This window comes from Anastrepha obliqua, chromosome 2 (genome assembly GCF_027943255.1).
Source record: "Anastrepha obliqua isolate idAnaObli1 chromosome 2, idAnaObli1_1.0, whole genome shotgun sequence".
Classification (NCBI taxonomy): domain Eukaryota; kingdom Metazoa; phylum Arthropoda; class Insecta; order Diptera; family Tephritidae; genus Anastrepha; species Anastrepha obliqua.
In genome coordinates, this window is record NC_072893.1 from 92,549,645 (window position 1) to 93,703,077 (window position 1,153,433).

The window sequence follows — 1,153,433 nt, forward strand, 5'->3', positions numbered from 1 at the left end:
AACCGTTTTTGCCACCTTTAGCGTACCATAAGGTAGTAGTACTCTGAGTCCATTTCTGTCTATTCTGTTTATAAGTGCCTTGCTTTTCATTCGCCAACTTTCTACGAGTATTATATTATTCAGTCGTTAAGAATATTGCAGATATGGTGAAACTCCAATTGGAACTAGATGAACTATACTTTTGGTGCTTGAGATCACAATTTTCTTTAAATATATAAAAAGTCCGTCCATATTTCATTTTTAAAATCACACAGTTTACTAAAACCCAGTGCAACTTCTCTGGTAGCATCTTACAATCCCTTCAAGAATTGAAAGATCTTGGCGTTATTTTTGATATTAAATTTTCATTCACCAATGGTATTAATTTTGTCGTTTCACTGTTCACTGTAAAACTGCTTTATATTTCTTTTGTTCGCTCGCATCTGGAGTATGCTGCAATAATCTGGCGATAATCCCTTTCCACCAGTTCCACATTGATAGGGCAGAACGCATGCAGAAGGTGTTTGACTTACGTTCATTGGGATTCTCGGATTCTATGCCTTCGTATATTCCACGTTTAGCGCTGCTTTCAAATTGAGCACCTTGACAAAAGAAGGTCAATATTATATTTAACTTTTATTTTTTGCATTATAAAGGGTGTTTTTTTAGAGGTTAAGTTTTCAAGTTGGCACTACTTTTTTCGTAGAGGGCCTTTTTGACAGCTGTCACTTGATTTATGCTCAGTTTGGTTTGCCATTTCATAATGAATAGACTTACACCTGAACAACGTTTGCAAATCGTGCAAATTTATTACGAAAATAATGGTTCGGTTCGCGCGACGCATCGAAGAAAATTTTGTTCAGCGATGAAGCTCACTTTTGGTTGAATGGGTATGTCAATAAGCAAAATTGTCGCATTTGGAGTGAACATAATCCACAAGCCATTGCTGAGACGCCGTTACATCCTCAAAAAGTCACAGTTTGGTGTGCTCTATGGGCAGAGGGAATCATTGGTCCATATTTCTTTAAAAATGAAGCCGGCCATAATGTTACAGTCAATGGAGAGCGCTATAGAGCCATGATTAATGACTTTTTCGTGCCTGAATTGGACGATGTTGATGTGGACGACCTTTGGTTCCAACAAGACGGCCCTACATGCCATACAGCTAACGCAACAATCGATTTATTGAAGGAAACTTTTGGTGAGCGCATTATCTCGCGCCGTGGACCTGTGGCGTGGCCTCCAAGATCGTGCGATATAACACCGCTGGACTATTTCTTGTGGGGCGATGTGAAGTTGCTTGTCTACGCAGATAAGCCCGAGACGATTGACGTCTTGGAAGAGAATATTCGGCGCGTTATTGCTGACATACGGCCCCAATTGCTGCAAAAAGTGGTCGAAAATTGAGCCTCTCGGCTGGAATTTATTCGAGCCAGCCGCGGCGGCCACTTGCCCGAAATCATTTTTAAAACATAATGGCAAACCCTTATCTTTATAATAAAGCTAAATTCTTGGCCATAACATTAAATTATATACGTTTTATTTCATCTTGAAAACCTAACCTCTAAAAAAAACACCCAAGGAGTTTATGACTGTCAGTTAACTTTAGAAAGCATAAAATGTTTCACCGAGTTATCTTCGAGCTTAGCCGCCTTTCTATTCACGTAATATGCCTACTAGAAGGGCTATTTCCGAATTTAACCAAATCTATCGATTTTGATTTTTCTTTGCCTAAAACTGTTTTTACTGATATTCTGAATACGATGTTATTTAGTATTATTATATAAATTATTGTTTGATGGACTAAATATGCAAATAAATAAATAAATAACAAATGTAGGAACTCGGAAGAAAAGCTCGGTCAAATGCCCAACAAATTATGTAAACACGGCTTTAGGTTTTCTTTATTTCTCTAAAATCGCAAGCTTTTATTTCACTTATAAAATTATCAAAAGAACAATTGAAATGATCGCATTTGGTTCTTTCTGTTTCATTGGCTGCGCGGTAACTAACTGACTAAAAAGAATATCGTGCTCAGTTGTTGCCGCCGCTGGTTACTGTCTGCATCTGGGTTGCCATCGGTGTTTGCTGACACAAGGAACATAAATAAGTTTCTTACTTACTTGGAAGCAAGCTTTAAGTATTTCATCAGTTTAAATCATAACAGAATCGTTCTATATGCGACATAAATTACCTTTTGCAACCTTAAATTTTTCAACTTTACATGTCAATAAAAAACTTCCAGGTGCACTTCAATTAAATTGCTCTAAAACAAGAAGATAATAACAACAATAAAACAGGTGCATTTATAACTTCAGAAATGTTCCCTATATGAAAAACTATTCAGATATTTTAAATTCCAGCGCTTAATCATTTTCGTCTAAAACAATTACGAAATCATTAAAAATCACAGTCACTCATACGCCCCAGGGTCTACTGTTTGAATTCATAGAAGGATGCATATTCGTGCATATTTACATTCACCAACAAACTAAAACACATACTTGCAAGCAAATAATGCTATACGAGAAAAACATAAATAAAACAACTGGACATGGGTCACTTACATGGTAACAAAGGAAGTGGTGGCTATGGACGCCGAGTTCTCTGCTGCTGTTACTACCAAGGGCTGTTGGGTAGCGCTTGAAAACAATTTACATACTCCACTCATGCGAGGACATACTCCAACTGCCTCCAGTTAAACGAGTTTTGTAACAATTTACAAGCAAACAACAACAGCAAAGCATAGAAAAAAGCGGCAAAGTGACAGCAGCTAAATACAAATCATCAGGAAAACACGAACCAGGAGAGAAAGGCTGAAAGTCGGGATATACGACTGTATACCGAGGAATGTCAAACTGACTTGCTGACTTGCTGGTAGTTTGGCAGTTCACTGTCGGCATGTGCTTGTGAGCGCGCTTGTGTGTGTGTAACATAAAAAACGATTTACAGTTAATCCCTTATGGGCATTTTGTAGCGAGTTTTTTTTATTATATACAGATATTTATTGCCACCAACTGGCCACCAGCCACGCGCAGTGCTCAACGGCGAAAAGCAACACGTCGCCTATATACTGGTGAGGCTATGAAAGTTTGCATGCTTGTGTGACATGAGAGTGGGTGTGGCAGTGGCACTGACAGCATCACAGCATCACAGCTCATACAAATTTAAGCTTCGCATTTGACTTTGTTTTATTTGCAGTGACTTTGCTTTACATGCTAAAAACCTTTCCTGCCGTCTAGTCTAAAGGCAATGGCAATTGGAGGGCCATTTGGATGACTAGTATTGAAGGCGTGCTCGACGTTGGCCGGCGAGGAAACTGCCAGCTTTATGGGAGGACACACGAGTGACCAGGTCTGTGATTTGTGTGTGTTTATCGTTACAAAAATAAAAATTAAAAATTGTGCAAAGCTCCGTTCTTTTTGTTTAATTATATTTCCTGTTGCTGGCCATCGGAAATGTGGCATGCAACATGCGGCTGAGGTATGCACAAAGGCTAATATGTGGCAGTGTGTATGTAAAGTTGTAAGATGGATTACTCTAAAAACGAATTTCCCTGTTAAATGGGCGCCAAGTAAGATATTCAAGAGTCAACAAGGCAGTGCAAAGATGAGCAAAAACGCAGAATGCTTTGCAAATATCGAGTGAGTTATTTTGCGGCATAAAAGTGGCAGAAAAGTATAACATGTCTACATAAGTATGTAGATGTGTAATTGTGCGAGGATGCGTGTATTAGTGCCTGTGCTCACTGTACGTATTTTCAGAAGTTTTGTTAATATATAAATCCGTCGTGTGTCTGCCTGTGTACTGCGTTTGTTATCCTGCCGACAAATCTCGCCAACCACCGAATGGTCTGCTCGTTTCGGCATGAGTACCAAAAAACTTTGCTTGCCACACTTAATCCAATAATAAATGGAATATTTCTGACCTCGGGCATTAAATTAAATGTTATCAGTCGAGTGCAGGAAATTATCAGTATGCAGAATGTGCCACAGCGGAACAACAATACGTTACAGAACATTGTTACACTTGCAAAAAATGAGCGAAACCATTTATTGGTGAAGGAGAGAAACAATGGTACAAAAAATGCGATTTCCGAAAATCCGTCAAGTAGGCGCTACGTAAGTTAAAATTTATATATATATATATAATTGGCGCGTACACCCTTTTTGGGTGTTTGGCCGAGCTCCTCCTCCTATTTGTGGTGTGCGTCTTGATGTTGTTCCACAGATGGAGGGACCTACAGTTTCAAGCCGACTCCGAACGGCAGATATTTTTATGAGGAGCTTTTTCATGGCAGAAATACACTTGGAGTTTTGCCATTGCTTGCCGAGGGGCGACCGCTATTAGAAAAATGTTTTTCTTAATTTTGGTGTTTTCACCGAAATTCGAACCGACGTTCTCTTTGTGAATTCCGAATGGTAGCCCCGCACCAATCCATTCGGCTACGGCGGCCGCCGCGAGATTACCCATACAAAATTTCTCTCCCGATATCTGAGATTATAAAATAACCCTAGATTATAACCATACTTGTTTCAATACAACCCTGTGTTATCGATAATTATTTTTACGAATACCTTCTGCTCAAATATGAACGAGACGGTATCAATAAAACGGTCCGCGGATGACATATGGCAAAAATAAATTTTTTGTTTTTTGGTAGGACTGTTATAAGCTTACATGGCAAATTTCAGCGTGATATGTTACATAGTTTGTTTTCTGTGCTACTGTAAACAAGTCAAGCTCGAGTGTGTTCTTCGAATTTAACGATGGAAATTTGTTTGAAATTTTGTTATTCCAACAAAATTTCGGCTTCAGATGCCTTAAAAATGTTGCAGACAACCTATGGGAACTCTGCTCTATCGCGTGCACATGTTTTCCAGTGGTACAAATCGTTCAAAGAGGGCCGTACATCAACCCAAAAAACCACGCCAAAGTCGCTCAAAAATTAGGGTTATGCTGACTGTTTTTTTTCGATTACGAAGGTGTGGTGCACTCGGAGTTCCTTCCGCAAGGCCGATCGGTTAACGCTGAATATTATTTAGACGTTTTAAAGCGTTTGCGCGAGAACATTCGTCTTAAAAGGAAGGAATTGTGGGACAACAAGTCATGGTTCTTGCATCACGATAATGCACCAGCTCATACATCACGTTTTGTTCGCGATTATTTGAACAAAAATAATGTTAATATCGTTCCGCAAGCACCGTATTCGCCTAATATGGCTCCATGTGACTTTTTCCTGTTTCCCAAGCTCAAGTTGCCGCTCCGTGGAAAACATTTTGAGACAATTGAAGTCATAAAAGAGAATTCGAAGAACACACTCGAGCTTGACTTGTTTACAGTAGCACAGAAAACAAACTATGTAACATATCACGCTGAAATTTGCCATGTAAGCTTATAACAGTCCTACCAAAAAACCAAAAATTTATTTTTGCCATATGTCATCCCCGGACCGTTTTATTGATACCGTCTCGTTCATATTTGAGTAGAAGGTATAAGGAGAAATGTCAAAGTAAAAACTAAATAAAATGGCGCCAATTATATATATTCTTGTATATATTATATACAGGGTTGGCCATATTAAACTGACCCATTGAGTAACCCTATAACTTTTTACTGTAATTTCAGATCAGCTAATGACATACCGCGTTGGAAGCGTCAGTCGAAGGAGATTTATACCATGAAACAGTACACCCCAATAGAACGCGCTGAAATTGTTCAGCTGTACATTCAAAATTCCTTCTCGATTGTAAAAACGCAACGTGCGTGGAGAAAAAAAATAAAGTGAAAAGTGCGCCGTCAAAGAACGCAATCAAGCAAATGCACAACAGATTTTTGTCTTCCGGCACTGTGGCTAATACCCGACGTCCAAATAAAAAGCGGCCAAGATGATCTAACGAAAATATCGCGGCCGTACGAGCCAGTATCGAGTCATCGCCGCGAACGTCAGGTAATCGTCGTTCTGCTCAGTTGGACATCCCTCGGACCACTCTACGACGTATCATTCGTTTGGATTTGGGGATATTCCCGTACAAAATACAACTAAATCAACAACTGTTGCCGGCCGATAAGCCTCGTCGCTTGGAATATGCCAATTTTGTCGTCCGAATGGCCCAAACTGATGAGGATTTTTGGCATCAAATCATTATGAGTGATGAGGCCCATTTCTCCTTGAACGGAACCGTAAATAAGCAAAATTGCCGTTTCTACGCCACTGAAAACCCTCAAATTATTGAAGAGGTACCTCTCCACGACCAAAAAGTTACAGTCTGGTGTGGCATTTGCGCTGATATGGTCATTGGGCCGTTCTTCTTTGAAAATGGTCAACACCAACCATTGACCGTCAATCAAGAGCGTTATCGGGCCATGATAACCGATTTTGTGATGCCGATTGTTCGTGAAAATGGTATGGAGCACTTCTGGTTTCAGCAAGATGGCGCACCACCACACACAGCACGAGCCACCGTCAACTTATTGAAGACTTTGTTCCCTGGCCGTTTGATATCAAAAAGCGGCGATTTTGACTGGCCGCCACGATCACCGGATTTGACGCCACCGGACTTTTTTCTTTGGGGCTATTTGAAATCTAAGGTTTACGTCAACAAGCCAAAGACACTAGGCGCACTTAAGGCCAATATCCGACGGGAAATAGCCGCCATATCGGCCGAGACGCTGGCCAAAACTATGGAAAACGCCGAAAAACGGGCACATTACGCTATACGAGCTAAGGGCGACCACTTGCGCGATATCATATTCAAAAAGTGATGTAAACGAATCTCCTTGAACTAGATTAAATGTTTTTCACAATGAAACACAAAAAAATGTTTCTTTTTCCATATTTTTTTAATAATCACATGGGTCAGTTTAATATAGCCAACCCTGTATGTATATAGTCTCGCTTTTTAATTACGGATTGGGAGTTAAGCACGAGAAATGAGATAATTTTACACTTATATGAGAACATATTTTAAGTCCAAATGTGTAGAGCTCGCTTTAAGTCTTTTCGCTAAGTGTAATTCACACATGAGTGGCAAGAATTTCCCAATTAATTTTAAGTTATGCCGCTCTCAGAGAGTAGGTTTGTTAGTTTAACACTTAAGGAGTTGAATCCTCGCTAGTTGGATTTGAATGAGGTTGGGAAAACGAGGTTGATTTTTTAACTGTTTTCGGGATGTAGAAAAAGGATAAATGGAACTGAAGGATGGCGAGGGATACTGATGAATGGGGTATGAGATAGGTTTAATAGCCCTAGAGAGCTGGTCCTTTCTAATAGTCCTAAGATGCTAAAAAGTAAATACAAATTTTTTCAAGCTGTCTGTAGATCCACACAATCTTATGCTGCCTAAGCTTGGAGTTATATATTATCGAATGAGGTCGACAAACTGCAAAGATTCTTGATAAAAGGGATCCAAAGGATAGCAGACTTCAAGCCAAACTAAACAATTTTGCTAGAAATAGGAGCTGAATGTGATACGAAAAAAACATTTTCTGGTGTAAGCATCTAAATGAAATGGCCACAAATACTTATTCCAAACAAAGGGTTCAACCTGCATAAAAGAAGGCGGATCGAAGATATCTCAATGATTTTCAAAGCACAATGTGCTCTTATGTTAAATCGGCAAAGTAAAGGATGCGTGCATTCTGAACATATTTAGTCCTGAACCGCGAATTCAGAAAATTCTGCATATTAATTCTGAACCCCAGACCATGGATGAAAATGTAGCTCTTGGAGGTAACTATGATGACCAACAATTCTACCTGCGCTTTTCGCTCCCACTTTTATAGTTCAAATCCTTTCCTCTCTCTTTACAATTTTAAACAATAATGAAATTCAAAACTTTGTTTAAGACGTTGTGGATTGTCCGATTTGGGTTAGATGTGCACCATTTTGTTGTATAATTTGTGGCCATTTTAAAGGTAGCTTCATAATGTCTCTTATAAAAGTATTTGTCCGTATCGGCGAAAAACTCTTATAATCGATTTTCACAACCTTCTCTTGATACCAATTGGAAGATTTGTAATGAGAGAAAAGGGTAGTAATCGTTTGGAGCTGGGTCCGGATATGGTGGATTGAACATTAAAACTTCCCAACAATGCTCCCAGAGTTTTTGGTAAGTCACTACTGGCTTGTGTAGCCTGGCGTTATCCTGATGGAACAGAACACCTCTTTTGTTGGTCAATTCTAGCCGTTTCAGGTCAATCTCTAGCTTCAAACGGTCCAGTTGTTAACAGTAGTGATCCGAATGTAGTGTTTCGTCATATGGAAGCAACTCATAATTGATGATTTTATTCAAGGCCTCCCAAATACACAGCACAACCTTCCTTGTCGTTAGTCTTGGTTGGGCCACTGGAGACCTATTTCATATCTCCAGTCATCATCCGTTTAAGATAGATAAGATAGCAAAAAGTGCTATTATACTACCTTTTGAGCAAGAAAATGACATACCAAAACCGCTAAACGCAATATACAACGAAATGGACGACCACATGAAAAGGCAAGTGGAAGCTAGGTGGACTAACCTGACCACATGCAAAACAGCAAAAGTCATGTGTAGAACTAACGACAAAAAACTGACTCAATTCATACTTACGCTCTCGCGAAAGGAATGCAGAACTATCATAGGTATGCTAACAGGTCATAATCTATTTGCTGCACATGCGTACAAGAGAGGGATTGCTAACACGGACAAATGCAGAAAATGCAGAGAGGATGTTAAGGAAACTTTAGAACAGCTTATGTGCGTTTGTCCGGCATTATTAAAATCGCGACTAAGATGCCTGGGAGCCCCACTGTTTGAGGGTCTGGAAGACGTCTCAAAAGCGGAGCTCCCAGCCCTACTTAGATTCGCCAAAAGCGCTGACATCCTACATGGTGTCTACTTTAAGGTCGGTCTCCATCTGGTATCGCTAGGGACCAAAAGGTCTATGCGTGGCTTATTGCCAACCAGGCTAACCTAACCTAACCTAACCTTTCGTGATTTCGATCACTACAGCCATATACCGAGAAAATAATGTATTTCTTTTTCCCCAAACTAATATACATATAAAACTCTGCTTTGCCCACATTCCCCCAATAGCCTTCGATAGATTTTTGCCCAGCAGAAATAAATAACTTTTAGATTACTCAATTTTGCAACAGATTTCTGCTGCAACTTTTATGGAAAAGAAGACAAAACGATAAAGACAAAGACAAAGTCTTGACAAACAAGGAACCTAAAGTCGGCCCTCGTGTTTTCATTTCCTGTCTTGGAGTCATTAGTATAGAAAATTTTCTGGCCGAGAAAATCTTTGGACTTGACTACTGTGTATGCGCAACTTTTTATTCTCGGACTTCGATCTATGCCCGACTGATCAAAGAAGAACCTCAGCACATTATCAACTATCGCTGTACTCATGACGCCTCTAATGCGCTCATCTGGATTAGATCAAGGTTTTGAAGTTTTAGTTATGGCGCAAATTAATGTACACTTGGCCAAAAGGAGCCGCAACCGACTGCCTAAGTGTTAAAAAGGATATTAAAATGAAAAGTAATATCAATGGAAAGACAACCATGCGTATATACACAGCTTCACACATACATATGCACATGCATGTACGAGTTTAAATTTTGGCAATTTAATTGTTTACTGTTTGGTGAAATTTGCAGAAAACCAGATTAGGCCTTTGGAAGTGTGGAAACAGTGATAGTTTCAATTAAAATGTTAAATCAAATAAAAAGTGTGGGCCACAGCAATTGGGCGAACATGTAGGTATGTATGTGCATATTTACGTTCATAGAAGATATTCCGGCAGCTTATATTATATTCCAGTGTCCTGTGAGGCGTTTCATACTCGTTTTTGCCGTTCAGCCTTTTTTAACCTTTTTTTCGTTGGCTTTCCACTTTTACCACTTTTTGGGACTAAGAGAATCATATATACAAACATATATTTTCATACCTTTTCCGCATATCTCTACTATGCAAAACTCACAGCTGCGAGTGTGTGCTGCTTCGTTGCAATAACCACTCACCGCCAAGAGTTGACCAGCAGTGTGCGAACGAGCAACGACAGTCAGGATATAAGCGTTCTCGACCGCTGCTGACCGCTAACCGCATGCAGATAATTGCTTTATGAGCGAGCGATGGTAGTTATGAACTCAAATGTGATTTTCGCCCATTAGCCGCTCATACACACATACGGCTACATATGTAAAATACTTCGTATCAGTGTGCATGCGCCTGTGTCGCCAAAGATTTTAAATTATGATGACTCTGCATCTGTCTGCTCCCTGGCCTCTGCCAACTGCTGACCACTGCCAATCCACAGCCATTTAATGACTCAATGGGGATCGATTATTTACGAAGTGCGAGCAAGTATTTAGCCGGAAGGTATGGTAAGTGACGCGTCTTTTAATGGGAATTAATGTTTGCACGTAATAGATGCCGTTGCAAGTACACAAGTAAATATAGTAAATGGCTAAGAAACTCGTGCCACATGTGGCAGGCGGGCGTAGCGAAATGGAAAAGTTTTTTAATCTTCATGAAAGCAACCACGTCTTAACTATCAAAGCGTTTTAGTGGCTACGAAAAAACTTGCAACTCACAATTTACAACCAGCAGCTTGCACAACAATCGTACGCATTCGGTGCAAATAGCGGAAGTGTTGCGGGCACTTATGGCAGCATACTTGAGTAGCATTTGTGCGTGAAAAGGTGCGAAAAAATAAGAAAAGTGTTACAAATCGTAATGAACGTGCACAAAAGAAAAAAGGAGAGAAACAAATTTGTTGATATGACTGGCGGCAAAGTTACATGCCACAAATCAAATATAAGTTCTTGCAAACTGCTAACCGTAAGCAGAAAAAGGAATAGAAAAAATAATAAAATGTTTGTAATTTCTACTTGCGATTCCTTTATATAACCCCCGCTCGCTCCCCAGGCTCAACTGTCATGGCGATATTTTTATGAGAAATTGCTGGGGGCGACTTTCTTTGCAACAAAGTAACTCAAAAAAGCGCACATATGCACTAACAACGCAAAGTCAGCATTTCGAGAAATGGGGGCGTGCGCTCCTAACTACAATGTATCTCCTCCCTTAGCGTTTGTTGTTGGTATTTCATACATGCAGCATGCGATATGTGTTTGTGCCTGATTTGCCGCCTTTGAATTGTCAACATGACAATAACTTAGTAACGTTCATAACTTCGTATGGCATTCAAGTAATTTGTCAATTGCTTTGACCAATGTCCAGGGGCTAAACCTGAGATAGAGATGCACATTTTTCGATATTTACTATCCCGGGACCCCGGGACTAGTCCTGAAATTTATATATTTATTATTTTGCAACAACTTAGCTCAAAAAAAATTTATCGATATTGCTTGAAAAGCTCTCCTACCATTTGATTAATTAATAAATAAATGGGGTTTAATTATATATATATGAATGACAGTTTTTCTTGACGCCGTTCCTAGTAGATTCAGAGGTTTTTTTTTTAATTTGGGCAACTCGAAATTATCTTTAAAACTGTGCTCTAACTTACTTCTTTCTTAGAGTTTTATGTAGAACTCGGGTTCTACGCTAGAAACTTAGTAAAAAAATTGGCCCACCCTAATACATATCCCGTTGCATAGTTATAAACGCACAAAAACCTTACTTATATTTTTGATTGTGTTCACACAACAAGCAACATCATTTGTATTCCTAAAGAAGAGAGTAGTCAAATATACCTGTAGCAAAATTAGAAACGCATTTTAGGCACTCTTTTAAAAATTTTGAATTTGCTCTCCCTAGTGATGTGTGGTATTTCCATTACTTTTAACAACTTCAAAGATCTATTTCCAATATTGAATTAAATAACTTTTGCACTAGTTGCGTGCCAGAGAAGTCCCATGATTGGAGAATGGCATCATTCAACTCTTCCTTTGTAGAATAATTCCTTCCTTAACTGCCCAAACCTATTCACCCCACAAGTTCCCCACGATATTAAGATCTGAGGAAATCGATGACCATATTGATCTTTCCAAGTGTATTCACAGCTCTAAACACCATCAGAGATTCACCACCAACATTTATTTTTGAAAAATAGTTTGGCTCTGAACGCAAATATCTATAATACTTCATCCATGTGGCCCATCTAAGTTAAATTTCTTTCCATCAGAATAGATAGGCTTAAAAAATCTGTAAAATTTGGAAAACTTATACAATTTGAAAAGTCGTTTTTTTTTATTTACGTTAATAGTTTCCAATTACGCTCCATATCATAACGAGCGAAAGTTTTCCGTCTAATTTTGTGCTCATCGGTAACTTTTGGAGCTGGCTCCATTTTAGAGAACTAATACTCGTACTGCCTAAATTAATTATTTTCGTTATCCAAGACAAAATTGCATAGAACTGGAACTATATAAAGGGAAGTTGAAAAATGTATTACTACATTTATGTATGTAATGTATATACTTTTAACATATAACGATATTTAAAGATACATTTTTCTAAGAACATTATTGCACTATATATGTACTGGCGAAGAGTAAACAAAAAATGTTTTTTTAAAGCTGGAGATGTCCTCTTTCGTTTGGTATTGATATTGATATCATGGAGTAAGTAAGTATTTATAACCATTATACGAAAATATTGTCCTTTGAAATTCTCCAATCATTTGGCACTCATTCGACCTTTGGGTGATTTTTCACCAATTTTGGAGCTCTAAGTTTTGTATCTTTTTTATGATAACCTTACAATTTTTTAATATCAATAAGTTGTTTAGAAGAAAAGGAAATATTAGGAAAAGCCCAAGGGTGAAATTTCTCCTATATAACAATTGCGTAGCATTTCAGTTGACAACACTTCGCAATGCTAAAAATTATTACCGACAAGATTTTTTGAGTCGTACATATTAGACTTTTGATTTTGAGTGAAGTTCATAAATCGGACCGACGTAACAGGAACCCTAATTTTTCGTCTCAAAAAACTTTATGAATGTTTTTAGCTATATTAGGTTTGACGACAAGAAAGTCCGCCAAGAGCATAGAGCTCATCATAAATTAGCACCTACATATTCGTATGTATAAGATAACTGTGGAGAAGTGGAAAGCTTAAGTACTTGCTGTAAGAAAACATCGCGGGTGAGGAGCAATTACTGGTATTTCGTGGAAGACAAGCAATTCAAGCAATATATTCCATAAGTGTCCGCTAGGTATGCCATTTAGATATGTACGCTTTATGACAAAAAAAGGAACTTTGCTCTGATATGTACGTGTATACTGGCAAAATACACGGTGGTGCTTCTGAAAGAAACTAAGGTCAACGGATTCTGACTTAGTGATCTAATTAACGAAATATAACCGTCTACTTCTGCGAAAATTTCGCATAAGTCTTATTATATTTATATAACATAACTCATGCTTTCACGTGGAAAATTTCAAATTGACGAACATTTTTGACACATGAATAAGACTGGAATTTTTTGTCCCTGAGGATTTTATGTATGACTTTTCTTGAGGGCCCCAATCAAAAATTAAATTGATGGGTTTCACATGCATACGCAATTTTCTCTGAACAACTTTTACCGTTGCACGGCGTATTTTTTAGAGTTTTCTGATAGGATAACTTAAGTTATGTCGAAAAAATTTCGTTGCAAAAAATCTTAAATAGGCTTCTGACCCCTTTTTTGTCTGTGTAAATTGTTTTGAACTCGAAATGATATGTTTAGAACTAAAATTTTGTATTTATGTGCTTATCTGAAGTAGCCTGATGGATGGCTCGTTCACTCCTATTATTGAAATTTCATTGATTTTAAGGTGGAACGTTGCACTCAAAAAGCCCAGCTGATTTCTACCACAAAAAGTTGTATACACAAAGTGTTTTTTAAAGTTCCTTTCATGCTATGAATAGCATTTTTCTGCCTTCTTTTGAAATAATTCTTAAGAAATTAATAGTCCCGAAAATTCCAGAATGGTTAGCAAATAATCCCGGGATTCATGGCACTTAAAAGATGCCTGTATCCCGTGATCTTCTAATTTACATCCCTGATATGCACACACTAGCAGCTGCACTAACATTCAGCTGTAACAAATAGCTCGAAAATGTGCTTAGAAATAATATCGCGCTTACCTTAGAGAAGAACCCTTAGCTAGTAGATAGCATTTTTACTATCCATTCACTTTTTTCAAATGCTGACTTATTTTTACCTTCGCATGCTACATTTGGTTATTTGAATAACTTTGCTACAATTTCATTTATATATAGAAATATCCAGAGACATTCTTTACACAAATACCTTAATACATACACTCATATGTATGTATATGTGTAACCAAAGCAATAATAGCTTCGAATATTAAATTTTGTATTAAAAAGGTTGCATTGTTGTCCAGCTACTGACTATCCACTGGCTATCAACTGTCCACTTTACAGCCATTTACGCTGCTGGGCAACGTCGTGACTTCAGAAGATTTATATGTTATTAAATCAAAAGTTTTTTTGTATTTTTCTTCAATTTAAATCTCAGAATAACAAAATGTACAGGTTTTATTTTTTATTATTATATTACATAGATTTCATATGCACGTAGTTAATATACAGATGTTTTTAAGTATCTACACACAAAGCAAGCTTACTGCTGGGATATTTACCTACAAAATGGGCTGAGGTTAAGTCTGTATTTATTCCAAAGTAGGGGAAAAACACGCACAACTGCCTTAATCATACAGACCAATTAGTCTCAGCTCATTTTTCCTCAAAACAATGGAAAAGATAGTTGATCAGTATATTAGGGAAAACAATCTAGCTAACTTCCCACTGCCTCGACTTCAATTTGCCTATCATCAGGGAAAATCCACTGAGACTGCAATACACAGCCTGGTAACAGTTATTGAAAAGGCTATTGAGTCCAAACAGATAGCTCTATGTGCATTTATTGACATATCAGGGGCTTTTGATAACACTTCCTATGAGCCAATCTATAATGCCCTATAGCTAAAGGAGGTACCTGAACCAAACTAGGAGGAACAATCAAATCTATCAAATCCACATGAGGCTACCCTCAAGGAGGCGTACTCTCTAATCTTTTGTGGACTCAGTCATACATGAACTTCTCCACAAACTGAACAACCTAGGTTTTCACACTCAGGGCTATGCTGATGACCTAGTAGTTTATGTATTAGGCTGGCATAAGGAAACCATTTCGGATCGCATGCAGCAAGCCCTTACAATAATAAACAAATGGTGCACGGAAAAAGGGCTTTCCACTAACCCATCCAAAACAGCACTTGTGCCGTTTACTAGGAGAAGGAACATAAATCTCAAATGTCCGACCCTTAACACGTTGACTGCCGCGCCGGGCAATGGGTGCCGGCGCATTGTTTTTGGTGTGGTGGTGATGCACACTTGCGGCGCTGTGTGATAACCAGCAAATTTCGCTCGGCAGTCAACGTGTTAATGGAACAACACTTCAACTCTCGACAGAAGCAAACTATCTTGGCGTCAGTCTTGACAAAACGCTTACGTGGAATTCCCATATTGAGAGAGTTACTTCAACAGCCACAAGGGCATTATTTGCCTGCACAAGGCTTTTTGGTAAGACATGGATACTAAGCCCTAGAATGACCTTCTGGACATTCACCACAGTTGTGAAACCCATAGTCACTTATGCATCCTTAGCATGGTGGCCCAAGGTCAAGCAAAGAAAAGCAGTAAACGAATTAAACAAATGTCTGATATGTCTAACGCCTGATATGTGTTGATATTACAGGGGCTATGAAAACATGTCCCATGGAGGCATTGGGTGTGCTCCTGAACATACCACCGCTTCCAATCTTGATTGAAAGGGAAGCTCGCTCGAGTGCCTTAAGATTAAAAGGTATATCTGAACTTAAAAGTGGGGATATGAAAGGCCATTTAAAGATCTTAGAAGACTTCCTACATAGTCCCATTCTTCATAGGGATGATATACTATCACCCAAACCAATACTCTTCAGGAACTTCCAAGTTATAATTAATGAACGCACAAACTGGAGAACTAATTCTATCACTTTCAAGCCTGGCTCTCAGCTATGGTTTACTGATGGGTCCAAATTGGAAAATGGTAGAACAGGGGCAGGAATCAATGGGCCTAAATTTAAAAAATCGATTCCTATGGGACTCTACCCAACAATATTCCAGGCAGAAATACATGCCATTGAAATATGTGTGAGAGAATGCCTTAGCAGGAAAATGAGAGGTTCTCACATCTACACACTTTCAGATAGCCAAGCGACTCTAAATGCCCTTCTATCAACAACTATCACCTCTAAATAGGTAAATGATTGACTAAACCTTCTCAACACGTTAGGAAACCTCAACATAGTAACACTAGGCTGGATTCCGGGACATGAAGGACATGAGGGAAATGAAATGGCTGATGACCTTGCAAAACAAGGAGCAAATATTCAACTTACTGGTCCTGATCCTTTCTGTGGATTCACAAAAGGCCACATTAATGAATTCCTTAGGAAATGGGAAGAAACAAAATTTGCTGCAATCTGGCTAAACTGTGCCGGTCAGCGTCAAGCCAAACTAAGTCTCAACAAAGGAATATCTGACAACCTTCTCTCACTAAGAGGAGTAGATCTGCGTCGTTTAACAGGATATCTTACAGGTCACTGCAGCCTGAGGTATCATCTAAATAATATTGTCTATCTGAGACCAATGTCTGCCGCTTTTGCGAAATGGACATAGAAAGCTCAGAACATGTGCTTTGTGAATGTCCTGCATTGGGCAGACAGAGACTTCATCACCTTGGTGGTATCGTAGTATCTCCATGCAATCTTTGGAACAACAAACCCAAAATTGTGCTAAAATTTTTTAAAATCCTAAAACTCTAGGGTTACAAAAATAGGCCTTTCACTATAGATCAGCTCTGGTCGCAGTGCGTAATGGCCTTCTAATAATAATACTAATCTACATGTTTTGCTTACCCAAATGTAATTTTAATTATTCCCAAGATATTTAGGAAATCGTGCTTGGGGGATTGAGATAATGGCTCACTTACTCACACCCTATAGCAAATTGGTTTCGGGTTACCACACATAAGTCAAAATCTAACATTTATTTTATTTTTATATTAATGACTTTCCTTTGCTTCATTAATAACTTAAATATTCATGTCAGCGATCACCCAAACTAAGAGATGGTAGCCCAAAAAGAAGTGTGACCCAGTTTTCTCATAAATGTTGCATAGACTTCGCTGAAGAGTCACACATTTTGGAAAAGGCTTAAGTTAAATCAAGTAAATCAAATAAAATAACGGCACGAATCTATTCCAAATCTGACATATTTTTCTTAATGCTACAAAATGTAAAATCTTTGTCAAAAGTTTTTACTTATTTTTTGACATTTGATAATATTTATAATGCAACAGCCATTTTAGAAACCCAATGATTTAAACTCAGTACAAAAATACCACGGCCATGTAATAAAACACCCAAATCTGTTTGCATTCTCAGGTAAATTTTTTTCTTATAACCTAAATAATTTTTAAATGTTATACCTAAGCGCTTTTCGAAATATCTAGTTTTGACATATTTAAATATGTCATAAATAAATTATGTAAATATAAAAAATAAATAGTAATAATAAATTATCCTAAAAATAAATTATGCATAATTGGCGCTCATACTCTTTATTGGGTGGTATGCATCTCCTCTTATACCTCCTATTTGTGGTATACATCTTGATGTTGTTCCACAAATAGAATGAACTACAGTTTTAGACTGTACGGTTTACCCTGCTACTATTTTATTTAAAGGGCAAACCCATTGATCTGGCAAACACGAATTTCAAGTGTCTAAGCTTAGTGGCATGCCACGCAGGATAGTGAAAGAGAAGATGTCTGACAGACTCCAACAATCGAAAGGAGGTGCGTTCATCGTTGAGAATGTCGACCTAGGAGACAGTGGCCTATGATCAGAGCAAGTAACATAGAGACGCTTTTCCTTTACCGATTATGTAGCGCCTTTGAGCGAATTCTGGTCAAATTCGTTTTGTAGCTTTACATGTAAGACTATCAACCCATCTCGTGTTGGTTGAAGTGACAATGCAAAACGCAGTTTGTAGGTTGAGAGTGGTATACCTACAATCTCCGTACGAAGAGGAACCGAGTGGTAGTGCCCTCTTTCTCTAATTTAGCTTGGCTGGCTTAAATTCCGCGGTATGTCACTATGTACCCACGTAAAATGAATGCGGAAATATTCCGCCGTCTCGTTAAGAGATGATCGGCAATTGCGAGAAATCATGGAATTAAGACAACCCCAGAATAAATAGACTTGGGTATCCTAATAAACATATACTTCGCCAAAGGTAGAGTTTTAGTTTGCAATGCACTGCAGCGATTATGAAAACGAGCCGAATCGCTTACTTTTTCAACTTTACTGTCAAGCTTTGAGCCATCAGTTAAGAACCATAAGCAGTTTTTCCAACAAGGTATATTATTATATTAAATAACCTATTAAAATAGTCAATAGTATTTGACTGTCTATTTTTTTCATCGGTATGTTTCATTGACGCATGGAAGCTCTCTTTCATTACGCCCTTCTTTAAGAGTGGCAATAAAAATTACGTTAGAAATTATAAGCCTTTTTCAAAGCTGTCGACTATGTATTTCCAAAATTTTTGAGCGCGCGGTCAATGCAAAGCTGATCTTTGCGGTTAAATCTTTAATTTGCCCCAATCAGCATGGGTATGTTACTAACAGATCTACAGTATGTAACCTGGCTGTTTTTAATGAATACTGTATTGATTCTTTCTAGGCTGGTTTCCAGGTCGACTCTATTTACACTGACTTCTCGAAATCCTTTGACAAAGTTTCTCATAGGATATTAGTTAAAAAATTAGCTTATTTTGGCTTTCATTCTGCATTTCTGCAATAGATAATCTCTTATTTGAGCAATAGACGTTGTGTTGTAACAATTGATGGTGTTTCATCTAATCCCTTTGCTGCCACCTCTGGTGCGCCACAAGAAAGTATCTTGGGCCGCTTTTATTTGTGTTATTTGTTAATGACATCAAAACTTGTTATTCATTTGCTAAATTTTTGCTTTATGCTGATAACCTTAAGATCTTCTCAGAGATCTAAAATCAAGAGGATGCCCTTAAACTTCAAGCCGATATCGCTTTACTTATCTTAGTGCCATCAAGGACCTAGGTGTTATCTTTGATAACAAATTTTCTTTTAATAACTATTTAAATTATATTACTTCAAAATCTTTCCCGATCTTGGGCTTCGTCAGACGTAACGCCACTGAGTGCTTTGATCCCTATACCATTAAGTTACTCTATGCATCTTTTGTTAGGCCTCATTTAGAATATGCGGTTTTTATTTCGAGACCTTGTAGTCAGTAAGCTATAGAATAGAATAGAACCGAAAATGTGCAAAAAATATTTGTCTGAATTTTATTTATCCCATGCAATCACATTCTGCTCGTCTTATGCTTATAAGTCTCAAGGTTTTAGAAATTCGTAGGTCTATACTGGAGTCATTGACTGTCCCCACTTGTTGGAAAGGATTCGGTTTAATGTTCCCCAGCGATCTCTTAGGAACTTCTACCCTTTTTAGGGGGGTAACATTAAAACTAAGTATGCCAGTAATGCTCCAATTACTCGTGCTTTACGGGAATTAAACGCCATAATGATATTGTTCTCCATTTTTGTCTTTCGAGAGTAGCACTTTTAAATCTCTTGAATTCTATGTTATAGCTGTTTTTAAATACCTCGGCAGGCAAGGGAAAATCTCCGAGTGCATTTCTGTCATGAAAAAGCACAAATAGGAAGAGGAGCTCGGCCAAACACCCAAAAAGGGTGTACGCGTCTATTATATATATATATATAAGACCTAGACCGAGTATTAGGACCGAGTGTCCAACATCTAAATCACGCCATTGATTAGTTGTGGCAAGCCGACCAGCAGTGTTACCTGCATTTTGTTTACCAACCAAGTCTAAAAGAGGTATGAGGAAAAGAGTATTCAGAGCATCAGTGGGTGTAGTTCTAAGCGCGCCACTGATACATATAAGGGCCGTTGAACTTTCTGAAGCCTATTTTTGATCGTAGTTTTGTCGAGAACCGTTATCTTTGATAACAAACGGTCTCAAAACGGTCCTATACAGTCAGTGAGTGGTCTTCTGAGATTATGCTAGCAATTTAATTATTATTTTGGTTTGTGAACATTTCTAAGAAGTTTTTGTCGATATGATTCTGCCTACCTTTCAAAAATAAGGTTGGACATTTGAAAGCAATATTACTTACTTATATTGGCGCCCTATGCTCCTCAAGGAGTTAAAGGAAAACATACACACATTTAAGAATGCAAATGAAAACAATTTTACTACTTTTCTGGATATTAAAGAGAAAAATTACTGATACTGAATCTTATATTTTGAGAATGGTGGGCTTTATATACTTACGTCTTTAAATGAAATCACCTACAATGAATGAAATAACATTTTACGGGGTATAGGTTAAAAGCTATCGAAAGGATATTAACTGTGGCAAGAGCAGTCGCAATGCCCGAAGATATGAAATGAGTAACGAACATGGTATTTCAATTTGCCACTTAAGTCAAGTAAAGTCAATTATTACCGACACATGTTGCCAGAATATGAAAAGCTAAAAGCGTTTATAAGAAAGACAGTGGGATTGGGGAAAAGATGCTGAAGTCGAAAGTGAACAGCACATGGAAGAAAACTTGCCTGAGGTTGTCGATGAGTACTATGTGTGGCTGTTGATTATATAAGTAGTGAGAAGAAGCAATGTGTGCGAAGCGATGAGACAGCAGAAGGATTAAATTTTTCCAACGCCAAACAAAAGCTGATGAAGTAATTGTGGTATGGAGAGAAGAAAAAGAAGAATACGAGTACGGATATGAGCAAGAAAATATTTAAGAAGTTCATAATTTATGCAAGAAGTACGAACATTTTGAGCTGAACTGTGATGGATAAGATAAAAGAACATGAGGACGAGTAAAGAGAGTAAATGGGTAATGAAGCAATGTTGAAACTTAAGGAAGACCAAAAGTACAAATACAAAAGAAGAAGAAAGAACAAGAGTACTTAAGTGGTGGGAATCAAACAGAATTTGCTTTAAAAGAGGTGTCAAGTTAAAATGTTGCAACCCCGCCTTGCAACCTTAACATAGTGACAAGAATTTTTTCACCAGAAGTGGTCCGATTTCAACAACTTCGGCCAATTCGAACTAATGTCGCAAGTGCCTACTCTTGTTCAAAGTGTAGCTAGTGGCCATTCGACACTACCTTCATTTCGAGGCTTTTACTTTTTTTCTGCTATCGAAGCACAATATCGAGTAGTGAATAAAAATCGGTGGCAAGTGTCGGGTAAAAATTTTAAATTATAAAAATTATAAAATTTTCCTTATTTTAATCATGGTTTACCGTCAGAAAAGCGGTGCAGACTAGAGCTCATCCTTCGAATATAGCACTAGTTCCGAACATAGGCGAAGGCAAGCATCGGAGGATAGTTAATACTGTCGAGAATATCTTCTTCTTAATTGGCGCTATAACCGCTTACGCGATTTTGGCCGAGTTTAACAAAGCGCGCCAGTCATTTCTTTCTCGTGCTAATCGGCGCCAGTTGGACACGCCAAGTGAAGCCAAGTCCTTCTCCACCTGATCTTTTCAACGCAGAGGAGGCCTTCCTCTTCCCCTGGTACCGCATCGAATACTTTCAGAGCCGGAGCGTTTGTATCCATTCGTGTAAAATCCTCAAACCATTCGCTGTTTAAAGAAAAGAGAATGCAGAAGTACTCCCAGTTGTCAGTTTCATGAAAGTGTCCCAGTTCGGTACTGGTGGAGTTCTCTGCAGGGTAATGTTAAGTGTGCAAGTGCGATTTTTACGTCGGATATTCGATTTCAAGTAGGAAAGGATTTACTGGATTTTTATACACTCACTTGCACACTCAGCGTGCTGTTAATGAAGATAATGAAATATTTTTACTGCTGAAGTGGTTGATTGCTAAGCAACTGGGATTGTAAGTACATAGCGGGGTGCGGGGTTTAGCGAGAAAGTGCGAGTACCTAAGCCATGAGTGTCAAAATGTGAGTAAACTTCAGCTAAGCTCTGTGGGAATTTTGCAGGGCTGCTGCCTCACTTAAAGAGGATTAAATTTAGTAACAAATTAATTTTTCAAGCATTAGATTTCATAATGGCCACGCGAATTGCAGTAGCAAATGATAGCAATTGAATTAATTGCCGTTCAACAGCTTTTGTATTGCCGCCAATGAATATTTGTTAGTATTTGAAAATAATTTTATTTACAACTAACTGCCATAAACAGTTATAATAGCACAGACACAATTCGCATGTGAGTATGCGATTATTGGCAACATTTGCTGCCACAGACAGATAAAGTGTCATTGCGGACAAACAATTATCACAGTCGCACAAGTGAGGCAGTACAAGTAGAAAATAATAATTTCAATGCTGTCAGGATAAATTTGAAAAAAAAAAAATTAGCTGCAGTTTGTATATATTGGGTAGTCGAAAAAGTCTTTTCGTATTTCTAATCAAACTCAATTCATTTTTTTTATATATTATTTATAATGAACTTTATTAAACCAAATATGTACCATTTTGGTCGACCACCTTTTGCCATTTTCTTCTAGAGACTTTAAACCATCAGTGTAAAACTTTTGTGGTTTCTCGGCGAAAAACTGCTACAAGTATATTAATTTTCACAGGCTTCTCTTGAAGCCAACTTTACTCCATTAAAGGAGTTCTGCATTGACCGAAACAAATGGTAGTCCGATGGTGCAAGGTCAGGGCTATATGGTGGATGCATCAAGACTTCCGAGCCAAGCTCTACCAGTTTTTGCCGAGTTATCAAAGATGTGTATGGCCTAGCGTTGTCCTGATGGAAGACGACGCCCTTTCTGCTGATCAGTTCTGGCCGTTTTTTTCGATTGCTTGCTTCAATCTCATCAGTTGTTGACAGTAAAGTAGTAAAGTAGAATCAATCGTTCGAGCAGGCTGGAGCAGCTCATAATAGATGATTCCTTTCCAATCCCACCAAACACACAGCATAACCTTTCGAGGCGTCAATCCTGGCTTTGCGACCATTTGTTGAGCTTCACCACTCTTGCACTATGATCTTTTTCGCACATTATTGTCGTATTTGATCCCCTTTTCGTCTCCTGTTACCATTCGCTTCAAAAATGGTTCGATTTCATTTCGTTTCAGCAATCGCAGATGTTAATTCGGTCCATTAAATTTTTCACAGACAATTCATGTGGTACCCAAACATCGAGCTTCTTTTTGTAACCAGCCTTTTTTAAATGGTTCAAAACCATTTGATGATGAATGTTTAGTGCCTTGGCGATGTCATGGCAGCTTATGTGACGATTCTGGTCAATCTTTTCCATAATTTTATCGACTTTTTCAACGATAGGTCGACCGGAGGGAGGTGCACCTTCACATCGAAATTTCCAGAACGGAAGCGAGCGAACCATTGTTGTGCTATACGAACTGATACAGCATCGTCTCCGTAAACTTCACAAATTTCATTGGTGGCTTACGTGGCATTCTTCCCTTTTTTATACAAAAATTTCAAAATATAGCGAATTTTTTATTATTTTCACTCATTTTTGAACAGTTATAACTTTTTTCAACTTCTCCGAATTTAATTTTTTTTGGTTAAATGAAGCTTAAAATATCACCTTTCTAACACCATATGATATGACACAATGTGATTGGTAGCACTGGAGATAGATGACTTCAACAACATCTATTGAAAAAATACGAAAAGACTTTTTCGACTGCCCAATACTTTACATTTAAAATCACTTTGCTATTAGTTTGATTTTTTTCTTTTAATAAGCACTACCATTGGGCTATTGAAATTTCTCTAATTGGTGTTCGAAAACTAATATTTTTAACTAAACATAATATAAATAAAATATGACCTAATCGATTTACAAATTTCAAGCTGTTTCAGTGGAATTTTTGGTTTTGGAATTTTAAAGTTTTGACTACCATCAGGCCCATCGAAATATAATTTTTGTCCATCGCTAAAAATTATGGTTTGCCATTTATCATCTCAGAATTTATGACTATCGGCGAATTCGAGTATGTCTACTTTATGGCGTATTCTTCTCTTATGTATTATCCTGTTCATAACATTGAAAGAAAGTTCACATCTAATTTGGTTAGGTCTGTTGCTTCTATTAGCAGCCAACTGTCTTATCCCTTTCACCTGTCGTCAATCTGAGGTTTTGGACCAGTTCTTTTAATTTTTCCATATGCATCAGGGTTTTTCAAAAAGTTGTCTGTTTTATTTTTATTTCAATTTACTCTAAGCGCTATTTTGTGAACTGAGGATCCTGATCCCTATGCACCAAAGAATAAGAATAAGAATACTGCCCCATCCTAGGTAGGTAGCGGCGTTTTTCTTGGCATAGTGTCGTTAAAAGTTATTTTTCCCCGCATGAAAATTATTTCTTTGTTAATGAAAACTACTCAACTTGCCTTAAGAAATCTTTAAAATTACGAAATGTATATAAAAATAATAATAAATAATAAAATAATATCACGCAATTGCAATATCAAGAAATAAAATCTTAAACGGAGGGACCTACAATTTTAAGCCGTCTCCGGATAGCAGATGGTTTTTTATGAGAAGCTTTTTCAAGGAAGAAATACATTTGGAGGTTTGCCATTACCTGCGGGTGAGCGAGTGCTATTAGAAAAAACTTTGCTATCATTTGGTGTTTCATGCAAAGAGTTTCTAAGCCGAGCTCTACCTAACGGTATAGTCACGCACCAAACCATTCGACTACGGCGACCGCTAACACAATATAAAAACCAATTTGTACAGTAGCAATCAAGGTAGTTTCAGGTGAAGTTTTGCAGCTTGACCTTTGAATGGAAATAAGTTATCTATCTACTTAATTAATTGAATTGTTAATATGCATGACATCTCATTTTTGGTTGTTTGCAGTCTAATATTCTAATTAATAAATGCCAACTAAGCTAAATACTCTGCAAATTCTAATATGTCCCAATTTTTGGACAACTCCAAAATTGATTTTCGTAGAATTGAAATAATTAAGCATCCTAGGGCACTCACTGCAGAGATTTCCAACTGGCACCAACGAGCGCAGGACATAAACAGCTGGCGCGCCATTTTGAATTCGGCCTAAACCGACTCACGGCTGTAGCGCCACACAAGCGCATCCTAGGGGAAGAAACGAATGTGTTTTTGCAAACATTTGGAACAATATTTTCGATCACTGTAAATTAGTAATTCTGACTATGCACATTATTTAGAAATTATCGTAGCTACAATATACTTATATATTAGGCCGGGTCGATTTGTGGGCAGGCAAAAAAATCGTCCATTGCTCTGCGAAAATCGTATTCTAGGGATCAAAATAAGAAACTTTGCCGAAGGAACCATACCTCTAAAACGAATTCTGATGTCCCCCAATTTGGGTCGAAGTTTTAGTTTCTTTTGTTGGGAGGCAAAAAAATCGCCCATTTCTCTGTGAAAATCATATTCTAGGGATCAAAATAAGAAACTTTGCCGAAGGAATCATACCTCTAAAACGAATTCTGATGTCCCCCAATTTGGGTCGAACTTTTTAGTTTCTTTTCTCATGTAAAGGCCAAAAATGGTGATATTTTGAAATGATTGTATGGAGAACCCCCCAGGGGAGTTCCAGGGGGTGTGCCACTGGCATGGGTGGATTGGCCGTCCAAAGTTAGTGGGGGGGTCGGTCATACATTTGGACTCGATTGGAGCACTCTAAATGGGTCAAAGTGGGATTTTTCGTTCGACCCAAAATGGGGGACATCAGAATTCGTTTTAGAGGAATGGTTCCTTCGGAAAAGTTTCTTATTTTGATCCCTAGAATACGATTTTCACAGAGCAATGAGCGATTTTTAAATCGACCCGCCCTATTATATATATATACTTTATACTTTATATATTTTCCATTGCCCTCTTTGTTTTTGCTGCTGACTTTGTCAATTTTCACCCCATTTAAATTTTTTTTAAATCCTCATTGACTTATTGACAATTATTGCATTGAAATTTGTTGAATTTGCATAAATATTCGGTCATGGGTCGGACGTTCGAATTGAATGGCAATTAAGGCAAAAACGAAATACGAAAAATTTTAAAATTCATTTCGCCCAATAATTTTGCTATTAACAGAATAGCAAGCAGCCCAATGAGTGTCTCTCGTTTGGAACCCTAAATCAATTGCCCCAATGCGGCGTGCTTATCGTGCTGCAATCAAGCGTACCTTACCTACCGCACAGTTGCAGCACACAACTGAAATAGTCGGATTTTGCTTCCGTGACTGCCACGTTTTATTGCTGTGGCTTATTGCAGTAATTTTTATTGTTGCAACATTGGTTCGATTGCGTTTAATTACATTTAATGTGCTGCGACGTCGAATTGGGGTAATGTAAGAAGGCTTCGACGCTTGGCAATTGCGGGCGCTTAATGTTTTTATAATTAATAGTATCAATATTGGCTTATTGCAACTGCAGAACTACTCGCCGCCATCGCCATGCCAGGCGTCTACGTGCTGGCCGCACTCAGAAGCAGATGAGCTTAATTGCAGATTAAAAGTGTCCACCCGCACAAACGCCCTCCTGTGTGTACTTCTGTACATGTATGTATATTGCAGTCAGTTAGTCGGCAAGGTATATATATTTATGTGTGTGCCTTTATGCGCCTGTTGGCATGCATTGAAACGTTTTGGTTGCGGTTGCAGTTGCAATTGCAGTTTGCGGTCACGGAGGCGTTAATTTTCTGGTCAGTAATGAATGCATGACTAACAAGCCCAGGCATATACAAATATACCAGAATTTTTAAATGCATGTGCGTAAAATTATATGACGTCGCATGTTGCATATTGTAGTGACTGCAAAAAATCTCAAATGCACATATTTGTTTATGACGCGGCGAACGAAACAAAATTCATTGCGCAAATATTGATTAAATGTAATTTTAATTAAATTTAATTTTCTGCATAATCAAGTATGAAGGGACTTGTTGCAACTCGGCGCAATGTGGGCCCGAATTTGTGCATGCACCGCACAAATATTTGCTCTGAGTAGTTAATTTTATCGCAAAGTAAATATTGTGGGAAAAATCGTGATGAAGCAGATTTAAATTGTTTATTAAATATTTTAAACAATAATCAACCTACAGAAAAATATATGCTGCTTGGAACTTTCACACAAATGTCTCTTTGCACTCCTACCTTCCTACTCTATATACGAACTTATTTATATGTAAATATTTGCTAAGGCTATGGCTTTACTAAATTTTTTTATTTAGGAATATAGAACTCGTATTTTCTATGACAACAGAAAAAATTTCAAAATTTATCAGTTGCGATATATATGCGCGACATTTTCTGACAGGCCTGTAATCAAATTTTCAACGTCGCTCTTCACTAAACTGTTTTAAATCTCATAATTATTTATGTAGTTTTTCCAATTTTTGAAAGGCTTTGTTGCACTAGGGCACAAAAACACTCAATCGGTCGAATACAGGTACATTCTATGAAACTAAATCTTCCGTAACGCAATGCAAATGGTCTTGAACCACTAATGTGCTGAAACTGGAGCCAAACTGAACGAATTGTGTTGATCTAGGAAAGGCTGCAGATGTTTTTGAAGGCACTCTTTTACAGAAATATTCGAAATAAATTGTACCTACGATGAAGTAGGGTTTGCATCTTTTGTCGCATTGATATGGAGCGGTTCTTGCTTATTATGGCTACCACTGTATTTTCCAGATTGGAGCATGCTGATCGCCTTGGTTGATCTCTTCTTGACTTACTTTTCTCTAAGAAGGGCTACTGGCAACGCATTCTTCTACTTCAGCCAGTGTCATAGGATTATCCAAAGATTTCTCCCAATTTTTCGTAAATGTTGTTTGATTATTTCTCCAAATGCATACTACTGTGGGCAAAAAGTAAGGTGAATTTATTTGTCAAACTTCGCGGGATTAAAATTTCGCTCTAGTTATTTTTTTCATGAGTTGGCAGCACTGTTAATAAGATCTGGGCAACTTTCATGTGAATGTCATTATCAGTAATATATTTACGCTTGTGTTTACCAAACGACCAAGAGTGCATTTTTCGATTTTTACAATGTCTGATTTGATTGCGCAGAGAAGTGCCATCAAATTTTGTTTGCGAAATGAAATTTCGGCTGCGGAAACGTTTAGCATGTTGCAGAATTCGCAGAAAAATGTTTATAAGTGCTACAAAGACTTCAAAGAGGGTCGAGAACGTGTTGATGACTTGAAGCGCTCCGGACGACCATCGACGTCAACAGACGACCAACACGTCAATAAAGTGAAGAAGTTAGTGCTCAAAAATCGTCGGTTGACTGTTAAAGACCTTACTGATATCATCGGAATATCAGAAGGATCTGTGAAAACCATTTTGAAAGACCATTTGGGCCTACGAAAAGTCAAATCTCGTTTGGTACCGAAAACTCTCAATTTCTTGGAAAAAAGTCGTCGCGTTGATGTATGTGAAACAATGCTTTCAGACTATCAGGACAAGGTCAAATACATCATTACGGGAGATGAGACTTGGATTTATGCTTACGACCCTGAAACAACCGACCAATCAAGCGAATATCGTGCTAAAGGCGAGGCCAGACCGAAAAGAGCACGTCAAAGTCGTTCAAAAATAAAGGTCATGATGACAGTTTTTTCGATTTTCGTGGTGTGGTGCACTGAAAAAAAAAAATCAAACTCGTGGCAAAGGGATCTCTTTATATTAGAAATCCAATAGATAGAAAAGGGAAATATTAAAAAAAAAATTAAAAAATTATATTAAAAACTAAAAACTCGTAAATTACAAAATTAAATAAAAAAAACTAAAAGCTCTTAAATTAAAAAAATAAATTAAAAAAAAAACGAAACAAATTAAATAAAAAAATTAAGAAGTCGTAATTAAAAAAAAAATCAAACTCGCGACAGAGGGATCAATTTCTTTTGGGCAATTATACTGACGTCCTGTGAGCCAAAGTGAACGATTACCTCACAAATCTTTCTTGCTTTCTCACTAAAACTTTCCCCCACTATATCCACAACGGCCCTCTCTACCACCTGGAGAAAGGAGGTCAAACTGCAAGTCAAAGCCAAAGTCGACGACACACCAATTCCGACTGTAAATAGCCCAAAAATTTTGAGAGCAACCTTGGACAATTTGCTCTCCTTCTTGGCGCACATAACCGCAATTGCCCCTAAAGCTCAAAATCGCAACAAGACTTGAGGCAAAAACAAAGAAAAGAAAATTCCTTCCACCTGGCCAAACTTGGCATAAGTGTATTTCATCGAGAGGGGATTATTTTGAAGGGGATGAAATTGATTTACAAGAATAAATAAAGATTTTTCATTTTACAACCAAATTTACCTGACTTTTTGCCCACAGTAGAAAATTTGTTTTTCTTTTTTTTTTAGGAAACTCTTTATTCGAATCCATTTCCTTCAGCTCAATGTGTTATTGTCTAAGTTAATTCATTGCAGGATTAGTATATCGAAAAAGATGTTCCCTTAAGTAATGGATAAAGTGAGCTTGGGCACAAACAAGTCATTTGGGGATAGACAGACTGTCTAAGACTGTCAGCTTAAGGCTAGAAAGAACAAGACTTCCTTCACAGCATATACCCCATTTCTTTAATATTCGACATCGGAGAAATCAACTTGAGGCAGGGTGCATTCTCAAGCATGATAGATGGAGGAATATACGGGCAATCATGCGTACTCTAAAACTGAAACCGGCGAAAGAAATCGGTTTCAGAAACAACCGCAATGTGCTCCAAAAGCAGAAATAGAATATAAATAAAAACGTATCAAGAACTCCAGGGAATCGAATTTTGCCATACACGTCTTCATGCACATCTATGTCGAAATGACGCTCGCATGAGAATGTGAATGCTAGAAGGTCTTCGAAACCTGTATAAGCAAACTTTGCTGAATCATACTTTGTTTTTCTTTTGTTCACACTTTCATATTCTATGATATTTTCACAGCATACCAGCAAATTCTTGCTCCAAAACAATATACATAAATAGTTTATAGCAGATTACCGCCATTGGAAGTGTTGAGTTGGCAGCGAAATTGGCAGCAAAATCACCAATCGAATTGGCTACATAGAGGGAAAGAGCAGCGACAGCAAATGCACAAAGATATCAGTTAACGCAAATAGAAAAAGGGTAAAAGCATATAAGAATAGCTGCAGTGTACACAGTAGACAAAAAATTACAACATTCATATTTCCTCCCTCCCCATGAATAAGCAATTCAAATGTAGACAGACAGTTTCTGTGGTATCATAAAAATTTTAAAATGCTTCGCGCCAAAGTTTTCGCCGTTCAACGGTAGACAACAAGTTGAATGTGAATAAATTTTGTGCGAAAGAAGAAAGGCAACCGTAAAGTAGGTATGAGAAAAAGAAAAAGGATTTCCCATGCACAACTGTTGGGATGAACGAAGCAGTTAAATGCCAAAAAGCGCCGCTAGGATGTTGGTGAACTCACACTGATGCCACGTATTATGGGCTTTTGCGAATGAATGTAAGTTTTATTTAAATTATTGCTATGAATTTATCTTTTGAATGCGAATCGACGCAATGAGTAGTCAAAGCGCAAATACCCGCAATGCTAACAATTCAAACAATTTTGAAGTCAGGATAAGTGCCAAGGGATTGTTTTGCGTCTGAGGTGGTAGCACTGAGTATAGGGTTTCGTTTTTTGGGTATTTGTGAAGAGAAATTAAAATAGGATTTTAATTAATATCGGTATGTAAATATTCTATACAAAATTTATGAAAAAGTGCATTTTCCCCTGGAGAATTTAAAGGGAAATTTCAAAGCGAGGTGGCACGAATAAACTTTAATATTTAAAAAATAAGTTTCTCATTTGTTTGGCTATAAATTAATTGTTTTGCTACAATTTACGGAGGAACCTCATTTTTGGACCCTCCTCATGAACATATGTACGACGTAATATAAATATAGAGGTTTTTAATAGACCCGCCGATGTTGCCTGGCTTTTGCAGCTATGTTCTTTTAGCGGCTCCTGCCGAATCTGTTGTTTATTATTTAGTCATTGGTGCCAAATCACCATGGGAAATTACGCGATTGAGGTTCTGGTTATTTCTCGTGTAGGTATCTCGAAAGGTTCTTTCTTGTGCGGGCTTGCTGAAGTCGGTGGTCTATGCAGTAAGCCGCCATTGCAAAATTGGTCTGTCGAATCTGATTTGAATTACGAGGTGCCGCGAAATTAATAATCTAATTTGTTTTAAATAACTTTTTTGCTAAATAAAAAAAAATTGTTTTGAGTGATGGAAATCTTTATTTTGACATTTACGCACTTCTTTGCTTGTTTGTTTGTATACTGCACTTGTGAACTAAGTGTCGTATATTAATGGCGTGTGAAGCCATTTGTAAAAACTATAAATATACTGATGGGGTGATTAATTTGAATAGATATGAATGAATAGATATATTATTTAATGCACCCACGGGCCTTTCAAATAAAATACGAATTTCTTTAATACCTCACACCCAGCTTGTTTTATTCCATTTCGTGCCGCCCTTATTGGAAAACCCTATATAAGTAAAAGTACATGTGTTTTATTTGAAGAAGGTAATTTTCGGCTGCGCTTTGGCGTTCGACCATAAATGTTTTGCGCAAATATTTTGATTTGTTGCGAATGGGTTTAGGAGCGTTGCGAATCCTCAAAGCGAGGTGAGCTGCCGGGGCGTATCAGTATTTACAACTAGCTATATGGATCTCATAATTCCAGGCACGTTCTTGATTGCCTGTTGAAGCGTGGTAGTTCTCTTTGTTGGTGTAATTGTTGTTGTGGCATGTAGTTGATTTTATTTCGATTCTCGAACTGCTGAAACAGCTTATTTCACACTTCAAGCAACGTGCCGCACATACATGCATGAACAAGTGTGAGTAAGGATCCATATGTACGCATGTGGGAGTTGCTAAAATGTTGCTGTATTGACAAGATTTGCTCCATTGACTTACATATGTGCGTGAAAATTAAATTAACTGCATATGTTTTAAGTGGCATTGTGGTATTGTTATGCTAGATTAGATGTGAAATCGTGCGAAATATGCATGGCGTTTTTCTGGTCTATCTGGTGCTCCCCTAAACACATTTACTTACACAAGAACAAATAAAAAAACTAAAGGCTTCTAGTGTGCAAGCAATCTTGGCTAAAAATTCTTTGCTTTTGTATGCGCATTTCATTTGAAATTTACATTTTTTATTACTTGTACTTTATTTCAAATTTTATATTTGGTTTCCTTTTTTGATTTTCTTCACTTTTGCTCAGTTACATTCAGCATTTGTGCGAACTGTGTGAAATCACGCTATTTAGCCGCGCATTACGTGCTCGGTTGGCCAAACAAATGCAGCCAACGGATTTCAAGCAGTTATATGGATATGCTTGGTTTGCAATTTGGTTTCTGTTTCTCCTAAGCCACCAAGCGCCCGCATGGTTTCCTTGACTAATGTGTATGAGTACTTGCCCCGCTGAGCAGTAAAAACATTTTACACATGGTGGTATGATTTTAAAAATATTTGCACCCACACACATGTAAGTATACATGAATTTGTATTTTTTTTAATTTTTTTATTTTACTTTGACTGCAAAGCATCACCAAACATTTTTAACCCCTTTAAGCTTTCCTTATGCATTTTTTCGGTTTTTCCTTACGGTCGTTCATATTTCTTGTTGGCTGAGCAAGTTCCACATGCATGAGAATCGTTGAGAGCGCAGTGTTGCATGGCTATTGCTTTTAACTAACAACCCTTGAGCTAATCTTTTACGCGCCTTGCATTTACAAGTGCATGCGGTGGGACCGAAGTGGAGCGCCAGGTAAAATGTGATATTTACTTATGGTGATAGCAAAAAAGGCTAATTATAATATCATATTAGGAATAAGAGTTTAAAAACCTTGAATAGCTTAAACAAAATAAAAATAATTAAATTTTAATAAAGTTATTTTTAGTCTCGAAGTAATTAGGATGATTTAATAAAGAAATGTACTACAAAAAAATGGCACTAAATAGTAATCTAAGTGGCTCACAGATTATTTCGAGCGATCCTTTATTCATAAGCAAATATGTGACATTTTTTATTTCAGTAATTTTTTCAAAAAATTTCAATTATAAACACCAACAAATAATTTTGAAATGACTTTAATTTATGAACAAAGCTAACAACAACAACTAGCTACAGCGAAACCCAATTTCACAGCTTGTTTCGTATTAGAACTTTTGCCGTTATTGGCAACTATGTTTCGATTTGCAAACTACGCAATTTTTTTAAATACTACTCTACATCGTTTCTTAAGATGATTTCCTTATTAAGAGAGATGGGGCGCGATTATAAACTTTAATATATAGTAATAGGTCAACGTACGTCTGTTGAAGCTCGTGAAGCTTGAACTTTTTAGTTTCTTTTCTCATGTAAAGGCCAAAAATGGTGATATTTTGAAATAATTGTATGGGGAACCCACCAGGGGAGTTCCAGGGGGTGTACCACTGGCATGGGTGGATCGGCCGTCCAAAGTTAGTGGGGATCGGTCATACATTTGGACTCGATTGGAGCACTCTAAATGGGTCAAAGTGGGATTTTTCGTTCGACCCAAAATGGGGGACATCAGAATTCGTTTTAGAGGTATGGTTCCTTCGGCAAAGTTTCTTATTTTGATCCCTAGAATACGATTTTCACAGAGCAATGAGCGATTTTTAAATCAACCCGCCCTAATGTATACTTATACATTGCCCACTCGAGCAGTGATTGTCATATTGAAGTACCATACGAACCCAAAAAAGCTTTCTTTCGATTTGCTCTCCGTTCTGTACACTTTATTTATCCAATTTCAACTTCTATTGTAATTCTGGGGGTTCTAGATGCTTATCCATCATTAAGCGTTAGAAAGATTGCACTCTCCTCAACGTTTATCTCCGACATCATACGTGAGGCGTGACTGTCCATTACCACCCGAAGGGATTTTTCTAAGATTCCTATTACTCGGAGAGGCCTTCGGAATCAGGACACTTTTCTACTAGAAAATTATTCGTCGAACTCTCCAATTCTAAACCTGAAAGAATTTGATTTGCCCTCAATTTTCGATTTTCTTTACAAAATTAAATTTTAAACTGAATTAATGAAAATTAAATAAATTTTTGAGGTCATTTACAGTAATAACTTCGCATTTTGTGTAATCGATATTAGTATACGAATGACTTAATAACCTAAAGCAACTTAGTGCAAAAAATAAAATTGTATTGGTATAGTAATAAGTTTCCGTCCTTTCATAGCCAAAGTTACGAATTCTTTAATCAATTAGGCAGCATACGGATTCCTCCGACGAAAAATTTGAGTTCTTTTGACTTGATCTATTCATTGAGCCAGTTTGTAATCCTCTCGTAAGAAGTTAACCGCTCTCCAATAAGGGCTGACTGCATTGATCGGAACAGAAGGTAGTCCGAAGGTGCAATGTCTAGGGAATACGGCGGGTGGGGCAAGATTTTCCAATTCAGTCGCTCTAAATATTTCTGGACCGATTTAGCAACGTGTGGCCTGGCGTTGGCATGCAGCAAAATCAGTTTGTCGGTCCCATTCCGGCCGCTTTTCTTTGATAGCTCGATTCAAACGCATTAGCTGCAGTCGGTAACGATCGCGAGTGATGGTTTCAAATGGTTTAACATGCTCCCGCAAAAATTCAAAATTCGCGATACTTTTTGAACACACCTCGTATTTCGAGAGTTTGCCATTTGGTGATTTATGCTCAAAGCTCTTTCGAACCCCGGTCCTTCCGGATGGCACTCCCGCGCCAACTAATTCGACTGCAGCAGCCGCTGTAAATAAATAATAAAGTAAATGTGAAAGCTGTTAATTGACTGTCAACGTACCTCTGGCAACTATTTGGAAACTTCTTTATACATAACAACCTTGGAGCTTGTATTCTAAAAATTTTTAAAATCGGTTAATGCGGTTAAAAAACTCCAACTCTTTCCATATTTCATGCTTTCTTTTGCCTCCACTCTCCTAGTTGTTCACAAAAATGTTACATCCAATAAATTTTACTTTTAACGCCATTTCTTACCGCACAACTGGTTACTTCACCGCACTCAACTGCTCCGGCTCAGTTATTGCGCTGCTAAAGTTCATAAATTTTCACAACTAACTCAATTTATGCGCATTATTTGACGCTAATGTGGCCTAAACAGACTGCCAGCATATGAATGAGGGGAAGGGGTGCCCACATACATATGTGAGTCTATTTACATAAACTCGTATGTTGTTCGTTCATTTGCCAAGATGTATGCATACATTAACATGTTAAAGAAAATGCGGGCAAAGCCTACAGGTTCTGCCACATTTTCACGGAAGAATATAGACTAGCCCTCTCCACCTTTTACCGTTGGTTTTTATTTATGACATCAACAGCTCTTCTGTGCACCTTTTCCTTCTTTTAGTGTTGATATTTTTTTCGCTTTCACAGCTTGTGTGTATAGTTAATGCGAAGTGGCGTGGATTTGAGCGGTCGTGCGAAGCTATTCCTTCAAGCGCTGATTGCACCTTTCTGCGAGTTCATGTACGTATGTATGTTTGCATATTTATGTGTATTTTGTACATCCTTCTGCTATATCACACATGATTAATCATTTGTGGCAACAATTTTCTTGTCTTCCCTTAAACCATTTACAAATACAACACACTTTTTTGGATCACTTTTTATATTTCTTTTTTTTCACGAAAGGTGTTGAGTTTTAGCACCATCTGTGATTTCAACACCGCATGCAAAAGTGTTTGAGGCGTAAAAAATAACTCTGTTTTTATGAAATAAGAAATGTTTGCTGTACAAAAATGTTATTTCTGAATGGTTGAGTTGGGTTAGACCACCAAATTTTGCCACAAACACAAAACATTTGCATTTCGCTCAAGCGTTCCTAATTATCCTAATTGTTTTTCTATATATGTATTTTTGCATTTTAGCAAACAAGTGCGTTTGCCTAGTTTGTTGTATCAATAAACCAGTTTTTTATTCATTTAAGCAAACTTTGCAGGGACGTATTCACGTTCAGTATTGATTTAGGCGCAAACACTTTCGTTCAAAACAGAAACACAAGGTCGAGTTTTTTTTTAATGAGTCTGGTACTCGTAATTTATATAGAAAATGTGTTTAGGAAATACTTAATATATACAGAGTGGGCCATATAGCGCTTGCTTTTTAAACCACCTATTTTTTGAGAATGTTAACACAAATGACATGTCAAATGTTGTCATAATTTATTTAAAGGTTTGACATTTACGAAATGGGACGCTATAAGCTTGAACAAAATTGGGAAGTATTGAAAACCTATTTCCAAAGTGGTGAGTCTTCTTCTTCTTTTCTGATTTTCACATCCGTGGCTACGTCAATAAGCAAAATTGTCGAATTTGAGGCTCAGAAAATCCACACGTTACTGTAGAGAAGCAAATGCATCCACAACGAGTCACTGTTTGGTGCGGTTTTTGGTCTGGCGGCATCATCGGGCCATCTCCATTTTTTCGAAAATGAGTGAGGAGCCGCGGTTACAGTAAATGGCGAGCGTTACTTTGACTGATCAATGAGTTGTTTGCAAAAATTGAAGAGGATGACATGGACGACATTTGGTTTCAACAGGCCGGTGCAACTTGTCACACTGCCAAAGTTACACTCGAACTTCTGGCTACCGTTTTTGAAAACCGAATAATCAGCCGAAATTCCGATATCAATTGGCCGCCTCGGAGCTGTGATTTAAGCCCGTTGGACTATTTTTTGTGGGGAGCCGTTAGGAACAAATGCTATGCGAACCATCCAGAGACGATTGATGCTTTAAAACACGAAATCGAAGTTGCCATTCATGAAATTGGAGCCCAAACAATCGAAAATGTGCTTAAAAATTGAGTTGATCGAATGGCCTACTGTAAAGCCAGTCGTAGCAGTCATTTGAACGATATTATTTTTCATTCATAAATGACAATGTTCAATCTTCAAAATAAAAAAAGTTTGAAAAAATATTGATTAGTTTTTTTTTATAGCCGATTCAAAAAGCAAATTTTACATGGCCCACCGTATATTATGGGCAGCAAAAAGTGTGGAAGATAGTCAAGAAGATGGGCAGACGATGTTGATGCTTATACTTTAAATGCTAGGAGAAGCGACGCAATGTTAGTATCGTTCCGCAAGCACCGTATTCGCCTGATATGGCTCCATGTGACTTTTTCCTGTTTCCCAAGCTCAAGTTGCCGCTCCGTGGAAAACATTTTGAGACAATTGAAGAAAAGAGAATTCGAAGAACACACTCGAGCTTGACTTGTTTACAGTAGCACAGAAAACAAACTATGTGACATATCACGCTGAAATTTGCTATGTAAGCTTATAACAGTCCTGCCAAAAACCGAAAAATGTATTTTTGCCATATGTCATCCGCGGACCGTTTTATTGATAACGTCTCGTTCATATCTGAGCAGAAGGTATATAAAAGAATTACAAACAATAATTTCATGGAAAATAATTTTTTATTGATAACCATAATATTACAATACCCGGCATCCGTTGCTATGCCTCGTTGAATAAAATCAAAACAACCAATCAGAAAAATATCAAGCAAAATTATTTTTATTAAATTTCTATCTCAAACCGTTTTTGAACTTTGCATTTGGGCCATATTTGAACAGATTATGCGGATTATGAAGTCTAGAGTGTGCTATAAATAGTGGGAAATAGGGAAAACTAAGATTTTTTAGATTAAATTTAAGCAAATATTCGATTACTACTGACGAATGAGAGTGGTGGCGTGACCTGGGGGCTGTGGGAAGGGAGTTCCATTATAAAAATATGCCTATAACCTTCATTGGGTGAAAATATGAATGTATAAAAATTGTTACGTCATTTGGTGTTGTCGTTTCGTAGTGATGCGCGGACAACGTACAGAAATTCACCTTTATAGTATAGATTCTTGGCGATATCCTTAGACTTGTTTAGCTGTAAGAAATATTCGGATTTCCAATGATTAAATAAATGATTAAAAAGTGCGTTCCTTTGCTTTTTGTTGTGGGCTCTGCGTGCCATAATTTAAACAAGATCGCATTTTTAACAGGTACGTATCTACAATTCTTTTTACTTAAATACTATCGGTGCATTTTGCCATGTTAGCACTTTTTTCTACTGTTATTAATGATTTACTAGTTGCACGATCATGAGAATTAATGTTCTTCACTTATATTTTAAATCAAAGACAATTCTTAATATAAAAGCATCTACAGGGCTGCTATACCCAGTCCTGAAGAATCGGGGCTATGGCCACAAAATGAGGCAATTTTTCCATAGTGTGGAACCCACATTTTCTTCATATAAAAAATTCTCGCGGGCTATGGGTATTGGTTGTAATGAATCTGAGAGTGCTGGATCACAAAAATTAGTACCTGCAATGGCATTATGAGCTATTTTTTGTTATATTTCTCGAAGCTCTGAACACATAATTTTTGAAAATATTGAAATATTGTTGCACAAATCGTATGGGAATATACTTTTATATACTTGATCCATAAATTAAATGATATAACATAATAATTGCTAGGTCCAGACACCTCAAGAGACTAAAACGTCCCTGTTTCTATTATGCGTAGTTATGTATGTATGTATTGGTGCTTTAATTTTTGTGATTTTATCCTGACCACCAGCCTACTGAGCAAGTGTGAAAAGTCGCACGTTAAACTAAACTATGTAAATGCAAATACCTAATTTACCGCAAAGCAAACAAGGACCAACCGCCACCTAAAACGTATGCATTTTAAAATAGACCTTCAACTGTAGTTAGCTGGTAGTCAATAGCTGGAAATTCGTGCCAGCATGGACACACCAATATACCATTAGACCCATTAGGCCATCAGACCCCACGAGCGCTCGTAAATTGTAAACAAATCGCAAATGAAAATCAACGTTGCCGCTGCAGCCACCACAAAATCGCACTTTAATCCCGGCGCGAGATTTGTTTAATTGCCATTTAGTGCCGACCAGCGGTGAACGAAGGGTGTGAAGTGGGTGTGAGTGTGGGCAGAGAGTCGGGCATTCGCAAATCGATGGGTTTGCTGGTGAAATACAGTAAATGACAAAAACTATATTAGCTTTCACTCGCATTGCATTTTGTTACACCCCAGCTACCGTTGCCGCTTTGCGAGTGTCGATTTATCGCCATTGTGCCCCAATGTGCGTATTTATTGCGTGCAACAGAGTCCTTCGCGAAGCAGTCCATAGTTGCACGATGGTGTATATGGTAAGGAAAATATTTCGATGTGCATTTGTATGGCACAGCCAGTACTTCGATAACTTCAGCCCCTCACATCCTAGGCTCGATGTTACTAAATACAACTACAACATCGTTCGTTATTCAGCAATCCAATAGTCTTTTGTGCTGCAGAATCGTAATGAGAAAATAAGGATTAACCAAAATTTATAATCGTTTTTTGTTTATTGATGCATTTTATCCTGGCAAGGATATCGAAATTGAGGTTGCACACATATTGCATACAACATACCAATGCATATTAGCACACATACATACATGCGAGTAAATATGCATACATATACATGCATGAGTACGTAATCGAGTTTATGCCACGCAGCTGAAAGTCTGTTGTCGACGCACGCAAATTGACTACATAAATTGGCAACTCTTATGCCAACAATCCAGGATACGAGTATCACCTCTGCCTACCCATTATGGACATTCAAGAGCTATCGCTTTGTTTTTGTAGTTAACGATGCGTATTGAAGCGGTCGCAGCAAATCGCCAGCAATCTATTTTGGATTAAATCAAATCGAAATAAACGATTTTTAATGGTCCAACTCCACGAATGACACACGCACATACACAATTAAATACACACTTGCATGTTCATATGGTGAAATTTACAAACACATACTCAACCAAAATTAAATGCCTCCTTTTGCACTGCATGTGGCCGCCGAAAGGATAATGTTGAACTTTTGTCGCCCCACCGCATACGCTCAACCGATGCGCCTGGCTGATATGAATGCTTTACTTATAATTTTCGTATGTGTTGGACAAGTACACGCGCACTCGGCCGGTCAGCAGCGGCTGTTGCCTGCTAGCTGTTGTCTGCTGCCACAATGGGCAACAGTGGCAAAAACATGGTCATTAATTATTTCTTCAAAGAGCCCCCCTTCGCGAATGGTGAGCAGGCAAGCAAGAGATAAGCCCAAAAACCGCTAGCCGCTCAGTTGACTAGCCGACCAAGCGGTCAGTTAACCAAACCTCCGATCACTTCTGCATTCCACTGTACTGGGAAATAGGGATGGTTTCACCGGCAGTTAAACCGGTTTAAATTTGTACGGGCTGGTGGAGAAATTAATCCCCTTACTTACACACAAATACATGCATGCATGCTTCCACATTTTGTGTCATTAGCTGAGCAGTAAAATACTTTCGTAACTTCATGCAAATGTTTGTATAGAATTAGCTAAATCAGAGTTGCCAAATAATTGTTCATCAGCAGTGTTTGACACCTCGTGATTTATGATTAGAAAGTCTCGTGCTAACCGGCATTGGCGCTGCTGGTATTGAGCAACGCCACTTTGCATAGCAGTATTAGTTTTGCGCGAATATCAATATCCAACTACTAATACCAAATGCTAACTTAAACCACAACTTATAAAATTTGTAACTGTTCATTACTGTTAATATTTCGTTTCAAAGTTTTAATAATTGATTTTTGAAACTATCCAAAGTAATTTTTTTTTAAGTTTCCAAGTTTGCTAAATCTGCGGTAGGCCTAAGTACTTTTGGGTTTAACTTGGAGAAGGGGGAGATCGTCCTTCATCAGCTGATAAAACCAAAGACGGCAAACAAGCACACAACAAAGAGTCCGCTGACTCTAATTTTCCAGAAGTCAGGCTTTGTGTGCAGGAACAGAATCTTATTGGAATCAAAATGGTATATATCCTCACATCTCCAAGTGATCTATTAAAACTATTGTTAGGATAATATTCCGCATTTATTTTGACGCCGTTATTACTAAAATGAAGTGAAAGCTTTCTATTCTTGCAAATTGAGCCCCATATTAACACATTTGAAGATACATTTTGGCATGGTTCTGTACTTTTCTTGACTCTGGGAATGCCAGATATTGTAGCTGCAAACACACGATCATTTTGAGAGATATAAAGTTGTTTTAATATAAACCAAAAAAAGAGTATTTCTGGTTCTTCATGCCTCGTTGGTAGCATTTTGCATCTTCCCTTCGGATTTTTTGGAACTCCGTAAGTCTATGCATTTCTTTTTTTTTATAAGCCTTAAGTTTAAGGTCTTCTTTAATTATCAAATGCGCAGTTTGACGGCTCATTTTAAATCTTTTAGCTTTTTTCTTATTGATACGTTCACGAATTCGTTCACGTACAGTTTCAGACGTCCTCTGACAGATCGCATTCGTCCAGTTTTTTCTTTGATTCTTTATTGCCACACTTCCGATTTCGCGAAAAGTGCAACTGTCCGCTGAACAAATCTCCTGTTCGCATTATCTCGTTTCATGGACTGCACAATTTCATCAGTTCTCTTGCTTGCAGTTGCAGTTCTAAAACAACATTTTACATCCAAGATGCACAAAACTTTACTGTTAAATGAAATAATAGTTGGCAATAAGTAGACAATGCGACGGTTCGTCAAAAACTCCAGAAAATATGTAAAATATGCAAAGAAGAGAAGAAAAAATATGTATGTGCAATGGTTTCGAAATTAACGTGACCTTCATATAGCCAAACCCTAGCAAGGAACTGGCAATAGTAATGATGGTAATACTGCGCGAAGATATTTTTCAAAGAACCAATCTTCAGCCAATATTTCGGGTATTGACAAAGAATATTACCAAATTCGGTCAATACGCAATGGATGCTGCTCAAAATAAGTAAATATAATTGGTATTATATGCCATCCTCGCTCCATAAAATCCTTATTCATGGTGAAAGGGTTATAAGACGATTGCTTATAGGCCAATTGTCTGTGGATGCACAAAAAGCGCGAAATAAAGATTGTAGACGATACCGATTACATCAACCCAGGAAGAGTTATCGTTCAGCATCTAATGAAGATGTTCTACTTCATTATTATTCACATCAGATCGATTTATTTCAAGCCTAAGAGCACCAAAAGTGAGTTCAGAAAAGAACTTACCTGATGATGCTAAAATGCTCTTGAATCTGACTGGGAGCCAAAAATGCAATGAATAAAATGCTCTGCTCTGACTAATAAATAAAATAAAATCAATGATAAAATTAAATCAATGATTGTCTTTATAAATTCTCATTATTTCAAGATTTTGTTTTTTACTAGCAAACCCGGCGTACTCCGTTTCGCCACCAGATGACTTCGTTTTTTTAACATTTCGTTTGGGGATTAAAAGATGAAAAAAAAAAATATTTTTTTTTGTTTTATATTTGAAAACGAAAAATTGTATTTCATTTATCCGTTTCATTGAAGTGCTCTTTGGTAAACCACATTTTTGTTCTTTAGTCTGACGTTAACACAAACAAAGCGGATGGTTTCCCAACTCGTGAACAGGCAACATAGCTGCCCATGTGAAAAGACTGATTTTTTAAATTTATCCCTCAATCAAATTCGGCATAAGTTTTTACACCGCAAGTCGAGTACTTTTGCAAAGTCGCGGTGGATTTAAATTTGCCGTTACCTTGCCCATTGCCGTTACCTTGAATGAACTGCAAGCGAAAGCGCGGAACGAACGAATGTTGTTTTAATGTTATTATTATTAATTTTTTTATTATATATGAAGGAAAAAATGTATGGTAATATTTACCATATACCTTATAAGATATGTTGTATACTAATATATGTATATAAACATGCATATACATATACAATTTCGCGCAATTTTCAAAAAGAATAAATCTATATGTAAAGATGCATACAAGTCATATGGACATATCAAATATACGAATTTATTCCGTACGCAAGCAAATGTAAGCTAATGTGCTTGAACTGCAAGCGAGAGCGCGGAACGAATGACAAAGAGCACAATCGGTCCCCGCGTTCGGCAACGTTCGACATCTGGCTCTGTCCTACTTGAGTGAGCATATATATGTATGTATATGCGCATTTGTATATAAATTCACATACTTGTATTTGCATATGCCTTCTTCCTGTGTGCATGGTAATGAACCATTTCTATGTTGAGAATAAACGATGATAGAAAAAGTAGGAAATGAAAGGGAGTGTTTCGAGTATAAAGTGTCTTGAGAAAGTCAAATCGATGATGATGCCTCTTAGTGTTGTTGACTTATTAACGTCTGATGCACAATCGAAATTGAAGATATCTTTCATGAATTTGATAAATGTTTCGTCATTTTTCACGTTTGTGTAAATGTAACTTGACCTATTCCATTGCAATTCCATTTACCTCCTCCTCTATATCCATACAAAATATCTATCAAACAAATAAAATTAAAATTTTGTTTTGAAAATTGCAACCATTCCATCAATATTTTCTTATGACGTTGTCACGTTAAACTATCGTCAGTAAACCGACTTTACAGAACCGACTTTACCGAGCCATCGACCAAATTACGTTTAGCTGTCATTTGCGTTTTGTTATTCCATATCAGATGCGTTTTTGTTATACCACATTTTATAATGACTTCTCCGAAACGCGTTCGAATGGTATAAAAAGTTCCTATGTCCGTCTCCTGGTTCTAAGCTACCTCTCCACCTATTTTCAGCCGTTCTCGAGTTATAAATAGTGTAACGAACATGAATTTCTTTTATATAAATATAATATATAGATTTATCATTTTCAGCTTTTCAATTTTCAAATCTGTTTTTATAATAGAGTTTAAATCAAATCAAATCATTTATTTCATTAATAAGTCCACATATGCAATAACATACGCACACATTTTGAGACAATGAGCTCGTTTCCGTCCCACTGTGCGTTGTGCCCGCTTGATATTTTTGTGGCTGTAGGTGTAGCTCTCGTCAGAGCACATGAAATAGTATTTATTATTTAGACTAATTTGATTAAATCACTGCCACTTGGCAACCCTGCTTATGTTTACTGGTCACTATGTATGATTAGGGTAATGAAGGTGTCGGTAAAGTGGTAGACATTTAACCAACGAGTTGCATGCATTGAGAGAGGGAGGTTGTACCATATGCAGAAGATTAATTAATCTTTAAGGACTCTTTATGGCTATTTTATGCTACTCCTACCACGTTTGCTTACTGCCGACCATTTTTTGTGGATTTCTGCAGATTTGTGTGCATTCTGTGTTGTTTATTTGTATGTGCGTGGTAAATGAATTTATGATAACAATTAGTGAAGGTAATTTACATAAGAAAAAATTATATGTATACTAAAATTAAAAAAAGTGTTCAATTATAGAACATATCTTATTTGTATGTAATTTTCATATAAATACATAAATTTATGTGTAGGCTGCGGTTGTGAAAAAATTTACTATTACCTGCAAATTGTTCATATAACACTCATGAAATTCTTTCGTTTCAAATCCTAGCAATTTATTCTTGTGGACTTTTAATATGTCCTTTCAGGTCGCCGACGAGCAAGTTAATAAAAATAAATGCTCAAGGGCTTAGGTTCTTACCGCTTTGACACTATCAGCACTGTTCCGTTGCTGGCTCGCCACGCGCCAGTACATTTCAGCAAATTTGTTAGCCGTCGGCCGAAGGATAAGAACACTGACAACACCCATCACATACATACATGTATGTGTGCAGTACATATAACAGTAGTTAATCGCGTTGTTGCCATGCGTGCTGATTTATTTCTCATCATGTCCTTACAATATACACTTTTTCTCTGTTACTTTTTTCTGCACTTCAGTACGACGGCAATAATACCACATTTATTTTGATTACACAGTGACATTCATTTCTATTTGCCGACGCTTATCGTGGTCATCCTTGTCATCAGTGTCACTGTGGCGGCCAATTCTACTCGCATTGCATATATACAATCTAATGCCAACTTAACAACTTCATTTATATGGCAGCGATGTCCGTTTGAGCTGCCCTAGTCCATTGATATTTTTTCAATCTCAGCGCTAATCCCAACAAATGACGAACAAATAAACAATTCAACTATGTAAGCAGTTGGGTAGCAATTTTTGAGGCCAACCCTGCCTGAAGCAGTGGCCCTTCTACTTACAATTACACTCAAAGGCGTCCTTTCAACTTTGCGCTTTTAATAATTCCCAAAGCTTTGTTCTTCACTTTTTACGCAAATATTGTTGATTAAAGTTAATTTCATGGAATTCGAGTTAAATATTTGGAAAATCCTTTTTCATTCCGCTACTTACTCTTACTTTTACTTTTTTAATAGAAAACCACATCATAGCAAAAGTGAATTGCGTGCTGCCACTACAACTTCATTCGCCATCCTACCGCCAGTTATGCTATACTGTTAATTCGCACGCACATTGACTTCTGTTGGTCCCCAGAGTCGAAGCATGTCAAAGTTTCGCTTTCATATCCTTCTGGTATGCCTGTGTACCTGGATCTCGTATTATTTTCACAGGTTAATGTGCGTTTATTCACCTTCTCTTGGGTTCACCTTTGACTCACTTAACTTTTGATGCTACGACTATTGTTGTTATTGTTCGTGTTGTTGTTTTTGTTGCCACTAACATTGATGTGAGTTAAATACCCATGTGAACTTATCCTTTGATACTCTAATTTATTACCAAGGATATGTGAATTTATTGCCTTGAGTGAAAAATTCTAGTATTTAATCTTGAAAGTGTTGTTGCTGAAAATGGGACAGTTTAATACATATCCTTCTATTGTACATATATATTCATGTATATACGACTATATTCACCCATTATACATACCCTTTTCTGAAAATTCATTAGAGTTATTGTAGTTATACCAAGATGCTTGTGCTTTAAGAAAAAATTGAAAGTATGTAGTCAAAAAGTACTTTAACAAATTATAATATAAATAAAGAGCAAAAATGACACGAATAAGTAAATAAGCTGTAGGCAAACCTAAACTGACGGCCGCCGTAGCCGAATCAGTTGGTGCGTGACTACCATTCGAAATTCAGAGAGAATGTATGTTCGAATCTCGGTGAAACATCAAAATGAAGGAAAACATTTTTCTCATAGCGGTCGCCCCTCGGCAGCCAGTGGCAAGCCTCCGATTGTATTTCTGCCATGAAAAGGCTCCTCATAAAACATATCTGCCACCCGCCAAATTCCCGTCAAATTCATAAAGTTACTCATATAATTAGCCACAGTATGACTACTTCTTGCTTCCCTGATGCTTGAAAACCTGATATTATGCTTCTTCTTCTTGATTGGTGCGATAACGCTTAAACGATTTTGGCCTAGAAGGCTGCTGCGCCCCCGATTACTAAAAATAAGTCTGCATTTAGTCCTTTTGATTTTCGGCTAATAAGTAATAATAAGTATCTCACCTGCTTTTCTACGGATTTTGAATCTTTAACGTTCGAACAAATATCTTCGTAAATTAATAAATTTTTCACACATCAACCTGGATGATTAAATGTTTTATACGCCTAAGGTTAGGCCACTGCCTTCTAACACATGAATACCTTTTGAAGAATTCTCAAATACCTTCATGTAGTTTCTGCAACAAATCTGATCTAAGTGTACGTCATATTTTGCTAAGTTGTACCGCTATCTCCCATCTACGCACGCAATATTTTCAGTCTAAACTTTTTTAAAGCAATTGAATCGGTTAATCACGAACTTCTGTGATCTAGTTATAGAATTGCTTTGGGTTTGCTGAATCCGCAGTAAAGCTATTGAGCAGAACTCCGCGTGAAAAAGTTGATTTCGTGCTCATATATATTATTATTATTATTATTAGAAGGCCATTACGCACTGCGACCAGAGTTGATCTATTGTGCAAGACCTATTTTTGTAACCCTAGAGTTTAAGGCTTTTTATAAATTTTAGCACTATTGTGGGTTTGTTGTTCCAAAGATTACATGGAGATACTATGATACCACCAAGGTGGTGAAGTCTTTGTCTGCCCAGCGCAGGACATTCACAAAGCACATGTTCTGAGCTTTCTATATCCATTTCGCAAAAGCGGCAGACATTGGTCTCTGATAGACCAATGTTATTTAAATGATACCTCAGGCTGCAGTGACCTGTGAGGTATCCTGTTAAAAGACGCAGATCTACTCTGTTTAGTGAGAGTAGCTTGTCTGATATTCCTTTGTTGGGACTAAGAAATTGTTTGGCTTGACGCTGACCGGCACAATTTAGCCAGTGTGCAGCAAATTTTCTTTCTTCCCATTTCCTGAGGAATTCATTAATGTGGCTTTTCGTGAGTCCACAGAAAGGCTCAGGACCAGTAAGTTGCATATTTGCTCCTTGTTTTGCGAGGTCATCATATATATAACTCAAGGCTCAATTCTCGGACTACTGTTATTTACCTTACTCGCCAAAGACATTTTTAGTGCTCGTCAATATATAGAAATACATGTTTATGCGAAGAATTTTAAGCTTTATTTATCAGAAGCTCTTAACCGGTTTCTTGTGCTCCAGTTCCATCAATGGCTTATCATCTATGTATAACCTCCTAGGCTTCAAAAAACCATTATTTGTTTATTCGTTTATTTACTTATAGAAGTAAAAGTTGATTAAAATATCTTAGACTAATACAGATATTTTAACAAAAAAAATAAAAAATAATAATAATAATAGTAATCTTCATCAATACTTCAATTTATATATTATTATAAATCAATAATTATTTAGAAGTTTAATGAACTAGTGTTTAGATACTCAAGCTACAATCAGTCAGTTGCATAATAAATTCGAGTCGAATGAGCTGAAATAAGCAGGGTCAATTGCTACGAGTTTTCCACCAATTCAACATCAACGAGCAGATCGCCGATCCTGCTGAATGCCAACACTCTAAACGAAGTTTCCATATTTATGTACTTGGCTCCATTGTAACAACTTCCGGAGAAGTCAATGAAGACGTGCAGCATAGGGTAAACTCAGCATGGTTGGTAACAGCGTTGGACAAAGAACCAAATGGAAACATTCGTGACAGCCTTAAAATCGCGCCGATTGTGCAAAAAATACGAGAGAGCCATTTTCACCTAAATGAGATATGATACGATATGAGAAACATAGTTCTAATCATAGTTATGTATCATGGCTTGGAAGAAGCCAGGGCGACCCCAACTTACATGGACGAAGAAGATTTAAAGCGACATAAAATGTGCGAATTTAAACACCGATACGAGCCAAGATCGAAAAATTTAGTGATTACGAACTAGGACAGCTGACCCTAAGTAAAACGGGATGAATAAGTAAGAAGAATGAAATAGTGTTTAGAGGAAGCAAATTTAATCTCAAAAAATTTGTAGATAGTATTGAACCCTATTAGAGCTCTCATAATGGGTGCGTTCTTTGTATACAGAATTTTTATGAAGCCAATATGGAAAAAATCTAAACTTCGTAGCGATATAGATAGAGAATTAAAATAGATTCACTCCAGAAGGGAGGAGAAATCCACACTTCCTGAATAATATCAAAGACGGAAGATAAAGACGATCTAGACTGCCGAAGTTTCAAATTGATAAGCACTCATCTAAAATTGTATGAAGAAATGGGGTCACGAAAACGAAGGTTCTACATTTCCAATGAAAACTTTTTGAATACGTTCAACTCGAGTTATGTGACAGGTATGACAAAGTCTCCAGATGAAAGATGCATATTCCATTTTAGAACGAGCAAATGATGTGCCGAGCAAATTAAGGGTATAAGCTCTGTACTATTGGGCCTTAGAAATAGCATGAAATTTACTGTAGTATAGCAAAAAATTTTGAAATCAAATAGTTTATGGCTAGTAAAAGTAAACATAGCGTCAAAAAAAACTCCCAAGTTCAAATTTTACTCACTAATCTCAGACGACCATTAGAGATAAAATAAAATGTCTTCAAAGGAGGAAAACAATATTTAAAAACATTTGCTTGCAAATAATATACATCAAGAAAAAACTTTATCAATCTATTTTTGGAACATTTGTGTCGAATACGTTTCTTACAATAGAATCTTAAGGACGTCAGCATAAAGTATGAAAAACAGTCTTTATGTCATTGATAAACAAGAAAAATAGCAAAGGACCCAAAGTACTTCTTGGGAAACTCCAGTCGACACGATCTCGCCTTACATACCTATAAAATACAGTTCGTGTACGTGTTGAAGCCAAATTACCATTGCTTGAGTGGTATTTTTGCTCATTAAGCTCATTTGAAACTGGTCGAAGGTTCACATTTTTGTCGAAGAATTATACTGAGTGATGAAGCTCATTTCTGGTTAAATGGATTGCCAAGTATGGAGCGAAGACATTATTTATTTCACAATGAAGAAGGAGATGACGTTACGGTGAATGACGAGCGCTATCGAGCTATGTTGCCTGAGTTTTTGCTTCTAAAAATTAATCAGCTAAACACCGACGGTGCAAGTTGCCATACAAAACACTTAACAATCGATCTTCCAGAAGTGATCCTCTTCACTGGCAACCTCGTTCTGCGATTTAACGCCTCTGGATTACTTTTTATGAAGCTATGTTAAGTCATTGGGTTATGCCGACAAACCAGCAACTCCTGAAGCATTCTCCGCCAATATTCAAGCCACCAATAACACCATACGGCCAGACTTATTGGGGAAAAGTAGTCAATAATTGGACTGATCGAATGGCTCATGTAACTCGTAGCCGCGGCGGAAAAATGTCGGACTCAAATTCATTCCAATAATATCTCTGTTTTGTATTATCACTTTCAGTTCTCAAGCTCTTAAAAAAACACCCGATAGTACATTATTTAAACGTACACCAGAAATTGGAGGAGAAGATCGGTGGAATAATTATGATAGCAAAGGATCCAGCGAACTAATATTAATTGTCGTTGGAAAGGATTCAAAGTCATTAAACTAATCCATATGGCATATACAGGGTTCCCAATATTCGACGGACCCATCTGGCAACCCTGTATCTTTTGACAGAGACTTCAGATCGCTTAATGACATACCGCGTTGGAAGCGTCAGTCTAAGCAGATTTTTACCATGGAACAGTACACGCCACGCGAGCGCTCCCAAATTGTTGAAATTTACATTCAACAAAAAAAGTCAATTGTGAAAACTCAACGTGCGTATAAAAATTAAATGATGTGAAAAGTGCGCCTTCTAAGAACACCACTAGACGTTTGTACGAAAGGTTTTCGACTGGTGATGCTCTTTCTAATCCGAAGAGACCAAATCGGATGAGAATATTGGTCTTGTACGGGCCAGTGTTGAGACGTCGCCAAGGACATCCCAAAATCGCCGATCTTAGCAGTTGGGCATTACTCGGACCACTTTACAACGAATTATAGGCATTGATTTGCATTTATTCCCGTATAAGATTCAATTTACGCAAAGATTGTTGCCTGCTGGCAAGCCTCATCGATTGGAATGGGCCCAAAGAGTCATCGAAATGGCTGAAGATCCGTCGAATATGGGCAACCCGTACTGGTGGTGCGAGAAGACATTTTTCGACATAATAATAAAATGTTCTCTTATCCTTGGAAAAGTTTCATGCCTCTATTTTAATCAAATTTCACTTTTTATTCGATAAAATTTATCCAGGTACTTATTATACATACATACAAACATGCATACACACATATATGCGTATAATAACACAGTTACTGCACAAATGCTACTAAATCTGTGATCATTGCACCTTTTGATTAATGATGTCGCGATTAATCAGGAGTGCAAAACTCATACCTCCACTTCGTTGTGTAAAAAATCAGAGAAAATTGGCTTCCTCACTTGTCCAGTAGCCTTGGTGCACTTAATCCCCAGACACCATTTAAGTAGGCATTGTGCGGAGAACGCTTTGAATGAAATCATTTTAATGCGTCAATTTAATTACGCACGTGACAGCTGTGACAAAGCCTTGTTGATGAAATAAGAGAATGAGAAAGAGAAGTGGGCAAGGGAAAAGTGAACGCAATAAGAGCGGAGCTCGAGAAAGATTCGGACGATTGATGAAAATTGCTAAGCAGCGCGAAGCAAAGCGAGTGAGGGGGAATATGCACTTGTATACCCCATTATGACTCCTAGCTCTTCCTTTTACACAAGTTGCACTGCAGTGGTGAAAGGGTGGCGGTGATGGTGGTTGACGTTAGAGAAGTGGCAACCCTGGCGATTCTCATTAAATATGATAAATGATGGATGATTTATAGCGGCATTGCAGCGTGAGTACATATGTGCGTATGTGCCGTGGTATATATGCAAAAATCCAAGCACAAGCCAATACACACGTCACGCTGAAAAGTATGCAATGCGGCACAACATGTTGCACCATTAAGCTGCACTGCAGCGTCGCATTGCCTCAGGAAACGGAAGCCACACGGTTGGCGGCGGTTATCCGCTTGATTGTTTGCATATTGCTGTTTGTGATTGTACTGCCTGTTGTTGTTGTTGTCATTGTTATTACACGCTTTGCGAAATGAAATTGACAAAAATTAAACGAAACGAAACGAAACGAAAGTGGCTGCGGTTGAAGAGGCTGCTGCCACTGACTTTGTCGGACGGATATCGGCGAACTTCAGAGTTGGGTTGCTGTTGCCAGAGAGACATGATAAATTACTGGAAATTATTCTTGCCACAGCAGCATTGTGTCGCGTGTTTGTTACGCTTTCAAAATATAAACATACATACAAAAACAGCAGGTGGTGGGGGAAGCCTTTTTAGGCTTAGACTTTTGTTTAATTTTTGCATTTTGGCAATCCTTGTAAATGTCTTTGTATTTGTCGGAGCGTTTATCTACGTCGTGGAATACCTAAAAGTTAATTGAAGTAAACAACGATGCCGCCAACAACAACAAAATCAGCTCCAACAACAATCACCGCAACATTAGCCATAATGAAGCAACAACAAAATGGCAAAACCGCAAGCAACAAAGAGTTTCGCAAGCATCCATCCACCAACGCGCCACACCCCTGTTCCAATCACGTCGGGCATATTCGTGCATAAACTAAGCACAGGAGCGTCTGTAGTAAACTCGAAATTTTGACGTTACCGCCAAAGTCGACATCCATTAAAAAAACAAATTATTCAAACAGCACAACAAATCGCGACATTTCGCTATTTACTTTTCTTTGTTGTATTCTCATTACTTTCCTATTGTTGTTGTTGTTGTGGTTGTGCTTGTACTCGTGGAGAGCAAAAGTTTGTTATCTGTTTTATCTGATTTGCTATGCGACTGTTAAGATTTATGATGCCACATCAAAAAGTGCGTGCTGCAGTAAGCAAAGTGTTGCAGGATGGCGTCGAATGAAATATCTTTTATACACGCACGCATGCACACAATCACACAAACACTTCTAAGCAGCGAAAATTTTCATAGTCAAACTTTGAAAAGCTCACACACACTCACATATCCACTCTAAACACTGAGGAATATTCTTCTACCCTTCTTTTCTATCGACGAATAGGCATGAATGAGTAGATCACTGTTGTGGTGGAATTGGTCATTAAATACTGACACCAAACACTCAGCAGGACGAAAATTGGCGTTGACAGTGCCAACTCAATGCAACAACTCAGACTTCCTTTTACCCGCTGCTCTCGCTCCGACCAAATCGAGCAGCACATTTTAATTTGCCGCTGTCAACTGCAGACGTGGTTGTGTCATCTCCTACGAATACAAACAAGATAGGGTTTATAAATATGGTGTTGGCATTGCTGGCGGCCAATAAAACAAAATATAACTGGACATACTGATACTGGAGTGGTTGATGAGCGCTAAGTGCCGATTGCTACAATATTTAGAGGACAAAGCCAAGTTTGTTTTTTTCAGCCACGAAAGGCTGTACTAATATTTATCATTCATTTTTTCTATTTCTTTATTTCTCATTTCTATTTCTTAAATTCTAATCTTATATGCTTTCCTCATTCGTTACTGAAAAGTTTATTTGATGCAATTTAATTCGAGCGAGTGTTGTGCAAATTTTGGTAATCGCATTTAGCCAAATATTTATTTATTTTGACAAGAAAAATTTGGAACAACATAACAAGAAAATATATTAAAATCTCGTACTTAATGTTTTGTGAATCTCAGTAGAAAAGGCATGGACTGCAAATATTACGTTCGGGAACGTTAAGGCCAGCATGGCGGTATGCAAATTAGACTATTTCAATTAATTTTGTTATGAGTGGTTGAAGTTGTTCACAATTATTAACGTTTAGTTCATATAAAGAACTTCAAACCACACACATACAGGGTGCGCCGTCTTTTATGTCGGTATGAAAACATTGAATAACTTTGAAAAAAACAACTAATTTGTAAAAGAGGTATTTTTATTTGGTTTGGTTATTTACAATTTATTAAAACTATTTTTTGAATACAATATCAATCGAGTGGCCATCTTTATTAAGGGGTTATATAAATATAAAAATATAAAACTTCTTATGGCATATTCTAAAAGTACATCATCTTAAAAATATAAATTCAAAAAATCATAAAGATCGGAGCACTAGAACGAAAGTTACCGACCGTGGAAGCGCGCAAATTATCCAAAATTACCGTCGCTGTGGATGCTTTCCATTTCAATTCAACCGGGCTATTCGGGTCATGTTCTTCGATTTCGATGTAACTCAAATATGTTGCTCTCTGGTCAAAATAATGAGACACGTATTTTTTTGTTCGCCCGAAAAAAATTTTTTTCAAGAGTTATCGTCAATTTTGTTTTTCGGCTCAAACTCGATTTTTTTAAATTATATAAGAAAAAATTTTTTTTAAATGCCCATAACTTAGTCAAAAATGAACCGATTTTAATAATTCTGGGTTCAAAATGATCGTAATTACTTACACGAGCGACTTCATGTAGAATCAATTGCAAAAAAGTAGTTGAAAATTTTTTATTTAGAAAAATAGAAAAAAAATTGAAATTTTTTCGAAATTCAATATTTCAAAAAGTGTATTTTTTTTTTTTTATAACTTTTTCCAAATCAAAAGGACATCTCAAACTTTAATAGAGCTGAATGCCTAGTAGCTAAAATGCGTTGTTTTTGAGTAATGAATTTTTGAGTAAAAAACCTGTTTCGCACTTTTTGTTTTTTGCAAAATAAAACATTTTCAACTTCTTTTTTGCAGCTGTTTCTACATGAAATCGCTTGTGTAAGTAATGACGATCATTTTGAACCCAAAATTATTAAAATCGGTTCATTTTTGAGTAAGTTATGAGCATTTAAAAAAAAAATTTTCTTATATATTATTATTAAAAAAAATCGATTTTGAGCCGAAAAACAAAATTGCCGATAAAGCTTGAAAAAAATTTTTTTCGGGCGAACAAAAAAATACGTGTCTCATTATTTTGACCAGAGAGTAACATATTTGAGTTACATCGAAATCGAAGAACATGTCCCGAATAGCCCTTTTGAATTGAAATGGAAAGAATCTATATAAGAAATTTTTTTTTAATTACTCATAACTTAGTCAAAAATAAGCCGATTTGAATGATTCTGGGTTCAAAATAATCGTAATTACTTACACAAGCGACTTCATGCAGAAACATTTGCAAAAAAGAAGTTGAAAATGTTTTATTTTGCAAAAAAACAAAAAGTGCGAAACAGGTTTTTTACTCAAAAATTCATTACTCAAAAACAACGCATTTTAGCTACTAGGCATTCAGCTCTATTAAAGTTTGAGATGTCCTTTTGATTTGGAAAAAGTTATAAAAAAAAAAAAATACACTTTTTGAAATATTGAATTTCGAAAAAATTTCAATTTTTTTTCTTTTTTTCTAAATAAAAAATTTTCAACTACTTTTTTGCAATTGTTTCTACATGAAGTCGCTCGTGTAAGTAATTACGATCATTTTGAACCCAGAATTATTAAAATCGGTTCATTTTTGACTAAGTTATGGGCATTTAAAAAAAAAATTTTTCTTATATAATTAAAAAAAATCGAGTTTGAGCCGAAAAACAAAATTGCCGATAACTCTTGAAAAAAATTTTTTTCGGGCGAACAAAAAAATACGTGTCTCATTATTTTGACCAGAGAGCAACATATTTGAGTTACATCGAAATCGAAGAACATGACCCGAATAGCCCGGTTGAATTGAAATGGAAAGCATCTGTGATCATTATTTATCAAAAACTATTTGACCGATTTGCATAAACTTTTTTATTAATTATTCGAAGTTCAAACCTCGTGAATCTGAACGGTTCACTTTTTATAAATATTTGCATAGTTCGCGCGAATTAGTTTTTTTTTAATTTTTCAACCCCTCAAAAATCATTTTTTTGGAGGAAAGCGTTTTTCATATCGAGAAAATTTTATTTCGGTAAATAAATCGTTCAGATTCACTAAAAAACATTTTTCTACAATAGTCATTTAATTTTTTTGATTTCAGTTGAGCTGCTCATGCACTACCGTGATCACTACAAGCCCCCGCGTTTCGGGGGCGGGGCGATATCAACAGTAAATAATAACATTTTTTAAAATAAAAACACCAAAATGTATTATTCGAGAGTTACCCCTCAGTATGATATCTGCCTCATTTGAATAAAAGTTCTAAAACATATTTAAAAAAAATTATGACAATCGTCCATTTTTTCGGGCTCTCAAGGTACATATATAACCCCTTAACAATCACAAACTGCTTTCTGCATTTGTCATCACCTTGTCAATCATTTCGGGTTTTATAGTGTCGATTTCAGCACGAATGTATGCCTTAAGTTGGTCAATAGTCTGCGGCTTGTTGGCGTAAACTTTTCAGATAACCCCACAAAAAGAAGTCCAGGGGACTAAGTCAGGTGATCTGGGGGGCCAGTCGATGTCGCCTCTTTTTGACACTAGACGTCCCGAGAATTTTCGTTGCAGACATGGCGCACCATCTTGTTGAAACCAGTAACCGTCTAAACCTTTCTCACGCATTTGCGGGCAGACATCGACCGTTTCGTTTTCTCGGTAAAAATGTGGCCCAATGATGGTTTTGGCGCAAATGCCGGCCCAAACAGTTACTTTCCGGTCATGCAATAGCATTTCATGGATCTCGTGTGGATTCTCAGTTCCCCAAATTCGGCAATTTTGTTTATTCACACTGCCAGAGAGGTTAAAATGTGACTCGTCGGTCATTAAAATTTGCTTCCAAAAATTGGGTTCAGTGTCAATCATTCCAGCGGCAATATTCTTTGTGTCAATTGCACTTTATACGGAAACAAATTTAAATCATACTTTAAAATGCGCCGCATTGTGGTTTTACTGGCGCCAAAATGCTGAGCGCGACGACGATACGACACTGTTGGCTCCTGGACAACGCTCTCCCTCAATGTTTCAACGAGTTCATTGGAACGCCTTGGTTGTTGATGCACGGCATGTTGACGATCTTCTACTGACCCGTGCTCAAACAAATTCGGCACCAAACGACGAATAGTATTGTCAGACGGTGCCTGTTTGCCGCGATACTTTTTGCGATATGCGCGGTGAGTTATGTAGAACAAGAGAACGACTATTTTCGATGTATAGCGTCACTATTTCAGCGCGTTGTTTCGGTATAAAGCGATCCATGGTTGAAATTGAACTGAATTGACGTATCGAAATATGTAAGTATGTTGAAGTCGATCAGTTAGTAAATGACAAAGTTATTCAGCGTTTACATACCGATATAAAAGATGGCGAACCCTGTACAATATTTTATTTACTTCTTGAAAAGGTAAGAAAAAAAGCACAAGCACTGGCTGCTAAGGCCTTCGGCTATTGTTTTAAATAATTAATAATATAGATAAAGAAGAAAAAAGGAAATATTTATATTATACAAAGTTTACTGGATGCTAGCTGCAAGACTATAATATATTGTACCTATACTGGAGAAAGATGAACATAGTATAATACAATCGAGGGAATGTGGATGTAACCACTACTATTTATATATACCAGATAACTTAGAAGCCTATGAAATTAAATTTTTAATTTACAGCGAGAAACGAATTGATTTATGATACAAATATTATAGTCCGTTGTCTGCTTCAGAAGTTCAGAAATTTTAATATTTTTAAACACCAATGATCTAATATTTTGGATTCCTGAACATATATCCATGAAGTGAGATACGGTGAACTCGCTGAATCCACAAAACGGGCACGGGGATTTCGGCAAACCATTTAGCAAATACGAGTGGGTTGAAATTGTATGACCAAATCTAAGACGAACAACGATCTTAATATTACGGCATGATGAATTTGACGAGTATTGGTTTTTGGACCTGGAGAGATTGAAGGATTTGTAGTGATGTTTCTACTGGTTCCATTTGTTCAGGTAACTTTCATAATTGGTACGCCTTACCATTTTTTATATCTTCTGGAAGAGTGTATTCAAACATGTACAATGGCTCCTGAGCTCTACTATCGGCCTGTTCGTTACCTTTGATGCCACTGTGACCCGAAACTCACATAAGTTTGCTTGAACCTTTTTGTTGTGTGAGCATGTTGCGCGTTTTTGTAATTACTGGAGAGTTATTAGCTGGGTTCAGAATAGCCTCGATTAGTTGATTTACTGTCACTGCATATTATATATTGATGGTTTTTTGGGAAGCGAAGTGTCCCGCTTCAAGTAACGCAGCAGCTTCGGCTGTGAACATTGAGCAGTAACTTGGTAAAACTCCAACGGTTATAGTGGTACCTATTTCGTTTGTTACGGCAAATGAAGTCCATGTATCGGTTTTAGATCCGTCAGTAAATAACAGGTCCCAGTCTGATTTTAAAGGACAAACAGTTTCAAGATATAATTGCTTGAATTCGTCGGGGCCAGTAGTATTTTTTGCTGATGCAGTAAATTATTTATGACTAAATAGCTTGGTACGACCCATTCTAGATGAGACGGTTTTTCCACGAGAATAGTTGATATAAGTATGGTCAGTTCTTTGGCTTGAATTAAAATTTTGAATCGTTGATTTTCGGCCATTTTTACTTGTCTTGTGTTGACATGAAAAAACGCATTCAAACAAAGCTTGCTTCTGCAATATAAAACTCTAGGGATACACATCAGCGTGTTATTTGATACCCTTTCCACAAGGGTAGCTAGACCAGCTTCCGCTAAGATGGCATAAATGGGAGAAGTAGGATAGGCTCTAATGCTCCTTCTAGCTGCTGCGTGATAAGGCGCGTCTAGGCATTGCAGATGGGTGTATGCACAATGTCCGTAAATAGCTAATCCGGAGTCTATCTTAGATAATATCAAAGCTCCAGTTATTTTTACCAGTGTTTTTGCATGAAGTAGACAGTGTTTTGAAGACAAGTACTTAATTATATTTAGTCTTGATAATAAGCTTATTCTAAAATGTTCATAATGATGCTTAAGGGAGCCTGGTTTATGAGGTCTAAAAATTGCATCTCTTTGCGATTTTTTTTTTAAGGAAAAAATTAATTTAGCACTGCAAAGTTGTTTCTATCTTTTAATGAACATTTAAAAAGTATAAAAAATTTGTGTACTGGTTAAAATAAGTTGAAAAAAATGTGTAATGCTGGAGTTTCCAACTGGCGTACAAGATACAGTTTGTAATTTTTATCTAAAGCAAAAAATTCAAATGGATTTCTAATTATCATGATTTTTTATTCTAGATAAACTAAGAAAACTGAGAGAAATTCCAAAATTTCAACTTTTTTGAGGTTTTAAAGAAAAAAATGCCTTTCTATAAAAAAAAAAATTCACTTCAACTTGGTATAAAAATCTTGAAAAATTTTGTTCTATCTATCTTGTTAGTTCAAATAGAAGAGAATTTAATACTGAAGGGAACAAGCTATAATTCATTTCAACAGGTTCATTAGTTTTTTTTTCATTCATGTACGCCAATTCAAAGAAATCATAAAAATGAAAAGTCGAAAAAATAAGATAAAGTTTGTACTATAGCTGTCCGGTCACAGCGTAACTACCTAGCGCTCGCCTACCTTTGGCTTTGTATCTACGGAAATATTGAGAATTAGGCTCTATAACTTTGTGTGAATATTCTGAAAAATATTAGGAATCGCTTAAAACGAAAAAAAATTGATTTTTTTGACCTTATAAACCAGGCTTCCCCCTTAAAAATTAATTTTTGATCAAATATAATTCCGAGTACTTTAAGGGTATTAGTGTGAAAAAGTGTGACGTTAGAAAAAGATATTATGTTTACGGCAAATGTGAAGATGGAGCTTTTGTTAATAGACATACTTGTCCCTGATGATTTCGACCAAAGTTCGAGTTTAGAGAAGATGTCAGTGAATGAGTTTTGACAGTTGTTAAATCGGTAGTTTTAGAGAAAATCAGCACGTCGTCGGCATAAGCAAAGTGTTCAATATTTGCGTTTAAGGATATGATAGAGCTGACTTCTTTGAACGCTATTATACAAAAGTGGGAGAATGTTAGACTCATTGTTGTTTACACGCACGAAGAATTTGCGATTACATAAATATGATGTTATGACTTTGTATATTTTTTCTCCGACTTTCCAGCGACTAAGCTCTTCCAAGACAACGTGCGAGCCAATTCTATTATACGCCTTTTTAAAGTCTATACTCAGTTCTGAAACATGGTTTCTGTTTGCTAAAGCTGTTGAGGCAAAGTTTTCAAAGATAAGCAGTGGATCCATAACGCCTAAGTTTTTCTGGAATGCAAACTGATGTGGACTTAAGAGGTTATTTTGCTGGGCAAACCATACAAGACGACGAGCAATGATCTTCTCCAAAACTTTCGAGATGCAAGGTAACAGGGATATAAGCCTGAAATTGGAAATGAGGGAGTTTGGTTTGGGAATCGGGAGTTTTGCAGCAATTTTCCATGATTGCGGAAATGTTCCTTGTTCTAAGATCGAATTGTACAAATTAATAACGCGCGATTTTAAGGCGAATGGCAAGTTTTTCAAGATATTTTACGTTATTCTATCAGAACCTGGTGTTTTACCTCACAACGAAGAAAAAATTAAGTTAAGTTAAATTCTTCTAAAGTTATGCGAGATTCTAAACAAAGAGCTTCGTAGGAAGATGAGGAATTGTGATAACCTTTGGTACTATACTTGACTTTTTACAGCTAAAATCCGTATGAATTTTGAACTATGTAAATAGTTTGACCAAGTTATTTGTCGGCAATTTCCTTGGGGAAATATATTGCGCCTTCTGGCGAGTGTATAAAAGGGATGTGGTTACGCTGACATGAAGAAGTATGATATTTTATTTCTGACCAGATCTTTTTTGGGTAAGAGGAGGGTGCTATGCAGGCGCAATAAGAGTTTCTAGAGCTTGTCTTTTCGCTGCTTTTAATTCGCGCCTGAAGCATGCGTTGGCTTTTTTGTATTTTAAAAGATTCTCGTCAGACCTATTTCGTTTGTACTCCGCCCAAGAAGTTTGTTTAGTTTTCCTTAGGATGGAGAGCAAATTTGACCAATATGGAAGTTTCGCAGAGAAATTTTTGGTGCAAGTCTGTGGGATAGCAATATTCGCCGCTGAACGTATGAGGGGCTTTTTAGTAAAAGCTTCTTTGTTGACATTTGCTGATTCAGGTTTTTTACTTGATAGGTGTGTTCTGTTATAATTTTAGGTTTAGGTTTTACTCTGCAAAATTGTGACATGGAGAGGGATGTAATAATAGGGTAGTGATCACTATTGTGTAGATCACTCAACGTTTTGGATTCTAGTTTTGGGGTTATAGAGGAAGAGGAAATAGAAATATCTGGATGCGAAAAGCTCCTATGAGTCGAAAAATGTGAAGGGAAACCATCGTTAAGAATAACTAAATTTTTTGCAAGGATGACATCCTCGATTATTTTGCCTCTATTATTTATTGTAGATGGCCCCCAAAGAGGACTCCACCCATTAAAGGTACCCAGAAGGATGATAGGATCCAAAAAGGCATTTATTAAATTTAGTATTTCTGTACTACTAAATGGTTGCTCAGGTCGAATGTAACATGCAGTAATTGTAATTTTAAAACCTACTTTTACAGCGACAGTCTGAATATTAGAAGCTATTGGGATAAATTTATGGCAGAGGGAATTTTTCACAAAGATAGTCATACCTTGTTTGATTGTTTTGTTGTTGGGGTTATTGCTAAAGTAACTAAGGTATTTGTTTGGAGCGTGAGCTGTTTTACTATGTGGAATGTGTGTTTCTTGTAGGCAAACTATTTCAGGAGAGGACTCATGTAAAATTAAATCCATTGTACTATCTTCATTATTTAAACCTCCTTAAGAGCGTTTGTTTCTGAGATAGTAGCTTGAGAAGAGTCGGGATTAAGAGCGAAACTTCAAGAGTTTGTTGGAAGAGAAGAAAAAGAAGATATGAATTCGTGGGGATAGAAATCATTTGGGCAAGAAAGTTATCGATTAGCATTCTTTGTTGTGTTTGATTAACATCTGAGTTCATTTCAAGTGAGTTGTTGCCTGAAACGATAGTGCTTGGGCTATTGTTGTGGGAGTATTTGAATTATTTGTTGGATTTTCGTTATTGTTATTGTTAATTTGATTTGATTTGAAGAAATTAGTTTTGTTGTTGGTTGGTTGTGGATTGGAGTCGAGTTCTCATTTAATTGAGGTGGAATTTGTTGTTTGTGTAGAGCTATGGCTTCGCGCATAGTGCATTTTTAATCAATTTTAATTGAGATGATTTGCTTCATTTGGATGAATTTTGGCAATCTCTGCTTGAGGATGAATGAGCGTCGGAGCAGTTAGCACAAAAAATGAGGGAGCATGACAAATCGCCGTGAGGGGGAAGTGAGCAATTCACACATACAGGCGTTTTTATGCATCGTTTGAGTGTATGGCCAAGTAGTTGGCAACTCTTGCACCGCCTGAGATTAGGATAGAACTAACTGTCTTACCTTTGTTGTATGCTATGACACTTCAATTTTCTCAGGTAAGTGATACAGATCAAAGGTTAATAGAATGACTCCAGAAAGTGCGGGTTTGCCGTCAATGAATTTAAGAAACTTGTATACAAAAGTAACTCCTTGATCCTTAAAATTGTCAACAATTTCACTTTCAGAGACGTTATTTAAACACGGTGCAAATATAGTACCTTTAGTAGATTTAAGGTTGTTATGAAGTTCAAACTTAACTGGACAGATGCCAAGAAGGGCTTTTGTTTGCTATATTCATATTTTTAACAAACAAAAGTCTCTTAGCTCTGAAATGTTTATAATGTCAGTACTAACATTTTTTCTTCAGACTATTCCTTCATGATGATTATTATAAGCATCGCAATTTTCACCTAAAATATGAAGACCTTTTTAAAGTTTGAAAAATTGTCTACGTAGTGAAGTAGCCATTGTCTTACGGAAATAGGCGAATAATTTTGAAGTTTTTAACTATGATAATATTAATAACTTTTATTATGTATATTTCAATAATTTTTTCTTTGCTAAAAAAGTTAGTAAAAAAATGTATAAAAAGATTTTAACTCAATTTGTGGCCTCCAATTATTTAGTTAGATGCAAATAGCAGGATGTAAGGGTCTAAGAAATGTTACCCGTTATGATTCCAAAGCCCAAACCTGAATACGATTTGGTTTATTATTTCCCTATTTGGGTGATAATTAAAAGAAAAATGAGAGTCGAAGATCACATCAAGATCTTTCATTTCATCGATTCAGTGAAGTGTTTTGTACAAAATATGGTGGGAAGTATTTCTCTATTTGAAGAAATACGATACTGATAAGGTCAAAGAACGAACGTGTCCATCTCTACTTGAAGGTTTGCCGCATCAGTCACATTTTTTATTACAGAAAATAATTTAAATCATCGGCGAATATTAAGAAATGGTTGAAGGAAAAAACATCTATTCATATCATTGAAGAATAAAACAAAAAATAAAGATCCTAAAATACTCCCTTGCGGAATGCCAGAATAGGCAATGAAGGAAATCATAATAGAGATATGTCCATATACAAGTATAGGGTTTTTCAGTAAGAGCGCTTCAACTTTTGAACTTTTTTGAATAAAACACAAACGGTTTGACTTTTTTAACTAATTTTTTTTTTTATTATCGAGTTTGAACATATACATATAAGTATGAAATTCGATTTCTTTTGCATGACCACCACGTGTACGTTTTACGAAGCCAATCGTTGAACCCAATTTTCGACCACTCTTTTGCATAAATCGGCCGAAATTCCAGCAATTTCGCGTTCAATATTGGCTTTGAGCTCACAAATCGTCGCCAGCTTGTTACTGTAGACCAATGACTTCACATAACCCCAAAACGGGACGGCTTGTTAAATGGGCCGTAAAATGGCCGTAATGCTCTTAAAGTAGCAGCAACAGAACGATTATTTTCATAAAAAATTTGCACGATTTGCAATCGTTGCTCAAGTGCGTAGCGTTCCATGATGAAATGTATACTAATGAAGTTTACAAGTGACAAGCGAAAAATAAAAAATATTGTGTCGTTCGCCCTCCCTATCGGAAAAAAGTTGAGGCGCACCTATTGATTGGAAAAAATACCTACTTCTATAAGTAGTTACATCACTGCTGACGATGGGGTTAATGCAAATTTCGGGTTTAGTTTCCCAAATTGAGAAATAGAGCCTTTTCAAAAAATTTCCAAAATTCTAAAGTATGCCAAAATATTTGATTTTTCCAAAACAAACCGCTGTTATTTTCCTTTACACGATAATCACTGCGAAATATGTCTTCTTGTAAGTTATGCAAACACAAGCAAGTGACAAATATTCTCCTTATAAATAAAATGAAATGAGAACACCAAAATTAGTTCGAAGAAGCCGAAATTAAAGTCAAGTTGAAAGAAAAGCAACAATTGATAATGGAGGCACTTAAAAGGAGCAACTTCACCGGATAATAACAAAATGCAGAAATGATGAGTAAGGACGCTCTCCAGTTAGATATCAATGCTCATCAGTAGGGGAAAAAGAAGTCAACACACAAATGTAACTAGAGGTGAGTGCCCCTTGGTAAGTAAAAGCAAAAAAACAAAACCTGCAAAACGGCATTAAAACTGTGAAGCGCCAGAAGATAATTCCCACTGCTTTATTACATTCCACAACAAGGACCTTAAAAGTTATGAAAACAGCCAAAGAGCGCGTTAAATTACAAACGAATGACACTCTCAAGGCTATTCTGCAAGTGGTGTCGCGAAGAATACAACACCAGGCAGAGCGCGGTAGTGGAGGAGAACCAACAGAAGATAAACTTTTCAGTCGTTGTGCCGTTTTTACTCGAGTCTATTGTTCCCGAAGGTGTTTCATTGAGATGTTGACTTCCCACTTCTCCTTTATTTCGGTGTAGTGTAGTGGTAGTGTGAGTATTTGCACTTTGTTTTGTTCGTAAATATTTTTAGAGAGTTTTTGTCTCATTCGCTGCTAATTTGGTGGGCTTTGCTACTGTCAACGCATTAAATTGGCCGTTAAGATGCTAATTCGCCATTTTTTCTTTTGTCTTTTCTAAGGAAGGAAATCTACTTAACAATACTCGGTGCTTGGTATGCAGTTGAACAGTATGCAAGCATAGTTTTGTGAGATTGGGCGCTTGGGTTGAGATAGAAGTGAACTGAGAAAAAACAAACTTTAAATTTAAAAAAATTGAGAAAAAGTTTCATGTGAAAAAAGCAAGCAAATTTTGATCTGCATGTATGTATTTACAAGGTGAAGACCAAAATAAACAAGACTGGTTTTGATGGCGCGATATTTTTAATTAGGTAGTGGGTTCGAAGTGACATCCCTAGCTGACTTCCAGTAAAAGCTTGGTGACATTCGATTTAGTGGAAGCGAAGTTATTGCGTCTAAGGTATCAGTATGTTTGTGTCATCGGTACAAAAATGAGTTTCGAACATTTGAATTGCAGAAAAAAGTTTATGGCGATGATTGTCTATCTCGTGCCAGAGTTCATGAGTGGTTTACGCGTTTCATAGATGGTTGTGAGGACATAAATGACAATGGACATACGAGCCCCCCAAAGTCAGTAATCGTTGAAAACTCCATCAAAATTGTTCGTAAATTTATCAAAAATGAACATCATCGTTGAAATTCATGAAATCGGAGTTGAATATTTCCAAAACATCGACTTATCGCACTTTAACTGATCATTTGGGCTTACGAAAGGTCTGTGTATGTTTCATTCTCCACAAGTTAACTGCGGACAAAAATTGCTCAGAATTCAATATTCGAAAGGTCTTATTAAAGAGGCGAGAAAAGACGAGAACTTCCTTTACAATCTTGTAACTGGTGATAAAACATGGTGTTTCCAACATGAACGTGAAACTAAGCGTCAAAGTGCCGAATGGAAGGTCCTAAACGAGCTACCACCCAAAAAATCGAGTTTGGAGTCAAAAATCAAGTCGATGCTCATTCGTTTTTACGATTCCAAGGGAATTGTCCACAAGGAGTTCGTGCCAACGGGCCAAAACGTCAATGCAATTTTCTAATTTGAAGCGTTTTTGTTTTGCATTCGTGCATGATAATGCACCATCTCATCGATCCACTCTTGTGACTAATTTTTTTACTAGAACGCGCATTTCAACCATATTCGCCTGATATGGCTGCCTATGACTTCCACATATTCGGAAAATTGCATTTGGTCGTGAAAGGAAAACGGTTTACGTCCGTGGAGGCCATCCACAAGGCTTGTACCGACATTCTGAAGGAAATTGCCTTCAGTGATCTGAAACACTCTTTCGAAAAGATTTTAGATCGCACAAATCAGTGTATCGGGGCCAGAGGGGACTATTTTGAATAAATAAACTCGAAAGTTATCAGAACAAAGCTCCTGTCGTTTCTATTTTAGCTCAGTCTCGTTTATTTCGGACTTCACCTTGAACATACTTATATTTAGTTGACCCTTTTCGGGTGTTTATCGAGCTCCTCCTCCTATTTGTGGTGTGCATCTTGATGCTGTTCCAAAACGGCAAATAATATTTTATGAGGACCTTTTTCATGCAGAAATACATCAGGAGGTTTGCCATTGGCTGCCGAGGGGCGATCGCTATTAGAAAAAACTGTTTCTTAATTTTAATGCTTCACCGAGATTCGTGTTTCTTTTCAAACCATCAGGTAGCTTTAATAAACGAGCAGAGCTTCGTTAGTTTTAGATGCACTATGCCCGCTACATCGGTTAAAAATGCTGTATCAAGAGTGCGCAGCCTCCTTATAGCTAAGCTTTCACACTCACATAAAAGGTGTCTGACTGTTTCCTCTTCTTCTGTATTAAGACAACTTCTATAGAAATCGAAGTAGGGGAGTTGTAGCCTTCTAACGTGGCTGCCTATTAAACAATGACCAGTTAATACCCCTATCATTTTTCTTATAGCTTCTCTGTTAAATCTGAACAAGATTTTCGATCGACCGATCAATGGTATGAACAGATTATGGATTTAACGGCAAAATTCATCTCTGGCATAGAGTGCTCAAGGACTTTTGTAAGGTTCGAAAGTGTAACGGCCGATATGTAATTTCGAGCTCCGTTCTCAAAGCCATTTTTAAGAATAGGGGTAATGTATGTAAGCTGCTCGTCATCTAAAAAAGGCTCAGGCGATAGAGATTTGTTAAATATTAATTTTAAATTTAAAGGCTCCGGTTTACGTTTCGACCAACCCTTTCAATAACAACCAACAAGCATAAGGAAAATCATTGAATATCACAGCAAGCCATTAAACCCCGTGTTCCACGGACAGGTATTTTTATCAAGGGTCAGCAGCCCTTGTTTGCTTTACCGAAAATATGTATATACATATTAACCATCTGGTGGCCGGACTTCGCTTACACATAAAATGAAATAAATTAAACTAAACCCTTACGAACATTAAATTTTTGAAACGCAAAGGCAAATGAATTCTGTTTTTAGTTAAAATTTTGTATTTTAAAGTATGTCCATATGTATGTTGGCCGCCGTAGCCGAATGGGTGGGTGCGTGAGTACCATTCGGAATTCACAGAGAGGTCGTTGGTTCGAATCTCGGTGAAAGCAAAAATAAGAAAAACATTTTTCTAATAGCGGTCGCCCCTCGGCAGGCAATGGCAAACCTCCGAGTGTATTTCTGCTATGAAAAACCTCCTCATAAAAATATCTCCCGTTCGGAGTCGGCTTGAAACTGTAGGTCCCTCCATTTGTGGAACAACATCAAGACGCACACCACAAATAGGAGGAGGAGCTCGGCCAAACACCTAACAGAAGTGTACGCGCCAATTATTTATTTTTTATTTATGTATGTACAATATGTATCTGGAAATATATTTATTGAAGTGCTTCTCCACTCAATATTTTTATAATTGTCCGTAAAGGAACAAGTCACTTAAAAGATTTTCAATATTTTTTAAGTATGGACGTAGGTACTCGTATATAAGTGATTAGGCGAAATAAATTTCTAAAACAAATATCGTTTGCGTTGAATGAAGTTACAAAAAGTAGAAAGAAATAGATGAAGCAGCTGTATGTAAGTATGTTTAATGGCTGCACTGCAATTGTAGTATTATATTATTAAAAATTTTTATTAATACAATACATTTGATACACCTGAGTAGTTGTAGGTCACCGTGAACTTTTCGCAGCACTTCCTCATTAAATGCCATGTTCGATCCAAGGCATTTTAAGTAATCTCCGGAGAAGCCACATTTCAAATGATTATAGTCTGTTCATGTCTGACAATTTTATGGTCCATATCTCCATGCCTTATAGCAGAACTGACCATACTTAGCATATCATGAAGCGAATTTTTCGCGACATTTTTGGACTTAGCCATTTTTAAGAAATTTGAATCTAGCCATTTCAGTGCGACTTCTTATTTCGGTAACTTCCCAGTTTTCATTGAGTAGGAAACAAATGTTTCCAAATTCACTAAATCCTGCTACAGGAGCATTTTTGGTTGTTAAACAAGTATTGTTGTATGCATTTTTTAAATCATACTTCGCGTAATATACACATCCTAATACTTGCTCGAACTGTACTATTATTTATCGTTTACATCGTAAGAGTTAGGTGGCAACCCAGTACACAAATAGTTTCGATTAAAGCTTCTTCATAACTTTGAACATATTTTTTGTTTTTTCATACCAATATCCTAACTTCCAATTAATTTTTGTTATGTCGATGCGTCGTTCGTTAGAAAAAATTCATAAGGTATCTTCTAAGCTTTAACTAAACATATCCGAAAAGATTTTTTCAATTTTTTTTATTTTAATACCATACAGTAGCTTCTTCACGAATTTGCCGGACACGAACGACCCATCGACATGGGACTAGTGTTAATTATTTTTTTTTTCTTTTGAATTAGGTGGCAGCACCATTCAGATATATTATTACCTTAAAGCTGTTTTTGCCTTTACGCTGATATAAATATGTATATATTAATATTTAATATAAAAATAAGGTGTCAATGCCATACAAAAACTTGTTCTTGAGACAGATTTATCTTAAAAATATTTGCCTTGATGCCCCTGTAATACTTAGCTCTATTTTTTAATAAAATACATACATATGTTTTTAGTCCAAAAAGAAGGCAATGCTTTACCAAATTTTGATTGCTGTGCGCTTCAAAGCAACGGTCTCAGTCCTTGGTAATAAAGCACATAATTTACGTTATTGTAACTTTACGTTCTTAGCTTATACGTTAATCTCACATTCAGTGCTTACAGCGCCATCTGTACGTCAATTTTTGAAATCAGGTTCTTAACCATACTAAGTAGTAAATTATAGCAGCAGTAGGTTGTAACAGAAAATCTTCTTGCAACGCTTCAGTTGATGTAATTGATCTATAAAATTATATTTAGATTTTTGGCCATTTACGTTCTTAGGCCGAACCAATTTGAAGACATTGCGGGGACATCTATGAGTAAAATTGCCTTAAATTTTAGTTGCACTACTGCGCCACCAAACGTTAATTCAGTGAAAATTCATAAATGAGTTGCACGGTACCTTGCGAACTCCATAAATATATAAATATAAATAATATAATAAAATATAATATGTATAATAAATTTTTAGATATCATATCCAAAAAAATTCCTTTTTGCCTACGCTCAAATACTTTTTTCCCTGCAACCATTTTTCCCTACAACCATTTTTCCCAACAAAAATCTACCTGTAGGGATTTTTTCCGATGTCTAACTACACTGGTCTGAAGGCAGTTAAAGTTAATGGAATTGTTATGGAACCATGAACCACAACTCCATTGCAATGCGACCCTACGTTTTTAATTTGAAATCTGATGAATTGTTTATAATGTCTATTGCTAAAATTTTTAAATCATTACTTATCAAGATTAATTCTGTTAGCCTAAAAAGATTACGTTTAAAAAGAAATTACTGTACCGGAAAGAAAACTAATTATAAAATAGTAGAAAGATGGAAATAATTTCCGAAATAGGGTCCCTGGTGCCCGGTGCCCGGTTTTTTTAACTTCAGTGTGATTATTGATGAAATTCACAAAACATGCTTTAGAGACATTTGCTACAATTTTTTATTTGGTGCTCTCCACATATAGTAGGGCGGGTCGATTTAAAAATCGCTCATTGCTCTGTGAAAATCATATTCTAGGGATCAAAATAAGAAACTTTGCCGAAGGAACCATACCTCTAAAACGAATTCTGATGTCCCCCAATTTGGGTCGAACGAAAAATCCCACTTTGACCCATTTAGAGTGCTCCAATCGAGTCCAAATGTATGACCGACCCCCACTAACTTTGGACCGCCGATCCACCCATGCCAGTGGCACACCCTGGAACTCCCCGGGGGGGGGTTCCCCATACAATCATTTCAAAATATCACCATTTTTGGCCTTTACATGAGAAAAGAAACTAAAAAGTTCGACCCAAATTGGGAGACATCAGAATTCGTTTTAGAGGTATGGTTCCTTCGGCAAAGTTTCTTATTTTGATTCCTAGAATATGATTTTCACAGAGCAATGGGCGATTTTTTTGCCTCCCCACAAATCGACCCGGCCTAATATATGTATATATATTGGTATATTGAATAATATAAAAGCCATGAAGTCGTAAACCGGCTTTAGAATAGTCTCTTTGAGTTTATATAGCAGCCTTCTTGGCAAAGTTAGCGACTATCAAATATATTTTTTACGATACAAATATACTTCTTACAATAAAAGCTATTTCTTCTAACATTTTAGACATCTGGAAAATTTTAATTTTAATAAAAATTAAACAAGAACGAAACATTAAAATGTAATAACCTTTAATTTGATGTACCTAATACCTGTTTTGATCGGTAAACGGATTCTCCAGATTTATACATTTTTATGTTCTACCGTTATTTGCCGATGCCCTGAAAACTACATGGCAGAAAAAAAAGTTAGGTAAATTTTCGGACACAGCTATCGATTTTATATAGGAATTCTGTGGACTATTTCCTGAATGAAAAAAAATCATTAACTATTTGTTAACCTGTGTTATTACTGATTTTGTATTTTTTACCAAGTAGTCGCGCTAATTTATTAAAAAGAAAAGGAACTAAAGCACAGTTCAGCGTTGGATAACATTTACGTATGTATGTATGTATACGATACTCAGCTACACGAAAAAATTAATTTGGGGAGTTTTGTCACGTAAATATTTTCGTATTCAAATTGAGCGTACGAACGCAAAGGTATACACACCCATACATGTGTACATAAGAATATGCATATAGGTAAAGGAATTCAAAGCCAATAAATATGCGTTTGATATCATAAAAAATAGGCTTAAAATAGTGCATCAAGCGTCCATTAACTATTCAAATTTAAGAACCCAATTACGAATTCATTAAAGAACTGTTTCGAATGTCATCTAGGCAAGCTTTTATGTTGGTTTACAGAGAAAGTGAAACTCTCAGGTGCAGCCGGACAATGCAGCAGGTGTTCAATTGCATCCCAATGGGACGCCAAAAAAATACAAACAACACCTGTAGATGCCGATGACGTTGTGGTAAAAGCATTAAATGTATGTTTATATGTATGTGTGGATGTATATTTCATATCACTAATAGAATCGCCATTAAAGCTATGCCGATCGCTCGGCAACAAACGGCCGCTTGATCGATAAATCGTAATGCTAGAACGGTAATGGCGTCGATTTCTTGAATTTCGTGCTTTGTGAACACCTGAACAGAAATTACGAGTGTAATAGTTATTTGAGTTCTAAGCCACACACGGGCAATTGCAAACACATACACATACATATGCACATATTTATGAGTTTTTGTTGAAGCGTTTGGATGAATGTTGTGATTTTTTAACACTCGTTTATAGCTGCGAGTACGCAATTGATGAGTTTTATTTACCTTCAGTTGGCCAGTTTCGGCAAATCGTTTTATGAATGAATTTCTTGTTGTTGTACTACTGCTTTATTCACACTTTTAATGCTACTCGTGCTTTTGTTTTATTGCTCTGTAGCTGAGATTTTTTATTACCAAACGTAATTTGCTGCGCAATTGTTGGCAAATAGTCGTAAACATTTGCTTAGTGAATAAATGTGCCGTGCAGGTGTATTGTATAATTTTCTGAACAAATAAGATATAATGAATGGAAAAAAATCTGGAAATAATAATATTAAAATCAAAATAAAGTGGAATATTTTTTCTTCTTTGGTGTGTCAAAAATTATTCCTACCATGAATTTAAAAAGTATTCGATTGGAAATGAACCTTATATCTGTAGTGCAATGCTGAAGCGTGATTAAATTCCTCCGATTTGCGCAAAATGTATGGCAGTACACTCCTCAACAACACCTTTTATTATACTATATATAATTGGCGCTTACACCATATTTTGGGTGTTACGGCGGCCGCCAACAAGAATTAATACACATTGATACATATATGACTCTATAATAAGAGGGTCGTTTCAAAAGTCCGTGCAAAACTAAAAACTACTTAATTGTTTGGGGTAAACCTTTTTCATTTTCCGACATAGTCTCGTTGAGGCTTATACCCTTCATCAAATGCTCTTCTAATTTGTGGATCCCTTCCGAAGGATAGGATTTGTCCAAGTCTCATAAATGGCAATATCGTTTCCGCAATAACCTCCTCGTTTTAATACAATTTTTTTCCCGCCAGTCATTTCTTTAAATTAGAGAACAAATAGTAGTCCGAGGGATCCGAAGGAACGACCACAACTGCTGAGGTGTGAGCTGTTGTGTTGTCGTGTTGGAAAAGTAAAATCACTCGACTTTGTCGATTAGAACGAATGCTAAGGATATGTTACTAACTATAGGCCCACGCCACATTTGAAATGGTGTTTTTGGATGTTTATTTAAAAGCGATCAAAACGGAAATGAAAAAATATTTTTTATTTTTGTTTCCAGTATTTCATTTCTTGATCCATTGTAAAAAAATAAATTTTTTTTTGCCCCTACTGGGTTTTGTTCAAAAGGTTGTCACCCTTCAAAAAATGGTCTTCACATGGACAATGGACACTGAACCGATTTTAATGAAATAAAATTTAAATGACGTAAACTTGATATCATTGGTATCGTGTGAATTATGATCATTCGAAAAAAAATTTTGTAGTATTTGAAATTTAAATAGCTGGGGATAGAAATATCCAGTAACCGCGACATTATTAAGGAATTCAGAGAGAGATGTATGCAGGGTGCACGTATTGCAGGTTGCATTAGGGATGTTGTATGGTGGAACAAATATATGACCACTGAAAGCAAGACGCGTATATACAAGACTGTAATAAGACCAATCCTGACCTATGGAGCCGACGCACGAGCTGAAAACGCAAAAACAAAACAGCTACTGCGTACAGCTGAAATGCAAATTCTACGATCCATCGTAGGAAAAACACGTCTTGACTGCATTAGAAACGAGGTCATTCGTGACGAAACTGGCGTTAATGACGTAGTGAAGTTTATAAGAACAAGAAGACGAGCTTGGAATGATCACGTTTCTAGAGCTAGTGACGACAGAATTATCCGAATAGCGAAGGACTATCTACCATATGGAAAGCGCGGACCTGGAAGGCCACCAAAGAGATGGCGCGAAAGCTGGAATTCGACATCAGCGGAAGGACAATAACATTTCGTCATTTTGAATTTTAATACTACTTTGTAATTTATAACTATATAATTGTGTAAGGAAAAACAGGTGAAAACCTATAATAAAAGAATAAGAAGAAGAAGAAGATTTTTTCGGACCTTTAATGTTAAAAAAATGTCAAAAAACGATTTTTCATCGGTTCAACAAAAACTTTTTTATCTGTTCGATTTCAGACACCTGTGAGTCCCGAAATCCGTGTCGCCAGCGACATACCTTGTTTTCGAAGAGAATTGTTTGAAAGCTGAACGAACCTCGTATAGCTAAAACATTTTTTGTTTTTAACTATAGATCAAAAAATAAAATACTGAAAACAAAACTAAAAAATCTTATTTCGTTTCTGTTTTCATCGCTTAATAATTCAACATTTCAGTGGTTAGTTTTAAAAGACACGTTAGGAACAGGAATTGCCTAGCAAAACAACTTGTAGGACTTTTCTAACCAAAAATAAAATAAAGCTAACTGCGAAGGAAAAATTGCTTTTGGCTGAAAAGAAAATTTTGTAATTTACATAGCTTTCGTCAGTTCTGTTCCATTTGTATTGGCACCAAAAGCTTTTCTTTGCATTACTAAGTGTTGACTTTACGCTTTTTTGTGTGGGTTTGTGGTATCGCAAGGTGAGCAGCTGATCGAATCATCGATTTAATGGCAGATGCCTCTTATTTGTCATTAGACAGATATATAAAGAACAGCAGAATTTTGGGGAATCTGTCTTTTCTGCTATAAATTTGGAAACAGATTTGACTTAGATTTGAGGTAGGAAGAAGGGATTGCAAGTGAAGATATGATAGGGCAGTTTAGGGGCTATGGATGCTGAAAATACGATGATATCAGGGTGGGAAGAGATTTTATAGGTGAAAAAACTGGTGGGAGATTAATCATTTAGTAAAAATATATTTTTTGAGAAGGTTAAGTCCTCTATTATGGTTCCACTTTTGTTGGCCGAAGCGGAAGCCCAAAGGGAACTCGACGCATTAAAGTCTTCTAATAATATGATTGGAGTTGAAACAGGGCTTGGAACATTTGTTAAATTTCTGTTATTAAAACTTTGATTTGGAGTAATGTAGCTCTTATTTATTGTTACTTTAAAACCATTGGTAACTTCTAGAGCTAACGATTGGATGTTTGAGGTAATAGGTATTTACTTATGAGTAACTGCTTTCTTTACAACGACGGCAATGCCCTGTGGAGGTATTTTGAGGACTATTATGGAAATAACTAACATATTTATTAGAGGAACAAGCAGATTTTCAGACAACTCTTCTTTTTTTAGCAATAACGCGAAGGCTCGGCAGTTAGTGCTTTAATATTATAACTGTAATAATTATTAGTTAGTTGTTATTCTTTCAAATAAATATATACAAAAAAAGTCTTTGGAGGAATACCATTCAGAATAGGTAAAAAAGATGATATCGAAACTTCATTCCCTCAAATTACGTAAAATACTAATTTAGGAATCTAGAATTTATAGCTTTCTATGTTTTTTAAGTTAAGTGGAGTTTAAGCTAACAAGAAACTCATGTTGCTGATATGATGGGTTGGCCTAAGTTATTTTAAATTATGCCTAAGTCTTGGCCAGCAGAACTCAACCTCTTTCTGTCATTACCGGCTTCTAAATGCTTGGATACTAATTATCACTTCATTCAAATAATTTTTAAAGAACACAAGCGACTTTAGCCGGGGCAAAGTAGAGCTATTATGACTAAATTTTACAGTTTTATAGTGGCAAAAAATTGTTTAGTTCTCATTTAACAACAGCCAGTACTGCAATGAAGCGAAATGCGAATGAGTTTTGCAATCACATCCGCTTTTCAAACATTCCATTTCCACCATTTCCACCTTCGTCACACTTCCTAACTTCCGCTTATTTACGATCTGATTACCCTAGAAAGGGTAACCCCTCGCACTACTACGGACATAAATGGTTACTTAAAACCACTCGTGCGAGTTTACAATTAATGAATTTCATATACGAAAATTCAAATACACAAACTTCCCCTGCACTGCATTACTCATAAATTTCAGGCAAAATATTGTTTCGATGGCCATAAAGCCATTTCCACTTCCGCTCTCTAAAACAAGATCGCAAAAACGATATGTAAACAAAAAATTACTAGCTCAAAAATAAATAACGATCATAAAATAGAAAATAACAACATTCGTTTTAATCACCAGGCATCCAGTGCGCTCCTCTACGAACATACATTCATAATACATAAATAAATAAGTAAATACTTACATATAAAGCGGTCAGAAAAACCGAATACCGTGTGACCTCGAAATATGCCGAAATAAGAGAAATTTTCAAAGTAGAAACGTTCACCCTTATTAAAAAAAATATTGAAAACAAAAAAATTCAATGAAAAATGAAAAATTAAAAAACGCTCAAGTCATAAATAAGCGCCTTCAACGTATCGATTTGGTTATGCCTGAATGGTTTGGTGAGGTGAGGTGTAGTGTGGCGAATGAGCCTCATAATATAGGTGCCCATTTTTATACACATTGCGGGTACGTATGCAAGTATGTATGTATATATGTATGTAAATGTGTTATAAATGTGGCCACGTTTTCTGCAGTAGTGGATCGCCGCTAACTCTGACAAGGTGGTAATGAGCAGAAGATTCGAGACGCGTGGGGCTGCAATGGCGGTGACGACAATTTGAATAGCTTCATTCACTGTTTATATAAGTATGCACGTATGTATGTATGTATGTATGTATGTATGTATGTAAAAACGATTTGCGATTTGATTTCTAATTCCAAATGGTGCGCGTACATTTCCGTTAAAATCGAAAAAAATAGTATCGTGTGAGCGTATTAGTGATTATGAAAAATTTGCGCGCCTATAGCAAAACAGGGGAAGTCAAAGAGAAGCGTGCATATGCAGCAAAAAAATACGTAAATAATATGGCGAAAACCAAGCAACAGCAATGAAATGCAATGACAGCGAACAAATTGTTGGTCGCTAAGTAAGTGCGCGTCGAGAAAACCGCGCTGTCGTCGCCATCATCATGACTCTCTGGCGGAAATTCAAATCCATATTCAAAAAACGTGGCTGGGAGTGGCCATTCGTATTTGACTTGAAGAGAATTTCGTAGATTATGAATCAACAAAATTTATAGATTACATTTTGGTATTGGAACTAAAATAGCAGCATTTAAATTTAATGAAATTTCAGATCGAAAAGGCCGCGCAAAAATGCCACCATTTCGGCAAAAATGCCGCGCTATACAAAGATGTATGTGCATATGTATGTATAAACCTCCCGTCTAATATCAAACGCGGCGAAGAGATTTTAAAATAGCTAAAGTATTTATTTAAAAAATTATATGTAAGAGATGATTCCAGGAGCTATTGTGCGTCAATGATATGAATGAGGCTTACTACGGAAGACGCTACTTAATTCTGAAAACTTGGAATGATACATCCTTTATTATTTTTACAATTATGAGGCGATTTAGCACTGTGACCTGAAAGATCTAATGTACCCCCTTATAGATTCAGAGTATTTGTCTAAGCCTAACTTCCTCAATAAATTTTAATATTTGTCCTATACCGATGGTACAGCCTAGCCCTTCATAGATGTACGCAAGCTCAACCAATCGCCGAGGACTAGGCACCAAGGGGAGTACCAAGGATATATCTTTAAAGAAAACGAACTATAGAAAGTATAAGTAATATAAGCTGATAAGTATCCAAAAATACTGGAAATTCTGGATTTATTTGTTCCTCGGGGAACAAAAGTTATAAAATAGAAAGTAAGGCTAATTATTAGCTTACTTCCTATTTAAATCGCTTGCAGTTGACGTAGTAAGACTTCACGTAATTCGACGAGTTGTAGAAACAGTGCTGAAGTTCATTTCTAACAGTTTCTTCATGAAAAAGCAGATTTATCTCGCATATAGAAGTCACACGGCGTAAGATCCAACGAATAAGGCGAATGGTCAATACTGCGATTCTGAACTGGCATTCCAGGATAAGACGTCACTTTATGTAGTTTTTCTTTTTTTTTTCTTGAAGTTTAGCAAGAACGTGATACTTGATGCTTGAACGCAATACTTTTATCTTCAGGAAATCAATGAAGGTGCCGAATTGAATAAAATTCTCTAATTTTCGATATTCTCATCCGTTTTTGGTGTGCAAGTGTGACATGTGCAACACACTTATTTTAATAAATTTTAAGCTTCTTTTGTATTTCACAATAATTCTTTGCTATCTTAATATACTTAATATTTCTGCGGCGAATCAAAACTTAAAAAAGTTCGAGCCGAAGAATATATATATAATATAGGCCGGTCGATTTGTGGGGAGGCAAAAAAATCGCCCATTGCTCTGTGAAAATCATATTCTAGGGATCAAAATAAGAAACCTTGCCGAAGGAACCATACCTCTAAAACGAATTCTGATGTCCCCCAATTTGGGTCGAACTTTTTAGTTTCTTTTCTCATGTAAAGGCCAAAAATGGTGATATTTTGAAATGATTGTATGGGGAACCGCCCAGGGGAGTTCCAGGGGGTGTGCCACTGGCATGTGTGGATCGGCCATCCAAAGTTAGTGGGGGTCGGTCATACATTTGGACTCGATTGGAGCACTCTAAATTGGTCAAAGTGGGATTTTTCGTTCGACACAAATTGGGGGACATCAGAATTCGTTTTAGAGGTATGGTTCCTTCGGCAAAGTTTCTTATTTTGATCCCTAGAGTACAATTTTCACAGAGCAATGAGCGAGTTTTAAATCGGCCCGCCCTAATATATGGTATATATATATAATTGGCGCGTACACCCTTTTTGGGTGTTTGGCCGAGCTCCTCCTCGTATTTGTGGTGTGCGTCTTGCTGTTGTTCCACAAATGGAGGGACCTACAGTTTCAAGGCGACTCCGAATGGCAGATATTTTTATGAGGAGCTCTTTCATGGAAGAAATACACTCGGTGGTTTGCCATTGCCTGCCGAGGGGCGACCGCTATTAGAAAAATGTTTTTCTTAATTTTGGTGTTTTCACCGAGATTCGAACTAACACTCTCTCTGTGAATTCCGAATGGTAGTCACGCACCAACCCATATAGGTACCGATAATTTTTGCGGAAGCGAGAGGTAATGCAGAGCGATTCCAAGTCGAGTGGTATAAGTATTTTGGACATTGTCGTAAATTTTTCTAAAAATACTCGATTTGTATATACTCAACGTATTGTATAAACTGAAAAAACTTTGGAAAAATTTGAATAATTTCGAGATATATTCAATGGTAAAAATTTTTCCACATACGTTTTTAAAGGGCAATAAATACCTTATTTTTAACATTTAAGTATGAAACATATTTTTTTTTTTCAATAATGTAATTTTTAAAAAACATTCACAAATACTGTTTATTTACTTAGTAATGTTCGTAGCGGCATTTCGGCCGATTTCCAAATGGACGTAATATACGAATACGTATATCAAGCTTCGCTAAAGCAATACTGGTTCGCTGCACGTATTGAAATATAACCCGAAACGTTATGAGAATCCCTTTAAAAAAAAGGAGAGGAGTGTTTTCCACAAATGAAAAAAGTGTTTCCCAAACATTTTTACCAAAAAGATATAATTTTAATATATTTCCAAAACCATTATCCTTTCCAAAACTTGTTCAGTTCACCTTTTATACTTTTTTATACTCAAACTTACAAACAATCCAATTTTTAGAAAAAGTTGCGACAATGTCCCAAATACTCTGATCACTTGACATAGAATCGCTCTGCATTCAAAAGACCTGGCGATTGTTGGCGTTTTGTGTATCCACACTTTTCTTATTAATCACATCTCTCAATCCATGTGCTATCTATGGTAATAATTTTAAAGATTAATATTTTTTTAATAAAATAATATGAATTAATCAGTTATTATTAGTCAAAATTTACAGCACATTCATTTAATTCTTCATCAGTTTTTGAATAAAAGTTACAAAGTGAAAAAACAATAGTTCATAGAATGGATGGTTCATCACGAGGGATGTATAGTTACTATCTACACCATAGCGCAATTGTCGAAAAAGATCAAATCATAGAAATCATGGTGTTGGACCAAGACACTCCAACAAATCCTCAAAAGAGGATTGGAAAAAGGAACTGGTTGAATTTTCATTGCCTATAGAAACGAGGACTTTCTCAATCGCAGAATTATGAAACTGACTTCAATTATCGAAAAAAGGGGCGCATATTTGATCCAAATCGGATAATCTCAACTACAGGGCGGCGCAAAATTAATTATTCAATTTCGCTTTTGAACACGAAATAAATAAAATAAAAAAAATAGTTGTGCATATTTGAAAAACTACATAAAAAAATATAGTTATGGAAACTTTTATTTATTTGACCTTTACGTGCTCCATTTCTAAAACTATAAATATTTTAATAATAATAATAATCCTGCGCCGCCTTGTATGTTAATTTATCAACGACATAAAACAACAAAATAAGCAGAATTTTTTACATTATTTTATACCACCTTTTTCAAAAAGCTCCAGGAACAACTGCCAGTTGACACTCTAAGTCAACTGATTTGAGTTCTATCTTTTTTTGTAAGGTTGCCACATCTGTAATTAACATTTCTACCAAAATTTGACCAAGAAATTTGACCAAGAACAAGACGAATACCATCTAAAAGCCATCCAAAAGTATATCACAAAGTTATTCTATGAATAGTATATTTTTCTGTGGACTGATAATTCAATATTCGTACTTAGTTAATTCCGATTTGGCCAAAACCAAACGGTATAATGACAAAAACCAAATTTCTAAATTCCTCCACAAAATATATCTTTTCAACATTTTAATAAAAAATGTCTAATAATCTTCCTAATCAACAATTCTTTCTTCAAAGGAAAGCTCATTTCCATTGACATAAAACCAAAAAAATTTAATTTCATTTATTTAGGTCAACATTCATTTAGCCCATGTCAGCTCATTATTCACACTATAAATGCCAAGAACAGCATGGACAAGCTGAAGTTGGAATTTCGCAAAAGAAATTCGATTTCAGACAACTTAGATGAATCACAATGCCTCCAAATGTGGTGCCACAAAAGCAAAGCCAAATCGGATCGCATTAGTCGGCAAATTAAACAAAATTTTAACCAACAGCAACAATTTGCAATAGTGCTATTAAAACTATGTATAAGTTTGTATGTACATATGTATATGTTTGTATGTACAAATGTACTAACAATTACCTAAAAACATTTGAACGATTAAAAAGTAATAAAAATTGTGCGTTTTATAATTGAACCATTACGGAACACGAGCTGATCGTTTTTCGATTATAAAGATGGTACATTTGTGCAATGCACACATACAGGAGCACACCAACTACATATACCCACCCATACATACGTACAATAGTTACAAGCCTGAGGTATCCATTAGTTTTGGCGCACTACCATTTGAAGCAATTTGAAGTGCTTTGCAACATTTTGATTGGTTGAATAAAAATCAGTTTGCTGGGTTTTTCGTTGACCATCTTTGGTTGCCACAATGGACAGTGTGTCGAAATGTGGTATTGGCGCATGAGCACACACACACCCGCACCCAGGCAAATGGTAGATGAGCAGTTTTTGGGAAGAGGCTCGTATAAGGTGCGCTGCCACATTCCAACAGCAATCAAATAGAAATTTTCAATGAATTTTTCATATGTGGCGAGCGCTGACCAAATTTCACATAAAGCCACATACGTTTGTTTATATGTATGTGAGTGCAATACGTGTAATCAGCGAGACACAAAGTATCAGTCAGTAAGCACGTAGCTATAATGCATTTATTATTTTCTATGTGTATTTTAATGTCAAATCAAATTCAAATTCTACAAATTAGCAATTTAGAAAAAATTAAGATATCAACGAAATACGCGTAGTGGTAAACCTATTTGATGGATTTTTTTACCCTCACACTTTTGCACAAGGGTATTCTATTTTTTTTAACATAACATAACATCTACATATATCTCACAACGCTCAGAATGGTGAGCGGAGTCGATTTGGCAATGTCCGTCCATCCGCCTGTTCATCCGAGCGCCTGTCCATCGAACCAAAATTTAAATATTTTAATGAAATCCGGTACGCATATTGCTTTTTTTCAATGAAAGGTTGCTACATAAAAATGGGCGAAATCGGTCAACATTCACGCCCATCTTCATTGAAACGATAATTGAAAAATAAAAAGAAAAAATTTTATTTCCTCTGCGGTTCCCCTAGGGGTTAGAATATACTCGCTTTACTCAAGGAGACTAAGGGTCTGGTCGTAAAATTCTTCTCCAGCCTCTGCCATCCTCTTGAGGAAGTCAGTGGAGTTAGTGAAGGCAGTACGTATCATATAATAGCCAACCCTGACATATTGTGGATGCCAAATCCCGTCAAACACTTCCTAAATATCAAAAACAAAAAAAAAAAAACATGATATCTGAAGCGAATATTACTAAAATTTGGCACAAATAATGAATCTCGAAATATTAATATGATGCACGACAGCGTTTGACGGTGCCATGCCCACTAATGGATAAAAGGTGTATCTCGATAACGACTTAATAAAATTCCCTCAAATTTCGGCACGTGTTGGGCCCCACCTCTTTTAGATGCGACTTAATTCTCATTGATATCGGATAAAAACCACGCCCTTTTTTATTTGTTGCTACTAAAATTCCGTCGTCCCTCTGAAGTTTCAAGTAAGAAGTCTCATTGTCAGTTTGTTTGATGTAAAAGCTCAAAGTGTTGCTGAACTACCTTCAACATCGATATCTCGACGTTTGGAACAATTAGGCAATTGACTGTTTGGCACCTGTAGAGATGCTCATGGTGAACATTTTAATGATGCCATTTTTCACATATCGTTTCATAATTGTTAAGAGCCGTATTTTGAATGAAAATATTGAAATTTATAAGAATCTAAATTTTTATTTGTTTTATTTTGAAATAATATTTAGCAGCGTATTTTGAAAGACCCTTTACTAGACGTGCTACTTAAAAAACCAAAGCAATATTCATCATTAATGGTTCATTTTTTATTGTTCACTTTTTATTTCATTTGCGCGATTTGAATTTATTCAGTTACCAAATGCGACCGCCCCGAATGTCGCACACATTCAAACAATTTTGTGCTGTGTACACAAAGAAGCAATTCGATTATTGCACGTTGTCGTACAACTGGGTGAAAATTTTGAGGTTGGCGTCAGTGAAGTTATTATTTTTAATAATTTAATATAAGGCTCTTGTATAATTATATTTCATATGAAGATGTGAAAAGGTTCACAATTATACAGATTCACTTATACAATATTCCTTTCAACGTCCACTGCTTTAAAGCTTCTGGAGCATCGTCTAAAGTAACATTATTTTGCTTCAACTATTCCAAATAAATGTTGAATGCTTGATACGAATATAACCTTCACCAATGTTATTTCCTTATTAAAATCATCACCTACATTTTGGTAAATAGTTGTCAGTGCTGCAGTATTATTTATTTGAACAATACTCGCGTTCAGGACTGAAATACAATAGATACTTGCTGAAATGGCTATAGAGATACTTGCCGTAGAATGGAACAAATCGAATATTGAATGCTTAAGTAAATATGCATACTCGTATATACGTTACTTAGGAGAATGTTGATATTTTCAATATCGAAAACAGATGCTTTCTCATTCTCAAACCATGACCGAATTAATGGCAATAAACTTAACGATTACTAAAAACGAGCCCGAATGCAGAAATATGTAATACCTCGAAAAAATTCAGACGTATTATAAACAGAATGAGAATATACACAAGAATTGTTCCAGCTTTGAGCTCAGCCAACTTTAAAAATGTATTTTCGCATTGAAAGTTTTTGGCAGGGTACGCTTCGGAACGAGAGGGATTGCGCTACAATTCTATAGAGAAGTATCAAGAATGATAGAAAGAAGATTGCGCCCATCAAGAGTACGTGACGTCACGTTTGCCGAGTTGTGCACTGTTGCCAACCATTTGCTCTTCACAGTAAATTTAATGCTTTTTTATACCCAAAATGCAAATATTTTTAAGTTTCGTGTTTGTTTCTTTTTTTTAATTTAAAGCTACCGAAACTTTAAGTTAAAAAACAAACTATATTATTAAACAAAAAAAGGTTAAAAAAGGTCACTCTGAGAAGATTTTAGTGCTAATGAAAATTTTTTTACTCTTATACAATTTGATAATTTGAAAGTGCAAATTTAATATTTGGCTCCATTTATGGTTATGCAAGAATATTAAATCTTCTCTCTCAACTCTTCTTAAGATTGAAAACCTTCTTACACATTTTAAAAAGCGTTTGAAAATACTGAATGCGAATTGAAACCATAGAGGTGTAATCGTTTCTTCCGGTCATCAATCCTTAGTGAGACATATAGTAGGACATTAAGAGTTGTATTCATTGTAAAAATAAGCCACAAAATACCAAAAAATACTAAAGAAACCATACTGACATTTTTACAAAAAAAGTATCTTATCTAGTTACATAACTTCAAATATAGCAAAACAGTCGTTCCCTTAACAAAAGAGTCTCGCTTAACAAAAAAAACTCATAAATTAAATTGTACATAAGCATAACACATTTATTAAACAAAACGCACATTCTAAAGGCAATTTGTCACACATACAAAGTTCTTTAAGTAACACAATAAAATTTCGTCTTTTATTTTCTTTAAATGGGCATTTTAGTGTGTTTTTATATCCAAAGCTAGGCAACACTGCAATAGCGAGAGAGAGATTTGACTGCTGAAAGGAGAAGAACACCAACAACAGCTGCAATCGCGGGCAATGCCACCAAATGTTAAAAAAAAGTAAAGCGAAACAAAAATGAGTGAATTATTGAACGAATTTTTAAAAAATGTTTTACAAAATTATAAACATTACTTTTAGTTAGAACAGGTTAGAAAAATGTCATGAAGAAAGAACTAAAACTCCGAGACTAAATAACCATTCATATCTAGTTGCCATTGCAAACTCCTAGGTTTATAGACCTTGGAGAGACTCCTCAATTTAAAGTTCTAAAGAAAAAAACAAGGGAAAAGACAAACGAATTTGGAACGAGATGATTATTTAAAGGCGGCATCAACTCGCCTTGTCAGTGCCAGTTGCGGATTATGTGGGATTTTGTCTAAAGGCTATGATAATGTTCATCACCACGGCCTTCCACACGTAACTACTTTAATAAAAAATAATTAATATCCGATAGCAAGATAAGAACATCCTCTAAATTATCTAACGAAATAATCTCGGAAAAAATTTTCAAATCATTAGCATATAAAAGAAAATTGGTATGAAAAAGAGATACTAATATCATTAATAAAAAAACGAAGAGTAGATGCTCTATAGTACTTCCTTGTGGCTCCTTTGAAGATGCAATGTATAAGTTAGATATCAACCATTGAGAAAAAAAAAACAGAATGAAAACCGAGTAAGGTTAATTTACGAATTTTGTGAAAAGTGTTTATACAGGGTCCGCCATATAACTTTATGGAATTAAAAATGCTATAAAAAAGAGACTACTCAATATTTTTCCAAACTGTTTTTTTTATTTTGAAGTACAATCCTTCCGGTTAATGATGGAACACAACTTCAATCATATGGCTGCCTCGGCTAGCCATGCACCATCCCATACGATCGGTCCAATTTTTCAACACATTTTCAATTGTATGCGGCTGTATTTCAGCTACGAGTATGACATCGCGGATGTTGGTCTTCAGTGCATCAATTGTTGCTGGTTTGTTGGCATAACACTGGTCTTTGACGGCAGATATGGCAAAGATAATAAAAATAATCCAACGGCGTCAAATCGCAGCTCCGAGGCGGCCAAACGATATCAGAATTTCGGCTGATAATGGGATCTTCGAAGACATTGCGCATAAGATTGATCGTAGCATTCGCTGTGTGGCAAGTAGCGCCATCTTGTTGGAACCAAATGCCACCAATATCCTCCTCTTCAATTTCTCGGAACAAAAATTCGTTCAACATGGCCCGGTAACGCTCTCCATTGACGGTTAAGGCCACTCCTCGCTCATTTTCGAAGAAAAATGGACCGATGATGCCTCTCGACCGAAATCCGCACCAAACAGTGACTCATTGTGAATTCATCGGCTTTTCTTCGAGTGCGTGCGGGTTTTCTGAGCCCCAAATGCGGCAATTTTGCTTCTTAACATACCCGCCGAGATGGAAATGAGCTTCATCCGAAAAGATGATTTTTCGGTGAAAGTCTTCATCTTCTTCAAGTCGATCCCAAGCCCATGAAGCGAAGCGAAAACGCATTGGGTGGTCGGTTTGCTTCAGCTGCCGAACCAATTGGACTTTGTACGGCGTCATATCAAGGCCTTTACGCAAAATTCGTCTCAATGATGTCTCCGAAATGTCTAATTGTTGAGAACGACGATGAACTGATGTTCCTGGTGATTCACTAACACTCTCGGCCACAGCAGCAATATTTTCGGGTGTACGCACGGTTTTTGGTCGGTCACGCGTTGGTTTGTCAATAAGCAACCCAGTTTCTCTTACTTTTTTCGCAAAGTAACGCTTCATTCGGTGCTTTTCTTTTTCCCATTAAAAATAAAAAAAAATAAATAATTGGCGCGTACACTTCTGTTAGGTGTTTGGCCGAGCTCCTCCTCCTATTTGTGGTGTGCGTCTTGGTGTTGTTCCACAAATGGAGGGACCTACAGTTTCAAGCCGACTCCGAACGGCAGATATTTTTATGAGGAGCTTTTTCATGGCAGAAATACACTCGGAGGTTTGACATTGCCTGCCGAGGGGCGACCGCTATTAGAAAAATGTTTTTAGTAATTTTGCTTTCACCGAGATTCGAACCAACGACCTCTCTGTGAATTCCGAATGGTGATCACGCACCAACCCATTGCCGTACGTAATTTTCGTACACATTCTGCAACATTACCATGATTTTCAAAGTAATGTCGCAATATTTCCCAGCGTTCTTTGAGCGTATACACAACCATTTTCGTTCAGCGGAAGAATAAAACTATAATAATTTTCTCAAATCAAATGACAGCTAATTGTTACCATTCTTCGAATAATACCTTGTTCAAATCCGTAACGATAGATGGCGGGCCCTGTAGAATTGTGTGAAAAACTCTATCAAATACTTTCGAAAAGTCCTTGTAAACACAGTCGACTAGAAATCTTTCAGCAAATGTTGAACAATAATTTAAGTCTAGTGGCAAATCCATGCTGATTTGGCGAAATTAAACTCTTAGTCGCAAAGTACATCTCTTCTTTCACAATTCCTTCGAAAAGTTTGGATCTAGTAAAGGGTCTTTAAAAAGTGGCATCTAGATGCCAGTAGTAAATATCTCCTTTTTTTATGTCATATTTGACATTTATCAAGTAGACGCGTTAAAATTATAGAAACTTATTATGAAAATGGTCGATCTTTTTAAGAACAACATATCTGAAAAATAGTCATTTTTTCGGTGGAAATAATCGTCCAAACGAATCGGTATATAATTTTTCACATATCGTTTCATAATCGCTAAGAGCCGTGTTTTGAATAAAAATACGTAAAATTGAAAGAATCTAAATTTTTACATGATTTATTTTAAAACAATACCTAAAGCTTCGAGATCGGCCTACAAATCAGGGTAATAGTTGTGATTTTCCAATTATAAATTATCAATCGAAAAAATCAGAATGCAAAGCTTTATTAAAAAAGAGTTTGAGACGTATTAAACTGGCTGGACAATTTTTGAGAAAAATTACTTCAGCAGCACTTTTTTGAGTCGAGGACAAAAAACAAGACTACCCACAACTCCTGTTGTTTTGCACGTTCACTAACGTGCTTGAATGTGAATAGGATTAGTTTCTGACCAAGCGCTAGTACTAACTTCACAGCCGTGAAATTTCGCTGGCAACATGCATTTGGCTTCCCGTGAAATGCTGCTAACAACATTGATTTCAAACGAGAAGAAACATCAAATTTATGAGCATCGTCCCAGAAGTAATTGGCAAATTTTGGTAAGAAAAGTGTGTTTAAACAAATTATTACACATTTATTGGCGCAAACAAATTTTAGGAATATTTACCTACACTCTTTGCGAAGTCGTTTCTCTTAAAACTGTCAGTTTTCGCTCAATTTTAAATGAAGTATACATTTTAAATTGGTGTGAAAAATGTTGCTGGCATATTGCATGGTGTTTTCACGGCGTGAACTGAGTACTACTTCGCTGTGAGATACATACAAAATTCCACGCATATTTCACGGCAATGAAATTTGTATGGATTTTGACAGCCATTCCACGTGAAGCGCAAACTAAGTACTATGCGTAAGCTAAAATATTAATAAAAAAGTGTTAGCTTCCAAACAAATGCCAAAAAAAACAGTGTTTCAGTACTAAGGCTTGGTGGCATGCACTGGGTATTCACCATTTCTAAAAAGTATTTCTATGCCTACAAATATTTGAGTTTAGGAGGCAATGTTCAGTACATTTACATATACATATGTAACTGCCGCAATAGTTGCAGGTTTCGTAAAAAACAAAACCTCTCAACTAAACTCCAGTCACAATTCTATACTTAAAGGAAAACTAAATAACACTTGCACTTCCTTCCGGTTTCGAAAACAAACGTGCAACACATACAACATTTGCGTCCCTCAGCGTATGCACATACGTACTCGTACAAAAACACCCACACATCTGCCTGACCCTCTTCAAATCTGTATTCCAAACACAGCCGCGACAAGCGATCTATGATTTCCTTTGCCACCAAACGGACGTTCATGCGAACGCTTGCTACTGGTGCTGGTGCTCGTGCTGGTGCTGCCCCAAGTGCTATCGTCACTATCAGCAATCTGGAGCAGACGTGAGACGAGTCCACGGCAATGGCAACGAATATGGCGACCACGGTGTCGAGATCTTCAGTGTCATCTGCCCCTTTCGATTTCGATTTTGATTTCCCATTGAGCGCGTCTCAAGCGCAGCCGCGGTGAACATGTGCTTCCTGTAAATGGTTGCCCTATTACATTTGTGCTTGTGTGTGTATACCATCATGAGTATGTGAGCACGTGTCAATTGCATTTGGAAAATGTGCCATTTACATTGGTGCCACAGCAGTACAGCAATAACAAAACGGTGGTGAAAAAATCACTAGAAAAACAGAAGGAAATGGGAAAAATCGAGCGCATCCATTAAAAAAAGAGTATTGAAAAAAATAGAATAGGGAAAAAAGAACGAACTAAAAAAAGCAAGATGTTAAAAATAGTTTAAATGACTTTGGCATGTGGCAGCAACTGCAACGACAGCAGACGCATCAGGAAAAGTCGCCAATGCCACAGCCACGCTGTGCTTACGGCGACTGCGGCTCAGCATCAGGCAGACATGCAATGGTGCCAGTATCAGTGGCTGCAATCGCTATGTGAGCGAAGGCGTCACCAGCGCAGTCGAGAACGGATGGCACTGGAGACGGCAGTGAAATATTTAAAATGCAACTGCATATCATTTGGTAAATCTTTTTTTAATTTACTTTTTTCTTTCCTCACTGAACTGAAGCCAAGGCAAGTCAACTACACTCTGCGCCAACGTCAGTAGTCAGCATCTGTTGAATGCAACTCAGCCAAATGCATTTGCAAGCATTTACTCCTTGTTTATTAACGTACACATACGACTCACGCACATGTGCACACTCTCCTCCAATACATCATTTGCAATGTGACAGCGCACAATTACCATTGGCAACAACAATATGGAGCAAAATTTAGCGATTTTGCACGCCCATTGCCAATTTCAGGCGGCTGACGAATAAAAATAAGCTATTGCAAATCTTTCCCTAAATCGTCAGTTGCATCAGTTGTTTAACTGGTAGGTGGTGTAGATGGTAGATTCTCATACCCGAAACTGGTTAAATGTTTACAACAAGGGTCTTGGGCGATTTCATGTATTTTGAACATTGTCGTCATCATCATCATCATCATTACCATTACAAACTTGTGCAGACCATTGCTTCTGCAACTACAGCTCTCCACCTCGATCGATCCTCCAATATACGAAGGTCAGCCGTGACCTCATCAATCCTGCGTTGACTTGGCCTCCCTCGCCCTTTGCGTCCGATCGGTACTATATGAAACGCCATACTGACAGCTCTGTTTTTGGGCATTCTCATTATATGTACAGAGTCCGTGTCCGAAAAAAGGAACCGCGATTATTCATGAAGTAAAAAAGATATATATTTAAATTTACTTGAAAGTATGTACAAAACTACGAGTCGCAATTACTCAATAAGCCGTGTAGTCTCCATCGTTGTCGAGTATAGCCTGGCATCTTCTCGGCATGCTTTGAACCAGCTTTTCTACGTAGCTCATCGACAAAGAGAACCAGATTTTATGAACTTGACGCATGAGCTGCTTTAAATCGTGGACTGGCTTTCTGGCAAGATGCGTTTTCATAGTTACCCACACATTTTCAATGGTGTTGGCGTCTGCGGAATGGGAAGGTCAGTCCAATACTGTGATGCCATTTTCTTGTTTTGTTCTTTCTCAATGTGTGAGCAGTGGTTTTGATGATGTGGGACGGTAGCATATGCTCGCTTCCTTCAGTCGTCGTTCGATGGTGTTGTTGCTCACATCTATTCCCGTTTTAGCAAGAATTGCGCGTGCTTGGCGTAGTCACAAAGAGGGGCCCGCTTAAAAAGTTGAGCAAAAAGTGTATTCGCTTTATATCGCTGATTCCACATCACAAGAAACTTTTTTGATTTTTAATCACTTTTGCAGCCGCGGCGTAAGATAATTTAGGCCCTTTCGAATAAGTACATAAAAATACCGCCTCGAAACGCTTCGCGTACCTCATTCTTTTTTGTTTGGTTGCGTTTATGGGAAAGTTTCGAATGACACTAACCTGAGTTAGCACTGGCGTCGTAGACCTTGACTGGGACTATTACGCAGCAAAAAGCAGAACGAAATATATCTTGAAGTTACCAGAAAAACCGGTTCTTTTCTTCTGACACAGACTGTACTTTAACCATCTAATTCTTTGACTATAATGAAACGTATCGCGTTTTCGTGTTTTATGAATGCATCGAGATCGTCATTATAACTGATGCGATTTGTTCTGTCATCCAGTCGCCAGGAGCCATAATGCTTTTCTTTTAAATTTCAGTATTTGGGGAGTGGTCTAGAATTTTCAAAAATCATTTTTTTTTTTTGATATTTCGAAAGTATAGGCTTTTAAGAATATACTAGTATTTTCGATTCTACAGCCGTTTTAGCAGATAGAGTCAGATTAGTCACGCGGCGGCATCAATGGTCGCATTGTTCGTCTCTCAAAACTTTAAACTCAAAACTACTTTTTTCGGCCTTAAAACAAAAAATATTTAACTATTGAAACATCCCAACATCAATGGCTATCGTCCGTACTTGAATCATATTATTATTTCGTATGTTTTGATTAGAAAACTGAAAAAAAGCCGATTTTTATAGTGTCAAATTCAAAACCGCGCCATTTTTTTTTTCTAGTACGGGACATAGCTACGGTCATACTGATTAATAATTTTTGTGGTTTTGTGTTTCAGATAAATAGAAGAGCCAAAATGGACAACGGACCAATTTTTCGGGAGGGTCCACTTCAGCGCCATTTTAAAAATTCAAAAAAAGTTTTTTTTCCATTTTTGTATGTAAAAGAAGTTAAATAAAAAGCGTAAATATCGTTTTTCATTTTGTTTCGAACTCTACACCACCGGGACCTCTTAAGTATCCACACCTCGCTGCTGTATGTTGGTATGAGCCCCTCAAGTGCTTTATTTATTTTCACCTTTTGATCTCGTGATAGTAATTGAGATTTGAATAGTTTTAATAGCGCGTTTACTCGCTCGTTTATTGCTACAGATATTATTACTGTTTTATAGGCCTAAGTATTTAAACTTGTCAACAAAAAATGTAGTACTTTCCAGATTTATGCAATGTTGAAAGTTTTGCTATTGTAGATTTTTTTGAAGTTTATTTTCGGTTCTCTTTAATATTTTTTAAATTTTATTGTTTTAATTTTTAAGGTTAAAAATACTTAAAGACATATTCTTGTTAAGAATTGTTGGCCTAGCTGAGATTTTGCTTAGTAATCTCTAAAAGTTTCAACGTCATATTCAAACATGTACAGCGAACCAGCGAAAAATACCATGTGTCTCCACGTATACTCGTATGCACGCAGCGACTTTTATATACCAGCGTTTCACCACAGCAGAATTTTGAACTGATTTTCTTCTAGTTCGCTAGCATTAGAATATAACTCGAAAAGTTATGAGTATTCCATTATGAAACTTTCCGTGAGTACTGAGCATAGTCTAAGCCATTGATAAAAAATAAGAAAAATATCTAAGGGAGGGCTTTTTCGAAAAGGAAAATGTTTTCCTAAAAATTTTCTACAAACAAATTTTTCCAAACTTTTTGTTAAGCATATTTTTTAAGCATATATTTTTTTGTTTAATTATAGCTTTTTCTCAAGATTTTTTTAGGTATATTTTTTCTAAGAAACTAAAAATAATTATAAAAATGTTCAAATACACCGTAGATATTTTTCTTTAATGAACTGTATATTAAAATTTTAAAGTCCAATAAATCTAAATTAATTTTTTTTTTAATTTTTTCTGTTTACTTCTTTTTATACTCAAGCCAATCAATAAATCAATTTTTAGAAAAATATACCACAATGTCCAATATTTCTCAGGTCTTTTAAAAGTCACTTCTGAATAATTCCTAGCCGGAAACTTTTTTTGTGTCATCTTTGACATTTGTCAAGTAGACAGATATACAATTTTACACGATAGAATAACGTTTGAAATTTTTAAATCTTAAAGTTGGACAAAAATAAACTGGTTCTGTCGAAGATATACTGTGGGCAAAAAGTAAGGTGAATTTATTTGTCAAACTTCGCGGGATTAAAATTTCGTTCTAGTTATTTTTTTCATGAGTTGGCAGCACTGTTAATAACATCTGGGTCAACTTTCATGTGAATGCCATTATCAGTAATATATTTACGCTTGTGTTAACCAAACGACCAAGAGTGCATTTTTCGATTTTTACAATGTCTGATTTGATTGAGCAGAGAAGTTCCATCAAATTTTGTTTGCGGAATGACATTTCGGCCGCGGAAACGTTTAGCATGTTGCAGAAGGCAATTGGTGATTCGACTATGTCGCAGAAAAATGTTTATAAGTGGTACAAAGACTTCAAAGAGGGTCGAGAATGTGTTGATGACTTGGAGCGCTTCGGACGACCATCGACGTCAACAAATGACCAACACGTCAATAAAGTGAAGGAGTTAGTGCTCAAAAATCGTCGGTTGACTGTTAAAGACCTTACTGATATGATCGGAATATCAGAAGGATCTGTGAAAACCATTTTGAAAGACCATTTGGGCCTACGAAAAGTCAAATCTCGTTTGGTACCGAAAACTCTCAATTTCTTGGAAAAAAGTCGTCGCGTTGATGTGTGTGAAACAATGCTTTCAGACTATCAGGACAAGCTCAAATGCATCATTACGGGAGATGAGACTTGGATTTATGCTTACGACCCTGAAACAACCGACCAATCAAGCGAATATCGTGCTAAAGGCGAGGCCAGACCGAAAAGAGCACGTCAACGTCGTTCAAAAATAATGGTCATGATAACAGTTTTTTTCGATTTTCGTGGTGTGGTGCACTATGAATTCCTTCCACCTGGCCAAACTGTTAATAAGGAATATTATTTGAGCGGTATGCGTCGTTTACGTGAAGCAATTCGTCTAAAAAGACCAGAATTATGGGCCAACAACTCTTGGTTTTTGCATCACGATAATGCACCGTCTCACACTGCACTCGTTCTTCGTGACCATTTCGCCAAAAATTGCACGCATATTGTTCCGCAACCACTGTATTCGCCTGATTTGGCTCCGTGTGACTTCTGGCTATTCCCAAAACTCAAGAGACCACTCCGGGGAACGCGTTTCGAGTCGATTGAGGAGATAAAAGCTGAATCGAAGAAGGTGCTGATGGCTATACCGGAAATGGATTATTTGCCATGTTTCGGGGATTGGAAAAATCGTTGGCAGAAGTGTATTTCATCGATATAGAACCGCTCTCTGCGCTCTTCTCTTTTAATGTGCTATAATTTTTCGATACAACGATAATTTTCGAAGTTATAGCTGTCAACAGTGATGTGTTCGATAACTGGAAATACTTTCATCTTGTACACCAGCAATTCCTCTATTCTTTGTCAAATATTTGTGCTTTACTTGTACTATGAACGCCAAGCCCACATTAACGATAGACGCTTGATTCTACTAATCCTAGTTTCCCGAAATGATAACTGAGACTGCAATGTCCCAATGTAAGTTTGTACGGCTTGACGGACCTCTAGAAGGAAGGATAAATTGTTTTGCCTGCCTCGGTTGGGGACTTCCCATCTGTGTCGTATGAATTTCGTGTTCTCCCTATGTTTGGACTACACACACTTTGGAGCTAAGATAAAATTGCACGAGGTTGTGTTACAAACATTTTCACGAGCCAACAAAAAATGTACACCACGAGTACATTAACTCCGGTATAGTCCCCTGATCAGCTAACAAGACGACGATAACTGGCAACTATTTATTATATTAAGTAACGCGATTCACGAATGCCTATTTAAGCGAATTTCGAGGTCAAGTGAGAGAATAAAACCAATGCTTTGTTGTTTAATCAGGCAAATGCATTCAAATATGTATTTAAGATGCAAATTTTTTGTATCAAGAAAATGCAAAAACGCTCGAAATTCACCAACCTCAATGGAAAAAATTTCAATGTTAAGTGCAAGCCTGCAATATCCAAACGCCGAGCGGCATGAATGGCAACCAAATGTGTCCACTAGAAAATCCACCAACACATATGTATGTGTGTATGTAATATGTGTAACAGCACCAGCCAAAGAGGAGGCGGTGGCGCACCAACAGATGCTGCTCGCTTTCAAGTGCTTTAGCGCTGCTTCGACAGCACCAAGTCTCGCATCGGAGACACTTTGGAGGCAATTCGCGTTTTTGTCATGCAAAATGTGCCATACAAATTAGGTATGCAGCAGACGTTGATGCGAACAGGCGGACAAATGCACAGACAAACATAAGTAAGCACATGCATATGGGTGTATGTATGTGGTTGCACATGCAGATGTTCGATGCAACGGCATTCAAGATTCGAATTTTTTTTTCGTTCATTTGCTTTATTATTTTTTCCTCAAATTCAATTTCCTCACCATTGAAGTGCTTTTAATTTGCGAATACCCGTCAAAGCACACTTTTGAAATTTTAATTTCTTCAACTTTGGTACGCTGCACAACAGTATCAACACAAATAAGCAACAACAATACGCAAAGCCAACTGTTGTTGTTTGTACGTAGTTTGTCGTCATGGATGTTGCTTTATTATTGCGATCGCTAGTCATTTCGCTGTCATTTTTCTCATTAATGTTGTTTTTGTTGTTAGCATCTTCTCCTTTGGAGACTATCCGGTGCCATTTGTGGCAGCTGTAACGGTGCAGTGATTTGTTACTTCATCGAATTCTATGAGATGCGTATTCGCGATTGCATGTAAATGTGTGTTGGCAATTGAATGCCAATTGACTGCTTGCCTTGTTCCGCCGGTCGGAATGACTAGTGCCTGTCGTTGTCACACAATGCACACGATCGACTAGGCATTGAATAGCAATGGGAAGGGCGATAATAACACGTTTCCTCGATATCAATGGAGTGAAATACATAAATTTGCGATTTCTAGAAAATTTGAGGTAGGTATTTATTCTATTAACATAAATGTTGTTTTAATGGTGTGATAATAAGTTATTGCATTGTAAATAAGGTAAAGCATGCCACTCGTGTAAAATACACAATAACAAAACTTAGGCGGGAATACCAGCGCTCCCTTAATACAGATGCATGTGAGATTATTTTTCTCTGGCTGCACTAAGCTCAATATCGAGCCTTTTGACCATTTGTGGCGTGCGTCTTGATGTTGATACACAAACGGAGGGACATACAGTTTTAAGCCGACTCCGAACGGCAGATATTTTGTATGAGGTCATGGTTGAAATGCACTCGGAGGTTTGTCATTGACTGCCGAGGGACGTCCGCCATTAGAAAAAAACTTTTTCTATCATTTTGATGTTTCATGTGCAGAGCTTCGAACCTACGCACTTCCGAATGGTAATCACGCGCCAACTAAGTCGGCTACGGCGGCCACCTCTTTCAATAGGGTGATTAATTTTGCACCACTTAGTATTAGCGAAGGTGTTTTTAAAGTAATCTCGGGATCCCGGTTTCATCTTGGGATAAAAGTTCAATAAATTTAAGAATTTGAATTATATTGAATTATATTAATGAATTGCATTTAAAAATACGTATGATTTAGGAACTCATGCAACATAAATAAGAATACAAATACAAGGTACTTTTAAAAATATATTTAATATAAGAAAACATTAAACCAAAAAAAAAAACGTTTAAACATTAAACAAAAAGCAAAACCTCTAAAGATATTTACTCTACTCCGATAAAAGTATCATAAATAATAGTATATGAATAGCAAAAGCTCTTTTTAAAAAATATGAAATGTTATGAGTGGTCCGCATTACTAGACGGAGTAGAAGCATGGGCACTTAACCATCAAATGCCCGATTTTTCTATTGTGGTCAAAAAATCATATTCGACTAATTTTTGCTTAAAATGAATGAATTTCAAGTCCTTTTTTTATTAGACTCCTACTTTATCTTGTAAAGGTAAAAATACTTACCCCGCCTTTTGGTGGGATTGGGCATTTATGCTTAAATTTTTCAAATGAATAATTTTTTTGTATTGGATATTAATTCTTATTTTATTCTTTATTTTTGGTTGTGGTACTCAAAAAAGCTTGTATTTGAATTGCATAAATGAATGTTACATTTTGTTATCAAAAAAGAATAATTTGCAGCCTCTTCATCGTCATCGTCAGAATAGCACCTACTTCACTTGCTGGTGTAAAAAAAAACGAAAGCATAAAAACATATAATGACCACAAATTTTGTGCGTAACGCCCAGCTCCACCTTTAGGGAGTTTCACTTTTGGAGCGACTTTAACGCACTTAATTTACTAGATGCGAGTATATTTTTAATATCCTAATAAATATTTTAAATTTCCTACTCACCAGTACTTTTTTAGCTCTTTACGATGAAAATGACTTTTACAATAAATTAATTTTTTATGTCCGAGCACTGTCAAATTTGGTTTTCAAATGAATTTTCTGCCTTAAACAAAACCATTCTAGCAAATACTATTTAAACTTTAAATTTTTGTAGTTTTTAAAGGACTTTTTTTTATTGGCCGCGCCAAAAGGCGTTCCAGGGTGTTAGAGGGTTAAAACTGCAATGATGAATAAAATAGAAACATTTGGAATGTGTTCCTACTTAACAAGAACTATTGCTTGGGTGTTATGAGACGTTTACGTAAAATCGCCATAAAGTAAAGGATTTGTGGGGAAACAACTCGTAGATTCTGCACCATGAAAACGCACAGTCGCAAGGTGCCATCATTATACGTTAATTTTTGACCAAGAACGATACGAATACCATCCAAGAGCTATCGAATTCACCTGATATGGCTCCCTGTGATTGTTTTCTGTTTTATCTAGTCTAAAAGCCACTACAGGGTACCGCTTCGGCAATTTAACAGCCAAAAGGAAGTAATGGAAAAATCGAAGACGGCTCTGATGGCTATACCAAAAATTACCGGGAATAGAGATAGATTGCAGTTGATGGGGAGTACTTTTAAACCGATAATATCATTTTTGAGGAATAAACTTGTGTTTTGAATTTTCTGAATTTTTTTTCCATTCGCAATTCACAGAGAGAACGTCGGTTCGAATCTCGGTGAAACACCAAAATTAAGAAAAACATGTTTCTAATAGCGGTCGCCCCTCGGTAGGCAATGGCAAACCTCCGATTGTATTTCTGCTATGAAAAAGCTACTCATAAAAATATCTGCCGTTCGGAGTCGGCTTAAAACTGTAGGTCCCTCCATTTGTGGAACAACATCAAGACGCACGCCACGAATAGGAGGAGGAGCTCGGCAAAACACCCAAAAAGGGTGTATGCGCCAATTATTTTTTTTTTTTTTATATTGGCTTCCAATGCCTCAATCGAAGCTGGTTTATTCACAAAGCATTTAGACTTTATATACCCCCACAAATAGAAGTCCAAAGGTGTGATATCACACAATCTTGGTGTCCAATCCACTGGTCCGACGCGAGGTATAAATTGCTCACCGAAACGACGGCTCTGTAAATGCATAGTTTCACGGGCTGTATGGCAAGTAGCGCCATGTGTTGATACAACCAATTGTTATGAAGATCACGTGCTTTAATTTCCGGCATCAAAAAGTCGTTTATCATGGCGCGATAGCGTTCGCCATTCACTATTACTAAGCCCAAAAAGGGCCTCATCGTTGAACACCATAAGTTGGCCTGAGCGCGTACTGAACACTTTGTGGTTGTGATGAACGTTTACGATTTGTAAACGTTGTTGAGGCTTAAGTCTTTCCATGTTGAAATGGCAATGATTTCTGAAAATAATTATGTAAAGGGTGATTTTTTAAGAGCTATAGGAAAGTTTTTCAAAAAAACACACGTAAAATTCAGAAAAATGCATGAAATTTTTATTTAAATCGATAGTGCTGTCCATATAATTTAATGTTTGAAGATTATTTCATGCAAATGTTGACCGCAACTGCGCTTCAAATGGTCCATCCGCTTAGTCCAATTTTGGTATACTCTTTCCAATGTTTCGGCCGGTATCTCACATATAAATGCTTTAATGTTGCCTTCCAATGCGTTAATTGAAGCAGGCTTTACTGAATAGACATGAGCTTTAACATAGCCCCACAAAAAATAATCTAAAGGCGTTATATCGCACGATCTGGGTGGCCAATTGACAGGTCCCGAACGTGAAATAAAATGTTCACGGAACTCGCCTCTCAACAAGTCCATTGTTACGCACATGTCATGCAAGTATAGCTCTTGCATTTTGGGCAAAAAAAGTTGGATTCACTTCACGGTAGCGCTCACCACTCACAGTTACGTTACGATTCGCAGCATCTTTGAAAAAATACGGTCCGAAGATACCTCCAGCCCATAAACCCCACCAAACTCTGACCTTTTCTGGATACATTGGTAGCTCTTGCAATTTTTCTGGCTGATCTTCACTCCAAAATCGACAATTCTGCTTATTTACATACCCATTGATCCAAAAATGAGCTTCGTCGCTGAACACAATTTTTCGACTTTCAACTTTCTTAACAGAACACGCATTTTTATAATAAAATTCAATGATTTACAAGCGTTGTTCGTTTGTAAGACGATTCATGGTTAAATTATAGACCAAACTGAAAATGTTTGACAGTGAAACAAAACACGAAACCTGCGTCAGCTGTTTTAACCAACTGTTTAAAAAGATAATAGCTAAAAAATCACCCTTTATTTAGTTTGAAAGTAGTCACGCGTGATCTGACAAAGAAACCCTATTGGAAAAAGTACCTCCATTCTGATCACTCTTTACCACAGAGTTTCTATGAAAACTAAGCTATGTAAATTTAAGTCTTAGGTTAGTTCAGAGGTGGCAAAGCAAAAAGTAATTGCTTGATCAGAGATACATACATTGTATTACTACCTGGTGCAAACTTTGTGCGACGGAGCGAAAAAATAATTCAATTTGGCTACCAAATAAAACGCGTAGTGTTTTTTTTTTTGTTTCGAAATAAATTTTATTACACACTTTATACCTTTGACCATTATACCCGCTCTTATCCTACCACTACTCCTTACACATTTACATATCCATACATATACAAGTATATTTAGTACTTATACATAAAATTAGCCGAACGAATATGAGTACGAATATACATACATATATAGAGCAACAACAATACCTATGTAAATAAGTGTTTGTAGACACAATTTCAAAAATACACAAAATATGCGATGGAAATGATTATCCCACAAAATTATTTTTGGCCAAAAATCGTTTAACGATTAATTCAATATAAACTTAAGACTACAATAATTTAAAAGATTTTTAAGAAATTTTCGTTTATTTTTGTTGTTGTTATGCAATACAAACAAATGCAGGAGTACGAGCACGGATATACATACATACACGTAAAAGTATGTGGAAAACTAGCTTCTATCTAAAGGAAAGGACAAGTAATTAGAATCAAGCTATGCATTTCTTGCAAATGCTGCTATAAAATTATTGGTACTGGATATGTTTCTGATATACTTAGTTTCATTATGCCACACATTAATCAATACAAACAATTACATATACATAGGTAGTATTTATATTAAGTAAAATTTATGTGATAATAAATTTTCAAATACACAAATGAAGTATGTATGCGTGTACGTAAGTAGTAATTTAAATATTAATAATTGATTAAGGTTAGTGTAACATACATTTATTAATTAATATTAAGCCTATTTACAATATTTAATATTTTGCAAGCTAATTTTTTAACTTTTTTACTATTTTTTTCTTTTAAAGTGAATTTCCACTTCATTAATTGACTCAATTTTTTTATTGGATACAAAGAGTATTATCCTGATTAGTTCTGTTTTCACATAATTTAGAAACAATAAGTGTTTAAGAGTATTCATTACAAAACAAAAATAATTGTACAACAAGTCAACAACAAAGTAAATATATGTAAGTATGTATATAGTAGGCAAATGCTCTATCCATAATTATATTTATATTTAGGCATGTACATACATATGTACATATGTATACCTACAGTACAGTTATGCATAAACGAGTGCATTGTTCCGTTACATAAGCCAAAAAATTCATGCTCATACACATTAATACATAGAAATTTTACAATTTGATTCATGTAACTGCATTCACAGATACACCTAAATGCCCTGCAGGAAAATATACTACTTCAAAATTGCAAACTGACCACAAATAAACCATGAATATTTACACAATAGCTGAAAGGTGATTTTAAACACGGAACCATGGGCTGGTTGTTTAGGTTTAGGGGAATTCGGGTATCGGTCGCAAAGTGGTGAAGTAGAGTTATTGCGTTGTGGAGAGTTAATACAGGGCCCGCCATCTATCGTTACGGATTTGAACTAGGTATTATTTGAAGAATGGTAAAACTTAGCAGTCATCTGATTTGAGAAAATTAGTTTTATTCTTCCGCTGAACGAAAATGGTTGTGTATACGCTCAAAGAACGCTGGGAAATATTGCGACATTACTTTGAAAATCATGGTAATGTTGCAGAATGTATACGAAAATTACGTACGGCAATGGGAATAAGAAAAGCACCGAATGAAGCGTATGTGCGTTACTTTGCGAAAAAAGTAAGAGAAACTGGGTTGCTTATTGACGTCGTTCTCAACAATTGGACATTTCGGAGACATCATTGAGACGAATTTTGCGTAAAGACCTTGGTATGACGCCGTACAAAGTCCAATTGGTTCGGCAGCTGAAGCCATATGAATGAAGTTGTGTTCCATCATTAACCGGAAGGATTGTACTTCAAAATAAAAAAAAACAGTTTGGAAAAATATTGAGTAGTTTCTTTTTTATAGCATTTTTAATTCCGTAAAGTTATATGGCGGACCCTTTACATATTTTACTTTAAGATAGGAGTATATGCCGCATTTAATTCAATAGAGCCATAATTTTAATAATTTTTTTTTGGATAAGAATGCAGAAATAACCACAAGCACTTATTTTATGCTAAGTAAAAAATGCATGGCGATATCCACCTCATTAGATGAAAATAAATATTTGCTTTTGCACAGGTATGCATAGTAAATTGGAAACTTCGCAGCCGTTTTTTTTTTCAACATTTTAATATTTGAGTTATGAGACTATTGAAATAAATGAGCGATTTAGTAAATTCATGAGCTCACAAAAGTGAAGGAGGTTAGTGAAAATCTCATTTCAACTTTTTTATTCAGAGAATGGACAAACGTACATTATATAAGATATTAAAAACAAACCCTTCTGCGGTCTTTGTTTTATTTTGGATAATACTGGTCATTCCGTCAAAGATGATAGGCTGGACCAGCGGTACTAGGAGAATTTATGTACTTATAGAAACGTCTGTTAAGCAACTTTCCCCAGGACAGAAATACAAGAGAATATACAAACGTAAACTATATAACTGATTAAAAGGAGAGACCTTCTGTCTATAATTGCAGAGTACAAAATGTTCAAAGATAAGTTAACATAACCGCAACTAGCGATCAAATAACTGCCAACCTAAAATATCTCGAAAATTATACAACAATGGATCTACATACATGGTTAATCGTGAATTTTTGTAACACTACAATTTTTCCCGCAGGGCTTTTACGTACGGATATGTATGAGTATTTAATATATGAATATTTGTACATTTGCATATAAAAGTTTTGAAAATTATCATTCATTTTTTTCCTACTAAGTTTCTTTTACTATTTTCAACGCATGCGATGATACATGACTTCCATTTATAGCAGCTAAATACATAATTTTATGGTTTGCTTGTTGCCTTAATAACTTGTCAAACATCGTTTTGTATTATATTACTTCTTATTTAAATAGTAGTTACTTTCACTCAACATCAAATTTATTTCGGAATTAATTTCGTCGATAATTTTTTTATAGAAATCGTTGCTTTGACTTCATAATTCCAAATATAAGTGTTTTCAAGTTTAGTTTGTTTCTCAGCCCTTTGAACCATTTTCCTCAATGTAAACATTACCGGGTTGTAATGTTTTTAAAATACGCCGTTCATGATGTTTTGCCGGTTTTTCTGCAAAGAGATTTGAAAAGAAAGTTTAGATAGAATTTTTCAAAAAGAAGCAAAAGCAAAAAAGTAGAAGGAAATAACTTAGGCTTTTTTTTAATTAGATATTTGTTTCATGAAGCTAGTGTTCTTCGAAACCCCGATTTATATAATATTTTTCGTCTGGAAGGGAACTATCTCTATATTCACCTGAAATATGTATTCAAATTGCTAACTAATTGTCTTCGCCGATAGTTTATTTTTCCTTCTTCTAACTGTCTTTTAATTGCGGTTTTTCACTCTTCTGCTATGGAGCTAGTCGAGATTTTCGAATGTGTAACCAAACTTTCAGTCTAGAACCAAGATTTTTGCCCACTATAATTGAAATTTCCATAGCATCTCCACCTCTCTGACAGACGATTCACGGAACACAGAAGGATTTTATATCCGATTACGGCAGGTGTGTCTCAGTATGGTGTTCTTGGCCTAAATTACCTTTTGCTTATATTTGTGTTAGCCTCAACATTTGCGGGTTTTACCGCAGTTATGTACCGAAGCAAATGCGAAATAACGGCATGAAAAATCATACACAACTTTTAAAAGGCTATAGAGGATTTGGTGGAAAACTGACGAATTAAAGTGACATTTACACTCAGGACAAACTTCCAGCTGTTGTTTTGAACAACACAACCATTCCCCAATATAACAAAGTTGTGTACCTTAGTACCTGGAAAGGGCATATTCTTGGCAAAAATTGTTGCATTAATTTATGAAGTGAAAATTTACATTAAAACTAGACTGCAAAGTGTCAAACTCAAGCACACTTATGGTAGAGATCTTCAAATACCGATGATAGATGATGAAATTAAAAACAGCAGGGAAAAGTACCTCAAAATATCTGGGTCCACCCGAACCTTCTTGCTACTGCTCTCGCACACATAATCAGCATATCACTTCTACAACAAAAACATATTTGGAGAAATGTACATAGGTAAAAATGGGACCACCTAGTAAGAAACGAGTCCATCGCTAAGTAATACACGTTTATTTTTATACGAGAAAAAGAGAGATCAAGCCAATGAAATTTTATTTAAAAGAATGTTAAAAACTCTTAACAGTCGGTAAATCAAATGTTTCGTTTCTGGAAGAAAACCCGTCGCACCTCAAGTAAAAGTATTTGGACTGTCTCTAGCTTCCATAAGCGGCAGGCAATGGCCAACTTCCAATTGCATTTGAAAGTCATTAAAAAGCTTCTCTTAAAAACAGCATCTGCCGTTAGAAGGTGGCATGAAACTTTAGGTCCTTACATTTGTGGAACAATATCAAGATGCACACCACAAACAGAAAGACCAGCTCGGTCAAATACCCAACTAGGATGTGCGCGCCAATTATATAAATAATACATATATACATATATAAGTTTATGGATAAGCGATGAAGGCAGGTAGGTTCCCCGGCCTTTCTGCTAGTTGCCTTAAATGAAAATCAAAGCTCTTGCACATTTGAAAGCTATCTTCTAAGTAGTACTATTATGATGCTACAGTAGTGTCGTTGTCAGAGTGAAGCGCGAAATATGGATCAGTACAGTAAAAGTATGTAAAGTAAAAGTATGAGCCAATTTATTTATGAGAGATCCTCTTTATTGCTGTTAATTTAATCTGAACTACAGTGAACGGGAAGCCGAAGGCTTAGGTTTGGTGAGAGAATTTACTACACAGGTCACAATCAGACCAACCCCATTACCGTGTAAAAATAGTCACGGATTCTGATTCCACATTTGTGACGTTTCCCTTTTCAATCTTCTTTGCGATTTTTGAAAACGTTTATTGAAAAGAGAAGCTGCTTTGTCCAACAGTCGCTAGTATCCCGACATGTTATCTGGAATTTTTGCATGCTTAAGGTCTCCTCAAGGCTGAGTTGTGTTCAGGATGGTTGCTTCCCAGCTGCCTAAAGTTTGTCAATCTTCAAAATCAGAAACATTTGTCGTTCTGGGCAACAACTGTTATTTTATACAGTTCCAATGCTCAAAATACCGGCACAACTTAACAAATTAACAACTACAAATTTCACTGCCACACAATTGTCAAACTTAAGTGACATATGACTGGCATAAATGTTACTGCAAAAAGGACCAACACAGAATTTTAATGCTAAACTGCATGGCGTGCCAGGAAGACCCCGAGCTGCAGAGCAGCTGGGTACTTAAAAGCATAAAATACATCAAAAAGCAATAAAAAAATTTGGTTACAAATAAAAAAATAAAAATAAAACTTCATTACTTTGCGACTGTTATTTGTTGCACGTCTGTCACAATGGGTCGAACGTGATTGGGAAACGAAAATTGGCGATTGACCAAAATAAATTTTGAGGGGTACAAAGAACAAAATAAGGAAATGCAAGGCAATGTGCTTACAATTAACAGAGACGAGTATTTACCAGGGAATTTGTGCGCAGCTTGGCTTTGTGCGATGAGAAGAATGCAACGCATGTCTGTATGTATATAAGAATACGCGTTATAAAAGTTATTAAATGCCAGCACGAGCACGCAACAGCTTTTGTTTTTCATTTTAAGCTGTGATATTTTTACTTTACTTTTTTCACTTGAGAATCAAAAATATGATTAACATGTTGGCGCGTCAACAGTTCAATAAATGACACGAAAGAGCTATTCAAATTCACACTCGAGTTTTAAAAGGGGTTCGCATTTATTTGCGGGCGTCGAAAATAAATTATGAAACACTTTACAAAGTTGTCTGAAATGAAGTTCACTCATTGCTTTTATACATATATTTAAATACCTCGTTTCAATTACTGTGGCTCCACAGCATTGGGAGTAAGCAAACAAAATGAGATAAAAAATGCATACCTATGAGGCTCCTGCTGATCGCCGAACTAGGCAGTTGAGACATGAGTCTGGCGCGTACAAATGGAAATGTCTGGCGGCGCGTCTCGTATGGCAGCCACACATCATAATTGTCACTTAATACCTCATCGATGCTTATTTATAGAATTCTCAAATAAATTTGTGAAGTAAAGTTTCTTGAGTTTTGAGTGTTCGAATCTTTTTATGCATTTCTTTATTCTGATCATTCGACAAATTCATGTCTATGCAAATTTTAACACTTTCTATACCCCATTCCTCTCGAGTTGCATGCGTGACTCGTGCAAGGGCTTAACTTAATACGTGCATACATAGAAGACACTCACACTTCAACGCATCAATAACACCTTAAGGCAATAACCAAAAATGGATTTTCGGCGCAGAACAGCGGGAGTTCTGTAACTAATGCCACTCATAAAATAAACACCAAAAACAATTAATTTCGACATTCGATTCTAAATACGAGTATGCGCATCATATGTGCGAGTATGTATGTATGTACGTAAATCTGCACATTTCTATGTAGGAATGTATGGGTGTGCAGTGAGTGTGCACACTCTTCACGCATATGTGTGGCACTTAACGGGCCCGAGAGCCATACATTTAACGATAGAGTCTTAGCACAATATGAGCCGCATTAGATGAACCAAATATTAGGGGATAGCCAAGAGAGAACAATCAAACTCTTCAATTGTTTCTCAGTGTCAAACTCAAGTGGCGTGTAAATTACTTTCGATACTCACTTTGTAAGGCACTGAAGCATGAAGGGAAAAAAGTTACGCAGTGTAGATGAAACGCAAGCTGCCAGTGTTCCAATTGCAGCCCCCTGGCACTCTGTTCCCTGTAAAAAACTTTTCACCATAGAACTGGAAAACAACCATTACTAATACATATCGATAGTAATGAGTATTATCGTTTCGGCCAAATATAGGGTTTTGGAAATTAAATGTCTTTTATTTCATACATAAAACATGGGCTGAAAAGTTCCCGGTCTAACACATAGATGGCACTAGTTTTATTGCACTCACCTCTTTTCAGTTAGTACCAGCCTTAAAGCAGATATTCTTTTCATTAGTTCGCGAGTTATTGTGCTAAGAGTGGTGCTACTTTTGTTATTTTCAAAACAATGGATCAAAAAGAATCTCGTCTTTTATTTTGGGGAAAAATTGATAAGAAAAAATACCGCTCAAGCGACGCAATGGCTTGAAAAGTAGAGACACTGATGATGCACAACGCAGTGGACGTCCAAATGAGGCGATAACACCAGAAAACATCAAATAAATCCACGAAATTGTTTCGGATTACAGAAAAGTGAAATTTTGTGAGTTGACTGACATCGTGAAGATATCAGATATCAAAAGAACGTGTTGGCTTTATATGGCATGAGCATTTGACTATGAGAAAGCTCTGTTCAAAGTGGATGCCGCGTTTGCTCACTGTTAACCAAAAAAAATAACGTGTTGATGATGGCAAGACAATGGCAAAACTACATGAATTTAGCTTCGAATTGCTCTCGCATCCACCGTATTCATCAGATTTGGCTCCAAGCGACTACTGGATGATCGCAGACAGAGAAGTAATGTTCGCCGGTAAGAAATTTCCCTCGCTGAGACTGAGGCCTATTGTGAACCAAAAGACAAATCGTTCTACAAAAGTGGTATTGAAATGTTTGAGCGGCGGTGGAATGATTGCGTTGTTCGTGTTTTCTTTGTTAGGCCCGGGACTTTTCAGCGAATGTATTATGTATATACAGCTCGCTAAAAAATATAGCACCTTAACATTTTGACCACTTTTGACTATTTTTCTTCTTTTTTGAAGGTTCATTATTTCTTTTATAAAAGTATAACTTATTGTCTAACAAAAACTATATACATTCAAATTCTTCTTCTTCTTTCATAGCGTTACAACGCCGGGTGCGTCAAAGTTTCCTTCAAAATGTTCCTCCAAAGCGGTCTATTTTGAGCTGTTGCTTCGTAGTTACGTATTCCCAGCTTCTTAAGAACGGTTCCTCGGTCTGCCTTTGGCCTTCACGCCCATTAGCTTTCCTGTCAAGGCTTTCTTCACGGTACAGTCAACAGGCATACGGACCACATGACCTAGCAATATTTTGCGCTGCGCTTTAACAAAACGCACAGCTGTCTCGTTCAGAGTTAGATCGTTCAGTTCCGAGTTCAATCGGATTCTATAGGTACCATCATCCATTCTTATTGGGGCAAAGATATTTCTTAAAATTTTTCTTTCCATGCGAGCAATCTGAGCACAATCATCAACCTTAAGAGTCCATACCTCACAACCATATGTTAGGATTGGTCGAATAAGAGTCTTGTACATAGTGAACTTTGTAGCTTTAGACAAAAGTCGGTACTTCAACAAGTTAAGGTGGGCGTAATACGCTTTGTTGGCGGCGTTGATGCGATCCCTGACGGCGGAAGTTGAATCACCACTAAATGCGAACATAACTCCCAGGTACTTAAAATGCTGCACTGCTTCAAAAGAATAGGTTCCCACATGGAAATTTGACATCTATGCAGGCCGCCTCGATTTCAACAGATATTTGATTTTGCCCTCGTTTACAAAAAGGCCAATATCGTTCGCAATTTTGTTAATTTTTAAGAAAATTTCTTTTAAGTCATTCCTATTTCTTGAGAGAATAGCGATGTCATCTGCATCAGCACATATTTGGGTTGTTTTAGTCAGCAAGGTACCACCTTTGTTGACTTCCCTTACGACAAAGTGCAGCATCAAAATGAATATGACTGTTGATAAGGCATCACCTTGTTTTACACCTGTCTCAATAGTTAGTTTGGCAGGTATTCCAAGAATAAGCAATATGTGCTGGATCCTATCTCTTTCAACACTGTCGAAGGCTTTTTTGAAATCAATGAACAGGCAGTGAACATCTAGCCCGTATTCATAGTGTTTTTCAAACATTTGGCTAAGAACGAAACATTGGTCGAATGTAGACTTGTCTCTACGAAATCCGCATTGGTAGTCTTCAATTATTCTTTCAGCATATTCGTTGATTCGTTCATAGAGAACATTTGTAAAGAGCTTGTAGGCCGTGTTAAGCAGTGAGATACCACGATAATTATCGCATACTCTCTTATCACCTTTTTTGTGTACTGGGAAGATTATGCATCCTAGCCAATCAGATGGTATGGATTCTTTTTCCCATACGTCTATTATTAAATGGTGGAGGCACTTATGTAACTCCTCACCACTTTCTTTCAAGAGTTCAGCCGCTATAAAGTCTTCGCCGCTTGCCTTTCCATTTCGAAGCTTTTTAAGAGCCACGATACATTCAAATTACAAACTTAAAAAATTTAACAAATTTCACCAAAACTTTAACATTTTCACATAACAGAGTATCAAACTTAATACAAAATTTATAAAAAATCAAGAAATTTTAACACTTCTTAATAAAAAAAATTTAGGTACGCAGATTCATAATCTGTTAAATTATAGTATAATAAAGTGCAGGTGGCTCAAAATTCAAGCTGATGTTTGAAGAATTTATCGTTGACGCTGTTACGCATTTCCTTCATATTAAGGGGGAGGTAGGGTTTAGCGCTAAAAAAAAAACACTTTTTTTGTGAATTTTTTACAGAAATATGGCTTAGGATACTTTAATAAAATCAGTTACATGTTATTGTACATCTTTTCAATAAGTTTTTAAAAAATATTAATAATAAAATATTGACAAATAAGCCCATGACAGAGTTTTTTTGGAGATATGTTTTTCGAGAGGTGCTCTGCGGTGCCAATCGGCATTCGTCGTAGAATCATCTGAAACTAAAAAAGTCGAATTTTTCAGTTAAAGTATGACGTAATGCTCCCCCCTACATTAATAAAATTTTTTTTTTTTCATTTTTGTAGTTTTGGTGGCAAAAAAACGTAAAACGAGCATTTTTGGCGAAAAATTTCGTCATATTTGTAAGTGAAAAACAACCTTAAAAAACAAAAAATAAAAAAAAAACAGTGTAGGGGGGAGGTATTTTTGATTTAGAAAACGTGTGCCAAATTTGAAAAAAATCGGTTGAATAATTTCGGAGTTGTGATTGGCACCGACTTTTAAGAAGTCGTTTCGGGAAAAACGCGTTTGAAAAAATGACTCTGAGAAATTATCTATGCTCCGCATTCGAGGTAGAGTGCCTACAAAGGCTATAACTTTGAGAGTTCTGCTCCGATCCACTTAAAATTTTGACACAACATTCTTGAAATGATTTACTATAAGATGAGTGAAGAAAAAAAATTTCGATTTTGTGACCCTACCCCCCCTTAAGAAAGATATCGCACATTCATTAAATAGAAAAATTGCATACGATCGCTAAGTAAATAATTACCAAAAATCAAAGACAATTTTAAGCCACTTTAAGCTTAGACTTCATTAGACTAAAATTTACTGAACCCAATTGCGTACCCAAAAAATTTTTTTGAAATTGTGATTAAAAAGTATGAAAACTTGTTGAAGTTTTATAAATTACGTGCAGAGTTTGAAACTTTGTATTTATTTGCGAATAAACTATAATATTTTAAAAAATCCATGAAAATTAAAAACAACAAAAGAAATTACTCAAAACTGGTGCAATAGTTCTTTCGCAGCCTGTAGATGTATTATATGCAAGCCGATATGGCAGTGGAGACTTTTGAAATTTAATTAGAAAACTAAAAAGTTTCCATCTGTTATAACGATACAGAGACAGCCTCACCATTCTCCACATGTGCATGTATATACAGGGTCATTATTAATTACTACCTGTTTAGATATCTAAACGCTCAAATGTTATAATCGCTGTCTAATAAGGCTTCATAGGTCAGAAATATGAATTGAATTAGAAGCAAGTCTAGTATCAGATTTTTATGTTAATAATACAAATTTCTATAAACTTTGATAGTCCTATCGATTCTATGGTTACTTCTAGGCATCAATCTAAAAAATATCTCCTTAAAGGCAGTCGATTGCTAAACAGTATCACTAGGCTATACTCTCATACTCTCCCGCTGTTTAACAACATCTCATAAAGGGCATATGCCACAAGACGGGTAATTGTCAATGGCGATGGATATGGGTAAACCAACTTTTTCGAAACCGAGCTGAACTTCGTAAGTATTCGACTATCAAATCATTTTTCAAAAAAGAGGCACCTCATTCAACGATTGTAACTACTCACCCGGTAATAGCACATGCTGCGGCTGGAAAGTCGTTGGCACTCCTAATGCATCGGCATTGCCAATGAAGAATGTTCCACCTTCCATACTCTGTACTTCGGCTAATTTTGCCATCAATTTCGTTGACAATTCTTCAACATCTAAAAATTAAAAGAAAAGTTCACATTAAAATTAAGAAAACAATTTGCAATTTAATGAAACAGAATTGTGAATGAATAGAAGTAAACCCGGACTACATGGTAGTGCCTTTAGAATTTTCTATTACAAATATACCAAATATTCTACAGAATTTGTTTGGGGGGTCGCAACCTTTCTAACCAATGCATCAGCTGTATACTTTTCTGGTATCCCCATATGCCCTGAGGCCCATATGACCTTGATGCGTTTATGCAATCCTTGAGTTGAGTTGAGTTTCTCTATGTACTCAAGGACAAGAGAGAACTTAACTTGAAAAGAAGTGAAGTTATCACTCAATCCAAAGAATCCATTCTAGATTGATCTCTGCACATGGACAGATGCATACACTTTCACTTGGAAAATTATGGGAAAATTACCCATCGGCAGAGCCTTCCGGTGTCTATGAGCCATCTGTATAGAAGTACAGAGATAATAATGGAGTTTCCTGGCAAAGATAGAGGCACTCCACATGCCTTAATGGCCAGTTCAGTTCTCAACCTCTTCATAACGTTCAAACCATAATTTGTGCTCAAAATTTGCACCGCAATCTACCCTTGTGAAAATATCTTAGTTTTCTTTTCTTCATTCTTTCAAGGCAATAAAAGTTATATATATATGTATAATTGGCGCGTACACCCTTCTTGAGTGTTTGGCCGCGCTCCTCCTCCTATTTGTGGTGTGCGTCTTGATGTTGTTCCACAAATGGAGGGACCTACAGTTTTAAGCCGACTCCGAACGGCAGATATTTTTATGAGGAGTTTTTTCATGGCACAAATACACTCGGAGATTTTCCATTGTCTGCCGAGGGACGACCGCTATTAGAAAAATGTTTTTCTTAATTTTAATGTTTAACCGAGATTCGAATCTACGTTCTCTCTGTGAATTCCGAATGGTAGTCATGCACCAACCCATTCGGCTACGCCGTAAAAAAATTCGCAAAAAAATCTGTAGCAAGACTCTAGTAGCCATCATTACTCAAAAGCCGCTGAACCGTTCATAATTAGTTATTTCAAATGAAACCCTTGTTTTGATCCTCTACTTAGAGTTGAAGTTGTGGTGTTTCTAAAAGTTCTATTGTCGATCCGGTTCGACTTATATTCAGAACATTTATTATGCAGAATTGAATCTAAGAGCAAAATGGTGATTCTAACGATTACAAACTGGTAGTCCAATCCTCCAAAAACTTGATAAAGTCATGGGCGTCGATAGACCAGAATTTAAAGATGAGTCAGAAAACTGTTTGCAATTATTTTCATGAGAATAATTAAGAAATGAAGCAAGCACCTTATATATATAAGAACATGAGTTAGTACAGAAAAGTTTAAGCATGTATCATCTCAGTGGGATGATTTCGCTTAACAGAGTTTCAGGAAGCCAGCTTCAACTTTTCTCAAACCTAAAATGTGTCCTATTGAAATACGTAGATAAATGAGGGTAGGAATTTCAATACTTGAATAATTTAGCGATGCTAACAATAATCATAAAATTCTGATCCTTTGGTACGAACCATATAGAAAAATTAATGCGTTGCAAGTTTGGAAGCATTTATATAAATAAAAAAATGCAATTAAAGTTTTATTATGGTTAAAGCTTCGAAAAATATTCTACAGAGCATTGAAAACATTGCGAAAATGAGTGAACACAAAACACAAATTTTTCGCGCTTTACTTAGGGGCGTAAAAATGAAACCAAATAAAAATTAAAGCTAATGAATGCAAAGCAAAGAGAACAGTTGTTTGTTTTTTGTTTTTTTTTTTTTTTTTTGGTTGACAGAAACTAAAAAACTTTATTCCAAAAAATTAAAACAGATTTTCGGCTTTACGCTGCTTCATGTTGCCCATTCCTCACTTAATTTGCAACACGTGGCGGCATAAGGAAAAAACAACAATTTTAACAAGTTTACTTGCCTTTCAAAACAGATGAAATGTGGGAAGAACCTCCATGTATATGTATCTGATTCAGAAGGCAAGCGAAGCGTTTCTACCAACATGTGTTCCTAAAACTGCGTACTTTTCTAAATGTTTTTGATTTTGTTGCTCTCAGAGCTTTGCGTTAAGTTACTTAATTTTTTTGCTGATGTATATTTCACTTGGTTTTTTTCTGTGGCTAACGCAGTAAAATATAAACAATTCTCCGAAGTTTAGTACATAAAATAAACACGAAACCAGACGGAACAAATTATTTAAGAGAATTCATTGTTTTTGCTGTTTTTCAGCTTTTTTGTGCTTGTTGTTGAGCAACAATTTATTTATGCACGCGGCAAATAGCACAGAATTTGTTTGCGAGGTGAAAAGTGAAATGAAACAGCAGCTAAATGTCTGAGGAAATCGCCAGGTAGGTGGGTAGCCATTGGGTGCAGCGATTGGTGCATTGCCTGAGATAACTAACTACATATGCGTGTTTGTAAATATACCATAATATATTATCAATTGGAGCGATGTATGGTAAGAAATAGTGAAAAAAATATTAATTTGCTAACCAGACATATGAAAGCGATTTATGAAATATTCTAAAAAGTACTCACTACTACTGAAAACTCAAAGAAGTGATTGTTGCAAATACTTCCATACAAGTTCTAAGTGATTAAGAAGTTTCCCGTCAAAAAGACGTTATATCACAACTTCGAATGTTAGAAAATGTCTTATGTTTATGGCAGAAAAGCTCTCAGAGGCTTAGCACCTCCCGTTTTCATTTTTAGAAAAGAAAAGTTGGGGTCGCACCCATACCTTTTGGCCTATTCTATGCACAAGTTTTCTCTGTTACAGTAATCGTGAGAGGCATATGGAACTATACACAAGTTTTCCTCGAAGATACTACTACTGGGTTCATTCTCTTGGAATTACTAACGGGTGATCAATTAAGAGGAGTTTTTTTCATTTGCGTTTTTTTTACAGATCGCGCGCGAGTTGTGGCAAACTGTCATCGTGGATTTGTTGAACAGCGTTTGGCATTTCATCATGGAAAGACTCACACCACAACAACGTCTACAAATTGTTCAACTGTATTGTGAAAATCAGCGTTCTGTTGCCATACAGCTCGTGAAACAATGACTTTATTGAGAAGTCATTTCGGAGAGCAGCTGATTTCACGTTTAGGACCTGTGAGTTGGCCACCAAGATCTTGTGATATCACACCTTTGGACTTTTTTCTTTGGGGATTAGTGAAGTCCAAGGTCTATGCTGATAAACCAGCTACGATTGAAGCTCTGGAAGCCAACATTACGCGTGTTATTCACGACATACCAGTTAAATGCTCGAACGAGTGATTGAAAATTGGACCTTCAGAATGGACCACCTTAAGCGTAGTTGCGGCCAACATTTGAATGAAGTCATATTCAAAAAGTAAATGTCAAAGAATGTCCTTTCAAATGATAAATAAAGGTTTTGAACATAATTAACATTTTTGTTTTTTTTTTAACTATTGAAAAAAGCACCTCATGATTGATCACCCGTTACTAACATCTCAACAAAACACAAAATTGCGCACACTTTACATATAAGTATAAAAACAAATACTATCATACATTTTGGTGTAAACACTGAATGAAAGTTCGTTGTTATTTCTATTGCTGTAGTTGTGGGCTGTCAGTGTAAATTTCAAATTGCTGTTTTTCTTAGATTTTGAGCAAATTTTTTTTAATGAACTGCAAAGCGAAATATGTAAATAGCATAAAGCACACACAATTGCGCTGGAAACATATCGCACCCTAAATACAAAAGGGTCACAACTCAAAATTTTCCACACTCGCGCTTGACTTGTTTACAGTAGCACAGAAAACAAACTATGTGACATATCACCCTGAAATTTGCCATGTAAGCTTATAACAGTCCTACCAAAAAACAAAAAATTTATTTTTGCCATATGTCATCCGCGGACCGTTTTATTGATAACGTCTCGTTCATATTTGAGCGAAGGTACATTTTGAGTTGTGACCCTTTTGTATTTAGGGTGCGATATGTAAATACATACGTGCATACAGGCATTCTTTGTTCTTTTCTTCTAGAATATAATGACTACTATCCAAAAATGTTGTCGCAGTCGAATAAATAGTTCAAGTACAGGGGCCGAGTTTTCCAGCAACTTTCTTTTACCACCCATGAATTCAAATTTCGGAATTTTCGAACGTAACTATTCTTAATAAAGGCAATAAAAACTATTTTATGCATCTAATTTGATCTGACCAACAGTATAATACCAAAAACAACTTTATTCAAAAGTTGTTCAACGCAAAGTTAAGAATGTGCCACATTTTACTTACATACTTACTATATGTATGTAGAAAAAAATTTAATTTTAAAGTGGTAGGGAGGCCCACACCTGTATTTAATTTTAGCGGGTCAGATCCGCTTTGAATAGTCCATCCAGCAACCTTAATAACAATTCCTTAAAATCTCTAAATCTTTCTGTTTCACACTCTTTTTATGCTTAAGTAAATTTATGAAAGCACCATTCACACGAAAGGAAAGGTTAACTGGCCGGTTGATAGGTCTACAGTGTCATCAATCAAGTATATAAATGATTGGAAGCAATTTAATGGAAGTAAGTAATCCTTTGCTGTAATGTCAACACTAGTCAATGAAGAAATTAGCCGTTTTCTTTGAAAGAGGTGTAAGACCATTTGCAAAAAAAAAAGTCAATGATTAATATTAATACAATTTATTTACATTTATAAACATTTTCCAATAAAAAAAAAATTCCATTGTATTTATCATTACATTCATAGTTAATGAAGTAACAAATATAATTACTTTGAAAATGATGTATAATAAGTTCACTTTCCTCAAAGACATACTGCTATTTAGTTCAAAATTATTGTGCATAATTTCTTTAATGCATTTTTATATGTGTGGCAATATTGTAAATGGCATAAACATTTTTATAGTTTCCCGGAATTTCGGTTTTTCCCCCGTTTATTATACAATATAAAGTCATCCAGGGGTGTCAAAGAAATTGCTTCTTGTTTCTTTTAGAAAATCTTACATCGTAACACGTAATTTTTTACTGCGACCACTTCAGAGAGGAACGAACTATTCTATAACAAGCCCTGGGTCATCAACCATCCCACAGCACCCTCATATGAGATATTTACGTGCGCAACCAGCGGTAAGTGGGACGCAGCCCCCCTTCCCAGGAGGTAAGATCATGTCGCGACTTCGCCATATTGATTGGGAGCGCAAAGTCATGCAGCAGCAGTTACAGCAGCAGAGATGGCGGGCAGTTTCTGACGAACCGACGGCAAGCACAGACTTTTGAGTGAAACACTCAATACAATACAGTACAGAACACCAGACGGTAGTGGGTTAATATAACACTGCTGCCACTTTTCCGATGGCTCCTTTACTTTAGAACCACCTATAAACAGAGTGGGAGTAATTGGAACTATCGACAGTGTATAGCTTTCATATGCCTGCAAGAGAGGAACCTGGACACACGTACCTGTTGTGTCTTCGGACATAAACGTGGCTCTACACAGATGTTATACTTCTTGTCCTAGAGTAGAATTAGGCAAGGTGAGAGGATTATTATAGTTATATTAGTGGGAGTGTGCGTCCCATACCATTGGTGCGATGGCATCTTTGAGATGCTTCTGACATTTTGATTTAAACCTCCTACTCAAACAAAATAAATTTCAGTTCCCCAAGAACGGCGCAGAAATTATCCATCATAAATATTTACATTCTGCGCACTCTTATCTACCACATGATGCCGGTTTTGGAACTATCGAAAGTATATTACTAAAAAAGATGTATTGTATGTCCTTAAAGACTATTATACTATCATAAAATAATGCCGAAAATATAGAAAGTCCATTTTGCATAAATAAACAAGCTGATTTTAAAATTTGTTGCCATCACGGGGAAGATCGCAGCACTTTACTAACACTTGTATATCATCATTCTAGATCAAATACATTCCAAAAGTTTACAGATATGATTGATTTATTACCTACCAATACATCATGACTACTTTCGAAAACTTGATCACAATGAAAAAAGTTAAAATATATTATTGGTAAGAGTATTAATAATTTTGGTTGAATGGTAAATGTTGCAATAAACCCTTTTTATTTTGTTATTTTTTACTTCTTTTATTGTTGAAGTATTTACAAAAAAATTCATATTAATCAATTGAGATCCTGTTTATAATATATTGGAAATGTAAGGATTTTACTTTTTGCCGACTTTGCGGTGTAAGTCCTTTTGAAGTCATTACAAACACACCTAATTCCCTTGTTCGTTGACAACAATCTTAAAAAAATGTTTATTTCGTGCTCACACATTTTAATTTATTAAATATATTATAAGTAATAAATTAGTAAATGGTGAGTGCAAAATTTACCGAGTCTCAGATAATTTTCCTGTGACTAATTTAACCTCTGTGAGGTTCAAGAAAAATTCATAAAATATTGAAACTCGTGCTAAAACAAAACAATTCGTGTGAAAAGAGAAATAGGGGTATAAATTTTTGTTGATCTACATTAGAAAAATGATTACATTATACATTTAAATCAATTTAATGTTGAAAAAATAAAAAACTAATGAAATAACATTTTGACGTGATAACGTCTTATAAGTCGATTTAGCCGGCTGCACGCACGAAAAAATGTGTCGTTATCTTGCTCAATCGTTGTTATCTTGCTCATTCGTTGTTATCTTGCTCAACCGCCTTTATCTTGCTCATTCGTCGTTACCTTGCTTGAACTGCAAGCGAAAGCGCGGAACGAACGACAAAGAGCACAATCGGCCCCAGCATTCGGCAACGTTCGTCATCTGGCTCTCTCCTACTTGAGTGAGCATATATATGCATGTATATGCGCATATGTATGTATATAAATTCACATATTTGTATTTGCATATGCCTTCTTCCTGTGTGCATGGTAATGAACCATTTATCTGTTGAGAATAGGACGATGATAGGAAAAGTAGGAAAAATGAAAATAATGTGTTTTGAAAAAGCCAAATCGATGATGTTGCCTCTTAGTGTTGTTGACTTATTAACGTCTGAAGCACAATCGAAATTGAACATATCTTTCATGAATTTGATAAATGTTTCGTAATTTTTCACGATTGTGTAAATGTAACTTGATCAAATCCATTGCGATTCCATTTACTTCTTCTATATCCATATTTCTTATGACGTTGTCACGTTAAACTATCGTCAGTAAACCGACTTTACAGACAACCTCTTTTTAAAATTATTCTAATACAAAAATAATATCTCTAACACCTCTTTCAAAGAAAGCGACTCAAATAACCATAAGCAAAATGCAGCCCTGACTGATTGCCAGATATTCACTTTCGCTACGAATACATAAATTTACAATTTCTGATTTCTTTTATTTAAGATGCATTTCAAGAAGAATTAATTAAAACATTTTGTAGAAAAATGTCCATGCGCACTAATTTTTTTAGAATGAAGCAGGTGATAACATTTTACCTGTGCGCAATTGTTTACCCAGTTGCTTACTTGCGGAAAAACTGATCAATTTAAGCAATTCAGCTCTTTATCTGATTCGTTAAATAGAACTTTTGGCCAAAGAAGACATTTTCCGGCTGGCATCCTCAAGAACCGACACCCAAAATAATACAAGCGCACATTTGTATATACGTACGTATATGCTTATTTACTTACATACACCCATACATACATATATGTATGCCATAGAAATCGTGCGCGTGCTACAGCTGCTTCCTATTCACAAACACATTAAACCTAGCGCTTCTCTACACCGCTGGGCAATGTTTTCTTTTAAAGTTTAGCCGTAGAGAACGGCGTTGGTGCAACCTTCAAGACAAACATCCCGTCTGTGGTTACTTCAAGAACATTTAACTAAAATACAGTAAACATAGTGCACCTACATACATATGTACATGCATACATACAAATTTTTTTATTATTTGTAGAGGATTTGTTTAAATGATTTAGAAAATTTCGCAATTTTCACTTTTTGAAAATAGTACAATAAAATAATTTTGGCAAAATTCCAAAGTTTGTTTGTTGTAAATAAATGAAATAATCTCCAATAACTGGCATCCAACAAATCCCAGTCGTCGGCATGAGACCAGAAAAGAATTTCAAAAAACAAGCTCATTTTATGTTTGGGCTCTGCTCGCTTAAAGAGAAGTTCGCTTGTGAAAGCAACAACAAAGGTATCGAGCAAGATACGACACTAGCATACTTCATAAAACTGGTATAACAGACTACATTCAGTGCTGCCAATTCTCCTTTCAAATGTTACACTATTTTCATTACAAACTGAACCGAAAAGAATTTCGCATCAAAACCAAGAAAGATGAATCCCCAAGTCTACCCAATAACAAATTATCAAAGCTCTAAATTTATGTTTAAAAATAAATCTGTTCTTCACCAATTTCGTCGGACTAACTTCGACAATCCCTGTGGAGTCCCCATTCTCCCATTGGACGTATCCCCAGGTGATAGATAGTGGAATGCTCGGCAGATATAGGAGGAAATAAAATACATCTCCAGGACCGAAAACTGGGATACCGCAACATTCGACCCGCAATATACGGTTGCAAAAGCGTCTGACTCGGGTCCAGGGCTTCAAAATAAATAGCTGTTCCCGCTAACTGTAAGAAAGATGGCAATCTCACCGCGTGGATAGTAATTCTAGGCTAACAACCTATTACTTCCAAATATCATACTGTTACTGAAACCAACAAGGTAGTATGCGACTTCGATAATTGCGTCTTCCAATATTTTAACCACAAAATATTCTTTTCATTGGGTAATTCATCATCAGAAACCAAATCATATAACATTTTCATTGCATTGATGGCATAATTTGATTTATTTCGCTGTGAATAACTAGAATAAGTCAGGGTGACGCAAATTTCTAGCAGGGTTATTGAGACGCATTCTACTTAGAATGTCAAAGCTCCTAAATAGTTAGTACTTTTAGAATGAATGAACAGAATTTTTCCTTATATTTTGAAGTGATTCTAAACTTATTGTAATCACCGAGAGTTATAAAATGGCAAAGGCTGTAAAAAATTCAAAGATCGCAATGAAAAACTTATAAAACTCTTTTGGATGCGCTCTATTCTATTTATGTACATACATATAACGCCTGGGTAGGTCGTCAGATAATAGAAGCATATTCACAAGGAGGCCTAACAAAAAAATAAAAACGAATAATTTCTTATGTGTATACGGATTAAAAAAAAAAATAGATATTTTAAAGTCCAGAAATATCATTCCCGTCAAGTAATGCAATTATTTTGCTCATTGGCGTAAATTTTGTAGGTTTTAGTGTAATAAGAGGTAAACTGGAAGAATTTTAAAAAACAAAAAAACATTTATAATTTTGAAGTTTATTCAATGTGGAAAATTTTCCGTTCTTTTATCAAGGCCCGGTATTTTTTACTGGTTCACTGTGAAATTTAATTCGAATATATCGAAAAGTTATAAGGACCCCACTATGACACTTTTGGGGGATACTAAAAATAAAAAAATAAAATAAGGCTGTTTTTCAAGAATGCCAAAAAATAACTTTAAGAAAATTTTTTTATAATTAAAAAAAAAAATTTTTAACAAATTTTTCTAAAATGTATATTTTATTCTAAAAACTTAAAACAATATAATTTATAAAAATATTACAATAAAAAGAATGAACTTCAAAATTATAAATTTTTTTTCCTTATCCTATTAGCCTAAAATTAAACCAATTTTTAGAAAAATGTATCGCATCGTCGAAAATACTTGGATCACTTGACACCATGAAAAGCACTTTGGCCAACATACCGCATTTGCCGGGCAGTGGTATCGACGACAGTGATATTGAGGCAGAGGGAAACTTAAATAAAGCACCCAACTTCCCCTACTTTCATGAGCTGCGGGCAAGCAATGCTTATCACTATTGCATATTCTCTCCACAAAGTGGTATGGGTTACATGCATACACATACATATATAGCTATTTAGTATTTATACGCAAACTATTATGAATGTATGTATGTACAAAGCTTTGGTATTTAATTGAGGTCTTGCCTGGTGAATTTAAAAATATTTTGCACTTCAATATTCACTTGCTGATATTTTTATACATTTTTCCCATCCAGTGTAGCTGCGAGGAAATGACGATCAAAAATATGCCAAGTGTGAGCATTGGACAGTAAACATTCTGACAAAATACGCATATATGTATGTAAATAGGATAGGATATGCCAAAGTAGCAAGTGCGGTGCATGTATGCTTGTATGGAGGCGCATGTGTGGTTGTGTTGACGGAGTGATTCAAAAAAGTAGCTCACTTTTTCCAGAGAACAACACAGAAGTTTTGGAATTATCTTTTCATTTGGTGTTTAATTACACAGGTCAACAACGTTTTGTTCTAGGAAAGTGTAGGGAAATTTTCGAAGTAATTTTTTGCGTAGAATACGGGGTTTAAATTGCTCTATCACGTCAGGATTTTGAGATATCCTAACCTAAAAGTGCAAAAACGCCCATTTTTGAGGTTATGTAGCTACGCAGATTTGGCTCTTCATAAAAAAGTAAATATAGTATTTTAAAGTATAAGTCTTCTTCTTTTAAATGCCGTTGAGTTTGCTTAAATATCTTTATTTTTCACTGAGATATCGCATTTTGAAGTTTAGAGCAATTTAAACCCCCGGATTCGGATTCTACGGAAAAAATTACTTCGGAAATGACACTACACTTTTATAGAACATTCCGAACCCATTTTTTTGCAGACCTGTGTTACATATTTATGTATAACACTGCGTTACAAAAACGAACTTTTTTCCTGTCCTATGAACCAAATATATTGTACTTTTTCGCAAAGGGGAGAAAAAATAAAAATACACGTGTATCGGCGATTTTCATGTACACGTCAGAATTTTTTTTTCTAAATTTTCGGCATAACTTGAAGGAAAATTTTTAATGTAACAATTTTTAATTTTAATATAATAAAATTAATAAAAAAATTCGGGGTTTTATATCTCTATTGTAATGCGGAGTGAAATACCTTTCTTTAGATACCCACATCGGCATATCTCATGTAATTTTTATTTTAATTTCGAACAGGTGGCAACCCTGTGAAACATTGTCAATGGCAACACCTAGGTGAAAAGTCTACAAATGTGATACACTATCTATGTGCCCAATTTCATTCAAATCCGTTAAGCTAATCCTGAGATCGTGTGGCTATACAGATATGCATACAAGAATTGCTCGTTTAAAGTCATAAAATACAAAAAAAAAACAAAATTGTGACGTGTACATGAAAATCGCCGATACACGTGTATTTTTATTTTTTATCCCCTTTCCGAAAAAGTATATTTAGTTCATAGGACAGAATGTGTGTAACGCAGTGTAATTGGCGCTTACACCTTTTCAGGTGTTTGGCCAAGCTCCTCCTCCTAATTGTGGTGTGCGTCATGATGTTGTTCCACAAATGTAGGGATCTACAGTTTTCATGGCAGAATTACACTCGGAGGTTTGTCATTGCCTGCCGGTAGCGAATAGCGGTAGCCATTAGAAAAGACTTTTTTCCCGAATGGTAGTCACGCACTAACTCATTCGGCTACGGCGGCCGCCGATTTTTAATTACTAAACCAATATTTTCCTCTAAGCAGAGGTAAATGATGCAGTGTGATATTGGTGACATGCGAAATAGAATGGTTCAGAAGTATCCACTTTCAAAGTGTACTTCCTACACCCGGAGCTTTGTCAAAACTTTCGCCTTTACTTATATAGCAACTTTGTATAATAATTCTTCACTTAAATATGAAATATTCTGCGTGATACTAAACAATTTTAATGCAGAAGCGCAACTCATCATCAACGTAAATTCCTAGCATTCCAAGTTGGAGCAATTTCTTCCATTTGGGTCTGTTTTGCGCCAATTCCTTAACTTCATTCTAATGCGAAAGTCACGGGCTTCTGACTCTAGCAATCGTACCCAGATGTTCGCTAGTCTTCCTCGTTACCGTCAATTGGACGGGGTTTATGCATTGATTTGTATTATTGACCAAAATGCAACTTGTGTACAGGTTTGAAAGAGTTTCAGAGATTTTTTAAATTCTCCATTTTCCAAAATGCGTTTACCAACTTCGAGCAATTTTGGTTTTGTTGGCGTTACAGTGAAAGTTGGCAAGATCATTTTTAATGTCGGCCACTTCTAGATCCCTTGAGATATATGTATGTTATTTTCTCACATATGGGTGGGTGTGATTTTTGTTTGATAGCGCTGATTCTCGAAATAACGCTTCGTGGAATGAAATGCAATGTTTATATGGAAACTAACGAATTCGTTTCGTATAGCAGTTTTAGAGCTATGTCTGTAGGAGCATTCATTTAAAATAATTTGGCAATATTTTGTGATAGTCGTGTTATATAAATTTGTTCTAGATATCAGTCAAGCCGAGACTACAACTCTAAGACTAGTCGATCAACTCGATTCAATTTGTTCATCAGCTTAATTATCAATGTGTGTCCCCGAGCCTAACAGTGATCTTAGTAATGGGAGAGTTTGAAAGGGTACTTGATGGACCAGTTCCAACCAAAGAAGTGATTCTGCAACGTGTGAACGAAGAACAGGTACCTATCTGAAGGTTTTAAAATCGAGCACATGACTTCTCCGGGAACAATTAACCTTCTTGCCATGTTAGATTCAGGGATCGGAGGAAGAGTTTTTTCAAAGAGTTATAAAGACAAACAGGAGGCAAAATCTATTAAACTTTATTTAAGTTTTCTAAATTGATAAAGCACCCGCCTCATATTTCTGCTAGATTACTATTCTGAGCATCTGAGCAATTAAAGTGTCGTCTTGCTAGAGAGAATTACTCTTAGGATAGCTAGACTGCAGCCTAACCTAACTTACTTATATTATGTCCAATCATTAAAGAATTGCACTTCTAATGGAAGTGTATTTTTAGTTACCTCTTTCACCAATAAGCAATTTGGCGTGAAATTCATTTCGCAGAAATATTATACACATACACATGCAGCTCCATTCAGTATAGTATAGTATATGCTTGTGTGTATATTGATATTTTAAGTGCTGGCAGGCATTACAATGGTATTTTCCAAGTTGAGGGAAACCATTTGTGGCATCATGAAACTGCCGTCAGCAGATTGTTGGCATCCACATTGCGCGCACTTATTAACTATTTGCAATTCCAACAGCAATTTTTGAATGAAAAAAATATACAGTGAAAAATTTCATGATTGCTAAATTGAGAACAGAGAAAAAATGCAAAAAATGTATGTACGAGTATATATCCATAGCCATATATTTACTTTCGAAATCGCGATTTCATTCACAAAATTACGCAGCGACAAACAGTTCCTTCACAGCTGAATGTTAAGGAGCGCTATTTTTATTATATCTAATACACCCACCGTCCGATGCAATCGGGCAAAATGTTGTCATATGATTTCCTCAATGTCCAGATACAAATTTATAAATATATTGTGGGTATACAAGTAAACACTGTCATCTGTTAGGTGCCTTAATGTGCGTGTGTGTTGTTGGATGTAATAAGCATTTCCTTAATTGCTTGCACTCAAGTGGTTTACTTGTGTTGGAACAATCAAGCTGACAATATTTTCATCAGCACCTCATTGGCGCAACGACATCATTAACGTCAACGTCATCGTTCGCGCATCGGCGGCATTATCATAATGATGCTCACTTTATGACAAGCGTAAATTCCATGCCTCCGAATGGGATTACAACTTCCGCAAACGCCTTACAATAGACTACATAAGCGCATATGGGTATGTATGTGTGTATGAGCAAATATTCCTGAAGTGAGGCTGAGGTGCGTATTTTAGGTTTTGTAATTTTAAGCATATTTTGAAATATTTTACTATTGTTGTTGCGTATGTTTTTCGAAACTGTTTCCAAAGTGGCACATGATGTATGATCATCAGGCGTATCGCTGATGCGCCACTTGATCGAATACCGCAACACCACCATTAACGCCCACGCTTTCACTCATCTGCGCCCGCTACTCTGCAGTGGAAATAGTATAGGAAAGTATTTGAACAATATATTTGTGGCATTCTTGAAATTTTCCACACATATATATAATATATCTTTTTGTGTGTGGTTTCAATGCACACTTCAGCAGTGAGTATTTTTTTAGTGTTCTTTCTTTGTCATTCTTATTGATCCGGCCGTTAACCGGAAGCCGAGTGTTTTTATATTCCCTTGTGGTTTCAGTAGTTCCGTTTGTCGGTTTCCTTTCGCATTTATAAACACTTAGTTGCATACGTTTGTCCTTGAAACTTATTTTTTTTTTGTTTTGCTTTTATTTCCACTGCTAATTTTCCTACTTCAGTTTCATTGCAGTTTCTCGGTGACATTTTTTTGAAGTGTTGTGAATTTCTTTGATTCTAAAACCACATTGAGGACAGACCACAAACGTCCGTTTGACATTTGTTTAGTAATTTCTTTCTATTTTTTAAGTTTGGCTATGCGACCGCCATTCTTATACTACTCTTGTCCCTCTCTTGCTTTAATTGAACAGTAGGAAATTACTGGTGGGCTCGATTGTTTGGCACTTTCAGTTGTTACTTTTTTCACTTGGATGCACATATAGACTTATATACAGACGTATGCACGTAAATCAGCCATGATTTCCGGTAGTTGCCTCAATAAACATTTTCTGTCTGTAGTTATGTTTTTTATGTAAATATTTACAAATTATACGCATACTTTTTAGTCACGGTAACGAGAGGTCGAGACGAGAGAGAATGAGACGAAAGCAGCATTAGGAACGGGATAATTATAGGTTCATTATAATATTGCTATAAAGTTCATATTTTATTTTCTTCATTTTACTATTATTCATCCTCAATGTTTTCAATTTCAACAAATGATACGAGTGGTTTATGATAGCTAAAATATGATACAAATGCTTTGGTTTCGATGTTGTCAACATATCTTTGAAATACCGCGTCAATTGTTGTTTTTGATTGTGTTATCGATTCAGTACGATTTTTACACATTTTTAAATTGAATGTTGTATTGAGAAAGTTAATAAAAGGAACCGCTGTGTCCAATGCAAAATTTACGTTAAAATCGCCACTTTAAATCATTGGAACTTTATCGTAATCTTTTCTAAGTATCCGCGATACTTCTGGTGTATACTTTATTAAATTTTCGTGAATGAATTCCGTGATGCTATTTATTGATTGATTCGGTGAAATATAAATTGCCACAATTAAAACTATTTTTCCATTGCTCAATCTGGTTTCGCATGCACATATTTCTCCCACTTTAGAGAGCTGAACAGACAGTGATTCTAGTTGCTGTGCATTCAGATCTATCTGTGGAGTTACAATACGAGCACCGTCATTTTGATTGTGGTATATTGCAACACCGCCTGCAATTGCGGTAAATACAGGGTGGCTGATGAAAGCCGCTACCAAAAAAAATTGAATAACTTTTTTTCTTTTTAAGTTATCTGTTCCATTTTTGTTTTAATTTGCAGATTGATCTTTAAAATTTATTAAAATGGATAACTGGGACACGCAAACAAGAATTTGGATAGTCCGCCGCTATCACGCACTGGAGTCCGTAGTTTTGGTACAGAGAGAGTACAGGCGGATGTTTGGCGGCGATCCCCCGAGCAGATGGACCATAATGAGACTGGTGAATAATTTTTCTGAGCAAGGAACAGTCGCAAGAAGGCCTTATCATCGAAACCCACCAGTTCGGACGGAGGAAACGATCGCTGCTGTAGCTGCAGCTATACAAAGCAATCCAAGGGTTTCAACTTTCAGCTTATCTGCTCAACTTGGTGTCAGCCGACAGTCTTTGCAAACAATAATGCACAAAGATTTAGACTTATTTCCCTACAAAATTCAAATGGTTAACAAACTGAATGCAGCAGACTTGCCGATTCGCTTGGAATTTTGCCAGAAGATCCTGCAAATGGTGGAAGAAGACCAAAACATGTTAAACTGCCTTTTCATGTCTGATGAGGCCCATTTCGATTTAAACGGCAATGTGAACAAACAAAATTGTCGAATATTGAGTACTTCTAACCCACAGATACTCCACGAGACGGAATTGGATCCTCTTCGCGTGACAGTGTGGTGTGCGGTTTCTTCACGCTGTATTGTCGGGCCTTATTTTTTTGAAGAAAATGGTCACACCGTTACGGTTACTGGAGACCGTTATTTGAAAATGCTGAAAGAATTTTTCTATCCAGAACTACGCCGAAAGAGAATTCCTTTCAACTCTGTGTGGTTTCAACAAGATGGGGCAACGTCTCACATAGCCCAGACTGTTATGACAGAGTTGCGACGAAAATTTCCCAATAAACTGATTTCAAGAAACTCCGAATTTCGTTGGCCCCCCAGGTCGCCTGACCTTACTGCACCTGACTTTTTCTTGTGGGGTTTATGTAAACAAGAAGTTTATAAAACAAAGCCAACAAATTTGGATGAACTAAAACAATCCATTCGGGCAACAATTGCGGCTATTCCTGTCGCAACTCTCAAAGCAGCAATGAACAACTTTTTACTAAGATGCCGCACTTGTGTCAACGAGCATGGGGGGCATTTAAATTCAATTATTTTTAAAACTAGTTAAGCTACATTTAATAAAATTTAATGACCTTCAACTTGAAAAAAAAAATAAATGAATTCCATACACTAAAAAAAAAGTTATTTGAGTTTCTTAATGTAGCAAAATTAATCAGCCACCCTGTATTTAAAAATGAAAATATTTAAGAATATAAAAATACGGACGCAATACAGCACACACGGTTGCTATTATGAGCGTCGTAACGCGTATATTACACAGACGTACTAACATACACACAAACATTCGTAGGACGCTTGGTCTAAGCAAGTATTAGGTAGTGTAGTATAGGTATACATAATGCCTTCTCGGTCACCGTGGCTCCGTAATACGCAGGCGCGCACACATACGTACTAGCATAGTATGACGCTTGAACTAAACACCAAAGCAAGTAATAGGCAGTGTAGTATACATACTACAATACTCACTATACTAGCGTGGCTCAGCAGTACGCAGCCACACACATATACATATATATACATATAACGCTTCGTAGCCAAGAGTGTCGCTTTTTCGTTTCATCGAGTCTCAAATCCCTCCCAACGATTCTAAAGAAGTTTTCACTTCAAAAATTATATAAAATGAATTGTTAAAATTTAATATATTTATAAGTTTTATGTGATGATACTTGTAAATCTGAATGCATAGAAGATTTTTGGAACGTGGAATCGTTCCTATTAAAATTCATGCCAATGTTTGTAAGTCAACAACTGTACCGGTACACATCTTCGACAGCGACTTATTTGGGTTTGTGAATGACCATTATTCAGTTGCCATGTATTCAAAACTCAATATGAGCATAAAACATCAAACATCAAATGATAAAAAAGCATTTTCTAATAGCAGTCGCTCTTCAACAAGAAATGGCAAACCTGTGAATATATTTCGGCCAAGAAAAATCTTCCCATAACAATCATCTGCCGTTCGAAGGAAGTGTAAAACATCCAGACGCACACCCCAATTTTGAGTTGTAGCTCGTTCGAACTTCCAATAAAGGATGTACTCATCAATTATATATGGTTTCTCGCTGCAGATATAAATAGCAGACTTCATAAATTTTGAAAGCAATGCATCTGAAAAGTTCCCGAATTAAAACCTCTTCATCATTTTTCCCCACCACCTACATGATATCAATCACTATCAATAACTTCCACTTGCTGGGAATAAAAGAGGAAGTGAAAAACAAAATCTAATTTATGCAGTCTTCAACGCCATGCTTTAGCGCCCATGGTGTGAAATATGACCTCCGACTTGCTGAGCACTGGGTGAGATGCCTGACGCACGTACAGTATCATGAAAATGGGGGCACACGTGTTTGTTTTCGAATTTTGGTAATTAATTTAAATTTTTCAAAACTTTAATTCACAATTCTGTACATTGTTGAGTGAACAAATATTAAAATTAAAAAAGAAAATATAGACTAAGTTCTATCCTTGTTTTTGAGAGCAAAAGCACCAGTGCGTACAAATAAACTACAAGCATACACACAAACATAAGCCCGGTGAGCGTTCAGCAGATGATCTTGTTAAATCCAAAATGAACAAACTACAAATCAAAACAGCACATAAATTTAAAAACAGATAAAATGTTCAAAAAATGAGCCATAGAAGCGGCAAAAATGTGCTCCAATGGTAAAATAAAGAAAAATTGCACCACAGAAGCAGCAAATGAGTCTGTATGTACACTCGTATGTGCACTGCCCATAAAAATCCGAAAGTTTGTTTTTCTAAAGTGATGCGTTTTTTCTGTTACACTTTTTTCCCAATTGTTTTTCGTTTTTTTTCACCTTTTTCCACTTGTAAAAATCTTTGCTGAATAAGAATTATTAGTTTTAGTGGGTGGAAATGGTGCGCACCATTCATCTTTTAGCTGCCTCCAGCTAACGCATAGGCCGTACGTATTCTCCATGAGCCATGTGATGTGGCCCAGCACAAGAAATTTTGTGGCAAGTGTGTGGGAGCAGTAGAGAGCAAATAAAGTTGTTTTCAAAAACACAAAATACAAAAAACAGAAAACAAATTTTACTGCACAAATACACCCGCGCGCATACTCTCGTGCTTCGTAAATTCAGGCAAATGGATTCACACCATTGCCACAGAGGCGATCAATGATCGCGGCAGTTTAGAAACAGCAGCAAAAGTAGAAGCTACTGTGCGGGAGGAGAAGAGAAAGCAACCTCAACGAGGTTAAGCAAAATCATTTTACAATTTTAATGAACTACCTCAGGCAAACAAAAGGAAAGGCCCACATACGTGCATACATACATATATGATATATATCCGTATATACACAAAACATGGTGAGGCTTGTGGCCGCTTGATTGCAGGTTTTCAACAAAAAATCAACAACTTTTCTCGCTTTGTAACCGATCATCGCTCGAAAGCATAAGAGTTCATATTTATTTATGAACTGCTAGTGGAAGCTGTGGAAGTGCCAAAGGCCATTTTGTTGAAGCTCATAGCGGGGATGTGGCTGCCTAGGAACACACAAGCACATATCCACACAGATTTGTTTATATGTACACGAAGTTCCTTAGTGAAGCTGCTTTCTATCTTTTGCTTATTTTTGCGGGGATGTGGTCGTGCGCAAATACTTATGTATGTACAAGTATATGCGCCTATGTACATATGTATTTGAGAATGTTTAGAACCGCAGACAACTTTAGCCAGAAAATATATTATTTGTTTGCAGTTGAAGTTAAGCAGCTGCAGTATCTCGCTGGCAAAAAGTGGTGGTGTTGATTTGCTGCTTCCTCGGTAGTGGATCAGGTAAACACCACATTTGTTAATTGTTGATTGCACGCTGTTAGTTTTTGCGTTTGTTCCATACATATTTACAATTGTATAAAGGAGTGCGCATCAATTGAAAATAATAAAAATAATCATCCGGCAGGTAGAATATGAACTGCTAAGAAAGGAAAGTCGACGTCTAGCTGGCAAATATAGAGAAAGTGGCTATTGCACAGATTTAATGGCATTTCAAAGCTAAAGTCTCTAAGTCCAAACTGAGCCAAACTTTTTATAAGTTTTATCCCATTCAAATACGAGTAGCCTTTTACAACTTGAAGTTTTCGTATTGACTATTCCTTGCAAAGAAAGAGAACCAAAAAGGGTTTTCGACATTCAAGAAATGGCCTGATCACTGGAAATAAAAATAAAACTATTTTATGTAAAATTTTCTTCTGAAGCAGATTCCTCGTTCAACGCAATATTGTTTGTTTTTAAGGAAATTTGCGCTGAGAAAAAATAGTATTTGATTAGTTCGATAATTTCATTTTCACATTTTTAATAAACAGGCAATCCAAAATATGTTCCAGCAAGTTTTTTTCACGCTTGCTGTGCTGAAATGTGCACATGTTTAAAAAAATGCAAACTTTGAGCTATTTTTCTTAGGGCGTATTCCAGCATCGAAAACGAAATCAATGGCAAAGCACCCGTTCTGCATGAGAAAGAGAATACATGTTTTTGCCGCCAGAAAAAAATTGTTGATTCGATTTGAGCTACTTCAAACTTGAACTTTATTATACCAAAATTAAAAGAGCTTATACAGGGTGGGCCATATAGCGTTTGCTTTTTGAACCACATATTTTTTGAGAATGGTAACACTAATGACATGTCAAATGTGTTCATAATTTACTTAAAAGCTTGATATTTACGAAATGGGACGCTATACGCTTGAACAAAATTGGGAGATATTGGAAACCTATTTCCAAAGTGGTGAGTCTTCTTCTTTTCTGATGAAGCTCATTTTCACATCGGTGGCTACGTCAATAAGCAAAATTGTCGGATTTGGGGCTCAGAAAATCCACACGTTACTGTAGAGAAGCAAATGCATCCACAACGAGTCACTGTTTGGTGCGGTTTTGGTCATTTTCGAAAATGAGCGAGGAGCCGCGGTTACAGTAAATGGCGACCGTTACCGTGACATGCTCAACGAGTTGTTTCCAAAAATTTAAGAGGATGACATGGACGACATTTGGTTTCAACAGGACGGTGCAACTTGTCACACTGCCAAAGTTACACTCGAACTTTTGGCTAACGTTTTTGAAAACCGAATAGTCAGCCGAAATTCGATATCAATTGGCCGCCTCGGAGCTGTGATTTAAGCCCGTTGGACTATTTTTTGTGGGCAGCAGTTAAGGACAAATGCTATGCGAACCATCCAGAGACGATTGATGCTTTAAAACACGAAATCGAAGTTGCCATTCATGAAATTGGAGCCCAAACAATCGAAAATGTGCTTAAAAATTGGGTTGATCGAATGGGCTACGGTAAAGCCAGTCATGGCAGTCATTTGAACGATATTATTTTTCATTCATAAATGGCAATGTTCAATCTTCAAAATAAAAAAAAGTATGAAAAAATATTGATTAGTTTTTTTTTTTATAGCCGATTCAAAAAGCAAATTTCACATGGCCCACCCTGCATAGCCTGCATAATCAAAATTTTTCTAAAACTTCCAATTAAAAAGTTTGTAATTTTAATGAAAATTTTTTAATTAGCAGCAAATTTGAAACTTGAATTTATATGGTTTTAGTAGCTTTTTCATAAAAAAAAAATTAAATAAGAAACAAATAAATTGTCAAAACTTGTTAATAAGTTCTATAGTTATTATATTAAACTCATTGTATAGAAAATTTAAAAGCTTCTCTTAAGGCTTATAAGGCTTTTAGAAAAACTTAGACGTGGGCAAGAAAACTTGACAAGAAATTCTTCAACAGAGATCAGACGAAAATATGACCAAAACAAGATGGGAATTATATTTACGAGTATTACATGTGACCTCTCTTCCTTTTCTTGATTACAAAGCTAATATCCTATTAATTTATTACAGTCTTGAAAAATAAAAATCACAACCTAACATGCTTTAGATTTTTTTAATTACAACTTTGTTTAAGACGAAGTAAAATTAATGGTATTTTTTCTCTCCCTGGAAAAAGTTAAAACTAAAATCGGCGATATCGCAATACTGTTTTATATGCTGAAGATTTAAAAGTCTGATTAAGAGTGCACGATTCGAAGGATATGCTTCGCTTACAGAGAGATTTCGATAACATTTAGAGTTGCTGCAACAAGAACCGTTTATTCCGTAATCTTAATATTATAAATACTCGATTTTTTTCTTTTTCAAAACTTCGTTATTATTTTTTTGTCATTCTACCAAGCTGCGGCTTATCCAGTATTGACGAAATCATAGATTCAAGTGCTATTTCCTATTCCGTTTTCATATCCATTGGTCCCTTAAACTATATAAAACCTTTTCAGCTTTTTTTCAACGTAGTAGTGCAAAATTAATCACTCTATCAGAAGATTTACCTTTTTTGGAAATGGCGTCGTGTGCAGAAAAATTTATTTTAATGTGGCAACACTGTGTGAAAATAAAATCTCTATGGCCCTGCATTTGCTAGTATGCTATTATGCGTATTTATTTGCTCCAATATATGCAGCATGTACCCCTACATTACATATATTCACATTTTACACATATATGCGTGTACTTAAGCACCGAGTCGCTCAGCTTGACTCTCTACTTGGAATGCATCTTCTTCTATGACGGCACACATTCCTATTCATAGGCAACGCTGCATTTGTGATTTATGCAAGACGTCCCTTTTCAGTTGCCTTAATTTAGTTGTTCAACTTATGTATTTCTATCCTTTTTTGTAAAAATATTTTTTTACTACAATATGTCTCTTATGAAAGCTGCGAACTTGTATGATGCTTTGTTAAACTTTGAAAGATTAGGCGGAAGCGTAGAGTTGCTGCGAGGTGCGTTTCTAATAACACTGTATGCTAAAATCAAACATTTTCCAAAGTAACTAGGTTTCACCTATGGATTCTGGTAGAGGAGACAAAAAATATACATATGTACGCGTATAGGAGATTTGAAATTTTATATTTTTGCGGAAAATTTTAACCCTCCAGCTCCTCAGTAGATTGATCTTTTCGCTGCTTTACTGGGAAAAAGCAAAAAATAATCTTAATAGAGTGATATAAGGCGTTAAAATGTACCACATAAATATTTCCCAAAAAAATTTATTACATCTCACTTAATACATCCACGCTCAATATTAATTTTAAGAAATAAGTCAATACAGAAAATACGGTAACTCACATACATATTTTTAATTTATTTTTTTAATTTCGTTAACATGTAATGGAAAAAGTTGTTTTTGGTGTTATGATATATTGGGTAGTCGAAAAAATCTTTTTGTATTTTGTCAATAGATGTCGTTGGAGTCATCTATCTCCAATGCTACCAATCACATTGTGTCATATCATATGGTGTTAGAAAGGTGATATTTTAAGCTTCATTTAACCAAAAAAAAATTAAATTCGGAGAAGTTAAAAAAAAGTTATAGCTGTTCAAAAATGAGTGAAAATAATGAAGAAATTCGCTATATTTTGAAATTTTTGTATAAAAAAGGAAAGAATGCCAAGCAAGCCACCAAGGAAATTTGTGAAGTTTACGGAGACGATGCTGTATCAGTTCGTGTAGCACAACAATGGTTCGCTCGCTTCCGTTCTGGAAATTTCGATGTGAAGGTGCACCTCCCTCCGGTCGACCTATCGTTCAAAACGTCGATGAAATTATGGAAAAGATTGACCAGGACCGTCACATAAGCTGCATGACATCGCCAAGGCACTAAACATTCATCATCAAACGGTTTTGAACCATTTAAAAAAGGCTGGTTACAAAAAGAAGCTCGATGTTTGGTACCACATGAATTGTATGTGAAAAATTTAAGGTACCGAATTAACATCTGCGATTCTTTGCTGAAACGAAATGAAATCGAGCCATTTCTGAAGCGAATGGTAACAGGAGACGAAAAGTGGATCAAATACGACAATAATGTGCGAAAAAGATCATAGTGCAAGGGTGGTGAAGCTCAACAAATGGTCGCAAAGCCAGGATTAACGCCTCGAAAGCTTATGCTGTGTGTTTGGTGGGATTGGAAAGGAATCATCCACTATGAGCTGCTCCAGCCTGCTCGAACGATTGATTCTACATTTTACTCTCAACAACTGATGAGATTGAAGCAAGCAATCGAAAAAATCGGCCAGAACTGATCAGCAGAAAGGGCCTCGTCTTCCATCAGGACAACGCTAGGCCACACACATCTTTGATGACTCGGCAAAAACTGGGAGAGCTTGGCTGGGAAGTTTTGATGCATCCACCATATAGCCCTGACCTTGCACCATCGGGCTACCATTTGTTTCGGTCAATGCAGAACTCCCTTAATGGAGTAAAGTTGGCTTCAAGAGAAGCCTGTGAAAATTTTTGCCGAGAAACCACAAAAGTTTTACACTGACGGAATAATGTCTCTAGAAAAAAAATGGCAAAAGGTGGTCGACCAAAATAGTACAAATTTTGTTTAATAAAGTTCATTATAAATATAAAAAAAATGAGTTGAAGTTTGATTAGAAATACGAAAAGACTTTTTCGACTACCCAATATATATGTACTTTCACCCTTAAAATATTGAAAAGTAATCTATTGTGCATAAGTTTTTCGTATAATCATTAAGTTTGAGATTTTGAAAATTCAGAGAAGCTTACATTTATAAGCCGAATATCAAGTGGCGGCCCTTCACGTATGAATCTCCGTGCATGACACTCCAAAAGATAGAAACAGATTTTTCTATTATAATAATCTCCCGAAATATCGATTCGTCGTCGTTCTCAACTTGTTGGCCTTTGTCCTTCGACTTCGTGGAAAATTTTATGCAATGATCTTGGCTTACGTGCCTATAAAATAAAACCTGAGCCAGAATTGAAGCCAACGGGGCATCGTTTGCGTCCCACTTTTGCTGATTGGGCTCATTTATATTTAATATTCAAAATTATTTGAAAAGGTGGTCAAAATTTGTATTGATCGAATGAACCACGTAACTCCTACGGCTGACATATGCCGAATATCATATTAAAAAAATAAATGCCATGAAATTATCTACTAGATTATAATAAGAAAATAATTTCAACAATATTTCGGTTTTGTAATATCATTTTAATTTTTAAAGTCTTGAAAAAACACCCGTTATAAGATTTCGAAGTACTGTACGCGTATTAAAAATAATTATGCATGAGGCGCATTTTCATTGGAGGTGCATTTTCACCAGAAAACACACACCAGATTTTTAATATTGCCAAGCATTCGCCGGTAGCGATAGCTTGATGCCGATTTTCGAGAACTAACATCAATTGCCTTTTTCGATTATGAAGGCGCACAGACTTTTCCTAGGCTTGTTTACATACAGCTCATCAAGCATTTGCGCCTTTCGGGGAATGGAGCCAGAAGGTGCGAGAAAAGTTTTTGAAAACCGGGCTGTCAGAATACGTTACTGCGGAGTCAGGCGCGTCATCCACTTAAAAGAGGTTATACTTTATTCCACATTTATTCGAAAGGGTTACATACATATACATATGTAATTGGCACGTACAACCTCTGTTGGGTGTTTGGCCGAGCACCTCCTCCAAATTGTGAAGTACGTCTTGATGTTGCTTCACAAATGGGGGATTCTTTTCATGGCAGAAAAACTCACGGAAGTTTGCCATTGAATGATGAGAGGCGATCGCTATTAGAAAAAACGTTTTCTATCATTACCTCATAAGGTAAAACTCAATGAAAAGTGTAACAGTTTTTTTTTTGTTTTTTTAAGAAAACAACCGCCTTCCTAGGTGCCGATAACTAGTACTGTGTGAACTTGCATTTGAAAGAGTTATGAGAAAATGAGCGCAAATGTACTTATATACATATTAGGGCACGAGTGTACTAGTTAACTTAAAATATTTGCCTTAAAAATACTTTCAAAATTCTTTTTTTTATGTTAATACAACTCAAAATAGCTAAACAGTCGCTCAATGAAAAATGAATCCTATGCCACTTTACAAAAAAGCTGAGAGCAAATATGTTCAACTCCTCAAAAATCTACGAAACATGGCAGTCCTTTCACTAAACAAATTTCATATTTTTTATTACAGCAATTGCGCTTGTCTGGTTTATTTTTAAATTTTTTATGACCAAAATTTTTTTCACGGCCCCCTATGTGGGATAAGTGGGATAAGCCTCTTTGCGTTTTCGAGGAAAAGCAAATGTTGAAAACTTGCAGACAGCGTCTATGATATATTCGTCCAAGGCGAACAAGATGCTTATTTCAGCCATGCGAACCAGTTCAACTTGGTGCTATGGACGCCGAAGACATTGCCAAGTTGCAAGGCTCATTGAAAGTCACTAAATATTATTTAGTGGCGGCTAAGGTGACAACAGACCGCGACCACGAAATTTATGTGCACGAATACAACTACAAATGCACAATGACATACGTACATATTTGTGATGGTTAGCTTGAATTTTCAAGCAGAAATCATTGCCAAGGACAATTGGTGTTGGGGGATCATAAATAAGGGAACACTTTGCAGACAGACGAGTTAGCAACTTTAAATAAATTAATTTGAATTGGAAATTGAAAAAATTTCGAACTACTCTTATGTACATATGTATGTATACACGTATAAAACTTGTGTGAGTGAGAAAAATTTTGTAAAGTTTTCCCGAAAATACACATTGCGGTTGTGAATTCGACACCAGAAAGAGGTTAACTGTACATTTTGAGGTTATGTATATTATCCATTTTAGAGCGCAACGCGCTACGATCACGAGCGATACTAACCACAATCGCTTATAAAAAGTCTTGTAAAACATTTGTTTATTGTCCAACTTTTTCACTGTCGCACTGGAGGTGGAAGTTGACCGCAAAAGTTGACGACTCATTAACCAATTAAGGAGTAATGGACAACTGCTGTAACAAGTGGTAGAGCAACCACGTCGTAGAATGTATAAATGTATAAAAGAGTGTATGAGTGCATACTTGTATTTATAAAAAACAGTAATGAGACATTTCCTCGCCCATAAATTTTTTGGCAAAAAGCAATTTGACTTACCCAAAAGCATTTGCGCCAATAAAGAACGGTAATGCGTAATTAACGTAACCGAACATTTAATTTCCAGCTAAAAAACACACCCAAAAATTTATTTCCAAACCACAAATACACGCTTGCTCTAACCAATACATTCCTCATTCACAACAGTTCAATTTCTCTTACTACCATTTCGGCAGAAATTTCTGTAGTCTCTTCCAAGTCACGTGCTTTCTTTACAACAACTTTAGCTTGTAAGTCGGCACAATTCGAATTCGAGCTGATCGTTTTGTTGTCACAAATTGTTTGCGGAATTTCAAAGACGTATTTTGAACCAAACAAAAAAACTTAAACCGTAGGACCCCATTTAGTGGCAGTTATTTACTATCTGTGTATGTGTAAATGTATGCATGTGTGGACTCTTCAGTTCTGCGTAACTAATTTATTATGCTGAGCAAACAATGCGCTGTCAACCAAGGGCGCGTCAATGTGGGGCCAAGGAAGAACGTGAGAAACTGAGCCGAGACGCATGGAGGAGAATATTTGTTATAAATTTTCCTTGGTGGTGGATATACATACATTTGTATGTATATGTATATGTAAAGTATACTGTTGGCATTGAAGTCGCCGCCCACGTGGAGTTATGCATTTTCGAAGGATTTTTTTTGGCTTATCCTATAGTTTTTCTCGGTAAAAGCCGTTTGTGGAATTTGAAGAGAACTTGACGCGGATTTTTGAGGGCAAGTGAAGGAATAAAAAAGAAGCATTTGAGAGAACGAAATTCGAAATAAAATTATTAAATTAAATACATTTTTTCTATCAGAAGTTAAATAGTTTGACCTAAATACCGCTCCAGAATGTAAGCACTAGTCTATTGATTTGGTTCAATATGAACTGAGCATTTTTTTACATCATTTGAAATTTTGCAATATTTTTTTGTTTCATGGTAATTGCGAATATGAATTTTAAGTGTATGTCTGTCACTTTCATAATGCATCCTTTTCAATTTAAAAAAGCTGCCCCAATTAGTAGAAAAAATGTCGGCATGTTGAAATATAACGATTTTATTATTATACCTAACGATCGTACTTTTAGGGTTAAAACGACCCGCGTTTGCGATTTCGACACCTGGGCACTTTGTTAACACTTAATTTTGAATTAAATTTTCAAAGTTTTCATAATTTTCCTAGTGGAAATTCCTTGCACACGTTTTCCATTTATAGGGCAACATTCCAATTTTTATAGATCACCGTTTCTGCAGAATTTCAATTGATCGACAAAACAAAACTTTCATTAAAATTTATAAGACTTGCAGTTGGTGATCGCATTCCGGTCTGCAAAACTTTTCCTGACAATTCCAATAGACTACATTTTTTTACTGCACGTTTACTACATTTGAACGAGATTTTGGTCAGAAAATTGAATATCTCGAATCAAGGCTTAATAAACCTTTTGCGGCTTACTATATCTCTGTTGCTGTGAACTAGGCTAAATTGCTTTATATCTTTCAAAACAATCGATCCCACTTCCTAATTAGAAAAACTTATGCCGAACGTTCAGTTGAAGAGTTTACGTTGGCTGCTGGCTTGCCTAACTTTTCAAAATGTTTCAATCCTCTCTGAGTACAATGGAAAAATTCACAATAAACATCAATTCTTTAGAACACAGTAGAACATACGAGCCCGACCCGGATTGCGCACAGACTACTGTAGTCCTTATAGATATGAATGATCTCTTTAAAGGTTCATAAATATGCCTTAGAGACATTTATAGTAGTGAACCTCGTTTATCGAGATAGATGTTATTTGAATGAAGAAGGGTCGGCTTTGAAGGTAATCGGGGTATGCTAAATACTTTAATTACGATTAGAATGGATGAAAGAGAAGATCAGACTACCTCGCACATAAATGTGTAAAGGTGATTCGATTTTTCCGAAATGAAACTCGTATTGCACATTTAGTGTGAAGAATTATTTACACCAAAAGACTATCTGTGTAAATAATCCCAAACGGTCTGCTGAATAAAATAAGCCATCAGCAAGTCTTTTAATGATATCGTGCACAGATTGTTGTCGTTGTAACAAAATTAAAATTCCACATAGATTAGGTTAGGATAAATGGCTGCCCTTGGGAGGGGCCCACTTGGACAAATATTCAAAATTCGTCCGCTGGGAAAAATCCACATAAATGTTTGGCGAATACTGCTGGGGAGCGATCCGCTAACGTAAAACCAACTGTCGTGTTATCTTTGTGAGACCAAAACCATTGCGTAGTCATGATGTCGCTGAAACTACTGAAAAAGCTGCTCTATAGTAACTCTTTCACTCATTTCAAGCACGAATCAAATCTTCCTCCACGAAGCAGAGATCATTATTTTGTTGCGTGGCGCCCTACTTTAGTTGATCTCATGTAGTACACTCACGATCTTATTATTGACCACTTTGAAAACAGAAAATAAAACGTTTTTCAATTTTCGCGGGTCGATTTTGTCGCCCTGTGGCAGCCATTTTGTTTTGGTGACATCTGTCAAATCTTTTGTTTATTATTCAGTTGTTTATGCCAAATCATCATGGCAAGTTACACGATTAAACAGCACGTTCAAATGATAAAACTTTATTATCAAAATGAGTGTTCATTAACGCAAACGTTGCGCGCATTGCGCCCATTTTTCGGTAGACGTGGTGGCCCTTCGAATTTCTTATGGCCCATAATGAACCATATGGACCTAGACGACATGTGGTTCCAGCAGGACGGCGCTACGTACCACACAGCAAACGCCATTTTATTCCATTTCAATATCTACCCGCCCTTATTGAAAAACCCTTTAGAAAAATGTTGACATTCGTTGATGATTCCGATGAGCTATGGAAATTCAAACCTTTTGAGCTCGTTTAAACAATGTGCAATACCACTTTTGTAGAACTATTTATGTTTTGCCTCTCCATTCCTTCATTCCATTCATTTCGTCCTCTTCGTTCGAGCGAAATTTCTTACTGGCGACCATTTTTTCGTCGTTTTTATGTTGTTTCTGATGAAGCGGAGTACCCTTAACACTTTTCAAGCCATACTTCGCTTGAACGGTATTTTCCCCATCAAGAAGCAGTGTAAAATTAAAACACTAAATTCTCCTGGATCCATTATTTCAAAAATAATAAAAGTAGCGTCACTCTTAACACAATAACGCACGAACTTATGAATAGAATACCATCAAATTTTAGCAGCTGACTTTTCAAGGTTAGTACTAACAGAAAAAGAGGTAAATTCAATAAAACGAGTGCCATCTATGTGTTAGGCTCAGCCCATGTGTTATGTATGTACACATTTATATAAACCAAAGCGACAAATGCTTGTAGAAAATTGAAAACTTATCGGTTCCGTGTTCTCATTGTTTCTTTCTCGCTTTCATAGTTTAAAGATTGACGTCGATAAACGTAAAAAACTTGTAAGCAATTCTTTAAATTCCCAACAGGCGATAAACTCACCAACTGTATTTCATATTCATGATCGCACCGAAAAGCTCTCCTTAGCTGATATGGATCAATACGCACAGGTATCTAAGTACATTTATTTTCTCGCCTGGCTATAGTTGGTGTGCGTCCAAACCCTCCTTAGAGATAACATGTGTGCAAATGAACGTAAATATGGAAAATATTTTTTATTGTTTACTAGTTTTGCTTGCGTGCAGTGACTTTACGCTAACCTCAAAGGCTTCTTCGAACGATCCACAAAGATCATTTGAACGGACCTTTGAGGGAATAAGTCAAAAAACAAGCAAAATGTTACATAGGTAAACAAACAACTGCAGAAACACCTAAGCAGCAGGATGTGAAAGGAATTTTAAATACACAGTCCGTATAGGAAAAGAGGAATATACAACTATACTATGTATGTAGGTATATATGTATATGTATCTATGACTGTACGTACATATGAATGCTAACAAACGAGTTTTTGATATGCTGACATTAGCAGCTACTGTATTATTTATTCCAATATATCGTAAGTAAAATGAGTACGAGTAGTAAGTGGTGCTTTTCCAAAGATCAATGCAAAGATCGTTGTTTGTTTAGAGCTAAGCAGAACAAGATCTTGGACAAATAAAGTAACGTCGAACGTGAGTGGAATAAATAACCAATGAATGCAGAAGGGACAATAGTTAGGAAGTTACAAAGTATAGTTTCACTTATACTCGTAGTATGGCGGGAAGTTGAAAATGGGCAGACATGAGGAGGAAAGGCAAGAAAATAACAAAGTGCTGCAAGCGTGTAGAGGTCATTGTCTAAGGATACTTGCTGTGGGCGTATACTATATATTGTGCGAGTGTGTGTGATAACACAAAGTGACTTTATGCATAATTTTATGATTTTAAATTATTAGCCTCTTCTGTGCATAGAAGTTTCAAACCTTGCTTGCAACAAAGCCATAAAAATCTTTCATGCGAAGTTATTATTGTACTTTTTTAATATCAATAAATAATTTTTTAATTTTTACGATAGGCTCCCCAGAGAGCAGGAAATACGCATTAGATGGTGATAATTTATAGCCAACCTCAAATCAGCCAAACTTTTATGGACGCAGGTGCGTAAGATACAATGATGATGTATTTACACAATGAATGTGTGTATGTGTGTGTAAGAATCATGAATTAACAAGGGATAGTTAACTAAAATTGAGAGAGTTTTATGCGCTTATTATACAGATCATAAATCGATTTAAAGATATTAATTGCTCGTAATGATATGCACCCCTCCAACACAAAAGAACAAAAACGCATCCATTTTGCAGCACGGAATTGCACTGTTGTTGTTGTAGCAGCATATATGTACATACATGTTGGAGTGGCCATCCTTAGCCCGCTATAATTCCGGGTCGTTGCGGTAAAGTAGAACCAACCGACTGTCGTGAGAGCGACGGCTTTGCGCTCTTTAGCATTAATGAAGGTCATAAATACCATATGCTCTCAATACCCTCATAGTCTTTTAATTACTCGCATTAAATATTTTTGTTTTTCACTCTTAACCTGCAAACAATTACTCACCTTGATCAAGTCGACGCTCCATACGCCGCCATTGCCGCATGTGATGCACCAAAATGCCCGCGGCTACAATGAAGAAGAACAAGCAGGCTAGCACGGCCAAGAAGAGCGCTGTTGTTTGCCAATCCATCGCCAGCGATTCCTCTTGCAATTGCTGCAACTCCTCATGTGACAGCTGTTGCTCGAATTCTATGTTAGCGTCATCCTTTCGGCGCTGCGGGAATAAAAAGAAACAGGATATATAGCAAACATTGCAAGCAAACAGGATAAATTATAATAAGAGAAAATGAAATGGGATGCTGTTAACTTTTAGAAGTTAATCTAGCCTTTAACTATTCTTAAACTTATACCCGTATGCAGCATGAATATACAGATATTAGCCGTTTACTCGAAAAGGTCATAACCCAAATATCTGCGTACTATACCCGTACACTTGTATGGAAGGGTATTATAATATCGTTCATTTAATGAGTGATTTTAACAGAGTAAAGGAAGTGATATAGATAAAAACATATATAAGTATATCTTACAAGTTATAACTCCCATTGATTTCAAAAATTATAAGCCAGCCCAAATTAAATTTTACTAAAATATGCGCGAATTTAGACTTCTTTACTTATTTTTACTTGAAGATGGATAGCAAATTGAAAACTTTTAAGACCTATGATGGAGAATAAGCAGCAGCTTGCCCAAAAAAACCATGCATCCATTTTTAATACATTGAAGGATGGACAAAGAATGGGGAATATCAGATCACGGATTTGCACTTTAGCCATAAATTCAATGCCCTCTTTCCCTGGAAGTGAAAGAAACGATAGGATGCGCTGTATTCATGAAAGAATATTAAAATAACCTAAAATATACGGTAAATATTGTAGAAGTTTACAAATTCTTCACGGAACTATATTAGGTCAGGGATAATAGTTTCATTCTTGACCGGACGTAGTCGATAAGAGTAAATATAGTTGCTTTGGGTTTCGAAAAAGACAATAGGGATATGAACGAGAAAGCTTTTTATTGTCATGGTAATAGAAAGATTTATTTGCCTTTTTTCAGATCAATTCATTTAACAACTGCACCTTCCAAATGACGGTAGCTGATGTCTTATGGCAAAGAAATTGTTCTTGCTAGTTTTCACTGAGTATGAAAGACTTCGGGAATTATATACATACTTGTATAATATCACTGCGTTACAAAAACGAACTTTTTTTCTGTCCTATGAACCAAATATACTTTTTCGGAAAGGGGAGGAAAAATAAAAATACACGTGTACCGGCGATTTTCATGTACACGTCAGAATTTGTTTTTTTTTTATGTATAAAATATAGAGCTCGTAGTCCGCCTGTGTGAAAAACTTTGGATCAATTTTTAACCCTTTTTCCGTTATCCAATCGCGCTGAATTTCTGCAGGCAGACTCGTGGAAATGTTTTTATTATGTAAAAATAAAAAAAAATTTGTATCAATTCTCAGATCTTCTTGAATCTTTTTTTCTAAAAAAAAATTTTTTTCTAAATTTTCGGCATAACTTATTAACCTTTTATTTATTGTTTCATACAACACACTCTTCGCTGTTTGTGTGTTTGTTACAGTTCCGGAAGTTCCGATCATCTCACAGTTGCGCTACTAGGAGACGTATACTTTGACAATTGTTTTAAGTTCTGTTGCGCGAAAACGTCTTTCTGTATATTTCATCTTACGAAAACTCGACTCGAAATAACTTTTATTTATTTATTTATTTATTTATTTATTTATTTATTTATTTAATTAGTTAATAGTCTAAAAATACAGTATTTCTTACAGACTATGAAAACAGATTAATGCTGAATAAATTAATCAAAGTAAAATTAAACTTATAATTAACTAGTTTCAATTGTAATGAGTGAAAGAAAAAGAATACATTTTTTATAATTTACAGAAGAAGATTAGATTAATACTAAGAATTTAGTTCAACAATTCATTTAGAACCAATTTGAAGTGATTCTTTGTGGAACAGAAATCCAGGCCAGTATGATTTGAAAGCGAATTAAAATCACCCAGAGTTCTAGAAATCGGAGCATTGGAAGCATAATTAGTTCTTGCCATCCCTAACCAGAAAAAACCATGATTCCGTAAACTTCGCTGAGGAATATTGAAATAGATTTTCTCGAGTAGCGATGGGGAGTCAATAACCCCATTTATCAAATCGAAGATGAAAGTAATGGAGAGAATAGTCCTTCTAATATCTAGTGATTTTAGATTTATAAGCAAGCACCGACTTTTATAGGATGGACTTGGATCAGTGAAATTTAAAGAACGCAATGCATAACGCACAAAAGCTTTCTGGACACGTTCAAGCCTACTAATATGACAAGCATAATATGGTCTCCAAATAAAGACGGCATATTCCAACTTGGAACGCACCAGAGACGTATACAACAACTTTAGAGTATATGGATCAACAAAGTCTGAACTAAAACGTCGAATAAACGCAAGTACGGAATAAGACTTTGAAATAGTGTGATTTAAATGTTTTTGAAAAGAGAATTTAGAATCAAATACCACACCAAGATCAGTAGTTTCACTTCGATGAGATAAGCTAGAACCACAAATGTGGTAGGAAGTGGGTATAAGAGAACACGATTTAGAATAAGAAATATAAAAACACTTGCTTATATTTAAATCTAACTTATTTCTTTTACACCAAGAATCAACGTTATCTAGATCAGATTGAAGGTTTAAAGAGTCCACTGTACTTGCAATCCTCGAGTATATCTTTAAATCATCGGCATACAAGAGAAAATTAGCGTTATTAAAACAACTAGAAATGTCATTAATAAAAAGTATAAAAAGTAAGGGACCCAGTATACTTCCCTGAGGTACACCAGAGGACGCAATAAAAGAAATAGATGACGCACCATCAACATTAACAACACATTTCCGAGAGGAGAGATAGGATTTAATCCATTTTAAAAGAGTGGAATGGAATCCTATAGCACTCAATTTGGAAATTAAAACCCTGTGATTAACCTTATCAAATGCTTTTGAAAAGTCTGTGTAAACAGCATCAACTTGAGTTTTTTTTTAAACGATGATATACAGTATTCAGAGAACACAGCAAGATTTGAAACAGTAGATCTACCTTTCATGAAGCCGTGTTGGTCTACTGAAATATAACGACTAACTACGAAATAGATTTTATCTTTCACTATTAATTCAAATAATTTTGAAACCGTGGATAATTTGGCAATTGGTCTATAATTAGCAATATTGTTTTTATTTCCACTTTTGAATACTGGATTAATGGTTGTTACTTTCCAGGCATCTATGAATTCTCCTCGATCAAGGGATTTGTTAAACATTAACAAAAGTGGATAGGCAATTGCAGAGCAGTTTTTAAGAAGATACGAAGATAGCCCATCTACATCAGATTTTGTTGATGTTTTGAGTTGCCGAATTCCATCTTCGATATCAGAAAGCGTAAAAGTTAACGAGCCAATATTGATTGAGGAATTCATGCTCGAATGAAACTCATCAATTAAATCAGAGTCTACTTGAAAATTTGAACAAAAAAAATCTGTGAAAAGATTGACTGCATCTGCAGAAGTATGAGCTTGAGTTTCGTTATAGAAGACAACCGAAGGAATACTTGAGCATGATTTCCTGGATCTAACATAACGCCAGAAGGAACTAGGATTTGATTTAATGTCCGATTCGAACTTGAGAATATAATTTCGCTTTAAGTCCCTATCCAAAGATTTAAGTTCTCTAGAGAAATGTAGATATTTATCTTTATCTGTGATGGAATGAGAAAACTTAAACTTTTTGAAATATTTGTTTCTCAAATTTTTTATTTTTCTCAGTTCCTTGGTATGCCACGGTACTCTATAACTAGTCCTATTTATCACTGGTATATTATTTTTACAGATATCATTTATATTATGCTTGAAAATATCATAACAATTGGCAACTTCAACCCCAGTAAATAGAGAATCCCAATCTATAATATCAACTGCTGAATTAATTATACTAAAATCAAAGTTTTTAAAACAAAAATTGGTAGTCACATTCTCAAAATAAAAATCATTAAACTCATAGAATTCTATAAGAAGGACAAGTGGTACATGATGCAGACCAGGAGTAGACAGAGGGTCTACACATTCTAATAAAGAAAAATTTATATTGTCATTAATGAAAATGAGGTCAAGAATTCGAGAAAGACTATTTGAGAAATTATTTATCTGAACCAGTTACGTTTGTGGCTTATTCGCACCAAGTAAAAATTTTAAAAATATTACGAAAACAGTGGTTAATTCGTTTCAGAAAATATTCAAGACTGCTCATGTTCCTAACTTGTGGTATACTCCGGAAGCCGTGTCCGACTATTGCTATAGAAATTTATGCACGTTTACTGATGGAAGGTCAACAATAAAGTACTCTGTACCAACAATTTGGCTACCATGTACGGAGCACTGCAGTTACTGGCACAAATGCTTACAAACGCAAAAATAAAAGGCCTAAGTTTTTTTACGAGGGGGGCCTTTTATATGTCGGGATTTGGCAACCCTGGTGTTGCAATCTGGCAACTCACAGCTGTATCGCAAAGTTTGACATTTTTTGGATTTTACGTACTCAGAACGTTTTGAAATACCAGCGCTATTTGTGTTGTTTACAGTAACTTAAAAGATTCATCTCGGTCCAAAAATGGAATTAAATCGTGAACATTTTCGTGCGTTTATTTTTTACAACTTTCGACGTGGATTAACTCAGCAACATTGCATGGATGAACTTTTTGGCGATGAAGCTCCATCAAGGATCAGTGTTCATCGATGATATGGTGAATTCAATCGTGGTCGTAGTTACTCCAAGACGAATTTCGTGAAGGTCGTCCAAAATCAGTTGTTGTTCCGAAAACCATTGATGCTATGCGCGAACTGATATTGCAAGATCGTCATGTGACCTATCGTGAGATTGAGACAATCTTAGGCGTTAGTGGGACCAGCATACATTCAATATTGCATAAACATTTGACTGTCAAACAAATTTGTTCGCGTTGGATCCCACACAATTTGTCAATCGCTCAAAAAAAGGCTCGTGTCGATTGGTCGAAGGAAATGCCCAAAAAATACGATCACGGGGCTTCGAAACACGTCTATGACATCGTGACAGGTGATGAATCATGGATTTACGCGTATGAGCCCGAAAGTAAACAGCAGTCGACTGTATGGGTGTTTCAAGATAAGCCAAATCCAACAAAAGTTGTTCGCGCACGAAGCACTTCCAAGCAAATGGTCGCCTGTTTTTTCGGAAAAACTGGACATGTCGCAACCGTATCACTAGAACAACGTAGAACAGTAAATTCTGAGTGGTACACAACTATTTGTTTGCCAGTTGTCGTCCCAGAAATTAGGAAAACCAATCGCCAAAAACGGATCACTCTTCACCAGGACAATGCGAGCTCTCACACATCAGCTCAAACAACTGCATTTTTGAGCACCCAAAACATCGAATTAATGGGTCGTCGGCCGTATAGTCCTGACTTGGCACCGAATGACTTCTTTTTATTCCCGTACGTAAAAAACAAGCTGAGAGGTCAACGTTTTTCGACACCTGAAGAAGCGGTTGCGGCATTCAGAATGCATGTTTTGGAGGTACCTCATTCAGAGTGGCAAAAGTGATGATTAAAATTTGTTTTTGTTCTCTAATCCCGAAATATAAAAGGCACCCCTCGTAAAAGCATTAAAATTTTTAATGTAATAATTTTTAATTTTAATATAATAAAATTAATAAAAAAATTCGGGGTTTTATATCTCTATTGTAATGCGGAGTGAAATACCTTTCTTTTGATACCCACATCGGCATATCTCATGCAATTTTTTTTTAATTTCGAACAGGTGGCAACCCTGTGAAACATTGTCAGTGGCAAGACCTAGGTGAAAAGTATAGAAATGTGACACACTATCTGTGTGCCCAATTTCATTCAAATCCGTTAAGCTAATCCTGAGATCGTGTGACTATACAGATATGCATACAAGAATTGCTCGTTTAAAGTTATAAAATACAAAAAAAAAACAAAATTGTGACGTGTACATGAAAATCGCCGATACACGTGTATTTTTATTTTTTATCCCCTTTCCGAAAAAGTATATTTAGTTCATAGGACAGAATGTGTGTAACGTGGTGTATTTAATAGCAGGACTTAAAATATAGGCGTAACAATTTTGTTTGTAATAAAAATGCAGCCGGTCTAATACCAAAAATATCTAAGTTGCAGCTCAACTTGAGCCAAATTAGTGTATTTCACACCTTTAAAGGATTTGGCAATCTGACAATTCACAAGTTTGGCAAGTTTTGCGCGAAGAATTCGGTCTCCAGCCTACTCCACTAAATCAGCTCATTAAGAGCAGCCTCTTTATCATTTGATGCGCAGAAAGTTCTCCGATCCCGCTTTGCAAATGTTTTGTTATGTCCGTATTGAAGAATCATATGCATTTCTAGACGAAGGCTTCATATTTTCATTTACAAAGAGCGCAAATATTTTACATATTTACATACTTAAGATATACATCGCAACGTGGAGAATACAATGATGTGGCCAACATAAAACCGTTACTCGGCCCTGAGCGAATTTGAAGGAATCAACTGATTTGTCGTCATAATAAGGGATATAATAGCGATTTCTGTACCACAGAATTTGGCAAAAACTGAAATTGTGCTTGTCATATAAGAAAAAATTAAAGCAGCCACTGCTCATATTACTTCATTACTATCTAAATGGAACGTAACAACCAAAGTTAGGTAGGTAGGTGAAATGGTTGAAGTGCACCTGGCACTCCTCAAGTAGCACTAAAGCGCCGTTTTGATACCATTATGAGACCGCCAACAGGCAGATATCTACAGCCAACCAGAGCTGTTGATATAATGGAGAAAATTGATTGGATTTAGGTTGGCGCACTGCCCCAGGCTGTCGAAGAAAGGAGCTCCCAGTGACCTTAGTCTTCTAGCTGCCAAGCCCGGACATTTACAGAGAAAATGCTCAACGGTCTCTTTCCCTGAAAGGTCCCCACAGCTTCTACAATGGGCGTTAAATGGTAACCCTAGCTTTTACGCGTGTGTGCCGATCGTCCAGTGACCGGTAAACAGAGCTACGAGTTTGGAAATTGAATGGCGAGGAGTCAAAAGAACTTTCTGAGTTCTTCGTATATCATACGAGTATTGGGGTCAAAGGGTTTTCGAAATAGCACATGAAGAAATGGAGCTCCATCTTTTCTGCGCTTTCCTGAGAAATAATTTGTGCAGTTCCCCTTTAACAACTGTCAAGTGTATGCTGATGACCTGGTATGAGGTCTCTGAGGCCAGTCCAGTCCCCTTCCTGGCAAGCTCATCAGCAATTTCATTTCCCTCTATGTTCCTATGTCCTCGAACCCAGATCAGAGAAATGTTGCCTGCACACCCAAGTGATTTGATCTCCTCTTTACAGGAGTTAACTAATTTTGATCTGCACCATGGTGTTGTCAGAGCCTTAATCGCGGCTTGACTATCGGAGAAAATGTTAATAGCTGCCGCGTTCCCTAAAAATTTTGCATGTCTGCTAGATCGTAAAGGCTTCTGCTTGAAAAACATTAGCAGTGTTCGGCAGTTTAAAGGAGATAGATAAAATGGCTGATTTAGAGAAAACTCCTGCTCCGACTCCTAATTCCATCTTGGAACCGTCAGTGAAGACAGAGGTGCAAGCTTCGGTGCAGATTTTCCCCTTGATCCAATCCTGCCTATTTGGAAAGATTGCTCTAGCACGAACCTCAATCTTTAGTTTGCGGACAGAGAGATCTGTTCGAAGTTCGGAGAAATACGGTGTTAACTGCCCGAAAATGCTTCCATGTCGCTTGAGTGATTGTCTCCAGAGACCAACAGAGACAACCAAAGTTACTCTCACAATTTTAGTTCGGAAGGCAAAACCTTTATCTACCGTCCTTGAATATATTGCATATAAACAGATCAACACAGATCTCTACTGGCGTATTCAAACAACCTTTGAAAAAACATTTCTGTGACCAGCAGATTGGCAGAGAGCTTTTAAAAAATTACCTATCGTAAAGAACGAAAGTCTCATTCACGGTCGTTTAAGGTGTGAAATAAGGTAAAGGTCTAAACCCATTTTAGCTCAGGTATTGAGGGTAAACATTGAACATAAATTTTAAAATCCGCTAGTTTTTCGTTAAATTTTATTAAATACTAGTGGACCCGACAGACTTCGTTCTGTCAAATAGATTTTGAATGTGGCAGTTTATACCTATTTCGACCTTAGACGGTTCTGTTCAGGAGAATTTAAGAAAGGGGTCAGCTCAGTGACCTAAGTATCTTCGCTTCCACGAACTTTGGCCACCCTTTTGGGACCCACTAAAAACCCCGACTGGGATGTTTGTCAGAGGACTTCAAACTAAGAGGGGAACTTAAGGTTCAAACCTGATTGAAAAATAATCTAAAGGGATAGTGGGAACCTAAAGGTGACAAATATTTATAAAGTGGGTGCTTCAATGACAAAACATAGAGATAATTAATTATTTATTATTATTATTAACATAGGGTTAGTAACCGTTATAATAAAAAAAGAATGAAGTAAAACGTATATAATCAAATCTGTTTTATTTTTATTTTTTCTTTTGTAGTGCAATACAATGTTTTTTGTTTGATTACCTGGTGAATATACAAACAAATCTGATGGTTTTCAACATGGGAACAGGCAACATACAATTGACCATGTAAGAAACATGGGTTTTCTAGATTAATTCATAATGTTTGTCTTTTGTTCTTCTTAAAATATGTTTGTCTTTTGTTATTCTTAAAATATGTTTGGATTTGTTCTGCCCTGCATGATTGTTCTTTACTTAACTATTTTTATTTATTATTTGTGAATGAAATCATTCCTTAACTCGTTCTGAAACTAAAACAAAAGAAAGAATATTGCGAGGCCAATCAAATTTATAGCTCTTACATTTTTTGACTTTTCAATTTGGTCGCGTTCACGATATTATACTTTTGTGTGAAGGCATTAGATCCTCTAACGCGAACACGCACACACACAAACGCGCAATATTTGTGTGGGAAAAAGAAAAGTGCTGTTTTAGGGTTTCATGGAAGTTATTCGAATTTTACTCGCCGTACAAACCATTCTTGGATTTCGAGAAACATTTTAAAAAAATAATTGTTAAGATTGGTCCATGCGCTGTTGAGTTATGCGCTTACTAACACATTTTGCGATTCATTTTTATATTATAGACTAGAATACCAGATTCACGATTGTGAGTGAGTGAAATAAGCACTTCGGTACATTAAAATGTTTTCCACTCACCTCCTTCCAGTTGGGCTCTGTTTTCGCCAGCACAACCCAATCGATATTCAAATCATAGATGGAGCCACATATCGTGTCACGATGCGACTGGCATGTGCGCAATGGTATTAAATCACCCTCGCACACAGTACAAGTAATACATTTGTCCTTGAGCGGATCCCACCAGCTATGCAAGTCGCAGGGCGAGGCAGCACAGAAGGAACAAAGCGTGGTGAGAACGAGTAGGGCTGCAATGTAGCTAGCCGCTTTCGACGAGCTACTCAAGGCACGGACTGCGGTGTTCAAAAGTTGTATTGCAGGTGAACTTGTTGCTGTTGTAGTTTTACTTAAGTTACTATTGCTGCCCCTGCTGAATATGCTATTATTATTGTTATTGTTACTCGTATAGCTGTTGCTGTTGTTGTTGTGGTCATAGTAGTGCTCAGCTTCAGGCAACGCCGCATACGAAGGCGTGCTACACGCAAAGCTGTTGTTATTGTTGCTATTGCTCTGGTTGCAGTTACTGCTATTGCAGTTCGTTATATTGTTGTTGTTGTTATTATCATTAATATCATCACGCCTTCTTCTTCTCCGTCTGCTGCTCGCTACTATGGCTTGTGTGCAATACTGGCGCAGTCGCCAACTGATACTTTGCGCCTGTGTGTGCATTGTGTTGAGGAGGGTGTGTGCGACGGGTGTTGGGCGGCTATCATTAGCATTGTCACTTGCGCTCGCATTAGACAGTGGGCTTGTTGTAGTTGTTGTTGTTGCTAAGTGTGTGTGTAACGTGGTAGGTGCAGGTGTAGGAGTAGTGGGCGTGGTCGTTATTGGAAAGGTGCGTGTCGTCATGGTTCGAGTCGACATTATCTGAAAAAAGAGAAGTTTAAAATTATTGGCAACTTATTGAGACAATTAAATACATACATATATGAATATATAAAAGCATGAATGAAATGTTATAACCAATTTAGATGAGTTTGAAAATAAAAAACTTTCAGGGTGAAAATTTCCCATGAGAACTAAACACTTTTTCTGTTTCGCCGCCGCTTCAATGTCAACGGAATTTTCTTCAATTGATGCTACTTCACATACTATATATGCACACATGCGCGCGTAAATACATGCATACGTTCATGCAAATATAAATATCTAAACAGACATACATCTACGTACGAGCATTTTTTAATGTTTGTATCCATTAGCCACCAGCAATTTTAACTTCAATTCCTCCATTACTTACAACACAGAGGGTTGTCAATTGCTATGCGTTTAGGATACGCTGAAAATGGATTTTCCCAGAAGCATTAGGCACATTAATGATGGAATGATCTTTTATAGAGTTGCCAGGCCAAGTAAGTCTTAAATGAAATTTGTAATGTGATGATAGTATTTATTTTAAAGTCACTTTCTTTACTGCGTCGCAGCGGTGCATGGCTCTCCTTACCCGCTTTAAACAAATGATGATAAATACACCTTTTCTTAACAGTCTGGCATCCATAGAGCGAAAGAGAGGAACGAGAAAGGAAAATATTTTCAGCAGCTTAAAACAGGGTCACAACGAGCTTTGATTGCAATTTCACGGATACATAACTATGTCAACTTTCGCGGCTGTCGTAGCGCGTAGAATTGTGCGTGACCATAAGTAATACCGATTTCGGAGTCCACTGTAAGCATGAAACATCAAATGATGGAAAGTTTTTTCTCATGAAAGTCTCCTCTTTGCAGGCAATGGCAAACACCTAATGTATTTTTGCCATGCATATGAAAAAGTTCTCAAGTAAGAACATCATCGGTCGCCTGGAGTCAGCACAAAACTGTAAGTCACTCCAACAAACAGACCCGGATTTGCGGTTAAATTTTATTCTGCTATTTGATCTTCACATTTTCCACACATTTCGAAAATATGGTTTATTAACAACAAACTGTAAAAATTTTAGACTGAATTATGAAATAACTACAAAATTGTCTGACGTACTTTCTCGATACAACATTAACTATACCCAACTGATTGCTTTCCCATTTGCACATGTTATTCCGAACGTCATTCTGGTGCCATTCCACGATCCGGTACTGGAATAACCGACTTACAATAATAATTTCTTTTTCCACATATTTTCACTTAAATTTATTTTTCAAATATTTGAAAGTCTATCTAATATTATAATAAATAAAGTTTATATCTAACACGCAATGCAGCTACGAGAATGCAGAACAATAACGATGTTCATTACTTTATTTCAGATGGCAATAGGAGTAGTAGCTATACGCGCCAGGAATTCAACTCCAAAGTATGAATTTCAAACTAAGAAGAAAGTTGTAAAATTTGTAAAACCTAAAAAACCTAAAAAATCTTGAAATAAATTTTCTGTACGGAAACCATTCATTTAACGCTGAAAACAAGTGCTTGGTGAAAAGAATTCAGAAGGTGTAGTTACCATCAAACCGTTAACTGACTCTCAACGAGGAATCAGCTGATTTGCTGACGCAAGCGGGGTTGTGACAGCGGTTAGTTTACGACAGAGGTCAGCAAAAACTGAGATTGTGTTGGTGATATACGAAAAAATCAACAAACACCACTCAGTTTGCTTCGTTGCCGTTTGAACTGCACGAGCGTAAGAATACGTGTAATATTAGCGGTCAGAATTCGGCTGTCGTTATCCTTGAATAAAATTTGTTAACATGAATAATATTCGAATATTTTTATTATTTTGCTACAAAATCTCCTTTTCATGTCCACAAAAGTGAAATCATTTACGATAAACACATACACATGCATAACTGTGTGTAAAATAGCAAAGCCTAAAGATAGGCAGTAAAACACTGTAATTAAACCATGACGCTCGACAACTCTATGACACACAGTTAAGCGGCTGCAAAGCGACGACATTTGAGATCATTCTTTTATTGCTCGCTTAATAAGTTTGCTGTGTTTGGAATGACCGTGGGTCAGCACAGATTTGAACTACAAACTAATAAAATTTTGCTCATGTACATCGGATTCAATGTCCGCGTAAGCACTCATACATATGTATGTACATACATACATACATGTAGCTGCACAAACCTTTTCGTATCCATGCATTCATTGTATGAGTAAGAACACAACATTTACAACAATAAATAGAAATGTGCCACGTACTTTTTGCTTATTCTAAATTGAGATCATTTTAATTTCTGTGAACTGTGTAAAAATTTAATCGTTGCTTGTGTATGACCAATGAAATCTGTCAGTCAAATGACAACTCAAGCCGCCAAGGGTACGTACATATTATATACAGGGTTGGCCATATTAAACTGACCCATGTGATTATTAAAAAAATATGGAAAAAGAAACATTTTTTTGTGTTTCATTGTGAAAAACATTTAATTTAGTTCAAGGAGATTCGTTTACATCACTTTTTGAATATGATATCGCGCAAGTGGTCACCCTTAGCTCGTATAGCGTAATGTGCCCGTTTTTCGGCGTTTTCCATAGTTTTGGCCAGCGTCTCGGCCGATATGGCGGCTATTTCCCGTCGGATATTGGCCTTAAGTGCGCCTTGTGTCTTTGGCTTGTTGACGTAAACCTTAGATTTCAAATTACAGTAAAAAGTTATAGGGTTACTCAATGGGTCAGTTTAATATGGCCAACCCTGTATATGTATGTGGATATGTGCCTGCATATGTCTGTATGTATATATAAAATTCAGTGAGCAGAATTTCTCCTAGAAGGTACGCTATCAAATAATATTCGCGTCAGGATAGCCATTTACGAGAAAACCTTCGACCTAATGGTCTTTGGTACTCGATAGTAGATATTCACATACTCGATGCCACTTTATCGACAAAAAGAGTGGTCAAATACATACATACATAGGAGTACAATTAGGCACAAGGCTAACTTACTGGGCGCACATAAATCAAGCTGCCATTAGAGCAGCCAAAGTAAACGGCATGTTAAGTAAGCTCATGGCAAACCCTGGAGGTCCAACGCAGAACAAGCGAAAACTTCTAGTGGGCACGACGAACTCTCTTCTTTTTTAAGGATGCGAAATATGGGCGGATTCGATAAGGGTGCAATGCCGACGGAAAACTCTGTAATCTGTGTAACGCACCTGCACTCTCAGAGTGGCTTCTTCATACAGAACAGCATCTGAAGCGGCGGTTGTTAGTTATCAGCGGAACCATCCCTATAGATATTCTAGCACAAGAGCGCAAACGGAATGGGAGGCAGTACCACGCTTCTCCGATATTAGAATTCAAACGCTTACACTTTGGCAGGCAAGATGGAACTCTGAACGGTACCCTAGATGGACAGCGAGACTAATATCCGATATAAAAAAAGGGCAGAAAGAAAGCACGGTGAGGTTAACTGTTACCTCACACAGTTTTTGTCCGGACATGGGTCCTTTCGCAAGTATTTGTGGCGAATGGGAAAAGTGAGCCTATCAAACTGCATATATGGAGATACTGAGTATGATGATGCGGAGCAAACCTTTAAATGCGAGAGGTGAAACATAGGGAGAACAGCTCCACAACGAGCTATTGGTGTATTTACACTTTACACCTGAAGAAATAATCGAGAAAATGATGATAGGCGAAGAAAAATGGACTTTCGTCACAAATTTCGTGAAGGATATTATCCGAAAAAAGAAGCGTGAAATGGAAACTTATGTTGGACGCAGGCTGAGTAAGTAAGTGTCCTTTTTAGGACACCATCTTGGCACTTTACCTCGAAGCAATGCGGAAGCAGTCCCGGGGTGGAGGGAAAAATCCAAGAGAAGAGGAGGGATATTTTTAGTGGAATCACCACAAACGTAGTAGCGACGGTTACTATATGGTACGAAGGCATTTTTAATCCAACCTCAATGCCAAAAAAATAGGTCTTTTGTACCCTTTGAGAGATATAACATTAATGTCACTTTATAAAAATTCACATTCAGTAGCTTGTTTGACTTACTATATATAAGGTAAAGTTAAAGATGTTGAAAGATATTTACTCAAGGATACAATACCACTTTCAGGTTGTAGTGCTAACTTCACTCATATTAAAAACGGCAAAAATAAATATTCCATTGAAACTTATCTAGTGAGGTTTTTAGATAGAAGCATCTTTTCGAAAAGCATGTTGAGTTTCTACACCAAACATAATAACAGTTTTTGCTTTTTGGGTGCTCATTACTTAACAACATCAGGCCAATAACCGGCTCTCAGCGAATTTTACGGAATCAGCTGAGGAATGTGACGGCAGCTTGTTTCCGAAAAACATTGGTGATATAGAAAAAATCAATGCTTCCAATAAATAAAAAATAAACAATTGGCGTGTATACTTCTGTTAGGTGTTTGGCCGAGCTCCTCCTCCTATTTTTGGCATGCATCTTGATGTTGCTCCACAAATGGAAGAACCTACAGTTTTAAGCCGACTCCGAACGGCAAATGGTTTTTTATGAGCCGCTTTTTCATGGCAGAAACACACTCGGAGGTTTGCCATATCCTAACGAGGGGCGACCAATATACAAAAAAATGAATCCATTTATTCATTAATTCATTGCCATCTGAACCACAAATGACTAGATGAAAAACTCCCTCATTTTATGCGAGGGTGAGGCCAGAATTTATTTTTAAACAGTAGCGAAATATAAATATAAGGAAAGTAAATCAAGTAGATAATTGAATAATTTCATAAATTTCCCAGACTCAATTAGTGAACATTTTCCTTGGTATGTTAGTGTTTTTTTTTCGATGGTTTTCGCTTTCAATATTTGATAATTTTATTATAATCTTAATTTTGGAATTTTTGCTCATTTGTGTAATTTATATATAAGAAAAAACATAACCCACAAGAACTCACAATAGAACTCAATAAATAAATAATAATGAAAAATTTAAAACTCAAACTATTAAAAAAAACAAATAATAAACAAAAATAAATAATGATTATTGTTTATCAAAAACTAACCACTTTATTTATTTCCGGGCAAAAAATAGCACTCCAAAATGAATTTTATTTTATCAAAAAAAAAAAAATATCTGGATGTATAAGTGTATGTTCTGAGCGCTTAATTAAAAATCTAAATGTGAATCTTAATGATTTATTTTGCAGATGTGGGATTGGCAGACGAACGAAGAACTACCAAAAGTGGTATAATATATATATAATTGGCGCGTACACCCTTTTTGGGTGTTTGGCCGAGCTCCTCCTCCTATTTGTGGTGTGCGTCTTGATGTTGTTCCACAAATGGAGGGACCTACAGTTTCAAGCCGACTCCGAACGGCAGATATTTTTATGAGGAGCTTTTTCATGGCAGAAATACACTCGGAGGTTTGCCATTGCCTGCCGAGGGGAAAACACTTTTTCTTCATTTTGGTGTTTCACCGAGATTCGAACCTACGTTCTCTCTGTGAATTCCGAATGGTAGTCACGCACCAACCCATTCGGCTACGGCGGCCGACCTTTTAGATTATAATATAAATGCATCTCTGCTCATTTTACGAATTTCATTAAAATGTGCATCACTAACCGCACGAAAAGAACTCTGAACTATAGGTAGCATAAAAAATGTAAAATTTGTTTATTGAAAATTGGAAAATAATGTGTCGATTGTGATGAAATTTTCACACTTTTCTTCGAAAATTGGTTATCTAATAATTTCAGATTAAAACTTAGAATTTTTACGTGGGTATTAGCTACTAAATAAATACTTTCCCCACAAATACCAGGAAAAATATATTAATAAAAGTATAAAAAATTATTGATTTTTGCTCAACTGCAGGAACATGCAAACATACGCGTATGTAGATATGTACGCATTTTGTACTATCCAAAATATGCACTTCAAGATAAGCAGACACCCCTGCCACATAGTATTATATTCAGTGATAAGTCAACTGCAATCGACGCACAAATTGACATACCTAAATACCCACTCTATTTGCTAAAACCGCCTAAGAATGATAAATGCGCAAACGCGAGCACTCAAACAATCATGCAAACAAAGGCCAACCGACAAACTGCAAACACAAACAAACAAAAAAAATAAACAGCGCTACATCCATACATATCAATCATACGCAATCGAAATTACATATTTGCATATTTATTTGTTTAACCTCCTGCATTTTTCCAACATTTTCACTTGTTGTTTTTCTTCTTCCTTTATTGCCATTTCCACTGGTCATTGCCGGTCATACAAGTTGACCATTACTACGACCGATCGAGCTTGAAATTGTACAATTCATATTTCCATGCGCGCAACGTGCGCGATAAAACGTACACACAACCTCACATACACATACATTCATATGCACATGTATGATATATGAAAAGGCATTGCATTGTATTGGTAACTTTGTGGCTATGCTTGTGTTTATGCTCACTCTGTCCACTTGCTGTCTGTCGTCAATATGACAGCATATCATACTTCCGTTTTACAAAATGTGCACACAGTGGCGTTGTCGATAAATAAACAAATAGGTACCGCTTACATTAAATTGTAAATATTGCACAATCGGAAAGAAAAGATGTATGTAAATACAAAATATTTTGAAACGTATAGTACACATACGCTCTGGCATGCGTCAAGGGCGCTTAGAAGACACTTTAAAACAAATGCCACTTAAGCTGAATTCTTGTGGCTCTAGCGGCGCCGTAGTCTTTTTAATTTCTTGAACTTAATTGCTTAGAAGTCTTTGTGAAGGCGGACAGGAGTTCTTAATTGAGTATTTTTTAAACCGTATCAGATAATATTTACTTAACGTTGTGCATTTAAATTGATTTTGTTTTCTTGTATCAAACGGACACTAATCACTTTATCTGAGCATTGCTTAAAATAGAATAGACTGGAATAATTAGAGGTTTGCAATTCGACCTGCACGTCGTTTGAGCATATCACAATACTTCATCCAAACCCAGCTCCCTAAGTAAACTTAAGATGGAACTGGGTTGAGCTGATTGTTGGTTCTTTCTTCTAGCTGTACCAGGCCAAGATGTCTATTACTTATTCGCGAAAAACAACAGGAGTCAGCGAACCACATCCCGAGCCTATGTAGATGGCTGCGTAAGCTGCGGTGTCCTATGAAAATGACAGTTAGCATTCTTAGTTTATCCTTAGGGAGGTTTACGAGATGCCTGAATCTCTTTTGATTGCATATCCCCATTTTTTAGTGCCAACTTATCATTCTTAGCCTTGTCTCTTCGCTTCTAAGCTCCTTGATGGTATGTTACCTCAAGGCAAGGAATGATTCTGGTCCTATTACTAGCGAAACCATAACCTTTCTAGCCAATCCATCAGCTGAGTCATTTCCAGATATTCCATTATCCGCTTCCTTGAGTGAGCCGATTGAGTTTCTCTTTGAGCTCGAGAACTAGTGTGGACTTAACTTCGAAGGAAGATAAGGCCTTGAGTGCAGCTTGACTGTTTTCTTTATAAATTGATCTCTGCACATAGACAGATGGCATGCACTTCCGTATAGAAAATGGTGAGGAAACTACAAATGTTTCTGATTTCAATTTAGTTGGAACTCGTTCAAATTAAAATTATATGTACGTGTTTACTGAAAGTTACCATAAACAAACCGAAAAGATTTTTCCATGCCTTCTGGCAGCATGCCAAAAATTAATCAGACATTTCATAAATTTATTTCGAATTTTACCTCCCTCCCTGTTGTGGATTTGAAGCATTACACTTTCAATTGCTTTATATTCTCATTTTTACATCTGTTTACATTCAATACGTATCGTTTTTAAATTCCTTTCGCATGAAACACTGAATAAATTTACGCATCTTTTAATTTAAAGTGAACGAGAAAAATAGCCGTGAATTTGATTTCTGAGAGCACACAGCTTGACATGGCTTGGCAAGTCAAATACTCTATGCCAATAAATAAACTATTCCATGAAAGAAAATAAAGCGCCCTGACTTGATTGCTAATTGAGCCAGTCCAGAAATCTAAGACCTTGCACGTATTTGATGGCTACAAAGGAAATAGGAGGCAGCCAAAAGTTACTTCTCTAGTGAGACAAATCGCGGAATCGACAAACGTCTTTGTGAGGCGAGAACCATTCTGCGACCATAACTGGTCATCTTGAAGATCTACAATTACTGGGCGCGTAAACTAAGAGCGATGAGCGATGGAATGATGGAACGATGAGCTGCATGAGCTTTACGACGACATAGACATAGCGAGGCGAATAAAGAGCCAGCGACTACGTTGGCTGGGTCATTTCGTCCGAATGGATACAAACGCTCCGGCTCTGAAAGTATTCGATGCGGTACCCGCTGGTGGTGGCAGAGGAAGAGGAAGGCCTATTGTCAGCACTAATTTTTCTTTATTATAATTTGCTCTATGAACATCGTGAACAGATTTTCTTTTTTATTTCAGAGTAAATTTCCACAATTTGCAAGCGTTGTTCTGACGATAAAAGATTCAAGATGACTTGCCAAAGCTTACTCCGATGCAATAGAGCCCCCTTAAGTTGTGTTGACATTATGTTGTTCAAAGCTGCCTAACTAGTCACAACCGCGTTTTCACATGCGCCAGTTAGGCCTATTGTTTCAGATATAATGCCGGATTTCACTTGAAGATATCACCCTTGAAGAGAAATTAAAACATTTCAACTCGGGTATGATCGACCAGCTTGGTGTTAGAAATTGAAATTCGAGAGAGAAATTCTTCACCTCCAGTAGAGTCGAACTGGGTTGTTCGAAATTAATCTACTACGGGCCTTGTAGCATTAGAAAAGTTTTTCGCTGATCCAATCACGTTTATTATTAAAATGGAATTTGATTAGAATATTTTCTGACATCAATCACCTTTCGGCAGACAATAGCGGGCATTAGAAAAATTGTCTATACATTTGGTGAAATAATTGAAATAAGATATTCTACACGAAACTACACTTAAGTCTGCTAAGGCAGAACGCATAATTAGCCTTCTTCGGTCTTAACCCTGCACGCATAATTTTAAGCGATTCGTCGAAAAAATTAACTGTAGCCGTTTGCTTTAAAATGTATAGAAAAAGCTTCAGACATAAACTGCCTCTGTATTTTCTTTCTAGTTAAGTTTTTCTATTATTAAAAGAAGTATAGCAAATTTGTACGCTACATTTTTCATAGAAAAAATTTAACTGCCATTTTTGTTGTTTGACATTTCCATTCCGTAGCACCTTTTATTGTGCCGATGTTATTTGTAGCGTCACCTCGCACTACAATTACTAACACTAGACGATATGTTACATGCCCAGTTAACAAAACAAACAACCGAGACTTCGAAGCAGCTGAAGACACCCAGTAAAATAGTTGAAATAATGTTACTCTTTAAGGGGTTACATGAGTTTCGTTGGTTCAAAAAATCTATTTATTCTTTTTTTTAGCTTATTAATTTCTACAACATCTCAGGAATATTATCCTAAATTTTCAAGTCGATCCGAATAATAAATTCGGAGATACAGCCTATGGAATGTGTGCGCTCCAAGCCACTTTTATTGTTACTCAAACTTTAAACGCGTTTTTCTCGGAACCGTGTTTTCAAAGTCGGTTGTCAAATGTTCTCCCAAACTACTCAACCGATCTTGATGAAATTTTACACAGGTATTCGAAATACATTTTACTCGTACTTGAACGAAGGATTTTGTTTTTTTTTTTCAATTACAACTATTTAAAAAAAATAAAATGTCAAGCAAATTTGACCGAAATTTTCATTTTTTTGCAAAAATGTCTGCCAAAATTCCAATTTTTACTTTTTTTTCTTTCCTTCGTTCAAGCACGAGTTTATGGTCTTAACTAAAACACTTATTTTTGTTTTTTCATTTTTGATGAGCCTGTCAGGAGTTATGCTGACAACGCAGACGCACCTTTTTTTCGAGGGGTCACCGGAAATGACGTCACAATGGAGGAGTTTTAACTTTTGTTTTTTGAAAATTTCAGAAATTATTCTTTAAATATGTATCTATAAGACAGAAAAAAGTTTGAATTAAAAAAATAATTTTTTACACAGAAAAAAAAAATATTGAAAACAGGCCTTTTTTTACCCGACGAAATCCATGTAACCCCTTAAAAGTTAATTGCGACGTCTGTCTAGTAATTATCCGCTTTAGAATCCTCTGTCAACCAACCACTTATCTAGCTAATTCAGGCTCAAAGTGTATAGGTATGTATATATAAACATTCATATAAAGAAATTGCTTTTTAAAAATTTAAATATTTTTAGAAAATATCCGGCACTTAGAAGACCCTCTCCATCACAACTACACACACCGCCACTGCCTTTTGCGTTTCCGAAACGAACCTAACTAAATTTTCCCGCAATTTGAAGTTCCCCAATGGCCGGCCAAACGACAGGCCATCAACGTCAACGTCATCCCATCAACAACATTAGAGCTAAAGCAAAAGCATTAGTTTCAACCTTAGTGACAAAAGGGAAAATATAGAAATAAGTATATATACGTACGTATATGTATGCAAGCCTGTAAGTGGTCAGTAGCTCATGAATATACATACATACATGCATATGTACAAATAAATGTACTTTCATATGTATGTAAATTGTGTAGAGTTCCTCAAAATTCAAATTCAAACCCAGCACAACACTAAAAGTACAAGTAAATATGGCGCGTTTCATTGTTGTTATTACTTTTGTGCTGTTGATGTTATTTGTTAGTGCGAAATGGAAAAATATGATTGAAAACAACAGGAAGAAATATTTAATTAAAATTAGCTGCAATGGCCACCGGCACTGTAAATTGATGCGATCCAACGCAAACGCAAACGTAATCGTGGTTGAGCGATGACAAAGAGAATTGAGTGGTTGCCTTCTGTAGCAATCGTTATGGTTATCGTTGAATAACCTGCGGTTGAAAACTAAAAGTGAACTTTATTATGAGTAACATAAATTTTGAAGCTTATTATATTTCTAACTTACTTGCTTAAGAATTTCTTTATCTAAAAAAAATGTTTGTGTATTTGCGGGATTTAAATTTTTCTTCGCCGCAGAAAGTACAGGGTTGGCCATATTAAACTGACCCATGTGATTATTAAAAAAATATGGAAAAAGAAACATTTTTTTGTGTTTCATTGTGAAAAACATTTAATTTAGTTCAAGGAGATTCGTTTACATCACTTTTTGAATATGATATCGCGCAAGTGGTCGCCCTTAGCTCGTATAGCGTAATGTGCCCGTTTTTCGGCGTTTTCCATAGTTTTGGCCAGCGTCTCAGCCGATATGGCGGCTATTTCCCGTCGGATATTGGCCTTAAGTGCGCCTAGTGTCTTTGGCTTGTTGACGTAAACCTTAGATTTCAAATAGCCCCAAAGAAAAAAGTCCGGTGGCGTCAAATCCGGTGATCGTGGCGGCCAGTCAAAATCGCCGCTTTTTGATATCAAACGGCCAGGGAACAAAGTCTTCAATAAGTTGACAGTGGCTCGTGCTGTGTGTGGTGGTGCGCCATCTTGCTGAAACCAGAAGTGCTCCATACCATTTTCACGAACAATCGGCATCACAAAATCGGTTATCATGGCCCGATAACGCTCTTGATTGTCGGTCAATGGTTGGTGTTGACCATTTTCAAAGAAGAACGGCCCAATGACCATATCAGCGCAAATGCCACACCAGACTGTAACTTTTTGGTCGTGGAGAGGTACCTCTTCAATAATTTGAGGGTTTTCAGTGGCGTAGAAACGGCAATTTTGCTTATTTACGGTTCCGTTCAAGGAGAAATGGGCCTCATCACTCATAATGATTTGATGCCAAAAATCCTCATCAGTTTGGGCCATTCGGACGACAAAATTGGCATATTCCAAGCGACGAGGCTTGTCGGCCGGCAACAGTTGTTGATTTAGTTGTATTTTGTACGGGAATATCCCCAAATCCAAACGAATGATACGTCGTAGAGTGGTCCGACGGATGTCCAACTGAGCAGAACGACGATTACCTGACGTTCGCGGCGATGACTCGATACTGGCTCGTATTATATTATTAAATACATCTCTTTTTTCACTCCGGCTTCTCTTTCGCCAAAGCGCACGTTACAATTATCTGGACGCGCTAAGTTTTGCACACCACTGTAGCTGTAGCTGGCCTCATGCAACTTATCGTCAATTGCAGCCAAAAAGTCGATCGCCAATCAATTGACAGTTTAACAATTCATTTAAATAATCAACCTATGACGATCCACTTGTCGAATAACGGCGAAAAGTGCAGCAATTCCACATTCAGTCGTCTACCCAGCCAGCTCTCTCTTTCCCCCTGCCAGTGCACGCACAACTTGTCGGCCAGTGGAAGGCAAAGCATAACAATTGAAAACTGAGGCACTTGTTGTCCACCATCTCCACTTGTTTGGCATTCGCACTTGTTGTTGGTGGTTTAGCTTTCCTTTCTTTCTTACTTTTGAAGTTGTTGTTGTTTTTGTTTCATATTCATTAGTTTAAGTTATTCGTTTTATGTATTATTGCCACATACCAACAGACATATTTACATTCTTGCACTTGTGCGTACCTCGCCAATGCTTTGCGTAGTGCATAATTTATTCCAATCGGAAATCGGAATTATGGTTTTACCCGTTCATTGGACACTTTGTTTGTATGCGCGCGCCGTTATTATGCTAACTTCCTTTCCGGGTCAACTACGATGGGCTTGGGCAAGTGTGAGCAAGTGAGCCAGTGCACTCGTGCATTATGTGCGTATGCGCATATGTTTTAGTGCTTAGGTGAAGTATTGCGTACTTCGGTATCGATTCTTTTAAGAATCGGGTATTTTCAAAAGCAGCGGCTACTTATTTACAAACTGCCAGTTCACTTACATTTCCGTACACAATGTGACTATCTACCTTCGAAATACGAGTTGTTAGTATGTGGAGCGATGAAGAAGAATTTTTTTTATATATTATCTTCTCCATCGGAGGAGAAATAAAAGAAAAGGTATTCAGTACATTAGGAACAACTGGTACAGCAGTTTCTACATTGACACGAGGGAGTTACAAGATCAGTATTACAAATTTCAGACATTTTACAGGATGTCCAAAAATGCTTTTAAGAAGCTTGTAGAGATTATGAAGCCGAAAAATACAGGGTGGGCCATATAGCGTTTGCTTTTTGAACCATCTATTTTTTTGTGAATGGTAACACAAATGACATGTCAAATGTGTTCATAATTTACTTAAAGGTTTGACATTTACGAAATGGGACGCTATACGCTTGAACAAAATTGGGAAATATTGAAAACCTATTTCCAAAGTGGTGAGTCTTCTTCTTCTTTTCTGATTTTCACATCGGTGGCTACGTCAATAAGCAAAATTGTCGGATTTGGGGCTCAGAAAATCCACACGTTACTGTAGAGAAGCAAATGCATCCACAACGAGTCACTTTTTGGTGCGGTTTTTGGCCTGTGGCATCATCGGGCCATTTTTTTTTTTTCGAAAATGAGCGAGAAGCCGCGGTTACAGTAAATGGCGAGCGTTACCGTGACATGCTCAACGAGTTGTTTATAAAAATTGAAGAGGATGACATGGACGACATTTGGTTTCAACAAGACGGTGCAACTTGTCACACTGCCAAAGTTACACTCGAACTTTTGGCTACCGTTTTTGAAAACCGAATAATCAGCCGAATTCCGATATCAAGCCCGTTGGACTATTTTTTGTGGGGAGCCGTTAAGGACAAATGCTATGCGAACCATCCAGAGACGATTGATGCTTTAAAACACGAAATCGAAGTTGCCATTCATGAAATTGGAGCCCAAACAATCGAAAATGTGTTTAAAAATTGGGTTGATCGAATGACCTACTGTAAAGCCAGTCGTGGCAGTCATTTGAACGATATTATTTTTCATTCATAAATGACAATATTCATTTCAAAATAAAAAAAAAATTTGAAAAAATATTGATTAGTTTTTTTATAGCCGATTCAAAAAGCAAATTTTACATGGCCCACCCTATAGTAACATGCCATAATGTTGCCATTAGTAAAGCTCCAAAAATCTGATTCTTCTCGGGAATCCGCTCTATTTATCAAATTTTGAATTCGAGTGAACTATGCCAACCTTTTAGAATTTTACTTATAAATCTACACATTGCCTTATTAAATAACCTGAAACGGTGATTAGAAGAAGAAAAGCTTGTGAAATTAACAATTTTTTCTTGAAAAGCTTATTTAATGCTGCATTTAAACTCTCCTCCTCGAATATATTTTTTTATAAAATTATCCTTCAAAGTACTATATATACTAGAAAATAACTACTAAGAAAATAACAAAGTGTATAGCTTTTGATCTTCCCACCAGACGACTGTTTATTTTCCCACACTATGCTTGAAGGTAAAGCCGCTAGAGCAACGACAATATTTACATGCCATGTCGGCTCGCTGAACCTCTAGTCCTTGTTCCAAACATACTAATATTTCATACTAGTATTTTCCTTACTACCTGGCTTTTAATTCTACCCTACCGAAACAATAATTATGATCATCGGCTGAGTTGTCATAGAAAGTCGTTTGTAGGTACACAAAATTTTTTATTAAAAACCAACTAAAGAAATGCCGAATTTGAACGAATAGAACTCGGTGAAATACTCGTATCATAGACACATGAAGATAATCAATATTAATTCATGAATGTATTGACTGGTTGACGGAGGAAAATCAAAATTTCTTCTAAATGGGTGACATGAGTGATAGATAGAATCATATAAAGATACAACGAAGTGCAATGGATTTATAAAGTTTGTGAATTAAATTAATATACCTGAAATAGACGACGTCACACTGCTCTTTCAAAAATGCCCATTAACGAATTATTGTACCTAAGATCATCCCTTAAACGAAATTTACATAATTTTTCTTTATAAGTTATACTTGCTTACTTACTTTTCTATATATAATATTTTAAATTTAATGTTTTCTTGTCCAAACTTAATTAAAAAAAAGTACCATTTATATGTTCGAAAGTTAATTGGTAGAAATTATTAAAAATAAACTTTTAAGAGCGGCCGCCGTAGACGAATTGGTTGGTGCGTGACTACCAGTGCACAAGTTCGATACCCTGGGCACGAAACTCGGCTTGATAGAAAAATAGCCATCGCCCCTCGTCAGGCAATGGCAAACCTCCGGTGTATTTCTACCATGAAAAAGCTCTTCATAAAAAATGTCTGCCGTTGGAGGTCCCTCCTTTGTGGAGCAAAACGACGCGCGCCACAAATTGGAGGAAGAGCCAAACACCTAAAACGTGTGTAAGCGCCAATTATATATGTATATATATAACGCAACTTGTTGTTTTGTGTGCGTCAAATGTGTTTTTTTCTTTTTTGGATTTTTCTAATAATTTCGTCTTAATCATAAAAAGAGTAAATTTAAGTATAATATAAAAGAAGAAAATCCATTTATTATAAAAAAACAAAGGGATTGACGTAGTTTGCCGAGCCAAAAAGGGAAACAAAATCTTTTTTCAACTTATATTCCTAGTTTTCAATATTTAGATTAGGCCTTTAATCAAATTATAGAAAACGGCACTCAGACTTTTAAGGCAGTCATAACAGTCTTCCCAGTTGAAAGTCTCCGGGTAGAACCTCTTAATGCTATAGAGGGTAAGTTCAAGTCGAAATACTAAAAATACCACTTCTTAGGTTCAAAATTATTCAAATCCCTCGATCTCATGCAGTGAATAAGTGCCAAATGTGGTAAAGAATTTGACCCACACTCTTACAAGATCAAATGAATTGAAGAAATGAAGCCTATTGTTCATTTGAAGCGGAGACATTTTTCATATAGCTTTCAAATTCAATATAAACTTTCACATATAATCAGTTATTCTTACGTACATAATTTTGAATGCAATTATTTGAAATCCTCAATAACAAGGAGTCTGTAAGAAAATATCTTAGTGTTTTTTTTTTTTTTTTTTCAATCATTGCCCCAGAAACTGTTCATTGACACCAAAGCCGGTTTTTTCTTAGTCGGTATTCATCCTTGAAATATCACCTAAACCTATACAAATTTTCCGATTAAAAATATAAACAGAAGCGCTAAATGCTGGCGCCTACTTTTGTTTTGATGGACATAAATGCTGATTGAACGAATTAATTTATTTAATGAAGCTTCGCATTTTATTGGCAATTGACCAACACTCAAATAATTTACTTTTGTAACAATTAACAAAACACACAGCGTTATTATAAATTCACAAATCATGTGTCTTGTCAAATTGCCAAGAAAAAATACTGAGTATAAATATTTAGCCAGAAAAGTTAAGAAGTACAAAAAAACCTAAAGAAAACAATAAAATTAACTTTTAGAGAGACAACAAATTTAAATTTAAGCCCAAATATTTATTTTCCGAAACAAAAAGTCTTCAATTGCGACAGCCAAATATTTAAATGCGTCCGCAGTTGAATACACAGTTGTCTGGCCGTAAATATATCTGCATACAGATGACACGTGTCAGCGAAGAGAACAGAAGAAGACAATCGCGGAGAAACATATTTAACATGTCTTTAGTGTGAAGAGTAATGCTAAGATTAGCATAACGATGTCTGTCTTATGTTATTTATACTAGAAAAAGTGAAAATGTCAGCTGAGAACTGTTTATTTTAGCATACATTATGCGCATAAGTGCATCTGTGTGTGTACGAGTATATGAGGGAGGACAAAAGTGCAGCAAATTTTGCAAAACAGACAGTGATAGCAACGCGCCGGCATAAACATATCGTACATTGAGTCAGTTTATTCATGTGTATATTTGTCAGTAGGTACAATCCCTACAAGACACTGCTATGAACAACTTTTTAGTTGGTAGTAATTATATGCTATAAGGTGAAAGGAGATATAATAGCTCTCTGTTTTTTCCCGACACTAGAACACAAATGAGTAGTTCGCTGAGCACTTTTGTAATTATTCCTAATGATAATGTGAGCACTTATTTGATACTTAGCTGTCTTTCAATTTGTTAGTGAGACAGTGATTACATGCGCCTAGGTTGATTGTAACGAGTGTATGTATATATGTATGTAAGTTTGTGCTTGCTGCCTTGGGTGGTCCATTACTTACAACAATAAAACAGTACTGCCATAGTGGATCGGTAAACGCCCATTCAAACACAATTAATTCCTTAGTTGATGTAGAAAATTCAGTGGAAGAATTATGTAAACAAACTGGAATATATTCGAGTATATTATCAATTAAAAAAAACTACAGGAATATGTGGAATGCAGAACGCATTGGTACATATGTACATATGTCATTCTCTGACTGGTAAACTTTTGGAGAATTAAAAATCCGGATAGGTGTGTAAGTATGTATTTCGAGCAAACAAATATGAAGAGAAACTACATACATACATAAGTACCACAAATTGTATGACGTTGATGATTCGGTAAAGCTGGGATAATCAGATTCATTCTTGTAAACAACTCAAAGATATCGAAAACTTCTTAAAAAAATTCACACCCAAAAATCAGATTGGAGCAAAACTAAGTTCACTTCGGCAAAAATGATAAAAAAACGTTACATTTTCCTTTCCGGAAAGTCAGAAAAATCTGTACCGACCTCTCCCTTTATGAATTCAGCGGCCCTTTTTTTGATAATCTAAGGCAAATTGTGCACGGCATGTGGACTATGAGTTCGAGATCATGCAAGAAAATAATTCTTAGGCTTCGACCTATACAGGGGGTCAATAAAAAGCCGTCGAATGCATCCTTAAGATGTTCCCCAAATAATGGAAGAATTACACGGCCTAAACTGGCCCAGGCTGCGTGTTATACAAAATTATTAGGAGTAAACTGCGTAATCTAAAACAACAAAAAATGTTCAGGGTATCACTATTTGGCAACACCCGAAAATTCGCTTGTCTTGTCTCTTTTACTTACATCTACCGATACAGAATTGAGTGTAGAATAGAAGCGCGCAGTTTATAAGTCGCTCCTCGATAAACAGAATGCAAATGTGTGGCGACATAATATCAAACCATTAGTCGGCTCTCAGCAACTTTGAAGGAGTCAGCTGAGTTGCTGCCGTAACAGGGCATATGACCTCGGTTTTTTTACAACAGAGGTCGCCAAAAACTGAAATTGTGTTGGCGGTATACGAAAAAATCAATGCAGCTAGTGCTTAGTTCGTTGCTCTCAGAACAACTGCTGATTAGACGAGTGTGTGTATACAACTGAACTGAGCGGGCAGAATTCTGCTGCTGAGTCTCCGATAACGAGGCAGTCGAATTTACTCTCACAATTTTTCTTCGGATGGCCGATCTATAACCCATGATTCTTGTATCATCGTTCAACTGAAACCAAGTACACTAAAGGCTGAGGCAGTTGTGTAAAATATTTATACAAAGGGTGGTTAAGTTTTAAGGGCCGGTGTTGATTTTGAATAAAATACAATTTTTTTTAGGATATTATTGTCATTTCTCTTTATTATGGTAATATTGGTATGGCTCAATTACGTATAGAACAAAATATTGGCCAAATGGTCACCGCACACCTCCATCCGATGGTCCAAATTTTCATTGACGCTGAGGCATAATTGAGGTTCATCTTTTAGCTATTGAATTGTTGCTGGCTTATCGACGTATACCTTTTCTTTCAAATAACCCCAAAGAAAGAAGTCCAACTGACACCGTTGGTGTCCATACGTTTAGGTATGGTTCACATTCAACATCGGCCCTTGAAATTTAACCACCCTTTATATAAACGCCTTGATGTTAAGTTCACCTACGACTTTAAGTCCGTTTTAAGTTTAAACTCAGCGATATCATTAAATTCATTACTGCGTCGAGAAAAAAAAAACAGATATTGAAAATTCTAGTACACTTGAAATCAAAATAATTGCTTTTGTTGATGTTCTCGCTCGTACTGAAGGAGAAAATTAACAAGGATAGTCATAAATGAAATGTACTTCGTTTAATAGGGAACCAGCATTAAAACCGATGTAAAGGTTAGTCTTGATGTCCAACAGACAGTTTCTCTTACCAACAAGTGAAAGTAAGACGAACAAAAATCACACCTTATAAGTCTCCCATCATGCTCCCTCTATTATATGATGGAGTAAATAAAGATCCAAAAGGTCCGCTGGCTAAGTTGCGTCGCCCGAATTCATACGAACCACCTTCAGAAGTATTCGATACTGAATCTGCTGATGGTTATGGTTGGCTTCATTGGCGTCAGCTCAAAGAACAACGACTGACCCACTTTGTTCAATTCGTCAAAAACTGCTTGGGCAATTACAGCACGCGGTTCCGCAAAAGCAAGTGATATTAGAAAACTCCTTCATGGGAAAGAGAACTAATATTTTAAATAAGAAATTTTATTGCATTCGGTATCAGTTCTTGTTGCATGATTTTTTTCTCTTTGTTTTGCTAAGCAGTCGCTCCATACTTCTCCGGTATATATGTTTTCTCGCTATTTTTTCATGCCGCCACGAATGCAGAAAGCGGGCTTGTACACCATCATCTGGTAGTTTAACATTAGCGATGAAACTGTCATTGACAAACTCCTAGACTCCTGTTCTAATCGCAGTGGAATCGGAATGCACAGAGAGAACGGAGGTTCGAATCCCGGTGAAACACCAAAATTAAGAAAACCATTTTTCTAATAGCCATCGCCCTTCGGCAGCAATGGCAAACCTCTGAGTGTATTTCTGCCATGGAAAAGCTCCTCATAAAAAATATCTGAAGTTCGGAGTCGGATTGAAACTGCAAGTCCCTCCATTTGTGGAACAACATCGAGACGCACACCACAAATAGGAGGAGGAGCTCGGCCAAACACCCAAAAAGGGTGTACGCGCCAATTATATATACATATATATATATATACTAGCGGACCCTCTGCCTGCTTCGCTAGGCATATCAAAATTAAGAATGAATAATGAACACTCGATTTAAATTCACTCTATGTGTATTTATTCTTTTTTTAGAATATAAAATTAATGTTAATTTTAAACTTAAACTAACGCAAAGCCTTTTCGTAAACTACATTTTTTGTTTTGCCCTGAGTTGTGGTATAAATAAACAGAACTGATGGTTTTCCTACACGTGAACATGATACATATAATTGTCCGTGGGAGAAGCATGGATATTCTAAGTCAATTCCGCATAATTCTAGCGATTGTCCTTGTGCTTTGTTTATTGTGTTTATTTTAATCTATCTTGCTCATTACGTTGTATACGTTCTTCAGGTGAATGGCCTGAACGTGATCTGGCTATACGTTCCCTTTGATTTTGGTTTTGAATTTCTCGCTCTTCTTGTGATTGATTTTGCCTTTCATTTGATCTATTTTGCGTTCTACGCGACCGACGGCCGATATCATTTATTCGCATTTGAATTTAATCAAAAAAACATGAAAAACTCACAATGTGCATTACAATCGCTAACAACAACAACGAAACCACCGTTTTTTTATTTTCACTGATTATTAAAATTTTACGCACAATATATTTTATTTTTATACATTTTTTCCCAAAAAAAAAAAACAACAATGAAAAACGCACTTTAAAATTGTTGACCACTCATCAAATGGTTTTGATTCAGTATATCCAGTAAACAAACTGTGGTGAAAGTCCTTTATAAGGACCAAGTTTATAGTGGTGAAGTTTTAGGTACAACACAATTTTCTGTACGCAAGGTTGCTCTTGGGCAAAAATAAAGTAATCTTTAGAAATCATAAAAAAAAAGTTGCAAATTTTAGATTAATTTCTTAAAGAAAAACTAATACATGCATTTACTTGAATAAGTAAACACCAAAAGTATACTAAAATGACTATTTAATGCGTTGTTTGATACAAATTTATATTATTGCTCAAAACCCTCTGCGCGCTGTCGCTGTCTTTTTGTTTCTGTATCGCATCGCGGTGAATTCACGTTTTTCAGAAAGTTGGCAACAGAAGAAAATTGAAGAAAGTACATATTTTGCTCATATTGGTTATTTTCGTTGTTAAATGAAAATGTGTTTCAGCAATTTTTTAATGTTGCAACTATTCTTTGGCTTTGAAACCGCTTACACTCACAAAATAATCCAACTCTTTTAAACACACATACAAATATTATATAATTATTTATTTTGGTTTTTCCACTCGTCAAAGCAGAACATAAGGTTGCATTATTTAATTATTACCTAATACAAACTTGTTCTCTTTTAACAATGATAATATTACTATGTGAAATATGCATTTTTGTACTATATCCTGAGCATTTGTCTTCAGTGCTATACCTTTATCTCGTAAACGTACGTTTGCCCATATAAAATTGACTACCTAAATGCATGAAAAAAGTGTTAGCATAACTTTTTCGAGTATATATACATACATACAGGAGGATTTATTTTTTACATTTTGCTCGTCGGCTTTGAACTTCGAAAAATACAGTCTTATGGTTATTAATGGAATCAAATATATTTAACGAATTTTTATTTTATCCAAATCATAAAACGTTCAAATGAAGCTCAAAATATTTTTCCAGTTTAAAAAAAAGCAATGTGCTTTGATGCCGTGTCACGCATGCATAAAAGGGAAACAAAAGAGAGGACAACTATTGCGTTACGAATAATACAGTCCCATACGTCACACGACATCGAAGCAATGTTATTCATGTCTGTGTATATTCTATTCATTCGCGTGTATTTTCATTCCGTATACCTAATGTCCGTATAAGGGAAATACGCAAATATTGCATTTTTCACACTTACACAACGCACACATACTTTTACCGATTTCTTTAAAACTTCACATAAACCATCTATGGACCAATACCAATGATCTGTGAAAGTTTGATTGAAATCGGTGAATGCGTTTAGGCGTGAATCGGCGACTAACGAACACAAAAAAACGTCTCCATTTTTATATATAAGATATATATATACTTCAATGGAAAAGTTCGCCAGCATACCATAAGTTCAAAGGACGGCATGAAGAGCGCCCTTCAAGACGAATAGTAAACAATTGAGCCCAGCTTTTTTAAAAAGCTTGTTAAAAGTATGCCAAATATAAAGAGTATTTCTAAAAATAAATATTTTTATTCAATCTTCACAATTACATATATGTGAAAAATTGCATTATTCGTCGAGATATCGATTACGTGAAGGTTGCGGTACAGCAGCAATATTCTCAACAGAACCTTGAATTTTTTGAATGTCAGTCCTTTTTCTATCCTCGACAGAACTAGTTTCTGGAAATTTTTTCACGAACCTTTGAATTGTCGACTCTTTCGGACGATTATTTCCACCAAAATAATCACTATTTTTGCGATATGTTATATAAAGGTGGACTATTTTGATAATAAGTTTCAATAATTATTGAAAGTTATAATTTTAACGTGTTGTCTATCGTATAAAATTGTACATCTGTATACTTGAGAAATGTCAAATATGACATATAAAAAGGTACAGTCTAGGAACTTTTCACTACTGACATCACTTTTGAATGAACCTTCATCACAAATGGTTATCAAAAACAAAGGCATGTAAACTAAATATTAATATTAACGTTAATTTTATTTTTATTAAAGGTTCGAGTTTTTGTTGGCACTGAACTAAATGAAATGTAATGTAATTAAACTTTTTGTTTCATATTAATTTACTAATAAAATATGCAATAACTTTTTTGAACCTTGTTTTATATTTTGAACTGTTATTTGAACTGTAGGAGTTTTGCTGGGGGCTACTGTATGCATGCATGCATGTATATGTAAGTGTGTACATATAAACTTTTAGATAGAAATCTGGTATAAGTGTTTGCATAAACATTTTATGTTGTAAGTAATAACTACAAATGGGCACTTATAGGCCTACCAAGTTCGCGTAAGCGAACTGCAGGAAAATAAAATCACTTACTCAGTCATGCGGTCCCGATGGCAAAACACACACATACTCGTATCTGTCAGCGAAGACGACAGTGACAGCAATTTACTGCTTGTTGCCAAAGTAAAAATAAGCAAAGACAAAAAAAAACAACAAATAATAAAAGAGCGAACATAAAATGAGGCAAAAAGTCATGTCAGGCAGCCTCACGCCACTGACGTCTTTGGCAATCAAGCTAAGGCACGATTTGATGAACACTACAATAACATTTGCACTGCAACTGAGCAACAATTGAAAAAAGAACTAGAAAATATTTACAAACAAACAAACAGATATGCATGTATGTGTATTTAAATACATATACAGCACTCGCGTGGATGCTGCAGCAGGAATATCCAGCCGGCCAGACGAGGCGCTTCCACAAATATAGGTTCATGCATACAAATGTACCCAACTAGGAACATTCTACTGTATTTTATGTATATAAAATTAATATTTTTGATAAAAGTGATTTTTCCCATCGATGCATGGGATGGAGTTACCGAAGTTAGAACTTGTATTGTCTGCTATACGAGACTTAATTTCGGTACCACGGGGAATAAGGGTCCTCGGAGTTCACTCCAACCTATGCTTGCGACAGTTCTGTGGTTTAATACCCAAAATCGGGGAGAATGCGTTTGGTTCAATGTAGAGTTGTTGTGCAATCGGGTGCCGGGACCCAGAGAACGACAGAGCTTTAGATGGGTCTTGAATCCTACCAAGGCGGCTAGTGTGTCGTTGCCACACTACCAATGAGTACCACAAATAGTTTGGTTCTGATCAATATAATTGATCCATTTTGAGCACCGTGGGGTTAGGCCGTCGCCGGCAGGTACGCACGTTAAACACATCGGACGTTGTCCGCTATACGACTGAAACCAAAAGACAGTAATGCCACAAGTTTTCACCAACAGCTAAAATATGCAAAGCTTAAATTTCAAACATGGCAAATTATGGCATCCGTGTTATAGGGCCATCAGACATAATTTAAAATTAATATCTGACTCAAAGGGAGCCCTTCAACGTGGCCAGACAAAGGAAGTCTTCCTGCTAAACGTCAACGCAAGACCTCACACAGCCGCGAATGGGTCATTGGCATTGATAAGTCATCCTAACCTCACGCTTTCAGATTACCATCTGTTCACTTCTCTGAAAAGTAGAGGATAATAATGATTCATTGACAGTACTGAGTATCCATGATATATTAGATCCATGATATATGTGTTTAATATCTATGACTCTTACTCTTTGCGTCTTCAAAGAAATGGATATGGAAATCAGAAAAATTTAGGCGGAATTTCCCTTCTAATAAAGGTTGAATGAAAGATGGCGTAACAAATTACCTGCAAAATCATTACCTGCATAGCCTTAGCACACTAATTTCTGTTATAATCGGGCAGATACGTACAGAATAAGGTCGTGTAAACACATGACTTCTGCAGAAGTTATCTGGATAAGGAAGGGAAAGATACGATCTCGCACCTCCTATTATATTGCCATTATCCTGCTCTATTCAGACACAGACTTACCATTTTATATAATTTAAAAGAACCTTTGCAATTCTAAATAAAATATTTGGTAAATATATTTATTATGATCTGAAATATAAACCAAATATTATTCGATATTTTATAAAACAAAAAAAAATTGGGACGCCCATTACTCATTTTATTTAGCCTTATTCAGCACTACCTTTTTTTATTTTGAAAACTATTGATCAGGCTGCATATTAGGGCGGGTCGATTTAAAAATCGCTCATTGCTCTGTGAAAATCGTATTCTAGGGATCAAAATAAGAAACTTTGCCGAAGGAACCATACCTCTAAAACGAATTCTGATGTCCCCCAATTTGGGTCAAACGAAAAATCCCACTTTGACCCATTTAGAGTGCTCCAATCGAGTCCAAATGTATGACCGACCCCCACTAACTTTGGGCGGCCGATCCACCCATGCCAGTGGCACACCCCCTGGAACTCCCCTGGGGGGTTCTCCATACAATCATTTCAAAATATTACCATTTTTGGCCTTTACATGAGAAAAGAAACTAAAAAGTTCGACCCAAATTGTGGGGCATCAGAATTCGTTTTAGAGGTATGGTTCCTTCGGCAAAGTTTCTTATTTTGATCCCTAGAATATGATTTTCACAGAGCAATGGGAGATTTTTTTGCCTCCCCACAAATCGACCCGGCCTATTGCATATACATACATAGTTAATCACTTTCAACTCAAACCGGTTAATTTCCAAAGGGGTATTTGTATACATACTGCATACATACAAAAAAAGCCAGCGTAGAGGCATTGCGCCTGAATTGAAATTAAAACAAATATGGTAAAAACTCTGGCAGAGAAAACGTGAAATAAAAGTGATTTTCATTAATGTTTACAAAAGTGTTTTATCCAACGTCTTTCCTCTGAGTTTTAGTACTTTTTTCATATATGCCTTTGTATGTATGCATGTATGCGTGTGACTATGTATGTTTGCACATTTGTATCTGCATCTGCACATGTTTGCTTAGACGAGCATTTAAGTTTTTGTTTACAAATCTGTTTTACAATGAAAATAATCAACATCTGGGACATGTGCGCTATTTTTGTTTTTGTACATAGATCAGATAGCGCACACATATGTATGCACATGCAGTGGGAAAACAACAAGTCGGAGTAAATAGTGCAGCAACAAATGTTCCTGCGTCCTTCGCTGCATGCCACATATGCTTGCCACAAACATACATAAAGTCATACAATCATCCGCATATACAAAAATTAGCGTATTTGTGTATCTCTACCTGCCTTGAGAGGAGAGTCAAGTAAATTGCAGGAAAACTGACTGTATTTGCAACTCAAGCGCGTTGCTGCGAAATGAGCGCAACAAACTATTTCTATCCATTAAAGGGCTCACACGGTAATGCCATTCAATTTGACTTTTGGCAAAGTGATGTTGGCTGAGGGCCCAATTTACCTATCCATATGTGTTTATAACATTCGTGCATACATACATACATGCATTTGTCCAAAAAAAAAAAAAAATAAAGCAGTTGCAGTTTTCTAAATTCGCTTGCCAAATTTCGCTACGCTAGATTAAAATTAGAATTGTGCCGCTGACAACCAAAGCGCATTACTGCTGCAACTGTTGCCTCTACTCTTTCTGTTGCAATGCCAACTCTAAATGTCACTCACTTACTTAGCCGCTAACTCTTGCATAGCTCGCATAAAATTTAGTTCAAGCGTTCGGCCAATTTGATGAAGATCGCTGTTGACGCACTTATACGCGACCTCTTTCCTGTCACCCCCATTTGTCATGTAATCGTTCACTCGATCGTTCGCTCCCAATTAGCATCAAAGTCACCGCCGAATAAAAGCCAATCAATAGCCATTACAGTTCTTTCCAGACTTCTTGCCTTTGATTAATGATCGGTGGCTAAGCGCACAAATGTATGTGTGTATGTGTGTAGTTCGGTGTATCGATCGCGTTTCTCCAGACCATTTTCTTTCATTATGCACTTTGTGTATTTGCTCTATCGTAGCATTCTAATTACGAAGCGAGAGTTGGTAGCTATGATATCGCCTGACCCAAATTATTGTTGACAGCTGCTGAGACAGTTGACTATGAAAAGCTTTCACGAATTTAGTGGGACACTTGGAACGGTGTTGGAAAGTAGCGAATACGATGGTAATAAATTTCAATCAGCACTCAAATGAGATATAACGGGTATAATATACGAGGTGCGGCTATTAACTAACGAAACTGATGCTGCAGTTCAAAAACTGCGCATGCACTGAATGCCGTCTGTTTAATAGCAAGCTTTCCCTTTTGAATGCAATACCTCTCGCCTAAGTAAACAAATCAGTAGAGCTGGAGCCTTTGTTTGTTCGAAGTAAGGCTGTAAAACTTTCTTGAGCTCCTGAGGGTTAAGCTATGACTCAACACTAGAACCTTAACGTTCTTGATGTACTCATTGAAGGAATAAGACAAGCACCTTCCGAATTGTGAATCTTGTGTATCTACAAAAACAAGTCAAGCACAGCAGCGTTGAACCATCCGTCTTATCGGCCAGAGCTCACGTCTTATGAGTACTATCTGATTGAAGTAATTGAAAAGAACAATGGCTTGAGTTCGGGTGTTTTTTTAGATGCATGAGAACTATCGATATCGATAACTATGGTTTGACAGCTGAGAATGACAAACTGTGTTGACATTTCTGTTCAGAAAAGTTAGGCAAATTATCATGAATCATTTAACGTCAGAAGAACGCTTGTGGAAATTTATTTTGAAAAAAGTAAATCTATGCGGAAAGTTTATTGACCATTGGTGGCATAATCGGTCCTTATTGCTAAAGAAATGAGGAGCTGTCGAGCCATGACGACCGCTATCGAGCATGATGACTGAATTTTTGTTTGCAAAAAATAATCAGCTAAACATTAACGACATTTGGTTCCAGTTGGACAAATTCCTTCACTTTGCCAACATTTTCGACAACTCGCATACCAGAACGAAATTGTCGGAATCATTGCTTTACTATTGCATTCGGTACACAACAGCACAATGTTTTTTGGCCGTAATGATATCGAAAAAGGAATTTGATCGAATACGAATGACATCGATTTTTTTTGCTTTTACTTTTATTTTTGCACGTTGGCTTTACTAAACACAAAACTGAATACTGGTAATGTCATATCTAAATTGCCATAAAGTAGAACCCGAAGCAGAGCACACATCATCAGATATGGCGCTCTAAAAGTAATTAGCGTAAAGTATTCATAACTATTGAATTCACCTAGTAACATTTAGGTATATGTATGCATACATATGTACACCTATATTCAAAATAATGGCAGCGTAACATTTTTCAAAGTTTTCACTATTTTTTTATTTTTTTATAAAAATATGATTCACACTATAACAAAAACCGTACAACTTAAAGTTTCGAGTTTGATAAAAAATTTAACAAATTTTCATCAAAATTTCAAAATTTTTAGTCGGAATTTTTAGAAAAATGTTGGGTATGCAAGTTTGTAGCCCTTTTAATTTTGGTACAATATTGTGCAAGTTGAAAGTGGCAAAAAATTTACGTTGATACTTTACCTTTTGATACTTTTTTTATTGAGGTGTTATGCATTTTCTTCCGTATAACGAAAGCTCGATTTTTATTTTTATGGAAAAAATGTACAAGACCGCTAGCAAAAAAAACTTGTCAAAAATCAACAGGATTTTTGAGCAACTTCAAGTTTGCATTTACAATGGCTATAAACCGGCATACTCCAAGTTTTTCTGCAAATTTTGATGACTGTTAGTATTATTTTAAATTTTGTGGAAAGTTTGAAACTTTGATTTGCATGGTTTTTGTTGTAGTACGAATTATATTTTTATAAAAATAAAGAAGTTAAAGAAAAATAAATAAATAGTCAAAATCTTGCAATATATCCCGATGGAATCATTGGGAACCCAGGTGCATTTTCATTTTGCTCAAAACAATATTTTGCAATTATTATTATTTTTAGTCTGTTTAGAGTCGACAAATACTACGAGTTCTTTCATTTGGTCTACAATTTTCAGTTTATACCCCGAAATATTACATATAGGTATAATCTATGGTATTTAATTCTCTTGAAAAACCGACTTGAAAGCATTTGTCAGTCTTCAAACATTTATATATATATTTTTTTTTTTCGCGCACCAAGAATAAACTCTGTCTATGCCAAATTGCAATGAAACTGAATCTTTAACATGGCGGAGTAAATTTTAAGAAGAAATTTCGAAAAGTGAAAACATGAACTTATATCGTTAATAAAAATTACAAATAGAAATTTGCCGAATATACTACCTTGAGGAACACCAGACGATACCTGGAACGGACGGGAAGTTATGTTTTCCAGTGCAACTGAGCAGGTCCTAATCGATAAATATGTTAGGAAGGTGGAACGGAATCCGAAATACACTAATTTACTTAGCAAAGCTTTATAAGCCTTCAAAAAGTCAGTGTAGACCGCATCTACTTGATACTTAACCTTAAAGCTATCGGTAAAGTCCTCAGAAAAAATTGCAAAGCTTGAAATTATAAACCTTCAACTAATTAAGCCACGTTTATTCGGGCTCATGAAGGCTAAACACAGCAAAAACCAGCTTTGTCTTAAGAACAGGCTCAAATAATTTCGAAATTGTCATTAATTTGTTAATAAGTCTATACATTTTGAGAAGCTTTAGCGTATGTATATGACTTTTTAAACTCAGTGACTCAGTAAATTTACCTTTTTGAGTAAAAACCTCCTAAGAAAAATACTAAAATAAGATTTTTTTTAATATTAATGTTTTACTTTTTTTAAATACCCGCTTAAGAGCACTTTTTTCCGATTATTAAATGCCGCTTTAGAAAGACCTTCTATGCAGTACTCATTTGGCTTTGCATTTATTTGCTTAACATTTAACCAACCGCCAGCCGGCAACTCAAAGAGCAGTAATGGGCACTAACGCATGGCAACATAACAAAGCTATGCATTAACTTCACAGAGTTAAAACTACATACATACATATGTAGAAACTGTATAACTGTATACATATATGTATGAATGTGGGTGAATATGTTGCAAATAAAATGATGCATTGTTGGTAATAAAAGTGCACTTTTTGCACGCTAAACGACTAAACATAAAAAATAGGCATAAAATTATTACAAAAGCGGCACAGATACGCCACTAAAATCGTTGCCGCTATCGCCTATTTGGCTCGTAAAAATGCGTACAACGTGCTGTGTCTCAACCTCGTCCTCTCTGCCTACATTATAAGTGTATATATGCGTATATACTCCGCTCCATGTGCATATGTATGTGCTTATTATTGCCGGCACTATTTATTATAGTCAGTCGTCTGTTGTCATTGCAGCTTTCCTTGTAAGTATTTTTATACAAATTTTTATTATAATTTCAAATGATCACAATAACAACAATTGTTGCGATACGTAAAGAATTTGTAGTATTCGTATTTTTTTCAATTACTACAACAACAACAACAAGAGTCAAAGCAACCCATAACAATTAGAATGTTGCGTTTTGCAAAAACAGATGAGCTTCATTGCTGCTGTTGCTGCTGCTGCTGCTGCTCATTCATTCATTAAAGCAATGCAATTGCAATAAAATGCGGCAATGCGCCACGATTAGCTATTAGCTCTGTAGGAAGTGGGACTTGGGGGGCACTTGATATTGTGCAGCCAGTAGTGGGTAATCAGACATTCAGTAGATGTGACATTTAATGCTGTCTGTTGTGTTTTCATTTGTATGCGCATATACATATGTAGTATGTATGTATGCTTGTATGTATGTATTGTGTAGCTGTTATTTGTGGAACTCATGACATAATTGTTGAGCGTCGCTGTGATTCTTCCAAGTGTTCGTTAAGGCGAACCATTCGTGGTTTTTGTGAATATTTTCCTTACGATCATATTTCTACTCGAATTTTAGTAAATCATACGTACATACATATGTATGATTTACAGACAGACAATAAATCACACGATCTAAAGAGGGGAATCTGCTGCTTATCAATCATTGCATTCACTATTTTCATAATAACTGAGATCTACAGATATTTAGACTTCATGTACCGAACACCAGTTACCAGGGGCGTTTGACTTTGAGTAGTGATTTCAAATATGTAGAAATATCTAAAACTTTGACCGCCATAGCCATTTTCCTTCATTGCGGAACTTTCCACGCTGATGAGTTCCTTTGAAAGCTCATGCATATAAAATAGCAAAGAAACCCCTTTACATACATTCATATTTTGATAAGGTGCGTTACTAAAATGATACGTTCAAAGTGAATAGTGAACTAGTTTTAGGGTGTTGAAAACCTCTTCCAATAGCATTTATTTGCTACATTTTAACGGGATAGACGTAAGAGCCAATTATATATTAGTTTGGGAAAAAGAAATCCATTATTTTCTCTGCAGATAAATGTAGTGATCGATATCTCCTAAAGTATTCACCCAATAATTTAAAGTTGTCGGAGTGACTTTTCACACTAAACAAATTATTTTCCTATTTTTAGTTAATTCCATTCAATTGTGAGTTACAAGGTATTTGCAATGGGAGCCAACAGAGAGAAAATTCGGTACATTTTGCAGTTTCGGTGTTTATGGTACCTACTGCTACTGTAACTGCTAATTACGTACAGTTTTGGTTTCGTCGATTCCGTTCAGGCATTTTTGATGTTACAGAAAATGTCGATAATAACGATAAAATCGCCGAAATAATCGAAGTTGACCGGAATGTTAGTAGCCGTAGCACCGCTCAGGAGCTAAAGATCGACGCTAAAACAGATTTAAACCATTTGCGCAAAAATTTTACTAAAAAATAATGGATTTATTTTTCGCCAAACTAATATTATATATAACATATAATAAAGTGCTCGATAAATCTTGTTCATCTATCATATCGAGCGTCTGTCCGTTCACTCATTAGTTCAAGCTAAAATAGAGGTATTCTCACTCTCGGACTATTATATAGTTGTACAAAATCAATGTCGTCGGATGATATTCGTCCAACCATTCGTGAACTAAAACGAAATTTGCATCAAAAGCGAAAAGATTAACTGTGAAACTTTTCGATTATTCAAATTGCCAGTTTCAGATATTATGTTCATATTGTGGAAGGCATTTCTGCAAGTGAGACAAAGTTTGCGAAGAAGATTTGTTCACCTGTTTCACTAGCAGCTGATTTTGTAGACCGGCCAAAATTAAAAATAAATGCATCCACAACGAATTTTGTCAGACGAACTTCGTCGTCGGTTTGGTTGTTTGTAATCTCATATAGATGAAATAATTGGCGGTTGGCACTTCGATATTTTGTGTCATCTACTCAACACAATACCTCATCTAAACCCAGTTCCCTGAGTGAACCTAAGATTGAGCTGGGTTGAGCTAAGTGTATGTACCTTCCTTCTAGTCCATTAGCTGTTTATTTCTTCTTCTAGCTATGGTCTCGCTCTCGAGAGAAAGGTGTATTGTGGTTTTCGAAAATTGATCGCAAAATCGATATTAGTCGGTGGACCATATCTCGAGCCTTTGCAGAAGATAATCCCATAGTATCGGGGAATTTTGTCAGCCAACTTTCGTCCGATTTAATTCCGTTTATAATTTAAGGAAGATATGTGCTGAGGTTAATGTTTGAAATAGGTGAATAACGACGTTTATATTCCGTTTAACATTATTTCTTAGAAACTGGCAAAAACTCGGGCGAATTTTCTATATCTACTGAAATATCATTTGGTATAGGACATGGAAGGAAAAAAAGCAAGAAAAAGTATATACAGGGTTGGCCATATTAAACTGACCCATTGAGTAACCCTATAACTTTTTACTGTAATTTGAAATCTAAGGTTTACGTCAACAAGCCAAAGACACTAGGCGCACTTAAGGCCAATATCCGACGGGAAATAGCCGCCATATCGGCTGAGACGCTGGCCAAAACTATGGAAAACGCCGAAAAACGGGCACATTACGCTATACGAGCTAAGGGCGACCACTTGCGCGATATCATATTCAAAAAGTGATGTAAACGAATCTCCTTGAGCTAAATTAAATGTTTTTCACAATGAAACACAAAAAAATGTTTCTTTTTCCATATTTTTTTAATAATCACATGGGTCAGTTTAAGATGGCCAACCCTGTACATATCCAAATACGTGCTAAGGGCGACCACTTGCGCGATATCATATTCAAAAAGTGATGCAAACGAATCTCCTTGAACTAAATTAAATGTTTTTCACAATGAAACACAAAAAAATGTTTCTTTTTCCATATTTTTTTAATAATCACATGGGTCAGTTTAAGATGGCCAACCCTGTACTTATGTGGGTATGCATTTTTTTGTATAACAGCTGTCCATGAAACGAGCAGTATGACCCCTAAAAGAAGATCGAAAGCGGCTATTGATGTGAAAATGATTGCTGAGAAATGTCTGCTGGCTGTACTATGGGGATCAGTGGAAGTGCAGTAGACAAGGATCTTAGCAAATTCCTAATTAAAACAAGGTAGGCATGTACGCCGCCGTGGCCAAATGGGTAGGTGCGTGACTACCATTTGGAATTCACAGTGAGAACGTCGGTTCGAATCTCGGTGAAACACCAATATTAAGAAAAAGATTTTTCTAATAGCGGTCGCCCCTCGGCAGGCAATGGCAAACCTCCGAGTATATTTCTGCCATGAAAAAGCTCCTCATAAAAAATATCTGCCGTTCGGAGTCGGCTTGAAACTGTAGGCCCCTCCATTTGTGGAACAACATCAAGGCGCACACCACAAATAGGAGGAGGAGCTCGGCCAAACACCCAGAAAGGGTGTACGCGCTAATTATATATATATATATATATATATATATATATGTATGTAGGCACTCGCGGATCGTCACCCACGTCATTGTAGACAGTTATGATTTCGAGGTTGTAAAAGACTTCGTTTATTTAGGAACTACAATTAACACCGATAACAATGTCAGCCTTGAAATTCAACAGAGAATCTCTCTTTCCAACAAGTGCTACTCTGGATTAAGTAGGCAACTGAGTAGTAAAGTCCTCTCTCGACGAACAAAATTAACACTCTACATTGATCTCATCAGCTCTCATCATGCCCTTCCTAACGTATGCCCAGAAGCTTGGACAATGACAATGTCCGATGAGGCGTCACTTGGGGTTTCGAGAAAAAGATTCTGCGGAAGATTTTTGGACCTTTGCACGTTGGAGACGGCGATTATCGCAGGTGATGGAACGATGAGCTGTAAGAGCTTTACGGCGACATAGACATAGCGCAGCGAATAAAGATCCAGCGGCTATGTTGGCTGTGTTATGTCGTCCGAATGATACAAACTTTCCGGCTCTGAAAGTATTCGATGCAGTACAAGCTGGTGGTAGCAGAGGAAGAGGAAGGCCTCCTCTGCGTTGGAAAGATCAAGTGGAGAAGGACTTGGCTTCACTTGGTGTGTCGAACTGGCACCGGTTAGCACGAGAAATAAACGGCTGGCTCGAAGAAAAAGAAAAGGTAAGTCGATAGGTAGAAGTGATAGTTGGTCTCTAAACCAACTCGCTTACACGGTTGCCGATCCATTGTGATACCACAGTAATAGTTCACCTGCTACTCCTCGTTAAACCATTTTGTTTTTAAGTACAAACCATCTGATCTGGCACTGACACTTACTATATAGGTCATCAGTATCATTCACGAACGATGCGCCGAAATATCTAAACCTAGTTGCATGCCACGCCGGCCAGTGACAGAGAAGATGTCTGGCAGACTCTTCCACCTACGTTCAAGCTTTGAGACGTTTTTCCTCATTCACTCAACTGGATCTACGACGGGCGACCAGACAATTGAAACAAAGATGGTTCCTGCAAGCTTTTAGAGTGGAGCGTGTGCTTCTCAACTTATTGATTTGAACGTCTCGTTAAGTAATGATAGTATTTTCGAGAACATCGATTAGCCTTAACGACTTTTCCAAGCCGCAAAACAAGAATATATCTATAGCATAAGATTAAATCAGAATGAGATTTGGCAGTCCACGAGGATGTTTCTTGCTCGATAAACTCCTGAATGAAAGGATAGATTAACAGTCAGACTCCACAAACTGGAGTGAAGAGTTCGGCTGTTGGCCTTATGCGGGCAGCAGTTTCGTTAACTTTGCCATGTAATTTTCAATAGTACTCACACAATTTTACCCCAAGAATCACTAAAGTAAGCTACTACTGATTTTCCAATAATTTAAAAACCATTTGTTATACTCAGAAAAATTGAGGAATATAAAGAAGAACGAGCTCAAGTGCTGCCCATCTCAACTCATTTAATTTTTTTAATTTGAACAACATTCTTGTGTGAAGCACAATTTCCATTTAGTCATTAAGTCAGATGCTGTCAGTTGAGCAATCTGAACATACATACCTACATATTTTAACACTCTTGTTTGTTTAAAAGATTATCGTTGGTGATTTTTTAATTTTTCCCATTGAGAAATTTCGTTTGTTTTTCTTTTCATCTATTTATTTACATTACATGCAGATATATAGTAACTCGAAAATTTTCCATGCACATTTTCTGCCATAGTGTCGATCAGTTCACACTTGCTCCACTTGTCAATATTAGTGTCACTTTTCAGTTTTGGAATATTATTGGTGAAAAGTGGCAGGCAGAAATGTTTTCCTAAGATACATACTTACATATCGTGGGAGATGTACATACATAAGTACAAATATATTTATAGTATTCCTATATGAAAGACCGTGCTTGCTACACATTTACATAGATACATACGTACACACATACATATGTATGTAAATAAGGAAGCATTGCTTCACTGACTGCATATAGAGACGCACAGCAATAATCGGCAACGATCGATGCGATCACTCAACAGTTCACTGGGCAACGACAAGACGCGAGTGATCAGTATCATTTGCTCTGGCTGCTGCGCGCATAAACGTCAATCAAATGCAGGGTGACATAAAAGTCAACCGAAAGGTTTCTTAAAATATTTTTGTTTCAGCGCGGCCACATATCCAGTATTTACAGTTTTACATACTCAGAAACGTTTGATCGCTCATACTTACATATACATACATACTCGTACATACAGACATATGTATGTATGAAGGAAGGGGTGTAGGATACTGGATTCTTGGGCTGTAAAACACATGCTGTAGGTGTGTATGTATGGACAGCAAAACACCTACATATATAAATATCCATATAGAGTACGTACTCACATGCCCCTGCAACACAGCGCAACTAAAGTCATCTTTCATCTCACCAAACGATTGATGGATGTGTTTCAATCATATTTCTTTAAGGAAGCATTACGTTATGAAGTTTTGTACACATTAACGTTACAGCAACTTCTATAATACATATGCACATATTTTCAAAATCACAAAAACAACAACTGATACGTTTAAAATGTTGCTATAATATTTGCTTCAACATTTTCCGTGACTACCCCGCAATATTGGAGAGAGGCAATAATATTCATTTATGTTTTTATTCCTGTTGTTTTTATTGTTAATCGTCATTGCCGACGTCGTAGCCGTCGTGGTCGTCATGGCGGCAACAGCAACAGTGGCATTCACTGTTTAAACGCGCTCAGCCGCGAACCCTTATGCACATGTTGCAATACGCCCCTGTTTCCGCCACATACAAAATGCCTACATACACATTTATTAGCGCGCGCACACACATACAATAACACAACGCACATGCACGTATTGCTAGGTTTACCCACATTACACTAATAACGAATCTGCGCTCCGCTATGCGCTGACTCTGGAACTCACCGCTAGGGCGGCGCGGCGGCGTACACTTTGTACATAAGTTTGTTAATTTAAATCGGCCGCTATGCAGTATGTGTACACTTTGGTATATGGTGATATGTATGGTATATGTATGTAGTTGTGTGCGTGCGTTATGAATGTTGAATATTTTCACTTGTTTTTATTAGATTTAATTTAATTCCATTCCATTTCATTTCACTGCCCTCTGGTACTATGAAAGTCACAGGCGGGTCATCCGCTGACCGCGCAACTGCCAGCCGAAACTCATGCAACGCGTTTAAACCAACAACCCCAAGCCGAAAATTTTTAAATATACAATACGTTGGACTGTTTTACGAGTATTTAATAAATCCATACGTACATATGTTTGTATATGTGAATGTGTATGCCCAAATTCGTGCAAATCGCCCCTACATTTCACAAAAACAAATTTCACTACACTCACTACACTGTAGATCGAGCTGGAACAATGACAGCGGTGGCCATCGTCATCATATCGCATAATTGGCAGCCATGATGTGGCGCGGCCTGGATGCTGAGTTGGATGGACGGATAGATGGATGAATGACTGGCCGGCTGGTTGACTGACTGATTCTGACTCTGCTTGATAGCTTGTCTGAGCGGTTAAGTGATGAAGTGTATATGGAAATGCCACATAAAGACATATGAACATATGAACATACGTGTATATGTATATGTGTGTGTGCATTTCTGCAAAGTGACAGCGGCGTCAACCGCGACGGCTTCCGAAACAGTTTTAAATCAGAGCGAAAATAAATCACCTTAATTATACAAACTGCAGATAAAGTAAAATAAACACACACATAAATCATTTTTCATGCGTGTTTATCCATTTGTTGCAAAAAATAAAATCCCAACTAACTATTATCGGACTGTTGACGATAATAAAAAGGCTTTTAATGTCCCGCGTTGTCGCTGAAAGGGCGGCATTTGCATTTGCGACGGCAACATTTCTTGATTTCGGAGTAGTTATTGGCAAAATAAACGAATATGAAAACAAGGTTTTTTAAAGCTGCCGCAATGCTCGTCAAGAAATATTTTTTTGAGAACTATTAAAATTTGGGACGTTTTAAAAAGTTAACATATTTTTAAACAAATATTTTCGGAAGAATATACGTATACATACATACATACATATGTACTTACATATAAAATAATCAGATGTTTTTGTATGTATAAATCGCTATTATTTTTTATTACAAAAAAATCTTTCAAGTAAAAATTTTCATGCCCAAATTATGGCAAAAAAAAATTATTCGATTCGATTTGATTTCTCATTGTCAGGTGTAGTTGAAAAAAAAAAATATAAATATCCGCCTTATTTTGGCATTTACTATTTCTATACAGTGTTAATAATATATTTATTTTACAGTTACTTTAATACAATTTACTACAATTTAATTTCTATTTATTTAGGTTAAAATTACGACACCATTACCGTTTATAATAAAAAAACACAATTTTCGTTTTACATTTTTTAATTTGGGTACTCTCAAGTTGTCGTAAGAGGCGTACTTTTCTATGCGCTGAAGTTTTTAAGGGTTAAATAAATATTTAGAAGACTCGAAACCACAACCAACTATTTTGTAACGCTGTAAAAATTCCTAATATGACTTGAACGGGTATTTTGAAAACCTCCCAAATATTGTTTAAGCCGTTTAAAATGTATGAAACAACAAAATGACACTTACGACACCCTTCTAAATGACCTAAACTAAAATTCAAATGTATTTAGTTTTTTCTGCAAGTCCCCAGAAACAAATTACTTATTCGCATTTCTGATTCCATACAAATCCTTTTATTTATTCGAGTTTCTAAAATTTTGTTTGTTAATAAAACAGATTGAGCAGCGCTTTTTGTATACAAATGCGTCTAAATTTTTACAATTGCCACTTAGTTTATACATACCTATGTCCTGAGTTTCTGGAGCGTAATTAACTGTTTTATCATTCCAATAAAATTTTGTTTGCAAGTTCAATAATTTATTTTACAATTTTCATTATTTTTCTTTACACTGCCACCTTTTTTTTTTTAACAAATAATTCTTAAATCTGCTCAAACGCTACATAAAACCAAACAAATTTGTACAGTAAACTTTAAGTGTGTATGTACATGTGTGGATACACATCCCACTTTCATTGCAATAGGATCACAACTAGAAAAATCGATATTTGCTGGACACACTTTTGAAAATTTTGAATGGTGAAACGTTATGCTTGTCCGAAAACGTCCATCGTTGGGTTTTTGTATATACGAGTACATATGTATAAAGCCCCAGAAAAGTTATGGCCAAAAATATCAAAATTTCGACTTGTGACCCTTTTGCATTTTAGTTGCGATATGTATTAATTTTTTCCCAGAACAATAATTTCCCGCTTTTCTTTATACATAAAAATTTTGAATTTTTTTTTTTTTTTGATTTTTTCACTTTCAAGTTTTTTACTCAAAAAATTCACATAGTCGTTTTGTGGCATAACTGTTTTGACTTTTTACATCAATAATTTTCGTAAGGTGTTTAATATTTTATCATTTCGTCGTACTGCAATTTACATATTTTTTATTTTATTTCTTTTTTTAGCAACGTAGCTTTTTGGAAACTAATCGTTTATTTGTACATGTTTATAATATTGTATTATTTACTTGTGTGCACATTTTATAAGGACTTTCCACGTATATTTGTTATCTTCAATTTAATGTCAAAAATTTTTTATAATTCTTTTGCATTTTAATAAAATTAAGTTTTAGTCAATTAACAGCCATTTTAGTTATCCAAAACACACACTCTCACACACCAGCTCTCACCAGCGGTTGCCAAAATACTTAAAAAAACACAACAAAATAGTTTTATTTTGTCTTATTATTTATTTTTTATTCACCATCAACTTACTTTATCAAACAACTTAAAAAATATACGTTTTTCAAAACATTTTCAAAATTTAACATAAAACGTTTTGTTCGCTCAAGTTCTACTGTATTAACTTAGGGAAAAAGCTTAAAAAAGTTTCTTTCTATTTAAAAATATTTTTTTTCTTGTATTGCCGCTGCCGCCGCGTTAGAAACTAGCGCGCGTCCGATACTTATGTGAATTTTGTCGAGTTTGTGTTAAGACTGAAGCGCTGCGGATCGTGCAATCACTGTTTAAAGTCAAACGAACAAAACGAACGAACTTGTGTGAAGATCGTGGCTTGTCGGCTCACTACGTGCCGATCTTCGAATCTATACAGCGATGGCACGCTGAAAGAGAGGGTATACAGTAGAGCTTGAAAAAATGGAATCTATTCGAAGTAAATATACAAATTACTTGCCGGTTATCAAGCGAGATTGTTGATATATTTTATTTGTAGACACAGTTTTTGGGTAACTAAATATTTTCTACGGTTTTTAGCTTGTAAATAGTGAATTGATGGCATTTTGAAAAGGAAATGTTAAGACAGCAAAGTGCCCACATGAGAAAACGGGACAGGAAATATTTTTTATACATTTATTTATTAAGCCAATGAATATAATAAATTCTTACATACATGCTAAGAAGAAACATTTTAAGGATCATAGGCATTAAAAAACGAAAGGTCAAATAAACTACAGGGTGCGCCATCTCTTGTGTCACTATGTGAACGCTGAATAACTTTGTCATTTACCAACCGATCGACTTCAACATACATGTTTTCGATACGTCAATTCAGTACAATTTCAACTATAGATCGCTTTACACCGAAATAACCGAAATCGACGCTATAAAACCCGAAATGCTTGACAAGGTGATGACAAACGCAGAAAAAAAAATCGCAGTTTGCGATTGCTAACCTCACTTATACAAATCAGTTCTTTTTTCAAAGTTATTCTATGATTTCCTACCGACGTAAAAGGTGGCGCACCCTGTATTTATAAGAAGTATTCAAAGACTTCCATAGCGGACTATTGAACATGAAAAATCTATCTCAATATATTTAAAGATGTTATTACGGATCCAGTAATGGGAGCATTTCGAGCAAAAAGAGATTTTCAGCGAACAATACAGAAAAACTCGTAACTACGAAATACTCTGAACAAGAAGCATGAAACAATCAACAGCACCACTATCAAATCGGAAATGAAAGAAAAAGTTTTTCCAAATAGATGTCACCCGACAAACAATGATAAACTCTTGATTGTGTTAGGAGGCGGCATAAAACTGTAGGTCCCTCCATTTGTGGAAAAACATCAAGACAAATACCACAAATAGGAAGAGGAGCTCGACTAAACAGTAGGCTAAACGAAATGTTTTGCTTCTCTTTTAATAACTATCCACTAATAGTCGGTACTGTGTAGTTATCTCAAATTCCACGAAAATGATTCTGCTTCTAATTCTGTAAATTTTGCTTCGTTTTGACACTTACATTTGCTTATTGATATATTTGCTGATCACTACTTTTCCATGTTTTCATGACTATCGTACTAAACTAAATGGTAACAACTTTTTTTTTAATTTTTTTTATATCCTGGTTCAATCCGCTTGGGAGCGTAGGGCCTCAACAAGACTTTTCCATCGTATACGGTTTTGTTGCGCTGTTGTTTTTGCGCCATCCCATGTAATGTCAGCATCTGCTAGTTCGCGCAACATTGACCTTCGCCAAGTGATCCTTGGCCGACCGCGACCTCTGCTCCCTTTCCAGTCCAGTACCATTCTCGTGATGATATAGGGTGGTATGACCCATCCATCGCCTCTTTATGCGTTTGATTTGCCATAGGATAGGCTCCTAATTCTGAGGGTGTTCGACCAGAATATTCTACAAATGATGCGGAAGCATTTGTTGCCGAAAAATTGTAGCCTCTGTGTGATGGTGTTGGATACCAGCCATCCGTACAACAATACAGACTTCACACTTGAGCTGAATATTCGCAGCTTAATGCGTCTGGAGATGTGGGAACTCACCCATACTACATGCATTTGCCGGAACGCCGCCCTGAAATTGACATCTTCATCTACTCCGCCATCTGTCGTGTTACAGAGGTAACAGAAGCTTTCGAAAAATTCCATAGCCAACGGTAAAAATTAGCGCTGCTATTAAACCTTAATGTCTCTATTGTCTGTCAACTAGAAGTTAAAGAAGGTGTTTGTCAATCTTTGTTTTAAAAAAGTACGAGTAATGAAAGAGATCGAAATGCATGCACTCCTTCCGTTTATAGAGATTTCGACGTTATTGGAAATATATGTAGGTGCTCTGTATGTATATTAGTAATTTAAAATTACTCACTCGTGGTACTCATTTAAATTATTAGAAACAACTTTAAATTTATTTCAGTACAGAATTTAGGTTTATATAAATTTTCTAAATATCCAATGCAAAGTGTTAATTTAAAGTCTTTCTCCATTTTTCCGAGTCCATTTATCCAAGCTCTACTGTACACATTGCCTTCACGTGAGTATGCAACAAAGTAAACAGCTAATGAACTACTGCTGCTGGCAATGCCGCCATCGACATTACCCGCTCATTATCTCGCTGGCCTGTCGGTTGATTCGTTCTTCACAGAGTAACAAATCGCTGCACAATGAAAAATTCTGTGTGATCAGTAATTGCAGGAGCTGCGAAATGCTCTTAAAAAGCAGCAAGATAATAAGAGCGAATCGAAGCAATGAAGAGAGCAGAGGTTCAGTGTTGGTAAATATTAAACGTTAAGAAATTTTTATTGGGAACTTAAAATATAAGCAAGCAAATATAAGAAGTCCCATCAGACAATTTGGTTGAGAGGAAATTGATGAATTCGGAAGTGATGGTGCGATATGTCTTCCTTCAGTTTTCATATACATAAGTAAAAATAAATTTTGTTTTGTCCGTTTATGCATGGATCTTGGCTTCTTAGCTACTTTGTGCTTCCTTCATATGCAAACTTTAAAAATAATGAATTTAATGCAGATTTTTCATTTAAATAGGCCTAAATAAATTATGTTGAAAAAATAATCTTAGAGATGTGTGAAGCTGCTTTTGGAAGCTGATTTTCTCTTGACTACGGAAGGGCCTGACAACAATCTAGTCCGTATTAAATGAAAAATGTCTGCTCTGCTTCTTTCTTCAAAAACATGGAAAAATGTACCTATGTACGTCACCAATTGCTCGCCACTTTTTATACAATATTGTTCACAAGTGTGGTTTTAACTCCATTGGTGAACTACCGGATGTGAAATATAGATAATATTTTGATACAGAAATGTAGCCTATGTTCAGGCGCAGGATAGTACAACATATTTCCGGTGCAATTTGTGGCCTAATTTTGTGTGGCTGGAAGAATTGCCCAAAGTTGACCTCTGAATTTATTTTTGTTGGCTTCAGAGAAGATTTGTGGATACAAAATATTACTAATAAACTGGTAAAAATAGTGAAAAAAAGTTTTGTTGTCGCTAACAACTGATTTCTGAGAGGAAAAAATTAAAAAATAATAATAATTCAAGGACATACATATAGGCGTATCCGTCGGAGCTGAATGTTATCTTCAAATGTTTCGATTAATACTAATTTATTTGCCCGAACTATCTTGGAGAAGACCCAAAACATAGTCCAAAAACGTTAGTTCAATCGGCGAAAAATCGTCGTCTAGCTCATCTAAAGGTAGGCCCAAGAAACATGTTGTTTCGACGGATTGGGTCCATAGGGAGAGGGGTGTGAGATAAGTAGGTTTTAAACGGCATGTGAAAAGGTGGTTAGTGTCCTGCGGGGTACCTTCACATGCCGGACTTATCAACCCCTCTCATACCTTTATTATATTCCATAACCCATGATGGTTTTATAATATTTCTCACATTACCATCTTTTGTTTTTTGCCTTTTCCCAGTCTCTACTAAATTAGCATTTGAATGTTTCGTGCTAAGTACATATATACACATCTTTTCTATCTCTCCATTCTCCTGCATTAATTTGGCTAAAGTCGCACATGACGTTCTGATACGTCAAATGCGGTCAAAGGGTTAACATATCTCGATATATTGACGGCTAGCAAATTTGTAGCTACATATTCGGAGAGAAATGTGCTAATGACACCACCAGACCACAATGAGCATCAAATGGCAAATAGCAAGATATTTTACCAAATTACATAGCCACTCAATTGGAACTTTTCTTCGGCCGATATAAGGATTTCTGAACCGCAACCATCCGGTTTGGCTTTTAATTGATCGAATTGCCGCAACTGTCAAGACAAAACATTGTCGAAAAATTAAATCGTCAGTTGCAATTTTTTCAATGAAGGTTATAGGCATATTTTTATGATGGAACTTCCTTCCCACAGCCCCTAGGCCACGCCACCACTCTCATTCGTCATTAATAATCGAATATTTGCTTAAATTTAATCTAAAAAATCTTAGTTTTTACTATTTCCCACTATTTATAGCACACTCTGAACTTCATAATCCGCGTAAGCTGTTCAACTATGACCCACATGCAAAGTTCAAAAACGGTTTGAGATAGAAAATTAATAAAAATAATTTTGCCTGATATTTTTCTGATTGGTTGTTTTGATTTTATTCAACGAGGCATAGCAAAGGATGCCGGGTATTGTAATATAATATTATGGTTATTAATAAAAAAATATTTTCTATGAAATTATTGTTTGTAATTCTTTTATATGCATATCCTAAATCCCCCAAAACTACTCCTACGCGAGCGGGGCCGCGGGTTAAAGCTACTTTATTATATGGCACCTATTATCATTATTGTTGGCTTGACGGTCCGGGTTGAACCTTCGCATCCCTCAATAACTTCGATTAAGAATCTCGATCCTTTGTTAAAAATGGGTATAACGAAATAGTGGAAAAAGTTATTGGTCCTCAAAGAGTACAAAAAAACAATATGCAAAATCAATGCGATTTTTGAGCCACTTGAAACTTGCACTTTATTATGAAATTAATATGCAAATTCAATGGAAATACATTGGACTATAAAATTCATACTCAAAATTTTTCTAGAAACACTGTTTAAAAATATTTTTGATTTTTTTTAATTTACACAGAGTTTAAAACATGGATTATTATGGTCTTTGTTATGGAATGAACTATATTTTTATAAAAAAAAACATTTTTTTTAATTTGCATAAAGTTTATTATGGTATTTGTTCATTCTATACTAAAACAAAACTGTTAAAATTTGTCAATAAGTCAGTGTGCTGTGCTGATGGTGGAGGTGTTTTCTGAGTAACACAGCCCAGGCCCAGTTAGCACAAAAGATGTATTTTTGCTATTTTGATACACCACTTGTAAAACTACTGCTTTTTATTAGCCCAACCATCTTGGCTTGACTATGAATCTGCCTATGTTGTCTATTTTTTTCTGCAAATTCTTTGAAATTAACCACCGAGATTTCCCCCAGCATTCTATGTCGTAGGCCACTCGCACAGATAGTAAAATACTGTTTCCTTAGATTTCTCTTAATTGCAGCTTCTACCTATATCGTTGTACGGCCAAGCCATCTTCCTAGCATGGTCTCCCAAAGGCTGGTGGCCGGATATTGCTGACGTAATTCCGAATATGTCTGCTCGTGGCCTTCTTACCAACTCGTCAGTTCTAGCTTTGTTGGCATTGCGCCACGTTCGGTTAGTTATTTTGCAGGTATTCGTGTTAGTTCATCTGTCAACGGCCTGCTTCCTCAAGGACATCGAAAATGTTTGTCTACAAGAATATATTATTTTTTATTTTTGAAAACGGAAAGCCGGCTCAATGGTAAGGAACTGTACTCAATACTATCTCAAGAGAAGGGGAAACAATCCAATTCAAACGTCTCCTACAACACTAGCGAATAACGAGGCTGCTAAAGTATAGGGTGGGCCATGTAAAATTTGCTTTTTGAATCGGCTATAAAAAAAAAACTACTCAATATTTTTTCAAACTTTTTTTTTATTTTCAAGATTGAACATTGTCATTTATGAATAAAAATAATATCGTTCAAATGACTGCCACGACTGGCTTTACAGTAGGTCATTCGATCAACCCAATTTTTAAGCACATTTTCGATTGTTTGGGCTCCAATTTCATGAATGGCAACTTCGATTTCGTGTTTTAAAGCATCAATCGTCTCTGGGTGGTTCGCATAGCATTTGTCCTTAACGGCTCCCCACAAAAAATAGTCCAACGGGCTTAAATCACAGCTCCGAGGCGGCCGATTGATTTCGGAATTTCGGCTGACTATTCGGTTTTCAAAAACGGTAGCCAAAAGTTCGAGTGTAACTTTGGCAGTATGACAAGTTGCACCGTCCTGTTGAAACCAAATGTCCTCTTCAATTTTTGGAAACAAAAACTCGTAGAGCATGTCACGGTAACGCTTTCCATTTACTGTAACCGTGGAAGAAGAAGAAGACTCACCATTTTGGAAATAGGTTTTCAATATTTCCCAATTTCGTTCAAGCGTATAACGTCCCATTTCGTAAATGTCAAACCTTTAAGTAAATTAAGAACACATTTGACATGTAATTTGTGTTTCTACTCTCAAAAAAATAGGTGGTTCAAAAAGCAAACGCTATATGGCCCACCCTTTATCAACTAGGTCAGCTTGCATAAAAATCTATAAAAAATATAAAAGAACTGTTCATCATTCCTCAAAATAATTTCGATTACCGTAGACATTAAGTCCCCCATAAGACTATTAATAAGAAATTTAATTTCATAAAATTTTGAGATCCCTCCTTATTGGGTCTCAACACGAGCTGAGATCTCTACTGATGAAAGGTTAATTTGAACAATTCTTGTTAGCTTCTTATAATTGTTCTGATAATTGCCAAGTATGTAAGAATACTATTCTTTATAATTTTTCCTCATTCAGCTTTGTCAATGATCGGTAGATATTTTCTGAGGATGTTTTATCTTATCTTGAAATCTTAAAGCTCTCATTTAAGAGTGGCAGGGTAGCTCCTCCCGACAACAAGTTTTTCAATAATTTTTAGCGAAAAACTGGAAGTTTTATTTCTTTAAAATAAATTACATATTAATATTAGGCATGAATATACAAAACTTACCTTACCTATTTTTAACGAAAAAAAAAGAAACATGCAAATTTGAAGTGAAAAAGGAAAAAATACACTTCGTTTTTAAAAAACAAAGTGATCCAAACCATATTTTTAGTGATAATTAATATAAAATTTGAAGTACATGCAAAGGCCAATATGTTAAAGAATATCACTGTAAAATTTTAAGTTGATATAGTTGAATAGCAACAAAGATCTATTTGAATTATTTTCGGCAGCGCGGAAAAAACGTATTTCGAGAAGAACGCGATTACTCATCTTTCGTTCGACGCTCATCACTTCACTGACTTTATAGGGACTTTTTATACCTTCTATTGAACTAAAAACATTGAAAAGATATTGTTTAGATTGTGAATGAAATTTTAAAGCAAAAAATGGAATATTTGAAAGTGCTGGATGAGCTGCCCCCCTTAAATTAAGTCCGGATTGTATTTGCTCGGCCATTAACTTGCCTTTGCAAGAAAGAGAGAGTTAGGGTATGTTCGCCTCCCTCAATAGAAATGTTGCGACCCTGTCATTTTTTTGATAAGCTGTTGCTGATCACTTGAATAGCTCCCGCAATATTGCAGAAGTTATTTCGCGCCGAACGTGTTGTTTGAAAACATGGAGATTTGGACCAATAACTTCGTTTCGTTTCAATAAACCAAATTTAACTTCAAAGTGGTATTTATTAAATAAAAATTTACTTTTCCTTACTAATTTTAAATCGTTGTTCTATCATGTGAAATTGTACACCTGTCTACTTAACAAATGTCAAATATAACATAAAAAAGAAACCGTCCAGGAATTATTCACACCGACATCTAGACGGCATATTTAAAGACGCTTTACATACCAATGAAGTTCTGGAGTGTCTTCTGGAACAAATCGCTAACTTTCCCCACTCAAGCATTATGATGAATACTAAACTTAATTTTGATTACGCATAAATACTTGTGTCAATAGAGTGAGAGCCGTATTGGTGTGTATAAGAAATACAGGGTTCACACAGGGTTCAAATTTATTTGTGGTTTCTGTGTTTGCATGATGTTCTGGGTTTTGGTATAGCATAGAACACCTGAAAGTTAATCAAATCAACACATTAACTTAAAATTGAAAAATTAGCCCATTCATGTTTCCGGCATAAGGGGGACGATATGGTGTGGATCGCGTTGTTACATACTATATGTTCGTAAAACTCAAAACCTTTTTTTCCACTTATGTAGCTATAATAATTGCTTTTATAAATAAATTGGAGAAAATTCTAAAAGTAAAATAATGAACAGAAAATATTGAAGATCACCCATAGGAAGATTTATAAATTTTTGAGAACTAGACAACTGCAGCATACAAATATACAATGGAGCGCGCAAAGGTCAAAGTAAAGAAAATTAGTTTTTTTATTTACTAAAAAAGGTATTCACAAACAAAATTGGATGATTAATTTTCCGCTGCCTATATGTAAAGGGTCCGCTATATAACTTTACGGAATTAAAAATGCTATAAAAAAGAAACTACTCAATATTTTTCCAAACTGTTTTTTTTTATTTTGAAGTACAATCCTTCCGGTTAATGATGGAACACAACTTCATTCATATGGCTGCCTGGGCTAGCCATGCACCATCCCATACGATCGGTCTGGTCTTTGACGGCACCCCAAAGATAACAATACAATGGTCGGTCACGCGTTGGTTTGTCAATAAGCAACCCAGTTTCTCTTACTTTTTTCGCAAAGTAACGCACATACGCTTCATTCGGTGCAACATTACCATGATTTTCAAAGTAATGTCGCAATATTTCCCAGCGTTCTTTGAGCGTAAACACAACCATTTTCGTTCAGCGGAAGAATAAAACTAATTTTCTGTCAAATCAGATGACAGCTAAGTGTTACCATTCTTCAAATAATACCTAGTTCAAATCCGTAACGATAGATGGCAGGCCCTGTATATAGGTATGTATACATATTTGGATAATTATTTGAATTGAATTTTATTTATTGGAATCTAAGCCTTAAAAAATAATATACCCACAACTTGCTTTAAATGGACGATTATTAGTTTAAAGCCGGCGCGCCGCGAAACTTTTTAACTTTTGCGTTGTTTTGTTAAGCAGTTCGGCAAACAAAAAATACAAATATTTTGTGTATCGGTTACAAGTAAGGCAGCAACGAAAACGTTCTGGTGATAAAAACACGGTATTGCGCAGAATGCGTTTTTGCTCGACATGTGACTCGCTGGAGGTAAAAGATGAGATACAAATAATAAAACCAAATTTTATAGTACAAATAGTTTAATAATATTTATTTAATGATATTTTTAATCAAGCTTAAAGTACAATATCATTTAAATTCAGCTCATACAGATATATAAAGCTCGGAGATAAACATATTCAAGGATGGTGGTAATGTTTTACTCGCAAAACACAATTGTCCAAACCTACGGACTACAATTAAAAAAATATAAAAAATAAAATCATAATTCAACCAAATCATAAATGCGACAACAAACACCTTAATTCCTAGCAATAGTCATTGAAAATACATATCTGGTCTCACCAAGCTACTCAATTAATGGGCAATTTTGTAACGCGATTTGTTTGTTTGGTCAATTTTTGTAAAAAAATGCAATGGTTCAAAATTTTACAGTTTGTTTTGAATAAACGTGATTACTTTTTAGTTCTATTTTACGTAAATATTGTAGTTAAACGTTGTAAATAGTTAAGATTAGTTACTTGTTTGCATATTTACAGCGGGTGCCGCCGTCATAGAAAGTCTTACATATACATTCACATAAAGGCGTTTGGCGACAATCGGTTGATTTTCATAACATATTTTTCGCTTAAAACTTACTTTTAATTTTTTACTAATAAATTAACTTAATTTAAGTTTCCACCATCGATGTAGAATTCAGAATCATTAACCGTGAAGGTGCGTATTATGTTTTTTCTTTGCAAATCGCTGTATTAAATACGTTTTCACAACAATCATATTTTACAATTATTTCTTACGTTTGTTAATCCATTTTAAAAAATATGTTACATTCAATAATTTAACTGTATTAGTAGAAACAAAATCATTTCTAACCAAAAAAAAAACATACATTGATTAAAAAATTATAATAAACTCGTACTCATATCATATTTTTTCTACATACACTCATAATTGTTTTAGAATTAGTTATTATCATCGTAAAAAAGCACTTTGGATTTTTCACTATAAGGCAACTTGGTGATTTCCCTTCGTTTTATCTACTATTATCATATTTGATTTTGTGGATGTTTGTGTTGTTGTTGGTTGGTTGGAAGGCGGTTTAAATTTCCGCCACCGTATTGCTTTCATTCAGCGCACGAAATTTACTAATAAATAAAATGTTTTTCACAAACATTTAGCCGCTGAAAAGAGAAACGAGAAATGTTAAAATTTCGCACAATGCAACGCATTTATAAAACAATGACTGGAAAGGGTGATTAAGCAATTTTCAAAGCATAACATATTTTAGAAATTGAAAAATCATTCAATTAAGTATCGCATTCCTTTTATTAAAATAAGCAAAAACTGATGAGCGATGAATTTGCCTCCAACTTTATAACCTTCCAATATAAACTATTGGTAGTAGTGTAATAATAATTTGAAAATAATAATACAAACACCGTATAATGTGTCAATAGGTAAAAAAATTGTTATATTTATTGCTTACTTGTCCTGGCTACGACATGCGAACCGCCAATCGGTTGGAAATTCATCGCGCTGCGCAACTGTTTCTTTACAAAAAGTCATTCATATTGATGTAGTTTTTAAAACTGAAGAAGAGCATAACAAATAACATAACGAGGTTGCATTTAAAATTATTAGTAAACAAGGAAAATGTGTAGGCAATTGCATTCAAACATTTAAACATTTAAGTGGACATGACAATGACACAAAAAAACACACAAAAAGTAGAAAACATATGGGATAGGTGCAAATGAGATACACAAAGGGAGACTTGAAGCTTTGATAATGAGTGACAGTAATGCATAGAAAACAGAAGAAGAAGAAGAAATACGAAGTGCAACGCACAGCGAAAATAAGAAAATGTAAATAGTACGAAAACTCGGATAAATGTTATTAACAACTAATCGTGCAAAGACATACTTGCCACAGTGGAAATAGGAAGGGTATGTTCAGTTAATAAAATAACTATAGCATTTTGCAATAGGGGCGGTCGAAATGGAATAAACCAAGTGGTTTGTGAGGCATTAACTAAATTATTTTTTTATTTAAAAGGCCCAAGGGAATCAAGTTCCAATGATGCTGTTGCACAGTTTCGGCTGAATTTGAACAACGGCCTGGTTTATATGGAATTTGAAGACGTCGGTCAATTGAGGCTTATAGACATAAAATTGCGACATCAGCAAACACTACAAGAAAAATTATAGCGTACGATCACACCAATTCACGTCACCTCTGCAAGAGACAGTCATGCCCTAAAATCGTTCGCAATAAAGGTTTATCACTTACAGGTGCTACTAACCATGTAACTTGCCAGGGTTTTTGGAATTAATGGTAACTGGTAACTGCGTAGCGGCCGCCGTAGCCGAATGGGTTGGTGCGTGACCACCATTCGGAATTCACAGAGAACGTAGGTTCGAATCTCGGTGAAAGACCAAAATGAAGAAAAAGTTTTTTTCTAATATCGGTCGCACCTCAGCAGTTAATGGCAAACCTCCGAGTGTATTTCTGCCATGAAAAAGCTCCTCTTAAAAAAAAAAGTATCTGCCGTCCGGAGTCGGTATGAAACTGCAGATATCTCCATTTGTGGAACAACATCAAGACGCACACCACAAATACGAGGAGTAGCTCGGCCGAGCAACCAAAAAGGGTTATGAATGAATGAGCACTCAAAAGATCGAATTAATGGATCATCCACCTTATAGCCCTGATTTCTTTTTGCCTGAAGAAGCTGTTGAGTTGAAACCTTTGAAAAAGTAAAAACAAAAAATCAAAGCTGTAAAGTTTTTAACTAGACCTTTCTGGGCTTGTAGTTTGAGAATTTTTTGCATTGAGGTGTCACGTCTTTTCTTCCATACAGAGGACATGCTCGAATTTTTTTATATGGAAGAAAAGTCCTCAAGAAAACTTGCAAAAATCAACGATGTTTTTAGTCCGGGAGCAAGGGGTCGATTTTGGACTGCGTTTTTATACCGTTAAATTCTTGACTATACTTGTGATTTAGCTTTCATGAATAACGAAAGGGAACGTCAGCTGGCGCACCCGCGGTGGGTGTGATTGTGGGAGGGTACGAAACGTGTCGAAAAAAATGTCTACTAATTCATTTTATGCCGGCTGAAATTTTTTGTGTGTATTGTTGACATTTAGTAATATAGAATAAAAAAAAAATAGTCAGCTGCGCGGTACAGGGGGGAAACACGTCAGCTGAACATGTAAAATAAATTTTTTTACATAATTTTGGACACATATGTGTCCACATATGATGGTCAGCTGCGTTTATAGCGGTGGGAAGACCTCAGCCGGGGTCATTTTGACCTCATCATTTCATGCCGACTGATTTTAATACTGAAGGCAGTCGCCATCCAATGGATGACGAAACCAACCGTCAGCTGGCCCAGTAGCGGTGGGTACGTGCGTGAGATGCCGCGAAACGTGTCGAAAAATTTTTTTTAACAACTTATTTAATACCGGCTGAAATTTTTCGAGTGTATTGTTGACATTTAGTAGAATAAAAAAAATAGTAAAAATGAGCCGTAGAGGGGCGAAAATACGTCAGCTGAACAGGCGAACTTGTAAAATAAATTAAAAAGTAAAATAAATTAAAAAAAAAACTACTACTGCCGATTTACATTTTTTTTTACATAATTTTGGACACATATGAAAATATAATAATGATGGTCAGCTGTGTTTAAAGCGTAGGGAAGACCGTCAGCCGAAGAATTGAAAATTCCGCGCGCCGCCGCGTTGTATGAACGCAATGATACATTCTTGCTTCGGCTGACGGTGAAAGAAAAGGTCTACGCCAACAGCCCAGGATCGATTCAAGACCTCAAAGATGGAATTCGTGAGGCTATCGAGGACATTTTGCAATTCGGTTATAGAAAATTTCATGAAAAGTATATTGTCCTGTAAGCGTGGTCGAGGGGGTCATTTGCCTGATGTTATTTTCCACTACTAACGGCATACCTTCCTCTTTATAATGAAATAAACATCCGATCATTTATATTAAAAAAACAGCATTTTTCTTTGAATATCAAAATAACACCTCTTATTAGATAACCCTATATTTGGACATAACTTCCTTAATAGTTTGCTTATGTTCCAAATTGTAGAAATTGACTTTGAAAAAAATAATAACTGATGAATAAATCTGTTCGCGAAGTTCATAGAGCACTGGCGAAATGAGGAATGAGCTGCCGTTACGGTAAATAGCGAGCGGTGAATGTTTGTTTTCAAAAAATTAATCAGCTAAGTCAACATTTGGTTCAACCAAGACTGCGCAACTTGCCATACAGCGCACTTAGCAATCAATTTATTGCAATATTCAAACCATCATTGACGCCATGCGGCCAGATTTATCGGAAAAAGTAGTCAAAAATTGGACTGTAACTCGTAGCCGCGGCGAACATATGCCAGATAACGTATTCAAAAAATAAATGCGATGAAATTATCTACCAAATTATAAAACAAAAATCATTCCCACAATATTTCTGTTTTCTATTAATATTTTAAGTTCTCAAGCTCTTAAAAAAACACCTGATATATATTATTCATTCAACTTTATTCGTCAAGATCTACAAAAACTAAACTTCGTCGTGTCGCGACTAGAAATTTTGGTAAGGCGGTGATTAGGCGCAAATAAGGCAGCCAAACTAGGGCCAAGTCCCGAAAGGTATCGCCACACATCTGCCCCATTAGGCGCAGGTTCAAAAAACCGAACTTCGGTAATACTCCGGATGCCCTTCTACAAATCAGTTAGGGATTCCAATTTATGCCTAAGTGAGACACTGCCACAGATTTTCGTGACCACAACCAAATTTGGTATTGTTCTGGCATGCCAATCTTTGCCTTGCCTAACGTGGGCCTGGTAAGGTAATAGTGAGGCGTGCCTCAGTAAGGCCTGCCTAATTCGGTCCTAACTGATTCTTCGGCATGCCTCACTGTAATTCTAGTCGGGGTACTAAATGCCTTTAAGACTAACTTGCCCATACTGTTGGAGTAGATTTTTTATTAAATTATTAATAAAATAAATAATAACGCAAAACAAAAAAGAACAAATCATAGGAAATAAGCGAATAAAACAAAAACAATTTCTATGTATTCCATTTTGCACCTTTCACCAGTTGTACGGATGGAGTATATTTTTAATATTTTGTTCATATATCCCTATCACGTATGACATTTTTCATACTGTTTGGCACACTTCCCACTAAATTTGGAATATTTTTCGCGGGAATAGTTTGACATTCGTGCTGTACACGCCGCCATAATTCGTGTGTATTGGCTGGGGTTATTTCATATTATCCAGAAGTTCTCAATCGGATTGAGGTCAGGATTATGAGCGGGCCGCTGCATCACCTCGAAATTTTGCTCAGCTAGCCATTCTTTCACGATTTTAGACGTATGCTTGGAGTCCCTATCCTATTTAAATATTACTTCTTCTTCAGGATAGACGGTTATGCCAACAAAATCAGGAAGATGAGTCTGCACAATATGCAAATAGTCCTCCTTCTTCATTATTCGGTAATTTTTTTGCAATAGCGTGAAACAGCCACCGTGAAGCATGGTGTGTTTGTATGGGTTCTCCGGTACGTCGCCCGCAATACTGCTTACCATCGGACTGAAGCCGGTTAAATTTTGATTCATCTGACCAAATTACACGCTTCCAGTCATCTTCAGTCTAATTTTGGTGTTTCCTGACGGACTTCAAACGTGACTTAACATTTCGTTCGGACTGTGCAGGTTTTGTTATTTTTACCGCTGAGACATAGCCAATGTTGCAAAGTGCTCTTGCTGCAGTCCATCTGCTAACGGGTTTATTTATAGCTATAGCCATTTTCATTTGTTTAATTATAAGACATCCATCCGATTAAAAATGTTCGGCGACCTCTGTCTTGTGCTCTAAAACCACCCCTCTCCTTTTGGGACTCTCTCTTACAACCACTGATTATTATGTGCAGTTAAAAATAAATAAATAATTGGCGCGTACACTTCTGTTAGGTGTTTGGCCGAGCTCCTCCTCCTATTTGTGGTGTGCGTCTTGATGTTGTTCCACAAATGGAGGGACCTACAGTTTCAAGCCGATTCCGAACGGCAGATATTTTTATGAGGAGCTTTTTCAAGGCAGAAATACACTCGGAGGTTTGCCATTGCCTGCCGAGGGGCGACCGCTATTAGAAAAATGCTTTTATTAATTTTGCTTTCACCGAGATTCGAACTAACGACCTCTCTGTGAATTCCGAATGGTAATCACGCACCAACCCATTCGGCTACGGCGGTGCAGTTGCTTGACTATTATTCGCGTCTGGGAACCAGCTTTTATAATGGATATGACACTGTCCTCAATTTTTCGCGATAATTTCTTCATGTCTTTAATTACGTATTAAATTATTATACTAACTTCCTCTATCTTATCAAATTTCAATGTGCCGCATTCAGAGACAACAAAACTAACTGCAAATAGATTTTTTCGCTGATAATATTGAGATAAAACTGACATCTTAGAGGTGCAAAATTGAGTATATAGAAGTTGTTTTTGTTTTTTTTTTCGCTTTTCTCCTAGAATTTGTGCTGTCTTGTGTTATAATTTATTTGGCAGCATACGGAGTATTAACATGCTCTCATATGTGCACCCGACTGTACTTCCATTTGAGTTCAATGGTACAGTGCCGCTCAACTGAATAGGTTTGAAAATTATTTCTTCTATTTTTTCTTCTCTCTTTGTTGCTATGGCATTTTTTCCTTCTCTCTTTTTTGTTTTATACATTCATTTGTTTACTCATAATATGACAAAAAATGTAACGGGTTATATGCAACGGTAAATCAGAATTTTGTTTTCATCGTGGAATTCGCTAAATGTGTGGTCTATTTTTGGCTCATCTGATTAGGTTTGACAACCTTGACTTCACTTTTTGATTGACTGCGTGATTGAAAACATATAATTTCTTTGGTCTACTTAAATTTAAAGTAATGGCTACCATTTTTTTTAATATGGGTCGGGAAAATCTTTAACCGATTTTGAAAAAGGTCAAATTAAAGGCTATATTGAATCTGGCCTAAACCATAATGAAATAGCAAAGAAGATTGGTCGAAGGCAAAACGTGGTAAGCAATTTTCTTCGTAATGAAGCCGATTACGAGAAAAAAATGAAAGGAGAAAAATATATGCTACAACGGCATCAGAGAGGCGACTAATCCTTCGAACTGCTTCGAATTCCCACCTCTCTGCCAGTAAAATCAGGGATGAATGCGGTGTATATGTTAGTTTGGCAACGGTAAAACGAATTATTCGAAGTGCTAAACACTTAAAGAGATTAAAAATAAAAAACAAAAAATCCTCTCAATGATGCACGGAAGGAAGCGCGACTTCGAATTGCGCGGGATCACATGACATGGAACAAGGAGTGGAAGGCTGTGGTCTTCTCCGACGAAAAAAAGTTCAATCTCGACGGACCGGATGGCTACAACTACTATTTTCACGATATGCGAAAAGAGGAATGCTTTTTGAGTCGTCACCACGCCTGTACAGGAGGCGTAATGGTTTGGGGAGCCATATCGTTTTATGGAACTTGCGAGCTGCAGTTTGTTTCATCAAAGATGAATGCAAATGTCTACAAGACTGTGCTCCAAAAGGCTTTTCCCCAGTTTTCCGAAATTTTTGGACCTATTCAATGGACGTACCAACATGACAACGCTCCCATCCATACAGCCCGGGTTACAAAACAGTGGATTAAGGACCAGAATGTCAACTTTCTCGAGTGGATGCCAGGGGGGAGTCCCAGACATAAATATTATCGAGAACATTTGGGGACTTTTATCCAGGAGAGTGTGTGAAGGGGGAAGACAATTTCAAGACTAGGCGACCCTGGTTGAAGCGATTAAAAAAGCCTGGTCAACTATTTCACAGAGTGAAATTGAAAAATATTACGATTCCTTATCAACTCGAATGTTTGAAATAATTAAGAACAAGGGTGGTCATACCAAATATTATTATAAATAATGCAGAAATAGTGTTTTTTATTATTTAAGTTACCAAGAGCCATCAAATATTGCTGTGAATAATTGTTTTTTATAGTTTTGTTGGTCAAACCTATTCACTTGAGCCAAAACTAATGTAGATTTTCAGCTTTGTTTTTGAAAATATTATAAAAAAATATATAAAAACCAAACCAAAACAAAAATAATACGAATTCTATATAGAAGTATCTACTATATTATTGTATTTGTGACATTACCTTCTAGTAAAAACGTATAGATTTATTTGGTGGGAAATAGTATATCCTTTGATCAAATCTATGCATCTTTGGGAAAATCTGTTGCACACGATTTTTATGAGAAACGTTTTTCATGGTGGGAATTCGTTTAGAAATGCGTCATAGTCTGCAGCTATGTGGCGAACTCAAACAATATCCTATTTCTATAACATTAATGTTTTATATTTGAATCCAGGTCCCACCCACTGTCTCTTAACATCACGCGCCGATACATTAGAAGTGAAAAAGTGAAAAGTCATATACGCCTGAAGTGTTTTTCCAACTAAGAAAGAGGCAGATAGTGGAAGGACTCGGGCTTTACTTAGCTAAGCGCTTTTGTTTCAGCAGTCTAATTCTGAAAATATTTTTATAGTCAGTGTAGTATTGAAGAGAAAGGAACTACTAAAGAGAAATCAGAAGATAGAAATGGGGACGTGAAATCGCACGACAGTTCATACGGTGCACATGTATTCACTTTTGACAGGATGTACGGAACTAGCCTTTGTGCAGCTGGAAGATGCAAAATAATTTCGTTGTCATTTTTCTATTCATAATTAAATTAATTTAATAGCTTTTGAATGTCTATGAATATTTGAACGAATAAAACCATTTGAACAGCTTTAAAGAGAGGGGGTACTTTGAAATCATTCAAGACGATTTCGTCACAACATTTTTGCTTTTTAAAGTCTTATTTCCTTCATATAATTATACTATAAGTGAACCTAAGTCTGCTTGATTATTATTATCATTATTTACGGCTCTTTCATGTTCGAATGCATTCTTTAGCTGTTTTCTTTTGACAGCTATCAGAGCTACCAATGGCAGGAGTTGAGTAGAAAATATATATTTTCCTAAAATAAGATCGATTTTGTACAATATCCATATAAAAGTTAGTTAAAACCACTGTGTATCTGAGGAAATTGTGGATATTTTCAGTCGTTATGATCGTTCAAAGAATGGAAAATGTTGAATTACTTGGCTCAAAATAAGACATAAAAAACACCAATGGACGTTCACGAAGATCTGTTAGTAAGTTTTTTTTGGCTTACTGTTTATAGTATGAATATGTGGTCTGAACAATTAATTTATTGTATACGAAATTCCTGGGAAGAATAAGAAAATATGGCACAGTTACCGTTTTGAACTGTTTTCTTTCATTTCGCACAATGTTTTTGTTGTAACGGTATACTTATTATCTACAAATGTGTGGAAAAGTTGCTGAAGCCTCTGGTCGGATATAAAAGCGAGTCGATCTGGTATCATGGAACTGACTAGCGTGCGAACGAATGCTGATATATTCGTCGCCGGTCGCAGGTGGCATATAAGCTGCCTTTTTATGAAAAGTTTAAACGTATTTCTATGGTAAGTACCAAATATACAAATTAACTTATCAATTCGAACCTTTTGCAGACGGAATTCATTCATCCATTCAAGGTAATTAGTATGTGCTGGTGCATTGAAATATAGGTTAGGTGTTGAGTGTAATGAAATTGAAATAAGTATTTATGGTTACAGCTAAAGGTGAAAATGCTATAGCAGTGCAAAAATCAATTAAAAATCAAAGTGGCAAGAATTCACAGTGTCATAATACAATACAATAGGATCATACCAAGTTCTTTCTGCAAATTAAACTTGTATTTACCTCTTCGCCGATGTGGTTCTTGAGTAGGGATTCTGCAAAAGTTTTGGATGCGTTTCCATTACACGCAGCAGCAAATTATCCAGATAGTCCTCCAGCTCCTTAACACGTTGACGTTGCAGTAACGCTTCGTTTTCCATACCATTTGCTATTAGCATAAGTTCCTGTAAACAAACCAAAAATTAGTAAAAGAAAAAGACTTTTTAATAAAAATTTGCATGAACCTCTCGCGATTTGCCATCATATTTCTTGGCTAGCGCTGCTGATATTTCCGAGCGTCGTTCTGCGTGTGATGTGGATTTTTCATGACCAATTATAATGCGTTCAGTGGCTTTGGGACTTGGTGTGGACCGATTATCTTCACTTTTCTCTACAAGATATTAAAAAAATTAGATTAAACGCTTTTCATTAATAATATTCGCTTCAAATTAAAAACACAAGAAATATGAACAATGCATGTTGTGCAAAATTAATGCAAATGATTGATATATTGTACATATGTATGTATGTAAATAGTAATGATGATTCGCTTGAAAAAACCATTTAAAAAAAATAAAACATCATAAGCGTATGTAAATGTGTGAGTGATGATGAATATTTGCGTGTATGTGTGGACAGCGCACAAATGAAATCCACTGGCGGATCTGCGTTTGATTGGCCTTATTATAGAAGCGTGCATTAAATTTTCATAATAATTTTCATTTTGTATATACAGTTAATCGAATCAAATCAAATCTAAGTGTTTTCATGCAAACATTCCACAACATTTAGTGGTGTAAGTGTGTTTGTGTAACTCTTTCTTTTTGGTCATTTAATCATTGTGCAGATTCCAAAAGCCATATTTTTTGGTTAAATGGAAGCAGTTTACATTCTGTTCCATTTTTTACATATATGTGCATGTTTTCATATCCAATTTCAACAAATCCGCCAGTTTTTGCCGCCACAGCCAACAACATCAACAACAACAAACGTTCATCAACCACTGCACACCGTCCCTCTCAAACGCTCACCTCGCTTATTGAGATACTTGTATTTGCCCATACGCCGTTCACGTTTCTCAGACGAGGTCTCGCTGGGCGATTGTTCGGGCGTGCCGTAGGGGGTTTTTTCTTCCTCCAGCGATGTAGAGCGTTTGGCAAAGTTCAAAATGCGTTGATCTTCTTCACGTCTTTTCGCTTCTCGCCGTTTCTCCTCTTCACGCTGGCGCAATTCTTCCTGCAATGCTTCCTCTTCTTCTCGTAACTTTTGCTCATTTCTGCGTAGTTCTTCTTCGAGGTGTGCAGCTTCGGCAGCACGTCTTTGTTCTTCTTTTTCAACAGCTTCGCGTCGGTTTCGTTCAATCTCTGCAGCAATAGAAGCCGCCTCTAGTTCAGCTTGGCGCTTACGCGCAGCCTCTGCAGCAGCAACAGCTGCGACCTTGGCTTCGGCATCAGCTGCTGCTTTTGCTGCTGCAGCATTAGCTTCAGCCTCCGCTTGACGTTCGCGCTCGGCTTCTTGCTCTTCTTCAGCGCGTTTGAGTTCTACTTCCCGTTCACGATTGCGTGGCATAGCCTTTGGCACAGCAGGCGCTCTGGACTCTTCCTGTATAAAAGATTGTGTATGCCATTTTTTATCCATATCCAAATCAAATAAATGCGACTTATTGCGCTGTTCGAATTTTGAAAACGAAGCGTTAAACTCTTTGAAATCTTTTGTTTCATCATCAGGCGAGAGGAGACTTATATTTTGAGTTGCTGCTACGGGCTTAGGGGTGAGAATAAGTTCTTGTGGCTTGTTAGTAACGCCTTTGACTTCAGTTTTGTTTAATTCAGGCATACTTTTCTCCTCGTCTGAGTCTGAAGATGATAAAGAAGAGTCGCTCTCGCTGTTTCTTTGCGAAATATTTCTATCAGCGAAACCATTTTCCTGTTTCTGAATACCATTTTCTTGCTTATTTTCGGCCACGTTTTTCTCTTCCACTTTTATTTGCAATTCCTTTTCTGCCTCTTCATTGGGTGTTGGTAGCGGCACGCGCGATTGCTCCCAGGAGCGTCGTTTTAACGAATCTGAACTTCCAATCTGCAAATGTTGTTTGTATAGCTTCGACTCCCATTCGTCCAGAGCCGGTTCCTTTTGCTTCGGTGACGCAGCTATCACATCGTTGAGTTGTTGTTGTGTGCGAGGTGGTTTCGAGGGCGGCGGCAGTGTTCGTGCACGGACGCTGAAGTCGTTTTCTAACTCTTCTAACTCGGGATCTACAGCGAGATCCTCCTCCACCAAATCTCTTCTAGACAATGGCTTACCTCCGACTTTGCCCAGCAGTGGTGAAGGATTACGCGGCGTAAAATTTTGTGTAGGCGGCTGTAGGTTCGAACGTATGTTCAACGAACTCGCCGAGCTTTTGTGTGACAAATTGTCAAAAACGAACTCATCTTCATCCTCACTAATCACACCGGGATCGGCCTCACCAGCGCGTTGCCCATAACGATTACTACCACCATTCGAACTATTCGGAGTGCCTATGCTCGCGAATGAGCCACTGAAGTTCGATACATCATCACCATCTTTGTTCTTCTTCTTGCTGCTCAAATGCATTTTCGAGCCAATCGATTTGGCAAACTTCTTAATGCCTTTGCGCTTTTCTATTGTGCCAATTGAGAGAAGACTGCCACCCACGGAAGAAGCCAACTGGCCGATGGAAGACTTGTGCTTTTCTTTCTTGCTCAGATCAGTCAGTGAGCCAGATTTGACAACAAAGGAAATCCGCACCTCCAATTCACCACGCTCTTTATTCTTTTTCTCTTTCCCGGGTTTACTCTCCAGCTTGAACCATTTAGAGCGTGGACGATCGTATACGTCCATTTCATTGAGTGGCAATGTAGCCTGACCGAGAAACTCATCGATGCCGAGATTATTGCGATGCAGACAAGTCAAAGCCAGTTCGGCACGATTGCCTTGATCGGGAATTTTGCTGGAGAAGAAAGGTGAGAAAAATTACATGAGATAAGGATACAATTGCAGGAAATTCTATGGGATTACGTTAAAGCTAACTTACAGTTCACATTCCTCATTCCAACTAACATTCGCTTCCGCTTTGTCCTTGACTGATGTCTGGTATTTCTCTTTGCCCAGTGAAATTGTGACGAAACAATTGTTGGTACCATTTTTACCTTTCGTCAGCAGGCCTTTTGCACGTTGAACTGTGTAATTGAAAAGTAGAGAATAAGAAGGATAGGAATATTATTAAAACTCAAACGAAACCTGTTGTAGATATGTATACATATATGACTTTATAAAAAAGTAGTTATCTATATGGGAGTAGGTACTTGGATACATTTTAAATCAGTTCAGTTCAGTTTATTGTTGGTTTGATAAGATACGTAATTTTTCTACAGTGGGTTCAAGTTTTGTTCATTTGGTCTAAAGTTGATCAGAATTATTCGAAAAAAAAATTTGTATAAAATTGTCTTAAAAGTCTATAATACAATTTAATGGTACATTTCAACCCAATATTTCTTATACGCGTGGGTTATTTTGTTCCTTATTTTTTAAAATCTGAAAAATATTCTGTTTGTAAAATCGATATCTCAGTAAGAGTGGGCAATAACGAACAGAAGCACATTAATGATTCGCTTTTTGTGGAAGAAATAAATGATATTGAGAACTTAAAATGATAAAATGATACAAAGCAGAAATACTATTCAAATATTTTTTTTTTATTTCAATATCGTATAATAGATGATTTCATGGCATTTATTTTTTGATATGTTTTCCGGCATATGTCCGCCGCAGTTACGAGTTCCATATCTATTCGATCAGTCCAATTTTTCACTACTTTTTCCAATAAATCTTAATAATAAATATAAATGAGCCCAATCAGCAAACGACTGTCATTTGGTTTAAATTTTTGCACGAGCTGTTTTATAGACGCGTAAGCCAACAGTCAAAGGACAAAAACCAACAAGTTGAGAACGATGACGAATAGTTTTTTTTCAAAATGAAATTGAAAGCGTTTTTTAGCGTTAAACAATTCATGATGACTTGCCAAACCCTATTGAACATAAATGATAGCAAAGTTTGTCATTCTCAGCTGCCAAACCATAGTTATCGATATCCATAGTTCTCATGCAGCTAAAAAAACACCCGATAGTTTTCGTCCAATCTCAATACTATTTAAGTTAGATCTAGTTGAGGTGGGGCACAAAAAACGGGGTGTGGCTTGTGGTATCACCCATCACCAAATTTTTTTATCGTATTTCTTGTTAGCGTTTATTACTTTTACCAAATTTTAATAAAATGGTTAATTTATAACAGAGATATCACTTTTTTCATTTTTAAAAATTATAATTTTCCTTAAGTGCGAACCTTTATTAGGGTCAGCCAAGTCGCAAAAACTGCATACTCCGAATTTCGAATTGGGTTCAAATCTGCACTTAGGGTCGAAAACCCAATTTTTCATACGTTGCAGCATACATTACCCGGAACTTTACATATACTCTTATTTACTCGGTAAACAAATTTTGCATGCCATTCAAAACAAGATATTTAGCTGCTTATAATGATTTATAAAGTGAATACATCTTAAGAAGCAAGAAGCTACAACAGGAAAAGATTAATAACACTGTGGTACAAAAAAAAAAGTTGCAAAAAAACTTTGGATCGGATATGGTGAGGGTTGTAGCTTATGAAAAACTGAAAATAATGGTATAGTTGAAATTTCCAATACACCCCCAAAATCTCATTTTATGGCCATAAAACCGTTTTTCAGTAGGTTGATATGAACAATCACTCCTAACTTCGCCAATTTCCATCCGATTTCGAATTTGCTTTTTTAGTTCGAAAGAACAAAAACAAGCCTTTTTGACAGTGTGTTAACATTTTTTCTGAAATGACAACTGACGAGACTGTAGACGGAAGTATTTGGAATTTTTTTATTTTTTCTCTATTTTTTCGACTTTGACATAATTTTTACGATATTATCCGATATTGAGGATTTTTTTTAGTACACTACTGTTATAGTAAATTTAATTTTGCGTCAAATGAGCTATATTTGACTGTAATTGAATTAAAATTAATAGAGTTGTGTGGGTTTTAAGATTTTTTCTTTTTTTACTACGAGATTTGGTATGCATTTCGAAGCATGAAAATAATAACAAGTGTCATTATAAACGCATAATATTTATTGGAGTATTGCGCAGTGCAGCACTGTACGGTATGGTACGGTGCAGTACACAACGGCACTGGTTCCAAACTTAAAAATGCATTGGAAACGGCCCTTTGGAGTTTAGTATGGTACGGTACATTTGTCATTTCTTCATCAGTTTTGAATACTTCTCTGTAAGAAATTCGATCATCATCATTCATCTGAAGTCGTCATCAACTAAATTCCATTGTTTAAATCGAGAAGCGAGCGTTTCAGATTGCCTTCCCGATAGAAGTATGTAAATCAGGAGAAAGATCCTGAAAATCTGAATTTGATACAATGTCTCGTTCTGAAAACTTAGAACCAGACGGAAAGTACTCTTCATCATCAGGTTTATTGTTATCAGTTTGATCATCATCAGCAATGAGTTGAACTTCCTTCAGTTCATGACCTGCAGTTGAGTCAATCATATCGTCCAAGACTACGGGGTTCTTAACAGTTGCAACATCAGCATACTTTATGTGCTTTCGAGTTTTATAATGATGACCGTTTACGTCCGTTTTACAAAAATAACAATCATCTGGTTTATGATAAGGCTGATGATGCCATATCATCGGAGAATATTGAGAAATTTGACTTTTCTGGCAACGTTTTGATTTATATCTTTTGAATTTCAATGAAACAAACAATAAAACTTTGACGTTTTAATAAGGTTAAATTATAATAACAAACTTCTTTTGTTAATCAATGTACAGTGTGAACTTTGGCACACTTGGGAGCTTTTCCATATTTCTATTGAAAAAAATGTGCTATAATATGTCAGATATTTTCGTAAGTTCTAACCAGTTCTGTTGTATGCAGTACAGTGTACTCTTATGTATTCATATATACTCCAATAAATATTACGTATCTATAATAACGCATCAAAACACGTCCTTATTCCCATTTAGCGTAAGCTATACCAACATTCCAAATTAGTAAAAAAAAAACAAAAAATCTTAAAACTCGCACAACTCTATTAATTTTAATTCAATTACAGTCAAATATAGCTCATTTGACGCAAAATTAAATTTACTATAACAGTAGTGTACTAAAAAAAATCCTCAATATCGGATAATATCGTAAAAATTATGTCAAAGTCGAAAAAATAGAGAAAAAATAAAAAAATTCCAAATACTTCCGTCTACAGTCTCGTCAGTTGTCATTTCAGAAAAAATGTTAACACACTGTCAAAAAGGCTTGTTTTTGTTCTTTCGAACTAAAAAAGCAAATTCGAAATCGGATGGAAATTGGCGAAGTTAGGAGTGATTGTTCATATCAACCTACTGAAAAACGGTTTTATGGCCATAAAATGAGATTTTGGGGGTGTATTGGAAATTTCAACTATACCATTATTTTCAGTTTTTCATAAGCTACAACCCTCACCATGTCCGATCCAAAGTTTTTTTGCAACTTTTTTTTTTGTACCACAGTGTAATTTTTTTCATATTGCTTAGTGTTTTAAACGATTATTTCGTTTACTAGTGCATATTTAAGGCTATTTGAAAATAAATTATCTTCAATTCAGTTCTTAACGACCTATAACTTAGGCAAATCCACTGAGGTTCGGCAAATGCATTTAACCCTTGTATTTCATCATACAAAAATTCACAATAAAGATTCGGAAAAATGTTAAAATGATTGAATAAACATTTTTAATTTATTACGTATTTGTTTACTGCATTTATACAGACATGAAGACGGGGCAATATCCAAAAGTTCTGCGGAAAATGGACCAATTCCAGCACTTCGGTAGAGAAATTGTGATACCACCTCGGCGAAGATGAAATTATGAATGTATGCATACATTAATTCACACCAGTTAATTGTTTCGATGGCGCATTCTTTGTCCATTTATTTGTATCAACGCACATCTGATGACATGAAGAGATACACCTACGCGATCGTTGATCTAATGTATATGATTAATGACACTCAACTTTAGAAAAGTTTTGGGGCTCTGCTAGGCAACTTTTTCGCATGAGCTTAAATATCACTACACAACAATAGCAACTTAGGACAGTTCCGCCGTTTGAGCGCTAAAATAGGTAACATTGTTATTGCCATTACTGTATTCTCTGTCATCGATGCCGCCGATTGCATGTCAGCGGATTACTCATCCGTCTCGTCAAACAAAACGAACGAAGTGAAACCGTTTCAAAATTCGATATCAATAGTCAGCAGGTAAGGCTATTCGAGGTATGCGATAAATGAAAGGAAGCCATGTTACGAAAAAGTGAGTAAGCGTAGCACATAAAATAAGAAAAAAAAAAAAAAAAATGGAGATGAAAGAAAAAAAAACGAAAAGAGCTGTAGAAACAAAAAATCAAAACACGGAAATTCAAAGTGAGAAAAAAGAAAAATTTGTGGGAAGGCAGTCTTACATCGATACTTGAGAATATATGTACGCTTATATACAAATCGACACTTTTAGATGTTCGAGACGAACTGACAACATCACAAAGCGCGTTAACCGAGAGTGGCCCGTTTGCTGTGCCCCACTAAATGGAATATGCAATTAACAATTTTCTCTAACACATTCAACAAAACTATGTACACGACCGAATTATGACTTTTACGGAGGAGGATGAGTATGTTTTAACGCAAAAGTTTCCCTCACATAATTTTACCAAGGTACAACTGCTTTTCTAGCAGAACTTTACTTTGACAGATCTAACAGTTCGATGACGTCTCTTTTAACAGAACTTAAATAGAAAGTCGGTAATTTACTAAAATGAGCATAGAGCTCATTTCGATCCAGATCCGTACACAAATAATTAAAATTCGCTCGAAAACGTTAAGTCTGTGAAAGCTACGTTTCACAAAATTGTGGTCATTTTTGGTAGTAATAATCGTCCAACAGAGCGCGAAATAAAAAATGTAATCGACATTTTTTAACCGATTGGTTTGGTGTAAGACATAAAAAAAACCAGTGCCAGTCGTTCCATTGAAGATATCGCTGATGCCAATGAAAGTATTGGATTTTAAAAATTGATCAATGGAACGGCCCTTTTGTATCTAAGTTGATGGTATATATCTACTATATATTGACGATACGTGTTTCAATAAAATTGCGTGAAATTACACGCAATCAAAGAGACAATAAATTTATTGCCAAGACCGCCCGACTTAGCGTTTTGGACTATTTTCTATTGGGCCGTTTTAAAGACAGAGTTAATGTGGATCAACTAGGTTAGAAAGCTAATTTTCGATAAATTCGCATTTCGTAAATGTCATTTCGTCAGTTGTTGTGACAAGAATTGACATGTGTAAGATATTTGGAAAATATCACGTATCATTCGCAAATTGTGAACTTCTTTTTAAAAAATATGGTTGGTCGCGATCTAATTTAACTCAACTAGTCAGGGGTCATCAATTTATCCCATCTTAAACGCCGCATATTGAACTATCTTAACTCGATGAATTATGTACTTAACATTGTGCTAACTCATCAAGATGTGGTAGTTTCATCTTATCTCAACGCTGTCAGACAAACTATACTAACTCCGAAATGCCTATTTACTTTGTTTTAACTCCTGGTGTGCTCTTAAATTGACTCTGTTTTAGAAAGTTTACAGAAAGAGCCACTGCAATGGTTGACACCAATTTAAAAATAAGCAATTATGTATTGTAACTATGTATGTCAAAACATTACAAAAATGCCACAAATCTTGTGGTGTTAAACTTGAGTTTAAAAAAAGAAAATAGAATTTGAAGGACCCTGTGATTCTATTATATCAAAAATCCAAACGCAAAGTCGTACCAAGAATCAAAGTAAAACCGAAGAAAGAGGACTTTACGCCCACTTTTACTACTAAACTCATGTTTGCAAATATCGTGCTGAATCAAACCGAAACCTTCTTTTTCGAATCTACTTTTAGTGCCTCTCGAGCTTATATTACCTCGCAGAAATCACTATAACCGTCATTCCCATTTTTTTTATTTGTGTTATTAACGATTCTTAGGCATTGTTGAAGAAGCGTTGTAAAATTGCAACTAGGATACTAATAAACAATTTTCCTTTGATAATTTAACTTATTTTACAATAGAATCCCTACTCGCTCTTCATAAGGTCTGCTACTGTTGTGCGTTTTTATCGTCTTCGAGAAGAATTGAACCGAAGTAAGCTGTATGCTGAAGCCTTGACAGGAAAGCTAATGGGCGTGAAGGCCAAAGGCAGACCGAGGAACCGTTGGATAGACGCAGTGGAACACGATCTTAAGAAGCTGGGAATACGTAACTACGAAGCAACAGCTCAAGATAGACCGCTTTGGAGGAGCATCTACTCCTCATATATTTATGCCGTGTATTGTGTTGGCAGCATTTACTTCAGCTTTTGGAGGAGTACTTCGTGCCGTAATTTGTCGAAAGCTTGCGGTACATCAAGAATAACGGCTGTACACACTTCTTTCTTTGCCATAGCGCTTTCTATGGCGCTTACGACTCTGTGTATTCAATCGAGCGATGAATGAATTTTCTGATATCAAATTGGTGATTGGAACCAGACGTTTACTTTCATTCGGATTTAAAAGGCTTCTTGTTTTTGTCCGCCTCACCGACAATAAACTTGCTCCATCCACAATCTCTGCCAAAGGCATTTTAACCGAGTACAACATCTTAATGTTGGACCACCCGAACTAGCTTCCTAAGTAGAAATCGGCATTAAAAGAAATAAGATTCTGCATCCGAAATAAATGTTTTACAGTGTCAGTCTGATGCTCTACAAATTTGATATTTGTGCTTTTTGAGCCAAGTCCTCTAAGGCAAAAGAAAGGTTCCGGTTCCGTACGTTTGCTGAAATAACGCCATTACTTAAAATATCAAACAATAAAGAAAATAGACTTCAAGGTTTTCAATGCCTCTGAGCGTAGCTTTTAACTGCCACAAAAGCAAGTCGGAGTGGGGAGCTATGTATGTGTGTATGTACATAAATGAATGTGGAACGCTCAGACCAAATGTCACACATAATGCCCAAAAAAGTATCGAGACATAATGAGGCAAGCGAACAAAACTAATGACTAACTAAATCATCGAACGCAAGACCAAGTAAAGCAACCAACCACCCAACCACTAAAGTGCCAGTTAACCGTAATACTTTGTTTGCAATTATGCAAGACTACACAGAGCAAGTTGAAAAAATGTAAAAAAAGAGAAAACCAAAGAAGCTGAACACAGCAGAGTGTTGCGTGTGGGCGTTCCAGGCAGTAACAGCCATAATCACAAGCACAACCACCAAGAGGTTTGGAAGCAGTAAAAGCAACAGGTGATTTGTATAGCAAAAAATTAATAAAAGTAAATAACAAAGAGAAGTTCGCACAAAAGATATGCTATTTTTTTGTCTGCACTGCTGCAATATGGGTGAATGGAGGCGCTGATGATGCAGGAGAAGGCGGACGAAATGGCGAATGCTTAGCGTGCATTATTATCGCATTATCGGCATAGTTGAGCTGGCTCCTCTGTATTTGCATCATCGCCAACGCTAAAACATTACATTTTAAATACTTGTGCCTCTCCAATGATTTGCGTATTTTTTGCTTTTCCTGCCAGTATTTGCCTTTTTCGTGTTTATTTATCTCATTATTTGCGATTAACTAATAAACTACTCGAACAAATTATCCATAAAGGAATGTGTGTATGCATGAATGTACTTACAAACATGTCTCTATAACCAGCACAAGCACATAAAATTATGCAAAAATCGTTGGGCCATTGAATACGGGTATCTGCTGTAAGTGGCGATGATGGTGATGGCTACGACGCTTACGATGGAAGCTATTTTAGTCAACATTGCGAAAGTTGTACTGTTCTTACATGGCCAGTTACTTAATTGGTATTGGAGTAGAAACGGTTAAATAAGTTCAGTAAGTCCAAAAAATAAAATAAAATCGTTTAAGTACGATTATACAATGACGATTAGTGTAACCTCTACAAATTAGTTTTGAAAATTATTAAATTTAGAGTAAAAAAAAGTTGAGAAAAAAATGCTTAAATCTGATTACAAAATAAAGTCCCCAGAAACCTAGAAAATTCGAGATTCTTAGCCCCATTCGAAATTTAAGATTGTCCAATTTCAAGAAAGTGTAAATATTGTAACAGAGGCGCGAGAGACGGTGCATGCGAGAAATAGTTTGGAAAAACAAGTATATGTATGAACATATTATAAAAAACGAATCTATAAAACAATTGTAAAGCCGATATTAACTTATGGAGCAGAAGCTCGAGCAGTAAACATGAAAGCGAAACAATTGCTGCAGGCTACCGAAATGCATGCTCTTAGGGCAATAGTTGGGAAAACTAGGGAAGAGGAGATAAGAACCCGGGCAGGTGTGACCGACATTGTAAAAGTTGTAAGAGGCAGAAAACGAACATGGAACGATTATGTGAGACGAGCCCCTGGCAATCGGTAGATAAAAATATGGCGTGATGGGATACCAAATGCGCAAATGCTTTAAAATTGTTTTATGGCTGATGCTCCTGGGCGATGCTACGACTACTAACATGCTGGTCAATCGCCTTATGAGCATTCTGCTTCATTATCAGAACTGTTTTCAAAACTAATCCTAAGCCAGATGATGAGTTATATGGCAAACAAATTTATCATTTGTGAATACTAATCAGGTAATAAGAGAATTGGGGTTCCCCTGAGAACCTGTGGTCTGCTCCTGGAAAGATGGGCCTCGAGTCAACTCAGCGAGCGCTGGGCTAGTGCGCAAACGTGCAAGGTCGTGAGATCCTTCTGGCCACGGGTAGATCGGGGACGCTCAAGGAAACTCCTAAGGCTAACAAAGCCCCAGCTCTTAAATTTGGTGGGCATCCTTACCGGACATTGTCCGTTAGGTGTTCACGCCGTAAGACTTGGGATTACCTCAAGTCCGTTCTGCAGAAACTGTCTGAAGGACGAGGTGGAATCATCTCAACACCTTCTTCTCAGCTGCCCTGCTCTCGTCTGGCAAAGACTTAGAAATCTGGACTCCCACTTTTTCGCTACGCCTGCGGATATAGCCGGCGTAAGTATCTTAAATTTGGTGAAGTTCATTAGTAGCTTGTTACGGCTAACTACGAACGCAAATCAGCCCCCGTCGGCGCCGTCGTAAAATGTATGGTCATCATCGTATCTAATCCCAAAGCTCCTTCTTCCTTCCCATCTCCTTTCTCCTCTCCCATGTGTGGCACCACAACGGACGAATTTCTTAACATTTGTCCAAGTGAGCCCTTTAGCTAGGGCAGCCATTTAACCTAACCTAACCTAACCAATCAGGTCTTTGGCGGGGGCATAGCTGTTCTACTATATGCTTAAAGTTTTGAAGAATATAAGGCCTCACATTGGCAAAGCACACCTTACAATTGGAGGACTTATAATTGATATGTCCCGTGTCCCTCTATAATGTTGAATGGATGTATTATAAAATACGAGAATTTTGTAAAAATCCTTGGATTTAAGTTTCATAGAAATCTTACAAGTGTGGGCCATGTTAATACATCAGTGAGTAAATCATATTTTGTAATATATTAGAGCAACTGCCGCAGAACACCAAACTTGAGTTGGGATAAAAGTCCATTTAATAAGTCTATCAAAGCTCGAAACGAAAGCTACGCCATAATCCCTAAATTTAGCAAAAAGCATATGATAAATACGAAACTCTAAATAAAACAAATACTAATGGCTCCCCAACACCTCGCAACCGCCACCAAAATTATGATGACATGGTCTATTGTATCACGGAAAATAGACGAAATTACGTGGAGGAACATTGAAGCGACATTGCCAAATTTGTTAGAAACGCACCAACAAAAATAGTCAACAAACATTTGTCATATGAACTAATAGGCACCAACAAATATATAATACAATATTACAATAATAAGCAGTAGAGTGAAAAAAATGCAAACAATGGTATACAAAGGTGCGGTGAGTAGCAATCCACTGAATCAAAAGAAACAGCAGTGAAACACGCGAAGGTAAAAACGTTAACAATGAGGTCATCGGCAAAGACGTGAAACTATAATCGCACTCGAGTACATTACTCGTATTATATTAGTAAATAAAGACTCGTATCTTAGGAGAAAATACGAAAATACAAAACGCAACGAAATGCGTAGTGGCAACGAAGCGGAAGCCACTTCTATGAAGTGCTAAGACGCAATGTAGCACAGTAAGAAACAACGAAGCTGAAAACACCCACCCAATCTAGCAGATACGGGCACAGACCGACTGGCCTAGTCCGCGCGACTTAGTAGTCATTGTTGCCTTGATTTGATCAAAGCGCGTGTTGAACTTGAAATTTCTTTTATCTTTGTTGGTGTGTGTTATTTACAAGTCAATGTAAAAAGCTATGTGAATGTTGATAATTTTGTTATACTCTTATATATACACTTATTTCATATCGGAAGAATGGAAAGTGGCAAAAGTAGCGGCATAGTGCGAAAATATCAACTGAAAGCAGTTGCATGTAAACGAGGTATTAAAAATTATGTATGTATGTAACGCGTTGGGTGAACTTCACCACTTTGTGATGTGTGCGTTGATGTTGTCCTACAAGGCGACCGTTGTACTCCGCCTTCGAACAACGGAGGAATTTTATGAGATGGCTTTACATGGAGGAAATCCACTTGAACGTTTGGTTGTCACACAAAGATTGACTCGACTACGGCGGTTATAACTGTCTCTACGTATCATTATCTCATATGGAATATTGAGATCCATTGAAAAACTTTTAGGGCTTTCTGTAGAAGTACCCTTATCAGTGAATAAGTGTCGATTCCCTAAGCCAATGTTAGACGTGTTTTATTTGACCATCACAAGACAAAAAACAGCCTTAATTTTGGCCAAATAAAACTAATTGAGATAATTAACTCTTGGCTTGAATTAACATTTTTTTGGCAATGCTCTTAAAACTGCCAAACACATACATAATTAAGAGCCCCAAAATGTTAAAAAAGCGAAAAATGGAGAATAATGAAGATTGGTAATTTCTCAAAATTAAAAGATAACTATGCTACATTTAATATATTTTAGTTATACATAGACATATACGTATAATTGGCGCGTATATCCTTTTGGGGTTTTGCCGAGCTCCTCCTCCAATTTTCGGTGTGTGACTCGATGTTGCTCCATAAACGGGAGGACCTACAGCTTCATGCCGCCTCCAAACAGCAGATGGGTTTTCTTCTTTTTGTGAGCTTTTTCATGGCAGAAATACACTGAGGGGTTTTTCAGTGCCGATGAGGAAAATCCGCTATAAAAAAACTTATTCCATAATTTCATGTTTCATATCTTCCCGAGCCAGGTGAACCCGGGCGCTACCGAATGATATTTTTACATAAGCCATTCGGCTATAGGCGCCCCCGAATTAGTTTTAGCAAAATAAAAGTATGGAAGAAGAGACGCAATATTTCCCGCATCTTTTACTAAATTTGTCATGTTGCACGTTCTGTTTTGTTTGTTTTCTTTTAGCTGCCAAAATGGTGAAATGTAAAACTGTTAATAGAAAGATACTTTTAATTGGTAAAGCGTCCCTCCAATCGGAAGATGTTATAATTTTTGCAAATTCGACATTTGTGAAGTAAACAGATGCATATACACGTCAACAAGATATGGAAGGCTATACTCTTCAGGAACTCGGGATGAATGTTTCAATTTTTTTGGGGAATAATACGTCGGCGGTGTTGGCGCAGCATAAATTTTGGCACCATTTTCCGATCGTCGACACCAACTAGCATTTCGCCGTTTTGTAGAGCAGAAGTATGGAACAACACGAGGTACTGCCAGGTCTGACCGATCCCAGAACAGTCGTTTTGCGGAGAATATGACAGCTGTGACTGAAGATCTTCCAGAAAACCCCGTAAAATTGAAGGGATGACATGCCCCGTAATTGAACATCAGTTGGTTAACTTTAACGAATTTCAGTAAAAGACTTAAAGATGTTCCCTTACAAATTGAAGACAGTACATCAGCGCTATTAGCTGTTGACTGTCAAATTCGCGAAACCTACGCTCAGCTCAAACCATCCTCAACCTCAACTACGAAGAAGACAATTTTGAACAGAAGATCATTACGAGCGACTATAGCTATTTCCGTCACTGTGAATATGTGAACAAGCAAAACTATCGCTCCTGGAGCGATATGGGATTGTTTCAAGACACGAGTCTAGATCAACCAGCTTTAGAATCGTGAAGAATGATATCTCTTGAAGAGAATATCCGCCAAGAATGTCAGAACTTATCGCCGGAAAATGGCATAAATTGTGGATGTTTCGATGGAGATCTGTGAACAAAAATTTATCTTGTATTTATTACAATATTTGTATTTATTTTGATTTTTACTTGTATATTTATCGTTCTCATTTTTACCTTAATTGTTTAATTTCATTTTAATTTCCTCTTCACGTTTTTTTAATACAAACAATTATATTTATAATTAATGTTAGTCTCTATAAATTTGCACAGCGATATCAGCTTATCTCGGTCGCTATACAAATAAACTGTACGCGTTGTCATTAAAGGCTCAAATGATCAGGAATGGCAGAGATTTTTGTTTAGAGTATACAATCAGCTGATATGCCCAGCGGAATCTGTACATTAACTTTATCAATTTTACACAGGTTGTGCCATGTTAATCTGACTAAGGGAATTTTGAAAAACTTTGGCAATGCTAATTTATTTATGAAGTTATAGTTGCATATATTAGTTAAGCTCTACATTTTACAAATTATGTCTACTTAGTTCCAGAAATAATGTTGATTGTCGAGTGGCCTCGTTACTGCTAAAACAAAAGAAAGTTCTTTTTATTGACATTTTCTTCTTGGACACATTTGCCTGCAACTCGGGTGATATCACTGTCATTGCGGCGCGAATATTGTCTTTGAGCCTCTCTATGAGTTTTGTTCTGATTATCATAAAATTCAACACATAACGAAGTCCAGTAGAATCAAATCCGATATCTATAGGGGCCGGCACAAAAAGTCGGTTTTTGCGTGTGCAATGCGCAATGTGGCATGTCGCGATGCCCAGTTGGAATCTTAAGTTTTCTCTCTCGCCAGCTCTGAAGAACAAACACCGGCCCTAAACTATCACTTCCTGATTATCAGTAACGTTTAGTGAATATTAGTGAGTATTATGGGTACCTTAGAAGATCGAAACGCGACCGTTTGTCCAACCCTAGAACCATAGGAAATAATAATAATAAAAGGTCGAAACACTTTGAGGCTAAAAGAGTAATTGCGTCGTCTTTGTGTGTAGTACGGCCATACATTTTCGACGAGATGCACGTTGAGTTCGAAAAACCGGTCGGTTATTTTTCATGTAAAGTGATGCTATTTCGGCGTCTTCTTTCAAAACACATAGTTTGAAATTGTACTAAATAGTCTTTTAAAAAACTTAATCGATTAACGTGATCGGTTTCGAATTGTCAAAGTTATTCAATAATTCCATTATCTACCCTGTATAAATGCCGTTTTCACAGCAAATGCGTTCACTTTCCTACCTCGCACATATTTACTATACCTGTTCTTGAGTAACTGTGTTCACAGTATCAAGTAAAATACGGCTGCACCTCTTTTCATCATTATTATGCACGAATACTTTTGCAAACGTACGAACTACTAAACAAACATACAGTATTGCAGACTTGTAGACCCTCAGCCATTTAGGCCGGGTGACAATTTGGCCTTTGGCGAGGTCATCAAGTGGGTTAATTAATTTCAATGAAATCATTTTGGGGCGCCGCCGCTACAATGGCAGACAGACACGAAATAAAATGCGACAGAGATGAAAATCAGTGAACCTATTGTCTATTCAACAAATTTTCCATTGCCTTTCCTTTATTTTTCTCTTTATATTTTTATCATACTCGTGGCAACAAAAAGAAAAATGTTCAATTAAGTTTCCGCTGTGTGCGCTTTCCATGGATACACAATTCAAAGAAGATGTCAACATTGTTTATATCTCTGGAACTGTGTTGGCATTACATCATCACAAACTACAATTACATTTATAAATGCAATTAGACAGATATCGTGTGCGAGAAAACGGGCGGATGTTTAATGTGGGTTGCAAAAACAATGCAGGAAAAAAACAAAACAATCGTTGATGAAAACCAACTGAAAATTACATACCTATACTCGTATGCGAGTATTTGTCAAATGCTTATTTTGAATTTTAAACGCTTTCATTGCAAACCACATGTACGTACATATGTATGTATGTGTGTATATATATAAAACATAAATACACAAATACATATAAAATACTTTAACGAATTGGAGAAAATAAAACCGAAACGTAAGTCGATAATTGACAGCCAATTCAACCACGCCATTATCCAAATGCAATAGCAGTTATTACCACTAGAAATTTGATAAATACTTTCGTTTTAGCGCAAAAGTTGTGGGGGTTTTCACACGAACACCATCGAGGAAAGTTTACCTAAGTGGGCTATAAAAGCAGCTGATGCTTTTTGAAAGTGAAAATGTGGCGAAGTGTAATATTCCAACACTCTTCAAGATTTTTATTTGCTGGCAAAAAGTGAAAGGTATTTAAATAAATGCCAACAGAAATTCACCAAAGTTAAATTCGGTGGTGAAGGGGGTAAATAGTACAGGGTGGGCCACATAGCGTATGCTTTTGAACTACCTATTTTTTTGAGAATGGTAACACAAATGACATGCCAAATGTGTTCATAATTTACTTAAAGCTTTGACATTTACGAAATGGGACGCTATACGCTTGAACAAAATTGGGAAATATTGAAAACCTATTTCCAAAGTGGTGAGTTTTCTTCTTTTCTGATTTTCACATCGGTGGCTGACGTACGCAAAATTGTCGGATTTGGGGCTCAGAAAATCCACACGTTACTGTAGAGAAGCAAATGCATCCACAACGAGTCACTGTTTGGTGCGGTTTTTGGTCTGGCGGCATCATCGGGCCATTTTTTTTCGAAAATGAGCGAGGAGCCGCGGTTACAGTAACTGTGACATGCGACATACGACAGGCGACCGTTACTGTGACATGCTCAACGAGTTGTTTCCAAAAATTGAAGAGGATAACACGGACGACATTTGGTTTCGACAGGATGATGCAACTTGTCACACTGCCAAAGTTACACTCGAACTTTTGGCTACCGTTTTTGAAAACCGAATAATCAGCCGAAATTCCGATATCAATTGGCCGCCTCGGAGCTGCGGGAGCCGTTAAGGACAAATGCTATGCGAACCATCCAGAGACAATTGATGCTTTAAAACACGAAATCGAAGTTGCCATTGGAGCTCAAACAATCGAAAATGTGCTTAAAAATTGGGTTGATTGAATGGCCTACTGTAAAGCCAGCCGTGGCAGCCATTTGAACGATATTATTTTTCATTCAGTAATTAATGCCAATGTTCAATCTTCACAATATAAAAAAAGTTTGAAAAAATATTGATTAGTTTTTTTTTATAGCCGATTCAAAAGCAAATTTTACATGGGCCACCCTATAGTATTTAAGGCAATGATTACCTTTAAGGAATTACGATACTGTACAAATTTCCAAAACTTTTTTTTGTGTTTTGCTTAAAGCTATGCCCTAATATATTAAAAAATTGCCTACTTAAAGAATTAAGTTAGGAAAAGTGTCTAAATATAGTACCATAAACTTTAAATGAGTTCTTTGTTTTTGTTTTTTGAAAATACATCTTTTTAAGTCCGCCGGCGGTGTATTCACAATTACGTCCGTAAACAATTTTTTTTTAATTTTTGTTTTTCACTTGTTTTTAATATTTAACTTCTTTTATTTTTAAATTATTTTTAATTTTTAACTTTTTTTAATTTTTGTTTTAATTTAAAACTTTTTAATTAAGAACTGACTTTTAAATTACATATTTTTAAGCTATTTTTGATTTAAACGTTTTAATTATTTTTAGTTTACAATTTTTTAATATTTAACTTTTTTATAAAGCTGTTTTTATTTGTAACTTATTTTTCAGTTTTAACTTTTTTTATTTTCCCTTTTTAATTTATTTTTTAGTTTTTTTATTTTTAACCTATTTTTAAATTTTTAACTTTTTTTTAATTTTTAACTTTTTCTTGAAGGAGCCAGATTTACAAATATACATATATATGGTTTGAGGGTATTTATAATTTTTTTAGATAAACAATTATGAATAAGGAAATATATTTGAATATATTGAGGTAGAATTTGAAACAGTCAGCTGAGAAAATTGGTATTAAGCCTAGCTTTAAACTGTACCAAGATAATGACTCTAAGCATAAAGTCCATATTGTACGATACGGGCTGTTCTATATTTGGCCAAAAGTTGATGCTACCCCTCTCCAATCACGCGATTTAAGCCCTATAGCCCTTGTGGGACGAGTTGGAGTTAGTTTTAGTTATTAATTAGTATTAAATATTAATTTTGCAATCTTAAGCATTTTAACTATATTATTTTGTTACCGTATTAAAAAACCTCATTTTAATGTTGACTATTTTGTGTTTTTTGTCCTATTTCGCTCATGGCAATTAGTTTTTTTTTTTAACTATTGCCAATATATTTAATTGAAATAAATGTGTCAAACTTCTACCTAATGGAAAAATGATCTTTTTTTCCAAACTTTATTTAAAAATAATTCAAATTCAGAAAGTTACCCACTTTACCGTCAAACACAAATGAAATAACGAAAGAATATTGAGGTATGGTATATTCTGCGCAGCATCGGGCGAACGATTTCAAAAATATTAATGTTAAAAAAAATAGTTAGTAAAATGTTTGATGTGGTGGAGCACACAATATTTGATAAACATATTGTTTTAGTTTTTTAGTTCTAAAAGTCAAGCTTTCAGTTTCTTAAAGTCAATCATCCACTCAACAGAAAATTCTGTACGTATTCTTACCCAAGCTGGCGCAAAATGAATCACCCTATAGGAGGATTTATAATTTTTGCAAATGGCGTCGTACGTCAATCATGTTTGACACTGGTGAATTAGACAACAATTAATGGAGCGCGCGAAGGTCAAAATAAAGACTTCCTTCACCAAAATTAAGTTTTTGTTTAATTTAGTAAAAAAGTTACTCAAAACCAAAATTGGATGATTAATTTTGCGCCACCTTCCATCAAAAAAATCGGACGTACTTCTACTGCTATTCACATACAGGTGCAGTTGGTACGACCCTTAAAAAAACAAAAGCTTGTATGTACCTCTTTCAGAATTTTGATTTATTTTATGCTCCATCTGAAACAAATTCCAAAAATATAAGTATTTTTCTGCAGCTACAGTGGACTAGTCCTTAATAAATTCTAAAAAAAGAGTATGCCTTTTTTAAATTCACTTCAAAGATTGGTTCACTTTGTGAACGAAAATAACAGAGGTAAGTGTAATTAAGTATTATTTAAAAATAGGCAAAGCAAGTCTACGATTGGGCGCGAATATGTGAGGGAATTAGGCTTCGTCGACAGATGTCCATCCCGATGAACGAACGTAACTTTCGCTGAATCGTAGAAATGTATTCACTCAAAAACATTTGAATACGCGCCATGACACGCTACTGACAAAGAGAGAGTTTAATGGCAGGGTGAGTAAGGAACTGATTTTCAGTGCAATGTTTGGTAAATGCAGTTTCCACTACGAAGACTTTGCTAAAGGACTGAAGACGATTGCTTTCTTGTGCTTGAGATACGACAATCGCAGAAAGCTGACAGTTAAAAAGACCTAATTATAATACCAGCGAAAAAATTAAATATGCTCTCGAAAAACCAACTAGTACAATGAAGGAATGGAAAATCGAAAATAGATTACTAAGTACATACTTATATTCCAATTGAAAGAAAATCTCGAAAAGAGACACACGTTTTATGCAAAACAAAGGAAGTTTCAGACACATTAACACATTGAGTGCCATGGCTACACGTTTTCGTGCGACACCAAAAACTTCCTGGGATGCCACGTCGTACGAAAACGTGCGACAGGCATTGTCTGGCCTTAGATATTGTCGTTCGTTTCTATTTGACTCTACCGGGTTTTTTTATTGTTTTTCTAGTAGCCTAATGTTGACCCTAAATTTTGGTCCAAGCTTCATAGAAATATCTTCAGTTGTGCAGTTTTTATGATAAAAACTCGGAGGTTCTTTTAAACTTTGAAAATTTATTGGAATTCATTCGAAAAAAGTATAAAAAAATTAGAAAAATATTAAAATTAAGATATGATAATTTCAATTTACATTAATTTTTTAAATGCGTATATTTTGGAAAGCATTCAATGCACAATTGGGGAGTGTTGGGGCATTGCGGACAGTACGTAGTTGTCCTTTTTATGTTATTTCTTGCTTCCTTTCGACTAAATTTTCTTTTTGCTTCAGCTTAGCATAAAACGCAAGCACGTCGGATGGTTTTATTATTTTCATCTACTCTTTTGGTGATGATATGCTGCGATTGCGGTACAGGCTGCGGGCATGTAAGGCCTAGTAGGTCCTTAGCAACGCGTTCACGGAATATTCGTATACTCATGGTTTTATTATTCGACGCTGCTTTATACACAGTAAAGGCATTAACCACGGAAAGTTCAATTCCCAGCTTTCGATACCAGTTTAACCCTTTGCGAAGGGTATTTGGTCGGAAAGATCAATGCCTGCTTTCCCCTTATTATATTCTACCACAGCCAATGGCTTTTCTGTTGCTCGTCTTTTACGCCTCGCTCCTCGACTAGTTGAAGGCTCTTCAGGATTACGTGCTCCATCTGTTGTGGATACCATTATCGGGACATGTTTCGTCAATAGCATTCTGACGTCGCGTTTATCTTTCCACTTCAGAACAACTATACCATTGGGATCTTCTCTAGCCACTACTTCGCCTTTCTTTATAGATGCAATCATAACTTCTTTTGGGAAATGTTTCTTGCTGGCACGGAGTGTACCGACAACATGTGTTTTTGATCTAGCATTGAACGAGCCAATTCATAGCTTGTATAAAAGTTGCCTACATATAAATTTCGACCTTGACCTTTCAAATGAATAATCAGATCCTCGCAAGCACTTTTTGCCAAACCGACTTCTCTTAATCCACTTGATGACTTTCCGGAGTATATTCTCAACGACCAGATGAATCCTTCAGTAGCGCAGAGCTTAAGAAGCTTTATACCATAAGGATGAGCTTTATTTGATATATATTGTCGGAATGATAGTCTGCCTCGCCATGGAATAAGGGTCTCATCAATTACTATGTTTGCACCTGGTACGTAAATTCTTTGGTATCTCATTTGTAGCATGTCCAATAGTGGTTTTATTTTACCAAGCCTATCACCTGGTACAATTGAGTTATTGTCTGTGAAGTGCAGGAAACTAAGCAATAGTTGAAAGCGATTACGTGATATTGTTTTCCCCGGAATTGAAAAGTTGTAGAGCGAATCTTTGGACCAATAGTCTTTTAAACTTCCGACCTTCACCAAACTCATCCACAAAAGAAGGCCAAGGAACTTCTTCATTTCAAAATCTGTTGTTGGTATCCAATTTTCCAAAAATTCCAAAATAAATATAAGGAAAACAAAAAAAAGACAAATAAAAAAAAAAAAATTTAAATAAAAACAGATATAATAAAAAATTTAAATAAATGTAAATGAAAATTCGTAAAAAAAATTAAGAAATAGCAAACAAAATCGCGTCGCACATTTTCGTACGACAGTGATTTTTACGATTACAATTCCGTCGTGCAGTGCCATGTCGTACGGAAACGTGCGACATGAAAAAACCGCTATAAAATCCAAAATAAACCACAAAATCATCCGGGATTGGAGCAGAACTGAATATTTTCTACTTTTACACCAGTTTATAGCAAAAAATGTTCTTGGCACCCGGGGAAGGTTTTCGCCAAAACCCCTTGGCACTCAATGTGTTAATCTCTTTTCTGGAATTTTCTAACTAGTGCTGAAGAAGCCAGTTTGAGCTCTCGAACTGAGTCAACCTGGTATTACGGTACGTAATTTCATCATATTACATAGAATGTAAAAAGAATAACAGTTATTCATTGCTGAGAGTTTTAAATTTTAAGTGGTAGGACGTTTCGTATACTTCAGCACCAATATAAAGAACGAAAATATTTTCGGTCAGTCAGCTTTGCGAATATCTGTGGGGCTGAACCCTCTACTTATCATATGGCACTCACGCTTGAAATGTCCCCACAGGGTTCAAGAGAAAAGAAGAGAAGTATTTTCAGAGATCTTCGAAACATTTACTGAGATCTGTGTTCGTAAAAATGTTCTTTACGGCGATTTCAAATCGTACGATTAGCAGAACATGCCTGTATAAAACCATAACCGGGAGTGCAAATTTAACGCTGTATAATGAACCAAAGTTAGCCTTGGGTTAAATATCAGTTGCAAAGGCACCGCAATTAAACTATTGACAATTTGGAGAATAATCGCAAGAAATAATAAAAAACGAAGTCGAAGATAAAAACAATAGGAGCAATTAACTAGAGGAACGCCTCTTAACGTTGCAAAAATAACAAGAACATAATGTATGCATGTATGCACCAGAGTAGTAAAATGATTCAACCAATAAGTTGAGATTCAAATCAGGCATAATTCATTTCAAAACAGCGATTGTAAATATATTGAATGGAAGAAAAGTATTCAGTAGAGAATGCGAATGCCACCGAGACATTCCCAATGATACATGAACGCGAATTCGGGTGAATGCAGTCACTTATGTGATTTAGATTTACTACGAATACTTTTATATAAAACAGTGTAATAAAGTAATTATGGTAAATTCTATAGTTCAATACAAAATCTTTTGATTAGATCTTTTGAAACATCATAAACCGAAATGCAACTTTGGACATTTTTGTGCAATGAAAAGATGAACTGAAGCTATCTGTACTAAATGATTAGAACTGCACGAATGCACACCCAGTAAAGATTGCATTCACCTAAATGCTCATTCAGTGTTAAAAAATTTTGCTCCAACATTCTATTTTCATTCTTGCATTAAGTTGGCGTGTAAGTTCATATTACATTTAAATGAGTGCAGAATAAAAAGAATTATAAGCCCCAATATCAAATGAGGAAACCATAATGAAATCTTTATAGTTGCAAATGACCACCACCACTACGCACCCAACAAATAGGAGATTTTTTTTTGGTCGCGGTCTTATGCATTTTCTGAAAGAAAAAGCCCAAAACCGTCAGCAGAAAAAATTGTCAAAAATCAATGCAATTTTTGAACCATTTGAATTTTGCACTTTATTATATTATTTACACCTAAATTTAATAGTCTATAAAACTACATACATACCTGAAATTTTTTCTAAAAATTCTGAGCAAACCTTACCTCGACACCTTACTTTATATGGTTGTTATTGTAGTATGAACCATATTTTTATAAAAAAAAAATTTTGAAATTACCAAATAAATAAATAGTCAAAACATATCAATAAGTGAAATCTCCCTTGGGCGTAAGCTCACCGTCAGTCAGCTTTTTTCGTCCCAGAGAGGTGTCCACTCAAAGGAGCGTAACTTCTTCCGATAGATAAGGTTTGGTATAGAAAAAGTTTCTGAAATGGGAGGTGTCCGGCTAATAGAAGTGTCCGTTAGGAGAGGTTACACTGTATATAATTAAAAATTGTTGTTTCAAATAAACCCGAAAAAGGCTACTTGACCTGCCACAATCTTTGTGGGCACAAAAAAATTTTTTTCATTCATTCAACGTCTATATCCAATATTTGATAGAGGTGCTTGCAATGCATAAATTAATCTCAACCCTAAGCGAAGAAGTAGCGACAAAAGAAGTTATAACCTAAGCGGCCTAAAACATCGGAAACAAAGTAAGAAGCACTTTATTCAACCAACTGCAAAGTAGTAACCCAATTTTCTAGAACTTCAAATATTTTAATAAAAAATTAACAAAAATGTTATCCAGCTAAAATTATTGGTTTTTATTATTGCACTTTTGGGGAAGGGAGGTTGAGTATTTGTGGATCATCAACGATGACTGAGTTACGGCTTTGTTAACCGCTTTATGTTGCTCATAAAGTTGATCAGGTTTTTAATATCAGCGAGCATAGCAACGAAATGAGATCCAAGGTGCCGAAATCCTAGCCCCGCGAGGGCAGGGCAGCTAAGGAGAAGTTGCTGAGATGATTCCACTTCATCCTTTCCAAAGCTGCCACAAAAAGTACTCGAAGTAATGCCGAGCCTAAGAGCATGCATACCTTGCGGAAGGGGCCCCCCCCCACGAAATTCGAGAACTGAAATTTTGTCAACCTCAGAAGAACTATCGAACGCCTCCGATCCACACATGGTAGATTAAAAGGGTAATCTAAAGGTACATTAAAAAAGCTGGAAAAAACCTGTTGCCGGTGAGCGATCGGGGCCTACGCACTGCTGACGTTGCTGTCCAGCCATACTTGGGCCAAAAATGAAACACTATTTAAGTTTTTAGCACTATTTGAAAAGTCAAAAATTTCACCTAACTTTTCTTACAAATACTTTATTTCATTTAATTTGCACTGAACGATCATCTTGAAAAATCCACAAATTTGTCAAGTCTAGCAAAGTGTAATTAAAACACTAATCTGATGGAGAGTGGCAGGCAATGAGTAAGCCGATTATATTTTGCATCTATAAGTAGGAAGTTCAAGCGCCTTGCGGTGATATAAAAACAAAGCAAATGAGAAAAATGTTAATTTCAGCTGCTCAAATATGCATTCATAATCTCATGTTTTTCCATACAAAAATACCAAGTGCGTGTGGAAGTGAAGGAAATTCCAGCAGCAAAATGCATTGACCCCAACATTCACACTTCACCTATACTTGTACAACTCAAGTCTATGCAACTTCATTTGTACGCATTTCAACAATTATTTGTGATTTAAAAAAAAACTTCCTTTCCAAATAGACGCAGAGCCAAGCAAAGAAAAGCAAGAAACTGGACAGACAACTAATTGTAAATAAAGCCACAACAACAAACAATCAGTGCGTGCTTTATATGTATCACAACCGTAGCAACGGCAGCAGCAATAGCCGCAACAGCAGTACTGCATGTGCGTGAAGGTATTTCTGCATTACACGCATGCACTACGAGAGCTACCCGTACCTCAACAGCAGAAACAGTAATAACAGAAACTGTAGCAAGATTTTAGCAAAAGCAGCAGCACTAAAATTAACAAAGAAACAAAATTACCTTTTGTACATGAATACAACAAGTGCACTCACTATGTGCATAAAGGGTTTATCAATATGGGCACAATTATTTTGAGTTTAAATTAGACGCATAAGAATTCAATTCCTCTTCCTTGATTAGGACACGTTTGCGCCGATATATTTTTTGCTCTACAAGAGAGCTTCGCCGTGCTTGTACCCTTTTTAAGATATAAATTCTTGTTTTAAATAATACTTATTGAATTTGTGCATGAGGTCAAAATGTAAAGAAAGAAGACTTATTAAGCACAAAAATTCAAACCAAAAAGATATGTGATTTTATTTGTTTAAATTATTTGTATTGATTATTGTATTTTATTTGCATGCCGGACAACTTCGATTGTTTCTGTGATTTTATCGACATTTTTGACTTTATCGACATTTTCTTTAACATCAAAAACGCCCGAACGGAATCGACGAAACCAAAATTGCACGTAGCTGTTATATCGGCACCATAAACACCATTCACAATTTTAGCGGCCAGGCTAACATTTTCGCTTTTCTCAAAGAAAAACTGTAAAATGTAAAGAATTTTCTCTTTGTTGACTTGTGTATACCTAATTGTTAACACCCTGTGACTCACAACTGAATGGAACAAACAAAAAACAACAAACGATTTTTTAGTGTGAAATATCATTTTGACAACGAGCATAAACTTTAAATTGTTTGAACTATACTTGACGAGATTGATCACTACAGCCATCTACCGAGGAAATAATGGATTTCTGACGCAATATTTTCATGATAAATTTTGTTCGTTAATTTTTTATAAAATATAGACCATTGTATAACCATAACCTCTCAAATTAACGTTCCAAACTTTATACAAAATTTTAGAAAAATTTCAATCAGAATTTTTAGAAAACGTCTTGGTATGCAGCTTCCAAGCCATAATTAAAAGTAAGTTCATTTCGCGTTGATTTTTGACTATTTTTTAGAGTAAGATGTTACGAATTTTTTTCCATATAAAATACTTCCGAGCGTATGTAAACATATGTATATGTATCCTATTCTTCACAACTTTCTGCAACATCACGCATAACGGTAAGAACGCTGGAAAATTCTTGTCTTTATACTAAAAGAGAGGTGATGTGGTTACTTAGTCAGACCACTTGGAATGTGCCACATATCACTGATTTCAAGTCGATCCAATTAAGGTCAACCCCAAGACCAGAATAAAGCGATAATTTTCATGAATGAAAAAATACGGTCCAACTACATCTCCGATGAGTATAATCTATATGGTTTACTGCCATCCAGTTACTCATAAAGCCAAACTTTAAATTTTTTTAAAATTAAGAATTTTGATCAAACAATTACAGAGTTCGATTGTGGGAGCTTCGGCGCCACATATAATCAAGAGTTTTAACTTTTTGAGTCAACTAGTTTTTATACGATCTGAACTCCACAATGTGGAGTGAGGGATTCTCCATGTATGTTAACGGCATGAATTCGCCTGATTGAATCATTTCGAAGTGAAGCTTTTATCGCTGCGATATTCCTTTTATTTCAATCGGTGCTTTATCTCACTGGCGCAAACATCTACTAGTGAATAAGTGTTCTTATAGTGATACACAATGACTCAAAATTCGGTAGCAATTTTTATTAGTAAATTCTAAATGATGCTTTGTGGTTAACTTACACGTCATTTTGAATTGCCAGATTAAGAGGAATTCAGTATTTTATTAATCCAATATTCTGCTAGTTGAGTAGGAATATGTTGCTTTATTCAAGTGCCTAGTAGAAGTGGCAGGATTTATTTTAATTACAGCTTCAGCATTGACTCTACAAAGCAGTTCAGATACAATTTTACGATAAAAAATAAAATATGCAGAAAGCCATTATGATTACATTATTGCAAGTGTATGGTACATACAATGCTTATTTTTTGTGCGTTTACAGAATACGCCTGTAGGAATAACGAAACGAAATTTGAAGGTATTTTCTTTAAAGATAAACCAACGCGAAAATTAATTATTAAAGTTTGATTTAAACAAACTAGGGGTTATACCGATTCCTGCTGCGTACAGTAAGTTTGCATAGGAAAGAAAACTAAACATTAAAATAATACTTATACACTGACTAGCCAACAGCTCGAATTGACTCACCCTGCTTTTGCACAACACACAACTTTTAATAAGAAGAAGTAATGCAACATATACGAGAAGACAACGAGTTTCGCTTATTGTTTTATACGTTATCTGCCTATTTATGGCCTATTTTGGAAACACACTACAGATACGTGCCTATACAGCTGCTGGCATAATAATAGTAGTAGGCCACCGTAGTCGAATGGATGAGGCGTGAATACCACTCGGAAGTACGCAGGTTAGAATCTCCGTGCATGAAACACCAAAATGATAGAAATAGTTTTTTTTCTAATAGCGGTTACCCCTCAGTAGCCAGTGCAAACCTCCGAATGTATTTCCGCCATGAAAAACCTCCTTATAAAAAATATCTACCGTTCGGAGTCGGCTTAAAACTGTAGGTCCATCCATTAGTAGAACAACATCAAGACGCACGCCACGTGAAGGAGCTCGGCCAAAAACCCAATATCTGAATACTTGGATTCTAGGCATTACTATTGTTTTTGCCGCAACTGTATATCAAGCAGAGGCAAGCAGGCCGTCTACTACTTACTTGCATCATGTAACAAGTTACTTGTATGTATAAATACTATGCCCGCTCACTTTTTAGCCTTATTTGGAGCGTAATTGCACAAGAAGAAACTGAGATGCTTACTCAAAGGGGGTGTTCTAAAGGTATAGTATATTTATAAATGCGCAACGAAACTGAAAATTACAGACTTAACAAGAGTTAAATGTGACTTTCGTACAAACAAAGGTACCCATTATTATTATTTTTTTCCTAAAGAACATTAAAAGCATAACATTTTACATAGAATTTAAAATAATGAGAACCTGTCGCAACAGATAATTTGATTTGAGATTTAATTTCTTTTATATTTGCTCCTCTATTATTTCTCAATTCCTTAAAAAAAGAAAATATTCCTTAAAATTTTAAAACTCTGATATCAAACGTAGTTAAAGGTGGGGAGATGTTTTTTTGCAACAGTCACCATAATGAAGTAGAAACTAAATTACAATATCCATCAGCAACTAGAACGAATTTCATTTCTAAATAAATGAAATCAACCCGTCAAATTGAGAGTATTGGTTCCGACCTCTCATAATCTCTCTAAAAGACCAGAGAATAAACCGACAGATAAACAGGTATTTACACATATTAGACAGGTATTCACACATATTACATATGCAATACATATGCAGTACAATAATAACAAATAAAGAAATCAACAACGACGGAGGGAGCCCGATCTTCACATGCATCCGATTCGTAGAACAACACATCGGAAAAAGTAGAGGGGAGAACAGCAATACTATACAATGACGAAACAAATGAAACGTAACTGTTTCGCATAACTGCACTCGCTTTGGATGAGCAGCAGCACAGTAAGGTGTAAGCAACACAATGTAAAACAGTGCAGCTTTTTAGAACAACAAATAAGCACCAGTTTATCAGATTCAAGCAGTCAATACCTAAGCATTCAGGCAACATACCAAAACGTGCATTGACAAGACGAGGGAAAAGGTGGGCATACAAAAGAAGTGTTGATTGCAGTGCACAGTGAACAGTTTGACTGACTGCTTCGGTGGTCATTTTAAAATTGGAAATTTAGGTTGTCTAAAGTACAGTCGACAGAATGTTGAAGGAATTTGACACAAAAAAGACTATTAAACCAAGAAATTAGCAATAAGGAGAGCAAAGTGAGCTGTAATAGCATTAAAAGCAAAGCAATACAGATAAAGCCGACAAAAAGATTAAAAACAATTGTAGAAAAATTAATAAAATAAAAATTAGTAATTAAAAAACCCGATTAGCATATTCGAACAACTTATTAGTGCCGGCAGGCAAGAGCGGAGGCACTAAAACACTGTTTGCGGGTCCCTCTTCCAGAAACATTCGCCTACTCATTGGCATGCCTGGCGCGTTTGAACACAATTCTTAGAATGTTTACTATAGAAATTTAAGTAAAAATTGCCTGAAGTCACACACATTTGAACAGGGCGTTTCAAGTTCGAGTTTTCTTTTGTTACTGTCACATTTCGATGGCGAATATTTTGCGAGACATAAAGTGGTAGACCTGCGAGAGCCAAATAAAAATTATTACATTCCCCTATTGGCGAAAACTACATTTTCCAAATTGTGCGTACTTTCGGAAATAATGAGTTTCCATGATAGAAAATGTTTTTTTCTAACAGCAGCCGCTCATCATCAGTCAAGAGCAAACCTCCGAAAAATGTCTGCATGAAAAAAGTTCCTCATAAAAATCCGTCTGCTGTTCAGATCGGGCATAAAATTGTAGGTACCTTCGTTCGTGCAGCAACATGAAGACGCACACCACTAATTGGAGAAGAACGCAAACGTCAATTATATCTACATGCACACATATATGTATGTAAGTATGTAATAATCGTACAACAAATCCCGAAATGAATATGTTGATCGAAAATTTTGAATCGCTTGGCTCGGTATAATATTTAAGAACATAAAAGTCACCTGTTCATTTCAAGATGTCGCTGATGTAAAGGAAAGCATTGAAGAAGATCAAAAATAGTCAATTGAACGGCGTTCACAGTAATTGGGCCCATTTGTAATCTTTTGTAGCCCATTGTTGATAGTATTGATGATATGATACAAGATGGCCCATATGTAGCCTAAAAAACAATAAAAAAAGTCAGAATATTCTGCAACAATTTGATATCCAAGATCACCCGATTTAGCACCTTTTGATTATTTTCTGTGAAGCCAAGTCAAAAATGACAAAGAGCCAAAAAAATATCGACATCTGTAAGCGCGCACGGGGCACATTTGTAAAATATCACTTCAAATCCATAAATTTTATATATTACTAGCTTATACCCGTGGGTTTCACGCCACATTTCTATCAAAAAGTATGCAATGTAAATAAAACAACTTTAACTTTTTTAAGTCAGTTTAGGTATTATTTAAAACGATCGGATATACGACATTTTTTGTTATATTATTTTGAGTATAAATAAAAAGGTTTTTCGGTGCGCCAACTCTGGAGCAGGCTACATATAATTGGCCATGGGTAAAACATGAGTTGGTTAGATTGACTCCTGCTACAGCAAATGATTGTCCCTGAGCTTTATTTATGGACATTGCGAAAGCCAGTCTAATAGGAAATTGGAGGCGTTTAAAATTGAAAGGTATATCCATCGGTATCATTGGAATTCTTGGTATGAAAACTTTATGGTTTTCAAAATTTCCTGATAAAACCATAGCTTCTATAACATTCCGTAAAAGTTTCGTAATGATTAGCCTTGTGCCATTGCATAAACGTGGAGGATCCAAATTACGCAGCATAATTATCATGGCCCCCTTTTTAAGCATCAGTCGATGAGGAGGAATTCCTGATGGGTCCAAGGAGTTAAGAAACTCAACGGGATAATGAACAGCCTGGGATTCTTCGACGACTGTGTCAATGGAATGATAAGTTGTGACAGTTCCTGGTAGTATTTCTTGAATTTTGGAATTAATGACATTTACATCGTCATTCTTAGGTGCCAAAATGGCCCTTTCTCGAAGCCTTTTCTAGGAGTACTAAATACTAACTTCATTAAACTTTTTACCAATTTTGGTATTCTACCAGAAATGCGTCCAGTGATATGCAGTATGAAAAATCCCATTTGTATAGGAGGTGTCACGCCCCATTTCTAGCTATCACCAGTTTTCATGCAGGTGTTAGGTATTAACCTTATATAATCTCTTACCAAATTTCAGTTGTCTAGCCCAAATATTTCCGGATACATGGACAAGAAAAATTGCATTTATATGGGAGGTGCCAAGCCCTATTTTTCGTTTTTCTCAGTTTTCTTGGAGGTGTTAGGGATTAACCTCATATAACCCCTTCCCAAATTTCATTGGTCTAGCCTAATACTTCCAGAGATATGGACTATAAAAAATTCCAGTTGTATGGGAGGTGCCACGCCACCCTTTTTCGTTATACGCAGTTTTTCTGGATGTGGTAAGGATTAATGTCATATAACCCCTTACCAAATTTCAGTAGTCTAACGTAAATACTTCCAGAAATACGGACTGTTAAAAATTCCATTTGTATGGGAGGTGCCACGCCCCTATATATATCAAAATATTTTTTAGCCCATGACCATCCCGGTAAGGTATCCAGTTCGTGTTTCAAATTTGGTTACGATCGGTTTATGCGTTTAGGACGCAAGTCGATCTATAGATACATACATAATTTGAATTTTATATATAATATATATATATAGAAGGTATGTCAGCAAGCAGATAATGCGTTAATTTAAAGACTTGAACTTGAAAGACCCTGTACATAAATAAATATTCATACATAGCGAACGAGTACTTGTAACAACATTTTTGCATTTGTCGCCATTGTGCCTGGTAAGTGATGATGCAACTCTATTGACTGAGTTCTTTCCAATGGGAAAACGCAAAAACTCATTCAATTAATAATTTCTAATTGAAACTCTTCAGGTTGAGGTGAATGCGCTTACGACATGTCGAGAATTCTCAAAAGTACGCTCCATCCAGCACCTTAGGTTATGGAATTGTTAAGCAAATTGAGAGTCAATAATGTCTCATTCCCATTTAAAAGGCGGTGGAGGCAGAAACATACCTACATATACGCAATATTTCTCAGCTCTTTGAGGCCGTTAGTGTTAGTGTTTGCCTGAAAAATTAGCATAAACTCAAGGCATATAAAATATGCGACTGAAAGCCAATAGAAAAACAACGAAAATGGGTGAGCATAAACCAAAACAAAAGCTATGAATACAAAGAGAAGTACAAAAAAGTGCTTTCACACATACATACACCGTATAAATACATACATTGTAAATACTATGTACAAATTCCTATTAGCATTTGCAATATACGCCGGCGCACATACTAACTACACAACTAAACAGATATGGACATTGGAATGTCAGTGCTGTACGTATATGAGCCGAAGTACATTTTTTTAGGTAGCTAATAATTATATACATATACACATGTATATACCTATATATTTAAGTAATAAAAATTATATATATTTAAGTAATAAAAATATATCAACTCCAAATGTTGCTTCATTTATGATGTGGCAAAAATTATATTTTTTTTTGGTTAGGGATTTTTTGTATTTTATTTATTGTTTATGCCGCTCACGGAATGCATTTCTCGCAAATTCAATTATTCACACCTCACCGCAAAACAAAAAAAAAAAAACAAAATACTGAAAAAGAAAAGAGAAACACTTTGAAAAAGAACTAAAAACCAAAGAGCAGTCAATATGTAAATATGTGGATATGTATGGTATGCATATTTGGGTATGACTTTTTTTACTTCTTTGAGAATAAATAAAAATAAAAAGCATAAAGCGTTGCAAAATGTTATAATGTCTAATATTCATGTGAAACGACAGCGCCCTTGGAACCTAGATAGACAGAGCTAAAGGAGTAGAAATCAACGAAAATTAGTACCGGGTGTTTTTAAGTGTTTGAGAACTTAAAATGGAAATATCTACAAAGCAGAAATATTGTTCTAATAATTTTTTTTTTTATTAAACTCTAGTAGATACAGGGTAGGCCATTTAAAGCGGGCCCATCTGGCAACCCTATAACTTTTGACAGAAACGTCAGATCGACTAATGACATAGCGCGTTGGAAGCGTCAGTCCAAGACAATTTTTACCATGGAGCAGTACACTCCAAAAGAACGCGCTGAAATAATTCAGCTTTACATCCAAAATAACTTCTCAATTGTGAAAACTCAACGTGCGTTTAAAAAAAAAAATAAAGTTAAAAGTGCGCCATCCAAAAGCACTTTACAGCGTTTATACGCAAAATTTATTAACCACGGTAGTCTCAGCAATACCAGCTACGCATCCAGACAACGTACACGACGTTCTGCTGAAAATACCGAGGCTGTACGAGCCAGTGTTGAGGAGGCTCCGCGAACATCGAGTTATCGTCGTTCTCAGGAATTATCGTGCCATGATACGCGATTTTGTTATGCCAATCATCGAAGAAAATGACATGGAAGGCTACTGGTTCCAACAGGACGGGGCTACATGCCACACTTCACGCGCTACAATCGATTTTTTGAAGCCATTGTTCCCTGGAAGGTTGATTTCGAAAAATGGTGATTTTCCGTGGCCACCGAGATCACCAGATTTGACGCCACCGGACTTTTATTTGTGGGGTTATCTGAAATCCAAGGTATACATCAACAAGCCAAGGACTCTAACTCAACTTAAAAACAATATCCGACGCGAAATCGCCGCCATACCGGCCGAAATATTGGCCAAAACGATGGAAAACGCCGAAAAAAGGACACATTTGGCCATCAAGGCCAGAGGCAAACATTTGAAGGATATCATTTTCAAAAACTAGCTGGAACAAATCTCCTTGAATCAAAATAAATGATTTTTCATATCAACACAAAAAAACATGTTTTTTTCAATGTTTTTTTTTCAGAAACAAATGGGCCCGCTTTAAATGGCCTACCCTGTACTTTCATAGCACTTATGTTTTGAATGTTATATCTGTCATAAGTCCGCTGCAGCCGTCTTGGTGGAACCAGATGTCGATGTTTAGCTGATTAATTTTTGGAAACTAAAATTCAGTCACCATGGCTCGATGACGCTCGCAACTCACCCTAACGGCAGCTTCCTCCCTCATTTCGAAATAAGGGCCGATGATGCCGCCGGTTGTTTGTGAACTTTGAGAACATATTTATTTTTTTTCGGGGTAAATTTACACGATTTGGAAGCGTTGATCTGGCGTTAAATGATTCATGATAAGATGTCAAATCTTACTGAACAGCAGTGTCAACACAGTTTGCCATTCTCAGTTGTGAAACCATAGTTATCGTTACCGATAGTTCTCATGCAGCTAAAAAAAACACCCGACACATATGATAGGCTTGGCTTAAAGTAGGTGGATATAAATGTGCGAACCGGTTTATAACTAATACCTATAACTATAACCTCTAACATAACCCTGATCTTGAAAACTGTAAAAACGATATTTCAGTAGGTAGTGAAGAATAAGCGCTAAAAATTGTTACAAGGGATTTCCTCAAAAAAACATATATACATTTTTTTTCCATGGAAAGAATATGGAAATAACAATGGCAGCAAACAGCTTGGCAGTGGAAATAAACTGTTGTAGACAGAGCGACGACAGATACAGATACTTGAATCGACTAAATTTCTCACAAGCTTTGTCTACACCCAATGGAAGTAACCAGAGTGGTCAGTTGGGAAGGAGCTATCGCACTCTCCCTCATTCTCAGCTCCGTTGTTATAGAAAATTTGCGATAAAAAGAAAAATCCGCGCAAAAGTAAACCGCACTAAAATGAGACTAACTGTAAGTGTGTCCCTAAAATGGCATTCTCAGACTTAAGCAAACTTGGCAAACAGATTGAATTTTGGTATCGTCTAATCAAAAATGCTGTGCGTCTAAGAGTTATAAAGCATTAGTACCGCAATTTGAAACAATATTTGAAGCAATCTGAGAGTAAAAATATTAGCCCTATAAGACTAGCATTTCATTGAAAACATATGCCGCGGTGAGGTAATAATTGCTTACTATTACATAGTTTTGTGTGTATAATAGACTATAGAGAGTACGTATTTGAACACGTGATATACGGATCCTCCATGTGCTCAATCTTCATTAACCAAAAGAGGCTTTAGTCACAGCAAAGCCGAGTTTATGCTGACAATTTCTTTTTTCCCATAACCTAACGATAAACGATGAACAAAGTTATACAACATTTTTTTTTGGACGATTGATTCAACAGTAGTAGGTGTAGTTTCATAATAAAAAAAATTTATTTGTAGTTTTTTTTCTTTCTTATATTTCTAGGTTTTTCTTTATTCTTTTTATTTTTTTTTTTTATTTTATTACTTTTTTTTATTTTATTTGTTAGTTTTTAATTTTACCTTTCGCAATAACGCATGAACGGAAAGTCATACCCCTTTTGTTCTTAAATACGAGTACGTGGGTCTTAAAAGATTTCAGTACACTATTGGCTACAATGATATTCAAGTGAATAAACAAAGTGGTTATAAGAGTTAATATGAACTATTTATTAAATTTCTTTGTTCTTTGGAATTTTCTATTGAAATCATAAGGAGTAGAACGGGGGTGGCGCAAAGAATTATTAAAACCTACACCAGATGTGACTCAGTACAAGTAAGTTCATCAATTTATTTGAATAATAGGTCGAGCCAAGGAGCAAGAGGAGATTTGGTGGCTCGTAAAACACTCAGGCTAAAAAGCTCATTGTAAGTCATAAATCAAATTATTACTATTATTGCTATTTAGAAGTTAAACAAAGTATGTATTCACACTCCTTAATAACAAAAAAGTCTTAGTTTTATAACCATATGATGACCATTTATAAATGCATACATACATACATAAATATATTTTATAAAACACCTGAACATGGATTTTGATAGCTGTGGACTTCAAAATGAGTGTCGAGCTCTAAGTACTCAACTAGATGAAGAGAAATAAGTTTGTTGAGTGGGACTCACAATCGTTTTGTACCTAATATTATATGTATGTTATGCAATATTATAGATTTTAGAGTACTCTTGGCAGAAAATTTCACATGCGACAAAAAGATAAGCCATCGAGAGCATATATTTCAGCGAATTAAGATCCCCGGCCCTCGTTTGGGAGGAGCGGCATAAAAATTGCATAGAAAAATAAAAATTCAGAAAATTGGAAATTGTGGAGCATTTGGTGGATTTGTAAAGTTACAACTCTATGCCGACCAACTAACCACAATTGAAGCATTGAGCTTGACCTGGCTTCATGGAGTTTCCAAATTATTGTAACAAATACAGTGGCTCAAACGCTTAATCGTACATACTCATTGTTTAACATTAAAATTAAATTTCAAAATAGCACATTTGCCATACATTTACAGTCCACTCCATTTATTAACATAACAAATAAATTATATTTATAGATATTCAAATTTTTTATGCTGGGAAGCAAAAATCATAGAATGCACGTTCAAACAAATAATCATACAAAATGTCCTTGAAATATTATAAAAACCCTTATCAGTATTTAGTTTCTAATTATTTGGCTTTTCTTACAGCGTTGAAAAGTCTTGGTGAAATATTGTACCACTCGGTTTTCAGAGCTTTCTTTCTTCTGTTCGTTTGAGTTCCGAAGAACTTATTCTTTAATTTTATGAGCATTTCCTCCTAAGCATGCTCGATTATATTGAAACTAGGCGATGGGGCAGGTGTTTGGAGTAGTTTCGGGCAATTGTAGATGAGCCATATCTTGGCAATTAGGAAGATATTGCTTCGGGTCATTATACTAATAGAAAGCAATATTGTGCAATATACCCAATATGCTTTAAGGGTGTTGATATTGAAATTTATCCATGCCTTCTACAAAATGAATATTCCGACATATGCGTTTGAAACACACCCCCACACCATCGAAAAACCACCTACATGCTGCACAGTATACTTGGCATTATTAGACTTAAATTCCGCATGAGTACGAAATAATGCCAGAAATTGACCGAGTGAGATCGGCGGATGAGGGGTTTAACATGTTGAATGCCACGCCGATTTTACATGGTTTGCCCGTGGCACCAACATGAATTTGTTAGTATGCAAAACCCCTTAGTATTAAAATAGCCTATACATTTTTTGATGTTTTGAGAAAATGAATTTCAAACTTTTTGTCGAAAGTAGCTCTCACTCAAATCTCGTTATGTCTGTAAATATTTATTATTTTTTGACTGACGTTTTGACACACTTTGTGGAACTAGAATTTGACAAAATTTTGACCACATATAAAATCGACGATGGAGGATCCAAAAATTCAATAAAAAAAATAATAGCCTATGAGCACATAGGCTATTGTTATACTAAGGGGACGATATTATGTGCACATGAAATTTATACATACATTAATAAAATATTTCTTGATATTCTATACTACATTATATCAATTACACTACTGCAAACTTTTAATTTTAGTCAAATTATGTGTTTCTGGCAATCCGGTCACCGGTGACCCCCACGCCGCCACGGCGCTACAAAAAAAAACTTAGTGCCAGCCTCCGGTGACCTCCATGACATTCAACGTGTTAAAGCGTGGTCGTACAGCACATATGGAAGAGATCGTATATCCTCATCAATGCATCTATGTCATGGAATTCATATGCTATTAATGGTGACACGAATTAAATGTTGAAACTTAATAAAACTTAGCCGTCTATCTTACCTTTCCGTTAGACACGCACCTGATCTAGTTGATACAAGCAACGATTTTTTTTTGCTGTAATGATGTATCAAACCTCGTTTGGCAATTAGGTATTTTGTGAAGACTTTTTTTTATTATTTTGTATTTAATGGTATTTTACATTGTTTATAAACAATAACATGATACAAAAACAAAGGTTGGACGTTAGCAGCCATGTTAGCAATCAAGGCAAATTCAATTTTATAAAATAATAATAAGAAAAAAAAGCAGTTGCGCTTTAGAAGATGCAAAAATGTAAGATACTAGGCAAGAAGTCGATATACAGTTTTCCTTAGTTTAACAACAGTAAATCCTCAGACCTCAAGACACTCGGTTATAAATTTTGTTTAATAATTTTCTTTTTTTTTCTTCAATAATTTTCTTTTTTTTTGTTCAATAAATTTCTATTTTTTTTTTTCAATTCAACGAACGAATAAAAACTCAAGCAAATCTTAATAGTTGGACGTTTATCAATTTTTTTTTACCTAAACACATCAAAAGACATAAAAAACATACACATTTTTAAGAGCACTTAAGCAAAGAGTAAGGAAATTATTTGGCCACAGTGCGCGTGTGTACTACAAAAATTGACGAAATTACTTTTGCTAAAAATAACGTACAGAGGCCATTAGCCGACCGCCCACACAAAAACGTGCAAAGGTAAACAAATTCTGGGTAAAACACAAAAATCAGAACAATATTTAAGAATTTGATGTGAGCTACAAAATTTCATCTTTTCTTTCTTTTTGGTACCATAATGTACGTATCGAGTGCTTTTTAAGAGCTTCAGAAGTTAAAATAATACATAACAGAAATATGGTCTTTGTTTTTATTATAATCTGATAGATATCTCCATTCACCGTAACGGCAGCTCTTTCCTCATTTCGAAGAAATAAGGGCCGATGAAGTTCGAAAACAGATTTCAAAGTAAAACTCTACAAATTGGAACAACGGCGTTAAAAGAGTATTGATGACTTGCCAAACCTTACTGAAAAGAAATGTCAACACAGTTTGCCATTCTTAGCTATAAAACCAGAGTTATCGATATCGATAGTTCTCATGCAGCTAAAAACAAACACCCGATATGTAGTATGGAATAAGAGCACAAGTGGCTAGCAAGCGCCTCGAATTTATAGTGAAATATGTATGGATGTGAGAAAATTTCTTTAGTTATGCGGAAACTTTCTGCCCACTGAAGTGAGCTCAAAAATTGCATAATTGTAAACAGTAACTAGATCGTCTCGTATGTATGTACATATTATAAGTGCATACATATGTATGTACATATATGTCTAACTGTAGCCGTATGCGGGAACATCATATGGATTCAATCAGCCGCGTCTTTTTGCGAAAAATCTGAGGCTATGAGTGAAGTGACGATAAGTGCGCTTCTGTTAATAAACACAAATACTGTAAATTAAATGCGAACTGATTGCAATCTGATCAATGTTTGCTTCTGCTAAGAAATCAAGCAAAACTACTGTTTTATTGAACTTTTTTCTGAAGAGTGAATGTAAGCAATCACATCAATGCTATTCATTCAACGCGCGAGTCTCAATAAATTGAGTAGATTTTCATACTGGCAAGTGTTGATTTTTGTTTGTTATTTATCTTCTTGCTGAGTCTCATGCTTTTATTTATTCATTTCGCAAGAATAAACGATTCCCATAAGCCAAGAGCCAGCAAAATGAAACAAACACCAGCAAATGAGCTAACAGTTGTTCGACAACTGTTTTTCCACTGTTAACAAACACTTTTCAGTCTGAACGAAATGTTCATTAAGTTAACGGTAGAGGAATTTCCAGAGAAAATTCTTGTTAGCCAGGACATTTTATTTTTCTATATTACAACAAACGACATTGTCGTTCTTAAAAGTGATCACAATCCGATTCAGATTTTGAAAGAAGTTTTTCTGATGCAACGTTGCATTTTGTAACATCTCTCCAATGCACATAACGTCCAATTTGCACTTTTTACTAAATGTGTCCTGGCATCTCTCAAATTTCGGATTTGGCTTCCCGACTAGAAATTTTGGCAAGGCGGTGATTAGGCGCAAATAAGGCAGACCGCATTCCAAATTTGCGCCTAATAAGGCAGCCAAACTAGGCCCAAGTCCCGAAAGGTATCTCCGCACATCTGCCTCATTAGGCGCAAGTTCGAAAACCGAACTTCGGTAATACTCCGGATGCCCTTCTACAAATCAGTTAGGGATTCCAATTTATGCCTAAGTGAGACACTGCCACAAATTTTCGTGACCACAACCAAATTTGGTATTGTTCTGGCATGCCAATCTTTGCCTTGCCTAACGTGGGCCGTTTTCTGATGTGGGCAACTTGACATGTGGGCGTGATGACAAGAAATCCGGTAAGGCTGAGACGATACAGAGAAATTCGCGGTCACCACCTGACCTTTCTGTTTTAACAGAGCTTTTTAACATAATCCATAGGTGTAAAATAGCAATATATTATTTTTTTTTTTATTAAACGTTCATAATAATAACAATAACAATAACAATATAAAACGATTTGTTCAAATTGCTTTATATTTAAACAAAATCTCAAAGTTCAATGACATCCAAAGATTTGTACTACTCAAGAATAATAAATATTTATAAATGTCTCTATATATAGAGACCAAACAAACACCAACGTCACAATGATGCGTCTACAAATTTCACAATTCAAACACACACTTTCCTCGTTTCGAATATGTCAGAGTTTCACCAAAATAAAACCGCTAAAATACGTTCAAAGAAAGAGTGGTTTAGTGAAAAAAAAAAAATTATTTTGTAAGTTAAAAAAAAAACAAAAAAAATAGGTCAACAAAATACATCAGCTACCAATAACGGTGTGCACGAATTGAGGTAAAGTAAAGAAAGGTGTTAAAAAAGAAGAGAAGAAGCAAACTGTCTGTGGCATGCAACGGCAAAACGCGCACATTCAACTTGAAACGTGTGCGCTTAGTTCAACGGTGAACGTGTAAAAGCTGCTAATGATAAATATTTAATGGGCCTATTATTTTAGGGCCAATTTTTTTCTGAATCTTAATTTTACAGTTAATTGTGTTTATCTCAATTTTGGAAACTTAGGTGCACTTTTAAAGCATTTGTGTAGGATGATAATTAATATTTTAGTTTATGTATACTAGGCCGGGTCGATTTGTGGGGAGGCAAAAAAATCGCCCATTGCTTTGTGAAAATCGTATTCTAGGGATCAAAATAAGAAACTTTGCCGAAGGAACCATACCTCTAAAACGAATTCTGATGTCCCCCAATTTGGGTCGAACTTTTTAGTTTCTTTTCTCATGTAAAGGCCAAAAATGGTGATATTTTGAAATGATTTTATGGGGAACCCCCCAGGGGAGTTCCAAGGGGTGCGCCACTGGCATGGGTGGATCGGCCGTCCAAAGTTAGTGGGGGTCGGTCATACATTTGGACTCGATTGGAGCACTCTAAATGGGTCAAAGTGGGATTTTTCGTTCGACCCAAATTGGGGGACATCAGAATTCGTTTTAGAGGTATGGTTCCTTCGGCAAAGTTTCTTATTTTGATCCCTAGAATACGATTTTCACAGAAATTTTTAAATCGACCCGCCCTAATGTATACATATGTAAGGCAGTAATCGCAAATTCAATAATTATATTGTAATTTAAAAAGAAGCCCGAATTGTTCAAATAAACGAACGGATAAAATGAAACGTTTTAATTATTCATTGATATTTATTTTGCTGACATTCCAAAGAATTCATTCAAAAACAGTTTTAACTTTTTGCCTTAAGAGACTTCCGATTGGAATCGATATATGATCTTCACCCATACAATAGTATTCTAAAGCTCATCAATCTTCCCAGCCTTGCTGGTAGTAGAAAAATTCTAGGAATAGTATGCTATTTACTTATACGTAGTTAAGCCGCTCACATAATCGATTTCTAGCCCATTTTTTCTGGCAGAATCCCGAGCATCAATATCAAGGTACTTTAGGAACCATTTCGATCCATATACCAAAGTTTTAACTCTTGTTGCAACACTTTTTATGTATCAGTCTTGTTTTTTACAGTTAAGAAATAATAATAATCGTATCTCAATAAATTACTGACTTGATTTGATGTTTGAACAATGTGCTTATAGCATTGGCATCCCAACAGAATGAGTACTCCACCATATTTCACATGAAGAATTACTTTAAAAAAAGCTGTTCAGAAAGCAAGAGTCGCATTCGCTACCAATTCAACAAAAGGATGGGGAACAACGTTTTTTGAAGATCTATCAGAAAATCATTACAGGGATGGTAAAAAATTTTTGGCGGAACATTGAAATGAGCTTATTCAAGTTGGAGGAGGTTATATTGAATAAAAACAACTAATTTCATTTAAAAATTCACTTTTCAGCCAACCTGTACTTTTAAAGTGTGTCCTGATCGTCGCGAAAGAACTTTACTTTAACTTGGCTGATTGGTACTTATTTCAAATAGAACAGACTGCGAGACTCTAGTTTGTTTCAACGCATAGACTTCACATCTTTCTCGTGATGCACTGCTTCGCTGATCTTCTGACCCGCAATATCCATCATCAATGAGGGGCAGTTACTGCCTTAATCGCTGCATAGCTAACTATTATCTTCTTTGTTGCATGACAGTTAAAATGCATAGTTCGGCTACAAACGACGTGATTTTGTTGCAGCAGCTTAGTTTTCGACTAGGAGAATGTTGCAGTAATTCATCCCACTACATTCAACCTGCAAGTCAGCTTGTATATATAATTGGCGCGTACACCCTTTTTGGGTGTTTGACCGAGCTCCTCGTCCTATTTGTGGTGTGCGTCTTGATGTTGTTCCACAAATGGAGGGACCTACAGTTTCAAGCCGACTCCGAACGGCAGATATTTTTATGAGAAGCTTTTTCATGGCAGAAATACACTCGGAGGTTTGCAATTGCCTGCCGAGGGGCGACTGCTATTAGAAAAATGTTTTTCTTAATTTTTTGGTGTTTCACCGAGATTTGAACCTACGTTCTCTCTGTGAATTCCGTATGATAGTCACGCACCGACCCATTCGGCTACGGCGGCCGCCGCAAGTCAGCTTACTGCCTATAATAACTCCAAGTTATTTTGTATATGATTTAAGGGTGAGTGTGGTTCCTAGTTAGGGGGAGATACCACTTCACTAGCACTTTGTGGCAACAGAGATGGGATTTCAAGGCTGACAATATTATCGCTACTCTTATTCGTTCAAAAAATATATAATTGCCGTAGCCGTAACCGAATGGGTTGGTGCATAACCAACATTTGGTAGTGTCCGCGTTCGAAACCTCGGGCATGAAACATCAAACAAAAAGGTCTCGAAATTATCGAAAATCTAATAGTCAGTGAGATTTCATGCAGAAAGCTCCAATACCTTAGATACTAGTCAAACGAACGTAGTAGAGGTTTCACAGTTATCGGAAGTTAATCATCTAATTATTTTAGTTGTTGGAGCAACATACTAAGCTCTATTAAAACCCGTTAGATTAACAAACTTGTCGTTGTTGTTGTAACAGTAACTTTGCCCTGTCAGTGTAGTGTAATCACCGGTCGTCTTCGTCTAGCTCATCTAACGGTAGGCCCAGGAAACTAGCTGTTGCGACAGGTTGGGCCCAGAGGGAGAGGGGTTTTAGATGAGTGGGTTTGATGGGCATGTGAAAAGGTGGTTAGTGTCGTGCGGGGTGTCTTCACATGCCGGGCATATGCTTAGTATGTCGGGGTCGATTCTGGATAAGTAGGAATTTTACCTACTACAGTATCCAGAACGTAATTGTGCTGAGGTTACGCGCGACTCTCGGGGAAGTTGGAGCTCTTCGTCTGCGATTGGTGGTGGTTGGACTCCGATAACGGCATTCGGGGGTCGGGAGCTTAAGAAGGTGGTAAGGGTCTCCCGATGAATGTCGTTTATAGCCTGTCTGTACACTGTCCGATCCAGTAGCTGTCTATCTGTTTTGTCTTGGTCGTCTATTGGTGTGCCGATAGACCAACTTGTTTCGATAGATAGTTGTTAGATGGTGTAGAAAGTTAATCTGCTAAAATATCCAGTGAGTATCTCCAGAGGCAACTGAGGCTCTTCGTCTACAATGACTGGTGTTTGGTAACTATCGGTTACTGTCGTTTAAGATCAAGCTATGTATGCTCTAGCAGATCCAGTTATTCAACGCAACTGTTCTCATTTCCATGTTAAATCACTGGCTTACGCCAGCAAACACCTTGAAAATCAATTATTGACGTTTCAACAAAAATTCGTGAAAAGATCATGGAAAGTGTTTATGTGGAACTCATTTCTATTTATTACTTAGCATGCATTTTTAATTGAAAAAATAAATAAAATCTCATCAATTTTGGTGCCCTGATAAGCTGGAGATAACTTTATTTCGCGTGTGTTTGCGAAAGCGGTATGTAGATCGGTAAAAATTACAGTTAACTGTAACATTGTTCTGAAAAATTAATAACATCCATAACAAGTCTTGCAGAAATATTTATCAGTATAGTTCTCTATCAAAAAAATGATATTGCGTAGAGCAACGCCATACGAGTGATAATTTTTGATTTCTGGACGCATATGTAACTATACTTTTTACAGGAAAGAAAAAAACAGTGATTCGCAGTATGTAGTTTTTTAATACAATAATTTAACTTAAATAGAAAATTAAAGAAAAAAAAATAAATAAAGAAAAAATTACAAAATAAATAAAGAATTAAAAAATAAAGAAAAAATAAAAAAATTAAATGATTCATTGAGTTTTCGCAGAGCTGTTTTTCACTTGTGTTTGCTACTTTCGGACAGCTGTTCTGTAGTCATAACTGGTAGAGAAATATTAATAAACAAAGATACACATGCACACACATACATATGCGCATGTATGTACGAACTTAAATGGCAAATATAATACAATGGAATAATAATGAACTTGAATTACTAGACTTAAACTTGATAAATAGCAAGCTACTGAGTTGAAGCTGAAACAAAAACAAATTTTACTGATAAAGTATGCATTGTTCAATATGCGTGTGTATAAGAATAAGCATATTAATACATAATTTTTTGCTTTTGTTCATGTATAAGTATATTTCGTACGAAAAATATTTACCAAACAACTGCTGCATCCCCCAGCTTCGTACAAAGCTCAGAATAATAAGCTTCAGTGTTTGAAAAAAAAATTACGGACACATTATATTTTTAGACAGAATAAAGTAGTTGTTTAAATATTGACATGAATTTAAAACTTCAAATGAGAAGACAAAAGCAATTTCTGTTGCACTGATGGTGGCGGGATTAATTTTTTTATATTAGTATTGAGTGTAGGTATTTCTGTTCGTTCGGAGTCGGCTTGAAACTGTAGGTCCTTCCATTTGTGGAACAACATCAAGACGCACGCCACAAATACGAGAAGGAGCTCGGTCAAACACCCAAAAAGCGTGTACGCGCCAATTATATATATATATTAAGGTAATAAATCTTAGTTCATTCTAATGGTGAGTTGAAAGTAAGTGAGTAAAGAAAGTTTGAGTTATATAGTGGTTATTGCAGAATTCTAAAATTTCTAATTAAAAACGTTGAAATTTTGACTATTTTTTTTAATACTTTACAAAATTTGAAAATTTAATTTATATGGTTGTTATTGCAGAATTTCTAATTAAAAAGTTTTAAATTTTGACTAAACTTCTTCAAATTTTTTACAAAATTTAAAACTTCGAGTTATATCGTTGTTATTGAGTTATATTGAAATTGTGATGAAATGCTTTTAAATCTTTTGAAGTTTGAGTTATATGTTTGTGATTGAAGAACTCTGAAAATTCTGATAAAAAAAAGTTTGAAAGTTTGATGAAAATTTGTTGATTTTTTTTTATTTTTACAAAATTTTAATCTTTGAGTCATATGGTTATTATAAAAAAAATTAATAAAAAATAAATAAATAGTCAAATGGAGTTGCTGCAATTGGATATATAAAGTCAAGTCAAATAGTTTTCTCGGAGACAGGGGCAAACTTATGTCTGATGTGCCGGAAAGAAAGAATACATTTATTCAATATTGCCCCAAACTAAATAACCTGGCATTTGACGAAACCAGAAAACTGCTCCATTGAGTTGATATATACTACGAAATCGATAGGTACCTTACCAGGGTGGTTCTCTGGCACTTATATGACTAACGTAAGGTGTCCCTGTATTATTGTCATGAAAAGTCGAAAATTCGTTTTTGAGAAACTCAATTCGTTGGTTACACCGAGATAGATTGCCAAGATGCATAGAAGTTAAAGCATAAGATGGACCAAATTAAATAATAAGTCCCGTTTAAACAAAAAAACACAACACAGGATCGGCTAAACGTTGCACGAATGTCAAAACGGCAACAGTACAACAACGGCATATATCGATTTTTTTGAAAAAAAAAATTAAAGAGTTTTTAAGAGAACCACCGTGAAATGGAAATAATTCTTCAATAGAATAATGGCTTGACTGATGCGTCTGGAGAGACCTATAAACTCTAGAAAGGGTTAGCGAGTCAAATTTATGCAAACTGGCGCCAATAACGTGGCGTAAATGGCCTCGGAGCCACTGTACAACAACTTTAGCTAAAATTAACTAAAACATCTAATAAATTCTGGCCAAATCATTGGCAATGCTTGAGAAACGAAGAGTCCAGGCAGAATCTTAAAAAAACCAAAACATTTAATTGGATATATTTTTCGCAAACAATAAGCGAAGTGAGCTTTAAAAAATGTCTCGCAAAAAAATTATTTTCGTAATAATTTCGTAAATGTATTAATAAAAATGTTAAATCAATAAAACTAATACACACAATTTAACCAACAAACACATCTTTCCTTAAAGAAAAAAAACAGCTTGCGCTTACATGAACGCATTACTAAATAATTGAATATCTCGCAATTAATTATTTTACGTACAATTTTACTCTGATTTGATTTTTGCTCACCCTAAAACTGAAATCAACTTTTTATATGACTGACCCTAAGTGCTCCACTTTACATTAGAAATGTCATTGAAATATATAGACACCTTGAGTGCACTTTTATATGTAAATGGAAGTTTGATATTTCGCAATGTGAGGTTTGCCAAATCTTCACTTATGTCACTTTGCCAAAAAAATAAAATTATGAATAATAAAGGCCTCAAGACTTGAACAAAAGTTCACCTCACAGTGCATTATAAGAAAATAGTTTGCATCAACTAAATATGTACTTTTAGTGTTGATAGTATACGAGTACATATGTAGATATGTATGTTATTTACCTACAAAAGCACAATCAGTAAAATGTTGCCTCCTTTTTAATCTGCGTTTGCATTAGTCATGCCGATGGCTTGCACACAGTTTTTACTAGCTTAAAAACTTATAGTCGCAAAACCCCCCGAGTGATTCGGTATGTGAAACTGGCTGCCATGAGGATGATACTGTAGCAGGTTAAACACCTACCTATCCAGAATCAAACCCCGACATACTCAAAATATGGCCGGCATGTGAAGGCACCCCGCACGACACTAACCACCTATTCACGTGCCCACATAAGCCACTAACTCATTTAACACGCCTTTTCCTCTGGAACCACACCATCGAAACAGCCTATCGTTAGAGGAGATTGACAATGACGACCGATGACTTCACCATGCTTAGCAGGGCTAGTAAACTTATACAACAACCACTCAATTACAACAACAGTAGAATCTATGTATATATAAGTATGTCCTTAAGCTTCATAAACAATGCTATGGGCATAGGAATACATATAAACAGATAATGTTTTGTTGTAATGCACACGTTTTAAAGCATGAAATGCTTATCTTATCTCATGGGAATTTTATTTTGTCGAGTAGACGCGCTATTGTATTGCCATAACGAGCGTAAATAAGTAGAGGAATCTTTAGTGAGTAATAAGCTCATAGTTGCGTGTAGAATATCGATTTAATTTTGAATGACTCATATCAAGCAGATGAATGCTGTTAGCTTAATCAGCACGCAGAAAATACGAAAGATAACTAAAAAGTTAAAAACAAAAGGAAGAAAATTCCATCAGAAGATCGGCAAAATTCTCATTAGGCCACTTCAAAGATGATATTCAGCTATTGTAGAAGACATCGCAACATTTTTCAATATAATCAATATAAGAAATCAGTGAAATTACAATAGTATAATTCATTTTAACAGCGACCTCGTCGAGTAAAGAATAATCACATTAAATTATGCTGGTTTTGAATAAATCACATATATGTAATTATAAAACCAACAAAAGTTGCCCGGGGGTCGTTCCGGTAACGCAGAACCGACTATGGTGAATATACACATGTACAAGGTCATTCTAGTCACATATTTTTACAACTATTGTATATTTCAGACAACACATTACATCTGTTACTAGCAATCCTTCTAATTTCAATTCATATGTATGGATATTTGTTATGAATTTGAAATTATCCTTACTACAACATATTTTAGGTTTCAGAGTAAAATGAAATTGCAAATTATTTCAATTTCAGCCATAGCTAGCAAATTTCGTGCTGACACCACATCTCTTGGTTAAGAATTTACGCTCCAATACGATTGCAGTATGTGAACTATTTTTGGATTTGTTGCTAAAAATTGTTTTAACGGTTTTTTCTTTGTTTCTTATTCAATGAATTTTCGTTTTAAGTTCATTGGAATTCAGCACGTAAAAACAAATGTTGAGCCAAATTCAGTCAAAGTCGGCAGTTGCATGTAAAAATAAAGTGAAATCTGCTGAACGCCAGAGAACCAAAGCAACTACCGTCACGTGACATTAGTAATCGTATGGGTACAAATATACATCATATTTGTATGTACAGGTGGCGAGTGATGAGCGCTTTGGCAAATAGTAATGTTTTAATGCCGATGGCGCAGGCAGCTGGTACTGCTCGGCACCAGCATTGAGGTGCATTGGGGCAAAACAAAGCAATTTGATTGTAAATATGTATGTATGTACATAAGCACATGCATGTATGCATATGTGTGGCTGCTGCCATAAATTCATGTAAGCACAACACATTTGTCGAGAACAATGGCACAATGTAGAAAGTGGCACATGAACCACTCTGAAGTGCCTCGCTCAACTTTGCGAGTTCAATCTGAAATGCCTCAATCTCAGAAAAAACGTGCTTAATTAATCTACTTATATGCATATTTATACACAAACGAGCATACTTGTGCACGAAATCGAAAATACATTTTTTATTTTTTTATTTGCGTTTTATTTTGCACATTGAAAAAATTTATCAAAAAAAAAGAGTATATAAAAAGTGAAATTAAAACAGAAATTTACCGGGCGTCCAAAGTTGAGCACTAAACGTACCGGTCACTACGAGTTGTCAGCTTTTAAGCCAAGTTTAAGTTTTAGTTTAGCATCGCCGTGTTACATATTAATACTATATGTAAGAAACTTAATGACATACCAACAGTAATGCCGCACAAACATAAGCACTAGTACAAGCAAATTCCAACATAATAACCATAGCGCTGTGTTCGTACTCGGTCAACACTGTTGTTTTTCATTTTGCTATGTGCTTTTAATACGATTTGCAGAGCGCGTTTACATTTGGTGCAATTCACGATTTTTTTATTAAGTCTGATTTACCTTGTGCGGCGAGGTTTGTTTTTATTAAAATTTGAAACTTATTTTCGTGCCCGTTGCTTCTGTGACTGAGTACTGATGGCTTTCTGAAAACCTGTTCTCCGCTAGCGACGCTGTGTGTTGGTAAGGTGATGTTATGTACAAAGTATATACATACATATTTATGCATAAAGAAAGTGGTTGCTCACAATTCCGTCAGCCAATGGCTTACTTGACAACGACGATAGTGAGTCGACCACTGACGCAGTTAGCTATGTCAATAACGCGCTGCCACACAGCAACGAACAGTAGCTTTAACAATGGGAGCTGTTGTCGTTTGTGAAAAACCAAGATTTCTTTTTATTGAAGGTATGAAAATATGCATAATTTTCATAGGAATTTTTTCATAAGAACTTTGCAAGAACGGAATCGTGGATTGGTGACTGCTATTTTTCGAAACATGGGGCGTCAATCACCACTTGGTCAAGTTTCGGAGCTAGTAAATGCTCTAAAATCATACACATATGTGCATATGTAATTAGCCAATTTTTATGAAAACGGACTATAACCTTCAGTGGGAGCAGTGATTTGGTAAAACTTTGTAATGAGAACAGATTAAAACAAAAATTGTATATTTCCCAGTTTAATGACGAATTTACTCACCAGTGACTTGTATGTGCGTTGGGCTCCACATTGTTCAGCTCCCTATTATACCGCTTAATCCAATTATCTACTCTCGCCGTTTTGTACTGAGGTTGAAAACAAAATTGCCTGTTCTCCTGTGCCACTTAAAAACTTTTATATTCTATTAATATTTCTCGATTAATATGTTGCTCCTTCTGAATAAATTGCGTGATTTATAATTTTTGCTTTTAAATTTATGGGTATTTTTTTCAATTTGAACCTTTTCCTTTGGTACTTGCTCTGCCAAAAACACCATAACACTTCACTGCACTCGCGTTTTACAATTGTTTTTGTCCCGAAAAGACCGTCCTGCAATGCTCTAGACTTTTTGGTTTTTTTTTTTTTAATTAAAACATATGACATATAAAAACAATTTTGAAAACATTACTCATTCAACGCCAACTATTTCACAAAAAAAACAAATTGCAAATATCGCCTCGAAGCGACAACCAAGCGCAATAATATCCAAACGGGTTCAAATGCACAAAACGAGTGACAGCTGTTGGCAGAAAACTTTCAACGATTCAATGTAACGAGTAAGCAGAGTTGCAGTGCGCTAATATAAACTGATTAAGTAATTTTTAAAAATGTTTGCATTACTTGAAATTACTTAAATATATATTAAACCTTGCGTGAGTTTCAACTGGAAAAAAGTCGCCGGAAATGTTTCCACTCATCCGAAATAAACTTTGCTTCGTTTTTTAAGGGGTTCCAAAATTGACCAAAAATAGTCTATATGGGTACCAATCGACGCGTTTTGATCGCAATATTAATATTCCAGAAATTATTTACCAACTTTGACTTTCATCGCGCGTTTAGTGTTATTTTTCTTTTTTGTTATTGAAATATTAAAATTATTAGGAATATTTAGCAAAATATCGTTTTGAAATAGTCAAGAATGCATGCCATTAGTGTTCAAGTTGAGTAATAAAAGTACGATCACATATGCATTAATTACGAAGAAATCCGCAAAATCAGTCTACCCGTTTACATATGGATTTCTTGCAAAATTGACAATCAGACCGTTTTGAAAGGTTTTTCTTCATAGAAACTGCTGTGGTGGAATATTTTGATTTGTTTAATTATTATTCGCGATATGAAGAAATTACAAGGAGAAGCAATAGTTAATTTAATTGCATAATTTGATGCCAGTAACAGACATTTGTAGGAAATCCGTAAACGAGGTCTACTGAGGTTTCAAAAAAATATGGCAGCAATACTCATGCGAAATTCGATAATACATTTTATAATAAGAGGACAAAGCGTTTATGGATAAACGTGTTTTCTGTAATATGAATGCATAATTAATAATATTACAATTCTATTAGAATTATGTCTACAAACCTGTTTTCTTTGCCTGCATCCATTTTATTTAGTTTTTACTTTGACATTTTTCTTTACACGCGTAAAAATAATGATCTATTACAGATACGGGTATTAGCTGCCCTGATGCTAAGAAATAATTATTTATTAAAATAAAAGAAGTTGTCTGTAAAGTCGGTCCTATTCTCAACAGAGAATTGGTTCATTACCATGCACACAGGAAGAAGGCATATGCAAATACAAATATGTGAATTTATATACATATGCGCATATACATACATACATATTTATGTATGCTCACTCAACTAGGAGAGCGCCAGATGTCGAACGTTGCCGAACGCGGGGGCCGATTGTGCCTCTTTGTCGTTCTTTCCGCGCTCTCGCTTGCAGTTCAAGCAAGGTAACGCCGCATTTTTTGGTGCGTCCAGCCGGCTACATCGAATTATAAGACGTTATCACGTCAAAAATCTTAAATTGCAATTTATCACACTGATCCGAAATATCAAAACAATTAATATAATTTCGAACGAGTTAGTGCAAACTAACATTGCATCCAGTGTGTCTTGTTTTCCTTTTCAAAAGTTTCATACTTAACATTATTATTTATTTATTATTACTGTAATTTTTCGCAAATGTTGCCCATTCTACTTAAATTATGAGAACTAAGTCGAATGGCCAATCCGCATTAGTTGCACTGAATTCCTGTGAATATTCCCAATGAAGTAGTTAATCTCGATTAGCATCACCGTCTGCCTAGGATACTACTGAAAGAGTAATTAGTAAGAAAAAAACACTCTTTCAATGTAGAACATCGGTCAACTTTGAGACAACTGAGGGACAATTCAAATCGTTTGTCGCGACCTGAAGTTTGGTAAGTATAGTAATATTTATTTCTTGTGTATTTACCAAACAAAATAATGATATATGGAGGTGTTTGGTATCTGCTAGAACACTGTCCGATGCTCCCGTATAACACAAATGCTAAATGGAAGATGTTCAAAAAAGCAGTCTAAAAACTGCTTACTAAAAACTGTGGAGGGTCTGTGCCAGTTGGTAGAAGAGTACTCTGGACGTAAATAGTTGATAACTATGGGGCAAATAAAAATTACTAGGCAAAAAATGTACGGCAAGCATCATAAAGAATATTGCCGCAGAACGTATGTGTATGCATAAATAAAGAGACAACCAAAGGGGTTAGGAGAAAAAGTCCAAGACAGTTGTAACGATATTTTGTTCTAATATTATCGCGAAGACTTCTAACAAATGTGTAGATTTCAGATGCAAATATTTCAATAACTTAACTCGCTTCTTTTTTTTCCACCAAAGCAGCTGTTGAAAATTGCCAGAAGCATACAATTACAACTTTTCGCACCTTAGTGCAGTCATGCGGTACAGCTGTCAACCACAATGCACTCAGCGCCATCTATCGGGAAAATCGAACAAAGCAAAGGTAAAAAAACAAGCTGTCATTTTTTAATTTGTTTTGATTACTTCAATTAAAATTTACGTCTTTAATACTTTTTGGAGTACAAATATTCTAAAAACCGTCTTGCGTAGTTTTTGACTGTTTCGGTCAAGCAGACTATACAAATTACCGGAAACCAATTGCATTCCTTTTCCGTAAAATAACTACAATTAGCCGAAATGGTGTGTGTGCCCTGCTTCATCATTCCCGTGTTACTCTACATTTGGCACAAGTTTTTCCAGCCTATAGTACTACCAATTATACAACGCTACTGGAATCCTTGGGAGAAAAAGGATGCTCAGGGCAATGTGATAAAGAATGTTCCGGAATTTCCATTTGAGTGCAAAGGAGGCAGCTGTCCATATACTGGATCTAAAAACAAAACTCTAGCCGATGGCGGAAATGAAAAGTCAGCTGTTGCGAATGGCGCTTCCGATGGTGCTGAAACAGCAACTATAGCGGAGGCAAAGAAAGACAACTGAAATTACTTCAGATTTAAATAACATAAACATGAAATTTTTACAAAGCTATGACTATGTTTGGGTCTCGTCCTTGCAGCAGCTAAAGTACAAACATATATTGTACGAAGACATATGCAAATAGCTATACATTTAAGTTTAAGAACAAGAAAGCTGATAATTTTTAGCTGTGGTGTGGGTGCAAAGGTGAATTCACAAATTTAATTCAGTTATGTGTTGTTAATAGTTCCAAATTCCGAAACTTCTTCTATGTATAAGCACACTTTAAAACATTTTTGGTAACTAAACAGCAAAAAAATTTTTGGCTGTAAATAAAATTATTTCAAATTATAGTATTTCTTTTGACTACTCTTGAAATTCCTGTTGGAAATGACTCACTTAGTACTTGCCATTTCCAAATAAAAGTCTTGACTGTGAGATTATTCAGGAATTTATTTATTTATATTTATCTTATCTTAAATTACACCTTTGTTTTTGTTTTTTGATCATTTCCACTTGCATTGTTTATGTTGTAATAAGATTCACCATAAATTCTGCATGATAAAAGTTTATATTCTATTACATGGCAAATACTGTGCAGCTAAAATAAAAAGTTTATTGTTTAAGTTTATATAAATTATTTGAATGGTAGTGGTTATTTGATATTAAGGCAAACAATTTTTTTGCTAACTGCAATCAAAAGTTTTGCCTCATTGGTTTTAAAGCCCATTGGATTTTGGTACTATACTCGTATTGTGCGAGTCTCAAATGGCTCGAAAATGGCGTTGATAATAGCAAAAGCGTAATGTGATGATAACATGTAATAGATAAGAATAGAGGGTATATATGAAGGTCGTTCGAAAAGTACGAACAAAAATAAAAACCTTAATTGCTTGAGGTTGTTGTTGTTGTAGCATCATAAACATTCCCCATACATGTACGGGGAATGCTGCTGGAGTGACAGTCCTTGGTCGGATATAAATCCGGATCGCTCGGGTAACGTAGAACCGACTGTCGTGGGAAGGAATTGTTTGGGGTAAACCTTTTTTATTTTTCGACTTAGTCTCCTTTTAGATTTATGCACTTCGTCCAATGCTGTTCTAGTTTGTTGATCCTTTCCGAATAATAGAATTTGTCCAACTCTGTCGAGCAACTCTGTCTGACAAATAGCCATTCGTTTCTGCAATGACCTGTCGCTTGAATAAAATCTTTTCGCCGCCAATCATTTATTCAAATTGGGGAACAAATAGTAGTCCGTGGTTGCTAGTCTGGAGGATGGTTCCATGTGTAGAAGTCCACGCAAGTGGGGAAAGTTACTGGCCGCCATTCACTTGGAAGTGGCCAGGACGATTCTTCTGCATATGGATCAAGCAGCTCACAACGTATCCTCTGGGTAGCTTCCGAACAACCGTTCGCGTTGCTCTATCGTGTAAAGTTGTACATCTGTCCACTTGACAAATGTCAAAGATGACATACAAAGGGTATCTTCTAAGAATTATTAACTACTGACATCTAGGCGTCACTTTTGAAATACCCTTTATTTCATTCTATATTTATTTTTGTGATATGAATTTTTATAACATTTTGTTTAAGTTGATATAGTTTAGTTCCTTTTTAACCTTTTGTAGGTTAGGTTAGGCTTTTGTGGCAGTCGGCTTAAGGGTTCCCCCCTGGTCTAGAGCGCAAAAAATGGGCATATTTTATGAATTTATTTTGACTCAACAAAGGAATCAATCGAAAATCTGTGAAATAGGTTTAATAATATAGCTTTCATGGTACAAATACAAAATTTTTCGTCTGAATTAATTTCAAAATGACCGCTGTCCAGCAGTTCTCCTAAGGCGCCTTTTTTTCTAGTGGGTCCATTGCCGAAGACGTAAATTCCTTAATTTTTGTCCTGGATCAAAAAATAAAATTTTTTTAGTTTCTATATAACAACAGAAAGAGACGTACGTACGATTTTTTCGATATTTTGTTTTTTCGCGAAATGGTGCACGTTTGAACAAAAAGTTACAATTTTCACTATAAAGAACGACATAAAATTGTTGATTAAAAAAAAAACTATGTAATATAAATAAAAAATCCTACGTACGTCTCCGGAGAAAGGTATTTCGAATGTATTGTCAAAATTTCGTAAGAATCGGTAAAGATTTGTTCGAGTTATGTCTTCGGCCAGTTTAAAAAAAGTGATTTCGAGAAAAACGCGTTTAAAGTTGTAAGTAGCATTCGGGGCATACCTGCGAGGCACTGCCGTCGAATGAAAAATTTGGGCATTTAGACATTTTTGCTGGCATCCCTCATTTGGTATATTATTTCTAAGACCCTAAAGCACCTTTTAAGACAAAAAAAAATTTTTCGATTTTTTCAAAATTCTAGACCAGCTTCCCCCCTTAAGTAGCCAAACTCACTTAGACCATGTAGGTCCGTTGTGGGTGTTACCATGTTACACAATGGTACCCTTATTGTTAGCTTTAAAGGAACCAGTTCAACTCTCTTACGAAACGTAGGATAGGTTTTATCCCAACTTGGGATAGTTCGGTAAAAGATTAAAAAAAGTTAAAAAAAGATAAAAAATGGTATTTTCCCAACAACCTTGCTCTATTCCTAGCTAAATCTGGACGATTACAAAGAAAGTGTTCTAATGATTCTTTCTCTTCCTCGTCTTTACAACCTCTGCAGTATTCATGCGAAAATATTCCTAGTCTAGAAGAGTGCCTACCTAACGGCCTTGACCAGTGACACAAGCAACGACCTTCGAGATGTTCTCTCTTGAGACGAGATCTTCTCTTATCTATTTGCAGCCAAATTAACCTGGCTGTAACACATGTATTTTCTTCTGTCCATGATCTATTGACCTCCGGGAGAATATTATTTTTTATCCTAGGCAAGTTGCCATACGAGTTCCAATGTTGCCTCTGTTTTCATGAAGTGAAAGATTAGTACGCTTGCAATTTCCTTTAATATCTCTATGTCACGAAACCCATATAAGGCTGAACTTGAAGGCAGTGCTAATATCATTTAAAGCTGCCAGGCATTCCTGAGCAGCCTTTGATCTTATTATAACTGCCTCCATTGATTTGAAGGCCGCCTGGCTGTCCGAGAAGATATTTATCGTAGTTATTGTTAGGGCTTGTGTGTTAAGGTACACAGTTACCTCTAGAACAGTTATGGCTAGGACTTCTGCCTGGTAGGCGCTCCAGTAGCCCGGAAGTCGGACAGATAATTCTAATCCCAATTCCTTAGAAAAAACTCCACAGCCTACTTTATTTTCTAGCTTGGATCCATCCGTGTAAAAATTTATTTTCCCTCTTCTTCATGGTCTTTGACTTTACCACTCTCTTCTTGACGGGATGTTAGAATTGAAGAGCCTCTCGAAGGTGGGTTTCGGGAAAGAGTAATTCATTTCTTGGTTATAACTACTCATAGTATGTAGTATAGAAGTGTGACCGAACCGCCGGGTCGTCCATAGCTTCATACTGTTAAGTCGAAGCGGTGAAGCGGCGGCCACGTGTTTTCCTACCAGATTTAGAGCAGAGTAAGTTGTAACCTAATCTAACCTTTTTTAAATATGCAGTGCAGATGATAATTTTTACGTTCCTTTGTTATGTAAAGGGTGGTTAAATTTCAAAGGCCGATGTTGAATGTGAACCACACCTAAACGTCAAGCTTTTTTCTGCATTTCATTTAACATTTTTCAATTTCAGACTAACTCAAGTTGAACCATGGAAAGATAGACAATCGAGTAACGCGTTAAAGTTATTCAGGCTTATTATGAAAACGGGCGTTCATATCAAAATGCATATCAAAGAAAATCAACTTCAGTGATAAGGCACATTTTCACCTCAGTGGATTCGTCAATAAGCAAAATTGCCGCATTTGGGCGAATGGTAATCCAAGAGTGATTGCCGAAAAACCAATGCACCCACAAAGAGTGACTGTTTGGTGCGGTTTATGGGCCGGCGGCATCATTGGGCCGTATTTTTTCCAAAATGAGGCCGGTCAGGCAGTTACTGTGAATAGTGTTCGGTATCGTGAGATGATAACGCACTTTTTATGGCCCGAATTGGAAGATATGGATGTGGACGATATGTGGTTTCAACAGGACGGTGCCACTTGTCACACAGCTAACGAAACAATGGCTTTTTTGCGCGAAAAATTTCATTGCCGAATAATCTCACGTCGCGGCGATGTCAATTGGCCGCCAAGATCATGTGATTTGACACCGTTGGACTTCTTTCTTTGGGGTTATTTGAAAGAAAAGGTGTACGTCAATAAGCCAGCAACAATTCAAGAGCTAAAAGATGAGATAATTCGGCACATTAACGGCATAGAACCTCAATTATGCCTCAGCGTCATTGAAAATTTGGACCATCGGATGGAGGTGTGTCGCCGAGGCTGCGGCGCCATTTGGCCGATATTTTTTTCCATACGTAATTGAGCCGTATCGATATTATCATAATAAAGAGAAATGATAATAATTTTCTAAAAAAATTGTATTTTATTCAAAATCAACACCGGCCCTTGAAACTTTACCACCCTTTATAAAACACCATTTTATTGTAATTTGCGTTATTTCAATGAGCCAATAGCGGAAATATGATATTACAGATGTATCTAGTGTGGACTTACTTGAAGGCTAACTGTATAGGAAAACTGCTATTTTGAGAGGAAACTGCTTATGTAGGAAGAGAATTCATCGTTTAATAGACATTTTGCCAAAAATGAGCAAAGAGTAAGATTAAATCGGGAAAGTTTTAAATAAAAAGTGATGAAGCTTTTAAATAAAAAAATAATTTCAATAATAAAATTGAAAGAAACTTGCTTGAGGCGATGAAACCAAGCATTTTTCTCTTATTTGAGTTTTGGATATTTCCATTACTTAGGCATTCCTCTCTTAAACTCAAAAATTTTGTAATTTTATTTTATTTATTTTTTATTTTTAAAAGCTTACATGATAATAAAATTATAAGTAAACTAAGCAAACGCAGCGCTAGCAGCAGAGGCTTTCGGTTGGCTGGTGATGTATGTATGTTGAATCAGATACGATGGAGTAGGTCGGTATCCTTCAGAAATTTGTAAATATTTTTGATGTTTTCTTCAGTGGCTTCTTTTAGAAGTAGAAGGGGATCTGTGTTGCTGAAGCGGTGATGCCTTTGAGAAGCAAGTTCTGGGCAAGATACCAGTAGATGATGTAGACTGACTGTTGCTGGGCAGAAGGGGCAGGTGTTGGATGTATTACCCTGTAATAGGTGTAAGCTAATAATTATGGTGTGCCCAATACGGAGTTGTGTGTATGGGGTAATGTGGTTGGTGGGTACCGATGATGGATAGGCAGGTTTTGAACGTTTGGGGTTGATGTTGGAATAATGGTGTTTATAATACGACCATTCACGAAGTAACTTAGTTTGCCTCTGTTCATGAATAAGTCGGTGTACCTAGCGATATATACTAGGTAGGATGACTTCTGATGTGACTGTTGGTGTAATGGACATGTCTTTGGCAATTGTATCTGCCAGTGTGTTACCCTGGATGCCGGAGTGCCCAGGTATCCACATAATGTTGATGCTACTTCGATGTGTTATTAGTATGTTTTTGATACTGTCGATTATTTTGCTTGATTTTTTGTGGTTTTTAATGGCTTGGAAGCAGGACAAACTGTCGAAGCAAATTATATTATACTAGCACACCCGGCCCGCTTCGCTGGGCACACTAAAATAGAATAGATATGGTTTAGAACAGAAAATATATGGTTTTCATATTATTTATTTCTTTATTCTTTATTCAAGCGCTTCGGCATAAACAATATTTTTTGTTTTTCTATTTGTTTTTGAGTAAATATAAAATATAAATTGAAAATCAGGAAAAAAGAAGATTGTTTTTGAATTTCAAATCAACGCACATGAATAACTAAGAAACAATCGTCTTTTTTCCTGATCATCCATGAATTTTTCGTTTCAATTTATATGTTTTATTAAGCATTGGAGCTTTTTTAACCATTATCCATTTATATTTTTCAAAAAAAAACGAAAAAATTTTTTTTTCCACGAACACATAATTTCATTTGAACATTCGAATTTCACATTAAATTCTCAAATTTCGTAAGAAATTATTCACTGTTCCAAAATCCACTCCAAAAAAATTCACCAAGAATTTGTACACTTTGCACTTACGTCTTCTCCTTATGGCATCCAAATCAAAAAGAAATATTGACACATTGTAACTCACACTGTCAATTTGACAGTTCAGTTCCGCCCCAAGCGTTAAAAAAGTAAGCGACATTATGGCTGGTTCAAAAGAACGCTGTACCCGTTGCCACTGCTCCGAATTACAACCAAACTTTACGAAACCCATTTTCAATACTTACTTAACAATGTGCATAAGTTTGGTTTAATTCGGTGCAAAGACACGGCGGGTCCACGTTTTGGCATATATTTCGAGACCCTAGTCATCAATAGGTATGAAAATTACCCCGTATTGAAGCACTTATCAACAGCTTTCATTTGATACCCATATTGTACATACACAACCAAAGATTACCCGGGTCCACGTTTTGACCTATATCTCGAGACCCCAGTCACGTAGCGGCATGAAAAATACTCTGTACTAAAGCATTCACCAACAGCTTCAATTTGATACCCATATTGTACATACACATCCGAAGGTTACCACGTTTTGATCTATGTATATATCGAACTCTATCCACCAATAGGTATCCTATGTTACTTCTATCACCTCCAAAAACATGTGTACAAAGTTTCGTAATAATCGGTTAAGTAGTTTTGGCGTGAAAGCGTAACAAACAAACTTACAATCACATTTATAATATTAGTAGGGATGTTTACCCCTACTTTTGGCGCAGTATTGAACGGCTTGTAATATGGCGTTTGCTTCAGCGGTGAAAATAGAGCAGAATGAAAATTATAGGCCGTACGCGATAACTTCTTGATTTTCCTTTACCACCGCGTAATAAGTGTGGGATCCTTTTGACCCGTCAGTAAAAACCAATTGCCACCCGTTAAATTTGTAGTCTGCGATAGATTCGGCGAACTTGGCCCTGTAAACGGCGTTTGGAGTATTCTCTCTCTAATAAAATGTTAACAATTTCAAGCAATCTTACTTTTAAGATTTTTAAAATTTTTGCTAAATTTCAATTTGAACACAATTTTGAATTCGACGAACTGGCATTTTACCTGCATTTGTTTTTGAGCCGCGATGAAAAAATGTTGCTAGCCTCATGTTGCGAGCCTTTTCACGGCGTGAGCAGAGTACAACTTTGCCGTGATTGTTGTGAAATTTCATGCTTGCTTCACGGTCTAGAATTTTATATGGATTTCGACACCTATTTCACGTGAACTGTGAATAAATAAAATAACGGTATTTATTTTATAAAAATATGTAATGTTTTATTAATGTCTTTTTAAAGATTTTCGCTTAATTACTTAATTCATTATGTCTATTGCTATGAAAAACTTAAAAAAACAATTTGCAAAGTACTATAATATTTTACATGATTTGTATTAAATTCATTCGCCTTTTAAAAATGAAACAAAATAAAAAGGGCGCCGTGAAAGGAAACAAAGTTGAATTCAATTAAAGATATTTGAAACACTGTACGCGGACATGGAAAAAAAATAAGTTAATCAACAAAAAAGTGTAAAGACAACAAAAAATCATGGCTGCTTTTTTAAGCTTTTGGACAGCCATGTGAGGGACAGATGAGGTGAAATAGTGTGAAAACAGGAAATAATTAAATTAAAGCTTTTTCGCAAAGTTTTGCGCCAACAAGTGACATCAAAGTAAAAATAAAACATTTATTACATATTTAGTTGCATGGCGCGTAGAGATGGAACTCAATTGTTTTGCATTGGAAAATCACCTAACCGTAATTTTGTAAAAAAATAAACTACTATTTTATTACTACACGAGCACATTGATATACTTTAAATGTCTTTTATGCTTCTTGTCTTTTGCGGCAATCTTTATCTCAAGCGATCATAATACCTATTTATATTTGTTGTACCGCTTTCGTGTTCAAATCAATTTAGTTACGCAAATTTGAATCGATTGTTAAATATTACATGAAATTTTTTTTATCGCGACGTGCTAGGGTTTACAGCTATTTTATAAATATCGGAATAACGCATAAAATACAAAATTTAATTCTTAGAGTATTCATAAAAAACTTTAACTAAAAACTAAGTTTTTTTTTGTCAATTACAAAATGCATTAAATATTTGCTAAAAAATATATAATTGAATTAAATAATTTTGTTTAATGTACATTTAAAATTGTTTAAATATTTATTTAGCACAAAGCAAACTACACAATTATTTAATGATGTGCTGTTTTTAGCTAATACATTTATTAGTTTAGGCAACTTACAACTAAACTTAGCATTTATTCTTAAGTCATACACATGAGATACTTTTTACAGTTACTTGCAAGCGATTCGCATACAACGTCAGCACTTTTCGTATAGCATTCATAATTTTTGCATTTTTGCATTTTTTAATTGTTTCATATGCTTCATATTTGCTTTTTAACTCAACTTTTTTAGAATTTATTTAGAACATATTGGAATATTTTACTTTGCGCTAGTTGTAAAAAAACTATTACTTAATTTGTTTGCAACAACAAATTTGCAATACCTAACATTACTGGAAGAGTTTTCAGCGCACTTAAGGCTAATATTTCGAATATAGGCTAAGTGTCAATACAAAACTATTCATTACGAGTATACCACAATTAAATCAAAGTGAAGCACACGGCTGAATTTAATCTTATCTGTTGCATATACAATTTGTTACATCACTATAAATAAGCCTAGTATGTCTTCAGTTTGTTGCACGCTTGTCTGCTTGTACACCTTAATTTGTTTTTCTAATTTAATATTCCATAAATTTTCCACATGCAATTTTAAACAAATGAACATTTCAATAAAAAAACTCTCTAATATCAATAACAATTAATTAAGCAATCAATAAATGGTGATCGTTGGGCTGCGGTGAATAAATTTTGCTTGACAAGAAAAACTAAGAAAAAAGTGTTTAAGTGATTCGCAAATTTTTCTCGGTTGCAAATACTTTTTTGAGCATATTTGTAGTTTTTTTGTGCGTTTTTTATGCCTTTTGTTTTCATGTTGTTTTTTGTGCGCTGTGTAGGGCGTATAAAAAGTTAAAAATATTAATTATTTTAATTTATACCCACAAAATTCAGAAAACTTGTATTTAGTTGCTTTAATTAGAATTGCAATCGTGTAGAATTATTAACATTCAAATTAATGCTATAGGATTTTTCAGTAAGAGCGCTTCAACTTTTGAACTTTTTTGAATAAAACAGAAACGGTTTGACTTTTTTGACAAATTTTTTTTTTACTATCGAGTTTGAACATATACATACATTTAAGTATGAAATTTGATTTCTTTTGCATGACCACCGCGTGCACGTTTTACGAAGTCCAATCGTTGAACCCAATTTTCGACCACTCTTTTGCATAAATCGGCCGAAATTCCAGCAATTTGGCGTTCAATATTGGCTTTGAGCTCACAAATCGTCGCCGGCTTGTTACTGTAGACCAATGACTTCACATAACCCCAAAACGGGACGGCTTGTTAAATGGACCATAAACTGGCCGTAATGCTCTTAAAGTGGCAGCAACAGAACGATTATTTTCATAAAAAATTTGCACGATTTGCAATCGTTGCTCAAGTGTGTAGCGTTCCATGATGAAATGTATACTAATGAAGTTTACAAATGACAAGCGAAAAATAAAAAAATATTGCGTCGTTCGCCCTCCCTATCGGAAAAAAGTTGAAGCGCACCTATTGAACAACCCTATACAAGCATTCTTATGAAGTCAGAAAAAAATTATGACGCAAGTAGGTAAAGAAAGCTTCTGGGAATTGCACAAATATTTCATGAATGAAAAATTTTACCAGGTACGTGTTGCTACCCCTCAAGGCAGTTGAGCACCAAAGTGCTTAGCGAACTGCTCATTATTGTTTTAACCTTGGGAAAAAACTGAGTACTTTTCTCTTGACATTGTGTTATTATAGTCCTTTTCCTTTTCCTCTCATAACAATTACATATTACTGCATTCCATTGCACTACAAAGGCAATGCAACTAGCAATTTTTATGCTTACAATGTAATTCTTGCTGACTAAAAAACTGCGTATTGTTAATTACAAACACCACAGCATCCAAAGTGCTCAGCAGTGAGTGTCTTGGGGTGCAGATACATTATTGCGCATATACCGCAATGTTGTACTCGTTAACGGGCAAAAGTGCAACATAGAAAAGGTGGTGTTGAGCGATTACTCAGCCCATTCTAATTATCTGTAATGCTACCATAGAATTATTTGACATTTTTTCGAAAATTGAAGAAAAGAAAGAAATCTCTACTTATTCAATTTCATCGAAATGCTCGGGTTTCATATGGTTATTGTATGTAGAAATATATATATGCATGTACTTAAGGCTAGTACTAACTTCGTCGCACTGCAAATTCACCAGCAATACTCACTGGGATTGCCGTGAAATGTTGCTAGCAATTACTAAGCGTTCCAGGTGCTGTTGTTGTTGTTGTAGCAGCATAAACATTCCCCATACTTACATACGGGAAATGCTGCTGGGGTGACAGTCCTTGGCCGGATATAAATCCGGGTCGTTTCGGTAACGTAGAACCGACTGTCGTGGAAACACTAGGTGCTGCAGCCTTCAGCGCTTCATGCAGCTAAAAGATTTGTCAGCGGATTGAAGTTCTAACTTTGCTTATTTCAGTACGTTTAGTGGAAAAAGGTGTTGGGTATTGGGCAAGACGACAGTCAACGAGTTAGTTTCATTGGAAGTTTGCACTTCGGCGAAAGCATTTTGTGGCTTGCCTGGTGTTATCAAGCAGGCAAATTTCCGATTGTAACTTTAACTTATTTTTTGCTTTTAATTTCTTATTTACATAATGTAGCTAAATAATAGCACTACTTGAGTAAATCAAATTTTCAAAAAATCTAATATTAACTTCCGAGTACAACAAACCTTTTGGAAGATAAAAAAAAACATATATTGAATGGAAGAAAAAATAAACGGAGGTAAGTTCATATCATTTATGTCCAAATTTTTGCTTGCGTCTAGCCGATGACTCTCGAAAAGAGTTAAGTAACAGACAAATTTATGCAAATCAGTACTGCGTACTAAGTATTTGTAATCTTCTCTCTTTATATGACAAACAAAATCTATGCTTTACAGCCCAACATGTTATAACATTTAAAAAACAAACACCACAACTTTCTAATTATCTAAATTTTGACGTGATACATTGACATAATTTATCAAAAAAAAATTCGTTTTTCACTCAGGCGATTTCAAGTGCGCGTAATATTTTAACAATAATTTTTTTTACACGTATGCGTATTAAAAGTAATATATTTTCTTGCTTAACATATACATTAAATACGTATGTATACAACTAATTTCGTTTGCATTAAATTTATGCATAGATGTATGTATGTATTTACTACTCTGGTAGGAGATTCGATTGTGAGTTTCTTTTTTGCAGCTGATTTTCATTTGTTCATTATCGGTATTTATGTAGGTATGTATGTATGTAAATATTTACCTGTATGCTATGTATTTAATATGTATGTATGTATAATTTATAGTTCTATAACATATTTACGTGCATTTATGCAGCATTAGCAGAGTTGGTTTTCTAGGTCCTGTTCACATGTTGCTATTTAAGAAATTAATAAAGACAATTTACAATAGGCACCTCAACTGTTCATGCGTACATTATTTACGATATTTATATTTTGTGTATGTATATGTATATGTGTTTGTATATGGTGTAAAAATGCATACTTAAAAAATATGGCTGACTTCCTTTTTTGAAAAGGAAGCATCTAAGTCTCCATGCAGCCGGGTGTCAAGCACATGCGTGTCAATCACAACAGTAATAACAATAAATATGTATGTGCACACCCATTCCTACATACATTTGTACATATGCACCTTGCACACATACCTATCGTTAAAAGCGCTTAGCAAGCACCACTTTTACGCTGCATTTCCTTTCAGTTCGTTCGTTCTCTGCTCGTTTAATATTTATTATTAATTTTCTCACTTTTTAACTTTTTACACACGCTCTTGTCACTGGAATCTTGGATTTTCCATTTACTGTTTTTTTTTCTTTTTGTTTTTTGCTTTATTTTTGTACAAACTACATGCTACTAAAAATATTTTAAAGATAGCGTTATATGTATGTAGGATACTTTTAGTGTTTACACTTTCACACACGTTCACGCTACGAAACGTTTGAGCAGAGCAGCGTTGCAACAACGTCTGCTGCTGCCACCTGTGCTTATTGTCAAATGTAAATCGCTTCCGAACCTTTGTTGGCCTGATGTCCCCCGGAAATGTACAGATTGTTACCCGCCGGCGATTGTACGCTTTCGGACCAGTCCGATGTGGAACGTGGCGACGAGCTTGACCAGTGGCCGGGCGATTCGGGTGATGGCGTTGGATAGCTATCAAGTGTTTGCACCAGATGCTGGGGCGTGTGGCCGCCGGAGTGCTGACTGGTCGGTGTCAGATACTGATAGAAAGCCTGATTGTGCTGGGAGGATGGCGACAGCATATTGGTTGCGGGCGAGGAACCTGACATTGTACTTTGTATCGATGGCGGATTCATTTGGCCGGAATGAAATGAATCTGTGTGGCATGAGAGATGGAGAAATATAAGTGTAATTAAAAGTATGTCGCATTTATATTAGTGATTTAAAGCGTACGCGTAGAGAATTAAGGCAAATTAAAGTAAGACTTTCTATGTAACTCTTTTTGAAACGTTAATTAATCTCACGATTCAACTAATATCAGATTGAATTAAGGGGTAACACCACTGTAGAAATTTCAAAAAATTGATTTTTTTTTTTATAAGCTTAAAAAATTCTTTGAACCTTTTAAAATACAGAACAAAAAGTTTTATACATTACCGAAGTCTATTTCATAAATATTTTAAGCTTTTAACCAAGCGTTAGTGACTGCTACCTAACGACTTCTCCAAATTTCCAAACTTTAAACGCGTTTTTCTCAAAACACGTTTTCTGAAATTGGCACGCAGCATAACTCAAACAATTTTAAATATTTTTAATCAGGTTTTTCACTACGTCTGTATAATAACCTTCTTAAGAGAAGAGCGTAGGGGATTTTCGATAGATTAATTTAAACGATTGTTATAATTATTTAAGTTCCGTTTTTTTAGTCCAAAATAGAGTTTTTTCCTTCAAATGCTTGCTAATTCCACAAAAATAAATATTTTTTAAATCCCCTACGTGTTTCTCTAGCTATTCTTATCTAGATTAAGAAAAAAAATGTTTCTTTGTTCCAGATTAAAATTTGCACCCTCTGTGCTGCGTGCCGCGGAGCTCCTTCAAGAGGAACCACATTACAAAAATGTCTCCAATGCCGCCATTTTGTAAAATTTTTCGATCAAACTTTGTAGTTTTGTATTCTAGTATATAAGTAATAACTTCCCAAATCAGAGTGATTGTTTCCCCTTTTCTTCTATACAAAAAAATTCTTTAAAAATCGTGTTTATTTTACGCGTGTACAGTGGTGTTACCCCTTAAGTCGAATTAATTTGATTTCTCCTAAGCCCGAACTCTGGTATACGCAACATGGTGTAATCGTATTTTGTGCCCACTTACCCGGTGATCCGCAAAAGCCATTCAAGTCCAAGCCGGCTGAACCGAAGTCGAGACTCACAAGCTGCTGTTGGTGTTGTTGCATAGTTTGCATTATTGCACTGCTTTTCGAGTTCTGTTGCTGTTGCTGCTGCTGCTGTTGTTGCTGTTGCTGCAGCTGTTGTTGTTGTTGCTGTTGCTGTGTTTGCTGTGGCGCCATCATCATGCCATCACTACCTGTCGGCGACACAATGCCCACACTCACCGGTGAACTCTGTTGCGACAGGCTTTGACTGCTAGGCGATTGAAAACTCATGCTTTGCGGCGAATTCATTGACGAATTGCTCTGTGGGCCATTTGTAGAGTTGCTGTTATTGTTGTTGGCAGCACCACCTAGCAAAGAATTCACATTGTTGCCGAATTGCTTTTGGTGGGTCGCATGACGCAGGGCCTGCATGTGCGTGGGTGAGGTGGGTAAGCTAGGATGTGATTTGACGGGCGATGGTGAGCCTGTGGTGAAATATTAATGGTCAATGTGATTTAGTAAGTTACATTTGGATACAATTTTTTGTATGCCGCTATTTACTCACCCAAGTAAGCATGTGGCGAGAGCGCCATGCTGCTCTGCACGGAATGCGGTGGCGATTGATTGGAATAGGGCGGACTCAGTCCATGCTCATGACCGCCCATATTACCAGGCCCGTTGTGGCCCAGATTGCCACCGCCACCACCGCAAAGCGAATTCATGCCTTGCTGATTGTTGCCTTTCTGGCCGATCATTTCCTGATGAAAGGGCGAACCACGAGAGTAGACATAATTATCCATTTTAATTAAATCCATATTATTTTGCTGCTGTTGCTGCTGCACTAAACTTTGCATTGTCTGTGCGTTCTGAGAATAGATTTTCAATCAGTAGTGAAATATTTCTTTACAATAAATGTTTTAAGCACTCACCTTTATGCAGTCTTCATAGCTGGGTGGTTGTTTCGCGCCGTTGCTGTTGCCCAGTAGATCGTTGTGGTGGTGTGTTGGTGCCGCCATCGCGTTCGAATAGAGTGACGACGTGTCGTACGGGCTCGGTTGACTTGTTAGCCCCGTCAGTGGCGGTGAGTCCACCGCACTGAGACCGGCATCCAACAGTTGCTGTTGATCCACTCCCTCCAGTCCCTGGCCGTGTGCTGTCAGCCCACCACCCAAGCCATTCAGCAGTTGTGCTGCCGTAAGGCCGTTTTGTCCGCCCTTTTTTGACACCGAGCCCCCTGTCCCCTTTTTTGAGCCCGGTTTGCGTCGAAGACTGCCGCCATCGAGCAGATTGTCCGGACTGCCCTCCAATAGCTTTGCCTTTTTCGCCGCCTTTGATTTGGCGGTTTGTGCTGGTTGCTTTGATGATGAAATGACAGTGGGTTGCGAAATAATTTGTGCTTGACTGCCTGGTGGCGGTGAGCCGATCATTGTCTGTGGCGTCATGGCCATCATTTGTGGCGAGCGCGGCACATGTTCGTCTAACAATCGAACGATGTCGTGGTGCAAGCGCTCTGAGGCAACATCGCGTGGTAAGCGATCCATGTGATCAGTAATTTCACGATTGGCGAAGTTGTCTAGCATCGCTTTGCAGGCTTCGTAAGAACCTTCGCGCGCTGCTAAAAAGAGTGGTGTTTCATCCTTGTCATCCTGTGCATCCCGATTGGCATGATGCATGAGCAGTATATTGACGGCCTCGGTATTGTTGACAGCGGCCGCCCAGTGAAGGGCGGTCTTACCAGAGTTGTCGGCAGCATTGATGTCCGCATCAGCAGTGATTAAGTCCTCAACCATGCCCTCGATAGCTAGACGTGCGGCGAGTATGAGTGGAGTGGTGCCATCATGCATGCGGGCGTTTAAATTAGTGGCACGATTGCGTAGCAGTATCTGAAAAACGCCCATTGCATCGGCGGCCACTGCAGCATGAAGTGGTGTGCGGCCGGTGTTGTCTTGACAGTTAGCGTCGGCGCCGGCGTCCAGTAAACGTTTTGCAGCATCTGCACGCGCATAACGCGCAGCCAAGTGCAACGATGTTTCACCAGTCTTGTCCATTGTAGCGTTTAGCTCGGCACCCTGCGCCAACAAATCAGAAATCACTTGTGCAGTTTGATCGTCAGAGTTTTCGATGTCTTCGCCTGTATCCATACCGCCACCGCGCACTGCTGCTACCATAAGTGGTGTCATACCGCATGGCCCACGCACATCCACATCGTGTTTGCCATCCTGGTGTGCAGGCGGCGTCATAATTGACGAACGTACATCCGCTACTTCGAGATGTGCTTGAGACCATACACGTGGGTCGGCCTCCTCGTAGTCGGTTACCATTGTGTGGTCACTAGCATAGCCACCATGTTCATTGCGCATGCGCTTCTGTGGTGGCAATTCTGATTCATCATCCGACCATTGCGGCGCGTGTCCCATATGACCGGAATTCATGTTGACGTCATTACTCATGCACGCAATTGAGGGGTTTTTATTTAAGTTTCGCATTTCCTGGCCAGTGTCACGTCGGCGCCGCTGATGATTTACTGCGGTAGAAGTGGTGGTACGGAAATTCTCCGGGAACCAAGTAATGCCATGCGCGCGCTTGCGTTGCGTAGTTACCAGCACTCCAAGAAATGCGAATACCACAATACTTATACCGATGAGCACATATTTGACGTTGCTGGGACGTTCTTCCACATCTTCGCCTGGATTCTGTACGCCACGCACGCTATAGATGTTGAACTTTGGCGAGAGCGAGTATTTGGAAGCAGAAGCCGCCAAAAACTCGGCTGCTTCGGCGGCGCGATTGAAGCAATCTATACATTTACGATTATCGATTTCCAGATAAATTTGTATGCCAGTTTGGTCGTTGCGCTCGCTTGATAGAATTCTGTGCTTACGACCGAATTCTGAGTTTTGCAGCTCAGTCATCTGCGAAGTGCCTTTCCAGGTGAAAATCATATCATTACCCATGGAGTCCTTCTTGATGCGCACCGTAGTGCGAAGTAAATGACCCATTTCACGTAAAAATTCCACCTGCTTGTCGCGGAACGTTTTGATATCCATTAACATCACCACAGAGATAGCACCATCAGCTAAATTCGGTTGCTCGAGATTGTTTTCACAGTCCAAACCATCCCAGTTGCACTCCGCATTGTTGCAGCCATAATCACAGTGACCGTCCGCGTAGTGTTTTTGGCAATAGGCTTCATACGTCGGATTACATCGTTGCAATTTCTTGGCACAATCGCGACCATCGAACAGACAAGCTGCATTGTTACACTCCTCATTGCACTGGCCATCCATGAAAACTCGCCAACACTCTATTTTCGCGGTGCAATTCACCCAGGGATTGATTCCCAGTGAGCAGTCGTTGCCGTCGAAGTTACACGCGTATGTGTTGCACTCCGGCTCGCACTTATGATTGCCCTTCTTCTGTTCGCAGCCCCGCTTGACGCACATTTCTCGTTGATATTCAAGATCTTTTGTATATTTGTTGAGCGGTCCACGGCTGTTGTCCGAAGCCCAACCGGGGTAGTTAGAATCGTAATTTTCACAACGTTTTCCAGCCCATTGTCTTGGGCAGAAACAAACAAAATCGCCGAGTAAATTCTCGCATGCAGCACCCTGCCGACATGGATTTGAAGCGCACTCATCCAGCATATCGATTTCACAGTGCACGCCTTCGGTGCCAGGCGGACAATCGCAGCGGTAACCACGAATCATATCGACCACGCAGTTACCCGCTTGACATGGATTCGAGTCACAATCATTACCAGAAAATTCACAATTTTTGCCATAGAAACCAACCGGGCAGACGCAATGGTGACCAGACTGTTTTGTCGAACAAATACCGCCATTTTGGCAAGGAGAATTTGCGCAAAAGTCCACTTTGTTCTCGCAATGGCGTCCCATGTAGCCGTTCTTGCAGTTGCAGTGATAATTATTCACCAGCTGTACGCAGTCCAAAGTACCCGCATTAGAACAGGGATTTGAAAGGCATTCGTTTATGTCACCTTCGCAACGAGAACCCACGAAACCAGCCGGACACGCGCACTCGAAACCACCCACACGATCGATGCAGGTGCCGTTGTTATGGCAAGCGCCTGGCACGCAATCTTCCTGATTTATCTCGCAAATGATGCCCAATGTGCCAGGCGGACAGGAGCAGCTGAAGGATTGCACCAAATCGTGGCATGTACCGCCATTCTGACATGGATTCGGCGAGCAGTCATCGATGTTTAATTCGCAGTTCTGTCCTTGGAAACCCTTCGGACACATACATTTATACTCGCCCACGCGATCCAGACATGTGCCGCCATTTTGGCATGGCTGCGACTCACACTCATTGATGTCCGTTTGGCAATAGCTGCCCGTATAACCCTGTTTGCAGTGACATAAATGCAAATTGCCCATCTCCTTGCAGGTGCCATTGTTGCAAAGTTGTTTGAGACTGACTTGTTTACGTATCGCTGCGACTTCGCAAGAAACCATCTCCACATCGCACAGCTTGCCCGTCCAACCGGCAGCGCATTTACAATTATACTGGTTCTTTATCTGTGAACAAGTGGCGCCATTCTCACAAGGAGATTGAGAACACCAGTCCACATAGTCCGTACACTGTTTGCCCGTATAGCCGTGTGGACAGTGACATGTATACTCTTCGCCGCTTTCGTGGCACGTGGCGCCATTCTGGCAGGGCTGTGAGTCGCACTTGTTGATCTTGTACTGACAATTCGAGCCCGTAAAGGCAGGCAGACACGAACAATTGTAGCCGTTGATACCATCAATGCACGTGCCACCATTCATACAGGAACTTTCAGTGCAGTCTTCGTCGTTGGTCTGACAGTTGATGCCCGAGAAGCCAAGCCGACACGTACATGTGTACGAGTTTACATATTGACGGCAGGTCGCACCATTCTGACAAGGCAGGCTGAGGCATTCATTGATATCCGTTTCACAATGTTTGCCATCGAATCCGTCAACGCAAAGGCATGTATAGTCGCCAATGCCATCCAAACATGTGCCACCATTCTGACAAGGGAACGAAGCACAATCATCGGTGTTGATGGCACAATCACGTCCCTCGTAACCTTTTGCACAGAGACATTTATAAGTGCCGGGCACATTGAGGCAGGTCGCACCATTTCGACAGGGGGATGACAACGCACATTCATCGATATCCTCGTCACAATAACGTCCAGTGTAACCAAGTTTGCAGGAGCAGGAGAAGTCCAGGAAGTTGGGGGAAGGCGTACACTTTGCATCATTCCGACAGCGATGCGTTGAACAGGGATCCATCTTCGATTCGCAATCTCTACCCGTAAATGGCACCTTGCAGACACATTTATAACCATTTACCAGGTCAATACAGGAACCGCCATTCACACATGGATTCATGATACAATCGTCAATATTCGTCTCGCAACGGTAGCCTGTATAGCCGGGCATGCACTGACATTGGAAAGAATTCAGCTGATCTATGCATATGCCACCGTGTTGGCAAGGGTTTGAACTGCACTCGTCGATATCAATCTCGCAGCGTTTGCCACCATAGCCAGGTTGACAATGGCAGATAAACTCATTAATACCATCTTCACAGCGTCCGCCATTTATACAAGGATTCGAAGCACACTCGTCCACATCACTCAGGCATCGCGCATCATAAAAACCGCGTGGACATTCACATTTGTAACCATTTACCATGTCCATGCAGACACCGTTATTGGCACAAGGATTCGAGGCACATTCATTGATATTAATCTCACAATGTAGGCCCGTGAAGCCGGGCACGCATTCGCAAGTGTACTTGTTGATGCCGTCAATACAAGTGGCGCCATTGTTACAGGGATTGCTATGACACTCATTTACATTAATTTCACAGTTTTTACCCGACGTACCAGGCAGACACTTGCAGAGATAGGATCCGACGCGATCGATACAGTGGCCACCGAATTGACATGGATTGGATTCACATTCATTGATTTGCGTCTGACAAAGGTAACCAGTGAAACCAGGATCGCATACGCATTTGAAAGAGTTATCACCATCAATGCATTTGCCACGACGGCATGGGTTCGAATCACAGTCGTTGATGTTGATCTCGCAAGAGGTACCCGTATAACCAGGTGGACATTCACAAGTATAACCGGCGATAGAATCGTGACATATGCCATTATTCCGACACGGCTGTGACTGGCAATCATCTATATTTATTTGACAACGTGTCCCAGCAAACCCAAGCGCACACGAACATTTAAATCCATTAATCATATCGTGGCAGGTGCCACCGTTCAAGCATGGGTTTGATTCGCATTCGTCAATATCAATTTCGCACTGTGTGCCAGTAAAGCCGGGCATGCAAACACAACGGAAGGTACCAGGATCATCCAAGCAACTACCCTCATTCTGACAAGGATGCGACTCGCACTCGTTAATATTTGTCTCACAGCGTGGGCCAGTGAAACCTTGGGAGCAATTGCACTTGAATGAACCAGGAGTATTCACACATATGCCATTGTGTTCGCAAGGAAAACCCTGATCACACTCATCGATATCTTCCGAACAATCCACACCTTTATAGCCAGTGGCACATGAACAGGTATAGGAACCATTTATGGGACTCGTGTCACAAATTGCATCCGAATGACAAGGATTCGATGTACAAGCGTCTTCCAAATGGCACAGCAGACCTGTTTTGCCGGGCGTGCAGCGACAATAGAAAGACCCCACCCCATCTATGCAAGTGGCGCCATTGAAGCATGCTGCAGCTGCACAATCGTTGACATTATCGCTGCAGTCTCTACCCTCCCAGCCGTTAACGCAGATACACGAATAGTTGCCATTAGTATTGGTGCAAGTGGCGCCATTTTGACAAACCGATGGCCTGTGAGAGAAAATAAAAGAAATGAAAAAATTTAGTATATGAAAAAAAGGCAAACATTTCTTAAAAAAATTTTTTTTGTTTATTTTTGAGGTTACATATTCGAGTCTTACTCACCTCATCGCGCACTCGTCCACATCTTCTTCACAGAGTTCTCCGGCAAAGTTTGGTTTGCATAGACAACGGTATGTGTTGATACCATCTACGCAAGTGCCACCGTTCTGACACAAATTTCCGGGGCAATCATCAATGTTTTCTTCGCAATGTTTGCCTTGAAAGCCTAGAAAGAAATTAGACAGATTAATGGTTATTCCGGAGTGCCAAAATGTTTTCGGTTACAAAGGTTATTTGAAACTGAGTGATTGATAGCGATGGAAACAAAATGGTATAATTTGAGGGGATTGCAGAGGGTTTTATGGATACATAAAAACCATATAAGTCAAAGATCAGGAAGATACAGTTTTTAAAATTTTACGCAGAAGGTTTATATGGTTATTCTCTTATAGGTGAAAATTATCATAATAATGTGGTCCTTTCAGTTGGAAGGTTTTAGACTCGTTCCAAGACTAATGGATTAACGCGAGCATAGGGGTTATCTGAGCTATCAGTGGTCTGCTCTTGGACAGATAGTATCGTAGGCAATCGGGACCTTTTATGGCTAACAGATTTGCAAATGGGGATTTAAAAAGTCTGTCCGATGGGTTTGCGTATCCATTAAGAATGATAGATTACAACATTGAGTTCAACAGAGAGGATTTTTGAGATTAATTCTTGAGTGACGTCACGCTGGTGCATTTGGCAGATTCACTGAGTGCGGCCCGAGATAAGGACTTCGATTCCCTTTACTGGTAACTTGAGGATGACGAGAGCGAATCGTCTCAGCATCAACACCTCAGCTGCCTTACATTCGAGAGATTCGGACACCTTGGTTCTCACTTTTTTACTACATCTGGAACTTTTGGGCTTGAGTATCAGGCGATTTGTGCCGTTTTTTGAGTTTCAGCCGTTTTTAATTTGTAATTCTTAATGGTTATCGTTCAAATTACATTTAAGATGTTCTATTCTACATAGGTGCGTGGATTTATGAAGAATGGCAAGGCGAAACTATTAAAACTGGTATCACTAAATCCGCTGACTTTTTTTTTTCTTTCGCCGCGTCAATGTGGCTGTCAGCCCAGGAAGAAACCAAGCGAATTCGTTCTTTGTTTTCTACTTTGCCAATACATTGTTTTGACAATCAAACGTACAAAACATTGTTGTTGGTCTAGTGACACCACATTTAATGTATGCGCCTTGAAGAATGGCAACTTTGGCAAATGAAAATTGTTTTTGCCAGTTTGGTTCGAAATTAACATTCTTGAAGACATGAATCGTATCACGTGCTTATGAATTTAGTTCGCCGCTTATGATTCTTAATCGCTTTATGAAATGTTAGATAGGTAACTCATGGCAGTGGAAAGTATTTTCAAGCCAGATTTGGCACATATCGGGGAGCTTTAAGCAATTCAAAGATATTTCCCCTCCCCCTCGCCAAGTTATATTTGCAGTATATTTTCGCTTAAAAGGTGACTAATGAATTTGATTTTGTGGCATAGAAAAAGAGTTACTACGGCTATTTCGTAAAAATTATTATATATAAATAGTCAAGCCCTTTCAATTTTGTTTTTAAACCAATTTCACCCTCAAGCGTAAAAATCACTTTCTGTCAATTATAAATAACAGTGAAATCCTAAGGCATTCAACTCAAGAATGCTGCGAATTATAATTATCAAATCCACCCCAGTAGTTCTCACGCCTTCACAACGCCAACGGCCGCTCACTACATTTTTTCGCAAAATTTATTGACCCCAATCGATTTAGACTAAACGCACACAAGACATTACCGTCTCAGTGCATTTGGAACAACAGAAAGTAAAAAATAAAAATGTTAAACCGAGTATGTTATAAAAAAGTACAAAGCAGCATTTATAAAGGCAAAATTTGTATAACACAAAAAAAGTTAAGCCATTTCAGTTAGTCAAAGTCAATCATTATTGAAGTTTTGCATACAAAGCGTCATTAAGCATTATTAGCCAGCGGGCAGTGAAGGGGAACAAATATTTAAAAAATCAAGAAAATATCTTGGACAAAGCAACGGTAATAATAAAGGAATTGGGAATTGGTGCACTCAGAAATAACTGCGGACAAAAACAAGAGAAATAAATAATGCACGCAAAAATCCTGTTTTTACTGCCCAAAAGCATTTACTGCACTGGACTGCACGATGCCCCGCGCCTGTCTGCATAGCTTGTTAGCCAAATTTGAGGCATTACTCATGCTTATGCAAATTAATGCCAAAGTCCACTCAGTTGTTGGTTTTTGCATTGCTGCAATAGAGGCTCCAAAATTGCAAAAGTTCGTAAAGCCCAATAGACACCCCACTGCCGCTGCCCATGCTGCTGCCACTTCGCCACCTCGCCAATGCGCTAAACGAATGTAACAACGTGATTTCATTGGATATGGGCCAAAAATGCATACCAAGATGTGACTTGGGAGACAATTGTGGTTAAAATGCAGCGACTCCTTAAGAATGAGTGTCAAGAGCTTAAAAATGCCGGTTCTCTCGAATTGTTTTTGCCCAAAAGAGTGCCTATGTAGATTGGCATATTATTGAGGCGATATGGTCAGGCAAGTTTCTAAAGTTTCTAAGCTTTATATTGAATCATCGGTAATCTGGCAAGCTTACATATTTATGAATATACATGTATACACAGGTATTTATGTATGTAAGTGTGTACAAAGATATGTTGCTAGCTATGAACAGAAACGATGGACATGGTGCACGGTGAAAAGCGAAACGAAAACAAGAGATATGTAAGTAAATTAAATCTTCTACTGGCACATTGCCTCTATCGCCCCTCACATCCTGGTCTGGCAAGATTTAAGATTTCTCATACTGTTGTTGCAGCTTACGCATAAATCTCTGAAAGTGCAGCTGTGTTACACATGTCTGCCGCAAAGATCAGTGGCGGGTAAGACACAAATACACGCAAGAATAGACATACTGATATTTGCTTGGAAGTATATAAAATCAAGCGAATGAAAACAAATAAAGCAAGCAGCAGATAATAATAAAATTAGTAAAAGACTTGGAGAAGTACATTCAAAAGACGTGACCAAAAACAATAATGACGAAGACAGACCTCAACTAAGGTTAAAGCAAATAAAACAAAAAAAAAGAACAAAAAAAGTGCTCATGTATAAGAAATTGGCCAGTTGCTTGGACAGCAGTAGAGCACCAAAACTATTTATGAAAGAAGTGCACAGCTCTCGGCAGCACTATTTTAGAGCCAGAGCAAAAGCCAGCGCCAATTGTATAAAGTACCGTGAAGACAGGTATGCAATTGCTGTAAAGACCGGCTTTTGTATTGCTGAGCGTATCGCAGACAAGTGTGAGAGCCACAAATGTTTGCTCAATATCTCTGGTTCGAGACTCGTAGCTCTACGAACGACAACAAGCGCTCTCGAAACACGAAACTCTCCACACGCGAGTATCCATCGTTATTTCCAGCAGAAAAAATCAACAAAACTCAACGATAAATAAATAAAAAGGAAAATGTAACGAAGGAGATCACGAAAACGTAGTAAAAAAATGCTTGGTTCAAGAAAATGTAAGAAGGAAATCGTGGAGAAGGCAATAAACTAAAAGGGAAAGACACAATCAGTAATAAATCTCTAGGCTTATATGAAGAGAAACATATTTGCCTGTTCACATGAAAACGAAAACGAGCTGAAAACGCACAGCAAAAACATAAACAATCCGAAAGAAGGCAAAGTATGATATATAAAAAGAAAAAAAGAAAACAATCAAGCATGGAAAAAACAAGTATAAAAAACAGAGTCGGTGGCAGCAACAGCAGCATGTGACGAGACACAACACGATTGTGATACCACCGAAGCTGGACCCGAACGGTAAACGAACGACTTTGGATGTTCTTTCCCACGGTCTCATATCTTGCATGCTTTGTATGCGCTTGCTTGCTTGATCGGACGGTTCGTTGCTTAGCCTGGCTTGTCTCTGCTTCGCTCGCTTTACCTCACTTCACTATACTTTTTAGCGTAGTACATATGTACTTAGATATGTATGTATGTATGTGGGTATTTGTGGTACGAACAGTATGTACGTACAGTGTATTTGCGAACAAGTATAGTTTAGTACTGAAAGTATAAAGGGTGTCTTATTAGCACCACCTAAGCAGTTTGAATTTAGCATTGATGTTTGACGGCTCTCATAGACGCACAGCTCTATGGGAACTAGTACAAATTTCTTGAGTAGAAAGACATGTATGTATTATATTTGATGAAAAGCAGTCAGCACTGGAACACCACCGGAAATTTCGTCGAAAGGTTGGTCAAAAGCAGGAACAAATGGTGGGTGACTCTATGCCGCAATTAAAGGAAGTTTACATTGAAGGAGCATTGTACTGCTTTTTTTTGGGGGGTTGCCTTGCGTGTTTGTTTACATTCTCATTGAAGTTTTGACAATCAAACCATCACATTGCAAAAACAAAGTATCTATAGATGTTGTTGTTGGTTTACCGAAATTACCCTCTATGAATTTATCTTCGTCCAACTCTTTGATCCTATCGGATCTTATAAATAAAATATAAATATAATCGACCGGAGGAAAACCATACTGTGTCTTACTATCACCATATTCGAATTATTTATTTTCTTAAAAAAAAAAAATCACTTTTTTTCAGGTCTGCCAAAATATACTGCTCCATTAACGTCACCTAATCGTTTTTTGCCCCAACCGGCATACTACACTAACATCTCCGACGCTCGGGAATCGCCATCGTCGTTACATTTGCTCGTTCGCTTGGCAGCCGACAATTAATGCGTACATACATACATATGTATATATGTATGTATACAAACACGATCAATAGTTACGTTGCTCGTGCAATGATTTGAGCTTCGCTGAGTCTTCGGCATCAGACGGTGCACAGCCAAACGAATACGCCTTCTCGTCTCAACTAGATATCGCCAACATTTTTACCGAATCACTACCAACATAGGCGCTCACCATCGACCAGCTGCTGTTTTTGTTGCCCCGCTCACCAATATCTGCTGCTGCCTCTGCCAAAACACAAGTTTTAACGGAGAAGGGTCGTCCGCGTTGTCTTTAAGACATTATTCAAATGGGTGTGTGTTTGCACTTGAATAAATTTATTGCATGTATGAGTGTAGCATATTTACAACACAAATGTTGTTAACGCTATAGTTCTGTTTATTGTTGCTTTTGTTGTTATCAAAGCATAACACTTGGAGCGCATAAAAGTTATAAACACACACAAGTCGTTTAGTGAAGCAAGAAATAGTAATAACGACAACAACTACCATGGCAACAGCAGCAGCAACAGCTATGCATAATAAAAGGTGTATGACACTGAAATGTTGCTGGTTTATTTGATGGCTTGTCCAGTCAGTGTATACAAATTCGAATTAAACTGGACCGGGCCAAAAAGGGTGTGAACCCAGTTCTGCGCTCACACAATTGACTCAAGTTTGTACACAAAGAAATGTGAATATTGAAAAACGAGTATACACATATAGGCACTTATTTTTACTAAGCGAATATGCTTTCAAAAAGGTGAGGCGCCGTACCGAATGCTTGAATCCATGTGATTCATAAAGTTTCATAGCTACATGCGAATACTTCTTCATTCAAGATGTTGCAGCATCAGAGACTCGGGTTTTACCGTCCAATGGCTGTTGCTTTAGCATTTCACTGTAAAGTGTTGAAAGATCTGCATAAGAACATCCAACTTCTATTTAAATATTCCCTAAACATAACTTCTTCCGAGAAAAAATAAACACTCACTCATCGAAAAAATAAAGCCGTGTTGTAAATAGGCAAACTGGCTAGCAAAATTAGGCTGTACATCAAAATTCTATGGATCAGAACCCTTTTGCAGGCTGACAAAAACCCTCATGAAGGAATTTATCAACGACTGGGAAGATATGGAATTCATAAGACACAGGATGGAAAGTGCAGGGCAGAGGCAGGAAAAATAATTTATGCTTTCTTTAAGATGAGTATTAAGTAGGCTGCTAAACCTGGATAGAGAAGACTTGCGACGGGACCGTGTAGTTTTCGTTATCATTTCAGGAAACTAAGACTAGCAGCCTCATATGGAGCTGGGCGATGAAACACCAGTGCACATCTTCTGTGAATGTGCAGTCCTCGCAAGACGAAGACTCACTCATCGAGGTAGGGAACTCTGAGTCCATTGGTAATATGGCTCAAAAAGCTCAAATTTATTAGAATTATGCAACTATCAACAACATAATTATATAGGTACGCCGTCAAACACAACTACAGTCCAATAAAACTAGCTAACTAAACACGAATTACTTTTTTGAATGGAATGACAAAGTAAATGTGTTCAGATGGTGCATGTCTTTCTTGGTTTACATAGATAAACATTTGTTGGTCCTTGCTTCGTCAAAAGTCCTTAGATTTTAATGCTTTTTCCACCTGCCTCGGCGATTAAAATAAAAGCCACTCTTGTCAAAGGTTTGGTTTGGTGGTTTGCCATTGCCTGCTGAGGGGCGACTGCTATTAGAAAAATGTTTTCCTTCATTTTGGTGTTTCACCGAGATTCGAACCTACGTTCTTCTCTCTGAATTCCGAATAGTAGCCACCCACCATCCAGCGGCTACGGCGGGAAGAAGTACGCAATAAAAAAGAATTTGTTCTGCTCAAACTAACGGAGCACTAAATATATTCTAAAAAGCCCTTTGTGGATTAAAGAAAACTATAACCGTATTTTTGAATTCGACCAACATTGCGAAAATAGAAAAAAAATAAGATTCAGTTTTGGGAGTTCGTCAAAGAAAAACTTTATTGCTTTGGGTGTCAAGGCTGACATAAAATGTTTGGTTACTATTTTAAAATTTGAACTATCAACCATAGTGTGGAGTCTTTGGTGCGTATGCGTTCTTTCTTCGTTTACCAACACTAATTTGCCTACTCCGGCAACCGATTAAGTCAACTACAGATAAATACTTAACAAACGTAGTTAATTTAAAAGGCACAAAGATGCTCTTTCAAATTCTGACGAATATGGTTTTGTGGTTTGGCTAACTTCATTTTACACAGACGAAACCAAGTATTTCGTTCAATATGTCTCAGTTTCAATAATTTTTTCAGCATTACAGTTATGAGCACAATTAATTAAAGATAAAATTCAAGAAAAATATATCGTTCCTGATTATCTAATTTCGTATCTACTTTAAATGCTTTAATCGTTTTAAAAGTGCATGAACAATAACTTGCAGCATGTCAGCGTCAATTTAAGTAAACCCTAATGGCATTTTATTTGTAATCTACATTAATCTCCTCAAATCTGCATTCTTATCAGCTTAATACATAAAGTAACTTGAAGAAAAACCAATCCGTATCTGCGATAAATTAAGTTAAATACGAGAGAAATCCATTTCAATTTTGATTACGAATTTACGAGCACCATTAAGTGCAACACGAGGTATTAAAGAGGAATGATAACTGTGGCTTTGAGTGCTGCTCATCTCAGAGGTACGTAGAATCTGAGAAAATAACAGAAGCGCTAGAGAATATACAAGCACAGTTTATAGAAGAGCGCAAAACTTGAGGAATCTCTTTCCAAGTAAAAAAAGAAACAGGTAGTCAAAAATATTAAGCCTCCAAAGCTTGTTGGTCGCGCAAGAAAATGAAGCTAAAGTTTTTGATTCTCTTGCCAAGTTCTCATTATTTCCTTCATTCTTATTTAGCCACACAATTATGTATGTAGGTATGTTATGCATGCTTAATTTATTATTTTTATAGCTGGCGGGCAATTTAGCTGACTAAGCGACTAGGCAACTCACTCGCCTGACTGGCTCGCTTGCTGGCGGGCTGTGTTCATCTAATCTTGTGTATCACGTAAGTATATTGTATTTACACACATATATATGTGTTGCATGGAACTATTTCAAACAAGCGCCTGTCTACGGCGGACCTCGCAGCCTATACTGCCGCATTTCGCCTTGATTGGATTTGGCTGGGTCAACGCCGTCGAAGTTGTGGACGTTGTCTTGGCTTTAGCTGCTGACTATTTTGGCTAGTTCGTTAGGCATTCATTTTTTTACTCATTGGCTAATTTTTTATATTTTGCATTTCAAAATTTATTATTTTATTTTGATCCATTTTTAACTACTTTTTGGTTTGTATTTTCGCCAAGTTCTTTGGTCGCGTTGTCTCTGTTGAATGCCACGTCAAACCGGCTTTGTAGTGTTGACACTATCAGCAGCAGCAGCAACAGTTGGCTCTGAAGTCACAGCGATGGATTGTTCGCCCTCTGCCTTCTAGGCACCCTGCAGGCGCGCTGATATTTTATGCTACAGTCAGCAGTCTTGCTTCCCCTTAGATGCTATGCTTGCACTTATTTCTATTGCACTCATAAGCATTTTCCATTTTTGTGTTTTTCATTGCTTCATTTGCGCTCCTGTGTGCGCTTAATTTTAGCTTGGATTTATTTTACCAAATTCTTTTTTCTAGTATTTTTCTTATTGCTGTTGGTATAATTTTTAATGATTTGATTTGTTTGTTTTTGGATTGTGAGTTCTTACATCTTTAGTCAGCAGTATAATTTTGCAAATAATATTACTGCCGCATGTTGATGAAAAATGTTCTATTTATTTCCTGGAGTAAAAGATCATTTTAGATTTTAGATAATCTAATTTGATTGAACACTGATGCCCATATGCACACAATCACAATTTATGGACGTGTAAATGATTCACCATGGGCAAACAATAAAAATAAAATGTTGAAGAACAATATCGTTCACATTTCAAGCAGTGGCAAACAACCTTTTGTGTGGGGAAACGCATCAATTTACGACTGTGTATCGCAGTATGCCAGGTTTTGCAAAAGAGAGCGTCGAAAAGATCATTCTTCAGATAGTATCGATGAAATTTAGATTTTCCAATTATCAATAATCAACTGACGTTGATGAATTTTTCTCTATCACCAACTTAAATACCTTTTATCTTTGCATGAAAGAGAAACAGCAGCCGTTACTTTTATTCTTCGCAAATTTTCATAAATGTACATATGTATATGAACAAGTAAATATGTGTAAGTACATAGATTGTAGGTAATCGTAGTAATCCACACAGTAATCATTGCTCAAAAAGAAGATAGTGGTGACATATGCTCAACAATGTCTGTGAAGTGTAAGACATTGCATTTGCAGCATTCCAAAAAGCAAAGGCCAAACGTTTTAATTTTTCATTAAATCATCAGAGCTTTTACATGATTTGCCTCTGAGTAAATATTTTGAAGCTGCGCTTAGTAGATATGTGTTTACACACAGCACGGTCTCAAACATACAGCTAAACATACAAGATGTTAAAATGTGGATACTCTTCAACACAAAACATTTGCAAACATCTTCCCACAGTCTTGACATAATCCCTACAGAAAATGGGCGAGCTCATATGGAGAATAAAAATTTATTCAAATCTGATCTTTAGGCTGTTTTGCTAGAGGAATGTTCTCGGAAATAATGATTATCATATCAAATAGTTTATATCTATTTTTATACCACCACCAGTCAGAAGTGAAATACTTTGTTAAGTTTACAATAGCAATTATTTTTAAGTTTTGTTGAATTATTTATGTAGTATTAACTTTTAGTTTTTATAAAGAACTACCAGTTGGCATTAAATTTGAACAAAATGGAGTGTGAAGTAAATGAAATGAGTAGTACAGCAGTGAAAACAAGTGTCAGGCCGATAGAAGTATGCACTTTAACAAATACATTAACAAACGTAAACCCAACAAGCAATACAAGAAGCGGCAAAAAAAAAAAAAAATAGTACAAAGCTTCAGTGGTGGCTACGCAATAAATATATACGCCGAGATGTATGAGTATGATTTTGCAAAAGTAAGTATAGTACTGCCTGGATAATATGGGCGCGCATAATAATTTACGGAGCTTCTGGTTAGAACAAAAGGTGAATGTAGAGTTTTGTTTCATGACTTTTGTTTAGAATTCAGATACTTAATAAGGATTATAAAAATAGCATGTAGAAATACCTCATATATCTTGCCACCTGTTTAAGAAGTTCAAACGAACCGCGTTTTAGATGTCAAAATAATTTTGTTATAGGTTGATCAACCCGTGGCTTGTCGCATGCTGTGAATCTCTGTTTCTAAAACATATATCTGAAGTGCGTAAACATTGAAAATTTAAACAGTTATCGTAGATAACTCTATGAATATGACATCGATAAAATAAGAAATGAACGGAAGGGCGTTTTCGTTGTTCGTTTTCCTGCACTGGTGTGGTTCACTCCGAACTTATTTCGGTAGGGAAAATGGTACAGGAAAATATTAAGTAGTGAAACATTTCAGAGAGAATAATCATAGCGCATGAATTCGATAAATCGTATTTCTCTGAAGAAGTTTCCACTTCGCGGATAGTGTTTTAAAACGATAGAGTTTATAAAGGGGAATTCGTAGTAGGTGCTGAAGGCGCTTCCAAAAAAAAAAAATGTATATATATATATACGAGGTGTGTTCAAAAAGTATCGCCAATTTTGAATTTTCGCAGGTTACTTGTATTATAGAGTGAGAGCCCGCGACGCCCAGACCTTCGTTAAATTATAAAAGTTGGAAATTTTTCTATATACGTCTCCTATACAGGTATAAGCAAACCCAGATTATTAAACCTGGGTCGCGGTGGCTTTGGCAGGTAACAGGTAGTAAAGGTGAGTAAAATTGAGTCTCAAATTTGTAATAGTATAAAGCTTAGTTTTTATACATTTCAACTTACAATCATATCAGAAACTGCCTCGTCCATTGGCGGACACTTAGGGCGGTAACAACCCCTCCCCAGACACCCTAACATTCTAATTATTTATAAATCTACTTTCGTCATAGTATAAAATCTAATTTTTATATATGTTATTCACAGATCTATAAAAATAATGTTTTCACAATCCCCAGACAGTTTCGATGGTTCCCCTATCTTCCCAGACATAATGAAGTCCACTCCAGGGTACTGGAAACAATGTGAGGTACGTGAATCTAACAAAGATACACGCCCAGTTAGGAGAATCCATTTGCCGAAGCTTGCCTGGTTTCCACGCAATAACAGGGTGCGATTACAATCCGGCATTATTTAGAAAGGGAAAACTAAGACCTTACAAACTATTAAAAAAAAAACGATGAATTCCAAAAAGCTTTTATAAAGTTCGGCGAAAATAAGTTAATAGAGGACAGCAGTGAACAGAAGAACATTTTCAATAGTATTCAGAAATATATATGCAGTGTATATAATGTTCGGAATGCAATTGATGTCAATTCTGCTCGAGTTCAGATGTTTATAGACTCATACAAAGTTTCCGACATTAATGAGGCTTTCAATCGAAAAAAATTGAGAAACTTTGATGCTAGCATTTTACCGCCTTGTGAAAATGAGCTACTACAGCATTTTTTACGAGCTAATTATATTTGTACGATTTGGAACAATGCTCACTTAAGAAAACCTACTTCACATAAACCTGAAAATAATGGCTGGGTACTGGAAAATGATCAATACCATTTTAAATGGTTTGAAGGAGATCAGCTACCTACTTATGTCAGTGATTCTCTACAAACTTTGTCAGGTATGGTATAATGTTCACTGTTTATGAAGAAATTATCAACCATTCATAATTATTCTAACTTGCTTTAATTATTACAGAAGCTGATGAAGACTATGACATTCATGAGGACAAATCCGCAGAATGGAGTAGCGGTGATGAAGATAATCGAGATACCGACGAGGACGATGAAGTTGATTAAATATTTTTTTTGACTTAATAATAATGTTTGACACATTATATTTTTACTTTGTATTGTAATGGCTATAATTATAAATATAATTGAAATCTTTTTCGATTGGTTCAATTACGATCTAAATTATTCTCTCTGCTTACAGTAAAACTAACATGCATACAAATTTATCTTCTTAACTTTAAACTTCTAGAATTTTACCATCAGCCGTCGATTTTTCGTATTTTTTTCTGCACAATACTAGAAAAAATTTTCGATTGATATTTACAACTTTCGTAGATCTCCACTTGACTCAATAAAAATCGCATTATTGGATTGTTGATTTAATAATTTGTTAATATGAAAATTTTTCTGCGTTCTCCTTTAAAAATTTACTTTTTTTATCTGTTATAAATGTATATAATGAATTTTCTTGATAAATTTAGAGAACAGATCGCACTATTTCACTCGCGCCAACGTACATATATATTCATCGCGCTCACGCCTGGAGTGGACTTCATTATGTCTGGGAAGATAGGGGAACCATCGAAACTGTCTGGGGATTGTGAAAACATTATTTTTATAGATCTGTGAATAACATATATAAAAATTAGATTTTATACTATGACGAAAGTAGATTTATAAATAATTAGAATGTTAGGGTGTCTGGGGAGGGGTTGTTACCGCCCTAAGTGTCCGCCAATGGACGAGGCAGTTTCTGATATGATTGTAAGTTGAAATGTATAAAAACTAAGCTTTATACTATTACAAATTTGAGACTCAATTTTACTCACCTTTACTACCTGTTACCTGCCAAAGCCACCGCGACCCAGGTTTAATAATCTGGGTTTGCTTATACCTGTATAGGAGACGTATATAGAAAAATTTCCAACTTTTATAATTTAACGAAGGTCTGGGCGTCGCGGGCTCTTAGTCTATTAGAATTTCGATTTTTTGTCGCGATATGTTGGCACTCATGTCTCTCACTCGTGCCGTTCCATTTACAAGCCATTTTGAATGTTCAGTTAATTGTTGACAGCTGCTTTGCCTGCACGTGTTTCGGCTCGTCTTCGGTTTTTAGCTATTCAAAAAGATGGATCAAAGAACCTGTATCAAAGTTTGTGTGAAAAACGAAACTAAGTGCGCGGATGCATTCCGAATGTTGACTGTGTCATACGGAGAAGCTACTTTGGACCAAAGCAACGTTTATCGGTGGTACAAAATGTTCTCAGAAGGCCGAGAAGATGTGAGCGACGAAAAGCGTGAGGGACACCCGAGCACTTCAACAACAGACGAAAAAATTCATTAAGTGAAGAAAATGGTATTGGCCAAACGTCGAATCACCGTTAGAAAAGTTGCTGAAGACCTAGACATATCGATTGGCTCGTGCCATTCGGTTTTTTTTAATGATTTGGGCATGAAAAGGGTCGCCGCAAAATTCGTACCAAAACTGTTCAATTTCGACCAAAAGCAGCATCGCACATCGAACACCGACGACCCTAATTTGCTCCAGAGGGTCATAACTGGTGATGAATCGTGGGTTTTTGGTTATGTCGTGGAAACCAAAGCTCAATCATCTCAATGGAAGCTGCCGCACGAACCAATACCGAAAAAAGTGTGCCAAGTTCGGTCGAATGTAAAAGTTTTGCTTCGATTGCAGGGGTCTTGTGCATCATGAGTTCTTGCCACAGGGTAAAACAGTCAATAGAAATATTACCTGCAAGTTATGCGCAATTTGCGCGAAGCAATCCGCCAAAAACGCCCGGATTTGTGGGAGAACAAAAATTGGCTTTTGTATCACGATAACGCCGCTGCTCACACATCGTTGCTTGTGCGTGACTTTTGGCCAAAAACAACACACTAATGATGCCACAGCCACCGTATTCTCCAGATCTGGCCAACTGTGAATTTTGTTTTTCCTGAAACTGAAGAGGCCCATGAAAGGACGACGCTACGCTACGATTGACGAGATAGAGGCGGCTGAACAAGGGGAGGAACTGAACAAGGTAAAAAAATGATTTTTTGGAGTGCTTCGAAGATTGGAAAAAACGTTGGCGCGTTTGAAAAACACACCAAATTCGTGACACTTTTTGAACACTTTTGAACTTTTTGAACCTCGTATATATGTATAAAGTATATACATGCATTTATATAATTGTCGTTCGGCTACGGCGAGCAACAAGAAGTGTTCTGAAGATTTGAAGAAGAGCTGGATACTGCTACTTTCTTATATTATTATTATTTTTTTAACCAAACGAAATTCTTCCACAAATCAGAACCATTCATTTGCGCTTTTCCAAATTGAAACTTTTTGTTTATTTATTTTTTATTTCAGAATATAATTTACATATCATTTTATTTAAGGTTTAGATTAAAAAGTAACAAGTTTAAAATTGCCCGGTCATAGCAGTATCCGGATTACAGATGTATCCAGACTACTAACTGTCCGGATTACCCAAATCCTACTGTATTTCGTAGCTATTTTCGTGCAACTTACAACATCTGCTACCGGTATGTTAAAGCGACTGTCGTTTGGGAATCAGTTGGGAGCTGTGTTGTGAGGAGATTTTAAAATAGTCCTACATACAAAATAGCATACATGTGGCAAGCAAAACTTGAGCTACCAAGCGCAAGTGTTTATAAATTAGCAGGCTTGTTTTGAAGCACATAACATATTTGTACTTGTATGTGTGCGCATATCTAGGCGTTTACGCGGGTATGTAAACAAGTTTGTATGCCTATGTCTCATTCTCAAAGAGGCTACCCACCAACAAATAAACGTGCGGCTGTGAGAACGCAAAACCTAGTCACACACTGACCTTCACCTTTTCCAAGACATGCAGTGGTGTCAGCAGCAGGAGTTGGTGCTGCAGCCACAACAACATAGGCGCGTATGTAGCAACAACAGAAGCAAACCAATAAAGTGTTGCTCACAGCAAAATATTTAAAATCAAGTTTGGCATTTAATTAAAAAGCCATTGCATTTAAAAATGTTCAGCTTGTTATTATTGCTATTTTGTTGGTTTTTTGACTACTTACGAGCAATTGCTAAATGTAAATCTGAACGATAAATCACAAATAACAACTAATAAACTGGTACGCTTATAGGCAAATCGGCACTGTTATCAGCTCTTTTAATACATCTGAATAGGTAAATATTGAAATGTTATATTCCTGGACGTATCCATTAGTTCTGAAAAACTAAACCTGCATTTTATTTTGTGTTGAGTGGTTAGAAGCAAATTTTCTAAATATGAAAGAGGCACTGTTCTAACAAATAAACAACCAACGCTATTTAGAAATTGAATTACGGCAAAGACTTTAGAAAGCTGACAGTACTCAGTAGCTTTAGAGTCTAATTTGTGAAGGAGCGAAAACTAGAAATAATGCCTACTTTGTGACAACAAAGCCTGTTCCTGACAATTCTACTGAATATTAGTACTACCCATAATGGAAAGAATAATGAGATGGTGCCTATCGTGGTCCGGTTGCTTTGCTCTCAGTGAATTTGACAACGAGTTACGTGATTTTAGCTCCAGTATGGCCAGATTACCATTTTCGTAACTTGAATTAGCATTTTTTGTTGTTATGAATAAGTTCGTGCGGTTTTACAACAGATGGCGTAACTTGATTATTATTCCATCGATCCACATTTCCAAACATTCATTGGAGAGCTACTGTCGTAAGGCACAAACGTCAGTATAAGTTTTTTATTTGAAGCGTAAACAACAATATTTTTACCACACTTGAAAATGTCGAATTTCGTGCCAAATAATGTGTTTTTGCGGGGAATTCTTCTTCATTATTTTAATATGAAGAAAAAAGCAGCCGAAAGTCATCGTATCTTGGTGGAAGTTTATGGTGAGCATGCTCTAGCTGAGCGAACGTGCCAGAAGTGGTTTGCACGCTTTAAAAGTGGTGATTTTGGCTTGGAAGACGAAGAACGCGAGGGTGCGCCGCCAAAGTTCATGGATACCGAATTGGAGGAATTGCTCGATCAAGATCCGGCTCAAACGCAAGAAGAGGTTGCAAAAACTTTGGGAGTTGATCAATCAACCATTTCCAAACGTTTAAAAGCCATGGGAATGATCCGAAAGGTAGGCCATTGGGTGCCGTATGAATTGAAGCCAAGAGACGTTGAACGCCGTTTTATGGCATGCGAACAACTGCTTCAACGGCACAAAAGAAAGGGTTTTTTGCATCGAATTGTGACTGGCGATGAAAAGTGGGTCCATTACGACAATCCAAAACGTCGGGCAACGTATGGATACCCTGGCCATGCTTCAACATCGACGTCGGCGCAGAATATTCATGGCCTGAAGGTTATGCTGTGTATCTGGTGGGACCAGCTGGGTGTTGTGTATTATGAGCTACTGAAACCGAATGAAACGATTACGGGGGATGTCTACCGACGACAATTGATGCGTTTGAGCCGAGCACTGCGAGAAAAACGGCCGCAATACGCCGATAGACACGACAAAGTTATTTTGCAACATGACAATGCTCGGCCACATGTTGCACAAGTGGTCAAAACATACTTAGAAACGCTCAAATGGGATGTCCTACCCCACCCGCCGTATAGTCCAGACCTTGCGCCATCCGATTACTATCTCTTCCGATCGATGCAACATGGCCTGGCTGACCAGCACTTCCGTAATTACGATGAAGTCAAAAAATGGATCGATTCGTGGATTGCGGCAAAACCGACCGAATTTTTCACAAAGGGAATCCGTGAATTGCCAGAAAGATGGGAAAAAGTAGTAGCAAGCGATGGACAATACTATGAATATTAAATTTGTAACCATTTTACGTCAATAAAGTTTCAAATTTCGAAAAAAAACCGCACGAACTTATTAGTCTCGGAGTTTTTAGTTCTTTCTTCATGACATTCTACATGCCATTTTCTAGCCTGTTCTACTTAAAATGTAATGTTTATAATTTTGTAAAATATACATTTTTTAATAATTAGTTCAATAATTCGTTCAGTTTGATTTAGCTTTACTTTTTTTAACATCTGGATGCATTGCCCGCGATTGCAGGTGTTGTTGGTGTTCTTCTGCTTTCGGCAGTCAAATCTCTCTCGCTACTGCAGTGTTGCCTAGCTTTGGATATAAAAACGCACTAAAATGCCCATTTAAATAAAATAAAACACTAAATTTTTATTGAATCACTTAACGAACCTTGTGTGCGTAACAAATTGTCTTTAGAATGTGCGTTCTTTTTAAATAAATGTGTTATGCTTATGTAGGTACAATTTAATTTATGAGTTTTCTTTTTGTTAAGCGAGACTCTTTTGGTAAGGCAACGACTTATTTGCTATATTTGAGGTTATGTAACTAGATAAGGTACTCTTTTTGTAAAAATGTCAGTATGGTTTCTTTAGTATTTTCTGGTATTTTGTTGCTTATTTTTACAATGAATACACCTCTTGATGCCATAAGTCCCACTAAGGATTGATGGCCGGAAGAAACGATAACACCTCTATGGTTTTAATTCGCATTCAGTATATTCAAACGCCTTTTAAAATGTGTAAAAAGGTTTTCAATCTTAAGAAGAGTTGAGAGAGGGACATTTAATATTCTTCCATAACCTTAAAAGGAGCAAAAAATTAAATTCACACTTTGAAAATATCAAATTTTATAAGAACCAACTAATTTTCATTAGCACTAAAATATTCTCAGAGTGGCCTTTTTTGACCTTTTTTTGTATAATAATACAGTTTTTTTTTTACTTAAAGTTTCGGTAGCTTTAAATCAAAAAAAAAAAAAAAAAACAAACACGAAACTTCAAAATTTTCGCATTTTCGGTATAAAAACGCACTAAATTTATTGCGAAGAGCAAATGGTTGGCAATACTGCACAACTTGGAAAAACGTGACGTCACGCACTCTCTGATGGGCGCAATCTTCTTTCTATCATTCTTGAGTACTAGCAATATTTCATCCATGTGCTGGTAAAAAAATGTTGGAAAAAAATTTTTTTGATGACACTGAAAATTTTTTAACGAGCTCATTATGTACACTATAAAGGTAAACTACTCGTACATTTTACAGGTTCATTTCAACCAAGCGACCAAATTGTTCTGAACATCACTATGGCTATGTTTCAGTGTTCCATGATCGAGATCCGGATAAAAATGTTGCATGCAAACGCAACAACAGAGATGTGATCCTGATAGATATTTGATTCAATATGATCCGATCTATTCGTTTCATTTTACATCGTTACTTTGGCATCGCAGCCTTTTGTAATTGGTAGCACTGACAATTTAAGAAAAAAACATACATAACTCAGGAATCTTAACTCTAGAAAGCTGAAGAGCACTCTATGTGTTCTAAGTTAAGCGGAGTTTAGGTCAACCAGAAACCCGTGATGCTGGTATGGTAAGTTGGCCTAGGTTATATAAAATTATGTCTAAGTCTTCAATAGCAGAGCTCTAAACGCACGCAATCAAAATAACACCTTTAAATTTTCACTCACCCTGGCCGTTAGATCTATATAAGCCGATGTGTGAAATACATTTCTTCTCATTCTCCCATTGGTCTTTCATAGTGGCGTGATCTGAGCCTTATCTACACAGCTAAAGAAATAAATGTTTTGAAATCAAAAGGAAAAAATGCAGCCTGACTCTTCGCTTTACCAAATGCTAGTTCAGGTTTGATCTATTTCCTAGAAATGGTATGAGCAATTCCAAATACCATACAATAACAAGATGAGATTTCAAATTCACTTCGCACTCCTAAAAATGTATGCGTATGTATTAAGCCAAATGTGCCAAATAGAGGTGAGCTTTCAATGAAAATAAAAAAATAACTCTACATTACTCATGCTATACTTGGTTATGTTGCTAAGATGGTCAGTGGTTAATACCAAACTCCATTTTTGCTGCTCTTCTTCTTCGTCTTGCTTTACACTCAATTGGTGTCGTTTTGGGCAAATTGCGATCGTTTTTTATAGGTACTCGCTTACTTCCTACTCGGCTGAGAGTAATTGTTCATATAGCAGTTCCATTGTGAAGCTGTGTATGTATGTGCCATAGGAGTGCTGCATGCAGCCGACGAGACCAACAACCAATTGAGGTAAATCGAATGCAATTATTTGCACTTCGTTATGTGGCCCATTGTTAGTAGGAAGAAATGCGCAAGAAAGCTTAAATTGGCACCTAGAAAGGGGTGAAGGAAATACGGGGAAGGAAGTTAGGTACATTTTGTATATATCTTACTATGAGGCTTGTTTATATATTTATGCCGCTAGAAGAAGATGGGAAGGAGGCGGCTGGCTTATTTCTTTATTGAGTGGCAAAGGCGCCAGCAATAAGCGAAAATTTAGCGCATTGTCATGAATGAATTTTGCAATTAATCATCTTAAATAATCTTTACAGAATTTGTCGTTGACAGTAGTCAAAGACTGAAAGAAAAGATTTGAAAAATGCTTAAAAAATTTATTTATTTATGATGACTCACGGAAAGCGGAAGTAAAGTTATTCATTGATTCAATTAATTGAACAGTTAAGTGGCGTAGCTGTTATAGAACCGACAAAAGGACTTGACGTTGACTTGAACGCAATAAAAACAACAAAATGTTTTAGTGTGCATAAAATTAATATCAAAAGCAACAAACATCACAACTTTTGCTGAACAAATTTTTTAATTGCCAGTACAAATGAGCGTCTTCAAAATAAGGAGAAAAAATTGCAAGAGAGAAAACACACAACAAAAAAAATTGAAAAAATAAGTAGCAAAAAATGTACAACCAGTAGCTTGTTGCACTCGTTTGTAATTTTTAATTTATGGCCTGCAAATGACTCAGAGAAATTAAAATCAATTGGACGGGGCAATTTGCATCTGCAACAAAGGTCGACCGGCAACTGCAACAAAAAAAGTAATAAAAATGCTGACTACAATAAAACGGTTAATAGAGGAAAAGAGAGGGATATACATTTACAGTTATAACTGCATTCCCACATATAAGTACATACAGACATATGCAAGCAATAACATATCTGAAAAAACAATACTTCGAACATCACGCCAAATGGCAGTCAAATGAAATACCAAACAGTAGCACCGCAAATAGCTTACATTCACAAAAAAAACACCAATAACATTTATCAAACGATGGCTGCAGCAGCGGTAGCTGCTGCTAATCTAACACTCACATTTTGTAGGAGTACCAACAACAGTAGTCATGCAATAACAACAAGTTGTTGTAATTGTTGCAACAACACGGTCTCTGCTACTCTTGCCACCGCTGATGGCTACTGTGTTTAATTAGAAAGCCAGAAACAACAAGAACAACAGCAACTGTTACAAGCTCAATGACAAAGATAAACCGACATAGGCAGCCGTGTTGGCTTTGAGTTACCTGCCTCTTTACTCCTCCCGTGGCAGAGCTTGCTTTTTGTCAACGACACAGCGGGATGCAGCGAGTGGTTGCTGACCACATAAACAATATAGTAACAATAAAACGAAAGACGAGTGAAAAAGTGTAGTCAAATGTTTGCAGCAGATATCCAATACATAGTTCGAGTGCTGCCGTATGGATGAAAAAACGTGAAATGGCATACCGCGCCGATAAAATAGTTTATTAAACATACTAAAGCGTACAGTGATGCAAATGAGGTGTGTTAAAACAGGATCAAATTGTTTTGCAATTAACAAAAAATGTAATACTACTTTTGCAACAAGGTTAGTTTGCCTAGACGGGCTGCTTTTTAAAATAAGTCCCTCAGTGGGTACAGAGGCTCATTGTGTGAGCAGGAAAGATCTCCGTAATCTATCCTATTCAAATTATTTCTACTATTTGATGTATCTAGTTAGAACCCTAGATTGGGTCTAAGCTGTCATGATTTTAGGGTGAGGATGTAATGCTGAGCTCGGTGATTTGCCCTTGTTCTTATCGAAAACTAAATAGAAAACAATACAGTGAAGCATCGATGTAACGAATCTTGATAAAACAAAAAAATTCAATGTGATACAATTTTTGATTGTTCCGAATTATTGCTTTATTGTTTGATCTGAAGAAAAAACAATTTTTTTTAAATTTGTACTTATAATGCATTTTTTCGAACTTTTTGCATTTGTCGTTTTGTCAATGTTCTGATATTCATAAATAAAACTTCGTTATATTGCGGTCTCACTGTACAGGGTTGCCCATATTCGACGGACCCATGTGTTTTTTTTAAATCAAAGAAAAACACAATTTTTTTGATGTTGACGATAATAATCATTTTATTTCGTTCAAGTAGATTTGTTGACATCACTTTTTGAATATGATATCACTCAAATGACCGCCTTGAGCCTGTACGGCGTATTGTGCCCGTTTTGCAACATTTTCTATAGTTTTAGCTAACATTTCGGCTGGAATAGCGGCTATTTCCTCACGGATGTTACGCTTGAACTCTTCTATGGTCTTTGGCTTATTAATTTAAACCTTTGATTTTAAATATCCCCACAAGAAGAAGTCAGGTCGGGCGAACGCGGTGGTCAGTCAAAATCGCCATTTTTCGACATTTTTCAAATATCAAACCAGAACTGCCTCATACGCTTTCGACGAATAATTGGCATCACAAAAGTGGTTATCATATCGCGATAACGCTCCTGATTGACGGTAACAGCTTGACCATCTTCATTTTCGAAGAAAAACGACCCAATGATCGTTTTCGCACTAACGCTGCACCAAACAGTGACTTTTTCGTCGTAAAGAGGTACCTCTTGAATTTCGTGAGGATTTTCAGTGGCGTAAATACGGCAATTTTGTTTACCGTCCCATTCAATAAGAAATGAGCCTCATCGGACATAATGATATTGTTCTTCTTCTTCTTCTTTTGACTTCTTTTTTTGAATGTAAATTTCAACAATTTGGGAGCGCTCGCGTAGCGTGTACTGTTCCATGGTAAAAATCTGCTTGGACTGACGCTTAAAACGCGGTATGTCATTAAGCGATCTGACGTCTCTGTTAAAAGATACAGGGTTGCCAGATGGGTCCGTCGAATATGGGCAACCCTGTATTAAGCTATGCTATGATTACGTACAATTCTAGCCTGATTCTTAAATGGCTTAATTCTTTTATGCTTGCCTGAGAAGCGTGAAAAGCAGAGAATTGCCAATATCGGTATCTCACATGAGGTGCGTAATTGATTTTATTGTTTAGTAAGGAAAAAAAAAACTCGCACCAAATCTCCCATAACTGGGTCATTTAATTAGTTTTATTGGCCCATAGCGCACTTCGACCTCTGATTTTATCCATTGTGCTTGATCGCGAGCCTATACTATTTCAACGCCTCTAAAGAATTTGAAATGGTGTTTGATCTATATTACCAATAGTTCCAGAGTTACATCACCTAGATGAGTGAGACTTCATTTTGTTTCGAGTTTTCTGAAATGATAACGAAGACTACAGTGCCCCGTATAGTAACCAGTGAGAGTTCCTAAGGCCCCTGTATCTAAATTTAAGAGCGCACTTGACGCTTCTCTAGAAGAAAGGAACGATAAATTGTTTTGCTGGCCTTTCTCCTGGACTTTTCATCCAGTGTCGTGTATAAATTTTATGTTCTCTCAGTCTTTGCTTTATATGGGCTTTGGTAAGAATGGGCCACTTAATTAAAATATAAAAATTTCCCAATTTGGCACTAATATTCATGTTTTTTTGTACATATACTCAATTTTCGCCAACACAACTTCCAGCAGCTACCCACTGTCTGCCAACTTCAACTCTCCAACGCTTTATGCTGCAGTGATAGCTTGTGACCTATCAAAGCACTTCTACCAATGTCCAGACTATTATTGCCATAGTCTAGCGATCATGCGCCCACTGGACGCTATTTATCCCTAGGGCATTTGTTGCAAGTTGACGCGCTGCATTGAAAAGCAGCAAAAAAGAAAATGAAGTAAGAAACAACTCACGAAAATGGCAAACAAATAAAACTAAAAGCATTAACATGAAAGAAATTTAAAATTGAGGCGATACGTAAGATGTTTTTTGAAAAATTGCTAGCAAACATGCGCGACGCAGCAGCGGCAGCAGAAAAAGCAGCACAGAAATAACAAAAATAGCAACAACCACAATAACAACAACCAATTTAGAGACCCACAACTTGGCATGACGATGCGTCGTTTTATTGGTGTTTATTGAAATGACAATTGCATGTGTATGTGTGTGTGCGTTGCATTAGCGCATGTGTGGTGTGATGGCTGGTTGCTGCAGCGGCAGCTGCTGCTGTTGCTACATACATTTATTGCTTGCATGGACAATGTATGAATAGTCGCTATTGTTGCTGCTATTGCTATTGTTGTTATTGCTGTTTTATGCAATTTTTATTATTGCCCCAACTATTGTCATACTAAATGACTGCTACAGTTGACTGGTTGTTATTATTGTTGTTTTTGTGGCTGTTTATGGCATCAGCATGCGCGACATGACAACAACAACAGCAGTAATACTCAGCCAAACGCTTGCGGCGAAGGCGTAACTGCGATGGCGATGGCGATGATGATGGTGACGGCGGCAACTAGAATCTGGTCCGCAATTGTCGTTTTTCGTTGTGCACGCGTTGCCTTTATTGTTACTGATGCAAGCTAGGTTTTGTTGCTGTTGTTGTTGTCCAGCACAGTAAAGTGAATGCATTTTTGCAAATTTTATGCAATTTTGTTTAATTAATTGAATTGAAACGAATTGAATGAAATGAACTCAAATGCCAACTGGCAGCTGGAGCAGCAACAGCAGCAACAGCCGCAACAGTGGCGACCACGCCAACCCGAACAACAACTTAGACATACATATGTACATATATTTGTGCGAGTAGCAGTGCCTATAACCCTCATGCGGCGCAGTGTCGCTACTAACGTGACGCTGCGCTTGTAAGTGACTGTCACTGTCGTATGTGCGGAATTAATTAGAAAAGTGTTTGTCGCCGCAGACCAACTGACAAACTAACACACTCGTACATATGTATGTATGTACCACATGCATGCAAAGTAGAGTACACTGCTGTTATTGTTGTTGTTCATGGCACTGCATCAACATTGCCTGAGAAACGGGCGCGGCACTTTTACATACTTGTTTTGCGGATTTCGCAGATACTTGCTGCACTTGCAACAAGTACAACAAATACAAGTGCACTCAAATATTCCTTCTTAAATTAATACATTTACATACCCATATCCATATGCACATACATAGGGATGATAATATTAGCGGGAAATTCTCATCTCGGGATTTCGGTATATTTTTAAAACAATCGCGGAATTTATCTTGAATGAATTATTTTGAATGAGTGAAAATTCAATAACTGAAAGCATTTAAACAAATAAAACAATTTAAAATTTAACTAACATAGAATGAACGCAGTAGCACCAGGGATCATCGTTGGAGTAATCTCCCAAATGAATAAAAGGTGAGTTTTGGAGAGCCTTTCCGCAAACCTCCCAAATGAGTGATGGGAGAAATAAGAGAGCAAAATTATCCATTTGGAAGAGATAGGACTAAAATCCAATTTTCGAACTTGGAATTGCAACTACTGTCTGTTCGCAAACCTAATAAAAAATGCTCGCCGGTAAGAAATTTCGCTCGAGTGAAGAGGTTATCGCTGAAACTGAGGCTAATTTTGAGGCAAAAGATAAATCGTTCTACAAAAGTGGTATTGAAATGTTAGAGCGGAGCTGGAATGATTGCGTTCTTCTTGATGGAAATTACGTTGAATAAAGCGTATGAATAAAGGTAATTTTGAACAATAAAACGTGTTTTCTTTATCCCGGAACTTTTCAACCCTTGTGTTAGATGTGGGGATAAACTCACAATAGCAGATTTCTTAAAATTTGTAAACACCAAAAGCTTACTCAGTTTGACTAGAATGTTTTAAACTACTAAATGACGTATCTAAGTGCTACAAGGTGCACCTTATCTGGGTGCCAGGCCACAGGAATATTGCAGGAAACTGCAAGGCGGATGAACTTGCATGGACCGGTAAAACGCTCGATCTCGAACCGGATAAGGCGCTGATACCCATGCCTATAGCCACTTGTAAATTACTTAGCTGGCAAGCTGGCAAAACCTCACAACATGCGAACTATGCAAACAGACATGGCCGAACTGGAACAGCGGTCAATCGAAGATCTTGCTAAGATTTAAGGGGGGAAGCTGGTCTAGAGCGCAAAAAATGGGCATATTTTATGAATTTATTTTGACTCAACAAAGGAATCAATCGAAAATCTGTGAAATAGGTTTAATAATATAGCTTTCATGGTACAAATAAAAAATTTTTCGTCTGAATTAATTTCAAAATGGCCGCTGTCCAGCAGTTCTCCTAAGGCGCCTTTTTTTCTAGTGGGTCCATTGCCGAAGACGTAAACTCCTTAATTTTTGTCCTGGATCAAAAAATAAAATTTTTTTAGTTTCTATATAACAACAGAAAGAGACGTACGTAGGATTTTTTCGATATTTTGTTTTTTCGCGAAATGGTGCACGTTTGAACAAAAAGTTACAATTTTCACTATAAAGAACGACATAAAATTGTTGATTAAAAAAAAAAACTATGTAATATAAATAAAAAATCCTACGTACGTCTCCGGAGAAAGATATTTCGAATGTATTGTCAAAATTTCGTAAGAATCGGTAAAGATTTGTTCGAGTTATGTCTTCGGCCAGTTTAAAAAAAGTGATTTCGAGAAAAACGCGTTTAAAGTTGTAAGTATTGTAAAATCATACCTGCGAGGCACTGCCGTCGAATGAAAAATTTGGGCATTTAGACATTTTTGCTGGCATCCCTCATTTGGTATATTATTTCTAAGACCCTAAAGCACCTTTTAAGACAAAAAAAATTTTTCGATTTTTTCAAAATTCTAGACCAGCTTCCCCCCTTAACAGAGAAGCTAATTATAAGAAAAATGATAGGTGTATTAACTGGTCATTGTTTAATAGGCAGCTTCGCTAGAAGATCAGGACTCCCGTACTTCGATTTCTGTAGAAGCTGTCTTAATACAGAAGAAGAGGAAACAGTCAGACACCTTTTATGTGAGTGTGAAAGCTTAGCTATGAATGCTGCGCACTCTTGATACAGCATTTCTAATCGATGTAGCGGACATAGCCCATCTAAAACTAACGAAGCTCTGCTCGTTTATTAAAGCTACCGGATGGTTTGAAAAGGAACACGTAGAGTAAGGATAAGCTCCAGTGGTATCACAATGGACCTGCGAAAGGTCTAAGTGTGTCTTTATGACAACCACCCCACCTACCTACCTACCTAAGGATGCAGTTTTCAATTCTAATCAATTTATACCATATTTTTAAGGGAACTAAAAAAAACTTTTTTGTAACAAACAATTTTAAAATTTTCGTCATCGCAGAATTAAAACAAGTAAGTCCCGCAAAACACTCGAGAAACACCGGGATCCCGTAATTCCGGGTCTGACATCCCATCTGACATAGCATATACAATGCGCACTTATAATACCTAATTATACATTTAGTTAGAATGTAATGAGTAAATAAACGGATACTTTAAAGTTGTTTAGCTCATATTCGTTATTGCAAAGATTGCTACTGTTGGTTTTGTGGTTATGCGCAGTTTAATGCAATTGGCCGAAAAACGAGTACTGTGTGAAAGTGAATACGCGACGTCTACATTTATCTATTAATTTAAGTACAACATTTTCCAATACAACGATTAAACTAATGATTTAGAAGCTCGATGTGTTTCGCAGTAGATCAACAACGACACTCCATTATTAAATGTATGCAGAAATACAAGTTTTGTAAAAGTAACACTTTGAAAGAGATTCACACTTTTAAAGTGTTCAGAATCGCTTTTATCATTCTTCGGTTTTGGTTTTCGCTTTCTCAAATAATTTTTTATTCATTATTTCATAATAAAGGGCTCCAAAAATCGCTAATATTGATACACTACAAATTCTTTTCTAAAGAATTAACCCACATTCGACCAAGCATTCATTATTTAACACATCGTGATTTTCACAGCGGAATGTTTTATACTTGCGATTTTCTGTTGTTTGAGCTCACGATCAATTATTCCATAAAAAATTACTTGCTGGTTTTTTATTGCTCTCGTTACTTAATTTTACTATTCTCGTCAACTTTTATTTAAAATCATTTTCAGCAACATTAATAATTGCGAGCTACTTACTATAAAAGCCATTTTGCTATTTTATTGAAACTCTAATCGTAAACTCAGAAAAGGCTAGCTCAAAGCCATTTACGTTAAGCGTGGGGTAGGCACCTGCAAAAAGTGGCAATTAAGCAATTATTCTTGGTGGTGGTCGCTAAATCCGATTGCCCCCCATCGTTTCAATTGAGTCACTTGGCACTCTTGACGAACTTTTTTAGCACAAAAGGTGTGGTTAATATTACAAAAACTGAGATTATGCTGTGTAGCAAGAAGCGTTCTCTTTCAAATACTCGTATATTACGACTTCTCTTGTACTGAATTAGTATAGCCAAAGCCCGCATACACAATAGATGTGTTTTTTTGTTTCGCTGACAAAATGTTAAAAGGAGCAATAGTGCAAAACAATCCGCATTGTCTGTGAAGAAGTTTTTAGATAAGAACAGCCTTTTTCCCTCTGCATTTAAAAAAATAATTGAGTCTATTCAATGGATGAAGAAAGTGACACACGTCCTAAAGAAGTAGACAGAAAAAGACTTTTGAATGAAAGGAAGATTCTCTTGGAGCACTGTAGGTATAACATGGCGCTTTGTTCCGTCGTGGAACCATAGGAATGAGATATTTTCAAGACATATTTGCCTTCTCTTATACTACACTGGATAGTAGAGGAGCACGTGTTCTGCGCTCTATACTTTTTCTGACGCACCAACGATTCTGCGTTAAAATGCTCGTACGGAAATGTCTATACTACGTTGCTCAGGCCTAAGATAGAACGAGCAAATTAAATATATAGGGTTTTTCAATAAGGGCGGGTAGATGTTGAAATGGAATAAAATGGCGTTTGCTGTGTGGCACGTAGCGCCGTCTTGCTGGAAGCACATGTCGTCTAGGTCCATATGGTTCAATATGGGCCATAAGAAATTGGAAGGGCCACCACGTCTACCGAAAAATGGGCGCAATGCGCGCAACGTTTGCGTTAATGAACACTCATTTTGATAATAAAGTTTTATCATTTGAACGTGCTGTTCAATCGTGTAACTTACCATGATGATTTGGCATAAACAACTGAATAATAAACAAAGGATTTGATAGATGTCACCAAAACAAAATGGCTGCCACAGGGCGCCAAAATCGACCCACGCCAATTGAAAAACGTTTGCGTTAATGAACACTCATTTTGATAATAAAGTTTTATCATTTGAACGTGCTGTTCAATCGTGTAACTTGCCATAATGATTTGGCATTAACAACTGAATAATAAACAAAAGATTTGACAGATGTCACCAAAACAAAATGGCTGCCACAGGGCGCCAAAATCGACCCACGCCAATTGAAAAACCCTTTATTTATATATATAATTGTCGCTTACAAACTTTTTGGGTTGTTGATCCAGATCCTTCTCCTATTTGTGGTGAGTGTTTTGATATTTTCCCGTAAATGCAGGAACCTACGGTTTTACGCCACCTCTGAACGGCAGAGGGCGTTTTATGAAGAGCTTTTCAGGCAGAAATACACTCGAAGCTTTGTCATTGGCTGCCGGGGAGCGACCGCCACTTGAAAAAAAAACTTTTTGAATCAATTGGTGTGTCGTGATCGGCGTTTCGAACCTGTGCACTTCCGAATGCTAGTCACGCTCACACCACTTCGGTTATGTTGGTCTCTATGCAACTAAAGGTTGGTCTGCTTACTATTTCTTATTTAATATATTTAATTGTGTTGACAGTTCAATCCGAATTGAAATTGGTCCGAAGAAGTGATCCTTGAGATGATCAGGAACGCAAATTATGACGCACAAGCTTTTTCAGCGACTTTCAAACTATAATTCCACCCAACATGGCGTTGAAGATACAATTTTCAATATACAATTTGAAATGTTACCAAAAATGCTCTTAAAAAACGCAGCTACGGTTCACCGCATATTAGAAAAAGAGACGGAAATTGTTGTGTACAGAATTTCTGGTTGATCTGAGCCGAACGACAGCTTCTCAGGTTCGCAGAACCCATAAATCAGTTTGAATATGAATAAGTAACTTGGTACACGTGGTATCCCAAAGTAGAAGTACCCGCAGCTTCCTCGTCCTAAACTAACCTTACATTGCCTTACAGGCTTTATAGCTCTCGGAATTGCTACTAACGTTAAGGAGGTTAGCTAAAAAATGTAGCAAAGCAATTAAATGCTAAAAGTCTTTTCATCTTTGCGGGGAATTACTTTCGCATGTTATTTTATGTCTCTAAATACTATTTTTTCTGAGTTCTTGTTTTATAAAATTCATTTAAATATAAATGCTGAATTTTTGATTATTTATTTTACTCAACGCTTTCCACTAAAATAAATCCAACAAAATGTAATAGCGAATACAATTTGTTCAAGTTATGGTGTTGTGGTTTAATAACTTTAGAGCTTGTAAAAAAATACAATTAAACTAACCATTATTTGAATCAACTGAGTGGCAGCATTTCGCTCCCACGTTCGTCATAGAACTTGGCAAATTTTCCAGCTAACGGTCCCATAAATGATATCCTCCTATTCCCACTGAGTATGCCATATCAAATTTCATGTTTTAAAATGGGCCATGGGTAATTATATATATGTGTACATACGATATATGTGCAAGTGCATATACATCTACATACATATCAAAATTTTTTAGGATATCTCGAAAACAGCGCCATCTAGTGGGCCGAAACAAACTCACAAGGGTTCTCTGATCACGCCATTTCATCAAAATTTTATCGCGTCGGATGATTGGTATAAGGACAGGAATGAATTGTGAAGGTTGCCATCGCTATTATAAACTTTCTTTTTTGTAGGTATCGCGCCCATTAGTATGAAAATTAGTTGGCCAAGAAATAGACTAATATACGAGTATCTCTCTTTTAGTACGCCGACTATTTATGATCAGCTCCCTCTTATTTCTTCTTTATGTCTTTTGGCGATACAGCTTTTTCAACAACGGGCCGACTTTATATTCTCGGTCGCGCAGATTGTCATAATAAATATCGCAATTTTCCATGCAAAATTTCTATTTGACTGCCCCTTCATACCCAATTGTCGACTATTTCTGAATAATTGCAACATGCAGCCGCAAGCTATGCATTATACATACATATATAGAATTGCAAAAACGACAACAAAAACCACACCAACATTGATGGCAGCCAACCAAGCAACAACTGGCTGCCAAATGATTGTCAAATCGAGTCAATTAACATTTTATGGACTCGCTCTATTAATCTTCTTATTTATTATTGTTTTAAATGATAAAAATAGAAAAATGCATGAAGAGAATAAACAAAAAAGATATAAATCAGCAACAGCACGGAAAGTTAGTAAAGATACGATGCGATTTCACAGCGCGATTCTGACTCTGGCGTGTGAGCAAACCAGGTTGGGTGTAGCATATTTGGGGATTTTGCATAGGGCAGTGAGATTTGCGTACAGCTCTTAACTGCTTTTTTTGGTGTTGGCTAGACGTCGGCAAACGCAGTGCAGCCGTTGCTATCGAGCCAAGATGGAGCAAAAGTCAATTCATATTCAACTTCAACTACTCTATGCCAGACAAGTCAAGTCAATTTCGTAGCGAAATCACCCTCTGGACATCACGCGCGCCAAGTCAAGCAGAAGTAGAAGGAGTAAAAAAGTGCTAAAAATTGGTAGAAGTAGGCACACTGTTCGTTCAACGTTGCCGCGGCTGCTTTGCCCACTATTGTCTCGGAACGGCAGTTGGCCCGTCCACTTGATTGCATATGATTTAAGAAGATTTGCGAATGTGTGTGCATATATACATATATACATATGTATGTATTTGCATGCGTTTGGTTTGACAGCAAATTGTTGCAGCTGCATTACTAACAATTGAAGTTTGCTGTTCGTTGCTTCGACCGCATGTCCGTTACTCATTTTTGTGCGAAATTGCGAAAAAATTTGAATTTTATGTCGAAAGTATTTTTAGATAATGTACGCCTCAACAACCCAATGACAAAAAAGAATGAGGTAAAGTATATTAACAAGAAAATATGACAACAAGGCGGCATAACTGTTGTAGAGGAAATGCTTTTGAAGTGTTGGTGGAAGCACGTGAAAAGGGCATCACGATTTTGGCTGCAGGCGGTGTGTTGGGTTTGCTGCGAAATTAGGTAACGCAGTTCACAAAGAAGTAAAAAATTAAGTAAGTAAAAAAAAAGAAGTAAAAAGAGAAGAAGAAAAGGAAATGGATAGAAAGAAAAAGAAGCCTTTTGTTTTTATATAGGATAAAGTTGCAATGGAAACAAAGTTTCGTAGAATTAGTGAAACCATTAGAAGGCTCATAGTATATGTCTATAAAGACAGTAACTAATGGTACAGTGCGGAAAATTGCGAGTGATACACAGTGGAAGCGTCCACTTTGGGCCTAAGCGCCATATTTTTCCACTCTTTTTTAAAATACGAGTATACTAAAGGGTGATTTTTTAAGAGCTATAGGAAAGTTTTTCAAAAAACCACACATACAATTCAGAAAAATGCATGAAATTTTTATTTAAATCGATAGTACAGTCCATACAATTTAATGTTGGAAGATTATTTCATGCAAATGTTGACAGCGACTGCGCTTCAAATGGTCCACCCGCTTAGTCCAATTTTGGCATACTCTTTCCAATGTTTCGGCCGGTATCTCACATATAAATGCTTTAATGTTGTCTTCCAATGCGTTAATTGAAGCAGGCTTGTCTGAATAGACATGCGCTTTAACATAGCCCCACAAAAAATAATCTAAAGGCGCAAATCGCACGATCTGGGTGGCCAATTGACAGGTCCCGAACGTGAAATAAAATGTTCACCGAACTCGCCTCTCAACAAGTCCATTGTTACGTGTGCTGTGTGGCATGTGGAACCGTCTTGCTGAAACCACATGCCATGCAAGTCAAGCTCTTGCATTTTGGGCAAAAAAAAGTTGGATATCATTTCACGGTAGCGCTCACCATTCTCAGTTACGTTATGATTCGCAGCATCTTTGAAGAAGTACGGTCCAAAGATACCTCCAGTCCATAAACCGCACCAAACTGTGACTTTTTCTGGATACATTGGTAGCTCCTGCAATTCTTTTGGCTGATCTTCACTCCAACATCCATTCGTCAATTCTGCTTATTTACGTACCCATTGATCCAAAAATGAATTTCGTCGCTGAATACAATTTTTCGACCTTAAACTTTCTTAACAGAACACGCATTTTTATAATAAAATTCAATGATTTGCAAGCGTTGCTAGTTTGCAAAGCGATTCATGGTTAAATTATAGACCAAACTAAAGATGTTTGACAGTGAAACAAAACACGAAACGTGCGTCAGCTGTTTAAACCAACTGTTTAAAAAGATAATAGCTAAAAAATCAGCCTTATAAATAGGTATTATTTGGGATGAAATAGTCATACTATTTGTATACCAATTAGTTGGGTATACATTTAAATTCTCCGGCCCGAACCGCATAAAATCGTCTGTATTGCGATAATAAAAGAACAAATAAATTTGCCAGCAACTTACCAATCTTCTATGAAAGCAAAGGTATAATAATGGATAATGATTTCCCGTTTTTGAGCAGACACATTTGCAAAGTTTCTAATCGCAAGTAATGATAAAATACAGAATTAAGCAGATTCAGGTGAAATTTGGAGAGTAATTTTGCCGTGACATAATTTTAAATGAACTAAGTAGAAGGTGTCTTAATAGCAAAGTTTTGCTAACAAAAATGAACAGTTAGATTAATTTCATGGTGTGACCAAATAAGGTGATGTCAATAGAGCGATGTTTGTTGTTATTTAGACAAATTCGACAAGCTTTAGTCAGAGTTAAGTGAACTTAACTTAATTTTCTATCTTTCCATCTCTTCCTTTTTTCTTATTAAAATCTAGGAAATTCTCATTGACAAAATGAGTTTCGCCAAATTTCCAAAATTTTTATTTCTCCTATTATTTCGAATAAAATGTGGAAACGGTTTGAATCGGTGCGTATCGAATCCTTTTGTAAATTTGGCTTTCAAAACCTGATAATAAGTAAAATATCAATATATTCCAGGATGAAGTGGTAGTTTATATGCTTTTATTTAACATAGCTAAGCTAAAAAATACATAAATTAAATTCAAATACTAAAAAAGTAGTATGGAAGATCCCTAAATTCATTGATGACTGGAACAGATCAGTAAAAAAAGTGAGGTTAAGTTACAGCCATCTAAATATTAAGCGCCTTTGACTCGCAACTTCTCTGGTGGTTATGTTTGGGCTTAGCTCACTTAACGAAAATTTGCATGTGAAAACAACAACAAAGTTATTGCCAAGATTCGCCACTAGCGAGTATGGTTATATCTCATAAAACTAGTATAACCTGCTACATATTTTCAATTCTGCCAACTCTCTTTTCTGATATTAGGAAAGTTTCATTACACCGCGCTCATACAGGGAGACTTTCGTTGCTTCAACTTTGCAAATTCTCTTTTGGTGTCGCCCATCATGTTCATATACCTTGGAATTTTTAGTTTTTGGTCTACAGCCAATAACAACATTGAGAAGAACAAAGGGTGAGGACAGAGCACGAGCATCACAACAAATGTTTACCTGTAGTTGAAGCAACAAATGTTTACCTATATGAACTTGGTCTTACTATTAAGTCATTAAGTGCCTCCAAACCAGTGTAATATTTGGCGTCTCTTTCCTAGCGCTACCAACATGCGTCTATTTATACCAGTTATACCAGTTGCTACATCTATTCGCCACTTGCTATCGCTTGGCGCATCGAAGGGGCCTATTACTACATTACACTATGGGAAACGGTAGAGGGAACACGAAAGAAAACAGACAGAAAAGAATTGTCGGAGTACTTCATGGCTCTTAGTGTACTTGACAGATTTCGATGGTGAGCTGACGTCATTTTAGAGCTTTGTTTGCGTTTTTTTTACTATATTTTCTATTACTCTGGTAAAAACCCCTAATACAGGGGACCAAAAAAAAAGTTTTTGTCGATCTTGTTCACATAAACTTAGCCTACCTTTGACACAGTTCAGTTTTCGACGCAATCTTGTATTCTATTATTCTTCATAGAAAATGTAAATGTGTGTGAACGAGGATATGGGAATAGCTACTTATAAGCACACTGGTGATTTTATTCATTTTGATCTTTAGTAGGCCAGACTTAATAGAAAGAAGCGCTACTAGTTGATGCTACAATCTGTCATTTCTGTTCTTACATACATCTCATTTTCTTTATCATAAAATTTTTACCAGATCACAAGTAGGCCTCACATCAAGACTGGGTTCTAAAGCTTCCATTCATAAAGAAATTGAGCGAAAAATAATACACCTTCTCTTCAAACCTCAAATATTCTTTCTCCGTTCTTACTACTACCTCACCATGGGGATGAACCAGAAGAATTTTTGTACTATTTTATTGTTATTTTATAGTGAGAAGTAATTTTAATAACAAACCTGCAACAATTTTAAAAATACCTACAAATATATGCACATTAGGGTGGGTCAATTGGTGTGGATCCATTTTTCTCAACACCGTTCCTAGCAGATTCGGATTCTACATAAAATTGTAAAAACAAAAAACAATGTCAATTTCGAACCCTCAATGCGATGGCGAAAAAAAATTGACCCGCCCTAATGTACGAGGGTGGTCTTTAGAATTGCGATATCTATCGGTCATTAATTTACTTAATTATTGTGATCGTTAAAAGTGAACTGTCAAAAGCGAGCTGTCAAAATTTCATAACATATGGCCAAACGGTACTTTTTTGAAAATTATTTTTGCAAAACACTATTGTATTTTTATTAAAAACTTCGTGCTGTTATAAAGTACTTTCATTTGAAAGGTTTAAACCAGAAACAAATTATTGAGGAGTTGCAGACAGTATTAGGGGAAAATGCACCCTCAAATGCAACAGTTTACAATTGGGTAAACAAGTTTAAACGTGGTCGGATAAGCACCAAAGATGAGCCACGCTCTGGGAGGCCAAAAGAGGTAACGACTCCAGAAACGGTGGAAAAAGTGTACAAAATTGTCACACAAGATCGAAGAATTAAATTGAGAGAGATTGCTGACATTGTGAACATTAGTTATGAACGTGTGCATAACATAATACATGATGAATTGGGTATGAAAAAGCTTTCAGCAAGATGGGTGCCGCGTTTGCTAACTCCTCTGCAAAAAATGAACCGAATGTCGACTTCAAAAGTTGGTTTAGACATGTTTAACAGAAATCCATCGGAATTTTTGCGTCGTTTTACAACGATGGATGAAACATGGATCCACCACTATACACCAGAGTCTAAAGAACAGTCCAAACAATGGGTAGAACGTGGCTCAAGTGCTCCAAAGAAGCCAAAGGTCGTTGCATCAGCTGGTAAGATTATGACATCTATTTTTTGGGATGCACAAGGTATAATTTTCATAGATTATCTTGAAAAGGGTAAAACCATCACAGCAGAATATTAGTCATCTTTGTTGGATACATTGGACCAAAATATTAAGCAAAAACGGCCACATTTGAAGAAGAAGAAAATCCTCTTTCATCTTGGAAAACGTAGGAAAAAATAAATGAGTTAGGCTATGAATTGCTCCCTCATCCGCCATATTCGCCAGATTCAGCTCCCAGTAACTTTTTCCTTTTTCCAAATATGAAAAAATGGCTCGGCGGAAAAAGATTTGTGTCAAATAGTGAAGTTATAGCTGAAATAAATGCTTATTTTGAAGGTTTTGAAAAAACTTATTTTAGAGAAGGAATAAATATGTTAGAAAAGCGTTGGAAAAATGTATTGACCTAAAAGGAGGTTATGTTGAAAAATAAATCAATTTTTTGTTAAAAACCAATGTCTAGTTTTTTCATTCTAAAGACTTATCAATCCACCCTCGTATATATATTCATACTCATTTAAAATCACAGCAATTGTTAACAATCAACATAATACATATGCATTCACATATACATTTTTGTTTATATTGCATTCTACGGCTATAACTAATTTCAACTTAAATGAGGATTGGTGGTCAAAAATCAAATTACAGTACGAAAGATGGCTAAGCAAAGTTCTAAGAGACCGACAGTAGTGGAAAAAGCGATAGTAAAAGAGAAAAATCAATAAAAATAACAATACTTCATAAAGCAACCACTTTGATAAATGTAATTCATATAAAGAATAAACAAATTGGCAATTTAAAAAGGAAAGAATGCCAAGAAAAATCCACAAGAACTATAATTTGATAGCAACAACTTTTTAACACGTTCTTGCTGGCAAAATCCACACGTCAGGTTTGGTCGCGCTGTGAGTAGGTTAAAATATATCGTGGAAATGTTGATTGCAAAAACACATTAAGACACAAAACACAAACAAAAAAGAAAACAAAAAGGAATTACAATCACCAAAACAATATTCGAGTAAGAGGCGAGTAAGAGTAGCAGCAAATGACCAATAATCATGGGAACCCATCAGACCGATCAGCGTTGCATTTCACTTCCACTGCGGCTGCTGTGAAGCTTCGATGGCTGACTGTTGAAAAGCCATAATCCCGATTGTAAAATTTTTACATCCCTGTTACCTCGGGGACTTCACATTCTCTTTGATAAGTAATAAGCGAAAGAAAACTCAAAAACGAGCAAAAGCAAAACGTGAAATGCAAAGAAGCATTAAAAGTTGCATGTATGGCGCAACACAGCAACAAAGCAGCGGCAACAAATTAGTCTCAAAAAGCGCTCGCGCGCTGCAACAAAAAGTCGTTTCCAAATGCCAACAACAACAATAGCATCAACTCATAATCACCATTACACAAAAAAGTTGAATGCAAAACGAGTAAATTACAAATAAATAAAATCATGTCCACTCATTAAATGTTGTAAGCAAACTGAGTATTTGTATGCAACTATGCGAAATTCATAATGAATGTTTATAGTAGGGACAAGCGGGTTGGCATGCGGGCAGGCAGTCAGTCAGATAGACAATGCGCAAGGAAGCGACCGACGCTCCCACCACAGTTACGCCCTAAGGAGGTCATGCGGCAAATGCTGCTGATGCTGATGCTGTTGCTGACAATGCAACATGCCACCATCAGCGCCTTGCCAAGTATCGGCGTTCAAACGCCACCACAATAGGTTAGTCGGCAGCAGCAGCTCGCAGCCATTCCAATCGACAGCAACCAAATCGAACCGAATCATACGGAATGGAGTGTAGTCAAACGGATTGATCACCTTTCTCTACTCATTACTTCCCTCATCTTCCGGGCTGCATGTCTCATCCTCTACGAGTATTTGTCGTTGCTCTGTTGTTCGGCACCTTTGGTTTTGCTTCAATATTTTTGCTTTGGGTTTGTAGATGCTGTTAGTGATGAATGTTGATGAGTCTCTGCCGGAATTCAGCTGCCAACTTGATTATTGCTTTGGCTCAACTTGGATTGGCTCGTGATTGGCAACAAAGGTTGTGAAGCAATTGAAAGTGTGATGTAAAGTTTTGGTATGAGGGAATATTGGATGCAGGAAATCAAAGTGAGTGCATTGTTTGAATAAATATTAAATTAGTTAGTATAGATAATTCTTGAAATCAAACATACTGAATATAAAGACCAAACCAAACGAAACTTAAGAAGGATATAAAACAAATTTGCGCCCTTTGACTTCGCCCAAATTCTCAAAAACAGAATGTAGCAATTTTGGGAAGGCGACACCTTTAGTATTCTGTAAACCGTGAACTAAACTTGCTTGTAAATTCTTTCCAGGTATTTGGTCCAGATCAGCTGCATTTAGTGGGGACCTGCAAATGTTTGAAACTTATTCCAAAGACCGGATCATTCTTATGAAATGCTTTTCATGGCAGAAATACACTTGGAGACTTGTCCCTATTAATGTGGGCTGCGAACTTGGCCGTAGCAAAATGACTATTCATAATGGAAAACTAGGCGAAATAAACCAAATGCCCAAAGAATTTCTGCGACATTCTTTTCTTGGAGCCACTCGTCAATAAGAAACTTTTCAGTGGCATGTCTACAGATTGTTGGTATTGTAATGTTAAAAGTTAATTATTACTAGTAAGACTAATCCTTATTGGGCGGCCACCACCAAATGGATTGGTGTGTGGCTACCATTCGAGAGTGCACTGGTTCGAAACCTCGTGCATGAAATACCAAATAAAAGGAAATGTTTTTTCTGAAAGCGGTCGTCTCTTCGCAGACAATGGCAAACGTCCGAGTGTTTTCTGTCTCATAAGAAAGCTATTTGCCGTTCGGAGTCGGTATAAAACTATAAGTTTCTCTATTTGTAAAAAAGACGACCATCACAAATAGGGGAGGAATCTCGACCATATGTACGAACATAATCCCTATTGGAGGAGATTACTTTAGGTTGTCACGCAAAGGATATTCAGGGTTGGAATAATTGTGATTCTTGTTTTCCGGTAATTGATTTTTCTGGCCTAAGATATTCAACTTGTCAAGGCATTCCACCATCAGTTTTGACATAACCTGGCAAGAGTTAAGAGCCTTGATTGCTGCCTGGGTATCAGTATCCTCTATCCTCCGTGATAGATCCGCTTATGTTATCGTGTTCGCGTTTATCTTGCTTATCCTTCCGAAGTCATTTTGTTGCCCAGTACTGAAGCATTTGCCAAACTGAAAATCGGTAGCATCGTGCCCAATTCCATTGAGATATCAGATAGTTCAGAAAGAATATCAAACTTCCTACGATTTAGCTGAATGCCTGAGCCAATCGTAGCTTTGGCTGTTCTTACGTGCATATACACGCTTCACAGTGTAAATAACGCCTAAGTTTGTTTCTGAACTGACGATACCAATAGCGTAAGAGCTCAGAAGCACAAATCTGGAAGGTTGTGCGGCGAAGTAATAAGAAACTAACTGTGTGTAAGTTAAATACTTTTTTTTCGATTTTTCATTATCGTTGCACAAAGTAGCGATCCACTCGTTCATTGATCTCTGGCATCTGCATTCTTGATCCCGATGTTCTGCGGAAATGCATGGAAACCTCAATTTTAGAGCTGGAAAACTTCCTTTAATTTCCGCTAAGTTGTTATCAGCTCGCCAGAGGCAAGGCAAGGTTACCTTGCGGCTGCAGAGTTGCAAAGAAAACAAAAAACAATACCGAAAGCACCACAAATATGCAAATAGGAAAACCTAAATGAGAAACGAAAACAATCAAGGTGAAGTCTAGACTGCGCTGACTGATTTGACTTCACGCCCTCAACGCCCCCCTCGTCTTCTCCCCTCCCTCAAACAACCACAAATAGTCTTCTATACATCAAGAGCATTTGCATAGCTGCGGGAATTGTTGGCATTACAATTACAATTGGAATTGAAAAATAAAATTGGCATACCAAAAGCTCGAAGCGGTAGGGAAGAAGAAGAAGAAAGAAGATGAGCACTTAATAGCTCAAATGCGGTTGCAATGAAGCGCGGTGAGCAGGTTTCTGCCTACGACGGCATTAATTTTCAACTTAGACACGGTGGAGTGCAAAGAGAACGGCAGGGAGTATAGCAGATGGATTGAGAGAGTGGGAGAGTTGGAGAATTAGACAGCCGCAAAATATATTCGCCGCTTGATTGAACGCGGCAATCGAGCGTTAGTTTGTGGCATGCCGACTATGCGGGTTACTGCAAATCAACTGGTGCGGATGTGGTATTTTGTGTTTTTGGTGGCAACGGTGAGTTTAAAAGTCTTGAGCTTGGCGCGTGCATCACGATTTCGCGTGGTCGCGCGGTCGAATGCACTGTGGGAGGCGCAGCGCTGCACACTGCAGCTGTGTGCCGCTAAATCACCGAATGAGTTCAAACAGATAAATGGGTTATTTTGAAATTGACGCGAAAAATGATGTTATCATTGTACACTGCGCGATTGCGCATAACCCCAACCGGCCGCTGGCTCATTCATGCAACGTCAAAGCAGCCTAATATGAACGTTTATAATAGAGTCGGTACTTGGGTTGGCTTCGTCGTTGCGATTAGAATAGAATTATTATGTGCCGTTATTGCTACCACCACCTTTCTGGGAAATTCAATGCAATTACAATTGCAATTAGAATGTCAACAAGAAAAACAAGCCGAATATATATTTTAAGGAATAATTTTATGTGCAAAATTTGAATTGGTAAATTTGGTGCTCATCTCGAATGACAAGGGGGGAGAGGGGGGCAAGAAGAAAGAATACTTTTAGTTTAAAGGTCAAGAGTTAATATTTTCACTTTTATTTTGGGAAACCCAGGCAATAAGGAGTTTATCTACATAGGTTAGATCGCAACGTTAAAGAATTTCGGAATTACGGAATTGTTGCAGGAACGTGCAAAATGCCGTTAAAGGAATACTACAGAGTGTAAAATTTGTTGCTAAGGCTAGAGGGAGTTGAACAAAATACGATACACTTATGTTTAAAATAACTTGTTATTTTTTAGCTATTATCTTTTTAAACAGCTGACGCACGTTTCGTGTTTTGTTTCACTGCCAAACATCTTCAGTTTGGTTTATAATTTAAACATGAATCATCTTACAAACGAACAACGCTTGAAAAACATTGGATTTTTTTATAAAAATGCGTGTTCTGTTAAGAAAGTTTAAAGGCGAAAAATTGTGTTCAGCAACGAAGCTCATTTTTGGATGAATGGGTACGTAAATAAGCAGAATTGTCGATTTTGGAGTTAAGATCAGACAGAAGAATTGCAAGAGCTTCCAATGTATCCAGAAAAGGTCACAGTTTGGTGTGGTTTATGGCCTGGAGGCATCATTGGACCGTACTTCTTCAAAGATGCTACGAATCGTAACGTAACTGTGAATGGCGAGCGCTACCGTGAAATGATATCCAACTTGCTTTTGCCCAAAATGCAAGAGCTTGACTTACATGACATGTGGTTTCAGCAAGACGGTGCCACATGCCACACAGCACGCGTAACAATGGATTTGTTGAGAGGCGAGTTCTGTGAATATTTTATTTCACGTTCGGGACCTGTCAATTGGTCACCCAGATCGTGCGATATAACGTCTTTAGATTATTTTTGTGTGGCTATGTTACAGTTCATGTCTATTCAGACAAGCCTGCTTCAATTAACGCATTGGAAGACAACATTAAAGCATTTATATGTGAAATACCGGCCGTAACATTGGAAAGAGTATGCCAAATTTGGACTAGGCGGATGGACCATTTGAAGCGCAGTCGCTGTCAACATTTGCATGAAATCATCTTCAAACATTAAATTATATGGACTGTATTATCGATTGAAATAAAAAATTTCATGCATGTTTCTGAATTTTACGAGTTGTTTTTTTTTAACTTTCCTATAGCTCTTAAAAAATCACCCATTATATAGCCAGTCGGCATTTGCGAACGGACTTCTACAACAAAGCCCTTCCGGCTTAACTTGCCACAGAAGGCTGTGGAAAGTTCTTTGTCTAAATGCTTCCCTGTTCAACGTTCAAAATTTGCCATAGTTTACAATAGTTTTCTCTTCGTTCGCTTTTATATTACATTATATGAGGAGCTTTCGATCCTAACTAACGCACTGCATTAAAATATTCGATAAGGGCTCCATATTACCTCCGTTTACTCTTTGGTTTTGAACATATGTATTTTAAAGACAGATGTCGCTACTGACGACATGAGTAACAAAGTGGTTCACAATACACAAATTTGTACTAGTAGTTTTACCCCTTCTAGGGATTGGAACACTTTCGAACAGCTTAAAGTATATGATTTGATTTCAAGGTGATTCGTATGAAGGTGAAGGTGTGAAGGTGTGCATTATTCAAATGGCGTGCAACTGTCCAATTGCAATTCGCACTAAAACAGGATTTACAGTGGCCACACCTTCAACTCAATAGCCGTTGAATGCACTCACGCTTATAGTGAGACAAGCAAACAAAGTTAAAAAATCACACAGAATAAAGTTAATACCATTTGAAGCTGATCGACAAGCGATACATGTAGAACGGATCAGACAGATATTTAGTATGTTAAGCTTATTAGCTTAGAAATTTGCACACAATATACATATACATATATGTACATATACGTATACAGTATTGTGCCTAGATTATGCTACACTTTTTTCTAAGCTAAATATTAGCTTCTATCTACTTTATAAACTAAATATTTATGTGTTGTGGATGCGAAGCAGCGAATCACAAATATTTTCCTCTTTTCATGTTACGTACTCATATCTTAGTTTTTTTTAAAGCGAATTTCTTTCCGGAAAACCAAAAAAAGTCAAACTGCACAAAGTTCCACGAATAATGGCGTATGACCTAAAACTAGGATATTGTACTTGTACTATAAGCAGATAAGCTACTATGGTATTGTCAAATAATGCGGAACGACCTGATGCTTGTTGTTCTACAATTCGGGTGGTTGTTTCTTATTCAGCGAGAACGTGAATGTAGTAATGTTAATTAATAGTTAGACCTTAACTGCCGGTTACATCAAATCAGATTTCCATCTCCTTCGATACTTCCATCCACTTTTGAAGTGAGAAGGCGATCCGGGCGTGCATCATTTTCAAAGGTCTTTTCGGCCATTTTGATAATACTTAAACCACTCAGAAACAATAACACGCGCTAGATATTTATTGTCTTAAACTTTCAATCAATCATAAGTTTCAGTAGCGTTTTTGTTTTTTTTTCAAAGTTTCATGGGTGATGGCACATTTCAACAAACTGGTAGAGGAATTGACAGTCCACGTACAACCTGGCGGCGCTCAACAGAAGCTGAAATGAAGTCTCTTGGATTATTGTGGAACGAACTAAGATCCGTATCTCAATACCGTGTCCGTTGGCGAAGAGGAGGGGTTGACGCCCTATGCTCCAAATAAGAGATAACGCTTAACATTTTGCCGATGAATCAAAAATCGAACGCCATCGAAGGAAGGATATGTCTATACTGAATCGTCTGCAGAAGCTAGAGATACGGCGTACAAAGGACAAGGCATCTCAGCATTGGCATGTCTACTTATTTCTGTATCTTATTACAGCGACCGCCTTAGTTGAATGGGTTGGTGCACAGGCTCGAAATCTGGGGCACGAAATACCAATTGACAGAAATTTTGTTTCTACGAGGGGTGCCTTTTATTTGGCAGGATTTGGCAACCCTGGTGTTGCAATCTGGCAGCTGACAGCTGTATTGCAAAGTTTGACATTTTTTGGCTTTTACGTACTCAGAACGTTTTGAAATACCAGCGCTATTTGTGTTGTTTACAGTAACTTAAAAGATTCATCTCGGTCTAAAAATGGAATTAAATCGTGAACATTTTCGTGCGATTATTTTTTACAACTTTCGACGTGGATTAACTCAGCAACATTGCATGGATGAACTTAATTCATTTTTTGGTGATGAAGATCCATCAAGGACCAGTGCTTATCGATGGTATGGTGAATTCAATCGTGGTCGTAGTTCAGTCCAAGACGAATTTCGTGAAGTTCGTCCAAAATCAGTTGTTGTTCCGAAAACCATTGATGCTGTGCGCGAACTGATATTTCAAGATCGTCATGTGACCTATCGTGAGATTGAGACAATCTTAGGAATTAGTGGGACCAGCATACATTCAATATTGTATAAACATTTGACTGTCAAAAAAATTTGTTCGTGTTGGATCCCACACAATTTGTCAATCGCTCAAAAAATGGCTCGTGTCGATTGGTCGAAGGAAATGCTCAAAAAATACGATCGCGGGGCTTCGAAACACGTCTATGACATCGTGACAGGTGATGAATCATGGATTTACGCGTATGAGCCCGAAAGTAAACAGCAGTCGACTGTATGGGTGTTTCAAGATGAGCCAAATCCAACAAAAGTTGTTCGCGCACGAAGCACTTCCAAGCAAATGGTCGCCTGTTTTTCCGGAAAAACTGGACATGTTGCAACCGTACCACTAGAACAACGCAGAACAGTAAATTCTGAGTGGTACACAACCATTTGTTTGCCAGTTGTCTTCCAAGAAATTAGGAAAAGCAATCGCCAAAGACGGATCACTCTTCACCAGGACAATGCGAGCTCTCACACATTGGCTCAAACAACTGCATTTTTGAGCACCCAAAACATCGAATTAATGGGTCATCCGCCGTATAGTCCTGACTTGGCACCGAATGACTTCTTTTTATTCCCGTACGTAAAAAACAAACTAAGAAGTCAACGTTTTTCGACACCTGAAGAAGCGGTTGCTTCGACAATTGGTTCAAACGCATGCAAAAGTGTATAGATCTTCATGGAGAATATTTTGAAAAACAAGAAAGTGATTTTCGATGATTAAAATTTGTTTTTGTTCACGCCGGCTTAAATTATAGATTCCTTCACTTGTGGAAAACATCAAGACTTGCACCATATATAGAAGAATAAGCTCGGCCAAACACCCAACGATGGGTGTTTATTTATATTTATAAAGCAGCGTCAATTTCGTTCTTCAATTGCCACACCTTCGTATTCCATACATATTTTTGAAAAAGTTGATATTAATGATTTAGCAGAAAAGATTACTTAACATTTGCACAATACTGTATCTCACATACATGCCTACTTCTGGTTTTAATTACGAAAAATCCATTTCACTATCGAGCACATTTTACTCTCAGTATATTGGTTCTAGTGTCTCGAGATCATGGTCACCACATTCGATCAGAAATGCCAAATGATTACTGCTGGTCGCGCGCGCTTACCGAATACTCGTTTGTATTGTACCGTTGATAGTTACACATTTTTGAAATAACGCTGACCACAGCTGTACATATCAACGTGAATTCTCAAGTGTACGCAATTATTAATATAAATTCAATTTACAATAATAACTCAATTAGTTGTGTGCCGACGATCTGTTGGAAGCCACAGAAAGTCCGACGTTTGTCTGTCACTATAAAAAACTGTGGCAGCCGCGTTGCACACTTAAGAGTAGGCATGAGGTGTACGTGTACGAGTAGGTATACGCGTGTTTTTTCTTCATTTCTGTTTAGTGAGTTATTTCAAAGCTGTGCTGTCACATTTTCACACTTCCATTACGTAATTATTTAGCAGTTAATTGCTGGCGCTTCTTTCTGCCAGTCAAAAGGATGCTGACAATTAAGTAATTGAAGTGGCGTAATGATAATGGTAATTATAATCGTAATAATGCAAAGATATGCCGTGGAAGTTTTGCCAATATTGTTGGAGAAGGCCAGACGACAGATGTTGTTTTAATTAAGATGTAAGAAATTTGTTTTAGTGAATATTTATTTATACATATATTTAGGTATAATAGAAGGATTGAAGGCGTACTTAGCACAAGCGGGAGGACTTGTTAATTTGTTCATGGTTTCATGGTAAAAACATATAGGGTTATTCAATAGATGCGCTTCAACTTTTTTCCGATAGGGAGGACGAACGACGCAATATTTTTTTATTTTTCGCTTGTCATTTGTAAACTTCATTAGTATACATTTCATCATGGAACGCTACACACTTGAGCAACGATTGCAAATGGTGCAAATTTTTTATGAAAATAATCGTTCTGTTGCTGCTACTTTAAGAGCATTACGGCCATTTTACGGTCGATTTAACAAGTCGTCCCACTTTGGGGTTATGTGAAGTCATTGGTCTTCAGTAACAAGCCGGCGACGATTTGTGAGCTCAGAGCCAATATTGAACGCGAAATTGCTGGAATTTCGGTCGATTTATGCAAAAGGGTGGTCGAAAATTGGGTTCAACGATTGGACTTCGTAAAACGTGCACGCGGTGGTCATGCAAAAGAAATCGAATTTCATACTTAAATGTATATGTTCAAACTCGATAATAAAAAAAAAGTAGTTAAAAAAGTCAAACCGTTTGTGTTTTATTCAAAAAAGTTCAAAAGTTGAAGCGCTCTTACTGAAAAACCCTATATATGTACTTAAAAAAGTTAAACACAGATTTTTGCTAGCAAAGCGTGGTCGAAGTATCCTTGATCCTCGCTTGAATTTCATATCCATAGCTCTCTAATTTCTCGAAACCTTTACTACTTGCACTAACACTTGCGCCAGTGTTTCTCTGTCTTATCCCATTCCAGATTGCGCCTATTATTCCAATTTATATACGGCGGTTAAATAACAAGAAAAGAAATAAATTCACAAGCTTTTACTCATAGCTGTGCTACCTTTATGGTTTCTATGTCACTGCTGTGTTCAGAATCTGATGAGTGAGTTTATGATGTAAAATAAATTATAATAAACTGTACAAAATTATATATCGTTTTCCACTGTAGTTCAGAATAGTCGATTGCTAACTAAATAAAAACTAAAAAATTGCTTATAATCCTACAGAAAATCAAAATCTTACGTAGGTTCAGATCATACTGCATATTTGAACGCTTTGTCAGAGTATAGGCAATACAGGAAAATTTCTTTTTCTTATTCACTTGGGAATAGGAAGCACATTAATCGCTAAAATTTCGTCTGTACAATTACGAGCCCATCCCAACTCAGTTGTTTGGGATTCGTTGGGAATAGTAATCAGCCTGATGCACGTAGAATCCTTCCTTTCTACGCTTAAATGCTGCGCCCTATTTGCCCTCCTTATATTTCATCTTCTTTTCTGAAATAGCTCGATATTTTAAAGAGCTCGATATCTGTTGTTTAAATTTTGCACTAAAGATTTGTAAAAATTTTAAATTTTCTGCCCTCTCAGCAATCGACAAGGTATACCTGTATGATTGCCCGGCAAAACGTCAGATGGTAAAAAACCAAAAAAAGAAAATATGCCTACTCTTCTTACTTTTCTTATATATTTATTTCGGTAGAGTCAAAATAGATCAAATGCAATATATTCAGGCAGTTATAAAATATGATAGGTCACATTTCAGCAAGCTAAGGTGTAGCACAGAAAACAAAACCCCATTAGATATTAGGGACCACCCATTATGTGACAAATTCAGGTGCAGTGATAACATCCAGACTCGATATGCAATGTAGCTTAAGTTTTAGAATGATTTCAGAAATAAAATAAAAAACACTCAGTGATTTCATGTGAAGGTGGCTCAAGTATATTTTATTCTAAAAGAAAATTTAAAATTTCAAAAAATTTCAAAAAAACTGAACTTTAAACAACACCATGCCACCATGCCTCAAAAGTATTAAATTTTTTTTTTAATTTCTTAGGTTACTTCTTATTACACTTAAACCTACAAATGAACCAATTTTCAGAAAAATTTAAGCCCATGTTCAAAATACAAGTTGGCGCAAAATTAGTCACTCGATCGGAAAATTTATAATTTTTGCAAATGGCGTCGTACCTCAATCATATTTGAAACTTGCGCACTATACAGCTGAAGTATACTAACAGACAACAGCAATAGAGTGCGTAAAGGTCAAAATAAAGATTTCCATTACTCAAAATCATTTTTTTATTTATATTAAAAAATTTATTCAAAAACAAAATTGGTTGACTAATTTTGTGTCACCTTGCACTTGGATCATTTCATATGGAATCGCTCAACTGTAAGAAATTGTGTTAAATTTTTGTCGAGTAGAATAAAAATAGTATTGAATTTCCTTTTATTCAGAGGCTAAATCATAAGAGGAAAAAAATATAATATTATGGTAAAGTCCGAGTACTAAAACGCCATACTTTAACTAGATATAAAAAATAGTTGCATGGACTAAGTATAGCATTAAAAATAGTTATACAACACTTCGCTTTATACATTCGCTTCCACTATTTGATACGCTTAAGGCTTCACACATCGGTTTCAAAATATCCAGCCTTACATAGGTGGAATTATCTAACAACATTTCCACCATTTACTTAAACGATGCCGTCAACTCCTTGACTCGTCACTCATTCGCTAAATATTAGCCAAGAATGTAATTCTATGGAATTTTACTTACAAAAAATAAACAAAAGAAAATATTTAAAAACTGGTTTCCCCGCAGCAAATTCTATTTAGCAAAAGTTGCGATGACTTGACGATTTGCACCGCCAGCAAGTAACTTGGCGGCCAGGTGCATATTGTTTTGATTGCCTAGTACAACTACAACCGCTTGCACTTAAGCGACTGCAGCAAGGCGGTCACTGGGGAGAGTTGAAGTCGTTGCACAAGAAGTACACGGTAACTGAAGCAGTTTGTTGGTGGCGCGCTGATGAACCATTCCGCCTGCTCAGCGTTATCTCAATTAAAACACGCATAAAAAGAGGTGAAGCGGGAAAGGAAAAAAGCAACGTAGTGCGAATAGAACGCACTAAGCGATTCAGCTAATCATTTGTGGATAGTCGGAGAAGGTAGCAAGCAACCAACACCACCGCTGCTATCGGATGACTTGACTTAAGTCGGTGTCGGCAATTTGCCTGCTACGCGTCAGCTTTGGCTTTTCTGGTTAAACAACCAACTACAAATAAATATTTAGTTTTTGTCGTTTTGCTTGGCAGTGATACTTTTAAGGCGGAGATTAGCGGCAATTAGTCGCATGAAATTGCGCAACTCGATGCGCAATGCCACTTAGGTGAGCCGCCGTGCTGCTGAATGCCCCGCGTTCGCTTGTTGCATGGCTCAATTTAATGCAATGACATTAACTTCATTGTGGAAATTATAAAGAAAACAGTTTATGCGTTTGTAATGTGACAAGGGGGCGAAGGGAAACGCGTAATAAAAGCATATATATTCATTTGTTAGTAAATTTAAAAGGCACTTACCAAGTGGGCATTTGCACTCGTACATTAGGCCACTCGATATACGACATGTGCCTCCATTCTGACAAGGTGATGGCGAACATGGAATGTATTTCGACTCGCAATTCTTGCCGGTGTAGCCGCCAGGACACATGCATCTGTGGTAGAGAAGAAGAAGAAGAAGAAAAACCATTAGATGAGACGTGATGCTAAAAGTGGGAACTTTTTAGTAGAGCCAAACAAGTAATAAAATTTAATAAGATATAATTAAATAATTCTTAAAAGTAGGAATTATTTTATAGTTATAATAGGCAATAATCCACATACATAAAGACACACACGTGCTGTTGGTCTCAGCTGATTACTTTTCAAGAATGCCCTAAATACTTTTCACTGAATTTTACTTTATCGGAAAGAGTAAATATCCGATCACGATTGTCTATCCTGCCTATTGAATTTTCCAAGAGCTTGTGGACGGTTTCTGGTTCTATCTCTCGAATGGCTTGGACAATATTTGCCGCAAGGATATACCCTAGATCGTTTCGTTTATGCCGTGCCCGTAAAATTACCAAAGTCGATCGAGCTTATCTAATATAAGTAAAATTTGTTTACTAGAAAGAATATTTCGCAGGAGAAATATTGTACTTTTAATACTTAAATCAATGTCACTTTTTAAATGAATTCCAATATCCGTAAAAGGTCTTCTGTGAATTATATTTTTATGTAGGCAGAATGCAAAAAAAAATTCTTGCCACATAATTTTGGAAATTTTTTTAACGTTTTTATAGCTGCGATTACATCAGTTTTTTTTTTGTTTTTTTTTAGTAATAAACCAAAATATTATAATAATTTACAAAAAATAACAGACAATGAACACATGCAAAATTTGGACAAGACACTCCCAAATTTTACTGACCCTCATTGTGCCATTTAAACTTTTCTATTAGCAGATATGTAGGTCTCTAATTGTTTTTTTTTTTTTTGAATTTAAGTAAATTCTGAAAATAAATATATTGCGCTTTATAATTATAATTTTTCCAAACACACACCAAACGCCATCAACTTTTGCTATTTTGAAGTCTAAGCTTGCTGAACGTTTTTAGGTCAACAGATTCAATTTCAAGGCAAAAATCTCTGAACGACAATAATGGCATAAGGATAGTATAAAATTACAAAAACAAAATTACGCAAAGTAAGTAAAGAAGTGTTTAAGCATGGACGCAACCGAACTTTATGTACCCAGCGCATGTTTTCAGTTTTGTAATTTTGACACGAAATATTTTTCAAAGCTGAAAGACTTTTACTTTATAAGAGCTTTACAAGCATTGCATTTCCATTAGACGATTTCAAAATGTGATGGGCGCACCAAGCTTCGTAGGCGCAGCCATTTTGAGCGAGTATTATTCACTACATAGTTACCGAAAATAATTTCTTGGCCTTTTTGGAAAATACCGTTATATGCAGGCCAAATCATTTTCCTAATTCTACACAAGTTACCTCTTAAACAGATAGAAAAACTGACAGATATAAAAAATCGTCGCATCACTCTTGACATTTTGACGTACAAATTTCGAAACCTATGCCGTTATATAGATTTATGTGTGTAAAGTCATATACCCTAGTACACTCCTGTGCACTGATGTAAAAACCGCCGAATGGTTAGGGCCATACAATATTCGGTAAGCATATAAAAATTCATATGTATCTGTGTTTACGTTTTAGACATGCACAAAAACAAAAATGAATGTACAAAATAAGCGACACATGTGACGCCGTTTTTATGTCGTAGCCTGTGTTCAGTTCACTTTTGTTTTTCTTTTTTAGTTCATGATTTTTTTGATTGATACGAAGTTTTTTATGTGAAACATATGTACATACATACATATGTAAGTGGTTGAGATTTTGTCATCCAACGCTTGGCTGGGCCATTATGCTGGCCGGATTTTTTATTCGCCTTTCAACAATTCTTTCCAATTTGCTTTTCAACTTCCTTTCGATATTTATCTTCAGGGCAGGCTTAAATTCTGGGAGCGATTTTTAAGGCACACTATTTTTGGTTCAGCCATACTTATGTTACATAAATATGTACATACACACATACATACATGAACGGGATGACAAAATGTGGAGTTTGGGTATACAGAATAAATAGTAAATTCTTGCTGCAATGCCACTTGCGTGCCTAAAACTACAGGGTCACTGTTCTCGCATACGTTTTATAGGTCTGGGTTGTTTTGGACGCGCTTTTGGAAAAGTTTTCATGGAAAAATTGTACATACACGTATGAGTATCATGGAATGGATTATCGTTTTCATGAGAGATATACGCGTATAGGTCTCTGACCAATCGCTCACTGGAGTTCGCTTTTTATAGGTGTATACCTATGAAATGACAATGTTTTTTTCAATTTCAAACGTTTATTAACAAAAAATGATTACAAATTTAATCTTCAAAATAAAAGCCATCGCTAGCGACACATTTTTCCCATCTCTCAGGCAATTTGTGGATGCCACGCCAAAAAAATTGGCCGTCTTTGACCGCAAACCAATCATTGAGCCATTTTTTGGCTACTTCGTGAGAATTGAAGCGGTGCTCGGAAAGTGCGTGGCCCATCGATGCAAACAACTGATAATCGGAAGGCGCCAAGTCTGGTGAGTAAGCCCCATGCACCAGCGGTTTCCAATCGTACGTCTCCACTAATTCCCGGGTCGCTCTTGTTCGATGTGGCGATGCATTGTCATAAAGAAAAATTACTTTGTGATGCCGATCGGCATATTCTGGGCGTTTTCAGTGTATAGCGCTGTTCAAATCGGCCAATTGTCGTTGGTAGCGTGCATCGCCAGCTGTTTTACCTGGTTTTAATAGCTCGTACCAAATCATACCACGCTTATCCCAGAAAACACACAGCATTGCCTTGCGGCCGAAGCGATTTGATGTGAACGTTGTTTTTGCCTTGTGGCCGTGCGGACCAAACGATCGTAGTTTGAAGGCACGAAATTCGACATTTTTAAGAGCGACATTCTTGTATGAAACGTAACAAACAATGAACTGAATATTGTTTACAGATGACAGACGAAAAAAACAAGATATTTGGGAAGGTTTAAAAATACTCCTAGCGACATCTATGGACTAATAATAGCTGGAAGTCTGACTTCATAGGTATGTACCTGGTAAGTAGTTAGTTTTAAAGATCACTCTGTTTATTTGTGTTATTGTCCAGCACAGTAATTTTGTTGGTGTTTATTGCGTCATTGGAAATTTAGAGCAAGTAACTTTAAATTTATGCTTTATATTGTGTTCTGTTGTGTTTTTAGGGCTTACTCAGTGTTGAGAATATATTCTACACTCGTGCATATATGTACATATATGTATGTATGCATGCATGTGCAAATATCTAAAATTCACGAAAAGTGTATATTTTTAGTATTTTTGAATCAGTTATTGTATTGCCCCGAATGCGTTCGAGGATTTGTAGGCAGAATGACAAACACCAAGCCCCTCTAAGGTAAATGCTACCCTTCTACTAACGATTACCAACGTTTCATGTTTGTGCTTAGAAAAATGCTCTAAATTTAAAACTATGAATCCAACCAAAAATGGATGATCTTCGTTCTTGAGTAATTTCTTCGACATACCCACGCTTTAACGCTTCTAGCGCAAATCCCAGGCATCCAAGAATTCTGCTCCAGTTCCGCATTCTAATTGCGTATTTGTCAAATCCACTGACAAGTGCACTGAGACTGGCGGAAATTGTAGCTGCAGCCAGGCTAATTCCGGCGAACACATAAACACCATTCAGTCAGAACAAAACAGAAACAGACGAGCAGGAAAATAGTCTAACAGCATCAGCAACAAAATGTGGCAAATAGTAGGTTTACAAAGCAGTTAAAAGTGGTTGACAGATGGACAGGCAGTCAGCCAGTCAGTTAGCCAGTCAACCAGTCAGGTAGCAAGCATGCAGTGTAGTGTCGGAAGAGAGATTTGCTTCAACTAGTAACAGGTCATTGAGGCCTGATCACGATTGTGGCGGCCACTGTGATACGATACCAATGTAGCCCCTACTTTTTATATCTATGGTAAATGTATGTATATATGTATGCATGCATGTATATGCATGACATATCCACATTTACCAGTGGTGCTGCTGTAATTTTAATGGGCACTCAGCATCCAATGACTGACTGACTGGCTAAATGACTGCCGTCCGACTGACGCGTTTGAGTAGCAAAGTGCAACATGCAGTGGCAACTGCACACCGTCAGGTAGCTACAAAAGAAGCACAGCTGTTGCAGTAAAATATCACAGCATTTAAGTTTTTTATTTGCTCCTGTTTCAACTTTTTATTTTCGTAAATGACAGTAGCCAGATTAGCTTACCCGCAGCAGCAGCAGCATCATCAGCACATCATTGCCACCGACATTGGCATTGCCAGTTGAGAAGTGGTTGGTCTGCCGCTTCACTTGCTAGCACTGTAATTTGCACGCTCGCCCATTCAGAGGCAATCACATTCTTTTGCACACATACAAACACACACTCTCAACTGTGCGAGAAGTTGTTTAAATATAGTTGATATGTTGTTTTTAAAGATGCTCCTAATGTAATGAGGTGTTTTTGTTTTTGCAGCTCAATTTTAATGGAGTTCAGTAGCTGCTCACATGCATACGTAGGTATATAGTAATGGTGATTAGTGATGAAGTTTGGCGTTGCACGCAATAAATCCGTTGCATCTGTTGCGTTTTTAAAACTATACTGATTTTTTAGTTGTATTGTGGTATTTTTATTATTCTATTTTTACTTATTTAAATTGCAAACGGAAGTGACCCAGTAATTCGCGCGACATTCGAAGAGTATCTGTTGAGAGCTTTTGTGTATTTTATATTTATTTTAGTGTGCGGCGTATGCTCTTTGAATGAAAACTTGTTATATGCACCACCCAAAGGGCGTATTCATTCAGGACTCCGCTTAGCGCATTCGAGTTTATGAACTTTTTTGCAATACTTGCGTTTTGTGCCTCCAAATCGAAATAACTTTTAAGTTTCATGTTATTCAGCCTATTGGGAAACACCGTCTTTTATGATTCCCAACCTCGCAATATACTTCATATTAGTTGACTTTCGAGGTAGACATGGAATGATGAGTTGTCATACGCAAGTAACTGCCTGAGCGGGGCCTTAAAAATTTCGATCTTCATAATAATGTCGATTAGTCCCCGTGGGCGATACCGAAATTAAAACTCGTAACTAATTTAATTCAAATATGATAGAATACAGAACTTACGTAGCAGTAAGTAACTGCTTCATTATTATTATCTATGATTCCGGGTTTCTCGCCTACCTCAACCGAAATCTGTAAAAAAATCTAAAATCGATAACATTTGAAGACAAAAATTATTAACTAGTTGCACTAGTTTTTTTTTTTAATTTTCCAATTGTTTTTATTTCGTTTTATTTAATTTAATTTAATTTAATTTTAATTTTTTTTATTTCGTTTTGTTTAATTTAATTTAATTTTAATTTATTTTATTTTATTTTGTTTTATTACACTGCTAATAATTTCATTTATTATTATTATTTTTTTCATATTATTTTATTTCATTTGATTTGTAACTTATTTGACTTTACATTTTATTTTGTTATATTATATTTTATTTCATCCAATGTTTTTATTATAATACGCCGTTTTTATCTAACTTTGTTTTATTACATTTAATTTAATTACATTTCATTTAATATTATAATATCAGGTCAGTCCATAAGTTCGTGCGTTTTTTAAAGGTGGTTTTAAAATTAATAAAAGAGGTGTTTAAAGTATTTATTAATCAATAATATATTTTTCTCCATTATTTACAATGTCTTCCCAACGTTTAGGCAAATTTTTAATTCCCTGCTCAAAAAATTGTTTGTCCTTGGAGCCAAAATACGCTTCGATATCCTTTTTTATAGCTTCTTTTGAGGAGTAGTTCTTGTTACTCATATGGGATTGAAGTCCGCGGAAAAGTTGATAATCACAAGTTGCAATATCCGGAGAGTATGGTGGATGCGGCATTAGCTCCCATCCGAGCTCGTTCAGCTTGCCTAATTTTTTTTTTGCGGTATGAGGTCTTGAGCTGTCGTGGTGAAACAACACTTTGCGTCTATTCACTAAAGACGGTCGATTTTTTTTAATTGCCTCATTCAGGTTTGATAGCTGATGGGAATAATAATCAGTAGTTTTCGTCTGGTTTGGTTCCAGAAGTTCAATACCGGCCATATCCCACCAAATAGACAGGAAAATCTTCTTGGGGTGAAGGCCATCTCTAGGGGTCGGTTCTGGTGTTTCATCTTTATCTAACCATTGGCGTTTGTGAACAGGATTATTGTAAAGGACCCATTTTTCATCACCAGTAACGATACGGTTAAAAAAACTTTCATTTTCAAGCCGTTGCAGCAGCTGAGAACACTCATTCACTCTCTGCTAAAGTTTGGAGACGGAAAGTCTATGCGGAACCCATTTTCCCAGCTTTGAAACCTTTCCCAACTGAACCAGGTGCCTGTGAACTGTTCCACGCGATGAACTTAACCTCTGAGCTATCATATCGACTGTCAAATTTGGCTCAGCTTCCACGAGTTCGAGCAAGGCGTCGGAGTTAGAGACTTCAGGACGACCAGGGGCATCCTCCACGTCGCAGTTACCACTTCAGAATTTTGAAAACCACTTTTGCGCAGTTCTTACACTCACGGTATCCTCTCCGTGAACAGTGTTTATTTCTGCAGCAGCAGTTGTTGCATTTTTACCACTTTTATAAAGAAAATACAAAATATGCCTCTTATATGCGTTCGAAGATTCCATTTTTTTTGTAACAACACGTGCTTCTATCCGCGATTAAAATCACTTGTTGAATGCACAATATATCAAAGAAAATATAAATAGTCCCGTTATATTCCGCCCATAATTTTTTGTATGCAAAAATCGTAGAAAAGTGAAATGATGGGTAAAATACGCACGAACTTATGGACAGATATCATATTTAATTTAATTTAATTTTCTTCTATTTTTTTATTCCACCTATTCTCCTATTTTATTATATTATATTTTTTTATTTTATTAAATGTAATTGTTGTTTTATTATATTTAAGTCGATTAAATTTTTTTATTATATTTTATTTTATTTTGAAATAACATTACTTCTATAATATATATATATATAATATAAATATAATATAAATAATAATTTTCACAATTTATTTCAATTTCATTTCACGTTATTTTATTTTTTTCATCAAATCTTATTATCGTATATTATAGCTTTTTATTTTATTAATCATCGATTTTTTATTCTGTTATATTTGATTTACATTAACTTTTGTATTAACTTTTATTTTATTTTATCTTATTTCATTTAATTTGATTTGATTTTGTTTAATTAAATTTTATTTTACTTCATCATACTTTATGTTACATTATATTAATTTTCTTTTTTTATCATATATATCACACATTTTTTAGTTTATTAGATATTAATTTCTTCGCAGAATTTTAATTACAGCGACTTGCTTGAACACATAAAAAAGGCATTGCACCATACATTCATCAGCTTGGTACCAACATGTGAGCATACAAAAATCATTTCCAAAGAAATTCATAACAGCAAATACGAGGCAAGACATAATCAAATTTGAGCGCCTAAGGCTATGTCATACAAAAATACTAACTCATTGCCCCAATCAATCCGTTCGTATTACCTCTACTATAAAACAAATTTTAATTCAATGTGGACATTTCGGTTATCTAAGAAAACTAATATTCAAAAATTTCCAACCCCCGCCCTCCCCGCCTCGTTGATACAGTAGATACGTAAAACGTTACAAAAATGCGAACAAAACGAACAAAATTATATCATCTCATTTAGAATAAAACTTTAAGAAGATTTAAGAACACACACATGTGAATATATAATATGAACATATGGTATATATAAGTACACATACATAAATTTTACCATATATACACTCATAAATACATATACTTGTAAGCATTTATTTTCTATCCTCTATAACATAAGAAGAGCGAAGGCCTGCGATGCTATCGCTCTAAATTCGACTACATAGGAAGTTTTTAATAAATAAATAAAACAGTTTTATTAGATATAATTTAATTTTTTTATTTTTATTTATTTTACTTTATTTCATACCATTTAATTTAATTTAATTTCATCTTAGTTAATTTTTATGTTTTCTTTTAATTCCCTGCCTTTTTCGTACCTACTCGTAATTCATAAAAGGCAACTAGCAGTTTACAAAATATTTACAGCACTCCAAAGACAGCAACAGCAACAACAACAACTCAACCTAAAAACTAATAAACAAGCTACGCCAGTAATTAAGACAACTAACTAAATTATCAATTAAACCTTATATTAGAGTTAATTAAATAAATGCTCAAATTTTAAAAGAAAAAAAAAAAGAATCGAATAAGCACAAGAAACTAACTGTTAGTCGCACAAGTACAATAAACCGTCTGTCCGTCTGTTGCAATCAAAGCTACTTGCGAGCCCATTTGTTGTTTTTGTTATGTTGTTTTTCTTGTGGCTTGTTTGCTGGTCAATTAAAAAAGCCCTAAAAGACCTGTTCACTGCTCGGTTGGCTAACCAATTGTCCGTCCGATTGAATGTTGCTCTGTCTGCAAGTCAGTCTGTTTGTCGGGTTAACGACGTGCACTGACTACTGACGATTTGCCTCGGCTGCCGCAGTAAAGCCATGTATGTATGTGTGTGTGTATGTAGTTTCTAATAAGCAGTACCAGCAATGACAACAACTACAATTAACTGTTTTTTTCTTCTACTTTTCCTCGTGGAAGGTTGCCTATAAATGGGTATAGAAAAGCAAAAAGAGAAAGACACAACAACAAACTTTGGTAAGTGCAACAAAATAAATGGTCCTGAGAAAAAACGCTTAAATAACAAATTTGTCTTTAATTCGCCAAACGATCGAGTGAGCAAAAAGCAGAAGAAAAAGATTAAAAAAAATCCGCTCAGTGTAAGGAAAAGTAAGCAGAAAATTATATATGGATGTGTGTATGAGGGTATGAGTGTATGTGTGTATGGTTGTGTGCTGCCGCAACAACAGTAGTAGCAATGTTGCTGCAGTTAGTAAACAACACAGACAGTGGTGCTGAGTGATGTTACACACTTTCGAGAAAAAAAAAACAAAACAAACCTATGCAGTAGTATGGAGAAAAGTCAAAGAGTGAGAAATTGTAAGGCAAAGGAAACAACGATTCACACAAAGCGACACTTGTAAACGAAAAATATAAAACCATCGGCAACAAACGGCAGTAAGTTGAGAGCAAACTGAGGTAGTGTTAGCAACAGCAAGAGCAACTACATACAACAATCACCTCCGCAGTAACGGCTAAGATTGTGCCGAAAATGGCTTAACAATTAATTTGCAATTGTCATCGACGGACAACGACAACATCAAATATAAAAACATACAGAATAATTAATTGATAAACAGCGAAGATTGTATTGGATCGGAAGAAAAAAGGTAAAAAGAAAAATTTGTTAAAGAAATATGAAAATGCACAAAAAAAAATGAAATGTACAAATTATACATATGTACATACGAGTATATGTCATTGCATATTTTTGGCTATCAAGCAATGTACAAAATTAATTTACGTTATGTAAGTTTATGCAGTCTGTGTCGAAAGAAAGTGCCACATATTCGCAAGTTTTGAATATTTATTTAAAATAGTTTTTTATAAAAATATCCTTCATACTACAACAAGAACCATATACGAGTAAATCAAAGCTTCGAGCTTTGTTTAAAATTTGTAAAAATTCGGCAAATTTTCAAACTTTTTACTCAGAATTTTGAGGACATTTTCGGGTACACAGTTTTATAGATCATTAAATTTTTGTTATAATAAAGAGCAAGTTTCAAGTGGTTCAATACTGGAGTTGATTTTAAAAAAATTTTTTTGCTGACGGTGTTGAATGTTTTCTTCCAATTAAAAAAACATGTGGAGTTGGCGGAAACTGCACAAGATAACATCCAAAACAAATGCTCAAAAATTAGTGGTATTTTTGATCTACTTTAAGCCTGAACTTTGCATACCCAAAATGTTTCTAAAAGTTCTGAGTAAAAGTTTGAAATTTTGATGAAAATTTGCCAAATTTTAAATATTTTGAATATTAATAAAAAAAACTCACATAACTCCTCTATTTATCGATTCCGCAATTCTCTAACTCAGTAGTATTCTTTTGTCAGGAGCTTTTAAACTATTAAGAATCAAGTCACTAGAAGATTACATCCTTTTGACGAGCAGATATTTGATCCACTAGTGCAGATTTTCCCTGCCGGGTAATTTCATTTGCTATGGCATATTTCTTATGCTTTTATTGTGTGTGTGTGTGGTTTAATTTCATAGAAATTAAAAAGAAATTGACTTAATTAATTTCATCGCTCGCAAATATGGCATTTGAGCTCGTAAGCCGTTCCCACCATTGAATTGCATCGATTGAAGGAATTTGATTTAATTGTTTGTGTATGAAGAGTGGTATCCCGGAGCATAAAGTACAGACAAATTAGCAGAAAATTGTAGAAATAACGGTCGCCAATTACCTGTGTTGAATAAAATTAAGTCTTTGCAAGAAGCATCTACTGATGGTTATGATGGGTTGGGAAGGACAAACACATGGTATTATACATACACACATATTTAAGTACATAAATGCATACACATATACAAGAATTATACGGATAAAAGAGGGATGAATGTATAGTATGCATTGTTCTTCTTCTTCTTAATTGGCGCGATAACCGCTTACGCGATTTTGGCCGATTATAACAACGCGCTAGTCTTTTCTTTCTTGTGCTAAACGGCGCCAATTGGACACACCAAGTGAAGCCAAGTTCTTCTCCACCTGATCTTTCCAACGCAGAGGAGGCCTTTCTCTTCCTCTGCTACCACCAGCTGGTACCGCATCGAATACTTTCAAAGCCGGAGCGTTTGTATGTATGCACTGTTACTTTTTTTAAATATTACCAATTTTATCTAGCTTTATTTTCTAGCTTTTGTTTTCTGCTTGTGAAGATTTCATATCGACATCCGCTAATTTATAAAAATGGCAAATTGTTTTGAGTCTTTACGATATGCAAATATGTATTTATATAAGGTAGCCAAATAAAATATTTATTTCGTCACAGATTTATTTAAATTACTAATAAAAAAGAATATTTTTATTATAAATACCCTCATAGGAAGTTTAGAGAACTTTTATGCTGGAACCAACTGCAATACTGCATATTTTCTGCAATCTTTCTACAGTTTTTTTGCTTAAATTCTACCAATACAAACATATAAATATGTATGAAAAATAATAATAATAATAAAAATTATAAGTTTTTGGCATTAATAGGAAACAACAGCATTTTTCTTTCTGTTTGCACATTTTTATTTATTTGCAGCTAAATGCGAAATGCCTGCGAAGCAGATACTATTTCAGTTCGTTAGCAAGAGCGACATCTTTATTTGAGATAGGCTAGTACCGACATCGCAACCGTGAAATTTCGGCAGCAACATGCAGTTCGCTTACCGTGAAATATTGCTAACAACATTAATTGTCGCATAAGATGAGAAACGTCAAATTTATGAGCATATCCCCAGAAAAAATTGGCAAATTTTGGTAAGAAATATGATTTTAAACAAATTAACATACACATACGTATTGACCAAAAAAAATATACAGGGTGCGCCATCTCGAGCTACGGTATGGAAATATTGAATAACTTTGCTATCCATTGTCAGAAGGACTTGAGAAAAAATAATTTGGAAGCGTCAATTCAGTACAATTTTAACGATGAATACCTTTACACCTAAAGAACGCGCGGAAAGTGTGACCATGTATTTGGAAAATGGTCGTTCAATTGTGCTTGCTCAACGTGCATACCGTCGAAATTTTGTTCACGGACGAGGCCCATTTCCATCTCTCTGGCGGAGTCAACAAACAAAATTGTCGATTCTGGGGCACAGACAATCCTCACATTATCCACGAGAAGCCACTGCATGACCAGAAAGTCACTGTTTGGGCCGACGTTAGCGCTAAAACCATCATCGGACCATTTGTGATTCCAGAAATGCGCAAACAAAATTTATTGAACTTCTGGTTTCAACAAGACTGCGCTCCATGCCACTCGGCGATCAAAACGATGAACTTTTTGAAGCTGAAGTTCCCTGGCCGGTTGATGTTGACAGGTGGCGATGTTGAGTGGCCTCCAAGATCGCCGGATTTGACGCCGCCGGATTTTTTTTTGTGGGGCTATTTAAAAAGTAGAGTATACGCCAACAAGCCCACTACATTGGAAGCGCTCAGGACCAACATTAGATCTGAAATAGAGGCAATATCACCCGAAATGCTAGCAAAAGTAATGGAAAATTCGAAAAAAAGAGCACAATATTGTGTGGCTCGTAAAGGTGGTCATTTGTTGGATGTTGTGTTCTAAGTGCAGTTGAAACAGATTGTAAAGGACAAAATTAAATAAAAAAACACCAACAAACATTCAATTTTGCTAGTTGCTAAAGTTATTCAATATTTCCATACATAAGCTCGAGATGGCGCACCCTGTACATAAAGAAGATTTACTTGCACTCCTTGCGAAAACGTCAGTTTTCGACGAACTGCCAGTTTTCGCTCAATTTTAAATGGCATTTTAAATAGGTGTGAAAAATATTTGCTGGTATGTTGCGCAGTGTTTCAACGGCGTGAACTGAGTACTACTTTGCTGTGGGATGCATACGAAATTTCACGCATATTTCACGGCAATGCAATATGTATGGATTCTGAAAGCCATTTCACGTGAAACGCGAAGTTAGTACTATGCTTTATGTATTTACACATTTTGTGATTACTTTCATGCCAGACAAAACAAATCCAGCTAAGTAAACGTTTCATTCTTTCCTTTTTTACGTATAGGACTTAGTTAAAATATCTTGCTTTTATGGTATCTGCATCTGTGAGCCGAAGGCCCTGACAGCCAATGTTTCTTATATCGCACGCAAAGTTTGTGTACACGACGGGCAAGAATTCAAAAATTTGAAGCGACTAATATTTCCTGTATGAACGCGGCCTAATGAAACTTGTCTAATATCAGAAAATAGAGTTGATAATCGTGAGCTATGTATATCCGAGCTATGTATATCCAGACTCGCTAGTGGGAAATCTTGCTCTATAACTTTATTATTGCTTTCACTTGCAAATTCTTCGTCAAGCGAGCAGAGCCCAAGCGTAGCGAGTAGAGAAGTGGTGATTCGAAAACGCCTAATATAGCTGAAATGCAGACACAAATAATCATAAATCAAATACGCTTACTTCATAATAATTTACCATTGAAAAACATTGACTTTCATGCCAACAAAAAATAAAAAATAAAAAAAAAAATACAACTTTAAGCAGAATGGAAACATTTAATTGAAAACATTAATATAGAAACTTTACGCTTTGTATAAGTATCAAGTAAAATAAAAACTCAGGTAAAAAAAAGCATTTATCACAAAAAAAACCATACGTGTTTGTATGTAGGGATATATGAAAAATGCGAAAAGCAAAAAACGTACAATTGTTGTTGCTTTTGATGGTTATGATTGGCCAATGAACTGTGTAAAATGAATACCAAATGCGAATTATGTTACTACTAATGTTGGTGCACACATACATACACACATCGAAGTGTATATCGCAATTACCAATAACAATTTTAATATTATGGTTATTTTTTAAACTATTGTTGGTCTCAGTTGCGCTTTGCTTATTTTTTTATATTTATTTTTGTTGTTACTGTTGTTGTTTTAACTGCTTGCCGCCATCACAATTCAACACGCACATTAAAACGATAATTAAGCGCATTGCCTAAGCACCCCGACGCAGCAAAGCGCGTAAATAATGGAAAAATCATGTGTAGAAATCTGATGTAGGTATAGCTAAAATAACATACCAAATACATACAATATCATTTTCACACACTCACATGTAAACACTTATATGTATGTATGCATAAGTATACTCGTATATTGCGCTTTAGCGACTTATGCTGCTATTTGAAGCCGCGGCTCAGTGAACATAATTGTTGAGATATTTGGAAAGCATATGTTTAATGGCTAAAATTACATATTTAAATTGCCAATGATGCGGTGCGTTCTAAAGCTCAGATTTTCACACACACATACCACGACTATGTACTTGTAAATTAGTAAAAATTAATTTTTTTCAATACTTTCACGCAGACGTATTTGAATGACATGTTAATCGAAAATTGAAAAAATAAATGGTAGAAAAAAATCCCCAGATGGAAATCTATTTTTAATGCAATAATTCAGAAAAATTGCTATAATAATTCATCAAATAGCAAAGCGATTATTAAATATTTCTTTCAAATTCATTAATTGCCAAAAAGCCTGTAGCCACGCACTAAAAGGTCAAAGCCAGCAGCTACGGCGGCTGTATGGGGCATTAAGCGAGACTTCCTACCGAGTTAAATGAGTGCATGTGGGCATAAAGCAACCCTGATGTTGGTGTATGCGCGCGTGTATGTGTGAATGAGTGCTTTTGTGTAGTTATAAGCCAACGGAAATACCTAATTATCGCACGAAATCTCTGGCAGCCGAAGGTATGCACCTTTAATCGATTCAAAATTAATTTAAAAATATATGTGTATATGAGTATGGGTGTATATTTTGACTATAATTAAAACATATTATTATAATTATTTCGAGAAAATGTATACGCTGCTTCATACTAATCTGGAATTTCTTCAGCATCTTTTTTAATAGCACCGCACCTGTTTAGCTTTTAGTTTATTTCCGGTGGAATCACAATACGAAAATGATTTCTGAAATATTTTCTGGGCCTACACCCATTAGTACACATCCACATGCACATATGCATATCTGTAACGATATTCCTATATGTATTCATTCCAATCATGTTGCCACTCACCACATATTTTTTTTCCACTATAAGTGAATTTCCATGAATATATGAATGTTCTAAGCACCAACCGTTTAATTTGCATAAAATTCATTGGCTTTATTGACTAAAATAAATGAAATGTATGTTCTTTCAGCACAGGGCTACACCTTCTTTACATATATGAATGTATCATATATGAAAGTAACGTATAAGTACTGAGAGGCGAGCGAACCCCATACGATGATCGACCCAACAAAGCATGAGTCCTCTACTTGGGGAAGACCCAATTTGTTTGTATTACTTTAGATTATTCAAAATATCTGTAGAAAAATACTCTGTATGCCACCTGAAAACAAGAAACAAACGTACTCTTCATGCTAATCCTTTTCATGTTGAGCAAAAGTCTTAAGCGTTTAACCTCAACCGCAAGATTGCACTCAGTTTAAGTATTATTTGGGGCTGGAACCCTTGAGAAAGAAATTGAGTGCGCAGTAGAACAAAACATAACTTATGGTAGACTGTCTGCGATTTAAAGATACGAACGTGTAAAAGTTGTAGGCCGGAGCTAGCTTGAGAAAAATAATATGAATATGAACTATGAATAAGTTCGTGCGGTTTTTTTTTCGAAATTTGAAACTTTATTGACGTAAAATGGTTACAAATTTAATATTCAAAGTATTGTCCATCGCTTGCTACTACTTTTTCCCATCTTTCTGGCAATTCACGGATTCCCTTTGTGAAAAATTCGGTCGGTTTTGCCGCAATCCACGAATCGATCCATTTTTTGACTTCATCGTAATTACGGAAGTGCTGGTCAGCCAGGCCATGTTGCATCGATCGGAAGAGATAGTAATCGGATGACGCAAGGTCTGGACTATACGGCGGGTGGGGTAGGACATCCCATTTGAGCGTTTCTAAGTATGTTTTGACCACTTGTGCAACATGTGGCCGAGCATTGTCATGTTGCAAAATAACTTTGTCGTGTCTATCGGCGTATTGGGGCCGTTTTTCTCGCAGTGCTCGACTCAAACGCATCAATTGTCGTCGGTAGACATCCCCCGTAATGGTTTCATTCGGTTTCAGTAGCTCATAATACACAACACCCAGCTGGTCCCACCAGATACACAGCATAACCTTCAGGCCATGAATATTCTGCGCCGACGTCGATGTTGAAGCATGGCCAGGGTATCCATACGTTGCCCGACGTTTTGGATTGTCGTAATGGACCCACTTTTCATCGCCAGTCACAATTCGATGCAAAAACCCTTTCTTTTGTGCCGTTGAAGCAGTTGTTCGCATGCCATAAAACGGCGTTCAACGTCTCTTGGCTTCAATTCATACGGCACCCAATGGCCTACCTTTCGGATCATTCCCATGGCTTTTAAACGTTTGGAAATGGTTGATTGATCAACTCCCAAAGTTTTTGCAACCTCTTCTTGCGTTTGAGCCGGATCTTGATCGAGCAATTCCTCCAATTCGGTATCCATGAACTTTGGCGGCGCACCCTCGCGTTCTTCGTCTTCCAAGCCAAAATCACCACTTTTAAAGCGTGCAAACCACTTCTGGCACGTTCGCTCAGCTAGAGCATGCTCACCATAAACTTCCACCAAGATACGATGACTTTCGGCTGCTTTTTTCTTCATATTAAAATAATGAAGAAGAATTCCCCGCAAAAACACATTATTTGGCACGAAATTCGACATTTTCAAGTGTGGTAAAAATATTGTTGTTTACGCTTCAAATAAAAAACTTATACTGACGTTTGTGCCTTACGACAGTAGCTCTCCAATGAATGTTTGGAAATGTGGATCGATGGAATAATAATCAAGTTACGCCATCTGTTGTAAAACCGCACGAACTTATTCATAGTCAAGAGCTGTCTTTTATATTTTCGCCTTTGCTACAGTACGTCTGATGAGCTGAAATACGATATTTTTATCGGAAAATTTGGTATTTTTTAGCATAAACTTAGATATAACTTTTTCACTTACGAACTTTATTTGTAGCCCAGAAGATGGAATTAACTCGTGAAAACTTTCGTGCCACGATTTATTACGATGTTCGTCATGGATTATCGAGACAGGAGTGCATTGATCAACTTGCCTTTGAAGAAACAAACTTGCCCACTGTTAAACACTGATACAACGAGTTTCAACGTAGCCGTCGTTCCGTGCAGAATGAATTTCGTGAAGAGCGTCCAAAGAGGGATGTTGTGCCATAAAAAATTGATGATGTGCATCAATTAATAAAGCATGAACATTTGGTCGCCAAGAAGATTTGTTCTCGTTGGATACCGCATAATTTCACAATTGCCCGAAAACATGACTCCTCGATTAGTGTAAAGAAATAAATGTTGAAGAAATTAAGCCGCAGTGGTCTATGACATCGTGACAGGTGACAATCTTAGACCTAGAGGAAGAAGCAACTGGTCGCCTATGTTTTCGGAAAAGCTGTTCATGCCCCAAATCTACCACAAGAAAAAGTTAAAACAGTCAATTCTGACTGGCACATAACCATTTGTGTGTCGGAAGTTTTCGAAGAATTAAGAAAACCAGCAGCCAAAGACGAATCATCATTCAGAAAGACGAGCCCTCACGTACCGGCTCACATAAGAAAGATTTTGAGCACTGAAAATATCGTATTTATGGGTCACTTGCATTACAGCCCTGATTTGTCATGTAATAATTTTGTTTTTGTACCCAAATATCAAAAATAAAACGCGAGGCCAATATTTTTGAACCCCTGAAGAATCGGTTAAAGTCTTCAAACAGCTCGCTGGAGGTACCCTTTTCTGAATGGCAAAAGTGCTTTGGAAATTGGTTTAAGCGAATACAGGTGCATGTAAGGACTTTCAAAGAGTTAATTTTGAAAAACAACATTTTCAAACATTCTCCTTATTATTTTACTGTGTTTTCATTATTGGGCGCAAAACATAAAAGGCAACCCTCCTATTATTAATGCTATCTTAGCGAATCCGTCGTGCAGCACAACCTAAATTTGTACTAAGTCTACAGGCCATAGTGATGTTTTGAAACATGAGGAAACTAATAAGTGCCCGAGAAAAGGCTTCGAAACAGGACAGACGATTCCCGATGGTTTTCCTGCTTTCACTAGATGAGGAAAAGTATAGATCAGCAAATAATAGCAGATGAATTAATCTTCGAAGCTGACATCATTCGATGTGCAAAGAGCAGCGGACTGAGACTTCCTAAAACTAGCATACGGCATATCGCGAAAATAGTACCGAGTACCTAAATTATACAGTGCAACAAAATGAAAAAAAAAAAATTAAAAATTTAACCTTGGCTTCCCCCTCCTTGGGACTTTTTCTGATAGGTTACGAAAAATAAAAAGGCACTTGGTTTACTAAATATTTATATCAGTGTTTTTTTTTAATTTTATGCCATCTCGGGGTTTACGGTTCTCATTTTATATGGAATTCAATATTATGGCTATACCTGAAATTTTCCAAAATTTGTGCAAATATTTTTTTTTTTTTTTTATTGACAATTATATTTATAGTTAACTATAAAATACAAAAAGCTTATAGCTATGGCTACTGTGGCCTTAAGCTAATATACTGTGTGTGTGTAACAAATATTTATGAACGTACAAAGTTTGAAATCTTGTGTTACACAGTTTTTATTGTAGTATGAACTTTATTAAAAAATTAATTGAAATTAAAAAATAAATAAATAATAAAAACTTGTCACTATATGGCGTGTACTTTTTTTTGACGCTGACTGTATATGTAAATATGATATATAAAATTTTCGCGTTTAAGCCACATAAATATGTATATTTTTATTAAACATGGATGTATGCATGTAAATATGAAGCTTTTGCAAGTGAAACGAGAAATTCTAGTTGAAAAGGAAGCAATGAGTTGGTAAATCGCTTATGTTAATTTTTTATGGGAAATATTTTAATATGAACTACTTACTCGAATACATACATACATACTTAAATGTACATGCACGGAATGAGAACTACCAATAAAATAGCCATGGGAATTGAAAGTAAAAAATAGTTTATCGATTTTCTTTTTTTCGTTTAAACCTAATTAGTTAAGCAGGGAGTCAGTGAGGTTCAATAAGTATCCGGTACGTGAACTTTTCATAAATATTTATTAAGAGAACTTGTACTTGTAACATACATATGCCGACATATTCAAATAAAGGGTCTTTCAAAAGCGACATATAGAGAATAATTCCTCGACGGCACCCTTTTTATGTAATCTTAGACATTCGTCAAGTAGACAGATGCATAATTTTGCACGATAGAACAACGCGTAAAAATTATTCAAACTTATTAAGATTTTATTAAGGTTTTATTGAAATTATTGAAACTTATTGATTTTAAGAGCAACACATTGGAAGTTTCGTGACTTTTTTGGTGGAAATAATCGTTTGAATTCAAATGTTGGTGAAAAAATTTCAAGAAAGTGGTTCTGTTGAGGGTAGAAAAAGGAGTGGCAGACCACAAACTGGACATTCTGTTGAGAGTATTGCTGCTGTAGCGCAAAATGTTGCTGAACAATCTTCAACATGGATATCTCGACGTTCTCAACAATTCGGCTTGAAAGACTATACATTTTAAAACAACATCTAGAAGCGTCTTTTGAACTACCCTTTATTTTAGCATAAGAGGAAATAAAACTCAATAAAAGAAGAAAGCTACTAATTTTTATTGGAGAAGTTGGGATCAGAGAAATACTCTGAATCACTGAAGGGATTATTAGGTGCTAATAATAATAATAATTTTTTAGCGCACTGAAACAGGTTTTTATTTCCTTTTATGTCCGCGTATTTTGTTAAGAATCTAAATATGTATAGCTATTTGGAAAATAGCTGAAAAAGCTCCTCATAAAAACCATTTACTGTTCGGAGTCGACTTAAAATTGTAGATCCCTCCTTTTGTGGAACAACATCAAGACGCACACCACCAATAGGAGGAGGAACTCGGCCAAACACTCAAAAAGGGTGTACACGCCAATTATATACAGGGCCGTCGAGGTAAATCCGGAAAACATTTCGAAAGCTCTAGAGCAGTAGCGTTAAGTATAAAACCGCTGATAAGGGGACATATTTTTAGTGTATTGTTTCCTGATTGACATTGGAGTGCCGGAGTAAGTGCTAGTGAAACGACGAGTCGAGAACAGGACAGAAGAGCTGCGATACTGGAATTACTTCGCGCCGGAAAAAGCCCTAAAGAGATAATTGAGTGGTTTAAAAACAGTTGTTAAACCCTGGATGGACCGCGTGGCTGCTGGAAGAGAATATGTGTTTCAGCAGGACTCCGCACCTGCTCTCAAGGCAAAGAAGACTTAGGCTTGGCTCCAGAACAACCTACCCTACCACTGGTCACCAGATTTTTGGCCACCTTCAAGCCCAGACTGCAATCCTCTTGATTATTACGTGTGGGGCACAGTTGAAGCAAAAGTTAACGCGAAGCCTCATAACACTAAGGACGCTCTGTAGACAACCACTATGGGCAAAGAGGAGGTAGCTCGCGCATGTGGGCGCTTCGCTTCAGGTCCCCGCTGAAGCAGGTAATTGCACGAGATGGAGGTTACATTGAATAATTTTCAATTATGATATGTGTGCTCACATTATACAAAGTTAAGTGGAAATAAAATTATTTTTGAGTAAATATCCATAAGGTTTTGTTTTTAAGTTCAACATTCCGGATTTACCTCGACGGCCCTGTATATATTTGGAAAATAGGAAACCTACAAACATTTACTTATTTTATTTGCACTTAAAAGGTGATTTTATACAAAACCTTCTTCAAAAAAATTCCTGGTGAAGCGCCTGCTTATGACTTTTCAATTGTGACCCGATATTTTCGCTCAACGTCTATTAAGCTCCCCACCATTTGTATATATCACATCACGCGCTCCTCTTCCTACTCCAATTCACGGGAAAAGATCACTCAAACGCAATAAATTTTCAATGATGTCAGTGAAAAGACAAATTATACAAATTTTCGTCGCCGCCAACGACAATCACTAAATGCTGAAAAACACATGTTTCGGTCGCACTTTTGTTGCTACCAAAAATAATGGAAATAGAAAACAAATAAATAAAAATAAAAGCCAAAATTACAATTTGTTACCATTTATCTATTAGTTCTAGTTTAATTTATTTGAATTGTTTTTTTTTTTACTTTTTTTTGTGCCATTTGCCGTCTAGTTTCACTGACGGTGGCTTCAACGTTTTGTACCTTTTAGATATATGTGTGTAGATTAACAAAGGAAAAAACAATGAAGACAAATAGATAAAATTAAGTATGTTAATGAAACCACACAAAAACAGAGAAAAATCACATTTAATTTGTTTGGCTGTCGATTGGTCTAACGCAAAACCGGAAATTTGAAACTCATGAGGCACCGCCGCTACCACACGGTGTGTGGAGGCGCTGGAAAGTAAGCAACAACAAAGTTTAGTCGCATACTATATACATCTAGACCAATGTATGTCCGAGTATGCATGTATGTATGTGTACGTGCTTAAATATGTTGATAAAGCCAATGTGGTATGCTTTAAATTGAAACTCGTGCCCAATAGGACGCAAGATCACATTCAGCGGCGCAAACAAGAAAGTGTTTCAATGCGCATGCGCCTTCGACTACACCTTTGCCGTTCAGCCGCTCAACCGCTCAACCAATCAGCATCAGCGCAGCGCAGTTTTCGTGCCACCAACATCTTCGTATGCAAATAAATTTTAGATTTATTTTTACATTTTTAATTTTATTCACATTTTGTCTATTTAATTCAATTTCGAATCGCAAATATATTAAGCGCTACTCACTGATTTATCTTAATCGCTTTTATATTTTAATTGTGCAGATCTATCGCATTATTTATGGCGCTCAGTTCGTTAGCGATATTTAGTGGTGGCAGCTAAAATGTTTGTTTGTTTTTGTTTTTTGTGGTGACAACAAATTAAAACAAAGCATGCGCGGGGGCAGCAGTTGATTGAGAAAAAATCTATTCAGCTAATGAAGGCGCAATCTATCTATTCACCCATTGCTTGGATTATACAAATCGTTTCCTAAACTTGGTGCTTTGTTTTTTTATTTTATTTTTTGTGTTATGTGTTTTGCTTTGTCCCATCGACACTTGGGTGACCTGTCTTAGCAAATAATATTTTTTTTATTTTTTCTTCGTTAGCTGAATGAAAATTTATTAGATTTAAATGTATGCATTTTTTTCGTTTCGAATGCAAATTTTTTCGACACTCCATTTTTGTTTCATCGCGGTTTAATAAATTACCTCTCTATGTATATTTTGAAATTGCAATTAATACAGCGAACATTTAGACAGCTTTTCGATATCATTGAATTGGTTTTAAAGTGTTAGTCAACATTTTGTTCAACAAGCATTTAATTTGCATGAAACAAATTCGCGCACAATCAATTTTCCCACACGTAGACAGTTGAGGGACGCCAGCATTTCTGGACAGGTGGCTGATATAAGAATTTAAGTTAATTCTACACTGATTTTCAAGTTGTTTTTTTTAATTCTTAAAGCACTTAAAATTTATGCGTGCATTCATTGAAAATGTAAAGATAAATGTACGGTTTATTTCTACTTACTGGTAGGAGCCATGTGTGTTTTTACAGGTGCCGCCATGTTTGCATGGGTTCGCTTCACACTCTATCACATCTTCGGCGCAAGTCTGTCCTTTGAATCCTTTCGGGCATAAGCACTTGAAGCTACTGCCGCCAGCGACTGAGGTGCAGGTGCCACCATTGTGGCATGGTGCTGTGGCACATAGGTTTTGTGTTTCACAATAATCGCCTGGAAAGTGGGTAAGAATTTAAAAATTTGTTAGTTTCGGGAGCTGAACATGGGCTGAACCGCGCTTGGTAGGGATACTATTATAAGATTTATGTGGACTCACTAGTAGGAGGGATAAAAAAGAAACTGGCGCTCTCTTCTTGGATGGATATATGAGGAAAGTTATCAGGCTTTAACTTGCAATGAAGTTAGCAAAGGTGTTAACAGACCTATCGATGAGCTTATAATACGTAAATCGGCTGTCTACGATTTTTGATTATGACCCACAACTCTACAGTTCTAATTCAGTCGAAAAAAATGATGTCGAACTCGTCAAAAAAACGAAGCGCATTGGAGCGAGTCACTCGTATGTTGAGAATATTGTGCTTAACTAGATATTTCGACTTGTTTATGCTATTGAAAGTGGAGGACCGGCTACAAAAGAAAACGGAGGGGCCAAAAAGAGAGATTGCCGCTTTGAGTATACCTGTGATTCAGAAGTTAGCTCAGAAATGAGCCTTGAGGGATCCCAATTAACTATTCGTTTCAGAAACCTGATTAGAGTTGTATTAAACAGAGCAGGCGAATGAAAGCTAAGCGCATCAGGCGGCCTATTAATAGCGGTGAGCGAAATGGCTCGGTGGCTTAAGAGCCTGCTGAGAATTTACAAAAGCAGTTCGGAAAGTGCAATGAAACGATAGTGATAAATGGTAGGTAGGCAGGTAGGTAGGTAGAAGTGGCCATTGTAAAACCACAGTCGCAATTTACCTGTTACTTCTCATTAAGGGGACCTGGTGGTCTAGAAATTTCAAAAAATCGTCTCTTTTTCGATATTTCGAAAGTACCTATAGTATCTTTAGAATATACTGTGAAATTTTCATGCGGAAGTTCCCAATATTATAGCTTCTACAGGCCATTAACTAGGTAGAGAGCGGTCCGCGCGCTTCTGTACCTCAAACTTTAAACTCATTGATCTCGAAACGACTTTTTTCGGCACGGCGGGGATGAAAACAAAAAAACTATTCAACCGAATCACTTGAAATTTTGATATGTTGTTCACAACATGTATCGCTATCGTCGGAACTAGAATCATAAGTTTATTTAAATAATTTCCTATTTTTTAAACTAAAAAACTTGTGAAAAAACCCGATTTTAGGAACTTTTTTTTTCAAAAGTGCGCCATTTTGTCAATTTTTCATTTTTTCGATTTATTCTAGTCTCGACCATAACTGCACTCTTTCTGATTAAGAATCTTCTTGAATTTTGTGTTTCAGATGAGTAAAAGTTTCGAAATCATCCCCGCCGTCCGGATTCAATTTTTCGAGAGGGTCATCTTCAGCGGCATTTTTATAAAAATAAATATTGTTTCAAAAGTCAAAAAAAATTTTTTTTGTATGCTCAATAAACGTACTAATAAGCCCGAAAAGTTGAAACATCGTTTTTTAAATTTTTAATGGCAAAAAAAAAATTGTGAAAATAGGTGAAATTTTCGTGCTCTAGACCACCGGGTACCCTTAAACCATTCTGTTTTAAGTGCAAACTCATTGATCTGGCTGCGACTTATATCTCTAAGGTCATCAGTATCATTCAAGAGCGAAGAGCACAAACCTAGTGGCACGCAACGCAGGATAGCGACAGAGAAGATATCTGACAGACACTTCCTTCTCCTCAATGTCGACCTAGGAGATAGTGGCCTGTAATCAAAGCAACTAACATAGAGACGTTTTTCCTTGATCGATTAAGTAGCACCTTTGAGCGCTTGACGTTCCATTCTGGTCAAATTCTTTTTGTAGCGTTACATATCATCTTGGCAACACCATCTCGTGTTGGCTAAGTGGCAATACCGCTTGTGCTATGCCGTTTGTAGATTGAGAGGAATATATGTGCAGAAGGGTATACCTGCGAAATGCGATGTCCGATATTTGCGAGCAGTGATGGAATTAGCGACAACCTCACCAAGAGATTGAAACGATAGATTGTAAATTAAAAATTTATATAATATATAATCTGGTTGAGCATTGCAGAGATGTATAGATGTATGTGTTGGTGAAGGAAAGAATAAGCCCAAAGCATAACTTGCTTGACACGATAGGGCCTAAAATATCTTGAAGTCGAAGAGGAAGCCGCTCTTTCTAGCAACTCGTTTGATTTTTTGATTTATCTATGCCTCCTAATTTGGAATTTATAGTGTAGTGTGCACGTGGTGCAAGTACTACTCGCTTTAAATTTGATTAAATAAAATAACATATAATATTTTGATATTATCAGCTATTTTAAATATTTAGTTATTTTGTTATAGACGTAAGGGTGTGCTTGGAGACATTCCGCTATCGAATAAAACGCATTTGCATGCCTCGACCACGGCATTCATCGGACTTGTTTCCGACTATTTCCAGTACCATCTGCAGAAATGAAAATACTCTTGAAGGTATAGAAATTTGCCACGATCGAGGAGATAAACATCGCATAGCTGGAAGAGCTCAAGGCTATACCAAAAAGCGCTTACTAGAATTGGTAACACTACTGACACGGTGTATTACATCTTAATGGCGGACTATTTTGCAGATAACACAGATGTACTACAATATTTTTCGAGAAAACTAACCAGTCACACTTTTCTTAGAACAAACCTCGTGTGTGTGTATTTCGTTTAACCTACCTGTATACCCATTCATGCAGGTGCACGTATAGTCATCTAAAGTTTTCAGATTGCATGAGCCGCCATTGCGACACGGTGACGAATCGCAGGCATTCGGCACTCGTATTTCACACAAGGATTCGGTGAAGCCGAGCGGACATATACAAGAGATGCCGAGACGATCATTGCGATACGAAGGCTGGCAGGTTCCGCCATTTTGACAGCGCAGGAGACCAGTAAAACAAGGGTTGAGATGTTCACAAAATTCGCCAACAAAGCGTGAACTACAACTGTAATGAGAATAAGAAAGAAAAGATAAAGATAATTAGTAAATTATTAAAATACAGGAGGTAATTTTAATTAAATACGAAATTCTAAGTTATATTACAAAATGTTTATTAAAAAAAACACACACACACAAAAAAGAGGGCTTGTGCAGAATTTTTTTTCAGTTTAATTTGGACTGTGTTTTGGTCACAATCCTTTATTTAAATAAGTAAACCAAACTTTGACATCCTCTTTTAGTTCTCATAGCTTAACAAGACGCCTTTGTCCTTCACGAGAACCTTCACTAAATCACTTTTCGTAAACCTTGAATTTGACCTCTTTTCTCAACCCTTTCTCTTTAGCATAACAAATTAACTTAATCCACAAAACAGCTGCCGCAATATACAACGTAAACTTTTTAAATAATTAATGATGTAAGTTGCTACTTTGTCATTTCCTGTCTTGACACCCAGCGCTAAGAATGAACGAGAAGACTAAGCATGAAAAAAAGAAAACACAAATATTCAGCAATCAAAGAAATAAATGTGAAAAATACAAAAATGTATGCTTTGAATGCCAACGATTTACAACAGATTACCGTTGCGGTTCTTCACAGAAACTTGTTCCATAAACAACTCCAACTGCAACTACAAGGAACCACTAAAATTTAGGAGAAAAACGAAAGAGCGACTAAAAGCATTATATGCATTGGGCCGAAACGACAAAAATAAATAAATAAAAGAATTAAAAAGTACAATGCAATACCTTCAATATAAAGTAAACAAAAGCAGTTGTATACCGGCGCCCTTTCGTTGTGGCATCGTGGACACCAGATAACCACATTGTCGTCCACTCACTTCTTGGCGACAATTAATAGTTGTGCCACAGCGCAGTTTTCAGATTTCATTTATGTGGCTACTCTTGCCACAGCAATGCTTTTGTTTGTTTTTGTCATTGTATTTTTTACGAGCATATTAAGTGGAGCTCGACGCCTAAAATTAAACCAACACATTAAAGCCAAGTGAAAGACATTTAAGCCAAGAGAAAAAACCAAACAAAAAATATGAAAAGAACACAAAAACGTCGAACAATGTTTTCCGAAAAGACGTAACAATATCTGACGATACTAAATGAAAAGAAGAAACAAAAATTCATAAAACAGAAAAAGCCGACAAGTGGTATTGAAAGGATTGGGCAAAATGTATTAGCTGGTGTTTTGAAAATATGTAAATAATTAGATTTTTCTACTAAAAAATAAAGCTCTTTTTTATGGAGTTTGGTGTGCTTGTACTTGTACTTTTCAGGTACAGGAAACGAGATATCAAATTTGCTTACAAGAAACTTACTTCCTTACCACTCTCAACACTTAGAAGTTGGTAGAGCTTAGATATGCCGTTCAACTCCTGCAAGTTCAGAACAAAGAAATTTTATTCTCAAAAAGATACTACGAGTTGGAAACGCGTCAGTCGTAATACGAGATGGAAACAGTCAATACCTGCAACACAGCCAAACTCATATGGCCAAAGCGGAACATGTGGAAACCGCATAGCTTCACTTTCTGAGCAGGAGAAAAACGCCCATAGTCATGGGTATACTTAGTGGCCATATTAAGAACTATAAGGAATCTCAATTAATGACTTTGTAGAAGCTTTTAGGACGATAACGTGTCAGAAACTGGCAAACCGCCGCTAAATTATTCCGCACTCTTTTATAAGGAGTTTTTGATGCAAGATTTTTAAGTGAACTCAGCGCAACGGCAGAAGATACGGTGGTCAGGTAAGATAGGTACTCAGGTAAAAGGTGGCGCAAAATTAGTCACCAATAAATTGTGTTTTTGAATAACATTTTTACTAAATAAAAATATTATTTTGAGTGTTGGAAATCTTTATTTTGACCTTTACACACCATTGCTTGTCTGCTTGTATACTGCACCTGTCCAGTTCAGAAGGGTCACATTTGAAAAATTAAAAATCTTCCAATAAGGTTATTAATTTTGCGCCAGCGTGTATATGATACCATTTAATAATATCAAAGCATTTAATAATTTCCATTTCATTTCTAACCGATTTTTGCACCTTGCCCTGGTTTGCGTAGTTTTTTTGAACAGAAACAGATACTCTGCATGTTTAAAAATTCCGATATTGTATTTGTATTTTAAGGGGCTTTGTTATGAACTAAGCTACTGAAGAAATAGCATCGAAACGGTCAAAACATTTATTTTTCTTATTGAAACTATTTTATATTTAATAGCAACATTTCATTGTTATATTTTTCTTCCTTCCATTCCATTTATCTTCCTTCCAGTTTTCTTACCCTTCACCGTTCCAATGCAGTTTACACTTTAAACTCTACCCTCACTTCAGCAGCTAAGTGACTTAGAATGGTGCAGTGTTTATGCAATTACACACGTTTCGCAATTTGATATTCAATAGGCGTGGGATCGTGTGGGAAGCTTGGTAACTGGACAGCTGAAGTGTAGTGACAACATGAAGCATTTAATTGCCGAGCAAACAAGGCAGGAAAGCAAAGGAAAAACGCTAACGCGTTTCATAGAAACAACTGTAAATTAGAGAAATTAGAGACCAATAAGACTAGGATGAACAAATTAACTAATTAATACATAAAATATGAGAATCACGAGAGTGGATATGAACTGTCATTTACACAATATTAAAAGTCGATCACCAAATGCAGAGGACAACAACTGTTAAATCCCACACACAGTACCGTTGTGTTTTCTCCACCTTTTGTTGCTGTTGTGGATTATTGACGAATGCAATTGCTAAGAAATTACGACACGTACTCGTGCGCAACAACATAAACGCATTCCTATGCGCTAAATACAGTATGATGGCGAGCAACGAGCGACTTAAGCATTTACGCACATAATGCTGAGATCTGAAATCTCAACAGTAAGTAAATAGGTATAAATGAGAAAAAACAGTGTTTTTGTCTTTACTCTTCAAGCCATGTGAACGAACAACAGCACTTGATTTTAAGCTAGCAGTATTGTTGATGGAAAATTTTTCCCCTGAGAAAAATTGTGCGAGTATGCGCAACAACAATGCGGCGAGTTTGTGCGTTTAAGTGCAATGCTAATAATTTGTAACAACAGCTAACGATACAACAGCAATATTGTTGAGCCATGCGTACAAACATACGCACATACATATTTGCAGCTCAATATTCGACGCCTCGTGCAATGGATAATCGTGCACGAGAATAAATGGCGCTGATTTTTCACGAAATTTGCTTAGATAGTATGAGGCTCTTTAGTTATTAAATTAAATGAAATAAATAAATAAATAAAATAAAGTAAATAAAATAAAATTAAAATAAATAAAATAAAATAAAATAAAATAAAATAAAATAAAATAAAATAAAATAAAATAAACTAAAATAAAATAAAATAAAATAAAATAAAATAAAATAAAATAAAATAAAATAAAATAAAATAAAATAAAATAAAATAAAATAAAATAAAATAAAATAAAATAAAATAAAATAAAATAAAATAAAATAAAATAAAATAAAATAAAATAAAATAAAATAAAATAAAATAAAATAAAATAAAATAAAATAAAATAAAATAAAATAAAATAAAATAAAATAAAATAAAATAAAATAAAATAAAATAAATTAAATTAAATTAAATGAAATAAAATAAAGTAAATAAAATTAAATTAAAATAAAACCGAACAAATAAAAACGGAAATAAAATAAATGAAATAAAATAATATAAAATAACTGGGCACATGTGCAATAGTTGGTAGATTTTTAAATATTTAGGCAGTAGTAATCGCATGGGCGTAGAACTTGGGCTACGCTCCACCAGAGCGCAATCCCTCGAAAATTTTATCCTGGATGTGTAATCTCCGGCAATAGCCGAGATGGATTAAGCTCAAATAAAATTAAATTAAATGAAATAAAATAAAGTAAATTAAATTAACATAAAACGGAGCAAAATAAAATATAATAAAATAATATGTTACAAAATAGAGTTAAATTTAATAAATAAAAATAATATTTGGAAAAGTAAAAGCTAAAAAGATAGAAATAAAATATAAGAAATGAAATCAAATTTCATAAAATAAAACTAAATTAAACTAGGAAGAGTAAAATAATATAAATTTAAAATAATTGAAATAAATGTATAAAAAACGAAACACAAAATAATGATATGGAATGAACTTTAAAAGTACTGATTATATAAATTGCACGCAATAACATCAATTTTCCAATATAATTCTCATAACTATAAGTACATGTTAGTTGCTGACCCGAAGCACCGCCGACGCACATAAATGTGCTTCCATTTGAGGCCGCACGCATGTGGCATGCAGTGTAGTGCACATTTGACCTGAATGTTTTTGCCACCAGGTTACAGCCAATAGCCAACACTTTCCACAAAAACAAAAAATTCAATTTGCATGCGGCTGTAGTGGCAGTAGCTTAGCTCATTTGTTGCCAACAAGCAGCTGAGTAAATTTCCGACAAGATAAGCTAGAAGATCGTAAAATTTGTGCCGATCGAGGAGTAGATTTTCAGCACCAACAAAAATATTCACATACATACACAGTGAATACGAAGTGTGGCAAGTTTAACAGGAGCTCGTAATCGACAGCTCTAGCAGAAGCTGAGTACGTTGGTGGTTCATGTGTTTGTGGTGGTAGGCCCATTTAACCCAGTTAGTTTGCCAGTGAGATCGTGCTGTCGGTGTCAAGCCGTTGGAGCGCTGAAAATTTTCGGATACAAAACTACCGTATTGGAAGTTGCAAGTATTTGGCTGCCCGTTGGGCAGTAACAAAACATTTTAAGACAGCAGTAACTGCAGCAGGCAAGTACCAACATACACACATATACTCGTATGTAGTACATGCTGCTAAAATAGGCGAGTCTTAATCGACCCACTGATCTCTGCGGCTGGTTTGGATAATGTGTTTGTTGTAGCACTTTTTTTTATCTATTTCTTTTCATTTATTTACCCACTGCCCATTTCATATTGCTATTTTTCGCCAATTTTCTCGTGAGCTTTTCTATTTTATTTGCACTTTAAGCACTGTTGGTCGGGTGCTCGCGATCGTCGATACAGTGATGAGTTGCTAGCCGGTGCTGCTATTGCTATTGGCCGTTGCTGTTGTTGCTGCTTTTCGAATTGCTGTTCTTCTCGCTTTTGTTGTTGCATGCATGTACTGGCGCTCGATCACATCGCCGATCGTAATCGCGCAGCGGCAACTTGTAAAATTAAATTGCTGGTAAAAATCGAAGACAATGCAGAGCGCCACGAGGCAGTCAATAACAGCAACAGTAATAACGAAAACAACAATAATAATAACAGCAATAGTTACTACAACCAAAGACATGCTACAACACCTAATGAATCGAGTGATCGCCAACATGCAACCATGCAACACATGTGCTACTAAAAGCTCAGGCTTGCCACACACCTATACATACGCACATGGTTTTGGTGGGAGCTTGATACGGTGCAGTTATTGGAGAGATTTGTTATTGTTGGTCTCTTTTCTTAATTTGCTACGCTTTTCAACCGCCTCATGTGTGAATTATAGTTAGCAGTCAAAGTTATCGATGATGAAAATTCCAATTTTCACCTGAAGGGGTTGCCTTATAAAAATAAATATTGATGTGTGTGTGTAAATTTTTCGAAATGAGTTACAAGTGCATTTGTGTGTACGTGGGATTGTGTGACTTGTGACCATTGCCTGTGCTGCATGAAGCTCACTATATTCCCACTGCAATATTTATAGTTGCGTATGAAACCGTTAGAGCGTTGCAGGGTATGTGGGAAGTGGAAGGAAAATGGATTGTCCTCGCAAGAGAACAATATGACCATCGGAAGCTTTTAATGTATCAAATAAAGAATCTAACAACTGTAAAAAGATGTCACCAATATCACAACTAAAGCCAATAAAAATAGCAAGAGGAAATTTGCTTCGAAAAAAAAGATTATTGTACAACAACAATCACAATGCCTGTCGCAACTGCTGTTAAATTAAAAGTTTTGATTACACGCTGTTTAAATGACCAAACCAAGGCAGAAATACTCAAATAAAGACAAACAACTAAAAAATGTAATAGCTTAACATCTAAGGTGAAAAGCTGTTTAAGAATGGACATAAAAAAACCCAAGCACACCAAAAGTGCTTGTAGAATGGAAGTAGGCGAGGGGCGCATGTGTAAAACGTGGCGCCTTCCTTTTGCTTTACTTTTTAGTGCATACATACAATGTAGCATACAAGTTAGTATATTTTTGAGCGGCCACGCATTGCGTTGCACGTTGCAATGCCTCACGCTACGTGCAATTTGATTGTCACTTGCCACATTTAAATAGACTGTCAGCGCGCGTGAACGGTGTGTTGCAATACGACCATGCGCTAAGTGGCAGAGACGAGCTACTGGTTGCCTTGGTTAGTTGGCTAACATTTTGTAGTTAATTTCAGTCGGTCGACAGCATTTTGCGGTGTATTTTTTTGTTAACAATTTTTTTTTAGTTACATAAATTTTATTCAGTCAACCCAAGACTTTTTGTTTTTAGGGAATTACCAACTTTGTGGCATGCCAGCGCCTTTTTTGTGCCTAAGTTGATATGCAAAGCAGGGTTCACAAAAAACGTGCGACACTGAGCAGGTGAGTGAGTGCGTGAATGAATGGATGATTGAGTGGCATAGCTAATTATGTGAATGGCGGTGGTGACAGGCGTGTAAGAATGTAGAAATTGCAATTTTTATGCATTGCTTTTTGAATTTTTAAGAGTAATTACATTTTTTGTTTTCATGTTATAAAATATGAAAACTATTTTCTATGAAAAATAAAATTCTTTATTCAGTTAAAGCATAATTCGGGCAACTATCATATTTATGAGCTAGATGCAAAATATCTAATAATTGTCTATTCAAAGTTTATAAAAAATGCTACCGGGTGTTTGTTTCAGAGATTGAAATATTGTTGAAATGAATTTTTTCATTATAATCTGGTAGATAATTTCATGGCATTAATTTTTTGAATATGATATCCCGCGTATGTTTCCAGCGGCTACGAGTTACATGGTCCATTCGATCAGTTCAATTTTTGACTGCTTTTTCCAATAAGCCTGGCCGTCTTGTTGGAACCAAATGTCGCCGAAACAATAATTAAAAAATCCAGTCAGCATAGCTCGATAGCGCTTGCCATTTTCGGTAACGGCAGCTCCTCTCTCATTTCGAAAGAAACAAGGACCGAGGACGCCGCCAATATGCAAAAACCGCACGTAAAATGGAGGAAGTGCTCTATGAACTTCGCGAACGTATTTGCTTTTTTTGTTTTGCTAAGTAAATTTCCCCAATTTGGAAGTTTTGTTCTGGAGTTACCATAAGCGATTCATGTCAACACAGTTTGTCATTTTCAGCTGTCAAACCATTTCGATAGTTCTGGTGCAGCTAAAAAAACATCAGATATATGCAAGATGCTGAATTTCATTTTGAGAAAATTTTAAGCATCCAAACATGTTTCTGAATACCTTTTCTACTAAACAAAAAACGCAATTTGTAAAAATTATAAATCCTTCGATAGGGTGATTAGTTTTGCGCCACCTTGTATATTAGATGTTTTAATTTTTTAATTAGATTTGTTTTCTTCAGAGGCCGAGTAGATTTAAGGAAAATTAAAACGGGAATCCGAGTGCAGTACAATGGATTTAATTGTGTATGGGTGCTGTACTTGCTAGTCTGTCCCGACAAACAAAAAATTTTAGATTTGCTTACCTATCTCGTACGCGCTCGGATTCTCCCAGTATTCAAAAGCAATTAATGAAATCGTATACTTTTATATAATACCGTTTTAGTTCAGACTATATTGATCCATATACCTAATCTAAAGCTCTCTTGTGCGTTCACAGCTAGAATATTATGAATTTCACATTAATAGGCTGGTGACCAGAAAGTCTCTCTCCGCTATGCTTTGCGTTCTTTGCACTCCACGGATCCTATTAAATCCAATGAAGGTCAGTGCTTGTTAAACATAAAACCACTAAATAGTAGAAGTATTCTTCTCTCCCTCACTTTCATTAGCATTGTTTTATAGGTGGAGCGATTGAAGGGGACTTTCTCGTTACTCGAGAAAATTGATTACAATATTCCTCAGCGAAGCTTAAGGGGGGGTAGGGTCACAAAATCGAAATTTTTTTTCTTCACTCATCTTATAGCAAATCATTTCAAGAATGTTGTGTCAAAATTTTAAGTGGATCGGAGCAGAACTCTCAAAGTTATAGCCTTTGTAGGCACTCTACCTCGAATGCGGAGCATAGATAATTTTTCAGAGTCATTTTTTCAAACGCGTTTTTCCCGAAACGACTTCTTAAAAGTCGGTGCCAATCACAACTCCGAAACTATTCAACCGATTCTTTTCAAATTTGGCACACATTTTCTAAATCAAAAATACCTCCTCCCCCCCCACTGTTTTTTTTTTATTTTTTTTTTTTTAAGGTTGTTTTTCACTTACAAATATGGCGAAATTTTTCGCCAAAAATGCTCGTTTTACGTTTTTTTGCCACCAAAACTACAAAAATGAAAAAAAAAAAAAAATTATTCATGTGGGGGGGAGCATTACGTCATACTTTAACTGAAAAATTCGACTTTTTTGGTTTCAGATGATTCTACGACGAATGCCGATTGGCACCGCAGAGCACCTCTCGAAAAACATATCTCAAAAAAAACTCTGTCATGGGCTTATTTGTCAATATTTTATTATTAATATTTTTTAAAAACTTATTGAAAAGATGTAAAATAACATGCAACTGATTTTATTAAAGTATCTTAAGCCATCTTTCTGTAAAAAATTCAAAAAAAAAGTGTTTTTTTTTAGCGCTAAACCCTACCACCCCCTTAAGAAATCATATTTATTCATAATTTTTAGTTGATCAATTTAAAAAAAAAATAAATCGTAATACTAGATAATACAAATGAAAGAAAATTACATTATGAGAATGTAAAGCGGAAAGAGTCCCAAATCGAACGGAAAGTGTAAAGTTAAGACTAATTAAAAAGTTTTTAAATTGTGTGGAAAAACATATAACTGAAAGATTGAATATGCCAAAAACTTATAGTGACCGCTATTATTTAGTATGTCACAACTCTTACATTTTCTGTCCGATTTAGGCAGAATTAAGTTGTATATCTTCGTTGGTAATGAAATAGTATTTCATTTAAAATTTTTTAATTCCTTTTTTACAAAGTTTATCAACTAAAAAGAATGAATAAATATAAATAATTTTTCGAAAATTGAAAACCGGTTAATTGTATTCGCTTTCCTTCTTGGTAATAACTTCAAAAAGTCTTAGAAATTGTCTGTATAAATCTTGAAAACGCTTTATGCGAAAAATAAATGAAACTCATTTTCATGTGCAGTGATCCAATATTAGTCTAAACAACTCTTTATTAACGAAGTACCACTTTTTAGGAAAGAAGGTGTCACAAATATTCTTTCCGATTGGGAATATTCGAAAAAAAAAATGCTTGACTTGGGAACGTATTTTTCTCTGGCTGCTGGGTAAGGGTACCGACAAAAAGATAAGTAGAATAGGAAAGAAATATTTATAGTGAAATACAATTAAAATAAAATAATTTTGCAATTTGATTTGCTGAGCTATAAATATTCATTGCGCATATAAATGTGAAATCAAGCAAGAGTGTGAAAATGCGTTGAGTTACGGTAAGAAAGTTGTGCGCATGCGCATCATCACCATCACCTATTTGCCATATTTGTACAACGGTAAGTACGATACATATGTATGTACATATAATATTTACACCGCATTATTTCACTTACCTCTTCCTAATGCTTTCAATGCTCTCGTGTTGTAAATTGCGTATAATTAACTATCTAATAGCACTCGCAGCTGTTTCACCAAACGAAGAAACGCATAGAGAAATACTCATCAAAGCCATTTGGCGGCACCACTTGACTTGCCTACAGGCTATTAAATAGCCATTGACCACAGGCAGTAGATCACGCTTAAAGCACTTTGGCTCGCCAGCTCACTACTTAAATTATTCTTGACGTGTTCCATTCTATACTTATTTCTAGCCTAAATACTTATCCCAAGCACTGTCAGCTTTTCGAAGCGTCTCTCACTCGAAGCTGGACGACTATGTCGAAAAAATCAATTTAGTAAAGGTAGAAAACTCACAGCCACCACCGCCGCGTGAATCAGATGATTAATTCCTATGTACGCGCTCAGAGCTTCACCCGCTCCTCCCTTCGGTGGTATGTACTATATGTATGTATGTAAGTTGTAAGTGGTGCGCGTAAATTTCAAAAAATTATAGTGTAAAATTGTATTGTAACTTTGCCCATGCAGGCGAGTAAGCGCAATGTGCGGCGTGAGAAACTCCATTTGTTGCGGTTTCATTTTTCATTCAACTCGTTGGTTAGGTGTTGGTGGTGATGCCGCCGCAATATATACTTATACTTGTATATATAAATATATAAATGTATGCACATATGCAGTTTTGCTCTCATCTTCCATAAGTAACTATTTAAAAAAAACTATTTCTTGTGGTTTTGTTTGTCTAGAAATTAGATGCTCTCCATCAACAAACGACGTAGGACACCATCTGCTTTATTACGAGTACGTACGATCATATTGTCTACGGTGCTCCAGTTCATTGGTTTTGCATTGCAACAACAGCGCGTTAGTAACAGCAATTGCATGGCTGTTGGAGATTTTCATAAACACCATGTCCACATGTGTGCGTGTATGGAGCGGTCTCCATCATCGTGCAGTATCAAACATCTACATATGTACATTTTAGTTGCGCTTGTCGTTGGCTGCTGTAATCTGCGCATGCGTAAAAATTTGGGGCATTGAAAATTTGAAATTATCTACGCGTGCAGGAGAATTGCCATTGGCTTTATTTCATTGGTTCAAAAAAATTACATTTCCGCTTAGGAATTATATTGATAGAAAGGAAAGAAGAGCGACTTACACACCAACATATCCGCCGTCACAATTTAGTGACTTCATCTTTTTACAATATTTGCAATATTTTTCATGCTAAGCCTTTTTTGTTAATTTTTATAAATATAAAAACCATATAAATCAATTTTTCTAACTTTTTTACAAGATTTACAAGAATTAAAAAAAAACTAATATATAACCAAATAAATGTATAATTTTTTAGAATTTTTAGAAAACTTCGGAGTAGCGTAGTGTGAGTTTTCTAGCCCATTAATTTTTAGAACAAAAAAAAATACCAGTCTAACGGTTAGACGCGATATAAGTGAAACCTTCCGTAAAATACACTGAGAGAGAATGAGACGAAAGCAGCATTAGGAGCGGGATAATTATAGGTTCATTATAATATTGCTATAAAGTTCATATTTTCAATGTTTTCAATTTTTTAGTTTTATTTTCTTTTTGTTTTTTTTCTGTCGATATTCACGACACTTTTCTGCATTATTTTTCGGCATAATTGCGGTAAATATTTAAAAATGAAAATATTTACGAATATAAAAATACGGACGCAATACAGCACACGCGGTTGCTATTATGAGCGTCGTAACGCGTATATTACACAGACGTACTAACATACACACAAACATTCGTAGGACGCTTGGTCTAAGCAAGTATTAGGTAGTGTAGTATAGGTATACATAATGCCTTCTCGCTCACCGTGGCTCCGTAATACGCAGGCGCGCACACATACGTTCTACAAACAAACATAGATACGTATGACGCTTGAACTAAACACCAAAGCAAGTAATAGGCAGTGTAGTATACATACTACAATACTCACTATACTAGCGTGGCTCAGCACTACGCAGCCACACACATATACGTATATCAACATATAACGCTTCGTAGCCAAGAGTGTCGCTTTTTCGTTTCATCGAGTCTCAAATCACTCCCAACGATTCTAAAGAAGTTTTCACTTCAAAAAGTGTAAGTTTGGTGTCACTCGAAAATTGCGCTGTTTTTTGAAAAAAAATTTTTTGCATACGATATTGGGCATTTCCTTCTATATAAAAAGCTTCTGTGTCAGTCAGAAGTAATTGATAAATTTGAAAAACAAACACAAAAAAAAAAGCAAAATATAAAACGCAAAAAAAAAAAATCCGGTCAAAAGGGTCCACCTCGATTCCATGAACTCTGTTTAAAGGTTATGTTGAATTATTTTTGATTTCTAGCAAGAAAACTTTAATATCTTTATATCAAACGGAAAGTATGTAATAACTAAACTTAATTGCTACTCATTTCTTACTCTTGTATACAAAATTGAGAGAAGTTAAGGTTATGTTTGTTTTCGAAAAAAGCTTTGAAATCTCTGGTGGCTAAAATACGAATTTCATTAATCAACTCAGTTGTAGATTCACACTTGTACGGGGATTTTTAAGATTATTTTGAATAAAGCCTCTACAGATTGTCTCCCACCTAAGCCGTTCAGGCGGTTAGAGTGTAAAATTTTAAAAAATGTTCGACTCCAAAGAGATTTTTTTATTTGAGTGTGTATGAGCCGTTTTTTCTCGTTAAGTAATGCTAAATCTTTGAGTGTATTTCTGCCATGATAAAGGTCCTCATTAACGTAGGCCACTGTATTTGTGGAATAAAATTAAGACCCATACCACAAATTGTAGCTTCTCGGTCAAACCCTAACAAAAGATGCGAAGATGCACTAAGAAAATAGTTCTTCTCAAAATGGTGGCAATTTTTATTGTTTCGAATAGAGGAAATAATTGATATGTGCCACATCGTGCTGAAGAATTAGTATCATTTTCGAAAGTAGATAATCTAAAGTCTGAAATCTTTATTTCATCTCCAAGATATCCGCTGTTGGACTTGCAGTATACTTACGGAATCGAACATTGAAAATTCTTAAATAAAGATTTTTCACATAACTAAATTTGCTTAAAAGGTCAAGAGCTGTACTTTGCTGTACTAAAAAATGACTCATGATGTTACCTAACTCCAAATACAGTTAAAAATCAGAGTGTTTGCACTTTAAGCTAGAACATTTCAAAAACTTAATGAGCTGGGATTATTCCGGGTTCAGATTCAGATTTAACACTTTAAAAATGTTCGAAAAACTATAGGCTGATCCTTTGTCAAAATTTTTGTCAGCATGTGTAATAGACCCATTCGGCAGAAATTAAAAAAAGTAAAAAAACTGCGTTTTTTTAGATTTTAATGCACCTTCTTTGCACGGATCGATACCACATTGGGTGTGACTCCGAGCAGCATCATTTCTTGCAGTGGCAAAGCAAAAACTAAAAAAAATGAGGCAACTCTTTTGCTAGAGTAGCTTAGAACATACGAGGATAACATGCTAATATCCAAAGATTCAAATGACAGGGTTGTGGTTTTGCGACTACACTTCGACATTGTGCTGCGGCTGGCTTGGGTTGAAGCCGGTCACATTAAATTACAAATGCGGTGGACAGCAAAAAATATACATCTAGCGCTAGACGTATGGTCAGCCACTGCGTAATACCACAATTTGCAACTTTTGCTGCTTCTTTTTCGCTACTGAAATTGCTGCGAATCCAGTAGGCTGGCGGGCCGCCCGACCTGTTGCACTTCACAACGCCAGGAGCATAACTCATCTGCTGCCAGCAGTCGACAGTCAGCAGCCACAACAATCACGTCCCCAGACGCAGGCTCTCTAAATATGTTCATACGTACATATGTATGCATGTGTGTGTTTGCATGGATGTATGTGGATGCCTTGTTGATAGACTAACTGCCTAGTCGATTGGCAAACGCGCGCGTGTTTGGCTCTACGCATGCGCTGAATTAATGCACCTGGGCTGGCAACATGGCAGACATGGCCAACGAGAGTAGTGAAGTGAAGTTGGTATGCATGTGCGAATGTATGTGGCGCAGCTTGAATCACGAGCAATTGTTGCTGTGCTAGTGCACTGTCGGGCAATTGCTATTGAGCTCGACTACTGTTGCTTTCCTCAAAATGCCCGCAACTGCATTGACAGTAGAGTGATTTGATTTGTAAGCGACCAACGTGAGAACTAATAAATGTATTTTTGATTTGTTGACTTCTCACCGCAAAGGAAGAGATAGAGTAAAAAAAGAAAAGCTTGCCACAAATAGGCTGAGACTAGTTTCAACACTCCCTCCCGCTGTACGGACAACCGGAGGAGTTGGTGTTGTTGCTTATGTACTGTGCCACATTTACGTATCTACATTCATATTAGGTTTTTGTTGCATATATTTTGTTTGCAACTTGACAGGAGTACTCACGCCAGCCACCAACCAAGAAACGCACGATACCTACAGACAGATGTGGTAACAAAAAAGCCAAATCGCACACGCCAGCTTTCAATGGCGGCACATCACCACATTAGCAACCGATCGCACCAAGATTAGTGATTTAGGCAATTGTGCGCTGAAAACTGCATTAGGCGAGCAGATTGGGAAATTAACAATAAATTTTATGTATTGAATATATCTCTGCAAATATACACATGCACACGTATAAGTTTCTATCGACCGGCAAGCGATCGCGCTGCCAAAGATCAACTAAACCGGTGGCAGTGGTGTGCGCAGTTGCGCAGATTTAGGCCGCCCGGACGGCAGGCAGTCAATCAGCGTTTAGTCTGCTAGCGATTGTGGCACAGTTGCATTTTATGTGCAGAGTGCGATTTAAAATACTAGCGCAATGAGCTCAAACGGCTGCATATGCAGATTTATGAGTTCACATATGAGTGGCACAAATGGCCCGAATTAAATTGAAATAAAAACTCACAAATAATAAATTGTGCACAATAAATGACCCGAGCGTCTAGATTAGTTGCGATGCATGCCAAGCGAAGATAAATAGCTGCATACTTCTTGAGCAGAGCTTTTGCTTGGCTCACATGCGCCGCAAATTTACTGCACACCAACATTTGGCGAATGATTTGTTTATGGAAATTGAAAGTGTATACGAAATACAATTTATTGATTTTTCGTTGCAATATTTATTATATTGTACTCAAATCATTGTTTTTTTATCACTTGCCTTATAGGAGTTTGTTGGATTTGCTTAAAGGAAGTGCCGAATTTTCATGAGAATTATGAGCGCTTTTCATTTTACACTCGCACATATGTGTGTGTGCATGTAGCATATATACAGTCCTCTACCATTCGAGTTAGTTTTCGAAGGCTTGTGAGTTTTTCCTTTCGTTTCACTTTTGAATGCATGTAAGGATGGATGTATGCATCTATTGCAAAACCTTAAACATAGCCTAAATGTATTTTTATTTGGTCATTAAGACATGCATGAGTGGCCTTTACAGTCTTACTGTAGAAAAGTATAAAATTAGGCCAATATTGTTTTTTTATTATAGTAAAAATCTATAAAATTAAAACACAGAAGTAATGCATGTCAAGAGGATAAAATAACAAACTAAATTAACAGAAAACAAAAGCACCTGTGTATGCATTGACAGTCACTTTCAAATCGGCAAAACGCCAACTTACAACAAACTTCTTAAAGAGCTTCCAAAAGTGTTAGTCAAGCACTGCAAATTTGGGTTGACAATTTGGGGTATCATAAAATATATAAAAATTAATAATAAAATATATTTATGTAGTAAGTATTTTTAAAGGCTATTTAAATTAGAGTCGTCAAAAATGTGACTATATGGCCTATATATACAAATGAAAGTGAGTATAAAAACATCTCAATCAAATCAAAAAAGTATATAAAGTCGTATTTATTGCTATCCTTTTCCCGTCTCCTGAGTATAAAAACGAGACATATTCCAAAAATCTTAGCAACTCTCTTTTTTCAGAGTTTGACTTTAAATGTGTTTTACAACTAACTTCAAGTTCTGTTTATAAACAATCAGATGATACCTGCCACTCCACGCCCAATGTCTTTTTCTTTCGTTTAACTCAGAAGATTTTCCTTGCAACAAGAACTCAATCCGTACTTCTTCTCGCACTAATTCAATGTAGTTTTGGAAATCAAGGGCAATTTTTTTATAATAATATTCAGTAATTTTATTTGCGTTGCAGGCACATACCCAAGAGCAATGCCCCGTAAGCAGCGGTTTAACACCCGTTCTGAGCAAAATTATTAAAATAAATTATACTTTTCCTTTGGTTCGACAGGGCACACTTTCATCTAAATCGAGGTAGAACTCGATGCAAGTATTCCCTTAACTGGGAGGCTGAATGTTTGTAATACTTCTTATACGCCGCAGGCTGTACCAAAAGTAATTTTATAAGAATTGTAAGTGACTACATCTGAGTATATCCCTACACCTTCTTATTCAAGCGGTTTCGAATATACCCATATGCTCACCATTGACAAACCAGATATTGTACAATACCTCATTCATAATGACCACTGCGTCCGACAGTGAGCAAAATGTTCAACAATGTTCTTTAGTTTCTTGGAAGAGCCGGAAGATCGAAAGCCCTCTATTTTGACAGCAAATATGAGTTTTCTGAATACAAAGTGAAGTGAAAGTTAGTCCATCGTTTTACTAATAGACGGCTTTAATATTCTGTATCTCGCATTCTATACCTACTTATATAAAAACAACTGAGTTACGCTAACTGGCGTTCGAAAGATTAGATTTCGTACTAAAACCAACCTCTGAAACAGTTTTGTGATAGCTTGAGTCAGTATTGCTTGTAGTACCCCTAACAGAGCTTACTTTGAAAAACGGCTGTTATTAGAAGAAACTTTTTCTATCATTTTGTGTTTCGTGCCCGAAACAGGCACTTCCGAATGATTGTCACGCACCGACGCATTCCGCTAAGGCGGCCGTCGTAGACATGACAGATATAAATGTCATCTTATTAAGGTTGGATACACAATTTATATGCTACAACATTCTTCATTCGAAATTCTTGCTGTTCCAATTCTTTATTGTAAAATTCTATTTGATAAAATTCTCAAGATTTTTAATAAAAAAGCTTATATTAAGGCAATATTATTAAAATAAATAGTGCTAATTTCAGAAATGATTCAAATCACTAAAAATTTAATTGTATATTCATTTCTCTTCCATCTTAAACTATATTTCGTAATACATATAAAAAAAAATTGTGTCCCTTGGACTTTATTATACTAAAATTTAGTGGGCTACAAAACTTTCATAAGCCGCGTCAAAAATATCACGTTTCTATTATTTTGTCCTTCACTTCTTTTTGAGTTTCTAATAAATACTAATTTTTTCACTGGAAACGCAACATCTAGTTTTTTTCTTTACATTGCTTTAAAAAATACAGGCAAGGCTCATATTCACTGGTTGTAGATGGTAGAAAATGGCACGCAACAAAAGCAGTGCAACAGTTAGAGAAAATAACTTCTAGCTCTATGAATATGTTTTTTTTTTTTTTTTTTTTTTTTTTTTAAAATTTGTTTTTTTATTAAGACAACAACTAGTTATGAGTGACCAACAAGCTGTTTACATCGAGTAACATAAGATTTTAAAAACAATACATTCTATTGAATATTATTGAGCATGAGCTACCAGTTCAAAAGGTTTTGTACGCTTTAAACGTCTTCTTAGATTGCTAGTATTAAGCAAATTGCTAGCTTCTTGATTTGGGTATAGGCGAAGTCTTTCCTGGTGAGACGCTGCCAATTTGTTAATTTCTGCGGTGATGGTCGGTACTTTTAAATCACGATGAAGGTCACTGTTTCTTATTTACCATGGGGCATTTACTACAGTTCAGAGTATTTTATTTTGGAAGCGCTGTATGACTTCTATATTGCTTTTCTTTGCACAACCCCATAGTTATGCACCATACATCCAGACCGGCTTTAGTATTTGATTGTATATGGCCAGCTTGCAGTGAACAGACAGTTGCGAGTTTCTGCTCAGGAGCCATTGGTGGTTTCGCAATTTCATTTCTAATTCATCTTTTTTCATCTTGATGTGCTCCTTCCATTTAAGTTTCGCGTCCAGTGTCATACCGAGGTATTTTGAGTACGGTACTTGATTGCCGCATATGCTTATTGGGGGACATGTAATTTTTTTGATTGTAAAGTTAATATGTGTAGATTTTCAGTTATTCAACGCAATTTTCCATTTAGTCGTCCAAGCTGCTATTTCATCAACAGCGTTTTGAAGTTTCTGTGTTGATTTTATTTCTGTGTTGTCAACAGTAAGGATTGCAGTATCATCTGCAAATGTGGCTATGAATGAATCTCTAGGTGATGGCATGTCGTATGTGTAGAGTAAGTATAGAACAGGTCCAAGTATGCTGCCTTGTGGAACCCCTGCTTTGATTAGCTTTAGTTCAGAAAATTCATTTTCATATTTTACTTGAAAAAATCTGTCTTGTAGGTATGACTTTATAATGTCACAGAAGTAAGGTGGAAGAATGCTTCCTAATTTTTTAACTAGACCTGCGGGCCAAACTTTGTCAAAAGCGTTAGGTACGTCAATAAATATAGCAGAACAAACGCGTTGGTTGTCAAAGGATTTTTCAATTTTACTAGTTATTCGATGAATTCTCTCAGTGGTGGAATGTTGAGCGCGACAGCCAAATTGGTGTTGCGGGATAAGATTCGATCTTTCAATACAGAGATGTAAGCGTTCCAGTAGTACTTTATCAAAAACTTTGGAAATCATCGGTAATAACGATATTAACCTGTACGACGTCGATTCGTGCGGCGGTTTGCCTGGTTTAGGTATAATTATGACTACCGCAACTTTCCAGCAGGTGGGTACATATTTTAGTGCAAGGCAAGCATTAATTATGTCTGTTAATCTACTTATAGCTTTGGTTGTCAGCTTTTTCAGAACCTCTGCAGTGATATTATCAAAGCCTCGTGATTTTTTTATTTTTAAGTTCACGTTATATAATGTGTTTTATATCTTGCACTGTGACTTGAGACAATATTTCGTTACTAGGCACATTGGAATCTTGATTCGTTATTGCGTCATCATGATCATGTGCATCATCTGTAGAGAAAGTTGCCATTAGAGTTTCTGCAAAAGCATTGGCTTTCTCGGAATCACTTCTAGCCCACTTGCCATCTGATTTTTTAATCGGCGGGATATGTTTGATTGGCCTTTTCAATCGTTTTGTGCATTTCCACAAAGAATATCCGGAACTCCGCTCCGTGCTTAGGCTGGGCTCGTGAATATGCTGAGAAAAGAACACGAAATTTTCACAGTCAGGCGCAGGGCAGAACAAATGCAACGGTTTTCGACAAAGTAAAGCACTTGTTACTGTCAAGAATTATACAAGCAAAAAAGAGATAAACTTATTTTGGAACATTGTTCTAAATTTTTTATAACTCACCTAAGAACCAAAATTTTAACACAAAACACTTTTTAATCTCAGTAGTAATGTTATCTACATATGTACATACACGCGCCTACACATACATCACTTTTCTTCATAACTACACTGCCCTCTAGCTTCGAACACTCGCACACTGTAATCGAACACCAGCTACGCTACAGTGAACCCTCTTCCCCTATATGATATTATACCTTGAAAATTTACCCTCAGTCCGTTCTGCTCCCAAAATCTGGTCACGTTTAAAGCTGTTATTATATGCTGGCGAAGGTGGATGTGGGCTAAAAATACAAGCGAGTTCGTACAAACATACCCTGCAGGAAAAATAGTTGCACGAAATTATAGTTCACAACTTCAGTTATTACGGCAAATATGTATGAAAAAATCTAGTTGTGGCTGGATTTTCTGCCACGGAAATAATACCGTTAAGAGGATTAGATAAAAAAAATTTTTCTATAAATTTTTGTTTTTGGTTTTTTCCATACAATTTTTTTTCTATTATATAATACACCTTTTTTAGCCTAGCTCAATTGCAATATTCTTTTCCAATGCCTCAGATTTTCATATGATTTAATACAAGTGTGAAGCTAGAAATAAGCAAGCAGTTAAAGGAATAGATTTTATTGGAGTTATTGGATTAAAGAAGTAGTAAACTTAGACTGGAAAGACAGGCGAGGAAAGGCAACGCGCGACAACGCAAACTATAATGGACTTAAAAAATTGCTTTTATGAAGCCAAGAAGCTAAGTTTCTGTTATGGCTCTGAATTCACCCACAGGGTAGCAGTTTGAAATGACTACATTTTCCTACAAGGTATATGAGCGTTACAAACCGAAAATTCAGCCAACAACTTACGATTTTTGTTTTTAATTTATCGACTGTGTGAGTAACCGGTGAATAAAGACAAATTAAAAAAAAAAAAACAAAATTCAAAATCATCGGAGGAGTACGAATCGTACAAGGTACGAGAATGTATAGCGAATCGTGAATGCTGGTCCCACAGCGAAGCGACGAATCAGCGAACTTGATTGGCTGATTGAGACTAGCTGACTACCTAACCGACAAACGTACGGGCAATCCCTGCAGCGCAATAATCACACTTTGTATTTTTGTGTGTCTACTTTTTGCGATTTTGATTTAGTCTTTTGGGAGCCCCAATTACGAATGCATTTTCTTATTTGTTTCTCGATAGTGCTTTGTTTTTGCTTTGTTGAAGCAACTAAATGCCCAAATGGCAGCGGTACGCCAACGCACGCGCAAATAGTCATATGCCAGCAATGGCAACATTTTATATTCGGTGTATGTAGGTATGCATGTACAAAAATGCAAGCAAGTCTCTGCGCATGCGTGCCTCCCACTGTTGCAACGGCAACAACAACAACAAAAAGCACTATTCATGTTTTGGCCACCGCCAGCAGCAGCACTCGCTGAGTGTGCGCAATTAATCTCGCTAGTAATTCACAGCTGGTCTGCTGCGCGGCGTCACCACAAGTTGCTGGGCATGCGCATGATCACTCATGTGCTTGCTTGCATACTTACAACAATTACAATTATCATAAATAATTTTGGTGAGTTTATTGAAATTACCTGTTTTTTATTTTTAGTTTTTAGAATTTTTTTTGTTTTTTGTTTTTCTATATTTTTTTTTATTTGCTGCTGCGGCTCTTTTCCCGCTTTAAGCGCTTTTAATCAGCATTTGATTTTTATGTTTCTCCATTTTTATTATTTATTTCGAGTTTCATGTGAATTTATGATTTTTCCATAATATCGCTTCATCAGCGTTGGTTGTGGCTGAGTGAGCGAGTCTTTAACTTAGCAACTTTAAATGCATGAACGCGTGTCATATACCTACATACTGCCATTTATTCGAAGCATGCATAAATATCTTTATATCAATCCATGTATGTATGTATGTAAGTAGTTATTCTCAATTTTGTACATAAATAAAAATCAGGTATTTATGACACCAGCCTGAGTGCATTTAAATGATGTCCGCCTCATCGGAGCGCTATTTCATTGGTTGCTGCTGATTGCTGCGCCTGCGTAATTTTCCGCATATTAAAATGTGTGAACTTATTGTGCTGGCCGACTCAACGTTGCACAAGCAATGACCGGCCGGCCGTACGTTCATGTAGACTTTAGCGCTAAAATTGGCACATGAGAAAGGCAACTGGTCGATCTTGTGCAATCCAGTTAATAATGTTGTTTGTTTCTCAGTTTAGTTTTATATTTTTAAAACTCACTCCTGGCGGTGCTATCGCTGATAGCGGACAAAATGTATAGGGATACCACTAAGCGATATCAGAAGTTATGAACCACCACTTTCTCCATGAAAGGCTGATAAAAAATAATCATAAATAACGTTTGCAATCACGATTTTACGCAGGAAGTTTACTGGCAATGAAAATGAAGTCAATCCTAGTTTACATGGAAAAGAAAAAAACTTTGCGGTTACTCAGTTAGACGACACCGCTTGGTAAAATGGATACAATGGTTTTGTACTTAAACGTAAGCTATCAATATGTATCATGATAGGCCGAATTTGTATAAAGATAGACGCATATAAAAGGAAATAGCGCAACGCTCATTAAAACAAAGATTTCTAAAAATCAAATTATTCGCTGCCCACTCATTCCGCAAACAAATTTTGGTTAATATTGCTGCGTGTAAGTTCTACTGTGATTCAACTGAAGATTGGCCGTCTCACTTGAAACTTCCCGGGTATATCGATACGAAAAAATATTTCTGTCTAAGTTGGTAATCGAGATATGAGCTGCAGTTTGTGGCTGCAAAGTGCAAATGCAGCGACCGTCACCTGTTTAGCGTGAAGTTTTCTCTTACGAGCTCAGTATCTCTCGCTTCTGTACACGAACAGTATAGCCTTCGTTCTCATTACTTTTTTCGAAATTGTGTTTAGAGCTGTGCTCTAATGGACTTTTTTCTTATAATTTTATTCAGAATCTGGACCTGCTAGGAGTGGTGTCGAAAATAATAGTCAGGAATTTATCAAAGCTTACAGAAATATTTAAAATTATCTAGAGGTGTGACGAAAACTTATCAGCCCAATTCATATGCACCACGTTTGTAAACTTCACTCACCCAAAGGTTAGTCCAAAACCAGCAAGCAGAAAAAAATGCAACAAACAAGCAGAGGCTATCATTCTGTGGCAACCGCAGAATTTCAATTAGTCAGAGTGCGCACCAATGGCACTCTGCGAATGGCGTACAACAAAAGCGATGTACTTATGCTAGAGCACATACCCACGTATGCACAAACATTTTACGAAAAGTTGTGGTTTTTGAAGAAATAAAAGGAAAAAAATTTCGTTGCATACTTTCGGTGCTGCTTTTGTGGCAACAAAGCGTGTAGCGCATGTGCTGGTATAGCCAAAAACAAAGTGGCACGAATCACTGCTCATAACCTACGAACCGCGCATGTGTGGCAGAGTAAACACAGGGCCTTGTGGCACAAACAAATTCAGCTAAAAATACTCGAAAACAAAGTAGTTTACAGCAGAAGCTCATGAAAATTGTTATTGCTGGTGTTGCCAACATAAAAGCGTAAGCAGCAAACACTGGACGACAAAAACCTACGTTGAGTTGCACAAACAAACAACACCCACATGGGTTGCCACAAAAGATATAAGCAGAGATGCATAGGAAAATGTTGCTGGGTATTAGACACAGTCTGGTTGCAGCCAATTGAAAAATGAGTTGCTACGCTCTCGTGTTGCTAGCTACTGCATAGCCTGCAGCTTAGCAATATTTGCTTGCCATATGTTTGCAAGTTGATGGTTGTGTAGGCGGAAATTTACAGACTCTAATTTATTTGCTATATTTTACGAATTATTTAATCATTCTCAAGAAATTATTAAACATACTAAAGAGAATTATTGTAGTTGTATTACAAGAAATGTAGAAATTCCGTTCACTTTATTCGTATTCGTAAAATAGTTTCCCATTTTCGACGCCTTTCATCTTCAACTGACCCGCAGAAGTTATGCGTTGCTTGCAGAACAAAGTTCATGTCGTAGGAAGTGCTAACGCTGGCCTTAACATGCAACGGTATTTACATTCATATAGCAAGTACCGAGAAAATATTTACACTTCCCACATGCCGTCACGTATTCACACACACACACACACCTACTTCAATTTCCACAATTTGTTATCACTCCACAGGCCCACTTCATTGAGCGAACTCGAGCGTCTATTTCACAGCTAGTCAGCCAGTTTGTCTTCCCATTAAATGCAGCAAACAATTCTGACCTGCCACCAACACATCTCTATCGTCCACAACAATCGAACTATCGATCGATCGCACAGATCACTTGTAGGTTTGTAGGTATGTGTTGCATCATGTGTGCACATTTAATGTTGTGCCATTAGCTCCTCCATATGGAGAAGTCTTTCGACTGCAAGACAATGCCATCAACTGTTTGTTTTTCTTTTTCACATGCACCACTCCTGCTGTTGCTGCAGTAACTTTGTTGGCTGTGCTTACAATTATCACATCGTAGTGATCGCAAATGTTTTGCGGCTGCTGAACTGTCTCATGCCTTTGGCTGCAGTGGCTGTGGCTTTTAGTGCTGACAGCGTTGGCGTTTTGGGCGAAATGCATCGTTTAGTATGTCACAGCACTAGCAGCAACACACAGCTACTAGCAGTAAAGAGCAGACAGACAATATAAGTGCTTTGTCTAACTATTGGCGACGTTTATCGCACCCATATGCTGACGTCGTGGCTCCATAATGCTAGCCAGATCAACCAACCAGTCAGATCAGCAACGGCAATATCTGCAACCGCATCATCATCGACGTCTCGAGCTCTCGCCAGCAGCAGCCGCATTTCTAGTGCTTTCGCCATTGTTGATTGTCGCCACTTAGTGATCACTGATCGCAGTTAATTTCAAACGCTAATAGCGATCTTCGATCTCTATATGCATTTTAACGCAGCAAACTGGGAAGCAAAGCAGCGTGCGATGCAACGATGAAAGCAAGGGTTCCGAAATGGGGTCAACATGCAGAGCAATCCATGAGAAGTCAGGAGTGAAGATATCTTAATAAAATTTGGTGAATATGGGGCAAAGAAGGAGTAGAGTGGAATAAAAACAAAATCAAATAAAATGCCTACCACGAATTTCAAAGTTATGTTCAGTAAACAGAGATCGCTCTTAATGCATCCATCATAATTGATGGGAAAGTTCACAGTTTGACATATAATTAAGTTCTTAGTTTACTGGCGTGATTGTGTAGTAAATCTTGTGTTAACTTCTTCACATTATGTGTTTAGCTGGCAGGGCTCACACCGACCGAATGCGTTCAAAGTGTTACCAGAAACACTTGCAAGCGTGGAACCTGAGTCTCATGATTTAAGAAAGATACTAAGAACGTTTCAGACCTCTGGAGTAACCTCTTTCGTTATTTTCAATAGGCAGTTGGATTTTGAGTCTAAATTGTGCTGGCCACACGTCTAATACAGGGCGGCGCAAAATTAATCCTCCAATTTGTTATGTTACGAGCTAAGAACAAAAGATTTTTAAAGACAAGGAGGTGCTGCTCCGGAGAGTTATGCTAACAAAAGTCGGCTAAGAAATCACCCCACCAACAACTAATTGCAGAGAAAGTCTGAGGTGCAACTCATGTACTCAAACTCGTTAACGAAACACACCATACCTAAAAACAATTGGTTCAACCATAGGATACGAATTGGGTCTATGACCCCTACCAGAAATTCCGTTGATTATTTCAAATTCGCTGAGAGCTGGTTAACGAGAGCTGGTCAGATCTTGGCCACACCCCTGAAATATTTTCACTATGAATGCAAACTCTCAAAAGCAGAGTGTGCGAAACCGCGAAATGGGGATTTTCCCCGCAAAACTATGTTTATTGATTGCTTCCTTAACATAGCCAGTTTACAATAATTAAAAACAAATATATGAAATAAATTTAAATTCGTGAATTCACTCTTTGTTTTTCGAAATTAGATCACTAATAAAGTTTAAAAAGAAGTGGGCCGGGAATACTACCTTGAATCCTACCAGATAAATTTTATGCTGTTCAATTTAAGAAGGTGGAGTTTAGTTTATTTAGCAATATTTTGTGAGAGACTCTATCTATGCCTTCGAAAAGTTAGTATAAATAGCATTTACTTGATAGCCAGTCTTAAAGCTACCGACACAATCCTGAGAAAAAATTGCCAGGTTAGACATCGTAGACCATCCACTGAAAAAAACTATGTTGATTCGAGCTTATAAGGCTACACACAGTAAATATCAGCTTTATCTTAACAAGAGTCTCAAATAGTTTCGACATCGCTAACAATTTCGTGGCAGCCCTACAATTTGTGGTGTCATTTTTATTCCCACTTTTAAAGATTGTAGTTGTATGAGCTTTTTTCCCATCCTGTAGAAATAGTAAAGCGGTGAGCGACTATTTGAAGTTACTGGTTATGGATTAGGGTTTCAGAGATGCAAACGATTTTTTAATGTCATCTTCTGCCACGGATAATGTGCCAAAGGATGAAGAAAAAATTGAATAAACCTGAATAATTATGATCAATATTTGAATCGCCTACAAACTGAGCAATAAAAAATTCCGGAAAAAGTTTTGTCGTTTCTGCTGTGGAATTGGCGTATTTGCCTCTATAAAATGTAGAGGATGGTAAAGTTGAAGTGGATTTTTTCGATTTAGGAAAAACCCATAAGGTTTTTAAGTTCTTTTTAATATTGTGTTCGAAACTCCGAATGCCCCTATTCGGCAAGCCTTTACCCAGCTTGCATTTACAAACATTACAAAGAGCCAAACTTTTGAAACGTTGTATATTTTGTATGTATAACTTCTTGCAACGATTTTTTAAAGGCTCGAAGGACTGAAAAGTGCAAATTTTATATTGTATAAAATCTACTACTTGAAGGAACTAGCGAAGCTTCAAGTATAAAATTATTTTATAATTTTTTTATACTCCCTTTTCTGTTCGTACTATTAAAATTTCCGTTGGTAAGGAGATTAGTAAATAAATCTTTAGTCAGAAAAATACTATATGTAAATGCATACAATTCATGGTCAATGTCCGCTGACACGTTGGGATATCCGCACACTGCAGAGTGTGGCAAAAAAAGCAAAAGAAACACTAAGCCCAGATTAACTCATATAAAACGTAAATATGTTACTTTATTCGCCCAGCTACTAAAATAGTGAGTTTAGCATTCTTTATAGTTGTTGCTGCTGGCATTTTTTTCTCAATATTTTTTTTTATCAAATGGAATAAAAAAATGTACAGGTTCAACCAGTAACTGCTTGCTACGCGTTAATGCATGTATGAATGTAAATAAAATATGCAAATAAAAGCGGCATCGCCTTTCATCGACAACATGTTGCTGCGTGGAGTGCTGACTTGCCAGTTGACGGGCCGGCCAACTTGTTGCACGCAAATGTTGCGCACTTCACTTTTTTCCTGCATGCGCGATATTTATGGATGAAAAGAAAGCAAAAACCGCACAACAGTTAATAGCGATGCTAATACTAATGCAATCGAACGGTTTTTGCATGCTGTTGTAGCTTCGTTAAATTATGAGAATATCATTTCCTCATTGTAATGACTTTGAGTTTCCAACTCAACTTTTACTAAACTTAACTAAAAGCCTCAAGACTATGGGAGTGAGCTTAAATTGTATAAGAAAAAAATTAAGTATACATAGGATTTCACTCGAAGGGAAGGAAGATAATTAGCGTTTAAAAATGAAAAAAATAATAAAACAAAATAAATTGTAACAAAAGCGGCATACTAAAGTTTTTGTTTTTTAACTGCAACTTTCAACTTCATGCCCATAAATTGAAAACGGCACTTCTCGCCTGCCACTGTCACCTTTCTAACATGTTTTGCAACATCAACAAGCAATCATACACTACATCCTTACAAGCTGCTACTGCCACACGCCAAGTTATGTTGCACTAAACTATAAGACAGCAGCAAACAATAAAGGCCATTAGCAGCTTGCAGGTTGAAACTTGCAACTTGCAACTGACCAGCTGAAAGTAACCAAAGCAGGAACAGATTTGCAAGAGGCTTAGCGCGAAAACAGAACACTTGAGAAATGCATACATTCTCACATATTTATTATTGGCAACATGCAAAATACTCAGCTGCTAGTCAAGGGAAGAAAATGGGAAAATGTTTTGCCACGATTTGGCAAACTTTTACACTTGAATGGCTAGCGGGCTGCCACTGCCGTTGCCGCTGCCGCTGCCGACTTGGAAGCTGCATTGCTGTTGCTGACGTTGGCACAAAGTGAATGCGCCACAAACTCGCTGGTAGTGTACCACACTTGCTGTTCGCTCATACAACTGCAGCTCATATCTTGCAACATACATACATACACATACATAAATGCATTGTATATACAAACAATAAAGTGCAGCGGAAAGTACGTGCAACAGCCACTGTTGGTTTGAGAAGAAATACCTACAAACGCATGCATGCACAGCAAATAGACAAAGGTGCGGCAATTTTTCAAGGCAGGTGCAACATGCAAACCACCGCCTGCTATCCAGTCAAACAGCCTGTCGCAGTGTATTTGCGCCAATTCTTTTTGCTGATATGAATATTCTACACTCAATGTGCACTCCGTTCGATGTTGCTACATTTTGCTATTCAGGCCATTGTTCCTTTTGCAACTAACTCTCCTTCTGCTTCTTAGGCTAGTTGTATTTTTTTTTTTTGTTCTTTTTTATTTGTCTATTTCAAAGCAAAATTATTAAGCGAAAAAAATGAACTGAACTCCAATAGCCAAATGCGTGACCCTTATCGAGGCGGATAATATGTATTTTTTGGAAAACCAATCCCAAACAGATGTTGGTAGTTGCACATTTCAGGCCACAGGCAATACTTTTTATTGTTTTGTTTTTTTTTTTTTTTGTTTTGTATATGAGAAGTATTTTGTTGTTATTGCTATTCTTATGTGGACTTCTGTTGTTGTTGTTGTTGTTGTTGCTGTTGCCTATTGCAATTTGGGACTACGTATTCTCTATTCTTTGTTTCCTTTCTCCCCTTTCCGGCTTCAGTGACGTACAGGTAGGTAGTTGCATGGGCTATTTATACGACTATGCATGTATGTGTGTGCACGTTTCTGTGGTTCGTTTTCAATAACCAACCATTCATGTAAGTATGTAGCTGTTGTTTGCGTTGGTTTTGGGTTCAATATTCAAATAGTGAAATGTGTAGTTCTCGTATTTGGCAAACAAAAATATGAAATCCGTTAGACATTTTATATAATTCGTATTTTCATAGGCACTTGTACACATGCACATGTAAGAAATGAGAACTATGATACTTATATACTTATACAAGTGTGGGTTTCTATAGTGCGATTCCATGTAAAGTGATGCAAGCATTTTGGACATGGTCTTAAATTTTTTTGAAAATTGGTTTTTTGGTTGCCTTGAGTACAATAAGAAGTAAACATAAAACATTTGAAAAAAAATCAACTATTTGCGATTAATTCAATGCTGAAAATATCGGCGAAGAGTTTTTAAAGCACAATATCTTCGGTACTTTTTAACATTTGTATACCTTTTTTATTTTTTCGGATAAAAATTCGGATAGATAATTTATTTTTAGTATTTTTCTTCAAAAGTTATTGAAAAACAAAATTATTTATTTTTTCTTGAAAGTTTTTGAAATTTTTTTTTTGTTATTTGCAGTGTTATTGGAGTATTTTTTTAATTTATGTCTTACATTTTTTCTAGATACCTAACAGATCTTCATTATCTCATTAGAAGTGAGTAAGACTTTTATTTTCAAAAATTGTTTTCTTATATATTTCTTTCACTATATGGCAAATTGAAAATATTAAAAGTTTTGTATGTACCAAAAAATATTTTTTCTAACTTTGTAATATAAATAATTTGAAAACGTTTAATTTTAACGAAAAGCGATGCAGAAACAAAATAAAGCTAATTTCATTATTTTGAATTTTATCTACCTTTAATTTTACATATGTACAGGGCCCGCCATCTATCGTTACGGATTTGAACTAGGTATTATTTGAAGAGTGGTAACACTTAGCTGACATCTGATTTGACAGAAAATTAGTTTTATTCTTCCGCTGAACGAAAATGGTTGTGTATACGCTCAAAGGACCGACCACCCAATGCGTTTTCGCTTGCTTCATGGGCTTGGGATCGACTTGAAGAAGATGAAGACTTTTACCGAAAAATCATCTTTTCGGATGAAGCTCATTTCCATCTCGGCGCGTATGTTAACAAGCAAAATCGCCGCATTTGGGGCTCAGAAAACCCGCACGCACTCGAAGAAAAGCCGATGCATTCACAACGAGTCACTGTTTAGTGCGGATTTTGGTCGAGAGGCATCATTGGGCCTATTTTTCTTTGAAAATGAGCGAGGAGTGGCCGTAACCGTCAATGGAGAGCGTTACCGGGCCATGTTGAACGAATTTTTGTTCCGAGAAATTGAAGAGGAGGATATTGATGGCATTTGGTTTCAACAAGATGGCGCTACTTGCCACACAGCGAATGCTACGATCAATCTTTTGCGCACTGTCTTCGAAGATCGCATTATCAGCCGAAATTCTGATATCGTTTGGCCGCCTCGGAGCTGCGGTTTGACGCCGTTGGATTATTATCTCTGGGTTGCCGTCAAAGACCAGTATTATGCCAACAAACCAGCAACAATTAATGCACTGAAGACCAACATGCGCGATGTCATAGCTGAAATACATCCGCATACAATCGAAAATGTGTTGAAAAATTGGACCGATCGTATGGGATGGTGCATGGCTAGCCGAGGCAGCCATATGAATGAAGTTGTGTTCCATCATTAACCGGAAGGATTGTACTTCAAAATAAAAAAAAGTTTGGAAAAATATTGAGTAGTTTCTTTTTTATAGCATTTTTAATTCCGCAAAGTTATATGGCGGACCCTTTATATGACCTTCATATGTATGTCGGTACTACAATTGAGCGGTTTAGTCCTGACATTTGAATTACGTTTTATTGGCCTTGCTGACTTTGTGCTCGAGGCAAAGGTCAAAATGATCTGGGAACATAATTAAAAATCACAGCGACTTAAAACGTGTGCTCTATTTGATCTAAATATATTAAGAGTTTAAGGCTTTTTAACTAGAGAACGACCGAAATTCGGCCAAACAAGAGTTGAACTTTGATCGAACATTCTTGTAAATATTTTTGTCCAAAGTTGTATAATCTTCTAGTTTTTGCAACACTTTTGGAATAATGAAGTAAACACAAATTTATTAAAATGGTTTTGAAATTTTATCTGAGATGTCGATGTTATATAAAGGTGAAAACGTTAGTAAGCTAATGTTTTAAATAGTTACTTCATGTACTTAATTTTTTTCTGTTTTGTTATTTTTTGCAAACATAAATGTATATTATGATATGTTGTGAGTTGAAATTAATGTTGTTGAGGCTTAAGTACCTTTTCCCCTATTTTATTAATCTATATATATAAAAGAAAGTTATGTTAGTTAGACTATTTATAACTCGAGAACGGCTGAACCGATTTGACTGAAAATTGGTGGAGAGGTAGCTTAGAACCAGGAGACGGACATAGGATACTTTTTATCCCATTCGAACGCATTTCCGTGAAGTCACTATAAAATGTGGTATAACAAAAACGCATCTGATATGGAATAACAAAACGCAAATGACAGCTAAGCATAATTTTGTCTATGGTTAAGTAGAAAATTTGATAACATAAATTTTGTCAGAAATATATAATCACAGTAATATGTATTCTCTTTGAACCATCATTATCAATGCCGACAAAGCCGTAATGCAAGAAGGATACGAAACATTGCGAATGAATGAAACGACTGAAGAAGCACAAGGAATTGCCCGTTAAGAGCGCCGCGTTAGTATGGCTCGACTTCGTGCTTCTCAATCACAAGAGCAAAGCGAGGCAGCCCGTGAAACAGCTCGGTTGGCAATGCGAACTTTGTTCCGACCTAGAGGCAATAAAAAAGCAGATTTTTGATTTTATTAAGTTAATTTTTTTATTAATCAAGTATTTCAATGAAGCTTTAAAAGATTGCACTCTTCAGTTAAGCGACTTGTGATACACGACATTTTTTGTTTTATTATCAGGTGCAAGAACAAACAACGCAGATAGTTTTCCGCCCCGTGAACATGCCACATATAGTTGACCATGTAAGAAACATTGATTTTCTAGATTCAGACCACAAACTTTCAAGGATTGGCCTTGTGATTTGTTAATGGTCATGGCGAACGAATGGTCAGACGGATCGGAAATTGAAGTCTTTTAAACTCAAACGGAAGATCGGTTGGGATCATCGGGATCCTCGGAATGAGAGCTTCTTCACCTTCGAATTTTCCTTTGAGTGTCGTCGCGTAAATCACATTGTTCATCAATTTACTTACCACAAAACGCGTAACGTTGCAAAGTTTTGGTGGGCTTATGTTTCACTCTTCCACTAAGGCAGCACAATCCGGGCGTTTCTTCGGAAAACTTCAATGCGCCACAATACTCGCAAACAACGTTCATGGCCCAATGCAAACGCTAGGATGCAAGCAGTAATCAGTGTTGCAATTATATCGAAACGCTACCCGATTCAAATCAGCACTTGATAATTCTCTTCTTGTGCGTCGAAAATGATATAATTGTTGATCTCTGTTATTCGCTAGTAAAAAATAAAAAGTTTGATTTGGTTTCGGTTCGGCTTCGGCTGAAATTAGCCGAAGTTCGGTTCGGTTTAGGCTTAAAAATTGATGTTTGGCCGTTGTGCAATTTTAAGACATGGTGTTTGCGCAACAATAAAAAAGTGTGTAAGTCCTAACTGCAATTTTCGCGATTCATTACTAATTTTCATTTTTGGCTTTACCATTTTTCGCCTTCGCCTCAATAATGCTCTCATTTATTTTTAGCTATTAATACTACTAAACTGGTTATTAAATAAAAAATAAATTTTTTTCCCAAAAAAAAAAAATCGCGTATTTAAGGGTTAAGGATTGCGACCCAGTAAGTTGCATCTGAGCCTAATCTTCTTTTTTTTCTATTCACAAGTAAAACATTATATAGTTGAATCGGCATGTGAACACTAATTCCTTTGCCTTTAAATCGTTGGCTGTTTGGTCGAACCCTACTCCGATTTGTAGTGAACGTCCCGATGTTTTTTCCTCATATGGAGGGACGTACAGTTTTATGTGAATGGCAGATGGTTTCTTATAGAAGAGTTTTCTATGGCAGAAATATACTCGCTGTTAGAAAAAACTTATTCTATCATTAGGAGCTTTCGAGCCCGGGCAATACGAATCGGTTAAAGCAGCCGCTATTCAATGGAATAGTCTTAAATATATTAATTTCGTCGTCGAAATAAGGTGAAAAAACGTCCAGAACTTTTAACTTGACCCAATATTATACCCATCATATAAAAAAGCAAGTTTGCATTGCTACCCTTTCGGTATAATCACTTAAAACCACTATCTGGTGCCCTCCGAGCACCGCCTTGGCATGTTAAGGGTTAAAATGCAGAAAATATCGTGTGTTCTGCAAAAATTAATGTATGAATGCCAATAGTTCACATGCAACAGAAGTTGACTAAAGTCTGGCGCAGCAAAATATATAGACGATATACAGTTGGATGCAGTTGTTGTTGCCGCCCATAATGACACGAGTAGTATGGCTATTGCAATGATGATTATGAAGACATAGACGCTGGGAATGATGAATTCCCATTGAGCACACAAAGATGCAGTAATAAATAAAATATAAGTAAGTATGTAAGTCAATGTTAATGTTGCAAGCCCGCTTGGTTAGCAGTACGAATGCTTGAATTACATAAACCACAATCAGTTGCAATAGGCAGCGACATTTTCAAAATGAACATTGCATACTGAGTGAATTTGACAGGAAAATATTGAAATAGGAGCAGTGGCTCAGTACAATGGGAAATGTTTTTGTTGCTGTTGCAGCGCGTTTTTGTGGCGAAGAAGTATGGTGAGTCTGTGTTTAGTTTAGTTGGTGCTCATGTTGTGGCTTCTCGCTGACAAGCAACTGCCAACTTCTATAATTACCATGTGAAAAAGTTTAATTAGAATCGAAATGGAAGGCACAATAAAAATTGGTATAAAATGTGGGCGTTAGCCAATGCGGCTGCAGCATAGCATCGCCAACAATGAGAGCGACTACAACAACAGTCACAATAACAAAGACCCAACAGCATGCAGCAATTAGCCGCCAGCAGCGGTATTAGCAACATTTTATGATTATTAACATTTTGATTATCATCAGCAGCAGTTCAGCTCTTAAAGCCAAATGTGGCAGGCAACCAAGCTAAGCTTATTTGTAATTGTGGCCAACTCAATTAATTAAGTCATGCAAATAAATTATTATTATTAATGCTGCACAAGTTGCAACAATGTACTTACTTATAGTTGGGGCTTGCTTCTTTGTTGCGCAATTAAAAGGAAAAATTATCGCAACCATAGAACAAATAAAAACTATTTAGAAGTTTGCAAAAGCAACATTTATATATGTAAATAACAAGAACAACAAAAAAAATAGAAATTGTTTATGTAAATTAGGTGACTACAAATGGATGATATTCTCAGGCTTGTAACACAAGCCGTAGCTGCGCTTTCAGTGCAACATGTTGCGGCAAAAAAATTAAAATTCAAAATCCATCTAAATACATACACAACAAAGTGTTGTTTTTGTAAGTACATTCATACATTGAGTATGCAAACCCACTTCTAGTTAAATATAAACGCTCGTAGCAAACAAACGATGAGGCTCGAAATCATCAGATCAGCAGGCAAAAACTAAACAACCCACCAACTAACTGCCGACCAACCAACGGTCAACTGAAGACAAACGATCCAAACAAGCCAGGCAACAGCAGGCGAACAGCAGGCGAACAGCCAATGGGTCGTTGGAAAACAAAACAACAGCAATAAAGCAGGAACAACGACATGAGCACAGGCCATGACTCGTTCGCCAAACATCGCCCCAAGCAAAAATGTAAAGCAAAATTTATTGTAGATCCGCAGACAGGAATCGAGTACAGAATGTAGTTTGCTGCATAAAGCAAGAAGAGAGGGCAGAGTTAGCCGGGCAATCGAATCTGAGGATTGCTGTGAATAATATGAGTTCTAAGACAATTTTTAAAGTTGAGAAGCCTACGGGAGATAACTTTGGTACTCGCGTCTTTAAAATGTTACCGGTGCGTTAAAGAAACTTTTTATTTCAACAGAAAATTATTGTATTTCATAACTTTCTCTTTAAACATCATTTTTTTTCAATTTGAAAACGGTTGTGTAAGCTAAGCGATCCTACGCGATCGATTTTCCTTAACTCAGCCCAACTTGTCTTAACTGGGCAGGACTTTCCTAAAGCGATTGCAATTTCTTCTTTCGACTGCGACAGCCGCAATGTGACTTTTCTTGGTTGCCAGAGCTGCATTTAAGATGGTGTGACGTGTAGATCCCTAGAAGCCTAAACTTAGAAAAATTGATGTGGGCGCAGCAAAGTTCTAACAAAAATAAGTTCTTCCGACTTCAACACTCTTTCGAAACAGTTTTTGGGGTTCGAAGTAGTTATAAAAGCTAACTTCCTAATAGGGGGCCAGCTAAAAAGTCTCTCACAAAGAATTTCTAGTTTTCTTACACCTTAGAGAGGATTAGAGCAGGAAGTTATTTAATATATAAGATTATACAGATATTTTTAAGAAAGGCTGAGGGATGGTGGGAAGTTGCAATTCAAATTTATTTTTCTGAGTTGAAGCAGAAGGAAAAAGGAGACTTGGAATTCTAATGAAAACGCAGTGCTGGCAAGGAGTATTCTAACATTGCCAACAAAACAAACAAACGGACAAAACATAAGAAAGTAATTATAAAGCAAAAAACAAAAAATTAAAAAAGTTTTTAATAAAAATCCGCAGAAAAAATAAACGCCAACCAGCAGAACCAAGCAATAGGCAAAACCATCAGCTCCAGCAAGTGAAATGCGCAAAATAAAGTGCGACAATGGCGAGAAGCTGTCATAGCGACAGTGGCAGAACAAAAGTTTAACCTGTCGCGGCCACGGCGAACGATGACTGGACAGTCGCAAGAAAGCCTTGGGTAGGCTGCGCGAGCAAACAGCCCACAACTCGAGTTGTATGGAGGTCTCCACACTGCTACACTTTTTATGGTGACAGCGATAGTCCCGGGAGCTCGCCAGCCGTTTGCTCACTTAGTACATCAATTGTTGCTGTATTTGTTGGCGCTGATGATAATAATCACCTTGAAGTTGGGACGCGCGCGTCCAAACAAAAAGCCAAATCAAAGCACTCAGCGAATACAAACAACATACTTTTGAGCAACAGCAAAGCAACTGACAAACGAAGCAGCAGTGAAGACGGTCGAGGTGGAAGTCAAGATATGGTGCAAAAGGTCTGTCCACATTGGTGTGAGATCGAGTTTGCAACCTACGAATAAGCATAATAAAATTTGCTGACTGTTGCACAATGGCAAAGATGAGGGAATCACCACCACAGACTCAGAGGCGAATGGGCCAGTGAGCGGAGTTGAGGAGCATAGGCAAACGGGGCGTGCACACCGACCGAGCGAACAGCAATTGAATCGCATGGCGGTGAGTTGAAATTTTATTGGTTGCAACAACAAGACACGTAGTCTCGTAGAGAGTGCAGCAAAAGGGTTCAAGACACGGTTAAAGGTATTCGAAATGCATTTTGAATTTGTGGCACAGGTTTTGTGTTGAGCTGGACCGCAGCGAACGCAGCGTTAATCGAGCGCGACGAACAAACGTCGACGACTTTGATGATGTTACCAACTGCATACATACATATATTTATGCGTAGCTATTGCTCCTGCCGTGCTGGCTTCAAGTCTCAAACCTTGATTTGTATGGACAGGCGAGCAACAGGCAAACAATGCCACAAGGGCGAAGTTCCATGGTTGAGTAAGGCGATAAAACGATTGTGCGCACACTTACTCAGTCACTACTCACACACACATATTTAACTGAGCATGTGCATGTGTATGTTTAATGAATATTGTTGCAGTGCGTATTGTAATAACAGCAATATGTATATACATACATATATAAATATATATAATACGAAAACTGGAATGCTGCATTAAAATAAGGAAACGAAAACGAAAAAAGGCTTGACAATTACGAGACAACGGTCGGCATTATGAGATACTGTCTTAATATTTGGATGGGGGATTAAATTGTAAGAAATAATGTTTGCCACAACAGAGAATCCAGAAGAAAAGATTCGTACATACGAGTAGTGACACAAATAGTACTTGGAGACGGGTGAATGACAATTTCGTGCTGAACTCGCATATGCCAGCTTTTGTGAAACCACTGCTGATTGCTTACGACATTCTAGAATACCTGGAGTACTTGCAAATTCAACTTTATATCATTTTCGATGGATTTTTAATTTGGAAATTCTTAAGGACATTAAGGGGTTACATGGGTTTTGTTGGTTCAAAAAATCGATTTATTTTTTTTGGCTTATTAATTTTTACAACATCTCAGGAATATTATCCTAAATTTTCAAGTCGATCCGAATAATAAATTCGGAGATACAGCCTTTGGAATGTGTGCGCTCCAAGCCACTTTTATTGTTACTCAAAACTTTAAACGCGTTTTTCTCGGAACTGTGTTTTCAAAGTCGGTTGTCAAATGTTCTCGAAAACTACTCAACCGATCTTGATGAAATTTTACACAGGTGTTCGAAACACAATTTATTCGTGCTTGAACGAAGGATTTTGTTTTTTTTTTTCAATTACAACTATTAAAAAAAAAATGTCAAGCAAATTTGACCGAAATTTTCATTTTTCTGGAAAAATGTCTGCCAAAATTCCAATTCTTTCTTTTTTTTTTCTTTCCTTCGTTCAAGCACGAGTTTATAGTTTTAGCTAAAACACTTATTTTTGTTTTTTCATTTTTGATGAGCCTGTCAGGAGTTATGCTGACAACGTGGACGCACCTTTTTTTCGAGGGGTTACCGGAAAAGACGTCACAATGGAGGAGTTTTAATTTTTTTTTTTTTTAATTTCAGAAATTATTCTTTAAATATATATCTATAAGACAGAAAAAAGGTTGAATTAAATAAATAATTTTTTACATAGAAAAAAAAATATTGAAAATAGGCCTTTTTTTACCCGACGAAACCCATGTAACCCCTTAAGCTTGATTTTTGTGCTAGGCGTTCTCAACGAAGCTTTATTTGTATTAGCTGCGTCCAATGCTTTTTAGCTTTTGACCTTTTTTGGAAGTTCTTGCATCTACAACATTCCAAAGATTTGCTATTTTTACCCAACTTAGTGTTTAGTTTGCTCTTCGTGATTATAAGAGAGTTAGTGTTCGCTATATCTGGTTTATCAACATCTTAGTACATTCGGGAGGTGTTATTCCTACTTTCCGAGAAGTGAAATTCAGATTCCTTTTTAATTTTCCGTATATATCGGTACAAGGAGTCTGAAATAGGGTCTGGGTCGGTGTAGAAGTCATTCCTTCTTCAAGCGAAATGTATAGTTGCGATCTTTGATTTACCGAATGAGCCGATGACCAAGCAGACTCAAATTTTGCAACGACTGGACGTCGGACAATGTCTTTCTCTCCACCCTCTTTCTTTCCTTCTATCTCTCCCTGTCAACAGTGTACAAGTTTCACTTATTCCATTCTACATTCGTTTTTTTTTTTCATATTCTCCTACACTTTTCTGAACACAAAATATTAAAATTACTTTGGTCTCCGAAACGCAATGTTGTTACAAAATTAAAAAAAAAAAACCTATAATTTTGGAGGAAAATGGTATTTTGATTTTGAGATAAGCGGCTCTTTCCATAGAAGTCAGCCATGAAATCCATTTATAAGCGAAATTTTCTTTATCGTACTGGTATTTACGGTTATTTCGGAAACCGTTATGGTAACTTTAGCAATTTGCACTATACTGGTGGTAAGATTTTCCTTCCCGAAGTTAAATACTTCTACTTCTCTTTCATTTAGCTTTTTGGCTGGTCGGTTCTCATGATATTTTTAATTGCGACAAATTTTGTTTTCTTTAAATGAAGTGTACTTGAATAATTTTGAAATAAAGAAAAAAACATTTAAATAAAGGACCCTATATATAGGCATAGTTTTTTTATTCATTTGCGGTTTTCCTTCGATGAGTTACTCAACAATTTAACTGTAAGTTCAAAAATTAATCCTGAATCACTTTTGCGGTATTAAAATGTAACTTATTTTTTTCCACTGTACATATAATTGCAGGTATAATAATTATGAGGTATTTTTTCATGGCAGAAATACGCTCAAAGGTTTGCCATTGCCTGCTGAGGGGTGATCTCGATTAGAGAAAAACTTTTTCTATCATTTTCGTGTTTCATGCACGGAGATTCGAACATACGAGCTTCCGAATGGTAGTCTCGCCCCAACCGATTCATTTACGGTGATAAGACTTGAGCACATTTTTTTCTTGAAGTTGTAATGATGTTTTTCGAGTTTTACAATGTTAGGTTTTATTTGAATCCTTAATCCTTCTACGCAAATGTGCAAATGTTCCAGTAAATAAATTTTGTGCAGATAGTTCGAAAAAAAATAATATTTTCTAAACAATTGCAAATAGCAAGGACAACATAGCATACTTTCTGCAATTGCTGTTGCCACAAATTGTAGATGCAAGCCTGCCTTTTTATGTATGTATGCACATAAATATAAAATATATAAGTATGTACGTAAATACATAGGTATGAAATGCAGCAGAGCCATGAGATACGATGAGTTAATTAAGCCACAATAGGCGAGCAAGAAAAGCATATCAAGCGAAATCAAGTTTTTCACTTTAACACGACATACAACATGATTACAACAACTTACTCTTACAACAAAAAATTAAGTTAAGTAGAAAAAATAAAATATGCATGGCAATTATTATAATGGAAGTGCAGGTATGCAATGTCGTTAACGCAAAGTGTAATGCGTAGAATTAATGCAAAAACAACAATAAATAAAACTAAACAAAAAAATAAGTAAATATAGTCAACCTTTAGTTCCAGTCTTAGGCTGCAACTCATCAACTGCTGCTGCTGCGTAACAAATTACAAGGGCTAACTTGGAGGCACAGGTAATGACGCAATGGGCGGTCTGCAAATGGGAATGCCTTGCTGCCGAGGGGAATCGCTGAAAAATTAGCCCAGCCCAGAGTTAGATGGAAAAGTATGTGAAGAAAAAGTGAGCAATAGGAATGCAATTTATCTTGCATTAGCACTTCTAAGCGTACACCTTGAGAAGTCACACGAAAGTGAATACTCACAATCGACAAGTGAAATTCGTTATGCGTCTGCGTGTGCGAATAAAGAAAAAGTTTGAAAATAATGATTTTAAAGAGGAAAAAAGTAAAAGTGAGTGAAAAAATAGAACGCAAGAAAAAACAAAAAAACAGAATGTAGGAAAAACACTGAGTGGGGTCTGAAGATTGTTTTGTTTTATGGAATAAGTCACAGTATGTTTTGATAATTCCTATGTATAACAAATAATTCTTGTGTCGAGGCAATCAAACAAGTTAGGAAATCAGTAGCAAAATACTCAAGTTGCAATTAGTCCTGATTATAAGAGTTTCGTAATTTCAGAAGGGCATGAGCGATGATTTTAAGAGACTTTGGAAACTTCGAAAGGACCTAAAGAATTTTTTTATAAACAAGAAAATAGTCTTTCAAAAGTGAGTGGTGTGCCCGATTTTGATGTTACCTGCACCTAAATGTGTCTATAAAACATAAATTATTTAATATTTATCCGGAAATAGCACATATATTCCAACTAAATGTTTTCAAACACATTTTCCGGAAACGGATTCAGTTCCCGCTGCGAATTCTCTTTTACAGTGGCGAGCATAACTGACTGAAGATAGTTTTTACTATCATTATCGTATAAAGTTTTTTAATAATGTTCATTAGTTTACCGAGTCCGTGTAAACCAAACTTTCAAACTTTATACAAAATATAGAATAATTCAACAAATTTTCATCCAAATTTTGAACTTTTTGCACTGAATTTTGAGAAAATTTTCGGGTATGCTGTAATAGGGTTCACAAAATTTTAGCAAAATAAGTAGATTGTTTAAGAAGCTAAAAAATAGCTTGGATTTTTAAACATTTTTTTCTGATGACATTTTGCACTTTATTCCATTAAAAATAATTTTTTTGTGGAAGAAAATAACAATTATAAAATATTAAAAAGAATCAGCTGTTATATGAAAAAAGTAAATGAGCAGCATTTTTAGCCGCTTCAAATTTGTACTTTATTACATAAAAATTTAAGGGGTTACATGGATTTCGTCGGGTAAAACAAGGTCTATTTTCAATATTTTTTTTTCTATGTAAAAAATTATTTATTTAATTCAAACTTTTTTCTGTCTTATAGATAAATATTTAGAGAATAATTTCTGAAATTTTCAAAAAAAAAAAATGAAAACTTCTCCATTGAGAGGTCATTTCCGGTGACCCCTCGAAAAAAAGGTGCGTCCGCGTTGTCAGCATAACTCCTGACAGGCTCATCAAAAATGAAAAAACAAAAATAAGTGTTTTAGTTAAGACCGTAAGCTCATGCTTGAACGAAGGAAAGAAAAAAAAAGTAAAAATTGGAATTTTGGCAGACATTTTTCCAAAAAAATGAAAATTTCGGTCAAATTTGCTTGACATTTTGTTTTTTTTAAATAGTTGTAATTGAAAAAATAAAACAAAATCCTTCGTTCAAGCACGAGTAAATTGTGTTTCGAACACCTGTGTAAAATTTCATGAAGATCGGTTGAGTAGTTTTCAAGAATATTTGACAACCGACTTTGAAAACACAGTTCCGAGAACGCGTTTAAAGTTTTGAGTAACAACAAAAGTGGCTTGGAGCGCACACATTCCAAAGGCTCTATCTCCGAATTTATTATTCGGATCGACTTGAAAATTAAGGATAATATACCTGAGATGTTGTAGAAATTAATTAGCCAAAAAAAAATAAATCGATTTTTTGAACCAACGAAACCCATGTAACCCCTCAAGGGGCTATAAAACTCCATACTCGAATTTTTTCGAAAAACTTAGATTAAAGAGTTTAAAATTTAGATAAGATTTGGTTGAATTTTCCTAAATTTTGTTTAAAGTTAAAGGTTTGTTTATATGATTTTGGTTAAAAAATTAATAATATTTACAAACATAAAATAAAAAAAAATAAAATTCTAACTCGAAAAACATTGTAAGTATAAAATAAGAAGAACGTCATCTTCCACTCCGTTTTGTTCGCCGCTGCATGCCTTCTATCGACTGAAAACAAGTTTTTTGGAAAGACATAATTTGAGGTTTGGCAACGGGGGTCCTATCAGATGAACACGGAGACTGTAGAATTACATGGATCGAGTTTTTGAAGATGATGGTTGTGAATGGTTGCAAAAGTTCCGGCTCTGAAAGTATTGCGGTACCAGCTGGTGGCAGCAAAGGAAGGTGAATGTCTCCTCTGCATTGGAAAGATCAGATGGATTAGGACTTGGTTTCACTTGGTTTAGTGTGTTCAACTGGCGCCGTTAGCACGAGTAAGAAATGACTGCCGCGCTTTGTTAAACTCCGCCAAAATTGCGTAAGCAGTTATTGCGCCAACAAAAAGAAGATGGTTGTGGTGAAAAAGCATGAGTGCTTTTGGTACAAATCTGGCCTATTTCGCGTCTGAACAAAATGCTTAGAAAATTGGTTGAAACGAAAGCAAAAGTGTAGAATATTTTAAAAAATCATTTAACTGTTTTCAACCACAAAGAACTTTACAGATTTTTTCGCATAGAACCTTCAATATTCACCGCTACTTCGCTTGCTAACTGATGGTGAATAGGATAGTTAAGGAATAATATAATTATGCCATTCGATAGCAATGAAAAACAAGTTAAAAACAATACCAAGATCTAAATTCCCAAAAAAAAGAAGAAATTCACAACATTTTAAAATAATGTAAAATGAAAAATTGAACTTATTTCGTTTCTGGATCGGTTTTCCCTTAACTCAGTTGGAGGTGGCATCTGTGATGAGGAAAGTAGGCTCTATGCCTCCCAGACAATTGGTTTTACGCTACCCTTTCTGTCTCTGATGTAAAGCACTTATCTACATATGTATGTATATAGGTATATATGTATATATGTAGATGAGAAGAAATCTTCCATCGAAATGCTATTGTTTAGACACAGTTTGGAATCTTTAAGGTTAGCAAATAATACGCACATAACATGCGCCTGTCATAAAATAATAAAAAAATGCATTAAATGGAATGAAGTTGTGCAAAATGTATAAAGATGTACGTGCAAGCATACATACATACAAACATTTATAAGTGAAAATGGAACTCGTTACTCATCCACTTTGATATGTCACTGCTTGGAGGCTTCCACATGCATACGTATCCATATTTGAGCTGCTTTCTGTTGCATGCGGCAGTGCCAGGCGCAACAAGTCTTTTATGTCCAACTGCTGCCAAGCGAAGCGCTATTCAAGCTTAAAATTTCAATTTCAGTCCATTGCGTTTGCATGCAGGCAATGTTGAGGGCAACTAAAAGAGGCGCATAACTATATTATATGCGTACGACGTGAAAACAATGTTGGGTGGAGTAGGAAGTAGAGGAGTGATCGCCAAAGCACCAATTCGAAGAAGTTGAGTTGCGCAGGACAACAGTCGAATTGCGAGTAGGCGCAACAGCATGTCAAGCGATGGTACTAAGATTGAAACGACAATGTTGTTGACTGGATTGCCTGGCTGCTGATGCAGTTGCTTTCCAACACACTGTCACATACAGCTCCATGCCACATATGCTAACTAACTGCCTGCATGCCATTTAGTTTTCAAAGTTGTTCTTCAGCGCTTCACAGTGTATTCCTGTGCTTCTCGCCCACGCGCCTACAATCTCGAACTTGTCGCTGGTTGCTTGTTGCATGTCTCTTGCTGCTGTCGAATATCTCGACTTTGTGCAACAAATTTTTATGCCTGCATATTGCGCATGCGCGACCAATTGAGAGTGCGCATCTTCGCTATACGCATGTGCTTGCGTATGTGTGCTTGAGCTGTTGTTGCTAGAGTCATGTGAGGCAGATTCCAAGACTCGTTTTTGATATGCTTATTGTTGGTGGCATGCAGTGAAGGCAGTCAGGCAGTCAAGCAGCTTCAGCAGCGGCATTTTGTTTGCTGTTCATTATTGCCAAGTCGCATTTACGTATGTATCTGGGGCCAAATGAGTGTGTACAAATAAAGTGACGGCGAGAATGAAGCCGTGGTAGCGATGAGAGTCTGTGTACGTCGCGAACTTTTAGTCGCTTCGCCCACAAGTTACATTCAACACTGCACTTAAGACACGCACGCGTTTTTTCTGTCGCTCCTCCTACTTCCCCCTGGTCTGTTGCTGCGTTTAAATACAATGTTGCAGCTACTTCCGAGTGCATCTGTGACACATTGCTTATCTATTTATGTAGCACGCTCGGACTGGCTGACTGTCTGTTGCTTAAAGTGCTTGTGGTTTATGCGTCTGTCAATGCTTTACGTCAAAACCCTGACAGCTGTCATTGAGCTTTTTTGTTTTACTCAGTTAAATTATTCGCTAAACAGCTTAAGTAGTCGGTAAAAAATTCAGAAACACGCGCATATGTAATGATGTTGCTGCGACAATTTCTAGAAAACAATATTTTAAGGCCATGCGTACACGATGCAGCAGAAGCAAAGCTTTTAAGACTCGTTGAATTCGTGGAATTGCTCCACTGACTAATTTGCACTTCAGCGACAGCCTCCCTTGGGTTGGCGGCATAGCTCAAAGCAAAGTAGCGCACCAATTAGCACATCATAAAACAGTTTAATGTTTGAAATGAAATTTTGTTGAGACTTTCTTTCTATGTTGCGGTAGCAGAGCTGTAAATTGTTTTCAAAAGATGTTATAAAATAAAATCGAAGTACGCACGAACATGAAGAGCCGATAATAAAAGAAGTTTTATTAAGCACTTGACAGCAGCACCCGCACTGCCTGACGGTTTTACTATGCTTTATTTTCTACTTGAATTTATATTTTTAGAGACATCTCTTAGTCCCAAAATGGCCAAATCAAATTTCATAATAAATCTCATTGTTCTCTCAAAAGGCAGCATTAAATGCCTCAATAAGTAGTGGATAAAAAATTTAAAGCCAACTCCACACAATAATGGCATTCGCGTTAAAGAAATTCGTATAAAATAAATCAATAGTTAGCCATAAAGCAAAGGAAAGGCCAAAACCCAAGTCAAACTACAAAAAAAAAAAAAATAAATAAAAAGCTACGACAGCAGCCGCAGCAGCAATAGCTTGCCAGAGAAATTGCTACGGACTTTTATTATGCTTGTCGTTATTGTTGTTGCTGTCATAGCTTTCGAGGCAGCCAAGAGTATAATTGCAGCAGCCAACAATGAACGAAATAACCAAAGGCAGCAACAAAAAAAAAAACCCACTAAAAGGCTTTATTTTTAACGCTTCATACTCCGTATGCTTTTCGGCAAGTATATAAATATAAAATATTTATGTACCTATGTACTTCTGGGTCGCGAGTGGGTTGCTTTCTGGAAGGCAGAACAAAGGCCCCTTTTCTGAATTTTTATTATCCATACGAAAATTTGGCAACAACTGTGATATTGCCGATGACGATAATGTTGCTTGCTGTTGGCGTAATTACATGCAACAGTGTTTTGGTCATTGCCACACACACATTTTTACTCGTATGTGCACAACACCTTGTTCAAAGAAATCGGCCAAGTAGGGATACAACAACTGTGCCTATGTTGGCGAAAACACTTACTCCGAGCAATTGTTAGCCGCTTATGGTACGATTTCGAGTATTTGTCCACCTACGCATGCGCAGAGGAAATGTACTCATACCTACAGACATATATACATACAAACATATGGAGAAGGCTTGGTGCATATGCTTATGAGATTGTGGCGAATGGCTGGAGTAAGAAAATTCTAAGACATGGAAAGCCAATGCAAGTTTGAATAATCGAATCGGGTTTGGAAAAATATATTTCCAATAAATGCCTCAGATTATGAGAAATTTGCTAAATTTATTTTTTTACTTTAAGATTTGCGAGTAATTTTTAAAGGCATACCCAAAAGTAGTGGCAATTTGACAAAGCAAATGGTTTTGACTTAATACTTTTTTTCTGTCAAGCTGCAATTGGTATGATTCTTTTACCATTTTCTTAAACATCGATTTAAAATATCAATTTGTCAACGAAAGATCAAAAACAGCTTGCTAAAGTCATACAAGTTGGTTTGCTAAAGGCCCACGGTCCAAAATATTCTAACAGGGCTCGAACGTGGTTGATTATTCAAATAGGAACTTATAGCCATTTATAATTCAACCCATTCGAGGAAATCGAAAACCTCAAATTATGAGAGGAAACCTCGAACAAGTAAAAACCTGATGCATGATAATGGATTATGATCGGGAGGGTCATCAGGGATACTTGGAGCTCGCGAGGGCGGTGGATTGGTGGATTGGTTTTAAACTTCATAAAATGTACTCATTTTGTGTGTATTTCCCAGAATGAAAGTATAGAATGTCCAGGCTGTTGCACTAAATCTTGCTGGAAAATACTCCACTTGAAAAACATGCTTTGCGAGTGTTTAAAAATTTTAGCTCTTTGTGTCATAGAGGCAGATTATGTCTGTCTATAATTCTTTAGTTAGGCTAATAATTTCGGTTTAAAACTTATAGCGGAAAGCCCCATTTTTTTTCAAATATGACGAAGCGCTTTTTCATCTCGGCGGCTATGTTACGAACAAAATTGCCGCATCTGGGGATCGGAAAACCTGTGACCGTCAAGAAGCCAATTCATCATCCGAGAGTGACTTTTTAGTGCGGATTTTAGAGCGGTAAAATCACCGACTCATTTTTTTAAATTTACTTGGACAATCTTTGGTTTCAGTAGGATAGTGCGCCATGCCATACATCCCATGTCGTAATCGATCTTTTGCACGCCAAGTTCGGTAATCGTGATATAAGTCGTTTTATTCATATCAATTGGCCATCTCAGAGCAGCGATTTGACGATTTGAATTAAATACGATTGGTATATTCGTTGAGTAAAAATTAAGTTATGCTAATTTTTATGAATTTTTAAAAACGAACCCTCTATATGGACCACCCTTAACATCCATCGGATCCAGAAAAACGACGTTACAACGATTGCTATAACTATGATACAACTTTACACCATTGATTCAAATATATGCACTTCAGAGGCTCTGCTGCATATTCAAAACCAGCCCAAAAGATTATTAGAGTTGTTAAGGCTCAAGCTCTCAATACTTCAGGCAGTAGTGAGTGGAAAAACACATTGCGATGGTTTATGACTTTTCACACAGCACCATTGAGGTTCCATGCTTTAAATACGAAAAGATCTTGACAAGTTTTCGATACATAAAACGGCACCTACTCTGGCCTTAGAGAGTAACCCGTCAGCAGAAAGTGAAGGTTTCAAAGGCACATTTCTAATCCTTTATAAAATAGCAAAGCGGCTTAACTATGTGAATTCTATAAAGATTCCGATATGGGTAAGTATCGAGTTCTACTCTGCGATACTTTTGTTGCATTGATACTTTTCTTCCGTAATTTTAACGAACGCGGTATCAAGACCATGGCGGTACTTGCCCTATTGCAAGCGCATAAACATCTCCTTAAAATATCTGCATTTTCGCTTTGACACAATTTAATGATTTTACGCTATTATTTCGATAAATAGTGCAAAACCACTTACATACATACAAACGTCCCCATCTCTTCTCGATGTGTTCAAGCAATTTATGCAAAATACGTACTACAATATCATTAGCTTAACAAAATGAGCTGTGTAGTACATTTAACAACCATATTCGCCAAAACTCAAATGCAAATTTCAACGCTCCTCAAATCGATCGCCAAATTTGGACTATTTGTAAGCAAATCATGTTAGACAGAAAAAACCAGTAGAAATTAAATGTAAACTCGCCAGTGATAATGCCAGGATAAATATATAAAACAAAATAAAGCAAAACAAGAGTCAATGCAATAACCATAACAGCCAATCAGGCGATCAGGCGATCGCTTTAGAGCTGAAGCTAGAGTTCAAGTGATGTTATCGCACCACACCAAAAATTTCCACAAAAGCAAATGGCTAAGCACAGCGTAAACTTCCTTGCCGATTGCAACAAAATTGACATAGAGGCAAACAACAAGATCATCGAGATCAATGTGCATTTGCAGACAGCGAATGAACAAATCAAGGAATGTGTCTGTGTGAGTGAGTATTTGTGATGACATAGCAGTTGATCAGACCACCTACCGTAGCAGAAAAGCTTTATCAGCCGTAAAATCCTAAAATGAACTCATGTGTTCAATTGCAACGGATGCAGCTGATCAACCGAAGCGAGGAAGACGGCGTCGAATTTTCAGCTGTGTCATCAGCATTTACAACTATGAGTTTGTGTGTGTATATGTAAATTAAAGCACTATTTGATAATCCAACAAAAGTAATACGCCAGTTATCGACGATTGTGACGATCGAGCAAAGCATTTTTGAATGTTACAAAGAAAATCAGCGGAGAAATTAGGCAAACAAAGATTATACGAAAATTTCAAATACTCTGCTTGTATGCCACAATGGAACAAATGTAATAAATAAAGCACGAAATACGGCCGGTCAAGCATTGGCGATCGGATGGACGGCTGTCTTGCTCGAAGCGTTCAATCGACGCCATACATTTTCAAGTGTTTGTGTGTGGCAAGCGAGCAAGTGTGGTATATTGGTTTACAAGAGCGAATACGAGCATACCTAAGTACACCTAGCAGACATAACGATTTTTTGTCTATTCATGTTAGCTTTATTATTTCGCTTGCTTTTTATTTATTCTCTGCCTTTGTTTTGCTCTTATTATTTACGGGCTTAGCTCATTAAAAGATCGCTGATCCTCAGCTGTCCGCGATCATTGCACGAGTACTTCACAGCTGCCATGCATGAAGCTTTTGGATATGGCGGCAAATGTAAATTTGGGTATGGATTGCTTTGTCTCGCATCTGGCCTGGCCTACTCGGTGGTCGAAGCTTCGTAATCGGCATTCGAGACTTATGGTACGTAAGTGTTGTTGCTGTCAGAGGCGCTTGATGATGCTGCCGAAACTGACTGCCGAAGTGTGGAGAAGCGCTTACACTTAAGCACCACATTTTTTGCAGATCATTTTCAAAATAGTTAATTTTATGTAATAAAAATCTCACCAAAGTTAAGTGAACCAACATAAGTAATGAATAAACAAAGATTAAAAAATGTGTACGAAAAAAGAAATCTAAAATCAGGTTTCGCCAATATCTTCTAACTACATACGTGTACTCGTATTGGTGTAAAAACATCAGAAAATACCACAAGAAAACATTAAATAAAAAATCAAGTACCTACAGGTAATCATAAAATTCCTGGTAAATTATTCACCTTTATTTTCTGATACAATATTTCCTTTTGCGGGTTTTATATTTATTTTTCCTACACCGCCCGGATGCATTCATTTAAATCAGATTGTCTGCGTTGTGTAGTAATGCGAAAGAATACCAAGTCATATTTGAGTAAAATATATTTTTTAATGTGCTTTTGTTTTTATATTTTATTTAGAGGAGTTCTACGTGCAAGCGATATGCCGATCTGATATATAAAGCCGGCAAATTATTATTCAACGTGCAAAATTCCCTACGTTTATATAAATGTGTAGATGTGTATGCAGTAGTACAGGTATATTTCTTTCCTTGCATACACATAATCTGTTTACCGCTGCTGCCGATTTAATAAAGCGCATTTTTCAAAAATTTAAAAATAAAAATCAACTCGCTGACGGTTGGGGAATTTTTCATGTCTGCAAAAATTCATGCCAATAAAAATACTTTGAAGATGACAGCGCTCATAAAGCTGTCCATCAAATGCCAAATGGAGCCCAAAGTGAGAAGTCAAGCGATGAAAGTGGGAACCAAAATTAGTTAGTTAGGAAAGCGCATGAAGAATTTGGAAGCGTAAATGTACGCAAAAACAAACAAAAAAGTAGGAAGTGAGCACGAAATGCAAATTTACATACAAGGATAATTTTTTATCATTTCGAAGGACAGAATCGAATGCTTGGCATTATTTCTTACTGCTTAATGCTTAACCTTTCACTGCAGCTTTCATGCGCGCTATAATTCAACTCTAGCGTTTAAAAAACTTTTATGCGTTTCACTTGCAAGGGCAACTCTTCGACGATATAAAGCAGTGATAACGCGGCATGGCAGTTGGGAAAAAATAGGTTTTTTAGTTTTATAGCCGATAGTCGATTTGTAAATAGTATATAGTTTATATTATTTATTTAAAATATTATGAAAATATCTGTATGAAAATTTCACTATTTAAACTCAGACTCTTTATAGCAAAGCGATTTTGTATTTCTTTAATGAGAGCGAGAGCTTGCTTGTGGATTATTTTTATTATTATTGGGCTACTGCGCACTGCCACTAAAAACAGATCCATTGTGTAAAGTCTACTGAGATATCCTATATTTTAAGATTTTTTTTTTTAATTTTAGCACATTCTGTGGTTTATTGTTCCATAATTTATGTGAATGCACGGCAATACCACCAAGGTGGTGTAGCAAATTCATAAAGAATTAGTTCCGAGTCTTCTGTGTCCATTTCACAGAATCGACAGATAATGGTGTTAGAGACCAATTTCGTTTAAGTGATATCTCAGGCTACAGTGACCTGTAAAGTAACCATTTAAAAATCTTAAGCCCGCTGCTGAGCCAAAGTAACTTATCAGAAATTCCTCTGTCCTGCGTTAGGAATTGTTTCGCTTGTCGCTGACCGATAGATTTTCGAAGGGTTTTCAATGAATTTTTTCTCCTCCCACTTTTTGAGAAATTCGTTAATGTGGCCCTTTGTAAGTCCACAGAAAGGCTCAGAACCAATTAGAGGTATACTTAGCCCTATTTTAGCTAATCATTATTTCATTTCCCACATGTCCAGGAAACCAACCTAATAATACTGTGTTGAAGTTCCCAAACATGTTAAGAAGGTGCAGACAATCATTTACCATTATTAAGCGGAGAAGAGGGATTTAAAAGCAGCCTGAAAGATTTTCATATTATCAAAGATATTAAAGGTTTCCAAAAACGGGAAAAGCTTCAAATGAGCGGTGAGATGAAAACCAAATCGATATTGGCGGAATATGTTTAGACACATTAAAATTCTGTGAGAGTGAAGTTTGCGTGGATTGGCAATGCCTTTAAAAACTAAAAAAAGGATATGCCGTTCGGGGTTGGCATGGAAAGATGCACCCCAAAAATTGTAGAGGAAGCTCGGAGGGTGACAAATAAGACAAAAATAGTTAATCTTTTGGTGTGTTAAATGAATTGGGGAATTGTAAGCAATAAATTTTACGCTCACTCACATATTTTTTGCTTGCTGCCAATACAAAATTTTAATTAGTCCAAGCGATTTCAATATTTTATTACTTTTCTAATTAAGATAACAATGGATTACAAGCTTTGTCCTTTGAAAGCACAATTTTGGGAGTAGCCACGTCACAGGGAATTGCAGAGTAGCAGAATTGTGCCTGCTCATTTCACACGCATTCTTACGCTTTTCCAATCCAATCCAAGCACTGGCTGGGTTTATTTTTTCTTATATCACCAACAAAATCTCAGTTTTGTCATAAACAAATCGCCATTTCATCCCCTGTTATGTCAATAATCAACTGAGTCCTTGAAAATCGCTGAGCGTCGGTTAAAGTTCTGGATTATCATCTCCATTCCATGCTTTAAATAATTTTGCTCTAAATCATTTCAAATACTTCGAAATAGAAGAGATTTTAATTGACTCGAGCTTTAATTTTAAATTGAGCTTTCACTTCACACATGGAAGACGAGCTTATATTTCTTCACCTAAGGCAGTTGTGAACAACCTAGTGGCCCACTAAAATAAGTCCCAGAGAATTGAGTAAGCAAAAACACTTGTATTGAGTGCCTTTTGAAAATAGTAAAAGTAACATAAATGACTGAATATTCAAATTTTGTATTTAAAAAATCTATATTTTAATCTGCAAAGTTTTTATGTTGTAATGAATGCAAGGAGAATTCATTTTGAAAAGTCATGTTTCTACATACTTTCACTACAATTTTTATATAGTAATGTTCATGGGCCAACCTTTAATGTGCAATATTTGCCAAAATGATTTTGTTAAGTTCATAGAGTGTCATCGCACGTTACGCTTTTTAATATTATTTATGGGTACAGATTTCAGGGTACAATTTTTAGAAAGCATGGAATTGACGGTAGCCTATTTTAATATAGCAACTACATATGCGAGCTGGTAAAATATCAGATTTACTCGCCTTGAGGTCTTTACTGGTATTTTTGGTGAAAGGATTGGCATATTAAGATATTGGCAACAAAATATAACTTAAAAAATTATTACAATACTTTAAAAATAATAGTGAAAGAAAAAGACGAGGATGGCTGTTAAATGAGATGTGGAAACGAACAGTTTTTATGTCTACATAAACACAAAATTGAGCCTAAAATTTTAATTGAATCATTACTAAAATTACTCATTGCACGAGGCTAGTAAAGAGGACAACAATCCAACAAGAAAATATGTATGTATGTATGCGAAAAATATATGTACATATGCTTGTTTCTTGTAAAACACACATACATACTTACTTGGGTTCATAGAAAGCTGCATTGTGCAACTATGCGGCCTGTATTTCTTTTTTTTATAATTTTTTGTACGCTTCAGGAGGTTGTCTTATCAGCAATGCATTATTTTTACGTTTCACAAAACATTTTGTGAAATTTCAACATCATTAAAATCAATTTCAATTTTGTAGCATCTGTGACGGCACGTCGATTCGTGCGTGAGTGCATACATCACCTAACACACTCGCGCATATCAGCATAATTTGACGCGTGAAAGGTCAGCGATCAAGCGGCAAAACAACTGACAGAAAGCTGGCTGGCTAAGCTGGACTCAATGTGTGCTCAAGTGGGATAAAAAGAAAAGCACTGTGATTACTGGATTCGTGTTTGACATGTGCGCACATGGGGAAGAAAAAAAGTTAAGATGAAACCAGGTTACATGCACACACTTAGAAGAATGTGTGTTTGTGTAATTACAATTCCATAATAACTGGATAGATGGAAGGTTGGTTGAATGGCTTGCCGACTAATGGCGCTGACGGCTGACGATCAGTGAGCGCGGCATTGAAAACGCAGGCTATGACATGATTTAAAATCCACTGAAAGTCTGCAACCATCCGAAGATCTCCTAGCAGCCACCATCATTCAGCCAGTATTCAAGCGGAAGGTGAATCATATTGTACAACACTTTCATACAAATACTCGTGCCAATGCAACACAGCTCAACACATGCATATACATATTTTAGAAGCGAAGAGTGGTGGTCACAAAAATTCATTTCGGTTTCCGCATAGAAAAGTCGGAACTTTAGCCCTACACTTCTTAACTTTTATATCCTCAGAACAAATTAAAAGCAATCTGTGGATTTTGCATGAAAACAATATGATTTGCAGTAATATTATGGAAGAAATAATATTTCGTTAAATAACGAATCGCAATATTTGCTGGAATATAAGGAATTGTAACACTTTTGAATGTCGGCATCAAAGTGCATATTGTGCGTTGAAAAAATTGCTTTGAAATATCTTGTATGCTTCTCCATCGATTGTATCTAATTCGAGTGGTCGATTGTTCAGTGGCGCAGGTCGGCTTTATACCGATAGATGGTGCTACTTTTCAATGCGATTTAATATTATTCATCATGGAAAGACTTACGCCTCAAAATCGAGGCTCTATGAAAAGTGTTCATCGCGCGTTTAGGCCAACTTATGGTGTTCAGCGATGAGGCCTATTTTTGGCTTAATGGCTACGTCAATAAGCCCAAATGCCGTATTTGAGCTGAGAAGCAACCCAAAGCAATTCAAAAGCAGTCATTACATCCATTGAAAACAAACGTTGGGGCGACCTATGGACCGGAGGAATCATCAGCCCATATTTCTTCAAAGATGAGACAGGCGCCAATGTAATAGTGAATGGCGAACGCTATCGCTCCATGATAAACGATCTTTTTGATCCGTGATCCCGTGATCTCAACGACATTTGATTCAAACAAGATGGCGCTACCTGCCGTACAGCCAGTGAAACAATGACTTTGTTGCGGTGGGCAATTTATTTCTCCTCTCGGGCCAGTATATTTGCCATCAAGATCGTGTGATATCACACCTTTGGACTTTTATTTGTAGGGGTAAGTAAAATCTAAAGGCTTTGTGGATAAACCAGCTTCGATTGTGACATTGGAAGTCAGCATCACTAAAATTATTCACGAGATACTAACCAAAGTTCTCCAGCGAGTCAATCAAAAGTGGTGTTTACGGATGGCCGAAGTATGACGCAGTTGCGGCCAACATTTGCAGCGGATTGTCTTTAAAAAAAAGCCATGAATAGTTCTACACAGAAATAATAAAGATTGCTTAATCAATTTGAACTTTCGTTGTTGTATTGCAATTTAAAATTGATCGGAGCATAGGGCGGAAAAAAAGTTTAGGGTGTTTATAATTTTGCAATGTGGTTTACATGAGAAGAAGTTACAATCGGTTAGGGCAAGTATACTAAATCATCAATACTAAATCCTCAGCGTGGACTCCATGCCTGTCTAAAAGTTATTTGACAGTTCTTTTTTATGTTTTACCAAGCTTTAAACTCTCCCACTCGAATGTTTATAACTAATTGATTTAAAAATTCACCAGCTTCGTCTAAAAACATACATATAAAACCAATTCACTTGACAATACCGTCTGAATACACCCATCGCCAAGCACTTCCTTCGCGCCGCCCAATCTTCGCTCTTTCGCAGTAAAACTTCACTTCGGCTGCCCGACAGACAGCCCAGCGACTCAACATCACAGACAATTTTCAAGCTAAAACTCCAATATAAAAGCTTTGTTGTGCCACTAGGCCATTGTTGTGATTGTCTTCTTGCTGATGTGCGCTTTTGAGACTTTCGTTTTTTCTGCTTTTTTCTTCGTTTCTTTCTGTTGCCATTCTTTTTCAGCATTGATGAGTCCCTTTGGGAACCTTTTCTCATAGCACACCGATTTCGATCACAGCCACTTTTGCGCGACCGGCGTACTTTGAAAGGTTTTTTAACTAATCGAGTGAGCGAACAGGCAGCCGGTTTGGAGTGGGAAGAGCAAGTAGCATACGGAGTTAGGAGGGATACATGAACGCGGCAGACTTTTGTGAAGATTTAATGATTGCGCTCGAGCTGGCTTCGCCTTATTTGCCCTTTTGGTTCGCTAGATATCTATAATACTTTTCTTTAGCCTTTTTGCGGCTGAAACTTTTTTGCGTTTTTTTCTTAGTGTTTATTTTCTACCTTTTATTTTCAACTTTTATTCAAGTTCATCAGGCGGTCGTGGCGCTGTTTTATGGAATGCGAGCAGTAAGTAAAATGTATCGCATTTTAATTCGATTTCCAGTAAGTTTCTCAAGGCTTCTGGTGCGGATGAACCGCAACATTTTTAGAGCGATTAGTAAGCGAGGCTGTAATTACTCCAACTGATAATGGGTAACAACCTGTTTAGCCACAATTTACTTTGTTTTTGTCTTTCTTTGTTGTGTTTTTCAGTTGTAAAATCAGCGTAAACCCCTCGTTGTAGAAATGCCAATAAACTGAATTCAGATCACAGCCACAACATGCATGCCAATGGAAATTAAAATATTTAATTCATTTGTTAGCCCATCAACAAAATTAGCAATTAAATTTTGGAAGCCAGTCATAAGGCAATACATCAAGCAAACATGCCCACTTAAATATTCGGGTTTTCTCATAGTTGGTATGTCTTCATCTCTATCAGCCAATGGCAGTTAAAAGCCTAAAATACGCGTATATATAAATATTATAGTACATGCATACATATATGTACATACACCGGTGTTCACAATATTAGCAGCGGAACGTATTGCAAAGTTTTGACAATTTATTTATTCTTTCTTTTTACTTTTCTTATAAAACTATAGTTCATACTACCACAAAAATCATATAACTCATGGTTTTTGACTTTGTATAACAAAAAAAAAATGTTGGACAATTTCTGGGTATGCAGTTTTATACCGATTCAATTTCAGTATATGTATCAGCACTATTGTGCCAGTTTAGGAAACAAGCAGAGCAACAACATTTCAACGGAACATCTTTATTGCTGCCATTACGTTCAAGCACAAAGTGCCACAAAATTAATCATCCAATTAAGTTTTTAAATAACTTCTTTTACTTAATATAAAAAGAAATTTGGTTGATGGAAATCTTGCTTGAAAAAAAAAAACAATAGGAAAAACTTGCACAAAGTCGCGCTGCTAATATTGTGCGCACAGGTGTATTTATATGTATAAAAGCGCTTGTTCGCATTGATTCCTCGGTAGTCACAATAAAACAAATCATTATTTGTAAAGCACCGAAATTAATGCTTACGTAAATAAGGCTCTAACAATATGGTAGCAATAAATTCCAAAAACAAAAACATTATGTAAATTGTGTTGACGGCTCAAGTTAAGCGATCAAGTGGAGAATTATGCAAAAAAATTAAGTAAATAATTTGCATTAAAACTAAATATATATGTACGCAAACTTTTAAGTACACTAAAGATGCTAAAAGGTTTTGGAAATATGGTAGAAAAAAATCCTTAACAAGTTTTCACAAAATTTCTCTAAAATAAATCAACTCACAAATATTTACAAAAATGGCTACGGGAGATTAAATAATGTAGGTAAATAGGAAAAAAGAATATACAAATTTGACCAAATTTTTTAATTAAAATATCTGTAGATTACGGTACAAAAACAACAAAAAGCTTTTTGACGACTTAAAGCATACAAATTGTAACGCAATTCGATTTTAATAGCTACCATACTTTATAGAGTCTTCCGTAATAAATATTTGGAAAGGAAAAGAAAAAATATGTTGACTGTTATGAGGTGAAAATATGAGACCTAAAGCTGCGTATTATCTATCCATCTCGATTAAAAACAATATTGTTTTATGGTAATGTTTCAGATTAAAGTTTGTTTGACTATCAAATTTACGACATGACACCCTTTAAATTATAAAACTGTATAATAGATAAATTTACAATTCACAAGCACTAATCGGCGTTTAAGAGTAGAAATCATTAAATAAAATAAAACAAAAGACACAAACAGCAGCTGCCATAAGCGCATAAATGAAGTGTTAGCAGTAGAAATCTGGTTAGTAAAGGATTAACTGAATAAGTGGAAATACGAGGAAAATTTGTGATACTTTTAAGAAGCACTAGATTATACCCAACCCACAATACTGCGAGTTATACAAGTAATCAAGAAATACATATGTGCATACATACTTATATGACCAGACTATAAATATTAAGCTTACTTTCCCATAATAAAAAGCACATAAGTTCCCCTCTCAACGCATTTATCTTAAAACTCCCTACCGATTTTGAACAAAAGTGGTGATCCCCCATTCATCTGCATCAGCCTCCTTAGGCAGATAGGCCAATTTTAGGACAGGTTAGGTTGTAGCGTTTGTCCACTAATGGGACTTGCTTTTATTTTTCGTAAAAAAAAATTTAGAAGATCCGTGATTTTCACAGTACTGAGATCGTCTAACTCGTTAAAAAAATTCTACCTAAAATGGTAAATAGCCGTGTGTATAGATCGTCTCTTCCTCATCTAAACCACTTTTGCAGAAGTCAAGTGTCTGCTCGCCCATCCTCTGTCTGCCTACCAGATAGTGCCCCGGAATAACAACAATCAGTGTGTCATGATTAGGCTTACTTTGCCCCAACTGATATTCTGTGCGTTTAGCATGGAGAGTCGACCACAAGTCGGGCGATTCAGCAGGTAGGTTCGTTACACCATCTTTCATTCGCTGGTCTTACAATTTTCTCAAAACTAAATAGCTTATAAGTCTGTATGGGTTTGCCTATGTCACTCTCTGTGTACTCATCAGTCAGCTTGGTGTCAAATTCCGCTAGTTCATCGTCCCTGCAGTCCCACCTATGTGACAATAGCCAGGAACCTATATTATTTTCTGGTGAAACGGTTCAGCCATCTCGTTAAGAGATGGGGGACATTTCATGGCTACCTTAGACAGTTTTTTGAGCGATTTTATCGCCGCATGGCTATCAGGGAAAATGTAGATATCACATCTCCAGGTATTCCATCACATTCTACCAGGCTTTTATTATTGCCATCGGTTCAATATAAACTACACTGCAGTGGTTGAGAAGCCGAAAGCTGAAAGGGGTTCCAGATGTTCGGAATATACCCCTCCGCCTACCCTACCCTCGAACAGATGATGTGCATGAGGACACCAACTTTTACCTATAACTTTAATGTTTCACTCCATTGGATTGATAATTTGGAGAGTATTTTACGCCATATACTTATGTATAACAAGCATTCATTTTTGTAAATTAGATATTGAGAAATCTATAAACTCTAATAAAGAATATAATTTATGACAAAGCACTAAATTGTTGTAAAACCTATAAAAATAAAGAAGAGTAATAAAATAAACGACACACAGAAAATAAAACTTCGTTTGTTCAACATAAAAAATGTGTGCCCCTAGTAAACACATCCATATGTACACATGTATGCAGGTTTTTGTGAATTTCCTCCAATACTTCATTAACTTGTCAACGCCAAGCAAATTAACATATCACGCTTTGTGCATTTTTTCCACTATTATCTGTAGCCTAATTAAAATGCCAAATATGTCGCGCTTGTGTAAATGCCCAAATAATAAAATTGTATGTAAATCCACAAAAACCGATGCTTTGATGTTGATAATTTCTTAATTGCGCGCACATTGTTTGGGGCTTTTGAATATTTAAACATAAAATGCAATTCTAGTACAAACAAAAGTAAATAAAATATCACTTGGACTTACTTGCAAAAGGAGAGTCCATTGCTTTGTGTGATACACGTTCCGCCATTTTTACAGCCGACAGCCATGCATGTGGAAGCTGGAAATAAAAAGGATAAGACAAATTTATTAAATTTGCTGAGGAATATAAAATAAAAAAAATATAAAATAAAAAATGTTATTATCTAACAGGTAACGCCACTCCATGATTTTGAAAAAAGATGTTTGAATAGTTCAGAGCCAGTTTTTCGATAGCAATAAAGTTTTTATCCTTCTCTGCAACGCTGATTCCTCTAAATCATGCAATGGAACAAGACTAGTAGTAAAGACTATAATGACCTATGTAATCGTGCCAATAACAAGCACTGAATTCAGCAATGGAAAATACGTATTTCTACCAAGTGCATTATTAATTCCAAACGATCTCTTATTTGAATTGGAAAGCTTTGGTTTAAGGGGTTATATACCTTGTGGTCCGGTGAAATTAGCGAAAGTTGGGTTTTTTTTAAAGATATGTAGCAATAATTTTATTGTATAAAAGTTTTTATTATTGGATATTACAATGTTTAAAGAAAAAAAAAGGCTTTGTTTGTGTAAAAATATTTAAAAATGGCGGAGTTATGGCGTTTTCCCCCAAGACCCTTTTTTTGGAAGAGGCTTGCGGTGGACGCGATTCAAGTCCACCAAGTCAACTGAAATCAAAAAATCGAAAAGATTTCATTAGTATAGGGTTATATCTTCTTAGTGAACGATGAATATATTAAATATTTTGATTTTTGTGAAAATAGGAACATGTTTTTAAAAAACTCCACTTCTACAGTCCTAAAATTGGCATTAAAAAATTCATATCTGCAAAATAAAAATTTATACATAAAAAGTTGATCATTCACTAAGAGGCGACATCAATTACGAACAATTTAAAAAAAAAATTATAAAAATCGGTTGAATACTTTTTTTGCAATCGCGTCCACCGCAAAAGCATTTTTAGAAAAACACGTTTTTGAGATAATCGCGTTTTAAGTTTCAAGCGCCGCATGAGGCCGTACGCTCAGGACGTGACGACGCACAATTTAAAACGCTGTAACTTTCGATCTATTGCTCAGATCTCTATGAAATTTTTGGAAAATGTTCTCAAGGGATTGTACTTTACGATAAAGAAATAAAATTTATTTTGATTTTTTTGAAAAACACAAGGTATATAACCCCTTAAGTAATTACGAGTACTTTGGAATACAGACCCAGAGGTTAAAGCATTTGAAAGAGGTTTAATATAGTTTTTTAGCGAACGGTTAATGTGCATGAGAAGAGTTTTAAAATTTGTCTTACCCAATTGAAGAATTGCATATGTACATATATGCAAGTATGCCTACTATTAGAACAAAATATGACCACATGGTGCTGCTCATTTGAAAAATACAGACTGAAATAGTAATATAAAATATGGCAAGCTGTAAATGCAGGCATAAGAAATGAAACGATAGGCCAGGCCGAGGTAGCGAATTGTTTTGCGCCTTCCAACCAAACCTAATCCAATCCATTTTCCTCACTGATTTGTGGCACACACTCGCCTCCAATGACAACAGCCACTAACTCAATGCGACGCTGACGTTGCATGCAAAGAAACAACATTTGGGGAGATTTTCATATGGCAACTCATAAATATTGCAACGGTCGACAGTGTCAAAATGAATCGGTGGCAGCGGCGCCGTCGATTAATTTTGCAATTTTTGTAGCCCAATTGCCCAAGCCGTGATAGCGTTGAGGCAGCAGCAATGAGTTGCATTAAGCAAACATAAAATTACATAAAAGCAACAAAAAAGAGCTTCAAAGCGCGAGTGGCCCTTACTGCGCACAAAGTGAAATAAACACGCGTTGCAAACAAAAACGGCAACACTAAAATAAAACGAATGTGGCTAAAAAAATCGGCCATACAACATGCCACCACATTGGTACGAGGAGTAGGTATCTATCGTGGAGTAGGCATTAAGCCTGCAGCTGTTGGCTAGCTGGATGTTGTGCAGCCATCAAATTTGGGGGGCAAAAAGCGGAAGGTGCGCCGCCGAACAATAAACACTGACGTGACATGGCAAATGTCGTTAAGATTACATTTCAGTTTGGCAGTTGGCGTTGCAAGTCACCATTGAAGCTTGATTTGCTTGCATGAGTGTACTTGTACACGTATCTAAGTGTGTGTGTACAAGAATATGTGCGCATGCGCAGACGACAAAAGACCATTGGGTATTGTAATAGCGGTAGAAATGAAGTCAAATCGCGGCAACAACAATGAAATGCAATATTCCTCGGAAATTACGCAAAGTAATGTAAAATTTTAAAATGAGTATGAAAATTGAGCCCGAACGACGAAATCAGTAGTGTCATACGCCTACATACATTTATATGTAGCTTAGAAGTACTCATATTAAAAGCGTCTACATACAATAGTTTGCGTGTGAGGAGAACCAGAAATCATCAAATTTCCATCAAAGCACGTCGAGGAGGCCGCAGATAGGAAATCACGGCTGCCATGTGGCGCGTATTTGGGTTAACAACTTTGCGAAATTTCTAAAGAAAACACAAAAGCCGCCATCATAAAAAAGCAATTGGCGGCAGAAAATAAATAAGCAAATACAAACAATAACGAAACATGGGAGTGGCAACGCACATACGTGTACGCATTCGAGTGCGGTAAGCACCCAAAAAATTCGCAGATCTCAACTGTCAAGTACAAGTTCGAAAGTGATTTATTTTTTTTTTTAGGAAAAAATAACCAAATTTCACAATAAATTGAAAACAGGCAAAAATAAATCTCTGCAACCGAGATTAATAAATGTAGTTTCATACGTTCATACATATGTATGTATCTATATGGCTGCCTCTGAGCTCACTCAACTACCTGTCATGAAAAGCGCCTTAGTGGCAGTACAACAACCCGTTGATGCTACACCGCAGTCAAGCAAAACACAAAAACGAAAACAAAACTAATCATATTCAGCTCCATCCAACACATAGGCGCATATGTGTGTGTATATGTGCACACGTAACTACCCTGCAGGCACTTACGGCCTGAATTAATGAAACAAATGTCTGGTTCAGAACTAGTACCATTTCGCATATTGCGAAATATTTCACCTCAATCATGTGGTGACGAGCGGTATTTGGTCTCCTTTGCAGAACTATGGCATCGAATGAGTATACCAAAACTGTTAACGGGTTCAACCCATGGGGGTACACATTTTTTTGTTAGTCAAATTAAGTTTTCGCATTTGTGATTAAGGTTGTTTCGCAAAATAGAAAATAAGTATCCATCTGAGCCAAATATCGGGCAATTGAAATAAAATTTCAGGAGTAAATTTTTCGCTAAACATATTGACCTATTATTCTCCGTTATAGTGGGTCTTCTTGACCATTCATTCAGCCCTGGCCCTTAAAAAGAAGTTAGAGGGTTAAAAAATATTACATAAAATTTTCCTTGAAAAATTTCACAATTTCTCTCACAAAATCTGTAAATAACAAGCGCCAAAAAATTAAAAAAAGAATACCTTTGTATGTTATGAAGCGAAAAAAAGTGCACTAGAAGTGGTTATAAAGTTATTAGAAGCGCACCAGTCCGTTGGTAGTTAATTTCGCTGTAGCGTAGAAACAATGCTTTATTTACACAAACACTCGTTTCTACAAGTAGATATGTACCTTCACGTGTATAATGCTTTCCGCCCCATCATCATCAACCAGTCGCTTGAACTCAAAACGCATGCGACCCATTTCATTTCACTTGCCAATTTATTTCTTTTCCTTCGTGTGTACAAAAGCAGTTACGCATTGAAGTTCGTCCAATTTTGCTTTTCTCACAGTATTGCGCCTCATTTTTGCTCAAAAGTACTCACTTTGTTGTACCTTCTACCTTTGAGACAGCAGCAACGAATGCAATAGCAAATAAAATAGCAACATCAATAACAACATGTTGTAATAACTTTTTAATAATAAAGAGTCAACCAAAGCAAAAAGCAACAAATCCAGCCATTTAACAAAGCAACAACAAAAATACAACTGACCATCAAATAACGCATGAAAAGACAGAATAAAAACAACAGAAGACAAAGTTAAGTGACAGTGGGATGGAATGCAAAATAAAGGAAAATAAACATTTTTAATTGTAAATGAGTTCAAATAATAAAAAAATTAGTTCAAAAAAGCTTGAAACGATACGAATATAGGAATACTCACAATCAAAGTTATGTGTATGTTTGGTTAATGTTTAAATTACTTTGTTGTATGAATGTTTACATTAAGAAAGGTAAAAAATATAGCGTTTTCAATGTATTTAAAATTAAAAACATTTTCTGTTTACGTACAATAAATAAAATAATTATGTTCTGAAATTTGTATTAGCTGAAATTCGATCAACCCTTGTAATCACCGGAAGTGTGCTTGCAACGATAGATTCTGTGAAGCCTATTTTTCACAACGAAGTTTCGGAGCTTATATGTCCTAATTCGAGTATGGGCATTTTCGATTATTACTATGGTCAAATTTTTAGTTAGATGGAAAAATTATGATATAAATTGTTATACCTATTCAGCTAGTGATTCTCGCTGGATGTTGCTCTTGCGATTGTTGTTGTTGTAACAGCTTAAATTATTTCTTATAATTATTTTTTTTAAATGGAGTGAAGATTTTTTACCAGACATGTGACAATATCTGGCTACCTTTCTATGAAAGCCGTTTGCATCAATAGAATTTTCAAACCACTTACTTTCATTCATAAAGGTATGGTCCTAGTTTTTAAGGCTAGAATTTCAGCCTTTTTAAAGTTTTAAACCGTACAAATAGATCCTTTAATATAAATACGCCCGACCTTATTCTTTTTTCAAATAAACTTTTTTTCAACTAAAAAAATGACCGCAACAGAAGGTTGTAATATTGATAAAACAAAACTTCTGTCCGGTTATTAGCTACTGACTTTACCTATCTTGCAACTTTTCTTTTCCCACAACCAATATTTTAAGGCTAGCACACATAGAGCGCTGGCCGTCGCCACTCGTTAATCAAATAAGAGCTTAGTCACGTTGAGCTCGACGTAGAGTGTATGTGGAATAGAGGAAAAATCTAAAATCATATGCTTCCTCCACTTATTTATTTAGGTTATACGAGTGGTATACAAGAGGGGTGACAATTAAATTCAAGTATTTGGTTATATAAATAGTAACTCAGGAACCTGCAAAGGCGGCATAATTTCCATGAGACGGGTAGTCACTGGAGAAAAACACTGGATATTGTAATATAACACGAGACCCGCAAAAACTTAGTAGTGACAGAAGTTGGAATTGAGGGAGTCTATTGAGTGCCGATAGTAAAATTTTGTTCGAAATTTAATTTGCTTGAGTTTTGTTTATATTTTTCCAAATATCAATTTAAATATTTTATCCACTTTTACTTCCATCTGGCTTCAGTGTACACTGCCAAATGACGAAAGCCCCAGCAGAGTAAAGGGCTACTTAGCAACAACGTCGATCCGCACCCTACAATTCAATCATAATGAAATTTATTGTGGCAACATGTAAGCATAATAACTACAACAAGAATCGAAAGCAAATCGAAAGCATCAAAGGACAACAAAAAATATAAATGAGTACGTATGTGTGCACTTTCGACAACGAGAACAAATGAGCGAAAGTTCAGTGCACTACACGCGTAAGCACTTTAATGCCAACAACAAAGAAACAGCAACGGAATTACAACAATAATGAGCTTTTATTTGATGAATTGTGCGCCTGCCTGACTGGTTCGTCATCCACTGCAACGCCTGATTATGTTGCGTTGTCGATTGTTGATGTTTGCATGGTGACGACTTATTTCAGCATTGCTGATAGCTGAGCAGGGCAAGCCAACAACAATTGGCAGCAGCAATGTGCCACAATGCGTACGACTGCAAGAAAGCAAGAAAAAGTGAAGCGAAGTGCAATCTTGACTTCTTGTCGTTGAAGTGAAGGAATTTCTGTTGTTGTCGCCGCCACATTGTTGTTACGCGCGCGCGCCCTGTAGTCTTGTTGCAGAATTCTGTGATTGCTATGTTTGCTTGCTACGCGTTCACCGTTCACCATTGATGCATTGATGTCAAAAAGTGTACGCAAAAATTTAAATGAGCTCATCTTACGACGCACTACTGAGAAATTGACAATTTCGCAGAGCTTTCGTGTTTCGTTCGTGGTTGTGACTGCAATTTTTTGTTGCCACTACTTTATCACAGCAATGTTGTTGCTGTTTAAATTGATGTTCGCTCTTTTAAGTGACATTAAATTAGGCATCTCGTTGTTTGTTGCTTGACAGCCACTGGTTTGGATTGCTGTCGGCCGCCGGCCGTTGGTGTTGATGCTGCTTTGCCTGATTGGCTGCTGTTTGTTAGCATTCGCTACTGTCATCGCTTCACCATTCCGCAATTCCAGTTTGAAACTTCACTGATGTGTTGCTGATGCGTCAGAGCGTGTTATCATTGACAGCTCGTCGTGTTGGGAGCTGAGGTGGTTGGCAACGTGTTTGCAACACTTGGCTGCAACAAGAGCAGTCTCCACCCTTTTGCCTGCAGCGTGAAGTAGCTCTGGTTAATTCTTAATGATTATTGATTTGAGAAAATGTTGTACCATTTTTTTGGGGGGAAACGCCAAAAGAGGTTATAAGGCGATTCAAAGGAGGCACCGAACAAATTGGAAGTACTAATTGGAGGAAAAGTTTATTAAGGAGAAATTTGCAAATAAGGCGGTACCAAATACCACTAATTGTTGATAATTTTTGCTTTTCATTCAGAGAAGTTTGTTAAAAATAATGAAAATATGAGCAGCGATCCAATTAATGGTTAAAAATAATAACTAGTAAGTTCGTGGTAAGCTAGTTTTGATAAACTATAATTTAATTTGCTTAATTTACGAAAATATTAATTATTTTTCAAAATATGTTAAGAGTTGATTTATACAAGCCAATAGTATCGCAAGACCGCTATAAACTGTATGCACGGCCTCGTGTAAATAAATGGCCTATTAGGTGGTCACAATCTCAATTTTGTAAAGAAAGCCAATTTTTAAACTTAATAACTTTATAAAAATGTAAGACCATTTTCTTTATTTTTATATATGGCATTAAGAAAATGTTTAGCGAAATTTTTATGATACAATTTTGGCCTTTCTTCTTCTCCTCATTTCTATATGTTCATATTTATACGACATTTCTTTTGACTGAATGACAACTGAATCCATTTAGCATTCCACTCACTCGCGCTGGCTTACGAGTAACACTCCTCACTGATTCATTTCTGCGCGTACTCACACTGAATGGACGCCTCTTAGTTAATTTTTTTTTCTTTCATTCACTTGATTTTTTAGTAAAAAGCCACAATGTAAAGTGCATGAACCTCATTCGCACCACAATATGCAACATTCACTTTCTGACAGGTACTGTTTGTATAGGCATTTTAGAGATATGAATGTCAGAAATTTATATGCAACTGTTTGAAAGGACATCCAAACTAGAGTTCCAGATACCCAGCTAACGAGCAGTGCGAATAACTCGAAACCCATTCATTGCTCAACTGCTCAAATGCTTGTTCGAAATTTTCATGCTTTTGAACAATTTGAGCAGCTAATGGATTCCGCCCTTAACTAAATTCAGTTTTTTTTAATACAAATTTATTATAACGTTTTTGTTCTTTATAAGATAATAGTTAAAAAAAAATGGAAATTCTTAAAAAAATTCCAACAACGTGCCGAAAATCCAATTTACATTATTTGTGAAATGTTTCAGTTCAACTTATGTCGTTTGATCTTTTGATTTCAGACGCTGTGAAATCTTAACATCGTGACAATAGCAGTTTTTTCTTTGAATGGGCTTACTTTGCAATACTTATAACATGAGAACTACCGAACATCGATTTTTCAAGCCGACCCGAACCAATATGACCTAGCAAGCGGCACCGTCTAATCAGTATAGAACTGACCTGCAGCACTGAAGAATGGCTCACTAAACGCACTCGACGACGAGGCGCAGATAAATATTTTGCAGCAATTTTTTCAAGAGAAAATATGAGCTGTATTCAAGAATTTAACACTTTGTTGCCAGCAGATATTCATTGAGATAAGTGTCCAATTTGTTATTATACTTAATGAAAAAATATTTCTTTCGTAATATGTATTATGGCAAATCCTATAGCTTTAATTCCCAAAGGATGTTTAAGAAAGAAATGTTCGGCAAAAGTTCGACTTTTATTGCCGAAGCCGAATCGAAACCGAAGAAAACTTTTGCAGCTGAAGCCGAGACCTTCCTCTCTACAGGTGCAATAAAAACAACGGGATTACTTTCTTAAGCCGGATTCCGAAATTGAGGGAATGAGGAAATTCGAGAATTCATACTATTATTACTACTTGACCTTCTGTGCGTTTGCTACTAATTATATATGTCATATTTCTTCTTTTTCTTCACCTCGTTTCGTTAACTAGCCTCAATTTTTGCACCTATACCGATATATTTTTTTTTGCGCCAATTCTAATCAAATTATCTGTTGGGGCCACTTCTCGTATGTCACTTTGTCGGCGACTTTACTCAGCCATTTCAATGTTGTTGTAGTCAGCAGCTTCCTCTGTGCGAGTACAAATCTATAAAACTCATGAATGAACGAATAACTGGCGGCACGACACACAAGAAGATTAAGAGACTTCAATGGTAACATTAGACTCAGCAATGGGTGAATGAATTAAAACATAATACAACGTTTTTTATTAGTTCGCCGGAATTCAATCGAAAGGCATTCAAACGGAGGTATTGAAGAAGATTTAGCGACTCAGTAAGGGAAACATAATTTCGCAACTTCCGGTCACATGTCAAAGCGCCTCTTGGCCTCTAAAGTTTACAAATTTCACAACAAAAATAAAAAAAAAAATGTTTGTGGAATTATTTTCAAATGATACAAATTAAATAAATCACAGTAAAAAATAGGTGTTTTTTTAGGGGATTACGATGTATCTGTCAAACCCATACTTTTGTTTAATAGTTCGTTACGCGAAATTTGTGCTCAAAATCAGTGTTTGGTAGAAGTTTTCACAAAGAACTTCACCTAGTTTATGGCATACTTATTTCCGGTTCAGAGGAAGAAGAGTAATACACTTTTTGAAGCTGTGTGCCTACCAGAGGAATTAGTTTCCAATACTGGTGAGCGGTAGAGGCGAATGATTAGCGCGTTTTATGTATATTGAATAAATTTCAACGATTGAGGCAGTTACAGCGAAACCCGAACAGTTTGACGACTTGAAGCCGAAATTCGGCAGTTCGGCCAATAAAAATGATCGACCGGATGGCCTGAAATTATTTATAAATACTAAGACCTTAAAATTTTCATGCAAATAAAGACAGAATATTGGACATTTCATTGATTTGTTTCCTTTTTATTTAAAAAGAAATTTAGACCCAGACAAAATCGGTTTAAATAAATTAAAATCAAACAAAAATAAGGCAATTTCCAGCCCCAATACCGTTGATGCTTATGAAAAAAGTAGCAATGAGTCCCTGTCGCACAGCATCACAATTTATTGCGATGTTGATGGATGTCGGAGCGAATGCTTGCATGAATGAATAAGCGCTTGGCAAAGCACAGTCGAGCACACGTTCAAAGCGCGTTTAAATGACGAACAAGTAGTAAAAACATATTGAAATACAAAGAACAAAAAACAAACAAGCATCACAAATTTTCAAGAGCCATAAAAAATGAAATAATTTTGATGGCATAAAAACTTTTCAGCCACATGCATACATATCTACATATGCACATATGTATGTATGTATGGTCTTATTATATTGCTATTTTTGAAAGAAAAAATGCAATTGTATTTGCCAAACACGAATGGCAGGCAGGCAGTTCGCCACGCAGAGGGTCGAACTGAGCTCGGACTGGCAATTGTTATTTTGTGAATTAAGCGAAGCTGAAGCCGTGCGCTGACGCATGCAATAAATTGCAAATAATTGTGGCAACACGCTGTTGAAATTGCAAAGCCGAAAGACACTTTGAACCGAACGAGCAGTATTTAATAAAAACTGACAACAAAAGCTATTGGAAACGCAAATGTGCCGCGTCTCGCCAGCAGCCACAAATGCAAAAATTCATATCCATACATATACATGCGCGCATTGCATTCTTGTTGACTCACTTACCAGCGATGATGGCGGCGGCAGCGAGAAGTCATCTGACAGACAGCCAACGCGGCCTACATGCCACCATCAAACGATCATTCGTAGCGATCAGCCGGTCAGCGCGGCAGCTCGACAATTGTACGCTACAAAAGCAGCAATTGCCAGCGGCCACGGCTGAATTCTATTGATTTGACATCAATTAAAAGAGTGCAACATAGCCTGTTGCCAATTTTTTATTTTTCGTATAGATATACATATATGCACAATTATTTATTATGATTGTTGTTGGTTGTGCCATTGCCACCGCTGGTGTGTTAGATGTGTAAGTATTGCTGGTGGCAAATTTTCACGTACAAATGTACGCCTCTGGTGGACAATGTTGCTGCAAATGTGCAAAGGAGCAAAATTTCAAGAATCACAACAACGGTACACAAACACAATTGGTATTTTATATACACACACAGACATTAGACCTGTCAACCACTTCACTATACTCTATGTGCTCCATCACTCCTCTCTGGTTTTACATTAGTCGCTAAATGCCAGAAAAAGCGGCAACTTAACAAATCAACAACATATCAAATGCAACACAGCAATTAATTTTTGGTTGAGTGTATATGCATACATATGTATGTGAGTGTGGGTATGGTCACACGTGCCAGGTGTTTGGTGCTTGGTGAAGTGTTAAATTTTTTAGTCTAATAAATATTCAAAGTTGGCTGGAGGTGGCACATGAATGGTTAAAGAAGCGAGATGCAGAAAGAAGCTCACGAGATTAAATCATTTGGACATTTGTGACTATTCAAGGTGGATATTCTGATAAGAGTCAAAAACTGAATAAGCAAACTGCAAATTCTTCGGGTTTGATGATCAAACAAATTATCATACTCGTTTATTTGGGCTACACCACAATTGCAGAAAACACCAATGCCATTTAAGTGCTTAAAATTCGAAGCCTTCCGAGTTTTACAGCTACGATGGGGAAAATCTCCTTTCATCACTGCGGATCCAAATAAATATTTACGCTGTAACACTTGGCCTCGGCATAACAGATTTTAATATGTAACAACAGAGGTATTTTCTTATCGAAAACCAAAGGAACGCAACATCGAGGAGTTAACACCAACTTGAAACTATAATTTTTGAAGACCTCTCGACTCCAATCCTTCAATCCTTTTGACTTTTACACCTGCTCTCCTCAAAAATCGTTTGTAAGAATGCGCAGGTCACAAAAAACCTTACTCGAAAGATTAGCATCAAAATACAAAAAACCTTATGCAAATAGGAGCATTCTTTTAATAGTTATTAGCCAACATACTTGTAAAGAATACAAAAATGGCGCCATGCGCAAACCACTACTTTGCTGAAGGCGAATTTGACCGCTGTTTGGAGTGACTTTGGCACAAAAGATAAACAAACCTTTGTGTGCAAAGTAACTTGGTTGTGAATTAAACAGTGAATGTTTTGATATTTAGACTTAACAAAACAATTCAAATGAAGGGTCCCGTGTTAAATTGCGAAATTTTTTTAAGGAATGACAATAAAGCGTCCAAATGCGATGTTTATATAACCGAGCAGCTTATGCACTTTCTTATATTACATACACCTACTTTATAGAGCATTTTAGCTTTTCCATTACAATACATAGTTTAACGCACATTCTATGAAATTTCTCAATTTATAGTATCATCCACAAACTTTTCGATGTCTTTTTAATTTGAATTTTTGCTCCACTCCCTTTTTAGACATAAATTCGTCACAAAATATAAAGTCACCTATAATAAAAACCGTTAAGCGACAAGTAACATGGAAAATGACGATGGGAAAGAGTGTGAAAAAAGGCTTAAGTGGGAACGCCCACATTGTCTAGCTGGCGACAGTAGTGAGCGGAATAGCTAGGCGCAGGCAAAGCCGCAGGTGTTGCATGTTGCTATAAGTTGTACTCTAAGATGGGCGCAGGATATGATACGAGTATGCACGAATATACAATTCGCATGTTTGGAAGTAATAAAAGTATCAGAATGTGATGAGGGAAAGGTGGAATTGGGAAGGAGTATTTTTGCAAAGCTGTCCACCAAGTTGAAGTAAATAAATGTAGCAAATAATGCTTCTTGCTGTTACTGTGCGCTACTAATAAATGATTGTAAAATAGGAAAAGATGCAGTGCTGCTATTTGCTGGAGTTTTTAATAGTAATAAGCAGTCCAGTAACTCATATTTGGACGGACGTTTTTATGATGATGTTACTTTGAGGTCAACTATGTCCCGACTTGAGCTCAAGTTGCAGTCGTTCTTTACAGATTTTTATGCGGTATGCATATTTGGTTTACAAATAGGAAGTAAACTGTCCTACATTAGCAGATGAGCTGGGGATAGAAAATGTGAAGAGAAAAAATATGTACATACATAATTTTGGCTTAAAAAGAGGTGCACCTTTCAAATGGAATTTATTTTTGACACATTTGGCAAACAAATTATAACTCATATTAAAAATTGCTGCTTTTCTTAAATATTCAACATTTTTTTTTTATTTATATTGAAGTGGCAATATGTTAATGTTGCTCATACACTGCAAGTCTTCTCATTTATTTTTTGTTTCAAAGTTGCATAAAACATTCCACAATTCTTTAGAATTGCTTCTTGTAAAAAATAGTGGAAGTAGAAGGTAAAAGAGTAGCATTAAAATGACTTTAGAAAAAGGCGCAAACAAATTGTACAGCCACCACACAACTGGACAAAGTAAGTCCCTATTCGCAAAGCACAACGTAGTAACCTAATAAGATTTAAGCAGCTAGTCAACCTATGTAAAAAACATAGTAGAGCTTAACCATAGGTGAATTAATAATTTGTGATTGGCTTTGATGAAAAATTGGGGAAAAAATTACTAATTTTAAATCGCTTGTTTATATTTGTTGACTTTATATTCCCTTAAAAGAGAGCAGCACCGAGTTGTTGAGTAGAATTGTTCTCACTTCGTTGGCCATGTTTGTTTTTTTTTTTTTTTGAAATTGGCCATCTTTACGATTATAAGGTCTGTCAACAGAGAGCATGCAAATGTCGTAAAAAAAACAAAGTACCTAAATATAAATATATAAAAAGTAAAGTACCTTAATATAAATACAATAATTTTTGTTTAATAAGTTTCTCTAAAATTGGAAAATTTTCATGCACATACACTAGGGCGGGTCGATTTAAAAATCGCTCATTGCTCTGTGAAAATCGCATTTTAGGGATCAAAATAAGAAACTTTGCCGAAGGAAGCATACCTCTAAAACGAATTTTGATGTCCCCAATTTGGGTCGAACGAAAAATCCCACTTTGACCTATTTAGGGTGCCCCAATCGAGTCCAAATGTATGACCGACCCCCACTAACTTTGGACGGCCGATTCACCCATGCCAGTGGCACACCCTCTGGAACTCCCCTGGCGGGTTCCCCATACAATCATTTCAAAATATCACCATTTTTGGCCTTTACATGAGAAAAGAAACTAAAAAGTTCGACTCAACTTGGGGGACATCAGAATTCGTTTTAGAGGTATGGTTCCTTAAAGTTTCTTATTTTGATCCCTAGAATATGATTTTCACAGAGCAATGGGCGATTTTTTTGCCTCCCTACAAATCGACCCGGCCTAATGTATATAATGAAAACGTTATACCATTAAGTCTTAAGATATATAAAACTGCGTACTTTTCAGGAACGGCTGTTCAGCCGATTTCTTAATTAATACGTAACTACAGTCTGGAAAAAGTTGTATTTAAAAAACTGAAAAAGAAATTTTCGTTTTTCAGAAACTGTGTTGATGTTTTTTCATATATCACCAACATAGCCCCAGTGCCCTCAGTGAATCAGCTGGTTCTTTCAAACTCCCTGAGTGGCGGTTAACGATTTGATGTTGACCACACTTTCTGAACTCTTTTAACCATGGTATTCTATCATTCTTGGCTCCCTTTCGCTAGAACCAGAATTTGTCCCAAGATTGATAGAATACAAGATTGCGCCTTCTGAATTCGCTGTGACATAAACAAACAAAAGGAAGAGGGGAAGTAAGCGAAAGGAAATGACACTCTTTCTTGCCACGGCGTCATCGGCAAAAAACGCAAACACGCGGCATTTAACTTTTTTTAGTTTATTTGATTTAAAAATAACAAATCTAAAAATCACAGTTCACTGAATATTTACAAACAAGTAGCTTCTCTTTCTTTTGATTGTTTATTTGAAGTGAAGACGTCATTGTTTGCCAAAATATCGAAAAATAAAGCGCTACCTTCAGGATTTTGTCCACCGCGAATTTGTCCGAAATCTATTATTTAACTGCAATGATGATAAACCAAATTCGTTAGCATGTCTCCGTAGACCTTTGGATTATCCAGCTCAGTGCCCCGATCATTTTCCACGGGAACGAGTAGTCAATTATAATAGGAATTATATTATACACCCAGTTTTCAGATTTTATACAGGTGTTAGAAAAATCCCACCAACTTTATCTCCCCAATTCTAGGGCTTTTAATTAGAATTTCTTTTTGTTTTTGGTATGCAGTTTTATACGCTATTAGTGATGCGTTTTTTTTTATATAAATATGCACGAAATTATATTTGTAAGCATGCATTTGTCTTTCCAAGCATATTTCCTCGCTGTCCTGTAAGACTTACATAAACTTTCATACAAAGTGGTGCAAAATTAATCACCCTATCGAAAGATTTCTAATTTCTGATAGATGTTGCCATTCATTTTTTTCATCGGTTAAAAGAAGATCTTGTGGCCAACTCTGTATTTAGATATGTCTAAACATTGTTTTTGTATTATGACACTATTGAAGGAAATTAGCGATATGTAAAATGATCCCCCAATCTTAAAAGAGGGCTTTACCCGAGCCTAAAAACCACTCCATTTACATAAATACATATGTATGTACATATGTATGTAGATAGCACACAACCCCTTTTTTATCGCGCAATACCTCCAAATTATACGCACCGCTTGATAAGTGTAAAGCATAATTTTGTGGATGGTATGTGGTTTACTATTTTTTAGCTCGCGAACATTTGTCACGCCGCATTTGCATTTTTTTGTTTTCCATTCGTTATCATTTTATTAAAAAAATAGCTGACAATTAAATAATTTTATTTTCCCGCTTTTTTCTACAACATTTTTCACAACACAATCAGGTTTTTTTATTTTTTCGTGCTACCGCTTAAGTTTATGAGCAGCTGTAATTAAATCTTTTACACATACGATTTTCCGCAAAATTAACATGCTCGCATTGCGTTAAAATGTTCACAAATTGACTGAGGTGGCGTAAAAATAATTGTAAAAACATATTTTTTTCTAAAGAGACAGGGGCGGGTGTTGTGCAGAGTAGAGGAGAAGAAGGCAGCTGGTAATTCACCTGTCACACATGCCTGCACGCCAGACGCAGCCTATGTGGATGCATGATTCGAATGAAACTGCCTTCTATGTACGAATAAGTGATTAAAAAAATTGTGTTGGGTGAGCGAGTCTGTGCGGCGCGGCAAGGCACGGTGAGTGCGGTGATGTGCGGCAGTAATCAAATGCTTGGTGTTGAGCGATATGGCATGGTTGGTTGGTTGGCTGCCTTCGACTGATTTGCGCAGATCACTTACAAGCTTGGATTTTTTTGTTTTGTGTAACATTCACGATAATTCCGACGAATTGTGTAAATGTAATGAGAGGCAAAACTGAAAATAAAATACAAAAAAAAGGTTTGTAAATCATAAAAAACGCTGAAATCCATAAACAGCAAATCCGTTTTCACGCTCTACCAGTGAAGCCCAACGCATTGGCTTGTTAGATGGTTAGTTGGTTGGTTGGACGCGCTGACTGTGCCGCAATGCGCATGCGTGCCAACGAATTATGTGTCTATTTGGAATTTTCACACCCTTTTCCCACGGGCTAGCCAGTGGCAAACAATTAAATGGACCAAATTTAGTGGGACAAATTATGTTGACACTAACTAACTACAATACTTTTGTGACCACATGAAATTGTCTTCCTAATTATATTTACTGCTTTGACAACTTGAATATTTGATTGACAACTTGCGTACGCTTGTTGTTGACAGCCTTAGTAGTGGCCCGAAAAACTGTTGTGCAACATTCAAATTGGAGCGTAATTGGAGTGCAAGGAGAAAAATCAATCAAATACAATTTGTGGCTCGGACAATTAGGCTACTCCAACGACACGGCTGAACATTTATAAAAGTTGAATTAAAAGATTTCAGAAAAGCCACCAAAGCCGATGTGCCGCAGGGGCACTCCTTGGGATCTACCTCTGCACGTGTTTTCGATTTTTTACAGTTTTAAAAACGGATCTGAATTTGCAACAACGAATTGGTATAACATTTTAGGTTAAAAATGGATTCAACGGTAAATGTGGTGAAATGATGTTGTGAAACTGTTTCGGAAAACAGAAAACTGCCGTTTACGAGTGGCATGGACGCTGCAGAAGAGTCAATCGAATATGACGTAGAGAGAACGTGGTGGCAGGCCGTCGACATCGAAAACTGATGGAAACTTCAATCAATAAATTAAAATGCTACAAAATAACAAATTAACTATATGAGAGCTGGCAGAGCATTGTAGTTAATGATTTAGGTTTGCGCCGTATTGCTGCAATGTTGGTCACAAAAGAACGGAATTTCATGCAAACAACAAAACCGCGTTTATATCGCCAAAGACATGATTTCGAAGGCTGCACCCGATCGAACATTCATCAAACGCATAATTACTGCAGACGAGTCGTGGGCTTATGAGCATGACACGCAACGCAGAGATCAGCCAAATGAGTGGAGAGCTCCGAATGAGCCCAGGCCAAAGAAAGCGACGTTCACGGTGGATGGATTACAACGGTATGGTACACCACAAATTTTTGCCAGAAGACGTTAGAGTGAAGCGAATAGCCAAAAATAGGGGTTTGTGGGGAAACAACTCATGGACTTATGATAACGCATTATCCGAATTTGAATTATGAATTATCCGTGAATTTTTTACCAAGAACAACACGAACATTATCCAACAGCCGTCGAATTCACCTGATATGGCTCCCCGCGATTTTTTCTGTTGGATCCAGTCAAAAGACCACTACGGGGAATGCGTTTTAATAGCCTAAATGCAGTAATAGAAAAATTGATATAATTTTTGTATCGTTTTTTGTTTATCATTTTTAATTTTTTTTATTCTTGGGTAACTAATTATTCCAAAAACTTATTTAAAATACTGGAATCAATGTAACTTTTCCTTATTTCAAATATTATATATGCACACTTATATAGTATATGCTATGCATACTAGGGCGGGTGAATCATTTTTTCCACATCGTTGCTAGGAGTTTCGGATTTTTTATAAGAAAAAAGTCCATTAGGACATAGTTCTAAAGCCACTTTCGAGCCCCCCAAAATTTTAAAATAAAAAAATTTAAATTTTGGCCAAGGTATTATGAATGCTTCACTTGGATTAACACAAACTTTTACTTGTTTTTAGAATGATACAATTATTTTCGAAACGTACTTTTTATTTAAAAAACCCTAAGATAACGCCATAATAGTTAATAATTTTTATATGTAAATTCAAATAAAACCTTAAAAACATGAATCAGCTAATTTTACAATATTTATTTTTAAAATTTTGTTTACAATGATATTTTTTTTCACAATTAACATTATTATTTTGTACTTTGACATGAAGAGTCATTTTGTTACTTTCTATCTTCATGAGCAAACCTCCCTATTTTCTTATTATTTAAAATTTGGGGAACTATGCTCTTATGGACTTATTTTCTTAGAATTCTATTTAGACCCGAATCTGCTAGAATCGATATCTGGAAAAACTCACTTCATACAAATTTACTCTGTCTAATTTACAGAGGTATGTTCTTGAAAAACCGCTCTTGAAAACAAAAAAACATGCATACATTCATAAGTGTAGTAGATATGTTTATTTATGTTAAGCTACATATGTATGTTTATTTAATAATGCTTCGTACGGTGACACGCATGCGCGGTCATTTGTCATTCGTTTAGACGAAAAAAATTTGACATTTTGATTTGGACACGTTTCCATAGGTGGCTACGGTTTCTAGACTCTGTGACCGAAGGAATGTGAAGCCATTGTTGCATTTTGTTAAACTTTTCATTTCTCCTTCACACGACATTCAATCACTGCCACAAGGGTTTATACTAATCTGTTCCATGGTATTAGATAAACTCTGGGAAAGCACGTTTCTTGTGCTTTTGATAGCGTCGCACAATTCCTCACAGCTGCGCTCCGGTTTATTGAGCACAAATACAAATTGCAAATTTTATTCCACTTACATATGTATGAACGAATGCATGTATTGTATATATATTGAAAACACAGTAGCACAGAAAACAAACTATGTGACATATCACGCTGAAATTTGCCATATAAGCTTATAACAGTCCTACCAAAAAACAAAAAATTTATTTTTGCCATATGTCATCCGCGGACCGTTTGATTGATAACGTCTCGCTCATATTTGAGCAGAACGTACATACATATATACGAGTAACTTACAAATCATATACATATCGCTTCCAAAGCATGCTAAACTGCACCAAATGAATTAGCAGAATCAATGAGCACGCGCGATAATAACAAAACTATAATATATTAAATCATAAGCGCTAAAACAATAACAACGGCACATATTGTGCATGTATACGTAAGTAATGTATTAAAGACTTTCAATCACGGTCAAAATTTTCTCACGGTCCCAGTTACACACAAAAGTCAAATTAAAAAATAATAAAAACAAAGAAAAAGAAAACTGGATTCCATAAAGTGATAAAAGCAAGACGCACAACAGCACAAACAGTATTGACAAAAAGTGAGAAAATGGAAAAAACGAATATAAAATGTAATAAAAAGCGAAAATAAAAAGGGTGTTGCTTGGGGCACAGCGAGCGGGCGCGGTAACTCGGCAAGCGAAATAATTTGTAAACACGGCACAACAAACACTAGTCCCATTTACGCAAAAACCTCAAAAGCCAAACAAATTAAACAACGAACAAAACAACTGCAGGTAATGAATGGGTGAAAGAAAGTGGGAGAGAAAGAAATTTGGATTTGACTGAACTTGGGCGCACACAAATATTCAAGTGGATTACGTTGATGAAAAAAGTAATGTAATCCTGATTTTTCCAGCCGGAAAATTCCATTCCTTTTTCATGCGTGATGTATGCATAAATACATGATTTAATAGAATTTCAAAAAATAATTATTATTTCAAAAAATAATTATTATTTGTTGATAATTCTATGCATGCAATATGAATGCACTATTTACAACCACAATGGCAATGTATCATATCTTAAGTGTGGTGTGTGGCTTTATCAGTACCGCAGCAAAACCAGCTAGCCAGTCAGGCGCGACTTTTTATCAGAGCTTTGACGACAAGCAATGAGAGGCTTGATTTGCTTAAAAAAGCACAGAATTGTATAAGTAAATTATGTACCTACCCTGCAAACCATACTCCCAAAGTAAGCTGAATGGTAAAAAAATACATATTAAAGAATTCTTAAAGAAATTATTATTTCCCACTCCGATTTTTTGATGAAGTTTCTAAGATGTAAATAGATATGTAAAATAAAATTTTGAATCACGAAAAATGTATGTGCTTTTCTGAGTTTGTGTTTCAAATAAAATACAGACAGCCAGTGTATCATTAAAGATAATAATAATAAAATACAGAGAACAGCTTTATTGTCACAGCTATCATTGACCACAAAGTATGCGGTATTTGACTTAGAGCAGAGCTTGGCGTCAACTGATAACATGCGGAAAGAGCTAGTAAATTCATAAATAGCTAAATACGAAACTTAAAAGTTAATAATAAATTTTTAGAGTTCGCCAAATCCCTTTGGCACTCCAGCATAGATATGACAAAGTTCACATCTCGTAATCTAAAGACTGCCTTTGAAGTGGACGGCCTCATCATGGGCAAATTTGAAGAGCAACACGTCCGTGAAGGACTATACGGTTATTCGAGTAATAAAAATTTCATTATTATCAAGTAGGGATTATGGATGACTATACAAAAGGTGTGAGTTAAATATTCTTAAAGAAACCATTTAGAATTTTCTTTCAGCTAGTGGAAAAAATATTCTTAAAGGATTATTTTAGAATTTTTCTATAGAAATCGTACAAAAATTTTTCTACGCATTTGTGTCAACAACTTCATACGCTTTGCTTTCAAACTAGTAAAGAATTCGTTACAGAGTTCCGAATACATATTTCCAATACTCGTAAAGATTTCATAAAGGTTTTGGCGTAGTTGGTTTCAGGTTGCACACAAATAAAAACAGTGCACTTGTAAGTCTAATGTGTGTGACTCTTAATTCCTAGATTTCTTGTTGGCGCTACGTCCCACCGGAAGTTAAAGGATATTATATTATATGTAAATATATATTTCTTGTTATTTCTCTCAGTCAAATATGAGGTTAGCTTATCTCTTTGATTGACAGCAATATATGAATTTTCTACCCCCTAATTTCTCAAACCAATTTTTATTTAATTTTTTTATGTAAAAAATAAAAAATTAATGCATCAGAAATTTGTATCTAAAAAGTCTACAAAGCAAGGAAAAAACAAAAAATTTAAAATAATTTATTTATTTTTATATTAATAAAAAAAAAATTTAAGAAAATTAAAAAAAAAACAAAAAGTTAATATAATATTACGGTTACTCATCCGACCCGAATAAATGCCTTAAATTTTAAACCAGCTAAATTAGTGAAAAATTTAAATATCGGCAGGTAAAATTTTGCACCAGCGCCAACTTAAGTAAAGCCCCTTAAATTGACCTCTCTCGCTTCTTATATCTTTTGATATTTCTGTTTATAGAACGCTTAAGTTACCTACGGGTCAACAAAAAAAATTTAAATCACTTCTTAAGCACGCGTTACTTTGAAATCTAGCAGACTTCGCAATACATTTTTTAATTGACTCAATATTTTAAGCTAAGCATTTGTTTCCTAAACAAGTTAGCTAAAAAGTTAGGCGAAACTGCCGTTTCATCAAAACTGTCATTTTCGACTTAAGCTATTCTTCCGTACTATCACGGCTTTTAATTTTCGATTTAAAACACTTCTTACCCTCGTTTACCACTCCTGCATTCTTATCAGCTCGACTGCCTGGAAATCGTCCACCCCCTCCCTCCTTCTCCTCTCCTAATACTCACATACATATCATCGGCATGTGCAGTGAATGTGAATGGGAGAATGCCCGAAGTGGGTGAAGTGCATTGTGTGACAACAAATCCACATCTGCGCTGATTTATCAGTTCACCCCCCTCGCTCACGCAGATGCGGTTTCTGCAACGCCAACGCTCCATTCACTCGAATACAATGCAACGAAAGTGTTGAAATGGCACACACACTCGGCACCACATACATACAAAGGTACATACGTATGTGTGCATGTAAATATAATAGTTTATTTAGAAAAATAGTTTTCCCACCCAACTCAGGCGACACGCGTACGGAGAAAATATAAAAAAATAGTTAAGGAAAAAATCAAAACAAACTGATGACTAGGAAGAAGCAGAATCTCAACTACTTGCGACGCTGTGCTCATTGTTTTCATTCCTTTCATTACTACTCTGGCTGTGGCCGCTATTGTTTGCTGCTTTTTTCTAATCTCTGATGTTGTTGTGGCGGGCAGTATTGTTGCTGGAGTGTGCCTGCCTACTTCACGAGCAACATGTGCATTTTTCGAGCAATAAAAATAAAAACTCTAATAACAACAAAAATGAGACGTAGCCAGTGCTGCATATTCTTATTTTCTTCTTGTAAAAAGTGTGGGAACTAAATTTCAATCTGAGCGAGAGGAAGTTCTGAAGTAGTGCAGAATTCGGTGAACGGAACTGCTTGACAAATAACGATTTATGTATTTTAAGGAAATAATAGATTTTGTTTATACAAAGAAATATATTCATGTAGGTCGTAATGACATGATTTGGGAGCTTTTGAAGATGCGGTAAATAGCCAAAATATATTTTATACGTTTTATACAACACGCAACCATTACACTAAATTTATTTTAAGCATATGAAATATATAAATATTTATATTAAAGCTTTACAATTTGCAACATAACACGTGCTGCTATCTGCCTGCTCGCTAAAGAAAAGGGAAGATGGTAGATTGCCGACAAGAGGCGTTGGTTCTGTCAGTTTGACGATTAGAGTGTAGTGCCACTGTTCAGAGGCAGTGATGCAGGGTTGGCAATATAATTTTCCAAAAGCTGTTATCGAAAAATCTGTGTTTACATATTTTTACTTAGGGAGGAGTAAGTAAGTTGAAAATTTGTATGCTGTTTTTTTATAAATTTTTAATTGTTTGAGTTATAACATTCTTCCAACAAACGGGCGATATTGTTTCTGAACTATTGTAAATCAGCCGTTTCATGCAAATAATTTCTCGAAGGATTCAACTGCAGTCAAAAACCATTTAATATACATCAAAATATTCCTAACACCCAATAAAGGGTCTAAGCGCCAATTATATGCATATGAAATAGGTATAAACATCTCCTTAAACCAGTACCTATCAGCATTCAAATAAGAGACCCGATTTTAGGTGAAATGTACTAGAAGATGACTACACTGCGTCCCATTTCATATGTTAAAAAATTGCACCAATATTGTTTGAGGAGCACTTTACCTTATAGTAAATAATAAAATAATAATATTTAAAGTGAAAATTATTTCGATAGGAATGAGCCCACAGACACTAGTTAAATTAATAATAAAATTAATTAATAATACTTTAGCGTGTACAAATTTGATAACGCGTCTTTTTTTGCTATAACAATGGAATTTCTCCTTCGTAAGAAGTTACAAATTCCGAAAATCGGGACTTAAAATAACGATCGAAATACTTAAACGTGGGTTCTTGTAGCTGTTTACCAAGCCCTGCCAGTACGATGTAGTCACCGGTTGTCATCGTCTATTATTAAAAAAATGTCCATCTGTTGTGGGTCAGTTTTCATATAATTGTGTTACACAATGTGTGCCTCAGCTTTTATATTATACTGTGGGCAAAAAGTAAGGTGAATTTATTTGTCAAACTTCGCGGGATTAAAATTTCGCTCTAGTTATTTTTTTCATGAGTTGGCAGCACTGTTAATAACATCTGGGCCAACTTTCATGTGAATGTCATTATCAGTAATATATTTACGCTTGTGTTTACCAAGCGAACAAGAGTGCATTTTTCGATTTTTACAAAGTCTGATTTGATTGAGCAGAGAAGTGCCATCAAATTTTGTTTGCGGAATGAAATTTCGGCTGCGGAAACGTTTAGCATGTTGCAGAAGGCAAAGGGTCAAGAACGTGTTGATGACTTGGAGCGCTCCGGACGACCATCGACGTCAACAGATGACCAACACGTCAATAAAGTGAAGGAGTTAGTGCTCAAAAATCGTCGGTTGACTGTTAAAGACCTTACTGATATGATCGGAATATCAGAAGGATCTGTGAGAACCATTTTGAAAGACCATTTGGGCCTACGAAATTTCTTGGAAAACAGTCGTCGCGTTGATGTGTGTGAAACAATACTTTCAGACTATCAGGACAAGCTCAAATGCATCATTACGGGAGATGAGACTTGGATTTATGCTTACGACCATGAAACAACCGACCAATCAAGCGAATATCGTGCTAAAGGCGAGGCCAGACCGAAAAGAGCACGTCAAAGTCGTTCAAAAATAAAGGTCATGATGACAGTTTTTTTCGATTTTCGTGGTGTGGTGCACTATGAATTCCTTCCACCTGGCCAAACTGTTAATAAGGAATATTATTTGAGCGTTATGCGTCGTTTACGTGAAGCAATTCGTCTAAAAAGACCAGATTTATGGGCCCACAACTCTTGGCTTTTGTATCACGATAATGCACCGTCTCACACTGCACTCGTTCTTCGTGACCATTTCGCCAAAAATTCCACGCATATCGTTCCGCAACTACCGTATTTGCGTGATTTGGCTCCGTGTGACTTCTGGCTATTCCCAAAACTCAAGAGTCCACTCCGGGGAACGCGTTTCAAGTCGATTGAGGAGATAAAAGCTGAATTGAAGAAGGTGCTGATGGCTATACCGGAAATGGACTATTTGGCATGTTTCGGGGATTGGAAAAATCGTTGGCATAAGTGTATTTCATCGAGAGGGGATTATTTTAAAGGGGATGAAGTTGATTTACAAGAATAATTACAGATTTTTCATTTTACAACCAAATTCACCTTACTTTTTGCCCACATTGATATGTAAATGTGTGTTACTCTTGAATATTTCATGAAACTGAATTAATTTATATGTTTTTCTTTTTTTTGAATACATAATATTTTATATTTTCCTTTAGTTCAAATATTTCTAGGAAACATTTTGTCGAAGGTGTCCGACATGGGTTTGCAGGCACAATGTATGTACATATTTCGGGGCATATGCCTTCAGTTTAGAGTTTAGAAATTCATATTTTTGTATAAATTTTAGTCAAATCTACTGTGAGTGACTGAAAAATTAAAATTTCATTTCTAGTCTTTTTGCGTAAATGCCATTATTAAATAAATAGGAGTATATGCATACTGTACTAAATTCTAATCCCAATGCCTCAGCTTTATTTTTACGTGCCACGTAACCCCATAAACTCAAAAAATAACTTCAACTCAGATTAAGCGACATGGAAAATGATAGTTAATTTATTGGAAATATCACTTAAGCGTTTTATCTTACAATTGTTGTAGTTGTAATTAAGGTTTACTAATGGTGGTTAATGAGGCAATGGCAAACCTCCGAGTGTATTTCTGCCATGAAAAAGCTCCTCATAAAAATATCTGCCGTTCGGAGTCGGCTTGAAACTGTAGGTCCCTCCATTTGTGGAACAACACCAAGACACACACCACAAATAGGAGGAGGAGCTCGGCCAAACACCTAACAGAAGTGTACGCGCCAATTATTTATTTTTTTTTATTTTAATGGTGGTTAATGTTGCTGCGGCCACCACCCTTCAAAAGACACTCATTTCCATGCCTATGTGTGTATGAACGTATTTCGCAGCTGTATGGGATAAGTAGCTAACCCGCTTGTCTGGGGACATGTAATCTAAACGCACTTGAAAATTACACTAAGCCAATTTGAATATCATTTTTGAAATAAAGGGAAACACAACAACAATGAACACTTTCAAAAGGCAAGCGGATAAATAAATATGTGTATGTGTGTATAATCTTACAGAAGGGCATATGTATGTGGGTGTTTGCGCGTGTTGTATGAACGTAGGATCGTCAAAAAGGAAGAAGATCCGTGGGAACCGGTGGAGTCGAGCCCTTTAGAAATCAGGAAAAATAAAAACAAAGCAAAACACCCTCCCCCGTATAAGTACATGGAAATTTTATATTTTAAAACGCTAAATAATGGCATATACTATATCTTGTAAGCCCCTGTATCCCATTAAATACATAGTTGTCGAGAGTAGGCGCGCAAGAATAATATGACTGTAAAAAATCCGCAAAATAAACAAATTTAATGAATGCCTGTCAAGCGCTTTAGAGGCCAGAGTAAAAACAACGTGCGCACAGGGTGGATTCGCAGACAGGGGTTGGTAAACCACTTGGAAAAAGGGTACGCAGAATACGACAACACAACAGCTAAAACATAGACAACATTCAAGTGCGCACTTCCGCTGGCCTAACGACAGCAACAACAACCACAGAAAAGTTACAATCACTTAAGTAATCAACGCAAAGTTTTTGATTGTCTTGCATTTGCGCCTGCGCAAAATTAACCGTCACTCAGCATAAAATGCAACAGTTTCACTCACCGCGCGTGCGCCCCCTCCACCACGTCCAACGTTAGAAAAGTGGTTGCTTGTGGTCTGCTGCCTGTTGTCTGTTGTCTGTGTAATTGCGACAATTGGTATTACATGTTTGCGCCGACGCGGAGTTGAGCGCTATTTGGGGGGTGAACGCGTATAGGACACGGCGGTTATGTCGCAGTGCGACAATGTTGCACATTAACACATGCATACATGCCATATGTATGCCTACTCGCATAAGTGCATGTAGAGGCATAGGAATGCTTATGCGTTTTTAGTGCTGGCATATTAACTTTATGCAATCGCTGCAGCAGCGCTGACAGTTAAAAAAATTGCAATTGCATGTCAATAAACTTTAATGGGCCGTGCGTCTACTTGGCGTTGCTGCACCATCAACAGTCAACAGTCAGCAGTCAGCCACCAGCTGGCGACCAGGCGACAAAAAGTGTCGAGTGTTGTTTTCTTTTTTTTTTCAACTCCGCAATCAAACTTTATAAATAAAACAACTTAAAGGCCGTAAATATCCGTTTAGCAAAAGAGAAAAAACAACAACGACAAAAACTGCTGCAATCAAACAACAAACCAACCATCATGCTCTGGCAAAGTTTTGACATTTGCGTTTGCATTTCAGCTACCGCGCGGACGATAATAAAAGTGTTTGCGTCCATTAAAAACGAATGCAAATATTGCCAGTTTTTCTGCACACTTATTTAATTATCGAACGCCTTTTCTTTTGGCCGTTATTGTTGCTGTACTCTGATAGACCTGTACAATAAGTTGTAGTTGCTCTATAAAAACTTAGTTGCAATTAGCAATGCAACGGACGACGGCGCCCGCGGTATGGTGCAGACGTTATGTAGATCGACTATGTTTGCAACACAACCGTGCGACGGACAATCGTACAATGCGCGCAATAAACTCGTGATTGCTGTGAATTGGTATCGTTCGATGGAGAATGCCCGGCAGATTTTATTTTTGTTGTTTTTATCACTTTGACACGACCACTTGCCATTTGTCAATCAACGAAAATTATTTTAGAGTAATGATTGCGGTGCAAAAATCAAATGCAATTATCGATGAATGTTTCCTAAGTCCAAGCGAGAAATGTAAGGAAAGCTTTCGGTACTTGAGGAAGACAAAGTGAGTGTAGCGAATAAAATTTAGAATGATGAATACAAAAGAATTGAGGTTGAATGCATATTAGAGTGAAAGGAGTTTTAAATAAAATGTGAATTTGCTACTAGTTTTTAGAACACGGCGATCGAGTGACGTCTTCTCTACGTAAAATTTCGTCTTGAGAATTTAGTGTTCATAATAACGCTTTTCATGCCATGATCTATGCAATTAGCCCGGCCGTAAAGTTAGTGATAATCAAAACACAGCTTTTGCTGTTGTCACCCAAGCGGCTGTTAATTCTACGTGGTTGATTACATATATAATACATAAATTCGAAGAGAAGAAAGAAATAACGTGGCTTCCTCGCAAATATTTTACTCCGAAGAAATTAAATAAGAAAATTATTGCATAAGACGAGTATTTGTTCGCTTGGAGCGCAACATCCAATTTTAATTCAAAATTTTTTATTCTTGAGCTGAAGAAGAATCTAGGCTTGATAGCAATAGAAAGTGTAGCCTGCCAACAAATTAAACTGACTACTTCGACTAACAAACGAATGACGAAAAAGGTAGGTTTTATAGTAGCAGTAAGTGGACTAGTACATAGAATTAAATCTATTATTTTCCCATATCAGCATGGGTTTGTCGCTGGGAGATCTACAATCTCCAACCTTGCTGTTTTCAGGAATACTGTTTCGAGTACTTTTCATCAGATCTTCAACTTGACTGTATTTATACAATCTGCTCGAAAGTATTTCAATATAACGTAGAATATAGATTCACAGGCTTGTTTGACTTGGCTTTCATTCTATTTTTCTGCGTTGGTTGGAGTCGTATTTGTGTAATAGACGATGCGACGTTTCAATTGATGGAGTTCCAACCATCTCGGAAGCTTGTACACAGTGGTTTTCAAATCCGGGGCCAACCTAATGGTAGTTGCGCACAGTTGCTTTCGGTTACGGCGGACGTTAAAGGAATGCCAACCTTACTTAACGTAATGGAATGCAAATGGTTTTCAGAAATACAAATATTTAAAACAATAAAAGACCCGGATAGGTCACCGCCTAGCTTTCAAAATATTTTCCTCTCATTAGTAATCATTCCTTTCCTTATACTTCCACTTAATCTACTTAATGTCAATTTTTGCTTGAACTTAATCCAATGTGAAGAAGCACATTTGAAACAGCAATCTTTGTTGCACAGCTGCACGCACCACACTGCCACAACTGGTGTCTGGAATCGCGCGAAAATTCCTCTTCTTCATTCCATTTCATTTTTATCTCGAAGTAAAATTTTTGCATTTCTATAAGTAGTTGGTATTTATATCTCTGGATAGAAGGTAGTATCGCTTGCGGCATCTGAAGCCGACTTTAAAGTGATGGCAAGTACAAAAATCACGACAACAACATCTTATAATAAGATTAGTATAAGTAACAGGGGAAAACCGAGAGCGCTGCCAATATAATGAAATGAAGAGAAAATTAGTCATAAGGAATGAAATGAAATCAAATGTATCACTAAGGAGGGGAAAGATTTTCCGCACAAATAATTCGTGATTCGATGTTTCTTCACCTATACAACAAGTAATAATTCAAGTCACTAGTTAGTTTCGCAGTGCGCTGGGCACAAATTCACTGCTAATAATTCAACTGTGAAAAAAGTATGTGTACTAAAATTTGAAAAGTCTGGCAACGCTGCATATATTACAAAGCAATTTTCTGCCACTCCATATTAGCGGTAAGACAGTGGTAAGAGCGAGATACTCCAACAAAAAAACATACCTTGCATAAGCAGAAGCCCCAACAACAAAAGCAAACAATTTTATTCTGCCAGTTATCAGGCACCTTAACGCGGAACGCATCCCATGCCAAGCACCACCACTACACAACGCCAACACCAACTTCAACTTCAATTCCAATTTCAAATCTGATCTTGATACACTCAAATGCCAATCGCTTGCAATGCGTTAACTGACAGTAAGTTAACTTGAAAATGCAACGCCTCGTTGCGGCGCAAAGCTCATCCGACACAAGCAGGCACGCGTACTTTAATAAGTACACATACATACATATAGACAATGTACGCATATGTATTGGTTTTTATTGTTATTATCGATCGTTTCATCGATTGAATTTTGCATCTCACCAGCCTCCTTCCTCCTGCGGTCCCGCCAACACTGCCACATTTTATCTTCTCCTCTGCGCTTCAAGTTGAATTTTAAATTGAAGCATTCACTCTTTTGCGGCTGCCAGAAGTTGTTAATTTTTTTGCCACTTCTAGTTATGCCTACACAAAGCATATAAGTATGCATACAAATAAATGCATTTGCAATAAGTTCTTCTTCTTCTTCACTCTGCTTTGAGGGGTAAAAGCATGGCATCGTACGCCACTGGTGACACTGAATATAGACATCTCGCCGTTGTATTTAATGATTTCTTCTTCCCTATTCTTGGCTTTTGCTGCCGAGAGTGCACGTGTGTCTGTGTATATGCGAGAATGTGTATGCGCTTCACACCTGCCCTTCACCTCTGCCACATCGCCTTCACCTTTACCTTTGCTACACCGCATCGGCTGATTTTTCTATTTTATTCTCTTCTTCTTCGTCCTCTTTCGATCTCTTTGCCTTCACCTTCGAGTAAACTAATCATTTTTCATTGCTTGTTATGCTTTGCTAATGCCATGTTCTACCATTTACTTTTGTTGTTTTTATAATTTGTGGTGTTGCCTTTGTTGTGTTGCATTTATGTTCGCATATTTTTGTAGTTAAGATGCCATAGCTGTTGCTTGTTGTTCTGTTGCTGGTAGAATTTCCTTTGCACTTATACTTTTTGCATAGAATTTTCTTTTATATACCTCTACCTGGTTACTTCGCGCTGAAGAAAATTCTTAAATTCCAAACTGCCGGGCACTTGGCACTTGGTATGTATGTATGTATGTATGTATGTATTCAGCCAGTTTAAATTTTTATTGAATGCACAATGCAGTGACGTGAACTTACCTTCATATGAGCTGTATATTTATAAAAGCTATAGAGGCCAACTTAGCGAATCGTACAAATTTCATGAAAGCTTATCAAAACTACAGCGCCTTTTTTACAAACAACTACAAGCAAATAAATAGGGGCTTTTTATGTGATGTACCCGAGCAACTGTTAAAAACATCTCAAAATAACTGTTTTGAACTCTACGATTCAACTAAATTTACGAAATACATTGCTCCAAAAGATTTTGAACAGCCAGTAACTAACTTACAAAAGCTCCTAAATTTTATAAAGCTTTAAGAATGCTAAAATAAATTTTGTAAAATTCACCTGAAGTTAAGAGTATCTTAGAAATAAGATCCTACAAAATGAAATAAATCATAGAAGCTTTAAGAGCATCAAAGAGCAATAAGAGTTTTAGGAGCTTTAAGAGCAGAACGATAAAAGCTTCCTTAGATTTACTGACTTTATTCCTAAGTCCCAACAAAGGAATATCTGACAAACTTCTCTCACTAAACAGAGTAGATCTGCGTCTTTTAACCGGATACCTTACAGGTCACTGCAGCCTGAGGTACCATCTAAACAATATTGGTCTATCCGAGACCAATGTCTGCCGCTTTTGCGAAATGGACATAAAAAGCTCAGAACATGTGCTTTGTGAATGTCCTGCGTTGGGCAGACAAAGACTTCACCACCTTGGTGGTATCGTAGTATCTCCATGCAATCTTTGGAACAACAAACCCAAAACTGTGCTAAAATTCCTAAAAAGCCTAAAATTCTAGGGTTACAAAATAGGCCTTTCACAATAGATCAGCTCTGGTCGCAATGCGTAATGGCCTTCTAATAATAATACTGACTTTACTCACTTAAAGTATATAACGGGACATATAAACCTTAAAAAAGCTCAAAAAAGCTTTGTAGTTTTAAACATCTTTCTGAAATTAAAGAATTCCTTTGTTGTGCTATTGTGTTAAATATCCCTGAAATAATCCTAAAAATTTCACGAATGCTCTAAAAAGCGTTCACAAGCATAATGCATTTTTTTGTGATTTTGTTTACAAACAGCGTAATTCAGTTGAAAAGCATTTTACAAACTTTCCGAGAATGTTAATTTAAGTTAAAGTCTCGGCTCAAACCTTTTTATACATTTTAGTATCCAGTTCGAAACTCTGGACACGAAACACCAATTGAGAGAAAGTTTCTTCTAAAAGCAGTCGCTCCTCGGCGGCAATGGCAAGCCTCAGAGGATATTTTTGCCATGAAAGAGCTACTCATAAAAACCCATTTGCGTCGTAAAACTGTAAGTCCTTCCCTTTTGTAGAAAACAACAAGCCGCACACCACGAATCGGAGGAGAAGCTCGTCCAAACATTCGAAAACGGTGTAATTATAAAAAAAAATGTTAAACTCCAAAACAATTTTAAGAAGAGAGAATTAAGAAGAGAAATTATAACTTAAACACCCTTAAAAGGTCACAAACATAATAAAAAGCAAAGAAAGTATTTTTAAGGGCTTTGATTTAGCTTAAACTTTTTCTATATCTACATTGCTTTATCTATTTTTATTCAAATTTAAAACTAAATACGATCCACTGTATTTTAAATACCTAAACAAGCCTCTTTCGATCACCTCTTAAAGCCGACAATCGACATGCTGCGCGGTATTTGTATCGATCGCGTGCAACTAATATGCCATGGTGCATGCAGCTGAGCCGACACAAGCAAGACGCATGCGAATGCGGACACATATGAGGCAAGAACAAAAATCTAAACAAAGTATCTACTCGTACAACTTCAAACGACAATCAACAGCATACACAAATAGAAAAGTTGGTTAAAATACAGAAAAGCTCATTCTGAATAGCATGTGTATGTGCGTATGTGTGTGAACGCTCCCTGTTCAACCATACAATCGATCGGCCGAAGGTTGTCAGCCTTTAGAAAATCTAAAACTTGTGGCTATGAAATTGGTAATGAAAAGAAAAAAATACATATTAAAACGCAAATGGATATGTGCGAGTGTGCACTGAAATGACGACGGGACAGCGAACGCTTCAGCAGCATGCCACATAGCAAACAATAACAACACAAATACCAGCAATAGCAACATGCAATCATTAATAACATTACTGCATATGGCGGCCAGGGGAAGGCTTGTAGCTATCAACCACAACTTCAGCTTCAACATCAGCATCAGCATTCAACTCACTGTCAGTCCATTCGTACGCCTGTCTCTCGTACTCATCTCCGTTGCGTATGCGCGAGTGATCTCGACTGATATGGCCAGCTCATAGCTCAAAACATACACGTATGTGTATATACTTGCAACCAACCACGACAAATCCATATAGGACCGCGAACACGTTCCTTCTACCTCCTCACAAGCCAGTATCTGACCATCTCAGCTCGTCTCTGTGAAATGTTTTTATTTTCTTTTTCATTGCTTCGTTTGTACATTTCGATCATTTTCTTTCAATATCAATTCCACACGCTGTGTTGATCTTCCAGGTTACTTCTTCCTCTTCCGCTGTTGCACGCAGGCTTTCTGTTGATGACGACTATCTTGGAAATCTATGAAATGCTGACTGTTACCTGCTCGCTGTTGGCTGGCTGCCAGTGTCAGAGCAAAGTAAGAGCCACAGCGCGCAACAGACATTGTGCGTAGATGTGGACGAGGTGGTGTGGTGGGGACGCAACCCACCGCGAGCGGTGCCTGACCGGTTTCTTCTACTAACTACACAGGTTTCTACTTTTATTACTTTTCATGCGCCATTGCCGCCTCCGATCTCCCGATTCACACCTCGTCCCCAATCAGTCCACGACCATGAGCGTCTGTATACGACGCGCCGTTGTCTCAGCAAACAATCTGTCATCTTTACGTGTGATATTCCATTTGAGTCATCATTATGGACAAGCGAATGCTGAGTTGGCTAGAATGTTGAGATAGAGCTGGCCCCCGTTTGGGCCAGTTGTGTAAGTGCTGGAATATCGACAACTTGAATAGCTGACTTTCTTCAGCCACATCCAAAGACCCATACGTTTGTTTGGTTGCTTGCTAGATCGGAGAACGCACGCTGCCGCGTTATATAGATGTATGCATGTTTGTATGTATATGCATGTGTTGTTTAATCGCCACATCAAACATTTGATGATTGTAGCACGAACGAGTGGACAGGCGAACGCATAGATAAATGAACTAACTACTCCGTGCTGCGGACAACATACCATATCTTTCTAGGTACAACCTGCTTTGTTGTTTGTCATTCGGCCGCGTGTATTTCTTTCAATTCATTTCGTTCCGTAGATCAACTCATTCCTTCAACGCTTCGGCTTCATTTCATTTAAAAATCTTGCATGAAGAATCTCTCACATGTCGGATGTGTTTCGTCTTAATTACTAATTCTCATTTTGTTAATTAATTTTATACGCGGCAACAACAAATCACATAACTTTATAGCCAACACTCAAGCGCAGTCAGCTTTCGTGCCACAAATTTCCCATGCGTTCGTAGCCATTGTCGGCCAACTACCCAAATACTTCAAGCGCTCTTGGACGCACTTTAATACTATGCATGTGTGTATATATGTATTTCAATGCTTCATTATTGTTGGAAAACTTCAATCAAATCATGCTTTTGTATTAGTCGTTCGAACTAAGAAGTTAAGCCGCTGTCCATAACAGTAAATTGGAATGTTTCTTGCTGCCGCTGCATTTGCTGTCGATGCGCAATGACATGCAACGCGCGTTGCCACGAAGATTTTGTCGCTTGTAGATAGAACAAACTCTACTCTGTGCGCGCCTATTTTTGTTTATAATTGCCCATTATGGGCCATTGGAGCTGCCGCTGGTGTGGCTTTAGTAGATGCTGATGATGGGAGCAACTTGTTGGTTGTCATGTTTATTTATGATTTATGCGAAATCACTGTGGAATCATAAAGTCCAACCTCGCATTCTCGCGTATTTATTAGTCAGTATTATGTGGTGTGGCACTATGACAGTCGGCAGGTGATCGCCAGTGTTGGTGGTGCTTAACGCCTTTTGTGGGGACTAGAAAGGCGCGCGCGCGTGTGCAGAGTAAGAATTTGATCGATTGACAGCGATTTAAGTTGCTATGCTGACATACTTTACGTGGTAGAAGCTGATGAAAAAAGGATCGGGAATACTTAAATAGGTGTGCAATTATTCGCCGATAAATCGCATTTGAAGAATTCGATACATATTTGGACCACTGGTTTGGTTGTCTTCGGCTCTATTTATGTCGAGATTGACTTAGATAAGCCAATAAAGACTAGCTTCGATTTTATCGGGCTTGCGCTCTCTTAAGAAGTGCTATATATCTCTTTGGAATGAACCAACGTTAGGTTCGACGGTCATCCGAAATGGTACACATTTAATCATTTATTTGTGGATACTTTGTGATGCCAGTGGCTTATAATTACCAACTGACTCCACGTTTTTGATAGCCACAAATGGAATTAACCAGATCAATTAAATTACACATAACGAAGTGAGTGATAGTATAAATAGCATCAAATTGCTGGGCGAACCTCATCGGGCGGAGTGATGCCGTCAGATGATATTCGTCGGAACTTTGCGCTCAGTAAAACAGAATCAAAACGAAATTCGCATCAAAAGCGAAAATATGAACCTCGAAATTTTTTGATTAATTCAAATTATTCATGATATCTACGTTGGCGAAGATTTGGCCAGACGAATGGCTGTGTACAAACCCATATGTTTAGTTTCATTTATTGAAGTCTATGCTTACAGGAGTCTTACAGACTAGATACAAATATTTACTTAAAAGAAGCTCTTACTTCCTAAAACGGAATAGAGCTATTATGAATAGTCGTACGCACTACTCGAAAAGAAGTCTCGAAATAACAAAATCTAGGTCGAGTTATTTGTAAATACTATTTAACTCAGAAAGCGCCCTCGTAAAAGGGGGTTAGATAGATTGATTTGATGTTAAATGGAGTGTAAAATCGAAACGTTTTGTGAGGAACGTCAAAACCAATCTGTACAAGAACTTTGCGACAATCAACAGAACCACATAAAATCAAAAGCAACCATCAACGACTAAAAGGTACGTCTATTGACAAGAGGTTCCAGATTTGTTAGCATGCACTGAGCTCTGTAGGGTGGTAGTGGATCAGAGAAATGAAGAGGTTGCCGAGCGAGTCGAATAAAATGTCCTTGTACCCTTTCAATTCTATTTAAATGAGAGACAAACATTTGATTTCAAACCAAAGATGCATATTCGAGCTTAGAACGAACTAGCAAGTTATATACAATTTTTCTAGTATAGATATACCAAATTAGTTTTACGAATATAAAACCAGAGTTGACTCGCCACGCTTAGATCCGAAAACTCTTTAACTTTAGAAAGAAGAGCACTTGTTGAAGGAAGAGATTGGAATAGCATTCATAGATTCATTGCAGAGTGTTTTAATTTTGACAGCGAACTTTCGTCCGACGGGATTCGCTCAGCGAATTGATTCTGCTTATGCTTTGAGACCTAAGTCCATTCAACTTAATTCTGGTTAATCTACATATTCATTTTTCGTTGGTCTGTTCTACGTCTATGTGCCACAAAAGCTTCATTAGTTAAGCTTTGAACTAATTTGCGCAAACTTCACTTAATGCAAGGGAGTCTTCAAATCCTCAGACCGCATATATTTTCTCTAAAGAGCTGGGCTTAAAGAACTCTTTCCCAGCTCGTATTTCAACCTTTACCGCCGAATATATACAAACATATTTATTATTTGCTCTTGTGATGTCTATCCTCTGCAAATATCCGCACAACAAAACTAAACAACATATATAACAAGTACGAGTATAAGGTGTGTCCGGCATAAGTGCAATAACGCCGAGATCGATTGGCAACAACAAACAGCGTACAACAACACTTCACTAAAAGGGGTTCAGCGAATATATGCAGCGTGTAAGTGGATGGGCAACGATCGATCGACAAACCGACGCCTAGCAAAAAGAGACCAACAAATGGCAAAATAAAAACCGCACGATGCCACAACAGCCAGCAGCCTGAGAAAGATTGCAAGCGACAGAAAGACGTGGGCGCATAACGACAATATAGCAAAGGGTATCGTGAAACGAGTAAAGAAGAAGAGGAAAATTTCATAGCGATTGCCAGCGTTGAAAACAACGAAGGGGAGAAAGTATGAGAGGAAAGCAACGATAGCGCACAGGTAAAGAAGATGCATATGCTGGTTGGATGTAGAAATTTGTGGGTAAGGAGTGCGTTGGTGGGAGTGCGGCTCGAACTGCTAGACGCGCCAAGACAGACGAACTGGCAGGCAGGATGGAGCTGTTGCTGTTGCGGTGCTTTGGCTGAAAAGGCGCCTAAACAAACTGGCTTTAAATAGCGGACGAACGTCCGTTTGATTATACGAACATACAACCGGTCGATTGGTACGTCAGCCGATCGCTCGGTCGAAACGTTTATTCAAGCATACGAACAGCAATACGAGTAGTCAGCAACAGACAGGCCAACTGGAAGGCGAACAGCCGGACAGATAAATGGACAACATAAGGAGTAGACCGACCGATATCAAGTATCATCATTATGATCAATATTCAAGTGGGCATACAAGTGCTACATATCTCTCTCTCGAAGTCACTTCACTATGCAGCACTTTGCCTGCGGACTTCGGACTGCGGCTGGGCGGACGAAGAAGATTGTTCGATTGTCATTTTTACTTTTGTAGTTAGTGTGTTCTTTTCTCTTTATCGCCTTTTATTTTCCAGTATTTTGTTTGCTGATGCTCATGGGCTTTTGTGCCTTTTGTTTGTGTCCCTTTTTGTGATTTTCGGCTTTGTTTTTTCTTTTTGTTTGTTTGTATGATCTTGCTCTGTTGCATGTGGCGGCTACTGCGTCCAATAAAAGATCGATGAGTCTGTGATGCGTTTAGCATCAGATACGCGTATCTCCAGGGCATGTTAGCAAAAAGAACAATGCGATCGGCCAAGAACAATAATGGCTAGGGAGCCAAGCCCAGTAATTCGCCCTCAAACGAGGTAACCTAAGCTCATTTGCTGACGAACAGAGTGCGGCCGGCGGAGCAGTGCACTAAAGAGCAAAGCATGAAATTTATACTGCTGCTTCAGAGGCCTCAATGCTGTGAGGGCCCCCGTCACAAATTTTATACTCGTCTGCTTTCAAAATTGAAAAATCGTATCGAATGCAACGAAGCAAGTTTAAGATACTGTAGTGCTTTCTACTTATACATACATGCATATGCTTCGATTCCTGTTTCTACAACAACTCTTTTTCAAAGTCTGATTTTCTTAATTTTTCACTTCACTTTTTTGCTCGGCAACTTGCTACCTTGTGACAAAACAGCAAATTTAACACAGAAAATTAGTAGCATGTAATTAATTTTAAATGAGTGAATTGTCCACTTCGCTTTTGATTTTGTTGCTTTTTTCGAGTGTCTTACGGAGTCAGGGGAATTTCGTGTATAGCATATTTGTGTACTGTGTAGCATGCAATTCTGCGTAGCAGTGTGTGCGGACGTGCAAAACTGCAAGCAATTAGGAGTATGGAGTAAGAGCGGAGCTGAGGTTGGCGTTAATTACGCACACAATCTCGTTTCGTTGCTGCTCCTTTTGGATCACTGCGTGGTTGGATTTGCGCGTAGTAGCTGGTGCGCCCATTTAAGGTACTGGTGGTGGTCTCAGCTACTGTGTCAACAATTGTCGAATGTGGTTCGCTGCTTGGCTACTTGCTGCTGGCATTTTTATTGTTGTCGCCATGGTATGTGGCGGGCGACAATGATGCGACTGCTTGGCATTACTTGACATTTCAATAATTAAAAAATATTGTATGAATATGACTTTATGACAGACTGTGTGACACGTTGATGCTGCCGTATATGGGCGTGTTGGCTGACAAAAATGTAGTTAAGTACTTGCAACAACTTGCGGAGACATGTAATTAGTAGCAGACTTTAAATGTAACTTGCTGTCCATTGATTTCGTTTGAATTAAACAAAAAACTTATAGAGAGATAAGCAGCAAAAGTTGTGAAGGCAAAACTGGACTCAAGTTGACTTCAGTGACAATTTTGTGGGATTAAATAATAAATGAAATCAAGAAGAAGAAGAAGAAAAACTAAAAGGATAAACTCCCGCATGGCGCGAATACAATGACAAAGGAGTGGAAATTTAAATTAAACAAAGATAATAAAGATAAAATCAATGCGAAATGGGTGCAGAATAAATAAATAAAAAAAATTATGAAAAAATATAGTGCAGGTAACAGACGGCACATAAAATTCAGTTTAAGTTAAGCTGATATGTGGAAGAATACGTAAGCCTGTGTAGTTAACTTAACTTAATTCAGTTACAGCGTTAAGAAAATTAAGAGCGGTGAGATTATCATGGCAAAATAGGTTCGATTTAAGCGAAGTTTAATTAAAGAGAATATATGAAAAACAACGTATCCCCATAAAGTTACCAATTTATTATGCTTATTTAATATTGGAAAAAACCTTCTAATTACTTTAATATTTGTATTGGTTTTATTAATATACCACCTGGATTAAAAAGTTCCCGGAACAACCGGAGACGCTCCAAGTCAACTGATTTGAGTTCGGTTTTTTTTTGTTGTTGTTAGGTTACCATATCTGCGATTAGCCTTTCCACCAAAATAGCACTGCCGTTGTTTGATATTTGTAAGAGTTACGTCGTCTCTGCACGTGCTTTCGATTTTTTATAAAGTTTTAAAAATGGATTTGAATTTATAACAACGAGTTTGTATTAAATTTTGTGTTAAAAATGGATTCAATGGTGCGAAAACCTTAGCAATATTGAGAAACTATTTCGGTCATGATACAAACAGATGAAACTTAAGAAACCATCCGTTACTACGTGGCATGAACGCTTCAGAAGTGATCGTAAGTCCGTCGAGGATGACGAACGTAGTGGCATGCCGTCGGCATAAAAACTGATGAAAACATCAATAAAGAGATAGAAAAGTTGATCAATGAACGCAAATTAACCCTCAGAGAGTTGGCAGATGACTTGAACATTACTCATGGATCCATTTATCCAAAAAATTTACCGCGTTGATATTGCCGAAGACATGATTAGCAAGGCTGAATCATTCATCATAATTACTGGAGACGGGGTTATGAGTACGACACGCAATCGAGACATTAGGCGAGTGAGTGTAAAGCTCCGAATGAACGAATGGACGAAGACATAAAAAAATGTCGTTTTCAGTCAAAAAAGGAAGCGTAAGTTTTGGCATCATTATCCGCGAGTTTTTGATATGATTCCTTGTGATTATTTTCTATTTGGAAAGGAAGTACAAAAAAAATCGAAGTTGGCTCTGCCGGCTGTACCGAAAATAGACTTCCAGAAATGTTTCGAGAGCTGGTTGAAATGCTGGCATAAGTGCGTTGCAATTGATGGAGAACACTGTGAAGGCGAAAATATCTCTTAGGAGGCATTAAATATGATTTTGAATTTTCTGAATATATGCCGGAAACTTTTTTACCAAGGTGGTGTATTTCAAATTCAGCCAGCTGCTTCAATATTCTTCACTTTTCAGAACCCCTTATATAATATATGCCGCCTCCAAGCAGCAGATGCCCATTTTTATATTATACTCTATGCATATATTTATGTATTTACACAATCTAACTTTAGACATCCTACTTATAAGCAAAATAAAGATAAAAAATATTTGATTGCCGTTAATTAATTGGCAAGCAACTGTAACGATTTTACAACTTGATTAATAGCTTTTTAGGAAAATTGCAACAACTTTGGAATAATTGGGTTTTAAAGATAAACATTTTATAAGAAAAATAAAAATTAAAGAAAGAAAGTCAACTAAAACCAAACAAAAAAATTAAATTTATTGCCAAAGAAAGCAGGGCAATAGGCTGACAGCACGCTAATGTGATTAATTAAAGCGCCAACAACAAGCAGTTCATACATATATTGTATGCGAGCAAAGTGAATTAAGAATATCCAAAGATCAGCGGGATACCGAGCGCATAAAGACGACACCCATGCGCCTTAAAAATGAAACGCCTTTAAAGATATTTTTTGTGACGCAAAATTAATGATATTCAAAATGTATGCCAATTTTTTCACAGCTTTAAAATCAGTGCAATTGACAGGTATACATGTATGTATGTATATAGGCATACATATATAGATATGCACGCATATATTTTTATTCTTATTTTATGTTTTCTCTCTTCGTATCAGATATTAATGTGAAATAAATGCTACCAAAAAACTTCATACGCAAGTGCCCCGCACACTAACTGCTAATAAAGGGGAGCTGTGCTGCAAGTTGGTATTTTCATTTTGAGCTGTCCGTTCCATTTACATAGCGGATTTCTTCTTCTTTTCATGAAGTAGCCATCCCAAGTAAATATCATTCGATCACCGCCGCCGTTATACGCATTTTAATTAGCTCAAACATAAACACCAGCAATAAGAAAAACAACACAAAACACTTAAATGCATTTGACTACTTGTTTGAGTTTGTTTTCGGTAACAATTTGGCTGCATGGCTGTCCATTTATACATCCATTCGCCCATGCATCCATTCAAAACCCATCTGTCCAAGTAATGCGTTCTCTGTCGCCCCGTCTTTAAATGTCATAACGGAAGTTGGTTAATGGCGCTGCTTTCTCCATATTAATTAGCACGCATGAGCAGCAGCGTCTCAATACACACATACCCAAAGTTGTGTAAAAAAAAAGTAAATAAGACCGCAGTAAATGCATGCACCGAGATGCTGTGACTGCTGCTCAGTTGCACCGCATCGGCAGATACTCGTAAACTTGGATTTTTGATTGCCACCGCACGAATTCGTTCGTCGATTGCCACTGAAAGCAAAACAAAGAAGAAAGGGCACAGTACAGCTGCTGGTGCCTGTTTCGAATTACACACACACATACGCACATTTAGAGCTTCTGCCTTTTCTTGTCGGCTTAGCTGCTTCGCTGGCTTGTGTGGTGCCAGTGTTTGCCGTGAAGGCGTGAAAACAGAATTTCTGTGAAAGCCGTAAAAATATTGATAAAGTTATCAGCAGTTTGGAAAAAGCGTAGGATTTTAGGCATGTAACTAAAAGCCTTGAATTTTGTCTTTAGTGTATTTTTTTGTTTGCTTTTAATCTGAAATACATTTTTTATTGTATTAATTTTTATAAGCCTTACTCTGCCTGTCATGCGTGTCTTACAGCTTTTTCAGTCTCGCATGTGTGTCGCTTGTGTGCTTCGGTCTGTCTGCCGCCAGCTGTTGCCTGTCAAATGGAATGTGACAAAGTAGTAGGTAAGTAATAAGTAGTAGTAGGCCTTTTATGAGCGCCACCACTTCATTTGTAATGTAAATTAGTGTTAAGAAATCGTATTTTTTATTTCTCTTCTTATTCGCATTCCTTATAAGCACCTTTTTGCAAATGTACAAAAATGTACAATCATGAATTGTGCAAAGTTTTTATAGGCGTCACCCCAACTACTGCTTATCGAATAAATCTCTTGAACAAATGTGCAGTCAATGAGTATTTGTGTATGTATGTATGTGTAGACTGCTTGTATGTATGAAAATAATCGAATTGCCTTGAGGTAAGTAACTATGAACCGTTGGCACACCATGGCGCCTGAATGCTCCCTCTAATAAATACCGAAATAAGTTGTACGTTTACCAAAATTTCCGTTATATTTCTTTTAAAAAATGATTCCAACTGCGCACACTCGCAGCACATTCTACTTTAATTACTCTTCAAGTAAAATTATTGTTGCTGCTGGCGTGCATTAACTTATTCGTTTCGCTAGTAACTTATTAGGGTGTGTGCAGAGCCATAGAAAAATTAAGGACTAATCGTTTCAATTGATACATATTTATGTGAGAAGGCACATACAACCATAGCTACACAAACATATGCAATGGTCTAAAAAGTTTGGTAACAAATTAGCAGTGTACGATGTACGGCTGTAAACTCGAATATCTCTTGTAACATATTACGCATGTGGTAGTACTAGAGGGTGGTCCATATAGTGGTCTCTTCTACAACAAATTCCACAAAAAAATATAATAAATATATATATTTTATAATATTGGGTAGTCGAAAAAATCTTTTCGTATTTCTAATCAAACTGCAACTCATTTTTTTTATATTTATAATGAACTTTATTAAACCAAATATGTACCATTTTGGTCGACCACCTTTTGCCATTTTTCTTCTAGAGACATTATTTCATCAGTGTAAAACTTTTGTGGTTTCTCGGCGAAAAACTGCGACAAGTAATTTTCACAGGCTTCTCTTGAAGCCAACTTTATTCCATTAAGGGAGTTCTGCATTGACCGGAACAAATGGTAGTCCGATGGTGCAAGGTCAGGGCTATATGGCCCAGCCAAAATCTCCTAGTTTTTGCCGAGTCATCAAAGATGTGTGTGGCCTAGCGTTGTCCTGATAGAAGACGACGCCCTTTCTGCTGATCAGTTCTGGCCGTTTTTTTTCGAATGCTTGCTTCAATCTTATCAGTTGTTGACAGTAAAGTGTAGAATCAATCGTTCGAGCAGGCTGGATCAGCTCATAGTGGATGATTGCTTTCCAATCCCACCAAACACTCAGCATAACCTTTCGGGGCGTCAATCCTGGCTTTGTGACCATTTTTTGAACTTCACCACCCTTGCACTATGATCTTTTTCGCACATTATTGTCGTATTTGATCCACTTTTCGTCTCCTGTTTCCATTCGCTTCAGAAATGGTTCGATTTCATTTCGTTTCAGCAAAGAATCGCAGATGTTAATTCGGTCCATTAAATTTTTCACAGACAATTCATGTGGTACCCAAACATCGAGCTTCTTTTTGTACCCAGCCCTTTTTAAATGGTTCAAAACCGTTTGATGATGAATGTTTAGTGCCTTGGTGATGTCATGGCAGCTTATGTGACGGTCCTGGTCAATCTTTTCCATAATTTCATCGACGTTTTCAACGATAGGTCGACCGGAGCGAGGTGCATCTTTCACATCGAAATTTCCAGAACGGAAGTGAGCGAACCATTGTTGTGCTACACGAACTGATTCAGCATCGTCTCCGTAAACTTCACAAATTCCATTGGTGCCTTGCGTGGCATTCTTTCCTTTTTTATACAAAAATTTCAAAATATAGCGAATTTCTTCATTATTTTTACTCATTTTTGAACAGCTATAACTTTTTTTCAACTTTTCCGAATTTAATTTTTTTTTCTATTGACAAAATACGAAAAAACTTTTTCGACTACCCAATATATATATTTTTGCAGTAAGTTATTGGTTTATTTGGAAGAATAAATATTTTCATTTCATTCATGTGACTGCTTCGGCTAGCTTCGCAATAGCTCATCCTTTAACCCAGTTTCCTAAGACCTTGGTGACGATTTCGGACTCTATCCCACGAATGGCTTGCTCTATACTCGCTTTAAGGGTCTGAGTCATTAATAGATTGTTCGCATAAGATCGGCCCTTCAAGGCACCACACAAAAAAGTCGAAAGACGTTAAATCGTAGCTCTGAGGTGGGCAATGGTATCGCTGAGACGATTCGTAACACGATTACCGATCTAGGCGTGCTAAAGATCGATTGTGGCATGACGCGCCATCCTGCTGGAGCAGGCCAGTGTAGCGTTCAATCACCGAAATAAAAAAGAACCTCTGAGAAGCGAGGGCGAAATTGACAGTTTTAACAATTTAGATGCCATTTTGCAGATACAAAATTAGAAAGAAAAAATCTATGAAAATGTTCAAGAATATTCAAAAATAGTTTTTAAACTATATCAGTTTTTAATATCACCTGGACCGGATTAACCATTATTAAAAATAATTTTTTTTTCAAGTAAAATTTTTACTCGATGAAACATTTCCAAATGTTTCTTTCACGAAGCCACAGAATGGATAAAATATGATATATGCTTGAAAAACAAAATACAGCTGAAGGCATTGTTGCTAGTGCTGCCACAAATATGTAATATATTTATTTATAAGTATATTTCATTATATTAAATAAATAAATAAAATACATTTTAGCTATGATGATGCACTTGGAGTTAGCGCTAGGAAAAACAAGTCAATGTACTTTAGAAGCGCATCAAAAATGTATATAATTTATCAACTTCAAAAAACTATTAATAAGAGAAACGTGGACACGAAATGCTCTACTTAATGATATTGGATAAAGTCCATAAATTTTGTGTTGCCGAGGCGCTGGGGTACTAATGCACATTCATATAACGCTGATGCTTCGAATGTGTTTGCTACTCAGAATATATTTCCTTTTAAATTTAGAAATGAGCAGAAGGTATCGTAGTATGCTTGAGTACTGGGGTGGCGGGCATATCCTTACACAAAATAAACACCACAATACATTTTCTAAGCCTGCATGACTTTGTGCAATTAAAAATATATACACAATATTGACAACAACAATAACAACAGTTACAAAGCAACAACACTTATAGAATTATACGAGTCAGTCATAGGGGAAAAGTAACGTATCTCTGTTGGTTAATCGTATTTTCTCATTCGAATAAGGTAAAAGGACAACGACAGGAAATATGCGACGAGTGAAGCGGAGCACTGGCTGAAATTGCATGTAAAATGGAATTGAAGAAAGCAGGGTATATGGAAAATGAAGTAAATGCATTAAGAGAGTGTAAGCAGCACTCGGTGCCCAGGTTCAGGTTCAACAACTGCCTGTCATGTGAGTAAAATGCGGCAAGCAAGTAGAATATGTGAAAGCAACACGAAGCAAGAGAGAGCGCGGCAAAGAGAGCTTGTGCGGCCTATTTGGAGTGCGCATTAGTGCAGGGGGCAGTGGACGTGTGTTTTTCGTTTGCTTCTTTGTGCACATTTTCGTAATTTGATATTTCTAGGCATTGCGAGTGATACGATAGCAAAGGACAAAGAAGGATGGATAAAATAAAACACAAGCCAGTCATGCTGATACTTATGAGGGCCAACAAGGATACTGCTGCGTTGACTGAGGGCTGCGCCTGCGTCTAGGTAATGCACACACACACATCGCGACAAGCACACAGCTGTAGGTAGCAGTAGGAAAATCAACACATGTTGATGGAAGAGCCGCTTTAGTAGGTACTTTATGGCTGAACGGAAATTTTTACACGCTTTGGCGCATTAATTCGATGCATTGTGGCGATGAGCAAGTCATACTTGCATGAGTGTACATACATACATACATATATGTACACACATCTGGACAAGTGAGTGTATGTGTGTGACAGTCGACACAGCTGTCACACTTTAAGGAATATTCGGAAAGAATTTTTTTCGTTGCCAAAAAAATTGTCGGTTATTTGAAACTCCGAATGCAGGGTGAGTTGAGAGGGAGGAAATGCGAGTGCGAACGAACGAAAAAGAGAGTGTGAATTGCGGAGTGTTATAGGAAATGCCAAGGCGCACTGAGTGCTGAAATGGTAAGAGGGGGAAATATGTACAAGAGCAACAACATGCACATACATACATACATACATGTGTTTGCTTCTACTTTGAATGTTGAGCACATTATTTTACTGTCATTTGTTTGTCTTTCAAACAGGCTCATAAATTTTTTGTCACTACGAATTTAATGGAAAAGTGTTTTTGGTTGGCAGCAATAGGTGCGCATATGCAGAGATTTTTTTCCTTTCAGAAATTTTAACATGTACTCACACCTACATAGATAAGTATATACACATGCCTGTATGTGTTTGTATAGGAGATAGGTTGTTTGTATGAGCAAAGAAATAATAAAAACCAAGAAAATTATGTTCTTATTAAATTCCAGTTCTTCTTTGAGTTTTTTTCGCATGTAGTTTTTTGTTTTTCCGTCGTTTTTCTTAATGCCTATTTTCTTCTAACTTGCTAACTGAAGTTATAACCTGTTGTTGAATGGATGAATGACAGTACTTCAGCTTCAGGCCTATTGGCTTTCATGGTTTATTTCTTTGTTTGTATTTTATGCGATATAATTTTTTTGGTGTTTTTTGTTGTAGTTTTTTTTGGATAGAGTCAAATTAAAAAGAACGTTGAACTGTCAACTCGGCGAAGACAATCAGTAGCCAGGTATTTCGGTGATAAATTGCTTGACGCATATTCATTAGTGTGTCTGAGTTATTATATTTATGTATGTATGTATGTATATACGTACAATGTATATATATATATGTATATATATAAATTGGTGCCCTTTTTGCATAAATTTGCAAATTTTTTCCATACAGCTTAGGGCAACTTATGATTATATTTTTGAGTATGAAAACCACTTATTTCAGTTGCATTTTTTTGCTTAAAATATGATTAATGATGACAGTTGAAGTGGGTAGCTTTATAGGTACCCACTTTCATTGGCTATTACTACCTATTAAAAATTAATCAGAAGCCTGTAATTGATTTATTACACCATGCGACAAAAATTTACTTTTTTGCCATCCAGGAAAAATATTATATGCACGTGAAACTATGCATGCACTGCATACTGAGAATAACTCTCTTAAAGCTCTGGTCTAGAAATTTCAAAAAATCGATTTTTTTGTTTTTTCAATATTTCGGAAATATAGGCTTTTAAGAATATACTGCCAAAATTTCATGCGGAAATTCCCTATATTCTACAGCCCATTATTTAGGTAGAGAGTGGTCCGCGCGCTCCTGTACCTCAAACTTTAAACTCATTTATCTTGAAATGACTTTGTTGGGCACGGCGGGGATGAAAACAAAAAAAACTATTCAACCAAATCACTTGAAATTTGGATATGTTGTTCACAACATGTATCGCTATCGTCGGAACTAGAATCATAATTTTATTTAGATAATTTCCTATTTTTTAAACTAAAAAACTAGTGAAAAAACCCCGATTTTACGAACTTTTTTTCAAAAGTGCGCCATTTTGTCAATTTTTCATTTTTTCAATTTGTTCTAGTTCCGACTATAACTGCACTCTTTCTGATTAAGAATCTTCTTAAATTTTGTGTTTCAGATGGGCAGAAGTCTTGAAATCATCTGTCCGGGTTCGATTTTTCGAGGGGGTCATCTTCAGCGTCATTTTTATAATAATAAATATTGTTTCAAAAATAAAAAAAAAATTTTTTGTATGCTCAATAAACGTACTAATAAGCCCGAAAAGTTGAAACATCGTTTTTTAAATTTTTAATGGCAAAAAAAAAAAATCTTGAAAATAGGTGAAATTTTCGTGCTCTAGACCACCGGGTACTCTTAAAACAAGCCAGGACAAACATATACTTTTTTTGGTATCCATTGGTTTGCTTTCTTTCATAGAAGGAAAGTTCAACTATTTTTTTACGTTTTCATAAAATAGCTAGAAGAACGAGGTTGAAGGATAAACAAAATGGTTTTTAATTTTTAATGCTATTTATTGAAAATTTAGTGCTTTAAGAGTTAATAAAACTTATTAAAAATTTAAGAGAAAATGCAAAACTGAAACCTCGATATTTCGTCGTTCTCAACAATTGGGCATTCACGAATAGACTGTTTGGCAGATTTTACCTGCAGACGTTCTCATGGTGGACATTTAAATGATGTAGTTTTTCACATATAACTGTTAGGAATTGCGATTAAAAATGGTGTAATTGTAGTCACGCACCAACCCATTCGTCTACGGCATCCGCAGATATACATCACTAAATTCTGACGGTTCTAAAAATCTTTTCACATTTTATTCAATTGGTATTAAATTGTTAAAGTCATGAATGATTAATAGTCTAGAAACAAAGAGAGAAGTTTTGTCATGGATCCCGAGATATACACACATAAATCATTGCAGAGGATGTCATAGTTGTCATAAAAAATATAACATGTTTCTGTTGCTACATATTTTTTTCATTATTTGGTTTTTACTACACTAATTCGACAATTCGTCATAGGAACGATTTTTGGTAGCAAACGCAGTTAGTACAAGGTGGCCCAAAATTAATCACCCTATCGAAAGATTTATAGATTTGCAATGGCGTTGTGCGTCAATCAAAACTAGAACTCGACAGTTCCGGTATAGCAACAGACAAACAATAGAGCGCGTTAAGGTCGAAATAAAGATTTCCATCACTCGCAATCATTTTTTTTTATTTAGTAAAAAAGTTATTCAAAAACAAAGTTGGATGATTAGTTTTGTGCTCATTTTAACGAATTGTGTTTTTCACAAAAGCCTAATTTTCATTACCCATCCTCTGCAATTTATTCCATACACCTGAAAATTTATCTGCTTAATATTCAGCAAATAACTTAGTAAGGCACCCATCCCAGGCGCATTTGTAGCCCCATCATCGCTTCTTCTCTTCTCATGCAACAGTTAAATGCTTGTTTAGTACTTTTTGTAGTTGTTTTGTACAATATTATACACAGATAGATTAAAGTAAACTAAAAACACATAAAGCACAAAGATAAATGTAAAACAAAATTGTTAAATTACTAAGAGCCTCCATGACAGCTACTGTTTTAGCACAAGCTGCACAAAAAGCAGAAGTTAACAAAAGCAAAAAAAAGCTGAAAACTCAAAACGCCAGGAAAAATCAAAAATTATAAGCAAACAACGCGCTTTCAAGCGAAATATCGAAAAAATGCTGCAGCAATGTTGCGCATGCGCTCTGCAAAATAGTGAAAACCAACCAAAAAACCTTAACTGCTGTCGCCTTAAAAGTCGTGGGGGAAAAGTCGTCCCAACCAAAAAATGCGCGCGCGCAAAGCCAAAGTGGAGTGTGGCAGCCAGAGCAGCCACAACAAAAGCAGTAACAATCGTTACAACAATAAAAATAACAACATATCAACAGCGGCGGCTACAGCAATTGAGCCAATCAGTGGCGACGAGGATGGCGCATACGGATCGCGAAAACTGAAAACGCTGTTGTAGCAATGTATTTGTTGCGGCTTTTGTTGTTATTGCAGTTGTTGCTGTCGTTACCTTAAAGCGCAGCCACAACCAGAACTATCAGCGCCTGGCGATCAATCTGCTTTGAAGAGTGTTTGTATTGGCGGGTATATTGGCTGGTTGTACGGTTGTGTTGTTGTGCGATCGCGGCCACAAGCTGCGAATAGCCAGAAAATGAGCGCGCAAGTTAGCCAATAAAAAAGTAACAACAACAATAACAAGAGCAATGAGAATGATACAATAAATTGCGAAAAACAATAGAGACAAAAGTGAAAAAAAAAAACAAAAACGAAGAAAAAAGATCAACTAAAAAAATTGTCAACAGCCAATTATGAGCGTTTTACTTGCATTTAATTTAATGAGAAGTGAGTCGCCAAGTTGTGATGGTCAACAACAAAAATCAGTAACTGAAATGGTGATTGCTGGAAACCTAAATTATTTAATTGAAAAGCAAAAATGCTTAAGCTTTATAAATATCGATTGAAGGTATTGAGTAAAAAACATTTTTGAAGGGAGTAGGATTCGAAGGGCATACAACAATCACTACTAGATCCCATATCAAATGAAGAAACAACAACAACCACAAGCGCAAGGACCACCACATAGTTGGGCAGCATGGCTTAAGGCCCAATTATTTTTCCGCTTAATGGCACAGCGGGCCATTGTGTCAAGCCCAGCAAAGAGGCAGCCCAAGAAACAAAACTAAATGGACCGAAATGACAAACTTAACAGCAGGAGCAGCAGCAGCGGCAGGCGCAGATATAAGCCAGATAAAGACCGCTTGAAGTTGCAGCGGCTTATCACATTTTCGGCAAAGTCAACCGACAATTCGTGCTGCCACAATTGCCACAATTGACACAGACAGCCAGCCATAAAGTGTCAGTATGGTATCGTAGGAACGAAAGCCAGATAAAATAGGCGCGATAAATTCACAATCGAAATAAGCGCAGCCAACAAAGGGTTAGCGTGGCACACAGTCGCTGCTAAAAGTAGTAGTAAATTTTACAGGCCGAGATTTTTGCCAGATTGTTGTCTTAGCGTCTGTTGAGCGATCGACGACGAGGCGGCACAGCTGTGCATTCCAACTCGCCACCGAAGCTGCTGATAAGCATCAAAGTAATGTTATCGCCAACGAGGCAGGGATGATAGTCACAAACAGAACTCATTACGCTGTTTTGACAGGTTGGCATAGAGGGCAAGGTGGGTCCTTGACTGTGTACTGTATCTACTGTTAAAGTTATGAAACAGTGAAAGAGGAAAGATTATGGACGCGAATCGCTAAACCGAAAAGCAAAAGGAAAATAATCTGAGATGCAATTCCTGTGAGGAATGATTAGGTTGAGAGCTTACAGAAAGAAATAACGGATTATATGAGAAGTCGAAGTTTTACTGACTACTGATGAGCGTAACGAATTTTCCGTTGTCAACCGAGCTACACCTACGCCTTTGCGGTGCACATTGTGTATATATGTATGCATGTGAATGGTTCATTGTGCATGTGTGTGTGTGTATATATATTTAACACTATACCAGGGCTACAATAGTAAATAGTACTTAGCCTTAGCTACCTTATGTCGCCTGGCGCGATCGGCAATCTGCGGACATGCCCGCGTCTCAACTCTACTGCCTCTGCAGTTGTGCAACTTTACCGGCGACGCGTCGTGAGTTCACATTTGTGGATAACAACAATGCGATAAAAATTAAAGCCACATAACCACATAACGACATAGCAAAGTACGAATATGTCTGTAGTCGTAAGTGGATAATAGTAACTCCTATATTACTCAATACACGTAATGCGGTGGCAAATTTACAAGACGCACACAATCATTCACATACATAGATAAATACATGCACACATATCTACAATAATATGTGTGTATGTACATATTTTTTAATTAATTGAACAATGCAGTGCAGCAGTTCACTAGATAAAAAAGTTAGGCAAACGGACAGACATATAGACGGTTAGACGGACCAGCTCGGAAGCTTTTGGAATTAAATATATAAATACCGCTACATACAAATGAATAAAGAGAGCGTGTGTGGGTTGCAAAACTTGGGCAATTGACAAACTTCAATTAAAAATTAACAAAAAAAAAGAAAAAAAAAATAAATAATTGAAAAAGTTGAAGGGAAGTGTCAGCCGAGTGCAGAATTCTCATTCAAATTTACAACGGAAGGACTAGTAATATTTAATAGCGAGCAGCAAAAATAAAAAAAAATAAAACAAACAAAAAATTAAATAAAAATATAAACAAAAACTAAATAAAAAATTAAGAATGAAGAATAAAAAAAGAAAAATGAATTAAAAGTAATCAAAACTATTATAAAATATAATAAGCTAAAGAGAAACTAGAAATAAAAACACTAATCATAAAAATATAAATATTAGGAATTAAAAAAATAATATAAAAAAATATGGAAATGAAATACAGATTAAAAAATTATAAATAAAAATTGAAAAAAGACACATTTTTTGTATTGGAAAAAAGAGAAACCAAAACTACAATATTAAAATGTATTATAAAATAAAGTGAAACAAGAAATTAAAATTAAAAATTGAGAATAAAAAAAAAGAAAAATTAATTAAAAAGAAACCAAAACTATTTGAAAATTTAAAAAGCTAAAGAGAAACTAGAAATAAAAAACTAATCATACAGATATTTTTATATTAAGAATTAAAACAATAATATAAGAAATATGGAAATGAAATAAAAATTTAAAAATTAGAAATAAATAAAATTTGAAATAAAAACTAGAAAACAAATTTTTTGTATTTAAAAGAAAAGAAAACTAAGCTATTGGAAAATATTATAAAATAAAGTTAATATATTAATTAAAAATATGTAAAATATTAAATATTAACATTAACATATTAATTAAAATATTAATATTTAATATTAAAAAAGAAGAATAAAAAAACAGAAAAATGAGTTAAAGAAAAGCTTAACTATTAGAAAATATAATAAGCTAAAAAGGAACTAAAAACTAAAAAAGAAAAATAAAAAAATAAAGAATTAAAAAAAAAAATTAAAAAAAAAAGATATGAAATAAAAATTTAAAAATTAGAAATACAAATTAAAAACAAAACAAACATTTATTAAAAAGAAACCAAAATTAATAGAAAATATAATAAAATAAAGTGAAACTAGAAATGAAAATAATTAAATCAAAATAAAAAAGTGAAATAAACCAAACTACAATAAAATCAAAGCCTTTGAAATGGTGAGTAGAAACGAATTAAAAAGGCGTCACTTGGACGTCAAATCTTTCCCGTTTATTCTCTTTACAGTGCTTAACTATGTAGGTAAAAAAAGTATTCTATAATAATTAAAAAAATATATATTTTTTTTAATTTCAAGTCCTTTTTGTAAATGTCTCAAGAGCTTCCCTTTAAATCGAGATTAATTGTAAACGTTTTTGTAGCAATGACACTCAATTTTGTGAATACAAGATTTTCATTGACGCAATCACGGAAATACTGTGGGTTCTACGTCACCGAATACACAAGGATTTAAATAAGGTAATTTTAACAAGATTATCGAAAACTTATGGAACAAAAATCCCATTGAAAAAGCTAAAAGCTATAATTTATTGTTTCTATTGTTGACCTTAAAACGAATAATTTTAGAAGAGCACAATTCAGGAAGATGTGAAGTGATGTCGTATAATCCCTTCCTATTTGTTTAGCAAACTAGTAATCAGATATGGCATGCTGAAAAAAAGTAGATCATTGTCCAACTCTTTTAGACAGCTTACGCTCTTCATTCGTGGTATATTCAGCTAATAGAGCATCCCAAAGGTTGTAATTTAAGGTCTTCCACGCATTTACTCCTCTTGAAGTGGTTCTTTCGGACTAAATTAGAATAAATTGTTTGCCTAATTTCAATAAATGGAATACATTCAGCCTTATCACTGAGTCTAGTTACAAATACAACGATTACGAATTATTTGTTATCATTAAATCCAAGGGAACTCAAAAAAAGTGCTGCTAAACTCAAAAGCGCAATTTTTATGTTGCGATACCAGCTGGCACGAAGTAACAAAAGTTAGCTTAAAATTATTTTTTTAGTGTTATTTTGCAATTATTTTCTTTTTCTTGCGAATAAAATGAATTACATTGGCAGTGTCGCAAAAATGTTTGGATGAATAAAAGTATCCAAATTGAAGAGTTCTTAAATGCAGCGGGAAACATTGAGAGATGCCTTAAAACTCTTGGAAATGGATGACACTTTGTAAGGAAAATTCTTAGTTGCTAAAATATATAATTTTACAAGTTTTAAATACTGTTTTTTTTTTGCAAAATTTCTATTAAACAGATCAGCTCCCAAAAACTGTCTATCTCCTCTTTTTGCCACATTGGCAGCGGATTGATGACGCGCTATTAAAATTTTTGACCTCAAAAATCACACTCGAGCCAATTTCTCTAAAACAAATTTTTATTAAATTTAATAGTCAACCAAAACACGCCGTAGCTACTTTTTTGAAAAATTTTCGAAAGGCGTCACGAATCTCTGAGTACCAAACTATGAATTCTGGATGTGCGAAGTGGAGCTTCGAGCTCAGTTACGTCTCTTTCGTAGAATCTATTAAAATCATGCTACGATGTATTCCGCGATAAGGCTGATTACACCACGTGGCTCAAAATGAATTATCCAAATATGTTTTTGAATAACTTTTTTTACGAAATGAAAAAATGCTTTTGAGTGAAGGAAATCTTTATTTCGATCTTTATGCGCTGCATTGCTTCTCTGTTTGTATATTGCAGCTGTCCACTTTGCAAGTGCCAATTCTGATTGACGTACGACGCAATTTGCACAAATTATAAATCTTCCGACAAGGTGATTAAATTTATGCTTCATGTGCACAGTGGGCATCAAACCCAGAACCAGTCCAATAATGTGAACGCACAAATCACTCCTCTACAGTGGTCACAGTATTGTTGTACCTTATCATAATGGCATAATTTAAAAGGAGGCGTGTCGCATACATACATGCACACACATAGCTATAGAAATTGTACTTTTGCGATTATGTCTTTGGCCTTCCATGATTTTTGGTGGCACATCTGCAATGCAAGCAGAAGCAATTCTGACGAAAAGCAAAAATTATTCACGCTCTGTGATAAAGCAACAACAACATCATCACAGCATTTGACCAGTTGCTACAGACCATTTCAACTGTCTGCGATGCATTTTCGCAGAGATATTTGTGGAACAAAGAATCTCTTGTGCGATGGTCTGTTAGACGGAAATCAGCAAGTGAAGTGACAGTTGGTAAATGTTAGTTGAATGTTAGAGGCTTAGAGCAGACGTCCACGGTAGGCAAATATTTGAAAAGTGGATTAAGCGGTACGAGGCAAAAACAAAAAAAAAAAAAACTAGGCATAAGCAAACACTGAAAAAATGAGGCACCAATCAAAGGAATTAAAACGAAAATAGAAATGTCAGGAAATATGTGTTTGCATAAAAGTATGAGTACAAAAGTGCTTACAAGAGGCATTTACACATAAATAAATACGTGTGTGTTGATATGTATCGATACATGTGAGTAAACAAAATATATGTACCATCAAGAAAACAGAATAAGCGTGACTATTTGCACACACTATCGCCGGGTATTCATCATCACTCGCCAAAGCCAAAGAGTGCTGTTCTGGACGAAACAATGACGGCTATTGAATGCTCAGTAGTAGCAACGTTTGGCGATTGAGTGCTGAAGGCTGAAAAACTGATGACTGACGGCTGCCGAACGATGACAAACCGACGGTGGGCTTTGGCGCAGGCGTGATGGCGATCCTGTGCTTGGCGCACGATCCGGCACATGTACACACAGCCCCACATGCATACATACAACGTAATTTTTGGGGAGCAGTGAATGGCCGATTGTATATGTACTTGAATAAATGAATGGAAAAGTAAATAAACACTAATGAAAGCATTAATGCAGTAACAAAAACAAGCAGAAGGCATTTTAAATATATATGTATGTATGTATGTATGTATAAGTATATTCTGCGACTCCTTACTTTTCAAGCGATGTCAGCAAACTTTGGCCAACGATGACTGATAAGTATTTGTTGGAAAAATGCAAATTATTGACATATGATTAGGGGCGGACGGACAGAGCGTGCCGATGCAGTTAAAAGAAATTAGCGACAACAACCAATGCTGAAGCATGAAATGTACATATTTCAATAGAAATTAAATAACCAACATTTTTCGTAAATATCTAAGTGCAAATGAGGAATAAAAAATAAATAAAAAATTAAATGAAAAATATACAAGGAGATCTAATATAACACAAAGCAAGTCGAATTCTCAGGAAATCGACACAAGTTTATATGCATGCGGATGTCAATCCCGTGATTTCGGTATTATTAGCCAACAGTACCGGAATTTTCGTGGAATTAAAAGAAACAACAAACATAGATGCATATGCACATATCCATTAAACCGCGCCGAAAAAAATATCGCCATGCACCACTGTGTTTGAAGTATTTTTACAAGGTAATTTTGAAAAACAATGATTTTTTTGCACTTTTTAAATTTTTTTAAAATCTTCGTCAAGATATATGACTTTGTCTAGGGAGGACAATTTTCTTTGTTGCAAAATTCATTGACTTCAAGTCCCCTTCTAGTACTTACCAACCAAATCAGTGTTCCTACCACCCTAACGTACTACCTTAATGCCAGTAAATTATTAAAGCTAAGGAAATTTTTCGATTCGAAGACAATTAAGATGTTTTTAAAGCCTTTTTTGTATTTTTCCCGTGACAAAAACATCGATATTTCATATTCTAAGATGCGACAGTAAACGGTGAAATATGACAAAAAATGAAAAAAAGGCGATCCCTACATTCGACAATCAAGTTTTTTTTTAATACTTCCGCTGGAATAATTAAAATACTTTCACAGCGAAAGTTTAATGATTTTTACTGTCATTGGGTTGGTACGTTAGGATGGTAAAAACTGAGAACAGGTGAGTAAGTAGATACCAGTACGGGATACTTGAGGGCAATGAACTTGGGAGCAAACAAAAGAAAAGTGGTTTTGTTTCGACACAAAAACTTCGATCATATTGTAAATGCCGAAAAATGTAAAAAAAGAGCCCTACATTTTTTTCGAAATTACTTTGGACTCAGGGGTGTACGACGAACTTTTTTCCTCGTAAGGTATCCTACAATCTGAAACAGACAAAAACCCTTATAAGTCTTTCGAAACACGAACTAAGGCACATAATATCTCTTATCACCGGGCACTCACGCACGTCGGCTCGGAGTTCCTCAAAACGACCTGTGCATATACTGCGAGGACGAAGATGAGGAAGTATCGAGCAGGCATTTGCTGTGCAGTTGTCCCGGCCTAGCCAGAAGTCGACTCGCTCTTCTAGGCTCTCCAACAATTGACAATCTTTCAGTACTCTCGGACCTGAAAATCGAATCTCTCATTAAATTCTCGAAACGAATTAATATCTTGGACCAAAATCTATAGTAAAAATCTCGGTTAGGTGGGAAAATCATATAACATAATGAGCTCTAGAGCAACACAACGGACCCAACTTGCGGTTTATGTAGCACTCCAATGCGGGGTCACCCTTAAACCAACCAACCAATCAACCCACCAAGGTATGTGTGCCTGTGTTGTAAATTAAAAATTACACTGACTTACTTCATTTTTTGTTTTAACCACAAATACGTGCATTAGTTTACTTTGTTGCAATTTCTTCGAGTTAAGTGATTGCAAAATAAAAAATTTCTAAATCTCGGGATCACGGGATTATAATTACAATTGTTGATTATAATATCGAGATCCCGAAAATACCACCATTGTAAAAATCGGAAAAATATGCATCGCTAATATGCATACATATGTAAATACAAAACATGATGGACGTTGGTACCCTACAACATGGCTTACAAAAGCGGGCTGAGCAAATATTTAAGAGCATTTTTTCATATTTATATGTTTGTGTGTGTTTTCGTTATTATTATTGCCATTGTTGAGTACTTAGTGAGTTTCTTGTTAAATTTCCTGTCTACGAGCGGCAACCAGGCCTAAGCAAGCTGAGTCAGTCAAGCCAAGTTAAGAATGGCGGCGTCTAAAGCGAATGGCTTGGAGGTAAGATAACAGAGTTTATGGTATAAGTAGAAGGGCGGCAGTGGGGCGCACAACTACATAGGTATTTATTCTAATGCTGTTGTCTCTTTTATTTATACGTACGTGGGACAGTGGAATGACAGTTTGAAAATAGTTAATTATAATACATAGAAAACGCCGCAAAGTATTTGCTGTAGACAAAAATGAAAACAAAATCAGGCAGGCGCACTTTTACACTACTCAGCATATGCCCTTGTATTTATTGCACTTGTTGGTGTGTTTCACAGGTACGCACATACTGTATATTTGCCTACATTAGAGTCGGCCAAGAAACTAGTAAGCCAATTGACAAGCAAGCAAGAGTCTTACTGTCTTTGCGCATGCGCATTGGAACGTTAGCGCATAGCGATAGATAACGCATACTCTTGTGTGGCTGAGCGATGTCGATTTCCGTGTTACGTTTGCCTCACACATTAAATGTATTTTTATAGGGTACTCCAGTATTATTAAAAAAAAGCAATAAAATCTAACTAAACTCAAATACTTTCCATTATTTATGGCACACAATTTCACTGTCTCAGCAATAACGCCATCAAGGCATTTTTAATAGTGTCTATTTTACGAATGTCCCGTAAGTTTTTAAATTATTTGTGGACCGTCCGCTTAAATCGATCCTTGATAATACCTCTCAAGAGAATGCAATGAGCTGAAACCGCAAATACGAGGAGGTCGATTGACACTACCAAGACGTTTAAATAGATAATTACCGAACATAGTTCCAAAAAGATCAATTACCTGATGGTCATCTATGACAGGTTGCACCATCAAAACCAAAGATCGCCCAGTTTTAAGTTCTCAATTTTTGTTTACAATAAGTCGGGGGACATGCCTTTGAAACTGAAATGTCATTCCGCACCACTCCAAGATCCGCCCCAAACTGTCACTTCTGGCTTCTCAACTATCTCGTGCGGCTTGTTCGATCCCCAGATGCCGAATTCGTGTTTGCTCACGTAACCGCCGAGATGATAAGACGCTCACTTCAAAACTTATTTTCAATAAATGCAGACTTTGAGCACATCACTCACTTAGCAAATAAGTTTGTAATAATTTTCAACGTCGTACTGTGACTCATTTCACTACGCAAAAGTGTAAACTGCTCGAATACAAGATTTTGAGCAGTAGAAACCTACCACTGTGAAAATAACCATACGACTAAAAAATATATTATAATTTCAACTTAAAATAAATGACGGACAATAATAAAATACAACTTAATACTCATTCTTGGACTGCCCTGTACTTTGATGTGGCATTCAGAGAGTGCGTCAGTTCGCTGCGGTGCCTAACGCCGATGCAGAACGACCAACTGAATGACCGATGTGTGTGTGCCCTAAATTGAGATGGTTAGAAGTTGGGCTTTAATTTTTCTCAACTTGTCGCTTTTATTAGCGTTTATTTTGTATGCCAGTGTGTGCGCATGTGTGAGTACGAGCGTGACACAGTGCAACTTGAAGCTGGTCGGTGATTTTTAGGCATTAATGCTTATTATTTTGATATTCTCTGGTACTTTCTAAATCATTATGACGTGGTCAAAAATAGACAGTAATTAATATAAGCTAAAAAATTAAATGAAGTTAAGCAAAACCAACTTTCAAACTCTACTGGCCTCTGCCTCTTTGGCTAAAGCCATTTACGTGTTTCATACTTAAATGTTTATTAGTTGCTTTGTCTTCCTTATTCACATGCCTTATCCTCATTTTCCGCCTTATGCAGGTATTTGTATAGAAACTCTTAACCCTCTACGACCAGTAGAAGCAGGCCGCAAGGCACTACCTGCGAGTACCCGACGGTAAAATATGTACCCGAAGCCGGAGACGAACAGGTGAGATGAGCAAAATATCTGGACTCTAGGTATTTAAATATTTATACAAACCAACGACGCTTTTGCTTATAGTTAAATATATTTTAAATACAATATTTGATTCGGTTAGATAAGATGCGATGTGCTGCTCGGGCGAAGATTTGCTCAGACCTGTGCTTACAAGTTTTTAAACCATTCCGATTTTTTGGCGAACCTAATGAGTCACAACATGTCTAAATTGCCCAGTGAAAGTGACCTCCTCAGAAATGTAGAGCGTATTCTTCAAAGTGCAGAGCATGAATTATCCCTCATTCTACTGCGTTTTAAGAATTCGTTATGTGGTGCTGTGAAGTTGTCGACCATGTGGCCAGTAGTCCAGTACCCAGTCAGTTTTCCCATGTGAAGCCGTAGATTCAAGACTTTCGGCGAACTCAGTGTTCTTCGTGCATCGAGCAACGACGAACGTGAACGTTGTAGATTATCCAGATTATTTAGTCCATCTTGTTGTTGTTGTAGCAGCATAAACATTCCCCATATTTACATACGGGGAATGCTGCTGGAGTGACAGTCCTTGGCCGGTTATAAATCCGGGTCGTTTCGGTAACGTAGAACCGACTGTCGTGGAAACGATAAATCCGGGTCGTTTCGGTAACGTAGAACCGACTGTCGTGGAAACGGTCAGTTGCCCTAACTTTCCCCTCAACATGTGAGAGCGGGAATATGAAATATACATATATATATACTGCACTTCCTATCAATATTTTTGATATTTATTTATTATAGCCCATAATAATGATAATCCTCCAGTTTATATTCTCATTTAATATTTGGAATTTTCCTACGTATAAGTAAATAAACTGTGTATGGGTGTTCGATATTTGGGTAAAGGTTTGGATAAATATTCTCACATAATTGGCGCCTCTAAACTTAATGGCATCCTCGGTTTTGCCGTTTAAAAACCACCTTACATCAATTGAGTTCCAATCTTGACGATTTTCAGAATTAGCTGAGGTTATATTAAAAAAGACTAGTGCAAAATTTCGGCACAAGAACTTTGAGATTTAGCAAATTTGTTAAGTAAAACATAAAAAATTAAAAAAAAATTGCGGAAAGCATGCAACAAAATGTATTGGAACGTTTAAACTTTAAGTAGTTTTCGATTTAAAAATTTATGTGGTAAGTTGGTTCCGTCCACAAGAGACATTTTCAAATACCGTTATCTGGAAAACTGGCGCTAATTTTACAAAACGGAGAGCACCATTGAATTTAGAAGGCCGCAATTAAGTAGGACCAACTATCAAAACTTTTGTCCAAAAGAAAGTTTAAAATCGCAGTACAGCGATATTTGACTCAAATAGCGATAAGAAATCTTTAGTTTATCAATTTCACTTGCCAAATTTCGTAGGGGTTTTTTGTTTTAATTTATTTTCTCACTTTCTTCAAGTGCTTGAAATCAAAAATGCACCCTGCTATATACGAAAAATATTTGCACACAGATTACGCTTTGCTCCGAGCCGCTTAAATTATTTAAATCTATAATAAATATTGGAGCATTCCTTGGGAAATTTTGTGTGGGAAACTTTTTAAGCAGCTACATAAACATGCGTTTTTATTAATTTATCAATATTTGAAGTGATACAAACTTAAACAATTTTAAAGAAATAAATAAATAAAATAAAAAATTTAATAATCCCTCCATTTAAGGAAGAAGGAAGCTAAATTTCATATGTTGATAATACTCGTACATGAAATTTTGCTACACCACGAAGAGCGCGCACTAAAATACTAAATAGCATAATTATAAAGTTATTAAAGTTACTTAATTACTATAAAATTACACTTTACCATAGTAATTGGCAACCTCGAATGCCATAAATTTTAAAATAATCGGTTAAAATGTTATTGATTTGATAGAATTCCTGAAATGAGTGTTGGTTAATTCGAAATACGAAAAAATATTAAAAAATAAAAGAAAAGTAATTTGTAGACTGTAAGAGTCTTTAGTCTCATAGTGGACCATAGGACAGCTCTTAGTATTTAGACAGAATAGTATAAGAAAACTGCTAAATAATAATAATTAAAAAAAGTTTTCCAAACACAAAATTAGTTTTAAAACTACCAGCATTATAAAATTAACAAAAAAATATTATGAGAGTTACGTAAAATGAAGGATGTAGTAATTGAATTTACAAATTGATGTTCGATATAAAATTCAACGAGAATTAGAAGAGAAGAAATAGTTTAAAATAAAAATTAAATATACTAGAAAATCTATACAAACGTTTTTAAAAATCAAATCCTCTCAAACATTTGATGGAAATGCGACAATGCGAACTCCCGAGGAAGTGAAGTTCGGAAAGCGAATTCAGCGGCGAAACGAATTTTACGGTAGCTTACTTGCAAAACAAAAATAACAAAATAGTTTTTTTTTTATTAATACTTTTATTTGCAATCTATTCTAAGAACAATAAGCAAATTATATAACATTGTGGTTATTTGACATGTATTATTGATCTCCAGTGAAAACAATAATAATATACTCATATGTAATACATATATTTATACCAAGTTAAGGCTATACATGTGATAACGTTATATGAATATGTTGTAAACTTATTAATAAATAGTGATTAGGTACGAAATGGGAGATCTAAAACATGTTGTCTTCTCAGTCTTATTATTTCATTGATTTCATCTAAGAGAGTTATTGCAAGCGGATTTTCATGATAGCTGATCCTTTGCAAATATGCTGTACTGAATCTTTTAATCTCAGTTTTTATGAAAGGAATATGTAAGTCTGAATGACTGGCTTTATTGGTAATGAACCAGGGTGCACTCGTTATCAATCGAAGGGTTTTCGACTGATATCTTTGTAAGATTTCTATATTAGAATTAGAGGCTGTTCCCCAAAGTTGTACGCCATATGTCCATACTGGCTTCAATAAGGCTTTGTATAATGATAATTTGGTTTCAAGGTAAAGTGGTGACTTAGGTCCAAGTAACCAATAAAGTTTTCTTGTTTTAATTTTTAATTGGTTAGCTTTAGCTTGTATATGACACTTCCATGTTAATCGCTTGTCTAGGTGTAAGCCTAAATATTTTACACTGTTACATTTAAGAATAATGTTTCCATTGATCTGCAAGTCAGGACAGTCATTTCGCCGTAGTGTAAATAAAACATGTACAGATTTGTTGGTATTAACTTTAATCGTCCAGCAGTCTAACCAGACCTGCAAGTAATTCAATGCAATTTGTACTAGTGAGGTAGATTCGGTTGGAGAATAACTTGATGCAAGAAAAGCGGTATCATCAGCATATGTTGCAATAAGTATATTTTCAGTTACTGGCATATCTGATGTGAAAATAGTATAAAGAACTGGACCGAGTACGCTTCCTTGAGGTATCCCAGCTTTGATGTATGCAATGCTAGATGTTTCTTCTTCACTTTCACGTAAAATGATCTTTCAGTAAGATACGATTTTAGAATTAAATATATCTGTGAGGGGAAAATTTTTTTCAATTTGTATAAAAGACCATGATGCCAAACTTTGTCAAATGCTTGTTGGATATCCAAAAAGACAGCTGAACAATACTCTTTTCTCTCGAAAGAATCAACAATGAAGTTAACCAATCGGTGGCATTGTGCGTGCAAATAGACATGTAACTTTAACAGATTGAATATATTATTTTCTTTTGTCTGCTTTTAATAAGTAGCATGAAAACTGTTTTCTTTTTTATTTTCGAAGAAGAGCTAATAGTATAGATTTGTTATTATCTTAAAAATCTTAAATGATAAAATTAAATACCGTCAATGTGAAATTCGTTTCGAAACACTGAAAAAGCGCGGTAAATAAATATTTTCAATTATAAGTTCAATATTTTATTTCATTGTATTTGTTTACCCACATAAGTCTATAGTTACAAAAGTCAAGTAAAAGTTATGAATAATAGGAATAAATATTAAGGAATATGAAAAACAAAGAGCAAAATTCAAATGGATGCTTGTAGAGCAGCTATGCTTAGAGCCAATGTATTGAATATGCGAATGCGTTGGGCGAGGAGTATAGTGATACTACGGCAAACAGTATATTGCACAAGTAATGTTACATATCTTATGAGGAAAGCATTAAGACTATATCGATCTATCTATCATTTATATATATTTCATTCGTGTGTAGAAGCTGTTTTCGCTCGCGAACTCAGAGATAGGATGCACCTGGTCTAGAGTCTCCAATAGTGAGTGCAAAATTTAAATAATTAAATCTAACAAGTTTAAGAAGAGACAGAAACAAATTAATAAAGCCATAACCTATTAGTAACCTTCTTTGTTTTATATATTTTTTTAAGAAGCTATAAAGAAAAATGTTAGTTGATGTTATACGAAAAAAAAGACTTTATACGCTATTTTCAAAATTCACTCCAACTATTTTTCAAAATTAATAAAATTTATTCAAGTGTTCAAAATCGTGTGTGCCTTTTTAATTACATTGGATAATTCACTTTATGCAAACAACCCAAGGTATAACTACAATATAATTTATAAATTACAAAATAAGTGTAAATATTGGAAGCTCTCTCCTTGTCCCAAAACCCTACAGAATTTAAAAAACAAATAATAATAATAATAATAATAAATAAATAAATAAAAAATAATAAAACTCAAAAGCTTTAACATTTGATTATATATTTAAAAATATCAAAGTGCAACCAGAGAAACTGCAAGAACATTGATCAATTGGTTAATAGTTGGAACTATGAAACAACTACAAAACAACTATTGACCACTCTAAGGCAGAGTTGGTAAGCTGTCCGCTCATGAGAGAACTAAAATATCGTTGGTGAGGGGAAAAAGCGTCCTGTTTAGGAGGGTTGTCAAAAAGAAAAATTTGAAATATCCATAAGGATTTTCCCGGTTTCGAAAAAACGTGTGCGCTTATGGGAGGAATCCACTTAAGATAGGTGTCCGTTGGGAGAGAGTAACTGTATAGGTGTGTATGTTATGTTATGAAAGAAAGAAGTTTGATTACTAAATAAAGGTTTCAAAAATGGTATTGACAAGAAGTGTTCTCTCTTAAGATAGGTGTCCGTTGGGAGAGAGTAAACAGTATAGGTATGTTATGTTATGAAAGAAAGAAGTTTGATTACTAAGTAAAGGTTTCAAAAATGGTATTGAGAAGGAGTGTTCTCTCGTTAACGAAGTGGTCATACAATGATTTAAATTTCGTCTCGTACATATAAAGTTCAGCTCTGCCCGAATTTAGTCACTTCATAAATTGTTACTCTTAAAATTGTTCATACTATTTTAGAGTTCTTTTAAAATATATGTATTTCTATCAAAAAAAATTTCTTCTAATATAAATTTCATTATTGCCAAGTTTTTAACGCTAGATTTCTTTGTTGCTTTGATTATTTCCTATGTATTTCCTATTTGGGAACTTCGATTGGAGTGTCACAAATATATTTCCCTTATAAATAAAATAAGTTCTCAATAATAAGATGCACGTTAGTAGCCAGTGTGCTAATTAAGTTAGGGTTATATTGTATAAATAATAATAATAATTATAAAGTTTACATAGAGATATTAAATGCATACAATTAACTTCTTTATAATGTTATAGAACAAACAGAAAATTAAAAAGAGTTTTATACATAAAAAAAACTAATTTAGAAAATAAGATCAAAAGATCAACAAATTTGCTAATGAACGAATTCCACAGAACTCAATTAGGATTGATTTTTTGGTAGATACTGAAATTCCTCTGAAATCTCTTAGCAGTAGTTACGCACATATACAAGCACACACAGATACGAGCATTTACCCTCAGATACAGATTTCGTTGCACGTTGAATACACAACTCGGATCACTGTACGAATGTGTGTATGTGGCAAAAGGCAATAGGATCCTGAACGAGTCTCGATCCAGTTTTGCTGCCGTAGACGGAAACAAAATGGCTGGCCGAACGACTGACTAACTAAGTAGCTGGCTGACTGTCTGTCTGGTTGACTGGCTAAATAAATTGTTAAGAGAATAGTGAACTGAGACTGAAGTGAGCGCGAGTGGTTAGTGGTTGAAAAGAAACAAACCGAACGCTGCAGAGAAGTGAGACCAAAACCAGAATAAGCAGGAGCACAAAAAAAAACAACAATCAACGAAAACGGTGACCGCAGCAAATGCGAAGAAAATGCAACGCCTGCGACTATAGAGAGGAAGGTTAAAACGAAGAAAGGTGAAGGAAAGTGAGATATAGGGAGTGAAATATGAAACGAGACAAAATGGTGAAAATGATGATATAGAGAATGTTGGATGATTAAACAAGAAAATGCAATTTTGTTGGTTGGCATAAAGGATCATGTATGGAAAAATCTATTATAAAGTATCTAGAATTAAGAGGCCGTAAGGAGGTGGAACCCAATATTTTTATATATGCATATCTCTATATTGCATTGTAGGTATGACATTTAATAGAGAAAATGAAGTCATTTACAATTAGAAAATATATGGTAGTTCAACCATTTGGAGGTATTTGTGATGCTAATTTTTGGCAGTTATGTGAGGTGTTTATGTATACGAAATATAGTACACTTACCCGCCGCTCTTCCGCTGTCAATAAATCCACAAATCAGCAGCATACTAGCCAGAAATATTATCCACAATATATCCGCTTTGGGGAAAGAGTTGTTGATCAACAGCCACATTTTGAAAATCCAGTTAAACGTGGCTTTAAAGTTGAAAATTGTTTCTAGGTTTTTCCTTTTTATTTCAAAGTTTGCTAGCACCTCTAGAAGAGCTTAGTTGCTCTTAAGCGCATGCGCTAGCGCGTTGGCGTCGCGCTTATGAAGAAAGTAGCTATCCGATGTCGGAAAAATACAATTGGCACCCGTTTTCACGCCGATTATTGTTTGTATTAGGAGGAGTATAGTATGTATGTGACGTGCACACAGGCCACCCTGAAGCGGCTGTTAAAATCTTAAAAATTCCAATTACATACATACACCTATATCAATTTTAAAATAATACACAAATTTGAGAACATAGTTGTTTGTTTGCGATTTTTTTATAGGTGATGTATTTATTTATGTGGTCTGCACTTTTTTTCGGAAATATTTTATATGCACACGCGAGAGTCAAATAAATACGCTTTCGAAGTGTTTAGGGTATAATTTTCGTATAAGCAATTTTGGCCGGCAAATTATTTTTGCCAGCTACTCGGCATTACACATTTCTGTTGATTTTTTTACACTATTTAGAGAGCCGATTTCCTTCGTTTTCATTTTAAAGTTACACACATATATTTTATTGTTGTAATACATATATTTGCTTTTCAATACTATTACTTTCTTGGGATTTCAGCTATTTGCTTTGTTTATCAACTATAAATTTACATAACCTGGTGGATGTTCGACTTGGCCACAGTAAACACTTCCAATATGAATTAATCCAATTTATTATCCGTCTATTTTCAAAAAGGATATCTCAATGGCCCACTAAGTGTACTGTAAAAATTTACACATTCGTTTCCCATGCGATTTTTCACTTTAAATTTGTTGATTTCTCTTAGCTAAGCGATTTTTTTACATCAATTCTCGTTTAATGTTCCTCGTTTTCGTGAATTGCTCGTTGTTGTTTTTTATTTATGCGCGAATTTTCTGTATGAATTGTTTAACAGGATGAATTTGGTTCTAATTAAATTCATACGGGACTGAGCTCTTAACGAGCAAAACGCATATCGCTAGCTTTGGCGACGGAGCTGATGCCTTGGTCATTGGTTCGCGCGATGTAATGGAAGGTTATAAGTTGCAGCTGCATTTCACTCTTTGCAACGAATAAATTGTATTTTATTTAGTGGTTTATTTTCATAAATCGGCTGCTTAACTATATTCTTGCACAGAAATCATTAAATTCACAGCATAATTGGTTGACACCTTCGAAGAAAAAACTACTTTCTTGAGTTCTTATGCACTTCTTCCGCCGGTAGCAACACCAAGCTTTTTCTCATCAAACACTCTTCTGCACAAAAACAACAAGAATACACAAGCACTATTTATGCACCGGTTTTGCATAGTTCAATTGGTTTTTACATCCGAAATTAGCTCTCACTGTTGTTTTAAGTAAAATTTTAATTCAATGAAGTGGTTTTTAGTTTGGAAATTAAATTTTTTTTAAACCGTCGCCATCATCAACATCCGTCCATCCGGTAAACGTAAACCATAAATATTACTCACTTCGCGGCACAAACTCATATGAGCGGCGCGATTAGCAAGCCGAGCTCACAAAGCAATACAAGCTGCGCGCCACCACCAACAAGCAACGAGAGAGCGCACAACACAAATCCAGATGCGGCTGGAGAGAGCGTTGCAGTGAGAGAAATGCTGTAAGAATTGAAAAACGCATAAAGGGGAGCACTACTGAAATGGACACCTGAAATGTGGCTCAGCCAGCACAGAGTTGCTATAGCCAAACGAGACTCGTTTCAAAATGGCTGGCTCTTGAAATCCACATTAAGCTGTGGAATGAGTGTGGAACGATTGGGTGTGCGCGAAAAACACAGGGGGCAGTTAGAAATTTCAAATTTTGTTTTTAAAAAAGTTTTATAAGTACTGCGAGCAATTATTTACCGTGTAGAAAAGTAGATTCTTATATTTAGGGAGAGACGAATAATTTAAGTGAATTTTAGCGACATAAAACACACTTTTTTTCAATATAAAAGCCTTTTATGCATAATCTTTACTTTCTCGTCTATTTCCGTCTGAGAATAATTCTCATGTATGCATGTATATATGTAAATATGTCATAACTTCCGTTTTGATATAAATTTTCTACTGCAGGAACTATTTTTTTTTTCTGAATAAAAATGCTTGGCAAATTATTGATAAAATTCCTTAAAACCCACATAAAATGTTGCAAAATAGTTGAAATATTTTTTATCACACACAAACTGTGGGACTGAGTAATTTTTCACTTTATGCATATGCCATATATAACATATCAGAATAACAAATACTACTTTAACATTTGTGCTCGTGGACTAAGCGATTCCCCTTAAAAAACTTTGAAAATAAATGTATGAATTCAACCGGAAAACGTGATATCACATTTGCGGTTAGATAAACGGGAAATACCAGAAAAAAAATTCTTCAATGATGTTTAGAAAAATTAAAATGCATTCAATCTACCGAGACAGGAAAGAAATCTATTCTTGAACTACTGAAACATATAAAAAAGTAGTAAACATGCATTCTTGAAAAAAATGAAAGATATAAAACTACTCTCTGCATGTTTAGTCGGATTTATATTGAATATTTTGCTTTTTCTAAATCAATAATAATAGCATCATCAACTCATAATTGTTCACAGTGCAAAAAAGATTATTTAGTTCGGCTTCGGTTCAAAATTTCAAATATTGATAGCGGCTACTCACATTTATTATTATATTCGGGTCCCTGTGTTTTGTTTATAGCTTAAAAGATAACTTCAAAATCGACTGAATGCTTATCGCTTACAGCTTATTCAAGCTGGGCTCACATATTTATTTTGACACACAACTTCGAATATTCGTATAAGGTATCGAAACGCTATATGCGTAATATTTGGTTAGCGTTGGCAGCATAGACACAAATTTTATGAAATACAGTAGGTTCTGTTTTTATGCGGTAGATACGTTCCGCAAGCAACAGCATAAAAAAAAAACAGCATAAAAAAAGCTACTAGTTCTATAGTAAAACTATAGATACGTTTCAAATGCTAAAACCGCATAAATCTGAAATAATGTAATAAAATCGCATAAAAAAGGGCACTAGTCCCATATTATTACTATAGATACGTTCCATAGACCGCATGAATCTGAAATAATTAAATAAAATCGCATAAACAAAATATTGTATCTTTGAAAATTATATCTTTATATATCTTCCATACTTGTAGGGTTAGCATTTCTGATGTAATCTGTGATGAGTTTTTGCTTAGCTGGTTTAGAATCTTGTTTATATGTACAATTCCTGATAGGTCGACATGCATTTTGTAATTTAAAAAAAAACCGCACTATTTCAAAACCGCATAAAAAAAAGCCGCATAAAAACAGAACCTACTGTATTTCAAATATGGCAGCGATGATTTGTGAAGGTATTGTCTCAACCAACTTCGTGCTTCACGCATTAGATTTAGTGCTTTTCGAACATTAAAAACCCAAAAAATGGCTTAGTGGCGTAGACTAAATTCAAACTGCATGCAATTCTCATTGATAGTTAAAAGCTTGAAATAAACTGAAAGCTGTGCTAGCACTGAATTTACAAGAATCTACAAATTTAAATACGAGTATACTAAGATGGGTTAAAGTTAAGCCGAATAAAAACTCAGCGGGTCTATATCCATTTGGAAATGTGGCAAATTTGGAAGTTTAAATGTTTGTGAACAGCTGTTGTTCTTACTGGCTTATTCCTACAACTACAAATTAGTAGTGTTGGATGACACAAAAATGTGTAACATTCATGCCTAACTTCTGCGAGTAGACATTCGTCTCCATCACGGATAAATTGAGAGAGGAAAATGCAAGAGCAAGTAAAAATTATCCATAGTGAAGGCATATGACTTTTGACTATGGACTTTTTGTTAACAAATAACTTCATTTTTGTGAGCCCGGCCTTTTGTAAACAACCGCGTCTTACGCCCATTGAAAATTGACAGTTTACATCCAGGTACGACAAAAAAAAGAGGTTGTCTGTAAAGTCGGTTTACTGACGATAGTTTAAGGGGGGAAGCTGGTCTAGAATTTTGAAAAAATCGAAAAATTTTTTTTTGTCTTAAAAGGTGCTTTAGGGTCTTAGAAATAATATACCAAATGAGGGATGCCAGCAAAAATGTCTAAATGCCCAAATTTTTCATTCGACGGCAGTGCCTCGCAGGTATGCCCCGAACGCTACTTACAACTTTAAACGCGTTTTTCTCGAAATCACTTTTTTTAAACTGGCCGAAGACATAACTCGAACAAATCTTTACCGATTCTTACGAAATTTTGACAATACATTCGAAATACCTTTCTCCGGAGACGTACGTAGGATTTTTTATTTATATTACATAGTTTTTTTTTTAATCAACAATTTTATGTCGTTCTTTATAGTGAAAATTGTAACTTTTTGTTCAAACGTGCACCATTTCGCGAAAAAACAAAATATCGAAAAAATCCTACGTACGTCTCTTTCTGTTGTTATATAGAAACTAAAAAAATTTTATTTTTTGATCCAGGACAAAAAATAAGGAGTTTACGTCTTCGGCAATGGACCCACTAGAAAAAAAGGCGCCTTAGGAGAACTGCTGGACAGCGGCCATTTTGAAATTAATTCAGACGAAAAATTTTGTATTTGTACCATGAAAGCTATATTATTAAACCTATTTCACAGATTTTCGATTGATTCCTTTGTTGAGTCAAAATAAATTCATAAAATATGCCCATTTTTTGCGCTCTAGACCAGCTTACCCCCTTAACGTGATAACGTCATAAAAAAATACCGATTGAATGGTTGCATTTTTCAAAAGAAAATTTTAATTTTTTTGTTTGATAGATATTTTGTATGGATATAGAGAATGAGTTAACATTAACATAACATAATATACTTTAACATAACATAACATAACATAACATAACATAACATAACATAACATAACATAACATAACATAACATAACATAACATAACATAACATAACATAACATAACATAACATAACATAACATAACATAACATAACATAACATAACATAACATAACATAACATAACATAACATAACATAACATAACATAACATAACATAACATAACATAACATAACATAACATAACATAACATAACATAACATAACATAACATAACATAACATAACATAACATAACATAACATAACATAACATAACATAACATAACATAACATAACATAACATAACATAACATAACATAACATAACATAACATAACATAACATAACATAACATAACATAACATAACATAACACAACATAACATAACATAACATAACATAACATAACATAACATAACATAACATAACATAACATAACATTACATAACATATCATAAAGCATTCACCAACAGCTTTCATTTGATACCCATATTGTACATACACAACCAAAGGTTACCCGGGTCCACGTTTTGACCTATATCTCGAGCCCTATTTCCAAAATAAAATATAATCCATGTTACTCGTGGATGATGTAGCTTTCGAATGGTGAGAGAATTTTTAAAATCGGTCCAGTAGTTTTTGAGCCTATTCATTACAAACAAACAAAGTTTTCCTCTTGATAATATTAGTATAGACAACATATCTTATAAGGTATATGGTAAATATTACCATACATTTTTTCCTTCATATATAATAAAAAAATTAATAATAATAACATTAAAACAACAGGTATTATTAACAAACTTGGTTTTATTTTAAATTCTTCAAGTGAATCAAATTATTAATAATCAATAAGAAGGCATATGCAAATACAAATACGTGAATTTATATATGTACATATGCGCATATACATACATATATACGCTCACTTAAGTAGGAGAGAGCAAGATGTCGAACGTTGCCGTTCGTTTGCTTTGTTTGCTTTGTCGTTCGTTCCGCGCTTTCGCTTGCAGTTCATTCAATGCAATGAGCAAGGTAACGACACATGAGCAAGGTAACGGCAATGAGCAAGGTAACGACACATTTTTTCGTGCGTGCAGCCTGTTAAATCGAATTATAAGACGTTATCACGTCAAAAGAGGTTGCCTGTAAAGTCGGTTTACTGACGATAGTTTAACGGACAACGTCATAAGAAAATACTGATGGTTGCATTTTTCAAAAGAAAATTTTAATTTTATTTGTTTGATAGATATTTTGTTTGGATATAGAGAAGGAGGTAAATGGAATCGCAATGGAATTGGTCAAGTTACATTTACACAAACGTGAAAAATTACGAAACATTTATCAAATTCATGAAATATGTGTTCAATTTTGATTTCGTATAATCGCTTTTTTCCGCGCATCTATACTGGCATATTTTTTAGTCCTCCCCTTGCTCTCCAAAATGGACCAGATGGAATAGTCCATCGGATTTGCGTCTTGATTTTGATGATTTTTTAACCATTCTTGGTTCACACGAGCTTTATGAGACGGTGCCGAGTCCTGTTGGAACGTCCATGGTCTACCACCGAAATGTTTGCGTGTCCACGGCTCTAAGGCAGCTTCTAAAACATTTTCCCGATAATAAGTCGCATTCACTTTGACACCAGGCTCGATAAAAACGATTGGAGAACCTCCATCAGCGGTCACTGCGGCCCAAACCATTACTTGCGATGGGAAATTGCTTCGAGTGGCCATACGTAGGCTCAAATTCTCGTATGAGCGTTCGGCCAAGTAAACACGATCGTTTTGAGTGTTTATGAACTGCTCAATTGGCAAATTTTTTTCATCAGTAAACACAATGTTAGGAAGTTCGCCACGTTCGTGCAAGCGCAACAACTCCTTTGCTCTTTCGCACCGAACTTTTTTTTGCTGGGCTGAAAGATCGTGTGCTTTTTGGAACTTGTAAGCCTTGACCTTGAGCTTATTTTTCAATATGCGTCGAAAGCTGTTTTGCGATATTTTCAGTTCTTTGGCCATTTTTCTTCCACTTCGACGTGGATTTCGTTCAAGTCGAGCCTTCACTTTTCAAACCATTTCTGACGTTGTTGCGGTTGTTTTTGGTCCACCTCCATAGCGTTTTGCAATGCTACCAGTATCGTTGTAACGTTTTGTAGTGCGATACTCAAACATTTTATTCGCTTTGAGGTGACTGAGCTCACGAACAATCGCTGGTTGTGATTTTCCAGCCAAATATAACGCAATCACACTATTACGTTTGAATTCCATCACAAAAAAAAAAAAAAATCAACAAAGCTGAGCAAATGCTTTTGATGGCTTATAAACAATATATTCAACTGTCATTAGAACCATTTTGACGTTGATGTCATGAGCTGTTTTACAGATACAAGCAGTGTAAAGTTGGTAACACTTCATATCGTTCACCCTGTATTTATAATAATTTTCAGAGTAATTTTTTTTGGGACAATAAAAAAATGTGCAAACAATGCCAGCTGACATGGCTTCTTCTATTTACGCTTGCGCTCTTGATTTGGACTGATGGCTAATTTTGTTATCGAACACAACTCAACGGACAAAACACAGTGTATCATATTCAGTTAAAATTCGTAACTTCCCCTCGAAATGAAATGTTACTTTGCGCTCTCAATTTCCCCTTCCTTGCGAGAGACCACTATAATTTCTTATGTAAATATTTGTTTACTTTTGTGGAGGAGTAATAATTATAATTAAGTTAAATATCCTACAATACAATATGTAAAAACATTTCAAATTCCTTTGGCAAGCATTTGCACGACGATACTGTACGTAAAATACTTATGTAAGTAAAGATGGGCAGGACGAGTAGCACGTAGAAAACCGTGCATATCCGAAATCAACAGAAAAAACACATGGATTTTGCAAACGAATATGTTAACAAGCCTCCAGAATTTTGGAACGTGTTGTATTTTCGGATGAAAGCAAATATTGCATATTTGGCATTAAAGGAAGAAAACTGGTGTGGTGTAAGAGCGGTACTGCGCTCGAAAAAGATATCTTTCACCAACTGTGAAGCATGGCGGGGGAGGTGTGATGGTCTGGGGGTGTATGGCGGCGCAAGCAGTTGGCAAACTGGTTTTTATAGACTCAAGAAATATTTAAAGACTAGCATGGTGCAAAGCATTCAACAGTTGGAGCTTGGTGATGATTTCTGGTTTCAGCATGATAATGATCCCAAGCATTCGGCATATAATGTTAAGCTCTGGTTGCTGTGTAACACAAGTCACCAATTTAAAAAATGTACTTAGGAAAAAATGCAAAGAAATTGTAGAAAAATTTCAGACTAAACATTTCTCATAAAAGTTTAAAATGTTTAAGTTTTTTTTTGTTTTTTTTCTTTTTTTTTTTGTAAATGAGTTTCTTAATATGTTGCTTTCATTTCTTTGTGTACGGATACTTTTTCTGGCAAGTGTACATACATATTTTTTAAGTTTTTCGTAATTTTTTTTAAGTGGCAAAATAAGAGGCAGATCATACAAATTTGTAATATCTGGAGAATCCGATAACCGGTAAAACCAAGTGATATATGAAATTAAATGAGAACCAGCCACAGTAGTTGTTCGTTTGCTTCTCACAATTTTCTCAATAAGGATATGTTATTGTGCACTCATCAATCAGTTTGGTGGTGAGTCTGGTTAGTTCATCTGCTTTCCAGTTTCCCTGGTTTCGCAATGGTCAGGAACCCATGTTACTTTCAGGTGAGACGACTCAGCCATTGTCACGAGAGCTTAGGGATTTCATGTCTACCTTAGAGGCTCCTGAGTGCTTTGTGAGAGATTATATTGCCGCATGGCTATCAGTGAAAATGTAGATATCATATCCAAGTCTTGCATCACACTGCTCCAGGGTCAGGGCCTTTATTATTGCCATAATTTCATTCAGAAAAACACTGAAGTAGTTGGGAAGGCAAAAGCTAAGGAAGGAGATCAAATGCTCAGAATATATATACCTATACATACCTCCGTCAACCCGACCCTCGAGCTTTGAGCCATCGGTGTACGCTGATTTTCTTTACTGTATGCATGCTGGGAGGGTGATAGCTTGTTGGTAATCCTTCCACTGGCATGCGCATTCAGTAATCCCTCTAGGCATCTTAATAAATGTGTGATAGGCTAATCGGCCTAAAGTCCTTCGGCCCATATGTGTGGGGCCCATAAGTATTTTTTACTAGGAAAACCATTAAGTGATATCTAAAAAATCTAGTCTGAGTTGGTCACTTATTAAACTTTTCTTAAATATGATAAATGCAAGTATGAATACTTTTGTTTCTACTCGAAAAACATTTATCTTTATTTAATGGTTCTTTTTATCTATTTCTTATAATTTGTTTAGATAAGTTAATTTTGAGAAATGAGAAAAAAAATCGAAAGCCGTTTTCTTATATATTTCTTAAAATATAAATCGAAAATTTTGATCGTCTAAAGGCTTCTCTAGATATTAGAAGATTTGTATAAATAAAGAAGTATTCGAGATTAATTTTGAATAGAGAAAAAAAAATTGTATTTACCTTCTTCTTCTTTACATCAGCAACAGGTACGCGGCAAATCGGTGCTAGCCAAATCCACCCTATACATCCTTTCGCAGTCTCACTTATGAGCGGAGCTACAAGTGACGTACTTACATATAAAACCATGCTGGAAGCAAAAAGTATTTTTACATATGTATCTATTTTAGGCATTGTTTGTGTCATCACTAATTCTATATATTTGGCATCTCTGTAGATTACTTTTACATTATTTCTTTACTATTCATTGCACATGCGATTTTTCAAACAGTTCATTCTTTTGCCTGGATATGAACATTATCTATGATATGAACTCATTTTATGTGAATGAAAGGACAGTCGTCAAAGTGATCTCAATAAAGTTGATTATCCTGATTTGTCAGTGGTGACAGAACTCAAAAGTGAGATGGACCCAAACCACTTAACAGTAACAGAGTAAAAGGACGTGTTGCACAACTGCAATTAAATACGAGTGGTACGAAAGCAGAATTAATCAGCAGATTGCATGGTGTAGATGCAGAAATGCTGATGCCGATATTGGCTCCATATTTGCCAACGAGTGCAAGTGTAGCACAGGCAACTGAAGCAAGCCAGAAAACGGTTGGGGGCGTCACAAGCATTGCATAATTCGTTTGCATTGCCAGTAGAACGGCACTTTCCACTTACCGCGCAGTACGCTGGTATGTATTCGATGTCGCAGCAGCCAGTTTCATCATATTTAACTTTGGATCAACCGTACGTGACACATATGACGCAGTATACAACAAAGCCATTGCAGATAAGATCAACGCCGACGGAAAGGGTGGCGTCTCCTCATGCGCATACAACACAGCAAACAGTAGGAGCAGCAGACATTGGACCCGAACTGCCGTTAGGATATTCAAATCGATCAGCGCCTTTGTATGATTCAGAAGTTTTGAGAGCCGGTGAGGGATGTTCCTCTACAACGAGAAACATACACACACGTAATCCGAGTGATATAGCAGCGATCTTGCCAATTAGCCTCTGGTGACGCTCCAGCATGCTTGTCCAGCAGGCTTATATGTGTGCGTGTCGGGTGACACTCGTACTTGCTTCGTGTCACACATACTTATTGTCGGCTTTTGCATGATGAAAATCAAAAATTTTAAATATTAGCGTCGAGCGCCCGACACTCACACATATAAGCCTGCTGGACAAGCATGCTGGAGCGGACCAGGGGCTAAATGTTCAACCCTATTGACAATACTTATTCATCAATACAATTCATCGAGAGAGTTGAACAGTTGAGAGTAGTGTATCAGTGGGAAGATACACTTGTAATTTTAGCTGTTCTCAGTAGGCTGGGAGGGGTTACTAAGCGATGGCCTGATGCTCAACCAGCGTTTCGGGAGTGGAATGAAATTGTGGTAGCATTTTTGACGGACTTTCCGAATGTGAGAAATTCGGCGGACACTCACATACGAATATTGAACACGAAAATAAATAAAGGTGAGACATTAGTAGAATTCTATTATAAAATGTTAGCGATAGGCCGTCTGGATAATATCGATGATAGTTCGATAGTCAGGTATATTGTCAATGGATTACCCGATGATAATTTGCGGAAAACATTAAGTGCAATGAAGTTTGCGAAATGCGCCGACTTGCTACAAAGAACCACGACTCAGCAGGCATCGCATGTTTTAGGTGATGTGAATAAAACTTATGCAAATAAAAGTGAAAGTGGACCAATTTGCCACAATTGCAGAGAAAGAGGGCACTTTGCCAGAAATTGTGGGCAGCCCAAAAGAAAAGTTCAGGCAAAGCAGGGAGACCGCGTACATCAGATAGCAAATGAGGAATGTGTTGAAAGTGAGGCATTAATAAATAAAATTGCTGATAAAAATGAGTGCGTAGAATTGTTTAAAGAAATTACAGTCGTAAGTGTACCCGAGCATTGCTGATCGGAGGTGGCGAGTGGAAACTACTTGCGTTACGACCAGACAAATCTGGCCATCCTATAATCTGAAACAGACAAAAACCCTTATAAGTCTTTCGAAACACGAACTAAGGCATATAATATCTCTTATCACCGGCCACTGCCTTTTGGGCACTCACGCACGTCGGCTCGGGGTTCCTCAAAACCTGTGCAGATACTGCGAGGACGAAGATGAGGAAGTATCGAGCAGACATCTGCTGTGCAGTTGTCCCGGCCAGAAGTCGACTCGCTCTTCTAGGCTCTCCAACAATTGACAATCTTTCAGTACTCTCGAACCTGAAAATCGAATCTCTCATCAAATTCTCGAAACGAATTAATATCTTTGACCAAAATCTACAATAAAAATCTCGGTTAGGTGGGGAAATCATATAACATAATGAGCTCTAGGGCAACACAACGGACCCAACTTGCGGTCTATTTGGCACTCCGATGCGGGGTCACCCTTAAACCAACCAACCAAGTGTACCCGAGTTGAAGTGTAATGCGCTCATTGATTCGGGCAGCAGCAAATCTTTGTTGAAGCGGTCGATTACATAAAAGTGCGGTTTATGTCTCATTGAGTGTCATGAAAAGTTAATTGGTTGCCCTGGTGGTGAGGTTGTCTGTCACGGGAAAACATCAGCGCGTATTGGATTTGATGATGGTAGATGCAGAGTCATGGGAATTAGAAGACGTGCTTTAGATATTGGTAGTTCACTGAAACCAAATAAGATATTGGCAGCACTGCAGACGGACGATGAGCAACTACATACGAACGGGCGACGTAGTGAAGCAATTCGTAACATCGAAACAGCTAGAGTTGGATTCAACGCTAGACATAGAACACCAGTGCCATATGAGCAAGGGTCTTTGGCCCTCACAAAAGCTCCACCACCAAGTACAGGCGAATCGCGAAAACTCCAGCCAAGGTATTGTACAAGGGCCCATACATTGTCAAGAAAGCCCTACGATTCCACCGATATGTCATCGAAGATATTGACGGTATGCAACGCTCGCAAAGAAAGTGCAGTACAATTGCAACAGCAGACCAGATGAAGCCATGGTGTGCCTTATGTCCTCAAATTGATGATAATGGTAACCACGATGATGATGGGCAACACGCTGCTTAAGTCGGAACGAGTTTCTGTCAGGAGAGGCCGAGCTGTCATCACTAATTCTATATGTTTGGTTAGTCGGTCAGTCGTTAGAGTGATCTAAGTAAAGCTGATTATCCTGAACTGTGACATTTGCTAAGATGACTCGATATGTCCCACTGAGTTGCCACTCCCCCGTTATTCATTAATCAAATAATCATAAAATAAAAAGTAATTTGTTGATCAAAATATTAAATCGTACGTAAATTATAGAGAACGCAAAACCTCCTGGATAGTTTGATGTGACGGTCTATTATAATTATAAAGGGTGATAAATTTAGAGGTATCACATTTTAAATTGAAATATAAAAAAAAACGAAAATTCAAATTGATTCGGCAACCTTTATTATTTTTGTGTAGAATCACCTTTACTTTAAAGATACCTTTATTTTTAAAGATAATCACTCTTAAATATTGGCCGCAACGACGCCGTGACTCAGCCATCCGTGAACACTAATTTTGAATGACTCGCCAGAGGCCTTCTGTCGGTATCTTGTGAATAGCTTTAGTAATGTTGGATTCCAATGCCTCATCGAAGCTGGTCTTGTGGGAACCAAATGTTGTGGAAATCACGAGCTTCAATTTCTGGCATCAAAAAGCCCTTTATCATGGCGCGGCAGCGTTCGCCATTCTCTGTTACATTGGCGCCAGCCTCGTCTTTGAAAAATATGGGTTGATTATTCCTCCAGCCCATAGGATGCACAAGACGGTTGTTTTCAATATATGTAATGGGTGTTCTTGAAGGGCTTCGGAAAGCTTTTCAGCCCAAATACGGCAATTTTGCTTATTGACGTAGCTATTAAGCAAAAATAGGCCTCATCGCATGTACACCATTAGTTGGCCTGAGCGTGCGTTGAACACTTTTCAAAGAGCGTTGATTTTCGTAATACAATTGCACGATTTGTAAACGTTGTTGAGGCGTAAGTCCTGCCATGATGAAATGTCAATAATACTGAAAAAAGTTATGTAATTAGTTTGACAGTAGTCACACGTGATCTGCCAAAAAAAAATTTTGAAAAGGTACCTCCAATCTGAACACCCTTAACAATAGGAAAAAGTGTGCATCAGATATCAAAAATGTTGTATTTAACCGGCAAAAAATGAAAATAGGCTGAAGCCAAAATCTGCAAGTAAAAGGTTATTTTTTAAGAGCTAAAGGAAAGTTTTTCAAAAAAAAACGCACGTGAAATTCAGCAAAATCCATGCAATTTTTATTTAAATCGATAGTACAGTCCATATAATTTAATGTTCGAAGATTATTTCATGCAAATGTTGACCGCGACTGCGCTTCAAATGGTCCATCCGCTTAGTCCAATTTTGGAATATTCTTTCCAATGTTTCGGCCGATATCTCACATATAAATGCTTTAATGTTGTCTTCCAATGCGTTAAATGAAGAAGGCGTGTCTGAATAGACATGAGCTTTAACATAGCCCCTCAAAAAATAGTTTAAAGGCGTTATATCGCACGATCTGGGTGGCCAATTGACAGGTCCCGAACGTGAAATAAAATGTTCACCGAACTCGCCTCTCAACAAGTCCATTGTTACGTGTGCTGTGTGGCATGTGGCACCGTCTTGCTGAAACCACGTGTCATGCAAGTCAAGCTCTTGCATTTTGGGCAAAAAAAAGTTGGATATCATTTCACGGTAGCGCTCACCATTCACAGTTACGTTACGATTCGCAGTATCTTTGAAGAAGTAGGGTCCAATGATACCTCCAGGCCATAAACCGCACCAAGCTGTGACCTTTTCCGGATACATTGGTATCTCTTGCAATTCTTCTGGCTGATCTTCACTCCAAAATCGACAATTCTGCTTATTTACGTACCCATTGATCGAAAAATGAGCTTCGTCGGTGAACACAATTCTTCGATAAAAAAGTGGATCTTAAACTTTCTTACCAGAACACGCATTTTTATAATAAAATTCAATAATTTGCAAGCGTTGTTCGTTTGTAAAACGATTCATGGTTAAATTATAGACCAAACTGAAGTTGTTTGACAGTGAAACAAAACACGAAACGTGCGCCAACTGTTTACACCAACTGTTTAAAAAGATAATAGCTAAAAAATCACCCTATAGAAGATCAGAAGTATTTGACTGCGAGAACAAATTTTGTTAAAAAAAGGAGTCACAAGCCCTCAGATTTCGACAAGAAATCTTGCTAGTGAGCTTACGGATGAGTATGTGGTCGAAGTTTCTCTTGAAACGGTCTGCCAAGTTTTGCAAAAGTGCAATTGTACTTTGCGAGTTGCTCGAAGGAAGCCTTTGCTCTCTGCACAGCATATTGAGAAGCGGTTATCTTTCACTATGTAGAACGATTTGACAAATTTTCAGCCATGGTGTGCGGATGAATATCCAGCAAGGGAATGGGTGATTTGTTGTTTATAGAAGATAAGAGGGATGCAACAAATTTAGCCTCATTGTTGACGATCTAAACTATAAAGCTCATATGGTCAGAATGTGGCTTTTTTTTATTGCAGTAAACTAGAGGAAAGTCAGAGCCAATAGTTTTCTCTCGACGGCCCTTGCACACTAATCAAAAATAGATTAAGTTAAAAATAGTTCAACCCATAATGGAAAATATTCAGTTTCTCATACAGATTTTATACATTGACGACCTCAGCAAATGGAAAAAGGTTTACGATTTACGGTTATGCTCTCTTAGGAATGTCCAGGTGCCTCTAGTCAACTCGTGGATATCATTGTTAAATACAGGGTGGGCCATGTAAAATTTGCTTTTTGAATCGGCTATAAAAAAAAAACCAATCAATATTTTTTCAAACATTTTTTTTTTATTTCGAAGATTGAACATTGTCATTTATGAATGAAAAATAATATCGTTCAAATGACTGCCACGACTGGCTTTAGAGTAGGCCATTCGATCAACCCAATTTTTAAACACATTTCCAATTTCATGAATCGCAACTTCGATTTCGTGTTTTAAAGTATCAATCGTCTCTAGATCGTTCGCATAGCATTTGTCCTTAACGGCTCCCCACAAAAAATAGTCCAACGGGCTTAAACCACAGCTCCGAGGCGGCCAATTGATATCTTCAATTTTTGGAAACAACTCGTTGAGCATGTCACGGTAACGCTCGCCATTTACTGTAACCGCGGCTCCTCGCTCATTTTCGAAAAAAAAGGCTCGATGATGCCGCCAGACCAAAAACCGCACCAAACAGTGACTCGTTGTGGATGCATTTGCTTCTCTACAGTAACGTGGGGATTTTCTGAGCCACAAATCCGACAATTTTGCTTATTGACGTAGCCACCGATGTGAAAATCAGAAAAGAAGAAGAAGACTCACCACTTTGGAAATAAGTTTTCAATATTTCCCAATTTTGTTCAAGCGTATAGCGTCCCATTTCGTAAATGTCAAACCTTTAAGTAAATTATGAACACATTTGACATGTCATTTGTGTCACCATTCTCAAAAAAATAGGTGGTTCAAAAAGCAAACGCTATATGGCCCACCCTGTATAAGTTTGACATCACCGAAGTAGAGTAAATGCGTGGATGGGGCATTTAACGCCTACTAAATTTAAAATTCATACTAAATTCAAAAACATACAATAACTTTGATTTGGACACACGTCCCGAAGGAAAATAATTACAATGAGACCAAATAATGCTTCTATGAGTTGTTGGAAGAAACATACGAGCGCTGTTCGCGCTATAACACTAAAATTGTGCTTGATGGTTTTCACGATAGGATGGACAAAGAAGGCATATTTGGTCCCATAGTCGGGAATTTCAGGCTTCATAAGAACATTGACCAGATTTTCACAGTTCGTCAGATCATGGAGAATGCCCAGGAAAGCAAATTTTTATAAAAGTTCGGCCATTCTTGTGCGCAAAGTCTTATGGATGTTGTTGTTACCATGAAAAGATCTTTCGACTAGAGACCTACAAATGCTATGGAAGCACCAGAAGTTCCTGTGTGGACTTGATACAAGGAGCTCGGGGAACATCGTAAAGGACATAGACAATTGGCGAAGAAACGATTGTAAAGCCAAATAAGAAGAGGAAGCTAATCTTATCGCTTTCAATTAATGTTGTACAAGTCAAAATGAAAAGAAACGATTGGGTAAAATCGCGCGGCACTTCATTGAAACCAGGCGAAAAACTTGCATGTATCACTTTTCGGCAACGGATTTCACGGTCGGGCCAGATAGGAAGAGGGCGTAGTTGCTTAGTGAAGCTCTTCCGATGTCTATCGAAACTTTGCATTGCTGGAATGAGCCCGAGCTGGAACATACTTCACTTGACGCTTCTACTTTTTATTTTAAAATTGTAATATACTTTTATTTAAAGAAAAAAATAAAAATACCAGTCTAACGGTTAGACGCGATAGAAGTGAAACCTTCCGTAAAACAAACTGAGAGAGAATGAGACGAAAGCAGCATTAGGAGCGGGATACTTATAGGTTCATTATATTATAATATTGCTATAAAGTTCATATTTTATTTTCTTCATTTTATTATTATTCATCCTCAATGTTTTCAATTTCAACAAATGATACGAGTGGCTTATGATAGCTAAAATATGATACAAATGCTTTGGTTTCGATGTTCTCAACATATCTTTGAAATACCGTGTCAATTGTTGTTTTTTTCTGTCGATATTCACGACACTTTTCTGCATTATTTTTCGGCATAATTACGGTAAACATTTAAAAATGAAAATATTTACGAATATAAAAATACGGACGCAATACAGCACACGCGGTTGCTATTATGAGCGTCGTAACGCATATATTACACATACGTACTAACATACACACAAACATTCGTAGGACGCTTGGTCTAAGCAAGTATTAGGTAGTGTAGTATAGGTATACATAATGCCTTCTCGCTCACCGTGGCTCCGTAATACGCAGGCGCGCACACATACGTACTAGCATACATACAAACATGCATACGTATGACGCTTGAACTAAACACCAAAGCAAGTAATAGGCAGTGTAGTATACATACTACAATACTCACGATACTAGCGTGGCTCAGCACTACGCAGCCACACACATATACGTATATCAACATATAACGCTTCGTAGCCAAGAGTGCCGCTTTTTCGTTTCATCGAGTCTCAAATCACTCCCAACGATTCTAAAGAAGTTTTCACTTCAAAAGAAATCGTCCACTTTAAGGAACGGCTTGTGAAACTGAATAAATTCAAATCCAGCGTCAGTAAATACTTTCTGAGTGGCAGATTAAAAAGTTGGAAGACCCAACCAAAACAATTCATTGGGCTTGGGATGATATGGCACAAGCAATATCCAAAATTCATATATGAATTAACGTATGTCTGCCGTAGCCGAATGGGCTGGTGCGTGACTACCATTCGGAATTTGGAGAGAACGTAGGTTCGAATCTCCATACATGAACATCAAGTAATAGAAAAAGAAAAAATCGCCCCTAGGCAGAAAATGGCAAACCTCCGAGTGCGTTTCTGTCATGAAAAAGCTCCTCATAAAAATATTTGCCGTTCGGAGTCGGCTTGAAACTGTAGGCCCCTCCATTTGTGGAACAACATCAAGACGCACACCACAAATAGAAGGAGGAGCTCGGACAAACACCCAAAAAGGCCAATTATATATATATATATAATTATAGAACTCTAACTTTTGGTAAATTTTAAGAATTAAAACATTCACGAAATTTTTATTTATTTTATTTTATTTTTTTTTTAATTCGTATGCATCTTTTGCGCTTAAGTAAATTTCATTCTTGGCTTATTTAATTATTTAATTTAAATTAATTATTTTAATTATTCATTCATTCATCTCACCTACTTATGCATACATATAAAGCAAATACGTTTGTAAGTAATAACAAATATTTCACATTTTCCATTTTTGCTTAGCTTACTCTTTTACAGTTATAATTAAAATACTCAATAAAACGTTGATATGCAATAAATAAAATTAATGACACGATTGCAGAAATTTAGAAATACGAACACAGTTCGTATAAATGAGAATAGAAGGAATCATAAGGCAGCATTTTTATTTCTTCACACGAAGGGACGTAGCTTGCAGCGATTAGTTGTTTGTTCAGTGTAGTTGTTTTTTTTTTTTTATTTGAGGGAAAAATTAAATAAATGGGTATTTAAAGTAAACTCGCCATAAAATTTTGCATTAAAAAAAAATAAATATTGCATTAGAATTATTTTCGACTTGAAAAACAAAAGAAACGAAAAATGTTTCAGCGACCTGAATATGCCGTTATTTCATTAACTAACCACTGCAAAAAAATCCATATATACTCGCAACTTTTCTATTTACATGTATCATTTTTTCTAATTGTATTTAATACTTTTTTATCTTTTCAAGTTCTCTATTTTTTATTGGCTTTACATTCAAATAATTTAAAAGCACATGCAGACATGTCTGTCATCAGTTAGTAGTTTCTCTATTTAAAATTAATATCATTTCGCGCATTTTTGTGCCAGTCATGCCAAGCATAGTTTTTTTTTATAATTTTTTTGCACTCTCATCTTGTAAAATAAATGAATATTTGTTACATAATTGAACTATTTGCTAATTTAATCGTCATTGAACTATCTGTTAATCGCTTCAATTTTACTTCATCTTAGATAATTTAGAATTATAAAACTTGTTGCTTGATTTTTACATGGAACTAACTACAGGCATTTTTCGCAATTTGTTTAAATGCTTAGATTAAATTATTTACACCACTGATTCGCTCTATGCCTCCACTACCATACACACAATTCACACTTCTAAGTAGTTATTCTATGTTCATATAACTTTTTAATAAATTGGTACAGTAATTTTTCGTAGCCATTAACACTAGGATTGACGCTCATATTTGTTTCCTTTATTCATTGACATTGATTTCTTTTTTTATTTCATAGATAATTAATGCTAATAATCACAATACGTTAAGAATTAAATTTTCGTCTGTTTATCTCTCAAAATAAGATCCGGGATCTTTTATCTGGGACGTAAAATTTTATAATTTTCTTCTGATATGAGTATACGATGATAATTTCATTGTTCATTGTTGTGGCTTTTATCAAGGGGATATAATATTTTTCTGTCACTTTATTTATCTCATTTCATATTATTTTATTTTATTCAATTTTTTTATTTTATTTTAGCTTTATTTTATTTCATTTTACTTTATTTTATGGTTTTTATTTTTTATATTATTTTGGTTTATTTTATTTTAGTTTTATTTTATATTTTATTTTGATTTATATTTATACTCGTATTTGTATTTAATTTTATCTCTTTTATTTTACTTAACTTATTTTTATTTCATACTTTACTTCATAGCTTTAACCCGCGGCCCCGTTCGCGTAGGAGTAGTTTTGAGGGATTTAGGATATGTATATAAAAGAATTATAAACAATAATTTCATAAAAAATAATTTTTTATTAATAACCATAATATTACAATACCCGGCATCCGTTGCTATGCCTCGTTGAATAAAATCAAAACAACCAATCATAAAAATATGAAGCAAAATTATTTTTATTAATTCTCAAACCATTTTTGAACTTTGCATTTGGGTCATAGTTGAACAGCTTATGCGGATTATGAAGTCTAGAGTGTGCTATAAATAGTGGAAAATAGGAAAAACTAAGATTTTTTAGATTAAATTTAAGCAAATATTCGATTATTAGTGACTAATGAGAGTGGTGGCGCGGCTTGGGGGCTGTGGGAAGGGAGTTCCATCATAAAAACATGCCTGTAACCCATGATTCAATAATAAAAGGTTTGCTCAGTAAGCAGCTTTCTCATTTCCTCTTGACAAATCGGCTCCCTTAGCAAGACACTGGGTTGCTAACTCTAGAAATTTTTATCAAAAGTGGAAGAAAAGTAAAATTTGTAGTAAAAAAATTGTGCTTTGAAAAGGGTTTTTTAACACAAGAACTTGCTCGGTATATCCATAACCAAAACGTTATGGAAAACATCCTGACATACAGCTTAAAACAGGATATGATGGCGCATGGGGCAATGAACGTGTAAGATGAACGTTTTTGACAATTTGAGCCAGATGCCTTTCAAATAAAGGTTGGGAAAGTACCTACTAGGTTACTTTAAAAATACATAAGTTACCAACAAGAGCTCATTTAGCAATATGTAATTAATCATAGATTCCGGATGGTAGATGATTTTTATGAGGAGTTTTTTATGGCAGAAATACACTCGGAGGTTTGCCATTGCCCGCCGAAGAGCGGCCGCTATTACAAACAACATTTCCTATCGTTTGGTGTTTCATGACCGGGGCTTTGAATCCTTGCACTTCCAAATGGTAGTCACGCAGCAAACTATTCGACTACGGCAATTGCCGTCGATATAATAATAATTAGTTTAAATAAGTGCAGGTAGTTTGTTAAGTATTTATGAATGTAAGAATATTATTGACTGGGTGGTCAAAACTCCAAACTTACGTGGGCAAGGCATGGTAAAGTAAAGCGCCGTGAGTATGTTCAAAGTTTGTTTTTAGTCAACCAAATTCATGATGGATTCGCTTCTTCTATGATAGAATTCAAGGTCATAATACTTAGGTAATCACGAAGTATCTGATCAGTTTTGAATTTAAAAATTAGTTCACAAAATATAATTCTGGCTTTAAGTTAAACCATTTTTCTTTAATATCATACTTGGCAATTTCCGTTTATACTTTATGTTTTTTTATAATTTAACTAAAAAAGGACTATTTTACTACCATTTTAAGCAAAAAGTTATTTAATATTTCCATTTTCTTCATCCTTTTTAAATGCGACCTTTTGTAAGGGAGTGTCAGAATTCTAATGTCATAAGTGAGCAAACCTTTAATAATTGAATCATGCCTATAACCTTCATTGGGTGAAAATATGAATGTATAAAAATGTTGCCGTCATTTGGTGTTGTCGTTTCGTAGTGATGCGCGGACAACGTACAGACATTCACCTTTATAGTATAGATTACTTTATGTTACCTTTTTTATTTATTTTATTCTATTTCACTTTATTTTAATTTTTACTTCATTTTATATTATTTTACTTTATTTTATTTTATTTTGTTTTACATTTCTTTATTTCCTTTTACTTTATTTTACTTGTTTTATGGTAATTCATTTCTTTTTATTTTATTTTGCTATTATTTTTATAAATTTTATTTTATATTATTTTGGTTTATTTTATTTTATAGTTTATTTCGTTTCTTTTTATATTTTATTTTGATTTATATTTATACTCGTATTTGTATTTAATTTTATCTTTTTTATTTTACTTAACTTATTTTTTTTATATTACTTTATTTTACCTTTTTTATATTGTATATTTTATTCTATTTCACTTTATTTCAGTTTTTAATTAATTTTATATTATTTTGGTTTATTTTATTTTATTTTGTTTTAATTTTTTTTATTTCATTTTACTTTTTTTTACTTGGCTTATGGTAATTCATTTCTTTTTATTTTATTTTGCTATTATTTTTATAAATTTTATTTTATATTATTTTGGTTTATTTTATTTTATAGTTTATTTAGTTTCTTTGTATATTTTATTTTGATTTATATTTATACTCGTATTTGTATATTTAATTTTATCTCTTTTATTTTACTTAACTTATTTTTTATATTACTTTATTTTACCTTTTTTATTTATTTTATTCTATTTCACTTTATTTTAATTTTTACTTCATTTTAATATATATTATTTTGGTTTATTTTATTTGGTTTGTTTTAATTTTTTTTTTAATTCCTTTTTCCTTCGTTTAATTCATTTCTTATTTTATAAATTTATTTTTATAAGTTTTATTTTATATTATTTTGGTTTATTTTATTTTATAGTTTATTTCGTTTCTTTTTATATTTTATTCTGATTTACATTATACTCGTATTTGTATTTCGTTTTACTTAATATTTATATTTCATATTTCATTTCATTAGGAATTAAATTTAGTTTTTTATTGTGTTTTATTTTATTTAATTTAGTGTTGGGGTTTTTATTTTAATTAATTTTCACATTTTAAAACATTTAACTCTTTTTATATTTTTAGTTAAAGTCATATTTTTATATTTTGTCTCCCATTTTATTTTATTTAATTTCATTTATTTTATTATATTTTTTGTTTATTTCATTTTTTTACATTTTTTTTAAATTTAATTTTATTTTTATTTGTCTTTATTTTCATATATATTTATTTTTTAATTTAATTTATATGGTTTCAGTTTTTCATTATGTTTTGATATATTTTTTCAATTTATTTCATTTCTTTTTATTTAATTTCTTTTTCTTCTCCTTTTATTTTTATTTATGCATGGTTCCTATTTTTATTTTTTATAGCCACTTTTATTTTATTTCATTTCATTTTGGTTTCTTTCATTTTATTTTATTTTGTTACATTTTCGGTTCCTTTTATAACCCGTTTGCTTTATTTATCGATTAAAACATCCCCTTTCTGTCTGATATTTGTGGTTAAAAATTTACAATTTTCGCTAATTGACTAAAATCTCTGCTAGCTTTATCAGTTGGTAGCGATTTACAATACGTAAGTTTACGATTACTTTTAAAAATTTATTCTACAAATACGCTAATGATATGGCGGGCCAGTTACTCACAGCTTCCCGACCCGTAAATTGTCTTAAATAATTACTTTTGAGATATATGTATATATGTATATACTTGCAGATACAACACACACACATTCGTACAGATAAGAATGTTTTGCAACGGTATAAATACCCATACATATAAGTATGCATTTATACTACGTATATATGTATGTATGTATGTACATAGGCATGAGCGTGTGCGTAGCATTGACGTTTAAGGACGAGTGTTTCTAGCTGCTGCTGCGATTGGATAGCGTGCGCGACTAAAGTACAAGGTGCTTCAAATTGTATACAGGGTGCAGTGTACGTGCGTTAAATGTGCCGTGATTGGCGCAAGCGCCTAAACTTTCTTTTAGACATGTGTGGCCAATGCACCACTCTTAGATTTGCCATTCGTTGGTAGTATGAATTGGCCGGAGGGACTTTGCGCCACCGCCACCGCTACTGCCATCGGCGTCGTAGTCGTCACAGGTGTTGCGGTGGAAATAGGTGCGGCTTGTGTGAGTGGTGTCATCGCCGCAAGTGTGTTGCTGCTGGCAGTCAAATTGGAACTGCTTCCACTAACGCTGCCAGCGCCATTGGTGCTATTGCCTCCGATACCGATACCACCCGTTACAGCGCTAAAGTTCTTAAACGCATTGATGCCGATACCGCCATTTGTGTTCGCATGTTGATGGCTGGGATGGTGATGGTGACGTTGGTAGGGTGGTGGCGCAGGTGTGGCGGCAGGATTTGCCGTGCTTGGCGGTGGCAACGGCGGCAGCAGTGATGAGTTTGAGCGCAGGTATGGATTACCGTAGATAGCGCTGAAGCGACTATCTATGCCGTTTTGGAGAAGCGATTGACCAGCTAAACCCAAAAATGAAGTCATCCTGTTAGTGGGTCAAGCAAAATACCAATTTATTAGTTCTACTTACCAAGGAATCCATTGCCCATTTGAGCGGTGCTCTGCTGCGGCTGTTGCTGCATATCGTTGCGATTGCGTGGCAAGCTAAGATTACCAGTGGTTGTAACGGGATTTGTGTAATGCGGCAAGGTGGCCGAGTTGATTGTGCTTGATTGGGACTTGTTGGCGTTGTTGGCAGCAGCACTGCCAGGTTTGCTTCCCTCTGTGGGTGGACTATAGTCGAGCGCATACTCGAAATATGGGGTATAGCCGTTTACAGTCTCTTTGTAGTCTTGATTTTTTAAGTTTTTGATATGACATTGGCGGGTATAGCTAAATTCACCGGAAAATCTGCGAATGAGGAAAATATATTAAAATTATTAGAAACTCATAACACAAATAAAATGTTTTGTGCTCACCTGTCATCCAATTTCACGGGCCCCGCCAGTGGTACACCCAACGTGGCGCCCTTCATCTGCACATCCGGCATTGGTGTATGCGTCAAATTGATCGCCAAGCCATCGGAGCCTGCTTCTGAGTAATCCACATCATACGCCTTACTCCGCAGTTCATGCTTCAAATCGGACAGTTTGTCGCCACCACGCGATGCCTCTGGTATGACATCCGCCGGCATGGGTTTCTTATTATTCCGCTTCATATAAACTATCACCAGCATCACGATCATAATAATGATAGCTACCGAAGAGAGTGAGCCCATTACGACAAGCAGAATTGGTACAGAACCAGCTAAAACAGGGATGGAAGAATTTGTATATAGAACAGCATATAAAGTCATTTCAATTCGATGAACTTACGTTCGGGTTTCAAATTAATGAGCAAGGAATCGCTGCCATATGAGTTCATAACTGTACAATTGTAACGTCCATAATGACTGGAGCGGCTCTCTTTAATTATAAGCGCTGCACGGACACCTTCCGGCAAATGATGTTCCTCGAATATGTAAATATCCGGATCGGCGGTGCTCATATTAATCACTTTGCCATCGAATGACCAAAGAATCTGTTCCGCTTTGGGTACACTGAATGCTACACAATCGATTTTTGCACGACTTCCCACAGCACCAAATTGCACCTTATGCGACGTGATAATCGGAGCACGCTTTACGAAAATCGTAGCCTCGGCACCAATCTCTGGGAATCCCGAAACTATTGCTTTGCAGTAGTAGCGCCCTGCTGACTCGGTAGTCACCTTGAGTGTGAGATTCGCTGAGGTGCCAACGACCTGAAGCGACAAATTGTGTTATCATCAGTAAACGAAACCATTAGGAGTTATGGGGGTTTGCATGTAAGTAGTAGCATACCTGATCTGTATTTTCATTAATCCATTCGATTTCAGGCGTTGGATTGCCATCTACGTTGCAACGCAAATTCGCATTGGTGCCTAAGTCCGCTTCAACAGACATGGGCCGGTGTTTAAAAACAGGACCATCTGTAAGAAAAAACGAGTTAGGAAATTAAACGCGAATTTTGTTTTTTATTGACGTGATAACGTCTTATAATTCGATTTAGCCGGCTGCACGCACGAAAAAATGTGTCGCTACCTTGCTCATTAGTGTTACCTTGCTCATTTGTCGTTACCTTGCTCATTGCCGTTACCTTAAATGAACTGCAAGCGAAAGCGCGGAACGAACGACAAAGCAAACAAAGCAAACGAACGGCAACGTTCGACATCTTGCTCTCTCCTACTTAAGTGAGCGTATATATGTATGTATATGTATAATATATGCGCATTTGTATATAAATTCACATACTTGTATTTGCATATGCCTTCTTCCGACGATGATAGAAAAAGTAGGAAATTAAAGGGAGTGTTTCGAGTGGAAAGTGTCTTGAAAAAGGCAAATCGATGATGGTGTCTCTTAGTGTTGTTGACTTATTAACGTCTGATGCACAATCGAAATTGAACATATCATTCATGAATTTGATAAATGTTTCGTCATTTTTCACGTTTGTGTAAATGTAACTTGACCTATTCCATTGCAATTCCATTCACCCCCTCCTCTATATCCATACAAAATATCTATCAAACAAATAAAATTAAAATTTTGTTTTGAAAATTGCAACCCTTACATCAGTATTTTGTTATGACGTTGTCACGTTAAACTATCGTCAGTAAACCGACTTTACAGACAACCTCTTTTATTACTATTATTTTTAAATTTATATATTATAATTTTTTAGTATTCCCTTTTTATATTTTATATTCTATTTTGATTTATGTTTTTATAAATTAATGAATGAATTCTTGCAATTGCCCGAGAATTTCACTGTAATTTTATCGCGGAAGCGAATTACAGAACCTGACCGACAAAATTTTCTTTTTTTAAATGTGTGCTAGGTTTTGTTTTACCAAAATTACTTAAAATCAAAGTCAATTCAGATACTCACAGCCGATGTCCAATGTTTCAGTCTCTTCGCTTTTTCCCACCGCATTGACAACTTCACATTTAACCAAAGCTTCATGATGCTGACGCGTAACATTGTGTATGATCTGCCAGAGAATAAAGTAAAGAAATAAGTCACAGAAAATAAGGTTTTAACGGATAAAAAATCTCACCATCTTCGTAGTGTAATCTCCAGTCACCAACTCATCATTTATGAACCACCGATAGCTTTGCGGTGGTGGATTTGCTTCCGCCTGGCAGGATAGTATTACTTCGGAGCCTTCAAGTATGCGACCACCAGCCAAGGCGCCGCTGATGACGGAAACCACCACCTTAGGTGCATATTTAACCTGAATTGATGGCAAATATTTAAATTAAAATAGTAAATAACAAAAAAAAAACCAAGTATTGGTGGCTCACCTCTATTAATATTTTAGCAGAGCGATAAGTACGATCCGCTGTATTCTGCGCTTGGCAAGTGAATGTCGTATTGTGATGCTCTTTCTTGGGTGCCAACTTCAATATCGACTTGGCTGTTATACGCCTCGAGTCCGATAATGGTTCTTTCACATATTCGATGCCTTTGGTTAGCACATTGCCAAGACCATCAATCCAAGTGATCTGAGTGAGTAAAAATATTGTTAAGTAATAAAGTTAAGTAAACGGTGCTGGTTTGTGTAGCGCAAACGATAACAAATTTAAAACATAATTGGGAGTTATAAAAAAAAAAAATAAACTAAGCAAAACCAGAGTTTTTATCAATTAAGTTAATGGCGCTCAAACTGTCAATGCAGTGGCTTTATAACTGTTAGAGGGGGTTTTTCATTGAAGAACGAAGCGAAGCGAAATTCGCCAGAAAGATTAGTGACTGAATACGAGCGACCTCTTGCGCCAAGTACAATTCGCCGGAAATGTGCATAAATGTACGCGGGCGCCATCTATACAGGCGGGTGTCAAAGGGATGAGCAGCTCCGCAACTGTTACTGCAGTGTTATTTCAACTGTAACAGCAGCGAAGTCATAGTTGGCGCGCGATTTTAAATGAAAGTTACAGGTAAATTTCGGCGGAAATGTTTAATTGTGTAACTCCTCGACTGCTTGTGTTTCAATTTTATTAAAAGTCCAATTGATGGACTAGGTTGTGTGACATTTTAAAGTAATATTATACAAATTTTACTCACCTCGGCCGCAGGTTTGCCACCCGCCGATACGCACTCCAGCTCAATCTCTCGGTCCTCCGTTGTAAAAATAACTTCACCCTGTGTAATTTTCGGCGCTTCCGGTGGTACCAGTATAGTCAACTTGGCAAAACGCGAACGGATGCCTGCCTCACCCTCCGGCCCGGGCCCAACTTGGCACTGATATTTGGCGTCATCGTCCAGCATCACTGGATAAATATCTAGCGAAAAGTCGCCCTCCTCATCGCTGCCCACCATCGAATACCTTTCAAAGCCGCTCAAATTACGATGCTGGCCCAGGCCAAAATCATCTTTAGTCCATTGCAATGCGCCCACCTTTCCCATCACACGGCAAGGCAACGTAACGCGTGAGCCCACAACAGCGGTTTGGTCTTGCGGTTCCATTGCGAAGCGCTGACCCTCCGATGGTGATTTCTCATCGTTACTGTGATGACTGGTGGAACTTTTACGCGACTTTGGTTTGGCTTCTGTGGAGTGCAGCTGCGCGCTAAGCAACAACGAAACCAGTAGGATTGTGACAAAACTGAGGCGAGTCGAAGTGCAGCACAAGCGTGGAATGTGTTGATGGTGGCGTCGAAAGTTGTTCTGATGTGGTGGGTGGTAACTGCTTTTACAATTGGAGCTGTTGGGGTTTTCGCATTCGGGAGTGCTGTGCGGCCCTGACATAAAAGCAAGATATGTGTGCTTTGTCGATATGGACATTTTCGTTATGCTTATATTGTTGTTACTGTAGCAGTCGTTGCAGCAAATAGTAGCAACCGTGTAGCTGCTTTTGTTCCACTTACGGAAATGCGATTCCGATAAAATTCTTGTGTAGGCTCGTACACAAAACGTGTCAGGATGTGAAAGCCTGCAATTGAATAGTAAAAATGGGGAAACATGAGAACAACGCTTGTATTTACTTTATTCACATCGTAAATTTTTAAAACCTTGCCCCATTTTTTTTTCGTAAATTACATTTTTATAAAAATTGAGAAAGTAAAATTAATACGAAATACGAAAAATGCGATTCGCCAAAGGTAAACAGACCACGCAATCTCAGTTAAGCGTTTATCAAACTATGTGCCTGAATTTGTGTTGAACAGCATGGACTGCAAGGTATTGAACGAATATCCGGGAGCAGAAAAAATATTGCATTATTGTGTGGGATCATAAAGCGAAGTATTTATGAGTTGATTGCACTTCGCCTATACTAAAACGGACTTGAATTAAGCTATCAAGTGTGAGCGTACTAGCTGTGTTCCAATAGCCAATGATTCGGATAACGGTTTTGCACGCAAATGCAAAAATTTGCATGCGAAGCAACAACAAAGTTATCGAGTAAGATTCGCCACTAGCGAGTATGGCTAAAGCTCATTCGACGCACTGTCTTACCAACACATGTAACTTAAGGCAGCTCTCTTCCCGCATTGCCGACATATGTTCATTTGTACCAGTTGCTTCATCAGTTCGCCACTTGCTAAGTCTTGGCGAAAAGAAGAGGCCCAATGAGATAGATCGATATTTAGCTCAATTTGTGATCAGTTCTGTTCACTTTGTTTTTCGTCGTTAGTTTGGCAGCACAGCCTTTTGTTATTGGTAGCACTGACTTTCATATGGAGTAAATTTCAGAGATAAATTTTATGTTGAATGGAATTTTCTGCAGCAAATGTTAATGTCACGCTATTAGGCAATAGCTATTACGCGAAATTAAAACAACATTCGGCTACGGCGGCCGCCAAATTGAATTGATTGGCTCTTGAAAAACTTTATTACGCCTATTTTCAGTTGAAATATCATTCTCTTGGTCCTTCATCGTCTATGTTTTATCTTCAAAGCTGTCACGTTCCAAACAGCAAATGGTGTGAAGAAGACTTATTATATATATAGGGCCATGTAAAATTTGCTTTTTGCTATAAAAAAGCTATAAAAAAACTAATCAATATTTTTTCAAACTTTTTTTTTTATTTTGAAGATTGAACTTTGCCATTTATGAATGAAAAATAATATCGTTCAAATGACTGCCACGACTGGCTTTACAGTAGGCCATTCGATCAACCCAATTTTTAAGCACATTTTCGATTGTTGGGCTTCGCCAGACCAAAAACTGCACCAAACAGTAACTCGTTGTAGATGCATTTCCTTCTCTACAGTAATGTGTGGATTTTCTGAGCCCCTAATCCGACAATTTTGCTTATTGACGTAGCCACCGATGTGAAAATGAGCTTCATCAGAAAAGATGATTTTTCGGTAAAAATGCTCATCTATAGGTTTTCAATATTTCCCAATTTTGTTCAAGCGTATAGCGTCCCATTTCGTAAATGTCAAACCTTTTAGTAAATTATTAACACATTTGACATGTCATTTGTGTCACCATTCTCAAAAAATAGGTGGTTAAAAAAGCAAAAGCTATATGGCCCACCCTTTACAGTACTTACCGGTGCCCGCTACTACACAAACTTTTTCTATCATTTTGATGTTCCGTGCCCACAGTGTGTTTCGAATCACACTACCGAATCGCAACAACCCATGCGGCTATAGCGGTCGTCCTAAAAATAATCATAACGCCATGAAAATTGAACCAACATTTTTTTACAAATATCAGCCTTACTTTAAATGTCAAATATCAGCCTCTATAAAAATGTCATGTAGTGGTGCGCTATATGCACGATGAGGTCAAATGTGAAACAACCCCTGGTGTACGCTTTCGGGCAACGGGCACCCCAGGAGTATGAAGTGTCGTATATATGTATATATATTAGGGCGGGTCGATTTAAAAATCGCTCATTGCTCTGTGAAAATCGTATTATAGGGATCAAAATAAGAAACTTTGCCGAAGGAGCCATACCTCTAAAACGAATTCTGATGTGCCCCAATTTGGGTCGAACGAAAAATCTCACTTTGACCCTGACTCTGACAGCCGAATTGAACGCGCTTCCGGCGGATGAGTTTAAAAAATGTTTCCTGCAGTGGAATGACCGCTACCAGCGCTGTATTGACGCTCAAGGGTCCTATTTTAAAGAATATTAGTTGTACATATAAGCCAAAAGGTTTAATTAAACTGCTTAAAAAAATAAGACTCATTACTTTTCAATCAAACCCTGTAGTAGTTAACTGTATACCAAAAGCTAAACCATTGCAAGCAACGGAGTTGCCGTGCGTGAACACCACGAGCAACACCAAAGGAGAATTTGCAAAGTTGAATTAACAAATGTCTCCCTGTATGAGTTCAATGGAACCTGCCTAATATCAGAAAAGAGAGTTGGCAGCATTGAAAATAATGAGTTGTACGAATCTTGCTCGATAACTGGGTTGTTTCTTTCACACACAAATTTCTCGTCAGTCGAGCAGAGCTCGAGTATAGCGAGCAGAGAAGTGGCGGCACCTATAGTAGATAGACTAGAGAAGACCGAGTAAGGATTGAATTTGTGTTTTTTAGAAATACTTAAGAGGAAAATTTTGTTAGACATAAAATTTGTTGAGTGCGGTTGTGTTATGCTAACAGGAAGCCCTTTGCGGGACGAACCGTGGGGAGCATCAAGTATTAAAATATTGCTCAAAGTGTCTTAAGTTGCAAAATAAGACCAGCTTATTTTTCTACGAGTAAAATATATAATTTTTAAATGCCTTATCTGATAAACCAGTACATGCACACATTTGCTATTTTCTTGAAGCCATTACCGTTATATAATGCTCATAAAATACGATTACATTTGCGATTAAGAGTACTTTTATTTGAATGAAATTTTGTATAAGCAACAACATTAAGCTTTATAGCCCGAATGGCATTGAAACGAACACTGAATGTCCTCTTGCGTGGCTGACTGGCGGCCAGCCTGGCTGGTGGTTTTGCGTGGGAGTGCACATAAAATATACATACATACATATGCTTAACAGGTACACGTGAGCCTTAAGGCCATCTTCAACGTTGAATGCACACCAACCAAAAACCATTACCAAGGATAGGAATTACAAACTGACTATTTGTACGAGCCATAATACGCGCATTGCTTTAAAATATTGAATATCTTTTAAAAGGCCAACAGCTACATACATACATATGTATATGCACGTCTGTGTGTACTTTGGCTCACGTAATAGCAACCCACACAGCTGATGATGAGAATACCTGTGTAGGAGTTGAATTAGCCAAATGCAATGAGTTGATGCAGCGCCAACGCTTTCTTTCGCCCCAGCTGAAATGCAATGCAGTTTTACCTGTGCTTTACTGATATTTCGTTTTTGTTTTTGTATGTTTTTTATTTTTTCGTTCAACTATTCAGCGCAATAATGATTTTCCATCAAAAGGAATTAACTGTAAACATATAAATACATATATGCGCGCATTTACGTACTCCTTTCTGGTGAGCTATGGCTATGTACATATGTACACACATGCATACATACATATTATGTTCACGTATTTATTCATGCTAGTTTGCACGCGTGGCTGAGTATAAAATGGATTTCCGTTATGCACAGCGTAAGCGCGTACAAATAAAGTGTTCTAAAAAGAAAAACAGGAAGAAAAAACAAGAACAACGCTGCTTGCCTGGCTTTTCATCAACTGTTCAAATGCGAGTTCATTTTTTATTCTGATGTATTTTTCGCATTTTTTCTTTTGTTGTTTTTTTTATAATATTTTGGTTTGCAGTATTTCAGTAATTTTCAAAAGCTGATGTAATTTTAGTAAACGCTTGGCATTGACGTTGGCTGTCAACAGTGAGTCAGCTGCCAGCGAGTTTGTTACTCTAACCAATACAAATACCTGCTTTCAGGGTCGCAGCCTATTGCACTGTCTTATTTCACGAACTATAGCCTGGTTTATGTACACATACATACACACCACCCCACACTTGTACTTTTGCTTTTGGTTTTTGGCCTGACGTTCGGTCGCACGGTCGCTCTGCCGCAGCATGTTGCATGTTATGTGGTGACTGAGTTAGCGAAGTTTTGTAGGTCAAGTTTGTGCGCACATATGGGCATTTCAAATTTCCATGTAAATATGTCATTTTTCGTATGTGTGGGAGGATGTGTGCGTGTGTATGCTTGCTTTTTGCGGGCGCAGTCGAAAGTAGTTAATGAAAGTGCGCCAGCAAACAGCCACCCAACCACAATCACTTTATTTGCTTGCTTTCATCTATATATGTGTGTTTATGTGGGTGCATAAGGATATCCCTTTAACTGCGGTTTAATGCCAATTTAAATTCAAAACAAATATACGCTGTAAAAATTCGGCCGGTCAGCTAAGGCGATTACTCTACAAATCGTTCCTTTTTGTGGTAAAATTCACGCATTTGCTTGAAAGGGCTGAAAATTTATTAACGCCAGTTTTATTTTTATACGCTTAAAATATTAACGGAGCTTAATGGGGCTCCAAATGCCTTTGAGTGTTAATAGTTTTGTTTTTGTATTTAATTTTAACAAACGCAGTCGGAAATGCCAATTGTGAATCAGCTTGCCCATGAACTTTTTGCTTTACTTTTATTGGGATAAGGACTTTCACACAATAAACAACATTTTAGAGATGAGGAGCTTTTATTTGTCCCCTATAGTTTGTGAAGGAGTCTTGTGGTACAGCCTAGAATCTATGGAAGATCCTTTTTTCAAAATAATATAAAACATATGCAAATTTAGATTTTTTTAGGTTTTACTATTTTTATTCAAAATACTGCTCTTAACAAATATATGTGAAAAATGATATCATTTAAATGCTTACCATGAGCGCGTCTATAAGCAAAATCACCAAACAATCGATTGATGAATGCCTAATTACTCAGAACGTCGAGATATCGATGTTGAAGGTTGTTCAGCAACTCTTACGTTTTTTATTTTAATTATTAAACCTCGGAAGTTTATTCTTAGTACTAAAAAACTCTTATACAAGATTTTGCAAATTTAATCACCCTATCGGAAGATTTACAATTTTTCCGAACGCCGTTGTACGTCAATCGTAACTAGAACTAGACAACTGTAATATACAAACGACAGGGAATGGAGCGCGTAAGTGTCAAAATGAAGATTTCCATTACTCAAAATCTTTTATTATTTTATTTAAAAAATATTTACAATATTAAAAAAAATAAAAAATGGATGATTAATTTTGTGCCACTTTGTGTGAGAAATTTAGCCGAAATAAGGAATAAGTTGTGTAGCAGGATTGAGTTAAGGATATCTTCCTTATTTAAGCTAAATCGAAGAAAGTCTGTTCGTTGACATATTTTGTTTCTTTTAGGAAGCCAGTCTTGTGTTATATGCTTCCAAAATGTAGACAATAAGACAATAAAAGAAAATACTAATATCCGCTATCCGCAGAACTTAATCGCTCAGGCACAATTTTTTATAAGAGCGTACAATTGTTTGCGTATGGCGATGATATCGACATCATCGGCCTTAACAACCGCGCTGTTAGTTCTGCCTTCTCCAAACTGGATAAAGAGGCAAAGCGAATGGGTCTGGAGTAGTAAAGTCCTCTCTCGACGAACAAAACCAACATTCTCCAAACTCTCATCATGCCCGTCCTAACGTATGGCGCAGAAGCGTGGACGATGACAACATCCGATGAAGCGACGCTTGGAGTGTTTGAGAGAAAGATTCTGCGTAAGATTTTTGGCAACGGCGAATATCACAGGCGATGGAACGACAACATAGACATAGCGCAGCGAATAAAGATCCAGCGGCTACGTTGGCTGGGTCATGTCGTCCGAATGGATGCAAACGCTCCGGCTCTAAAAATATTCGATGCGGTACCAGTTGGTGGTAGTAGAGGAAGAGGAAGGTCTCCACTGCGTTGGAAAGATCAGGTGGAGAAGGACTTGGCTTCACATGGAGTGTCCAATTGGCGCCGGTTAGCACGAGAAAGAAACGACTGGCGCGCTTTGTTAAACTTGGCCAAAATCGCGTAAGCGGTTATCGCGCCAATTAAGAAGAAGAAGAATATCCTCAATACGTCCTCTATACTCCTACCGACGATGTGAAACAAATAAGTGCTTATAGACCCAGTACGGTATCAAATGCAATAGCAAAGCGGTGATTTTAACTACTCCCTTCACTATTAAGCAAGCTCTGGTAAGCCAGTTGCCAAAAATGTTGGTTTTAATAATGGAAATCGGCGAGTCGAACTGACAAACTAGCACCTACTTCATTGCCCAGGAACTGAATATTAGTTAGAAATCATTTACACCTCTTTACCATAGCCTGACCTATTCGTTTACGGCGACCTATTATTATTTGGCAGGAATCAAATTTATCGAGCGATTTAGTTTCGAAGGAATTTCTATTCGTACACACATGCCCTGCTGGGCTCACACAAACCGTACTCGTAGCTTTTATGTGCTACATTACTTTGCCAGCAGGTACATAACTTCTGTTTATACCTCTATATGTCATCATAATTATGTCAGGTGATATCATAAATCATAAAAATACATTAAGTGATGAGTAAAAAAATATAATAAAAATAAAAAATAAATAAATGGTTTACATCTTCTGCGTCACGCAACTTTTGTGTGGCATATTTTATTTTCATTTTTAACCTACTTTAAGAGGAGGTTAACAACTCGGCTTCAATTTTTTATTCTACGTTCTTACTTTCGCTAATAGTACTGTGATAAATCACAAGGTGACACATGAAAACTTGTGGTTGAACCACTAGATTTTTGACAGAATTCGATAGAATCAGCCATTGCCGTGTCAGTTAATCGACTTCCATCATTTAGATGTTCCAAATGCATGGGTATCAGAAGTGCTGTACCCAGCCTGCTTATACAGTACAAATAACTTTTTTTATTTTTTGACATATTTATTTTTCTCTTTTTGTAGGTTATAACTGAATTGGTGGAAATTTATTATGGAACCCTACAGTACAACACAACGCGTTAAAATAATCGAGTTTTTCCATTCTTGTCAACGATCAATCGTTTTAAGGCAGCGTAAATATCGGCAACATTTTTGATGTAGGATGAAGCGCATTTCCCTTTACATGGTTATGTCAACAAACCAAACTGTAGATTGTGGAGCTCTGAAAAACCAAGGGCAACACACCAACATCAGTTGCTCCCATCTAAATGTACTGTTTGGTGCGGTGTTATGGCCACTAGTCCCCCGAAAATGAGGATGAAGCGCCGGAATCGATTTCAGGGGCTTCTTACAGAACATTGATTGAAAACTTTGTGGTTTCAACAAGATGGAGCAACTGCGCATACTGCTAGGCAAACTATGGACCTGCTGCGTAGTAGTAGTAGCCTACTAGTAGGTCTTATTTGGCCCTCCCTGTAGTTAAGAGAAGTGAAAAATTTACTTGGAACACAAACATACAGACTTACTCATACTTTTTTATCTCACACAAGCTTTTGTGTCGTAATTTTTATAATGAACTTTTGTAACTTTTGTGCCCATCAGCAATAGTTAAGTTTCCCTCCTGTGCATTGAATTATTACACAATGTGACTTGTCGAGCCCATACCCACCTACAATTATGTTGGGTGTGTGGAGGTAGGTTGGTTTGATATAGTGCCTTTCAATATGTGGTTTTATTTACTGAGAAAAATAAGCAATAAGAAACGACTACTAAAATTGGAACACTACTCACTTTCTTAAGAAGTGTAATAAACTAATTTTTGCGCCTAAATTTCAGAAAAAACATTCTGTGAATTATCGCCATAAACAAAAAAACGGCACATTAGTATTTTTATCAGTATTCGTTTGTTTTGTTTTCTAAATGTTGATAATTTTTTGTTTATATAAACAAAACCCATATAAATCCAAGTTTCAAACTTTATATAGAAATGAGAGAAATTCGACACATTTTCAATTACAATCTACGCATTTTAATTGGAATTTTTGGTATGCAGTTTTGCAGCTTATTAAATTATAGCACAATAAAGGGCAAATTTGAAAAATACCTTTGATTTTTATATTTTTTTCCTTGGTGTTGCGAATTTTCTCCATATAGCAAATGCATCCCAAAATTTTGTTTAGAAATTCTAAATAAAACCGTTGAATTGAAATGGAAATTTTGTGGAAATTTTTTAGTTTTTGTATAAAATTCTATATTTGGATTCATATAATTAAAAAAAAAATACTCAAAACTGTTTAAAATAAGACGTGCTATCGTTTTATTGCGTGCTGTACATTTGTATATAAAAACTACATGATTTAGAAGGCTATTGAAATCTTCCTTTCGGAAATCACTTTATATGCATTCATGTTTTTTTTTTTTTTAATTCCCGTATTTCTTATCTTAAACTAAAATTTTCCTGCAAGAAAACGACGGTATGCAGTTCCAATACTTTTTTCACACCTTATTTCCTCCTCCCGATATCGCCAGGTTCACTCAGCTTTGTTTACTGAAAAATACGCTAGGCGACTGGGCCAAACCTTTTTGCAATTTCTCTTTACTATTTTATATTTTACATCATTTTCTCACATTTTCACATTTTTCACTTCACGCCAAGGCTGTTCTAACAAAGTATTCTGATGAACGGCACCGGCGTCCACTGGCTGTCCCTTGTTGCCGCATGAGGTTGTTGTCGTTGTTAATATTATTTGTTTGTTTGTAAGCATCCAGTATAGCTTTCGCATTTGGTCGATCTACCTATTCGTTCGTTCAATGATGCGAAGCATTCCAACTGTGTAACTTACTAAGCTCTAAACAAGTTTTTCCGCCTTTCTGTTCTTTTGGCTGTTGGTCTCACCCACTGACTTTTAACCTGACTTTGAATTGCGATGGCGGGTATTAGTTTTTCTATTGTTACAGTTACACAAGGTGAGACAATTGGGTTCCGGGAATTCAATTCTGAATCATTCGTAAAATACAGGGGACCTTCCTTTAGTTTCAGTTGAGGTTGATTTGCGTTTTATATGTGTTTTTCTACAGTTTAGATTTCAAATCAAATGTCAATTGGTCCAAGTATTTTGGATGTGGTCGTCAAATAATGAAATACCTTTTCTGTTCACTCGATCGAGGAATATTAATAAATTTTAAACATTTTTTCAGTTTACTTCTTAAAAAGCTAAAACCTACAACCTTTTAGTGGCTACGTGAAAATGAGTGCAATTAATTCTTTTCCTACGTTTAGAGCTACGGCAGAGACTGGTTAAATTGGGTAGTCACTTCAGATAAAACTTTGATATTTTTTCAGCTTAAAGGAGGCAGCGGCCAACGGAACCGATAAGTCCATCGAGAATATATGTATTCGCATCGGACTAATAGTAATTGGACAGCTTTATGCTGGCCTCCTAGAGCAGCTGCAGTAATGCTTTTTCCGTGTGGAGCTCGAACCCGCCGAAAACAATGGCATCTTGAGACAAAACAGCACATTAAAGATGTTAACGCCAGCCTAGGGGACTGATTGGTTACAGGTACTGACGAAAATATCTAAAAATTTAAGAAAATTGTACTAAAGCATTAGGAAGAAACTAGCAGATATTGGTATCTCATACGGATCAGTGAAGATTATTATATATGATGTCCTGTTGTGGTTTGTGACGTGTTGATTTTTATTTTTGCAAATAGCTAAAGAAATGCTTTCTTTGGTTCAAAATCTTATCGAAGCAATAATTACCAAGAGCATCTGAATGTAATATCGAAACGAAGATATAAACATCGGAACGGCACTCCGAAATAGTTCCAAATAGTAACAGGGAGTATCGCATGGGTCATTTAAAGAAAAATATTCTTCGCAATAGGCAGGAATTGTGAAGAAATAACTCACGATTTCGTCACCACGCTCAGATATGGGCTCACACTTTTTATTTTCATGTTCATATTTCACCAAAACCAAAGTTACTATACGTAAAGCCAGTATTCTTACCTGACATGGTTTTGTGTGGCGTCAAGAGTTGTAGGGCGATAAACGATAATTCGTAGGAGTAGAAGGCGATTCCAATAGCAGTCTATGAAAAGTGCTTTGAAGGTTGTAAGACGTATTGAAGTTAGTTAAAAATAAGCTACAAAATTTTTTACAAAAATATAGTAAAAGTTAAACAACTAAACAAACTAAATTAAATGTTAATCAGGCTTTTTTTTCTTGGAAAACATGTCAGAATCAAGCATTTGATCGATAGGCAAACAAATCTCTGTTCAAATGAAAGCCAAAAAGGCCCTCGAAGTTCTGCTCATTAATCGGGCGGTTAAGAGCTGTGAATTTTTATTGATGTGCGGGGTCGTATTTATCATATTTTGTTTATTTAATGTTATTTGACGTTGTGCAAAATGTCCTGCTGCGTATTATACGCATGCATCTATTTATTTATATGTATATATATAAGGCTGGGTCGACTTGTGAGGAGGCAAAAAAAAATCGCCCATTGCTCTGTGAAAATCATATTCTAGGGATCAAAATAAGAAACTTTGCCGAAGGAACCATACCTCTAAAACGAATTCTGATGCCCCCCAATTTGGGTCGAACTTTTAGTGTCTTTTGTGGGGAGGCAAAAAAATCGCCCATTGCTCTGTGAAAACCATATTCTAGGGATCAAAATAAGAAACTTTGCTGAAGGAACCATACCTCTAAAACGAATTCTGATGCCCCCCAATTTGGGTCGAACTTTTTAGTTTCTTTTCTCATGTAAAGGCCAAAAATGGTGATATTTTGAAATGATTGTATGGGGAACCCCCCAAGGGAGTTCCAAGGGGTGTGCCACTGGCATGGGTGGATCGGCCGTGCAAAGTTAGTGGGGGTCGGTCATACATTTGGACTCGATTTGAGCACTCTAAATGGGTCAAAGTGAGATTTTTCGTACGACCCAAATTGGGGGACATCAGAATTCATTTTAGAGGTATGGTTCCTTCGGCAAAGTTTCTTATTTTGATCCCTAGAATACGATTTTCACAGAGCAATGAGCGATTTTTAAATCGACCCGCCCTAATGTATATGTATGTACATATTCATCATCCTTTAAATACGCATTAACAAATTTTCGCCAGTATAGTAAAATATTCCAACAAGGAGTGCTGGCTGTTGCATGTTTAAGTGTGTTCATTGCTTTATAGATTCACATGTTCGTAGTACATAGGAAGCCGTAAAGATATCCTTAAACATTTATATTCATATTTGCATGTGTGAGTGTAAGGAGGAGTGTTTTAGTGGTTTAGTTGTTTGCTAATTGTAAAGCTATTAACACATTGGCATACCCGTTGCCGTACGAAATTCCATTCCCTCTCCTTTACATATATGCATGTGGACATAAGACTATCCTCAAACAAATATGTGTTTGGTGTAAGTGATTAATTAATTTGCATATGTTTATGGGTGCTTCGTACGAGGAGTAGGCGTCGTATGCATGCCCTCTGCCTGTGTCAGACTTTAACCCAAATCTGTCAAGGGCCATGTGCCGGTCTCATTCGTTGCTCTTCTGATGCAATTAGCGGAATTCATGTAATTTACCATCAAGTATGATTTTACTATATTTCTTCGCTACTTTTTTCATTGCTTAAAAAAGTGGAAAATCGATATGATTAGTGACAAGACGTTCCACGTTATCTATTGCAATAAAAAATCTATAATGCCGCCCTTAGAATATGTAAGACCTGCGTCAATATTGACACTAAGGCCAATATAAACAAGTAAGGGGTGTCCGTAGAGGGGAGCCTTATCACCTCTCCTGTGGAGCCTAGTGGTAGACGACCTGCTTCATTTGCTGACAAACAACGGAATCCGCTATCAGGGATGTGCGGATGACATTGTAATGATAGCGAGAGGCAGGTTCGAAAACACTCTTTGCGATATACTGCAAAGAGCTTTAAACCTGACAAAAAGATGGTGTTCTGGAATGGGTCTGAATTTAATCTGTCTAAAACAGCCATCATTCCTTTCAACAGGAAAAGAGCCTCACCATGAATGAAAGAGATCAGCATAGATGGGGTTGCTATTGATTTGATCAGCGAAGTTAAATATCTTGGCCTTGCCCTGGTTGCTAAGCTTAACTGGGAGAGGCATACTGACGTAACCTTGTTCAAAGCAACAAAGATTCTCATGATCTGCAAATGTCTAGTAAGAAAATCTGGGGGCAGTAGCCCAAGAATCCTGATATGGTTGTACGTCATGATAATAAGACCAATGGTGATATATGGGGCGCTCGCTTGCGTATCAAGAGTCACTCTCTTGATAGTGCGGGTGGCGCTAACTAAGCTTCAGCGCTTAGTATGGGTATGCATCACGGGAGCGATGCGGAGCTGCCCTACAGCTGCGATGGAGGTGATGCTCGTGCTTGACACCGCTCCATATAGTCATTCAGCAATCAGCCAAGCGTACCCTGTTGAATATTTCCGGGGAAGGCTTCGGGAGAGGAAAAATGATGTCATCTGAAAACATGGAAGTGGCTGAAGGCTGTGGGTCCCACTCACCCCGCTACCCAGAGATGATATCACTACGGTGATTAGATGCGAAAAGAAGTTCAGAACGAACTAAGCAATAAGTTAAAATGGAGTAGACCTGAATTTGAAAAGAAACTCCAGGAGTGTACCCCGCACTGGTACATAGATGGCTCAAAGACCCCAGAAGGCATAGGCGCTGGAGTTTAAGGCTCCAGAACCAAACGGCCTGTACCGATGGACAGTCTTCCAAGCATCTTAAAATCGGAGATGTATGTCATTTGTCTATGTGCAGAGATAAACTTAGATAGGAATGTCCGGAATGAGCGAATTGCCATTCCAAGTGACAGTCAGGCGGCACTCAGGGCTCTATCGTCCTGTGAGATCAAATCCTCACTGGTACTTGAGTGCATCAAGAATCTTAATCTATTAGGAATGCACAACTGCATCCGGAAATGGGCCCCAGGATACAGGATACGCCAAACTGAGAAAGTAGTAGCGGACGCATTGGCGAGAAAGGTTGCGGCTTCGTCTTTAATAGGACCCGAGCCCTTGCTTGCTATGGGACAATACACCATCGAGGAGAAGCTCAGGAGTGAAGAGCTTAGCCTTAGCTAATAGGTTTGCTGGCATTAAATTGTGGGGCTGCGCCAGGCCAAATCCTTACCGAGAGGGTACAAACAAAGGTGGTTGAAAAAACTCATAACTCTCCCGAGGATAATCTGAGAAAGCTCACGGGTATCTTGCAGACTGCTAATTCATCTGCACATAATAGGGATTTGGTCTACGGACTCTTTCCGTTTCTCAAGAGACTCCAATGCTCCTTCTCCTGGAATGCAGCGCTATCGCGTGGAGAAGGTTGAGACATCTTGGCCAATTGCATCCAGAAGAAAGGCTCATACGCTCAATCCAACCCACCTCTATCCTGAGGGAACTGGGCTTGGATGAGGTACTGTGATGATGAATAACAATTATTTTTAAGTTTTGCTGAATTATTTATGCAGTATTAACTTTTCATTTTAATAACTGGTGAAATAATTTTTAAATAAACTAAGAAAAATCAAAAAAAAAAATTTAAGATTTTCTTAATCGTCTTCATATGTAAAATACTTATGTGAGCCACTTTATTTATGTACATTTGCAACAATAATCGAAACAGAGCCATCGATTTCCCAATTTTTATAACTCTATCAGAGGCATTTGTAAATTGGCTTGCCAACACATGTTGCCAAAGCTGTTGATCTCAACACTACTGAATTTATTGTTTTCATCAACTTAGTTGGTGTTGCAACAACAATTTACAACTCGCACACCGTTTTCATCAATTCCGACCGTTAGAACTAAAATTTATTATACGAAATTGCCGTCGTTTTGTCAAGAATTGTTTGCACTTTGTTATGTTCGGTATGACCGAAATTGGAATTAGGAAATTCACACTTGTCGCGGTGTGTACACAAACACACAATCAAAAATGCAGATATACATCCATACATAGTAGGAACAAATGCACTACGAGCCATCGACGAGAGATTTCGCTGTTGGTGCCACTTCATTCCTTTGCACTCAGCTGTGCTGAGCTCAGCTTAGCTCACAATACGACCTGAGCACTTCCACCTCCCCAGCAGCACAATTTGTGCGTAAAATTTGTTTTGTTTAAAAAAGTTGTCGCTTTCAGTGGAAGAGCGCCTAAAAGTAGACGTGTATACGGCACCCGTGAGCTTACAGCTTAGCAGTAAATCCTCACTGTTTATAAAAGCAACACGCACAATATCCGCCTGCCTGATTGCCTGATTGCCCAACTGCCATCATCAGCACCAACGAAATCGTAGTAGTTAGTTTGCCTGTCAATTGCATGAACATGTGGTTTGCCTTTTTAATTTATGACATTTCGAAGGCGCATAACTGACAAATCGCATACATGCGCGAATGCATACATGAATGTAAACAATGCCGATAACCATTGCTCGACAATAGTTCGTTGATGTGCGGCAGTTGGGGCAGTATCAGCAGCCTATGTTGATGCTGGTACCAATAGTGTAGAAGAAGCCAAAGGAAAACAAACATGTAGACCCATATACACATATAACTATATTTACGTGCATACGTAAACAGAGCTAAGCGCACAACAGCGCACACAATCGGAGATGGGAATGCGAGTAGTTTATGCCAAACGCCGAATGCAGGGAATTTGATTACAAATTTATGCCATAAAAAAGCGGAACTATATACATACACACATATGCACTCGTACACCTAAATGGGTATCCAAGCGTCTGGCTGGAAATGCGGCTGACGATATTGATGAGGTTGATGTTACCCCCAGCGATGCCGACCGGTAATAGGGATAATAAAAACAAACCACAACAACATTATCTTACACTGTGTTTAAGAGTTGGGATCAAATGACTAAAAATGTAATATTAAAATGCGCTAAAAATGTGTATTTGAAAGGAGTTAAAACGATCCAAGCGAAATATGGAGGCACAGCTCAGAACAACGTACAATTTATTCGCACAAATATTTACTTATGCATGTACGTATGTATGTATGTATATGTTTGTTAAGTTGGATTGACGAAAGCATCGCACACATTTTAAAAAGCCATGGGAAAAGATTTCAGAGGTCCCCCCAATATCAGAACGTTAGCCTGCTCTCATCGAATTAGAAAGAATCAAATGTTATGTGTCATGACGAAAGCGGTTTGTTTACAAAAATCGAAGCCGAAATTACTCGCACAATTTTGTTTTTCGCTATAGCGGATGACCAAACCTGGTAATCTAAATATCAGCCTTGTTAAAAAGCTGCTATCGAGCGGTTTCAAGTTAAGTGATCCAAATATTTTGAAAATTGTGGTACATTTTCTTTTATATAATCGTAGATTGGTAAAATAAGAAGTGAACTGACACAAAAAACCAGAAAAAAATTATAATTTTAAGACTTATTTAATGTTTTGGCTTAGAGTTTTTTAAATTGAAATATTTTCGGCCGCTTTTAAGGTATTTTTACTTTTTTTTGGAGAAACTAATTTTCTTAAAAATATTTTTTTTTAGAAAGAATTAATGTTTATTCAAAAGTTTTTGGGAAAATGTTTTTTGTCGGTTTTGAGACACACCGCAGCCAGATTTTTTTATATTTTTTCGTTAATAACTGGAACTATGCTCTTGAAAGTCTCATAGTGGAATCCCCATAACTTTTCCAGTTATATTTAAATACGTACAACGAACAAGTGCAGTCTTATTAGCCAATTTTCAGAAAAATGTACGACAATGGCCAAAATACCTGGACCACTTGACATGGATAAAAACCTGAGGATAGTATTCTCTAGATGTGGGCAAACAAACATACGTTTTTTTTGCTCAAACATTTAATTGTAGACCTTTTCCTTCTGTATTGACCTTCTTACAAGAATATTCTGTAATCAGCGGAGTAGGAATATGGTAATAAAAGAGCACCGAAGAGCAATGATGGAACCAGTGATTTATTTGAAACACCAATTCAAGGTGCATGCCTCAACTATCCTCGAAAAAGCTCTGCTTCCTTTATGAGTATAAGGAGGATATCTAACATTAATAGTACTTGAATATTCGCAAACTTCTGGAAGTAATGTTTGTTACAATGTGGGCATACCTTTAATTATGTTACCCAGTGAGTGGTAGAGCTGCCAAATATACTTCGTTGAAGTCCATTATCCCGATTTAATTATTATTTTTGATTCTTGACATTAAATTCTTTTATTCTTTCTGATAATATAATCATTTTAATTTTCTTATCAAAATTTTCCGCTCATGATATTTCGAAAATAACAGTCTAATAATAAAATTTCGTTCCAGTTGACTTCAGATATTACCAGCTCCAGATATGTATTTTCATTTCGCCGTAGCCGAATGGGTTGGTACGTGAATATTATTTGGAAGTGCGTATTCCCGAATCTCCGTGCATAAAACATGCAAATTCTAGAAAAATGTTTGTCTAATAGTGGTCGCCCTCGGCAGGCAATGGCAAACCTCCAAGTGTATGTTTCCCACTGAAAAGCTCCTCATAATAACCATTTGCCGTTCGGAGTCGGCCTAAAACTGTAGGTCCCTCCATTTGGGAAATCAAATCAAGACGCACAACAAAAATAGGAGAAGGAGCTTCGCCAAAGATCCAAAAATGGTGTAGGCGCATATTATTGATTTAGTGTTTAATAAGGAAATAAGCAACCAGAAATTTTTCGGCGCAAATTATGCTTTTGGTTTCATATTGGTTTTCTGAATAATTAGCAATAAAAAAATAATTTCACCTACCCAACTATTGGAGAATATTCCAAGCCGAAAACTGCTGAATGACCTCGATCAAGCAATTAATAATTAGTACAGCACTCAGACACTCAGGGACTCTGGTTCCCTTTTAAGGTTTCTTTAAATCTACCCGACCTCCGGTCGTGGTCGCTTCTTAACATATCAGCGTCAAAGACCTCAATCCCGATTTGAGCGCAGGCGGGGCAGACGCACAGAAAGTGGTCCACCGTCTCATCCTTCTCTCAATATGCTAGTCAGAGTGCACTCTCTGAGATGCCTATCATTTCCACGTGCGACGCTCATAGAAAGTAGCCCGTCATCAGTTCAATCAGCCGTCTACACTCCCTTCTGCTTAATGGCAGGAGGACCTGCGACAGTTGTCCAGTTTTTGCGTCAATTAGGCGTACCGCTCACCACCTGTAAGCTCATTAGAAGGGAATATTTTCTCAAAGATGCAGAATCAAGACCGAAACAGGAAGACATGCGGAAAGTCTGAGAATACCCAGCTGAAACTATAGGAACGAATAAAAACCGGACACCGTGAAACCCCAGATTAGTTGGTTCCACATGTATGTATGTATGTAGGTGGCATGACGATAACCCTCTCGACGGCCACTTTAACATAACCTAATTTAAATATTGATACTTATTCTAAAAATTCGTTGGATCAGTTTTTAAGTGGGAGTACCCGTACTTCCAGCATATATCTACACCCTCAACTCACCGGAGAGCAAAAATATATAATCAAAAAACCATCGGCATGGAATATTACTCAACATATCTATTGTTATATTGTACTTATGCGAATGAATTCAAATATTGTCCCATTTATCGTGCCATTATAGCTGCTACAATGGTTCCCACTGTCGATTGCCGTTGTGGCATTGTCCTTGCTATTGTTTTTATTGCTGCTGCTATTATTTAGCTTTGGCTTAACGGCAGCGAGCGATATACATACATACTTAGTGCTGCAGTCATCAAATCGCGAAAAATGTTTATTTACATCTTTACCGTTAGGAAATGGAAGCATCCTAAGCTGGCTGGATAGGCATATGTACGCTATGGCATGGATGCACGTGTGAGTGGAACGTGCTGCCAGCGCATGTGCTTCTAGGTATCTAAATATATACCTATGTACATATTTACATGTGTACAAAATATAAACATACATACATGTGAATGCATGCGCTGAGGCTCCATGTATACGCGTACACTTCCGGTGTGGAAGGATAATAAACACATGACACCCCCAGCAACGAACATTTAATGCCAAGACAAGCGAATAGACAAACAACAGATATTGACAATGTGATGGGTGAACAGGGTGCACAACGGTGTATGACGAGTTGAAGAGAAGAGAAAAGCCGAGGCGATGTATTGCGTTTGTACATATGTAGGTGCGGGCGATGCTTGGGAAGAAATGAATAAAAAGTAAATAAAAAGGCGCATAAAGGCAGCCATTCGTGGAAAGGGCAAAAATTGCCGCTACCGACGCTGCTATTGAACGGATCGAATCAAGCGCATTGATACTTTTTCCGGTGTAAGCATGAGCCACAGGAACATTGGATGCAACAACAGCAACAACAACAACATTAGTGTAATAAATAAAGGAAAACAAAGGAATTGCTGGTGAATAATAACAAAGAACTAAACGTTTAAAAATGAAAAGAAAAATCAAATGAGGATAGGCGTCAGCTTGAGGAAAAAAGTATAAAACAAGTAAAAACTAAAGAAGTAAGTCCGAAAGTACTAAAAAAGAAGTAAAAAGTAAGTTCGGGCGAAACTCAATATTTTAAACCCGGCACATGTTTTTAATCATATGTAAAATATCAGAGAATAGGTGTAAAAAAATTTTCTGAGTATAATGTACAGGTGGCGCAAAATTGATCACCCTATCGGAAGCCGTATAATATTTGTAAATGCAGCCGTACGTCAATCATGATTGACCTAGAGATTTCCATCGCTCAGTATCATTTTTTATTCAGTAAAAGAGTTATTCAAAAACAGATTTGGATGACTAATTTTGCGCCACTTTTCAAAATTATATAAGTTAATAATTAACATATTTATTGTAATAAAGTTCAATTCCCCCTGTCGCAATTTAATTTCTGACACATTTCTGTTTGTGCCAAATTTAATCACTTACCATTCTCACGATATTTACTTAAAGTGCTGACGACATGTTTGCATTGAATGCACCTCAAACAGCTCACGTTGCTTTCAATGTGATGATTGCTATTCGACATTTAATATTAAGTAGCTAGTAAGAAACCAAATTATTAATAAATCAACAGTCCGACTAAGAAGACATAGTCTTCTGGCAAAAAATTAAAATTATAATAAAGACATAGAGGACATAGTCCTCTCTTTACAAAAAAAAAAGAAAGTGTGTGGTAGTTCACGGAACCCGCACGATTGAAGTGAAACTTCTTTTATCAACAAATCAATAATTTAACTATTATTTCAATATAATGCATGCAGAAGTCATGGAAAGCATGGAATGGAATTTTATTAAACAGAATTATTTATTTATTTTAATATAAAAAGAAATGAATTTATTGTACTCAATTACATTTGGTTCTCGGCATTGTCATTATCATTATTGGATTCGTTTTCCAAAAATGAAACAAGGGCTTTATGGTAACTGAAATACGTAAAAAATGATCTACATTCTAATCTATCAAGGTATCGATGAAATACTGCATCAATGGTAGTTCCGCATCTTGTTGTTGGTACTACAAATTATCACTTATCGTACAACCGGAGGATTCACTGTCACGGTGTTCAACAGTAGCTCTTAATTTTTTACGCTCCAAATACTCACGTTGCCGTTCAGCACCTGTTTTCGGTTTCCGTTTTTGTTGATTTGATGCCATATTTAACAGAAATCAATCAACAAAACAAAATATGTTTGTAAGATTTGCTCAAAACTACACACACACTCTATGACGCGTCTCGCGTTACTAATATAATATTGTGTTTGGGATAACTGTCAACTGTTTCCACCGAAATGCGTTCGCAAAGTGTATGGTCTTTGGTATGGTAAACAGATTTATGATACATTATTTTGCGCCGACAGCACAGCGCGATAGCCCAGCGGCTAGCAATGTGGGCTTCCGATCCGAAATCCTTGGTTCGAATCACAAGAAAAATTTTTTTTTTTTTTTTTATACATTTATTTCATTTTGTTTTATGATATGTTTATGAGCAGATTTTTTTCATGGCAGAAATACACTCGGAGGTTTGCCATTGCCTGCCGAGGGGCGACCGCTATTAGAAAAATGTTTTCATTAATTTTGCTTTCACCGAGATTCGAACCAACGACCTCTCTGTGAATTCCGAATGGTGATCACGCACCAACCCACTCGGCTACGGCGGCCGTCAATCAAATGTCATATTTACAAATTACATTCGATAAGAATGCAATAATAAACGACCGCATTACATTCACGACGACACGCCACGCCAGTCTTTTAACAGATGGCGCTGGCATAGCGTGAGTTTTACGTAGTTTAGCGTAGTTTTACTCCTCACAGCGTTTCATCCACGCCACGCTTTTAACAGATGGCGCTGGCGTAGCGTCACATGTAGATGAAACGCTATGGTTTTACTCCTCACAGCGTTTCATCCTTCGAGACAAAAGAAGTTTCACTTCAAAAAGGAATTAATAAGTCTTTTATTAAGTTATATGTTTAACTTTGCCATGAGTTACAAAATGTTTGCGAATATTTATAATTGGTCAAATTTAGGGAGAAAATTTACCTTTCAAACACATTCCATAAAATAATTCAATGTGGTTATAGTCTTGCAAACACTTCGATGATCTCCTCGAGCTTAATTTCAGAGCAGTATTGGCTGCCGTGGCGGAATGAGTTGGTGTGTGATTACCATTCGGAAGTACATGGGTTTGAAAGCCTGGCCATGAAACACCAAATGGTAGAACAAGTTTTTTCTATTAGCGATCGGTCCTCGGCAGGCAATTGCAAACCTCTCTCCATTTGTGAAAAAATGTTAAGACGCACACCACAAATAGGAGTAGGAGCTCGGCCAAGCATCCAATAAAAAAAAATTTAAGAGTATATTGGATGTATCAAGTAAGTTGATTGTATATTTAAGTAATGTATAAGTAAGCTGATCCATATTATTTGGAGCGTGGTTGTCCTAGGCCATGTTTTCTTGCCCAGGCATGGAATTCACACTCTGCATCTGCATTTATGGCACACATAGTACGCCAGAATTCCCTTGTGTGGTGTTCCCATTTGTAAAAAAAATGTGTAATTTCCGATTTTCTCATTGCATCCCCTTGAGCACGTACGATAGTTGGAGTGGTATATATGGAATCTATATCGAGTGGATACAATTCCGTAAGTCTGCAAGAAAAAAACATTATTTGGCCAAAGTTATTAGTGCTTAGTACACTAGACTCGGGTATAAAAATAATAAATAAAAGGCAGGCCAAATGATTTGCAGTCACATTTGAATGGAATACAAAAAATGTAAGATATTGAAACAAATAAATGTACAGTGATGGTCACGAATTTAGAATTCTATGCCAAGGCAACACTCTCTCGTTGGCTTTTCTTCCTAGTATACTACTTAGTAATAACATTTTTGAAAACTTGCTCACTAGTTCACTTGCTCAGAACTTAAAATCACCTGGAAGCACAATTCTGGAAATATCGAAGCATTTGAAGCAGGGATGTTTTAAAAATATGATTTGTGACGCACTTAAACATATTCAAAAATTCGAGCCACAACATGAAAAACCACTCCTAGAAAAGATAAGATGACATGCATAGTCTCATTGGTAGAGCCATTTATAAGTTCCAGTGCTATCCAGAGTAAAATGTGATCAACATATAGTATGTACATGTGTCATCATTATATGAATATATGTTAAAAAATAAGTAAACGATTGAATGGGTGCATAGCCCTACGCAAGCCACTTATTACGAGAAATAAACAAAAATCCAGAATTTTGGTCACCATAAGGCACTATCAAAAATTTTTGAAAAACATTTTGTGATGAATCGATGGAAAAAGATACGTTTGGCGTTCAGCGAAAAAGTGCCAAAATTCGCTTTGCGCACAAAATTCTATAAAGCACGAGGATGGTAATGTAATGGCGTAGGTCCAATAAACAAACACCTCGATGGACCAACGCTTTTATAAATCCATCATAACAAACGAAATGATGTCATATGCAGAAGAAAATTTGGTCTTACGATGACGTTTCATGCATGACAATGATCCAAAACACATTTCCCACCTGTTGAAATGTTGCTTAGAAGAACATAATACTGATGTTTTAAAGGGACTTCTCAATCATCGGATCTCAATCCTATTGAGAATTTTTGGTGTGGATTTGAGCAGCACATTAAAGCAATAAAATTTACCACTTGAAATGACTTTCGGACACAAATAGAAAATGTTTTGAGTGCAATACGCCAGACAATGCTATTTTGTCAATGAAAACAAGGAATTTCCAACTAAGTATTAAGTTTTTTCCAAGCTACTCTGAAGAGTTCTAAATTCATGCTCCTCTGCTACTACTTGCATGTACGTGAGTTTGATATGGAAAGAAGGTATCTATTACATACTGGTTATAATGGTACATAATGACTGCTTAGTAGGGCGGGTCGATTTAAAAATCGCTCATTGCTCTGTGAAAATCGTATTCTAGGGATCAAAATAAGAAACTTTGCCGAAGGAACCATACCTCTAAAACGAATTCTGATGTCCCCCAGTTTGGGTTGAACGAAAAATCCCACTTTGACCCATTTAGAGTGCTCCAATCGAGTCCAAACGTATGACCGACCCCCACTAACTTTGGACGGCCGATCCACTCATGTCTGTGGCACACCCCCTGAAACTCCCCTGGGGGGTTCCCCATAGAATCATTTCAAAATATCACCATTTTTGGCCTTTACATGAGAAAAGAAACTAAAAAGTTCGATCCAAATTGAGGGACATCAGAATTCGTTTTAGAGGTATGGTTCCTTCGGCAAAGTTTCTTATTTTGATCCCTAGAATATGATTTTCACAGAGCCATGGGCGATTTTTTTGCCTCCCCACAAATCGACCCGACCTACTGCTTAGTAAATAACTTTCCAAGAGAAATGTTAGTAGTCATAGAGTGCTAAATTTCTGGTCATCACTGTACGTATGTCTGAGCAGCCGGATAGAATACCTATACACAAACAAATTGCGCTCAAGCATACAAATTTTTATAAGAGTTGATAGTAGGACTAAAGTAGAGCGAAATTACGAATTGATGAAGCAGAAAGAAATGGGAAAAATCATATTTGAAATAACAAAGCACAATCAACTATTAATAATAGCAGCAAACTTCTATACCAACGTCGTTGCTCTAAAAGTAACTTAATATTTGCCGTCGTCTTGGCAAGCTAGACAGCTAGGCCCACAACAATCGCACTGATGCGTTATGCAACACGAAGTGGCAGCCAAATGATGGACACAAGTGATGATTATTGCATGAAGCAGGTGGAAAATTGAAATTTTTCTGTATGATTGCGCAAAGCAGAGAATAAAGCAAACGAAGGCGACAGCATAAGCTTGGAAAAAGTTCAAGGAAAACAGTAATTCAAAACTACTCATTCAGTACATACCTATAATACTTTTACTCTGTCAAGGAAACACAATGGAGTCCACAAATTGCTAGGCATTGTAAGCGACTCTCTAAGCTGAGTTACATCTGCCAGTTCAAATTAGACAGGTTGATTGGGTAGTTGGTGGTGCCAGGATGGCTCAACCCACTTCTTAATTACGCACACAAACATATATGCAGATGTGTGTTTGTGTGATTTGAGTTCTTTTATTGTATTGTAATTTGCTTGAAAGCATTTGATTAAACCTACTGAAAACATACTTGGAGATGGTCACAAATTACTTCAAAAGTGTTTTTGATGATTTAAAATGTCGGTTGGTTCATCGTTTGGTTGCTATAGATTAATTGATGTGTTATGAGTTCTTGGAATAAAGATTTTATTTCTACTTTTAGGAGGAGTTAACGGAAATCTTAATTGAAGAAAATCAATGCAAAATTGATGTGCGCGCGCAAATAGTTACGCTCATTAGGTGTGATGGAATAAACATTGCTTATAATGCAACTACTCCTGGTATGTGACTTGTTGTTGATTTCGCCTCTGTGACTGCCTCCTAGTCAACAGTAAACTTGCAGCCTACAAATAATTTAAATAGCTTTGCCGGCTTCTCATGTCAACTCACACCTTATAATTGTCTTTGATACTTGAATAATTTGCGGCAGGTATCATTTGTGTGCAATCCTTTCCCACTCTTCACTATTCACTGATTTATGATGTAATTGAATTAGTTTTTCCATACTTTGAATCTCTTGAGTTGACGATATTCTTTCCGTAGATGGCAAGTCTTTTAAATATAGGAAGAATCGATTTATTATTTGGTGGCTCCTTTTTAGCTGAGTTGAACCAATTTGAAATAAATATGTTAGACTGTAAATTGTTTTCTAATAGCGGTCGCCCCTTTGGGAAACAACGGGAATTCTTCGAATGCATTCCTTTCAGAAAAGCTTCTCATAAAAAATTATCTGCTGTTTTGTGACAGTCTGAACCCTGGTCACATAAGAAAGGTGTGACAAACTAATTATATATTTATACAAATACATATTTATTTATGGATGCGCAAAAGAAGGAAGAAATTATATTTGAGAAAAGGGTCGAAAACGCAGTTTACTTCAGATCTGCTCTCTGATATTCGAATTATTTCGAAAGTTCTGACTTGCACCATATAGTTTCTGGGCTTAAAAACAGAGAATGGAGCAGACTTATCTACATTTGCATCGAGGTCACAATTATTCAACCAAGTTCCTAGTGAGTGGTAGAAGAGTGGTCCTTTAAGACTTATCGCACTGGTTCGGAAAAATCGCATGATGCGTTTTAGGTATAGAGGAGGCATTTAGAGGTGATAATTAGTAACTTTCATAAGCAGTGACCACATTTTGCTAATAACAAAATACGTAAAAAAGGGTAGAACTGATTCTTACAGCTCTACGTTCAAGATATTAGTGTTTTTGAAGTGAAAACTTCTTTAGAATCGTTGGGAGTGATTTGAGGAAAAGTGAAACGAAAAAAGCGACCAACTTGGCTACGAAGCGTTATATTATATGTTGATATAAAAGTAGCGACGAAATGAATAAAAATAACTTTTATTTTTTCTTGTGATTTGAACCAAGGATTTTGGATCGGAAGCTCACATTGCTAGTCGCTCGGCTACCCCGCCATGCTGTCGTCGCTGGCCTAAAAGTTATTTAGTTACGAAGCGTTATATTATATGTTGATATAAATAATTTTTGTGAGCGTGTAATTCTCAAAAGTTTTATTAGGTTTATTATTTAAAATGTATTGACTAGGTAGTGTGGTTATCAGCTTAACATCTGATAGATCCTTCATCGGAGGACAACAAATGTTAAACTGATTTTTGGAAATGGGCGGAGTGTTTTAGGAGCTTGCTCCTTCTCTGCCACGGGTTGACCCGGTATTGCAGTACCGCCGGGATTTCGGCTTTGAATAAATACAAGAAAAAATATACTAATACATTAGCTTTGGTGGGAAGAGCCATAAATTTTTATATGAATACATGTAGACGAAAATGGATTTTTTTTTTTGAAATTTGCATTGTAGGACATTTCTGATTATTTATTGAACAGTTTTTTGGTTTAGATACTGAAAGTCAGTTTAAGTGAATCAGTATAAATATTTCGTACATTAATTTTTGTGAGCGTGTAAATTCTCAAAAGGTTTATTAGAAAATCTATTGAAGTAGGTAGTGTGGTATCTGTTCCTATCAGCTTAACATCTGATAGATTCTCCATCGGAGGACAACAAATGTTAAACTAATTTTTGGAAATGCGCGGAGTGTTTTATGGGCTTGCTCCGCCTCTGCCACGGGTTGACCCGGTATTGCAGTACCGCCGGGATTTCAGCCTTGAATAAATACAAGAAAAAATATACTAATACATTTAGCTTTGGTGGGAAGAGCCATAAATTTTTATATGAATACATGTAGACGAAAATGGAATTTTTTTTTTTGAAATTTGCATTGTAGGACATTTCTGATTATTTATTGAAAACAGTTTTTTGGCTTTTCTATTTTTGGTTTAGATACTGAAAGTCAGTTTAAGTGAATCGGTATAAATATTTCGTACATTAATTTTTGAAGTGAAAACTTCTTTAGAATCGTTGGGAGTGATTTGGGAAAAAGTGAAACGAATTACATATAAACGTAGCGACGAACTAAATAACTTTTAGGCCAACACCGACAGTATGGCGCGATTGCCGAGCGGCTAGCAATGTGAGCTTCCGATCCAAAATTCTTGGTTCGAATCACAAGAAATAAATTTTTTTTTTTTTTGAAATTTGCATTGTAGGACATTTCTGATTATTTATTGAAAACAGTTTTTTGGATTTCAGCCTTGAATAAATACAAGAAAAAATATACTAATACATTTAGCTTAGGTGGGAAGAGACATAAATTTTTATATGAATACAAGTAGACGAAAATGGAAGAAATTTGTAAGTCTGTTTCTTCGGTCCGTTTGGGTATTTTTTTTGACAACATCGAAACCAAAGCATTTGTATCATATTTTATCTATCATAAGCCACTCGTATCATTTGTTGAAATTGAAAACATTGAGGATGAATAATGATAAAATGAAGAAAATAAAATATGAACTTTATAGCAATATTATAATGAACCTATAATTATCCCGCTCCTAATGCTGCTTTCGTCTTATTCTCTCTCAGTTTGTTTTACGGAAGGTTTCACTTCTATCAAGTCTAACCGTTAGACTGGTATTTTTTTCTAATAGGCAATGGCTTCTCATAAAATACCATTTGCTGCTGGGAAGCGGCATAAAACTGTAGGTCCCTCCTTCTGTGGAAGGACATCAAATAGGAGGTCGAACACCCCATGACGGTTGTAAGCGCAAATTATACATATATACAATTGAATATATCGTCGCTGTGCCAACAAAAACATATTTAATATTGCTGGGAAAGATAAACAAAATATTATTTTATATTATATTTACATATAAAGTTGAAGTATATCCTTCGCTCTTCCTATTTTTTGAAAAGCAGGTTTATTTTTCAACGGACATTAAAACGAAAAAAATTTTGAGTTGCAAGGGATTTAAGAGCTTTTAATGATATCTGTGTTGAAGCAGCAACACCAGCGAAATCCAAAATTATTTTAATACCCTTTCAAGACACACGCATGTATAAGTAGAGATTATATTAATAATCTAGATTATATTATTTACCTGTAAAATTTCGAAAAAATTGGCAATACAATATGTCAAACAATTTTTAGAACGCAAATTTAAGTATTTCTTATATTATAGATCATCAACCGTGACGACTCTATTATTTGCGTTCGAGCGCTGGGAGAGGTATAGTTACGTTGCCGATAATTGCCGATAAATAAACTGTATGCCAATTTTGAAAGAAATAATTTTTTTAAATAATTTTAATGAAAATCAGGGAAAATCTGGCCGTTTACAGGCCCCCTTGAACTACCACACAGATCAGGCGTAATTATACGACTGAAGAAGATCTGGTGATCATTGCGGATCATTAAGTCACCGCTCATAGTTTTTTAATCATTCGTTGTGTCTTTAGTCTGCTTATGGGATTCCTTCGTGGTGGATGTGCTGCACCGCACCTGTTTCTTCTTCTGACTGTGTGATTTGGTTTGAAAACTGGATTTTGATCTCTGCTTGTGAATATGGCAAAGTATACGAATGAGGAATACGCTAATATTCTAATGTGTTACGGACTCAGCGAAGGAGCCATGAATGGAATGAATGCTACCGTGTTTTACTCGCCGCTGACTTGATGTTAGCGTTTTTAATGGTGCTTACCGCCGGATTCTACAAGAAACTGGTTCTGTAATGAGAACGCGCACTGAAAAGGGGCGACTGTTTGACGAGGAACAATAAAACGAGATACAACGTTTTCTTGAGGTAGAGCCAACTACATCTACGAATGCTGTTGTAGAACACCTAAGCTTGTCACAGTGGAAGTTGTCATTTGCAATACCTGTGCAAGTGAGAGGAGAATGGAACTCATTGCGGCGACTAAACTTTTGAAGATGTATGCTATAAGTTCGAAAATATGATTTCACTAACTACCATAATGCCCACTATTGGGCAGGGAACCCTGATTCAATGCCTTTGGATTTGCTGGTGTGTGAAAAAATAAAAGGACTCGTATACAATGATAAAGTGGATGTCCTGAAACAAAAGATCATGGAACAAGCGTCGTGAAAAGTAATTGAGGAATACCATGAGAATTTGCATCAGGAACAGGGGCGGCCATGTCGAGAACGAATTAAACTGAATAAAAAAGTTAGAATTGATAAATATTTTTACAATTTTTTCCTTCCTATGAAATTTTACTGTTTAGTAGTTAGGTCCGTAATTCGCCTGGGATACATATTTCATTTATACTTTCTTAGCTAGGATAGAAATACAAGTTTTTCAAATAATTTGCAGAATAGTTTCCATAAAAAAATTTGTTTTCAATGATATGAAGTAGGATAGACTTAGTGCAAAATCGTAAAATTACGACTTGGTTCATATCTTGATGATTTTTATTACTTGACATACCCTTTCAATAAAAATAAAACAAATGTTGAATACTTGAAGTAACATTAAAGAAGTGCACCTATAAGTAATCTCGAAATTGGTTGAGTTTTGGACATTCTGTCCCACAATCAAGAATTACCTAAATAATGCCCTTTATTATCAAGGACGACTTGCCCAGTGACCCTGTATATGCCAAATGCCACATACATTTTGAGTTGTAGAAAGTTCATTCCTATCTACTTGAATAACTCATGAGGTGGACAATAAGATTGCTGAGCCTTAATTATAATGTAATAAACACGTTGCAAAAAGGAATACTAATGTAAAATTTAAATATTTCGGAAGCATAAGAAAAATGGCAATTTGAAAGTTTAATTCAAGTAAAAGTAAAGCGAGGTCATACACAACAAAAAAAACCTTAGCTAAGTAAGCTATGTTAGTGTGTGAATGAGCGTCAATATAAGAGTGAAGTGTGAAGTTGTGCGCCCAAACGCAGCTTATAAATAATTTATAAACTTGGTATGTATGTATGTAGATAAAGATATGGGTAGTGCACGCTTGGTTGCCTTCAAAGCTTAGTTGGACAGGTGTTGAGTATAAGGGGAGGCTTACAATGACCTTAATAAAGTCCCGACGGTGTGGGCAGAGGAAAAGAATTTTATGGGGCAGCGCATGTTTGACTGGGTGGTAGTCAGAGTTGTACTTACGGGTACTTACGGAGGCTGAATGGGCTCACAGACGTTCTGACCAATAGTTTTCTAAATGTAGTGCCACCTGCCGACTCAAACTTTATTTTTATGCCAAAAAAATAGCTGTTGTGCTTCGAAACGCGCTGGGCGTACCATTTATGAAACAATAGAATTAAAACACGCAAGGAAGGCTTAATTCAGTCCGGACCGAACTTTATACGCCTGCGCATTGAATTTAATTAGGGATGACTGTTTCGAATTAAACAAACTTAAGGTGATGATCGTTATAGCTTGCAACATCAGAGGGAAGGACAGAAATTCAGCCTTAACATATGAAAAGTGTGAGTGGTTTTTATCCCTCAGAGGGAAGGACGAAGATTCAGTCTTAACATAAAGGGTTTTGAAATAAGAAGTGTTATTTTGATATTCAAAGAAAAATGCAAATTTTTAATATAAATGATCGGATGTTTATTTCATTCTAAAGAGGAAGTTATGCCGTTAATAGTGGAAAATAACATCAGGCAAATGACCACCACGACCACGCTTACAAGACAATATCCTTTTCATGAAATTTTCCATAACCGAATTGCAAAGTGGCTGCCCTATGTCCTCGATAGCCTCACGATAGACCTCTTTGAGATATTGAATCGACCCTAGGCTGTTGGCGTAGACCTTCTCTTTCAGTCACAGGGCCCTTCTGTTATTTACCTGCTCCATTTAAGCCAACCTAAACCGGAGATTTTGCGTTATGGGCGATCCTTTGCGGTCATTAAAAACCTTTCTGAGAACAAGGCGGGAGAAGCAAGACTGAGTGAGTTAGGCTCTGCAGAGTGTTCTCAGCCGATTTCATCTGGAATAACATCTATGGCCATAACATTTAAGTACCTTAATATTAAATACACTTACAAAGTTTTAGTGTTAGAAACCCCAACACCCACGATAAAAAAATGTCTGGCACCAGCGCTGATGGCGACATGTTATTAAAGCAGCTGCAATGTGCGTGGCCTGTTAGTAATACCCTCACAGTAACCTCTCTGCTAGTGTGAATGTATGTGTGCGCGTACAACACTTCTCGACCTCCTTCCTCTAAAAAAGCTTTTATTTGGCCCTAATAGCCATGCCTGGCAGTTCTAATAACACATAGGCGCCGTAAGAGTTGTGAAAGTTGTCAAGTATTGAAACATAGCAATACAGTTGGTTAGTGATTGCCAGAATGTGATTATTGCAATTAAACTCATTAAAGTGGCACAAACAAAGCGTAATTGATATTGGTGTTTCTTTTTTGTTGCCTAGCGCATATTTGTACCCACGTACATATTTGAAATATAAGAGGGCCGTCGCCGGTTACGGAATAGCGGGCAGAGGTCGATGCCTTGGGAAAAGCGCGTTTAGAAAACCGTTCAAATCAAAATAACACATTGTGTATGGATACAATGTTTTTTTGGTAAACACGTGTACAAGTTTTCATCTTTACTCACGCCCGCAACCATACTTGCATACATCGGTATGAAATATTAAATATTTTTTTTATTTTGTATGGATTCAGAGAGGGCGAGCCATGCGCCAAACAAGCCATAGTTTTTCAATATATAATATGTGCATACGTACATACTTATGTATTTATATATACTTAGATTTTTATACCATATACTTATATATGTATGTATATGTAGGTATGTATGTATTTATGTCTACTATGACCTGCCTACCCTGTGTCACTCCTGCTAATATTTGAACAGCGGCAACGGCCTTGCCCTTTAGTTGTTCGCATATCATTTTAAGTTTTTGTATGTATATACATATACGAGGTGTAGCTACTAAATAATGAGGCTGATAATGTAAGATATTTTATATATATTTCATACACATTACTCTCAATATGCAGCCAAGAACTAAACTCAACATACAGCACTCGTATAGCGGATTTTGAAATATGAAAATTCAATCAAGAAGAAAGCCCAGACCAAAGTTTTTATTCCCATGAATATATTTACGGGCGGAAATTTGGTCATAACCTATAGAACAAATGTGGAAAAATGTGGTTAAAAAACTCATTGCTTAGCCCTGTTATTGTACTCAAACGTTCTTCAGCGAATTAATGTCCATGACTATGTTGATTTACTTACGGAAAGCAGTACGTAAAATTACTGGCGAGTGCCAGGTGGTGGTTCGGTGCATGGGTATTTCTTCTATAGCAGGGACAGTGTCGTTATTTACATTGCAGGGAAAAGCCAAACTAACATGGAAACATATTGGTTCAAATATATTTAATAGTTGGAATCATACTAGTTCGTCATTGAACAGAATAATTTTCGTAGTAAATGTGTCAATTTGTCTACAAATTAATTCATTTTGTTTAGATGAGAAAGTTTAAGTTCAGATACTGATAAATAAATTTGTAAGAGAAATCTTATATCCAAGTCTATCAAATAAAAGCTACAATTAATTAACATTTGCGTTAAATTGATTCATTTTATAGCCTCGCAGCACAAGTCAGCGAGATTAAGGGCAGTGGATTTACAGGGTTGCCAATATTCGATGGACCCATCTGGCAACCCGGTATCTTTTGACAGCGACGTCAGATCGCTTAATGGCCTACCACGTTGGAAGCGTCAGTCCAAGCAAATTTTTACCAACAGTACACGCCACGCGACCGCTCCCAAATTGTTGAAATTTACATTCAACAAAAGAAGTCAATTGTGAAAACTCAACGTGCGTATAAAAAATTAAGTAATGTGAAAAGAGCGCCTTCTAAGAACACCATTAAACGTTTGTACGAAAGGTTTTCGACTGGTGATGCTCTTTCTAATCCAAAGAGGCCAAATCAAAACCGACGAAGGCGTCGCCAAGGACATCCCAAAATCGCCGTTCTCAGCAGTTGGGCATTGCTCGGACCACTTTGCAACGAATTATCCGCATTGATTTGCATTTATCGGGAATAATGAGATTCAATTGACGCAAAGATTGTTACCTGCGGACAAGCCTCGCCGATTGGAATGGGCATAAAGAGTCATCGAAATCCGTCGGGTCCGTCGAATATGGGCAACCCTGTATATTATTGTTACACTCAGTTTAAGCTTTAAAACGTTAAAAGAAATAATTATTTCCCACCATTAAGTATGAATAACAATGCAATATTCAATTTATTTTCCATATACCGTAATCAGATGCCGATTAACCATAAATGTATGTAAAAAAAATCATTTCACTTTAATAAAAAATGTTTTTTGTTTCGTAAAAAATGCTCGCTGCAACTGGACACTTAAAAATAATTCACAAATTTTACTAGAATTAATTTTATTTATGGTTTCAAAGTTAAGGTTTCCACTCTGTATTTCTTTATTTGTTTTGTTTAAGAATTTGTTTTAATTTTTTTAGGATTTACTTATAATATAATATAACATTGAACCCATTTAAGAATGTTTAAGCAACTGTGCCTGAAAGAAGTTTCATTCCGTATAGACTTTTCGAAACGAATATATTAAAATGTTGGAATGTGTGTTTTTTGTTTTTATAATTTAACTGGTCTATGACTGCTTATTTTAGAAACATATTGGACTAGAATATTTCAGCTAGTATGAACTGGTATTTTATTTATTCTGAAATCAATAAACAATTGTTCTCAATGACTACTTGTTATAAAAGTATATTTAAAAAACAAAAAAAAAAAACATCTCAACACGCAGTTTAGTTGAGCATAAAACATGGTTTGGATAATGTAAAGTCGATTCAATAGAATTCGTGATCTCATTGAGTTCATGAAAAGAACGGGCAACTGGAGTAATACAGGCATAATTTGGTCTGATCCTAAAGACATGGCAGGGACCGTTAATAATTTCTAGAAGAGAGGAACAGTCAATTTCTCCCCTGATAATATTAAACAAAAAGGATAGCGACAAGCCCGATCTTCTACTTTCTAGCTGTTTGAGATTCATTAGAAGTAAGCAGGATTTTTCATATGATGCGACAGGATCAGAGAAGGGAGAGCATACTTAAGAAAATAATAGAGACGTATTTTAATGTAGATCGAACAAATGTAGTAAATAGCAGCTGAAGAGTATAAGGGTCTGCAAAGTTCAAGCTATTCCTTCTTATGAAGCCAAGAATAGAGTACGTATTCGATATAATAAATTCTATGTGATTAAGAAATGTAAAACGTTCTTCAACAGATTGAAGTACATCATCACCGATGTCATAACAAGTAGGATTGATGTTTGCTATTCTTGAATGCGTGAGTTTTTAATATTAAGCGATAATCGAGAGACACCAATTAACTAAACTTTTAACATTAGCTTGAAGTCTAAGTAAATCCGCCGAGTTTGAAATAATATAATACATTTTTAAATCATCTGCATTCAGAAGGAAGTTGTCGAAAAAAAACAACTACGTACATTATTCATAAATAAAAACAAAAAGTAAGGATCCCAAAAAAATTCTGGTGTACAACAGAGGATGCAGAAACAGGTGCAAATGAGGCGCTATCAACAGACATTACACAAAGTCTATTAATTCTATAAGATCGAAGCCAATCTAGAAAAACTGTATGAAAACTCAGATATAAAGTTTACCTAATAAAATCATACTCGATTGTCAGTATGGATACAGTCACTTGTTGTCCTGCTGAGAAAGCTGGAATACAGTATTCAGTGAAATTGGCTAAATTGGAAACTGTGGAAATCGGTGATGCATGACCAGACCACTTGTTAACATGAAAACGAGGTAGAACACGAACTGGTTGAGCTGGAAAGTGAACTGTTGGCGTTTAACTTCACAACTAGTAATTTTCACTGCAGGGTAACATACCCACTTCGCATGTGATTTAGTAGAGTTTATCGGTTTTTAGATATACAAATTTCTGTTAGGTAAATATTTAAACGGGAGGAGCTTATTTCCTTTCATCAAAAAGGCAAACGATTTTTTTTATAGTTGAGTAACAAAAAAGCCAACACAAAATCGAAAACGAAAGTTTTTACACGTGAATTTAACGTATGATTGCTATCGATTAACACTTACAACTCATATTCAAATAGATTAATGATACACGGGTCCCTTTTGATATGCACGTGGGGCTTTATTGTGTAACCATTTTGTCATTATTTAATTTATTTTGTTGTAGCGCCTAATTATTGTATCATTTTGACTTATAAATTATAGTAGCTGATAGACATCGTAAGTGTTTTAGTTGCCATAATCGAATAATATTAATGAGAATAATTTTTTCGTTACTTTGGTAATTATAACAGTTTTCGAGAACTTTAAAATTTTTTCGAGGGGAAGTTGCTCGACACTCTTACAACTAGTTTTTTTTATATTTTTTTTAGATTAGCGAAGACCGCATTTTCCTTTTATTTCTTATATTTTTAGAGGACACTTTACTCTCCCTTTGCTTATTATATTATTGGTCTAAAAATTTGAAAAAATCGATTTTTTGTTTTTTTTTTCGATATTTCGAAAGTATAGTATCTTAAGAGTATACTGTGAAATTTTCGTGCGGAAATTCCCAATATTATAGCTTCTACAGCCCATTAACTAGGTAGAGAGCAGTCCGAATCGCCTGAAGTTTTAATATGTTATTCACAACATCAATGACCCATACTATAATCATGTTATTATTTAAATCAATTCTTTTTTTTTTTGTTAAAAAAAACTCCAAAAAAAAAACCGATTTTTAGAGTGTCAAATTCAAAACTGCGCCATTTTGTCATTTTTTTTATTCTAGTAGCGGGACATAGCTACAGTCATAGTGATTAATAATTTTTTTGGTTTTTGTGTTTCACATAAATAGAAGAGCCAAAATGGACAACACCGTCCAGGTCCAATTTTTCGGGAGGGTCAATTTCAGCGCCATTTTTAAAATTATTAAAATTTAAACAAATTTTTTTTTTCATTTTTGTATGTAAAATAAGTTAAGTGAAAAGCTTAAAACAATTAATTATCGTTTTTCATTTTTTTATTGTAAACAAAATTCCTGAAAATACCCTTAACTTTCGAGCTCTAGACTACCATGACCCCTTAAATCGTCAATAGGTTTTTTACACTTTTGCTTACCTGCATGAAATAATATATTCCCTTCGCTATCTGTTTATTCGCAACTCGTCCAAATATTTATACTATTTGTAGTTGTGCTTACCTGCAAAAGAAATGAAACATAATTATTATTATTGCGTTATGGGTAGCATTATAAGATTATTAATTTCGTACTAAAACTACAACAGTGTAACAAAAATTCAAAGTGTAAGGCACATTCCACAAAGCTGAAGTTATTTCGAAATGTCTGAACAGCGGCTGAACTGCCAATTCTTAACTCTTTGCAAATCTTAATTTTAATTTTTTCATTTCAATTTTAAATTATCAGCTGTGGGACTGATTTTGAATAATATATAAAATCAAAAGGAATGACGAACGATGTGCTGTGTGTGAGAAGAGGCAGATCAATAAGTGTGTGTCCCCTAAGTATCAAGTCAAGTGATAACGACAGACAAATAGCTACGGTTTTCCATTAGAAGACTCTTGGCGTGTCTACGAAAATCATTTAAGCGCCGGTGATTTTATTTGTTGCCAATCGCAGCCGAGCAGTTTTATGAGAACGTGAGGTGCAGTACTTTTACTATACGTTTTCCTAATGCCTGAATTATCTGATGTACCTGCGGCGGATGTGGTCACGAAGTTAGTTGTTGTTGATGCGCAGACCCAAACTGAGTAAGTCTACCATAAACAAGCTCGAACAGGTCCGCGTTTATACTAAAATATATATATAAGCAAAAGTTCCCCGAACACCGTGATAAAACTCATCACTTTAGATGCTTAGTAAGAGCAAAAATTTACCAAAAAGGGTTTTATATTGCAAATGAATGTGTCCTATTTAAGAAGTGTGTATTTTCTAATATATAATACATACTTAGTCTTGCCATAAATTCTGTGACAAATTTTACAAAGCACACGGCCAGAACAAATTCACAGAAAAAAGTTCCGTTATTTTTGCTTTTGTTCGTATGCATTGTCTACTCGTAAATTATACTCAGTTTCGTGGCAAATTTTGCTTGTTAACAATGGGGTGGGCATTGCAGTGATTGCATTACTAAGTGTGGAAAAAGTGCAAGTGGGATTTACAAACTGTAGGGAAAACTTAATATTTCGAGAAAGTTTGCTTGTAATCGTTTTCCTCAAACGTCTGAGGTGACAGATAGGAAATTAAGTGGTCGTCCTCGAGTGGTTCGTACCAGTGCATAAAAGCTGTTCGAATATGTTCGAAATAATTCACAGAGATCCCCTTAGAAAACAGAAAGTCATGCCCAGGGAAATTAATGTATCGACGCAAAAGCCGTCCGTCGCTCAAATGATCATTTTTTGGCAATGTGCTTGAAGAAAATTAGACTCAACAGATGCAAGCAGCTTCTTCGGTGGCACGCGGTGAACGGTATGAAAATATTATTTATTTCAACTGTTGAAGAAGTTGTTAATAAAAATCTATACTAAGATTTCTAAAGACGCAAAAATGTTGTTCGAAAGGTTCAACGTGGCCAACATCTAGCCTCCGTAATGGTTTGGTGTGGAGTGTCTTGTAAAGACGTTACATCTCTTCATTTCTGCGAAAAAGGGGTTAAGACCGGGGCAAAACTATACCATGAGGATGTCTTAGAAGGCGTGGTTAAGCATTTGAGCAGTACTCTCTTCAATGGAGAGCGTTGGATCTAAGAGACTAAAAAACAGTACTCCTGGGTTCATAGCCGCAGAAGATTGGCCGTCTGGATATCCGCATCTGAATTCATTGAACTTCAGCTTGTGGTCAGAATTGAAGAACATGGCCTGTCAAAGACCTCACAGAAATTTGGAGAGTCTCAAACAATTTTTGGTTCGAGCAGCGCCGTCAATACCCATTGAAACCGTGCGTGCTGCAATAGCTAAATGGTATACTCGTTTCAAGGCTTGTGGTAAAGTAAATGGTAACAATTTCCAATAGAAATTAAATTTTATTTTAATATTTACATAATTAAATAAAACTAACTTCAATAAAAAGTATTATAATTTCATATCTTTAACAGGTTTAACTTGTAACAGAACTTATGGCAGGACTAAGTATATCAGTAAATACATAGTACATTGGAACTTCTGCGGACAATAATGTCTTGGCAAACTCATTCTCCTCGGACAGGTTCCGACTCTGCAACTACACCGTGTAATAGACTCTTTGTCTGTTTTCAAAATAAAAACTGAAATGAACAACATTTGACTGGCGGCTGTGAATTAAAAATCTTCAAATTCGCCAAACGGACTCATTACTGCTGATATATCCACCTGTTTGAAATTGACTCACGGCATCGTTGCGTTCATCAGTCTTCTGCCATTTCACTGCTGTTGTTGACGTATTTGATGGATTCGACGTGCATACTTGTTGGGTATGACAAAAAGACAATATTCGACGTTGATAAGTGCTTTCAAGGTTTTCCGTAACAAAGCCATAATCTCGGCTCAATCCATCTGCTATTTATTTCAACGTCAATATTTCTTATTCTGATTGTTGTTTTATGACTTCCATTTTCTCGCTTTTGGCATCTGCATTGCGGATATCCGTCATCTGCAGTGCATGTCTCTTGAACGAAATTTTTGCGATACTTTTTCGTGCATTTATTGTTTACCATGTAATGATTTTTGTTACAATAACAAACCGCATTGGATTTGCTTCGGGATTAGGAATTTTTGCACAAATGACATTATCTCACCTTTCGGGACTGAATTAAAAAGTTTTTTTGCGCAGACCATTCCAGGTTGGGAATGTGAATCGTTTTGGCTTAGATATATAGAAGTTGGCAATAACTCGTAAACGGTGCCACCTATGGTTGGTTTATAAATATCGAAGTTCTCAATAATTCGACTACGGCACTACCTATCGGAGTTTTGCTATGATCTGCCACCAAGTGAAAATAACAAGTTGACCAAATTTTATCTGAATCGGGTGAACGGTACGGCAACACATAAAGAACGCGCAAAACAAACAAACATAATTCTTTTATATAAGAAGACCTAAGATTTGATTCAGGAATATCAGCTTTTCTGTGCCTAGTTTTTGCTTTCTATCAGAACCGATTAAATTACTCTTATAATAAGTTTTGTCTTCCTCTTTAAACTGAACTGTGCAGTTCTTACGATTTGTTTTTGTTTATATCAATTATGCGTGGCTTGTTTCAGGGCAAACGCCTGTGAAATCCAGTACTCTTCAGCACACTTCGCGTTATTACTAGATGGATTAAGTTGCACTTTATCGTTGGCATTAAAGATTCTAATTATTCCCCCAAGAAGCTTTACTTATTGAGCTATTTTTACTTTTTAATACATATCTTCGTTTGCCAATAGTTCTTCATTAAAGCCTGGATAGACGCTTTTGAGCGTTCAGTCAATTCTTCAAATGCGAATTCGCTAATTCAGAAATATAGTGATGAGCTGATTTCTTACAAATGTAATAATGAGCTGATTGTTAAATTTGTGAGAAATAAATATCGAACATGCACCTTAGGCAAATAAAACGCAGTGAAAGTGGCGATGGATAGGTCACACATTGAGAAAACCACTAGACAGCATCACGAGAATGACACTGGACTGGACCAAAAAACACTTGGAGAAGGTCGATGCTGCGTGAACTAGCAGATGCCGACATCTTATGGGACGGAGCAAAAACTACAGCACAGAACAGAGTACGATGGAAGAGTATTGTCGAGACCCCATGCTCCCGAAAGAAGTGAACAAGGAAAAAGCAAAAAAAATGCACAATGAGCGATTATATTTACCTATGGAACAGCTGCTCGCAAGCGCTAGTGGTGGTTCTCAAAGAAGTAATAAATTTTCATTTAAGTAAACAATTCAGTAACAATCAATACAGACTGACTTAATCTTGTGTAATTAGTCCAGTGATCTCTGAGGTCTTTAATATACTCGAAGATTAATATTCTTATGCAATCGCGCCTAATTTGGATTCTGGGTTATTTTCCAAACACATTTTTGCATTCAGAAAATACTTTAAAATATTAAAAAAACAAATGCTATGTAATATCAGTGGTCGGACAAGAGCAGGTTCACATAATTTTTTGCCAATGCCCAAATTTTCTTTTTAATGTTCCCCTTATTTTTGGTTTTTTCCCAAAGATTTTTTAATTTTTTATGTAAGGTTTTGTAATCAAGCATTTTACTATAGCATCGTGATAAGAAGTTGAGCGGAATAAAAAGGCTATAAGTCCTTATAAAAGTATACGAGTATATGTATGTATGTATGTAGGTAGTGTAATTGTCTCCATCTTGCTCCTAGTCCAGCCGTGTGGATCTGTCAGTGAAAGTAAAAATGCAGGCAAGAGAAATGGATGAACAAAAGCATATATTTATCACTTTAATTAGCTAATTTAGCTACTAATGAGGAGTATTCCAATTCATTTATCATATTTTTTGCAGGAATTTGTAATAAGTAGTTATATGAGTTCCTAAGTGTTAACAAGAATAAAAAATTGATGGTAATTCGTAATTTCATGAGACTTTAGTAAAAAGCGCTAATAGTCGCTAAACGCACTAAAATGTTTCGTTTAGATGTGTTGGTATGTGTACACTACTGTGTGTGAGTATTCTCGTATTTATGCGTGCTCGATGGAGTGAAAACAATCTTCTGAAATGATATTGTTGCCGTCGTCGTTGGCGTGACCATGTGACATTGCTGATAGCCATGACAGAGGCGGCTCTGTTAGTTAGTTGTTTGATTGCTGGCTCTTTCCTGCAATTAAATCGATATTAGTAGGTTGAAGAGGTCAACAAACGGATGGATGGTCTCACAAGTACAACGACTAATTTTAAATGACACGGAAATGTTTGGCCACTAGGTGACTAATTGCAAGCGGAAGCAGGAGAGAAGTAGTCGAGGTTGTCAGTCGGGCAGCTATGCAGAGGCATGCAAGTTTGTACTTTAGAAAAGAAAATTCTCATATACAAGTAAATGGAAATGCTGGTACAGAAAATCATTTGCATACAAATGTCTAATCTATGTATGTGTGTGCTTGTGTGAATACAAGTATACATATACATATGTCCTTGCCGGAATTGTGTCTGTGAAATAGCTAAATTACAGCGCTGAATTGGTTATATGCAGAATTCATAAGGCGCACACAGTTAAATTCAGCAACAATATTTTCTTTTAAATATACGAAAAAACATACTCACTTCCTCTTTGTTACAACTTTGCGCTATTTTTGACCTATTTTTACGAAATGTTTGAAAATCATTTTTTTTATTTTGTATTATTTTTTTCGAATCAATTTAATGGTTTGCTTTGGCGGAACTGTGAAATATTTACATTTATCATCGCGATTACGGCCGCCGTAGCCGAGTGGGTTGGTGCGTGACTACCATTCGGATTTCACAGAGAGAACGTTGGTTCGAATCTCGGTAAAACACCAAATTTAAGAAACACATTTTTCTAATAGCGGTCGCCCCTCGGTAGGCAATGGCAAACCTCCGAGTGTATTTCTGGCGTGAAAAAGCTCTTCATAAAAATATCTGCCGTTCGGAGTCGGCTTGAAACTGTTGGTCCCTCCATTTGTGGAACAACATCAAGACGCACACGCAACTAATCGTTAATAGGTGTCGCTTTCAATATATTTCAATCAACTTGAAAACTTAAAATGATAATAAAAAACAGAAATATTGTTGGAATTCATTTTTTTCCTTATAATCTGTTAAATAATTTCATGTAATTTATTTTTTGAATATGATGTCCAACATATGTCCGCCGCGGCTACGAGTTGGATGGTACATTCGAACACTTCAATTTTCGACAACTTTTTCCAATACATCTGGCCATATGACGTCAATGGAGACTTGTATATTGGAATAAGTCGACTGTGAAGCGCGCTGTACGGCGAGTTACGCCATCCTGTTGGAACCAAACCGTCGGTGTTAAGAAGATTAATTTTTGAAAACAAAAATCCAGTCAGTTTGGCTCGATACGGCTCGCCATTCATCGAAACGGCAGCTCCTTCCTCATTTCGAAAGAAACAAGAGCCGATGATGCCGCCAGTTGTTTATGAACTTCGCAAACAGATGTATTTTTTGTTTTTGTTTCAAAGTAAATTTCTACAATTCGGAATTTGCCAACGTTGTTCTGGCGTTCAACGATTTATGATAACTTATCAAACCTTACTGAGCCGAAATGTCAGCACAGTTTGCCATTTTCCGCTGTCAAAACAAAGTTATCGATATCGCCAGCTCTCATGCAGCTAAAAAAACTCCCTGACTCCCTAAAATTTCCTGACTGAAATCGAACTAGTCCGAGAAGTCCTATTTTGCAACATTGAACAACAACATTTTAATTAACTTTTATTTTGGTATATTGTAAATCATTACAACGAGTACATATATAATTCGTGCAAGAAACACCAACTGATAGAAACATTTTTTTCTAATAGGCAATGGCTTCTCATAAAATATCATTTGCTGTCGGGAGGCGGCATAAAACTGTAGGTCCCTCCTTCTGTGGAAGAACATCAAATAGGAGGTCGAACACCCCATGACGGTTGTAAGCGCAAATTATGCATATATACAATTGAATATATCGTCGCTGCGCCAACAAAAACATATTTAATATTGCTGGGAGAGATAAACAAAATATTATTTATTGTGCTTGAAATCTGTAACTTTTGCAAACAGGTTAAGAAAAATGCTTTTATTGAATCTTTGGAGTGATACCAATTCTGAAATTTTAATGCCTTTATTTTTCCTTTCTATGAACATTTGGAAAATGTAAGACTAATGTTTTTAGTAAATTTAAAGTTACTAAATAAAAATGTGCAATATTTTAATTGGTACTTAATAAAAAGGTTTTTATTGGGTATTCATGAATATATTTTATTTTTTAATTCCCTATTTCAACTCAAGTAGTTTTGGCTAGTATTTACTTGGACTGGTATATTTCTGATCAAAATCGGACAATTGACAACTCGTAGGATATCCCCGTTGTAAAAATACCAGTTGCTTATATGAAAAAAAGACAGTTGGCTGATTAGTTGGGTTTGCGATTCTTTCTATATTATTAAAATACATAATTGTGAGGTAGTTCACTGCTGATACATTTAACTACAGGGTAGTTGCCAATCGGAGTGCAAGTATTTTAGGTTTCAACCCATTAAAAGCCAGCCTAAAAATACGTATAATATAATAATAAGTAGATAAGTGAGAAGTAGATGAGAAATAGCACAGATGAAATGGACTTAAAGTTAGTTGAATTTCTTGCTGGGCTACTTGTATGTGCATATGTATATGTATACGTATGTATAAATACATACTTATGCGTAATTGCAAGCCACACTCAGAATTATCGGTAGCCGCAGAGTGGACACTCAACGCGGCACTTGAGCGCATGTTTCCTATGTTGTTGACATGTGCTTGAACAACACAATAACGCATCGGCAGAGCACTTGACAAATACGGCACGCGGATATACGAAATGTACGAGTAAGTAGTGCACTTGCATACAAATACCGTAACAAGTTATTGTCCTGCAAAGTGACAGCAATTGGAACGTTCAGATGGGCTTCCATTGGAATTACTCTGTTTGTTGCTGTACGAACAACGATAAGTGGTATTCATTGCTGTGTTTACAACTGTAATGAGCTTTCACTATCAGCCCACAAACAATGAACTACAATCGTTTGTAGTCCGCCTATTCATAGTACCCCGCTCTACTCTAAACCGTTAGGAGCATTTACTATTAATTAATATTCCTGAGGCGCCGAAGAAAACCGCTAGCAGCAGCCCATGCTTTGGCGAAAACTTATGACTGACTTTATGACAAATCAGTGGAGGCGTAGAGGGAATGCCACTAGTCTTCGTCCGTAATTGTTCGAGCGAAACGCCAAATGAAGCTTAAGTAAAACGCTCGCAGGACAATGGCAAACATTGACCGTCAAGGCACTTCATGCGAATGGACACGAATAATTTAGTTGATGTAGCAAGCAGCTGTTTGATATCAACAATAAATGTCAGTAGCTTATCGAAGGAGGATGGGGGATGCATACAATGGAAAGCGAATGAGGGAAAATGTGGAATGTGATAAATGGGGATGGATGGTTTTCAATATATGTCTGTGTGTATCGCCATATATTTTCATTTTAAATGGGCTGTCAAAATGCAAATCCTATTCATACATACTAAGTAAAGGCCAAATGTTCGATATCATTACGGGTGCTAGCTAGGCGTGCAACCAGAATTTTTTTCTGAGAGGCGGCTGTATATGAATTCCTCTGATAAATATTCATACATAAAATAAGTAAATAGTTGTAGGTTCGATTCTGGATTTTAACCTGCAAAATTATTCGGGATGTAATTGTGTAATCCTAGCTGAAGCTCTTCATCTGTAATGAGTAGTGATTGGAGTTGATTGGAGCGGACCGTTGAATGCTGTTAATTATCTGTCTGTGTATTTGGAGGTCCGGTGGTTGTCGTGTATAGTCTTGGATCTCGTCACTCAATTGATGTAGATGCCTTATTAGATGCCTAGGAGTTGGTTCCTATGGTAACACCCCAGCAGGGATATCTTGGATTAGAAGTATCCTGTCGTTATTCTGAGTACAGAACCGATCTGCTGCGTTGGCAGGTACTACTGTGGGCAAAAAGTAAGGTGAATTTATTTGTCAAACTTCGCGGGATTAAAATTTCGCTCTAGTTATTTTTTTCATGAGTTGGCAGCACTGTTAATAACATCTGGGTCAACTTTCATGTGAATGTCATTATCAGTAATATATTTACGCTTGTGTTAACCAAACGACCAAGAGTGCATTTTTCGATTTTTACAATGTCTGATTTGATTGAGCAGAGAAGTGCCATCAAATTTTGTTTGCGGAATGAAATTTCGACTGCGGAAACGTTTAACATGTTGCAGAAGGCATTTGGTGATTCGACCATGTCGCAGAAAAATGTTTATAAGTGGTACAAATACTTCAAAGAGGGTCGAGAACGTGTTGATGACTTGGAGCACTTCGGACGACCATCGACGTCAACAGATGATCAACACGTCAATAAAGTGAAGGAGTTAGTACTCAAAAATCGTCGGTTGACTGTTAAAGACCTTACTGATATGATCGGAATATCAGAAGGACGTGTGAAAACCATTTTGTAAGACCATTTGGGCCTACGAAAAGTCAAATCTCGTTTGGTACCGAAAACTCTCAATTTCTTGGAAAAAAGTCGTCGCGTTGATGTGTGTGAAACAATGCTTTCAGACTATCAGGACAAGCTCAAATGCATCATTACGGGAGATGAGACTTGGATTTATGCTTACGACCCTGAAACAACCGACCAATCAAGCGAATATCGTGCTAAAGACGAGGCCAGACCGAAAAGAGCACGTCAAAGTCGTTTAAAAATAAAGGTCATGATGACAGTTTTTTTCGATTTTTTGTGGTGTGATGCACTATGAATTCCTTCCACCTGGCCAAATTGTAAATAAGGAATATTATTTGAGCGTTATGCGTCGTTTACGTGAAGCAATTCGTCTAAAAAGACCAGAATTATAGGCCAACAACTCTTGATTTTTGCATCACGATAATGCACCGTCTCACACTGCACTCGTTCTTCGTGACCATTTCGTCAAAAATTCCACGCATATCGTTCCGCAACCACCGTATTCGCCTGATTTGGCTCCGTGTGACTTCTGGCTATTCCCAAAACTCAAGAGACCACTCCCGGGAAAGCGTTTCGAGTCGATTGAGGAGATAAAAGCTGAATCGAAGAAGGTGCTGATGGCTATACCGGAAATGGACTATTTGGCATGTTTCGGGGATTGGAAAAATCGTTGGCATAAATGTATTTCATCGAGAGGGGATTATTTTGAAGGAGATGAAATTGATTTACAAGAATAAATAAAGATTTCTCATTTTACAACCAGATTCACCTTACTTTTAGTTTTGCCCACAGGTATATGTAGCTTCATCCACTGCGTATCACTAGTCCAAGGTAACCAGATGGGCGCCGCATAATTTAGAACTAGCCGGGCGTTTGCTTAAATGTCGTTAGCAATGCTACTTTGCCTTCGTCTCAACTGGAGTAAACATTGAAATTGACGCCCAATAACTTCGAGTTATTTACTGTCGGAAATGATGTATTATCGGTATTGCCTTCCAATGATAGTTGGATCTCATTCATTCATGTTGTAAGTACCGCGGCCGTGGATTTAGTGAGTGAAAGTTGGAGATCCCTTGCAGTGAAAAGACGAGATGCCAATATCGAATATCGTCAGCGTATGAGATCAAAAACACTCCCTCTGGTTGTTGAGTAAGTTTCGAATCATGGAAGTTGAAAAATAAGAGGGGAGAAAATCACATTGCCCTCCTCTGTTTTGAGAATTTATCGCGAAATATTGACGGGTGTCGATCACACAGGTAATTTGCAGACCACCTCTTCAGTCCTTGTGAGAAAGTAGATTTTCCAATATTAAATAGTTGTTGTTGTTATTGCATAAACATTTCTCATACATGTACGGGGAATGCTGCTGAGGAGACAATCTTTGGCTGGATATAAATCCGGGTTGTTCCGGTTACGTAGAACCGACTGTCTTGGGAACGTTAACACTAAATAGTAACGTGGCGTAGTTGGCGGGCTTACCAGGTTTTCCCAGGTTTCTTTTGTGTCACCGAACTTTAAAATTACTAATTTAAAATAAATAGCAGAATATATGAGGAGCCTTCGTAGTACATTTAGACTGTATTCAATGAGTTCCAAACTCATTAAAAAAAAAAAACAAAATCGAGTCATGGCATGGCTAAATACGGGAAAAGTGCACTTTTAATTGTAATGGGGGAATGAAGTAAAAATTAGTATGTTTGCATTTGGAGAGAGTTGCATTGAAAAATCTTTGAACAGAACCTTCATTGTGGCAAAAAATTTAAAAATCCGCAAAATTCTCTAAGTTATAAACTAAAACAAATTAAAAAAAATTCTTGATATCATATTCAAGGCATCACACGTCACACAAGAAGTCTTTGCGTAACAAGGCAAGCTTCACAAAAAGTTATCTCCTTTTTCATCAACGATTCAAGAGTGGTGCGACACAACACATTTTGTGTATGAATCGTTTGTGTTATTTAATATATGTAGTAACAGTACTTTCTTCGAATTTCTCGGAAAACCCTTTTCTGGCAATTCAACAATCTGGCAACCCTACAAAATGAGCTTTTTGAATGTACCACTTCAATGAATGCCGTTCACAGAAAGTTTTCCTAAAAGGATTCGCATCATAGCACAAACGATCAATGCCCAAGTGCTCCTTAAAAATAAAAATGCAGAAGTTTTGCGCATCAACAACCCTACAAAAGCAATAATAGATTCTACAGTGAACAGACAAGTACACACACATACACATATACATACAAAAGTAATTTAAGTGAAGTGAACGCAACGAAAATTGCTGGCTCAGTTACATTTTGAAGCAAGCTGAGCAAGTTGCAAGTGAAAAGTCGATAAATTATTGATTAACTCAACTCGACGTCTACTCGTTGAGTGTCCAATGGAGAAGGAGTTCGAGAAGAAGTTTGGAGGCGCATAACCGCTACACCCACTGCAGTCATCGCTCATTACAAACGTGCCACCAGTAAGCAAACGACAGCAATAAAAATGGTAATAGCAATTGCAAATAATGAAAAGCGCAAAAAAAGAGAAAACAAAAAGTAAGTGAAATTTATGCATGAGAAAATGTGCCACCGATGCTTTTGCGGCAAGCATTTGCAAGGTAGCAAGTATCAACGTTCTTGAGCTGAAAACATATTCCTTTTTGCTGGAGTTATAGTAGTTGTGTAGGATATTATTCGTCCACGTCCTCTTGAGAATGTAGCCCCCTATAGCACCTTTGTGCCATTTATTGTGTCGTGTGGCCGCTTCACCCGGGCAACCACAAACTCAATAATACTCACAGTTATACGAGTACTCGAACACTACTCACACCCTCGTAGCACTGCGGCAACAATTCATCTGCATAAAAGAATTCATGACAATTGTAATGAAATACAAAATTTATATAAATGCTGCGCTGATTTCCGACGCAACGTAAAATATGTCGAAAAGCCGCAATCGACGGAAGAGCAAAAAGCAAAGTCGGCTGGCATTGAGCGCTGCCGAGTCGGGAGGGCATTTTATTTAAATTCAGTGCGTGCAACGGCGGTGGAGTTAATAAATGGCTTTGCGCTTTGTGGGTGTAGGCCGCATGGACCGCAAGCAAGTGAATAGTGTGACAATTTAAAGTGCCCACTTGGGACAGGCTCTGGACTCGCAAGGTATTGAAAATGGATGGTGCATTTGCGGTTGTGAGTCGGCGAGTGCTTTGCGCAACAAAGGAAGCAGGTTTTACTTAGAGCGGCCAAGAAGGAAGAGGAAGTGGAAAATGTGGGGAAGTCTGAGGAAGTTGCAAAGAAAAGAAATAAACGAGCAAAACAAAGACAAACACTACTAAAGCATAATACGAGTATGTAAACAATGTAATAAAATGAAATAAGAAAAAAAGGAGTAGCAGAGAACATAAAGAATTAGTGCGTATAAGCTGGAAAATGCAGAAGTTGGTGGTATTGATTTATTGCAGCAGCGCAGGATCTGAGTTAACCAATGCAGAGTGAGCTGAGAGCACCAAGAACGGGTGGACCTGAAAGGAAGTGCCATAAGAAAAGAGAATCTAGAATTTGAAAAAAGCACATGAATGAGAGTGAAAGGATGATAAATGAATTAAAAAGATAACCCAAATAAATATATAACATGAACATGTAACATAAAATTGTAAAAAAATGAAAGGAATAACCAAAAAAATACACAAATAGAAATTCACTAAGCCAAGCGGGTTGTGGGAAGGGGCAGATGCTGCTTAAAAATTCTGGAAATGTGAAAGCGAAGGTGATAAGTCAGCTAGATTTTATCGTTTCCGCCATCGCTCAGGCATTTGTCATTGGAATGGAAGGAAGTGCAGAGGAAGCTAGCTATTCCCAGCGATTTATAGGTTGAGCGTCATTCCTTTTACAATTTACAGTTTGAAATACTGTGGCAGGAAATGATTCTGCAACTCTATAGTACGCGTTTTCACATAAAGATACTATTTACTGCACTGAGTTAATTTACCGAAATTGGCTTCAAGCCATAATTGAAAGGAGAAGAAAGAGTTTTTTAAATCACGATCGTCTTTCAAATATACAATAATTCACTAAAGGGCGTATGCACACCTTTTTTCACGATTGCCTGACAGTGCAACTACATACATTAGGGCGGGTCGATTTAAAAATCGCCCATTGCTCTGTGAAAATCGTAATCTAGGGATCAAAATAAGAAACTTTGCCGAAGGAACCATACCTCTAAAATGAATTCTGATGTCTCCCAATTTCAAAATATCACCATTTTTGGCCTTTACATGAAAAAATCAGCTAAATGGCTATGTTTTTTCTTTATTTTTATTTATTTATTATATAATAATATCTATTTTTTCTCTTAAGAAATTTATTTAGTCAGAACATATGTAAATGAAAAAATTAATTTAAGTGAGTTATAGAAAAGAAACTAAAAAGTTCGACCCAAATTGGGGACATCAGAATTCGTTTTAGAGGTATGGTTCCTTCGGCAAAGTTTCTTATTTTGATCCCTAGAATATGACTTTCACAGAGCAATGGGCGATTTTTTTGCCTCCCCACAAATCGACCCGGCCTAACATACATGCATGCATACTTATGGAATAACTCTAAGCAAAATATTTCAAAGGCCGTTGTGCTTTTGCCTAAAAGCAATGCTAATATTTTCACGCGATATATAGACTTTTTGGCAGCGTTTTTTTGGCGCCATTCTCTACTGGCTATGAAGTGATTCTAATGACCTGCACCGTCTGCGCTCTGGGCTAGAAGCGGTGCTGGCATTAGTCTACACATTAAAATAAACTCAACGACATTTCGTATGCACAAGTGCTCTTCTCGAATAAACGCAAATGTATTTCAAGAATTCACAAGAGATGATGTTCGCGCGCAAGCATATAAAATGCAAAAGCTATAAAGACAAAAAATAAATAAAATAAAATAAAATAAAATAAAAGAAAATAAACTGACGAAGAAAGTGTAACAGTCCAGCGCATAACGACGTTGCAAAGTTTTTTGGGAAAGTTGGCATTCACGACGAAGTGCCTTCTTACTGAAGCAGGAAGAGCACGGCATGAGTAAAGACAAGTCAAGTGCGACGTAGTGAAGAAATTGGCAAAAATTCGTTATACGCGTGATGCCATGCGCCAAATGGAAGAAAGTCGCTTCAAAAACACTACGCAAATGTATACATATTCGTATACCCGTGAATTATATATTTAAAGTTGATTTTGTTTTTGCTTTCACGTTCGACTCTAAAGTACTCGACATGGCAACAACGGCTGGCTATGAGTTGGGAACAGTGCCAAACGATTCCCAGCAAGAGCACCACACCAGCCCCAGTCCCAATGCAAAAGCAAAAGCAAGAGGTTAAGTGACAATGGCAATGGCAGTGGCAGTGCCAACCAGCCAGCAGTTCGAGTCGCCAAGCACTTTAGCCAGCCACTTCACTTGGGCATCGTTACGTCCGCTGCCAATCGCATTTGAAGTCGTTGCAAATCGCATCGGGAGTTACTGATGCAGTGCGTCTGCCTATTCGACGTAACCGCTGTCGTCGACGCCATACTCTTGCCGTCGAAGGCAATCTTTCGAGCAGCCAAGTCAGCGTACATCGAATGAAATTTACTGAACAAGTGAAGATGTGACTATGGCACACACACACACACACACACATACAATCACCCAATAAGTAAGTTTATGGGTCTGTGTGTCTCATCAGTATATGAATCTATTGGCATCGTTCGCTCGTACCTACGATGTACTTCGTATCCGCTTGCGTAGCTTTCGCACCGCCTGTCAAAGCCATTAATCAATGGCAGCGGAATTTCACGAATGACACAGCACGTTGCGCTCGCTTTGTCGAATATCGAAGTATGTATGTGAATTCGCATGTGAAATGAAGTTGGAAATGGGAAGTCGCATGCATTCCTTAGCCAGCTCGCGCTGCTGCTTGGCAACAGTAAAGTGTATGTCAGCCCATGTGTAGGTGCACTGTAGGTGACTTGCTAGAGAACACACATTCCTACATGATTCCTTCCAAATTGTATTTTTCAAATATCACCTAGTGGGCACGCGTGCACTAGATATGGATGCGATTTTTGGAGGCACTGCCAAGTTGTTAGCAGAGTTGTCGCTCCGCTATATAAATATATTGGAATTATTGACATTTCTGCATAATTCAGGAGCTAAGAGCGCGCATTATCGCATTCGTTGGCTGCATTCCATGCGTACCCGCATCAGCTTTGAAGAATTGCCAATTGCACTCCATACTCAGCGTCATTTCCCTTTTGAGAAATCATTGCACTATGAAAATAATGAGCGGAATTAATAAAAGGGAACTGAGTGCAGGAATTGTAAATCTTGAACGTACATAAGTAATTTGGCAACCAAGATAAAAAGAAATGCAATAAGATATTAATGACACTGCTGGATGGAATGGAAGGAATTCATATACAAACAAATTTATGAATTATATATATACTTCCGTTATTGTAATGAAAGTGATCACAGCTAAATAATATTTGCTCTCGTAATTGTGAAAGTGCTCAAAACGTTATTTGAAATATTGTATGCGATAGGCATCACGGGCTAAGCGGTGCTCCAAAAATGTGGCCTGGATCCCTGCAACATAGACAATCCTGGAAATTGCATGGCAGGTGAGCTGGCTAGGAGAGAACAGATTCTAAATCAGTCAACTCTGCCGAGTATGTGGGCAATCTTTTAACCTCAAGGAAGCTCTGGTTCAAATCGGTTTATATCACGCGAACCAACAGTAGATGAACCACGGAGCCTACTTGTGGGGAAACTAGACACTTCTGACCTAGAAGGGGGAAAAACAGAACTAGCTCTTTCATCAACATATTCATGAAACATCTATTCAGCCACCACGAGTCCCTCTTTGGTGTGATTTTTGAGCCGATGGAATAATCGGACTCTACTTCTTCTTAGTGCATTTACGGTGAACGCAAAACGTTATCGTCATATGGCAATCTTGCCACAAAACGCAACAAAGTACCCAGGATGTTTATCTCGTGAAACGACGATGTGAAATGGCTGCCAAGACCTAGCGATTTTACATTTTTGAATTTTTTCCCTGGAGCTACATGAAACTGATGGTATATGCCACTAAGCTCGAGATAATTTCAGAGCTGAAGAATGAAATCATTCTACGCCAAAAATATCATGGAAATTGTTGATCTGCGCATCCTGTGTTGTCAGAGGATTCGTAGTGTGCCTTTAACGGCTATTTTATTTCGGAATGGAATCACTTCGACTTTGACTGGAAAGGAATCACTTCGGTAATTATACTTCGAATTTATTTACAAAAGGAATAGGTTAACAAGCCACACTTCATGTACTAAAAATCCACATGCCGAGCGAAGAATCACTATGCATCCACAACGAAATTCGCAGTAAACATTAGCTTGCAGAACAACGACGCCGCCAAGATCTTGCGTTTTAAAACTGCTGGACTTTTTTTCTTTCTCTTTCTTCTTCTAGAGCTACGTGATAGACCATACGCTAGAGACGATTCTAGAGCCAGAACTGTCCCAAAAACTCAAGGAAAATTTTCATGTGCGAATCTTGTGTCGCATTTAACGGTTATTGTGTTTAATACAGCAACGCATAGGCTATAAATTATGATGAAATAAAGGCAAACTCATTTGGATAAATTTTGTTGTTCTTAATTTATAAATGAAAATTTGTGGTGTTATTGAATCGCTCTGTATTTCATTTGATGCTTCACGTTCATATTGGTTATCTAACCCATAACGATCAAGCAACTACTTTAGTATTAATTATAAAACCAATGTTTCTTCTCTCCACAAACTTCCACCTATCGATTCCCGTAATTACTTCATGGCGAATTACTACGTGAAACGATTTTGAGTTTCATTTATCAATTCCTCTCACTGCCTCTTCCTTACTTTTAACATCCTACGGCACATTTGCGCCGAGTAATTTGAGCAAATTTTACATTATGGCCAAAAGTGCACCAAATAAATGTTCATTTTCCTGCCGCTCAACACGCGTAATGCGCCACCTTTTTGGAGGTAAGTACCGTTGTAACCGAAGCTTGAAAGTTTTACTCACTCATCACCTCACTAACTTTTTACAGTGCTTCATGGCTTCTCGCCTTCACCGGTGTCCATCGATCTACCGAGCGCACGGAATTACATTCCCATTTATTTGTTGTTCAACAAACTTAGCTACCGTTGTTGCCAACAAATTAATTGCATTTGAAATTTACGAGCAGCTGAGTCTATTTTGTTGCTACTATATTTGCGTTTTTCTTCATGCGCTAGCTACACCTTTTCGTGTCTATACATATTCATTTGCTGTCACATTTTTTTCGCTCAATATTAACCACTTTTTCGTTTTTTTTGTCTAATTTTTGCTGCTATTTAGTGCAACGTTGATGAAAATTAACCTTAATTTAGAATGAAAGTGAAAGAGGGTGAAAGTATGGATAAAAAGAGTGACCGCCTAAACAACACGAAATAAAAAACTTTTCGCTCTCATGATGATCGACATTGTGGCCGGTATGAGCGATGTTAAGGCGGAAAGAGGAATTGTGTAGGCGGTGAGTAACTGAAAAATAGTTTCTAACTGTTTTCTGAAGTTGTAGATGGATTTGCTTTTCTTTTTGGCAAAATGTAGCTTGGAAATCGGGTAATAACAAAACAGAGAAGAAGATAAGCAATTCAAAAAAAGCTCAGTTAATTTTAGTAAAATGAAAAATATCACAATGGAGAATAAAGTTCAACGAAGTGATCACCTCTGGAAGAAGAGCTGTCAGCCTGCAGTTACTACATAGTAGCTACTCAGCGTGTATTAGAAACTTTTTAAATAATAGTGAGATGAGAAACTCTTGAAGAAATCACCCTTATAACAAGAGAATTGTGATCAGTGAGAAAACCGTAATCAATATAATCGGGCACCTGTTGTAATTTAGGTCCGAGTGAATTTCAATGCAATTGCGAGAAAATTTCGATGAGAGTGAATTAGGAACCTACCCCAATATGCAGAAATTTTTGCACCAATGTTAATGGTTTCATGTCTTTTATCAGAAAATTCAGCTTCTATATTTCATGTACGAGAAACTTGGGATCGGAATACGGGACCAGAACGTTTGAACAAACAGCAAAACTGGTCTACATGGTTTTTTTGGTATGTGGGACTGTCTTTAGATGTATTTTTGAATGCTGAACACGACTCAGGGCCAAAGGCGTTATGCCATGTTTTTGAGAAAAACTATGTAAAACCCATACAAATGTGTTTTTGGGTGCTTTCACCTCTCCTTTTCTCGAAAACCTGAAGTCCATGAGACTTCCACCTATACACAAATTAAAGCTTAAGTAGAGTAATTATATTGTTTATGAAAATCCAGAAAAAAAAATTCAAGAAACTTTTAATAAAAGAGGATTAAAGGCCAGCGATTATGATCGAATTGCAAATTATTATGAGCTGAGATCATAAAAATAAATGGTCAGGTGTTTTTGGGGGTAGTTTTTCAAAATTTCAAAAATCTTGAAGTGTTCAGTTTAATGGCCTTGGCTCAACTTTTTACTTTTGAATCCACCATTTTGAATATTGAAAATAGAATAATTGAGTTCACAGATTTCTATCTGAAAAAGATAATCACGGCGTGGAAAATATATAAATAAATATGTTAAATATGTTCGAAAATGATGTTGTAGGGAAATCTCTTGACGAGATATAAAACAAATTGTTAGTGCAGGAAAGCTTATTTGGGCTGAAAAGGTTTATTAGTATTACTACAGTGAATTTAAGTTTACCCCTTTGTATTTTCAGCTAGCTTTTACTGAGGAAAAGTGAAAAATGTTTGAACATTCTTACTTCCTCTTTATCCCGCAACTATGATAAAAGACGGTGCTACACTTTTATGCCGTCCCCGAATGACACATAGTTTCCGCAGTTTATTAGGAACATTTTTTATTAAGAAAAACTTTTGTGTTTATCATCGAAATGGGGCCATCGGAATGTTAGCTCACATTCAAACTCACTGGACGACGGTGGCCTCTCAATCTTAAAGTAAAATATATAAAATATGTGTATGTATGTCTGACATTTATGATTATTGCGAAATTCAATACCACTAACCACTGCTAATTCAAGACTAAAGGTCTCAGCCTTCACACAAAGTCTCATATGCCCACTCTAGTTATTTGCAGTACCTCGGCTTACGTGAATTGTTGAGTAAGTGGCTGTTTGCTCAAATATTGGCTTGTAGCTTCACAGCTTTGAACGTGCCAGTGAACTATAAAATTGGCTTAACCAGCGGCTAGGAAACGGCGGTACTCCGGAACAAATTTGTATAAGAACAATTTGCCGATTTCGAGCGAAGTGGGGTGTTGGAGAATAAATAAAAGAGCAACGAATGAAAGAAAGAAAGAAAAACGGAAGCAAACACAAAAAGGACACTACATTGGAAATATGTACATTAGGTGAACCGTGTGAATGACGCTGGGAAATTCATTTTAGTGCTTAACGGCGCATACGACATTTTGCAAGCAATTTGAAATCGAATTTTCCACATAGATTTGCGCCTTGCGCTTTTTTCAGGTATTGGCGAATACTTTTAATTTCTCTGTTTATTCGTTGGTCATAGCAGATTTGCTATCTGCTCTTTTATCTTTTCTAACGCTTTGTTAAACTTATTTTTGAATACCTCACCAGGTGTCGCTTTTTTGTGAAAAAATATAATACAACTTCTATGACAGTATGCTTTATAAGTATACTCGTTTAGATCATACAAACGCGTCATTGAGACCAGAAATAGAGAGGCCGGAAGCGGATGGAAGGAAACCGCTCTTACAAGTTTAGAATATTTCATTACTAGTCTTAGGCTGAGACTGAGTGGCAAATAAAATTAAGGTACAGGGTTGTCAATATTCGACGGATCCATCTGGCAACACTGTATCTTTTGACAGAGACGTCAGATCGCTTAATGGCCTAGCACGTTGGAAGCGTCAGTCCAAGCAGATTTTTACCATGAAACAGTAGACACCACGCGAGCGCTCCCAAATTGTTGAAATTTACATTCAACAAAAGAAGTCAATTGTGAAAACTCAACTGCGTATAAAAAATTAAATAATGTGAAAAGTGCGCCTTCTAAGAACACCATTAAACGTTTGTACGAAAGGTTTTCGACTGGTGATGCTCTTTCTAATCCAAAGAGGCCAAATCAAAACCGACCAAGGCGTCGCCAAGGACATCCCAAAATCGCCATTCTCAGCAGTTGGGCATTGCTCGGGCCACTTTAGAACGAATTATCCGCATTGATTTGCATTTATCGGGAATAATGAGATTCAATTGACGCAAAGATTGTTGCCTGAGGACAAGCCTCGTCGATTGGAATGGGCCCAAAGAGTCATCGAAATCCGTCGGGTCCGTCGAATATGTGTAACCCGTATATCTTTTCTCTATGAACCGGTTTTCATTAAACAAAGTCCACGTATAGCCTTAACTTACATTCAAGTAACCTGTGGGAGCCTTGCGTAATGTGACTTGTATTTTGTGAGTTTAAGTTTACCCCTGTTATGTTAATAAATTATTTCTATTTTTTTTAGGTTTTACTGGGTAAACTTTCGTAAAAACTGGAGGCTCGGTACGCCTCATATCGCCGCATAGGTAAAAACATATATATAAAGTTGCAAGTTACCAAATTAGGGTATTCACTTTTGTAATATAGACTAATATTCTTAGATTTCTGAACTTTCATGTTTGGTATACTCTACAGTTTTATTTCATCCGACTCATTGCGATTAATTTGCTTGTGCTTGGGCTTGCAGTTAAGGCAACTATGATACATTAATATTTTTTACTTTTGTTCTCATGATTTTGTCCTTCGAGTAAGATTATCGCATACCTAGTAATAAAGGGTGTTTTTAAGAGCTTGAGGACTTAAAGTAATAGTACATAACATATATATTGTTGGAATGAATTTTTGTTAATTAATTATAATCTGGTAATATGCCCTCCTACGTGTTACTTTGTCCATTCGATCAGTACAATTTTCGACTTACATTTCCATTAAATATGAATAAAATAATAAAAAAAAAAAATAATTGACGCGTACACTTCTGTTAGGTGTTTGGCCGAGCTCCTCCTCCTATTTGTGGTGTGCGTCTTGATGTTGTTCCACAAATGGAGGGTCCTACAGTTTCAAGCCGACTCCGAACGGCAGATATTTTTATGAGGAGCTTTTTCATGGCAGAAATACACTCGCAGGTTTGCCATTGCCTGCCGAGGGGCGACCGCTATTAGAAAAATGTTTTTATTAATTTTGCTTTCACCGAGATTCGAACCAACGACCTCTCTGTGAATTCCGAATGGTAATCACGCACCAACCCATTCGGCTACGGCGGCCGATTAAATATGAATAATAAATCTAAATTAGACAATCAGGGGCAAACAATGGTCATTTCGTTTCAGTTTCCTGTAGTCTGAATTTGGCTAAAATTTTCCAGATAGTCGAAGAACAAAAGCCAACAAGTTAAGAACGTATTCTGCAACACTTCGCTCTATGAAATTCGTCAACAGATTTAGTTTTTTCGGTGTAAATTTCTACAATTTAGAAGCGCTGTTTTGGTGTTAAACATTTCATGATAACGTGTCAAACGTTGCTGAAGCGAAATGTCAACACAGTTGATTTTCGCAGCTGTCAAATCATAGTTATCGATATCCATGGTTCGTACGTAGCTAAAAAACACCCGATAGTAGATGACGCTTATAAATGTGCAGTCATGCACAGTGGGTTGATTGTATTGAATTTGTTATAGTAATAAGAGTGAGAGAGAGAGGGAGAGAATGAGTGAGTGTGTTGGCATCGATGTGAGTATGAGTGAAATGCGAAGGTTGCTCTATGAAGGATGAACAAATACGCCCACATATACCTTTATAGGCTCACTAATCCTTACGTCCTTTACGACTAATGAAATGCAATGATGTTCAAATATCAGCTGTTTTTGAACTCATACACTTGTACATAAATGTATAGAAAAATATGATTGAAGGACATAGTAAAATGCTGAACAAAGGCGAATCAGTGGGGAAAGCAGGCGGCAATATGATATGGCTATACTCGTAAGGTAATGTTAACAAAGTGTATTATTTTTTATTGTTGCTTCGTGTAGCTTTCTGTGCTTCAAGGCGAAGTGCAATCCAAGTACATAAGTATATGGTTATCATTTAATTAAATGAGTGGATTAAGGGTCACTCGTGTAACATACATACATACATACATACGCATATGTGTATTAATGTATTATTGCAGCAACACGTTTTGATTATTATGAAGTGTTCGTATATACAAAAATATGTGTGCAACGGGTGATTTTTTAGTTGTATAGAACTTTCGAACATGTGATTTTAGGCTAATTTGGCAAATTATAATACCGTGAGGACAAAATGTAGTAATTTCTTTCTAAAATTTACGATCCCATAGTATGCTTATAGATTTATGTTTGTTAGGTTTATTCCTGCATAGTCATCGCCGCTCAAGAACCTAAATTTTGCCCCTTAAGGTAAAAGTCGATGACACACCAATTCCGACTGTGAATAACCCCAAAATTTTGGGTGTAACCTTTGACAGCTTGCTCTCCTTCTCTGCGCATACAACCGCAATTGCCACTAAGGTCCAAAATCGCAACAAGGTCCTCAAATCGCTGGCCGGCAGCACTTGGGGCAAAGACAAAGAACTGTTGCTTTCGACATTTAAGGCAATTGGCCGGCCGGTTCTCAACTATGCTGCGCCTGTTTGGTCGCCTGGAACTAGTGATTCGCAGTGGACTAAGCTACAGACCTGTCAAAATACCGCCATTCGGACAGCGACCGGGTGCCTCCTGATGTCACCTATCCAACACCTTCACAACGAGGCACAAATGCTCCCAGTTGCGGAGCACAACAAATTGCTCAGCAAGCAGTTCCTGCTCGGATGTTACCGCAGGTCTCATCCCTGCAGACACCTGCTTGAGCCTGAGCCGCCTCCCAGGCACGTCAGGAGACACCTCTTTGACTACGCTGGCGATATCCAGGACAAGACCGACCGTAACCTACTGGACCGGACAGTATTTAGACAGTCTATAAACGACATTCACCGGGAGACCGTTACCACCTTCTTGAACTCCCGTCCTGTGAATGCCGTAATCGGAGTCCAACCACCACCTATTGCAGATGAAGAGCTCCAGCTTCCCCGTGAGACCCGTGTAACACTGGCACAACTACGCTCTGGATATTGTAGCAGGTTAAACTCCTACATATCCAGAATCGACCCCGACATACCAAACACATGTCCGGCATGTGAAGGTACCCCGCACGACACTAACCACCTCTTCACATGCCCCCTCAAACCGACTCATCTAACCCCCCTCTCCCTCTGGACCCAACCTGTCGAAACAGCATGTTTCCTGGGCCTACCCCTAGATGAGCTAGACGAAGACGAACGATGATATGCCTACACTGACAGGGCTACCTATGCTGTTAACAACAACAACAACAACCTAAATTTTTCAATTCAAAGCCCGCCCGCTACGGTGCAAGTTTTTATTTACTTATTTAGGTATATGTTTGAGTTTATGGTTGTAAAACCTAAGAGACTTGAGGTACAATCTTGAACTCATACTAACTAGACAGGTTGCACAAGGTTGTGTGACTCTAAGTGCGAAATGCGCTGGAAGTTTGTCAGACACCGTATATTTTTTGCTGATTTTTTAAAGCTAATTTGATCACAGATATCGAAAACACATATATGTAATAAGAGTAGTAATGGCTTGTCACAAGTCGTAGACTTTGGGACGCTGTCTGTTTCTAAGATGGATGACACCCGTGACACCTTTTACGAAATGTAAAAGCAATGTGCTTTCTCAATATTTGATTAGGAAATATTCTTCGTTTTGTGATCTATTAAAATACATCCTCAATCTCTTTGCCCACAGTTGTTTTCATCGATCGTTTGAAGACTGCTTCCATTACTTCAATTTGCAGATCTGGTAATAAGAATGGTGGGGAAAAACTACAGACAGAACTTACTTCCTCCTCAAGACTTTTCAAAAGAGTGGGTAAAGAAATATTCGTTTTTGCTATAAAGAGCTGTCTGTGAGCATTCTGCAGTAACGAATCTAACAGCGTTTTTTAAATTTTGAAGAGGAACAGGATCCAACTAACGCAAGAATTGGATCTTCAGAATCCTCTCTAAGGTCGTAAGCTTGGAGAAGGGGCTGAAAATCAATTGAATTTTGAAACATATTTCGCCCATGAAATCATCATTAGCAATGAGGTTATATCTGGCTTAATGGGAATGAGTAATGGTATGGTTACACACATTTTTAATGAGCATTCCATCTCGACTAAGCAGGGTGCCCTATCTCATGTAAATTATTAACGCTATTGCGACTTTTTTTAGTGGCTGTCAATTGACCGCATTTCGAAAAATTCTTGTGAGAGCACATTAGGAAAATATTTTATGGCTGCAAAGTAGTTGCGATATATGGCTTGATTTGCCGTCTTATCAGCAAGGTGATACGCGTATTACTTTAAAAGGTGGTACAAAATTGGACATTTATCATAAACATCACGTGTCAAAAAATACAGAGCTAAGTAAGTTCTACAACTCTATGAAAACACCCGTTTAATGCAATGGTGTGTGCAAATATCAGGTTACGGCGTGAGCGTCAAATATCCATTTGCATTAAATTGAAATCCATTGGTTTCAATGAATCTGCAAAATTTTCTACAAATATAAATATAATTTTCCGTAATAAATATATGAAATGTGTGATTGCTATGGATACCCTAGAAACTGCTCATTTCAAACATATGCTACCTATTTCGAACTTGGGCGTTTGTATTGTGTAATCTTTTACTAAGAATACTGCTGTTCTATTGCCCTTGTACTTTGAGGGACGAGGCACCACGTGCCTGTTCGTGTGTAGTCAGTATACTGAATTTTGTTGCTGTATATCATATCATTCATATCTTGTGTCGACAGCATTGAAACATTAAGTGTCGATTGTAAGGTGAGTAAAATATCGAATATTCACTTTTGATGTCTGTATTAAGTGAAATTTCAGGTTTAACAAAAATTATTGATTTCTGCATAAAATGGAAATAAAAGCGTGCAATAAAATGCTTTCGTAGGAACTTGCAACTTAGGTGTCTTAATAGATTTATTGCGAACATTTTTGATTTAATTTATTTAAACTTAACCTTTACTATGAAAAATCTTCCCGTAAAAAGCAGTTGTCGTTCTAAGTTGGCACAAAACTTACAATCCCTCCATGTGCTGGACAACAACAATACGCATTTCACAAATTAGAGGATAAACTCGGCCAAATACCCCAACAGGACGTGCCCACGACAGACTGTCCTACGGTGGCGGAACGACCTGGATTTATATTCGTCTAAGGACTGTGACTTAAACCGCATTCCTGGTACATGTATGGGGAATGCTTGTGCTGCTACAACAATAACAAAAATCGAATATAGGACGTTCGCGCCATTTATAAATGTACCTACCGAAGAACGAGGGAACTGACAAAAGTTCGGTGAATTAACGATATTTTATATCTTTTAAATATTTTATGTATTTAGTCTACCACATCAACCACAAGTAATATTTCAGTGTTGGATACTAATGACAACACGACACATTGGAATATTAAAATACATAGAGTTGGAACTTAATATCTAATATTTATTATATTATTCGAAAGGGGTAAGATTGAAGAGAAAAAAGAAATATAAAGAAATTTAGTGAAGTAGAATTTAGGTGGCTGACGCTTGTCTAGCAGTTAAAAACTATCTTCTAGTCAGCGTAGTAATGCATAAGTAGTCCAAAGCTAAAGGGTAGTTTGTTCAATAGGCCCACACTCAGTGAAACAGCTTTTGTAACGTCTGAAGTCAGATTGGCACAGCAGGGAACTATCAGACATAAATAAGGTAATCTGCTGATGCATTATGCGCTCTAAGACTATAAATGGATATGGTTCAATCGCAGTAGGTCTGTAAGTACCATTTGATTTCCATAAGAGTACCTAAAATTTTGGCTTTTTTCCAGCAGTAGCGAAAGGCGTGAGTAATATAGGGAAGAAATTTCGGAAAAAAAAACATTTGGAATACTTCGGTTGAGTATCATCTAAGTCAAGCGATCAACCGAATCGGCTGGTGCGAGAAAATGATCGTTGGACCTTCCCCTTCCACTAGAAACCGGTCCCAGTTCGCACTTTTAAAAGTGTGTTAGGATTTTGCGATCGTTGGAGCAACATTACTCGATCAAATTTTGCGTAAAGCTAAATAGTTTGTACCTCCAGGAAGCACTGTAAACGCGGCATTTTACAAAGAAGTGCTCCTTCGGCTGAAAAACCGCGTCGCCCGGGTTCGGCCCGACCTCGTCAACAATTGGACCCTTCATCACGACAATGATAAAACGCCGGCGCACACCGCCTTCCTCTGCATCTCTGCATTGGCCAAGATGGGGGTTCCGGTGCTTCCCCACCCTCCCTACAGCCCAGACCTGTCCTCTCCGGACTTCTTCTTGTTCCCGCGCCTGAAAAGAAAGCTGAAGGGAAGGCGTTTCGACTCCATCGAGGCGATCCAAAAAACTGTGACAGCCGAATTGAACGCGGTTCCGGCGGATGAGTTTAAAAAATGTTTCCTGCGGTGGAAGGACCGCTACCAGAGGTGTATTGACGCTCAAGGGTCCTATTTTGAAGAATATTAGCTGTATAAGCCAAAAGGTTTAATAAAACTGCTTAAAAAAATAAGGCTCATTACTTTTCAATCAAACCCTGTATGTATTACGTTGCTCATCAAAGGTTTGATTTTTCTAATAAAGAAAATAATGATTGCCAAACATCGAACGTCAGTTTTCAAAGCATGTCTGTCGATATCCTACCAACCTACTAAGCCACCCTTTATCACTCTGCATTCAATTAGGGACAGCTATCATAAAAGGACAGCAATTCACAAAAAAAGTACATTTTCACAGATATCAGTGTACATAAATTTGAAATTTCTTATAATAAATTGAATTGATTGCCTGATTTGATTTAAACCCTGCCAATTTCTTCAACTCTCTTACACTTCTCCACAATTTACGTCAGCTATGAGTCTCCAAAGTGCTATTTCTAGCACGAATAAGAATCTCATTTGGCTTTTAATAACTTTTCAAGAAGCAACAAACCAAATGACTGATTACAGTGATTATCGTTGATTTATTGACGCCGACTACTGAAAATACCACAGCGGTCATTCTACATATTTTCTTCAAAATATTATTTTCTTTTGTTTCCTACGCGCCAAATGTACTTAAATGTTAATTAGAACACAAAAGGAATTATACAAATATTTATGGATACGTTCTTGCGTTTTGAGTAGCGAAAACTTGGCTAATTAACGCAATACCCAGCAGAGACATGCAAAAATATGTATGAAAAAAAATATACCTATAAATATAAATGGACTCGTACATATCCGTATTTGTGGAGAACTGAATAAATTAAACGCGCGCTAAAGTCATGGCCTCCATTAGCCATATTTCTGATGCTGGTTGGCTGGTTGGCTGGTGTTTGAGTGCAAACAGCCGCCAAGAGAAATGGCAGCCAACAGCCGCCAGCAACAGTCAACTGTCATTTCGAGGGCTGTCAACACATTGTCGAGTTTTCTTTATACCAACCATTTGCCTTGGCGGCCCTTGTTGCTGCTGCTTCTGCTGCTGTTGATGATGATGCTCTTGTACAAGAATATTCTCTGTTTTCACAGATTGCTGTTGTCTGTCACTTTGACAATTTGGCTCTGTGTTAGCAAAGAGCTGCCAGCAGCAGACGCCAAATGAGCGCATTTACAACAACGTTTTGTGGTGAAATTGACAAGAGTGGGCGACAGTAATGAGGTTTGGCGAACGAGAGAGAACGAGCTGAAGGGAGGGCGAAAGCGTTGTTAGTAGAAAGTGAAATGAAAGCAATAAATGCAGAGGAAATCAGCATTCAGTTGCAGGATAGGAAAGGGAAATGGGAGGAGTAGGTCGGCCGCCCATGCTGGCAATGGAATTAACAGATTTCATGCCACTTTAGCCATAATTTTCCACCAAAGTACAATAACAAATATGCATACTATATTAATATGGCTTGCATTAAGAGTAAAAAGAAAAAAAAACATGAAAGCCATATTACAGCGAGTGTTAAAAAATATGTGCCTTGCTGCTGGACGTGCTGGCTGGAGGACTCTCTCCCGTCCGGATTGGCCTGAAATATGAAACGTCACAAATTGGCTGCGACACGCAAATTATGATAATTCGCCATCGTCCTCGCCGTTATTGCTGCTGGCACTTCAGCCCCCTTCACTTGTATAAGTATAGAACTTGGTGCTCTTGATAATTTTGCTTCCACATTGTTTTTGTAATTATTATTACGTTGCTTTTTCAATTTTTCCCCCAATTTCTCGCTCTCCTTGTTGGTTTACTGCGGACCTAATTTAAGTTTGAGGCTTTTGTGGCCAACAAGCGACATTAACACCAACATTTATGGCCTTAAGCAACCATGTAAATGGTGTTTATAAAATTTATGTGCGTATGCTTGCAATATATATTTAGGCCCTTTTGCCCTTATTTTCAAATAAATCTTTAACTAATTAAATATTAAAGTCCTTAAATTATACTAATTTTGTGCGCGTGTATTGAATATAAGTTGGATATTAAGCAACTTAGGCCGCAACTCTCATGTATTGCGCGCCTAAAATCATGCACTAAAACGTGCAATCAACGCTTGATTTGTAGCTACTCAGCGGCAAATTTAATGCCTCGCTGAATTTCGTTGGACAGCGTCAATTTATTGGCAATGAAAATTTACATTGTGCAAAGAAGAGGATTCTTTAACAGCTTGAAAGCAACTTGAAAGGATAATTTTTGTTGCCATGGCCTAAATAATTTCGGTAAAAAAGTGGATTATTATTTGTGCAAGAAGCCAATTTAGAACGACATATATTTCTTGACTCACAAGCACTACTCCTCTCACAAGCTGCATACCTTCTCTTGGTTATTCTCTTCGACATCTTACTGAAATTCCTTCCACGTTTCGTTCGCGAAGTTAATTATGTATTAGGTAAGCATTTGCTTAATGGGCGTAAAATATGTTATCCACATGCTGTGTGGCTGTGGCTCGCAGCCTACTAGTTATTATGCTTTTGCATATATTTACTAAGCGTTCATGTACTTATAGATAACTAAGCCTAAGCAGTAGCGCTGTGATTCGAAAATTCGAAACTGCAAAATAAATTACCAATTGTGCGACGGATATAATAATTTTCTGACGCACACATGCAAGCTTGCACAGTTAAAATATTTCCATGGCTGGCATAAACTGCAAAGGTTTTTGAGCAGCATTTTAAGCGGGAACAATCTGTATATTAGTCGAAATATGCTTTAAAAATTCATTAAATGTCAATTTAGAATATGAGCGAGGAATTTGTTATGCCTAGAATAAAATTAAAATGTTGAACATAAATAAAAAAATAAAAAAGAAAAGCTAACACGCAGACTCAGGAAGCGAAAGTTCGTGAGTTATGTTGAGGTTTTGTAAAACCTACAAGAGTTTTGATAAAGATTAAGATAAATATAAAAATAAAGAGAAAGATAAAGATTAAGATTAAGATTAAGATTAAGATTAAGATTAAGATTAAGATTAAGATTAAGATTAAGATTAAGATAAAGATAAAGATAAAGATAAAGATAAAGATAAAGATAAAGATAAAGATAAAGATAAAGATAAAGATAAAGATAAAGATAAAGATAAAGATAAAGATAAAGATAAAGATAAAGATAAAGATAAAGATAAAGATAAAGATAAAGATAAAGATAAAGATAAAGATAAAGATAAAGATAAAGATAAAGATAAAGATAAAGATAAAGATAAAGATAAAGATAAAGATAAAGATAAAGATAAAGATAAAGATAAAGATAAAGATAAAGATAAAGATAAAGATAAAGATAAAGATAAAGATAAAGATAAAGATAAAGATAAAGATAAAGATAAAGATAAAGATAAAGATAAAGATAAAGATAAAGATAAAGATAAAGATAAAGATAAAGATAAAGATAAAGATAAAGATAAAGATAAAGATAAAGATAAAGATAAAGATAAAGATAAAGATAAAGATAAAGATAAAGATAAAGATAAAGATAAAGATAAAGATAAAGATAAAGATAAAGATAAAGATAAAGATAAAGATAAAGATAAAGATAAAGATAAAGATAAAGATAAAGATAAAGATAAAGATAAAGATAAAGATAAAGATAAAGATAAAGATAAAGATAAAGATAAAGATAAAGATAAAGATAAAGATAAAGATAAAGATAAAGATAAAGATAAAGATAAAGATAAAGATAAAGATAAAGATAAAGATAAAGATAAAGATAAAGATAAAGATAAAGATAAAGATAAAGATAAAGATAAAGATAAAGATAAAGATAAAGATAAAGATAAAGATAAAGATAAAGATAAAGATAAAGATAAAGATAAAGATAAAGATAAAGATAAAGGTAAAAATAAAGACAAAGATAAAGATAAACATAAAGATAAACATAAAAATAAAGATAAAGATAAAGATAAAGATAAAATTAAAAGATAAAGATAAAGGTAAAAATAAAGATAAAGATAAGGATAAAGTTAAAAATGAAATTGAATGCGAACATTGAGAGGAAGGTGAGGATGGCAATGAAGTTAAAAAAAAAATTATGGGAATGAGAACAGAAATAAAGATGAAAATTAAGATATATATGAAAATATAAATTGAGGATAAATGTTTTCTGTCTTATTGTTCCTGAACGTTCTATACACGAATTGACCTTGAAATTGAAATTTTAAAAGGTCGAGCCAAGGAGCACCAGGAGATTTGGTGGCTCCTAAAACACTCAAGCTAAAAAGCCCATTGTATTTAAAGCTCTGGAAAGGGGGTAGATAGTCAAGGAGGGAAGGAGAAAATTAGCAGAGAAAGAGGAAGGAAAGAATAGAGACATAGATAGAGATAGTTAGTCCTGTGAGAATTTTCCAAATTCTTTGGCAAATCTCTAAATATCCTCCAGGTTTAGAGAACGAATATTACTCATTCTCGTGACATCGGAACCCAAAACTCGCAGCCGTGCTCTAGCAAAGGCAGGACACACACAGAGAAAGTGCTCAGTGCTATCCGCCTCCACCAAGCATGACAGGCACATTGGGTCCTAAATGATTCCAATGATGGTCATATGCTGACCCCTGTAATGATACCAACCATCAACCGCAGTTGTTTTAGTTTTAGTACAAATTTTGACAGTTTTCTGTTCGGACTTGTCACAAAACACTTTGCAGTTCTGCAGCGTTCTAGACCGGTCCATCGCTCTTTATGTAGATTGCCTACATAATCGCTGATTCAATTCATGGTTCCTGCGGAACTGATTCCAATTATTGGCTCTGGCCACTTTGGGGGCACCGCTGATCCACGGTTGGCCAATTCGTCGGCAATTTCATTTCCTTGAACACCGGAGTGTCCCGGAACCCATATAGATACAAGTCTGTTTTGTCTTGTGACAGAACTGAGCTTCTTCATACATTCTTGAACAATTTTTGAGGTTTGCTTCGCGTTCTCCAGGGCTTTCAATGCAGACTGACTGTCACTGATAACGAATTGTCCTTAATAACAAACAATTTTCTTCTTCGCTTAAATAAAACCAGTGGCAAGAAAATCTAATATTTTTTCTAGACTCCTAAAATAAATTGTCTAATTTAAGCTTTTTCGGTGCTAGAATGGCTTTATCTATTGGCAGCTTTGTTTTTATCAAATTTACCACCCCGGCCGCATATTTTAAAACTAGAGTCTCTTACACATACTTAAGCGATTTCTGCATAACTTCCTTCCAGCCTATAATTTTGCAGCAAGCTGGTTATGTTTTTATCATTTCGTTTGCCGAACTGATCGATGCATCTCTCGAAAAATTTGTGAAATGGTAAATTTAAAGATTACTCTTCTTACGTACAACGGTAATGAATTGCATCAACAAGCCCTTTTCGATACACTCTCTGTTCCAAGAGTCCGCGAGCCCCAAGACTCAATACATTTATCAGAAGATGCGGTAAATAATCACACTAGTGTGATCTACTAAACTCAGAAGCGCAGGTAACACTCCCTCAATCCATGGTTTCCCCTTTTACCCTAAGCTAAATAATTATATATATACATATATATAATTGGCGCGTACACCCTTTTTGGGTGGTTGGACCTACAGTTTCAAGCCAACTCCGTACGGCAGATATTTTTATGAGGAGCTTTTCCATCGCAGAAATACATTCGGAGGTTGCCATTGACTGCCGAGGGGCAACCGCTATTAGCAAAATGTTTTTATTAATTTTGTTGTTTCACCGAGATTCGAACCAACGTTCTCTCTGTGAATTCCGTATGGTAATCACGCACCAACCCATTCGGCTACGGCGGCTAAATAATTACAACCGTACAAATACAAGTATACTCGAATTCACGTACCTCACTTGCAGCTCATTTATTAACGACCCCTTTCTAGTTCTCTGTGCAAATTTGTGTGATGGAGTAGTGTAAAAAATATAGCCGTATGAAAGATAAAGGCAAAATAGTTAAAGCGAATGAGTGTAGTGGTTATTAGTGTACAGGCTAAATATGTAATACTAATTATGCACAATTTGCTATCAGAAACATGCATATGCACTTCTATGAATGTTTGTGTGCATTTTAGTTTGAACGTAAATCATTAAAGCTTCAGCTAGAAATTTGTTCCGCCAGATTGTGCAAATAATGATGGCATAACGTACGGCTGGTTAGAAAATTGATTGGTGCGGCCTGCAGGTGAGTAAAATTATGCAGTTACGCAATCGGTCGTAAAATGGCAATTGTTGATGAAATGCGCAAAAGCCTAAAGCGTGCTTTCATAAAAGCTGATAAATATAATTCCATAAGCTTATATGCACCGAGTATGGCTATTTGCTATGCTCAAAATTATGCGTACGCGTGCTAAAGCGCCTAAAAGCCTACCATCTAACACCTGCACATGCTGCAATTTTTAAGGTGAATAAAAGTAAGGTGTGAAATTGTGAAGCGTAAGTGCAGTATACTAAATTGAAAATCTAATATAGAGGAAATTTCTTTTTGCATTATCGAGCAGCAGTAATGACGTTATTTAAATTCAGCTGCTAGTGACTGTTATGAGGTGAATATGAAAGGTAGACGAGCGAAGCGATGGCGAAAATATCGAGTGCACGGAAGTCGCAAACAACAATAAAAAATGATCCTATATAGCAAGTGATAAATTTCTCAACAAAATAGTCAAAAATGGCGCCGAAGTGGAGTGGATGGGAAAGAGTATTCACTAAGTAAATTACTTACATCTCAGAGAAAACAAGCTATTTTTGCGAATTTTTATGTGGCGAATTAAATTATTACTTACTGTCATTCCAGGCAAAACCACAAAAAAATCACTAAAGGTGAAAGGTGAAAAAGTAAAAAAAATTCGAAGAGGTAAGATAATGGTATTAGTGTTGATTCTGATTCTGATACTGGTACTGGTTTTGATGCTGATACTAATACTGATACTGATACTGATACTGATACGAGGGGTGCCTTTTATATGTCGGGATTAGAGAACAAAAGCAAATTTTAATCATCGAAAATCACTTTCTTGTTTTTCAAAATATTCTCCATGAAGATCTATACAGTTTTGCATGCGTTTGAACCAATTGTCGAAGCACTTTTGCCACTCTGAATGAGGTACCTCCAAAACATGCATTCTGAATACCGCACCCGCTTCTTCAGGTGTCGAAAAACGTTGACCTCTCAGTTTGTTTTTTACGTACGGGAATAAAAAGAAGTCATTCGGTGCCAAGTCAGGACTATACGGCGGATGACCCATTAATTCGATGTTTTGGGTGCTCAAAAATGCAGTTGTTTGAGCCGATGTGTGAGAGCTCGCATTGTCCTGGTGAAGAGTGATCCGTCTTTGGAGATTGGTTTTCCTAATTTCTTGGAAGACAACTGGCAAACAAATGGTTGTGTACCACTCAGAATTTACCGTTCTGCGTTGTTCTAGTGGTATGGTTGCGATATGTCCAGTTTTTCCGAAAAAACAGGCGACCATTTGATTGGAAGTGCTTCGTGCGCGAACAACTTTTGTTGGATTTGGCTCATCTTGAAACACCCATACAGTCGACTGCTGTTTAGTTTCGGCCTCATACGCGTAAATCCATAATTCATCACCTGTCACGATGTCATAGACGTGTTTCGAAGCCCCGTGATTGTATTTTTTGAGCATTTCCTTCGACCAATCGACACGAGCCTTTTTTTGAGCGTTTGACAAATTGTGTGGGATCCAACGCGAACAAATTTTTCTGACAGTCAAATGTTTATGCAATATTGAATGTATGCTGGTCCCACTAATGCCTAAGATTGTCTCAATCTCGCGATAGGTCACACGAGGATCTTGCAATATCAGTTCACGCACAGCATCAATAGTTTTCGGAACAACAATCGATTTTGGACGACCTTCACGAAATTCGTCTTGGAGTGAACTACGACCACGATTGAATTCACCATACCATCGATAAACACTGGTCCTTGATGGAGCTTCATCGCCGAAAATTGAATTAAGTTCATCCATGCAATGTTGCTGAGTTAATCCACGTCGAAAGTTGTAAAAAATAATCGCACGAAAATGTTCACGATTTAATTCCATTTTTGGACCGAGATGAATCTTTTAAGTTACTGTAAACAACACAAATAGCACTGGTATTTCAAAACGTTCTGAGTACGTAAAAGCCAAAAAATGTCAAACTTTGCGATACAGCAGTACCAGGGTTGCCAAATCCCGACATATAAAAGGCACCCCTCGTATAAAGTAGTATTGCAATAAATTAGCAAGAAAGAGATGAGTGCACGACGAAAGGCGTTGAAGCAGAATTTTTGGAGCCGATTTCAATTGTTGGGCTTGACTGTTTTCTAAAGTTGAGTGGATGGCTGGAACAGCTACTGACAGTAGTACTAGCCGTTCCACCTGCAAAATATCATATTTACTTTGCCCAGTACTATATACCGTGATCAGATTCAATGCCGTCATAACAACTTCTACAAGAGCGGTAGAGATGAAGAAGAGGTAAAGGAAATTCAGCATTTCCTGTGCGTGTCACCGCACTTTGTAGAATGTGATTTTTTTAAATATATTGCTTGGAAAATCGGTACAGTTTGGGCCTTGCTGGAGGGCTCATTACGTCCGCCAAAAGATCGACATAGTTCAAGGACATTTAGAGACAGGAACATCTTTGCTGGTTACCACTAGAACCTTCCACAATATCACTTTTCTTAGTTAATCTAACATTGACTTTTGTTACGTGATGTCCATATTTTAGGGTAGATAACTCTATAGGTATTTTATATATACCTCATATATATTTTCTTAAGCGTTGTGGCCATACATACAGTTACGTTAATCTTTGCTAAAAAATTAGCACACAACTTGTACCAATTAAAGTCCTTTTGCCGTTGATTGCTGCGTGTTTACTTATATAACAAAAGGTGAAGGAAAGTTTAGTTGTCAATTTTATAAACTTTATCGAACAGAAAAGTTCTACGAGTTTGGATAGGTAATTCGGATGAATTTGAGTAGGGAGCGCTCCGAATAACTTTAACCACCTTCACAATGGGACATGATACTGCATGCGTATATTTACCTACAATTGCGCACCCGAAAATATGTCAGTCACTTATACGCCCTGGAGTGCCGAAACGTGCACTAGATGTATAGGCGAATACATAACAGCAACGCAGTACAATCACTTGATAAGTCGCGCTTCTAAAATATATTATATTTAATATGTGCGTGCTTTGCATTGGCAATAAAAAGCAACAACACTAATGAAAACAACAAAATCAACAACAGGGCGGGATAGCCGAGTTCGGCTATAACAGTTGAATATCCAAGCTATACACACATCAGCACGTGAATATAAGAAAAATACATAGAAATACATAGAAGTGAAGTGGAGTTTGTGTAAAATGAAATATTTGTTGTATATGCAAAGAGACACACGTTTCATCTTGAAAATCATAGGGAAGTGAAGCTTTTGCAATGCTTGATTTCTAATACTCGATTTTGGCATGAAAACTCAAAACAAAAGCGCCAGTAAGCACCATTGAAATGAGATAGACGTCATAAGGAAGAAGAATAATCAGCCAACGTGAAGACAAGCAACGAAGCGCTACTTAGAATTCAAAGTGAAGGCTTACAGCACGGAATTTTTCATTTTTATTTGCCTGTCGTGCCTTCTCGCTTGTATTATGCAACTTATTCGTAATATATTGTACAGTAAAATACGAGTATGATGTAAACTTTAAAATTCGAAGGTCTTCGATAGCCAAAAGGAGAGGATAAGGAGGCACTTTTTATTATCGTCCATTCGTGTTAGTGCTTAATTGTAATTTTTGTTTATTGTAGCATTCTTTAGGCTATTTAAAATAATTTTAAATTTGCGCGAACTTATTTGGCCAGTTTCCTTATTTTGCCCTCAAGTTTTATCCAAACACGCACTGCCGCGTGTAAGCATTCCATTCTAACAAAAATAGCCAAAATAATTGGAAAAATATGCACTTGACTGGAGAGAGAAGGGGCAACCAAGAAGTTTACCACCATCTTGCGCCCTTTTTTCGTGGCAGCAACATTTCATTTTTGTTGTCAGGTCACGAAATTCGCCTCAAAAATTTATTGCGTGCTTCTCATTTTTATTGGTCCCTGTTAGCAGCCTAACTAAATCTGCTAGTATTTCTTGGCAAGCGGGTAAGAGTAGTGTGTAAAGGAGGTTAGCAAATATATTATAACCCACACCCGTTACTCAGTCGCTAGTACATGCAAGAATTTATTTCCTGCACAGTTGGTGCTGTTCCTTGATTTAGTGTGAGTAGGAGGATTTGCTACTGTCAATATTTCAAATTCATTAGCAGGACATGTTTGAAATAACCATTGAATGTAAAAGTTCAACTGTCATGCAGTATCTCCTCTATGCCCATTTGTTCTAAAATTCATTTGAGTTGCGCCCAGTTGGCTTAATTGAGCAATCACATGTGCAGTACGGCTATAGTCCTTTAAAAGTCGTCAAGCCTAAGTCTACTTGGTTTTTGTATGCAGATTTCTTTGAAACTTAATGCGATTTTAGATTCCAGGTCTGCTGCAATTGAAATTTTGCTATGAGCAGTTCTGGGTCCATTGGATATAAATTATGAATAAAAGTTACGAGTATAACTTTGCTTATTTTCTCGGTAGATGGCTGTAGCGATCGCTTCTCGTAAAGTATCGATCAAACAATTTAAAGTTTATGCTCATTGTCAAGGTGACATTTAACACTAAACAATTCTTTTTCTGCTTTTTGTTTGTTCCACTTAGTTGGTAGTCACTTTCTTTCAGTAAACGCGCGCGAGTTTCTTTTTCTTCTTTATTGGTGCGATAAACGCTTTCGCGATTTCGGCCGAGTGGGGGAAAGCCACGTGAATGGGAGTGGCCAGGACGATTCTTCTACATATGGGAACTTCCACAGAAAAGTCTACCTTAACCGAAAACCTAGACTATGATTAAACAAAAAATTGCTTGATTTATTAAAGAAAACAATTTAAATATCATAAAAGTAATATTTTCAAAATTTTCCTTAATGGTGTTCTTGAGTTATCGGAATACAAATTTCATGTTCACTTGGTGATCAGTTTTTTTATTTACAAGAGCGTTTTCTCTTTGCTGTTTAAATTTCTAAGAGTAACTCTGCAATTCAACTCTAATAGATACAATTTGGCAATAACAACAACTGGGCGTAAAACCAATGTAAAAGAGCAGTGACGTTTCAATTAACGGTAAATTTTGCATTTACTTTTAAAAGATATTCATCAATAACGTCACGCCATAAAGATGATATTTAGTCTTATTTTAACTGCGCTGGCGATTGTAAATGCAAATAATTTGGTATTTTAATAAAAGTTGATAAAGTTTACAAATTAAATTAAAAATTACGCCATTTAAGCAAGGAATTTCTGTCGTATTGAGCTTCAAAGTTTCGTAACGTCACGCCATATTGTAAGTAATTTTCTCGATAGGTGATTGCTTTTTCTGAATTATAATTCAATCATGTCTTATGTAGATGGATTCTTCGAGTAACTGTAAAAAATACTAAAGTACTGTAGGGAAAAACTAAAAACTGACCCACTGAGGCTGGAGAGAAGCCATTTAAAACCAAAAGAGAGGGCATCAAAGTACAGAAAAAGGTTAAAATCCAGCAAGCATAAAAGTGATGCAATAAGAAAACCAAATTGTAAAAGACAAAAAGCATTTCGCCTGAGAAAGAAAAATGAATGTGCCAAAGAATATAGCCCAGAAGCCAATCAGCCCTATAAATGCAGGCAAACAATAGGAAAGGCATTAAAAAAAGCCAAAACTGCTTTGCCGGCCAACCCACAGAAAAGAAGGTATATTGTTGATTTGTTATACAAAAAATATGGTACATTATCATTGAAGAACGAATCTAAATCGGCAATACAAGAAAAAACACAGTTTGTCGTAGACATTTACTCAAGAGATGATATTAGTGTCCAAGCCGCAGGTAGAAAGGGCCCATTGATTGTCGATGGGGAAGTAGTAGCCAAGCGTTTTATGGCGATCTGTTGGCTGAGTCGTACGAACTCTACAAATTGGAGAAAACTACTAACTTCGTTAGCAAGTCTGCATTTTACGAATTGCGACCAAAACATGTGCCACTATCATGCAAGATACCACATAATATGTGTGTTTGTAAGCATCACGCCAATTTTGCATTTCTTTTGGAAAGCAGTGCGGATTTTATAAAATCTTTTTCATCCAACTTTGAAAAATTTCTCGAACCTGCTTGTTGCAACATTAAAAACGAAAAATGTATGATGAACATGTGCAAACATTGTGTTCAGGATGTAAGAAATGAATTAGTGCCCTTAAAATATTGGCCATTGATGGATGAATCTGTTAAATGGAAACATTGGCGGAAAGTTGAAGACCGCATTGCTTTGACATACACCGAAGGATCTTTGTCTAATCTTTTGTACGAACTAGATGCCCAGTTACCTTTGTTTAAACGCCACTTTTTTATTAAACGTTCCCAACAAAACTATTTCGAAAGCAAAAAAAAATGACATTAGCTCCGACGATCTAATTCTTCAAATTGACTTCGCAGAGAATTATAGGTTAACTTGTCAAAATGAGGTGCAAAGCGCACATTTTAGCTACCGTCAAGTTACCATTTTCACTTGCGTTGCACAATAAATTCGATGTGTGCTGTTCTTTAACAAAACTTGTAGACATAATCAAAAAAGAACATAGGCAATTTCAAAATATTTTCGGATGGAAGTAGCTCTCAGTTTAAAAATAAGTATATTGCGCGAAGCCTGCCAGATTTTGTTTTTGAATTTGGTTTTAGAGTTTTAGAGTGGAATTATTTTGCAGCTTTTCATAGTAAAAGTGCGGTCGATGGGGTAGGAGCAACGATAAAACGAAAAGTTTGGCAGGTAACAAAACCGAAAAATATAATTTTGGATACTGCAGCTTCTTTTTACCAATGTGCGCGATGATATTATATATGATTTAGAGTAAACTTAGTTTACATTCCCACACAGCAAATAGAAGAGTTTTCTGTTTTGCTAATAGAATACATACATAAAATTCATCATTTATCAAGCAGCGAAGACAGGCAAATAAAAGCAGCCGAGACTGCGTTTTCACATAAAAGTGCTGTATAATAATAAAATTAACTTGGAATATTTAAATAAACAAAATCGTATTTTTGAAATAAAATTCATGTCATATTTTTAAACGTCAAAAGTTATTTGCCTATTTATTTGTTTTATTTTCTCAAAACATCAAAATCACAGCGCTAACCCGAATTGAATATCTACATACACCCCTTCTATTTGAAATTTCAAAAAATGTAAAAATTGGTATATCAACAAAAAAAATAATTTATATAAATTTCAGTAACATAACGTCAGGTAACGTCACGCCAGAGACTTTGTGTGGTAAAAAAAAACCGAAACCATTTTTTTAACATAGGAAATTGGAATGTAACCTTAAATATTTCGGTAACTTGTTTACTAAAATAAAGTCCCCTTTATTACAATGCAACTATTCATATAAAATGTTTCGAAATGTAAGTAAAGCATTTTTTTTTTGACATTTAGTCATACAAATGCCACGTCACGCCAGTTTGGAAATATCCATATCCAAGTAGCTCACAACTTCCGGGCTTATCCCAAGTATCCTCGGTGTAGCTCTTCAAGAGCGAGCTAATGGGAGAAGGCGAAGCATCCCAAGATAGCTGGTTGTGTGCTAGGTTTTGGATCCGTCACGTAAAAACCCCTCCCCCAATGAAAACACGCACACGATTTTAGGCTCCACAAAATAATTATCTTTTTTGAGTGCCACATGCTTTTTTTGGACTAGTTCATACCCAAAGTAAAAATATTGAAAGCATTTACATGTGTATTAGTTACAAAATGTAAGTGTATTAGTTTACATTATCTCATTCTTAGAGGGACAGGGCGTTATTTGCAATTTTTGAGAATTTATTTATTTCGCATTTCATTTTAATAATTTTTTATTCGTTTATATAATTTTTGAAGATATAAATTCAAGTTTTCAACTTTGTGCAGAAATAAAAAATTAAAAAAAATTCCAAGAATTTTAATCACACTTTCATTCGAATTCTTAAACTTATAGCCCATTGAGTTATAATGTAATAAGGTGCAAATTCAATTTGCTTGAAGGGCTAAATTCTTGCCGTTTGACATCAGAGAAGTTGGCTGAATAAACACCCAAAATCGATTCATTACTTTTACTTATAGCAATTCCTTATTATAAAGGCATCAAATTAAAATACATTCAAAACAAAAATGTGCTAAATTAAAATTCCAACCAAATGCCGAAATAATATCAAATATTAGAAGTGTATGACAAAATTCTTTAAATAGTTATGGAAGTTAGAAATAACATCAACAAAATATGTTTTTATTGTAAGACTACACTCATACACACACTTATGAAGCTGACCTAGCTCAGTATCTATGCGCTTATCACAATTGACTGCCTGATGCAAATAAATACGCCCATTAATGAGAAAACACAAGAATACAAAAACAAATTTCTGATAGTCGGCACAAACGAAAGTGAAAGCGTACTTGTATAGACAAAACGCCCTCTACGACACAACATAATCGATTTTCGAATGAACATATTTCGATCTTGAATAGAAAACAATCATTGAGACGAGCACGTGATTTAATTGCATTTTGTTATTAAAATAAAATTTGAGTTTCAATTCGGCCACTATCTATGCATATAAATTAGCAAAAATATATTTTTCGTGGTTGGATGTTTCCATATTTCCGGTCAAAGTTTTTAAATCCGTTGAATATTTTAGATGCAGCACTTGCAAACTATTCAACTTTTCAGCAGCTGAGGTTCAACATACGAGCATATGCAAATGGAAAAAGTTCAATCAAATCAATTTATTTGGATATGTAATAAATATGCATTAATAAAAAATGTAAAGAAAGAAATTAATGATTTGCATGCCGTGATCTGTTATTAAACCGACATGTTTTGTTTTTTGTAATTAAATTATCCAGGTAATGGAAATAGCGTAAAAACTATTCATCGCAGAAAAAATACAAATCGTGTATTTACCGAAAAAATATGTAAATAATACAAAAATAGTCCACCCAACACGAATTTTCTAGTATTTCGCTATTGCGTGCAACCGATTTGCCTGCAGCTTCATTTATCAAGTTAAAAAAATATGTAATACGTTTCATTTAATTTGGCAGCCGTGAATTATTGCTAAAAAATCCCGTAATCATACTATGCGCTTTTGTTCAGACACGCATAAAACCAGTTTTTTATCAAAATGTTTACTTAAATATTACAAAAAAAGAAGAAAAAAAAAGACCTATGAATTTCCAATATAAATGAATTTGCCTTGCTAACCACGCTTTTACATCTGCAATAATTGCACTTACATGTTGGAACACATGTTCACTTTGTCCACTTTGTCCACTCATTTGACTCCCTTGCACTCTCTCTGTAGTTACGCCACAAAGTATGCCTTGCATATTATTATAAATTATATTTCCAACTGTAGATCATTAATTATTGACCACAAAACAAAAGTGTGCTTGTGAGCATAATCATTTAAGATATATACATACACATTTATACATACCTATGTATGTACTGAAAAAGAAAAAAAATATACAGGGGTTTCCAGTAAGAGCTAATCGATGTTGAAATAAAGTAAAACAAGCGGGTTGTGGGGTATTGAATGAAATTTGTTTGTTTGGATTTGTGAGGTATTGACAGATTGGAAGGTTTCGGTGCTATGAACGTGATGAGTCTAATTGTCAATGACTGCTGCATAGGCACGGCTCAGTTTTAGCGGTAGTCTGGATTAGGTCGAATTTGAGATTTTTGTCTTATGATTTAAAAGAAGTTCGGCAAGAAAAATTCTAGCGCGGTCAAATTGCACAAACTGGGCGTCCAATTCTGGTCACTTCGTCTAGAGATATACAGACCTTCAAACCGTTCATAATACACAAATAAAGTTTTATCAATTGCTGCTCAATACCATAAGTTGCCAGAGTTAAGTGTATGTAAAAGGCAATAGTTAAGACAGAAGGCACGAAAATAACATGAACGCCCTATGAGAGAACCCTATAGCAAATAATTCCCTTAACTGAAAGTGTTATTTCATTTAATTCATTTCATTAATTTAACTTGAGTTGAGTTTGCCATCAATATTAAAATTGAAATTGTATCACATTCATTTTTTTCGCAGGATTCCATTTGCAATATGGTATTTAAGCGAAAAAATAATGTTATACAGGGTCATCCAAGTTCCACTTCCGTTCGTAGCGGTATTTCTTCCGACAACTGCCGCGTCTCTTTGGCAGGTGTTAGTTCGTATAGTAAAGGCGATTTAGATGAAATGGAAGTTTGGAGATTAGTTAAAACTAAAAATATTGCACCCAAAGGTTGTTTATCCTTTCTTGAATTTGCGCAAAGCGAAATCTTTCGAGCCAATGTTATTTATATCTCAGTAGGACAAATTGAGAGTTTTAGTCCCAAATGGTCTAAGCTATGACAAATTGTTCTAGTTATTTTAGGGATTAAAATTTTGCATTGGTTTTCACATATCGTTTTCATGTTTTCGTCGTTTTATTGAGACTGCCCACACAGCTATTCGTTAAAAGAACAATTGAAATACCACATTCCCGAAGTATATAACTCATTTTTCTCTTTCTCGTGATGACCTTGTTTTATTATGTTACCAGCTAAAGACGTTATGTGATCGCTAACTTACTTATATCAGAATCCATGCCCATTGGACATCGAGACTTTTAAAAAGTTCTGTTTAAAAGGGTTTGAAGTTTGTTAAATTATTTTTCTTTTTTAATTTGGGCAAAGTTTAAAAATTTGATTTATATGGTTTTGTGGGAGAATGAACTTTATTGCCATTAAAAATTATTAAAATTAAGTAAGGAATAATAAATTTTTCCAGACATGTCAACAAGGCCAAGCGCTATAGTTATTTAACGCAGTGCATTTTAACGACCAGTTACCGTAGACAGATTCCGATAATAAGTATGTTAAGAACCTTTTTGGCAAATTGTTATTGAATAGGTGTTGATGATATATACATAGTTTCAACAAGGCGGTGCGATGAGCCACACAGCTGACTTAACAATATATTTTTTACAAAATGCTCCCTTGGAATAATCTCCGGGTGGGTTCGAATCCCACTTAAAGCATGGTCCTTGCACTTTTCCAAACTTGCCTACTTTCCTACTTTAAAAAACAAAAACAAAAAAAATTGCATTCCTCAAGAATACCAGTTAGAAGGCGTTGTTCCTAAGCAACGACATGTGGGCATTCCCACTACTTAGGACTGGTAATAGCAGTCTAATCCCCTACCCTGCCAGAAAGCAAAATAGATTAACGAAACCAACACAAGACTGAATCTTATCGAGGCCCTATGCTCCCGAGTGGAGTGAACAAGGAAAAAAAACGTCAACAGCAATAGGGAGTCCCTACGTCCAATACAGAAATAAATGGATCAAATTAAGGGGGAAGCCTGGTTTATAAAGTCAAAAAAATCAATTTTTTTTTCGTTTTAAGCGATTCCTAATATATTATACTAGCAAACCCGGCTCCCTTCGCTGGGCACACTAAAATAGAATAGATATGGTTTAGAACAGAAAATATATGGTTTTCATATTATTTATTTCTTTATTCTTTATTCAAGCGCTTTGGCATAAACAATATTTTTTGTTTTTCTATTTGTTTTTGAGTAAATATAAAATATAAATTGAAAATCAGGAAAAAAGAAGATTGTTTTTAAATTTCAAATCAACGCATATGAATAACTAAGAAACAATCGTCTTTTTTCCTGATCATCCATGAATTTTTCGTTTCAATTTATATGTTTTATTAAGCATTGGAGCTTTTTTAACCATTATCCATTTATATTAAAAAAAAAAAAAAAACGAAAAAAATTGTTTTTTCCACGAACACATAATTTCATTCGGATTTCATATTAAATTCTCAAATTTCGTAAGAAATTATTCACTGTTCCAAAATCCACTCCAAAAAAATTCACAAACAATTTTTACATGTTGCACTTACGTTTTTTCCTTATGGCATCCAAATCAGAAAGAAATATTGACACATTGTAACTCACACTGTCAATTTGACAGTTCAGTTCCGCCCCAAGCGTTAAAAAAGTAAGCGGCATTATGGCTGGCTCAAAAGAACGCTGTACCCGTTGCCACTGCTCCGAATTACAACCAAACTTTACGAAACCCATTTTCAATACTTACTTAACAATGTGCATAACTTTGGTTTAATTCGGTGCAAAGACACGACGGGTCCACGTTTTGGCATATATTTCGAGACCCTAGTCATCAATAGGTATGAAAATTAGCCCGTATTAAAGCACTTATCAACAGCTTTCATTTGATATCCATATTGTACAAACACATTCAAGGGTCCACGCTTTGGTCTCTATCTCGAGACCCTAGTCACGGAGCGGATGGAAATACTCTGAACTAAAGCATTCAGCAACAGCTTCCATTTGATACCCATATTGTACATATACATCCAAAGGTTACCCGGGTCCACGTTTTGAAGTATATCTCGAGACCCTATCTACCAATAGGTATCCAAACTATACGGAAACCATCTTCAATACCTCCTTAACAATGTGTGTAAGTTTGGTTTAATTCGGTGCAAAGACACGGCGGGTCCACGTTTTGGCATATATTTCCAGACCCTAGTCATCAATAGGTATGAAAATTGCCCCGTATTAAAGCACTTATCAACAGCGTTCATTTGATATCCATTTTGTACATACACAACCAAAGATTACCCGGGTCCACGTTTTGACCTATATCTCGAGACCCCAGTCACGGAGCGGCATGAGAAATACTCTGTACTAAAGCATTCACCAACAGCTTTCATTTGATACCCATATTGTACATACACATCCGAAGGTTACCCGGGTCCACGTTTTGACCTATATCTCGAGCCCTATCCACCATTAGGTATCCAAACTATACGGAAACCATCTTCAATACCTTCTTAACAATGTGTGTAAGTTTGGTTTAATTCGGTGCAGATACGGCCGGTTAGCGAACACACACAAAAAGTTGACTTTATTTTATATATAAGATTTTTTTCAGTTTGTGTCCGAAAAATCCAAATATCTTACGGAACCCTATTTTTTTCCAAAATAAAATGTAATCCATGTTACTCGTGAATAACGTAGTTTTCGAATGGTGAAAGAATTTTTTTAAAATCGGTCCAGTAGATTTTGAGCCTATTCGTTACAAACAAACAAACAAACAAACAAAGTTTTCCTCTTTATAATATTAGTATAGATATCAGAATATTCACACAAAGTTACAGAGCCTAATTCTCAATATTTCCGTAGGTACGAAGCCAAAGGTAGGCGAGCGTTAGGTAGTTACGCTGTGACCGGACAGCTATAGTACAAACTTTATCTTCTTTTCTCGACTTTTCATTTTTATGATTTCTTTGAATTGGTGTACATGAATGAAAAAAAACTAATGAGTCTTTTGAAATGAATCATAGCTTGTTCCCTTCAGTATTAAATTCTCTTCTATTTGAACTAACAAAATAGATTAAAAAAATTTTTTCAAGATTTTTATACCAAGTTGAAGTGAATTTTGTTTTTATAGAAAGACATTTTTTTCTTTAAAACCACCAAAAAGTTGAAATTTTGGAATTTCTCTCAGTTTTTTGAGTTCATCTAGAATAAAAAATCATGATAATTAGAAATCCATTTGAATTTTTTGCTTTAGATAATAATTACGTGCTGTATCTTGTACGCCAGTTGAAAACTCCAGCGTTGCAGGGCTCTACTTTCTATGTTAAACATTTTTTTCAACTTATTTTAACCAGTAAAAAATTTTTTTTACTTTTTAAATGTTCATTGAAAGATAGAAAAAACTTTGTAGTGCTAAATTAATTTTTTCCTTAAAACAAAAATCGCAAAGAGATGCAATTTTTAGACCTCATAAACCAGACTCCCCCCTTAATACAGCAATTCGACTGTCAGGAATTTGTGAATAAATTGGAGCATGCCTCATGAAATTGCTAAGTTAAGGCCGTAATTCTCCCTAGACTCTGACCGGTATTCTCTGAGGGTTTTATATATCTTTTTTGTACAATCTAGACTTGATTACACTGCCTTCATTTGGAAACCGTATCATATTACTCCATAGAACGAGTACAAAACATATTCACTATATTTTCGCTCCATTTTAGAGAGTCTTTACCATCTATGGATCGCGCTAGCAGCTAATAAATTTCAAACCTTTTCATAGCAGATTTGTCTTTCTTGCCTGCAATCTGAAGCTCTGAGTAAACCCCTTTTAATACCAGCCCTACCGGCAGAGAGCTTTGTTATAGTGTGTGCAGCTAAATTTTACACACACAAAAAAATCTTCCACGAGCAAAAAAAGTACTGTACAGGGGCAGTGGACTTAATGTTATACATATTGCCAAAAACAAAGTGATACCTGTTCACAGCTTTGATATGAATGTGGGGCTAGCGTAGGTAGTTGTTGGTGTTGCTCATTTACATTTGCTTGCTTATGTGTTTGTGTTGTTGAGTAAAGTGGGCGCATCAGGGAGCAAGCATGGGTCAGCCAACATGCAAATGTGTGTGTGTGAATTATGCAAAATGTGTCGTAGGATGTGGAGAAGTTAAAAATAGTTTTTGTATTATAATTCAATTTAACTCTCGCTCCGTGTGTGTTTTTTTTGGTCAAGCATAATTTTTTTACCACACTAAGCCAGCAGAAAAAGTTTGCTCCTTTGTTGTCAGAACAAGTTAACTGTTTTTTCGGTGAAGCAAGAAAACTTGAGCTGCGGACCTTTTAACACAAATGTGCAAGGCGCCTTTTAAATTGGCCACACAACGCTGATTGCTTGAAAAAAGCGTGTGCCATTTTTTGGGTACTACATATTTATATAAAAAAGGGCACACAAACATAGAAATGGGCATGTATGTAAACAAATATCACTACAACATCTACTTGTGTATCAGCTAATTTTTTGTTACTCTGTTTCATAGTCACCTTTGGGATGTTTAGACGTCGCTTCATCGCCAACACTCCACTCATTCATAACTTTTGGTGTCTCAAACAGAAAAAAATAAATGAAAAAATATATAAAAAAAATAAACAAATAAAAATTCAAAAATGAAACGAGTGCCACGGGTCCACGTGAAAAGTTTAATGAATAAGTTTTAAACAATTCACGCTCTGTAAATCCCTCACCTTGGAACTTCCGACTGCTGCTGATTTCGACGCCACTCCAGTAAATGCACTACTATCCAAGTTTTTATCTGTATTTGAAGCGAGAGTTCGTAAAATTCAATTTGTTCCAATGCTTAACGCTAAACTACAATTAACGCGTTGGAAAACTATTCTGAGTTGCAGCAACAAAATTAAACTACAGAAATTAAAATCATTTGCCGTGAGTGCTGCTGCCGGATGTTGCTGTCGACTTTTTCGAATTTATATGCATAATGGAGCTATTGTTGTTGTTATTCGCTAAAACCTTCCTTTCAGCATTTACCCTTAACTCTTTCTATACCATCGCTACGCTCGCATACTTTGCGAACCATTGTAGTCTGTTATTTTTGCTGATTTTATAATTTTCAAAAGTATTAAAAGGAGATTTTGGTGCTTTCGAAAAGTTGCTTGTTTCCGCGCAATCCAACGAGCGTGCATTCAGCCAGCGTTTGAAAAGCTTTTCCACATTCACTGCAGTAGCACTTGCGAATTTGACTGTATGTATGTGTATGATAGTCGTATTGCATCTATGCAATTTTCATCAGTCAGTAACGAGCGCTTCTTTTGGAACAGAAATTAGTGTAGAATTTAGCAAACAGACATTCATATGTCAGAGGCTTAGGAAAAGGCTCAGCCAGAGATTATGCCAAACGGAAATAGTTTTAAATTCAACTAAAGTGATAATGAATCAAATAATTATGATAGTATGAAATGTGGAGGTGTCCACCAACTAACATCAATTATTTTAGTGCTCTTTTGCTTGGAAAACTATTTGTACATAAATAAAGAATTTTCGTTGGCACGCGTAGTAAATGCAAAAAATATATCTAGTATTAATTCTTGTGCACTGAATTTGTAATTCAAGCAAAGTTTGAGGGCGCGTGTGCTTGTGCGAGGTACGCCCTGCAGTGTATACTGGTTTTGATGAGGTGGTAAATATCAAAAAGGGTTTTCTATCAGCGCAATCTCCATGACAAACAAAGGAAATTGTTGCACTTTATTTTTATTTCTTCTGCCTGTTTGTATGTATATTAAAAAGGTTGGTCTTGAAAATGAGCGAAATCGATTAATAAAAATGCCCTCCCCTATAAGTTAGTTTTCAAAAAATTAGTACAAATGATGAGCCCAACGAAATAAATACCACGGAAGTAAAATTTAAAAAATTCGTAGGTGGGTAATTGTGTGCATCTCTGTCTAATCGGCAATATGTCTCACTGGCTTTATCTATGAATAACAGCCAACTCAAATTATATTTTATTAAAATTTGCGTGGGCATACAAAGTTCGATCCGGACCGAAGTTAGCCTTGCTTAAAAATAAATACTTCTTAGATTAATGAAACCAACCCAAGACAAGTCTTGTCGCGGTCCTGTGCTCCCGAGAGAAGTGAACAAGACAAATCAAGAAAACCCTTCTATATTCACATGCCGGTGCCACGGTTCACATCGTGGGATCGGCTTCCATGATTAATCTTACATAGGCAATGATTAGTCTAACAATACGTGGAGGAAAACAGCCGTTTACGAGTGTCTTGAATGCTTCAGAAGAGATCGTGAGTCCATCGAGGATGATGTAGGGAGAACGTAGTGACAGGCCGGCGACATTAAAAACTGATGATATCATCAATAAAGTGAAAGAAAAGTTGATCAATAATCGCAAATTAACTATCAGACAGCTGACAGAGTTCTTGAAAATTGCTGATGGATATGTTCATGACATTGTAGTTAAATATTTGGGTTTGCGCCGGGTTGCTGCAAAGTTGGTCCCAAAAGGCCTGAATATTATGCAAAAAGGGATTGCGTTGATATCGCTAATGACATTATTTCCAAGACCGAATCCGACCCAACATTCATCGAACGCATCAGTACTGGAGACGAGGCGTAAGTTTATGAGTACGACACACAATCCAACCATCAAGCGAGTGAGTGGAGAGCTCCGAGTGGACCAAGACCTCAAAAAAGCACGTCGTTGTCAATCAAACAAGAAAGTGATGCTCACGGTTTTTATGTATACCACGAGTTTTTGCTGAAGGTCAGACAGTTAATAAGGACTATTAGCTGGACGTTATGGGAAGGATTTTTGGAAAAATAACTAGTGCATCTTCCAACATGATAACGCACCGTCGCACAGTGCCATTAGCCATGAGTTTTTGACCAAGAACGAAACGAATACGAGTACCATACCAGTCATCCAGTCCACCTGTTATGGTTCTCTGCAATTTTCTTCTGTTCGATCGAGTCAAAAAACCACTACCGGGAACCGCTTCGGTGTTTTAACGGCCGAAAGGAAGTGTTGAAAAAATAGAAGTCGGTTCTGATGGCTATACTGAAAATAGAGTTCCAGAAATGCTTCCAGAGTTGGGTTAAACGCTGGCATAAAAGCAGAGCTATCGTTTCTAAATCAGAATGAGTTCGAAATTACTATTGTATAGCTAACATAAATCATACAGTGTGTACCGACTGTGCTAATAAGATGGGTCCTCGAAAGATGGACGAGAAGAACTTTCATTTAGCGACTTTACAACGCCTAAGAACTACTTATTTAGTAGTCTTCCGAGCGTATTTTATGTATTTCGACAAAACCTCGCTGGAGGAAATATAAATGGAAAAATATTCCGTATATTCTTGGATCTTTGGCCACAGTTGTCAAGATATGAGGAGTCAGAGAGTTACAATTCAGACACATAAATTTGAAAAGTAATTTTTGTTACCCATTTCCACTACTCTATTTAGTTGTGCACTTGTATTCCGCCATCATAAACTATTTCATGCGAGATGCAGTTTTCACGTTTCTTGTCGCCACGATAAGTGCATTTTTCCCCACTTCCTTTCTACTTGTGTATGTGTATGTATTGGTTGTGCTGTTACTCTTTCTGTTGCTGATGGTGCTGGTACAAATACTTTTCAGCTGCCATAAAATAATAATAAACTAACCAAATTTACTGAGAAAAGTGGCAGCGCGGAAAAAATTTCAGCAAAAAATTAAATTTAGTTTACTAAGTTCGTTATTTCTCTTTCCTTTTATGACCCAATCGCTGGTCTTGCACCGAGTACTTTAGCGGCAGGAAGTAAACGACGGACGAGAGAGCGGCTAAATCGGCTATATTGGAGTGACAGTGGAGGAGAGGGTAGCATTGCGGCTAAAATAAACTTATTTTAACAAGTTTTATTTCGTTTTGCGCTTTACTTTTACTAATTTTTTCGCCAAGTTTCGTTTGAAGTTCCGCAGTTTCACAATTTTGCATCTGCGCCAATATTTTCCTGTGACTTTTCCACTTTTCTCCCCACTAAGTTCGCAATAATTTCGATCGTTGATTTTAGTTTTTATTTCGTTTTTGAAGTTATGATGGTCATTCAGCGGATTTTCATGTGATTCGTAGTTGTGCAGTTGGCGCTGCTGTAGCGCAGTGTGCGAATATTGGTTAAGTGAGATATTTGACTTAGCCATCCAATCACCGGCTGGGACTTAAAATTTAATATTTATAACTTAATTTTTACATTTTTTTGCACTTCTAGCCGGGATCGGAGAAGCAGTAGTTTTTTGGTTTATAGCGATGTTGAAAATATATGAATATTGTATGCATATATACGAGTACACACATACACACTAGTTATAAATAGTATAAACTCAAATAAATTTTTCAATTGTGCTATGTTCGCGCCTAATTGAATTGATTCCTCATACTCATTAGAGCCACTTTCTTCCACGTTCTTCTAGTTCCAAAAAAAAAAAATTATCATCTCTTGGTTCATATTAAAACTTTTTTATTAATACTTGCCCTGCTTCGAAAACTACTTATAGCTGCAGCACGTACTAAAAAACCGCTGTTTCTTTTTAGTAAAGAACGATTTTTGGGGTATCTGGAAAATTTGAAGCCTGGTTTGGTGTTGTACTCGACCACTGCACTGTTTCTTATGTCATCTTAAATACACAAAATTAATTAAGCACGGAATAATTTATCCAGTAAATAAAAATACGTTTTTGATAGAAAATGGGTTATATTAAAAATTCGTCAATATAAATAAAAAGTTTCTGGTTTCTTCCAGAAAAAGTTCCTTCCTATAAAACCGGAGTTATAAATTGTTGAAAATTAGTCGCCAAGCCCAAAATCGCAAAATATGTAAATTTAGATACTCCTTACTTTCCAAAGAAGAAAATCTAGGAAAACTTTTTCCTTTTTTTACTTCACTTTGCCCTTAATTTTACTTCAGCTACCGATAGTTGATCGCTAGTGCAAAATGTTTAATTACTTTGTTATGTCTCTGCAGTAGCCCTCGAATTACTAGCCAATATATACAACCATGCTCGGTTCCCCATTACCGGAGCGACCCGGATTTGTAACCAGCCAGAGTCATCTACTTCAGCAGTATTCCTCAAATATGTATGTTGATAGAACAACAACAATGACATCCACCATTGTCTTCTACATTTACATTGAGAATAACTAAAATTGGCTGATTTGCATATTAATATTCAGAAGTTATTTAAAACTTAGAGGCCTTTTTGTTACAAAGATGAGTTCCGCAACACCTGCCAGTCGGGTTGAAAGTATTCTCTCTATGCATGTATGTACGAGTATGCATAGCAACATGTGATAATCAAGAGCCGAGTATAAAAGCCAACTCCAGTATCCTGTTAAACAAGTTTAGCACAACTCGCATTAGTAAATTTTTAAAATGCCTTTATGGCACTCTTGCGAAAGTTCATATAATTAAAAGGGTACGTACTCGTATAAGACAGTTGAAGTTGAGTTTTTGGGTGGTTCAGATATAAATGTCACGTTTAATGGATGCGCCAAACTGTGCACCAAAAGTACGAGAGATATTTTACAATGAGTATTTGTGTGAGGCATGGTGCTAATTAACGTGACATCACGCCGCAGTACTTTGAACCAAGTAGGTATTTTTGAAAGTTTAATATTTTTTAAATTTTAATAAACAATTTTTTTAGGTCATTTGCACTATTACTTAATTATTATATAACATTTACTAAGGATGTATTAAAGTTGTTCAACTGTCTCTCATGTGAGGGCTTTAATAACAGCGCCACACAGTATGCAACAGTATATTTTAACACACAACACTGCTACTAACTGGTATTGGTAAGAGAGGTGTCTGGCACAAGTAGGGTGAGTATAGAGCAAAGCCACCAGAAGAATGAGTATAAAGAACAAATATCTGCTGAAGTATTTTTCGCCACAGTAATGCCGCAAAGAAGTGAAATATGCTTTGTATGGGTTGAATGTTAAAAAGAAAAAAATAGTAACAAATACAAAAAAGTACAATAGTAAAATGCCTGTGAAACTTACCATAAAAATTGCTTTCTCCTTTAATAGACAAGGTTCAATTGTGTCCAAGCGTGTGTGAGTATCGCGTCAGTATGCGAAGTGAGTGGCTAGCACTATGCAGCTGCTGTGCTTGTTGCTATTTTTATAGAACTTTTTCTCTCTTTCTTTTTTGCTGCTGGCGTATTTTGACTGTGTGCGAATTTATTTATATGTTTGATTGCATAGACATTATTTGCGTGCTTTAATTTTTGCTTCAACTTGTCGTAGTAGTGGTATTCTTGCAAAAAGTTTTTCGTTGTTACTGCAGTTGTTGTGTGTCATTAAATTGCGGCTAGAGTCATTCTCTGTGTATTTTTCAGCACTTGTTTTTTAGTTTTCTTTCTGCTGCCGCTGCAAATTGTATATATATATATATATATAAAAGAATGTATTTACAGCTGTGTTATTTGTATATATTTTTCGGCGCTGCTGTTGCGATTTTGCTTGCTTTAAATGGCGTATTGAATGCAGACAGGCACGTAACGGGCTTTTTTCAAATGTTTTTAAAGAGAGTGGGGGAGGGCATCTCTTTTTATGTATGTGTAATTTTCCATTGTACTTTTTAGGTATTTCTTTAAGAATTTTTAAATAAGCCAATTTTCCTTTATTTCATTGTATTGGAAAGTGGGTGAGGAGGCCCTTTTTATATTTGGTATAAATTTTTCAATTGACTTTTTAGGTACTTCTTTAAAAATTCTTAAACGTGCTAATTTTCCTTTATTTCATTGTATTGGATTCTTTTAATAACACTGAAATATTAAAGAATGTGAAATTATATATTTTTTTGCAGTTTAGAGCAAATAGAAAATGTGTGTGTGAACTAATAATAATTAAAGTGATATTTTTAGTAATTAAAATGTTTGCGCCATTAGTTTATTTATTATAGTGCATATGAAAAATTTTACAATATCAATTTTAGGGATAATTGAGGTGGGTAAGTGGTGAAGCAGCAGTCCCGATGAAGTTGTTGTCCAAAATTTCGACAATTGAACCTATGCTACCGTATTTGTACTGTCACTTCAGCAGAATTTTCCAAATATTTTTGGATGAAGTCTTATAAAGTTACAACGGCAACAATATTAATAACAATATTCCACTATGAACTTGCCCGTCTTCAATTATGTTACACTACTAAGTTGCTGAAGTAAGACTGTTTATTGTCAAACATTTCAGTGATTTCTTCCAGTGACTTTTGGTGCCTTCTACCTTCAGAAATATGTGCACATGACCCGTCTGAGATGACAACTTTTTCTCATGTGGTCGCTATATTCCATTCCAAAAGAGAACAGAGAACAAATAAAGTGAACAAAATTATACACAGCAACGCACCAAGCAAGTGCAAAACAAAGTGGAGGACGCGAGGTGAATCTTGTGGGCGAGTTAAGCCTTTTGTGTTTTTGTCACACATTTCATATTTTTTAATTTCTCATTTCAGTTCTCGATTTTGGTAAAGCACCGCCGTTTAGTTTCAGCCTCGATTTTTGTAAATTTTAATTTCTTTAGTCTATGCTGTCTGAGCACATTTTTAAACGATTTTTTATTACAAAAACTTAAACTTGAAAGTGACAAATACTTTAGTAAATAATTTTATTCGCTTGTTATTTATTGGTTTTGTTCTATGGATCTTTAACTTTCTAAAAGTCACACAAGGTCTTCAGTTTTCGCGGCCGAATTTGGTTTTGTGATTATACGAAAATCGCGTGAAAGAGGAAAAGGCTGCGCGAAAGATGCGAAAAAGAAAAAAAATCAAAACAAGAATGTGGCTGTAAACGAGTTTTTGTGGTTTGTATGTGGTGGCTATTGTTTGTGCTGTTGCAATGGAGCAGCACTGCAGCAACACCAACTATGTAAACAGTGCATAAGCTACAAGCCAGTTGCAACGCAGGCATCCGCTGGCCGATTGGAAGCTGTGTGCAACCGACCACGAAACTGGTTTTTCCGCAGAGCGAGCACTGTAAAGGTACAGAGAAAGAAGGAAAGGAAGACGAAACAATCAAGTAACGATTCCTATTGTTGCTAGTGGTGGGAAAGAGGAGGAAAACAGAAAAGAATTTGAAAATACAAAAATGTAAAGTCGAAGTATTTAAAAGGCAAACATGCACGCGCACACTTAACATACACTCACACACTCGCACATTCGCTTTCTGATTTTCATGCGCGTGTAGCTGAGCTGCGTTTTTTCTTTGGCTCTGGTTTGGGGCGCACTATTATTTACCCGGGTTAGTTATGCAGCTAATGTTGTTTGGTATTGCTGCCATTTCGTTTTGCTTTTGTTTTTAATACACTCCTCACAAAAATTAAGGGAGCAAGAAAAAAATTCAAATTTTTTCAGGTTTTTTGACGGACTGTATCTATGTGAAAAATGATCGTACCAGAAATTTAAAAAAAGCATTTTGAAGCTCCAGGGCTCTACTTTTCGAATCCGTGGAGCAAAAATTTTGCCAGGCCACGGTTTCAACGCAATCTGAAAAAGTATGACGAAAAAAAAATTTTCCAAATTTTTATCTTTCTTTCTTGGGCTCCACGGGCTTGAAAAAAATTTTTTCGATAAAGCGATCATATGGACCAGAAAGCCTGATTATTCAGCTTCATTTTCCTTTTTTTAAATTCTTCCTACGTCCATGTGTCACGGAGATATCCGGAATTGAACAAGAAAGGACCCTTTTGTCCTCAAGCAGCGATATCTCGACAACGAATGGTCGCATCGGAAATTGGAGGACGGTTTTGGAATCTGCAATAAATTCCCCATAAAATTCCGTGTAGACGTTTCACGGCGAAATTTTTTTTTTCTTTCAGTACTTCCCTGCAAAAAGTGGAAAAAATTGAATTTTTCTCTTGATTTGGAAAATCGGCTGTATCACCGCAAATATTGAGCATTGAGCAACGGTTTTCAGGGTTTTTTTCACCTTAATGTATCCTTAATAACCCTGTAAATTTTTAGATTGATCCACTGAACCGTTTTTCCGGGCCGATCAATCAAAATTTTTAAAAAAATTAAAGGAACAAGATGTTTACCCTTAAACATTTTGTAATTTTTTTGAAATGGAAAAATCTTTTTTTCTCTCACTTTTTTTCTCAATTCTGCACCAGATACTGCATTAGTTCAAAAAAAGAAAGACAAAAAAAAATTTCGAAAATTTTCGAAAAAAAAATTTTTTTTTTGAAAAAATTTTTTGAATTTTTTTTTTTTTTTTTTTCTTTTTTCATAAAGTTATAGCCTATCAACAAAGCATAAAAAAAGGTCTACACCTTAATTTTCGTATTAAAAAATTTATCGAACAAATTAAAAGTTGATACCCCCAAGGCAGGTCGAATATTCGTTTTACGAATATTGGAGCAATTAATTTTTCTGCGTTACACAAAGTGTCTAAAAAACAGTTTTTTTAAGACTATCCTGCTTTCTTGGTTAAAAAAACCAAACAACAGTTTTTGTCAAAACTCGAGATTTTTAAATTTTTGGTAAAAAAAAATTAATTCAAAGTTTTCGCAAACTTAATTTTTTTTTAATTTTTCATCATGCCTCGCCGGCATTTATCCGCGCCAGAAGTCGCTCGATTAGTGACTCTTGTAGAAGAAGGTCACACTTATCGTGAAGTTGGGCAACAACTGAACGTTAGCTCCTCTGTCGTATCTCGGGCTTATAATCGGTATTTGGAAACGGATGGCTATGAACGACGAGCTGGACAAGGTCGTCGTCGCGTGACCACCCCTCGCGATGATCGAACGATCGTTCGACGTGTTCGTCAAGAACCGTTTATTCCTGCAAACGTTGTCGCCCGGAATGTTCCAAACCGTCAACAACAACGACAACGACAACAGCAACGGCAACGACGACAACAGCCGCGGAACGTTTCTGTTCAAACGATTCGAAATCGTCTCCGTGAGGCTGGAGTGCGAACAAGAAGGGCTGCCCGAGTTCCGATGTTGACAACCGCGCATTGTCGTGCCCGGTTGGCTTACGCTCGCCAACACGCTAATTGGACCATGAGGCAATGGAACAATGTTCTGTTTTCTGATGAGTGTCGAGTTTGCTTGTATGGTAATGACCGAAGATCCCGAGTTTGGCGTCGTCGGGGAGAGCGATTTTCACGAAACTTCACTCAGTCCGTAGCTGCTTATAATGGAGGATCAATAATGGTTTGGGGAGGAGTTTCACGGTTCACGCGAACTCCTTTGGTTATTATCCGCCAAAATCTGAATGCTAGACGTTACATTGACGACATCTTGCGACCCGTTGTCTTGCCTCTACGGCAAAACACTAGGGGATTCATTTTTATGCAAGACAATGCTCGCCCTCACACAGCAAACATCACCCGTCAGTTTTTTGGAAGACACGAAATAACGTTGTTGAGGCATCCAGCGATGAGCTCTGATCTTAACCCAATCGAGCATGTCTGGGATATCCTGAAGCGTCGATTACGTCGGTTTCACCCCAACATTAAAACCTTACCTGCATTAGAGCGGGCGTTAGTTGAAACGTGGCGACGGATTCCGCAGAGAATGATTCGAAACTGCATTTCGAATATGCCTCAAAGGTTGCAGGCTGTTAAGAGGAACAGAGGTGGCAATACGCGGTATTAGCCCACACACACACACACACACACACACACACACACACACACACACACACACACACACACACACACACACAATCTTTAGAGAATGAGTTTGGAGTCTCAAAATACTGTGGAAGTGACGAGCCACGGGGTCTCATTCTCTGAGAAAACCACACACATACACGTGCGTAAGCACAAAAGAAGCGTGAATCCGACCGAGCAACCTCCACGTGGTGCGCTTTGGGTAACGCAAATGCCGGCGGTGGATGTTCCAATCCACTTTTATGTGGAATAATTTCAGTATTTGACTCAAATTTAAAAAAAAAATTTTTTCAAAAAAAAAATTTTTTTTTCGAAAATTTTCGAAATTTTTTTTTGTCTTTCTTTTTTTGAACTAATGCAGTATCTGGTGCAGAATTGAGAAAAAAAGTGAGAGAAAAAAAGATTTTTCCATTTCAAAAAAATTACAAAATGTGTAAGGGTAAACATCTTGTTCCTTTAATTTTTTTAAAAATTTTGATTGATCGGCCCGGAAAAACGGTTCAGTGGATTAATCTAAAAATTTACAGGGTTATTAGGGATACATTAAGGTGAAAAAAACCCTGAAAACCGTTGCTCAATGCTCAATATTTGCGGTGATACAGCCGATTTTCCAAATCAAGAGAAAAATTCAATTTTTTCCACTTTTTGCAGGGAAGTACTGAAAGAAAAAAAAAATTTCGCCGTGAAACGTCTACACGGAATTTTATGGGGAATTTATTGCAGATTCCAAAACCGTCCTCCAATTTCCGATGCGACCATTCGTTGTCGAGATATCGCTGCTTGAGGACAAAAGGGTCCTTTCTTGTTCAATTCCGGATATCTCCGTGACACATGGACGTAGGAAGAATTTAAAAAAAGGAAAATGAAGCTGAATATTCAGGCTTTCTGGTCCATATGATCGCTTTATCGAAAAAATTTTTTTCGAGCCCGTGGAGCCCAAGAAAGAAAGATAAAAATTTGGAAAATTTTTTTTTCGTCATACTTTTTCAGATTGCGTTGAAACCGTGGCCTGGCAAAATTTTTGCTCCACGGATTCGAAAAGTAGAGCCCTGGAGCTTCAAAATGCTTTTTTTAAATTTCTGGTACGATCATTTTTCACATAGATACAGTCCGTCAAAAAACCTGAAAAAATTTGAATTTTTTTCTTGCTCCCTTAATTTTTGTGAGGAGTGTACTTTAATGCATTTCTATTGTTAATCACACACACTCGCACATCCTTTTACGCACACTCATAGTCACCTAAAGCATGCTTCTTCTTGTTCTTTTCCACTTCATAATTATTTATATAATTTTCTGCTTGTATTTCATTAAAATTCGCGGGAATTTCGTGCTTTTTTCGTAATATGAGACCGGTTTGGCAAGGAAGCTCGCGCATCCTAAACAAATACACCGAGAATGCCAAACAGCTAAGTACTCGGCCAGTAAGTCGACGACTAAGTGAGCTGGCAGCCAAGCATGCAGAAAGTCAAAGCTACGCGTCCCGATACAAACGCAGTCTCCATTTGGTGTACGTTGCGGGATTTATGGTTGTGTTTTTGGTTTTTATTGCTTGTTACTTTTTACATATTTTGTTTAGTGGATTTTTTTATCTCGAAGCCTCATCGCGTCTGGAGGTTATTTTGTTGATTCTTTAATATCATTGCTATACTCATTTATACATAAATATGTATATGTGTATATGCATGCGCATGTATATATGAATCTTTTACATGTAGAGGACTCCAAGCTGATGGTGAGCCGTGATCACATACTTTCTTGTATTAGCTATGCTAATTTATTTCGTGCTATTTTTATGCATAAATTTTAATTTTTCTTCCTTTATTTATTTATTGAGAATTTTCAAATTTATCTCCTTTAATCATCGCCCATATACGAGTATATCTGTATTTCTTTTTTAAAATATGTGATTTTTTAAAAGTTGCATGGCTTGTTATGCGCTGTTTCTGCTGCCTATGATATATATGTATGTGTGTGCGTATATAACAGTGTATTGACCTTCATTCTGGCCTTTATTTTCTGTTGAAACAGGTTCTCGCTTGCGGTGGCATGTTGCATGTTCAATACGCCTACAAGGAGGAAAAATTTTCAAAGGCGAGTGTAAAAGCAACATTTTTGTTAACACAAAGGTTAGACAGCTAAGATGATTCGATGAATAGCGCGAGCTCCTAGAAATATTTAACTTTTACACTCAGAAAATTACTAAAAAAAAAAAAAATTTAATGTGTATCGGTAAATCAGCTGATTTGTTGATTCCTTTCGCCGTATTCATGTCAGGCTGTCAGTACAAAATGAAACAAGGCGAATTCATTCTTTGTTTTCTACTTTGTAAATGCCCTGCAATCAAGCGCTGAACAGTCTAGTGCCTCCACCTTTAATGAATGCGCCTTGGAAAGTATAATAAGTTTTAAGAAGTAAAAAAAAAAACATTAGAAACTGTGGAACTGAAGGTATTCTTGGCAAACAATTATATGAAAAATTGGCAAACAGCATAAAAAAAAATTAATTAATAAATTCGACATACATTGAACTAAAATTGTGGTGATGCGATTGAATAAAATTAATCTTTTAGTTTATAAGTTTAAATATGTATGTACATTTAAGAAAATGGTGATGGTACAGGGTGGGCCATATAGCGTTTGCTTTTTAAACCACCTATTTTTTTGAGAATGGTAACACAATTGACATGTCAAATGTGTTCATAATTTACTTAAAGGTTTGACATTTACGAAATGGGACCATATACGCTTGAACAAAATTGGGAAATATTGAAAACCTATTTCCAAAGTGGTGACTCTTCTTCTTCTTTTCTGATGAAGCTCATTTTCACATCGGTGGCTACGTCAATAAGCAAAATTATCGGATTTGGTACTCAGAAAATCCACACGTTACTGTAGAGAAGCAAATGCATCCACAACGAGTCACTGTTTGGTGCGGTTTTTGGTCTGGCGGCATCATCGGGCCATTTTTTTTCGAAAATTGTTGGAGTTGTTTCCAAAAATTGAAGTGGATGACATGGACGACATTTGGTTTCAACAGAACGGTGCAACTTGTCACACTGCCAAAGTTACACTCGAACTTTTGGCTACCGTTTTTGAAAACCGAATAATCAGCCGAAATTCCGATATCAATTGGCCGCCTCGGAGCTGTGATTTAAGCCCGTTAGACAATTTTTTGTGGGGAGATCTTAAAGACAAATGCTATGTGAACCATCCAGAGACGATTGATGATTTAAAACACGAAATTGAAGTTGCCTTTCATGAAATTGGAGTCCAAACAATCGAAAATGTGTTTAAAAATTGGGTTGATCGAATGGCCTACTGTAAAGCCAGTCGACTGCCATTTGAACGATATTATTTTTGATTCATAAATGACAATGTTCAATCCTCAAAATAAAAAAAAAAAAGTTTCAAAAAATATTGATTAGTTTTTTTTTTATAGCCGATTCAAAAAACAAATTTTACATGGCCCACCCTGTATATACCCAACCATTATTTAGTTAGCGGCGGCCTTTATTCAAATATATTGAGGAGAAATTTCCAAATGATGTAAGATTTTTAATTTTGCAAAAAATATTCGAAATATGCCTTTAAAAGTATTTACTAGTCTCGATACGAAAGTCATAATAGGAAAAATTTCCATAAATATTGATATCTTTATGAACAATTTGAGATCAAAAATGGTAATGAAGAATTTTTGCCTAAGTTTCTGCAAAGAAAAAGCTTCCCATAAAAAAGCATATGTTGCCAGAGGTGATTGATTCAAACCACTGCAAGGATCGATGAAAAATTAAATGCACCAGTTTATTATTATAACAGCTTACAAAAGTACGAGTAAAACAAAAAAGTTAGAGCCTTTTCATGCGCACTATACTCAATAGAGTACTTAACAATATTTTGAATATGTTGAATTAATATAAATATTATGCGGGTAACTTCCAACCAGTTCATGAATTGTAAAGTACTAAAAAGTTTTACAGATATAGCCTCATTTTTACATTACTAACTGCTTGATAAACTACCAGTATAATAGTTTACTTGGATTAATTAGAGGGCTTTTTTAATACCTAATTTTTGTTATTCCAAATTTTTTTGTGTAAATTTTTAATTAGTTGTTTTGTCAAAAAGCACAGCATTTTGAAAACAAAAGGTTTTTTCTACAAATTTTACTTTTCCTCCACTTTTACCCAACATTTCTAGGGTTAGCAAACCCTGTGTCTTGCTAAGGGAGCTGTTTCGTCAAGTGGGAACGAGCAAGCTGCTTACTAAGCAAACCTGAAATCATGTAAACAATGTATGCACATTCTGTCAAAAATTCGATTTCAATTTATTGTATCGCTCCCAAAATAGGCGCCTTTCATAGTCATACACTTATGCCAATAGACAAAATCTTCTTCAAGCGCATATTCAGGAACCAACTTTAGTTATCGCCGCGAACTCTCTTTTAGGTCGTCTATCCCAAACAAGTGCCACGAATGGGCAATTTGAGTATTCGAAAGTGAAAAAAGGCAACCAAAGATAATGTTAAGTTGTTCGATGAGATTTGTTGAGTTCTTGGTAAAAGATTCATCCTCATTCTCTATGAAAAGTTTCTAATTTTTCATAATTTAATTTTTCCATAAATCTGGTTTTTTATACTTTAGAAACTGCTTAGCCAAATTCCGCGCAATGCCCAAATACTTTCCTCTATTTACCACCTTACCTTGATTTATGCATTTTTGGCAACCCTTCAAAAAAACAAAAATGCTTCCAAATTAATCAAAACTAGGTACTCTTTTGACAGACTGTAGGTCCATACACGTGCGTAAATTTGAACACATATGGCAGTAATTAAGACTTAAGAATTTTTTATTTTACCTACGTGGATAGACGTGCCTAACGGTTATTTTTATTCAAAACACCACGGGCTTTAATAAGTAAATTTCCGACCATTGAAAAAAAAAATATTAAAAAATAACTATAATAAATATTCGAAACCTATAATACAATTTTTTAAAATACAGTGAGTCACACTCAAAATTGGACACTTTATACTCATATGAAACCTTTTAACTCCAATAAGAAACTACAAACATATTTAAATTCATTTCATTTTATTTATGTATACTAACATAGGTATTGGAAGTACAATTATAACAACAAACTCCCCTTCAAACAAAAACAATAACAATATATATTATAAGTATACGACAAAGACAATGTGAGCTACTCACACTCAAAATGGGTCAGTTAGAATTCATCGGCGAAATACCGTTATATACCTATTGAGTTCAAATTGTAAATCGCTTGTTTTTCATAGTGTTTGATTAAATGTCGACTAAGTGGTATCATTTTTACAAAATGCGTCAAACAACAATTGCTGAGCGGGAAATTATTATAAGAAATCACAAAAACAGAAAGTCCATTCGGGAGACTAGTGAAATAATTGGCAAAAAAAAGTCTACAGTGCATAATATTATTAAAAGGTATAGGAAAAGAGGTAACGTGTGTGACAAAAAACGTAACTTAACAAAGAGAAGGAAAATTGATGATCGAAACTCCAGATTTATATTACGATTAGTAAAGCAAAACCCTAAGATATCTGCCGTAGACCTAAAAAAACAACTCCAGGATGAAAAGAACGTTGAAGTTTCTGCAGAAACTATTCGCCGACTTCTTAAGAATAACAAATTTTATGCAAGAGTTCCCCGGCGAAAGCCACTTATTTCGAAAAAGAACCAAAAAGCTAGGTTACAGTTCGCTAAAAAGTATGAATATAAGGAATTTGACTTTTGAAAATTGAAAAAAAAAAACTTAGCTATTTCAAAGCCTCCACATAATTTATTTTTATTGCATGTTTTATTCACAGATGAAACAAAAATTAATATGTTTGGTTCAGACGGGAGGCGTTTTGTGTGGAGAATGGACGGAAGAGCATTGCAGGATAAGAATATTAAAAAGACTGTGAAGTACGGCGGTGGCTCAATAATGATATGGGGTTGCATGTCGGGAGCTGGCGTCGGAAAAGTGCATATTATTGATGGAATCTTGGATAGTATAGGGAAAATTAAACTATTAAAACAAAATGTTCAACCCAGTGCTGAAAAACTTGGGATTCGTAGTAACTTTATGCTTTACCAGGACAACGATCCGAAGCCCACGTCCTGGAATGCTAAAAACTGGTTACTATACAACTGCCCAAAAGTATTAGCTACTCCTGCTCAGTCTCCCGACATGAACCCTATTGAGCATTTGTGGGGGGAACTTAAAAAAAGGCTCGCCTCACGGTGCGTGAGCAGTAAGTCGCAATTAAAGCAAGCAGTATTGGAGGAATGGGAAAAAATCGAGCCCACATACTGCAAAAAACTAGTTGAAAGTCGCTTACAGGAAGTAATAAAGTACAAAGGAAGATCCTCATATGTGCTCATAATTTATTTGAACTAGAAAGTAAGTGTTCCATTTTGGGTGAGAACCTTCTAAGAAGGAACCTAACCTATGAAATGAATTTTTTTTGTTACGAATAAAACGATTTTAATTTTTGCATATTTATCTTCATCGAAGAGTGTTTATAAATAAATATAGAAAACTTGAATTTATGTCTTAGTAAAAGTGTAGAAAATAAATTGGTTTTTATATGTGAGGTGTCCAATTTTGAGTGTGACTCACTGTATGCTTATCTCTTGAAGTGTACCTGGGGCATACAGCCTGCTCAACTAACGCCACTTCCATTTTCGTTAACTATAACTGTTATTCGTGTTTTAAGTTTATTTTTATAACTTTAAAAAAAAAAAAAAAAATATTTGTGACATTACTGTGCCAGCAATAATTCCTTTCAACTTAAAGTAAGCAGTCATCTTTTAAATATTTTATATCATTAGCTTCATTTTATATTTATTTATCTGTATGAAATAAATAAAATAAAATAAATTTGTTTTATCGATTATACGCAATTGCCGGTAACCTTTTAGATAGTTTAAACATGTAAAAAAACGCAGCTACAATTTTCTTTTAAGGAGTAGAATATTTAAATGCTGAATATCTGATATCTACTTGTGTATACGCAATTGTTTTAATTAATTTTTTTGTAAGTCTTTCATATTTTCAAAAAGTGCGGGGAAATATATTTGCTGCGTAACACGCCAAGTAACTGGCCAATATCAACTTTAATTAAAAATATTTTCAAAACTTTAAGGGAAATTTTTACATTGCCTATTGTTAGGCGTTTGACAGCAGGCACAGCGCTTATTTTTGTACAACACAAAGCAGTTTGCTGCTGGAAACTCACCACTTTGTTGGCAGATTCAGCTATTGGACTTACTTAAACTTGCTTGCTGTTACACGCACACAGGGACACGCATTTACATACACTAAAGTTGACTGCTTCTATGAGTTGGAATTTGTTTTTACATGAGTTACACACACACACACACACACACACACGGAATAAACCGACTAGTCGCAGTTGTGTAAAGCAGAAGAAAGGTCGATGATTAGCTTACAATGAGAAATGATGACTAACATTTTTTGTATTTTGCGGCATGTAGCGCCAAATATGGAAAATATTTTTCCGTTGTGGTTGTGCTAGTCGGATTGGTGCATTAATGGTACTTGCACACTAGCGAATAGTTTTTATTTATGATGTGGCTATTATTCGGTTTACATTCTATTTGTTGAGTTTTTAGGCTTCAGATAAAATAAAATAATATAATATATTAAAAAATTTCTACGGAAATGCCACCTTAAAGCATATTGGAAATTACAGTTACATTTACTTCTAAATTAATTTTTCTTATTTTTCATAATTTAAAAAAGTAAAATATCTCTTGCAGACTTAATATGCCGAAGCCTTTTGTTATTTAATTTTAATTATTTTTTTGTTTTAAATTTTTTTATTATTTAATTTTTAAGGCTTTGATTTTTTCATTTACTTGTCACTTCTATTTAAATAAATCACACTAACTCAATCTATTGATCGGATAAGAAACTATATTATAAGAATTTAAGCACCTAATCAACTTTAACTAGTAAAGGGTGTCTTTTGCACGTATATAATTCCCCATAGAGTTCCTGGTTATTTCTGATCATTGCTGAAGGCTTATAAAACGTTTACATGAAATATCACGATTGGAATATGTCTAAGTTCATTCCTGTGCGTAACATGCATTAAATTATAAAGTAATACAGTGGGTACCGAAATGTGGCAGGCGGTGTGGTCGAAGTTCTCGGCAATCTGTCAAAAATTCAATGCCTATTATCTACTACCACGTTTTAGAAAAGTTCTTGGCCTATAAGAAAACAATAATAAACTGATGGAGTAAGTTAAACCATTGGACATCGTTGAACAGTAATCGGAAAATCAACTCCGAGTTTAATCTGCATGGAAAATTTACACAATGTGGTATTGAAGCTCATTTCTGGCTTAATAGTAGATAAATTATTTATTTAAAAAAAGAGTACATTTGGTGCAGCCCGGCAGGCATGGTTCGCAGCCTTTGAGCTCCTCTCCTCAGTACCAATTGACTAAGTTTTAAATTGGCCTTTGAAGATGGTGCAATTGCAATGCCATTTAATGTAACAAAGGAAATAAATTATTTTAACTGAATCACCTTTATTTATGGTGATATGCCAAATCAACGATTCACGCTGATCAACCAACTGCGATTAACGCCTTGGAAGATAACATTTGTTGGTTTTCGTGAGATGAAGCCCGTTAAACTGCCGTGCATAATTGCGCCGAATGAATGGTTTGCCAAAAAATGATAATCCAATAATGGAATTTATTTGTTTGAATTTGTATTGCTTGAAAAAAGAAAATAAATAATAATAAAAATGTAATGCATATCTCAAAAACGCTCGTTTAAGCAAAAATATTCCTAGGCGAATTGGTTTATAAAAGGATTCGCAAACTTACAATCTTAATAATAATTTAAAAAGTTTTTTGAAAGTTGATTACTTCATTTCCAGTGAGAATCACGCAAATGCAATGGGCAGGCAGTTATTTCATAATTATATATTTTTCTAGCTTTGTTTTTTTTAAGGCGAAGTTTTTATTGAAAATCTGGTTTGCTCACCATTTAGGAATTTAAAGCTATAACAAATAAAAGTTCGTGATTGTAAGCCCAACTTCTCTTAATTTTTTGGTCAGGTAGACTTTCAATTATTTTCCAAAAAAGTCTCGTAACTAACTATGGGAAACAAAAGTTTGTATTAGACATTTTTTTAAATTTATTTCTAAATATTTTTAAGTGTATTGCAAATATTTTTGATTGCATTTTAAATATGTTTTCATTAAAAATATATTTATTTAATAATATATAATATTTATGGCTTTTCTTTCACTACTTCCGCTTGGAAAACTCATTATTTTGTGTTTCTGTTCCACTTTAATATTTCCCCTTGAATGCATTTTTCATAGAGTTTACACTTGCAACATGCCACAAAATGTGCTTTAAGGTTCACTGCTTAATACTTCACTACGCACTCGCACTCGCACTCGCATTGCATTCGCATTTTCCACATTCGCATTGCCACACTCGCTCATATCTCAGCACAACCCCACTCCACATTATTTTGTATGCCTTTAGGTCAAGCGTTGGGTCAACAACACAACAAAAATAACTAACTGCTGACAACAAAACAAACTCCTTAACACTAACAGCAACACCAACAACAACAACAACACTAGCAACACGCGTAAATTGAAATGTGTAATACGCACTGTAGTCCATTGTAACTGGCAGCATACAAACATACAAACGTGTTTGTTAGCATGCCTCAAGGCGTTTGTAGAATATTAGGGACAAAGGCGGTGTACGAAGGGGCAGGGGTGGATGGTTGGTGGAGCGCGGGGCGCGCGTAGTTACCGACAGCCGAACTAATTGTGGCAAATCGATTCTTTGCTGCCATGACCGTCTGCAAAAGTAGAAGAAGCAGAAAGAACACTGGATGTTGCACTTAAAGTTGTGTGGGTTAAAAAAGAATTTTTATTATTAGTATTTAATATCTCTTTGAGGCTCTAGTTATTATATTACACTTTTAAAATGTTTCATGAACAAATTTCCTGCGGATTATTTTGTCAACACGCACCTTAGTTTACTTTATTTTTTATTATTTTATTGCTTTTTTCGCACAACCAAAATTGCACGAACATACACCGTGAAGCCGTGTTGGATGAGCGACACACACGCACAGATGCACAGTATATGAGTAACAGGCACTTGAAAGCTTGTATGAGTAGTTATGAGTAGCTTGGTATGTGTTTGTGTGTGTACGTGTCTGTAAGATTGTGTTTATGCATTTAGTATCTTGTAGGTTCACGTTCAACTTGGCCGTTGACATTTTTCAGCGTGTTTCACTTCTTTCATATATTATATTTATTTTGTTAGACAAATTTATATTTACCTCACTGTATATCAAATTAGCCATTGAGGGCTAGTGATAAAAATTTTTCACATATGAAAATTTCACACACTCGCGCGCGCCACACTATCACCAGCTATCGAATGAACTGTTTTCAAACACGGAGGAACACGTACTAAAACTTGATTTTCACCGAATCCATTGCTCGGCTGCTGCTAAAAAGAGCTGCTTTGGCTGCTTTTGTCACTGCAGCTGAGCAGCGCGAGTGGAGCTGCGCGTGGTGTTGGCACGCGGCATCCAGCGTACAACATATGCACTGTTAGTCCATTGGAATGTCGTTTAGTGGAAATACGTGCAATGCATACGTACGTACATAGCAGCTATAGCATTAACAGTAGCAGTGACTGCTTCAATGGCTCCAAAATATGGCTGCTAAGTACAGTACAGAACGCTGTTAAATGCATATTTGCTGTTAAATACAGCATTCCTAATTTTCTGCAAATGTATGCTGTTAACTGCTGTCTGCTGTTACTGGCGCTGTAACAAATTCCAACAATGCTAACAGAGAGGTTGTAAATAATTTTCAAAACCTATATATTTGTATTAGTGAGTTCTCTGAGGTCGTTACATTAGCAACGTCTGTTAGCATTTAACAGCTGACACAACTTCTAACCCTCATACATTTGCGTACATACATATACTGTACTGGTAGCACACTGCACTGTTACGACTTCTTATTTTCTCTGCCGCTATTCTATTTTTCTTATTCACACATATGGCACGTTACCTTCGCTTCTGTTTTGGTTCGTTCGCATTTCCTCTTCTACCTCAATTTCTGTGATTATTGTTGTTGTTCTTCCTTTTGTACAGCGGCTTTCTTACATAAAATAATGTCGACAGGGTACGCTGGGCATACCGTATAGAGTAATGCATCACAATCTATTAAAATTACGAGTTGGAAGCGCGAGCAGCAGCAGAATTCAGGTCGTGTTGCATGCCTTTGTTTAGGCAAACTTATTCGCATAGCACCTACACATACCTTCTCGCCTTACATTTATATATGTACGCGTGAGTACATACATACATACATACAAATAGAAACGCTTGGATATGTGGGCATCGTACATACATACATACAAATAGAAACGCTTGGATATGTGGGCATCGGTTTCCCTGCAAGTAAAAAGGTGCACATTCTTACTTACATATATGCATGCATACAGAAGGTGAATTTGTTTTGAGCACACACTAATATTCACACAATGGTTGGTCTGCGTCGTCTTTTCGCTGCTTCCTGTTTTCACCACCACAGTTGCTAGCTCTGCCGAATTTTATTGTGTTTTCCTTTCTACTTTGCTCTATTTCTATTTTTCCTGCATTTTAATTTTTTTGTTTTCGTGATACTCTCATCTTTTCTCCCCCCTAAGAGAAAATTTCTGAATACTTCCTTTTCATTGTTTTAGTTGGGGGGAAATTGCATTTTTCTGCAAAACTCACTCTTGACTCTAAATTTGCAATGCGATTTAAGAGAATCGGTAATTGTTCTCTCGTGGAACTTGTTATAGAAGTTATAAATGATTAATATTAAAGTGATGGATTTTAGTTTTCTTCACATTTTGTTTGGCTATGAGGACTACGTCTATTAGTGGCCCCCATATCCGAGTGCGTTTGTGCGTGTCAAGCGCACCGCAGGAATAAAATATTCAAATGATGGGAAAGCATTTTTCTAATAGCGTCGTCCCACGAAAGGCAGTATAAGCTGAAATGAACAAGTTTCTTAGAATTATTAAGGACAGATATTTGTATACCCTCGCATTTTCTGGTAAAACTTTATTTAGGAAGGCAGCTAGTTTTTAAAATTTAGACACACTTATAAGCAATTAGAGTTAAAGCTTGTGACGTCAGATGGACGGACGAAAATTTAGTTTCAACATACAAGAAGTATGCGCTGTCGTTATACCATCTCAATAGTATTTACGACAGGACCTAAAGCTTACGTGTACTAAGTTTATACGAGTTTTATTAAATCGTTTTCGAGATAAGCGCATTTGTCCATTTTTTCGTCGTATTTCTTGTTTTCTTGTTTCTCGACGAGGAATGTCATGCTGCCGCAGAAAGAAATGATGCCGCCTATAGAGCCACGTTGCGATCGGGCGCAATGGGATCGCTACCGAGAACTAAAAAAGGAAGATAGACATATTATCCGAAAGAAGAAACGAGAGGCCGAAATACGTGAGTGCGAGGAGCTTGAGATGCTGGCCAACAGAAACAACGCCCGAAAATTCTATCAGAAAGTTCGGCGGTTTACAGAAGGTTTAAAGAAGGGGCGTTTTCCTGTAAGAACAAAGACGGCGAACTGGTGACTGACATCCGGAGCAATATTAAATTATGGAGGGAACACTTCTCGAACCTGTTAAACAGTGACAGCTGCGCATGTCAAAGAGAATGTGATGATCCCGATACCCCAATCGACGACGACGGAATTGACGTTCCGCTACCCGACCATAACGAGGTGAGAATAGCGATAACGCGTCTAAAGAACAACAAAGCTGCGGGCGCCGACGGACTGCCGGCTGAGCTATTCAAACATGGCGGTGAGGAGCTGGTAAGGTGCATGCATCAGCTTCTATGCAAAATATGGTCGGATGAAAGCATGCCTCCCGATTGGAATTTAAGTGTGCTCTGCCCAATCCATAAGAAGGGGGATCCTGCAATATGTGCCAATTACCGCGGGATTAGTCTTCTATATATCGACTATAAGGTTCTAGCGAGAGTATTGTGTGAAAGGCTGAAGCCCACCGTCAACCAACTGATTGGACCTTATCAGTGTGGCGTCAGACCTGGAAAGTCTACCATCGACCAAATATTCACAATACGCCAAATCTTGGAAAAGACCCATGAAAGGAGAATCGACACACACCATCTTTTTGTCGATTTCAAAGCTGCATTCGACAGTACGAAGAGGAGTTATCTGTATGGCGCGATGTCTGAATTTGGTATCCCCACAAAACTAATACGGCTATGCAAGATGACGTTGCTCAATACGAGCAGCGCCGTCAGAATTGGGAAGGACCTCTCCGAGCCGTTTGATACCAAACGAGGTTTCAGACAAGGTGACTCGCTGTCGTCTGACTTCTTTAACCTGATGTTGGAGAGCATCGTACGAGCCGCAGAACTTAATCGTTCAGGCACAATTTTTTATAAGAGCGTACAATTGCTGGCGTATGCCGATGATATTGACATCATCGGCCTTAACAACCGCGCTGTTAGTTCTGCCTTCTCCAAACTGGATAAAGAGGAAAAGCGAATGGGTCTGGTGGTGAACGAGGACAAAACGAAGTACCTCCTGTTTTCAAACAAACAGTCGACGCACTCGCGTATCGGCACCCACGTCACTGTTGACAGTTATAATTTCAAGGTTGTAAAAAACTTCGTTTATTTAGGAACCAACATTAACACCGATAACAATGTCAGCCTTGAAATCCAACGTAGAATCTCTCTTGCCAACAAGTGCTACTTTGGACTAAGTAAGCAACTGAGCAGTAAAGTCCTTTCTCGACGAACAAAACTAACACTCTACAAGACTATCATCATGCCCGTCCTAACGTATGGCGCAGAAGCTTGGACGATGACAACATCCGATGAAGCGACGCTTGGAGTGTTCAAGAGAAAGATTCTGCGATTCAACGGCGAATATCGCAGACGATGGAACGATGAGCTGTATGAGCTTTACGACGACATAGACATAGGATACAAACGCTCCGGCTTTGAAAGTATTCGATGCGGTACCAGCTGGTGGTAGCAGAGGAAGAGGAAGGCCTCCTCTGCGTTGTAAAGATCAGGTGGAGAATGACTTGGCGTCACTTGGTGTGTCCAACTGGCGCCGGTTAGCACGAGAAAGAAACGACTGGCGCGCTTTGTTAAACTAGGCCAAAATCGCGTAAGCGGTTATCGCGCCAATTAAGAAGAAGATTTCTTGTTTTGGGCTTATTTATCACTTTTACCAAATTTTAATAATTTGTCTTAATTTTTAACAGATATATCACATTTTTTTCTTATTTGAAAATTATTTTCCTTTGGGAGATGGGCATGGTTGCTGGCAGATGTCGTTAAATTTGAGCATAAAATTACCTTTCTCGAGTTATAATTTGTAACATCAGACGGACGGACGGAAATTTAGTGGGGGTGGTTTTATCCCATCTTAATAGTTTTCATATTTGATCTAAATGAGGGGGAGAGCCATGAAATAAAAATTGCTACGTACTTTTATTATGTCGTTATAGAGGTACACTCATTTACAATTTTTTTAATGTTATTTAGATGATATTTTGTGTTTTGACTTCAACAATAGTACAAAATTAGGACATTTTTGGTAATTTTTGGCTAATTTGAAAATTTACTTTGTATGGGAACTGGGCGTGGGTATTAACCGATTATCGTGTGCACGGAAGGATGAGCAGACATAGCTAAATCGACGGCTCTCCTCAATTTGGGCACATAGGTCTACTTGTATATCAAACGCGATTATTTTATGCTCTATGAGTATAACCGTTACGTGAACAAACTGGGAACAAGTTTTTCATAAAAAATATGTATGCTTCCGCCGTAGCCGAATGGATTGGTGAGTGATTATCATTCGGAAGGCGGCAGGTACGAATATCCTTGCAAGAAACACCAAATGACAGAAAACGTTTTTTCTAAAAGTGGTTGCCCCTCGACAGACAATGACAATCCTCGTAAAAAAATATCTGCCGTTCGGAGCCGGCTTAAAACTATAGGTTTCTCCATTTGTGGACCAACAACAAGACACACACCACAAATAGGAGGAGGAGCTCGGCCATACCCAAAAAAGGTGTAAGTGCCAATTATATATGTACATATATGTAAGTACAATGTATTATATTATATACAATTCGGAGGCAGTTATAGTAACGCAACATTAAAGTTTTGTAGGACAATGTCATAACACATCTTATAAGAACATTTTAATTGCCGCATTTACAGATCTGGTTATCGGTTATGCAACTGCGCCTTAAAAATAATGATTTTGGAATTTTCTGAAATCAGTTCTATTTTCCTATTTTCCCATTATATTTTTGGTATACTTTCTGCCTCCGCACAGTGGTCCGAAAATCGAAAAGTGGACAAAAATCGAAAGTCTTGGAGTTTTCGTTAGTATCATTTAAAAGCTACAACTCCAATCGAACGAATGGAACAGTACTAAAATATATGAAATGATACCAAACGGGAGCTGTGCGCGTGAAGTACGGCGAAATTTCAAATAACTCAATGCTCTATTTGCAGCGCTTTCGATATTGCCGATATTAGGAATTAAACACTTCTGTCTTCCGTTTATGTATATTAATTTGGTTTAGTTGTGAAATTTGGGCAGATTTTTATTTCCATTTGCTTTTAAAAAATGTTTGAAGAAATTTTAGTATATATCATTAAAAAGCATAGATGTACTTATATACATAATATATCATTCTTGAATTGTTCCTCATCTTTTGTAAGCTTGCGCAAATCAGAAAGTGTCCATACTATTTTCCGATCTAAATATTAATATAATTCGCGCACCCAATACTTTGGTCGTTGGCGTGATTGAAAATTTGGAGATAAACAAAAACCATTGTAAAACTTCCTGAAATTTTTTTATGGCTTATGACAATTGGAACCCTCTATTACTAGGGAAAAAGTATTTTCTCCAACTGTCATCAGACCTGCATTGTTTGTTCGGTACTTGTTACCATCTGTCTCCCAGATTATCGTAGTTGTGTCTGCATTGCTATATTTGTGGATCATAAATGTGGCGGCCGCCGTAGCCGAATGGGTTGGTGCGTGATTACCATTCGGGATTCACAGAGAGGTCGTTGGTTCGAATCTCGGTGAAAGCAAAATTAATAAAAACATTTTTCTAATAGCGGTCGTCCCTCGGCAGGCAATGGCAAACCTCCGAGTGTATTTCTGCCATGAAAAAGCTCCTCATAAAAATATCTGCCGTTCGGAGTCGGCTTGAAACTGTAGGTACCTCCATTTGTGGAACAACATCAAGACGCACACCACAAATAGGAGGAAGAGCTCGGCCAAACACCTAACAGAAGTGTATGCCCCAATTATTTATATTATTATATATATAAATGTGGTTAGTTCTGTTTTTGTCATAATACATGGCCTTGATTTACCTTCACAGTCCGCTGTGTATAGCCTATATTTCGGAGTCCTCAATCCGCAGATGCGCCTTCCACTGATCCATAGCTCCTGAATGAGGACAAAATCAGCGTTGTCGGCTGCCATGCGATCAATTAGGGCTTGCGATGCTGGCTTGCTTTATTTGAAGGAGACGCATTCTTTGCATTCTCATCTTCTTGTGACTCGGGCAAAAATAAAGGGAGTGGTCTGAATTTGTTGAAAATTTACTCCTAAAAGGATTACATCATACTAATTGTAAAAATGAAATCGGTTTTACCGTACCGGTTTTGAAAAAAATCGAGATTTTTTACCATTTTGATATGGAGGCAAAATAAAGCTACAATTAGTGGTGCCGTAGCCATAATGTTACAGTCGTAACCAGAACCATAGCCGCAACATTACAGAATTTGTCGATTAGTCATGTCGTAACCATAAACAGCTGATGTTGAAGTAGAATTAAGGACAACATTTGCATTTTGTCATAAAAACACGGATAATTTTTCACTAAGGCAATTCATTTTTCGTCGTTCATTTGTAATATTCAAATTTTTATCGCAAATATCAAAATAAATGTAAAGTACGGCACCTATAATCGTTTACAGAGTTGTCCGTATTAAAATACAGGTAAGAAAATAAAACGAATATATAAATTTATTATGTATTTTTTGTATATTTTGTATGAGTTTCTGAGGATTCCTCAGAGGAGGAACTAATGATTGATGTTAGTGTCTGTTACTTCATATTCAACAATGTATTGTTCAATACTTAAATCGGAACCCCTTGACGATATGCTTCCTTGTTTTATGCTCCTTCAAGAAGAAACTAATGTGTGTGCTGATAATAGCAAATGAATCTTAAATATTTATGGTTTGTACTCTTCTATTATACTTTTTCGAGTGTGAGAAAGCCGATATTTTCTAAAGTTTTTGTGCGAACTTTCAAAGCCTTCTACAGATAATAAACCAGCCAAAATACGTTAAAAGAAATAAATAGTTACACAAATAAATAAATAACTCTGAAAATATTAGCTATTGGTCAGTCAAGGAACTTAATTGCAACGCAGCCACGTGTTAAAACTTCATGTACAGACCTAGTCATGTTGAGACACCTGGTCTTATTTCAGTTACGTTCAGAATTACTTAGCTCATAGGTTTTCATTTCTTTATCACAAGAGAGGACTAAAAATTATCCAGACGAGTAATTTCTGAAGCTTTCTTAAAACTCTTTGAAACTGAAATATTTCACATGATTTGAGAATAATTGGTTTGCAAAAACCCCTCCACTGAACCCTCCCCGAGGGTGCCGACTGGTAATAGATACCACAGTTCTCACTCTGCACACAGTTGAGAGGTAGCTAGCTAAGGTAAGACTTCACGGACAAGTGTTTGTTACTCCTTAATAGTACCGCATTTGTACATGGAGTTTTACTATGGTGTGAGGTAAAGGGCCGGATCCAGATGTCATGCGACCTGTGCCGAGGATCAGCCTGGCTGGGGGCGCTTTTTCAAAAATAGCCCAGTCGTTAACGTGAGCTTACGGATACCTGGCGCCCTCCGTAATAACTAGCCTTGCCTGTGTAGTTCGGAGCTATGCATAGGTGGGCATCTCTTCTCCGGCACTCGTTTGACCAACTATGAACCTAAACAATAACAAAAAACAAAAACTAAGACAAACAAATAAACTTGAAGGGGCAGCAAGCTCCGAGAAATGAGCAGCGTTTAAAACGAACTTTCAATCTGTCACCACGACAGGCTTAGTCAGAGTGGACCAGCGGCAAGCGTTGGCACTGGGACTAAGGTTAAGCCTAGTTCCAAGTAGTCAACATCCTGTGGCTATGAGGAGAGCTGGGGAAGATACTGCCACAGGTAGCACCGAGACCAATGCTCCCGCCCGAAAATGGCCGACAGTTAGGATCACTGATCCAACCAAAGCAGAGGAGAGGCTTTGTGGGCAAAGAAGGTACTACATAAATTCATCCTCGAAAGGCTAACCACATCGTCAGCTGCCCCCAATAGACAGAGGTCTACTAAAGAGGTCAAACCGTCAGCGAAAAGATCGAAAAATCGAGGCATAGCGCCTAATAAAACGTTTGCAGAAGTGGCCTGCAATTGCACCATCATTGGCGTCCTGGATGAGGGTGATCCCGAAGGAAGAATTCCCAGGGCCTAATGCAAATGGGTGCAGGCTGCTCTAACTAATGTGACGCTGGAAGTGCTACTAAGCAATCCTGGTCTGCCACCATCATGTACTGATGCTGGCTGGTACCAGGGCCAAATTAAAATTATAGCCTGCGACGACGAAAGGTCGGTAGAGCTATATAAAGCAGCAATAGCAAAGATCGGGAAAGTCTAACCTGGAGCGAAGCTCGTTGTAGTAGACATAAAAGATATCCTGTCTCGACCGAGGGCACGAGTTAGGGTCCCTACCCCCTCCGACCCACAGCAAATCATGCAAATAATAAATGTATGCAATCCAGGCCTTCCAACGGCGGGCTGGAAACTTGTCAAGGCTTTCGACAATACTGAAACAGTAGACGGTGTGGTGACGAAACGTGCCACAATGCAAGTAATGCTGTTATTAACGAACGACTCGCGAGAACCTTTGGCGAAAAGCGAAGGTATCATAAATTACGGTTTTGGCGAAGTGAGAGTCAGAACCTATAAAACAGATGCTGATGCTATCGACCAATTAGCCTCAGAGATCGGAGGTAATGACGCTGAGGAAGGTCCTATGGAATCCTCAAGCGACGTCAAGAGCATCGACTTGGAAGGTTACTGCTCGTCAGGGTCTGAGCTCACAGCTAGACTCAAGAAAATGAGTACGAGTACGACAATTGAGCTTACAGCTTGTTCGAGTACAACATACTCCATTTTTTGTATGCAGTCGGGCATAGTACGACGTAGCTGAATGGGTTGCGTGTGACTCCCATTCGGTAGAGTCCAGATTTTTCATTCGTGGTGTTTGACAAATTGAGCGCGATAAAGAAACATAATAGCCCAGACAGATGGCGGCTTTAAATGGGATCACCGGAGCAGTTAGTTCTGATTAAAATTGTAGTGTGACAGACGGTTGTTACGCGTATTAGTGAATAGCTGATTTGCTTATTGAGTAATTTCGTAAGTAAAAAAAGGTAACAAATACGGATATTAGCTGTCCTGATACTAAGAAATATTATTTATTTAAAAAAAATCTTAAATTGCAATTTCTTAACATTCTCCGAAATATCAAAACAATTAATATATTTTCGAACGTGTAAGTGCAAACTTGCATTGCATCTAGCCTTTCTTGTTCTTCCCTTTAAATGTTTCATTATTCTTCATTCACAATAGATATTAACTGCCATTTTTCGGCAATGGTGCCATCACAAATTTCCTTAATCTGCTTAAAATTATGAGAATTAAGTCCAGTTGTTAGTCCCCATTACCTGCACTTAATTCCTGAGAAAATTTCGAATTAAGCCGTTAATCCCACCCTCTGTTTAGGCTATGAGACATATTGTAGATTTGTCGCTATTCTATTACCTAAGTGCAACAAATACCATTAATTTCTTGAACTCCTCAGTGCATCTCTTGAATAGCATAATTTTGCCACAAATCTGATTACCTTGCAACGCACAAACATTCACGTGGCATCAACCCCATTAGGTTCCACTCCATATAAGCACTTCATATCATATTTAATTAGTATAGGTATCAACTAAAGTCACATCCCATATCGCAGCGCATCACATCTCGAAATGTTTCTTATCCAAGTCAAATCGAAACTCAAAGTTTAATGAAGTATTCCTTGTGAGAATTTGTGTGACAGTCAGTCTCGACGGTCATTCCATTAATCAACTTCATACGATTATTCCCACACTTCAGATGCAACAGTAGCAATTAAACCAAATTTAAATAATAAAACCATCTCTAAAATTTTTATTAACTCTGTATCCTGAGTAAAAGTTTTAATTTAAAATTAAGCATTTGCTGTGGAAAGCGAATCCCTCCCACCTCAAAGTGAAAATCACGCTAAGCTCTAATAAAAAACAAGGAAAAGGGAAGGCTCACTCCAACGTGTCACATAAATAATATCTCCCATATTGTCCATTTAGTTAATTACCCAGTCAAGCAGTTCGGCGCATTTTTTACGACAAAAATATTATATGAAGCTGCGCCGTACCCAGCTAGCTCCAAGAATGTTTCGAATGAGTGACAGCTTAAATCAATCAAAATTTTTTTGAATGCACTTTCGGTCCCATATCACTCTCCATTCTCCATTCTCCGTATAAACAATGCGAGTTTATGTTTGTCGACTTTAGCGTAGAACAAATTGTAGATTTTCGACTTTCAACTTAAGTTGAAGCATTGCAACATTTGCATGCTCCCCTACAATAGAAAGAAATACCTATGTGTGTACGAGTACTTGTAAGCATGAAAGCTTTACTTCCAAGATATACTTCATGTAACAAGAGCACATCTCGTAAATACCTTTTATCTCACTGCTAGCTCGAAATAGATTCAAGGGGAAAATGCGAATGGGGCAAATATATTTGTAGGTATATATCTATATAATCTGCGTATGTATGTGTGGAAAAGCACGCTACAATTACTCACGAACGTACGCCCGCGTTGTGATTGCTGTTCTCGGTAGGCAGGCGGATAGCTGGGGGCAAAATATCCTCGCATCTGCTGCCACCAATCATGCGCTTAATGGTTCCCTTAAGTCCAACAAACAATGTTTTTTTCGTTTGGGGTGACTTTAATTTATCGCTGTTGCATGTGTTGTATGCGCCCGCCTCCGTGAGCATATGTAGCCGAGGGTACGTGTGTATGTGCACGTCATTGTAGTAGTAGAAACTGCCGTGTGTGGTAAGAACGTGCACTTCGAGCACCTTTGTGAGTGTTAAGCAACTGCTTGTTGCATGTGGCATACATTTTAATGTTGAAACATTTCATTGTTGCTGATGTAGTAAGTGTAAAACAATTGAATTGCAAACGTAATCGCTTTCAATATTGTCACTGATCTCTAGGTGAGCGTTTGGATGGATGCAACATCAACAAGAGTTGACTTAGTTGTAAAGCGAAATGAGCAGTTTGAGTGAAAGTCACGTAAACTTAAAAAAAATTCCATATATGAAGTACTTGAACATTGGCATTTAAAGTACAGCAACTGAATTCAGCTATTTTAAAGCTTAAACTTTTTGAAATTTAATGTTTTTTTCTTGCTTCCTTTGATATGAAAACTAATTATTATTCTCGTATATGGAAGATTGCTGTAAATGGAGGACCATCGCTCAACGATTTTGGTTTAAGAAATTCGCAGAAATGTGCAACCGCAGAACGTTGTGCAAGGTAAATAAAAAAACTCTAAAGAGATACCATCTAAATCTCAAATGGCTATAGAAAGTCCTGTGGCTAAGGCATAAGCACCGAAATCGTAACCGTAATCTGACCGTGGTTCCATTCCACAAGCCGAGATCCACTGCGTATCACTAAAAGCAATGATTTTAGTGCCTAATGGATTTGAAATTGCACGCAAAGTATGGCAGCGAAACGTCCGAAGATTAGATTAGAAGTCGTGGAAGATTACAGTGAGATTTGAGCGAGTGGCGGGTGCAACTAGTGACTCTGGCTACAAATACGTTCCCGCACGGACTACTTCAGTAAGTGGCCAGAAGTGTACGAGGGGTGCCTTTTATATGTCGGGATTTGGCAACCCTGGTGTTGCAATCTGGCAACTGACAGCTGTGACGCAAAGTTTAACATTTTTTGGCTTTTACGTACTCAGAACGTTTTGAAATACCAGCGCTATTTGTGTTGTTTACAGTAACTTAAAAGATTCATCTCGGTCAAAAAATGGAATTAAATCGTGAACATTTTCGTGAGATTATTTTTTACAACTTTCGACGTGGATTAACTCAGCAACATTGCATGGATGAACTTAATTCATTTTTTGGCAATGAAGCTCCATCAAGGACCAGTGTTTATCGATGGTATGGTGAATTCAATCGTGGTCGTAGTTCCCTCCAAGTCGAATTTCGTGAAGGTCGTCCATGTTGTTCCGAAAACTATTGATGCTGTGCTGATATTGCAAGATCGTCATGTGACCTATCGTGGATTGAGACAATCTTAGGCATTAGTGGGACCAGCATACATTCAATATTGCATAAACATTTGACTGTCAAAAAAATTTGTTCGCATTGGATCCCACACAATTTGTCAATCGCTAAAAAAAAGGCTCGTGTCGATTGGTCGAAGGAAATGCTTGAAAAATACGATCGCGGGGCTTCGAAACACGTCTATGACATCGTGACAGGTGATGAATCATGGATTTACGCGTATGAGCCCGAAAGTAAACAGCAGTCGACTGTATGGGTGTTTCAAGATGAGCCAAATCCAACAAATGTTGTTCGCGCACGTGGCACTTCCAAGCAAATGGTCGCCTGTTTTTTCGGAAAAACTAGACATGTCGCAACCGTACCATTAGAACAACGCAGAACAGTAAATTCTGAGTGGTACACAACCATTTGTTTGCCAGTTGTCTTCCAAGAAATTAGGAAAACCAATCGCCAAAGACGGATCACTTTTCACCAGGACAACGCGAGCTCTCACACATCGGCTCAAACAACTGCGTTTTTGAGCACCCAAAACAACGAATTAATGAGTCATCCGCCATGTAGTCCTGACTTGGCACCGAATGACTTCGTTTTTTTTTCCCTACGTAAAAAACAAACTGAGAGGTCAACGTTTTTCGACACCTGAAGAAGCGGTTGCGGCATTCAGAATGCATGTTTTGGAGGTACCTCATTCAGAGTGGCAAAAGTGCTTCGACAATTGGTTCAAACGCATGCAAAAGTGTTTAGATCTTCATGGAGAATATTTTGAAAAACAATAAAGTGATTTTCGATGATTAAAATTTGTTTTCGTTCTCTAATCCCGACATATAAAAGGCACCCCTCGTACGCTCTACCAAACCATTGCTGAGGTTTTTGTACAGAACTGGGTGAATCAGTCTGAGCATGTATTGTTGTTGGCTGTTGGTTGTTGGGGTTTAAGAAAGTACGTGAAAACAATCAGATGGAATGGTCGAAAGATTCAATCGCACTCTGGAAGATCATTTGGAAGAGATAGTGGGACGGTGCCTACGAAATCGACATCTAAAAGTTCCTGTTGGCCTGTATCGTTCAACTGTACACACCACTCCTCTTGCTTCGTTTGTTTATTTATTTGTTTACAGGTTATATTGACTTGATCGTTACAATAAGATCTGAAGTCTTTTTATTGTATAAGTATTGCATATATTAAAATATAGCATTTAAACATTTAAGTAGAGAGAATTAAAGGTGGAGAATAGGTAAAAGAAAAACAAAACTGGGAAACAGTGGAAAGGAAATATAAAGGTTACTGCCTTTTAAGGCATCCTGTAGATTGTATATTTTTAATTGATGTCCGAAAGGAATCCCAGATACTGACAGCACTAAAAAAGAATTTAGGCTTTTATAAAGGGTGGTTAAATGTTAAGGGTCGATGTTGAATGTGAACCACACCTATACATCAACGACACCGTTGGACTTCTGTCTTTGGGGTTGGGTGTACGTCGATAAGCCAGCAACAATTCAAGAGCTAAAGGATGAGATAATTTGGCACATTGACGGCATAGAACTTCAATTATGCCTCAGCGTCATCGAATATTTGGACCATTGGATGGAGGTGTGCCGCCAAGGCCGCGGCGGCTATTTGGCTAATATTTTGTTCCATACGTAATTGAGCCTTACCAATATTATCATAATGAAGAGAAATAACAATAATTTTTTAAAAAAATTTTATTTTATTCAAAATAAACACCGGCCCTTGAAACTTCAGCACCCTTTATTTTGGGCAACAGTGCTATAACTGCGAGATGATACCATAAAAGTTATTTTTCGACAAAGTTATGCACATTTTTTTTACATAAATTCTTGGTTTAATTCACTGCATCGCTTAGAAGTAAAGTTAGCCTTTTGGGTGGGCTTGCTTTTGCCTACGTATGTATGTATCTTCAACTAATGCGTAGCGATCTTTTCGTTGCAGACGTGATATGCCGTTTGTGATCGCGAGAATAGTAGCAAGAGGGTTCGGTTGAGTGTAAAATTCTTTAAAATATTTTTAGCTGCTATTTTTAATTTCGTCATCTACCATCCGTATTTGCAGATCTCTATGTATGTTCGTATTTTTAAAGCACTATGGCGCTGCTGATGCGAGTTTTGCTCTTAAGACCTTGCATTACGTTCTTTCTATGATGTCGATGTTACTAGAACACAGGTAGTGCCCGGGTTGTCAAGCTTAAAATAGAATCTGCTGATTCTTGAATCTAATGCTTCTCTTACTAACATTGAGATGGTTCTCCAAGCTGAATCGAAAAAAGTTTTAAGCACACAGTGTTGTATGATCAAACCTATGCTTATTGTAAAAAATCTCGCAAGAAAAATTTAAAACTATGCTCAGTTTATTCCTAGATTCACAGCTTACTCGTAGATTACCATACACTACTTCAAAAGACGAAATTTGTGGGTCTATAATTAATTTGCCTAATTTTAATTTTGTGGTTGATGATAGGCAGAAACAGTGGTACTATAAATTTCTTAAGACAAGGTAAATTACCGATATTGTGTAATTAATGTGATCCGTGCAAGTGAAGCGATTATTCATTTTAAAGCCAAAATAAGTCACAGCTGTTTTGAATGCGTCTTCCATCTCATCCAAATTGGTTGGTAAACTTTTTGGGTCAAAAGAAACAAGCGATATATGAGGGTATCTGGGTCTTCGTAATATTCAAGCAAAGGCCGTTTTTATGTAGTCCAGATTCTTTTTAGATAATCATTCCGTCTAAACACCAAATCTTCATCAAGACCAATTTAGCGGGAAAAATATATTTCGGAATCGTGTGAGTAGAGTCCCTTGAAAAGAAAAGGACTCTTAATTACGCCTTGAGGCTCTGCAGAAGTAATTTTATCGCAGAAGCAATATTGGAAAAAACTACCTAGTTTTTTGAGAGAACCCAGAAAGTGAGTAAATTCTCAAGTTCTTAGAAAGAATGAAAGCGTCGATCAGCCAAATCATTCCGCGTGTTTCGTAACAATTAGACATTGGAAGTACCAATACAGGCGAATACGGTGGGGTGAGCACTACCTCCAATTTGAGCATTTTTAAATATGGCATGGGCTTAGCTAGAAAGTTGCTACTAAAGAATAATTGTGAGAACGCTTTCTCTACATTTTTTTACTACTTTTTGTGTCCATGGGCATCAGTGCACTGGTGTTCTCGTGGCATCGCTTATTTTGCACTCAACTAATCAAAATATAATACCTCTGAGCTATTAAAGTATTGCTACTTTAATCTTGAACAATAGAAGTATTTCAAATAATTTTCAAATTTTAACTATGTATTACGTTGATTTGCTAAAAACAGATAACGCCACCGCGAAATCGGCTTCAACTTATGAGAAAACTTTTATTTTCGAAGATAAATACGTTTACAAAAATGTGTTAAATAGGCATTAGCCTAAGAATTTATTAGAAAAACCAGATTAAAAAAGAAAAAAAATTGTTGTGGAAAAATGCATAGGAAGAGCAGGAGCTGAATGTCGATGCGTTACCGAAATTTATGCATTTTGTGCGTTGATGGAAAAGCAAACAAAATTACCAAAAAATGTGACGCCTGACACCCTCAAAATTTATGAGTATTACAAAGACAACAAACCAGATAAAAGTACGGGTGAGCTCCCCTCAAGCTGCAAAGATAATGGCAGTGAGCTTGAAAATGGCATGAAATGGGGTCAAAAATATACAAATCAGCTGCAAAAACAAGAAAACGCATAGAAGCAGGAAGTAGCAAAGTCATAATTAACTTTGTCGCTGACAGAGGAAAAAATATTTGAAATACAAATATGCACACATACATAACTTCACATGACATACATATATGTATATACAAAAATATTCAATACTTCCTATGAATGAGGATGGTGGAAAGTGGGCGCTATATAGGAGACATATGCACATATCCTGAACAGCTGAATAAGTTTTGACAGAGCACATCGTATACCATATACTTGTATCTATAAGCGGGTATGTATATTTGTAAGTAGTATATGATTAAGGGAATGCTGAGGGGTGTATGAGTGCGAGTGATCTACATGAACTCACGTGATCTCTTACCGCCAACTTTAAGGCGCGTTCATGTTAATTGCAGCTTTTCAAGCGGCGTGAATACCAAAAATCAACAACAAATCAATACCAAAATGGCGACGAAGTACGGCAACACACAAGCAAGAATAATAACAACAGTAATGAGTCGTGCAACTGTTGATACTTGAATGGCATTGACGCAACAACAAACAAACTGTAAGTGATACTCAATGACGGGAGGCATCGCTCAACGGACAACGATCTTGCCACAGCCAGCCACCGACGACTTGAGTAAGTGTGCGCCGTATGCTGTAAGGCGATATGCATGACAAACATACCCGAACATGCATATACAAGTACCCTGCAGGAAAAAGTTCTGGTTCAGAACAAGCAAGATTTTACCTTAATCAGTTCATGATGCTCTGCTTCAATCAATTCATGAGATTTTAATAATAATTAGCTTTCTTAGCAGGAATTCGTTCTAAACTCTTAACTGATGAGATAAATTTTCGGCCATCTGTCAGCTGGAGTGGTATACATCTTGAACAGACTTAAATACTCGAATATGATGCGGCCAACTGTGACTGGAGAATCCTCAATTGCGTACGAATGATTTTCACAATTGACTATTTTTAATAAAATCCCGAAAGTTGTAAATGTTTTCTGAAGATACTTAAACTACTCTGTGGATAATTTGGAGTTTACCATGTTCCTGGCAAATATTCCTGGTAATTAAACATCGTATATTTCTGCAAATGCCATTCCTTTTTACTTTCTTTTGAAGAGTATTGGGTACGAATGACTTTGATGAAAAAGCCGTGGAACAAACTTAAGGAAACGAAAAGTGCTTCTGTTTGCAGGTTTACATTTTTTGTCACTTTATTCTAATATATTTGGCAAGCAGGGCTGGAATTAATATTTTTTCTGATCTTCACGCTATTTTATACATTTAACTTCCAACACTGATTATAAAATAACTCAGGATTGAGATTCATATCTTCAAGTATGAGACACCATTACAACCTAATCTGGTTCCTGATTAATGGTGCGCTAATGCCCTACCCCATGGCTTATTATGACATAGGTAAAAATTTATTTTTCAAAAATGTCGCCTAAATATCAGGTGTGAATAATTCCTACACGATAGCTTATTTATATGTCATCTTCGACATTTTTCGAGTAGACAGATGTATAATTTAACAAGATAGAACAACGAGTTAAAATTATTGCAACTTATAAAAATGGCCGATCTTTAAGAACAACATATCACAGAATTCGTGATTTGTTTGTTGCAAATAATCGTCCCAGTGAGCCGACACTTCAAAGGCTGCTAAAAAACTGGGTTTTTCGAGGATAGTAAAAGGGCTGGCAGACCAAACATTGGGCGTTTTATTGACAATATTGATATTCTTGCTGTAGCGCAAAATGCTATAATCTTCAACAACGCTATCTCGACATTTTCAATAATTAGGTATTCATGAATCGTCTATTTAAGGACCGTATTTTGAATAAAAATATAGAAACTTGAAATAATCTAAGGTTTTACATGTTCTATTTTAAAACAACATCTGGGCGCGTCTTTTGAAAGACCCTTTATAACTTGTCGAGCTTAAAACTGGCTCTAAACTACTGAAAATAAATGTCTAGCGCATTATACGAGTATAATACCTTACCTATAGAGTTTGACAGTAGTTCCGTACTGCCCGAGCGGTGACAAATGCCAATTTTTAGAACAACGCCGTTTAAAATTCATCAGCTGTTTATAAGGAAAAGTTAAGTGAAATTTCCTGAGGGGCATGCACCCATGTGCTTACAAACACATGCTTGTTGATAGATGTTTGTAGATGTAGGATGGCGGCGATCAAGGCAACTGGCCCGATGGCACGTTCTCTATTTTTCACCCGCCGCTATTGCATTCGTTAATGTGCCATTCACATGAGGTATTTTTTCTTCAGCAAAAGCTTGTTAGCAACACGTTTAGCTTTTCCTTTCGACACAATAGCCAACAATAGAGGGGCTTCCCCAATTCGAAGCCACACACACACAGTCTTTAGAGTTGTTGCTGTTTTTAAAGACTGCCATAAGCACGCACTGACAATTGCAACTTCTTATATGCATACAGAGTAATGTAGCACTTCCGTTACAATGCGGTGTTAAGCACAGTCACACATACTTGAGGTACTACATTGGCTTGATCGCTGTTGCTAGCGCAGCTCATCTCCAATTTTTGCTGTCAATTTTATAATGGGCGCTGACATCGGCACTGATCGCTTCGTTACTCTCGGTTGCTGAAGCATACATACTCACATTCTCGCATGTACATACATACACAGATACATATGTGCATTGTTCAGCTGTTGCAAGTACTCGCGATCGGCTTTTGTTGTATTTACGCGAACTGATGTTCGTTTCCGGCAACGGCACTGAGATTTTTATGTGTACATGGAATATTTTTGCTGCAGTTGACAAGATTTTCTGATGAATTTGTGGGTGGCAAGCTCTCTGCCTGTAGAGCGGTGCTTTGTTTAAAATCTCGTAGCTTTTTAGAAAAGGTAAATATTAATTTTTGCTTAGAGCAATTAAACAAATTAGGGAACTAAATACATCTGTGCATAGAGAATCGGTAAGTTTTCAATTTCTTCTATTTTTGTGTCTTTGAAACATTTAGTGGAAACCTATTTATATCTTATTCTCAAATCATTTTACGGTCTACAGGAGACTGCTTTAGCCCCTGCGGCAATTATAATTTATGCAGAAATTTCTGGCGTTCTGCTTTCTGCCTTCTGAAGTTGTTCGCCATTGTGTATTAAATATATGAATTAATATGTTCGGCTCACTGAATCTGCTGAGATATTTAAGCATCAAAAGTTCGATTTAATCATGAAAAGCTTCTTCCCCAGTTCCCATCGAAATTTGTATATTTTATTATTGTATTTTTTTTTTAAACTAATTCGCAATTTTCGATCTCATATATGACAGCAAACGGAGTATTATTGCTTCTATTGCTTTATTCTATGTAAAGTAGCGCACCGATTTTTTAAACTTTGGTTTATTTGTAAGCTGGAGTATAATGATAAGTAAACTGAAAAAAATTAGAAAAACATTTTCACATTTTTTTTGGAAAACAATTTTAGAAAAACAATTATTTTTTTTTTAATTTTTTCGAATAAAATATACTTTATTTTTTTTTAATTTTTTTTGCGAAAACATAAATATTTTGTTGAAAAATTTTTAAAGAAAATAATTTTTAGTAATTTTTGAAAAAAAAAAAAATTAAATGATGCATGATGTTTTGCACTGATTCGCTGTATATATTTTAATATAAGTCGAAAAGTTTTGGTATCCCCACTATACAATTTTTAGGTAAAAGATGTTATTCTCAAAAATGAAATTTGATTTGAATTTGATTTTAAAAATTAGTTATAGTATAAATCTCAAAATTATTATCTTCATATAAAAATTTCATATACCACGTTTGTTTTTGAAGCATTTAGCGAAAAATCGTAAATTTAAAACTTATCAAACAGGGGTTTGTTGGGTGGGTAAAAGTTTTATTGATGGTTGTATACCACCTTTAACTAAAAAAAAAAAATTGGGCCTTGAACTAACATTTAAAAAAAGTAAGCATACTAGCAAAAAACAAAACGGTTAAGTTTCGGACATCATGTTAAATATCCAAATTAATCAGGTTGAACATCCAAATTAAGGTTAGACCTAAATACTAGGTTGTTCAATAAGTTTTGCGGTTTGATAAGTGAGGGCGCTGCTACTAGCCTAAATTTATTTTGTTACGTTGGTACACTTTTCATGAATATATGTGAAGTTTCATTTCAATCTGTCGATTCATACTCTGTTTACAAGCCATTCAGTAACGAGGTGTGACAGTATTTTCTACAATTACCGTGCAGTGATAGAATTTCTATTTTTGGAAGCAAAAGCAACTGAAATTTATGAACAATTGCTGAAAGGGTATAAGGACTTTTTGCCGTCAATTAGTACAGTAGAAAGATTGGGTACTGAATTTAAATGTGATCGTATAAGCCTTGAAAACGATTCACGTCAAGGACGTCCAAAAACAGCGGCAGCACTAGAAATCGTAGATAAAAACAGGATATCGTATTGTATTGTAACAGGATACCGTTTTGTATGACGTTTCTGTCAAACCTATCTCATATTCAAGTCCACCGTGGATTGTGGCATACTTATTGGATTATTCCTGGGAAATCTTACTCGAATTTTATCGAACACATGTACTTAGTTTATTTATTTTTTCTTATTTTTTCTGAGGATAAAGCATCGAAAGCCTAACCTCGTCAGAGTGGGATTTTAACCCGAACTAAACCTCCTACCGAGAAAGTATTGATCCCCCGCGGTACTACAATCAAATATGTCGTCTTTAGTTGTTTGGAGCACTAGGCTCAACGTCAGTTATTGTCCTAATTCAATGCGTTAGAAGTTAAATCTACCTGTTACCACTACCACTCACTGCAAATTATTTCAGGAGAGCGCTAACCCTGTCGGATCTGTACGCTCCAAGCATCATGTCCCTGTCCATACCATAGAAAAGTTAGTTTTTAAGTGTGATATCGTTTGTTTACCTGCATTTTTACCTCTAAGTAGGTTTGCTGTAGCTCAAGAAAGAGCTGGGTTGAACTGAGCGTAATGGCTGCAAATTACAGAGATGTCTCAACCTTCTCCACGCTAAAGCGCTGCATTCAAGGATAAGGTGTATTGAAGTCTCCTTGGATTGATCGCAGAAACGACAAGAATCAGTGGACTATATTACGATAATGTGCAGACGCCTGCGCAGTCTGCAATGACCTAGGGGAATGCCCGAGAGGATTGTACCTTCTTAACAGATTCAGTTTCTCGATACAATCTAGAACCAGCCTTAATCTCGCAGGATGACATAGCCTTTGTTACCACCTGACTGTCACTTAGACCGTCTAAGTTAATCTCTGCACATAGACATATAGTATACATCACCGCTTTGAAGATGCTTGGAAAACTGCCCATCGGCACAGAACGCTTACTTCTGGAGCCTATGGGTTCTGGTGTCTTCGAGCCATCTGTATACCAGCGCAAGGTACGCTCCGGGAGTTTCCTTTCAAATGCAGGTGTACACCGGTTTATCTTGCCGTCCACTTCCCGTTTGAACTTATTTTCGAATTGGATGATTTTACTGATATCATCTCTGGGTAGTTGGGGAAGTGGGAGCTTCAGACTCAGAAATTCCATTTTCTTAGATGACATCACGTTTCCATTACCGAAGTCTTCCCTAGTAATATTCAACTGGGTACGCTTGGCTCTTTGCTGAATAACTAATATATGAAGCGTTGCCAGCTCGGGCATCATCTCCATCGCAGCCGTAGGGCAGCTTCCCATCGCCCCTACGATGCACACGCATGCCTAGCCTTGAAGCTTAGTTAGAGCTACCTGCACTGCCGAGGGAGCTGCAGCCGTTGCCAAAGCAACCTGTTTACAGCGTATTCTGCTAAAGTCATCTCCAGTAAATATCGTACTAAATAATTTTCAATTGCTCGAGTTAAAAATGGAGCTTGGCCAAACTTAGTTGCTAGAAGCTCTGTAATGTTCTTTTTTCATTTCTTGGCATCTGCTGCAAGAGAAGTATGGGGAGAACTGAACGATTGTGAAGCCTATAGAATACCCACATCATTGTTTCTAAACCAAAATAGTGCTTAATTGGAATAATTATAGCTAACAAAATATTTAAATAATTATTATTATGAAAAAATATTTTTTAAATTTATATGAATTTACTTATCTATTTACTGGGTTTGATTAAATTCGAGTAAAATCCACAGCATTGTAAGGGGGAAAATCCAATAGGTACTCGTGTATCACAATCACGTCACTTACACTTACACTCTTGCAGCAAATGAGCGATATATAATAATAATAAAAAAATAGCATGAGAAACATTCGCCAAGATTTTGTATGAAAATAATCTAATTTTTAGGCAAATTTTTAGTTTTTAGTTGCTGTAAAGATATCTGCACCCATAAAAACACATTCGCGTGTGCATAAATAAATTTAAAGTTTACTCCCATCAATTCACTAAGGCCAAATCACCGGATTTTGAGCGGAAAACGGAAGTTGAATAAAATTCATGCGCATGTTGACCCACCGCGTCGCATTTGCTGTGCGGCCTTTCATTTCCCCTTCAATAGAACAGCCTGTTGGCTTGCAATAACAGCACACAGCTGGTTTTTTGCAAACACTTAACCACAAAAACAATAACCACAACAAGCACAAGAACAAGCAAGAGACGTCAAGTGTGTAGACACAACACTCAAAACTAAAAGCGGCGAGGGCCGGTATAACTCTGGTGGTGGCTCTGGAGCTTGTGGGTGGTGCTGCGCCACGTCTTTACTTAGTCATCAGAATTCCAAGAATTTCGCAGTACTTCCGCAGCGGCCGAATAATAAATACTTAAAAATATATGAAATTTGGTATAGTAAAGGTGCAGTTAAACATGACAAGGAAAGCACTCTTTCAACTCATTTTACTACTACATACGTAGGTCCAGCAAATTTCAACTTTTGGACATCTAAATTTCGAAAGGAAACTTCCATAGTCAGAGAGTAATTTCGGAAATAGTAAATCAATTTGGAAAGTTAGTGTTGACTGCTTTTCCAGAAAGGGTTCTCAAACAAATCGACTGTCAGAGAAGGCGTATTTATGGGAATACTCAAACTGTTTGAGGAATATCGAAAATATTTGTAACACAATTATTTGGCGCAAAAGGTTATCCACAAATTGCGATATCCGTCGTCTCAGAATTAAGATTTGTTTTTATAGAAAAAACATAATCTTCGTTGGCGATTAAGATAATTCGTGTTTTTGTTTTCATTTTGCAAGTCACAGGTACCTAAATTCTTGTGTTTAAGTATGGAGAGGTTTACAATATCAGAACGCGGTATAATTGTTTCATATTGTTGCGGAATATTTCGTCAGGGGCTTTAACGCAACGTTCGTTCGAGGAGGAGCCATCAACATTATCACAAAAACGAGAAACGCAATCGGCCTGATCTAAGTGGGTCCCAAAAAAATTTAGTTACTCAAAGCCTTTGAGAACAACGTTAAACAAGAAATTGAGAATCTAGCCCTGGAAAACTTAATGCACCTGATGCAAATGCCAAAAAGGAGCCGGAGTTTGTATCAACTCAGGTGGCGGCCATCTGTCAGATAACTTTTTTAAAACATGAAAATTCGAAACTTATTCCTTGAAATAAACATAGATACCTATATATTTATGTATGCTATTAAAAATCTACATTTTCACACAGTAGTAATCTAATTGAAAAATAATTGGGGAAAATTGAGTAAAAGTTAGAACAGCCAAAAAGTAGCTTAACTTTTATAAATAAAATGTTACTTTCGAAGATACTGCAACTTTTTTCAATTACTTTCTGAAAATTTTCAATTTTATGGGCTTGCTGAAAGTACATTTCATTCCACGTCCGATGTCGCATTAATTTAATGCAAGTTTTTATAGGAAAAAATTCAGAAGTAAACCATTAGTCATATGAATATTTCGGAACAGAAAGGGTAACAATAATAGCAGTTTGTAGTGAGGGAAAAGTTTTTGTGTTTGGCTAAAATTGCACTCAAATGAAGAGTGGCGGAAGCCCTTAATCTCGGGGGTGTTAATAATTAGGAATTATACCAAATGCACTTTTGCTTATACATACATACATATTTACGTGTACATACATATACAATAATTATTGAATAAATTTTGAAAATGAAAATTCTAGGAAATGATGTCTTTGTTTTCGTTGAATTTGAACGAAATGAGTTTGAATGTAATGCTTGGTTGGTTGGTTGGTTAGAGTGGTGATTCATCCAGAATCCAACTAGCGCTTCCGCACCATTTTGTTGCCACATCCTCGTTACCAAATTGTTTAACAGTTATTTGCAGCAGGACTATATCTAGTCTGTGCGGTTTAGGAACCTTATTAGGTTGTTGACGTCTAAGCCAGACAGCTGTTCCAGACTCTCGAACAACGGTTTGCCCAGGGTTAACATTCTGTCCTTCCATAGGGCAGGGCATTCGCAGAGGAAATGGAAGATTGTTTCTTTTTTCTCCGGTTGTTTACAACTATGACAGTATGTGTTGTGAGGGATGCCCATTTTGGCGGCTTGTTCTCCGATAGACCAGAAGCCAGTTATGACTGCCGTAAGTGTACAGTAGACCGGAGTGAAATACGTAAATTTTTTCAAATCATATCGTAATAGCAGGGAAAAGTTGCTACATATCAATACAAATTTAGGAAAAAAAAGAAATTTCAAATCGGTTAATATCTTCCGTTCGCGCATTGCATTTAAAATTTACAAATTTTATCCCAAATCTAGCTGATTTACGAAAACTTGTAGAAGTTGTAAATGATTAAAGATCGAGCTCCCTTTTTATACATAGCACTTTCAGCATTGAGTAGTAGATTTTTAATTTACTAATCTATCCATTTCTGTGGTTCTGAGCGATTAACTTTTACCAATTTTACACCAAATCTACTAAGGAAGCCTATGCCAAATGAGGCTTGCGTGAAAGCGGCTTACGGCTACTACAACACGTCTGTGCTTTAGATCGTCTTCCACTTGGTTACTTGTATTCCATCGTCTTTCTTTTCATTTTGCTTTTGATTCTGGCATACCGATAAACGAAGTGCACGGAAGAGCTAGTACTCTCTGGTCATTACCAGTTCTGCTTTCAGTCTTGTCGAACAGCGCTGCTTGGTCAAAAAAAATTCTATTCGATGTTCTTTTGAATTACATAGTTTACACAATTACTTAACATTAAATATCTTCAAACATTTGGTGCACCTAAACCACTGCTGTCATCGGTCCTTCCCACTAATACCGACATTATACAATGTTGGCAAGAAGTGAGGTACAAAATGTCAGTAGAATCTTCTGCTGCCAGTTCTGGTCAGAAGTTAAGCTTCACAGTTGTAGCAGATACTGTAGCTCATCAGACTGAGTCCCTTTATTCCAAGGCTTCGATTCCAATAGTTTCCCACACAAGAGTTGTACAAAAGATTAAACATCTACATGATCGATACTACACTCTTCGTAAATCTTATTCAAGGGACAAAGACACACCTGAGAAACAAAAGAATTACAATGATTTTATTGAACAATCTTCAAGTACATTATTTGACATTTCGCCCTGCAAGTGCGAGATGACACTCAATTGCTTTTGTCAAAGAAGCTTTGACAAGTGTATTTGTCCCAGGCCGGTAACTATCAACTGCACATGCCCTAAAGATAGAAAGATACCGCCATTAGAAATCAAATTTCTATATGCTCAAAGATATCTCGGACAAGGAAAGATTGGGACAGTAGATACCAAAGAAACTCAAAAGCTTACATTAAAATTGCAGAGAAAAGCTCGTCACTTAAGTCAGACCAACTTACCTGGACCTTCTTGTAGTAGTATTGATTCTGAAACAGAGATAACTCCTGAAGTTGACAATGATAAGAATGATCCCGATTTTCAGACCCCACACTCTATTTCCTCTCAGTCAGCAAGTTCAAAAAATGCACAGATGCGCTTATCACTTCCAGCAACGGCCTTAACAAGTGATCGTTTTGGAGTATCTGATAGAGCAGCAGCAGCTATTGTGTCTAGTGCATTTAAAGACGTTGGTCTTATAACGGACAAAGATACTTCTTTTGTTGTTGATCGAAGCAAAATGAGAAGAGAAAAAGAAAAATGTAGACTAAAACTTATCGAATCGGGGAATGCAATAGAGCAATTAAACGATCCGATGTGTGTGTATTTTGATGGCAGGATGGATGACACTTTAGTTTTAGTTGAAAAAGGAAACAAACGTTATCAATCTATAAAAAAAGAAGAGCCCATTTCAGTAATAGCAGAACCAGGCTCAAAGTACCTTTGTCATTTAGTACCTACTTCAAAAAGTGGAAAGGACACAGCATACAGCATTGTAAATTATTTTGAAGAAAATGGTATAAATAAATCTAATGTTTTAGTGATTGGATGTGATGGTACGTCAACAAATACTGGGTGGAAGAATGGTGCAATAAAATTCATTGAAACGCGTTTAAAAAGACCAGTACAATCTGTCTCCTCCATTTTAATGAATTACCTCTGAGGCATCTAGTTGAAATACTTGATGGTAAAACAACAGGTCCTCAGTCTTTCAGTGGGCTTCTTGGCAAACAGCTGGCTAAATGTGAATCTTTGTCCATCGTTGCTTTTCAGAGGATCGAATGCTCTCTTCCACGAACGCTTGACGCAATAAGCTTAAGTAAAGATCAGAAATACTTACATGACATTGCCATTGCTATTGATGCTGGTTTTTGCTCCCCAGATCTAGCAAATCGAGATCCGGGACCAATATCACACTCTCGTTGGTTGACAACGTATACGCACCTCTATGGTTCGAAACCAAAACAAATTCGTCAATAGTTGACGGACCTAAACATATTTTAGAATGTATTAAAAAATGTAGAATCTTATCTTCAGAAGTCCAGGCAGTAGTTCATAAGGTTATTCAAACAAATTCCTTTTTTGCCCATCCAGAAAACATTCTTCTCTCGATGGTGGTAGATGACAGAGAGCATGTCCGCGATCTTGGATTGAGGCGAGTTCTGAAAATAAAAGAAATCCCTTCAAAAGACAAAAATATTAGAAACTTTTTGGTTCCTAAACTGAACTTTGAAGCAAATGAATATTTTGAGTTAATTAATTGGTCTGAAATGAAACTTACCTGCCCTCCAATTTTAGACAGCCTTTCTTCTGAAGATATCTTGCAATTAATTTCTGATAAAGAAAAACCTAAATTAACCATAGATTTAACAAATATTCCATGCCATACGCAAGCTGTGGAGCGTTGCGTAAAACTAGTAACTCAAGCGTCCTCAAAAGTGTATGGGAACGAGAGACGTGATGGGTTTATAAGAGCAGCACTCACTTCTCGTACAGTTATGCCTCAATTTGACACTAAAGCAGACTTTGCCACTCCCGAATAAATAATTTTTCATCTTTGGTTGGTTGGTTTGGAAGGGAGTGGGTGGAACTCGTCGTACAGTCACCTTCACGCGGTGAGTTCTGAGTCGTCCAAAAAGGGCGGGCCAAGAGCTGTACAAAACTTCTTTAAGATAGTGTGGTCAGTGGGCGCGCTAAGAGGGGAATAATTTATTCTACTTATATACTCAAGAAGACTTATACAAAAATTAAAATAGAGAAACTAACCACCCGCAATTACGTAAATTTATACAAAAAATGACATTTTCCACTTCTTTTCAGGGGCTGTAGGGGCTTTGATAGAGCGGTAGACGTTTTTCTTTTACCTGATGTTGTAATAGTCTACAAAAAATGAACTTTATCTAACATCATTTCCACCTCTTACAATTTTTCGAATATTTGTTCAATTTATTATAAAATTTGTAAATTTTAAATGCAATGCGCGAACGGAAGATATTAACCGATTTGAAATTTCTTTTTTTTCCTGAATTTGTATTGATATGTAGCAACTTTTCCCTGCTATTACGATATGATTTGAAAAAATTTACGTATTTCACTCCGGTCTAGTGTACAGGTGTCCCATCGTTTCATGTTTATTAATTGCTTGAGGTTGTAGGTGGGCCATAACGTTCTGCTGATTTTGCATTTCGTTTGGTCTCTCCATCTACAATCTGCAATTTGAAGGTATTTTAGGGAAATTGCATTCTTGATCGCACTTAGTGGAGAGAATACTGGTACTGCATGAGCGCTATTCATGGCAGATCCCCCTCTTGCCAGTTCATCACCTTTTTCGTTACCTTCGATGCTCCGGTGTCCCGGGACCCAAATTAAGGTTACTCTATGGTTTTCACTCAAGTTGGTGAGGCTATTCCAACTTTGCTCCACCACTTTAGAGGTTGTTATAGTCGCGTCCAGTGCCTGGATTGCAGCTTGGCTATCCGAAAGAATAGCGATATTGCCCTTAAAAGAGCAATCTGCGATTAGTAACCTACAGGCCCACGCTGCTGGCATTAGGGAGACGCACAGATTTTTCAATTCCAAGTCTATGAGAATATATACCAGTTCCAACACCACAATCCATTTTACTGCCATCTGTATAGACTATGGTATCGAAGTTGTTTAGAGAGAATCCCTTATTCCATTCTTTTTTAGATGGAAAGAGTGTGGCAAAATTCCTATTGAACATTACCATCGGGGCGATGTAGTCAGTCCTCACCGAGGTTAACTGAGTTTGTCGCAATAATATACTAGCGTGACCATAAGTTTTTCTTTCCAGCGACCCGTTTAATTTAACCTAAATGCACTCATGGTTGCCGTCTTCTTTATATGTAGGTCTATTGGAATAACGTGTGCCAGTGCATTGAGAGCCTCTCTTGGACATGACCTGATTGCACCGACCGTTATTGCACAGGCTGATCTTTGTATTCTGCCGAGTAATTTGAGCTTTCCACCAATCTACCGAACCATACGATAAAATGGGTCGTATAACCGCCTTATATAGCCATAACGTATGCTTATGTTGAAGACCCCATCTTCTTCCAAGCATACGTTTGCAGGCATATAAAGCAATTTCTGCTTTCCTTACCCGTTCTTCGACGTTTGTAATGCTAATGATGAATCATTTGCAGTGAGGGCATATTTTGTTACTTAGCGATTCGACCGACTTTTCCAGATGAAGCGATTTACCAATTCTGTAGTTATCTAGGACGGGATGTCGAAAGTGCACAAAGTGATATTTTTAATTTTTTATCAAATATTTAAAAAAATTCATAAATATCTTCGTCCTGCTGGTGGATTCACTCGGGGAAACTATGCCTGCTACATACAGCCCAGTCGCGAATGCTGTAGATATTTTTATTTGTTCGTTTAATAAATTTTTATATAAACCATTATTTAACTTTTCCTAATAGGATATGCATGTTGAGTTTATTCAAGTCAAGAAAATTTAAAAAAGTTGAGAAAATATGTCACTCTTAACTCACTACATAAACATAAAAAAGAAGATATCCTAAAAAGCAGAAAAGGTCGAGTATCTATCATATATGGTGGACCAATCTAACTCAATTTCTATGCTAAATTGATATGTAAACATTAAGCAAGCAAACATTAAGTACAATACACCTTTTTCGTTTTCAGTCGTAGTGCAACGCATTTTTTCGTTTCGTTTACTACTACGGCCGCCGTAGCCGAATGGGTTGGTGCGTGACTATCATTCGGAATTCACAGAGAAAACGTAGGTTTAAATCTCGGTGAAACACCATAATTAAAGAAAAACATTTTTGCGGATAATTCGTTGTAAAGTGGTCCGAGCAATGCCCAACTGCTGAGAACGGCGATTTTGGGATGTCCTTGGCGACGTTTCAACACTGGCCCGTACAAGAGCAATATTCTCATCCGATCGCCTTGGTCGTACAAACCTTGGTCGTACCTTTCGTATAAACGTTTAATGGTGTTTTTAGAAGGCGCACTTTTTACATTATTTAATTTTTTATACGCACGTTGAGTTTTCACAATTGACTTCTTTTGTTGAATGTAAATTTCAACAATTTGGGAGCGGTTGCGTGGCGTGTACTGTTCCATGGTAAAAATCAGCTTGGACTGACGCTTCCAACGCGGTATGTCATTAAGCGATCTGACGTCTCCGTCAAAAGATACAAGGTTGCCAGATGGGTCTGTCGAATATTGGCTACCCTGTATATTACTAATAAATATTTCTCGTCATGGAATCCTGTCTGGCAACAATTTTGAAAAAATTATGTTACTCCAGGAACATCAAGGCGTTTGTATTAATTCCTAAGTACTTATGTCTTTCATTGTGAAGAGAATAAATTAAGTACAACTCTGAAGGAAATATAAAATGGCAAAATAAATCAGATATTCCTTTTTAATTTTTTATTTGCATGAATGTACGTATATTTGTCAGTTTTTGGAACCCATACGAGTTTTTCAATATATCTACAGTGCCTCACAAAAGTATTCGCACACATTTTTTTGGGTTATAAAATATCAGAAACTCCTTCCAGCTTTCATTTATTGCTCAAACACTAATTCAGTAATTTCATTGTGGGCTAAGCTTTAGTTTAAACTATCGAACTATCGAACTATCTCTGCGCATTCTTTGAGTGTCGCTGCTTTAAGGCTGTCCCGTGACGTAATTTCGGTTTCCGAATGGATTTAGATCCGGCGACTATGGTGGTGCCTCCTAAACATTCGGGCTGTTATATAATATCCAAAGGTTCGTATTGTGAGATGTACATTTTGGGTCGTTATCTTGCTGGAAGATATAATGATACGAAAGCCCAAGTCGTTGACGCTAGCACTCAAATTCTAATTTAATATTTAAACATAAAGCCGATGATCCATTTAATCACTAATAAATTTCAAGTTACCGACACAGTGCATCGCCACATTACATTGCCACTACCGTGTGTAACTGAACATAATGTACTCGTCTTATTACGGTGAGTTTCCAAATTCACTTTCTGCCACTCTTTTTTACTCCAATCCGGCTTAAAAATGTTGATTTTAGTTTCATTACTAAATAAATATTACTTCTGACCAAAACACGTTGTTACGATCAATAACTTTTTTGAGAATTCCAAACGTTTTTTCCGGTAAGCGTAATAATGCGTGCAGATCGTCCATTAGACCCAGCAGCTCTAAGCGCTCTTCGCACAGTTTCACCACTAATATTTATTCTGTAAACCTAAGTGAGATTCCTATTAATTTCTGGGGTAGAAAAGCGAGGCTCTCGCTTGATCGCGTGACTTACATTTTTTAGGCCTTTCTGATCGCTGTACTATATTAAGTTTAACGAATTCCTCTACAAAACGCTGTGCGAGGTTGAAACGCATTTTTTTGTAAAATTTGATATCCTTTTTAATGTTTTTCCTTCATTTCGTAAATTAAATATTATTTTTCTTTCGTCCAAAATAGTTTCCTTTGACTTCTAACCATATTTTAAACAACTTCTCGCATTATATTACACATCAAATGAAAACTACCGAAACGATACAATTATACTAACTATTTAGATTTAGAATTTCATGTTTATAGCGGTTTTGAGATGTTGAATTATTTTTTTCAAGAAAAAGCTAAGTGTTTAAATATTAAAAAAAAAATAAGCTTTTGAGTGTGAACCCGAAATAAAATAATCTTTTTGGGTCATTCTACCATTAAAATTAGAAATCCGAATACTTTAAATACTAACAGAAGTGCGAATGAAAGATGGCGTAACGTAAGAATAATGGATTCTCTATTTTTTCAGACCGGTTAGCACTCGATCCTAAAACAGCGATTGAAGGCTCATACGAAATCCAATTTCCCAGATTGGAGGTGAAGCTCGGTCATACACCTAGCAGAGGTATATCCGCCAATTATTATGAATACATAATCCTTATTATGTATAATCAACCTCCTTGTGTCAAAAGAAAACAGATGTTTTCAATCATGAAGTGTATACTTCTGATAAAATTTCGATGAATTTCAGCATCGCTTTTGAAAAAGAATGTCAAGACTTTTCGTAGTTGCACATATGCAGGCATGTTTGCACGTGAAAAAAATTAGAATATTTACACTTCGCTGAGAGAGAGGCAAACTGTTAACACAAGCTATTGCATAGCATTGAAATGTTTGCATGAAACACATCATTTTTTCTAATGTAGCAGTCGCACCTCGGCAAGCGATGGTACTCGTAGGCCTGTGTATTTCTGCCATGAAAAACTTCTCACAAAACATCACCTATCGTTCGGGGTTGGCTAAAAACTGAAGGCCCATCCATTTGTGGAAAAACAGTAAGATGCACACCACAAATAGGAGGTGTTAGCGCCAATTATTATTATTATTTCATGCTCTGAACTGGATAGTATAGCTTACATCACCCCTACAACACATCCAATGTAAGTATTTTTACTTCCCTACTTCAAAGTTTTTATTTGCTATTAATAACATTACCTTTTTTCTCTTACTACAGAATGCACTTTTCACATGGATCATAAGGCCGTGAATTTATAATACGTCACATTTATGACGTAATAAGGACACAAATTTCATTTACGAGCTCTTAACTTAATTTGTTACACTCCCAATGCTATTTCGCATTTTTCTATTTATATACATGTGCATACATACATACATACATAGATCAGCTATTATATTTACTTTACAATTTTCCGGCTAAAAGGCGAATATATTTTTGACACCTACACTAGCCCCTTATTTGCAGCTAAAGCATCCCTAATACTGTTGCTTTTACATTTCAGTTTATTTTGATGTAAGACTGAACAATGCATACACATGACCAATACCCAGCAGGGAAAAATAACCATTCCCTTGCATTCCAATATTTTAAAATATTCTTCTTCATAATAAAAGTTGATCCTTTTTCAGGTACAGTAATTGAGAAACATTCAAAAATTAGTTCAAACTTTCATCAAAAGTGAATCCTAAAAAATTAAAACAAATTCTTTAAAAAACTAATTAAGAAATAGAATTTAAGATATTCACTTTTGGAACATAAACTAAATTATTGGTAGTTAAATTTCGGATTGATGTATTATGCATTCGGTTTTGCAGGGATTTGTTTGCGATGTGCCCTTTTTTGTATTACACTGAACGATTTTTCTTAATTGCTTGTCTGGTTTGTCGGCGATGGCAAAGCTTGTTATAGATTACGTTCATTAAAATATATATTTACATTTATTTTATTTTAAAGTAAAGTAAAAGTTCATTTCCCAAACAAATACAGTAGATTCTGTTTTTATGCGGTTTTGAAATAGTGCGGTTTTTAAAAAAATTAAAAAATTCATGTCGACCAATCGGGAGTTGTATAAACAAGGTTCTAAACCAGCTAAGTTAGAACTCATCACAGATTACGTCAGAAATGCTAACCCTACAAGTATGGAACCGCCTGCATCACCATCTAGATCAGACGTGTACATTTCCTCAAGTGACGAAAGTGATTTTATGCCAAATCCTAAACGAATGTGCAACATGCGGATATTGTCTGATTCTATTTCTGACGATGTAAATTTATTTTTCCATTCTGACGTTTCTTAAATAATGATATAATTTTCAAAAATACAATTTTTTGTTTATGCGATTTTATTTAATTATTTCAGATTCATGCGGTCTATGTAACGTATCTACTCGTATAGTTATAATATGGGACTAGTACCCTTTTTTATGCGATTTTATTACATTATTTCAGATTTATGCGGTTCTTAGCACTTTAGAAACGTGTCTATAGTTTTACTATAGAACAGGTAGCTTTTTTTATGCTGTTTCTTGCGGAACGTATATACCGCATAAAAACAGAATCTACTGTATCATAGCAATTTGTATGTGTCTTGAGGTTCTTATTTCAGTGGCTCGGGCCAATGTACTTCCTTATTATATCGGTTTTTTAAGATTCTTGCATAAGACTACTGAAGCAGACTCCTTATTGGAAAAATTTGTCCGAGATGAACTTAATATCTTACACCCTTTAAATTTGTTTGTGAGCTTAGGTAATCATAGTACCATTTTCCGGCGTTTCCATTCATCTTAATTACATTTTTTCAGCGTTTAGAGGAAAACAAGACTTAATCGACTCTTAGAATTTTACCAAATTTACCCAACCCATTTTTCTGTATTTATGTTTTGCTCTGCCCATATACCAGCCTTAGATTTTCTTATCTATAAACCAAAACAACAAATTTAAAGTCAAATCGATCATAATTTGCTACTGGTATTATTCTAGTCAATGACGAAGTAGTGTAGTTATTCCTATAAGTACCAGTACCTGAACTAGAAGGTTTCCATATTAGTTGGGATTTTCCCTGCAGGGTGCCTACATATGTGTGTGTAGCATATGTATGTGTACCTGAAAATACTTATGATACATGTGATTATAACGTCAGAGTAACGCTTCTATTTTAGCAAGAGTTGTTGTTGCTTTGGCTGGCTGTTGTTGCCGCCAGTTGTCGACGCCCATTTACAAGCGCTAATGCTGTCGTCATTCACGCAAACGCCTACATATTAACATTATGTATAAATATAAATACAAATAATAAGTATGTACGTGCAGATCTCTCATTTCCGATTATTAGCAGAGGCGCTGACACCCCTTCCATTAATAGTCTAATTAATCAAGAAGAGAAGCCGTAACCATCCAAAGTGCATGTTTGTTTTTGTGCGGAATGCTATTCAACATTTTCTTCGAAATTCAGTTTAAAATTTCTCCCTAAAGCTCTCACTGTTCCAAGAATTTTAGAATATAAGATTGCAAAGATAAAAGTAGAAAAGAGTATAATTTTGCTGTGACGTAATTGTGGATAAGGTGTGTGAGTGGATTTAAGATTTTAAAGAAAAATTAAAAGGTATTAACCTAGAGAACAGCCGACAGGTTTTTAAAGCCGAGCAGAACCAAATTGAACATTTTCAAGAGCCCAAGTAAGCAGGAATTGTTTTTTTTCTTTAAATGCAGTATTTTTATTAAAAAACAAAACAAAAAAAGGTAAATAAGTTTGAATCATATTAATTTTGATGAGTATACCTACTCATGCTTTTAAAAATATCAAAAAGAAAAAAAAAATTTTACAAGTGTACACGTAGTAATTATTTCTGTGTACTTTTAATAAAACAATTTAAGTCGAGTTAAGTTAAGTTCGTTTTTAGGATGGAAATAAATTGCCCAGAAATATTTAATCTAAACAAAGTTCAAGGAAAATATTTATTTTTTCTATAATTTTTCTTGATCAGAATTTATTAAACTTAAGGGGGGTACCTGGTTTATGAGGTCTAAAAATTGCATCACTTTGCGATTTTTTTTTTAAGAAAAAAATTAATTTAGCACTGCAAAGTTTTTTCTATCTTTTAATGAACATTTAAAAAGTATAAAAAATTTTAGTACTGGTTAAAATAAGTTGAAAAAAATGTTTAACATAGAAATTAGTAGAGCGCTGCAACGCTGGAGTTTCCAACTGGCGTACAAGATACAGCTCGTAATTATTATCTAAAGCAAAAAATTCAAATGGATTTCTAATTATCATGATTTTTTATTCTAGATGAACTAAGAAAACTGAGAGAAATTCCAAAATTTCAACTTTTTGGAGGTTTTAAAGAAAAAAATGCCTTTCTATAAAAAAAAATTCACTTCAACTTGGTATAAAAATCTTGAAACATTTTTTTTATCTATTTTGTTAGTTTAAATAGAAGAGAATTTAATACTGAAGGGTACAAGCTATGATTCATTTCAAAAGATTCATTAGTTTTTTTTTCATTCATGTACGCCAATTCAACGAAATTATAAAAATGAAAAATCGAGAAAAGAAGATAAAGTTTGTATTATAGCTGTCCGGTCACAGCGTAACTACCTAACGCTCGCCTACCTTTAGCTTTGTATCTACGGAAATATTGAGAATTAGGCTCTGTAACTTTGTGTGAATATTCTGAAATACCTATATTAGGAATCGCTTAAAACGAAAAAAAAATTGATTTTTTTGACCTTATAAACCAGGCTCCTCCCTTAAAGCAAAATCTGTTAAAGTCACATACGTTTTCTTGCAAGACGTTTGCAGACTATTATTTACATAGGTAGATACAAACTAACACCTTATGACAAGAGTTTTATGAGTAACTTCTTAAAAGTAAACTTAGAATAAGAGAAATCAAAGACTAAGAATGTAGAACAAACATTAAACTTAGCTGGCGTCCTTATAAAAGGAGCATTCATTCCATAAAAAGTTTTAGCAATACCCACAAAAAATAATTAATTAAAACGGAAAATACTTGAGGGAACAGTAAAATCAATTTTATTCATCACATACGGGCAATCTATTGAACACGTGCAAATATCAAAGACGAAACACATCGACAACAGAACACGCCTAGATTCTAAGGACATTAGATTTATCATATTAAGAAGCAACGATACCGATAAGACGGAATGGGATCAACGAATTTCATCGAGTGCAAATTAAATCTTATAAAAGCTCTCTCAACAGACTCTAATCTATTAATATAAACTGCATGAAAAGGTCTCCAAACGAATACCGCGTATTGTAACCTGGACCCAACTAAGGACGAGTACAACAGTTTGAGAGTATAGTGATCAGGTAAGAACTAAGTATTTCGACGAATAAAGGCTAACATTGCGAACAATTTAGAAATAATAAAGTTTATGTGGTTGGTGAAGTTGAGCTTGGAGTCAAAATAAACACCCGGGTCATTTACTTCACTAATTGACTTTAGCGGTGAGTTTGAGATGTAGTAAGCTGTTGGAACAATATTAAAAACTTTTGCCTACGAAGTGTAGTGACATTTATTAATGTTAAGGAAGAAACGATTTCGCAGAATGGATGAGTCTTCTGGACATTTAAGTTCATAATACGTTTTTAGATCATCCGCGTAGAGAAGAAAATTACACAATGAAAAACAGGAGGAAAAATCGGAAAGCCGATTCCCTCAAATTTAGCTTTAAATATTGGTTTAGATACCTTATCAAAAGCCTAAGAAAAGTCTGTATAGAATGCATCCATTTGGAAACCTTATTTTTATGGCCGCTTTTAAGGATAGGCGGAATAAAAGTTAATTTCCTGTTTTCAATGAAAACTCCGGTAGAAAGTGACATGTTGTAAAAACAATCGTTAATCGCCATTTTCACTTTGCAAGCTGCATCGCTTATAGGTAAAAGCTGCCAAATCGAAAATCGTAATAAATCATCTCTTGAAAAATTTCACGAGCTAATTCCAACGCTTGGGCGAGATGATATACTCTGTGGGCTAAAAGTAAGGTGAATTTGGTTGTAAAATGAAAAATCTTTATTTACTCTTGTAAATCAATTTCATCCCCTTCAAAATAATCCCCTCTCGATAAAATACACTTATTCCAACGATTTTTCCAATCGCCGAAACATGCCAAACAGTCCATTTCCGGTATAGCCATCAGCACCTTCTTCGATTCAGCTTTTATCTCCTCAATCGAGTAGAAACGCATTCCACGGTGCCAAATCAGGCGAATACGGAACGATATGCGTGGAATTTGTGGCGAAATGGTCACGAAGAACGAGTGCAGTGTGAGACGGTGCATCATCGTGATGCAAAAACCAAGAGTTATTGGCCTATAATTCTGGTCTTTTTAGACGAATTGTTTCACGTAAACGACGCTTAACGCTCAAATAATATTCCTTATTAAGAGTTTGGCCAGGTGGAAGGAATTCATAGTGCACCACACCACGAAAATCGAAAAAAACTGACATCATGACCTTTATTTTTGAACGACTTTGATGTGCTCTTTTCGGTCTGGCCTCGCCTTTAGCACGATATTCGCTTGATTGGTCGGTTGTTTCAGGGTCGTAAGCATAAATCCAAGTCGCATCTCCCGTAATGATGCATTTGAGCTTGTCCTGATAGTCTGAAAGCACTGTTTCACACACATCAACGCGACGACTTTTTTCCAAGAAATAGAGAGTTTTCGGTACCAACTCATGGAAAAAATAACTAGAGCGAAATTTTAATCCCGCGAAGTTTGACAAATAAATTCACCTTACTTTTTGCCCACATATAAAAGGCAACCCTATAGCTTTGTTTCACGTGAAAATGAAATAACTTTTCCTGTCACCTAGCGTCATAAGCAACGCTGCTCTTAGGCAAGCTATTCTCTTCTTCATATCATTATCCTCTTAAATCGAAATAAAAGTACCATCCGCAGCTTTTTTTTTTGGATATGGAAAAAGAAAAAAAAAAATTAAAGAATACACAAAATTTTGGGTGAAGACTCGAATTTAACATATCAGCCTGGCTAAATCGAAGCTTACAGCATGCCACAAAGCAGCTAGCTAATCATAAGTTCTGAGATCATGAATGGCAATCCATAATTTTTATCGATGCAAAAAATTGCGTCTCTCGAGCCACAACAAACGCGCCAATCCTTAAACTTTCGTGGTGGCTCTCTTATGACCAGGGGCGCTTTTACCTACCGTGGCAAGACCCCAAATTGTTTTATTTCGCATAGGATGAAAGCGGAAAATAATGTAGAGTTCTTGGGTAATGTTTTATTGAATTTTTCCGAAGAATTCCACATTGAGTGTTGGATGTATCAATTTGACAATGCTCCAATCCACCGCGCTAAGCGTAAAAAGGAGTTATTCTCGTTGAAAAATATTCTTGTATTGAAGTGGCCCGCAGTTATTCCACATCTAAATGTAATGTAGAACCTCTGAAGCATTCTTATCAAGAAAGTTTATAAAAGCGGACACCTTAGGAACAACTTTTTGACTAAGTCTGTATTTTCGGACATGAAGTGAGCCATGACCTCGTTTTGCTTGGACTAAATTTACTATAGTTACATCTTAAACAATCGAATAGTAAGCAAATTATAACAATTATATATACATATATATATAAATTAAATACAATATCTAGCGTATCTCTCCTGTCGTAATATTTCTTGGTATTCAGTTGAAGCTTCGTCTGGTGTTCCCCAGGGTAATACATACACTGCTGGTCTTAGGTTAGACGCACGTTTAGTTGCATATAACTTTGCTTCATATTTATTTATTAAAGGACGATAGAAAAGAAGTTGATATGCAAAAACATTTCTTATTTAATGATACTTTAAATATAATATTCAAATAATTGTACATATTTAACAAAATTTTGTTTTTCAAACATTTTCTTAAAGCTAATAAAAATAAGGCGAGTTTTTCTTGGTCATTAGAATAGACGCACTTTGGCCTTTTAATTTTTATAAGAAAAGTATTTGGATTTTAACTTAAATTACTATTTGATTTATTTGAAATAAAAGTAATAATAATTTCAGTAATGAGTACTGCCTCCTTTGTTAGTAATAACTTCATAAATCCGGTCCTTCATAGAATGATACAAGGAATCTATGTAGTTCAAGGAAATCTCGCTCCAAGCAGTAAATACAACTGAACGCCAATCATTTAATCGAGTGTCAGATTGGACAGTCCACGTCATGTATTCTTTCGCGAATTGAAGCCGGTTTTCTTTGCGTATTGCATTCAAAGGGGGTTTTTTCTTGATTTTTAGACGCTTCAGGTGTTCTGCATTTCTGATCGTACGCTGAACAGTTGATAGGCTTGCTTTTACTCCAGCCAATTCCTTGATCTTAGCAGCAGATTTAGTCGAATTCGAAGCAATTCTAACAATTTGGCGTACTGCTTGTTTTGATAGTGCCTTTTTTTTCCCTTTGAAGTTATTTCCATATGCCTCTGGATCCTTCAAATATCTGTCAACAGTTCTGGAGCTGCGATTTATTTGTTTGGCAATGTTCTGATTGGACAGTCCTTGGGAGTGAAGAAAGTCTACTTTTTGACGTTCCAAGAAGCTCATAACAGCAGCTTTTCCCATTTTTTCCTTCAAATGTAGCTTGAAAACACTTTATTTGTTTATTTTTGATATTTTTTCAATACGAAAGTTTACACTTGTCCACGCAATACGAAGAAATTTAAGCTGCGTCTAATTCAATGACCAACCGAAAACACGTGTGATTGCCATATAAATTTCTATAATCTCCGAATGTACAGTTATTTTTTCGCAAATCAACCAGCTGTCAGCATTTTTTTTCGAACAAGATTCGCGCTTTGATAAGAAAAGCATTTTGGACAATTAGAACAAACATGATAATAAATAATTGATTTTGTTTAAAAAAAACGATGGTGCGTCTAACCTAAGACCAGCAGTGTATTTTGAGTCTCTTACTCCTTGGTATATAGTGACATGTGTGAATGCTTTACATATTCAAATTATCATTTATGTGCTGACGACTTAAAAATCTGTTCTACCATTCAATACCAACTGATATTAATAATATAAAGTTACTATGTGGTGTCTAAAAATTGTCTAAAACTTAATATAAGTAATTGTTTTAATGTTTTTTTTTCTCCAAATTACGTTCAGCACATCCCACTCTATTGTCAGCTCCCGTCTATCTACTTTGAATGAGATCTCCTGGGTGTTTTATGACTCAAAGTTTTTATGCCTAAGTCACATTAATTGTACCATTGCCAAATCGTTTGCTATGCTAGCTTTCATTCGAAGTTTTAGCTCTGATTTTAGGGATCCGTATACCCTGAAGCTCTTGTATACATCTTGTATTTGCGACCTCCATTTGTAGACCTTACTTGACCTCTCTCACTCGTTTGTCTTTGGTATTATTCATGGGATAGTTGATTGCCATTTTATGCAGAATGCATTAATTTTAATATCCCGCAACGCTGTCTTGGGAATAATTAACTCTTTTTCTTGAAACTAGTTAGAAGTAGTCCTTCTCAATGGCTCCCGGACCGAGCATGGCTCCGGCTCTGGGGTCTACGTGGAATCCGGCAGGACAAAACTGCACTTTGCTCTTGGAATGCACGCATTTGTGTTTCAAGCGGAGGTGTACGCAGTTCAAGAAGCGATGAACTTTGTTGTGAAAAACCAATGGAGAGGCAGATCTACCATATATGTGTCAGCAGCGACAGCCAAGCTGCGATCATGGCCTTAGACAGCCCCCAACCACATCAGGGGTAGTCGAGTCCTGTAAATCTAGGTTAAACTATGTCGGTAGACAGCCTGATGCTAACATAGGTCCCGAGGCACGAGGGTATCGTGGGAAGCGAGACCTATGACTCCTTAGTTAAGATGGGCTCTGAGGCCAACTTCTTTGGCCCAGAGCCTATTTTGCAACTCCCTTCTGCGGCCATCAAAGCCACGGTTAGCAAATGGGTTACTATGTGCAATCCACAAGCGAGTTTGGCAGGCTGAGAGAGGCTGCAGATGGACTAAACTGATGTTGCCTGTCATGTCTGATCGACTGTCGCAAACCCTTCTGTCATTAGGCAGAGGGTAGTGCAGACGGCTGGTTGGACTGATGACGGGCCACTTTCTGTGGGCAAAGCACATGGAAAGGTTGGGCATCTCAGACAGTGTACTCTGACCAGCTTGTGAAGAAGAGGATGAGACGGCGGGTCACTTTCTGTGAGTCTGCCTTCCCTTCGTAATGATGTGTTACGAAGCGACCACCTTGATTCCTTGGCAGCACAAGATCTACTCAGATTTCTTCGGAGATCGGGTAGATTTAAAGAAAATTAAAACGGAATCCAAGTGTAGTACAATGTACTTAATTAATGTCTGAGTGCTGCACTTGCTAGTTGTCCCGACAAAAACAAAAAAAAAGGCCTTCTCAAATTTTTAAGCCTTTGATTTATTTTCATCTAAGTCTAATTTTATAATATTCTTAAACGAATTTCACAATTAATTTGAATCAGGCTCATTCATTTTTTAAAAATTAATTCTACTCCTAAATTATGGAAGAACAATTTTAGTGTTACGTTAATGCTCGTAGTTTAAGAATAGAATTGTTTATAGTCTATAAGTGAATTTCTGATACATTACACATAAGTAAATCCCTACTAATATTATAAATGTGAATGTAAGTTTGTTTGTTACGCTTTCACGCCAAAACTACTTAACCGATTATTATGAAACTTTGTACACATGTTTTTGGAGGTGTAAGAAGTAACATAGGATACTTCTTCTTAAAAAAAATTATTTTTTTTGAATGATAAAAAAATTGTTTGTCAAAAAATCTAAAAATTTCAGCTGTTTGAAATTTTTCTATATTTATTGTTTTTTTATTAAACAGTTTTATTTAGCTTGCCTAGTTTATTTATTTGTTTGTTTGGGTAAAATTTAGTATATTAATTGGAATTTTACCCTTTTCTTGATGACAGATTGATCTGATATTTGGTATTCTTTTGTCATTTTTATATTTTTATATAAAATATATAAAATTTTGATTTTTGAGGTTGGGTGTCATTTTTGTGGTTAGATGTCACTTGATTATTTTAAATCTTACCACTAATTTTAATTCTTACTCTGTTCTTCTTTAAAAATGCCTCGGAAACGGAAATCTGATCTATCCAAAAATTCGTCGAGGCTGCGTGCGGCAAAAGTTGCACGAAATCAAGAGTCTTCGATTCTCGCAGAGCTGAGAAAACAACAACAAGCACAGCGACAAAGGATTTTGAGAGCAATTGAAAGCCTTTTCAAGCACAAGTTCGCTCAGAAAGACAAGCTGAGCTGCAGGCAGCTAGAAGAGCAATAGAAACCCCAGAGCAATCGCAGGTGAGAAGAATTCATAATGCAGAAATGAAGAGCACGCGCCTTAGAAATTTTATAAGTAAGGATTGGTCTGTATTTAATGGTACTGGATTTCAATATGATCCTTCAATTGAATATCATAATCATCCTTTAATTGTTATTGGCACAATGGATAAAAAATTTTATTGCGATGCTGTCTTTCTTTCTCTGTATTTTCGAACAGGCAACTTGTAGGCAAGATGGAGAATACTCTCAAAGAGTCTTATCCTGGCGTGCAAAACAGATAAACCAAACTCAAGGCATTCGTGGTTAATATCGTGCTTTAAATGCAGCTGATTAAAATCTTTGTATGTAGCGCCACAAATATAACACTTATTGGTAGAAGTTGTTCCAGAAGCAGCGTTGCACACTTTGCCATCTACCATTGTCATGACGAACACGTGACTGACTTTAAAGGTTAAACTATTTAATTCTAAATCCGTAGCTGACAGCGATTTCAAAGATTCAGTTACGAAGTCAATTTCCTCTTTAGTTTTGTCCAAACTTTCTTTCACAAACCGGAACCTCAAAGGACGACAAAAACGAGCTGAAGAGGGCGTTGGATTTTCCCAAACGACTTTATCACTTTTTCCACAGACTAACCTTAATGGAACAAAACAGGTTTGGAAGATATTTGAATCACAATCAGTATCACTTTCTTCTAAATAAATAAATATGAAAGTTTCACGTATGAGTTGTAGTCGCTTAAGTCGTACATACTTTCGTACTACATAAACTTGTTGTTGCTGTAAAGGCTGATACTCGTATTGACATTGAAACTTTCTGATTTTTATTAAACATTGCTCCCTCACTCTCAGTTACCTTATTTAAGCATAAACTTATACGAGTATATTTGCATTTATTACTTGTAGATTTTGCTCCCTTATTTTATTGCCTGTTGTTGAAGCTTAATTGTTATCTTTATTAATTTAGTTTTACAACCATTCACTCAGTGATGCGGTAAACACAAGGACGTCAACGACAAGCCCTGAGTACCGGTTGTTCTACCTTTCCAACAATTTTATTGCCAATGTTGACATAGTGTTGTTTGTTGTTATTCCCTGCATCTTCTTTCTGCTCCCAAGCCGTCTCTCCCGTATTTACTATTATAAATAGGCAAAGTAAATCCCATACAGTATACAGTATACCCCATAATCCATTTCCTTCACTGCGACATTTTTTGTTCATTGGCATATTCGTAGTAAGCAACGTCGGCGACAAGCCTCAGGTGTTTTTCATTTTCGTTGCCATGCCTTATTCCCCCTTTTTTCATATTCCCAGTAGAGTCTACAGTTGTACTTATATCAGTTTTATTGTATGTGTGCATATCTACACATCTGCTCACTAAAATAGGTGCACAACGAAGGTATAGGAAAAAATATTTGTTTTGCCTATATAACAAAAGTTTTGAAGGATTGGAAATATATGTCTCATTCAATTTTTGGTTACTTTGCTAAAATTATGCTGGTTGTTACCAAAAAGTTTGGGTCGATGACGAAAAATTAAAAGCTGAAGGATTTCAAATTTTATTAAATTCCTCCAAAGTTCTATGATTCAGCACGTAAGAGGCATAAATTACTCTAACCCGCTCCAAAAAACAAATCATGACTCCGTAGGCTTTATTTGTGTAAACATTTTACTAGACACGTTATGGATAACAAATCTTTCCAAAGCAACCATGCAGGAATTTATCTGTGTAACTCAATATCGAAATCAAATACCTTTGGGATGATTCCTTTCATTATTTTGGGTTGCACTGATTAGAAATAAAATAATTAATAACTAGGCAAATGAAATCCCGAATGAAAAACGCGATATTGTGCTGTTTCTACCAGTCAATAATACTGGCGTATGGCTGCGAGTAGTGGACAATCAAAAGTAAAGACGAAAAAAGCTTAAGATTGGTGCTCCTAAGGGTGTTTGGTCCCACACCACGATGAGTTTCTGAACTAATACCGGGAAGAAAATGTCGTTAGACACATTGAATCCCAAAGGCGTCGATGGTCAGGACACACTGTGCGCATGAAAGACAGCCGCCCTCAAACATATTTTTTAACAACAAACTCCCTAACGACCCGAGCCCGAGGATATCCAAGGTTAACCTGGCTTGATCAAGTCATAGCCAACCTGAAAAAGCTACGAGTTAGGAGCTGGAAGTATATGCCTATGAATCGTACAGATTGGAAGAAGATTGTGGACGAAGCTAAAGCTTACCCTGAGCTGTAATCGCTACACGTTGACGATGATGATGATGAGTTGAGTTAAGGCTAAGGCTAGTGATGGCTAGTTATTTACTCGAAAGTGTTCTCTTCTACTTGCCGTAAATTTCGCCTTCGTTTGCGTAGGAGTTATCTATATATTTGCTTTACTTCGTCAGAAACATGTTAAATACTCATATAATAAAGTAGAAATATTGGTGATTTGATTCGAACCGCACATCTTCATCGCGTTCCTGGCGTTCAAAATATTAATCAATATTACAACTCCATGAAAGTTTTAGGAAACAAACAATCCGAATTGAGGAAGTACAAGGATTCCGCGACTCCGTCTTATTCCGCATTGCCTGTCAAAACTTTTCAAGCAAAAAATTCCGATGTGCGAGAAATTAATCCGAAATATACTTCAAGAAGAACAAGATTTGAAATCGTTGTAACTATGAAGAGAAAACGACAAGATATAAAAATTTCTAGGTTGTAGTAGACTCCGGAAATTTAGAGGTAGTTTGCCACGTTAAATTCAATATATTATTTGAAACACAAGAAGAAAGCCCCAAGCGCATCAAAAGAAGCCAGAAATTCGTTCTGTGGCGAAGTGCTACTACGTTTGAATTCGTCAAATCAGCGAAACCTGGGGGTTCGAGTTGGTGCTTCATCACCAAAGGTCAAAGTGAGCTGATCAGCTTGTTGGCTTGAGTTTTTGTCCAGGATGAATGTTGCAAGTACCCGTGAATACAAATAAAACAAAATTATTATAAAATTCTTGATTCTTAAGTTTTAAATGAGCAGTGCTCCTATTTAGGTGGACGTGTGCGTATATGTATTTTAAATTTTAGAGTCCATGTTTATTTGTGTAATTTTTGTGTCACTTTTTATTATCTTGTACTTTTGTCTTCGATTTTTTTATTATATTCTTATTTTTATTACAACACTTATCGCAGTTTTTGTTCTTGTGGTCGAATTAATTGATGTTTGATGGAATTCATTGTCGTTAAATTATACAATCCCCAGGCAATAAGTACGCCGGTTTTTTGTCGCACTTACCCATTTAATTTGTTGTTGTATTTGTTTTTATCTTCCGTCTACTCAGTACTCCTTTGGTCTGCGCCTTCAGCTTTGTTAATGAAATTACAGAGACCTAAAGCCTCTGCATTGCATCAACGGGATCGGAATTGGCCAAATACCAGTTGCTTCATATTGTATGTTTAGGTATCATTTCCTTGCCTCTCTCACACTCTTACTACTACCTCAGGCACTTCCTCTACATCAGGAGTATTGTCTTCCCAATTGTATACATAAATTTACCAGTATTCTTCGCATCGTAATTGATTCACTTTTCCTTTGCTGCCTTCAAATAAGTTTTTCATGGGTTTGTAATTTTTAATTTGATTCTTTTCCTCTTCGTTTCCTATTATACTCGTACAGTATTTGCATTCACTGAGATGGCAATTTTTTAATTCCTTTTGGTTGCTTCGGTGGTTCTTGTTTTCGAATATTTTTGCTTCATTTGCCCTATTACAATATTGCTGTAATGAGTATTTTCTTTAGAGGTATGGAATTTTTTTAAAAGAGTAAGAATTTAAATTCGAAAAAGTTCTAGTCGTTATTGATGATTGGCTACATCAATCGGTAATGCAGAATAGGGGGTTACTATGGCATCCGATTTCAATGGAGCATCTTGGAAACTTGAAGGTTTTTGCCGATGAAATCTTACCACGCGGATAGCGGATACAAGCATGATATAGTATATCTACAGTAGGGCGGGTCGATTTAAAAATCGCTCATTGCTCTGTGAAAATCGTATTCTAGGGATCAAAATAAGAAACTTTGCCGAAGGAACCATACCTCTAAAACGAATTCTGATGTCCCCCAATTTGGGTCGAACGAAAAATCCCACTTTGACCCATTTAGAGTGCTCCAATCGAGTCCAAATGTATGACCGACCCCCACTAACTTTGGACGGCCGATCCACCCATGCCAGTGGCAAACCCCCTGGAACTCCCCTGGGGGATCCCCATACAATCATTTCAAAATATCACCATTTTTGGCCTTTACATGAGAAAAGAAACTAAAAAGTTCGACCCAAATTGGGGGACATCAGAATTCGTTTAGAGCTATGTTTCCTTCGGCAAAGTTTCTTATTTTGATCCATAGAATATGATTTTCACAGAGTAATGGGCGATTTTTCTGCCTCCCCACAAATCGACCCGACCTAATCTACAGGTTGCAGAAGTATTCTGTATCTTCAAGTATTTCTGAATCGCTGCCTAAGGCTCATTCTACGTATTTGATGGCCAGCCCATTGGATCTTCAATGCTGAGTTGAATAGGCGAAGCCATCAAAATAAATCAGAATGCAAATGGAGGAGGATTAGCCATACCCTGCAAAACCCTAACTTGGCAGCAAGTGAAAACTAAAACCGGAAACCGTATAGAATGAAAAAATTTTACTTTGGCCCTATGCTTTGGAACGGAGTTCAAAAAATGTTGATGATGAGCCAAAAGTCGTAAATCTTTTAACTTATATTAGCAGTAGCTTTGGCCCCACTTTAACAAAGTTGAATTAAAATATGTTTAGTATTTGGGTACATATGTACTTATCTACTACAAACTCTTTAAGGGGAGAGCCTGCTTTAGAGGCTTCAAAAACTCGATTTTTTTTTGCATAAATGTCTTCCCAAACTATCCAAGAATGTGTTCTCAAAATTTCAGAAGCAAATTCAAAATATTTTCGGAGTTACAGAAGAAAATGTGAGCAAGCGTCGAGCAGGTATACGAGCGGCCGGATCGCTCGAAGTGCGATTTCTCGGTTTATTATTTTTACGATTTTTCCTAATTAGCGGGAAAGATAGGGAAAAGTTAAACGTCCTATCGAAACGAGATTACATTGATTGTATTCGGAATTAAATTCTCTTCTAGTTGAACTTAAAAAACCTTAAGAAAGTTAAGATTGACCCATTTTTTAAACAATCTAAAGTGAATTTGTTTTTCCAAAAAAATGATTTTTTTTTTTAATTAGCGTAAAATTGTTGAATTTCTCACTTTTTGTTTAATTTTCTTGGTTTAACTAGAAGCTATACTATACTAAAATACAATTTTTTTTGGGTTTTTGGTTTCAGATGAAAATTGCGACCTGCATCTTTCCCGCCGCACGACACATGCACACTCGAGGCGCCTCGGCAAAATGCTTGTACCAGGCATAAAATGACATATATTTTAATGAAAAAATTTGAGAAGACTGCCGAAATATATAACAATGAAACCTGAAAGTTTCGTTTCAATCGAATATTTCTTTCCTTCCCAAAAAAAAAGCCACGAAAAAATCGATTTTTTGAAGCCTCTAAAGCGGGCTCCCCGCTTAATATTTTTAATACGGCATCAATTACTGCGGGTAGATAATGAATGAATTCGATAATGTTGTTTGAGTTGTCGAATGGCATATGGCTTTGCCCGAGAAGAATGTTGAAATAATAGGATGTGGGGTATTTTCTTTATGCAAAATATATCCCTAAATACTACCCTTGAATTTGCATATTAAAAACTATTACGCTTTGGAGGCATATGAGTCATCATACCGGCCTAATCCCATTACTTGTCCTATTCTATAAATACCTTTTACACCTTCACAATTGTGAATAACCACGGACTCTTACTTGCGTGACGTGGGTCGCTCTTGGTCGACCAAGCCGAAAGTGATGCAATTCATTTATTCTCATCCAATTTGACCTCAACTACTTGTTTGTTTCTGTGCAAATTTCTGTCAGTAGGTTCCGAACTCATTATAATACGAAATATGAAGTGATATAGTAAAAGTGTTTTCTAATAGCAGTCAACGTCAGTCAATGGTAAATCTGAGAAAACTTCTTCTTCTCATAAAACCCATCCCTCCAATTTCACAAAAACAACAAAGATTATAGCGATATAAGCGTGGATAAGATGTCCGCGAGATTCCGATGATTTTCAAAGACTAAATTAACTAACTACAACGCACCTACAAACTTCACCTAGTTTTTTTTTATAGTTAAATTTTACGTGAAATAGTTTAGCCAACATCGGAAAACAATTTTGTTATAGTACCAAATTGGAAGTTGATAAAAAAATTTCTTGATGTTATCTAAGCCATATCAAAATTTCAGCCAATCGCGTGACCCATTTGAAAGCCCTAAATTGTTTTCATTTTCTCATACCATAAATTAGTTCTCACACGGATAAATTTGTATTAGGTAGAATTGGGCAAACACTAATCTTTTATTTGTAGGAAATACTGAAAAAAACTAATGGAAATCTATCTGAGTGCAACCTTGCCAAGCATATCAACTTAAGCCTTTGCGAAGAAGCTCAACTAAACACATGACAAAGGAAATATTCAACAAATAAATATGAATAATCATTGTACATACATAGAATATGTCTACAGCAAACATATTTATATATATATATATGTATAACAGGTGGCGCTAAAGTAATCCTCCTATCAGAAAATGCTATAAACCTTGCGATTGGCCCCTAATGTCAGTTCTGTTTTGACATTTGTGTAGTAAACACATGCGAAATACACGTTAATAAACAATGTTACGCTACACTGCTCCAGAACACGGAATATTGCTGACTATTTATTTGACCAATAATCGGTCGGTGACTTTGGCACAACGTGAATTTCGTCGCAGATTTCCTCGCCGTCCAACGCCTACTGGTGAAACACTGCGACGTTTAGCCGCTCGCCTCGAAGAGACTGGCACAACACGAGATGCTGCCCGGCGTGGCAGACCCCGGAGTAGCCGTTCTGCAGAGAATATTGCTGCTGTAGCCGAGGATGTCATGGAAGCGCCGTCGACATCGACCAGATCGATTTGAAGATGTTTCCGTACAAAGTCCAGACGATGCATCAGCTGTTAGCTGCTGACCGCCAATCGCGTCTAACATACGCTCAAGCCACCCTTAATCACTACCAAGAGCAAGATGATTTTTCATCAAAAATAATCATGAGTGCTGAGGCCCATTTCCATCTTAGCGGGTACGTAAATAAGCAAAATTTACGCTTCTGGGGCACTGAAAATCCGCGTGTAACCCACTCAAAGTCACTGTATGGTGTGCTGTTTTCGCTGGAGGAGTCATCGGACCTTTTTTCTTCGAAGACGTCGCGGGCCAAACGGTTACGGTGAATGGTGAGCGCTACAGAGAAATGATCAACGAGTTCTTTTTGCCGCAACTTGATGAATTGGGATTGGAAAACATGTGGTTCCAACAGGACGGTGCAACGGCACACATTGCACTTGCCACAACCTATATGCTGAAGGATGCATTTCCCGGGCGACTAATCTCCCGTTTTGGCGATTTGCACTGGCCAGCAAGATCGCCTGATTTGACCGCTCCAGACTTCTTTTTGTGGGGCTTTTTGAAGAGGCGGGTTTTTTGTCAACAAGCCTCAGACTCTTGCAGCTCTTAAAGACAATATCCGTCAAGAATGTGAGGACCTATCGTCGGAAGTTTTGGCCAAAGTGATGGAAAATGCCATAAAAAAGGCTCAAATGGCAATAAACTGTGGCGACGGCCATTTACATGAATTCATATTCTCGACTTGATGTAAAAAAAATTAAAAGACCAAATAAAAATAATCCACAAGAAGAATCAAAGTTTCTCTTTTTTTTTAAATTACAGCCAAAAAACATCGCAAGGTTACTTTTGCGCCACCTTGTATATTATATACATAAAAATAAATTTGTTCAAATAATATCTGGACTTTCTTATTGACATTTACTTATTTACTTTGCTTTGCATCCGTCACATTACTTGTGTGCAAATGATATTATCGGAAATGCTTTTATTCAAACGGCAAATGCATGTTCAGACGACGCTATTACCTACAAAGAATATTGTAAAAGCTTCTACTTGTACTACTTATAAATTGTTACTAATAGCCAAAAAATATGAGTTGGCCGCATTTAGGTTAAGACAACCATCGTGGACCCATTCTTTAATTGCAGACCGCTCACTATTAATTTTAAAACACAAATCATCAACTAGACCAATTCTACGGGAGAAATACAATTGAATATCATAAGCATAAGCAGGAACATTGAACACAGATAATATTTCATTCACAAAAAGATTAATCAAAACCTTGCGTCACGCCGGATCCAACAAAACGATACGTGGAGAAGCCTGTCTTGCACATTAACTTTTGAGTTCTTCCTGAAAGGTGGCCGATCATAAATTTGTCAGAGATATCAGAAAATCCAAAAAAGTATTTAATCTTTTTATAACAAAGGTCATAATTTACCGAATCTTAAGCCTTAGAGAAAGTCGGAAGGCAAAGAAGAGATAGGTCACTGTGGTAAATCTGTCTCCTTATGTCATCAAGTAGCTATGCTTAGTTCTAAACTTAGATAGCAGCGGGTGCAATAAATTATTTTTCTGAATAAACTATACAATTTTTCTTACCATCAGCGACTCACAAACCTTTGAAAAGGCTGGTAAAATGCTTATAGGCCTATAATCACAATATTGCTATTTTTGGCTACAGGATTGATGATAGCCTGTTTCTACTCTGTTGGAAAACATGAAATTGTGAGGTAGTGATTAGTAATATACGTTAGAGTACCTAGAATATATTGGGGCTACCATTTCACAAATTTCAACAATATTTCTTACACTCCAATGGCATTTGACTTAATGCCCATGACGTACTCGTATATCAGAACTTCTGATTCCGATACACCCTCAAAATCAAACTTACCTTTTAAACCAAAATTGCTAATAAAATATTGAGTAATAGAATATAATAGAGTAATTTTGTAATAGTTCTACTGCTCTTGCAGGCGCTAGTAGAATAGCCATTAAGCATGTCAGGGTCAGGCCCCTCAGCGTGTAGGAAGATAACAATATTCGCGCATCTCAGGATTCCCGACCAAACTGCGTACACTGTGGATCTCCTGATTTCAACGTGACTTACCTCCTCGATTACTGCCCAAATTTACAACCAATCAGATCATCGATATTTGATAACAACAAACCATCGGATTATCTTGCACAAACAGAAGACTGTCATATAGAGCTGATTGCAAAATTTGTTACACTTTGTAAACTTAATATAGTATAACTCCATAATTTTTTTCTAACAGTAAAAAACAAATATATACTTAACAAAACTTAATTAAATTTAAGAGCCTGGACTTAATATGCCCAGCAGTTTAATGTCCGTTTCTAAATACTTTTATTTGCCAGAAATGTTAATATTTTCTTCTTTAGTTATAAATTCTCTTAACTCATATTAAACGATCTATATATAGTTATAATAAATATAAATTAATTTTTACTTAAGCCGAAGGTCCTGGCAGCCAGTGCTTTAGTATTTAAGTGGAATAATTATTTATAATTGTTTTTCTTTTAAATAAATAAATAAATAAAAAAAAATATTCTCCGTATACTTTTTGTTTTATTATAACTTAGTTATTTACCATCCCATTTTCAAAAGCAATGTGCCATTGCTCTAGTCCTGAAAAATTCGTTCTTATGTCTTTTCGAGATACTATATAATTTTTACATAGTTGGGTCAGTTACGCAGTTCAAACGTTTACAATCTCATACGGAACCCCAAATGCGCGATTTGGGAACTTTTTTAGTACACTGATAATATGTATTAGAAAAGTCCTTTGACCATTTTTCGAGTATTTTTTTGGAGGATTACCACAGGTAATAAATCCATAAAAAGGTTAGCTTAGCTTCGAAACTAGTGCTTTGTTAACACACAGGATACGTATTGTGAACTGTTAAAATGCATATACTTATATATATATAATCTATACTAATATTATAAAGAGGAAAACTTTGTTTGTTTGTTTGGTTGTAATGAATAGACTCAAAAACTACTGGACCGATTTTAAAAATTCTTTCACCATTCGAAAGCTACATTATCCACGAGTAACAAAGATTATATTTTATTTTGGAAAAAATAGGGTTCCGTAAGATATTTGGATTTTTCGGACACAAACTGAAAAAAATCTTATAATATATATATATATAATATAACTAGCATTTCCCAGTGGGCTTCGCACCACCATACATAAAATGTTTTTTTTATATCGCAAGAAATTTTTCATATTAAGTTTTCTTTATAGAACTCGTAAAATGTTTAAACAGTTGAATTAGTTGATTTTTTTCATTCAACATACTTTCTAAAGATGTCACAATAGCCTTTTCTGTACTTTTTTAAAATTTGATTGTGGTGGTCACCTATATACAGGTAAGGTGAAAGAGTCGATAAAAACTTGTAATTAAACTTTGATTCTTTAATTTCCATTTCAATTTTTTACGCTAAATAAATTATGCTAAAATAAATAAAGTTAAAAATGTTTTTCCAGTTCCTTGAATGCTCCAGTTTTTATTATATTTTCGTCCAAAATTAATATTAACATAATACACTTACAACCTCAACAGTACAACAGAAACGCTCATAAGCGGTTGTGTATTTGTTGTTGTTTTTCCCATACAGGCATTTCGTATGAGAGGAAACCATTACTCACATAAAATGTCATAACTCAGGAACGGCTACACCGATTTCAATCAAACTTCACACAAACCACCTCCTCGAAGATAGAAAAGAACTCTGAAATTTTTGTGTTAATCGGTTCGGCGGTTCTTGAGTTATAAGATTACCAAGGAAATGTAACTTCTTTTTATATATATAGATATAAAATAAAGTCAACTTTTTATGTGTGTTCGCTAACCGGCCGTGTCTTTGCACCGAATTAAACCAAACTTACACACATTGTTAAGAAGGTATTGAAGATGGTTTCCGTATAGTTTGGATACCTATTGGTGGATAGGGTTCGAGATATAGGTCAAAACGTGGACCCGGGTAACCTTTGGTTGTGTATGTACAATATGGGTATCAAATGAAAGCTGTTGATAAGTGCTTTAATACGGGGTAATTTTCATACCTATTGATGACTAGGGTCTCGAAATATATGCCAAAACGTGGACCCGCCGTGTCTTTGCACCGAATTAAACCAAACTTACGCACATTGTTAAGTAAGTATTGAAAATGGGTTTCGTAAAGTTTGGTTGTAATTCGGAGCACTGGCAACGGGTACAGCGTTCTTTTGAACCAGCCTTAATGTCGCTTACTTTTTTAACGCTTGGGGCGGAACTGAACTGTCAAATTGACAGTGTGAGTTACAATGTGTCAATATTTCTTTCTGATTTGGATGCCATAAGGAAAAAACGTAAGTGCAATATGTAAAAATTGTTTGTGAATTTTGTTGGAGTGGATTTTGGAACAGTGAATAATTTCTTACGAAATTTGAGAATTTAATGTGAAATCCGAATGAAATTATGTGTTCGTGGAAAAAACAATTTTTTTCGTTTTTTTTTGTTGAAAAATATAAATGGTTAATGGTTAAAAAAGCTCCAATGCTTAATAAAACATATAAATTGAAACGAAAAATTCATGGATGATCAGGAAAAAAGACGATTGTTTATTCTTATGCGTTGATTTGAAATTTAAAAACAATCTTCTTTTTTCCTGATTTTCAATTTATATTTTATATTTACTCAAAAACAAATAGAAAAACAAAAAATATTGTTTATGCCGAATCGCTTGAATAAAGAATAAAGAAATAAATAATATGAAAACCATATATTTTCTGTTCTTAACCATATCTATTCTATTTTAGTGTGCCCAGCGAAGGGGGCCGGGTTTGCTAGTATATTATATAAAGTTCCTAAATTTCTTTTGGTAAAGCTGGATTTATCGATATTGGCTTAATAACCATTGCGGTACATGAATAGTTAATCCATTTAGGTAATATTAAATCCATAGAAATGCTACTGTATGAATTTCCTTAGTGTAAGATTGTACACTAAAATTTCTATTTTCCTTACTTCCAACATTTTTTATGCACAAAAAAATGTAAGTGTATGTTTTATACAAAAGAGTTAAGAGCTTAATGTGTTTAAACTAATTGAAGATGGAAGTATGCATCATAAAGTTGTGACACGTGCTGCTGTTGTGCGGGAGAAATAATTTTCAATTTAACTTCTTCTTACCTTTTCAGTTTTGTAGCTGTTTCTCTAAGTATGAGAGACATTACAGTGCCTAATTCCGAGTAGGTCTCTGAATACGAGGTATTTGTTATCCTTTTATATTATTCGTAAAATAATAACTCTTAGTATTTTCAACTCGGTTTTCCTTGTAAGAGTAGACACACAGTGACTGCAAGCCAAACACAGATGCATTCTAAAGAACGCGTTATAAAAATTAATGGGCTGAAAGGAGGTTGAACCTCCGTATCATATAAGCAGATATCACATTGTTTCTAAAAACAGGTATAAACTCGATTCTGAGCACGAGCTCCGCTGCCAACGTGAATATTATTTCTCTCAGACTTATCAATGACTTCTGCATTAAATCTATATTGAATTTTTATATTGTTTAATGCTTCCTAAAAATGCAATGGCCTCCTAAGACGTTTGCTATTTTTTGCGATCAAAAAAGAACAATTTCTTCATTTCGCGTCTGGTTTATACAAAAACTATATCTAAAACTGCGCGTAGAACAATAACAGGCCATGGAGGGAGACAACTGCAGAGCCTGAACTACACGGATTTAAAAACAATTCCCCTAGTTGCGTCTGTGCTCAGGTTAGTGGCGGCTATAGCTGGCGTCCGTTTTGCATTAAAGGGTTCGTGATATAAACGTGTCACCTGGCAATTGCAGCGTGCAATTAAAGGTAGCAGCCTTATCTTTAGACAAGAAAACCTGGGCTGATTCACCATATTTTCGAAGGAAACTGATTACAGAAACCAAAAACAAAGTAAAGAAGCAAAATAGTCCGGAACCCACGTTCACACGGGCACAAATCGCGTCGGAAAATGAATGGACGCAGTTTAACACCAGAAAAAAGTTTCTGGCGCTCAGGGTTTGAATAGAATGGTACTTAATAGATGAACTCCAACTATACAGTAGTTGAAATGTTTAAATTCCTGTTTCAGATGCCTTATTATCTTCAATGTACTACTGAAGATATCTTCAAAGTATGGCAGCGGCAGTGCACAGGCTCGAATCTCCGAGCAGGAAATACCAAATGATAGAAAAAATTTTGTCTAATAGAGATCGCCTTCCGGCAGGCAATGGAAAACCCCCAAATGTATTTCTGCCATGAAAATCTCCATGTGAAGGGTGGCGCAAAATTAATCGGGTGTCGCAAAATTAACCATTCAACTTCTTACTAAAAAAAAAAAAATATTTTGAATGACGGAAATCTTTATTTTGACCCTTACGTGCTCCATTGCTTGTCTGTTTGTATGCTGCAGCTGTCTAGCTCACAAGTGTCAAATGCCGTTCGGAATCGGCTTAAAACTGCCACCTACAGTCCGGGATTTGTGGAGCAACATCAAGACGCACGTCGTAGGTTTGGGGGTTAGGCGTCAGTTATATAATATATACACTAAGCAATAGATAAGTCCAAACGGTGCATGTGAAAATGCAGCTAATTATTCCCGGCTATGTAGTCTATGTGTAGCCTGAATCAGGTTTAAAACATAGCAGAGCTATATTTTTGTTTTTGCTGCCAAAAGTTGAATAGTGTTAAACCTCTCGATATAAGTTTTGGACGTAAACGTCCGATTTGAAAAGGCCTTGACGACCACTTGGCTGGCTCATGTAATAACTATAAATGCGCACTTCAAATTCTTAATGGTGCCGAAAGAAGAGATTTTTGACACTTCAGCCTGAAACATCGCGGGCAATTACGGATGTATTTTTAGGTCCCTATATTTTAGTTTGGGGGGAAAAAAATCCGAAAATGCAAAACAGGCCGCTGAAATTGTGAATGGTGTTTATGGAATATTATTTAATAATGATTTTCAGATATGTGCCTACGCTGATGATATTCTTATTATGGCTAAAGGCAGACAACACTCTTACACGCGTCTTTAAATTTATTGATAAAAATGCAAAAGCTCTGGGACTACATGTAAATACCGAGAAAACCAAATACATGATTCGGTCAGCCAACAACACGACACGCGATGACCTAAGTATAAACAACTTTGTTTTCGAAAATATCACTGAATTTAAATACTTGGGTTTTAAACGATCAGCCGATAAAGATTCGCCGGTAGCTATTAACGACAGAATCCAAGCTGCAAATAACGCCTATTAAACTATAACGCCGTAAAACTATTTAAATCAAAAGATTTGTCCAGAGCACAGAAAATAAGAATATACAAAGCACTGATACGACCCGTTCTTACATATGGCGCAGAAATATGGACGCCGAAAACAAATGATATTCATCAGCTGATGTGCTTCGAGAGACGTATTATAAGGAAAATATATGGTCTGGTTGCAACAATAGATGACAGCTACCGCATTCGCTACAACAATCAAATCGAAGAAATCGTTCAAAGACAAAATGTAATACGCTTTATCAAAGCCCAACGAATTAGATGGATTGGGCACGTACTGCGTATGCCGAAAGAGCGAATTGCTAGGAAAGCCCACGAAAACGATGGTTAAATGACGTCGAATCAGATCTTAAGCAAATGAACGTACACAACTGGAGAGATGTAGCCATGGATAGAATAAAGTGGAGAAGAATTGTTGATGAAAATGTCGATAATGTGAAAAATGTTGATAAAATCGCAGAAATAATCGAAGTTGACCGGCATGCTAGTAGTCGTAGCATCGCCCAGGAGCTAAAGATGGGCCATAAAACAGTTTTAAATCATTCGCGAAAAACTTTTACGCAAATATTTATTTTCCTTTACAAAGCTCGATGAGGGAACGAGAGATATATATGTAATATTACTAACCAGCTTTGTAACGGATTGGGTGCTATATAATATATGTATTACTATGGGGGACTTCCTCCTGAAGTAGATTGCTGATTTTTATAATGTTCGCGGCCACAAAACTACGGGGGCTTAGAAAAATCTGACGGATGCTCATACTGTACTTAAAACTTCATTAGGGTTCAGACCCGAGACATTACTAGGGACTTTTATTCACGATCCCTTAGTCCTTTTCGAGTCTGGGGATCCCAACTAAGCCTTTTATCCTTCGTGATGCTCCAATGTTTCACCTCGTAAGTGTATTCCAGCCCTGTCCCCCCGAATAATAACTGAAACAAGCTTTAATTTACATGTATTTTTTTAGTAAAGGTGGAAGAGTAATTTTTTGGGAGCTTACATTGATATCTTCTCTAATTTACCCGTGACAGTGATTGCTTGATCATCACAATTACGTTGTATGATATAGAGATGCTAAAGCAACTACGACAGAAAAGCCCACTTTGTGAGCTATGTAATACACCTTTAGACTTGTACGCAAAGTTCGTTGGAATTTCAGACCCAAATCAAATACGGAGTGAACTTATTGGACAATTGTATTAAGTTTTGAGGCTTGGTAAAACTGAAGTGAAATAGATTGTAAATATAGTATTGTAAATAGTGGAAACCGCAATCAAACAAAATGGCTTCAGATTTTGCTATCAAAAGTTGACTTAGAATCCTTGGCGATATTCGGTGTTTATTATGGTGACCCTGTTGGATGTACAATAACGATATCTAAGAAAAAAGCGATTGGTATTTCGAGGGCGAGTGGAACTATGAATTATGCTCAAGGATGATAGATTTACTAGGTTCGGTCATTAGCTATGCTGAAAACAAAATTGTGAGCTACGTTACGGAGCCTTCAACAATCTTATTTTTTTTCTAAGCACATCTCCTGTTACGTCTGCGAAATTCGCTGAGAGAAGGTTAACGGTCTGATATTGGACACACTCGTAAAAAATCTTTTCATCGTGAATTGTGCCAATAATTGCTGCTCCCCATTTACCAACCGCCTAGCGAGTGGTGAATAAAAAAAAATACCCTTGAATCTAATGTTGCTGCATTATTTTCGTTTTGGCAAACTGTTTTGTAGAAGCATTGCTTTTCAAAGCGTTGTGCCTGAAAGTTTGGAAAATGGGTTGATTCCGTTCTAGGACAGTAAAAAGGCAAGCGTCATGCTCCTCACCTTTTGTCGTTCAGACCGTTTTGCACATTCATTGCTTTTCGAAGCAATATGTAATAAAAAGAATATCCCTCCTGTACTTAGAATAACTGGCTTAGGCATATCGCTTGTGAGCTAAGGGGCTCTAGACATAGTCGCTTGAGCATCGCTAAATTGGTGTTGCTTTCACATGCAAGTTTTTGGCTTGGGGAGCAGCGGAACTTTCTAGAAAGCAGGCAAGTGATGAATCGAAGGCGACAAACATATGACTCATGACTATACTTACATTAGCAAAATAAAAAACCAGTGGTTCTGCTGTATTTTTTCATATCATTAAAATATTTACTTAATTTTTTGAATTATTATATTACCATTTAATCTGTGTATGCTCACTTATTCCAATGAATAGAAGAAAATATTTGTTCTATCGAGTTTGATTTGAAGTCACTGTAGGCACATGTGGCAAGAGCCATTGTCACCACAGCTCTGATACACACAAACATACACACATATGTGCTCTAATATTCCAAGTACGGTTGTACGACGAGAGTATTGGTTTCCCACAGCTGTAAGCTAATGAGGACCAGCCACACATACATGCCTACTTGTGCACATACACACATATACAAATGCAACCCAAGGTAATTTCATTAATGTTACGCTTTGAAATTTTAGGTGTCAGTGCAGATGAAGGGTTAACGGCAGATCCGCCCACATATGTTACTAGTTATATATATTTATGTGGATATGTATGTATGTGTGCGTATATGTGTGTTGCTTCAAAGCGAAGGTAAGCGAGCGTTAATTTAATGCGGCGCTTACGAATAGTAACTGGAAGCCGGAGATTTTTTTTGACACTGCAACGGGATAGGGATGTGGTTGTGGTTACTTCTGATGTACCCCTTTGGGCATTTTCTCGTGGTTTTTAATTACATATTTTGTGCTACAAATGTATTTGGCAAAAGATACGTTCACAAATAAGGATAATAATACAAGGCATACATATGTACTTTAATTTATGTAGGCATGCAATCTAATCTTAGATTCACATACATACATATGTAAGTATTACGGATTGCCCTTTGCTTTAGAGCGGTGTCAATGAACTTTAGAGGAGTACCGGAAATTTTATTTGCTGCACTTTTCTTATCAAAGTTAAGAATACACCCATGCTCCCTTTTTAGATACCGAGGTAATACACTGGCTCTATACAACGGTAGTTAGGCCAATCCTCTCCTGTAGTATTATAGTGTGGTGGATCGCCCTTGAAAAGGTTGTGAGTACATATTAAAATGACTGACAGAGTTTAAGAGCTTACATCTGTTTCTACAACCGACGCAATGTCAATCACGAAATCGAAAGCGCAATATGCGATATTGTACTTCCTTACAGTAGAACTGTGGGCGAAACAATGCACCAGCAGCGCGTCAATAAGACTGAATAATTTAAATAATGGGTCATACTATAGTTAAGGTCACAGAAAGAGCCTGAACGATATTTCAAAGCGCGGAATGATTGACTACATACTCCTGCCTAGCACTGCCAGCACAACGTTCATGACCTTTGTACTCTTAAGGAAAGAGTGGAAGCAGAACGTTGTAAACGAGGGTGACTCTATTCATGTATGTATACACAGAAGGCTCAGAGCTTGAGGGTAGGGTGGGCGGTGGAGTATATTCCGAACATCTAGGGATTTCCTTTACTTTTCGGCTCCTCAACTATTCCAGGATTTTTCAGGCTCGAAAGATGGCAGTAATTAAGCAATATCTGGAGATGATAACTTCATTTTCATTCATAGTCAGGCGGTGATGTAATCCCTCACAAAGCAGTGAGCCATGAAATGCCGCACATCTCTTAACGAGATGGCTGAGTCATTTCGCTCAAATGCAACATGGGCTACTTTTAAGAAATGTTTAAAAAAAACAAATGAAAGATGGCGTAACGAACCCATCTGCGGAATCGCCCAACAATTGTGGCCGACTCTCAATGCAAAACGAATAGCATCCTTGCTAAGCCAAAATAAGATTAGCCTTAGGACACTGATTTCTCTTATAACCCCAAGTAATAGAAAAAGTGATTTGCTAATAATAACACAAACTCTTTTATCTAACTATCGAGTTGTAGGCCCTGACAGCTAGTACTTGATCCAGTATTAGTTTTAGTATTATATATACATACAATATATTAATTCTAATAAATAAATAAATAAAATCTTAAAATACCATTGTTGTTGTAGTAGACTTACTAAAAATGCCCTAAGTCGATGTTCCATTAAGTTTGCCAAGAAACGTGGTGCCTCGTCTGGGTCGTACCTAGGTGAAGTGAGTTAGTTAGAGTGGGAATGTGAAGAACGGAACTTTTGCACATATGGTGGTATGCTAGGATCTATGCTATATAGGTAGCAGCTTAACCTGCTACAATACACGCTACTCTAAGCGGGCCCTTAAGAGACAGTTCTAGCTCTTCACCTGCGATAGGTGGGGGGTTGATTTCTATTTACGGCATTCATGGGGAATTGAGTATGTTAATGGAGTCCCAATGGATGCCATTAATTACTTGTGAATAGTTATTACAATGATTGGCGTGCGTATTACATCGTCTTTTAGCGGAATAAGATGACGGCCGATAGGTATTTGTCTGATAGTAACCTGGCGAGCAATATGGGCTCGCTTTGAAGAGGGTTTTCAGCTGGTAACTTAATTCACTGTGCTTAACTAGCACCCAGTCACCAAATTGAACTTGACTGTTTTGAGATCGGTCAATCTATGTATTAATTTGGATGATGCTAAATGTTACCGTCTAGAGATTTGTGGACTCTTTCGTCCACATGGAAATTCAGAGAAGTTACCATTTTCAACCTGAAGCTGTCAGTGTCATTTTCAGTCGTCATTATCCTAAGAGTCTTCAAGGATCATCAAAACGTTCTCTAGGGACTGAAGATGATTCTATTTGGAGAAGTTATATAAAAGTGGAGAGAGGACACAACTCATCACCAACCCATATTCTTCTCGTTTTTTTAATTATTATCTTTAAATGCTATTTATTAGTGTCGACTACCCAAGTTACAGTTGGTTTCATACCAGACGGGAGGAAAGCGGACCGAAAGAGGTGGTAGTAGCGATGGTTGATGGCTCTTATTTTTTTTTTCCTTTCGTTTACAGTTTTTATGATCATATTGTCAACATTTTTGATAGATCAAATAAACACTTCTTAATGCATTTTCTAGCACCGCAAGAGGTGGTGGTGATAGTTGATCGGTGTTATATTTTTCCTTTCGCTTTTATGTTCGAATTGTCTACATTTTTCATAGATCAAATATACACTTATTTATGTAATTTCCAACACGTGAGGCGTGGTTGCTTGTCACCAACCGACACCATTAGTTCTTGAAAAGGCATAAAACTCAACCTTTTCATTTTCACTTCGCAAAATTGTGTACGTAAATGCGTGCATACATTTATACACGCATTTGTAAAGTCGCCACTATTCACTTTTAGTTGTTGTTAGTGTTTAGATCAAGGCGCATTTATTAAAGACGGTGGTACTAGACCAACAACAATGTTTTGTACGTTTGATTGTCACCGTAAAGAATTCGCAAAGTAAAAAACAAAGAATAAATTCCACTGTGTTGACTGCCACATGGACACGGCGAAAGAAAAAAGAAACAAATCAGCTGATCTAACGATACCACCTTTAATAGATTTGCCTTAGCTTAGATTGAATACAGAGCGTTTCCATGGCCTTCTAACGTAACTCATAACACTATTTAGTTTTATTGACAAATTTGCTGACATCAAATGACTTGCAGTAAAAAGCTTGTGTTTTGGAAGATAGGTTATGTCGAATTTAATTATTTATTATTTCAATTATTCGCATTTTCGTATTTAAAGTCTTTGATACATGAAGTGTATTAACGTGTGAAATTTGGTTTATTTTTTCCAAATTTGATTAGATTGCGGCCACCTGAAAACCCTTTCATAGGAAGATAATAATTTCAGATTTGTATTAACTCATTGCTAAGCCATTTCAAAAGGTATTTTTAAAATATTTCTAAGTGCAATTACTCCGCCTTAACACACAGTGCCACCCCCAGTATTGCACTCATCAACCACGCCTCTATCAGATGAACTGGAGCTCCGAGTTCCTCTGCACTCCTATGCCATTAAGTTAGACATAATTTATCATAAAATATAAAGTCCTGTCCCTTAAGTACAGCTTTTATAGAACTTTATTTTCTGCAGAAATATGTGTTGAATGAGTTTTTGTTTTGCTCTTGTTCACTAGCTCTTTATTGCGGCACGCCTTAATGGCCAACGTATGTGCCCGAAATACACGATGAAGAAACTGCAGCATACCCGTAAGCAAACAAGTATATCCATGCATACGCGCATATGTTTATGAATGGCTCTCGCCGCCCGTAAAATGGGGACATTTGAAATTTTATGATCACCTTTTACTTCTCGTTTTTTTTCAACATACCATTTCTGCTCGGTTTTTATTTCCACATTATTTGCCTATCTTTGCTTCCTGGTGTCTTATTTCTCCTCTATTACTGAAATCATTTAAGAGATGCTCTCTAATTTTAGTGTTTTTGAAGTTGCATTAATTGGCCGCTCGCTGCAGATTGCAGACATTAATTGACGGACTTACATACATATGTGTAGGATATGTATGTGTATGTGTATATAGTACACTGAAGTGTAATACTATAGCATCGCGTAACGCTTTTTGGAGGAGAGTAAGTCGTTAGCCTTCTTACAATAGAGCAATGGAGAGGCTCACGGGGAAGCTTGTGAAGAACTCTCCACAGCGACGGCTCCAAGACTGCAAATGATTTTGGAGCGGAATATCATTGAAGGGTAACTTCAGATGCTTTACTGCTTTATGTATGATGATAGTGGCCATTCAATCGAAATCATTTATAATACCTAGAGTAGCAGATTGGATAATTAGCGCAAAGTGGCGCGAGGAATTAAAATCAGTGTCTGTAGTGGAAGCCAAGATACTCTAAGGCCCTTAGAAACCACCCGTACATCTCCAAAAAAGTGCAGGGCTTGAACTTTTATGAGTGCCGGAACACTCTGGTGTTCAAGGTAATGAACTGGCTGATGAATTATCGAACTGCTTGTCTTTGGAGGCTCAATTGCACCGGAGCCAATTCAAGGGCCAAGCTTAGCGGGAACAATCAAACGCATCAAGGCGCTCGATAACAAATCCCATGAGAACTGTTCGTACAGTACTAACATCTGCAAAACAACTAAGCGTTCCTGAGAAAGGGAGACAAGGAGGTAGCAATACTCCTTTCCAGATTGGACTAATTGCGTAGCTAATTTTATTGGGGACGACATACGGGGATCATAGGCATTATCGATGATTCAAAGTGCTCATCTTGCTTGCCATTAGTGTTTGCCAGGCTTAGATGATACATTTTTGTGTCGGACGTCCAACCCCCTGCCCCTCGCTATCCTTAATCCTATCACTTGACCTTGAGTGTGAGGGAACAAATTTCTGGCCATCCACAATTCCTTTCGACGTTTTATGCCTGAAATCATTTGCGCCCGTGGTAAAATACTACGCCCAATAACCTGATTGAAAGCGTTTGATTTTAGTTACCCCAGGCGAATTACCAAATATAGCAAATAAGTACGGATAAAGAAATAATGTTATACATACAGCATAGGATTAAAGACTTACCAATATTATTATTTTAATATAACTTGAGGAACACTTAAAACTTTGACTGATGGTCGGCATGTCCATTGTTCCTAATGAGAATTTAACTATATAAAGTTGAGAATGGATAATTTTCTTTGAATTCAATACAATTAATTTCTTACAAGTAATTTAACGTTTGCGCAGCCATCTCTCACGTGCAATCTTACTGGACATTATTTTAAGTTTTCAGAAAGTTGTCCAACGCTCTTCAAATTGACTGTGCATTCTATCTTTTCAAACTAAGTGTTGACAACTCTACTGTTATCTTTAATTTTGCATCCAATTCTATTATTTCTTCATAAATCTACTGTATTTTTTTATTTAGCTTAAGTTGCAGAAACGTGATAAGTAATTAAGTTCTAAGATTATCTGGTATTCAATTTTTGACGTTATACCGTCAGTAATTATAGACCCATCGAGAAACAAAGTAATTTTACAAAACTTTTTGATCACGTGCTCAAAACTAAATTATTTGATCATGTTCAGTTAGTCCTTTCCTTGGTTTGCCTAAGATCAACTTCCACAAATTTAGCTTTAATCACCAGTATAATATAGGGTTATTCAATAGGTGCGCTTCAACTTTTTTCCGATAAGGAGGGCAAACGACGCAATATTTTTTATTTTTCGCTTGTCATTTGTAAACTTCATTAGTATACATTTCATCATGGAACGCTACACACTTGAACAACGATTGCAAATCGTGCAAATTTTTTATGAAAATAATCGTTCTGTTGCTGCTACTTTAAGAGCATTACGGCCATTTTACGGTCCATTTAACGAGCCGTTTAACCAGCCATTTAGCCATTTAACGAGCCGTTTTGGGGTTATGTGAAGTCATTGGTCTACAGTAACAAGCCGGCGACGATTTGTGAGCTCAGAATTTGCTGGAATTTCGGCCGATTTATGCAAAAGAGTGGTCGAAAATTGGGTTCAACGATTGGACTTCGTAAAACGTGCACGCGGTGGTCATGCAAAAGAAATCGAATTTCATACTTAAATGTATATGTTCAAACTCGATAATAAAAAAAAATTAGTTAAAAAAGTCAAACCGTTTGTGTTTTATTCAAAAAAGTTCAAAAGTTGAAGCGCTCTTACTGAAAACCCCTATAATAAGCGCATTTGAAAATCAAGCTCTATTGGATGTCACATATATGGAATTCTCCAAAGCGTTCGATAAAGTGAGTCATGCTATTCTTCTATATTAGAAACATCACAAACATCAATATTTGCTTGGTCAGGCATACCACAAGGAACGCATCTAGGCCCACACCCCTTTTTATTATTTATCAATGATCTACCCAAATAATTCAGAACTGCATATTTTCTTGTATATGCAGATGATGAGAAGCTATATTTGAGGTTCGCAAAACCACTGATTGCATTAATCTACATCCTGATCTGAACAACTTCATTGATTAGAGTTCCGCAAATAATTTCCACTGGAATATTAATACGTAGTTTTTTTTTTGCTAAAAAATGTAAAAGCATAATTTTTGATATGCACTAAATGGTCAAAAGTTGTGTCACAATAACACAGTTAAAGATCTGAGCTTAATTTTTTATTCAATACTGCCCATTCATGTGGACTATGTTGTGTCCAAAATCTTCACTGTTATCGGTTTCCTACGTAGGAAAACTGTTGACTTTATTGATAGATTAACTCTCAAAGCGCTGTATCTATGCTTAGTCACTTGAACAACCGTTGCGTAGTCTGGAATCCCGACTATCAACTATACAGAAATAAAATTGAAAAAATTCAAAGAATTTTTACAAAAACCGCAACAACGCCAGAAATGGTTCGGAAAATGAAGGCTCGACTTGAACGAAATCCACGTCGAAGTGGAAGAAAAATGGCCAAAGAACTGAAAATATCACAAGACAGCATTCGACGCATATTGAAAAATGAGCTCAATGTCAAGGCTTACAAGTTCCAAAAAGCACACGATCTTTCACCCCAGCAAAAAAAAGTTCGGTGCGAAAGAGCAAAGGAGTTGTTGCGCTTGCACGAACGTGGCGAATTTCCTAACATTGTGTTTTCTGATGAAAAAAATTTCCCAATTGAGCAGTTCATAAACACTCAAAACGACCATGGACGTTGCAACAGGACTCGGCACCGTCTCATAAAGCTCGTGTGAACCAAGAATGGTTAAAAAATCATGTTCCACACTTCATTTCGTCCACACAATGGCTTTCGAATTCGCCAGATGCAAATCCGATGGACTATCCCAGCTGGTCAATTTTGAGAGTAAGGTGGGGACTAAAAAATATGCCAGTATGGATGCGCTAAAAAAAGCGATCATACGAGAATGGGCGAAAATACCTCAAGATCACATTCGTTCAGCATGCAACTAATTTTTTTTTACCGTTTGAAGGCTATAGTCAAAGCAAAAGGTGGTCATATCGAGCTAAAGTTAATATACATATGTTAAAATTGTAATCATTTTTGAACAATTTTGCCTTTAAAATCAATAAAAACTAATTTCACAAAAAAAAAGTTATGGTGCTTTGAATAGGTAACACTTCATATCGTTCACCCTGTATGTAATCTTTTAAACCCTAATATTAACTGTCTGATCTAGTTAGTTTTAAGCACCATACCGCGAATTAAGGAGAAATCGTTTGTTCGTTGAAAATGTACACGCGACTAATTATGAATTTCATGAGCCACCACAAGATGCATTTGCATAAGCAATAATTATGCTGAAGATATGAAGATATGAACTCTAGTTTAGTAAGTAACTTTAAGTTAAATTTGATAACAATTTTCAACTAATGTTAAACTACCTAGCGAACTGATTTTCTTCAAATACAAATAACTGCTCTCAAGTTGCGTGGTAGTATATTGGAGTGTTGCCTGTAGCGTTTCTTCGCCGTTTCGTCAAATGTATCACAATTTTATTGGCTTTTATGCCAGTTGACAACATTCAACTTCAATCTGTTGAGGAAACTCAATAAATTTAAAGTAAATAATTCTGTTTTTCTTCATATCAACTTCAATTAATCTTATCTAGCCAACAAAATCGTCAAGCCTCTTAAGATGCTAATACAATTTTACTTTTTCAACTTATTAATTAATTAGGTATGTAAATTATGCGGTTTAATACATTACTAACATAGGCGCACACATATGTAGGCACCACTTAAAAAAAAAAAAAAATTAATATATATTAATTATTGAATTTGACATGACACGATGGAATTGATGACATAGAGATAACCTCCTAAGTGGTTTTAAAGGTCTTGTTTTAGAATTAAAAGGTTTTCATCTACACATGCGTGCATACATAACAACGTTGTTATCGTTGTTAACGATGGTCCTACAAATCGAAATACTCAATATCTTAAAAATTGCACCTGTCAACAGAGAAGCATGTAATAGGTAAGATGTGAGTGCATTGGTTATTTATTGTGCTTATTTATGATCGTTCTCTACCAAACTGATTTCTTTCGCTTGTTTACCCAATTCGGACAAGGTCAACTTGACGTTTGGTGGAGCCGATGATAAACAAAACCGATGATAAATAATTCTAAAAGCGAGAGTAAGACTAGCCGTATGAAGGACTACATCATGAGGAGAGATCGCCAAACACATAGCAGGGGATGTATGCGCCAATTAAGTTTTAATGTTGCTTCAAGTGATTTATTTAATCTATACCTAGAACTATATAAAGTGTTTTTCAGTAAGAGCGCTTCAACTTGAATCAACTGAATAAAACACAAACGGTTTGACTTTTTTAACTAATTTTTTTTTATTATCGAGTTTGAACATATACATTTAAGTATGAAATTCGATTTCTTTTGCATGACCACCGCGTGCACGTTTTACGAAGTCCAATCGTTGAACCCAATTTTCGACCACTCTTTTGCATAAATCGGCCGAAATTCCAGCAATTTCGCGTTCAATATTGGCTCTGAGCTCACAAATCGTCGCCGGCTTGTTACTGTAGACCAATGACTTCACATAACCCCAAAGAAAATAGTCTAGAGGCGTCAAATCACACGAGCGCGGCGGCCATTCGATCGGTCCATTTCTGGAAATAATGCGCTCATCGAACTTACTCTTCAACAAATCAATTGTAGCGTGTGCTGTGTGGCTTGTGGCCCCGTCCTGTTGAAACCACATGTCGTCTAAGTCTATACCATTCAATTGCGGCCAAAAATAATCGTTTATCATGTCGCGGTATCGATTTCCATTCACAGTAACGTGGCGATCGTTCTCGTCAACGAAAAAATATGGGCCAATTACGCCGCCGGCATGTAAACCGCACCAAACAGTGATTTTTTCGGGATGCAACGGTGCCTCATGAATCACGTGTGGATTGCTTTCTGCCCAGTAACGCATATTTTGCTTGTTGACAAAGCCATTGAGCCAAAAGTGAGCTTCATCACTGAAGATGATTTTTTGGAAAAACAGCAACAGAACGATTATTTTCATAAAAAATTTGCACAATTTGCAATCGTTGCTGAAGTGTGTAGCGTTCCATGATGAAATGTATACTAATGAAGTTTACAAATGACAAGCGAAAAATAAAAAATATTGCGTCGTTCGCCCTCCCTATCGGAAAAAAGTTGAGAGCGCTTTAGAAGCATATTCCTATTGAAAAACGCTTTAGAAGCATATTCTGCATCGTAACATGAAAAGAATCGCATGCAATTTCTTTAATTATATCACTGAGCAATTTTCCAACTTCTGATTTTATCTGAATTTGCTCTCTTTGATTATTATTCTTTGGTATTGAAGCAAATTTAAGCATGCAATTTTTGAATAACTTTTCTACTAAATAAAAAAATAATTATTTTGACTAATGAAATTCTTTATTTGGGCTCTTACGCTTTCCATGCAGTGCCGGTTTGAATGCTGCACCTGTTTCGTTCATAAGTGCCAAATATCACTGACGTATGCCATTTGCAAAAACTATGTAGAAGTCTTCCGATGGGTGATTAAATTTGCGCCACATTGCATAATACGAATGATGAAAAGCCAAATCTCAAACCAAAATTTTCTTACAAACTAGAATTCTCATATTTCGTCCCCTTAGTATTAAAATAGCCTATAAATTTTTTGATGTTTTGAGAAAATGAATTTCAAACTTTTTGTCGAAAGCAGCTCTCACTCAAATCTCGTTATGTTTGTAAATATTTATTAGTTCTTGACTGACGTTTTGACCCACTTTGTGGAACTAGAATTTGACAAAATTTTGACCACATATAAAATCGACGATGGAGAATCCAAAAATTCAATAAAAAAATAATAGCCTATGAGCACATAGGCTATTGTTATACTAAGGGGACGATTTAATACTCCTTTTGTATTAAAATGTAATAATTATTTCATCATATGATACTCAAATATGTATAATAAATAAAATATATAAAATGCTCGCTTCAATTTTTGTTGGTGTTTTGATTGAAACGGCAATATTGTTTTGATGCAGCTGGTTTTCCTCTTGTATTGAAGTTCAAGGGTATTTCCTTGGTAACGCTTTTCGAAAGTAGCGACATCTTCCATCATAAAAGCGTTCGTTGTGTACGTCAGTAGCTGACGATTTTTCGAGCTTAGAAGATTTTTGGACCATTGCACGTTGTCGACGGCGAGTATCGCAGTCGAGGGAACAATGAGCTGTGGAAGCTTTACAGTGACATAGACATAGTGCAGTGAATAAAGATCCAGCGGCTACGTTGGCTGGGTCATGTTGTCCGAATGGATACAAGCGCTCCGGCTCTGAAAGTATTCGATGTGGTACCAGCTGGTGGTAGCAGAGGAAGAGGAAGGCCTCCTTACCTTTGGAAAGTTCAGGTCACTCGGTGTGTCCAGTTGGCTTCGGTTAGCACGATAAAGAGATGACTCGACCAAAATCGCTTAAGGCGTTATCGCGTCCATGAAAAAGAAGAAGATATTTGCTTATATGTCGCCTTCTGCTCGAATATCTTGCAGTACATAATTTTTGTGTTTTGGGTGATTTTTTAAGAGCTATATGAAAGTTTTTCAAAAAAATACACGTAAAATTCAGAAAAATGCATGAAATTGAAATTTTTTTATCGATAGTACAGTCCATATAATTTAATGTTTGAAGATTATTTCATGCAAATGTTGACCGCGACTGCGCTTCAAATGGTCCATCCACTTAGTCCAATTTTTTCATACTCTTTCCAATGTTTCGGCCGGTATCTCACATATAAATGCTTTAATGTTGTCTTTCAATGGCTTAAAATGAAGCAGGCTTGTCTGAATAGACATGTACTTTAACATAGCCCCACAAAAATTAATCTAAAGGCGTTATATCGCACGATCTGGGTGGCCAATTGACAGGTCCCGAACGTGAAATAAAATATTCACCGAACTCACCTCTCAACAAGTCCATTGTTACGCGTGCTGTGTGGCATGTGGCACCATCTTGCTGAAACCACATGTCATGCAAGTCAATCTCTTGCATTTTGGGCAAAAAAAAGTTGGATATCAGGATAGCGCTCACCATTCACAGTTAAGTTACAATTCGCAGCATCTTTGAAGAAGTACGGTTCAATGATACCTCCACACAGTGCGGCCGATTCCCAAAAAGCTGGCCAAAAGTCGAAAAAAAAGTTTCTAGATAAAGTTTTTTTGTCTTTGGGTTGGCTACAGTAATGCCTTGAGTAGTGAAAACCGTTCATAGCAACGTCCTGTACCCTAAGTATCCTCTGTATTTTCAGTCGCAACGTGGCCTTCGTTTGAGCATCGTATTACTGTCGACAATAGTGAAAGTTGTACACATTTGAAAGATTTTGTAATGGAGTAAATTGAACAAAACCAAATGGAATCATCTTCGGAAGGTTAGTAAAATACGAGAAATCTTTAGTACATATCAATACCTCGACACAAAATTTTTAGCTGCAGCAATACGTAGATACATTTTTTGCAATCTTATATATAAAAATGGAGACGTTTTTTTGTGTTCGTTAGTCGCCGATTCACGCCTAAACGCATTCACCGATTTCAATCAAACTTTCACAGATCATTGGTATTGGTCCATAGATGGTTTATGTGAAGTTTTAAAGAAATCGGTAAAAGTATGCGTGCGTTGTGTAAGTGTGAAAAATACAATATTTGCGTGTTTCCCTTATGCGGACATTACGTATACGGAATGAGAATACACGCAAATGAATAGAATATACACAGTCATGAATAACATTGTTTCGATGTCGGGTGCCGTATGCGACTGTATTATTCGTAACGCAATAGTTGTCCTCTCTTTTCTTTCCTTTTTAAGCATGCGTGACGCGGCATCAAAGCACATTGCTTTTTTTTTAACTGGAAAAATATTTTGAGCTTCATTTGAACGTTTTACGATTTAGATAAAATAAAACTTCGTTAAATATTATATTTGATTCCATTAATAACCATAAGCCTGTATTTTTCGAAGCTCAAAGTTTTTGGACAAATATTGAAACGTTTACTTAAATTGAATGTTAAATACATATATGTATATAAATGCTCAAATGTAAAAGTTTAGATGGATTTAAAATATACGAAATTATTCAGCGGTTGAATCCATACATTTTTTGAAATCCATCATATGGATCGACAGTCGCCATAGATGTTCCTTTCAAAAATAAAATGTGTTAATTTGATGGTAGCTCGAGTATTAAGTTCAGGTTTCTATTAGTATAACTTTGTTCATGGGTTTGCGTAATTTTTCTGTGGTGAAAGTCTAAAACCAAGAAAAGAAAACGCGAAAGCCGACGAGCAAAATGTAAAAAATAAATCCTCCTGCATGTATACACATATACTCGAAAAAGTTATGCTAACACTTTTTTCATGCATTTACGTAGACAATTTTATATGGGCAAAGGTACGTTTACGAGATAAATGCCTAAAAGCAGGTATAACTAAAATAGCGCTCTCAGGCATTTCTGTTACAATTCTTCTGTAAATTTCATGCTCCAAGTGTTCGAGCATTGGTATAGCGCTGAAGACAAATGCTCAGGATATAATACAAAAATGCATATTTACTTGATTTCACATAGTAATATTATCATTGTTAAAAGAGAACAAGTTTGTATTAGGTAATAATTAAATAATGCAACCTTATGTGCTGCTTTGACGAGTGGGAAACCCAAAATAAATAATTATATTTGTATGTGTGTTTAAAAGAGTTGGATTATTTTGTGAGTGTAAGCAGTTTCAAAGTCAAAGAGTAGTTGCAACATTAAAAAGTACCTGAAACACATTTTCATTTAACAACTAAAATAGCAAATATGAGTGTGTTTTTCATTGTTGTTTTTTTTTTTGGGAAAAAATTTATAAAAATAAAATATATTGTGCGTAAAATTTTAATAATCAGTGAAAATAAAAAAACTGTGGTTTCGTTGTTGTTGTTAGCGATTGTAATGCACATTGTAAGTTTTTCATGTTTTTTTTTATTAAATTCATTACTTTTCAATTATTTTGTTTTAACTTATTGGAAATCAACTTATGCGGCCAAAAGAATTAGAAATTTAATTTCAACAATAGAAAAAAGAAAATTATATTACTTACTGGAATGGGAAGAGTTTTGCAACAATGCAAATTAAATGTGTGGGATGAATGTGCAATGGCACATAAAAAATCAGTGGAAGCATTGGAAAGAACTTTGAAAGATTTACGTAATAATCAAGAAATATTTGGTGGTGCTTTAATATTATTGTCTGGTGATTTTCGTCAAACTTTGCCAGTAATTCCCCGTTCAACACCAGCAGGTGAAAAAAAGCATGTTTAAAGACATCCCATTTATGGAGGCACGTAAAAACTTTGACTTTGAAAACAAATCTGTGAGTTTATTTGCAAAATTATGCATCGGCTGACGAATTTTCAAGACAACTTCTGAAGATAGGAAATGGACAAATTCCTATTGATGCTGCTATTGGCTTAATCACTTTGCCAGATAATTTTTGTAATTTTGCACACACAAAACAAGAATTAGTTTCAAGTGTTTTTCCAAATATTGCGCAAAATTATCAAAATCACAATTGGTTAGCTGAAAGAGCAATACTGGCTGCGAAAAATAAGGATGTTCGTCAATTGAATGCGAATATTTTAAATGATATGCCTGGTGAGATTGTAACATTTAAATCAATTGATACAGTTATAAATCAAGATGACGCTGTAAATTATTCAACAGAATTTGTAAATTCCTTGGATTTACCTGGACTGCCGGCTCATCGCTTACAATTTAAAGTTGGTGCACCAATTATTTTACTTAGCAGATTAGCAGAAGCAAAAAGGTCATTAATAATCTTATTGAAGCAACAATTTTAAAAGGAAAATTCAAAGGTGAAGACATATTGATTCCGCGTATTCCGCCGATTCCACCACATTTAGCTTTTGACTTCAAAAGATTGCAATTTCCAATACGTCTTGCATTTGCAATAACAATAAACAAAGCACAAGGACAATCGCTGGAATTATGCGGAATTGACTTAGAATATGCATGCTTCTCCCACGGACAATTATATGTATCATGTTCACGTGTAGGAAAGCCATCAGTTCTGTTTATTTATACCACAACTCAGGGCAAAACAAAAAATGTAGTTTACGAAAAGGGTTTGCGTTAGTTTAAGCTTAAAATTAACATTAATTTTATATTGTAAAAAAAGAATAAATACACATTGAGTGAATCTAAATCGAGTGTTCATTATTCATTTCTAATTTTGATATGCCTAGCGAAGCAGGCAGAGGGTCCGCTAGTTTTTTATAAAATTTGAGTTTGCAACTGTATAGTAATACAACGCCGTCATATGCTGCTTTGAAACCTAGTAAAGGTTACTCAAAAAAGTAATGGTTACTGAATAAAGCAAGATTCAGCTGCTACCACTTGCTACCTTGCGACCCCGAAAACATATAAATTTACATGCATCTTGATTATGTTCTTGAATATACGCTATTTCACGTGAGGGGGTGGCTAATAGGGGTGGAAGGGGGTGGATTTTCAAAATTTTAAGATCAAATTCGTAATCAGCGACCCCGACAACCCCCGAGTAAGAAATTTTGAATCAATTACTTAATTTTTTGAGTTTTGGCCAGCTTTTCGGGAATCGGCCGCACTGTGCTCCAGCCCATAAACTGCACAAAACTGTTACCTTTTCTGGGTACATTGGTAGCTCTTGCAATTCTTCTGGCTGATCTTCACTCCAACATCCATTCGACAATTCTGCTTATTTACGTACCCATTGATCCAAAAATGAGCTTCGTCGCTGAACACAATTTTTCGATAAAAAAGTGGATCTTAAACTTTCTTAACAGAACACGCATTTTTATATTAAAATTCAATGATTTGCAAGCGTTGTGCGTTTGTAAAACGATTCATGGTTAAATTATAGACCAAACTGAAGATGTTTGACAGTGAAACAAAACACGAAACATGCATCAACTGTTTAAAAAGATAATAGCTAAAAAATATACTTCACATAAAGTCGTAAAATATGGACAATGGTAGTTTACCTATTCTAAAGCTGAACTAATGAGGTCTCATTTTGCGGCTTGCACACCTATCCAAATATACCTGTGGCTTTCTAGATCCCTAGTCACTCTTATATTATTTCGTATAATGGAGCATTTGTTGCGGATGGCACTCTTCATCCATTTTCTGGATTTCTACTGCATTTCACCCTATTCGTAGTTTGCAATTAACGCAATTATGTACTTTTCGGTGTCGTAGTAATACCTATTAAAATACATGCATGCACACATACTCATATTGCGGCATGCGTAGGGAAATTGATTTTTTCCTCTTACTTGTGCTGAATTGTTCATTTACTACATTTATTTATGCATTCTAATAATTTATGCATTTTTGTGCTGCTCACTTTCAAGCTATTTATTTATTTTGTAGTATTTTCTTCTTGCAAGCTTTTGGGTGTCTGGCGAACTGGAAATGAATAAATAATAATAACTTAATTAATTAACACCGAGGGGGGTTTATTGCTGAAATTACCCATGCATGCACATATATATGCAGACATATGCATATTTGTGGCTATCTGTGGCATAAAAAATAAAAATTAACAAAAAAATAAATTCACAAGAGTCCAGGCTACATACATACATACTAGCACACATACATACAAAAAGCCACTGGTTATTGTAAAAGTTTTCTAGTAGCTCATTTATAGATTTTTATCAAAATGTATGTAAATTTACTACCCGTTTCGATGGACTGTAAATTGCCGAATTAAAAAATAAATTAAAAAACTATGCCTCTTGAAAGAAATGAATTTTAAATCACGATAATAATTTCGAACTGCTAGCCTACTTGTGTACCCTATGGATGCCAATCTTTTTAAGCCCGTAAAATACCGGGATTATTTACAATCCCGAAAGCTTCGGAGTCCCTGGTTCCTAGCACAACAGAAACTTTGCGGTAGAAATCAGCTGAGTTTTTGAGTTCCATTCTTCAAATTACTGAAATATTAATATTCGTGCTGTATCAAATAGTATTAAAATAACATGACTGAACCATTATCTACTTCAGGTATGTACAATATATAAATAAAAAAAATCATGTTCGACTTTTTCCTAATCTATCCATATTCTACTCATACAGGTCTTATCCCGCACAAGAATACTTCTTCTCCGTTTACAAAATTTTTTGCATCGAAGTTTTTCGGCACCCTTTATCAGATAACTAAGTGCTAAAGTATTAACGAAATAATATTCAACTATTGCCTATTGTTTTCTTGTCAATGAATTAATTTTAAATTTAAATAAAAAATTTATTTAAGATCCATTTATTTATTATACAGGGTTTGATTTAAAAGTAATGAGTCTTCCCGCGCGGAGCGTCTGCCAAGCGATCAACCGAATTGGCTGGTGGAGGAAAATGATCGTTAGACCTTCCCCTTCGACGAGAAACTGGTCCCAGTTCGCTGGCAACAGCGGTGCAGTCAACATCGCTCCGCGCGTGAAAGCTGTTTTAAAAGTGTGTTAGGATCAAATTTTGTGTAAAGCTAAACAAAACGAGTACCGAAAACATTGGGATACTCAAGGAGGCTTACGGGGACCAATCTCTGTCCAGTGCCCAGGTAAAATGGTGGTCAGTCGCCACGACCCAAGAAGGCGCGCATGTCGCAATCAAAGGGCAAAACCATGCTGATCATCTTCTTCGACTCTCGAGGCATCGCCCAAAAGGAGTTTGTACCTCCAGGGAGCATTGTAAACGCGGCATTTTACAAAGAACTGCTCCTTCGGCTGAAAAACCACGTCGCCCGGGTTCGGCCCGACCTCGTCAACAAATAGACCCTTCAACACGACAATGCGCCGCCCACTTTGACCCATTTAGAGTGCTCCAATCGAGTCCAAATGTATGACCGACCCCCACTAACTTTGGACGGCCGATCCACCCATGCCAGTGGAACACCCCCTGAAACTCCCCTGGGGGTTCGCCATACAATCATTTCAAAATATCACCATTTTTAGCCTTTACATGAGAAAAGAAACTAAAAAGTTCGACCCAAATTGGGGGAGATCACAATTCGTTTTAGAGGTATGGTTCCTTCGGCAAAGTTTCTTATTTTGATCCCTAGAATATGATTTTCACAGAGCAATGGGCGATTTTTTTGCCTCCCCACAAATCGACCCGACCTAATATACATATACTTATAATATATACTTTTTCTATATCAGCAATCGCAAAAGAACTTCAGATGTGTTTTCTGCTGCAAACAAAGCAAGGACTGTCGAACAAACGCCTATTGTGCCACTTGTAAAAAATGAACCTGCTTTGCCAGTGATCGAAATTGTTTCGAAATTTACCATAAAAAATGATACTTCAATGATTTTACATTTTTCAAAATTACAAAAAAGCATGCAGTAAATCATTGTCATTAATAGATCGTACCCGACCAATGGGACAAAAATGGCTTTACAAATTGGAAGGTTTAAGTGTTATAACTTTTGTTTGTTTTTTTTCGAGAAAAATTGGTTCATGGTTCTTCCTTCAAGAATGTGTATATAAAAGTATCAGCGTTGTTTCTTGATCATCAAAGGTTCAAAATAAATTCAAATAGGTGATATCACAGATATTCCAAACGTCGAAAATGCCCAAAACTTTGGGCGTGGGATCGATAACTGGCTTTGCAACAGCCTCACTAACGCTCTTTTTGACACAATTTTATAAACTGTAACTTGGGCGGCCGCCGTAGCCGAATGGCTTGGTACGTGACTACCTCAGTGTATTTATATGCGTGTCCTTCTGTGCGTCGTATGGCGTAGGAAGGCCACGGATGGTTATTCGTATGAGAGTTATAAACCTCGCTGTCGCTGAAAATATTTGCTACAAGTTCTGATGTTTATTTACTGTAATCTATATAATTTTATTTACTGTAATCTATTAATGGTGGACGCATTCCCTAAAGTCCTCGCGTGCAATGACTTTCTTGGTTTAACTACTGACTGGTGCTAACTACTCTGCCTCATAATGACGTTGCACAACCACATTGCCAGTTTGGATTTTTCCCCTCCCTTTCTACTGAAGGCCAATTTTATAATATAATATATCACGCACAATATAGGGATCGAACTTTGGATTATAAGATCAGTTCATTATTATTAATTTTGTCAAAAACAGTACCAGATTCGAAAGCTCATTAATAGCTTTTTTATGAATGTGAAACATAAGACAGTAATGTAATGAATTTTTAATCGAAGCAATTTTCATTCTAGCAACTTTTTTATATATTTTTTCTCACCTAAAGCCTGCGAGACACTCGCCGCCTTAATAGCTCATCAACGCAAATGCGCCCCTGTGTATTTAATTCCATCGCCTTTGCACACACAAAACGCCTTTGCAAACACAAAAAGACTTCTGCAGTCTCTCTTTGGACAAATCACAGCTTTAATTTTATTCATTCGTCTCCTGCTATTCACGGCGCACAGTGCGGCCGATTCCCAAAAAGCTGGCCAAAAGTCGAAAAAAAAAGTTTCTAGATAGAGTTTTTTTGTCTTTGGGTTGGCTACAGTAATGCCTTGAGTAGTGAAAATCGTTCATAGCAACGTCCTGTACCCTAAGTATCCACTGTATTTTCAGTCACAACGTGGCCTTCGTTTGAGCATCGTATTACTGTCGATGAATAGTGAAAGTTGTACACATTTGAAAAATTTTGTAATGGAGTAAATTGAACAAAACCAAATGGAATCATCTTCGGAAGGTTAGTAAAATACGAGAAATCTTTAGTACATATCAATACCTCGACACACAATTTTTAGCTGCAGCAATACGTAGATACATTTTTTGCAATTTTTTTTTATAAAATTTGAGTTTTCAAACTGTATAGTAATACAACACCGTCATATGCTGCTTTGAAACCTACTAGAGGTTACTCAAAAAAGTAATGGTTACTGAATAAAACAAGATTCAGCTGCTACCACTTGCTACCGTGCGACCCCGAAAACATATAAATTTACATGCATCTTGATTATGTTCTTGAATATACGCTATTTCACGTGAGGGGGTGGCTAATAGGGGTGGAAGGGGGTGGATTTTCAAAATTTTAAGATCAAATTCGTAATCAGCGACCCCGACAACCCCCGAGTAAGAAATTTTGAATCAATTACTTAATTTTTTGAGTTTTGGCCAGCTTTTCGGGAATCGGCCGCACTGTGCGGCGGCTTTTGTTTTCTCTTCGTTTGGCGCTTTTTAAGCCACACTTTGAGGGCGTCGCCAATTGATATAAATTCATCATTTATGAGCTTCTGCTTCCTTTTTCATTTTAAATAAATCATAAAAGACCTGAACTTCTTCCACAAGCGAATATTGAGGGTGCGAAATTTATGATATTTGGCGGCCAAAATGACAACCAGCTGAGTTCAGATAAGATATTATAATTAAAGGCGATGTGCGAAACATGAGGCGGCACGCTTTGTTCCTCAATCAGTTTTATAAAGAATTTTGTAATTCATATTTTTAAATGGCACTTGAGATGATTGAGTGACTTTTGGCATGTAATTTATGTAGCAACATCAGCAGGGGAGCGCAGTAAAAATGATTTGATGGTACTTTTTTGGAGAATCTTTGTAGGGTCTTTGATAGTTTCGGCAAAATTTTCAATTTATAATTCCAGTAGCCAAATTGAAGTTGAAATGTAGAGTGGCGTCTTCAACTGATGGATTGAACTAGCGGCATCCTCAAATCGACTAATCGAGACTGGTTTTTGACTTTTTTTAGTTGAAAAGCAAAAAAGCAAATTCAAATAAGATAATCAAAATTCGATCTTTTTAATAAAAATAAGGAAATTAAATTAATTCAAAGCATTCTAGTGTTAAACCATCTACTTTATTCCTAATATTTAAGGTGAAATTCATAAAATAAGGATCAAGATTTGTGTCCATTGAACTGTGAAAAGAAATCGGCGTAATCGATGTACTGTACATAAATACTGTAATTTTTTATCTTAATTTTTTACAATGCGTGATGATGATCCTTACGTTTTATGGGGTCCTAGTACAAGTTGTAAGTCTGTCAAAACTAAAAAATAGGCCATGCTAAAGCTAAGAGTTAATTTCCCATACAAATCGCACTTGTGCCCGAGAAATCGAGAGAGATATAGACATATGTACCTGTATTAGGCCGTGTCGATTTGTGGGGAGGCAAAAAAATCGCCCATTGCTCTGTGAAAATCATATTCTAGGGATCAAAATAAGAAACTTTGCCGAAGGAACCATACCTCTAAAACGAATTCTGATGTCCCCCAATTTGGGTCGAACTTTTAGTGTCTTTTGCGGGGAGGCAAAAAAATCGCCCATTGCTATGTGAAAATCATATTCGTTTTAGAGGTATGGTTCCTTCGGCAAAGTTTCTTATTTTGATCCCTAGTATACGATTTTCACAGAGCAATGAGCGATTTTTAAATCGACCCGCCCTAACCTGTATGTATACCAAAATGGATGAACAATGTAGAGGTATCGGATTTCAAACTGAAATAAAACTATGAAAATTTAAATTGATTGGGCACTCTATTATTTTTGTTTATAGCCATTCATAACATTTATTTTTTTAAGATTACCCCTTTCGAATGTTGCCGGCAACTGCGCTGTAATTCGGCTATCCTCAATCGAAGCTGGTCTGATGGGAACCAAATGTTGTGGAGATCACGAGCTTTAATTTCCGGCATCAAAAATTCGTTTATCATGGCGCGTTCGCTATTCACTATTACATTGGCGCCAGTCTCGTTTTTGAAGAAATATGGGCCGTTGATTCTTCCAGCAGATAGGCCGCACCAAACGGTTGTTTTCAATGAATGCAATGACTGTTCGTGAATGTCTTTGAGTTGCTCTCCAGCCTCAATACGGTAATTTTGCGTATTGGCATAGCCATTAACCCGGAAATTGGCCTCATCGCTGAGCACCAGAAGTTGGCCTGAGCGCGTGATTAACCCTTTTCACAGAGCATCGATTTTCCTAATACCATTGTACGATTTGTAAACGTTGCTAAGGTGTCAGTCTTTCCACGAATCCTGAATAAAGTTATGTATTTATTTTGACTGTAGTCACGCGTAATCTGTCAAAAAACACACTATTGGAAAAAGTACTTCCAATATGATCAGCCTTTCTTTATTTCAATAACACTTGGTACACACATTACTTTTTATACAAGGAACTTTTGTACCGAAAATTTGTGAAATCGGCCAATAACCATGCCCACCTTCCATTTAACGGAGATTTTCAAAACAAAACGTGATAACTCTTTTACAAGCATAGCAAAATTTGTACAATTGATGAACCCAAGAAAATAAATACGCCGGAAATAAAACTGTACGATATGGGCGGAGTCACGTCCACTTTTGGGTAAATACGTGTATCTCTATTATGGCTTAATAAAACTCGTTAAACCTTGGTTTAGGTATTACTTCCCACCTTGTTTAAGTCCGGCATAAATATTATTGAGGATAAAAAGCACGCCTATATTTTATATGTTCAGACTAAATGTTGGTCCGTCGCTCTGATATTACAAACTATAAATCTCTTTGTTTTTGAGTTTGTTTGATTTTCACTTTGTATTATCTCAACAAAATTCCAAGAAACTACAAATCATTGTCAATTTTCTTATCACTCTGGACCTTACTTGCGATTTGAGAAAGAAAGTGGAGTATATTTCCTGTTTTAATTCAGCTTTATAAAATAGTTTTTGACGCAGCCTGAACTATAAAACACAAAAGCGCAAACTACGCAGGCTTAACTTTCAAGTCCTCGTCGCAGGAATCCCATTTCAATCTGAATGAAAACGCCCAGTTGAGCTCAAGAGTAAGAGGAATAATTTGCTTAAAAGGGTGTATTAAAAGGGCATTGCTGGGGAACATTATTATTGAAATTGTGCAAACATTGGGACTATAACAAATGTAGCCCAGTGTACGCAAGGGCAGTGCAAAATATATTCTTAGCATAGTCAGAAAGGGATAATTCTAAATTCACACTCTTATCGTAAGTGTGACTCTAAGAGTAATATAAGTTGACTTATTTATGAACTATTATTTTATTTATAGAACTATCAGACCCATCACAAGTTGTTCTGTTAAAATTAAAGTCCAAACAAAAGAAGAAAGAAAAAAACGTTTGTGAGCATACGAGTATTTATTTAGAATGATGAGGAGTGTCCGGTCAGTAATACTAATGTACCAACAGAAAGGATGTAATTTCCTCAAAGATCTTGTAGTGTACGATCCAAGTCTTCCGATTATTTTTTATGCGTCATAGTGACCGCGCAGAGATTGTAGAAATGTTGTGTTAGTTGGCTTAATTGTAATTTAACTTATGAACAGATAACCGGAAAATTTGTATGCCTACCAGAAGAATTATTGAAATAAGTGAGGCTATGGCCATTAAAAACAACTTTTTCTGTCATTTGGTGCTCCGGAGATTTGAATCTGTGCACTTCCGAATGATAGCTACGTACCAAACCATTCGGTTACAGCGGTCTTACTATTATCTTTTTGCGAGTAATGCACCTATTGCTCGTACACTCCGAGTCAGCAATTAGCTGATCCAATTCCAGCTTACTGGATTTCGCTCTATCTAGAACTAATTTTGTAAAAAAATTTAATTCAGCTGCTTACTATTGAATTTATATTGATTGATAATATTCTAGTTGCCAAATTTGGCTTGTTTTTCTTTACATTTTTGCCTAGCCTGTAAGGTAATTTGTACTGTAGATTATTAAAATGAATAAATAAAAATAAAATAAATAAAAAACACCAATCTCAAAACCCACAATCAATTTTATATATATGTATATATAATTGGCGCTTACACCCTTTCTGGGTGCCTGCCGAGGGGCGACCGCTATTAGAAAAAACTTTTTCTTCATTTTGGTATTTCACCGGTAGTCACGTACCAATCCATTCGGCCGCGGCAACCGATGCACAATCAGATTTAACATTTTAATATTTTCCACAATCAATTTTAACTCTAGCAAAATATCTATATATAATATTTCTTCTTTACTAACTGTTACATCACCCATATTCTTCTTTTTTCCTCGGTTTTTCTCTTTCATCCTCTCTATGGTGTCACAATGGATGAATTTTGTTCTTCACGTCCAAATGGGCCTTTGCATTGGCAACCATTTAACCTAATTTTAGTGTTTCTCTACCTCAAATATACCTTTTCTGGCGATTCATTTTAATACGAAATACATACTTTCGCCTTTTTTCAGTTGCTTTCTTTGAAAATACCTTGTTTCATCTGCCTTGGTAAAGCATAATAAATCCGCCCCTGGCGACTCAAATCACTTGTGTTTATTGTTGTTGCTACAATTACTTAGCTGCATTGAGGGCGCTTACATTAAAATTTTGATTTTGTGTTTTTTGTTGGTTGGTTATTGGAAATTCGATTTATGTGTTAGTCTTCAATGCTGATAGCGATCGATTTCATTAAAGCGTCGAAGTGTCGAAAACAACGGCAGGTATTTCATTCGTTTGCCGGACATGATTTCATGCTGAGTTAGAAGTGGACGTTGCAGAAGTGGCAACTGTAGGTCTGTAGGAAAACTTACATGAAGTAATGTAGTAAACTTCTCATTCCTTTCCAGGAATGTGACGTGACGCTGAAGTCTAGCGTCTGCATGTCCATGCTGGGTCTTCTGTAAAAACCTTGTTATTGCGAAATGTTTCATTCAAAAATGCTTAATAAATATACCAAAGAAATGTTGAGCATCAAGACCTCTGGGAGTTCAACTCAATTCTAAATATTTGGCGGTTAGAGTCCTGTTATCAAATGCCTCTACATAATGAAGGGTAGTGCATATTGACGGTCTTGGCTTTACTGTTGTCAAAATGAGGTATTCAGTGAAGCGCAGTGTCGAAGCCCACCCTCGATACAGCGTTTCATATTTTAGAATTTGTCATCTGAAGAAAAATCGATTGCATGTTTTATTCAAAATCAGGGTAAACAAACTAAAATAGCAGAATAAATTTGGACTAGTTGAAACTTTTCATTGTGTGTTTATAAATAAAAATCCAAACAGTACACGTAATCGAATATTTTTCTTTATTGTGCGATCTGGAATAAAATTAAAAAAACGAATGCACACCGCACGAAAAAATTATAAAATCAACTAAATTTCTTATACTCTATAAATTTTTATATCAGTTTAGGGCTAACAATTTTTTTTTTAATAATAAAACTTTTAATGCTAAGTGTTTCAAAAATATCCAGAAATAAGCACACATCTCTGGAAACTTAAATTAATTATTATATTAAAGAAAGTAATATCTATAGAACGAAAAAAGGTATAAGACCAATGCTATCATATCCTAAATAAAGAGAAATAATTCTTGGGTTAGTTTATAATTTGGAGTTTAGTAATCTGTATTGGATGCCCATTGATTATAACTTACTGAAGTAGTCCAGGCATTGATTTGATTAAGTTTTTTAAAATATTTGGATAAATTTTTGACCATTCCATATTAATCGCACTGCTAAGGCTTATAGCGTTTTCAAACTGCCTTCCATTTTTGAAAACCGACTGAGAAAGTATTACTCGTACATTTAAGGTCAGGGTTATAGCAGGCCATTCTGAAATTGGTATTTCATTCGCTGCCGAAAATTCTTTTATTATTTTGGAAGCATGGCCTTCTGCGTTGTTTTGCTGGAAAATCCATTCCTCATCAAAAAAACTAATTTTTGTGGATATGAAACATACAGACGTTTTACCTTTGACACTAATGGCTGTCCAAGCCATGACAGAAACCGCTCCGAAATTACGAGCCATTCTCTCCCCGTTTTTGTTCCGATTATCATGTTATTCTATTCCGTCGGGCCTGAATTTTTCATCAGAAAAAATTACTCTTTCCAAAATTGGTACTTTTCTTCTCATGTCAATCTGGCCTGTTAACTTAGGTTTAGGTATTCGTTTACATATTCTAGAGTAGAATTCACTTGAAAATGTGCTGCACACGACCGATAGTAACTTCCAAATTTAGAGTGAGTTTAATTTCAACAGGGCTATTTGATCTATTTATAGCTAAACGTTTGATTTCCCGAACATCTCTTGCGCTAAGTTTTTGTTTGATAACACTTCTCTTGGTACCGCCGTACTTCTCTTTCAAATGTAAGTAATACAAAGTCACAGTTTTGTTTCTTTTTAATTTTGAAACAATCTCTCGCACTGTTAGGCCTCTCTCTCTCCGTGCTAAAATTCATCCCAAATTCAGACAAATCTTTTCCGCATATTTTTTATTTCCAAACCAAAGCAACCACATGAGAACGGAATAAAGCGATCGAAAGTACTTAGAATATAATAAAATAACTTGCATTGTATACTTTTAAATTAAGAGCAAACGTTTTGCTCTTATAATGAGAATTTTGAACAAGAATTACGCGTTACTAAAATATAAGGATTGGAACGCGTAATGGTCAAAACAAAAATTTCTTTCACTTATAATTTATTCAAAACCAAAATTGAATGATAAAATTGGTTGGAAATAATAAAAAAGTGTTTATAAAATATGATTTTCGTAATAGGATAATGGAATGTAAATAAAACGAAACATTTAAAAGTACTGCGTATCCAACTTTTTTCTCAAATTTTGTTATAAATACACGGTTGGCTGATTACGGAATTTTGAAAACCACTTTTGCGCAGTCCTTACACTCACGGTATCCTCTCCGTGAAGAGTGTTTATTTCTGCAGCAGCAGTTGTTGCATTTTTACCACTTTTATAAAAAAATACAAAATATGCCTCTTATACGCGTTCGAAGATTCCATTTTATTTTTAACAACACGTGCTTCTATCCGCAATTAAAATCACTTGTAGAGTGCACAATATATCAAAGAAAATATAAATAGTTCCGTTATATTCCGCGAATAATTTTTTGTATGCAAAAATCTTACAAAAGTGAAATTATGGGTAAAATACGCACGAACTTATGGACTGACCTGCGATTTGTAATTGTAGAAAGTCTTTGGATTGGAAACTACCGAACGTTTTTAGATATTGTATTATGGAAAAAAGGGAGTCAACTTACATATACTCAAATAGCGCCGTGTAAAATTCGACTGAAAGTAGAAGGAAAGCGAAGTAGTCGTGATTGCAAGTGGAAGGAACGCGAAGTAGTCGTAACTTGGAGCACGAGTTAATAGCGAGTGTGAATATTCCTACTGGGATATTTCAATATATAAGCACATTATTATGAACGGTGGCCAAAGAGCGATTGCCAGATTGCATTTAATTTGATTAATTCATGCTGCGTCTGCACATGACAGATTTTTTAAAACAATTTTTGGCTTTATTTATGGTTTAAAATTTTGTTTATCTTTTGATATTATAAATGAAAAATTTTCAGGTACGCAGTAAATTTCAAACTGGAACGCAATAAAATATGATGAAATTGTGGATAACCACCACCCATTTTGGGAATGAGGTTTGCCAGCCTTGAATGCTGCTGCGGATGGCGGAAACGACATTATTTTTTGCTAATTTCAAAGCAATTGTTGCAGCTTTTTGTTCTTTTTTTAATACCATTAAAATCAGTTAGCTTATCTAATAAAATATGAGCGAAAATTACTGAAAGAAAAAGGAAATAAAATTAAAAAGTATATGTATGATATATTATATATTAGAAATATTTTCTCATAACAATTTTTATTAAATTCAGCAGTGTATTTTTATGGCTTAATCAAAATGCTGATTAATTACGAGCATTGAATCAAAGCATTCCACAGCAGCATCTAAGACCTAGACCACTTCAGCTTGGGATTATTTCTGCTTTGTTCATACAACCTGTTGGGTCTAATACTATGTACATTTGTATGTAGGTATAATTCCACATACAAATCTATTACTGCCACAGCTGTATGCTGCATGTCGGCGGCGTTACGCAATGCCTTTAAAGATATGGGAAGCGTAGCAAATGAATGGCGCCCATCGTGGTTGAACGTTGCTGGTGGTAAAAACTGAGAGAAATTAATATTTACTAAAAAATAATACTTAAAAATAGCGTGAAGGCTTGTGAGAAAAAACCACACAAGTTGCCAACGGAATTGTTTTAATTGAAAATTTTAGTTATTTTCTTTTGCTGCATCTTTCGTTTCCACTCTCCACTGATGTTGTTGTTTTATTCCATCTGTATTATTTTAGCACCAAACTAAGAAAATATTCAATATTTGCGTCACTTTCAACGAATAGATAGCGTCTCCTTTTACCATTTTTAGTGGTTTAGCTGAGTAGAGTGATGCGCTGGAAGCATTTTGTAACCTTAGTAGATTTCAAAGACTTCAAAAAAAAGAAAAAAATTTAAATTATATTTTTTCAGTAGTGCGTGCATATTATATAATATATACACATAGAAATGCTCTTTAATGTTTACAAATTGGTCACATTAAGTTGGTCCAAAAAAAAATAACAGTGCCTCTCACACTTCTAAATTTATTCTATTGAAAAAGAAAACACACGCATTATTTTTTAGAAATTGGTAGTTTTAGCGAAAGGATATTTCTCTTCAGAAATTGTTAAACTATGAGATCTTAACAACTATTTATGAACCGTTTCAATTCCAAGCACGTAATTCCCGGTAAATTTCTGACATTATGGGTAACTGACTGCGCTGCTTGGATCTTTACGTTACTCATTCAGAAAATGCGCGGGTTTCTTCAACAACGTTTTTTCAATACTATTTTCGGTTATATAATATTAACATTTTTATAATAATAATTATTATTTTTTAAATTTTCTAGTATGAATATACTTAAAAAAACTTTTTCTTGAAAAGTTTTGCGCTTTTGCTCGAAATTTTTGGACATTTTTTTGCCATATCTGGGCATAGGTTAAACTACTAATGAAAAAAATAAGAAAAACTCCAAGTGGTGGTGTTTTTTAGAACTGCCGAAAATTTTGGGCAAACATTTTTTAAAAAAGAATATTTTGACATAAAAATTAAAAAAAAATTTTAATAATAGTTAAAAAGATCCAAAGATACTTCACTTCAGTAATTGAATAAATCTCAAAATTATGAAATTTTTTCCAATTTTTTCGGGTTACTATAATACTTTTTATACTCAAGCCTACAAACAAACCATTTTTCAGAGAAATCACGGATCTATACTTGGATTACTCGATGAGGAATCGCTTCATATAGCAACATACAATATATTTTTAGAAGGAAATTTTAACTTTTTCAATTTACGATCCTGCAAAAAATTAGGTGTATTTATTTCTTAATAACTTCTTATCAAGATTTCAAATCTTTGTCATTTCTGACGAGAAATATATGAAAATTGGTAATTATGTATATATTTTTATTTATTATCTTTATTACTATCGGCTTCACGGTACCTTTAAATACCAACCGATTCCAAAATAAAGCAGTACGTGCCTTTAGTTTTCCAATATAAAACAATTCTTATTAAATATTCACTTCTTCGACTTTTTGTGGACCACCCTACTACACATGATCATATAATTTTTGAACAATTTTTTCTTAGAGAAAATTTCACGAGTTCAAGTGCATACAAATATCTGTATACTTTTATGTCCTTCGCAGAATTGCAATTATACTATCATATTTCATGCTTTCGTGAAAGACTTGTCACAATTTATGTCTTGCACTTGTGGAGAGTGGCACGTGAAAGCGATTGTTTGACTCTTTAAATCTATGTTTATATGTACTGTATGCTCTTATTTGAAAAAAAGAACTTCCTATTTCCCACTTAAAATATAAACATACATTCTCCCGCATATACAAATATAAAAATTTAGCTGATTATAACTCGTCATAAGCGATTACTAATCCCAATGAACTTGACAACTCCAACTTATTAAGAATAACGGCAGCATTCTCTACGCATTTCAGCTGGTGATTAAACATTGCCAAGTTGGTTGTTTGTGTATTTTGGCAAAAAAATTTCTTAAGTATCATCCAAACAGTTCAAGAATCTCATACAACAAAACCAATTAGTGGGGCCTGTTTCGAGCATGCGCTAAATGGAGAAAATGTATAAGATCGCCAGCAAAATAATGTAATTTTTGAGACACTTGAAACTTATACTTTAATATATCAAAACTCAAAATACAACAGTGAACCTGGATTTTATCTGAAGATTTCGAAATTTTGATGAAAATTTGCTATATTTACACTTTCTTTTGATGCTGACATTATATTTGTACTTCCCTATTTCTTCTTCTTCTTGGTTGGCGAGATAACCGCTTAAGCGATATTAGTCGAGTTTGACAAAGCGCGCCAATCGTGTCTTTCTCGTGATAATCGGCCCCACGAGCAAACACCAAGTAAACCTTCTCCTTCCTGATCTTTCCAACACAGAAGAGACCTTTCTCTTCTTCTGCTACCACCAGCTGGTACCGTACCAAATACTTTCAGAGCCGGAACATTTGTTTCATTCGGATGGCATGACCGAACCAAAGAAGCCTCTGGATCGTTATTCGCAGCGCTATGTCTATGTCGTCGAAAAGCTCATACTGCTCATAGTTCCATCGCCTGTGATTCTCGCCGTTGCCAACGTGCAAAGGTTAAAAAATCGTTATTTACCTGTTATAAAACCAAATAAACCTGTTGCGACACAAGGTATTGCTGCTTGATGGCATAGGGAACAAATTGTGTGAAGGAAATGAAAGAGGCGCTTAGCTGGGAAGCACTGCCGTACACTGTTAATTCGCGGGACTTAGTCCCCGGTTTTTGTTCATCGATGTCACAGGCACTCACTTAGTCGTTTCTTACAAAAAAAAAAAAAAAATTGCTCGCTTATTGGTTTGAGTAAATAAGAGTAATAAAATATCATTAGCGATTTTTACGCAAATTGTCTACAAGATATTAAAAATTTGTAAGCAGCTATGCCCACCAATTTGAATATCATTTTTTTTATCATTTTCCGTTACTCATACTAGCATATACTTTTTACAAAGGTTTATACATAGTTTTTGTAAGTGTTGGAGTAAAAAATGTGCATACATATGTCAAGTAATGGGTTTGTCTCTAACATAATACGTAACATCTGCGCTTGTAAGTCGGTTCAAACGTAAAAATACTAATTTTTAAAATTGTTCCTTTGGTCATGCGACTAATTTATCTCGAGTACTTGAGAACTAATTCACGCAGTTTCGGTAATTTGAGGCACTTGCCAAAATAATTGTGAGTTCGGGCACTTGACTCCATGATGCCACTTGAAAATAAAAGTTGTTTTTTCTTATGCACTTCACTGCACGTGCATACATAAAATTATATCTACATACATACATACATAAGTACGTACTGATCCACAACTCAATTTACATAAATTAGAAATTTACTGCAGGAAGCATGCAAAATATGTTCTTCAAAAGACATTTGAAAGTGTTTGATTTAGCGAAATAAGTTAATTTTTACTTATGGCTGTTCGAGATGCAAACAAGTGAAAAGTGCTTAAATGAGTTTTTGCAAAGCGATTCAATAAGTGTACAAGTACCTATGTTTGTTTGTACACATGCGTAATGACTAAAGTGCGAGGTGGGGTCAATATAGAGCGATACTGAAGCTGCTATAGCAAAACTTCACATGTGTGAAACGCCAATAGTTGCTAGCTGTTAATAGTGAAGCCGTCTATGGCCATAATATTTGTTCCATATTGTCTGTCAGGGAATTTCTAGCTAAGTTCATCATCCCCAAGGATGAAAGATTACAAGGTTTGGACATTCGAATTAAAATTGTGAGAGTAACTTCGGAACGAATGTGTGAATACGTGTGAAATGAGCAGGCAGTATTCTGCTGCCGAAACGGCCGCCACGTCATCGGGGATTCGGCAATAGAATACTGCCCGCTCATTTCACACGTATTCACACACTCGTTCAATTAGTCATTATTCGGACGGCAACGAAGTAAAATGAGAAATTACTTTTTTCTATATATCACCAACAAAATCTCCGTTTTTTCGGAGACAAACCGCTGTCAAAACATCAGTTATGTCAGCAGATCAGCTGTTTCCTTCACAAACGCTGAGAGCCGGTTAATGGTGTAATATTGGTCACACCTGTGCATTCTGTACATCCTGCATCAACCCAGTCCCACTTCTTCATTCGCTAGATCCTGCGACGTGCGACTTTTGCCTGTTTTCTAAGATACAAAGGGAGAAGATTGAGACCTTCGAAGCTGTGAAAAGAAATGGAATGCATTCTGAGGGAACTGATAGAAGAATACCTCCACCACTGTTTCGAATAATGAGGAGAAGTGTATATTGAAGGTAATGTATATGGCGTGGTGTGCGTCTTGATGTTGTTCCACAAATGTAGGGAATTACAATTTTAAGTCGAGAAGCTAATGAGAAGCTTATTCGGAAATGAACTCGGAGCTTACTATTGCCTGCCGAGGGGCTACCGTTATTAGAAAAAACTTTTTCTATCGTTTGGAGTCCGGAGATTCAAACTTGGGTACTTCCGAATGGTCGTCAAGCACCACTCCATTCGGCAACGACGGCTGCTGTAATTGAAGATAAGCCAATAAAATATGTATGAAATTAAAATAAAATATTATATTTTATGGCATAAGTCTGGTTAATTAAGACCCAAACCTCGTATGTATACGTATGTATCTATGCAATTAGCTGGCATTGCATGTTACTGTTATTTAACTGGCCGAAGTACAAGTGTTATTTATTGCTTGAACCTTTTTGTATAGGGAGTTTGTAGTGGAAAATTCGAAATTTCTACTCTCGACATCGCTTGCGCCTGTGGAATGAGACTGGAAAGTTTGACAATGTACGCGATTAACGAAAAACAAATAAAATAAAATATGTAGCAAAAGTTACTAAATTGATTGCAGTCATAAAAGTACTCATACATACATACATACATACATACATACACACATATATACAATATATAATTGGCGCGTACACCCGTTTTGGGTGTTTAGCCGAGCTCCTCCTCCTATTTGTGGTGTGCGTCTTGATGTTGTTCCACAAATGGAGGGACCTACAGTTTCAAGCCGACTCCGAACGGCAGATATTTTTATGAGGAGCTTTTTCATGGCAGAAATACACTCGGAGGTTTGCAATTGTCTGCCGAGGGGCGACCGCTATTAGAAAAATGTTTTTCCTAATTTGGTGTTTCACCGAGATTCGAACCTACGTTCTCTCTGTGAACTGCGAATGGTAATCACGCACCAATCCATTCGGCTACGGCAGTCGCCCGCATATGAAATAATGGAATTTGTGTTAAACAACGAATCAAATAGAATCTAATTAGAGAACAGCAATCTCTGAATAGCCGTAGCCGAATGGGTTGGTACGTGACTACATAACATGCTACTCTGGGGAAATCTGGGGAAACCCGAGGTTGGCAGAGAAGCAGTGGTGAAGACAGGCACGGGAAGCCTGCTGCCTTTTCTGCAATACTTTCACCACAAGGCTTCCAAGCAATTCCTGCTAGGTTGTTACCGTAGGAATCTCCTATACAGACATTTCCTCAACTACACCGATGAGATCCAGGACCAAATACGACTGCAACTACTGGATTGGACACTATATAGACAAACATTAAACGACATTCGACGGGAGTCTCTCACCACTCATTGCAGACGAAGCTATCTCGTGAGACCCGCGTAATTCTGGTTCAATTACGTTTTGGATATTACAGCAGGTTAAACTCCTACTTATCCAGAATCGACCCTGACTTACTTAATGTATGTCCGGCATATGCGTGGACCCCGTGCGACGCTAACCACCTATTTACATGCCATATCATATTCACTCACCTAACACCCCTCTCCCTCTGGACCCAACCAGTCGCAACAGCACATTTCCGGGGTCTACCGTAAGAAGAATTAGACGATGACGACCAGGCTTAAGGAACTGATACAACAACAGCAACAGGTGTATTGGAATATACTCCATCAATTAATCCACTGCAAAAAGAACTCAATGAAAACCTGGATTTAAAAGTTCAATCAAAATAATTTTATAAGAGAACCACCTTTTTGAACCACCTATTTTTTTGAGAATGGTAACACAAATGACGGCGGCCGCCGTAGCCGAATGGGTTGGTGCATGATTACCATTCGGAATCCACAGAGAGAACGTTGGTTCGAATCTCGGTGAAAACACCAAAAATTAAGAAAAACATTTTTCTAATAGCGGTCGCCCCTCGGCAGGCAATGGCAAACCTCCGAGTGTATTTCTGCCATGAAAAAGCTCCTCATAAAAATATCTGTCGTTCAGAGTTGGCTTGAAACTGTAGGTCCCTCCATTTGTGGAACAACATCAAGACGCACACCACAAATAGGAGGAGGAGCTCGGCCAAACACCAAACAGAAGTGTACGCGCCAATTATTTATTTTTTTTTAACACAAATGACATGTCAAAAGTGTTCATAATTTACTTAAAGGTTTGACATTTACGAAATGGTAGCTATAAGCTTGAACAAAATTGGGAAATATTGAAAACCTATTTCTAAAGTGGTGAGTCTTCTTCTTCTTTTCTGATGAAGCTCATTTTCACATCGGTGGCTACGTCAATAAGTAAAATTGTCGGATTTGGTACTCAGAAAATCCACACGCTACTGTAGAGAAGCAAATGCATCTACAACGAGTCACTGTTTGGTGCGGTTTTTGGTCTGGCGGCATCATCGGGCCATTTTTTTCGAAAATGAGCGAGGAGCCGCGGTTACAGTAAATGGCGAGCGTTACCGTAACATGCTCAGCGAGTTGTTTCCAAAAATTGAAGAGGATGACATGGACGACATTTGGTTTCAACAGGATGGTGCAACTTGTCACACTGCCAAAGTTACACTCGAACTTTTGGTTACCGTTTTTGAAAACCGAATAATCAGCCGAAATTCCGATATCAATTGGCCGCCTCGGAGCTGTGATTTAATCCCGTTGGATTATTTCTATTTTTTGTGGGGAGCCGATAAGGACAAATGCTATGCGAACCATCCAGAGACGATTGATGCTTTAAAACACGAAATCCAAGTTGCCATTCATGAAATTGGAGCTCAAACAAACGAAAATGTGCTTAAAAATTGGGTTGATCGAATGGCCTACTGTAAAGCCAGTCGTGGCAGTCATTAGAACGATATTATTTTTCATTCATAAATGACAATGTTCAATCTTCAAAATAAAAAAAGTTTCAAAAAGCAGATTAAACTACCACTTATGAGTAGATAGCTTTGATATGGGTCTATAATTTCTAATATCGCTCTTAGGTATTACCATTTTTGAATAATAGGTTAGATTCCAATCATTGAGAACAATGCCAGATGGCAGAGATTTGTTGAAAACTATTGTCAATGAATAGATTAACGATGGAAAGTTTTTACCGAGTTTTTTTGGGGTAACAGGAAACCCATTAAAATCTGTTTGTGAGGGCATCTTAAAATTGCTAATATATTGGTGCCGTCCGATTGTTTTCTAACATTTTTCTACACATAATCATTGCGCCTTTTCTGATATCATCTTTTGTATAAAATTGTCTTATATTTCCTTATTTAGTTATTGAAATATTACTGTTATATGAAAGGAGAACACAATTTTATCTTAAGTAGCCATTTTCTTTTACTGCGTCGCATCGCTTCTTTACTTGTTTATGCATTTGATTGTGTTTTTTTACTCAATTTATAAAGTTCACAAAAGTCGATAGTGTGAGGTGTAATTTTTTGGAAAAAAATTAAAAATGTTTTATAGTTTTGAAGTATATTTTGCGAAAGAAATATTAAAAGCAATTCACCATTTACAACAGTGTAGTGTGATTCAAGATGCACTTGTTCTTATACTGGTGAATCGTACTCAGAGATACAAAAAATCCATATCCACATTGTTATGGTTTGTTAGTTTTTAGTGAGGTAATAGTCAAACTTTAATAATTATCTTCCCTTTTATACATATATACATGTATATATTATATATCTTTCATTTGACTCCTACTGGAGCACAGGGCGTCAACTGCGCCTCTTCGTAATCAGGCACGGCTTTGAGTGGTTTATACCAGTTCATTCGACGTTAGACCAAGAGAGTTCATTTCAGCTTGTGTTGAGCGTCTCCAGGTGGAACATTGCCTACCCACTCCTCGCCCAGTTTGTTGGGAAGGATTGCAACGCAGGGCCTACTAGCCACGTTGTCGTCACATTTCCTAAGCGTATGCCCTGTCCACTGTCACTTCCATTTTCGAGCTTCAGTCTCCACGTAAAACTGGGTACCTTTGTTTAGCAGATCCGAGTTGAATATTGTATAGTGCCAAAAATTTCGCAAAATATGGCGCAGGCAGCGGTTGATACACTTTGCAGGGGTCATGTGATTGCCGCGGTTACTTTGCCTCTTTTGATACGCATATAAAAGAAAAAATACATTTTGAATATCTTTCAGTAAAATTAATAAACCTAATCAAACAATGAGGAATCGTATATATTGGGTAGTCGAAAAAGTATTTTCGTATTTTGTCAATAGATGTCGTTGGTGTCATCTATCTCCAGTGCTACCAATCACATTGTGTCATATCATATGGTGTTGGAAAGGTGACATTTTAAGCTTCATTTAACCAAAAAAAAATTAAATTCGGAGAAGTTGAAAAAAAGTTATAGCTGTTCAAAAATGAGTGAAAATAATGAAAAAAAATCGCTATATTTTGAAATTTTTGTATAAAAAAAGGGAAGAATGCCACGCAAGCAACCAATGAAATTTGTGAAGTTTACGAAGACGATGCTGTATCAGTTCGTGTAGCACAGCAATGGTTCGCTCGCTTCCGTTCTGGAAATTTCGATGTGAAAGATGCACCTCGCTCCAGTCGACCTATCGTTGAAAACGTCGATGAAATTATGGAAAAGATTGACCAGGACCGTCACATAAGCTGCCATGACATCGCCAATGCACTAAACATTCATCATCAAACGGTTTTGAACCATTTAAAAAAGGCTGGTTACAAAAAGAAGCTCGATGTTTGGGTACCACATGAATTGTCTGTGAAAAATTTAATGGACCGAATTAACATCTGCAATTCTTTGCTGAAACGAAATGAAATCGAACCATTTCTGAAGTGAATGGTAACAGGAGACGAAAAGTGGATCAAATACGACAATAATGTGCGAAAAAGATCTTGGTGCAAGGGTGGTGAAGCTCAACAAATGGTCGCAAAGCCAGGATTGACGCCTCGAAAGGTTATGCTGTGTGTTTGGTGGGATTGGAAAAGAATCATCCACTATGAGCTGATTCAGCCTGCTCGAACGATTGATTCTACACTTTACTGTCAACAACTGATGAGATTGAAGCAAGCAATCGAAAAAAACGGCCAGAACTGATCAGCAGAAAGGGCGTCATCTTCCATCAGGACAACGCTAGGCCACACTCATCTTTGATGACTCGGCAAAAACTGGGAGAACTTGGCTGGGAAGTTTTGATGCATCCACCATATAGCCCTGACCTTGCACCATCGGACTACCATTTGTTTCGGTCAATGCAAAACTCCCTTAAAGGAGTAAAGTTGGCTTCAAGAGAAGCCTGTGAAAATTACTTGTCGCAGTTTTTCGCCGAGAAACCACAAAAGTTTTACACTGATGGAATAATGTCTTTCGAAGAAAAATGGCAAAGGTGGTCCACCAAAATGGTACATATTTGGTTCAATAAAGTTCATTATAAATATAAAAAAAAATGAGTTGAAGTTTGATTAGAAATACGAAAAGACTTTTTCGACTACCCAATATAAGGGTATATGTAATGGATTCACTCACTGGCTAGACCAAGTCATCATTGATTTAAAAAGATGCACATAAACAACTGGAGGAAAACAGACCAAAATCGTGATGGCTGGAAGAAAATTGTAAGTGAAGCTAAAGTTCACCCCGAGCTGTAACGTTGCTTGATGGTAATGATGAATGAATTCACTTCCTTTTTACACACCTTGGGTACTACTGAACGCTGAATAACGCTAATATTAAGAGTTTTATAAAATTTTCGATGGTATTTTTGAAATCGTTATTGATATTATTTTGAATATCTGTAAATATCACCTTTTCGCTGAGGGCATGTTAAATTCTGGCCTTATAAAATAATGTCAAAGTGAGGTAACACAGCTGATAGAGGCTGCTGCTGATTAGAAGGTCTCTTAGTCAAATGGCATTGCATAAAAAGTAATAAATATGCTTAGATTGAGTATGAAGCTGATACAGCAAACAAAAAATGAAGCTATGGAAGGTATTGATACTTTGAAAATGACTAAACGAAAGATCTACGTATATATCCTGTAATACAAATCGATTTCAAACCATTTTAAAATTCTTTGCCTTAATAATTTTTCCTCTCACTACAGAGTCCCCCTTTTTTCCGGTCACGAAGCGCGCGTGTAAAAATAACACAATCACCAACTCCTTATACTTAAAACTACTTTGCCATCTTGTTGCCATGAGCACGACGAGTAGTTGAGTGCTGTCACATACTCGTACACTCATTTAAATAGATAAGACTCGACAAGTAAGAAAACAAGAAGCGTACGCCTAAAAATAGATATGCATTCAGGAGAGCATACGATCTAATGGAAAGTGACGAAGAAATAGCACATCATCTGCACAGTATGCTGCAGATAAAACCCCCTCTTATCAAATGCGCCAACTGATCGGAGGTGAGTGAATCAGCGAGTGAGTATGACTGTGCGGGGGATTGTCTCTATGTGTCGCCCATATTCTATAAGTTCACTTGAGTTGAAATTGCATTTAGTAAAGGTGTGAGCACAGTCGTGGAAGAACATTTACCGATCACTCACGCAACAGACAAATCAGTCGCCGGAGATCGCGGCTGGGGAAAATGAGTGTTGGGTTGTAGCGTCAGTGGGGTGCGACACATTTTTTTTCCTCGCTAAAGCCGCCTTAAAATAGAGCAGATAGCTATGCGCGGAAACTGATCGATCTTAATGGGGTTTTATTTTACATTTCAATTATTTTCATTTTCTTTTTACATTTTGTTACTACGGCAGTTAAATAAGCCTGACTTTTTATACATTCTTTAACTGTTCATATAAATTTTTAACACACGAGTGTACTTTTTGCGTTTCTTGCTCCTTATATGAATACTTCTCTTTTTAGTATCTTTGTAATTTTTAATTGCATCGCTCCCCTCAACCGTTGAAATCAACCGATCCGGCGTCTCGTATCTCTCACCTTCACTTTACTGCCATCACTCCCTTCTTTGCATCATTTAAAGCGATAGAGACACACCCTCCAGCCAGCCATCCAAGCAATTCAAACAACCGCGCTGCCTGTCTATTGGCATTATGCGCCAGTCTGTGTCTAATTTATTTCTTTCGTCTGTTTGTCATTTTGATTTAATCTGTTTGCACGATCGCTTTCGCATCTCCATCGCACCAATTGTATGGTCGTCAACACCGAAAATGTCTACAATTTGAGTTGTTTGAATTTTGTCCCTAAAATATGCACTTACGGAACGTTTTGCTATTTTTAGCAATTTTATGACTCAAACACACGGCAGCAATTGCGAGTACGCGTGAGTTGCAATGTTTTCCCTTGGTGGTTTATGTGTTTGAAATGATCTCGGTACGTTGCATCTTCAATTGCGAGGGGGTCTGCGCCATTTGATTATGGAGGCAATTTAAGTGCGATCATTGATCTCGACAGCGCATTTTGATTGTAAATTTCCATTCATTTAGTGTTAGCGAAGTGTTAGAAATGAGTTTGTGAAGCTCCATATGTTGTTGTTGTTTGGTTATTATGAGAACCACGTGTGCGTGTAATTTAGTGCTCCGTCCTAAACACCATCAATATTTTGGTTCTCTTCCAATTAGATTGGAATGTGGAGAGTTATGCTATGTTAGAAATATTAAACCTGAAATGATGTGAAGAATAGGGTCTGTCCCCCAGCTTTTGATCTGATCAGTGATTGATTAAGGATGAGAGATAATGCTTCCGAAACGAAATTTGTAGTTGTTCAATCGACTCGCCGGTTCTGCGTAAAAAAAACACAATCAATGAGACCAAAATTTGGTTTAATCTACTTCAAATTCTATGTGAACTCAACTGTTTCAATAATAAAGTGGTATATACTTTTCGAAATTTTTTGTTTGGCTCTGTTATAGTTTAAAGGACAGCAAAGCTATTACAGGACCTGGTGAAGGGGCCTAGAAGAATATCCCCATCGTCATTGGACTCTCTTTCTTTGTCCTCAAGGTACGAACTTTCACCATATACTATGGAACTCTAAGGAGACCGAGGTGTGCAGCCATTATTACTCATTTCCTAAATCTTGAGGGTAAGGTTGGCAGTGGGATCTACTCACCTCACTCACTGAACCTCAGCCAAGAGGTCGCAGGTTGAGTGGAACTGACAGTGACATTTTTCGGAACTGGATTAGAGATGAGCTGACAAAGAAGAGAACTAAGCCACAGCCATTAAATTCTATTTATAAAGTCAGTTTTTCTATATTTTGGTACAAATTATCGGTTTTTATTGAATATGTAAACAGCCCACGTTAATGGGAACCCACGTGATAGGTGGAAATACAGGTATCTCCTAGGCTAGATGAAATAATCTTTCATTAATCTTTGGGATAGCATGGCCGGCGAATGGGTTTCCTCACGTATGGCTTTTGCCCAGCTGTGGAGAGCGTTGACACTATCTTTACCACTGTCCCGCTCTGGGAAAAACGCAACATATTCATCTTAAAAAGTACTTCTTTGAATGTCTAGCAAACTTGGAGCAAATATGCATTTGAAATCTCCCACGTCAGTTATGTTTTCGTCATGAAGGTTAAACCTTACGATACAATGTAATCAATTGACCAAAAGCGATCGTTTAGTAGCATGTAGTAGAATTTGCGAATTTAGCATGTAAAAATCTGGCAACTTTTCACATTCGACCACCCACTTGCTATGTATCAAGCAAATGTAAATTCTCGCATTCTCTCTGGTTTACTTGCATCGAAGCGAACGGTCGTGTTTTTTTTACTGCACGTGATTCTATTAAGGCTAACAGGAATTATGTTTCATTTTTTGTATTACATCGAAATCAAAATTAAGTTCCGTTCCATATGGGTAGATTGGCTTTATTATGCCAATAAGTTCGTGCGGTTTTACAACAGATGGCGTAACTTGATTATTATTCCATCGATCCACAATTCCAAACATTCATTGGAGAGCTACTGTCGTAAGGCACAAACGTCAGTATAAGTTTTTTATTTGAAGCGTAAACAACAATATTTTTACCACACTTGAAAATGTCGAATTTCGTGCCAAATAATGTGTTTTTGCGGGGAATTCTTCTTCATTATTTTAATATGAAGAAAAAAGCAGCCGAAAGTCATCGTATCTTGGTGGAAGTTTATGGTGAGCATGCTCTAGCTGAGCGAACGTGCCAGAAGTGGTTTGCACGCTTTAAAAGTGGTGATTTTGGCTTGGAAGACGAAGAACGCGAGGGTGCGCCGCCAAAGTTCATGGATACCGAATTGGAGGAATTGCTCGATCAAGATCCGGCTCAAACGCAAGAAGAGGTTGCAAAAACTTTGGGTGTTGATCAATCAACCATTTCCAAACGTTTAAAAGCCATGGGAATGATCCGAAAGGTAGGCCATTGGGTGCCGTATGAATTGAAGCCAAGAGACGTTGAACGCCGTTTTATGGCATGCGAACAACTGCTTCAACGGCACAAAAGAAAGGGTTTTTTGCATCGAATTGTGACTGGCGATGAAAAGTGGGTCCATTACGACAATCCAAAACGTCGGGCAACGTATGGATACCCTGGGCATGCTTCAACATCGACGTCGGCGCAGAATATTCATGGCCTGAAGGTTATGCTGTGTATCTGGTGGGACCAGCTGGGTGTTGTGTATTATGAGCTACTGAAACCGAATGAAACGATTACGGGGGATGTCTACCGACGACAATTGATGCGTTTGAGCCGAGCACTGCGAGAAAAACGGCCGCAATACGCCGATAGACTCGACAAAGTTATTTTGCAACATGACAATGCTCGGCCACATGTTGCACAAGTGGTCAAAACATACTTAGAAACGCTCAAATGGGATGTCCTACCCCACCCGCCGTATAGTCCAGACCTTGCGCCATCCGATTACTATCTCTTCCGATCGATGCAACATGGCCTGGCTGACCAGCACTTCCGTAATTACGATGAAGTCAAAAAATGGATCGATTCGTGGATTGCGGCAAAACCGACCGAATTTTTCACAAAGGGAATCCGTGAATTGCCAGAAAGATGGGAAAAAGTAGTAGCAAGCGATGGACAATACTATGAATATTAAATTTGTAACCATTTTACGTCAATAAAGTTTCAAATTTCGAAAAAAAACCGCACGAACTTATTCATAGTCCTATTATATAGCAAAACTTTGAACTCCATGCAGAGGGGCGAGTAAAAGTGATGCAGCCAGTGGGGACTTACTGGCTTTTACCTTTCGTTGCGTTTCGCTGTCGCCTGCCTAGACGCACAGTGCGGCCGATTCCCGAAAAGCTGGCCAAAACTCAAAAAATTAAGTAATTGATTCAAACTTACTCGGGGGTTGTCGGGGTCGGTGATTACGAATTTGATCTTAAAATTTTGAAAATCCACCCCCTTCCACCCCTATTGGCCACCCCCTCACGTGAAATAGCGTATATTCTAGAACATAATCAAGATGCATGTTAATTTATGTTTTCAGGGTCGCTGATTACGAATTTGATCTTAAAATTTTGAAAATCCACCCCTTCCACCCCTATTGGCCACCCCCTCACGTGAAATAGCGTATATTCTAGAACATAATCAAGATGCATGTTAATTTATACATATGTTTTCGGGGTCGCTGATTACGAATTTGATCTTAAAATTTTGAAAATCCACCCCTTCCGCCCCTATTGGCCACCCCCTCACGTGAAATAGCGTATATTCTAGAACATAATCAAGATGCATGTTAATTTATGTTTTCAGGGTCGCTGATTACGAATTTGATCTTAAAATTTTGAAAATCCACCCCTTCCACCCCTATTGGCCACCCCCTCACGTGAAATAGCGTATATTCTAGAACATAATCAAGATGCATGTTAATTTATATGTTTTCGGGGTCGCTGATTACGAATTTGATCTTAAAATTTTGAAAATCCACCCCTTCCGCCCCTATTGGCCACCCCCTCACGTGAAATAGCGTATATTCTAGAACATAATCAAGATGCATGTTAATTTATGTTTTCAGGGTCGCTGATTACGAATTTGATCTTAAAATTTTGAAAATCCACCCCCTTCCACCCCTATTGGCCACCCCCTCACGTGAAATAGCGTATATTCTAGAACATAATCAAGATGCATGTAAATTTATATGTTTTCGGGGTCGCAAGGTAGCAAGTGGTAGCAGCTGAATCTTGTTTTATTCAGTAACCATTACTTTTTTGAGTAACCTTTAATAGGTTTCAAAGCAGCATATGACGGCGTTGTATTACTATACAGTTTGAAAACTCAAATTTTATAAAAAAAATTGCAAAAAATGTATCTACGTATTGCTGCAGCTAAAAATTTTGTGTCGAGGTATTGATATGTACTAAAGATTTCTCGTATTTTACTAACCTTCCGAAGATGATTCCATTTGGTTTTGTTCAATTTACTCCATTACAAAATCTTTCAAATGTGTACAACTTTCACTATTCATCGACAGTAATACGATGCTCAAACGAAGGCCACGTTGCGACTGGAAATACAGAGGATACTTAGGGTACAGGACGTTGCTATGAACGGTTTTCACTACTCAAGGCATTACTGTAGCCAACCCAAAGACAAAAAAACTCTATCTAGAAACTTTTTTTTTCGACTTTTGGCCAGCTTTTTGGGAATCGGCCGCACTGTGAGACGGGCTCCAAGGTCAGTTACACAGTCACATTGTGACATGTATACGTTGTTTAATATCAATGGGGGCAATTGCATTAATTTGGTATACAACTAACTTGCTTATACATATTTTTGCTTTTTTTACTAAATTCATTTTTTAAAAAACATTTTTACTCGTTCATTTGTATGCGCCATTACGCAAGACATTGTCCTACAAGTGGTTTGCTAAAGCCGCTGTTGCAGGTAGTGAACATCAGGAGCGACGAAGAATTGCAGTGCCGTCGGCAAACGCAGACGCCATTGTTTCGAAGTATATAACGCGTACAGGGTGGGACTGCCCTTTGTTATTCCTGCCATAATATGGGATTTTCTTTAATAAAATGTAGATTTATCGAACACTTTGATTTTGTGCACAGGACCATTTATTCTTACTCGATCGAAAGCCTGGGCAAAGTCCCGAAATAGTGCTATGCAATACTCTCGTTGTTTAAACGTTTTACGGATTTCCGATGTAATATGATTAACTTGCTCGATCTCGATATGATTAACTTGCTCGATCGTTACGCATTTTTCCCAAAAACTAAATTGGTGGTTTGGGATAATATTATGAGTTCGCAGATGAAGACCAAATTTGAACATAAAGAGTTTTTTCAGACAGCTTTGGCAGAAATGAAAGCAAGCTGATGAATCTGTATGATGACGGCTGCGTTTGTGCCTTGCTTGGTTTGAGAATCATTACAATTTTTGAGTTTTTACACTGATGAGGGAAATGCCCTTTGTTGGGATATAACGGTAAGAAGTTTGCTTACTTATACACCATAGCACAGTCTGATAATTCTTGGTATAATGAGATCGTGCCTTGGCGCCTTCTCTGTATTTAAATGGTATTTAACAGCTTTCCTTAATTTGATTGAATGAAATTTTAGCGTTTCCGTTTGTTCCAAATCCAGAGCCTGTGAAAACGTAGATGATTGGTTTATTGGCTTTGTTAGGAAGACTTTTCATAGATGCTCAGCTCAAAAGTTTCTGCTTATTCCTCAGTGCTGCGAGTCCATTTTCCAGATTGATCTCATGTTCGCATTTCAGTTTTCATTGGTGCACTTAGGTTTTTATTTGCTTTTGACAGAGAACGTTTCGTGGTAGTTGATGAAGGTTTTTGATTGTAGCAGTGTTTTTCGCTTTTGACAGCACTAGATAGGGCACTTGTAGTTGCTTTTAGCCGTTTTTTTGAACTTGAAGATCAGTGAAGCTGCTATGCGCATCGCGTTTCTTTGACCAATAGTTGAAATTGCCATTGATTGTATGTTGGAACAGTTTCGTAGAACAGAAAGGTTTATAACTAAGACCGTCTTTAGAATTCACACTTCTAGTCATCAATATTTCAAAGTATTGGATTAAAGCTCCAGAATTTTTTATTTATTCTCGCAAAGCTCCAGGTAGAGCTGGATTTAGTGATTTGGTTGGGCTTGGTGATTTCTACCAAATTTGTTGGTGAATGAAATTGAAAATCTTAGCAAACTAATTTGCTACAACATCAAAGAAGATACCAGTGGGGCGCGCTAAAGAAATATTTCTTGCTTTGATATAATTTCAAAGTATTTTGTTATTAGATTCAATGGGTTAAGAATAAATTTTTTTTTTTTATTTAAGAATTGGAAAAGTAATGAATTACAATCACAATGAATTAAAAAGCATTAGCGGCTAGGCCATCAGCTTTAAAGAATTAATTTTTATTGCATATTGTCTTTAGAGAATTGAGATTATTTAAGAAACGCTGGTATACAAAAAACAAAAAGAAAACCAATTAAAAAATTTCCAGAATCAATTTTCTCAGAAATCATTTTACTACTATACAAATGTGGTTTTCCTCACAATTTTTAACTACACGGAAAAAACCATTTACGCCTGTGTCGACGATAATTGCGTTATTTTTTATGATAACTAATCAATTACTTTTTTTAGTTCGTCGTAGTACTTACAAAGAACTGACTCGATTGGTTCCATATGGAGTATGCCTCCATATGTCGTAAGTTTTAATGAAAATTCACTTACTCGAAAGTACAGTAGTTTCCAAAAGAAGCACAACAATTTTGTATAGAAGTCCAAATGCTCTCTAAAATGTCTTTGTTTGTCGTAGTCAGGCTAAGGACTGACACAAACGCAGAAACGCAAATTGTTTACCATTAGCGAAAATAGAAAAACTCTCAGTCCACATTGTGACAAAGTTTTCCGGAATGATTTTGGGCTCCACCCTCACAAAAATAATACACTTACTCACTTGAAGCCGGAAGTCTCAGGAAATTCATATGTGTGGTCAAAAAATAGCTCCATGCAAACGATTGCTTTATGCCAAATTAGGACGGAAAAATATATGTATCTATACATATTTAGCATAACCCAGACAATAAAACCTCATAAATTCAAACTGCAGACAAATCAAGTATTAATACCAAAAAAAAAAATTATCACCCAGTCGGAAGGTTTATGATGATTGTAAATGGCGTCGTACGTCAATCATATTTGACACTTGTGAACTGACAGCTGCAGTATACAAACACACAAGCAATACAACTAGTAATGGCAAAAATAAAGATTTCCATCCCTCAAAATAATATTTGTGTTTTTTAGTTAAAAAAAAAAATTCGAAAAACAAAATTTGAAAAATATTATAGTTTTGCCCATTCTTGTATATAAGGTAAATTTATAATAAAAAATTGCATGCGACTACCATTCTAAGGTTTTCCCGAATATGCAGACACTCTTCTGTGCAAATTTCAATGGAATCTGTATACGTATTCCCTCTCCAGGTGTCTGGCAGCATTAACTTTTCTCCAAAATTCAACAATTTTGAGAACAAATTACTTAAAATCTATAAGCCTCCGGAGCACCGATTTTTAGTTTCATGATGGCGATGCACGTGGTATATGTACATTTACCGGCCATTTACATTTGACACACGGCTTTATAAAGGGCGGTTTTATAGCTACATGAGAACTTTCGATATTGATAACTATGGTTTGATAGCAGAGAATGGCAAACTGTGTTGGAATTTCTGTTCAGTAAGATTTAGCAAGTCATCATGAATCGTTTAACGTTTAAAATCAGAACAACGTTTTCTTTGAAAAAATAAATCTGTTGACGAAGTTCATAAAGCGAAGTGTTGAAGAAGCCGCCGAAATGCCGATTCGCCATCATTGTCTTTGTGCTTCGACTACGTGGAAAATTTTACGTAAGGATATTTTCTTACGCGCCTTTAAAATACAGTTCACGCACGAATTGAAGTCAAATGAACATCGTTTGCGGGCATTTTTGCTGATTGGGCTCTAGTAAATTTATTAATAAGATTTAGTAGAAAAAGTAATCAGAAAGTGAACTGATAAAATGAACCTTGTCGGACTATGCGGAAGATCATATACAAAAAATAAATGTAACGAAATTCCTGTTTTTTATTACCATTTCAAGTTTCCAACAAACACCCTTTTATAATTATTCCTAATATCAAACGGAAAAATTTTCTTCTATTTCCGCATTCACTATAATGCAAATAAAAAAACCTAATACACTGCGCTACAAAAACGAACTTTTTTGCTGTCCTATGAACCAAATATACTTATTCGGAAAGGGGGGAAAAAATAAAAATACACGTGTATCGGCGATTTTCATCATTTTTTTTTTTATGTATAAAATATAGAGCTCGTAGTCCGCCTGTGTGAAAAACTTTGGATCAATTTTTAACCCTTTTTCCGTGATCCAATCGCGCTGAATTTCTGCAGGCAGACTCGTGGAAATATTTTTATTATGTAAAATTAAAAAAAAAAAAAAAATTTATCAATTCTCAGATTTTCTTCAGTTTTTTTTTTTTTTTTTTTTAAATTTTCGGCATAACTTGAAGGGACTCCAAATTTTTAAGCAACTTATTAACCTTTAATTTATTTTTTCATACAACACACTCTGTGCCGTTTGTGTGTTTGTTACAGTTCCGGAAGTTCCGATCATCTGACAGTTACGCTACTAGGAGACGTATACCAGAGAACGTTAAATATCAAGCGTAAGACTAATTATGCAATAGACGCCCCCTTGGCTCGTGCTCTTCGTGAATTCAACGAGATCACGAATTCTGTGTTGTTAGATTTCTCATTGTCACCATCGAAATAAAATTTAATATTAAAATTTAAATTATTTTATACCTACCCTCTGTTAGTTTTGTATGAAATCTCCCAAATCTCTTTTTTTACAAATTCGTAGAATTATTTCTTGTGTTTCAATTTCATTTGTTAGATGCATTATTCAAATGCTGGTCCAAGGCGAATAATATGTGCTAGTGAGCAGTTACGTATAAGGGCCTCAATCTCACTTCGTTTAATTAAAATTTCCGTTTCAAGACAAAACAATTTTCGCCAGTGAAGTTTGCGCACCTCAGCAATAAACTTATTTCGCCGCCACACTTGCCGTGAATTGCACGTTCCTGCATAGTCGTAAGTGATGAGACCGCAAAATCAGAAGTGGCAGCAATCGTAAAGTAGGAGCATCGTGGTTTCTGCGGCGTATGCGTTTCACCACCATCTGCATGCCATGAACTTGCATGGCATCTCAAAATGCAATTAGTTGCACAATTCGCGCATATGAGTACCCGCTCTTGCATACATACATACAAACATCAGGCGCATGAGCGCCGAAAAGACATTGGAAAACAAGTAGGCTACGGAAATACCAAATGGTCTTTAGCAAACAGTCTTTCAAACAAAATCACACATACAATTGCATGCCTGAATGAAATTTTCGGAAAAAGGAGTTCATGTTGCAAATGGAAAAAAGGAACTTTAGTGTGGCGCGCAAAAGTAGAAAAATATTTGAAAAGCTTTTGCGGTTTACCACAAGGCGTGAATGTTGTTCACATGGAACTATAGCAGTGGCACATTAATGCACATATCCTGTATTTAGTATATGTACATATATTATATATGTATACAGAGTGCCTAACAACGCTGCCAGAAGTGAAGATTTATTTCAATAAATACGTTTTAATAAATAATCAGAAAAATCGTAAAATAAAGTAAAACCAAATTTGAAATGCTACACAAAAAAGTTTCACAGGGAAGATATCTTGCAGCACTTGAGTATTTAAAAAAAAATTGGTAAGCAAATTTCTTACTTCTGGGACAACTATGTATGAGCCATTGGTATGCAGGGTATGTGGCTTTGACTTGACTCGGTTCGGTCGAAAATAACGCTCGGCATTGAACAGCTTTTAATGAGAATATTCTGGAAAGATATCTGTTAAAAAGCCATTCCACAGTCAATTGGATTTTTTAGTGTATTTTATTCTAAACAAAACTATAAAAATTAAGTTAAAATCGCCATACCAGTGTTTTCAGTTAAATTCTTACTGTACCCAAACCTACAAGTGAATCATGGAAGTGCTCTAAAACAAAAAGTTTGATAGTCTGGTTTTTTGAATTTAAATTAATTGATCACGTTACACCATCGCAGTAGTCAACGTTCGCTATCTCAGTTGTCAAATTTCTCCTTCACAACTTCCGGCGTTGCGTCGGTTGAATGGCTTACAGCGTCATATTTTTGGAACCATAGCTCTGATATATTGGAGTTGTTGAGCTCTGGCCACAGAAAATCGGTTAACATAGTTTCATATCGAGGATTATTGACAGTAATAGCGTCTCCTTTTTAAAGAAATAATGTGAAATGATGACCGGAGTCATAAAATACACTACATAAGCAGCCAGTATTGATGTGTGAGCGATCACTTGTGAATTGTGGACCTTGCCCAAGAAGATGTATGTTCGGCCGACAATTCCAGGGGACTTATGGCGTTATGGTTGTCGGTAAATCCTGTTAAGACGGAGCTCGTCCTATTCACGAGGAAATATAAAATACCCAGAGCCCCGTTGATGCTTTCTGACATCGTGGAGTACCTACGGCTAATCCTTGAGAGTAAGCTAACGTGGTAGCCAAAAATTGACAAGCGCATCACTGGCAAAAGATGAGGCCTCCTGCCTAGAGTTGGATTTTGCTCTATAATACCAAAATAATGCCAATTTTGTTGTATGGAGTCATTGTCTGGTGGAACTCACTGGAGAGAATGACATCAGTAAAGAAGCTGAAGAGAGTTCAAAGGCCTCCACTCATTGGAATCAGAGTGTCGCTTCGAACTAATCCTACTCTAGCGCTTAATGTAATGTTAAATGTGATACCTGTTGACATCGCAGGCAAAACTGCCGCTGTACGTACTGCAATCAACCTGAGAGGTTCGACCTCACTTACGGTCACTCAAGTATCCTTAGAAATTTTGGGTTCATTCCCCGATAACGGATCAGTGTATACCGTCGCTTAGTCCAAGGGGAACTTTTTCCACTCATATTCCATAGACGTGAACCTGTTCACGGATGGCTCCAAATTGGACGGTAGGGTCGGAGGAGGAAAATTCTGAAAAGAGCTCCCTATGAGACTCAGGTTACCGGATCACTGTAGTGTATTCCAAACAGAGGTAGCCGCAATCAAAGAAGCAGCTGATTGGGCACTTACTTGCGTAATAACTGTTAAAAAAAAAATAATAATAATTGGCGCGTACACTTCTGTTAGGTGTTTGGCCGAGCTCCTCCTCCTATTTGTGGTGTGCGTCTTGATGTTGTTCCACAAATGGAGGGACCTACAGTTTCAAGTCGACTCCGAACGACAGATATTTTTATGAGGAGCTTTTTCATGGCAGAAATACACTCGGAGGTTTGCCATTGCCTGCCGAGGGGCGACCGCTATTAGAAAAATGTTTTTTATTAATTTTGCTTTCACCGAGATTCGAACCAACGATCTCTCTGTGAGTTCCGAATGGTAATCACGCACCAACCCATTCGGCTACGTCGGCCGCCGTTAAGGTAAATATTTACTCCGGTAGCCAAGCGGCAATTGGGGCCCTGGGCTCTATTACAGTGCACTCGAAACTAGTCAGGGAATGCCTAACTTCACTTTCGATTGCATTGGAATTCTTTGATATATGGTTTATTTGGGTATCTGGTCATAGTGACATTGCACGAAGCTATGAAGCGGACGAGCTGACCAGACGAGGGATCTGTGAGAAAGGAGTGGATCGGGATCCCCTTGACAACGTGCGCTCTATTCCTGGATAGATGGGCTTCGCGTCATCTTAGCGAGCGCTGGGCATGTACACAAACTTGCAAGGTCACGAAGGCATTCGAGTGATATTCTGGGGATGACAAAATCCCAGCTCCCAAATTTCGTAGGCGTCCTCACGGAGCACTATCCGCGAGGTATACATGCCGTGAGACTCGGAATTACTGCGAGTCCTTTTCGCGTCAGCTGTATGGAAGATGAGGTGGAATCATCTCAACATCTTCTCATAGCTGACACGCTCTCGCAGGACTAAGGTTTAAGCATCTTGGTTCTCACTTCTTTCCTACGCCTGCTGATATAGCGGGCCTTGATATCAAAAATCTGATGAACTTCAACAGCAGGATAAATCAACTGACGTAACCGCAAATTAGTCACCGTTCGTAATCCACAAATACTCAAGCCCCTCCTTGTTTCTTCACTTCGCACCAGTCTCTGTCCGATGGATGGTTTAATATCGAAAAAAGTGTACCCACGTATTTCTACGGTTCGGCGAATTGTCTGCGCACTGAGTCTATGATGACGACCGACAGCAAGACGAAATTCACGTTGCCTATTTACAACAAGCCCATAATTTCGTAAATGTTTTTTAATCATTTTATTACCTTCGGCAAGCGTGCAACGGTGCATGATGAAATGGCAAACCTTACTAAATATTAGGCCCACTGAAAATAATAATGCCCATTGATAGCTTTGACAGCTGCTGAAGCATAGCAACTGACAACATAAAACAATTGAGTTTAAAAAAATATTCGACTTATTTGAATTATTGAAGTCACCTCGCTGAGGTGACCTGAATTAGGCAAGAAACATCGTGCGATTTAAACTCGTTAAACTTTTCCTAGTGGGGTTTTCTAAGCCAATAACCTGAAATCGAACGATAAAAGAATTTCGTGCACATCTCTCGCACAGCTTGTTTTATTTCATCACGAGCCGCCCTTATTGGAAAGCGTCATATACTCGTAAGTGTGCGCAAAGAATTTTCTTAGTAAGCACCTGCCCTGCAGCATTGATTTAACCCACATGCGATGGAAGGGCATGCACATTTCATAGCACCCATTTCTGCACCAACTTACGCTTCTATGTATGTGGGTATATTTGCATGCTCTGTACTTTGCCGTCTAGTGTCCAAGAATGATTGCGGCGCTTTGCGTACTCGCGAGATCACTGTAAGCGGTAAATTTTGCTGCCGGGCTTAATATGATTTTTTTGCGGTTTGCTTTCACTGTAGTATGAAAACGTAAATGATATTTGAATTGAACACTTAAGCATGGGTATCTGTTCATGCATGCATACCTAAATATCAACAATAAATGATATGTATGTATGTACATATGCATAAAGAGATGAAGTGCCTTGGAGAAATCACCCATTTTAAAGTTTTTTATTTTTGTTTGTACATCATAGAAATTGCAGGTTTGCACAAACAGGCATATATTTATATATTTACAAAAGTTTGTATATTAATTCATTACTTTCGTGGGGTGTCATGCACATAGAATTAGCCTTAGAATCAAAAATTTTACACTTTTAACAAATTTCATGGCCTGGCATCCAAACATAAAAGAATTAATGCGCCATGCGGATATAAGAATATTTTTTTGAAACAGAGGGACTGTTTCTTGTTATAGAGAGTGAGGAAATGTAATTTTTGAACACAGAATTTTCCTTCCCAAGTTTGCCTATGTTATAAGTTGTATTGCTAACTTTAATAAATTTTTTGAAATCAATTTCACCAGTTATTTGGGGCTACAATTCAAGAGGATTACTGAATTTATAAAGCTCTAATATGAATAAATTCAATCTATGCAAGATGAAAACAGTGAGGTTACTATTAACAGTTATGATTTCGAGGTTGTGAAAGACTTGGTTTATTTAGGAATGAGTGGTAACACCGATAAAAATCTTAGCCTTGAAATCCCACGGAAAATCTCTCTTGCCAATAAGTGCTTCTTTGCACTAAGTAGGTAATTTTACTACTCTCTGGACGAATACAACTAAACTTTTTAAGGCTCCCATCATTCACTTAAGCCGTTATTAAGAAGAGTCATTTGGTCAAAGTGAATTCTTTTTGAGTCTAAAATTAGAGTAAAAAAGAGGTTGTCTGTAAAGTCGGTTTACTGACGGTAGTTTAACGTGACAACGTCATAAGAAAATATTGATGGAATGGTTGCAATTTTCAAAACAAAATTTTAATTTTATTTGTTTGATAGATATTTTGTATGGATATAGAGGAGGAGGTAAATGGAAACGTAATGGAATTGATCAAGTTACATTTACACAAACGTGAAAAATTACGAAACATTTATCAAATTCATGAAAGATATGTTCAATTCCGATTGTGCATCAGACGTTAATAAGTCAACAACACTAAGAGGCACCATCATCGATTTGCGTTTTTCAAGACACTTTACACTCGAAACACTCCCTTTCATTTCCTACTTTTTTCATCATCGTCCTATTCTCAACAGAGAAATGGTTCATTTCCATGCACACAGGAAGAAGGCATATGCAAATACATGTATGTGAATTTATATACAAATGCGCATATACATACATATATATGCTCACTCAAGTAGGACAGAGCCAGATGTCGAACGTTGCCGAACGCGTGGGCCGATTGTGCTCTTTGTCGTTCGTTCCGCGCTCTCGCTTGCAGTTCAAGCACATTAGCTTACATTTGCTTGCGTACGGAATAGATTCGTATATTTGATATGTACATATGACTTGTATGCATCTTTACATAGATTTGTTAAATAGATTTGTTCTTTTTGAAAATTGCGCGAAATTGTATATGTGGAGAAAAATTGTTGATGAAGCTATGGTCCACCACGGACTGTGAGGCTAAGAAGAAGAAATTGTATATGTATATGCATGTTTATATACATATATTAGTATACAACATATCTTATAAGGTATGTGGTAAATACATACATACATACCATACATTTTTTCCTTCATATATAATAAAAAAATTAATAATAACATTAAAACAACAGGTATTATTAACAAACTTGGTTTTATTTTAAATTCTTCAAGTAAATCAAATTAATAATAATCAATAAGAAGGCATATGCAAATCCAAATACGTGAATTTATACATAATGTACATATGCGCATATACATACATATATACGCTCACTTAAGTAGGAGCGAGCAAGATGTCGAACGTTGCCGTTCGTTTGCTTTGTTCGTTCCTCGCTTTCGCTTGCAGTTCATTCAAGGTAACGGCAGTGAGCAAGGTAACGACAAATGAGCAAGGTAACGACATATGAGCAAGGTAACACTAATGAGTAAGGTAACTACATATGAGCAAGGTAGCACTAATGAGCAAGGTAACGACACATTTTTTCGTGCGTGCAGCCTGGTAAATCGAATTATAAGACGTTATCACGTCAAAAAATTAGACTGTAAATAAAGAGCAAAATTCATTCAAAAGGAAACATTTCTGGAGCAAAAGTCATGAATTTTGTATGGGATATCATCCAAAATGAATTTCAAACCAAGAAATCAATAAATACGGGTATCGTTACGTAACTACAATATTCACCTCAGCTTCGGCTGATATTTTCTCTTTCCAGAACCCAACCTACTATGTACTTCGAAACACCCAATTGCCGTCGATATAAGACTTAAAAGCATATTTGCGGCGAGAACGGAAGTCGATTTCGGAATAAGTGCTTAGAAAATTTTGATTAAATTTGTAATAAAATTTAATAAACAATTTGAATGAATAAAAAATATTTTTTACTTTTTTTACCAATACCCGGTACTTTTTCGACAGAATGTACTTGTGTATAAAAACTCATTAAGTAAATTCACTTCACTGTCTTGAAAACTGATTGTGCGTTCATTGGTCCATCAGCAACACTTTCTTTACTTGGCTATGACAATGCCTTTGCAATTCCGCAGCAATTCCCTTAGGCAATTCTATATAGCCGTCTTTACGGTTGAAGTGAGTTTGAAGTGAGTTTTAAGTGGCGCGTGAATACTTTCATCTACGAATAAGCAAAAGACTCCATATTAAAAAATATTTCAATTAAGAAAAAAAAGCTTCAGAAGAATTTCACTCTTACCAAGTAAACTGTTAGAGACTCAAAAAAATTTTGCATATCACTTTATTTAAACAATCGATTTCCAGTAAAGTGTAAAGTGTAGCAGCAGTGACAAGCTCGGTATAAAACCTTTGACCAGCAGCGGTACATGAGCATTAGCGCAACGGGTGTAGCGCTGTCTAAACCGACGATAGCCGAGTGCGCCAGATTGTGGCGGCAAAGGATAATTTGGATCAAATTAATAGTTCAATTATAGTGAAAATGTTGCTGCTGAATCTGTTATTTATAGCCATAGCATCACAAACATTTGTGGCAGGTAAGTGCTGTAAAAGCTATAAAAGATAAATAAATTTACCTAATGTTCCCGTTCGCATTATAGCGGCGCCTAAGCGGAAAGCGACGGATGAGCGTGTCGCTGCAGTATTTGTTAAGGATAGCGAAAATGGTCAGCTGCGCTTTCTCACTAGCACCAATTCTGTTAATCAGCTGATTACCCAGAAACAGGATCTGCTCGAACAATTGCGGCCATCAAATGGCAACAACAATAACATTACACCTATATATATAGACTTGAATGGCGGCACGACAAGCACATCACCCACACTCAGTACCAGTAATAGCAATTCTGCAATCCTGGCAGCGGCTGCTTCCAGTTCCGCACCGATTAACGCTGTACTGCCGCAAATTGTGGGACAAGCCGTGGCGGGAGGAGCAAGTAGCTCAAGCACAGGTACTGGCACTTCCTCAACTAATCGTTTCCGTCGGCGTGGCAACAAGCGTCGTCGAGTCAATGTCAATTCGAATAAACGGCGACGTCGACGTCGCCCTGCGAAGAAGAATCAGAGGAAGCCACAAGTTGTTGTGGTGCGACCCCAGCGGGGTTAAATTAAATGCTAATATCAAAATACGTTGTATCGAAAAGTAAAAATAATAAATAAAGTGGGTGCCTCTCAAATATTTTTCATTTTATTTTATTCTATTGTATTTAAAACCTCCGTGAAAAAGCTGCCCATAAAAACCATCTGCCGCTCGGGGGCGGCATAAAACCGCAGGGTTCTCGATTTGTGGAACAGCACAAAGGCACACACCACAATCTTCACAATCTTATTGAAAGCTGAAATCTGCACGATAATTTCACACACTCGTCAAATACATCGTTGTTCAGACGGCATCAAAGTGACATTTTGTCAATATTTTTTGTATAGCGTTTTTCAATAGGTGCGCTTCAACTTTTTTCCGATAGGGAGGGCGAACGACGCAATATTTTTTATTTTTCGCTTGTCATTTGTAAACTTCATTAGTATACATTTCATCATGGAACGCTACACACTTCAGCAACGATTGCAAATTGTGCAAATTTTTTATGGAAATAATCGTGCAAATTTTTTATGAAAATTTATAAATTTTTCAAAAAATCATCTTCAGTGATGAAGCTCAATGGCTTTGCCAACAAGCAAAATATGCGTTACTGGGCAGAAAGCAATCCACACGTGATTCATGAGGCACCGTTGCATCCCGAAAAAATCATGGTTGGTGCGGTTTACATGCCGGCGGCGTAATTGGCCCATATTTTTTCGTTGACGAGAACGATCGCCACGTTACTGTGAATGGAAATCGATACCGCGACATGATAAACGATTATTTTTGGCCGCAATTGAATGGTATGGACTTAGACGACATGTGGTTTCAACAGGACGGGGCCACAAGCCACACAGCACACGCTACAATTGATTTGTTGAAGAGTAAGTTCGATGAGCGCATTATTTCCAGAAATGGACCGGTCGAATGGCCGCCGCGCTCGTGTGATTTGACGCCTCTAGACTATTTTCTTTGGGGTTATGTGAAGTCATTGGTCTACAGTAACAAGCCGGCGGCGATTTGTGAGCTCAGAGCCAATATTGAACGCGAAATTGCTGGAATTTCGGCCGATTTATGCAAAAGAGTGGTCGAAAATTGGGTTCAACGATTGGACTTCGTAAAACATGCACGCGGTGGTCATGCAAAAGAAATCGAATTTCATACTTAAATGTATATGTTCAAACTCGATAATAAAAAATTAGTTAAAAAAGTCAAACCGTTTGTGTTTTATTCAAAAAAAAAAAAAAAGTTGAAGCGTTCTTACTGAAAAACGCTTTATATTAGTGATATATTGCCGTTCTTAGTTTTTTCGTAAAAAACCGATTCACCGCTAGACGAAACCGCCAGACGATCCATTCTGTTAAATGCTGAGAGCCGGCTAACGGTCTGATATTTGCCACACCATTAAAATTCTTTTCACCAATGTCACTCTCCACGTCCCTTTCGTTAAGTTTTCGCAACGTCTGTTCGTCAAGTCAGGGTTTCCGTTAAGGGTCACTGGGCAGAGGAGATAATTCACAAAAGAGACTAGTCTAATTTTATTTTATATTCTTGTTAAATGCAATCCGCTTGGTTTGAATACGAGTATAATCCGATCATGGGCTCCTTAAAAATATTTTGCTCAAGCTCTTGTGAATCAAGTCATAAATACTCGTACTAGTCCTCCAGTCCAATTTCATCACAGCCACCTAAGAAAATTTCTGTTCGCGGCTAGTAGTTTGATCTGCGTCATCAACGAAATGCACTTTGTTAAAAATTCACAAAGATATGATCAAAGATAGAAGAGGGGAAAGTAGCCAAAAGCGCTAAAAGTTTATCTTTATTTTAGGATAAGAGTATGTATATATTTGGACCGTACAACTCAAGAAAAAAAACGTTTTGTCAGTGAAATCTGGTAGAAAGGTTAGGCAGAAAATTCACTTGTATCGGCGATTTGAGAGTATGTATACATCTGAATTAGTTTTTGGGAGGTCAAAAATCAACTACGCTTAAATTCAACTTTAACTTTTTAATGCCGGAAGTAAATCAAAACGGTTAGTGTTAAATTCCTTAATGTGCACTGAAAAATATTTTTCACTAAAGGTAAGTATGTATTATCGGAAATACATTTCTGCCGGGTGTCACCACTACATACTTTCCTTCCTCTTGATTGGCGCGGTAACCGCCTAACCGATTGTGGATTTGTGTTAAGTGGTACCTTTGATATTTTCAAAACAAAGGAACCCTTCCTCTTTCCTTTCCTTTCTATTCTCAGCAGGTTCGTGATCGAATAACTGTAAAAGTAGAATATTTGTATCCATTCGTGCATAATAATCTAGCCAGTGGAGTCTCAAAGCTCCTAGTCAGATTTGGCTGACATCGTTTCAAAAGCCGACGCACGCAGAATGTATTTTTGTTCGAAGCTTCATTTAAAATATTCACCATTATCTATATATATATATATAATTGGCGCTTACACCCGTCTTGGGTTTCAGTTTCAAGCCGACTCCGAACGGCAGATATTTTTACGAGGAGCTTTTTCATGGCAGAAATACACTCGGAGGTTTGCCATTGCCTGCCGAGGGGCGACCGCTATTAGACAAAACTTTTTCTTCATTTTGTTGTTTCACCGAGAGTCGAACCTACGTTTTTTCCGAATTCCGAATGGTAGACACGCACCAACCCATTTAGCTATGGCGACCATTCACCATTGCCCACGCACAAAATTCATTAAATCTTAAGCGGATTCTCTCTCTCGGATAATCCAAGGGTAATCACATAGTTTTTTGTTGACGTTCATTCTTCTGCGCCATAGAGTTGAACGACTATGAGGAGTTACCGCCTGTCTAATGGAAGCGTGACCGGTAAAATTCAAAATTAGATTTCCGTTATTAGAACGCAACATGTGTTATGCAATCTGTTACTTTTGGAAGAAGTTTAGAAAGTTTGCGTTGTTTTTACAAAATGAGTTCTACGTATGAAAAACGACACTTACCCTAAAGAATCAAAAATGTCACGTGCATCTGCAGTAAAATATTTGAAGAAGACGAAGACGTTCATAAAAAATGGGTGCTATGGTATACTGTAGTTAAAAACGTTGACAACTTCCCCGAGCGACGCCAAAAGGAAAGCTCTCCAAAGTAAGATCAGAATATCATTGAATGGTTTGTATCGTAAGGTGTAGCTAAAGCAGTTTTAATGAAAGGTGATGTTGTTAATGTATCCAAAGACACTGCTCTCATTATCGGACATTGAAAAAAGACTACACGGACTATATTAAATTCAGAACGGAATTGGGCAGACGTAATTTTCACAGATGCCTTTTGGGCAAATAGTTGCATATATCGGTCCTGGTGTACTGCTGATAATCGACAACTTCAACGAAGTGTTGAGTATCCAATTTAGGTTCATGGTTTGGGATTCTTCTTCGAAAAGCGATTTGGCTGTTTATTTGTGATTACTGCGAATTTGAATACAGTTTTGATGAATCAAATTTACCAAAAAGCATTATTACCGTCAGCTGCAAAGATGTTTGGAAGAATTAGCCATACCTGGATTTTACAACAAGACGACGACCCCAAGCATCGAATGTGTATAGTGTGGAAAAAGCAAAATGGGATTGTCAAGGCGCGAGTCTGAAGACCCTTTGAGACGAACATTGCATCGACCAGGTCAGATCGAAACTATACTCGCATTATAAAATGCGAGACAAATATGAGTCAGTGGATTCTAATCAAAGAGGAGTACTATCCTAGGGGAGTACCTTTACTCATGTTTTTCTCAAATGCTGAGACTCACCAGTCAAGTTGCCCTCCACTACTTTTCTACTCGCTAACAGCTGTATTAGCAGGTAATTATTATTATTTTTTTTGCATTTAATTACATATTTTGTAGAAAATTAAAACCTCATAGAAGATCACTAGCATTAATTACTCAATGGCGACGTAGATTAGCTGGGCACCAAGCTAATGATCGAACTAACACATCAAACAATCATCATTGCAGCTGTGCAACCTGTACTCGTACACCTATGCGGTTTTCCCACATATTTCCTTCGCCAGCAAAGAATGAGAAACGATAAGAGTGGAATGTCGTTGCTAATATGCATTGCGTAAGTATAAGTATTTATATATATTTATATGTATATGAGTAGGTATGAGCGCAAAACATTTAGCATTAAATAAGCTTATAACCACCAGTGCTGCCATATGATTGCAAGACAATGTAGCACTATTTGGAAGTATAATAGATCTTTAGTTATTATATAATAACTACAAGATAATACAGGGATCTCCTGAGCAGCCGAAGAAAACAATTTCATCAGAAATTAAAAATCAAATTTTCGTATTTTGTTGTAAGTTATCTTAATTTGGGGTAAATAATTGACAAAATTTGACTTGACAATTTGGGAAAGTTACCGAAAAGTTTCTAATTAAGATCTTCAGAGTAGCGTCTCTAGCCCAGGCTGATACTTTTTGTTCATATCTTATATTGTGGCAAGTAAGACTTTACTAATTTGAACTTTCGAAGATGATATTGCGATAATGTTGCTTTATACATGGTGGCGCAAAATTTATCATCCTGTGGGAATATTTATAAATTTTTGCAAATGGCGTCGTACATCAATCATATTTGATATTTGTGAGCTAACAGATGCAGTATACAAACAGGCAAGCAATGGAGGGCGTAATGGCCAAAATAAAGAGTACTTTATTAATTTGTCGAAATATCAATGGATTTACTTATTTGGTTTTTCCCTGTGGATTATCTTCAATGGCTTAAAATGGGAGAGGACCCATTCTGGAGGGGAAGTAAATACTGGTATCAGCTAATTCTGCAGATAAATTCGCAACTTCAGGTGATTAATTTCTAAAAATCGCCGTTATACCTTTACGACGCATAACGCTCAAATAATATTCCTTATTAAAAGTTTGGCCAGGTGGAAGGAATTCATAGAGCACCACACCACGAAAATCGAAAAAAACTGTCATCATGACCTTTATTTTTGAACGATTTTGATGTGCTCTTTTCGGTCTAGCCTCGCCTTTAGCACGATATTCGCTTGATTGGTCGGTTGTTTCAGGGTCGTAAGCATAAATCCAAGTCTCATCTCCCGTAATGATGCATTTGAGCTTGTCTTGATAGTCTGAAAGCATTGTTTCACATACATCAACGCGACGACTTTTTTCCAAGAAATTGAGAGCTTTCGGTACCAAACGAGATTTGACTTTTCGTAATCCCAAATGGTCTTTCAAAATGGTTTTCACAGATCCTTCTGATATTCCGATCATATCAGTAAGGTCTTTAACAGTCAACCGACAATTTTTGAGCACTTACTCCTTCACTTTATTGACGTGTTGGTCATCTGTTGACGTCGATGGTCGTCCAGAGCGCCTTCGTCCGGAACGCCTTCTGCAACCTGCTAAACGTTTCCGCAGCCGAAATTTCATTCCGTAAACAAAATTTGATGGCACTTCTCTGCTCAATCAAATCAGACATGGTAAAAATCGAAAAATGCACTCTTGGTCGTTTGGTAAACACAAGCGTAAATACGAGTATATTACTGATAATGACATTCACATGAAAGTTGGCCCAGATGTTATTAACAGTGCTGACAACTCATGAAAACTAACTAGAACTAGAACGAAATTTTAATCCCGCGAAGTTTGACAAATAAATTCATCTTACTTTTTCATGCATTTCAAAAAGCTTTGGAATGTACTGAATCCTAATTAAAGCCATAGCCATAGCCATAACTTAACATTACATAAATATATAAGTCACAATGGACCTGTCGCGTCCGTTAAAGCAACGCACTTGACGGGTAACTAAAGAAAGGGTGGTAGCATATACCGTACGTCATATCAGAAAGCATAACTGTTGGCGATTTCTTCTTTTTGGCGTACGGTAAATTCGGTACAAATGGCAACTTTAAACAGAAGAAGAATTTTATGTCGCACGAATTTTTATAGGTGGTGTTTTTATTATAATATATCAAACTAAATACACAGATGAATAAAATTTAATTCAACTGAGTAAATTCAAATGCACCGTTGACTTTTCGATAAAAGCTCGAAAGATTATAGAAACAGACCAGGCTTAACCAAGTTTAGAAGCAAGACCAAAACCCTTTTCTCCATTCTAGTATTTTTTCTGAATTCTAAATCCAAGATTTCTTCTGAATAATCCATGTATATCCCGTTCTCCCTCGCACCTAGTCGCACCCACCATTTGACACTAGCATAAATTCTATTAGAACACTTTTCGGCTTCAATAGGTATTCCAATTTCCACGGTGCATTTTACACGTCAGGACTGTCAAATGATTTGCAACAGTGGATGCAGTGGCCCCATTGTGACAGGCCTATTAGAACTGTGCAGAGTATGCCGCAGAGTTTCGTGTGAGTGGTTCAAAACACCAAACGAATGAACTGTAGCAGAAGTTTAGCGGAAAAGGACTTAGCTTCACTCTCTTCTGTAACAGAGTTATAAGACCAACATAATTCAATAATAATACGATTTTGCTTAGTTGGTAGTGTTAAGCCAATCTTAGCTTCCGTTTTGTGCATATTTAACTGCAATTTTTAAACGCATCTGAAGAATTTATTGCATAAGAAGCCTTATTACATACACATACATAGTTAAAGTGAAGTCGTAGCTTCGCCATTTTTGCTATAGGCCGGTGGCCACTCAAAAACGTACAACGGGTTTAGAATTGCATGACCAGTCGACTATATTGAAATTCATTTAAATTTGATTCTGCTCAGGTAGTGCGATATAACGTTTCAATTCAATATGGTATCCAATCTGTTTAATGAAAATTTTTTCACCATTATCCGCTCGATAGTATCTCACTTTTACCCAGCACAAAAAGTGAACAACTGCGGAAACCTATCAATAAAAGTATTAGTTTCAAACGGAACGAAGTGGCAGCACTGCTTGCAACGCGCTATAGCCTGCTCATGTAGTAGTAGTGGTTGCTGCTTTACCATACACCTTAGTTGAACTTGGAGCGCGAGCGCGTGGCCAGTAGTTGGCGCCGTCTTTTTAGCCATTTACTGGTCGTTGGTTAATATACTCGCTTAAAGTATCGGTTACAGCACGTAGCAGCAGAGAAAGAACCGGCCAAGAAAGCAATGCAATTGCTTTTTTCAACTTTTATGGTCATTGCAACAATCGGCTAGTCAAGTGCTTCGAGTAAAGTGTTGGCAACACGTCAACGGCATTTATGAGTTGGTTGACACTAATCAAAATCAACAACCGCACAACTGGCAGCCAACTATTCAACTTTTTTCCACCTAATGCCATAATGCAAATTAAGTTATGCGGCTACTTATTGGCCACATATACCTACATACATACATACATACGTACTTGCACAAATACGAACAAATTAAATGTGGAAATGACTTGCTTGCCACATTTAAATTCATATGCCCATGCTCGTATAGCTGCACACATATTAACACACACTTAGATACCTACATATTTTACAAATTTATGCGTCCTCACTTTGCCCAATTTCCGCTGGCCAGTGGACGAGTCTGTCTAAGTTTACAATTTCTAAATGGTGCCTCAACCAAGTTCAAAAACTTTCAATGACTTGGTTGCTGTGGCCGAGCAACTCACCAACTTGTTTCTGTTTAGTTGTTGTGTCCTGTCTAGTCCTGCTCGCCCACATAATTTGTATACATTTTTGTACTGATTTGATTTGAAATTCATTTGAGTTATTGCTTGCTTCCTGTTTCCTGCGTCCTTATGGTGTGCACATTCAGTTGCAGTGGACAAAAAAGGTCGAACGTTTTGTGAAACTTTTACTTTATGTATGTATGCATGTTGTCATGTTGGCATGCAGCAAATAATTTGTTCTTACGATATGGGTGTCCTTGGCATGCTCATGAAGCTTCGTTTTCGTAGGAACCCGCACATCGTCATAAACGAGGAGGTAAGCACGTAGGTAAGGATTTGTGGTCCAGTTTTCTATGCAAGATCATCTCACCGCTATTTCGGTTCTTTATCCTCCCTAATTCAGAGAGTTTTATATCGTGTGTTTTTGTAGCTGCATGAGAACTTTCGATATTGATAACTATGGTTTGATAGCTTAGAATGGCAAACTGTGTTGAGCTTTCTGTTCAGTAAGGCTTTGTAAGTCATCATGAATCCGTTACAGCCAGAATTAACCTTCCAAATTGTGGAAATTTATTTTGAAGAAGCTTGGCGGCATAATCGGTCCTTCTTGCTTTCGAAATGAGGAAAGAGCTGCCGTTACGGTGAATGACGAGCGCTATTGAGCCATGTTGAATAAACTATTCTATTATGAGATTATTTCAAAAATTTAATGAGAGAAACATCGACCAGATTTGGTTCCAACAAGACAGCGAAACTTGTTATGCGCTCGCTTAACAATCGATTTATTGAAATTATCTACCAGATTACAACAAAAAAGAATTCGATCCAACAGTTTAAATTCTCAAACTCTTAAAATACACGCGTTTTATGATTCGTAGGTATTTAATAAGTCGACACAGTGACCCCGAATCGAGAACTAGTACCTAGTAATCTACTATCTGGGGCGAATTTCTCGACTTCACGTTGTGGTAGCTCAAATATTGCTACTTAATTTTCGAGATGGGCAAGTAAAAGGAGTTGTTTATTATCGAAAATGGCTTTATTGTTTTTCGAAATGTTATTCTCGAAGATCAGTTTGCTTTTCGGTGCGCCTGAACCAATATCCGGAACACTTTTTCATTTCGAATGAGGTAACTACAAAGTATCATATTTGATTATAGCGCTGAAAAACGCATCTTCAGGCGTTGAAAGACATTAAACTTTGAGAATAACCTAGGCTGTGCGGATGATTTTGATGGTCAAAGATTAACTTGTTTCAGCCACGGCTTGAAAGCTTGCACTTTCGTGTTGGATAAGATTTCGTCTATTAGTTCCCTTAAAATAAATAAAAGGATGTATACCTCTTAGAATTGACTTTCCCACGTTCTCTAATTTATTTATTCAAATAATTAATTTCTTACAGATTATGAACTTATTATTATAATGTGTCTTACAGCAAAGAGTTTCATTTAAAATAATTTAGATCTAAGTGTGGAAGATGCAAAATTGAAAGCCAAATATTTTGGGTATAATTTATGTTCTTTTAAAGCTCTCAATATAAGAAAATGGGAAGCTTAATTAGTTTTTACTTGCTCCAGAGGGAAGAGAACATTTCTTCGAAGACTTTTTTGAGGAAAAAGAAAATAAATGGGTTCAAGATGGAAAGATAAGTCAGTCGCTCCACTTATAATGCCAAACAAAGAAGAGAGTGAAATAATAGTTTTTCTACTATGTAATGACTTTAAATTTATTAACAAGCATCTGGCTTATAAGAAGTAGTTAGATCTCCAAACTTCAAAGACAAAGAGCAAAGCGAAAAAAGGTCTTTTTGACGCGTTCAGGCCTTTTAATATATCAAGCGTGATCTGGTCTCCATTTCATGATTTTTGATTCTCCACAGAGATATCGAATAGTACGATAGGTACGACTTTTGTACCCTTTGTTCGCTTATTCACAAATGCTTGTGTGGAATGGAATTGAAAATTATATAGGGTTGTGAAATAAGTTCGCAACGTCTTTACCGAAGACTTTTATTTAAAGCAAAAATAATAATTATATCAATAAGTTAGTCAATTATATATTCGCCATTGCTGTTTACAACCTCTTCCCACTTTTCGGTGGGTCTGGTGTGAAAGAAGTTTTTGAGCCAGTTTTTAAGGACCTCTTTCCTATCGAAGGTAACGTACTGCATATGGTCTGACAGGGAGCGAAAAAGACGGTAATCGGTGGGTGCAAGTTCCGGATAATATGACGGATACTGAAAAAACCCCCCAGTCAGGCTCTTGTAGTGCGACTTTGACGATTTGTGCAACATGGGGCCTGGCGTTGACGTGAAGCAGTATAGTTGATCATGTCTTTTCAGTCGAATGGCTTCATTCACGCGGTGGCATTCTTTTCGAGCAATCCCCATTGCCACCATGCCCTCCCAGTCTCACCAAACACATATCTTGATCTTCTTTGGATGATGATCCGACTTGACTCTCGGCTTTGGCGTATCTCCCGAAGCCACCCACTCCTTTCTTTGCGTCATATTGATGTACAGGCACCGCTTCTCATCTCCCGGGACGATTCGGTGCAACAAGCGCTATTGAAGACCGCGTGTTGCTCGATGACGGGCGAGATGCTGAGAAGCAATTCTAGAGCGACTTTCTTTGTTTTTTTCGTTGAGCTCCTGAGGTACCCAAGTTCGCAACTTTTCGGTATATCCCATTGAATGAAGGTGATTGAGAATCGTTTTATAATTGAAGTCATCGAATTCAGAAGGCCTTCCGCTGCGGGACGTATCATTGACGATAAAGTCGTCTTTTTTGAACTTTGCAAACCATTTCCGTGCTGTAGACTCACATATGACATCTTTTTTGACGTCCTTGAATAGCAAAGAAGAGCAGATTTCGAAAATGTTGATTTTTGCCTCCTGGGTATTCCATTTCTAGGCCTCAAAACTAATAAAAAATTAAATAACTCAAAACTACATTTAATCGAGTTTTGTAGAGCATAAAGAGTTCCATCGAATGAATCCTTTCTCTTTTCCAAATAGTAAGCAAATTGTTGTAAAGTAAAAAAAATATAAGAACGCTATGAACTTATTCCCCAACGGAATATAAAAAATATAGTTCGTGATGATTATGAATATGATTAACACATAAGGCAAAGTTTCAGAATTTATATAGATACAATACAAAACTTTTTTTAGCATATTTTTAGCATATTGACTTTAGAGACGTAATATTCCCCGAAAAACCAAATTCGATTTGTTTTTTTCTATCTGACGGGATGTCCTACGTGAGGCTTAAATTTAGCGAAAGGCTTTCTGAGAGTTTGAAGAAAGTTTTAGAATTGTTTTACCTAATATGGTGTTGGACAATTGTCACTGATAAAAGATTGGTAAATGTAAATGATTGCAAAAACATTTCAAATACCATCTAATTCCATTAACCTGATTTTTTCATACGACTTTTCAATAAGATTCCGAGCAGTGCCAGCGCTGCTAGCTGATAAGTGTTTTCTGTTTTGTTTGCTTAATTCCCCAAGTAATCAAAAATAGTAGTAGTAAAACGCCTTTTATATATAAGTGGAGGATTATTCAGCAGAAGTCGGCAAGAGATTGGGAATCTTTGGCTCTTAGTGAAGGAGCTTCGTTACCTGCAAGACACCCAAAAATCTTGCTAAGGTAGGCAAAGTGATCAAGAATGTGTGGTAAGAATAATACTATTTGCCATCTCTTTAATATAATTTGGTCGATTCATTGGCCGATAGGATGGAGCTAACGTATTACGCTTATATGTATCAGCGACGCTCTTAGATCAACACTCTCTGATGCTCTACATACTCTTTTCTTCTTGCCTCTCCTAGACATAGTTGGTAAACGGAATGCAGGTTACACCACAGCTCTGCTTGTTCCAACTAATCAAAGCCGCGATTTAGGTGTTGGTCACTCGGCCATAACAATCGTTATGGGCCCGACTAATACTGTTAACTATTGTTTGGATTAATCATATTTTAATAGGTTACTTTGTACTAAAATTCTGGCTTGACGTGAGTGGATTGACAATATACCTGGTCGGAAAAATTACTTTCGGTTCTTTTCTGATGGCTTAAAGCATGACTATAGAATTGGCGTTGGTGTTAATAAGCCAAATGTAGGTTTCGGCACGTCTTCATAATCACTGTAGCTATTGCAGACTGAAATTCTTACCATTAATGAGGTAACTGTCTGGTTCGACAAAATTGTAACTACCTTGAAAGAAGTCAATATTTATTCCGATAGCTTGGCGACAATTATATATATAATTGGCGCGTACACCCTTTTTGGGTGTTTGACCGAGCTCTTCCTCCTATTTGTGGTATGCGTCTTTATGTTGTTCCACAAATGGGGATACCTACAGTTTCATGCCGACTCCGAACGGCAGATATTTTTAGGAGGAGCTTTTTCCAGGCAGAAATACACTCGGAGGCTTGCCATTGCCTGCCGAGGGGCGACCGCTGTTAGAAAAATGTTTTTCTTAATTTTGGTGTTTCACCGAGATTCGAATCTACGTTCTCTCTGTGAATTCCGAATGGTTATCACGCACCAACCCATTCGGCTACGGCGGCGACAATTAAGCCTGTACTAATTCCATCATTGCTCGAAAGTGCCAGGCATCTCTCAACGAGATGGCGAAATATTTCCGCATCTGTTCGATATGGAGGCCAAGGCATAGTGACATATGAGGGAATTGTAAAGCAGACGAATTAGAGACGCCTTCCTCTTGGTATGGCGATTGAAGGTATACCACCCCTCTCAACCTACAAAGACGTGGTACAACTAGCATTGTCACTTCAGCCAGCACGAAGAATTTGGCCAGAATGGGACGTCAGGTGATCAGAGGAGCTATTTCCTAATCGGTCAAGGAAAAATGTTTCTATGTATCTATTTCTCTTTTTTGATCACAGAGCATTATCAACCCAGGAGTCGATAACTTTTAAAAAATTGTTCGCTATATAAAGAATGCTTTCACCTGCCTGTAACATCAGTGTTATATTTTCATTGACTTTCTCCAATAGTATTACTGTTGCTATTATTTACCAGAGCGCACTAACAACCAATGCCTATGTTGCAACTTTCTTTAAAAAAATTTCGAGAAATAACAATGAAAAATCAGAAAATGCCCACGAGCAATGATGCAATTTTCTAAAAAAAAAATTTCGAGAAATAACAGTAAAACATTATAAAATGTGACCTTTTCACATTTTTGTTTTTGAGATGTTAACAGTTTTATGCCCACCATTGTATACATTTGGTATTACAGGGATAAGGAGCAAAAAATAAATTAGAAGTATATGCCAGCTGAGTAATTTTATGTTCACCAACTCCCTGTAGTCCCTTCAATAGGAACTGTTTTTGATTGAACGAACGAATTAATTTTACAACTTTGCAGCATTCGATCAACCAACAGAGCAACCAAAAACATACTATTAACTTGGTCAAAACTTCATAAATCATTTGCGGAGAAATGTTTAAAGTTTGTTCAACAATTTTTTCTTTGTTTGAAATTTCTTTTCCCAAAGTGCATAGTTGTATTAAGGACGACTTGTATGTTTTGTGGCAGCTGGGCAGACCTAAAACTTTTTCCTAGCCATTTTCCGAATTTTAATGATTTTCCAATAAATAACCAACGTCAAGCTGAAATAACTTTGCTGCTTTTTTGGGTTATGGTGCAGATAAACTCCTTTTGTTTGTTGTTCACCACCATTTTAGGTGGCTGCTTTGGTGTTTTTGACTGGCTGTGGAATGTGCCATACGCAACTACAACTCAAGCACAAGGCCATGCCAAATCGCCCAAGCTGCTAAATACTTGCTATTAATTAAAACCACTATAAAATAAATCACTAATTTTAATTTTCAGTTTTGTAATTGCAAAATGCAACGTGCGACCATTAAATGACGCCTACATGCGGTCAGTGGCCAGCCAGACCGGCGCCATGAGCACCAGCCAACGATAGTGGCATGCGCAAATATGTTTGTGCATAAATATACAATAAGCTCGTTGGAAAGCAAACTGAAAAGTGCTTGTGCACTTCCATATATCAAGCACTCGCTAACTTCTATGGCAGCTTGATTTAAAATATGCAAATTATAACAACTGGCAATTGACTGCAATTGCTTCGATTGTAGAACAACTCTATCTGGTAAAGTGGAACACTTTGAAGATATGATACATCTACACACCGTACGTACACATGCACTTAAATGGTATAATGCGGGCATTGGCAGAGTATATAGGGGGTTCCAATTAGAGTGCTTAATACTTGAAAGTGTATTTCAACCAAACTATTAAGAAGACTGACTGCAAAGTTTTCTGTGCTAAATGAATATAAACTTTCTTCTAATTAGATATTGCTAATAGAATATATACCGCAATAAATTCTTTAAACCGAATGAAAATAAGTTATTGATTATTTCTGCCTAGTACCACAAAAACAAATTTATGAAATTATTACACACCTCCAGCAATTGGCGAAGCGATTGTGGGAATTTTATAAAAATTGAATAAGAAAATAGAAATCAATCAATACACTTACGTATGTTTAAAATATTACCACAGAGTCCGCTTCAAACCTTGGGAAAAATTTTGAGAACATTTTTTTTTCATTAGTTACTTGCGCACTACTGTTTTTATATCCCTAAAATTATGTAAGTATTTGTTAACTTTTAAAAATATCAGCAGATAAAAAACAGATAAAAAATAATCATTAAAAGTATTATAGGTACGTAAGCACATTTTCGGTTTGAAGTTTAACGTTTCTTGATATTGTGAAAAGAATCCAGAAGGTGTGGCCGACGTCAAACCGTTCACTGGCTCTCAGCGAATTTGAAGGAATTAGCTAATTTCCTGGCGTCTCTTAGAATGTGATGGCGGTTTGGTTACGTCAAAACTGAGATTGTGTTGGTCATCTGCAAGAAAATCAACGCGGGCTATACCATGTAAATTACTTCGTTGTTGTCTGAACATTGACGATTGGTAGAGCGTAAAAATACGTGAGAAATGGGCGGGCAGAATCAGCGTTCCGGCTGACTTTTCCATCAAAAACAAATCTTCTCCTTTAAGAACTAGTGGTATACTTTCAACATTTTTTTTGTTGGAGTATTTTCATATATTTCCATATTTTTGTCCTGCTTTAAGGGGAGCGCTGCCCAATGAGTGTAGTATTATAAGTTGTTTTTGAATTTTAGATTTCGTACTCATCAGCCCCCTTTTTAGTTGAATTGTTATCTTAAAGTTCTCGCTGTTGTAAATAAGCTGTATACGACTTATGCCTAAGCCTTATAGTAATGGGTCCATTGCGTCAACGAATTTGACTGACAGCAAAATAGATTATGTGCATTTCAGTCGGAGTTGCCACATGCGAGCCGTACGCCATGCCAGGATGAAGAAAAATTGGCAACTTTCTACTTTTGCCATACGGCAAACGCGAGGAAAATGACAACTGTTTAAAGAAGAACAATTTTGTATCTTTCGAATGTTTATCGGTGGGTTTTTTTTTTATTAAATCTAGTTAAATGCAGAAAAGAAATGAAATTTAAATTAATTGAGGCAATTCAAATGCACCCCTTAGCTTTTCAATAAAAGCTTGAAAGAGTAGAGAAAAGGTTAGGCTTAATCAAGTTGTCCTGAAAAATGAGTGTGCGGCTCGATCTCGGAGTTATGGTCACACCCACCGTGTACCCCTACCATAAATTAAGGGGGCATATACCTGTAAAAGGCCATATTTTCCCTGATTTTCGTTAAAATTATTTAAAATGAAGAAGTGAATATATTTTTTTCAAAATTGGCACATAGTTTATTTATACACTAGAATAATATAATTTTTTGTTGTTTTATTTAATCATTAATCAATTATTCCAGAAAGGTCACAGCGGGGCTTCTCAATCGGCGGGCATTGTAGCATCGGCGTCAGTGACCTGAATACAAAAAACCAAAAATTTGTTTGTTTATTATGTCATGATTTCTATATGAATTAACAATAAAGGGGGGAAAAAAATCGCGGAATAAAATGCTTAAAAAAAATGAATTTTGTGGCGAATTTTCCTATTATTTTTAATTCGAAAAAATTATTTTTTCGAAAGCTTTGGATTCATATAGAAAGTAATATCATAAAAAAGATGTGTGTAAGATTTCAGGGAGATCGGTAAATAACTTTTCGAGTTATCGTGTACGCCAATTCGAAAAATATAGTTTTGAGAAAAACGCATCTAAAGTCGGCAACGTAACTATACCTCTCCCAGCGCTCGAACGCAAGGAATAGAGTCGTCATGGTTGACGATCTATAATATAAGGAATACCTAAATTTACGTTATAAAATTTTTTTGACATATTCTTAAAGGATTATATTATATTAACATTTTATGAAACAAAAAAATTATTTTTTTTTCGAAATTTTACGGGTATCTGTCCCCTTAAAACTCTTTTCCGCATCAGTAAGCCTTAATTTTATAATATATGTATTTCTCAACCACAACCACGGCAAGAATATATGTTTTCGTGTGTGTTTATATGCGGCAATACTTTCATTGTGGCACCACAGTACACTTTACATTTCACGCTAGTGAAATGGGTTGCCACAATGGATGCAATGGACCTTTACTTTGACGGATATCTGCATTGTCACATAGAGTACAAGTGGATCCGACAAATCTAAAATCATTAAATGGAAATTTTTTTACTTCAAGTAACATTTAAAAAACATAAATGTGGCATTCCTGAAAAATTCAAAGATCAAATACAATATAGTTATTAAATTTAGTCATTATTGAAACCAATGAAACATTGGTTATAACATTTTGAATGTTGCTGTTATAGATCATCCCCGCATTCCTGGTAAAACAATCTGGTTTTATGGCATAAGCACTCGCTTTTCTTTTCTAAAGCATTAGCTTTGATATTTGCAAGCTTTTTGGATGGCTTCTGTAAAGTGAATTTCATAAATTTTAAATTTGTTTTTTAATTTAAGATTTTCGCAAAATCTTTCTTAGGGTAATAACTGACGTATGGGTCTGGCTATGATCTATTAATTGGAAATATAATTTCAAAATTATTTATCAAATTACTTAGAGATACGCATGAACACAATTTTATAAAAAAAATAGTAACCACAAAAAATAATTAAGTATTGAAATGTATGTAAATGTATTTCTGACACACATATAAAATAGTGAATTAAAGTTAAAAAAGGTCTGGCAGTACCCCATTAGTATTTATAAATGAGAGTTAAACGCTAGCAATGTTTAAAAACCCGGAGTTGTGGAGTTGGGTTAGTGAAAGATGAAACCACCGTATACACTTGACCAAGTAATTCACTAAAATTAAAACTAAAAGTAACAATTAATCACTTTAACCTGCCTCTACTATAGCCCCTTTGTTTATGCATACTTTTCTACCACTACTGTCGCAAGAAGTTGTATACATTTATTTATAGCGAATATATACGCATAAACCTACGTACCTACAATTCACTTAATTATTTATGCAAAATACAACATTTGCACACCATCAAACAGCTGATAATGACGCCGATATCGACTGCATTAAATATAGACAGCGTACGGCGGCCTGCTGGCAACTGGCGCCAATTATCTGAAGCAGAACGTGCAGCACAAGTGTTGTAATTTCAAGCGAGTTCACATTTGGCTAAGTCCTTTTACATTGTTTTTCTAGATTTTTGTTATTTTCTATTCTTATACAAGAATTGATTTGCTCTTTTTTATTATTGCTACCAAAAAATTCAATAAACCATTAATTCGCTTCAGGGCATCTATTTTTGACCTTCATTGTACAACCTCCAGCTTTGAAGTTTTGTTGATTTTGTTAAGTGGCTTTCGGCGCAAATGTCTATTTAACTGTCACAGAAAAACACACATGCATACGTATGTATGTATATACACATAAATATACCCTTACTCGTACATTAATTCTACTATTTCGAAAGAAATATTGTTATAAAATACATACTTGTTTCGTAAATAATGTTCAAAAAGCACTACTGTTCATTAATATTGTCTTAATTGATTTTCGCTAAAACTCGTGAAGTGTTACGGAGTAGTTTTGTGAGTTAAATGCGCGCGGGACTAAAAGTACCCCATTGGAAATATCAGTGATCGACTCCTCTGTAGCAAATCCAATTGCTATTTATTCTTATTGCTATATAGCACATTTACAGCTAAAATTATGCAGTAACCACTTGTGTCAATGTTAAGCTAAAATTTTGCAAATATTTATGTTATTATTATGAGGAGATTTGCTGAAAAGATTTATTGTGCCCCTTCATGGGTTCAGAGTATTTCTCTGGGACTAACTTCCTAAATAAATGTTTGTATTTGTTATATTACATCGCGTTACACACATTCTATCCTATGAACCAAATATAAAAAATAAAAGTACACGTGTATCGGCGATTTTCATGTACACGTCACAATTTTTTTTTTGTATTTTATAACTTTAAACGAGCAATTCTTGTATGCATATCTGTTTAGCCACACGATCTCAGGATTAGCTTAACGGATTTGAATGAAGTTGGGCACACAGATAGTGTATCACATTTCTAGACTTTTCACCTAGCTGCTGCCACTGACAATGTTTCACAGGGTTGCCACCTGTTCGAAATTAAAAAAAAAAATTGTATGAGATATGCCGATGTGGGTATCAAAAGAAAGGTATTTCACTCCGCATTACAATAGAGATATAAAACCCCGAATTTTTTTATTAATTTTATTATATTAAAATTAAAAATTGTTACATTAAAAATTTTTCTTCAAGTTATGCTGAAAATTTAGAAAAAAAAATTCTGACGTGTACATGAAAATCGCCGATACACGTGTATTTTTATTTTTTCTCACCTCTCCGAAAAAGTATATTTGGTTCATAGGACAGAAAAAAAGTTCGTTTTTGTAACGCAGTGCTATTTTTATTTATTTCTGACTCTGATATATTTACGCAGGTGCTTGTCCCGCTTACGCATCAGTGCTGGGCCCGATGCCAACACATGTTCGGCGGTTTCATCTTTCTCCCTGCAGAACTTACGAGTTCCATCAGAGTATATTTCTAGGTTAGTAAGATAATAATTCAACCCACAACGCCCTGTTAGAATTCATGTGATGATTCTCAAACTATCCCTACTTTAGCCATAAAGAAGTTAGTTTCGGTTGAAACTTTCATTGAAGAATTTGATTGTGATAAACCTGGTAGATCGTCCCAGTATGATCTTTTTGTCTTTTCTCTACTTCCAAAATAAGAGGGAGAAGCTATTCTTTCCCAGTTCACAAAAAGCTCTGGGCCTATAAATGGGTAGGCAGTTGTTCCTTTTCTGCCTAATTTATTTGATATTTCATTCTCAGTAATTCCCATGAGCCCTGGAAATTAAAATGAGTCATTAAACACCTGTTGAAGTGCGGGAATCAGTATTTAATCACTATAAAGGTGGCAGAAGCCAACGAAATATCACTGAAATGGTTAACTACAGAACGCAACATGACGTGTGGTCTACATCATACCGTTAAAAACTAGTAGGTATGTCTTTTTAGCAATCCAAAAAGGAACGATACTTAAATTAAAGAAGAAGTAACACATATTTAAAATTTCGTAAGGAGGAAAAAACTATTGGTTCTATAACTTAAGTTTAAGGATTTTCTGAGATATGGCGTTACCAATATAAAATCGCAGCAGGTCATACACTAACTAACGTCATTGTGAAGCGTTATTATTGTGCTTTATTTTTCAGTATGTGTCATTTCGTTAAAATGTAAACAATATTTTTTTTGTAGTCATCAACATGTCAACTTTTGTGCCAACAAAACACAATTTGCGGGATGCATTACTTTTCTGTTTCAATTGGAAGAAAAAAGCAACTGAAAGCAGGGGATGAAAAATGGATCCATTATGACAACCCTAAGCGCAAAATATCATACGTGAAGCCTGGCCAACCAGCGAAACCGACGCCGAAGAAGAATATTAATTGCGCCAAGGCAATGCTCTGTATTTGGTGGGATCAGAAAGGTGTGATCTGTTATGAGCTATTGAAATCGGCCCAAACGATCACAGGGGACCTCTACCGAACACAATTGATTCGTTTGAAGAGACCAATCGCCAAAAAACGGCCGGAATATGCGACCAGGCATGAGGCCATAATTTTACAACATGATAACGCTTGGCCGCATGTTGCTCAACCGGCCAAAACATATTTGGAAAACAGTGGATGGGAAATTTTACCTCACCCGCCTTATAGCCCACACATTGCCCCGTCCGACTACCATTTGTTTCGGTCGATGCAGAACGCACTCACTGGAATACGATTCACTTCAGTTGAGGGTATCAAAAATTGGCTGGATTCCTTCTTGGCAGCCAAGTCGGCGCAATTTTTTTGGGACGGTATCCACAAATTACCAGAAAGATTGGAAAAAGTAGTGACTAACGATGGACAATACTTTGAATAAAATATATTGTACTAATTCACTCATAAAATCCTTAAAATTAAGTTATAGAACCAATAAAAAAAATTACTAAAACCATTTGCTAATATGCAATTTTAGTCTGTCTGATAGCGGTGACGAAAAGAAAAAAATCTTACGAAAGATATCAAGGCTACAAGGCCTAGTGTCAGGCTATCCACAATAATGTTCAGGGCTACAGTAGACGCTAAACGGCTTTCTGAAGCAAGGCAAACGAGATCGCTGAGCCTCACAACATAAATTAAGGTTAGTCTCTACGCAGATGCTGTACACCGGATAAACATTCGCCTCAAATGCTGGTTATATCCAAATGCATAGGTAGGTACTGCATTTTGCTTCCATTTCATACCTGTAGCTCTTTTACAAGTATGGAAGGATATGCGATTATAGTTGCTGAGTTTCGAGTATTACATTAACAAATATTTACTCCATAAAATGGCAAATCCGTATGGTACCTGGGAGTTGTTAATTAAAATGCCATCGAATATATTCTAAACGGGCTTATAAACATTACTTTGGTGCCAACGCTTATTAATGAAGTAACTCACTAAAATAAAAATATCAAAATTCATAGAATCAATTCTTCAATACGCCTCTAGTCACGGTTGACCTAGAACTGTTTAGCTAAATTTTGCTCCCAATAAATAGAAAAAAAAAACACAAGCTGTCATTCACCTAAGCACAAACATACATTTGGCAATTCCTCGGGCGTTATTTAACAACTCAGTTGAATGCGTTGAGTTCAACGTACAATTACATTCGTTGTTTTCAAACGGTAGCCAAGGTGTTATTAATGATGTAGCACCAAAGCTCATCGAATACCATCGTCAAGTATTAGCAAAACGAAAACTAAGAAATCGACATTTAATTGATTGAAGTAAGATTAAACTGAATACGGTTGGAGGCCTTTGGTTGTTGATTTACATTAATACTTGTAAATATGTATACATGGCTCGACTTTGTTGACTGTCGTGAAGTCAGTTTGAGGTCGCGGTTGGCAATCTGATACCCAGTGATGATCTTGCCAGAAAAGCAAATGCTACTAAACACATTAAGTGTAGCTGCCTCAAACGTATTCCCTTCATTGAAAAACCAAGTTGTGTGTTGTGGATTTATTCTTATAACATCTGTACGTTGATGGATTGCAAAGCGGAGGGGGGGGGGGGGGGGGAGGAGCGCATTCACGATCAAAATTTAACCATCAAATTTCATCTCTCCAAAAAATTTTAAAATATTCTGGGCAGAAGCCAGTGGAACTAGAAGTCCGAAGGAGGAAATTGGGCTATATCGATCATGTACTGCGAATGGAAAGAGGCGATGTAAAGTCCTTGGGGATGCGAGTCTCTCGCGGCAGTTGCAGGCGAGGAAGATCAGCGAACACCAGGAGACGACTGCTGGAGTCAGAAACCCGTACCATGTGCCATAGCTGGAATAAAGTTAAGGTATTGGCGTAAAACAGATCCGAATGGAAGACATTCGTTGTAGCCTTGTGCCCCAATCTGAAATTACTTACAAAAAAAAACTTCAATTTTTGTATCGAAGAATTTTTAAAATCATCAATCAAATTTAATTTGTATTCTCTTAGTTAATTGGCTCATTAAAAAAAATATCATGTGCAGCATTGTACACGTGGTAGAAGTCAAACTTCTGTGTGTGGCATTTGCACCTGCGTTGCTGTAAACCAGTAGTGAGCGGTGAATGAAATATATTATGTCATCAAGATTTTGGCTCGGTGAGATATAGATGGCGGCTATCACAATAGTTTTTCCATTCAGCGTTTGACATTCTGCAATGCAAACATCGCCAATTGGTGTGACTGTTGATGAATATGACTGAGACTGCCTTGCAGTCATTTCCATGTTTGGTGTGACGATATTTACGCTATCATCTTGATTGTGGTAGATTGCCACACCGCCAGCTCTAACATTTAGTCGCTTATATTTGATGACGCAATTGAAATTTGGTATACTAATATCCTCGTTATAGTTTACCAAGTTTCGGACAAAAGTACTGTACTCGATTTGCGGATCACAGAGTCTGTTAAATCTGCGGAATGTGCTCGTAGGCTCTAACAATTAAGAGTATATACAGATAGCCCTCTTCTCTGAGTCATGAAATCGATTATTTGTTTATCGACAGTTTCCAGTCTAATTAACGATAGTCTCCGGAATTCATCTTGTAAATGAGACATACTGACTGATGCTCGTCACCCATGATAGAATTTAAAATCATTTCCGTTCGATATAATCCACAAGCCTTCAATACAAGTGACTCGTGATAAAGCAACGTAAACTAATGATTGCGAATGTTTTTTATCATATTCGTAAACAACTTCAGAATACGTGCTTCCCTGAGACTTGTGAATGGTCGTCGCACAAGCACAAACTAATGGTAAATGTGATCGTTTAGCGTTAATCGTTTTGTTGTTGTTAAGCGAAACTGTCGCTTAACATTATGATGTATAGCTCTCCTTCTCTTTCTCTCTATGTTATATATCTATATACTCTGTCTTACAACGAAGCCTATGTCTTAGGTATAGAAAATGTATAGACAGAATTGTAAAAATATGGAAACAACCACTCCCCTTTTTGCACAATTTATGCTACTATATACGAGGGCGTTTCAATAAGTGCCCTTGTTTGATGATAGAAGGCGTTCCTGAGAGAAATTGGTGTTAGCATCGTGTGCTGCCATCTAACCGACGGCCAAGCAAATTTCATACTGATTGATAGGTTAGTTTGGATTTGTCATCTATTCGAGTAAGACGTGTTTCGAAATATTCGTTCGGTAATTCGCTTTTTGTTTTTGGATAGGGAAAAATGCGAGGAGATAGAAGTAAAGTTGGATGCTGTCTAAGGGGTCGCTTCACCATCTATGGCCACAGTTAGATATTGGTTCAACGAATTTAAACGTGAACGAACATCCGTTTTTGATAAGGACCGACCAGTCGTGATTATCGAGGAAATCATTCAAAACGTCCATGACATGATTCTCGCTGATCGAAATGAAAGAGCGCGAAGTAACAGAGGCCATAGGTGTGGCGAAGACAATCCCATCGTCCGGAAAGGTCATGGCGAGGTTTTTGTTTTGGGATGCGAACGGCATTATCCTATTGGATTTTTTAGAAAAAGGAAGAGCGATCACTAGACAATACTATTATTATTATTATTTGTTATTGGACCGCTTTCACAAAAATTGAAGGAGACACGCCCGCATTTGGCGTTCTTCGCTGTTTCACCACGATAACGCACCAGCACATTCATCCGGAGTTGTTGCCGCTAAACTGCACTCTCCGTATTCACCCGATCTGGCTCGCTGCGACTTTTTCTTGTTCCCTATCATGAAGAAATGGCTCACGGGAAAAAGATTTAAATCAATCGAGGAATTCGACGCCGAGACAGAGGCGTATTTTGGAGAGTTCGGCAAATGCTACTTTTTGGAGGGGTTAAACCGGAGCGTTGGGGGAAGTGTATCTTTCTAAAAGGGCACTATGTTGAGAAATAAGAAGCATTTTTTGAAAAAAATGGTGTCTTCATTTCTAACACACATTATTGAACCCCCCTCGTAGTAAAGTAAATTCACCAAATTTCATCAAAATCAAAACGATTTCGTGTTTATGCGGATCCATCATACAAGATGCTGCAAAATTAATCAAATTGTCGGAAAATTTATGAATTTTGCAAATGGTGTTGTACGTCAATCTTATTTGACACTTGTGAACTAAACAGCTGTGAACAAATAGACAAGCAATGGAGTTAATAAGGTCAAAAGAAACATTTTTCATCACTAAAAACCATTATTTCACTTATTTTTATTTGTACATCACTTAAAATGGCTTTTATGTTAGTCTAAACACTTCATATTTGATTTGATTTCACAAATTTTATGCCTTTCGAATTACCGCAGAGCAAAATGGAGGTAATGGAATACTTATAAAAAACTTATCAATATAGCCTTCCAGCAAAAGCGCAGAAGTTCACTTTAATTCTATAAAAAATATATTCTTTCACAAACCTTAATTACATTTCTTAAATCAAAAGCATCTACTAACAAAAACAAATTCACTAAAGCATTTCCCTTGTGAAGCCACTGGAAGACGTCATCGTTGGATCTCTTGTCGTCTCTCGCCGCATGTGTCTGAAAAGGTGATGATGTCTGCGAAATATGTGACGTCCATTGCTTCTTTGTAGGAACACAAAAGCTATCAACATAAAAAGTATATACCTCCAGCTCCAGCTACGCATTCTGGCCTAACCGCGTAAACTTAAATCTCTCAGCCAGCTTCTGTGTTCTCTTCAAACAACTACAGTTTATTAAGAACTGTGAACGCGGAGAAATGCCCACAACCTTTTATATACGCGCTTCGAAAAATTTTGAATATGTGGATCTGAGACGATGGCCAACTAAATAAATTATTTAATCATAAATTATAATATTCTACCGTTTATTGACTTCTAATGGCTAATATTTCAGTAGTTCTTCTTAAACTTTTCGCCAGGTATCGTAAACAAAGCATATGTATGTGTATTTATCACATTAATGAGACGATCAGTAGCCGGTCATTGGCCTTTGCTTGGTAAACAAAATAATTAGCTATGCAAAATTTGTCGCAAATGATATTGAGAAAGCGTTAGTTGAATGGATGAGTGCGACGGCGAATATAGGTCAGAGAAAGAACGAATTAAATTTATTCGGCACGAACGGGTTTCTTTTGAAGTTAAATGTAAAAGCTGATTTATGGATCAGGGAGGTGTTAAAAAAAGACGAAAGGACGAATTTGAGGGATAATCATTAAATTTTATTCCTTAAAATCATCAAAACTCAGTAGCGTTCAAATTGTTTATTTATTTATTTCAGTTCATGAAGTAGTGTAGTAGTGTAGTCCAAATAGTGTAGTCCAAGTAGTGTATGAAGATACTTTCTGATAAAATATTATTGGTTCTATAACTTAATTTTAAGGATTTTCTGAGAGATGGCGTTACCAATATAAAATCGCAACAGGTCATACATTAACTAACGTCATTGTGAAGCGTTATTATTGCGCTTTATTTTTCAGTATGTGTCATTTCGTTAAAGGGTAAACAATATTTTTTTTGTAGCCATCAACATGTCAACTTTTGTGCCAACAAAACGCAATTTGCGGGAAGCATTACTTTTCTGTTTCAATTTAAAGAAAAAAGCAGCTGAAAGTAATCGATTGCTGTGTAAAGTTTATGGTGAACATGCTCCATCGCAGCAAACGTGTGAGTACTGGTTTCGACGTTTTAAGAGTGGAGATTTTGACTTGGAAGACAAGGAACGTCCAGGACAGCCAAAAAAGTTTGAAGATGAAGAATTAGAGGCATTACTCGATGAAGATTGCTGTCAAACTCAAGAAGAACTACCAAAATCATTGGGAGTCACTCAAGCAGCCATTTCAAAACGTTTAAAAGCAGTCGGATTCATTCAGAAGCTTGGAAATTGGGTTACCCATGAACTGAAGCCGAGAGACGTTGAAAGGCCAAAATGCATGACCGAATTGCTGTTTGAACGCCACAAATTGAAGTCGTTTTTGCATCGGGTTGTAACTGAGTTCACAGAGTTCACGCCAAAGGAGCCTTCTTTGGACTCTTGCTAAATAAAATGCATAAACGACTCAAAGATTGCGCCTGAGAACATTGAAACTTATCCTTTCCAAACTCTAAGGGCACTGAATTACAATGTATGGCTTTTCAAAATCTATCAACTTGAGACGAGAAGCTTAGGAGGTAACAAGACTCAAATTTTAGTTTTTTTATACTTTTTTTAGAAAATTAGAAATAGGGCCTCCAAACTAACATGACATATTCGAGATGGGAACACATAAAACTAATAAATTCCGGTTTTATAGTATATGATTCCGTTGCTAAAATTAACTTAAATGCCCGCTGTTTCACCTATGTATGTATATGATATGTGCATGGATTTGTGCTGTACTTACTGCTGTGCGTTATATTTCAAAAAGTCGCATGCTCTTTCTCGCCTTCATTCTTTACCTATCATTTGTCATTGGTCATCCGTCATTCGTCGTTTGTCGCTACGCATTTGATATGTGCCTACTTTTATCGCCCGTTGACATTTATGCCTGTACCTGAATGTAAATTAGTTTAGGCTTGTGAAGTTTTTTCAAATGCAGATCTGTACTTTACTTAAATCTTCTCGGGTTACTGAAGAAAAAAACACCAGGTTCGATTCTCCTCAACTATCAGTTGCTTCAAGCGCTACTGTTTAACTGTCATTATTATCACTCAGAGGAACTTGTATAAATTAAAGTGTAAACATGAAAAGGGCTTGATAATTAAAATTGTAAAACAACAATGAGAAAGCGACACAAAAAAACTAGCTGCAGAGTGGACCACATTTTATACAAAAAACCGAAGTGCGCGACCGATCGATCTTGTCGCAGACGGTTAGCGCCAATGGCGATCCATTAATACTTGTAAAGTCGGAGACTTACGATTGTTTTTTGTTATAGACAGGCGCAATAATGAGTGAGTTTCTGTATGTGGCGAGAGTGTGTGTATTTACTTGTGTATTTACGTACATTCTGGCGACCGTCCCTTGAGTGCAGCTGTGCATAATCCATGAATAAATCAATTAGAAGAATGAAGCTAAGCCCCAGGGGATCCGCTGGTAGTGGAAGGTGCCGATCAGCCGCATACCTACTCTGCTTGCATGTTTGTATGTCAGCATGTGCTTATGGATGTGTGTGTGTGCAAGCGTAGGAATCGCATTCGTTTTGGTTAACAAATGATGATGATGATGGCTTCATTAAATGTTGTTGAAGAGAAATTCAGTTTACAAGTAGGTATGCATGTATGTATATATGTATGTTTGTATTTATGGCCTCAGTTATTGATTACCAGTAACGAGATGGATACATAGTGGACTGCAAATTTATAAATATTTACGATTTATAGGGGTTATTCCACTCTAAAATGGTCGCACCAAAATAATAATTTTTATTTTTTTAATTTCAAACGAATCTAGGCAGCTGGAATATATATAAATGGCAATAAATGTTAAGATTGATTTCCATATAATTTTATTCCTAGTACCCAAAATTTACCAAATATACGTTATTAAAAAAATATATTGTAATATAAAAAAATAAAGCGAATCAAGTGTGGAATTGAATCCGTTCCCTGAGGATTAATTACCTTTGTGAATTAAATACCTTTCTTCCATGGGCGTTTTTGATGAAAATTATCTGCATTTCAGACAAAAACTCCGTAACTTTTTTGCTAATTATTTAGCAGTGCTAGTGTTCCAAAGCGTAAGCAAATTTCTATAACGGTAACATTCAATAAATTCCGTTGAGCCATTGGCCTGTTCGTAACACTCAAGAAACGGAACTCCACCCTGAGGTCCAAGTAAAAGCGATAATATGTGCAGAGGGGTGCTTTATAGTAGTTCCTCAGTTCTTCTTAAGAAAAGTGAAACCATTCAGATACCGAAAGTAATCAATATTTCCAAATAAAATTTTCAATGAAAAAAATCAAAAGCTTCCAATTATCGTAGAACAGTCCCAAAAATTATTATTATTAAAAAAAAAAAATTATTTTTAAGCATCTCGTATAGTAGTATATATTTTGATGAAAAATCTAACTTATTTTTCGAGTGTTATTTTTTCGCTCGAATAATTATTTTGTGAGTTGTTATAGTTTTTGATTAGAAATAATCTTTTTTTTTTTAAACTATTTTTTTCATTCAAAACCACAATTGTTTTTTGAGTTTTATTGAGTTCAATTTTCTTTTTAATCGAAAATAAAACTCTTTTATGGAGTGTTATTTCGGTTTCAGAAATAAAAATTATTTTTTTTTTAGAAGATAGAAAAACTCAAAACACCACACCTCATCGAAACCCACTTAAACTCAGTTCACACATTAGCGGGGGCGTCTAAGGGCATATCATTGATTCAAGCAACCGTTGCCGTTCCACGTTTTTGCTACAAAAATTTAACTTTTGGCTAGTAGACTTTAAAAAAACTGGTTTTCAGCTACGGTGAAAAACGAAATTGAGCGAGTAACTTCGGTTACCATGTCACCGGGTATTCGGTAGCAGAATTTCGACTGCTCATTTCCTATGGTGTGAATATGTACATTGTTCAGACGGCAACGAAGTAATATGAGCGTAGACTATGTTAATTTTTTTCGCATATCTCAGTTTTATCGTGAACAAACCGCTGTCATGACCTGGTTACGTTAGCCAATCAGTTGATTCCTTCATATTCGCTATGACTCGGTTAATGGTCTCATCGTGGCCAAACCTATAAAATCTTTTCTCCATATCTGTAGCTGATCTATACTAATATTATAAAGAGGAAAACTTTGTTTGTTTGTTTGTTACGAATAGGCTCAAAAACTACTGGACCGATTTTAAAAATTCTTTCACCATTCGAAAGCTACATCATCCACGAGTAACATGGATTATATTTTATTTTGGAAAAAGGGCTCGAGATATAGGTCAAAACGTGGACCCGGGTAACCTTCGGATGTGTATGTACAATATGGGTATCAAATGGAAGCTGTTGGTGAATGCTTTAGTCCAGAGTATTTTTCATGCCGCTCTGTGACTGGGGTCTCGAGATATAGGTCAAAACGTGGACCCGAGTAACCTTTGGTTGTGTATGTACAATATGGGTATCAAATGGAAGCTGTTGGTGAATGCTTTAGTCCAGAGTATTTTTCATGCCGCCCTGTGACTGGGGTCTCGAGATATAGGTCAAAACGTGGACCCGGGTAACCTTTGGTTGTATATGTACAATATGGGTATCAAATGAAAGCTGTTGATAAGTGCTTTAATACGGGGTAATTTTCATACCTATTGATGACTAGGGTCTCGAAATATATGCCAAAACGTGGACTCGCCGTGTCTTTGAACCGAATTAAACCAAACTTACACACATTGTTAAGAAGGTATTGAAGATGATTTCCGTATAGTTTGAATACCTATTGGTAGATAGGGTCCCGAGATATAGGTCAAAACGTGGACCCGGGTAACCTTCGGACGTGTATGTACAATATGGGTATCAAATGAAAGCTGTTGGTGACTACTTTAGTACAAAGTATTTTTCATGCCGCTACGTGACTGGGGTCTCGAGATATAGGTCAAAACGTGGACCCGGGTAACCTTTGGTTGTGTATGTACAATATGGGTATCAAATGAAAGCTGTTGATAAGTGCTTTAATACGGGGTAATTTTCATACCTATTGATGACTAGGGTCTCGAAATATATGCCAAAACGTGGACTAGCCGTGTCTTTGAACCGAATTAAACCAAACTTACACACATTGTTAAGTAGGTATTGAAGATGATTTCCGTATAGTTTGAATACCTATTGGTAGATAGGGTCCCGAGATATAGGTCAAAACGTGGACCCGGGTAACCTTCGGACGTGTATGTACAATATGGGTATCAAATGAAAGCTGTTGGTGACTACTTTAGTACAAAGTATTTTTCATGCCGCTACGTGACTGGGGTCTCGGGATATAGGTCAAAACGTGGACCCGGGTAACCTTTGGTTGTGTATGTACAATATGGGTATCAAATGAAAGCTGTTGATAAGTGCTTTAATACGGGGTAATTTTCATACCTATTGATGACTAGGGTCTCGAAATATATGCCAAAACGTGGACCCGCCGTGTCTTTGCACCGAATTAAACCAAACTTACACACATTGTTAAGTAAGTATTGAAAATGGGTTTCGTAAAATGTGGTTGTAATTCGGAGCACTGGCAACGGGTACATCGTTCTTTTAAACCAGCCATAATGTCGCTTACTTTTTTAACGCTTGGGGCGGAACTGAACTGTCAAATTGACAGTGTGAGTTACAATGTGTCAATATTTCTTTCTGATTTGGATGCCATAAGGAAAAAGTAAGTGCAACATGTAAAAATTGTTTGTGAAGTTTTTTGGAGTGGATTTTGGAACAGTGAATAATTTCTTACGAAATTTGAGAATTTAATGTGAAATCCGAATGAAATTATGTGTTCGTGAAAAAAAAATTTTTTTCGTTTTTTTTTTTTGAAAAATATAAATGGATAATGGTTAAAAAAGCTCCAATGCTTAATAAAACATATAAATTGAAACGAAAAATTCATGGATGATCATATGCGTTGATTTGAAATTTAAAAACAATCTTCTTTTTTCCTGATTTTCAATTTATATTTTATATTTACTCAAAAACAAATAGAAAAACAAAAAATATTGTTAATGCCAAAGCGCTTGAATAAAGAATAAAGAAATAAATAATATGAAAAGCATATATTTTCTGTTCTAAACCATATCTATTCTATTTTAGTGTGCCCAGCGAAGGGGGCCGGGTTTGCTAGTCAGTATATAAAGATAGGGCACCTCATATACCACATACTGAACGACATGCGTAAAAAAATATTACAGGTTCGGCAAAAGGAACAAATAATGCGGCTTTCGGAAGAAGAGTGATTTGAACACCGCAGATCACGTATCTGATTGCTACTTTTGATTGACTAATACATACATGTAAATGTAACACGACCCCTTCCTCATAGTGCTGGTTTACCAAATGAGACAAATGACTTAGGAAATGATGACAGCGATTTGCCTTCATGTAATGCAACTGAAGATTCATGCAGATTGATGTTAAGTCGCATACTCCAGAAAATCATAATTTTTAGATGTATAAAACATATTTTCTAGATGTAGTTCAATATCTGTTTTTATGAGGTATAAAGTCATGAAAATCCTGTTTTCCACTTTAGGGAGTCAAAATGAAGTAAAAAATACCATCTAAGTTAAAGTTCATTTTTTTCTTCACTTGCCGTGGAATTATCCTAAAATATTCCTACTAACTTATGTATGTGTATGTGTAAGCGAAGATGTACTGCACATCATATTTACTTCGACATTGGGTAGCACTAATTGTTTATTATCCCAAATCGGCTAAGCACTGGCAATGACGGATTTACACCTGCGGTGATTTCACACTACAACTATTCTTCTATCGAGACACTTGCTTAACAGAATTCTAATACTCATACCGATAATATGGGTTGCATTATTGAATAAATATTAAAACTCAATGGCTGTACTGAAGCCCTACAGATACGCGCGGACCACCATTCTGAAATACCTGGATTTTATACCTGTTGTATGCAGAGAAATTAATTGTATTTAAATTGGTTAAGCTCTCCCCATTGTAGCTTATACCAAATTACTGGCATGTTGCAGAAGGCATTTGGTGATTCGACCATGTCGCAGAAAAATGTTTGTAAGTGGTACAAAGACTTCGAAGAGGGTCGAGAACGTGTTTATGACTTGGAGCGCTTCGGACGACCATCGACGTCAACAGATGACCAACACGTCAATAAAGTGAAGGAGTTAGTGCTCAAAAATCGTCGGTTTACTGTTAAAGACCTTACTGATATGATCGGAATATCAGAAGGATCTGTGAAAACCATTTTGAAAGACCATTTGGGCCTACGAAAAGTCAAATCTCGTTTGGTACCGAAAACTTTCAATTTCTTGGAAAAAAGTCGTCGCGTTGATGTGTGTGAAACAATGCTTTCAGACTATCAGGACAAGCTCAAGTGCATCATTACAGGAGATGAGATTTGGATTTATGCTTGCGACCCTGAAACAACCGACCAATCAAGCGAATATTGTGCTAAAGGCGAGGCCAGACCGAAAAGAGCACGTCAAAGTCGTTCAAAAATAATGGCCATGATGACAGTTTTTTTCGATTTTCGTGGTGTGGTGCACTATGAATTCCTTCCACCTGGCCAAACTGTTAATAAGGAATATTATTTGAGCGTTATGCGCCGTTTACGTGAAACAATTCGTCTAAAAAGACCAGAATTATGGACCAACAACTCTTGGTTTTTGCATCACGATAATGCACCGTCTCACACTGCACTTGTTCTTCGTGACCATTTCGCCAAAAATTGCACGCATATCGTTCCGTAACCACCGTATTCGCCTGATTTGGCTCCGTGTGACTTCTGGCTATTCCCACAACTCAAGAGACCACTCCGGGGAACGCGTTTCGAGTCGATTGAGGAGATAAAAGCTGTATCGAAGAAGGTGCTGATGGCTATACCGGAAATGGACTATTTGGCACGTTTCGGGGATTGGAAAAATCGTTGGCATTAGTGTATTTCATCGAGAGTGGATTATTTTGAAGGGATGAAATTGATTTACAAGAATAAATAAATATTTTTCATTTTACAACCAAATTCACCTTACTTTTTGCCCACAGAGTACATAAAAAATATAACTGGATATTATTTTAAGGTGCGCTTGGACGAAAGTTTAGATTACAAAATTGTTAAACACATTTTTTCCAAACCTCCATATCAAATTTGGGTATACCATAATTGGAGATTATTTTCCTTAAATTCGATAATTAACGATATCCCAAACGATTTATGTATACAAATCGGAATAGAAAATTTTAACTTATATAACATTTTATTGCCTCTTGTTAGGGACTTTTTTGACTCTTGTCACTTTCATAACTTCTGTAAAAAAATTCTTGAAGTTCGAACATGAATTTTCCCATTTTGTGCGGAAGCGAATACCATGTTGAAAGAAATCACCACATTTTGCTACATTTCCTTTCAAGTGGCTTTATAAAACAGTTGTGTATGAAACCCTTATGACGGCACTACAGCAAGCAACGCTCTTCACCAGCGAGAAACATCAAGCCAAACACATTGTGCAGAAGCTTAGCTGAAGGCTGAACAAAATATGTATAAAGAGAGTATTACCAAGTTGGTATTAAAAGAAAGAATGGAAGATGAGAAAAGTACAATAAATGTTGTCTGCTTATTCGCAAAAAGGTCTAGTCCATGGCGCGATGCATAATCCTTTTGGAAGAAATATACGATAGAAAAAATTTCAGACCGTCAAAGAAGGTTAACATTCGAGAAAAGATTTTTGGAAATGTCGAGCGTTCGTTAAATGCACGAAAATGCGTAAGTCTACCAACAAAATTAAATTAAATTAATAGAACATGAAAAATAAATAAATAAAAAATCAACGTATTTTTGAGCCACTTTACATTTTGTGAACTGCACACTGTGAATCAATTTCTTTTACAAGAATTCAATAACAGAATAAAAAATTAAAAATTTGAATTTTTTTTAATCCATTTCACCATCCATTAATCCATTCCATTTTATCTATCTGTTTTTTAAGCACTATGCAATATTTTTACTTAAAGGAATTTAATTCATTTAAGAGAAAAAAATATGTATAGAATACACCCATGAAGCAACCATTTACTAATTATGATAAATAATAATTTAGACTAATTTATTAACATATCTGGCCTTTTGTAGATTTTCTCTCGCGTCTGGTGAAGATTATGGGATTTGCAATTATTCCTGTGACAAGAGGATCTGAGTGCGATTGTTGTCGTGTGTTGTGTGAAGTGGCATATTTTTTTATTTCTTCAATTATTGTTAGTACTTTGAGATCACGATGGATTTTGTGCATTGATGATTTGTGGGCGTTTGAGATAATTCTGAGGGTTTTCGATTGGAATCTTTAAGTATTTCGATGTTGGAGTTAGCTGCATCGCCCCATAGTGCAATGCCATATGCCCATATTGGTTTCAAGATAGCTGAGTAAAGTGAGAGGTTACTTTCGAGAGAAACACGAGAATTTCGATGCAGTAACCAATTTAGTTTACTAAGTTTTATTCCTAGATCAAGATGCATGTCGAGATATTTTGTGTAAAAGTGGCTTGAGAAGATTTTGTCTCGTTTGGCTTCATGCGGCACTCTTTCATCCAATGAGTTATTTTATCAAGTCCTTTCCATAGTTTTTGGGAGGTCACATGGAGGTGAGGGTCAATTGTTGGTACGGCAGTGTCATCCGCAAACTTTCCAACTGTTATTATTTCAGAAGCTGGTAAATCGTATGTGTATAGCAAGTATAGTTTATTGATAGAGTATCTTTTATTTTATAGAGTAAGCCATCATGCCAAACGCGGCCAAAGGCTTGAGATATATCCAGAAAAGCCGCTGTGCAATATTTTTTGGGATTATATTTCGTTCTTCAATTATAGGCATCATTCGTTGGGGAAAAGGGAATGAATTACTTTAGAGGCAATAGGCGATAGGCTGATGGGCCGATATGGTTTAACTCGTTCAGGGCTTTTTCCTGGTTTGAGAATCATTTTTCTTGAGCTACTTTCCATTGAGAAATATATTGAATTATTTTCTAAATTTACTCAAAGTTTAAAATTGGATTTTTAAGGTTTCCTATGTAGTAGAATTGGAAATTATTATTGGAAATATTATTAAAAAAAAAAAACAAATAAATGATCAAACAATTGTCAATAAGCCCATGTGATAAGTGGTTTATATAATAAAATAAAGAAATTATTGTATAAGCGATCGAATGAATTTAATCAGTAATTTTAATCGTACTTCACCAAAAGCGTCGCCTATTAGTAGGCGTTATGCTGCATGCAAGTTGTGACAAGTACGAGTGAGTATGCGCTGCGGATGACTTGCGTGCGGTTTCTCGGTTTCTCTTATAAACACAGGTGTGCAGCAAAGAGGCATCGAGACAATAGATTAAGTTGTGAGCCATGTGCGGAGAGCCTAAGCCTTACTTCAAAAGCTGTATGGAATACTAAGCCTTGCCAGCTGACCAATTTTAATATTTCATGATTTTAATGGAGATATTTTTTACTCAACATACATTCATACATATGTACATCTAAGCTAGAATATTCTGATACGATGAGAATTAAATACAGATAAAACCATGGTTTTTTCGCTGACATTCAGTGACTGTTATTTTAATGTTATGCTTGTAATTTAATCTCTAAGCGCCTGCACCACCGAGTGGTGTCTTCCGCCATGCACCGCAGGCGGCCTTTTGAATATTCATCTAACTTTTGTTATACCTTCGTATGTGACACATACTCACGAAAAGAGACAAATGCATTTTTAATAAACTGTTTGATGGTCACTTAATTGAGTTGTAGTTGATGCTGTGGACACAAAAAGTCTAAAGAAATAGTTTGAGCGGCCAATATGAATGTGTAAAAATTCGACGTCGTTAACCTCAAGCGAGAGCTTCGACGTTACACATATGAGCATACATATGTATGTATGTATGCTCTATGTGTATACAGCAATAGTAAAATTTATAATTAACATAATTTCTTACAAACCAAATCGTTTGCCTTGCATCTTGAATTGGAAACGTGAGTGAGAATTTTTTACGCACGCTATTTTGTTAATTCTTAACCAGTTTTTTTTATTAAAACATAATCGAAATCAGTTCCCAGTTATATGTAGCACGAAATGAAAAATCAAAGTAAGTCGATATGGCGGGAATTCTAGTGCCTAGATGAGCTCTGAAAAGGCAACCTCCAATCACTGCATACTTACTACCATTTCAGTGGCTAGGAGCAGTCAAAAATGATGAAAGGCAGAATTTCTAAGAATTCATACATATGTATACACATTAGACTGGGCCAAAAAAATCGACTTTTTTTTTTCTTCACTATATCGAAAATCTTGTTCAAGGTGATAAAAACAAAGATTGTGAAGATTTGAGCCCTTAATATTAAGAGGTCTATCACCTTCAATTTTGATTTTTTATTTGTGCTTTGAATTTTTCGTCAAAGCTCCCAAACTACAGACGTGAAAAAATTGTTGTATACATAGATTTTTAGTAAATTAAATTACCTACAAAAAAGGTCTCATTCAAAATATTTGCCAGATGAGTCGTTTTCGAGTAATCAAGCTTTGAACATTGATCTACTTTTTTCATTTAAGTTTAAGTAAAATTACGTTTTCGTATAATAAATAGCTATTAACGGGAAATAGGTTTGGATACCTTATAAAATTTAGCTATTTTAGGTGATAATATTGAGAATGTCAGCATGATAATTTTTAATATAATTAAATAAAATATCAATTCGTTCCACTTAGTATAAAAAATTGGTTAAACAACGAAAACCACAATAATTAAATTTTTTTTTCGTCTACAATTGCGAATAACTTTTGAAAGAGCGATTTTATAAAAAAATGTTAAGAAACCTTTTTTGTAGAGAATTGAATTTCCTTACAAAATTTTTATTGTTCGTTTTTTTATATTTATTTGTTGATAAGTTGCAGAACTGCAAAATAAAAAACTTAAATAAAAAAAATACATCAATATTCAAAGCTTGATTACTCGGAAACGACTCATCTGGCAAAAGAGACCTTTTTTGTAGGGAATCTAATTTACTAAAAATCTATGTATACAACAATTTTTTCACCTCAGTAGTTTGGGAGCTTTGACGCAAAATTGAATGCACAAATAAAAAATTAAAATTGAAAGTGATAGACCTCTTAATATTAATATTAAGGGCTCAAATCTTCACAATCTTTTTTTTTATCACCTTGAACAAGATTTTCGATATAGTGAAGAAAAAAAAATAGTCGATTTTTTTTGGCCCAGTCTAATGTATATTTACAATATTTTTTTTTATCACCTTGAACAAGATTTTCGATATAGTAAAGAAAAAAAAAAAAGTCGATTTTTTGTACATATACATATGTACATATGAGCAAAGCTTCGATTAAGAACTGCTGTTCCCGCTGGCGCCTATTGGCGCATCCTCTTTTCCCTCTTTCGTACACAGCTACTCTTGCAGGAAACCAGTGGTTAATCCAATTTTCAGCGGCTTCTTTTTACTGATTTATTGAAAAGATTAACGAGTATGTATACTAATTAGAGCATCCGGAAGCGTGGTATTAGTGTACATGATTCGTATAAATATTGAAATGAGGTGAGCCAAATAAAATAAGCAAAACGATGTAGAAGTTAAGAGAATTTTACTCGTAAACATAGGAATTGTGCATATTTTTAGAAGGGAGATATGAACCACCAGCTGTTTCTGAAATAAAAAAATATATAAAAATCGCTTTGTTGATGCCGATCTTAACCAACTATGCAGTTTTTGTCTTTTGGTGACCTTTACATTTTGTGAACTGCACACTGTGAAGCCAGTTCGCTACTCCCAATGGTTGGCAATTATCAGATTAATAAAGTTATTTGATGTGGTCATAAACTTCTTCAGCGAATTTTATGAACTCAAAACAAACAAAAAAATAAATTTTTTTAAAAAATAGCAAATAAGTTTTTTTTATTATCCATTTATTTGTTATCTGTTTATTAACATTTAACAATATTTATGCTTAAATCTAAGATACTCTTCGAGACATGTATGGAAAGCACCCAGTGGAGCAACCATTCCTCAATTTTTGCTTCTTAGCATATGAGATCTATTGTTGATTTCCTCTTCAATCTGTTAAGGTAGTAGTCTGGTAATTTACACGTTTTTTGAGGCCATGTTTGGGACATTTTTCAGAAGGGAAAATAAAATTCAATCGGTTTGATTATCTGATATGTTATTAAAGGTATCAGAAGGTGTACAAAAAATTTTTCTTTTTTTTTTAATGTTTTGATACTATTTTTGTACACTGCAGCAAGCGGCAAAAAAAAGAGGTACAGTGGCTGGCCGGCGTGATTTCGTCACTTGTGGTCATCTGAAACAGAAAAAAAAAATTGCTTATTAATCAGTGACCTTGTCGTTCTGGCGGGTAGTAAGATCAAATGATTTTGACAAAAAATAACAAAATGGCGGACTTCGTAAGAAAATTGCCTTTTTTTAAAGTGGAAATCGGACCAAAAAATGGAAAGTTAGGGACGAAATAAATTAAATCTACTACCCGCCAGAACTATTGATGTGTAGAAAAACATATTTCAGCTCAATCCGTTAGATAGAAAATTTGTTTTCACGACGGCCATCCGGAAAAACGTTGTTTTGAGAAAAACGCGTTTAAAGTTTTAGCGGCTTAGCGCGCGCAAGTACGAGCCGCTCTCATGTATGTGCTATAATTTCGTCAATATTTCGAATTTCGGTCTAAAATTTGTACAGTATATTACCAATATATCGCACTTTCAAAATATGTAAAAAACCGAAATTCGAAATTTTCAAAATAAGTTACCAGACAACTATGGGAAATGGGATTGGTGGTAATTTCTGTAATTAGTGGGTTTGGGTGCGATTGAAGTCTTATATTGTGTGATGAGGCTTTCTACAGCTATTGTGGAACTTTGAGATCACGATGAATTTGTGCGTTTGTGATATAGTAAAGGGCGGTTGAGATCATTCTGAGAGTTTTTGATTGGAATCTTTCGAGTACTTCGATGGTTGAGTTAGCTGCGGTGCCCCACAATTGTATGCCAAATGTCCATAATGGTTTTAAGATAGCTGAGTATAGTGAGAGCTTATATTCGAAAGATTCATGGGAATAGCTCATAAATACTTCGAAGTTTGCAAAGGTAACTTGAACAGATTTTGTTTCATTTGATTTTATTTTCCAGTCTTTAAGCCATTGTGTTATCAATGTTAAAGCCACCCTGGCACCCATCATCATTAAGTAATTTTTTAACTTTAAGACAAGCTACATCCGGAAGATAATCAATTGCGAGTAAAGCGATGCCTTCTGCAAAAGTTCAGGCGATAGTTTCCTCAATAACTGGTAGATCGTGATCGTAAAGTAAGTGTAAGATGGGACCCGTAATACTGCCTTGGGTACACCAGCTAAACTTTCCCGGAGCTGAGATTGTTCTTCACGTTGTTTTAGAAAAAAGTGCCGACTTTTTAGGTAGCATTTGATAAAGATATAATAATTTGTGGGTAGGGGTAGCCTTCATTTTGTAGAGTAAACCATCATTCCAGAAACGGACGTAGGCTTGAGATATGTCGAGAAAAGCGGTTGTGCAATACTTCTTCTGTTCAAATACTTTGTGAATATTATTTACGAGTCTATGTACTTGTTCGATGGTACCATGTATTTTTCGGAAGGCGAATTCGTGATTTGGGATTAATTTTCGGTCTTCAATTATGGGCATCATTCTTTTGAGAAATAGTGACTCCAAAACTTTTGAGGTAATAGGCAACAAGCTAATGGTTCCATAAGACTTTACTTTTTCGGAGCTTTTTCCGGGTGTAAGGATCATTTTTATTAGTGCAGCTTTAAATTGGGGAGGAAAAAAAAGTGGTTTTGCATTTGTATATTTACGTGAGCAAAGATATTTTTTCTGTTGGGAGTAGCTTGAGTACTTCTGCAGTGATGAGAACATATCCGCGGGCTTTCTGGATTTTAAGCTATTTACTGCTTCTTTCACTTCATTTTTTGATGGGTGAATCCATCTGTTGGATGACCTCCAGGGTGTCTTTAACTTTTTGAGCAGTACTTAGCGAGGTATCAATTCCGCGTCGGTTCAACTATGGATTGACGACTTCATGAGGTCTACTCACAGAGGTATTTGGTCTGAGTTGAACTCGTGCAGAGTAGCCAAGTGCTTTGTGAAAGAATCAAACACGAAAACAGCGACCTTCCTCCTAAAACTCAGCAGGAAGGACCTGAGAGTACTGGTGGGTGTAATCACAGGGCACAACGTCTGTGGTCAGCATATGGCTACCATGGGGGTCGTGGTCAGCCCGATATGCCTATCCTGTCTTGAAAATGACGACACTGCAGAACATTTTCTCTGTAGTTGTCCTGCATTTGCCAGAATCAGACTTAGGATATTGGGTTGCGATATACTGAGTATGGACAAAGTTCATACTCTTCCGCTTCCGGATCTCTTAAAATTCATCAATGAATCCAAGAGATTTATGGAAGAGTGGTCTCAAACTAATCTATCCGGTTTTACCATCCACCTTCCATCTTTCCTATCTCTATTATTTCTACTGATTTCTATCCGGGTGTAGTACAATGGTCTACTGACTGATTGCTTGGACTTGTCCAACCCCCCACAAATCTAATCTTATCTAATCTAGCCATTTGTTATTTTCCATTTTAGGGCTGGCCTTTTGAACTTTTTTGCTGCTATCCAAAGAGAGTAATCTGAGAAAGAAGATGCATCAAGATTACTGAGATAGTTTTGTGGTTGAGAGTTACGTTCATTTTTGAGAAGTTCCTTGAGTTCTTGTGTAAGCGAGTTCAAAGTTTTTTTGTCTCCAGGGTGTCTGGTTTGTTGTGAATGCTTTCTTGCCTGGCTTTTTTCTATCAGTTTTTCTTTAACAATACGAGATGTCTGTGAGCGTTGTCGCTTGCTTACTCAAGGAGTGAATTGCCAATCTGCTTGCTGGACGCAGCTATTAAAATGCTTTACAGCACTAGTTATATCTGCGTTGGTCTTGAGGGGTGCTTCAGATCAATTGCTGAGGATACAAGCGTCCGTAAATACTTCCAATCAGTTTTACTACTGTAAAGACAGCATGTGGTAAGAGAGTCAGGTGAGGCTTTATTCAACGTGATTTGTACGAGAGAGTGGTCGGAGGAAAGTTCATAACATGAGTCACAGATTATTTCACTAGCCGGAATACCGTTTGCCATAAAAAAGTTGATTAAATCGGGTATTTTTTTTATGTTGGGGAGATGATGAGATTCAATTTTGGATAGCTTATGTGCAATAAAAGTTAATGCTGTAGTATTCGATGGTGTTTTTTAAACAAAAAATAAGTGAAAAAATTCTATTAAGGGTATATCTTGTTTCGTTGGATGTCCATATTAATGTCATTGAGTGCGCATAAGCATTTAAAATTATTTTTTGAAAATTTAGTCGTTTGAAACTTGAAATTCTTTAAATAGTTAAATTGATTACATAGAAAGCTAAAAACGTTGTATGCAACATTTCCATATAAAATTTATGAATTTTTCCTGTATAACAAAAAAATATATATTTTTTAATACTTTTTTTCAACAATTTTGGGTGTCATATTATTTGAGCTTTCAGGTTTCTCCCATCGGCGTGCATATAATGTGAACTAAATCGTTCGAACCACTGCTAAACGGTACCTTTTTCATGTCTTCTTTGACATTTGTGAAGTAGACAGATGTCCAATTTACACGATAGAATAGAACTTTCAAATTATTGAAACTTATTATGAAAATGGTCGATCTTAAAGATTAAATTTCTGACTTTGTTATTGGAAATAATTGTCCGATAATGAAAAGGTTGGTGAAAAAATTTCAAGAAACTGGTTCCGTCGAGGATAGAAAAAGGACTGGCAGACCAAAAACTGGATTTTGCTGTTGAGAATATCGCTGCTGTAGCGCAAAGTTCTGCTGAACAACCTTTAACATCGAATTTAGAACTAACCAAGTCCCACTGTGGATTAAAATTTCAACGTAATCTGTAGGTCGCGTCTAGCTGGATAACAAGGGTTGTACAAGGTGGCGCAAAATTAATCATCCTATTTTGTTTGCGAATATTTTTTACTACAACGCTACCTTGGCGCCATAAACAACTCGAGAAAGTATAAAAAAGTCACTAATAATAGGCTTTGTTACAACGAAAAAACCAACAGAAGCCGTCAATAGTTTGAAGTGATTGTTTTCCAAATTTCACTTTGAATTTTTATATGTTTTGCACTTACGGCTTATATTTTCACTGGACCCTAGTTTTAATTTTTTTGTTGTAAAAATGAATTGGTTTTGCGACATATTATATTTATCTATATTAATATAAATTTCATTATTACTTATTTTGCACGTTTTTGTTTTCGAAAATATTTAGGGGTTTTCCCTCTTACCGGACTTTTTAAATTTGCGGAACCTATCCCCAAATTTTTCATATGTCCCATGTGTTTTTTTATACAATTTTTTTTGCACGCATTTCTAAGGAACGTAGCTACCCTGTAAAAACAGAGATGAGTGTACATTCTTTTATGTAAAAAGGCGTTTTGAGCGATTACTCTTTTTAACGGTATTTATATACAATTAAATTCGTATAAATTACTTTCGCTTCTGTTTGCAACAAACTATAAATTATCAAAGCCCATTGGACTCGGCTAAGTCATTCGATCCTTTTATTTTGGCATAAAAAATCACTACATATCTCGAAAAAAATGGGGAAAGCTGGGAATTAGTGATTTGTGCAAAAACTTATGTGCCATTGTACGCAGCTAAATGACTTTTCACCTTTTCACCGACTAAAATATTTATAAAGTTACGGATAAGTAAACATATCTATGCCTCAACCTTTGGGAAGTGAGTGTTTTTGCACAGTTTTTGAGGCCCAATTTTAATTCTGTTCATGTAGTTTTTTGCTTACTTGACCAAACCTACAACACGTACATACCTGAAAAAAAGTATATCCAAAATTTTTTAGCTTAAAAATATTTAAAATTTTCGCATGTAAAAATTTCCTAAATTTTTCAGCCCGGATTTTTGTATATAAATTCTGCTGTTTTTTACATACATTCCTACTTCTGAATTTGTAAATCCGAGCAATTAACAAAAAAATTCAAATTCTTATGTGCCAAATAGCCATAAATCACGGTGATTAGTTGTAACGGGCGATAACGAGGCGAACAACGAATCGAATGGACTTTACAACGAATCAATGAATTACTAACCGAGATTGTACGAATCACATTGACATAATTTACAAAGTGTCACCAAACGAAACATTAGCAGCTAAAAATTTATGCTACTGTTGCACGAAATACGGCAGCAAACGAATAGGAAAAATACATAAAAATATTGTTGCTGTGAATGTACGTAGTTATATTATTTCACCACAACTGAATAAATGAACGAATGTGAGCTACGAAATCAGTTTGAGTTATGTGGAAAAAATCGAAGCAGAAAAATAATTAGAATGGTGAAGGAGAATTACGAAATTTCCAGATTTCACACTTTAAGCGAAGGGGAAATGTGTGTGTCAGCACTGGATAGCAAAATGGGTGTGCTGATGAGGTGGGTAGGGTAGCGTATTTTTTATCAAATTGACCTAGAATTTTTCTAATTTGGCATTATTTACATACATATTTTATCAAACCAGAGTACACTTGAAAATTTGTTGCGTCTATACAAAAATAATTAAATTAAGTATCCGTTGCACCTAAGAAAAACGTAATTAAAGTTTCTAGTTTTAAATTATCCTTGGTAGAATATGCCTCTTATGCTGTACAATTTTTCATTTATGGCTCGGTGACAATTTTGCATGCACAAGAAGCCATTAACAAAGAATTTAAAAATATAGCAAATATAATATTTGGTACGGAAATGTTGCAGGGAAATAATCGCTGTATTTTCATTAGGATTCTCATTACTTCGGACTCCATATTCTCAAGTTTGGGAAAACTGCAAAAAATAAGGTTCAATTGGTGGTAGGTGGTAGTGACACCACTTTCAAAGTTATCAGTATTAAGGGTCATAATAATTTCCAGGTTGGTAGTATTTCATCATTACGATGGTAATGATGGATATTTTTTAATGTAATTATGATAAAATATTAATATTAATATTTACCAAAAAATTTAAAGAAAAAAAAAACAAATGTTATATGTGACCCGGTCTATGAAAAGGTACCTTATGTGTCAAAAAATCATTTTTCACTTTTTTGTTGATTCGAATAGTGTGTGGAAATGGTGAAAACCAGAAAGTCATAATTTGTTTAAAAGTTTGTTAAAAGTAAAAAAAAAAGAAAAGTACAAATACGAAAATACAAAAGCTAACTTATTTTTTAAAACGATTTCTGCGATTTGCATTAACTTTTTCTTATTTATTTATATATAAAAAAATGTTTTTCACTGCTTCTGTGATTTTAATGATACTGTGATCTATGCTGAAGGAAATAAGCCAAACCGGATTAAAAATATTAATATTTAAAAAAGTTACAAGGGTTCTTAGAAGTTTAAACTTTAACTGCTGTTTTCTCGAAAACTTGTTTTCGCATGTAAGGTACCTTTTCATAGACCAGGTCATATATTATATATTCTTTCTTGCTATATAAAAAACAGTAAGGTGAATTGATCATCATTTTCAGGGGTTAACACTTTACTGTACACCCACAGCTATTCACCAGAAGTGATCATACTTCATGAATATGAACGTGTTGTGTTGTACCGTTTTAGGTAAGTGCAACACTTTCTTGATGGTGCAAAACTGCCCCCAAAAAGAGTCAAGTTTTATACCAATAGTGACGCTAATTTCTTCTTCTTCTTTTCTTCTTAATTGGCGCGATAACCGCTTACGCGATTTTGGCCCAGTTTAACAAAGCGGGCCATTCGTTTCTTTCTCGTGCTAACCGGCGCCAATTGGACACATCAAGTGAAGCCAAGTCCTTCTCCACCTGATCTTTCCAACGCAGAGGAGGTCTTCCTCTTCCTCTGCTACCACCAGCTGGTACCGCATCGAATACTTTCAAAGCCGGAGCGTTTGTATCCATTCGGACGACATGACCCAGCCAACGTAGCCGCTGGATCTTTATTCGCTGCGCTATGTCTATGTCGTCGTAAAGCTCATACAGCTCATCGTTCCATCGTCTGCGATATTCGCCGTTGCCAACGTGCAAAGGTCCAAAAATCTTACGCAGATTCTTTCTCTCGAACACTCTAAGCGTTGCTTCATCGGATGTTGTCATCGTCCAACGCTAATTTGTACAATCGCGAAATTATAAATACACCTGGCTGAGTAGTAGTGTTGCGTAGTACAACAGGGCAATTTTGGGAATAATTTCAAGGAAAGTACTTTGGAATTCTCAGCTGAACGTTAAACTGCTGGAAATATAAATAAAATGAAACAAATTGTAGGAAACTCGCGTTGCATAGTTTTTTCGTATAAAAATATTGAATATAACTTATATTACAATAGTTTGGGGAAAAAGACATCCATAATTTTCTCGGTAGATGGCTGTGTTGATCGATATCCCGTAATGTAAAGTTTATGCTCGTTGTCAAGACGACATTTCACAATAAAAAAATTCTTTTACTGTTTTTTGTTTGTTCCATTCAGTTATGAGTTAGAGGGTGTCAGCAATGGAAGTCAGCAAAAAGGAAATTCTGTACATTTTACAGTTTTTCTTTGATAAAGGCGAAAATGCAAGCCAGGCAGCTGAAATTGGGAATGTTGTTTATGAAACCGATATTGTAACAGCTGCGTGCAATTTTGGTTTCGTCGATTCCGTTCAGGCATTTTTAATGCTAAAGAAAATGTTGATAACGTCAAAAATGTCGATAAAATCACAGAAATAGTCGAAAGAGCAAAAGAAAGACTATAAAACCGTTTTAAACTATTTGCGCAAAAATTTTACGCAAAAACAATAGATTACTTTTTTCCCAAAGTAGTATTTCAGAATAAAATAACCGCGATGCAGCAAGAATGAGATGAGCAGATTTTAATTAGAAGTTACATACAAGAAATTGAGTGCACTTTCGTGAGAGTAACTTAGGCTCTCTCTCAGTAAAAAGTTGTGGGACCTAATCAGAGATATTTCTCAGGGAAATTCTTGAAAACAGTCGAGTGATGGGTAGTGTTGCACTTGTATAAGTTAATTTACCCGGTCACGGTTGTTTTAAAAAAAACAATTTTTATCCGGTGAACGGTCTTTATTCGTTGAAACTAAATTTACAACTGAACTTACAATTATTCTTAACTCTAATACTAAAGCTAAGCCCGTGTGCCAGCAACGTGACCCATACTTTGCTGAATAGGCGTTTCCCACGGAAACGCCAATCGCTGCTCTGGTATCTCTTCAAAACCGTTGCGCGTGTGGAGTGTTGGGTTACCGGCATATTTTGGTTCAGGTGTGTGAACTGTTGCGTTAGCTAAAACGTTGCGCATGTGGGGTGTTGGGTTACCATCATATTTTGGTTGAGGAATGTGAGGTGTTGCGTTAGCTCCTCCCTCCTCAAGTGCGGACGTCCCTGTTCGCATCTCCGTAGATTCAGGAGTACCAAGGGCGTTTGGTTTATTACAATTCCTTTGAAAGTCCTTCGGCTTTCTTTTTCCAAAAATTTTAAGTGCAAGTAGTATGACAGCTATTATTATGGATATTGTGAGTGCTGTATTGGAGGTTAAACCCACTTTATTGATTTTGTTGATCGTCTCCAGCTTCTTCAAATTTTGTATTTGGAGACCTTTCATCATCTGCAAGGATAATATTTCTTCGAATGGCGTCTTCGGGTTTCGTTTTTGTAGAACAGGTGGAAGAGGTTGTAAATTACTAATTTCATGTACGTAGAAATTTTTGTTTTGCACCTTGATAGTGGAGTTGTGGTGTTGGATTATAAATGTTCCATTCAGTTCTATTGATTTGCCATCTATTTCGATTAAACCATTATAATTGTTCAAAAATAGTATTCCGGGTTGTACTTCTTCTAGGTTGCTAATGTGGTCAGCGTTGATAAGCGTGCAATTTGGGCGTCTACTATTTATAAGATTACTAATACAGCTATTATTATTTATTTCTATAACAAATTGTTATTTTATTATATGCTCTACATTCCTTTTTTAGTCCGTATATTTTCGTTTTACATTTTATTATTTTTTCATAATCAATTTTATTAATTTTATTTTCCTTTTTTACTCCTTTGAGTATTATCTTTTCACAAGTTTCTTTATTAGTAGTAGGTAAGCTTAGAATATAAATTATAGAAGTGCCATTTGAGGCTATTCTTATATCGGTAAATTCTAGTTCTTCTTCAATATTAATGTAAGGTATTTCTTCTTTTCCAATAATTTTTTCAATTGTGCTTATTTCTAGATTCGACAATATAAATGAATTAACAATATTTGATTTTGCTTACATTGGGCATTCAGGCGTATTCAATATTAATAAGCTCTTCCTTAATTAATTGTAATTTATATTTAATTTTAAGACCTAGTTCTAATTTTACATTTTCATTATTTTTTAAGTTTTTAAGTATTTCATTTGTGTTATTACTTGCTTCATTTATTTTATCTAAAAATTTTTTGTTTATTATTACTTGTCTATCGTTATTTTCTAGCAAATTTCCAATATTTTTTTAATAAAAAGGTTATAATTATGGACCTATAGTTATTTATCTAATTTTTAAATTTCTATCGTTGGCCTATGGCATTTATAACGATTTTTCTTATTATCTAATGATCGAACGCCTATGGCATTTTACTCGATTTTCCCTATTATCTAATGATCGAACGCCTATGGCATTTTACTCGATTTTCCCTATTATCTAATGATCGAATGCCTATGGCATTTTACTCGATTTTCCCTATTATCTAATGATCGAACGCCTATGGCATTTTACTCGATTTTCCCTATTATCTAATGATCGAACGCCTATGGCATTTTACTCGATTTTCCCTATTATCTAATGATCGAATGCCTATGGCATTTTACTCGATTTTTCCTATTCGCTAAAGATTACATTAATTATTTTCAAATTAAATTTAATCATATTAAAATTCCTTTGATTTTAATTGTATCAAAATTAATTCAATTTAATAGAACTAAATTTGGTTTAATTTCTTGAAATTAATTCAATTCGATGGATGCGAATTTAAATTAATATGAAGAAATTCAGTTTAATTTTCTATAATTAAAATATTTTTTTTTTCTTTGTCCTTTTCTTTTTCTTTTTCCTTTTTTGTGTTGTTTTTTTTTTTTGGTGATTTTCCTTCTTGTTATGAGGCCTGGTGAACCAAGTACGCTTTGGGTGGTAAGGTTAACTTCTGATATTACTTTTGTGAACAGTTCGGCCTGATTGGGTTTTGACTGTAGTCCTATTATTTTCTGCAACTATTTCTTTCTTGTATCTTGATGATAGTTTGGAGCCTAATCTTTTATTTATTTTGACAAATATCTCTTCACCTACGGAGTAATCTTTCGTTTTTTTCCTGTTTTTATTGTGATAGTCAAGGTCCTTTATTTGCTTCTTTGTAAGTAATTCTATATTTTGTTGTCTATGTCTTTCTAACTCTTGGGGGTCTGTGGTAACTCTGGTACCGAAAAATGTTTCTAAGGGTTTTTTCTTGGTGGTTGAATGAATTGTCGAGTTGTATTCTTTAACAGATTTAAAAAGTAGTTCCTCGAAAGTCAGACTATTGTTGTCGGATTTTAGGCATCTCATAATTTCAGAGAGAGTAGAGTGAAATCTCTCTACTTGTCCGTTTGTCGTGCTAGCGTAAGGCGGTGTAACATATACTTCGATGTTCATTTGATCCTTCAATAGTGATGAAATTGAGGCAGAGTTCAGTGATTTCTCATTGTCGATTACAACAAGTTTGGGAATTCCAAATGCAATCATTAGTTCACGTATTGGATCTTTTATGTGCTCTACTGCTCGGGATGGGATTATTTTTACTTGTGCGTATTTGGAGTATTTGTCAACAGAAGTGAGAATGAACCTTTTTTCTGTGGAGTAAATGTCTATATGGACGATTTCTCCAGGGTTTTGTGGAATCGGGGTGGCTTGGATTTCTGGCTTTGGGGGGTGTCTATCGTATTTTTGCTGAAGGCAAGTTGAGCACTGTTTGACCTTTTTCTCTATTTTGGAGTTCATGCTAGGGAAATAGTATTTTTTTAGAATTTGAATTTTATTCTCACGGCTATTTCTATGGGCTCGTTGGTGCTCTGTTAGTATTATTTCTTCTTGTTCGGTTTCGTTTGTGATATCCTGTAATAAAGTTTGTGTAAAACGGATTTTAATGTTTCTGAAATGTAGTGGATACATTTCTTGAATTTTACCCATAATATTTTCTGTTGTGTAGAGTCCGTTAACAAGTGCTGGGTCTAAACGTTGTTTAAAAATGTCTATTAAATCCTGGGTGGAATAGTGTGTTTTGGTTATAGTATGTCTGTGAAAACTGGGGAAAGGCAGTTCAAAAGTGTAGTTGTTTTCATTTCCGACTAGTAAAAATAACTGATTCTTAAATGCGTTTATTGGGGCTTCTGTAGCAGGTATGAGGATATGAGCAGAGCTTTCGTCACTATGGTCTGTTGTCGTGAGGGTATTTACCTCGGATTTAGGTGGTCTTGAAAGAGCGTCTGCCACGACATTAGTTTTACCAGGTTTATAGTAGATTTCATAATTATACTCTTCTAAAATGCATTTCCATCTTTTCATTTTTGCGTTATGATTTTTATTGCTTAAAGCAAACGTAAGGGGTTGGTGGTCGGTGTAAATTATTACTTTGGCTGAACCGTAGAGATAATTCCGTAGCGTGTTCAATGCCCAAATTATCGCCAACATTTCCTTCTCATTGGCGGCGTAATTCTCTTCTGTCTTTGATAAGGATCTAGATATGAACGTAATAGGTTTACCGGATTGTTCTAAAACAGCACCTAACGCATAGTTTGATGCGTCGGTTGTCAGATGGAATTCTTTTTTGAAATCTGGGTATGTGAGTATAACTTCCTCAGATATTAATGAAGTTTTAATTTGATGGAAAGCTTGCTTGGCATTATTATTCAGCGTGATTAACTTTTTACTGGAGTTAGTTTTTGAAGCTCGTCCGTCTTCTCCTCTAAGGAGTGAAGTCAGTGGTCTTGCTAATTTAGCGTAGTCTCGTATAAATCGTCGGTAGTAACCTGATAATCCAAGAAATGATCTCAGATCTTTCAACGTCCTGGGATAAGGAAAATCCTGGATGGCTTTTACTTTGTTAGGATTTGTCTTAATACCATTTCGTGATATTACTACACCTAGAAACTCTACTTCGTCCTTAAAAAATTCACACTTATCCAACTGTACTTTCATTCGAGCGTTTTCGAGTGTTCGGAAAATGGTTTCTAAATTCTCTAAGTGGCTACGTTCGTCCTTACCAAGTACTATTATGTCGTCTATATAGACATAACAGATTTTTCCAATGTGATCCCTAAGTATGTCATCAAGGGCACGCTGGAAAATGGCTGGTGCATTTTTCAAGCCGAATGGGAGTCTTGTAAATTCATACTTCCCATTATTGACTGAAAAAGCTGTCTTTTCCATGTCAGATTCCTTCAAAGGAATTTGGTGGAAGCCGCTTTTCAGGTCGAGAACAGAGAAAAATTGGCTACTTCCTAGTTGCGAGATTATTTCATTTATTTCAGGTATAGGGTATTTGTCCGCTACTGTCACTGCATTCAATTTTCGGTAATCGATAACAAGTCTATATTTTTTCTGTCCGGAGGCGTCTAGTTTTTTAGGTACTACCCAAATAGGTGAGTTGTATGCAGATCTTGATCGTCTAATGATTCCATCTCTTAGTAAGGTTTCAATCTCTTGGGTTACAAAGTCTCTCATAGCTAAAGGATAGGGATAATATTTGGAATAAATTGGGCTGTCCGAAAGAGTCTTAATTTCCCCAACTACCGTGGTGGTATAGGTAAGCTTTGCATTGGGTTCCGAAAATAATTTGGAATATTTTCTTGTTAAATAATTTATGTCATTTTTCTGCTGCAATGTCATGTGTTCAGTCCTAATATCAATTTTATTAACGTCCGCTGAGAATTTTTGTTTAATTTTAATAACTGTATTGTTACCAATTTTTAGTGTATTATCGTGGATATTTATAATAGCAGACAAGTCTCTTAGACTATCGTTACCAAGAATTCCGTGGAAAGAATTTAATGTTGGGAGTAGGAAGAATTTTAAATTTGTATCATTTTTCCCGAAAAGATTTACCAAGGTGTGATGGGTGATTTCTATTTTTCCGGCTATGGAGTTTGCGAAGAAAGGTTGTTCATTAAGAAGAGGCTTTAAAACAAGATTTGGCTGAATATAATTCTTACTAGAACCAGTATCTAGTAATATCTTAATGATTTTTCCGTTCTTCGTCCGACACTCTATGTACGGTAACGAAGAACACGTCATTCTAAAAAATGTATATCCGTAAAGTCAGCTGAGGTTTCATGTTCCTGAGACAACTGCGGATTATATCCATGATTCAATGCCGTCTCATATTCGTCCATTGTAGGTACACATTCTTGTTCGTATCCTTCCTGTTGGACTTCCTGTTGTTGCCGTTCACTTTCAATATGAAAGTTCCTCTGAAACTTGTATGGTATTTGATGAGAAGTGTTGGATGGCCTCTTTTCAGCTGGTTTACTTGGTCCTGGTCTATTCATGTAATTAATTGCCTTAGATTGCATGGAATGATCAATTTCCATGGGTTCCGGTCTCGGTAATGGTTTTGCAGCTACTGGGCGAGGGGGTGTGAATGTATTTCTGACCTGAGGGTAAGGTTGAGAAAGCCATGGTTGAGTTGGCGGTTGAAAGGATGTAGGATACTGTTGAGAAGTTCGTTGTGTATTCCAACCAAATTGAGCAGGTGAAGTCCTTTGGTAGTACTGTGACATATTTCTGGGTGGTAGAGGTGGAGGGGTTTGTTGTGGGTAATATGGTCGAGGAATATGGTAGGATGCTCGCGTATTTAGAGGCATATTCCTTTGTCCATTTAACTTTACAGGTGCTGGAGGTGCCTGTCTATTTGACCTATTATGAGGGGAAAAGTTTACTTGGTTTTCGAGGATTTCACATAGATGAAGTGAATGTGGGAGGTCCTTTGGTTCCTTTACCGCTAGAAGCCTTGGCATATCGCCGTTGAGTCCATTTATGAAGGCATCTCGAGCTTTTTCTCTATACATGTTCGTTAAGACTCTTATAGCTTCTGGGCTCTCCTCCATGCAAGATATTTTGTTTAATATTAAGGACAGGTGGGAATAAACTAGTTGATAAAAATCCCGAATCTGTAAACGTCCCTGAACCAAGCTACAAAGTTGGTACTCGAGAGTTTTAGATCTCGTTTATCAGCATAGTGCCAAGTTAAACAAGAGCGAATAGCCGTCCAATTTAATGGAATATTATAAGATTCCAAAACTTCGTCTGCATGACCTACAATTTTGTTCCTTATTGTCATGAGTATCCCGAAATATCTCGGAGTCCCCTGATATTGACCATAGTACTCTAAAAGTCTCTCTATACTTTTTTTCCAGGAGCTAAACTCACTTGGATTTCCTGAAAATTCTCTTATTGTCCTAGCTATTTCTGGGACACGGTCCGAATCTGTGGTTCCTTGTGCAACTACGGGTTCGTCCCTCAAATTAAGGAATTCGTAGTTAGGGTTCACTAGATTGTTCACTAGCTTCTGTCCTTCACTTTCAAAAATATTTTTTACTACTCTACGGATTGTCTCTTCTAATCCTGTCATTGCACTACTGCTGGCCGCGGTGCCAGTGTTCAGCACGGAAGGTCGGAGTATCGAAGGTATGTTATCGTCAGGCATTTTGTATTTACTTTTAAATTTAAAAAATTTTCCTTTCTAGATTTTTTTTTTTTTTTCACCTTTTTTTTTGTTGCATTAATTTTCAAAATTTCTATGAATTTTTCTTTCTAGATTTCTTCTTCACTTTTATTTAAATGCATCAATTTTCTTAAACTTACAAAATTTTTATTAATATGAATTTTCTTTTCTAGATTTTTTTTTTTCACTTTTGTTTAAATGCATCAATTTTCTTAAACTTACAAAATTTTTATTAATATGAATTTTCTTTTCTAGATTTTTTTTTTTCACTTTAGAATTTCTCTTGATTCTTTAACGAATTATTTAAAAGGTTTCAATTTTATAATACTTAATTATATACTTAATTTTATAGATACTTAATATGTAATCTTACATTAGTATGATTGAATCCAGCGACATCTCCTCTTTTATGGGGTCCTGGGTGCGGGCAGAGCGGCTTGGCATCCGTTGCCGTCCTTTTCCTCTGCAGTTCGTCCTGCAGCTACTTGGGGGCCTCGTTCTCTACACTCGCGTTTTTTTTTCGGGACCGACAGTTCCGCCGTTAACACTTATACAACACTTATATTCTATGTATTTCGTACGACACGTTAACGTTCGCGTTTGTTCTAACGGGATTAGCGCACTATCGGTCCCTGCTCGGGCGCCAGTTAATTTACCCGGTCACGGTTGTTTTAAAAAAAACAATTTTTATCCGGTGAACGGTCTTTATTCGTTGAAACTAAATTTACAACTGAACTTACAATTATTCTTAACTCTAATACTAAAGCTAAGCCCGTGTGCCAGCAACGTGACCCATACTTTGCTGAATAGGCGTTTCCCACGGAAACGCCAATCGCTGCTCTGGTATCTCTTCAAAACCGTTGCGCGTGTGGAGTGTTGGGTTACCGGCATATTTTGGTTCAGGTGTGTGAACTGTTGCGTTAGCTAAAACGTTGCGCATGTGGGGTGTTGGGTTACCATCATATTTTGGTTGAGGAATGTGAGGTGTTGCGTTAGCTTATACTAAAAATTTATTAACTGTTAGAGGTTGAAAAAACATAAAGTTTAAAGAAATTGTTTTTATTTGAAATGACTGCATACATTTGTAACTAATAAAGGCTTTAAAATTGAAATAATTGGAAGTTTTTCTATTAAAACTCTCAGAAAATCTATTTAATACCCAATCAATAATTTTATAGTTAAGAATTAAAAAATTTTGCAAACAACGCGTTTGACATTTATATAAATAAATAAATAATTGGCGCGTACACTTCTGTTAGATATTTGGACGAGCTCCTCGTCATATTTGTGGTGTGCGCCTTGATGTTGGTCCATAAATGGAAGGAGTTTTAATATTCGTATTAAATCCTGTTAACAAGTTGCCTTTTGAAAAAGATTAAACTTTCTTTTCTACGAAAAACTATTAAAATAAATATTTTCTTTGCCGAATCGATTTTATTGGTTTATTGAATTGGCTGTTTTGTACAGAAAGCTATAGTAATAAACTTTTGCATTTGAAATAATCTCATACCACAGATGTGTTCAATCGCTGTCTACTATTGCCCCAATTGTGCGGCATTTCAAATTTGCTAAAAGGCCTGCCTCTAAAAATAAAAAAGCCTGTCGCACACGTGTATACTTAACATAAAATCGTATAATACAAATCTCTTTATTTTTGCTCGTGCCCGAATTTTATGTTGGTGTTTTGCTAATGCCGACAGGTGGCGTAAACCTTATGACAGTAAAAAGGAAAAACATAAATGGAAAAAAATATGTTTAGACATCTTTCAGATGGAATTTCCAAATAAATTGGACTAGAAATCTTTCGTGCTGCATATTTTCACTTGACCCAATAAAATTTATGGACACTTTTCTAATATTAAAAGAATCAGTATGATTATAGAGGTAACATTTTTTTACGCTTTCTTTCCCTTGCACATTTCACAACTAATGCGATGAGCCCAGAAACGTCCAGCATACTTTTCGTGGACTAGTGTAAGTATTTTTTCAGGTCAGTCCATAAGTTCGTGCGTTTTTAAAGGTGGTTTTAAAATTAATAAAAAAGATGTTTAAAGTATTTATTAATCAATAATATATTTTCCTTCATTATTTACAATGTCTTCCAAACGTTTAGGCAACTTTATAATTCCCTGCTCAAAAAATTTGGAGCCAAAATACGCTTCGGTATCCCTTTTTATAGTTTCTTTTGAGGAGTAGTTCTTGTTACTCATATGGAATTGAAGTCCACGGAAAAGGTGATAATCACAAACAAAACTTTGCGTCTATTCACTAAAGACGGTCGATTTTTGTTAAGTGTCTCATTCAGGTTTGATAGCTGATGTGAATAATAATCAGCAGTTATCGTCTGGTTTGGTTCCAGAAGTTCATAATAAACAATACCGCCCACATCCCATCAAATAGACAGGAGAATCTTCTTGGGGTGAAGGCCATCTGTAGGGGTCGGTTCTGGTGCTTCATCTTTATCTAACCATTGGCGTTTGCGAACAGGATTATTGTAAAGGACCCATTTTTCATCACCAGTAACGATACGGTTAAAAAAACTATCATTTTCAAGCCGTTGCAGCGGCTGAGAACACACATTCACTCTCTGCTGAAAATTCGCGACGGAAAGTCTATGCGGAACACATTTCCCCAGCTTTGAAACCTTTACCAACTGAACCAGATGTCTGTGAACTGTTCCATGCGATGAATTTAACCTCTGAGCTATCATATCGACTACCAAATTTCGCTCCGTTTGCACGAGTTCGAGCAAGGCGTCGGAGTTAAAGACTTCAGGACGACCAGCGCGCGGGGCATCCTCCACGTCGCAGTTACCACTTCGGAATATTGAAAACCACTTTTGCGCAGTCCTTACACTCACGGCGTGGTCTACTCGCTTTTCCAGAAACAGGCCGTTTACAGATAGACTAACACGGATACGTGCAAAATAACTAAACACACAAGACCCAATTTCAACAAATCCAGAACTGACGAGTTGGTAAGAAAGCCACAAGCAGACATATCCAGAATTACGTCAATAATAACGGATCACTGGCCTTTGGAAGCCCATGCCAGGAAGTGGAGGTGGCAGTACACCGGTAGATGAAAAAGGTTAAGAGGAATCTAAGGAAGCAGTGCCCAATTCTAAGTAGTCTACGACATAGGATGCTGGGGGAATTCTCGATAGTTAGCTTGGAAGAAATTGCAGAAAATAAAATATACGACATAGGAAGATTCATAGTCAAATAAAGATGGTTCGACTAATAAAAAAGTTGTGGTCAAAATGGCATCTTTTGTGCTAATTGTGTCTGGGCTGTGTCACTCAGACAACCCCTCCACCAGCACTACCCTAACTATAATGGTAACCTCTCATGGAACTTATCATGTTTGTGTTTGCCAAGAATTATCAAGGAACCAGTCAGACCACAACAGTAACTACTGGACCCGGACAGTATATACATAGACAGACATTAAACGACATTCAGCGTCAGAATTTTACCACCTTCCTAAACTGCCGACCCCCGAATGCCGTTATCAACCCCCATCACTTATTGCAGACACTCAACTGCCACGTGAGACCCGCGTAACTTTGGCTCAATCACGATCTGGATTTTGTAGCAAGTTAAACTACTACTTCTCCAGAATCCACCCCGACATTTTCCATATATGTCCGGTATGAAAAGGTACACCGTACGATACTAACCACCTATTCACATGCTCTCTTAAACCCACCCTAACCCCTCTCTCTCATACTGAACCAAATTTGTTCAAACTGTAGGTTTCCTGGGCCTACCGTTAGATGAGTTAGACGAGGAGGATTGGTGACTACACTGTACTGGCAGGGCCTAGTGCACTAATACAACAAAAACAAAAACCCTATGTTGTTTTCAGGTTCCCCCATTGTATTCAAATGGTATTTATTCAATAAATTGGGCCAAAATCCCAGTGATACTGCAATACTGGGCCAACCCGAGACAGAGGTGGAGCAAGCTCCTAAAACACTCCGTCTATTTCCAAAAATCAGTTTAACATTTGTTGTTCTCCTATGGAGAATCTATCAGATGTTAAGCTGATAAGAACAGACTACACTTTGATCTTAGCCATAAGGCCGAGAAGCGATAACTTAATACAGTTCAAGGTACAGCACTTAAATTAAAAAACATGTAAGCCCTGTGAGAATTTCAACAGCAGCGTAAAAATCAGCAATTTATTATGTGATTATGTCAATAGCAAGCGGCCAGCAAGAAGGGTGAACGGATATGTCAATGATATGAAACCAAGCGCTTCACCCCAAAGATGACAGATTTATAAAAACCTTTTCACCATGGTTTCACCCTTAAGTTATTTTTTTTGTGTTATTGCGATCTTCTTTTTGTTTGTACATGAATATATAGAAGTCCCTATGCAGGTATGGATGTGCAATGGATATACAATGGGCTTTTGTGATTTGTTCCTACGGTTGCAAAACTGGCTTTTTTGATGATCTCATTGCTGATCGTAAACAATGTTATTAAATTCTATAAGTATTTATAAATAAAGGCAAACCGGACTTTTTATGCATACGTTTACCAAAGAGGTCATTTAGGTAGGAAAGGTGGATCCAGTACTCCAATACAAACAAGAAGATGGTTGGAAGCTTATATTATGGATAGAGTTCAACAGGAGTAGGTCTTTTCATTTTCTATTCATAGGACGATGGCGCAACAATGCGAGGCCAGGTCGCTCAGGCTTTCTATATGTGAAGGCTACCATTGATTGTAATTACCCAAAAGCAGTTTAGCTGTTATAATATCGGATGTTTTTTAAGAGCTTGAGAAATTATAATAATATTTTAAAACAGAATTTTAAGGATTTTTCTTTTATATATCCTGGTTGATAATTTCATGACATTTATTTTTGAATATGATACGGCATATGTCCATCGCGGCTACGAGTTCATGGTCTATTCGATTAATACAATTTTTGACTACTTTTTCTGCTAAATCTGACCGTATGGCGTCAATGATGGCTTGAATATTGCAATACATCTCTTGTTAAGCTCACTTTCGCCTCGTCTTGTTGGAACAAAATTTAGTTGAAATTTAGCTGATTAATTTTTGGAAACAAAAGTTCAGTAGGAATGGCGCGATAGCGCTAGCCATTCACCGTAACGAAAGCTCCTTCCTAGCTTCAAAAAAAAAAAAAAAGAACCGATGATGCCACCAGTGCTCTATAAACTTCGCGAACAGATTTACTTTTATTTTTTTTTTTTTCAAAGAAAGTTTCCACAATTTGGAAGCGTTGTCCTGGCCTTAAACCATAACTCGACATACCTTGCTGAACAGCAATCCCAACACAGTTCGCCATTATCAACTGTCAAACCATAGTTATAGTTATGGCCGTTCATTGGCCATATAGGATATGATTCATAGAACACTCCATTTTATTAATCTCAGTTCTGCCTGGAACATCTACAGTGGTTAGGTGAAAGTGAGCGACCTACTGTCGTTGAAACTAGAACCATCTGTAAAAATAGCGGTGGGATCTGAGTCTAGCCTCTTTACATATCGTTCCCCTTTGATATTATTTCCGGTAAATTTCTTTTTAAATCAGGTTCGAGTCCCATATTGGAAGATAAAATACCAGATTTGGTCATCCGCTATGGTAGAAAACGAAATTGTGCGAGTAAATTCGGCTGCCAGGTCCAACAATCCACACATTTGACCAATCAATCGTTGTTCAGTGCTGATTTGTTTCGTAAATCAACAGCCAATCTCAGTTTTTTCGTAAACAAGCCGCTGTTATTACCCATGTGACGTCAGCTAATCAGCTCATTAACGGTCTGATCTTGGCTGCGCCTCAATATGCCTGTTCACCATGGAGTTACATATATTGATGTAGTTTTGTCGCACGCTCTTTATCTTATTTCACAGATCCTATCGTTTAATAGGGTCCAGAGGAGCTGACGGGATTATAGATTACTAAAATGTTGAATAGGGCTAATGGAGATTTCGCCTAAAATTATGATAGAGTTTTAAGTACTACTTGGCGGAAAATGATGGATCTGACCATTCGAAGTGAAATTGTAAGAGTAACTTTGGTTGGTATATCATAGGATATTTGGCAACACAACTAGGCCCGCGCATTTCACACGCTTCCTTAAGCTCTTCCAATCAGTCGTTGTTCAAATGGCAACGAAGTAACATGCGGAGTGAGTGTGCTGATTTTTCTCGTATAACACCAATAAATCTCAGATTTTGCCAACCTCTGTTGCAAACAAACCGCTGCTTTATCCCTGATTACGTCAGCAAATCAACTGGTTTATTCACGTTTATTGAGAACTGAATAACGATTTGACATTGGCCCCACCTTTGCATTCTGTCAGTCAGATGTAGATATGAACTTTACAGTAGTTTTGTTGTAAGCTTATTTCTGGAGCCACAAAGATCTACATCCAACTAATGTTCCGAAGCTTTTTTGCTATTTCTAAAATGAAACTAATTTGTTCTTCATTTTTATTAAAAATATATCAATAATTCGGTAAAATTTGATTAATAGCTCCATCTAATTTTGCTTTATACTTTCTTACAAAATTACTCTTACTTTGAATGTTATTATGCAAACCTGTACGAAACACTCACTGTGTAATGAACCCTTGCAACACGACATCCTGTAGGTGCTAGAATTTCCGGTCATGTTCCTTACATGCTTTCGCGCCTATCTATTCCTCTCAATCACCTTAATTCAGATACTTAAATTCACACACAACACCAATCACACATAATTTTTTATACCCGGAAGTGAAAAAATGGGCTCTTGTTTTTTATCCGTCGTACGCTGAGAAATAACAAAAGATGATGTGATTTTTCATTTTGGTCGTATTAAATTTTTTACCATGTGTTTAAGCCGCCTCCGAACGCAAATGATTTTTATGAGGAGGTTTTTCATGGCAGAAAAACACTCCGAAGTTTGCCATTGCCTGCCGATGGGCGACTTTTTCTATTACTTCATGTTCATGCATGGAGATTCGAACCTATGCACATCCGAATGGAAGTCTCGCATCAACTCATCCGGCTGCGGCGGCATTTATGTATATACTAGAAGTTATTTTGCTATTTGTTCTTCAGGTTTTGGTCTGAAAACCGCTTAAACTCAGCTAACAAATACATTTACCAAATATTTTATTTATTTATGTATATAGATTAAAAAATATATTTCTTTTGGTTTTCGTTCACAAATTGTGCCAACAGACCTTATACTTTGATAGATGACACTAGTGTAAAAATAAGCGCCTTCGGGCGTTCTTTTGCAGGTCGCATGGAAAGAATTAAAGAATACAGCTAAAATTAATCATGAGAACGATATTGCTAAATATTTCTTCAGGATTTAAACGCATTGCTACTTTGACTTTCTTATTGTATTTATACATATATTTTTGGAGGAATCAGCATATTCTCAGTGCACCATTTTTACCGTGTTGTTTATTAAAAACAATAAAGTGGATTTTCCAGCCGTATACTCTAATTTAGAGATAAAGTCATAAGCAACATTAACGTAAGATTAGTAAATATTTAAAATATTATAGTTTTGGATGGTGTCAGATATTTTTGCCATAATATAATATATCAGAATTTCATATAAAATGAGAGCTATAAATTTTATGGTGGCATAAAATTAAAACAAAAGGATGCTGATACAAATATTTGTCAAGTACATTCCTTCCCATTTTCCATAACCTCTCACAAAAATACTATGAGTCTCTAGGGATTAAACATTTTTTTTCATTTTGTTGCACGGTGGTATTAGGCCAGAATAAATTAGATTAGTTTGGCTAACTTTTATCTTTCATGCCACCATGATTTTGGTCGTCCTGAAGTGTTTATTAAGCATAAGTTCGCAAAGCTATGTAGTGGAACGTAACAACTTCTTCTTCTTTTTCTTGATTGGCGCAATAACCGCTAAAGCGATTTTGACCGAGTTTAACAAAGCGCGTCAGTCGCCTCTTTCTCGTGCTAACCGGCGCTACTTGGACACACCAAGTTCTTCTCCACCTGATCTTTCCAACGCAGAGGAGGCATTCCTCTTCCTCTGCTTCCACCCGGTGGTTATTCACTGCGCCATGTCTATGACGTCGTAAACTTCATGCAGCTCATTGTTCTCATCGTCTCCGATACTCGCGGTCGCCATAGTGCAGAGGTCCAAAAATCTTCTGCAAAATATTTTTATCATCGGATGTTGTCATCGCCCACGCTTCCGCATCATACGTTAGGACGTGCATGATGCGAGCCTTGTAGAGTGTTAGTTTTGTTCGTCGAGAGAGGATTTTACTGCTCAGTTGCCTACTTAGTCCAAAGTAGCACTTGTTGGCAAGAGAGATTTCCAGACTGACATTATTATCGGTATTAATACTGGTTCCTAAATAAACGAAGTCTTTTACAACCTCGAAATCATAACTATCAACAGTGACGTTGGTGCCGATATGCTAGTGGTGTTTGTTTGATGACAAGAGGTACTTCGTTTTGTCCCCGTTCACCACCAGACCCATTCGCTTTGCCTCTTTATCAGTTTGGAGAAGGCAGAATTAACAGCGCAGTGGTTAAGGCCGATGATGGCAATATGATCGGCATACGCCAACAATTGTACGCTCTTTTAAAAAATTGTGCCTGAGCGATTAAGTTCTGCGGCTCGTACGATGCTCTCCAACATCAGGTTAAAGAAGTCACACGACAGCGAGTCACCCTGTCTGAAACCTCGTTTGGTATCAAACGGCTCGGAGAGGTCCTTCCCAATTCTGACGGCACTGCGGGTGTTGAGCAACGTCATCTTAGTTTTGTGGGGACACCAAATTCAGACAACGCGGCATGTAGGTAACTTCTTTTCATACTGTCGAATGCAGTGTTGAAGTCGACGAAAAGATGGTGTGTGTCGATTCTCCTTTCATGGGTATTTCCCAAGATTTGGCGTATTATACAAAACGCTCGCTAGCACCTTATAAGCGATGGTTAGAAGACTAATCCCGCGGTAAATGGAACAGATTGCAGGGCGGAGTGGGCCGATCACATTTAAACTGCAATCGGCGGCATGCTTTCATCCGAGCATGGTTTGCATAGAAGCTGGTGCAAGCACCTTACCAGCTCCTCCCCGCCATGTTTGAACAGCTCAGCCGGCAGTGCGTCAACTCCCGCGACCTTGTTGTTCTTTAGCGGCATTATCGCTATTCTCACCTCGTCATGGTCGGGTAGCGGAACGGCAGTTCCATTGTCAACGATTGGAGTATCGGTAACTTCACATTCTCTGTGACATGCGCAGTTGTCCCTATTTAACGAGTTCGAGAAAAGTTCCTTCCAAAACTTAAGTATGCTGTGGATGGCTGTCCTTGTTTTTACAAGAAATTGCCTCGGTCCTGAAACCTTTTCTAAGATGTCGAAGATTTTTCCTATTGGCCAGCATTTGAAGCTCCTCGCACTCACGTATTTCGCCCTCTCGTTTCTTCATGTTCATAATACGTCTGTCTTCCTTGTTAAGCTCCCGCCGGCTCGCGTTGCGCCCGATCGCAGAGTGGAAGAATGGAGCGAAGCAACTAAAGGGTGATTTTTTAAGAGCTATAGGAAAGTTTTTCAAAAAAACACACGTAAAATTCAGAAAAATGCATGAAATTTTTATTTAAATCGATATTGCAGTCCATATAATTTAATGGTTGAAGATTATCGATCCTCTTAGTCCAATTTTGACCGGCCGGTTTCGCACATATAAATGCTTTAATATTGTCTTCCAATGCGTTAACTGAAGCAGGCTTGTCTGAATAGACATGAACTTCAACATAGCCCCACAAAAATAATCTAAAGGGGTTATATCGCACGATCTATCAGGGTGGCCAATTGACAGGTCCCGAACGTGAAATAAAATGTTCACCGAACTCGCCTCTCAACAAGTCCATTGTTACGCGTGCTGTGTGGCATGTGGCACCGTCTTGCTGAAACCACATGTCATGCAAGTCAAGCTCTTGCATTTTGGGCAAAAAAAGGTTGGATATCATTTCACGGTAGCGCTCACCATTCACAGTTACGTTACGATTCGCAGCATCTTTGAAGAAGTACGGTCCAATGATACCTCCAGAACATAAACCGCACCAAATTGTGGCCTTTTCTGGGTACATTGGTAGCTCTGTCCATTCTTCTGGCTGATCTTCACTTCAAAATCGACAATTCTGCTTATTTACGTACCCATTGATCCAAAAATGAGCTTCGTCGCTGAACACAATTTTTTGATAAAAAAGTGGATCTTCGGCCAACTCTCCAACGCATTTTTATAATAAAATTCAATGATTTGCAAGCGATGTTCGTTTGTAAGACGATTCATGGTTAAATTATAGACCAAACTGAAGATTTTTGACAGTGAAACAAAACACGAAACGTGCGCCAGCTGTTTAAACCAACTTTTTAAAAAGATAATAGCTAAAAAGTCACCCCTTATTATAGCAAAAAAGCAGCTGCGGTTATATTTTCGTCACCCCCCACTTTTCCTTTGAAGTTATGGACTCATTCAAATTGCATTTAAAGAAATCTCCAAAGATGGTAATAATATTGAAAAGTTGAGTCTTATTATCAACCTTAAAGGCCACAATGAAAACAACTCGTGACCAGAGACAAATGAGTTGCAAGTAAATAATTTTTTACGGACGGAAAATATCTACGCCCAATGTTTTTGAAGATATAAACCAGGTTCTAGTTTCAGCTAAAAAGAAGATCGAGAATATATCTACCCTTTTAAAACATATAACCTCTTAAAATACTATCGAGTTCGATGGTCTGGAAAAAAATGTCTGCAATGGAAGCAATAAGTTAATTAATGTAATTTACAAATTCAATTGTAAAACTTTGAAACGAACCATATAGCAGCGCTAAGCGTATACGAGTATGAGCGCTAACATAAAAAATAAATATAAATATAAAATACCATGATCGAGCTCCATTTACTTCTCTACTCATCTCTTTGAATTTCTTCGGCTGTTTCTTGAAGCTGCTAGGAAAAATATTTAAAGTGGCTGCTAAATTTTAACATTTTCAATTTATCAGTTTTCTATATCATTTATCATCTTTCTTTTATAATTTTTTTGTAAACCCACATACACATATGCATATGTCTGTATATATTATATAATATTATGAAATGTCATAGAAATTTCATTTGTAATGGAGTTACCTTCTTTCTTGTGTCATTACTTGTTACTTGGATGGTATGTAAATCTTTGTGGAAATAGTTGTGCATAAAATATTAGCAAATCATTGCAGATGCCATTGGAAAGATTGTAGGAACTCAATGAATTGGCATTTTCATTGTTGTGCCTGTTTTTGTAGTTGTGTCATATTTATTGCATACAATGGCAGCTTTCTTATGCACAAAACATTAATTAAGGCGACTAATTTCGCTATAAATAAGCCGGATAAAATGCATTATGTTAAGCTCTGTGTAGTCATGTTAACACTAACTTACAAGTGGCATCATTGTTGCAACAAACCAGTGAATTAATAATTAGACGCAACATTGTGCGTCGAGCGATCGTTGCAACATACAAATGCACATTCATATTGCACAATTAAGGTTTATTGTACACATAATTCAAAGCAATTTGTAAGCTGTCATGCATTCATCTGCGATTTGCTACTTGCCACTTGCTTCTGTAGGCCATACATACATACGTATGAATGTCAATAGGCATTTGTAATGGAGTGCAGTAAAATGGAATATTGATTATTGCTCCCTGGGTTTCTCTTTTAGAATTTATTTGGATAAGCTGCAGGAATCTCTCATGTTCTTTATAGCCTCAATTTAAGCTTCTGTCTAGCTTAATTTGGTAGCTGATCTTCAAGTATATCAAAGAATTATTATAATTATAATTTAACAGACAAGCTTTATTCACAATTTCCGCAATTTCGATAGAACAGCATGACCAGTTGGACACTCTCTGCGTTTAGGGATTAAAGCTACTTCTCTCTTCCCAAATTACTTAAATACAAAGTCAGGGTAAAGTATATTGTTTCTGTGCTGAGGCTGAAAAAGTACTCAAGTTGAATTTTGTTATTTCGCAGAAGATATAAATTAATTTGAAGTTTACATTTAGTTGTTTTGCACAAATTCATCACTGCTGATCCTACGTGCGTCCTCCGAATCGAATGTATTAAAAAAACATTTACCGTTCGGAGTCTGCTTAAAACTGTAGGTTCTTCCACATGTGGAACAACATCAAGGCGCACCCCACAAATAGGAGTAAGAGCTCGGCCAAACACCTAACAGCAGTGTACGCGAAAATTATTTAGTTTTTTTTAATCTTCGCCAAGTGCTCGATACAAAATTTTGTCCGCATAACGATTTTATATAACAGCATAAAGGAATCGAGATAGATATACATAATTATAACAGGTGGCGCTAAAGTAATCCTCCTATCAGAAAATGCTATAAACTTTGCGATTGGCCCCTAATGTCAGTTCTGTTTTGACATTTGTGTAGTAAACACATGCGAAATACACGTTAATAAACAATGTTACGCTACACTGCTCCAGAACGCGGAATATAGCTGACTATTTATTTGACCAATAATCGGTCGGTGACTTTGGCACAACGTGAATTTCGTCGCAGATTTCCTCGCCGTCCAACGCCTACTGGTGAAACACTGCGACGTTTAGCCGCTCGCCTCGAAGAGACTGGCACAACATGAGATGCTGCCAGGCGTGGCAGACCCCGGAGTAGCCGTTCTGCAGAGAATATTGCTGCTGTAGCCGAGGATGTCATGGAAGCGCCGTCGACATCGACCAGACGACGTGCCACGCAATGGGTATCAGTCGACGGTCTTTACAGCGAATTTTGGTACAAGATTTGAAGATGTTTCCGCACAAAGTCCAGACGGTGCATCAGCTGTTAGCTGCTGACCGCCAATCGCGTCTAACATACGCTCAAGCCATCCTTAATCACCACCAAGAGCAAGATGATTTTTCATCAAAAATAATCACTAGTGATGAGGCCCATTTCCATCTTAGCGGGTACGTAAATAAGAAAAATTTACGCTTCTGAGGCACTGAAAATCCGCGTGTAACCCACGAAGAGCCATTACACCCGCTCAAAGTCACTGTATGGTGTGCTGTTTTCGCTGGAGGAGTCATCGGACCTTTTTTCTTCGAAGACGTCGCGGGCCAAACGGTTACTGTGAATGGTGAGTGTTACAGAGCAATGATCAATGAGTTCTTTTTGCCGCAACTTGATGAATTGGGATTGGAAAACATGTGATTCCAACAGGACGGTGCAACGGCACACACTGCACGTGCCACAACCGATATGCTGAAGGATTCCATTTCCTAGTCTCCCGTTTTGGCGATTTCCAGTGGCCAGCAAGATCGCCTGATTTGACCGCTCCAGACTTCTTTTGTGGGACTCAGACTCTTGCAGCTCTTAAAGACAATATCCGTCAAGAATGTGAGGGCCTATCGCCAGAAGTTTTGTCCAAAGTGATGGAAAATGCCATAAAAAGGGCTCAAATGGCAATCAACTGTGGCGGCGGCCATTTCCATGACATTATATTCTGGACTTGCTGCAAAAAAAATTAAAATACCAAATAAAAATAATCCACAAGAAGAATCAAAGTTTTTCTTTTTTTTTTAAATTACAGCTAAAAAACATCGCAAGGTTACTTTTGTGCCACCTTGTATAACCAAAAGGCCCAGAATTATAAGTGGAGTCGATTTAACAATGTCTGTCCGTCCGCCCACGCGCACGATACGCGAACAAAAATTAATATATTTCTATAGAACTCTATATTTTTTGGCTGATGTGGATTAGTGTGCATTTGGTTTTGTTTTCTTGATCGGTATTACATAATCCAAAATTGAAAAATTTCGTAAGATTAAAAAAAATCTCTGATTAGGAATCATATTATTTCATTCCATTCCATTTTTTACCACTTTGGCAGCAAAGCGTCAACTTGGAACTTTATTTTAAAATTCTCCTCATTTTAAACTTAAAACTCTGCCTTTGTGATCAAATGCATTTTAAGCTGACTATGGCGAGTTGGCTATGGCCAGTACGTCGGTTCTTAGAGTTTTTTATTCCGCAGTCGCGCGATTCCTCCAGCCTCCAGGTCGGGTAATGGAAACTCCAGTAACGCCCAATAGGCCATTCTTGGCGTTTGACTTAGCCGGGTTCTCCTTTGGAAGTGTTGTAGGAACTGTTTGCTTTACATCAGGAAAGCTATCTGCCTGCCACACCCAACTCTACTTGCAAATGTGTGTGAAATGTATATGGAGCACAGCCGTTAAGTAGTGAAATTAAACAAACTAGGTGTGCAAATACAATTACTACGTCACGTCTTGGGCATGCAACAAAACCGGGTGAAATCACGTTACACAAACAAATTGCAAGCCAATTGCGCTAATAAGAAATAATTCGTTTTCACTGCAGTCGCAGTTGACCTGGTATGTGGCGTGTGCCAGTAGGAAGTTGTGGGTGGTTGGTTGCAACAATGTGAACATAAAACAACAATAACAACAACAACATGCTTAAGAAATTGTGTAATATGTGTGTCAGTCGAACGCGACACAATTCACACCTGTAGCAATTTGAACAGTTATCTACACATGTAAATGTACATATGCTGTGGCATGCCACATGCCTCGGGTAACACGCATGCATTTTTGTGCAGCTTCAGCGCGTTAATCAGATAAACGTGTAGCAGAATGCGGTGGTGGTGGTGGCGGTGAGAAACGCGATCTCGCTTTTATGATTTGTTGCGGCAATTTGCATAAATTAAGCTTGAATGCGATTTGTGGCATGCCGCAAAATTGCATTTTGAAAGAAAATCTACTTTTTTGATTTTTGTTATTTTTCTTCTTCTTAATTTCATGTTTTTGCGGGAAATTAACAGCATTATGCCACTGCGATTCACTTCGGCAATCACCTGCTGCTACGGCAAATGCAAATTCTCATTGTGCATCCACGTTACAGCGACCTGTGTTGCACTTTGATGGTTATGTGACATCATTCCATGACCAAGCTGATAAATGAGGTCTTACGCGTGCAAGCAACAGCTTCTTGAAGGTTGGAAAAGTGCAACAAGCAAATTAAGTTGGAAAAAGTGAAGATGCAAGTAAACAGATAAACAATTTAGGTAAAGCAAAAATGTTGCAAGCAAATTGCGAAAATTGCGCAAATAGCGCAAATCAGTTCAACTCCACTCTACCCAACCCAGTTCACTGCAATGCCAAGCGCATTCTTTTTTCAAGCCAGCTATTATTTGTGATTGTGTGCGTTCTTCCTATTTTAGTTAAAAGCAACACAGTAGCTGCTGTGGGTTGTGGTTAGGGTTGTGCGCACTTACACCTGCCACAAGCTGATTACATTAATCACAGCACCAGCGCTGCCAAAGGCAACTCAGTGCAAACAACAATGCAAATGCTGAAAGGCAGCTGGCCAAAAAGCATGCCCGCCGTCTGACTCTATTCATTTTCCGCTGCATTGCAAGGCAAATTTCTACTCAATTCCACTCTACCTCTACTTCATACGATTTCAGCCCAGTTCGGCATAGCCCAACCCAACGCCTGGTTTGCATACAATGCAAAGTCAATCGGCAACGCCACTTCATTTTCTTCAAAACAGCACTTAAGTTTCACTTAACCGCACACTTGCTCACTTTTATATACAAACACACATGTACCTATGGATACTTGTATTTGGTTGGCTGGCTGCGCATGCGCACATTCCGCTTTTTCCTTGGTCTTCTTGTTCGCTTAATTTTCCAACAGTAGCTGTAGCAGAAATGCGACAAGTTAATTTTCCTATTCATTCAATTTTCGTTGAAGCACAAAGACGCAAATTACTGGCACAAATGCTGAGTGAGTGTGACGTTGTGCCTCTTCGCTGATTTGCTTATTTGTTGAAATATCTACTAAGCAGCAATATGTCATGTTTGTATGTACGGGTACTTACACAAATACCCTGCAGAGAAAATTCAAACTAGTAGGGAAACTGTCAGGTTCAGTTAGTTGCATTTTATACACGAAATCTTACAGTTCGCCATTGACTAGAATAGTAGCAGCGGGAAAATTATCAATTTTTTTATAAACAAATTATTTTTTATTTTATTATTTTTTGGTTATTTTTTATTTATTCATTTATTGACTTAAAAATGCAGTATTTTAGACTATGAATAGATTAATGCTAAACATTTCAATTAAAGATAAATGAAACTTATAATTCCTTAATTTCATTTTAGTGAAGTAAATGTTGCAATTTCCAGAAACAGAATATTAGAGAATTCTTAGAATATAGGAAAAAAATCATTTGTTACTATTTGGAGGAAAAATCTTGACCAATATCATTTGAAATCGAGTTAAATTCTCTCAAAGTTGTAGGAATCGGAGCATTGGAAGCGTAATTAGTTTTAACCATCGCTAAACAGAAAATATCATAATTTCGAAAGCTTCGCTGAGAAATATTGAAATTACTTTACTCGAGCAGCGATGTGGAGCCAATCGCTCCACTTATCAAATCGAAAACGAAAGTGAGGAAGAGAATAGTCTTTCTAATATCTAATGATTTTAGATTATTGAGCAAGCACTTTTATACGATTGAATTGGATCAGTGGAATATAAAGAATGCAAAGCATACAAAGACGAATGTAACAAGCATACTCCCTCAAATAGAATTGCAGCGGACAGGGGACAAAGGTTTGACAGGTATCCTTTGTCAAAATTAGAACACATTTAACAGTATAAAATTGCAGGGAATTGCAGTGGGGACGGAGTTCTTGCCGTAGGATATTTTTACGGCGGCAAAATAATAAGATTTATTTCTGTTTACTCCGCCAGGTTGAAGACTCAAGGTTGCTTTTCCGATCAACTCGAAAACAAATTGTTTGTTTACAAGCAATCGCAGACAAATAACAAGCAAATAAAATACATTCAATTTACTTAAGAAAAACCAGAAAATATTAATTATTTCGAAAAAAAAAATGTTTAACACTGAGCACCAACAGTTGCTTTACAAATATAGGAAAAGATTTCACTACAAAATTAATTTTATTGTAACCACAAAATGCCAGCTGCCCGTCGTAATTGTGTTTAACCGAACGAATTTTCCGACGGAAGCGGATTAGCTGATCACCACCCGACAAACTGTTATCCGCTTCCCCACTGAATTCTGCTTCGGATCTAATATGGCCTCCCAATAAAGACGGCATATTCCAGCTTCGAACGCACCAGAGAGGTATACGACTTATTTATATTAGCTTTAGGGTATATGGATCAACTAAGTCCGAACTAAAACGTCGAATAAAAGCAAGTACAGAATATGACTTTGCAATGGTGTAATTTAAAGGTTTTTGGAAAGATAATCTAAAGTCAAATGGAACACCAAGATCAATCATTTCATTTGAATTGCATAATCCAGAGCTAACTTAGGTATATTGATCGACTTAAAGAAATTACGAATTGCGGCAGGAGAAAAATAATTAAAGGAGCAATTTATATACACTAGTCCACGAGCGACCTATTTACCAACTCGCTAGCGTCTATAATAAACCTTACACTTCAATTTAATAAAAATCGGTTTTTACAAAATAGGGACAAAGCAGAATAATTCTCGCAGCAACCGGTTACATAAAATATGAATCCGAAATATATCTAATAATTCATTTTATTTATGTTCCTAAGGTGAATAGCTTAAATTCTATTTCAATATTCAAGTTTTTTGTTCAGTATTTTCTTATAATTAGGTATGAACTATTATTATTATTATTATTTATTAGAATAATATAAAATATTACACTAACTTAAAAAAAGAGCACAATAGCTGCTTGGGCCTTCGGTGCTAGGTATGAACTAATTTTTGAATGTTCAACCAATTACTATGCCTGAAAGAAGTTTCGTATAATTTTAAGAAAAAACAATTCTGTATACACTTTCAATATGAAATAGAATATTATAAAATCTTGGAACGGAATGATTTTTATTTTTTATGTATGGAGTACACTTTTTTTTGGTTAGTATGAACTAGTTTTTTAATCGGTATATTGCTTATGCATGATCGGACAAGTGCCATTTCATAGAACATCCCCATTTTCAAAAATACCACTTCCTAACATGGAAAAACGATAGAAGACGAACTGGTTGACCTGAAAAGTGAACTGGTATTATGCCAGTTCACAACTAGTATTTTTCCCTGCAGGGTATATACATATGTAAGTTTACAACCGCATTCTATGTTAGACGCTTTAATTTGCCTATTCAAGTGATTAGAGGCCGCGTATGTACGCAGTGTTGCCAGAATGGAGAATAAATATATTGCAATTAAAAAAGGATAATAAAAAATTCATATCGCATATATATTAAGTTCTTACAGTAAAGGTTGCACTTTGGCGATTGCCATGACTAATCTTGTAAGAATCAGGGTATGCATGCAATTTCTACATTTGCGTTTTCTTCTCAATGCGTTAATTTCTTCCCATTTTATATCTTGGGAAATGCTATATCGTATAAGTATCAGACACGTCCTTTTCTAAATATCTGTTACATGAAAAGTGGAACTGAATTTTTCGCACCTATTTAAATGATTTTTAAAATCATACTTAGTTAGACTTAATCCGGTGTTTGGGCATAGCTACTAGATTTTGATAAAGTGGTTTTATATAACTTTCTTACCACGGTTGCATGATTTTTTTAGCAGTTATAGCAGTACTTTCGAGTTCGAGGTTGGCGCAAACGATGTGCCTGAATCAGCTGTATATGAAAGATTCTTGCATGTGGTTTTTTACCTGATTTCGTCAGATAATGAATCCAAATTAAAAACCCTTTAAACATAAATTTCGCCAATTTTAATAAATTTCTAAGTAAAAATTTAATATATAAGTGCCAAGCAAATATTTATTGGTGCCCGCGCGTACTCTTTCTTTTAGTGCTCTTTGAAAATTTCACATTCGAATTATTTACATTCTGTCAAAAAAATATCGGGAATTGTTCATTTAAAAATCGCGCGTTACACATACCTGCATGTATAAAAATAATAATTAGTATTACTTTGTAAAGTTAAAAATACGGAAGCAGCAGCTCTAGCAGCAGGGACCTTCGGCTAAAAATTAATTAAAATTTTGATTTGTTTCGAACGTTTAAGTCAAATTTCAAAGAGTTGCGCAAGTTCGAGAATATTCTAGTACCCAATTTTGGTATGCCCAAATTCGAAAAAGTTAATAATATCCTCAAAAAAGGGATATCAATATCTTAGTTGCGGTACCAAAGCCTTGTAACAGGTGACGCTAAAGTAATCCTCCAATCAGAAAATGCTATAAATTTTGCGATTGGCCCCTAATGTCAGTTCTGCTTTGACATTTGTGTAGAACGCGGAATATTGCTGACTATTTATTTGACCAATAATCGGTCGGTGACTTTGGCACAACGTGAATAGCGCCAATAGCGTTTAACATACGCTCAAGCCATCCTTAATCACCACCAAGAGGAAGATGATTTTTCATCAAAAATAATCATGAGTGATGAGGCCCATTTCCATCTTAGCGGGTACGTAAATAAGCAAAATTTACGCTTCTGGGGCACTGAAAATCCGCGCGTAACCCACGAAGAGCCATTACACCCGCTCAAAGTCACTGTATGGTGTGCTGTTTTCGCTGGAGGAGTCATCGGACCTTTTTTCTTCGAAGACGTCGCGGGCCAAACGGTTACTGTGAATGGTGAGCGCTACGAGCAATGGTCAACGAGTTCTTTTTACCGCAACTTGATGAATTGGGATTGGAAAACATGTGGTTCCAACAGGATGGTGCAACGGCACACACTGCACGTGAAACATCCGATATGCTGAAGGATGCATTTCCTGGGCGACTAATCTTCCGTTTTGGCGATTTGCACTGGCTAGCAAGATCGCCTGATTTGACCGCTCCAGACTTCTTTGTGGGGCTTTTTGAAGTCGCGGGTTTATGTCAACAAGCCTCAGACTCTTGCAACTCTTAAAGACAATATCCGTCAAGAATGTGAGGACCTATCGCCGGAAGTTTTGGGCAAAGTGATGGAAAATGCCATAAAAAGGGCTCAAATGGCAATCAACTGTGGCGGTGGCCATTTACATGACATCATATTCTCGACTTGATGTAAAAAAAATTAAAAGATCAAATAAAAATAATCCACAAGAAGAATCAAAGTTTTTCATTTTTTTTTAATTACAGCCAAAAAACATCACAAGGTTACTTTTGCGCCACCTTGTACAACGCCGTGAGGAATTTCAAACTCAATTTGAACAATTTTTTTTGCGATGCAAAATCTGTTTATTTAGAAACAGATGCCGAAGAAAAGCCATTGTGGACTTGATCAGCAATCACGTTAAATAGCATGCGAAAAACAGCACTGCGAAAACACTAACACTGCCAGTTCTTGACTCATCAATCACAAATTTGAAGACCCGAATGCAAAGCTACGTTCAGATAGAGGATACATTTCGTTTTATAACTAAAATTAATGAGCTCTTTAAAAAAATTGCATTATTCTATGAAACCGATCTTGATGAACTGAACCGAACTGATTTCGGAATGAGAAATTACTTCGTAAAAATATTGACACAATTTATGCTTCAATCACGCTTTAATTTATTTCAGAGTATGCAAAGACCAATAGCAGGCGATTTCCCGCATGTTGAGATAACTTATGAAGTTTCACATCGTGATTTATGAAAAATATGTCCGTTGAATGTTCTTTTACTAAATCGGAAAACATAAAAGACTGAATGACTAATGAAAAATTGAATTCGATGAAAAATGTCCATTGAAAATGAAGTTTCGGATTCTTTAGACATGGATGAATTAAAGGAAGAACTCGTTTTGCTAGAGCCAAATAAAAACGTGGTCAAAGAGTTTGAAAAAGGATTACTTAAGACTAGAATTTATATTTCAACGAAAAAAATGTTTTAATATACAAATAGTAACTGTTGTAAAGAAAATGCACCAAGCGCACATCGTATTTGAAATGTGAATTATAGCGAGCAAAATTTCTTGAGGAAGCCTAACCTTCTAATTTAAGAGAGCAATACACCAAAAAGGCGGCCGCGTTTTGATGGGTTAGTGCGTGACTACCACTCGGTAGTGCCCAAGTTTGAAACCTCGGGCAAGAAATATCATCCTAAATGATAGATTTAAATATTTTCCTCCCCTGTACCTCCGAGAGTATTTCTGCTACGACAAACGTTTCTCATATAAAAACAAACCATCTGGCGTTCGGAGTCGGCTTAAAACTATAGGTCCCACTATTTGTGGAACAACATCAAGACGCACCCCACAAATGGGAGGAGGAGCTGGGCCAAACACCCAACAAAGGATTTCCGAATGATCTAGTTTTTTCACATTCATGTGGGTGGCATGGTATAAGAGAGACGACATGTAAAATTTTAATACTTAAAAAGTTACTGAAATAGAGAAAAAGGACGCAATTCTTGATTTTGGATTCAAACAGTTTGCACTTAATTTTAATATCTAACAGAATCAGGACAAAAAAGGCCATATCCAAGAACCGTTCATTTGTGATTGATTCAGGTGTACTGGGCCTGATTATCTTCAATTTTATTTTTAGCAGCCCATATTATTCATTAGCAGTGGTTTATTTGACGAGCTTATGTATTTACGATTAAAGGAGGAAAAATTCTCATCGACAATTGCCTATGACACCATGCAGCAAAAATCCTCCAGGAAAAATTTTATATATATGTCAAACCATAAATTTTATATAGGAATGCTGCATACTCAGTTTTTCGTTTCAGTAATACCTATATTGGTATCACAAATTAAATTTTTTGAGCTTCCTTAAAATTCCTAAGGATTTGAAGAATTATTGGGTTAGCAACTAAGTAATTACGGATTTTTTTAGGAAATCAAAAACAATTTTTTCATGGAACTAAATAACTTTATTCTGTAATGTATTGCCCATTTTGATCAATGACCTTTTGCCATTTTTCAGACAGAATCATAATCCCACTTTCATAAAACTTCAGGTTTTTATTAGCAAAAAACTGAATCAGGTAAAATTTGGTGGTGATCATCATTGAAATTTTTACCATTCAAGGAGTTTTGTAAAGATCGAAACAAAAAGTAATCAGATAATTCAAGGTCAGGATTATATGGTGGACGTGTCAAAACATCCCAACCAAACTGCAATAATTTTTGCCGAGCGGCCAAAAATGAGTGTGGCCTTGCATTGTCATGATGGAATACAATTCCTTTTCGATTTGTCAATTCGGGCCGCTTTTCTTCAACTGCATTGTTCAATTTCGCTAGTTGTTTAATGTAGAGATCAGAATTGATCGTTCGGTTGGGTGGTAAGAGTTCAAAGTAGACAATTCATTTGTAATCCCACCGAACTGATAACAAAAACTTCTTTTGTTGAATATCTGCTTTTGATGTTGTTTGAGTTGGTTCACCTGGCCTGCTCCACGATTTTTTCCGCTTGGTATTGTTGTAAATAACCTATTTTTCATCGCCAGTTATCAGTCGTTTTAAAAATGGATCATTTTCATTACGTTTCTTTAGCAAATCGCATCTGTTAATGCGTTGCGTTTAATGCGTTTCTTTCAGTTCGTGAGGAACCCAAGTATCGAGTTTTTGAACATAGCCAAGTTGTTTTATGTGATTTTCAATGCATGTATATGATATATGAAGCTTCTCTGCTATCTCACGTGTTGTACTGTGACGATCCGAATCGATTATTGCTTTGATTAGGGCTTCATCAACTTCCACTCGACGATCAGAGCGCATTTCATCTTTGAGCGAAAAATCACCAGAACGAAATTTGGCAAACCAATTTTGACACTGCCATTCTTTTAAGGTTTCGTCACCATAAACCGCACATAACTTTTTATGAGCTTGCGATACGGTTTTCCCTTTGCGGAAATAAAAAAGCAAAATATGACAAAAATTTTCCTTTCGATTTTCCACTTTTCCACGGTTAAAAAGACTTTTTTTACTTGCTGACAGCTGAATTGCCAACTATCAAATAACAAAATGTATTTTACTATACATTTGTGCTACGTCTGCAAACCTAAAAATTCAACTGAAGCCATCTATGCGGGAAATCGGCAGTTACTTAGTTGCCAACCCAATAAATTTTCAAAGAATTGTTTTAAATACTTCTGCTCACTCTATTGTATTAAATTGGGAAATTTATTTATATTGCGCAAGAATGAATATATCGTCCCCTTAGTATAACAATAGCCTATGTGCTCATAGGCTATTATTTTTTTATTGAATTTTTGGATTCTCCATCGTGGATTTTATATGTGGTCAAAATTTTGTCAAATTCTAGTTCCACAAAGTGGGTCAAAACGTCAGTCAAAAAATAATAAATATTTACAGACATAACGAGATTTGAGTGAGAGCTACTTTCGACAAAAGTTTGAAATTCATTTTCTCAAAACATCGAAAAATGTATAGGCTATTTTAATACTAAGGGGACGATATGTAAATATTTTATAATATCCATCCCATATACTTTATTTCATATGATTTCTTTTTTTCACGTAGAACTTGAACAATTTTGTTAGCAGATGAACTATGTAAGTTGAAAAGTAAACAAAATTGACCATCAAAATCGTACCATTTGCTGTGAGGGTTTCTAAAGCTATAGCTCTAAACTTAAAAGCCGAAATTGACCTATGATCTTTGATCTTTCTGGACATTTTAATGAAAAAGCTATCATAGGAACCCATTCTTTATTGAGAACCTCTATTTTGCCCGAGCTTCCTCACTAATTTATGATATGCATTGCCTTACAAATAAAGGAACTTGTATAGTTTGAACAAATTAGTATCCTTCTAGCTACACGATTTCAATAAAATGCTTTCCATAGTGGAAAAAAATTTACGATCTGGTAACCCAAAAAATATTATAACGAGTAAACAGTCTAACCAACCAACTAAACCTCTTACTGACCATTTGGTCAAACTCGATGCTGCAAAGAGTGCGGAAAAAATTGTTGAACATACAAAGTCTAGTCTTGTTTTGTTGGTATTTTTTGTTCTATCATTTGGACTTAGCATTTTTGCTGCGTTGCTGCCGATGCGCATAATGATGATTACGATTACCAATTCGAATGTGTTGCCATAATGATTGCCACTGTCAGCACGATCAGCTCCACTCCACCTCTCCACCTCTTCACCTGATCGGCATGCCAAACCGTCTTCACGCTGCAAATCGTTTTCAGAAGCGATACGAAACGTCAGTGTGGCAAGAAACCAAATGTGCAATAATTTATATTTTTATACCCGCGCGCACTTATGCAAGCGGGTATTATATAAGTAATTTTATTCCCTTAACGGTTGTGTGTAACTTAATAAAGGAAAAGAGAGAGGAAATTTCTTCTACATGCCGAAGATCTTAAATTTATTCTGAAATTAGAGGTTTCTGTGACTCAACGATGCTTCAATTAGAACTTAACAGGTTTTATAATTGGTGTGCTGACGCCTTCTTGTTAATATCAAAAAGTGTCACAAAGCAAATTATTTTCAGATTTTGAAATATGTCTTACTAAGATTAAATAAAGGAAAGGCCTGAAGAGTGTTTTGATAATATATTGAGTTCCGATTAATTTGTTTATTATCATGAACAGATAGAATAACTCTCTTGTCGGTTTCGTTCAATTTTGGTCTGATTTCCGACAAGACTGGTCGCACTTTTTTACTTCATCGAATAAATCGAGGTTTGCATGCTAAAATTTGCATAATTGTGAAGTTTGTGCCCATTTAAAGCAATTTTTGACATTTGCTTCATTCGTTTTTTTTCTTTTGTGAGAGAAAGCTCAGAGTTGGTTTTCAATTAAACGGAAGAAATCAACGATGACTAACATTAGGACGCTGCTTGGGAAATGCAGGCCTATTTTTGCTAGAAAAGTCGGTATAATTAAAAAAAAAAAACGTATGGGCATGTTTATGCTGAGTTCTAATTCCAATTTTGCCCCTGTGACCGCGAATGAAACATGAAAAGAGAATTTCCAGAGTCTCCCTTCTAAATGTCTCTGTGTGTAAATCGGAACTTTTTCGTATTGGTTTTAACCGAACAGTCTTGAAACAAATGCGTTTGCTTATTTAATGTGAGAAATCGTCTCGAATATTAGTCCTTATCCCATTAGTCAAATGCACAGTACAAATATGTTTCTGAATTAATCTTTATTTATGAATTAAAATTAGGACAAGAAATATAAAATAAAAGAAAAAATAATAAAAACATAGTTCCCTGGAGATTACAGGGGCGTACTCAAATGAGTACACTGACCGTCTAAGTATGAAGCTTTTCGAAACACACTTTCTCACATTGCCAACGCACTCTTGATTGACGAAGAACACACCGCAACTGTTTTCTAATTTTGAGGCACGCCTGTATCCACCGACGAAGTCTGGCGCAGTTTTTTGTACACATTTTTTTTATAACTACAAGTATTTGATTATATTATGATTACAGATATGTTTCGTTTAGTAACTGAATGTGAAAACAAATTATTAATTGAAATGCATACCTGCAAGTACTCAATTTGCACAACTTCACCTGGTATTTTGATGTAAAAAGTGACACAATACCCACGAAGTATTTATGTATAGCTTTGAAGAGTATAATAAATAATATAAAAAACAAGAGCACTACCGCAAATTATTTGAAATCTAAAGTCTAAATATCACACTTAAAGTTATGGCGGTACTCAATTAAGTATGGTGATCTCTAATTGGTTAATATGGAGCCCATACTACGAAGTCTATTCCAAAAAAATCGAAAGAGCATAAGATTGATTGGCAAAATTATATCGGCGGACGAAAACTGTTAGGTACAGTATACATCTTTACGTTTCAAGAAAGGGAGGAGGCAGGGCATGCAAACATGTTTACGGATGGCTCATAGCTGGTCGGAAGGGTTGGTGGGAGAGTATTCTGCAAAGAGCTCAAATATAGTCTTCCGGTCAACTGTAGTATTTTCCAATTGGAGGTAACCCCAATTAAGGAATCAGTGGGTTGGTTGCTTACTTCGGTAATTACTGTAAAGGGCGTGAATATCTACCCTGTCAGCCAAGCGGCAATAAGGGCCCTGGGCTCATTGTTCGTGCATTCGAAATTAGTCGGTGAATATCTTACTTCCTTCTCGACTGCATCCGAATACTTCGATATTAGACTCATCTGGGTTCCCAGTCACAGCAGCATGGAGGAAAACTGCTGATGAGCTGGCTAAACAGAGGATCCTGGGGACGTTTTCATCGAGAAACGAGAGGATTAGGGTTCCCTTGAGAACCCGTAGTCTAGTCCTGGAAAGATGGGCCTCATGCTAATTCAGCCAGCCCTGGGCTAGTGCGCAAACGTACAAAGTCGCGAGATCCTTCTAACCATGGGTAGATCGGGGAACTTCTAAGGCTAGCAAAGCCGCAGATCTCGAATTTGGTGGGTATCCTTGTCCGTTAAGTGTCCACGCGGTGAGACTTCTGATTAAGCTAAGTCCTTTCTTCAGAAGTTGTCTGAAGGATGAGGTGGAATCATCTCAGCACCTTCTTCTTAGTTGCCCTGCTCTCGTCGGGCAAAGATTTAGACATCTAGACTTTCACTTTTTTGCTATATCCGTGGATATTACAGTTCTAAATATTACACACCTGGTGAATTCCATTAGTAGCTTGAAGCAGTTAATACAAATGTAATCCAAAGTCTTTTTTCTTCACCTGTTTGATTCTTTTTCCTTTGTTTTTCTTCTGTATTCTAAGTATCACAATAGACGAATTTTGATTCTTATATCATATTAGTCTGTAAGACCAAATGGAAAAGACTGAAAGAAATAAACAGAACTCTACCTGAATTTAACTTTTTCTGCAATTTTTTTGAATTAGATTTATTTTATACTAAATTTGTACTACAATTATAATTAAAAAAACTGTTTTTTGCGTAATATTTATTTAATGTTTGTGCTTGAGTCTTGAGTGTCTGTTGTATAAATTAGGCATAATATTGGGTAGTCGAAAAAGTCTTTTCGTATTTCTAATCAAACTTCAACTCATTTTTTTTATATTTATAATGAACTTTACTAAACCAAATATGTACCATTTTGGTCGACCACCTTTTGCCATTTTTCTTCTAGAGACATTATTTCATCAGTGTAAAACTTTTGTGATTTCTCGGCGAAAAACTGCGACAAGTAATTTTCACAGGCTTCTCTTGAAGCCAACTTTACTCCATTAAGGGAGTTCTGCATTGACCGAAACAAATGGTAGTCCGATGGTGCAAGGTCAGGGCTATATGGTGGGTGCATCAAAACTTCCCAGCCAAGCTCTCCCAGTTTTTGCCGAGTCATCAAAACTGCTGCCCTTTCTGCTGATCAGTTCTGGCCGTTTTTTTCCGATTGCTTGCCTCAGTCTCATCAGTTGTTGACAGTAAAGTGTAGAATCAATCGTTCGAGCAGGCTGGAGCAGCTTGTAGTGGATGATTCTTTTCCAATCCCACCAAACATACAGCATAACCTTTCGAGGCGTCAATCCTGGCTTTGCGACCATTTGTTGAGCTTCACCACCCTTGCACCATGATCTTTTTCGCACATTATTGTCGTATTTCATCCACTTTTCGTCTCCTGTTACCATTCGCTTCAGAAATGGTTCGATTTCATTTCGTTTCAGCAAAGAATCGCAGATGTTAATTTGGTCCATTAAATTTTTCACAGACAATTCATGTGGTACCCAAACATCGAGCTTCTTTTTGTAACCAGCCTTTTTTAAATGGTTCAAAACCGTTTGATGATGAATGTTTAGTGCCTTGGCGATGTCATGGCAGCTTATGTGACGGTCCTGGCCAATCTTTTCCATAATTTCATCGACTTTTTCAACGATAGGTCGACCGGAGCGAGGTGCATCTTTCACATCGAAATTTCCGGAACGGAAATGAGCGAACCATTGTTGTGCTGCACGAACTGATAAAGCAGCGTCTCCGTAAACTTCACAAATTTCATTGGTGGCTTGCGTGGCATTCTTCGCTTTTTTATACAAAAATTTCAATATATAGCGAATTTCTTCATTATTTTCACTCATTTTTGCGCAGCTATAACTTTTCTTCAACTTCTCCGAATTTAATTTTTTTTGGTTAAATGAAGCTTAAAATGTCACCTTTCTAACACCATATGATATGACACAATCTGATTAGTAGCACTGGAGATAGATGACTCCAACGACATATGTTGACAAAATACGAAAAGACTTTTTCGACTTCCCAATAATAAATAAATATAATACATTCGTATTGTAAAGGCTCAGAATGATATGAGGAGTCGATTAAGTCACGTGTGTGCGTCTGCCATACGATAGCTCAAGCAAAAGTTAATATACTTCAATGGAGCTCGGTACCCTTTAGCCAAAATAGGCAACGATTTAAAACTCACTCGAACTAGGTACTGCTTCCTATAACATTTAGAGCAGACGTAAATATTATTGAGATCAGATAGATATCGAGCCCACTTTTTGTACGTTCTCAAACCAAATCGCCGTCTGTCCGTCTGACATTACAAACTATAACTCTCATTATCTATAGGTTCATCTGATTCCAAAAATTCTAATCAGACAGCCTGAATTAAAATTTACTAAAATGTGTGCTGGTATATAAAGTTCGGTTCGGGCCGAATTTAGTACTTCCCTACTTGCTTTGTTTTTGCTTTTGTTTTTAGACTAAGTAAGTGCTGACCATTTTAACAAGCTTTTTGTTAATCAAAATGTGGACTTTAAAATTACTCTGTAGCATTTCTGTGATTATATTCTCCTTTGCGTTTTGTTGCTTATAAGCATTTACATGCATACTTAAGTGTGGAATTCGAGATTTCCACCTGATAAAGCTCGTAATGTTGAAAACTATTTTCAACTCCCATTCTTATGGGTAATTTTCGGGAAATTAGTTGAACATTTATGTCATAATTTATTTTCATAGCATCTAATTCCCTTCAATTGGTGATTTCATTTTAATTGTGTGAATGTTTTCGGTTGTTGACTTGGAAAATTATCAGTTACGTCGACACCTGACATCTAATGAGCCTATGAAAATTCTAATTGTGTTTCGTGGCGGATATGTTGAGATGCATTGGCGTGTGGGTGTGACGATTTATGTGGCTTCGCTTAACGCTGCTTCCGGCATAGAAAGCGTGCGTCTTAAAAACAATGGTAAGCTGATAGGAAGTTGGATTTAAAGTACTTTTAATGGTAATATAAATTCATGTAAAATTATGATTAATTACGACAAAATTATGTGCTTTGTCAAATGTTGTTTTTTCTATCATTGTACGTTGACACTTAACGGACTTCAAAATTAACACAATCTTACCCAAACTTTTCTTAGCTTTTCCTTTTCTTTTCGGTTTTATCTTTTGGCTATTCATCATTGAATTATTTAATAATAGTATCACCGATAATGGCTCAGACATGAGGAAATTCAACATCCAAGTTTTTTGTTTAGTTTATTTTATTATAAAAATAAATATAATTTATATAAATGAACTGTCTTAATAAGTTATTTAAGTTAGATAGGGAGATAAGGATGACCTTAATTTAAGAAAATTTATATTACTCTCCTTCAAGTCTAAAGTGTTACAATGTTTGGAATTCATATGGCATATGCTTTATTTTAACAAAAACAAAAAAAAAATCGCATAAATATTAATAATTTTGAAATTTGACCATGAAATACCAAAAGTAGGTACATCCTGGAAAATAAATTTTCTTATTATAACAACTCACACTATTTCAGTCACAATTTTGGAACGTTCTTGTGCCTAGATATTCCATTATATGAGACCATAGTGCCATTCATGGAATTTTACTATTTTATTCTTAATTAATTTTAATATTTGTTTATGAAAACATATCGTCCACTTAGTATAACAATAGCCTATGTGCTCATAGGCTATTATTTTTTTTTGAATTTTTGGATTCTCCATCGTCGATTTTATATGTGGTCAAAATTTTGTCAAATTCTAGTTGCACAAAGTGGGTCAAAACGTCAGTCAAAAAATTTGAAATTCATTTTCTCAAAACATCAAAAAATGTATAGGCTATTTTAATACTAAGGGGACGATATGCAGTTCATACTCGTGCAACAACTTTATACATTTTTCTTACTTACTTACTCCTCGTGGAGCATAGGGCCTGTTGGTTTCGTTCATCACGTTGACATTTCTGCATGAACTTGGCATCACCATATCCGATGTGCCGGCTGCATTTTATATTAATTGATTACCATGGAGACAAATTTCCATAAGTGTTTGGATCCAGGTCTCAACATCAGTATTGGGTAAACAGTCCGTTTTTGATGAGTTCAAGGACCGCACACTTACATAACGAGTCGCTTGATTCAAGGCCGACAACCGCTTCAGCCGCACTAGACCGCCATAACTTGGAAACTGTTTCACCAATTCGGTTCTAATAAACTTCATTGTATGGGCTTATATTTATTCAACACAATAAATGTAATGAAAAATATAGTCACTACCATTAGCTTTAATGGCTTGACATCTTTGTGGAGATAATCGGCTCCAAATCAGTCGAGTTTGCCATAATAACTGTTTGATCGTGCATATTTGTTTTCCTTTGAATTTTTGTTTAATTATTGCTGAAACATTTTCAATAGGGTTGGCATCAGGCGATAGTGAAGGCCAATCCAACATTTCAATCCCATTTTGCTGTTTCGAGTCTACGCATCTTCGAATTCGATGCTTGTAAAATCCAAGGTTGGCTAGTTTTCCAAACATCTTCGTAGCTGACGGTAATAATGCTTTTTGGTAAATTTTATTCATCAAAATTTCATTCAACTTGGCGGTAAGCACAAATAAACAGCTAAATCCCTTTTCGAAGTAGTAAAACCTTAACTGGATGCTCAACAGCTCGTTGAAGTTGTCGATTATCTGCACTACACCAGGACCGACATATGCAACTATTCGTAGAAAAAGCAGATTCATCCGTGAACATTATGTTTGCCCATGCATTTTCTTTCTTCAACTTGGAGTTCTTCTGCACGTAAACGTCCTCGAATCGTGCCTTTAAATACATTAACACCGCTTTTTTCCGAAATTGCTTAAGCTTCACGCAATGATAAGTTCGGCTTTGTCACAAAAAGATCAATGATCTTCTGATCTTGCTTAGGTATTTTTGTTTTACCACTACCGGGGAAGTCGTCAACGTTTTTAACTTCGGTATACGCATATTGCGCAAAGGATACAGACGCTATGCTTGAATTTTATCAGTCACCCTTCTGTTACACATGCAGTAGATATACTACCTATAATACTTAATAAGTCGGGTCGATTTGTGGGGAGGCAACAAAATCGCCCATTGCTCTGTGAAAATCATATTCTAGGGATCAAAATAAGAAACTTTGCCGAAGGAACCATACCTCTAAAATGATTTCTGATGCCCCCCAATTTGGGTCGAACTTTTAGTGTGTTTTGTGGGGAGGCAAAAAAATCGCCCATTGGGGGACATCAGAATTCGTTTTAGAAGTATGGTTCCTTCGGCAAAGTTTCTTATTTTGATCCCCAGAATACGGTTTTCACAGAGCAATGAGTGATTTTTAAATCGACCCGCCCTAATACTTATATATAATTGTCGCTTACCCCCTTTATTGGGTGTCTGGCCGAGCTACTCCTTCTTTCAATGGATAAATTGAGCGACGTACAATTTTAAGCCGAGTTAGAATGGTAGAAGGTTTTTTCTTCAGGAACTTTTTCGTGACAGAAATATACTGAGAGGTTTGCCATTACCTGCTGAGAGGCGACCGCTTCTTCTATTATTTGCTGTTTCATGCCCGATCATTCGAAGCTAGGTGCTTCCGAATGGTACTTTCCATGCGCCTACGGCCATTTGGAATTGTCAAAATTGTATAATTCAGCTGTGTCGAAATTCAAATTTTAAGGGATAACTCCAATTCTACTTCCAAAATTTTGAGGAAAAATATTCTCCCCGGGAGTTTAGAATTGGAGGATTTTTATCTCGAGAAAAAATAAATCCGCTAGAATCTAACTACCGCAATATTTATATTTTCAGCATATATTATTCCCTTTAAAGTATTACTCGTATAAGTAACTCGTGATTCCATGCATTGTGGTGATAAAGAAACGATGGGTTATTTCTCCACAATTACGATCTCTGGCGACACTTGAATTGATGTTTCGTTTTATTTTATTTTTTGCCATTGATTGACGTTACTAAGTTTACTGGTTTTATTCAATGGCAGCGATTATGGCAATAACATAATTAATAACTGGACGATGTTGACACTGAGGTTCTAAGAGCAAGGGTGTACAGAGGCCCTTATATAAATTAACACTTTAAAATAATGAACAGATTGGTTAAATGCTCCCGCTCATTCGTATTTTCTATATAAATATCTTAAGAACAGCTGGCGCATAAATTGCAAGTCGTTGTATGTTTAATTATGTATTCGTATGTACATATCTGCTTTATGCAACACGCGGCCTGGGCATCTTAGACATGCGGCAGTTGCAAGATAATTGATGTAATAGACACAAGATATGTGGATAATTGCTGGGAGCGGGTAAATAGTTTTCAAGGCCTTGGGGATGCCAACAGAGTTCACTTAATATGTGCAATTCACAGCCAAGCGGCGGCAACAACATTAAAAGTGCTGCATACAACAGACAGCATTGACAACGGGGCAGCTTATAATGGTTAAATATCACTATCGATGTGGAATAGCAGAAAATTGCAATGTGAACAACTACTGAGAATGAAAGTTGCAACACAAATATACCACTTTACACACACATGCACATGTACGTAAATTTCTAAGTGTGGAAAATAGTTTGATGCTCAGGTGAATTGGTTAATAAGTGAGTACTTGTGGCAAGTTGCACAAACCTGTCACAAGTAAACACTTGACGGCATGCTTGCAACAACGCTGGTTGAAAGACAATGATTGCGCATATTTTCCTAATAACTTTGGTCATAAGATGAAACTGCAAATGATACCGGCACGGTGCTGCTCATTGCCTGCCACATTCGCAGTACTTAGCACTTTTGCTATTGTAGCTATAACTTATGACAACTGCAATACGCCCCATAATTCTCTTTGTCAAATAAGCTGAGGCAAATGGACCAAAGTAGGTAGATATTGTGTTGCAAGCAAACACAATTCTAATAACAAAAGCCGTGCAACATTAGCAGATAAGCTGAGTAATAATAAGTCCGATGTCCATCATGCCACAGCGTTGTGCTACGTAAATTTATTTTGATTTCACAGAAAGCCCACAACCCCGTCGGCCACTCGTCGACGCTGCATCATTTTTCGTATATGAAATTGGCACGCATGTGTGATATTTCCGATTTTCCAACTCACTACAGGTGCACTTGCTTGGGTCTGTATATTTCGGTTGCGTTGGCAAACGATGCCAGTGTCTCAATGGCATAGAATTTTTTTGCGCCTGCTATTGCTGAGTGGCGGCAAAATGCCCGCGGCAACAAAGCGCCTCAACTGTTTATCTGGCAGCTGGGTAATTGGACTGCCTGGGGCGCACCTCTGCAGCCAAACAAATAACTGGCCAAATACAAGGCGTCAATGTGTAACTCTGCCAAGTCTTTTTTTTTAGAGTATGGCCGCATGCACGTCACAACTGCCTCAATTCGCAAAATGCTGTTATGATGTTGCGTGTATGAATGTCTGTGGTTGTGTGTGCGCCTTTATTGCGCTGATTTTATTTTGCAGCTGCTGATATGGTCGTGCGTCCCGCGTGTGATCATATTGCAACATGGCAGACTAAGAGATTGTGCGCTGTTATTCTGATTTTACTTCGGAGCAGTTGTTACGTGGGGCAGCAAGCAGTAGCATCAGCACAGTCGTCGAATGGTCGTGTTGCGGAATCGCGCCGCCGATATCGTAGTTTAATTGAGTTTTTATTTCGCAGCACAACAGCTTGGCATTCGCCTGGCCTCTTCTATAATCTCTGATAGCTGAGTAGGGCGTGAAGATTTCGTGGCGTTGGTGGTGTAGCAATTGCAGCAAAAGACGGCTACGTACAATGCCTATAAAAGGTAGTCTGGGAATTAAGTACCGGGTGGCACGTTGGGTATATAAATGAAATTACAAGTATGCTCCTAAATGCAGCCATGTTGCACGTGCTGGAAGCCGCTAATTGTTAACATCTAAAGTGAATCTAAAAAAGGTAGCATTTTTTCATAAAGTTTGGCATTACTGCCCGCTGAGCATCGACGAATTGCATTTCACTTGCGCGTTCGTTCATAGCCACCAACAAAGGTGTTTATCTCTCTTAGCAAGTGAGTAGATGTCGTTAACTTCTATAGTAACGCTATCGATGGCTGCAAGTGGTAAGCTAGCACTTTTAGGTTGTTCATGTACCTGCCTACTCCTTCAAATATTGATCGCTTTAAGCAGACAAAGTCAGCAGTACTTGAGTTGTGAGTTGCTGCTACTTATTACAACACAGTAGACTCTCGGTAATGTCAACTAAACTAGCAAGGAGAAGTTCACTAAATCTACTTCGGGTGCATGTCTGGTGGCAATATCTATATCTTACATTGTTCAATTGGTATATTTTATCAAAAAAGCGCTCGGACCAGCATACATTGATTATTTTTCATTCAAATTCATTGTATCCATTTAAAAGTGAACCTCGGCCAAAAATTTCTTGGAAATAATAGCTTTGTGAGCCATGGGCTAATTTCGTAAATCTGATTAAAAGAGCAATCAATTGCCCCGATAATTTTCTTTATTTACCGACAAACCTTTTTTGTTTTGTTTTTAGTTTTGACAATCTTTATAAACAAACTTTTTAAATGATCAATTCCCGTTACTTGTTTGACATCACGTACCTTATTTCGCCTCTTGCAGTAAAGTTGCATTATATTTGACGGACTACAAGCGGAGTTGTTGCTCCTATTGGTGAACATGCATTTTTTTAGGATTTAGATTTTAGGTAATTTGGGTAATATTCGAAAACACCTTCATTGAGAAATCTCTTTGGTACAAATATTTACTTTGTGATCGAAGCAAATTAAACACTTCTCTCAACCAAAATTAGGTAAAAAGAAACTTCGAAAACACTCTTGTAAGAGAAGTCATAACCAAGGTATTTCAGTTTTGTTTCTCTAAAACATTTGTACAGGTCTGGAAAGTGAGGTGCAGTTTTTCGACTTTCATGTCTTATTTTGTCGTGTTTTTCCAATGAGAGGCTTCAAAGCAAGCAGTTTCTAGAAAAACTAAACACAGTCTCATCTGCATGCTAGCTCCTCACCTCTGGGCTGACACGGCCTTTTAATAATTTTTAAACTTGAAATCCAATATGACAGATAAACGGTGAATGTCAGCTTATCAGAATTATAAGTATTGGTCATTTAGAATTATTAGTTGATTTAAATTTTCTTGGACTTTGGGACGTATGCAAAATTTGAAATATGTTTTGTACTTGACTATTTCTATATTGACTACGAAGCCGTGTACGTATCATTTGTTAATTTTTTAGTATCTACCGTGTTAATTAAAAGAAATTATCTTCGCCTCCCTGCCTCCTTTAGAATGAGGGCGCTTGGCAAGTCCCTTTTCATATGGCAAGCTTACTGCATATATCTCAACTGCTGGACTAATTTTCTAGTTGATACTTGAACTTTTCGAAGTTTGACCGCAAAATAGTGTGCGCCATGGTGAAATGTATAAGTAATATACGTGACTATCACTCGGCATGACCGGAGCTCGATACCCATTAAACAAACACCAATTGACGACAAAGACTTTTTTTAATAGTTAGCAGGTAATGGAGACGGACAAAATTCATTCCCAAATTTTGAAATAATTCTAAATCTATGGTTTAAGTCAACAGATATCCACTGACATAAAAAATGCAAAAATGTTATTTTTTAACTTTCATTTTGAAATTTTTCTCACGTGCAGAAGTGGGAAAATTAAAATTATGTTTTTGAAACTATAGCCAGGTTAAAATTAAGAGTTATTGACAATAGTGTCTTGTATTGAAAATCCTTTTTTAATTTTTTGAAGTACATATTTTGTAAAAAAAAGTGCGTGTAGCGTTGTACGAATAACACAAGTGACAACTTTCAAGGCAGACAAAGAAAGAAGGAGAGACCCGAGAGAGAATGAGAGAGAGGAAGAAAGAGAGAAAGAATATATATCTAAATAAATTCACAATATTTGCAGGGAATACAAATAGACAAAATTTACAAAAACACGGCGAAGGGTCGACCGGTTTAGGTAAACGCCGGACACAAACCGTAGCAACAACGCGCACTACTCCAACCGTTTATAACCCGCACAAACGCTGCGATTCCAGGACCCCAGTAACGGCACAAATTACCGTAAGGTAATACCAATAAATCCGACGCCGGAATGGATAGCACTTTATAGTATGCACAAGCACTAGCCAGGAAACGGAAATAAGTGCCAAAAAGTAGGCAACAGAAAAACACGCCAAAAAAATTGGGACCAAAAAACACCCCAAACAGTAGGCATCAAGGAAATATAACGCCAAAAAGTAGGCACCAAAAGTATATTTCCTACAAGCTTGTACCAACAAACAAAGGGCCAACAGTTGGTAGTTGGTAGTCACTAGAAATTAGCAACCACAAGGAAAAACTCAGGAAAAATAGCCTAAAGTGTATCTAAGATATATATAAGGCATAGCTCTCTCTCTCCTTTTCCTCTACGTTATATCATTTTCTCTCTCGCGGCACGAAAATGCCCAAAACGTTGCATGGCCTTGAAATTTTACTCTCCATTCTCGCTCATTTATCGACGCCTAAGAAGTTTCACTTCAATAACAAAAAATTTTGATATCTTTTGATGACAGCGAAAACGTTAAGGGTCTTAAATAAAGGGTGGGCCATATAGCGTTTGCTTTTTGAACCACCTATTTTTTTTAGGAATGGTAACACAAATGGAATGTCAAATGGGACGCTATACGCTTCAACAAAATTGGAAAATATTGAAAACCTATTTCCAAAGTGGTGAGTCTTCTTCCTCTTTTCTGATTTTCACATCGGTGGCTACGTCAATAAGCAAAATTATCGGATTTGGGGCTCAGAAAATCCACACGTTACTGTAGAGAAGCAAATGCATCCACAACGAGTCACTGTTTGGTGCGGTTTTTGGTCTGGCGGCATCATCGGGCCATTTTTTTTCGAAAATTGTTGGAGTTGTTTCCAAAAATTGAAGTGGATGACATGGACGACATTTGGTTTCAACAGAACGGTGCAACTTGTCACACTGCCAAAGTTACACTCGAACTTTTGGCTACCGTTTTTGAAAACCGAATAATCAGCCGAAATTCCGATATCAATTGGCCGCCTCGGAGCTGTGATTTAAGCCCGTTGGATTATTTCTATTTTTTGTGGGAAGCCGTTAAGGACAAATGCTATGCGAATCATCCAGAGACGATTGATGCTTTAAAACACGAAATCGAAGTTGCCATTCATGAAATTGGAGCCCAAACAATCGAAAATGTGCTTAAAAATTGGGTTGATCGAATGGCCTACTGCAAAGCCAGTCGTGGTAGTCATTTGAACGATATTATTTTTCATTCATAAATGACAATGTTCAATATTCAAAATAAAAAAAAAAGTTTGAAAAAATATTGACTAGTTTTTTTTATAGCCGATTCAAAAAGCAAATTTTACATGGCCCATCCATGTCCAAAGCAAGGAATAACAATTAAAGACGCAGTTTGATAAAATAGATCACAGCTGTGGCCTGCCGGTAGAAGAGAAAGTGAGTAAATTGTATTTCAGAAGGTCGCTAGAAAATTGAGTTATTGAAGTTATTGGTTTCAATTTATTTTGATGAATCTTATCGAAATATTCCAGAATCGCAAACAATTTCACTATCCCGAATGAAGTTTTTCGATGTTTGGAAATCAGCTGTTCGAAAACGGAAATTATTTTGTTATTTCTTTACTGAAAAGTTACCTATATTACCCAGGATGAAGAAAATTTTAATATAGAACAAGAAGCGACCAGTTCTAATGCTGGAAAACCAATAAAATCTTTCTTCAGCTGCGGGGAATGCACTTATTGATTTACAGTGAAAAATCTTTTTGAGTAACCTTCCGACACTGAATTATCATTTGCAGCTCAAATGACTAAATAAAATAAGAAATACTCTCGGAGATTTGCCATTGCCTGCCGAGGGGTGAGAAAGGAGGAGGGCAAAACTTTTTCTATCATTTTGCCGTTTCTCGTTTCGAGATTCGAACCTCCAGAATAGTAGTCATGCACCAACCCATTTGGCCTCGGCATGACTAAACTTATTTATTTTATAATTGATTTTCATGGCTGTGTTTGGAAACGAAATGCCAGATTAATTTTTTCTGTGTATTAATACAGCAGATTGAGAGTTCTTCTGCAAAATAAATTTCTAATGTTTATGCATATTGTGAAAACTGAGCAGACTGAGCTTTTCAAAGAGTATTTATAAAATTATATACGATTAGAAGTCCAAGATTTTGTCGGCGAGCTCCATGTCGGGGCGCTTCTTTTGTTCTGTTAGCATCTTCTCGTATTTTCGTATGTATTCCCTGAGGGCAGGGAAACTTTATTTTAATTAGTTTATTAAATAAATATAACCTATAATTGAAAATAATTCAAGTTTGTTCAGCAGTCCAAGAACGACTGAAGTTTGGCACAAGAAAATCTGCTATTGTACAATAGTTCTGCCACAGGCTGGAGAGTGCGATGCCTAACGATAACCTTCAATTTCTCGGACTTACGTCTTAAGGGAAAAATTGCTTTATTCGATAGTACCATGAAAAAGAGGAAGGACGGATCAATTTTTCAATGGGAAAAATTTAAGTATTTCGGACGAGGTGTAGCTATCTGGTTTACGTATACGTATACATTAGGCCTCGATTTGTGGGGAGGCAAAAAAATCGCCCATTGCTCTGTGAAAATAATATTCTAGGGATCAAAATAAGAAACTTTGCCGAAGGAACCATACCTCTAAAACGAATTCTGATGTCCCCCAATTTGGGTCGAACTTTTTAGTTTCTTTTCTCATGTAAAGGCCAAAAATGGTGATATTTTGAAATTATTGTATGGGGAACCCCCAGGGGGTGTACCACTGGCATGGGTGGATCGGCCGTCCGAAGTTAGTGGGGGTCGGTCATACATTTGGACTCGATTGGAGCACTCTAAATGGGTCAAAGTGGAATTTTTCGTTCGATCCAAATTGGGGGACATCAGAACTCGTTTTAGAGGTATGGTTCCTTCGGCAAAGTTCCTTATTTTGATCCCTAGAATACGATTTTCACAGAAAATGAGCGATTTTTAAATCGACCCGCCCTAGTATACATAGGTATAGGACCGTTTTGAATATTTGTTCAGATTTTCTGTAAGTACTTCTGCAAATATTAGCGATTGTTCGCAACCTCACAAATGTTTTTGTAGAAAAAAAAATATTGACAAACTGCCTTTTCACTTAATAGAGAGGAATAGTGTTTACTCTTTCGAACCTAGTGTTTTTCAATTTTCTTGTTTGCAATTTATTGTTCTTTATTTTGAATATCCATTTGGACGAGTGTCCGTATATTCGAGCGGCTACTGTAATTACCTTTGTCCAGCGTATCTAAAAAGATCAGCTATGAAATATTGGCTATCGTTATTGCAAATTAAAAACTAAATAAGAAATTAAAATGCGTAGACTTTTATAAACTTTTGTAAAACCGAACCAATAGTTGCAAAATATAAATCAGAAATTGCGGCAATGAAATTTAATATAATCAATTAATTTTGCTCAAAGTGGCTTACAGAGCACCAACGAGATTTTAATCATAAGCGTACACAGATGAATGTTTAGAATGGATCTTAGTGCAGAGATTTTAAGGTTTTCACGTTTACTGGAACTTCCTAATAGGTTTTGGAAAAAGTCTAAATGGATGCGATAAATTGCAAGGCATATGATTGAGCTCACTACAACAACTATTTAGAGGTAAAATTTGTTACCAGTAGTGGGGCAGGATCAATATGTCTACCCCAAAGCACCAAAGTCAAATTCTCGGTAATATGGGGTTTGTAATTTTTTTAAATAAAAAAATAATAATTTGTTACCATCGAAGGTTTGTGATATTATTAATTCTACATCAAAATACCGTTTAAGTCATTAATTTGTCTATGTACTTCTAAATGCTCAAGACAAGTTCTTGCCATTCTTTAGAAAGCTCAGAGAAAGAGTTGCGAGAATTGCCTGCTGTAATTGGAATGAGTCTTTTACATATGGCGAAAGAACGATAGTACTGAAAAGGATCGGGAACTCTATAATTATTCAAAACACCAAAAAGTGTGGTCAGCACTAACCAGGAATGACGCTTTGCATATAATGGCAGCTCTAATATGACGTATGAAACAAAAGAGAAATACCATTTGATATGAAATCCTTCGAATGGAAAAAACGGCGCGCGAGTTATTGGCGCTCATACCATTTGGGTGTTTGACCAAGCTCCTCCTCCTATTTGTGGCGTGCGTCTTGATGTTGTTCCAATAATGGAGGGTCCTACAGTTTTAAGCCGACTCCGAACGGCAGGTATTTTTTATGATGATCTTTTCCATGGCAGAAATACACTCGGGGGCTTGCCATTGCCTGCTGGAAGGCGACCACAATTAGAAAAAACTATTTCTCCAATGTTGTTTCGTGCCGGCTGGACATTTCAGTTCTGCAAGCGTTTTACACATACATACATACATATGTGCTTATGAGTGTACAAAGGTAGTTATACTACGGATTTTTTACTTTTGCTGGCAATGATAACATTGTTTAAAAATTATCTTAAAATTAAAAAAAAAAAAAAAATAGTTACAAAATAAAACAGTAATTGTCGACCTTGTGGGGCATATGGAAAAATGTATCAAGGTCCAGTGGATACCACTAGATGCGTATATATCCATATGTATTTGACGGTGAAATGTCTACATGTATTTAGATGTAGGATTATTTAACGAATTTGTATAAATGTGAGTGTGAAATATTATTTTATAGTGAGAATTGCAATATTCTTTTATATAAAAAAGCGCCGCAAGGAAAAATTTCGCGGCTGTCATGGAATAAAATGCGCAATTTTTATTCCGAATTTTCGTCTGCGGCGCTTTTGTTTATTTTTATATAAAAGAATATTTCAATAAATTGCAATTTTTCCCGTTTTTTCTATTGTGTCTGCATAATTGATCAAATATTAATGTATGTACAATGATAATTTGGATTAAAAAATTCAGCGCTTTTTGTTTTAATTATTGTATTTTAATGTGGTCTTTATTAATAATAATTGAAGCAAAGGCTGTGTCTCCGTTCCAAAGTCATATATAAATCTGCATGAGAATATATTAGTAAAAGTGTAAATTTTGCAGTATGAAATAATTTACCTTAAATACCATACAAAAAATTCTTTATCGCTACATTTCAATAGAGTGGCAATACCAAATATCATTTGGCTTATTTTTCAGTCGACAATCAAACCTTGTATACATTTTTACTAACGATATATTTAAGTTAATGTTGATCTTTTCTGTGTTTTTGTTGAAAATACAGTTAAAATATATTATCATGTGGAAAGAAAAAGAGAAGTTTCAAGCCTTACCATTTTCTAAACTGATTATTTCTATTACCAATATTTCTGTCAACTTCCAAGGCTAACGCATTTGAATCCTGAGTTGTGCAGGTCATATTGGCAGAAGTAATAGGACTATGAATAAGTTCGTGCGGTTTTACAACAGATGGCGTAACTTGATTATTATTCCATCGATCTACATTTCCTAACATTCATTGGAGAGCTACTGTCGTAAGGCACAAACGTCAGTATAAGTTTTTTATTTGAAGCGTAAACAACAATATTTTTACCACACTTGAAAATGTCGAATTTCGTGCCAAATAATGTGTTTTTGCGGGGAATTCTTCTTCATTATTTTAATATGAAGAAAAAAGCAGCCGAAAGTCATCGTATCTTGGTGGAAGTTTATGGTGAGCATGCTCTAGCTGAGCAAACGTGCCAGAAGTGGTTTGCACGCTTTAAAAGTGGTGATTTTGGCTTGGAAGACGAAGAACGCGAGAGTGCGCCGCCAAAGTTCATGGATACCGAATTGGAGGAATTGCTCGATCAAGATCCGGCTCAAACGCAAGAAGAGGTTGCAAAAACTTTGGGAGTTGATCAATCAAGCCATGGGAATGATCCGAAAGGTAGGCCATTGGGTGCCGTATGAATTGAAGCCAAGAGACGTTGAACGCCGTTTTATGGCATGCGAACAACTGCTTCAACGGCACAAAAGAAAGGGTTTTTTGCATCGAATTGTGACTGGCGATGAAAAGTGGGTCCATTACGACAATCCAAAACGTCGGGCAACGTATGGATACCCTGGCCATGCTTCAACATCGACGTCGGCGCAGAATATTCATGGCCTGAAGGTTATGCTGTGTATCTGGTGGGACCAGCTGGGTGTTGTGTATTATGAGCTACTGAAACCGAATGAAACGATTACGGGGGATGTCTACCGACGACAATTGATGCGTTTGAGCCGAGCACTGCGAGAAAAACGGCCGCAATACGCCGATAGACACGACAAAGTTATTTTGCAACATGACAATGCTCGGCCACATGTTGCACAAGTGGTCAAAACATACTTAGAAACGCTCAAATGGGATGTCCTACCCCACCCGCCGTATAGTCCAGACCTTGCGCCATCCGATTACTATCTCTTCCGATCGATGCAACATGGCCTGGCTGACCAGCACTTCCGTAATTACGATGAAGTCAAAAAATGGATCGATTCGTGGATTGCGGCAAAACCGACCGAATTTTTCACAAAGGGAATCCGTGAATTGCCAGAAAGATGGGAAAAAGTAGTAGCAAGCGATGGACAATACTTTGAATATTAAATTTGTAACCATTTTACGTCAATAAAGTTTCAAATTTCGAAAAAAACCCGCACGAACTTATTCATAGTCCTATTAGTATAATATTTTATAATAATTTTTGAAAGGATATGGTTTAATTTTTTTTTTTTTTATAGCCAACAATACAAAATAATGTTTAAATATTTTTTTTTTTGCTTATTTCGTTAATCACCATTTGACGTCGATGATACGTCCCGCAGCCGAAGGCCTTCTGAATTCGATGAAGAACGTCTCAAATTTACCGCAGTTCTAAAACGATTCTCAATCACCTTCATTCAATGGGATTTACCGAAAAGTTGGGAACCTGGGTGCTTCACGAGCTCAACGAAAAAATCAAAGAAAGTCGCCTTCGAATTGCTTCTCAGCATCTCGGGTGATTTTTTAGCTATTATCTTTTTAAACAGTTGGTTTAAACAACTGACGCACGTTTCGTGTTTTGTTTCACTGTCAAACATTTTCAGTTTGGTCTATAATTTAAGCATGAATCGTCTTACAAACGAACAACGCTTGCAAATCATTGAATTTTATTATAAAAATGCGTGTTCTGTTAAGAAAGTTTATCGCGCGCTTCTTCCATTTTATGGTCAGTTTAATCGATCCACTGAAGCGGCTATTCGAGCTATTGTGACTAAATTTAGAGCCAAATTTACATTACTGGACATGGACATCAAACCACCAACAAGCTTACGTAGAGTGCGAACTGAAGAAAATATCGCAGCTGTATTGGCCAGTGTTAATGATGACCATCAATCATCGATTCGTCACCGTTCGCAGCAATTGGGCCTCTGTTACTCAACAACACGGAAAATTTTGCTAAAGGATTTAGGTGTGAAGCCTTTCAAAATACAGCTGGTGCAAGAATTGAAGCCGAACGACCTACCGCAACGCAGAATTTTTGGTGAATGGGCTCTTGGAAAGTTGGCCGAAGATCCACTTTTTTATCGAAAAATTGTGTTCAGCGACGAAGCTCATTTTTGTATCAATGGGTACGTAAATAAGCAGAATTGTCGATTTTGGAGTGAAGATCAGCCAGAATAATTGCAAGAGCTACCAATGTCACAGTTTGGTGCGATTTATAGGCTGGAGGTATCATTGGACCGTACTTCTTCAAAGATGCTGCGAATCATAACGTAACTGTGAATGGTGAGCGCTACCGTGAAATGATATCCAACTTTTTTTTGCCCAAATTGCAAGAGCTTGACTTGCATGACATGTGGTTTCAGCAAGACGGTGCCACATGCCACACAGCACACGTAACAATGGACTTGTTGAGAGGCGAGTTCGGTGAACATTTTATTTCACGTTCGGGACCTGTCAATTGGCCACCCAGATCGTGCGATATAACGCCTTTATATTATTTTTTGTGGGGCTATGTTAAAGCTTATGTCTATTCAGATAAGACTGCTTCAATTAACGCATTGGAAGACAACATTAAAGCATTTATATGTGAGATACCGGCCGAAACATTGGAAAGAGTATGCCAAAATTGGACTAAGCGATGGATCATTTCAAGCGCAGTCGCGGTCAACATTTGCATGAAATAATCTTCAAACATTAAATTATTGGACTATTCTATCGATTTAAATAAAAATGTCATGCATTTTTCTGAATTTTAAGTGTATTTTTTTGAAAAACTTTCCTATAGCTTTTAAAAAATCACCCTTTAGTTTAGTTTTTCTTCATTTTTCTGGCTGCCTGTAGTAATCCCTATTAAAAAGTAATTGACATATTGTCTTAGATTTGGAGGACCTGAAACAAAAGAAGTTAGTAATAAAATAATGGTTGAAGTACAAAAAAAAATTGAAAATTGTTAAATTTTTTTAACAGTAAATTGTTTGAAACAGGTTATCTAGTACTTAATAATTATGATCGTACTTTATGCTATACAGTCATAGATGAAGAATAAGCAGCAAAAGTTTTAGCACCAGTGGGCCAATAGCTTTTTGTGAATCACGTCAACCAGATGGTAAAACATTGTTTCGAGAAAAACGCCAAACGCAATACTCAGTCATTTTTTACCAAAATGTCCTCTCCCACAACAATTCCACAAATGTTTGCCATAGCACTTTCTTCTTTTAAAAATTCGAAACTATCTTTGGTAATTAATTTGTTGTTGTATTTTTCATTAAACGGGGAGGGAAGCGATTTGAAAACAGCGTATATAGTATAACAATAATGTGCTATTCAGTTGGCAATTAAGGTGATGGCAAACAAATCAGAGTTTCGGCCATTCGATATTCCATATTAAGAGGTTCTGAAAGCTCACAAAATCTAAATGACAACATCAGAGCTATTCTAAATGATACTAGCAATACCTATGGATCATTGCGGTCACATTCCTTTCGAGTGGGCACAAATTATACTGCCCTCCGCTCGGCACACCATGGCTAATTTCTGCTAAAACTCTAGTGTCATTGCATTTTTCCAAACACTTTTGCTTATTTCTTGTCTGTCTATATTTCTATGAAGCTACTATGTAAAATGTCTGCGTTTGTCAAGAGATTTTTTGTTTTATTTGTGCACACCCTCTATTAAAAAAAACTATTCATTTTAAAAATGAGTTACTTATAGCGTCATAATGTGAACAATTTTTCAAGTAGATATCCAAGTTATAATAGTTCAATATTGCAAAATGTTAGATAAGTATGGCATTTGGTTAACTTTAGCTAATGAGTCATCTTTGCTAGTATACCAGGGCTACCATTTATATTTTGCGCCCAATAATGAAAACACAGTAAAATATTAGTGAAAATGGCTTTCCATTGTATTTCAAAACATTTTACTTGTACTTTAATACACTTCTGCATTCGGTTGAATCCATTTTAAAAACACTTTTGCCACACAGAAGTGGATACCTAAAAAAGCAGCTGTTTAAAAGGCTTCAATTGTGTTCTTCAGGCATTGAAAAAGCTTGACCTCGCACTTTATTTCTGATATTCGGGAGCAAAAAGAAATCATTAGTGCCAAATCAGAGCTATCCGGGAGGGCTTATATTGCCTTGGTGAAGAAGGATTCATGTTCGGCGGTTAGTTTTCCTGAATTCTCCGAACACTTCTAGCAAACAAATGGTTGTGCACTACTCACAATTGACTGTTTTAAATTCTCTATAGGTACAGATACGACATTACTAGATTTTCCGAAAAAACAGACGACCATTTTGCCCTGAGGTGCTTCTTCCGTGAACAACTTTTGTTAGGGTAAGTTCGCCTGGGAACACTCATTGCTGTTTTGTTTCGAGCTCATATGCATAGATCCAAGACTCGTCACCTGTTACGGTTGATTTTCTTCACCATTTTCTTACACCAATCGACACCAGTTCTTTTTTGGGCAGAACAAAAAAAACATCTTCTTGACGACCAATGTTCAACCAATATTATATATACATTCAATATCCCACGAATGACTATCTTGCGATTTGTCACATGACAATCTTGCGTTATCAATTGACGCACAGATGGTTGGCCTTAACCAAATTCATCTTGAAAGGATCGACATCGGTGCTGGATCTCATTGTAGCAGCGGTTCACAGTGGCTAAGTGTGGTGTTTCAACAATAAAAGTCGAAGAAATGCACTTCGATCTCAATAATCCACGTCGAAAAACCATAATAAAATTTCGGAAGAAAATTTTCCCGAATTCATTCCGTCGTTTGGCAGAGATGAATTTTTCAACTCACTGAAAAAAGGACATTTAAAGCTCCCAAGTGAAAACTTGATATGCAAGTTATGCTAAAAAATACAAAACTTTTCGATAAAGGTATTGAATTACAGCTCATCACACGTATTACTTCTGTGTTAGACTTTGTAAATCTTTTACCGAAAAGCTCCAAATGGTGGAACATTTATATGGCGATGGCTGTTAATGTCTGCAGAGTGTATTATCCTTGGAAAATATCTAAAGAGTGTAGATTTAATTAAAAATGATAAGAAATCGTATAGGAAAATCATTAAAATGTAAATGGACAAATGCATTTCCACTGAGTCTTTAGGCATCCGTAAGTTGAATTCAAGATCGGTGTCGCGCAAGTTGGCATACATGTCATTGACATTTTAGAATTTCTGAATTTCAAGCCAGTGAGACCAGCATCCTAAACGAAATTCTTAAAAGAGGCATTTGAAAAAGAATTCAGAAGATGAATGCATTCATTCATGACCATCATTGTTGGCGTGGTGATGCGGGTTGAACCTTGGCATCCCTCAAGAATCTTGATCCTTTGTAGACATCCTCCAGTGTTTCAGTCCAAAGATCTTAGCACCGTCATTATTTCTTAGAACGAAACGATGAACCTAGAGTTTTGGCTGTTGCGTCCGCAGAGATGTTAGAGCCAATATATGATATACTTGTATATTGATTAATAATAAAATATTTGTCACACAATGCACACTGTTTACCTCTATTTGCGCGAACTCCGGTTTTTTTTTTAATAGAGGCTGTATTTATAAAATTTCCTTCAAATTATTCAATTCCTTCCACGGACTGCTGCTTAATGCTAAACAAATGTGTACTAAATGCTGATAAAGCGAATTAATGCCAAGCATGTTGCATGCCACAGCGTGACAGTCATAAGCAAAAGAAGCACGTGAAATGACTGATGGCCGTTAGCGAAATTACTGGCAATACGCATTACGTAAATATGCCTAAGGGCGCAGCAGTACCACACATGCACAACTAAATAGATGAACGATAAGTGGCAAGTTACATGCAGACCATGCAAAAAGAAGAGTTCAAATGAAATTGAATGAGAAATTTACTGAAATAAAAACATGAAATAAAAAAACCCAGCGAATGCGAGGGAAAAAGCGGCTAAGAAATGGTGCATCAATAACAATAACAACAGCTGACAAGCCGACAATTCGAGCAATTTAAGAACGCAGCTAATATGAGGCAGTTAAGCGAGGAGAACGCGTGACCAAGCCGAGTAGACTTCGAAGTTAATGCTGAAGTTGTTGCGTCAAGTGAAGTCGAGCACAAATCCAATCAAATCCATGCATTGCTAACGTAAACGCAAATCACACAGCCCAGCAATTGTCCGACTTACCGGCAGATTGCTTTCCTCTACTTCGTGGCTAGCTGGAAGTCAGCTCACCCCGTTTTACCCAACACAAGTGAAACAATATTTACCTTGCCTCCACAAACTGTTGGTCCCAGTGTACCAGTCGCATGGGCAATGGGTAATGGCATTCCACTGCAGCAGGTGTTTAGCATAAGTAATTGATATTCTATTCACATTCATCACGATTCACCGACTAGTAGAATAAAAATCAACAAGCAGTGAATAGCCACACTACGCGCGGCAGCCAAGCGGTTAACTAGGCACTCAATCTGTGCGTACGTTTTGATACAGTAAATCAGCCGCAACAATGCGCATGCGGTGCGGCTAAACTCCAGTGCGCCGCTTGGGTATGAAAACATCAAGTAATGTAAAATCATATTATACATATTTACACAAATAAGAATCTAATAAAAAGTCACTAACACATTGTTATGTTATTGGAGTGCAAGCAATGTGGCACGGCAACCACAACTTGTCTCATCAACGGTTGGCAATAAAAATGAGTTGAACCAAGGAGCCTCAGCAATTAACTACGAGGTAATGATGGCCCCACGGTGGCTGTGAAAATATTATAGCTTGGTGCTGGGTTTACTATTTTTGTATGATTTTTCTAGCAAATCACGGCAAAGGAGTCAATGGAATTAATACAAAACGGGAATTATTATTATTGTATTTTCTTTTGTTTTGCCTTTTCAGTTCCAGTCCTTGCGTTCCAGCAACTGAGTATTCGAGGAGAGCTACATCTATTAAAACTGCAGGTATGAAGAATTATAGGTAATATGTATAAGTAGTATACAATAAAAAACAATAAATCAGTAGCCTAGAGTCTAGAGAACAGCGAGGCTAGTCGATGGTACCTCTCCGACTACTCCATCGGTTCGATTTTCATTGAGATATGCTCTCACATCACGATGATGGTGGGAAGGTTGCTGAAAATAATAACAGTTTTCTTTATTATAAACGGCTCCCGAATATTTGATATGAAATTTTCCTGTAGTAAACTCCAAGATTGCGACAGCCGTGAGAGTATTTCTTGTGGTGACGTAACGTTACGTAGAGAACATTTTCCCGTGAAAAACAATTAAAATGGAAAACGATATATACCTGTAAATAATAGGCTATTACGTCGTTTTTGGGCGTTTGGCCGAGTTAAACCTCTTATTTGTATCGTGCGTCTGTCTTGAAGAAATTCCACAATTGGAGGGATCCGAATTGTAGAGCATTTTATATGAGAATCTTTTTCATCGCAGATCGGAGGTTTGCCATTGTATGCCGATGTGCGACTGCCATTAGAATATACTTTTATACAACTATAAATGAGTGTTTCGTGCCCGAAGTTTCGAGCCAGCGTACTTTCGAATGGCAGATCGGTAAGTGAAATGGTAGAAGTATCACTCTGGCGCTCCCCAACTATCACTAAAGTGTCGTTCTGATACCATTATGAGACCTCCAAGAGGCAGATATCTACAAATCAAAGAAATGGTACTTGCATAACCAAGAGATTTGATCGCATCCTTACAGGAGTTGACTAGTTTGGATCTGAACCATGGCGTCGTCTCCCTTGCTCACGATTTTGAAATGCTGTTTGCAGAACACATTTACTTGAAATTTCTCGGAAAGTTTCCTCCGGTCCTTCCTCTCTTGTGACGTTTATCGATGTCCGTAGTCTCCCACGATGCAAAGAATATAAAGGTGGCGCCATCTGTAAAAAGTTACTTTCTTCTTGGCGAATTTGATAGCAGAAATGACGTCAGCATAAAAAATAAACAAAACTTTGTGTGAAAAGTGACTTGTTTGTGAAGCAATCAAGTAATGTTTTAATTTTTAAGCAAGATAATAAAAATGCAGTCTTGCGTGCTAAATTTTGAAAGCACGAATAAGGCAAAAGCCTGCAAATGCATTTTTTTATATTTATTTTCCCCTTGTTTACGCTTGTTGCCCTCTTCATTTCATTTGTTTTGTCTCCGTGCTGAGATCACGGTGTCAATGGTGATAGATATTCCCGCCATTATTGATTAACCCAGTTTATTTACTTTATTTTGAATTTATTTTATTAAAATCTGTTTTGATTAGACTTTCTATTTTCTTTTCTTACAAATCAGTTGGCAACAAATAAGCAAATAAAAATACTAATAGATCGCTGCAGAAGGTCATTACAACTTCGACCTCCGCTAACTATTTGAATAAATACAAAACCAACTTTGAAAATAAATACAAATATCAACAAAACAGTTGTTCAAAAAATATATTTTTTTTAAGAAATATGAGACAATAATAATGGAAAAGAGTTTTTATGCAAATTAAGTAAGCAATCAACACAAAAGCTCTTTCCGCGAACTACTATTTGACGACTGCATTCAGTCTCAATGAAGCAGCTTCAAATAAATAGATTAAGCTAAGCTAAAAAATAAGAAACAGACTTTTAAAAAATTAATAAAAAGTCCAACATGAGTTTCATTTGTCAACGAATCGGCGTTGTAAGCAATAAAGTGGCGACTACTAAATATTAAAAACGCCCACGTGCAGTAGATAATCCAAACCAGTGAATTAAAGCAAGCTTGAATTTGTAACATACACATTTGAATGTACGAGGTGTGTTCGAAATGTAAGTGGCTCAAATTTTTTCAAATTTCTGTTTCAATGGTTTCGTATTTATAAGTAGTTGGTTTTGACAGAGGCAAAGGTGGAACGCGTTTTGGTGAACTCGATGGTTTTTTGCTATCTAAAAAAATGCAAACAATGCGGGCTCACCTTTCCTTATTTCCAAACAGAAAATACCTATGAATAGCTACAGGTACGAGGGGTGCCTTTTATTTGGCAGGATTTGGCAACCCTGGTGTTGCAATCTGGCAACTGACAGCTGTATCGCAAAGTCTGACATTTTTTGTCTTTTACGTTTTCAGAACGTTTTGAAATACCAGCGCTATTTGTGTTGTGGATTAACTCAGCAACATTGCATGGATGAACTTAATTCATTTTTTGGCGATGAAGCTCCATCAAGGACAAGTGTTTATCGATGGTATGGTCGTAGTCCACTCCAAGACGAATTTCGTGAAGGTCGTCCAAAATCAGTTGTTGTTCTGAAAACCATTGATGCTGTGCGCGAACTGATATTGCAAGACCGTCATGTGACCTATCGTGAGATTGAGACAATCTTAGGCATTAGTGGGACCAGCATACATTCGATATTGCATAACCATTTGACTGTCAAAAAAATTTGTTCGCATTGGATCCCTCACAATTTGTCAATCGCTCAAAAAAAGGCTCGTGTCGATTGGTCGAAGGAAGCTCAAAAAATACGATCGCGGGGCTTCGAAACACGTCTATGACATCATGACAGGTGATGAATCATGGATTTACGCGTATGAGCCCGAAAGTAAACAGCAGTCGACTGTATGGGTGTTTCAAGATAAGCGAAATCCAACAAATGTTGTTCGCGCACGTGGCACTTCCAAGCAAATGGTCGCCTGTTTTTTCGGAGAAACTGGACATGTCGCAACCGTACCACTAGAACAACGCAGAACAGTAAATTCTGAGTGGTACACAACCATTTGTTTGCCAGTTGTCTTCTAAGAAATTAGGAAAACCAGTCGCCAAAGACGGCCAGGACAATGCGAGCTCTCACACATCGGCTCAAACAACTGCATTTTTGAGCACCCAAAACATCGAATTAATGGGTCATCCGTCGTATAGTCCTGACTTGGCACCGAATGACTTCTTTTTATTCCCGTACGTAGAAAACAAACTGAGAGGTCATCGTTTTTCGACACCTGAAGAAGCGGTTGCGGCATTCAGAATGCATGTTTTGGAGGTACCTCATTCAGAGTGGCAAAAGTGCTTCGACAATTGGCATGCAAAAGTGTATAGATCTTCATGGAGAATATTTTGAAAAACAATAAAGTGAATTTCGATGATTAAAATTTGTTTTTGTTCTCTAATCCCGAATAATAAAAGGCACCCCTCGTATGTGTTATTACCTACTCTGAGGTAATATACAGTAAAAAGGATTCAGTATGTTTGAATAAAGTTAATGTAGCATTTAACATTGCTGCCCGCTGCAACAGTCAGTCTTGAAAATTATTTGTCTGCCAGGAATTATATTTGCACGTACAAGCTCTTAATGTGGAAGACTCCTACCTATTTATTTGAGAGGCTGATATCTGTAAGATTACTGAGGCAACATAGTCTAGCTGTGCCAAAACACAATTACTTAACTTGCTCTGGGATATTTTTTGTTAACGCCGTCAGAGTCTGGAATTCAACCCTTAGTCAATAAGCCAGTCTGATTATAGGATATCAAAGCATTAAACCTTCCCATTTCTTCCTGTACTTATTCTCATTTTATCTTTCACTACCTCATCTATTATCACTACTCGTATTACAATTTTAATGCAATTCAGATTTAAAGTAATTATTGCTAAAAATTTATCACGTTAAAATTTATGTATGTACGTTGAAGTAGATACTTTTTACTTCATGAAAAAATGAATAAACAAATAAATAAATAAATAAAAAAACGCAGATTTGCCACAATTGTGCAGATAAAGGCCATATTGCTCGAAGATCTGAGGTCATACCAAAGCGCGTTTTGGTCAGATGTGATCCGGGCGTTGAAAAAAGTGTTGGCGCAACTTTATTATATCTGAGGGTGATTACATTGAAGTGGACAAAACGGGTATTTATGAACAAATGAATATTTTTAAAGCAAAAATGTCGCCTTACTTTTTAAACACACCTAGTGAGTGACATATAAGAAAATAAGCATGCAACTTACAGCATTATACACACATATTTGTATCTGTGCATATAGAGGGTGGTCCATTCAGTATTTGAAGTTAATTTAATATGGATATAAATAAAAATGCCTGCAATTTTTAGTGACATTATTTTATCGATAAGTGTAAACCATGTCACAGAACTGGTGCATAATTTCGCTCAGTCTCGGAAACTCACTGGCTTTAAACTTCCACACTTTGCAAGTCGAATTTTTCACATTTTTACCAATTTCCGCACTAATCTCACCTTGGGCAACACATAATAATAATTTCATGTTTCAACTCTTAAATCGTCTCTTGTTTGTTGGCGCCTCACAAATAATCAGTTGATGGTTCTATTTTTGAAAATCTATACTCGACTTTGATATTTCAAAACTCTGCTATAAACTAAATTACCGGCACATCGAAATCCGTCATTATATAATTGTCAGAGTAAAAAAGATCGAAAGTTCAAATTTTAAATGATAGACCCTGTGTATTCAAGTATATGCGACTACATGGCACACTTAGGCCCGTGAAATTACTTAATTTGGTGGTTTTCTAGTTTTTCGATAATTGAATACCCCGTGAGCTTGTGTGCACAAGGGTATTGTGATTTTGTTCCACATAACGGTTGTATGCAACTGCAAAACGGAATCGAGATAGATACACTTATAGACATAAATACACACACAAAAATTAGAGGGTCGATTTAGCCATGCCCGTCCGTCTATTCATTCGCACGATAACTCGAATAAAAAGTAATATCGGGTGATTTTTAAGAGCTCGAGAACTTAAAATGACAATTCAAAACACAAATATTGGTGGAATGAATTCTCTTTTATTATAATCTGGTAGATAATTTCATGGCATTTATGTATTTTTTGAATATAATATCCGAATTATATCCGCCGCGGCTACGAGTTATATGTCCCGTGCGATCAGTCCAATAAATCTTCGTATTGTTGTTGACGTTTAGCTGATTAATTTTTGGAAACAAAAATTCAGTCAGCATGGCTCCATAGCGCTCGCCATTCGCCGCAACGACAGCTCCTTCTTCATTCCGAAAGAAATTGCGACATTAAGTTGTTTTTTTTTTTCAAAGTAAACTTCCATAATGTGGAAGCGTTGTTCGGCGTTAAATGACTAATGATGACTTCACAAACCTCACTGAACAAAAATGTCCGTAGAGTTTGCCAGTGCTACTTGAAGTGTGCCTGTGGCACTCTTGCCATTTTACCTACCTACCTTGCCATTCTCAGCTGCCAAACCATAGTTATCGATATCGGTAGCTCTCATATAGCAAACAGATCACCCGATATATTCCAATGGAACTCTGTACATATATTACTCCTTGTCCCAGACAGTTTGCTACTGAAAATGGGCGAAATCGGTGGATAACCATGCCCATTTCCCATATAAAAATTAATAACAAATTCAATTTTATGATACTAAATTGCGCGCGGGTATATAAAGTTCGGTCCGCGCCGAATTTGGCACTTCCTTACTTGCTTTTCTCAATTTTCTTGTTGCGCGTAAGTAATTAATGTAAAGGTCGTTCGTTAGCCAATGTAGGCCGAATTTAAAGTTGCTGCTTTCAGTTTTGGTTGCTAATGCGTATCTTTCAAGAGCTGCTGTTTGTGATTATTATTCAATTTGTTTGTTATTGTTTTTGTTATTTGTTATGGTTTTGTTACAGCAATGCTTGTTTAGTTTTTTGAGTCCATATCTTGAATTTGTAAATATTTTTTGTTTGATTATGACTTTGATAATTTAAACAAAACAGCAAACAAAATACACAAACCATAAATAATTTTCAAGTTTAACTTCCGAATAATTGAAAGTAAAGTTAAGTGAAATAACAACTCCCAAAGTACAAGGAAGCGATAAATAGAAACATTGAGCCTTTGTATAAATAATATTATTAACCATTTAATAAAGTTACTGCGCCTTTTGAACAAAAAGTGAGTTTTACTTCGGACTAAATTTTCTAAGTAAAATGTGAACAGAAATTTTTGAACCCAATAACTGTTACTCATGGCCAGAACTTTTACCTTAACTGGATGAAAAGCGGCTATAGGGTCTTAAAACCGCGGTTGCAAGACCTACACTTTTTCCTCTACTTCTATTGTAACTGTCTTAGTTCTCATAAGTTAAAACACAGCTACGATGCGATGTAACATGCCTCACCCGATCGGAAGATATAAAGTTTTTGCAAATGGTGTCGCAGGCAGTCATTTGGTACTTGTGAATTAAACAGCTGTAGTACACAAACATACGAGCAAAGGAGCGCTTAAGGTTAAAATACATATTTCATTTTCGTACTTAAAATAATTTTTTTATTTAGTAAAAAGATATTCGAGAACAAACTTGGATATTATAATACAAATTTAAGCATTCGGAAAAATCAGCTTCGCTTCTATCTTGGCTCAGTTGGAATTGCTTGTATGTTGGTCAAACACCAGCACAATCATCAGGTTTGAGTGTTATTGAAAGCATGTGGTCATTTCTGGATAAAGAGATCCGAACAGATGAAATTCGAAACCAATCTGATCTCAGAAAGGTACTAAAACAATTCTGTTAAAACAATTCTTCTGAATATACTAGGAAATTAGGGAATCTGTTCCGAAGAGGCTGTGAGTAGCTTTTAGTTTGTGTTGTGTTTTTTGTAGTATACAATACATCGTGCACATTAAAACATTTTTTTTTATATTTCAAATATTACCAGTTATTTAATATCATTAACATTAAACATTTTACCGCATCATTTTTGCAGTAAACCACAGTACATAATTTATAAAAATGACAGCTTACTACCTCGATCCCCCCAGTTCTTCAATAGGTGAAGTACTATCAGTGATAAATTGAGTAGTTCACTCCCGGTTATTATTTTATTGTAGAATTTACATACGAGGTGTGTTAAAAAAATATGGTGAATTTCAGTTTTTCTCTAAAAATATTTATTTATTCATCAATTTCTATTTTATCTCCTTCAAAGTACCATAGTCCCCCTCAGATATAATACACTTATGCTAGAGTGTGTTCCAATCCTCGAAGCAGTTCTGATATGCACTTTTGCTATGTTCTCGAGCTCTTTCAGCGATTCGGTTTTTATCTTCTAAAACGGGGCAAAACGGCGTACTTTCATGGGTCGCTTCAACCTTGGGAACAGTTGACCAAATCTGGCGAATACAGCGGCTGAGACATGATAACGGTGTTGTTTTTTTACCAAATTATCTCTCACAAGCAAAGATGAGGGAGCAGTGGCAAAATGCAAAAGCCATGCATTTTTTTCCACAATGCCGGGCGGTTTTTCGCATTGCTTCACGCAAACGGCGCATAGCTTCAATATAATACTCTTTATTTACCATGCGACCTTCTGGTAAGAACTCCTGATATACTACGCCATGGTAATCGAAAAAAGCAGTGAGCTAAACCTTGACATTTGATCGAACTTGGTGTGCTTTTTTTGGCTTGGCTATGCTGGACTCTTCCATTGCGGCGATCGGGCTTTGATTTCAAAGTCACAATCATACATACCTATACCTATGATGCGTCATCAGTTACGACCCTTTTAAGCAAATCTGGATCATCGTTGACGTCAAAAATTCCTGAGCGATGCTCATGCGACGTTGTTTTTGGTCAAAATTCAGCGATTTTGGAACAAACTTCGCTAGCACATGCTTTATGCCCAAACTTTCCGAAAAATTTGCATGGCCTGAGCCAATGTCCTCAGCAATTTCTCTATTTGCTTATTCTATTTGCGATTCTTCATAACAATTTTCTTCACTTTCTCAACATTGTCATCGGTTGTTGATGTGCGGGGGCGTCCAGCGCGAGCGTCGACCTTTGTGAAAAACTTGCCCCACTTATAAAGATTATTTTGACTCAGAGTACTCTCACCGTATGTCAAGTGGTTTTGAGCACTTAATTCCATTTTTTACAAAAACTTTGCCGCAACTTCTTTGATCCATTTTTTTCGTATTGAAAGAATTATTATTGCCTCTCACCAACAAACTGAACATGCTATATTGCCAAAACCGTGAACATATCTTCGAGACGAGTGTCCAACATAAAAAAAATAGTAATCGAAAGTCGAATGTACGTAGCCCGCGAAATTTCAAAATTCACCTTTTTTTAACATACCTCGCACAATTACGAAAAACTCGGTTTTGACGTTTCAGCTTAAGCTCCATAAAATCCATAAATCAATACCTTTTACATGCTTCTAAAGGTTTATGCCAAATCAGTTTGGTATTCGTATGCTTTTTTCGTTGTACTCGTAGTGAATTCGAATTATGGGTTTCATAATTATCACAAGAACTTCGAGAAATAACTGCAACGCCAACATTGAAAAGCGGTAGGAGCATTTAGATTAAATTTGGGGAAAATGCTTGCGTCCCAATAATTCTATATGTCAGCAACAATATGTTCGCACAAAATGAGCTCCCATTTAATATTTGAAACTTGTGGGCCCATCAAACCAGCTGTTTTTGTAAGGGAGACAGATCTTTATTGGTCTCTCCTCAGTTATTTAAAACCTTAACAACTGAATGTTTTGTAGTAATCCCCCACAAAAGCGGTTGCTATTGGTGTATAAACTATTCACTTACTGATACATTTTTTTCATTATTTTTTCTCATTTGTGCATATTCAATATCCCAGCAAAAAAAGCGATTAGCTCGGACAGGATTCTGGAATCCGAAGATTTATTGGAAATGATAAGTGTGTATACAATTTTTATTAATACGTAAGTTACTATTTACTTTAACAGCTTTTATTCTACATATTATCAGTTGTAAGCAACGAATTTGAAACAATACAAAAAGCGATAAGGTTTCGAAAGATATTTCATCTTAATCTTAGTCATATTTTGTGATGTGCCAATTTGGCCTATTCAAACGTAGAAACGAAAGGTATTCTTAAAACATAATATTAAATATAATATTAGCAGAGCTATGTGCTTTGGCGTGGGTGCGGGACTAACATACGGTAGTCGGTTCGAGCTTCAAGTCGTGAGTTTCCGTATACATATTTGAACTAATCCTAGTAATGTCAGTCATTTTGAAATGGATTTCTGTATAAATATCAATGAACCTGTAACCTAGTTTTGCATTTCACATTAGTCTTCGGCTTCTCCTCATGAAAAGCCTTCCCCGGAAGGCGGCGCAACATTGTACTTATCTATAACACCGAATTGCCCATATCGCTCACTTTCTGCAAAGCAAGAACGTGAGAATTTTCTAATTTTGTGGGAATGAGTTGAATTGGTTAAACCTTGGATGTTCCTGTTATACTAATACTTAGAGTACCATGCGTTCAAGGAAACCACAAATAGTTCTGTATATTTTTTAATTTTCATATTTGTTCAATGTTGCTTCAATCTTGGAATAACGAGATTCGTCCCGGGGTATAGCTCTCTAAAATTCAGTACAAAATCTTTTGGCCTTTTTCCTTTTATGAAAACCTAGAAGACGATAAATTGGTTTTCAATGTAATTTATTTGGTTAAAAAAAACACTAAAAAAATTTTAAAGGGGGAATAAGGTGATGGATTTATATTGGGTAGTCGAAAAAGTCTTTTCGTATTTCTAATCAAACTTCAACTCATTTTTTTTATATTTATAATGAACTTTATTAAACCAAATATGTACCATTTTGGTCGACCACCTTTTGCCATTTTTCTTCTAGAGACATTATTTAATCAGTGTAAAACTTTTGTGGTTTCTCGGCGAAAAACTGCGACAAGTAATTTTCACAGTAATTTCTCTTGAAGCCAACTTTACTCCATTAAGGGAGTTCTGCATTACCGAAACAAATGGTAGTCCGATGGTGCAAGGTCAGGGCTATATGGTGGATGCATCAAAACTTCCCAGCCAAGCTCTCCCAGTTTTTGCCGAGTCATCAAAGATGTGTGTGGCCTAGCGTTGTCCTGATGGAAGACGACGCCCTTTCTGCTGATCAGTTCTGGCCGTTTTTTTCGATTGCTTGCTTCAATCTCATCAGTTGTTGACAGTAAAGTGTAGAATCAATCGTTCGAGCAGGCTGAATCAGCTCATAGTGGATGATTCTTTTCCAATCCCACCAAACACACAGCATAACCTTTCGAGGCGTCAATCCTGGCCTTGCGACCATTTGTTAAGCTTCACCACCCTTGCACCATGATCTTTTTCGCACAATATTGTCGTATTTGATCCACTTTTCTTCTCCTGTTATCATTCGTTTCAGAAATGGTTCGATTTCATTTCGTTTCAGCAAAAAATCGCAGATGTTAATTTGGTCCATTAAATTTTTTCACAGACAATTCATGTGGCACCCAAACATCGAGCTTCTTTTTGTAAAACCAGCCTTTTTCAAATGGTTCAAAACCGTTTGATGATGAATGTTTAGTGCCTTGGCGATGTCATGGCAGCTTATGTGACGGTCCTGGTCAATCTTTTCCATAATTTCATCTAGAGCGAAACATTGTTGAGCTACACGAACTGATACAGCATCGTCTCAATTAATTTGCAAGTGAATTTTTTATTTTATAACAATTTATTTTATTTTAATAGGAATTTATTTCCAAAAAAAAATCTTATAATAAAGTGCAAACTATACGCTTTGAAAAGAGTACATACATACTTCTGCTCAAATATGAACGAGACTGATTTAATAAAACACAAACGGTTAATTATTGTTCAATTTTTATTTTATCTCCTTCAAAGTAATCACCATTGGAGGCGATACTTTTGTTCAAATAATCGCGAACAAGACGTGATGTATGAGCTGGTGCATTATCGTGATGCAAGAACCATGACTTGTTGTCCCACAATTCCTTCCTTTTAAGACGAATGTTCTCGCGCAAACGCTTTAAAACGTCTGAATAATATTCAGCGTTGACCGATCGGCCTTGCGGAAGGAACTCCGGGTGCACCACACCTTCGTAATCGAAAAAAACAGTCAGCATAACCTTAATTTTTGAGCAACTTTGGCGTGGTTTTTTGGGTTGATGTACGGCCCTCTTTGAATGATTTGTACCACTGGAAAACACGTGCACGCGATAGAGCAGAGTCCCCATAGGTTGTCTGCAACATTTTTAAGGCATTTGAAGCCGAACTTTTGTTGGAATAACAAAATTTCAAACAAATTCTTTGTTGAACTTGAATTTCCATTGTTAAATTCGAAAAACACACTCGAGCTTGACTTGTTTACAGTAGCACAGAAAACAAACTATGTGACATATCACGCTGAAATTTGCCATGTGAGCTTATGTCCTATCAGTCCTATCATCCAACAAAAAATTTATTTTTGCCATATGTCATCCGCGGACCGTTTTATTGATAACGTCTGGTTCATATTTGAGCAGAAGATATATACAAATAAGGAGGCCCAGAATTAATCATCCATTTTTTTTTTAAAACTTTTTTACCATAAAAATGAGTTCTAGTGATGGAAATCTTAATTTTGAGCTTTACGTGCTCTATTACTTGCCTATTTGTACACTACAGCTTTTAGTTCAAAAGCGCTCAATATATGTAATTGCCGTACGACGCCTTTTTTCAAAAATTATAATACACTCTAAGGCTGCAGAATACATATGAGCAAATCCTCGAATCTCCGGTGACTTGCCAGTGTTATAATAATACCTTCTAAAATCCAAAGGGTAGGAGATGTTAATAAATGAATTTGATGCTGGGTACAATTTATTTTCCCTCACAACTCAAACAAATCGTTTCCAAAGTCTAAAAAATAATAGCAGCTACGTTCATCACAACCTGTGAATGCATGTGTTTTTGCCGTTTCCTGTTTGGAATAGCTGTGATTGTGTTTTTGACTATTGCTTGCCGATTATTGGTGTTTGTCCTGTTGATTGCTGCCACATGTGCTTGAAGCATAACAATAACAACAAGTGCTTCGGATTTAAATAACTGGCATACTCACTCTGACTACGAGTCCATTTATGGGGCCTCATTTTGTGGGTCACTTGAATTGTGACAAAGTCCCAATGGTCATTCTCCTGCTCGTTTATTTGCCCATCCGATCAGTAATATGTCCATCTATTAGTTTTCCAGCTGTTCGTTCGACCGCTCATTGGCATAGACATAAATAAGCATTGTGCACATAATACGTAATAGGTCAACAGGAAAATTTACAGCTCGGGGTTTCCGCACAACTTGAATGGCTGCAATGTTTGCTGATTTTATTACTTTAGTATACTTTTATTTTATTTTGCTTGCTATTGTTAAATAATGGCTTGTCCATGTGTTTTCTAGGCACACTTTATTGTATTTTTTATGGGCGTGTGACGAAATAAAAGCAGAAAGTGCGAGAGAGTGGAAAATTTGCCTGTTTTGCAATTAATTTTGTTGCAAACAGTCTATTATTATGTAATATACAGTATTATAAATCAGTATTTTTACTCTTTATGACAAATATGTGTGTATCTATGCATGGATATGTGCTAATTGGAACTTGAACTTAAGGCAATAACGAAATAAGGCACAATTTTATGCAAAAATATTATTCGCCATAGCCATATAAAGAATAATTTATTGAAAAAAACAATAGAATAAAACGAGTGTTCAGTGCTTTGTTGGGCCACCTTTAGCTTTAACAACTGTTTCCAAACGTCGATGTATACTTTTTACCTATCCATTGGTTTCATTAGCTGCAATTTTCTCCCATGACGCCTTTGATGTTATTTGCGCTAACGGCGCCTTTGGTGTTATTTTGCGCTTTCTGATTCGCCTTACTAAGAGCTCCTAGACATGCTCAATCGTAATCACTAGCTTCCCAGAACGGAGACGCCAAACCAGCAGCGGTGGCAAAGCCGATGGGACACTGAACCGAGTGGCAGATGTCCATCAACTGACAAATGGGTCCAAAGGAGCTTCGGAGAATTGAACTACTTCTTAACCCAGTTCCTCTCCGGCCACGGATATTTCCGGAGTTACCTATACCGTATGGGCAAGGTAACCGATTCCGAGTGCATATACTGCGAAGCACCGAGCGATGACGCTGAACACACGTTTTTTAGTTGTGACAGATGGCTGGCGGAGAGAAATGCTCTGAGGGAGCAGATCGGCGACATCGCACCGAGCAAAATGCTCGAACGCGGGGACAACTGGAGCGCGGTAAAGAAATACATCGAGAAGGTACTACGAAAAAAAAAAGATTGACCTCAAAACAGTGCAACAAAGCGAAGCCGTACAGATAGAGACATAAGAAGACGAGCCTATAGCATGAAAGCTAGCTACAAATATGGTGGACCCAGACGTGGGTGAATAGAATTGCTCCTTTATGGATGCCGTTCTGGGCCCTCCCGCAATAAAATAGAAAGCAGTTCCGGGAAGGGTGTCTCCTCAGAAAGAGAGGAGGGATCGTTTTAGTGGCCACACCACACGACGCAGTAGACGACGGTTGCTGTAAGTGCGAAGGCATTTTGAACCCTACCTCACCCACCAAAACAAAAAAAAAACATGCTCAATCGGGCTCAGATCCGGTGATTGAGATGGAGTTGTAAGCTACTTCTAGTGGTAAATAAGCTGTTCTTGCACGAGATAAGATGAGTGTTTTGGGTAATTGTCTCTTTGAAACAAGAAGCCTTTAGCATCCAGTCCAAATTTAACGGCACTATCATGCAAATTATTCTTTAAAATGTTTAAATACAAATGTTTGTTCATTTTATTATCAATAAAAATCATTTATCCTCTCCAGATGCAACTTTGCACCCCCAAACCACTGCATTCCTCTTCGGTAGGAATACGATTTTTTTTTATTCTGTTTTGTATTTTCTTTTCGTCAAACTATTGGAGAGCCATCTGATCCGGAAACATTATATTTCGACTTATCACTGAATATGACGTTTTCCCAAAAAGAAACTAGCGTTATGCAGGCAATTGCCAACTTTTTGTGGGCTTATTTTTTTATGCAAAGACTCTTGAATATTTCGGCATAGTATCGGGGAGGTTATTTTAGGATTTTGCGCCACTGATGCTACTATGTTGCGTTCCTCACGTGAAGTCAATATTTTTCGTCTTCCGACTTGGTGGCTATTAGCTTCCAATTTACAAGTATTAAGGTAATTAGTAACAACACTTTGCACGGTATAATGTGATTTGCCAATTGTATAGCCGACTTCGCGCAGAGACTTGTTTTCCAAGTACAATTTAATAACAATTTTATGCATTTCTAATGTGTCCCATTTTGTCACTGTCGAGATATTACGCGCAACTGCACTGAATCGGCTATAAAAACTAAAAAACCCAATATTATTTCATTTTCAGCAATATTAGTAAGAACGCAGCAACAATATCATGAGCTGAAAGTGTACGAATACAGGCAAATGTATTGCAGCATTTTCATACGTCTGCCTGCTTTCCTTGGAACCCTTCAGTGTGACTTGAAATAACGGGAGTTTTGTTTGTGGCAATTCATTAGGAATGTAATATTCTTACAGAGACCCAAAATAAATATATTGTCACAGCAAATATTTTGCGCAAAACTAAGATTTTTTACGCATCTACTACGCAGGGTGTCCCATTAAATTGTGTGACCACTGTATGTACTCTGCAGAATAAGTCTGCATACACTCCCAAGACTTAATTTTAAACGCTCGAAAACACATTTCCTATGCACATTTTTCCCTTGCAATGTTACTGTTAATTGACTGAGTAATCCAACTGGTGTAAAATGTTGTAGATCTAAAATAAAAAAAATAAATAATTGGCGCTTACATTTCTGTTAGGTATTTGGCCGAGCTGCTCTTCCTATTTGTAGTGTGCGTTGTTATTCCACAAATGGAAGGATCTACAGTTTTAAGCCGACTCCAAATGGCACATATTTTTTAGGAGGAGCTTTTTCATGGCAGCATACACTCGGAGGTTTGCCATTGCCTGCAGAGAGGCATCCGCCATTAGAAAAACCTTTTTCTATCATTTTGATGTTTCATGCACGGATTCGAACCTACGCACATCCGAATAAAAGTCACGCATCAACCCATTCGGTTAAACTTTATTTAGCGATAAATATTCACCTCACAGAAAAAACCGTGCACAAATAATAAAACGGAAATTGCCCGCATTATAGTTTAAAGGATTTATTGCAAAAAGGAGTTATTTTATTAAGTATTTGATATTTATTGTTTGTCATAATATGACCCAAATATGCAGTTTTTCTTTTTTTTAATCGTAGTAAGGAATTCCCTCTTCAGAAGAGTTCTACATATCCACATCTCAAATGCTTTTATTTTATTTATATCATCATCACGATTAGCACTACAGTCAGGTGCAGACCATTGCTTCCACTGTGCAACCATGAATACTGGTATAAAGTTGTCAGCCTCCCGACTAGAATTACAGTGAGACATGCCGGAGAATCAGTTAGGCCCGAATTAGGCAGGCCTTACTGAGGCACGCCTCACTATTACCTTACCAGGCCCACGCTAGGCAAGGCAGAGATTGGCATGCCAGAACAATACCAAATTTGGTTGTGGTAACGAAAATCTGTGGCAGTGTCGCACTTAGGCATAAATTGAAATCCCTAACTGATTTGTAGAAGGGCATCCGGAGTATTACCGAAGTTCGGTTTCTCGAACCTGCGCCAATGGGGCAGATGTGTGGCGATACCTTTCGGGACTTGGGCCTAGTTTGGCTTCCTTATGAGGCGCAAATTTGGAATGCGGTTTGCTTTATTTGCGCCTAATCACCGCCTTACCAAAATTTCTAGTCGGGCTTAGGACCAGTCCTCTCTGTGAGAGCCGGCTCACTCACTTATTTTGTTCCCTTTCTTCCCAGTCTTTGGTTGTGATTAACTGTTTCACCGCTAGAAGGATTCAAGTTAGGAAACCGACATTAAGAGGATGTATGTACACCTCTCAACGTTCAAGTCACACATTACTGCCCTTTATGAAACTAACCATTTATTTATAGTATGCCAGTGGTTTTTAAAGTCCATATCTGTATGGCACATAGTAATACAGACAACACGTAATAGGTTTTTTAGTTTTACATTAAAGTCGTAGTTATTGAGAACTTTTTTGTACTGAAGGAATACCTCCCTAGAAGCTTCAATTCGGGCTTTTATTTATTTTGAAGGATCCCCAATTGCGTTAATCCAACAGCATAAGTATTTGAAGTTTTGCGCTCTTTCTATGGGCATGTCATTAATTGCTATGCTTGTATCGGTTTGAATGTTTCTTCTACTGATGATCATTTACTTAGTTTTATTGACGTTTATTTTTAAAACAAAGTTTTTACTGCAATTGCATTGGCTAGTTTCCGTAGTGAACTTAGACTGCCTGCTAGGAGGATTGTATCGGCAGCGTATCTGAAGTTGTTAATTTTATCCCATTTTCCTTATTGCCAGCTTCTATCCTTTGTAGTGCTTCTTGGAAGATTCTTTCAGAGTATATGTTAAACGAGCGAATACAATTTTGTATAAGTACTGTGTGGCACAGTCTGTGTCTGTAGTTTCATTGTCTACCTTTACTTCTGCAGTTTGCTGCCAATAAAGATTCTCTATACTTTTAATTTATTTTGTATCCATATTCATGTTTTGTAGAATCTCAATGAGCTTATCGTGCTGCACTATGAAACACATAAACACATCTCTTTGAACATCTCTGCAATTTCCAATTAATACAGGAATGCAAAATATTGCCTCGCGTGTGCCCATGCTTTCTTTTAATCCGAATTGAGTTTCTGCTTTTGCCAATTCAGACTTGTTTAGATATTGTTTGGTGTTTAATTTTCAAAAATATTTTAATGAATGACTTATTAAGCTGATTGCCGCATTTCTTTGCACATTTCTTTTGTGGTAATGCAATAAAAGTAGATTTGAGGTAGTTGAAAATTTTTTGGAGAATTTCAATGTTTTCATGATTTACTAATTTCGCAAGGAAGTTCATTCGGACTTGCTGCTCTATTACCCTGACGTGTAGAAAAATTAAATATAATATATTTTTCAGCAACTCATTAAAGTCTGTAATCTAGGCGAGTCTAATGTTGAAGGCTTTTCTAAGACGCTTTCAGGTGTTTTCCTGCCCTAATCATGTTTGTGGCAGCATCAGTTATTAGAAGTAGAATTTTTCCTGCATTACGACTATTTAAACATAATTTAGGAAGAGAATAGTTTATAAAGCGTGCAATAGATTCTGAGCTGCAAAATATATGTGGTTATGATGTCTCAATGTCGTTGAGCTTTTTTGCTAAAGAAATTGCAAAAAAAGGGTCCGGCTTAATTGGTGGTCCAACCACTTCGAAGGTTTTTCCGCATACTTTATTATTATTATTATTATTATTTATTAGAGCAATATGAAATGTAACACTAATTGATAGAGCACACTAGCTACTTAGGCCTACGGTACTATTGTTTTAAATATTACTTTATATGCTATTTTACACGTATAGAAAATTGTCAAGCTTTTTTAATTCGTCGATATTGGTTAAATGCTGTTGATTAGGTTGGTATCTTTTATGAAATTGAATATTTTAAGTACATTGTCTACGGTTATGTTTTTTAGGAGTTTGGAAGGTTGTGTGGAATTGAAGTGGAGTTGTCTTTTGGTGGACAGAACTGGGCAGTTGTCGAGGATGTGTAGTATGCTTAGGTTGTTTCTGCAATATGGACAAGAAGTAGGGGGTGTGGATGAGAGGAGGTGTTCGTGAGTTAGTTTGGAGTGGCCAATTCTTAGGCGGGTGAAGATACTGGTTTGCGTTTTCGATAGTGTAGATGGGAAAATTGACTTTTTCATTCAGGGTTGAGGTTAGTGTAAGGGTGGTTGAAATGAGTCCAGGTATTGTGTTGCTGTAAGTAGAGGTAATGGGTGATAAGCTTGCGGATGTCTTTTTGCATGAGGGGGTTGAACGTGATGACGGGAGAGAGGTGTAAACTTTTGGCTGCAGAGTCGGCATGTTCATTTCCGGTAATACCTTTGTGACTTGGGGTCCATATTATTTTTGTTTTGCCAGGTTTTTTTATTAAATGGTCGCGTATTTGGGAGATTATTTGATTGCTGTTGTGAATATTGTCCAGACTCTGGAGGACAGAGAAACTATCGGTGAAGACTGCGAACTTGCCTTTTGCATTAGATGCGAGGGTTACTGCCTTCAGAATTGCGAAGGCTTCTGATGAATAGATAGAGCTGTAACTTGGTAGTCGACCACCTGTTAATAGTTTGCCGTTGTTATCAACGACAGCAAAACTTGTACTGTGGTCGATTTTGGACCCATCGGTAAATAATAGGGATCTATTGGCTAAAGCTTTCTTGTTGGCGGACTTTATTTTGTAAGCTCCTTTGTGCATGGAAGCGTTTTTCAAGATATCAAATAGAGGTCTGTTGGTTGTGGTCAATATTTTCGGAATGAGCCTCAAAGTGGCCGTTTTGTATCGCTCAAGGATAGATGGCAGCCCGGCCTCGGCGAGGACGCATTTAATTGGAGATGTTGGGAAGGTATACACGCTTCTGCGTACTGCCGTGTGATAAGGTTTATTGAGAAGTTTAAGATGAGAGCTGGCGCATCCTCCATATATTGGAAGACCGTAGTCTATTTTGGATAGAATCAATGACCTGGTTATGTTCACAAGTGTGTTGTTGTGAATATGTAGGTGTTTTGAGGTAAGGTATTTGATTATGTTAAGTCGGGCTATAAGGTTTTTTTTAGGTAGATACAATTTGGTACTTGGTATCGAAAATGATGCCCAGTACTTTCAGGTAATTGACATTTTCTATGGTTGTATTCATCGTGTTTACTTGTAGCTGGAGGCAGTTGGATTTTCGACAAATGTGTAGAATTTTGCATTTGTCGTGTGCTAAGATCGCTCCTGAGTATTGTCCCCAGGAGTTAATATCTTCCAGCAATTTCGGCAGAGTTCTTTGTACGTTGTTTATGTGTTTAGATTTTGTATAGAAGAAAGCGTCGTCGGCATATATTCTGAAGTCTAAACTTTTGTGCACGGATGTGACTTTATTTAACTGTTCAAAGGCTATAATAAAGAGAACTACGGAAAGCCCTGTGGAATACCGTTTTCAAGTGAGTATATGGGGGAAAAAAACCGTTTACTCGTGTATAGAATTTACGATTTGTGAGGAATGATTTTATGAGATTGTATGTCTTTGGTCCAACTCCCCAGAATGTTAGCTGTTCGATAACGATATGGGCGCCGATGCGGTCTCCGCATACTTTATATTATTTGCTCGTCTGAAGCCTACGAAGTGTTCAGCTATTTTCGCAGTGTGGACTCATCTGGAACCATACGCTGAGTGTAATCCTCTCTCGGTCTATTAGAATTCTCGGGTGTTGACTCATAATTTTCCTGATGAATGCGTAACGTACCTCATGAAACTTTGTTGTTAAATTCCGCCCTAGCAGAAAATTTTACGAAACGAAGTACTTTTTCCATGCAAACCAGTGTAATCTACTCGAAGTACCATCAATTAGCGTATTAGAGCCAATAGTTGCAACGGATTATGTACATATAGAGGTGCATTTAAGTATTCCGTGCATGCGGTGCTTTCACATAGACCGCATACGGAGCATTGAGCATTCACGCCTTTCTATTAGCTTCGGGAAAAGGGTTAGGCCGTTGTATTTGTAGCGGCATAAATATTTTTAAAATACCATTGTGTACGATTAATCGCACGTGCCCGCATGCACATCCACATGTACGTGTTCAAATACTCGTATTTTTATGCAAGCAAGCTTCAGCACACACCTGTTGCCATCGAATATTCTTTTGAATAACCAAATTTTCATACATCCGCTCATAAACATAGATCAGTCCATAATGTATTGATTTGTGCCGACATTTCGTTGATTTAATTAATATTCTCCGTGGAAAAGCTGTAAAATACTGGCTTTCTTTCAAGAGTTTAGATGCCTTTATGTACATAGTTGTGCTTGTGAGTATGAAAACTTATTTTTTTCGAAGTTCTGAAGGCCGTGAAGTGACTGGCGCTGTCTCTTTGTGCTCACTGTTTACATACATACATACGACTGTGTATATATTATATTTTATTGATGCCAAAACAAAAGCTGAGGCTGAAATTCATTTATTATTTCATTTCTATTAGGTTGTCGGTGTTGTTTACTGCATACACCTATTCTTCAAAGCTATTCACTATTCTCTAATATTTATTTCGATTGGCCCATTTCAATCATTTAATGACCTTTTATTTGTTATATTTGGTTTTTCTTGAGAAGTTTATATTCAATATTTACGCTCAGAAATGTCAACACGGCATTGTAAGTTGGAGGCAAAATAGTTTCGTAAATAAAGCCAAGAGTTTATTAAAATTTCGAAGAATTGCCTCCATCACCTCCAAATCTCAATATATTTTCATGCAACATTTGGTATGTATGAGTGTCGTCAATTGTTTTTTCTATCATTGTCTATGGGACATGTATTTTATTTAGATTTTATAGCTTTATGGCCACTACAAGAGAAAGGGGTTTAAATTAATACATATATGTATCATATATGTGCATGTTTCTTTTGAAGTTATAAGAATATTTTTTAATGAAATTCATAAATAGAAAATTTTATATTATTTTATTTACTCATATACTAAGAGTTGTAAAATGCAAATTGCTTCACATCTGTCGTAAACACAAATGTGGTGGCATAAAATTGGAATATAATAATGTTGGTATTGTAAATACAAATAGTCTTAAGTTTTTGGGTATTATCTTTGTTTGTATGTTAGAAATGAATTGGCTGCCAGGCTTAATGTTATTAAATAATATACTTAAGCTCAAAAAACTGTTTAATTAACATCTCAACCTTAGTTAATGTAACGAAATAGTTTATATTGTCAAAGATATGGTCTTCCGGTATGTGGTAATTGTTCTAAGAGCCATATAAAACTTCTCTACGCTCCCTATCACACCGCTGTCTGCCGTAGCATCAGAGCGTTTCCTAAATCTCCAACTAAATTTGTACTGACTGTGCACTTAGCTCTTCATCAAAAACCATAATTTGCACTGACAGTATGTCGACTATAGCATCCATTCTAAACATAAACAATAATAACCACATCATATCGTGTATCCGCGATTTGCATAATTTAATTTCTTCACAACAGCGTATAAAACAAATGATTGAATGGAAATCCATCCGTCACCACTACACGCAAATTAATGGTGATAGAAATGCACCCAAGTACCCATCATCCATACCATAGCCACACATTCGTAGAAGCTATCTGGTATCAACCCCCCATCATGTCAGTATTGTCCTGCGTCAACACTCTCCATCACACAACTGTTCAACGAATGTCCACAGTTCACGTCAATCAGAAGCAACATACCTATTCAACTGCGACAACGCCATTGATCTCTTAAAAGCCACTACAACCGAAAACATTGAGAAAATTGCCAAATATCTAACCCTAACGGATCTTCGTAAAGTAATTTAACTCCCTGTAGCTATAGCTCTAAGTAACGTATTGTTAGTAATTTAACTGCTATCTCAACTCAGTAATTTCCTATACTTTTTTTATAATGTTTCCTATTCACACATACTTTTTTCATACCGGTGAGCCGAAGGCCCTGGCAGCCAGTGCTCCTTTTTTTTTGCTGTGGAATAACAATTGTATTGTTGTTTCTCATTTTATAAATAAATAAATAAATAAATACTAAGAGTTGCATTTTATTAGAAATTATAAAATTTTATAGATTATTCTCGATTCGGGAGATTTGATAGTCATCACGGGCAAGCCTGAATGTGGCATTCCAGCTGCTAATCTTAAGTTTATGTATGCCACCTGAATTTTATGATATATTAACAATTACAGAAAAAAAAACATTCATACACGGCTCGAATCCGTTGGCCCTTTTGTTCTCCTCCGAACATAGTAGCACCCCACTAAACTCCAATTTGCACTAAAATTCCGTTTTAGATAACTTCTACAGTTGTCAAAAACCTTTCAAATTGATGCCTGATTGTAACTATGGACTGCTTTTCCCAAAATAAGAAAAATATTACCAGAAATAAAAAATGAAAAAATTAAGCTTAAATTAAAAAACAAAAAAGTATTTAGGTTCGGGAGTAACGAAGTTTGAAAGAACTCAATTTCGATTACCACAACTTACATGAAACTATATCATTTTTTTTTCTAGTAGTGATCACCACTGGGCTGGCAATGGCAAAACATCGAGTATATTTCACACATGCAAAAGATTATGAAGACAATCTATCGTTGGGACTTTGTCTTGGGCTTGAGGGTAACGCTCGATTGCAGCTTATTGACCCAAATCTGCGCCTTCACAAAATTCGATAAGTGAAAATGTAGTGGGGTGAAATCGCATGACTTTGGTGGTAATTCACGTAAATTCTGCAAGATAAGGTCAACGTTCAAATCGTTCATAATAAAGTTTTATCCGCTCAACCATGTAACTTGGCATAGTGATTTGGCATAAAGGCCAAAGTAATTCACACAAAATTTGACAAATGCCTCAAAAACGACATGACCGCCACAAGCTTCCAAGTTCGGCCCGTGGATCAGAATTATATTCTTGATTTCAAGAACTGAAAAACTTCGGAAATATATTTCATTTAATATTGTTGTATTTATTTATTTATTTTTAAATACAGCCAGAAAGGGTGTAAGCGTCAATTAAAAATACATACATAGTTACATGTAAAATTAAGTACCATATTTTTATATATAAAATATGTATTGAAAGAATCAAAATACATAAGGTTAAGAAGTAAAATATAAGCAGTTAATAAAATATTATTAGCAATACAAAAAGAAAATAATAAAAAATATATGTAGATGGAATTCAGTAAGTCTGGTGCAAGCTACAAAGTTTTAATACTGCAGTGCATAAGAATATATGTAGGTATCTGTAGATAGAAGTACTTACTACATGATTTTCGCCTCCGTTACTAAAATGTAAAACCTATTTTGGGGTGCCTGCATATCCGAATTTAAGCTATTAACTGAAACGTCTTTCTTAAGCAAATTAAGCTATGACTCAAACTTTAAAATAAGTCAAATTCAATATTCACTTAAAAGGCAGAATACTTTCCAATCAAAATATATGTATAATCTCTTATGGTGTGCGTGAACATTTCCATTCAATTAAATATGCTCAAGTTAGGCAGCTCTACTTAAATTATACATCGTTCTATCTGTTGACGCATACAAATTGTGGCACGATTGCGTCAATAAGTTAATAAACACATTTTAAATATTTGTGCAGGCGTCACTGAGGAGCACCCAAGTTGAAGAAGCGTAAAGGCATACATTAAATACAAGTATGTGTTTGGGAGGGTAACCACAAGCGAACCCTGCAGAGAAATCAGTTGATTATAAACTGGCGCTGTTTAAGTGAATTTCTATTATTGTTATAAATGCAGGCGGTCCTGGACTGATTCGCTATTATGGAGCTATCCACCAGGTGGAACACTAGTTTGGAATGTATTTCATAGATATGTTTGTGATTAAGAGGATAACTCCCCAAGAGCATCATTCCCGATTTTATGTGAAAAAGTTATCAAAGAAAGCAAAATCCATCCATTCTTTGAAACTCCTAATGTACGTCCTCCAATGTGGACGACTCAGTTTATTCCACAGCAATATTTGTTTATTTGTGGAATGTAGTCTATGAATACATAAATTATTCTTATAGAGTAATTGCTAAATTGCTTTAGGAAAATTAATCCAAAGTAGAAAACAAAAAATTCAAAAAGCCATTTTTGCAGTTTGAAAAGTCTATAATGCTAAAGCTTTGCATGCGATTCAAGTCCGTTAAAGCTCTTGCGAAAAGAGAATTCAACTCATATTCCGTTTTCATCGAGCCAAAATAAAAAGTTTTAAAGCGCTGCTAAGCTCTTAATGGCGTATTAAAAGGAATACGTTCAAGGGAGACCCAATAATAAAACCAAAAACCAAATATAATTACAGTATATCTATCCTTATCTCCAGTGATTTTAAATTTGCAACAAACGCTTCAAAACGCCAAATGGAAACTTGCATTGACTTGTGGACAATTCCCTTGGAATTATAAAAACAAATGAGCATCGACTTCTCCAAATGCGATTTTTTGGTGGGGCCTTCCATTCGGCATTTTGACGCTTAGTTTCAGCTTCATGTTCGAAACACCACGTTTCATCACCAGTTACAATTTCGTAAAGGAAGTTGTCATCTTTTCTCGACTTGACTTGAAGTCTTTCGAATGTTGAATTCTGAGCAATTTTTGGTTCTCAGTTCACTTGTGCGCAATGAAACGTGCACAGACCTTTCGTATCAGTTAAAATGCGACAAATCGATGTTTTAAAGATATTCAACTCCGATTCCATGAATTTCAACGATGATTCCGATGAAGTTTTCGGTAATTACTGGTTTTGGGCACCCCGTATGTTCATTGTCATTTATGTCTTCACAACCATCTCTGGAACGTGTAAACCACTCATCAACTCTGGCACAAGATAGACAATCATCGCTATAAACTTTTTTCGTCAATTCAAATGTTTCAGTAAACGTTTTACCGATTTTAAAACAAAATTTGATATTAGAACTTTGTTCGAGACTTATTTTTGTACCGATGACACATACTGGCACATTAGACGCAATAACTTCGCTTCCACTAAACCGAATGTCACCAAGCCAGTCTTCTTTATTTTGGGCTTCACCTTGTACATATTTTACCATAGATAGGTGCTGGAAAAATAATAAGATGTTAGAAAAACAGAGCACTGTGAATTAACTTTTAGATCGTCAGCATATAGAAGAAATTTGGCAAAAGCAAAGCAGCCACTCATATCATTTACGAACATAATGAAAAATAAAGAACCTTCCTTGAAGTGCCACAGAAGAAGCAATAAAATATAAGGAAGCCATGTGGCCACCATTCCAAAAAAGTGGAAAGAAAACATACGGTTGCAATATATGTAATATTCCAGCACAAAAATCTCTTGAGTAGTTCAGTTGGGGAAATTACAAAGTATTGGAAGTTGATGCATCGTAGCAATCTGTTTCTAAAGAACAAAAGCAGTAGTCTCTCTATCATATGAAGAATTCGCTGTGACAGTATTTTTAGATGCGAAAAGTAGTTTAGCTATGCTAAGTCTCAATCCATCTGCTTCGCTATATTTTATGTAAGGCAGGTTCCATTGATTATCCACTGGATCGATAGCACGCTAAGCGAGAGAGGCCTCAACGTAGTTATAATTTTGCTTAACGAATTTCTGTTTCTTATTACCTCGAAAATCGTAGGATTGTTGACGCTTCGTGAAATATGGCAATTAGCGCATGCCTTGAGGGCTTATCCCTCTAAAACCGAACGTATTCACGAGTTAATATGAAATGAACAGCTTCAAAGAGGTACATTTTCCGATGCAAATTTTCCAAAAACAAAAATATCGCAGAGCGGATAAAAAAAGACATCCACATAGAATTGTTCTCAGAAAAAATGGAATCAGTGATTTATGTATTTAAAAATAGTAAAAGCTCAATGAGATTGAACTAGGCATTTAAGCAACTGAGTATCGCGTTTTGACCTTCTCATCCGTCAATAGTGGTGAGCGAATTTCTGACTGTTTACCGTCTCCTATTATTTATTTCCGAAACTGCCTTTTGCGATGAAAGGCAAACGTCAAGAATCGGTTGAAGCTACCCAAGTCACTGTAATTGCCACCATGCATAATATTCATAAAAAACATAAATAGATAGCTCTTTTGATAGGTTGGAAAAGTATGCAAAATTATGTGTCGGAGCAGGACGTACTTTATATTTTTAAAAAGGTCAGCTATTTTTTAATATAGGATGTGTTTAAAACGCTTTACAGCTAAAGTGTCCTGAAGTTTAGGACGTTTTATTGTTATGGACAAGGCCGTATATCCCATAAATATAACTGGGATGGAACGAAGAAACTGAGTTCGACTTTGACTACAAATTGGCTTACTTAAGACAGAATTGGCTGGGAATCTTCTAAGGGGGAGATATTTATGGACGTTTCTGAACAGGGCATTGCAAATCTCTACCATCTACTTGGGAAGACATCGTAGAAATATGTATGGTTCCCGTGGCATAGTTAAGTTCCGGGAAATGATAAAGTAGAGGAGTGTGCGAGATAAGTCATCGAACATGGCTTGGGTATAGCCTGTGGATTTTCACAAGTGCACGAATCTGGGCACTTGCAGATATTATGCTTGCTTTGGCCAATACTTGATTAGCGAATAACACGAAACTAGTTCAGGCTCTCCGAACCGTATTTAACCCTTCTTACGAGGATACTAATGGAAATTGTGTCATATGATTAATTGAAGATAAAATACTGCTGAGGAAGGGGCGAAATATAACCTATACTTGTTGTGCAAATTTTCGGTTTCTGGCTACCACTTTCTAAACAGTTGCACAGTTGAGGCATAAGCTCGCCGATTAGATTTTCCTAAGATAGGATGGTTCTAAACATCATAGTGAGTCTCTGTGTATACCGAGTTAACTCTTATGAAGAGCAAACTGCTTAACATGGCATAATATTGGTATAAACATAACTATTTTCAATATGCGAACAGATTTAGATATAATCACTTTCGGTTATTGAGAGCAAAGATGTTCATATTTGAAGGAATCATTTCAAAAAATGGGCTCTGGCACTCTAAAAGCAGTCAGGAGAAATTAAGTTAGCTGTCGCTGGAAAATATACCTCGTCTACAATGAAAACGATTCAATGACAGCAGAAACTTCTTTCTAAGTCCTAGGTTACAGAAAAATCCAACCACTTTGGACATTGGTAATAATTCATTGGCTTATAAATCATTGCGAATGAAATACACAAAACCCTTATTCCAGTTTTTATATCAGCGGTAGGAATTAAGTTCAGTACCTTCAACTGTCACCACAGTTAACCCTTTCATGCATGCCAGATCCCAACCCACATTTTTTTAAAGGCCTCAGCTAAGATATATTAGGTAAGCACGTCGTACAGAACTCAAAGGCTGTCACATCAAACCGTTAATCGGCTCGCAGCGGATTTAGAGGAATCAGTTGATTTGCTGACGGTTTGTTTACAACAGAGGTCAGCAAAACTGCTCAGTCTACTCCCATATTACTTCGTTGCTGTCTGAGAAACGACTTATTAGAAGAGCGTAAAACACGTGTGAAATGAGGGGCCACAATTGTGCTGCCAAATCCCTTATGACGCAGTAGCCAAAGTTACTCTCACAATTTTGCTTCTGATAACTAAATTTTATTTTCTATTATTCTTAGGTGTATGCTGTAAGTATGGGCACTCACCTAAAAACTGGTTTAATGTAAGTAAACATTGGGGTTTGAGAGATTCGAGATTTTATAAAGCAAGTCTGAGCATTAACGAATACAACATTGTACTCTGTCATCATCGCCGGTAACGGTTACCAGCATTTACTCTTAATTACTCTCTGAACACGGCAGTGAACTTCGAATTTCCAGCAGGCAAGCCATGGGAGCTATATTCAATAAATACATATGTATGCATGTGTATGTATGTGTGTAAGAGCGACATATCAGACCAGCTAATATAATAGATACATTATAAGCATCAGCAAATAGCAAGAAGTATTTATAAGAAAATTATACAACAACAATCCGATATCAAACGCATGTGCCATCAGTCAAAATATAATTGACGAATAAAACTACCCAAAAAGAAGATGTGCACTGACAGATAGATGCACAGTTAAAATCAGATACACACATACATACATGTATATAATTGGTGTTGATACACCTACACATTCATATGTGTAGCACATAAATTTGCATCGAAAATGCCGTCTACTCGAAGTACAAACAAACTAATAGAGCTGATTGTGCAGTGAAGTAGGTGCAGCACTGCGAGGCATGTTGGTGCGATATGCTAGCTACATATATGTGGTATATACTAAGGTATGCTGTTGTATTTGCAACTTTTGTGTTATGTCTCTTCTGAAAATATTAGACTGTGCGGCATATGGCTGACAATTCGGTAGCCAGTTGATCAAGAAAAAGGGGGAAAAAACAAAACAAAGTCTGTCTTATAAAATTTGCTCTGTGACGCTTACCTTAATTTCACGGTTAGGGAGAAATAGGTATTTGTCTTTTTCTAGTCAATTATAAATGCTGCCGATGAAAACGATAAGCTGAAAATTATAGAACTGCAAATAAACCATCGATATCTGTTTGTGCATAATATTTCTGATGTGTTACAGCTTTTCCTGCATCCATCTCAGATAAGAACAACGAGCCAAAAGATAGAAGGGAAAAAGATGCTGGAGTATTTACGTATTTGTCATCGTCAGTAGCATGATTGGCGCTAAAAACAATGACCGAATTCCAGATGTTTATTTTTAAAAGTTGGTATGTTGAATCTCGATTTGTTAGATGCAATGAAGGACCAAAATACTTCTTAATGTTTACCTCGGCAGCAGCTATAGTTTCAATTGAACGGCTGGACAAACGTCTACCGTGGATTTTATGTCTTCTATCGAGACTGGCGGCTTAAATTTGTAGGTTGTCAAAAAAGTCTTGCGGTATTATTATTGAATTTTCAATTGTTCATAAAATTGGTTATAATAATGCGATTTAAGTCATATATGCGCTGTTTTGTTCGATGACGAGTTCTCAACGAGATGCCAACTTCATAATGCCCCTCTTATAGAAGCTCGCTTCCCTATTGTCAAAAAACTCGGAGAGCCAATTTTCACAAATAGATGATAGTCACTTGGTGCCAGCTCCGGACTATATGGTGGGTGTGATAGGACATCCGATCCGAGCTCCCGTAGCTTCTGGCGGGTCATCAAAGATGTGTGAGGACGAGCGTTGTCCTGGTGGAACACAATACCATTCCTATTGACCAATTCTCGCCGCTTCTGGTCAATCGCCTGCTTCAAACGGTCAAGTTGCTCACAGTAGAGGACCGAATTAAGGGTCTGGCCACAGTTGAGCAGAGCATAGTGGATAATTCCCTTCCAATCCCACCAAACACACAGCAAAACCTTTCTGGCCGTCAATCCAGGCTTGGCCACCGTCTGGGCAGCTTCACCGCTTTTCGACCACTACCGTTTGCGCTTCACGTTGTCGTAAGTGACCCACTTTTCATCGCCAGTCACCATCCGCTTCAAAAACGGGTCGATTTTGTTGCGATTCAGAAGCGATTCGCATGCATCCATACGGGTAAAAATGTTTTTTTGCGTCAAGTCGTGTGGCACCCATACATCGAGCTTCTTTTTGAATCCAAGCTTCTTCAAATGGTTTATAACGGTTTGATGACTCATGCCCAGCTCTTGGCCGATGCTACGGCCGCTACTATGCCGGTCTCTTTCGATAAATTCAGCAATTTTATCGCAATTTTCGACGACAGGCCTTCCGGACCGTGGCGCATCTTCGATCACCTCTGCACCAGAACGAAAACGTTGAAACCATCGTTGTGCGGTGGAAATGGAAACTGTATTGGGTCCATAAACTGCACAAATTTTATTGGCAGCATGAGATGCATTTTTGCCTTTATCGTAGTAGTACTGTAAAATATGCCGTATTTTCTCTTTATTTTGCTCCATGTTTGCGACGCTATAACTCACGAACGACTAAAAGCAAACAACAATTAATCAAACACGTGATAGCACGTGAAAAGAGCTTTCCAAAAAGCTCTAGCGTGAACCGATGCGACGAATACAACTAGAACTACGCGCGTGCAACGACAAGCTTGCGGAAATACCGCAAGACTTTTTTGACAACCTTTATATTTCTTATTTCGTGCTCTGTGTAACGATTTCAGCCATAAAAATTGTCCATAAGGATGCGAAACTGTAAATTTTCTTTCCGGATTTAATTTTTTATACAGTTCTCGAGCGAAATGGAAATAATTTATTTCAATTTAAATTATAAATAACCTCTACACCTATACTACGTTTTCTTCGGCACTGGCATATAAGGGAGGTACTTTGGTCAGATTTTATTAAAAATTTAAAAATGTTAAAGAGTATTTGATAACAAGCTTTGTTATTGTAGTTCTTTCAATTGCTATTGATGGCACTGCTGAAGTGGTGCTGTCGTCGACGCGGGAGGCGATTTTGCTTTCGCACATACACATGAACATGTAAACACTCATATATACATACACATCACCCTATACACAATACGAATGTGTGCATGTATATTTATTGTATGCTATTGATGGTGTGCAATCGTGACAGTCCCTATGTATGTATGTACGTGTATGCAAAACAACATAATTTCGCTTTGAGGCGTTGAGTTGATGAAGTAGCGACGGGATGCAACACGTTGCGGTTAGCTGGTTATCGAGCTGCTTTTGCTGCCGTGCTGTGGGCGAAATATATTAAAGAAACTAAGGAAACATCAATAATGTGGAGGCTAATGCTGAAACTGAAACTGAGGACAAAATAACAATTAAGTAATAAATTTGCTAAAGATTTATTACACGGTCATATATCACACTCACAAACTATGCCTCCAAGCAGGCTATAAGTAAGGGTGTGTATGTGTAAACGCAAAACTTACCTTCCGTCGCTTTGCTATTCGAACGACGACATGTGGGGATATCAATTGTTGATCATCAACATTTTCGGCTATAAATTAATCAGTGCCTAAATGTCAGTGTTGATCACTAGGAATCAACCCAGATCAGTGTCTTATGATCCCTGCTCAACTACTACAAATCGAGAAACAAAGGCATAACTAGTTAAAGGGGCATTTTGAGGTCTCAAACCCAATTAGCGGGGCTATTGTGTACACTACCTATAAGTGTAGAATCTATCCTTCCTCTAATCCATGTGTTTGATCTCCATTAAATATTTTTTTCAATTTTCTTATTCACGAACCTTCACGAAGAAGGCATTCATGCCCGATTGGAGCATTCTTTTTAAATTGGAATACCGAAATGTGTCTCATCCCACGTTTTCGTAGGAACTAACCTATGTGAATTTAGTTTATGTTTTTCTTGCGCTCACACTTTGAGAGTTTATAGCGGCGTGTTTATTAAAATTTATTATAATTTTCAGTGCACTTTGTGACTGACATTTAAGAAAACCATCTTTAATTATGATGACTTCGTAAAAAAGCCTAATTTCAATGAAAAACCATTTAATTATGGGTTTGTTCGCCGCATTTCATAATTACAGCAATATTGCCACCCTGTTACTTTTTTGATGGCTTGCTACTGATACTTAGCTGATTAGCTACCGCAATAGTGTAGAAATTAGTTTGCGCCGAGTGTGTTGCTTGATAACATGGAAACTTGGACCAGTAATCTCAACTCATTTGAACTTAATTTTACGCTAAAATCAATAAGTCAACAATATTGCGCTTGATAAGTTAGTGATGAGCATCAGATTGCCAACATTTTGCTAACAGAACAAATGACATAGGCATTGTGCAGAAATTTTGTGACAGAACGTGGTGCTATGCCATAGAAAGAGCACTGCCACAATTATTACAGCGCGAACTCACTCGATAGAGGATTTTAAAAGATGTGCAAAATAGAAAAAGGCATGATTTAGAAAAAATGAAAAAATATTTTACAATTTGAAACTTGGAAGATATTTCATATAAAACATATAAAAATATATTAGAGATTTCCTATTTAATATTAAGGTGCCCTCCTCTTAATTCCGGCATCGCCACACCAATATTTAAATTTTTTGTTATGGATTTTGCATTTCGGTTTTTGATTTATAATAAAATTATGTTCGACACATTCGGCAGCAAGGCATGGCAAACATGTTCACGGATGGCTCGAAGTTGGACGGAAGGGTTGGTGGGCAAGTATTCTGTAAGGAGCCTCCCGTCAAACTTAAATTTAGGCTCCCGGACCACTGTAGTGTTTTCCAAGCGGAGGTATCCGCAATTAGGGAAGCGGTGGACTGGTTGCTTAATTCGGTAATTACCGTTAAGGAAGTAAATATTTACTCCGATAGCCAATCGGCAATTAGGGCCTTGGGCTCGCTGTTTGTGCGCTCGAGATTGGTCGGGGAATGTCTGGCTTCTCTCTCGATTGCATCCGAATACTTCATCATCAGGCTCATTTGGGTTCCCGGGCATAGCGGCATAGAGGAAAACTGCTGGGCTGATGAGCTGGCTAGACAGGGAACTTTGGAAACGGTTTCGTCGCGAAATGAGAGAATTGGGGTTCCCCTGATAACCTGTGGTCTGCTCCTGGAAAGATGGGCCTCGAGTCAACTCAGCGAGCGCTGGGCTAGTGCGCAAACGTGCAAGGCCGCGAGATCCTTCTGGCCACGGGTAGATCGGGGACGCTCAAGGGAACTCCTAAGGCTAACAAAGCCCCAGCTCTCAAATTTGGTGGGCATCCTTACCGGACATTGTCCGTTAGGTGTTCACGCCGTAAGACTTGGGATTGCTTCAAGTCCGTTCTGCAGAAACTGTCTGGGGGACGAGGTGGAATCATCTCAACACCTTCTTCTCAGCTGACCTGCTCTCGTCTGGCAAAGACTTAGAAATCTGGGCTCTCACTTTTTCGCTACGCCTGCGGATATAGCCTGTGTAAATATCATAAATTTGGTGAAGTTCATTAGTAGCTTGTTACGGCTAACTACGAACGCAAATCAGCCTCCGTCGGCGCCGCACAGTGGTTTCTGGGCGGAAAAAATTCCAAATGATGAAAATTAACAAAAATATTTTAAACAATTTTTTCTGAATAGCCAATTTAATGAGGTTTCTGAAAAAAAGAAATTCATTTATTTATATGATATGTGCTGCGCAGGAAAAATCGCCAAAGTTGTACTATTGCTGGCAGCAGGTTTTTCTGAATATTTTTCATAAAAGGTTGATTAATAAGTTCCTTAGCTGGATGAACAATATTTAAAATCTTTTATGATTTTTATATTAGGTATGGATAGTACCTTAGATAGAATATATAATATCGTTCCTCCAGTTATCATGGTCTTAGTAGAACATGAATCAGTTAATCGAAAGAAAATATGTAAAAGAGTATGCGATTAGGAGGTCTATAAAAAAGCTCCACTCTTCTCCAAGCTGAGTACTATATTTTAGTATTAAGTACATTCTGCGCAATCAGATAGATGTAAAATCAGCTGCCACCTTGGCCGTTTGAGGTCTTTAAATGTTCGTATTAGCTCAAAATCTTGATGAAATCAATTGTGTTATGTACTGTGTAAAAGCACTTGTTGATGAAATACAAATACTGGTCGAAGTAGCGTTTGGAATAATAAAAAAATGTTTTTGAGAATAAAGTCAAGGAGTTGAAATAAATGTCATTAAAAAGTGTAGCCACCGGCGAATCGCAGCGTTATCTTGGAGAGTTCGACAAATATAATTTAGCTGCCTTTATTCGAAATTAGCAAGAAAACATTCTTCTAATTGCATTTTGCTTAATTTCATATTTCATTTAAATAATTTGTTTTACAAGTATATTGTGTACTGGTTAATGAATAAATATTTTCTATCTTATCAAAGTTTCAACCCTGACATTAATTTTTAGCTTTTTAGACAACATTTTGTAATGGGTTCAGTCTCTGATTAATGCAGTTGGATTTACTTTGATGCCATCTTTTTTTGTGTAAGTTCATTGACATACTGCACTTACTAGGAAAATACTCGCTCCTTCTTACAAACCAAACATTCCGTAGATTCTATACGAGTATACTTATTTAAATAATTAGAATTTATTGAATTACTTTATTGAAATGGAAAATTTTTCGATTTCCTATAAAATTTTGTATAAAAAGATCATTGATAATAATCGCGATCTTGATAAATTACAGTTATTCTTTAAAAATACTTACCCTAACGTCAGCGATTCTCAAATTCAAAAAGTTTTATTTCAAATAAAACAGCGATTTTTACCACACTTCAATAAAAAATGGAATACTTGTAGCAGGACAAAAGCCAAATTTGAAGCTAAGTATAGTAGTTGGCTTGAAGGAGTTTTCACTTCAATTTAGATGTAGAGTGTGCTTCTGTTTCAAAAAAAATTACAAAAAGAGTCGGTAGACCTCAAAAAAAGTTTGAGAATTGCTGTACGCGTGCTAAACGATATAAAATAAGTCAAGTTCGTTCATTATATTCCGATGAGCAAATTAAAAGTGCTGCTAAATCACGCACAAAGGCTCCAAAAATGCACCATATCGACGCTGACAAAGCACTTGCTATATTTATACAAACGGAAATGTCGAAATACCAATACCAAGTTTTGAGACAAGGTTTAAAAAAAGAGGGCCACGACATTCTTCCTCCTTATAGTAAGATTTTGGATGCGAAGAAAAGGTGTTATCCTGAAAGCATGACAATTACGGATACTTCAGCGTCTATTGATTTACAAGAGCTTATAGACCACACAGCAAAGCGGCTGCTTCATTCGATGACTGAGGATGAAATCGCTGAAATTGACGATGAATCATTAATAATGTATTCTAAATGGGGTTGTGATGGTGCGTCTGGACAATGCGAATACAGCCAAAAACTTAGTGATAAAGAGTTATGTGATTCTAATCTATTTATGACATCAATAGTGCCATTAAATTTGTCCTGTCGAATAAACAACAACGTAGTATGGAAAAACGAACGTCCTTCTTCTACGAGATATTGTCGATGTATCCAATTTCAATTCGCAAAGGAAACCCCTGAAAAGATTCGAGCTGAAAAAAATAGAGTAGATGCGGAAATCGCACAAATACAAGATTCAGTTGTTGATATACGAAATCGAGTTTTTAAAGTTCGGCATGAGTTTTTCTTTACAATGTTGGATGGCAAAACGGCTCAAGCTGTAACCGAAACTCCTGCATCTTCTTCTTGCTTCATATGTCTCGCAACCACATCTCAAATGAATTGCTTAGAAAAAATTAAAGCTCTGCCTATAAATCCTGAAGCTATCAAATTTGGTATGTCTCCTTTACACGCGCGTATCAAATTTATGGAATACATTTTACATATAGCATATAACTTACCAATAATGTGCTGGAAAATGAATGCCGAAACGCGTCCAATAAAAGAAAAGCGAAAAGCACAAATTCAGAATGAATTTGCGGAGAAAACTGGACTTAGATTAGATATGGTAAAGCAAGGTAAGGGAACTACCAATGATGGCAACACATCCAGGAGATTTTTTGCCAATCCTGCGTTAGCTTCTGAAATAACAGGTGTTAAAGAAGAAATAATTAATAGATGTGCTGTGATTTTAGAAGCAATAACCTGCACAGAACCGGTGGATAGTTGTAAATTTGATAATTATGCATATGATACTGCAAAAATGTTAGTCGCCAACTATGGATGGTATAACATGCCATCATCAGTACATAAAGTATTATTGCATGGTAAGCAAATAATTGAAAACTGTACATTTTCTGTTGGCGCGCTTTCTGAAGAAGCTCAAGAATGTAGAAACAAGGATTATAAACGCTATCGGAATCTGCATACAAGAAAGTGTGATAGGGTTTCAACAAATGAAGATGTTATGCACATGATGCTGTTATCATCTGACCCTTTTATCAACAAATTAAGACCGACTCCAAAAAAGAAATTTCTTAATATATTTTAAGTGATGAGGCAAAAAACTTGTTACGCGATATTAACAATAACGAATAAAGTAATAATATTCGTTTTTTTCTTAAGGAATAATAATAACTTTTCATAATGATTTTTTATTATCTTTATAAAAAAATCTTTTTAAAATAAAACACAAAAACAAAAAAAATATTAGTAGTGCTAATTAATGCCATATTTACTTAAACCATTTGAAATTAAACTTAATTTTTGAAATTATGATTTTCTTTAAACTTTTCTACTGCGACTAGATTAAGTACATAAGTTAAAACATAAAAAACAATAATGCAATTGAGTTTTATTTATTTTTAGCAATTAAACGACCTTTGGGTCACTTCAACCCTGACAAATAAGCAGTTAGAAGGGTTAACAATTTATTTTTACGAGTTTGAAATCCGTTTTTATTCTTATTCATAATAGAAAAGGGACAAGTTTTTGTAAAATATTATTTTCAATTCCGTAGTTTTTCAAAACTATTTAGAATTTCCAAAATTTTTTCTAGTTTTAGCTTAGATATTTTATGAATATTGAATTGTTTCCGCTTTTCGTCGATTTAGAACCACTGTGCGCCGTCGTAAAAATGTATGGTTATCATCGTATCTAATCCCAAGGCTCCTTATTCCTTCCCATCTCCTTTCTCCTCTGCCATATATGGCACCACAACGGACGAATTTCTTAACATTTGTCCAAGTGAGCCCTTTAGCTAGGGCAGCCATTTAACCTAACATATGTTCGACACATGCTCTGCCCCTTTCCCCTTTTTCCGACAACAATTCCTAAAGCCCTCTTGTGGAGTCTTCATTCGCTGGTGCAATATTTATTCTTATGGGATATATTTGCCTCGAGGTACATATGACGTAATGAGCATACACATGTCTATCTATAAGTATGTAAATAAGATGGTAATTCAAGTATTCAATCAGTACTATTATGACCATAGCATCAAGAGATATCTAATGATTTATGGCTTGTTAACATGATCAAAGACAATTTGGTGGCATTCAAACAAGAAAATACATTAAACATTAGAATATTACAGGCCCTCATTTAAATATACAAAGCATAAAACATTACACGCATTGCAGCTATTGTTTTAAAGTTAATAAAGTTCTATGCCAACATTTGTCTCTGTAAGGTTTAGTACTTTAAATGTCGGAGACTAACTCACATTTATGGTCGCTACTTACAAGGAGCGTAGGCAGCACCAATTATTGCATTTTAGCTCAATCAATTTTACAACAGTTTGTGGGTAGGTGTATTTTATTGAAAACATACACATACTCACAGTCCTTGCCTTTGATAGAAAGAAGGAGAACATGAACAATGGTTTTTTATTTCGTTTTAATAAACACAGCCTTCCAATTTAAAGTCTGTACAGCGAATGAGAGAATGTTTATTTACCAAAGAATTATTGTTAGGTAGATGTTATAGATAGTTCATTTAATAAAAATGTTAATAGAATAATATAGAAATAGTACGAGGGTAATGAAAACACAGTAAAATAATAATGAAAACGGCTTCATTGTTTTCCCAAACATTCGCCTAGCAAGTCATCACTATTCGGTATTCGCTAGAACCCATTTTAAAAGCACTTTTGCCACTCAGAAGTGTATACCTCAAAGCGAGCTGTTTAATACCTTCAATGACCTCTCAATTTTTATGTTTGCGAACAAATATGTGGAATATCTGTTACAGTCGCTTGCTGTTTTATTTCTGATCTATGCATAGAACAAAGATTCATCACTTGTGAAAGTTGTCGACTGCTTTGTGAGGGATTTCGTCGCAGTCTGTCTGTCAGTGAAAATGTAGATACCATTTCCAGGTATCGCATCACACTTTACAAGGGCTTTCATTATTGCCATCAGAAGTCGGGGAACTGAAAACGAATATACACCTCCCCAGAATATACACCTCCGCCCTGCTCTTGAGCTTTGAGCCATCTGTGTATACAAGGATGGATGCGCCCTGTGTTACCTCGTACCGTTCCCACTCTTAACTCGAGGGCAGGAGGGTTGTGAACGTTGTAATGGCAAGTATAGGTGGGGCTGCATAGTCCACCTGTCCGGGAAGCTTCATGCCATCCAGTACTTTAAATGATATATCAAATGCTACAAAGACAATAAAATGTACATAAAAAAAATGGGGAGCAGCAATATTATGTGAAATTTCATCCGAGCTTATTGTTTCATACGAATTTGAAGAGCAGTCTCAATGCGCGAAAAAAATGCAGCCACTAAGTCTTGAGATTTTTCAACCAAAAATTTGAAGCAGTTATTTTTACCATAAAAGAACCGAAGAATTTACGTTTTCAGGTGATCCGAAAATCGATCAGATGTATATCGGTTGACGATGATTTCTTTTTTACATAGAATTTACAAGGATTTTACTTTCTTTCTAACAAGGATTTTACATGGATCCTTATAAACTATCAAATATTGATCAATAAATAATAAATAATGGTGAAAACTGTCTTCATAACCAATTCAATGCTGTTCGAGCAAGTGCCTCCAAGCGCTTAAGTATTAGTTTTATACGAGTATCACTCCAGTAATCACGTCTTTATTATCGTTCAGATAAACCGAACTGTTGTAGGAAATTTGCAACACCACCAACTGTGGCACTTCACAGTGGTAAAATATTGTTTATGGGCAGGCAGCTCAAAGCATGATCGTCCGACGATGTTGTAACCATTTAATATCACTTACACATATATGCATACAAGTACATATGACGCCGACACCTCAGTGATGCGCATGTTCCAAGTGGTGTGAGCCGACCCGCGAGTGTGCGCTAGTATGAGCGTGAGCGCTGCGCACGCCAGAGCAGCGAGGCACGCGTACGACATGCTGCCGCTTTATCAACAGTTCGGCGCTCTGCAGCAACACTTCAGCAACAATTTGTGAAGCGGAAAAAAAGGTGAAGATAACAACGCCAAGCTGTTGTCGGCCGCGTAAATGCCTTTCAAGCGCCTTCTTGTGGCCAACTCCAACGCCAACTATGTGCATAAATACTCGTACTCGTGCATAGTATGCAAGCAAGTATGGCGCGATCACATCTTGAAATCTACTCCTACCAACACAGTAAGCAATGAGCAACTGTTGCCGCATTGCTATGTTGAGCGTAGCGACAGCTGGTATTGCTGTTGCATCGTAACTAAGACGTGCTATGCAACTACCTGGCTGTGATGCTGTGATTGCCGTCTATGATATGGTTTTTGTTGTTGATGTAGCTGTTAATGTTTAATGTTGCTGCAGTAATCGACCTTTGCTTGCCTGGGCTTGTTTTTGTAGGGTTTCTGGTTTAGCAGCTGCTGTCTTGGTTTCGGTATAAATTTCCAGATCTTTTGTTTGTTACGACCTTCGATAGCAGCAAGCGGTTACTCCCTTAGATTCAGTGCTGAAGATGCAGCAGTAAGTTGTCGCGCAACAGGCTGATGAATTCCTTGATGAGTTTTTGCCTCATTGAGTGAAATTAAAATTAATTCAACAGTTTAAAATTGTTACGTGATTGGCATTTGTTGCTGCGCCACTAGCATTGCTCACCAGTTGCAACTCTGTGCTTAGATTCCATTGCAACTCAGATTCTTTCAAGGCAGAGCGGGATTCTTCTTCGGCATCGTGCCCTTTTTTATTTGCCGGAGTTGCCATTGATACACAAATTTTATAATAATTGCAGGTACCTGTTCCTAGCATTTTATTGCATTTATTGGTGTATGAACACCTGATCCTCTTTTTACGCGGTTTGTAAGCCTCTCCCAATTTCTTTGGTCTTTCGTAATTTTCTATCACTTATAGCAAATTTGGCGGCGTAGGCGAATGGGATGGTGCGTGACTACCATTCGAAATTCAGAGAGACTGTAGGTTCTCGGTGAAAGACCAAAAGGAAGAGAACGTTTTTTCTATTAGCGGTCGCCCCTCGGCAGGCAGTGGCAAACCTCCCAGTGTATTTCTGCCATGAAAAAGCTCCTCACAAAAAATATCTGCCGTTCAGAGTAGGCTTGAAACTGTAAGTCCCTCCATTTATAGAACAACACCAAGACGCACGCCACAAATAGGAGGAGGAGCTCGGCGAAACACCCAAAAAGGGTGTTCGCGCCAATTATATATATATATATATATATTTATGTATATTTTTGGTTTTGCTTTGTTTTGACTGGTTAATAGTGCACCGCGACCTCTGGTGTGGTCTATTGTGAGGCTTGTTAGGCCCCGGCGCTTCACCGTCCAACTCGCAAAGACGGCAAACGCTTATTTCTAACAGACCAAGTTTCCTAAAATGATAACAAAGGCTAGACTTTAAAGTCTCATATAGAATCCAGTGGGAGTTAGTATGCTCTTTATAAGCAGAATTACTTGATGCTTTTCTAGAGAGAAGAATAACATGTTTTGCCCGCCCTTGTCCTTGACTTTCCAACCAATCCCTCATGAATTCTGTTTCGTCCAGGTTGTTGACAACTTCCTTTATTCGGACTATCGCCTAAATTCGCGGAGCAGTTCGTCTGTTCGTTGCCGCCATGCTTTTCATGTCTATGGTATCCAGCCCTGCAAGACGGTGAACATGCTTCCAAGGTATTGAGGATAGTGAAACATTCCACAACCAGTTTAGAGTTATTCTGTGGGAGTGAAGTGGACATAAAGCTGCCAAGCTGCTTGAAAAAATGCGGACGAGCTTCAAAGTCATACTTTTCGAAAGCATAAACAAGGATTAAAAAATTAATGGTACTAGAAGAGTTTTTACATCAAGATCCGAATACTGAGCGCTTGATTGTAAAATGCGTTTAAGAACTATTGTAAACTAAGGGAATTTATTGAGCAGTTTTGCCAAATTATTTGCTTCTTATTTAATTTTAATATTTTTCTTTTTGAGATCTAGTTCATTCTCCGACAAAAACCATATAAATCCAAGTTTGAAACTTTGTCCAAATTAAAAAAAATCAACAAATTTGTATCTAAATTTCACAGCTTTTAATCAAAACTTTTAGGAAAACTCCGTATTTTCCTGTTTATAACCCACTGAATTTTGAAACAATAAAATGCAAGTTCCTTTCGATTTTTCCTAATTTGTTTCTTTTACCTCGTGTGCATTTTTTCATGTAACAACTGCTCGATACTTTTCATTTTATTGTGCAAATTATGAGCCCAGGAAAAGAAATTCGAGACAAGCATTTTTTTGCAAAATTGATGGCACCGCGCCTACTTTAATCCGTCCATCTGCACCGACCGATTACCATTTGAAACTTTCATCGGCTATGAGTTTGTTGGATTCCAAAAATGAACAGTCAGCCCAGATTGAATTTTACGAAATAACGGACTGAGTTTAACTCTTCTTTACTTGTTTTTGTTTCGCATACAAATCAGAGATGCCATTTTTGGCTACAATTACCTCGATTTGGCACTTATTTATTTTTCATGCTAATTACGTTCTGCTCTACGCCATATAATTTTTTGGTTTTAAAATCCAACAAATGGGAAAATACGATAAAAAAACGACAATGACAATTAAACAATTCATATAGATGTGCTCACAGTTTCAATCAAGATGAATTCATTCAAGATGGTAAAACACCAAATTGCACAAACATAATGCGCGCAGTTGTTGTTACTCTAGGGCTACCACCTCTTAAAGATTCGCCTTGGTTACAATTTTCAATTTACCACCTCTTTTCAGTTTACCAAACTGTAACTTTAGAAAAAAATTCTGAGAATTAGAAGTTTCCTTTGTACGCGAATTTTTTAAGAGCAGATTTTTAGAAATTCTACGAGATTTCGTTGGTCCAATTAACAGGGCCTTGTATGGTATACTTTTACGTTTTGTATTGGTGTATACTTGCCGAGTGTGTTTTGGCATATACTCGTACATGCCCGCAGTAGACCCCAGGGTTGATAGCCACTGTGGACATTACATTCTGGTAAGTTTGTTTCCAGGCCTAGGACCCCAATTGAAAGTGGACAGGAAAACACCGAGTGTATAACTGCAAACCATTATGTTTTCTTTTTTTCTTCATCTCCTGATTGTTATTATTATTATTATCCGACGCCACTCTCCCACACCGTGCGGGGTCCATTTTCAGCAAGTCGCGTGCCACTTTTGTGTTTAGTGTTTTTTTTTTTTTTAATTTTGTTATTTTATATAGAATTAAAAATTTTAACTATTTTATTTTTTGGATATCTCACTTCTCTTTTTATTTATTTTTTATTATAGCTTCTACTCAAATATGAACGAGACGGTATCAATAAAACGGTCCGCGGATGACATATGGCAAAACTAAATTGTTTTTTGGTAGGACTTTTATAAGCTTACAAGGCAAATTTCAGCGTGATATGTCACATAGTTTGTTTTCTGTGCTACTGTAAGTCAAGCTCGAGTGTGTTCTTCGAATTCTCTTTTATGACTTCAATTGTCTCAAAATGTTTTCCACGGAGCGGCAACTTAAGCTTGGGAAACAGGAAAAAGTCACATGGAGCCATATCAGGCGAATACGGTGCTTGTGGAACAATGTTAACATTATTTTTCTTCAAATAATCGCGAACAAGACGTGATGTGTGAGCTGGTGCATTATCGTGATGCAAGAACTATGACTTGTTGTCCCACAATTCCTTCCTTTTAAGACGAATGTTCTCGCGCAAACGCTTTAAAACGTCTAAATAATATTCAGCTTTAACCGATTTTGCGATTTGTGCGATTTTCAAGCACAATTTTCTTTACTTTTCCGATGTTTTCGTCGTTTACTGATGTTGCTGGACGACGTTCATGAGGGAAGTTTTCAACCGATGTACGGCCCTCTTTGAGTGATTTGTACCACTGGAAAACACGTGCACGCGATACAGCGGAGTCCCCATAGGTTGTCTGCAACATTTTTAAGGCGTCTGAAGCCGAAATTTTGTTGGAATAACAAAATTTCAAACAAATTCTTTGTTCAACTTGAATTTCCATCGTTAAATTCGAAGAACACACTCGAGCTTGACTTGTTTACAGTAGCACAGAAAACAAACTATGTGACATATCACGCTAAAATTTACCATGTAAGCTTATAACAGTCCTACCAAAAAACAAAAAATCTATTTTTGCCATATGTCATCCGAGGACCGTTTTATTGATACCGTCTCGTTCATATTTGAGCAGAAGCTATTCTGATTTTTTAATTATGTGATGAATATTAGGGTAAATATCTAAATGTTTCAGATTGGGCGGAAATGTTTTGTGTAGTATACCATTGGCTGATATAATCGCAATTGTTTGAACACTTTTTTGTTTCCATGAGCGTTTTATTTCTTGTGTAAGTTCAATGTACTTCTTTCTCTATTTTTCCATATACAAGAATTTCCTCAGTATTTTTTTTAACATTTAGGTTGCTAATTTCAATGAAGAAGGTGGTTTTATTGGTTTTGTTTATAAGTGTTATATCTGATCTGTTGTTAATTATGGTTTTTTCTGTATGTATTGCTATACCATAGTAAAGTGTGTATATTTCATTTTCTTTTATAATGCATGGTGTGTATTTATAAAATGTTTCCTCGTTTTTCACCAGTTGTAGTTTCCTTGCTATTTCTTGGGGTAGTTATTATTATTTTTCCTCGCCTCGTGTTAAATTAAATTTTTTTGAGCGTTAAACAAGATAACAAAAGTTATTAAATTTCGAGGAATTTTTCCTATTGAAAACATTTGGCAAATTACTATTCAAGATTCTGCAAAATTTAGTTTAGGATGATTTGGAGTATATAAATTTGGCCTCTTTTGGCACACAGCAGAATTGTTGAGAGACATTTTTCATAAACCGGGACTGGTCACACGAGTTAATTTAATTTAAGAATGCAAAGCGACCGTGTAGGCCGAGGGGTTGTAGTGATTACCATTCGCAAGTGCACGAAACACCGAATAATAGAAAAAGTTTTACTTTGTCCCTCGGCAGGCAATGACAAACCTCCGAGTGTATTTCTGACCTGAAAAAGTTGCCCATAAAAAGCATCTGTCGTTCGGAGTTGGCATAAAACTGTTGGTCGCTCCATTTGTACAAAAATATCAAAACGCACACCACAAATGGGAGGAGGAACTCGCTCAAATACCCAACAAAGGGCGTAAGATCCAGTTATATATAAACAGGGTGCATATTGCCTTTTAGCACATTGCGTATATATGGCTATAACTTCCCGAAAACATAATTTTTCTTTTTGCCCTTTTTCAGATAAGACGTAGAGGATTACTACTTATCCTAAGAAATGAAGAGACATTCTGTTATCGTCGCCATATGTGCAAATCACACTGATTAGATATTTGTAATTCGTAAGTGCGCCCGTTCATTCGTTCATTAGATTCACCGTGAATTGGAAGCATCAGGCAGCGATGCGGAAGCTGATGCAAAACGAAAAAAATACGGGGAACGTTCTGACGCTGTCCGATCTGCAAAATGTATTTGAGTAAATTCTGCTGCAAATATTAAGGTTCTAGGGCCGATAGTGAAACCCTGGATTGATAGTGTATGGGGTAACAGCCCATACACCACACAAAGCGAAGGCCACACGGGATTGGGTTGATGGAAATTTCCATGACCATATAACACCGAACTTATGACCTCCTAATTCCCCAGACCTTAATCCTGTGGATTACTATATATGTGGCGGTAAGGGTGCTCATTAATACCGTTATAGTCAATGTAAATAAGAAGCATTTAATTGATGCATACAATCTTTTCCGGAGTCGAATCCAGGAGGTTATTGCAGCTAATGGACATTTTTTGAATGATTTCGTTGATATATAATAAGTTAATGTTGGGTAAAAAATTCGTAAAGTTTCATTAAATTTTGTTTAAAATAAGAACTAATTAGTTTTATTCTCAAATTATCCTCAAATACCGTGCACACCCTGTATGCAAAGAATATACTTATTTATCGATTATAAGCACCAGTACTTCTTATGACGATTAGTTTATATACCAAGCAATACAAATTTTTAACGTCCTCATTACTTTTCTACGTTTTTACTGTCATTCCAAGTAGTGGATTGTTTTTTACCGCCAGAACTTTTCAATGAACAAATGGAACACTTTCGGAATATAGTATTTCTTTCCGGTACTTTTTAGCACTTCTGCGAGTACAGGCTGGTGGCTAATCGATGACTCAAATTTTCGTATGGATGGCCGGTCAAATAAATCCTATCGTTTTGGGAGTCTACGAATTGCTCAATTTGAAAAATTTTCTCGTCAGAAAACACAATGTTCGGAAATTTATTGCTTTCGGCCAAGCGAAACAACTCCTTCGACCACTCAAGTCTGACTTGTTACTGCTTTGGTGTGAGATCATGATGACCATCTCCTTGATGTTTCATTGTAACCTTTATTTACTTTAAGGTGATCGAGCTCACGAACAATCGCTGGTTGTGATTTTCCAGCCAAATATAATGCAATTAGACTATTAGTTTTAAAATCCATCACTGATTTTCTTTTTTCGCGTTTACTCTCGACAAAAATACTTTGGACGCACAGACAGCTGATGCAGGGGCGAGCGGTCTGAAGTTGGTTACACTTCGAGCGCCGGACCCCGTATATAATTTTGAGCTTATTTTTATTTATATTCGCAAAATTAAGAATAGAAAATTTCAGAATGTGAAATTGTTTGAGGCTCATCGTGTGAAGGTATTTTAAAACATGAAATATTTTTTTTTTGTGCATCTATATTTTATCTTGTTTTTGTTGTGTATTTCCTGGAAATAATTTAATATGTTTGATTGACCATTGGCAACCCCTTAACAAGCAATTATGAAATGTGATTGAAAAGCGAGAGAGCGAAGCCGCACTTCAACATCCTCCAAGTCATCATATTGAATGCCATTTTGCTATTGCGAAGTAAAAATGACAAGCGTGTTTTATAGCTAGGCAGCGCCACATCAATAACCACAAGGATAAATTGCCAAGAAAAAAGTTATTGAAAATTAAATAAAAATCAAAGAAAATAACTTTAGCTACACAATGCAAGCAAAAGTATCTGACTGAGAAGGGAAGAAATAGAAAAAGAGCTTTACTTCAACATCAAGAGACACTTTGTGGTGAGTGAATGTTAATGCTAAAATTTTCGTATTACTTTTGTGTATACGTTCATACAAATAATGCTTTGCACTTTTTGTTATTGGTATTTGAGTTTACCTTCTTGCTTCCTATGCTGTGGTGCACATATGTGTTTGCAACATCCCTGCAGGTAATCTGCTCGCTCGGAACTGGCGCAGTTCTTATAAACATGAAACCATATATCTTTGCTTTAGTCTTAAATTTGAGGTGGTATCAGTTAAGGTATCTGGTAAGTGCCAGTTGGCTAATCTTGAAATTAGAGATTTACTTTACTAATCAAAAACTATTTCGATTCTCTTAACATCTTTTTTCGATAATTTCCCAGACAGATTCGCAAATAAACAAATTTAAACACAAAATGTGTTAATCAGAAGTAGCTCTATTTCCAAATTATTACTTATTGCCAGTTCAAAATTTTCTCTTTGGGATTTGTTGGCTCGTCACAATAACACTATTCGGGTACCTGTTTGCTTTTAATTCGCTTTGTTTTTTTGTTTTTTTTTTTGTTTGTTTTTTTTGCCTTGTTATGAAAGGTTTTTTTCGCTGAATTGTTTTCCAGATCAAAAAGCAGCTGTTGCACCGATCGGCCACAAACTTACTTCAAGAGACGTTGAATCGCATACTTAAGCAACGCCGGTAACACTGGTATACAAAATGTACAAAATTATTATTTAAATCTTTTTAAATGCAAAAGCGTATTCTGATTTTACATTAATTTTTCTTACTTAAAATTTTTACTTGTTAAACAAAATACCAACATATTCTTGAAATCCTTAAATCCTGTCAATTTAGAGCTTGACCGTGCGTTGTTTTTTAAGCTCCATTGTAAATCGTTGAGTAGCACCTCTATCGAATATTGATTTTTACAAATAACAACAAAGTAAAACAAAATCCTCTTAGGCTGCGTTTATAGACTAAATAAGTATGTAAATTACAATATGTTGACGTTGTTGAGTACTTGAGAGAGCTTACCTTGTCGTTTAATAATATCGTAATAGCCGGTAATTTTAATTCCGATCGCCTTAGTGACGTCACTTTTCGATGGGCTATGCGGAATTTGGAGCTATTTTCAGCAATTGTTCGGTTCGCACTCATTTTACAAATACCAGTACTTGATATATTTCGTGTAAGCAATAAGAACAAATTAAGCTTTTCGTAACCCGATCTCAATTATTTCACTTTCAATTTGGAATTGACAAGCAAAACAGAGTACTTCTCATGCCGTGACTTTAGGGATATTCAATATGTTGAGCTGGTAAAGTGTGTCGAATCTGTAAACAAGGCTTCCATATGCAGAATGGCTTCAGTAAACGAACACATTGAATTTATTCCAACTAATATTAGTAACCTTTTCAATCAATTTGTGTAGTTTATTACGAAAACCATATCGAATAAATGCCGTTCTTGGTTCAATAGCAACATTAAAACGAAATCGAGCGTATGGGAACGTTATAGATCGGATGTTCTCTACAATGACTTTAAAACTCTTCAAACAGCGACAAACGAAGCAATGACAACCCGAAAAACTATATATTACCACTAAAGATTTTGTGCAGCGAATGGTTCAAGGCATCACGGCAGCCTATTCGCGAAATAGGCATTAGTAAAGAAAATATACAAGTTCTTGACGATGTAAAGGTAAACGATATAAATATGCAGTTCCTTGACTTCTCGGATGCTTTCGAGAAAATTAATTATAACCGCTGTAGCTGCAATACCGCTAAACATCTGACAAGCTTCGGCTTTAAATGTGTTAATGAGTGCGATGTTGTCCAATCAGTACTCTCTATAAAATCGAATGCTGTTGGTGTGTATGGCAATCATCCGACGTCTTTCAAATGTTAATTACCAAAACTTCTTTTCTATATAACCCACGAAATAAATATCATTTTGAAAACAGCTGTCCTCTCCAACTACTGGAAAAAAGCCGAAGTAGTACCCGTTCAGATTGACTAATTTTTATATAAAAGCTCTCTGGTTAGTGCGTACCAATCTGGCTTCAGGCGTAATAAATCATTTCATATGGTTTTCGAATAAATATTTACAATAATTGTGTAACTTTACTAACTTTTCTTGACCATTCCAAGGATTTGGCGCTGCCAATCACAAGCTAATGCATTTGAAGTTAAATAATTTGTCACTTTTCATATTCGGCAGTAAATCTAATCATCAAATATCTTTTTGATCAATCGCAAGCAGTCAGCATAGGCAAGACAATGCGTAACTTTCTCTCCATGTTTAGAGGAGTCCCCCAAGGGTCGGTTCTCGGTCCTCTTCTGCTTGTTTCGTATATTAACGATCTGCCTTAAGTGCTGAAGCACGAAAAAATTCGGAATACACTGATATAGTCCTTCATATCTTATCTGAAAAAGAGGAAAGAAAAATTATGGGTTCCAGAAGTTATAGCCACAAATATGCATGTCCTTAACTACCGTATGCGCCCTGTATATATAGTATAAAGGGTGAACGATATGCAGTGTTACCTATAAAAAACACCATAACTTTTTTGTGTGAAATTAGTTTTTATTGATTTCAAAGACAAAATTGTTCAAAAATGATTACAATTTTAACATATATTCACTTTAGCTCGATATGACCACCTTTTGCCTTGACTATAGCCTTCAAGCGGTTAAAAAATGAGTTGCATGCTGCACGAATGTGATCTTGAGGTATTTTGGCCCATTCACGTATAATAGCTTTTTTCAGCGCATCCATACTGGCATATTTTTTAGTCCTCACTTTGCTCTCCAAAATGGACCAGATTGGAATAGTCCGTCTGTTGCGTCTGGCGAATTCGAAAGCCATTGTGTGGACGAAATGAAGTGTGGAACATGATTTTTTAACCATTCTCCTGTTGCAACCTCCATGGTCTACGACCGAAATGTTGGCGTGCCCACGTCTCTAAAGCAGCTTCTTAAATATTTTCCCGATAATAAGTCGCATTCAGTTTGACACCAGGCTCGATAAAAACGATTGGAGAGCGTCCATCAGCGGTCACTGCGGCCCAAACCATTACTTGCGATGGGAAATTGCTTCAAGTGGCCATATGTAGGCTCAAATTCTCGTATGAGCGTTCGGTCAAGTAAACACGATCGTTTTGAGTGTTTATGAACTGCTCAATTGGGAAATTTGTTTCATCAGAAAGCACAATGTTAGGAAATTCGCCACGTTCGTGCAAGCGCAACAACTCCTTTGCTCTTTCACACCGAACTTTTTTTTGCTGGGGGAAAGATCGTGTGCTTTTTGGAACTTGTAAGCCTTGACCTTGAGCTCATTTCTCAATATGCCTCGAATGCTGTATTGCGATATTTTCAGTTCCTTGGCCATTTTTCTTCCACTTCGACGTGGATTTCGTTCAAGTCAAGCTTTCACTTTCCGAACCATTTCTGACGTTGTTGCGGCTTTTTTGGTCCACCTCCATAGCGTTTTGCAATGCTACCAGTATCATTGTAACGTTTTATATTGCGATACACAAACATTTTATTCACTTCGAGGTGACTGAGCTCACGAACAATGGCTGGTTGTGATTTTCCAGCCAAATATAACGCAATCACACTATTACGTTTGAGTTCCACAGAAAAAAAAACATTCAGCAAAACTGAGACGCAAATGTTCTTGATAGCTTATAAACAATATATTGAACTGTCATTAGAACAATTTTGACGTTGATGTCATGAGCTGTTTTACATATACAAGCGGTGTGAAGTTAGTAACACTTCATATCGTTGACCCTGTACATACATAACCTATAACCTCAAATCCCGGCATACAAGTTTTTTTCTTTGTTACCATTTTTAGCTGTCGTTTTTATTAATATAAAGCGATGCGAAATTCATCATCTAAGTAAGTTCCTGAATAACCTTCTTACTGAATACGAACAAATCTTTATTTTGAGCTTTACGCGCCCCGTTGTTTGTCAGTTTGTATGGTGCAAACATTATTAATCTTCCGATAGGTTGATTAATTTTGCGCTTCTTTATTTCTTCATTCTAAAACAACAATCTTTGCCTATTGCAACTTGTAATTTTTTTAAGGCGAGTATAGCATAGACTTGGGATATTAAAAATTTGGTATGAGGAAAGCATGTGCAGCCTAGTGTAATAACAGTACGACAGTACCTGCCTGTCGCTTAGGATCAAGCATAAGCATAAGCACAGAAAAACAAAAACTACAAAAACAACCGCATGCACAAAAGCAGCACGCAAGTAAAATCAACCTGCAAAAGTTACAAATCACACAGGCTCGCAAAAGCCTTGCCTTAGCAGGCGGCCAATGATCTCTACCAATGCAGCAACAGCAACAAAACCAGTAATCAGATGTACTACAACAAGAATATTCAGTAAGGCAATAGCTACAGAAGCCGAGAGGTTAAGAGCTAGGAGCAGCAGCACGAGCATCACAATCGTAGGTGCACCGTGCACCACAATATGCTGCAAAATAACCAGCGCCAGCCTTAGGGTCCGCACCGCCACCAACAGAGCTGCCAGGCGGCGTTATGCGCCAAAAAGAAACCAAAGAGCATTTCTGCGCCCTAATGCCGCATATAATCGTCAAGTTGTTGCTTTTGCTTGATGTGAGCATGTGGCTGCCACTTCGAAGCAGACTAACTGCGCGGAGAGAGGCTCCTGGGTCGCCCCTGATGCACCACTTACTGTCTTTGGCCGCTCCTTTTCGATGATAAGTGATTTCATTGCCGCAAATCTGGTTCGCTTCGGTTTAGGCTCGGATTCGAGCTGCTATATTTCTTTCATGCGGCCTGGATTGGCTGGTTGTTTTCTATAACTGCGACTTAGCTGGTGTACTACACTTTACGTTTTACGCCATGAATTGTTGTTTATTTCGTAATTTTGCTTTTTGTTTGTTTGCTCGGAAAGCTGGTTTTCTCCCTCCAGTGACGATTCTATTGGTGTTGTTGTTCGGAGATGTTGACGATGATTGTATTTAATGGGCTTTGGAGAGCAGCTGCTTTGCAGATTTAATTCCTTTATACAGTGGTTACATTTATATAAAACTTTGTTGTTGTCACTGATGTAATTGTTGTTACTGTTGTTAGTCGCAGTCATGATGCTGCGCGAAAGGGGCAACAATGATCACACCTGTGCCACAACTGACATTTTGAAATATCGCCTGTTGTTTTGTGGTTGCTGTTCTGAGCGCATCGACTATTGCATGTTGCACGGTTATGCATACATACAGACATACGTGAATAAAGATGCATAAAATCATCAACATATTACCGCTGTAGTATTGTTAGTAGCTACTCATATCTGTGTGGCAAATGGACATTTTTGTGAAGCATTAAGATTCCCCTTTCTCCATTTAGTAGTACGCACTTTGGTTGTTGCCTGATTTTTTTTAATGAAATTTTAGTTTCAAAAGTATTCCCCTATTTTTCGATGCTGTTTGCATACTTTTACATCTGGCAATACGAAGATTTTAAACTTTGAAATTCCAATCTTTTATTCAAGTCATTGGAGCAGGTGTAACTATGTTTATATACACACACTCTAGCCTACATACATATAGAAATATCGGGTGCTTTTTAGCTGGCTGATATTTATCGATATCGATAGTTTTTACAGCTGGGAATGGCAAACTTAGCAAGCCATCATGAATCTTTTATCAATCAAATTGTGGAAATTTACTTTGAAGAAAACAAGTATCTATGTTCGCGAAGTTCGTAGAGCATAGTTCCTTATTTCTTTCTCCAATACGGAGAATGGCGAGAGCTATTGAGACATGTTGACTGAATTATTCAATTATAGTATGGTTTGCAAAAATTAATCAGAAAAATATCGACGACATTTGGTTTCAAAAAGATGGCTCAACAGGCTATACAGCGCGCTTAACAGTCAATTTATTGCAATATTTGCCCCTATTGACGCCATACGGCCAGATTTAATGAAAAAAGTAGTCCAAAATTGGACTGATCGAATGGATGAGTAACTCGTAGCTGCGGCGAACATACGCCGGATATTCTATTAGAAAAATGAATCTCATGAAATTATCTATCAGACTATAACAAAAACCATCATTCCAACAATATTTCTATTTGGTATTAAGTAATAAACTCCACGCAAAAACCACGCACTCCTACTTTGTTATGATGATAGCGAAAAATTAAACTGCATACATTTTTGTAAAGGGTACGCAACACGTAACTTCTGTTAGGTGTTTGGCCGAGCTCCTTCTCTTTGTGGTGTGTTTCTTGACGTTGTTCACAAATGGAAGGAGCACAGAGAGAACCCGACTCCGAACGGCAAATTATTTTTATGAGGAACTTTTCATGACAGAAATACACTCGGAGGCTTGCCATTGTGTGTGGAGGGTCGACCGCTATTTGAAAAAGCGGTCTCTATGATGTTCACGCACGGGGATTCAAATCTAGGTACTCCCGAATGATAGTCACGCACCAAGCCATTCGGCTACAGCGGCCGCCGTAATTTGTATGTATACTCGTATTTCTTTTTGAAATATTGTACATAGCTATAAAAATGCCGTTTATTACTCTATTATTCATTGATTTAGAGGGTACAAGCTCTCCGACAAATTGTTTAATGTAACTTTATGGACTCGATGTCTAGCATGTTTCGGAGAGATTCTGTAACAATAAACGCAATATTTTATTTAAGTGGCTTAATTGCTTCTGGATCGTTGACAAAACAATGATTTTTAACGGCGAGTCAAAAAAAGTCCAACCAAGTAAATTCGCAGCTTCGCTGAAGTCAACTGAAAGCAGCAATAATGGAGGATTACACGATTGACTTCTGTGGCCCGTTGTGTCATATTTCTGAAACCAGAACACATCCACTTTCAATTTTGCTAGGAGATATATTTCTTCAGCGCTTGACGGCTATGTTGTTATCGTCTTCATTTTCAAAGGAGAATGTGTCAATAATGCTACCTTTCGCAAAACAACATTTAACAATAGTTTTGTTTATTAACTACTGAGATAAAAATGCGGCTTCTGCGAAATGATGATTTTTTGAGCAACATTACTCAAAAAACTGCTTCGACGCCAAGACGAGAAAGCGATATTGCGATATCGAAGCGGACGGTCATGTGCCCTCAATCCATGAGTTAAGTGAACCTTATGATGGAATTATCTAGGCTCGGCATGCAGAATTCTCCATCAGCCAGTGTGGCCCTTGTTTTGAGTTGTCCCACAAACAGCAGTGATTAGCTTAGTGAGAGTGGGTGCCCCATGTGGAAAGAACGACCCGGAAGGCGGTGTTATTCGAGGTGTGTTTGAGTTGTTAAAGGTATAATACGGGATATTTATTTTGAGCTGGATATTGAGATCGGAAGGGTTCGGTGTTATCGGAGAGCAGTCTGCTACTGCATAAGGGAATAGTCTTGCTGCTTTCATGAGCCATTTGATAGGTGTAGAGAATGAAATGCTCACTGTCAAAAAGTACAATTTACTACATTCTTATACGAAAGTATTAAGCACTACCGGTTTAAATCAATGCATGGAGCCAGTTAAAAACGAGGATGGTGTATTTTCAATTAATATGCCGATTTCTCGAACTACCTGCGACCGAAAAAAATCCTACCCTCTTGATTAGTACTCGGCAAAATTAGATGGGAAACATCCTATTTCACAATCATTAGAGTTTTTTCGTATTTTCATTTTCTGAATAACGTTTTTATTAAATTACTTGGCTGTGCAATTCAGAGTCCCCTTCGCAATATATGGAAATATTCAAAGCTTCATTTTGTAAATCTTATAATATATATAAAATAAAGTCAACTTTTTGTGTGTGTTCGCTAACCAGCCATGTCTTTGCACTGAATTAAACCAAACTTACACACATTGTTAAGTAGGTATTGAAGATGGTTTACGTATAGTTTGGATGGCTATTGGTGGATAGGGCTCGAGATATAGGTCAAAACGTGAACCCAGGTAACCTTCGGATGTGTATGTACAATATGGGTATCAAATGGAAGCTGTTGGTGAATGCTTTAGTTCAGAGTATTTCCATCCGCTCCGTGACTAGGGTCTCGAGATAGAGACCAAAACGTGGACCCTAGAATGTGTTTGTACAATATGGATATCAAATGAAAGCTGTTGATAAGTGCTTTAATACGGGGTAATTTTCATACCTATTGATGACTAGGGTCTCGAAATATATGCCAAAACGTGGACCCGCGGTGTCTTTGAACCGAATTAAACCAAACTTACACTCATTGTTAAGTAGGTATTGAAGATGATTTACGTATAGTTTGAATACCTATTGGTAGATAGGGTCTCGAGATATAGGTCAAAACGTGGACCCGGGTAACATTCGGACGTGTATGTACAATATGGGTATCAAATGGAAGCTGTTGGTAAATGCTTTAGTTCAGAGTATTTTTCATGTCGCTCCGTGACTAGGGTCTCGAGATAGAGACCAAAACGTGGTATTGAATAAAGAAATAAATAATATGAAAACCATATCTTTTCTGTTCTAAGCCATATCTATTCTATTTTAGTGTGCCCAGCGAAGCGGGCCGGGTTTGCTAGTATTTAATATTTATTGCAGCTGCTTACTGAACGCTCTTCTTTCATACAAAGAGTAGAAGAGGGCAAAATACGCTGCTGAACCAATAGTCCATTAATGCAATTTGGAAATAAGGATAAAAGGAGCATACGGTTATCTCCTTTCTGAAAACGTATTACAAAAATTACAAAAGTTCGATGTAAACCTTACAATAATTGTATATTATTTTATTAATTGCACTTAATTATTTATATAATATTTGTAACTTAACTATTTCACATATTGATATATTGGTATCCACATGTGTCTAGTTACTGAGTTCTTATACTATTTTATATTTCATGATACTTTTGTTTAAAAAAAGATTCGCATGTATTTTACATAGATTGAGAGCCGTCCAATCTTGAGTAAAATTCCTCCACATGTGCTATACAAAACTAATTTTTAGTACAAATGTAAAAGAAATAGATGAATTAAAGAAAAAATGATAAAAAACGAATAAGGCTGGAGCAATCGTAATGACGTGCTGCGTAACATCTTCTAAGTTTCTATGGAAACTAAGTTAAGTCTAAGTCTTCGCTAACCTCAGCGGTAGGGTCGTTAATCTGTAAAAAAATCTCACGCTAAGGAATATACATTTTTGACAAGTCGATAGGAAGAAGTGAAGTTGCCTGCAGAAAACGAAACTAAAAGAGCTGCATTCTTGAATTATTTACATTAACATAATTTAATACAAAAGGACCCTACTCGGTTTTAGTCCAAAAGTAGTGGAACTTAAAGGCTTGCTGGATCGAACAAGCGTTAGCAAGTGGCGAATAGATAAAGCAAATGGTATTAAAAAAAATTAGTTGGTAGCATTGGAAAAGAGCTGCCAAAATTTTCAGTACCAAATTTACATTACAAACTGACAATTACAAAGTATATACAGGCGACAGACAAACCCAAAAGAGAATCTGTAGAACTGAAGCAACAAAATTTGCTCTGTATGAATGCAATCTAATGAAAGGAGAGCGGTGTGGTGGCATTGAAAATAGTGAATTAAACCAGTTTCATGGGGCACAACCGTACTCTATAGCGGCGAATTTTGCTCGATAACTTTGTTGCTAAGCCGGCAGAGCCCAAACATAGTTAGCGAGCAGGGATGTGGAGGATCAAAGGCGGCTTAACAGTATTAGAAAGAATATTTGTTGCGCGACCGTTCTTGTTTAGATACGTATATTTGTATATTCAGAAAAATCCTTATTAGATCAGAATTGACAGTATATTTGTGCTCTCCGTACAAAAATGAACATCGAACAAAAAGTGAATTGAATTAGTGAACGATTTACTTGGTTTGTGACGATTGTTTATTTCTTCCCATGTAAAATAAGTGCCGAAATTCAAAAGAAAAAAACAGGACTAAAGCATATAAAAGAGTTGACCAGATTTGTAGAACAAATTTATGAGTGTTGCACCACAAAAACGCGCCATCTCACATTACATTATCTGTTGGTATATATGAAAATTTTACTTCGCAGGAGGCCTACTTTGAAAGTGATATAATAAAATTTAATGAATAATAAATAATTTGTGTTTTATTGACCGATTAGCAAGACTTTTTTCATAGAAGACCAGCAATTCTCCTGAGTCCAGCATTCTAGTAATCAACGGGATTCCAAAAAGTGCGATGAAGTGATGCTTTATAAGAACGAAAGGCGTCAGGCGAACGAAAGCCAATATAATCCAAAAAAGAAAAATAGGAAGTATATAAAATATCTCTTATTTTCATTTAAAATTTCAAGGGCACTTTCATTCAACGATACCAAACTTTACTTTGGTGAATTTTATTCGTGTAAAAATGCGCCGCTTTTATGATTCATTTTTTGAGTAAAGGTCGTATTTTAGCTGTAAACCACTCCCTGCATTGGCGTGATTTATTAATAAACGATTTTTAGAAACCATTTAATTTCACGACAAAGACAAGATTTTACTTCTTTTAGTACATCCATGCCCACATGCGTATGTACTTACGATCAAATACTTATTTGCCGCACGAAGCTAAAATCTTTTTTACGATAGCACGGAAGTGTTACCTCCGATGTCATCTACTTATATATTATATTTACAACGTATGTACATATGTAAAAATAATTTTGTATTCCAACTCCCTAATGTATTCAAATGTTAATTCACAAATTTAATTAAAACCCAATTTCAAAGAAAGATAACGAGAAGCATAAAATCCAGAGTAATAAAAATAGAAAACCGAAAATTATGACGGTAATCAATTAAGATTCAAAACCAATAAATGTGGGAATACTAAAAATGGTAAATATACGAATGCAAATAAAACTGAGGAGGTAAGAAATGTGAGGAATAAAAATAAGATTAAAATTCAAAACAGATGAAATATTTTAAATTGAAATAGGGGAATGAAGTATTTTCTCATTTTTGACCAACTTTGAATACAGCAGTGGAACTTGAATACCCTATTTTTGTTTATTTTTAGTCCTATTGAGCAGATCAACTTAGTACTGGCATAAGTTCTGTTACTAGTTAAGACCAATTTATACAAGGTGACTTTGATATAGTAGCTGATTTTCTTATTTTGTGCAATTTGCTGCTTAGAACGTTAAAGTGGTCTGCTTTTTTGTTACTGCTTGTTAACATTCTCATTGAAATTTTGGCAAATCACCAAATTGTAATACAAAAATAAATATATGTGTTGTTGTTGCTCTAGCGAAGTCACCTTCTATCAATCTGCCTTGGTTCATGTCACTCCACTTTTTTGCAAAAATGTTTTAATAAAAAATTCCAATCAGTTTAGGAAAAAATTCAACCGGCTGAAGTGGACTCGGGTGACACAGAAAATCGTATTGCGGTTATGGCATTGCAAAAGTGCGGGATTAGTGCGGGTCAAATATTCGTGTTAAATAAAACTCGTTTTATTCTGAATGTTGTTGTATCGTACCATCAATCGATTATTTAAGTAATCTCAAGTGGAGAGCCATAAAAATTGTACCGGAGCCAAAATTCCTTAAGGAAGTAGAAAATTATGGTTAGAAATCTGGGAGCTGGGTCTGAGCTTCGAGATCCAAGTCACATGAAAGGTATCCGTAGGTGCACGGGCCATCTTTTAACATAGTGCTCAAAACAAATGAGATTAAAAAGATGTAAGCAAATTTGCAGTAGCTGGCCAGCAGCTGCAATGAAATTTTTGTTTTTTATTGATGAACACATTTTTACGGCGGAAGAAGTTTTTCACAAATGAAAAGTCTACGCAAGAACACAGCAAGAAACGGAAAATACTATACCACAGATTTTAAAGAGGTGATCATCCTGCATACGCCATGGTGAGAAGTAACCAACCTTTGCGAAAAGGCCGTAAAAACTGCAGCAAAAGCATAGCAAGAAGATGTCTGGGAAGAAGTGGTGAAGAATTTAACAGGAGTTGGGGCTGGAATACATAGCATTGGGTCTTTCAATAAGACTTCGCAAAGTCACAAAAAGCGCTTATTACAAGTTACTTATTGCAGTAGCGTCATATCCATGTGAATCATACCTGTTGCTATGGCACAATGACCTTTGAGAGCCAACATTGAAGAAACAAAGTGGTAGTGTTAAATAATTTTTAGGTTTCCTGAAAGATAAATCAATAAAAATCAATCAATCAGTCGAAACTTAAAAACTCTTTCCTCAAAATTTGTACGCTAATTTGAAGTTAAAACAGAGCTTGCGGCAGGGCACGGTTTGCTTGAACCAAATTTAACTCAAAAGTTTTTTAACGCCAGATTTTCTTGTTTTGTGTGATTCTATTGCATCTTAAGGAAATTTACACAATGAATAGTAAAGGCGCTGGCAAAATGATGTAATGTGAATCGGAGCAAAACAAATGCAGGAGCTAATTTTAACGGTGCAGGCCAAGTATAACTAAGCTCAGTAGGTATGTATCTAGTGGTTACAGTGTACGATTCCAGTAACTGAAAGGAAGGAGCCATTTTTCAACACCATTTAACCGACACAAACTTAACAATTAATCCGAGAGGCTAGCATATTCTTCTGAAGGGGATAATTAAGGTCTCAGCCAGTCTGAACTTCAGCACTTTTTTTGGCTATGAAAATCTAAATGAGGAGGTAAGGACACTTTAGAAGTATACGCAGTTGCAGATATAAAAATAATGTCGATTATTCCTCAAAATGGTCAGGCTGCTCAGGATGGGACACAAATACTAGCTGAAATAGAAATACTGAATCCATTAGGAATCCTAGTTGGACAGTGACTCGTGGAGCAGAAGGAGCTGCCGGCCAGCTTATTTGCCATAACTTGCTTCATTACGTCGTATCCTCTTAAGCTTGCTTTCGAATTAAGTATGTTCGGCCGAAAGCCAATCATTCCCTGACTAATTATAGACGCAGCTTTATTGAACCTACGATTTGAAATTTTATAAAAACACTGAAGTGATCCGAAAGCCTTATTTTTACCGGGTCAGCCGTCAATAACACACCTCTACAGATTACTGAAGTTGTTCTGCTATAATGCCGGCAGGTCGCGTTTACATTGTGACTTCAGCTGGTATGTTAGGGAGTAAACGTATAGGGGATATTTTTTATTGGAAAGATAGTGTAAAACTTCGCTGCTCACCGACCAGTCTTCTGATTAATCTTTGGAGTGCCTCGAAGTAGTATGATTATTTGACAAAATACTTCAGAAAACATTGGGAGAGGGTTCAGGGAAGACGGCCTTACAAAAATATATCGGCGAATAGTTCATCTAAAACCTTTTTTTTTCTTCAAGTAAAAACAAATAGGATTTCGATAATGGACAATAATTCCATGGGAAAGATAATTGCAGATGGACTAGAGATGGAGTAAAGTTTGAGTAATTTGATGCTCGAGTGCATTAAATCCGTTAGGAAAGCTGAAGGAGGCTCAACTTTGTCATAATATCTAAAGATATCCCTAACTATCACAATGATGTAACTGTTGTAATGGGGCGCGTGCCCCATCAAATACAACAAATAGCAAATATCAAATGAAAAGTTTCGGAAAAAGTTGTTCCTAATTGCAGTCACCCTCGGCAAGCTCCAAGTATATTTCAGTTCAAAGCTTCGCTAGAGAAGCCATTTGTATCTACATATATCTCATATACAACAACAAGCCGCAAGCCGTATCACATATTTATTTTTATTTAGAAGTCTACCCACTACTCTTATCAGTTAACAATTAACTAAAAGTAGGCAAGGTTCAGAGATTAGCATCTCTTCTCATAACTGGCGCGATGTCAACCACACTATCAAAAGCATTATATGCGACATTAAACTTCCTGCCGGTAGATCTGCAGGCAAAATATATCGCGCGTAGCACGGCAATAAGTCTGAACACTCTAAGTAAGTGGTCAAATAAGAGCTACGGTCACGGCAAAATCCTGGCTGGCACTTCGGAGATTCCCGGAGCGGTGGACTATGCTCTCCCACCCACACTTGCCTTTAAAATCCCTCACAAAACAGTCCTCCAGTCCTCTAAGGCGGCCGCCGTAGTCGAATGGGTTGGTGCGTGATTACCATTCGGAATTCACAGAGAGATCGTTGGTTCGAATCTCGGTGAAAGCAAAATTAATAAAAACATTTTTCTAATAGCGGTCGCCCCTCGGCAGGCAATGGCAAACCTCCGAGTGTATTTCTGCCATGAAAAAGCTCCTCATAAAAATATCTGCCGTTCGGAGTCGGCTTGAAACTGTAGGTCCCTCCATTTGTGGAACAACATCAAGACGCACACCATAAATAGGAGGAGGAGCTCGGCCAAGCACCTAACAGAAGTGTACGCGCCAATTATTTATTTTTTTAAGGTAACCATGAAATGCCGCACATCTCTTAACGAGATGGCTGAGTCACTTCGCCTAAGGATAATATGGGTTCCTGGCCATTGCGACATTGAGGGTAACTGTAGAGCCGATGAACTAGCGAGACTCGGCACCAAGTTGACCGATGAGTACATAGACAATGACATAGGCATACCCTTACAAACAGGTAAGCTACTTATCCTTGAAGAAATCGTAAGATGGCGTAATGAAGCCACCTGCAAAATCGCCCATCAGCTGTGACCGATTCTTGTTTAGCACTAACGCACAGAATCTTTGCTAAGCCAAAATAAACACAGTCTTTGCACACTGATTTCAGTCATAACGGGACATTGTCTAATAGGTAGGCATGCCCAAAGTATGGGTGTGCAAGCACATGACTTCTGTAGAAGTTGTCTTGATGAGGAAGAGACAATCTTGCACCTTCTGTGCCATTGTCCTGCTCTATCCAGACGGAGATTTGCTATTCTAGGTAGACAATTTTTTAACGAATTGGGAGATTTCAGTTCCGCAGAAATAGGAGGTATTCTAAAATTTTTGAAAACCACACTCTGGTTTTAGGAGAAATAGGGAAAACTCCGCACGCGACATCACAATGGGCTATGAGCCTGAGGGTGTCCTACAGGACAACCGCTTCAACCTAACCTAAGCTAGCGTACTTTATACCGAAATAAAATCATGCAGAATGTTATTTTCCTGGCTGCAAAGTTTCTATTGGCGTGTAGAGTTTTACGTCCACAACTGTGTACTTTCAACTATCGTTTTCCAAACAGGAGAAAATCCGTTTTCGGGAACAATCTTTTTTGGTTTGGATTCAGACATGGAAATTTTAAACGCTCTTGCCCCCACGTCTGTAGTGTAACTTGATGGTATGAATTCATTTCTTAGATAGGGGAGTTGCCCAACTGTCTGCAGTCACTTCACGGACTTCGCCAATTGCTTGATTATCAAGTCCTGCCCAACTATCCACTAAATGTTTAATCCTATGTGGAAGTATCTATGTGCATACCCGCATGTATGTGTGCATTTGCTCCAATCTGTAAGCCATCCATTGCCAGAGAAATATCGTTCATAGAAATACTGTTTAGCATGCAGTTGTAATGTTTATGAATAAAATTTGCATACGATATAAACATGAGCAGCGTTTTATGATGTCTACCAAAAAACAACAACATGCAAAGTAATAAGTGCAAAAAACACGAACGATCTAAACCTGTGCCCGCAAGGAAACCTAAGCTGCTAAAAAAATTTCCAGTTCAGAAGCGACTATTTTTTTTGAAACCAATCAACTGAATCAAACGAGATGGTAGCGGAAAAGTAGATTTGGAGCAGTAAAATGAAGCTCCATTATTAATAGGTTGTACCTTAAAAATTAACTATGCATTTCCTGCAGGGTAACTACAACTATGGCAGACCGAAATCGAATTTGTTGCCCATGATGATGAGTACCTGCTGCGAGTACATGAAAATTTACTAAATGAGGGCGTTGCGGCGAAAGTCATAAGGGTGCGGCGGAGAAGGAGACCAGTCTAGGCGGTCTTGCGGTCGAGTCAAGTTGCGCCCAAGACAACAGAAGCAACAGAAATAACAACAATAAGAACAACAACAATAAATACGTGCAATAGTTGTGATGTCTTGTAATCGCTAAGCTTGTTGTGGCAAATCGTAGCGCTGGCCTAGGCAGTCGGTCTAGCAACTTGCAACTTGTGGCATATGCACTGGCTAAAATGCGATGAGCGTACGCTTGTACTGGCATATTCCTAGGAGTTTATGTGCGTGGATGCGTATGTACTAATGAAAGTCCTGAAACGCAAGTTTGTTGTTAAACTTTACTGCTAGTTGGAGTTGTTATTTGCATTTGTTTTCAGATATACTGACACATATACATATGTATGTACGTATTTGTTGTACTAATTACAAAAGCGTAATGCCATGAATAAATAAACTATCCACACTGTCGCTAGACATGCCACATCGACTTTCGTATGCATTTTGGTTCATACTTACTTCTTATGCACTTCAGCGATTTGCCGTAAAAAGGGTGTGATTTTCTCTGTTCAAACATGCAACTCGTGCAACAAGAAAACGTGTTGCAAGTGATAAACGTTCAGGCGATGACAGCTGCATTGCAATTAGGCTGGAGGGATTTTGTTTTATTATAATTCGGATTTTCTCACTAGTCCATCAATACAAAGATTTTAATTGTTATTCTGTGAATTTTTTTTTCAATAAAAAATTATGGATATATGAGAAAAGACTTTTCGCTAGCAGGTGCGCGATGTGCAAGTTGTGATTGATTGAAAGCTGGTGACAGTAGTACGAAAAAGTGAGCAAATTTTTATTTCACTTTATACTTTGACAAATTCAGGCTTATTTTGAGGCAAAAGGTAAATGTTTTCTTTGTTAGGCACGGGACTTTTCAGGACATGTGTTACTTAACGACATTATTAGCGACGATATTTAGAAGAAAAAATATTTTGTATTAACCCCAAGCAGGGAAATTTTATTGCACGTTGAACCATATTTTCAACAAGTACCTTCTACTCAAATATGAACGAGACGTTATCAATAAAACGGTCCGCGGATGACATATGGCAGAAATAAATTTTTTGTTTTTTGGTAGGACTGTTATAAGCTTACATGGCAAATTTCAGTGTGATATGTCACATAGTTTGTTTTCTGTGCTACTGTAAACAAGTCAAGCTCGAGTGTGTTCTTCGAATTTAACGATGGAAATTCAAGTTGAACAAAGAATTTGTTTGAAATTTTGTTATTCCAACAAAATTTCGGCTTCAGACGCCTTAAAAATGTTACAGACAACTTATGGGGACTCTGCTCTATCGCGTGCACGTGTTTTTCAAAGAGGGCCGTACATCGGTTGAAAACTTGCCTCATGAACGTCGTCCAGCAACATCAGTAAACGACGAAAACATCGGAAAAGTAAAGGAAATTGTGCTTGAAAATCGCACAAATCGCAAAATCGGTTAACGCTGAATATTATTTAGACGTTTTAAAGCGTTTGCGCGAGAACATTCGTCTTCACAGGAAGGAATTGTGGGACAACAAGTCATGGTTCTTGCATCACGATAATGCACCAGCTCACACATCACGTCTTGTTCGCGATTATTTGAACAAAAATAATGTTAATATCGTTCCGCAAGCACCGTATTCGCCTGATATGGCTCCATGTGACTTTTTTCTGTTTCCCAAGCTCAAGTTGCCGCTCCGTGGAAAACATTTTGAGACAATTGAAGTTATAAAAGAGAATTCGAAGAACACACTCGAGCTTGACTTGTTTACAGTAGCACAGAAAACAAACTATGTGACATATCACGCTGAAATTTGCCATGTAAGCTTATAACAGTCGTACCAAAAAACAAAAAATTTATTTTTGCCATATGTCATCCGCGGACCGTTTTATTGATACCGTCTCGTTCATATTTGAGCAGAAGTATTACTTTTTAGGCGGCCGCTGTAGCCGAATGGGTTGGTGCGCGACTACCATTCGGAATTCACAGAGAGAACGTCGGTTCGAATCTCGGTGAAAACACCAAAATTAAGAAAAACATTTTTCTAATAGCGGTCGCCCTTTGGCAGGCAATGACAAACCTCCGAGTGTATTTGTGCCATGAAAAAGCTCCTCATAAAAATATCTGCCGTTCGGAGTCGGGTTGAAACTGTAGGTCGCTCCATTTGTGGAACAATTATATATAAAGGATTATTTTTTAAGAGCTATAGGAAAATTTTTCAAAAAAAAACACACGTAAAATTCAAAAAAAAAAGCATGAAATTGTTATCTAAGTCGATAATACAGTCCATATAATTTAATGTTTGAAGATTATTTCATGCAAATGTTGTCCGCGACTGCGCTTCAAATAGTCCATCCACATAGTCCAATTTTGGAATACTCTTTCCAATGTTTCGGCCGGTATCTCACTTATATGTAAATGCTTTAAAGTTGTCTTCCAATGCGTTAATTCAAGCAGGCTTGTCTGAATAGATATGAACTTTAACATAGCCCCACAAAAAATAATCTAAAGGCGTAATATCGCACGATCTGGGTGGCCAATTGTCATCTTGCTGAAACCACATGTCATGCAAGTCAAGCTCTTGCATTTTGGGCAAAAAAAAGTTGAGTATCATTTCACGGTAGCGCTCACCATTCACAGTTACGTTACGATTCACAGCATCTTTTATGAAGTACGGTCCAATGATACCTCCAGCCCATAAACCGCACCAAACTATGACCTTTTCTGGATACATTGGTAGCTCTTGCAATTCTTCTGGCTGATTTTCACTCCAAAATCGTCATTTTTCTTATTTACGTACCCATTGATCCAATAATAAGCTTCGTCGCTGAACACAATTTTTCGATAAAAAAGTGGATCTTCGGCCAACTTTCCAAAAGCCCATTCACCAAAAACTCTGCGTTGTGGTAGGGCGTTCGGCTTCAATTCGTGCACCAGATGTATTTTGAAAGGCTTCACACCTAAATCCTTTCGCAAAATTTTCCACGTTGTTGAGTAACAGAGGCCCAATTGCTGCGAACGGTGACGAATCGATAAGTGATGGTCATCATTAACACTGGCCGATACAGCTGCTATATTTTCTTCAGTTCGCACTCTACGTAAGCGGTGATTGATGTCCAATAATGAAAATTTTGTTCTAAATTTAGTCACAATAGCTCGAATAGCCGCTTCAGTGGGCGATTAAACTGACCATAAAATGGAAGAAGCGCGCGATAAACTTTCTTAACAGAACACGCATTTTTATAATAAAATGCAATGATTTGCAGGCGTTGTTCGTTTGTAAGACGGTTCATGGGTAAATTATAGACCAAACTGAAGATGTTTGACAGTGAAAAAAAAAAACACGAAACGTGCGTCAGCTGTTTAAACCAACTGTTTAAAAAGATAATAGCTAAAAAATCACCGGTTATATACATATATATTACTTTTTAGAGCACTACTAACACTTTCTGTAGTTTTTTTTTTTTGCTGAAGCAACCTCTTCTGTAGTAGATCATCATTTTTGTAAAAAGTAAGCTAAATCTGAGCATTACCAATTTCGACAATTCTTGCAACTTCTATAATGGAGAACAATATATTGCTGAACAACAGTTTTGCAAAAGGACCCAAGAGAAAATGGAAATGAAAAGCTCGGACTTTGTTAAAATATATAACGAATAGACGGGCGGGATCATTTTTCTAGACCAGTTAATTAGTTACCCCGGAATATTTTTGAAATTTTCTAATTGGACTTTCGTACTTCGCATTCACCTCGCACTTTATTATTGTATTTTTATTTATTTTTTATTATTATTTATTAATCTCGCGTCGTTGTCTCCTTCTTTTTGTACAAAAAATATATCAATCTACACTATTTTCCAACAAAGAACATTATGAAACTACATGATTTTAGGTTTAAATTTGCAACCAGGCCTTTTAAACGCATTTTTTAATGAAATATTAAAGTTCTACGTTGTTAACTATGTTTTATTTAAAAAACTTTAAATAAATAACATAAGAAACTATGACAAGATTTTTAACCCTCTTGAGAGCTTTATACGATTTTATTTAATAAAATAAACTTTTTATTTAATTTCTAATTTCGTATTATTGTTTAGCATTAAATGGATATAAAACAACCAGGTCATTGTTTTCTTCCACTTATATGCAAAATGAAATCTGATGGATACTCAGGAAAAAAATTTTAAAGCCTCTAGAAGAAACTCGACTGAAAAAAAACTTTTAAAGGTAAACTATTAAAACAAAGTTGTAAACTTTTTTTATTTTATATAATTTTGAAGTACGTCATTTTACTTGTTGCTATTTTACTTTTGGTTTTCATTTTTACTGCCAAATGCGCACTTAAGAGCATATCCTCAAAAAGCGATTTCTACTTTTTCATTCTCTTACTGCCTTCTCTTCATCTTCATTTTTCCCTTACGCAAGCGGCGCTCTTTGGCGCTAGAAATTCACCACACTTAATAAAGTCTTAAAAATAAAAACTTAAGTCCACTCTCGCTCTTTCTCATTTCTTTCATTGCTTTTGAACTCGTCAAACCTGTTGGTTCGTGTTTGCCTGCTCATTCTTGTGTTCGTATGATTGCAGCATGTAAATCCAGTTTTCCCTGCAACATGCTGCCACTGCACGTTTGAAAGCAAATACACACGTAGCTCTTGCTACCTCTGTTACACCCCACTGTTAAGCGTAGCATTTTCCACGCTCCCGCTTATTTGCAGGCAGTTTTCCACACAGTGTGCAGCGTCTAGCGCAAATTTCATTGTGTGATTTTCCACGCCAACCAGTTCGATGGCGTGTGGCTGTGTGGAGAGTGCTGTTGTTGAAGGTTGTTTCGAGAGGGTTGTACTGTTCATAGCAGCAGCGAAATTTCGACTATGTTTTGGTCCTCTTCTTTTTTCGTTTTTTGTTTTATATTTTCCTTTTTTGTGGCTACTGAACAGGCAGTTGGAGGTGGTATGCCTGTCTGTTGTGTCTGAATAGTTGGTAGTAGCATAGTGGGCGCTTGCAGCCATTGACGTGAGGTTTTACTGAAATCGTCGTTGGTTCGGTTTTCACTAAATTTTTTATAACAATATATGTACGTTTGTATAGCTTCTAGAATAAGTTAGTGGAATTCAAACTGATTTTAAGAACGCACTAAAAAATTAACTGATTAACAAATGCATATTTATGATTTAATGGAAAGGAATTCTAACAGGTTATTGTATAGGTAGATTGTATCAACATCTAACTAACGAGGGAAGATCCTCCAATGAAACTTGCAGGCTATTTAGAGAAATACTCTGAATCCATTATAATACCAATATAGTAAAAATAATAATGACTAAATTTATACCTTTTTTTTATTTTTGCAATTGATTTTAATCGAACTTTCCGATGGCCAAGCGCCTTAAAGCTAGGCAAACAAGCAAGCCCACTAGCAGTGGGTTAGCTCAAGAGATTAGATAATTGGAAAAATTGCATCTCGGTTCGACTATCTAGAATAAATATGAAACGTATGAAATTCATTATACAGTAATGTCTGGATTACGTAAAAAATCGCAATGTAAATCAAAACAATTTTTTTTCTATAGAATTTCAAAGGCAAGGCATTTTGTAAACAATGTAAGAACAATGTAAGACACATTGAAATCATAAAATAAACAATTTCGAAATAAAATCAATTTAATTTGAGCACATTTCAAGCTTCAAAAAGTACGTGACATGGAGTTGAGTTCTGTATTCGCAAAAAAAAATACGATAGAAACATGAAAAATAACTAATTTAGAAAAACTTAAATAAAAGTATTTTTCATATTGAAACAGAAAAAAAACTAGAAACATTTAATTGAAATATAAGAATTTGAATACCATCGCCTGAAAGAGTTTGCTGCGAAGCCTGATTCTGTTGAAGAGTATGGGATGGGAATACGTTTGAAATGTAACAAAAAGAGTTCATGAAATAGAAAATTTGTTAGGAACTTTAGCAGGATTCCTCGAATTCAAAATCGACTTTTTTCTATTTTCTACCATTTCTCCTTAAAGTGTGATATATTCATGTTTTTGTATCGAGAAGAGAATTTTTTCTGATTTTTTACAATTTTTTTCATTTACCCCGTTCTTCGGTGCTGTCTGATGTACATATGTACGTCATCTGTGTACAGAAAGTATTTGACTTGCGATGGATTTGAATTTATTCAGTTTCAAAAATGGTTTCTTAAGATGGGTCAATTATTTTTCCAGGGGAAGCACATGAGACTCAGTGTATGATCTAAATCACAAACTTATTTGCTGATTTGTTTAGATCGAATTACGTTTGTAGTGATGACGTTTACCACAATAATTTTTCATTTTACTATTATACTTCCTTCGGGCTCGGATCACTTTCCCGCTCAACTGAGGATATAATAACTGGGATCTCAAGACTCAAAAACTCCACCCAAACCGACTTCGATGGTCTTACGGCTATTTTATTTCAAAATTACTCTGCTGTGGTGGCTCCGCGGAAAATAAATTTCAATAACACATTATCTAAATTCATATATTAAATTCACTGATGATTGGAAACTCGCTTCTATAGTATAACTCCTATATTCAAAAGCGGCAAAGCAAAAGCAAGTGGTATATGTTATGTGATTATAGACCTCTCTCGAAGTTCACTAAAGTATCTAAGCTTCTTGAATGTGTCATCAGAGATAAAATATATTTCTCCGTAAAGAGTTCAATCTGCCCGAATCAACACGGGTCGTTCTACACTTACAGATCTGGTTGTCTTTAGTGAGTATTATATCTCAGCATTCTTTTTTGAGTTCCACTGACTTTTCTAAAGCCTTCGAAAAAGTTTCACGTATGGTGTTGGTTTGAATCATATTTGAGTCGAAGGCGGTGCGTTGTCACACTCGATGATGTTCAATCTGAACCCTTTTTCGTCACCTCTGGCGTACCACTATATGACAGTCTGGGTCCATTGCTGTTTATTCTGTTTATAAATGACATTGGTTCGTGCTTTTCATTCGCCAACTTTCTATTATAAGAAGACTGCAGATATGATGAAACTCCAATCCGAATTAGATGAATTATATTATTGCTGCTTTAGATCACATCTCTCTTTACTATATAAAATAAAGAATGCGTCAATTTTTATTTCAAAAAATCCCGCAGTTTATTAAAAACTCAGTACAGCTTCCCTGGGGGAATCTTGCATTTCCTTCAAGATTTTAAGGATCTTGGTGTTCCAAATGCATTGCTTGGTTTTGTGTGGCGTAACGGCACTGAACTGCAATCGTATCTGGAGTATGTTGCAATAATCTGACGCCCCTTCCCCCAGTTCCACATTGATAGGTTAGAGCGCGTGCAGAAGATGTGTGTAAAATTTGCCTTACGTTCATTGGGTTTCTCGGATCATATGCCTTCGTATATCGCACGTTCAGGGCTACTCAGTTTGAAATCGCTCGACCAATCGAAATCGCTCGGTCAGTATTAACATATCTTACACTTTTATTGTCTGCATTATATAATACAAGAAGTTTATGTCAGTCAGTCACTTTTAGAAATAATAAAGTTTAATGTTAAAAATGGTAATTAGTCTGGAAGAAATCATAGATCAAATCATAGAAATTTAAAGACTAACTATGCAAATATATAAAATTCGTTCAAATAAATCTACACTTTTTAAACGAAAAACGATTTACTCTGTTTGCGTAGAAGCATCGAACAAAAGATGGGCCATCTCAGGTTCATTCCAATGCAAACTTTTGATAGGCATCGGATGAGCATCTCTAGGCAACTTCGCTTTTCTCTGATCTGGTACGATCTGGAAATTTGTTGCCGAAGAGTAATACACGCAAACGTTTTTGCCTGGTTTCAATGAAGGGCCACACGGATTACATCAATCTTTTCGTTTCCTTTTGTCTTACGGGACATCGTTTGTGACACGTTTTGTGGCACAGCCAAAACAGTATTGCATACATTGTAACTTTTTAGCTTTTGAGTACTTTTTCTTTAGCTCATTTGCTCTGAAATAAAAAGTAGATTTTCTAAGAATACTTCGCGGATTTACTAAGTAGCTCAAAATGGCCCACTCGGGTCGGAAATTAAACATTTTACATCACCTTTAATTAGTGCTTCAAGTTTATATGTCTAAATGTTACAGCAAGGCATAGAAAAGGAAGAAAATGACAAATTGTAATAATGGTTAAATTGGAGTGACCAGATTATATAAATTATTATACATTTGGCGTCACATAGGACAATATGTGAAACTAAGTTTGAATTGCCGCACAAGATGGTGACTAAAATTATTTCTCTTTTACTGTTTTATCAGCTGCTGCTCTGAACTCCTTTAAAAATCGCGCTTCGCTTCTATTACCTTTGCTTAAGCGCTTCTATTGCCCGAGGCGATTTTTTGAAAACTAATTTGATTGATAAAAACCTTGATTGAAAACTTGAGCTAACAAAAATCTTAATATTTTGCCAAAATATTTTAGCAGATATTTAAGAATCAAATATATTTTATAATTCTGATGAAAAAACAGTACTCATTTTTTTTCGTTTTTTGATACTCATCTATACTATAAAGGTGAATGTCTGTACGTTGTCCGCCCAATGAAGGTTATAGGCATGTTTTTATGGAGGAACTCCCTTCCCACAGCCCCCAGGCTGCGCCACCACTCTCATTCGTCACTAATAATCGAATATTTGCTTAAATTTAATCTAAAAAATCTTAGATTTTCCAATTTCCCACTATTTATAGCACACTCTAGACTTCATAATCCGCATAAGATGTTCAACTATGACCCAAATGCAAAGTTCAAAACCGGTTTGAGATAGAAAATGAATAAAAATAATTTTGCTTGATATTTTTCTGATTGGTTGTTTCGATTTTATTCAACGAGGCATAGCAACGGATGCCGGGTATTGTAATATTATGGTTATTAATAAAAAATTATTTTCTATGAAATTATTGCTATACATATCCTAAATCCCTCAAAACTACTTTTACGCGAGCGGGGCCGCGGGTTAAAGCTAGTGAATTTTAATCAGCTGATAGGCTGATTAAACAGGGAATATGTTTCAAAAAAACAGAAATTGTCTTGATGATATACGAACAAAATTCAATACAGTTTTCACCCAAGAATGATAGAGAAGAAGATTGCGCCTTCCGAATTTGCCGTGTCGTAAGTTTGTGAAGAAGAAGAGTAGGCGAAAGCAATGGAAATAGCTGAACACAAGAAATAATACGCACATACACACTTTCTAGCTACGGGGTCTTCTGTATAAAAAAAAACCAAATTTTACAGCATTGCCAAGCCATTCACTGCGTTTTCGTTCGTTCGTTTGTTTTGCGAAGGGAGCTGACGTCAGATTTGTCATAATCGCAAAAAGTAAAGTAAAGTTTTAAGTTTAAAAGTAAAGTAAGTTTAATGGCGCCACATGTTACTTCGTTGCCGTCTGAACAACGACTAATTAGACGAGTGCGCGAATACGTGTAAACCGTCGGGCAGAAATCGACTGCCGATTTTTTTTTCGTAAGAAAATTGGTGCTATAACCCCGGTTACGTCAGCCAATCAGCTGATTACTTCTAATTCACGGAGAGCCGGCCAACGGTCTGATATTGGCAATCCTTTCAGAATTTTTTTCACCATGCAAGCTGCTCCTTCAATTTCGTCTGCGAGTCTTGATGTTGTTCTACAAACGGAAAGCTTACAGTTTTTCGATGGCAGATAGCTTTTTATGAGTTTCAGTAAGGACCACACATTTTTATTGTTAGATATTTCATATCCACACGGATCAGCGAACTCCAGATAATTATGCATAAACTACTCAGTTCCAGTAGCTGTATCTGAAGTGAACAACTTTTATATTCCACAAATAAAATTTTATTGTAAAAGATGCTGAATAAAAATAACTTTCATTCACATTCTGTGTTTTTCAGAAGTTTAATTTCAGTTTCGTTTCACCTTAATAATCCGGCCATTGCGCTATTTCGCATACTACCCATTACTCAATTGTCCGAAACAACGAGATTATGTTGTAATAGCATTTTATTTTAACATTTTTAATTCAGCTTTTAGATGGTTTTTATTTGGTGCCAATACTTCCTGCTCTATAGCCAACTAAACCACTAGAAAACCCCTTTGAGCGTGTAACTCGTGGCTGTCGTTTGTTTATATAGTCATAAATTAATAAACCAAACTATTTCGTTCCTATTCCATTTTTAATGCGGCTGCTCTTGTGGTTGTAGCTGTTGTTGTTACTGCTGTTGCCTTTGATGGTTTCCAGCGCTTGGTCGGCTGGCATGTTGCGGCGTAAATGCGGTAATTAAAAATTCATAAACAATTTAATAACAATTAAATAAATAGCACTCGAATATGAAATTCAAGCTGCAGCATTTCCCGGCATTTTAGGGTTGGACAAATAAAAACAAAAGTTGTAAAATAAAATAAAATGTTAATTTTGAAATTAGAAAATTGAAATATTTGACAGCTCACAACCGCAAACGAAAGCGTGTTGTGGTAGTGCTAGGTGGTTGATATGTCTATTATGTTGCATGCTTCAACTACATGTGTTTATGTGTGCGTGTGTGGGTTTGTACTCGCCCTGTAGGGAAAACCTGAGCGTGTGGGAGCAACTTGTGGCTCGCAACTGTAAGTTCGTGTGCGACAGTCAATCACTGAAAGGAAATGAACTGTACGCGGTGGTTGTGATCTTGGGAGTTGATTTCTGCTTCTGGCATTTTTGGTTCGAGCCGCGGATGGTCTGGGGTGGTGATATGATTTTTCAATTTCAATAAATGTCTTGTAAGTTTTATGTGATTTTGATTTTTAGTGAGTTTAAAATACATAGCTACATTTCAAAAAAACAGTATTAAAAAGTGAAAATAATTAATTTATCGTAATTATAATAATAAAAATTTACTTTATCTCAATCCTTAAACAAATTAATTTTATTTCCCACGGGGTCTCTTAACGGCATGCCAAAAGTTTTTGCCTAATTTGAAACTTTAATAAAATAGCATGCGTACTAGTGCTGAAAAATGCTAAAATTAAATCATTAATAAAAAGTGAACCAAAATGTATTTGTCATAATTAGTAAAAATTAACTTTAGCTCAATCTTTAAAAACAATTAATTTTTTATCCTTCCGGGTGTCAGTAAAGGTACGCCACAAAGCTTTTATATAATTCTGAATTGTAAAAAAATATCATCATAAAAACACCAAAAAAATTTATACAAATTTATTTATTTTAATTAATAAAAATTAATTATATCGGAATTAAAAAAATTGCTTTTCCTCCCGGATCTTTTGGGTTTATGTATGGGTTTGGGTTTTCAATTGGCGCGGGTCGATTTTGGCGCCCTGTAGCAGCCATTTTGTTTTGATCACATCTGTCAAATCTTTTGTTTATTATTCAGTTGTTTATGCCAAATCATCATGGCAGGTTACACGATTGAACAGCACGTTCAAATGATAAAACTTTATTATCAAAATGAGTGTTGATTAACGCAAACGTTGCGCGCATTGCCCCCATTTTTCGGGAGACGTGGTGGTCCTTCCAATTTCTTATGGCCCATATTGAACCATATGGACCTAGAGGACATGTGGTTCCAGCAGGACGGGGCTACGTGTCACACAGCAAACGCCACGACATTCCATTTCAGCATCTACCCGCCCTTATTGAAAAACCCTTTATAACTTTAATTTTAGTAAAATATCATGCAATTTAGTGATAAAAAAAATTACAAAGAGATGCGAAAAAATTCATAAAAAGTGAAAAGAAATTTATTTATCTTAATTACACCACAATTAAAAAAATATATTATTTTTCCTCGCAGGTGATAACAATTTGTCTTCGGATAACTAAATAAGTCTTATTTGCAGATTTTTTTACTGCTTCAGACCTATCGAGGCAGAAAAAGGAGACAGCAGGCGACATTTGACACTTCCTAGGACATTCCTGCGGAAATTCACCATTCATCCTACATGCATTGGGAAAAGAGGGAATGGGAACTAGTCATGGTCCTAAATTCACTAGAAGTGGGCCAATTTGGTGTTAGTGCATTTCCCTGCAGGGCGTTTCTACGTATTGTTCACATGCAGTAGTTGTGGCATGTTGAACACGCGGTTATTTAATTGGCATTCATTTAAAGGCGTGAAACAAAAAGCTGCGTTAGTATTTAATTGTTTTTAATTCAAGCGACGCTCAAATTCAAGCTTTTCTAGTTTTTAATGCACTACTTTCGAATTACATGTGAATTTATGCATATATATATATTTATATGTGTATATACATACATGCATGTATGTACATTTTTGAGGCCCGCACTATTTATGTGTCAAAATTTAGGCGCGTGCGCGTTTACTCTTAATTAAAGCTAATTTTGTTCGCGGCAAACATTTAATTGACAGCCGAAAAAGCCCACACATTTTTATACATTTCAATTAAAGAATTAATTTATCTACATAACTTAAAAAGAATCTGCTTTTTGTTTATGTCTATTGCGGTAAATTTTTGCGGTTGTCCAGTGACTGAATTGTGTACGAATGTGACATGTAAGTTATGTGTGAGGATTTTCCAGACATTTCGATTTGGAAAAAAATGTGAAAAAATAGAATCAAGTTTCCGTTGAATCTATCCACTTTTTTCATTAAGCAAATTCCTAATAATAAAGTAAGTCGAGATTTAAAGAAATATAGGAAATACTACGAATACATGGTGCACCACCTATACCTTCGGCGTTTTAACATTGAAGCGCCTTGCAATTTTTCCGCCGATTTTTACAAATGAGCAAAGTTTCTACTATTTGTTTCAAATCAGTTGCCAATATAATGCCGATTAAATGACCACCTTTTGATTTGATCAAAAATTAGGCCTTCTTCAGGTAAAGAATTGGCCAACATTTCGGGCGTTGTAGAAGCTACGTCGACTCGAATGTTCGCTTCGAGTTGGGTTTACTGACCAGTGAACAAAGTAGCCTCTTCAAATCACTATGTTTCGCATAAATGTTTCTCAGGAAGTGGCGCTGCAATCGATCATTCTTGGGAATACTTCAATCTCAAAACACCAAAGGCGTATCCTGTACAGAAAGTATATCTTCTTCTAAATTCATATACAATTTTTTTTATTTTAAGGCAAAACCCGTTTGTCTCTCGATTGCCTGCCCCTTTAAGTACACTCTCTTGGTTGTCATCTTAAATCTTTAGAGTAGCTATCAAAACCACCTGCAAGGTGAAAGTAAAACACGGTCAATATTTGTGCAATATAAATTCACAGTTTCTTCCTCCAGCTCCTGGTGGGGCACAAAAGAATCCAAGCCGTTTAAAATAGAATAGCATAGCAGCCACAAAGTTATGAGAAATTCATGAATGTGTGAGGTGCGACACGATGGGGGACTACAGTTAGGTTGTAGGCGCAACGTTGCCTTGAGGTATTTTAGTGGTAGTAAACATCTTTAATCAACAAGTTGATGCCTGTCGTTTTCGTTAAATTTTGAGCTTTGGTGTATTAAGACCCGCCTAAAAAATTCAAACTTAAATTTTCAAATATCCTATATAAGTAAATATGTTTGTACCCTCTACGAAACTCATTGCCATGACTTTGTTATTTTGCAAAAAGTTTGATTTTGTCGACCAGATGTATCTGCAAGACCCTTGTAACAACTTCAGACTGCAGTCGAAGTATTCACCGACCAATTAAATAAAACAAAATAAAAGTTGTGAGCTTTATTTAAATTCCGGTCTTGAGCTGAACTTAATGTTAATAACACAGGGCAGCAAAAATGGCACAAATGTTCGAGGTGCAGTTTTATATTTGGGATGATACGAATTTTTTATCTACGCCTCAGCTCCAAATTTTGAAACTTAATTAAAATGCCAAAAAATCACATTTTCGCCACTTTTGAAAAGCGCTAGCAAAAAAAAAAATCAAAACAATTAGGCTTAATCCTTAAAGTACCATTTCTGCACCGTGACTCGAAGGACATTTCCAGTAATTTATTGAACAGCAAAACTTTCTTTTGACAAATTTTGAGTACAAATGGTGATACATATCGATATTTTAGTAGTCAATATGAGAAAATTGATAAGACTTGGGACAAGAAGAAGCTAGAAAATGCCAGCACTGCAAGTTTTTTATAAATTTGAATAAGATAGATTTGAGCGTTGAAGAAATTTATCAGAACTCACGGTCAAATCCAACATAAGAGATCTAAAAATTATGTTGTGTCCGCTACTAATAAAATAATATCAGTTTGGTGATAAAGAAATCCATTATTTTTGAGTAAATGGCTTCAAACTGTTTCATGGTGGTTCTTTAGCTCCTGGGTGAGGTTACGACTACTAACAAACCGGTCAACTTCGATTATTTCGGTGATTTTATCAACATTTCGACATTTTCTTGAACATCAAAAATACTCAAAAGGAATTGACGAAATCAAAATTGCACACAATTAGCTGTGACAGTATCGGCATCATAAACAACTTTCACAATTTCAGCAGCCTGCCTTGCATTTTCGACTTTGTTAACTTCTATGGTTAACACCCTATAACTCACAACTGAATGGAGCAAACAAAAAACAATTTGTTTAAAGTGAAATATGACAAGCATAACTTTAAATTGTTCGATCGATACTTAACGGAATATTGATTACTACAGCCCTCTACTAAGAAAATAATGGATTTCTCCTTCCGCAAACTAATTCAATAAACCGACCAATTTAAGGGGTTACATGGGTTTCGTTGGTTCAAAAAATCGATTTATTTTTTTTTTTTTGGCTTATTAATTTCTACAACATCTCAGGAATATTATCCTAAATTTTCAAGTCGATCCGAATAATAAGTTCGGAGATACAGCCTTTGGAATGTGTGCGCTCCAAGCCACTTTTATTGTTACTCAAAACTTTAAACGCGTTTTTCTCGGAACTGTGTTCTCAAAATGTTCTCGAAAACTACTCAACCAATCTTGATGAAATTTTACACAGGTGTTCGAAATACCATTTACTCGTGCGTGAATGAAGATTTTTTTTTTTTTTCAATTACAACTATTTAAAAAAAAAAAACAAAATGTCAAGCAAATTTGACCGAAATTTTAATTTTTTTGAAAAAATGTCTGCTAAACTTCCAATTTTTATTGTTCTTTTCTTTCCTTCGTTCAAGCACGAGTTTATGGTCTTAACTAAAACACTTATTTTTGTTTTTTCATTTTTGGGGAGCCTGTTAAGAGTTATGCTGACAACGCGGACGCACCTTTGTTTCGAGGGGTCACCGAAAATGACGTCACAATGGAGGAGTTTTAATTTTTTTTGAAATTTTGAAAATTTCAGAAATTATTCTTGAAATATGTATCTATAAGACGAAACCCATGTAACTTTGTACTTTCTGAAAACATACGAAGGGTATAGAACTACAAAGTAAAAATCTGGCTGAATTTACAAATTTTTCTAAGCGCTTTTAAAATGCTTTAAAATGTGTATCACGCTTAACTAATAAACTTCCTGACTCATCTAGCATAATTCTTGCTTTCCACAATTGGCACAGTATATTATACACTTCATCTCTTGAACCAAACAGCAAGGTCATACGAAATTTGTTTTTCGTTTTTTGTAGTCCGCAGTCTAAGCCACCAAACGAGGACCATAGGCAACACCAGTTCAATCTTTCGATGAATTACTAAAACCGTTGATTTACTATTTGGAAGATTTCATAAGCTTTCACGTTGTTATGGATTAGAGGTAGGCCCATATGCCTGGAATAAATAGTGGTATAACGAGCATCTCCAGTTAGTGTTTTTCCCACCTCTTCCTCGAATTTGTCGTGTGTGTCTTGATGCGACCTACAGGTTAATGCCGCCTCCAAGCAGCAAATGGTTTTTATGAGAAGCTTTTTCATGACTGAAATACAATCAGAATCATTAGAAAAAACCCGTTTCTATTATTTGGTGTTATAAACCCACGGTAATTAGGTCTTGAAGCCGAGCTCAACCGAATGTTAGTCACCCTTTTACCCATTATTTGGTTATGCTGACCGAAATAAATAAATAAATATGTATGCTATTACTTACTTTTCCGACCTCAGTAGCCCACAATACTTACTGGAATTTCCTATTACAAATATTAAATCCTTACACCGAAAACATTTTCATTGATTCCCCATAAGTGCACTTCGTTCACTTCCTTCACTCTTGTTATTCATTGCAAGCCATCTTGAGCAAATACCTCTGGTCATATATGTACTCAGACATACATAAATAACTTTCACGCTGCTGATATTACCATCCATGTATGTATATGTGTGCAAGTATGTGCTAGTTTGGCTTTTTTAGTTTGTATTTCTCTAGTTGCCTTTTACTTTTTGAGAGTAGGAGAAGTCCACAATATGAATTGTTGCTCCCAACGTGTATTGCATACAAACATTTTTTATTTACTACATGTAAGCCAAATAAATGGCAATTGAGGGCAGGCTATTCCAATACTTGAGTTTGAAGTAGTGGTCAAATATGTACCAACTTTCAGGAACACCACGTAAATATTTGTGGCTTGTCATATTAGGACGTTCTAGGTATTTATGCACGGCTAGGTTATATCGTTTGAATGGACAAAAATGTTCCGGGCTTGAAAGTATTCTATACGATACCATCTGGTGGTAGCAAAGGAAAGGGAAGACATCCTATTCGTTGGAAAGATCAGTTAGAGAAGAAATGGGCTTCATTTATTGTATCCACGAGAAAGAAACCATTGGATCGCTTTATTAAACTCGGCCAAAATCGCTTAAGCGGTAATCGCGTTATTCAAAAATAGTCTACTTGTACTCGTATATACTACATATTTGGCGCGCGCATCCTTGTTTAACTGTCAGATCATAATTCGGCTCCAATTTGCCCTACAAACCACCGACTCTACAGTTTTTAGCCACCTTCAACCGGCAGATAGTTTTTATAAACATCAGTGCTAGAAGACAAGATTTTTCTACTTTTTCAATTTACTTTTCGTGTCCACAGCAATCCGGACCAATCGGATGGTTGTCATATTGTCGTCCATGTTTCTAAGCCAAAATAAGTGGCTTTTGGGCTTTATTACTCAGTTGTCTACTTAGTTCAAAGTAGCACTTGTTAGCAAGAAAGATACTCCATTAAACTCCAAGGCAGCCATCGACTCTCCTTCAAGGGCTTTTCCAAAACTCGGTGTATTGTGAACATCGAGTCAGTGTTTGATTTTCCAGGCCCGAAGTTATACTGACAACATCCATCCATTGGGTTGATGATGGGCATCAGTCTTTCGCACAATACGCTCGAAAGGACCATGTATGCTATGTTCAAAAAATTGATTCCGTGATAATTGGCACAGATTGCAGGATGCCCATCTTATGGATCCGCCAGAGCATACTTTAATTTCAATCGTGCCCATATTTGAATAGCTCAGCCGACAGTTTATAGGCTATCATTAAGCCTTGATTCAATTCTCGGGTCAAAGTGCGTTGTAACTAAACTGGTAATATTACCAAACAGAATCATAAAGAAGAAATATAATAACATAGGTCGAAAAAAAGCTTGATATATGTTGTTCGCATAACGGTTATATGTATCAGTGCAAAAGAATCGAAATATACAGGGTTGCCCATATTCGACGGACCCATCTGGCAACCCTGTATCTTTTGACAGAGGCGTCAGATCGCTTAATGACATAAAGCGTTGGAAGCGTCAGTCCAAGGAGATTTTTACCATGGAATAGTACACGCCACGCGAGCGCTCCCAAATTGTTGAAATTTACATTCAACAAAAGAAGTCAAAAGAAGAAGAACAATATTATTATGTCCAATGAGGCTCATTTCTTCTTGAATGGGACGGTAAACAACCAAAATTGCCGTATTTACGCCACTCAAAATCCTCACGAAATTCAAGAGGTACCTCTTTACGACGAAAAAGTCACTGTTTGGTGCGGCGTTAGTGCGAAAACGATTATTGGGCCGTTTTTCTTTGAAAATGAAGATGGTCAAGCTGTTACCGTCAATCAGGAGATATTTAAAATCAAAGATTTATATTAATAAGCCAAAGACCATAGAAGAGCTTAAGAACAAAATTCGTAAGGAAATAGCCGCTATTCCAGCCGAAATGTTAGCTAAAACTATGGAAAATGCTGCAAAACGGGCACAATACGCCGTACAGGCTCAAGGCGGCCATTTGAGATATATGTATTGTATCATATTCAAAAAGTGATGTCAACAAATTTACTTGAACCAAATAAAATGATTATTATCGTCAACCACAAAAAAATTGTGTTTTTCTTTGATTAAAAAAAACATATGGGTCCGTCGAATATGGGCAACCCAGTAGACAAATACATGCCAAGATGCCCAGAATGATACGATGATGTCTACCCAGGCGTATGATAATTCAAATGAAAAATAATGCCCTCTATTAGTAACGTGAGAAAAACTAAAATTCTTTCCCTGATCCAAAACTTGTGCCCTCCGATGGAATTTTTGTTATCTATTTCATCGTCTAGAAGAGAACTGCCCTTTAATTTTAACCTTTTTGTTATGAGCTAGACTTTGTTCAAGTTTTCGCATCTTTTATTATTTATTTGAAGTACATGAAATTCTTATAGACTAACATTAATAACAAAATATTCTTATAGACTAACATTAATCTAAATGTAGATCAATCTTAAGGATCAAATATAAAATACATGAGGTGAGATAAAAAACTAGTGACGTGGCGCAGATAACAACATTCTTAAATATTTAACTAAAGACTTGTCTTGTTTGCGTGAAATCAAAATCTGAAGCATTGAAGACTAAATTTAGTCCAGCACAAGTTCTTGATATGACAACTTCTTCTGGAAAAAGCAAATTTTACAGAGTTCCGAATGTTGCAGAATTGTAGAGGGATTTTAAAAGCTCTCTTTTCTAAAAAAAGAAAACACTAAAATGGATTTCCGTCTTCAAGTGTAGTAAGGCTAATTAGTTGGCAACGAAAATATTATAGTAAGAAGGTAGTGGTTAGGTTAGTAATTCGGGATATACGTTTTAGTATACTGGCAAATTCTTTTCAACAAAATTATAAAAAAAAAAAATAATATTTATTCAAACCCTCAAATATCTGCTCACAGGAAAAGATTTTATCTGAGGAATGTATGTGTGTATGTGCTACACTCTTTTAATTAAATACCACCCCAAAGCAAACCATTACTAACTCCCCTGCACATATGTACATTTAACTTTTGCCGCATTCACTCCAGTCCCAAGTCGTCAATTAATATCCACCCCCAACAAAGGAAAAATACAAATACATAGTTTTTGTACATAATTATGTATTTGTGTATATGCATATGGGTGTATGTGTGAGTATTTGCATTAGTATTTTGCTTACGAAGCACGATGCAATTTATGATGTTTCAGGAAGAAGGAAACTATTTTTAAACAAAGCGTATTTCATTTGAAGGTGGAATGGTTGCAATAAAGACCTATAACTAAAAAGTGGCTCGAAGATGATGGCTAAGAGGGCAAAGATTTTCTAAAACATTGCGGGCGTAAATTATAATAATTTTCGCTTATGCACATATCGTCCCCTTAGTATTAAAATAGCCTATAAATTTTTTGATGTTTTGAGAAAATGAATTTCAAACTTTTTGTCGAAAGTAGCTCTCACTGAAATCTCATTATGTCTGTAAATATTTATTATTTTTGACTGACGTTTTGACCCACTTTGTGGAACTAGAATTTGATAAAATTTTGACCACATATAAAATCGACGATGGAGAATCCAAAAATTCAATAAAAAAATAATAGCCTATGAGCACATAGGCTATTGTTATACTAAGGGGACGATATGTACTTTTTTTATTTATTTTAAGTTGATTTAGGCTTTAAAAGCCAAAGTGGCAGCAATTTAATTACTTGTATAAATAAAATCTTTAATATTCAACTAAAAATGTTAATTAAATTATTTATGTGAAAAAGATTTTGTTAAATCAAAGGTGGTAAAAGCCAAAAACTGTGATTGATTTATTTTCTGACTTCACTTTGTTATTCTAAAATTATACCAAAAATATTACCCACATTAGATCTTTTTGTACTAAAATTTTTCACTATTTTCCAATAAAAGTAGTGCCATACTTATAAGATAGGTGTAATGGAACTATCAAAGAAATACGTAATAGTAAGAAATCATTAAAATAGACACTAGATTTCTCTATAAAAGATGACGGTCGCAGGAAATCAGATCGGGTGAATACGGGGGGTGCGGCAGCAATTCATAACTTCGGATGAATGTGCTGGTGCGTGATCGTGGTGAAACAGCACCTTCCTTTTCGAAAAATGATTTTTTGTGAAAGCGGTCAAATAATTCAATGTAGTATTGTTCAGTGATTTTTCTATAAAATTCATGATACTTAAATCCATCTCGCTTAAATTGCTCCAAACACTGCTTCGAAGTTAACAGCCGCATCCACTTGTTGTCCACCGGTCACACACCTTTGGCCTCAGTTACTTCGCGCACTTTTGTTCGTCGATCAGCGAGAAACATGGCGGGGATTTTTTGATTGATTTTGTCGGTAACCACGTCTGCCGGGCGTTCTGATCGTTTGCCCACGTTTAAATTCATTGAACGAATATCTAACTGTGGTCATAGATGGCGAAGCGTCTCCATAGACTTTGCTTTTATCTCCTCGCATTTTTCCCCATCCAAAAAAAGAAAGGGTATTACCAAACGATAGTGCTCTTTTCCATCTTGGCGAAAATCACGAAACATGTCTTACTCGAATAGCTGCCAAATCCAATCGGCCTATCAATCAGTCTAAACTTTGTTTTGCCGTCGTTTGATAGATTGCAGCATGCAATGCTAGCATCAACTTCCCTCATGAACGCCCTCTGTCATCAAACAGTGGTACTTATTGAACCGCTCTCGTATATGTATACCAGATGTGACAATTAAATTCGAGGAATTAAATAAAGCAAATAAAGTTCCGAGTACAATAGTATTATGGCCGATTAGTGTAATATTCTTTCAACTCTACACAAGCATCCTTGGTAATTCCTCGAAGTGATTTCATTGGTGAATAAGAAGAAGTCTCAAGGAGCAATAAGTTGGATGTTTTGTTTCAGCAAAAGTTATTGCGAAATACTACTCGTATGGAGGCGTGCCAAAACATTTAACGAAATAAAAGTTTAGAAAGCGATATCCGATTCTGGCAACAGGGGGACAGTAGCAGCGGATGTGTGTAACGCTCTCCACCACTTCCTCGTTCCTGCAGCTGTGACAGAAGTCATTTGAGGGAGCTCACATATGTCTCCCATGTGTGCCCATTCTTCTTCTTCTAGTAAGGTCGGACGATTGGTGTAGATTAATGACAGACCTAGTTTTGTGTTGATTCCGTCTAGACCAGAACAGTCTTGTTATCTCACAAGAGGGCTCAATGGTCCACGTACTGTACGCTTGAGCAATGTAGACTGATCTGATTCAGAACCTGCTTTCGTGTAAAGGGATGCTCACTTGTTGGGCAAAATTGACTGTTTTAAAATCAGTTCGCCTTCTAGCCAACGCATTCGCGATGCGACTTCCAGGCCTGCTCATCCGCGATAAACCCAGACAACGTTCGCGGTGAACCGCTTAGACAGCTTAGTAAGAAAGCTTTGCATCCAATTGCTACTTTATTAGAAGTATTATTGCGCTGTTCAGATTTTATGGCCTTTTATGGCAGCTTAACTGTCAGAGTAGATAGTGATAGGTTATGCTGCGACGGCCGAGTGCCTAACCCACAATGCAGCCTCACTGCAGTAGCCAGGCAACCGTAGTAAGGGCTTTCGAAAGCAAGTATTTTGTGTTCTTTTTGAATAGCACCATTTCAGCTTTTGTAGCACTAACTTAAGCCCATTCTCGCTGGAGCAGCTGTTTACCATTCAGAGAGTGTTTTCTAACAATTAGCCCGGAATTTGGATGCCGTTAATGTGATATCGTACGCATAAGCGATAACATTAGAACCAGTATGTTGCAAATTTAAGTGTAGAGCATTTACATTAGCAAGGGCATTTACAGAGTAAGGGAGAGAGAACACCACCCAGATAAGTGCCATTCGCTTCGTGCCTAGTAATAGTCGTCCCCATTTCCTAGATAGCGTGTATTTTCTCTAAACGCAGCTAAACAAATTCTACCGGTGGCCGATCTAGACCTGCCTGAAGCAGAGCCGTGATAACAACATCCAGGTGAAGGCTGAAAAAAGAAAGAAGATTTATAAGAATACTTGAGACTCCCTGCTTTCCTACATCTGCTTTGCAGTCGTATCGGGCACTGAGACAAAGCTTCTGATAATCTAATAATTGTTTCAACTCTTCCGTGCTGAATTTTTAATGCTATTGTTAACGCCTGATGCTTCCGCTGCTACTGTCATTGGAGACGAGCTAAACTGATAAATAATTTATTCTTGTAAAATTAGCGCATGCAAGAAACATTCTTTTACTTTTTTTGTAACTTTCACTCAACGATCTATGAAATTTCGCACTGCTTTAAAATTTCAATTTTCCTCAACATAAATTCCAACCGAAATGTTCACTCATAAATACAATAACTTTAATTATTATTTGCCATTTTACAACCTTACTGGGCTACAGGCTGAGGCCAAAGCTTAAATGTAACTTTATGGCTTATTTATTACATTCTTCACACGGAGACATATTTTCATATAACACCCGATGTCCAACAGCCACCTAGACACATCTTGCCCTAAAGCGTATCAGCCCCTCCTCAGTCTACCCATCTAACATTTTGAACTCCATCAGCAAGTAAATGCGTATCAATAAATCTTCCGGGCGGCGATAAATTTTCCAGTCAAATGAGTAAGCAACTTGGAATCGTAAAAATTCTAAATGCTACAGAAGAGCTGAAATAAAAATATGTAGCAGCAGTTGTGAGTGCTCTGGCAGTAAGTCTCTAACGTCAACTTTTAAGCGCCGGAAAAGTGTTTTTAAGAAAATAAAGTCAACACGAGGAAATCTACACAAAGTAATGGAGGCGATGTTGTCTCTTCGGATGACGCGAGACCAGCTAACTTGCAACGCCATAAAAATAAAGTCATAAAATAAAAACGTTTGGCAGTGAATGTTGCTTAATGTATTGGTTTAGAAATGGATATTGAACATGAACAGTAAACCACAAAAAAAGTAAAAACAAGACAATTCAGAAAAAAATTAATATTTGTTGATTTGAGAATTTGTGCTGGAATGAGGTTTTATGACAATCAGGCGCTATCGAAAATTGCTTTGCCGTTGTATCCACGGATTTATGTGTGTAATTTTACTGATGAAAGCATACTGCTCGACTTGCATCTAATGGTAGCTTATCAGTGGAGGATTGGAAGACTTTCACTTTTTATTTATTTTTATTTTATTTATTTTTTAATTAATTATTCATTTCTTTTGTAAATTATATAAGTATATATATATAAAGGGTGGTTAAATTTCAAGGCCCGATATTGAATGTGGACCACACCTAAACGTCAAGTTTTTTTCTGCATTTCATTTGACATTTTCTAATCACAGATTAACTCAATTTGAACAATGGAAACATACACAATCCAGCAAGGTGTTAAAGTTATTCAGGCGTACTATGAAAACGGGCGTTCAAATCAAAATGCATATCGCGCACTTCGTGATTTTTTCGGTAAATTTAATCGTCCAAATGTGCGTACAATCGGAAAACTTGTGCAAAAGCTTGAGCAAACCGGGTCTGTAGGAGATGTGAAAACACCAGTGCAAGCTCGTACAGCTCGTACTGCAGAAAATATTGCTGCTGTTCGCGATAGTGTGGTTGAAGAGCCGTCCACCTCAACTCGACGTCGTGCTCAACAATTGCACCTCTCACGCTCGTCGTTAATGAACATTACGCATTACGCTATCGTGAGATGATAACGAACTTTTTTTGGCCCGAATTGGAAGACATGGATGTGGACGATATGTGGTTTCAGCAGGACGGTGCCACTTGTCACACAGCTAACGAAACAATGGCTCTTTTGTGCGAAAAATTCGATGGCCGAATAATCTCACGTCGCGGCGATGTCAATTGGCCTCCAAAATCATGTGATTTGACACCGTTGGACTTCTTTCTTTGGGGTTTGTTGAAAGAAAAGGTGTACGTCAATAAGCCAGCAACAATTCAAGAGCTAAAGGATGAGATAATTCGGCACATTAACGGCATAGAGCCTCAATTATGCCTCAGCGTCATCGAAAATTTGGACCATCCGATGGAGGTGTGCCGCCGAGGCCGGTCATGTGGCCAATATTTCATACGTAATTGAGCTATACCAGTATTATCATAATAGAGAGAAATGACAATAATTTCTTAAAAAAAATTTATTTTATTCAAAATCAACTCCGGCCCTTGAAATTCTGCCGTTCGAAGTTGGCTGAAAACTTTAAGACCCTCCATTTGTGGAACAACATCAAGACACACACCAAATAAAAGGAGGAGGAGCTCGGCTAAACACCCAAAAAGGGAGTAAGCGCCAATTATAAAGGGTGGCTAATATTGTTTTTAGGAGCGTTTTCATGGCAGAAATACACCGGAGGTTTGCCATTGCCTGCTGAGGGGCGACCGCTATTAGAAGCACCTTTTTTCATTTTGGTGTTTCACGGAGATTCAGACCTACGTTGTCCGAATGGTAGTCACGCACCAACCCATTCGGCCACGGCGGCCGCCAATATATAAAATACAGTTCATACCATGATATAAAAAAGATGGTAGTTTCATTGTCACATATCGGGTACCGGATTAATTACCTGACAAGCAGATTGCTTTATTTCACGCTACTATATTCAATCTTCAAAAATCTTTCTTTTTTGTCAAAAAAAAAGCAAAAGATTCAAAGTAACAATAAACCATTTCTTCGTTGTGAGCAGCAACAAATTTAACACATTTTTCCCATTAGTCACTAACCAACGTCCTACGTGAAATTAAAGACCGGTAAACGTTGAGCAATAAAATATGAATGCATTTAAAAAGATGAATTAAAAGTACATACTCTATGATTTACAGAAGAGCAAGATGACAGTACATTTTCAAATCACAACCTATAGAATTTATCAGACAAAAAAATCTAAAATGATTTACTTTTGGATAGAAATTTTTTGGAATAAGGTGCTTTAACCGGAAAGAAGGCATCCAAAAATTAAATGCCTGCACAAAAATTAAGAAAATTACAAGTGATGCAAATTTCTTTACTTGGTCTCAAAAAGAAAAATGGCTTAGTATATGACATCTAAAGCTTTTTAATAAAAAAGGTATCATACCTGAATTTTGTTCTATTTATTTTTCCTTCATTTCTGCATTTTTAAGTTTAGCCTATAAGCTCGCCATTTTTGGGGCGCAAATTTTATTATTTTATTAAATCACAAATATTTCAGCAAAATTTCCCTTCTCGAAAAATTTCAGTATGGCAAAGCTATGTGATAATGTTTATATAAATGTAAAAAATCTGCTTTATACCAAAAAATAGTAGTAATGCAATCTTTACTTTTTGATTAACAATTTCATGCCACAGTAAAAAGCATTTTGTACAAAATTTATAAAAATTCGGTAAATTTTCATACAATTTTACTTTTCTTAGTCAGAATGTTTGCCATCTCCATAATTCAGTGAGCATAAATTTAGTCCATGTGAGAATGGAATGGAACGGCTATATGCATGTTTTTTATTCATTTATTTGTCTCAACGAAGTTAATAAACTAAAACTAAGTGTTCTCGAAAGAATAAGAAATTTAATAGCTAGCAATAATGCGGGCAATCAATTGCATCACTTACCAAACCATGGCCAAAATATAAAGCAAGAATAGTTCTCCTTCGTTCGAGGGACTTAAGGTTAATCAAAAGGAAGCGGGAATTTTTCGGAGGTATGGAAGTGCATTTAAGAAGGAAGAAAGAGCATTTAAGGGAAAGTGAATGAGCTAAATCCTATCAATGGCAAATTTATGATGAGGTCTTGAGATGAATGTAGCTTAAAGCTTTGGACGAACAAAAAGTTTCCAAACATTTATAACATTGTCCTTACTTTTCCTTATATTTTGGTAGAAATGTTAATCACAAATAGCAGCCTAACCACAAAACAAAATAGAACTGAAATCTAAGTCAACTGGTTCACCTCACCTTCAGCATCATCTGGAGCCTTTCATTCAAATATTAAGGAACTTACGCTTTTACTTGAATGGATTACTCATATAGACCACGCGAATACTCAAGAGTTCATTTTTGCTTTTTATGACTTCCCACTTTTGCCTTCTTACCTAATGAAACCGACTCCTTAATTAACTAATTATGGCATACCTACCATTCGATTTGCGTTCGAGTTTGCTTCGCTTTGACAGATAGTAGTTCACGATTATTATTTTTTAAAGTATTTTATTTATTTACATAAATTGACTGCCAGCACGCGCTAAAACTTCAGAATTGCCAAACTTTCTGCCTTGCATATGCTCAGAGCTTCATACGAGGGTTGTGACTTCAGATTTGAAGTGGACAAGACGAAATAAAAATTTATAATAGAAAATGACTTTATTATTTGCCAAATTATTATCAATATAGTCAATCATCAAAAGTCAAAGCGAATTGATTAGTGCATTCTTGACTTGACCCACTTCCAAAGTAATATCAAGTCATCGCGCGAAAATGTTGACAATTTAGTTCCATTATTTTTCCAAGATGAGTTTTTAATTGCCTCTATATAACACAAATAGCAATTTAATAACAAAATGCCCTGAGTATGATTATCGTTAAATGCCCCTATTTGTCGATGATAATGCGAGATTTGGCCTATTCACACCAATATTGCCATATCTTCGAACTTAATTAACTGCACTCGTATAAATGCTCATATCAACTGTCAAAGGGAGGCAATCGCGTGCAAAACGCGGATTTTACTTATTTGCGCTTTAGAGTTTTTCGTCCGTTCAATTACAATTAACTGGCTGTTCTAATATTCAGAAATTATGAAGTTTTGTCACTTTTGTTGGACACAGCCGCATAAATAATTTGTTGAAACTGGTTTGATTTATAAATATTGCAAATACAGGATTAATTAACTATGATGATACTCTATTTTTTATTGGATAGCAAAGAGAAAATAGAAAAACCAGAATTTCCATTAGAAATAAAATGACAGTAATCGGCGACGCATGGGGGTCCCGCTAAAAAGTAGGTGCACGTTGGAGGTTTGGAGCCCGATAAGAACTAGTATTTTTCGATTTGTCATAAAATTAGCAACATAATTAATAATCCTAGGTCCGGGTTTTCATGTTTGCAATTGATCGGTTGACATCATCGGCCTTAACAACCGCGCTGTTAGTTCTGCATTCTCCAAACTGGATAAAGAGGCAAAGCGAATGGGTCTGGTAGTAAACGAGGACAAAACGAAGTCCCTTCTGTCTTCAAACAAACAGTCGGCGCACTCGCATATCGGCACCCACTTCACTCTTGACAGTTATAATTTCGAGGTTGTAAAAAACTTCGTTTATTTAGAAACCAGCATTAACACCGATAACAATGTCAGCTTTGAAATCCAACGTAGAATCTCTCTTGCCAACAAGTGCTACTTTGGACTAAGTAGGCAACTGAGCAGTAAAGTCCTTTCTCGACGAACAAAACTAACACTCTACAAGACTCTCATGATGCCGATGAAGCGACGCTTGGAGTGTTCGAGAGAAAGATTCTGCTTAAGATTTTTGGACCTTTGCACGTTGGCAACGGCGAATATCGCAGACGATGGAACGATGAGCTGTATGAGCTTTAAGACGACATAGACATAGCGCAGCGAATAAAGATCCAGCGGCTACGTTGGCTGGGTCATGTCGTCCGAATGGATACAAACGTTCCGGCTTTGAAAGTATTCGATGCGGTACCAGCTGGTGGTAGCAGAGGAAGAGGAAGGCCTCCTCTGCGTTAGATAGATCAGGTGGAGAAGGACTTGGCTTCACTTGGTGTGTCCGGTTAGCACGAGAAAGAAACGACTGGCGCGCTTTGTTAAACTCGGCCAAAATCGCGTAAGCGGTTATCGCGCCAATTAAGAAGAAGAAAAATTGATCGGTTGTTACATGGACTCCAATTCTATCAAAAGTATATGAAATATTGAGGGAAATGATGGATGTGCGGCTCTTTTTTGAGATGGTTTCAGTTACAAGATGGTCTGCATATATCAGTCAGTCAGTAACTGATTTCCCTCTTTTAAGTCTCAATTAATTGGGGTGTATACAATTGTTTTTGGTTACGAACCACCATATTTTTTGCAATGATTTTATTCATTAGTTTCGCTATGCACGGATTGAGAGATATTGGTCGGTAAGTGATACCAGTTTTGCTTTTATTAGGTATTAAGTCTGATATTATTAAGCTTGATTTGTATAACTGTGGAATGTTGTAATTCAGAATGTTGCTTAAGTGTTGTGTGATGCGATGTTTGGTTATGTGTGAGGAATTTTTGATCATTTGACAAGATATTCGATCATAACCTGAGGTATTTCTCTTCAGGGTGTGCAAAGCAGATATTGTTTGGTGCACATATGTGATGAGGGTTTCAATTTGTCTGGATGCACGTGAAGGATTGTGTAAGTAGTTTGTTGTTATTGTTTTGTATTTACTAGTTCGGAATTCTTGTTGTGGGGACTTTGTGACCAATGTTGTGCGAAACTGTTAATTATGTTGATTTTTAATCGTATTAGAAAGTATTTTATGCAATGATTTTTTTTTTAGTTTTTTTTTTAAATGGAAATACTTTATTTGCAATCTATCTTAGAATACAGATATTCAGCAAAAGAGATCTTATTACCTAATGACAGCACAGTATTTACACTGGTGCAAAACTACATAGAAAACTATAGAATTTTTTCTTTTTTACAATTCTTATGCATATTTTATGTTATTAGATTTAATTTTTACTCGAAAATTGTATAACTTACTTCATGTATAACTTATATTAGAATTTTAAAATTTATTGGAGCATTTCAACAATTTCATATTTAGCTCTTTTTTTTATTATTATTATTAAATTGACAAATTTAAAGGAATGGCAAGTCTAAGACATGATTGCGCTTTAATCGTCTAATTTCATTGGTTGTGTCCAACAAGCAAATAGCATTTGTGTTTACATGATTTGACAATCGTTCAATGTATCTGTTAGAATATACTGAGATTTCTCTCTTAACAAATGGAATACCTAGATCCATGTGTATGGCTTCGTTTGTGATAAACCAAGGTGCATTAGCAAGTGCTCGTAAGGTCTTTGACTGGTAGCGTTGCACAATCTCCACATTGGACTTACTAGCAGTTCCCCAAAGCTGTATACCGTAGGTCCATATAGGCTTCAATATAGCTTTATACAATCTAACCTTGTTTTCTAGACTAAATTGAGATTTGCCACCATGTAGCCAGTACATTCTCTTGGTTTAATTTTTAAGCTGTTGATGCCTGTTGATACCGCCTCGCGCGGTATGCGGGGGGAAAGTGGCGAGGGAAAATAATAATAATAATAATATGGGGAAATACGTATTACATTAAGGGGTATTCCAGTGTATATGTATAAATTTGAGGTGTTTTACGGGTACTATAAATAAAATACGAAAAATATTTTTACTATCCACTTTTTACCAGACATTTATTAATCCTTTAACAATACATAAAAAAAGTCAAAAAATTTAAAACTGATCATTTTAACAGGGGGCGCAAAATTAATCAATTAGGGAAAGATTTATAATATTTGCAAATATCGTCCTACGGCAATCATATTTGACACTTGTGAGCTAGACAGCTGCAGCATACAAACAGACAAGCAATGGAGCACGTAAGGGTCAAAATAAAGATTTCCGTCATTCAAAATAATTTTTTTTTTTTAATAAAAAGTTGAATAGTTAATTTTGCGCCACCCTTTATAAGCTGTTGGGGTCCAAACCAAAAATGGCGCACTAAACTTGTAATGATTGCAAGCTTTCTAATGATCTGAAACAAAAAATTGAAATATTATTAATTTAGATGGATCCCACTCCTGTACTAACTAAGAAAAAGAGGGGACACTTTTTTTTGCCTAATTACGGCTGTCCGAAAAAATTGTACCATTTTTGCCTACTTTTTTGGACATTTCTAAATTTTTTAAAAATAATAAAAAACTTTATTTAATAGTTTGTACGATAGAGATATGTATTGAGAAGACTCGCACCAAATTTCAAGTGAATCGTTTCAGTACTAGAACTTGAGACCTCATATCAACCGTTTTAAAAAATGTCGTTTCGAGAAAAACGCGTTTAAAGTTTCGGTTAAAAGTACGCCTAGTGTTAACCATAAAATTACATTTCATACTTACATTTCTTCAATCGCCGATTCCTGCTCCTCTACTTCAAAAAAGCATTTTCCGCATTTCTTTCTTCTAAACCTGCAGTTTTGGCTCACTTTGAGGGGTCAGAAGTTCGGATTTCCTTCCCTTCCAACTCCCAAAAGCCGCATAGCGAAAACCATTCTTCCATTTATTTGAAGTGATTTATCTACGAATGGAGAAGAAGCTACATATAAAGTTTCGCAACTTCGTTGTAATGCAATTTTAAATCCCAGTCTACGATGAGCTGTCCGTGAAAATTTTTTTTTTTCTGCACGAAATGAAATAAAAATTCACCAGACTAATTTAAATGGTCACTAAAATCTTTCACTTTTACTTAAAGCACACCGTCTGCGTTGCTGGAAAGCTAGAATGCAACTGATAAAACTGGCCATAACTAAACACTGACTGTAGAAAACTCTCAAAAGTCATTAGGGTGATATTGAATTATTATATATAAATTATTATACTACTACAATAGAAGAGTATAATATAAAAGTATAGGATTATATAAGGTTCTACTACCGAAGGGGACCACAGGTAGACAGATGATCCCCCGCGTCTTTTTTTCGATTCACTTCAACCGAACCAGTTTTGAAGTCGTGTCACTAAAATGGCTATATTTCTGGACCTAATAAATATGTTGACACATCCTTTTGACAGGACGATTATAAAAGATTAAGCTTTGAAAATATGAAAAAATTCCGATTTTTTTTAATTTCTAGTTTTTCAGCATTTCATTTGTTATTCAAATATTTCATTCCAAAGTTTGTTCGAATTTATGAAAAATGCATGTATAAAAGGAAGAAACCTTCTCTTCATATACGGCAATAGAATTTTTGCCAAATAAACCCAGTTGTGTGTTGAAGCCCACACGCAGCACACCGTTCGTAGTTCCTTTTCATTTTAATATTTAAGATGCACTTAGCCGTGCAGCGCGCTATTTGAAATTGAAATGAGAACTATGGATTGTAAAGGGTTAATAATTTACATTACAGTCGCAGTGTTAAAGAAAGAAATTTGAAACTGAAGATTCTTTGTATTTACTATACCTCAAAAGTGGTAATTTTTGGATCATTAGATCAGTAAGTGACCGGTTTTAAGCGCTGCAAGTTTTATAAAAATTGTTAGCTACTTAAAAACAAAAAGTTTAAAGTTATTATTTTACTCATAAAAGTTATTTTGTTTAAAAACAGGCAGGAGCAGCCAAATTTCTCGCCACAAATCAATGTAGCAAAAACTTTCAAAAAATTTTTTTTTAATTTGATTCCGCTACCAACTGTAGTGGCTCTATCAGCATTTCGCAGTACAAGAACACCTTTACCTGCAAACAATGGTGCTTCTCTCACTTCAAAACATACAAATATCACAATTAAAGACAAATTTTTCACACAAAAAAAAAAAAACTCAAACGTAAAGAAAAACCAAAGTACTCCCATAATTTATAATGAAAGCTAGGAACGAAGTTATATTTGGAAACAAATACATTTCGTGTGTTGCTCCCCTCTTCAACTTATTGTACTTACACTCCGTTCCTTTAGCGCTTGCATATATTTATAAGTACAATAGTTCAGCACATAACAAAAGTCGTAGCAAAAAGTCTGCGCCTAATTGTTATCATTTCAGCTACCGCCAGTACATCTTAAAATACCTGTCAGTATTCGCAGCCCTTGTTCGTGCCTATCCAGCTCATTTATTTACACAACATCTCTACAAGCTTCACAAGAGACTGTCTGTATGTACTTAAGTGCCAGCTTGAGGCGAGAGTTGACGGTGGATTTGCACAGACGGAAAAGTGTGCTCGGGTGTTGGGTGAAGGAATTGTAATGAGCTGCACAGTAGGTGGCAAATTAAGCAGAAAAAGGGGGCACGATTCGACGCCTGAGTTGGCTGCTGAAAGACCAAAGTCTGTGCAGAAAAAGCATGTACCTACGCATGCCCTGGTATACGTGTTTGTGTATATGTGTGCACTATATGTGGGTATGTATATTTTGTGTGGCGCGTATTATATTACTGTTGGTGCTGTACTTATACGTACCTTGGCTTACGTTGGCTCAAGTGTCATTCGGAACGTGCGTGAGTGTCGCCTGGGTGAGTGTGTCACGTTGCCAAAGTTGAGTACTAAATACTTATTATTTACTTTTTTCCGGTTTCCTTTGCAATTTCTTCCATTTAATTCTTCTTTTTACGCCGTTACCTTAGCCACAGACACTAATCCATGCTTTTTGTCTTCGTTCGTTGCGACTGACCGACTGTTGTCGCTTATGGTTTGTTGGTATATTGTTGTGCTTGAACAAATTCTCGTGCACATACATAAATATAAATATGTTCATAGTACTTGCATGCATGTAGTACAATGCTTCCGCTATTTTTTGAGCTGCCTGTGTGCTTGATTCTTTGCCATAATTATCTTCTCTTCATTTTTCATTTCCATTTCCTTTATTTCTTTTATAAGCTTTCCAGGTCTTTCGTGTACTCTTCATGTTTTTACCTTCATGCTTGTTTGTGTATGAGTATCACTAGGCCGCTGCGCTTGTCACGATTGTCAATTAAGTATAAAGTAGAAGAAAAGCGAAGCCGGACGCCGCTTACTCATACGCCCTGTTGCCCACACTCTTGTTTTTGCATTAATGTTACTTATACGATCCGCCTTTCTGAGACTTTAACTGCATACACATTTCAACACACTATATATGCATGTATGAATAAAATTCGGGTGTTTGTTTGTGATTTCTGAGATAGTTCTAACTTTTGAAGAAATTAAGGCACATTTAATGTGTATGCTTTTATGTTCGGCTGATGAGTCACTGACCACGAAAAAATAAGTATAAATGACGTGCAGGCAAATTTAAATTTTTTTAAAATAACTTTCATAATATGGATGCAAATTTAATTTGAAATAAATTTCACCCTAGAATCGTAATATACGTAAATATTACATGTATGTCGCAAAAAAAAGTCAGTTACATTTCACCGTTCGGCGCTATCGTTACGACCTCTTGGCAGTGCTTCCTTTATTTTATCGTTCTTTAAAAAAAAGTGTGCACGTAAATTTTACGTGGTCTTAGCATTAACGTATAAATTTTTGTACGTAAGTTTTACGTGGTCTTGTTATTAGCGTAAAAATATTTGTAAATGAAATTTATGTGCCGTGCGGTTTTCAGGAGAAATAAAAGAAAATAATGGAAAACTCAAGTCGTTGCCTTGCGGATGCAGAAATAGAAGCCCTCCGGGACAACCTTGAAGAGGAAGATGATTTTGACAGTGACGATAGTTTTGAGGATCCAGACTACTCTCCTGAATCCCAGGAAAATATTTTGGAAGAGGAACTGTTGAAAGCCGTGGAGTCCGCTCAAAATATGGCATCTGAAAAAAAAATAAAGGTCCTTCGGCAAAAAAATAAAAGTCAGCACCAACTGTGCAGCTACAACTAAATGACATTGAAGATGTATCCAGTTCTAATCCACTTTTGGGAAAAAATGGTCATGTTTGGAGTAGCAATCCAGTGCATCGTAGTAGCGGAAGAGCAATGGCTATGAATGTTGTTTATATTCGACCAGGTAAATATTATTAAAAGCGGATGTTTTTTAAACACTGTTATTAAAATAAAACATTAACTAGGTCCATATCCAGGAGCCAAGGATGCTATCGAACCCATCGATGCGTTTGGCTTATCTTTTAACGACGAAATACTAAACGAAGTGCTTTTGAGAACGACGAAAAAATTGCACAACTACGAGAAAAGTATAAAATCAAAGGCTGCACTGTTTCAGATACAAATCTTTGTGAACTGAAGGCCTTGGTTGGACGTATATTTCTCTCCGCAACTTTAAAAAATAATCATCTCACCACGGATGTACTGTTTACCCCAATTACTCAGGCGACAGGTACAAAGCAACCATGAGCCGTAACAGGTTTAACTTTTTGATAAGCGCCCTAAGGTTCGATAATCAATTGACAAGAGAAGAACGCACGAAAGAAACGGTTTTTGCTCCTATATCCATGATATGGGACATCTTCATTTACAACTGCACAAAGTCTTACAAGCCAGGATCATATGTTACAATTGATGAACAACTTGTAGGTTTCCGGGAAAGGTGCCCATTCCGCCAAGCCAAACAAATATGGTATAAAGTTGATAATGCTATATGATGTAGCGACAAAATGTGTAATAAATGCAGGTCTTTATCTTAGTAAATCCATTGAAACCAATGGTGCTCTATTAGCCAATTACTTCGTTGAAAATTTGACCAAACCATTGCATGGAAGTCATCGAAACGTTACAATGAATAACTGGTTTACCAGTATTCCCTTAGCACAAAAATTACTGGCTAATCCACACAAATTGACTATCGTGGGAACCATACGCAAAAATAAAGCAGACATACCGGCAGAGTTATTGGAAACAAAATCTCGCCCAAATGGATCATCAATGTTTGGGTTTGATAAGGAAATTACAATGGTGTCTTACAAGCCTAAGCAAAACAATAACGTGATGTTACTATCCACAATGCACATTACTGGCGCTTTGAACGATGTTACATCAAAGCCAGAAATTATACACTCCTACAATTCCACTAAAGATGCCGTAGATACCTTTGATCAAATGGCCCAAAATATTTCATGCAACAGGAAAACCAGGCGTTGGCCACTTTGCATATTTTACAACAGGTTAAATATAGCCTCAGTGAACTCTTACGTTATCTACACTCATAACGTAATGGAAAAGGGATTGAAACCATTAAATAGAACAAAGTATATGTTAAAACTACACGAACAATTAACAGGATCGTGGCAACAAGAGAGACTTGATAATATACCAAACCTTCCTAGAGAACTGAAGAACAGTATTCGTAATATACTCAATATAAAGGAAACTGGAACAGTGAGCGAAGCTTCTTCATCAAAGACAAACGGACATACTGCAAATTTTGTCACTATTCCTAAAAACGGATGACAACTACCTATTGCTCGATATGCGATGAAGCGGCCTTATGTGGTGAGCACCGAATAAAAATATGCCAGGAATGTAAGCAGAATTTCGCATAAATTTTTTTATAATTCACTTTAAGAAACATAAAACTTTGTATTTTCAATAAATATTAAATCAAAACGGAAGATATACAAGTTTTTGTTGAACATATATTTTAAATTTTTGGGTTGTTCGTAAAATTTACGTACATTAGCACTAACGTAGGGTAAAACTATCTTACGATTCTAGGGTTGAGTACCTGAATAATCGTATCTAATGTTATTTATAATAATTCATCTATATAACAAATTTACCTGCATAGGTTACTTATATGTACTTTTCTTTCCATGCACTTAATTGCACTTGACAAACTTATTCAGAATACTTAAATCTTTCTAAACGAAAATAAATTAAAGTGGTCATTCAAAATATAATATAGGACTATGAATAAGTTCCTTGCGGTTTTACAACAGATGGCGTAACTTGATTATTATTCCATCGATCCACATTTCCAAACATTCATTGGAGAGCTACTGTCGTAAGGCACAAACGTCAGTATAAGTTTTTTATTTGAAGCGTAAACAACAATATTTTTACCACACTTGAAAATGTCGAATTTCGTGCCAAATAATGTGTTTTTGCGGGGAATTTTTTAATATGAAGAAAAAAGCAGCCGAAAGTCATCGTATCTTGGTGGAAGTTTATGGTGAGCATGCTCTAGCTGAGCGAACGTGCCAGAAGTGGTTTGCACGCTTTAAAAGTGGTGATTTTGGCTTGGAAGACGAAGAACGCGAGGGTGCGCCGCCAAAGTTCATGGATACCGAATTGGAGGAATTGCTCGATCAAGATCCGGCTCAAACGCAAGAAGAGGTTGCAAAAACTTTGGGAGTTGATCAATCAACCATTTCCAAACGTTTAAAAGCCATGGGAATGATCCGAAAGGTAGGCCATTGGGTGCCGTATGAATTGAAGCCAAGAGACGTTGAACGCCGTTTTATGGCATGCGAACAACTGCTTCAACGGCACAAAAGAAAGGGTTTTTTGCATCGAATTGTGACTGGCGATGAAAAGTGGGTCCATTACGACAATCCAAAACGTCGGGCAACGTATGGATACCCTGGCCATGCTTCAACATCGACGTCGGCGCAGAATATTCATGGCCTGAAGGTTATGCTGTGTATCTGGTGGGACCAGCTGGGTGTTGTGTATTATGAGCTACTGAAACCGAATGAAACGATTACGGGGGATGTCTACCGACGACAATTGATGCGTTTGAGCCGAGCACTGCGAGAAAAACGGCCGCAATACGCCGATAGACACGACAAAGTTATTTTGCAACATGACAATGCTCGGCCACATGTTGCACAAGTGGTCAAAACATACTTAGAAACGCTCAAATGGGATGTCCTACCCCCCCCGCCGTATAGTCCAGACCTTGCGCCATCCGATTACTATCTCTTCCGATCGATGCAACATGGCCTGGCTGACCAGCACTTCCGTAATTACGATGAAGTCAAAAAATGGATCGATTCGTGGATTGCGGCAAAACCGACCGAATTTTTCACAAAGGGAATCCGTGAATTGCCAGGAAGATGGGAAAAAGTAGTAGTAAGCGATGGACAATACTTTGAATATTAAATTTGTAACCATTTTACGTCAATAAAGTTTCAAATTTCGAAAAAAACCGCACGAACTTAACCATAGTCCTATTATTTACTTTCAGTTCTACTATAAAAAATTGCTTCCAAAACCCATAATTTTTTATAACAAGTCTTCTCTTCGTAAAACTACTTGCTAGCTTATCGGCAATATTATTAGTAGAGGAATTGGGAACCTTTCCAAATAATTTTATCAGAAAAAATCCTATGCCGAGCTTAATATATCTTAAGCTTTACCCTATAAATGAATTAAGTTAATTTACTAAAATGGAATGGAATACAAAGAAATTTTGGAAATATTGCCCATTGCTTTTAAGGTCAATATAGGGGTTTTAAGGAATAGAAAAATATGGGTTGGAGATTCGTTACTCGTCGGTAAACTTCCCAGATTTTGTTTAGAATCTTAATATTTTATCAGTGGGAATGAAATGTGGTTCGTTCATTCTTATCACAAAAACGTAATATCTATGCAGAGAAAAAGCTTCACCAAAAAAGAGGTACACAGCGGCTCTTTGATAATTAGTCCCATCAGAGCTTACAATTCACTCATCTTCTCTCTGAGAAAGAATTTCAGGCTTTTTTAGGAAACACTTGGTGTCGAAACTATACCAAAGGTATAGCTTTATTATTGAAAGTCTTGATACGACTGAAAAGCCTCGTTCTCGCTGTACGTGGTCCTAAAATTGGCTGCGGTTAGATTGTATACTCCAAAGATCCGTAGTTCACCCATTCGTTACCTTGAATACCAGGGCATTACGGCACCGAAATAAGCTTCAACCCATTCAACTTCACAACCTACATTCCTGAAGGAGGGCGAGTAGAAGAGCTTAGAAGCCCTTTAAATGAACTTTGTTGCAATTGCGGGCCTTGTTTATGAAATATTGAAAAGAAAAAAATGGTGGAAATTAGTTGTTGTTGAAAATTATGATTATTTTAATCATTTTATACATTTTTAAAATTTTTTCTTGCTAAAATCTATATATATATAAAATTCAAATTATGTATGTATCTATAGATCGACTTGCGTCCTAAGCGCATAAACCGATCGTAACCAAATTTGAAACACGAACTGGATACCTTACCGGGATGGTCATGAGCTAAAAAATATTTTGATATATATAGGGGGCGTGGCACCTCCCATACAAATGGAATTTTTAGCGGTCCGTATTTCTGGAAGTATTTACGTTAGACTACTGAAATTTGGTAAGGGGTTATATGACATTAATCCTTACCACATCCAGAAAAACTGCGTATAACGAAAAAGAGGGCGTGGCACCTCCCATACAACTGGAATTTTTTATAGTCCATATCTCTGGAAGTATTTAGGCTAGACCAATGAAATTTGGGAAGGGGTTATATGAGGTTAATCCCTAACACCTCCAAGAAAACTGAGAAAAACGAAAAAGGGGGCTTAGCACCTCCCATATAAATGCAATTTTTCATTGTCCATATCTCCGGAAGTATTTGGGCTAGACAACTGAAATTTGGTAAGAGATTATATAAGGTTAATACCTAACACCTGCATGAAAACTGGTGATAGCTAGAAATGGGGCGTGACACCTCCTATACAAATGGGATTTTTCATACTGCATATCACTGGACGCATTTATGGTAGAATACCAAAAATTGGTAAAAAATTTAATGAAGTTAGTATTTAGTACTCCTAGAAAAAAATGAGCATAGAGAAAAATGGGGGTTAGACCATTTGATATAGAAACGAATTTATATTATCAACGATAGAGGTATTGCTGAATTGAATGCATTCTCTTATTGGTAAAGCTTTATCGGTAAGTAAACAGTCCAGCCATCTATATTAACCAACTCATGTTTTACCCATGGCCAATTATATGTAGTCTGCTCCAGAGTTGGCGCACCGAAAAACCTTTTTATTTATACTCAAAATAATATAACAAAAAATGTCGTATATCCGATCGTTTTAAATAATACCTAAACTGACTTAAAAAAGTTAAAGTTGTTTTATTTACATTGCATACTTTTTGATAAAAATGTGGGGTGAAACCCACGGGTATAAGCTAGTATACTATAAAACGTATATATAAAAGTTTTTGAAAAAAAATATTTTTATATTCCCAATTTTTTTATGTGACTGAGAGTGGCATACCTAGCGCTTCTCTAGAACTTCATAAGAGCGGTGTATTGTCCTGATTTTTCACTAGTTTGCTGCACGTATTTGAATATAACTCGAAAAGTTATGGAAATCCCAGTATCAAACTTTCACGGATTACTTGGTCTCAGTTATTAATGGAGTAAATAGGTACAAATCTGAGAGGAGTGATTTTTTCGTAAATGATAAAAAATAACTCTCCAAAATTTTAAATATTGAGTATATCTTAAAGTTATAAAGTCTTTTGTAATAATTTTTCAGTTTACTTCTTATTATACTCAATCTTACAAATAAACCAATTTCGGAAAAATTGAGGGGAATGTCCAAAATACTTGGATCATTTGACATAGAATCGTTTTGCGTATTATATAATATTCGCGGCGAAGTCATGGATTACCCTGAACTAGCACGATAGTATAGCGTGACACAACTATAAAATCAACAAAGTTGCTACTCGTCGGCGATTTGTTGTAACCCTTCACACTCCTTGGAATTTAATATTGTTTGCTCGGTGACTCAATCCAAACAAACGACCGGCCGTTCGCCTTAGCAGGCCATTACTTTTCATACCAATCTGAGTTGCCTTTCCTTTAGTGCTTTTCATTCCTGCTTCGTTTATTTGTTTGAATTTCTCGCCTTTGTTGTACTGTCCATATTTTTCACAGGATATTATAAATTCGCCACAGGCATTGCCAATGTGGTACCGACGTGCAGTGGAGGAGAGAAATATTATTACGAGATTTAGTGGAGTTGGAATTGTCAGGGTTAATGCCCAACACCAGGCAAGCAATGTACAATCCGCAGTAAGTAAGTAGTTTTACAGATTTCTTGGGAGTTTTGAAAAGTGGCCATCCCTTTGGATAGGCGCCTCACTTGACACTTGGCCAGCAAGTTCAACTGCTTCGGCGGCCAGCTGCAACTTTCGAAAACTTTTCCTGTTACTTTTTCTACAATTTGGTTTCTTTGTACTCATATTTCGCACTTTAGGTGGGGCATAATAAAGGAATATGCACTAGAGAAGGGTAGAGTGTGTATGAAAGGTAGAACAGAGCGGTGCAATCGGAAGTAAAGTAGCAGCAACAAACGCGCCAGGCGATATTATGAAGGGTAACCGGGTAACCTTAGACTTGGACTTAAATTGCTTTGTTGGTATTACGACAGTCGTTTATACATTTGAAATACCAGCCAGTCATCATACTCAGCTCCTGCCTTTCAAGCTATCAACTACCTACAAAAATGTGACACAGTTGTCGACAAATATTTGTGCGACTATGAACTTTTAGTTCGCAGAAGTAATCGTCAGCCTGAAACAACAAACGAATAAGTAAAGGCTACAGAAAGTAAGAGAGCGAAAATTGGTCTTCTGCATTATTCAATTTTTGTTTTTATTTTTTACAATTTACTCAGTTTTTTTCCTGCAAGCAACACACAACTGACCCGACCCAATACAGTTGAAGGTGGTAACGAAGACAAACAATGGCCGAAAGGCGCACATAAACGACAGGATAGCCGGACATGAAGAGGACGTGCCAGCAATGCAGACATCGAAGAGGCAGACAATAAAAAATCATCGCTGCTATGTTATGCTGATGCTCTAGAGCCTGACTTATTAGCAAAAGTTGTCTGCTTTCAGCTGTTTACCGTTACCTACATACTACTACAGCTGCAGCTTTGCAAAACAAATTGACTCTACATGAACACACATTTGATGGACCTTTTTTGTGATTTTTTTTTTTTATATAACTCACCAAGTTTTTTACAAATACTCCTGGACACATTCTAAGAGCGTGTTTTTGCAGTAAAATTTATATCACAGCTACTCAAGTTGCAAAACTTTGACTTCCTTGCCACCTCACATAGTTAATGTTTTTCTTATTCGACTCAAAAGTCAAACTTTGTCTAGCGCTTCTATACTTTGGCGCATTTTTTACAACTTCACTGATTGTTCTGTTAAAAAACTTTTTCGGACTGTAGCTGACCAAGAGTGCGAATTATTAATTGATTAGTTGAGTCCATTGTTGTAGCTGGTGCTTGTACTTAGGCTGAAGTTCAAAGTAAAATTGTTAATAGCGAAAAAATAAATAAACTGTAATTCAAATGTACTTAAACGGTAAGGCTTAGCAAAAGAAAAACCAAGCAAAAAATAATTCCTCAAAAAATACTTGCATATTTTTCTTCCATGTGAGTCTCCGAATTCGAGACAACGCACAGTGGTCCCACATATTATTTTCTCTGTCACCAAATGAGTTTTCGCAGTGAAATCTTGGCCCATGCTAGATTGGTAAAATAATGAATGAAAACTGGTAGACGTGGTTCCAACAATGTGAAATGCAAAAACTGTAATTTCTAAGTAATTACTTGAGCGCAGTTGCTAGAACTTTTTCTGAGGAGTGCATTTTGAGCAAAAAATATTTTTATTTTTTTATCTATTTATGCACTTGGCTTGAAAAAAGTCTCAAAATCTAATTGCAAACTAATTTGGATTTTATAAATAAGGAAAATGACAAAGCCAAGCTCACTTATGGTGAAATATGTGTATCTCAGTAACCGTTTCATCAGTCTTCGCCTAACTTAGTACTCGTATTGCCGTGCCTTCCACTCAAAAATTCCTGAAACGCTCTTCTCTCATACAACTGAATATAAAGCGTTTTTCAGTAAGAGCGCTTCAACTTTTTTTTTGAGTAAAACACAAACGATTTGACTCTTTTAACTAATTTTTTTTTATTATCGAGTTTGAACCTATACATTTAAGTATGAAATTCGTTTTCTTTTGCATGACCACCGCGTGCACGTTTTACGAAGTCCAATCGTTGAACCCAATTTTCGACCACTCTTTTGCATAAATTGGCCGAAATTTCAGCAATTTCGCGTTCAATATTGGCTCTGAGCTGTAGACCAATGACTTCACATAACCCCAAAGAAAATAGTCTAGAGGCGTCAAATCACACGAGCGCGGCGGCCATTCGACCGGTCCATTTCTGGAAATAATGCGCTCATCGAACTTACTCTTCAACAAATCATCTGTAGCGTGTGCTGTGTGGCTTGTGGCCCCGTCCTGTTGAAACCACATGTCGTCTAAGTCTATACCATTCAATTGCGGCCAAAAATAATCGTTTATCATGTCGCGGTATCGATTTCCATTCACAGTAACGTGGCGATCGTTCTCGTCAACGAAAAAATATGGGCCAATTACGCCGCCGGCATGTAAACCGCACCAAACAGTGATTTTTTCGGGATGCAACGGTGCCTCATGAATCACGTGTGGATTGCTTTCTGCCCAGTAACGCATATTTTGCTTGTTGACAAAGCCAATGAGCCAAAAGTGAGCTTCATCACTGAAGATGATTTTTTGGAAAAAATCTGGATTAAAGTTGCAGCAACAGAACGATTATTTTCATAAAAAATTTGCACGATTTGCAATCGTTGCTCAAGTGTGTAGTGTTCCATGATGAAATGTATACTAATGAAGTTTACAAATGACAAGCGAAAAATAAAAAATATTGCGTCGTTCGCCCTCCCTATTGGAAAAAAGTTGAAGCGCACCTCTTGAAAAACGCCTTATAAATCACAAATGCTTCCACTTTTTTTATATTATGTTTTATTTTTTCTAAAATGTCTATCAAAAGTGACTCCTGGATGTGAGTAGTAGTCGGGGAATTATGACAGTACCTCTTTCATGTCATCTTTGACGTTTGCCAAGTAGACAAATGTACAATTTTATACGATAGAAGAATGCGTTAAAATTATTGAAACTTAAAAACAACATATCGCGAAATTCCTAATTTTTTTGGTGGAAGTAATCGATCGAATGAGTCGGCAATTCAAAGTTGGGTGAAAAATTTTGAAGAAACATATTCTGTCTAGGATATAAAAAGGACTGGCAGACCAAAAACCAGACGTTCTGTTGAGAATATTGATGCCGTACCACAAAGTGTTGCTGAATTTTTTTTTAAATCCAGTGCAAAATATTGCTCTAACGAAGACACCGCTTGTACTCGTTTAATTACGTTAGATTGCTAATCGATCCAAGATTAGCGACGTGCATTAATAAGTAGATATGCGATATTTTTCACTAGTTCGCTTCACGTATTTGAATATAACTCGAAAATTTATGAGGGACTTCCATGAAACTTTGAAGAATTACTGCATATAACTAATCTCCGTTTTTAAGGAAAAATAAGAAATAAGACTGGGTGGTCATGCAACACACATACGCAGTATTTAATTTGTTGGCTTTAAGTTGTTTATTTGTTTTTAATGCACATATGTATGTATGTATATTCACTTTTCTATAGTTCCCAAAATTTTTTTTGCCAAAACAATTTTTTTTGAGAAGTATATTTTGTTCTTAAAACAAATTATAAAAATTAGAAAAAAAACTAAATATATTTCCCTTTAAAAGGCTCTATACTACAATTGTAAGCATTGCATAAAACTTAAATTTATTAAGTCTTTTCACTTTGCATCTTATTGCACTCAAGCCTACAAATAACCAGTTTTCAGAAAAATTTACAACAATGTCCAAAATATGTACTGTTGCACTTGACATAGAATCGCTTGTTTGTATTTGCTTACCGCCCTAAAAGTTAATTTTGGTTTTCTTTTACGCAATTTCTCGCTATTTGCGTTTAAAGCAACTGCGTTTGAACTATTTTCCATGGGGCACATGCCTCGCATATAAAATTTCATCTCAGCAAATATGAGCATTCCAACATATAAATAAGCGCATGCATGTACACACACATAGAAAGACGCTGTACGTACCCATATCCAACCAATTGTGCTTACATGTATGCTACCTTACGAATGCATGGAGCTTTGAGTAGTTTTCTATGTCATGCTTTTTATTCTACAGATCAGCTGGCAATAAGGTGCTACAACAAAAGCAACAAGGTGAGCTATGAATCGCCCGATGATTCGGAAAACTGGAAAACTAAGTATGTTACAGCCAGTGGCAAAAATAAGGCGGAAACTAAAAATAGACAACCGAGTTGAATCAATGCAAGCGGAAATGAAAAATCCAATGTTTGTGTAATCACATGTGTGTGTGTGTGTATGTATAGCGTGTTTTTCTAGGTATCTGTGGTGGTGCCTAGTTCAAGGCATGCTGTGCAATGCACAGTAGGAAAATATCACTTTTTAACGTATTAATTAGCTAAGTGGGGTGGAGCAAAATTAATCATTCTATTGGAAGATGTGTAGTTTTTGCAAATGGTGTCGTAGACAATCTTATTTGAGGTTTGTGGGCTGTAGTACACAAACAGATGAGCAAAGTAGCGCGTTAAGTTCAAAATAAAGATTTCTATCACTCTAAATTATTTTTTTATTTAACAAAAAAGTTATTTAAAAACGAAATTGGATGATTAATTTTGCGCCGCCTTATATAAAGAGTTTTCCAATAACAGGTGCTATTTATATTAGATTAGAGATGATTAACAATTTTTTATGGCCGGAATTGGATGGTATTGATCTGGACAACGTTTATTTTCAACAAGACGCTACATGCCACACAAGCAACGAAACCATTGATATTTAACGGGAAAATTTCCGGTCCGTGTTATCTCTCGAAGAGGTGATTAGAATTCACCACCGAGATCTTGTGACTTAACACCTTGTGATTTTTTTCTTTGGAGCCACGTGAAAGAGAAGGTCTACACCAACAGCCCAGGATCGATTCAAGACCTCACAGATGGAATTCGTGAGGCTATCGAGGGCATAGGGCTGCCACTTTGCAATTCGGTTATGGAAAATTTCATTAAAAGGATATTGTCCTGTAAGCGGCGACGTGGTGGTTATTTGCCTGATGTTATTTTCCACTATTAACGGCATACCTTCCTCTTTATAATAAAATAAACATCCGATTATTTATATTAAAAAATAGCATTTTTCTTTGAATACCAAAATAACACCTCTTATTGAAGAACACTTTAAGAAATATGTAAGTTCGGTAGCAAGACTTGATGGGTCAGCTGATAAGCTTTATAAAAATCCTGCTGTTTTATTACTATGGAATCCTTTAATTTAAGAAATACATTGTTTTGTAACGAGAATACCATTTGCGGTTTTGTACTTACATAATACATTTTATTTGATACTCGTATTAACCCATGGACTCATATGAACCTTTAAAATTAAAAACTTTTTTATTTGCTTTTAATTTTATTAACAGGGACACAAATAACATTACATTTACGAATTCAACAAAATTTCAAATAAAAAAAATCATAAGTAACAACTAGATTTTTTCGGTGATATCAAGCGAGTAATTTATCCACGCATCTACAAGCATTTTGGATCCTTTTTAGAAAATGAGTTCCTCCTCCATAAGCATATGTTGTAACCATACTTTCCGAGGCCATTTTATTTGTGGTATAGTATCTGAAATAATATCGTCCATCGTGACGACGTTGTTGTTATTCCATTTAACGAATAGTATTCCGGTAGAAGTCATATTTATGTTAAAAATTGCGCTTTTCATTTTTTAGTTTTTTTTGCTTATAGTTTCGGTCGCTCAAATTTTTTTTTTATCATCTGAAAGCTAATGGGAAGTAAAATAATTATCGAAGTACGCTTTTTAGAAGGTCAAGGACTGCTCGGAATCCTAAAGGCGTTCGATTTTTTTAAAGGTGGCGTTCTTAGCTCCACGCTAATAGCTTTAGCCAAACAGATATGACAACACTATTTTTTTCTGATTTGAAATTATTATTTTAGTCCAAATCTAGTTTAGAAAAAAATTTTATATATAAAAAAAATATTTGAAAAGAGTTACGTGGTGTCTGCGTACAATCTTGGCATGTTTATATCGAGCTTTTGTCTATGCGAGGTCTACGGCTTTGCCATCTGCGAACGGTGCACATACCGGTATTTTGATAATCTAGGCGGCCAAAAGTAAATTTTGTAAAATGCATTAATTGATTTTAATAATGAATAAAATAGAACGATAACACAATAGAGTATTCACCCCACCCCCTCTCGCGCTTTTTCGTCGCGTGCGCTATCGCCGTATTGGCAGTCAAAAGTTCACTGCTTATCACACTACACATATCTCGCTCGGCGTTCGGCAAGCAACAAATCTTCAAAAAAGTAAAGTTAACTTATTTAAAGTTATATGTCTCGATTTAATGATGGAAATTGAAGCTTCAGGTATGTTTTTTCCAAATTTAATAAATATTTTTTAGATTTTGTTCATTAATAACGTAATTTATTGAATTCCGTACAAGGAGAAATAGTGCATTTTTTACACATATTTTTTTTTATTTGTTAAGCTGAAAGTTATACTTCTAAGTCCGTCCAAGCTTGAATTTTTTTTTCAGATTGTGTACATATGCTTTGAGATGTAGAATAAAGTAGAATTAGCCGCAGAAAACCGCAGATTAATTAATTGTGGAAAAGTTTCATTGAACAGTTTTTTTTAAAAGACTTTTCTATACTTGTTATTTTTTGGTTTGTTTAAGGTTCTCAAGGCACTTCAGGGGTTCGAATTGTGACTCGAAAATACCTATTCGACCGCATGCAAGCTCAGAATTTACCAAATTTGGACGAAAAATTAAACTCTTTACAACATGAACTTTTGTCAAGTGAAAAATACTCTGACGAACAGATATCAGCTCTTAAGCACAATTTTTCACATTTTAAATCACAAATCAAGAAAAAGTGGCTACAAGTCCATAAAAAGGAAGATGTTTTCCTATCAAAGTACAAGTCTTGGTTGGAAGGAGATTTTGGATTAACTGTTGCAGCAATACCGGAACGACCTTTATTTAGCAGCACTAGAAATGTGAAAAGAGGAAAATTAAAATCATATTTACCGGAAGCGTTAAGTTTACTCATTCCGGCCCAACCTAACGAATCTGATTCATCAGATAATGAAAATTTGTAATTTTTTCCTTTAATTTGTTTCATTTTGCTTTAGTTCTTATTGACGTAAGATTATTGATTGAATTAAATATTTTTTTTTTGGTTCAAATAATGTATTTTATTTTACACCTTCTGTGAAACTTTGCATTTGATAATAAATAATTAAAACATTAATAATTATGTCTATTTTATATAATTTAACCTATAAATACCCAAAAAAAAAAAATCATTTTCTATTTATTCTAGTACAACATTGTTGTATCTTTAAAGATACCACGGTCATTTAAGGGTTAATAATATAATAGTTCAATAAAAAAAGTCTATTGTCTAAATGATGATGAATAAAAGTATTTAAGGCTATAAAGAACGTTAAAATAGTTTTGGCCGCCTAGATTATCAAAATACCGGTATGTGCAGTGGTTGTGATGGCTACTGGGAGAAGAAAATAGTTTGCTTTAAAGTTTTTTTTATTTGTTTCAAGTCAAAGTATAGGTTCGATTTCAATTACTAGCAACCAAAATCAGCTAATAATTTTTTACTCCCAGAATTATTCTACTCTTTAACTATGTTTTGGAAAGGTAAATTGTAGCAACTCCGTTCAATATTAGTTTTGCAAATAAAAAAAATTTAACGCTTTCCATATTATACTACTGCCTTTTTCTCAGTCATTTCATATTGTTCATATTATTAATATAACTTTTCCAAATATCTTTTTTCTTGATGCTCATATTGCAATATTTTGATTTCATTACTTCTGAAAGTATTTACGTAAACAAAGATGGAAATTAAATGTGAAAGATTCCTTCCAAATTAAAACGTGCATTACAGCCAAGTATGGGGAACACTCTATATGGGATTATAAGTTTCAATTATGAATTAATAGAATTCACAAGTAAAAGTAGTTGACCTTTATTTTAGTTGCAGTGGGGTTCTCCTTCACTCAAATTTTCACTATTTCAGATTTTACCTGTTTGGATGTATAACCCGCGTAAAAATATAGCGGCTCAACATTTTATAATTAAAATTTAATATAATTTAGTGCAAGTATGAAGTGGCTCAAAGTTCTCGTTGGTTTGTGATAATCTGTGATTTGGATTTTTTTCTGATTAAAATTATCCAATTTTTCATGAATATTTGTCTAATTTATGTATAAAGTTTAGATATTGAGTTAGTATGGTTTTTTGTTGCACAAAGATCTATAATTTTATAAAAAGAATAATAAATACTGAATATTAAAAAAAGAAGTATAGTCACAACTGATTAAGGGGTTTATGAGGTCTAAAAATTGCATCTCTTTGCGATTTTTTTTAAGAAAAAAATTAATTTAGCACTGCAAAGTTTTTTCTATCTTTTAATGAACATTTAAAAAGTATACAAAAATTTTGTACTGGTTAAAATAAGTTGAAAAAAATGTTTAACATAGAAATTAGTAGAGCGCTGCAACGCTGGAGTTTCCAACAGGCGTACAAGATACGGCTCGTAATTATTATCTAAAGCAAAAAATTCAAATGGATTTCTAATTATTTGTGATTATGATTTTTTATTCTAGATGAACTAAGAAAACTGAGAGAAATTCCAAAATTTCAACTTTTTGGAGGTTTTAAAGAAAATAATGCCTTTCTATAAAAAAAAATTCACTTCAACTTGGTATAAAAATCTTGAATTTTTTTTATCTATTTTGTTAGTTCAAATAAGAGAATTTAATACTGAAGGGAACGAGCTATGATTCATTTCAAAAGGTTCATTAGTTTTTTTTCATTCATGTACGCCAATTCAAAGAATCATAAAAATGAAAAGTCGAGAAAAGAAGATAAAGTTTGTACTATAGCTGTCCGGTCCCAGCGTAACTACCTAACGCTCGCCTACCTTCGGCTTTGTATCTACGGAAATATTGAGAATTAGGCTCTGTAACTTTGTGTGAATATTCTGAAATATATTAGGAATCGCTTAAAACGAAAAAACAAATTAATATTTTTGACCTTATAAACCAGGCTCCCCCCTTAAAATACTGAGTTTCTATATTTTTTCTCACGGTCTTTATACAGTGTTGCAAGTTGCCACACCCTCTGCAAAGCACGTCATATTTATGGAGTCTTTTTCAGTGACTTTAAGAAAGCGCACTTAATGCCAGCGCATGGAGCCAAAAAGTTTTTCGCATTGTTATGGATACCTAAATATTTTCAACAAACACTGAAACAAATTTTCGAGACCCTCAACAATCACACACAGCACAACTGGACTTTTTATGCAATGGCTAGAACCATATTCATCTCCATGTGTTTTGATCTCCAATATTTGGAAGTACTTTAGAAAAATTCTCTACTTACTTTCTGTTTGCCTTGAACCTCAATTTGAGAGAGCAAACATAAAAGACCAAATCAACATCATAAACTTCATTCAACAAAAGATATCTGCATCACTATACCGCCCGCCGTCAGCCAATACTATAGTTTTTAATTTTAATTTTTCTTATAAAAGGTACTTTTGTTCAGAGGTGGAAACAAAATACTGAAAAAACTTTTTAATAACCTAAAAATTTACTTTACTTTAATAATCGTATGGCAGTGATTTTAATTTCGATGGCGATTGGATCCACACCAATTTTTTTTCGGGCAGGTTTTCAAAATAAGTTTGAATAATTTGCAAACGCTGCGAAAAGTTATAATACAGTGCACTCGCGATAACTCGAACTAATTAAAACAGGCGCTATTCGATTTATCGAATTTGTTCGACTTATCAATTGAGTGTGCTATGTTAAAAAAACAGTCATCGATATCGATTTTTTTCAATTAAATTTATTTATTTATTTACATATGGATATGAACATGAATATGTTTAAAATAATTAATTCGTTTCAATATTTTTCATCAAATATATGGCAGTCTTTGTGTCAGTTACACAAAAAAAGTCAGCTTTAACAGAAAAGTTAGGCCGAAAAGAAAGTTGTAATGTGTGTTTGTCTTTTCTTGCCTGCAGCAATGTTGAATATGACTTTTTCACGCAGCAATTCAAGAGTGTTAACCTTTGCGGGGCTTACTTGTTCAGTTGTGGCCCACTGAATTACCTTATTGATAGAGCTAACTGCCTCCTCAGATGATATCCGCTCACATGTCTCAGTTGTGTTGTTAAACTCAGACTCAGAATCACTAGTTTCAATTATTACTTCTGTGTCGATAAATTCGGCACCATCATTCCATTTGTTAACATCATAAAGCGTAAATTCGACCTGTAAATTATGTTTTTCATGTTATGTTCTTTCAAGATGAGTCCACTTATTGGGTAATTATTTTTTCTTTGGGACAGAAACCATTTGTATAAAGCGGCTTTCATTTTAGGAAACTCAGAAGCTTTTAAAGTTCTCCTCTTCCCAGGACCCAAAAACGTGTTGTTTACTGCTTTTAAAATTGCCTTGTCTTTCTTTTTTATAAGACTTATGGTGGACTTGGCTACCCCATATTCCTTCGCTAGAGAAGTAACACTACATCCACGTTTAATTTTGTTAAGGACTTCAGCCCTCTCTTTTAATGTTAAACACTTCAACCTTTTACGATCCATTACTCACATGCACTGATACACTACAAATGACAAATTTAAAGCAATTTGCTCAATGCAAGATGTTGTTCCCAGAAAACTAACGGGATATTAACGCGGAAATATTCATATGGACAATACACTAGTATAGATATAATTTATATACATATACTATATTATTACATATGTATGTATGTACAAAATGTACATGTTTGAAAAGAATGTGTGTACAAATAAATTTGTTTTTTTGTTCGAGTTATAGCGCTTTAATATTGTTCGAGTTACAAACTAGTCAATAGGGAAAAAAATGTGTTCGAGTTAGCACGTCGTTCGACTTAGCGGCTATTCGAGTTACCGCGAGTGCACTGTACGCAGGAAATACGAACCCGATAGTTGTCAAAGCAGCTATCCGAAAACAGTGTTGCCAATTTACGAAACTCCACCTCTAAAAAATTTGATGTTTGGCAAATTGAATTTTCATATGGGTGTATATTAGGCCGGGTCGATTTGTGGGGAGGCAAATAAATCGCCCATTGCTCTGTGAAAATCATATTCTAGGGATCAAAATAAGAAACTTTGCCGAAGGAACTATACCTCTAAAACGAATTCTGATGTCCCCCAATTTGGGTCGAACTTTTTAGTTTCTTTTCTATAACTCACTTAAATTAATTTTTTCATTTACACAGAACATACTGACTAAATAAATTTCTTAAGAGAAAAAATAGATATTATTATAAATAAATAAAAATAAAGAAAAAACATAACCATTTAGCTGATTTTTTCATGTAAAGGCCAAAAATTGTGATATTTTGAAATTGGGGGACATCAGAATTCGTTTTAGAGGTATAGTTCCTTCGGCAAAGTTTCTTATTTTGATCCCTAGAATAAGATTTTCACAGAGCAATGAGCGATTTTTAAATCGACCCGCCCTAGTGTATGTATTGCTTGAGGGTTTTGTTAGGGAAGCGAAAGTTGAGAAGTCAGACAGGCTCTCCTAAAACCTAAGTGAACCGTAGAAGGTGAACTTTAGAAGGTCCTTGCCTTCTAACGATCTGAGATCTTTCAACTCATTAAAAAATGTTGTAACATGGTAAATCTGCATTTGGATAGAGCGGAACAGTGTCATTGTATTCATGCTCCTCAGTCTACTTGATGCCAAGCCCTACTCTGCCTAGTTGCCATGGCCAGAAATCCATGTTACCTTTGGGTGAAAGGACTCAGCCATCTCGTCAAGAGATATGCGATAATTCATGACATATAAATGAGATCGTCAGCTATTTTGAGAGGGATTTGATGGCCACCGAGCTATCAGTGTAAATGTACAATAGATATAATCTCCAGGTCGCATCACTCTGCATCAATTCACGGCTTTATTGTCACCAGTTCAGCATGAAAAACACAGCTGAAAGAGATCCCCAGATGTTAGGAATAAACACTTCCGTCTACCCTTCCTCGAGCTTTGAATCTATACATGGATTGACTTGCCCTGTCTTACAACGTTCCATTCCCACTCTTTTCTTCAGAGTATTGTCTTTTTTTTGTTTTTTGTTTTTTTTCTAAGGAGGTTGAAATCAAAATGTCAGAAACATCTCAAAGGTGCCGTCACACCAATGGTATGACGCCACCACACGTCACACCACCTCGACTAATTCTACCCTGGGACCACAAAAGTATAACTTCTGGATAGAGCCGCATTTATGTCCGAAGACACAACAGGTACCTGCGTCCAGGTTCCTCTCCTGTAGGCGTATGAAGGCTATACACCGTCGATAGTCCCAATTACTCCCCCACTATGTTTATAGGTGGTTCCAAAGTAAAGGATACATCGGAAAACTTGCAGTAGTGTTTTGAGGGTATGAGGATCGTCAACGTTATGATGGCAATTGTAAATGGATGTGGATAGTCTTTTAGTATTTTAAGATCAGAAATACCAGTTAGGATTTTACCGTGACCGTAACCTGCTTGACCTTTCTCAAGGGCGTACCACCAAACTAAAATATTATAGTAGAAAATTGGCCTTTTTACCGCTAGGTTCTATTCCCCATTTGACAGTAATTGACCTTCTCTAAGAATATAATGCTTTTCATTGCTTTGCCCACTCTGTCTGAAAAATTTGCTCTCATTGTCAGGAAACTCAACTGTCAACAAATTGAAAAAAATTTATAATTTATTTCTATTTGAGGTATGATGATCCTCTTAGCCTAAATGAAACTTTTCTTACCTAATTTTGTGAACAAATACGTCCATTTAGTAAAAAATTATTGTACAATACATAATTCTGATTTTAACCTACTGTGGCTCACTGCGTATAAATAATGCGCATTTGCGTGCTGTAAAAAATATTACATAAAAAATATAAAACCCAAAAGATGAAGCAAATGTAAAATTGAAAATAAGAGCTAAACGAAAGTAGGGAAAATGAGAAAATGTGGAAAATTGAAAATTCATTGTGTACGATTTGCTAGTTGTAATGAAAATTGCAACTGATAGTAGAAAGCAAAGGTGATTTGCTTCTTATACCCAGGCCACTAGTGCACTAGGGTACAATAACTTTCTTCGCATAACGGTTGTTTGCAACAATCTCAAGTAATCAATATGCAAATATATATGGACATAGCTACACTGAAATGTTAAGAAATGTAAAAAAAGTCAGTGTAAGTGGCAATGTCCGTCGCAATCAATTAATCTTGGTATAGTTTTACTCTTATCCTGTGCTTTCTTAATGATCTTCCCAAATTCGTATCTCAACGGAAACCGCAAAGATTTGCAAATGTCCGAATCACACCATACATTGACCACTTCCATTTTCCAGAAAGCCAGGTAAGTTGATATTTAAGAGCTATCGAATTGTATGCTGAATTAAAAAATTGGAATCCATTAGTTTTTATATTTACATATAGATTTAAACTTTTAATTTTAAAATTGTGTATACAAGATTACCATAATCATCAAAAAATAAAAAAAAAACGATTTTGAGTGATGGAAATCACGCTCCATTGCTTGTCTTTTTGCATATTGCAACTGCCTAGTTCAAAAGTGTCAAATTCGACTGACGTACGACGCCATTTGGAAAAATTATAAATCTTCTCATAGGGTGCATATAATAAAAGAGAATCAGTATTTAAAAAAAACGCAGATTTCCTGTTATAAATTATAAATTATTATTATAAATTTTGTATTCCTTCTTCTTTTTCAGTCGATGGCATTTATACTAGGGTTATCATTTATGTTTCTGACCTAACACGGGAAAAATGAACATTGATGGGAGAAAATGATTTCATTGTTTCTTTTGAAAGGAAACATCAGATGGCGCCTGGCATCATTAGAAGCGCCCATGGCCAGAAATACATTCTGTCAAAAAAGTACCGGGAATTGTCCAATAAAACGCAAAATAATTGTTTAATCATCAAAATTTAATTTATCGTCTTCAAAATACGCTCCATTCGGAGTCACGGGCCACCTACCTCAAACTTAAATGAGCACCATTTCCTTGACTTTGTCAACGTTTTCATCCGTTTAAAGGGAATCTTCCACGACTTGTAGGCCCTCTGCAAAAGCATTATACCACTCGTATTCCCGTGTTTTTGATAAAGCACACTCGCCATAGGCTTTCTGCAACATTTTCAATGATTCGGCACACGAAATCTCGTTCAAAACACAAAATTTAAGAAAAACTCTTTGTTCGCTATTCTTATCCATAGTGAAAATCGCAGAGCACACCTGCGGCTGACTGATATAATCAAATGACAAAAGCAAGCTAATTGACAGATCACGCTCTAACTCTGAAACATCTCTTCTTTCTTCGGTTCTGGAACATCGCAAGATTATTAGCATAGTCCCTACTTTTCGCATAGCCTCAGAGAAGAAAGTCTAGTGATCTCAAATCGCCAGATCCTGGTACCTATTTGGCTTCGTTGTTACGCGAGATAATGCATCCTGGGAACTTCGTTCGTAATGGGGTCGTTCTGTTGAAAGTATTGTGCAAGTTCACGCCATCTAATTTAGGGCATACAAAGTAAATTTTTATGCCACGATGACTCCATCGTCCCAAAAGCGACACCAAGGAGCCAATAGTTGTAGATGGATAGTTTTATCATGAACGAAATATGGATTTTAAGTATCACGAAAACTTTGCTTGTTAAAAAATGTGTTTGTTATGTTAACCGAAAAAATTAAGCAATGTCCGAAAGGCACTTCTCGCAAAACAACCATTTTCATAAAACGTTTGAATCATTCTTATGTTTTGTTCAACTGAGTTTCGCTCCATGACCAAGTTTATCAAAGCCTGTAGCACCACCACCACAATTTGAAACAAAAAATTAAATATTAAAATTTCACAAATAATTGCTGACAAACATCTTCATCATCATTCTATACATACGAGCTGTGGCTATTAAGTAACTAGACTGTTAGATTTGGAAAAAATATTTACTAATTCTCATCTGAAATGTACTTTTGCTCCTATATCTTTACAGCTTTTCTTATGAATCTTCCATTGTTCATTGTTTTAATCATATTCGCGCTATACGAGATTATGCATGTATGTATGAAGTTAGCGGTCGTGGGCGTTAGGCGCATGCGTACTTCTGGCATATCAGCTTCAGGCTCCTTATTCAAAAGCCACACCACGTGTGACTCGTCTATGACTATGACTATAACTATGACTATGAATTTTAAATTAAAACATGCGTAGGGTTTTAAATGGGCAGTTCCACCCGCACTTAGAAGCTTCCTTGCCTGTTTTTTAAGTGTTTATTTTTGTTGTTGGTTGCCCTGCGGATATTTGCTTTAAAATGAATCCGTGGCAATGAGTTTGCAGTAAATTTGTAAACATGTCGGCAACAATACACACTGATAACTGTTGGGCGAAAGGAAATAAGTAGATATGCAGAGAAGGGAAATGTAAAAAAAGTTTCTTAAAGGAATTTATAAAGATAAGGAAAATAGCATTTTTTACTAGCTATTCAAGCTGTCGCTTTCGGGTGGCTTTTTTTAAGCGCAAACAGTCTGAGCTTCGTTATTAGCACATTAAGAGTAAGAGGCTTTAAATTGCAAATTGGCTTCAGATTATAACGGTTTGCAGCACAAGCAAATGAAGTGATTCAAAGCTGGGCAGATGTGCCAATTAGTGAAAGAGGTAGTTTTGATATAAAAACAAAAACAAGTTCCTCATGCCAAAATGGATGGAAAAATAATTTTCAGTCTTGAAATTTTGAAGCAATAAATGGTGTACTATTTCGAGAGGTGCCAAAGAAAAAAAACAGAACAGGTTTGCGATTTCCAATTTCTGCTCGACCATACAGGATCTCCTGCATAAATGAATAGATTATATTAGATCGTTGAATTAAGGTTTAGCTTCGTATTGCAAATACAGAGCTTTGACAACTACTTACGTTGCAGTAGTGTAGAAGAACAGTGAGATGGGAATATGGAGACAATAGTTAGTTGTTTGAAAATAGCGCCAAGGGAGAGTAGAATGAAGAATGTCACATTGCTTCTACATGATTAGACCTAAGCTCGGCATATTTAGACATACCATAAGTATGCTTATAAAAATATAAAAATCCTGAACCCAAAAATTGGAGAAACCTGCTTCCACCTCGAAATTTCTTTTAGCAAACTGAGAGTCTTTGCGAACTGAGGCGGCCGCCGTAGCCGAATGGGTTGGTGCGTGATTACCATTCGGAATTCACAGAGAGAACGTTGGTTCGAATCTCGGTGAAACACCAAAAATTAAGAAAAACATTTTTCTAATAGCGGTCGCCCCTCGGCAGGCAATGGCAAACCTCCGAGTGCATTTCTGCCATCAAAAAGCTCTTCATAAAAATATTTGCCGTTCGGAGTCGGCTTGAAACTGTAGGTCCCTCCATTTGTGGAACAACATCAAGGCGCACATCACAAATAAGAGGAGGAGTTCGGCCAAACACCCAAAAAGGGTGTACGCGCCAATTATATATATATATATAAACTGAGACTAATAGTCTTCCCCCAGGCCGCAATATGGTGAGTTTGAGTGCAAGGCATACCTCCGGATTTTCTTCTTTTAACGCAAATATAGCTGGCTGAGAAAATATTATTCACTTCAGAATTACCTGCAATTACTAATAAAAAACCATAAATTGCATAGTTATGCAGCACAGTACGCAGCAGAGCGTATAGTCAAAATAAAGTAAAATTCAAATTCAAATATCGATGGGCAAAAAGTAAGGTGAATTTGGTTGTAAAATGAAAAATTTGTATTAATTGTTGTAAATCAACTTCACCTCCTTCAAAATAATCCCCTCTCAATGAAATACACTTATGCCAACGATTTTTCCAATCCCCGAAACATGCCGAATACTCCATTTCCGGTATAGCCGTCAGCACCTTCTTCGATTCAGCTTTCTCTTGAGTTTTGGGAATAGCCAGAAGTCACACGGAGCCAAATCAGGCAAATACGGTGGTTGCGGAATGATATGCGTGGAATTTTTGGCGGAATGGTCACGAAGAACGAGTGCAGTGTGAGACGGTGCATTATCGTGATGCAAAAACCAAGAGTTGTTGGCCCATAATTCTGGTCTTTTTAGACGAATTGCTTCACGTAAATGACGCATAATGCTCAAATAATATTCCTTATTAACAGTTTGGCCAGGTGGAAGGAATTCATAGTGCACCACACCACGAAAATCGAAAAATACAATTTATGAATTAAGTAAAAGCTTTTGTGTTGCGTAGAACGACATTTTCAATATTTTCAAGTTATTTACGCGCTTAATATTTAATATTCCAGTTAAAGAAGTATGAAATTCTATAAATTATGCTGTCACTCACTAATACATATTTAATTAATCCATATAGTCTCTTGTTACAAATATCCTATAAATATCCTCTAACTATATTATAAGTCACTGATTTCCACCACAACAAAAAACCAAAATCCGAGCACACTACATTCAGGAAAATCAAGAACATAAGTATGCAATTAGATAAGTGTTCATAAAATAGTGCAACTAAACTCCAACACACATACACACAACAGTTTATAAAGGTATGTAGTAAGTATTTACTTTGTTTGTGAGCGCCATTTCGATAGAGAAATGTTGCTGTGGATAATGGATAATCTGAAGTTTCTCACTACCGTTGAGCCACGTGTGTGGCATTGGCCACCAACCGAATGAGTGTGGGGAAAAAAATCAATCGCAACCGACTCTCACAGAATTGCGCATCTGACTGCTTCTGCTTCTTTTTGCGGTGCTTCGACTACCGCTGTTGCTAATGCTCACATAAACATAAAGTTTTAGCACCGCAATATCTCGTCGTGAGGTAGAGTCTCCTTTAATCTATGCTGCATCAGCAATTCTTAAATGATCGTACAAGCCAGTGCACATATGGGCATTTAACGAAAATGCGCATTAAGGCGGTTCTTATATTTAAAATTTACGCGCTTACGAGTGTTTTTGCTTATACTGGTGGGTTTTATGAGACATTTTAAGGCGACTCCAAATTAAGAGAGATTCAGACAGATTACTCTCCTGAAATAAAATCTTCGGAGGTGCTCAAAGGACATATAGCGGAGGCTAACTTCTAGGCCGCTAAAGCTATCAGAAACTCAAAATACCAGTTTTGTAAAAAGAAGAAGTTGTCATAAAACAATCAGAGAATTATGTAAGTAAATGCCCAGCATATTGCTTAGATATATTATGAATTTTATTATTTTTTCCTAAATAAAATGATTTTATGGAAATCGTTATTTTGACTTTTATGTGTACAGTTGCTTGTCTGTTTAGTTGCAGCAGCTATCTAATTCGCAAGTGTCAAATATAATTGGCATACGACGTTCTTTGAAAAAATCATAAATATGCCAATAGAGTGATTAATTTCGCGACACCTTGTATGTATTAACGTAATCAACTAACAAAGTATAATATTATATGCAAGTATACCTACGTGATATACCGACCACTCCAGGATGTGTTTATAGTAAACAAAAACTTATTGATTTAATATCATTGGAAGAGAAATAACCACCTAAGTCGACTTGAGTTGAAAAGTCCCGAGCCTAACACATAGATGGCATTAGTTGTATTGCATTCGCCTCTTTTTCAGTTAGTACTTAACCAGCTGTTGGAATTTCATGATACTCTACAGGTATTCATTATTTCGTGAGTTATTGTGCTAACAATCACGCTACTTTTCTTATTTTCAAAACAATGTATGAAAATGAATTTCTTGTTTTAATTTTGCACTGCTTCTTGATGGAAAAAAAAGTTCGAGCGAAGCATTGGCTTCAAAATGGGGACTTCGCTCCATCAGACACAACAATGAAACGATGATTTGCTGACTTCAAACGTGGTCGTGCGCAATGCAGTGGACGTCGAAATGAGGCGGCAACACCAGAAAACATCAATTAAATCTACAAAATCGCTTTGAATGGTCGAATTTGCATGAAGTGGGCAATGGCAAAACTACATGAATTGATCTTCTAATTGCTCCCAAATGCACCGTATTCGCCAGATTTGGCTCAAAGTGTCTACTGACTGTTCGCAGACTTAAAAAAATGCTCGCCGGTAGAAAATTTCGCTCGAATGAAGAGGTTATCGCTGAAATTGAGGCCTATTTTGGGGCAAAAAATAAATCGTTCTACAAAAATAGTATTTAAATGTTGGCGCGGCGCTGGAATGATTGCGATGTTCTGGATGGAAATTACGTTTATGAAAAAAGGTAATTTTGAATAAAAAAGAGATATTTTCTTTGATGTGACTTGAAATAAATTTCAAATTACAATATCCTCTAAACTAAAAGGAATATTCAAAAATTTAAACACCACGTTATAGAGTGACGAATTTAACACAGTTAAGTGACTTCATTTATTTTGAGAAAATTGATATTTTTTATACATTTCAGGTCACACATAACTAGTGTTGTGGTTAAAAATCTAACACTTTGTGTGATTATCCCTAGAGGAGCCTAGATTCGGTCTCCCATTGAATTCTCCAGATTTTGTGTGATTTCCTCTAGTAGCCCCTCTTTAACTCTTTTGGTCGAAATTTTGCAGCTTTCTTTGTCTAATAGAGCTCACACATTTTCAATCAATTTCATATCATTCGACTGTGCCGCAGGTTTCATCTAATAGATACAGTTCCATACGAACACATTTTTCAGTACCACTACGATGAAGGTAGTTGCAGCAGGCGGACAAAAAAATTGGCCAGAATAGACTTATAGTATCGAATGTAACATCAAAGATGTGGATCAAACGATTCCGTTTTGGTAGGCCAACCGTTGAAAATGCTGACAAAATTACAGAAATCGTCGAGCAAGGCCAAATGTGAGCACTTATTATACCACCTTGATCAAAAAGTTCCATGAATACATTTAGAAAATTTAAAATATAAGTTTATTCCTCAAAAGAGATATTATTGCTTTCAAAGCACTCCCCATCAACTGCAACGCACTTATGCCTGTATTTGATCTAACTCTCGAAACATTTCCAAACTCTATTTGCGGTAATTTTCGGTATAGCCATCAGAGCCGACTTCCATTTTTCGATTACTTCAACATGTTCCTTTTAAAATTCGTTCGCCATAGTGGTCTTAATTCATGGCCTCATTCTTGGTCAAACATTCACAGATAACAACGGTGCGTTATCATGGTGCAAGTTCCATAAGTTGCTTTCCCAAATCCTTTATTTTTTGGCGAATCGCTTCACGTAAACGTCTCATAATGTGGAAAAAATAGTATTTATTAACTGTCTGATCTTCTAGCAAAAATTTATGGCCTATAATACCGTTGTAATCCATAAAAACTGTGAGCATCGCTTACTTTTTTGACTGAAAACGACGTGGGCTTTTGACCTTGGTTCATTCTGAACTTCCCAATCACTCGTTTGATATCTGGATTACGTGTCGTACTCATAAACACGTCTCGCCTCCAGTAATGATGCACTTTATGAATGTTGGATCGGATTCAGCCTTGGACATCACGTCTTTGGCGATATTGTCCCTTTTTTGAATGCAATTCTTGTCTTTTCGGACCAACTTTTCAATAACATAGCGCGCACCCAAATCATTAACTACATATAATGGTCCGAACGGATCGAAAAGCAATGTTGATGTTCTCTGTCAGCTCTTTGATGGCTAATTTGTGGTTATTGATCAACTTTTCCTTTTTTAATAGATGTCTTCATCAGCTCTCGATGTCGACGGCCTGCCACTACGTTCTTCTACGTCTTCCTCGATTAACTCACAATCATTTCTGAAGCGTTCATGACACCCGTAGAAGCGCTGTTTTCTTTCGAATATCATTAGTGAAACAGTTTCCCACGCAAAATTGAATACAAACTTTTTGCTACAAATTCAAATCCAATTTTGAAACTGTAAAAAATCGGAAACACCTGCAGATTTACTCAAGACAGCGTTACTTTTACAAATGTCAAACAATGGCAATAGAATTTTGATATAAATGTTAAGCAAATATGTGGCGACCTAACAAAAACAAAAAAACAAATAGAACTCAAATCAGTTGACTTAAAGTGTCAATTGGCGGTTGTTCCCGTAACTTTTTGATCAAGGTGGCATTTCCCAGGAGTTGAAAATTAGCTCTAGAAATGCGAAGATTAGATTAGAAAATCATTTGAAAGCTTTTGTTAAATCTGGCCTCAAGCAGAAAGTCTGTATAAGAATATCATACAAATTTGGTATTTTTTGCTGAAAAGTATCGAAGTCGACTCATTTGTGAAGCGGCTGAACGGAAAAATGGGTCACATACTAGAATAGAAATTGTGTTAAAATCACGGTGAGCTGACTAAATTAACGACCAAGACGGTTTCACTGTGTGTTTGATTGAACTAGTATGGAATCATCTTAGCTAGTATTATCGGGCCAAGCACCTACCAAGGACATCCATTTATAGAAGCAGATACTGACCAGATAGAAGCACCCGATCCATCAGAAACGGCTAGACTTGGCGAAAAAGATGGGTCTGCTTGGGCCAATGTCCTCTCTATGAAACATTTGCCCAGGGAGCACATTAACTACAAGAAAATTCATATACATACACGTATTCGTGTTAAGGAATAACAGTAAAAAAACACACGCGTCATATGTTATGACAAGCTAACTCTTTTGATTTTTTTTTCTGTTTATTTTATTAATCGCTTGCGTTGTTCTCAACTTCTAAATGAATTCGTATTTTTGATAGAGTTGAAACTATGACTTTAAACTATTCATGAAAAATATGCACAAAAGCGAAAATGTTTTCTCATACTCTTCTCTCCGGAATATTTCGATTCTTGTTTTTTTCTTTTATTAATTTTGATTTGTCTTTTGATATTTTATTATTGTAAACTTGTTTCCCAAGCCTACCATCCAACAGACGGTAGCCAACCGAAGAAGTACGGCTAGAGAAGGAGAATATTGTGTTTTGCATACTAAGGCTAAAAAAAAGGCTTTCAGCACTTTTTCAAACAACGGGAAATCCAAATATATTGTTTTAGAAATACAATATCGAGGTTTGTTGGCAGCTGATAGCTAGTGAATATGCAAGAAAACAAAATAAATTTCACAGTTCAGTCTGAGTACTTAATAGCCACACCTCGTGTTAGTACTATTTTGCTTTTACAGTAAAGCAAAGAGGCACAAAACTTGTCATATGTTCCCACGCCCTAATTTCCACAAAAACTCAATCTAGCAATAAATCACTAAGTTGGCAACACTGCTTAAACCTTTCCTTCTTCTGATTTTGCATTCCGGGCATTTATTTGCTAATACGCACAGCGGATACTTTATGTTTTTTTTGCAAATATTGCTTGCAGTCAAATGTTTGCATTTGTTTTTTGAATTGCGGAAAAAAAACAGACAGCTAAAGAGTCAAATAGGCAGGCAGGGACAGACCACCTGCTCAACAGAGACGGCTTTGTACGCTTTGTGACAGCTATGAATACAAACATTTAAAAGAAAAAGAAAACGCAAAATTAATAAAATATAAAATTTGCAGGTGCGCTAGCAACAACGGCTACAAAAACTCAGTCAGTGTGAAATTAACACATAGCATAACAAAACATGCGAAGGCAACATAAATAAATTGAATGAAAATGGATATAGGTAGGTATGGATACATGTATAGTATGCACCAATGCACTGTCAATTGGAATGTCAAACATGACTATTTTGTTATATTTAATTTTTTGCAAGTATACTCCGAAATTAAGTTATTAACAAAAAGGTTAAACTCAATTTGAGTTGCCGCCTGCTGCGACTTTTGAATCATTTTTGCTACAACATTTTAATAATATATGAATTCATATATTTGCAATTTGTTTAATTCAACATTTCCCAACTGGCATGGGCTACTGTTTATTTTCAAAGCCATGCTAATGGCGCTGGTCGACAAAGTTAAGGCTTTTAGAAGCTTGTTTGATTTGTGGCCAGGGCCTAAATTAATTCAACTGGGACCAATGCCACCAAAAAGTAAATGACAAAAATTTGGACAGTATTATTTGCGTAAAAACAACAATTATTTAACCAAAAATTGAGCCTAGTACATTAATTGTTTAGTGCATGCACATACGGTAGAATTTATGATCACACATATACATACCTACATCCTATGCAGTATGCATAAGCAGCTAAATCGTGTGGCTAATACAATCGCTTGAATAATTTATGCCAGTTAAACGGCGGCTTCCAATGAGACTAGAAACAAATTCTCTCAAGTACGCACATGTATTAGTACGTATGTAAATTACAGTATTTGAAGTCCCGAAATTCACGAGATTTTTTAAAATAACCCTGGTATTTTCGGGATTTGTAATTTCTTACGCAGTATATGGAATATACCACATAAAGCAGCACTCACTTTAACTACGTGGCGCAAAAGTAAGCTTGCGATGTTTTTTGGCTGTAATTTAAAAAAACACATGAAAAACTTTTATTCTTCTTGTGAATTATTTTTATTTGGTCTTTTAATTTTTTTTACATCAAGTCGAGAATATGATGTCATGTAAATGGCCGCCGCCACAGTTGATTGCCATTTGAGCCCTTTTTATGGCATTTTTCAGCACTTTGGCCAAAACTTCCGGCGATAGGTCCTCACATTCTTGACGGATATTGTCTTTAAGAGCTGCAAGAGTCTGAGGCTTGTTGACATAAACCCGCGACTTCAAAAAGCCCCACAAAAAGAAGTCTGGAGCGGTCAAATCAGGCGATCTTGCTGGCCAGTGCAAATCGCCAAAACGGGAGATTAGGCGCCCGGGAAATGCATCCTTCAGCATATCGGTTGTGGCACGTGCAGTGTGTGCCGTTGCACCGACCTGTTGTTTTTCAATCCCAATTCATCAAGTTGCGGCAAAAAGAACTCGTTGATCATTGCTCTGTAGCGCTCACCATTCACAGTAACCGTTTGGCCCACGACGTCTTCGAAGAAAAAAGGTCCGATGACTCCTCCAGCGAAAGCAGCACACCATACAGTGACTTTGAGCGGGTGTAATGGCTCTTCGTGGGTTACACGCGGATTTTCAGTGGCCCAGAAGCGTAAATTTTGCTTATTTACGTACCCGCTAAAATGGAAATGGGCCTCATCACTCGTGATTATTTTTGATGAAAAATCATCTTCCTCTTGGTGGTGATTAAGGATGGCTTGAGCGTATGTTAGACGTGATTGGCCGTCAGCAGATAACAGCTGATTCACCTCTTTTTTATGATATTGCTGTTTATGTGAATTTACAAGTTTTCGAAAAATTTTCGAAAAAATAATTTTTTCGAAACCAAAATAAAGGGTGATTAAGCTTTAAGGGCCGGAGTTGATTTTGAATAAAATACAACTTTTTTTCTTAATTATTATCATTTCTCTTTATTATTATAATATTGGTAGGGCTCAATTACGCATGGAAAAAAATATCGGCCCAATGACCGCCGCGACCTCGGCGGCACACCTCCATCCGATGGTTCAAATTTTCGATGACGCTGAGGTATAATTGAGGTTCTATGCCGTTAATGTGCCGAATTATCTCATCCTTTAGCTCTTGAATTGTTGCTGGCTTATTGACGTACATCTTTTCTTTCAAATAACTCCAAAGAAAGAAGTCCAACGGTGTCAAATCACATCTTGGCGGCCAATGGACATCGCGGCGACGTGAGATTATTCGGCCATCAAATTTTTCGTGCAAAAGAGCTATTGTTCGTTAGCTGTGTGACAAGTGTCACCCTCCACATCCATATCTTCCAATTCGGGCCAAAAAAAGTTCGTTATCATCTCACGATAGCGAACAAGCGAACACTATTCACAGTAATTGCCTGACCGGTCTCATTTTGGAAAAAATACGGCCCAACGACGCCGCCGGCCCATAAACCGCACCAAACAGTCGTTCTTTGTGGGTGCATTGGTTTTTCGGCAATCTCTCTTGGATTATCATTCGCCCAAATGCGGCAATTCTGCTTATTGACGAGTTCCCTGAGGTGAAAGTGGGCCTCATCACTGAAGATGATTTTCTTCGAAAATTTGTCATTCACAGTTGCCATTTCCTGCCACCATTCTGACCATTGACGACGCTTGAAATGGTCAAGAGGCTTTAGTTCTTGAGTCAATTGCACCCTGTAAACGTGTAAATGCAAGTCTTTATGCATAATGTTCATCAACGACGAGCGTGAGAGGTGCAATTGTTGGGCACGACGACGAGTTGAGGTGGACGGCTCTTCACCCACACTATCGGTTTCCTCAAGTTTTTGCACAACTTTTCCGATTGTACGCACATTTGGACGATTAAATTTACCGAAAAAATCACGATGTGTGCGATATGCATTTTGATTTGAACGCCCGTTTTCATAATAAGCCTAAATAACTTTAACGCATTGCTCGATTGTGTATCTTCCATGGTTCAAATTGAGATAATCTAAAATTAGAAAATGTCAAATAACATGCAGAAGAAAACTTGACATTTAGGTGTGGGTCCCATTCAACATCGGCCCTTGAAATTTAACCACCCTTTAGTAGGAAAATTCGCCCCAAAATTAATTTTTTTTTTTTAGCATTTTATTCCACCGATTGAGAAGCCCTGCTGCAACCTTCCTGGAAGAATTGGTTCCTGGAAGAAATTAAAAAAAAAGGAAAACTTTATTATTTTAATGTAAAAAATTAACGGTATGCCAATATTGAAAAAAATAATTCACTTCTTCATTTTAAATAATTTTAATGAAAATATATTTATATTTTGCTACTTTGTCAGTTTTTTGCGTCAATATTTTTTCGACTTTACAGAAGTACTTTATCAGATATGTACAAGCTAATGTATTATTAATGGAAAATAAATTTAACAATGGTCTTTTGTTTTGTTACTTGTGAAATTATTTTAATATTAAGTAAAAAGTGTATTTAAAATATGGTATAAATAAATATATGGCAGGAGAGCATATCAAACAAGGTTTATGCATTTTGCACATTTGTTGCAAAATAATTATTAATCTGGGGATCACGAAATTTTAATAACGAGATCTCGAAAACCCCGGGATTGCAATAATCGGGAAAGTCTACATCCGTAACAGATGCACATGGATTTATGTGCACATTTCACATAACATGAAAATATAATATAACATATTACCATAATGCATACATTTGTTGGTCGTTGCTGTTGTTTTGGTTGATTTTTCAGAATTACATTTTTCCGCCAGTACTTAAATATGCACTAATAAAATATTTAAATAAACTTATTACTAAAAATACTGTAGCATCAGATAATTTGCAATTTCCAAGCACAAAACATATATGTATGTATGTATATATACATACATATGCGCATCTGTATGTACCTTTATTGGTTGTATAATATAATAAATACAGTATACATTTAAATAAAACTCGGCTCTATTCAGAATTTATGTAATTGCCCGCATACTATGTCTAATTGACCGTTAAATTTACCGTTGAATTATTAGTGGTTACATCGTTTTTGCAAATCTACTTTCCAACAGACCGAACAATTGTATATCTTTATTGAAATGTGCTTATACTCACATAAACATATATACTAGTATTATTTCTTTTCAGGTATTTCAAATCTAATAAACATATATTGTATTCATGTACTGCTATGCGAAAAATTAAATTAGGCTGTGCAATGTGCGTGAGTGCTCTCGTCAGCGAAGTTTCAGTTCAATTTGACTTCAACTTTCATTGTGACATTCATACAAAATTTCCAAGTAACCAATATATTTTGCAATATTACCTCAACTTGGTTCGATGCACAATTTAAAACTATTTTGGTCAACTGCTTGTTTGGGTAGAATACTTGAGCTGAAAACTTATATCAGCTCTTCAGTAGTATCAGTAGTCAAACATACTATCAAAAAGCGCCCAGAGAGTTGAGTTCGTACGAGCTTTGTGAGCGCTGATCCATGTCTAAATACATAGCACTAGAAAAATGTTTGTTACATGGTTTTTGGCAAATATGTATATCAAAGGAAATTAATAAATGTTTACCAAAACTTTTCTTTACATTTGTTTAGTCATTGGAGGACTACCAATCGTAAATCAACTCTTTCGAAATTGCTAAAATTTATGTTCAATCAATGATACGAGCAGCCTGGCCACTAATCGATTGCAGTGCACAATGGCAAATTACAAAAGTGCGAGGGCACACGTCAAAATCTCAATATTTCTATGTCTTAAGGGGGGGGGTAGGGTCACTAAATCGAAATTTTTTTTCTTCACTCATCTTATAGTAAATCATTTCAAGAATGTTGTGTCAAAATTTTAAGTGGATCGGAGCAGAACTCTCAAAGTTATAGCCTTTGTAGGCACTCTACCTCAAATGCGGAGCATCGATAATTTCTCAGAGTCATTTTTTCAAACGCGTTTTTCCCGAAACGACTTCTTAAAAGTCGGTGCCAATCACAACTCCGAAACTATTCAACCGATTCTTTTCAAATTTGGCACACGTTTTCTAAATCAAAAATACCTCCCCCCTACACTGTTTTTTTTTATTTTTTTTTTAAGGTTGTTTTTCACTTACAAATATGGCGAAATTTTTCGCCAAAAATGCTCGTTTTACGTTTTTTTGCCACCAAAACTACAAAAATGACAAAAAAAAAATTTTATTAATGTAAGGGGGAGCATTACGTCATACTTTAACCGAAAAATTCGACTTTTTTAGTTTCAGATGATTCTACGACGAATGCCGATTGGCACCACAGAGCACCTCTCGAAAAACATATCTCCAAAAAAACTTTGTCATGGGCTTATTTGTCAATATTTTATTATTAATATTTTTTAAAAACTTATTGAAAAGATGTACAATAACATGCAACTGATTTTATTAAACTATCTTAAACCATATTTCTGTAAAAAATTCAAAAAAAAGTGTTTTTTTCTTAGCGCTGAAAAAACTGGATAAAGTAAATATTTTACTGCAGAATTATTCTAGCAGAAAATATTCGATGTGGCTGAAAAGGTATTATAAACTTCAAATTCATGATCCCGACGGAGAATGAAGAACTTGCAATTAATAAATAAACTTGTTGCCCAAAATAGCCTGAGGGTGATAAATTTGCATTAAGATTCAGCGCAAAATAGCTGGCCCACATTGTGAGTTTACACTATTTATTTTGTAATAAAACACGACCACAAAATTTTAAATGTATTCAGTTTTAATAATTTATTTGATGGATTTCAGTGTTTCCATACATCAGGAAATTCTAAATAGGCAGTTGAAATTTCATCTCCATAAGTCAAGATTCGTGCGAGTTATGAGTCTGGCCAACGAAGTGTGGAAAAATGAAGCTTTGAGAAAAACGCATTTAAAGTTATCGGTATGCATTTTACTGAAAGGAGTTGCACCAACATACAAGATAGAAGTAAGAGCTTGAGAATTTAGAATGATCATACAAAAGAGAAATATTGTGAGAATGACTTTTTTATTACAATCTTGTAGATAATTTCATGGGATTTACAGCGCTCGCCATTCATCATAACGGCAATTCCTTCCATCTTTCGATAACAATCATTCAGTTTGTTGACGAGATGAAATACCTCGGTTTTATCTTCGATGCCTCTCTTTTATTCAGTAACCACATCAATTTTATCATATCTAAATCATATGCTACGTTGGGCTTTATTCGTCAAAATAGTTCTAATTTCACATATCGCTACACTCTGAAATTACTCTACACATCTTTTGTTCGCGCAAAGCTTGAAAATGCTGAATTCATCTGGAGACCCCATCACCACATCATAAATTTGCTATTGTTAGAATAAAATGTATTCAAAAGGTTTTTCGATAGCAATAAAAATTGCTGGTGGTCTATGAACTTCGCGAAGGAATTTTCTTTTTTTTTAATGTGATATTCCACAATTTGGAAGCGTCGTTCTGGTGTCAAATGATTCATGATGACTTGCCAAACCTCTCTGAACAGAAATGTCAACATAATTTGCCATTTTCAGCTGTCACACTATAGTTATTGATATCTACTTATACTATATAGCTAAAAACACCCGATACCTAGAAATTTTTCTTACCTTAATCCTTTGAGTATGTCACTTTTATTTATTCAGCTTAGCCTCTACAAAAATTATTGTGTGTTTTTGATATATCCAATACCTTCATACTTTGCTTAAGCACATCTGCAAAATTACTAGCTTGCCACTCGTTTGGGAAACTTTAAAATATTTTAATAAATCATTAATGAAAATAGTTTACATTTATAGTTTTAGCAAACCCAACGATATAAAAACTAATTTAAGCGCACAACTAACCGACGGCCACACAGGAGTGGTGCATAAAAACACACACACATATGCATATTTTTCTAGGTAGCAATAATACACATAAAAATTCTATGAAATTTTCATTAAACGCTTTTACTGCAATCTCTTGCAAAGTTTATCGCTTTCTTGTATTTTTAAGCTTAAACTAACAGTAACCGCATTTTTATTGTACGCCGCACTTAATTGTGCTTAAATTTGCGTAAAGAAGTGTAGTACTCAAATCTCCGTCCCTCTTGGCTGCAGCTCATGCGAGTAGCTGCCAGCTCTTGAAAAATGTTAACACAGTTGGAGAGCAACACAAATTTTCGCACCACGAAATTTTTGTATTTTTTGCAAAACGCAAAGAAAATTACAAAAAAGTCTACTGAATAGAATAATAGAAACTCCGCTGAAAATTTATGAGTTTTTGTTGTACGCTGCACAATAAAGTTCTAAGCCAAAAGTAACTTAGTGTGGAACGTTGATGACAGCGGTCCCGTTGATTTATGTATGTGTACGTATGTATGAGTGTATTTATTTTCAAACGCACAAAAAGATTCAAACACTGTTTTTTGCTTAACGGTATAAGGTATTGTTAAGCCACGCGTGTTGAAAATAGCTTCTAATGAATTGCAGGAATAATTAAATTTAATTAAATTAAATGTAAATACTGATGACTGCGTACTATTACCTTCAGCTATGAGCGGCTATTTAATGGCGCGAATGGGTGAATTTCGCTAAAATAAATAATACAAGTTTTGGTGGAAGGGTTTCGAAGGTGCGTAAGCCAAGAAGTATCTCGATTTCACAGAAACAACATTTTATGGCACAGGAAAACAAGAAAGTAAGAAGCATTCAAAGACATCTGTTGCTGTTGCCGCTATGCGAGATTTATTTGGGAAACTTTTTTGCTGGAAAAAATTCAGAAATTTATGTGTGCGTTATCTTGAAATTATTTGCGCTGAAATATACATACATACGTACACACATTGATGCATAAATGAATTAGGAGACAAAAATCGCTGCTTTTTGTCAACAGACCAGCAACTAGAAAACGGCGATTAAGTTTTTGTCTCCCTCGCGCTTCTGAAAGCCCGAACACATTTACCAGCCGGCCAGACAATGATTTATTTTACAATACGAACCGCACTGCCTTTCGAATTTTTTTAGTTAAATATTTAATAATTCCAATTTTAAACGCAGGAAACTCAAAAATTCACACCGCCATAAATCATCACTCGAATAGGCTTAAAATATTAAATTTATACAATACTTCGAGTATTGTAGGTCTGAGCTGGTATATAAAATAATTTTTTCCACGTCACCTGTTCGTATTAATTTTAAAGCAAATTGCTTTACTTTGTTATGGCTGTTAAAATTCTTCAGCATAATATGTATTTAAAATGGATAGCAGCATGCGGAATATTACAAGTCCTCGCTCTTCAATTTTAATTATTTCTTTATCCATTGACAGCGCACAAAATTGTTCCATTCAACGATCAGCAAGTCGATACTACATTTAATAATAAATACAATAAAGGAATGGGAAGAAAAAAACATTTAAAAATTCCCATATTATATGCCAAGGTTTTTACATAATTAAATGAAATAATAAGTCTCATAATACAATGCCAATGAGTGCCAAACAAAGGATTCAAGATCTTATAAGCCCACTATCGCCAGATGAATTAAATTTTTCTCCTTTGCATACATACGAGTACGTGCAGTAACTGCTTGTATGTCATGACATACGCCTCTTTCTCATTTTTGGCTTGTTTTCGCACAGTTATTTTAAAACTTTTTATTTGAATCGAATTATTTTGAATATTTATAGTACAATGGTTGCCTAACTATTCAAAAGGTCCTCCCTTTGTTCTACTTTAAAAGCGTCTACTCTAAACGCTTGGCTACTCAAATATTTATATGACTGAAACTGCGTCCTAGTTGCCAGGTTCAAGATTAGGTTTGAGTGTCCGGGCGAACATGAAGAATCTCATATTCCCAATTGGAGGCATAGTTTTTAATTTAAATGCCATTTGCGGGAATCAGGAAGAACCACTCCTCTCTAACCAGGATAATCTCTATAATCTGGATAATGTTTTGGTTAAATCATTTATAATCCCAGATAAAATTATGGAGGCCTTTGTTACTTGTACTCGCATTTATATTTTCTCTGTCAATCTAGCGAACGAGGCGAACCCTGTTTGAATTACTCTATTGAGCTTATATTTTTATATTAGCGGTCGCATCACTGGATGCAAGTTTTCAAATTGTAAATGCAATAATTATTCGAGTCAATAAAACAAAGCTAGCAAGCAAGTGTGGCCCCAATCATTTGAAGCGCTTTAGCTCTTTTCTCGAATGCCAAAAAGTGACGTCGTTGGAGTTAACTATGTTTTCGATTTTCACAAAAACGGGCGACTAGCTTGAAGAAAAATTAAAAATACACGGGACAAACATGCCAAGTGCATCCGTATATAAACTTAAGCGATTCGATTTTCGTGGAAATAGGTGAAGATGCTCAACTATACAGTAGCATATGTTGTGCAAAAGAGATATTGGGGGGTTGTGGAGATACAGTTTAACCGCTGTTTCTTCTTTTTAGCAAATATTTTATTTAAGTTCTAAGTCAAATAATTTTGGGTTTAAGAGAAAACAAGATAAATATTTCCTATCGTTTTTTTCCGCATTTTCCGATAAAAAAGGGGTAAAAACGATTCGAGCAATTTTTTTTATCAAGATATTGGGGGGTTGTGGAGATACAGTTTAACCGCTGTTCCTTCTTTTTAGCAAATTTTTTTTTTAATTCTATTTTCGGTTTAAGAGAAAACAAGATAAATGTTTCCTGTAGTTTTTTCCACATTTTCGATAAAAAAGCGGTAAAAACGATTCGAGCAATTTTTTTGATAAAATTTCTTCATTTTTGATTTTTTTAAGAATGCTTGTTATGATTTTCATCATGATTCATTCGTGTTTTAAGAAACTCTACGGACTTAGTTCTCTGCTTATTTCTTGTACAAGCGCTGTGCTGGACTTGAGCGCTACCTCAAGGGTACAATTCTCTGATAAAAAGGTACTGTGGTGTTGTTTAGTGGAAAATGTTATTGGAACTATCTATAATTTTTCTAATGACCTTGATTTATGTGCCAATAATCAGATACCTTTCGTAGTTCGCCGTATCGAGCTTAAATGGGATATGTAAAATATAAATATCTTTGGAATAGAAGCAGCTCGTATGCATTTGAAATGAATTTGTTATCGTAATACTCCGATACTAACAGTGATATGGTTGTGACAATGAAAAGTAGGGTTTCTATATATTGTAATATAATATTTTTCAATATAATCCCACATAAGAATGAGGCATTGCCTTATGCTGGTAAAAGCTACTGAACAATATTTTTTTAGTTAATGAAATAGGCAGCTGTTTTTCGTTTTTTACTTTTTTTTTTTCGTTTTTATTTCACGCGGACGACCTAAGAGTTTTACCTTCGATTAAAAGTTCTGAAGATGCTTCAAGGGTTCAATTAGAGATCAAGATCAATAGATTGTACTGATGTTGTTGTTGATTGCACCTATATCTCAATATCAATAAGTGTTATGACGTTGCGTTCTCCAAAATAAGTACTGTATTCCTGGTACGCCCATTCATTTTGTTGACAAGATGAAAGACCTCGGTTTTATCTTCGATGCCTCTTTTTTATCAGTAAATTCTATGCTACGTTGGGCTTTATTCGTCAAAATAGTTCTAATTTCACATATCGCCACACTCTGAAATTACTCCACACATCTTTTGTTCGTGCAAAGCTTGAAAATGCTGAATTCATCTGGAGACCCCATCACCACATCATACATTTGCTATTGTTAGAATAAAATGCATTCAAAAGGTTTTACTTAAATATGCCCTTGCTTCCCTAAATTTCTCCACTCCCTTCCTTCGATACAATTGCCGCCTCCTTTTGATTAACCTTAGGTCCCTCGAAAGCAGAAGAATTATTCTTTCCTTATCTTTTGGGCATGGCCTGGTAAGTGGTGCATTCTATTAGCTATTTAATTTCTTACGTTCATGTCGAGTAGTCAACGTGATTACCAATGGTACTTTTCCAGATTTTTCATTTTTCAAGGACCTGTTTTCTAAATTATTGAATTGAAATTTATTTTAATGCTTTCTGCACTTTAGTTCTAAGTTATAGTTTTAGTCAGTAAGAAAATTAGTAGTTTAGTGACTTTTTTGAAATAAATAAATTGTTTTTCATACGGCTGGCTTTATCTTATTGTAATCTGAGGAAATGTGGCCCGTTAATCCTTTTTCAATTGTCAATAACCGAGAGCCACTTTCCTCGCAACTCATCATTTACAATTCTGCCATCATCGCTACTTGTCGAGCGGTGTGAGCATTCGCAGTACCCAACGCGCCATAATTTTTTCCATGTGCAAATATTCGTGTAAGATCTCTATAATTCGTTTTTTGCTAATACCTTATATATAAATGTATATACAGTAGGCCGGGTTGATTTGTGGGGAGGCAAAAAAAATCGCCTATTGCTCTGTGAAAATCATATTCTAGGGATCAAAATAAGAAACTTTGCCGAAGGAACCATATCTCTAAAACGAATTTTGATGTCCCCCAATTTGGGTCGAACTTTTTAGTTTCTTTTCTCATGTAAAGGCCAAAAATGGTGATATTTTGAAATGACTGTATGGGGAACCCCCCATGGGAGTTCCAGGGGGTATACCTTTGGCATGGGTGGATCGCCCGTCCAAAGTTAGTGGGGGTCAGTCATACATTTAGACTCGATTGGAGCACTCTAAATGGGTCAAAGTGGGATTTTTCGTTCGACCCAAATTGGGGGACATCAGAATTCGTTTTAGAGGTATGGTTCCTTCGGCAAAGTTTCTTATTTTGATCCCTAGAATATGATTTTTACAGAGCAATGAGCGATTTTTAAATCGACCCGCCCTAATATACAGGGTGTGCCATCTTTTACGTCGGTATGAAAACATTGAATAACTTTGAAAAAAAAAAAGTAAGTGAGGTATTTTTATTTGGTTTGGTTATTTAGAATTTATTAAAACTATTTTTTGAATACAATATCAATCAAGTGGCCACCTTTATTAGCAATCACAAACTGCGATCTTTTTTCTGCCTTTGTCATCACCGTGTCAAACATTTCGTGTTTTATAGAGTCGATTTCGGTTGTTTCAGTGTAAAGCGATCCATGGTTGAAATTGTACTGAATTGACGAATCGAAAATATATACTTATGTTAAAGTCGATCGGTTTATAAATGACAAAGTTATTCAGCGTTTACATACTGACATAAAAGATGACGCACCCTGCATAGTTACCGTTAACACCCTCCTCCTATTTGTAGTGGGCGTCTTGATATTTTCCATGAATAGATGGACCTACAGTTTTATGCTTTCTCCGAAAGCTAATAGTCTTTTCATGACGAGTTTTTTCATGGCAGAAATACACTCGGAGATTTAATTGGAGTTTCGTGCCGGTGTTTCGAACCTGTGTACCTTAGGCTTTAGTATTATCAGCTGCCTCTCGTATATCACAAAAACTCCGAATTTACATATTACTTATTATAAGATCTTGGATTTTTCTGCATAGTTAAATACCTTCTCATTTACAAAAACAAATAGCTACGTACAGAGCTTTGTTAACAGAAACCAACACTACAGCTCAGATTTTTTTGAAGCCAAGCAAAACCACAGAAGCTAAATCTTGGCTAAATCTTGGCCACCAGAGGAGGTGTTAGTCGCTGTTTTATCTAAAGTTGTTTGAAATCCCGTTTTGAGTATTTGTAGTATAGCTGAGAATTAATAATTCTTTTCAGCGTCAAAATAATGTATATGCATGAATGTGGCATAATTTGGTGTGACATGGCGCTCCCAATGAAGCAGGCTTTGTGTTCGTTAATTTCGTTAAAATTAGCACGCGTGTTGTATAACATAGACAGTTAATTGATTTAAAGAGCAAATTGTATTGGTTACTCTAAATGGCGAGACAACGTTAAAAATACACATTAAAAAACTAATGAAATTTACATAACAATCTAACTAATCTGTATTCATATATGCAGCAGGCCTAGCAACATTAATGATGTGGCTGGTATAAATGACGCTTGGGGGGTTCGTTGGCAGGCATTCAAATCAACTCTTTTTTCTTTGTTTTGTTTTTTCTGACTTTTCTATGGTTACAGGTGTAATTTTACGCAACTTTGGTTTACATTTTTTTTTTGTTTTTTTGAACTTTATTATTTTTTAATTATTTTCCAATACTACGGAGCAACGAAATTCAGCACCAATTTATTTGACTTGTGTCTTGTTAGCTTTGCTCGTATATGTGTGTATGTATGAATATGCGTTGGTTCATTTTGCTTCTTTTAACTACCTCCGCATTTATTGCTCCAATTCATTTGCAGGTTTAATAGCCCACAGCTTCCATAATGCGGTGCTAATGCTACCCAATAAACATAAATAAACAATTACCACTTCTTACCATTTAGCGCGTACCGTTTGGTTACAATTAGAAGACTTGTCTAATAGCGTCCTGCAAATTATACCTCACCACCCCGCTATACTCATGCGAGCAGCGCAACGCAGGCACCGATGACCTTCCCGTGTCTGGGCTTCTTATCTGGTTTTGCATCGTCTGGCTCTTATTTTAAGTTGGCATGGATTTGCACTGTATCGATATTAATACTTTCAGAGGTAGAGATACTTTCCTTAACTCACACTGTATGGAACAAGCCGTATTCTCAACAGCTGAGCTGTCTGGGTTACGAAATTTCCCCTCATTTTCACTATGCCGGTTCACCGCATTTGCTTGTGTATATCTGCCATACCCGCGGCGCACCTTCCTTAAAGTTATGACAGTTGAGAGTTGCAACAAAAATTTGCTGACTGGAGCATAGCAGCGCGTCCTCATCATACAGGTGGGTTTGCAAATATCGGGAAGTTAGGATTTCACGTATAATTATAAGGCGGGCAATATAGCCGTGCTTGTACGCCACATACCGAGAAAAGGCTCTAGATACAAAATCTACGGCGGACGTAGGCAATCAATGGCATAAAGCTGTAAAGTTCTCCATTTGTAGAATAATGTCAAGAGATACGAGGGGTGCCTTTTATATGTCGGGATTAGAGAACAAAAACAAATTTTAATCGTTGAAAATCACTTTATTGATTTTCAAAATATTCTCCATGAACATCTATACACTTTTGCATGCGTTTGAACCAATTGTCGAAGCACTTTTGCCACTCTGAATGAGGTACCTCCAAAACATGCATTCTGAATGCCGCAACCGCTTCTTCAGGTGTCGAAAAACGTTGACCTCTCTGTTTGTTTTTTACGTACGGGAATAAAAAGAAGTCATTCGGTGCCAAGTCAGGACTATACAGCGGATGACCCATTAATTCGATGTTTTGGGTGCTCAAAAATGCAGTTGTTTGAGCCGATGTGTGAGAGCTCGCATTGTCCTGGTGAAGAGTGATCCGTCTTTGGCGATTGGTTTTCCTAATTTCTTGGAAGACAACTGGCAAACAAATGGTTGTGTACCACTCAGAATTTACTGTTCTGCGTTGGTCTAGTGGTACGGTTGCGACATGTCCAGTTTTTCCGAAAAAACAGGCGACCATTTGGTTGGAAGTGCTTCGTGCGCGAACAACTTTTGTTGGATTTGGTTCATCTTGAAACACCCAAACAGTCGACTGCTGTTTACTTTTGGGCTCATATGCGTAAATCCATGATTCATCACCTGTCACGATGTCATAGACGTGTTTCGAAGCCCCGCGATCGTATTTTTTGAGCATTTCCTTCGACCAATCGACGCAAGCCTTTTTTTGAGCGATTGGCAAACTGTGTGGGATCCAACGCGAACAAATTTTTTTGACAGTCAAATGTTTATGCAAAATTGAATATATGCTGGTCACACTAATGCCTAAGATTGTCTCAATCTCACGATAGGTCACATGACGATCTTGCAATATCAGTTCGCGCACAGCATCAATGGTTTTCGGAACAACAACTGATTTTGGACGACCTTCACGAAATTCGTCTTGGAGTGAACTACGACCACGATTGAATTCCCCATACCATCGATAAACACTGGTCCTTGATGGAGCTTCATCGCCAAAAAATTAATTAAGTTCATCCATGCAATGTTGTTGAGTTAATCCCCGTCAAAAGTTGTAAAAAATAATCGCACGAAAATGTTCACGATTTAATTCCATTTTTGGACCGAGATGAATCTTTTAAGTTACTGTAAACAACACAAATAGCGCTGGTATTTCAAAACGTTCTGAGTACGTAAAAGCCAAAAAATGTCAAACTTAGCGATACAGCTGTCAGTTGCTGACGCCAACGCTTCTGACGAAGGTTTCAATGACATTATGCCAGCTCAATTTCATTAATGATGTGTCGATTCTCGTCTTTGATTTCAGAAATAATTTCTCGGTTATGGGCACTTCCTTGCGATGTATTATCCAACATTTTCGAAAACTTTCACTATTACATCAGCAGATTTTTGCAATTAAACACAAAATAACGCAGCGCATCCGAAAAGAATATAATTTTTGCATGAAAATAAAATGAAGCAGTCAAACTTACTCAAATGAACTTTAACAATTTCATGCTTCCATAAAAAGAGTTCCGTGCATATTTTTTATTGAATTGGAAAATTTTCATATATCTACATATATATTTATTTATTACCTCTTTCATTATCTGACTGATGTGCTCGCTCTTCACTAGTATTTCTGATTGGTTCCGAGTAGCTCGTACAAATATTAATTGCATCTTAATTGGCCTCATTAAAGTACCTAATGGATCGGTCAAACGGCTGCTGCAATACTTCAAAAATGATATTCAAGCTGTTGAAGTGAATTTTTCACTGGAAAACTTTACAAAGCTAGGTAGGTATACATAAATGCTTAAGTAGTAGGGTGTTTCTTATTTTTCAACTTTCAAAAAGTAGCCGCATCAACTCACCTTGCGCTTTTATCACTTACTATAAAGAACGAACGCGTGGTTTTTTATTTTTATTTTTTAGATTGAATTTTATGGGAGAAACTTAAAACAAAAAATCACCCTTTCAGAAGATTTATAATTTTTGCAAATGGCGTCATACACAATCATATTTGACACTTGTGAACTAACAGATGCAATTTAAAAACAGACAAGCAATGGCGTGCGTAATGTCAAAATAAAGATTTCCATCATTGAAAATCCTTAATTTTATATTGTAAAAAAGTTACTTAAAACAAATATGGATGATTAATTGTGTGCTACTTTTTAACGGGTGACTAGATTGGATGTACTTTTCCCCAATAGGGTTTTTTGAATATGTAATTTTGTTCAATATTCATTGACATTTCATTATGAGAAGACTTACACCTCAACAACGTTTATAAGTCGTACAATTGTTTTACGAAAATCAACGCTCGCTCAGCCAACTTTTGGTGTACATAGCCGTCCTACCGAACGCACTATTCGGCAAACTTTCTCAAAATTGAGAAAAACTTTACTTTATAATGTGGTAGTCAACCGTTGTGTACCGCCTGGAATGAAGAGAATATGCTATGAATGAGAGTTTTGTCGAAGACCCGGTAGAATCAATTTGGTCTGGAGTGGTATAAAATACAGCGACTCCAAGATTTGTAGCCGCCGATCTTCCAAAGCTTCATAATTTTAGTCATTGGGCTTTTGAAAAACTCGCCGAATATCCATTCTTGACTTAATGGCTAAAAAAGGCTAAAGAGCACCCGAAGCCATTCAAGAACAGCCATTACACCCATTGAGAACAACCGTTTGGTGTGACCTATGGGCTGGAGGAATCATCAGGACAAAATTTTTTTAAAAACATGGCTGGAGTCAATGCAACAGTGAATGGTGAATGCTATCGCGCAACGATAAACGACTCTTTGACGCCGGAAATTGAAGCCCGTGATCTACAAAACATTTTGTTCCAACAAAACGCCGCCGGCGCTACTTGCCACATAGCTCGTGAAATAATGGGTTTACTGGGCCGTCGTTTGGCGTGAATTGGCCACAAATATCGTGCGGTATCACACCTTTGGACTCTTATTTGTGGTTGTATGTAAAGTCTAACTGCTTTGTGGATAAATTAGCTTCGATTGAGGCATTGCAAGCCCACATTAATAAAGTGATTCACGAGATATCGACCGAAGTCCTCCAGGGAGTCATTCAAAATTGGTGTTTACGGATGGCCGAATTACGGTGCAGATGCGGTCAACATTTTAAAGGGATTATCTTTAAAAAATAAATGTCATGAATGGTTCTATACAACAGTAATAAAGATTGCCCAATCTATTTGAATATTCGCTGTTTTATTTCAATTTAAAACCCGATGCCTCTAAATTGTACACGCCTTACAGTGCATAACGCAGCACGCTGCACTGCGCGCTTACTATTATTCCATGTTTTAAACACCATCCACCCATCTCATCACAAAAAAATTTGTTTTCCAATTTCTGGTTTCCCAGTTTATTATTTGTTCTCCCATATTTTCAAATTAATGTGCTCGAAATTTTAAAACGTCCACCTCTTTGCCATATAATATTAAAGGGTGGTTAAATTTCAAGGGCCGATGTTGACTGTGAGCCACACCTAAACGTCAACGACACCGTTGGACTTCTTTCTTTGGGGTTACTTGAAAAAAACAAGGTGTACGTCGATAAGCCAGCAACAATTCAAGAGCTAAAGGATGAGATAATTCGGCACATTAACGGCATAGAACCTCAATTATGCCTCAGCGTCATCGAAAATTTGGACCACCGGATGGATCTATGATCTATGCTCATCCACACAGCACCCCCAAAACTGAGGCTGTACTGTTTATTGCATAATTTGCACAAGCAAGTGAAGCACACGGGTTCACTTCTTAAAAACCAATGTGTCGAAAATCTTTGTGTTAATGTTTTGTTAATGTTACCCGCATTAGGGGTCGCTACCAAGTGTCAAAGTTTGAGAAAATAAAAAATTGCTTGCCAGCAAATTATCATAATATTTGAATTAGCTATATAAACGTGATAAATAATGCCATTGAACATCTTCTGCCCTAGCGATAAATTCACCCGTAAAGTTTAGTCCGCCCCTGTCCACTCTGCTCTCTCGTTGTGACCTACGCGCTGTGATAGAGAGTGAGTTTTGATTTGCCGGACATTGCGAAAATTGCAGACAAAAGTACTCTAATACAAAGAAATTTACGTTATTAGCATAAAGTAGTTATGTGTTCATTTAATAGTTGTACTTGTATTTGTTTTATTAATCACACCGAACTTCTCGACAAGTGCTAAAACTAACATGAAACAGTGTTCTAGAGGAGGTCGACTTAGACATACCGAGAACAATTACGAACGCTTTAGTTAATGGCCATACATAGACAAGACGGTAATGCACACGACATTACCGCACACTTTCGAAGTTCCATTTACTTCTTAATGGAGTAATGGAGACTATCACCGACGTATAACCTCCATACGTCATAGGTAGAGAGCCTGGGCGCAGGTTTCTCTTGTGGTTGTTATCCACAATCACGGTTCCACCCTCGATGTAGTGCAAATGCGGTCTCAGGGTGGAAGTCAGCCGAAGAGGGGAGGTCTGTTTTAGTGGGAGCGAGCCCCACGACGACATCAATTGAATGTTTCTGATATTTTTATCCTCCCCTCCCCCAAACCAAAAAGAAGCAAAAAGCGAAATGTAAATTTGTTTATTTACTAAGTGTACCTAAATTTGGTTGGTGCACACTTTTTGGGTGTTGTGCACAAATGGAGGGACCTACAGTTTCAAGCCGACTCCGAATGGAAGATATTTTTAGAGGAGCTTTTTCATGGCAGAAATACACTCGGAGGTTTGCCATTGCCTGCCGAGGGGCGACTGGTATTAGAAAAATGCTTTTCTTAATTTTGGTGTTTTCACCGAGATTCGAACCAACGTTCTCTCTGTGAATTCCGAATGGTAGCCACGCACCGATCCATTCGGCTACGGCGGTGGTGCACATAGAATACTTAAAATAAGAAAGTAATGCATTTCTAAGGCCGAATTGGTCACGGAAAAAATTAAAGGAAGTATGGGTTGTAAAATGCAATTATAGACCCAGAAAGTGGTTCATTCATAGCGTAATTAGATTTACAGGCATCGATAAAAAATATGTGATACCATCTAAGGGTTTTAGCAGAGATATCAAATTTTACCAATTTCATTTTCCCAATTGGAACCATCATATACAAAAACTATTGCTGATAACACCCGTCTATTTTCAAGTATTATTAGTTTGTGCCTTGAACTGTAAGAAGGAACGCGTAAATACAAATGCTAAGCAGTATTTCATAAAAGTTTTTTGAACACATTCAGTTCCTTGATTGTAGATGCCATAGAACGGATCCCATATCATGGAGTCATATTCCAATGTAGAGCTCACAAAAGCATTGCCCAATAACTTTCTGGTGTAAGCATCTTTCAACTAAGATCTATTTCTTTTGATAAATGCTAAAGATGAGAAAGCTTTAGGTATTAAAAAGTTAAGTTGTTTTGTATTCCATCAAAACACATAAGGGATAAGAGCAAAAATTGAAAGCAAGTTATTTTTCAGTTCAGAGTAGGCATATATTTCTATTCAATGCCGATCTAATTCCGCTACAACAATCATAAAAGTTATTTAACTCAGCTTGAAGCACTTGGATGCCAGCCAGACACTTGAAACATTTTTAGAGCATTCGTAAATGAAATATAGCTTTAGAATAGAATAAAAGTATGACACGTGAAAAAATTAAAAAAAAATTTGAAAAAATCAGCTTAATGAGATTCACCCTAATGCGTAGAATTGTGCTGCATACTCGTATTGCGATAGTCAAATTCAGAGAAATTCGCAAACTCGAAACAAAATAAGAGCCAACTTAATTATTTGCGTTTTTCGCATAATTAGTGGACGATATTTTGTAATGAAGTAAGTGTAAATTATATGCTGATTTCACAAGGATATTTTCGTTGCATGCGCAGAGCTCGAGTGAAGGTATACAAACATGTGGCTGCTGCGCCCGTGCTGTCTAATTAGTGTGGTAATTATTTATTTCTTGTATTTATAACAATTCATGCAATAATAAATTACAGTATAAATCAACCTTTCTGTGGCATCCCTAGTAGAGCTGTGTCATTAAAAAAAGTCATCAAAACTTTCAGAGAGATCGTTAAAGCATTAAAACCATTTAACCTTCTAGAACTTTCTTCAAATCTTATAGAGGTAGTAAACCCACTGTTCAAACTTTTATACAAAGTTGGCATATATTAAGTTTACTATTTTTAAGAAAGACACAAACATTTCAAGGGTTTCATTAAAAAAATATGCCGAAGAGTAATGTTACTGCCAACTTTCATGTGCATACACACACACACACAAATGTTATGTATATACTATATATATAAGTATATATACATATATATATATGTATATGTATATGTTATGTATATATATGTTCATAAACGTACGTATATTCACTGAATGGCGACGCTGTTCGTTTAGCTTATAAATCTTAATTAATTAAATAATCGTTGAATACCGTACGAGCAGAATGTTTTTCCCTTTACGTGAATTGTTATTTTGCGTATCTGATGCGCGCGGCGGATAGTAGGGCCATTGTACTGTTGACGAAGACGGCTTTAATTTATGGGTATTGCTGAATATTGCTTGCCAGTGAAGCTATAAAGTAACAAGCAATGATATATTTTTTTGTTCTTATGGTTTAAAGAGCTCATTTTGCAAGTTTATTGAGAAGACGGTAGAATGAGAAAATTCTGGTACAAAGCCACAGGAAATGATCCGAAGTCTTTGGGTTAGAGAGTAATTTATTTTATTCGCTTATCTTGCAAGCAAATAGCTCCGTGAAATTATTTGACAAATATTCTTTTATTCTGGCAAATGATTGGCGGAGAATCGGTTCATGTCAAATGCACTCCGCGTGGTGGTGCTTTCACTTAAAGTACAAACAATATTTCAGAATTATGAGAACGAGTGTACTTTCACTTTGAAAATCTCTAAGTAAAATATTTATAAATTTACTGCTAAAATTTTCCTCAGCTGCGTTCACTTTCAAGTGCACGGTGCCAATCAGAAACAAAATGTTCCGCGTTCAATATTCAACAAAACAACCAGTTGAAGCAATAAAGCAATACCAAAAATGCAAAAAATGTTAAACGCATTCAACTAAAATTTAAAACTTAAGCATTTTGAGATTGGGATGCGCACTAAATATTTTTAAAACAAATATTTTAAAAATGTTTAATGCAGTCGATGTTTCAGAAGCTGAAAATTTTTCTGCAGAAAAAATTACAGAAAATTTATCCTTTAATATTCTTCAAAATGAACTAAGTATTTCTATTATTAATCCAACGAATAACCATAAGTTATTTTACAGTGTTTGAGCTTAATCCAAAAAGCTTATTAATAACATTAAAACTATAGGTGATTTAGAGAAAGGATTTGAGGAAGGGAAATAAAAAGTAGGCTGTAAAAAAGTAGGCGTTCATATTTAAAGCGCAATGTACTACAAATGGTGTTGATCTTTTGTGGCAAAGCGTTCCAAAAAAGTTCCACCAACAAAAACTACATTTTGCGAACTGCAAACAGTTTTTTCTTTCCAAAGCAAAGATTTAAGGGAGGAGCCTAGTTTATGAGGTCTAAAAATTGCATCTCTTTGCGATTTTTTTTAAGGAAAAAATTAATTTAGCCCTGCAAAGTTTTTTCTATCTTTTAATGAACATTTAGAAAGTATAAAAAATTTTTGTACTGGTTAAAATAAGTTGAAAAAATGTTTAACATAGAAATTAGTAGAGCACTGCAACGCTGGAGTTTCCAATTGGCGTACAAGATACAGCTCGTAATTATTATCTAAAGCAAAAAATTCAAATGGATTTCTAATTATCATGATTTTTTATTCTAGATGAACTAAGAAAACTGAGAGAAACTCTAAAATTTCAACTTTTTGGAGGTTTTAAAAACAAAAATGCCTATCTATAAAAAAAATTCACTTCAACTTGGTATAAAAATCTTGAAAAAATTTTTTTTATCTTTTTTGTTAGTTCAAATAGAACAGAATTTAATACTGAAGGGAACAAGCTACGATTCATTTCAAAAGGTTCATTAGTTTTTTTCATTCATGTACGCCAATTCAAAGCAATCATAAAAATGAAAAGTCGAGAAAAGAAGATAAAGTTTGTACTATAGCGTAACTACTATTGTACTATTGCGTAACTACCTAACGCTCACCTACCGTTGGCTTTGTATCTACGGAAATATTGAGAATTAGGTTCTGTAACTTTGTGTGAATGTTCTGAAATATATTAGGAATCGCTTAAAACGAAAAAAAAAAAATGATTTTTTTTACCCTATAAACCAGGCTCCCCCCTTAAATTTATTGTCTTACAAGTTCGGTGTAGAACAGAAATTCAAGATAACTACTTTACAAGTCATCAGGTTTCATATGGCTATTAAAGCCGTAAAAGCTGTTTCCAAGAAAATAAAGAATTGCAATTTATACATTTTGTTTTAGATATCAAAAATAAAAAAATGCGTTTGAAAATATATGTACACTGCCGAGCAAAACTGTGTGCATGAGGATTTTTGTTTTTTAAATATTTACAGTGTTTTACAAGTTACTTTTGTTACTTTTTTCTCAAATGTTTTGAATTTAGACTTATCTTATACTCAATCTGTACTAAAATTAGAAAATTATATTTTGTGTAATTATTATTTAAGGGGTTACATACGTCCAGAAGCGCTCAAGATGCGCTAAAAGAAAAACAATTTTTAGAAGGGATAACAATAAAAATGAATATACAAAAATTGTGTACATTGTTTATTAGCACTTAAAATTCAAAAAAAATTTATTTAACCCTGCATGCCCACCGTGATTTTTTGTACGTTGTTACCAATGTTAGTCGATTCGACTAACATACTCAAAATATCGATGCTGCAGAACTACCTATGCTCATAATTTTTAAAAGTGACTGAAAAATTTAATTATTATTCCTTTCTTTATTCAAAAGTAAAACAACATTTTCAATTGTTTCTGTTTTTCATTTATTTTTATTATTATCACATTTTGTTACTCTTCAGTCTTAGATATCTTACTTAGGGTTACAAAAAAAAAAATTAAAAATTAAAAAACCTTAAAATTAAAAAACATTTCACTGCCGATATAAAGTTAAAGAATTATTTTATATTATTTAAGCATAAAAAGAGTTCAAAATAAAAGTTTTGTACATTAGGCACAAGTCTCAACTTTTAGCTTGAAAGCTTAACATTTATTTATTGCTCAACACATGATGTTGAGAAAAAATAAAAATAAATTAAAAAGAACATAAAAAGTAACAAGGCTTCCTGCCGTTATAAAGTTTAAGTAATTTCATTAAATATATAGTAAAGTTGATAAAAAATGTTAATTGTACATTAAAGTTTTGCACAATAGACACAAATCTCGATTTTGTGCTCACCACATACATACATGTTTCATGCATTTTGAGCATACACTCTTCGTCATTCGGTGTTTTTGTAAGGACAGATAGAACAAATTTTTCATTTGTTTTTCTTTTTTGAGGGTACATTCTTAACACTTGCCTCCTCAACTGGCAGGGATAAAATATCTCGGATATTCTGCTGTAATTCCGAGTGCAGATTAGGATTCTTTAGGCGGTTTGCCATGTGCGGTTTAACTAGATCTCAATGAAGTTTTTTCATGAATTCCCGACGTGAAAGAGGTTTCGTTTTCGCGCTTAATGCGTTATGAACATACCTATATCACATAACTATTAACAAACGCGATATTAAGTATGCCATAGAACATGCACATTCGCCATCTCTTCGTTTTCCTTGAGCACGACATAACACTACACATTTGATCAAGAGAGGTCAAATGATTGTCTTTCATAACAGCGCTCAATATTAAGATACCAATCAGTGCTTCAAGTTCTGTTTTGTTCACCGGCTTTTCAGTTGGAAAATATCCATTCCTTTTTTCAATTTCGATGTTGGTGTAATGAACTATAATACTTAAAATTTCATCAGTGATAAATAATTTAAACACTTCAGCGCAATCCGTAACATTCTTTGCTGCTCCTGTTGGACCTTTATCATGATGCACTATGTTAATTGCATACCGAAGCCGTTTTCCTTTAGTTGTCGTCCATTTATATTTATTTTTACCACGCAAAAATCTTTTGGAAAATGGTATTATATTATCCTGCGGCGCCTGAGGTGGTGGTTCTTCATTCCAGTCCTCCGAATTGTCCGAAGAATCATCCTCCGAAGAATTCATACCCTCTTCTAGTAAATTCGTTTCGAATTCGCTTTCGGAAATACTGAAATCCTCTTCATCCTCATCCGACATAGCCAAAATTTTTTCAATTTCTTCCTCACATATTTTAGTCGGCCTCATTTTCAATGCTAAAAAAGTTGCACTAAGCCCAATGTTAGTCGTTTCGACTACGCAGTTTCTACAAATACATACATACCACTTAAGCCAGCCAAACAACAAGTCCCTACTGATCAGGAGCACCTTTGCAACTGAATAAACTCTCTCAACGTTAAAAATGAAATTGATACAATGAGAGAAAAAGAAATTACAAATGTAAAAAGCAGTGATGTTAGTCGAAATGACTAACAGTGGGCATGCAGGGTTAAAAAAAAATCACGTGACCCAAAGTACAATGAAAAAAAGTTGCTCCACGGTCTGCATCATTTCTCCTTGAAATGTAGATGGATCTGTAAAAAGTAAAAAAATTCTTGTAAATAAAGTTGTAGTTATAGTATGTCGAGCCGGATTTTTGAATTTCGAAAAATTTTGCAATTTACGACATTTAAAAAAAAAAGGATACGTTTTACGACGTAAATGTTCCACTTTAATTATGTTTATACATTTTTTTAATAAATATATAAAAAATAAAATCTATAAAATCTTTCAAATATTAAAAAAAAAAAACCGCATCAAAAAATATTAAAAACTTTATGAGTTATCGGAAAAAGATGTTTCGAGAAAAACGAGTTTAAAGTGCGCGGACCGCTTTCTACCTAGTTACGGAGCTGTAGAAGCTTTAATATTGAGAATTTCCGCATAAAAATGTCACAGTATATTATTAAGATACTATACTTTCGAAATATCGAAAAAAATAATAATAAATAAGTAAATAAATAACTATGAGCACCATTCGAGTGTTGCCTTTTTTATTTTGAACTTTTACAACACCCCGAATGATGAGTTTCAATTCGACATTCTATAGAACAGTTTGTTTTTTTTAGCATAAGAAAGAATAATGAGTTCCGTCAAAAAACGTTTGTTGTGCCAGAAGCAATCTATGCTGTACATAAATTGATAATACAAGATCGTCGTGTGATATGTCACGAGATAAACGTATCCTTGGGCTTAAGTGTGACCAGCATACATCATATCTATACTAATATTATAAAGAGGAAAACTTTGTTTGTTTGTTTGTTACGAATAGGCTCAAAAACTACTGGACCGATTTTAAAAATTCTTTCACCATTCGAAAGCTACATTATCCACGAGTAACATGGATTATATTTTATTTTGGAAATAGGGCTCGAGATATAGGTCAAAACGTGGACCCGGGTAACCTTCGGACGTGTATGTACAATATGGGTATCAAATGAAAGCTGTTGGTGAATGCTTTAGTACAGAGTATTTTTCATGCCGCTCCGTGACTGGGGTCTCGAGATATAGGTCAAAACGTGGACCCGGGTAACCTTCGGATGTGTATGTACAATATGGGTATCAAATTGAAGCTGTTGGTGAATGCTTTAGTAGAGAGTATTTTTCATGCCGCTCCGTGACTGGGGTCTCGAGATATAGGTCAAAACGTGGACCCGGGTAACCTTTGGTTGTGTATGTACAATATGGGTATCAAATGAAAGCTGTTGATAAGTGCTTTAATATGGGGTAATTTTCATACCTATTGATGACTAGGGTCTGGAAATATATGCCAAAACGTGGACCCGCCGTGTCTTTGCACCGAATTAAACCAAACTTACACACATTGTTAAGTAGATATTGAAGATGATTTCCGTATAGTTTGAATACCTATTGGTAGATAGGGTCTCGAGATATAGGCCAAAACGTGGACCCGGGTAACCTTCGGATGTGTATGTACAATATGGGTATCAAATGGAAGCTGTTGGTGAATGCTTTAGTTCAGAGTATTTTTCATGCCACTCCGTGACTAGGGTCTCGAGATAGAGACCAAAACGTGGAGCCTAGAATGTGTTTGTACAATATGGATATCAAATTGAAGCTGTTGGGGAATGCTTTAGTACAGAGTATTTTTCATGCCGCTCCGTGACTGGGGTCTCGAGATATAGGTCAAAACGTGGACCCGGGTAACCTTTGGTTGTGTATGTACAATATGGGTATCAAATGAAAGCTGTTGATAAGTGCTTTAATACGGGGTAATTTTCATACCTATTGATGACTAGGGTCTCGAAATATATGCCAAAACGTGGACCCGCCGTGTCTTTGCACCGAATTAAACCAAACTTACGCACATTGTTAAGTAAGTATTGAAAATGGGTTTCGTAAAGTTTGGTTGTAATTCGGAGCACTGGCAACGGGTACAGCGTTCTTTTGAACCATCCATAATGTCGCTTACTTTTTTAACGCTTGGGGCGGAACTGAACTGTCAAATTGACAGTGTGAGTTACAATGGGTCTATATTTCTTTCTGATTTGGATGCCATAAGGAAAAAACGTAAGTGCAACATGTAAAAATTGTTTGTGAATTTTTTTGGAGTGGATTTTGGAACAGTGAATAATTTCTTACGAAATTTGAGAATTTAATGTGAAATCCGAATGAAATTATGTGTTCGTGAAAAAAAAATTTTTTTCGTTTTTTTTTTTGAAAAATATAAATGGATAATGGTTAAAAAAGCTCCAATGCTTAATAAAACATATAAATTGAAACGAAAAATTCATGGATGATCAGGAAAAAAGACGATTGTTTATTCATATGCGTTGATTTGAAATTTAAAAACAATCTTCTTTTTTCCTGATTTTCAATTTATATTTTATATTTACTCAAAAACAAATAGAAAAACAAAAAATATTGTTTATGCCAAAACGCTTGAATAAAGAATAAAGAAATAAATAATATGAAAATCATATATTTTCTGTTCTAAACCATATCTATTCTATTTTAGTGTGCCCAGCGAAGGGGGCCGGGTTTGCTAGTATTATATATGTACATTGGTCGGCAAAAAAATGCGTTCTCGTCGGATACTGCATAATTTGGCAATCCCTCAAAGAAAGGCATCGTGTTGTGTTGATTTTTGTACAGACATGTTGACGAAGTTCAACCGTAAAAGTTGATAAGTATTGGATATATTCCAATGAGCTGAAACAAAACACACCCATTGCTGTTTTGAGTTCCAAGACGAACTTAATCCAACAAGAGTTGTTCGCGGAAGAAGCACCTCAAAGCAAATGGTCCAATTGATCACTTGTTTTTTTTCGAAAATCGATTTCGTATAACACACAACCATTTGTTTTCCAGCAGTTTTCGGAGATTTAAGGAAAACCAACCGCCAAAGGCGAATCATCCTTCACCAAGACAATGCGAGTTCTTACGTGTCAGTTCATACTAGAGAATTCTTGAGCACTCAAAACATCAAATTAATAGGCCATCCGATTTACAGCTCTAATTTGGCACTTAATAATTCCTATTTGTTCCCAAATGCGAAATGAAAAGGCAACGTTTTTCAATGCCCGAAGAAGCTGTTGAAGCCGCTAAACAGCTCGTTTAGGAGATATCCATTTCTATATTAAGTGGCAAAGTGCTTTTAAAATTGGTTCAAGTGAGTGCAGAAGTGTATTGACTTCCAAAGAGAAACAAAATAAAATCATTTTCATTATTATTTTACTGTGTTTCCATTATTGAGCGCAAAACATAAAAGACAACCCTCGTAAATTAAACTTAAAAACTTGCAACTGAATTTAGAAAAATTCAACAAATTTGTATCTAAATTTTGAACTTTTGAATCCAAGTCTTTACCAAATTGTGGAGCATGCAGTAAGATGGCTGCTACAGTTTTAGTAAATCAAGTGTGAGTTGTAAGCGGGTAAAAGAAAGCATCGAGTTTTTATAATTTCCTTTTGTGTGTGATGGCTCTTGAAGTTGTTTTTCTTTATACAAAGCTGTTTGGGTTTTCTTCAAGGATGAGTTTCAAAATTTAGTTTATTGCAATCTTATCTTCAGAACTTGAATGTGGAACCTTTGTGCACTTGCCGCAACCTTCTTTTTTCGTTCGATAGCCTATTATAGATACTGCATGCGGTTAAAACCATGTTTTCGATTTTTTACCGATTTTTGCCCCTAACAGGCAGAATATACTAGAACGTTGATCAATTTTTCACTCAAATGGTGTTTTCAGTGTAATTAATCTTCTAAATTAAACATGACCGGCGGAGCTACAGTGCTTGTCTGCAGGTAATTTTGAACGACAATTATAAATTTAAGAAAAGTGTATGCATATCGAAGAAGAACACAATGGCTGTGTATTGAGATTATCATAACTTGTAATATTATTTAGAAATTGAATTTCATCCCGCATTGCATAGCGTATTTCTTGCATAGTTGTTCAACAAGTTTTGCACTTTCAGCCAATATTCTTAAATCTATCAGTACCATGGAGATTATGGATCTTAGCTTTCGTGCTATTATCATCAAAAAATCATTAATGACAGTAATTTTGCATATGGACTTAACTTCGAATAGTCATAAAGCATCTTTGAAGATAAAAATATTATATATATTTTTTGTTTACCTCTAGGTTGTTAAAAATAAAATGCATGAATATACTTAAGGTAGTACATAGAATATCCTAACAGGCATGTAAACTACTCATTTTTGAGAAAATTGTCAGAATTACGAAAGATGACATAACGAACAAACCTGCAGAATTGCCCGATAATTGTGGCGGACTCGCAATGCTAAACGCTCAGAATTTCAGCTAAGCCATAATAAGCATAGCCTTCGCACACTGATTTCCGTTATAACGGCACACTGTCTAATAGGCACACGCGCCCAAAGGATGGGTGTGCAGACACATGACTTCTGCAGAAGCTGCCTACATTAGGAAGAGGAAGAGACGAGCTTGCGCGTCTTGTTACCACTTTAAGGGGTTACATGGGTTTCGTTGGTTCAAAAAATCGATTTTTTTTTTGTGCTTATTAATTTCTACATTTTCTCAGGAATATTATCCTAAATTTTCAAGTCGATCTGAATAATAAATTCGGAGATACAGCCTTTGGAATGTGTGCGCTCCAAGCCACTTTTATTGTTACTCAAAACTTTAAACGCGTTTTTCTCGGAACTGTGTTCTCAAAGTCGGTTGTCAAATGTTCTCGAAAACTACTCAACCGATCTTGATGAAATTTTACACAGGTGTTCGAAATACAATTTACTCTTGCTTGAACGAAGGATTTTGTTTTTTTTTTTTCAATTACAACTATTTAAAAAAAAAAAAGGTGTAGCAAATTTGACCGAAATTTTCATTGTTTTGGAAAAATGTCTGCCAAAATTCCAATATTTACTTTTTTTTTCTTTCCTTCGTTCAAGCACGAGTTTATGGTCTTAACTAAAGCACTTATTTTTGTTTTTTCATTTTTGATGAGCCTGTCAAGAGTTATGCTGACAACGCGGACGTACCTTTTTTTCGAGGGGCCACCGGAAATTACGTTACAATGGAGGAGTTTTAATTTTTAGTTTTTGAAAATTTCAGAAATTATTCTTTAAATATGTATCTATAAGACAGAAAAAAGTTTGAATTAAATAAATAATTTTTTACATAGAAAAAAAAATATTGAAAATAGGCCTTTTTTTACTCGACGAAACCCATGTAACCCCTCAAGTGGGCAATTTATCAATGAGTTGGAAGATCTAATCGCGGGGCCACTCGGATTTAAATCCGACCAAGGACTGCCACTACAGCAGTATTCTAAGGATTTATGTGAAATTTTTTATGCTGCTCAACAAGAGCAGTTGAATCTAGTTAAATTAAAATTATCCGATTAAGGCTTCTTTATGCCGAAACATTTTTTTGGGATTTTGCACAATCGATTTCTACAATATCAGATTTTCCGATTAAAATGCTTGAAAAGCTAAAATAACGGACAATTTACCGCTATTGATTAAAAGCCATACATATTTTTCTTAAGAAAATATTTGATTAATTTTGTCATTTTCAACTTTTGCCTTTTATGGGTTTCGATGTCTAAACGATATTATGTGGGAAAGAACAAAGCGCAAAAATATGTCTTCTAATCGAAATGATTAGCTTAATTCAGCTTAATTAAAAGCGTTACTCAATGCTTTCCATCTGTGTGTCAACAGACGAGTCATACGTATTTACAAAGAAGTGCGTACTCCTACCCTGCAGGGAAGCTTATTAGTTTCGAACTGCTAAGTGTCTATTGAATTTAGATTAATGGCTAATTTACGTTTCTTTTCCATGAATGTAAACAAAGATGATTTCTCACCAATCCCAATAAACGAACATCAGTTCCTCTTTGACCGCTTTTTCTGGCACCATTTATGTTGGCTCACCTCGATTCGACCGCGTCAGTTTTCGTAGGATCAGTGTCCCATTTTTTATCGCCAGTCAACATCCGCTTCAGAAATAAGTCGAGTCTGTGGCAATGCAGCAGCGTTTCGCAATTTGATTGGGTCTATCATGTTTTTTCTGCGATAAATCGAATACTACCCATACATTTCGTTTGTATCTTATCCGAGTAGTTCCAAACAGTTTCTTGTGTTATGTTCATCTGCTCGGCAAACGAAAAAGGTGTTTGCCGACATATTTGACGATTGACCCTCCAGATCATGGTGGATTCTTGGCATCAATATTATACGTTCTATAAAAATATTTTCCCTTTACGCTCAAACAATACTGAGTTCAGCAACCACAAAACTGTAACTTATTTTTATTTTAGTTTGAAATCTTTCCATTTAATCTTTCGAGTCTAAAGCAAACTAGAATAACTCGATCGCTGTTATACAGCGCGCGTTACAGATTAGTAAAACCATCTATTGGACGAATAATTGATAATTTTTTACTAATGTAATGTAATGAAAGTGTAATTCACTATTTTCCCCGAAGGAAATCGAAATATGTTTATACTTATATATATATTTATATTTATATTTGGGTAAGACTCCGTCAGAAAATATGAGATTTGCAAGTGGTCTTTCGATTTCTTTGAAACTTTGGGAAATATTAGTTCTAGGTAAGATACATTCAAGCCTAAAAGGATTTTGAAAAATTTTCAAAATTGAGTCATCTACGCCATGTTGAATATCGGGACCGTGTTTTTTCAAAAATCAATATTTCTTGAACCGGTGGATGGATTTCAATGCAATTTACAGACAATATAGAAACAAATAAGTAGTTTAAATTAGTATTATGTAAAAAAAAAATTTCGAAATTTTGACCAAAAAAAAGTCAAAAAATTTTTTTGAATCAATTTTTAGTTGATTTGGCCACTTTTTTAGATTTTCTGTTATACACGTAACGATTCCTTATGATTTAACCTTTATTTTGAAAAAAAAAATTTTATGGTGTCTATAATAGTTCTCGAGATATTGCGATTTTAGTGGAAGCGAACACCGTGAATTTCGCGGTTACGCAGCGCAGGAGTAGAAAAACGCGCACAGACCTGCAGCAGTCTGCTCCAGTCACTTCATACAGGAACACATAACGCAGCGCGAACCGTGCGTGCGTACGCGAAAGTGCGTGCGCGCTTCCACTAAAATCGCAATATCTCGAGAACTATTATATACACCATAAAATTTTTTTTTTCAAAATAAAGCTTAAATCATAAGGAATCGTTACGTGTATAACAGAAAATCTAAAAAAGTGGCCAAATCAACTAAAAATTGATTCAAAAAAATTTTTTGACTTTTTTTTGGTCAAAATTTCGAAATTTTTTTTTTACATAATACTAATTTAAACTACTTATTTGTTTCTATATTGTCTGTAAATTGCATTGAAATCCATCCACCGGTTCAAGAAATATTGATTTTTGAAAAAACACGGTCCCGATATTCAACATGGCGTAGATGACTCAATTTTGAAAATTTTTCAAAATCCTTTTAGGCTTGAATGTATCTTACCTAGAACTAATATTTCCCAAAGTTTCAAAGAAATCGAAAGACCACTTGCAAATCTCATATTTTCTGACGGAGTCTTACCCATTTATATATCATATAGGTATATTTTTTACAAGGAAGAATACATCCAACATTATCAGAAAAATAAGTTCTCAAAAATTCAAGCGACTTGTGAGCTTTTTCAAAATTGCACTTTATTGTTCAATAAGTTATAAATTTGCATAATCCAAATTTATATAAAAATTTTGTTTAAAAAGTTTGACATTTTGGTAAAAAATTTTCCAGTTTTTTTTCAATTTCCACAACATGGATTTTTATAAAAAAATTACTAAAGTTAAATAAGAAATAAAAAATTGTCAAAGCAAGCCAATAACTGGGCAATTATAATGAAGTTACAATATATTTAAAATCGTAGAAAAAAAAGAAGAAGAAAACAACCTTCCTAAAAAGCTTCTTCAAGTAAAAGTTAAGACGAATGCGGAAAAAGAGAAATGATATGAATAAAAAAGAAAAAAACTTTAAATTCATTATTACTTGCACACTTGCAAAAGTTTGCTCTGCAGCGCCAGTGCCATAAGCATACTGCACTGTTAGTCCTAAACTAGAAATTTCTCTAGGAAATTCCCCACAGGGTTTACCTTCTCTTATAACACATACGTATGCATTCGAGTGTAAGGACATTTACATGCACATTTAAATATGTATTTCATACTTTCTTGTTTGTGGCGTCTTGCTTCTGCGCGTATCTTGTAGATTGTCTTCATTAAATAATATTGCCTTCTATGTTTTCTGCCAATGAAGCATTTAAGTTCAATTTGACTGTATATTTTCTTTATTGTGGCTCGGTCAAAGCTTGGAGTTTTTTGTTTTCTGTAAATGGCAATTTTTCCTCGATTAATTCGAATGTCTGCTGGAAACTGCAAGCGAGTCTTTATCTTCAATGCTACAGCTTTATAAATTTAGTAGATTCCGTTCTTTAGCTTCTTTTCTTCATATGTGTTTGCCATTTGCTGGCTTGGCAATTAATTGCCCTTTGAGGTCATTGTGGCAATGCTACTGGATGCTGCAATTACTTATTCCGCACATGCATGAGTATGTACATATCTATTAACAGTAGGAGTATTTGTGCTGCACGATTTGTCTGTATCAGCTTCCTTTTTTGCTGTGTTTTATTTCTCTTAGTTCGCTTGAGTGCTGCAATTTTTTAGAACCGGAAAGTCTCTATATAAATTAACCTCTAGAAATTAGGTCGAATTTGTTAATTGAAGTGTTTGCAACATACCGTAATGTGTAATTTGTTGTGACTTGTGACAAAGTGAGGGACAAATATGGTGGGTAATATCTGTTACTTTTAAGCCGCGAAGGCAATAATCTAAATACTTTTTCTTATTATATATATTTTTTTATTGTTTTATCTGTCAACCCATATTTTTTTTGTGTATAAATTTTTGTATTTTTGTTTAACTTTCCCACTCACCTGTTTTACTCCACTCTTCCCTCTTGAACACATTCGCTAGAGGCCGAATGGCAGGCGTGCCTATGTAAAGTCAAATTTAGTTATTAACCCTAACAAATTTATTTCGTGCGCCCCAAAAGTACTCAAGTCATGGATACTCACATACATGCCTTTCAAAAAACAAAAAAAGAGAAACAAAACAAAATATACGTTATTTGAAAAATTTGCATTTGCCCCAAAAACACTTCACAGCTGAGCTGCACAGCAGGAGACTTGGCCGTGTGAAAAGTTGGCGCCGCTGCAGCTGCTTGGCCATTCATTATTTCCCAAAGAGTTTTGCTCGCACCAATTTCCTGCACTCCACCAACTGCAACAAAAACAAATGCTTTTTGTCTATTTCAACCTTACTGCACTTTCTTTGGTGGCCTTGTACGTGCCGGTCTGGGTCAACGCCACTGCCCAGCCCCAGCACCACGTGCTGGCCACAATTCCCATTGTATGCAACCTAATTCTAGTTGATTGTGCAACAAATCTTACATCGTCCATTGTAATCAAGCCTAATATAATGAAATAATGCTCGGGCCCATCTTGCTATTGTGGTGTCTGCTTTTTCTTTTCTCCCTTTTTGATTTAACTTCTGATTATTGCATTTAGTCAGTTATTTTCATTCGTATTCTAATTTGTTGGAATGGCTGTGCTTAGTTGTGGTTTTTGGCCTATTGACCAGAGGCAATGCACACAAACTTAATGTGTCTTCACGATTTGTGTGCGTACACCTGCAGCGGAAGAATATTGAGGAATGTATGTACTTAAAAAGAATTACTTGAACTAAATTTCCTATAAATTAGGCTTTCAATTCGACTGGAAATTTTAGAATTGGAGGGTTCTAAGTGTAGGGTTTATACCTATATTAAACTTTTTTATACAATTATCTATAACATATTTATAAAAAATACCAAATGAGTACTCGAACAGTAAGTAAATCGACGAATACTTCATTAAAGGTCTATTAAAAATTATTATCTCTAAGAAAAATTGCGAAATTCCTAATTCGTTATTCAAAGCAAATATCGAGGACCACGTCTTAATTTTTTTTTTTATTTTTATTTAGTAAATTATGACACTCCATAAATGTTTGGCCACTTTTGCTGAACATAGTTCTAGCCCTGGACGTTAATCCTTTTTTATTTATTTTCAAAGGATAATGATAGGTACATATGCGTCGTTTCTTCTACTTTATTGGCGCAGTAACCGCCTAAGTGATTTTGGGCGAGTTCAACATAGCGCGTCAATCGCTTGTTTCATGTACTAACCGACGCCAATTAGAAATGCCAAGTGAAACCAAGTCCTTCTTCACTTGGTCCTTCCAAAGTAGTGGAGCTCTTTCTCTGCTACTATCCTCGGCCATCGTATCGAATATTTTCAGAGCCGGATTGTTTGTGTCCATTCAAGTGGCATGACCTAGCCGGCGGAGACGCTGAGTTTTAATTTTCTGCACTATGTCCATGTACGCACACAGCTCATCATTTCATCGCTTTCAATATTTGCTGTCGCCAACGCGCAAAAGGCCTATCAGGTGTTGTTATCATCCAAGCTTCTTCGCTTTTCAATGGGACGGAGATGATGTGATACTTATAAAGTGTTATTTTCGTTCATCGAGAAAGAGCTTCACTACTCAATTGCATATTTACTCTGAAGTATCACTTGTTGGCAGGAGAGATTCCCGTTGGATCTCAAGGCTGACACTATTATCGTTTTTGATACAGATTCCCAGTGAATGAAGTGCTCTAATTTTCTAAGTTTATAACTGTAAATAGTGATGGGATTGTTAAAGCATAAATGCGCTGAAATTTTGTGTGATATACTTCGTTTTGCCCTCGTTAACCTCCAGACTGATTATATCGATATCATCGGCATTCGTTCTTGTTCAAAGATTGTGCCAACTCATACGCAGAGATATCATATTAAGAGGATGGTTCCATGTGTAGAAGTCCACGCAAGCGGGAAAAGTCTCTGATGGCCTTCCGTACCCAAGTGTCCTCTGGGTAGCTAACGAACAGCCGTTCGAGAGCGAGCTAATGTGAGAAGGTGGGTTGTTTCAAGAAATCTGATTCTGCGCTGTGTTTGGGACCCACCACGTAATAATGATCCCCCGCTAGTTGATGTCCTCGTAAAAGAAATGGGTGGCATAATTGCTACGCATTGGATTGCAACATTGGAACTTGCGACGTATACTACAGCTGCGGATGGATGTAAAAGAGCACAAAGGTGCATCAAAGAGAGATTTTTTAACATCTCGCTCATTTGCGTCCACGCCCAGATGGAAGCGAAGGAAAGTTTGATTTTATAAGCGCTTGGAACGTTCCTATGAGTACTGCCCCCGCCATGACATAAATAGGAGGGCTTTAATGACAGAGAGGGCAAGGATAGGACATCGGCTAACCGACTTCGCCGTGGATCGGAACATGGTAGTCTCCAGAACCAGATTTCAGCACGAAAAAAATACACCAAGCTACGTGGCTGCCTCCTGATTGAAAAACACGAAACCAGATTGATTATTTTACGATAGATGAAAGGCGTGCTTCTAGTGTTTTTGATGTATGTACGATCAGAGGACCTAAAATATACTCGGATCATTATCTTCTTGCAGCCAAAATACGCACATACCTCTGTGCAGCAAAAAACGTACGTTTAACTACGCAAAGAATTTACGACATCAAAAAGCTGCAATCGCAGCAGACAGTCAGACGATTCGGTACTCGTCCCTTAGTCCTGCTCTCAGAGAGTACTGCCCAACTATCCGGCATGCACGAGCGATGAAGCAGAATTTCCCATTCTCTACATACCGCCGCCGAATAAGAAATCGGATGTCAATCGCCATATACTTTTTGTAGCATTAGCTACGTTAAGGTACACGATTTCTCAGTTTAAAATATCAAATCAATCGCAGCTCTTTGTTTGAAACTCATTTACCGACCACAAGTGGGACTGGCCTATCGAATTCAATACAAAAAAATGGTGGCATGAAATATTTTTATTTATAAAAATATGGGTTTTTTTGTTGAATAGGGTGTGTAATTTTATATATGTACGTGTACAATAAATGACTGCAACTTGACATAACGTTTCACTTACTTTTACTTTCCACAACATTAATCACGTTTTAACTTTTAACTATTTTAGTTGTTGTTGTTGTTGTTGTTAAAGTTATTGTATTATTCTAGCCTTCCCGTCTACCTGAGCATGCACCCCTATAGCTAATGTTATGCTACATTTGATGTCAAAGTTGAAGCGATTGAGTTGGACTGCAATAATTTTCATACAAATACAAGTATAATATAAACAAAATTTATGTGTTTTATTTGTTACACATTCTGTAATTTCTTTGTTTACCACTCTACCGTACCGTATTGTCGCTGCCAGACAGGCTTGCGGCTTGCCTCAACATCAATTCGGCACACTCCAATGGGCGCAAATGTGAGTCAGTGGGAGCAAAGTCATCGCTCCTTTATCTGTGGGTCAGCATGCTATCTGAGTGTATGCCAGTCAATCAGTCAATCGAGCATTTAGTCAGCCAATCAGCCATTCGTGAAGGCATTCCGTTAGTTGGTAAATGATTGCTTGTGTCAAACATTTAACTGCCAGTTGTGACTACAGCAGCGACAGTTATATGTTTGTGTTGTGACCGCCTTGCGCCCTCAATGTCTATAAATGTGCATTCCTATACACACACAGTCACACTAATATATATAGTATGTATATACATATATAAACATATTTTTGTTTTCATATTATTGTGCCCTCACAATGCCACTAGCACACTACTTTGGCCGCCCCTTTGAGATATCTGCCTCTGCAGCCGCATCCTCTGTTTTCATGTAAAACAGCTACCGAAAATGATTGATTAATTTTGTGTGTGAATAGTAAACTCCACATTATTTACGAGCCATTGCAGATGTTGCCACCAAAGCAAGCATACTTGTAGCAGTAAACGACAGCAACATGGACAATTGTAGCAAGTCGTTGCTGTCCATGCCTCAAACGCTTCTCCATTTTCTTCTACCATTTTTCCTGAAATTTGCATAGCATTTCATAAAGTTTTTCGTATCACCAGCTTCTGTTTCCCATTTATTTATTCCCTTTTAGTGGCTTTATTTCCATTTGTGGCAATCCATCACAGTTTTTAAGCAGCATTGCTCATACCATTTAATCACTAAATTAGTGGTTTTGAACTCAATTTCACTCTTTGCCCTTTTCGGTTTAGCTTTCCTGGTATTTTATTAGCATTTTTTGACTCGCCACTTTGACTTTTTGGAATTTCGTAACTTTAATTGATTAGCAGCCAGCCACCAGTTTTACTCCACCGGCAATCTGGTTATATAATAAAACAATTTGTTGTTGCTACATAGTTAAATGGTTGAAATAGCGCAAAAATATAAATATGTAGTTAATCTAACAATTTTATTTTGAAGCATTAAAACAGTGTTAATGACCCGTTAATAGTAACACTAAATTTTTTTCACATTGTTTGCATGGCTTTTGGTTTTGTGTAGTGGAATTTTTTTGTCGATTTTTGTTTAATTTCCCCTCTGTTCTTAGCTTTGGTAAAAGCTTGGATAATTAGTTAATTGCTGGCCTTGTGAATAATGGGGCGTAGTTGTAAGACCTATAGGAAGGGTGCGGTATAAAAATGGCAAGTTTGTTATTAATATACGAGTACTTTTATATAAGTATACATTTGGTCAATTATTTAGGCTTTCAGTTAGATTTACCTTGATAATGCAGCGATAAGGAATAAGTTTGGCTTTCTCTGAAAGAGACGCTCTCATCAAGAGAGGTTTATTCAGTGTGACCTACAGCCAGAGTTACTGCTGGTTTCTGTAAGAAATCCGTAAAATTGCCCATTTAATGACGTCACATTCGATTCAATCAAAACTGCTCGAAGGGTCCAGAAAAAGTGTTTCTTTAAGCATTAATCGATAAAATTCGGAACTGTGAGAGAAATGGTATGCCTATCAAGCAAAGTGTGAAGTCGAAGCAACAAATGTTTGTGGAAACATTCAGAAAAGTAAGCATGAAAATCAAAATGGGTATACCGAAATTTTAATATTAATAAATAACTACTTACCTATACCTCCCCAAAAATGTGCAATGATTTCATGTTAAAATACGTAGAATAAATACAGGGAAGTACACTCGACCTTTGCATTTGGGAAAGCAGCATATTGAGGACCCACATGTTCAGTGGATACACTGTCCATGGCTCTAGACGTTGTTGCTTGAAAACGCTAGATATCCGTTGCATATGACTTCGTTTAGAAAAAAATGAGTTCTAGAGCCTCACAGCATTCATGATGAGCCTTGATGAAGACAAGTAGGAATATTTGTGGACAATCAGAACTAATAAATCTCATCAATCTGCATTTTTCGTAAAGGTATTTGGGAGTCTTCAATTCTATGAGCCTAACTTACTTATCATATACGGCGGTCGCCGTAGCCGAGTGGTTTGTTGCGTGATTACCATTCAGAATTCAGAGAGAACATAGGCTCGAATCTCGGTGAAACACCAAAATGAAGAAACGTTTTTTCTATTAGCGGTAACCCCTCGACAGGCAATGGTAAGCCTCCGTGTGTATTTCTGCCATGAGAAAGCTCCTCATAAAAAATATTTGCCGTTCCTAGTCGGCAATTTCTAAGCGCCAAATAATCATAAAAACACAATCGCTGTAAACTCGAGTTAATGGTGCATTGTGAACAAAACACAAATTAAGAGCGTTAAAGGTAAAAATGGTTCTTAAATAGCAAATAAGTAATGCAAATATGGTTTCCTTCGATACAAGTGATGTGCCTTTACAAGCCCTTCATGAACTCAACCTGTAAGTTACCCTACATTGGGATGCACATAAGTCCCTGAAGTCAAGAAAGCGTCTTTCTATAGAACGTTGCTGTCTCTCAAATAATTTTACTACACAACCTTTGGAAATAAATCCTTGCGAGCATTTGCCTAAAAAATGGAAAAAAGTGAAATTCGTGTCATCGTTATGCACTATTTTTGGCGCGAAAAACTAATCACGAATATCAACAAATCCTTGGAAATTATTCTGGATAATCTAAACCATCTATTTGGTGGTTGATCAAGTGGTTCTGATATTTCTGGTCGCTCAAATGGGATCACCACATCAGAAATACTCGATGAAGTCCTTGGTTTAACGGAATGACATTGGACTATCTTCTTCTTCTTAGCATCACAGTCCTTGGTGAACCATTGCTTCATTCACAATCTTTTCCCACCCGTCTCTATCTACGGTTACTTCCTTCAATCGCCGCACCTTCAGCTTTGCAAGGTCATCTTCAACGTCTTCGAATCATCTCTTTCTTCTTCGGCTTCCAATAGCTCGTAATTCAACTGTCTTTCGAGTTGTTCTCTCCTTAGGAATTCTAAACTCGTGTCCAAGCCATCTTATCATCTGTGATTTTATAAATCTAATCACAGTTTCATGTTTTGCTAAAAGCTTCAGCTCATGATTATACCGAAAAATACCAAATATGCAATAAAAAGGGCGTAGCACTGTTTGGAGTGTTTTCGGTAAAGGGATATCTGATAGTCCTTAGTTCTTTATTTATTCCGTTTGAGAACTATGATTTTTCAAAAGCTCGCAAAAACTCTCTGTACTCGTGGTCAACGTAAATGCTGAAATTTAAAGGGCTTAGTAATTTATGCACTCAATATTCCATATGTTTTCGGTGCTTGGCTCCTCCTACTATTTGTGGCGTGCGTCTTGATGTTGTTTCACAAACGGAGGGACCTACAGTTTCAAGCCGACTCCGAACGGCAGATATTTTTATGAAGAGCTTTTTCATGGCAGAAATACACTCGGAGGTTTGCCATTGCCCGCCGAGGGGTGACCGCTATTAGAAAAATGTTTTTCTGAATTTTGGTGTTTCACCGAGATTCGAACCCTCGTTCGCTCTGTGAATTCCGAATGGTAGTTAAAAAAAAGTAAATAACTAAATATTTACGTTTCTATTTAGGTCGAAATGGGCATCGTCTGATATATATGTAAATAAGGTTGAGCTTGTTTTTATACCCTTCCACCAATTGAAGAAGCTTCTAGCGAAGTTCTTTGCGGATCGAAAAGTCTGTGAGACTAGTATCCTCAGTATTTGAGACTTTCAAGGAAACAAACTCGAAGCTTTATAGAGAAATATCGGCGATCTACTGACATCTATTTGAACAGATAAATTATTTGTAACAGGTGGCGCAAAATTAACCTTGCGATGTTTTTTGGCTGTAATTAAAAAAAATATGAAAAACTTTGATTCTTCTTGTGGATTATTTTTATTTGGTCTTTTAATTTTTTTTACATCAAGCCGACAATATGATGTCATGTAAATGGCCGCCGCCACAGTTGATTGCCATTTGAGCCCTTTTATGGCATTTTCCATCACTTTGACCAAACTTCCGGCGATAGGTCCTCACATTTTTGACGGATATTGTCTTTAAGAACTGCAAGAGTCTGAGGCTTGTTGACTTAAACCCGCGACTTCAAAAAGCCCCACAAAAAGAAGTCTGGAGCGGTCAAATCAGGCGATCTTGCTGGCCAGTGCAAATCGCCAAAACGGGAGATTAGGCGCCCGGGAAATGCATCCTTCAGCATATCGGTTGTGGCACGTGCAGTGTGTGCCGTTGCACCGTCCTGTTGGAACCACATGTTTTCCAATCCCAATACATCAAGTTGCGGCAAAAAGAACTCGTTGATCATTGCTCTGTAGCGCTCACCATTCACAGTAACCGTTTGGCCCGCGACGCCCTCGAAGAAAAAATGTCCGATGACTCCTCCAGCGAAAACAACACACCATACAGTGACTTTGAGCGGGTGTAATGGCTCTTCGTGGGTTACATTATCATGATTATTTTTGATGAAAAATTATCTTTCTCTTGGTGGTGATTAAGGATGGCTTGAGCGTATGTTAGACGCGATTGGCGGTCAGCAGCTAACAGCTGATGCACCGTCTGGACTTTGTACGGAAACATCTTCAAATCCTGTACCAAAATTCGCTGTAAAGACCGTCGACTGATACCCATTTGCGTGGCACGTCGTCTGGTCGATGTCGACGGAGCTTCCATGACATCCTCGGCTACAGCAGCAATATTCTCTGCAGAACGGCTACTCCGGGGTCTGCAACGCCTGGCAGCTTCTCGTGTTGTGCCAGTCTCTTCGAGGCGAGCGGCTAAACGTCGCAGTGTTTCACCAGTAGGCGTTGGACGGCGAGGAAATTTGCGACGAAATTCACGTTGTGCCAAAGTCACCGACCGATTATTGGTCAAATAAATAGTCAGCAATATTCCGCATTCTGGAGCAGTGTAGCGTAACATTGTTTATTAACGTGTATTTCGCATGTGTTTACTACACAAATGTCAAAACAGAACTGACATTAGGGGCCAATCGCAAAATTTATAGCATTTTCTGATAGGAGGATTACTTTAGCGCCACCTGTTACATTCTGAGGTTTGCCATTGCCACATTTTTGGTCTCTATATATTACAGGGTGAGGTGGACTCTCTATCTTTGCCTACAAACACTTTCGCTCAGATGCTGAGTCAATGAATTGTGAAATGAGTGAATTGAAACGTCAAATGAATGAATTGTTGTAGGAATTTACTTGGCGTTATGTTAAAGCAAGCCCCATAAGACTATAAAACTTGTTTTTCAATTAACATTGCATGCTATTATTTTATAAAAGACAGTTTGCAAATACTTTTTCGGCGTGTTATTTTAGGTCTTCAAATTGTGTAAATAGGTCCACTGACTATGTCCAATTTTTTTATCCAAACAACGTGATTCAAAATATTGTAAGTGATTACATTAAGAAACCAATATTAAACCAGTAATTTTTTATATGAAAGAAGAATATTTCCCCTCAATATATTTGATATTTTAAAAGTATCTCTATTAGTTCCTTAAATGTATGAGTTTGAGAACGCCTAACTGTGAAATAGTAAATATTATTTTGAATAAAAACAAACTGAGCGTAATGTAATTGAATTTTTTGGCTTTGTAACTGTCCCCTTTTTCTTTTTGCAACAATCATTGCATGTCGTTCGTTGGTGCCAGTAGCATTTCTGCAAGTCACCATTTTTACCTATTTGATTTTGTGTTATTTTATTTTGCAGCTGATAAGACTCGCTGAACGGAAAAAATGTAACAGTTGTTTTGTGGCATGTATATAAATTGTATCGACTACCTTTTCTCTTCTTTTGCAATTGCAACGGAAACAACGGCAACGCTCTTCCGCTGAGCAAGTTTCGCCTCGGTTGCGCCTATGTTGCACTGCTGCACTTTTACAACGACTTGCATGTGGCTTTGGCGCTTAACTGTTTTTTTTTGCAGCTTAGAAAAAGGTAAACATTTCGCACAGCTCCCCTCGTTTCCTTTTGAATTGTGGCGATTAAATCAATTATGGTTGCACTCAATAAATTTTCCAAACATTTCATTCCACTTTTGCATACAAGATCTAGTCGATAGCCAGTAGGAAAATGTGCTTGTTTCAAGAATACAAGACTAAGTAAAATAAATTTATTGGATAGTACAGTTGAATAGCGAACTTTGGAGGAGTGTATTTCAAACCCAAATTGATACAAAATTCGGTAGTATTCAAATGTTCTCTATGAATAAAAGTTCATAAGACAAGAAATTTATAATTAGCTTTGAGATGACTTTACGTCTATCCGTATGTATGCCAACTACAAGGTGTCCGGAAAGAACTGCCGATAATTATTAGCTTCAGAACCCTCTTGTAACTATCGTCACTCTTGCAACTAATGTCTATCTTTGGAGAAAGACCTCACCGAACGCTTACTGAGGAAGCTTAGAACCAGTTAAATATGTGTCCCAAAATGCCTATACCGATCTTATTGATGCAATATTACCCTGTCCTTCCCCTGTACCTCTGTACATCAATTTGATAAGAAAGTTTTGAGAAGCAACCGAAAGAGTGGAACCGCATTCCCAGACTAATTTTAAGTCCGGTGATAACGAACTTGTGGTATTGTCTTCAGAATAAATGTTAACCTCCTGAACGGAAGTTGCACCGAAGAACATACAAGCTGAAATACACCTTAACAATTCAAAAGCCGCCGTTTGCAAGTTTGAAATATCTACACTTAAAATATTGCACAAAACATTAAAAGCTCTGTTGTGTTTGAACCGGAGATATGAACGTTTGAATCATGGAAGATTTTGGGTTCTTAGCTAGCTACCTCACCAAAGAGAACATCATAAGGAATTTAATTGGACAAAGACTCCCTTCAGTAGATATTAGAAATTGTCCTCGGACGCTAACTCTAAGCCGTTTGAAGAGTGCTGCAGATCTTTCACAGCAATAAATTGTGATATTTGATAATTGGTACTACAGGCCTTGGCATGGAGCGATATTCAATTGAACAACGCGTGAAAGTGATCCCAGCGTTTTATGAAAATAAATGTTCGGCATAAAGTGCATTCCGCGTGATTCCGAGATGAGACGCATTTTCACCTAAAAGAATACGTTGACAAACAAAACAGCCGCATTTAGGGCACTAAAAATCCAAAAGTTCCAAGGACGCATTATCTCTTGAAAAAACGAGGCTAAATAGCTACCATCACTGTTGGTGTTTATAGTAAACACATCATTACTTGAGATGAGACGTGGCTTTATCAGTACAACCCGCAATCCACACATCAGGCGAGTGAGTGCTCCGAATGAACCAAGACTAAAAAAAACACGTTGTCTTCATAAAACAAGTAAATCTTACGGTTTTTATGGATTACAACGGTACTGTATACTACGAATTTTTGCCAGAAGGTCATCTAGTTTATAAGGACTACTATTTGGACGTTATGAGGTTTTTATGTAAAGCAAATCGCCCTAAGAAATAGGATTTGTTGGAAAACAGCTCGAGGATTTTGCGTCATCATTACCCGCGAATTTTTTACCAAGAATGAAACAAATACCATCAAACAGCCATCAAAATCACCTTATATGGCTCCCTGCGATTTTTTAGATATCGAAGACGGCTCTGATGACTATACCGAAAATAGATTTCCAGAAATGTATTTTAAATTTTCTGAATATATTCCGGGAACCTTTTCATCAAGATGATGAAATAAAAATCATTTCCACAATTTTTCCTGCGTTTTATTTGCAAGAGAAAATCTGCCGTCATATTGAATGACCTTGGTATTGGTGCTGCTCTGTTACATAGTTGTAAATCTACCCCAAATAAATATTTCGTAAAATCACAAATTAGTTAGTTCTTATCCTACAGGGTGTTCCATGTCGTGGTGAGGCATAGCAGCGCCAGTCAAATGTGCAGTTGATTACTGGTGAAATTATTTTCTGTTTAGTATTTTATTTGCCGTCTCATTTCCTGCAATTCTTTCTTTCTAAAATCTTGGACGGGTCTTGGATTGGTGTCGAAGACGAGGAGCGTGCGCGGCACTTGCAGGAATGGGGATATTGAAGCACTTAATTTGCATTTGAATAAGTATACACTTTGTATATATATATATATATATATATATATATATATCTTCGTTTGTAAAATGTATCTTTACTCACAATTTACAGAACTGCATATTTACAAATATATTTGTACGTATCCATGCAACATGCTGCCTATTTGCGACACACGCCACTTCAAGTTTATGAAGCCTCTAGAAATTGCAGTCAGCGTCCTTCAACGAGTAATGAATTTCGCCAGTTGCAACGACTCACACTCGCACACATACATGGAACCGCTGAATACAACAATGTGCAGGTTGCGCAGTGCTACCTGTGAAATGCTAAACATAAAATGAATTTTTCTTTTGCCACTGCGGCAACATGCCCATCAGCTGCTGCGCTGTTGCAAGCGATTAAGTGAAATGCCGCATTGCCGAGGATCTATTAACATGGTTGTAGCTTTTACATCGCCCTCTTACTTTGATACAAATGGCATTGTAACCGGATTTGCATACAATCCACTCTGCAGCACGGCGATACAGCACAAATGATATAATATCGTTCGTGTGCCGCTAACGGCGCGCCATGTCGCAACATCCACTCAACCAGCCAACCAACCACCCACCCGCCAGCCAATGCGAGAGTTAACTGCTACAAATTGCATTTGTCACTTAAAGCACACAAAGAGCATCAAATTGCACTTTTTTTTTAATTTTTTTCTTTTTGTTTTTTTTTAGTCTTGGTGGTGTTTTGATTTTTATTGCTGCATCAGCTGTTGCTATTCACTCGTACCAACTCTTATGCACCACTCTAGTATACGCAAATAGAATCGACTAATTGTCGATTCATGAAAAATGAATCTGTGGCCATGCAGCGCCTGGACTCGGTGAGTTTCACCATTAGCCTAAAAGTAAAAATTGAACACTTGTAATAATGTTGGGACCAGTAAGCATCATTCAGCGAGTAAGAAAACACATTAAGTAAACACAGCTGGAGCATTATTTTTAATGTCAAATGTGAGTAATGAGAGCCTATAAGCAAGTTGAAGTCATAGATAGCTTCCTTTATTACAGATGTGTCCTTTTTTCTTGGTCCCTTCTTATTGTACGCACTTTGTGTGTTCAAAGAAGTTCTCTGAAAAAGAGAGGAGAAGTTAGCTTTTTCCTAGACCACAAATTGGCTCGGGGACTTTAAATACGGAGGCCAATTTTTCTGCCATTTCCTTTCAGTAATGCCTATGACTCCTGGAATCCATGGGATCCATATTAGATTATTCTGGTTCCTGGTTTCAGCTTGGCTATTTGTAAAGACTGTGCTTCGGCAGTTATCCTTGCGTTCAAGGTTAAAGTGAGCGCATCTTGCGTAGACTTCCGCTTGAAAATATACTTGTACATGTTACCATATTCTGGTTTACTTCGTAAGTTTTAGACAATCCTTTCAATTTTGTTTTTAATACTTAGTTCAGTCTTGAAGCGTGTCACAAAATTCAACAGCGGTAGCAACGTCTTTCACAACAGTGTCTCGCCCGCAACCTCATTTAGAACCGACAGAGCTGTTACTGATTTCTGATAAAAAAAACCACGCCAGTTCTTATATGCCAAGTTCAACAGTCCGTCCCTCCCTTCGATGTTGCAAGCTCTAACTAACATAGTCTATGAGTTTGTTGGATTCCAAAAATTAACAGCCAGTCCAACTAAAATGGGCGCAAGTATATAAACTTAGTTCCGAATTAGAGATGCCAGTTGTTTCGATTTTTAGTATCCCGGAATCTTGGGATCTCATTATTTTAAAATTTAAATATTCAATATAAACAACTTAACTTTATACCTTCTTCGGAGAGAAAATGCAGTGAGGACCCTAAGAGCTTGGAATTTATCGTGCCGTTTGTTATTGGGATGACCACTCAGGATGCCTTTGCGTTTTGTGAATAAATTTCCTGTTTAGTCAGCCTGCATTTTTCTGTCGAAACTTCCCTAATAATTTTTGCCTTTTTAGATAAGCTGATGATATCCTTGTAGTGATTTTGGCTATAACAACCACGTAAACCTAGTAGAAAGTTGTCCAATAATATAGAGCTTATCCCTCTTCTTTAACCAGGGTGAACAGCACCAATGTTACCCAAGCACCCAGAGAATAAAAACTAAAAAATAAAAAAGCAATAAAAATCTGGCATTATATCACAAGTTTAGAGATTACATTTGGCTGAATTACCGTTTTTCAGTCAAAAATATATTTATACGCAAAACTATATACCATGGCTCACAGCTTATTTCATGCAGTTTCAGTTTATGAATTTAAAATATTGCAGAATAAAAAATGGTCGCAATTTAAACAAATTTTTAATGTCAAAATTTAGTTAAATGATTTGCTAACATAATGGTTAACGGTATTTTGAATTTCTAGTTTGTGTAATTAGCGCACAGTTATTGTTCTATGCAATTTTTAGTATGTTTGTGATCGCCAAGTGGACAATATAAAAATATTATATATAAAAAATGGGCCGACGTACTACGATGTAACAGCGAGAACTGGTCATCAAGCATTTTCAAAGCGGAAAGTCGCAGCGAAAAATTGCGGAAATAGTTTGTTTGAGTAGTGCTACAGTACAAAGTAACATTGAACACTTCATTCATGAACATCGGCTGCAAAATAAAGGCCGATATGCCCCAAATAAAATGTTTGACGAACGTGATGAACGTTTAATTGTTCGAAAAATAAAAGAAACCGCAATGCTATCGGCTCCACAACTGCTAAACGAAATTCAACAGGAAGTGGGCAAATCATATTGCGTCGAAACAGTGCGACGTGTACTACGTGAAAAGGAGTTTAATGGTCGAGTAGCACGAAAGAAGCCATTCATAAATACCATATAAAAATCAATTGAGCCGAATCGCCTTCGCCAGAGAGCTCGAAATTAAAGACTGTGATTTTTGGAAAACGGTAATGACGAGTCCAAATTCAGGCCCAGATGCAATGTCTTAGGTCTGGCGGTAACCTAGTACAGAGCTCCACAAAGGTAACATAAAACCGACTGTGGAACATGGTGGTGGCAGTGTAATGGTATGGCCATGTATGTCAGCAGCCGGAGTAGGAAATTTAGTGTTTTCCGAGCGTATTATGGGCAAAACAATGTACCTCAATTTTCTAAAAGATAATCTACTCCAAAGAGCTGCGAAACTTGGAATACCTCAAGATTTCCGTTTCTACCAGGACAATGACCCTAAACATGAGGCGGCAATCATGCAGACATGGCTCATATGGAACTGTCCACATTTAATGCAACCACCGGCTCAATTACCTGACATGAACGTCATCGAGAATTTATGGTCATTACTGGAAACAAAGATCCGCACACATCACATAAGCAATAGAGATCAGATGAAAACCGTAATTTTGGAGGTGTGGAACAAAATCGGACCAGAAGTAACGAAAAAGTTAGTGGAGTCAATGCCAGAAAGGTTAAAAGCTGTTAATAAAGCCAAAGGATACCACACAAAGTACTGAATCATTTTCAAATCATTAGTTTAACTTAAATGTACAATAAGAAAAAATGAATACTGCATGAAATAAGCTGTGACATTTAATTTTCAACTGTTCTGCGTTTTTGTTTTTTATATTTTCTATTTAAAGCTTAAAAAATATATGAAGTACCTTTTTTATATTGCAATTGCGTATAACTTATTTGATATTTAAATTTTTTCAAAAAAATTTAAGCTTTCAAAATAGAGCTTTCGAAGTTTTAGAAGTTCACCTGCATGAAATAAGCTGTGAGCCACTGTAAGTGCATATTGAAGAATCTTGCGATTAATTATATTGAGTATATTGTGATAAAATGTAGATACCAAATTGATATCAGATATATTATACTAAAATCAGATCAACTGTTTCGGTGCTGTTACCTGTTCATCCAATTCAAACTCACTGTCCTCGGCCACTTGTGCTAACAAAATATATCACAAACAATCATCCTCTTTCTGAATGTTTTTTGTCCGCATGAAACGCCAGCAAAACTCGTTTCTTTTCTACTCTATTCAAACCTGCTCTTGCGTATTTCTATTTGTATAATTTTTTAGTTGTTTTGTTCAAAATCACATCCATAATTCAAAATAAATAAAAACCACAAATGTGGTTTGACTTGTACGAACGCCCACGCGACAATATTAAACGAAAAAAATAACAGCAGCAGACTCTATGAAAAATTTTACACAAACTAAAGAAATAAAAATTACAAAACAAAAAAAAAAAAAATAATAATAATAATAAAAACGCAGTAGCAGCCTAAGCCAGCCAAATCTGGCGACTATTTTCAAGCCAAGTGCTCTACCGCGGACTCGCAAGTGTTTAGATTGTAAACGGTGACACAACTTTGAAATGTTGGTATATAATTATATATTAGGCTATGCATATATGTATGTATTTTTGGAAACACGTCGGTTTTGTTATAGTCTAAGCCAATTTTGAGTGTTAAACTGTCAAAAGGCACAAAAGCAACACTTTTTAGTGGCGAGCAGACAATTACGAACGGCTAGTAAATTATGGATTAACATACATTCACAGTTAATATGTAATGGTATTTGTGTATTAGTCTCGCTTTGTTAACGAAATTTTCATGCAAGTGCCACATACTTGTATGTATATATGTGGAGTATTACCAAATTTATGGTTTCAGACACTTAGACCGACATATGACTACGATGATGAACGTAGATTTGTACGACAGGCAGATTTCGATTTGCTGTTGTTCGATCCGTTGGCGACATCGCTCCATTACTCTGAAATCTATTAGAGATTTGTGGCGCCATGAAAAATTGCACTAACCAAACCATGTACGCGCATATTTTGGAGCAAATGTGAACGTGCAGCATATTAATACTCGCACTCGTAATTATTTCAGCGGCAAATAACAGCAACAAGCCTTTTGAAAAATTTAATTCAGGAAACTAAAAAATCTTTAACAGAGCTTTAAACTATCGAATTTCAGTAAAAACTAACAACATTTTAGAGAAATAAAAACTGCAAAATGCGTTTGCAATACACAAAACATAGTGTAGAAAAAATGCAAAATCATCATTAAAATCAACTATAAAATCATATGGCATGTTTGGCAGTCATACTCGTAGAACAGTCGACAAATTCACTACAGAAACACCAACATTGCAATAAGACATTATACTATGTAGATGTGTGTAAAACATTTTTAATGTGCCACATCATTGGAATTACTGGCTCCATTAACTATTGGCTTCTCAGACAGACAGATGGGCGAATGGTGAAGTTGGTGGTCAGCTGGCAAATTGTCTGACAAAGATATCGTTGCCCAAGTCATATCGTTATACAAGGTGAAGTCCAAAATAAACAAGACTGACCTAAAATAGAAACGACAGGGGCTTTGTTCAGATAATTTCGACTTTATTTATTCAAAATAGTCCCCTCTGGCCTCGATACACTGTTTTGCGCGATCTAAAAGCTTTTCGAAAGAGTGTTTCAGTCACAAGAGTGGATCGATGATGATGGTGCATGAGAATATGCACCATACGCGCCAGCTTCCACCTTCGCGGTATTCAGGGAGAATTCAACGAACGCGATGCCACAAACGCTTCAAAACGCCAAGATGTAAAATTGCATTGACGGTTTGGCTCGTGGGCATGAACTCCTTGTGGACAATTCTCTTGGAGTTATAAAAACAAATGAGCATCGATTTTGATTTGATTTTTGACTTCTCCAACCGCGATTTTTTGGGTGGCTGCTCGTCTGGGGCCTTCCATTCGGCATTTTGACGCTTAGTTCCAGGTTCATGCTGGAAATACCACGTTTCATCATGAGTTACAATTTTGTAAAGGAAGTTCTCGTCTTTTCTCACCTCTTTAATGAGGCCTTTTTAATGTTGAATTCTCCTAACCATCCCATCACCACCTCTTCCCGTCCTCTCCCTGCATCCCATCAGTCTCTCCCTTTCACCTCACCTCCTTCATAATGGTATCACAAAGGACGAATCTTTCTTCGTCCAAGTGTGCTCATTCCCTGGGCAACCATACCAACCTAACCTAGTGTTGAGTTCTGAGAAATTTTTGGTCATCAGTTAACTTGTGCGCAATGAAACGTGCACAGACCTTTCGTAAGCCCAAATGATCAGTTAAAGTGCGATAAATAGATGTTTTGGGGATATTAATCTCCGATTCTATGAATTTCAACGATGATTTCGGTTCGTTTTTGATAAATTTACGAACAATTTCGATAGAATTTACATTAATTACTTATGTCCTCACAACCATCCCTGAAAAGTGTAAGCTACTCATGAACTCTGGCACGAGATAGACAATCATCGCCATAAGCTTTTTTCATAAATTCACCGATTTTAAACCAAAATTTGATATTAGCTCTTTGTTCGAAACTCATTTTTGTACCGATGACACAAACATACTGACACTTTAGACGCAATAACTTCGCTTCCGCTAAACCGAATGTCACCAAGCTTTCTCACTGGAAGTCAGCTAGGGATGAAACTTCCAACGCACTAACTCATTAAAACGATGGCGCCATTATCTTTTTTATAACGCTAGTCTGGTTTATTTTGGACTTCACCTTGTACCTTGGTATTAAGATGGTCCAAAAAAATTTGATTTCTTGATAGTACCTCCTAAATTTGATCTATATCCACAAAATGAGACACATTTTTTTTATTATTATTTTTTAGTTTTTATTATTATTTTACTTAAATCTGCCTTTTTAAATTCCCTTTATAAAAAGGGAAAAATTATACCTATGCTTTGTCAGCGATCCATGTCAAGTGATCAAAGTGTTTCGGATATTGTGGAGTAATAAGTAGTAAATTCAAAAAATTTTAACAAAAAAATTAATAATTTTGAGATTTATTTACATAGTTATTAAAATGAAATAGCTGCAGTTCTTCTTAAAATAATACACATATTTTGTATAACTTTTTAAAACAAAATAAATGTTTAAAAAAGTTTTTTTTTTAAAGACTATTATTTTGGCGAAAATTTAGGGAACATTTGTTTGTCATTTTTGGAAAACGCTGCCTTAATTTATTTTTCATTAATAGCTGAATCTAAAATTTTCAGCAAAAAATTTTTTGTTTAGAAATAATAATTTATCTAAAAAATTAAAAAAAAGTATTGCTTAAATAAAATATTTAGAATTTCACGCTAAAAACCCCTATTTCAAATTATGCCTTCAAATGAACTTTTTTAGCTGATATTTCCATTTTTATGGTTTCTAGCTCTTACCTGCGTGGTATTTTGGCCAAGTTTTTTAGCAAAAGAATATCTCTGGCCTCAACTTTTGTGAAGAAACCAAACCCTAAAAAATAAGTACTGGACACTTTCCGGTGAAAAATCTGAAAACAGTAGAATTTTAATTATAAAATCAAGGGAAAAGGCTTTTTACAACGCCGATTAAATTCCAGAAAAAAATGCTGAAGATTTTTCTAGAACACCAATGCTTTATAGAGGAGGCAACCTGATGAAATCTCCCACAATTCTTATAATAACCTGAATGGATTTCCAGGGATTTCTATTCTGGTATTCTTTATTTTGGCAATTTACTATGTATTGTCGATCCATCCAAATCATTGCCATTCGGAAACTCAGTTTTCCCCATACCTTTCCCGATAAATTTACTAAATTTTGCTTGCAGGATGTGCAAATCTTATTTGGTGTCCAGTCGACCATTCTTGTTACAGATAAATCAAAATATATACGAGTACATACCTTTTACATTTGATACAACTTCATTATGAAGGATTTGAAGGCGTGGCTACCTTACGCAGAGGTGACATGAATTGACCACCACAATCGGTCGATTTGGAACCACAAAGAATACGGAGCCCAAAATGGAGTTCCAGTTAAGGATTCATTGGAAATTAGAGTGCATCAAAAATACTTGTAGTGAATCTAATTTCAAGAAAGTTATGGAGAAAAAAATCATATTATTTTTATATTTATTTATTTATATCACAAACACAGTAAGACATAACCATTTGAAGTACATAATATCAGGAACAGTAATGGCATTAAGTGTGCCACAGATTTCTTATGGTGTAATATAAGGGTCTTTCAAAAGACGTGCCTAGTTTTTAAATAACATATACAAAAATTTTGAGTCTTTCAGGTTTCACTAGCTTTATTCAAATTACAGCTCTTAGCAATTACATATGAAAAATGCCTTGTATAAATGTGCACCATGTGCAGGTCTACAGGCCAAATCCGCAAAATAGTGGATTTATGAATGTCTAATTGTTGAGAAGGTCGAGATATAGATGCAGAAAGTTATTAGCAATATTTCGCCCTACACCAGCAATATTCTCAACAGAATAGAACCAAAATCCAGTTTTTATTTGCCAGTCCCTTTTCTATCCTCGACAGAACCAGTTTCTTGAAACTTTCTCACCAACATTTCAATTATCGACTCATTTGAACAATTATTTCCATCAAAAAAATTTCGCATTTTGCGATATGCTGTTCGTAAAGATCGACCACTTTCGTAACAATAATTTTAACGCGTTGCCCCATGCTGTTATTGTTGTATTTTCATAAGCATTCCCATACATATGCAAGGTATGCGGCTGACGTGACAGGCCTTGGTCGGATATAAATCCGGGTTGTTCCGGTTACGTAGAACCGACTGTCGCGGGAACGCGCGTTGTTCCATCGCGTAAAATTGTAAAACTGGCTACTTGACATATGTCATAGTTAATATAAAAAAATGGTACCGTCTAGGAATTATTCAGCACTGACAGCTAGGTTTTAATTTTGAAGTACCTTTTATTTGAAAGATGCTACAGGAAATGTGTTCGAATTTGGGAAAACCGAGAACTCATAAAAGCTTCCACCATTTCTTACGCGTCTGCGTATCCACCGTAAGTATTTGGATTAATTGGCAGTACGGTTTCAGGAATGTGAAATAAATTCAAATTCGGATATATTCTTTCAATTTTGGCGCTAACTGCTACACGGCAAAAATAAGTCATCGTTTAGAAAATTAAAAAAATTAAAAATTTGTTTGCCCACGCACAAGGAAGCCGTTTATCGGGTACGTTCTTTGCATTTGCTATTGAAAACTAAATTCTTCGCACTTTAAATAAGTAATCAATAAAATCGCTCCCGTAATATCAAATATTTGTAAATTCGATATAGGTATGTAAAGTATATTCACACTTACATATGCATATAAATGTGTATTATATTTCTGTAAGCTGTCGAAAAGTTTGTAAACGTTTCATAATCATTTCTCAGCATGAAATTTGTTTAACAAGATTTTGAAGATGCCCGGAGCTTCACCATCCAAAGCACATACATACATACACTCATAAGTAATTGTAAATACAAGCATGTGTGTGTGTGTGTGAATTCATGTTTTAGAGTTTGTTTGCTGTTATTATTACTTGCTTGCTTTTGTTGCTGGTAAATGGTATGTTGGGCATGATTTTAATTGATTATTTCTATTAAATTGTTATTTAATAAAAAAAGGAATACTTATATGAAGCAATTTAAATAAAGTTATTTTTAGTTCCACAATTTTAATCTGTTATTTCATTAAAATGTGTTCGCTCAGCACTTGACCATTAAGTTGAAAAATTGAAAAATAAATCTGGCAATTAGGTTTGTTTGAAAGGCTCAGTGGGCTGTTTTAATGGTTACCAAGGGATCTTGCTTTCTAAATAATCATTGTGGTGCGTTTGTGTTTGTTTTGCGCTGAAATAATTTAAGTTACTGGAGTTATTTGTCAGTTTTGGAGAGACATACATGGTTGAAAATTTTGACTAAAGAAGCTCAACTGATCAAAATTTACGTACGAGTACTATTGTCTAATGTATAACTTGTTTGCATTTCATAACACGTAAGGAATAACAACGGCCGCCGTAGCGGAATGGGTTGGTGCGTGACTACCATTCGGAATTCACAGAGAGAACGTAGGTTCGAATCTCGGTGAAACACCAAATTAAGAAAAACATTTTTCTAATAGCGGTTGCCCCTCGGCAGGCAATGGCAAACCTCCGAGAGTATTTCTGCCATGAAAACGCTCCTCATAAAAAAAAAATATCTGCCGTTCGGAGTCGGCTTGAAACTGTAGGTCCCTCCATTTGTAGAACAACATCAAGACGCACACCACAAATAGGAGCAGGAGCTCAGCCAAACACCCAAAAATGGTGTACACGCCAATTATTTATATATATATATATGTACTTACATGTGTGGAGGTAGGGGCATAGATGGGCCTTTCAAATCAAAAAAAGATTTCATCAATACCTTACACTAAATTTGTTTTATTTATGTGTATTGCTACTGACTACAAAAACTGTAAGGCAAAATTCTGTGGTGAATTTCATGACATAGCAATCTAATGCTAGCGCGTTTTAAGTGTCTGATTAAAACAATAATCAATTTTGAACTTTATACTCGTATATACGGACATATTACATAATCGTTTACATGGCAGAAATACGGTCGGAGGTGTGCCATTGCCTGCCGAGGGGTGTTTCACGGAGTGTTGCACGGAGATTCAAACCTCTGCTCTTCCGATTGGTAGTCACGAACCAACCCATTCGGCTACGGCGGTCGCTATTTTGAACATTATCTAGTAGATAATTTTATTGGATTTTACATACAACTTCTACTTCAAAAGATATAGCATTTTTGACCTTTGTAGTAGGGCAAAATAAGAATAAAAATTCCCGACATACCGAGGGCATTCGCGTTTGACCCCAGAATATAACCTGAAAGTCATTCTAATGCGTAATAAAGTATCCTGTATGCATCAGTGGTATGGATGAGTAGACTCTCTCTAGTGGGAGTCAGGAGGGCCTTATCGAGACTACAACGCACTGTGGCCATCTGTTGGACCGGAGCTTTTCCGACTACTTCAGGCCCGGCATTAGATGCTCTGATTGGTTTACCACCACTTGATGCTTTCGTCCAAGGAGAGGCCTTGAAGGCCATCTGCAGACTGAAACACAATGGGAACTGGTAAGCCCCTGTCCGGCATTGCAACACAGAGAAGGCAGTATAGTGCTACCAGAGTCTCAGTTGTGGGAAGACTCAGAAAATGAGCCCGGCAAACACTGTTTTCGCATTTTTACGGATGGCTCCGGGACCGAGCATGGCGGGACAAAACTGTACTTTGCTCTTGGAATGCATGCATCTGTGTTTCAAGCGGAGGTGTATGCAGTTCAAGAAGCGATGAATTTTGTTGTGGAAAAACGATGGAGAGGCAGATCTATTTGTATCTGCAGCGACAGCCAAACTGCGCTTATGGCCTTCGACAGCCCTCCAATCACGTCAGGGGTAGTCAAGTCCTGTAAATCCAGGCTGAACTATGTCGGTAGACATAATAGCCTGATACTAACATGGCTCCCGGGACACGTGGGTATCGCGAGTAACGAGACCTCTGACTCCTTAGCTAAGATGGGCTCTAAGGCCAATTTCTTTGGCCTAGAGCCCGTTTTGCCACTCCTTTCTGCGGCCATCACAGCCACGGTTAGCAAACCGGCGCCCACAAGAGAGCTTGGCAGGCTGAGAGAGGCTGCAGATGGACTAAACTGATGTTACCTGTCATGTCCGATCGATTGTCGCAAACCCTTCTGTCACTAAGCAGAGGGGAGTGTAGACGGCTGGTTCGACTGATGACGAGCCACGTTCTGTGGGCGAAGCACATGGAAAGGGTGGGCACCTCAGACAGTGTACTCTGCCCAGCTTGTGAAGAGGAGGATGAGACGGACTACTTCCTGTGTGTCTGCCCCGCCTTCGCTCGAATCAGGTTTGAGGTCTTAGGCACTGATGTGTTACCACATGTGGCACCACAAGATCTACTCAGATTTCTTCGGAGATCGGGTAGATTTAAAGAAAATTAAAAGGGAATCCAAGTGTAGTACAATGGACTTAATTAATGTCTGAGTGCTGCACTTGCTAGTTGTCCCGACAAAAAAAAAATCCTGTATATCAATTTGGCTAAACGTAACTTTTACTTTTCCAATTCCCGAGAATTCGTTTTTAATTTGGAATACCCCTTGTTTCTGTACCTAGCTAACGAGTTTTTTTACATTTTTGAGGTTAGAGGTTAGTTGATTACTACATAGAACGATTCTGAGTTTGATTATTTGAGTCTTAATTCGTAGCGCCATGCACAATTCCTTAGATATATTTCCATGCCAATGTAAATAATATACAGATATACGTACATACTTATCTATTTTCCACATCATTAACCTTTTTTGAAAACGGCTAGATTTTCACAAATTTACAATAAATTATGCATGCAATATTTAACGAGTTGCAAATGTGATTATGCCAATTTGGAGTGACTTCAATCATTTCGACTTGCAACACTTCAAAGCAGCGGACCATTTGTATACAATTGACGCAATCACAATGGTGATACCTATATATGTATATGCATGCGTCCATACATAAGTATACATAAGCCTGCTTGTATAACGACCCTAATACATTCATACATACATTTATACAAATATAAGTGCAACCATTCGCACAACGTAGCAGATCGGCTTGCAACACACAATATGTGCCAAATACAACGCTTGCTGTCTACTAACCACGTCCGATTGCTACTTGCAACAATTTGAATGGTCATGGACACACCTTTTTCAGCGGTCCATAGCTAGCAGCAGAGTCGCACAGTGGAGAAATCCAAACAGTCAGCCTCTCTAAAAGTGATCAGGCTTACCGACCATTCCATACAGTACAAAACAAAAAACAAACACCTAACGGTTGGCCTACCAAAAAGGCTGTTTTGACAGGGTTTGACCAAAGGGAAGAGGAATGAGTTTAAATAGATTTCTGAAGAGGCGGTTAATATCTCGCGGGGTACCGTCATATGCTGGGCATACATATAAGTACATATCTTGAGCATGTCATGTCATGATCAATTCAGGTAGGGGTAGTTGTTGGTATGATTCTTCCAGCTGAAATTCACGATATGTATGTATATGAGTCTGTAAATAGGTACTTATGAGCAGATCTATTAAAAATATCTATATAAAAAGTATGAGACCTCATAAGCAAATTTTGAAACGCTTTATGCAGATTGTTTCAGATCACCACCTATCAAAACAGAGCGCAGTTTTTAATTATTATTATAAGCGAATTTAGCACTGCGATTTGAATGATTTATTGTGCCCACTTGATGAATTCAGGGTATATCTCTGAGTCTAACTTCGGAAATATGTTTTATTATTTACCTATTCTAGGTATACGTACAGGTATCATAGGAGCAGAAAGGGAATCGAAATTGCTGATGGGCTTGCCAGGAAGGGGACTAAATTGGTCTCAGATACCTCCTACCCAGTCATCGGTACCTCCTATTTGTCTGCTGGAGGTCGTATAAGGGTATCGAAATGGCGCTTTAGCGCTACTTGGGGAGTGCCAGCGTAATAATTAAACCATTTCACCCACCTACCTATTTTAAAGACCATTAAGAAATAAACAAACTTTGTGTCTTTGAAATTCAATTTGGCTACTTTGGTTAAAAAAATTACAATACGTGGAAACTTTATCTTCACTTTAGCCTACTTTCAATTTTTCAGAAACCTACTTTTAAAATATATCCTCCCCAGTTTTATACTTACCCAGCTTAAAAATTCATCGAATTCCACACCACACGTTTTTCAATACATTATTTTTCAACAGAGTTAGCCTCCGTTTATTGCGCAACCGACTGCATTAGTTTTCCCTGATTTTTTCTATACTTTTGATCTTTCAACAAACACGCATTTTGAACTCTCCGAGGGATTAGTGCTTAATTTTAAAATCCCTAGCGTTAAAGTCTCATATCGGTTTAAACATTTGTTTGTCCAGCTTAATGCATAATAAGCAATGATCATAAGAATCGATTACTCCGATTTTTAACTATTAGCAGGTTAGTCGAATACTAAATTTCAAAAAATCAATCAGCTTAATTTGTATGCTTGGAAATTCGGTCACTTAGTTGAACTGATGAAAGCCATAACTCTAGGTTTCTAAAGATTATGGTACCTTTAACTACATTCAAAATTTTAACAAAACGTACCACTGTGCCGCGTACCGCGAAATTGTAATGTGGAGCAACTCAAAGAAGCATTTTGGTTACCATAGCTGCAAATGCTGTGCCGTAAATGATCAATTCGGTCTGCCACAACTGCCGTTTTGAACTTTTTGGTTTTTCAACCCACTCGGCAGCTGCGATGTTTTGCCAATTTTAGTTTATATATTTTCTTTTTTCTGGCATTTTGCATTAATTTTGCTGCTGGCGTTTGCTATTATGCCTGCCACGGTAGCGCCGTGTCAATCTTCTGCCAGGTTGCAACATCATTCGCGTGTTGGATGAAAATCTGTATTAAATTGAAGCAGCAATAGGGCTACCAGATATCTTTGACACCAAGACACTTTAATAGAACTGCTCTAAACTAGAAAGTTCAAGTACGCCAAAATTCATTTCTTAAATTTTTAGAATATGTGAAAAAGCTGCGTCTTAAGAAAATGATACTCTATCCGAATTGATGAACAAAATTGTGACGTCATGCTAAAGTGTAATAATAAAAACGGTTAATTACTATTATATTTTTTCAGCTATATTTTTATATTCTTATTACAAACTCTTTGTCTTATTTAAATTGACCTCGCATTGGTTTGATGAAAAGCCCTTGAGAGGAATTTTATCACGGGGCCCAACTATTGCGAGGCCCAAACCTGCATTGATATCATTGCGGCAACCAGATCATACCTAACGAGGCTTTGAATTTATCTGTAATTTAACATTTTTATCAAGTGATGCACAGAATGTCCTGAGACTAAGGTCATAGAGTTTGGAGAAAAAGTAAGCTTTTGGAGGTGGACATGCCCCACCCTCATTCAACGAATCTGAATTTGATAGAAATTATATCTGCTCAACGAACTATTTCATCAGTAACTTTAAGATTTTATTTCGTACTGGAGTATTATAAGGCGATATTTTTTACGAAAGCATCGAAGCATCTATCTAAATGGACGGCTCGAAAATGAACTACGAGCCAACAGGACCTTCGTATTAAAAAGTCTTCGTGCATATTAACTACATTCAGAAAGCGTTTCTCAGTGCGAAGTCTTTGCCAACTGGACTGGTATTTGCTATGTCGTGAGTTAATAATACTGATATCTGGTGCTCTACCGTAGTTAAGCAAGTGCATCACTTACAGCTTTACTTACTCAGAGTTGTGTTACAATGATTTGGATGCCGGAGCATCGTAACACTAATGATAACAGAATGACTAAAGGATTATCAGCGATCGGCTCGGCCCTCGATATCACAGAGGTTCGATGGTTATGATCTTTCAACACTAGCTAAGCTTAGCTAATTGTGGAATGATTACATAAATATATATAATATTATAGGATCTGCAACAGCCTGTTGCCTTCTTACTGCAACAAACGATGTTCATTTTACCAGTGTGCACTACTTTTCTTCTTGCCTGAAGGTAATTTATTATACAACAAATACCAAAGAAGTTCAAAGTTTTGTGCAAGATTATCAAAATATCAAACTTTTTAATCAGAATTAAAAAAAAATTTGGCACGCAGTTTTATGGCAATTTAAATTTTAGTATACCTTCTACTCAAATATGAACGAGACGGTATCAATAAAACGGTCCGCGGATGATATATGGCAAAAATAAATTTTTTGTTTTTTGGTAGGACTGTTATAAGCTTACATGGCAAATTTCAGCGTGATATGTCACATAGTTTGTTTTCTGTGCTACTGTAAACAAGTCAAGCTCGAGTGTGTTCTTCGAATTTAACGATGGAAATTCAAGTTGAACAAAGTTTGTTTGAAATTTTGTTATTCCAACAAAATTTCGGCTTCAGACGCCTTAAAAATGTTGCAGACAACCTATGGAGACTCTGCTCTATCACGTGCACGTGTTTTCCAGTGGTACAAATCGTTCAAAGAGGGCCGTACATCGGTCGAAAACTTGCCTCATGAACGTCGTCCAGCAACATCAGTAAACGACGAAAACATCGGAAAAGTAAAGGAAATTATGCTTGAAAATCGCAAAAATCCCAAAATCGGTTAACGCTGAATATTATTTAGACGTTTTAAAGCGTTTGCGCGAGAACATTCGTCTTCACAGGAACGAATTGTGGGACAACAAGTCATGGTTCTTGCATCACGATAATGCACCAGCTCACACATCACGTCTTGTTCGCGATTATTTGAACAAAAATAATGTTAATATCGTTCCGCAAGCACCGTATTCGCCTGATATGGCTCCATGTGACTTTTTCCTGTTTCCCAAGCTCAAGTTGCCGCTCCGTGGAAAACATTTTGGGACAATTGAAGTCATAAAAGAGAATTCGAAGAACACACTCGAGCTTGACTTGTTTACAGTAGCACAGAAAACAAACTATGTGACATATCGTGCTGAAATTTGCCATGTAAGCTTATAACAGTCCTACCAAAAAATAAAAAAATTAATATATTTTTGCCATATGTCATCCGCGGACCGTTTTATTGATACCGTCTCGTTCATATTTGAGTAGAAGGTAATTAAGTACAAGTTTGAGGGAGCTCAAATTTTTCGTTGATTTTTCATCATTTTCCCCCTGATGGTGTTGAATAAAATTCTTCCAAATATTCCATAACTTATTTTTGTTTTCTAAGAAAACTATATTAAGTCTAATTCTTCGCTAACACAGCTTTTAGGCTCTGACTGAAATTTGCGGCAGATGCTAAAAATTATTAGAAAAACTTAGTGCAAAATAAACTTTTTTTTAACCATGAATTCTTTAAATCTGTACATTAAGGTTCAACCGGAATACGCAAAGAGTGTAAAACACTACATCTGGCAGCACCAAACAGCTACCAAAAACAAAGGCAGCGTGGCAAATGAAATGAAACTAAACTGCATGGGCTTTTATTTTCATTTTCAGTTTCCTTTTATTTTTATTTTTATTTATTTTTTTTTCAGTTTCAGCCCCAGTTGTGATTGTATTTGTCAATATGGATAATGTTACAAATAAATGCCAGGTAGCAGCCTAAATGCGTTTATACAAGTATTCAGAAATCCTCATTGGTACAGGGTGTTTGGTAAATGCAAGTGACCCTCAAAAAAATAATATTTTGACTTAGAAAAACCAAATTTCAACAGATTGTCATGTTGGTGCTGCACAAACACAGTGCATTTTTTTGTCTTTCTTGCAATCGGTTACGTGTTGTCTGGCGAAATTTTGATTCATTTCTCTTGGGTTGGCCGCAAAAGACCATGAGGGGGAAGTGCAAACCTCAAACAGAACCTTATCTAATCTCTTCGGTTCTTGCAATCAGTTGTGTGTATGTGGCAATGCTTGAAGATTGTTGTCATTCATTCTAGGATTTCATAGAGTAAACAAGAAGCATAATTAGTCAGAGAAAGAATATTTGAGAATACTTAGAATCGAGTTAAACAATTATTTTAGTAAAATTTCGAAGTAGGACTTTGTGAAAGAAAGCATTTTAAATTCTCTAAGAGTTCTAGAAATCGGAGTATTGGAGCTATTAGCTGAGGAATATGGAAATTTATTTCCTTGAGTAGCGATGGGTAATCAATCACCTCACTTATTAAATCAAAAACGAAAGAGAGAGAGAGGTTAGTCCTTCTACTATGATATCTATGTAATGTTTTTAGATTAATGATTAAGTACCGACTTGTATACGATGGAATTGGATCAGTGAAATTCGGAGAATGCAAAGCATAACGCACAAAGACTTTCCTATATGTCAAGCATAATATTGTTTCCAAATAAAGATGGCGTATGCCAGCTTCGAACGCACCAGAGAGGATTAACTAAGTCTGAACTAAAACAGAATGCAATGATGTCACTTCATTGCCTTTGAAAAGAAAATCTAGAGTCAAATACAAACAATGTGCTATGTGTGGCAAAAGCCCGAATTGCGAAAATTGGTTTAGGGTCAGTGATTTTATTTGCAGCCCATCGCAGCCGAGTATTTTTAACAGGACGCGTTTGCGTGTTTTCCAGGTGGGTGCAGTATATTCTTCTTCTGAATTGGCGCTATAACCGCTTACGCGATTTTGGCTGAGTTTAACAACGCGCGCCAGTCGTTTCTTTCTCGTGCTAACCGCCGCCAATTGGGCACACCAAGTGAAGTCAAGTCCTTCTCCACCTGATCCTTCCAACGCAGAGGAGGCCTTCCTCTTCCTCCGCTACCACCAGCTGGTACCGCATCGAATACTTTCAAAGTCGGGGCGTTTGTATCCATTCGGACGACATGATCCAGCCAACGTAGCCGCTGGATCTTTATTCCCTGCGCTATGTCTATGTCGTCGTAAAGCTCATACAGCTCATTGTTCCATCGCCTGCGATATTCGCCGCTGCCAACGTGCAAAGGTCCAAAAATCTTACGTCCAAGCTTCTGCGCCATACGTTAGGACGGGCATGATAAGAGCCTTGTAGAGTGTTAATTTTGTTCGTCGAGAGAGGACTTTACTGCTCAGTTGCCTACTTAGTCCAAAGAAGCACTTGTTGGCAAGAGAGATTCTACGTTGAATTTCAAGGCTGACATTGTTATCGGTGTTAATGCTGGTTCCTAAATAAAAGAAGTCTTTTACAACCTCGAAATTATAACTGTCACCAGTGACGTGGGTCCCGATACGCGAGTGCGCCGACTGTTTGTTTGAAGACAGGAGGTACTTCGTTTTGTCCTCGTTCACCACCAGACCCATTCGCTTTGCCTCTTTATCCAGTTTGGAGAAGGCAGAACTAACAACGCAGTTGTTAAGGCCGATGATGTCAATCATCGGCATACGCCAACAATTGTACGCTCTTATAAAATATTGTGCCTAAGCGATTCAGTTCTGCGGCTCGTACGATGCTCTCCAACATCAGGTTAAAGAAGTCACACGACAGCGTGTCACCCTGTCTGAAACCTCGTTTGGTATCAAACGGCTCGGAGAGGTCCTTCCCAATTCTGACGGCGCTCCTGGTGTTCAGCAACGTCATCTTGCATAGCCGTATTAGTTTTGCGGGGATTCCAAATTCACACATCGCAGCATACAAGTAACTCCTTTCCGTACTGGTGTGTGTCGATTCTCCTTTCATGTGTCTTTTCCAAGATTTGGCGTATTGTGAATATTTGGTCGATGGTAGACTTTCCAGGTCTGAAGCACACTGATAAGGTCCAATCAGTTGGTTGACGGTGGAAAGGTGCAGTATATACGACAACGTAAATCCGCCAGTGGTTAATACCTGAGTAGTATTTGATGACGAAGTTAGCTGCAAAACCGAACACAACTGCTGGACCAGCCAGTTTATAGACAGACGTTCATCGGCAGTATCCTACTAACTTTCTAAACTTCCGACCCCTGAATGCGGTCATCGGAGCCCTTCCACTACCACCCAACTCAGAAGAAGAACTCCTAGAGCTGCCTCATAAGAGCCACGTTACTTTGACGAAATTATGTTCAGCATATTATAGTAGGTTAAACTTCTACCTATCCAGAATCGACTACGACATACTCAACATATGCATGTCCGGTACGTGAAAGGTACCAGCATGATACTGACCGGCTATCCATTCTCTTTTTAAAGACACTAATCTGACACATCTCTTCTTTGGACCCAACCCGTCGAAACACCATGCTTCTTGGACCTGCCCTTCACAATGATGATCGGTGACTATACCATACTGGCAGGACTTGATGAAATGGTACAACAACAATGACAACGAAGTTAGCTCTTCATGCCCAGTCCAAAGCTGCGTAAATCTGTCATAAACAGGTACGACCAGGTCGACATTTACACAAAAATATATAATATAAGCAAAGGCTCCGTGAGCAGTAGTAAAGAATTCAAGAATGTAACAAGAAAATTATCGAAAGGGTTTAAAAAATTCTTTTTCAATTTTCTTTTCGTAGAATCTTTTACAATTTTAGTTAGTATGCAATAGTGATGAAGTATGCATTTACTTTCCAAAGGGTTAAATGCTTATGTGAATTTTTTTATTTACTTCAATCCTATAAAAAACTTCGTTTTTTGATAAATTTAAAGGATGAGTGTTAGAAATTGTTAAAGATTATTGCTTTAATAGCACTAGGCACCGGGCTACCGAATTGAGCCAAAAAACGGAAAAAAGCTAAAGTGGATGATTCAGGAGTCATCTGCAGAAACGACGAAACTGATACTCGCTTCTATGCGTTATTTTTTTTTTAATTATTAAATTAACAGTTTTGAGTTGGTGTATCTACAAGAAGCTCTTTATAAAATAACAAACGTAGTCAGACTCTTATTGGTTTCATCTGTACTCCCCTGCTGCACAACAACCCCAAGAAGAATATCAGCAAATGGATGTGTGGAAAGAAGATATAGTAAACTTACATCAGTACGGAACCAAAAGATTTCCTGCAGGGCACAGTATATGTATGTGTGTGCTTGTGCGTACTGTGAAAATGTGTTTGTGGCAAGTGGCTTCGCTTTTGCCATTAAAACATCCATCCTGCCACAGTTGTCCCAGTCGTTGCTCGCTCTCCGCTTGCTTTATGGCTGCTGCTACTGCTGGGGCTGCTGCCTTTACCTGTCTCACATTTAACCTTTTCAACGGTAAACGGGCTGTGGCAAGCGTTGCGGACTTTGCCTTCTGGGCAAACTGGTGCACTGCTGTCACGCGTGTTGGTGTCACTATTGTTATTGCTATTGTTGTTGATGTTTTCGTGGCATGCCCTCACCTGTGTGTTGTATTGTGTTGCATAAACATTGTGCACCAGAAGCTGTTGCAGCAGAAACTGGTTTATTGGCCGAAAATTGGTAAATTTCAGGTTTGTTAGCCACACTCCCCATTGCCAAACATTCACATTTACATAAAGCGCACTACAAAGCGGACAAGCGATGAAGGGAGGCACGCCATTGACTTATTTGTTGTTGCTGTTGTTGTTTGTGGCGTTGCCACTGGCTGTGTTGCCTTTGTGGTTGTGGTTGATGTTGCAGTCTATATTTTGGTTGTTGCTGTTGTACTAATGTTGCTTTTGTTTTCACAGTTGCTTTTAATTCACTTTTTACTTTAAATGTTGTTGTTATATGGAGACCAAACCTTAATTTTTCCACTACCATTGCAACAACTCTGCACAGCTTTGTCGCCAAAGTGGCCGTTAATTCCGCCTCACCTTGTTGCAAGTTGTACGCGTATTTATTGCCGCCTTTGGTATTGTCCTTAATTTTTTTTTCTCTATATTTTCTTCATGTTATGTTGGCGCATTGTCGCTTTGGTTGTTTCTGCGGTGTGGCCTGCCAAATGCGTGCCTCTCAATTTATTTCAGTCTTTCGGCTAACTTTTGATATTTTTTCTCTGACAGCAATAAAAACAAGGCTGCAATAACGACTCAACTCGCAATTTTATGCAAGCAGTTGCACACAAAGGCATTTATGTATGTATGTAGTTACCTGTATGCATGTATGTACAAATCGAGGTAAGACGCAGTAAAATATAGGTAACGGGTGTTTTTTTATTGTTGAAACTTGTATACGGAAATCTCTCTAGAAACAAACCACCATGAGACGGCATGGGCTTCCTTTTCTCTAAGTGTGAAAGTGAAGGTTAAACCTAATTTGAAACAAAGTTATATACCTTTAAAAAACACCCTTTATATATATTTCATAAATATGAACACCAGCCATGGCAATTTTTAACAAATATCTCCTCCTTACCTCTCGATAATACAAATGTATGCGGATACACAGGTATATATGTGCATACGTATGGATACACGCTATTGAACTACTCATTGAACTATCCCATTTTATATATGCATTTCGTATTTCGCATAGCCCCACCTAATCTAAATCAACTTACATAATTTGGTCCAACATATTTTATGTAATCTTATCTGTTTGTGGCAAAGTTAATTTTTATCCCATTTACTTGTTGTCTTAGCACATAACAGACATATCGCACCTAATCTGTTTTGTATGTGACAGTTTAATTTTATAAAGAAATATGAACTAAAAATTGTCTTAAAAAAATTCAAGCGAGTATGTTTAGTCAATGATATCAGCCAAAAGAAGTAATTATATATTGTAGATTTTCGAGACGCGAAAAGAAGAGAATGAAGAGAGTTTAGTTATATGAACGCATGAGCGGTAGTGGATGCTAGTTGGGCAGCGTTTCTCTCCAAAAGCAAAAAATTTGCGCAGCCATCTGCACAGGATTGGGATGATGCTATAACGTGAATAATGATAGAATATCGACCGGAAGAAATGCACATGCACGCAGCAAATCCAGCTCTATTTTAGGATTGTTAAAAAACTTGGTTTGGATGAGGTGCTGTGATGAGTAGAGGGTACAAAAGACTATTGGTCGAAGTACAAACCTAATTTTTTCTTCATTTATTCATTTATAGCCATTAGTTCTGTCACTAATGATAACCGGGATACAAGTTTAAGAATTTACCATTCGTCAACATTTAAGGGATTGCTAGTTAATTAACGAACAACACGCACCATATGAAGACACAGGGAGAGCAAGCAAACCAACAACCCTTGAAGGATTACAATAATAGAAACTCTTAATAGAACACTTTACCAATGATGTCGTCACTTAATATTTTCTATTGTTGATATTCATTGGGGCCGCTTAAATTTATATTTCCCTCTTTTTAAAGGATGCCCTTTGATTTGTTAAGCTAATTTTTATTCTAAATTTCTGATAGTGAATGTATGGGCATTTATTGAGGGATTTTTCAGAACCCTAGAAGAACTCGCATTAAAAATGTGGCGTAAAGCAACTCTAGTTCAAGGGGGAGGTTCTTCGGAATAATTCTTAGCGGTTGGAGTGATTCCATGTCATGGACAAATTCTGAAAATTGGTTTATTTGTAGGCTCGAGTACAATAAGAAGTAAAATGAAAAACTTTTGAAAAAAAATTAATAATTTTGAAATTTATTCAATGTAGAAAAATTTGGTATAGAGCTTTTTAAAGTCAAATATCTGCGGTCCTTTTTAACATTCTCTTTTTTAAATAGTTTTTTGGGATGATTTTTGAAAAATATACACTCCTCGTAAAAATTTCTTATTTTATAAAAAAACGCACGAACAGTTGAAGGGTAAAGATAAAAAAGTTTTTTGCAGGCTAAATGGCATGATTTTAATATTTTTAATAATTTATGTTTTAGTATGACATACACTTCAAAAAAATTGTTCTGGAAAACAATTTTATACATGTTCTTTTTTTATGTTAAACATGTTTTTTTTATAATTTCTAAAAAATGCTACCCCTTCACATTTTTTTCTTATATTTGATATTAATAACCGGGACTATCCTCAGTAATTCCTGATGGGATTCTCATAACTTTTCGAGTAACGTCCAACGGAACCAGTGAAAAATCAGTGCAAACTACGGCTCTACCGAAGCGCTAGCATACGTACTCGCTTCGAAATCAGTATGTAGATATAAGGTATTTTGCACGGTGTTCTTGTATTAGAGCCACAATAGAAGGTATGAATTACCACAAGCTTAAGGGGGAGCCTGGTTTATGAGGTCTAAAAATTGCATCTCTTTGCGATTTTTTTTTTTAAGGAAAAAATTAATTTAGCACTGCAAAGTTTTTTCTATCTTTTAATGAACATTTAAAAAGTACTGGTTAAAATAAGTTGAAAAAAATGTTTAACATAGAAATTAGTAGAGCGCTGCAACGCTGCAGTTTCCAACTGGCGTACAAGATACAGCTCGTAATTATTATCTAAAGCAAAAAATTCAAATGGATTTCTAATTATCATGATTTTTTATTCTAGATGAACTAAGAAAACTGAGAGGAATTCCAAAATTTCAACTTTTTGGAGGTTTTAAAGAAAAAAATGCCTTTCTATAAAAAAAAATTCACTTCAACTTGGTATAAAAATCTAGAAAATTTTTTTTTAATCTATTTTGTTAGTTCAAATAGAAGAGAATTTAATACTGAAGGAAACAAGCTATGATTCATTTCAAAAGGTTCATTAGTTTTTTTTCATTCATGTACGCCAATTCAAAGAAATCATAAAAATGAAAAGTCGAGTAAAGAAGATAAAGTTTGTACTATAGCTGCCCGGTCACAGCGTAACTACCTAACGCTCGCCTACCTTTCGCTTTGTATCTACGAAAATATTGAGAATTAGGCTCTGTAACTTTGTGTGAATATTCTGAAATATATAAGGAATCGCTTAAAATAAAAAAAAAATTGATTTTTTTGACCTTATAAACCAGGCTCCCCCCTTAAATACTCGTATTAGACGCGCAGAAAAAAATGATATAAGTACACCATTTTAGACGACTCGAATCTAACTAAAGCAAATTTTACCTTCGATCTTACAAAATCCTCAAGTTGAATAGTCTGTTACAAATGCAACCAGGTGCACACACTTAGAATTAGTACATCAAGTCATTTATAAAGTAAGTTCTCTTCTGCTTCATTGAATGAGTCGCCACTCATAAAACCTTAATGAATACAGTAAAGCGTATATTTTCACTGATAGGCATGCTTGATTGAATTTGCCAACCAAATTGATATACGAAATTTATAACTTACGACAGAAATATCATTAAATCCAAATTAATAACCACAGTCATATTTTCTAAACTCACATAGGCAGGTGCAACTGCAAAATTAACGCAAGAAGTAAAAAGAAAATGATATTTTCCAACTCAGCATTTGTTCAGAATTTTACAGATTTGTGAAGTGTAATGGCAAGAAAATATGGTCATTAGCCCCACTGACATTTTTAGACAGCCTGTGGTGCAGCAACAAAAAACATACACACAAAAAAATATAAAAAGTGGGTCATATCGAATGTCATATTATTAATGAATTCCTTGTCTTACCATGAAGTTTTAAATTATTTCATATTCGCACATGTTTCACACAAACTCGAAAAGATATCTGTAGACATGCGCGCATATCAGCTGGTCATTAGTCAGAGTGGAGATGAAAAAATAGAAAAAAAAAACTTTACGAATTTATGCGAATTCAAAGCAAATTTTTTGAATATAAATAGCTGATTTCAGATTTGGCATTCTTTTGTGTTTTGTGTTTGCGGTGGAAATGGTTTCGCCTGCAAATTTGCTGTGGCTTTTGCGTAACACTCAGCCGCTGAGCATCAGACATCGCATTGTGTGCGGTCAAGTGTCGACTAAAAATTTGTTATTCGCACGTCGCAACAACTATAAATATGCACAAAATGCAAATTATATACAAATTATGAAAACACAACACAATAGCAACCATAATTCTTTTAATATAGTTTTAAGGCGTTTAACCCTAGGATAACTATTAATTTTGCAGAGTGCTCCATTTGAAGCAGTAGTAAGAGTGAAAGTTGAGCGGTATTTACGAATTACGAGTACCTACAAAATTCGCTTTTTATTGAACATCATTGATATATAATATTTTATGAAAAAGAGTCTGTGGAATATAAAACTCAAAAAACCAAACCAAAACGATTTAAATATTTCATTTATAACTCTTTATAATTAGTTTGTTTTAAATTATTAATATATTATTTCTTTTTAACCTTCAAATTGGAACAAAAAAAATCTAGTTCTAATAGAATCACAGTTACGAGTTCCTGAAAATGAGATTTCCAGCCAAAAATCACGAAATTCTCAAAATTTCGCTCCCATCTAACACATATATGTTCCAAAATAAAAAAGGGGATGATAGTATTCCTTTTTTTTCACGTCAAAAATGTTGGATAGTTTTTGCACAAATCTGTCCAGTAGATTTCAAATTTGTAAAAAATATATATATTAAATGCTTTATAACACTTTTTTTGTAAAGTACAACATTTTTTGCATAGAAACACTGTAATATAAGTATTACTCGGATATTCTCTTCAACTTCTTAAGTCACTTCCGAACTAATGCTTTCAGCTTTAAAAAGGAAAAAGTTTTGAAAGCGCATACTCGTATACTGGAAGCGTTCGTACAACATTTTTGCTTAAACAACATTAATGCTTAAATTTTTTTTCTATATCTCTTGCAATATCATCACAAATCACAAATCTGATTATTGCCCTGCTGGCACTAAAAAAACAATATCTCAAAACGGCCAATGAGTCTACACGATGAATTAACCGTTTGATTTTGCTCTTCATAAAAAAGTAGACATGGTATTTTAAATTATAAGTCTTCCTCTTTTAAATGCCGTTGAGTTTGCTCAAATATCTTAATTTTTCACTGAGATATCGCATTTTGAAGTCTCCATGTTTGTGAATTTTTCGACTATGTAATCGACCGTATCACGTCTCATGTTATCTCAATGGATTTTCGAATATCGAAAAATTCACAAACATGGAAACTTCAAATGCGATATTTCAGTGAAAAATAAAGGTATTTAAGCAAACTCAACGGCATTTAAAAGAGGAAGACTTATACTTTAAAATATTATGTTTACTTTTTTATGAAGAGCAAAATCTGCGTAGCTACATAACCTCAAAAATGGGCAAAAACAGCGTTTTTTGCACTTTTAGGTTAGGATATCTCAAAATCCTGACGTGATAGAACAATTTAAACCTCGGATTCGGACTCTACGCAAAAAATTACTTCGAAAATTACCCTACACTTTCCTAGAACAAAACGTTGTTGACCTGTGTAATTATATCAATGATGAAGCATCCAGCTTACTTCAGCTGAATTTTTCTCGAAGATTATTAAAACGCATAAGAGTAATGGACCTTACGTAGAGCGATTACATCTTAAATTGCTTCTTAAAACAAATTATAAAATTAAAATTGCTTCTTAGTATTCTAAAACATGTCTAACAATCATATAAAATACTCGAATAAAAATATTACAGATTTAGAAAATATTAATAACAAAAAGAATTAGACGGTACACATTATTTGTATATACATACATATATTGGCCCCATCAACCCCTGTCGCCCATTTCATAGTTAAATACAATTCACAGTTATTTAATATTCAATATTTTTATGCAAAAGTAAGTGTGAACATACAACAACACAACTATTAGCTATTACAACAACAACGAAAATACCTCTTAATTTTTTGCGAAGTTCCAAAAACCGCATCGTCAAACAAAAGCTGATGGATGGCATTTTCAGCGCCAGATAGGCGCCGTGCATTAATTAGTGCAAACAACAAAACAATTGAAACTGATGGCCGATCTGTTTGTGATTCGTTAGTGATCACTTCAAGACAAAAGTTATTGTCAGAAAACAGCACTTAAAATGACATTAGACACGATCAACGGCGTAGCTAAATTTACTAAACGAATTTCGATGTTCGCGTGTGTATGTATGTATAATATATACAGCTACGGACAGAGAAATAGCGCGCTTATAATACGTTCACATATAAGTAGATGATCTACTTTTCGCGCTTAACTCAAAATCCGTAATTAAAAAGCGCGATTTCCCATACAAAATTTCTCTCCCAAAATCTGAGATTACAAAATAATCCTATATAATAATGATACTTTTTGACATACAACCCTGTGTTTTCTGTGTTATCGATCATTATTATTACAAATGTAAGGAAAACATCGAAATAAAAACTAAATGAAATGGATGCCGGCAAAGCAAACAGGTCTGTAAACATAATTCTAATAAAATGTTTGTTAAATATTATTAATTAGGGATTCATTTTGCCTCTTATTACTTATTATAAAATGTAATATCGAATTTCGAATGCGTATTACTGTCATAATTTTTAGCAACCTCAGTAAACGTCGCATACGGATTTCCTCCAACTGTTTATTATTAGCAGCCAATTGCGCAATTAAATTAGCTATTCCTTGTCCTTATATTCACATCGTTAGTAATAATTGCACGAACCACAAACACAGAAATAGTCCCCCAAAATAATTTCTATGAAGAAAAACCTATGGACGATAAGTCCCGTAATTTTTAATGTTTCTTCTAGTTGAACTTAAAAAACCTTAAGAAAGTTATGATTAACCCACTTTTTAAACAATCTAAAGTGAATTTGTTTTTCCAAACAAATGAGTTTTATTTTAATTAGCGAAAAATTGTTGAATTTCTTTTTGTTTAATTTTCTTGGTTTAACTAGAAGCTATACTATACTAAAATAAAAATTTTTTTGGGATTTCGGTTTTAGATGAAATTGTGACCTGCATCTTTCCCGCCGCACGACACATGCACACTCGAGGCGCCTCGGCAAAATGCCTGTACCAGGCATAATATGACATATATTTTAATGAAAAAATTTGAAAATACTGTTGAAATATATAACAATAAAACCTGAAAGTTTCGTTTCAATCGAATATTTCTTTCCTTCCCAAAAAAAATCCACGAAAAAATCAATTTTTTTAAGCCTCTAAAGAAGGCTCCCCCCTTAAAACACGGTGGAGGAAACATGAGTGTTTGAGATCATTTTCTTGGAATGGAATTGGACCAATCGTGTTAATAAATGGCAATATGGATAAGTTTGTTTATCTTGATATTATCGAAAATGCGATGGAGCCATATTCCTTCGAGTTCATGCCGTTAAATTGGTTCATGCCCCCAAGAATACACTAAAAGTGGTGAGAAATGGGTTTTACGAAGAAAAAATTGGAGATCTGAGTTGGCCAGTAAAAAGTCCCGACCTTAACTTGAAATGTATGAAATGACCTGAAAATGTATCAAATGATATTAAATTTAAGGTTGGGCAAAAAAGTTAAAAATGCCAATGAAGGAGTATAGGAAGCGTGGAGCTGTATTCCTTTGGAGATGCCAAAAGTTAATAGAAAGTTTACCTCTTAGGTGTGAAGATGGTTTAAAAATTAATGGATGCTCAACAAAATACTAATCAAATGCAAAATAAATAAAAAAATTTAACAAATTTCAAATAACTAATTTCCGTTTTCCTTGCAGAGCGATAAAAGAGCGTTCAGTGCCCAGTTCAAAATGTGATAAAATCCGATTTTTCGAACTTCTTGTAATTGTAAGTATTAAATTATTATTTATTTGTTATTATTATTATTTTTCTTTTTTGATAAGACTGAAATAAAAGAAACTGATTTGAGCAAAGCTAAATGCTTTACTGTGGGGAGGTGCGTTATTTCTCTGTCCATAGCTGTATGTATATATGGATGATATGCTTTTTGCAGTGATCGCAATTTGTTAATTATAAGTTTTCCTTTCTAGTTTACTAACTAAGCTTGCTTTGTTTACCTTGCACACAATTAATTTCTACTAGTTCAATAAATTCAATAAAATCGGTTCTTGATTGAAGACAAGCAATTTACTTTTTAATTAAATAAAGTTCTTTAACATACAATTTTGGAAATATCTCTGTACGTAAGAATTAAACAAAAGCTTGTGGTTTTGGAAATTAATAATTCGAAAATATTATCCAAATAATTGTATTTACGTTGTATACGTAGGTGAATGTCAATTGCTGGCGCGCGCATTCTCTCACCACACAAGCTGCCATAATGGCGCCAAATTTGGTTAAGTTCAACGTTTTAGGCAAGCGCGGGCGCGTGGGAGTCTCTCAGAGCGTGTCAAACGCCATCAAACTGCGGCGATGCCAGGCCATAAATGCTAGCCTCAACTTAGGTCTTAAATATTTCAATTAAGCAATTTTTTCTTGGCAAGCTCTTAATGCAAATACTTCGTCACTTGACTGGAGCTTGTGGTCTCTAATTTATGTACTGGAACCTTACCAAATCCACTAATTGAAAAACGATTAGAATAAAATACGCGATTAAAGAATAAACAAAGAAACACGGCAGTAGAATAAAAAAATAATAATAAAAGCATTAATGTCATCAAGTCATCAAATATCTATTCAGCCAAATACAGATTTGATAGAAAAAATTCCATAAGTGCTTGATGCAATATGAATTGTATTAATAACAATGGTAATGCAATGACGCATATAAACTTTTTGTGCGCTTACGCTAAATCTTTCTAATTTGTGGAGTGAATCCCTATGTTAACCTACAAATGAAGCAACGCGTTTTTAACGCGGATTGCAGCAGATTGTGGTGAAATTTTTGCTTCCCTAATAGATCTGGTATGAGTGAACTCGTCCTATCTTAACGAAACCGAAAAGATTTGAAATCTCTTTCTGCCAAGCTCTGGAAGGAAAAATTTCTTACAAATTTTAAAGTAATGGTCCCCAGTTTTCTTCACATAAGTAGGGTCTGACAAACTACATACACACAACATCGACTCGAGGTGGATCCTATTCTGTCTAATGATGTATTGCAGAGATGAAGTCCCTCTATACGAGGGGGTATTAATAAAATTATAATTTTCTTCTTCCCCTTCTAGAAAGATACATTTCTCCTACCGCTCCATTCAATTTTTAACCCCACAAAAAAGTAGGATTTGTCGAACTCTAAAAAATACGCCTCTGTCTCGCCGATGATTTGAACTAAATTTTTATCCCGCGGGCCATTCTTCATGTTAGGGAACAAAAAAATGTCGCAGCGAGCAAGATCGAGGAATACGGGGAGCAGCAATTGATAATGCAATTGATCCAGTTTGGTGGCGACAACTCCAGATGAATGTGCTGGTGCGTTATCGTGGTGAAACAGCACCTTCTTTTTCGCCAAATGCGGCCATATCTCCTTCAATTTTTTGTGAAAACAGTCCAATAATTCACTGTATTCAGTGACCGTTCTTCTTTTTTCTAAAAGATCCATGATGATGACGCCGTTCGCATCCCAAACAATCCTCGCCATGACCTTTCCGGTCGATGGGATTGTCTTCCCCTTCTTTGGAGCAGATTCTCCGGGAGAAATCCATTGTTTTGATTGTTGCTTAGTTTCTGGTGCGTAATTATGAATGCAGGTTTCTTCAACGGGGACAACTCGAGCCAAAAATTCTTTCTGATCTTGCTTAAATTGCTCAAAACACTGCTTCGAAGTTAATAGCTCCATCCGCTTGTTGTTGCTTGTAAGCAATTGCGGCACCCATCGGGCCGACAATTTTTTCATCGCCAACTTATTATGTAAATTATTAATTGCCTTTCCGGTCGACGCACCTACGGCCTCTGTTACTTCGCGCACTTTCGTTCGTCGATCAGCCAGTACCAGGTCGTTAACTTTTTGAATGATTTCCTGCCCGGAAACGAAATTGTAGATGAGTTTGCCAAAAGCGCTGTTTACATACAATTCGAACAAGAAAACGGCGTATTGGAACCTTTAAACACGGTATACAATGAATGTAGAAAAATACACCAGATTCGTACTATCCTAGGTAAAGGGTGTTTTTTTAGAGGTTAGGTTTTCAAGATGAAATAAAACGTATATAATTTAATGTTATGGCCAAGAATTTAGCTTTATTATAAATATAAGGGTTTGCCATTATGTTTTAAAAATGATTTCGGGCAAGTGGCCGCCGCGGCTGGCTCGAATAAATTCCAGCCGAGAGGCCCAATTTTCGACCACTTTTTGCAGCAATTGGGGCCGTATGTCAGCAATAACGCGCCGAATATTCTCTTCCAAGACGTCAATCGTCTCGGGCTTATCTACGTAGACAAGCGACTTCACATAGCCCCACAAGAAATAGTCCAGCGGTGTTATATCGCACGATCTGGGAGGCTACGCCACAGGTCCACGGCGCGAGATAATGCGCTCACCAAAAGTTTCCTTCAATAAATCGATTGCTGCGTTGGCTGTATGGCATGTAGCGCCGTCTTGTTGGAACCAAAGGTCGTAAAGAAATATGGACCAATGATTCCCTCTGCCCATAGAGCACACCAAACAGTGACTTTTTGAGGATGTAACGGCGTCTCAGCAATGGCTTGTAGATTATGTTCACTCCAAATGCGACAATTTTGCTTATTGACATACCCATTCAACCAAAAGTGAGCTTCATCGCTGAACAAAATTTTCTTCGATGCGTCGCGCGAACCGAACCATTATTTTCGTAATAAATTTGCACAATTTGCAAACGTTGTTCAGGTGTAAGCCTATTCATTATGAAATGGCAAACCAAACTGAGCATAAATCAAGTGACAGAAAAAAGACCATCTACGAAAAAAGTAGTGCCAACTTGAAAACCTAACCTCTAAAAAAACACCCTTTACATATACTGACAGGCCACAATTTGTTAGCGGAACACGCATACAAGATGGGAATTACAAACAATGATAGCTGCAGATTTTGCAATGAAGTAGAAGAGAACGAAACTGTAGAACACCTTCTATGTTCTTGCTCTGCGTTAGCTAGAACCCGAGCTCTACAATGTGAGAGGTTAGAATGTTTCTCGAGATTAGAGCTTCAGAGCTTACTTATGTATATTCGCAAAAGACGCAGACTTATTACAAGAGGCCTACTACAAGGAAACGCAAGGATCAAGCTCCATTTGGTAACACTAAGCACCAAGAGGTCTATGTGATGGCATTTAGCCAGCCAGGTCAACCTAACCGAAAGTCTGCCGCACGCCCTGGTCGCTCCTCATCAAAAACGGATGTTCGCCTACCTTTCAATTCGTTCAAGCAATATCTAACTGTGGTCATAGATGGCGAACCGTCCCATAGACAGCATTCATCTTTGGTTTTATCTGCTCGCATTTTTTCTCATCCAAAAACAAAAAGCGAATTATCGAACGATAGTGCTCTTTTTCTATCTTAACGAAAATCACGAAACACATCTTACACGAATATGCTTATTTGCATTGCCAGCCGAAGGCTTTGTAATGTATCGTTCCCATCACTGATACATATGTGGTACAGACACCATTTTATATATATAGGGTGGGCCATGTAAAATTTGCTTTTTGAATCGGCTATAAAAAAAACTAATCAATATTTTTTCAAACTTTTTTTTTATTTTGAAGATTGAACATTGTCATGTATGAATGAAAAATAATATCGTTCAAATGATTGCCACGACTGGCTTTACTGTACTGATCAATCCAATTTTTAAGCACATTTTCGATTGTTTGGGCTACAATTTCATGAATGGCAACTTCGATTTCGTGTTTTAAAGCATCAATCGTCTCTGGATGGTTCGCATAGCATTTGTCCTTAATGGCTCTCCACAAAAAATAGTCCAACGGGCTTAAACCACAGCTCTGAGGCGGCCAATTGATATCGGAATTTCGGCTCATTATTTGGTTTTCAAAAACGGTAGCCAAAAGTTCGAGTCTTCCTTCATTTTCAGCACGGTTTATGATATTATATACAGTTCTAATTTTGAGGGAGGATTTGCAAAAAAACCAAAATGAATGAAATTCGCGGAAAATAAATGCATTTTTGTTGTTTTCATCAGTTATGCAAAGATTCTTTTTGACACTTTTTAAATAGAGTAAACATATTTTTTTGTTGTTGTTTTTGTAATGTCTGTGTTTATTTAATAACTGTTGGCGCCTAATAGTCGTAGACAAGTACAGTAATGGAATGTGTGTATACATTTTTTGTTTGCTTTTTTATTTGTTGTTGGGATTCTCGATCAAAGCTAAAATTTTAAATTTTTCTTCACTATGCAAAGATATTCTTGACAAACTGTATATAAAATGGTGTCTGTACCACAAACATATGTATCAGTGATGGGAACGATACCAGCATTAATTTGGGAGGCACAGATAGAAGAGATGGCGAGAAAAGTCGTTAGACAATTCATGATGTGTAAATCGAATGCAGGGAAAGGTTGGGGATGTACACCCAAATTACTGAGATGGATCTACACGGCCATAGTCAGATCTATGATTTCCTACGGGGCAGTAGCCTGGGAGGATTACCCGACGAAACGATCAGTAATAAACACACGACAAGATTAGAGAGACTTGCGTATGTATGTGTGCATGCAAAAGCCATGCGTACATGTCCCACGGCATTAACCCATCTTCGGCCGCTACAAGAATTCGACATAATTTTTCCATTTCCTTTTTAGTCAGTGCTTATAGGACCATAATCAAGAAAAATTAAAAAAAAAAAAAAAATTCTGACCATCGGTGTTTTAGATATGGACTGGTCGAAAAATCGACCACTGGCCAAAAACCGTCAAATATATTAAAAAAAAAATACAACATTTATGAAAAAAATTTAGCACACGAAGTCAATTTATTTCATTTTATTTCAAATACAAATATTTTTTTGTTGTTTTATTGATAGAAAAGTCAGCTTACAAATTTTTATGATAATCATCAAAACATATAGTACATATGTAAATGAATATTGCACTTTTTGCAAGTAAAAATAGTATGTTTCTTGCAAAATTTACACCGCCAAAATTTGTTTTCAATGCTTCTCATGCCTTTCATTGATCCGAGAAAGGTTCGATGGACCTTCATCTCCATGTTCGTTTTCATACTCGTCCTCGTCCTTGTCGTAATTCAATAATTCTGTTGTGACTTTATTCTATACTTTGCCATCGCATTATCATGGAGATCCACACCACCCATGCCATGATTATACTCTTGAATAGCTTTTGGCTGCGGGATAGTGATAGTTTGTTTTTTCTTCCGAACAATATCTTTTAGTGCTAATAATTGGATTGACTGTGGAGTTATTAGTTATAACATTGACTACAGCATTATCATTCCACCGAACAGTAAATATTTCTTGCTGATGATCAAGTAGTTGGTCAAATGTTCCTCGTATTTCTTTTTTTTAATTTCTCTAAGGAGAATCGCCCATTCTATTTTCGCGAATAGTACCAGTTGCAAAAAATCGACGTTCGTTCAAAGGGCACATTAGATGGTATGAAGAGAAAAAAATTATCAAAGAAAATGATGTGGCACTCGGGGTCAGATACATTGGCAAGCAAGTCTAAGACTGTTTGTGCGCCTAGACCAATAGTTTTATCGTGAGGGGTTGCTGCTCCCCCGTACAATGAACTAGAAAATAAGTACCCACTTTCAGATCACAAGCACCATGTTTTCAACCCAAACCGGATTGGCTTTCCCTTGATAAACATTTTGCAGGAGTGGCGTCCAAAGTATGGAATCATCTGTTCGTCTATAGAGAGATTATGGCTAAAGACTCCAAACTACATAAACTTTTTGTTGAGAGCGTCAGTAATAGGACGAACTTTCGCAAAACGGTCTGCTGCGTTTAAATTCGTGTTGTCAGCGAGATGGAAAAACTGCTTAATTTTTTTAAACCAATTACGACTCATAGCCTGCTTCACAATTGGAACTCCCATGTCCGGTCGAACAGACCAGTAGTGGTCAATGTGTGGCAAAGTATGGTACCCCGATAGGTACAATATTCCAATAAACCTACGTATTTCGATTGGCGTGATGGTAATTGGAGCATTGTGTTGGTTTGCATACTCATTTGTGAAAGTGGTAATATTTGTGATCAAAAAACAATGTAAAGAGATCATAGGGGGATTTTGAGCCTACAAAATAGTGCAATTATATTATATATACGTATACAAAAAGGATTAATTGCTTACCAATTTCAGAAAACATTTCTTCCAATTTGATTGCTTCCACATTTATTACGGTCCTTGTGTATTGAAAATCTCTGGGTTTTCGCCATATGGGACGGGCAAAACCCGATTTACTCAAGCGAAAAACTCTAGAACTAAAAATCTTAGCGGAATGCCAACATTCCACCGCTGCATCCCTTTTAGGATAGTTCTGCCCTAGTTCGATATTAGACGAATGAGAACTAGTTCGATTTGTAGGTATTTTCTAATAGTCCCGTACCATCCAATATAGGACAGGTTCGATTTTGGAGGTAAGGTACTAGTGCTGAACTAGAATTTTGGTTCACTAGTAGTGATTTTCCCTGAAGGGGTAGTACCTTTCCTATACCACAAAGATAATCACTTCCATCTCTTTCAATAAGAAAAAAATATTGCTAGATTTTGTTCTATCCTACATGACAGTTCCTGGCCAGCGGTCGATTTCTCGACCACTAAAGTTTACGTCCATGAAACAGTAAAAATTATTGCAATATCGATATGTTACTTTTTTGATTCTCTTAATTTCATCTTTTCTCTTCACAATAAATTAGTAACAATTATTTGTTTTTTTGTTTTTCATTATTTTTTCATCTGCACAAAAAACACGTAAAAATAGTGATAATTTCATTCTTTTACAAAAATCTGCCCTGAACCTTTTTTTCTTAAAAAATTATGCTCTGGAAATTAACTAAATTCCAAATTTAAAACTTGTGAAAACTGATCAATAAATTTACATTTAGTTTCTGAGATATTGGAGTCCGAAGTTGGTGGTCGAAAAATCGACCAGCTGCCGAAAATGGGTTAATGGAGGTTCTTCTACAACTTACACCTCTGCACTCTGCTATCAAATCCCAAGCGAGGAGGGCTAAGAACAACCAAAGCTACCCCTGGCTCGGGTAGAATAAACCAGAGCCATTTTATGTCGCAGGAAAGGGTAACTTCTAATCTCTTATTCAAGAGGTAGAGGAAATACAATGATCGTACTGGGACAATCTACCGAATTTATCGCAATGATAGGTATCCTTAATCCAGACCGATTTTATGTAATTAAATAAGAATAATTTTAGAATCATAAAAATAATTCTATTACGGAATTATAGATTGAATTATTATCTTATTGAAATTTGTTCCAACGGAACTTCCAGGTTCCAGGTGGAAAGGTGCACACATACATACGCAAGTCTCTCTAATCTTGTCGTGTGTTTATTACTGATCGTTTCGTCGGGTAATCCTCCCAGGCTACTGCCCCGTAGGAAATCATAGATCTGACTATGGCCGTGTAGATCCATCTCAGTAATTTGGGTGTACATCCCCAACCTTTCCCTGCATTCGATTTACACATCATGAATTGTCTAACGACTTTTCTCGCCATCTCTTCTATCTGTGCCTCCCAAATTAATTTTCGGTCAAATGTTAATTCCATTATTTTGAATTCTATTAGATAGAGCCTCCCCGAAATTTCCTCTACATATTGTCACTATGTCGTTAGTATTGCCCTGAAATTATAAGCCGTTGCTGTCTAGTTCCATCAAGAGATCATCTACCACAAAGCTCCAAATTAGCCTTAATACTACATCACTTTCCATTAGGCTACCCGAGCTGGTTGGTATCTGTACCTGATTCCTTCTTGACACATTGCCAATCCATTGAGCGAGAGTAACTATATAGAACCCTATTTATGACTTCACGTGAAATGTTATCAAAAACACCGCCTATATCTAAGAAGGCGCATAAAATATTCCAGTTACCTTATTTTTTATACTGTCTGCCGCACATTAGTTAGTTGCTAGCGAGCAGTCTCTGTTGATCATCCGGCCCTATGTGCATGTTGTTGCATATAAATGCAGTGGTGCATCTGCTAGAATCATGTCACAGTTGTCTACTACCTTTTTTATCATTTTTAATGTAAAAGACGCGAGACAAATCGGTCTGAAGGATGAAGTGACTTCTTCTTTTCTGCCTTTCGTATAAATACAACTCCTGCCCTCCTCAATATTTTTGGTATGTGCCCAAGTAATTGTCAGAAAAATCCTAGTAGGTGGTTCTGGAAGATGCCCTTTTGGAATAATGCCGATAAGATGCCATCAACATCAAGTGATTTTAGCGGCTCGAAGATGTTTATTGTCCACATCAATCTTGATACATATTTTACTGGCAATAATTCTTTCATTCCTGTTAACTATTCCCATAGTTTCAGTATGTTCTGTTTCTATTTTTACCGTTGTAGAGGAGCCTGAAAGTATGTCTCTAGAAGTAGTCTAACTTTCTCATCTTCACTTTTAATGAAGGTGCTGCACACCCTTTTAAAGCTTCATCTGGCACATCAAATCTTTCGCCATGTGATCAGCATTAACACTGATATTTGTCTAACGGACCGCCACTATCGGAATTGGGTTTCTGGTAGAAGTTTTCTAGTGTAGCTGTCATGACGACGACAATATTAAAAGTGCCGAGCTATGACTTTGTTTTGCCTGCAGGTCTGCAACTGCCTCACTGTCATTAATACTTCTTTGCAAGTCAAACGAATCTCCGACAGGGGATTTATATTCTGGTTTTTCACGGTTAGCCAAAATAAAGATGATGGAACTTAAAATCTTAAAGATAGACTGCGTTCAGATAAAATCACAGTCTTGGATGAGATCGCAGAAACGTTTATAGAACTATGATTTGTACTTGGTAGATGCACTCCCTTAAAGGGCAAGGTGCTTCTGCTCACCTTCATGTTCTCGGAAGAAAAAAGGGTTGCCATTACCGCAAGTTCAGAGATGGATGCAAACTAGTACATTTGGCATTCATAGAGGTGCGGATTCTGGTTAGGATTTGTGATGTTAGAGTGGTTTTAATGCCAATACCGTCCCGATAGGCAAACGTTCACCAAAACCCGCATTAGAATTAGGTTCTTCAACACACGCTCCTTCACACTCACGATATTTTTTAGGTTTGGAAGGTCTACTTTGTTCGAGCAGCGGCAAGTTGATTGTTTTTTGCACTAACGGAGGGTTAAATCAAGTATTCTCCAAAGCAGCCCAAAATTCTGGTCCAAAAGTTATAAGGAAGTTATAAATTGGTAAAATCATGAATATTCCAAAATTGATTCAAAGGCAAATAAATTCAATCGCAAATCGCTCAAATGACGCCAGTCATTCAGCTAATCAGACAGACAGCGAAATATAAAATGACAATGACATAAAAATCATTAATTAAGAAAACACGTGCAAAGTATTTGTAACCAAAATGTGCGAATTCCACAGAAATTTTGTCAGAAAGCTTTAAAAGTTCAGCTAGAAAAATATGAAATTTTTTATAGCCCAAATATGGCGCTCAGAACTACAATACTGCGATCTTTCACAAAAACGTGAGTATGCAGATACATACATACATTCATATATCTACTATAAAAAGTATGAGATTTCGTGCGCTACATCAACTTTGTATGCGTAGATATGTACAAATGTATGTATGCATGAATTTAAGTAGTTATTATTAGCCGCAAATTGAAAAATCTGGCATTTGGCATCACACAAATTTTAAGATTTCTTACATTGCAAAACCATTTCTCAGAGTTTAGTTGACCATATGGGCTGATCGTCACTCATATCCGCTGATTCGTTTAGCTGGTTGTGCGATTTCGTGGCGGTAGCTTTCTGTATTTGCTAATCGCCCGCTCAAATTTAGTAATCAAAAGTCGTAAATAAAAAACTAGCACAGCTGCCTCTACTCGGAACTTGGTAGAATTTCAGGCAAAAAAAGTAGATATGTCAAGAAAATAAGAAAAGTTAACGGAACGGCAAGCGCTTGCGCCGCCACTCAAGTGGTCAATACTGTTAACTGTGTTAGCCAAGTTAGGTAATCAAGCGGCGCCGACGTGTATGAAAAAAATATATGTACCTATGTCTATGCTCTCCATAATTTGCTTTGAATTGTTGCCACCGTTGATTTCATTGTTGTTGCAACTAGTTTTATTGGGCTCCAGCCAATCAATTGTAGGAAAAAATACACTAGAAGGAATAGCTTAATACACGTACCTGTGTGTCTGCAAGAGCAACAATTTATATAATTTAAAATTCCAATTTTAAATAGTTTAGACACCGATCGCCGCCGTTGATCACCGCTAACAATGATCTTACCTTTAGTAGATCTGTCAGCCGCAAGCGCCTTTAACTGGCCAGAGGCCGATGATCAGCGAATTCAGTGAGTTTGATGCAAGCGTGGCTCATAAATGCTTTCCGTTCTGATTTTGTATACGCTGTCAGTAATAAAATTATTACAACGCGCCAGTTCGATCGACTTCGGCTTTACTGCTTAACTATAAAAGGCTGATGCTCGTTTGGGGGTTTCCATGCTCATGCCAATACTATTTGTGCTCACTGTTTTTAATACTTAGTTGAGTTTTTTCCTGCTACTTTTTGCCAACACTCATTATCCAGCCACGCTTAATTGCTTATTTGTTGTGTAAACAGGTTGATTGGTAGCTCGGAGGCGCACTTGGTTCCCACCATTAACTGTAATACAGCCATTTAACCATGAGTGTTTCAGTCAGCCAGCAGTATAGCCCGTTTGTCTGCCATAATCGTGCCGCCGCCTGTCATCTCGCGCGCCAAATGTAAGTATGAAAAGTTGTTCGATGAAAGATGTTTTATTTGTCTATGGGACTGTTGCAATTTGTTGCTGCCAACACAATCCAATCCGCCAACAGCTGCCTAACAACGATCGATCGATCAGTGCCACCATTCGGTGAACGGTTGTGATTCTAACTCGACTAAACAACAGTCACGTCGCATATTTACCGCGTTTTCTTATCGCTTGTCGGCTGGATTGCAAGCAGGGTGTGCGTGTGTGTCTAGTGCTCACCTTGTTTATATGCCTTTGTTGCCGTTAGCCTAGAAACCATATTTGGTGTGGTGACATAAATATGAGTGTCTTATGGCCATGCCACAACGCAGCGTTGTGCGAACAGGTGTTGGTTGAGAATCGCATTCAATCACAGCGGCAAAGCAATTGCATCAATAGTTTGTTGTAGCAAATTGTTGTGGGAAAAACGCTAGCAGCGTATTTGAGCAAAGAGTTTAAATGTAGTTTGGTACTGGTAAATTGTTATTCCTTTATTGCGGATCATGTTTGATATTTTTCGAAGGTGCACGCTGGCTGCCATCAACAAAGCAAGCAATTTGTCTACAGTAAACTACGGCAAAGCTGCGGCAGCCAAATGGGTTGGTGCGGTATTGGTATCACTACTCGGTAGTGGCTATTTGGCGGACAATGGCAAAACCCCGCGTTTATTTTATCTATGAAAAAGCTCCGCATAAAACAAACAATCTACCGTTTGGAGGCGGCCTCGCACTGTAAGTCCTTTTATTTGTTGAAAAACATCAAGACGCACATCACAATATAAACTACTTAGTTGCACACCACTAAAATACGAAAACTTATTTGGCTATTGTGGCTTATTCAAGATAATAATTTTATTGAAATTGAAGGGACATTTGTATTTTAAGTCCAAGTTCTACCAACCCCCAATGAACTGCTGATTAGTTTACCCTAAAGTATTACAGGCAAGAGCCCAGTATTCCGGACTGCTCTTTGGCTAAGGGATAACGATGCAGCCATGAGCTCGTGGAAATATTCACTGTAAGATCGGAGCTGGACGGAAATTTAGGCTGTCCAAAAAGTTCATAAATAAAACAGAAAACTCCCTTAGATTCATTGATAGAGCGGACAAAGCAAGTTAGGGGGCGTCCATAAATTACGTGAGGGGTTTTTTTTTAATTTTCTGACCCTCCCTCCCCCCTGGTGAGGTGTCGTGAGATTTTATTCAACCCCCTCCCCCATCCCCCAATCTCACGTGAGATTTTTCAAAATGTGGGTTTCTTATGTAAACGCGTTGGATTGTTATTGTAAAAAGAAAAAAAAATTGCTTCGTGCTTTTATTTACGACTAGTTAAGACTAGTAATCAATATTGCTGAGAGTTATAAATGTAATAAAAATTTTACAATACGAGTAGAAGACTTAAATCGTAACTACTGCGATTAAAAAAAGAGTATCTACTCTAATTCAGTCCATGGAGAATCATGCGCGGTTTCAAGAGAGACTATTGGGACCAACATGTCCATAAGATTTTCAGTAAAATCATCTGCTCCTTCAACTTCGTTCTGATCTATCCACTCTAAGGCGTTGACGCTTGCGCACAGTAACTCATTAGCTCGTCTTCTGACAATCCGTGAGGGTCGCACTTTGCTGAACATACGCGCTTGCTTAGCTGGTGCAATGTGAGCTGCTCGCCTGTGCTCTGCAGCTCTTGTGATAGATGCGAAGTAAATGCCGCGTGTACTGCAGCATCTTTTCTCTAAATCATCACGTATACTTGGGCAATAGAGAGCATAAGGCGTGCTGATGAAGGCATTCAGCGGTTGAATCGGTAGGCGTATTAGAAATGGAGCAAATGACTTTGCGTCATGCTCTTTAAAGTCCGGAATTGTCAAACGTCCATCAACCTGAGTGATAGGGTATGGAGGTGGCAGAAAACGGTCGTGAAGAATCATACGCAGATCCGTGTGTCACTGCCACTCAGCTCGTACGCTCTTGTTCATCGAGTCGCGCGTTCGGCTGATAGTGGCGCGAAAACAAGCGACGGGCTACACTGTACAGTAAATTCAGATTAAATTGAGCTGTTTGGTATAAAACAAATATGGTGGTTTGACAGTAGTAATGTACATATAACGTCGAAGTATGAATGAAATTATTTTCTTTCGAACGAATTAGTGAATGACCTTAATCATACTGCGATTACGCTTAAGATTAAATCTGAAGCATGTACAATCTGGATAATGGACCAAAATAGTATAATTTTTTTTTGTTTCAATCAGAAAAAAAATTGCGTGATATTTGCAGAGACCCCTCCTCTCTCCAACGTAAGATTAGATGAGACTTGACTCGACCCCCTCCCCCCTTAAACATCTCACGTAATTTATGGACGCCCCCTTAAGTAAAGTAAAGTAAAGTAAGTTCGATCCTGGACTTCAGTAGAAAAATGTTTAATCAATTTCTTCGATTTGTTGGGCAACGGAGTGCAGCCATATTCAAGGTAAAAACAAGCAGAACTGTTGAAGTAAGAGCGTGTGGTACGTCTTCCAATTGGTTGTTACAAAGGGTTGAAAAAAGCAAGCATTAATGCACAATTTGGCGAATTCGTCACTTAGTGGGTCACGTCTTGGATTGCTTGGTAAAGGACAGATAAATAATTGAAGTTGGTGTTTGAGAAATGTGCAAAACTACTCTAACTCACCGTAGTCTATTTCACATGCAGCACAACAAGTGAGGGCATTTTTTGCAAAAAAGATCAACCTAACCTATAAAATGCAATATTAAATGCTATCAATTTCGATATGATTTTAGTGTTTCTCTTATTACAGTAAATTCTGTTTTTATGCGGTTTTGAAATAGTGCCGTTTTTTTTTTTAATTAAAAAATGCATGTTGACCTATCGAGAATTGTACATATAAACAAGATTCTAAACCAGCTAAGCAAAAACTCATCACACATTATATCAAAAATGCTAACCCTACAAGTATGGAACCGCCTGAATCACCATCCAGATCAGACGTGTACATTTCCTCAAGTGACGGAAGTGATTTTACGCCAAAACCTAAACGAATGCGCAGCATGCGGGTATTGTCTTATTCTATTTCTGACGATGTAAATTTATTTTTCGATTCTGACGTTTCTTAAATAAAGATATAATTTTCAAAAATACAATTTTTTGTTTATGCGATTTTATTTAATTATTTCAGATTCATGCGGTCTATGGAACGTATCTATAGTTATAATATGGGACTAGTGCCCTTTTTTTATGCGATTTTATTACATTATTTCAGATTTATGCGGTTCTTAGCACTTTTGAAACGTATCTATAGTTTTACTATAGAACTGGCAGCTTTTTTATGCTGTTTTTTATGATTTTTCTTGCGGAACGTATATACCGCATAAAAACAGAATCTACTGTATTTTGTTAATTTAGATATTTTCTATTTGGCTATCTTTAAAAAACAGCGCTTACACTGGGTTAAAGAAAAAAATGCCTTTTTCTTTAAATAATTATCAAGAATCGATCGGATTTGCTTTATCAAACCGAGGGTTTTTACATCTATTCTTTATATCATAAGCTTTAGTTTCAATTTAGTCGAAAATCAGGCATTTACGTTGTTGGTTGTTGTTGTTGTTGTTGTTGTTCCAGAATAATATTCTCCATAAATGTTTGGGGAATACTGCTGGAATCCTTGGATCGGATATAAGTCCGGGTAGTTCCGGTATGTAAAACCGATTGTTGCGGGAACGTTTAGGTTCTTGGTATTTATCTTGAGTTTTTCATGTGTTTTCAACGGAACCCTGTTTATAGACATTTCAGTATCGACCTGCAGTCGATATTCAATGGTAAATCTTGCAAGCATAGTTCCGCCGTGATAAACTTTCTCAATAAAGCAAGAAAAAAGCAAACACATTTATCGTTCAGAGACACTTATGGAAAAGCATTAAAGCAAATTGGAGAAGAAGTTTGTACTACGACTAAATAGCCCTCAAATATTATCTTTATAGGAAGGGCATGAAAATGGGGAGAAAGACAAAGCGTCTAAAGCGCTGATTGCCAAAAACAAAAACCGAAACAAAAACCGAAAGACTTCAGTACCGAGAAATTTTGTACTACGTCCAATGGGTTAGCGAACACTCCGATAATCGATGCTGCTTTCCAATTTGTTATCTTTTTTTCCTTTACGCATTGTCATTGCCGCTGGGTAACAACATTTACGCTTCATTTATTAAATACCTACGCGAACGAAGAAACTTTTCGTTGCCATCAACAATAATTCGCAAATGTTTTGGCAGCCAGTTGTGTTTTTTGGTTTATGCTTTGCACATCAATTAATTTCACCACTGTTGTTTTGGCTCCTTCATTCATGCCACCGTTCACGCGTTGCTTGATTTTCTGCTGGGTGCTGCTGAAATGTATTCATTCGTCCGGTTTATTGATGCCTTATTAGCACGCCAGGAGGTGTTGAGCGTTGTGTCCCAGTTTCGGTTCCAAGTGCCGTTTATTCCGTTATTTTACTTTGCTTATTAATTTTTGTTGGAGAATTTTGTTTTTCTTTTCGTTTTTGCGTAAAATGGAAAATGAAGAAATGAAATATTTTTGATTGCCCATCATTTAGGTTAATATTTCCTATTAAAACGGAACGCCTGGTAACTGAGCGTTGATGGGTTGTAAATGGGAGTTGCCGTAAGAAATTGTTTTGTGTAATGAAACTGTCTTTTACTTTTTTTTTTTTGAAAAATAAATTAATACTGGAATAACAAGATTGAAAAAACAAAAATCCGCGGAAACCGCTGCAGCTTCGGAAAATATATTTTATGAATTGCTTAAATTGGACATTGATCAGAGAGATGCCGTGTTTTTTTATAAACACCGTGTTTTACATTGAACTGGCTTATGAACCACACTAAAAAACAAATAACAGAAAAAATACCTGGGCGCCCGTAGTGGCATAGTGACCACCTTGGTATCGATACTTTTACATACTTCTGGTATCGGAGCTAAGTGTCGAGAAGTGAACAAATATCACTAAAAAGCATCACATGTACGCATAGCATAATACAGGAAGACTTAAAGTGACATTGAAATTGAGCAACACTATTATGAAATTTTTGATGGCTGTCAGAAATCTAGAAATAATTTTCAACTCTATCGTAGAATAGCCACATTTACAGTGCAATAGGCAAGGTATGTGGTATGCTCTGTTCGTTAAAGGCTGTTCAGCACTTTACCTCACTGAAAATTCTACTGCTTCTAGCTAAAACATTTATGTTTCCAGCCGTATTGTATGGATGTGAATTGTATGCCAATTGTGATAGTCTGTGTCGTAGTATACTTAACCTCCTCTACAACAACATCGTCACTTAACATACGTGTATTGTCGTGGTCACATATCAGCTTTCTTATTGAAAATAAAATTCCTAATGCTGTTTCGTGAGCCCAAATGCGTTGTCGAAGGAATTCAATTCTTCAGATCTTTGTTTTTGCGGCTCGTCATTGAAAGCTCTGCCACGAAAGATGAAACGCATCACCAGATGCCAACTAAGTTCCTAATATGTACGTACGCATATTTTTGTTTTGTTCAAAGTTAGCTTTGTTCATCAACATAATTGCCTTCAAAAACAATGCAATCACCCCTGCGCCGCTTTAACATTTCAATACCACTTTTGTAGGACGTTTTATCTTTTGCTTTAAAATAGTCCTCAGTTTGAGCGATAACCCCTTCATTCGAGCAAATTTCTTACCGGCGGTCATTTTTTAGGTCTGCGAACAGTCTCTTGGAGCCAAATCTGGCGAATACGGTGCATGTGGGAGCAATTAGGAGTTCAATTCATGTAGTTTGTTATTGTTTTGATTGACTTGTGACACGGTGCGTTGTCTTGATGTCATGCAATATAAAGCTAACACATTCTTTTGATATCTTTACGATATCAGCTAACTCACTCAACTTCACCTTTTGTTCATAAAAATAATTTTGTGGATTTTTTTGATGTTTTGTGGTGTTAATTTATTTGGACGTCCACTGCGTTGTGCATCATCGGTGTCTCTACGACTACATTTGAAGTGAGAAAACCATCGTTTTATTCTTGTTTCTGTTGGAGCGGAGTCCCCAAAACACTTTTCAAGCCATTTCTTCGGCATTGAACGGTATTTTTTTCCCATCAAGAAGCATTAAAACACGAGATTTTTGTTGATCCATTTTTTTTGAAAATAACAATAGTAGCGTCACTCTTAGCACAATAACTCACAACCTAACTAAAAGAGAGAATAGTATGCAATTTTATCAGCTATCTTTTCAAGGTTAGTTCTAACTGAAAAAGAGGTGAATGCAATAAAACTAGTGCAATCTATGTGTTAGGCCCGCGACATTTCAGCCCATATGTTATGTTCTTCTATTGGTTTCATTCTCGTCTCCTCCTACTTCCACTTTTTTACAACCTTCTATAGTTTTTCCATTTATCTAATTTTTTTCCTAGAACAGACCTATTTTTGCACTTGGTATCGATACTTTCTTGTAATATTTGCTGTATGGCAATGCTATAACTATTATTCATCATAAATTCTTCCCATCATGTCATAGTAGACCATGTAGATTTTAATCTGCCGATACTTTTCGCATTATCTTTTCTTGTAAATTGATTTCGAGTAATTGAAATTTCGAGTTAGGAAGAAGTACAGCGTGTAAAATATGTAATAAAAGGGTGACGTATTCTGTGTGTTGAGACAGATATTTTTTAGGAAACATTATATAATTCTCACAGGCAAATATTTAGAGAATTTGATTTTTTGTACATCAGTTAGTGAGGACGATTTCTTTTGCTTATTATGTTACACTAAATGTAGGTTAGGTTAGGTTAGGTTGACCTGGCTGGCTGAAAGCCAACACATAGACCTATTGGTCCTTACTGTTACCAGTTACCTTTACGTTTCTTTGTATAGGGCCCGCCATCTATCGTTACGGATTTGAACTAGGTATTATTTGAAGAATGGTAACACTTAGCTGTCATCTGATTTGGCAGAAAATTAGTTTTATTCTTCCGCTGAACGAAAATGGTTGTGTATACGCTCTTAGAACGCTGGGAAATATTGCGACATTACTTTGAAAATCATGGTAATGTTGCAGAATGTGTACGAAAATTACGTACGGCAATGGGAAGAAGAAAAGCATCGAATGAAGCGTATGTGCGTTACTTTGCGAAAAAAGTAAGAGAAACTGGGCTGCTTATTGACAAACCAACGCGTGACCGACCAAAAACCGTGCGTACACCCGAAAATATTGCTGCTGTGGCCGAAAGTGTTCGTGAATCACCAGGAACATCAGTTCACCGTCGTTCTCAACAATTGGACATTCCGGAGACGTCATTGAGACGAATTTTGCGTAAGGACCTTGGTGGCTAGCCGAGGCAGCCATATGAATGAAGTTGTGTTCCATCATTAACCGGAAAAATTGTACTTCAAAATAAAAAAAACAGTTTGGAAAAATATTAAGTAGTTTCTTTTTTATAGCATTTTTAATTCCGTAAAGTTATATGGCGGACCCTGTAGTAGAGCTCTTAAGCATTTCATTCGGGTTCTAGCTAACGCAGCTCGAGAACATAGAACGTGTTCTACACTTTCGCTCTCTTTTAGTTCATTGCAAAATCTGCTGCTATCATCGTTTGTAATTCCCATCTTGTATGCGTGTGCCGCTAACAAATTGTGGCCTGTCATTATAAGTACCTAGGATAGGTCTGCTTTCCTTTCTAGACAGGCGTATTTATCTGCATTCTGTGTAACATGATTTTCGCGGTTTTGCAAGATTATTCCATCTCCTGTCTATCCGTATTTTCATGTCCACAGCGTTGTTATTGTATTTAAAAGTCTCAGTATGTCGTTTTCTTGTTCGAATTGTATGTAAACAGCGCTTTTGGCAATCTCATCTTCAATTTCGTTTCCTGCAATGCTCTTATGACCGGGTGCCCAATAGATGTATGTCTGCGACTAGTCTCTCTATGGCTTTCCTGATCCTAAGAAGGTTTTTAGATGTATTTTCATATGAGTTGATTGCCTTTATTGCCGCTTGACTGGCAACGCAGAATGTATATTTATGTTGGAATTGCTAGATGTCTTTGCTAGTGCTATTTCTGCAGCCTTTCTTGCTGCTTGAAAAGTACTGCAGTGGTCAGGGAGTTTAATTTGCCGCCTGATCTCCAGCTCTGCGCGATAAATCTCTGACTTCATTTTTGAGCCATTAATAAATATATTAAGCGTATTGGAGCTAGGTTTCACACTTCTTTTCCACCCCTCTTATTCTACTGTAATTCGGAATCTCTTCATCCAATTGTATTTCGGAGTCATGTAATCCGTATTGGTACGATAACTCATACTTACGTCCAAATATTTTAAGGGTAAATTCGCCCGTTGCGTTGAGTCTTGCAGCAGATCTAGCTGCTAGACCTTCTACCGCAATACCAATCGGTGGTAGGCTGAGTATTCTTTCAAGTGCTGCCGTAGGAGTAGTTTTAATTGCCCCTGTAGGGAAGAGTGCACCAAGGCGTTGAATACTTTCCATAGGTGTTTTGTGTGTCGTTTTTCTTATGCAGTCCACCACGCTCGAGCACCATAGAGTAATATTGGCTTTGCTATAGCTGAGTAGCATCAAGGAGATAGACTCCATGTAACTCCCAGCATTCTTTTACTCAATGTAATTAATGAAGAACAATTTCGGTTCCATATAATTTATTAATTTATTTTGTATTTATCACAACCATTTGTTTTTATATTACAGTGTTTGAGCTTAATTCTATTCACTACTTTCTTCTCCTTTTATATATTACTTGAAACCACCTAAATTGATTTTTTACTGCCTTCTATACCCAAAACCTAAGTGGAAATCCCAGGTGGAAAATTGCATAACTTGCGGCGAATAATGTAATCTGTATGTATTATTAATGAAAAGAAGATTTAAGTTATCAAATCATAAAAAGCTTCTATGCAAAGCATATTCATACAAAATTAAGCACCCACACGAAAGCAAACTTTTGCATCCTCCTTACACATAGGTACACTTACATAAATTCACCTAAGGACTCCATTTCTCTAATGCGGCATCCTCAATAAAACTGCTATTATTTGAATCTGTCAAACCACAAAACCTCAAACTTTGTGCTAAAGAATTCCTAGTTCCTATTCAACATTTACAACCGATGCGCTTGCTGCAACAAACTCTGCAGCTTTCAAAAATTTCAGAATTCGTAAACACACATCAACACCATGCAACGAATACGCCGCCGGATGAGCGAATTGATTGACGTACGACCCGGTCTGTCAGCAGGCAAAATGAACCAAGCCTTGATAAGCTGGCAACTGACCAAATACCTAGCATGACGTACAGCGCCTCCATTATTCAGGGCAGAATTGAATGCATAAAATTTTCGCTTGCCCAACCTTGAGGAGAGGCATAAAGTTACCACAAACGTACGATTACACACGTGCACACATCTATGCATAATATTTGTAAGACTTATTGCTAGCAAAAATAGACGAGTGTAGTCCAGAATATATATTTTAGCACAGTGAGAAATTTAATTATTTCTGGCATTTCAGTTTTATAACCAGAAAAGTTTCTACGTTCAAGCAGTGCATGACTGAATTTGAATCTAGTGAAGTGAATCAAGTTGTGCAGGAAATTCTTAATTTAATTGCCGGACGAAGAAGGCTGGAGAAAGCGCATCCTGTTAAACTAGTTTTCCAATATCTTGCTGGCTATTTCTGGCTCCATCTCACGAATAGCTTCATCAATATTCGCCTTAAGGGCTTTAATAGTTAATGGATTGTTGGCACAACATCGGTCATTGACGGCATCCTACAAAACGAAACTTTCATGGCATCAAATCGCAGCTCCGAGGTGGTCTATTGGCATTTTGCTTGACGTACAATCGATCGATGGTGGCATGGGCTGTGTGGCATGGCGCGCCATCCTGCCAAAACCAATAATCTTCCAAGTCCATATTTTCAATTTTCGGCCACAAGCAATCATTTATCATGCCTCCATAGCCCTCATTGTTGACCACAATGGCAATTCCAGCAGCATTTTCAAAGAAAAATGGGCGGTTGCGGTAATTTTGCTTGTTGACAAAGCCGCCGAAATCATAAAGGGCTTCTTGGGAAAATATGATTTTTATTTCTTTTCGATAAACGCATTGTTGCTGCACTTGACTTTAGAAATAAGTTTGCAATACTTTTTCACATTGCTCAAGCGTAAAAAGAATCATTTCCTTGCAGAGCTGCCACTGCCAAAATAATATTTGGTTAAAAAGATACTATTGGACCACCTTGTATATAGAAGCCAAATACCAAACTTTTGATTGCGAAGGTCTTACAATGTTTTAGTTCATATTTTATTTTAACATCCAAGCTGATAAGGCAGTGCTATAACACCATTTAGTGTCTAGGAAAGAAAATTACGGTGCTGGTTAATTGGCCACTATGGAAACGAGATCACGGATGCACTGTCAAATAGTGTGCGCTGGAAACGGCGTGTATTTTGAGGTCTTAGCAGAACCACGTTTAAAATACTACTAAATGAGTGGATATAGTCAGAGCGCACCCGGGTGCGTTTCCAAGCCTTACATTCTTTTAGTAAGCAGGACGTAATGACTGTTGTATAGTGCCGACTTAAGGTTGCTCGCAAGTTACCTCACAATCGCTGATCGGCTGTTTCGAATAGGTATGTAGCGGAAGGATCAACTTACTGGCCTAAAATGCCGTTTATGTAAGGAAGACAATGAGACATCTTGGCTCTTGGATGGATATGCTTAAAATAATTTTTTGAAGAAATGTATAATGATTAAATATATGTTACCTCTTAGCTTTAATTAGGTTAGGCTAGCTGTAATTAAGAAGACAGAAGGTGCCTTGAATACTATCGGTTAGGAATGCGGTGTTGGGATAAAACATTTATTTTAGGTCGCAATCATGCCGGCTTAATTATAGAAACGCCCCTTGAGTCTCGAGGCACCACGCTCGTCGACAATTCATGGGGATTTGATCGATGCTAACTCATTCAATTTCGTTATAGTACTAAATGTATCATAAATTTTAACGTAGCTTTGTATTTGGGTCTTCAAATTTGTGATGAATGAGTCCAGAACTTGCTGGAAAATGGCGTTTTCGCAATGGGTTTTTTGTTGTCCATACTATTTAAAGTGAATGCTGACCGAGTCCCCAATATGCTTTCATCCACATCTATCTCTAAATAAACAGAATTTGCATCACCAATCAAGCTTGAAATTCTTCCAAGTGTTGCACAAAGCTTTAATACGTCTGCACTGAAGCTGTGAGGTTGAAATTTGTTCTGTGTATTAACATTTAATAAAAATGTGCTAAATTTTGTATTATTTTGTAATATTCGAATAGAAGTTTGAAACAAATAAAGTTGCAGAAAATTTTTATGTGAGAATTTCAAAGGTCATCAAAAAAAATTGTCCCACGGGCACCAAGATAAATTAACTCAGTACATACTGCCTCTCTGTTCTTCCAGCGCCTCTCTCATATTCTAGTGTTGTTCCTCACTTTTACTATCTACTCTCGCCTAAAATTTTTGGTCTTGAGTAGAGTATGGCATCAAAGATAGCCACCAGATATTACACTACTGTGGGCAAAAAGTAAGGTGAATTTATTTGTCAAACTTCGCGGGATTAAAATTTCGCTCTAGTTATTTTTTTCATGAGTTCTCAGCACTGTTAATAACATCTGGGCCAACTTTCATGTGAATGTCATTATCAGTAATATATTTACGCTTGTGTTTACCAAACGACCAAGAGTGCATTTTTCGATTTTTACAATGTCTGATTTGATTGAGCAGAGAAGTGCCATCCAATTTTGTTTGCGGAATGAAATTTCGCCTGCGGAAACGTTTAGCATGTTGCAGAAGGCATTTGATGATTCGACCATGTCGCAGAAAAATGTTTATAAGTGGTACAAAGACTTCAAAGAGGGTCGAGAACGTGTTGATGACTTGGAGCGCTCCGGACGACCATCGACGTCAACAGATGACCAACACGTCAATAAAGTGAAGGAGTTAGTGCTCAGGATAAGCTCAAATGCATCATTATGGGAGATGAGACTTGGATTTATGCTTACGACCCTGAAACAACCGACCAATCGAGCGAATATCGTGCTAAAGGCGAGGCCAGACCGAAAAGAGCACGTCAAAGTCGTTCAAAAATAAAGGTCATGATGACAGTTTTTTTCGATTTTCGTGGTATGGTGCACTATGAATTCCTTCCACCTGGCCAAACTGTTAATAAGGAATATTATTTGAGCGTTATGCGTCGTTTACGTGAAACAATTCGTCTAAAAAGACCAGAATTATGGGCCAACAACTCTTGGTTTTTGCATCACGATAATGCACCGTCTCACACTGCACTCGTTCTTCGTGACCATTTCGCCAAAAATTCCACGCATATCGTTCCGCAACCACCGTATTCGCCTGATTTGGCTCCGTGTGACTTCTGGCTATTCCCAAAACTCAAGAGACCACTCCGGGGAACGCGTTTCGAGTCGATTGAGGAGATAAAAGCTGAATCGAAGAAGGTGCTGATGGCTATACCGAAAATGGACTATTTGACATGTTTCGGGGATTGGAAAAATCGTTGGCATAAGTGTATTTCATCGAGAGGGGATTATTTTGAAAGAGATGAAATTGATTTACAAGAATAAACAAAGGTTTTTCATTTTACAACCAAATTCACTTTACTTTTTGCCCACAGTAGTATATATCTTTTGCTTAATACTCCACTTTATTTATTCATTCTACATTAAGTTCTCCGAATTTTTTTACGAAATCACCAAGACTTAGATGAGGTGCTTATTTCATTAACATATTTTCTGGAAAGTCATTTTATCGAATATTCTAAAGCCATCTGGTCGACCGGTTTCATTGCCCAAGCTTCTAGTATGTACAATAGATCAAATTTATTGGGAAGGGCATAAAATGTAGCTCGTCGAGAGAAGAATTTGCATTTAAATTTCCGGAAATCATCCTCCTATTTTTCCCCTTTAAGACTGGTGGGTAGCTGGTAAGTAATCAAGTCTTCCCTTTTAAAAGTCAAATTAAATATCTAAGCATTTTTGTCACTGTATACAAATTGGAATATTTGATTCTGTAGGCCCAACAATCGACGAAACTGTGACGGTGTAATACCGCATACGAGTTTAACACATCTACATATCAGTACAAGTTATGCACATATTAGGTGTGGGTAAGTAGACCAGTAAAGGCTTCTGGGTGCCAAGTGATGCCTGAACGCCACCACAATCGTCGCTTACAAGTATCACCAAGCAATCAGCTCAGGATTACAACTACCACTCAGCGACCACCAATACTACCCCTACCACAACAATAACAACAAAAATTAGCCAACAATGCCACTTCAACTGCAGATGTATGTGTATCTATATACGTACACACATACAAACATGCACTGCCTGTCACACATGATATGCACAAGAGATCCTTCAGTTGAGGCTGTGGCTACCTCTTGAGCACGAAAACTCGGCGATAGAAATAATAATATAGAAATAAATGCAATATATCCGAAAGTATGCGAAACTTATAAATATGTAACATACACGTACGTACGAGTATATATGTACTTCTCTACTTACTTACTTATCCATAGGTACTTATGCAACATAATTCCGCATGCTTGCAACAAGCCCTCTTTGTTTCGGTGTGTGTTTGTGGCATGGAAAATTTGTGCTGATGTTAGCCTTATTCATAAAATAAATGAAGTATTTAGTTGAATTGTGATCTATTGCACGTTCTGTGGTGACTACCTCTTAGACGGCAGCGGCTATTGCCATCGCATCTTTGATACTGTTGTTGCTATTGTTTTAGTTGGTGCAATCTTTGTGGTAAGCATGGCAGCCAGTTGCTGAAGACCTACAAGTGAGTCGCTGTGTGGCATGGTAAGAAAACTTGAATGAATGACTTACGTAGTTGCTGCTGTCCAATCTGTGACTTAACCGCTGGCATGCGACATGTAACAGCGACTGCAACAGCAGCATCATCAGTAGTAGCCGCAGCAATAGATATGTTGTATGCATGTCTGACGGCATCAAATTGAAATAATTTGTGGTGAAAGATGAGTGACTGATGGCTTGATGCGATGCGATTATGGCAGAAGCGATAGACGGCAATGACGCGTGGCAAGAGGAGGCCTAGTGGCAGAAATTGTTGGTGCGAGTAACAGAAGTCTACCTATGGCTGTGACTGGAGAGTTAAAGCTAGACATGGCGCATGATTTGCCACAGTTGATGGCGTTTTATTAAGCAAATTATTATATTATATTTAAAAAGAGTGTCGCAAGTGTATGTAAGTATGTGGTGCTACTTTTCTATTTATTGTTAGAGACTGAGTACTTAAAAAAGAAAGAAATACAACGTACAGACTTCGGCTCAACTGCGCTGTGACCGACGTAAAGATATATATATATATATATTAGGACGGGTCGATTTAAAAATCGCTCATTGCACCATGAAAATCATATTCTAGGGATCAAAATAAGAAACTTTGCCGAAGGAACCATACCTCTAAAACGAATTCTGATGTCCCCCAATTTGGGTCACTTCTGCTCTCGGAGAGCACTGCCCAACAAACCGGCATGCGCGAGCAAGGGAGCAACATTTATCGTTCCCTACGTACCGCCACCGAAGAAGAAATCGGATTCCGGCGAGCCCGAAAAAACAATTGGTACGACGAGGAATGTCATGCTACCGCAGAAAGAAAGGATGCCGCCTATAGAGCCACGCTGCGATCGGGAGCAACGTGGGATCGCTACAGAGAGCTGAAAAAGGAAGAGAGACGTATTATCCGACAGAAGAAACGAGAGGCCGAAATACGTGAGTGCGAGGAACTTGAGATGCTGGCTAATAGAAACAACGCCCGAAAATTCTACCAGAAAGTTCGGCGGCTTACAGAAGGTTTCAAGACCGGGGCGTTTTCCTGTAAGAACAAAGACGGCGATCTGGAGACCGACATCTAGAGCATTCTTAAATTATGGAGGGAACACTTCTCGAACCTACTTAATAGTGATAGCTGCGCATGTCAAAGAGAATGTGATGATCCCGTTACCCCAATCGTTGACGACGGAATTGACGTTCCGCTACCCGACCATGACGAGGTGAGAATAGCGATAACGCGGCTAAAGAACAACAAAGCCGCAGGCGCCGACGGACTGCCGGCTGAGCTGCATGCATCAGCTCCTATGCAAAATATGTTTGGATGAAAGCATATCTGCCGATTGGAATTTAAGTGTGCTCTGCCCAATCCATAAGAAGGGCGATCCTGCAATTTGTGCCAATTACCGCGGGATTAGTCTTCTAAATATCGCCTATAAGGTTCTAGCGAGCGTATTGTGTGAAAGGCTGAAGCCCACCGTCAACCAACTGATTGGACCTTATCAGTGTGGCTTCAGACCTGGAAAGTCTACCATCGACCAAATATTCACAATACGCCAACACCAGCAGCGCCGTCAGAATTGGGAAGGACCTCTCCGAGCCGTTTGATACCAAACGAGGTTTCAGACAGGGTGACTCGCTGTCGTGTGACTTCTTTAACCTGATGTTGGAGAGCATCGTACGAGCCGCAGAACTTACCGCTCAGGCACAATTTTTTATAAGAGCGTACAATTGTTGGCGTATGCCGATGATATTGACATCATCGGCCTTAACAACCGCGGTGTTAGTTCTGCCTTCTCCAAACTGGATAAAGAGGCAAAGCGAATGGGTTTGGAGGTGAACGAAGACAAAACGAAGTACCTCCTGTCTTCAAACAAACAGTCGACGCACTCGCGTATCGGCACCCACGTCACTGTTGACAGTTATAATTTTGAGGTTGTAAAAGACTTCGTGCATTTAGGAACCAGCATTAACACCGATAACAATGTCAGCCTTGAAATCCAACGTAGAATCTCTCTTGCCAACAAGTGCTACTTTGGACTAAGTAGGCAATTGAGTAGTAAAGTCCTCTCTCGACGAACAAAATTAACACTCTACAAGACTCTCATCATGCCCGTCCTAACGTATGGCGCAGAAGCTTGGACGATGACAACATCCGATGAAGCGACGCTTGGAGTGCTCGAGAGAAAGATTCTGCGTAAGATTTTTGGGCCTTTGCACGTTGGCAACGGCGAATATCGCAGACGATGGAACGATGAGCTGTATGAGCTTTACGACAACATAGACATAGCGCAGCGAATAAAGATCCAGCGGCTTCGTTGGCTGGGTCATGTCGTCCGAATGAATACAAACGCCCGGCTTTGAAAGTATTCGATGCGGTACCAGCTGGTGGTAGCAGAGGAAGAGGAAGGCCTCCTCTGCGTTGGAAAGATCAGGTGGAGAAGGACTTGGCTTCACTTGGTGTGTCCAATTGGCGCCGGTTAGCACGAGAAAGAAAGGACTGGCGCGCTTTTTTAATCTCGGCCAAAATCGCGTAAACGGTTATCGCGCCAATTAAGAAGAAGAACCCATTAACCCCTCAATAAATGGGTATTTTGGTTATATATTTTACGTGAAAGTATCAGAAATACTTAGAGCAGAGAAATACAGTGGGTTAGCCCTTTGTCAATCGAATGAGTCCAATGAACACGAATGAGATTTTGTTGTATTTCCATATCCATATCTAATGTTTTTAAGTTCTGTAACTAGTTCACTTTGTTTATTCTATGCCTTCTGTAATATTCTAATAATATTATCAGTTTTTTTTATATTATTGGTATTGCCAATAAAAATTTTGCTAGTGCTAGTGTTCTTTACAGCTAAGTGCTAAATATACGACAAAAATATTAATCATAAAATTCTCCTATAAGTCTCTAGGTACACCAAAGCTCAATATTTAACTCAAACTCAAATAAATCAAAACGGAAGATGTGCAAGGGTTAATTTTGCATTTAGGTATTGAAGAAATGGTTTTCGATATACAAATGTAATTTACAGTTCCACTTCAACAACAAAAACGTATGACTTTTTGTTTTCGTCTGTTCACCTTTTTCTCCTAGTGAAGCCTACGGAAACCATGGTGACAGTTATGTAAAATATGCCCATACCAGATGTTAGGACGAATGATCTGCAAGTGCGCCACTTTTGTTCTTGCCGATCCATGCTAGTACGGCCAATTTAGTATTTCGTTATTGCCCCCGGTTTAGTTTGGCCGATTTGCATTATTAAGTTGTCGTTGCCTTTATTTCAGTTTTAAAATATTTTTTTAATTTTCTTAACATTTTATTGTTTTCTACTTTCTGGCACCGTCTCCACAGGGCCAACCGACTGCTTTTCTTGCAAAAAAATTACCTGCTCATGAGGTCCATTTACGGCCAAATATTAAAAGTCAACCAAACTAAATTCTTTTAGCATATTTTCATAGGGAAATAATCAAATTTAATGCAAACATATGTAATATATATTAGTTTAGATAAGACAAACTCCATTATTTTCGCAGTAGATGCCTGTTGGTTGATTAGTTTAAGTGGTGTTTCGTCTAGAATCTAACTAGCGTTTTCGCATTATTTTGTTTCCACATCCTCGCTCCCAAATTGTTTAATGGTTATTTACAGCATGACTATATCCAGTCTGTGCAGTTCAAGAACCTTATCAGGTTATTTATGTAGATGCCTGTAGTGATCGATATCTCGTAAAGTATCGAGCAAACAATTTAAAGTTATGTTTGTTGCGTGCAATTTTGGTTGCGTCGATTCCGTTCATGCATTTTTGATGTTAAAGAAAATGTCTATAATGCCGATAAAATCACCAAAAGAATCGAAATAATCTAAGTAGATCGATATGTAATAGTCGTAGCATCGTTCAATAGCTAAAGATCGACCACAAAACAGTTTTAAACCATTTACGCAAAATAATAATATAACAGTAATGGATTTCTTTTCTCCCAATCTTTGAGGATTTTTTCCATAGAGATTTGCCATTCTCTTTCATTAGAAAAGTCCTTTTTTTTAATTTGTGTTTCGTACCCGGGCTTTCGAACCAGTGCACTGTCAACTGATAGTCACACATCAACTCTTTCGGCCACGGCGGCCGCCAATACGTACTTGTAAATGATTTATATATGTAGATGAGCAAAAACGACATCAAAAAAATTAAGGGAGTTGCAAATGGGGGAGAAAAAAGTTGAAGGAAGATCAAATAGAATTCCAAATAATGAATTGGAAAACAAAGAAAGAATGCGGAATGTTGGGCAAAAATGGAAAGCGTTGGTTCATGGAAATAATGAAATGATTGAAAGGAAAGGACAGTATGAGCGATTACAAGTTGGAAGAAACTCTGCGGAAATGCGGAAAGTTGGCCTACTCTGTAAGAAGTGCAGGCGTGGTTGAAGTATTTATTTAAAAATATACGAAGTCTGCATAAAGAAACAAAAAATAATAGCATTCCTAATGCTATTTTTATTAAAATTTTTTGCTTATTATATTTAATAGTACATACTGTATTCATTCTTTATATTTCATTTAAGTCTGTTTTTAATATGTGAAAATAAATGCATTTAAGTTTTGTTCATTCAATAACATTTTTACTAAGCGTATTTATATATGTATAATTTAGTGAAAACAGCGACAGAAACTACATAAAAATGATGATGGAAAAAATATCACTTGCGACATGTCCCGTGCGACAGTGAATAAAATAAAAATGATAATTTTTGCGTAAAATTAATCCCATTTTTAAAAGACATCAATGCCCAACATTCCTAAGTTAGGCACATTTAAATATTGCCTCCTGTTCGCTAATATTGGCGTTTTAATTGCCACTTGTCGCGAAAACCATTTCTGCTTTTGTCCAGAGTGAATGCCGTAATTTTTTCAGTTATCATGAAAAGGAAAAATTGCCCAAAACTAACTTTAATACTAATTATGGGATTAATTAAAAACTGCATTAAAGTTCGAACTGTTTCTAAATCTTCCTAACAACAATCCATAACAATTTCACTGCAAACGGATGAAATACAGATAAACCAACTTTCACTTTTAGTATGAAAATTAGTAAAAAATAAGAGCAGAATTTATTGTAACTATTAAGGGGTTAGGTGGGTTTCAAAAGCTCAAAATAGGTACATTTTTATTAATTTTTTTTTATTTAATCAATAAAATATTTCATTCCATCAATTTAACACATAAAAGATACATATTTTATAAGTAGTTTGTGAAATTTTCATTGAAAAATTTTGAAAATTAAGACGTGGACACGTCGTCTCCTATGACCCCTCAAAAAAAAGTTCTCTCGGCGTAGTCAGGATAACTCATGACAGATTCATCTGAAATTCAAAAACAAAAAATTTTCTGTTAGTAGATGTTTCAAACTCGTGCTTGGACGAAGGAAAAAAAAAACAAAAATTACATTTTTGGCGGCGTTGAAAACAAAAAACCCTTATTTTGAGTAGAATTTGCACCCTTCATGCCCTTGAAAAACTACTTGGAATAGAAAAAAAAAATTCCTTCGTTCAAGCACGAGATAATGTTATTCCAAAGATGTGTGCAAAATTTGAACAAAATCGCTTCATAACTTTTCGAGAAATCGTGTCCACCGACTTAAAAAATCGAGTTTTGAGATAAACGCGTTTAAAAACGAAACGCTGCACTGACATGGCCTGATGAGCAGAACTTCTGAAGGGTCTATCTCGTAGAATTTTACTCGGATCAATTTGAAATTTTAGGAGAATATTTTAAACATATTATACTATTTAATAAGACAAAAAAAAAATCGATGTTTTGAAATTTTCAAACCCACCTAACCCCTTAATTCATTAATTAATTTAATTTTAATTTAAAATGAGTAATATAAGGAAATTTCACAAAAGTAAATTTAAAAACTGCGGTCCCTGATCGTTCAACATCCGATGTGTTCCTTGAGTAGGAGCACAGACCTACTACAATATTCTAGACCAGAAATTAAACCCAATTCGCTCCTATTCGAACCATAATAAATTTAAACTCTCATACAATAATTACTAGAGGTGATGAGTAAAAGAAAAGTTGAGTAAAAGTGAATCGTGGCAATTCATTCATAAAAAACTTCGTAAATTTTCGCAATGCCCATGATTTATATAGCAACTTAATTAGTTGGAAACTAGTGGGCGACTTGAAATTTTCATCACACTCTTACTCTAACTTACGCTATGGCCCACCTACAACCATAAAGGAACGTCAATACTAATAAATATGAAAGCATCCCTTTGCAAACTCACGACAGTGATAATTAGCTTCTGGTCTATCGGGAAACAAAATGGGCATCCCTCACAACACATATACTAACTGTTATAAGCAACCGAAGAAAAAGGAAACGATTTTCTATTTCCTTTTTGAATATACTGCCTTATGGGAGGAAAGAATGTCTACCCTGGGCAAACCACAACTGTCTAGCTCAGGCGTCAACAACCTAATAAGGCTCATAAACCGCACAGACTGGATTCAGTCAGGTTGTAAATAAACATTAAATAAGTTGGGAGCAAGAATATGGCAGCAAAATGGTGCGCTAGTTGGTTTCTGAATGGAGCACCACTTTAACCAACCAGCTCTAAATTATCTATATATGCCTTAGTCCTTTTATCCCGCTAACTTAGTATAAGTCTTATTATTATAAAATATATTATTTAGGAAAAAAAAAATTTTTAATTGAAAAATAAGAGAATTATTTATCAATAAATATTAAAATTTAATAAACAAGAAAATTTGAAAAAAATTTAGTTAGATCTATTTATTTAGTAAAGTCCTAATTATTAATTTAATTTTATTTATTTTTTTTATTATTTTAACTAAATTTTTTATGATAAATAATTTAAACTAAATATAATTATTTTATACTTATTAGTTCTATAAATTTATTTTTATTATTTAAATTTTTATTAACTTATTAAATTCAATGAAAACATTTGAAATGAAATAGGCTGTTTTCATTGAATTTTTTTAATGAAAAAAAGTAAATTTGATTAGGGGTCTTTTTACTTTTAAGGAGGAAATACTAATCAATTATTATTTTAAAATAGATCTAATTGTTTTTTTTTTTACTTTATTTTTGTTAACAATTAGGAATTTACTAAATATTTGTTAGATTTAAATTTATTTAAGATTTATATTATATTAATAACTAATTTATGTTACTAAATAAATAGATCTAACTATATATCTATTGATATATTTTATTCATGCGTATATAATATATTATTTTTGGCAAATAATTTATGTGAAACTTCTTAAGCCACAGTTTAGTATATCTTAAATAGTTTGAACGTCGTAATTACTCAAATCACAAATCTCACACTAGCAAACCATAAATTAAAAACTAGACATCAAGTGGAATGGAATTCTGAAAGGAATTTTATCTATTAAAGAGAAAAATTAATGCTTCAGTGTAAGTTTTTGTTTTTTCGATTATCCCCGCGAATTCCACGAAACATGTTTTACGCAACTAATAATAATTCTGATAACAATCACAAACCTGTTGCTCAACTCGTGCATACAAACACCTCAAGGCCACTTGTCACTAAACAGTTGAGAGGGGAGAAAACAAGTGAGTAGAAGATTCTGTGTATATAAATGTGAATATAGGTATACACAACTATCTTTAAGCTGGATACAGTGACGTACATAGAAACTCGGACGAAAGGTGTTTGTACTCATGGAACTTTCATTGAAGAACTTATGATAGACCCGATGTTATGAAATATGGGCTCTGGTGACATTCTAGCAAGTTCAATTAAAAGTGGCTAAAGGATATTGAAAAAAATGTGTAGCAGACTGCAAATGAACTGAAACTGATATCGAACGTTATATAGGGCAAGCTTCCAAAATCAAATTTCTTAACATACTTTGCGTAGTTATTGGTGACTATAAAATTCGGAAACTGAAAATATAACAGAAAACACTGCGGTGCTTACGGGCTACAGTGACTAAAAGAACACATTTGGTAGTTATGCGACTAAAGCCTTAACGAGCGACATGCCCCCTGGAGCAAAATTCAATAATATAAAAATAAAGGGTTTTTGAAAAGACGAGCCTAGAAGTTGTTTAAAAAAAACATGTAAAAACTTAAATTTTTTCAGGTTTCACAATTTTTATTCAAAATAAAGCTCTTAACTATTCTATGTGAAAAATGTCCAAAATAGGATAAAAAGTCTCATTATTTTGATTCCTTTGATACAATTGTAAACATTTTTATGCAAACCTTTTAAACTTAAACGCTTCTACTATTTTTCGGAACATACATTTTGAAAAGGTAATTATTTAAAAAAGAAACTCAGGCGTTTTCAAATCGGTCCAGCTCACGTAAGTCTTAACATTTTTTCAAATATTTTGGATAAAAGTATTAGAGTGCAGAACATTTTATAATTCCGAAGGAAAAAAGTACCTTTTTCTGCATGGAACCCTCGCACTCTAATGTACATGTATACACATTATACCTATATGTCAATAATTTATAAAATGGAAATGTAAACTTTCTTGCCGCAATCTTTCAATATATGGTAAATACGTACCTTATGTCTCCTTCAGCATTATTATTCTGTCATCAGCCCATTGAGTTTTAAATAATCTTCCAAAAAGATTTGTAGGATGGGTGTACGTGGGCGACAGATAAGTTCACGGCCTAAGGTACTCAATAAATGGAAAGTATACTTTTTTTTAATTAATTATCCCTAGATTGAAATACGGCTTTTACTTCTAAATTTCAAAACTCTTATTGCTTGTAACACTATTTTTAAATTGAAAAAAAGAAAGATTACCCAGAGTCTAGACAGCACCTTAAAATAGACGGTCGGTTTCTGTGAATTCCTTTAGCTTTTAAGGCATCACTCACAACACGATCCGTCCAACTATCAAATCGTCGATGATTATCGAGCGGTGTGGTTATTCGCGGTATCCAGCACGCTAGTGTTTTTCAAGAGGGATGTCCTCCCATGCATCTCTTCTTTGTTGAATAAGCAGCCCCTTTTTTGCTATTAAATGTGGAGGTGCAGAGTTCCGTATAAAATTTCTTTTGGTGTATTTCCTTCATTAACAACTATTTTTTGCTATAATCTAAATAAATCATGTTGAATCCATTCAGGCACAAGACTATTACATTAAGAATTCAGAATGCAAACAAATTTGGTGCCTGTACCGCGTTCGCCTAGGGCCACCTTCCATCTAACATTAATTTTTAAAAGATGCAAAATAAAGCGATATTCAGTAATTGCTTAATAAAATACTTGTATATAAAATTATTTCATAGATTTCCAGATTCCCGGGTATTGAACAGTTTGAGTAGCTCGATACTCGCTCGAAGCTCGTTCATTGCTGAGCTGCTCAAATATTTGTTCGAAACTTCAAGCTTTTGTCGAAAAGTCTATATAATCAAAAGTATTATTCGAAAAGAAACTCGATATTCTAGAACTCACGCTCGAAAATTTACAAATAATGAATATTTAATAGGTGTGCGGATACTCATTGCTGATTTTTGTGGACTGTTCGAAAATCCACTCGTACATACATATGTAATGCTTCGCATCAGGCAGCTGGAAGTCACTGAAAAAAATTTTAAAGCCGCTATATATTGTATTAGCTTGCAGTCATATTATAGTAGCAGGATGCTCCCTCAAGGATTTTCATTTCATAGATTTTTGACGCAGCCGCAGAGACAAATAATATGGGAAAAGCGTTTTATACAATCTCTGTGACTCTGCATACATAACATAATTTTAATTACCTATTAACTTTGTCACTAAATATTAGGAAATAACTAAATTGAGGCTTAGGCAAGGATGGCACTGAGCCACTCATATGACATTGATATTTCTTTTAATTATTTATTTGTTTATGTAGTGAAGTCTTATCTAACAATAATTCACTCACAGGTTATTTACAATTCTGTGTTTAAACTACGAGAATTAATGAGACACTAAAATTATTATTTACTTAGAAGTATAAGTATTTTTACAAATTTAATGTATTTAAAATAAATTATTTGTAAAATTCGCTCACGAATATTATAAATTTAGACTTGGACGAAAATAAATCAAAGGATAAAGAATCTGAGAAGAAATTAATTTCTCTTAAGACTCTATAATTGGAACATTTATAGCACACGAGTAACTACTTCCAATTTGTTTCAAAAAAAAGCTTATTCTTCAATGGGCGATGTGATAATCTTTTGCATTCATTCAGTGGCAGTCAACTATGCCATTAATAATATCAAAGTCAAATTAGGGAGAGAGAATAGTTTCTTGTAATTCAATTATTTTAAATTGATTAGCCTACATCTGGAACTATATGATGATGGACCTAATACCACAAAACTCAGAGATCGGAGAGCGAAGCGAGCAAATAGCTTTTGGATCTTGTAATGTGGCAATGAAAATCAACTTTAGATCGAACTAGGGACGTATAGAAGATCTTCAGGGTATACGGATCAAATTAGCATAGCGTAGGATGTGGTAATGGTACCATTAATGAGACTTAGAAATAAAAACTTTGAGTCAAAAATAACACGCAAGTTGGAGATCTTATTGAAAGTGCTGCTGGGACCAGAGCTGCCAATAGAGTAGAAAGTGGGGAAAAGGCAACGAAATTTTGGGAAAAAAGCATGGAAATTTTTACTTATATTAAGTTAACTTTTTTGACACCCCACAGTAACTTCATTAATATCAGTTTGAAGTTTAATCGGATTGGAGGGACTGCAATTGCTAGAATAGGTTTTTAAGTCATCCGCATATATAAAGATAATATGAATATGTAAAGCAATTCACAAATATAGAAGAAATATGATTTTATACACGCTAAAAAAATTGAATGAAACCCTGGCTAGTTTGGCCACTGAGTCTGACTAACTTTGTCAAATGGCTTTTGTCAAATTACGTATTTAAGAACTTTCCAATCTGGCTATATGGACTACAGGTGTGGGGAACGGCTAAAAAGTCTCATATAGTAAAAATTCAAAGACAGCAATCGAAGATTCTTCGAATTTTGACCATGTTTGACAGGTACACGAAAAATGATGACATCCACAGGACTTTTAATATAGCAACAGTAGACAAAGAGACCAAAAAAATAGGAAGAAGCCACTTTGAAAAAATACAGGAACACAATAATGCAGAAATCAACAAACTTCTGGAAAGGGGAAAAAACACTAAAGAGAACTCGACCAAGCGACTTAATGAATGCTAGAAAATAATAAATGTGCCAAGGGGTTAAATTGCCGTTATATTGTTGTACAATTGTAATTATGTAGAGTAAAACTTGTATTGAATATTATTTAATTGTATATTATTTCGTTTATTTTAATTTTTATCGCTTTGGCACTGGTCATTAAGCGATGTATGTAAATCCTGGCTAAATTGTTAAACAACGTACTTAATGTCAATGGACAGATGTATAAAACAAAGGGGAACAAAAAAAGAACAAAAGTAAGTGTTTACAATTGCTTGATCTTCATAAGAGACACTCAATGGCTTCCTTGTATAAGTTGGCAGATCCCCACCTAAAATATTGGTGCACAAAATAATGGTTCCCCGAACTTTTTTAACTTTACAGTGATCCGATATTCATAAGTTCAAGCTTGGTCTATCTTGGAAAGAGTTTAACCTCAACTTGCACCTTTCCGCTTCCTAAGTCAAGTGATTATTTTTCGCAAACTTTCAATGCTCTCTGTCCCACTGTGCGCAGCGATCATTATTCGGTGTCTTGTGTTCTTGAGTGTTGATGAGACGGCGACATGGTAATTGCTACTGCGCAACGGTTACCACATACTCGTAGGCCATTGAATTACACCAGCCACAACAGAGCAGAATTATCCGCAGCGGCAAAGTAATAATACCAGCAACAAAGTTCTAAAATGAAAATAAAGCGAACCAACAAATTGTGACCAACAAAGTATGTAGTTGCTTGGCTGAGCAATTATGATGGCTGACAGCGCTTGTGGCTATGTGGAGCTATCAAGTTGATACTACGTACGATTATATAGAACATACATATGTATGTGTGTAAACATGTTTTGTCGGTGATCAATGCTGTTGCTGCTACTTTTTTACAGCCGTATCAAATTAAATTACTGTTGTTGCTTGAACCCTTCAGGTATCTCAAATTTGACCACACAGCAGATGCTGGGCTATCAGTTGTTATTCTAATGATCAATTTATGTGTTTGGGCACATGTGTGTGTGTGTGTGTGAGTGTCTGTTATGAGTATGCAATCTGGCGCAAAATACTGCCGTGTTGCAGGTTACATATGTTTGAGAATAGATACGCTGACATACGAGTCGATTACAAAATTATGACAACAAATGCGGTTGACTGATGGCATTAGTGCACCGACGCTGCTGTGGCTATTGCTCAATTCTAATGAGCGCTTACGCTCGCAGCCAGTGGACATTAGGAAGGTGACAGCGTAGCTGATGACGATTCAATGATTCGATAGGTGATGGAGTGGCTTTCGGAGTTTAAGAATTTCAGTGCTAGAATGTCTGCAGGTGATGCTGCTGCCGCTGTTTGCGTACTCATTCCCAGCATACTCATGCAGCAAATGGCAACTGACAACGTATGTTTGTCCATAGAGGCAAAATAAATTTACACTAACACTTACAACGACAACAACAACAAATGAGCAACAGCAATGAAGCGTTAAAATTGTCAAATCATTAAGCAATCAGCGCAGTGCGGCCAAGACCAAGAGCTGTGCAGGCCAAGTTGGTAGCAACAGCCGGTAGCGATGGTCACTAGGCGGTCCAGCCAGCGTGACGTTGGCTAAACTAAGACGCAACAGTGACAAGTAATAAAAGAGTAATAAAAAGCTACAAAAAACCTGTCATTAGTACCATGACGGCGAAGCAACAGTTGTCCAAGTAAATATAATACACAGATGCATATAATTATTTGTTCTTATATAAATATGTACACAAGTACTCGCATATCAGTTTTTTACCAAATTTACAAGCCGACACAAATGTCAGCTGCTGTTTAATGTCTTTTTCTGCGTTAAAACTTATTTTAATTATTTTTCGCCACTGTCATCGCCATCACCTTTGCTGTTGTTGCTGTTTTATTTGCCCAGTAATTACGTGCCGCATTGCTTACTGTTTGCTGATGCTTTGTGTTAAAATTTAATTTGTAACTTTTTTCTCTTTACCAGCACTTCAGTCATTTGTTTATTTTCGTATGGATAGCACCGGCATGTTGCAAGTGTCCAAGTTGTGCTGTTGCCCTGTAGTTGCTACCTTACACATATTGCACATGCAATAGCAGCAACAAAACTCTCAGCAGACTCAATAGATTTCGCAACTCATGCGCCAAAAGCGAGCTGCAAATCATGCAATTAATGCTTCCTATACCTTTTTGCATTTCGTTGCATTGCTGTTATGGAGTTTTTCCCTATCAAAGATGCAAAACGCTGCTATTCCTTTATCCATTTCGAGGCAGCACATTCTGATATGTGTGACTGTTGGCGACACCCGTCGGTTGAATCTGTTCACTTCTCCGCCTCCCAGGTAGTTCTTGTGACTAATTAGCAGCAGTTACTTGCAGAAAAAACTACAAGTCGGCTTGTTAAACAGGAAAATTTTGCTTACTTCGTGTCGTATTCATGGAAATGTTTACACTGAGCTCATAAAGCAGTTTGATGCATATATAGGGTGACCAGATAGCAATGATTATTTTCCAATTGCTATGCCTCAGCAGGTGTCAAAGTAGCTAAGGACATGCAGCTGTCAAAATATTTATGCATCTTTTCCTGCATGCCAAATGTGTAGAAATTAATAAAAAAAAAGTATTTGCCGATATTCGAAAAAAAAAAATCGAAAATATCAGCTGCAAATATCCAACGTAAATTTTGTTATGAGTGCACTCTTTGATAAAAAGTCGCCAAATAGAAAATTTTTATTCAAATTAAAGAAAACATAGCCGCCAGTATCGAAGAAGACCTAAAAATGTCGATTACACAACGGCAAACCCGGAACAAATAATAACACTTCAATAGTTTTGACTAGTTTTCGAGTATTTTTCTTGCCTCTTTTGTAAAACGTAAAATTTATTGTCTTAAAAAAGTTTATTGTTTTATCCAAGTTTTCAATTTAATAAAAAATTAAAAGAAATTCCGTAAAATTTTCATCCAAATTCCACGGTTTTTAATTAGAATTTTTTTGAAAGATTTTTTGTATGAAGTTTTATTGTAAATGTATAGTATACTTTAGTACTAAAGTGCAAGTTTAAGATGCTAAAATAAAGAAATAAAGAATACAGATTAGCTAAACTGATCAAAATATGGATCGATATCACATCCGGAGTGTATGTATGCTTGCCTATATTGAAAATTCGCCGTGACATTGATTTTATTAGTTTTCTCATATTTTATGCGGCCGCCGTAGCCGAATGATTGGTGCGTGACTACCATTCGGGAGCGCGTAGATTCGAACCTCCGTGCATGAAATACCAGAAAAGTGTTTTCTAATAGTGATCGCCTCTCGGCAGGCAATGGAAAACCTCTGATTGTAATCGGCCATGAAAAAACTCCTCATAAAAACCATTTGTCGGTCGGAGTCGGCTTAAAACTGTGAGTCAACTTCAAGGCTCACACCACAAATAGGAGCTCGGCCAAATAGCCAAAAAGGGTGTGCGTGCCAATTATTTATTTATTTTTAATATTTAACTAAATTTTATTTATTTATTTATTTATTTATTAATTTAGTCTATGAACACAAGTTTCTTACACACTCTTTACAAAGAAAAGTAGAGTAACTATCGACTAGGACTTAAGTAATCAAAAATAGAATATAAAGTAATTGAAAATACACTTTTCGTAGATGATAAATCTAGTTAGATCGAAATCGAGATTTAGTTAAATTCACTTAAGGAGCGAACATGCCAGAGAAGCATGTTACGAATACCCCGATTTACCGTTTAATCTCAGAAAAAGTAAAGAGCTATGAAGTTTACGCTCTGGTACACTGAAATTAATTATTTCCAAAAGACATGGGCAGTCAATAATGGTATTGATGATGTTAACTTCTGCTCAAATATGAACGAGACGTTATCAATAAAACGGTCCGCGGATGACATATGGCAAAAATAAATTTTTTGTTTTTTGGTAAGACTGTTATAAGCTTACATGGCAAATTTCAGCGTGATATGTCACATAGTTTGTTTTCTGTGCTACTGTAAACAAGTCAAGCTCGAGTGTGTTCTTCGAATTCTCTTTTATGACTTCAATTGTCTCAAAATGTTTTCCACGGAGCGGCAACTTGAGATTGGGAAACAGGAAAAAGTCACATGGAGCCATATCAGGCGAATACGGTGCTTGCGGAACGATATTAATATTATTTTTGTTCAAATAATCGCGAACAAGACGTGATGTATGAGCTGGTGCATTATCGTGATGCAAGAACCATGACTTGTTGTCCCACAATTCCTTCCTTTTAAGACGAATGTTCTCGCGCAAACGCTTTAAAACGTCTAAATAATATTCAGCGTTAACTTTTTCGATTTTTGCGATTTTCAAGCACAATTTCCTTTACTTTTCCGATGTTTTCGTCGTTTACTAATGTTGCTGGACGACGTTCATGAGGCAAGTTTTCAACCGATGTACGGCCCTCTTTGAACGATTTGTACCACTGGAAAACACGTGCACGCGATAGAGCAGAGTCCCCATAGGTTGTCTGCAACATTTTTAAGGCGTCCGAAGCCGAAATTTTGTTGGAATAACAAAATTTCAAACAAATTCTTTGTTCAACTTGAATTTCCATCGTTAAATTCGAAGAACACACTCGAGCTTGACTTGTTTACAGTAGCACAGAAAACAAACTATGTGACATATCACGCTGAAATTTGCCATGTAAGCTTATAACAGTCCTACCAAAAAACAAAAAATTTATTTTTGCCATATGTCATCCGCGGACCGTTTTATTGATAACGTCTCGTTCATATTTGAGCAGAAGATACGTAATCATTTTTTAAACCAGGATTAACAGGGAGTACAGGTCTTAAACATATATTCAGGCATAAAAAACATATAACAGAGGGGAAATTTTCGAAAGAATTAAACTCATAAAAATAAATTAAATAATGGACTATATAACTAGATTCTGCAAACATATAATTCATTAAATAGTCCTGGATATACATTTTGTTGTTTAACCATCAAAATTTATTTTGTCGCCTTCAAATAGGCTCCATTCGAAGCTATACACATATGCCAACGATCCGTCCAGTCATCAAAGCCCCTTTTAAACGCGTTTGAAGAGATCTTCTTCAGCTCCTTCAGCGAATTCTCCTTATTGGTCTCTATTGACTCAAAGCGGCGTCTGCGGAGTGAAAATTTAAGCCTTGGGAAAAAAAAGCCACTGGGGGCTAAATCCGGTGATCACGACGGTTGTTGGATGATATTTATCGAGTTTTTGGTCAAAAAGGTGTTCACAAAATGAGCCTTGTGAGACGGTGCGATATCATGGTGCAAGATCCATGAGTTTTCCTTCCACAAATCGGGCCGTTTCCTACGCACTTTCTCTCTCAAACGTCGCATAACTTCCAAATAATATTCTTTACTTACCGTAGAACCATTTGGAATGAATTGACGTGGTTTTTTGTGTTCGGCTCATGTGAATAGCGCAATTCAGCCGCATGTTGACTGGTTTGCATGTCAACTCATTTACCCACGTCTCATCACCTGTAATGATGCGTTGGTTAATACGTTCGCGGACACTAAAAATTTCAGGGAGCTGCAAAAATAGACAGGCAATTATTTTTGAAACTAGTTGTAATATCCAAAATCTGATTATACATACCATTATAAGAGTAGTCACAACATCGTACTCTAACTGTTTTATGAAAGTACTTAATGAATTAAGTGGTCTTTACTTTGAAATGTATATTAATTACAAAAACTTAAAATTACATGAAATTAAATGAACAAAACTTGGCTTTCAAATTTGAATGCTGTAGCATCTACGTCAATGTGCATCACTATGAAAATGAATGCTATAGCATTCACGTCCGCGAACGTGTTAAACGTTGGGTCCAAATTCACTTGCTCAAGCATTTCTTCAGCCACCTTCTTCCGATGAATTTTTTGACAGAAATTCAAATCTCTTGGAAAGAGTCGAGCAGCCACGCGTCTCATGCTCAATTGATGGTGTAAAATGTTGTGAATTGATTTGTGAGACCCGCTAAGGTCACGAGCTACCTCCCTCAAACTTGAATGATGATTTTCTAGCACCATTTCCTTTAATATGTCCACGTTTTTATCCGTTGATGGGCAACCATATCGGGGTAAATCTTCCACGACTTCTCGGCCCTCTGCAAAAGCCTTATACCACTCGTAGACCCGCCCGATAAAGCACACTGGACATAGACTTTAAACGATTCGACATACGAAATCCTGATCAAAACACAAAATTTGAGACAAATTCTTTTTTCGATATTTTTATCCATAGTGAAAATTGCAGAGCGCACCTGTGGTCCACTGACATAATTAAATGCCAAAAACAAGCTAATTGACAAACCACGCTCAAATTCTACGACACTATAGAGGACAGCAAAACATTCTAGCAAAAAAAAAAATTAGACATACATATGTGTAACACGCGCTTTTTAAATGAACAATTCCCGATATTTTTTTGGCAGAATGTATATTAACATGTCATAAATGAAAGCAGAAAACTGTGCTTGCGGTAATTCCCTATTAAAGGCTTGCCCTTTTTTAACCCAATATGTCTGTCCACAGACCCAGCTTACAGTTTTTTGGAAAATTGAAGTTGCCTTACGAAATTTCAAGTTTGTAACTTCTACCATAGAAAAAATCTGCAATACTTATTTAAATACCAAAGAAGGTGTTGTGAAATGACAATGGCACTCTTTTGTTTGCCAAGTTGCAGAAGTTGCAGAAGTTACGAAGTGAGAACAAATTAACTTACAAATTAACGTGCATGCTGATTTATTTAATAAACAAATTATTTCTAGTTCAGAAAATATTAAAGAAAAAACAAAAAAAATGATTTACTTGGGAGTAACTTTAAGCAGAAGTTGAAGGGACGAGGAGGATATTGAACAGTGTGTGGGCAAAAAATGTTATTATTACGCCGTCAGACAATGTTGATGTACTACTGTGGGCAAAAAGTAAGGTGAATTTTTTTGTCAAACTTTGTGGGATTAAAATTTTGCTCTAGTTATTTTTTTCATGAGTTGGCAGCACTGTTAATAACATCTAGGCCAACTTTCATGTGAAGGAGTTAGTGCTCAAAAATCGTCGGTTGACTGTTAAAGACCTTACTGATATGATCGGAATATGAGAAGGATCTGTGAAAACCATTTTGAAAAACCATTTGGGCCTACGAAAAGTCAAATCTCGTTTGGTACCGAAAACTCTCAATTTCTTGGAAAAAAGTCGTCGCGTTGCTTTGATGCTTTCAGACTATCAGGACAAGCTCAAATGCATCATTAAGAGACTTGGATTTATGCTTACGACCCTGAAACAACTGACCAATCAAGCGAATATCGTGCTAAAGGCGAGGCCAGACCGAGAAGAGCACGTCAAAGTCGTTCGAAAATAAAGGTCATGATGACAGTTTTTCTCGATTTTCGTGGTGTGGTGCACTATGAATTCCTTCCACCTGGCCAAACTGTTAATAAGGAATATTATTTGAGCGTTATGCGTCGTTTACGTGAAGCAACAATTCTTGGTTTTTGCATCACGATAATGCACCGTCTCATACTACACTCGTTCTTCGTGACCATTTCGCCAAAAATTCCACGCATATCGTTCCGCAACTACCGTATTCGCCTGATTTGACTTCGTGTGACTTCTTGCTATTCTCAAAACTCAAGATACCACTCCAGGGACCGCGTTTCGAGTCGATTGAGGAGATAAAGGCTGAATCGAAGAAGCTGCTGATGGCTATACCGGAAATGGACTATTTGGCATGATTCGGGGATTGGAAAAATCGTTGGCATAAATGTATTTCATCGAGGGGAGATTATTTTGAAGGGGATGAAATTGATTTACAAGAATAACTAAAGATTTTTCATTTTACAACCAAATTCACCTTACTTTTTGCCCACAGTAGTATATTGCGCTACCAGATAAGCCGCAGTGGAAATTTTACGGATATTGAGTTTCATATAGGAGGAATGCTATTTATATCCCTGGCCTTGAGCGCTTCTAGTGCTGTCAGGCACCATCTGACGTTTCCCTTGGAAAAACAATAAAACTGTTGTCTCTCGTTTCACATGACACAATAAAAAGAAAATATATCGAAACATGTTGCTATGTTTTATTTATAAAAGAAAATCTGCTGCTTTCTTGAATCACAATCATTACAAGAATAAAATTATATATTATATATCCTTGTGCAAATGCGACTTGTTCCGGATGTGTCCAGGCTTAGTCTCAAAGGAACATCCCACTACTGCCACTTTTAATCTCTTTACATTGAATGGACTGTACCCTTTGCTTGAGTATGTTCAGGGACTAATTGCACCTTTGCGCACCCGAACGGGCACGAATTTTATGGTCGTATCTGGTATGGCTCACTTATCTGATTGTAATGGAATGGCCGGTGGGTTATAGCATTCAGTGCGCTTAAGTTTTGGGGTTAAAATCTGGGCACTGGCAAAAAATGTATTTACTATTTTTTCCGTTCTAAGTGCTTTGTGTAAGTTTCCTCCAGAGCATAAATTCAAGTTTGAAAAGGAATTTTATTCACGAAATTTTTCGGTACATAATTATTTTTAAAAAGCTTAACTTAATTTTGACACGCTTAAATGAATACAGTCGTGGCAACGGTAACGATGCGAAGCTCTGTAAATTTTAATATTTAAGTTTTTTAATTCAAAAATTGCCAATTTACTTATATTTGATTTGAAAAATTCGCATGCCCAGCAACGCATGACTCGAACTAGGGCCTTCAGCATCGTCCTCATATTATATCATTGCCGTCATATGGGAGCGCTGCATTTATTTACGTTTTCTACTCAGCCGTTTTACTTTCAAGCTCCGAAGAAGATTCAAAATCGTGACGAAACCTTGCCCAAAATTTTGACTAATCTCTAAAAAGAGTATTTCGGGATAAGTCTTCATTTACTATTAATTTTGTAAATATAATAAAATAGTAAATGAAGATTTATCCCGGAATACTCTTTTCAGACATTAGCCACAATTTTGCGCAAGATTTCGTCACGAAATTCATATTGTAGATTTTATGTTTCTTATAAAACTTTCATCAGTTGAAAATTTACCTCATGATTTTTTTATTTATCTTTAAAATATAACGATTTTATATAAATTATTATACACAAAAACTGAGCTATGAATTCATTTGCGATTGTTTCTCGTAAACTTTCTCATTATTTCCTATATTTCTACGTTTTCTAAGACCAGTTGAAGAATAAAACAAAAAATGTTCACTTGTGGAATTAACAAAAATATTGGTGTTATTTTAAAGAAGACATGCGATATTTCCTTCCTACAGCTCAAAAACATCTGAACAGGCTTTTCAGCATCGACTTATTTCCGTGTGAGCCCAAATTTTTACTTCTGTTTTCTGATTTAGTTTGAGCTTTCCCTTTTTTTCAAAGCAAACTGCATTAATATTTACTCGCATACTAATGCATATGCATTTTATTGCAAGACTCATATGAATATTAATTAAAGTTGTTGATGCGTATGACTTGCATACATATATACATATCTACATATGCATATTCATATTCAAAGTAGTAACTGAACGTGCGCACGTGTCGCATAGCAAAGTTCAATTTTTCGCTTACATTCTTTTTGTTGCCAGTTGCGAAAATAGTTCTTTTCATAATAATGCCAAGGATATATTTCGTTCGTAAAAAATGCAAACAAAAAATGGGGGAACAAGAAAAAACAGCCATATCACTTTTGTCTACTTTTTAGCCTACCCTGGCATTGTGAAGAAGCCCGTTAGCGATGGTTTTTCACGTCACTCAACACACTGCGACCAGCCTGTCCTTCGATGTGGCCCTTTTCATAGTTTTTGAGTTTCTGTTACCAGTCAACAATGTTTACTGAAGAGCAAAAAACCCGATTTACACATTCACATGCAAAGAGGGGCGAATAAAGGCACAGTAATGGTTGCTAAAAAAGGATAAGTGCGCTGATAGCAGACAGATTCGTATCGTGGTCGAGCGTTGAGAATGACTTTTACACGCGGCTGAAATGAAGGATTTTTGATATTGAAAAAATAATAATGATTTTCAGTAAAAGGGCAAAGTGCGAGGTGAAGTGGTAATTAAGGTGCTTAAATACAAATTATAATATTTATTGTACGCCAGTGTGTGGCATGCAGGACCCATACTCAACTAGCCAACGGTGGCAATCTCATTGTTCGTCGATATGCCGGGCAAAGTGCTAGGAGATATGGTGACCGGTAAACCGCAAGGAATTCCAACAAGTAAACTTGATCGTGCAACATATCCAATCAATATTTACGTGTGTATGTAGGTAATTAATATTGGTGCACTCATATTCATACTTATGCAAATACAAGACTCCATACTTACGTAAGGCCACATATCCATCAGTGTTGCAAGTGCTTGGTAAACTTTTTTCTCGGTTGGCAGTCAGCCAGGTAGGCAAATATGCCTTACAAACTTGAGCCGCAGCTACATGTCACTCTGACTGGTTGGCCTGAAGGGCTGACAGGCTCTGGTGAGCATTCTTCACAGGCGACCACAATAGCAGACACCCAAAACTCTACACAGCTAACATACATACTATATACATATTTGCATGGACTGTGCGAATAAAAGGAATTTCTGGTGTCGGCAGAAAGTGTGCTCATAAATGCATATCTACACATGTATGTAGTTATATGTGCTATGTTGCAAGAATACTTTGTTGCAACTTTATCCTTTTATACTGTCATCTCTAGCACTCAGTTTTTCTTCGCTTTTTTTGAGGTTTCCTGGGAGCGAAGTTTTAAGTTTCATATTTTTGAGACTTTAATCCAATCGATGGCATCGCTGGTGTAGCTCATGTGGAACATCGTCTCTTGCAGATTGATGCAAAGAAAGAAAATTAAATTTTTTTTGGAACAACCTTAAATTCGTAGAAATTTCGTTAAATGCAAGTTTTAGGTAAAAAAAAAGTTAATGGCATTGACGTGCAATCCTTACGGAGGTAAGCACTCAATGCACTAGCAGGCAAACAGGCTCAGGCTAGAATGTGAGTGGAGTTAGGAATGGAACGCAGCGCTATTGCTACGGTCACCCGATGCATTTTTGCTAAGTTGATCGGTAGTATTGCCTTGAGTGTCTGCTGACATTGGCGACTGCTGCGTTAATTTAGTTTCGACTTTGAGGAACTGTTCCTCTCCAGTGGAAATGTTTTTTCCGAAGCTTTAAGGTACCTACAACTCGAAAAATGTGTAAAGGTAATTGGGCTAGAAATTTAGAATACTAGACAAGAGTTGTTATAGCCGAAGATTCTAAGTAATTAGATAATCACAGTGAAGGTCTGGATGGGGTATACCATATTGCTCTAACTGCATCTTACGATCCCTAATGAAGTTCATTTATGTCTAGGCATACACTAAGGACTTTCCTTTCTGTTCTAAAACTAGAGTTCCCTATTTTAAATACATAATTTTGCCTTTTATGCAGACTGATCATCAGGAGAGATAACGATGTATTCGGTCTAAACCGTAGCACCTTTCATTTAGAAGATTAACCGCCGTGGCCAAATGGATTTTTATATGACCTGTGGAAAGTGCCATGAGGTATCCCTTTTGATTCATTTCACTGCCACGCTGAAAAAAATCACCAAAATATAAAAACTATTTCTGGTATCCTCTACATACAATTTTTGATAGCCGCTGGGTATCTGAATGGCCCCTGAAAGGTATGGGTTTGAAGCGAGTATAGTAAAAATATTTTACTTAATGATAATCAATAGGGCTCGGTACGAAAGTTTTTATGCTTTGAATTCAAAATTCTGTACTGCATAATTTTGAGTTGCCAAAATTTTGCTTTTACAAAAGAGAGAAAAAGAGCTCATTATTCGTATGGTTCTCAGAATTTTTAAAGTAGAATAATTTTAAAATACCAGTCTGCAACAGTTTGAGGATCATTATGTAGAGGCGGAGCGATTCCAACTCTGAAAGACCTAGACCCACGTCAAATCGTTTTGCACTGTTTAGTAAAATTTTTTGCTATGACCATTTTAAATTTGCAATGTTTTGTGTTTTTAGAATAGTGAAAGAAATGGAAAAAATACTTATCGGGAAGAAATACGTTGTTAAGATGCGTATAGTAAAATTTTACGAGAAATGATTTCGTTCAACATTTTAACCGCTTAGTTCTCCTCTTTTCTAGAAAGTTAAAGAAGGAAATAAAAGGTCGTCTGAGATCTAAAGTATTATAGAAAATTATTTGCCATACAATTTTACAAGTAGGAAAAAAAATTGCGTAGTACACATAGCAGAAGTGAAACTTTCAAGGCAGACAAAGAAAGAGAGAGAGACCCGAGAGAGAATGAGAGAGAGAGGGAGAGAGAGAAAGAATATATATCTAAATAAATTCACAACACTTTCAGAGAATACAAATAGACAAAATTTACAAACAAACAAAAAAACAGCAGCTGAGCGTATTCAAGCTTAAATTATGACAATAAACAATTGTTTTTGTACTCTAGCTTTAAAGTATAACTTACGTGTGGGTGTAAGTATATTTGTATGTAGTAATAAAGTAGTCATCGAACTTTGAAATTATTTTTATACAAACGAAATATGTACACACACACATATGTATGTATGCATGTAGACTCCTTAAACGAAGAATTCGCAATGTTTTGTACACATCCATAAACACTAAAACATCTATTGGAAGATTTCGAAGTCGCACCACTCAATTGAATTCCCCAATTTCCCATCATGTAATACCCGCAAGAACATGCATACATTTATACATACACACATAATTAAATACAAATTTGCATATTCTCAATAACACTAACATACAGATTACGAGTACTATCCAAATAATCTCTCTAAGGTTAAGGATTTGCTTCTTTCTCACTCACTTGTACACTTAGTATTCACTTATACACACGTACATACATAGTTATATACATATTTATATAAGCTACACTAGTCCACACTAAATATATATAAGTTGTAGCTCTCTCTCTCTTTTTCCTCTACGTTACATATTTTTTTCTCTCTCGCGGAACGGAAATGGCCAAAACGTTGCATGGCCTTGAAATTTTACTCTCCATTCTCGCTCGTCCATCAACGCCTAAGAAGTTTCACTTCAAAACATAGAATAAAATTTCCCTATAAGGAATAAACTTAAAATATTAAAAAAATACAGAATTATAGCGCAAAGTAAATAGAATAAAATAGAATAAAATTTCCCTATAAGAAATAAACTTAAAATATTAAAAAATACAGAATTATAGCGCAAAGTAAATTTTAATACCCAGAATATTAATTCTACATTATTTTGTCTTCACAGAATTTTGAAAACACAAAATTAGACCCAAAAGAATTAAGGCCCTTTGGAGTTCTAACCACATTTCTTCCAGAACTTTTCCCTAATTATTAAGTGTTCTAATTAATTTGAATGCTTAGATCCAAAGCTTTCTACCTTTTCAGCATTTTTTCAAAGATTGTATTGCTTGTTATTGAATACGGCACTCTTCTTTCTCAAATTTGTCCGCTTATGGGAAGGTGAAAGGTATAAAAATGTAATTGGTGACTGATCTTTATCTTTAATTTATTTGCTTTATTGCAGAAACCATTCGGAGTCGGCTTGAAACTGTAGGCCCCTCCATTTGTGGAACAACATCAAGACGCACACCACAAATAGGAGGAGGAGCTCAGCCAAACACATAAAAAAGGGTGTACGCGCCAATTATATATATATATACATATATATATACACATATTTCCAGCTCACATTCCCAGACATACAAAGCTATAGATATTCGCCTGTGAAGCCTTTAGCCTTATAAGGGTGCGAAACATGAATATAGCATTGTGTGCCCTACAAACGTTGCTATCTTGTCTTTGGGATGCCACCAAGCAAGTACTTATCTACATTGAAATGCCGCGTCATATGAGGAAATGGATCAGGTATGCGTTGCGAAAGCACAAAGGCAATGGCATCGCAAGGGCAGCGCTAGACTGGAATCCGCAAGGAAGTCCAAGACGCGGGAGACCAGCAATACGTGGAGGCGACAAGTTGAAGCAGAAGCGAACAGCTCGTTCCTGGAGTCAAATTAAATTCTTAGCGTTAAATAAACCAAATTATAATTTGTTTGTTGAGGTCCTATATTCCACCTAAGAGCTACGGGTATATATATAAATATAGGTATATATACATACTTATATGTACACATGTATACAGTATAGTGATATTTTCAAATTAGATTACTAAACCTGAACTACATGAACTAGATTACTGAGGAGAATTGAGCAATTGCTCAAACCAGCTTTACTGAAACAATTTTTCACAATCTGTGGATCCAATTACTCCCACGCCTTGTTTATGGAATAAACAACATATAACCAGTCGTCTCACAAATTCATGGCATGATGTCGGTTTCTGAGGCAGCTTTCGTTTGCTGCTTAGAACCTCATATACATTTTATTTAGCCAAAGTCAACAAGGCTGAGTCTAACAAATAAGACTTCATTGGTCAAAATAAATAAATAAGTAATGGATCCCAAAATCTGCTAGAAATGCTCCCTTGGCGAAATATATACGAGAATTCATATATAATCCGAGAGTACCCTTATTGCTTTCTCTATGATGAAACAAGCTTTTTTGAATCACTTTGTGATAAAAATATTTGTATTGACATTAAAAAACTGTGCCTCTTCTAGTAAGTAGGAATTATTGGTCATAGACTGAAATAAATATCATAAATAAATGAAAAAAGTAAAGGTTGATGTAATGGCATACGGGAATCAATATGGATATAGACATTTACCTATGTATCAAAATGCTCAGAATGATGAAAGGAGTCGACCTAGTCGCGTTCGTTCGTCCGCCCATTCGTACACGCAATAACTTGAGTAAAAATTAGCATTGCTCATTCAAACTTCGTACGCATGGTACGCTTTATCCAAATCAGCGTATAACGGTAATTTTCAAAAAGTAAAAAACATGTTATCTCTCTTATAAATAAAGAAAAGCTACTTACAGTAGAATATAGGTGAACCTAAAAATGCAAATATGACGCAAGTAAAATTAAAAAAATGGACGGGGCCACGCCCTATTTTGCGTAAATGCATGTATCTCCATAACGATTTTTGATTTTCAATATAACATGCAAAGTACTTTTGATTGTCCTGTAAATTCCGGCATGCATGTAAATGCTTATATGTATGGGTGAGCGGATTCCATCTGGATTAAAATTTGTGAGTGCGACACATACCCGAACATATTTAATGGCCTAATCAATCTCACAGCGAAATGTAATTACACATTTCACATTCGTATTCGTACAAATATACCTGCAGACATACTTGTATATTATAATTGTTGTTGTTTGTAATTATTCTATTTAAGTTAAGCACATTCTAATTGTTTATCTGTAATTGATATTTGCAAATCGCCATAAATACCAAACGATTTCAATTCACAAAAGTTTTAATAAATTTAATGTTAAACTTGTTGCAGTTTATTCCTTATTCTGAATCGAATTACTGTCATTAATCCCAGGCTTATAACCATAAAATAAAAGTGTAACTAAATACAGTTTTTATGTTCATTACACACCGACACAGGATTCATGAGTTCATTAATAATAGACTTTTTATTAGATGTAATTAAATTTAATAATCTCTTAATACAGTGTAAAATGTTTTTCAAAATAAAGTTTTGTGGTCTATGCTCGTATTCGATCTCCATTAAGGGTATTAAACACACAATTGTCTGCTAGCGGGCAGTGGACAGCCCTGCAATTGAAAAGCCGCTCATAGAGGCTACACTTTAATCATTTTTTTAATTAAGTGAATAAGTGTATTTAGCCTGAAATTGAAATAAAATCGATTCAAAGTAAAAAGTTTAAATTTGATATTTATTCACATAATTATTTTATTTAAGTCAAACTTACAGCCATAGGTTAATTTTACAATGATTGACCTTAAGAATAGCTTACATATTTAAATCCTAGAATACTAAAATTAGCAATAAAATTAAAATTAAAATCACAGTTAGTAGTAAAAAAGATGTAGAAGATATTAAAGAAAAGATAAAAAATAGTAGTAGAAGTGGGAATTGATTGAAGTTAAAGGATGAGAAATTATTTGAGTACATTCAGCAATATTGGGCAACTTAACGAAGAAATTCATTTTTGAAGCGCAAGTTCTCTTTTATAGATTTAATTATTAGGGGTGAATTCCAAACGCGGATATAAAGGGTCCGCCATATAACTTTACGGAATTAAAAATGCTATAAAAAAGAAACTACTCAATATTTTTCCAATCTGTTTTTTTTATTTTGAAGTACAATCCTTCCGGTTAATGATGGAACACAACTTCATTCATATGGCTGCCTCGGCCGTAGCTGCCGAACCAATTGGACTTTGTACGGCATCATACCAAGGTCTTTACGCAAAATTCGTCTCAATGATGTCTCCGAAATGTCCAATTGTTGAGAACGACGGTGAACTGATGCTCCTGGTGATTCACGAACACTCTCGGCCACAGCAGCAATATTTTCGGGTGTCCGCACGGGTTTTGGTTGGTCACGCGTTGTTTTGTCAATAAGCAACCCAGTTTCTGTTACTTTTTTCGCAAAGTAACGCACATATGCTTCATTCGGTGCTTTTCTTCTTCCCATTGCCGTACGTAATTTTTGTACCCATTCTGCAACATTACCATGATTTTCAAAGTAATGTCGCAATATTTTCCAGCGTTCTTTGAGCGTATTCACAACCATTTTCGTTCAGCGGAAGAATAAAACTAATTTTCTGTCAAATCAGATGACAGCTAAGTGTTACCATTCTTCAAATAATACCTAGTTCAAATCCGTAACGATAGATGGCGGGCCCTGTATATCAAAAAGTATTGGTGTTCAGGCACTGTAAATCGCCGAACACGCATAACACTTATCTCGCGAATGTACCAAATAAAAAAAAAAAAAAATCAAAAGTCGAATGTACGTAGCACAAGGTAAACACGCCTCGTATATCGTCCCCTTAGTATTAAAATAGCCTATAAATTTTTTGATGTTTTGAGAAAATGAATTTCAAACTTTTTGTCGAAAGTAGCTCTCACTCAAATCTCGTTATGTCTGTAAATATTTATTATTTTTTGACTGACGTTTTGACCCACTTTGTGGAACTAGAATTTGACAAAATTTTGACCATATATAAAATCGACGATGGAGAATCCAAAAATTCAATAAAAAAATAATAGCCTATGAGCACATAGGCTATTGTTATACTAAGGGGACGATATATGAATGTATATAAAGCGTTTTTCACTAAGAGCGCTTCAACTTTTGAACTTTATTGAATAAAACACAAACGGTTTGACTTTTTTAACTAATTTTTTTTTATTATCGAGTTTGAACATATACATTTAAGCATGAAATTCGATTTCTTTTGCATGACCACCGCGTGCACGTTTTACGAAGTCCAATCGTTGAACCCAATTTTCGACCACTCTTTTGCATAAATCGGCCGAAATTCCAGCAATTTCGCGTTCAATATTGGCTCTGAGCTCACAAATCGTCGCCGGCTTGTTACTGTAGACCAATGACTTCACATAACCCCAAAGAAAATAGTCTAGAGGCGTCAAATCACACGAGCGCGGCGGTCATTCGACCGGTCCATTTCTGGAAATAATGCGCTCATCGAACTTACTCTTCAACAAATCAATTGTAGCGTGTGCTGTGTGGCTTGTGGCCCCGTCCTGTTGAAACCACATGTCGTCTAAGTCCATACCATTCAATTGCGGCCAAAAATAATCGTTTATCATGTCGCGGTATCGATTTCCATTCACAGTAACGTGGCGATCGTTCTCGTCAACGAAAAAATATGGGCCAATTACGCCGCCGGCATGTAATACTTGTACTGTTAAATATATTTTATTTTAAATCTGAATGAACATTGGTGGTTGAAAACGGTTTATTGTTAATCGAAAGTCATAAAAATTCAAACTTCGCTTAAGCAGGGCAAACCCAAACAGTCGGTTGAAACTCATTTTGCCACACACGTATGGATTTGTTGAGAATTTTAATTTCACGCTTGCATGATGGAAAGAATAATGAGATGGCACCTATCGGTGGGCCGTTACTTTTCTCTCAGCAAATGCGACAATGAGTGACGTCTTATTAGCACCAGTATGGCCAGATTACCATTTCCTAACTAGATTTAGCATATTTTTCTTATTTAGTCTCGAAATTTTAGTTCTTTCTTCATGACATTTTTCTAGCCTGTTTTAATTAAAATATAATGTTCATAGTTTTGTAAAATATGCATTTTTTTAAATTAGTTTAATAGTTCACTCAGTTTTATTTAGCTTTACTTTTTTTAACATCTGGTCGCATTGCCTGCGATTGCGGTTATTGTTGGAGTTCTTCTCCTTTCAGCAGTGAAATCTCTCTCTCGCTACTGCAGTGTTGCCTAGCCTTGGATATAAAAACGCACTTAAATGCCCATTTAAAGAATATAAAATACCAAATTTTATTGATTTAGTTAAAGAACTTTGAATGCGTGACAAATTGTCTTTAAAATGTGTGTGTTTTTTTTAATAAATCTGTTATGGTTATGTACAATTTAATTTATGAGTTTTTTTTTGTTAAGAGAAACTCTTTTGTTAAGAGAATGACTTTTTTGCTATATTTCAGGTTATGTAACAAGATAAGGTACTCTTTTCGTAAAAACGTCGTTATGGTTTCTTATTTTGTGGTAACGGGTGGGCCATATAGCGTTTGCTTTTTGAACCACCTATTTTTTTGAGAATGGTAACACAAATGGCATGCCAAATGTGTTCATAATTTACTTAACGGTTTGACATTTTCGAAATGAGATGCTATACGCTTGAACAAAATTGGGAAATATTGAAAACCTATTTCCAAAATGGTGAGTCTTGTTCTTCTTCCGCGGTTACAGTAAATGGCGAGCGTTACCGTGACATGCTCAACGAGTTTTTGTTTCCAAAAATTGAAGAGGATGACATGGACGACATTTGGTTTCAACAGAACGGTGCAACTTGTCACACTGCCAAAGTTACACTCGAACTTTTGGCTACCGTTTTTGAATTCCGATATCAATTGGCCGTCTCGGAGCTGTAATTTAAGCCTGTTAGACTATTTTTTGTGGGGTACCGTTAAGGACAAATGCTATGCGAACCATCCAGAGACGATTGATGCTTTAAAACACGAAATCGAAGTTGCCATTCATGAAATTGGAGCCCAAACAATCGAAAATGTCCTTAAAAATTGGGTTGATCGAATGGCCTACTGTAAAGCCAGTCGTGGCAGTCATTTGAACGATATTATTTTTCATTCATAAATAACAATGTTCAATCTTCAAAATAAAAAAAAAGTTAGAAAAAATATTCATTAGTTTTTTTTATAGCCGATTCAAAAAGCAAATTTTACATGGCCCGCCCTATATTTTGTTGCTTATTTTTACTATGAATACACCTCGTGAGAAGAACCGATTGCAAAACCCGAAGGGTAAATCGTCAACTGCACCACACGCACATCAATCTGTTAAGATTTCAACATTGTTTCAATGCTAGTTTAATTTTTTCCCTCGCTAAGCTCAGTTTCAATCTTAAACTTCATTTGCCACTTTCAATTTATATTTATTTTTTATTAAACATTTTTACAATTGCCCATCATAAGCCATTATTAAATTTCGCATTTGGCGAAAGTGATTACTGCGACGCGGAAGTTAGCGAAATTTTTATAGCCTTCCCGTACGTGACAACTCACATCTTTGCATATTCATTTTGTTTTGTAATTGGTGCGTGGTATTTCCTGCTTTTGAAAGTTGGTATTCAATGCGGCCAAACTGTATTTCACACGATCAGTTTTCGTCAACTGCGAATTTTTTAGGGAAATATAATATAAGCAGATCCGATGGGCACAAAAATGCTACTGAGGGGTGACCGGTTATAGCAAAAACTTTTTCTGTCATTTGGTGTTTCATGCCGGAGATTCGAATTCGGGCACTACCGAATGGTAGTTATACACCAACTCATTCGGTTACGGCGGCCGGCACAATGTATAGACTCAGTGCTTGATATCACCAAGTAATTGTCGCGTAGTGACTTGCATTCTGAATTTGAACCAAAACGGATCAGAAATAAAAATTTTCCAAACATCTGGTATGTTTCTTGTTTCTTTTAGTGTATCTTTTGTTTTTGACAAAGTATTTTCTTTCACTCAGTCAGTATATGTGACGAAAAGGTAAAAAATCAGTCTTTTTCGTATTTGTACTTTTCTTTTTTTTTACTTTTAACAAACTTCTAAGCAAATTATGACATTCTGGTTTTCACCATTTTAAAGAGCCTTTCACACACTATTCGAATCAACAAAAAAGTGAAAAATGATTTTTTGACACGTAAGGTACCTTTTCATAGACCAGATCACATATATTTCGAATGAATCAAATCAAGTATTTCGTCTCGATTGCCGCATGAATATAAAGAAGTCTAATAATCTATCCGAAAATGTATTTATCTACAATTTAGAATCCCATCAAATTCGGTTCATCCGCTTCGGAGATAAGAGTATTCAAGCAGCCAGAGAAAATTTGGTTCTGCGAATTCTGTGATTTTGTACGAAGAAAGATTCACAATATTTTTTTTTTTTATTTTAATAATATAATAATATAATATTTTCCTTATACCTATACAGGTGACGGCCTTGCATATTTATTAAAGTATAGCTAGGTGTCTAGATTATCCGAATATACTTATATTGTACAATATTGTAATAGTGTTGTCATCTTTTTTTGGCAGACGAACCTCCAGCAGCCGGTTATGTGAGTGTCCATTGTTGTCACTACTTTATTAGTGGAAGTAATATTTCACCACCCCTCTTTTAACTCATTTTGCAAATTGTTGCTATGAATAACCCAAACAGTGATCAGCCTATTGTTTGGACAAATGTTATCAGCGTCTAGTCGTCAACATCAACTCATATATACATACATATGTATGTACGTACGAGTATGTAACAATTTACGCCATTATTGTTATTTTGCTGGCGTCGCGTCATATTGACATTACCCTAACGTTGCTGCAATATTGTTAGTGCCATAGCTATACTACCATACAATCGACAACAATGTATTGTTGCTTTGGCAGTTGGCAATTTGCGATTGCTGCTGCGCCAAAACGACATATTGTTCACCTCTTTTGTTCTCAAATCAACAGCACGAGTGCCTTTGTTGGTGTACAGTAATTGTAGTGCCTTGTTGCTGTTGTAATTATGATGTGGACGACCTTTGGTTCCAACAAGACGGCGCTACATGCCATTGGTGAGCGCATTATCTCGCGCCGTGGACCTGTGGCGTGGCCTCCAAGATCGTGCGATATAACACCGCTGGACTATTTCTTGTGGGGCTATGTGAAGTCGCTTGTACGCAGATAAGCCCGAGACGATTGACGTCTTGGAAGAGAATATTCGGCGCGTCATTGCTGACATACGGCCCCAATTGCTGCAAAAAGTGGTCGAAAATGGGGCTCTCGGCTGGAATTTATTCGAGCCAGCCGGGGCGGCCACTTGCCCGAAATCATTTTTAAAACATAAAGGCAAACCCTTATCTTTATAATAAAGCTAAATTCTTGGCCATAACATTAAATTATATACGTTTTATTTCATCTTGAAAACCTAACCTCTAAAAAAAACACCCTTTATATTCATATATTCGCCGATTTCTACTTCCTACATCATAAGTATAATGAACCGCAGTCATAGTCCAAAGCTAACACTCATTTATTAAAACAAAATTCTAACTTGAAATCAGTTTTTAAAATTGTATCAATGTCACGGATGTCAAAACTAGTGTCTGACTAAACGGAGAGAGAACAGAGTCTTGCATATGAAAATGAAAAACTTACCCCGAATTATATGGAAATACGAGTACCTTAATAATTTCACCCTGTGCTTATGATTTTTATTTACATTTAGAAATAGAGAAACCAAAACCCAAGAATAATAGAAAGAAGATTGCGCCCACCAGAGAGTGCGTGTCGTCACGTTTTTCCGAGTTGTGCAGTATTGCCAACCATTTGCTCTTCGCAATAAATTTAGTGCTTTTTTATACCGAAAATGCGAAAATTTTGAAGTTTCGTGTTTGTTTCCTTTTTTTTAAATTTAAATTACCGAAACTCTAAGTTAAAAAAAACTGTATTATTATACAAAAGAAGGTTAAAAAAAGCCACTCTGAGAAGATTTTAGTGCTAATGAAAATTAGTTGGTTCTTATAAAATTCGATATTTTGAAAGTGAAAATTTAATGTTTTGCTCCTTTTAAGGTTATGTAAGAATATTAAATGTCCCTCTCTTAACTCTTCTTAACATTGAAAACCTTTTTACACATTTTAAACGGCGTTTGAATGTACTGAATGCGGATTAAAACCATAGAGGTGTAATCGTTTCTTCCGGCCATCAATCCTTAGTGGGACATAGGGCACTAAGAGGTGTATTCATTGTAAAAATAAGCCACAAAATACCTAAAGAAACCATACTGACATTTTTAAAAAAGAGTACCTTATCTAGTTACATAACCTCAAATATAGCAAATAAGTCGTTCCCTTAACAAAAGAGTCTCGCTTAACAAAAAAAAACTCATAAATTAAATTGTACATAAGCGTAACTCATTTATTTAAAAAAACGCACATTTTAAAGACAATTTGTCACGCATACAAAGTTCTTTAAATGATTCAATAAAAATTTGGTGTTTTATTTTCTTTAAATGGGCATTTTAGTGCGTTTTTATATCCAAAGCTAGGCAACACTGCAGTAGCGAGAGAGAGAGATTTGACTGACGAAAGCAGAAGAACACCAACAACACCTGCAATCGCGGGCAATGCCACCAGATGTTAAAAAGAAGTAAAGCTAAATAAAACTGAGTGAATTATTTAACTAATTATTAAAAAATGTATATTTTACAAAATTATAAACATTACATTTTAATTAGAACAGGCTAGAAAAATGTCATGAAGAAATAACTAAAACTCCGAGACTAAATAACAAAAAAAAAATGCTAAATCAAGTTACGAAAATGGTAATCTGGCCATACTGGAGCTAAAATCACGTAACTCGTTGTCAAATTCGCTGAGAGCAAAGTAACGGGACCACGATAGACGCCATCTCATTATTCTTTCCATCATGACCAAAACCAATAAAGTATGTACTCCTCTTCTTAAGGTTGAAACTCTGTTGTTTATATTAAATGCATTTTAAATTGACTCTCTCTCGTCGTTCATGTTTAAATGATGTTTTTTTAAACTTCTCTATGACTACGGTCCATCATTGGCTTGGTGTTGAGTTATTAGCAGGATTACCCAAAATACACTCTTAAAAATTTATTTTAGTGTTTAAAATATGCCATTAAATTCTAATTATTCATTTTAAAAATGCTTAAAGGTAAGTTTTCAAATTTCTTATTCAGTGCGTTAAATATAGCACTGAGCCTTACGGATCTGCTTTGACATAAACAAATAATATGTTATTTGTTTTCCCCCATTCAAACTTTGTGGAAATTATAAAAAAAATTCAAATTCAAATTCAAAAAATTGCAAACTTTTCAATCTGAACTTTTAATTATGCAGTAAAGAAATGAAATGAGATTTTTAAGTATGCAGTAAAGCCCTATAATCAAGTGAAAATTTGCAGTGGCTCATAAACCGCGTGGATTTTTTCACACCTGTTTTTTTGGAAGTCAAAATATGTATTCGCTTTCTCGCGCAATATAAGTTTATACGAATATAAATACGCTCTGAATGAACAATACAAAACTGATTGCAGATTAATCTTAAGAAAAGCTTCTTGCTGAATCATACGTTTTATTGGCAGAGAAATCTCTTCCTCCAAAGAAATACTTGGCTCGTAACATATCTCTGCGGAACGAAATGAATCGATTACGTCATCTTTGGAAATGAATGCAAACTTATTCACCAAAAGAGTGGCCTCATTGAAAAGAAGTTAGCGCAAATGGTACAAGTAATTTTATTACAAGTATTAAATTGCATTCGGTTAGCTTTAAGATGCATGCGCCGATCACTTTTTCTCTTGCTAAAATAAGTATTTTAAGCTAACAATAGCCCAAATTAAGAAGCATTTGTTGTTCTTATATTTGCCGATAAATTTTCTGTTGTCAGTTGAATGCTTTTGCGCCATGGCTTGTGGCCTCCACTCTGCTCCACTGATTCGTAAAAATTTTTTATTGGTTTGAAATTTGGAATTTCCTCAATTTTCGCATTCACCTGTGCGGCAAGAAGAATAAAATGCGCAGTAAAATAAATTTAAATTTCGACCAAAATGTTGCTTTTGCCGTCACTGGCTGTGGTGTATGCTATTTTGCCAATTTCTTGCTCTATTTGCTTTGTTTACTATAACTTTGTCAATGCTGCTGGTGTTTTTTGTTTGCAATTTGGCACCAGTTAAAGGCTGATTGCTTTAGATTGGTAATTTTTTGTTTGTTTGTAATTTCTATTATATTTTGTTATTTTTATGTGTGTGTAAGTATATGTATATGCGTATGCTTTTATGCACCTTGCATGTAAGATAAAATAAATGAATATACATATATATTTTTGGTGATCCCTGGAGTTTCAAAACTTAAAATAAAGGAAAACCACTTAAAAAAAAACAAAAAACAAAAAACAAAGTAGACCACTTTCAAAACTGCTTCTTGAACAGTAGCGTGTTGGTAAAGTAGGTGCTAGTTGTTTTGTCCCTGTTCGACCACAATGATTGGCAGCTTCAATATGGCGCTAATTGAGTTTTTAATTGCTATAGAAAAAAAATAAATAAAAAAGTTTGCAAATTTTGCGTTAAAACTTTTCTGACAATTATAATTTGAAATGATTTTTATTTGTGATTTATTATTTTACTGAATTTTTCTGGCAATCTAATTTATTTCAGTTCTGTGAGAATATGAAACTTGAAACTGAATTATGAAACTTCCTATTTAAATACTCTAAAAGTGTGTTTGCTTTAGACTTAAACGCAACGTAGACGTAAACTAACTTAATAGCAACCAGCAGAATGGGAAATATGATTAAATGATTACTCCAGCCTTAAGAAACTTGGAGAGCTGTTGATTTTGAATTCTTAGGCGACGTTAATTACGCAAATTGAGAACGCTGAGAGAATTGTGCTACTTTATGTTTAAATTATTTTTAATTAAATAAAACATCAAAAATGTGTGTGTGATTTTAATTTTTGCATAAATGGGATAGAGTTGGCATCTTTAAAAACTACACATACTCCAGGCTAAATGTGAACCAAATGTTTACCAAAAATATGTATCTTTTAACCCTGGATGATACGATTTTGAGTTTAGGTTAGCCACAACAAGAAGATGGGCTTTAGCGTGTAAAAAATAAGAAGTGCCCTCTAAGGGCAGGGAAAGCAGGAGACCAGATTTAAAGTTAGAATTGAATTAACGGAAGTATTGAGTACTTTTTGTTAGGAGTATTTATGAGCTCAATGAAACTCAGAAGAAAAACATATGAAAAAATTGCGTGCTCTTATTTCTTCGTCTGAGACTGCATACGTAAGCTGATTTAACAGCTGAGTAAACATCTTTAAGTTCTTACGTAACTTAAGTTAAGTTTACGTTTAGAGTAACTGCACTGTTGCCTTTAAAAATTGTTCAGGTAGCCAATAAAAAATACACAAAAGTTGTGTGTAGACCGCAGCTGTCAGCGTCAATTTCAACCGCTATAAAGCTATGCTTACTAACTTTTTGTTCCCTAACGTAGGCTAACTCCTTCGGTTTCAGCGGAAAATGGCCCCTTCCCACAAAGCCTGCGAAACCATCGACTAGGTGAATGATATGCTCGCTGATATAAGTACCTCCAGAAAAGGAATTATAAACTGATCGGTATGTTTTCCATTAATTTCGTAAGTGTCTATTTCAAGTAAGAGATCTCCGCCAATTAGCTTTAAGTGTTGAAGCTTTAGGCAGGCAATGGCAAACCTCCGAATGTATTTCTGCCATCAAAAATACCGTCATAAAAAATATTTGCCGTTCGCAGTCGGTGTAAAACTAGAAGCCCCTCCATTTTGGAAAAACATCAAAGCGCGCACCACAAATAGGAGGAGGAGCTCAGCCAAATACCCAAAATAGTGTAAGCCATCCGCAATATCAAGTGCATCAATTATGGTGGAGGTCATATGACCGCGTATACACACATAATTTCATTTTTATGAATTGTAGGGCATTACATTACTTAGGATGTCATGTGCTTTCATTCCTCAGTACCTCTGCCGAAATGTATCTAAGCCTTCACTTCCCCTATTGTTTTTAAAGAGGTTTTCAACCGGTGGGCTCGAATTATGCTAGAGTAAAGCGATCATCTTGGTAACGATTCAACTGTCAAATTAGACGGCAATTCTTTTTTTGCCTTGCCATTTAAGCATGGAATACTAAAATTTATAATAGGCTTCGTAGACAAACAAAATTACTAGACCTAGAGCGAAAAAAATCCACGGATGATTCATCAACTTACTTTTACTTGATCCGGAGGTATCAGTGGCCCTAGTGTAACATGTTCATTGAATCACTTAAATGATTCCTCCCATCACAAAATGTGCAGTTCATAAACAGATTTGGTACTTCAGACTTCGCTACCTGAATCATAATAAGTTTGTTAGCGGCTTTTTACAGCAGACTCTCCATTTTCGGATTGGAACATATCAAGGCTACTTGCTCTTCGGAACATACTGGCCAAGCCCATTAAGCATATATAATATGAGCGTTAGTATTTCAATTCACTATATTTTTTATTACAAGGAGTTCTCACTCCAGACTTTTATTTACTTAATTTCATATGTAGAGATTTTTAAGAGCTTTAATTCAAGCTAACAAACTTCTTACATGCCACAACTCGTGTTTTCTAGAAAGGGAGCGGTCCTAAATTCTGCTCATAATATTCTTCTGGGTAAAAAATGTGAAACAAATTTAAAACCTTTCGAATAAAATGAAATAATTTACAATATGAAATTCGAGGGAAGACCAAAACCAAATTTCAAATCCATTGAAATGTGCCGAAAAAATACGCTACCGAACATACATAAGTATATCATTTAATACAGTAGGTTCTGTTTTTATGCGGTAGATACGTTCCGCAAGAAACAGCATAAAAAAAAACAGCATAAAAAAAGCTACTAGTTCCATAGTAAAACTATAGATACGTTTCAAATGCTAAAACCGCATAAATCTGAAATAATGTAATAAAATCGCATAAAAAAGGGCACTAGTCCCATATAATAACTATAGATACGTTCCATAGACCGCGTGAATCTGAAATAATTAAATAAAATCGCATAAACAAAATATTGTATTTTTGAAAATTATATCTTTATTTAAGAAACGTCAGAATCGAAAAATAAATTTAAGTCAGAAATAGAATCAGACAATACCCAGATGTTGCGCGTTCGTTTAGCATTTGGCGTAAAATCACTTTCGTCACTTTAGGAAATGTACACGTCTGATCTAGATGGTTTTGCAGGCGGTTCCATACTTGTAGGGTTAGCATTTCTGATGTAATCTGTGATGAGTTTTTGCTTAGCTGGTTTAGAATCTTGTTTATATGTACAATTCCCGACATGCATTTTGTAATTTAAAAAAAAAACCGCACTATTTCAAAACCGCACTATTTCAAAACCGCATAAAAAAAAGCCGCATAAAAACAGAACCTACTATATACCATTTTAACTATTTCAGCAACTCTTCCCATATCAACCTGCGAGTATTAAAGAAAAAGTTTTTGTGAATGGAAAACTATTTGAAAATATAATTTCATTACTTCATGCTATTAAAACAACTTTGTTCACGATATCTTTAAATTACATTAAATCACTTTATGAGTATTCTAATCGACATTTTGAAGTAATTTTAAAGAATTTGGTTATGCACATTACTAAATAAAATAAATAAGAGTTTACACCCAAAACATGTTTCTAACCTAACATTTTTCTCTGCGGCCTTAATCAAGTAAATCAAAAATTATCAATTGACGATGTAAAATAGGTTTTAGTTTTCAACTATCATTGAGCGAAAAGGATTCTTTAACAATAACTTTTCTAAGAACATATTAAGTAATTGGAAAATCTAATTTTGTCGATTCTGAAAACAAATTTGACTCAAAAACAAATCGAAAATACCTCTTTGGCCTTAATCCCATGAGGAGAGTGTCTTTATATCCATAGCGACTCAAACTCCCACGATGGAAAGAATTTTAGAAAATTTTACGGAAAGCAAGCGATGGTCGAATTCAAATTCAATTATTCTTTGTTTTCATACGACAAAAATGTCTAATACCGACCGCCGTAGCCGAATGGTTGGTGCGAGACTACCATTCGGGAGTGCGAGGACTCGAATTTCCGTGCATACCGAAAACACAAAAATGATAGAAAAAGTTTTTTTTTAATAGCGCTCGCCCCGCGACAGGTAATGGCAAACCACCTAGGGTATTTTTCCTCACAAAAAAACCATTTGCCGTACTGGGTCGGCTTAAAACTGTAGGTCCCTCCATATGTGGAACAACATCAAGCGCCACACCTATCAGAAGCGCCAATTATTTATTTATTTTATTTTATTAAATGTCTTTCTTTGTTCCACTGTAATTTGGATCAAATTAGTTGTCATTAAACAAATGTTTGTTCGACTTATTATAAATTTTCTTTGGAACATCGAAAGAATTATATCCAAAACTCCCAGTCTACTGTGTTTATATTTCTGACTCTGCGAGCTAAGGAACAGACGTCCACATGACCTCGAACCTCATAGAGGGCAATCTTATATAACTTTTTACCCGATTTCAAATGCTAGGTTGTGCGCACGTGCATGGAGGTGAAAGTGTTAAAAGTTGTAAAAATGAATTTTGTAATCGTGCTGTTTTGCGTACACATGAACGTAAATATCTTTATTTTTGTGTAATATGTAGTCGTAACTATGTAGTCACAGTAAATGCAACAGCTGTACAGCTTTGTTGCATAAACAAATAGGATATAAAAAATTAAAAACACATACTTTAATAATACTTTGGATCCATTGGTGAAAGAAGACATACATTTGTAACTACAGTTCACGTCCAATAGAATGAATTATATAAATGTTATAAGCGAACAATTTTTATAGTCGCTACGAAATGTTTTCCTTGTTTTATGCAGTAAACCAAAGAAAATTTCATTGCATATGAAAAACAAACGGGTGTAATCACCATATATAATTGAAAAATATACCTGCATAAATACTTATGTTTGTAAGTAGATATTAGGTGCATGTCAAATATTTTTTTAATTAAAGTGAAAATTATTTCATTAAGTTATGTCGAAATAAGATGCAAAAAAATTCAATAAGTGAAAAGGTATATTTTGTGATTGAAAGAAGTTTATAAATTTTTTGATCTCGAACAATTTAAGCAAAATAAGCGCAAAGTAGTAGGCATATTAGATTATGTTAAAATATAAATTTAAGTCAGTACAACATTTTACAACAAACAGCATGCAACGTTCTCATATCCATATTTCCTAAAATGTTATTTCATATCTACTAATATATTCAACTAATGCAGTAAGAAGTTAGTTGCTAATAAAGCACAAGTTACTTTCAGTAACTCAAAATATTAATAAATAATTCATAAATGAATAACAAATACATGGAAGTACTTAGCCTAATTATAAATCCCTTTCAGATCAAATTGCAGAAATAATATAAGTACATAGTAAAGGTTAACAATTAAATACCTCGACCTCCAAGCCCCACTGAAGACACGACTTCTTTGATAATATTTTTTTTTATTATTTATTATTTATTACTTACTTATTTTTATTAAACTGATAGATAAGTATTGGAGTCTAGTTTCGCATAATTGTAAGAAGTTTCGCAATGAAGTTATACCGAAAGCAATTTTAAGTTATCGTCGCTGTGTCTACAAAAGTACAAAAGTTTCTTTTTACCTACATTTCTGTCTAGTTTAATATGCTTCGTACGAAATTAGAAATCCTTAAATTCTCACAATTATTGGCAAAAAAGAGCAGATCCCCGGGACTAACAACTCTATTAGGTATGTACAAAATTCAATTGTTTTCGGCTGTTGTTCTCATACGAGGGATTCCGTGTGAAGTAACCCAAGTAAGTTGGATGTAGTCATCAAATTTGCTGGAAATTAATTATTTGTAAGCTTGGAGGACGCCGTAGCCGAATGGGTTGCTGCGTGACTACCATTCGTAATTCACAGAGAGAACGTCGGTTCGAATCTCGGTGAAACACCAAAATTAAGAAAAACATTTTTCTAATAGCGGCAAACATTTTTTCCCCTCGGCAGGCAATGGCAAATCTCCGAGTGTGTTTCTGCCATGAAAAAGCTCCTCATTAAAAAAATAACTGCCGTTCGGAGTCGGCTTATAACTGTAGGTCCCTCCGTTTGTGGAACAACATCAAGACGCACACCACAAATAGGAGGAGGAGCTCGGCCAAACACCCAAAAAAGGGTGTACACGCCAATTATATGTATACTCATTAGGGTGGTCCAAAAATGCATGGGAAAAAATGTATATTAAAATTTTTATGCTGCCGCCCCCCAAAATAGTAAAGAATGAAAAATAAAAAGACCCGTATTTTTTTTTTTAATCAGACCATATTTAATGGTGCCGCCGGGGCTTTGAAATATCCCATGTATTTTGCATGGGAAAAAAATACTTTTTCGTATATTTCATGTAAAAACCTGGAAAATGAATATATTTTAACCGGATACCTCAGTTTCTCTTCATAATTGGTCAGGGAATAACAACCAATTATGAAATAATTAATTTTTTTGTATTAACTATTTTTTATAGAAAAAATCGAAAAACAATATTTTATATTACTTTTATGAAAATAGTTAATACAAAAAAATTAATTATTTCATAATTGGTTGTTATTCCCTGACCAATTATGAAGAGAAACTGAGTTATCCGGTTAAAATATATTCATTTTCCAGATTTTTACATGAAATCTACGAAAAAGTATTTTTTCCCATGCAAAATACATGGGATATTTCAAAGCCCCGGCGGCACCATTAAATATGGTCTGATTAAAAAAAAAAAAATACGGGTCTTTTTATTTTTCATTCTTTACTATTTTGGGGGGCGGCAGCATACAAATTTTTTTGGACCACCCTAATACTCATATATAAGCTTGAGTATGAGAAAAGCATTAAACAAATTGTATAATTTTGCGATTTAGAGTTTACAGAGCGAAATAATTTTGGCTATTTTTTAAATTTTATTAGGATCCCGTTGACTACCTGCGGTCTGCTCATGGAGGGATGGGCTTCGAATCAGCTCAGCGAACGCTGGGTAAATACATAAACCTGTAAGGTCGCGAAGCCTTTCTCGTTACGTGTGGATCGGAAACGATCGAGGGATCTTCTAAGGTTAACAAAATCTCAGCTCTTGAATTTCGTGGGTACCCTTACAGGACACTGTCCGCGAGGTATTCATGCTGTTAGACTAGGCATTAAAAGGACTCGAACTTTTTGCGGAAGTTTATAGACGCTGGAATCATCTTACCAACTTCTTGGCTGCCTCCCATTTCGGGGCCAAGATTTAAGTATCTGGGCTCTCATTTCTTTGTTGCGTCATCAACAAAGATGCAGTTGCCATTTCTTCCTGGTTTTCTCTGCAATGGTATCACAAAGGCCGAATTCTGATTTTCATCCATTTCAGTCTAACCTAATCTAAAATATGTATAACTTTTTTTTTAATTTTTAGGATAGAATATAATACTTTTTTCAAAAAACAAATGTAAGTTCACTCATTTGAATATAACTTGATTGAATAGATTATAACTAGAGTTATGGGAATTTCACTAAGAAATTTATGGGGATTTGAAAGGACTAAAAAAATGGATTTTTTCACAAAAATTTACTTAAAAAGTATATCTCATCCTAAAAATGTATAAAAATGTCAAAAACAAGCGAGGATATTTCACTTTAAACCAACATTTGAGCATTAAATAAGTCTTAAAATTATTTAATATGTTCCAAAATGTTTTCACTTAACTTCTTCTAGCACTCAAGTCTAGGAATAAACCAATTTTCCGACAAATTGACGACAATGCCCAACGTTCTTGGATCACTTGTTATACATCGCTCATATGGAATTTATTATTCACTTCCAGTCACCATCCGCTTCAAAAATGGGTTGATTTCGTAACATTTCAGCAAGGAATCGCAGCCGTCAATTCGTCAAAAGGTTCCTTTGAGCCAATACTTAGAGTTTCTGCTTAAGGCCAACTCAGAACTTTTCACTTCCCCTAATATTATTTCCACGCATAAGGATAGGTGTACGAACTAGTGTATATTTATCAGTTTGGCATAGGTTGCAAAAATCTGTGGTATCGGCAGAGCTGTAGCTTATATCCGAGGTGAATAGGCACGAAAACCATTAGCGAGCTAAAGATGTGTAAATACAAACTTACATGTGTGTATAAATATGCACGGAACTGCAGAAAAGTTTAGCCCATTTGTTAGGACCACATATTCGTCTGTACTCGTATCTACTTATGTCTGGGTAAATATTTGCTGCATGTTGTATACCTACTTTACCGTTACACTCATGTTTTTACCTTCCACTACAGCTTAAACAGTAGTGCCGACTAAACTTTTTCTATTTTTCGTTTGCTGTCGCTGACAAAAACCTGAATTGCTAACTTCCCCTTTCGCATACATACATACGTATACACGTATGAAGGCATACATAAATGCATTTCGTTCGTATCAGTTACAAGCTCTTTGTTGTTACATGAAAATTTGCAACTAGCAACAATGGATTATCGCCTGGCTGTGTCATAGCAGCGTACGATCAAGAAAAACCCAAGAGGTGTCTTGTCATTGTACATACCTTCGGGTGTTGCAATAACAAAACAGTTAAGCTGTGTGGAACAACAACGCCGATAAGAAAAACCAAACAAACGAAGTTTCTGAGCCAAACCCCGCTGCCGGTGTGAGCATTTTGCTTGGTGTGGAGTGCAACAAAAAATTAAATTAGACGGATACGGAAATGACGTGTTGTTGCAAGTTGTAAAAGTTCATGCTGCAAAATAATTTTTAAGTAGCAAATTCATTGAATTCATCCGGTTTCAGCGTTGGTATCAAATGCATGGTTTGTTGCTGTTTGGGTAGGAAATGTAGCGCATGGGTGGAGATGGGTTCGGGAGTAGATTTGTATGTAGGTTAATATGAAAATAAATATTATTGAAGTATATTAAAGTAATATTGACTCTGGCTATACCTACAAAAGTTGCAATTAAGAAAGAAGCAATTTCTCGCATGCTCCTATGTATGTATGTACAACAACTAAGGTATATCATATAAGACGTCCCATTGAAAATCTTGAAGAATCACTCCGGAGGGGAGTAATGCAGTGAGTTGCTGATTTTAAATACTGACTTATATTACGAGGTATTCAAATCATGGGGAAGCATCGGTAGCAGTTGCACCGAAATAGTTAAGTAATTTTTACCCAGCGGTTAGAAAGGTGAAGTACATGAGAGATCTAACTTTGTCCGGCACCTTTCGTGTTTATGTTGAGAAAGTGCTAAGCCTCAGCGGGGAAAGCTGCTTTCATTTTTTTCCTTTTACACTAATAAATTTCAAAATCATTAGAAATGTGTCTGATAAGTCATTACCAAAATATGTAGAATACCTAAGTACTTTATTACATCGGAGCCCCTGAAATCCCGTATGAGTTGGTGCGTGACTACCATTCGGAAGTGCGCAGGTTCGAATCTCCGTGTATGAATCACTAAATTAAGAAAAAGTTTTTTCTAATAGCGGTCGCCCCTCGGCAGGCACAAATAAACCTCCGAGTGTATTTTTGCTATGAAAAAGCTCCTCATAAAAACATCTGCAGTTCGGAGTTGGCTTAAAACTGTATGCCCCTCCATTTGTGGAATAACATCAAGACATAACACGCCACAAATAGAAGGAGGAGCTCGACTAAATGACTATCAAAAGTGTACCCGTCAATTATTTATTTATTTTATTTATTCAGGTATTACCATTCTCACCTAGAATTACATCTGGTTCATGAAAATCGGTCCTATGTTATGGAAAAAAATATAAATAGGTCTAGTTAAACCAAACTTTATAATAAAAATACGTTATAATCTGGTAGTTTTGAGAATCACAACCACATTAAATAGCCGTGCTTTGTTATCCAAAAGTTTTTTTTTTTTAAATCGCACTTTGCTTCCGATGATAATTTCTTCCACAATAATTTTTAATTTTATCATCGTTCACCATGCAGTTTTTGTTCAGTTTCCTCTCAACTGAGGATATTATAAGTGAAGTCTCAAATTTCAGTAAGTTCCCACAAACCAGCTTTGATGGGCTCTCGGCTACTTTGGCAAAAAGCTGAGCTGCTCCTCTTATGGTTCCGTTGAAATTAATTCTTTCATTATTTTCGTAGAAATTCATTGATGCTTGGAAACCCACATCTTTAGTTCTTTAGTCAAAGCGGCAAAAATAATATGTAATATATCACTTGTGGTTATTGGTCTATCTAGGAGCTCACTAATGTCTCTAAGCTCTGTGTATGCGTCATTCAAGATAAAATAAACCTATAACTCTCTTAAGAGTTGAATTTGCCTGAATAAACACGGATTTTTACCTGGTCGTTGCATATTTGAAAATAAAGCTGCTTCTTTGTACGATCTCATCTGGAGTAAGCGTCAGTAATCTGGCATATTTTCTATCAGCCCCATATTGATGGGATAGAGCTAGTTTAGAAATTGTTTTTCACATTTTCAGTCGTTTGTTGAGTCTCCCGAATCGTATACCACGTTTATTGCTGTCCGATTTGAAATCGCTAAAATGTCACTGCTACCTTTAACTTTAATTTGTTGCACTATTCAAATAATATGTAACTGTCCCCGACTTCAAGAAATAATAAGTTTTAATGTACAGCGGAGGCATCTTCATGCCTCTCTATGCTGTACCGCTAGAACGAATTATGCCCGCAATTCTCCTATTGGCTGGGTTATTTTACGAATATAACTAAATCCCAACATCTATCAGCCTTGACTTTCCTTTACTAAAAACAGATTTTACTACAATAATATTCTCAAATCGATGCCCTAATCTAAATATAATTGTTAAGTAAACTTAATAAGAAAATAAAGAATGACAGAATTCAAGATTGCGCCTTCCCAAGTGCACCGACGTCAGTACCGAAAATTGACAAACAAAAGAAGTGTAATAAAAAGCGAAAGTGGGTAGAACGCCAAGGATAAGGAACAAGGTTTGACAAGGGTGGGTTTGCTTTCTTCACTGACGTCATTTAATTGTCAAATTCGACAGGATCAAAGTAGCGTCTTGCGGAAGGCGCCACCGTTTAAATTCTCTACATCGGGTTGTTGCCTGCGTGACATTTGCACGTTTGCCGTATATGCGTCATTAATTAATAAAATATGTATAAACACAGCGCTGATCTTAATCATTTTCTACAATAGCAACAAACTGTGCAAAAATGGCCAGAAAGCATAGGCGTAGAGAGCTCAAACGACGACAAGCAGAAAACGCGGTTATGCAAAATATTTGGGATAGGAGGCCTATTCGTGTATTTCGGTAGCATAGATGTATACGTTCAAACATATACGCATACATACATACGATATTTAATTCATACATAAATACAATTCGTATATACGCTTTTGGAAAGCTGTTCGGAAAGTTAACGCTTTTTTATACAACCTCATTGAGTTCAAATATTATTATTATTTTTATTTATTTTACAAATAACTATCTATGTATCTATTTGTTTATTACATGCCTACTTTATATGTATGGGCTATTTCTTTAGCTGTATGAGAACCATCGATAGCAATAACTATGGTTTGACAGCTGACAGAATGGCTTGACAGAATGGCAAACTGTGTTGACATTTGTGTTTAGTAAGGTTTTTAAGTCATCATGGATTGTTTAAATGCAGACAATACTCCCAAATTGTGGAAACTTACTTAAAGAAAAAAAAAATAAATCTGTTCATAGAGCACTGGCGGAGGATGGAAAAAGCTGCGGTACGGAGAATGACGACCGCGATCAAGCAATGCTGGCTGAATCTTTGCTTTCAAAAATTAATCAGCTAAATATGGAAGACTTTTGGATCCAACAAGACGACGCAACTTGCCATTCAGCGGGCTTAACAATCGTTTTATTGCAATATTCAAGCCACAATCGACGTCATGCGGCCAGATTTATTGAAAAAAAAGTGAGTGTAGCGTAGTACACATAACAGAAGTGAAACTTTCAAGGCAGACAAAGAAAGAGGGAGAGACCCGAGAAAGAATGGGGAGAGAGAGAGAGGAGAAAGAATATATATCTAAATAAATTCACAACATTTGCAGAGAATACAAATAGACAAAATTTACAAAAAACCGAGAGGGGTCGACCGGTGTAGGTAAACCCCGGACACAAACCGTGGCAACAATGCGCATTACTCCGAGCGTTTATCACCCGCACAAGTGCAGCGATTCCAGGACCGCAGCAACGGCAAAAATTACCGCAAGGCAATACCAATAAATTCGACGCCGGAATAGTACGCACAAGCACTAGCAAAAAATAAGCGCCAAAAAAACGCCACAAAAATTGTGACCGAAAATCGCCCCAAACAGTAGGCACCAAGGAAATATAACGCCAAAAAGTAGGCCACAAAATATATTACACCTACAAGTCCTACCAACAAGCAAGCGCCATGTAGGCAAGTTAACACCAACAAGAACGTGTCAAAAAGTAGGCAGTGTTATTTCTCACTAGAAATTAGCAACCACAAGGAAAAACTCAGGAAAAATAGCCTAAGGTGTATCTAAGATATATATCTAAGATATATATTATATAAGGTATAGCTCTCTCTCTCCTTTTCCTCTACGTTATATCTTTTTTCTCTCTCGCGGAACGAAAATGCCCAAAACGTTGCATAGCCTTGAAATTTTACTTTCCATTCTCGCTTGTCCATTGACGCCTAAGAAGTTTCACTTCAAAAAAATAGTCAAACATCGGACTGATCGAATGAACCATCTATTTCGAACATACAATATGTCGGATATTATGTTTAAAGCATAAATATTTTTTTTTTTTATTATCCCTTTATTTATTGCGATTATATTAATCAGAATAACATTTAATAATATTTATACTTAAAACTCTACGAAACATGCATGGAAAGCACCCAGTGGTGCAACCATTCCTCAATTTTTGCTTTTTAGCACATGACATCTGTTGTTCATTTCCTTTTCAATCTGTTAAAGGAAATGGGATTGGTGGTAATTTCTGTAATTAGTGGGTTTAGGACGATTGAAGTCTTTTTGATTTCTTCAGCTATCACAAATAGCTGAGTACAGTGAGAGAGAGAAAGAGAGTGAGAGGCATACATGAGCTGAGTACAGTGAGAGAGAGAAAGAGAGTGAGAGGCAACATGGGAACTGCGATTTAATAACCAATAAAGACATGGAAGTTTGATTCCTGTGCCATGCGTTCAGTAAAAATATGGGTTTGTCATGTGAGCTTGCAGTCAATAGGCATTCCGAGATATTTTGTAACATTACTTTGAGGTATAATTGTGTTATTGAGGTTAACGGGTGGGCAAGTATTTCCCTTAAGTGTAAACGTAACGTGAACAGATTTTGTTTCATTTCACTTTATTTTCCAGTTCTTGAGCCATTTAAGAGAAGTCACATCCAGGAGTGGATTAATTGCGAGTAACGCGGTGTCATCTGTAAAATGGTGAGTGTGAAGCAAGTATATACTGCCTTGGGGTACACCAGCAAAACTTTCGCAGAGTTGAGATTGCTCTTCCTTTTTGTTTTACAAAAAAAGTGCCACCTTTTTTTGGTAGAATTTGATAAAGATATAATAATTTGTGGGGAGAGCAGCCTTTGTGTTAGAGAGTAAACCGTCATGCCAAACACGGTCGAGGGTTAGAGATATGTCGAGAAATGCAGCTGTGCAATACTTCTTCTGTTCAAATGCTTTGTGAATATTATTTACGAGTCTATGTACTTGTTCGATGGTACCATGTATTTTTCGGAAGCCGAATTGGTGATTTTCGATTAATTTTCGGTCTTCAATTATGGCCATCATTCTTTTTAGAAATAGTGACTCCAAAACTTTTGAGGTAATAGGCAACAAGCTGAGGGGAGGAGCAAAACCAGTTATGATTGAGACATTGGATATATGCGTGAGGAAAGATATTCCTTCTGTTGGGAGTTGCTTGAGTACTTCTCCAGTGATGAGATCATATCTGAGGTCTTTCTTGGTTTTAAGCTTTTTTATAGCTTCTTTCACTTCGTTTTTTGAAAATATGCCACGAAATTATCTACAAAATTATATAAAAAAGAAATACATTCCAATCATATTTATGTTCTGCATTATCATTTCAAGTTCTCAAGCTCTTTAAAAAAAACACCCGATACATTGCATACCCGTATGATTTTGATATCGCTAAATTATATTACAGTACATAAATAAAATGAAATAAATTTCAATGTCGGTAAAGTACATCAAAGCCAGTTTCTAACAACAAAGGCAGAAATAAACATTGGAAATCAACTACAGATGGCATTCGATTGCCCTTCGAATTTCTATTAGACTATGTCGATTTACTCGTCCTTCTCGAACTGTTTCTAATGGACTATATCTACTTTTCCTGTCGCGTTGTGCTGTTGACTGCTATTGTTGTCACAAAGATATCAATGGCAGACGGAAAAAGTAACTATAATGAAAGCGACAATAAAAAAACGACACTGCTAGCAATGTCACAGAGTAAAGACACCAAAGGAGGTAAAATGAACGAACTGAATGCCATTTATAGATACCTTTGTAAATAGTTTTTGTTGCTCAGTAGAAGGCATAATAATTGTGACACATTCAATGCCAGAAATTGTGGTATGTGGGGGCATCTACACACCTTAAGATATTTGAACGTGCATATTTGTATAGCGCGTAATGAGATCAAATGTATATAAATACTTATAATTATAGGAGCTTTCGACAATCAACAAGGTGTCTTCAAAATGGACGTAACAGTTCTATTCACTGAAAAGTCCATTAATTCTACAAAAATTTTACTGATAGCAAACAAAAATTAATAATTATGAAAGAATTTGTCTTTCAGGCCCACTCTGTCATTGATAATACCAGTCTAAACAGTCGGATTTTGTTTCCCGGGCGTTCAAGTTTTAACGTTTGGGTCAAAAAGAATTAAATTTATTGAAAATATAATGTTTAAATTACTTTAAATAAAATTTTTGTCCAAGCACTTCCGAAGTAAAATTTAGTGGAGATTTTTTTGTAGTAGATTTTAACCCGCTAACTACTACTTAAGTGGGCTCTTTTGACCCGTTCTCACAACAGCTATAATGAAAGGACGTTAAAAAGGCAATTAGAGGTAAAAATGCTCCACAAAAATTTTAAGTACCATAGATAAATTCGGTAAATTCGGCGGCGATAAAACTCGTAGGGATTAAAATGAGTGTGAACGCCAAATTCAAGCTATTGATTTCACTTTTCAAAATAATAATAACTGAATTCCAACATTGGTCCTGGAATGTCGGAGGAACCCGACCCGAGAGAGTAACTGCGAGGCTACGTCATTGGGAACTCGGCAGCAGAGTTCTGCCCGCTTATTTCACACGGATTCGCACACTCGTCCAATCAGTCGTTGTTCATATAAGATTGTGTTAGTCAGAAAAATAAGTGCGGCTTGTACATTGGTCCTGGAATATCGGAAGAACCCGAATCGAAATTGTGAGAGTAACTGCGGTGCTACGTCATTGGGAACTCGGCAGCAGAATTCTGCCCGCTTATTTCACACGTATTCGCACACTCGTCCAATCAGTCGTTGTTCATATAAGATTGTGTTAGTGAGATAAATAAGTGCGGCTTGTACATTGGTCCTGGAATGTCGGAGGAACCCGAATCGAAATTGTGAGAGTAACTGCGGTGCTATGTCATTGGGAACTCGGCAGCAGAATTCTGCCCGCTTATTTCACATGTATTCGCACACTCGTGCAATCAGTCGTTGTTCATATAAGATTGTGTTAGTCAGAAAAATAAGTGCGGCTTGTACATTGGTCGTGGAATGTCGGAGGAACCCGAATCGAAATTGTGAGAGTAACTGCGGTGCTATGTCATTGGGAACTCGGCAGCAGAATTCTGCCCGCTTATTTCACATGTATTCGCACACTCGTGCAATCAGTCGTTGTTCATATAAGATTGTGTTAGTCAGAAAAATAAGTGCGGCTTGTACATTGGTCGTGGAATGTCGGAGGAACCCGAATCGAAATTGTGAGAGTAACTGCGGTGCTATGTCATTGGGAACTCGGCAGCAGAATTCTGCCCGCTTATTTCACATGTATTCGCACACTCGTGCAATCAGTCGTTGTTCATATAAGATTGTGTTAGTCAGAAAAATAAGTGCGGCTTGTACATTGGTCCTGGAATGTCGGAAGAACCCGAATCGAAATTGTGAGAGTAACTGCGGTGCTACGTCATTGGAAACTCGGCATCAGAGTTCTGCCCGCTTATTTCACATGTATTCGCACACTCGTCCAATCAGTCGTTATTCATATAAGATTGTGTTAGTCAGAAAAATAAGTGCGGCTTGTAAATTGGTCCTGGAATGTCGGAGGAACCCGAATCGAAATTGTGAGAGTAACTGCGGTGCTACGTCATTGGAAACTCGGCATCAGAATTCTGCCCGCTTATTTCACACGGATTCGCACACTCGTCCAATCAGTCGTTGTTCATATAAGATTGTGTTAGTCAGAAAAATAAGTGCGGCTTGTACATTGGTCCTGGAATGTCGGAAGAACCCGAATCGAAATTGTGAGAGTAACTGCGGTGCTACGTCATTGGGAACTCGGCAGCAGAGTTCTGCCCGCTTATTTCACACGTATTCGCACACTCGTCCAATCAGTCGTTGTTCATATAAGATTGTGTTAGTGAGATAAATAAGTGCGGCTTGTACATTGGTCCTGGAATATCGGAAGAACCCGAATCGAAATTGTGAGAGTAACTGCGGTGCTACGTCATTGGAAACTCGGCATCAGAGTTCTGCCCGCTTATTTCACATGTATTCGCACACTCGTCCAATCAGTCGTTATTCATATAAGATTGTGTTAGTCAGAAAAATAAGTGCGGCTTGTAAATTGGTCCTGGAATGTCGGAGGAACCCGAATCGAAATTGTGAGAGTAACTGCGGTGCTACGTCATTGGAAACTCGGCATCAGAATTCTGCCCGCTTATTTCACACGGATTCGCACACTCGTCCAATCAGTCGTTGTTCATATAAGATTGTGTTAGTCAGAAAAATAAGTGCGGCTTGTACATTGGTCCTGGAATGTCGGAAGAACCCGAATCGAAATTGTGAGAGTAACTGCGGTGCTACGTCATTGGGAACTCGGCAGCAGAGTTCTGCCCGCTTATTTCACACGTATTCGCACACTCGTCCAATCAGTCGTTGTTCATATAAGATTGTGTTAGTGAGATAAATAAGTGCGGCTTGTAAATTGGTCCTGGAATGTCGGAGGAACCCGAATCGAAATTGTGAGAGTAACTGCGGTGCTACGTCATTGGAAACTCGGCATCAGAATTCTGCCCGCTTATTTCACACGGATTCGCACACTCGTCCAATCAGTCGTTGTTCATATAAGATTGTGTTAGTCAGAAAAATAAGTGCGGCTTGTACATTGGTCCTGGAATGTCGGAAGAACCCGAATCGAAATTGTGAGAGTAACTGCGGTGCTACGTCATTGGGAACTCGGCAGCAGAGTTCTGCCCGCTTATTTCACACGTATTCGCACACTCGTCCAATCAGTCGTTGTTCATATAAGATTGTGTTAGTGAGATAAATAAGTGCGGCTTATACATATGCTTAAAACTGTGAAAGAAGTGTCAATTGATAGCAAGGCTGCTTACTGTTAGTGTTGCTTACTAATAGTGTGCACATGAACCTGAGAACAACTACCCGACGCAGATCTTGGTAAACCAATGCTAACCGGTCTAGCCTCAGGTGAACTCTGCATGTCGGGCTACTTATTCTCTTGCAAAGTTGAATTAACTCAAAAACAATTAGCAGAAGGAAGGACGTGGCAATTTTGCTCAAACAATTATCTTTTTGAATAAAGTGTTGTGCATTTTTTGTGTTTTTTGTGATCGGAAACCTCGCGCATAGATGTAGAGGATTCTGTGTTTAACTTATGAACCTTTGAAAACAGGTGACAGATGATGGAACAATCAACTGTTTGAGTTTTAAAGCGGCAAATATGTTGGATTCCCTTTGAGATTCTCATTGGCACCAATTGGTATGACACAGCTTTGTTGACCGACCAAACTCGGGGAGCAACTGGACAATTCAGCAAAGAAAAACCTGAGATTTAAAAAACTCTTCATTTTTACTCTCCATTCCTTGAATTGGATATCTTAAATTCAATAGAAAGAACGGGAAAATCATAAAATTTAGAAAATCACAGACTAAATTTCATCATGCTATTGTTCACATAGAATAAAAATTTCATTAACTTTTGAGCACTCATCTTTTTTGCCGCACAGTGAGTCGGTATAGACATATATTTAGTTTAAGTCGTAGTAACCATACACTCTACTTACACAAGTCTTAATATTCGAAGGGTATTTCCACAGAGACATTTTGTGCTGGTACTTGTTATGTGAGTAGGCGTAGTTTCTGACCTATTGTTTGCCCACATACCCATTAATCAAGAAATGGAGAGGACTTCAACGCAATAACATTTCATGGTACGAGGGGTGCCTTTTATATGTCGGGATTTGGCAACCCTGGTGTTGCAATCTGGCAACTGACAGCTGTATCGCAAAGTTTGACATTTTTTGGCTTTTACGTACTCAGAACGTTTTGAAATACCAGTGCTATTTGCGTTGTTTACAGTAACTTAAAGATTCTTCTCGGTCCAAAAATGGAATTAAATCGTCAACATTTTCGTCCGATTATTTTTTACAACTTTCGACGTGGATTACTCGTAACTCAGCAACATTGCATGGATGAACTTAATTCATTTTTTGGCGATGAAGCTCCATCAAGGACCAGTGTTTATCGATGGTATGGTGAATTCAATCGTGGTCGTAGTTCACTCCAAGATGAATTTCGTGAAGGTCGTCCAAAATCAGTTGTTGTTCCGAAAACCATTGATGCTGTGCGCGAACTGATATTGCAAGATCGTCATGTGACCCATCGTGAGATTGAGACACTCTTAGGCATTAGTGGGACTAGCATACATTCAATATTGCATAAACATTTGACTGTCAAAAAAACTTGTTCGCTTTGGATCCCACACAATTTGTCAATCGCTCAAAAAAGGCTCGTGTCGATTGGTCGAAGTAAATGCTCAAAAAATACGATCGCGGGGCTTCGAAACACGTCTATGACATCGTGACAGGTGATGAATCGTGGACTTATGCGTATGAGCCCGAAAGTAAACAGCAGTCGACTGTATGGGGGTTTCAAGATGAGCCAAATCCAACAAAAGTTGTTGGCGCACGAAGCACTTCCAAACAAATGGTCGCCTGTTTTTTTGGAAAAATTGGGCATGTCGCAACCGTACCACTAGAACAACGCAGAACAGTAAATTCTGAGTAGTACATAACCATTTGTTTGCCAGTTGTCTTCCAAGAAATTAGGAAAACCAATCGCCAAAGACGGATCACTCTTCACCAGGACAATGCGAGCTCTCACACATCGGCTCAAACAACTGCATTTTTGAGCACTCAGAGCATCGAATTAATGGGTCATCCGCCGTATAGTCCTGACTTGGCACCGAATGACTTCTTTTTATTCCCGTACGTAAAAAACAAACTGAGAGGTCAACGTTTTTCGACACCTGAAGAAGCGGTTGCGGCATTCAGAATGCATGTTTTGGAGGTACCACATTTAGAGTGGCAAAAGTGCTTCGACAATTGGTTCAAACGCATGCAAAAGTGTATAGACCTTCATGGAGTATATTTTGAAAAACAATAAAGTGATTTTCGATGATTAAAATTTGTTTTTGTTCTCTAATCCCGGAATATAAAAGGCACCCCTCGTAGTTCGGTACTTTGCCATACACTACTTCGTCTTCTTCTTGATTGGCGCGGTAACCGCTTCCACACTACTATACTATTGAATAATTCACAAAAAAGTTTACAGGTGAATAGTGGGATGAATTTCAAGAGTCCTTTTTAACATACCCTGTACACACATGCGCTATACATACAATACATACCCCAGAGACACATTCAAAGTAGTATTCATTCAAGGTAACAGGCGGTTATCTGGTGACATTGATTGCATTCAAAAGCTCTGAACTCTGAACATTAGAACTGTTTATGAGCATTCCAGGTTCCCAGGTTGTGGGCGTCTTTCTTTTAATAGTCTCCATGAGTTCCACATCTTGTGATGTTGTGTTATCTACATGTTTACCTATTGTTGCTATTGCTTTTGCTAATGTGACATTTGGCAATTGACATCTTATTGACGTTCAATGTCGGTGATGTTTTATCATTCATGCAACAAAAGAAAGTCACAAGGTATATACAGGGTGGGCCAAATAAGACCTACTAATGTTAAACACAAATAAATTTTGCAATGTATGAAATATTACATCAGACAAATGTCCACCATTTTTCTCGATACAAAGATTGGCTCTTTTTAACGCGTTTTCCTTTACACCACATAATGTTTCTGGTTGAAGGCTCAGTATTTCGTCTCAAATATTTTGCTTCAGCTGTCTGATAGTCTCTGGTTTATTAAGATACACTTTGTCTTTAAAATATCCCCATAAAAAGAAGTCGGGCGCAGTCAAATCTGGCGAACGAGGTGGCCAAGGCAAATCTGAATTTTTGGAAATCAGACGCTCGCCAAAAATATCACGCAGCAGGTCCCTAGTTTGCCTAGCAGTATGTGCAGTTGCTCCATCTTGTTGAAACCACAAATTAGGATACTGCTCCGCCATTGGCCGCAAAAAGTTTTCAATCAATGTTCTGTAAGAAGCTCCTGAAATCGATTCCGGCGTTTCATCCTCATTTTCCAAGAAATATGGACCGATTACTTTAGTGGCCATAACACCGCACCAAACAGTACATTTAGAAGGGTGCAACTGATGTTGGTGTGTTACCCTTGGATTTTAAGAGCCCCACAATCTACAGTTTTGTTTGTTGATATAACCATTTAAATGGAAATACGCTTCAGCCGACATCAAAAAATGTTGCCGATATTTACGCTGCGTTAAAACAATTGATCGTTGACAAGAATGGAAAAACTCGATAATTTTAACGCGTTGTACTGTAGGGTTCCATAATAAATTTCCAACAATTCAAATATAACCTACAAAAAGAGAAAAATAAATATGTCAAAAAATAAAAAGGTTATTTGTGCTTAACATTAGTAGGTCTTATTTGGCGCACCCTGTACATACATATGTACGTCCACACATGTGTCTACTAAATTATAATTAGAAGTAAGAGAAAATAGAATTATAACTTGCAATGGGACAAGTGAGCATTCTACTATCCCTTGCACACCCATAATATATTTATACAAGAAAGTCATCCTTATTTACCTTGAATAACAGTACCTGTCAACAGCAGTTTAATGTCAAAGTGTGCATTATGGCTAAATATAGAGTCGTCAGAGTGGGACAATTCTACAGAAAATGTGCTTCCGTATTTATATTGAAGCATAAAATGCGCACCTGCAATAAATTTCTATAAAAATATGCACAAGTGAGTGGCGGTGAGCGACTTTCCCCATTTGTATGGACATGGAAAGTTCCTTCGAATTTCATTTACTTGAGAACCAGCTCCAATAGCGATAACAACGTCAGCCTTGAAATCCAATGGAAAGTATCTCTGCCCAACAATTTCTACTTTGGCCTCAGTAGCCCTATTTTTTAGATCTCTGGTCAAAAGAGCGAGATGAGCTTTCGCACAAATGAATCGGAATTAACTGCCCTCATAGACTACACACATTTTCTAAGAATGGACGCAAAAATGTATGAGGAACCATGGTGAAAAGATTTCAGAAGTGTGGCCTAGATCAGACCGGCTCTCAGCGAAATTGAAAAAATAAGGTGATTGACTGACAGCGGTTTGCTTACGAAAAGGCTGAGATTGTGTTGGTGACGTACGATCACGATCATGTATCACAATAGTCACCACCCATCTTACTTCGTTGCCGTCTCAACAACTACTGTTTAGTCGAATGTGCGAATATGTTGAAATGAGCCGACAGAATTCTGTTGTCGAGTCCTCGGTAACGTGGCAGCCAAAGTTACTCTGACAATTTTACTTCCGATGGCCAAACCTGGTAATCTATATTTCTAGAATAACGGAGCAGAATCTTCATCCGCACCAGCGCCATATATGTATGTATAAAAAAATTTTCTTTTATGAAAAATATAAAAAAAAAAATTTCGAAACTTTACAGGTATATATCCCCTTAATGAACTAGTTATAACAAAATTAAATTTTGTAAAGAATGTGTGAAAATATATTATGAACGTCACCTTTTAATTACAAGATGCTAGAAAAATATCAGGAGAAAAGAACTAAAACTCCGAGGGTAGAGAACAAAAAAATGCTAAATCAAGTTAAATGCCAATCTGGTCACACTGATCGCCAATTGGGCAATTGTGACATCACGAAAATGGGCTTATATTGTCAATTTCGCTGAGAGCAAAGTAACAGTACTATGGTAGGCGCCATCTCATTATTTTCTCCACCGTAGTTGATTTAGTGCAACACACTTTCAGAGATCTGAAAACAATTCTGCTGTATTGTATGTAATGTAATATGTATTTTTGTATTAATTAAAAACTTTTCCAACGCTTGCATTTCTCGCATAATTATACATATATATATGTATATATATATAATATTATAATATATATGGTATATATTTGTATTTATATATATAATATATACATATATATTATATATATATATGTATACAAATAATTCGTGGGTACACCCTTTTTGGGTGTTTGGCCGAGGAGCTTTTTCATGGCAGAAATACACTCTGAGGTTTGCCATTGCCTGCCGAGGGGCGAACGCTATTAGAAAACACTTTTTCTTCATTTTGGTGTTTCACTGAGATTCGAACCTACGTTCGCTCTGAATTCCGAATGGTAGTCACGCACCAAACTATTCGGCTACGGCAGTCGCTCTGTAATCTATGTGTCTTAAACAGTTGTTTTTACAGCTTACAGACAATGGTCGCTGTGCTTTTTGTATGCCGTAATATTACATTGTTCTTCATGCGATAAGTTCAATTAATTCGTATTCCCAGTTGCTTTAAATTATTGCTTTATTTTCCTCACATTTTTTCTATTATTCCTTCTGGGAGAACCCAACATCAATTGCAGCAATCCAGCTTTTCAATTCGATTCGCATACATCAAAGATGTCGTTTGCAAGTGACAGTTGACGAACTGCAGCAATTCAACACACACACACTAAGACAGATCTGCATACCACAATTGTAGTTTTAGCCGACCAATAGTTGCTTTCTGTAAGATTCAAACATTCCACACCGCAAAAGTTGACGCCACTTGCCCACTGAAGCTGAGAGAGTTCATTCGAGGCAAGAAAAAAAAAGTGTTGTTGTTGTTACTGTTGACATTGCTGTTTTGCTTTGTTTATACCCCAGCTTGATTGCGTGCATGTATAGTGAAGGGGATAGTGGCACAGTGCGTGTGCCTGTGTGATCGAGTGTACTTGCAACATAAAATAGCGTAAATTGAAGTGCGTGGCAAGTGGGCATCTTCAGCTGTCGACTATCTGAATACGCAGCTCTGAATGTTGCCCTGAATGTTGCTCAGGAATGTTGGAAAATGGCTGTTGAGGCAACTACTTCAGTTGTAGCTCGTGTTGGTATTGTTGTTGTTTTTACTTAGCTACTGTTGCTACTGTCTATCAATACTTTTGCCAATGGCTATCCGCCTCTTTATGCGACATGTCTGCCAACTTTACAGATTTCGCACATCGATACGTATGTATGTGTGCTACTTGACTTGTTGCTATAGCGGTCTTTGAGTCTTTTTCGTGCTGCAGCAGCGTTATGGTTATTGCTGTTTTTTTCGCCTTTGGAATTTTTAGTGCCGCCGGTCCAGATTCAGTTTCAATTTCAATTGTGCTGTGCCTCATTCAGTCGATTGTAGTTCTCGTTCTAGCCATGCGACATTCATGCCTTCTTGTGTCCATAATTCTAGTCTTCCGTGGTCTTGCTACTTTGCTAATTTAGTCCCTTCGCATCACTTCATTGCGCCAATTTGCCTTCACAAAGACACTCCATCCTATCTGCCTCCGCTGCCTTGGGGAACCCAGCCAATTTCAATGTTCAATTTTCACGCTAGCAAAGCAATTTCTGCGATTTTTTTACTCGTTTCTTCCCCTCTTTCTCATTTTCATTACTTTATATTCATGCATACTATATAATTTAAATGGCATTTGTGTTTTTAGCCATCAAATGTAGGGGACAATCGGCTGCGTGGCCGCAAATTCCTTCAACTGCAGCTGCCACATACCAATGGGTAGCCAAAGTAATTGGCGAAGCCTCCCGCCATGAGTCCATAAGTGAGTGCCAGGCTTGTAGAAGGCAATTTTTGTTTTTTGTTTTGTAGCACAAATGCTTCAAACAGATTTTGTTATCAATATAATATTCACAAAATTTATTTGGTTTTTTTTTTTTTCACCAATTTTTTATCTCTCTGTAGTTGTATGGCGAAGAATTAAATCCAGCATCCCAGTGTTAGGCGGGGTATGGCGCCGTGTGACTTCTGTATGTTTCCTAAGGTCAAATCTGTATTAGCCCTCGAAGGTATAACCTGGTAGCCCAAGTAGTAAAGTATATATTAAAACGTCGGATCGAGAAAAAATTAAGCATTTTTGTGCCGTCCGAGTAGCAACTTATGAAGTTCGGTTTAGCAGTTCCAAAAGCCGACACCTGTGAAAATTTCACACTAAATAAAAAATAGGACCTTTATAATCGAAAGTTACAAACTAGAATTTAGTATTCTCCTGAGGCGGCTGTTTCACATCAGGCACACACCATTTGGGAAATTCGTCGATGTTTCCGAAATTTGTTGTCACCGACTGGTCCCCATACTCCTGCGATAATTGATGACTTTCAGCATAATGAGTAGTCGTTAAACTACGTTCTAAAAACAAAGTTTTTGTTTGACACCTAAATGTCTCTTTGATGAAATTAATGCTAAATAAAAAACAAAAAACATTTATACGAGATGTACTTACAGCGAAAAATAGCGAAGCGTTAACATACAAATTGCAAAATACAAATCAAGAAAGCAACAACAGACTACGATGTGTTGTTGGGACTTATGTAAATACTGTATTAAGTCAGTTCTGGCACATCTCGATTCTTGCAACATGGAAATATTTTCGATTACGAACTCAATACCTGCGACAATTCAGCCTTGCTCTTGCATTTTGTTTAATTAAGGTTTTCTTCAACTGAATAAAGTTTGGACAGGTTCCTGCTGATAAAATGTTGCGCTCGTATATTTTTGGTCATTTGAAACTGACCTTTGTGTGTTAGAGTTTTATAATGGCATCCATACCATACGTTTATGTTGCTAACATTTACATAGAAAGTTGACGATATGCGGGATTTTCATTCAATTCAAGCTTTCACGCGCTTGGATCAACAATAAAGAAATAAAGAAGTTCCTGACATATTCCCGGCAGTTTCTAAAAATATAAAGAGCATTGATCAAATGGCTTACAAATCAAAAAGTCAAGCATTTGCGAAACACTTCAGATATGTTCAAGGAAAAAACCAAGCTATTCCATGTAAAAGTAAAGATCGGGCGGGTTCCACGCTAGCAATGGTTGGGCTGAAAACTTGAAATTACTACAATTTTGAAAAAATCCAGAAACTAAATAAAAAAAAAACTCAACAACAAACATTCCTTAAACTTGGTTTTCATTACGTGCGAGAATCGAGTTACTAGGGTAGGTCTGTAGTACTCGTAATTGCGAAAAAAGGTATAACCCCACCGCGACCAACGCGCTATACCTGCCGACTGAGGAAATTGTGCCTGAAAAGTTTCTCTGACTTGGAATGCGAGTGGCAGAGCACGAAAGAGAAATACCGTAAGTTTGGCACGTCACCTTACATACCATAATTAGGGTTAAGCCAACCAATGGAAAATTGGTCAACTTATTCCAAACTAATTTTTTGCCTAGCTATAACAAAAATATCAAAGCACAATGACATTACACGCCGTACACACATTCATATTTTGACAATACTTGTACTTCTGTCCCACTCTTTGGCTGGTTGGTTAAAGTAGTGATTCTTCCAGAATCCAACTAGCGCTTCCGCACCATTTTGTTGCCACATCCTCGTTACCAACTTGTTTAACGGTTATTTACAGCATAACTATATCCAGTCTGTGCTGCTTAAGAACCTTATTAGGTTGTTGACGTCCAAGCCAGATAGTTGTTCGAGATTCTCGAGATTCTCTTGTTGTAGCCGAGTCCAGTGCCTGGATTCCAGCTTGACTATCCGAAAGAATAGCGATATTGTCCTTAAAAGAGAAATCCGTGATTAGTAGCCTACAAGCTTCCCCAATTGCCACTACTTCTGCCTGGAAGACACTGCTGGTATTAGGTCTGTCCCACTCTACTCACTCAAACATATGCACATTAGGCTGCATCATTCTCCATGCAAAAAACTCGGTACCGCTGTTTCCATCGGAATTACAAAATTTATTATATTCCTAGGCTCCCGGCAAAATTATATATTTCAGAAAATTTTAAGATTAATGTGAGTTCAACCGCTATGAGAGTACCTCCAGAAATCTCATTATTTAGATTTCATAGATGAAATGTTTAAATACTTTTGTGCAGACCTTTTAAGCCTAAACGGTTATATTTTCTCTGTAAGGGTAGAGCCCGATATAGTGATTTTTTGGAACATTTTTTTTTTAATTAATTTTGTTTTTAATAAAGAAAATAAAAAAATAAAGTTTTATTTATAAAAAAATCTGATTTTCCAATCGGTCCAGCTCATGTAAATTTTAATATTTTTCTAAAATATTCTGCCGGTGGTCTTAAAATACAAAAGAATTTAAAATTCCGCTGGAAAAAATGCAACTTTAGGTATATAGTAAAACATATGGAAAATATAGAAAAATAAATGTTTGCTTATCTCTTTGTCCTGCGTGAAGTCCTATACCGTTTTTGCGATCGAGATGAGATTTTTGTAAACGTTGGGTGCATAGCTGCGTAGCTTTCTAAGTTTGATTGAACTCACTTTGCTTCTACTATTTATATATGCATATTAGGCCGGGTCAATTTGTGGGGAGGCAAAAAAATCGCCCATTGCTCTGTAAAAATCGTATTCTAGGGATCAAAATAAGAAACTTTGCCGAAGAAACCATACCTCTAAAATGAATTCTGATGTCCCCCAATTTGGGTCGAAATTTTTAGTTTCTTTTCTCATGTAAAGGCCAAAAATGGTGATATTTTGAAATGATTGTATGGGGAACCCCCCAGGGGAACTCCAGGGGGTGTGCCACTGGCATGGGTGGATCGGCCGTCCAAAGTTAGTGGGGGTCCGTCATACATTTGGACTCAATTGGAGCACTCTAAATGGGTCAAAGTGGGATTTTTCGTTCGACCCAAATTGGGGGATATCAGAATTCGTTTTAGAGGTATGGTTCCTTCGGCAAAGTTTCTTATTTTGATCCCTAGAATACGATTTTCACAGAGCAATGAGCGATTTTTAAATCGACCCGCCCTAATGCATACATGTATTTAAAGAAATAAAGTTTAAGGTGTCCGCAATTAGAAAATGTATGTAAAACAGAAAATGTGCTTTGCCAACGCTTACCAATAATTCCAACAGATGACCATTACAAAGCACAGTACCAGTGTGTGGACTCCATTTATTTCTCACATTGACAGTTACATATACCCGCATGTGGCGGCTCACAAGTTCCCTTTTTCCAAAAGCACTTCAATAAAGTTTATTATGTAAATAAACTCATAAAAAGTAAATGGTTATATGGATATATAATTTTGTGATGCATTTGAAAAACATTTTATCTTTTATGGATAAGTCCATTAAATTTTTTGTTTTTGAGTGGCTTTGCGGCGCATGCCAGGTATCATCTACTCACTATTTGTTAGTATAGCAAAAAACTATAAGAGTAATGCTGTGAAGCGCTACGCTAGAGACACAACGGTATAAAAAGTCGGACTCTGTTGAAAGCTCGTATATGGATATGGTAGGAAAATATATTTTATATTGCTTTTAAGCTTGCTGTAGTTTGATAAAATGTGCTGAATGCAAAGGAATTTAATTTGAGGGTTTTTTAATATAGTTATATTATTTTTCACAGGAAATAGGTATTTCGGTTTAGTTGGTATATCAAAACGCGCCAGTGGATAACTTTTTCAATGCCTTTAAGGCAAAAGCAGTGTTAGTTATTTATAGAAAACAGATAACGTTAGTAAATAATATCATGCACTGGTGAAATTCCATAATTGAAACATCTTTCGGAGAAACTTATTCTACCAGTAGTTAGGCATCACTCAACAATTCAATTCCACTATATATTATATTAGATTAAATAAAAAGTTTCAAATGTTTTCTCGCTTAATTTGAAGCACGAAATTTATATACAGTGGAGCGTCGATTATCCGAAAGTCGGTCATCCGAAACGTCGGTTAACCGAAAGGAAACATGACGCCTTTTTCGGATATAAAGAATAAAAAAAAAGTATGTACAAATGAAATAGAAACGTTTAATAGAAATGATTCAGAGAGCGACGCAAGGGAACATCATCATTTTGGCATTTTCCGTGCCTTCATCGATAGCATGTTATATTTCGAACATGATTCATAGGTATTGACAGTGTTGTACATATGTACATACATACTTGCCCTCTGTCACGCGCTTTATGAATTTAAGTTAGTATCCCAGTTCCTAAATATAACAGCGTCGGTTGTGTTATCGTGCCGCGAAACGAACGTGCATCGAACGCGCATCCGACTTCGATAGTTTTGTGATTTTCTTGCCACCCAATGTTACCTCAGTCGTTCAACCTATGGACCAGGAGGTGATCGAAGCCTTCAAACGTTACTACAGAAAAGCGTTGCTTCGTAGTGTCCTAATCGGCCAAGAGGAAGATAAAACAATCCTTGAAATCTACAAAGGTATTAACTTGAAGGATGCTGTTTACATGGCTGCAGTGCGTGGGTTAATGTCAAAGCGACTACTCTAAAGAAATCCTGGAATAAGCTTTGTCCAGCAGTTGAATCCGAATCTAGCCCTGGGGGGGTAATGGGAAAGTGATGCGAATAATATAGCCACTCCTCTCCAATTGGCAACCTCTACCCACTGTCCAGGACCTGATGCCCTGGACTTGGTACTCCCTGTTTTCGCTAACGAGGCTCTGTCGACCGGTGACAAGGCGGTATATCCTTGTCAGCACTTTAAGCTAAGGTGTCGAGGTACCCGTGCCGAGAGCTGCATGGCTGGTAGTGTTAAACAACCAGTCTTTAACGGTCCCCTCCGACGCCCAGGCTAGGTCGGTTGTATTAAGCGCCTTACCACGGCATGCCGGCTCTGCCGTGGCGGACCACCCCTTCCGTGCCTACTCGTGGGACCAACTAGCAAATGGAATCTGAAAACAAAAATAAAAAAACAAACGAAGTAGAAAAGGAGTTGACGGAGAGTGTGCTGGGCACTCTCTCCGAGGACGATCTTCTGGCCTCCAGCCAGGAAACGATCGTCGAGCCACATTCGAGCGGTGCTAAACATAGTACCCCGCTTCTACGACCAAGCCTTCTCCAGGCGGCTACCAAGACGACCTCTGGTGAGGAAATCAAGGCGGCCTCTGGAAAGGTTTCCTTGGGGGCCTCTGGTAAGGCCGCCAAGGTGACCCCTGGCAATGCCCCGGCGACCACTGCGAAGGTCACCAAAAAGAAGAAGAAGTCGTCCGGTACCCTGCTCAAAGCGCGCTACCTGAGGGCGAAATTCATTCTGGCAAAGATTGCCAAGAATGAACAAGCCGGTAAAGCGCACGAGCGGGACGCTGAGGACCGGGTGAAGTACGAGGCCGCGATCAGAGAGTACGAGGCCGCGTCTGCAGCAAAATTAATCCAGCCACAACAACAACCACAACAACAGCCAAAACCGGCACGGAGCTCGGCCAAACGTAACCGCTCACAGGATGTGAGTGAACGTGTGGCCAAAAGGAGCAAACACTCCTCAACCCAGGGGGCTGGGGGCCCTTCAACCAGTGCGGCAGGCGCGGCCTCGAGGGCGGCTTATAGTGAGGAGGCCAGAGACCATCTCCAAGTTGCCCTCGTGGACGCAAAAACCAAAAGTGGAAGAGCGGTGTTACCCCTTTGGGATGCCATTGAGGGACGGCTATCGGGGATGGTCGTCAGACACCTCATGGACAAAAAAGGGCCAGCACCTCTCTTCGACTCGGGTGAAATCTGTCGGGGCTGTAGGGTGATTAAATGTGCCAATCAGTACTCGAAGGAATTTCTGGAGAAGAGCCTTGCTACGGTTAGCAACGCCTGGGAGGGGCTTTCGCTAAAGCTCATCCCTGCCTCAGAAATTCCTAGGCGACCACGAGCCAGAATCTGGCTGCCGAAAATGGAGCTGGACAGTTCGGAAATTGTCCCGTGTCTCAAGCTCCAGAATCCTGAGGTTCCTATGGATGACTGGTCAGTCATCAAAGTAGAAGAACCTCAGCAGCATAGCTCAGCCATATTACTGCTGATTAACAGCGAGTCGCTGGAGGCTCTCGAAAAACAGCAGTTCAAACTTCGCTTTGGCCTCAGGTTGGCCAAAGTGAAGGTCTTCCCCGCCTCTGTCGCCCTGGACGATGACCTGGAGAAATTGGGGGATGACACCAAGAAGCTGCTCGACGATCTGCGGCTGTCTGGGACGGACGCAGATTCCGAACTGGGGGAGCAGTCATAAAGGTAAGTAACACTTTTGAACAGTCTGTTAAAAGTATTACAAATTAACCTTCGTCATTCCAAACTAGCCACAGATAACCTAAGAGTCACCCTCCGGGAGGAGGACATAGATGTCTGCCTGATACAGGAGCCTTGGATCTGGCAGCATAAAATCATGGGACTGAGAGACAGATCCTATGACCTCTTTTATGTCCATACTGATGGTAAGCCTAGGGTCTGTATCCTAGTAAGGAACACAATTAATGCCTTTTTGCTATCTAATTTCAGTTCACCGGATGTGACTGCGGTCAGGGTGGAACCATCCAGTGGCAGTTGCTTCTGCCTGGTATCTGCCTACATGGCCCACGACAGATCGGCGCCTCCTGAGGAGTTGCAGCATCTAGCGGATACTCTTCTGCCCAAGAAGGAGAACATCCTGATCGGATGCGATGCCAATGCCAGACACACCATTTGGGGCAGCAGCGAGATCAATGAACGGGGTGAGTCTCTTTTTGATTTTATACTAAGCCGTAATTTACTTATCTGTAACAAGGGCAACACCCCAACTTTTGTCTTCCCGGCATCGGGAACATCAAACGGTTGGGAGGAAGTTCTTGACATCTCTCTTTCTACGAACTCATCTGCTGTTAGGGTTGAAAATTGGACGGTCTCCCAGAGGAACTCGTTTTCGGACCACAGGTTGATCCTCTACGAAATCGATTTCATTCGAGAGACCTTGCTACCTCGCAGAAACCCTAAACGAACAGGCTGGTCTCTTTTCCACAGGGTTTTCTGCAAGCAGCTGAATAGGAGTAAGTTCTTGACTACCACTAAGGAACAACTGGACGCGCAAGTTAGACACTTAGAAGGGTCTTATCAGACTGCCTTCAAAGTAGCCTGCCCAGTATCCTTTAGCAAGAAAGACTTTCCTCCCTGGTGGAGCAACACGCTGACCGACTTGAAAGAGAAGGTTAGGAGAGTCTTCAACAAATGTTATCAAACAAGGAACTTTCAAGATTACCGGGATATTTTGAAAGTTTATAAGAAAGCCATTAGAGATGCGAAGCGCAACTCTTGGAAAGAGTACTGCGAATCCATCGAATCCGTAAAAGACTCGGCCAGACTCAGCAGGATCCTATCCAAGGACCACTCCTGTAAAACTCTTGTCAAAAGAGAGAACGGGGAGTGGGCTGAATCTGCAGGCGAATCCTTAAAAATCCTTATTGATGCCCATTTCCCGGAAAACTCTATTGATCCGGTCTGTAACGAAGACCCGAACCGGCAGGAGGGGTCACCTGTGATGCCCCCGGCACCGGTCTTGTCCGTCAACAGAATAAACTGGGCAATCGAGAGTTTTTCCCCTTTCAAATCTCCAGGCATCGATGGTATCATGCCAGTAATGCTTCAGAAGACTAAGACCGTGGTGGTTCCCGTTCTTCAAAAGATCTTCTCGGCGTGTATCTCGCTGAACCACGTTCCTGCTAGCTGGAAGAAAACCAAAGTGGTCTTCATTCCTAAGGCAGGAAGGAGGGGCCACGTCCTGGCCAAGGACTTTAGACCTATAAGTCTTACCTCCTTTATTCTCAAGGTGCTTGAAAGAGTGATCGACTGTCACATCCGAGAGCACTGTGAAACTAGACTTTCTCCAGCCCAACACGCCTACCGAAAAGGGAAATCTACCGAGTCAGCCTTACATGAGGTAGTAGGGACTGTAGAGAAATCTCTGGAGGGGAAACAATTCACTTTGGCGGCCTTTATAGACATAGAGGGCGCCTTTAATAACATTACGGCGGAGTCAATTGTCACGGCTCTAAGCAGGCTAGGGGTAGAAACACCTATCTACCGCTGGATCTCGTCCCTACTTGGTGGTAGGGAAATAAATGCGGTGGCAGGAGGGGCTAGAATCACCAGATTCGTACATAGGGGCACACCGCAGGGCGGCGTCCTCTCGCCCCTCCTTTGGCTAGTAGCTGTAGATGAAGCCTTAACTCGTTTAAACAGGGGGGGGGGGGTAAAGGTGGTGGCATATGCCGATGACTTGGTCCTGATGGTCTCAGGTCCCTTCCCATCAGTAATGGCTGAAATTTTGGAAGGTGCACTGGCTACACTCAACAGGTGGGCCGCCAGTTGCGGTCTCAGAGTCAACTCTGACAAAACGGAGTTGATGCTATTCACCAGAAAATACAAGCCTCCGCTGTTTAAGCTTCCTAGACTTAATAACCAGTGTCTTACACTCTCATCGGAAGTCAAGTATCTTGGTGTAATACTTGACCCCAAGCTCCACTGGAAGCTGCACATAGAAAATCGAGTTAAGAAGGCTAATATAGCCTTCTATGCCTGTAAATCTATGTTCGGCAAAAAATGGGGCCTCAAGCCACGTGTCGTACTCTGGATGTACAACTTAGTGGTTCTGCCAATTTTGACATACGGTTGCCTAGTTTGGTGGTTAGCTCTTCAGAAGGGCTACAACTTCACTAAATTAGAGAGAGTGCAGAGAACTGCATGTGTGGGCATCACTGGTGCCTGCAGAACATGTCCCACCGCTGCGCTCAACGTTATACTCCACTTAATTCCTGTGGATCTGCAAGTTAAATCCATTGCTGCTCAGAGTGCTATCAGACTGAGGGAGTTTGGCCTCTGGAGACAACTCCCTGTTGGGCATAGCAGCATCTTGAAGCAGATCTCCCCTTCCTTCTCTGATATTCGCACCGACCTCTCCATCCGCAAACTGTGCTTTGAGGGTTGTGCTAGGGCTATCTTTCCGAGCAGGCAAGATTGGAAAGAGGGGAGAGTTGTTGCGGATATAGATGCCTCTGTTTTCACTGACGGATCCAAAATGGAGTCTGGAGTGGGAGCGGGGGTCTACTCCAAATCAGCCAACATCTCGGTCTCCTATAAACTGCCGGAGACAAGCAGCGTCTTTCAAGCAGAGGTCTTCGCGATCCTGCAGGCATGCAAAATGCTTCAGGATCGCTGTTGGGAGGGAGACTTAAAAATTTTTTCCGATAGCCAAGCTGCAATCAAGGCACTGTCGTCGCCGCATTGCAGCTCTCTTCTCGTAAACTCCTGTAAGGAGGAACTTAAACGCCTCGAACGGGCAGGAAACATCTCCCTCATCTGGGTTCCTGGGCACAGGAATATAGAGGGAAATGAAATTGCCGATGAACTTGCCAGGAAGGGGGCGGCAGAACCGAGTCCAGCTGCCCTCTTCTCAGACATCGGTATCCCCTTGGCCGTCGTTAAAGGGAAACTACACAATTTCTTTCTAAGAAAAGCGCAAGACAGATGGAAGTCTGTCTCATCATGTGCCATTTCAAAAGCACTATGGCCTCAATATGACATAAACAGAACGCTTAAGGTGATGGGAACCCCCCGCCACTCAATTTCCAAACTCATCGCGGTGATTACTGGCCACTGGGTGATCGGCACTCACGCGGAGAAGCTTGGAATTCCGTACAACCCCCACTGCAGAAGCTGTGGGGATCCTACAGAGAAAGAGACTGTGGTACACTTTCTCTGCAGATGTCCGGCTTTGGCGGCTAGGCGCTTGAGATTCCTCAGCGTTCCCTTTGGGGATGACTTGACGAAATTCTCCAGCCTAGATCCCTTTTCTCTCCTCCGCTACATCAACAGCACTGGATGGCTGTAGACGGTCTTATCTCCTTCCTTAATCCTTTCACAGGTAGTGGTCCACTCTATGGTATCAAAACGGCACGTAAGTGCTACTTGTAGCGTACCTGGGGTACTCTTGCCATCTTACCTACCTACCTACCTAGCCCTACATCTGAAGAACCAACAAATGAAAACTTTGTTTCAGAAATGGTTGAGTTGATGAAAGAGGTTTAAGGATTTGAAGAATGTGACCAAGAAAATGTGCATGAATGGCTAGAATTTGACGAGGATGATCCTGGCTACGAATTATTGATAGACGACGATATAATAGCACAGCTTCAAGTTCCTGAAGATGACGACGATGAAGACGAAACTAGTGATGACATCGTCTCAGCTGAAAAATTTCCGTCCAATTAAGAAGCCTTTAAATGCTTTGAGACTGCTATTAAATGGTTGGAACACCAAGACGAGTGCGATTCTGTGCAGTTGTTGTTCTTAGAACGCCTAAGAGATTAGGCGGCAAAAAAACGAGTCTCAAAATTTAAGTAAACAAATATGTTCGACTTTTTTTTATATTAGTTTTGTACTATGTACTATTATCACATCTAAGCCACTTAACTACAAAAATGTTTAGACATATGTATTTATGTACCTACCGTATGTGCAATCCCGAATTTAATGTGTATGGGTCTATTCATAATATTATATGTACTGTACTTTAGTGTATCATTACATACATAATATGTATTCCTAATCCAATGACGTGTTTTATTACCCTACCCTCAACAAAGAACTGGAATTTCGCAAATGTTCGTTTATCCGAAAAATCGATTATCCGAACACCCTCTGCACCACTTGTTTCGGATAATCGGCGCTCTACTGTAGTTATTATATCTATGCCATTGGTCTAAAAAAGTTGTCTGTCTAATCTTCAACTCCTGGGCAATAGATGAGTGTTGAACCTACGATCCGGCTTTCCGATTTTCAGGATATAATCGACGCTATCGACGATTGGCCCATCAAAACGGACTTGCTGGAATCACCGCATTGCTACTGCACTCAATACTGTGTTGAGTCTACAAACCGGCACCATTTTTTTTATTCACCTACAGCGATTTTTCACCTTGGCCGTCGTGATACTAAGTGTAGAATTTTCTCTATTTCACATTATTTTTGGAAGCCCGTGACATATAACTAACTGGCTTCACTAAAACACAAAAGTGCCACAGAAATATTTTTCAAGCGTAATCTCACATTTAAATCGAAGTACAGTATGATCTGATGCAATGGATACATCGTGAGATATTGCATAATTATTATCTACATCTTAGAACTGTTTACTTCACATACAATTTTCGTGAAAAAATTCCTCACATTATTAATAAAAAATCACATGAAAAAGAGTCTCTGAAATCTGGCTGTAAATTGATTGAATGATTTTTATACGTCTCTAAATTTGAATGGCTTAACTTTCTTAGCGGCAGTCGCTGACAGCTACATTAAAAAAGCTGAAAAACTCAAAACGAAACAAAGAGGTAAAGAGCCAAAGCGATAAAATATTGTCGTATTTATCATTCTTCAAGAATTCATTTTATTGTTATTACAGTATTTGATGGGCAACTGTCCGTAAATGTTGCTGCCATTCTTTATTCATACTTTAGCCATAACATATTATTATTTAAGTTTTTCTTCTTTGGTTGTATTCTTTGTCCTCTTGCTGTATGTGCAGTTTATTAAGTGAAAAAAAAACGTTCACCGACTGGATAGTTCATTTATTATTCAGCATTCGATTAGTTGTGACTTAATGGTAATCGTAATCGGTATTTGTGCATTGAATGGGGAGAGATGAATATGACGACGAACAAAGAAGTAAATATGCTAAAAATATATTCAATAAAAATTGATTTAGCATTAAATTGCGATCGGTCGAGTATAGCAAAAGATGGTATTTAGACTTGTGGGGATTTCGTATAGCTTTGGCTCCTTGACTACATCAAATAGTTACATACAGAGCAACTGGAACAAAAAACGAGAAGGTTAAAGAAAATATTACAGGTTCGCAGTGCGATGGTTTGGCTGAAGGTTGTACGTAACTGCAGACAAGCGAATGCCCTAGAAGTTTAAACTTGATTTCCAACCCAGCTTAACTCATTTATTCGAGGATGATTTTTTTATTTTTTTTTTTTGTTTGCATTTTTCACAAACTTGGAATGCAATTCCTTCCGCCATGTTATTTTTCCTTATGTGACTATAGTATTGGGCAGTTTGGGCTGCGACAAAATATTAAATTCAGATATTCATTGCAATAGAATTAAGCAATGCATTTTAATAAATATTTATATATTATTGTAAACAAATATTTTTTCTAAAGTTAAATGCATAAGAAATTTCGTTTTCTCCATATGTATTTTATCCTAGTTATAGCAAAATCGATAATTTGATGGGGAAAAATAACACCATGCCACGTTTGCTACTTATTAATAATTTTTAGGAAAAATAAATATTTATTATCGAAAATGGCGTTTTTATTCTTTTCAAAATATTGCCCGTGAAAATCAAAATAATTTTGCATACGTTTAAGCAAATTTTCAAAGTACTCCCACTGAAATAAATCTAAGCCATGCAATTTGACGCATCAGTTCCTTCTTCAGGTGATGAAAAACGTAGGCCCCGTATTTTATTTGTGATCTGGGAGATTAAAAATAAATCATTGAGTTCCAAAACAGAACTAATGGCGGAATACCCACAAATATGATGTTTTGAGTGCTCAAAAATTCACTTGTTTGAGCCAATGATTGAGAGCCTTGCATTGTCTGATTTGTGTGAATTTTGTCATAGTCTGGTAGCTTATTTTGAAAATTTCGAATTTCGGTTTTTTTCATATTTTGAAAGTGCGATATATTGGTAATATACTGTACAAATTTTAGACCGAAATTCGAAATATTGACGAAATTATAGCACATACATGAGAGCGGGCAATGGCAAACCTCCGAGTGTATTTCTGCCATGAAAAAGCTCCTCATAAAAATATCTGCCGTTCGGAGTCGGCTTGAAACTGTAGGTCCCTCCATTTGTGGAACAACATCAAGACGCACACCACACATAGGAGGACGAGCTCGGCCAAACACCTAACAGAAATGTACGCGCCAATTATTTATTTTTTTTATTTACATGAGAGCGGCTCGTACTTGCGCGTGCTAAACACGTTTTTCTCAAAACAACGTTTTTCCGGATGGCCGTCGTGAAAACAAATTTTCTATCTAACGGATTGAGCTGATATGTTTTGATATGTTTTTCTACACATCAATAGTTCTGGCGGGTAGTAGATTTAATTTATTTCGTCCGTAACTTTCCAGTCCGATTTCCACTTTAAAAAAAGACAATTTGATCGTACTACCCGCCAGAACGACAAGCACACTGATTACTAAGCAATTTGTTTTTTCTGTTTCAGATAACCACAAGTGACGAAATCACGCCGGCCAGACATTGTACCTCTTTTTTTGCCGCTTGCTGCAGTGTACAAAAATAGTATCAAAACATTAAAAAAAAAAAAAAAATTTGTTTTGTACACCTTCTGATACCTTTAATAACATATCAGAAAATCAAACCGATTGAATTTTATTTTCCCTTCCAAAAAATGTCCCAAACATGGCCTCAAAAAACACGTAAGTTACCAGACTACTACCTTAAACCACCAAACGTAGCTTAGCAGCTTATATGAAGAAAATGTGTGCCAAGTTTGGAATGAATCGGTCAAGTAGTTTTTAAATGGCAGTGATCACAAACGAATAAACTGTACTACTTGTCAGCCGCGCTGCCCTCCCGAATGCTCGCAACTGTCAGAGCTAAGACGCGAGACTAATTGGACAATAACTCCAAAAGTTTAGCTCAGATCGGCTTAAAATTTTGGGACTATATTCTTGAAATGTTAGACAGTAAGGTATGATAAAAAAAATCGGTTTTTTGAAAGTGCAAACCCTTGATCGTTGGACCTTCCCCTTCCACTAGAAACCGGTCCCAGTTCGCGGGCAACAGTGGTGCAGTCAACATCGCTCCGAGCGTGAAAGCTGTTTTAAAAGTGTGTTACGATTTTGCAGTGGCGAAAATGCTGCGATCGTTGGAACAACGTTACTCGATCAAATTTTGCGTAAAGCTAAACAAAATGAGTACCGAAACCATTGGGCTACTCAAGGATGCTTACGGGGACCAATCTCTGTCCAGTGTCCAGGTAAAACGGTGGCACAAGTCGTTCAAGGAAGGCCGGGAGGACGTCGAAAACGAACAGCGATCTGTTCATCACGACAATGCGCCGGCGCACACCGCTTTCCTCTGCACCTCTGCATTGGCCAAGTTGGGGGTTCCGGTGCTTCCCCACCCTCCCTACAGCCCAGACCTGTCCCCTCCGGACTTTTTCTTGTACCCGCGCCTGAAAAGAAAGCTGAAGGGGAGGCGTTTCGACTTCATTGAGGCGATCCGAAAAACTGTGACAGTCGAATTGAACGCGATTCGGCGGATGAGTTTAAAAAATGTTTCCTGCAGTGGAAGGACCACTACCAGCGGTGTATTGACGCTCAAGGGTTCTATTTTGAAGAATATTATAAGCCAAAAGGTTTAATGAAACTGCTTAAAAAAATAAGGCTCATTACTTTTCATTCAAACCCTGTATTCATGAAAGCATTCAATTCTCTATAGACGAAAACAAAACAAGAGACCGAATTGTTTGGCATCTGTAATCGACGTTCAACCGCACACCTAATTTTTTTACTTGTTTTCCACCAATTTGCCTTCAATTTTTCGTTAACTTTTCAAGTACGCTCTCACGCTTTTCTTTCAGTGATTTTACATTTGATTATTTCCATCAATACAAACAAACATGTTTTCCTGTCCCAATGTTTAATTGAATTAATTTTTTTAATAAAAATAAAAAGAAAATTAGTAGTAAATTTACGATCTTTCCTTCGCATTAAAATTCGTACAAACACAGAGGAGATAAGAAATTCTACAATTTTATGTGATTTTATTTCACTGAGCTCGCTTTGATGGAGCTCATGTTTTGACTTGTTAATGTGTCTGACATGACAGTCGAACATGACGGCTATGTAGCCGCTGTAGTAAAAGCTGTTGTTGTCCGCTTCAAACAGTGTTTCTCGACCCTCTGCTTTCACAAGCATATGTGCGTGCCTGCGTATACATACATACATATGTACTCGCACACATGCATACAAAAACAGATTCGCAGACAAAAGATTCTAAAGGTTCAGTCAAGCAGTTATAACATGAGAAGAATACCAAAGCCTTTTGAGTTGGATACTGAAAAAAAAAATTTAAATGAGTAGATATGTACAAATTTTTACGGCCAGCGGTAGGCCCTTCGGTTACCCGCTAAGTTAGCCGCTCAGCTGCTGCCATCAAATTTACTCATCTCTCTTTCTGTGACACCCAAATTGCGCGCGGTTCTTGCTGATTGCTGTGCTGTGCTTGCAATAGCAGGACCAACAGCTTAACTGTTTTCTTCTGCACCATGCTTCCGTCTCTCATAGCACATGAGTTTGCCTGTACACTTACACATATTTCGGTGCATTATAAGCGATACTCCCCAAATCTGATCGACTACTGTTTGTACTCTCATCAACCGGCTGCACATTGCACCTGTGATTCCTTAGGACAAACTCTTTATGGGAGTTCTTCCTCCCTGTAGCAACGCATGACTTTGAAATGCCGCACATGACGGCGTCCTGGTAGCGCTCCTTTCATTCGCTTAAGACTAATTTAAACGCAAATAATATTCATTATAATGAATATTTAGTTGTCTTCTGCATTTTTTTATATCGCTTATTCATTTATTTTACAACGTTTTTCGTTTAAGTTTTCTAAGTATACTTTTTTTGTTTTTGTTTCTTTTAGTGTATTTAGCGCTTCGATGCTGCTGAGTTGACGTCTGCTTCAGTTAATTGGTTAAACTAATTTGCATAATCATATCATTACGCTTCAATTCGATTGTGTGATACCACCGCGTTTGATGGTAATGTAATTTGGATTTCATAAAATGTATTTGATTATATTTGTTTTTGTTAAAAATCAACCAAAGCAGGTTCCATCCATGCCTAAGGATGGAAGAAGATTCATAAGCTCATTTGTATATGTCTCTGTATTTTATTATTAGCAGAATTGAATAAAACAACTCTGTTCACAACTGTGGATATTGCTACGATCTTGAATGCATAGAACTCTATGTTTTGACATATTCGATCTGCTTCCTCGCGATGCCCTGCTAAAACCGGGGTAGCATTTTCGAAGACATCAAAAATGGTCATCATAGACACAAAGCGCATAAACGGCACATAAAGTTTATGCAGGATGCAGTCCCTCCATCGCGAGGTTTTTGCTTTGAACATATGGCTCCCGTATAAGCAGATCGGACTACATTGTTAAGGGGACAGATACCTGTAAACGGCCATATTTTCCCTGATTTTCATTAAAATTATTTAAAATGAAGAAGTCAATACATTTTTTTTCAAAATTAGCATACAGTTTATTTATACATTAAAATAATATAATTTTTTTTATTTTAATCATTTAAAATGGCGGATGTACACAAAATTCTTCCAGGAAGGTCACAGCGGGTTTTCTCAATCGGCGGGCCTTGTGGCATTGGGGTCAGTGACCTGAATACAAAAAACCAAACATTTTTTGGTTTATTAATGTCATAATTTCTATATGAGTTAAAAAAATGGAGAAAAATGCGGAATAAAATGCTTAAAAAAATTAATTTTGGGGCGAATTGTCCTACTATTTTTGCTTCGAAAAAATTATTTTTTCGAAAAATTTTCGAATTGTAAATTCACATAGAAAGTAACATCATAAAAAAGATGTGTGCAAAATTCCAGGGAAATCGGTCAATAACTTTTGTTTGTTTTGAGAAAAACGCTTCTAAAGTTTGAACACAACGTAACTATACCTCTCCCAGCACTCGAGCGCAAAAAATAGAGCCGTCACGGTTGACTAAAAATTGTTTGACATATTCCTAAAGGATTATATGTATTAACATTTTATGAATTTTTTTTTTTTTAATTTTACAGGTCTCCGTCCCCTTAAACTATAAAGAATTATTGATTTCACTAAGCTTACTAGAATCTGCCTATATTGTTGGTGTGGTTCGATAGACAGCCGGTCCGGTACATAGATATTGCTGTTGTTGTCACTGCGGATTTGCGAGACTTTACCTCAACTATTTCGTGTATAGTGCTTATAGATACTTGCATCTACCTCGTGTGATAAGTCATAAACAAAACAGATGACGATAAAATTTTCGGGGACCACCAAGCGCGATATACTGCTATACACTGTTCCGAAGTAAGAAGCCTTCCTGCTTTAGATTAGATCTTATTATTTACAATGAAATTTCACTTAAAGCTAAAATATATTCATATCACAACTTCTAGTGAATAAGAAGTACTTCGGATGGATTATATGGATTTATGGATGGATTTATGATGAAAAAAAAACCGCACTTTTTGTCTGATGAATGACTTCTGATACTTGATGTTTACTAATTTGACAACGCTGATTCTAAATATACCCTCATTTTTTTGTAACAGCTCTTGTTTACGAGTTATAGCTATCACAAAAAAATCACTATATTTCAGTGTTAATTGACGAATATTTAAACAAATATTAAGTTTTCTTAATATTATTTGTTATGGCATCGTCAAGACGAGTTTATATAAATGACCGGAATAGTTTTTGTTTTATTTGCGGAGAGTATATGTTTCAAGGAAACCGTTTGAATGTGACATCGTTCGTAAATGAGGCGTACAAAAATTACTTCGGTCATTAAATGGAAATGCAAAATAAGCCTTGGTATTCCACAAAAGGTATGCAAAACGTGCGTTGAGTTTCTACGCTTGTGGACGAATAAGAAAAGGAATAAATTTAGATCCGAAACTGCTATGATCTTGATTGAACCTGTGAACCACCACGACGACTGTTATTTTTGTATGGTAAAAATAACTGGCATTAATCGAAAAAATCCACGCAAATGGGAATATCCTTCCGTACGATCGGCACATAGACGTATTTTGAGCCCTACGATGTCATCTGAACCTCAACCTGGTGCTTCACAGGAAGAACCTTTACATTTTGAGGCAAAAACAGACAATAGCGATATTGACTTTGATTGAGACCTGGGAACACCAAAACCATTTAACCAAGATAATTTAAACGACCCCATTAGAGATCTGGGACTGTCAAAGACTGGTTCAGAAATTTTGGCGTCTAGATTAAAAGAAAGAAACTTAGTCACAAAAGAAACTAAAATTTCTTACTATCGCAGAAGAGAACAAACTTTCCTTGAATATTTTGCTGAAGAAGATGACTTTGTATTTTGTAAAAATGTACCTGGTTTAATGGCTGCAATGGGATTACAAAATTACGTTTCTAGTGAGTGGCGTTTATTTATAAATTCATCAAAACGGAATTTAAAGTGTGTTCTCTTACACAATGGGAACAAATTGGGCTCATTGCCTATTGCACATTGGTTTTAGACAAAATTAAATATGCGGAACACAATTGGGTCATATGTGTCGATTTAAAAATGGTAAACTTTCTTTTAGGCCAACAAGGTCGTTACACAAAGTTTCCCTGTTTTCTTTGCTTATGGGATAGTAGAGCTAAAAATCAACATTGGATTAAAAAGACTGGCCTGCTCGGGAAGCGTTAGTACCAGGACAACAGAACGTGATAAGCTCACCTTTAGTATCAAGGTATCGTATAATTTTACCTCCGTTACATATAAAACTGTGGCTTATAAAACAATTTGTTACAGCTCTTGACAAAAATGGAAATTGTTTTCTTTTTCTGTCTAAAAAGTTTCCAAAATTGAGTGCAGAAAAGATAAAAGCGGGTAGTTTTGATGGGCCACAGATAAGGTCGTTAATAAAAGACTCAAATTTCATAGACACTATTACAGTGATTGAGAAAATGGCATGGAATGAGTTTGTTTGGCTTGTTCAAAATTTATTGGGAAATAAGAAAAGTTCTGACTATTCTCAGCACGTCGAACACCTAATGGGTCACTTTCAAAGGGTTGGATGTAATATGAGCATTAAGTTACACTTTCTTCACAACCATCTGGACTATTTTCCATCAATCTTGGGGATCTCAGCGAAGAATAGGGCGAGCGATTCCACCGGGACCTTCGTACGATGGAGGAACGCTATCAAGGTTACTGGAACACACACATGATGGCCGGCTATTGTTGGAGCATTAACAACACTTCTATGCCTTCTTCAGCAAGGAAATCATATAAAAGAAAATTTTTTTAAACTTAAGAAGGCAATAAAATAAAATAATCTTTAAATCTATAGTGTTTTATTACAAAAAGTCAAATGTGTCATATAGAGCTGATACAGGAATTTCAGTTACAGATTTGAAATTGTCATTAAAAATTGGGCATGTATCATAACCCAATCATCAGAAATGCTGTTGTGCAGTGAAATTATTCAAAACTTTCTAACTATTTTTGAACTGCTATGTTTGGATTTGCTTTGCTCTATTTTTCCATTTTTACATATTTCTGGTTTTTGTCGTGATAACGTCTTATATTTCGATGTAGCCGGCTGCACGCACCAACAAATGGATCGTTATTTTGCTCATGCGTCGTTATCTTGCTCATGCGGCGTTATCTTTCTCATGCAGCATTACCTTGCTTGAACTGCATGCGAGAGCGCGGAACGATTGACAAAGAGGCACAATCGGCCCACGCGTTCGGCAACGTTCGACATCCAGCTCTCTCCTACTTGCGTGAGCATATATATGTATGTATATGTATGTATATGCGCATTTGTATATAAATTCACATATTTGTATTTGCATATGCCTTCTTCCTGTGTGCATGGTAATGAACCATTTCTCTGTTGAGAATAGGACGATGATAGGAAAAGTAGAAAATGAAAGGGAGTGTCTCGAGTGTAAAGTGTCTTGAAAAAGTCAAATCGATGATGGTGCCTCTTAGTGTTGTTGACTTATTAACGTCTGATGCACAATCAAAATTGAACATATCTTTCATGAATTTGATAAATGTTTCGTCATTTTTCACGTTTGTGTAAATGTAACTTGACCTATTCCATTGTGATTCCATTTACCTCCTCCTCTATATCCATACAAAATATCTATCAAACAAATAAAATTAAAATTTTCGTTTGAAAAATGCAACATCAGTATTTCCTCATGACGTTGTCACGTTAAGCTATCGTCAGTAAACTGACTTTACAGACAACCTCTTTTTTTATATAATTGGTACCAGAAAAAATACTAAACACGGTTTCTGTCACACAGCAAATTTGGCGCACAAGAAGTAAAAGTGAAACTACTTTATACAAATTAGTGTATCAGAGTATCAGCGTATACTTTTGTTTGACGCTGGCTGTAAATGTGGGTTTGTAAAAAAGAAGCGTATTTCTATTAGTCATCTTCATTGATCGAAATAAGTTATTGTGTAATACAAGAACAGAGGGACACTTTTACTTAGCTGATACACATGCAAGGATGCCCCTACTTTCGAATGAAGTCTAAAAAGTGATTGACGGCCGGTTCTCAGAGCAGACAGATATAGAAATGAACGCCTTAAATGATATCAATGTAGATCCTGCAAAGGTCAGATAATCTCTTAACATGTGTTGAGATGTCTCCTGGAGGCTCAGGAGACCTACTCTCGCAAAGTAGCCATATGTACCAAAAATGTACGAAAATTCAAGGTTTCAGATATATTCAGCCCAGCATGCATCTAGGTGGTGTCTGCATAAAATTTTCTTCGAGCCTTTAAATTTCCCACATTTAGTATCTGTGTTTGTTTTGCTAAAAGATACAAAACGTGCGCTCTACAATTACTTCTGAGATAATTTAATCCCCTATATTTTAGATGTTGATAATTGCCTCTCTGTGATTTTTGTTGCGTGAGCTTTTTAAGCCTTTTTGAACATTCAATGCCCTAAAGACTTACATGAGTATATGTAAACTGATATTTCTGTGTATTTGTGCATTCCTGCTCATTTACGAAGGAACATTCACATTGCGACACAAATTCGTAATTTAAATCATGTCACTCGGACAACTATAGTGCCACATTCTCTAGTACTTACCTTTCGTCGTCAGCCATCTGTATGTCTGCTCTCATTTGTTTGTTTTACACAGACCTATGCACTTATATATTATATATGCAGCTTTTTGTTCCCTGCAAGGAAATCAGTTCGTACCGAACTGGTTCGCTCCTAGTGAATTTAGCACCGCTCCTATATTGCTTTTCTTCTTTCTTCTCTTTTCCAATGCGGCAACTGGTGAATTTTACACGATAATATCCCAGGAAATATTAGCCAACACATAATATAGAAATTATGATGTATTCCTTTCTCGACAATTCCGAGCCTGCGTCAAATTCGTATTTTAGAGACTCCAGGCCATTTTTTGGAACAAGGGACTTATTATCATTGCATTTTTTTAACGGAAAGGCAAACAATTTCTGTTTTTAGTTGTAATTTCTTTCTTTTCAATTATCTGTGCACATATATTTATTGAAGTTCATACATAAATGTCTGTGCTGGTCGGCCTAAGAGTCGAGTTTCTGAAAATAACTTCGGTTGATTTGTCGAGAAATAAATAAAAGCCCTAATTTGATTTGTTGTTTTATTCTTAAGCCGGCCTTAAACTACAAAAAAAAATCTGATAAACAGTTTAATTTTTCCTTATTTTTCAATAGTAAAGTGAACTTTTTGATAAGTTGCTATTTTTGTAATAAAATTCAGATGGCAAAGCTGGTTTTTAAATATATTTTGCATAAATGTGTTTGCCTTGCTACCTATGCTGTAATACCTACGTTTATTTTTTTACATACAAACAGCTGGCAACCCTATGACGAAATGAGTTCCCATGTGCTTCTCAACGCTGTAAAAATGTTAGAATCGAGGCAATAGTTGCTTTTCTGCAGAACTTTGTTTACATTTTAATGCAATTAAAGGCATTTAATTAGAATAAAAATATTCCACAATAATCTGCATCAACTTTGTTCCAAAAAACCATCAGAGTCGTTTTCCAGTAACCCGGAAACCAGCAACTTACTTTCGTCGTAGGTGCGCATATCCTCTGTCATACGAGTATTATCCGAGAAGCCCTATTATTTATGGGCGCACATTTTCAACTTTGACACCCCCTATGCAGACAGATATCAAACTAGTTCCAAGCTGGTGAAATGGTACTAGTTTTCAATTAGAAATTTGATTCATTTGTTCAGCTGTTCCTACTGGCATTTTGTATTCATGTTTTTGTTTGAGCGTAACAAATTGGGTATGCATTAAAATCATCGGTATGGTAGAAATATGTAAATTCCATTTGGCTCTCCCTTCTCTTGTTCGAACTTGAGCAATAAGTTGAACAAAGTACTGACAAAAAACACAGAAAGCCCAATACAACTTTCAACACGTCAACCATCTTTTTGAGTTGCAACTCGAACAGAAAATACATTTTCATGAAAAGAAAAAACGTCGAATGCATTAACTTCAATTAGTGAATTTTAAATGAAGTTTTTCTATAATTGTGCAGTTGAATGCTTAATTTTTGTGCATGCTGTTCTTCTTATTTATTTGGAAATATATACGTAAATATATATTATTATATTAAAATTAATACGAACACATGTTGTGCTCGATTCCATGTTAATCCTTTTGAATTTGTTATTTCTTTTTTATATATATCAATTTTTATTTTTCGTTCTGTTTCTTTAGTCCAGTGTAGAAATGTCCCTTAGTTCTTCTTAAATATTTATTTTGTGGAGGGACAGTTCATCAAGAAAGTGCTTAGACATGAGAAGACATTGAAGCAATTTTTGCTTTCTAAATAGGTAGATAGGTTTGGCAACCGCATCGCACATAGAGACAGCGATGCCACTTAGACCACGGAATGGGTCCGTTGTGAGCCGCGGGGGCTGGGCTACATTTCCCTCTCCATATTGAACCATCCTGAGCTTTTGACAAAGCGTAAAAGGTTGTTGATACCTAAAGTGTATAGATTATCTATATTCGTTAAGAAGTAGGATTTTAAAAATCGGTTTCTGCTTCTGGCTAGAGTCGGGCATGTGCAAAAAAGGTGTTGAATTGTTTCCAATTCCTCCTCATTTCTGCAGCTACGACAGAAATCATGCGTGTAAACGCCTAATCTCTTTGCATGATTTCCTATGAGACAATGTCCTGTGAGGGACCCTACTGAGGTCCTGATTTGAAGTCTACTCAGTTTTATAATACTCTTGGACAGACGTAAATTTAGCCTTGGCCATGTTTGCCTAGCAATTTCACAGGTGTTAACGCTAATCCATCTTTGATTTGCAGACCTGATTAATGCGTACTTAATGAGAAGCTTACAAGTTGCGAGAGGTATCTCCATAAAATTACTTATGTCTGGCATACAGGTACCTTCTCTTGCAAGTTGGTCTGCCCTACAGTTCCCTGGTATATCTCTGTGGCCTGGGACCCAGCATAAGATTATACGATATTGCTTGGCCATCTCATTTAGAGATTGGCGACAACGTAAGACAATCCTTGATGTTGTTTCGAATGCATCCAGGGCTCGTAGGGCAGCTTGGCTGTCTGATGGAATGCAGATATCCGTTGATGATATTCTGTTTATCTTTAACCATTTTAAGGCTTCATGAATAGCGTTTATTTCCACTTGAAAAACGCTACAGTGATCCGGTAATTTAAACGATTCACTAATAGAAAGCTCTTCGCAAAATAACCCTGATCCTACACCGGTGTCCATTTTGGATCTGTCCGTGTAGATCTTAACGGGTGTGTTGGGTGTTGGATCTTCTTCAAACCATTCCAGTCTAGAAGGGATTTTCACTAGGAAATTCCTTTCGAAGCAAAGAATGGGAGGATGATAATCCCAGTCACTGGTTATATCCGTGTAGGAGTCTAAAATGGTTGAATGTTCATGTGTGACAGTTCTCCATTGTGAGGTCGCCTTGAGCCTTGAAGAGGAGCAGGCCGCTGAGTATTTGCAGAAGAGATCTAGGGGTGGCAGATGTAGCATGATGTCCAAAGCCATGGATGGCGTGGTTTTCATGGCTCCATATATTGCTAGTTCCGCTGATCTCTGCACCTTATTCAATAAAAATTGGTTTTTTTCTGCATAGCACACCACCAGACAACATTTCCATATAGAAGAATGGGTCTGACGACAGCAGTATAGGTCCAATGAGCAACCTTAGGTTTAATTCCCCAGGTCTTACCTAAAGCTCTCTTACAGGCATAAAAAGCTAGGTTCGCTTTCCTGACTCTTTCTAGGGTGTTTGACTTCCAAGTCAGTTTCCTATCTATGTTTAGTCCCAAATATTTGATTTCTTCCGAAATCACAAGAGCTTCCCCTTTGAGTATAATTGGACTTAGCTGAGGGATTATGCTTTCTAAATAAAGATGTTCAATATTTTTAGTTAATAATAGTAGTTAGTAAATATTAGTAAATAATAGTTTATAATAATAATAATATATTAGTTAATAAAAATTATACATACGTACCAGTTTAAAAATTTAAAAAGCAAAAATCCTAAACCATCGCTGTTTTCAGAAAATGCTTTGGAAAAATGTTACAATAATAGGACGGAATGAGTAGCTTGTAAAGTGTGGTTCCTTCATCGAGAGAGGATTTTGCTGTTCACTGCCTTCGAAAGTAGCAATTGTTGGATTTTCGATTTTCACGTTTTTGTTATTGTCGGTATTTATTCGAGCTATCTTGTAAAATTAAATCTCCATCACTTTGAGCTTGCCTCCTTATTTGAAAGTGGGCATATTTTGAAGTCTTCTTTCAGCACAAGACGACTTCGTTTGCACTCTTTTCCCAATACAGGGTGGTTCACATAGCTTTTCGGACTTAATTTAATTCGGCTATGAATACTTTTCAATGAATTTATTTTTTACTCTAAAGGGGTAACCCAGATATGCAAAAAAGTTTCATTTAATTGATTTCCGCTGCTGGCGTTACAGTGGTCTATTAAGTCAATCCAATAATTCAAAACATTTGGCGAGCTTCAGCGATTATCTCGCTAACGGCATCTTCAACTTCATATTTAAACTCTCGAAATGTCTCAAGATGGTTGGCATAACCTTTTTCTTTCAAAAAAAAAAAAAAAAACCTGAAACAAAGCACAGCTTCTAGGCTGATATAAGCGTTACGATTGATTACTTGATTTTCAAATGTTTTTAATATTTTCTAAATTTTTCCAGCGAAAAGTGCTGGAAAATGTGTAACACTAAGCTTATTTCCTCACACATTACGATTTTGTTTATTTGTTAAAATCAAAAAATCGATAATTTAAAGGACAACCCTGTATTCCATGGAAAAAGAAAAAAATGTATTATATTACCGAAATAGAATAGCTACGAACGAAAATTTGAAATTTGGAGAGAGCCATCATGGAATGCGCTTAATAAAAAAAACGTGTTTTCTTTACTAGGCCCGGGCCTTTTCATCCCATGTGTTACGAGGCTACATTGCGCCCAATTATGAAACCGAGCAAAATAACAATGAAAATGGCCAATAAAGGTTTTCAAAATATTTTTCTCGGAAGTCAATACACTTCTGCATTCGCCGGAACCAATTTTCACAGCACTTTTGCCATGTTCGGGAACAAAAAGAAATCATTAGATAACAAATCAGGGCTGTAAGGCAGATGAGCGATTCATTCAATATTTTGAGTGCTGAAAAACTCTCTTGTGTGAGCTCGAACTGTGAAGAATTCTCTCGTTTTCGTTGTTGGTTTTCCTTATTTCTTCGCAAACTTCTGGCAAGCAAATAGTTGTGTACCACCCAGAATCGACTGTTTTTTGTTTTGAACCCAGAATCATTAAAATCGGTTCATTTTTGACTAAGTTATGAGCATTTAAAAAAAAAAGTCTTATACCTCTAATTAAAAAAAATCGATTTTGAGCCGAAAAACAAAATTGCCGATAAATCTTGAAAAAAAATTTTTCGGGCGAACAAAAAAATACGTGTCTCATTATTTTGACCAGAGAGCAACATATTTGAGTTACATCGAAAACGAAGAACATGACCCGAATAGCCCGGTTGAATTGAAATGGAAAGCATCAGCATTGAAAATAGTGGGTTATACCATTTTTATTAGGTATAGCAATATTTGCAAGCAGAAAACCGTTATCAAAACTTTGTTGCTGATTTTACATGTAAATTTTTCGTCAAGCAGGCAGAGCCCAAACATAGGTTGCAGAGAAGTGGCGAGTCGAAGACGCCAATTGTTTTGACATTTTGTTATTTCAAGTCAGTAGCATCTCATCCGTCAACTTTTACTTTAGACTTCTCCATGTATCATACATAGCAATACATACATATGTATAGGGTGGGCCGTGTAAAATTTTTTTTTATTTTGAAGATTGAACATTGTCATTTATGAATGGAAAATAATATCGTTCAAATGACTGTCACGACTGGCTTTACAGTAAGCCATTCGATCAACCCAATTTTTAAGCACATTTTCGATTGTTTGGGCTCCAATTTCATGAATGGCAACTTCGATTTCGTGTTTTAAAGCATCAATCGTCTCTGGATGGTTCGCTTAGCATTTGTCCTTTACGGCTCCCCACAAAAAATAGTCCAACCGGCTTAAATCACAGCTCCGAGGCGGCCAATTGATATCGGAATTTCGACTGATTATTCGGTTTTCAAAAACGGTAGCCGAAAGATCGAGTGTAACTTTGGCAGTGTGACAAGTTGCACGGTCCTGTTGAAACCAAATGTCGTCCATGTCATCCTCTTCAATTTTTGGAAACAACTCGTTGAGCATGTCACGGTAACGCTCGCCATTTACTCTAACCGCGGCTCCTCGCTCATTTTCGAAAAAAATGGCCCGATAATGCCGCCAGACCAAAAACCGCACCAAACAGTGAGTCGTTGTGGATGCGTTTGCTTCTCTACAGTAACGTGTGGATTTTCTGAGCTCCAAGTCCGACAATTTCGCTTATTTATGAATTTCGCCACCGATGTGAAAATCAGAAAGAAGAAGAAGACTCACCACTTTGGAAATAGGTTTTCAATATTTCCCAATTTTGTACAAGCGTATAGCGTCCCATTTCGTAAATGTCAAACCTTTAAGTAAATTATGAACACATTTGACATGTCATTTGTGTTACCAATCTCAAAAAAATAGGTGGTTCAAAAAGCAAACGCTATATGGCCCACCCTGTACATATTAAGCATACGTTATTAACATACCAACTATCCGAGGAAGCTACTACGGCGATTTCTAAATTGTGTTAATGTTTATTTGTTTTCGGCCTTGCTCGCCTACCCACACCCATAAATATTTACCTGCATTCACTCCAACATAACTGCGGGCGTTTTAGCCGCTGGCTGCTACCGTTCCTGTACTGTGCGTGTGGTTTGCTGCTCTCTCAACATACCACTTCGCCGCCTGTTTTGTCAACTTAATTTATGCATGTTTGTATATTTGTACACATATTTTTTGATTTCTATATATTCATGTGCTTTTTTGCCGTTTCGGCTATTCAAGTCTTCATATTTGACCCATGTCGCATGCGTAACTTTGGTAGCCTCTGACTTAGTCAATACTTTTAAAGTGGAATTTTTTGTTTTTTGTTGTATTTATTTGAATTTATTTTCACGTTTTTGCTATTAAACGTGTAATTTAGTAGTTTCAATATCCAAAAATTTGTCTTTATTGTCGTTTAAAAATGTTACAACATGACACCTTTTTGCTTATCTGACTCTCGTTGAAGCTCAATCTCTTCTCGACTTGGTCTTAGCAGTGGATTTCTTTAATTGCTCTTGATGCTCTTGTTTTTGTGGGTACGTTTATAATTTTGATGGGCACTTTTTTGTTTTGTTTTAGCTGAAGTTGTTGTTTTACCTTTGTTTATTATTTCCCACTCGCTATTTACTGGTGATAAATTTACTTTGAAATTGCTTTGCTTTTTGAGCGGCGGCATGAGGTGTTACATTAGGATTTAATTTATTAATTTGCTATGCAAATTAGCACTGCTAACTATTTAATTGCCTGTTGAGGGGACTTTTATTTTTATTATTGTTTATTTTGACTTGCATTTATTATTTTTATTTGACTTCTAAAAAAGGGGAAATGGTTTTAATTGTCACTCATTACGCAATCATAAAGCATTCAGCAAAGAAAATTAACCTATAACTAAATATGTATACTGAGATGACTAACCAAGCGATGGGTTTTGCCGATCGGACTCATCTGTTGTGAATGCAAATTAACCCATAAGATGGAAATTAGGAAATTGCAGGGTTGTACTACCATAATAAATCAGAGAATAGCTACTCCCGTAAAAATAAAATAATAAAATTCTAGAACTTAAATTTCATACAGAAGTTCTCTAAAGAATTTAAAATATTTTAATACTTTGGTATTATGTACAGTTAGTAACATAAATAAGTATGTATACAGGAGCCTGATTTATGGAATTGTTTGACGCTAACGCTTTCCTTAATATGTAATCATAATATTTTACACATGGTAATTGTGTACTGGAATAAGCTTTCATATGCGCCTTAATTTAGCTCTAAATTTTAGGTACCGTTATCCACGTTTTGCTTTGTCTTTGATGCCAGCGAAATGTATGTCACAAAAGTTAGTATACAATCAAAGTGAGTATACAAATTTAGAGAAGTACGTTTTGTATTAATTTTTGCGACATTTTTAGTAATGGGACCAAGAGGAAAAGAGCTTTCTGATGATTTAAAAAAACTGATTATAAAATATCACAAGGAACATAAATCATTGCGAGAAATCGGTCGTTTTTGCTACAGTTGAAATATTTGTGAATAAATATAAAAGAGCGAGAGTTTTGCTACAGTTCAAAATATTGTGAATAAATATAAAAGAGCAGGAAAACACCACTAATAAAGAGCGTTTTGGGCGTCCGCCGCTCTTAAGTCCCAGAAAAAAAAGCTTAGTCGTACGGAAAATCAGGACAAACCCCAAAATAAGTGCCCCCAAGTTGAAATTTGAAGTTAAAAATGAGCCTGGAAAACAATTTAGCACCCAAACTATTCGCCGGGTTTTGCATAGTGCTAGTAATCATGGACGCAATGTTAGGAAAAAGACCTTCGTGAGTAGTGTCAATCGGAGTAAACGGATTTCATTCGCAAAAGATCATGAAAAATATGATCAAAAGTTTTGGAACCAAGTCATATTTTCTGATGAGTGTAAGTTCACTATGTGGATCTGATGGCCGTGAAAAAGTTTGGAGAAAAGTTAACGCGGAATTGGATCCAAACAATATGACCGGCACTGTGATGCATGGAGCGGGCTCTGTAAGGGTTTGGGGATGTATGGCTGCGAACAGGGTTGGAAACTTGGTATTTATCGAAAATAGTATGGACCGATATGGTTATTTAAATATTTTGAAAAATAATTTAAAAGAAAGCGCTATGAAATTAGGCCTTGGAAGAATGCTTATCTTCCCCAAGCACACATCCAACATTGCACGAGAGTGGCTGTTATACAATGTGCGAAAACAGCTGAAAACCCCGCCACAGTCCCCGGATACCAACCCAATCGAACATTTATAGGAACATTTAAAGCGGCAAATACGAAAAAATCAGATTAGAAATAAGCAACAACTAAAAAACGTCCTTCAAGAGGAATGGAATACAATACCACCAGCTGTAACTGAAAACTTGGTGAAATCAATGCCATCACGACTTAAAGCGATTGCAAAGTCTAATGGTTATCCTACCAAATACTAGGATTTAATTTTAATTATGTTTTTGATTTCACAAATTAATAATGTGATGAACTATACTATACTTACATTTTTATAAAGTTTAATATAAAAAGCTATAATTTTGTTCCTTTTTAAAATTTTGTCATTATTTGGATTAAATATGATTTTTGTATAATATTTCATTCATGTATATAAAACACAATTTTGTTATAACTTAGGTTGTTTGCAGGAATCGCTTGGAGGAAAATTGAAAACGTTTGCGGTGTATACATACTTCTGTTACTAACTGTAAGTATTTATACTATTTCCGCTCTAAATATTTAACATTTATTTTTCCGTCATCGGAAATAAATCTTTTCCGCTGAATCATTGAAACTTGCATTCCGCAATAAATCTCAAGTTAGCTACTAATTTCAGCTTCATATGGGTGTCGGCTTTATTAGAGGAATAGTATCGTTAATGATACTTTGCAATACTTCTTTTTTTACCCCGTAGTACAAAGTAAAGCTGCTTTGTATATGCACTTACCCAGGATTTGAAATATCCAAAGGATTGGAGTAGTCTCTTAAAAGACATCGCTCAACTTCCTCATGACTATTAAGGTAATTTTGATGTATTAAATAAGCAGAAAAAAGGCAAATCTTCAATTCAAAATTACAAGTAAATTTTGGTTGTCTGACAGCTGTTTCAGATTTAACTTCTCACCTCATTGAGTTCGCGTGAATTTCATCGCAACTCAAACTAATTCGTGCGATTTGCAATTTCGATTTAGGAATGAAATCGTGTGATTTCCAGCACATGCCCTATTACTCGGAAAATTGCTTACTATTTTTCAAAAGCCATTATAGACCTGCCAGAGGTGAGAGTTCATTTTTTTTAATTGAGCTCGCTAAGCTTGGCGGATTCTATGGAAAACACTGAGGAGAATGAAACATGTTTAAGCCATCTTAATAAAGTGAAAACAAAATATGTGAAGCAAAACTGGTTTTTCGAAGTAAGGTGATATGAACGAGACTTTTGTTAGTTTTTTAAAACGAATTGTTTCTTGGAATACCTTTTATAATAAGTTGTTCATTATTATTGGGTAGTCGAAAAAGTCTTTTCGTATTTTGTCAATAGATGTCGTTGGAATCATCTATCTCCAGTGCTACCAATCACATTGTATCATATCATATGGTGTTAGAAAGGCGACATTTTAAGCTTCATTTAACCAAAAACAAATTTAATTCGGAGAAGTTAAAAAAAAGTTATAGCTGTTCAAAAATGAGTGAAAATAATGAAGAAATTCGCTATATTTTGAAATTTTTGTATAAAAAACGGAAGAATGCCACACAAGCCACCAATGAAATTTGTTAAGTTTACGGAGACGATGCTGTATCAGTTCGTGTAGCACAACAATGGTTCGCTCGCTTCCGTTCTGGAAATTTCGATGTGAAAGATGCACCTCGCTCCGGTCGACCTATCGTTGAAAAAATCGATGAAATTATGGAAAAGGACCATCACATAAGCTGCCACGACATCGCCAAGGCACTAAACATTCATCATCAAATGGGTTTTGAACCATTTAAAAAAGGCTGGTTACAAAAAGAAGCTCGATGTTTGGGTACCACAGGAATTGTCTGTGAAAAATTTAATGGACCCAATTAACATCTGCAATTCTTTGCTCGATATCGAACCATTTCTGAAGCGAATGGTAACAGGAGACGAAAAGTGGATCAAATACGACAATAGTGAAGCTCAACAAATGGTCGCTGCTTTAGCCTGCTCGAACGACTGATTCTACACTTTACTGTAAACAACTGATGAGGTTGAAGCAAGCAATCGAAAAAAACGGCAGAACTGATCAGCAGAAAGAACGTCGTCTTCCATCAGGGCAACGCTAGGCCACACACATCTTTGATGAATCGGCAAAAACTGGGAGAGCTTGGCTGCGAAGTTTTGATGCATCCACCATGTAGCCCTGACCTTGCACCATCGGACTACCATTTGTTTCGGTCAATGCAGAACTCCCTTAATGGAGTAAAGTTGGCTTTAAGAGAAGCTTGTGAAAATTACTTGTCGCAGTTTTTCGCCGAGAAACCACAAAAGTTTTACACTGATGGAATAATGTCTCTAGAAGAAAAATGGCAAAAGGTGGTCGGCTAAAATGGTACATATTTGCTTTAATAAAGTTCATTATAAATATAAAAAAAGTGAGGTGAAGTTTAATTAGAAATTCGAAAAGACTTTTTCGACTACCCAATATTAATACGACCTGAAAGACATATTGTGTCTTCTTTCTGCATACAGAGTATTTCTCTGAGCTCAACTTTTGCAATAAATTTTAGTAATTGTCCTATTTTAATAAGTTTTATCTGAGCTATTTCAAAGTCGAACAACATTTGAATCAATTTGATTTCTTGTTAATCTAAGAAGAATTCCAGTGAAACGTTAACAAAATCAGTATAAAAAACTAATGAATGAAATATAGGGAAGATGAAGATGGAAATTTGATGCTTTATTACCGAGGGTGAAGCACCACAAACTTAAGTATTTAGTAACTTTCGTTACGCCGCAAAAACTTCTCTTGAGAAGTTAAAAAATATTGGCTAAAATTTCAGTATTGGTTTTTTAACACTAAAAAAGCACTAAAGTTTGTTTCTTGTAAAATTTCTTAAAAAAATTCGTAGAAAAAAATGTATGCAACAACTACCACTAGACCGCAACTGCAGCGGCACCGCCTAACAGCTAACAAAGTGTACCGTCCGTCAAGCCATGGAAATTAACTCAATAGCTCGAGGTATAGCGAAAAAGTCAAATTATTAACTACAAAAACAGTGATGTAACATAATAAAGAAAAAACTAAAGATTATGCGACCAGCAAAAACTCTATCAAATTATGAATATGCACCACAACACACAGTATTTTCTGAAGTGACAAGCACTCTTTAAAAGTTGCTGTCATACTCCTGGTCATAGCAAAAACAACTGCAACAGTGAACAGGACAAACTTCAGCTATAAAAACAAGACACGAAGAGTCAGTCACAACAAAAAGCAAGCGAGCAACCGAAGCGTTAATGTTGAACGCATCAAAAGCGAAACGTCAGTGCCAGTAGCGGTGGCGGTGGCAGCGACATTGTCGGCAACTTGCAACACAACAGTCAACAACAATCAACGTGTGTCATCATCGTCATCAACATGCTCAATCGACGGCCAGGCTCAACTTACAACAAACTCATATAGTCATACGTATAAGTACATACCACATACATAAAAAAGCAACAACAGCGACAGGCACTAATCAGAAAAAATTACAAATACAACAATAACAGTATATAAAATGATAACTAAAATAAAATCAACAGCAGCAACATAAAAAATGAAAGTTACGCTCAATTACAACAACAATAACAAGTATATGTTGCATAAATTTTGATGATGTTACCCCTATCATTCTTGTCGCCGTCGTCGTTGGCCTCACTCAACGTAATCAAGCGTTAAGTGATTCTACGAAAGTTGCGGCGCTGTTGCAAGCAGCAGCAGTTAATAGCAGTGGTCAGGGTTGCCAACATTTCGATTTTACTAAGCACTCACATAAGAAAAAAGGACAACGAATGACAAAAAAAAATTGTTTAAGTGGAATAATTGTTTCTATTGATTTATTACCAACCTCAATTCTCTCGCTCAGCCAATGGAAATTGAAGTTGAGAGCTTTGTCGTGTGAATACGTCCAGTCTCTCTAATAAAAGCATGACCGGTAAAATTCAAATTTATAGTTCCGTTAAAAAAAAAAATGCTGCGAAATAAGTGCATCCTTTTCGGTATATGCGTTGTGCAATTTGTTAGTTTTGTGAATTCAGAAAGAGTCCGCTGTTTTTAGAAAATGCGCTTCACCTATAATAGTAAACCTACTTCTGGATAGAGCAGGACAGTGGCACAGTAGGGGCGATATTATCTCTTCCTCGTCCTCATCTAGACTACTTCTACAGAAGTCATGTGTTTACACACCCATCCTTTGAACGTGCCCACCTATTAGGACTTTTACCCAAACTAAACCTCCTACCTTCTAAGTACCGATCCCCTCCCGGCACAACAGTTTAGTAAATCGTCGGGAAGAGGGTTGAAGACTAGGCTCTAGGCCGGTACTCTTCACATGCAGTCCGTCAAAAGTTACATGCACTTTAATCCTCCCTCAGTTTTGTTTATTCTCAAAGTAAACCACCCCAGTTGGGCTTGTCCACACCCTCCCACCATACTTGTAACACTTCGACTATAGAGTATGTTTGGGGAATGTGTAGTCGCACTATCTCGCATGTACACTTCTTCGGTAGCTGTGTCATACAGCACTCCATGCGAATCTGTCATTGTTCGAAATAGTGTTGGAAATTTTTTGTTGGCAATGAGCGGGACAGTGCATTACATTTAACATTGTTCTGCAAAAATTTTAGGTTATTATTTTCTTTTTTCAATCTAAATTTCTGAATATCTAAATCTTGTTCACCATAATTTTTCTGGCGAAATAAAAAAAAAACGCACTTTATGCAAACTGATTAGCTTACAAAAGCGGGGAATACTACAAATCCCTCGTTTTCTTCCTAGAACATGTTAGAACGGTTTTTTGTCTCTAAAGCATTTCTGATTAGAACCTTTAATGAGTTTAGCCAGTTTTCAAGTTATTTGGATTTTGATTTCTCGCTGTCTAAATATAATTTCACGTTATCACTCAGTGAATTTTTTAAATAGTTGGGAAATATATCCAAAAATTGTATTTCTAGGTTTACTAAATAATTAAGAGTTATTTATAGGTATTTCCATTTATTTAACAGCAACACCTCGTACAACAATTAAAAAAAAAAATGTGTGATCAACATTTCCAATTATTATTCATAATTATATCTATGACATCTTTGTCTCTCTACTTTTAGTCGAGCACTATATACTTGCTATACAGTCTATACTTGCATTTAATAGTCAAAACTTTAATTAATAGCAGTGTTGATCATATTCAAATGTATTTCCCTCGATATTTCATAGGGCTCGCAACAAGAATTGTCAAGCTTTCAGCCATTTGGATTTACTGAATTATTCAACAATATCTATGTATTTCAGTCTAAAATACCCACTGGCAATTATACACATAATACAATGGGCATATCAAATCGCACTAAACAAAAGTTCGCCGTACTCCCCGGACTAAAGTATTTTTGCAAGACAATTTCGGAATTGTCTTGTGAATGCAATTTACACTCAGGGGAACATTTAATGCGATATAGTATAGGACAATGCGTATATTAATACTCAAAAGGATGTGTACCACCAGTGCTCTTAAAACTAAATGCTATTAGCCATAATTCCATTTGGAAATTATTTAATACGATTATATATCAATTTTGTAAATTAGGTAAATAAATAAATAAAATACTAACCGAGTGGAGTACCTTTCTAATTCATAAAACTCGGTAAAACAGCGCTGAGTGGAAAGTCCCTTCTTTCCGCGCATTGGTTTCCTAGACTAGAATTATCGCGAAAATCACCAAATTGGCATAATGATGCACAGTGTTACCAACATATTCTAAGGCGTCTAAAATAATTTATTTAATACGGCTGAAATGTTTCAGTGAAACCCCATATGAATTATTTCGAACAATAATCAGAATCGCACAAAAGAAAATTTACGTTGAAGATACTAATCTTGTCTTTACACATCTAATATTAAATATATATCGCGACGATGTATACAGGTGACATAAATAGTAGAAAATTTAAATATACTATGTATTTACGATTTTTGTCAGTCTCTAAAAATAAGAAATGGAATTAAAATCAAAGTATCACTAGGGTCAAATCACTGCCAAAAAATTTTCAAGTGAGTTTGTTCCTCAGTAACATGGCAATAGGTTAGTTTTATAAAAAGAAAGTACCTACTTGTGACAAACGACCGAGTAACTATCAAATAAGTTCCAAACTCTGCTCGAAGACCTTTAATACTTACTGATAGACTTTGCATTAAATAATTCATAATAATAGAATTCATAATTTTCATGAGATCTGCGTAGATTGGTTGAAAAATAAGAAAGCAAAATAAAAAGAGTTTTTAAATGAAACTCATTTATTTATTCAAAATAATTTTCCTGAACCTAAGAAAACGTATTCCAGTTATTCTCCAATAAGTTTATACATACTCGAGCATCTGTGCTCAAAATAATATAAGTGTGACGAATTACCAAGTTTTAACTATTTTTCTTTAATTGATTTGTTTATGTTTTTATAAAACTATAGACCCTTACAAGTCTTTCAAAAGTGACGCTTAGATGTCAGTAGTAAATAATGTCTACACTAACTTTTTGCTTATGTCATCTTAGTAGATAACAAGGCATTACAATTTTTTTGACTTTTTGACTGAATTGTCGACTTATTCGGACGATTACTTCTGCCAAAAAAATCAGGAAAATCAAAATCGACCACAATTCGTCCGAATAAGTGGACAATTCAAAGGTTGGTGAAAAAATGTCAAGAAATTGGTTCTGTTGAGGATAGAAAAAGGACTGACAGACTGTTACGGGCATTGCTGCTGCAGCGCAGAGTGATGCTAAGCGACCTTCAACATGAATAACTTGACGCTGTCAACAATTAGACGTTCATTAATTGACTTCTTGGCGGATTTTACCTGCAGATATGCTTATGGTGGATATTTAATTGATGCGATTTTTGAAAAAGAATCTAAATTTTTATTATTTTATTTTAAAACATTAAAAACCATTTAAAATAAAAACAATTTAACTCAAAGCTATAAACTTTGTACAAAATTCCCAAAAATTTTGCATAAATCAAAATAAAAATTTGCAAATTTCAAAAACAAAAATTAACTTTAATTTAATTTAACTTTTTTATCAGAATCTTTAGTAAATTTCGAGCTCTGCTTTTTATATCTCTTTGAATTTAGTATAACAATTTGAAAGTGTAAATTTGAAGCCGCTCAAAGGTCGCATTACATTTTGGGAATTTCTCCATAAAGCATAAGCTTGGAAGTCTTTTATATTGATTAAATGCTCAACACCTCAGCAAAAAAATAAATTCCAAAAATCAACGGGAATTCGTACTACTTGAGACTTACAAAATTTTTCTGAAAATTCGGAATACAAATTTGAACTTTTTGATACATAAATATTATATATACTTTTTTAATATCTCAAATTGTTGAGAATTTTGTACGCAATTTGGAACTTTGAGTTATATAGTTTTTCATTACCAAACTTTTAGAAAAACAGAAAAAATAAAAAATATATTAAAAAAATAGTGGAAACTTGGCAGTTCGTTGCGCTCCTATCATTTTGAACATAGGACACCTCTGCAATAATTTCACGCAAAATACTATTCCGCAGATTTTTTTATTGAGTTCTTAATGAATATGGCATTAATTTAGAACAGTTTTAATAACATAAATTGTGGAGTACTGGTTCATCCGGGATGCCGCGTATCTTCACAAATAATGTTTTCTGGGTTGTTGCAGTTTTGTCGATGCAGAGACGGAGATTCTTTCAGCATTTTCGTGATATCTTTAGTTAGCTTGTATTCCAAGAAATAATAAGACACTAGTCTTAGGTGCTTAAAGATATCTTTACTGATAAAAGAGCAATTTATTACTCTCTAATCCGAGTCCGGTGTTGTCGTCAGCGATGAGTCCGCGTGAAGAAGGAAAATAAAGTTGTTCATTTCAGCCAAAATTACCGCCTTAAAATTAACTTTAATAAAACGAAATTCATGCACATCAGCAGGAGTCACGCAGAAGCAGGCGCTAATCAAACTCTGGTGGTTCAAATTGTAAAAATAGAAAAAGTTTTGCGTTTCAAATATCTTGGATGCTGGTTGAAAGAAAATTGGGACCCATCAGCCGAAATAAAAAGCAGAATAGAAATGGTTAGATCTACATTTCCTAAATTTAGAAAGATCTTAAGCTCCCATGAATTCGATATGAGTATAAAAATTCGTTTTGTGAAGTGTTAGGTGTGACTGTGTTCCTATATGACGGATCTGTTTTCTAACTAAGAGGTGCTACGGCGAGTTAATCGAGGACGTGAACTTCTGCAAACAATAAATCGTCGCAAGACAGCTTATCTTGGACATATCATGAGAAACACTAAATACCACATGTTACAATTAAATTAAAGGAAAACGATGCACGAAATATAAGGCATTGTACGGGCATATGCAATGTTGCAGAATTATGTGAGGCAGCAAAAGTAGAGATATTTATAAGAAATTGTAAATAACATAAATTAACATCTTTTGAGTAATGTAGTTAAGAAACAAAAAGATATAAAATAAGCAATACAAAAAAAGAGGAAGAAGAAGGAAGGAATAATCCGAAATTGTCAAAATTTAGTTAGATAGAAGAGATAGAGAGTTGCCAGATTGCTCTTGTAAAAACTGGACTTGCTACATATTTTTACGAATTTCTGGTGATAGACTTTCCAAACCAAAAAAGTTTCTCTCTGCTACTCGGTTCGGTCCATTATACAAAAATGTACTGAAACGTAAACACTAAAATGGCTTTTAATCAAAGAGTAAATCGACCGCCGTAGCCGAATGGGTTGGTGCGTGACTACGATTCGGAATTCTGAGAGATCGTACGTTCGAATCTCGATGAAAGACCAAAATTAAGAAAAAAATTTTCTAATTGCGGTCGCCCCTCGGCAAACCTCCGAGTTTATTTCTGCCATCAAAAAGCTCCTCATAAAAAATATCTGCCATTTCGAGTCGGCTTGAAACTGTGGGTCCCTCCATTTGTGGAACAATAATAAGATGAACAACACAAATGGAAGGAGGAGCTCGGTCAAACACCCAAAAAATAATTTGTGTAAATGCCGTATACAATTTTTATTTCTCTACTGGTTAATAGGTCTTGTTTCCAATGCTTTAACTAACATTACAACATTTTTCCTTATGTTTCAGTCTGTAGCACATGAAGCACAGATGAATCCAAATGTCGAATTAGGCTGTGTTAAGTTTTCTCATTCCAGTTCTTTCGATGTTCTTACACTGACATAATATTTGGTTTAACTCTTTTTAAATAATGTTCAAAAGAAAATACATCCATTGTTAAGGTTATCAATATTTTTGGAGAGACGGTGTAATTCTAATTGAAAAACGAAACAGCTGGCAACACTGTTTCTGAATTGCTGTATCTACTCGAGCTTGATTTTGTGTCATTGCTGTTGCGTCTCATTTTTGCTGCGGTTATTTTCTACACTCTTCATATTTTGCGCCATAATGGAAAAGAAAATCCAAAAAAAAAAAAAAAAAAACAGCAGCAACAATTTATATGTGCAAAGCCAAACTGTAGTCAACTTTGACTGCTTACTTATATAAAAGTAATTGGAGCAAACAAACTGAAACGAGAGTACGACATTGTTGAAGCCGTTGGCGTAATACTCGTAGATGCTGATGCTGTGATTTAAGCGTTCCATTTCTAGCTGATTTTGTTTAAGAGCTGCCCAGATGGTTGAACGATATCCTTTGTTGATATGTATAGTATGTATGCATGTCTAATCAGAACGCTTCACATTAAAAACGGAGACATTTCGTGGGTTCTAAACGCCAACTGTTGTCGTAAGATGCAATCAATATTTTTAATGTGCTTGAACAAGTGGATTATTCAGAGTCACTTAAGAAAATAAACAACTATTTTGAATTTGAAGAGCTTTGAAAATTTAGGTATATGAAATTCAGTAAAAAATTGCTACTATTGTTATTAAAGGAAGCTGAAGCCTGGAATATATAGAACCGTCGTAAGACCTACCTTCGCATGCTTTGCAAAGTCTGGGTGCTGAAATCAAATGAAGTCGATCAATTAATTTGTTTCAAAAGAAAGATTCTCAGAAAGATAAAGGGTTTTTCAATAAGGGCGGGTAGATGTTGAAATGGAACAAAATAGCGTTTGCTGTGTGGCACGTAGCGCCGTCCTGCTGAAACCACATGTCGTCTAGGTCCATATGGTTCAATATGGGCCATAAGAAATTGGTTATCAATGTTGTGTAGTGCTCGCTGTTGACGATGACCGCCTCACCAACGTCGTTTTCAAAAAAGTACGGACCAATGACGCCGCCGGCCAAAAATCCACACCAAACGGTAACTTTTTGAGGATGCATTATCACCTGGTGAACCTCGTGTAGATTAGTGTCGTCCCATATACGACAATTTTGTTTGTTAACACAGCCATTCATCCAAAAATGCGCCTCGTCACTAAAGATGATTTTTCGCCCACAAATGGGGGTCTCTTCCAAACGATTCGAAGCCCAGTCAGCGAACAAACGGCGTTGTCTATGGTCATCAACTTTGAGCTCCTGGGTCAGTTGGATCTTGTACGGGTGTAGGCCAAAGTCCCGACGCAAAATTCGCCAAGTTGAAGTCTGCATCGGGTTCTGCTGTACACTTTCACGGAGCGCGGCAATGTTCTCGGCTGATCTGGCGTTCCTTGAACGTACGGGTGTTGACTGATTGTTTACTGACCCGGTCGTCTCAAATTTGGCCACCAAACGTTGAAGAGTCGACTTTGAAGGGCCACCACGTCTACGGAAAAATGGAATGAACACTAATTTTGATAATAAAGTTTTATCATTTAAACGTACTGTTCAATCGTGTAACTCGCCATGATGATTTTCCATAAACAACTGAATAATAAACAAAAGATTTGATAGATATCACCAAAACAAAATGGCTGCCACAGGGCGCCAAAATCGACCCGCGCCAATTCAAAAACCCTCTATATGGCCCTGTACGACTTGAAGATGATACCTACCGCATTTGGTACAATGACGAGTTAGACACACTTATCAAATGCTACGGTCACATTTTGCGAATAAGCAACGATAGAACTGTAAAAAATATCTTCAAAACAAATCCACAAGGCGATGGAAGAAGAGGTCGGCCGAGAAACAGATGGAGACATAAAATA

The 1,153,433-nt window shown here is 36.5% G+C and overlaps 7 protein-coding genes, 1 long non-coding RNA gene, 1 other non-coding gene and 2 pseudogenes across 12 annotated transcripts; 4 read left to right on the forward strand and 7 right to left on the reverse strand.

Annotated features, from left to right (window-relative positions):
* Positions 1–101,505: 101,505 nt before the first annotated feature.
* Positions 101,506–191,090, reverse strand: LOC129237777 (tumor necrosis factor receptor superfamily member wengen). 2 transcript variants are annotated; one of them, XM_054872711.1, is made up of 6 exons: positions 190,882–191,090; positions 189,903–190,056; positions 150,912–151,757; positions 141,589–141,799; positions 109,901–110,038; positions 101,506–101,875 (listed from the first exon to the last, which is right to left on the reverse strand). In XM_054872711.1, the coding sequence occupies exons 3-6, from the start codon at positions 151,752–151,754 to the stop codon at positions 101,787–101,789; spliced, it is 1,281 nt and encodes a 426-aa protein (XP_054728686.1). In that variant the 5' UTR covers positions 151,755–151,757; positions 189,903–190,056; positions 190,882–191,090; the 3' UTR covers positions 101,506–101,786. The 2 variants fall into 2 exon arrangements, with proteins under 2 accessions (XP_054728686.1, XP_054728687.1); XM_054872712.1 differs by lacking the exon at positions 189,903–190,056.
* Positions 191,091–200,228: 9,138 nt separating this feature from the next.
* LOC129236755 (rab11 family-interacting protein 1) lies at positions 200,229–261,499 on the reverse strand. 3 transcript variants are annotated; one of them, XR_008581710.1, is made up of 7 exons: positions 261,002–261,499; positions 213,091–213,235; positions 212,339–213,006; positions 210,281–210,426; positions 210,060–210,220; positions 201,653–201,755; positions 200,229–201,347 (listed from the first exon to the last, which is right to left on the reverse strand). XR_008581710.1 is itself a non-coding variant. In XM_054870951.1 (6 exons), the coding sequence occupies exons 1-6, from the start codon at positions 261,030–261,032 to the stop codon at positions 201,341–201,343; spliced, it is 2,430 nt and encodes an 809-aa protein (XP_054726926.1). In that variant the 5' UTR covers positions 261,033–261,499; the 3' UTR covers positions 200,229–201,340. The 3 variants fall into 3 exon arrangements, 1 of the variants encoding a protein (XP_054726926.1); XR_008581709.1 differs by having other exon boundaries at positions 211,067–213,006; XM_054870951.1 differs by lacking the exon at positions 201,653–201,755 and having other exon boundaries at positions 211,067–213,006.
* Positions 261,500–263,817: 2,318 nt separating this feature from the next.
* LOC129236757 (UPF0729 protein GD16342) lies at positions 263,818–264,624 on the forward strand. Its single transcript, XM_054870952.1, has one exon. It carries the CDS (start codon positions 263,990–263,992, stop codon positions 264,290–264,292), a length of 303 nt encoding a protein of 100 aa, XP_054726927.1. The 5' UTR covers positions 263,818–263,989; the 3' UTR covers positions 264,293–264,624.
* Positions 264,625–273,790: 9,166 nt separating this feature from the next.
* On the reverse strand, positions 273,791–484,495 carry LOC129239259 (neurogenic locus Notch protein). The gene is made up of 10 exons (XM_054874627.1): positions 482,860–484,495; positions 417,338–417,413; positions 358,777–359,045; positions 355,934–356,138; positions 333,411–333,544; positions 284,949–285,111; positions 278,897–284,834; positions 278,533–278,833; positions 277,967–278,452; positions 273,791–276,971 (listed from the first exon to the last, which is right to left on the reverse strand). The coding sequence occupies exons 1-10, from the start codon at positions 482,966–482,968 to the stop codon at positions 276,628–276,630; spliced, it is 8,025 nt and encodes a 2,674-aa protein (XP_054730602.1). The 5' UTR covers positions 482,969–484,495; the 3' UTR covers positions 273,791–276,627.
* A 21,373-nt stretch (positions 484,496–505,868) lies between these two features.
* Positions 505,869–614,936, reverse strand: LOC129238983 (irregular chiasm C-roughest protein). Its single transcript, XM_054874235.1, has 11 exons — positions 614,861–614,936; positions 599,869–600,237; positions 510,573–511,440; positions 509,813–510,013; positions 509,566–509,742; positions 509,397–509,499; positions 508,310–508,437; positions 507,804–508,230; positions 507,408–507,735; positions 507,020–507,339; positions 505,869–506,951 (listed from the first exon to the last, which is right to left on the reverse strand). The coding sequence occupies exons 3-11, from the start codon at positions 511,290–511,292 to the stop codon at positions 506,455–506,457; spliced, it is 2,901 nt and encodes a 966-aa protein (XP_054730210.1). The 5' UTR covers positions 511,293–511,440; positions 599,869–600,237; positions 614,861–614,936; the 3' UTR covers positions 505,869–506,454.
* On the forward strand, positions 536,551–536,734 carry LOC129239881 (U2 spliceosomal RNA; annotated as a pseudogene).
* Positions 536,971–537,156, forward strand: LOC129239853 (U2 spliceosomal RNA; annotated as a pseudogene).
* A 113,971-nt stretch (positions 614,937–728,907) lies between the features above and the next one.
* LOC129237067 (uncharacterized) lies at positions 728,908–729,531 on the forward strand. The gene is made up of 2 exons (XM_054871466.1): positions 728,908–728,962; positions 729,026–729,531. The coding sequence occupies exons 1-2, from the start codon at positions 728,908–728,910 to the stop codon at positions 729,529–729,531; spliced, it is 561 nt and encodes a 186-aa protein (XP_054727441.1).
* A 45,454-nt stretch (positions 729,532–774,985) lies between these two features.
* On the reverse strand, positions 774,986–775,845 carry LOC129238529 (uncharacterized). Its single transcript, XM_054873583.1, has 2 exons — positions 775,648–775,845; positions 774,986–775,566 (listed from the first exon to the last, which is right to left on the reverse strand). Exon 2 carries the CDS (start codon positions 775,534–775,536, stop codon positions 775,057–775,059), a length of 480 nt encoding a protein of 159 aa, XP_054729558.1. The 5' UTR covers positions 775,537–775,566; positions 775,648–775,845; the 3' UTR covers positions 774,986–775,056.
* A 9,711-nt stretch (positions 775,846–785,556) lies between these two features.
* On the reverse strand, positions 785,557–785,752 carry LOC129239824 (U2 spliceosomal RNA). Its single transcript, XR_008581951.1, has one exon. It is a non-coding gene; the product is annotated as a U2 spliceosomal RNA (small nuclear RNA).
* Positions 785,753–992,042: 206,290 nt separating this feature from the next.
* Positions 992,043–992,802, reverse strand: LOC129236773 (uncharacterized). The gene is made up of 3 exons (XR_008581714.1): positions 992,677–992,802; positions 992,321–992,540; positions 992,043–992,214 (listed from the first exon to the last, which is right to left on the reverse strand). It is a non-coding gene; the product is annotated as an uncharacterized LOC129236773 (long non-coding RNA).
* Between the last annotated feature and the right edge of the window lie 160,631 nt (positions 992,803–1,153,433).

Bases quoted from the DNA above. Each gene is read 5' to 3' on its own strand.
- LOC129237777 (XM_054872712.1), bottom strand. From the start codon at position 151,754: ATGTCGACTCGAACCATGACGACACGCACCTTTCCAATAACGACCACG. The intron at 141,800-150,911 runs GTGAGTGGAAAA...TTATTCCCGCAG, and splicing joins CAGAGCCCAACTGGAAGGAG to CGCCGAAAGGATGACGCTAA. The intron at 110,039-141,588 runs GTGAGTAATTGT...TTTAATTTTTAG, and splicing joins GGAGCGTCGACTTGATCAAG to ATGTTGAAGAATTGTCAACG.
- LOC129236755 (XM_054870951.1), bottom strand. From the start codon at position 261,032: ATGTGGAGCCCAACGCACATACAAGTCACTG. The intron at 210,427-211,066 runs GTGAGCGTTTGA...AATATCTTGTAG, and splicing joins CAAGTATCTCAATAAGCGAG to AGAAAAGTGAAGATAATCGG. The intron at 210,221-210,280 runs GTTCATGCAAAT...GTTTGTTTACAG, and splicing joins ATGATGGCAAATCGCGAGAG to GAACTTATGCTAATAGCAAA.
- LOC129236757 (XM_054870952.1), top strand. From the start codon at position 263,990: ATGGTGTGTGTGCCCTGCTTCATCATTCCCGTGTTACTCTACATTTGG.
- LOC129239259 (XM_054874627.1), bottom strand. From the start codon at position 482,968: ATGTGGCTGTTGATCAACAACTCTTTCCCCAAAGCGGATATATTGTGG. The intron at 356,139-358,776 runs GTAGGTTAAACG...CCCACTTTCCAG, and splicing joins CTGCATGAATGGGTATACAG to GCGATTATTGTGAAACACAA. The intron at 285,112-333,410 runs GTAAGTGCCTTT...ATTTCTTTCTAG, and splicing joins CGAGTGCAAATGCCCACTTG to GCTTTCAAGGCAAACATTGC.
- LOC129238983 (XM_054874235.1), bottom strand. From the start codon at position 511,292: ATGTCCATATCGACAAAGCACACATATCTTGCTTTTATGTCAGGGCCG. The intron at 510,014-510,572 runs GTGAGTAAAATT...TTACTCACTCAG, and splicing joins GTGGCAAACCTGCGGCCGAG to ATCACTTGGATTGATGGTCT. The intron at 506,952-507,019 runs GTAAGTAGAACT...TTTTGGGTTTAG, and splicing joins AATGGGCAATGGATTCCTTG to CTGGTCAATCGCTTCTCCAA.
- LOC129237067 (XM_054871466.1), top strand. From the start codon at position 728,908: ATGTTGCTGCTGAATCTGTTATTTATAGCCATAGCATCACAAACATTT. The intron at 728,963-729,025 runs GTAAGTGCTGTA...TTCGCATTATAG, and splicing joins ATCACAAACATTTGTGGCAG to CGGCGCCTAAGCGGAAAGCG.
- LOC129238529 (XM_054873583.1), bottom strand. From the start codon at position 775,536: ATGATGAAAGGTCTCCAAATACAAAATTTGAAGAAGCTGGAGACGATC.